This window comes from Haemaphysalis longicornis, unplaced genomic scaffold, assembly GCF_048455015.1.
Source record: "Haemaphysalis longicornis isolate Haplotype H1 unplaced genomic scaffold, Haemaphysalis longicornis Haplotype H1 scaffold_10, whole genome shotgun sequence".
NCBI classification, from domain to species: Eukaryota; Metazoa; Arthropoda; class Arachnida; order Ixodida; family Ixodidae; genus Haemaphysalis; species Haemaphysalis longicornis.
In genome coordinates, this window is record NW_027526204.1 from 139,883,115 (window position 1) to 140,738,114 (window position 855,000).

At 47.8% G+C, this 855,000-nt stretch overlaps 30 protein-coding genes, 2 long non-coding RNA genes, 7 other non-coding genes and 2 pseudogenes across 65 annotated transcripts in view; 19 read left to right on the top strand and 22 right to left on the bottom strand.

Annotated features, from left to right (window-relative positions):
* LOC144159473 (uncharacterized) overlaps positions 1–490 on the bottom strand; it is a 138,988-nt gene extending 138,498 nt beyond the window's left edge. The window contains exon 1 of the mRNA XM_077690988.1: positions 308–490. The gene's annotated coding sequence lies outside the window, so the exon portion shown is untranslated. The remainder of the gene's footprint in view (positions 1–307) is intronic.
* Positions 491–7,286: 6,796 nt separating this feature from the next.
* Positions 7,287–32,534, bottom strand: LOC144159476 (ribonuclease 3-like). Of its 2 annotated transcripts, none has more exons than XM_077690995.1 (6): positions 32,352–32,534; positions 20,000–20,095; positions 16,399–16,480; positions 11,069–11,191; positions 9,387–9,694; positions 7,287–8,558 (listed from the first exon to the last, which is right to left on the bottom strand). In XM_077690995.1, the coding sequence occupies exons 2-6, from the start codon at positions 20,075–20,077 to the stop codon at positions 8,376–8,378; spliced, it is 774 nt and encodes a 257-aa protein (XP_077547121.1). In that variant the 5' UTR covers positions 20,078–20,095; positions 32,352–32,534; the 3' UTR covers positions 7,287–8,375. The 2 variants fall into 2 exon arrangements, with proteins under 2 accessions (XP_077547121.1, XP_077547122.1); XM_077690996.1 differs by lacking the exon at positions 32,352–32,534 and adding an exon at positions 32,086–32,273.
* An 11,804-nt stretch (positions 32,535–44,338) lies between these two features.
* LOC144159477 (T-cell immunomodulatory protein) lies at positions 44,339–48,942 on the top strand. The gene is made up of 3 exons (XM_077690997.1): positions 44,339–46,002; positions 46,687–46,944; positions 48,032–48,942. Exons 1-3 carry the CDS (start codon positions 44,614–44,616, stop codon positions 48,170–48,172), a joined length of 1,788 nt encoding a protein of 595 aa, XP_077547123.1. The 5' UTR covers positions 44,339–44,613; the 3' UTR covers positions 48,173–48,942.
* A 427-nt stretch (positions 48,943–49,369) lies between these two features.
* Positions 49,370–53,727, bottom strand: LOC144159478 (uncharacterized). Its single transcript, XM_077690998.1, has 2 exons — positions 52,502–53,727; positions 49,370–49,553 (listed from the first exon to the last, which is right to left on the bottom strand). Exons 1-2 carry the CDS (start codon positions 53,319–53,321, stop codon positions 49,519–49,521), a joined length of 855 nt encoding a protein of 284 aa, XP_077547124.1. The 5' UTR covers positions 53,322–53,727; the 3' UTR covers positions 49,370–49,518.
* A 6,045-nt stretch (positions 53,728–59,772) lies between these two features.
* On the bottom strand, positions 59,773–61,892 carry Bug (thioredoxin domain-containing protein bug). The gene has a single exon (XM_077690999.1). It carries the CDS (start codon positions 61,860–61,862, stop codon positions 61,014–61,016), a length of 849 nt encoding a protein of 282 aa, XP_077547125.1. The 5' UTR covers positions 61,863–61,892; the 3' UTR covers positions 59,773–61,013.
* An 868-nt stretch (positions 61,893–62,760) lies between these two features.
* Atg17 (autophagy-related 17) lies at positions 62,761–117,387 on the top strand. 2 transcript variants are annotated; one of them, XM_077691001.1, is made up of 27 exons: positions 62,761–63,145; positions 63,404–63,504; positions 67,426–67,634; positions 69,096–69,184; positions 70,708–70,823; positions 73,019–73,105; positions 74,775–74,889; positions 76,238–76,294; positions 78,318–78,488; positions 80,429–80,613; positions 84,947–85,133; positions 85,718–85,858; positions 89,708–89,983; positions 91,469–91,663; positions 94,490–94,699; positions 96,633–96,857; positions 100,820–101,020; positions 102,362–102,502; positions 103,836–104,023; positions 108,062–108,158; positions 108,496–108,587; positions 109,124–109,178; positions 109,473–109,520; positions 110,002–110,069; positions 110,720–110,847; positions 111,514–111,572; positions 112,407–117,387. In XM_077691001.1, the coding sequence occupies exons 2-27, from the start codon at positions 63,437–63,439 to the stop codon at positions 112,611–112,613; spliced, it is 3,615 nt and encodes a 1,204-aa protein (XP_077547127.1). In that variant the 5' UTR covers positions 62,761–63,145; positions 63,404–63,436; the 3' UTR covers positions 112,614–117,387. The 2 variants fall into 2 exon arrangements, with proteins under 2 accessions (XP_077547127.1, XP_077547126.1); XM_077691000.1 differs by having other exon boundaries at positions 62,762–63,145; positions 111,502–111,572.
* Positions 117,371–120,765, bottom strand: LOC144159481 (uncharacterized). Its single transcript, XR_013320316.1, has 3 exons — positions 120,399–120,765; positions 120,078–120,321; positions 117,371–117,879 (listed from the first exon to the last, which is right to left on the bottom strand). It is a non-coding gene; the product is annotated as an uncharacterized LOC144159481 (long non-coding RNA).
* LOC144160176 (U5 spliceosomal RNA) lies at positions 120,550–120,674 on the bottom strand. Its single transcript, XR_013320363.1, has one exon. It is a non-coding gene; the product is annotated as a U5 spliceosomal RNA (small nuclear RNA).
* A 9,956-nt stretch (positions 120,766–130,721) lies between the features above and the next one.
* Positions 130,722–130,846, top strand: LOC144160177 (U5 spliceosomal RNA). The gene has a single exon (XR_013320364.1). It is a non-coding gene; the product is annotated as a U5 spliceosomal RNA (small nuclear RNA).
* Positions 130,847–132,774: 1,928 nt separating this feature from the next.
* Positions 132,775–135,190, top strand: LOC144160125 (cullin-1 pseudogene; annotated as a pseudogene).
* Positions 135,191–140,244: 5,054 nt separating this feature from the next.
* Positions 140,245–217,189, top strand: LOC144159482 (uncharacterized). Of its 3 annotated transcripts, XM_077691002.1 has the most exons (42): positions 140,245–140,514; positions 145,953–146,044; positions 146,893–146,967; positions 147,826–147,891; positions 148,702–148,837; positions 149,636–149,852; positions 160,112–160,282; positions 166,082–166,153; positions 167,516–167,623; positions 169,233–169,322; positions 169,988–170,032; positions 170,171–170,224; positions 171,034–171,087; positions 171,178–171,237; positions 171,765–171,815; positions 172,754–172,807; positions 172,948–173,001; positions 177,864–177,917; positions 179,309–179,365; positions 179,975–180,028; positions 180,384–180,437; positions 181,394–181,447; positions 181,612–181,665; positions 181,743–181,796; positions 182,549–182,602; positions 183,047–183,100; positions 184,221–184,274; positions 184,914–184,967; positions 185,049–185,093; positions 187,297–187,350; positions 189,108–189,161; positions 189,354–189,416; positions 189,755–189,826; positions 189,950–189,985; positions 190,302–190,355; positions 190,688–190,720; positions 196,396–196,542; positions 198,216–198,270; positions 200,167–200,268; positions 203,495–203,584; positions 204,982–205,059; positions 215,449–217,189. In XM_077691002.1, the coding sequence occupies exons 2-42, from the start codon at positions 145,999–146,001 to the stop codon at positions 215,655–215,657; spliced, it is 3,042 nt and encodes a 1,013-aa protein (XP_077547128.1). In that variant the 5' UTR covers positions 140,245–140,514; positions 145,953–145,998; the 3' UTR covers positions 215,658–217,189. The 3 variants fall into 3 exon arrangements, with proteins under 3 accessions (XP_077547128.1, XP_077547129.1, XP_077547130.1); XM_077691003.1 differs by lacking the exon at positions 187,297–187,350; XM_077691004.1 differs by lacking the exons at positions 187,297–187,350; positions 189,108–189,161.
* Positions 151,090–151,162, bottom strand: Trnaa-agc (transfer RNA alanine (anticodon AGC)). Its single transcript has one exon. It is a non-coding gene; the product is annotated as a tRNA-Ala (tRNA).
* Positions 152,576–152,648, bottom strand: Trnaa-agc (transfer RNA alanine (anticodon AGC)). The gene has a single exon. It is a non-coding gene; the product is annotated as a tRNA-Ala (tRNA).
* A 7,320-nt stretch (positions 217,190–224,509) lies between the features above and the next one.
* On the top strand, positions 224,510–226,578 carry LOC144157970 (uncharacterized). The gene has a single exon (XM_077688675.1). The coding sequence runs from the start codon at positions 224,702–224,704 to the stop codon at positions 225,467–225,469; it is 768 nt and encodes a 255-aa protein (XP_077544801.1). The 5' UTR covers positions 224,510–224,701; the 3' UTR covers positions 225,470–226,578.
* A 1,518-nt stretch (positions 226,579–228,096) lies between these two features.
* On the bottom strand, positions 228,097–248,379 carry LOC144160126 (uncharacterized). Its single transcript, XM_077691729.1, has 3 exons — positions 246,743–248,379; positions 237,011–237,950; positions 228,097–229,138 (listed from the first exon to the last, which is right to left on the bottom strand). Exons 1-3 carry the CDS (start codon positions 247,975–247,977, stop codon positions 228,209–228,211), a joined length of 3,105 nt encoding a protein of 1,034 aa, XP_077547855.1. The 5' UTR covers positions 247,978–248,379; the 3' UTR covers positions 228,097–228,208.
* Positions 248,380–248,505: 126 nt separating this feature from the next.
* LOC144159484 (uncharacterized) lies at positions 248,506–254,003 on the top strand. The gene is made up of 2 exons (XM_077691005.1): positions 248,506–248,835; positions 250,046–254,003. The coding sequence occupies exons 1-2, from the start codon at positions 248,786–248,788 to the stop codon at positions 253,059–253,061; spliced, it is 3,066 nt and encodes a 1,021-aa protein (XP_077547131.1). The 5' UTR covers positions 248,506–248,785; the 3' UTR covers positions 253,062–254,003.
* Positions 254,004–259,708: 5,705 nt separating this feature from the next.
* On the bottom strand, positions 259,709–275,381 carry Eco (Establishment of cohesion). The gene is made up of 6 exons (XM_077691006.1): positions 275,043–275,381; positions 273,128–274,684; positions 272,394–272,512; positions 266,215–266,329; positions 262,496–262,650; positions 259,709–262,056 (listed from the first exon to the last, which is right to left on the bottom strand). Exons 2-6 carry the CDS (start codon positions 274,673–274,675, stop codon positions 261,930–261,932), a joined length of 2,064 nt encoding a protein of 687 aa, XP_077547132.1. The 5' UTR covers positions 274,676–274,684; positions 275,043–275,381; the 3' UTR covers positions 259,709–261,929.
* A 2,022-nt stretch (positions 275,382–277,403) lies between these two features.
* On the bottom strand, positions 277,404–279,193 carry LOC144159487 (uncharacterized). Of its 2 annotated transcripts, none has more exons than XR_013320317.1 (2): positions 279,072–279,193; positions 277,404–278,744 (listed from the first exon to the last, which is right to left on the bottom strand). It is a non-coding gene; the product is annotated as an uncharacterized LOC144159487 (long non-coding RNA). The 2 variants fall into 2 exon arrangements; XR_013320318.1 differs by having other exon boundaries at positions 278,898–279,143.
* Positions 279,194–279,196: 3 nt separating this feature from the next.
* Positions 279,197–289,655, top strand: LOC144159486 (coiled-coil domain-containing protein 25). Its single transcript, XM_077691007.1, has 8 exons — positions 279,197–279,353; positions 279,622–279,669; positions 279,765–279,856; positions 282,008–282,083; positions 282,549–282,652; positions 284,153–284,355; positions 285,324–285,369; positions 289,566–289,655. The coding sequence occupies exons 1-8, from the start codon at positions 279,329–279,331 to the stop codon at positions 289,596–289,598; spliced, it is 627 nt and encodes a 208-aa protein (XP_077547133.1). The 5' UTR covers positions 279,197–279,328; the 3' UTR covers positions 289,599–289,655.
* Positions 289,656–290,670: 1,015 nt separating this feature from the next.
* Hbs1 (translation elongation factor EF-1alpha (GTPase) HBS1) lies at positions 290,671–324,808 on the top strand. 3 transcript variants are annotated; one of them, XM_077691009.1, is made up of 18 exons: positions 290,671–290,705; positions 291,938–292,006; positions 292,124–292,279; positions 296,600–296,728; positions 299,698–299,745; positions 301,823–303,619; positions 305,990–306,173; positions 309,901–310,041; positions 311,709–311,843; positions 313,355–313,465; positions 314,219–314,331; positions 314,440–314,556; positions 315,527–315,763; positions 316,185–316,358; positions 318,214–318,299; positions 318,392–318,606; positions 319,668–319,812; positions 324,572–324,808. In XM_077691009.1, the coding sequence occupies exons 3-18, from the start codon at positions 292,162–292,164 to the stop codon at positions 324,578–324,580; spliced, it is 3,759 nt and encodes a 1,252-aa protein (XP_077547135.1). In that variant the 5' UTR covers positions 290,671–290,705; positions 291,938–292,006; positions 292,124–292,161; the 3' UTR covers positions 324,581–324,808. The 3 variants fall into 3 exon arrangements, with proteins under 3 accessions (XP_077547135.1, XP_077547134.1, XP_077547136.1); XM_077691008.1 differs by lacking the exon at positions 290,671–290,705 and adding an exon at positions 290,967–291,226; XM_077691010.1 differs by lacking the exons at positions 290,671–290,705; positions 301,823–303,619 and adding an exon at positions 290,971–291,226.
* Positions 324,809–326,643: 1,835 nt separating this feature from the next.
* LOC144159489 (ATP synthase F(1) complex subunit alpha, mitochondrial pseudogene) lies at positions 326,644–328,521 on the bottom strand (annotated as a pseudogene). Its single transcript, XR_013320319.1, has one exon. The product of XR_013320319.1 is annotated as an ATP synthase F(1) complex subunit alpha, mitochondrial pseudogene (transcript).
* Positions 328,522–329,508: 987 nt separating this feature from the next.
* Positions 329,509–339,816, top strand: LOC144159490 (E3 ubiquitin-protein ligase rnf146-like). The gene is made up of 4 exons (XM_077691011.1): positions 329,509–329,732; positions 333,954–334,105; positions 335,045–335,223; positions 338,549–339,816. The coding sequence occupies exons 1-4, from the start codon at positions 329,639–329,641 to the stop codon at positions 339,066–339,068; spliced, it is 945 nt and encodes a 314-aa protein (XP_077547137.1). The 5' UTR covers positions 329,509–329,638; the 3' UTR covers positions 339,069–339,816.
* A 12,125-nt stretch (positions 339,817–351,941) lies between these two features.
* On the top strand, positions 351,942–394,383 carry LOC144159492 (uncharacterized). The gene is made up of 17 exons (XM_077691014.1): positions 351,942–352,161; positions 358,767–358,982; positions 361,093–361,238; positions 368,648–368,756; positions 370,791–370,948; positions 373,642–373,761; positions 374,472–374,568; positions 375,510–375,646; positions 376,308–376,406; positions 377,867–377,926; positions 378,802–378,928; positions 383,782–383,897; positions 385,316–385,388; positions 388,120–388,220; positions 391,239–391,287; positions 392,059–392,097; positions 393,232–394,383. Exons 1-17 carry the CDS (start codon positions 352,110–352,112, stop codon positions 393,381–393,383), a joined length of 1,851 nt encoding a protein of 616 aa, XP_077547140.1. The 5' UTR covers positions 351,942–352,109; the 3' UTR covers positions 393,384–394,383.
* Positions 394,015–447,697, bottom strand: LOC144159491 (sodium-dependent proline transporter-like). Of its 2 annotated transcripts, none has more exons than XM_077691012.1 (15): positions 446,990–447,697; positions 411,451–411,615; positions 410,545–410,676; positions 409,998–410,173; positions 409,217–409,425; positions 408,584–408,716; positions 407,914–408,048; positions 406,724–406,827; positions 405,054–405,178; positions 404,609–404,721; positions 403,745–403,873; positions 401,964–402,063; positions 400,787–400,887; positions 399,444–399,602; positions 394,015–398,350 (listed from the first exon to the last, which is right to left on the bottom strand). In XM_077691012.1, exons 1-15 carry the CDS (start codon positions 447,024–447,026, stop codon positions 398,204–398,206), a joined length of 1,965 nt encoding a protein of 654 aa, XP_077547138.1. In that variant the 5' UTR covers positions 447,027–447,697; the 3' UTR covers positions 394,015–398,203. The 2 variants fall into 2 exon arrangements, with proteins under 2 accessions (XP_077547138.1, XP_077547139.1); XM_077691013.1 differs by having other exon boundaries at positions 411,451–411,612; positions 446,990–447,695.
* Positions 447,698–452,137: 4,440 nt separating this feature from the next.
* On the top strand, positions 452,138–452,209 carry Trnad-guc (transfer RNA aspartic acid (anticodon GUC)). Its single transcript has one exon. It is a non-coding gene; the product is annotated as a tRNA-Asp (tRNA).
* A 295-nt stretch (positions 452,210–452,504) lies between these two features.
* Trnaa-agc (transfer RNA alanine (anticodon AGC)) lies at positions 452,505–452,577 on the bottom strand. Its single transcript has one exon. It is a non-coding gene; the product is annotated as a tRNA-Ala (tRNA).
* Positions 452,578–458,780: 6,203 nt separating this feature from the next.
* Positions 458,781–472,570, top strand: Arl2 (ADP ribosylation factor-like 2). The gene is made up of 5 exons (XM_077691015.1): positions 458,781–459,165; positions 462,872–462,982; positions 466,100–466,262; positions 467,658–467,738; positions 471,828–472,570. The coding sequence occupies exons 1-5, from the start codon at positions 459,101–459,103 to the stop codon at positions 471,963–471,965; spliced, it is 558 nt and encodes a 185-aa protein (XP_077547141.1). The 5' UTR covers positions 458,781–459,100; the 3' UTR covers positions 471,966–472,570.
* A 9,224-nt stretch (positions 472,571–481,794) lies between these two features.
* Positions 481,795–521,370, bottom strand: LOC144159494 (uncharacterized). The gene is made up of 6 exons (XM_077691016.1): positions 521,280–521,370; positions 489,468–489,620; positions 489,263–489,362; positions 486,935–487,177; positions 485,419–485,472; positions 481,795–482,572 (listed from the first exon to the last, which is right to left on the bottom strand). The coding sequence occupies exons 2-6, from the start codon at positions 489,585–489,587 to the stop codon at positions 482,505–482,507; spliced, it is 585 nt and encodes a 194-aa protein (XP_077547142.1). The 5' UTR covers positions 489,588–489,620; positions 521,280–521,370; the 3' UTR covers positions 481,795–482,504.
* Trnat-ggu (transfer RNA threonine (anticodon GGU)) lies at positions 499,066–499,138 on the top strand. The gene has a single exon. It is a non-coding gene; the product is annotated as a tRNA-Thr (tRNA).
* A 17,163-nt stretch (positions 521,371–538,533) lies between the features above and the next one.
* Positions 538,534–546,282, bottom strand: LOC144159495 (uncharacterized). The gene is made up of 5 exons (XM_077691017.1): positions 546,170–546,282; positions 541,494–541,585; positions 540,703–540,951; positions 539,905–539,973; positions 538,534–538,798 (listed from the first exon to the last, which is right to left on the bottom strand). The coding sequence occupies exons 1-5, from the start codon at positions 546,241–546,243 to the stop codon at positions 538,728–538,730; spliced, it is 555 nt and encodes a 184-aa protein (XP_077547143.1). The 5' UTR covers positions 546,244–546,282; the 3' UTR covers positions 538,534–538,727.
* A 2,741-nt stretch (positions 546,283–549,023) lies between these two features.
* Positions 549,024–551,268, top strand: LOC144160127 (uncharacterized). Its single transcript, XM_077691730.1, has 2 exons — positions 549,024–550,673; positions 550,759–551,268. Exons 1-2 carry the CDS (start codon positions 550,596–550,598, stop codon positions 551,266–551,268), a joined length of 588 nt encoding a protein of 195 aa, XP_077547856.1. The 5' UTR covers positions 549,024–550,595.
* Positions 551,269–578,023: 26,755 nt separating this feature from the next.
* Positions 578,024–583,715, top strand: LOC144157971 (uncharacterized). Its single transcript, XM_077688676.1, has 3 exons — positions 578,024–578,241; positions 580,765–580,966; positions 582,859–583,715. The coding sequence occupies exons 1-3, from the start codon at positions 578,031–578,033 to the stop codon at positions 583,160–583,162; spliced, it is 717 nt and encodes a 238-aa protein (XP_077544802.1). The 5' UTR covers positions 578,024–578,030; the 3' UTR covers positions 583,163–583,715.
* Positions 583,716–593,098: 9,383 nt separating this feature from the next.
* LOC144160128 (uncharacterized) lies at positions 593,099–595,557 on the top strand. Its single transcript, XM_077691731.1, has 6 exons — positions 593,099–593,400; positions 593,501–593,591; positions 594,372–594,417; positions 594,477–594,609; positions 594,670–594,868; positions 595,474–595,557. Exons 1-6 carry the CDS (start codon positions 593,393–593,395, stop codon positions 595,555–595,557), a joined length of 561 nt encoding a protein of 186 aa, XP_077547857.1. The 5' UTR covers positions 593,099–593,392.
* Positions 595,558–603,647: 8,090 nt separating this feature from the next.
* Positions 603,648–645,736, bottom strand: L(2)gd1 (lethal (2) giant discs 1). Of its 3 annotated transcripts, none has more exons than XM_077691018.1 (25): positions 645,536–645,736; positions 644,659–644,812; positions 640,642–640,748; positions 640,174–640,283; positions 637,365–637,521; positions 636,711–636,822; positions 635,547–635,702; positions 634,189–634,331; positions 632,601–632,685; positions 629,891–630,007; positions 625,690–625,844; positions 622,743–622,815; positions 621,930–622,103; positions 620,790–620,929; positions 619,711–619,767; positions 616,895–617,032; positions 615,178–615,236; positions 613,995–614,111; positions 612,702–612,766; positions 611,504–611,548; positions 611,369–611,421; positions 609,235–609,286; positions 607,831–607,930; positions 607,663–607,753; positions 603,648–604,123 (listed from the first exon to the last, which is right to left on the bottom strand). In XM_077691018.1, exons 1-25 carry the CDS (start codon positions 645,596–645,598, stop codon positions 604,004–604,006), a joined length of 2,643 nt encoding a protein of 880 aa, XP_077547144.1. In that variant the 5' UTR covers positions 645,599–645,736; the 3' UTR covers positions 603,648–604,003. The 3 variants fall into 3 exon arrangements, with proteins under 3 accessions (XP_077547144.1, XP_077547146.1, XP_077547145.1); XM_077691020.1 differs by having other exon boundaries at positions 635,547–635,636; positions 645,536–645,735; XM_077691019.1 differs by lacking the exon at positions 611,504–611,548 and having other exon boundaries at positions 645,536–645,735.
* A 4,260-nt stretch (positions 645,737–649,996) lies between these two features.
* LOC144159497 (uncharacterized) lies at positions 649,997–652,088 on the bottom strand. 2 transcript variants are annotated; one of them, XR_013320320.1, is made up of 3 exons: positions 651,939–652,088; positions 650,679–651,843; positions 649,997–650,455 (listed from the first exon to the last, which is right to left on the bottom strand). XR_013320320.1 is itself a non-coding variant. In XM_077691021.1 (2 exons), the coding sequence occupies exon 2, from the start codon at positions 651,818–651,820 to the stop codon at positions 650,969–650,971; it is 852 nt and encodes a 283-aa protein (XP_077547147.1). In that variant the 5' UTR covers positions 651,821–651,843; positions 651,939–652,088; the 3' UTR covers positions 649,997–650,968. The 2 variants fall into 2 exon arrangements, 1 of the variants encoding a protein (XP_077547147.1); XM_077691021.1 differs by having other exon boundaries at positions 649,997–651,843.
* A 10,652-nt stretch (positions 652,089–662,740) lies between these two features.
* LOC144159498 (cell adhesion molecule Dscam1-like) lies at positions 662,741–712,952 on the top strand. Of its 2 annotated transcripts, none has more exons than XM_077691023.1 (15): positions 662,741–663,252; positions 676,576–676,905; positions 678,424–678,543; positions 688,472–688,639; positions 689,809–689,956; positions 692,912–693,060; positions 693,657–693,779; positions 698,522–698,686; positions 700,275–700,345; positions 702,559–702,790; positions 704,025–704,123; positions 704,581–704,769; positions 706,601–706,756; positions 707,449–707,591; positions 712,792–712,952. In XM_077691023.1, the coding sequence occupies exons 1-15, from the start codon at positions 663,132–663,134 to the stop codon at positions 712,834–712,836; spliced, it is 2,259 nt and encodes a 752-aa protein (XP_077547149.1). In that variant the 5' UTR covers positions 662,741–663,131; the 3' UTR covers positions 712,837–712,952. The 2 variants fall into 2 exon arrangements, with proteins under 2 accessions (XP_077547149.1, XP_077547148.1); XM_077691022.1 differs by lacking the exon at positions 712,792–712,952 and adding an exon at positions 709,318–709,504.
* LOC144160129 (solute carrier family 35 member G1-like) lies at positions 712,868–714,016 on the top strand. The gene has a single exon (XM_077691732.1). The coding sequence runs from the start codon at positions 712,868–712,870 to the stop codon at positions 714,014–714,016; it is 1,149 nt and encodes a 382-aa protein (XP_077547858.1).
* Positions 714,017–719,817: 5,801 nt separating this feature from the next.
* Positions 719,818–752,833, bottom strand: LOC144159500 (uncharacterized). 5 transcript variants are annotated; one of them, XM_077691028.1, is made up of 7 exons: positions 752,674–752,833; positions 751,856–751,891; positions 732,385–732,557; positions 730,052–730,243; positions 729,242–729,382; positions 723,760–723,900; positions 719,818–721,704 (listed from the first exon to the last, which is right to left on the bottom strand). In XM_077691028.1, exons 1-7 carry the CDS (start codon positions 752,684–752,686, stop codon positions 721,615–721,617), a joined length of 786 nt encoding a protein of 261 aa, XP_077547154.1. In that variant the 5' UTR covers positions 752,687–752,833; the 3' UTR covers positions 719,818–721,614. The 5 variants fall into 5 exon arrangements, with proteins under 5 accessions (XP_077547154.1, XP_077547151.1, XP_077547155.1 ...); XM_077691025.1 differs by lacking the exons at positions 751,856–751,891; positions 752,674–752,833 and adding exons at positions 737,361–737,438; positions 740,906–741,440; XM_077691029.1 differs by lacking the exon at positions 751,856–751,891 and having other exon boundaries at positions 752,674–752,821.
* A 1,386-nt stretch (positions 752,834–754,219) lies between these two features.
* On the bottom strand, positions 754,220–771,630 carry LOC144159501 (chitin deacetylase 7-like). 2 transcript variants are annotated; one of them, XM_077691031.1, is made up of 6 exons: positions 771,525–771,630; positions 767,345–767,472; positions 765,994–766,428; positions 764,228–764,440; positions 762,862–763,104; positions 754,220–756,837 (listed from the first exon to the last, which is right to left on the bottom strand). In XM_077691031.1, exons 3-6 carry the CDS (start codon positions 766,356–766,358, stop codon positions 756,306–756,308), a joined length of 1,353 nt encoding a protein of 450 aa, XP_077547157.1. In that variant the 5' UTR covers positions 766,359–766,428; positions 767,345–767,472; positions 771,525–771,630; the 3' UTR covers positions 754,220–756,305. The 2 variants fall into 2 exon arrangements, with proteins under 2 accessions (XP_077547157.1, XP_077547156.1); XM_077691030.1 differs by having other exon boundaries at positions 767,262–767,472.
* Positions 771,631–786,562: 14,932 nt separating this feature from the next.
* On the bottom strand, positions 786,563–828,455 carry LOC144159502 (chitin deacetylase 7-like). 9 transcript variants are annotated; one of them, XM_077691033.1, is made up of 7 exons: positions 828,220–828,286; positions 805,516–805,672; positions 804,699–804,750; positions 797,647–798,019; positions 795,845–796,057; positions 792,668–792,910; positions 786,563–789,656 (listed from the first exon to the last, which is right to left on the bottom strand). In XM_077691033.1, the coding sequence occupies exons 1-7, from the start codon at positions 828,246–828,248 to the stop codon at positions 789,119–789,121; spliced, it is 1,605 nt and encodes a 534-aa protein (XP_077547159.1). In that variant the 5' UTR covers positions 828,249–828,286; the 3' UTR covers positions 786,563–789,118. The 9 variants fall into 9 exon arrangements, with proteins under 9 accessions (XP_077547159.1, XP_077547158.1, XP_077547162.1 ...); XM_077691032.1 differs by having other exon boundaries at positions 804,687–804,750; XM_077691036.1 differs by lacking the exon at positions 828,220–828,286 and adding an exon at positions 822,167–822,286 and having other exon boundaries at positions 804,687–804,750.
* Positions 828,456–850,004: 21,549 nt separating this feature from the next.
* LOC144159504 (chitin deacetylase 8-like) overlaps positions 850,005–855,000 on the bottom strand; it is a 24,071-nt gene continuing 19,075 nt past the window's right edge. Inside the window, exons 4-5 of the mRNA XM_077691041.1 lie at positions 854,501–854,743; positions 850,005–853,913 (exon numbers count right to left, since the gene is read on the bottom strand). Coding sequence (XP_077547167.1) covers positions 853,376–853,913; positions 854,501–854,743 — 781 coding nt within the window. The 3' untranslated portion in view covers positions 850,005–853,375. The remainder of the gene's footprint in view (positions 853,914–854,500; positions 854,744–855,000) is intronic.

Genomic DNA, 855,000 nt, shown 5'->3' on the forward strand with positions numbered 1-855,000 from the left:
AAAAAGGAATTATGGGTCGACGACTGCGGTAGAGCGAGGCTGAGCAGGCTTCGATTGCCAAACTGAGCGGAATTATTTTTCTGAAGCTGCAAAGCAGTAATTTCTGAGGAGCAATTCTGTTTTAGCTAACGCTGCAAACAGTATGTTCAACATCTGGGTAATCACCACAGATCAGGAGTTTAAAAACCACACATCCTGAGTTTTTAAACGCCAATGTATAATTATTAAGGAGTACTTCCGCAAATACAATAACACACAACGGCACTGTTTTCATGCACTCGGAGAGATCGCTAAATTGTAAACATACCATATCCATCAGTCTTGAATGCGAACTTGAAACGTCCGGTTTGCAAAACCAGCTCTGCCCTCTCAGCGGGAGTCCAGAACAACCGGAAATGAAACGCTCGGAACGCGGGCACGTGCTCTCGGAAAACGACTCGCCAATATCGCGATAGACAGCGGGGTCGCTCGACGACTGTCGGCAAGACGACAGGGGAAAGTGCGCGCGCCTTCGAATGCCCTGTCGTACGCGGAACGTCAGTGAAATTTCAGCGCGTCGCCCGTATCTCCCGAGGAAGGCGTCTCGCGGAGGAAACGGAAACCATTGCCGATGGCGAGGCCGACGCGCCGATAAAAGGGCTATGACGTTGCCCGTAGGATATGCGCCCCGACTTCAACCGGACGCTTGAAATTCCCCTCGCACCCTCGCGGCTGACGAGTTACACATACCTAGCACGGATATCGCGTATACTCTCGACAAACATCGCTTATTACAGTTAGGGTCTTGTTATAGACCGGCCAAAGGCTGTAAATCTATCCCTTCGATTCCATGTCGTGCTGTCTTATATGAGGGCATCCACCGTACACGTTAATGGCGGACCTGGACTGACATGGGTGGGAAGAAGGATCTTAATTCGGACCTATAGCCCGCACTGGAAAGGGCGGTTGCGATCACTGCGGCATTAGCGTTGCTTGCTCGGAAGACCCAGTTTCCCCGCGCCGTCCCAGGTTTTGCTGCGCCACCAATAGTTTTGTCATTCCGCAAAAAATCGGGTGCTGCTGTTTATGCGAAGTCTCTGCGAAAGGGGGCAGAAAGAAAGAATGGAGAGGAGAATGTGGAAGAGTGGTAGAAGAGAGGAAAGGAGCAGTGAGTTCAGTGCGCTAGCACAAATCTTCGCGCAAAGGAAATCCCACTGCTACGCAGACCCCGCCCCATCAAACAAAATGACCGCAATCAATTTTTTAACGATGCTGGGGGCTTCGGTGAATTCCAGTCAGGGTAATCACCTCGAGCGCTGCGTTCATCTTTTCGTTCGTCGACACGTCCTTGTAGTGGCTTCAGAAAAGCAAGGAAGGCGCCAGGTGGACGGGCTTTAGAGGTGGCCGTGTGCAGACCTTTCGCCTCCTCTTTCTCCCTGCGTGCCCAATGTGCCACGACTGCGTTCTTTTAACAACGACAACGGTTTAAAAGAGGCAAAGTAGAGGGAAAAAAGAATTATAATGAGCCACAGGTATAACTGCTTACATAAATATCCGGGGTCTTACATGAATAGACTGGCAATGGTCTGCACCGTGACGCCACCCCATTAGAACATGACGCTCTGCACTGAATTTTGTGGCAGTACAAATTTTATTCTTACGCAGAACGTACGCTTTGTTGAGCCTATAAGGACACGGTTTCGATACCCCAGCCACGGTGGCTCCTTTTCAGATAAATGCGGAAAGCTAACACGCCCGTGTGCCCAGATTTCGATGCACGTTTTAAAGATCCCCAGGTGGTCAAAACTCCTGAGCCCTCCACTACAGTGCGCCCCATAGCCCATACGTTGCTTAGGCAACGTATGGGCTATGAGTCTCATGGGCTATGAACCACACAATTTGAAATTTTGAATTTTTTGAGACGTATGTTGGGTCGTGTTATTCATCCCACCTGCTTCCTTAAACGTGCATCGGGCATGGGTGGTAGTAAAGTAGACGCAGCATGTTTCTCCGGAGCAGGGATTTTTACACCTCCTCCCTTCCGCCCTCCAACACCCCGAAAAGGATTTCGACACCCCCCCCCCCCCCCAATCCAATTTCCGGCAATTTCTGGGCGCACACAGAAAACAAGCACAGAAAAACAGAGGACGAGGCGTGGACAGTACAAGCGCTTGTCCTGTCCACGCCTCGTCCTCTGTTTCTCTGCGCTTGTTTTCTGTGTGACTACGAACCGACACGCCCAAACCTTTTCCCTTCTGGGTGCACCCCTGCTCCGGGGCTCCGAGACGTCCGGGTTGAAGTCTACAAATTTTTTTCAGTGTGAACCTAACGTAGAGTATATGTACATAGGGTATTTTTTTCCCTAACTAAATATATATGAAGCGCTCATTGTAGCAGTTGGAATTAGTTTTCTACCATCCTGGCTTGGGGAGGTCAGACCCTCGCCTTCCGACTTGATGTGCCCATTCGATTTTTACGAGTTTTTGCCCATGCTGCCTTCTGCGCCGACCCATCGAAAACGTGCTTGCAGTACTCACTGTTCCCAGGGGACGTTAAAGGAGTATGGTCGGCTGCTCCAAGGAATACACTTTGTGATCACCGCGCGACAGTCTGCAGGCATGCAATAGCGCGCTGCGTTTACTCCGTTGCCTTGACATGAAAGGTTGACCTGTTGGTCTGACACAACTTTTAAAACAACCGTCTAGGCAGAGTTGCCGGTTATTGTATACCTTGGGTATTGGAAGCCAATGATCTCTTCGCAGGAACGTCAAAGAAGGAAAGATAGAGAGATATAGAGAATACATTTAGTAGAAACAGCAATGTTAGCCGAGCTGTAGACCTGACTTGCTACGCCGGATGATAAGAAGAAAAAGAAGTAAAAAATTACGCCCACCTCCCCTCGCGGGAACCCTGGTGTGATGCGACGCTGAGGGGGTTCAAGCGCAAGCGGAGAGCAACCGTCGACCGAAAGGCCGCCGGAGAGCGGCACACCGGTTATATGCGCAGCGCGCCCGAGGGAGAGGAGACCGCGGAGAGAGAGAGAGTACTGCACATGCGCAGCACCCAAGGAGGTTGTTTATACAACCTCCTTGGCAGCACCGCGCGCAGCGCCGCCCACCAGCGGAGTGAGCGCCGGCGCCGGTGCGTCTGCCGCGGCTATGACGCAACACAATCCAATACAATCCACTTTTATCCAACCCAATCCAAATCCAATCCAATACAATCCAAGATGGTCGCCGGTGGCTTAGAGCGTGCTCATCATCAGTACCGGAGCGCCGTGCCCCAGGCCCTGACAGCCGCTTTCTTGCCGAAAGAGGTTTCCCGCAATCCTTATGCGTGCTTCTCTGCAGTAAGCACACGCTTGCCGAAGTGCCGCCTTTACAGTTCACCAGACATTTTGTCTTCTTGGTTTAAAGCCAGAATCACGGCGCACTGAGCGCCGAACGTGAGTATTAACCCCTGTTCCAAATCTGCCTTTTAAAGCAAAGCTTTACTAATGTCATCGAGGGGTTCGCCGTCGCGGTAAATTTGACCTCCATTTGACCGCAGCTGCGCCGTATCCTTGGCAACGCATCACGTGACTTCCCGGGCCGAGCTCCGCCGACGGCCGCGTTCGCCGATGGCGCCGCCGCTGCCGTCTTGGCGCATGCCCTGTCCGCAGCTGGGTCTTGCTTGGCAACGTGTCTCGCCGCGTGCATGCGAGCTTGGCCATGAACGAGAGCGGGAACAGGCCGTGTTCTCCGAGCGTTGGCTCAAGAGCTGGAGGCTTTTCGAGCCGTCGTCGGCAAGCGGCGTCTGACCACCCCGCGAATATCGCCCGGTGAGCCATTGGGCTCGGAAAACGCCGAAAGCGAAACCACAACCGTAGACAAAGGCAAGCTTTGGACGAGTAGTATAATAATTACGTCAAAGGTTAACCAAGCGACCCCAAAACATAATTTGGCTGAGCCAAACTTTCGCTTTGCATATCCACAGCTAGCTGAGCTAAACCGCAGCCGTTTTTTTATATATATTTAAACATTATATTTAAACATCTTACAGGTATTAGGGTAGCATGCGTCCACATGCTTTTATTTCGCCCCTCCGTTCTCACGCTTTCAATGCATATTTTATAGTTGTGCTCTTAGTATCTACTCAGTGTGTAATTAAAAACATTTCCAGTGTTGTATATTTGCACAACAGAGCCGTATTGTATCAAATGACCCGTGGAGCAAGAGCCTCTTTCAGGCCCTAGCCTTTACCTCTTGCTTCCCTTTCCACTGATCAAAGAAAAAAATCCCAATAAACTTGAAATTTGAGAACACTCTTTCTTGCCGTTCTCAAGCCGGAACAGTGGCGCAAACGCCACCCAAGGCGAGTACAGGGCCCTGAAAACTAAGGGCGGATCCATACAGGTGCCTACTTTGCGGGGGTGTCATAATGCTCACGGGAAGGGGGGGAACCAAAAATGTCATTTGTTCCCAGTTGCACACCTAGTGCTTTTTTCATCAACATATTGCAGACAACCATGGGACCAGTTTACAAAAGGCTCCATCCTTACTGCCGCGCTGATCCTCCTTGAAGGGGAAAAATTGGCTGTGGGGAGGAATCGATTAGCACGGTCCCACTAAGGCGGAGGTTGCGTTAGCCAATATCACGCGTAACAAAAAGTTCGAAGTGAGGGGTGCTTTGCTCGTCGCGGACAGCGATGGTCCCCGCCCCCGTCTAAAAAATTACCCGTGCAGAAAAATCAGTGTCGATGGGTGTGGAAGAGGGGGGGGGGTAGAATAGTTAGTTCTTTTGGGGAGGGGGTGATCACCGCCCCTCCCTACTTTGTTTTGGATCTGCCACTGCTGACAACTCCTTTGGTGCTTTCCCCCAGTAAAAACGCCCCTGCACGCCCAGCTGTGCTTCTCCGCAACAACCACATGCTTGCGGAAATGCGGCCTTTACAAATCGCCAATAATTTTCCTTCTCTGCTATAATATTTGACGTTGCGCGCCGGACAAGACCTCGTGAAGTGCTGTCCCTGGTCATCTCAGAGACGCCTACCCGCCGCCTGTGCCTCGAGAGTTGAATAAACGAGCCACACAGAGCGATGGACCTAGCAACGAATTCCCACTGTGCTACTGCAAAGGGCTCTCGGCACTGTTATTCGGAAGTGGTTCCCAGAAAGTAACGCAACCGGTCACTATTTTATCTCTGTTTTATCTTTCACTAACGCAGAAGCGGTGGGGCGTTGTATCCGGTGCATTGCCCGATCTGAGGGCTAATTCCGTGTGTGGGAAGATTGAGAAGCTCAGTTGCATTATCCTTCGCGAAGCACGCGTTGTTGAGATAAAGACTTTTGAATCATTCGGGAGAGTCGTGATCCCTAACGGGAGAATACTAAGTTCCCTTGAATGTTTTTAGCACAGTGTTCTTGCATTCCGGCAAAAAAATCGGCAAAAACCACAACTCTTGTCTGGAAGACTGGTAACCCTTCTACGCATGCGCAGTTTCGTCACCGCTCCATTCAGCGCTGGTAGGTATTTCGGACAAGCTCAGCTAAAACCCAATACTTGAATAGCCATGAAGATTGCGCGGAAGGACGACACAAAGAGGGGACAACAGTACGAGCTAAAATCTTGCTAAAACCCAATAATAGCGGGTCCACGGGCGCTCTGCCCTTCCTCGGTATAGTGTACGAAACCATCCGGTCGCAAAATGTCCGATGCGCACGACTGGCGATGAAAACGTTTTGTTGCTCTCGCGGCCAGTCTGCCATTGACGGACAACCGGGACGTAAGCCATCCGGCCCTGAAAACTGTCTAGGCGCATGCTCTACATGTCCACACACGTGACACGACACAGACCCGTGCGAGGAATCGGCCATTAAGAGACAGGCCGGTACAGTGCTTCCGTAGCGTCACTGTAGCGTCACCTGTTTTCGAGGGAAGACACCGGCCGCAGACCATACGCGTGTTTCCAAACGCTTCGCTGCACAGAGCACCCACGTGACATTTGTGATGTCACTGCGCACGCTACATACCCTACGCGGGGGATTGGCAAAAATTGAATCGGCGCTGTGGACCACGTGCCAGCAATGACGAGGCAGGGTCGCTCGCACACCCGGCGCTTCTGCACAAAATGTACCCTGCAGAACACAACACATGTCCATTCTGCCGGGGAGACGGCACTCTCGCGCACATTATTGGGGAGTGCAAAAAACTCAGGACACCCCCCTACACCCTTCCCCCTTCCCCCAGTTCTAACCCGCTCGAGCGATGGGAGACCTTACTGTCCAGCTCTGACCTCGCCATTCAGCATCAGCTGGTGGCTCGAGGAGAAGAATTACTGGACACATATGGGTCCCGCGAATAGGGAACCACCCCATCTGGTGCCTGCGCGCACCATTCTTTATTTGAAGCTCAGTAAAAGTTGTTCACTCACTTGTTTGCTTCCTTGGTTGCTGGCTGGCTCTGTCAAGCATTTTATGAACTTTACTTTCTGGAGAAAAGCTCAGCTTTCAAAATTACTTTGCACGAGCGTAAAGTTGAAATGTTCAGAGATACATTTAACAAAAGAACCAAATTATAACCGAATTTTGCGCTCATACATTCCGTGGCACCAAGCATTTAACGCGTGACTGTAGACACGCCCAAAGCATACTCACGCACGCAAAAATACGAGAGTAAAACCAATGGCACAATTGATATGGCGCCCCTGGAAGGCGCCACTGCGACACAACGAGTCCTGCGCGTTCCAGATATATGAAAGCACACTTTTGATGTTGTAGTCCATTTTTACGGTTCTAATACTGATAACAATAATACGCACATCACACCGTCCTTGCAATGAAAGCGAAAACATAATAGCCTGCAAGCTTAGAATTTGGGTTGTGCCATCCCCGGAGAAGGCTGCTGTACGACATATCATTTAATTATCATGACTTTTTATTTATTTATTTATGATACCTTACAAGCTCAATAAGAGCATTGAGTAAGGGGGGTACAAACTTCAAAGAGTAATAGGGCGGCCATCAATAACATCGAATACACAGAAAGTAACACAACACCGTGACAAAGCATGTCTAGTCACTGACACTCAAACAAATGTAATAACGCGAAGGTTTGCCGATATGCAGAAAGCTTGGATAACAAGAAATTCAGGGTACATGAAAGAAACACAGTAAAAACATATCGGCGAATACAGTCAGCGAATAGTCTTATATTGGAAGATATATTAGTTGGCAAATCATTTATGTAGATGAGAAATAATAGAGGTCCGAGAACGCTACCCTGAACGCTACTGAAGCAATGAATTGTTTTGCGTTGCCGAAGACAACAATCGTTATAACAGTTTATTTGCAGGAAGTAAAACACAAAGCAGAATATTTAGGCAGTGCGAAAGACATAGTCAAAAAAAGTAAACGAGGTAGGCACACCGCGTCCTGTGTGTCAAAGTACTGACATATCTGGTGTTGTCAGCAGAGGCGGTGGATGTTTACTGTACAGCGCAGCAACTTAGGTCGAATTCACGCGCGACAGTTTAAGCTCAGCGTATTCGTCGAATAGTTTTGTCAATTTTATGGACGTCTGTATTCGTATGTACACTTAGCGCAATTCAGTATGAAGTCAATTTATAGCTACGAAATTTCATTACCTCGCACAAATGCATGAGCATGGTCGTGACAGGAACCGTTAAAGACAAATGCATTGGGCCTCGACAGCACGCCGGGAAGGTACACAATAGAGATACCAATTTAACTCACATTTCTGCAACAAGAAATGTAGCAAAGTTAGTAACATCTATTTAGAGTGCCTCAGACCTGCATGCGGGATGAAGCGCGGACGTATTGCCTCATCAGATTTTAAGTGGCCCGACCAACTTGCCATTTTGAATTGGGGGCCCGTTCCTTACCCCGTGCGAGCCGCCCTGTACGCATGTTTATTCTGGCAAGTCATGTTATGGCACATTGAGAACGATAAAATTCCGCAATTCATGCCAGACTAGAAGGCGCTTCAAATCAAAAGGCCTATAGCTTAAAATCGGCGCTCACCACTACTGACTTAGCAGCAGACAAGACAGCGGCGTTCAGAACGCACCCTTTGGGACTGGCCAATTCTCTTTCAACCTCCTCTCTGTAAAACAAAATGGCCGCCTATCGCCTTCGGAAGCAGTCGGGCGGGTCCCTTAAGAAGCAAATAAACTCTTAGTAACTGCCAAACCGCCTCTTATAGTGAGAAAAAGGAACTGCCCAGCATTTTTACAAAAAGCGTGTCCCGATTGTCTGTACATCAGGGCAGCCGCTGATGTACCCTTTGTAAAGGGCTCAGGGCCCTTTGGCCGTCCCTGACTGAGCTAACCATTTTTCAAATTTTCAATACTGAGTTACATTAACAGCGGATAGTGCGCTGGGCTGGGCCACGTTGAGATCAGTAGTGGTCAAGCTCCATGTGGACGACTTCGTTCAGGAACGGCTTCAGCATAGGCAGGTAGACCCGCTCTACGGCCCGGAGGTCGTAGCCGCTGTCCACGTACACGGCCCCCGCCACGGACTGGAAGAAGTTCTGGATGAAGCAGCGCCTCTTCTCTACGTCTCCCAGCTGCTTCAGGGTCTGCAGTACGTTGATCGTGTTGAAAAAAAGATCGGTAATCCTGATAAATATGAACCTCATTGCCTCGCCGTGCATGGGCAGCACGGATAAGTATATATATTCAGACAGTCAGACGCGTACACAATTGTGTGATCCCATATCTAACTTAAAGAAATTGGTGGCGAGTTTGGCTTGTGCCCTTTCTAATGTGTACTAATTTCTGGGGCCTAAATTCAAAACTGGGAAAGCATAACGTTGTAAATATATTTAAAACCGGAAAAGTCGCACCCAACACGGTTTTTCGAGGTATTGGGAAATAGAGAAAGGGCACAGAACATGCGGCAGAGACATCCGCAAAACACCGTCTGTTCTGCGGTAAAAACCTTACTGGGGGACAAATTTTCCCTATTTTAGTAACATCTGGCGTCCCGCAGGGCTCTGTCTTGAGACCACTGCAATACATAGCGAAACCAACGCAACAAATAGACCGATTCACCAAACTAGACGTTCCGATAAAGATTTATTCTCTCTTCTCCCTCTCTCATTTTCTTTCTTTCCTCTCTTCTGCCGTGTAATCTGCACGACATTTGCTTTCCTCCCTGCCTACTTTCCCCGCTAAGTAGCAAGTCCGTGTCGAAATTCTGGCAAACATTTGGGCTTTCGCTTCTAATAAAGAGCTCTCTCTCTCTCTCTCTCTCTCTCTCTCTCTCTCTCTCTCTCTCTCTCTCTCTCTCTCTCTCTCTCTCTCTCTCTCTCTCTCTCTCTCTCTCTCTCTCTCTCTCTCTCTCTTTGTGTTTTGCGTCTGAGCGGAGTATATATCGCGCCTATGAGGGCCGGCATAGTACGTACCTGCACGTCCTTGACGTTGCCGATGTACTCGGTCAGGTGCTCCCAGTCTCGGCGGTCGTCGATGAAGACGGCCTCGTGGAAGCCGTTGCGCACCGCGAGCAGAGCGTACGCCTCCTGGCTCTCGACGAGCGCGCGCCGCTGGGCGAGCTGCTCCTTGGTCTTCACCGCGCAGTGCTCGAGCAGGTACTGCGAGATGATGAACTTGAGCACGTAGTCGCCCACGTAGTCCAGCGGGTCGCAGAAGGTCTTGTTCGTGGGGCGCTTGCTCTGCTTGTAGGTTCGGTGCAGCAGGGCGCGAAGAAGCGTGCCTGCGTGTGGGTTTGACGGCATACTCCGCATGAGAGGGGCTTCTCAAGACAAGCATGGAACAGGCAACAACGCCGACTGTGCTCATAATGTGCGCTGCAGTAATGAAGGCATTCTCAGCATGCAGCCAGGATGGCAGCACCCAGCTTGCCGCGCTTTGTTTCCACTTCGCATATCAATCACAAATCGTATTGCTCTCATTGTTGTCAGGCTTCGCGCTATAGGTGTTATTTGTTGCAAAGTTAAGCTGTCAATTTCTTCGTTTAGCAACACTGGAAACGACCCCGGACATGGCCGCTGCGCCACGGACATGGCGCGGCTTGTGCCACTGCGCCGGCACGCCGAAGCAAATAAAAACACCGGCGTGCGTCGTCTGCTCCGTTTCAACCCGGTTATCAACGGCGGTGTCCACAGAGATGCTATTAATCGCACTCAGATTGAGCTGGGTGCATTACTTTGCATTCAGTGGGGTAGAGTTTGGAACGTCCAACACACATCATGTGCTTAGCGCGGATAAGTGCTGCCATCCCTCGGAGCTCGCCGTAACCAGTGACGGCGCATTCACATGGTTGCCCGCGTGCGTGCCTCGCCAGTGAATACAAGCTATACCGCAACGTATTGTTGGAGGTAGACCAAGCGAAGGGAACTGAGCGTTAAGGCATCATCGCAAACGTCAGCGTGCAGTTTATAGGTATTCAAACAAGAAACCGTGATAAGGTAAACGATTCTATTCTATTGTGCTAGCCTACGTGGGACACCAATTTCATAGCATAAATGACACACAAGGAAATCGGAACGTCAGGCTACAGAGGCCATAGTAATCACGAGGGAAACACCTGCACTCGTTAGGAGGCCTTATCCAACGCCGCAGGTCTTGAAGTGCGGCCTGCGGACCCTTGATACTGGTAGCAAGGAACCTGACTTACTAAGGCGCAGCCCCTAAAAACTTGCCGCAGAGGGTCTCTGTAGTGGACCACCGCGACACGCAGACGGAGGTACATTTATGAAAAATTCATCTCGTACCTACAAAATATGACGAGCTTTGGGGACCACGTTTCTTCCTTCAGGTTGAGAGGACTTCCGAGTTAGGGAAGTGGGTTTCGCTAGTTAGATGGAGCCCAAGTAAAAGTCCTGCTCAGGGTTTAAACTATTCAGCTCGCAGTCCACTACCAGTTTTCTTTTCTTCCTTGGTTATCTTACTTGAGCTTTCTTCTCTTTACTTTTCTTCTCTACGTAATACACGTTTCAAAGTTTTATCGAAGAGTGTAACCCTTTGGGAACTGGAGCCTCACTTTTCTTTTAACGTGATTTGTGGGATCTAATGCGCTGATATGGGCAGAACACGTGACCAAAAGAAAAAAAAAGGGCGACCCAACTCTTGTTCTTGAACTCGTAGCCTCCCAGCTTCTCCTTGACGAACTTCTCCGGGTATACCATCTGGAGCTTGATGACCAGCTCAGGCTTGAGCACGAACTCCGGATGACTGCCCGACGCTGAACCTGTGCAAGAAATAAAGAGGACGTAAGAAATCTGACAACTTCGCTTTTATATAGGCATACATGGTCACTCGTTTGCTTTTCATATTGCGTGGGATGACGTTGTCTTCCGATATTATTGGTCTGTTCGCTCTCGACTCGGCCCACCCGACCACCCACCACTCAGAGACACGGGCATGTGTATAAAGAGGCAGGCTGGTCATCTGCCATCTATGCCTTTCCGTTGCATCTGAAAACACTACCAATGAAGACCTTTTAAAAGCGCGTGGATACAATGTATCCACCGTATCCACATAACCGCGTAACATGTTCACCGTATCCACGTAAAGCATGCTTACCGCACTGGAGAAACAGAGTAGAACCGTGGGCCTGAAAATTAATATGCAGAAAACTAAAGTAATGATCAATAATCTCGGGACAGCACGCACAGCGGTTTGAGGTAGGTGGCGAGGCCGTGGAGGTGGTAAGCGAATATATTGCCGTGAACTAGGCATTGGGTTTGTTTGTTTATGTTTTGTTTTTACTGCCCGGCCGCGCCCGGCTATGTTATCTGTGTCCCAAGAGAAGCGCACGTTTCATTCTTTATTTTGATTCCGCACAGGTTATCTCCTTCTGATACGGAGAGCGTTTCGCCCTAACGTCACGAGCCTCGAGTAATCTTCTTTGATCTACAACGTTCCAGATGTAAATCGACGGTTCGAGAAACACTCGCGCCGAAAGATATAAAAGCCTGCAGAGCAGACACCGCGGGATTCCGATCACCGACGCTCGCTTGCGTACGTCACTCGGTTGACTGCTGCTTTGCCGCCTGTGTATTCTTTGAGTTGTTAGGGGAGCACAATTTCGCTCGAACAAACTTGTTTTCCTTAAAGACAACTGCGTCGTCTTTGGCATCGTGACAATATCTACTTGGGCTAAGTTGTGACCCCGGATCCCAACCATGAGGAAAAGAATGTGGTGGAGTGCATTCGGCAGGCATTCTCAGATAATGAGTGGCAGCCTACCATTGTCCCTGAAGAAGAAAGTGTATGACAGCTGCATCTTACCGGTACTCACCTACGGGGCAGAACCTTGGAGGCTCACTAAGAGGGGTTCAACTTAAATTGAGGACGACTCAACGAGCAATGGAACGGAAAATGATAGGTGTATCGTTAAGGGACAAGAAGAGAGAGGAGTGCCAGCGCTATGCCTGAGGTGGAGACCTCAGGCATAGCGCTGGCACGGTGTTCGCCGCATAGCCACAGCCAACGGACATTAAGGATCGTGCAGCAACCTTGATGTCCATAATACATGTCCAACGTTTTCCTTGTTGCGTTGTTGACACGATGAAAATTGAATTAAGGTTGACATGGCGGTGGCGAGCTTTGTCATAGGGAAGATGTGATCCAGAGAAAAATGTTTGTAAAGGAGCGAGTTCAAAGTTTTTGATTCCGTGTCCTAGCTAGCTCAAATATGTTTGATAAGCTAAGGGAAGATGTCATCCAGAGGAAAATGCTTGTGAAGGAGCGAGTTCAAAGTTTTGGATTCCGTGTCATTAATACCTCAAATATGTTTGATAAGCTAAGCTACGCAGAAAAGCCTCGTTATAAGCACTATATAAAGTACTAATTCCATTCCCGGGAATGGCAGACATTTTAATTCACGGGGTGACGTCTGTATACGAGGGTTATTTTCAGCCCTCCGCCGAACGAAACGGCACCGTAATTTTGAATATATATGACTAACCTCTATTCAGCTCCGCATACCGCCTCGTCTTATATTTACATATGTGCCAATGGCACCAAGAACAAGGAAATGTTCGGCGAAAACAAATATCTGAATAGAAGAAATGGGCGCGTGAAATTTCCAGCAGCGGCGCTACATGAAACCACAGCCGAAGTAAAAAGTGGCCGCGTATCAGCTCCTTTTGTTGCAAATGTCGACGGAAGACGATAGTCGACTGGCGCCCTTGGCAAGTAAATGCCTCCCTTCTCTCTCCCGCTCATCTCTCATGCTGTTCCTCTGCTGTCTCGTTCCTCCCAAGATAACACGCTAGAGGTTTGCTCAAGTAAATTTAAATTTACCGTCTTCTACTGCTCCAATTCGGGTGCCTCGACGCTAGCGCTGCCGTACGGTGGAGACACGCGTGAATTGAGGCACCGTACTACAACATTTGTAGAACCATGATGCCCTACTGCGCGAGCGTTCCAAGTGGAACGTTTACCCCATCTTTCTTTCTTGATTTATTTATTTCTTTATTTGACCACAAAGCAGCGCATGCTCATACAAAAGAAATTACAAACAGAAATGTCAACAACGCAATGTGGTGGGGAAAATGAGGAGAAAGCTGCGCACATGCAGCTTGACAAAGCCCCACCTTCCAGAAAAAACAACAACAAAAACAAAAAAACAAAAAAATTGGGCCCATCTCCCCGCGAGGGGGACTCGAGTAAATGCGTCGCATAGGGGGTGGGTGTATTGCGTTAACGTTTAGTGTTTGGGGAGTTGGTGGTAGTGAATGCGTTGTATCAGCAGCTTCTTGACGTAGTTTGAATGAGTCAATGATATAAAGCGCGTTCGTAGCCTCCCATTCTGTGTCGGCTTTGTGGCGCAGTGGGTAGAGCACCATGTACATTGCGTTCCGCCCGCAGGGTCGAGGGATCGAAACCAGGCGCCGGATAGTATTTTTTTTATATTGTGTAGGGGGAGGGGTGCGGACTACGACTACGGACGTCAACGCGGGTGACATCGTGAGTTACTGAAATGCTCTGCATTTAAAAAAACGAAAAGAAAACAAGAAGGAAGACAGCATACAAACTATGCAATAATTTCTGAGCAAATAAGGCTTCCGCGATTTGTAACAAACGCATATATTTTTGCATATAACCACACATTCAAAGCACTACTTTCTTATGACCGCAAATGGGGAACTTTCGTTGCTATTGCCATTTGACTTCTTTAAATGACGCCAGGAGGTAGCGCTGGCAACAGCAGGCGATGGTTTTCTGCCGTTGATGTATTATTTCATTTGCTATCGCAAAAATCAAGCACTTATGAATTTTTTAATGAAGGAACACTGTAAATACCTCTTGTCTATTGATTTTCTGCCTTATATTTGCGTGATATCTTGATCTTGTTCAACAATGTTGACAAATATGAACCCTGACACTGGACTTCGACGTTTAGCTTTGGCTGTGAGTATATAAGATTATTCGCAGATACCACTTGACTTTGGCCGGGTGGCTGAATCGAGTCACAGAGACAGACACAGACAGACAGGCAGACAGACAGACAGACAGACAGACCAACATTTCTGCGTTTAAGTAGCCCAAGAAAGACTATCGTCTTTAGAGAGAGAGAGAGAGAGAGAGAGAGAGAGAGAGAGAGAGAGAGAGAGAGAGAGAGAGAGAGAGAGAGAGAAACGTTTATTAGAGCTTTCTAAAGTGGGAGTGGTTCCCTAGTCCGGGAATCCATCAAGTGAGCAGAGAGCCTTCGCTCTGGATGCCAGGAGCTGCTGGACGTCCAGATGGTCGCTGGTCACCAGGTTCTCCCACAGCTCAGGGGTGGGAAGAGGGGATCGGAGAGGTGGAAGTTTGGGATTGCACACACACTGTATTATAATATGAGCTAGAGTTCCGGGTTGTGAACAAAACTGGCACAGAGCAGAGTATTGAGTGGGAAACATATGATGCAGGCGAACGGGGTGAGGAAAGGTATTGGTTTGTAGTCTGGGGAGCAGCGATTCTTCTTCCTTGGATAGCGCAGGGTGAGGGGGAGGGAAGTGTTGTCTGTCGGACCGGTAATATTGCGTGATGTCTTGATACGTCACGAGCAGGATTGACGATGTGGTCTCCTCGGAAGCCTGGAGAGAGAGGGCGCAGGCTTGCTGATGAGCAAAGTTGTTGCCCGTCAGGGAGGAATGGCCAGGAGTCCAGATGATATTAACTTTACGACGGGGTTGATGAGGTAAAAAGTAGCTTTAAAGTAGAAGGGGCCACACTCCCGGCTAAGAAGCTTCGGCAGGCAGCTTGGGAATCCGTGATAATGATTGGGTACTTAGTGTGTATGAGGGCTAAGGCGATAGCTAGCTCCTCGGCAACCCAGGTTGATGATGTCTTGATTGATGCACAGGTAATGAGGGCGCCCTTTGTGGTGACTGCGGCTACTTTGTGTTGACCATTAGGGTAGGTACTAGCATCCGTATAGGCGACATCTTTTCTTTTTCCATAAATATTCTCATTTTCTTGGCTTCGGGCTTGTCGGCGGCCGGGATGGAGGTCAGGGTGCATATTTTTGGGTAAAGGGCGAACCTGGATGTTACTTCTCCAATGGTCAGGGAGGGGCTGACAGGCAGTAGATTGCGGGCATGTGATATGGAGGTTGTTTAGGAGGGCTAGCCCTGCAGGTGTCTGTGTTAAACGGAGCCGTTGGCTTGATAGATGGCCTTCAATTAGCTCGGATACAGTATTGTGGAGGCCAAGTTGTAGGAGACGTGCCGTCGAAGCTTAAAAGCTTTGCGAATTAATCGATCAATGCTTTCTGTGTCACTTTTGGTGAGGGTAAGGTAAGGTGTTACATAGGTTACTCGCGAAATCAGGAGAGCTTGAACCAGTCGGATGAGATCTTCTCCTTCATGCCCCGGCACCGGTTCGAAACGCGTCGAAGCATGTTGGAGACTTGCTGAAACGCCTTGGAGAGCTTCTATAAAGTTTGATCATTACGCGTGTTGGCCTGGATGATAAGGCCTAAAATTCGAAGTGGGGAGCTGGGTCGTATGGTATCGCCGTCGAGGTGGATACAAATCGGTTATATGTGTGAAGCAGAAGGATGTTTGCGTACGACGATAAGTTCCGATTTTGGTGGCGAGCACTGAAGCCCGACTGACGAGGCATATTTGTTAACGACATCCGTAGCCTGTTGAAGTGAGTCTTGGATTTTTCCTATGGAGTCAGTGTCTGTCCATATTGTGATGTCATCGGCGTAAAGCGCGTGATGAACGTGAGGGATGGCGTCGAGTTGATGGGGTAAGTCCAGGAGGGCCAGATTGAAAAGTAGTGGAGAGAGGACGGAACCTTGAGGCGTGCCCCGATCACCCAGTGCAATAGGCTGAGATTGAACGTCTCCTACCCGGATAATAGCATAATGACGGCATTGTTATCATGACAGGTGAATAACTAGCATCGCCCCCCCCCCAAAAAAAAATGTTATTCTGATTATTTTTTGATACACACCACTTTGTGCAGGCGGCGAGTCCTTCACAACCGTACTGGCTGCGGGCTTCGGTGCTTCTGTCGTCATTCGGCCTGTGGCAGCCTGCGTCAGAGAGAGAGAGAGAGAGAGAGAGAGAGAGAGAGAGAGAGAGAGAGAGAGAGAGAGAGAGAGAGAGAGAGAGAGAGAGAGAGAGAGAGAGAGATTATTATTCTTTCGTGGAGCGTAGTGGCTTATGATGATAAAGGGATGGTTAGTAAATGCGAATATATAGAATAAAAGGAAAGGCGCATGCACGCAAGCACGCACGCACACACGTAGGCACAAACAGGGAGAAAGACAGAGAAAGAGCGAGAGAAAAGAGGTATAGAAAGAGGCAGAATCGCAAACAGCACGCCTCTAGCCCATAATCCGTTAGGAAGCCGCAAAGAGCTTTGATACCTCGCACTCTACTGCCATTGGTATACCAGGGGCCTGAAACGTTTTCCAGGAACATTTCTGACCCTCAGGAACCTTCGGGAAGTCGCCCGCACTGAAGAGAAGCGCGGACAAGAGCACAAATCGTGTTCATCTCCCCCCTGACACCTCGAACGGGACACAAAAGGGATGGCAACAGTGCGGAGGATGTGACGCAATATGAAAGGGGGAGAACCAATACAGTTGTCTTCAATTTTTTATAGAAGGATGACCAGCAAAGCTGTGGTGCCGAGCGACGACGACATGCTTTCACAGGGTCGTCGTAGTTCTAGGGGTTGCACATAGCAAAACACGTTTGTTTGTAATTTACGATTGAGCAAGGTTCCTGATTATTTACCTGAATGAAACTTTGAAGGACTGGCTCTTTATTCCAGCGGACAAACATGGGGCTGTCCGTTTCCCTCCCGTAAAAGGACATGTATTGACAGCAGACGAGAATTCCACAGTATTTACAACTTCACTCTGAACTACGTAATTTTGAAAAGTAAATGAAACCCGACGCACTGTTAGAGTCGTCTTAGCGGCTCATTGTCATATAATTTGTTTCGAGATAGTTCCGATAAGAACAACAGTTAAAGCAACTTTCTGTAATGGTATTCCCTCCGAAGATGGACGTGCTTTACTGTGCAACATCCGCTGTGGGAAAGCCATCCCTTGAAAACGAAGCCTACAACGATCTCCTTAAAGTCGGCTTCACCTGTAAACCCAAATGCATTGCTGGAAAGACATTTTCCGGGGGTTTGGGAGGAGGTCTTGGGAAGTCGTCTTCCATTAAAGTGTATGAAGGCCCTATGTTTTTTTTATGATTTTTTTTTCATGCGCTGACAATTTGGCGCACAGTTTTACGATCCCGGGTATTTGCGTGGGCGCCGCAACGCGGCGCTACGCCCGCGTGCAAATCTTGTCTACATCGCTTTGCTGACGGAGACGGTCTGCTGGATCCTAGCTGTACACAGCTTTGCTGTAATATTGGTGTGCGTTTGCTCTATTACTGCGACCTCTTCAGATCGCGATGTCTTCTGCGCAGCAGCTGTACCTCGTCAGAGTCTTGCTAAAGATACTGATGGAGGTAGCACGCAACGACTGCCTAAGCAGTAAGAGCAACGGGCACGTCAACGTGGAGAATTTCAAAGAAGAAGAAGAAGAAGAAGAAGAAGAAGCAGAAGAAGAAGACCTTGTCGACAGGGTGCGAGTGATAAAGGTAACAAAATTTGGCTGCCTACTTAAGGAACCAAGTCCCTTCATATATGCTACGAATTCGGAAGGGTAACCTGGGAAAGAACCAGAGTCAAGGAACAAAACTAATAAATCATAACTTTGATAACGACAACTCAAAAGCCAGCACTGGAAAAAGAAATACTCTCTTTATATACTCAGAATGCTTCCTTAGTGTCTGTGTATGCCAGTCAGCTCTCAGACGTCCAGTAAATGCTTAGTTTTTAATCCACCTTTGGTAGGTACGAAAGAGACCGTCAGCTTTCCCAGTCCTTTCTTGAGTGTCACTCACCACTCGTGCTGCATCATTATCGATGTCCAGGGGCGGTATTCCCGTAACTGTCCCCTTTTAAAACGTCCCTTTTGCGTCCCTTTCACCGTGACGTAGTTCCGGTTAAGCAGTGGGTCATTGATTCAAATACCGTAACTGTCCTTGCAAACGCATTTTAAAGAAGTGAAACCGTATCAGAGTATATTTTATGTGTTTTTTGTTCCGCGAGCGAACCAACAATAAGGCGACGAAAAATCGTCTGCTCCAAATCGTCTGCTCCGAGTAGCCCCGGCTCATAGCTCCTGCTTGTAAGGCGTCACATCCGGGTGTTCGCTTTTAGCTAATCAGGGCTCGCTCAAAAGGGACACTTTTTAAAGGGACACAAAAGGGACAAAACACGGGAATACCGCCCCAGGTTCATGGTGCGCAATGATCGCGACACTGCTGATCTTTCCTTTCGAGCGCTGACCTTTGAAGAGGCTCGCCTAAGATCTTTAGTTCCCCTTACCAAAGCGGTCTTGCTATTTTTTCCCCAAGACGCTTGCTTAGTAGAGGGAACTCCCGGTCTCATTCAAAAGGAGGGGAGCTATTGTACACGACGCCCCGACCGAGCCCCCGCGGATATACATAATCTGTTGTGGACATGCCCTGATGGCGCGTGGGATCGCGAGCAAGCCATGGACAGCCTACCACCCGCTGGTCGATCGACAAACTTCATCCGCAGGGACAATAGTTCGAGGCTCTTCTCTATTACATCCGGGCGGGCGACCTCCCTAACTGAATATGGATTGCCCTATCTTCGTAAACGTTTCACCTCTGCCTTCTGTTTCCTTTTAACTTTTTCTTCTCGTTTTGTTTTCTTCTCTATCCCGTTTGCGCCCATATATAGTGAAAAAAAAAATGGCCGCATTTTTCGGTTACAAAAATAAACATTTCACCATCGTCATCATCGTCACCAATGAATGAAAAACGATCTTTTCTCAGCAGCACCCCCGCCAATAAGTTTTTTACTGTATTTTTATTTTCAGTTCGGAGTTCGCCAGCACCGCGTTCACGTCTTTTTTAAAGTAATCTGACTTCTTTTTTTTTTACACTCTAAAAATCAGTACTTAAATGCTTTTGAAGTGCCAAGAATAATGGGAGAGGCCTTTGCCCTGCAGTGGGCGTAGATATGTGCTGGTGATGATGATGATGAAGTGCCAGGGGCTAGCACGTGGGACACCTGAGCGATGACATCACATGCACACTGACGTTACAACAGGCGTGACAACGAGAAGTTGCCTAGGAGAAATGGTTACAGGATTTTTGTCGCTTCCGAAGGGGCAAAAAATTTCGCCTGAGCGAATGCGCAATAAAATGGGAGACTAATAACATAATATTTTTTAATAAAATTACGAATGCTAGTTGTGCGTGCGAAAAAGCTAAGTAATGGATTTTTTTCTTTCGTGCAGTAAATGCATACTCCTGTTGTAAAGCTTTGGTTTTCAAAACAATCATACATTTCGAAATAAAGCGCGAACAAGTTATCCGGACTGCATACTTCAATGTTTTTACGTGCAAAAGGTGTATCAGTGCCGTATTAGCAATACACCGGAAGATCTGGAAGCTAAGCGAGTAAAACAGAGCACATACATACTGAAAGAAAATACACATGAACTCGCCTTTTCGGAAGGGTCTTTAGATTCCTCCAGCTCCTTTAGTATATCCGCCATATCAACAAATCCGTCAGCGTTCTCCATTTCGGCACCAGCGGGTCACTGAAAAGAGTAGTGTCACACTTTACATAACTTAAAAAAACGACTCTTTATTGACTAACGCAGCATTGGGGAAAAACACTGTCCACCATCAAGGCGATATTGCTTTTGAAGTAGGCCATAGCAGTAGCATCTTTATTTATTTATTTATTTATTTATTTATTTATTTATTTATTTATTTATTTATTTATTTATTTATTTATTTATTTATTTATTTATTTATTTATTTATTTATTTATTTATTTATTTATTTATTTATTTATTTATTTATTTATTTATTTATTTATTTATTTATTTATTTATTTATTTATACAATACTGCAGGCCAATGCGCTGGTCCAAGCAGGAGTGGGTACATCGAAACATTAGTGTAAGAAACAAAGGCCAGCAATGCAGCAGAAACATAAAACGTTAAGAAAACATGTGACGCTCCAAGTCACCAGGAACACTGCTAAAAGGAAACACATCAGAGGGAAATGAATTCCAATCTTCCGCAGTTCTAGGGGAAAAAAACTATATTAGAAAGCATATGACCGCCCAAAAATACGGGACAGAGAACGTCCATGACCATGACGAGTACGTTGTGCTGATAGTGGTTTAACACTGTCACGGAGATCAATTTTTATATTACCAGACATACATAATTGTAATGAAAGGAAAGGCGACTGAACTTTCTCCGAGCTTATGAAGTACAAATGCCGTTTAATTGCATTATGGTTGTCGGGCAATCAAGCCTGCGATATTTGCAAAACATAAACCTAGCTGCTTTTCTGTTAATACACTCCAGTTGCATAATATATTTCTTCTAAGCTTCGCTATTAAAGGGACCCTGCTACACTTACCATAGACTACTCGGAATGTATATTGCGGTAAAGTCTATTCTCCCAACAATCTCCTCCCGCAAGAACCGAAACTACGCGCCATGAGAAATCGCGCATAATTGTTCCCTCTCAACTCGACCGCGGACAACGTGACGAAAACTGCGCGCTCTCTCCCGGAGATGGGGGCGGTCACGGCGTTCCATGGAGGAAAGAATACGGCGTCTCTTCGGCGGCCTTCGATATATCACATGCCAGGAAGTTTTAAATGCAGAGCATTTCAGTAACTCACGATGTCACCCGCGTTGACGTCCGTAGTCGTAGTCCGCACCCCTCCCCCTACACTATATAAAAAAATACTATCCGGCGCCTGGTTTCGATCCCTCGACCCTGCGGGCGGGACGCAATGTACATGGTGCTCTACCCACTGCGCCGCAAAGCCTACACAGAATGGGAGGCTACGAACGCGACTTATATCCTTGACTCATTCAAACTACGTCAAGAAGCTGCTGATACAACGCATTCACTACCCCCAACTCCCCAAACACTAAACGTGAACGCAATACACCCACCCCTATGCGACGCATTTACTCGAGTCCCCCTCGCGGGGAGATGGGCCCAATTTTTTGAACGTTGGCGGCAGAACGTCAAGCAGTTTCAGCGGTCCAGTCTCACGGTTGAAACAGCAGCCGCTGCTTTCTTGATAACACCGACATGTTACCCCGTTCCTCGCGGTCAGGTTGCGAACCGTCGGTGCATGTAGATGTGTCGCTCGTATGTCGGCTACTGTTACCTTCTCAAGTCGCCGTTTGGCTTGCAGACTTAGTACGCAACAATTTTTGGCGTTGACGCTCTCTCGCTGGACAGCATGTTTCGTTACTAATTTCTGCGCTGTTTAACGAAGTCGTCTGGCGAAGTCTCGAATTTGCTTTGATGTTTTGACACAACGAACAGACTGTTTCTTTCTTTTTCTCCTTTTGTCCGCAGCGTGGAGGGGTATATTTCCGGTCTGGTGGCACAAAAAGCAGGCATGGCTGCCTGCTCGCAAGGGCGCGCTCAGGCTGGTAGGGCGTTTTTGAAACAATAAACGTTTGTTGTCAACTGGTCTCGTTGAAAGGGGAGTATTGAGTTCGTCACTCCAACTCCGCGCGCACTCAAAACGCAAAAGAAACACAAAAACTATGCGTACAGGTTCAGGCATTGAAGAGGTTGCTACACAACGCCGACGACGGCGGATCGTCACAGGAACTGCTAGAAATAAGCCGCAAAGTTGACCAACGACAGACAATAGGAAAGCCATGCATGGCACCCGCCGCGGTGGCTCAGTGACTAAGGCGTTGCGCTGCTGAGCACGAGGTCGCGGGTTCGATTCCCGGCCGCGGCGGCCGCTTTTCTGATGGAGGCGAAAAGCAAAAACGCCCGTGTGTACGAGATTTCGGCGCACGATAAAGATCCCCAGGTGGTCAAAATTAATCCGGAGCCCTCCACTACGGCGCGCCTCATCGTCTGCGTTGCGTCGGCGCGTTAAACCCTACAATCAATCAATCAAGGACAGCCATGGCCCAAATGACGCCGTTTAGGCCATGCCAGGGGTGCATAATGAGGAGAATTGAAGAGAGCGCGGTTGGTTTTTCCGAGTCTTTGACTGAGCGCTTACCGCTTCACGTGCACGTGTAATATTTGGCTCAGGTATTCCTGGCAGTGTAATCTAATAGTCGCGCATGTTTACTTGCACTGCACACAGTGCTGCAGGGTCCCTTTAATGGACTCCTTCGCAGGAGTCCAAACAACTTTGCGGCTCATTCCCTTTATTACTGCAGACAAAACGTATCCTCCCACACTTTAACGCCTCAGACCATGATGGCTCGTCCCGCGTTTTTCAAAATGACAGTGCAAGTCACCCAGAAAACTCCTCCGTCACCAGAGCAGATGAAGGGAGAAAAAACTTCCTTTCCCCCCCTCCACCAGTCAACCGACGCAGCAGTTACTGGCCACGTTTACATTTCCGCGACAGAAGCACGGCGAAGCCACTGCGCGAACAGGCTTGACGTGCTTCCAAGCGCTTGCGAGCTCGCTGCGATGCGCAGTGTAAACGCGGATTCTGTTTCGATCGCGCTGGAGTCGTGTGGGTACGGTTCGTTACTGTAGCATCCTTTTAGGGCTGCAGCGCTATCAATTTAACTATTTGCGGTGTCTACTCGTTAATAGCTAAATGAACCTCAAAATCTTCAGGGGGAGGAACCAAGTTTTTGGACAGGTTATAGTAAGACATGAAGGAAAATTTGAACAGCGAGTAAGCAGCAGCGGGCAATTTATTTATGAACGCTCTGGAACGACATTCTTGGTGCTTCCTTTGTTCCTGTATTTTTATTTCTTTCCTTCTTTCTTACAAATTTAAGCAATGCGTACACGAAACTGGAACTACACACACACACACACACACACACACATTATATATATATATATATATATAGCAGAACAGAGAGATACGGGACGAGGGACTCGGTAAAGATACATATCAAGGTTGCAGTCGTCATTGCCAGTGCTATTCGGCTTTTTTTTTTTTCGAAATATATAATAGGGCCGAATGACGTGTGCTTGTCACGTTTCTTTGATTCATTGATAAATAAGCGAAAATATAAGTCGAGAAAAAATCCGCCGTTTTCCGGGAGCGGGACTCGAACCCACATCTCCGCATAACCGGTGCGGTGCGTTAACCAATTACGCTATCCCCACAGCGGCTTCTCTCTCGACTTTAAAGCGGGGGTTTATATTTACAAGAGCTCTGAGGCCGGTCAACTAGAGAGAAGCCGCTGTGGGGATAGCGTAATTGGTTAACGCACCGCACCGGTTATGCGGAGATGTGGGTTCGAGTCCCGCTCCCGGAAAACGGCGGATTTTTTCTCGACTTATATTTTCGCTTATTTATCAATGAATCAAAGAAACGTGACAAGCACACGTCATTCGGCCCTATTATATATTTCGAAAAAAAAAAAGCCGAATAGCACTGGCAATGACGACTGCAACCTTGATATGTATCTTTACCGAGTCCCTCGTCCCGTATCTCTCTGTTCTGCTACATGCATTACGAGGCACTGGCTCCAGCAGTTCGGATATGCCAATTGCTAACCCCGACCTCCGACCACGTTCTACGTGGCGGCCGCTGGGAAAAAAGAAGACGTTCTACGTCTCCCGCGGTAGTCGAGGGGCGGCGCTAGTTGACCGGCCTCAGAGCTCTTGTAAATATAAACCCCCGCTTTAAAGTCGAGAGAGAAGCCGCTGTGGGGATAGCGTAATTGGTTAACGCACCGCACCGGTTATGCGGAGATGTGGGTTCGAGTCCCGCTCCCGGAAAACGGCGGATTTTTTCTCGACTTATATTTTCGCTTATTTATCAATGAATCAAAGAAACGTGACAAGCACACGTCATTCGGCCCTATTATATATTTCGAAAAAAAAAAAAAAAGCCGAATAGCACTGGCAATGACGACTGCAACCTTGATATGTATCTTTACCGAGTCCCTCGTCCCGTATCTCTCTGTTCTGCTACATGCATTACGAGGCACTGGCTCCAGCAGTTCGGATATGCCAATTGCTAACCCCGACCTCCGACCACGTTCTACGTGGCGGCCGCTGGGAAAAAAGAAGACGTTCTACGTCTCCCGCGGTAGTCGAGGGGCGGCGCTAGTTGACCGGCCTCAGAGCTCTTGTAAATATAAACCCCCGCTTTAAAGTCGAGAGAGAAGCCGCTGTGGGGATAGCGTAATTGGTTAACGCACCGCACCGGTTATGCGGAGATGTGGGTTCGAGTCCCGCTCCCGGAAAACGGCGGATTTTTTCTCGACTTATATTTTCGCTTATTTATCAATGAATCAAAGAAACGTGACAAGCACACGTCATTCGGCCCTATTATATATTTCGAAAAAAAAAAGCCGAATAGCACTGGCAATGACGACTGCAACCTTGATATGTATCTTTACCGAGTCCCTCGTCCCGTATCTCTCTGTTCTGCTACATGCATTACGAGGCACTGGCTCCAGCAGTTCGGATATGCCAATTGCTAACCCCGACCTCCGACCACGTTCTACGTGGCGGCCGCTGGGAAAAAAGAAGACGTTCTACGTCTCCCGCGGTAGTCGAGGGGCGGCGCTAGTTGACCGGCCTCAGAGCTCTTGTAAATATAAACCCCCGCTTTAAAGTCGAGAGAGAAGCCGCTGTGGGGATAGCGTAATTGGTTAACGCACCGCACCGGTTATGCGGAGATGTGGGTTCGAGTCCCGCTCCCGGAAAACGGCGGATTTTTTCTCGACTTATATTTTCGCTTATTTATCAATGAATCAAAGAAACGTGACAAGCACACGTCATTCGGCCCTATTATATATTTCGAAAAAAAAAAAAGCCGAATAGCACTGGCAATGACGACTGCAACCTTGATATGTATCTTTACCGAGTCCCTCGTCCCGTATCTCTCTGTTCTGCTACATGCATTACGAGGCACTGGCTCCAGCAGTTCGGATATGCCAATTGCTAACCCCGACCTCCGACCACGTTCTACGTGGCGGCCGCTGGGAAAAAAGAAGACGTTCTACGTCTCCCGCGGTAGTCGAGGGGCGGCGCTAGTTGACCGGCCTCAGAGCTCTTGTAAATATAAACCCCCGCTTTAAAGTCGAGAGAGAAGCCGCTGTGGGGATAGCGTAATTGGTTAACGCACCGCACCGGTTATGCGGAGATGTGGGTTCGAGTCCCGCTCCCGGAAAACGGCGGATTTTTTCTCGACTTATATTTTCGCTTATTTATCAATGAATCAAAGAAACGTGACAAGCACACGTCATTCGGCCCTATTATATATTTCGAAAAAAAAAAAGCCGAATAGCACTGGCAATGACGACTGCAACCTTGATATGTATCTTTACCGAGTCCCTCGTCCCGTATCTCTCTGTTCTGCTACATGCATTACGAGGCACTGGCTCCAGCAGTTCGGATATGCCAATTGCTAACCCCGACCTCCGACCACGTTCTACGTGGCGGCCGCTGGGAAAAAAGAAGACGTTCTACGTCTCCCGCGGTAGTCGAGGGGCGGCGCTAGTTGACCGGCCTCAGAGCTCTTGTAAATATAAACCCCCGCTTTAAAGTCGAGAGAGAAGCCGCTGTGGGGATAGCGTAATTGGTTAACGCACCGCACCGGTTATGCGGAGATGTGGGTTCGAGTCCCGCTCCCGGAAAACGGCGGATTTTTTCTCGACTTATATTTTCGCTTATTTATCAATGAATCAAAGAAACGTGACAAGCACACGTCATTCGGCCCTATTATATATTTCGAAAAAAAAAAAAAAAAGCCGAATAGCACTGGCAATGACGACTGCAACCTTGATATGTATCTTTACCGAGTCCCTCGTCCCGTATCTCTCTGTTCTGCTACATGCATTACGAGGCACTGGCTCCAGCAGTTCGGATATGCCAATTGCTAACCCCGACCTCCGACCACGTTCTACGTGGCGGCCGCTGGGAAAAAAGAAGACGTTCTACGTCTCCCGCGGTAGTCGAGGGGCGGCGCTAGTTGACCGGCCTCAGAGCTCTTGTAAATATAAACCCCCGCTTTAAAGTCGAGAGAGAAGCCGCTGTGGGGATAGCGTAATTGGTTAACGCACCGCACCGGTTATGCGGAGATGTGGGTTCGAGTCCCGCTCCCGGAAAACGGCGGATTTTTTCTCGACTTATATTTTCGCTTATTTATCAATGAATCAAAGAAACGTGACAAGCACACGTCATTCGGCCCTATTATATATTTCGAAAAAAAAAAAAAAGCCGAATAGCACTGGCAATGACGACTGCAACCTTGATATGTATCTTTACCGAGTCCCTCGTCCCGTATCTCTCTGTTCTGCTACATGCATTACGAGGCACTGGCTCCAGCAGTTCGGATATGCCAATTGCTAACCCCGACCTCCGACCACGTTCTACGTGGCGGCCGCTGGGAAAAAAGAAGACGTTCTACGTCTCCCGCGGTAGTCGAGGGGCGGCGCTAGTTGACCGGCCTCAGAGCTCTTGTAAATATAAACCCCCGCTTTAAAGTCGAGAGAGAAGCCGCTGTGGGGATAGCGTAATTGGTTAACGCACCGCACCGGTTATGCGGAGATGTGGGTTCGAGTCCCGCTCCCGGAAAACGGCGGATTTTTTCTCGACTTATATTTTCGCTTATTTATCAATGAATCAAAGAAACGTGACAAGCACACGTCATTCGGCCCTATTATATATTTCGAAAAAAAAAAGCCGAATAGCACTGGCAATGACGACTGCAACCTTGATATGTATCTTTACCGAGTCCCTCGTCCCGTATCTCTCTGTTCTGCTACATGCATTACGAGGCACTGGCTCCAGCAGTTCGGATATGCCAATTGCTAACCCCGACCTCCGACCACGTTCTACGTGGCGGCCGCTGGGAAAAAAGAAGACGTTCTACGTCTCCCGCGGTAGTCGAGGGGCGGCGCTAGTTGACCGGCCTCAGAGCTCTTGTAAATATAAACCCCCGCTTTAAAGTCGAGAGAGAAGCCGCTGTGGGGATAGCGTAATTGGTTAACGCACCGCACCGGTTATGCGGAGATGTGGGTTCGAGTCCCGCTCCCGGAAAACGGCGGATTTTTTCTCGACTTATATTTTCGCTTATTTATCAATGAATCAAAGAAACGTGACAAGCACACGTCATTCGGCCCTATTATATATTTCGAAAAAAAAAAAGCCGAATAGCACTGGCAATGACGACTGCAACCTTGATATATATATATATATATATATATATATATATATATATATATATATATACTAGCCTGCTCATAACGGACACATCGGGAAACAAAAAACAAAAATCACTTTGTTATATCCGTTTTTCGCTATATCTGGACGTAAAATGCATGTCTATGAATGGTGACGGGAACGGAAGATTTGTTTTTTACAGCCGGGGTTTCGTTAAAACCGGCTGTAAACTATAAGTCAGCTATACTGTATACGCAAATACTACGCACGCAGCAAAACTGAGCGGGCCTTAGGGGCAGACAATGAGTAAGTTGGTATGACTCGTTTTGCGCGATTTCTTAGAAACTGCAAATGTATGCGTAGTTGCTACTTAAGCCGAACGGCGAAAATATCCCCTGTTCGCGCATACGTGAGCAACTTCGAAGCGAGTTAAAGAGCATAAAGGAAAGTTACGTCAGTTACGTCACTTTCTGGCAGAGCGCCATTTTGTTCGTTCTATAGTTTCTCGCTATTTCGCATGCGCTTCAGCTTCACTGGCAAAAAAAAAAAAAAAAGGGGCTGCCTGCACCAGAGTCACGAACCGTCTACGTGTTCTCACTGTCAGCATGTAAGCCGCGAATTTTCTTTCCATTCGCTCCCTCACTATACAGCAACACAAACACAGCAGAGCGCCGTAAAGGCCCGAAGCTCAAGCGTGGCGAACAGGCACATAGGCTAGCGAAATTAGCACCTAAGTCACCTAAGTAAGAATCTGAAATGAATTCTACTCGATAGCTTGACACTTTAAAATTGCTTCTTGTTCCTCTTCAAGAAACTTCGCAACACTTTTGATAAACGCGCTCACTGTTTCCTTCGCGTCAGGAAGAAGTGTGAAAGCTTGAGTTATCGCCAGCACAATGCGGCTCTGCGTGACTCACTCGTCGCAACAGATCCTCCTTCCGTTTCTACTTTGCTTTTGCGGCATTTTTTTTTTAAGTGGCTACCGCTATTCGTTTATTGGTGCAATTGAACGTAAGCCGGCCAATAGCAGCTACATCGCTCTAATGACGTAATTCCTGCGGTCGAACACCAAGACCGGGAAAGAGATAAAAATCTTTTGAGCAAGTTTCTTTATAAGTTTTCGGAAAGGCATAGAGCAGAAATTTTTGTTATGTACATTTCAGCGCAAGAATAGACAGGGACTAGAAAAGACACAACACAAGAGCGCTCTTGTGTTGTGCCTTTCCTAGTCCCTGTCTATTTTTGCGCTGAACTGTGCATGATGGAAAACCAACTAGGCCGGTCAATCACGTTACAAAGTAATTTTTGGCTGACGTACTTCGTGACCCCGTATTCTAAGTACTGGACGTATTTGTTGACTGCAGACTGAGAGCCTTTTAAGATTCAGAGAAAGGTCGAGAAAAGCGTTGCAGGGTCCCTTTAAGGCCCCAGCTGCTCCATCTCCCGTCAGCGGCACCGCAGTTTCACTTACCTAATTTGAAAAAAGATCAAGCTTCTCAATTCATTTACTGCTATTACTAATGTTAGAACACCGAAGCCCAAAGTCGAAGCTCTTTTGTCGTCGACGCGTGCTTCCGAGTGCTCTGCTATCACCTCGTTAACAGCAGCGTGTAAGCAAGAGGGAAAACTCCGATATGGAGGCGGCACCACAGAAGGAAGGAGAGAGACAACGTCAAGAGGACGTCAAGGCCAGATTGGCCGTCGTCGTCCCCAAGCGTTATAGTCTGCGGGCCTCAGCAACGCCTTCTTGAACGCTGGCGGAGAAATCGGAACTATAAAGAGCGACCCTGAACAGCCTGCCTGGCTATCTGGAAACTTCGCTACTTCTTGTTTACCGCTAAACTTCGAGAGCGGCTTCATACTTTAATATCATGATTGTAGTTCATACCGAAGAGTGCCCGATTCCGCAATTGGTTACGTCCGCTCAACTCTATAAAATTCTGGTAGGGGAATGGCTGCAGCAGGCAGACGAGACGCGGTGCCACTTTCTGGCTCTTTGCGATTCTTTCAGAACTGATCACTACCGATTTATTTAGCTAAATTTTCTGAAAAGCATTTTCGCACAGCACTCATAGAAGCGGGCAGCTTGCTTCGTTCTCCGTGTCAAGTTTGGGCGATAGTTCTTCCAGGTTACGCAGACTCGAATCTATGATACTGAAAAGAATTTAGCATTTTTCATATCCAAAATTATTCCTTGCGCTATGCGAGATATCACTTTTCTGAAATATTTTTTTAGGTTCCCGGATGGCCTGTTTTTTATTGATATGGCTAACAGTCAACCCCCAACTTGCAACGTTTACAACGCAGTGTAACGCAGTACTCTGAGCCAGACTCTTACGACTTAGTAGTAGTAGTAAACGGCTGAATAAAAATAATGAAAATTTTGGTTTGACATCAATGAACACGGGCTGAAAATGGTGGTAATAAGAGCAGGCTAACAAATCAGCTCTGTATGCGACCTCTCGATGACGAATAAGGACAAAAAATTTGCAATGCCCGTTTACTATACATATACGGGCACAATGGTAACCGCGAAGTCGAGCCCTTGTTGCGTCGATGGCTGCGGAAGCATGAATCACTCAAGTTTTTTAGTATGTGTAGCGTTAATGGGAGCATTGAGCTTTTCAAACGTGAATGACAAGCACAAAGGACGTCAACGAACTCTCAAATTAAAAAAAGTGAATCTCTGTGCGCGTAAAAACTTGTACTGTAACAGGCTTAAATTGTAGTTGCTTCACTATTTTCGTGACAGATAGTTTCATTGGCTGTCTGGTCCCTAAGGTAAATACGGTTGAACTATTGCTAGAGCCACAAAGCGCCGAAAACACAAAAAATAAAAGTGGTGAAAAAATAGGCGGATACAAATGTCGAATTTGTAGCGGACTATAAATGCCGCGAACTTTCTACAGAACCAAAGAAGGGGCGCCGGAAGAGGCCGGTTATAACGGCGAAAGCGAAACTATAGGATGCGGCCTTGGACAACACTTGCTTGGCTGTGACGCCAAAAAAAGAAGGGGGGGGGGGGGGAGGCTATTGGCCCTGAACTCCTGGAAACGACAGCGTGGCTCTAACGGCGAAAGCGAAACTATACAAGCGACCTCAACAAGGCATCGTCCTGTTGTCCTTCCTTGTCCCGTCCATTGCCCTGTTTCTGCTGTCCTTGAAAAAGTTAACGGGCGACATTTCTCAACGCCTGCTCCGCTTTGGAGGCGAAAGCGAAACTACGAAAACTGGATTCCTCGCCAAGGTTCTGTTCTAATTTTCCACGCTTAAAACGCGTATGCTCGGCCGGGAGAGCAAAACGAAACTTCAGAAACACAATCCCTCACTGCAGTTTTCTTTCGATCTTATTCGCACCAGAGCTAAGATTAAAAAAGCTGCGCGTTTTGAAATTTCGAGTAACTCGAAAGAAACATGCTTCTTTCTGGAACCGGAAAACCTTAGGTATTCTGAACGAAAACCGGAGAAGAAATTTTTGTGACGAGGACTTTAGAAGCTTTGCTCAGTCAGAAACGAACTGTGGTGTTTTAAAAAGTATAATTGTTGGCAATCTAATCAGCAGAAAGCTAAGCTTACTTTTTTGCAGCTACGATTTGAAAGTGTCCAGGAGAGTGCAGCTACAAAGCCAAGCTTCTTTCGGTTTAGGTTGTATCTCTTCTTCTCTTATTTGTCACATGCCCGTGATGTTTACGGCACAAATTAAAGTTCTGCTTTTGGGCACTCACTCAGACTAACGAGCAATCCACCTGCATATTTATTTTACTTTTTTGCCTTTCAGATACCGGTGCCTTTGTCAAGACACCATTTATTGTTAATGCGTAGGCTAATAAAAATCTGAGTTTTCGAATGTCCATTTACACTTTGGAAATTTCTGGCACTGCACGGATAAACTTCGTGTAATAAATAACGAAACAATTGAATGCTTAAGCTCGACAAGTCTACTTACAATCGTGCTGACATATATCTTCTCGTGGTCACAAGCCAACTAACGCTCTCAATGTTTCCGTCACAAATTACCCATTTTACCCCAGCAAACATGTGGAACAACCATCCGATCATGACGTGCAGATAACGAACAAAAAACTGTTCCAACCAGCACTAAATGTCAAGCCTTCATTGCGGTCTATATGTGAAAGTGTAATCACTCTTCCTTCTATAGTTATGTAATTCGTTGCGAACTACGCGTCGAAAGCCGGCGCGGTGTGCAACGGTCAATTGCTCTGCACGCGAATGCGAGAATTGGTGGCGCGTAAACGGAACACAACAGCTGATTCGTAACAGCGGTCTAACAAATCTTGGAATAACTCGCACCGTTATGCAATGCCATGAAGTCCACATTGTGCCTTCCTCGCGAGCTGACAATCGTAATTTTATTGCTTAAAACCACCCATGCTGTGCATTAGTGTGTCTAAAAACTGCAGCCCACCTTGAGGAATTCTAGCCGTCGAATACACAGTCAAAGCAATCAACCAACTTGCCGGTGATCACCTCTTTCAGGACGAAATTTCTCGAGCTAAGCAGTCGCTAGAGGTCGAATCGTTGTAAAAGTCCTCGAAAGCGCGGAGCACAATGTCATTCGCACTGTACACCAAGGATAGCGGCGTTCCAAGCCGGCAGCAGTAGTCGCGCGCGAGAACGCGTCTCGACAAGCTGCACTGGACGCAGCAAACAGCGCGCGTGCCGCACACTCACCTTTGCGGCTGCCGAAAGCAATGACGCGGATGTCAGCTGGAAACAAGCTGCGCTCGTTTGGGGACCCAAAGCAGCAGTGCGACTATGTCCCTCGACGACGCGCTAGAGCTGCGGCGGGAAAGAGAATCGCAAGAGCGCCGAGGGGTGTTGTAACCTTGTGACTTGTGCGAGAGCGTTTGCGGAGCGGTGGCTCTTGAGCGGGTTTGTTCTGTGGAGGAGGAGGGGCAGGAGCTCTCTCGCCGAGCGCCGCCGCGCGCACTAATATTCCGCGGCCGTTAACTCTGCCGGCTTCGTATCTCCACCGCACAGGGTCTTTTGACAAGCTGCTGTGGTTTTTTCTTTCTTTTTTCAAAGCTCGCTGTACTTTCAGTTTTTCTCCCTTGCTGGAGAAAGCCTTTAATTTCATTTCTTGGTCCAAGCGTTACGTGATCCACCCTGTAAATGCAATTGATGACGACGCGAGCAGGCAAACAAACCATCTCCATCTCGCTTCCGGAATACACGAGAGGGGCTTCGATAGGGCACAGTGCAGAATACGTGATAAGACTTCAATTGCTACTTTCAATAGGGCTTTGTTCTTCTAAGAATGTCCCCTATCTACTACGAAGACCGAGCCGGGATAAGAGCTCACAGCATGCTGCTACTTCCTACTCGCATTGCCCAAGCGTTCAACGTCGAGAACTGGAGTGTTTCATGCAAAGGTGTCCGTATCTATACTTCTCCCATTGGCCAAACAGGCAGCCGCAGTTATCTTTCTAGTTATTTTGGTGGCAAGCAATAATTTGTTACCACACGCATCTCCGCCGCCGTTTCTAATGTCCAGTTGGAAGTCTGCAACTTTGCCAGTACTTGTGCTACTTTTTTGGTGGGAAAATAAGGTCCTCCGGAACTGTAATCTACATGGTTGAGTGAGGCGTAGAAGGCTACAAGGTTGTATAGTGCTTGTAAAGCAAGCGGCGCGAACGCAAGCTTGAAGTTCAGATTTGTCCTGTCTCGCACCCTGCTTTCTGAAATACTGCTTCGATTAAACATTTCGATGCAAATATATGATTAAGTTGTTCAATAGAATGCTTCATTTCCTATTTTACCACCTTCTTTAACGAACATTCAGGACACATACTTGCGAAAGGCGATAAGTCACTTTCTAAATCAGAGTGTTTCTTCCTTTGTTCGTGAAGATATCGTGCAGTAAACTGAATGAGATAACGTTTCAGATACGCCCCTCCTCTTGGAGGAAACCGATTTCATTTCGCCCACGTCACAAACTAGGCATATTGCCCACCCCCTTTCAGGAGTGCGCAGGATTTAGTCTTCGTATACGTATGGATATACGCCAATGTGTTAACCGTTACCTGCTAAGGCTGGCGGCGTCCGCAAAGTCGAATTTCTCTGCGCTATAAAAGCGCAGGCTACGTGCTCTCAACTGTCGCCTTGCATAGTATTAAGCACAGAGTCTCAAGAATGTTTTGAAGTTTTGTTAGCAGCATGACGTGTTGTGAAGCACCCCAGCACACGAGTAATGTTAATGGATGACATGGGTCATAAAGCTAAAAGATATATATTGACCAAAGCCAAAACTATTCCACTTACTTGTTTTGGTTCATATTTGGTTGAGTAACAGAAATAAAATATTTCTCATAGTCCTAACTGAAACCCATATTTTATTACCCAAAGTGGGTCTGAATACGTAGTGAAAAGCAACATTTTCAAATTTCCAGCATTTCTCATCTTTCGTTTTTGGCTTCCGGCGTACGGAAATATTAGTATAGATACTGTATGCTCATTTTGATGTAAAGGAGTGAGGGAGTCCCCGGATCCTAAATCAGTCGCCAAGGTCTCTGGCTTTTGGGAAGGTGCAGAAGGTCTCAGAAACAACGTGTTGTTTCTGAGAAACCAGTTTTCGTAGTGTTGCATATTACACACCCAAAAAATGGTTTTGTTTGCAATTTATGCCTCAGGTATATTCGAAACGTTTCCTGCAGCCGAAGAACATCCAATTTGGGGCCGGAAACCATCCTTTAAAGAGGATACCATCGCACGAAGAGCGCTTTAGGAAAGCCGAGGCAGGTCCGCAGACGATTACTTATAGGCAGGTAGGCAGACATAGGCAAGGATCGAGGAGATATAGTACTGGAAAAGCTTGCTGCCCGATTTTCAGAATGCTTAAGGACTCAAAAAGTGCCCATAGACTGGAAAAACGCCAACATTATTCTAATTCACAAAAAGGGAGATACCGAGGACCTCAAGATTTACAGACTCATCAGCCTACTCTCCGTTTTTTACGCGCTATTTACTGACGTTATAGTTAACCGCATTGGAGACAGCCTGGATTCCCAACAACAGGGAGAAGGCTGGGTTTAGGATAGGGTACTCAAGCACGGATCACATCCATCTCGTCAATTAAGTGATAGAAAAATCCGCAGAGTACACTAAACGCCTTTACGTGACATTTATAGATTATGAGAAAGCGTTTGATTCAGTACTCACCGCAGCCGCGCTAGAAGCACTAAAAGACCAGGGTAGAGAAGAGACCTGCATAAGACTTCTAGAAAACATATATAAGGAATGCACGGGCACGATAACCATCCAGAAACAAAGCGATAAATTTCCCATCCAAAAGACAATAAGACAGGGAGATACCATGTCGCTAAAACTATTCACAGCACGTCTGTTTAGAAAGCTGGACTGGGAAAACATAGGATTAAGGATAAATGGGGAATACTTGAGCCATTTGAGGTTCGCGGACGACATTGTCTCTCTGAGTGAGAGTGCAGAAGACATGCAAAGAACGCTTGAGGAACTACAATCAGAAAGCGCGGCCGTGGGGCTAAAAATAAATATGAAAAAGTGTAAAGTAATGAGAAATAAGCGTACTAAAAACGTCCTTTTCAGCCTTCCAGCTAGAAGAAATAAAAGAATACAACCACCTAGGACAGATGATTAGTGCTGACCCCAACCACGAGAAAGAAATCCGGCGCAGAATAGGTACGGGCTGGGCAGTACTCGGCAAGCACCTCCCAAATAATGAAAAGTAAGCTACCGCTGTCACTCAAAAGAAACATCTACAAGCAATGCGTCCTGCCACTAATGACATATGGAGCTGAAACTTGGCGCCTTAACTAGAGAGCCAACTTTGGTCGGCTCAACATGCATGAAACGAATAATGTTAGGAGTAACACTCAGGGACAGTAAACGAGCTACCTGGATCAGATAACAAAATAGAAGATATAGTTGAAATAAAGGAAAAGAATGTAGTGAGGCGAAACGACAACCGGTGGACAATTAGGGTAACAGAGTGGATACCAAGAGACTCGTCTAAAAGAAGGGGAAGGCCAGTAATCTGCTGGAGGGATGAAACTCGGAAATTCGGGGGTGAACTGTGGACTCGAGCAGCGCAGCACTGGAGCGGTTGGAGGTCAGTGGGAGAGGCCTGTGGACCTGAGTAGGCTGCTGCTGCTGATGATGATGATGAATTTGAACTGCACGCGTTGGTCCTTATACACGCACCGGGGTTGCCTCCACAACCGGCTCGGTGCACAGTGCCCCATGACGGTGTGCACCGGCACGGTTCGTTGATCGAGGACAAACTGAGTGGTTCTACCCAAGCGCCATCTCCTAAGCTATGGAAGCAACTCATAAATACGTTCACAAGTGGCAATAAAGCAGCGTAATGTGGCATAGCGCTACTACAAAGGGTATTTATTGAAAGCCAATGATTATATGCACACAAAAACCATACCGTCGCAGTTGCGCGGCATCGTACGTACTTCCACCGTTTCCACAAAACAGCTACCTACAAGCTTCTCATCTTCGACAGCCATAACGCGAGTTTCTGTTGTGTTCCGCCCTTCCGCTACAGCAAAGCAGGTAGGGCTTCGTGGTCTGGACATTCCAGTAATTGTACGCGTAATTCAATCGAATGAAACAAATGCAAAGCCCCAACTGGCTGGCCATGCATGCAGCGCCTTCTTTCGCGTCATTTACCATCGGTGGCCGTTACAGCGCCCGTTCTCAGCCCGCCGTATCATTGCCCGATGAATCCGCAAGCAACTCATCCTTGTCAGCAGCAATATACATCCCGTTCCGCCTTCACAGGAGTGCGTCGATAAGTCGTCGCTGCAGCAGACGGCGGAGGAAGCCGCTTCGCCGCCGTCGTCAGCGATGCATTCGGGATCGCACCGCACCATCGACTCTCTCGGTGCCCGGCGGGGCAACCGAAAATTGCCCCGCGGCGGTGCGCCCCGGCTTATCGAGGACAGATGGTGCGCACCAGTGCAATTTGTCGAGGTAGAAAAGGCGCCCCGGTGTGCACCGGTTTCTCGGAGATGCTGTTATACTCTGCATGCTTTTGCCCCTCCCCAGGTTTCACATTAGTGGAGATGGCCCGGGATTTTTTTTTTTTTTTTCAGTGATACCTAAGCCCAACAAACCCCTCAAGTTGAACAATTTCCGTCCCATCTCCCTGACCTCCTGCCTGGGAAAGCTCTTTGAACACCTCGTTCACAACCGCATCTCTGGATACCTCGAAGATGATCACCACTTCTCCGACAACATGTTTGGCTTCTGTCCCCACCTCACAACGCAAGACATACTCTTATACCTAAAAGAAGACCTCCTCGACCACCTTACTTCTCACAATCGCTATACAATCCTGGCACTTGATATTAAAGGCGCATTTGACAATGTGTCCCATGAAGCCATACTCGCCGGACTAAATTCGACTAACTGCGGACAACATACATACAACTATGTTAAAGCATTCTTGACAAATCGTACAGCCACAGTGGGGTTAAGCCACCTACGCACTGCCCCTTTTCCTACACGACCACAAGGCACGCCACAAGGATCGGTAATTTCCCCTATTCTATTTAACCTGGCGATGACAGATCTACCTCCGCTGCTGCAAGCCCTTCCGCACCTCAAACATGCCATCTATGCAGATGATCTGACACTTTGGACCTCCACTAGCTCTATTTGAGAACAACAAGACACCTTACAGCAAGCTGTCCACATCATTCAAGACTACATGCAACCAAGAGGTCTGACATGTGCTCCCGAAAAATCATCGATTCTGACTCTCACAAAAACGACCTCTCATCGCTTCAAGGACGAAATTCCTCTACCGATAGTTACCTTGAACGGACAAGCAATCTCCCATGCTTCTCAACTTCGCATATTAGGTCTCAATATCCCACAAGACGGTTCCAGGTCCCAAACAATCCTACCATTACAACGTACAGTAACCCAGCTAACACACCTCCTACATCGAGCAGCACGAGGACGACGCGGCCTTAAAGAACATGACACCACGAGACTCATCCAAGCACTACTAACAAGTCGCATCACGTATACGGCACACCATACCTACTGCTCAAAACTGCAGAAATCAAGAAGCTCGACATTCTAATCCGCCAAACCTACAAGACAACACACGGCCTTCCTTCTACTACAGCAACCAAGAAATTACTCCAACTGGGCCTCCACAATACATGGCAAGAACTTATCGAAGCCCACAAAGCCACGCAACTACGTCGGCTCACCCTTACACCTACTGCCCGGAACCTACTCACCACACTCGGCTATTCAGCTCAAGCCCGCCATGACCAAAAGGAACAAATCCCTCTCTCAACCCGCCAGCAATTGCGCATCGTCCCCATATCACGCAATATGCATCCATAGTACCACACCACCCGCCGTCAAGCTAGAGCTCACCACCATTCGACTGCATATGCTCAACAAACTATACCACTCGGTACGTAGATGCTACGGCATACAATCCACAAGAACTCGCCGCCGTTACGATTCGCTCCTCACAGCCCACCACAGCGGAAGAAGTCGTCATTGCCGTCGCGTTGCAAACCATACCACTATCCTAACAGATTCCTAAAAAGCCTGCCGTAACTACCTCACCGGCCGTATCTCTCATCAAGTCCTGCGAATTTTACGTCAGAATCTCCATCTGCCCCTCGCACATATCGTATGGACTCCAGGTCACATGGGATTAGAAGGCAATGAAGCGGCTCACGCCGCGGCCCGCGAACACGTCTCCGGACCGTTGTCGACTGCCAGTTGTAAAATAAAGTGGTTCTCTCTCTCTCGACTGCCCTAATAACTCCCTCCCCTTCGCCCCGCCCCAAACCCTGCCCACGCCTCTCCTCGCATACGCCAATATCCACACCCACTATAGGCTACAACGACAGAAATACCCACCTTCTCACCATACTCTCTCCAGGACCGACGCAGTTCCCCCCCCCCCCCCCAATACACTGTACCACGCCATGTTCCCTACCCAATACACAGCCACGTGTCACTTTTGCCCAAACATGGGACCTCTCTACCATATTACTGTAGAATGCCCCAACACCCCTACCCAACCGCCACTCCCCAACATCACCAGACAGCAGTGGGTGGAGCTGCTGGCCAGCTCCGACCCCTCTACCCAGCGCATGCTGGTAGAGAGGGCAACGCGAGCAGGTCACCTCCAAGGCATCCTGGACCGGGCGGGCGCCCTAACATCGCGCTTGCTGTCTTGAATAAAGTTTATTCAATCAGTGTATTTTTTTAGTCTCGCCTGTCTGGGACACATCTTTTTTTTTTTTCAAATGGCCACAACTTAAAACTCCGCCCCAGCCGTTACATTGTCCACGTCTCAGAATACAGGCTTTTCATTGGGTTTTAGCGCCATTCATTTGGCATTCTCGTCTTGAGCCAATGCCACGTGATGGCCTTTTTTTCCGGTTGTGCGAGTGTTCTTGGGCTTGTTCGTTTTTTGTAGCGTGAGCTACACTGTCCGAGGTTTAGCAGTTCCGCGTGGCTCCTGGAGAGCCGTGCTGCGCAAGCGCGGCACGTGGCGGCCCGGTCCACTTGATGATCATGCGAGGGGTGGCCGGGTGTGGAACCGGTGGCTCGTGCGTCGCAGCAACACCGGCGTGCGCCTGTGGAACCAGCTTAGCTCTGGGGCGATTGGTGACGCTGCGCCGGAGCCGTTTGATAAATATAAAGTCGCATAATGAGTATATCGTGCGTGTGTCATTGAAGCAGCAGTAAGCATGATAATCGAGGTAATCCTAGACAACCAGGAAAGCCAAGAATAACCAGCTGAACCTTAGCTCACGCTACGTATATCCTGGCATAGCTGGGCTAAGCCATTGCTAATTTTTTTTTTTTTTGTATGGCAGCTTATTGTTTCTTGTGTATTCTTCCTTCGAGGTGTTTAACGCCCGTTCTCGAGAGCTGCACTACAGACACGTTTCTCCCATTTTCTTTCTGACATTATTGGGTCATCGATGTCTGCTGAAGCGCCCAAAAGGCCGCGAGGTTTTCTCAAGGAAGTGCATGACACCTTTCATTTTTACAGGACCGCCGCCCGTTTCAATACTGAGCACGTCTTCACTGCTTCACTCGAGTATATTTACGATAGTTTCTGCACTTTACCCCATACGTTTGAATCGTGCGCCATACTTCCAATACGAATACCAGGACGTCTTAAATGGAGTGAGTGAAAACTCTATGGTGTGTTGCCCCGGGTGTAAAAACGTGTTTCATTATTGTTGTTGTTGTAGAACTTTTATTGGGAGAAGAAAGAGGAAGGGGGCAGGGGTGAAAAGTTGAAAGGGAGTTCATGGGTGGGGCCCAACGTCGAGGGCTCCAGATGCAACGGCTCCCACCTTGGCTCTCTGGATCAGACGTAGCTGATCTTCGAGAGATGAGCTGGTAAGGGCTGCCTCCCATGTCTCGATAGGATTAATCTGTATACTATTGTTTTCCTGGGGCCAGATGCGCGGGCACGCCCAGGTTGCGTGAAATAGCGTGGCTATCTCTCCGCATTTTGTGCACGTTTCTTGGAAGGAATTGGGGAACATTTTTGCCAGTCGTTACTTATGTGGGTACGTGTTTGTTTGTATTTGCCTCAGGATTTGAGCTTGAAAGGATTTGAAAGGTACTTCTCTTTTGCCTAATAAGCGAGAGTCTTTCTCCATATTTTTCGGGGAGGGGGGTGTGATAAGCGTGATCGTCAGGTGTGCGGTGTGTGAGTTCACGCACTGCCTTGTCCGCTGCTTCATTACCCTCCAGTCCTTCGTGTACGGGACACCATGTGATATTGTATTTTTTCTTCAGCTCAGGTGGAAGAAGGTTTTTGAGGCGTTTTGGTATTCTTCCTGCGGCAAGATTCAATACTGCTCTCTTGGAGTCTGTTATTATGTTCAGACTTCTGCCCGTCTTTTCGCCGAGTCGAATTGCCATGAGGATGGCACCAGTCTCCGCTTCTTCTGTGTTTGACTGTCTAATTGTCATGCAATCTTGCAGAGCTCCCTTGAAATCTGTGACCACTAGTGTGGTGTTGGTTTTGTCACATGTTCCAGCATCCGTATAGACCGTGAGGTATTTGACTCTCGCTTGCCTTCTGTCTTTGTGTACAGTGGGGTCCATGTTTTTCGGTAGAGGAAGGGTTTTGATGTGACTGCGCTGTTCAGGTTGCAAGTCCGTCATGGCGTCCAGTCGTGTTCTTTCTGGGGGGCTACCTATCTTCCATAGGATGGATCTCCCAGTTTTAGTGGTGGCAAGCCTTTCCTTCTGGGCGATTAGTAATGCTTCCTTGATCTCTTCGAACGTGTTGTACACTCCTAATTGAAAGAATTTTTCCGTGGACGTGTACAATGGTAGGCCCAGTGCTGCTTTATATGCCGTCCTGATGATAATGTTTATTCGTTCTTCCTCTTGTTTGTTGAGGTTGTGATACGGTAAGCTGTACGCCAGCCTACTCGTGACGAGGGCTTGCATGATTCTTAATGTTTCCTCTTCCCTCAATCCGGCTCTTCCTTTAGTGATTCTCTTCACAATTCGGGCTAGCTGGGTTGAAGATTTGCTGATTTTTTCAATAGTGAGATCGGCTCTTCCGTTTCTTTGCATTGTCATTCCCAGGACGCGAATGTGGTCTCTTTCTGGGATTACGGATTGGCCAATCTTCACAGCTATCTTCTCTTCCTTGTTGCTGCTTCGGTGTGCGTGGATTCTTACTATCTCTGATTTTTCCGGGGCGCACTGGAGTCCATTTTCGCCTGCCAGCTTTACTACCCAGTTTACGGCGTTCTGAAGATGCCTTTCTTTTTCTGTAGTTGACCCTTGCGTCGCCCATATCGTTATATCATCTGCATAGATGACGTGTCCAATGTTCGGGAGTTCTCTCAGCTTGTTCGCGATCTTTATCATCGAAATGTTGAAGAGGAGAGGGGATAAGATGGATCCCTGTGGCGTGCCTGCATTTGGCATCTGAAAGGGTTTTGATCTCAGTTGGCCAATTCCTACCGTTGCTGTTCTGTTGGATAGGAACGCTGTTACGAACTTAAAGGTTCTTTCGCCGCAGCTCATTGCGCTGAGAGTTTCTAAAATGGCTTTGTGGGAGACGTTATCAAATGCTCCCTTCAAGTCCAGGGCTAGGATAAAATGTACAAAATGTACAAACTAACAAAGTAAGGAAAGGCACATCTTTCATTCACAAAGGTGTTGTGGCTTAGTTTCAATTGAGCGAGCGAATAGCGACGACCCGTCGGCGGCCGGCGGACGGAACGCTGGGCCGACTGACTCGATCGGTAGGTCGGCTGGTCGGCGAACCGTGCAGTAGCGCAGCCATTTTCCAGCTCATCTCCTATTGACGTCACACGAAAACGCCACAGAAAATGGGCGAGCGTAAAGAGAGGAGGACAGCATTTTCTAATTGATTTTTCTACTAAATAAATTCGCGTAAACGCGGCCAGAGTGGTCGAAACAATGTCTACGGACTCCGAACTACAATTTGCGCTAGTAATCCCGCAATGTTTAAAAATCACTTCAGTGTCTCTTTAAAATGGTCCCAAAAGCCATGCCATTCGCGTGGCTCGCCAGAAAAGCTGGGGACTCGCAGCTTCGGCAGGGCAACCCTCGATGTCAATGGGCTGACGTGCAAGCTAGGGCGGATTCGGATGCTGTGCACTTGCTCTTGGCATGCAGGAGGTCCTTCGGGCTCAACTGAGATTTGCAGCACGGCAGCAAGGTCACCCATTAGCACTCAGCTCACCCACTGAAGTGCGATACCTTCTGCCTCTGCATTTCCAGCACCCTTCTCCGTCGCTACAACCACCTTGGATGTACCCGCGTCTGCAAATTACAACTGGAGTGCCCGGCATTACCCGCAAACAGGATATCGCCACCCCTGCCTTAAAGTTCTTCGCCTTGGAACTGCTCTTCCAAAAATACAGGGCCCACACCCATCTATACACGGATGGGTCTGTGACAGATAGCTCATCGGCTATAGGAATCTGGTTCCCGTCCTCCTGTACCGCCTTCAGCGCAACGCTTAGCCACAGGACGACATCTATGGTCACCGAACTTGCCGCTCTGCGGGCTGCTTTCGCCTACATCATCGAGCTACAATGTCCCCAATTATCCAGTAAAAGTAAAACGCATTTACTTTTTCCATATATGCACTTTGGCACAGATTGCGACATTTCGTAAGTGTTTTTCTTTTACTCTTTTATGCATTTTCTATACCGTATGAAAATGCCGCCTTTTGTAATGCATACGTGATGCTCCTGAATGTTTACGCATCGGTGATTATATGGTGCCTTGCGTTTAGCTCCTTTACAATCACCTGTGTTGACGAACACTACAACAGCAAACGTGGATTGCTTTCGATTTAGCGTAATTGTTTGTCAAATCACTAACTCAACTTAGCAGCTTTTACTGCAGAATGCAATTTATTACCCTGTGCTACTTGCTGCTGTTTTGTTGGCGGCAGCAAGCCATGCAAAGTGGTACTCTTGATTTACAGTCTCAGACTCACCGCGGATAGTCCGCGGGTAGTCCAAGGATACATGGGCAAAGCGAATGCCGGACTGCTGCTTGGGGAGTCCGCGGTGAATCCGGGACCGGAAATCAAAGCGGCCCAGTGTCTTGTACCGAACACAAACACAGCTGCTGAGATTTACAGCACTATTTGAACTCTGCATCCCCGCCCGCCGCTCGCGTTGAAAGGGGCTCAGACTGCTCGGTTGGCGACATAATAGGACATGCAGGTCCTTGAGTTTGCCCATGCTATGCTGGGCAGCTAAGCTACGCCGCTTTGAATTCTCAAGAAAGGGCACTTTCAACCATGCCCTCCATGCTCTCAGGGCATGACAGCTGATGCAACGCAGGTGCAGGCCGAAAACAGAACACTTTTAGCACTATGGGTGCGTTCCAATTTACCGTTTAGACAGCTTCGTTGCCGTCTTCGCAGACAGTACGCCATGTTAAGCCCCGTTCCAATTCGAACGAAGCAGTCAACGAAGACTGCTTCAAGGAGACAGCATCGAAGTCAGCAACGATGCAGGCTACCTTCCTGTCTAAACTAATAAGGGACGCCAGTGCCACCTTTTTGCGTATTAATGTTAAAACAAAAGAACTTGTTCCTTTATTTAAATATTTAGTATAAGTTACTAGTGATGAAAATGACTTTGTTTAATTTTTTAATTACGTAACATTTGTAATAACAACGGTAATAATAGTTACGAAACCTGCGGCTTGCGCAACTCAACATGTCTGCTATGACGCTGTCGTCTGCGCTGGTGTTGCGCTTGCGACCGCGGCGCCGTTCCAATTTTATTCCTTTAGACGTCTAGTTAGACTGCTTTGTAGGCTGTCTACGAAGCTGTCCGCGAATTGGAACGCAGCCTATGTATGCACCGTCATTGGGAGCCAAGCCGATTCACACGCTACCCATCATTTCCATAAAGCATGGAGGAAAGAATACTCCATAAAGGCACGCGATTGCAGCGCCAGTTTTTGCTCTACGGAATAAAGAGTTATTACCTTAACATAAAGTTTGCCTTTTGAACTAACAGTTATTTTAAAATTGTTATTTTAAAATGCTAAAAGTTGAGTAATTTTTATGATTAAATAAAATAACAATCAAAATGTTATTTTTTTTAAAAGCTGCTCGCGTCCTCTGGGAGATATAATAAAATACTCTTACTTTGTCGTGTCCTGTGTGGTATCGGTACATGGGTTGTCTCGCGTATTTGTATTTGTGCTGTTTGCAATTTGTGTACTTCACCGAATGTACCGTGAGTGATGTTTACTCAATGCTTGGTACGTTTCACCCATGACCATGTGCGAACACGTTACTAGTTCTCCAAATGAGGGCAACGCTCGTGCTACCTTTTGCTATGTAGCGCGGGGCGTGGTGTAAAGGGGTCCCTTTTGACGATCGAGGTGAACGACAAGCGTAGTACGTCGCAAGGTAATAATGACCACCCATTGCGCGATCCTTGCCGTATTGTCGGTCATGTTCCTCGGCAGAGTCTCATGCTTCCGAGACATTACGACGGACGTCTTCGGCAATGCCAAACCGGGCGTTCTGAGCGCGTTCGGGGACTTCAACTCCGACAAGCTCACCGATCTCTTTGTCGTGTCCAGCGACTTCCGCACAGTTCAGCTATGGATCGCCACGGGAGCGAAGCCGTCGTTCGAGAAATCCAACATTGAGTGCAATATCTCGGGCGTGATCACGTCCGTCATGCCTGGCGACTTCGACGGCGACTCGATCATGGACGTGCTTCTTACGTCAAAATCCTCCGGCAAACCCGACGTCGACGACATCGAAATATTCTGGGGCCGTCTACGAATGGGCGTCGACTGCACCAACAGCACGAAGATCACTGCAAACCGGCAGCCGCTACTTTTCGACTATAATAACGACAGAGTCGTAGACATACTGTCTTCAAAGCCTGGAGATCCGGATAACTTGAGAACGGTTTGGACCTTCGGTTCGACCAGGACGCCGACTCCAGTGAACATGGGCCCAGGCTTGGGCCAGCTTTCGAGCCCGCATTCGAACTCGTACGTTGATTTAAATGACGACATGACAGCCGACCTCATGCTCACCGGCAAATCATCGATGGAGATCTGGTACTGGATCGGCAATGGCTCGTTCGGCGGCCCGCACAGACGGGACTACCCGCAGGACGCCGCAGTCAAGGGCCAGTCGCTCTTCGTCGACGTAGACGCCGACGGCGACATGGAACACGTTATGCCTGTTTGCCTCGGCAGCGCCGACTGCCGGCATTCGGCCATTATGGTGCTGAACGGTACTCACTGGGTTCCGTGGTACGAGTCGTTCCAGGACAACACGAATTACACGTGGAGGTTCCACCATGAAGAAGATTCCCCTGAACTCACTCTGCCTATTACACTGCGTACTGCAGACGTTGACATGGATGGTTACCCCGATTTCTTGGCAATACTGAAAGGCAAGCCACCCGGACAGAAGAAGACGGTCGTTGGAGCGACACTGTTCCTCAATACCCGCTGCCCGCAGTGCCCCTTTGGGCGGAACCTGGTTCCCTACTGGAATTACGGAGCCCTGGCAAACTTCGATGCAGTGAAACTAGCTGCGTTCTTTGACATCGATGAAGATGGCCACATGGACATCCTCCTCACTAATGGCTCCAAGAGTGACGGCTTCCGCACGTATGCACTTCGCAACCTGTTCAGCGACGACGCGTGCTTTATCAAAGTCCTCGCTCTGAGTGGCCTCTGCTACACCGACTGCCCTCAAGGCCAGCTGGCCTACGGCACAAACCAGCCGGGACCCCTGGTGCGATACCGAATCATAACGTCCAGCGGTCACCCACAGGTAAGGTTGCTCCATGCGATCACTTCTTCGCCTTTTGGCCAAGATCAAACTCCGTGCGAACTCGATATTGCTGACAAAACTCACTTCTTAACCTATTTTCGTTTTTGTGGTATCTGGGGTGCCCAGAGCCATCAAGTATGGTGTACAAAGGTGATGCAGCCCTTTTACATTTTTGTATGATTTGTCAACACTCTAGTTCAATCTACATAAATTTCCCGGTTTCCACATGTGTAACAAGCAATGTTTGCCATCATAATGAGCACAAGAACAAACTCTCATATAATGGTTTTTCTTTTTCCTTTCCTACAACTGGCTTTGTCCATCTGTCATCTGAGTTAATGAATGTCCCAGTTATGCTGGAAACATCTTCAATAAACTACTAAGTAACGGAAATAGTTGTGAGCCACCCACAGGCCTAGTGCCTTACTCCGCAACGTTTTTGGTGTTTCTTTATGGGTAGCTTCTGATCTGTTTGCTACCATATGGCTGTGGCCATTCTCTACAAGTGGTCTCTGAATATCAATCTGGTCACAACAACTTTCATTGTAACCTGTGGCAGGCTGTTGAGTCCAACCCCTTGCACCTTCCCTTCAGTCCCGCTCTGCTTTCGCACCCATAGCCTGTCAGCAGTTTCGTTCCCCCGAAAAAACGTCGCTCCCCCTTTACACTCTCGTGCCTTTGCAGGAGAGCTGCAGCAGCCAGCTGTACCAGTCGGCGCACTACGCGCTCCAGCTTCCCTACTCGGTGTTTGGCATCGGCCAGTCGCCAAACTTCGTGGACGTCCTGACGGTGGCCTTCCCCAGCAACGTCAGCGCCCAGCACCCCAGCGTGCACCACCAGTGGACGCAGATCATCCCAAACTCGCAGATGGTCGTCGTCCCCTACCCGCCCGACGACCCCTCCCGGTGGGTCAACAAGCTCTTCGTCACCCCTGGACGACAGGTCGGTAGCACTCGTCATTCGCTGTTCTTTCTCTCGCTCTCCCCCCTGGACGAATTTAAAGAAAACTATTTTAGGCATCCGGATGCCATTTTCATCGAGTGTTTATACAGCGAGATGTTCATTATATGCAAGGAGTTGTACAACTACCATTCAAGTAGTTTTAGTTACTTGTTTAGGGCAAATTTTTATATGGGGTGATCGGAGCCAGGTAATAAAACCGACTTGTGGTCAGGTCTATGCCTCTCTATAGTTCATACCACAAGCAAGGTGCAGCACTGTGGAGGCTGCATTGTTGTCAACAGTGCGCCCACTGAGGGTGCCTAACTCGCCATGAAGGGGGTCCCCTCTCGGCAAGTGGAACCGCAAGGCCCCGGCGCCTTTTGTCACTTCCTTCGCGGTGAGTTAGGCGCCCTGAGGGGGCGGGCTGTTGACAACAATGCGGCCTCCACAGTGCTGCACCTGGCTTGTGGTGTGAACTATAGGGTAACATCGAATACATTGGTTTTCTCATATTACGAACCCGGCTTCAAAATTCACATGGCTAGCACCAAAATATTCAGTTAGTTACTGCCTATCTCCACCAGGGCCCGTTTGCCGGTACACATAAGTTCCCGATTAAGTTCCCGCTTACGAATAAGACGCCAATAAGTCGAAGTTGGCCACGGCAAATATTCCGGATGCCAGGAAACTAAACGAAAACGCTACTTTAACCGAGCGTTTGTATCAGTTTCGGACAAACGACTTATTACCTAGACAGCACTAAAGTCGTACTTGAGAACTGATTCCCACACTTATCGCGTTCGGGCAAACGCAGGCCTTTTTTGCCCAACAAGCATCCTTAGCTTAGAAACAAATTTGCTGCAAGATTGAATCTTGTTGTGTTGACACTCGTTGTGTTGACACTTGTACTTAGCACAGATAGTTTCTGGCCACTTTGTTTGTATTATGCCAGCAAAATGCATGGTTGCTTGAATGCTCTTAGCTTTCCTTGGTGTCTGTCTTCAGTGAGGGTACTGTAGTGGTCGTTGTAGCTCTTGTTGAGTGCTGTGTCAGGTTAACGGCCAATCATCGCCCGTGCTCAATGCAGGTGCTGCTGACGTTCATTGCCCTGGCCGGAACGTGCGTCTTCATTGTGTTGATAATCGGGGCCCTGCACTGGCTGGAGAAGCGCGAAGACCGGCGGATGAAGCTTCAGGAAGCCCACCAGTTCCACTTTGATGCCATGTAGGGGGTCCTCTGTGTGCCAAAGACCCGTCGCCTCGTGACCAACCTGTTACCGCAACTGAACTGCAGTGAAGAAATACCAGCAATATGGCCTTCGACGGGACTTCTGCTGCTTGGTGTGACAGTCAAGACTGGTTCAAGCTGCAATTACTGCCGTCGTGTCGTTGCTTCTTTAGTCGTTAACGCTGCAGTTCAACAATTAACGTGATGTTTGTGCCTTTTGTGAAAAGCCTAATTTGTGGGCTCCAACTTCTCCCACTATAGTGGTTTGTTGATCGAGCGTCGTGAGCGCGCCTGTTTTGCAAGCTGATGTTCCGAAATATTTTTGTGGCAACGCCAATGGAAAACTGTTGGACTAAGCAGACCTGGCAAAAACTTGATTTGTTCACGATTTCTTTGTTGCGATTGCGCCGTACAGCTGCTTTTCTGTTATTGCGAAGCCTTTCTGTATGGCTTGCTTTTCAATAGCAGTTGTGTGGCTCAAGGTGTGTGCAAAGTCTGTAGAAAAAGTGCCTCGATATTATTGGCACATTATTGAGATTAATTATTATGGTAATTACACTGTTCTGCTCTTTTTGTTGCACTTTGCGAAATTTATGTTGCGTTTAGGTACACTGTATTCTTATTTTTGGATGTGCTGTCAGTACCCTCATTCATTCCTAGTCTTTCCAAAGGTCTTTGTTGAAAGGGGTTACCTCTGTACAGAAAGACCAAGACTGTGTTGTTCCTTGTAATTTATGAATGATTGATAAATTTGATTGTTCTGAAAGATTGCATATTGTTGTGTTCTTGACTAGACGGAGGCAGTAGTCAACCGGGACGAGCAGACCATGTTTATTGGTCACCAGATGTTAGTCGAAGAACGCAGAGGATTAGGCGCGGCTGCTTATAAGCGATAGCCGCAGCAGAGAACAGGGCAGATAGTGGCACTCCCTGAGCGGGCGCATGCGCAAGGACACGGTTCAAATGACACAACATCCCTTCCCCAACACAAGGTTCATTAGTCGGTGCTACGGCTTGTAGCGTTCCGGGGGTTGTCTTTTCCGCGTGCTGCGTCGGAGGACTGGTTGGGGATCCTTGTCCCTCTCCGGTTCTGATGCGCGGGCTTCGGGATAGGTAAGACCTGGCACGGAGGCCTGATCTGCAGACGTGGGGCTACGGGCTGCGATTGGCTTCACCGTAGCCGGCGGTAGGACCACAGTGTCCTCGGTCGAGGGCTGACTCGAGGCCGGCTGGACCGCCTTGGTAACCGGGACCGGCATGAGCTCCCCTGGAGCTGCGGTGCTTGCCCAGTCCGGAGTCCCGAGTGGGATTTGTTGGTGTGCCATGGGATTCCAGCCGTCCGGAAGCTCACATTCCGGGGCCTGATGGTACCTCGGGCCCTCCTGGAAGGTACATGGGCGTAAGTCGTCGGCATGAACATAGCGCTCCTCTCCTCCTGTAGACACAACGTATGTGCTGATGCTCACACGCCTGAGCACGGTTCCTTCGAGCCATCGGGCGTCACCCGGGCGCAAGCCTTTCACTAATACGCGGGAGCCTTCACTGAATTCTCTGCAGCCTCCTCGCGTTTGGTTCGCCGACTCCCTTATTCGTTCCAATTTCTCGGTCATTCTTTTCTCCATATCTGGATGCAAAAGGCTCAACCGCGTCCGCGGCTTCCACGACAAGAACCGTTGCGCTGGAGTTTCATCTGTAGTACCGGTTGGGGTGTTGCGGTACCTGAACAGGAACTGGTCAATGCGATGCTGGAGAGTCTTTGATTCCCCAGTCCGCTGCTCGTCGAGGACCTGCTTGAAGAGATCTCTTTTTATGGTTTGCACACACCGTTCAGCGCTGCCGTTTGATGCTGGATGATAAGGAGGCGACTTCACATGCCGAATGCCATTCCTGCTCAAAAACGTTGCAAACTGAGTTGACGTGAACTGCGGGCCATTGTCCGTAACCACTACTTCCGGCAATCCATAAGCAGCGAACACACTACGCAGTTTTTCCACCGTCTTTTCACTGTTCGTCGCTTTCATCACAAACACTTCCACCCACTTTGAATGCGCGTCCACCAGCACGAGAAACCACTGTTGCTCTCGATACGCGAAGTCCAAATGCACTCTCTCCCACCTTCGCGTCGGCCAGCCCCACGACAACAATGGGACGCTGGGTGCTGAGTTTTGCGCCAGTTGACACGTCATACACTCTTTCACTGCTCGTTCTATGTCTTGAGTTAACCTCGGCCACCACACGTGACTTCTAGATAACATTTTCATGCGCGTCATTCCCGGGTGGCCCTCATGCAGCATTGATAACACCTTTTCACGAAGCGCAACAGGCACTATCACGCGATTTCCCCAGGTTACACAATCCTGGTCAACAGACAGTTCGCTACGCCGTACAAAATAAGGGGCGAGTGTATCTTCTGCCACATGCGAAGGCCAGCCGTTTTGAGTGTAAAACAGAACTTTTGATAGGACCTTGTCCCTTTTCGTTTCCATTCTAATCTCTTTTGCAGACAGCGGGGTTTCATCGAGCACAGAAAAAAAATGTACGTCTTCCGACTCGGGTGCTTGGCTCGACAACTGCAAAGGCAACCGCGACAGTGCGTCAGCATTTGCAATCTCGCTAGCCTTGCGATAAACCCAGCGGTAGTTATAGGCTGCAAGAAGCAAAGCCCAACGCTGAACACGCGCTGCTGCCATTGCGGGAACTGGCTTATCATGCGCGAGCAGGCCCAGCAATGGTTGGTGATCAGAGTATATGCTAAAGGATCGACCGAACAAGTATTTGTGAAATCTGCGCAGCCGGAACACTACTGCCAATGCCTCTTTTTCGATGTGCGCATACGCCTGCTCAGATTTACTGAGAATCCTCGACGCAAAGGCTATCGGCCTCTCCACTGGGCCTTCTTTGTGGAACAGTATAGCTCCCACTCCGTAGGCTGACGCGTCACAGACGAGGCCGAGATTCTTCGATGGGTCGTAGTGGGCTAATACCGTGTTTTGCGTAAGCCATCCTTTGCTTGTTTGGAACACTCGCTCGGCCTCAACTGTCCATTTCCATTTTGTGCTATCTCTGAGTAGGTCGTATAGCGGTTTTAGTTCTGCTGATAGGTTGGGAACGAACTTGCCATAGAAATTCAACAGTCCCAGATACGCCCGGAGTTCCTGTTTATTCTTTGGGGCTGGCGCTTCCTTTATTGCTGCTATTTTTACGTCTGAAGGCCTAATTCCGTTCCCGTCTATCACGTGGCCCAAGTAGGTCAGTGACGTCTCAAAGAACTTACATTTGTCTTTTTTCAGTTTAATTCCATGTTCCTTAAACCTAGCTAGCACGCTTTCCACCTTCTGATAGCACTCCTTGAAGGTTTCCCCAGCGATTAACACATCATCAATGTAACAGGATACTCTATCTAGGCCTTTTAACAGGTCATCCATTACCGCCTGAAAAATAGACGGGGCACTCGTGATCCCATAGGGTAGCCGTGTATACTGAAACAATCCAAGATGCGTATTCATGGTGACTAAACTCTGCGAGTCCGGATCAAGTTCTAGTTGCTGGTAGGCCGTTGAGAGATCTAGGACTGTGAAATATTTACACCCGTGCAACGTTGCGAAGATATCTTCCATTACTGGCAACGGGTAATGGTCCGTTCGGAGAGACTGGTTTACTGTCATTTTATAATCCCCGCAAATTCTGACCTCCCCGTTGGGTTTATAAACGACCACTAGAGGCGTTGCCCAGTCGCTACGTTGAACCGGAATTAGGACCCCAGCTCCTACCAGCGCCTGCAATTCTTTTGACACCGCGTCTCACATCGCGAAAGGCACCGCTCGATGCTTGCAGAACACGGGCGTGCTCCCTTCTTTCAAAAGCAGTTTTACCGGGGTGCCTTTTATCAACCCAAGTTCGGGCTCGAACACCTCTAGAAATTTTTCTACCAGTTGTGCTACCTTGTCTACGCTGACACCGCACACGCTCAACCAGTCCAGCTTAAGAGCCTCCAGCCAATCTCGACCCATCAGCACCGTCTCACATTTCTGTGGCGTCCGCACGACAACTAGCGGGAGGGTGACCGCCTGACCATGGTGCTCGACCGGTACCTTCACCCTCCCCACGGTCTGCAGGGGAACGCCCCCGTACGTTCGTAGCCTAATTCGACAACTTTCCAGGGCTAGGTCTGGCCAATACTTCACAAACACACTTTCAGGTACAATCGAAACAGGTGCCCCCGTGTCGATTTGCATTCGCACATTTCTACCTGCCACCTTAACGTTCACCGTATAGCTAGGATGGTTACTGTCGCAGGCAAATATGTTATGCAGCACAAGTTCGTCCTCACCGTTCATTGTCTCTAGGTTGTCACGGACGTCGTCCACGGCCCGCACCGCGCGCGATGAGGCAGCCTTGCAGGCCCTCGACAGATGACCCATCCGCTTGCATAGATGGCACTTGTATTTCCGGAACGGGCAGGACCTTCCGTCGTGGGATGATCCACCGCAGCGGAAACAGTCTGGCGTTTCGATGGGGTGTTCCGCTCCGTCGGCTGCTGCTGCTGGCTTGGCTGAAGCTCTAGCTGCGGGCTTGGCCCGGTAGGTGTGGCGAACATCATGCACTTCCTCCGGTTGTCTCGTAGCTGGTTGAAACTTTCTAGTCTCGGCCCAAGCTAGTTCAACACTTTTGGCAATGTCGCACGCTGTGGCAAAGGTCAATGTGCTCTTCTTGAGAAGTTCCGCTTGGGTCGGTTGGTCTTTTAAGCCGGCCACAAACTGGTCCCGCAACGCTTCTTCCAGAAAGGGCCCAAATTCACACGACGATGCCAGCCTTTTTAATTCCACGGCGAATGCAGCCACACTCTCACCTTCATGCTGGGACCGGCGATTAAACTGGAACCGTTCCGCAATCACCATTCGCTTGGGGGCGTAATGCTCCTTGAGAACGGTGACGAGCTGACTGTATTCCTTCTCCTCAGGCTTTGCCGGGGCGAGCAGGTTCTTTAACGTGCGGTAAGTCTTCTTGCCCATGGCGGTCACGAATGTCGAGACTTTCAAATCATCGCTCACCTTCACGGCGCGGACGTAGTGTTCAAACCGCTCCACGTATGATTCAAAGTCTTCGTCCTCATCTTCGTCGAATCGCTCGAACTGGCCTAGCGAAGCCATGTCGCTGTATCGACCCGGCTGCCTCCGTTGATTCCTGGTCACGGCAATCCCATCCTCGTCGCCACTGTTGTGTTCTTGACTAGACGGAGGCAGTAGTCAACCGGGACGAGCAGACCATGTTTATTGGTCACCAGATGTTAGTCGAAGAACGCAGAGGATTAGGCGCGACTGCTTATAAGCGATAGCCGCAGCAGAGAACAGGGCAGATAGTGGCACTCCCTGAGCGGGCGCATGCGCAAGGACACGGTTCAAATGACACAACACATATGGTCTGTGCTTTGCTGGAAACAACAAGAACAAAAAATAACAATGTTTGATCGTTGTGCTTAAAATCTGCATTTTGTTTGAAACCTGGTGTTTTGTTTTTGCTTTGCAAGTGACTGCACCGACAAAAACAAGCAAACCACACCTTAATTATTAATTTAAACAATGGGAAACCTAATCCTGAAGTCAAATATCCTAAAGTGGCCATGAAGACAAAATATGTTTGTTTTATTTGAAAGAATAGGTGTTTTATAGTGCCCCCAACGCTTGTCCGGCAGCAAACGATGCTCTATTCACTAAGAAATTACACAACTTAAGCCGAAATTTGTATTCTCCCACTAAATCATGTGCTTCATGACAGCGATGATGTATCGAGGGCAGGTATTTGAAAGGAATGTTAAGTACGCTGACTAGGGCTGCAGTGGACGACGAAAAGTCTTTCGTTGCTTCGTTTGCCATCTGTCCTCTAGATGGCGCCACAATACCTCTCAAGCCCGCTGTCTGCACTCGCATTGATTGATTGATTGTAGGGTTTAACGTGCCGATGCAACGCAGGCGATGAGGTGCACCATAGTGGAGGGCTCCGGATTACTTGTGACCACCTGGGGATCTTTAACGTGCGGCGAAATCTCGTGCACACGGGCATTTTTGCTTTTCGCCTCCATCAGAAAAGTGGCCGCCGCGGCCGGGAATCGAACCCGCGCCCTCATGCTCAGCAGCACAACGCCTTAACCACTGCACTCACAATGATCTTGACCTGATTTTCACCTGGCTTATTTTTTAAACATAATCGTTTCGTGAAACATTGGGTGTGCTCGACAAACAGGGCCACATAAGACGATGTCGCTTATGCCAATTGGCCAGTGTCATGTGGGACAACTCCAAAGCACCAGATTGCTGTGCAGTTCACAAGCATAGTACGTGCAAGACGCACTTGTGCTTCTATGTTTGCTTGTGCATTCGTGACTTTCATTGTTTACCCAACCATTCTTACTGCTGTAAAAAGAATACGCATTAAATTTTAAGCGTAAATAGCTTGTTCTGCAAGCTTGTAAGTCCTGCCTAAGGCTATGTTGAGACTACCGACAAAAAGTCATATCGTGATCTATGGATGTTAAAAAAACGGCATGTCATGCAGTTCGGTTGGCTGAGACGAATGACGTCATTCTTTAAAGTTATTATGACAGTTGCGGCAACATTCTGAACGTGGCATAACTTGCGTTTTCTTTTGCCGGCCTCAACCAATCGTACAGCTGCCGATAATACGTCATAGGTTCTGGTGCGGAAAATGAGCTAGTGGGTCGCATGGCCATTCCCTTTTTTCCTAATTACATAGCTTATTTGAGGAAAGCTTGTGTTAAAAGTGGTGTCAGTGTTATTCCAATGAGACAATCTTTCGAATGAACCGTACGTGCTTTTTGTCTTTATGGCCCCTTTATACCCCTGTTACACAGGCACTTTCAATCGCGATTGAAGTGAATCGCGATCAAGTTTTCGAGCGCGCTCGTCGCACTGCCGCTGCTACATGGCACGTTTCAAACGCGATCAAGAAATTGCACAGGTTGCACTCGTGCACGCCAGATGGCGCTAACAATGTACTTGCCGCCGGCGTCTGGTAACTTCGCGCGGTCGTAGGTATACGTAACTATGTAAATGTTACCGCACTCTTATTTGGGTCAATTTATCTGACACAATTTGTGGCGTTAGTTGTAGTTGTCACCTTCTGTGCCATTACTGAGCGGGGACGAGAGTATTGCCGCTTTCCTTTGATCGCGCTTGGAAGCCTTGATTGCGCTTGAGAAACCAGGATTGAGTTCGAGCGGGATCGAGCTAGATCGCGATTGAAACTGCCGTGTAGCAGCACCCGATCCGGATTGAGTTCGATCTGGATTGACTCAATCGTGATTGAAAGTGCCCGTGTGACACGGGTATTACATATGAAGTGCCTAGTTTGGTCATACAGAAAATTTCGTAGTTTGCTAATCTGAATAATCAGCGTTTATGTGCTGAAGCATTCTGCAGATATGAAATTATTTTGCATGACAGATTTTGTTTTACCTTTACAGCGTCTCTCCAAAACACTAAAGCTTTACCTCAGCTGCAATGCATGTTTTAGCAAGATGCCAGGGATCCATGAAAACGATGTAGGGCTATTAAACGTGGCCCCAAAATCTTGTGTACAGAGCCTACCTTGCAACATCACTTCAAAAACATGGGAGCTACAGGTGGTGACCATGTAAGCCTGGCATGGCGTCACGATGACTTAATGATGCAACATTCACTTTTGGCACTTTCATGTGGCTTTTGTCACTCTTTGACCCATTTGTTTCACCTTTAATTTTAATGCCTATATTGGAAGAAAAGGATGTGCTCCTTTGCACTAAACTGCAGTTATAAGCTCGAGGGTAAATAAACTGCTATGTGTGCTCCACTCTTTGATTGCCATTAATATGAGCATTTTTATTGAAAAGGGCCACTTCTCAACTGGCTGAAACCCTCAAAAAGGGGGGGAAAGTTGGAAGCAGGGAGAGGCAAGTTTGTGACTACTCGAGACTGGCCAGGATGGCTGAGCTAATGTATGCCACAAGGGGATCTAAAATTTCCTCTCCGCAGCGCTGTTGTTACCGGTCAATTTTTTGCCATGCCTCCGGTGAACGAGGCGTGGAAGCCTGGGTTAGCAATTGTGGCCTTCCACCCTTGTCGTCTTGCTGGACACTTCCACAAAAAGTGATGAAAGGTTCTCATAGGAAGTTTTCTGGAGATTTGTTCTCTTACACTGGTTGGATGTGCTTGTTCCTTCTGCACAAGCGCAATGCGAGACAGGCGATGCAGAGTCCAAGTACAGCCAATTACAATGCAACGGAGCTGCACCTCGGCCACCTGCGGGTATGGCCTTGGGCACAGACAGCTCTCATTCAGCCAGTTGTGTAGCCAGGCACTGCCACACTCCCATGCGGTGTTGTGGTGGTACCTCGGGTAGGGTCAAAGCGGTGCATTGACAGCTCACGGAGGGGAGAAACAAAAATGCACTTGCCAGCTGGTGCGCCGCCTCTTTCCCCAACGACTCTAATCTTTGTAGCAAGACCAATTATTAACTCAAGCCCTGTGACTGCGGCGCAGATCAGTGTTGCTGTTAGTGGGTGAAAGGGGGCTGATAAGCGACACTCGTGAGTTGTTCCAACCGAGACTGGATAAATAAGTGCTTCTGCTGCCAAGCGCCAGATCAGCTCCCAGTAGTGGGCATCCTTGATTATCAGGCCGCCTGGTACGAGATCCAGCACTCAATTTTCTTACGTATTTCTATGGGACCTCCAGTTCGAAGGCAGTCCTTGACAGCTCACGGACTATCCGAGACTTTTAAATCAAGGATACCCAGTATTGCCTTGAGTTTGGACTCGATGATGTCTAGTCTCTACCCAAGCCGGGCACAGAAAGCAGCAATAGCAGTGGACTAAGTCTCTAGATACGTGGCTGCTTAGCAATGACAATGATGAACCACAGGGCTGTCGGCACTGGCTGCAATTTCGTGAGCCATCGCTTGGGGTTAACAGCATGCAACCTGGCTGTTTGGTTCTTGCTCTTGGTGGCGTTGGTTTGCTGGGGGCATACATTGGGCAGGCTCCAAGAAGGTGGTGGAGTGACAGCTGCCGGCACATCCTCAAAAAACCATAGTCCTAGAGCTCACCCTGGTGTTAACTGACAGGTTGCAATGGTGCTTAACATGTGCTTTATGCAGAAGGTTCTTCGTGGAGTTGAGGCCCCCACGGGTCTGCAGCTTGCTCACAAGTGTCAAGTTTGGGAGGCCTGTGACGGTGCACATACACTGCTGGTTGAGGACCTCTAGAGCTTGTTGGCAAGGTCCAGGTGCTGGGCTCCGTAGGTAATCTTAGTCTGAATGAGGCTCTGGGCTAGCAAAGGTGTTGGCGGCAGCTCCAAAATCGTGCGTGGTGCATCACACGAGGTGCAGCATTTGATTGACAGAGGCTTTGGGTTTGCCAAGTCGTGCCCGATTCTAACTGCTGTCGATATGAGGAAAGCATTCGACTGTGCCTTCCACCCTACTGTGGTAGCAACCGCACCAGAATTGGGCCTTGCTGGCAAGCCTCTTTTGCTATTTTCATTACCGAGACTGATATTTTTGTTACCTAAGTTTAAATAAAGCCATGCTTGACCGGTTCTATCCAGAAGAAATACAGAGAAGCTTGAACTCGCGCGCAAGACTTGAATGGCGAAGCTGTTGTAGGTGAACATTGCCGGACACACAATATAAAAAGTCATCCTGAGCATTGTAGATTTCCACCAGCTCATCATCACCGACTCGAGGCAGGATCTGCAGGTCGTCTCAAGAAGGAGTGGCACACTCGTAGCCATGTCTTCAATTACATATAATGGCTTCTAGAGAATGCGGCAGCTGCTAAGACCTCTCCCAAGCAGAGTGTCTTTTCACCTTTAGTATTAGCGCTTGAATTTTTTTTTTTGCTAAGGTCACTGTGCGTGCCAAGGATGCTCTGCGGTCTCCTTGGGGCATGCGCTCACGAGCGCTCAGCATTTTATTGGTATTTTTTTCATGCTACACCGCACTTACGGCTTGTATAACAGCTCCACTTTTAAAAATAGCCGCAGTATGTGAACAGCACAATGGGTGCACATAGTCAATGAATGCCAAAAGTTTTGAGATGTGATACGTTGTGATAATGCAATTTGAAATGTTCAACAGTGTAATGACATTCGACTTTGTACAAATATGCACAATGACGATGCTTAGCACAACTTATGTTGTTTGCTGTGTACCAGTGCTTCAGTGTAGAGCACTGCACGGGCCTGATTTGAAGGCCCAAGCCCGGCCCGAGCCCGCTTTGTGAAGCCCAAGCCCGACCAGGGCCCATAACACCGAGCCCGGGCCCGGCCCGGGCATTCATAAGTGAGCCTAGCCCGGGCCCGGGCCCGGTCATTTATTTTTGAGCCTAGGTAGGGCCCGCAGGTGTGTGAGCAGGCCTGGTCTTAGACGCTGAAGAATATTTGTTTATTATATTTGGTCCGTTGTCTTCGTAGCGGGAAATCAGACGGAGCATCTAGTCTGTAGAAGCACGTCCTGAATTGTAACGCAAAAAATAATGGTTCAAAAGTGCACGTAGTTTAGCTCACACCGTCTGCAGTTCACGCCACATCGGCGCAATAATAGCTCGTGTTCTTACACGAGAGACACCATCATTTTTAATGACCAGACTCTTGGCAACTTCATGTGGTTGTCTCGGTCATAAGTTGGTATTGCTGAAATTTCTTGTTCCCATTTGAATCCACGAGTATGTGCGTGCGTTGAAATATTTTTCCTGCACTGGTTGTTAAGCGCGGGTGCTTCTCTAGCACGCGAGTTTGATTTCCAGCCACGGCAGCCGCATTTAGATTGGTTCGACATCTAAAACACACGTACATAGACATAGGTGCACAGCTCCAGGGTGTCTTAATTAATTCCTTCACCACTAGGGCATTCCTTGTAACCGTATTTTTTATATGTTATACACCAAAATGTAAAATATTGATGCAGTACATGAAATGTGATTAAAATTACAGTATGTGACTCTCAGACCTAGCAAAACACGTTTTTAAAACAATGTGTACAACTAACATCAAGAAGCGCGTAAAAGTAAACTCAGAATATTCATTTTTATGCTCTTTTCTATACTTCACGTCGAACTATTAACGGCCGGGCCTATGAATTCAAGCCCGAGCCCGGCCCGGGCCCACGGCACTGAGCCCGGGCTTGCCGATAATCGACTTCGGGCCGCGGGCCGGGCCCGTGCAGTGCTCTACTTCAGTGTATAGTAGAGCCGCACATCCCTTCTAGCCCCCCTGTCAAGTTGTTGTGCATTGTGTTTAATAATGCTTGCTATAGCTGGCACCTCCAGTCGAAAGAATAAAAGTCACGCAGTCTTAGCCTTGGCACATACACTGTGGCACCTGTTGTGTGAGGTACATGTGGTACATTTCCCTCTCCACAGTCACGCTTTTTTTGTGCTACGCCCAATAAACGTCCAATGTTTTATGTGTTTTATGCAATCCTGTAATGCATGTTACGAGGTTGGAGATAACTCTTGCCTGTAGACTATAAGTACAAAGTTCAGCATGGACTTGGGATGTGTCTTGTGGCAAGGGTGGGTGTCTAAAGTGCTTGAAACAGTCAAGTGGATGGAATTAACATTTTATTAAGTGCAAAACGCATGCGAAGGCATCTTCTGGGCTGTTGTACTGCTGCGGACGCTTGTTGCTGCACATTTAGAGCCAAGATTTCCTGACCTGGGCACGTTTAATGCCCGTGTGGCTGTGTGCCACAAGCTTGTTATGGACCTCTAGGTCCCGACCACCCGGGGATCTTTAACGCACGCCAAAATCTCGCTCACATGGGCGTTTTTCACTTTTCGCCTTCATCCGGAAAGCAGCCACCATGGCCAGCATCGAACCCACGTCCTTGAGCGAGATTTTAATGTACATTCTCAAATCATGTATAGCTAATTGCACAACTGAACATATATAATAGTAAATTTTGGCATCAACAATGTTAAGCTGCGCAATTATTGTGCACTGAACATATTTCTATAGTGAACTGGTAAAATCCGGTCGTGAAAGGTATTACACAAGTAAGTAAACCACCAGCTTCTTCCTACCACAGTTCAGTGTAAGAGGCACCACAATTTATGTGCATGAACTTTTTGTTTACTTTCAAACATGGTAATTTCACAATGCATTACGAAACAAGAATTCAATTCAAATGCAGCTATGTGTTGTTTCCAGACACAATACCAGGCAAGAAACACTTGTGTAGAGCTTTTGAAACAATTTTCTACAAGCTGAAGTTCACAACTTCCTTTTTTGTGTGTGCACGTATGCTTCGAAATAACGATACAAGACTTCCTACTATTGATGACTACGATATGATCACAGACTATACAATTATACAGTGTATAATTACACAATTATACAGACTGTACAATTATATTCCTCATAACAATACTTTTATATTAATAATCCATAGGGGTCTCCATTCGCAACAGAACTGCACAATTACACAAACATCGAACTTAAACACAAACTTTTTGCAGTGCTTGCTTGGTGCCCGATTGCCACGACTCAGACAAAAATTTACATCAGTTGGTACATGTGCGCATAATCTATGGGTCCCATGTCCTGGGTCACACGACATGGCCGCTTACACCACATAAGGTGCACTTCACAACCCATGACTGCTGTTACGCTTAATCGCCGGGTTCTATCCAGCCATAATCGGTGGTATATTTGTCAATGTGCATCCATTAGCCCCTGAAACGATCTGCTATGGCATCGCAAGGGGAAACCCGCAGCCTTTTTCATACCCAACAACGGCTGGGATGCCGTCTTCTCCAAGCATCACAGGTGAGACCACTTCCTCCCTATTCAATCTTGGTGTTGATGTTGCGCCTCTCGCCACGCATTCTGCACGCTGGCCGTCATCCTCTTGCACAGGTTGGACCGCAGAAAGACCCCCACAACGCAAACGATAGTGAACACCCAGGCCGATATGAGCACCCAGTCGGTGTACTCCAACGGCAGATCGGCCAGCGGGCCATTGTAGTCCGGGTCCAACGGGTGCGTAGCGCTCATGCCCGTGTGCCTGCTGATGAACGTGATGAGACCCTGCATCGTCACCAGCGAGTCGTTGAACTTGGCCACGGCGCGGCCGTTGTGGAAAAGAAGTATGCTGGGAACGGCGACCAAACCGTACCTCATGTTTATGTGGCTAGACTTGACGACGTCCACGGCGTAGAACTTCAGGTCGGGAAAGCCGAAAGGCAGCGCGTTCACGTACGGTGCGGCCTTGGCGCAGAAGTTGCAGTACGGCGAATAGAACGCCACTACGACGCAGTGGCCGGCGGTCGTGTTCGTTTTGTTGTTTGGAAGCGTCAGCTCCTGTAGCAATGTAGTACCGTTAACAAGCAGCAGCGTATTGGGCTCGTCACTCGGAGTCGATTCGTTCCTGGGGAGACAGCGAATGGGGTTCGTCATCGCTGAATCGTTCCGGGCGCCTGCAGCCTCTGTAGAGTTGACGGCGCTGTCGGTGACAACTTGCGCGTTCGATTCCATGCTATCTGGAGCGTCTAGAGAATCGATTATACTGGGTACAGTTTCTAAGTCAACATTGGGCGCGTTTTCGGTGGTGTCAACAGTATCGACAGCGATTTCATCGGCGAAACACGTTAATAACGGCACAATTAGAGCACAGCACCAGATCGAGACAGGAGCCATGTTGCTGATGTTGCTACCACTAGAGCGGCCGGCTGCAACCGTATAAATGAGATTACAATTATGCTGTATTGACGTGGAATCAAAATTATTTGTAGGATTTGTTTTTTGTATGCTGGCCTGAATTTATTTCAACTTTTACGTCCCTACTTGAAACTTTGAGGTCATTGAACTCTTTAGAACCCACGCAAATCACTGAAAATTTCTCTTTCTGGAAAATAAAACGTCTGGGCTCCAAAAATATGTAAGACTGACATAAACACGCAATTTTTTGTTGACTAAACTGACTAAACTATGTGGTTAGTGTGTAGTCAGAGTTCTGAGTGTGTAGTGTACTCGATCCCGTAGTACCCGTCGCGTACCCTTCTTTTTCCCTGTCACCTTTCCTCCACACCACGTTAGGAAGGATGACTCTTCCAGTATTTTGCTGCGAACGTTGCAACCCTAACTATGTTTATGTCACCCTCTGAAGACAGGAGAGCTTGACGTGAAAGTTAATCTACAATCTTTCTAAAATCCGCTCTGTTCTAGGGCTATCTGCACTGGAGGTTCAAAATTAAGAGCGAATACGTCGCAGCCCTTGATGCAACGCCTGTCGCCTCTGTCGCTAAGAGCCAGAGGCTGCGACCTTGAGCGCAGGAACTATTTCGAAACGGGATCAGGAGAGCTTGTTTCTATGCTTGCAGACAGCGCACGTGCCGAAACTTTTTGGCGCAAATTTGACCTGTTCTACCGACAAGAGCAGGATCAACTGGCCACGTACGTTATGACCCATTAAAAATCGAACTAAATTTTCTGCTACCTCTGCTGTCGTCGGTCTGTCCTCGCGTTCGGCTCGTCCGTTCGCACTTCGTTTCTCTGTGCATTTATTTGCGTCGCTGCGGCTACACTTGGCAGCGTTTCTCGGTAGTAGGCGCCGCGAGCTGGCAACCCAACAATAACATGGCGGTCAGCTGTTGGACGTCGAACAGTGGGTGATCTGGGGTTGTGAAAACGCGTCCGCTTCTACGTCTAGAAATTCTCGTAACGCTGAGCCGACCGCACCAAATGTCGCTCAAGGGATCGAGCGGTCTGAAGTGTCAGGCGCTGCGCGCAGCGGGGGATTCCGCGACCGACAGTCTACAGAGAAGTGTGCGCTTGGCGTGAGCATGGTAGTACGGAGGCTGTGTTCGCTCAATACGGCTCTCTGGGCGCTCTTCTCCAAATTGGCTTCGGCGAAGACGCTTTTCGCACTCTACGCACCCGTCCCCAACAGAGTGATCAAACACCGTCGGCAACTCTCTTAGGTAATGCGCCACTTTGCCTCCTCCAACATGCTGGGCCATGTCGTTGTGTGTACGCAGCTTTGTAGGGCAAAGTCCGCTCTGAAGTGTGTTTTTGCAGCAACAGATTAAGCTGTGTTGATTGTTTGTTCGCGCAAACTCGTAGAAACGAACTGACACTTGTGTCCGTGTATCCCGAGGCATTAAGTAGATTTTTTTGTGTCGCGTCTGTGGCTCGCGGAGTGTCATCATCTGGTCCGTTCTCGTCCGTCGGGTTTGCAGGTCATCGTGCAGTTTATCGACGCCCGCGCCAAAATGTTGTACGTGTTCCTCGTCGATACAGGCAATATGATGACCTTTGACATGAACCACGCCGTAGAAAGGTGAGCGCACTAGCAGCTTCCTGAAGTTTTGGGAGTTATTTGCTTGGCGTAACCATAGCAACACAATGGAATCCTTTGTCCTGCACGATCGTCCAGCCGTTATCTCTCTCGTGTTCGGATCTTCACGTCCAAGAAACGTGCCTGGCCTGTGCGCCGGCTTTAGATGCTGCGATTGCTGTTCTATTCTTCGGGCCTTTGTTTTATTGCTGTTTTTCCCCCTCATTGAAAATGTTTCTTGGCGCTCGTAAAATGTGCTGACCGCGGTATTCAAACGATCGTTCCGAACATACAAAAAAAGACCAGTCAGTGCTGTATTGTAAACGTGAGGGTTTGTGCGATCAGGAGTAATAACCACCGCGTTTTTTAAATTGATAATGCGCTAGGCCTTTGTTCAGGCGAGCTTGCATTTAAATAACTGCCTTACTTCGTGGTTAAATACCACATTTATTTGTTTCCGTGTTTAAAATTCACGAAATGACACTTCATGAGGTCGCAGAATGCCCTTGGCTTAAACGGAGCTCACATTGGTATGCAATTACGAGGCAACGGAACTGAAAGGCTGGTGATTAGAGCGCCACTCATTTGACGTTGATATGCTTGCTACTTTTGCAGTCAGTTTTTCTTATCTCTGGCTTGACAAGGAAGGGCAAGGTCTAGCCTTGCATGAGATCAGAAGTACTGTGCTATTTGTATTCAGCATGAGTAATGCGCAATGAAGTCACCATGAATGCATGATGAAACCCGAAGTAATAATAAAAATACAATAGGAATTATGGCTGTGTGCCTTGTTGGTTCATCAGTATCTGCAGACCTTTTTAAGTTGTGGAGCACAGGGCCCTATACATAGCTTGCATGTGACGTCCCCACAGCCCTTTCTGGAGTACCGCTCTCCGCTTTCCCAGTGCTACTCGAGATCGGAGGCGAAGATAAGTTCACGGCCTTCCACCGCGCAAGCGGTGCTCCAAGATGGCCTCTACAGTGACGTCAGTGCAAGCTATGCATTGACACACGTTGAAAAGAAATGAACAGTGCTGAGTAACTACAGCTTCGGAACTGGAGGGGGCATTTGGAGACCTGTCTCACAAAAAGTCAAGGCCCCTTTCTTAAAACTAGCTTTCACTTATTCAACCTGAGTCAAAGCCAAAGTCCGAAATCCACTCCCAAAGTGTAAAGCCAAAGTCCACTTCAACTCGGCCAAAGCCAACCCTGCTTAGAGAATGTATTTCATCATCATCGCTAACCGTGCGGACTGCGGAACTATATTTTGCATGTTACGAGAGGTTCATTAGGTGTACAAAGACATCACATTTTTATTATGTGGTGTATGATTTTTATGGGCCCTTTGTGAGACCCTTTTTGTAAAGTTGGCTCTTTCCTGCAGTGTGGTTTATACCCTTGTCACACAGCAAATCTAATGTCATTCAAAGTGAATGACATTAGCCGTTAATGACATTCGGTTTGGCCGTGCAGGTCTACACAGCAAAACAAATGTCATTTGATAATGATAGCGGTGATGAATAGCGAGCTCGCTAAACCACAATGTTTTATTTCAAGTGCATCTAGAATGTCTTCATTCTAATACTTTTTTTTTTAAACACAACAAACGAATATTTTTTAAAAGCAGAAATAAGAAAATCACCGGTTTAGGTGCCATCAGTAGACATCACAAACCGAGACAAGTCCACAAAAAATTCGTATTAGGGTAGCGCGTGCATTGGGGACGAGATCTTATTTTTTGTTAGTACTTGTTTGTCTTTCTTTATTTGAAAAACAACACGAAGGGGAAAATATAAGTTTATCAACAGTTTTTAGAAACAGTATTCTTTGGTTCATTACTGAACTTCCTTCTCCAGTGACGCGCCACTGCTGTCGAGGCTGCTCATTTGGCTTCTGAATGAGCTCCCGAACCTCAGTTAGCTGCTAAATATCATTGGGTACTCTCGTGTAGCGCCGAATTACTGACATCTGGAGCGAATGACATTTGCTCTAGATGACATTAGATCTGCCGTGTGTGACGGGGGTATTACTTGGATGTCAATGCCATCACTGAAGCATCGGAAGCTTCCCTTTAAAAAAGTGCAACCATCTAGTGGCAGAAAAGTATAAAGTTAGTGACAAAGGGTAAAAAATTAGGGTTACAAATAAACTACATGAACTATATCATATATCAAGGAGGAAAGTAAAAATGCAGAGATGGTTATCAGGGCAAAAAGGGTGAAGACAAAAATTGAAGTTCAAGAAAGGGGTACGTGAGAAATCAAGAAAAAATATTTCTACAACTCAAACAGGAGTGTGTGATTTTCTGGAGACCAATGTGGCTGCCTGGAAACAAGTACCCGCCAGCAAATATCCCATGGCCATTGACTGTATCATAATGAAATGCCAAACAGCTTGAAATGGAAGGACCGTCCACTTTTCTGGGGAAGTGGCTTTTGAAGGGACGGGAGTATTCAACTGGCCAGCAGGGGGGAGATTAGCAGGAAGCAATTAAAATCTGCAGGAAACATAGTGGGAAAGAAATGTAGAAGCTAAAATAAACAATGAACGTTAGTTTAGAAACACGGAAAATAGTAACAGCTGAAGTATTTCGAAAGGCTAGGTAACATTTGCCGTCGCCAAAATTCAAATATCGTTTTCATAGTATGCTGACATCAAAATTTTGTGAGTGAGTGAAGGTTCTCTGTCCAAATTATTGTTTTGAATGCCAGTGCTTTGGACTCGGTCACTCTAGACCACAAAAAATTTGGGCCTTGGATGTCGTGAACTTTCAATGTATTTGGGAGAGTCAACTTTAAGGTCTTTTGTACTTGTACGAGGGGTGTAGGTGTGAAGAGGCCTTTTGCAGGCCTGCTAACTGAACCGTTTTGTGTAGGGGGATTTGGTCTGAAGCTCATGCGGTGGTACTTTCTACTGTAAAATAGTAGCGTAACGTCTCCAAAAGCCTCCAGCCATATGAATAACTTACCTCTTTCCTTCCTAAACACAGTAATAAACACAGTAATACACGAAAAATAACATTAAGTGCTGAATGCCTTAAGGCTCAATCCCATTAATTCCCTGCTACATGCAAAAATTCACTGTAATGTCATTTTTGATTTAGAGATTTCCGCACAACTCATTCGCCTTCACGAACATCTTAAATCTGCCTACTGTCGAACGCGATGAGCACCAAATGAAACCAACGAACCTCTCAGCACTAGAGCGTTGACGTGGAAATGGAACTGAACTTCGAAATAAGACAATTCTTTGTGCACTCTTGGTGATGAAGTTCTCAAGAAGATGAAGTTCATTAAAACAGCGGCAAAAGGCAAAACATCGTGTTACTGGTCGTTTTGAATTTTTCGGATTTGGCTACCGCTGGCAGGCTACGGCAGCTGCTGAAGCCACTTTTAGAAATGACTCACACGATTTTTTAGAAAACACTATTTCTCACAACATTTTCTATTACAAAAACATTTTTAACCTTTCTAAGACGTTTTTCTCTACTTTAAAAGCTTCTAGAATATGAGTGCATTTCTTTTTTCGTTATTATCACGATCATGCTTGGCACGTTTTATGCCGTTGCATTTTCTCGTGTAGCATGGCCTGCCCAAATAATGTCATTACTTAATGTCATTTTTTGTGTACGTGTGGCACACGTATAATTCCTGCACTGAAAGGGTTCTTCCCAAATTCAGTGTTTGACCCTTCTGTCTTAAATCTGATTGTAATGTGTCAAAGCTAGCTGTGGAGTGCACCCGGTGGAGGGGTACGGCCTAGGTAAGACCACTGAAGGATCGCTGGCATACAGCGAAATGTCAGCAGGCAGGCATTTTCTTTTTTTGACCACTCGTCCCTGTTCACTCGGTGGATGAGCCTCTGTTCTTGTGCCCTTGGCTAATGACAGCTGATTTTGTCGCTGTGTCGTGCCCCGTGTTGCAGCGTGGAGCATCTCAAGACGGTGATTTCTCAGCGCTGTAATTTGCCACCCGAAAAGCAAGTGCTGCTCGTCAGCGGAGGCGAGAGCCTGCAGCCAACGGCCTCCGTCGGCAGCTACAGTTCAGGCACAGACACCAATCCCATCTTTCTCTTCAACAAGGCCTCCATAGAGTCCGAGTCCCTGGTCAGATCCGGCGAACTGGTCACGTCGGGTGAGTTTCGGCCTAATCATTGCAATTCTTTTGCGTGCACGCTTTCCAATCCAATTTTCAATTTTAGCACTGGGCCCGTGCTTACGCCAGGTGAAGTCATTGAAACTATTGCATGCTGCTGTGGTGGCCTAAGCATACTACTTGTGAACAGAATCCATTTCATACCTGCCACCTTCAAACCTTATCCGTAAGCATGTTTGGTGGCCTGTCAAGGTGGCTAAATCAAGAATTATTTAAAGGGGCAGACAACCGAACTTTGTCGAGTTTGTGTTGTCTAGATCACATGAAAGCCAGCATTTAATATAGTCGGGTATGTGTATTTTTAAACATTCTTTTGAAAATTTTAATGACGCGTTGCTCGCCACCGCTGGGTTGCTCTCCGTGTGGCTAACTGAACCTCCATGCCCAGAATCAATGGGAGCGTTCAGTAAACAGATCAAAGGAAGGAGCTTCCTGCTTGTATTATACGTTGTTTGACGATTCTGCCTGGGTCGGCCGTTTCTTCTACCAAAATATTCGTTTTCAGTTTGCTAAAACGCCAACAGTAACTTTTAAAAAAAGAACGACGCACCTGGAGAGAATCGAATTGGCGACGCCCACAAAATGAAGCCAGCATTCTATCTCTCGACCATCCCGACAGATGGCGCCTTTGTGCAAAATAGAGTACGTCATACTAGGCTATGAATACATACAGCTGGCTGCTTCTAGTGATTAAAAAACACATAAAGGAATGAAAAAGCTTGCAATTCAAAATTTGTTTAGCTTGGGACAATTTTTTAAAGACCGCTTCTCATTTCACATGCAGATGTCGTCGTTGCGCTACTGTATGTCATGGTGTCCGGCATTAATTTTGGGAGGGCACGTATGGCTGGTAAATCTAAAAAAATTCCGGTCTCAAAAGTTCTAGGCTGCTATCAGCAAAACCGTTTCGCGTTAAAGTGTTTTGAGGGGTGCCGTTTCACTTTGGATGGAAAACATACACTCGACAATAATCTGTTGTCTGACCCTTTAAACAGGTGGTAGTAAAGTCATGGGCCTTAGGTGAGCATTAAGGTTAATCACCCCTTTTCTACAACCTGCCTAGAGTGCGAAACCTGCGTGCTCTTAGAACAGACTGCTGCGATTTTGCACAGTTTGGCGAGAATAATTTTGTGTAAAATATTTTGTACGCCCGCCCAAAAGCAAAGCTTTTGTGTGTACGTACAATGCAACACATTGTCATCATCATCATCACCGCTTTATCACCAAGGGGAAGACAGCATTGTGCACTGGGATCAGGGCCCCGATACCGGCAGAGACCGCAATTCGGTGCCCGGCCCAAAAGTAGAGAATCTGTCGGTGCATACGGCGCTACCCATTCTTGATACCGCCTCGTCACCAGTGGCAAGAGAACACTGAGCAGTAGGGGCGGGGTCCTGATGTTTGGAAGAGACTGCGATAGGTTTTCCTGTGCACTTCCAGATGCGGACATGGCCGCTGAGGTGGAAGCAGTGCTCGACCTCCCACCAACATCGTTCAACACTGTGGTCACAAGGACACAACTAGCACAGGTGAGCCTCTGTGTAGAGCACTAACAGTGCTTTGCAGTAGAGCAGTCTGACTCTGACGGTACTTGTTGGATGCACCAGGTACTTTGTCTGTAAATTAGGTAGGGCAGTTTGTGGGCATTGGCTCGCACCTCCATGCATTGGATGGGGGTCCTGGTGGCCAAAAACTGGTCAAACAATTGTTTTCTGAAAAATAGCATTTTGCGGCATCCACAGCCATTTTTCTATTAGTCTGCAACATTCCTCATCAAAAGGCACTGTATTTTATTGTAAATAGCATTTTAAAGTGCACTCTACAGCTCAGTTCACGCAGAATTCGATGGTGAAACAGCACTTTTCTTGCAAGCAATGCGAAGCTAGCTTTTGGCCCTCGGATATCTCGGCACCCAGAGCAGGTACAACTGTAATTTTTTTTTTTTTTTGCTTCTGATACCTAAATGTGTGGAGAATACAATGTTGGAAACAAGTTTTTCAAATGGATGCTTTGGAAAATCATTATTGTGTTCAATTGACACCACCTATGAGCCATTTCTGGCAGAGCACGGGAGGAGTGAAGTTCACCGTGTTGTAAAATGACCAGAAATAGCTAAATCAAGAAAGTTCTTCCAACATTCTATCCTTTAACCATTTTTCTGCCTCGTTACGATGTAATCGCCATTCTGTATGGCCTGGTTATTTTGTAATTGTGACCAAAAATAATGGCAATTAACCATACATTATCTCAAAAAATAATCCTTTCACAAAAAATCTAATTGCACATTTGAAATCAGCACAAGAAACTCCATATTACTGTGCAGTTTTATTAAAATTGCTTCATAAATAAAAGCAATAGCTCTAAGACCAGTCATCCCCCTTGATGTCAAGAACATCTCATCCCTCTTGGTGTTATACTGGAAGTCTCAAGTTTTCGTATCGCGCGGGAACAGGTCTTCTCACCTAGGGGAAAAACTTGGCCTGTTGTTAAAGGATGAACCTTGTGGCACCAGAAAGCCGCTGTCCTTGTGAGCAGTGTCTAGACCTGAAAGAACGTGCACAGCTTGCTTTCTTCCAGTGCAGTGCGCCCAGCAGAAACAACAAGCCAACATATTTTAGAGCGTTTGCCTAATCACTGAAGGTGGGGTTGGTTTTGGGGATTTTAATACATATTACATTCCAACAGATATATATGTTACGATTATATCATCATTGGTATTACAATTTAGTAGCTATTTTGTGTGCATGTGATATGCAAGGTGTTGCCATCAAAGCATGTTTTTGCAGCAGTAATTCAGCACAATCAACAGCAATCACCTTCCGATTTTGTCGCTGACAATAGACCTCAATTTCGAGTATTGCGGAGGGGTGCATGTTGCAGATTGCTGGAGGGTGTTGATGGCAGCTCCTCTTGTCCGCATTTCAGTTACCGCTGCTATCTTCTCGGCTTGGCTTTAGTGGTGTGTCTCTCCTGTGTGTGGCGTCCTTTAGGCGAGAGCAGTCGTGCTGCGTAGCTGTCGCCTGATGCTGCCGCTGCCACGTAATCCTTGCAGGAGTTCTACGACCGTGCTATGCAGGAGCAGAAGGTTTGCGAGGATCTTGTCCATGAGCAGCATCTGCAGCAGCAGGGCTGGGCTGCTGTGGTGGCCAACCTCGACGACACAAAGAAGTGAGCTCTGCGATTGAATTTCTGATCAACCAAGGGGTGGCGGGGGGTGGTTGCTGCGACCGATTGGCCGCCTCAAATAAAGCACGGAGAGCAGTTTGTCCCACTTCCAACATTGTCACAAACTAGTTTTATCAAGTGTAAAGTCTAGTGTGGATCTCTTAGGCATTGCGTAGCTTCATATAGCACATCTGGCTGTGCTAAGGTTTTTTATTATTGTTATTATTAGTGCACAGTACTTTGGCGCCCGGTACCACGTTTGGCTGCGGCGGCGTTGATATTTGCGTAACCAGGCGAGCGAATGAGGCACCGAAGGCAGAAAGAAAATGGAGGAGCGTCTGGCGGAGGTGTGAGGGGGAGGGCAGCACGCGCTGCTATGGCGTCATCTCTCTCCCTGCCTCCCCCTCACACCTTTGCCAGGTGCTCCTCCCCGTGAGATGCAGCAGCTATGCGTCGTGAGTGAGAAGACCACAGTTCACACTGCGCACAAGAAGATTTCTAAGATTTCGTTAGAGTGTCTTAATTGGAGGGGCTAAACTTTTTTTACTTTTATTCTGGCCGGAGGGACTCGTATAGCTCTGCCTAATAAAGGAGCACAAAAAACAGAGAGTGAAATTTAGCGTATTGGAGGTACAACTTAGTGACAAGATAAAGGGTATCAGAGGACTGTAAGTTATTTATACCATCAATTTTTTTTTTTTTTTTCATATTTATCGTAACTTTTCGGAGCGTTGTTACACTTTTCCTCTGTCAAAGGTGCTGTCTGTGCATTCTGGAAACTAACAGCGGGGAAGAAAAAAAGGTTGAAAAGTGTCGGAAAAATGCGGCCATTGGAGAGAGTGCTCTTTCAAACCGAAATAATTGTTCTTCCAGAGAACCATAGTTTTCGAATGTTTTAGTCAAATATGGGTGGTCATTATTGTTTTATTTATTTTTGTGACCTCTGTTTCACTGAGCCTATTGCAGTTTTTCCTTGTGTAAACCTTTCGTTCTGCTCGCATTAAGATGCTGGTTGCGATGTGATCTTGTGACTTGTTTCTTTTCTTTTTTTTTTTTTTCCCAGCCACCAAGTTTCTTGAACTAATTGGGGTAGAGAATGTTTAGTTGTTTATTTTTGCCTTCATTCTAAACCACAAAAAAGGTTGCTATTTAAAGGCGCAATGCGAGAAAACAAAAATGGTCGCCATCCCGCCCTGCGAAAGCGGATGTCCAGCAAAGCTGTTGTAAACCACTACAACTGGTGTTGGGGGAGGGTAGGAAGAGTTTCTCGTCATCTCGGCGGGCTTGTCGCTTGCGCTCAGCTAGTGTCACTAGATAAGGGTACAGAGTTTTGGCACTCTCTTGTCCTATTGTTCCGTGCCGCCGCCATGATCGCTGGTCAGTTCGCATTACGTGACATTTGTTTACACTGCGACGGTTCATGGGCGCCGCCATTTTGTTGTTTATGTGTTTAAGTCGGTCAACTCTGGTAGGCTTAGCTTGTCCTCCCTGCTCTGCGACTGCGCGCGGCGGCCATCATTCCGAATGGGAATCAGAAATAACGTGTGTAACCGCATTTCAGCAGCAGAAATGTGCCCAAAGATACCGTTTTGCTGCATCTTCAGTGGTTTAAGAAACAAGCCGGTCGAAGTTCATGGCGAGGAGGCCGTAGATGTGGTAATCTCACAACGCTGATGAACGACAAAATGGCTGCTGCTGCTGACTTGCGTGCCTCAGTGCTGGTACTCTAATACTTTATCTACTGACACTACACTCGGCGTCTCTGGCGGCAAGAACTGGTCCATTTGGTGACACTAGTCCTGCCTATCCTTCAAAGATAACCTGCAAACATAATCTTTGCCAGGAACACATGGTGGGGGCGGGGGTCCCATCATTCACAGGTGCCTTATCATCCGTAATGTGGTTTCGATGCTTGTTTTGTGGTTTCCTTAGACGAATTCTGAGCTCTGTGCTGTATGCCTGATTAGCCTGGCACACGCGTTCGTCTTTTTGGCCTTGGCGTTTTTGTCCACGGAGATCGTTTTTGCCCACGGCGATAAAACTGTTGGGGGGTAGAGGTATACAGCTGTTCTGTAAAAAGACTCCTTTCAGTGGCAGCTACTTTTAGTACTGTTCTCTGCCTCTAACCTCTTGAAAGGAGTTTTTTTTTTTTACTTGCAGACTGAAAGCTTGCTGCTGTTGCCTCTTCTTTTTTGCAGCGATTTCAAGAGCAATGCAGCGTTTTTCGAGAAGTCACTAACGGAGTTCCTTAAAAATTATCAGCAGCACATGGAGTTGCTACAGAGGTAATGCCTTTTCTTGATGGAACTGCACTGAAAATGCTGGTGGGGGGCTAATCCACTAGCACGTTCTCTTCGGGCTGTTCGAACGTGGTGGCTTTACTCTTGGGAGTGATCCTTCGAGTGCTTGTCTTTTGCCCGTTTGCGCAGAGGACCAATCGCAACATTTTTCATCAAAAAACCAAGAAAAAAAGTACACGAATATTTTTAAACTTGAACCATTTTCACATGCTGTTTTGCAGTGAGGGAGGTTTGTGCAAGGAGCAGAATATGAAAAATGAGATAACGTGCTGAAACACAGTCAGTTGCGTGGTTTGAGCTGTATGCTGGTGTTGGCACAAAACGCACCAGAGGATATTTGCCAGGGTTGAAGCTAGTAATTCATTCAGTGCTTAATAATGGATTATCAGGCTGCATTGTTGTTGCTAGTTAATTGGCTACCTTTGCTAGCTTTAATGTGCTGGTCCATCTGTCTTTTTGTTATGTACTGACTGTTCTTATTCTTTAGTCTAGGGCTGGGGAAGTGTATGTCATTCTATCTCTGTACTGAGCACTAGGCATTGAAATGGACATTGGTTTTCGAATATTCCAACTTTGATTAGCTGATGGTCCTATCAGGGGGCGTCAGGTTTAGCGTTTATCTATGTGGGGGTGGTGATGGACAACTGCTTGCTTATACCTTGCAACAGCACGGTGACGTCTGAGGTTGTGCACCACAGAGTGCACTCTGTACACAGCAACTATGCTGTGCTACATAGGTGGGGCCATAAGCAAGTGATGTGAACTATAAAAATGGCAGCGTTTAAATGTGTGTCGGCATGCTTTAGAAACATAGGCATCACGTGACCTGTCGAGCTAGAGCGAAATGAGATTTTACGAACAATGTGTGAGGCACATAGGATGTAGCTTCTGTGCCTGCGATTGAGCAATTGTGATTTGTCTAAAAAGTCGCCGCAGCAATCCAGAAGAAAGGAAAAACGTGTGCAACTTGTATGTGGCTGGCGTATGCAGTAAGTCATCTTAATTTACGACTCTTTCTTGTGGCATACCGGCCATGTACTTACTCTACATCGTCTGTTTTAGCGCACAGCCCTCTGGCAGCCTTTACCTGGGTTTCGTGGGGGCGGCGTCTGTTTATGTCCGTGAACTGAGCGAGCGAACGCAGCAGCGGCGACAAAAAGAAAACGGAGAGGATCGTCCGGCGAAGGCTGAGGAGGTGGAGGAGGAGGGCGGGGGTGTGCACGGCTATGGCGTCATCTTTCTCGCTGCCTCCCCCTCACTCTTGTTATATACGTTGCCGCCAAATAGTGCCCTCCCTTTCGCGCTTTCCCCATACGTTGTTCCATTCGCCGCGAATTCAAACCACGTGACATTTGTGCGGGAGGTTCAAACACGATTTGTAACAACACGCTGGCCAGTGGCAGCAGCATGCCGCGAGATAACGGCAGAGTAGTGTGCGCCATTGTGTGTTCGCTGTTGTTGTGAACACTTCCTGGGAGACGCAGCAGATATGCGCCGTGACCGAGAAGACTGCAGGTAACACTGCGCCCAAATTGCGCATTTAGGGGGGATAGTAATCGTCAGTGCTTTTTTTTTTGTAGTTTGTTCTTTTTGTTGCATTGAGAGTATTATTGAGAGAGGCACAGAGTAATAGTTTGCCTTTGTTGCTGCCCAGTTTGGATGAAGACATCAGGCTATTAGGCAAAATCCCCGTTCTTCCCGCACTACTATCGGCTGAGCCGTCCTCTGGACAGTCACCCATGATGCTGCTGGACTGGATTAACTCAAAGGTGAGTTTTTCTTTTTTTTGTTCCTGCTGAAAGGGTTCGTGGCGCAAATGTGTCGTTAATTCCACACTCTATGGAGTTGCTTAGTAGATTGTGATTTATACCTGGTCATAACAACAGACAGTGACCCCTAAGAAATTTTTTGTTATGTTTACTAACAAGTCTGTTTAAAATAACCGGTCAGTTGTTTAAAATCTTCACCGTTAGTTTTTTTCAGCATCATGGAAGCAAGTAAGGCATCCAATTTCTCAATTTATTTTTACATTTATATTTATACCCCTGTCAAGCGTACCTATTTAAGTGCACTTCCATGGAGTATCGGATAAAATGTCATTCAGGAGCAGCTAAACGGCAAACTCGAATGACACTTTCCAAGGAACGCACTTTAAGCTGAGTGTGTTTCCGAAACACTTTTTAACCGGGCCGGCTTGCTGAGTTCATTGTCTGAAGTCAGGAAAAATAACAAAAAAAGGTGTCTGAAAGTCAGTGTCTGAAAGCGGGTGTCTAAAAGTCGGGGAAAATAACAAAAAACAATGACTGTTCGGACAACTATAAGTTATATTAACAGTTAATTATGGGTATATTGTTGATGTATTTTTACAAAAAGAAAAGTGGCAGCGAAAAAAAACAAGAAATTTATCTCGCCCAATGACAGGCCAGCGCCGTCTGGTGGGGTGTTAATCTGTGGCAGCTGTTCCCTGTGGCGTTTGCGTGGGGGGTTTGTTGTGGCTTTTTGGTTGTGTTCCCATTTCAACCTTTTCTTTTATAATACATGCATGCTGTCTGGTAATTTTCACTCAATGATAATGCTGCTGCGACTCGCTGCGCAGTGAATAACAGGGAAGATATGGCCGCCAGTGTTCAGTTGCCATCCCGACCGTGTTTTTTGTGGCCTAGTGCGAGGCGCGGATTGTGGCTTTGAACAATGAAAAGACGACGAAGTGTTTACATTATTTCTCGCGTAATAAATAGAAGGGATTCCAAGTAATTTTGCAAGATATTTATGTCGGCTATCGTCACTGACATCATGGCCAAGGGCACTTTGATTCGTCGTTTAGCAGCGCGCAGCCAAAGTGTCATTCGGGGAGCCCGAGTGCACTTGGCGTAAGTGCACTCAAATAGGTGCGTTTGACAGGGGTATTACTTTGTGATAGTTGCTGTTCCGTGTTGAACCAAATTTTCTGTGAAGTCGAGGACAGCCCCTGTTTTTGGCTTTGTCATTGTAAGAGTTAACAGTATGTGTAACCACAGCGAGTACTGGGCAAAACTGTAGGGCAGGCAGGAACAGGGGGGAACACAGAAGTGAACACGGTGTTGGCTGACAGTGTTGTTGCCCATTCCACTGTTGCAGGACAGCAAGAGTAGCCTGAAGGACATGGCGGATCAGTGCATGGCCAGCCTCAAGATGGTGAGCTTGAACGTTATATCGTCATTGTCATCATCAGCCTACTCAGGTCCACTGCCGGACGACGGCCTCTCCCATTGACCTCTAACCGCTCCTGTCCTGTGCTACTCGAGTCCACAGTTTACCCCCGAATTTCTCTATTTCATCCCTCCATCGTGTTACTGGCCTTCCCCTTCTTCTAGGCCCACCTCTTGGTAGTATCCACTCTGTTACCCTAATTGTCCACCGGTTGTCGGTTCGTCTCACTACATGGCCAGCCCAAGTCAATTTCTTTTTCTTTATTTGAACTTTGATGTCTTCTACTCTAGTTTGTTCCCTGATCCAGGTAGCCTGTTTCCTGTCCCTGTGTGTTACTCCTAACGTTATTCATTCCATGGCCCATTGAGCCAACCTAGGTTGGCTTTCTAGTTGTGTTGTAAGGCGCCAAGTTTCAGCTCCGAATGTCATTTTGGCTGCCCACAATTATTGGCTGTTTTATACTGTGTTTAGCCTCACTGCACTTATTTCTTCTTCATGGTATTGCATTAAAGTTTTGTGACTCGGTTGCGCACTGGCACTATTGTAGTGACCTGATGAAATATACCTTTTTGACGAACTGTACTGCAGGTCGCTTCCTTGCAGACCTGTATATGAGACATAAGGGGATCAAAGGGAACCATCTGTATGCCTGCAGGGGGAGCACGATTTCAGTGGCTGAAGTTGGACAGTTTTTTTAAAGACAATTTTTTTTCTTGGGCTACTGAAACCCAGAAATTTTGGTCTCTCTGTCTGTCTGACTCGATTCAGCCACCTGGCCAAAGTGAAACAGAAGCTGCGTAATAGTCTTATATACCCACAGCCAAATCTAAACATCTAAGTCCAGTGTCAATGTTCATACTTGTCAACATTGTTGAACAAGAACAAGACATTACGCAGATATAAGGCAGCAAATCAATACAGAAGTGATATTTGCAGGGTTCCTTTATTAAAAAATTCAGGATGCTTGATTTTTGCGATAGTAAATGAAATACATCAACTGCAGAAAACCATCACCTGCTGATGCCTGCGCTACTATATCTCCTGGCGGAATTTAAGAAATCAAACGGCAACAGAAATGAAAGGTTCCACTAGATAGGTTCCACGTTCCACTTGGAACGCTCGTGAAGTAGGGTAACATGGTTCTGTAAACGTTGGAGTAGCGTGCCTCGATTCACGTGTGTCTCCGCCGTACGGCAGCGCTGGCATCAAGGCACCCGACCTGGAGCTGTGGAACACGGTAAATTTAATTTAATTGACCAAACCTCTAGCGTGTTTATCTTGGGGGAGGAACGAGACGGGAGAGGAACAGTATGAGAGGTGAGTGGGAAAGAGAAGGGAGGCGTTTACTTGGCAGGGCCAGTGGACTTGGCCAGTGGACTATCGTCTTTCGTCGATATTGGCAACAAAAGGAGCAGATACACGGCCACTTTTTAAAATTTTTTATGGGCAGGCTGATATGGCTGTAAGTGTCCATAGTGAATGCAGATAAAAGCATTGTAGACAACGCTGCATTTCCATTAGTCTCAACCGACAATGCGATGTTTTGCCTACAGTGCTGTTTTTGTGTTTACTTTGTTCTGTGGCTATGCGATTTTGCCTGCCTTGAAAAATGAGGCTGCTGCTTCAGTTGCTGCTACTATCGACAATAAACTACCTCCGAGCTAACACGAGCTGTTGTGCCATGTGCTTGGGTTGGCATTTCCCGAGGTTTGGAGGTGGCTGTAGATCCGTCGGTATAATGACAAGATACGTCATCGCTGCATTTGTTGTTTTCATATTGTCCCAGTATTGTCGTATGATAATCTTTATGTTGTGGGTCGTAGCCCCGTGAGGCATTGATATTCTATGTGTCCCTCGACATCCCTTATTCTTTGGCCATTGCCAAATGGCTCGTAAATCTGGGTTACCTCCAAAAATTGCCACTCTGACCGACGCCTGGTCTGCAGCTGATAGGGTGCTCCAGTGCGCAGGCGAGGGTGAGTCTTAGCGGGATGTGTGAATTTCTCAGCTGGACAAGGAGGCCCTGGGCAAGTGCCACGACGAGGTAGAGAAGGTCCTGTCGCTGGTGGACAACAAGGAGATGCTGGAGATCCGGGGTGTCGAGGACTGGCTCTCTGGCCTCGAGGACCTCATGCGCAAAGCTCGCAAGCTCGTCCAGGACCAGCTGGAGCACGTGCAGGTGGGCGGATAATGACTGACTGGTGGCTCGATGATCGAATCCTGACGCGTTGATCTGCACAAGACATTGTCTCCTTACAGTCCGTGTGGGCTTTAGCCGCAGTTCTTTCCTATTTGTCGTTTTGAGTCCGTTTAACCTTTTGATACCCATCATTGCTTAGGAGCAACAACCCAAACAACATTTTTGTTTTTCTCCCAGCTTTCTGGGTTTTTGGATATTTAACGCAATATGTTGAGAGACAAAGGTACCCGAACCTTCAAAATGACAAGGAGAGGGCAGCATGTACTTTTGCCCGCTAAAAAACACACTTATTTATGTGTGTCGACTTGCATCGAGCCCAGTGGTTTGATGGACTTGTGATGGGTAAGTGAAATTGTGCCATGTTAGTGTTATTGCAAATGATACCAATACCAACTTTACGTTTATGGTCTCCACTTCAACCGTAAAGCATGCTGATTAAGGCAGCATTCTTGTTTAACTGATATATGTACAGCAACTGCCCAGTGTTGCTTAGGAGTAACACTTCATTGTGTCTGTCTTAGTGAACCTAATCTGTTCCTGACATCATATTTGTGATGTCTGGAGTCCTTTTAGATCATAAAAATGTTTTCACGATCTTGAGCAAAAAATTTAAGCTTTGGGCATCAAAAGGTTAAACATTAAACAGCATTGCTAGTTGCATAGTGTCGGCAAAGATGCACTGATTAGCACATTTCCCGATCATAGTAGGAGCTACAAACTATAATCCCTACGTGGAGCTTCATGGTAAGTCGGGCAATTTAGTCGGACATAGTTACACAAATGGTGTAGGAGGTGCACTAGTGCTTGTCCTGTGCACTATTTTCGTTTCTTGCACCATTTTTGTGACAAAGCGTTGTCTTGGGCTAGATGGCATTGGGAATAGTACAAGTTCTTGCAGTGTGGTTCCGATTACCGCGCCTCATCTTGCATGCCATTCATTCTGTGAAGTAGTGCATAGCACTTGCGGTTTTGCTGCGTAAACAAAGTCGGAGGCACTGGTTCTCTTTGGTTTTAACATGTACTAGTACAAACCCTGATTTCACATTAGGGGGGACTCTGGGAAATTTAGCCTAAGGGGGGACGTGGCAAGTAGAGATATTTTTGTTATTTGAGGACCAAATGTAATCGAATTAGGAACATTTGTGTAACTAACCATCCATTATAATAACAAAACTGAAAACAGCTTAAAAATATATTTTAAATTTTGAGCTACAAGGCTAATTACCTTCACAAAGTTGCCCCAGGATTATTTAACTAATTAAGCAAGAACTCTACCAGATCTTTATGTCAGTGAGATCAGGAAGGTCTATTTTGTGCTGAGAAGCTATTAGATTATTGCTTTATTTCCTTTAAGTGTACAGAAAAAATAAAGAGAGAAGTTTCACTTTCCTTTTGACTCGAAACTACTTCTGGCTTTGAAAGGAAGGTGAAGCTTTTCTTGTTATTTTTTACATCTAAAGGAAATAAAGCAATAATCTGATAGCTTCTCGGCACAAAATCGACCTTCCTGATCACAGTGACATAAAAATCTTGTTGAGTTGTTGCCTAATTAGTTAATTATGCTTTACTCAGCTTTCAGGTAATTTGTCTTGTAACTCGAAAAGTATAGAAGATATTGTGAAACCGATTTCAGTTCTGTTGATAGAATCGTTAGTTACACAAATTCTCCTAATTGGATTACATTGGGTCCTTAAATAAAAAAGTCGTTTTGCTTGCCAGGTCCCGCCATAAAAATGACCATCATTTGCAAAAAAGGAGAAGAAGAAGTGGAAAGTTGTTATTAGGCATTGCTACGGTGGGTGTTTTCCAGCTATGACAAGGACTTGTAGCCGACGTGAGAGTCGGAACATGTGGCTCGCGTGTGTTGCAAGGAGGGCAGTGTTGCTCAGTGGTTGCCCCCCTCCCTCTGGCTGCCACAGTCGTTGATGCAGAACCAGTCGAGCTTCTCGCGGCTCAAGGACCCGAGCGTGCTGCCCGACCTGAGCGAGAGCCACGTGAAGCAGCTCAAGATCATGCTGGCGAACCACCAGGAGTTGCGCGACATCAGGCGGCGCTGCGTCAGTGCCAAGGAGGCACTCTCCAAGAACCTCAAGGACAGGCTGCAGTAAGGACGCCTTGTGTCCTGCGGAATGGCTTTGACTCAAATGCGCAGTGGTGCTGCTTCACTGGGTTTTGAAATGCCATTCGGCTCAAATGACATTCCAGCCAAATGAGCACCCAGAAAGACATTTGGGTCCATCAATTGCCATTTCTAGCACTCTCGCGTACTGCGTTCCAAGTCAGCATAAACAAGTACTTCAGACAAACAAAATATTCTTAATTGTGGGACTTTGTTTACTTCTCATTCACTTAAATCGTGTCAAAATGTAATTATTTCCATACTCTTAGCACCAGTGTGAGCAAGCGACAAACCAGTGTGGTCAGACAGCACAAAACAGCACTAAAAACCTCGATTGCGATTCAGAATTAAGCAAAAACCGTGTTAAAGCTTACGTTATTTATAATTTGATATCATTCAATGCCACAGCCTGCTGCCTAGTTTGATTGTTGCATTATTGTGTAAAAACAGAGCTCGACAGCAGCAGTGCCACACAGCACGGCCAGCGATTGTTAAAGCTTTCCAATGACATCGAAATTGTAGTGGAGCACAGCGGATTCTGAATGGCATTCGAAACCCCTCATTTGAGTCAAATGACATTTGGGCGCCAGTGTAGCACGGGTATAAGTGGTCGTGTGTAACTGCATGCATGCTACTCTGCCAGAAGTGTGTGCCGATGCAGGAAGGACCAAACAGTCGCAGGAGTGTGTGATCAACTCGAAGACGGAGTTTAGGGAGGCTGCGTAAAAGGCTGAGCAGAAGCTGCCAGCTGAGCTCGGGTTCGCTTGCTCTAAAGGAGTTTCATTGTTGTAGGAGTAAGAGCATATGGTTTGAGCTTGCAGCTTGAAAGGTAGTGGTACTAGTACAATTTGTAATCTAGCAGCATTCATGCAGATGTGGTGGTATAGTGCCTGCAAAAGAAATGATAAAGCTAGTTAATTAAAGGGGCCCTGAAAGGCATTTTGAGCACACTAAATGAAGTAGCGCAATCGTTAGATTGGGTCGTCAAGGTCATCTGGGCCAAATATTACTCTTTTACGCGCAGCGGAAAGCTCACACTTTTGTTGCAAAGTTTGTCGCTTTTTTCTCACCCTTTCCTTCGTGTTTTTGGACGCCGCCATCTTCACATGTCTACATCATCGATTCCCAGATGTTCGTCATGAGCTAGACATCCTGCTATTGGGCGGCTTTTTCACGCACTTCCGGCAAAGAGATGAGTCGTCTGCTCAGCGTCGACTCGCCGGCTGAGCTGCCAGGGGAGTGTCGGAGTGTTGGACATTTTACGACAAACGAAACAAGTGTAAACAAACGCTTAACCGTTCGTATTGAATGCAACACGGCCATAACACGACATGGATATTCTCTTATCGGAGTACGTTCCATAAAGAAAGCGTTGAAGCCCCGTGGCACTTCTTTCGTGTAATCGCAGAGAACGCCCTGAGCCGAATGCCCGGGTTTGATGGATACATTTTTTTCCACTTCAAAACAATCCAGAGATGCGTTTCGAACGAACACAACGTCACAACATGCGTTGCAAGTCTGAACCGCGATTGACAGACGATGGGTTGCCTCCTCCTGCTCGTTGTAAATTCGGCACTCACCTCGCGCGCGGTTTGTGGGGATGAACAGCAAGTCACTCAACTCTGGCGCGCAAGCCGAGATGGCTTTTAGCCACGCACACTGCACATACCCTATGCGAGGTTGAGTCGTACGTCGCTCGAGAAAGATAATCCAGACCATGGGAAGCACTATCCACCCGCAGAAGCACAACGTCGCATTTCATCGCGAAACAAAGGCGTCCACAACACACACACACAATCGCCTCCTGTAATGCCAAACACATCTCTCACTTCCTAATGAGTGAGTGGTACGCCTGCAGTGCCCACATGTCGCGAGGTGGGGCCCCGAGCTGAACCGGGATCACGCAACCGTAACTGACTTCTGGGGCGGTTTGTGCCTTGTTGCCAAGGCAACCGATGTTTGAGATCGTCAAAGAAAGGCGCTCTCTCCAGCGCTAGAAAGCTCAGAGCCGCGCCGGAGCATGTTTTTCCAACGTTGCCGCTCTCCACCACGCGTCGCCCCAAGCTGAACTGGTCACATGATTGAAGCGTTTTGTGCACGGGTTCTGTATCGGTTTAAAATGTCTTTTTCACATGGCGCCGGCAGGGATTACCACCACCGCAAAATAAGACCAGGCACCAGCGGGGCCACATCTGATACGGCACTTTTTGGATAAACAGTGCGCGGTGCATGAAAGCAACATTTTTATATTAAAAACGTTGCATGAAAGGGACCGAGCGCAAGATCCTCCCCAGCGGCTGCGAGTTCGCCGCCGATTAAAAGTCACGTGCTGCACTGCAGCAACGCACATTGCGAAAGGGCAAGGCCAGGCCACCACACACATGCGGCCAGATTTTTCGTTCGCTTATCCATCCTTGAGCGGAGTGCGGAATTCATGGTGTCAACAAAACTTGCCCGTAGCAGACGGCAGTCGGAGGAGCGTAATGCGGAAGTACGTCACCGCTGACTAGCGCAGCATCATGGGAGGGAGTGCTCGCGCGCCGTCAACAGTTGAAAAGAGGAGGAAACGCGGCGCGACGATAATGCGCAGTTTTTGATTTACGATTTCTCAGCTAATACTCATCGCTTTAACAAAATTCTTGCGGGAGGAGATTGCTAATACATTGTCTTATTTGGTTACATGTACATCCATGCATCGGCGGAAGGTATTTCAGGACCCCTTTAAAGTTACCATCCATTCCTGAAGAAAGTTGAGGGAAGCGACAAGCTAAAAGTGCATCCAATCGATCGTCAAACCTTCAAACACCCAAATTGCAAACAAAGAACGAACGCATGCAACAATTTTTTGCGCGCTAAGTAAACACATCCACGAACAATCTAAAGGTATACTGATATGTGGTTTATGAGATAAAGGTATGCTATTGTACTCCGTCATCATAATTGATGCGTGTATTGTCTTCTTTAGAGCCATTTCTTTCTTGCGATTTTGAAGTACAGTCGAACCTTGCTGCAATGAACTCTGCTTCAGTGAAATTGTTGCATCAACGAAATGCAGTCAAACCCAATTATAACGAACCCGGATAGAGCAAATTGTGCTATATGTCGAACAAAACAAAATCAGTTACGAAAATACATGCAAAACATATTCTAAAAGAATTTCACATTTGTTATTTCGTATTCGGCCAGCCTAGAATTGCTGCCGAAATGCATGGTCTCTGAGCGGCAATTGAGACGTTGGTCAGCCACGATTGAGATGTTGAGCACTCTCGGCAGTGCTCCGCTAATATTGCTTCGATATCGAAGGACACGGACTCGAATGGGTGCAAACGACGTCTATTATAGTGTAGAGAAAGCTGTGCTCATTGACGCTACCAAAACGAAAGTGAAAACAGAGATCACCAATTTTTTGATTGATTGATTGTAGGTTTTAACGGGCCGACGCAATGCAAACGATTTTTTGCGAAGCAGGCAGTTAGGGCGGAAAGGTGCTTTCTTACTCTTACTTGCAAGAATGTGCACTAATGGCCATGCGCCATAATGTATGCATTGTAAGCAGCTGTCATTGCAGTTTTCCTTCTACCGTTCTTCAAGGTCCAAAGCAGAAATATAGTTTTCTTGTTTAGGCAAAAGGAGGGCTTGTGACACCTTGCAGCTACCATGCGCAAATAATCAACTCGGTATGTGTGCCTTGTACAGGGACATGCTTTGCAACTGCATTTCTTACCCCTCCCAGTTGTCAGTGTTGCCAAGAGAATTAGGCCGCTAAACTTTACGCGAATACCATCTATACGAGGGTATTCTTCGTGGAGTGTTGAGGCAGATTCCTCCAGAACGAATTTTCGCTCCAACAAAATATTCTGCTCCCGTCCATATCATTGTCACGGCATTCAATTGTAGCCGCTACAATTGTTGTAGCGGCAGTATTTTGCGTCCCGTCAATATCGTTGTAGCGGCATTCAATTGTAACCGTTTTGACACAATGGCAGCCCGGTTTTGCGCTTGTGCCGTGTCCAGAGATCTCATCAGAGCTTTTCCGTCGACCAGCTGGTGTACGGGGAAATGCATTAGTTTTTTTATAGGACATCATCGTTCCCACTAAGAAAGCTTTCGCTTTAATTGTCTTGGTATTGTAGAAGGGTTGAGGGAAGAGGTTAGCGCTGCTGTGGTGTTGAAGAACTGTGCCTTATGCACTGCCATTGGTTGGTTAGTTAGCCCTGCCCCCTGTGCATGTGTGCCTGTGATTGGCCATGGCTTGGCACTCTACCCTTAGTTAGCCCTGCGCCATAAAAATCCAAACATCGTCATTTGTCATCTTCAGGTGGATCATCTACGTGGAGAAGAGCATATCGGACGTGAACCTACACCTGATGCTCTGCCTGGAGACCACCAAGCGGCTGCGTAGGCACCTCGAGATCTGCCGACAAATCCACCTGGCTCCACGCATCTACCTCCGCGCTGTCGCCGAGGTCGTCCGCCGACGGTGCTTCTCGGGACAGTTCCTGCAGGCAAGCACTGCCGAGGCTTTGTGCCTTTCCCCTTGTGCCTTTGTGCCTTTTCCCGATCGCACTGCTGCGATGAGTTTCAGAAGAGGAGGGATCTGGACAATGGACCAGTCCTTGTTTCAGTGCAGTCGTACGCTGTGTATTTCAGTAATTAGTGAAGCAAGCATCTAGACGCTTGTTTGACACCTTGATTGTCTTAATTTTGACCTGCTACTTGACATCAAGGCTGCAAGAGTCTGAAGAAGTGTTTTTTTTTTACTGATAGTACAGTTCAAGCTGCTTTTTTGCTTGTGTAGTATGGAGAGTTCAATACTTCAGGCTCTTGTTGAAATTTAAATACTGCGGACCTTTTTTTGCTCGAGGACTCCGAATTATCGGTAGCACGTCGTAAAAATTTGGGAAGAAATAGATATTGCAACACTGTAACAAAGAGTCTTGCACCAGTTCCCTTCCTTGTTGATTGTGGAAGGGCCAGAATGCTAACCAGCTTTGTAAAAGAAGAGTGTTGTAGCGGGCTTTCTTGGCTCCTCATCCTCACTAGAGCCTTGCACGCTCTGTGTTTCTTCCTCTGCCTACCTCTTGCGCAGTGGGCGGGCGTGCTGTCGTCCAAGTGCCGGCAGCTGCACCACAATGAGGTGCAGGCACGGAGGGACTTCAACGAGGGCTTCTCCAAACACTTCCTGCACGCCCTGTTCCCCGGAATGAATGACCTGCCCCCGTCGTTCGCAGTAAGGGACGCTTCCAACAGCGGAGTTCTTTAGCAAATCGCAATTTTGCGTGTCTCAGTTAAAATACCAAGAAATTGCTGCGCTGGCATGTGAGCGTGGGCCTCGCGATGACCGCACGTCAGTTAACAGCACCAAGAAAATGCCTAGTGCTTGTGTGTGTGTGTGGGTCGTGGCAACTGGCAAGCGTCCCCTGCACACGTTTTTCAGGCGAAAAACTTTGGGAGATTGGTCATGATTGCGGCGACCGTTTAGCTGTTAAAAAAAACTAAGAAAATGCCGAGCGCTTGTGTGTGCATGCCTCATGGCGACCGCCCAGCGTCCCCGGAGCACGTTTGTCGAGCCATGCATATCCACTAACAGAGATTGGCCAACATTGGCCAAAAAAAACTCCACCGTTCGCTGTAATCGGGGCAACACTTGCTCGGAATGAGAAAGACACGTCATATTGTACGCTGCTCTTAGGTAATTTCCAATGATTATCTCTTACAAGCATTAATGAAGCTAACTCGTACAGCAACTACCGTATTTACTCGAATCTAACGCGCCCTCGATTGTAACGCGCACCCGTTTTTCGTGACCTCCCCCCCGAAAAAAAAAAAAATCTTGATTGTAACGCGCACCCGTCAGCCAGCACCTGCTCGCTTTGAAATCGCTCCGCGTCAGCCCTGTTTGTAGGGCTAACTGCATCGCCCGGACTTTAAGCAGCTCGGTCGTCACGGGCCGCTGCGCCGCTCGCTGCTCTTGAACGTATTCTGCGAGCCGCTCTTCTATTTCGGCGAACCGGCCCTGCTTCGGTCCACTGAAGCCCTTTTGTGTAGCCTTGCTGGCGAAAATAGTCTCCTGCTGCTTGCGCCAGTCCCGCACGCATGTTTCCGGAACTCCGAATGCGCGTGATGCGGCCCGATTTCCGTCCGTCTCCGCACACATTATGACTTTCCTTTTAAAAGCGGCATCATGATGAACTCGGCGTATCTTCGCTGTCGGCCCGTCCATGCTGGTAGATCAAACGCAGAAAACGGGTAGACTAACCTAAGCACATGTACTACCACAGCACACGGAGGACGCTACCACGCTACTGCAGCTAGGCATAGACAGCTAGGCTCGAAGTGCGTACGAGGCGGCCATTTTGAAATGCCGATGGCGATATGATATCGGAAATTTAGGGTCGTACTCGATTCTAACGCGCACCCAATTTTTGGACCCGATATATCGGAAAAAAGGTGCGCGTTAGATTCGAGTAAATACGGTATGATGAAGTAAAGGTCGTTGCGGCAGCAAAGAAGACACAAATCGGCTGCAATCCTGGGCTTCAACTTTCGTGGTGGTCATGAAGGTTGCGTACAGCTTGGCTACCTTCAAGTCTTGCGTGTTAGTGTGAGCTTCCTTCATTTTTTGTTTTCCCTTTTGTTCCCCGTTTTTTTGCTTACCGCACTTACCCGTTTCTAACACGCACTTTTTTCCGGAAAAATAGGCCGAAAAATCGCATCCACGTTAGAATCGGATACGAAACCGAAACTGCCGAAACAGTGGAAATTTCGTCCCGCCCATCGCCATTGCCAATTTTTCGAATGCAGGAAGCCTAGGCGCCTAGGCTTTTCTATCGGCGTTCACACAAATCGTCAAATTGTTCCACTTGCACGCTTGATAACAGCAATGGCAGCAGCGGCTCTCACGCGTTCAAAAGGAGCGGTCGGCTGAAGCGTGCGCCTCTGGAGAAGCTCGCGAGATGGGCGTACGAGGCGTGGGCCACGATTGGTTGAACTATCGTTCAGAAGTGTGGCATCGCGAACACGATTGATGGCACCGAGGACGAGATGTTGTAGTCAGCGGAAAGCGACAAGGAGCTCTCAGAGAGCAACAAGGAGTGAGATGAGTGAGAGTACTTCATGAAATAAATCGCCCGTTTCTCTCACATTCTTTGTCTGGGTCACAAAGTTTTGTGTGCGTTACAATCGGAGGTGCAAGTTTTTCCAGTTTTTTTGCCAGGAAAATCGGGTGCGCGTTAGAATCGTGAGCGTGTAGAATCGGGTAAGTACGGTATGCAAATTTTAAGTCGTCGGTCATGCGAAGGATCTTTCCGGTTCATCCTTGCACGGTCGGGATGGGTTGACGGAAGTTTCAGTGTCAGTGCAGCAGTTGCTCAGAGCAACGAGCCTGGAGTTTCATACTTGCTTGTGCAGAGTCCCCCACTGACTTCCTTGGTAGAGCACAGGGGAAAGCTGCAAACACGTGTTGTGTGACAGTGAATTCAATTTGAAGCTGTAGATGTGCCGAGTAGTGTTGCCCAATCAAATGCAGGAGTGTGGCACCATGATAACTGAGTTTGGCTAGTCCAGGTGAATCCGATAGATTTGATACTGTTCCCCCAGCGTGCCATGTGTTCGCTAGCAGTGAGCGTAGTGAGGCATTTGTTACAATCTTAGTGTTCCAGCCTTCAGGGTACTCTTTCGGCCACTGGAATTTGCCTTGTAAGAACTAGTACAGTAAAACCCTGATAATACGACTTTCAAGGGACCGCGCGAAAGCATCGTATGACTGGGGCGCGGGTAAATGCCGGCCTAGTAGGTGGTCCTACGTGACAGGTGGGCTAAGAACTTATTTACGCCTATATTTAGTACGTTCTCGCATGATTTGTGAACCTTTAGCTAAAATTCCAAGTTAAAAAAAAAAAAGAAACTTATTTTGTGCAACCCTCCCCTCTACGGCGGCGTCCAATCTAGCTTGCCAGTCAAGTGCCACGCACTACGTGACCCCCTGTGTTCGGTGCTATTTATAGCCCGCCAGCCCTGTGCCTCATGTGCGCAAGGAAGGGCCAACGTGGTTGAGCAAATTGAGAGGGGAATAGGCGAGTGTGAACCTGCCAAGGCCAAGCAAAACGAACAATAGTACCAGGCTGCAATAGAAAAAAAAAGGTGACAAAGAAAGGAGCGGAGCAAAAAGGTGGCTTTGAAAGGCACTGATAAGCAGACAGCAGATAGAGAGAGCGTAGTAAAAGGAAGAAACTTAGATAGACTGTGAGAAAAACGAATGTTTGGTCATCGCCGTGGGGTTGCATTATATGTGTTTTCGCATTCGTTGGCAGCTCGATGGGAGCTTCAAATTCATGGTCCGCCAGCCACCTGAACTTTGACTTCTCACGGTTGGCGCGTTGGTGTACCGCTGTCGCGTGGGGCCATCAAAGGTTAACTCCCACTCATGAGTACCTGCCTGCTTGCTTGTGTCTGTTCAGCGAGTGGTCTGGCCCGCCTGCGGACCTTTGCACATCAAGCAGCGTCAAATGGGGTTAAGAACAAGGAAAGGTTAAGGCGAGGCAGCAAAGTGGTGTAAAAGATGGGAAAAACACTGGTTTATACCTGCCAGGGTCCGTCGTATGAAGCGGACCACGTGCAGCCGAGCGTCATATCATCGGGGTTTTTAATGCATTGTTTCTATGGGGAGTTTGCCAGGACGGCAGTGATCTGTCGTAAGAAGCGGGTCGTCGTAAGTCTGGGGGATGTACCGGCGGGGTTCCACTGTACTGTGTATTCCGTAAACGCAGCCTCAAGATCTTATGGTGGCCGGGAACACTACACGGTTCACTATCAGAGACAGCTGGGCGAGTTGCACCAAGCCATAGTGCAAACATTTAACTGCACAAAGGGATGAATACAAGAAAGTACACCGACGAGTGCAGTCTGTGTTTCTTGTGTGTCTTTTCTAGTGTATGTGCCTGTGTCCTCTTGTGTGTTCTTCCCCTTGTGCAGTTAAATGTTTGCATTATGAGCCACGGGCTTCGGGTTACTGAGAGGCTCTTCGGCTGGGGGTATAACTGGCTTCACGGGTTGCCTGAATGCCCCATTGCCCATGCAGACGCGGAATCCCCGGTTGTTCGACGATAACCTTCCACACCTGTGCCCCGAAGACCTGGAGGTTGTGCGGAACGCCCTGCCGGAGATGGCTGACGTGCTGTGCACCCCCAAACCGGTCACCCTGCCCGACAGCTCCGTGCCGCAGCCCCTGCAGTTGTCACAGATGTGCGATCCGCCGCCACTGCAGCCCGAGGCAGATGCCCCTCCGTCCTGTCCCACATCATCGTCCTCTTGCCGACCAGCCTCCCCTGAGGCTCCCCAGGGCCAAGAAGCACAGGTGAGCACCGTTCCCTCTCTTCAATTAGGAGAGAAAAGCGGTGCACCGTCACACTGTGCCAACTCCAATGCTTGCCCTTCCGTCTCTTTCTCTCTGAACGCAAAAAAAAATTTCAAAATGTAACTTGAACCTACCTAGTAGTAGTAGTAACACCTTTATTGGTAAAGAATGCCAAAGGCCAGTTTGGGTACTGGACTGGCAAAACGTTTCTTTTTTTAGTGACAGCCGTTGTGCTTTGGCATTCCCATGTGGGGTGATGGAGGGTGGGTGTTAGGGCGCAGCCCTTTGGCGGCCACATCTATGGTTTCGCGGCGGCGACGGCGTTGTAGCCAAGCGAACGATGGGGAGACCGAATAGTGAAAGAAAGCAAAGGAGGAGGCTGTCATTGCGAAATTAGGAGGGGAGGGCGGTTCGCCGTGGCGGCGCAAAACGCTTGAAAGTGTGCGGATGAGGAGCAGTATGATCAGACCGCACAAGACGCTCCTCCGCGGCGACGCATGGCGAAATTGTGGAGAGGTGGTGTGTGCTTGACAGTGATGTGCGCTCACTTCCTGATATGCAGTTCGTAGTCCCTTCCTGAGACCCACTAGCCCATCCAAACCGTGTGACATTGGCGCGTGAGGTTCAAGCACAATTGGCAACAGCATGCTCGATGGCGGCGACGTGCTGCGAGATAACGGTGCGAGATAACGGTGCTGCAAGATAACGGCAGTGTAGCGTGTGCCGCTGTCCATTCACTGATCACGCATTCACTTCCTGACATGCAGCAGATAAGCGCCGTGACCAAGAAGACTGCAGTTCGTGCTGCGCACAAAATTGTCAGGGCATTTTTTTGATGGTGCAGTGGGCATGCATCTGCATATCGAGTTGGATAAATTTTGCTCAGCGTGTTTAACATGGGAACGTGCCTGTCTTTTATCTTCTGCAGCAGAAATTTGTCCATGGAATATAGTCTACTGGAGTTTACTCATGGGTTCAACGAAAAACTTTGTGTTGTCTGGGCGGGTGTGCGAGAGAAGGAGCCCTCATTGCATTGGGATGAAATGTGGAGCAAAGACTGTGCTTGTGGCGATCCGTGGCTGTGGTGGTGCCATTGTTGAAATGCCTTTTCCTCTGGTATGGCCAGAGTTTATTTTTCTGTAGAGTGATAGAATTTGTAGTGATGCGGGGGACATGAGGTCTAATCACAGTAGCTTGTTTTGTATAGCCGTAACCTGCTGTGAGTTTTGTGATGTAGAAGGCAGCAATATGCATCGAATTCCCGGATTTACTATAAATAGGGTATGAAGAAATGTTCAGTTTGTATTTAAAATCTTGGATACTCATACAGCACTTAATAGAGGACCCCCGCTATCGTTTCAATGAAAGGGGTTTCATAAAAGTTTTGTTTCGCAGTAAATGTCATGGGTCACTGGGGAAGTTGTAACGAATAGAAGTGATGCACTTCGGGCAGCTGATTGCATTGCCTTATGTATTCTGACTCAGAGCACCGTCGAAGAAGGCTGCCATGCTGCTAGCAGCCCAGAAGATCGCGACCGCACCCCAAAATTGGCAGAATCGGACGACGAGTTTGAGGAGGTTGCGGGTGAGCCGTCACCCGTTCTCAAGGCCACCAGTTCTCAAGACGTCTTGGACACGCCAGCGCCCCAGGAAACTGTCATCTGTTCCCCAGACTCCCTGGTATGGTGCCCCCCCCCCCCCCCCCTGAATTTTTTTTTAGAGAGAGAGAGAGATGTTTAGACCAAAGAAATATTAAGGGCAATATGTAATGTAATAGCAATCATGTGAATATATTGAACACTTGTTGCTTGCAAGATCCTAAAATCTCGCAAAGATACCCTAAATTTGTACTTTGATTTGGCTTAATCAGGGTATGCTTTGCTCTTTAAAAAGAGATGCGAGTGAAAAAAAAACAGACTTTTTTCAGAAATTTTCACTTTTGTTATTTCAGTTGTATTATCTATCATCTGTGAACATTTCGATGTGCCATTACACAAATTCAAATGAATATTCTAACCAGAAGATACTGCAAAAGGGGTCTAAGTTACTTGCGGTGGCATATGGCGTCTTTTTGAACCGTGTATCACTAGGCAGGGGCCCCGTCCGCCATTTGTAATCACCTGGGTGAGTGGAGTTGTTCGTGCCTTTCTCCTCAATTCGCGGTTCTAATAGGCACGCACTCAAAATATATATATATATATATATAGAATAAGGGTTGGCAGTCAAGAAAACCTCGGAAAGCAAAGGGGATAATGCGGTAGGTCATAGAAACTGATGAAGAATTTTTTGGGTCAGAAAGTGGTGACAAAATGCCCGCCGGGTGGGATCCGAACCCACGACCTCCAGAATACCGGTCTGGTGTGATATATATATATATCTATATATATATATATATATATATATATATATATATATATATATATATATATATATATATATATATATATATATATATATATATATATATATATATATATATAAAAAGGTTTTCAAGCATCTCTACCTGCCTTTTGGATCACCCGCCACATCATGTGGGGCTGCAGCGAGCGCGCCCCATGAGCTAGTGCTGCACCCTCCTGTCTGCCACTTGCCTCGTGCTAACCAAGTTGTGCTGCTGTTTCTTGGTTTATTCGCGCAATTAATCCCGCTGAAAACTGTGCATGAGATGTCCGGAACCACGGAATCGCACACGAATGTTACAGGAGGTAGTGGAAAGTGCATTGTAATACGATGGCAACCTAAACGACCTTACGGCCACTAGGGCTAACTGAAGCCATTGGAGCATCGACAGCGATTGCGACGATGACTTTCACATCGCGATAAATGCTGCTACAGGCTTCGTCAGCTTTTGTTGTAAAAATACGGATAGAGTTATCGAAAAGCAATGACAGGAAAGTCAGTGATCACAATTCCTGTACATTGCTGTAGGACGTCGACGTGTTGACGGTACTTGTGGCTGATGCTACCGAAACCACGCCTGTCGGGAGCTGTCTTAACTGCACAAGGGACTCGTCTCTCTTGAGTTCCAAAAGAAATTATTCACAAAAGCAGAAGAGTTCTATGCCTGCGTGTGATTTCTGGACACTCACCATTTGTAGTGAACACAATTTCAAGTGCATTCAAGAGTGTGCAGATTAATAAACAGGTTCGGAACTTTCAACTGCATTTTTCTCATTTTGACATTTTTGAAGGTTGTTGCATTTTACTCACATGGTTTCATGCACTTAAAATTGTCATATTGCAATGAAAATTGGCACACGCACTCTTAAATGCATGCAGATTGCCATTATGTATCGGAATTTACGGTATGTATTTGTTGGTTCATAACTAGTATAATAAGCTATTGCATGATGCTGTACAAAAAAATTTAATGTTGAATAAGTGCGGGTAAAAACCCATTGTTTTGCTATTGCATATATGATTCAAGAACTAATGAGGCTACATAAAAACTAATTGCAGTTTTTAAATCTACAAGTAAAAATCTCTGTGGTAAAATTTTTAAGCTCTAACTTAAAAACTAAAGAAAAAGCGTTTTTGAGTAGCGTCTCTCCTTAAAGGATAGCCGGAAAACAATAGGCTAAAAAATTAAATTGCTTGCAACAGCACTGACTACAAACTAGCTGCCAGTCAGTGTCCATGTGCATTCACTTTGAAACAGCATCTATGTTTATTGTCTTCCCCCTTACCCTTCCAGTACATTCTTAGTGCAGACACTTTCCAGCTTAGAATATTCCCTGAGACCCAAAACAGTTGCTGTTACGTGAAGTGGTGGAACCGTTTGCATTTGCTGTGTCTTTTGTGTTGTGCCATTATAAAATTAAAGCCGTTCCACTCAATGTGAAAGCTGTCGGAAGTGCAGAGCAGTGATTCACCATAATGGGCTGTGGCGTCGTTATCCGCTCACTGCTGCTACCACCCATTACGCTCTTCGCCGCCCTGTCCCACTCCTTTCCTGATGAATTGAACAAAGATTTGTTTAATGCAATTCAAATTTTCCGCTTTCGCAGTGCTTACGCGCCCCCCTGCCTGAAACAGCGCAAGCTGGAAGGTGTTTTTTTTTTTTTTTTTTTTTTTTTTTTTGTACTTGCTTTTTATACTGCACGTGCTGGCGCCTTACTGTGCAGTTTGGAGCGAGCCATTTTTTTCTTGCACTGCCACTTTTTTCCGCTTACTATCGTAGAAAGCAACCCAACGAGCCTTCCTAACTAAGTGAACGCGGGGGCTGCCGGTTAATCACATACATTTTGCCTCAGTTGTACCTGCAGCTTTCTTTGCGCTAAACAACGGGGAGATGTATGACAAGCGCCAGCGGTTCACGAGTTTCGAGCGGTTATGTCTATATAAAGCGCTTGTTTTTCGAGGGCTGTGTGGGACGCCGTGACAACGGTACGCCATGGGGCGAGCTACGACGACAAGGCGAGCCCCTAGAGTGCTCTGCACTTAAAATGAAACGAGTCGCGTCCACAGCGGCTGCTACTGACTGCCTCTTCCTTTCACCGTGCGCAGGGCGTTGCTTCGGAGGACTTCCAGACGGCAGACTTCTACATCGACGAGTCGATGCCGTCCTCGATTTCGGACAGCCACGGAGTGGTGCCCCTGGTCGAAGCAATGGCTGCGTCGACAAGAACAGTGACGGTGCCCTGCCAGCAGGTTGATGCGACGGCAGAGCTCCGGAGGGAGCTGGAGGAAAAGAGCGCAGCACTGCAGGCCGCTGAGGCAAGCACGTTTCTGCCCTCGGCTTTAGAAAGCTCGGAAAATGCGTAAACTTCTCCTTTAAGAGTGGAATGCGACATTTTACTTAGGCCCCACTTGCATTGCCTCCTCATTCATTTCTTCTGCTGTTGAGTCGCACGATGACCTAGTTCTTACGACACGACACTCTTTCATACTCAGACGATGTGAACTCTTGGGAACTTTGGATGCTTTTAAAAGAACTGTCTAGCAACAATGACACAGGTTTTTTTTTTTTTACTCAACTTTTTGGAAGTTTCATCATTTGTTACAATTTTTCGGCCCTGGCAAAGCCCATAGAATCCATCAGTGACTGTATTGAGCTAACAGACATGTTGAGATAAGTCAGGGGTGAGACAGCTGCGCACAATGCGCAGTTTTGATACAAATTTGTTTTCCTGCGCCAGGCTGCTCCAATAGCTTGGAAATTGCAAAAATTGCGCCAAACTGCTCCAAAACAGTCTGAGAGCCAAGGATTTTAACGCTCCCGTCAGTGTGAGGGGGGGAAAATGCTTACTGACAGCATTATTTTTCAGCACCCACAAGGTGATGGTGTTTGTAAATGTTCAATTGATTCATCATTCAATAAAAAACGGGCATAACATTGTCCCCGAGATAGTTTTTTCGAAAGTCACAATATCGGGTTGCACATGTTCTGTTCTGTGCGTTTTTACAGTTTTCCCATCGAAAACCATTGCAAAGTCCTGTAGAAAAAATACTTATGTGTACTGAGGCGTCAAACTAGTCGTACAGATGAAAAAAAAGCAATTTTCGGAGAACGTATCTCAGGAACAACACTACTGGGCGCCGCTGTCTTGATGTGGTGAAGATGTGAAAACGTGGCCGCCAGGCGAAGCAGTTGCTTGTGGTTCAGGCAGAGTGCTCTTCGCCTTTCTACCTTGCTTTTAGTTATGGGGTTAGTTGGGTTTACATTTAGTCGTTTGATCTGTTGCGGGTACGTTGCGGGTCTCGAAAGACGGGAGTTCATCAAAAACAACATGGCGCCCACGATTTCGCCATGTTTCGGCTTTGAGTGTGAGGCCAGCGCGAGTTTGAAGTGATATTTCGGACTCATTGCGGTGTTATAAAACGCTGAGTTATTGCTGCCTTTCACAGCGAGCTTGCGAGTGACGTGAATGGGACGATCGACGCTGCAGAAGTAGCGGCGCAGGCTACATCGCCGCAAAATGTTCAAGCAGTGTCCGATAGCGGGACGGGCTATTATTTCACGCCAACAATAACGGTTCATTTATCTGAAGTGAAATTTAATGCCAAGAGGGAGGCGGCTAACCATACCAACGTTACTCAAATTACGATCGTAGTGAATGTGCACCTTGGCGATTGAAATGGGAGGGCTGGTGGGGTGCGACGACTCACCTCGCTTTGCGCAACTTTTGCCGTGGCTCTACACTTGTGCGTAAGGCCCAGTCTGGGATTACAAAAATAACAATTTCGGCATTCGCATAATAATAAAAAGGCCTTTAGATTGCTTAGTTTTTCAATTTGATATTTTCAACGGCGCTCCACTAAGAATTTAAAATGGTTTGTAAAAAAGTAGTGCAGTTCATACCTTGTGACACTCTGGTAGAAAAAAAAAAACTTTATTGAGAGGCTGTTTCAGTGTAATGTGCATTCAAAACTGATTAAAAGTGCACTTTTTGGTAGTAAGTTGCCAAAAAATTTGATTTTTAGGCTCCTAAGGTGATATAATAAATGTAGTTCTTCTTCTCCAACTCAAGGTTCTTCTGCTCCAAAATTAAGATTTCGCTGCTCCAAAAAGTGCTCCCAAATTTAATTCAGCTGTCTCACCCCTGTAAGTGCTTGGTAAGCATGCTGTGTTTAAAAGCGGATGTGGCACTTAAATGCTTTGTTCTTTTTATTGGTAATGCCATATAATAGAGTTATATTTCCCTTGCAGAAGGAGCTTGCAAGGGAACGTGCCGAGGGACAGGAGCTGAGGCGAGGCCTGGCTGGCCTGTGCAAAGCGGCGTCGGCAGCGTGCTCCAACTGTCGCTCGGACATGGCGACCCTGCGCTCAGACTTGGCCTCGGTTCACCAGACACTGAGCACCGAGGCTGACCTCATTGGGGGCGCCTTGGACACGGCACTGCAAGCGCTGTCGGCGAGGCTGGAGAGGGAAAAGGTAGGGTGGCCGAGCCCATGCAAGGGAACCAGCAGAGTTACTTGACATAGGAGTTGCGAAACTCCCCATTGGCCCCATGCATCAAAAAGTGGCCCTAAGATTGGTCCACTGTTTCGATTTTTTTTTTTGTACAGTGGCGCCACCTGATGGTGACAAAATAAAATTAACAACATCGTTTGCCGCTCACGACCTGGGTGAAAAATGGTATTAGTGTGCTTATGTAAATTTGTTGGGCCGAAGAATCCCAACGTGCTCAACCACGCAAGTGTTTTATACGCATTCAAATCAAGAGTAGTAAAAAAATTCGGCCGTGTGGTCAGCGAGATGCGTTATCGCCTGCGCATTGTCGTCTGCTGCGCGTCATCTGTGGTCTCTTGGCGGCAGAAAAAGAGTTAAAAATTTGCTTGAAAGAATTTTTTAGAGTCGATCAGCTATTGGATTACTTTTGGCATACAGTGTGATGTAGGCCGAGCGACAACTGTAAATTTAGCACTTCAGGGCGGACCTGTGTTGTGCTGGAGTGCCCGCACTAGTGCCAATCGGTTGAGGCAGTTGCGCGGATGCAGAAAAAATCTCAACAAGAAACTGCAGTTTAAGAAAGCAATGAATAACTTTTGAAAGTACAAAAATAAAATATTGTGCACATTTAAAACAAAATTTAACGTTAAATTGTCAGTTTGAATAATTAGTCTGTTTTGAATAGTGCATGCGGTGGCCGCGGTGGTGCAACCGTACGCACAATCCAAAGCAGGTGGTGGTGGGGGGGGTGTGCAGGTGCGGGCCCTTTTTGTGAGGCGGAGTTTTTGGAGTTCTGCAACTGCCTACATCGAAGAGCTCTGAGGAACCACTTGAGAAAAAGATTTTAGGCAGTTTACTGAATGTGCTGATCAGCAGTTCTTGGAGCCCTTGATGCTAAAAGTGCCAAGGGTAGCATGAGTGGTCTGTCCGTTCATAACAGCTGGACCAGTATGTTGTAGTTAGTATGCTCAAGCAGCAGCAACATTCCAGGATTTTGTCTCTACAATAATCCGTAACGAAATTGCGTGTGTCTGGAGCTAGGCGAGGTGGAGGTGTATGACTGACTATGCACTTCTTTGCAAAGCCTTTCTTGTCGGAATCCAATTATTAATCCTTGCCTGTCTTTTTGCCAAAGCACTGTGCCACATTCATCTCTGGGGTCCTAGCTGTGCTTCGCTTTGTGCACGTTATTCCTTTTGTGAAGCTCTTCATTGCGTTCCCTTCCTGTCGCACTTCTTGTCAGTCTTGCATCTTTCTTGGTCGAACTCTCTGTCATTCTTCTTGTCAAATCATGCCTGTGGATGCTGCTGCACCGAAAGCTTCTTGGATCTGGGACCATTGATGTCATCCTCTAAAATTCAGCTGTACCTTGGATTGCTTTCTTTATTATTTCTATGCCGTAGGTCTCTAAAGAGCCACTTTCTAAATGTGTTTATTTCGCTTCTGCTCTATGTTGCCTATCTTTAGAGGGCAGAGGTGTAAACAGTGTATAAAAATGTCTAAAAAGGCATGGTGAGGGCTGAAGGCAGAGGGACAATCGGTGAATGGGTTGTTCAGGGTAGGGTTGTGGAAGGGCTGTGTGAACCTGTACTTTTTCCAAAAAAGTGTTCCTCGGACTGCGCTGACAAGTGGCAGACATGGAAAGGGTTTTCACTGCAGTAGCATATGTGTTTGGGATGGTTGCGAAAGGGTTGCATTGTCCAAACCAATCTCTAGAAGAAAAGATAGCCCTGAATTCTCAGCATTGTGATCTTCAGAGGACAGGCAGATACGATGCATGAGCTTGCTGCTTTGTGAACATGCTATGGTAGGTTGTCATTGTGCATGTCGTAATTTTCTTAGTCTTGTGGACACCAGATGTTTTGGGTTGGGTTTCCAAGTGAAAACAGAGGAAAATACCGTATTTATTTCATTATAAGGTGGTCACGATTATAAGGTGACAAGGTGCAGTTTGGAGAGGGAACAAAATAGCCATATATATATATCAGGGGTGGAACTGCTGCGCCAATTGCGCCATTGTGCGCCAATTTGCTCTGCTGCGCCAAGCTGCGCAGAAACGGCAATTTGCGTGATTATTGTCCATTGACAGCATACAATGCCAAATTTAGCCGAGTCTTTTCATCGTCCGGGCAACACTGAGCGCTGGCTACCAAATAGACGCAGCCGCATCCACGCTGTATTCATAACCATGGCAGTTCGGTGCACTCGGGATTCTCACATGGAGTTTATCGCAACGTTTTTATCGCCGCGGCTTTCCCGGAAGGCTGTCACCAGCACGATTAAAAGTACTTTGAACTTTGATCTAGTGAGATGACTTGAGGAATGGCCTCTGGAATTCGCAGCTGCTCCAAGTAAGATGAACGACCTCTTCGCACATCCTTCGCATCAGTAGTTTTTTTTATTATTATTATTATTTCGCGAGTACGCAGTTACTGTGGTGATTGAAGTCTAATTTTTCGGGACCTGCACGAACCGAGAACTGCGAAGCCCCTGCGCACGTGGGCTATTGTACGATACTGAGCGCATGCGCACGTTCCTCTAGAGTGTTGCGGCGGCCGCTATCTATTTCCTTTCCGCTGTCGAGTGCTGTTGTGGGTAATTCGACAGCTGCGCGACACGTGCGCGTTAGCGTTCCTCGGTGGGAGTTTTCGGCGCGCACGAACCCCAAACTTACGGCCAGTAACAACAGCTCGGCTGTTAATAACGGCCCTTTTGCATCAGAAGTTCATTTGAAGCCGAATTTTTCGCGCTGCTTTAATGAAAGAAGTGGTGTGGAGTTAAAATAGTTGCGTGCAGCGCGCCACACAGCCGCCGTACTCGTTCGCGCGCCGACGAGGCCCGACTCGACCGCGAAAGCTGGCGTCTTGATGGGATGCCGTGCCCGCTTTCGCCTTCGCGTCTACCACGAAATGAGGCGTCGTAAAATCGCCGTCTTCGTTCGCTGCCTGCCTTTGCCTGCCTATGATGCCTGCCTTCTCGGTCGACGCGGCGGCGGCAGCTTGCTGCGAATATGCCATTGTACGGTGCCCGTCTTCGTGTTGAGGAATATCGATGCGAGACGATGCGCGCTCGACGAGCGCCGCGCGGGTAGGGCACGTTCAAGACGCCTGATTTCACGGTTGTGGCGACGGCGGCAGCGGGACGGAGCACTGCACGCGATTGTTTTAGCTCGAAACTACTTTACCAAAAAATTAAAAAAAGCAGCCACCGTTAGTAACATAGTGTTGATTATTATACAAATAAAAGCCAAAAAGTCGCTACATTTAGAGGAATTGGCAAAAAGCAGGTTTCAGTCCCGAGTAAAGGGTAATATCAAGGTGCCAGCTCCTATTTGATTTGTTGCACTCCTTCTAAATAATTCTGGCCAATTCTATTTTTGATGCCTTTTTTGGAATAGTTGCTCTTAAAGGTGTGCTCAGCCGCATTATTTAGGGCTGTGAGTGTGCTCCAAAAGTGCTCCGAAATAGCCCCTAAATTGCTCCAAACCTGCTCCAAAATGAGATTTTTGCTGCTCCAAAGCTGCTCCAAAATGAGACTTTTGCTGCTCCCGTGCCTGCTCCAAAAAGCTAGACCCTGCTTCCACCCCTGATATATACTGAGCTTCGAATACAAGGTTGTGTATGAGTTTGAGACTATGGATTTTGGACAAAAAACCTCACCTTATATTCAAATAATTAAGGTAAGCCATGATAGTCTTCTGCACTGGTGTACTTTGTTGCTACTTTGCTGTCAGCTGCTCACCTTCCAAAGCTGATGCCATCCTTTGTTGTCAACAATACCTACAAAAGAAGTACCACGTTTGGTGCCCCAAGCATTCCCGAACCTTCCTTGGTTTGAAACTGTGCCTTAATCGAAGACTGGGGCATCCCTCTGAGCTGTGTGAGACGTTTGAGCGTGTGCCATTGTGCCTTATCCTCCTCCCCCTTCCCCTGTGTGCAACGCAGGCGGCGTCGGTGGAGGCCGAGGCGGAGCGCCTGCGGCGGGAGTTCCGCTCGTCGGAGCAGGAGCAGGCCCACCGGCTGGAGGTGGAGCGCACCAAGCTGGAGGACGCCCACCGGGAGGTGCACATCTACCAGCAGCAGCTGCTCCAGCTCCAGCAGCTCGTGGACAGCCTGCGCTCCGACTCGGCCCTGGCGCTCGCCTCGGTGAGGGAAAGTCGCGTCCCGAGGAGGGGTGTGCAAGGGGCCGTCTTCTTTGCCTCCCTTCTGTTCTCTGTGGCTTGGGGGAAGATTTTGCATATACGGCGTCTCGGTGTACAGTGTGTTCGCTCAATTAGGAGGCGAACACTGCAGAAGCAGTCACGGGCAAATTAGGTTCATTTCTTTTCTCATTGTTTTGTTCCGTCTTCAAATATGTCTAGACAGACTTATGCCGATCTGCAACCTGGTACAAAACATCCAGTGGGTTCGCTCTATGCATGTTTTTGTCCTCAGCACTGAGTGTGTTTGAGCACGCAGAGCAAAGTTCAGCTTACTCTGATGGTGAACTTTGTCCGCGAGTAGCATCTCGTTGTTCCAATGCTGTTCACAAAACCAAAGTGAGCACTGCTTTGTTGACGTCCGGAAAGGCGCAGCTGTCATTGTTTTGTTTTGCTCACATGTGGCATTCAACAGTGGCGTCCTTGCTTTTCAAAATGGTAGAGCGAGTTGCAGGCGGTTACAAGCTCGTCGGCAGTATCCCACCTTCCTCCACTTGGGCCACTGACTTGGGCAGTGATGGTCACCTTATCTTGTAGCGATAAAAACTTCCACTTTTGGGCTGGTGGAGGCAGGGTTATTATAAGAGCAAACGTGCTGATCGCCACACACCCAGCGAACGCATGCGCGCTGTTAAGCGGTAGCCAGCCAGTGTAGCCGAAGCCAAAGCCATGCCTTAGGTCACCATGTGTCGCTCCCTGGCGGTGTCGCTGCGAGGCTGCCTTCTCGGCTGCCTGCTGCGTGGTCTTTTTTGTAAAAATATTGCGGCAGCCATGCAAGCACACTGTGACAGTTTACACACTTTGAGTCCTGAAAGAATGCATTTGAGCTCCTTTTGGAAACTTTTAGCCTCAAGTGGGTAGATAAAATGCTGAGTGGGCTTGCAGGGAATTTCGTTAGTGCAGGATCGCTTTCCAAAAACATTTCGTTGATGCAAAGTTTGAAACACGGGGGCTTCTGTGAATGTTCGCTGGGGATCTGAAAATATTTCTTTGCTTCAGGAATTTTGCACTGTTATAATGGGGTTTGACAGTAGTATGGTTTAACTAGGCACAACAAAGTTGTGAATGTAGGGATGTTTTACTGTACTGTCTTTCCACATTGCCTTTTTTTTAATGTTATGTCATGAGTAGCGTGCTTGCTGTCCCACACTCCACTGTGCCCACCCTTGTAAGAGCCATCGTGCTAAAATGTGCCAAGGAATTCCTAACAAGTGCTGAGTGTGCAGCAGGCTTTCGGGGATGCCTGGAATCTTCCCAACCGCTATCTCCCCCTCCCTTGCGTGTCCAGCTCCAGAGCAGCCTGCAGCAGGAGCACGAGTCGGTGATAGCCCGGGCCACCCTGGAGCACGAGCTGGAGCAGGAGGCCCTCCAAGAGAAGCTGCGTGCCTTCCAGAAGAGCCACGAGGAAGAGGTGCAGGACCTCAACGAGGTAATGAACCCTCCCCACCTTTGTCCTTGCTCCTTATGCATCATCATTCAACAGCCTACTCAGGTCCACTGCAGGACGAGGGCCTCTCCCATTGACTTCCAACAGCTTCTGTCCTGCGCTGCTTGAGTCCACACTTCACCCCCAAAGTTCTGTATTTCATCCCTTCGTCGTGTTATTGGCCTTCCCCTTCTTCTGGACCCACCCCTTGATATCCACTCTGTTACCCTAATTGTCAGCCGGTTGTCGGTTCGTCTCGCCACATGGCCAGCCCAAGTCCATTTCTTTTTCTCTATTTCAACTGTGATATCGTCAACTCGAGTTTGTTCCCTTATTCAGGTAGCTCGTTTCCTGTCCCCGAGTGTTACCCCTAATATTATTCGTTCCATGGCCCGTTGAGCCGACCTAAGTTTGCTTTCTAGCTGTTTAGTAAGGTGCCAAGTTCCAGCTCCGTATGTCATCACCGGCAGTATGCACTGGTTGTAGATTTTTCTTTTCAGTGACAGAGGTAGCTTACTTTTTCATTATTTGGGAGGTGCTTGCCGAGTGCTCCCCAGCCCATACCTATTCTGCACCAGATTTCTCTCTCGTGGTTGGGGTCAGCATTACCACCTGTCTGAGGTAGTTGTATCCTTTTACTTCTTCCAGCGTGCCATTTCCCAAGCTGAAGAGGGCACTTACAGCATGCTTATTCCTCATTACTTTAGATTGGGGCGTCCCTAATGACCGACAAGTATGACGAGTAGAATCACCTGAGCGTACATGCTGTGTAGACTGCCATCAGCGACTGCTGCAGTGTGGGGAGTGCCAGCAGTAGTGTCCAGTGTGCAATCCAGTATTTCCAGTTCATATTGCTGGCTCCTTATGGAAAACTGGTGCACTCCAGCTTGGAGCCCTTGGAGGGACCTGGAAAGCAAAAAGGAAACACTTTCAGGGTCAGAGAGTTGCCACTTTGGTGATCACAAATGTAGCTATTTAGGAAAGAACTCAGTGGAGAGAACAGAAGAAGCTGAGGTTTCACCCCTGGAACTTATCCGCACTTTGCTCAGTGATTTCACGAAAACCACCCTATACCGACTGGCAAGAAGTAGTAAAAGCTACCACCAATTAGAGGCAATGCTGTGCTTGTACAATTAACAGATTGTTTGTGTTGGGAAATTGAAGTAAGGTCTAACGAATGGTCATGCTGTGGAAACTTTGGTGAAACCACCAGCAGTGTGTGAGTGGAGCAACCTGGTGCGTGTGCGGGTGGGCCGTAACTGACTTGCGCACACCTTGTGGCAGCTAGCCCAGTTCCTTGCGCTCAGCTCAGCTCGTCTGGTCCTCTGGTTGGCAGGGCATCTGCGAGCGGGACCGGCAGATCCAGGCGCTGTTCCTGGAGCGGCAGGGCCTGGAGGAGCGCCTGCACAGCCGCTTTGTGTCCGAGCGGGAGGAGCTGCTGGCCAAGTGCCGGCAGGAGGGCGCCCAGAGGGAGAAGGCCCTCCGCGAAGAGCTGGTCGCCCAGCACGAGCAGCAGCTCAACAGGTGGGCCCCCCCGTGTCGCTCTGCTTGTACGGCGCCTCACCGCAGCTCCAGGGTTGTCTCTTCAATAAAATTGACAGTTGGGCTAGTTGGTTTTGATTCATCGTAAGGAGCGCTTAAAACGGGGCACAGAAGAGAAGACATACACAACACACATGATAGCGCCGTCGTGTGTGTCTTCTCTTCTGTGTCCCATTTTAAGCGCTGCTTACGATGAATGTTGTCTCTTCAACCCCAAAGCTGTTGCCAGGCTTCAAACCTGAAAGGGTTAGAGTCTCCGTGCGTTGCACCGCACTAGTCTGCAACTGAAACAAGGAAAACATCACTGCACAGAACTTGCATGCCTGTTGGACGGACGTTCAGACGGACTGTCATTATGTGCATACTTCGTTATATGGGCGAAGGTATGGCTCTTAAACAAAATCTGTTGGAGTAATACCAGTTTCTTCTGTCTCTGCTGTGCACTGTCTGTTGTGCACAAACTTTTATTGTGATTACAGCCTAATCTAACTGCTATGAAGTCCGCTTCAACGAATTTCCGCTTCAATGAAATATTTCCAATTCCCCGTCGGCTAGCCATAGAAGTCAATGCAACCAAGTCCTCGCCACACCGAACCATTTGTCTGGCTTGCTTTCGCTTCAACGAAATTTTCGCTCAGCAGGGCTGGGTTTGAACAATTATTTTACAATAAAATAAGCATAACACCAGCTATCTAACTTTTGATACATTCTAGGCGCTTAGTTTCTCCGAAAACGTGCGCCACGCACCCACGGTACCACCCATAAACAAAAACAAACGGATAGATGGATGCCATTGTTTGCTGGTGATAACGATGTGGCTGGCCATCTTTGCACGAGGTGCAGGCTCAGTTCGCCAAGCAGGAGCTACAGCCAATCCGCATCCAGTTGAAATCGCGCAATGCGCTCTGCTGCTGGTGCGGCGCCGTCATGTATGCATTGTGAGCAGCTGTCATTGCAGTTTTTCTTCTAGAATTCTTCAAAGTCAAAAGCAAAAATAATGTTTTCTTGTTAAATCTTGAACCCACGTCACCCTATCTTAGTCACGAGCGCGCGCTGGCGATAAATAACGGCACTGCTTCTGCTTGCCACAAGCGAGAGGGGTGCTTCCGATGGCCGAGCAGCTATCTGCAAGTAATGAGCTCGGTAGATATGCCTTGTCGTGCAGCAATATGTTTTGCAACTGTATTTCTTTAACCCCCCTTCCCCGTAACGCTCTTTACAAGCAGGTAAAAAACAGATAACCACTGGTACTTTTGTTATTTGAATAGACACGGCACAATTGCACATCAATCCTTTTTCTAAACATTGCATTATGCTGTCAGTGATGCGGATAATATACGAGGCTATTTTTCTTGCCTTTCCATGGTGTGTTGGGGCAGATTTCGCCTCAACGAATTTCTGCTTCAACGAAATTTTTCTCACCTCCCGTCAATTTCGTTGTAGCGGAATTCGACTGTAGTATGTACCATCTAGCTTGGCAGGAAGTTCTATCTAGTCTTCAGGGTGGTCATATTTTAGAGGCCGGATATTTAGGCATTAAAAAGGCGTGTTTTAGGTGCCGAAAACAGGCGGGCTAAACAACTTTTGAGGCCTTCAAAGTCGTAAATATAGGCACCATAAATTTTTCCACAGATGCAAATAATTTTAAACGAAAAAGTGCACGACCTGTATCTACGACAGGAAAACCAAAAATGTTACTGTTTATGGTGGCACGAAGGTGCCAACAGTTGATAATATGCGTTCAGTTGTCCCATAAAACTGCTGGAATAATGGCGACCCATTGGCTTAATAAGTGCAGTATCCACTCTCATGTTCAATGGCCCCTGTCGCTTACTGGAGTGTTGCATATAGTGAAACATGCATGAGAAAGGGAAATAATGGGGCTGGAAATACTGCTCTAAAAAAATCACTGATTTATGTCTGCCTGTCCTAAATTATTTATCACCACGAAAACAAACACAGGTGATAAATGCAAGAGAGGCGAGGATTTATCAAAAAATTAACATGCCCTTACATGAGGAGGGTTAGGCACAACTCTGGCAGTTTTCTGATATACAATGGCGTTATCCGGATTTTTGAGGAAAGGCTGCCAAAAATGCTTCCACACATTCGAAGGGCATTTTTTTTAAAGATGATTAGCAGCTGGACAGATTTTTGTTGGAAACGCATATCTTAAAACCCTTCGTCAGAGTGAATTTTAGGAAATGCAGCTGCACAGTCATGTTTCGCGGTTGCTGCTTCAATATAGTAGCTATCTCGTAACAAAAGCCTGTTCATTGCTCAACCGTTGCATTAGAGTTGGATTTAATTATGCCTATAGAAACAAGAATGCAACTGCACATGTATGAAAAAATCTGTTTAGACAGCACAAGGAACGCAGTGTAAGAGGCACTGTGAAAATTGTGGAAACTACCACCATCTCCAGATTTTTGGATTCAAAGTTGTGCCTCTGGTCACTGAGAATGAGCATCCCATTCCACTGCAGCTAGCGGTGGTTTTCTGGGAGTTGGTTGAACTAGAGGGCTAGGTTGAAGCGCATAGAGTTCTGCACAATCAATGCTGCCCGATAACATGAATAATGATCTCAAACTGCACTAGAAATCGAAATTTGGGTCTAAATGGTCATAAAGGCACCAATATTGAAAAATAGGCATTTTAAGATGTTTTTAAACATTTAGGCAGAAAACCACAAGATCGGCATTTATAGTCATTATAAGAACCCCATAAAGGCCCTTCTTAATCTCTTATTTGGGCTCATATATCAGAGGGGGGCGATATGAACACAAAATGAACAAAAATAGGCATTTGCTTAAAAGCTGGTCTCTACTCATAATGCTCATAATTTTCCAACCCGTGGGCTCGCAAGTATTGAACTTTTATCTTTTGTGATGTGTCGGCGTGAATGACCATTTTATCGATTGACCATTTGTGCGTTTGAAGCTTGGGTGCACTCGAAGTTTCTGGACTCAATATCAGACCATTCTTGTTAGCGAGAATTTTATTTAGGTGACCCTGAAGATATGTTTGTATCTCACCCTCCATTCAGATGGGCCCAGTATAGTTAGGGTTGTTCGTTTATGCATTTTATATATTTAAATCGGGAGGTAAAAATTGGGTGCTGTTTTTCACAAACTGATTACTGGGGAGAAACTGGGGTTTGTGTAAAACCATTCCATTCAACTTTTTTAGATTAAATATGCAGATGTACTAATACACTCAGTTTATTTCATCAGAAGGTATGGCGAGTTTCTCAACTCTAACGCGTTAAAATTGGTGTTTGTTTTAAACTAGTAATCGCGGGGACATCACTGTTTTCCAGCAAGTACTGTCCAATATTTGGTGTTTGTTTGCCTTGTTCACCTACATTATCATCTGCATGCGCAACATGTTGGTCTTCGTTCGAGACCCCTGTCCGTTGGTTGAACGTATACCTCAGCTGAAGGAGTTTTCCCGGCATCACATCTTCCATTGGCTAGGCACAACAAAGTCAGGGCAGGATTGGCCAGCCTGGGGTAGCAAGTGGTAGGGTCATCGTGCCAGAACTGAATGCATTCGAAATGTGTGTTTGTAAGCCCGGCTTACAGCAAGTACTGGTTGAGAACAGCGGACCGCCAGCGCACGATTGTGCAGATCGCTACTTTGAGAAAGTCCATTCGGGGGAGAGAAATTGGGTTTAACCCAATGCTCCTGAAACATGATTGGGGTGTAAAAATCGGCTAAAATGGATTTTACCTGAAAGCAAACAACCCTAAGTATAATGTTTACAATTCACAGTTAGTGAAATCTGGTGAAATCCTCAATGTTCAGGCAGTGTGGGTGGTCCCATGGTTTAAAATGCTATTAATGAAAGTCATTTAGTGCAAATCTCTTGTTGTGGCTGATGTAATACCTTTTTGGGAGGTTCTGGGAAGTGTGTATAAGCATCAGCTATGCTCTGTTTTAGAACGCCACACTGTTCGTGCACACTATTTGCAACTTGTTGTGAACGTGAGCCCTTTTGTTTGTTTCTTGTGCTCGCAGAATTCAACACTGCCACGAGGAAGCTATCCAGAAAGCCAAAGAAGAGACAAGGCTAGAGCTTCAGCGAGAGTGGGAAAGCAGGGTACCGAGCTTCAAGGTGGGTGCTATCCCGCAAGGGCGTGCGTGTCGTGGGAAACTGCGAGTATTATGTATGTGCGTTTAGGAGGAGGGGGGCTCGTGAATGGGTTAACTCAGAAAAGTAAAAAGTTTCGCCTCGTGAAAAAGATAATTCCCAGCTGTGATCAGCTCTCACTTTTTGGTTGGCTCACTAGTTGAGTGGCCGAGGTGGTGGAAAGAAAGTGATTGTTCATTGTCGGAGCATACTGCAGCGTGTGCTTTGTCCGATGTGGATTTTTGTGCATTACAGTGTGTTAGGCTCTTAGAGCTTAGAAGAGAGTGGCTGAAACTGTGACTTTTCCTTTGGTGTTGTGTAGAGGGGAGAATCTGTCGAGGATGTGGATTCCGCAACGGGCGATTCTTTCTCCCTTGAAGAACCGAAGGTGGACATCTGTGGAGAGAGCATGACGTGAGTACGCATTCGAGCAGGGGTTGCAAAAGTTGGAATCATTGGGTAGCCCTGTGCTTCGTTGTCACTGAACGTATTTGTAGGGGCATTTTCTTAATGCTGGAAGCGGTGTTCTCGTAAATGTGTCTAGTTGCTCAAACTCTACAGAGTTTATGTTTCCCATATTCGTCATAGTGTGTTTTTATTATTCTAAGGGTGTAAGAATTTGTGCAATTCTTGATTGATTGTGCGGTTTAACGCGCCAACGCAACGCAGGCGATGAGTCGCGCTGCAGAGGAGTGCTCCAGATTGATTTTGACCACCTGGGGATCTTTAACGTGCCCCAAAATCTTGAACACACGGGCGTTGTTTGCTTTTCGCCTCCATCAGAAAAGGGGCCGTGGTGGCCGGGAATCAAACCCTCGTCCATTTGTGCAACTCTTATCAGGGCTGCTAACTGTGCCATTTGTAGTTTGTAATCTAGCTGCATTACTTTATTTATATTGTTTGAGTGTCACTTACCCATTTTTTTTTTTTTTTTTTTCTCTCTCTTCCAGGGAGTCGACTGTCAAACTGCCCCACTCTGCTGACCCAATGCTGGAGTTAAAGCATGTGAGTGTGCTTCAACCTTTCACGCCCATTTTGTGCGAGCGCAAAAAACTGGCAGTGTGTACTCGCAAAACGTTCATTCTGAGCTGACCTCCATTTTCGAGACAAACTCTGGTAAAATAGGCATTGCACCACCCATTGTCGAATACGCTGACCCTTCTTTCAGCGAGCTTTCATGTGGCCAATCACAGCCATGCTTCTTCGGAAATTTGACACTTATTACACCACGTAACGCGAGAATTGGATCGAACATGTTTCGTCATTTTATTCATTGCATCTTGATTTCTCTCATTTTAGCAACTGTTTCACAAGCAGCAAGAAGTCAATCGACTGCAGCAGCAAGTTGTAAGTTGCCACAAAAAAATGCCCATCTCGTTGGCTTGAAGGTTCTTTTTAACGCAGTACGTAACAGAGCTCATGGTAGTTGTCACTCTTTGTAAGCGCAGAAAATAGAGAAGCGTGCAAGGGTGCTTTTATGTGGTGCCCTCTTAGCGTGAACTAAAGTTATTTTCGCCCTAATTTAAAGCTACTTCCTGAAAAACTGTTAGCTGAAAGGGCTGCATGGCTGATGATATAACAGCAGCTTCTGTGTCCTTAGCAAAGTTTCAGCATGCAGAACTCAACCTCAACATTTGCTCAAAATGGAAGCAACTGCTGTGTCAGCAAGCGAACGTTCATGGGGAAATATGTAGTAGCGCAAGAGTGGCTCTATCAAAGCAAGATATGCCCATGCAAATTAATTGACACCAACATTGTTGTAGTAGCACTTTGCTGCTGTCTTGTTGGTCTTCGAATGCAGCAGCTTTACTGACATGTTCCATTGCAGATGGCCATGTCGGACAACTTTGGCAGCCAGCTTCAATCCTCTCCTGTTGACAAGGTCTCCATTCTGACGTATGCATCTCTCGTCCTTACTTGCATCGCTCTCCCATCTCTCATATAAAGATCCAAGTATACAAATCTTATAAGGCTGAGTGAAGCAGCCGATGAGTAGAAGAGGCAAGTGGAAATTTAGGTGTTAGCGAGCTGCCCAGTTTTGCGCTCCAAAAGTTATTTGCCGATGAGAATCGTACTGTGGTCTAAGAACAACCCTGTTCTTTTGTTCTTGTGTTCTTCTGTTCTTCACAGAACAACCCTGTTCTGTGATCCAAGAACAAAGAGAGTTTATTGGTATTTCACAGTGAAACCTGGTTGATTCAAAGCCCGAGGTGCTTGGAAATAGATTGGAATAAAGTGAAGGAAGTTATGAAGGGTCATCATAAATGTGCGTGGTTATGTTGGGACTCGGATGGGATTCAAATATTGCGGAAGCCTGAACCGAGGTATTTTTAATGGCCGAGATTCCTCTGTATCTACAGGCCCGCTGTGCCAAATAGGCCTGTATGTTTGCTCGCACTCGGTGAATTTTAGTGGCAGGTGTCTCGTCACCGAAGCGTCTGCCATTTTGTCCCTAAAGTTACTCCACCCTGCCCCTGTTCTGCGGTCTCCTCTCTTGTAAGTTCAATGCTGCGGGATCGTAATTTGATCTCCTCTCCCAACGTTAGGTGCAACCCAGGCGATGTGGTGCTCCTGTGCTTCGACGAGAACCACCAGAACTACGTGGTGTTCCTGCTGGGTCCCAGCCTGCACTTTCTCCACACCGATTGCCTCGACGTACTCGGCCTCAAGACAGGTGCGTCAGCTAGGGTTTCGAACTCGCGTGGCTTTTGGGATGGATCGCGTGTAGAAATACACTTACCCGTTGCCTTGAGTCATGCGAAGCAATTGAGAAAAAGCTTTTTGGGGATGAAGTTTGAGGTCGAAAGTGGCCTTTAAACGCAGTAGAGGGTCCTTCCAAAGAATAAGAAGAGGGATAGCTTGGTAGGTTTTTAAGGCTTGACGGCAAAACAGGGCAACACGTGACAAATAACGAAAAACGAAAGATCAACGCAAATACGAGTGCTTCGTGGCAGCAAAATGATTAGCTGCTGAATTTTGCGTTAAAATTGCTGTCATTGTTGTTGGGGCAAGGCAGTTTTTCTTTATGGATAAGTCAAGGATAGGGCCCCATATGTGCTGCCAGTGGGCAAAGATTTGTCTAATAATTATGTAGGTAGCCGCATTAATTGGCAGGTAAACTTTTTTTTGGCAGTTGTGCTGGGTTGTCATTCTGACAACTGTTGATTGTTTGCTCCGTTTTTGGAGCTTCTGGTTGGATGCCGATTAAAGCCCTTGTTTGGCACAACTCTTTTTTTTCTTCCCTTCTGTTTTTTATCTGTCTCTTTTTCACTTTCTCCCTCTCTCTTTCTCTCTCTCTCTCCTTCCTCTTTTTTTCTGTTGCCGTTAGCACCTGGCACAGTTCGCAAAGGTTGGGTCTTGGCCGAGGTGATCGACAAGGAGTTTTGCCAAGCTCGCAAGGTAAGTCATTGTTACTGTACTTTTTTTTTTTCTGTCTGCTTTTTTGCCACTACTGCTTTCGATAATCATGCAGAAGAAGTTGCGGCTCTTTGCAGTCTAGAAGTACAGTGAAGGCTTGTTTTTTTAACCTGCAATAATTTAGAAACTCACATAATTGAGACTTGTGGCGTGCTCCTACAGACGTCTCTGTATTATCCAGTGCATGTTAGTTCGGTCATGCTTGGCAGTTTGTCAGCCAATTCAGACACACCCTTAAGTGACTCTGGAACTGCGCAAATGCTCTCGCTTTTCTTGGGGCGAATTTTCATATTTTAGATTTTTTATTGCGGTGCGATTTCATTTAGCGCCACGCAAGCGAGACTGAGGGGGATGCATGGAGAACATCACTGGCTTTGCGGGTGCTGTGTGCCACGTGCACGGTGCCAGTGTGGCATGTGTTGCTGTTGGACATGTGGCGGGAGTTTTGAACTGCTAAATACAGTCACTGCGTTGTGCACTGTCTCTAAGATGCTTGGACGCTGTCGTGAAATTGGCTCGCAGTTCTGATTTTTGAATGAAAAGTATTAGTTAGGGACAGTAGTAGGCATGTTTTCCTTTTTTAAAAGCGAGGTGTTGAATACGTACATTTCAATGAGGAGATTTTGTTTGTTGTAGTCATATTTCGTTATCAGTCAGCTCATTACAACGAGGTCTGAAATGCATTTGTTTGCACAGTGAATGCACACTAGTCATGACACCATGACATACACGATGTTACCCGGGGGAGAAAGATGGCTGGGAAATTCCGGTGTGCGTTGTTCTCCAATGCTTCCCCCTGTCTCCCCTCCTGTTCAGCCGCAGAACCGGTACCACGTGGCCTTCGGCACGCGCTTCTACCGGGTCAAAGCCAAGCCGTGGGACAAGGAGGCCGCCGTGCGGCGGGTACAGCAGCGGCGCACGTCGCTGCGCACCTTGACCCAGGCCTCCTCGACCCTCACTGCCGCTTCCCAGGAGGCGGGTGCCTCTGCTGGAGAGCCCTGCCCTCCCCCCACGGGCTCCTAACTCCCACGAGGACAGGCAGCCCGCCCCTCCCTCTCTCTCCGAGGAACGACTGAGCCCAGCACGACTCGCTTTCCCTGTCGCTCCCAATTCCCAGAGGTCTCCTTAGCCACAGCTGCCCTTTAACCTCTTCAACTCGTTTCCTCAGCTTGCCCCTCGTTTCCCCTCATCCGCCCGTGTCCCTAGTTTCTCGCCGTGTTCCTAGCTTCAAAGAGGGCTCTAGCCCCCAGACTTGTTGCACTGTTCACCATCAGTTTGCTGGCCGTAGCGGCACCTTTAAAGCGGTTTCCTGCACTGCGAGCGTCGCCGGTGCTTGCCTGCTGGTCTGAATTTGCTCTCCGCTCACCTGTGGATCAGCTTTTATTGTTTCTTTGTTCTTTATCGGTCTGTGCCGATCAAACAAGCTGCGTCGGTTTTAGACAGGTCCCCAGCAATCGTCGTGGCAAGCGTGCAGTCAAGCGAGCTGTGTCGTAGTCCCCCACTTTCTTGAGGTTGTTGTTGGCCTGTGTCTGAAGCTGTTCTGACTTTGTGATGACTGGCTTGCACGGGAGCACATTTCGCTGCTTCTGTTCTAGGCTTTAAAATTGGCTTCCCTTGTGGCATATGTGGACGCAGTTCCTGTGGTAAATTCTTGGTCTCGACTAGAACCATAGCACTGAAACTAGTGTGTGTCCAGCCTGTGGGATTTTGATTGATTTTGATTGAATAAGTCTCTTGCTTTGAACTGCTAAGATGCTAGTGGGTCCTGTTTAATAGGTCCAGGCCAGTTCACAAACTGCACGAATATAATGTTAAATTTAATTATAGTTTTGCCGTTGATGTGATGCAGGCTTCTTTGTTGTGTTTTTGTTGTTTTAATTTATGGTAAAAATGCAGCTCTCGCTTTATTTATGTAGCAATATTGTTAGATGATATTTGTCTGTTATAATGTACGAAACACTTATTGTTTATTTATATTTTTAACGATACCTTACGAGTTACAGTGAACCCAGATTTAAAACATACTGTATGGTAAAACTGGAATAAGAACAATTTTGCATGTACTTCTGGTTGCTGAGCGGTTATTTATGCTGTTTTTCCTAGTGCACCACAAACAAAAATTGAATTACATCTGGATGTGAAGGCACTTTTATGCAGTGAACATAAGTAATTGTTTCAGTTTTAGCGCTGCCTGTTCCCACACTGTGTGAGTGCTTTGTTTTGGGGGAAAATATTCACCTGACAGAGTTTTACGGTTTAGACAATACTGCAGCATGTTTCTGCTGTTTTCAATCTCCCTTGTGTGAAGACGCTGTTGTCTTACAAGTGGTGTTAAAGCAAGAGTGTGGTCTATCCACAGAGGGCACTTTTTGCTACCAGTTGAAAAAAAGATCGACAAGATTGAACGTTTTTGGGCACCTTCGAGCAACAAAATCTGTGCTACAAATGTGCAAATTGCCCGCTTTAGCTATTTTTGCTTTCTGCGTGACTCCTTTGGGAGCTGTGAAGTTTATTGGAATAAACCATTCCTTGTTTTAGTGGACGGTGAAGAGGTTGGAACCTTAACGCAAGGAACACATAATGCAGGGGGATATAAGCGCTTGCTGGCCACAAAACGTTAGTCGGGAATTTTATTATCGTGCGAAGACAAGTTTGCCGCCTGGCTAACGTGTGTGGTTTTCTTTCGTTAATATAAGTATTTCATTTCTTGCCTTACTTGTGCCCTTGACACAGTATTTTAACATTTGCTTTTAACTCTTTGCCCCTGCACTGATGAGTGAATTCGGTGTCTCAAAACCAAAAAGCTATTCTGGCAAATTTCGTGTCAACCACATTTCGTGGTGTACGAGTTGCAGTTGCTCTACGGCGTGTTTTACGGATGATGTGACTTGTGTGCCTTATCCGTTCATGTATGTGCTAGAGTTGTCTTCAGGTAGCCTCCACTGAGTCGTGTTCGCACATTTATTGTAACTTATAATTTGGTCCCGAAAGCAGTGGCGCCAATTGTTAGGGTGAAAACGCAGTAGTTTGCTGCTGTGTTTCTTGAAACTGGCCCGATACTAGCTTTCTGCAAGTTGTTTTTATTAACGTAACCTCATGCTAGTGTCCGTAGTATCTCTCCTTCACTTAAATGCTAAAAATGTGAGAAGTTACGGCTACTTGTACTAGCAGAACTTGTTGTTTGGCAAGTTGGTGTATCTTTGATGAATAAACACGAGCTTTGTGCGAAAAGCTTGTGTTTATTCACCAAAGGTTCTTGTGCTAGCACTGCTACCCAGCTGTGCACTTTGGGAAAATAATGCATTTGCCGGCCTGGCAGTTTTTTATACTGCTCCTAAGAGAGTGTGCGCAATGATGGAAGTTTTGTAAATAGTGACGACTCCGGTATGCTATGCTTGCAATGACGGAAAGGTTATAATAGCACCAAACATGTTACCCACCACCAAGTTATTAAGTGCAGTCTAATTTCTGTGCTTTACTTCAGCACTGGGCTAAATATTAGTTTTCTGTGAGGTGTACAGTATTGGGCAAATATTTGCCATAGACCCACAACGATGCAGTGACCTTTACGGGTGACAGAGACAAGAAACAACCTTGTTTAATTTGATATACCTAGCTTTCGGTAACTCACTCAACCTCAGTACAGTTTTAAAAGAGCCTTAAAAGGCAATTTTTTTAACTAGAAAAATATAAACATTGAACAGCTTTCACATTTTGTGCTCCATGACGACTGGGGAGATGCAATAGAGGGATACTAAATACAGAGTTTTTAGTGTTTTAAGTGTGTGTTAGCCTCCAAGAAGTACAACACAATTGAACTAGGCACACCACTACAATTATGCAGTAGTTTGTTGGCAATGAGTTCGGAAACAAGTCCTCCAACACCTTTAGGTCTTGGCGAGAAAGTGGCTGTTCAACATAACTACTTCATCTGTTTTTAATCTTGATTAGTTGCTTGATGTTTGCGTTAAAATTGCTGTCATTGTTATTTGGACAAACCAGGCTTTTTGTAGTGAACAAAACTTTTATTTTGTCTTCATGGCCCATCTAAATAAGTCGCACAGCAAAGCAACTCTCATTATAAGATATGACTGCAGTTATTTGAAAAGCGTTAAGAGCATTTCGAAATGTGCGACGGCTAATGTAATGTGTTGGTTTTTCTGCATGCAAAGGCTGTAGCTAATTATGCGCTGGTATCGTTGCAGTAAATATATATATTTTTTTTTTTTCAAATTTTTTTTATACTCTTCGTATACAAGGTGTACATACTAGTAGCTTAATCCAGTTCGCATAGGTATACAAGATGTAGCACAACAGCTCTGTCCTGAGGTTGAAATCTGAGGCTCCACTGGCTAATTCTCTGAAAAAAGAAGACTTGTGGCATCAATGTGTGTAGCTTTTCTAGCCATCGCAAAGGAGGGGTTTCTTTTTCTTGACCATAGCTCAAGCTTTAATGGCAACTGCGTGTGTCGTCGCCTTACCTCAGCTGATTGTCATCAGCTCATTCTGTCCCACTTGCAGAGCTGTTCTTTGAGTCTTGGCCTACCTTCTCTCTTTTTCTGGACGACCCTCTTTGAAGAAGCCCTGTAAATATTTAGCCGTTTGGCTCGCAGTTATGTGCTGTCTGTGCATTTTCGAGTGTACCAATCATCAGCAAAAAGAAGGCTCTCGCTATTCGGGAGCTTAAATGTGCAAGCAGTGCTTACAGCAGCACTTATCAAATAGGCTCTCAAATACACAGTTACCTGAAAATACATGCGCGCTCTGTGTGTAGACTGAAGTTGCCCTTGTAAACAACGCAGAAATGTCCGTAGATGTGTTAGGTTTTTTTTCTGAACTCTGGCTTTTGAGGTTTGAGTGGTATTTATTGATGGGCTGGTCTGTGTGGCGTCTGGTGCGTGGTCCTTTGCATGCAGTGTGAATCGAACTTGTTTATTGGATCGGCTTGGCTTCAAAAGGTGCCCTGCTTGTATTTTCGAACCAGGCATGTGCTTATATGCGACATTACATTTAAATGCTAGATATGTAAGCACACAGTGATATGTCTTCTATGTTGTTGGGAAACCCATTGCATTTATTTGTGTCCCTTAAAATTCTTAATGTAACAAAAATAGATGTTACAGCTCAGATAACAAGCTAGGTTTCATGTTAAAACTACATAATTCAGCTTTTTTTTTGCGAATTGCAAAGGTGTGCTGAGGACAGGCATTTACAAGGTCTGTCCTGGCTATGTAACCGGCCTGTGACTGCTGCCAAGTAGTTAGTAATTTTAATGGGATCGCATTCTAAAAATTACAAAAATCGCATTGTACCGAAATGTAGAATTGCTGTGCTGAGATGCCACTGCTAATGCCTGTTGCGTGCAGCAATCTTCAGGGTTGTGTTTTCTGACAAAATTCAGTGTTTTGTACTGACACGAGTTATCACGGTTTGTATTTCCAAGCTTAGAAGTCCATTTTAAAGACTGAAGCCTAGATGCAGGAGCAAGATAAGTTGTGTACCGTTGTGTGGTGTGTTGCAGCAGAACAAAGTTAGAACGGAAAGCAGTGTTTGTGCCAGCTTTTTATTTTCTCTTGAAAGAGTTGTGTGGGTTGTGGCTCACCAGTTTACAGATGCTGAAGGAACAGGCTCTTGGAAGACACGTCAGGCCAGGGGAGGGCCCGATTTTTTGTGTAAATACGTGGAACTTGGAGGCAGGTCCAAGTTGCACCTTTTTTAAGCTATCGAGATTGTACAGGCGAGGAACTGATGCGGTATTTGTACAGAAAACTAAGCCAATAAATGTGTTTGATACATATTTTGTGGCCGTTATTGGGTGTCGGATTGCTTGCACGTAGTGCAGTCTTGCAAGCCACCTGTGTGCTGGTAAAGCACATGACGGAACACTGTTTTTGGCGAAGCACGAAAGTGAAAGTCTGACGCAGCTCTCAGAAGTCTGAAACTTTTGCTTCCAATGCATGTTGTATCTTGTTTTGTAAAAGAGCAAGCTGGTTGTAGCATTGAAAGCTTGCTGGCACGATGAGGGGGGTGACAGATACGGCGGCTGGGGGATGGGCCAGGCATGGAGCCACTTGATGAAAGCGTGTGCGGAGCAACTCTTTAGCGTCCAGTGTGGCAGAAAAACAAACAAAAAAAAAAGACTTCATAAATGGTCCCAGTCATTGGGGTGTACCTTCGAGGTCCCAACCAGATACACAGAGCTTGAGCCATAAGGCTTGCTGGCACAGTGGCCAAGTCGTGCTGCTGGGCCCAAGGATTTGGGTCTACCCAAGCTGCGGCGGCCGTTTTTCTGGTGGAAACAAAAAAACGAGAAAGTTGGTGTGTTAAAATATTGCCACGCTATAAACATCCACAAGCGATTCAAAATGCCTGAACATGGCCTGTCTGCATTGGCTAAGCAACAGCTGAAGAACTTTGTACCCAAGATGCCTCGTGTCAAGGCTAGTTGCCCAATGGAGACAGATTAACAGAAATACTAATGGCACAGTTGAGACTCTGATGGCGAAAAGTTAATCCATGGTTGTGGAAATTGCAGTAGAGGGCCAGCTTGTCAGCGGCTTTTTGCAGTCCTGCAGAATCATGACTTGCACAGAATTGTTTTGTGGCACGCACTTCACTGGGGGTGAATGTTGCATAATGAGTGTGCAGTGTGCTACTCAGGCTGCTAGCAACTTGGCAAATGTGTTTTTGCACCTTATGGGAATTGTGTTTAGAACCGCACTGGCGTCAGTTCTTTTTGGGGAGCTTTCTTGTGAATGGATTGAGTGTTTTTTGTAGAGAAGGTTACCAGTATATAGAGCATTTGAGCCTAACCCTACACATTCAATCCTAGACCTCGCCGTGATTGCTATATGACAAATGGGCACGCATGGCTGAACGTGATGTCAAATTTGACTGTCGGTGCTGATAGGATAGCAGCACAAAAAATGTGGCTGTTCCCTCTTCCATAGGAACCGGTGAACCACGAAAGTGAAATGTGCCTTCACAGGAACAGTTGAATGTTTATTGTGCATCGATGTGAACTTGCACATTTATATTTCGTCGGTATGGCACCGTTCTACGCATCAACGTTGGACACTGGATTGCACGCCTCAGAGCATTGCGTAAATCCGACTGAAGCCACAGGCGCTCGCAAATAGTCTGTGCGAACGAAACCAAATGATTTGTCAGCGAATCGTTTGGTGAAAACTCGGTCCGCCATAGCAAAACGAGCAGTGGACCGTGTCGCCAGCGCGACATCCACAAGTCGGCTTCTCCGCAGTTAACACTGCGTGTACCCCGTACATGTAGGCGCTGGCATCGAGGCGCCAACTGTCTGTGCTCATTAGCGTCATGACTTTGCTTCGCCTCTCCTAGATGGCAGTACAATCTGAAAGTAAGAATATAAGGCGCGTTTGTCGTTTTATTCACGCGTCTGTTCATAGCGTAGTCTTTATTGAAGATTACGCTTGAAGTCTACTACGGCAAAAGAGTTGGTGTCTCGAATTCCGGCGCAGCCACGTCAATCAAAGTTTTTCTGGCGATGTCATTTCCATGACGGGTATATGACATCATGAGATCTTGGTGGACCCCGCATAAAACACTTTCGTGTTAAAACAAGAAAAGGACGGTCGGAGACAAGATGAGAAGGAAGGCGCTGAATTCCGACCTGATTCTTTGTTTCATTCACAATGCATGACGATTGACGAAGAAGACGAGGTTGTTCCTTAACAATACGTGAGTACATAGGTAAACATGAGATAGTGTTGGAGGCTTTAAAACCTAGAAGCTTGGAAACGCTCCCGCGAAATAAAATCCTGGTGACGCCACTGCGTCCTTGCACTTGATCGAACATGAGTTGCCACTGCGTTTTTTTAAATGCAGAGCATTTCAGTAACTCACGATGTCACCCGCGTTGACGTCCGTAGTCCGCACCCCTCCCTACTATATAAAAAAAATACTATCCGGCACCCGGTTTCGATCCCTCGACCCTGCGGGCGGAACGCAATGTACATGGTGCTCTACCCACTGCGCCACAAAGCCGACACAGAATGGGATGCTACGAACGCGCCTTATATCGTTGACTCATTCAAATTACTGCTGACGAGCGCTCTCTCAGCAGTTGCCACAAGTGCAACAACATTAACGTAACGCAAACTACTTAATGTCGTGCGCCCCCGGAAATGCTCCGCATTTGATCGTGCCCCTCGCGAGGGGGATGTTTCACTGCGTCTTCTCTCGGTCGCGGGACCCGTGGCGCCATCTGGCGGAGGCGCGGAACAACTCTGAAAAGATGCGGCGCCAGCCAGCTGTTTCCGTGCAATGGAATGTCGCGTGCTTTCACAGCGCGGTGGCCTGTTGATTGCAAATACCAATGCCGAAATTAGAATTACAACCACAAGCCGTAGCTCCAGAAAGCCTGAGATTTGCAAAAACACGCTTCCGGTTCTCGTTGCACTTCCAATGCTAGGTCGCCAGCCGGACAGAGTGGGCGCGGGTGGTACGCACCGAAGGTTCCCACGGAGAAGACCATGATCTCGACCTAGGCAGCGGCGGAAGATGTAGTTGTTCATACCCTGCGTGGTGTGCACGACGAAAGCCGGCACGAACAGGCGGATGGCCTGCAGTCCAATGGCTGACTCCAGGATGCGGGTCTGGTTTTTCGAGGTGGTCGAAAGCACAAGCGTGGTCAGCACAAACACCCAGCTCATGTACGGTATGCGCAGCTGTCGCTGACAAGACTTGAAGAAGCCTGGGAGGAAGCCGAGAAGGGTTTTGTTCATGAGAACGCAGATTGCATGATGGATTTTTTTATTTTCAGTAACGTACGTGAGGTCAGTATTGCGCACTCGTTGAAGTCCCATTTGGAAGCTGCCGTGTGGAACGGACATGACAGGCCCCTACAAGGGTACACAACTGACGCAACCTCGACGATGAGGATAGTGTGGATTCATTTCTGATTTTGGATTTCGAGATTAGGCCTCGCCCAAACGGGCAAGGCCTCCCAAAAATTGGCCTATAGGCTCATTGGAGTGTCCCTCCCCACGGTAATCTTTAGTAAAAGGCGAAAGATTAATGCGTGGATGTGAGGAGAGACCTGAGCGATGCCTGAGAAAACCGTGCTTCATAGGGCCTCCTTCGACGGCATGTACTCAGAAGCGTCGCTGGTGGTGTAAAGTACAGACAAAATTCTGAAAATTATCACCAGTAAGCGCGTACATCGTATCAATAGTATGACTGAGAATACGTTTGGGCATAATTTTTTATAATAGACTATGGGTGTAGCCGCAAAACACAAGTACGTGTATGAATATTTATTTTTAAAAGCGGCAAACCGAGCTTTGCCGGGAACGTTAGTTTCGTTAAGACAGACAACCGATTTTTGTAGAGTATATATTCTCTATCCCAAACGAAAGGGCATCACTTAAATCACCTTGACGAGAAACGGTTTTGCTGATAACGCTCTAGAACTTTTTAAATCGAATTGTTTGATCTACGAGCCGTATGTGTCCCTCCCAAAACTAATGCTGGCAACCATGACATAGAGTAGCTCGGAAACATACTTTTGTCTGTATGCGAAATAAAAAACGATATTTAAAAACTTGTTCCCAGCTAAAAAAGTTTGAATCTAAGGCTTTCCTGTTTCTTAATGTGTTTTTTTTTAAATGCATTTTGCACGAATGCGCCATCTGTTGGGATAGACGGTAGGTAGAATCTGGCTTCACGTTGTGGAGGCGGGAAGTTCGATTCTCCCCGGGCGCGACGTTGTTTTTTTTTTTTTTTTTAAGCTACCGTTGGCGTATTTGGAGACTGAAATCAAATATTTTGGCAGAACAAACGCCCCTGACTCAGACGGAATCGTCAGAGCTCCTTCGCTGGGTCTGTTTACTGAACGCTGCCGTTGATTCTGGGCATGGAGGCTCAGTTAGCCACAGTAGAGCACTGCACGGGCCTGATTTTAAGGCCCGAGCCCGGCCCGAGCCCGCTTTGTGAAGCCCGAGCCCGACCCGGGCCCGTAACACCAAGCCCGGGCCCGGCCCGGGCCCGGCCATTCATAAGTGAGCCTAGCCCGGGCCCGGCCCGGGCCCATCATCTCAAGCCCAGGCCCGGCCCGGGCCCGTCATCTCAAGCCCAGGCCCGGCCCGGGCCCATCGTCTCCAACCCACGCCCAGCCCGGGCACGGTCTTTTTTTTAGCCTACAGAGGGCCCGCATGGCGGTATTCTCGTAACTGTCCCTTTCGAAAACGTCCCTTTTGCGTCCCTTTCATCGTGACGTACTTCCGGTTAAGCAGTGGGCCTTTTATTCAAATAGCGTAACTGTTCTTGCAAACGCATTTTAAAGAACTGAAAGCGTATCAGAGTATCTTTTATGTGTTTATTGTTCCGCGAGCGAACCGCGACGAAAAATCGTCTGCTCCAAATCGTCTGCTCCGAGTAGCCACATCTCATAGCTCGGCCGTGCTTGCATGGCGTCACATCCGGGTGTTCGCTTTTAGACAATCAGGGCTCGCTCAAAAGGGACACTTTTGAAAGGGACACAAAAGGGACAAAACACGGGAATACCGCCCCAGGCCTGGTTTTAGACGTTGAAGAAAATTAGTTTATTATATTTGGTCGAGTATCTTCGTAGCGGGAAATCAGACGGAGCATCTAGTCTGTACAAGCACGCCCTGAATTGTAACGCAAAAAAAAGGGTTAAATAGTACACATAATTTAGCTCACACCGTCTGCAGTTAACGCCACATGGGCGTAATAATAGCTCGTATTCTTACACGAGAGACACCATCACCTTTGATGGCCAGACTCTTGGCAACTTCATGTGGTTGTTTCGGTCACAAGTTGGTATTGATTGTTGAGGGTGGCCGAGCGGGTACGCCGAGGGACCGCCCCGGCAGAGCACGCAGCCCTGAGAGACACGTACAGACACGATGCTACCAGCAGGAACATAACCCGCCCCGGCGGGGAGCTCGCTTTATTAGCGCACCTAGAATCCACTGATGATGATGGTCGCCGTGGCGCCATCTAGTCGAGACGCGACACACTACATCCCCCCTTCAGAAGTCCAGCTTCAGAAGCCCTCACAAGTCCAGCCTCCTTGGCTGGCGAACGGTTCGACCGAACCGTGACACCTGCGCAGTGGGCTCCCGCACAGTTGGTGGTGTCGCAACCTGTGACGCAGACGGGGACGCTTGCTCACTCCTGGTGGCCACTGCTGGTGAGGGAGAAGTAGGAACAAGGTGACTGCGGTTGCGCTGCAGCACTCCTTTGGGTGTCTCTACCACATACGAGCGCGGACGCTGCGCTGGGCTCAAGACGACAGCTGGACTCTTGATATCTCGGACCCAAACATGTTCACCTGGCTGAAGCAGACGAAGTTCACGAGCAGCGTGTCTTCTGTTGAAGTCCTTCGCCTGTCTTTGCCTGTTAGCGCGATCCCGCTGGTCCACTTGTACCGAAGATGGCCAACCTGGCTTCAGCTGGTTTGTCGATTTGGGTATGCGAGTTTGCAGGCGTCTGCCCATTAACAGCTGTGCAGGGCTATGTCCATTGACGCCCGGTGTGTCTCGGTAGGCCAGCAGGGCCAGGTACGGGTCTTCCGACTTGCCTAGGAGGTCTTTGACAGTGCGGACCATTCGCTCCACCTCCCCATTTGACTGCGGGAACCGAGGACTGCTCGTGACGTGGTGGAAGCCGTAGGCCAGTGCAAAGTCCCCGAATTCCCTGGCCGCAAACTGAGGACCATTGTCTGTGCGCAGTAACTTGGGGATACCATGGCGGGCGAAAACGCTCTTGATTGCTGTGATTACTGCTGCTGCTGATGTTGACCCAAGGCTGATGACCTCGGGGAATCTGGACCTGTAGTCAACCAGAAGAATGTAGTCCCTGCCGTTCAGGTGGAAGAGGTCGGCGCCCACCTCCTCCCACGGAAGACTTGGTGTGACAGTAGCCATCATGGGTTCTGGACGTTGGACCCGAGTCTCAGCACACTTGGGGCAGCTGGAGACGGTGTGTTGAATTTGGCTGTTGATGTGAGGCCACCATACCGACTCTCGTGCCACTGCCTTGCAGCGGTTGATCCCTTGATGGCCTTCATGTAGCAGTTCCAGCATGTACCGCTGAAGAGAGGTGGGGATGACAATGCGAGTGTTCTTCAGGAGCAAACCATCACACACAGTGAGGTCTCCCCTGTGTTGCCAATACTTTTTCAGATGAAGTGGCAACCGAGACTGTCTGGGCCAACCCTTAGTACAGTACTCCACGAGAAGGTCACACTCGCCGTCAGATGCTTGGGCTTGGCGCAGGTCGTCCCACCGTGTGGAGACAAGACCTGGAAGGGAGCGGACGAGTTCTTGCGCGTAGAGTTCGACCTGGTCGGCCTGCTGCGACGAAGGAGCATCCACAGGAGCTCGAGAGAGCGTATCAGCTGTAGCCAAGAGTTTGCCGGGTACATAGAGTACCTTGTACTGGTAGCTCATGAGCTTCAGACGGAAGCGCTGGATTCTAGGTGGCAAGAGGTCGATTTCCATGTTGCCTAAAAGTGCAACGAGAGGCTGATGGTCGGTCTCCAGGATGAAGTCCAGACCACGGACATACTGGTCGAACCTCTGCACAGCCCAGCTGGCTGCCAATGCTTCTTTTTCGGTTTGGCTGTATCTTGTTTCTGCCGACGTGAGAGACCTTGAAGCGAAGGCAACTGCTCGACGCTCTCCGGATGGTTGCTCTTGCAGAAGCACGGCCCCCAGGCCAAAGGAGCTTGCATCTGCTGAAACCGTTGTCTTGTACTGGGTGTTGTAAGTTGCAACGCACCGTTCAGAGCACAGCAGTTCTTTTAGCTTCCCGAAAGCAGACTGCTGCGATGGGCCCCATGTCCATTCAGAGTTCTTCTGAAGCAGGGCACGAATAGGTGAGGTGACGTCCGAAACATTCGGCAAGAAACGTCCCACATGATTCACGAGTCCCAGTAGACGACGAACGCCAGAGAGGTCTTCGGGAGCAGGCAGACGCTTGATGGCTGCCACCTTGTCAGGGTCGGGTGAAATACCGTGGGCACTCACTACGACTCCTAGAAACTTGACACTGTTGGTGCCGAAGGAACATTTGTCTCGGTTGAGCGTGATGCCTGCCTTGGAGAGCCGTGCGAGGACCTGCTGGAGGCGCTGGTCATGCTCTTTACGAGTCTTGCCAAAGACAAGGATGTCATCAATCATGTTCACTACGCCGGTCTGGCCTTCTAGTATCCGAGACATTTGCTTCTGGAAATACTCGGGTGCCGATGTGATGCCGAATGGCAGCCGCAGAAAGCAATAGCGACCAAACGGGGTAATGAACGTTGTGTACAGCTGTGACTGTGGAGACAGCATGACTTGATGAAAACTTGACTTAGCATCCAGCTTAGAAAAAAACTTGGCCTCTCCAAGCAAGCCTAGGCATTGTTCCACCGTCGGTAGCATGTGGCGTTCGCGAAGGACGGCTTTGTTAAGCTGAGAGAGATCTACGCAGATCCTGTAATCACCATCACCTTTTGGCACAGCTACCAGTCCAGCACACCACTCTGTCGGAGCATCGACGCGGCGGATCACTCCTTCCGATTCCATCTTGTCCAGTTTTTTCTTGATGGGCTCATGGAGAGGTAAAGGAAGACGTCTCGGGGCACTTAGTGAGATGGGCGTCGCCCCGGGTTTCAAACGGATTGTGTAGGCGTCAGGCAATGTCCCCAGTCCCTCGAAAAGGCCAGGGTCTAAGAGCAGCTCTCCGGACGACTCCTGTGAGCCTGAGACATGGTCAAGGAACTTGCATACCCCCAGGGCCTGAATTGCAGGGAAGCCTAACAAGGGAACTGTGTTGGATTCCAGAACATACAGTTTCTGCTCCACGGGCTTGCCTTTCCACGTGAGTGTGGCTTGGTATGTACCCAAGACAGGCAACGTGTGATTACCGGGACCTTTGAGCTCGCCTTCTGGAACTTGAAGTTTTGGCGGAACTCCGGAAAATGAGCTTGGTACGACCGAAACTTCGGCTCCCGAGTCCACCTTGAACGACAGTGGGGAGCCGTTCACGAGTACTTCGATGAACTTGGCGTTGGGGCGGTTCTCTGCCACCGCGTGAAGCTCAACGGAGCTTGCTGAAGACCGAGTGCGCTTGGAGTTGCATCTTCTTTTCTTCATGCAGACAGTTTCGAAATGCCCTTTCTTGCTGCAGAAATTGCAAGTTGCTTGTCGAGCCGGACAGTCTGCACGCTCGTGCGAAGAACGTCCGCAGAAAAAGCACCCTCTCTGGTTGGGCCTGTCTGGTGACCCAGGCTTTCCTTTCGCGTTACGAACACGTGCGGCGGCGTCGACGGCAAGCGGTGACGAGTCGGCCGAGTCGCGTGCCCGGCGCTCGTTTTCTGCGTCTTCGTGTTGACGGACCTGCGTAAGTGCCTCTTGCAAGGTGAGCTTCGGACTTCGGCACAGTTTATCCGAGAGGTTACGGTCGAGCAAACCGACCACGAAGCGGTCGCGGACGAGCCTTTCCTCGACTTCCGGCGACGCGTAGTTGCAGCGCTTTACCATCGAGCGGAGAGCCGTGTAGAAGGCATCGGCAGTTTCGCCCGGTTCTTGAGCACGGCGGTGAAAGCGGGCCGTTTCGTACAGCTCGTTGGGCGGATGAATGAAATGGTCGGTAAACGCTTTTTTGACGGCGGCAACGTCTTTGAGCTCGGAGTCACCCAGCGGCGTGGTTGCGAGTACGACGCGGGCTTGCGGACCCATACAGTAGAGCATAGAACGCACCTGAACCTCCGGCGGTGCTGTGTAGTGGCCCGTGGCGAAAGTGTAATCCTCATATTGGAGCAGCCACGTAGTCCAAGAGCCGGGGTTGTCGAAGTCGAAAGGCGGTGGTGGGCGTACGACGGGCAGCCAACCGTCGTACGCCCGTCATAAAAGTTGGCTGCCCATTCGCGTCATCTGCGGTGTAGCACAAGAATGCACGGCAGCCAGCATCGCAATTTTCTGGAACCAAACGCCAAACGTCACCGTTAGAAGGAAGAAGAGTTTCCTCCGACATTCAAACTCTTCCCTATTCTACTTTTTTCTGTGGATTTTAGAAGGAATCCTTTACAGGGTGAAAGATTCCTTCTAAGAAATTTACGACAAGCGGGTCACAGCCCGTTAGAACAGACTGCTGCTCTAACAGGCGGAGATGGGGCATCGAGAACCTGCGCCCCATCTCCGCCTGTTAGAGCAGCAGTCTGTTCTAACGGACTGTGACCCGCTTGTCGTAAATTTCTTAGAAGGAATCTTTCACCCTGTAAAGGATTCCTTCTAAAATCCACAGAAAAAAGTAGAATAGGGAAGAGTTTGAATGTCGGAGGAAACTCTTCTTCCTTCTAACGGTGACGTTTGGCGTTTGGTTCCAGAAAATTGCGATGCTGGCTGCCGTGCATTCTTGCGCTACACCGCAGATGACGCGAATGGGCAGCCAACTTTTATGGCATTTATCAACAATTTTCGCCGGCACTGTTGCCGCAGCCGACGGGTACAGTACACATAGGCGCCCCAATCCGCAATAGGCAAGGTGCTGGAGCACGTCTTGAACGCCCGGTGGCAGCGGTTCCTGGAGGACAACGAGCTGTATCCCGACGCGATGCTGGGCTTCCGCGCGAGGCTCGGCACGCAGGACGCCATGCTGCTGCTGCAACACGAGGTGCTGGCGCTCCCGGAGGGGCCCACGGCGGACAACCGAGCGATCCTGAGCCTGGACTTGCAGAGCGCCTTCGATAAGGTGCGGCACTCTGCGATCCTGGCCCAGGTGTCGCGCCTCGGCCTGGGGCGCAGGTCCTACGACTACATCCGAGCCTTCCTGTCCCGGCGCACGGCGCGGCTGGAGGTCGGGGGCACGCAACTGGAGGAGCGCGAGCTCGGAAGCACCGGCACTCCGCAGGGCTCGGTCATCTCGCCGCTCCTGTTCAACCTGGTGACGATCGGCGTGGCTCGGCGCCTGGACGAGCTCCCGGACGTCCGGTACTCGATCTACGCCGACGACATCACCCTGTGGGTCACGGGAGGCAGTGACGGCCACATCGAGTCGACGCTGCAGGAGGCGGTACGCACCATCGAGGCCGGCCTGGCGGGCACGGGTCTGCGGTGCTCGCCGCAAAAATCGCAGCTGCTGATCCTGCCCCCACCGGGCCGGTATCGAAAGCGCGCCGCCGCGGAGGCGGAGCGCAACATCGTCGTACGAGCGGCAGACGGCACGGCCATCCCGACGGTCCCCAGCGTTCGAGTCCTGGGCATGCACGTGGACGCGAACCGCGGCAACGGCACCACGATCGAGAAGATGATCACGAAGATGGGCATAGCCACGCGCCTCGTGAAGCGGATCTCCACGCGCTCGAGGGGGATGCGCGAGGCCAGCCTCCTCCGACTGCTGCAGGCCTTCGTGGTGAGCCACGTGGCCTACGTGGGCGCCTTTCACCAGTGGAAGGCGCAAGAACGGGAGCGCATCGACGCTGCCATCCGCAAGTCCTACCGGGCGGCCCTGGGCCTCCTGAACGCCACGAGCAACGCCGCCCTCCTGTCCCTGGGGGTCCACAACACCCTGGCGGAGATCAGCGAAGCGCAGCGTGTATCGCAGCTGGAGCGCCGGGCAGCACCACGTCCGGGCGCAAAATCCTGCAACGGGTGGGCCTCCGCCCGCCCCTCGGTCCCGCGGCGGAAGACGAGCTGGTCCAGCTGCGAGACGACATAGCACGCCGTATCGTAGTGCCTCCGCTCCCGAGGAACGTGGACCCGGAGCGAAACGTCGAACGCCGGTCGGCGCGGGCGCGCGCGCTCGCCAGAACGTACAACGAGGACGAGGGAGCGGTGTTCGTGGACGCGGCCAAGCACCGCGAGCGGGCCGACACCTTCGTGGCGGTGGTCCTGAAGGCCACCTCGGGAGACCTGCTCAACGCCGGGAGCGTGCGGGCCGCGACCGCCCGGCAGGCCGAGGAGGCGGCGATCGCCTTAGCCCTAACCCTGCCCGGCACGCGGACCGTCCTCAGCGACTCCAAGTCGGCGATCTCCAACTTCGCGAGGGGCACGGTGTGCAGGAGCACCGCGCGGCTCCTCTCTCGGATCCGGGAGGGGGCCGCCAACAGCACGAGCATCCGGTGGTTCCCGGCCCACGCGGGCCGGGAGCTGCCCAACGGCCACCACAACCGCAACGAAGAGGCGGACGCCGCGGCCCGAGTCCTCGCCACGTGCCGGACCGCGCCCCCCCGCCTCGACCGAACCCCGGAAGACTCCGGGGAGGAAGCAGACGACGACCACGACGAAGACGCAGGGGAGCCCCTCGTCGCCTACGGCGAAGTGCTCCGGTGGTACAGACACGAAAGAGGGACTTTTCCGCCTCCACACCCCGGCCTGTCCCGGGAGGAGGCGGTGCTCCTGCGGCAGTTACAGACCGAGACCGTGCTCACGCCGGCGCTGGCGCGCCACGTGTACCCGGAACTCTACGAGCGGACCGAGTGCTGTGTGTGTGCGCGAGTGCCCGCGGACCTGGCCCACATCATGTGGGGCTGCGACGAACAGTGCGCGCGCGACGGAGGCGACCGCCTCCCGCCGGACATTCGCGAGTTGATCGGCTCCCCGGAGCACGGCAACCAGCTCAGGGCCGTCCAGCGGCTCGAGGAAGCTCTGGCGCTGCAACGGCGAAAGGAAAGCCAGCGCCCCTCGCCTCCCGGCCCCCGCGGGGGTCGAGCGGACCAACGTTACTAGAATACGTTGGAGCGGACGGCGACGGCGCGGGCGATCCGAGTAACCCGCGCGGCCGGCCGGGCACGACGCCTCGGGCTCCGCCCGCTACCTAGCGCAGGTAGTTAGACGAGGTGCGGCGAAGCCCTGCGTGGCCTGACCCGCACCTTTCTCGCAGGACGAATCAATACAAGTCATTTCTCTCTCTCTCTCTCTAACAGGCGGATAATACAAAATCTCGCTTTGAAGAAAGTTTTTCTTGCGGGGACGAACAGAGAACACATACACCCACCTGACTAGGGACATAGCCAGAGGGGAGGTTTGGGGGCACCAACGCCCTCCGAATTTTTTTCCGGATAGCGCGTAAGAGAGAAGTTTTCCTTCCGGCAAACTGCTCCGTTCCGATAATCCATAACTCCTTCCGAAAAAGATTTCTGGATACAGCCTTGCACCTGACCCAGGATATGGCTGCTGCAACCGGACCGACGATTCACTACAATATATAAACGGCGTAAAACGCAAAACTTGCGGCCATTAACGCGTAAAATTTCTGGGCGCAGATTTCAAAGCTACACACAGTCCGCGCGGCGTCCGCCCTCCACGAACGGGAGGGAAACAGTTTATAAGGTTATAATCCAGTGCTTCTAGTTCACTCTACCAGTGCTTTGTTTTCCTATGCCCCGTATCAATTAACGCCCGTTAGGGCTTCAGGGACCCTAGGGAAATCTGGTTTCATGCTGGTTTACACTTCTCTTTTCACTGCTTCGTTTTCCTTTATTTGGAATGTTTGCGCCAGGGGTTTGTCCAGAATTTCGAATTTGGGGGGTGCGGTTTCGAAATTCCAGGGGGTTGCATGGGGCGTGTATAAATCCCTGGGCGGGGTACTCGTGGTTGTGGAACCTTTTTGGGGGTGTCGAAATCTTTCTGAGGGGGTCCCTGGTTGCACCAATTCCTTCAGGTCTGCTGGCAGTACTTTATTCCAAATTCTTCTCATATTTTACACGCATGTGTAAGCCGTTATAGCATTTCAGTTTTGGTCGGGGACTTACCGGTGCCGAAGTGTATGCGTGAATGATCATGGTGTTTGGTGCTTGAGGTGCTAATCTTAACAAAGGTTAGCTGTTGTGCAACGCAAACTGCGCCATGTGCCCGGGCTTCATACCACACTGGGGATACAATATTTTAGACCCGTTCCCGGCAAAGCTCGTTGTTGCAGCTTTTAAAAATAAATATTCATACACGTACTTGTGTTTTGCGGCTACACCCATAGACTATTATAAAACATCATGCCCAAACGTATTCTCAGTCATACTATTGATACGATGTACGCGCTTACTGGTGATAATTTTCAGAATTTTGTCTGTACTTTACACCACCAGCGACGCTTCTGAGTACATGCCGTCGAAGGAGGCCCTATGAAGCACGGTTTTCTCAGGCATCGCTCAGGTCTCTCCTCACATCCACGCATTAATCTTTCGCCTTTTACTAAAGATTACCGTGGGGAGGGACACTCCAATGAGCCTATAGGCCAATTTTTGGGAGGCCTTGCCCGTTTGGGCGAGGCCTAATCTCGAAATCCAAAATCAGAAATGAATCCACACTATCCTCATCGTCGAGGTTGCGTCAGTTGTGTACCCTTGTAGGGGCCTGTCATGTCCGTTCCACACGGCAGCTTCCAAATGGGACTTCAACGAGTGCGCAATACTGACCTCACGTACGTTACTGAAAATAAAAAAATCCATCATGCAATCTGCGTTCTCATGAACAAAACCCTTCTCGGCTTCCTCCCAGGCTTCTTCAAGTCTTGTCAGCGACAGCTGCGCATACCGTACATGAGCTGGGTGTTTGTGCTGACCACGCTTGTGCTTTCGACCACCTCGAAAAACCAGACCCGCATCCTGGAGTCAGCCATTGGACTGCAGGCCATCCGCCTGTTCGTGCCGGCTTTCGTCGTGCACACCACGCAGGGTATGAACAACTACATCTTCCGCCGCTGCCTAGGTCGAGATCATGGTCTTCTCCGTGGGAACCTTCGGTGCGTACCACCCGCGCCCACTCTGTCCGGCTGGCGACCTAGCATTGGAAGTGCAACGAGAACCGGAAGCGTGTTTTTGCAAATATCAGGCTTTCTGGAGCTACGGCTTGTGGTTGTAATTCTAATTTCGGCATTGGTATTTGCAATCAACAGGCCACCGCGCTGTGAAAGCACGCGACATTCCATTGCACGGAAACAGCTGGCTGGCGCCGCATCTTTTCAGAGTTGTTCCGCGCCTCCGCCAGATGGCGCCACGGGTCCCGCGACCGAGAGAAGACGCAGTGAAACATCCCCCTCGCGAGGGGCACGATCAAATGCAGAGCATTTCCGGGGGCGCACGACGTTAAGTAGTTTGCGTTACGTTAATGTTGTTGCACTTGTGGCAACTGCTGACGAGAGAGCGCTCGTCAGCAGTAATTTGAATGAGTCAACGATATAAGGCGGGTTCGTAGCGTCCCATTCTGTGTCGGCTTTGTGGCGCAGTGGGTAGAGCACCATGTACATTGCGTTCCGCCCGCAGGGTCGAGGGATCGAAACCGGGCGCCGGATGGTATTTTTTTTATATAGTAGGGAGGGGTGCGGACTACGGACGTCAACGCGGGTGACATCGTGAGTTACTGAAATGCTCTGCATTTAAAAGAAAAACGTCAAGGACATGGACAAAGAAGCTGTCAAGTCTCAATGCCGTTTATTTCGGAAGCGAGTCAGGAAGCGGCTAAAACATGGTGTCGGCACAAGCAGCCCGCTCTCGCGCCAGGGACGTGAGCGCGTGAACGCTGAGCCTGGCTGAGCCTGGCACACAGCGGTATGTAGCGGCTTAAAAAAAAAACGCAAAGGACCTGGACAAAAAAGCACAAGTAGACTAGCGCTTGTCCAGTCTACTTGTGTTTCTTTGTCCACGTTCTTTGCGCTCTGTTTATTTTTTGAGGTCATGTACCAACTCGCCCAACAAAGCATTTTATTCGGTGTTGTGGGCCCAAGTCACTAAAATTTCTGCCGTCTGAAAGGTGTCGACACGTAGTGTCTAAACATGACACTACGTTGCGTGTCAAAACAACTCCGTAGTTTCCAACGCATGATTCAAATGCCTGACGAAGGAATAGGAAATGTTGCACATTATTGTTGCTTTTCCCGGAGACCAGTTTTTGAATATCTTTTTTCACCTCACGTGCAGTTAAAAGTGTGTTGCAAAAAGGCTCACTGTCTGGGTTCCAGCATTCCTTTTGGCGGGACACGTATACGTCTGGCTGGTACATTTAAACATTCTGATTTCAAAAGTTCTAGGGCGCTATCAGCAAAAACGTTTCGGGTTGAGGGTGTTTTAAGTGGTGCCCTGTCATTTGGGATAGACAAAATACACGGTCGGTTGTCTGTCCCGTTAAGAGGGCAGAAGAAGAAGACGTTGGCTTTGCTGTGAACCGCGCCCAAAAATTTTGGGAATGCCAGGTGCTTTGTGTGCTCCGAGCAAGGATGCTTGAGTTCCTCTCCTAATGACGAAAATTTCGTCTATTGGATGGTGTTAACGACGCATAAGATTTGTCGCGATGTCGTCCGAAACCCGGCAGGCGAGCCAGCAGAGCGTCTGCCCTCCGAATACGGTTTTCCTGGATGAAATATGGGGCGACTTGCAAGATGGCATAGAGCAAGTGTACGCCCACAAGCGAATGTCGATGTCCCGATACATGCGACTGTACACGCATGTGTACGACTGCTGCAATGTCAGGTCAGAGAACAACGTTGAATTACCACCGACTCACACCGATCAAGTCGGCAGTGCCATCTGCTTCGAACTGTACGAGCGGCTCCGTAGATTCATCAATAACCACGTCGCCACCCTAGCCAAGACTGCAACGGGCGTGACGGATGAAGACATCCTCGCGTACTACGTCAAACACTGGGAACAGTACAAGTCCTCCACCAAAGTGATGAGTGGCGTTTTCGTCTACCTAAACCGGATATGGGTGGGCCCATTACGCGACGATGGCAGAAAAGATGTCTATGATACGTACGAATTAGCAATGCTGTTGTGGAAGGAGGGTTTTCTTAATGCTCTGCAGCGGCAACTGACTCGTGCTGTGCTAAAGGCAATTGATGAAGGACGTAAAGGAGCGTCCGTTGACACCGGGGTACTTCGTGCCGTTATCTTCTCATTTATCGAGGTTGGTGTAAATGAAGGCGACCCATCAGCCCAGGGGCCAAGCCTGTCTCTGTACAAAAACGCCTTCGAAAGCGAGTTCCTCAAAAGCACCGAGGGCTTCTACAATCGGCAAAGCGCCGAATTCCTTGAGCAGCACGATGTTACCGAGTACGCCAGGATGGCAAAGGAGCGCCTGATGGAGGAACAGCGTCGCGCACAGCTGTGCCTCCACGAGAGCACTTGGGCGCCGCTCACTGATACATGCGTGAAAGTCCTGGTACAGAACCACCTGGATGAGCTCTGCAGTGCGTTCAAAGGTCTGCTGAACGACGACAAAATAGACGAACTTCGTCACGTCTTCGAGCTTGTCTCGTTTAAGCCGTGCGGGCTCAGAGAGCTGCGGTCCTCTTTTGAGGCGTATGTTGAACAATACGGTCTCTGTTTCGTGGAAAGCTTGATGGAGGCGGCCGAGCTACAGCCCGAGTTGTATATCACCACCCTGATAAATATCATCAGCAAATTTAAGGAGCTTGCGCTTACCGCATTTTCCGACGACGCTGGCTTCGCCGATTCGGTCGACAAAGGATGTGCTAAGTTCATCAACAAAAACGCCGTCACTAGGCTTGCCAAGTCTTCCAAGAAGTCTGCTGAGCTGCTGGCTAAGTACTGCGATACTCTGCTTAGAAGAGTTAAGTATAGCGGGGAATCAGAAACAGAACTGTCCCTTAATCAAGCGATGATGGTATTCAACTATATTGAAGACAAGGACACGTTCTTCGAGTTCTATACGAAGCTGCTGGGCCTGAGGCTGTTGCAACAATCGTCCACCGGCGAACACGCGGAGAGCAGCATGGTCTCAAAACTTCAGCTGGCCTGCAGTTCCGACTACAGCTGGAGGCTACAGAGCATGTTCAAGGACCTGTCCGTGAGTAAAGAAGTGAGTGAAGAGTTCAGGAAGCACGTAGAGAGGACGGGAGGACCGCTGGGACTTGAGTTTGCCATTCGCGTCCTGACGTCCGCAGCTTGGCCGCTCGAACAGAGTTTCACGCTGTGCCTCCCCCCGGCGCTGGAACGTAGCGTGGAACGCTTCACGGCATTTTACAGGGGCCGTCATTGCGACCGGAAGCTTCAGTGGCTACACGACATGTCCTACGGCGAACTGGTCACGACGTGCTTCAAGAACGCGTACACGCTGCGGGCCTCTGCTTTCCAGATGACCGTCCTCTTGCAATACAACGCTGTGCTTTTACGTTCAGTGCAGGAGCTTCGAGAAAGCACAGGCATGGAAATGAACGTCTTGCAGCAGGTACTGCAGACTCTTCTTAAGTGCCGCTTGCTTGTCCTGGTGGACAACGAGACGGCTGGACCTTCCTCGCGAACAACTGGGCCATTAGGTCCTGACTCTCGACTGTCCCTCGTCGAGAACTACAGTAGCAAAAGGTCGCGTGTCACCATAAACGTTCCCCTGAAAACGGATGCCAAGGTTGAGCAAGATTCGAGCTACAAGAAGGTTGACGACGACCGGAGGCTTGTTACACAGGCCGCCATAGTACGCATCATGAAAGTACGCGGAACGCTCAGTTTTGAAGAACTTGTCGCTGAGGTCGAACGACAGCTATCATGCAGGTTCACACCCACTGCACCCGATATTAAGTATTGCGTACAGGGCTTGATCCGAAGGGAGTACCTGGGAGAAGTGAAAGATAAGCCAGGGACGTACCACTACATTGCTTGAGACGTCGAAACAGTGACCAGTGAAAAGGTTCTGGACCAAGTTAGAACATTTCTTGATTACCTGCTGTGAACGTTGTTGCGGATTCATATTAAACGCTGTAGCGTAAAATGAGATATTGGGAATTAAATTAGATTCGAAATGGGCTGAACACGCTTCAAGCAGTTTATGACCTCCCGACAGCGATGTTGTCCCGTTCCGCCGCTTAGGATCGCTAGGAATCACCCACCAACCAATCTGCAGAACGTCTATCTTCCCATCACAGTGGATTTTGTTTAGAATGTGGAACGTATATATAAAAAAATTAAATCCGGAATTCAGTTGCTACTTACCTCTGCTCTATTCATAACTGGTAGGTATATGGGTTATAGTTGAGATACTGGTCATGAGATCGGAAAGAAATCTCCCGGGAAGATATCTCACTTTAACAGACCTGCAGCATATGTTTAAGAGCATTGCGCGTTGCGCAACTGACATTGTAGAGAGAGAGAGAGAGAGAGAGAGAGAGAGAGAGAGAGAGAGAGAGAGAGAGAGAGAGAGAGAGAGAGAGAGAGAGAGAGAGAGAGCATTGCGAGGTTGAGCGGCCTCGGTCCAAGCTTCTGCTGACGGTCAAGGCTTCTGTCGAGGCGAGGTCAGCCACCATCAGTGCATTGTTTTCTAATTTGTGTGTATTGGGAGCACACTCAAAGAATGTAACGTTGGCCATTGATAGTTTTGCCCCATGCAAATGATGGTAAAAGTGTTGTTTTACTATATTTAAGGAGAGGTAACCCCGCTGACGTGTCGAGTGTTCCGGCTTTGCTGCTGTCGTGTCAGGCTACAGGCTGCGATGCTGGAAGTTGACGCATCTCTGGTCTGTACTGTTTAAGGTGAAGTTGCGGATGAGTTGGTTCCTCAGGTGTCAGATTTGGGCAGCCGTTTCTAAGAGCCCGGATGTATGCGTCCTGAGTGAGCTGATTAGACTTTTCATTTCCCAGTACTCCGGCGTAACCAGGAATTTAGTACAACTTCACTGAAGACAAAAATACAATTTTGTTCAGTTTGAAAGAACTAGACGTTGGTAGCTAACTCAGCTGTACTCTAACTACCAAAAAACGTTTTTACCTCCCAAAAAGCGGATTAAATATTAAAAACTTTCAAATTTCGCGCCATAGTGGCGTAATAGTGGCACGAGTGACGTATTATGGGCTGGCACTGAAAACATTTTGATCACTGTTGTAGCTGCCAGCTGCCAATCGCGCAAACAAGAGTAAGAGTGTGACGCCATCGGAAAATATCCGGGAAGTGGCTGGGTGAGTCGCCATTGTTTAATGTTTTCTTTAATTTGTCGGTTATTAGTTTGATGTTGGTGCTAAAATTTGTATTTTTGTTACCGGGACAACGCAGCTTTTTAATGAATCAAACTCGTATTTTGTCTTCATGTTCTATAGGAATAATCCCAATGGTAAAAAAAAGGAAATTGACTTGATTTGAGGTGGTAACCCAGATATTGTGCAGACTGTGCAGGACGTAGAGGGGCTAGGGAAGATTCGGAGCCGCGACTTTAGGACGGTAAGGTGCAAAGTAAGGTGTAATCTGAGAAGAGAAAGAAGGAAACTTGTGAGAAGTAAGAAACCCAGCTTCGAATCAGTCAGCACCACGACGCAGGACTATAATGTATACCCCTTCAAAACAAATTCGTGTTTTTAACACAGGAAAATGAGGATAGTATAGGCGCTTTATAAATGACAAGCTAACAATGTCACTTACAGAATCAGCAGCAGCTGCGGGAGAAGTAGCCTCTGGAAAACAAATGGGAAAACTAAATCAGGAAATGAATGAACTAATTGCGAAACGTAAGAACATAAACGTGTCGAGGACGGCGGATCAAATAGAATTAGCCGAGCTGTCGAAATGGATTAACAGAAGTAAAACGAACGACATTCGAAGTACAACTTGGAAGTGATCGAGTAAAGGCTGGAAATAGGAGGAAGCTTAAGAGAAACTAAAAAGAAGCTAACTATCGACAAAGACAGAATCTGCGCATTCAGAGATGAGCAGGGTGGCATTCATGGACAACGTAATAAAAGTATATAGTAGAACTATTTACCCCAGGCTATACGCTGGCGACGTTAGACCAGGGGAAACTACTAATTGCACGAGCTTAGGTCACGATTCCTCTACTAGTAACCAAGAAGAAAGTAGAAAAGGCTCTCAAGGGCATGAAAAAAAGAGGAAAAGCTGCAGGTGACGATGGCATAACCGTAGATCTTTTGAAGGAGGGAGGAGGAGATGTACTGAAAAAGCTTGCTGTACTATTTTCGAAACGCTTGAAGACTCGTAAAGTGCCCATAGGCTGTAAAAACGCATACATTATTCCGATTTATACGAAGGGAGATCCCAAGGACCTCAAGAATTACAGACGCATCAGCCTAGCCTCGGTTGGAGACAAGCTGTTCACCGAAGTTATAGCTAGCCGCATAGGTGGTGGCGGCCTGTATTCCCAACAAGCCAGAGAGCAGGCTGGGTTTAGAAAAGTGCACTCAACCATGGATCACATCCGTGTCGTCAATCAAGTGATATAAAAAAACCGCAGAGCACACCAAACCCTTTTACATGGCATTTATAGACTATGAAACAGCGTTTCATTTAGAACACAAAGCAGCGGTGCTCCAAGCATTGAAAGGCCAGGGAATAGAATTGATCTACATAAGGATGTACGGGCAGGATAATCTTTCAGAAAAAAAAGCGTCAAATTCCTTATCCGAAAGGGTGTTCGACAGAGTGGTACCATCTCGGCAAAACTGCTCGCAGCATGTCTGGAGGGGTATTCAGGGAGCTGGACGGAAAACGAGGGGTTGTGGATAAATTGGGTAATACTTGAACCGTTTGAGGCTTGCAGACGACATAGTCTTGCTGAGTGAATCCGCATAGAAGACAATAAAAAATGCTCGAGGAACTACAACTCGGAAGATTCGCGGTTGGGCTAAAAATAAATATGGATGAATCAAAAGTAATGACGAATAATAAACATGCCGAAAGTGCCCTATTCAGCATATGTGACGAAACGTTACAAGTAGAAGGTTATACACTTGCCTCGGACCGGTTGTCTGTGCTGATCCCAGCCACAAAAATAAATCCGGCGCAGAATACGTATGGGCTTGGGTGCACTCAAACACTCCCAAATAATGAAAAGGAAATTACCTCCACCACTTTAGAGGAGAATATACAACCAATGCGTCCTGCCGGCGATGACATGGAATGAAATCTTGGCGTCTTACTGAAGAACTTGAAAGCAAACATAGGTTGGCTAATGGAGCGACTAATGATATGAGTGACGTTAAGGGAGATGAAAGGAGCTTCCTGGATCATGGAACAAACTCGAGTACAAGATATCATAGTCCAAATAAAAAAAAAGAATCTTTTTTTTTGGGCTGGCCATGTAGTTAGGCGAAATGACAACCGATGGACCACCGGGGTGGCAGAGTGACGGGACTAGTAGAAGAAGGAGAAGGCGAGTCGATGGAGGGACGAAATAAGGAAGTTAGGAGGCCAAGAATGGACTCGAGCAGCGCAGGACGGGAGTGGTTGGAGTTCGATGGGAGAGGCCTTCGTCCTGCAGTGGACCTAGTAGGATGTTGGTGATGAAAGCGGCTGAGCTGGGTGCATAGTTAACCCTAGTCTAACAGTTTCGACGAGTTGAGCATTTACTGAATTGCGTAATTCGGAGGGGTGCAGGATCGAGCCTATATACGTGGAGTGCTGCGATGCCTTTTCTTTCGGCGACCGCATACGGACGCGCATGCCTGCCCGGTTTGCGCACGAAAGAGATCTGATCTGTCGCAAAGACTTGTTCGAAAACGCCGTTGCGACAGGTGCGTGAATCTGCATGCCACCACTTATGCTGTTGGGGTCGCCCGTACCGCGCGTACTGTGCGCATTATTATTCGCTTTTCTCCTTTAGCTGATTTATTTACATCTTTTACATTTTACAGGGGCCGGTGGAAAATCTACTGAGAGCGGTGGCGGGAGCCTTGAAACATTTTACAGACCTCTTTTATTGTCATTTTAAACTGCTCAGAACTTCGTGCTTAGCGCTCCAGAGCATCTTTTTCTTTTTGTTTTTGTTACTTTTTTAGAGTGCGTGCGTCAGTGGTCAAGATACAAGGCATCCCATACTAAGTATGCCTCCCACCAGGCGAATGCCCTAACACCAGCACCTCGACTCAAAGCAATTAGGCTTATTAGTCATCATAATAAAAATCATCATCATCCTAGCCATACAATTTCTATGGCGAGAGCAGTTTTGTACGGCCCAGGAACCGCTGAAAGTTGCTATAGACAGGTAAGGAGACCATGATGCTTCAAGCTTGAGGCTATAGGCTGTATTCACTGGCGAGGCACGCATGCAGGCAACCATGTGAGTGCGCCGTCACTGGTTACGTCGGGCTCCGCCGTATGGCGGTACTTGCCTGTGCTAAACACATGATGTGTGTTGGACGTTCCAAACTCTACCCCACCGAACGCAAATCGAAGCGTCGACTCCAATATGAGTGCGATTAATAACATCTGTGTTGACACCACCGTTGAGAGTCGGGTTGAAACGGAGCAGACGACACACGCCGGTGTTTTTTTGTTGCTGTTTTTTGGGGGGGAGGGGGGGGGGAGGGGAGGGGGGGGGGGGGCGTGCGGTAGCAGTGGCACAAGCCGCGCGATGTCCGTGGCGCTTCGGCCATGTCCGTGGCCGTTTCCAGCGTTTGCAAGCGAAGAAATTGGCAGCTAAACATTTCAGTGAATACCACGTAATTCCCGCCAAACATGCTTTATTCTCAGTACGTTTTAGGCATTTGCGGCGATCTTTAGGAAGAGCTCCGTCCGTAAGTATTTCCCTAAACTGGATCAGAATCTCCGGATGCCAAGTGGCATCCTTGGAGTTCGCGAAAGCGCTTCCGCGTGGTGCTCGGTCGGAGCAACGAGCGATGTCGAGAGCGGAGACATGCGCAGGGGAGGGGCGCCATATCCTCGCCCAAGAAAGCGGCCCACATTGCGGCCGCCGCACAGAGCGTGCACAGCCCGAGCCGAGAGCGCGCACTCGAACGCCAGGTGCAAGCCCGCATATCACTTCCGAAAGTGATGGAGATGTAGCCAACTCACCCGGAGACTTTCACTGCGAGATCGCAGACTTATGCGCGAAGAGCAGCGAGCGCACGTGTCACGTGGTATTCAATCCATACATAGGCTTATTGTCTTTTTCGGCCGGTTTTTGCGTCCGACGACCACGGGTTGCGTCCTCTTGATTGCAGCGGGACCCGACAGAACGACGGCCGATACAACTGTCTCAGAGTGCGGTGAGTTTTCGCATACAACGCAAAAAAATTTTTGAATTCCTCTGTGGGGAGTGAGTCCAAAATACGCTATTGCTGTGTTTCGTATCTGCTGACTCCGGAAAGAAAATTTGGAGTGGGGGGTGGGGAACTAACATTTTTGAAATAATGCCGAAAAAGTAAATAATTTTTTTCGATCGCTTTTTACGCCCAATAATTGACGATATTACTGTTAATTAAATACCAATAATAAATATTGAATAACATTTTAATATACTTCATGCAAACCTTTGTTGTTTTAAAAGTAAAAAAATAAGAAAACTTCCCAGGCTGGTAGTCAATCGCGTCTTGCTTGTTTTACTGTGACACCTGACGTCACAAACCGTTTGGCGAGCACTTTATTCCCAACAAGAAGATAAAAAAGAGAAAGAAGAAAGTGTTCGTTAAATTTAGTCGAACCTCTTCTAGCAGCTAACAATTTGATACAATGCAGCCGCATATTGAATGAAACAGCCCTAAGGAAAAGGCAGAAATATTGCTGTGCATTCGGCCTTTAACATGATTCGTCGTAATAATCCTGTTTATTTACATACTGTTGAGGAAACAATGTAGTCGTGATGAATAATGATACCCCCGAAAAGTGCGTCCGATTTCCTGGAACCGCCTAGTTGCAGGACAAAGTGACTTTTTTGGTTCTCGTTGCCTTGAATGGGTGTTATTCGGCATGCTCCTGGCTAATCACTGATATTTTGAAGAATGCAAGTAAAGCAAAAGTTTTTTCCAAGCGAAATTTCAGTGGGGACGCATTTATATCCAGAAATCAGGCAGTGAACTGTAGCTAAATATGTGAGCGTCCTATCGATCAAGGAGAAACTGGCATGCCAGCTGAGAAACTGTTTGTCGTATTTCGAAAATATACAGTCGAACCTCGTTTTAACGGAGTAGTATCGGGACAGTAAATTAGTTCGTTATATCCGATATTCGCTACAGAAGTAGAGGTAAAAATCGGCTCTAACAAATCGAAACTATGGCTCACGCAAAAATGCTTGATACAATGCATTTTTTTAGGCTTCGAATCCACTATAAACAAGGTAACCCTTACCTTTCTCCTTGTTGCATTTCGAGCTCAATGAACCGGAAGATGAAATTACCACAGAACAATTTCAAGTTCACTTAACAAAACAGGCCTGCGCTCTTATTTATTTGATGAAGGATGTGGTCTTTGTCATGTCTGGTGGCTACTCACAGAGCACTGAGCAGGATGACGTTTTCCACAGTGTACATGAACAAAACGGCCTTTATACTACTGCAGTTTCGGACGACAGAAGTTTTTTTTTTTTATGTAGCTTTTCAGACTCCTGGTCAAATATTTCTTCGTTATATCCGATATCGCGCGCGGCTCTCACGGCTTCAGTTTCGTTGTCACTGAAATAAAGCACGACCAACAAAAGTTTATATTTAGTCCGCTATAGCCAATAATTCGCTATATCCGTGTTCGTTATAACGAGGTTCAACTGTAACGCAATGTTAGCATAGAGAACGAGGCCTCGGTCCATCAGCACTGCCCAGCGGCACTGTGAGAGAGGGTCATTTGATGTCAACAAGGCTGTGGCAGTTCGGTGTTTAATGTAGGCAGCGACAACAAGCTGCAAGCGATGTATAGGAACATGCAAGGACAGGGGTGACACCGAAACAGTTTTGTTCAATGAATCGAGGTCCAGGCTGAGGCCGCTTTTTAGTCGAAAGTACCTTTAACCTACCTCTGCCGGCTTCGCGGGAAATTGTGAAGCCTCCCGTATTTCCCAGTTTATAACTGGCTTACGCGAAGGCTGATGCGCAGAAGAGGGAGAGGCGACGCGCTCATTTAGGGCAGCCCTACATTAGGCCTAACGCCCACGCTTTGAGACCTATGGAGGTCGGATGGTGCCCCAAGCTCGACCTACACTGAATATGGCATTGCCTGGCGCGTTGTAAGGCTAAACTTGAAGGTTACCTTATGTTAAGCCTAGATATAGGACGTTAGGCCTAACGTCACCCTTTAAAGTCTAACGTCGTCCTCCGCTACCCAACTTATTGCACGCGGGGTAGCGGGTGCCGGGTAACGACTTGTGACCTCAAAGGGAACTGTTAGGCCCAATATCCGGCACTGTGGTGCATACACTACAGTTAATGTTGCTATTCTAGCAAAGCGATAAATATCCACAGAGCAGCACACACCAGCAGGCGAGTATTATAAAAACTTGGTAGAATGAATGAATGAACATGCTGTTTCTACCTGCGAGGATCCGAAGGGCTACAAAACACACGTCCTGGTCCCTTCGTTCACTGCAAGAAGCATTTATAATTCCGGAGTGATTACGCCACCGATTACGCCACCTATTATGCCACACCCAAACGTTTTGGTATAAGTGGCGTCTCGAAGCACTGTTACGTAAGTTCCTGATGCGCATTCTAGTCCCAGTCTTGTTGCAGAACACACACCTATCGCGTTTATGGTAGTTAATTATTGCACGATTCCTGGAGCGCAGGATTTACAGCCGTGGCTCCGCTGCCTGAAAATGTTTGAGGTTTATTGCGGCCGACGCCATTGCGTTCTCCTTAGGCAACGTGCAATCTATTCACGATTAAACCCTATTAGCCCCCTGCAGAATTGAGTTGTACGTGAAAACAGAAGGCGCGACAGGCGGGGGGCCAGACGAAGGCCTTCGCGGGCGCGTCATCCGTTCCGGTCGTCGTCGGTGCCAGCAGCAGCAGCCGTGGTCGGAAGTCCGGGTTGTCGTCACCCTCCGCCGTCTGTTGTATAAGCGGGGCGTTCGTCCGCAGGGAGCGCGGCTTTGAGCTCCAATCTGAGCGGAGCGTGCCGCTCACTCATCGGCGCCTCCCTGTCGCCGCGGCCAATTGAAAACAGCGGCCGTAACTGGGCCAAGGATGGACGCCCCCCGCACTGCTTGTTGCACGCCCACGTACGCGGAGGAAGGCAAGGAACAAAGCACTCGCGCACGCGCAGACAGACAGACAGACAGACAGACAGACAGACAGACAGATGGACGGACGGACGGGCGGACAGACAGACAGACAGACAGACAGACAGACAGACAGACAGACAGACGGACGGGTGGACGGACAGACAGACGGATGAACAGACGGACAGACAGACAGAAAAATGGACAGACAGGCAGGCAGACATACGGACGGACGGACGGACAGACAGACAGACAGACAGACAGACAGACAGACAGACAGACAGACAGACAGACAGACAGACAGACAGACACTGTTAGCAGTTCACATCTGCCTGATAAAAACGGGTTTTATCATACGAAGTTTGAAGTACTTGCATGGTGTACGCTGCAATCTATAGAAAGCACACCATCTTCGCTTGTAACGGAGCCAGCTCTCTGTCCCGAGGACTTTGTTGTACGAGCGTTTACTGTATGTGGCCAAGCATCCGGGGTAGCTATCGCTTCTTCTCCTTGTTTTTGTGGTTTCCAGTTAAACTATGTGAGGCTGCGTTTGCACCCCGAGGAGCCGGATGCAAGAGTTGTCCTATGCAGCTTGTGTGTCCCTATTATAACGAACCCGCAAGGCCTCGCGAAGGAAACGCAGGCAGAGAGAAATGCGCGAACAAGTGAAACGCGTCGTCCGTTAGCGAATACCAAATAGGACGCGCCGACTGACGTCAACCGAGGCACTTCCGCCGGCATTGGAGGAGGGCAGTCAACGACATTGCTTGACGCCACGGAAAGATTACGGCAAGAAGAAGAGGAAGAGAACAAGAAAAGAGATGGGAGTTGAGGGAAGACATATAGGCGAGTCGGCAGCCTGATTAAATTGAGACACATGAGCTCCGACGACAACCGGGTACGCCTGGTGCAGCAGTCGGCCGCAACCCCTAAGCAGTGCTTCCGAGGCGTGTTGTCAGGCTCGTTGTCGGCGGTAACGTATGCAATATATGCAATATATGGGCAATAAGTTGTTTTATTCAGGACACAGCTGGAGAGAGAGAGAGAGAGAGAGAGAGAGAGAGAGAGAGAGAGAGAGAGAGAGAGAGAGAGAGAGAGAGAGAGAGAGAGAGAGAGAGAGAGAGAGAGAGAGAGAGGGGGGGGGCGACTATTGGTGGGTGGCGACCATTCGCGTTGCCCGAATTCCCCTTGCTTGGTTAGCGCACAATGTACCCTGTCTTGCTTTTGCTTGTTTCTACTTAACTTTCCCCCTTCTCTCACCGAGGGTATATACGTTCCGCCCGACGAGAGAAAGCGGGTCTTTTGCTGTTCGTCGGGATGTTGGTCGCGAGAAGGAGCTCTGTGGACGCCGGTTGAACCCCGGAAAGCATTTTTAAGTCCCACTGCGGGCGGTTGATATATCCTGTATATATCCTGTAGATATCCTCTATATATCCTGTACATAAAGTGTACGTAGTTTGGACTCGGAGTCGGCCTCGTCCCTCACGGCGACATGAGACACGGTGGTGCATTCCTGAAGGAGGAGAACAATTGAAATTCACTCTAATATCAAATTATGACTGCCAGAGGGCATTTTAATAAATACCCCCATATGATTCCGTGTATCCCTATGGAGCATTATAAGTTGGCTTATTTACTTTTCAGAAATGTATTGTTCAGAATACACCTTTTAGCAGCAATTTAAGTAGTGATATCAAGTTACGGCTTTCGCACTAATACAATTTGTCAGTTTAAAAATCGCACTTTAGTGAAGATTTGATCAATGCTATGAAGCATACTGACGCGACACATCAGTTGCGTCAGTGCTGCACTGTTCAAGCACTTCCGATAAGAGTTGCGACGTGTTGTTGCTTGTCTTTATATCTGGTGTCATTCTCCACCGACAAAAATAACTTTTATTCTGAGGCACTCCGAAACTGGTTTAAAAACAGTTATTTTTCGTGGGCTTAGAGCTAACGGGAGTACAAAAATCGATATGAAAATACAATAAAATCTCCGTGCAATCAAAGTGCACCAACCTCAACGCGATTTTCGCCTCCACTTTTCTGCTTGCTGTTTGGTCTTTTTTTCCGGTCTGAATTTAAGCTCATAGAAAATGGCGATTTTTAAAGAGCCTCAAAATGTACCCAATGTTCTTCAATGGTTGGGGGTTATAGGGTGTACACCGAACCGCAAAAGGTGGGCTTGGCCATCGCAGTAAATGGATTTATATAGATAGGGTCCTCTCCAATCGCTGTGCTACAGTACTGGACTAACTGTCAGATACGCGAGATCAATATGAGCGTCATTTTTAGAGGAGGGCAAACGGTTAAAACGTAACGCGGGAAGTGCTTGCTCGGGACGAGCGTGAGTACGCACCCGACATTTTATTCCAGAAAGTCCGATAGCATACTGCTAATAATTCCTGCTTCGTGTCATGTCGTGTCAGGTCGTGTTTTGTGTCGTGTCGGTTTACGTGTCGCCTGATCACTCACGCGCTTGCCCATCACGCCTTTCCAGCCCACCACCCATTTTGGCATTCCAGGGGAAGCGTTCCACGGGAAACATGTTGTGCCCCTTTTGCTGCCTCGCGGCAGCAACGATAGCCTCAGGTAATGAGAGAAACATTCTTCTGTTTCGTGATATGTGACTGATGTGACTGATTCTGTTTCGTGATGTGACTAGCCTGATATATATTGAATTTCGCTATTGTAGCTCACGCTGCCTTGTCGAAAAAAGAACATTTTAACATGTCTATTTACTAGTTTAGCATGTTGATAGAGTTTACCTCTCATTTTTACTCATTGCTTGGTAGTTGACGGGATCAGCGTTCTTTGTATCTGTACATTGTTCCCACTTGCTACGGTCTCAGTAGAAACTGGTAGCATCGTAAATAAATTTGACTCCAGAATCATAATGATCCCTTGGATATTCTGCGGATTACTGCGGTTCCTACAGCGTAATGCGTCATTCTTTGTGTGTTTTGTAACAATATAAAACGAGATACACAAGACATGGAGGGGGCGCACTTAATTTGAGCCAAAATTGAGAAACGGGGGTTAAGTTTAATCAGTACCGTCTAAAGGATGAGAGTTTCGGACCCGTGAGTATATTGGGTCAGTCCGTCTCCTTCCTTTCGATTCAAAGTAGTATAAATATGTCGGACGTTACCGTTTCATATATGCACTCACACGTTGTCTGTTATTCTCTGATTTTTATCAAATGTGTGGGGCTCAAATTATAAGTTATTGAATTGAAGTGTTTGAAGTTGTTGACGAAGAATTGAAGTTGTTGAAGGAAAATAAGAAGATAGGACAGTGCAGGCTATCTTATGACGAGTCATCTCGATTTTATTATTATTGTTCGCCACGCCCGAGGTCAAATTTAGTTCCCCAGTAAAAGAGAGGAGGGTGCCACTGTGAGCAATTTTTGAATGAAATTCTGTTCGCGAACATTTCAGTCGTGCAAGGACAGAGCGTCAACGACGTATTCGCCACAACGGAGGAGACGGTCCTCAGCTTGCCGCCAATATATGGTAATAATCAAATGTTCCTCTCTTTCCTAAACCTAAACAAAGGCGGAGGGAAATTGCCCTGTACAGTTCACGAGAAAAAAGCAACACGCACAGTGTTAAATTTTAGGCTTTCTTCCCGGCTTAATTACAACATGTTCTAACCTCTTTGGCTTGTAAAAGCAGTTTTTTATTTATTTCTTTGTCGCACATCTTCTGTACGCTTCTCGACATTATTCAAGAGTGCGGCGAACTGGGCAAGTTGGTGAATGTTCATGGTGAAAGCAGCGCACAAAAGACGAAGGCAGAGATGGGGTAAAATTACAGAGATAGGGTAAAATAGGGCAAACACAGCGCCGTGTTTGTGTTTACCCTATATCTGTCTTCGTCTTTTATGCGCTGTTTTCACCATCCACATTATTCGCTTTTTTTCTCGCTTACGTAACACCTAAATTGGGTACTCAAGTACAACGCTGCAGCTGCACGCTGTTAGGGGCTCTAAACAAAATGAACTAGCTGTGCTATTGTCCTGGTTCCGAAATTGTTGTTATTAAACCAGTAATTCTTTACGTAAGTTGTCCAAACATCGATTGACCACTGAAACGCAGAATTCAAACTAGAAGCATCCCTGTATAGGGGCATTCAAACGCGTGCATACATAGTTTCTGCATCTGACTCTGCTGGTGCGATAGGATGTGTTGGGTGTTGGAGCTAAGAAAGGTCGGGTGTTTCCTCTTCCTTAGCTGTCCTTTCTCGTTTGCATCCAGGACGAATATCCCGCCCCCCGAACATTTTGTACCAGCGAGCAGTATCCTGTGACACACAGTCGTCTCTTTTTTTTTTTTTTTTGAGAAGTTCGGCAACCCGCTGATTTATTCGCAGATGACGAAGAGACAAACGTCACCGAAGCCTGCCCACGTTCCAAGCCTGGCCAAGATGACTTACCCGGTACGTTATAAGGATGAATAGTAAATACTGCGGAAGCTGAAGATTTTTTTCGTGATTTAGGGAATTTATTAACATTGTGGCAACTTTGTAAACATTTTTTTCTTGGTTATAAGCGCTATTCTTTTCACGGTCTATCGGAAGACCACTTTAAATAGAAGAGCACCATGACGTCAAATTGCTAAATTATAGTCCAGCTTCCTCTCTGAGGTAACGCACCGAACTGGTGAAATTTATTGGTACTAAAGTTGGGTAACTTCCTGTTGAAGTTGTGGTGACTTTGAAGCCACCGTCAGACGTTTTGTGTCATAAAAGCAGAAATCCATAGTTCCCCGGCAATACAACTTAATGCGTCCGTACCTCCACGTGATTATAGTTTAACTAGCGCCGTTCCCTAGGTCACTACGTGTGTCACTCCCAGTGTTACTCAATTGACTGAGTGCACGATCGCTTTGTTGATTTCCGCTATATTAGTTTTACAGTACTAATGTTACACTTTTCAGCGCGTGTAAAAAGTACAGCTGGTTTATATTGAATGCGCATGACAGGGCAACGTGTGCAACGAATCCATCGGGTCCAATAAATTTGCCACGATGTCTTGGTTTCGGTAACCATTAATTCTCATTTGCCAAGTGCAGCTCTAAAACCTGCTTTGTAGACAGTTATATGACACATTGGTGCCTGCTTGCCATTCCGGAGCCTTTCGGGACCCAGCATTGTGCGAAAACAGATCGAAGCGATGCAAAGCCCACATCTGCCCAATCGTTCTGACACGGTCGAACCAACGGGACAACCCTGTTCCCCCGTGTGCAGGGTTCGACATGATTCGCAAGTTCCGACTGGACGACGTCCAGTTCGACTTCCCGGGCGTCAAGCGGGTCGTCGGCTCCAACAGCCTTCAAACGGCGTACAGGCTGTCCAGGAAAGCCGAACTAGTGCTTCCCACGAGGTAAGCTTTCTGAACACTGACGGCCCCGAGAAACTTTCAAAGCTGGCGTCACTCTTGAGAGAAGATTGGGGAATGATAACTCGCGAAAATACGACCTCCGCACCTCCGGTACATTACCATTCGTTCCTTAGTGAGTTGTTACAGCCCAGCGCAGAGACAGAGTTTCACCCCTGGCTCATGGCCTAAAACTCCATGCATGATTTTTTTTCTGTCACCATCGCTAAGTGAGATTGCATTGTGTACGTTAACAGTTATATGATGGTTAGTCCGGGACGATATGAACGAAGCTGCGTAAGGAGCACATGTAAAACCATTGCTGTCACCCCAACCCTTGTAGGATATGGTCGAGGCTGCACCCTCCTGAAACGTTCCGTATATGCGGATTTACGGGAATACAGAGTTCTTAATTAGCCTGTCATATGTGCACGATAAGAAAAAGAGTATTTTTTGAGAAGGACATGGGAATCAAATAGTGGATACACTTAAAAAAATATGACACCATTTTTTTTTCTTCTCTAGGTCTCCCAGAAACGTCAAATCATTGTCTGTATAAATTCCGTATATGGAATATATGCAGAAAACAGACGGAGCCTTATTTCATCCGTTATTGATGGTAGAAACACGAAAACTGTGCCAAATGTTTTTGTTAGAAATTGCGAGAAAAGAGATATTTTTTTTTGGAAAGAATGTCTCCTTTAGTTACACCTCCGCACGATTTACTCCGTGTGAACTCCGTATTTCCATAATTGCGTATATACGGAACGTTTCAGCAACACTTTGTTGGCTGCCCATTCGCAGGGCCGTTTTCCCACTGGGCATCCCCGAGGAGTTCTCGTTCGTGACGACGTTCCGCAAGCGGGGCAGCCGCACGGACACGTGGTCCATCATCCGGGTCACCGACGTCCAGGGCTCCGCGCAGTTCGGCCTCAACGTGCTGGCCAGGAAGAATCGGCTCGACCTGTTCACTCGGGACGCGTCCGGCAGGAGGCAGACGCTCCGCTTCCAGAACGTTCGGGTGAGTGCTACTCGGACTGTGCGCGTGATGACGTCCAACACGAGATCTGCACTAAGTGAGGCCGACTAACTCTAAAAATGCGTATAACGAGAACGAGAGAAGGTAGATGGGGGGGGGAGAAGGTGTGTTTAGAGGGAAATATATTGTAAATAGCGTAAGAGATAAATAGAACACGCACACACACACACAGAGAGAGAGAGAGAGAGAGAGAGAGAGAGAGAGAGAGAGAGAGAGAGAGAGAGAGAGAGAGAGAGAGAGAGAGAGAGAGAGAGAGAGAGAGAGACGTTGATTGTTGTTATTGGCTCGTGATCTTGTCTGGGTACGGTGCCGCGATCGAGGATAGGGGCGGTATTATTTACGCTCTCGTGTCCATCCTGGCGGTCTTAAGGATTATGATGCCCACAGGGACATCATAGTCCTCAAGTACGTCCCGCATTTGGGAGGATATGCCCTTTTTTGGAAGGTCTTTTGGGTTTATTGACGCGTTCATTATGCATTACGCGTTTATTGTGCGGCTTCATGTGGGAAAGATCAACATTCTCTGGATCGGGGAACACTAGCGGGGAAGAAATGGCGTAATCTCTTTTAGCAAATTGTAATAACTCATTTCGCAGCAATCTTCCCAAGCACCGCACATGCGGAAGCCGCGGCGTCTGGGGAACCGGTACTTCGGAGAATTTTCTTTCAAAACCTTTCTCGCGAGGTATTCAGTTTAGTTGTGAAATAAAATTGGGAGTAGTTATTCAATAAATTTCTCGCTGACAAACGCGGGCATGATTTTTCGGGGGAAAAAAGAAATGCTTTGAATAGAATTATTCCCGTTTTCTTTACCCATGTTCTTCAACTGAGAGCGTGTGTTAACTAACTGCACTGCATAGTAAACGGTAATTACGTAGTGCTTCTTCAACCTTATGTGCGCTGTGGCGATCAACCAAGATGGCGCGAACTCAAATCGCGTTGTACGCAAAGACTATATTCTTTGCGCACAGACGTGCCTCCTTTCGCTGGTGACTTTGCAGTAGTGATGTTTAACATCTGTGACGAAAATTTTTACGGGCCCACCGAATTGTGGAGGTGAATCGGGCTAATATACTTTCCTGAAACCATCGAGCCTTATAACGTAAACCAATTCCCAACGTGTTTTCTTGCTATTCGAATCGAAACACGTAAGCGCATAGCCCGTATAGCGGCAGAGGGAGAGGTGTACTTTGAAACGGAATAAAAAAAAGGGACTCTGTGGAGGTGCTGGGTATCGATCCCAGTACCTCTCGCATGCTAAGCGAGCGCTCTACCATCTGAGCTACACCCCCGGACGAGAATCGATTGAATCCAGTGGCAAATGAAAGCGGTAAACGAGATCACATAGGCAAGAGGGCGGCCTCTCCTTTCCTAGTCTTGTTCGAGAAACTGGGCCACCGGAGCCGCCGGCAATGCGACAAGCGCCTCCACAAAATGCCGTTTTGCTTTCTACGCTTGCAACGTTCCTCAATTCTTTAATTTTGTCCTGGTTCTTTTTTTTTTTTTGCACAAGAAGCGACGTGAGCGTTACAACTGCGTGCAAATCCATGCAACCAGACGAGGACGGAGTGACACGCAGGGACTAAAAAGGAGGAGGCGAGGAGGGAATTAGAGGGAAAGGGGAAGTGAGGGTGAAGTGAATTCAGCTCACCAACACAAATATGTTGGTGAGCTGAATTCACAGTAGGGAGTACACGTATTGGTAGCACAGACCCCACAGCACTGGTGGGAATTTTATAACATCACCATACGTCGAGATTTCACCACGTGCTCAGTGCGCACGCGCAGGAACTATCGGTGGTACCAGTTTCTTGTTACTTTACTTGCCCACTGAAAGTAAAGTGGCGACTACTCCAGTGGTCGAGTACGGGCGACGTCAAGTGTATTGCATCGCAATACAATGATAGTCGCATTTACGCTGAAATTCGTTCCGGGAAGTATGGGTTCTTCCCAGGTTTTTAAAGGAGCCTTACTAATTTTGAAAATATTCTTGGCTAAGTTTTTTTAAGTTTCTTCTAAGAATCTTAAAAAATTCCGCTGCCGGCTCAGAGTTGCTCTACACTATATATATAGTTCCTCGTCAAAGGCGAGAGTTTATGTGTTAGGTGCAGCAGAGATACTTTTTTTAAAGTGGTAAGGCTATTCATGCCTGGTCATAGCTTGTTGCGGAAAAAGAGGTATCCGGCGTCAAGCTCTCGCCAATTCTCCATGAAAACAATTGTAATGAACGAAAGATAAATTTTCGGTCTGCTTGCAGGGAAGGACAGGTGGCAGGCGAAGGAAGCTAATTAATGAAACGGAGACCAAATTAATTAAGAAATAACCAATGGATGAGAAAATGGAAAGTTTTATGCTCCGCATTTATACACGCAACGCTCATCATCGTCTAAGTTTATTCATCATCATCTGTGCTAATCTATGCCAACGTTATTATGTACCGTATGGATCGAATTTCTGTTCGCATTTCCTGGATTCGGCACAAAACTAAATTGTTTATCAATGTCTTGCTTGTATTTCGCGACTTGGTTGCTTCGTTATCGCATTCACTTTGCCTCTTTTTTGTGTGTTAGTTTTCGACAGCGGCAACTTGCATGCAAAATAAATCCGCCGATAGGACAGGGATAAAAAAAAACAAGCCTTCTACTGCATGCAGTTGCCAGTGACTGAACGCACACGCTAAGCAAGGAAAAAAAAAAAAAAACTTGTGGAGGTGCGGGGTATCGATCCCCGTACCTCTCGCATGCTAAGCGAGCGCTCTACCATCTGAGCTACACCCCCAGACACTACGCGCCCTCAAACCGTCCCAGGGATACCTTCAAGTGGCAAGCAAACTCGGCGTGGTTTCTGCTTTCTCAATCCCGTTCGACAAACTGGTCCAGCGCAACACGCGCCTTCACACTCTGCTGTTCCCGTTTCGCCATATAGATAAGTAAGGCCCGAGACGGCTCTGGGGTAAAATGGAGTGGAAGTAGTTAGAAGATGTGGTCTGCGCTAGAGCACTGCACGGGCCCGATGTTAAGGCCCCGGCCCGAACTTGCTTTATGAAGGCCAAGCTCGGCCCGGCCCCGGCCTCTATAAGTGAGCCTGGACCGGGCCCGTCGTCTGAAGCCTAAGCACGGCCCGGTCCCGGTTATTTATTTTAACTTAAAGGGGCACTGACACAAAAATTTAGCATCTTGTTTTTTTCGTTGCGATAAGTAGCTAGTGACCTACTTATAACCTGTAGAAACCTCATTTGCTTCAGCGTGCGACGGTTGTTTAATTAGAGGGATTTTAAATGCGGCCAGTCGCAGTTTCGGTTTCAGCGAGTGCCGCGAATCGATGGATTTTGTGGATTTTGTGTGAACAAAGCTGACCACGTGACCGTCGGAGGGATATCACAGAGCAGAGCCGCCGTAGCACTGTCGAATCCGCATCGACGGCAGTTTCTGCGAATGCCCCCACGTACTGATCTCGTGAGGCGCTTAATTAAAAAGCGACCGTGGATGTGACGCAGGCGCTGCGAGTGCAAATGCTACTGCGGCTAAAGAACGACGCGCGACGCTCGAGGCGGTGGGTGGCAAGACGCGCGCTGGGAGCAGCCGTCCGGTCTGCCTACAGGTCCGCCTACAGATGTGTTCGGCTCAGCACTGCGGCGGATATTTGAGTGCCGCTCTCGTAAGCGGTGCAGATGACAATTTTTAATGCAACCCGCCATCGCATCATTAACTCCTTTCTAATTTAAGCCACTATGGTCGGGACTTGGGGACAATTTCGTGCAGCGGTAACAAGCTATCACTCGAGCTACCTGCGCCGGCCTGGGCCACTTCGCGGCCGTGGCCGCCGCCTGCACAGCGACCGTGCGGCTAGCTCAGTGGGCTTTTCGTGCCTCCGGCGCGTTTTCGCATCCAATGGTAATAAACAGTAATAGAAACAGAGTGCCTGGAATCGCTGTAGAACTTTGGTCGCGGCCAGCTGCCCGATTAGCTGACGAAATCACGGCGCCTCCGCCGCCAACGATCGGGTCATTCGTTCTCGAGAGCAGAAGCTCCGCCCTCCGGCCCTCCGATTGGAGCGGCGAGCCGGGCGAGCCCGCGTAAAACGCCGGTAGTGCGGAAGCGGCAAACACAAACTCGTGACGTGTTTGGATGTTGTTTATTTACAATTGCGCGTGGTCCTCTGCTGGCTGCTCGGTTGCGTTTCGCACACTTCAAAATTGATTTTAAATATGTTCTAGGCTGTATTCGCCGCTGATATTTTGCAGATGATGTATATGTGTTCCCACCAATCTATCTCCGACGTTATCTCGCCTTCAAAATTTTGTGTCAGTGCCCCTTTAAGCCTAGAGAAGGCCCGCGTGTGCGTGGTCAGGCCCAGACTTTGACGCTGAAGGAAATTAGCTAATTATATTTGTATGACTATCTTAATAGGAGACATCAGAGACACCTTTGATGACCAGATTCTTAGCAACGTCACGTGGTTGTCTCGGCCACAAGTTGGCATGCTAAAATTTTTGGTGTTGCTTTTCAATCCACGACTATGTCCTTTTTTTGTCAAAATTTTGTGGGCCTATCCTAAACATTCTCGACCACAAATGATTCAAAGAATCGGCTTTACATGTAAATGTGACAAAAATACTTTAAGGCAGTAAGAAAGAAATGTGTTTTCTCTACCTTTCCTGCATAAAAAAGTTTCAGCCTCGCTCAGGACGTAAGCTTGTACTATTATGGGCAATATGAAAGGGAACACGGGGACGCACAGAAAATACCGTCAGACCAGCTATGAGTGGTAGGCAGCGGCCGCCGTGGGAAACAAAGTGGAAAGGGGGAGGCTGTTCTAACAACTGTTCGCATTCTCGCCGTGCGTCTTATCGGCTGTCGGACGATACCTTATTATCGGCGAAATGACGTAAGCTGCTGCTTTGATAAAATTCCAGCGTGGTGGGAGTGCCAACCGTTAGTGGAAGAGCGTCCTCCTTTCCCCTTTGTTTTTCACAGCGCCATCCGCGTATCGCCCAGAGTCTGTTTCGAGGATGTTTGCCACGCCTTCCTGTGTTCCCTTTCATATTGCTCATAATAGTACATTGAATTTTTTGCAGCCTGCGCGTTTCCGGCTTGGCCCACAAAATTTTGACGAAAAATGCACGTTCATTGAAATGTTTTACCTCAAGTGGTTGCTCAGGGGCGATGTCTCTGTAGCACGCGAGTTCGATTCCCGGCCACGGCAGCGACCACTTGCGCGACAGAGATCCAGGTTGTCCGAATTCATCCCTTCCACGCTACAGCAAACCTTGTTATCGTATCTTTGGTATGCTATACCCCAAAATATAAAACGTTGGCGCAGTACATGAAATGCCATTAAAATTACAGCACTGTGACTATGAGACTTCGAAAAACAAGTTTTTAAACCAATGTGTAGAAATAACATCAAGGAGCGCGTGGAAGTAAACTCAGAACATTATTTTCAGTGCTCTTTTCTACACTTCACGTAGGAAATATTAACGGCCAGGCCAGGGCCGTACCCAGAGGGGGGGGTTGAACCCTTCCCGAAATCTTTTCCAAGGCAGCACGTAAGCAATACTTACTGTTGCTTTCAGCAAAACTAGCCCCTTCCCAAAATCCATAACCCCCCCCCCCCCCCCCCGAAAAAAAATTCTGGCTACGGCCCTGGGCCAGACCCCTGAATTCAAGCCCGAGCCAGGCCACAGGCCAAGACCCTCTTAGCTTCTAGCGGCCAGGCCAGGCCCGGGATTTCGAGTCCGCCCTGGCCCTTGCATGTAGCCTGTGCCTTGCTGATCATGACATCAATAATCAGAATCCTCGTCAGCTTTGCCTTGAACTACGCTGTCGATATATTGCCCGCAGGAGTGTTGAGCGGCCCGTTATATCTCTCTTGCCTGTCTGGTTGATAGACTTCCAGTCATTCCTGCCTTAAAAGTGAACATTTCGACAGACTTCTGTCTGGTTGGGAAGTTACTGAACTGAGATTTAATTAGGCTCCAACTAATACAATGCAAAAAGGCAAAAACCCGACGTTTCGAAGCCGGCTTGGCTTCTTCTTCAGGGGTGACAGTGGCCACGCTGCAGCTGCGTCTTATAGTCTCACATTTGCTGGCCTCGCACAAAGCCCCTCGCTGCGGCACGTAATCCGTGTGTGTACACCGAGGGGAGAGTGCCAAGCGAGCGGTTAACATTCCCAGGTGTGCGTTGAATATGCCACGATTCGAGGAAAAGCCGCTTCCTCCAGTTCGTTTCCCTTTCGAGGATGGCCGTTCCGGGGAAGTCAATTTTGTGGTCGGCCACTTCGCAGTGTTCGGCGACTGCACTGCGGACTCTATTTTGTTTCCGGACGTCGTTCTTGTGTTGTCTAATCCTCTCCGGCAGGTTTTTGGTCTCACCGATGTACGAGGCGTTGCACCCCGCGCACGGGATGCGGTAGAGGCCAGCAAATGTGAGACTATAAGACGCAGCTGCAGCGTGGCCACTGTCACCCCTGAAGAAGAAGCCGAGCCGGCTTCGAAACGTCGGGTTTTTGCCTTTTTGCATTGTATTGGTTGGAGCCTAATTAAATCTCAGTTCAGTAACTTCCCAACCAGACAGAAGTCTGTCGAAATGTTCACTTTCAACTCTTCAACTTCAACTCACTTTCAAAAACCACCGGACCCCTGAAACGCGTGCCGGTACCGTATATCCCAGGAACAAGCGAGGCCTTGGCCCGCATTTTCAAAGGGGTAGGAGTACAAATAGCCCACAAGCCTTCGACAACTATAGGCCGCTTAATCCCCCGCCCCAAAGACCGGCTGACAATAGAGAAGGCACCCGGGGTCGTCTACCGCATCCCGTGCGCGGGGTGCAACGCCTCGTACATCGGTGAGACCAAAAACCTGCCGGAGAGGATTAGACAACACAAGAACGACGTCCGGAAACAAAATAGAGTCCGCAGTGCAGTCGCCGAACACTGCGAAGTGGCCGACCACAAAATTGACTTCTCCGGAACGGCCATCCTCGAAAGGGAAACGAACTGGAGGAAGCGGCTTTTCCTCGAATCGTGGCATATTCAACGCACACCTGGGAATGTTAACCGCTCGCTTGGCACTCTCCCCTCGGTGTACACACACGGATTACGTGCCGCAGCGAGGGGCTTTGTGCGAGGCCAGCAAATGTGAGACTATAAGACGCAGCTGCAGCGTGGCCACTGTCACCCCTGAAGAAGAAGCCGAGCCGGCTTCGAAACGTCGGGTTTTTGCCTTTTTGCATTGTATTGGTTGGAGCCTAATTAAATCTCAATTCCTGCCTTATGATGACCCAAACTTTCCCATCATCCCTCAAAATGCCTGTAGAACATTTTTTGACATCATAGCAAGACCACGTTACTGAATTATGTTATACTTTTATTTTCTGAGGTTAAGTTAAAGGACTGTTGCTTTCTGGTGTAGTATTTATGCTGACCACGCTTCTTTGAGCAGACCATCAGCTCTATTTATATACGTTCGGTTATGCATTTTTTCTGCTGCTCTCGTGCGCGCACCGGAAAGAGAAGGGGAAAGGGAGGGTACGGGGGATGGGGGAAATTATGCGGTGACCCCATTCTCATACTTCCTGAAATAGGATTTTTGAATAAATAATAAAGCATGTAGTAAACACTGAAGTCAAATTACGCAGCAGAAAGCTCATCAGCAACGCTATAACTTCGCTTTCACTTTATATTATTTAAGCTGTTCATCGAGTAAAGTTTTTCCTGGGCAAACCGCTGCTACGTTCGCCCCAAAACGTTACACGAAAGGCGCATTTCGTGGTCTACTTTGTTTGAGATCGGGAACAACGGCGGTACTTACCTGCTTATTCATAAAGTAAATAAACACGAGTTTAACATAGGAAAAAATGGCGGCCATCTTGGACTTTATGTCCTGACTGACTGAATAAACTTTATAGAAGTAAAGATGGAACGGCTTCGCCACCTGGGATATGCAGAACGAAACGCGCGATGCCGGCGCTAAATGCGGCAGAAGATCAAAAACCTCTCTTTGTCACTAAATTACGATGATAACGAAGAGGTTCAGGAGTTCATACGAATCACAATAAAATTTTCCCATGGGTCATCGTTACCAATTCGAATACATGCTTTTTTTCATATGCTTTAGGATTATCTGTCGTCTGTTGTACCAATTATTCAGCTTTCGGAAATCAGGCTCACGATTTTTTTCTTCGTTTTTGTTGGTTTGTTCTCGTTTTGCTTTTATTATTCTGGGAGCGTGGCGTGCCGTTATGACATCATTCGCTGCAGTCGAAGAGGCTGCCTTTTCGTCTGCAGTGGGAGATCTCATAACGGCATGTCACAAGTACAGACACGGACGTACAGAATAAAAGTAAAATGAGAACAAACTATGAAGAAGGAAAGAGTTGCGAGTCTGATTTCGAATAATTATGTCGGGCTATCTTCAATAAGGGGCAACCTGGGTGAGGGGTGAAGCATGCGGTGTATAAGTGTATTCTTGGTGCCTTGGAATTTTCGCTCGTGGAGATGAAACTTTTGGGGGGTGCAGATTATCTGTAAGTGTCCCGGAGTGTTCCTTTAGTAAGCGTTACGTTCTAGCGCAAGGCGTTGGAAAAAAAGTGTCCCAGTGTTTTAGTATCGTGACTACATGAGATGACGATAACGATAGGAGACGCCGACAGCCCGAGCCCCTAAGGGGCTTCACCCCTAAAACTGCGGGACCTGGCCCAGCAGACGACAGACGATCGATCGATCCGAAAACATATAAAAAACGACGACAAAAAAGTTTTTGGTATTAGTAACGATGAACCATGCATAAGGAGGAGAAAAAAACGTTTATTTTATAAATTTAGAGCAGATAGGAGAGTATTTTATTGTCGCTCGTATGAACTCCTATTCGTGGTCATAATAAAACAGTGACGAAAGAGGTTTTCTGATCTTCTGCCACCTCATTCTCCCACGACCGTGTAAATGCACGACCGGCTATAAAATATAGTCACTCGTGCATTTTCCTACTATAAGCGGCCACCACACGTTTCATTCTGCAAATAGCAAGTAACGCCGCCTTTGTAAGCTGGCAATAAATGTCCAAGATGGCCGCCGCTCTTACATAAGCGAAAATCGTTTTTATTTCCTAAATAAGTTGGCAAAGCTGTTCCTGTTCTTGGTGCTAAACAAAATCGACCACAAAATTCAACCTTCGTGTAAAGTTTGAGCGCGTACGGGGGAGCGATTCGTTTAGGAATTTTTTGAAGGCGCTCATTAATTGATGAAATACCCTTTGTTGTTCGTATTTTTTACTATGTGGTAATACGTATACTATGAACAATACTGTTAGAACCATTTAGTAGTTAAGTGCATCATTCTCCGCAATTAGGGTAGCCTCCGAAAATGTAGTTGCAGCTCAGCATCTCAAAAAGGGCCATTTCAATTTCGCTGTTTTGCTTTCTCTCAAGAAAGCAACTGGTGCTCGCGAAATTTTTTCTCTCCAAGGACACCTCAAAAACCCAAGGACACCTAAGATGCGTTTTTAACGCGAAAGTGTTTTATTCCGGGATTCAGGAAGATTTCTCTTACGTCATATACGTCACGGAAGTGACGCCAGTATAACGAAGCAAACGGCCTGTAAAGCGTGCACCGCTGCACACAGGGTCGTCTTGCGGGAAAGCAACTTTTAGTACTAAATATTACGTTTTACTTAGGGTTGTTCGTTTTCGGGTTTTATATCTTAACACGAAAGTGTTTTACGCCGGGATACACCAAGATTTTACTGATGTCATATCCGTCACGGAAATGACGCCACTACACCTTTGCCGAAGCGACCCGCCAGCAGGACGTTGCTCGCCAAGCACACCCACAAGACAGCCACCGACCCGCAAATCATGCTCAGCCGCAGATTTCGCTGCACATTTCACTTTCGTGTTTTACCGATTCCTATTGCAGAGGAATCAACCACAGCTTTTTAGGATTGTGAGTGCAAATGCATTGATATCCAATTTAATGCCAGAGGCGCCAAATTTGGTTCGCCCATACGTTGTTGAACGGCTCCATCTTCTTGCTGCTCGAAAAGATTTGCAAAGACCGTGCTGTTGAACGCTTTGTGCTGCGGAACGACTCAAAGAAACGTGGTTGAAAAGTCGTTCACTGTTGCAGGCGCCGATGAAGGGAATGCTGGCTTTTTTGCCCACTGTGCCATTTAATACTTTTGAAATAATAAAAGGAGGAGGTAATTATGTACTTTAGAGATCTTAATGCACCTTGGCACGCAGGTTGACGACCAACGGTGGCACAAGGTGGACCTGAGCGTGTTCCGGGACCACGTGGTGCTTTACCTGGACTGCAGGAAGCACTCGAGCCTCGAGCTGTTGTCCAGGTCACCCATCGACGTCAATGGCGACGTCAACATCGCCAAGTACGAGTCGGACCTCTCCACGGTGCCGGTGAGTTCAAAGTGTGTTGTAGATGTCCTGAGGACAAATAAACCGCGCGAGGAGAGCTTTCGGGTAATCAACGTTCCTGACCTTTAAGAAATGCCCACAGTTGGGCTTCTAGTGTTCACCAAGTTCGCTTTAACTGAAGTTGTTAGAAGCAAAAAAAAAAAAACCCTTCAAGGTATGGAGGTGAATTGTTCGCCGGAAAAGACACATGTGTTCAAAGAACAATCCTTGATCGTTTGAACATTGCTTTTTTTAATAGCTGCGGCATTTTTTATTGCGTATGAATTGACCAATAGCATTCAATCTCAGTACATAACCCAACCTACACACACGTCCAAATTAATGTTCCGTTACTATATATAGTGAACTCTCGTTAAGTCGAACTCGAAGGGACCATGATCATTTGTTCGTCTTATCAGAAGGCCTCTCCAAAAAAGAATAGGCAACACGCCCAGGTGCATGTAAATATATTGCTTCAAGACGCTGAATGAAGTAGACTTACAATGGAGGAAAAGAAAAAAAGTCATTTATTTGAGTGCGCAACTTGATTTAAGGCTGTCTTCAAGTGCTCTTGCCTGGTTTTATCCAGTCCAAACGGCGACGGAGAGCGTACGCCCGCTACCGTCAAGCGACAACGCAGCAGGGATAGAAAGGGAACTCCTGTCTTTCTCGGCGGTTACGTGGTGGGACTCGCGACGCGAACCGACGCGAACAATAAAGCAGGTCACGCACATCTTCCGCCGGATCACAAATCGAGCGCGGGGAGTAAAAGAACGACAACTGCGCCACTTCATCCAAGCGTTAATCCACTCGCGAATACTGTACGGGGCACCGTATCACTCCCTAACGAAAACGCAACTACTGACCCTAGAGCGCCTCAACAACGAAGCTCGCAGGATTGCAACCGGCCTTCCGAGATACACTCCCATAGATGCTCTCAGCAGCTATAGCATGATAAATACTGTTTCGGATCTCATCGAGGTACCAATGCACACGCAAGTCGCACGGTTGCAGTCGACATCAGCGGGGAGGGACACACTGGCGAGACTTGGACACAACGTCAGTGTACTTCCCCCATTACCTCAACAGTCACCGCCATGGGAATGCATTTCCCTGACAGATGCCAAGCCGTTACCGCGGAACATGGGAAATGATCAAGCAGCCAGAAGACGGGCATACGCAAAACGTCACGGGAAATGGCTTCGCTGTCTAAAAGACCACTCCCCCGGAGGCGAACAAAGTCACGTCTTCTATACCAATGCGGCATGTATCATGCACCTTCCCAACTTCGCCACAGCGTGGGTTAATGAGGACGGCACATCACAAGGACGCAAACTTCCCATCACAAAAGAACCGGGACACAGCACCGGGGCAGAACTTCACGCCATATTGGATTTAATCAAGCACCTGAGCTTTCAGCGCAGTTCAGAAGACCGTAGTTTGAAGCACATCTATCATGTCTTTACGGACCTACAGGAAGCGTACAGGGCCTGTGACGACGCTCGGCACACGTCCACTGTAGTCAGCCACCTTCGTCAGTACATCAGCGGGCTCCGCACCTTGGGCTACGACTTCACAGTTCACTGGATACCTGGCCACTCGGGCATACCGGGTAACGAAAGGGCAAACCGACTAGCGCGCGCTCTACTCCAATCCGCGCAATCGGGACGCCCTAGTTCGGAGGACGACATCGAGCACGAAACAGAGACGCCACCAACAAGTTACGACCCAAGAGAAGCCATCGTTCAAGCTAAGAAGTATCGCCGAGAATACTTAACGAGCGCCCACAACCCTTTGGGCATCCCTCCTCTTCCTGGCCATGTCTTCAGTCGTCGGCAACAAGTCACTATCCGCCAAGTCCAGTCTGGCACTCTCTTAACCCCATTCCTACTGCAGCGTTTCCGTAGACCCCAAAACGTTGGTTCATCCCGTCACAGCTTGGGCTCGTGTGATACGTGCCTAGTTCGAGCGGACCTGGAGCATCTGCTTTGGGCCTGTCCGCTCTACTCGCTGCCCCGGACTCGAACCCTGGCCACTCTGCGGCCCGAGGTACGCCCGACCTCCCTGCGAGCTTGGGCCTGCCCGTACTCATCTACCCCAATTGCGACCGCCGTCGAGCTCTGGCGGGCATTGGACGAGTTCCTTCTGGATCCAGCTGCTCCGCCCACTGGCGCCAGGCTCCTCGCCCTCGGGCATACCGCCTAAGGGGCACACCGGAAGACCTCCGCAATGGACAATGGCGCCGTGGGCCCCCGATCCGCAACTGCCCAGGACCTCGCTTCTTCATTTTTGATCCCCTTAAGGGTTTTTCTTTTTTTTTTTTCCATTTCACAGCAGCCCCCCAGGGGCAATTTAAGTGAAATAAAGACGTGAAACAACAACAACGCTGAAAAACGGAATTGGTCAGGAGAGCTGATACGTTTGCGAACAGAAAGTCTCCGCCGTCGCTTCCTTTGTTATTTAGATGCGACGCTCAGAGCATCTCTTGTCGGCGGCCCTGTCCTTCCTGCGTGCGTCCGTTGTTGTCCGCGGCGTGCGTCCGTTGTCCGCAGCCACTCTCCCGATCTCCTCTCCGATAGCGAACACTCTCTCGCGAGGGGCATTGGATTGGATTTGATTGGATTCGATTGGATTGGCTTGGCTTGGATTGGATATGGATTGGATTGGATTAAAGAATATAACCGGTGTGCCGCTCTCCGGCGGCCTTTCGGTCGACGGTTGCTCTCCACTTGCGCTTGAACCCCCTCAGCGTCGCATCACACCAGGGTTCCCGCGAGGGGAGGTGGGCGTAATTTTTTATCCTCCTAGTTTTGCGCATTTCTCCTCCAAAGCAAAGCGACCGCACCTCGCTTTTTTTTCTCTTTGCTTTGTCGCTGGCTCCGCGGGTTGAAAGGTGGGAGAAGTGCACGTGCTTTATCCGCGTCTTTTTTTTTTTTTTTCTCTCGCTCGCGCCCTTCCTCCGTGGCGCGGATCCGCTTCGCGCTATGGTTTTCTTTCACTTTTCTTTCCCTCTGGTCGCGTCAACGTCTCGCCGTACCCTGTGAAGACTGCCATGTCCGCTACCCAGAATCGCCAGCAGTGGGGGTCACCCCGAAAGGTGTTCGTCTTGACCGAAGAGCACGTGCAAGACTGCTCGTCTTAAGCGGATTTTTTTCGCATTGGGTCTATGTAAAACCCAAGGAGGTTGTATAAAACTTCTGGAGTGGAGGCCGCCCATAGCGGGCAACGCGGGGAGGTGAAGCCGGGCGAACCGGTCGGCGGCCATATTGCCGTGGGTAGAAAAGGCGCTGCGCCGGCAGAGACGCTGAAGTGCGGTCGCGTCTTTTTGGCTTTACAAGGGAGAAAACGATGGTAAGCTAGTATATCGATTACGATATTTGAGGACAGACTGAATTTTGCCTTACGCGTAAGGTTTTGACGTAAGATATGGTTCAAGCAGCGATTTCACCTGTGTATATCTTACGGTGGTCAACAGAGCTGTCGATGCGGGAAAACGCGCAGCGCTATGCTAAAGGCACCACCACTGATTTTATTTCAATAAACGTTTATTCGGTATAGCTAAGGCTATAGACCGCCCCCTTAACATTAAAATTACCTCATGTTGCGCGCCATGGCAAGAGATTCCGCGTTATAAGGTTACTATTAGCCGTGATTTCACGCTGGAAGTGCAGGACACGCGAAAGCGCGATTATTTGACGCTTGTTTCTTTTAGCGGCTTGGCTAGGATTAATGAATGCTTATTCATTAATGATTAATAAATAATAATGCAGTAGCGGTTCGAATGGTTTTTAAGCAGTACTGCAAGAATCATATCCATCAGGATATTGCAATCTTTATATGTAGTGCAAATGCACGTTTTCTGGTTTAAACAACATGCCCAGTTTGGCCCTTGCCGAAGACCAAATTAAGCACGAGCTTTTCATTGATTGATTGGTTCATTGTGGGGTTTAACGCGCTGACGCAACGCAGGCGATGAGGCGCGCCTAGTGGAGGGCTCCGGATTAATTTTGACCACCTGGAGAATCTTTAACGTGCACCGAAATCTCGTTCACACAGTAGTTTTCGCTTTTCGCCTTCACCAGAAAAGCGGCTGCCACGGCAGGGAATTGAACCCGCGTTCTAGGGATGAGCAGCACAGTGCATTAGCCACTCAGCCAACGCGGCGGGTCTATTTCCAGCTTTTCAATCGTATTTTGCGAAGTGAATTTGGCACACACTGAAGCACATTAAAGCAGGTTTTTTTTTTTTTATTCCGCGTGCACTTTACAGAAGGCAAGGGACTCCCATTGACTTTATTTTTCAAATCCAGATGGTTACTTAATTGGATGCACGACTACATTAACCGCGCACGTTGGCACAATAGTAGCGTGCTATTGATAAGAAAACTACTCGCAGGAGGTTACTCAATCACATTCACAACCTCGTTGACCGCGCAAGTTCGGACGCGAGCAGCGTGCTATTGATAACAAAATCACGCGGACGAAGAACGCGGGAGAGCATTGCGGTGCATCAAAGACTTCTATGAAACAGCGCTAACGAGAAACGTCAGTGTATTCACGTATGGCCGGATGTAAAGGAAATGTATTAAACAAGAGTGCCTTGATTTTTGACGGTAACTGCCTTAGCAATACTCTGAAATTAAAGTAGTGCGGAAAAACAATTTGCGCCCCACATAGTTACAAACATGTGATTTCGCGCAGCCAAGCGACTAGAGGACCACCACAGCTACGAGCGAAAACATTCGCATATCTGCGTATACAAACAAGCGCGTACGGTATGCTCAGCAAGCGGACGGCAGGGGCTACGGCAAATTTTCCCTTTACATCACGCACAAACGGTGGGCAAATGTGCACTCATAACGTTATAATACTAGTAATGCCCTCGAAACCCAAAACAAACAGATACCCTAGCTCAGTACTTACAGATGAAAGGTGATCCCCGACGCCTTCTTTGCGCGATTAGCGCAGCCGACCGCGACGCACGAGCAGACCATTTCTGCTTTCTACACCTTTGGAGCATCCATCCGCGAACGAGGATCGAACGAACACGAGTTCTGCTCTTTGGCAAGAGAGAACTCGGAAGAATGACACATGGGGCAGAAAGACATGTCATTGTGTCTACTGTTTATTTTAGTTGTTAGCGCCCAAGAATGTAAATAATTACCAGATGTGTGCGCCCCCGGCGTACGCACGGGCGACTTGCGAAGCGCTTAACTAGAAACACGGAGAGGGGAGCATAACCGAAACCACATGCGGCGAAATGAACGCGCGCCAGAAAAGTTCGGTGCGCTTGAAGGTAGCCGCATGAGAGAATCAACTTTCAAAACAAAAAGAACGGAAGCAAAAATATAACGTAAGCCGCCGCAAAAACAAGTACATTATGCGACGAATGCAATGCGTCTGCTACCGCGGAACGAGTTTTCTACCCACGGCAAGATGGCGGCCGTCGGCGTCAGTTTTCGAGCACCATCTCCACTCCAGAAGTTCTATACAACCTCCTTGGTAAAACCAAACAAACGCGTTCCCACGTTGTTCGGCATAAGCGAGAATTCGTCTTAACCGAGTTCGTCTTAACGGGAGTTCAGTCTATAATCAAATAAACTATACCACGTGGCCCTCTAGTGGAGTAAAAATTATGCTGTTCTGTCGTGCTGTTCTTTTTTCCTTCGTTGTGTGAGTATGTTGAACAAAGCTGTCCTTAATCTGAACTACCTCAAGGTTATTCTTATTCAGGATGTTACATATGTGACCCTAAACAGAAATGAAATGAGAATTTCTCGCTTTTCCTTTCACCTTGTTGCAGCTTGACCTCCAGTGGATGGTGATGAGCTGTAACCCGGCAAGGCCAGAGCGTGAGACATGCTTCGAGTTACTGGTACGACTGGCTCTTTTTCCTCGCAACAAGAGAGGAAATGGTCGGAAGCGGAAACTAACAGTTAACATTTAGGTTGTCAGATGAGTTGAGAGAAAGCTACACAATCTTAGACTACATAACCGCTTTGAAAGTAAAAGGGTTCGGTTGACACTTTTAACTTTACTGACAGATTGATGTGGGGACCAGAACTACAAGCATTTATGTATTTATAACAATTCCCATTTTCTGGGAAAAAAATTATCAATGTCAACAATATGCATGTTTATATACGTGTGTATGTTTGTGTAGTGGGAGAAAGGAAACCCCTGGACCCTGCTTTATACAGCGCAGCAGGGATTTCCTTCAAGTCTTCAGGGTCCCAAGGCATGAGCCCTGCCTTGCAGCCCTTTGCACTTGGGTTCGAGTCCTAGCACTGATTGGGATCAGCTATATATTCAGCATCGGCACGGCACATGACTACGCGGTCACGTGCATACAGATATACAGAACACCGAGAAAATTTCGCGCCTAATTTAAACATGTACAAAGGATTGAAGCAACCACTTGCAGCAGTGCGTGCTTATGCAGTCCGAAACTTTCTCCACTTCTGTGCCGCGAGCTTGCGCCGAAGAAGCGTGAGTTTCGACACATGCAATGTTCTCGTGAGCGTCCGAGATACAAAACAGGAAGATTAATGAAGTGCGACCGTGCGGCTGCTCATCTCTTGATAGTAATAACGATAATACAAAAATGCGGTCACACGCCCTGTTGCATAAGAAGTGTCGACCAGTGTGCACGAAAAGGGGAGCGTAAGGGTGCGTTGGCCAACGGCCGAGGACGACATGTGTTTGTTTTATGGCACAAGTGCAACAAAGCTAAAAATTGCTGAGGGACAAGAATACAGATCTGAGTGCCGCCGCGGAAGTTCTTCTACATCCCTGACTGAATGGTTACGGAAGGTGTATTGTGGAAAGGCTATTCCTACCAAAGAAAGTTGGCAAGTTAGGGTGCGGTCATAAGCGTGCAGTTTGTGAAATGTTCAATGTTTTAACCTCTGTGAAGAATATTGTGATTTTAGCTAAACGTTCATAGTGTCAGCTTCTGGAGACAAAGCGCATACATAGATTTGTATTCCCTCACTTTGAAATATACTGTTAAAAGTCCCATTTGGTTCAAAGAGAATCAAATAGTCTATCATTCGCGTATATGTTGAGAAGTTCAGAATATTCGCACAACCATAAAAATATTCTCTTGGATGTGCATGTACTTCAGTGCTAGACCGCAAGGCTAGCTTTGCCTCGTGGTTTATATAGACGATTTTAGACGTCCAAGAGCTGACAGAAAAAAACTACACTGCATTATTTGACGCTGATACCTATGCAGCCGAGAGAAACCTCGCCAGATCCTACCCTGCCACCGCCAACGGAGTCTCCGTTACAGCCCGACTGCATCGAGTGTCCCCCGGGCCAGCCAGGGCTCAATGGGACTGACGTGAGTATGCTTCCTACATGCCGTGCTGTTGTAAATGTATGCAACAAAATGAGGTGTATGCCCCACAGTAGTCTATATTCTAAAACGATAAATGGTCACGTGTGACAAAGCAAAAAAGGACCGGCAGAAAACAAGAAATCTCTCGGAAGTAATAACAGACTAGCTAAACAGTACGTCTTCACGTGCGGAAAAATGCACGCACGGAACTCCGATCGCGGAAAAACACGTTTCGCAAAGCGTACCCGCGCGGTAAAGTTTTAAGGGCGAAGCCGCTTAGGGGCTAGGGCTGTTGGCGTCTCCTGCCGTCGTCGTCGTCGTCGTCATCGCCACGGTATTAAAACACCGGGAAACTCCATTACGCCTCGTGCTAGAACGTAACCTGTGCTAAAAAAAACACCGGGACACTCGTTTACGCCTTGCGCTAGAGAGCTTTGTGCTTCGAAGACAAGAGACTTTTACAGCAAAACTGTATACCTGTACTCCCCAACGGGTTTCATCTCCGTTGGCAAAAGCGCCAAGGCGCCAAGAATACACTTATACATTGCCCCTCACGTTAGTGAGGGGCAGTGTATAAGTGTATTGGTGTATAAGTGTATAAGCAATGTATAAGTGTATAAACGCCTCCGGAGCATGTGCGTTTCTGTTGTTTTTCCACTCGGTCTACTTCGTCCGTTTCCACAAAAGAACAGGCGCAGTGGACGATCCGCTCAACACGATAGTGCTGGCGTGCTCGCTAATATTGAGACGTCGCAGCGCGCAAAAGACAAGAAAACAGCGCGGCTACTGAAACTCGGAGGGAAAGGCATGCGTGTTGCTTCCTCGGCAGCAGACAAGAGACAAGGCCTTTGTTTGAGATAAGTAATACGAAGTAATTCCTGTCAGACAAGCTGGAGATGTATGCGCACTCTGCTGAATTGTTTTCTGGTATCTGGCGCAGTGCCGATCAAGAACTCCATTGTCTTGGCGAGGCTCATGGTAGCAGTGTGGGCTCGACAGCTACCCTGAAAATGCCGCGGGCTGGCTCGCTTCTGATAGGCTCGCTGGTCTCCGCTGCACGTGGCGGGCCGCGCAAAATGAGTTCGGTACTCATCAACTCACGCGGCTAAGAGATATCATTTCGAAAAAGCATTTTGCGGAACACGATTCTCCGCAATTGGCAATCTTCGCGTGTTTCGTGGCAAGCTGTTCGTTTATTTTGGAGAGATTTCTTGTTATTAGCCTTTCACTTAATGTTTTCTTTCTCCCTTTTTCGGGCTCCGGCAATCACGCCTGAAATGCAAATCTGCATACGCCGCTTGGTACACAGTTGTGACGCCTATCACGTCACTTGGACCTCCGTCTCGTGCTGCAACGAGTTAGGGCGATCTGTTCGCCAGTCATGCTCGCGTGTAGTGCGGTCCAGATTGATAGCAGCGGGAAATGTAGACTTTTCCCTAGACCTTATCCCTTTATAAAATCTTCCTTAAATGTAAATCTTCCTTAAATTCCGTAAGTTCCCTAGAATTTTTTCTAGATGTAGATCTTCCCTAGCTGGCCATTTTGCCACACAGAGGCTTTTTCTTACTCGAACTTGTTTTATATTTGCTCTTCTATATTTGCCTTCTTCCAGGGATTTCCGGGATTCCCAGGGAAGGACGGCCTGCCAGGGGTTCCGGGCGTTCCAGGCTTCAAAGGGGAGATTGGCGTTGCTGGATTGCCGGTTAGTACTGCGTGAAATCCTGGCAGCTGCCACAGGGAACTCAAACAAATAAAATTGTATGCATGAAGTGCGAATAACTGAAACACTAGCAAATCGATGAGTAGAACCTGCGCGAGCTTTCGCGTTTTCCAAGAATGCTACAGACTTATAAGATTTGTTGCTGCCAGGATGGTTACGTGTAGTCTAAATGTCCGAAACTTCTGTATGTCGATCCCCCGCAGCGCGCGTCGATTAATATTGAACACAGTATTTTTATTGTGGGAAGCGCACTTGGCACAAAATTCTGAAGCCTAAATATGCGTCTACTGAGCACCCCAAGTCTAAACTACCATCAGGCACAAAACTTAGCCAGTTCAGAAGAAGTTTGAGAAACAGTTGTAGACTCCATTGGCATTTTTTAGCTTTTATTTATATTTGGTATAGTTTCTTTCGGTAATTAACCGTTAAATGGCACTAAATAGTGTACCGAACGGAACACGGCACCAGCGTGCATCGCATAAAAATTTAATGCATCTCTAAACAACGGCTAAACATTCAATATTAAGTAGACCTTAAGTCTTCACTAAACATGTGTCTAAAAACAAGTTTCCTGCCGGGAGTCCTCCTTCACAAAATCGGCGGGCTCTATTGACCTTGATGCTTCTTTACAATGCTTGCTGTATTAGGGATCACCAGGATTGGATGGTCTACCGGGAAGACCGGGTCCAGTGGTACGTAACACATTTCAGTTTTCTTCCTAGTTTTAGAGTCAAATGAGCATTAGCGCAGTTTTAAAAGCACCATGAACTGATTAAAAGAACATCGCAGGCGGCTGTGAAAGTTACAGTGCTGGCTTTTTTCCTGTTCAGGGACCTTCTGGGCCGGAAGGCGATTTCGGTGCCCCGGGTTTACCTGGAATTCCGGTGAGTGAATGCAGCAAGTTTGGCACTGAGCAGCAAATAATTAAAAGCAGCCATTAAAACTATAACGCAAAACCTAAATTTTAAAGCATAACATTTTTATCGTTAGCAGCTTTTACCTTCGTGCTCTACTACATGAATGCATTATCATTCAAGTACCCGTTGCTCGTCTCAACATCTGAGTGCTGCAGTAATTTTTGCGCAGATCTATTTGCTGTGATTAATCATTATTGTAACCTATCTTTTCCTTTCATATTTTCGCACTTTCATTTCTGAAGAAAGAACGATTTCGCCATTTTTGTCACACTGTAGTCATTGTTCTTGTTCTTTACCCTATGTGCCGGATAACGCTAATTGACAGTTTTGATGCTTGGCGTGTTCATGTCAGCTTAAATGGTTATAACTAACAACTTAAATGATTAACAATCACGGTAATGTAAATGAGGGCGTAAAATTTTGCTTGTCTAGGATACCCTAGAGCGTATTAACAGGTGAGGCAAGGCGCATTTCCCTTATGATAATGTTTGCGCTGACGTGGACTCACAGCCATGCTCCTAGTATGCAAATGCTTTACACGAGTGCAAACAATCCTTAAATAGGCAGTGCGGAACATGATTGAAAAGTGTTTGTAAACAATATCCACTGCTGTCAGGCCGACAAAGCATCAGCACAGGTGTCGTAAAATGTATCGGCAGCGCGCTCCGTTTCTCTGGTGTGAATGATAAGTTTCGGAATCGGTGGCTCATTTTTCGTTTAGTCGTAGCCTGGCTATCGTAAAAGCCTCAGCGTGGGTTCGTCGTTTTTCTTTTCAGGGCTCAAAAGGTCAGAAAGGAGATAACGGAATACCTGGAGAGCCGGGTGTGCCCGTGAGTACACAGACGAAATGGTCGAGGCCTTTATTGCGGCCGAATGAGTTCGTCTAAAGCAGGGGAAACTGAATTTTCTGAGCATTCCAGGGAGTTCCCGGGCCCATGGGACCAAGAGGGCCGCAGGGACCACCTGGCAGCACGACGGTGGTACGATGCTTCTATGACATGTTGCGCACGAATAGACATATAATTTATATAAAAAAGCACGGAAACAATACGTGAATGACATAGAAGTTACAAGTTAATGGAGTCGATGGCTAATAACCTCCGGGACGACCCCCCAGAGGTGTTAAGAATTTCAGAAGAAACTAGACATCATGCATTGATAGATTAATTGGTTAGGTAATTGATTTCAACTATTTATTTCATTAGCGACTTCATAAAATTTTGGCCTCTTACTCTTAGGCTTCTTATTCTTAGGGTTACTTATCAGCGAACTTAATTGGTGCCACATCAACTGCTTCCTAACAGTAACTGAGCTATACATCAAGAGTGCGGAAATGTTGGCACTGGTAAATGACGGTGTAAAAAATGAACGTAAGGGCGACACCTTCGATTGAATACCTCCAGTATTTGTATAGTTAGGTAGGCATGCATCTGCACTTCCCTTGGTTGAGCCTCCTTGTTGAAATACGTAAGCTTTAGTGGATCCAATTGATGAACACACTGTGCAGGCGGAGGGCCCTATGGGACGTCCAGGAGATTCAGGACCACCAGGACCGAAAGTAAGCATTGCACGGCTTTGTAGGAGCAAGCCATTTAAGCTGCCTGCAATACAGCCTAAATAGAAAGATAGGTAAATTGGACTTGAAGCTATCCCACTTTGAATAATGAAGCAGTGAAGTTTAGCAGCTTGTAGTCTTGCGACTTCATAGAAGGATGATTAACAAAAAGTAACACTTTTTTGTCTGCCTAATATTTGGTCGTTCTGTCTTTCGAAGCCGGAAGGAGTGAATCTCTGGTTACCTTTTCCCATTAGCTATGAAATGTCACATAGTACGTATACACTGTCGTCTTGGGCCCATAATGCCATTTATTATCCAGAGATGTTGAGGGGCACAGTTGGTAACCAAGTGCAAGTCACCTTCAAGGGCCGCCAAGTCTACGGTTAACCAACAATCATACAGTAGCCGAGAGAGTGAAGACTCCGTTCACGTATCCACGCTTTCTTATTTACTACCATGTTCAGATGAAGATGGTTCAGTAGCTGCTTAGTTATTGTCGTGCGCTACCATGATGCTGTAAACATTGAAGTTACTGTACAATAAAGGTACATGAGGAGATAGAGAAAGCGGATGAAAAAGTAGCGAGGGTAGCCAGGCATGGAGGCCAGTTCGCGGCCTTTCACTGGGGGAGGTTGATTCATGTAGTAACAGAAACTGCAGCGAGAAAGGAGAAGGGGGGGTGAAGACGCGTGCACATTAATAGGCGTTTTGTGCGGCACAATACAGGCTTGTTCCGTGGAGAAAACAGAGAGGATATCTGGGGGCCTTCTGTGAAAGCAGTCGAAGGGAAAGATTTTTTAACAGGTAGTGACAACAAGCTAGGGGCCTTCCAAATGTGAAGCATTGCGAACTTCATGAAAAAAATTACACCAATGTGTATTATTTCCAATTTGCAATTCTGCCGCCCTCATATATTTTTGTACCTGTCTCTTATAAAGGGCGAGCAAGGATTTCAAGGCTTGCCCGGACCTGTGGGACCCCCAGGAAGCAAGGTGATTCAGCACGGGCCACTGACATAAGCTTGAGTTGAAATTGAGACACACACTGGTGACGGAATAACCTTCCCAGCAGAAATAAATCGAATAACTGCATTTATACTTCAAAGTTGAAACCTCTTTCATTATCTTCGCAGGGCGAGCCAGGTGAACGAGGGAACACAGGAAAAACTGGTGCACGTGGTCTCCCGGTAAGTTTTCTATATATGCTTCAAAATGTAGATAATAAGCACTTTGGACAATTCAGAAACTGCACATAAACGAACCTATTTTGTATTTGAAAACTAGCTAGGGACGTTGTAGTTGATAACAACATTTCCTTCTTTTAATTAGGGAATGTGCCGTAAATATTTTACACTGGAGTATGACAAAAAGCTCACTGGTTCGTATGTGCTGTTAATGTAGATCTGCACCCTTCCTTCCCTTTTGTTCTATAAAACATACCTGAACAGATAATTATGTGGTTATGTTGCAGGGGTCATACATCTTCGACCACACACCATACGATGTCATTCTGTGTTGACGGATCAGGGGACAATTAAATGTAATTTTAACTGGCAGATATGTCGGAACATGCAAATGCACATTTCCTAGATTTTCAAATCTATCCCCAGGATCATATTCAAGATGGGCACATAACTTACATCAATTAAATTCCGCATCGCCAAAAGTAAGGGTACGTCTTTTATGTGCTGTAGTGAACACAACATGTGTCTAAATAAAACAGAAAAAAATTCCCCCGCACCTCCCCGAAGGGAATCGTGCAGAAATGCGATTGCATTGGGTGCACCGATGAGTGTGTTGCGAGTAATGGCGTAATTAATGACGAGAGTGTGAACGTAATCATTTATTCATCAGCACCTGTTTGTGTTATCGTTGTACCTGACGGCCACAATCACTGCCTTGTGATCGCTAAAGTGCACGGTCAAAGGGTCTTTGATAAGCATACGCGCCTCACAGTTTCGCGTAAAGACCAGATCAATGCAACTCCCGTGAATGGTAGTGGGGCACGTGTCGAAGCCGGCAGAGAGACAATGCATAGAGTGCCTGGTCTGCATGTACTCGACCAGCCACTCGCCACTCTTCTTGCGCACGTCAATGTTGAAGTCGCCAACCAAGACTATGGGGTCTGTGGGATATCTGAGGGGTTCCTCGGGGGCCTTAGCCAGTCCTGGCGTAAGGCCCCCACGCTAGCTCCCGGCGTGTCAACCACGCGGGCTCCCATGGCTACGGCAGCCCAGCGAGGTTCGCCGATACGAGAACACAGTAGACAGTAGTGCCGAAGCACAGCCGTTTATTTGGGGAATCCCAAAGCATGCGAGCACAAGGCTCGACGGCGTTCACGAATCACGCCGTCCGGGTCGTGGCCGCGAACGGGAGGCAGGCACTCACGGCGCGCGACAAACAAAGCTCCCACATGAGATGCATGGTATCCGCAATCGCCGCGATGTTCCCGCCGATCTCGCCCCAACCGGGTCTCCGACGAGACTCTCCCGTCTCCCGCGCCGCCCGCGCGCCTATCCCCGCACACATCGGAGGCGCCATCTCTCGGGGGACGCCGACGAACCAGCGGAGCGCCGGACCGGTTTCAGCGCACAAGCGTCTCTCCCGAAGCGCGCGCTGGCTCGGGATCGGAGGTCGCGGTTCTCCACGATTCCCACACTCCTCCCCCCTAAAACTGGACGCCACTTGAGCTCGAGTGACGTCACGTTGCACCACACTCGTCACGACGTCTCAAGTCAGCAAACAGCCACCGAACGCCACTCCCATGCCAGTCCACACCAAGGTTCGCCATACCATGCCGTCGTCGCGACGCTCGCCTCACAAACCCGCAAACACATTGCAGTGGTTCCAAGTCTCTCGCGGTTGGGCAGCACAGCAGGTTGGCAGTCCCGGGGGTAGCCTGCAGCCGCAGCCGACGAACGCCGGGGTCGCGCCATGATGCGACCCCCACTCCCAGCTCGAGGCGGCAACAGGAACGACCGCGCCCACTGCGGCTGCCCGAAGGCTCGCGCCGCTCGCGTAGGCGCCAGATCCCGCCGCCTCCTGGGTTCCGTGGCCGCTTCGGCCGCAGGTCCTCCCGAACGGTTGGCTGCCGCCCGGCAGGCCGGAGCAGCAACTGGCGGTAGCTCCGCGGGCCGCGCTCGGTCCCGCCGGTGGTTCAGCAGGCCATCCTCGCTGTCCGTGGCAGTGGTGACTGGCGTGGCTCCCGGTTGTATCCGTATGCAGGTCTCGCTCTCACCGTCCAGTTTAAACGATTCCCAAACTTGACGTGGGGAGCAGCGGGGCTCCGCAATCTCCTGTGACTGGCCGGAAACCTTATCGACGATCTCGCCAAATAGGGGAACAAAGATGCCCGAGGGTGCCCCCTTGCACGTTCGCTTGCTCGCGGAATCACAAGTCCGGCAACTGTGCTCCAGCAGCCACCCCCGCCTGGAGGCAGCTCGCCTGACTATTACGGGTTGTCGGCATCGAAACGCCCGTCCGAGCTATTTCGGCCTGGTGCGTTGGTCGGCAAAGCAGCGTCAGCATCAAGCAGGCGGGCTCCTGCAACTCACTCGCAGCAATACAAGCTGCCGTAGAGCCAGCGCCAACCGCAATACCAGCGGCTTACGGGCGCACATCACCGGTATAGGTCGCCTGAGAGTCCGTCTCTTACTAAGACTGGCGATCTCTCGCGACCAACGAGCCCGCTGGCGAGCCGCGCGAAGCTCTTACTGCCTAAACGCGATCTCGAGCGGAGTCTTCACGGCATCGAGACGCACGCACTCCGGAAGCGCGGAGACAACGGTCCCATTGCTCCCGCTTCCCCCCGCAGCGAGAGGAGACATGATTCTTCAGCGACCCCCCTCGCTCTTTGTCAGGCGTCAAATCGGCTAACACTCCGCCTCGGACTCAAAGCGCAGTAGCGGCGGGCTCCTTGTGCGGCTTGAGAACTCCCAAACACCGCACCCTCGCTCGGTAACGTGTCCGCCGCGCCTGCGGGAAACTTCAACCGGCGCCGCCGGCACGACTGCGCGGTGACGGCGCTACGAGGAAGGCGACCCGCCGCCATGTTGGAACAAGGCCTACGCACCTCCCGTGTCGCAAGCGGGCCGCGACTGCGGTGCTCGGAGGTATCCTACTGACTCACCGCCTGGTGCGTGTAGGAAGGTTTACACATTTGCCGTCACGGCGGTATCGGGCATCATAACTGTCTGCCTGCAACCGACTGGCGCGAGGCGTTTCGTCCGAAGTCTTCCGGACAAAGGGTAGCGGGCTACGACTGCAGCAACGCATTTCTCGGAGAGCTAGCAACCTCGAATTCGTCCGAATACGAGCCCCACGTTGGGCGCCATGTGGGATATATGAGGGGGTCCTCGGGGCGACTTAGCCAGTCCTGGCGTAAGGCCCCCACGCTAGCTCCCGGCGTGTCAACCACGCGGGCTCCCATGGCTACGGCAGCCCAGCGAGGTTCGCCGATACGAGAACACAGTAGACAGTAGTGCCGAAGCACAGCCGTTTATTTGGGGAATCCCAAAGCATGCGAGCACAAGGCTCGACGGCGTTCACGAATCACGCCGTCCGGGTCGTGGCCGCGAACGGGAGGCAGGCACTCACGGCGCGCGACAAACAAAGCTCCCACCTGAGATGCATGGTATCCGCAATCGCCGCGATGTTCCCGCCGATCTCGCCCCAACCGGGTCTCCGACGAGACTCTCCCGTCTCCCGCGCCGCCCGCGCGCCTATCCCCGCACACATCGGAGGCGCCATCTCTCGGGGGGACGCCGACGAACCAGCGGAGCGCCGGACCGGTTTCAGCGCACAAGCGTCTCTCCCGAAGCGCGCGCTGGCTCGGGATCGGAGGTCGCGGTTCTCCACGATTCCCACAGGTCAGAGGCTTTGGAGCGCACGCGCACACTTTCCATAGCCGCGCCCAGCTGCGCCGCCACGGCGTCTCGAGCGAGGTTGGGCGCGAGGTACACGGTCACCACAAAGACTCCGTCTACGGTGTAGGCAAGGGTGTACAAGTCCTTGTACGGAGACGTGTCTCGAACGGGAGACGTGGCAACGGCGTGCGATATCAAGTTCCCATACACGTTAGACACGAGACTAACACCGCAGTACTCGCCGTCCTTGCCGCTTCGAGCAAACTAGTACAGCTCGCTTCAAGCGCATGCGTTCGGCATTGAGCGCGGAGAGATAACACCTGCGGGCGCACGCCGACGGAGCACGACAACCCCCGACTAAGAAATGCATTCGCATTTACGACGACGACGACGACGAAGGCAGAACTACGAGGCGCGCGCTCACGTGCGCTCGCGCTGGAGGAATGCAGGCGCACGCCGGCCAACGGAGCAAGACAACCCCCGGCTAATAAATGCATTCGCATTTAAAACTGTACTGCAATAATGGCTAAAATAAGAGATGGTATATTCATCTCACAGCTGCAGTTATCAGTGCCGGCGAGCTTAAGCAACTGTACAGATTCTGCTCACTTAACATTGTGGGCAAGCTTATTAAAGGAGCCATGAAGACAAAATACAAGATGGGTTTATTAGAAAGACTGCTTAGTCCCGATAATAATGATACCAATATCATCGCATTCTTTGTACAAATAACGGAGACATTAAAGAAAACGTGTGAAAGCCAATTTCCCGCAACTTTTCTATGACGTCACGGAACCTTGTTTGTGCGATTGGCGGCCGCCTAACTGACCTGTCACGACGACGCATGACTGGACGTCTGTAATAGGGCCTCTAGTTCCATCTGACCGCATCACTTGAATGCTAACGTGCAGTTAACGCACTGAAAATTATGTTTTATTGTTGGCCCGTATGATGTCATTCTCGCTCATAACACGTCACTGTGGCGCGAAATTTGAAAGTTTTTAAATACCTCTTGCTTTTTTTCGTTAAAAAACATCTTTTGTGGCAGTAATGGAGGAGCTGAGTGAGATACTGTCTCCTAGTTCTTTCAAATTAAACGAAGTTGTGTTTTCTCTTCATGGCTCCTTTAAGCAACCTTGAAGATTATGTATAAACCATTCTGAAAACTGCTAATATTTTTTCAGGGTGAGCCAGGAGCCAAAGGAGCACCAGGGAGTCAAGGTCCTCGGGGATTGCCGGTAAGTACAGAATGAAACTCACGATATATTTGTCTGTAATTTGCTAACAAAAGGCGACCTGATTTTTATAAAGGAATATGAAATGTGGGAAGAATGAGTTTTGATTGCGCGTTCTCACTGATGACGTCTGTAACGCGATAACGTCCTGCAGGAAAGCCAACTTTCTCTGACGATGATGTTGATGAATGATCGTGGCTGAAGTGAAAGAAAAAAAGCGCTACAGTGGCTGGAGTCGAACCTGGGTCCCTCGCGTTATGAAGTCAGCGTCTATCCGATCGCTCAATTTCAACAGCGTCAAAACTCAGTCCAAACTCAGACGACAACCAGAGAATCCGTCACGAGAAAACTTTGCGTTCAACCGTCGTCCTCAGTAGACGGAACGTCGCATGTTTTTTTTTTTTTATCTTAAAAGGCTACTATACGTATACCATCGGGAGACAGAAGCTTTGCCGGACTCCGTTTCAGCTATGGATATTTTTTTCGTGGCATGGTCGCACAATGTTTGGCTTGTGTTTCCAAGTGATGCATCATGTCTCAGGGCACCACGTTCAATCACCAAGCAGGTACCATCCATCGAGCACGGAATAAGAAAACTTTGGTGCCTGAAATCGTGACCACAAACTATTGTCGTTAGTCAGTGTCTGCCTGAACCGTTGAACCGTTGTTTTCGCTCAGAATGGTCAGTCAAGAGGCCAGTAGACAAGTTTGAGGGAAAAAGATAGCCTTCAGAGCAGAACTTCACCATTGCTTGCCTTGTTGGAGTCGAATACTCTCCCACCCGAAGCAGCGGTATTTCGGAATGACGCGTGGGCCGGCTCGCGCGCCTTGCTTTGATCAACTCAGCCAGGACTTCAATTTTCGAAAACTCTTCAGCACCGCAAGAAAAACCCACACAATAATACTTAGGCATCTAATTTCTGGCTCTCAATAACATATAAAATATCGAACATGACCCGACGAGCGATATAATGAGGGCGAATGACCTCATCGGCATTAATTGAATTTGTTACCACCACATAGTTTGCTGCGGGGTAAAAAGTGTAACTAATTTTTTGGTCACTTAGACCGAATTTGCCCCCTTTTTAGCAGTTGTAGTTAGATGGCCCCATGTGTACAGCGAGCATCCGATTGTTTTGAAACGTTTGGGGCCGCAATCATTTTGAGATGTAAGGTCCCACGCAGAAAAATTGAAAACACCGGTAATAGCATCAGTAATTCACCCAGTGCCTATATAAGCTCGCACTCTATTCTTTTACAATGACCAAAATCTCTAAATTTCCTAATGTCAACTGTACACATTTGGGATAAATCTGGTGTATTTTCTAAGATTGCTTTGCCTGCTGTAAAAAACATTGGTCGTCTTTGATGATCCGAAATGCCTACCCTCTCAGGGTTTTCCCGGACGTGACGGTGTGCCAGGTTCCACGACAGATGGCCCGTTCTCGCCGGTGAGTCTCCGAAAGCTCCAGCAGCCCTGCTTAAAAGCAGCCACTTAGAAAAGTAGAAGCCTATTTGAAATTTCACAGAATGCTGGTTTACCTGAGAAGAGAGTTTGTAGATGAAGCACGAGTACCATCAGGTGCGGTGTGTACAGGCGTTCTACGGGGAAGCTTTTTGGTACAAAGGGGTGATAAGCTAATAAAGGAGAGAGACACGCTGTAATGCGAAGGAAATTAAGCGATGTTCATATTGTTTTTGAACCGTGACATCACTACTGCTTTGGCTGTACTAAGTACTAAAAGAAAATGGCAATTGCGTCTCGGAATAACAATGGATGCTGAAACTACCTTTAGCACCACAATCTGCATTCCCTCCAAATCATACAAAGCAAGTCCTTCCTGGGTGCTTTTTTTTAGAGCATTCATAAGCTTGGTTTTGACCACGTATTCAGTTGATTGCGCTAACTTTTTTTGCAGGGTGAAGGAATTTATGAGCCTTCATTAACTAGTTTACTCTCTGAGCTTGATCTGGGTTTGGGAACTATTAGGGTTCATCGTGTACTATAAATTATATTTATGCTTCTCCTTAATTTCTTGTCCTGGATATTCTTTGTGCAGGGCTTACCTGGACTCAAAGGCATTCCTGGTGAGCCTGGCCCTCAAGGATCACCGGTAAGTGAACCGCTGCTTATTTTTATTTTGTAATCTGGAATTTTCTAGCTTTGCCATTTTTTGTTGTGTAGTAGCGGGTTTTATCTAAACCATGCCAGGGTTGAGATCTCACTAAGAAAGTAAGGCTGATCGCTAGGCGTGCTGCAACTTGGAGTGTGGGACCTCGCAGATAATTTTGCAAATGAGTTCATGAAGTGCTGCAACTTGGAGTGTGGGACCTCGCAGATAATTTTGCAAATGAGTTCATGAAAGCATTGTTGAGATGAATTGTTAGGCACCTGGCAAAAAAGTAAAGGCTGGACTATTGCTGGTAAAAAAAGAAAACTTTAACCTATATTGTCTTATCTATGTCCAGGGTGAAAAGGGCAGTCGTGGCTTCATAGGCCCTCAAGGAATTGAAGGTGAAAAGGTAAAACCCGAATTGTTTTCTTATTTCTGTTGCAAAAAAGTGTTCAAGCAAAGCAAGAGTAGCTGTGTTGTCACCGGCACAGAAAACGGTCGGTTGCTTCAAAAAGTGCAATACATTGTGAATGTTAAATCTTTCTGACCATAATAGAACCTAAATTACACTTATTCTAGCACAACTCATAATTTTCGCTTCATAACATTAGTAACAGCGATTATAAAGATAGGTAGAAATCGAAAACAAAATAGTCACCAGTGTCTGCAACTAAAACAGTAACTTTAATCCTTTTTGGTTGCCGTTGTAGGAACAGGGAAATCAACGTCACCGACCACGTCATGAACCCCATATTTGAATGTTTTCGAAATAATAGGGAGTTTTAGCTGACCGTTTCTCCCGGTCCGCTGCGCTCCGATAGCAAGCGGGAGCGCTACTGCGCATGCGTGGCGCGCTTGTCCGCGAGCGGCATTGGCTCCGGTTGCGCCGAGCGGCCGCCGATGCCGGAGCGGACCGTCGAACACGGTCAGCTAAAACTCTCTAATAAGGCCTGCTTGTTCACGATTGGTGGCAAAAAAGTCGTATGGGTTCCTAAACATCTACACCTTCCTTTATTGCTTGGCCAGTGACTGCTATTTTACTGTTCGTAGACACCTGACTAGGCGAGGTTTCGTCAAAGACATACACTCCTGTCCTTTGCTGCAGCGACCTTTGAGGAAGTACTTTGTTGCTTGCTTTACTGACACATCTGACACAGTAGAGATGATTGCGACTGAATTCAAAATGTCCCCAAGTTGATCGTAATTCTGATCTGTGCTTCATTTCACTTCTGGCTTTCTGGCTGTCCCTTTGCAGCAGCAAGTCATACGTTGATACACTTGTTGCGTTAACAATTACTGAGCCTGAGTAGGCGAGATTTGCATTACGGAGGGCTTTTGAAAATAAGTTATGCTTCGTTGGTACAGGGTGACAGGGGTGACCGTGGCATACCTGGTCTACCTGGAGCGCCAGGCACAAAGGTTGGAATACAGTTTACATTTTTAGAGCATTAGCTATTCCTTGTTTATTTTTAATACTCTTAAACTCCTGGACTTCACTTTGGCGTCTACAGTGACTAAAACAGTGCCTCACTCATGTATATTAGCAAATAACGCAGTCTTGACATTGCGACGTACATTTTCAGGGGGACAAGGGTGAAAGGGGCTATCAAGGTGACCAAGGTCTGAAGGGTGATCGCGTGAGTATTTTCCCCTCGAATCTGACAAATGTCGTTTTCACGAGCGAAGATATCTGTGCTTTTTAACTTTTTCGCAGGGGCCGCCTGGAGTAGGCGGGAAAAGAGGGGAGCCTGGGCTTATAGGACTTCCCGTAAGAATTTGCATCGGCTGTTTGTGTTGCACATTTGGCACGCCTGCTATTAACTCAATTTGTACTTGCAAAACTACTCACGCTGGATTCCATAGATTGTCATAAGATGTGTGGAGGGAAGTTGTCACGAAGTGTTTCATTTTGTGAAATGACCTTGTTTCTTTTCTTTACTTCCAGGTGACGTATTGGATCCAACATTTTCTCTTCATCCAGATCTTCTTTCCTGCACAAATTATTATAATCTTGACCCTAAACAACAAATCTAAATCATATCGTAAAATTGAATTTCTTAGGAATTTCGTTTTTAGACTAAATAGACCCACTAAAACAAGTTAACAATGTGGCCAGTTGTTTTAAACGGTATTAAAATTTTTAGCGTTCAAGATAATTAATTTGGGAGAACTGTTATGCCTCTGTTATGTAATGCTTGCCAGACATAAACGCGAGAATAGAATGAAAAGGGCAAACCGGCCTAATCTCTTAATTCCCCGGAAGATCCAATAATTTACCTTGGCAACATCAAGGCTGCATGTACCATTGCAGAATATAAATATAAGGAATGTGGTTAAAATTTCTACAAAGATTTTACTTGAGAGGTATCTAGGTTTTTGGAATATTTCAATGCCGTCCGTAACTTTTTTTCGCTGAGAAAATTTGCAACCACGTATTCTTATTTAAATATTAGTGTTTTATGTTTACATGTTTGAAAACTGTGTAAATGGAGAGTTAAAGAGTTTCAAAACGTCTTGTAGGGTCCTACAGGAGCAGCGGGAGGTTCGGGGCTGCCAGGACAAAAGGGAGAAAAAGTATGTTCTCTTCGACGACATTGTATTTATGCGCATTAGCAATGTGCTTTGTGTTAACAGTTATGCTTCGTATACATAGTTTTTGAATAATTTTGGTACTGTTTGATAAAACGTATAAACGAGGCAGAGCTTCAGGATTAGTAACTTGTACATGAAAGATGGTGACAATTCCAAGCTCCACTTTACGATGAAACTAACGATTTACTGTTTACTGGGTAACTCAATTCCTAAACAGAATTTTAAAAGAAAAGATCATCCTTTTACCTAAATCTTTCACACACACACGTAGAAATCAGTATGCATTCCATTGTAAATATTAGTGCCCTCTGTTCCTCTGAAAGCTTCCAAAAGGTACAACGTTGAAAAATCAAAAGATGTAGTACATCACGTCGTTGTTTTGGCTTTACAAAATTCCATAAACATTTCCACATGCTGTTTTCCTAGGGTGAAAATGGAGAAAGTGGAAAGCCTGGGCAGCCCGGTGTTCCCGGAGAGCCCGTAAGTGGAGAATTTGATGACTGCATAGATTACATCTTCACTGCTAGTAAACGTAAATTGAGGTCTCGTGATGCATTCTAAGAAAGCATTACTGGTGCGGCTGCATCATTTTAAGGCTTGTGTGACTTGAGGTACTTGAGAAGAAATATTTTTCTCTGTTCAGTTGTGTTTAAAATATAGTCCTAAACTCACTTTTATACATTGTTAACTCAGCTTCTTCGTATTTATTCGAAATTTTTTTTTCGTTGTGCAAAGAATCGGTACTTAACTCTCCTCTGTGTAGTCGCTAAAAATGCATATTTATAGTTACATAGGCAGCATCCGACCAGCCTGATGTGCCCGGTATTGCACGTCATCTGACCAAGGGGAACGTTCAGGTCTGTGACCTGCAGAAGCGTGGCTTGTGACGGCATTGGGGGAAGTCTCCGCAAAACAGAGCTTCCATATCGCAACTAAGGTGAAACAGGTTTCTAGAAACATTGTGGGTAATAGAAAACAGGTTATGAGCTTCTGCACTATGCCACAGTCATCGAATCGACTCTAGAAAAACAAGGATCACGCGCGTACAAATAAATAAAATGACCTAACAAATTAATCTACGTTCGACGTTGAAGTGCTCCGGGCAATGTCTGCGAAAATTCACTTTACCTCAGAGCAGGCAAAAGCTCCAGCAATTTTTATGCCCTTAATCAAGAATTTTCCTTTCATGTACGTGCAGCGTGACATGTTTTTAGCGTTCTAAACATTTTTTGGAGGTACTGTTAAGTCTGAACTTGATGTTGCGTTCCGTTCATAAAAATTATTGCTTTTAAGAGTGGCTTTTTGCGGTTGTGCCCTCCTTTTTTCGAAGAAAAGAAAATAAGCGATTTGATTTGACTTGATTTGTATGTTTGTTTTTTTCTTGTAGATTAAAAGGGCGAAAAATTCTTTTGAAAAATGAAAAGTTGCATTTTGGCTTTGAATCCTTCTCGGTGTCACTGGCACCGTTCTAATCTACAAGTATAGTCAAGACCCCTTAGTGAAAAGTTTGTAGTGGACAATACCATAATAAAATGAGACTTCCTTTGCATGAGACAGGAAGTCCCTCTTGTGACAAAGTTTAATCGACACTCTGCTGCAGGGTCCTCGAGGCTACCCTGGACCAAAAGGGGAGCCCGGAGCTGACGGAATGAAGGTATGGCCTTTAGAACTATGCATGATTCACTTATTTGTTTGTGTGATTCACAGCGAGGCAAAACTGCACCCTCAAAGCATGCTGTGTTGGCTACCGGTGAACAAGTCAGCGTATACCTACCTGGTATAGACTTCGACAATCAGAAAAAAAAAAAACAAAGATACAATCCGCATTTAACATAACTTTAACATAACTCAGACTACTCAGACTCAGACTCAGACTACAGCACAGAGAAAAACACGCACAAACAATAAATGGGGCAGTGCAGGGTATGTCCTCTTGTTTGTATGTATTTTTTTCAGTACTGAAGTCTGAGTCTCTTACAAGACAGCTTTGACCTGAATGAGATACGAAATAATTTAAAGGTATAATTGAGGTTTGTATTCTTCGCTCAAAAATACGAGTCAATGCTAAAACGCATGGTGGTGAATAAGTTTTAGAAGTACGCTAAACGATTCACAAGAAGCAATAGGAAACGGAGCATGGAAAATTGAATATAGTGTTTATTTTTCTCGTAGACTACCCACGTTTTTAATACAGAAATTTCTTGAAACAAAGCTTCTTTTTAATTCCTCATCTTTTGAACAACGGATGCTAAAGTCACGGGAGTAATACCTAATGAAACTCGTTTTTCTGCAGGGGGCTATGGGGCCTATGGGACCTAGAGGATTCCAAGGTCTTCCAGGTTTGCCTGTAAGTATAAAAATTAGAATGAAAATATGATTTACTGTCATTAAATACCTGAAACTCAAGAGCTCTTCGTAATGCATGCAGGGACCCCCAGGGCCACCAGGAGTTCAAGGACACGATGGGACTGAGGTACTCTTTTCGTTGTAGGCAGTGTTTCAGTTGGATTGTTTATCAAATGAAACAACAATAGCAATTTAATAAGCTTTCTGAGTTGAAATAAACATCACGTAATTTTAACTGAGCAAATGCAGTGCAACGTACATGCGCGGTACTCTTCGAGAAGCATGACGTATAAAGTTTCAAAATTAATGATTTTGGAAAGACCACAAAGACAGCACACACCTTTCTTAAATTAAAAATACTTTGCCTTCCATATATCGCGATCTTGTTTTGCAAGAGCGTTACTGTCAGCAAAGAGAGGTTTATGAATAAATGGAGCGTCTTGATGTTGCTGGCTTCTTTTACAATATTGGTGACGGCTTTGAGGTAGCAGCCAAAAAATGCACAGTCGATATGATGTATTAATGCCAGAAAGCAAGGAGTGCCATTTAAAGGAGCGAGCAGCGTACTTTCAATCAAATTTGGAAACACAGACCACAGTACTTCACCTTTAACACGGGTTTGCAGTGCATTCTGTTGCTTCAAATGGTGGAAGCCCCGTTAGGGAGATTATATGGCAATATTTCGGCAATGTCAGCGCAAAAGAATGCGCAGTGTTTCTCATTGGATGAGTGGCCCAACTTGCATACTAACGTGGTGGCCTTGACGACAGGCCCCCCAAGTTTAGACCATAAGGACAAGCCTGTTGAAGAACCACTCAGAGAGGACATAACAGGCTGCAGTCTAAGTTCCTTCGATGTGCCGTCATCAGTTTGTTCTCCCATCTACAGAACGCTTCTGTACCATGGTAATCTCTTGTTTATTTGCTCGTCACCTGAAAGAAGGCACCATTTTGATTTCAAACTAGGTTTAGTTGGTTTTAATAACTCCAAATTGTCTTTAGCCTGCGGTGGCTTTCACCTGCGTGAGTTAACATGCAGAGGCCGCTCATGGGGACATTTCTGGCGAGTCTAGGATTGCATCCACAGAGTCACTGTCCCTTCATTCTATTTTGGTAACAATCCAGCCGAACTAACAAAAAGTAATACCGTGATAAAACTATCATGCTTGTTATCGTTATCCCAATTAGACAGTCAATTGAACCTGAAAGTTTTGTTTCTGTCTTTGTGTTCACCTTCACAAGTTTAAAGCTGTGCTGAGCGTGCGAGAGTCAACGCAGCTGCACACCAATGCAACGATTAAAGGACGCATTTGTTGTGACAAAATTTTCATCGCAACAAACGAGAAATAAAAATAAAAAGTTTTTATTTCTTTGCATAATTAACATAGGTAAGTTGCATAATACACATAGGTAGTAACCAGTGAAAACAGTACTACCATAATAAGGTAGGTGCACAACAACTGCAGGAAACCAGCTTTTCAGCGCCTGTTCCAACCAATACCGCCATTTGAACCTTAGGGTTGCGTGGGCTATAGTGTGCGTTGTAATCTTGTTTTCTCGCCTTAATATTTTTTTAAAGCGAAGGTTTTTACCTCTACCAGCGAAGGTTTTTGTCACGACCGTCCGCATCAACAGAAAACTCCCGCGACAAAACAAAAGAATTTACTTGCACCCCTAGGAATCGAACCTGGACCGAATAGAGAAACAGAGCGAGAGCTCTTTGTCTTACCAACTGAACTACGAGCGCACGCGGAGACGGGGAGACAGACTGTGTACTCACCGAGCACAGCTACGGGTCTACCCCATGCGTACTCGCTGAATTCCACGTGATAGCGTCACGCGACCTCTCGCGCCGCTGTTCGCTCAGCCCACAGCACGTGCAGGGGCTGTGTGAGCGCCAGTGGTTCGTCCATTTTGTCCTCGAAGAGTTTGCACTTGTGTGCAACACCGATACCAAACAACCGACTCCCATCTGTGGAACGTGCATTGACTTAACGTTCACGAAGAATATAACTGCGGCGAAGACACCAAGTCTGAGTGGGTATCACACCGATCATAAGGCCGCTCTGAAAATTGTGCTGAGTGCAATAATAAAGAACGTGTTACAGGTACAGTGCAACACGTGATTAAAGCAAGCGGGCCGTAGTCACCTGTGGTAGGTGGTGTATAGAGCTTCGCTTCGCAACCACCTCCACAGGGAGGATTGGCCGGAACTTTTTTTCTGTGCTGGAGTTTTACGGAAGATAAACATTCGTTGAATTCATTAAAACTGGCATTGCACCAAGAGTCTTTGTGCTAAGATTTCTTTTTTTGTACTGGCATCAAATGTAGGGTCCTAAAGGAGCCAAGGGCGAAGAGGGGCCTCCAGGACCGGAAGGACCACCTGTAAAAAAGCCGATTTTCAATGCTACAAGCTAATGCTTATTTGGCAGCCGAATAACACGCCTGATGGTCGCTCTAACACCAATGCCACTGTTTTTAGCACGTAGCATGGGGTTAAAATACAATACTGAAGTTGCAGGCTGCTGTGAATCGACGAAACTGAGTTTTGAGTGGTTCGATGCAGTGTAATTTGAGCTCCAGAATTTTCACCATAAACCATGTGACAATGCGGAGCACGGAATAATTTTCTAATCGATGTTATCAATTTCTGCTTCACTGAACAACAGAGTTGTGAGAAAAAAGCTCTCTATATTGAAGCTTGGCAATCTTCTAGCCAAGTGTAAAAATGCTGTGACCACTTGTACATTGTGCTAAAATAATTTTTTCAAACAGATGCGGAGGGAGATATATTCAAAAAAAGTTTGTAAGATTAAATCGACTGCGAGTGAAAAAATTATCTGCCCTCCTTCGAAATATGAAGAATAGAAAAATATTGTAATTGTAAAGGCAGTTGAGCAGCGGCAGGGCTGTTTAGTCCATGAGCAGCCCGAACGAGCCCAGCCACAAGCGACGATGATGACCAGCAGCCGAGGAAGAAAAGAAAGTGTCCCGCCGTTCGGGAGTTTGATGATGGAGATAATTGCAAGACCAAATAAAGGAAGCTTCGCGTTCCGCCGCCTGTTGCTCACAATATTAATACCCACCCAGCACAATGTATGATGTGCATTAGGTTAACCAGTAGGAATGCACAAGTGAACGTGGTAAAAGAGTAAACTTTAGTTAGTGCAGCTAATGCAGCCTCTTTAGTGCAGCTAATGCAGCCTTAATTAGTGCAGCCTGTAGCCTTTTTGACCGTCCCCCTCGACAACTGTATAGCCAGTCTTGTACATGTTGTCGCAATAAACTTTCAACTTTCAACTTTAATATATATAAACAAATTAATGAAAATAAAACCTGTAATTGGCCGGAATATCCACACATCTTTGAGGCTCAACTTTGTATATATGAGATGAGAGTGAACAAGAAGATATAAACGAACAGTGCGAATTCAATGAACAAAGACCAAGTAACAGGCATGGTTAAGATACCGAAATTGTTGGAGACTAATGCTTGATATAGCCTGAATGCTTACAACCAATAAGGAACATTGCAAATAATACTAAAGACAATAATGACGTTTTAAGAAGTTATTATATATACTGTCAGCGATGACGCATCTAGTAATCCTAAACAATAGACCAACACCGCCGCTTTTACTTACTGCAGCCAACTACAGTTTAGTGAAAAACTTACACTTTTTCTCTATGTGTGTAGAAACATTAAGATTTTTGTCGCTAATGTAACGCACGGAAAATTACGGTAACTAACTAACTATAACAAAGCACGTTGCGGGCTGTTTGCCTGTCATATTTAAGTTAATCAGGTCGACTGCTAAAGGCGGTGTAACTTTGGTAAGAACTTTTGTCCTGCAGCTTTTCTGAACCAGCTACAGGCAGTGCACTACTCAAATCAACCCAAAGGAATGCCAGGGGCACTGTCAGAATGCACTTTTCCCAGTTAGCTGCACAATCACTAACAAAAATGAGCCGTTTCTAGTGAAATTTTCTTCATAGGGAATAACATTAACATCGCTCCGGAACGTCTGAAGCATGGTTAACTAAGCAAGTAAATCCGCTGTAGCATGCATGGCCCCCCACTAGGAAGCACGAAATGCCACTGAGACTGAGTGTATCGCCAAAGAGCAAATAATGCCTCCACAGGGCGAAATGGGCCCACCTGGGAAAGAAGGCCTCGTCGGCAAGCCAGGGAGCAAAGTAAGAATCTCGCCCACTGTGTTCAGACAGGTTCACCGTATTTTGTTCTTTGTGCTCCTGAACATTACCTATGGCATAATTAATTACCTATTGCAGAATCTGTGAGATTTCAACCGTTGTAATGGTATTCAGACGTGAACGTAGGAGTGGCAGAAGTTTTGTCACTGATCATTTCCTCTTTTTTTTCCAAAGGGCATTTTTGGCGACAAGGGTCTTCGAGGTCCAGAAGGACCAAGAGGACTACCGGGACCACAGGTAAACCTACCCGAAATGGGGACTTCACAAACACTTCAAAAAGACTAGGCAGAAAAGCAAACGCAGATGTTTCAATCGTTCTTTTTTTTTTAGAATAAAGATTGGGTGTTTCTTGCATCGAAGGAACAGCTTGCCTATATCATCCGGTGCATGGTGTATCGTGGCAGTTTAGGCCTCGTGCTTATTCTTCAGATCTCGCACAAAGGGGTGTTCTTATGGGAACAATGTTGATTTCCTTTTTGAAATTTATTAGCAGAAGTTTTTCTTGAACTGGAAATTCCAACACACCGTAGGAGTTATTGCTTGCAACAGCAGCGAAATCCTGGCATTTTTCACAGGGTCCCCCCGGAACACCAGGAAATCCTGGACCACAAGGCCTGCCAGGACTTATGGGACCAAGAGGTCCTCAGGTAATTGTTCCTATAATTTTTGGAGGCTTTTGTGTTGTGTACATGACGAGTGCATGAGTAAACCTGGCTTGCATTTTTTCAGCGACTCAAAGGATCTGTTTTGGGTGTGTTTTTTTGTTACAGGGTCTGGAAGGTCCCCGTGGACTACCAGGGGAAAAAGTGAGTGACCATATTCAAGCTGAAATTATGATTTTGGCAGTATAATAGTGTTTTCAAAAATTATATGCTAATGCTTCCCTGTGTACATGTAGTCAGGGGTAACTGAAACTGAGACAGGGAAAAATGAACCTGAATCCTTTCTTTCACGGTGCCAAAATGGTGGTGCGTGTCTGAAAGAAAATAAGAGGGGAGATGTGTGCGTATGGTAATTACACAGCCACCGTGGCACTATAGCTGAGATGATTAAAAAACAATGGTGGCATTCAAGAGTTTATTTGGTGCTGAGGACTGCTGTTTTCACAACCGTTGTTCCCAGGGGGAGTGCATCTACCAAGCCAAAGAAGAATATCTTGTAGCACCTAGCCGGCAGGTGAGTGTGTGAGTAGTATATAGTTAAGAAATTGGCGAGGCAACAAACTTTTTCCTCGTGCCTCAGTACAGTTCATGTAAGCATTCTGTATTTACTATTTTTGTTTATTCGTGATATTTGTGAAAAATCTCGGCATGCAAGACAATCTGGTTTTTGAACTAGTTCCGTCCCGAAGTATGTATAACAAAGTTGCATAATTAGCCTGAAATTACAATTTATTTGCTGCCTGTCTGGTCCATGTGACTTGATAAGTAGCCTGCGATAAAATGAGACGTGCTGCAAAAGCTACGATTCAGAATAAACATACAAACAACAAAATCTTTTGTTTTCAGGGAGCGACGGGAGCCATGGGACCACCAGGAATGGTATGGTTTCAGTTTATTGGTTTGACGTTCACATTATTTATCGCTGGAAGTCTGCACGGGAACAACCTTCCATTTGTCAAAGCATCAACAAAAAGGAATTTTAGGAGAAACACTCCTAGTAGCCGAAGCTTTATTATCTTTTATACGTTGCCTAATCATGCGCTGGGACCTCTATTTTCTACAGTGGCAGGTGTTTTTAAGATGTACAATTGTAGTATTGCTAGTTTTTACGCGGTTAAAAATTCTAATGCTAAGTACAAGGATTGTGGAAAGACATAGCCAGTCGTCTTGTTTGTGTGAAGTTACAGCCTTTATAAAATAAACCTTTTTGTGTCAAGCTTATAGCAAAGTACAGTGTAACCCCGCTCGTACGTCCCCCGGACTTACGGCGACCCGCTTCTTACGACGGATCACCGTGGTCCGGGCAAACTCCCCATAGAAACAATGCATTAAAAACCCCGCTGATATGACGCTCGTGTGCACGCGGTCCGCTTCATACAACGGTCCCTGGCGCGGAAAAACCGGCGTTTTGCTCATATTTTACACCACTTCGACGCCTCGTCCCGACCTTCTTTATTCTTAATCCCCGCTTAACGCTGCTTGATGTGTAAGGGCCCGCAGGCGGGCCAGACCACCTCCTGAACAGACGCAAGCAAGCAAGCGGGTACTCCTGAGCGAAAGTTAACCTGCGACGGCTCCACGCGGCAGCAGTACGGCAACCTGTCAACTGCGAGAAGTCGAAGTTCAGGTGGCAGGCAGGCCGTGAATTTGAAACTCCCGTCGAGCCGCCGACGAACGCGAAAACATGTACGACGCAACCCCACGGCGATGACCGAACAGCCGCTTTCCTCGCACGCTCGAGTTTTTTCTTCCCTTTCGTAAAGTTTATTCCCTTCACGACGCTCTCTTTCCATCTATCTCTGCTCTCTGCTTATCAGTGTCGTTCAAAGTTTCGTTGTTACTTCGCTCTTTTCTTTGCTAGTGTGCCTCGAATCACGCACGTCCGCCGCAAAGGTGGAGACACGCATACGCGTATACGTTGGCACCGCCATTTTGGGTCACTCGCTGACCACCGCAGGAAGTAAGCAAGACCGCGCTATAATTTTCGCCGCAACACAGTTTACTCGCGAAGTTTGAATCATCTTATCAATTTCGTGTTGCCGGGTCTTTAAGAGGTGGGAACCGAAAACAGCGATGTGTTGAGCCCTTTCACCCAATAGCGACGGCACAGTACCGTTCAAAAGGTGTCTCCACCATGTACGGCAATGCCGGTTTTTTTTCCATCTCCACCTTGTACTATCGCTCGTTTCGCTTGGCCTTGGCAGTTTCACACTCGCCTTTTCCCCTCTCAATTAGCTAGACCACGTCGGCTTTATCTCGCGCTCGCAAGGCGCGGGGCTGGTGTCGCGTAGCGTGCGGCACGGGTGTCGCGTAGCGTGCGGCGCTTAGCTGGCTTGCGGGCTAGCTGGACGCCATGGAGGGGAGGGGGGCACAACACAGGCTTTGCTTTTTCTTTTAAACTTGGGGGTTTTCAGCTAAATATCGCAAATCACGTGAGAACGCGCTAACTATAGTCGTTTAAATATGTTCCTAGCCCACCTATCATGTGAGACTATAGGCCGGCATTTACTCGATCCCCCGGTCGTACGACACCCAGGTCATACGACGCTTTCTCGCGGTCCCTTGAAATCGTATTATCGGGGTTCCACTGTAATACATTTATGTAGGCTTAGAAAACTAATGCATGTAGTAGAAAAAACTCCAGCACTTGCAGCGCTTGTGATGTCCTGGTAACATGAAGAATGTATTTCGAAGAATAATTGAGTTCATACTTACAGTGACTTATGATTTTCTTTCCCTGAGAATATGCGTTATGAAAGCACGTGAAAGCATTTCATCAGGTTTGGCGGCGTTAAGATACGGCACATATAAAGTTATGAATTCTTTAGTCTACCTTCCTTTTCCTTAAGTACCATTATATACCGCATAACTAATTTGTGTTTATGCCCCAACAACTCCGTTTTATACTTTCTATATCAGACGCCGACCCCTTTTTTTTATCTTATACAATTTCGTGCTGATTTAATTGGGTTCGACCCCACAGTGTCACTAGCCAGCCAGAAATTTTAAATCGGTGGATGATGATCAGTGAAGTGTTGGGTGCAATTACTTGCAGCAAAATGCAGAACGCAGTGTTTAACGGATTTTAAATTATCGCCAATTATTTACCAAACGGTATTGTACGCCATCCAGTAATATACGACACAACAAACCACATGCAAAGCTGCATATGCTTCAAATATATGTCTATGTCTATGTCCTATGTCTATGTCTATGTCCTACAAATTGTCAACCACGATAGAAAATCTTAATCTACAATTATCGTAATCAGTTGGCATCTGTAGGACAGAACAACTGTTTTCACTTTCCAAAGAATCTGCAGTGCTACAGCTTAGCAGGTACGTCACCATTTCCTGTTGCAAGAACAACTGAGCCTTCTCTTATTTCAGCATTGATAAGAGTAGCACGCGGTGTGATTTGCTAACAGCGTTTGGCTGGACCCTTTTTTCTTCTTGTTTACAGGCGTTCTGACGCGAAATTTTCGTTACGTCTTTTTTTTCGCTGCGGGCTGCCTACCAGCCCACTAAGAATATTATGGCACACTAAACGATCCATCGCAGCGTAAATAATTTATTCTATTATCCCGTCTGTTTATGTCTGTTTTGGTTTCGACAGAACGAACACCGAGGAAGCCACCATGACAGTACGGCGCTCATGACGCCACCGTTCTTGTCGCCCGCGCGCCCAAACCGGTTGTGGTCTCCACTATCTCCACGCCCCCGGGAAGCATTACGTCTGTCCGAAACATAGGTCGGCGTACTCACTCGTGAGTGCACTCATTTGTACTCATTTGTACTCAAACTCACGAGTGAGTACGTTGATGAGTGATCACACACCCAAAAAAAAATAGTGAGTACGATGACGAGTGAGTATAGGGGTAAGTCCACTACTCGTGAGTACAGTACTCATGAGTACACTACTCATGAGTATGAGTACTCATGAGTACAGTATTCATGAGTATGAGTACTCATGAGTTTGAGTACTCATGAGTTTGAGTACTAATGAGTACACAGCACTCATGAGTACACAGCACTCATGAGTACACAGCACTCATGAGTACACAGTACTCATGAGTACACATCACTCATGAGTACACAGCACTCATGAGTACAATACTCATGAATACTGTTTTTCCGAGTGCTTGCACTCTTGAGTATATGCACTCCTGAGTACAGTAGTGCAAACAGTAGTGCAAACAAGAAAACGGACGACAAAAGCTGCCACCCGAAGACACGCAGAAAAACGCAGTTTACGGCCACGGGTGCACCGACAACCCCCGAGCTCCCCTGAGCCCGACCCGGCCTGAGAACAAGAGGAGACACCAGACGCAACGCGAGGGCTTACGTTTCGTTTTGCTTTGTCACATGTACTTGCCTTCGCGCAGTAAGTCGCCCAACGACAGTGCACCGGGTCAGACGTTTTCTTCCTCTGTCTTGATTTATATGTAACCTGTGTTTTTCTAATCAATTAAACAATTTATTTTTTCTACTTAGTCTTTCATTCGAGCTACGACCTAGCTAACAGTGCAGATAAGTTGATTATTCGTGAGTAATACAAATTGAGTACTCATGAGTACAGATTGAGTACTCATGAGTGCAGAATGAGTAGTACTCATGAGTGCAGAATGAGTAGTACTCATGAGTGAAAAATGAGTAGTACTCATGAGTACAGATTGAGTACTCATGAGTACAGATTGAGTACTCATGAGTACAGATTCAGTACTCATGAGTACAGATTGAGTATGAATACTCGTGAGTACAAATGAGTTTGAGTACAAGTGAGTACGATTACAAATGAGTATTTGATGAGTGAGTACGAGTGATTTTGTGAACAGACGAACTTTTTGAGTCTGAGTTTGATTGAGTACAGCGTGAATGAAAAAAAAATGTGATTGAGTTTGAGTGAGTTCTTTCTGTTTTGCCGACCTATGGTCCGAAAACCGTGACTTGATAAACACGGCGGAGCAGCGTGCGCCAGTCGCAGCCAGTGCGTTGGCCACGTCACGGGAGCTCAGACGTCGGCAGTTTGGGGCCAGGAGCAGATGACGTCACGCTGATGCCGATGTTGAAAGGGTATCCGTTCGGAGCTTTCTCGTGCACGCAAAGATAAAATGAATTTAAAATATGTTATACTGAATGGTTACTGTTAAAAGTTGCTAGCAGTAACTGTAAAAGGCTTCCTTTGTATATGAAGATATCTCCCAGCAAGTTTCAACAGTAATCGTTAAGTATAACTTATTTTAATCCATTTTATCTTTGCGAGCACGAAAAAGCTCAGGATGGATACTCTTTAAACATTGGCATCAGCATGACGCCATCTGCTCCTGACCCCAAAGACTGCCGACGTCTGGGCTCCCGTGACGTGGCCAATGCGCTGGCTGCGATTGGCGCGCGCTGCTCCGTCGTGTTTATCACTCCAATATTTTGGCACATACGTCATGCTGCCCGGGGGCGTGGAAATAGTGGAAACCACTGCCAGTATGAGCGCACGCGTGCGTGCTCATGCGCGTGTCCAGACTGGCAGTGGTGCAACAATAACGGCGACGTCACGAGCGCCGTGCTGTGTTTAAGCGGCCGCCTATAGGTGTTCGTTTTGTCGAAACCGAAACTGACACGAATAAACCAGGCTGTAAATTATTATTAAAGACGATATGTAGTCTTTCTTGGGCTACTTAAACGAAGAAATTTTGGTCGGTCTGTCTGCTTGTGACTCGATTAAAACAGTCGGTGAACAAAGCTGCACAATAGGTTAATATACCCACAGCCAAATCTAAACGTGTAAGTCCGCTGGCAATGTTTACACTTGTCAACATTGTTGAACAAGAACAATACATTACGCAAATCTGAGGCAAGAAATCAATACGTGAATGATATTTGCAGTGCTCCTTTATAAAAAAATAATAGATGCTTGATTTGTTAGGTTAGAAAATTCTGCATCTACTGCATAAAAAAATTCCCCCCGTCGCCTGCAGTCGCTTGCGCCACAATAGCTTCTGGCGGCATTTAAAAAAATCAAACGGCAACAGTTACTAAAGGTTCCACTAGATAGGTTCTACGTTCCTCTTGAAATGCACGTGGAGAAAAGCAACCCGGTTCTATAAAGGTTGAAGTAGGGTGCCTCGATTCACCCGCGTCTCCGCCGTACTGCAACGCTGGCATAGAGACATCTGGTCAGGTGCAGTGGAACGCGGTAAATTTAATTTGGCTTGAGCAAACCTCTAGCGTGTTTACCTTGGGAGCAGCGCGACGGGAGAGGAGCAGCATGAGAGGTGAGCGGGAAAGCTAAGGGGGGCATTCACTTGGCAAACGTCGACGAAAAACTATCGTCTTTCGTCGACATTTGCGATGAAAGAAGCAGATGGGCGGCCAATTTTTTACGCTGCGATTGACCGTGTAATGTGCCATTCTATTATTACTGGGCTGGTAGGCGTCCGGCAGTGAAAAAAAAACGAAACAAAAATTTTATGTCAGTACTCCTTTAGGAACTCAAAACGATAGCAAGCACGTGCTATGATTTGGCAACAGTGTTCAGCTGGGCTTCACAATTCCCCGCAGCCCGGCGAGCGAGGAGCTCCCGGCGATCGCGGGCCCGCCGGTTCCCCCGGTCAAGTGGGAATGCCCGGTCCCGCGGGGTCTCCGGGTCTGCCGGGCACACCCGGAACAAGAGGCCAGCCAGGCATGCCAGGTCTCCCCGGACTTCCGGTCAGTGACGCACTTGACTGACCAGTGTTTCGTTTTCCTCGCAAGCAGTGCACGCACATGGGGAATTTTCACAGCAAAGCTGTATACCTCTGCCCCCAATTCATCGCCGTGGGCAAAAACAACCTCCGTTGGCAGTAACGCCAAGGCGCCAAGGCCTAAGACGCCAAGTGCATGCATCAGGCTAATCAAGCATATAGCACAAAGCTCAGAATTCGTTTAAGGAGACCTCAAAACAACCACCGAAACCGCATTATGGATGATAACGCGCCTGTGGGCAATGCGACCCCCCACCATGTGTTCCTGCTGAACGTTATGTTTGCAGATTACCTTCCAAGGCTAGGCACGACTGGTGCGCCAAAATAGGGCAGTTCTTGCCCAAGACGCCGAGCGCATGCGTACGGCTAGGCAGGACCCAGCATTTGCCGCCAGAGAAGCCGAGCGTAGTGTCAGTAGATAAGGTATTAGAGCACCGCCACTGAGGCACGCTAGTCAGCAGCGGCGGCCAGTTTGTCATTCATCAGTGTTGCGAGACTGCCGCATCTACGGCCTCGCCGTTAACTTCGACCGGGTCGTTTGTTAACAACACTACCGAAGATGCAGCAAAAGGGCACCTTTGGACATACTTCTCGTGCTGAAACGTTGCTACACGCGTTATCTTTGATTCGCATTCGGAACGACGTCAGTCACGCGCAGCCGCAGAGCAGGGAGGACAAGCTAAGCCTACCAGAGTTGACCGACTTAAACACATAAGCAACAAAACGGCGGTGCCCATGAACCGTCGCAGTGTAACCAAATGTCACGTAATGCGAACTTAGTGCAAACTGCAGGAGTAAAAGGTGCCGATACTCTGTACCCTTATCTAACGACGCGGGTTGAGCGCAAGCGACAAGTCCGCCGTGACGACGAGAAACATTTTAGCATACCCTCCTAGTGGTTTACAACAACTTTGCTGGGCGTCCCCTTTCGCAGGGTGGGATGGCGACCAATTTTTCTTCTCTAATAGCACTTCTGCATGCAGTCGAACGTTGACATTGGAAACAAGTGGGTGACAAGCTGCAGCAGATGTTGTGCGTGCACGGGCTTCGTGCTAAGTTAAAGGGGTATTTTGTGTAACGAGAATGAACAAATAAAACCAGGAGTCTTGATTCTGCCATAGAACGAACTTATCATTATTTATAGACAATCATGTCACCAATTCTTGCATTTTTAATAATTCAGAGATTACAAGAAATAATCGACGCGTTAGAAATTGAACCTTCTTGCAAATTTGCATGTTAAGCATCACTTCATATCAATATTAGTGCCACAATTTCTACTGTTGTTCTGCTTGCAAGCGATTTTGCGCTAAGTTAAGGTAGTTAACTCGCACTATAGACAGCTATGTCCTATTTGTCCCAAGTTAAGGTAGTTAACTCGCACTATAGCCAGCTATGTCCTGATTGATCAGAACTGACCTGCCCCTAAAAAAAAGAAGGCAAGTGGCTAACCATGAGCATACTATTTAAAAACTCGCCTCAGAATCTGAGGCCCCGAACTTTACATTTTTCGCCTTGGGTATATAAAGAAGGGTTCTAACCCTTTAGGCATTAGGGGGGAAAGCTTTTCATGCTGGTTCAGTCTCACCTGCTTACGTAAAAGTGCTTTTATTTAGTTTTCTGCCGTTTACATTCAAGGGTCGGGGCTTTACAGAAGAAGAAATGAGAGAAATGTGCTCAAGTGTGCTCCGAGGTAAGCCTTTTCATCATTATGCTTTAACTTCTCTGAATGATGCTATGACAAATCCTGTCTTGATGCCAGTTTGAGTCTAATATTGCTGAAAAATAATTAGGTTTCTATCCAGCCTACTGAGGACAGTGCATTAGACAGTACGATAACATTAACAACACTAAAAGGCGCACCCTACAGGGTTCTTTGTTGAGCAGCGTGTTAACGACGTTCTGCAATGCCGCCGTAGTCAACGCTGAAGTGTGTCTATTCCATTTTATTTCATTTATTAACGTGATTTTGTTAGAATACAAACATTTTCGCTCATCGCTCGAGACCGACATATTTTATACGCAAATTATGCATCTAAGCATTATAATCATCATCATCATCAAGCATGATGAAGGAAAATAACCGGCCGCATCTATTCAATATATGTTTGATGACACTTTTATGTTTCATAGAAACGCCGTGCAGGACTGAAATTTGGAGCCGTTGGCAGAACATTGAGTGTGTGTAAAGATACTCCGTGTCTAAACAGCACTAAATAATGTCTGATGACTGGAATGAAACGGCTTGGTCACTATCTACTGTCATGACGTCATATTTTCACGGCTGGATAACGCAAACAGCTCTGTCTGTATAGAAGTCGTGAGTGGCAGGGAAGCTAATTAGTTTATCACTCGAATGGAAGGCGCTGTGCAGCTGAGCCTAATGATGCGGGTTCGATTCCCAGCAGAGGCGGCCGCTTTTCTGAAGAAGGAAAAAAGCGAAGACGCCCGTGTGTTGGAGAGTTCGGCGCATGGTGAAGATCCCCACGTGGTTAAAATTAATCCGGAGCCCTCCACTACGGCGCCCCTCATCGCCTGTGTAGCGTTGGCGCGTTAAACCTCATAATCAATCAAATCAACTCGAATGAGTGAGCCTCCCCCGCAAATATCTCAGCCTGAAAGTATCATGTTAATGGATCTTCAATCTGTCCTTTGTCGCCTTTATGTGGCAGGTTAATAATATAGAGTACAATATATTTGGAGCCAACACAGCGACCTACCCAATTCTCAGAGAGTACAAAATGTTCACTTAGAAAAATTACAAAATATGTTCATTTTTTAAGATTCATTCTAGTAATTGAATACGCTAATAGGTGTACATGCAACAAATGGGGCCAAAAGATTTCTTGCCATAGTGACAATGGGCAAGTAACTGAACAAAACAGTGAGGAAGCTGCCAAATCACAAATTAGTCAAATGGGAAAGAAACTCACCTAATAAAAGATTAACAGTAGTGCCTCAAATGGGAGGCTTCTGTTTTTCAACGTGGTTATGAATAGAATTCTATACAGTGTTCGATTGTATTCGAGTGCTGGTAATGGTGCGAGTTCTTTGTTCCGCTTGCAATCAGCAAGCAAGCATCAGCGCTACTGTATATATATAGGGCAAGAAGCAAAACATGTCTTTAGTGATACTGTCTTGCGTCCTTAAAAGGACGCAAGGCCAGTATCACCAAGGACTTGCTTTACATTGCACTTGTTTATTATAGAGAATGCCTTTCGACTATTCGACATTTTTTGGAGCGGGGAACATCCTAACCTTCAGTGTTCTTCAATGTTGAATGCTTCGAAATTTTCTAATACTAAAACTGATATATAAGTGAATAATTATTATTCGGTAGAATATTCTAAAAATGAAACGAACAATCGCGCACACATTTTTAACTCCAGCTGGATGTCGAATAACGATAACGATGCAACTGTTCCCTTGGCTGCCTCTTTTACTAGAAGTTAGGATAGAATTGCCTTTGAAGCATTCCCTTCTAAGCGTGCTTGTTTGGCATCTGGTTTGATTGCTGTGGTGCACATTGTTCGGGGTGCGATGGCCCTGTGGTCGTGCCCTGATTTTGACTGCGCCATGCAACGCACAGAGCAGTTGAGTGAACTGACAAACAAGCTGCGGGGTCCTCCCGGCTCTCCGGGACGAGGGAAGCCAGGAAAGCCAGGACCACCGGGGCCACAGGGGTCTCCAGGTATACGCACGTTCGCGGACTCCTGGCTGTCAATATGAAATGCAGGGCACTCGCAAAAATAGCCTGCTCGTTTCCGCGTTTCGCATGAAGGCTTGCAAAGCATGCTTGCAGCGTGCACAACGTGTCCAAAGCAACATTCAGACAATGTTACGCTCAAGAAGTTGTTTCCCCACGTTTTTGTGCTCATTGTGCAAATGCGTTAGCCTGAGCACTCTGCTTTTGCGTGTTTATGCAATTCAGCCTTTGCATCTGAAACGCTAAATTTATAGCTGCCACGATGTACAGCCTACAAACATTACTGTATAATGGCAAAGTATTACGTAGGCTGACAATTAGAGTTGAGTCTACCATTTCCCCCCCCCCCTCCACGTTTTCCAAGACAATAATTGTTCAAAGTTCAGCTGTTGAGCCCAAGGATGCAGGTTCGATTCCCGGCCACGGTGGCCGCTTTCTGATGGAAGCGAAAACGCCCGAGTTTTCGAGATTTCGGCGCACGTTAAAGATCACCAGGTGGTAAAAATTAACCCGGAGCCTTCCGCTACGGCGTACCTATCGCCTGCGTAGCGTCGGCGCGTTAAACCCCATAATCAACCAAGTCAAATAATTGTTCAAAGCATAACCTATTAAAGAAGTGGAAGCAGTATCACCCTGTTCATAGGATTGCGTGCATGTTTCCTTGCCAAACATGCATCCTGGTTTCTTCAGCAGCTCCTCTATGCTCTTTCCAGAAGTTGAGAGGTGGTCCTAGTGATCTGTCCATTTCGACGTACATTAGCAAAAAAATTTTGGGGGCTTACGAGTATTCAAGCGACTGCTGATGAACTCCATTTCACCATGAATGATTGTTTTGGAGATGGCCTGCATGGATCAGAATGGTAGGAGCGTCTGTCTAGAATGGAACTTCTGAAGGCCATCCGCAGGCTGCAAAAAACGTTTGTAACATTCATTCCATTTGCACCGAACATATTAAAGGAACTTGTTTAGAAATATGTACATTGTTATCACGATCTGTATCTTCACTACCTTTATACAAACTACACCTAAGTATCCCGCTCTCGACCCCTATGCTATTTTTCTAAACTATGTTTACGTTTACGTACGCACAGCACAAAATGATAAAATATAGAGTGTATGGTCATTCATTTTTCCCAGTACAACCCTAACACGACAGTACGACATAACCAACTCGCTAATTGCCACAACTTTGTGGGACTTTTAGCTTTATTACTTCTCTTACAGCACCCTTCATGACACCTGCATAAAACCATATTGTGCCCATGTTGACCAGCCGTTATAAAACAATACTAAACCGCAACCTAAAGGATGTTCTAAAAATACTAGCTCTCAGCTCTTTATGTTACCAGGCTAAGTACATGTGTATTGATAAGCATCAGCGGTGACTATGTCCGCCCAGGGAGTGACTAAGATTTACCATCATGGCGGTTTTTCAATCTCGTAGAAGAGCATAGCTACGTTTGGAGGTAGAATGGAGGAAAACACACGCAGCCCTAACTCCATGATATTGTAGTTTAGGTAAATTTCTGTCATTGTGCTTCCTTCGCGTTAACATTGCAATGTTGTGTTTTGTCAACTTGGTCTCAAGGTGTACTCTATAGACTGTTGAGGGACTACAACGACATTGCGTTTGAGCGTCTGGTTTGATTCATCCTTCTTAGCTTTCAGTCTGGTGCTTTGCTGACAATAGCTGTTCTCTAATACAAGGTGCGAGAGCATGAGAAGAGTGCGTCCTCACTCTCAAAAGATTCATTAATGCATTCACGGTAGGCGCGATAATTTAGGAGTGATACTGGGCATAACGCATCCGAGAGCAGTTTAACACCTAACTAAATAGTAAAAGAAAAGCTATCTGCAGAAAAAGAGATACGAAATTTGTTGCAATAGACGATACGAAATGCGATGCGCCCAGCGCAAATGTCCCAGCTGACAGCAGGGCTCCAGGGTCCACGTGGAATGCCAGGGAAGTCTCGGCAGGGGGCCACAGGAAAGCGAGGAAAGCCGGGAATCCCAGGTGAGAGCGTGCATGGCCGAGCCATCAGTGTGTGGCGTGAGGGCACCAGGGATGGGCTGGAAGTTATACTGCGCACGTCTGAGTTACTGACATGACATGCCGCAAACTCTGAACGTAATAGCTTGGACAATACCGTGACATGGTAAGCACAACAGTGACACGAGGAAACCACGAGTATAAATTAAGTGAACGTCACATGTATTGGCATCGCAGGCAGTCACGGTAGAGAAATACAATGCGTGGTACAATATGCCGGTGTCCAACTTCCGTTTGCCCTGCTGTTACTATATATTACCAAGTAGGACGAAGTATCTCAGTATGTTATTTCAATTTTATTCAATTCTTGTTATTGTAATTCTATTCAATTATTACAGTGTAATATGGTCAGTTGTTTTGTTTTAGAGGACATCCGAGTGGATCCAGAACGAAAACGAAGAAACGACACATTCCACCTCCCCAACATACTTCAAAGGAGTTAGCCTTGATGGAACCAATAAAGATTGAGACATAGAAAAAAAGCGCCAGTGATGACACCCATTACTTATTTGTTTGCTTTGGCTTAAGCATTTGCAGTTACAGAATTATGAAAGTGTACAGTGCGTGCTGAAAATGAAAGAATATCACATGTATGCGGCGCCCGTGTACGTTGAGAAGGAGTTATGTTCACCTCTGAGTTTATACCGAAAAACGATGTGGGATAAATATGCGACATAAAGACACGTTAGGAAAATGCCACATATTGAAATTTACAAAGTTTCAATGCTATTCATCAAATAAGGAATGCTTAAAATAGCAACATAGATCTGGTTGCTTTACATTTCACAGATCTTCTGAATGTGCGTTCACATTGGGACCATCTCTCACTTCTGTCCTGCTTTGTGCTGTACCGCTGTTCTACTGTTGCTCCCATATAAAGTATATCGTTACACAGCAGGCAGTAAATCCTGACATGTAACAACGCTTAGTGTCGTCATAAAAATATCCGCATGAAATTTGATATTTTCAATTGCTTTGCGTCAAAATTCTCCGGTCCTGAGATGGACTGGCATCTCAGTGATTTTAACTTTAAAAAACGTTTGCCTGCGCCATTGCTCGCGACTTGCATGTGCGTTTGGCCTGTAGGCTACAAGACCCGCACCGGGAGAAAGGCACTTGGATGAGAACTCCAGAAATGCTCACTGGGCTTTCATTGTGCAGGCGACCCAGGTACACCCGGACTGCCTGGTGAGCGAGGTTTTATGGGGCTTCCTGGGCTGCCAGGGCCCCAAGGGCAACCTGGACCAACAGGTACGCCTCCGTAATACTAAGAAGACATTCCTTGGGTAACGTGGACGAGTGAAACGGAGCCCATTAATTCATAATACTTTTTGCCTTATGACGATGCTTTAAAGTAATTTCTCACGCATCTTTCAGGAGCTGTATAAAAATCGATGTACTAGCACGCGTTCGAATATTAGACACAAGCAATTATCTTACGGACGTAGGGCAGTCGCATTACTTAGCGCATATCCTACACAGGCTACGTTACCTGTTCCATTTTGTTTACGTAGCCCTTAATAGATTTTAACATGTTCTCATTCATCAGTTATATTTCTACGGCGCTGATATTTCACTACCTTTAATCTGTTATTTGGGGTCAGAAATAAAGCTTGCACGCCGGTATCAAAAGTGGCTATAGAATTAATGTTTTTCCTAACCATATCATAGCCAATTGAGGATGGTCGCATAAATTGTTTACACATAGCAACCAACAATACTCGTCTTGGTTGCTATGTGTCGTGTCCTCCTTATTTTCTCTTGTGACTACATGTGCTCAAACTATTGCAAGGATCACTACAATCCTGTTGTGCGCCAACTTTGCTTGTGTACCGATCATACTACTGGCTCACCTTTCCATGGATGATGTTAAATCTGTTGTATTTTCTCCCTCGGTTTTTTTAAAGCCCTTGTTACCCCATGCAGTCAAACGGCTGCTGGGATGAGCCCCTTCTTGTTTCTCCCCAAAAACGTATGTCCCTACTTTGCATGTTGGCCCATTTTTTCTCTTTGGTGTTCCATTTGTTTGTCCTCCTGTCTTGCTTTCCTTTTGTTTATCCGAACAAGTATACTCTTTCATGTTTTTCGCTTTCCCCCATTTGTGCAATCCTCCTGTTATTGCTGTTGTCATGTTTATGTAGTCTTCTTGTTCTTGCTGTTGTCGTGTTTACGTGGCTTTGATATTGCTCCCGTGTTTTCCCCATATTCATCATGACCATCGCAAGTCCTCGTTTCTGCCCCCCCCCCTTATGTAATGCCCAAGACAGGGCCTCTAAGGGTAAATAAATGATGAGTGATAATGATGAAAGTGGTGTACTGAAGTAAAACATAATTTGTTTAACCATCCTTCCAATGGTGAATCTGTAGTGCCCCAGTGTACTACAGCAGCAGAATCGTGGGCAAGCTGATGTACAACCTAGCAGCTAGCTGCTTCGGATAGCTCACGAAAGCTGAAGGCGAGGGTACGACGGAAGCCTGCCCGGTCGGGATGCATGTTTAAAAATTAAAGGCAAGGAATTCAGCCACAAAGTCAGTATGTAAGTTGTATATACGGAGATTACATATTGACCGAGACTCTTTAAACGTACTCTGATGAACTTTAGTATATGGCTGTAACAACCAACTACACCGATTTTCACATTTTTCAGGCGAAAAGGGCAGCAAAGGCGATCGTGGCCCGGAGGGAATCGGTGTAGAGGGGCCCATTGGCCCTCGTGGATCACCCGGTAAGTGAGGCTCTAACATCACTTCGTTCAATATTTAGACAGTGTCATGCACTGTTGTAAAAAAGGGACTGTTTAATGTCTCACAGGCCAGAAAAGTTTAATCAGGGCATTGCGAACGTGTCCTTTTTCGTCTTAGTTTTCCCATTAACGTTATTTTACTCTTTAAGGCATTAAAATCGTAAAGCGTCACAAGCGGTTATAAAACGTCGTGAGTTAATTGCTTTTGAAAAGGACCCAAAAATATTGCATTCCTACAATTAACATATGTAACGTTATTTGTTGCTGCGAACATTATCGTCGGCTTCAAAATGGGACAAAATGAACTACAAGAAACACAACCGCAATTATGTTCACTATATTATCAAATGAATTACGAGCTGATTGTAATACAGGCTGGTAAAAAGCACAATTGCACCTTAAAAAAGAAACGCCTTACGCGCTTAGGTGAAGCTCAGTTCCTCGTTTCAGAAAAGGTATTTTCGGCTTACCCAGAAGAAAGAAACATGGCCATTTAAATGGCACGATAAGTACCTGAATTTTATTTACATGAGCACGCTTTTCTAATTCTTTGTGGCGCATTAAAACATGTTAAAGGAGGAAAATCCCAAGAGTTGTTAACGTGCTTTGTGTGTTACTGCTGTAAGCCAAGCTATTATTTGAATTGGTACAGTCATATTTTGCACTAATCATAGAACAGCCTGTATGTAAAGTTTCATGGGCTGCATTGGAAATAAAAAAACACACATGCAAGTCGGTCACAATGTAAAGGCGTTTGAACATGATGTGTATAATCAACAACACCGAACGCATAACATATACAAAAGTGTTTAAAGGAAGATGCAAACTGTAGTTTGATGTAAGCAATACTCGAATATCTGTGTACGCTGTACCCAGCCTAGTCTAAATGTATCTCTGTCTACACACTGCTCTTGCATAGTTGAGCTTTTCGATTATTATTCTCGACACTGAAAATTACGTAAAACAGTTTAAGTTGCCAGGTGCTATTAGCAATGGTAGCCTATCATTGTCCCTGAAGAAGAACGTGTATGACAACTGCATCTAACCGGTACTCACCTACGAGGCAGAAACTTGCAGGCTCACTAAAAGGGTTCAACTTATATTAAGGATGACTCAGCGAGCAATGGAACAGAAGATAATACACGTAACATTTAAGGACAATAAGCGAGCGGAGTGGGTCACGGAACAAACGCGTGTTGAGGACCTATTAGTAGAAATTAAGAATTAATGGGTGTGGGCAAGGCATGTCATGCGAAGGCAAGATAACCATTGGTCATTACGGGTAACAGAGTGGATCTCTATAGAAGGCAAGCGTAACAGGGGCGGCAGAAAGTTAGATGGGCAGACGAGATCAAGAAGCAAAATGGAGAGACGAGCTAGTTGGTTCGCAATTTCCATGAGTGAAACTTAAGCGCAAAAGTTTTTCACAGGGACGAGAAAGGGAACGACACAGGCGCTTACTATCAACTGAAAGTTTTAATGAAAACGAATACACATTTATACCACCCCCAGACCGAACAACCCAGCACGTGTGCCCTTCGCACATGCGTACGGCCGTACAAGAGAACCGCCCCATTCGTTTCTCTTCTCCTTTCCCTCCTCCTCTACCCCCTCTCCTTGAGAAGTTGCACTTCTTTATCTGAGAAGTTGCACTTGAGAAGTTGCACTTAAAGAAGTTGCACTTCTTTATAAAGAAGTGCAACTTCTCAAGGAGAGGGGGTAGAGGATGAGGGAAAGGAGAAGAGAAACGAGAAGGGAATGGGGCGGTTCTCTTGTACGGCCGTACGCATGTGCGAAGGGCACACGTGCTGGTTTGTTCGGTCTGGGGGTGGTATAAATGTTGTGGGAATTGCGGAGCTCCGCCATCTTTCCTATCCCCTCGGCCCGCCGCGGAGGCGAGAGGGGTGTTACCTCTCTCTCCGCGGTCGCGCGCTTTCCCCTCCGGGAGGATCCCCGTGAGAGCGGGGGGCGCTGCCGAACCCCTCACGTGACAGGTTTTGCCCGGAAGCTCCGGCGCCCTGGTCCGAGGCGGGCGACGGAGGTAGGGCCTCTTGGGACACGAACCATCGTCGGGAGCGGCCGTAAGTACGACTCGCTCCTTTTTGGCCTTCCTTTGTCCGCCCTCGCGCCTGTCTCTCCCGCCCGGCTAAGGTGGTCGGCGGTGTAGAACGACGCGCCCGACGTCTCCTTTATTGCATTGCAATAAACGTCGGAGTGGGCGAATTCTGTGTCCTGTGTTCCTTGCTGTTCGCTGCCGATACGCCAAGTTGGTGATCCGCGGCGGTGTTCAGTGGAGCTAGCCTTGCGGCCGGATCTCGAGGATCGAGCTAGGCCGCCGTTAGAACCCTGGTCCCCACATTTTTGGCGCCCGAACGTGGGACTCGTTTTCAAGTGAATTCGAGGTTCGCTAGCTCCGAGGAACATGGCACAGGATTATGAGTTGGTGGATTTGATGCTGTTGGCCGACCTTTGTGATCATGCCCGGGAGGTCCCGCGATGCTCTGCATCAACAGCGCCCACCGCAGCCGCAGGAGCGGCTCGGGTCCCCCTTCTCCACGGCCCCTACGCAACCGCGAGTGCGGCTTGCGCACCAACGGAAATTTCGGAAAGTTCTGAATTCCGCGAGCGCTATACGTCAGGTGACGCCGCGCTTTCAACCACCATGCGCCGGGCCTACGCAGATGCTGCGGCTCGCGCGGCAACGAGAATTTCGGAAGGTTCCGAATTCCGCGAGCGCTATACGTCAGGTGACGCCGCGCTTTCAACCACCATGCGCCCGGCCTACGCAGATGCTGCGGCTTGCGCACCAACGAAAATTTCGGAAAGTTCCGAATTCCACGAGCGCTCTACGTCAGGTGACGCCGCGCTTTCAAACCCCAGGCGCCGGGCCTACGCAGGTGCTGCGGCTCGCGCGGCAACGAAAATTTCGGAAAGTTCCGAATTCCCCGAGCGCTCTACGTCAGGTGACGCCGCGCTTTCAACCCCCATGCGCCGGGCCTACGCAGATGCTGCGGCTCGCGCGGCAACGAGAATTTCGGGAAGTTCCGAATTCCACGAGCGCTCTACGTCAGGTGACGCCGCGCTTTCAACCACCATGCGCCGGGCCTACGCAAATGCTGAAGCCCCATGCGGCGCGCCTCTCGTGCAAGTGAGCACGCAGGCGCCCGTAAGCGAAGGAATGACTGTGGATGCAGCGTCCATTGCGAACGCTCTCGCAGGCGCCATGCAGCAAGTGCTGCAGGCGGCGCGCTCACCCGCTCCCAGGGTGCAGCTACCGATGCCGACGTATAGCGGTTATAGCGATCAAGTGAGCGCGAACGCTTTCCTGCTGGCTCTGAGCCGTTACGAGCAGGCGTCCGGCATCAGCGAGAGCGAGGTGCTGCACAGAGTTCTGCCCGCAGCCCTAGTCGACCATGCCGCCCGGTGGTATCGAGTGATAGGCCACACGGCGCGCACGATGGATGACTTCCGAACGATGTTCAGGGAGGAATTCCTGCCCGTCGACTACCTCCCGCGGATGCGTAGAGAGTTGGAAATGCGCACCCAAGCTCCGGACGAATCGATGATCGAGTATGTCCGTGCGATGCAGGAGCTTTACGAGTACGCCGACCCACATGCCCCGAACTCGGAGCGGGTCGATCGGGTCATCAGGCAATGCCACCCCACCTTTGCCTTGTACTTGAGGAACTGCAGGTGCAGAGATCTCAACGAGCTGGCGGCCGAATCTCGTCGTGTGCAAGCAGCAATTGCGGCTGCACGCGCGTATCGGCCACCGCCGCCTCCGGTGGAAACACTGGAACCAAGCTGTGCTTGGCGCGGCGTTACGGGCAGCGGACGAGTCGAGGTCGGCTCTACGTTGATACCCTGCCAGCGAGAAACGCTCGGTCTCGGGGACCGAGCGCTGGACCCCTACTCGTATGGGTTGCGCAACGCGGAGGCGATACGGCCGGAGGTCCTGGCAGCCCCGCGCGCTGTGCACACAACAAACCGGTCAGGTGATCGGCCGGCGAACGCACGCCCAAGTGGGCTTCCCTACACGGGATCGGCGCTGCCGCAGTTGATGGCACCCGCTCACAACTCTCCCCCGGAGAACCGGATGCGGCCAGCTGGCCGCGGAGCGTACGAGCAGCCTCGATCGGCGCAGCAAGCAGCACGGAATTCTGTTCGCTGTTTCAGGTGTGGCCAAGTTGGTCACATGATGCGAATCTGCCCAGGTGGGCAGGGAAACGCAGCGGGCCGCCGGTGAAGTCGCCGGCGGCTGATCAACGCGCCCGAGAGGAAAACATCACCGCGCCCGCCGCATTCAGAGTCGGAGTTCCGACCAGCGCGCCTGCGCCCTTTCTCGACCTCGCAATTGCGGGACGGAGTTTTAAGGCACTGCTGGACACCGGGGCAAGCACTTCACTCGTAGGGGACGAGGTCGTTTCCCATCTCGAGCGCAAAGCTATTCGGCTGCGCGCGCGGAAGTTGCCTCTCCAGCTTGCGTGGGGTGATGTTACGTCACGCGGTGACGTACGCCTCGTCGTGCGTTGGAGTCAGCGTGTACGGCGAATGCGTTTCGTCCACTTGCCCGGACTGACGGTCCCAGTCATTCTGGGGAGAGACTTTATGTCCAAGGTTGGACTGGTCGTGGACATCGGCAACGGAGGCTATCGGGAGGGCCCGTTTACGCCGCTAAAGCCGTTCGCCGAACCGCCGCCTGCAGCGAGGTCGCTGTGTAAGGCTGCCGCCGAAACGTCCCGCGCGCCGAGGGAAGCAAAAGCTTCAGGCGCAGCCGATAGCCGGCGCGCGCGGCACCCTCCGAGCTCGGGTGTTGCCGCTCCCGGCGCGGTTGATTTCTCCTGCGCCGCCAGCCCTCCAGCCCGAAATCAGAGCGAGGAGTTAGGCGCGCTCCTAGCAGGTGCTAGTGAGCTGACAGCGGCGCAGCGTTATCGCGCCGTGGACGTCGGCAACGGAGGCTATCGGGAGGGCCCGTTTATGCCGCTAAAACCGTTTTCCGAGCCGCCGCCCGCAGAGAAGTCACTGCATGGGCGCGCCGCCGAAACGTCTCTCGCGCCGCGGGAAGCAGGAGCTTCAGGCGCTGCCGGTAGCCGGCGCGCGCAGCAACCTCCGGGCTCGGTCGTTGCTGCTGCCGCGGCTGATTTCTTCTGCGCTGCGCGCCTTCCACCCCGAGGTCAGGGCGAGGATTTGAGCGCGCTCCTAGCAAGTGCTAGCGAGCTGACAGCAGCGCAGCGTGACCGCGTCTTGTCGTTGTTAGGTGACTTCGGCGAGATATTCACTGAGCAAGCAGGTTGCACAAGGTTGGTGCAGCACTGCATAGACACCGGCGATGCTCAACCATGGAAATGCAATCCCCGGCCCGTCAGCCCGGCCAAGAGGCAGGCAACTGACGAGGCGCTGGAGGAACTGCTGAAAGCAGGCATTATCCGCCGCTCGACGAGCCCTTGGGGGTTTCCAGTGGTGCTCGTACGAAAGAAGGACGGTAGCTGGCGTTTGTGCGTCGACTATCGGCGGCTGAATGCGGTCACGAAAAAGGATGCGTACCCCTTCCCGAGCGTTGACGAAATCGTCGCAAATCTCGGTGGCGCAAAATACTTCTCCATTTTGGACGCCAGCAAGGGGTACCTTCAGGTCGAGATGCGTCCCGGCGATGAATGCAAGACAGCGTTCACTTGCCATCGGGGGCTGTACGAGTTCGTACGTATGCCTTTCGGTTTGTGCGGAAGTCCGAGCACATTCCAACGCCTGATCGACCGGGTGCTCGGTGAGGCAAAGTGGCAGCATGCCCTCGCCTATTTGGACGACATTGTCGTCTACTCCCGCACCTTCGAGGAGCACCTCTGCCACCTGAGAGACGTCCTGGGACGACTCAGGGCGGCGGGCATAACCATCAATCCTGCCAAGGCGCAAATATGCAGCGCTCAAGTGAGCCTGCTCGGCTATCGGATCGAACGCGGACAGGTGTCCCCCGATCCCGAGAAACTCCGGGCGATCTTGGAGTTTCCCACGCCGAAGGATGTCGCCGGAGTTCGGCGCTTCCTAGGGATGATCGGCTACTACCGCCAGTTTATCCCCGCTTGCGTGCGCCTGCAAGCACCCTTGACAAAGTTGTTGAGGAAATCCGCCCCTTGGGAGTGGGGAGAGGAGCAGGAGAGCAGCCTACGCCAACTGGCGAAAGCTGTTGCAGACACTGCATCGCTGAAACTGCCGGATCTGAACAGGCCATTCGTGATCCAAACCGACGCGAGTGACCTCGGCGTAGGGGCAGTGCTCCTCCAGGTGGATGGAGAACAACTGCGACCCGTGGCTTTTGCGAGCCGTGCGCTGACACCGGCAGAGCGAAACTACTCGGTCACCGAGAAGGAGTGTCTGGCCATAATCTACGCACTTCGAAAGTTCGAGATGTACGTAGAGGGGGTCAAATTCACGATCGAGACTGATCACATGGCCCTTACATGGCTTTCCCGCCTCCGTGAGCCCAGCGGGAGGCTCGCGCGATGGGCCCTGGCATTGCAACGCTTCGAATTCGAAGTTCGCTACCGCAAAGGTGCCACGAATGTGGTCGCGGACGCGCTGTCACGGGCGCCGGTGGACGACACCCAACCGGCCGGAGAGGCCGAGGAGGACGCTGTAGGTCAGCGACCCTTCTCGGCGCGGGGAGAGCGCGGAACGCGGGAGGACCCAAGTTTCGGAAGCTCAGAGCACGTGCATCTCGTCGGGGGAGGAGTTCCGCTCGAGGTTGCGTTCAGTCGGGAAGAGCTAGTCGAGGCTCAGCAGGAGGACTTGTTTTGTCGGGAGGTGATCGCCAGTCTTAATGAAGAGACGGACCCTCAGGCAAATCGAACACCGGTGAATGACGGGCGCCGGGAAGCTGCTGGTATTGCGGCTGGCGCGGGCTCTAATGCAGCTGGTATTGCTGCGAGTGAGCTGGAAAGTTACCTGCTTGATGCCGATGGAGCTCTGCTGAAATACGTGCCCGGCAAAAATGACTCAAGTGAGTGTTTTAAAGCCGTTATCCCGAGCAAGCTGAGGTGTGCTGCATTGCAGCACTACCACGACGCAGACGGCCACGGTAGCGCGCCAAAGACATGGCAAAAGCTTTGTCGGTATGCTACCTGGCCCGGCATGAAGGCACAAGTATGTAGGTACGTACGCACATGCCACGTCTGCCAAGAGCGCAAACCGCGAGGCGGTAAGGCGCCAGGCTTGCTTCAGCCTATCGTGAGCACAAAGCCATGGGAGGTCCTGGCGTGCGATCTGATGGGCCCGCTGCCGCGCAGCAAGAGAGGGTACAAGTTTGTACTCGTGGTGACATGCCACTTCAGTGGGATCGCTGAACTCTATCCGCTGCGCAAAGCGACAGCACAGGAGGTCCTGCAAAAGCTGTCCGAGGTGTTTTGTCGCTACGGATTTCCGGAGCGGCTGATTACCGACAACGCCACGTATTTCACATCAAGGTTGTTTCGTGAAGCGTGCGCGGACATGGGTGTCAGGCAGCAAACAACATCGTACTATCACCCCCAGTCTAACGTGACGGAGCGCCGAAATCGAGACATAAAGCCACTGCTTGGGGCATATGCCCGGCGGCAACAAGACTGGGATGAGCACTTGAGCTCGATCTCCTTCGCTCTGCGCACAAGCGTGAATCGGTGCACGGGCTTCACGCCCGCATTCCTGATGTTCGGCAGGGAGCTGAACACACCGACGGACACGGTTCTGGCCAGGAGGTCGACCGCAGTCCCCGCGAAAGCAGCAGATGCGGCTTACGCGCGGCGCTTGCGCGAGCGTTTGGCAGAAGCCATCAAGGAGGCGAACCGCAGCCGCGGTAAGGCCAGGGTCGACCAAAAGGCGGCCTACGACCGAGCTCATCGAGACGTGGCGTACCAAGTGGGCGACACTGTTTTGAAACGTAACCACGCGCTGAGCGATGCCAGCGCAGGGTTCGCGGCCGGTCTCGCACCCAAGTGGGTAGGACCGTTCGTAGTCGCCGAGAAGATCTCGCGGCTGAATTACAAGCTGAAAGACCCGAGGTCAGGTCGAATAAGCGGCCCCATTCACGTGGGCGAGCTGAAGCAGTACTTTCCAAGAGGAGAAACTGCCGACGCTCCCACTTCGGACTCGCGAGGTCGCGAGCTAGAGGGAGGTGCGGAAGGAAGGTTCCCGACGCACCGCTACAACACCCGCAACCGGCGAGATCGCTGACCGGGTCACCGCCCTCCAGCGCGCAAAGTTGCGCACAGGAAGGGTTGCCAGAGGAAGCTCCTCGAGGCGCGCCAACGAAACGCGCAGCCTACGCCGTGAGGTCCGGCAATGGGTTGCACGGGGTGACTCCAGAGGGCGCCACCCGGCAGGAAGCCACTGCTGACGCTCCCACTTCGGGCTCGCGAGGTCGCGATCTAAAGGGAGGAGGTGCGGAGGGAAGGTTCCCGACGCAACGCCCCACACCCGCGATCGGCGAGGTCGCTGACCGGGTGGGCCAACGTCTCCGGAGGGTTCAAGCCCGCACGCCCAGGGTTCGAGCGACCCTCCAACCACGACGCCACCACACCACGCCAGGCCTGCAGCGAGCCAGCCGGGCCGGCCGCCACCCCAGGGATGAACGAGAGCCCAGCGGTATGCCAAAACGACCCCGCAGCCCGTACAGCGAGTGAGCTGCGCGGCGGGCCGGCTCTTGCGGTCAGCTGATCGCGCCCCCTTCTCCATGGTGGCGGAGGCGCTCGCCCGAGGTGCGCCGAGCGAAAGCCATCGCCGAGCGCTGGGCTAACGGGCCACCTGGGAGGCAGCACTACGAACGCGGCCTCCACCCCGGGTCCGGGCATCAGAGGTGGTCACTGCTGAACCCGCAAGCAGCGGAAGCCGCCGGCGGTGCGGCAGGCAAGCGCCCCGTCGGCGCGGGGCGAACCGCTGCGGGAAGTGACCGCCTGGGAGCAGCCGGCTGCCCGGGCCCTGTGCTCAACCGGCCCAGCCTACTTCTCCGGCGGGGCCTGCGGACCTTGGGTCGGCCGACGAAATCAGGTCAACCGGCGGACTGTGGCGAACTATGTGGTGACAGTGCGGTGGACGTTGGCGCAGTTGCGCATGTTCGGGATCGGACTTTCTTGGACTCGCTCAAGGAGGTGTGCCAGGCAGCGAAACGAACGGTGAGGTCATCGTTCGCCGGAGCCCTCGAGGTCGAGCGGCTTTGGTCAAAGGGGGGAGGGATGTGGGAATTGCGGAGCTCCGCCATCTTTCCTATCCCCTCGGCCCGCCGCGGAGGCGAGAGGGGTGGTACCTCTCTCTCCGCGGTCGCGCGCTTTCCCCTCCGGGAGGATCCCCGTGAGAGCGGGGGGCGCTGCCGAACCCCTCACGTGACAGGTTTTGCCCGGAAGCTCCGGCGGCCTGGTCCGCGACGGGCGACAAGGAGAGGGCCTCTTGGGACACGAACCATCGTCGGGAGCGGCCGTAAGTACGACTCGCTCCTTTTTGGCCTTCCTTTGTCCGCCCTCGCGCCTGTCTCTCCCGCCCGGCTAAGGTGGTCGGCGGTGTAGAACGACGCGCCCGACGTCTCCTTTATTGCATTGCAATAAACGTCGGAGTGGGCGAATTCTGTGTCCTGTGTTCCTTGCTGTTCGCTGCCGATACGCCAAGTTGGTGATCCGCGGCGGTGTTCAGTGGAGCTAGCCTTGCGGCCGGATCTCGAGGATCGAGCTAGGCCGCCGTTAGAACCCTGGTCCCCACAATGTGTATTCGTTTTCATTAAAACTTTCAGTTGATAGTAAGCGCCTGTGTCGTTTCCTTTCTCGTCCCTGTGAAAAACTTTTGCGCTAAAGTTTCACTCATGGAGATCAAGAAGTTCGCTGGGATAAAGTGGTCGCAGTTAGCACAGGACCGAGATAATTGGAGATCCATGGGGGAGGCCTTTTCCCTGCAGTTGGCGTAGACGTGATGATGATGATGATGGTGGTGGTGGTGGGGGTGGTGGTGGTGGTGGTGGTGATTTACAACTTAACTCCCTCATACGTTTGTATGAGGTTTATTTATACCTAATCGTATGTATTGTGAAGTCCTGATGGACGCAGGCGTAAACCGCGCGTCGACCGATGACACGCGAGCGATCCTATTTGTTAGGCGAAGCGCCTGATTGAACAGACCAGACAGAGCGGGCATTTAGAAGGCGTCTTCCTAAGATGGCGGACCGATTTAAACACTTGAGCGCAGGGGATAGAGCTCTGATGGCGTCGTCCTCATGATATCAGGCTGTCCGTTGCACATGGCGCGTACCCCTACAGAGATGGTGTACAACGTTAATAACATTTGGTGCATGACAGAAGGCGATTGTCCCAGCGTCATCACGACACTGATGCATAGCGCATTGGTTGTTTCCGCCGACAGGATCTCCAGGCCCCGCTGGTGTGGGCCACCCTGGCAGGCCCGGAGAACGGGGTCCTCCCGGTCGCATGGGGGCTCCTGGCCCCCGCGGACCCCCCGGAACGCAGGGCCCGCCGGGCTACTGCGAGATGTGCAACTACGCCAACGCCGACTTCATGCATATGCTGCAGATGAGCACGGTCCAGCAGAACAGCAAGGGACCGGCCAAGTAGACTACTGACCTGCACTGTTCGCGACCCGTGAAACAGTCACTCGGGTTGCGTGGACGGAACTGTTTGAAGCGATATTTGGGGAGCTAGCACGTTTTCGGCACGGTGTGCGCGGCGATTATTCCTGTTTGGAATATGTACAGACATCAAATAGGGAGGAGCTGAACAGTTTAAGAAAGAAAACACCTGGGAGAAACGAAAAAGACATCTCGTTTCCGCCACTTGGGGACATAAAAAACGGTCGGGATTCTACATTCTACGCTGCGCATAAATAAATTCGTATAATTCAAGCTGTCTGCCCTAAGACAGTGAAAGACACTCTTTGCGATCTGATACAAGTTGTTCTATAAAAATACTGGAATACCGTGTTGCAAGCACGGCAGTAAATAGAGTACGAATGCGGGGAGATTCCCTCCTTGTCTTGGGGTGACAACCAAAATGGTTATTATGGCAAAATGTTATTGAGAATCATGAGGGTAGTGCAGTGCCTCTCAGTATGCTCGCAAATCAGAACTGTTCATTTTGAATTATCAATGCACCCATGAAGTATCGAAAATATTCAAGCTTTTTTTCTTAGACACAAGCCTTTAACCCTTTCAGCCCTGGTAGTGTCAATTGACGCCATTGCATAAGAGTTTCTCTAGCGCATATAAAACAAAAACAAAACTGCTAGTTTTCTGGAGGAGTGTTCCATAGAGTTAATCTGGAGGAGTGTTTCATAGAGTCAATACCTATTGTGATAGACGACACGGTTGTTGCGTTTTAGCTGAGCTTGGCGCTTCAAAGAAGCTCCGGTGGAGACAAAACTCCGACGTTGACGCAAAAAAAAACGGAGGTCTTAGTTTTTTCCCCAGCTTGTAAATGTATAAATACGTAATGTATGAATGTAAATGTAAAAAAGAGCTCATTTTCGTTCGTAGACTAATGTGGTCATACAGTTTACGAAAACATGCAAAAAAGACGTTTCTGCTCAATATAGTATTTGTAATTGCCAGATCTTCTAATTACTTGCCTCATTTATAAATGAGGTAATATTTGCATTACCTGCACTATTTCTTCTTTGCGGGATTATGGGGACCTAAAATTTGGGAAAACGCAAAAAAAACATTGTTTTTCAATAAAGAAAAAAATCAGGGCTGAAATGGTTAAGAGGAAAAACAAGTATTTCCCAACAATGTGCTTTCGTAAGAAAAATACTGTTCAGTGCAGCTTTTCGTTGAAATGGCAGCATCACAGTCTCGTATGACCTCTGGCTTTCCTTGCTGTGTAGAATGACCATGCTTTTATATAATGTGGCACCAATATCTCTTGGAATTGTTCGTATCATATATGTGATGCCCATGTATTCTTCCACGCTTCGAAGTCACCTTCCCCACTAACGTAAAAGACCAAATCAGCGCTCTAACAACTGCTGCCATTGGACCAGGTGGCTGCGATTTACGGCTAAAAAATCAACGGCTCTGTACATAACACATCAAATGTAAAGAACACGATACAATAAATAAAATACACCTAATAGTGTGTCCTTAATTCAAGTGAAATCCGTTAATCAGACCTTGATCACTAGTCTTGACTAGTTCTTGTGTCTTTGTTCTTGTAACTTCACAAGGGGAGTTTTAGCTTGTGTTCCAACACGTAGCATGCTGCTTTCCTTTCTATTCCAGCAGCGTTGGACCTGTGGTACTGTCTCTTTTGCCAGAGATTTTCCCGAAGCCAGTTTGTTACTTCAGGAATGTCCCATCTATGGTGGCTATCCATTTTAGAAGCTTTAAAATAATGGCCTCGAGAATTTTACCCACGGCTGATGTGAGGGCTTCGGGTCTGTAGGAGGATATTTTGTGGGATGGCTTTCCTTTTTTCAGGATGGGGACAATGATTGGGAGAAGCCAATCAGGGGGTAAGGTGTCAGAGAGCCAAATTTTGTTAAGGACATCTCTTAGGAGAGACACTTGAGGGGTGCCCAGGTTTTTTATTGCCTGGTAATTAGTTTCTACCTACACAATAATATTTCTACCCCAACCAGAATCGGTTTGCACGCGAAACAAAGTAACACTAACCCAGATTTGACTTGGGCAGACGGCCCCCTCGTCCATGACTGGCACGTTGCAACAGACCCTTGGGTAGTGATCACTACCCCATATGGTTTGGACTAAAACGGGCTCAACTCCGGCAGGGCTCACGGCGAATTACCACCACTAACTAAAAAGCCTATCAATCCTGCTCCATCTGCCCTACTCAAGCGCTCGACATAACTAGCCTCGGTAACGAAATACAGCGCGCTCATCAAGCAAGCTCTCAGTGTTCCACAGCAGAGGAAGACTGCCCTTGCCCTGACTGCCACTTGCTAAACCTATGGGATACTTACCACGTACTCGCGAACCGGTACAAATGTAATGGGAGATGATTTCGAGACCTTGTTGCGACGTTGTCATCCCACCGCTGACAACAGTTGTTGCGACCGGGAAGGCCGACCCCAGCCGATCTCCGTCGCCTCTGACATAGGTGTGGAAGCGTGGTATGAAGCGAGCGGCCAGCCGCTGTTGCAGCCGTGAAGAAGTCCAGAAGCCGTAGGCTAACGTAACTGTTTACTTCAAAGCGAGAGGTGAAGCCAAAGAACAATGCCCCAACGGGCGAGGTAACAGGACTCGAGCAGAGTGACAGCAATGATTCACTGCTCAAAGAGGAATGAAAATACAGTGCTTAGGTGGGGTCTATTTATACCCAAAGCGCTAATGGTCAAAAGAGCGTTCCCTCTAGACTGTGCACACGCCACGAACGTCACAGACACACACAACACTCTTTCCAGAGTTCGTGAGCAGTCGGTAATAGCGGCGCACGCTGACTCCGAGAGAGGGGAGAGAACAGGACTCCGCTTTTGGGCGCGACCCTTGCCTCCCACCAACAGAAGCCACATGTCTCTTGTTTCAATGACCTTACCCGGATTCCTAGAACGGGTGTGTATGAGCAAAGAGGTTCCAAAGAACGAAGAGGTTCTTTGGAACCTCTTCGTTCCGCGTGACTAATCTTTTTGCCCATGTCAAACACGTGCATGGGCATATCTTGTTTTTACCCCTCTTTCACCCCCGATGCCACGGGGGAGGAAAATATCCTTGTTATTTTTTTTTTAATTATTTATTTTTTTCTCTGTGTTTGGTTCTTCTCTCTCTCTCTCTCTTTTCCATGTTCGTACCGCGTGACTGTGTGTTCTTCTTATCCTTTTTTATAATTTATTTTCCCGCTCTCTCTTCATTCTTTTGCTACCCACCAACCATGATCCATTTGTGCAAACTGTCCCTCGTCTTACCTTGCCCTCGCCCTTGCTACATTTTCTGTATATATATAACTCTGAAACAAACTTATTTTGTACTCTGAAGAAAGGGAGTCCTCTCCCTGAAACGTCAGTAAACTTATTTCTATTTTCTACGTCTTTCTCGTTTGTTTCTGTCTCTACTAACCTTATATATGTATATATATATATATATATATATATATATATATATATATATATATATATATATATATATATATATATATATATAGCGAATCAGAATGGGAAATGAGGGGATCGTTGAAAATAAGACAGAAATAATAGTCGGCAGTCAAGAAAACCTCGGAAAGCAAAGGGGAGGATGTGGTAGGTCATTGAAACAGATAAAGGATTTGGAAAGAAAGAAAGCGGAGAAAAAATGCCCGCCAGGTGGGATCCGAACCCACGACCTCCAGAATACCGGTCTGGTGCGATAACCACGTCTCCTCCGAACGCCGGGTGATTTCTTTATAAATGACAGCACAATTCTTATAGAATTGACCCCCGGCCACCAGTCCAACCCAGGGAACGAGACGGCCCATCGCATGGCATGTGTGTCACTTCGTACCTCCCACAACTCTCATGCGACGCCCGCCCCGCTTCCCGAACCTGCCCTCAATAACCCCGTCGTTGAACGCCGTATCCGAAAAATGCGGCGACGCCGTCACCTCAAGAAAACGACCCCAAGTCCAGACCCATCCGCGAGGACATCCCGCGAGGACTCCAGGTCCTTCTACACAAGGACCGCTCCGGCACACCGGTCACTACTGACGTCCGCGACCGATGGCCCTGGAAACAACGTTTCGGCAGAAAGAGACCGGATGGCTCCACACCTGTTCCCCCTCCCACCCTTCCCTGCCCCCTGTGCAATGCCTACCGACCCACCATACACCACCTTCTCTGGGACTGTGCCGGACTCTCCGAGGAACGCCGTAGGTACCTACCTCCTCACATGACGTCCCTTCAAGAATGGATAACGCCTTCGAGCGACGTTAACGAAACTTTAATGAACCTTTGGACATAATTACTGGACGTACAGGTCTGGTGAAAATGACCTAAATCGAGTGGTCCGTGTGCGGGGCGGACACGTGTTGTAAGTGAACCCCATCCCCCGCTGGTTTGTTTCCCCTCCTCTTCTTCCCCTTCCCCCACAAGAGGCGTTCGACCTCTCCCTTCTAAATAAATTCATTCATTCATTCATTTTCTATAGCCACTGCGCGAGACGGGGACTCCGCGTTCGCCGCGAGACACGCGCTCACGAGCGCTCAGCATTTTTTAGATGCGAAGCATCTCATGGTCGGGGCTATGTCCCTCCCTTGTCGTTGTCGTTGTTGCGCCGTCCACAGCCCCACTGCGCATTCTCGGCTTGCTGAACGCCCGGTCCCTTCTGTGGCTCCTGGAGCGACAGTGTTGCCGGGGTCTTCCTGGGCCGGCACGAGACGAGCACGCTTCACGCGCCTTCGACGTTTCATCGTCGTCGTCGGCGGCGTGCGTCGGCGAGTCTCGGCGGGCCGTGATTACAAGCAGCCCACAACCACCCGGGGAACGTGCATCGACCTCATCTTCAGCAACTTTGGGGTTCATCCACTACAACAGCCCTTGACTTTACATTTCACAGACCATAAGGCGGTCATAATCAAAGCGGAACGCCAACCACAGCTCGACGTCACCTACGTTGAACATGATGATGATATATGCTTAAATAAAGACAAACTTATACCACGTACAACGTCTCTCTCTCTCTCTCTAGTGCCTCTATACTCTAACACCCCCACCCCCCTCCAATAAAATTACATCATCTTCCCGTAGGGGAACCCTGAGTAGTATGCGAAACAGCCATGGGGTCAACGCAAATTCCCATTTCGTAGTTCCGGTAAGTGAAAAGTGGGGTAGTTACCATGGAAACCAAACGGTAAATATAACGGTAGCTACGTACCTCAGCCTCACGGAAACGACGAACTGAAAACTAATAGGCACTTGATTGAAAGACTATAGTGCCCGAAACGGGACTAGAGTGCGCGCTTTCCCACTCCTATCTCTTCCTCTTCTCCCCCCCTTTTTATTCCCTGAGCCCCATTCCCCCAGTGCAGGGTAGCAAACCGGGCTCTACACCTGGTTGACCTCCCGGCCTTTCCTTTCTTTTTTTCTTCAGGGTTCCCCTACGAGAAGATGGTGTAATTTTTTTTCTATTTTTTTTTCCTGCAACACCAAACTTATGGCCAGTAACAACAGCTCCACTGTGAAAAATACAACAAATATGCACCACAATACCCTTAAATAAATTAACATCGAGGACATCATCATCATCATTCGTTTTTTGGGCTGTCATTTTTTTTTCTAGGCGACGACGTAAACTCGAGTCAGCGGTGTATGTGCGCGTGCTAGTAGAGGCAGCCTGTAGGGAGGCGAAGCTAAAGTTTGCCGGGAGAGGGCAGCACTGCACTCTCCCCTCCGCGGGAGTACGCGGTGGCTGCCGCCGCTTCGGCACGTGCTTTTTTCGCTGCGCGCGTGCTGCATTTTTCGCGCTAGGAAGAGGGCTGGGTAAAATTTTCTTTTGACTTATGATTCATGAAACCATACGCGTCAGCACGTGTCCAGCAAGTTCGGTTTAAAGTAGAGTAGTTACTGAGTTCATTTTTGTCGACGTTTGTCTTGTCGTCTGCTACAGACCCGCCGCTCGACCGGCAGACTGCCCCGACGATTTTAAGTGGGGAAACGCCTTGTTCGGCGTTCGCCGGCTGCTGTCCTTTCGTCTGCAAGGCGACAGCTGTTCAGCTTGTTACAGAGTAGTTTTCCCTTGTTTGTTACTCCCTTGCGTGCTCGCGCTTCGGACATCCGGATTTTCTGGACTGCAACAACACTGAGGCTTGCAAGAAATATAAGATAACCGTGATTGATTATGGTAATAGGTTATTTCGTACTCTTGAAACAATCAGCTGCATGTTATAAAAACGCATTAGAAAGGCACTCGCTAATTAAGGGGTGCGCTGACAGCGCCGCATTTCCATTTTACTTGTCCTTGAAGGAATTTTTGTTCGCAATGTTTGTCACCCGCTTGGAGTACAAGTATGGGTTTAAAGTGACAGTTCGCGGAAACAACAGAACAGCTTGTGGCGTATAACTTTTAATTACTATTAATATACAGAATTTGGTGTATACCTCTTTTAATTACGAGTATTTGTAAATGTGGGGGGAAAAAACGAACAACGCAGCAATCCCGTCCAGAACACAAGTCACAATGACAAGACGTACCAGAGCTACTACAGCCAGGCAAATCGCTAGAAACTATTTTTTTTCACCCATGCAAAATGTCAACCTATTGTGTTATATATGGACGATATCGAACGGCAGCAGCTAAACAACTCCGAAGTTCATTTATTATAGCGGAAAACAATCATTGGCAGCATGCATTAAAAAAAGTGTAGAGGGGACGACTTGTTGGAACACTAGTTCGCATTTTCAAAGCCGGGTAATGTAAACTGAAATCACACAGATACAAACCAAAATGTGCCAACTTATTTCACCTTTCGAACCGCACTGATCCATGCTTACCGTCTATCCTTTTGGTGCGCTTTCGCGGGGAATATGCAGAATTTAACGAATGGATCCTCTTCTTTCGCCTTGTTACTGTCGTGGCAGCTGACATGCAACAATATGGGGGTTTGCTTCGCTTTCAGTTTCATCTTTTCGTTTCGGGGGAGTGAGGAGTGTTCCCGCCGCCCTTTGTACGTGCTGGCTTAAGTGGCTCGCGCAGCCGGCGGTCGCTTTGTTCGCATTCGTGAGTAGGGGCTGGATGCCTCAGGCGGTGCGGGAGACAGCATCCATCCCGAGCTGCACGTGCACTTGCCAGACGCGGAGGAGCGGGCCGGGGGGTCGTCTGGAGAAACCCTCTCTTTTTGGCCCGCGGGACCCGCTCACGTGACCGGTTTTAAGCTCCGCCCCTCGGTGGGGATAGCCCGCGGTGGCTCCGCGAAAGAAAATGCCTCCGCATGTTTTCGCTCGACGGCGGTGGCCCTCGGCGGGGAATGGAACCTGTTCCTGTGCGCTGTCGTCTGCTAGTCACTCCGCGTAGCTCCGCACGTGTGGATGCGCCGCCAGGCCGGATAATCCGGTCACGTGCTGTTGACGTCACATATCCATCCGCCTCCGTGAGAGGGTTTCTCCGTCGTGTGAATCCTGCTTTAGGGCGCTGAAAAGCCGTTCACCAGACGCAGTCGTTTCGCGATGACTGAGGTGGTTAGACCATCCAAGGGTCGCCCACGAGAGCACTCTTTATCCCGTGAAACCGCCGGGGCGCTCGGCCGTTCGACTGGCGCGTATAGCAGACGACGCGTCTCTTAGCAGACGACAAGACAAGCACCGGCAAAAATAGACCCAGTAGCTACTCTACGTGTAAACCGAACTTGCTGGACACGTGCTAATGTGTATGCTTTCATAAGTCGAAAGAAAATTTTACCCGGACCTCACCGTAGCGCGATAAATGCAGCACGCGCGCAGCGAAAGAAGCACGTGCCAAAGCGGCGGTAGTAGTAGTAGTAAGTGGTTCGATGGAAAAGAAATGGACTGGGGATATTATTGAGCCCAGCTGGAGAGAGAGAGAGAAAAGACTTTATTCACAGGATCCTGCGTGGGGTAGGTGCCGGCCTCGCAGGGCGCGGTCTACCCTTCTAATGTTCTAGTCTATGCAGTCCTAGAAACACTGGGCCTAGAACTCGAGGGTTGAACCTGACCCGACAGAGGATACTTGGGTTCCCGCGCTTGCGGGTCACGAGTTCCCGTTCTCCTCTGCCTGGCCAGGGCCCCCTCGAGCCGCTGGATCGCCCATTTCTGAGATTGGCAGTCCACCGAGCGGATCCACCGCTCCATCTGCGCTGGCAGTTCTTGGCGGGCGGTGCTGTCGTCGGCACCAGTTTCTCCGCCATGAGATTCCCCAGCCCTGCCACACACGTACATCACCATCGGCACCGTCGCACGAACCGCCGCCCGGTATCGCTGCACTGTCACACCTCACTATGTGTTCTAGTGTCGCCAGTTCTTGTTCACATACACTGCACACCGGGCTTGCGAACATCTCGGGACATATGTGGCGCGCCATCGCCGGGGTTAACGCGCACTTCACTTGTAGGTGACGAAGCAACACCGACTCCGCTCGGGAAAGTTCTCGATGCGGGGCCGGGCATTCTCTTCTTCCTTCTCTGTGCCTCCTGAGTATCGCGCCGTAGTCGACTAGGTGTTCGGGGTCTTGTTCGTCGCCGACACCCGCGGGGATGCTCTCGCTGTCGTCCCGGCACCTGATGAGTTCTCGGGCCGCTGCGTCTGCATCCTCGTTGCGGTTGTCCACGTCCGGTAGGTCCCCCATGTGGGCTGGGAACCACTTTATGGTGATGGTTGGCCCGGCTGGAGGCTCACCGGCATACAACCCAGTCCGGGGGGAGGGGGGATGAAAGATTAGAGGAGAAAAGGCCAAAGCGGCGGCAGCCCCGGCGTACTCCCGCGGAGGAGAGAGTGCAGCGCCACCCGGCGATCGTTCCGGAGCCTATCAGCGTTTTGTAGACGCTGTAGCGAACCCCGTCGATGAGAGCACGCGGTAACAAAATCCTCCCTGTTCTGTGCGGTAACCGCGAGCAGCGCTGTTATCGTGTGCTCCTACCTACGAGTGGAACACGCAGGGTTTCGGCTTTCCATTCGAGCAGTTTTTTGGTTCCGCTAGCGGACTATCTTTCGACGTCCCCCTCCTAGAATGGCAAGTTCCAGCCGGCCAGCGTTCTCACACGGCGAGGACCCCCTGGTCCACTGCCCCTACAACCCCTCGCACCTCGTGAAGAGTCGCCGCATAGACATCCATATCTCCAGGTGCCAAAGGGACAACCGACGCGTGTTTCTCAACTGCCCCTTCAACAGGAACCATGAGGTGGCGGCGGACGCGCTGTACCAACACTTGGCCACCTGCCCGGATAAGCCGGCTGCCTGCGGCAACTCGGAAGAAGCATCGACGGCAGCGGTAGACGACCCGTACCCAATCAGGCCTTCAAGGGTCCTGCCTGAACCAGACGAGTGTTGGGATGCAGACAATGCCAGCGCGGAAGACCGCCCGATGCCCTCCAAAGAACCTTTTTTCCCACCCCTACACCGCGGCATGGGGGTGCGGACCAGGCGCCGACAGGTTCACCCGAAACTCACGGCCGCCCCACGCCCCGACCCGCCGTTCCAGGTACGGCCAGAAGCGTCTGGAAAATACACATGTGCCCCAGATCCAGACAGTCTGCCGGTGCTCCCTGTCCCACCGCAGCCGACGACTACCTTGCGCCCCCTCCAACCCGAGCAGCTCTTCGCTGCGGAGCTCACGGCGGCCTCTCCTGGACCTTCGGGTTACCGCCCGCCGCAGATGCACCTCCGCACCCCGGTAGGAACTGGGGACGCCGAGGAAGAATTGCTGGCGCGCCGCTTAGCCGCCCTAGGCAGGGGACGGGCAAAAAAGAGCAGCACGCCGAAAGACTCTCCTTTCTGAGAAAGATTAACTGTTTTTTTTTTCTTTTTGTAGGGTGTGTGTAGCCATTATTAACAAAAAATTGGGGTGCCCCGGGCGGCCATTTGAATAAGCAGGTTTGTTGTTGTTGTTCGTTTGATCTGGACTAGATTAGGGTCTTCCTCAGGGCCCGAGATTACAATTTTTTATGCAAGTAAACTAGGCAAAATTGAGTTTCTCAAGTATGCCGGCACGCACGTGACGACACAGTTTGTCTTGCACTGAGGAAGCTCGAACACCTGCTACTCAGAAATTTTTCTGAGGGCATGCACAAGTCTGATTCCAAGTCAGCGTAATTACCAAACTGGTCAGTACAAGCAGTGCACTTGTACAGTTGTCCACAAGCTTAGCTGGAGCATCACGTTTGACTTAAGCGTAAAATATCTCGAAGGTATTGAAACAAAAACTGCTCAAACAAACGTGGAGGATTTAAGAAAGAAATGCAGCAGTTGTGACTAAATTACACCAAACCAGGCCGAAACGATAAGCGGGTAAAGCGCTGCTTCAGCTAAGCCTGTGGAAGACTGTACCACTTTTTAATGCCCCGAGTGCTGTAACATGCGTCACGTAGTAGACAATGGTTAGAATGGAAATCAGCTCCACAGGCTTTGCCCGCGGCCTCCTGGACACAGGGGGCCGACCACACCTCTTTCCCCCTACCTTGGTTGCTCTATAAAGATGTTTGTTACCATCTGCATTGGCCCTTACACCCTGTGTTGATAATTGACCGGTGAAGCTGAATTTTTAAGGTTTATATGATAACACAGGTATATTAAAGTGTTTCTGCACTGTCTTATGAAATTGTCACTTTATGCATCCCTCGATGCCGTGCAATGAAGACACGGACATATTTGGCTTGGGTTTATCACAATACTTATTGCGATAGGCAAGAAATGTTCAGAAACTTTCGAATTTCACGCTATCTTGACGCAATATAGGCACTGGTGACGTAATATAAGCCAGCACTAAAACATAGCTACGAGTGTGCTAACTGCACATAAGCATTCAAGCAATACAATCAAATGGAAGTAGAAGCCCCGCTACAATTGCTCAATCATGTTTCTTGGAGGTGGCTTAGGTTGGCGGTTGTGAATCGCACAAATAATAGATTCTGTGATATCATAAAGGATTCACCGAAAAATGGCTGTCGAGTCGTCACTGCTTCATATGTTTTCCTTTACATATGTCCATACAGTAAAAGCTTGTTAATTTGAACTCCAAGGGGACCATACAAATGTTTGGATTGAGCAGATTGGGTTGGAGTTTTATGGCACATAAGCAACTAAGGCTATCATGCGCCAAACAGGTGGTAGTGTTTTACTTTTGTGTGTTTGCTTATTTTTAGAACATTTAGAGCTTGTTTAAGAGTTTTGCATCTTTTAGAAAACTAACAAGGCAGGAAATTTCAACAAAGGCATAGTCTTCTATGAGTAAGCTAGGATGAAAAGGGATGTGTTGTTTGTAAAACTGCGGAAAATGTTTTTTCCTGATGGCCTCAAATCTCGCACATGAGAGTAGGATGTGATTTACTGTTAGATCTTGGTCACATTCTTCGCATCTCGGTTTATCTTGGATTAAGCAGAGTATGAATAAGCGGGCGGGCGCTATAATGAATGGACATCGCACCACACTGTGCAGGCGGAACACGAAGAAGCCACCTCTGGACTCGTTATCGCGAATTAGGTGCTACAACATGTTTGTGGCAGGTGATTTCATAAATAATGTTTATGGAGCTCGAACAGCGAATGGCACCGGCGGTGCGGCGCCCGCTCCGAAAGCAAAACGACGCTGCTGGAGCAGCGTATAGTGCACGTGCTGCACTGTTGTTTTTGTTTCGTTGTATTGCATTAATTTGGTTTGGTTTCGCTTTGCACCTCGTTGTAATCCAAGAAGTTTTACACAACCTCCTTGTTGTAATCACTCTAGGCAGGCTTCTTCCGTGAGGAGCGATGGAAACCAGGGGACCCAAGCTCGAATTAACCTTTTCGATACCGACGCGTTCGAATTATCAGTTTTCTCCCATTGAAATATACAGGATTGTGCCGGGACCAGGGCGTCGGTTCGAATTAACCGAAAGTTCAAATTAACCAAGTTCGAATTAACGTGTCATTTATATTAGGACAGCACAGCCCTTTCCATGAACGAAACATATTTTGTCTGTCTTCATTGCGCGTTCTAAACGTAGTTATCACAATATAAAATAGGAACCAACAGTATTTCCGTACGCACTAATGTACGTGTTAATTTTTCAAGGATGATATTCCACACACTTTTGAGCGTCCGCGTGTGAGATCAACTAGTACTTGACTGGGGATGACGACGGTGTAAGTACACACAGTGCTGTGGCGTCTGGAGCCACAGCAGCATGTTTTTCCAAACTGTTATGTGCAGTTGCGGAAATATACAACCAGGACAAATTTTTTTTCTGCCCTAGAAACAGGCCTTAACACTCCAAATAGAAAAGCCACCGATCCCTTTGTTGTTAGCGAGTACTTGTGGCAAAATGGCTACCACTCCCTTCCAACCTTGAAAGCAGAGAGATCCTCAAAACTCATAACTAGTAAAAAACTATAAACGCCTAGTAAGCTCGAAGTGAGACTGCAGGCACATGTTGTCTTCCTTTTTATTTTAAAAATAAAAGTGGCTGGGCCTCGAACCAATAAACAGAACCACATAAATTTATCTTGAGCTTTACACCAGGAACATCCAGATCAGTCACAGTTAGCTGTCCAGGACGTCGGACACCTTGAGGTACTGAGCAATAGCCAGCCAACAGTCAACGTCCAGTCTGTCCAACTGCGTTCCCCTGCCAGGAAGGCACTCGACCTTCCGGGCCACCACTTTCGTTATCAGCAGGTAGTTGGTGCGAATAAACCGCCCGACTGAATTCACCATCCGCTGCACTTCCTCCCAAGGCTTCCCGGTGACCGTGGCGACACACCACACAAAGCAGGGCACTCGGCACAGCAACTCGAAGGATTCCACTCGCCGCCTGTCACAGTTGGGAGCAAGCATAAACTGCACAGCGCAGTTCCAGCTTTTCCGGTTCCTATCAACGGCCTCCGTCATGGCCTGGGTGTAGAGGATGCCACCGCGGCCAGCGTCATTCAAGGAAAAATCCGTTATCACCGGGTTCTGAGCCAGCCCGGCAGCGAGAACGTCCAAGCAGTCCTGATCGAGATCCACGTCGATGCAGTCGAGCCACACCTTGAGTAGGGTACGGTTCGCAGTGAGAACAGTAGCGAGGGAGCTTGCAGATTCGTGGTTCAGCTGGTGTATCTTCATATCGAGTAGCCTCACTCCTCTGCACTGCGACAGTCCTTCGGCCACAGCCAAGCATGCTCCCGCAGAGATGCTGTCCTCTTCCAGCTCCAGGCAGGAGAGGGATCGGCTCTCCTGCACCGCTGTGCGCACGTGTTGCGCCAGCTCGCGATCGCAGTCGGAGAAAGTGACCCGCAGGTGCTTCACCTCGCTCGAAGCGACAGCCCTGCACACTTGCGGGAAGGAGTCAGCCGGGAACAGCTGCACACGCATGTGCCACGAGGGTGGGCACAGGGAAGGCGTGCTCAGCCTGTGCAGGCAATCCGGTACGTTGCGCTCGTCCAGCATTGCACCACTTGGCTGCCCAGCTTGCGCTCTTGTGACCAATCCCTACTGTGTGTCCTGGGGGAGAAAGAAAAATACCTTGAATTTCATTTTTCAGTCAGTTTCATTTACTGAATCCCTAACATCAATATTTTTAAAATATAGCTTATCCTCTGTTATTTAACTACAGCGGTAGGCTGGCACGGGTTATTCAATCAAGTGCAGAGCACTTTAGGGGCTTGCCTAGCCATCGTAGCTCGCTCGCTGGACCCAAGTGGAGCCGCATGGTGTTCTGTCATTGCGGCGTCCCACAGAGGCTTCAAAAGCCAAGCAGTTTATATAGTCATAAGCATTCGAAACTTGTGAACCACTGGAGCTTGCCATACATCTCCCCGTTGTTTAGCACAAAGAAAGCTGTAGGTACATTTGAGGCAAGATATACGTAATTAACCGCCAGCACCCGCATTCATTTAGATAGGAATGCTCATTGGGTTGGTTTTTACGATAATAAGTGGAAAAAAGTGTCAGTACAACGCCGGCACGCGTGGGAGGAAAAGCAAGCACAAAAAGAAAAGAACTCCTGCGGGTGCACTTTAAAGGGACACTGAAGTGATATGTAAACATTGCGGGATTACTAGCGCAGATTGTAGTCCGGAGTCCCCAGGTCATGTTTCGACCACTCTAGGCGCGTTTACACGATTTTATTTAGTAGAAAAACTAATTCGAAAATGCTGTCCTCTTTTCTTTACGCTCGCCCATTTACTGTGGCGTTTTCGTGTGACGTCAGGAGGGGATGAGCTGGCAATTGGCTGCGCCACGTCTGCGCTACTGAACCGTTCCCCGGCCGACAGAGTCAGTCGGCCCAGCGTTTCGTCCGCCGGCCACCGGCGGGTCGTCGCAATCAAGGAGGTTAAAAAAAAATTGCTTGGTCGCAATTCGTTCGCTTAGTTGAAACGAAGCCAGGACACGTTTGTGAATGGAAGAATGTGCCTTTCTTTACTTGGTTTGTTTGTACACTGTATCTAGCTCCAAGTCAAGGTCGCTTCACACAAGCGCTGCACAAGCGCACATGCGACACTTCGCTGACTGGTACGCCAGTAGGAAAATATAAGGCCTCTTGAAGGCGGGAGAAGAGTCAGCGAAGTCAATATAGGTACTAAGGAAATAAAATCAACTGATATTTTTACCGTACAGCGTAAAACTAGGGCGCGGGAAGCACTTTTTTGCGCTGGGCGAACAAGCACAGCGGTCAGCAGCACGACTACGCATCTGCGAACGCTTTTCCGTCTACGAAATGCAATTGCTAGACGTGAGCTACTGTGGAAACTCGGGCGACGCTTACTGCACGATCGCAGTACAACAAATAGTCACCTAAGCTGCTTGAAATGCCAAAACTAAATGAAAGTGTAAACCGGTTATACAATATATACCCTATATTAGAAAAACATTCGCGTCCCGTGGCTCAGCGGTCTGGGGCGCTAGGCGGGAAATTTGAACTGCATTGGTGGTAGCAGTGAGCGGATAATGGCACTACAGCCCATTATGGCGAATCACTGCTCTGCACTTCCGACAGCTTTCACGTTGAGTGGAACGGCTTTAATTTTGTTTGTTTTAAAAAAGAAAGACAGAGAAATGTGGGCTTGATTTCTGAACCTCATTACAGACTGCCTCGCAGCCCAGACATAGCTTTTGCTCATCATCATCAACAGCCTACTGGGTAGCTTCCTCCTATTTCTAGTGTTTCTTCGATGTTTCTAATGTTTCACGTTTGCGTACTAGACTCATGTGCACCTCATGATGTACATGACTAGACTCAAGCGTTATGTGCACTATCGCCGCCGCGCGAATATCACCCACTGCAACCGGAGCCGCGACCGAGGACCATACCGACAGACTCCCTTCAACAGGCTCGCAGTTCGTACCTCTACGTCGTGCCGTCCGCACAGCGGACGCGCTTGTCATGCACGATTTTCTCCAGGATGACCGCGTCGCGAAGAAGTGGACCTTCGCTTCTCGGTTGCTTGCTGAATTCGGCTTGCCTGTACCGTAGTACTTATGTGACATTTCAGACCTCGTGCCACGCTTTCAAACACGCGCAAACGCGGAATCTCACAACCGGAAATCATAGAAACTTACTAAGTTGGTCAAGTCCACCATTTTGGTGTTTTGAGAGCGATGTAGGAAAACGCTTGGTAGGGGCGCTGTAATCGCTAGCAGGAAAGAATTTTATGTTCATGCAGCTCATATGCAGCTCTAGTTTCAACTGGGCGTGGCACACTGAAGGCAAACGATGTTTTTTATAGTTTGCATTGAACGTGCGACAAACGATTTTTTTTAAAGCGAAACTTTCTTTTTGGGTGCGCGAACGCGGGGTCGGCCGGAAGAGAAACTTACGGGGTGGGAGGGAAGCAACAGTTTTCTTGTTTCTGCGTGTATGTATCACGTTCTCTTCGGCATTTTCGGCATCGTTTGAACCTCTGACGTCATAATGTCACTTGAGAGCCCTTGGTGACGTTAAGGCCCCAAAAATTACTCCTTAGGTGATGTCACTTAGCATCGCGAGCTGCCTTCCTGTTGGCTTTCTTGCATGACAACAACGCCGTGCAAAGAAGCCTCGTCTGATCGCTAAAATTAGAAGGACGTAACTCTAGACACTGCGAAATTCGCAAACACATCGCTTGAACGCATTCAAACGATCCTGCAATAAACTGTACGCACGATTTTATGTTATAGTAGTACAACACAGACATTAAAGAATGCAGCGATTCCCTCAATAGCCTAGGCTCCTTTCAATCATTTCTGCCTCAAGCTTTTATAACATCATTAGTCATATAGGCAACTTGTTGTAACTGACTGTTGAAACTTCGGGGAAAGTAAAAAGCAAATGACTGTTGGTGTATCCACTCTTTTTTGATTAACCTAAGAAAAGGAAATTACGATTACCAGGTAAAGCACAACTTTGGATTCTAAAAAAAAATAAAGAAAACGAGACTCTCTCAAGCACCAAAAGTACATTTTTCTTGTAGTACATACGCGCTTGTCAAGGAACATTAATAGCCTGAGTTCTCTGAAATAGGTTCTACCTATACTAAAATGCATTAGTAATCTGGTCAAGAAAATTTGCCTTACGTGGTCAAGAAAAATCTCCGGTTAGGGATTTGGAAAAATCATTTAGCAGATACCTAGTTCTACACCCCCACAAAAATGTTTATAGTGATCCAAGCATATTATTACTGAGAATTATTTGAAAGATTTGAAAGTTGAATAATTAAGCTTCTGCAAAGGAAGTGGCAATTGCACCTGAAATGCAACCTGATGATGAAAGCATGAAAACGAAAGTCTGGCCTATGTTGGTAGAGCATCTGCCCTGGATGGGTAGTGGCTACTGGTTCAAACCCTGTGACCACTTAAAAAAACTTACTTTCAATATAACCGAGGGGGACACCAGTTACACTACTGATAAGGGGTACGTAGACCTGGGAGGGCGCAGTCATCACTGAAATCGCATTCAAATCTAAGTAAAATTAGCGTCGCCAAGTGGTCTTTCTCTTGTCCTTGTTTCTGTTTCACTACTAATTGCGTAAAATCACAGTCGATGCAACGTTAGTAGTTGGGGTGTGTTCGTTGTGCATCTACAACTCTTTATTTTCAGGTAAGCTGATGCAGTCATCACTGAAATCACATTCAAATCTAAGTAAAATTAGCGTCGCCAAGTGGTCTTTCTCTTGTCCTTGTTTCTGTTTCACTACTAATTGCGTAAAATCACAGTCGATGCAACGTTAGTAGTTGGGGTGTGTTCGTTGTGCATCTACAACTCTATTTTCAGGTAAGCTGATGTTTTCCAACTTAAAAGGCATCACTACAGTGTGCCTGGATATGCCCTTCCGTGTGGCATGCCTTCTCTACAGCAACAGAAGGCACAAAATGCAGAAGACCCAACTTGTGGCTTCCACTCAAGATAGTGGAACGCGTGAACTCATGCGAAGCGAAAAATCAAAGCACAGGGGATGAAGGGAAAAAAAAATTACGCGTGCTGTGCTGAAAATTCTTGTCTTTTAAATTAAGTAGTGTAGTAATATAGCTGGAAGTTTTTTTTTAAGAAATCTTAAATAGTCATTTGAACACGGAATGAAATGAACAGTAGAAATAGCAGTGAAGAACGTTATGTAGTAAGGAAGTGGATGTGGTTCCTCAGTCCAGGAGCTCCCGCGATGACTTGGTGGTCTCTGCCCCAGAGATCTGTAGTTGCTGACGTCTATGTATATAGTGTTTGTCATCAGGTTCGTTCACAGCGCAGGGAGGCGGAGGAGGAGAGGCCAAGAAGCCAAGAAGCGCATAGAAACGCCTCCCTGGGTAGCTATAGTGTTGGCACTCGAGCACTCAACCAAGACGCAACTGTTTTTTTTTGTGCCCTAGATGTATATTTCCTTAGAGATGTCACCATAACAAGTTGTTTAGGGCGTGGAAAGGCAAAGAGAAGTGAAAGAGAACCGAAACAATGCATGAGCCCCTATCAGCCACGCAGCACTCATCCCGTAAACGCCGCAGAGAAGTGCCGGCAGGCAGCGCAGCGATCGTGAAGCTGTGGTGGCGTCTTCTCTTCGCTGGAGAGACTAAAACTGAACGTTTCTTTTTATGACTCTTATTTCTCGATGCACGCGCCACGGCTCACTGTTCTAAAGCAGCTAAGCCAAAAATACGATGTCACAATGAAAGCTTCGCAATTCGTTGATTCTCACGTTTGCTACGGGTTTGCCTTTTTTAACAGCGATAATGCCTCGCCGAGCAATGATGTTTTGCCACTTGTGAGAGGCTCAATACAACAGGTACAAGCATGGCTTTGCAAACGCGTCGCAAGGAGGTGAGATACAACTGATACGAGCACAGCTCTGAAAAAGCATCACGGGGTGGCTCGGTCTATTGCTTGTCGTGACAAGTGGTGCAATTTTGACTGTCCAAACAGAAGAATTAATGCCAAAATGAAAGAAGCCGAAAGGCCGAGAAGAGATAAAACTTCTCTTCAACTTAACAATTAGCGTCCCACACACCGGACCACACAATCTGAACAGCGGACACCGAAAGTTCTCAAAAATTTGGACAAACAGCCGTCCCGCTGCACCCTCCGCTACTCTTGGAGCTTCACCGCAAAGTCGGTGGGCACGCGTACATTGTACATACTTTAATTACCAGTTCTTCATTGCTCTTTGGGGGGCTAACAATGACCCCATGTAGATATCTTGGAGTCTCCAAGCATAAACTTAGCCGAACCAACCATAGGCTAGGTGGGGCTGCGAGCTTCAGAGGTTGCCCAGTCTGTGCACCATTAGTGAGAAGCTGCCCCAGCCAATCAGTCAGTGAGAACTTTATTATGCACCAGTCAAAGAGGGAGCGTTAGAAGCACCTTTTCCCATCAATCGGTCGCTATCCCTTAGGCCTCGGCGGCTTCTAGGGCGAGACCACGGTGGAAGAATTGTCTATTCTTCCACCGTTCGTGGGTCTGATGATCTTGCACTGGCCACCCAATTTTTTATTTTAGTTCGCGCTCTTTTAGCCTGCGGGGTTGATCCTTTGGGCCTGTTCGGATTCTGTGGGATGCAGAGGGCAGGAATCCCATGAGAGTTCTGCATGGTATAAAGTGACTATGACATGAAAGAGCTTCAGACTACAAGTATATCCTGGTAGGAAACTCTGACAGACACATGCAGTAGGCCATCTTGTGTCTTGAGACCCTAGACCACAGGGCCACCCCAGTACAGTCGTGATATCCGCCATCAATAGATCCGGCAGGGGCATCTCTGTATAAAAGTCATTAGCGATTACATAAAAGGATAAATAAAAGATATCACACCTGAAGGCAACGCTACTGTTTCCTCGATTGTCTGTTCCCTGTGCAGTGCGTCCCCCTCTTCAGCACTGTACCAGAATCTCCGTGGAACACCACCAATGTTTACCTCACCACCTCCTGCGATTGAAGCAAACCTTTTGGAATATTTGGGCATTTGCCGGGTGCACAGGTTTAAAATGAAAATGACCTGAATAAAGAGGCCCGTGTGCAGGGCACACACATGTGGTACTTTTAACCTCGGGAACCCACTGGTTGTATTTCCCCTCCCTGCGTCCATTGCCAGGTGTTGTACCTGCCTTTCCTATAGATATTTACTCATGCATATACCGCTCCGCTGCGCACCAAACCAAGCATATCAGACATAAGCTACACAACACACCAAATCATCCCCTTTCCGAGAACCAACTTCTACATAACTACAGGCACTTCACCACCACAGGAGACGTAACCTCCCCCGACCTCTACTTCCCCTTACCCTCCCTCGCAGAATTAAACTGCACTCAACAACCCTACCTGGAACACCACACTCCGCCAGGGTCACATTCACAACAAGCTTCTCTGCAATCTGGATTCGTAAAGCACGGCCACCCTGTTAGTTTATATTGATCAGTGTTGGACCTCTATCTCCCCCCCCCTGCCTACCCTCCAATGGAAGAGTGCTGAAACCAGCAATCCCGAAACCTGGCAAACCAGCGTCCCTCCAGAACCTTAGTCTTATTTCCCTGGCCTCATTTGCCAGTAAACAAGACTTGTGCAAACCACCACACAGACTACTTCAAGGGCAACCGCCTTATCCCACACGCACCACATTTGGATTTCGTGCTTGCATCTCTGCGTATGACATCCTCCTACAGCTCAGAGAAGTCCTCACACATCAAAAGCATTACCCTTGCGTTGGCATTACGGGCACCTTCGATTTAACTGCCTTGCACAGGGAGGTGTTGGAGGGTGGCTTCAATGCAGAATAGCAGTTCGTCTTTGCCCAGAGTACTAGCGTATGGAGAACATTAAACATGTCATGTGCCAACAAGCAAGGCCGTGCATGTTTCTTTCTTCCTTTCAAATATTCACCCTGGGATATTTGTCTACCATGAACTGAAGCACGTACCTTCAGCTGGGAGATTTTCTTGAACATAGCAGCAACACCCCCCAATGCTGCTAACCCAGCAATGAAAGCTCTGCTGTCCCCCACCAGAACTTGGGCTCAACAAAGGCGAACTCGGACGCGAATGTCAATGGGTGTGCACATTTGTCGTTTAATCTGCAAGCCCCATACGAAGTATACACCCCTGAGCCGCAGAGTTCCTTTTTCGTACAACAACACAGCACCTTCGCCCGGCCTGGGTACAACAATCCAAGGAACGCTTGGGTCGACTCCCATTAAACTTTAAGCAGCAACATACATACAGTACATACAAATTACGGTACATCAATTGAGGTGAGCAGTCATTACGATGGTTGCATATTTGATTGACTAACCAACTTGCCATCATATCGATTTCACTGTGGTGCACGACATGAGTAACAGCTTATGTTTGTCAACCTAGATGGCTCAATTTGCAGAAAAATGCCTCAGTGTTTGCGCCACCATGGTGGCTTGTAAACTAAGGTACTCCCAGAAAAGCTTACGCTACTGCACACAAAAACTAAACGAATGCTACAGGCACAATGGGCACTTTAACTTGTCACTATAGCTGGGCTCTCAACTCCACAATGTGCCGTCTAGCACCAGAGTTGGTAGCTTCCGCTTAATAACCCGAGGCTCCCAGCATGTTGTGCTGAATTTACAACCACAACCACTGATGACTCCTCAAAGAAAGGCACACAAACAAACAAAGGCACCTTTATAGAAAACTACAGCGGTACATGGCAACTCAAAATATAGCTATGGCATTCATACACTCATCATGACTTAGTGATAACCGCACCATAATACATTACACATAATATATTACATTATATTATCTCTGTTCAGGCTAGCACTTAAAAGAATAACAAAGAACAATGCTGGAAGAACTGTCTCTCAACCAGGCATGAGGGGTGCAGCAGCACTTTTACGAAAGGCTTGGCACACGCTGTTCAAACAGTCATCCATCGAGCACATCGGACACTCGGAGGTACTCCGCAATGGCCTGCCAGCAGTAGTCGTTGAGCGCATCCGCCTGCTTCCCCATCCCTGGGTAACACCTGACGGCCTCTCTCACCACCCCGGTCACAAAGAGGTAATGGGAGCGAATGTACTTCTCGGCTGCGTCCAGGGCCGCCACGGCCTCCGGCTCGGACTTTCCGGACACCTTGGCCACCTGCGACACCAGCGAAGAAGTCCAGCGGAGCGTCTCAAACGCCTGGGCGCAACGCTTGGTCACGTCGGCCTGCAGCACAAACTGCACCGCCATGTTGAGGAGGCCGACGTTGCGCCTCACGCACTCGTGGAGACGGAAGGCTGCGCGGTTTCTGGGCAGGGCCTTGCCGAAGGTGAACGAGATGACCACGCTGTTTTGTATCATCCCCCGCGAGAGCATCTCAAGCCGTTTGGTTCCCAGGTGCCGGCAGTAGAGGGCGATCGTCGTCAGCGTCTTGTTCTGCGCCAACATGCTGGCAAACGTCTTGGAAGAGTGCAGGCTGATGTCGCACGTGTAAATGATCAGCTCGGTGACCGTCGTGTTGACCATGAGGGCTTTAGTGACGCCGACGATGAGCGATCCCTGGAGCGATTCCACGTTGAGCTGCAACTCGAGGCTCTTGATGGACTGGTTGGCGGTCAGGGCCCGACACAGGGCGTCCGCCTTGTCGGCTTCGTAGCCCCGTGCTTCGACCTTGAGTGTTTTGACCTCGGTGTTGCTCGCAAGGGTGTCGAACAGTTCGCACACGAGCATGCTGGAGAACTCTGTGATGTCACTCAGGCTCACTTCCGACGGCGACTGCGATGCCAGTGCTAGAGTGGCCGTGAGCGGCGGCAGGTCAGGGTTGGCCCAGGGCACCATAATGCGGCCACAGCAGTCAGACCGGCTCAGAAGGTGGGCCAGGTCCCTCCTGCAAGATCAGACTAATGTGCTTGTACGAATGCATAAGCGTGCAATGCAGAGGGAAAGGCTCAATGGGGATCACAAACCAGTACAAATCCCCACAAGACAAATGAATGGAGGCCTCAAAATTTAGTACAGGTTACTTTAGGCCAACGCACTGGTCAAAGCAGCAAGGGCTACATCAAGAAGCATCGAATGTGCCACACCAATCAACCATTTTTTCTTACTTGCCCTAAGCATTGCCGATGGCACTGCAGCTAGCAGTACTGTACATGTTGGCATGCAGACGATGCCTGCTGTGCATTTAGGCGCTTTTACATGATGTACACATGTGAAACAGCTTGCATGCACTGATCACGAAAATCTGAACTAACAGACTGTGCCACTGCAGCGATCAAGTAATCAACTTCTCACACTGTTTGCCAAGTGGAATTTAAGGCAAGCAGCCCCTGAACGTAGTGGCAAGAGTTACGTATGAAACTTCTCTAGCTGTCCTAAAATGCCTAGAGGGGACTTCGGTGGTCAGAAAGTGACTATGGTATAATTTCCACAGTAAGGGTTTCGACACTGACCGCCTGACACTGACCTTTTGCGTCTGTGCATGTAAATGATAATGGCACAATGCCACTGCTATCATGCCTCCAATGTAGTTCAAACCATGGGATCAAATGTATTTGTACATTATGATAAACACACCGTCTTGAGAATGGACCCCCCCTCCCACTTCTGGAATGGTTTCACAAAAAAACACGTCTAACTGGGAATGAGCTCGCTGGCTCAGAAACAGCACACGCTTTTATGTAATGCCATTTGCATCCCTTTTTGATACGTCAATCAGTATACAGTGCAACAGAAAATCCCTGTTTTCACAGCTCCCTTCAAACAGTGTTTGACAACAGAGCTAGTTGGCACACGCTCTGCATAATAAAGCGGGGTGAACAAGGGACAGAGGAAAAAAAAAAAAAATTTGGCGCAGCTTGCACTACTGGTGCAAGGCTGGAGAAACAGCAGAGCTGGCGCCCCCCCCTCTCCCTCCGTCGCAGACCCCGCTGTTGAACCTCCCGTGGATTTTTGAACTTGTCACTAAAAGTTCTCCATGACTGGCAGGCCCATATCGTTTTGTCCGCAGCCTTTCACACATCCCCCAAAGCACACCGCGTTAGCACGCGCTACAACCCACGGCAACCAGCTTCGTGAAATCTCCTCTTGCTCTGTGCTCGCCACTTCAGGTGCTACCGCACATGAACTGGCAAGGAGAACAGCAGGTGAGAGATGACACCATGAATTCTGCCAGAGTGTTCCCGAAGGCCGAGGTGGCCGACACTGAGCACTCCTCCCGAGGCACACGCTCACGTGTGCTCGGCAGGGCTGAGTTTTCTGGTAACACTCAGCTTAGCTGTTGTGTTTCTCTTTATACCCTGTCCTTTGCTTACTTGCGCTGCATCACACAGAGAGCAGTTTTTTGCCTGCACTCTTGTATACAATTTAATGCAACAACGCTGCGCAGGCCGGGACTTGGCGTGGCATTCACACGCCTGCACCAATATCTTATCGACCGTGCGGGCAGCACTGATTGTGCCGTGTATCAGAGCCTTGAGTCAACACGACGTGTTGTTGTCTGCTCGTGCACTTATTGTGGACACTAGTGCCGGAACAGTGATTGAGACCGCTGTCTCGAGGACCGTCCTTGAAAGAAGAGGTCATTTTGAACTCGTGGTCACACCATAGAGCGCACTTTTTCGAGCACCAGTGTGTCACAAGGTTTTTCGGATTGATTGATTGATTGCAGGGTTTAACGTGCCAACGCTACACAGGCAATGAGGTGTACCGTAGTGGATGGTTCCGGATTAGTTTTGACCACCGGGGCATCATTAACATGAGCCAAAATCTCGAACACAGGCGTTCTTGCTTTTCGCCTCCATCAGAAAAGTGGCTGCCCCGTGGACGGGAATTGAACCCGCGATCCTGTGCTCAGCAGACAAGGCTTTTTGAAGACACGAGACTGCCTTCCCAGATTTCAACTAAACATACCCGTTTGAGAACTGGGCCCCCAGACTAAGGACTTCACTCACTAAGTAAATACACAAATGGCATTAAAAAGAAAGGGCACGAGAGGGGAGAGCAAGACTGCAGAATGTTGCTGCAAACAAAAATAATACATGATTACACAGGGCCAAGGTGCTCAACTAAGACATTCTAATTTCTGCTGTTTGATAAAATTGGCATTTTCATATGTGCAAAACTTTGAGATTTGAAAGCGGTCCTCACTGATGCAAACAGTGAATCCACAGTTTTTCCTTTCTTGCACCTTCCTTGCTTGAGCTTTTTGGAGTTGCACTCTGTACTCACTACAAATGAGGGCTGGATACCACTCTAATAGGTCATATTTGAAAAAAAAAAAAATACCGTAGTGACATGGGTTGAGGGGTAAACAAACAAAACCTCGTGTTTATTTCCCCAACCTACATGCACATTCCCTAGGGATAAACAAATCCTCGTGTTTATTTCCCTAACCTACATGCACATTCCCTAGGGATAAACAAAACCTTGTGTTTATTCCCTAACCTACATGCACATTTCCCCCCCCCCCCTTTTTTTCCAGCCGCCTTTTTAAAGATGACCGCAAACCGCTCTGTTTTGATGTACATAGCTTCCATGGCCCATGCCCCGTCGATGGGGTGGCCACACTAGCTGCTTTGTGCATTCTGTTAGGACAACCCAGCCTATCCTAAAGCTGCAGCCTGTGGCCCACTACAAACCGGGTGATATCAGATAAACATTAACTTCATGTTTTTCCAAGAAATGCTGAATCCCATTTATACTTTTGACAAAAAGGCAACTGCTTCCTCTGGCCATGTATTAATATGTGGTGTTTCAAACTGGCTTTATGAAAGCGCAATTTACATTAGGCATTAAACAAATGGATAAAATAATGGCACAGGCCTTGGCGCTCTTTTCTCCAACATGGGCAAAATTGTAGCCAGATTCTCCTCTGCTTTTTGATAAGAGCAGCACTGCCCAGGTAATCTCATGGGACAGTTCGATGGCACTTGTGGGCAACTTGGGGCTCACACGTCACCAGAAGCTGCTTTCTTTCACGTGGGTGGTCGCCAGTGGGCCACAGTAAAATAATCCACCCTACAAGTTGGAGACTATTTAAGAAACTAGACGCTGCGAGAAGTTGCTGCGCTGACACGATTCGCAATGTACTGCAAAATGCCCAAAGATGGATGCTTCCATGCATCATGTCCAGCATATGCAACACTAATCAGTGGAGTACTACGATCAGGTGGGGATTTTTATCTGTGCAAGTACAGGCGGGGACTTAATTTTGCAGACCACGCGAGCGCGTGGCAAAAGCCACTGATGTGCGCTCTGGAGACGCAGAGCCTGTTGTCGAGACTGGAGCAGCGCGCATGCGCGTTCTGTTTTACTCGCAAGCACGCCGATTTTCTCGCTTCCTGCAGCGGTGCTGGGATGGTCACCGAAGCACCGCAGAGCGATGCCTTTGTAGCATTCCTTTCTTCCCGATGGCACATTTGGGGGCTGACGTGACGATTGCGCAGGCTTTGGCGCAGGTGCTCCTCGCATCCTGATAAACACTTGCGTGGAATGTTTTATTTGTTTGTTGTGGCTTTTATCATGTATAGACGATGAGACTAGCGGCTTGCGAACGGCGTTCCCGAATGAAGCGTGTACAAAGCACAATCACACGGTGCCGCGCTGCGGACGACGGAATGCCAGCGATATGAATCACGAACCATTATTCATGTTTTTTTTTGGAAACTATTTTTGGCCACTGGACTTATCTTTCAAATTCAGCTCACTTTCCGTTGCCGATAAAGTAGGTGATTTGCACGTTTCATAAAAGAAATCCTGTTTTATTTTTAATGTCTACTTCCTTACCTACAAATTATCGAAAGACGTACCCAAATAAATTGATTGATTGTAGGGTTTAACGCGCCGACGCAACGCAGGCGATGAGGCGCGCCGTAGTGGAGGGCTCCGGATTAATTTTGACTACCTGGGGATCTTTAACAAGCGCCGAGTACCCAAATAAATTGTCTGTTCGTTTTGTGCGTCAGTATTATTCAAAACGGCACCTCGGGTTCCTATCGAAGGATGCCATAACATTATTCGCTACTTTTCGCTGTAATATTAATTGCGACTTTGGGCCTTCCGAATGGTTTTGTCACCAATGAATGGGTGTTCAACCAATGAAAAACAGCTTGTCCTCCTGTTTTGTTGGTGACCTTGTCCTTCCGCTCCTCTGGGCATCTGCAAGGTGGCCCTTTTCTGATGGCGGCGAAAAGGGAGAATGCTAAAGTGTGTTTGGGATTTCGGCGCATGTTAAATATCCCCAGGTAACGAAAATTAATCCGGAGCTTTCAACTACGGCGCGCCTAATTGCCTATGTAGCGTCGGCGCATTAAAACCTAATAATCAATCAATGCAAGCCGACCTTGAAGAATTGCTCCAGCCTTGGAGCAATTCATCCCCGTAGGCAAGAATTTCTCGGCTAACAGCATCTATTGGCCTATTAAGTAAGCCGGCAAATGTCCCTTTGAAAAACGGGTTTTTCAAAGTAGCGAATAATTTTACGGTGTTCAGTGGAAACCTGAGGTGCCATTTTTACGAATGTGATGGGTAAAGCAAACGGACAATTTATGCAAGTACGTATTTCTGTAATTTTTAAGTAAGGAAGTAGGTAGCAACAAGAAAAAAAAAAAATAATAATTTCTTTTATAAAACTTGCAAACCGCCTACTTTATGGGCAGCGGAGAGCGATCTGAAATATATATGTTCAGTGGCCAAATTACAAAATAAACATGGTGAATAAACGTTCGCTATTCATATAGCTGGCATTTCGTTGTGGTAGCGCAGTACCCCGAGACTGTGCTTCGTATGCGCTTGATTTGGCGACGCCGTTCGCAAGCCGCTAGTCTCGTGGTCTATAAACGATAAAGCACAAAAACAAATAAAACATTCCACGCAATTATTTATCAGGACGAGAAGAGCGCTTGCTCCAAAGCCGGCGTAATCGTCATATTAGGCCCCAAATGTGCCATCGCGATGAAAGAAATGCTACAAAAGCGTCACTCTGCGGTGCTTTAGTGACCATCGCAGCACCGCTGCAGGAAGCGAGAAAATCGGCGTGGCTGCGACAGGACGCACATGCGCGCCGCGCCAGTCTCGACAACAGGTGCCGGACCTCCAGAGCGCGCATCGGTGGCTTTTGCCACGCGCTCGCGTGGCCTGCAAAATTAAGTCCCGGCCTGTACCTTCTACAACCGTCCTTCCAGTATCCCATAAGAAGAGCGTGCTACTATGACTCTATGGCTTATACAAAAGACTGGCTATGACTCTATGGCTTATACAGTGCGACTGAAAATGGTGCAGAGCTCGAAGAAAGTGCAAAGAAAAGAAGCACGGGACACTATGGAGACTGGTCCTACAGATGGCATCATCACTCTTAGTAACGCCAGAGTCCTTCAATTCTTTAATGGTCACGAAACTGCTCCGTAACTCAATGGGAGAGCTTCATATGCTGCGTTTGGCCGCCGCGCGGTGGCGCCACCCTCTCACTGAGGTCACCCATCGGGCGGCGTTGCGCTGGCTCGAACGGCGGAGCCGCGGCGAGTTGTGTTTGTTTTGTGCGGGGAAAAAAATGTAACGTGCATCTCGCGCTCCTGTGATGCGACTTAAGTAGTGCAACGACGATGCCTAACATGTGTTGCGTCCCGGGATGTCGTTTATTGTACAACGATACTACAGAAAATGTTTCCTTGTTCTGTTGACCGAGCGACGGGGAGCTGCGAGAGAAATGGAGGCGCGCCATTCTAAGGCAAGAAACGGGAGATTTCAGCTTCGATTATAAGTGTGTGACAGTGCGTGGAAATGCACTGTGTGTGAGAATGGAAAAAGCAATGTACCCTTTTGAGAGAGAGAGAGAGATCAAACTTTATTTAAAGCAGCCCATGTCCGGGCTGCCGAAAATGTGGTTCTGGTGGGCCTGGAAGACGTTCAGGTGGGAATTCCGCAGGTGTCAGGGCCCCGCACGTGGGCAATGTGCCGGGCGAGGCGAGGCCAAAGGATGGGGTGAAGATCAGGCGGAGGAGCGGCCCAGTTTTCCCATGAGTATGGAATGTGGGATGGTAAAAGGTGTGGATGAAGAAAGTGAGGTGATCTCCTGGCGCGAGGACAAGTCCAGTAGGTGTGTTTAACGTCGGGATAGGCACCACACACCTGACAGTGGGGCGTGCCATCTCGGGTCATGATATAGTGAAGAACGAGGTCACAAGGGAGGGAGAGAGTCTGAGCCTGGCGGATGTAAGTGCCTTCGCGGCGTGTGAGGTCAGAAGTGGGAGGAGGAAGATTACGGCGAGATCTGCGAAGGTCCTTCAGCTGTTGCCTCCGGGCCTTGCGATGGGCGGCGCGTTCTTCCTTGGGGCTGTAGTCCTGGGGCCAGGGTTGAGGGTCGCTCGGGTTTCGATTTGCACGAGCAAGGGCATGAGCCCTTTCATTCCCTACAATTCCCTGGTGTCCGGGGACCCATTCTAGAAATACGTGCAGGTGACTGTGGGCTGCCATGTAGCATGTCAGCTCGTGATGAATGTGCGCAGGTAAGGAGTTAGTTGCGAATTCTCTGAGGGCAGATTGACTATCCGTGCGGATGGTAATTTGGTCAGTTGAATGGGGTTGCAGCATGATCGAATCGGCAATGGCTTGAATTTCAGCAGCTGTAGAAGAAGGTACATTACAGTGTTGACGAATGGTTTCTTCACGTGGACCTACCGTGACAGTTGTGGCCATGTTGTCGGTAAACGTGGCGTCTGTGTAATATGTGTCATGTGATGGGCTGGAAAGATGGAGGGCTCTACTTCGGCGCCTGCCGGAGTCTGAAGACGGGTCCATGTGGCGTGGGATGGGCTTGACCATTATTCTAGGAATTGTGTCTCATGGTGGAGGTTCTTTTGGTAGAGGAGGTAAGTGAGATGTCGCAAACCCTATATAAGCCAGGATGGTGCGACCTTGGGTTGACGTCGTGAGCCTGTGCTCTTGGGCAGCGATGTGCGCGGCTACTTTCTCCTCAAGAGTATTGTGGAGGGCCGTGTCGTCAAAAAGATAGTTGGGGGCGTACATGGGCACCCCGAGCTCAGTTCGTAAGCATTTCCGGACGGCGATCTCCAATTTATTGTTTTGAGTTTTCGTGAGTTTAAGGTAGGGAAGGGCGTACAAAACTCTGGAAAAGATAGTTGCTTCTACTATCTTGCGAAGCTCGTGTTCCTTGAGGCCTGTGGTGTGGCGGGTGACTCGACGAAGCATGTTATTGATTAGATTGATCTGATTGGTAATACTTTTGGTCGCATCGTGGACCTAGAATTGTACAAGGCTAACTTAAAGCCGGATTTTTGTCATATCAGTGAGGTTGTAGCGGTGCTTCATTACCTGTTTGCAAACTTGTATTACCTTACGCTCAGGCTCGCGTGTAAAAAAGCTTCGGTACGTCCTTGTGCTTTTACTTTTCATATTTCCGCAAATTATCCCTTAGGGTTCGTCTTGTTTGTTTTGTAACCGCGCGTGGCCGATTCCGGTTTCTTATCTGGCGCTTCAACCGGAGCGCCCGTTTGGTCTTTTTGTCGTACGTACCGTCTGGCAATATTGTTTGATGTGAAAAGGGTGCCACCTTGTCGCCAACTTGATTTTTTGTTTCTTCGATAATGTTCTCGATCCCATTTCCATGGATCTGAAATTATTAACATTCCGAGAGTAATGCATGCATAGCAAACGCCGCGCAACTCACTTTATTGACGTTCATCTGTGCACGTCACACTGCGGACTGCTTCTTCGACGTTTGTGTTTCAATCTAGTCTTCTGTAGAACAGGAGCTCGCTAGCTCGCTGCGTTCAGAAAAGCTTTGCGTCGTTCTTGTCTACGTGGCAATATTCTGTTTCCTCCGTGTGCTCCACATCGCAGTGCGAAAAAATAAATTTTTGTACGCTGGACCACGCTCTTTTGTCTCCCTTCGTAACGTTGAATTTTGTTGCGTGCGATAAAACCAGTTTATTGTTCTTTTTTCGCTTCCTGTTTTTGCAAGGATTGCAAAGCGTGGAAGCGGAAAAACACATGGTGCAACATATATCTCTTCGTGTTTTGATCCTTTGCGTTTCTGCAGCGTTTTTATATGTTCTCAAGTATGTACCCACTCATTGAAACGACAATACTATTGGGCTATCTCTTTTAGTGTTCTGTGCAATCCAAAGCAATCAACGGATTCATTAAGCGTAGTCTGAACGACGCGTACTTGGTTTCTTTCAGTTTTTTTATTGTATTATCGATAGGCCCGCAGCAGTCCGTGACTACGCAGCTACCGTATGTGTGGTATTTACAACTTTGCTTTAAGAAAAGAAGAAATAGAGATTTAAAAATCCGAAAACACGACGGCGCAGCGCTTGTGCCAGAGCACGCAGAAGCCGTTGCCGTTCGCGGCCGAAGTCTACGGTAATTTACTACGAAAAATAAAACCCCATTGAAGGCAGGTGATGACTGGACTATTCATCGCTAACCACTACGAAAAAAAACACACTTAATCAGCGCGCAGACACCAAATGCAGCGAGCGTTTGTACGCCAAGAGCAGACCAATACGCCGCGAAAGCGGCGGCTGGATGACCTTCGTGCGGCGGTGGCGCCTGTAGTGGCGCGCGCGGTCCCTATATGAAACGAGCGCCGAAGTTTCGTGACCAGTAAAGCATTGAAGGACTCTGGTAACGCTAACAAAGTAAATTTCGAGGGCTTACCTCTCCTCTTCCGTGGCGTGGAACATTCCGAAGGAGACTGTCTTCAGCGTCTTGTTCTTCTTCAGAGCAGCGCAGAAGGCCGCAATTCCCTGGATGTTGACCCTGTTCTCGGACAGGTCCAGAGTCTCCAGGGCGCTGTTCTCCACGACCGCGTCAGCGAGCTTCTCGGCCGCAACGTCGTCCACGCTGCAGTGCTGCAACACCACCCGGCGAAGCGCCTTATTGCAGCGCAGCGCATTGGCCAGTCCCGTGGCATACGCGGCCGACATGGTGCAGCTGTCGAGGTCCAGGTGCCTCAGGGTGGTGTTGGTCTCCAGGGCCGCGAAGAGAGGCCCCAGGGGCGCCTCGCACGACTGCAGCTTGAGCTCCTCCAGCGACGTGTTGTCATTCAGGGCCGCCGCGATGGGACCGAACTGGCCCTCGTCCTCCAGGCTGTAGCGGAGGGAGAGCTTCTTCAGGAACTTCGCCGCCCGCACCACCCGGGCCATCGTCTTCACGTTCGGCTTGGCCAGGTTGTTGTGGTCGAACGAGAGCTCGGTCAGCGCCTTGCACTCGATGAGCGCGGACAGGAGGGTGGCCGTGCTGCGTTGCGACAGGGCGTTGCGCTTGAAGCCGACCTTCGCCAGGTGAGCCTTGTTGCGGCGCAGGAGGGCAGCGATGCTCGACGCCAGCATGTGGGTAACGTCGAGCTTGAGGAACTCGAAGCTCTCGAGCGCCGTCAACGACTCCAGTCCATCGGAGAGCTCCTGCTCGTTGAACAGCGTCGAGTAGGCGCCCTTGAGCTTGAGGTGGCGCAGGTTTGCGCTCGAGCCCAGGGTCAACTTCAGCGAGTACGCTGGCTTCTGGAAGAGGACGTTGTCGTGCAAACAAATCGTCTGCACGCATCGGTGCTGCTTGGGCAGCCACGTGAAGACGTAGGCGCCGTCATAAAGGGCGTTAACGTCGTTCAGATTTCTGCTCTCGACATTGACAGAGCGAAGGGAGAGCTTTCCGGGTCCCGACTCGACGAGTTCGAGGCTCAGCGGAGCCAAAAGTCGGTTCCACGGCGTTGGGTTCGCGCAGAGCCAACAACGGCGACCAGCTGTGTCGGTACAGGCATCGTCGAGGCCGACACCTTTGGATGAGAAGAATTTCCGGATTTCACGGATTCGCTGATCGATGTAGTAATTGTTCCCAGCATCAGAATTTAGGGCTCGCTGATCTACAACGGAACTGTTTTCATCACTGGAGTCCATGATTGTCTTGTAGCCTTCGGAAACGCCCACTGTGACCTAGCGAGTGAACACTCGTCCGTCGGCGACAGACACTGGTGACAGGAGGTCCGTTTTCGACTCCCTCGAGAGCCAATCTCAACGTCGTAGACGAAACGCTTGTCGAAGATACGGCATTACCTCCACTGCCTTCCCGTCACCTTGTCGTGTTTTCATCCAAGTGTACGGCAAGTTGCGGCCGTGAAGATGACGACACCAGCGGCAACTGACATTGGAACGAATGTATATCTGTATATCTTTGAGACAGTTCTTTAAGAGTGTTTTGCTCTTTTTACGCAGTGAGAGCGGTTAGACCCACACCAATCGCACCACAGAACAGATCGCACTACCGAAGAACCGCGGCCCCGCAGCGGAACAAAACAAGAGCAGATACCGGAAACTCTTCCGCTGTCCCGCAGTGTTAAAAAATGACGTCATCTCTGTTTTTCAAATGTTCTTTCTCTTAAAAGTAATTAATAGTTTGTATATTATTTTATTTGCAAATAGTGTAACACAATTTTTTAAAGAATATTTGGTGCAGTTTTTTTCAGGCTGCGCGCGTGGGCTCATAACCTCCTTGTCGTCGGTGTTTCGATGCTGCCTGGTTGTTGTTGGTTTGTAATCGAAGCCTCGGAGTTGTGGGAGTCCCTGTTCTGTGTGGGTAGAGTGAACTAGAAGTATCTTCTAGTTCACTCTAGTGTGGGAGTCCTTTCTGTTTTGTTTAGGGTCTTCTCGGGGTGGGCCCGGCGACGGGCGTCAACAATCGTAGTCAGCTTCGAGGCCGGCACTCGGCATGTCAGCGCTACAGCCGACACAGCGCGGCCGTGGACGAGGCAGGCGGAAGTAAGTCTGTCTTTCTTTTCAAGCATGCTTGTGCAATGCAGCACCCAGAATTGTTAATGATCGTTGCACCCAAAATACATCTCAACTAAAGTATGTACCATCCTGCTGTCATCCAGTAGCACTTGCTGATAGTTAGCCGTAACGCTGACTTCGATTTGCCGTACTGCTGGTGAGAAATCATTCTGCGCGATTTGTTTTGTTGTGGGGAGAAAAGTAGTTCGGGAATGGAAGCAGGCGAAGGGACAGCAAACGCGCAGCAAAGGGCCGAAAAAAAAAAAAATCGGGAAGGGGGAGTTTTCTCTCCCCCACCGTGGTTAAATCGCTTCAGCTGTTCGACATCTGCTGCGTGAATTCTGCAGTTTGATGTTTCAGCTTGAGTTATTTACTTGCGCATACCGCAGGCCCTGCCCGGGCCCTTGCGAGGGTGGACTCATAAGTAGCTCGGTAACATTACGCTCTAGGAGCAGGCAGACACGCATTGAGCGGCAACTTGTTCCATAACAAATAATGAAAAAAAAAAGACTTACAGCGGTTTTCGTTCTTTCTTTTTTTTTTTTTTTTCTCTGGCCCTGCTCGGCAACGAGGCAGTAGGCGTTCGGTAGGGTCGCAAATGAGAGTAGCAGCGTGAAAACCGATAGCCGCTTCCCCTCCCATCCCACACGCTACTCGCTTGACATGGTTTCGTTTCCGGTCTCGCGCTCGAAATTGGAGCACTCGTTTCCTGCCGCGATGGTTGTCGCGCGTTTGACGTCTGTCTGTGTATCGGCCGAGCATTGCTTGGGCCAGAACCGATATTTTGGTTGCTAAATTGACCGTTGGTTAGTCAGGGCAATAACAGAGTGGATACTGAGAGACGGGACAAGAAGTAGGGGAAGCGGATGAGCCAAGAAAATTCGGGGCAAGGGATGGACTCGGGCAGCACAGGATAGGAGAGGTCACTGGGAGAGGCCTTTGTCCTGCAAGGGACATAACAGGCTGATGGGGATGATGAGCAGGTGTATCACTCGGGTTAAGTTTGCGAACGAGAATCGAGAACCGTGCTATGTGCACGGAGGTGTAACTTAAAAATGTCTGCGTATACATATTCTGGTTAAACTGTGATCATAGCCTCATTTCCCCAGGCTACTACTTGCTGCGCGATTGTTCAGCATCAGCGCATCGTGGCAGTTAACTCTCTTCTTGACTGAACATGGTTCCCTCCTTTTCCTAGTGCCGGCATCCGGTCACCTGGGGATGTCACCGGGCTCATGGCGACAGCCACTGGCGTGTCACAAGTGAACAAGGGAACCACATGGAATGCCGAGACAGCTGCTACCAGCCCTGTTGGTTTTGCTGACCAGTCTGGACTTGGGGGTACAGACCCAGCAAGTGCAAGGATTACGTGCAATGGAGGTGGCACCGCTTCTGCAGTGCAAGACTACAGGCTGCAAAACAACACAGTGGGGATGCTGTCGAACTCTGCACTTGATGGCTGCTGTGGTTCACCCCGCAGTGTGCATAAATCAGCGTTATTGTCGAACCATCGTTATCCAGGCCAGGCGACAGTGGACCGTTCATTCAAGGGTGGACACGGTGCATCCCAGTCTCAATTTCGGGACCACCAGGGTACAACACGTTTGAGCACCATTTGCAATGAAGGTGGCACAGTGGCTGCAGTGCGTGATTTCAAGCAGCCAAAGAACACCACCAAGGTGCCTGTAGACTCGCCACAAAGCAGGGCCAGGCCTGCGCGGAATAGCTACGGTTGCTCGGCCCCCGGTGCACATACAGGCCATACGGGCCACATGGCGGGCCAAGCAGGAAAAAACGGACTGCAGGCATCCCGTCCACGGCATCAAGAAAGGCAGCACAGGGTGCCACTATCCGAAGCCCCAAAAGGTCCCTTCAACAACACGCGCGCAAGTTTTGGGAGTCGTAAACCTGCCAGCCTTGGTTGCACTCAAAGTGCAGCATCGTCTACGCCACCTTCAAGGGGAGAGCGCCCTAAGGCTTTCAGCAAAGCAGAGCCTGTGCATAAGAGGGCAGCAGGTACTGGCCCCAGCGCTGGTGTGGGCCAGTTGTACGCATTTCACCTGCATGAAAACTGCCCCGGCCTGCCCCCAGTGGCCGACATTGTGAAACGGCTCCAAGAGATCCAGGCTGAGTTCCAGCGAGACCACTTGTCCATGGAGCGGCCGTGTTCCATTACTGACATGGACCGCTGCTGGATTCTGGACCACCTGAGGACCTTCAACCGCATTCTGGTTCGGGTCGACCTCGAGCTCAAGGAGGAAGAGCCCCAGAGGCTGTGCATCTGCTCCCTCGACAAGGCGGTCATCGCCCACTCCAACAGCGACTGGGTGTTCGATGCCTGCATCCTGTTCCACCTGCTGCTCAAGAGGCACCGGTGCATACAGACGCTCAACCTGGACAGGACGGTGATCGCCTCGGGGTACCCCCAGGTCCTGTACGACGCGCTGGCCTGCAACAGGAGCCTCCGCCACCTGGCCATCACCTGCTGGGACTTCGCGCCCACCATGGCACGCCCGCTTGTCTACTCGCTCTGCAGGATGCCCACCCTCACGTCCGTTAGCATTTCCCGGCTGACGCTCACGCCGGACGCAGCAGGCCGGATTGGTGACATGCTCGGGAGGGTTAAGAACTTGCGGAGCGTGCAACTGCTGGACAACGAGCTGACCTTCGAGGCAGGAAGGGAGCTGATGAAGGGTCTCTCGCGGAACGGCCACCTCGAGGTGATCCGGCTGGGCAACAATGCGTTGGGGCCTGACGGAGCGCGCTTCTTGGGCGAGCTCCTCGCCAAGTCCGGCAACCTGCAAGAGCTGTCCCTGCGGGGTGTTTCAGGCTTTGACGAGCAGCAGGCACTAGCTATTGTGGACGGACTGAGGCAGAACAGCAGCCTCCACAAACTCGAGCTTCACGGATGCCGTGTCTCTTGCAGTGGTGTTGACGCTCTTGCTGAAGTTTTGACGAAGGGCGTCCTGAAATGCCTCGTTCTATCCTCGTGTAGCCTTGGCCAGGCCCAGGCAAAGTCCCTGTCTGTCATGCTCGAGTGCAACAATTCTCTCCGCGAGCTGGACCTCAGGGGCAACTTGATAGACGACATTGGGGCAGTCAGGCTTGCGCTGGCACTGCAGTCTAACAAGAGCCTGGTGAAAGTGAATCTCGAGGGTAACAGCATCAACTCGCAGGGAGTGGTTGCACTGATCGATGCTCTCAAGCCCAACACCGTGCTGAGAGAGTTGAACCTCGGGTGCTTTGAGCCGGGGGACTATGAGGACGACGGGGACGTCGTGAACGCCCTGGATCGAGCCGTCGCCTACGACCGCGTCCGGCTGTGCTACGACACCCGAGGCATCTTGCAGCTGTCTGCAAACCTGCGCGCCAACGCCCACCGCGTCACATCCGTGCACCTGGACTCGAGTGTCGAACTGGATGCTGCATGCCTCAAGGACCTGTTCGTTGCGCTGGCCACTGCTCCCAACCTCGAGGACCTCAGCATCGAGTCCCCGGCTACCATGGACGGCACAGCTGCCCGGCGCCTTGCCAAGGTCCTGAACAACACGACGACACTCCGGCTTCTACAGATCAGTGCCTGCAACATGGACAGCATTGCGCTGACGACGGTCATGGCAGCCATGGAGAAGAACGAGTCCGTCATGCAACTGGACATGGACTACAGCACGTCCGACGTGGCCTGCACCAAGGCGTTTGTCGCCATGGTCAAGAAGAACAGGACCCTGACCCACTTTGGCTGCATGAGCACCAAGCTGTCCGAGCTGCAGGTCATCGCCCAGGAGCTGCTGGCCAACTACAGCCTCACCACGTTCAAGATCTGGGAGAGGCAGGGCTTTGAGGAGACTGTCTTCGAGATTAATGAGACGCTCCGACGCAACGCCTCGCACCTGAACCGGACGGTGGAATATGCGCTGCACCCACGGAGGTTTGGTGGCGAGCGAGCACCGGCATTGGCCTTTCTGGACGCGTGCCAGCTGAGGGCCTTCAGGAACCACCTGACCAAGGTGGCGGGCTCGGAGGCCGCGGCCAACAAGGCCATGCGGAATGCCCGTCGGCACATCCAGTTCCACCTGTTCGCCATCGCAGGCGTCTGCAAACTGCCGGTGAAATGCTGGCCCCACCCGACGGGCGCCTGCCAGATGGACCGTCTCAATGAGCCATGCTGGCAGAACATTTTTTCATACCTGGACATTTCAGACATTCTGACCTGAGCGGTGTGCGGTGCCCTTAAGGAGTCTCCTGTAGCCGCATGTGGCCTTCGCGTTTTGAGTGCTTCTTTGCGTCTACCGTGGCCACGTATTTTTTTTTTTTTTTTTTTGCTTCCTTATTACTATATTGTTCAAAAAGGCCTCAAAAATGATATTTTGTTGTTGTTGTTAGATAGGTTTATTGTGATGCTTGGCTTGTATTTGGGGGAAGCAACATGCAGCTTGTGATTTAGTGCAAAAAAAAGCACTTCTAGTCGCTGTATTCCATGACTAGCCAAACTTTGTTGTACAAGTATAAAGAACATGTCTGTTTCTTCACGCATTAGATCTGGTCCGGCAGTTTTGGATGAACCTACATTGTTGATGACAGTTTTTCTTTTTGTGTGATATGTGAGCAGTTCCTATGTTTTACCTGTAATTCGTACCTAACGTCTTTTTTGAGGTTTATACAAGACTTTTAATGACAAACAGTGGAGATGCCTATTTTGGTGCAGATTTTTTTTTTTTTTTTTTTTCTGGCACTAAGTTTTGTACCAAAGAATAGAACTAATTCTGTAAGTGACAAATAGACACACGTTGCCTATATCCTTTGTTTGTTATTGGTTGCAACTTTTGTATTGTGCATGGTCTTTTTGTCACAATACGTATCTTAATATAAGCTATGCTCTCATTTTGTACGGAACCTAGAATTCTGCTATTTGTGGGATCTTGCACAAGGGTCTAACTGTAATTCCTAGTGTTTCAGTGTAATTTTGTGTTAGTGCAATTCTAAAGTCTAAATTTATGTATTAACGTGGCAGCTTACCTGAGATGAATTTACAGTTGTTAGATTTCTTTTACAGCTTTTCAGAAAATGATCGTGGCATTTTAGTGATGTGTTTGTTCCTATTGAAGAGATCTGTGGTTGTAGCAACTTTTAATATATTGTTTAGCTATGTTGCGGTACTGTGTTGCTTCTTCCCTCGCGTTCTCCCTGCTGGATAACAGGCACATATTGCTTTGTGACTCAGCATCTGCACTCAGCCAGGGGCAATGCTTTACAAAATGTTATCTACTGTCAAAAAAAAAAATCTACTGTGTGGGAGGCAGCACTGACGACATCACAGTGGTGACATTTCGGAGCCGTGGGAAGGAACTGGGCACTCAGGCTAAGATTACGCGAAGCTGCATAGTGAACAGACCAGGTCCAATACCAGAGAGCTTGCTTACCTTGCTCAGTTATCACCACAAAATTTAGGAATGCTGATTGAGTGACTCCTTTACGAGTCGGGGGGTGAGATCCCAGTAGCCTATGCACAGAGTGCAAGGTAAAGCTGTTTGATGCTGTTGGGAAGGTGATAGAAAGTAGGGCAATTTCTTATGGATGCCAGATGAGTAGGATGAGTTTAACTTGAAGGAAAAGGAGCCAGGGCTGCACAGGCCAGGTGCCATATGGTTCTGTGCGGGCTAGCAATGCAGGCATTAAGATGTGAGCTACAATAGGAGAACCTCAAAATGGGTTTCGAAAAGGGTACGACTGGAAGACGAATTATGTCATAAGTTAGCGTATGATTCACAACCAACCACCGTAGCTGAACTTCTTGGACATAACGAGCTGTTGTGCGTTATACCTTAACTGGCTGTGCATGATCTACCTGGTGGGATTAGAAATGAACTAGAGAGCAGTTGGCGGGGTTTGGCTCATTGCAGATGCAAAGCAAACAGATGGGTTAAGGAGATGAGCTAGCCACCAGTGTGGTGGCGACTGAAGCGGCATGTTCAACCAGGATTCTTCGAGTGGCCAGGTCTGAGCCACCCAGCGTCTCCTCCCACTGCTCGCTTCTGCTGATTGTGGGGGAAAGGATCTTGAGAGCATTCTCACGTGCAGTGGCTGAGCGATGCATGCGTGCCACAAAGGGGACATTGCGGAGAGGGCAATCGTGGTGGGTGAATGTGATGCAGAAGGGATCTCACTGGAAAGCCTCCTGTTTGAAACAGTCTCTATGTTGTGGAAGAAATGCATTGGCTGGCGGGGAGAAAAGATGGGAGAGATGGTAGCGCTGTGTGATTGATGCCGTTAAAAGTGACTAGCTGGTCTCTTGTGGATCTGGCACCGTGGTGGGGGAAGGGGCTCCTTCCAGCCCAAAGTGTAAGCTTTCGGGCTGCCTTGTATTTGATTGCATGGAGCAAAAATCAACACATCAAAGTAGAAATGAAAGGATACAAATATTGTGTGGCTTCTTGAAGGTACACATTACTTAGACACATGAGGTTCACCTTTAAAAGAAAGAAGTATGAAATGTTGCTTGTAGAAAACATTGTGCGCTTTGGGGTTATCTAAAAAGAAATAATGGTGCCGAGACTAGCTTAAAATTTGGAACAGTGCATGAAATGAAAGACCCAACTAAATTGAAGGAAACAGGGCCCGCATGGCAGTGGGTAGATTGGCTCTAGGGGCCTGTACTAGCACTACAAATGAAGCTGTACAGATAAGATACAACCTGATTATCATCAGAAGCCAGGGAGGTACCAAGTAAGAATGAATGAAAAGATGACTGGAAAAGGGTAAAATTATTGGCCTTGACTTGTCTTTACCAAAACAGTGCACAGCTGATAGAATGAAGCAGTTGCAGAACTTAACAATATTACGGAGAAGTAACTTATCTGGGCCTGAAACAAAATGTTGTGAGGATAGACTTGGGAACTTGGACGACACAAAATGAGCAGAGTGAAGCATGGACACTGAATCGTGGAAGAGGGAAGAGAAGGCTGAAGAAAAAAATGCAAAATTTGAGATGCTAAATATGAAGGGGCGTCAAAAGCAGAGTCAAAAAAAGTTGGGTCGGTGGGCTTGATGGGAATGAAAAGTCAATATGGACCTATAAAGTAAGTATAAACGAGGGATAAAGACATTAATGGAAGATTCATTGGTAAGTCTTCGAGAACACTTAACCATTTTATCACAAGCAAGCAATAAGCGAGGATCACGAATGCCTGTTGTACACCGGGCTTCATGGCCAAGGCATTGCAGTTTTGCAGGATACCAAAACTATCATATGGCTGTGGAGAAAAAGACTCTGACGGAGGGGTCTAGGAAAATAGTTTTGTGGACAGATGGTAGCCAGAAGCTAAGACTCCATCCGCTTTACGATCAAATATAGCAGCTTTTTGTAATTTATTAAAAAGATGGCAAGAAATATCAGATATATTACCGGAATTAACCAAATTTTGAGAATTTTAATAAAACAAGTAAGCAAATTATTAATTTCAACTCCCAGTACACAAGAGTTTTAGCTAAATGCATTGCAGAACTGCTGTACGACTTGGTTTGAGGTGAATTAACCTAGCATGGAACGAAGGGGCAGGTGGACAGCCTAATGAAGCATTCGACCATACCGATGGCCCAGGAAGTTCAGCAGCTGAAGTACGTGAAGAAGGTTTGATTATTACAGCACCAGCGTGCAATGACCGCATTAGAAAGTGCTAAACCCGACTGACTGCACCTGCATTTGACATGATGCCTGCAGAAATTGCATTGCTAAGCAGCAAAAGAAAAACGTGTCTGAATGACTGCTTCATCAAGATCGGCTAGATTCTGAGGAGGAAGCTAAGTAAAATGACTTTCCAATTCAAGCTTCAGGGCATGTCATATTTTAAGTCATCCACAGTCATTTTGTCGTCAGACGTACGGGGGCTCTGACCGAGAGGTGTTCGTACTCTTTCAGTATCGTGCTTTTTTCTTTTTTTGCCCTTCATTCATACTATCTTTTTGAAACATATTCAGCAGACCATGGCATTCTCCCTCCTCTCACCGGAAAGTCCTGGACGCATTATTTGGCTACCTTGAAGATATTGGTGTCGCTGAGACATTATGGCCCCCCTTAGTGCGGGCAGTCCACGCTATATCCAATGCCCCTATACATGAGGCTGTCTCTTTTTTTGCCCTCCTTTCCTCTACTACTATTCTTTTTACTAATCTGCTATCTTTTCCTCTCCCTGCAGAGTAGCATGTTGATGTGCACATGTTGGCACGCCTCTCTGCATTTCCTACTTCAATAAAGAGCTTCTCTCACGCATTTATTTTACATTTTAATGCACTTGCTTTCATGTTTGTTGCAGAGAATCGCTTAGACAAGCCCAACCAACCCCTTTTCCCAATTCGCGATTTGCAATGTTACAAGTCATAGAGCAGGAAAATGTTTACAGTGGTGATCCATATTTTTTTTTTCATTAATAAGCACCTGAGCGAGTACTATATTTCTATTCACGGCACTGTAATTTACAAATACAATTAAACCTGGATGTAAGAAACTCCATGTAACAAACTCCTGGATTTAATGCAGCTTTTCAATTCCCCATTGCCACCCCCATTGAAGCCCGTGTGTTTGCGACTTCTATGTAACGAAACGTCGCGGCAGTCAACCTTGATGCAACCTGATCAGTCGTTTTTTGCAATTGTACTGAAGAATCCGCCGGAGAAATGAACTATTTTAGCAAATACTAGCACTACCGTAAGGAGCCAGCAGCAACGAAAACGTCTGGAATCGCCTAAACGAAATTCGTCATGACGATGATGATGATGATGAACAGAGGGGCTAGCACCATCCCGTGGTGGCTAACGTAGCGGCCACTTCTGGTTCTGCTTGTGTAGCGTAGCAGCACCCCACCAGCTAGGAAAAGTAACTACCCATCACGTTTTTTTTTTTTTTTTTGGCCCACACAGTTAACTACCGTGCATTTCCATGTGTGAGAGCGGTTTCGGTTCCAGACTCGAGGTGCTAGGCCGTCCTATCGGCGTGTAGTAGCGCGTATCCGCTTATATCTGTAGTATAGGTTCGTCGGTGACGAGATCTGCTGCTAGAAAATGAAAAGTTGTGTCTTTTGAAGAAAAGCGCACAATTTTAAATGCCGTATCCGCTGGCGAGAAAGAAGAATGCTGCTGCCTGGTATAGTATCCCAGCTTCCCGGTGAGCACAGCCAAGCGACACGTGGTGCCATGTAGGGGCATGTTTGAAGCTATGTCCACGTGTATGTGGCCCTCAATTTAATCGCTCTGAACCGTTTGGTCTCATAGTGTAGTAGTTCCGCTCCTGCGAAGCAAACATCCTAACCCGGGTTCAAATCCCGTTACCGCTTTTTTTTTTTTTTTTTTTTTCAAGAATTTGTCATATTTGAATATTAGCATTTGTTATCACGCATATAATCTATTTACGACACCTTTATGCATTATAAAAGGGATTTCGGGTATTTTCGTTGCCTTTTGGTCAGGTTCAGCTACTGCTTCTTGTACATTTTTGCGGGTTTTCCCCTTTTAGGTCGTTTTCGGCTATTTCTGTTGATTATTTTTCTACGCCGTGGTTTTCAGCCATTGCAGGTCCGTTTTGGCTGTTATTTGTTTCAGTCCGGGTGGTTTTGTATGCTTTAGGTACGGTTATGCTGGGATATAAGCCCCATAAGCAAGCTCAGGTGACGGCTGGCTGTACTGACTAGGAAATGCATATACGCCCTAGCTGGCACCCTCTAACAATCTTGAGTGCGGTAAAGAGCATCAAGCTCGCAAAAAGGCATCCTTTCAACATAAGTCTAACTCTTGTAACACTTTAAGGCGCCGAAAAGTGTCAAAAGGCAGAAGTGATATGTTTGCTTCTTTGGAGCGCCATGTAGCGCCTAAGCTCGTGCGAAAACAGGAGGCACAACTCGCGCAGTTTTTCGCTGCGAAATAAATCCATGCAGGGTGAGTTCACCTTCACTGATGTCTAGCGTTTTGGCTTCATTTCTGCTTTCTTCCCACGAGCCTTAACTCGAAACCTGCACGTAACGAAAACCTGGATGTAACGAAAAACTGGGAACCTTTGTCAACTTCATTACATCCAGGTAACAACTTGTTTCTGCACTTTAGTCTCTTTTAAAGAGTACGTCACAAAGTGACGAGAGGTCCACCGTGACGGCTCAGTGGCTAAGGCGTTGTGCTGCTGAGCCCAAGGACGTGGGTTCAATCCCAGCCGTGGTGGCTGCTTTGCAGGTGGAGGTGAAAAGCGAAAATGGCTGTGTGTCGATATTTAGGCACACATCTGAGATTCCCAGGTGGCCAATATTAATCTGGAGCCTTCCACTACGGCATGTTTAACACCACAACCAATCAATCAACACAGTCCGGTAAGCAAGCCGGGGCCCTGCTTCCCTAGTGCCTGTTTTTATTCGCTTTCACTTTTGTTGCAATGACTGGAAGCCAATCTGAAAAGGTTCAATTTTTTTCGTTTCCATCCGAGTATGGCAGCACCAAGGTAAATTTAGTCATCAATCCCGGTCCCCTTTGTGTCACCCCTGGTTGATGGTGATGACTCAAAGCCTCCCCTTTAAATCGGGGTGATGTTCCATATCGTCTATGCAAGTTTACAGCTACTTATCTTGATTCTACTAGTACAGCTCTTATTCCCTTTTAAATTATGCCCCGAACCTAAGTATGGTTGTGACGGCCCTCGATTGGCTCCTTCCCTGCTTTTTGTCCGACAATACTCAAACTGCTTTTTGATAATCCTGACTGAGCTGAATCGACAATACCTGTGATGCTTTTAGTACAACATTGCAGAAAAGTTTTTTTTTTTTTTTTTCGCGACGTGCCTGTTCCTACTGACAAAATGTATAGAGGAAAAAACTACGCATAAAATATATTTTTTTTCCAGTGAATGTTTTTATTCGTCCAACATAAAAACATGTCCTTACAAACCGGGCCACACTACACTGGTCATTACTGGTTTCAAAATACATTGCGTGCACATGTGATGAAACCGGCCAAATATTCGTTAAATACAAGTTCGGGGCATACAACTAAACAAAAGGGTGAAAATGCAGTTGTGGCGCTCCTCGCAGCTTGTGTACAGTAACGGGAGTTTCACTTGTGACACTATGCCGTTGATGTTTATACACAATGAAAGCACTAAAGTTGTCAATACATGAAAAGACAATTCACTACAAAAACACACACACACGTAACAATTATTGTCAATGTAAAAAAAGTTTTGTTTGTTGGGCTTTCAAGAGTCTGTCGCTAGACGGTAGATAGTTGGGTGAGTTGGACAACGTACATCTTCAACTTTGAGTGGGAAATGATGCCTATAAAGGGCCCAAGCAATAGAACATGTTTTGCATTGTGAAATATTTGTTCGACAACAAGCCTAGAGTTCTCTAGTCATATTAAGATGTCCCGTCAAAAAAAATGGTTGCTGAAACAGCTTACACAAAAAATTTCATCCTGTAGCAGTGACGGCTAAGGAGATCGAGAAAAAGCACTGACATTACTTGAAGGGCTCACTTTTGAACACTTGGCTTCAGCCATTAAAAAAGATAAAGGCTTGCACCTATTTTTTACACCAAAAAAACCACAAACATCCCTTTACGAGCAATAATTTCAGAAAGAGACCTGGAAACTAGCAGTTTCAGGTTAATTTTTCGGGACATTTAGATTCTTTGGTATATTTGAAGACCCCTTCCTTGCATTCGAATTCTGAGAACGTGGTGAATTTTCCCCTGCCGGGTGTCGGGTCTTTACCATAAATCTGTTTATTTCCATCCACATGACAGACTGTTAATGAGGGGTAAGACTTGCCTGATGAAACATACTGATGATACTACGTTCCAGAACACACCAGAGATTGCTGTGGAGTCGTTTTCTAAAGCTTCTGTCGGTATCTGAGCTCGTCTATTGCTGGGTGCCGAATTGGCCTGTATATCTACTTCACAGAATGCAAACAGTCACTGCTGGCTCCAGGTAGCCGCATGTCTGTTTTCCTACTCAAGGTCACCAGGCTTTTCTAGTTTTTGAAGGTCGCGATATTTTACCATGGCATCGAAACCAGCTAACTTGGGAAATCATCAAAGCTTTTTACACCAGAAGGGGACGTGTGCGTCGGTGACACGACTGCAGCCTTGAGCAACCAGGAAATATGGTAATTAGGAAGCACGTGCAAATAGCTGGGCCCACAGAAGCTGAGTTGTGATATGGGCTTACACTTGCTAATCATTCCGCACGTTTCAACTCAGGCTGGTTTACTGGTTTACCCAGGTGTTTGTTTGCTTTTCCCAGTGTGCACATACCTTTACGCTTATATGTTTCTGTTTCACGAATAAATTGTTCGTCGTCGTCATTCTTTATATTTAGAATACTGCCAATGTTTGTGAGACTGGCAGAATTGCACCGTCGTGTCATTTTGCGCTAGATTTTCGTATATGGCCTATTGCAAGAGCCACTGTGTTTCAATATAGAAAGCAACAAACACCAGAAACAGCTAAAATGTTTTCACACAAAGAAAGTGCCAGGAAAGTTGTCCGTTCATCAGGCATTTCAGCATATAAAAAAAATGCAGGTAAGATCTAAAATGTGACCTATCGCAACAGCCACTGTCATTCAATCTAAAAAGCAACAAAAGCCATTAAAACTTACAATGTCTGTGCACACAGAAAGCGTCGTAAGAGTTGTCAATACGTCCAACAAATCAGAACGAAAATGAACACAAATAATACCTGTTTTCAGTGTAAAAAAGTTTTTTGTTTGTTTGTTGTTGGCCGTTCGAGAGTTCATCACAACAGCCACTGTCATCCTATCTAAAAAGCTACAAACAAAGGGTGTAAATTGGACCCGTCTAATGTACAAACCTGTGTCAGAATGACGTAAGAGTTAGTCTCCTCATCGGTACACCCACCAGCTCCTTTCAAGTTCCACACATAAGAGCTGCAACGAGGATAGTTGTTGGGCTAGTTTAGCCCCGTGGCGCAAAAAGGGAGCTGTCTGTGAGGTGGAATTCCTGGGAAGCTGCTTGAAAGAAGCAAGCAGGAGATGGGAAGAGCTGACTAGAAGGAATTCCACCTGATTGGTGTGCACGGCCAACGCTTCTTTCACGGGCCAAACACGAGGAAGCGGTCGTTCTTGGTGTACGAGGCGGCCAGCTCTCGGCCCACCAGGGTCGGATCCGAGAAGGCAATCTGGCCCAGTCCTATGACGAAGCCGAAGGAGAAGTTCATCCTGCAACAACACAAGTCCGACTGATTGACTGATTGTGAATTTTAACACGCCGAAACCATGACCTGGACAGCATAGAGCAAGAAGAAGGTTGCACTGATGGCTTGGGATGACGCATGCACCGCAGCGCAATGCACACTCCAGTGAAACATCCCTTTTAAAGTCAAAATTTACGCATTACCTACACGCCCAGTTTACTCGTACAATTTTTTAGTCATTGGTGCGGGTTATACGCACAGAAATATGGTATGCGTGTGTGTGTGACAGTGAATCGAGTAGATCAGGTTTGAATCAGCAAGTTGCTATCTAATCTGCGCTTTCAATCTACCACTTGCAGGAGATTGTCAGCATGCTCAAAAATGCATGCGAGGCCAAATTACATATGTTAAATGATAAACATAATCATTTTGATAATAATAACAATAAGGAAAACACCACTTACCGCATACGGTCCAAAAGACGTGATGCCACTTTTTTGCGCCGGTAGTACGGAGCAGTCCAAATCCGGCTCACTCCGCAAATGGCTGGGACGGGGTTGCTCTCACAGCAGTAGCTGTTGGTCAGTCTGCCGCTGTCATCCGGAATCACCCTGTAGCCCTGGATCATGGGTGATGACAACAGGCAATGTCTCTCATGTACAGCGTTTATTCAATTCACTATCACTACCGCCGGAGGATGAAAAAAAAAGGAAGCTGATAAAGGTGCTATTAGTATGATATGCATCCTGGTTTCAGAACCTTCCCAATGAGATAAGGAATTGCAACAAGAAGCTGAGCTATAAGGCTAAAAAATGGATGACCCAGAAAAAAAGGGGGGCAGGGGGGGAGGGGCTGTTCAGGCATTTTTGTGAATTTCACAAAAATTTTTTTAACCTTCATTTGGTTGTTGGATGTCACACAAAGCAAACCTCTTCCATTAATTTGCCTAGTTATCTCGCTCTCTTTCCATCCCACTGAAAAACACAGCTTCCCAAAGTCCTGCAGTGTATTTGCGGTTTTTCTGCACCATTCTACATGCACGCCGTTTACAGACCGGGCCAGACAGGGCCACAACCCAGGACAACACACTGCTCATGTTGCATTTGGGGAGGCTTCTCAGCTGGCTGAAATCAGGCCCAAATTTATGAATTTCGAGTGTAGCTTCAGAGGCACTTTCTAATCGGAGACCTTCCACTTGATCCGCTGTGGAGGCTCGTGGCTAAGCCGTTGTCTTGCTGAGCCCAAGGCTGCGGCGGCCGCTTTTCTGATGGAGGCAAAGAGCAAAAAAGCCTGTGTTTGCGAGATTTCAGCGCACACTAAAGATCTCCAGCTGGTCGAAATTAATCTGGAGCCCTCCACTATGGTGTGCCTTATCATCTCTATAGCAGTGGCGCGTTAAACTTCACAATCAATCAGTCAGTCAGTTAATCAATGAATCAATCAAAACCTTACACCTGAGGATCAGCCAACTGTACTGAGGCTGGTGAGGTTAGGCTCACAACAGCGCTGCACATGTAATGACCAGGACTGAACCTGAGTTTCCTGACTTTACTGGAGGCAGTGTTATTGCATGCAAACCAACATGAAGATACCCCCTACCACTGTCACCTCAGGCTGCCATCTGCTCTGACCGTTTTTGGTGTAGCCAGAGCAGATCTTGTCCTGAACATGCCAGCAGCAATGCTTATCAAATTATATACTTGTTTGACTTGATGAAAGGTTAGCGAAGCCCTCAATGCTATTTGCCTACAGTACAGCTTCGAGGCAAGGATTTAATCTGTTTTTATGTCAATGCACAGAGTTACATGTACAGTGTGTCAAGTGTGCCCTCACAATAGCTTAAAGGGGTCCTGAAATACCTTCCGCCGATGCATGGATCTACATGTAACCAAATAAGACAATGTATTAGCAATCTCCTCCCGCAAGAATTTTGTTAAAGCGATGAGTATTGGCTGAGAAATCGTAAATCAAAAACCGCGCATTATCGTCGCGCCGCGTTTCCTCCTCTTTTCAACTGTTGACGGCGCGGAGCACTGCCTCCCATGATGCTGCGCTAGTCAGCGGTGACGTACTTCCGCATTACGCTCCTCCGACTGCCGTCTGCTACGGGCAAGTTTTGTTGACACCATGAATTCCGCACTCCGCTGAAGGATGGATAAGCGAACGAAAAATCTGGCCGCATGTGTGCGGTGGCCTGGCCTTGCCCTTTCGCGGTGTGCGTTGCTGCAGTGCAGCACGTGACTTTTAATCGGCGGCGAACTCGCAGCCGCTGGGGAGGATCTTGCGCTCGGTCCCTTTCATGCACCGCGCACTGTTTATCCAAAAAACGCCGTATCAGATGTGGCCCCGCTGGTGCCGGGTCTTATTTTGCGGTGGTGGTAATTCCTGCCGGCGCCATGTGAAAAAGACATTTTAAGCCGATACAGAACCCGTGCACAAAACGCTTCAATCATGTGACCAGTTCAGCTTGGGGCGACGCGTGGTGGAGAGCGGCAACGTTGGCTAAACATGCTCCGGCGCGGCTCTGAGCTTTCTAGCGCTGGAGCGAGCGCCTTTCTTTGACGATCTCAAACATCGGTTGCCTTGGCAACAAGGCACAAACCACCCCAGAGGTCTGTTACGGTTGCGTGATCCCGGTTCAGCTTGGGGCCCCACCTCGCGGCATATGGGCACTGCAGGCATACTACTCACTCTCATTTGGAAGTGCAAGATGCGTTTGGCATTACAGGAGGCGATGGTGTGTGTGTTGTGGACGCCTTTGTTTCGCGATGAAATGCGACGTGCTTCTACGGGTGGATAGTGCTTCCCATGTCCTGGATTATCTTTCTCGAGCGACGTACGACTCAACCTCGCATGGGGTATGTGCAGTGTGCGTGGCTAAAAGCCATCTCGGCTTGCGCGCCAGAGTTAAGTGACTTGCTGTTCGTCCCCGCAAACCGCGCGCGAGGTGAGTGCCGAATTTACGAGGGGCAGGAGGAGGCAGCCCATCGTCTGTCAATCGCGGTTCAGACTTGCAACGCATGTTGTGACGTTGTGTTCGTTCGAAACGCATCTCTGGATTGTTTTGAAGTGGAAAAAAATGTATCCGTCAAACCTGGGCATTCGGCTCAGGGCGTTCTCTGCGATTGCACGAAAGAAGTGCCACGGGGCTTCAACGCTTTCTTTATGGGGCGTACTCCGGTAAGAGAATATCCATGTCGTGTTATGGCCGTGTTGCATTCAATACGAACGGTTAAGCGTTTGTTTACACTTGTTTCGTTTGTCGTAAAATGTCCAAGCACTCCGGCACTACGCTGGCAGATCAGCCGGCGAGTCGACGCTGAGCAGACGACTCATCTCTTTGCCGGAAGTGCGTGAAAAAGCCGCCCAATAGCAGGATGTCTAGCTCATGACGAACATCGGGGAATCGATGATGTAGACATGTGAAGATGGCGGCGTCCAAAAAAACGAAGGAAAGGGTGAGAAAAAAGCGACAAACTTTGCAACAAAAGTGTGAGCTTTCCGCTGCGCGTAAAAGAGTAATACTTGGCCCAGATGACCTTGACGACCCAATCTAACGATTGCGCTACTTCATTTAGTGTGCTCAAAATGCCTTTCAGGGTCCCTTTCAGTTATGGGAGAATTCTCAGCCTCATGTCGAACAGGCTACTTAGATTCCTAAATCATCCCTAATTTTTATTTTCGCAAATAAAAAAAAAGTAGGTGCAGGTATTGCATATTCCCGAGAACAAAGAAAGCAGACAGTGACTTTTCCCTTAAAAATTTGACAAAGTTCATATTTCTTTCTCTCTCTCTTTGACATATCCATAATTTTTTTGTGATGCAGGGTGAGACATCCGAAGTTATAATTGTGGCCATAACGGCTAACTAAAAGAAGTTGCCAGTTGTGTAGTTTAAAAGTGCGCTACGACCTTCCATCACGCAATTCTGGACTTTACGACACCGTACATTGCAGTACAGAAAATGGCAATGCCGAAAGGGTTTCTTTTTATTTTTCTCTTTTTCTCATCTGTAAATGCTCTGCGGTGGATAGATATGGCACTGAGCTAAAGCGGGCTAATCACTGCAACTTCTTGTGGCATCCCTAAAATGTGCTATGGCATGAAAAAAAAAAGGGAGGGGGTGGGTGGGGGTGAAATGAGGCATGCCAGACCAAGGCTCAAACTGCAAGGCCACTGCTCACCTGTTTGATCTCCCTTGCAGCGAGGAATCCAAGCACCTTCTTGGTGTACGACACAAAGACGAAGAACATGTGGGGCACTCGTTCAGAAGATGCATTCTCCACGATTCCCAGCTCCCTTCGCCAGTGAAGGAGGAGACCGAGAAAGGAAAAGGCAGGAGATTTAAATGGAGCAGGCAAACTATGAAAAAACCCTAACTTTCAAATGCTGAACCTGATTCGGAAAAGCACTTTGAGAAGAAAGTTAGCAGAAGAACGCAACTTGTTTTCACAGCTTTTTCTTCTGGCCCAGTGCTTAAGAAAATGCACTACAATCATTTTTGTTTTTCCACGCAAAAGTGGCATGGACACTGTAACCGAAAAATTCTGCTGATAGTCGTAACATTTTCACTAAAGTTGAAAGCTTTGCACAAGTTTTTTTATTATTACTATTATTAATTTTAAAGTTATATAATTCACAGTATAGATTCCTTAAGGGCAGAAGTACAAAGCAAGCATTTTTACCATAAAAAACAAAATTATAGAAAAGATTAAAGGTCGCAGATACACTTTTGGCCTGTTCCTGGACTTCCGCAAAGCCTTTTATAGCGTGCAGCACATATTCTTAAAAAAAAAAAAAAAAAAAAAAGCTTGAGAAGTATGGCATTCGAAGTGTACCTTCGAAATTATGTGTAGCTATTTAAACAACCGAACACAGTACATGTGTGTTAACGATACCCTTCCAGGTAGTTAGTTATCAACCAAGGTGTTCCGCAAGGTTCACTTCTGGGACCACTTTTATTCATCCTATATATCAACGACATTTCTAAAATACCTGAATTACCAAACCTTATCATGCATGCAGACGATGCCAATGCATTTTTTACTGCCCCGTCTGCTGCAGAACTCGAAATAAAGGCCAACTGTTACTTAAACAAGCTAGCTGTGTGGCCAGAAAATAACAAAATGAGTCTAAACTTGTCAAAAACTTACTTTATATTCTTTAGTCTGATTAACGTCAGTATTCAGGAAGGTATAAAGGTTAAGTTCCAAAGCTCAAAATTACAACAAGTTCCACAAATCAAATTTCTTGGTATTTGGTTCAACAAAAACCTCCCCTGGAATGTTCATGTGTCGAAGCCTATTAAAGAATTAAGACAGTTGGGTGTTGACACAGAATCGCAAACCTAGTGCCTCCCTGTTTGAAGTTGGCAATGCACTATGCCCTCTTCTATTCCAAATTCTCGTACTGTTGATTGGTACGAGGCACTAAAACTAATTCAAACTATCATAAGCTCTTACTGCTCCAGAAAAAAGCTTTGCAGGCTATGGAAGGCTATCATGGCTAGCTCATGGCTAGCTGATTGATCTGCCGACACACCCTCTTTTTAAAAAATATAGCATCCTAAAATCCAAATAAATACACTATTTTCATCTGCTGTGGTACAAACACCAAAACCGATTAAATCCCTCCCTTCATGAAACATGGGAAACAAAATATTACCTGCGTACTCAAAAAAAAAAAAAAAAAAAAAAAAGGCCATACCCGAAATTTGCATGAACTATGGCAAGCAAATTATGCAGTTTCAGGTGCCCGCAGCTCTTAACCTGTTTCTGTTCAATTGTGAATACAAGACATCGCAAAGAAGTTTCTCAAGATATGTTAACTCTTTTGTTACCACGCCTATTCAAATCAATCACCGGTGATCGATCATTTATATTGCGTATTTCGACATGTTGTAGTGGTTTCTTGTATACGTAACGCGACCAGTGGTTAGTCTAGGCACTGCACTTTTAGAATTAGTTTAAAATTTCCCCCTCCGGCAACGCTGAAATTTTTGACGCCGTTTTTGCGAGCTGAGGTGCGTGTGTTTTTGAGGAAGGGGGCGTGGCTGCTGCACTTGACAAAAAAGGATGCAGATAGTGTTTAGGCTGCATTACCATAATATTTTTTTTCGTCAAAAGGCTCCTGGCAAATCAGGTACTAAATAATGTTGTCATCTTTGTAATCCGACAGCGTTGAGAGGTGATAATTACTTGAAAAGGACACCAGCTATTCACTAGTGATCTTTGGTTTGGAGAAAGGGCAGCTTTATTCTGCCAAACCTTATTTCTGATGGTCCCCCGCATGTCTAGCAAGTGTGCCTGGCATTTTCAGCCAGTTTACAGCAGCTTTGGTTTCTCTTTGCGTTGTGAAATTCCTTTTTGGCGCTATTACTCTGTTACCCAACTACAAGCTCATTTGCCATGGCGCCTCCGTTGCCCGCTACTGTTCCTCGAAACAAGCATGCCGCTCGTGCTTCCACTTTATCTATGCCTTACTTCTGCGATAACAGCTTCCGCTGAAAGTCAAAAGATAACACTAAGTCGTCGGGTATCAGTTCAGCCAAGGAGAACGCTTCCAACTGGCCTTGAACAGCGCCAGCTGTTCACCGGTCAGTTTCGGTTTCACTCGAGGGTATTTCCGGAGGTCTAGTGTTGCTGCTTAGTAGAACTATCTATTTTGACAAAGTCTCCAACAGCCTTGTATTTGTTTCTTTTCAAAATTGTTAGGTGGCATTGCAATGTAGTAGGCTCGTAGTGCTGAACTCGCTTCATAGCACGACGGCGGCTTGGTGAAAGCTTGTTGGACACTATTCTAGCGCATCGTACCTTATTCCTGCAAGAAGGGCTACCATAGCAAGTCAGAACATGATAATAAACCGCAAATGAAAGTTCTGACTGATAAGTGATCATCAGAACATCAACAAGCATCGACCAAAGAGTTTGGTTTTCAACTCCAAGCGGATTTTTTCGCATTGCTTGCTTGCCTTCAATATTGTGCTGGTCATAGTAATTGAAAAGGTGCTTTTACATCCCGTGGAGGCTAATTGAGGCTTTCAATAATGTCAGACCACCAGATTTCTAGAGAACCATCCAAAATAGCAAAATTTGAAATAGTGGTTCGGCTTCACCACAAGGCACGGGCACCACGCAGGCTAACATTTTCTTTCATATCTGACAATAGCTATCACACAACTCAATTTTTAAAGACGATAGTCTTTCTTGGGCTACTTAAACCCAGAAATTTTGGTCTGTCTGTATGTCTGTCTGTCTGTCCGTCTGTCTGTGACTCGATTCAGCCACCCGGCCAAAGTAAAACTATGCCTGCGCAATAGTCTTATATAGTCACAGCTAAATCTACCCGTCTATGTCCGGTGTAATGTTCATACCTGTCAACATTGTTGAAAAAGAACAAGACATTATGCAAATATAAGACAACAAATTAATACAGAAGTGATGTTTGCAGCGTTCCTTTATAAAAAATCATACATGCTTGACTTTGGCGAAATTAAATACTTCATCAACTCCAGAAAAAAAATTCACTTCGCCGTCGCCTGCTGTTGCCCGCGCCACTATAGCTTCTTGCGGCATTTTAAGGAATCAACTGGCAACAGTTACGAAAGGTTCCACCAAATAGGTTCCATGTTCTGCTTGCAACGCACGTGGAGTAGAGAAACGCGGTTCTATAAACGTTAAAGTAGGGCGCCTCAATTCATGCGCGACTTCGCCTTACGGCAGCGTTGGCATCGAGACACCCGGTTTGGAGCAGTGGAACGCGGGAAATTTAAAATGATTTAAAAGCAAACCTTTCACGTCTTTACCTTGGGAGGAGTGCGACGCAAGAGGAACAACATGAGAGGTGAACGGGAAAGGGAAGGGGGTATTTACTTGTCAAAAGTCGATAAAGACTATCGTCTTTTGACGACATTTGCAATGAAAGAAGCAGATACGCGGCCAATTTTTTTTTTCTAGGACGGGTTTTTGAAATGTTTACCAACAAAATTTATATTCTGAATTTTTTCTACTACTGGTGGTTTATTATACACAACTTACTTTTTTTTTATTTTCTTCGAAACCTGGGCGAAAATTTCAAATTCGATCATTTTTTTTGCAATCATTATTTAGGAAAATATTATTAAAACTGTGTCATCGGAAAGCGCGTGGAATAATCTGCATTTTGTTTCACTGCAATATGTGCCTAACCAATAAGTATAGCACAAAAAAAATGTTTTGCTAGACCTCTCGAAATTGCTGAATTTCCCGCGGTAACGAAAGAGTTAAGAAAAACCTGATCATATGCAATCCATAAATTCTCTGAGGCTTTTGTGTATTCTTGTGTTTTTCAGTGTCCTTTTTTTTTCCTCAGGAGATTTGTTATGCTCATTATTTTTACTCTTCAGGGTTCGTACAGGCTTCAAAAGCAAAAATTCAAGGGTTTTCAAGGACTTTCAAGGACCACAAAACACATTTTCAAGGTCCCCATCTAATGTTTTATCGGGGATTATTTATAACTTTTCCAACACAATGCAAAAGTTTTTTATTGCACAATACTAAGCACATTAGTCCACATCTAGATAGGTGCTAACGGGTTTGTAAATGCAGCCCCAGCTTTATTTTTTTATTTCATGGCTGATATTTACAGGTTTTTCTTTTTTCTTTGTGTTTTTCTGAGGCTGTTTGATTTCAAAACTTCGTTAATGTTGCCTGCATCTCCTGGTTAATGTTGCCTGCATCTCCTGCTTTGCCAGCAAGAGTATCAGCTGAAATTAAATCGAGCAAGTGTTGCTTCAAGGTAGGATGAACTGTGTACACGTCCACCATTTGCACGTAAAAGCAAACGTAGATGGAGTGTATGAGGCACAGTAAACATGCAATGAGCAAGCGTCCACAGACTAGATGCAAGATTGAGAACAGAAGCTGGCTTTTACTGGATTGTATCGTGATGTGGATTGGATTGACAAGTGCCTGCTCCCAATGTTGCCTTGTAATAATGAAAATCCACCAAACTTGTAATTTCACGCAATACACTGAAACTTGATTGTTACAATGTTTCTTTACATTTGTTAACACCTAAAGTCCATGACAAACACTTTAAATTCTTTTGAAAAGACAGGGCCATTGATTCTCTCCGGAAAAATCAAGGGTTTTCAAGGACCATGTAAAAATTCCAGGACTTTCCAGGCCTTGAAATTGACACTTCTAAATTCAAGGGTTTTCAAGGTTTTCAAGGACCTGTGCGAACCCTGCTCTTACGCATGTATAGGGCTACACACGTATATTTTCTCAACCTTTCCTGTGTGCATTGCAGTGTTATTTGTTTTTTCTTTGTGTATAGGATATGTGTAAACATGTACTACCTGTTTGGTAATGATGCGTTCACACGCCTTTTCTATTTTTCGTACTTGTTCAATAATGGCTTCTAAACCGCTTCCAAACTGTAACGGGGGCCAAGAACTTGTCAGGCCGCGTGGCATTTTGTCTCAGCTTCCTCTTTTGCTTCAGAAAGAAACAAATAAACTTCAAACTGAAGTTATTCTCCACCGCTGCCCATTTGATTTTGCCGCTGTGCTATTTTGTGTACCTTCCTCCTCACTTCTTTCTTTCCCCCACTCTCACAGCTACTCAGAGCAGTGTCATTAATGCAAAACCATCCTTAGGCACAGCATTTGTCTCGTACACACGTAGCTGTCATGCTACACCTTGTGCATTTGTGTTCATTTCATAACAGAACCACACCGCAAATATTGTCCAGTTGGCAGAGAAGGAGACAGAAGAACTGAAGAACTATTTTAGTCATTTCTCGACCCGAAGGAAATTTTCACACGCACACCTTTGTGCACAAACAATGTCGAGCAAGAGTGTGGATGAACAAGATGTGAACGTCAAAAACCGCCCCATTTTGGAATTACTTCTAAATAGAGCTAACTTTCATGTTTGAACACGATGTATAGTAATCACTAGTGGCTATTTAATGCAATTTACAAAATTATGTGGCTGCTGTCCTGTCCACTGGTTGTACAATAAATCTGTCACCTTGCTGTCCGATTTCGGTCTTTCCTTCCTGCTGTCGGTACGGGCTGAGAGAACTGAAGTTTAACAGGCTAGTTCAAAACCTTCCTAGGAAGGTAGCTCTACAAGAAGCAGGGTAGAACTGAGGCAAGCTGACTGTTGCTGAATGCTTCTCCAAACTGAACTGAACTGGGGCCCTTGCTATGGTTAACAAGCACACTATGCAGACCAAGATCAACGCGGAAAGAAATCCGTAAACAAGCTTCTCAAGAGCTTTATCTTCTCAAACACTGCAGTCGCAACCAGCATTCATGTGCACTGTCCAAAACCAACGTAGAGCAGAGCAGCACAGCGGGTGAATTGGCCCTCACCTGTCAACCATCTGCTGGATTTCTTCCATTTTCTTCAGCATGAACTTGGGGTCGTTGTGCGACACCATGACGACCTTCCCGTCGGGATACAGGCCAACGTCGCGCTGATTTTTCCAGCCCTGTCGGCGACAACAGAAGAAAAAAAGAAAAGCAGGACGATCGTTTCGTGTCCTACAATTGTGGGCATGAGCAGGTGCCGTATCCACTCCTATTCCACTGCTCAAGCAGCTTTCAATTGCACCACACATGCTCCAGGTTACAGCCACGCCGCCATGAGCACTACTTAAGTCACACTTTAGGAACCTTAAGAGAAAATTTACCACAGAAGAGTGCAGAAAAACAAAATAGACTCGCACCCCAGTGCCAGCGAAAAGTGAGCCAGCTGGCCAACATAGCAGTGGCCACAGAAAGCAGTAACAGGCACTGAAAACATCCACACATTGCACTTTTGCGCAGCCATTATTGCTGACGTGTGACGTTTGTGCCTTAATACCATGACTGCACACCTGCCTACATGATACGCTCCACTACCTACGCTTTTTATTTAACTTACACTATACTTAGTTGGCAAGTTCTCTTGTGGTTTGCCATGAGCATATCACTAATTCGGCACAAAATGTGGCTGGCTGGCTTCCATTATTATTTGGCTGCAAGTAGTTTGAAAGAGGCCGAGGGGATTTCTTTCCCCTCCTCCAACAATAAATAGGCCACCACAGCAAGATCAGTGTTCTCACCGCAAACTTCACAACAGCCAGGAACGATTGATGGTGTTTCATGTGCAACTTTTCGTCGTCAACATCGCCAACAGCATACACCATGCCGCAAGTTGAACAAGTCGTGTGGCCAAACTTCTTCTGGCCCGCGTCGATGATGAGCTGAGATGGGTCCGAAGTGGCTGCAATGAACTTCTTTGGCATCTGGATTGGCGATGTGGGAATCCGACGCAGTAGAGACTTTTCCTGGGTCGAACTGGGTGTCGAAAAGATCGGGTAAAGGGTCTTCCCCTCAGCACTGCGGGACTTGCTCGGTGGAGGAGTTTCAGGTCGTTTGAGAGCTTGGCTACTTTCTGCACTGGGCAACGCGTTCGAGGTGTGAGAATCTTCTTTCAAAGCAAAAGAATGCTCCGATGCGTCACCATTCACGCTAGAGGCACGACTGACAGTGTCAGGGGTAGCCAAGTGCTCCGATGCGTCACCATTCCCGCTAGAAGCAAGACTGACAGTGTCGAGGGTAGCCGAGTCAGACTCGTGTTCTGGTTGCGCATCCAAGTTGGAGGTGAAAAGCCCCCTGCGGGTGTTTTTCCCCAATTGCTCACCACTTTCCACAGGTTGGCGGTCGTCAAATTCATCCCAAGGGTCAGTCACGCAGCGATCCAAGTGAGTATCGTTCTTGTTCACGCTATCACCAATTCTTGGCGGATCGTTTGAGGCCACGCCAGCGCTGTCAGCTTTACTCAACCAGCTCTTCACCCTCACCAGCCTCTCAGAGACGCTATCATTCTGCCCTTTACCAAGCCCACCTGGTGTTTTCACGTCTCCAATGCAACCTGAAGCTACTGCGTTGCTCCGGTTTCCGTCTTCACACTGCTTCTTTTCCAGTTGCGCGGCCGCGCCTGTCTTACTTGCGTCACCGGCTTGAGGCGTACCGGCAAACTTCGGCTCAGAGACAGCAAGATTCACGTTGGGAACTGGAGCAACTTTCGCCTGCTTTAGGTGCACTCTGTATGGCACAGTCATCAACACCTCCCTTTTAATCGGCGCTGCCGGTTTCTTCACGGAGGCGACCGCAGGCTTAAACTGCAGCTTGAACTTTTTGTTCCAGGAGACCGTCGCGGCTACCGCTAAAGTGCCTCCGCCATCAGTGGGAAAACGCAGTCCGGAGGAAAAAAACTTGCGCACTTTGGTCGTGGGCGGCGCAGAACTGCAGTTTTCGTCCGATGGAGGAGGAGGGTTCGGCGTACCATCCGACAGCGGCATGACATGACCTTTTTGCTCCTTCTTCTCGGATGCCGGCGTCTTGGGCACGCGCTTTCGTTTCCTAGGCCGCGCAATCGTCACGCCAGAGGAACTGGAGGCGGCGCTACGTTTTCGCTTCTTTGAGGCCTGTTCGACCCTGGATTGAGGCTTCGGTGTACGAGCTCGAGTAACACGCGTGCTGGGTTTATGCTGGTCGGCCTCTGGTAGCTCATTCTGGATAGCCCGCAGACGCTTTCGTTCGAGCGGACTTAAATACTTCCCCGAGCCGGAGTAGAACCGATTCGCTCCTGCGGCTTCGGAAGACATTCCGCCTACCTGCACAGCATAGAAAGTGAAGATAGCTTTTAGTCTAAGCAGCTTCACACACATTTAAAACAAGATAGTGCTGCTCGACAGTTACATTTGTAGGAAAAAGAGCTGCACATTTTGAATTGTGAAATGTCCTGCATCAAGGTCCGCTGTGAATAGATATCGCAAGACGCGAACTATGCGAACACGAGTCGTTGTAGCGTAGCAAGTGCGTAAAGATATAAAAGGATGCCGAAAGTTCGCGATCATAAAACTCATTGTGATGGCAGAAAGCACTTCAAATATTTAAAAAGAAGATTTCACTAACAAGAGCTACAGACGCGGCGAGCTTGGTTATGAAAGTTCATGCTTCTTCCGAGCTTACCTCACAAAGCCTGAAGGTTTCAGGCACTCAATGAGAAGCCTTCGCACTGGTATCAAGATTTTTTGAGTCACACACAAATCAATAAACCTGAGCGCGGACACAGAACAGGGAGGATTTTGCGCGGACACACTGGTCTTTTGACGGTTATTCCTCGGTTTTCGCGCCAGATGGATTGGATCGGATTAGATTCTCGTTGTTTGAAGGTGATTCTCGAAAGTTTGCGAAACCTTCACATAGAGAGTGAAGATTTATTCGATCGAAATTAAATAAGTCACATATACTTAAAAAGTGGCCCCCAGTTTGGCTCTTTCCTGAACAACGGCGTTTTCGCGTAGTGGCGGCTGAAAAGGTTGAACGAATGGACAATGAACGCACTGACACTTGGTAACCTCCTGCAATCTCAAAAATGCTTTTTTGTGTGTATAATTAGGTAGAAACCGTCTTTTAGTGGTTACACGTGAGTTTTATTACCGGAACCGGCGTGTTAACGCATACAAAAAGAAAGCCGCCAAAAGACCCGTCCTGATTGGCTCTCAGCCTTCGCGGCAAAATTGAAAGACATTTGGTACAAGCTTCTGGGAGAAAAGCGACGCCGCAACAACACCTGATGAAATAACTATATCGAAACACTGTTCTGTAAAAGCCTGCCGTTGTCGCTATCTCCAGGGCTCAGGGTCATATGAACGACAGGGCGTTACGCCATCACAGTACTCTTCCACCGTGCCTAGAAGCTACCGCATCGACGAAAGCTCTTGGTGTCATTTGCAGGGAGCAAGAATGGAGGAAGAAACCGTTTTTTTCTTGATGAGTGGGACAGAGACGGCTTTTATTGCAAAGAAGACGGTTTCGACATCCATAAACCCCCATGTATCTCTGAGGGCCGCACTACCTGAGCCCTTTTAAAGCCGGCTTCGCTACTTTATACAAAAGCATTGGGAGATCTTCTCAGGGATATATGAGTGGTCGTTGGTCGGATATACCAAAATGTCAAGGCCCTGGGACATCTATCAGTTCTTACTATGTGGAAAAAGTTACAAATCAAGCGTTCCAGCAGGCTCCCCTTGTTTTGTCTACAGAAATGCTGACTGCGTCGGAATGACGCATTGAAATGCATTTTCAGCATTGATAACAAAATCTATATTGTAATTTAATCCAGTTACTTTCAAATAGGAGTAGTATTAGCTCCCCTGTACGCCTTAAAGGGACCCTGCAACTCTCTTTGAGCAGAGCAAGTAAATTGTCCGTCGCATTGTCCGCGGTCGAGTTGAGAGGAAACAATTATGCGCAATTTCTCATCGCGCGTAGTTTCGGTGATAGCAGAGTCCTTCAATAAGGACTGTGGTGATAGTGAACGGATTTTCATAATTCTTGCGGGAAGAGATTGCTGGGACAATAGACTTTACCTTAAAATACATTCCGAGTAGTCGATGGTAAGCGTTGCAGGGTCCCTTTAAATTGTTTTCAGACGATTGCATATCGTAGGCCCTTAGTGTCTGCTGCCAACCATTAAGTTCTTGACCATGCTTTGCACGCCTTAACGGAATGGTGCGACAAGCGAGACATGCTTACAGATTTCGACAAGACAGTTCACATGTGCATCAGAAATAACAATAAAAAATCTTATTTGACATGTACTAGTATTGGCGGTTACCAGATTAAGCAAGTGGCGGAACATAAGTACCTGGGATTAAACTTTCCGTCTCGACTAAACTGGTCAATGCATATAACATATGTTCCTTCACGAGAAAGAAGTTGGGATTCTTGAAGCATAGATTAGGTGATGGCCCCTAGTCGCTTCGGCTTATTGCATATAAATCCATTTTAAGGCCCATCCTAGAATGCAGGAGCTTTGTGTGGGACTGCTACACTACCACTAATAAAGAAAAACTTGAAAAAAAGAGATTGGCGGCTTGTTTTATCTATAAACGCTTTTGATGTCGCGACTCCCGTTCAGCTAGCTCTGCTAAGGCACGTACACCTTGAGCATTGGCCAATCGACATAAGTGCCCATTCATACTTTCTACACGAGCTGCATTTTGATAAACTGGGAATCCAGTCACGAGATTACATAACTGACAATCCTGGTCGTCGTCGAGTGTCGCGTCACAAACACAGCCGAAGTGTTAAACCGTTCTTTGCCTGTACAGACCAACATGAAAACTCAATTTTCCCCAACACAGTCTCCAATTTGAATGCTTTGCCAGAGTGCTGTTACCCAATGTATGACGACTGCATTCTTACCTGTTGATCACGTATCCATGCGTTCACGTGTTGATCGTGTTACACGTCTTTTGAGTGTCTGCACCCTCCTGCTTAAACCTGCCAAGGTCCGCAGTATTGTACAAATAAAATAAAATAGCAAAAGAGAGAGAGATAGCCTTTATTGCAGCAGGAAGACGCTAGGCCAAGTGGGAAGTTGGGGTGTTTGTAGCTTGGGACATCTTGCAAACGGACAGTTAAAAGCAAAACTGGTGGGCTAAGGCGGAAGAGGCTGCGTGGGGTGTGAAGTAGAAGCAGTAGTTGTTGAAGTAGTAGCTTTATTTGAGCAGACGGTCAAAGACTGATGCGGTGGTAGGAATTAGGGGAGCACCAGCTAAATCACCGGTGCCAGGTCACTCCTATCAGAAAGAAGTCCTATTTCATATGCAGCAATGATTTGTCTATACAATCGATTTTGTTGGGAATCAGTTGAGGGGTAGTTCCGAGTTACGAGTGATACTTTGAGAAATAAGGGCAGCCCCATAAAGGATGTTCCGGGTAGCTTAAATGATAGATTCACCCAACGAGCATGAAAGGAAGTTAGGAGAGATCCATTTGTCAATGATGTGCACAGTGTACCTAGTGCTGGTGACTAGTTTGTTGACAAAAATTTCACTGGTTTACAGTAAAGGGGTAATGTCGTATTCCTCGTGCTGTGGTGCCTTGGTATCTCTTATTGGCCATTTTTTATGGCAGGAGTTGTGTAAAAGGCATAGAGTTTCACACGTGAAAGGTACAGCTGGCGGACGTGTCGTCTCACAAGGTACATCTGGAGAGAAGCTACTCAGCTGTAGGCAAGTGGCTTCCAGCTGGGTTGTTCTCAAGGCATTAGGCAGGCGCCATTGTGGCCAAGTGTATTTCGACGGTCACTATAATGCCTTGAAACAAACTAGTCTGTGTAAGCATTTGGTGGTATTTGTATAACACAGCGCAACAAGAAAAAACAGCGGCTGATGAAAGACTTTTGACAAAGCATCACAGTTTGTGTCACAGCAGAGTCTGTTATGAACATCGCAAACTTTGGTACAAAAGACATGCAAACAAGTTCTGCAACAAAAATGCGATCGCTTGCGCTGTTCGCTGGCGTAACACATACGAAAAAAACCCGAGATCCAGAGTGAACATGTTTTCGAAGTCAGGATTAAACTAGCGTTTTCTTGGCTGGTTTGTCGCCTTTTCTTGAGCGTGCTGCCGGTACATTTTCACGGCTCGCTCTTTTGATGTTTAGTGTAGCAGGTGAGCGTCGCTTTTCATGTCCCTTCTTTCCGGCGCCAGCTCGACGTTCCACCGCGCTGCTCGGAGGAAGTCCGCTGGGTGTCCTTTTATCCAGCTTTTGCGGCATGTTTCCAATGGCTCGCAAACGCTTTCGATCCAGCGGGCTGAAGTATACTGTTGAGGGGTAGAAGTTGCTTGTGGCCACTACTTCGTGAAGCATCTTGCCGCCTGCAAAAAAAGCACGTAGGGGCCTTTTCTCTCAATGAATTAAGCAGGACGTAATTAATTTTTAAGGGCAGAACACCGTTAGAATCGTGCTTGAAATATTTGGTAACCTCAAAACAACATGACAATCATAACTTTGCAAGAAAAATCACTTGCCGTCGAGAACCGCAAGCTGCCGCAAGCTTGGGCAACGAGTGGCAGGGGCTAGACATGCACTTGACGACTTTCCCCTGATTTAACGAAAACGCGACCACTGAAGATATTTTTGGAGTATGACAAGCTTCACACTACAGTAACGCGAACGTTAATTGCAATTTCACGCGAACATACCCATGACAGCACTGGACATTCAATCAAAAACGGCGCGAAGTGCTGCACTTCATTCTGCACTTCGCACGCTTCGCTGACTTGCGTGCTTTGCGGCTGTGCACTTCGAAGTCGCAGACGAGTCAATAGAATCCAACCTGATCCAATCCGATCCAGCAACTTCTTTCCCCTCCCCCTCTCCTAGTGCCCCTGGGCCCTATGGTGCAGTGGCTTGGTGCTCGTGATCTTCTCGGCCCCCAGATTTGAAAATTCCCGTGGTTATGGTGATATACTTCAAAAGCACGGGTAAGTGCCGCACCTTGCAATGTCTAACACCGCACACTTCGGAGGAAACGAATAGTGAGAGTGAGCGCACGCTGGAGACGACCGCCACGCTCATGATTGGTAGCAGCGATTCCCATTATTTATTCAGATCAAGACATCGCAGTCTTATTAATTGCATGCAGTTCTGACTCCTGCCTTAATCGTAGTTCCACCAGTTTTATCACTCCAGGCTTGCTCCTTGTTGTTCTTGACTCGAACTTGTTTACAAGTGGTCGTCGTTCACTCGCAGTGGTTTCTCCACCGGCTGTCATCTTCATGGGTGTCGACAAATTCGAGAGTAAGTTTGCTCTGTTTGCTATGCCTCTAGCATCTCTTGCAGGGGCTGAGGCTTCTTACCCTTCGATTTGTTTTCGTTTTGTTCCCACCGTGCAGACGAAGACCTCATCAAGTGGGGATGGCCCGAAGATGTGTGGTTCCACGTGGACAAGGTATCTTCGGCCCATGTCTACCTTCGCCTGCAGCCCGTAAGTGGAGCCGCTGATTTGTATCGTCCGAATTCTGTCGCGGTGATCTTAAAATGACAGCTGTGATACCGGACGTGATCAACATTTGAGAATTGCAGTTCGGTGGGGTTCGTTTTATGGCAAGCTTTATTCGGCCTTTTCTGAGATTTTTAACATAGTGGTAAGGTTTCTTGTGTACGTTTATAGATATCAAAGGCAATGTACAATAATTCCGTTTCAGAGAATCAGTTCGTCTAGTCGTAATACCCTCAGTGGTGTTTGTGCTCACAGTAGCAGACAACTGTAACCTTAACGATGGAAATTAGGCTTTTTTCTTCAAGTGCAAAGTTTAAAGCAAAACAGGTGAGAGGCTAAAAAATTTGAAGGAGGAAGTAGGAAGCTTTGAGTGGAGGGCTCAGCAATTTCATTACGTAGTTCGTCTGAGGTAATTGTGGTTCGGAGTTACAGAAGTAATGAGACTAAACACACACACTCTTTCTCTCAAACTGCATACATTAGGCGAACAGTTTACATTTTAAATGAAAAGAAATAAAAAAATGTGTAGGGGGTGAAGACGTGTTCTATAATACTTGTCATTTTTTGCCATTGTGCCACACGATTGACTCAAACAGTAGTTTCTAGTTGCCAACTCGATACACTGCTCATCAAATGGATGGGGGGTGGCAAAGGATGTGGAGTCTAGTGCATGTTTCTTACTACATCTTTCAGAATGGCAGTTGCCTACATCTTATACCCCTGTCACCCAGCAGATCTAATGAAATTTAGAGATCTAATGAAATTTAGAGCAAATGTCATTTGCTCTAAGTGCCATTGATTCGGCGCTACACGAGAATACCGAATGACATTTGATGCGAATGACATTTAGCGGCTAACTGAGGTTCGGGAGCTCATTCAGTAGCCAAATGAGTAGCCTCTGCAGCAGTGGCACGTCACTGCAGAAGAAAGATCAGTAAACGAGGAATGCTGTTTCTAAAAATTGTCAGCAAACATATTTTCCCGTTCATGTTGTTTTTATAAATAAAGACAAACAAGTACAGTTGAACCTTGTTATAGCGAACACTGGTATAGCGAATTATCGGGTATATATAGTGAACTAAATATGAAGTTGGTTTGGTTACGCTTCATTTCAATGACACCTATTCTTTTTATAACGAAACCGAAACTTCTGGAACTGCGCGATATCAGCTATAACGAAGAAATATTTGGTTTGGTTCCCGCGAGGCTCAGAACTCTACAACTAGAATAATAAAAGCAAAGTTTAAAAAAAGTGAGACAGAACAACCGTTTTTGAGTAGCTTCAGGCCCTTTATTGCATGGACACTGTGAAAAACTTCATTCAGCTCAGACTGTGAAAAGCCACCAGGCGAAAGCTACATCCTTTTTCAACTAAATAAGAAGGCAGGCCTGTTTTGCTGAACGAACTTTGTTCTGTTGTAATTGCACGTTCACACGCTTCGTTCTGTTTAGCTTGAAATGCCACAAGGAGACAGATAAGGACTACCTCATTTATAGTGGGTTCGAAGCCTATAACAAAGCGTTTTTTTTTTATCTAGGATTGTTGCACGAGCCAGATTGTCGATTTATTAGAGCCAATTTTTACCTTTACGGTAAAAATGAATATCGGATATAATGAACTAATTTACTGCTCCCATAGTACTTCATTACAACGAGGTTAAACTGTACAAACAAAAAAGAAAAGCTTGTCCCTAGTGTGCGTGCTAGCCTGATATGGATTTCTTGCAGACTTGTCTTGTCTTGTGATGTCTACTGATGTCACCTAAACTGGTGATTTTCTCATTTTTGCTTTAAAAAATAATCTTTTGTTATGTTTTAAAAAATATATAAAATATGAAAACATTCTAGATGCACTTCGGTCTTGCGAGCTCGCTAATCATCACCACTATCACTATCCAATGACATTTGTTTCGTCGTGTAGACTCGCATGGCCAAACCGAGTGTCATTAACAGCTTATGTCATTCACTTTGAGTGACATTAGATTTGCCGTGTGACAGGGGTATTACATCGTCGCAGCCTGTTTCGTGGTATAGTATTAAAAAAATGAATAGGAGCAGCAGTACTGGGCACATTGCATTGCCAAGTTGTGAGCGTTGCGTGGTTTGACGCTTGCCCGCCCTGTGCCTTCCCTGCAGAACCAGACCTTGGATGATGTGCCGTCGAGCGTGCTGGAGGACTGTGCGCAGCTGGTGAAGGCAAACAGCATTCAAGGTGCTGTGGCGAACGTATCGTCACCCTTCTGCGCTGCAAGTGGCAGCGCCAATTTCTGTTCGACTCTTTCAGAGGTTCATTTTACATTCATGTTTCTCAGTAGCTCTGGTCACTCAATGCTTGCTGTCATTGATGGCGACTTCAACTTGTCTGGCATGATAAGAAGAAACCGAAACCTTTCATGCAAGATTCAATGGGTCACGTTTTGTGTGGCGTTGATTAGTAAAGCACCGATGATGAATGTGTGTAGTGGGGGAATTTTCATTACATACTTCTGAAAAACGTATATTTGAGGCTCTTTGTTTATGTTAGCGCTATCAATTTGAAGCAGCAGGATCGTGTGTAGCCAAATGTCGCAACACTATAAAGGAGTTGGTTAGAAGTTCTGCATCATCATTGGGCTTCAACTATGTGGGGAACTCTGGGAATTTTATGCGGTTGTTTCTTCTTTTTTACCCTCCTTAGGCAATAAGATGAACTCCATTGATATTGTCTACACCATGTGGGGTAATCTGAAGAAGACCGCCGGCATGGAGGTTGGTCAAGTTGGTTTCCACAAGCAGAGAGAGGTCAGTTGGCACGACACTTTTTGTCGGAGTATATTGGCTTCAAACCAGTGTGCATCTCTATGTCGCAATTTGTTGTTATTGCGAGCAACTCTTTTTAATGGGAAGTGGTGGAGGAGTGAAAAGTAGTGATGTAAAACTCGCGATAACGTTGTGATAGCTTGCTAACGTTTGATATTGACACCGGCATGGATAGTTTTGCGAGTGTTGGCTAGCAGCTTCACAGCGCAACAGTTTCTTTTTGTGAATGCGAATCAAGTAAACTGTTAGTATCTCCTTTCAAAGTTTCCGACATGACTATCCCTGTACTCACACTCAAAACTAAAAGGCCTATTGCTGCAAAGGAACGTCCAGCCTGGGGCCACCGTCACAACTACATTTCTCTGCTCACCAATATATAAGAGAAAAATGTATTCCTACTGCTTGGAATGGGTCAGTAAGCTTAGACAGTCGGAATGTGCTTTTTATCATCAGCTTCCTAGTTTTGCGGTCTTGTCGCCTTACTGGTCAAGTGCTCTGACCTTGAAACATTAAACCATCCACATTGCGGGGACCAGGCTTCTTACAGTGGCCTAGCTCGCGCTCGAGCCTCGGCCGCAAGGCTAGCTACTCTGAACGCCGCCACGCACCACCAATTGGCGTAGCGGCAGCGAACAGCAAGAAACCCACAAGACACAGAAATCACCAACGCTGATGTTTATTGCACTGCAATAAAACGTCGGGCGCGTCGCTCTACCACCGCCAAGACCACCTTGGTCAGGATGGGAGAAACAGGTGCAAGGGCGGACAAAGGAAGGCCAAAAAGGAGCAAAGCGTACCTATGGCCGCTCCCGATGGTGGCTGGTATCCAAAAAGAGCCTTCCTCCGTTGTCCGCACCGAACCAGTCTCGCAAAACTCCTGACAAACCGGTCACGTGAGGGGCTCGGCTGCACCTCCGTTCTCACGGGCATCCTGCGGGGGCGGGAAGCGCTTGGATGCAGGGGAGCGAGGGATCTCCCCTTCTCGCCTCGGCGGCCGGCCGAAAGAGATAGGGAAGATGGTGGACCTCCGTAATTCCCACAACATAAACACATTGATGTATCTTCACTAAGGGGTGTTGCTCTTGGGGTACCTGGTTGCCGTGTGAATTATTTGTGCGCACTGGTTCAAGTGGTCTCACGTTGTGCATAGTTTGTAAAAATGTCACTGCTTTCATTTGGAGGGGCAGCCCAACATTGCAGTTGCGTGAGCCTAGCCAAGGGTGTTTTCCAGAGACCACCGCCCCCTGCTCCCCTTCTCTCCTTGCGTATGTTTGTGAACACCCTCTTCAACTACAATGTCGACTAAGCCACCGTGTGAAGTGAGCACACAGTGTCCTCGGCATTGTCTTTTCCGCTTTGACACTCAGTTTCCTCAGAGCACCTAGCCTGGTAGCTCACAGTCGTGAACACAGATGGAGGAAGGTATGGAGGGGAGAGGGCAGCATCTTCACTGTGTGTGCATTGTCCTTGTCCTCGTCCCAGGTGCGGACCATGAGGGTGGAGAAGCGCATCAATGAGATCGTCAACCGGCTGATGAAGACGCGGGAGGAGCGGCAGCCGGACCTGCGTGCCGAGCGGGAGGAGCGAGACCACAAGGAGCGCGAGGGCCACAAGCAGGCCCTGAGGGAGCAGAAGGAGCGGGAGAAGCAGGAGCAGAAGGACAAGCTGGAGCAGGCCAAGCTCAAGTCAGTCTCGCTGCTTTTCCCGAGGAGTGGGGGGGCACCGACCACGAGTGCTTGCAAAAACGAAAAAAGATGTTCCAACTCCCGCATGGAATCTGTGAACAAGGCTCCCATGCAGGAGCCGTAACGTCTTTTTCCCTTTTTATGAGCACTCGTGGTCGGTGTCATATTTTAATTGGTGTCATGTGACTCTTGAGGGGAACATGTGGTGAACAAGGGTTATGTGGCAATGAGTGTAGAAGCGGCACACACGTCTTTATGACCTGGCTCTTGGCACTGTGGGAGCTCGTGCTCAACTGGATCAGGAGGAGGAATGTCCTCTGTCAACTTAAATATAGACGAAAGTAAAGAAGGAAGGTTTGTGTGGCAGTGCTTGGCAGGTCACGAGCGAAAGCACCAACACGATAACCGCTGCCTGTGAGATTTGGTGTAAGATATTGGGAGCTTCTCAGTGAAATCAGGCTGGACTGTTTGCGAGGCTTACTCCCGCTGACGGCAAACACCAAAGGGAATTTTCAATTTCAGTGGGCAAGCATATTGTAGGTTCTTAGTGTAGAGAGCACCTAATGCGGGGTTTTATTCATTCAGTGGTGATACCTGCGTAGGTGCCTATCATGTTGCCATTGACTATGGTTATATAATGGTGTGAGGCACTTCATATATTGTTCCATTTTCTGTCGGCAGTGAGTCTTTCCTTCGGGCATTTCATTCACCATTTTCTTTTCCGAATATTGCTTGACCAAATGAACAATGCATTCTGCACGTTGAACTAGAATTAAGGGAGCATCACAGTTTTGTTTCATCGACCGGTGGGGCTATTCAAGCCGCAATATCAGCACTGCCATGTTCTTCACACTCGTTCTGTTGAAGCTTCAGTGATTCTAAAAGTCCACTAAGCTGATGTTGGTGCGGTTCTGGCTCTGTTCCGGTGTTAATTGTGGAACCCTTTTTTTTTTTTTTCTACTTTTCAGGAGTTACGACAACCTAATGAAAGAAGAAAACATGAAGTCGAACAAGGTATGAATCCTGCGGCTGTTCAAAACGTGTTCAGAATGCATGAAACTACATGGCGCAGCGGTGTCTAAACTTAACGTTCGTTTCTCCTGAACACGGTGTGATGCTTGCTTGCATAACCATTGCCGAGGTCTTTATGTTCCTTGAGATAACCCCAGCATCCAAGTTTTTGTGGCTGGCGGGAGCTTAAAGTTCGACGTATTGATTCTGTTGAAAATGTCTGCACTTTTCATTGTTTGAAGGACATCAAAAATTTGTTTTAGTGCCTAGTTAGGGCTTGGTTCAGTATTTAGCAACCAAGATATGGATGTGTAGAACGTGAATTGATTTTCCTTGTAGCAATGATCAAGCCCAGGTCCCCGGTATTAATGCCCAGCTCAGCAATAATGTTCGTTGCAATGAACATTATTACTGCACCTAATAATGTAAACACATGAATCACTTCTGTGGGCTCCATATAGAAGCAAACCATTAGCATCTTGACTGTATTTGAGTGCACTCATTGGTGGATCCAGAGGGGGGGGGGGGGTCCGGATGTCCTGACCCCTCCCTTAATTTTTGAATTTAAACCTCCAAGAAGGTGACCACTCAAGTCGCAGAAAAAGGTGAATTGATGACTTGTTGTATTCCTTGTGTTTTTGCTTTCCCGAAATTTCAGTGAATAAATAAGGCTCCTCCTCTTCCTTGCCATCATCATCGTCATCACTGATAGAAGCTGACCCCCCCCCTCTCAGAAAAAGCCTGGATTCGCCCCTGGGTGCACGTAATGGATACGAGTTGATTGTCGGTTCGCACAGCAGAGTATTCATCTTTACTATGAACAGAAGGTCAGATTTCGGGCGGTCACTGTATTACTGTCATCAGAAATAGCGTCATAAGTTCACCCCTGCACAGCAGTCGTCGTTCTTCACATTTTGGCATTCTTAGACACCACCATGTCAGCACTCTTTGGCCTTTCTTGCACTTACGCCACAAAAATAAACACATATCACATTTACTCGAATCTTCACCCGAATTTACTCGAATTTTCATGGCCCTTACCCATCCTTCGACTAGGGCACCACTCTTACACCCATTCTCAGGAGATCGCACGACAATTTTTTTTAGACTAAATTTCTGTCTGGAAGAGTCTTCCTCTTGAAAATAATGTATAGTGGCAGCTTTTGCCCATTGGCCATGCAGCACGATATCATGGTGATGCGCTGCTACACGTAGCCTGCAGTTTTCACTTTCATTTGCTTCGCACCTTTCTCATTTACTGTGTAGGTCACAGACATGTTGAAATGCATGGGGGTCTGATTGGAGTTGTTGGTCTGACCCAGTCTGTGCTCCTTTTCCAGCCACTTTTTGATAACAAAGTGCTGGAATGCGACTAGCGTCTCGTTGAAGTCAGGGGGTAGGTTTTGGCACACAGATGTCCACCGTTGTAGCAGAGTCCTTCTTCTGGTCATGAAACTTTGCCGTCACGCTATGGGAGAGCTTTGTTCGCTGCCACGCCGCGGCGCTGGTGTTGATCGGGGGGGCAGCCGGGGGCGTGGTCAGAGCGCGTTTGGCAGGGAACGGACCACGGAGTAAGATAAAATAGACGCTCGCCGCCTTATCAGCAGTGCGCTTTCGCTTTACGTGTCGTGGGCCGCTCAAATGGACTTATAATTTTGTAAGTGGTGAAAAAATTTGGTGTGAACGCGCATGCTGCTACTGCGTTTCTGCCTGCCGATCTGGCTACAGAGCAGCGGTGGCCGCCCGATGCCGTCCGATCTGCGGTTGCGCCCCTCGCGGTAGCCTTTGTCCCCGTATGAAACTTGGCCGGGAGTTTCATGACCAGAGAAGTATTGAAGGACTCTGGTTGTAGGTTGAACCCGAACCGTTCATAAAATGAGTGACCCAGCCCCTGCTGGCCTTTAACTGAGTCCACATGATGCCTCGAATGCTTGCAGTCTCCCTCGCCTGTATCATCTCCGTCGTCTTTCTTTTTGCTTTCGGATAAAGCCGGCGACATCCTTCTTCACCTTGCGATGTCGACCTTTCTTGGGCCCTGTGAAGGCCGTTCGCTTTCCGGCGCAGCTGAAGAGATTGTTCCACTGCTCCTGCCGTTGGTGCACGTTCTTCTCATCCACGACGCTGAAGTTGCTCTGTGCTTGGAGGTTTGAACTTCTCTCCGCCTCCAAAGCTACCTTCCGCTTAAAAGCTGTGGTGTTGTGGCACCGCTTGGTGGGTGCCATTGTTCCACGAACACGGGTGCTTCTCAAGGTCACCCAGCTCCGTATGCAAGCAAGCACGGAATGATGGGAGCTGTGTTCACAATGTTCCAGCAAGCAAAAGGGAGCCTTCACAGGGGTGCAACAGCTGCGCCAATTGCTCCATTTAGATATGATTTCATATTTTTGAGCCACGTTGCGCCAAAACACCCGGCTAGGTGCGGAATATCCCAGTTTCGCGAACTTGAGCTAAGAATTAATAACGCCTTGCAATCTGAGGTTTGTACGTCATGCAATCCAATTCAGTTGCGCAGGCAGCCAAACAGACAGGCCATGTCTTCATGCACAGTTCATAGCCTATGCCGGCCATGCCTCTTCTGGTACACTGTACCTATGCCGAAACTAACCTTGCTCTAAAGAGTGAGGTGACTTTAGATTCAGCGTAGGTAACCCTGTAGGGGGCAAAGGCGTGTTATCAGACACCAAAGAGTGCACCAATGCGGCTTATTGCTGAATTCCTAATTTCGATAAGCATGTTCAGCTATCTGCTCGGAAGCACGTGGGGGATAGTACTGTTGGTGCTGCTATATATGTACTACACACAGATAATAGGTGACAGCTAAAACGTAGAATCCACTGCTGCGTCCTTGTGCATGGCCGTCAAGTGCACTGTGATGGTGATGGTGATGGTGGCTGTGCCCTTCGGAACGGGCTGTCGCTGCTCAATCGTGCAACCAAGAAAAAGAAAAAAAAAAAAAAGAAGAAGAAGAAGGTTACTCTTTGCGTCTCTCCACAGAGCAGCGCCCCTGTAGTCCCTCTCACAGCCTTTGCCCTAGCGCGCAGTTTTGCCACCAAAACTCCAGCCGCCTCTTGGTCACTTCAATGACCTCGCGCTCTATGCTGCTGCCAATCTGGAAGCCCAGGGCGGTGGGCAGCGACATCGTCCGGGCAGGGAGGGATATGTTGGGGCACCCGACGATCACACGCTCCAGAGTCTCGTCGCACTTTCCACATAGGGCACTGCGGAGGCATGGAGTGCGTGTGGCTTGCAGTAACGAAAGCGGCTCGCTGTATTCATGTATGTGGTCGCACTCGGAGCGGGTGTGAATAGAATTCTCACACGGCAGATGCACTGGCTTAGTACATACAACAAGTGCCCCGGCTGTGGCGGGGTGAGCTTTATAGGTGACGCGTTGCACGAAACCAGTAAGCGATCTGGAAGATTTGAGCAGGCTCTTTAAAGCTTGGGAAACTAGAAAATATCCAGGGGAGAGCATTGATGTCATACCAATGACGTCTGCGCTAGCCATGTATCTGCTGTTTTTTTTTTTTTTTTCTTTTCAATACATGTATCGTTAGTCATGTATTGAAAAGAAAAACAGTTTTTTCTTATTTGTATCTTGTGTAACATGACTTGACGCCTGTCCTAATTGCTCTTGGCAACACTAAATGGGCACATAAAAAATGCAAAAAAAGACCGCTACATTTGGCAGAACAGGCAGAAACCAAGTTGGCGACAATTGAGCTCTAGATAGGGGTGGATTTAACGACGCCATTTAGACACCAGCTCATTTTCGTGACTTTCCTCACTCTCATGTTTTCCCGGCTGTTATGTTTTCTTTTCCAGTGAAAAACATAATAACGGGGTTCCACTGTAAATACGGTATGTTTGGCATTCTCACTCTAGTGTCTCGTGCATTTGTAGTAGCTGTGTGAATTACCCGCCGCAGTGACTCAGTGGCTAAAGCATTGTGCTGCTGAGCATGAGGTTGCGGGTTTGATTCCCGGCCGCAGCGTTGGCTTTTGTGATGGCGGCGAAAAGCAAAAATGCCCATGTGTACGAGATTTCGGCGCACATAAAAGATCTCCAGGTGGTCAAAATTAATCTGGAGCCCTCCACTACGACGTGCCTCATTGCCTGCGTCGCGTCGGCGCGTTAAGCCCTACCATCCATCAATCGGCTGTGTGAATTGCTCTTGATTTTCTTGTTCTTCTTTTCAGGAGGACGGTTATGACTCTGACGACTTCATGTGATGTCTTCAGTAGCCCATTATGTAACAAATGTACAATAAACGTTAATTTTTACAAGTGCTCACTGTTTACGTGCTTCACACTTGAAGTGCAGGCATGAAAATAAAAATCTGAACATTCTTCTTATCCACTGCGTGAAAAGGACAGTATGTGAAAGAAAAGCAAACAACCCTATTCCTGTGTTTTTCTTTGCTTTCTTCTGTGCGCTGTTGTTATCCTGAGCCTTTGTCAACTCTGCTAGTCCTTGGCTTTTGTGTGCAAAAACTAACTATGAAGACTCAAATGCAGTGCTGGTAACATACGAAACCATTTCTAACAAAGCATGCATTTCTAATAATTTTTAAAAATTTATAAAAAAATTCCGGAAGTCCTATTTGAGAATGTTTGGATATGTGCGGTGAACTTGTTGGGGCATGTGATAAGTGTGACAGAGAGGGTGACACAAATTGAAACAAGGTGAGTGGGAAGATATGGTAGAAGTTCCAAAAGAGGAATGTTATGTACGATCAGTATGATCGTAGTGTTGGTGTGACTAAAAGAACAATAAAAGTGTGGTGGGTAGTTACTTGGATGTAAGTGACGAGGGCTTCAATGTGAAACTCTCATCATTGTACATGCTGAGGTTTGTCTGTTAAAACTGATACATCTGCGGCCTTTATAGTACATAGCAAGCAATAAATTGAGAGACTACATTTGAAGCAACTCGTGTCGATACTGTTTCTGGTCAGGTGAGCAGCTTGACGTGTTGCAGAGGCTTGGTGGATGGAAGTGAAATGTTCGGTGACGTGTGTCCAGGGAGCAGATATCTGGTGAGGGAGCCACTCGGTGCTCTGAGGTAAAAATAGACACAGCTTGTCATGTCCCTTTTTCAGTGTAGGTGGGGCAATGATCATGAAAAGAAAGGGCACTATTACAGACACCTGTATATCCTGCAGTACTTATGCGTGATAGAGACTTCTTAAAACAGGTGCATCGAGAAAGGTTTTTTAAAAACAGCCAATTTTTAGTGATGCTGCTTATAAATTGTACATTCAATCAGCATCAACCCTGGTAACGTGCCGCTCTTCGAGTGTCATTCCTTTTATTCCAGTATTATACAGACAGAGGCGGGTGAGTAAGTTGTTGAGTAGAAGAGTGCTCGTATTCAGGAGCGTGCGATCCGCTCCTCACGTTAACATGAATGATATAAAAGTTTAAGAGAACGTAAAATTACTCGACAGGTACAATGTTCACCGAGCTTGAAGTCTCATAACTCTTCTCTTGCTCTCTTTATCGGGGCAGTTTAAATACCCCGTGTACGCTGCTGCGCCAAAAAGGTGAAAAATATCACGCAACGGAGCGCGAAGACAGATGGGCGAGCAACCTTGGCCCCTCTCGCCATTTTTGGTGCCGCTACCGAGCGTGGCTGGCTGGTTGTGCGCGTTTGGCGTGTTTTCTGGGTGTGTAGAGGCATGGAAGGCTGGTTGATTGGTGCAGTGTTCGAAATTGCCCTAGTGTCTGAGACTCGGGAACGTGATACCGTGCGTGTGAAGAACCACCAGCTCCTCTTTTAGCGAACCGCCGCGCCGAGAGCACTCTGTGCAGCAAGATGTCTCGGCATCGCAATGTTCGGACCATGAACTACGATGATGGTGAACTCCCGTTCCACTAAGCTTTTTTCCGAGGCTCTCTCGTGGTGTCCGACCATCCCCCAGTCATTTTTCTTCTAGCGCTTTAGAAGATCGGGGTATCTAGCCAGCTGCTGTCAGTTGTGAAAGACGGCACGCAACAGGTTCAAGCTGTGATTGAACGACGACAGGACAGCTCGGTTTCAACCCGTGTGCTCACGAATCAGCTGCGCTGTTGAATTGGCCATTTGGTCGTTGTTTATCTTCTCTCATGATCGCATAAAAAGAAATGCGTGCGGTAGCATTTAACACTCGCTGTTCGTCGCCTGAAAGCTAAACCCACAACGCGATGCTACTACAGCGGTTCTGACGCTTGCGTGTTAGGTGCCAAGACTGCGATAGTGTGTTCTCTTTAGATCTGCGTTTGATGAACTTTCTGCGCAAGATCGTGACAATTTACTTCCAACTCAAGTTGTACTTACAATTAGCAGTCCCGGCTAGACATTTGAAACCCCCCTTCCCCCTTACCTTCGCTTTCACTTACCTTCGCCTTCACGGTTAGTTGTTAATTAACCTTTAATCGACTATTATACTATCCGTTTAAAGGCTGAGGGATCACTAAGAAAGTGATTGGCGTTCCGAACTGAACGGCTGGCTAATGCGGGGCGGCACAAAATCACTGGACGGTTTGTTTTCGTCCAGACTGCGAGAGCTTACGCTTTGATTTCGTTGCAGATTACGAGGGCTACTACGATGTCTACGGGAGGTCACAAGAAGAAGACTCGTGCATTTCCCCGACCACAGGTACTTCAATCATTCCGAAGCTTTGTTGATTCGTGGACGAGGAACGCGTGTTTCGATCTTGTGGCGTTGGCTGTAGGCGGCATATGGCTTATGCGTGCCTTTTTCTCGGTGTCGCAGAGGAACAGTTCCTGTACAACAGGGACAAACTGCATTCCATGTCTTCCTTTTTGTCCCCCGACGCCCTCCAAGAGGAAAATGAGGACGAGGACGACGCCGAGGAGGCCGCTCAAAAGTCCGCGCCCGCGGAGCCTCAACTGAGCCCCGTGGATGAAGGTTGGTGTGTACGGCTTTAGCCGCGGTCGCCTTGCATGAGAAAACGTCATAAACGTGCATGAGAAAACGTCATAAACGAGCCAGCAACTAGCTCGGATCCACCACCAGTCCATGTTTGAGGCTCTGATCTGTGCATTCAGGGTTATTTGAATTCCAAGTAGTACTTGATGTGACCGTGTACAGAAATGGGAGGCTAATTTGCATTATTGCTCTCATCTGATCTGTTCTGTACCTTGCAAGTTAAAGCGTGATTTAAGAGGTTTTTTTTTATAACATAAAAAAAATACTGAGAGTGTAGGTATTTCATTCAGTGTGGAACAGCGACCCAAATCTCCAGGCCTGAAGAAGTTGATGTCCAGCCAACGAGTTTTTGAACACTTGCAGGCGTTTCTTTCTTTTTATTTTTCTCATATTGAGCCGATTTTGGTTTTTACTGTGCAACCTACTGAAGTACAATACGTCTTGACAGGCTGGGGCTGTAAAGAGAATTACAGGTAAAACACATAACACCCAAACTGAGGACCTGAGACATGCTAACAGCGAACATTATATTATGAAATACTAGGCTCACTTAATGTATGCTCCACAGAGTGGTTCTGTGGCTGAATTGGTTGAGGCAGCAGCCTTGTAGTGATCAAGGTCCTGGGTTCAAATCCCGCTGGGTGACAACTTCGTTATGTTGTTTCTTTCGGATATTTACGGTCCCTTGTGCTGACTTGATTGCTTGAAGCACGGACAACGTAGTGCTGGGACTTTTCCCTGTCATGATGGTAGCCCGTGCAAAAAAAAGGGTCTGGCCGTACCAAGGGCTTGCCACAGCCATTGGAATGTGGTGAGCCCGTGGCGGCGCAGAAACATTTTTTTTTTTTTTTCCCAAGTTTCTCGTGGTTTACCCAGCATTAGCAGAAATCACTGCGATGTATGAATTCTACCCTCCACCAGGTTATTAAGTTTGCCTGCAATTTGTATACCTGGGTGCAGCTGTGGGGAACTTTTTAGGTGGCATACGGGCCCATTCCCTGAATTTTGTGCAGGAATGCCGCAACCTCGTGTTTCGTTTGATAGTCCAACTTGGAGGTACACCTTTAACGTATTTATTATTGCCACGGTTACAGCAGAATTGCTTGTGTTGTCATCATTATTGTTTTCACTGTTATCAGTACATCGATTAATAATGCCCCCAAAGGTCTTTTATATGTACATTTTTTTCTCTGTAATATAGCTTGCTATAAGACTTTGCTTATGCAATGGCAAAATAAAAAAAAAATATTAAGAAAGTAGAAGGAATTGGAAGACAAAATTGCTTTTATTTTTATAATAACGAAAATTGTGGTTGTTGTGTTCTGTTTAACAGAGAGACTCTTATCTCTCTCGTATGTCAAAGCATAGCAAATGAAAGTGAACAAAAGTAAAAAAGTGCAAATAACAGAAACACTTGCCCTGCTCGCCATTCTGTTGCGTGGTGTTTCATCTGCAGTGGGTCTAATTTCTTCTTTGTGCTTTGAAGCATGCTCTTGTAGTGTCCAAGCAGCATAGTAAATGTAAACAAATAAATAAATGCTTCACCATGTTAACTGGATTGTGTGAATAGTGAACAACTCATTGCACATTCTGCACATGTAGTCTCAACGCAGTATAGGGATCGACTATAAAGCAGTTTCATATTTCACTACTTGGTGCATTCTGCTCCTCTTAAACTTTGTAATTTTTTTCTTAGTTTTATGTAGTGATTTATTATGAGGTATTAACATGCTGACACTACACAGGCGATGAGGCGCGCTGCAGTGGAGAACTCCGGATTAATTCTGACCACATGGGGATCTTTAACCTGCACCGAAATCTTGAACACACAGGCGTTTTAAATGCGGAGCATTTCTTAGGCTCGCCTGGTCCTGCGTCGTTGATGGCGGCGCCGTCCACACGCTCACTGCGCATGCAACTCTCCTCCTTACACCCACAGCTCCGCGATACTACACTATAAAAAAAAGAAATAGTTAGTGGCGCCCGGTTTCGATCCCACGACTCTGTGGCCGCAACGGGAGGTACGCGGTGCTCTTCCCACTACGCTACAAATCCGGGACAGGAGCAAGTGCTACGAACGCGCCTTATGTCCTTGACTCATTCAAACTACGTCAAGAAGCTAGTGATACAACGAAGGCACGCGAAGCTGAACGTCAACGGAAACGACGAACTGAAAACTTTAGAGGGGGATGCTGAATATCCCGTGGTAAAGCTGTGGCGGGAAGCGCCACGCGCCTTGCAGCTCAACCAGCCCCGTCCGCAGCGCCTCTGATGCTGATTGTGGCAGGATGCCCCTAGGGATTGGCAAACCAAAAAATCCATCACGAGATAGGTTCGCGTTCAACCACCGTCGTCATCTTCCCGTAGGGGAACCGTCGAAGAAGAAGAACGAGAAGACAAAGCTGCTAAGAGGAGGGCGTGCACATTGCTCTCAGCCGGTGCACCAATGTCAACAACCTTTACCTCACCAAAGCTGACGGAGACTACCGATTCTACCACAGAGGCAGCATCGACAAGAACATGATGGACGAGTTTCGGCGCCTTGAGAACCACCGCCTACTCACCGTAACACAACAGCACTTGCGTGCCTTTGCCACCGGTGTGGACCCGGACGCGGAATTCCCTCTGGCGCTAGTAAAAACCAGATCACTCAACATAACGGCAACACAGTAGAACCACACGGAACAGCCACGATGCTTCGCATCCTCATCAGGGTTCCCCACAGGAAGATGGTGTAATTTTTTTTTGCTTTTTGCCTACATCAGAAACTTAGTTTGGTGTAGTGAGTTCTGACTCTGTATATTTAATAAAGGTTAACAGTTCTGCTATTTTAACAGTGTTGCTATCGCTTAAAAAGAATAAACAACAATAAATGAAAATAAACAAATTCCTAAAGCTTTTGAGGGATTATTATGAAACAAGAACGGAGACGTCACAAATGGCAACTTTCACAAGAAAGGGCAGAAAACACGAAGACACAAGAAACAAAAGAAGCAGATCTGTACACAATTTGGTGTGACCCAGTTTTTGTGGAAGTAATGACAACTTTTTCTTTGTGGTGAGCACGTTAGGTGTTTTGCTGTCTAGTTAAAGGGAAATTTATCCGTGCCAGATATGAGCTGTTCAGCGGTGCTGGCTAGAGCTGTAAATCTGAATGTATTTGAAGCACGTTTTAGTTATTTATTTATTTATTTTATTTTTTTGGAATAGCTTGGTGCAAGGTGAGGTTGTAATTTTAGTATTGTGTCACACCACTGCAATGTTGATGTTTCATGCAAACACGGCCAAGCATGTTAATTGTGTTCTACTTAAGAGCAACATTTGTGTACAGCTCATAGTCTATACATAGGGCTGTTCCTTTTCGTGTTTAGCATGTTTCAGCAGAATTGGGTTACACCCGACCTTTCCCCGAATGGGCCTTTTCAAAGTAGCGATCTGCACAATCGTGCGCTGACGGTCTACCGTTCTCAACCAGTACTTGCTGAAAGCAAACCCTACAAACACAGCTTTCGAACTCCTCGAGTATTGGCATGACTCTACCCTACCCTAGGTTGGCAAGTGCTGCACTGACATTGTTGTGCCCAGCTAACAGAAACTGTGATGTCGAGAGAAATTCCTCCCGGCTGAGATACGTTCAACCATCGGACAGGTCTCGAACTGAGACCGACATGCTGTGCATAGAGATGGTAATGTATGCAAACAAGGATATGTAAAATATTCATGACCAGCTATTCGTGAATGAAATGTTTCATTACTGACTTATTTCAAACACCAAATTTCGGGGAGTATTTGCTAAAAAAACCCTGACGTGCCTTCGATTACCAGCTTGAAGCGAACACCAATTTTACCGCGTTACGAGTTGGGAAGCTCGTACCCTCTGATAAAATAAACTGGGATAAAATAAAGTAAAAAACAAATTTAGGAATGTTTTTACAAAAATACCTGATTTCTCCCTTATTATCAGGTTGAAAAATAGCGCCCGATTTTTAACCCCCCCCCCCCCCCCCCTTCCCAATTTAGCAAAAGTATAAAACCAGAAAATGAACAACCCTATCTATATATAGCTTGCACGTGATGTCACCACCGCCCTTTCTTGTGCACTGCTTGCAGCTTCCCTAGTGCTGCTCGAGATAAGAGCACCAGATTGACTGCCTTTCGCCATCCACGTGGTTCACCAGCATGGCAGCTATCTTGATGTCAGTGCAAGCTTGGTTGAGTCATGTTTGTTTGTTTGTTGTGATGCTCTTTTCGTTCTCATTCCTTCTCTCTCTCTCTCTCTCTCTCTCTCTTCCTTGTCAGTGCGGCTCTACGAGTGCATCGAAAAGATGCAGAATGTCGTGGGAGACTCGATTCCAGAGGCCACACTTCGGCGCGCAGCTCTCGAGGGAGACTTCAACGCAGAAGTAGCCCTTGATAGGCTACTCCGAGGTCTGTTGGACTCTTGGACATTTCACTTTAAACATTTTGTGTTATCCTTTTTTTTTTTCCTGTAAAACTACAGTCGAGTCCACTTATAACGATACCGTTTATAACAATATATCGGATACAACGATGAACAGCTATGGCACCGTCAACTTTTGTATTCTTTCTATGGTAAAATAAACCGCTTATTACAATGCTCCAGTGCCACAATATCGGATATAACGATTGAATCCGGTTATATTGTGCACCAAAAGTGCATCAGTGACGACTCTAATGGCGCAGTTGCGCAGCCTACTCAGGTAGTGTCTTCGTAGGAGACCCAATGCATGACACAGTCCCTCGGGGACTTTGTTTCCGCCAAGGACATTTCCCTCAGCTAGGTGAAGCACCTGTAGACACTCTTGGAAAAGATTTGCGCTAGCTTCACACGCGGCAAACAAAGGTGACCGACTGTGGCTTCTTTTCCACAAATTAGTAGGAGTACGACCTTGCTGGCATGCGAATAAAATGTTTTGAGCTCTGTTCCGTCTTTTTATTTCAAAACGCGATTATAACGATGGGATTTCCTTGGCATTTGGATATTGTTATAAGTGGACTATACTGTACCATGAAACACAGATAGATCAGTGGCAGAACATTCACTGCAGTTGGGGGGTTGTTTGTTAGGTGGTTTAATAACCAGTTGTTTCACGCATAGGAATGTTAACAAAAAGGACAGCTGTGCGGCTGTGTGTGTCACAGCTTTCAACACCGCAATTTCACAATGGGAACAATGGAACGAATGACTCGGTCGGCACTGGACATCTGTGGCCGAAGTAATGCCTAGTTTCCGAGGGAGTAGTGCTTCCTTTGTAAAGCAGAGGTGACATCACTCTGGATGACTCGGTGCCTAGAAAATTCCTGCCAATGTGGGTGAGCTTTTATGTTTACACTTACTTGCCAACCTGCTGCATTTGCAGTGACTCAAACGAGGCTTTTAAAGTGAAAACTTGTCGTACAGCCACTTATTTGGGCTCATGGTCTTTTCCATGCCTATGTGAAGAAATTGAGGCATTGAGTTTGGAGGCCTTGAAGTTTGAAGTATGCCTTAACAATTTCTGCAGTGTACTCACAAGAAAAACAGAAACAAAAGCACTTCTGAGTAGTCTTTACTACATCTTGCCAGTTGTTGAGACATGAAAAAGCTACCTGTAATGCTAGCGGGCTTGTAGCATAAGTTAAGCGTAGCTGCAAGTCGAATGAGCACATCAGGTAGTAAATTTCTAAAAAGTACATGCACGGATATTAAAAAGCACAAGCTGAGCAAGAGTTTCCTAATGCATCTATTTTGCGTTTTTTTTACTTCATGCCTCTGTGTTTTTTTTCATGAAAACACTTCGAGTTTCACCAGTCACAAATTTCTGTAATAGCATGTACATAACATGTACAAACATGTACATACCTTATACAAAAGAAATTGGAGTATTGAAAGTTCGAAAGAATTTGTTGACGGGGGGTCAAAATGGTGGCTGCTACGTTTTGTGGCAATGTTTTGAATGGTTATTGTGGTTTTGTGGTGGTGTAGAGTGGAGCCGTGTTTGTACGTGTGTGGTTATTGCGTTTTCCTGGCAGTTAAGTTGTGAGAGCTCAGTGCCACTTCATCTTAGATCATTCAGTATATGTTTGGGAAAAATATTTAATTTTGTATTTATTTATTTCCTTTTCTCCAGTTCCCATAAAAATGCATCAGTCAAGAAGCAGGGGGCTTAATGTTAGTCCACGGGAGCTCCTGTGCCCAACCAGTATTTGAAACAAATATGAGACTTGCATCATTAAATTATTAAAAAAAATTATCTATAACCTTAAAGGAGCCATGAAGACAAAATACAAGTTGGGTTTATTAGAAAGACTGCTTAGTCCTGATAACAATGATCCCAATATCATCGCAATCTTCGAAAAAATAACGGAGATATTAAGGAAAACGTTTGAAGCAGTCGCGACCCCCTAGCCAATTTCCCGCAACTTATCTATGACGTCACGGAACCTTGTTTGTGCGATTGGCGGCCGCCTAACTGACCTGTCGCGACGGCACATGACTGGACGTCTGTAATCCGGCCTCTAGTTTCATTTGACCGCATCACTTGAACGTTAAGGTGCAGTTAAGGCACTGAAAATTATGTTTTATTGTGGGCCCGTATGACGTCATTCTTGCTCATAACACGTCACTGTGGCGCAAAATTTGAAAGTTTTTAAATACTTCTTGCTTTTTTTTCGTTAAAAAACATATTTTGCGGCTCTAATGGAGCTGAGTGACATACTGAATCCTAGTTCTTTCAAATTAAACGAAGTTGTATTTTCTCTTCATGGCTCCTTTAAATGCAAGGCAAAGAACATCTTGCCGATGTATTTGTAAAAAAAATGGTAGAGAGCACGAGAAGCAATTTCCAAACATGAAAAGACAGCCTTGTCTCAATCAACATTTGCAGTTATTTGTTATGACAGGACCACGTTTTAAACACTGCAGGTATTTAAAGCTGGGATGTTATTGAGTTTTGTCGAGAATATACAGTCCTTGCCAAAATTTTCTAGGCCATGCCAAAAGTGCATAGGCCACCATAAATTCAAAGTAAGAGCTTGCCACCCGAGCAAGGCTGGAATGTTTTATGCCAGAAAGCTGGAGAAAGCATCTTTCTTTTTTGCTGCCATAAAATAATTTCGTCACTGTTAAATTTTAAGCTTTTGCTTTGAATTCTTTGTAGCTCAGCAACGTTTGGCGTGGCCTAAAAAATTTTGACAAAGACTGTATACTCATTCCCTCAACAAGCTTGTATTCTTTTTCCGCTTAGATGACCCGTATGGTGGCCAACATTAGTTTGGAAAAAGCCAGACATACTGAACAGCGCTGGTCTTTGAAACTTGCTAAGGCAGCAGTTGGTGGTATACCCAAAGGTGCTAATCAGCAAATCTGGTTTTTTGTTTCTGTCTTCGAACTGCAGAAGCGGACAAGCCCAAGCCCCAGCGGGAACCGCGGGATCGGAGGAGAGGTAGGTTTTCCTTTTTCGTGATAATTTTGCCCTGCTATAGACCGTTTGGATGTGTTGCTATTACAGTACAGAAAGCGCATTGAAGGCACAAATGTAAGCTGGCTCAAATGGGTACGGCACAAAAACGAACAGGCTGACCGTTCTCTAAAGCCAACAAGTATTGCAGAAGGCGGTAATGGCAACGATATTAAGTGACCTAAGCATTGAAAACAGTGCACCAAGTGCAATAACTTTAGGCATTGTAGTCTAATGCAATGTGAGAGCAACTCGGTTTCTCTTAGTCGTATAATTTGGACAGCATGCAAGGGGGGGCGAGGAGAAATAGTCACGTACCTGCCTACACATTTAGCTGACGTTTGTGACCACCCAGAACCTGAGCTGCCATGTTGAAATGACCACAGGAAGAAAGAATACTTTTCGACTCATTTCATTTTATTATTCGGGATTTGAGAGGTGACAAAAAAAAAAAAAGCAAAGGGTGACATAACTATTGTTAAGAGGTGACAATACATAATACATACATAAAAAAATGTTACACTGTAATTTAAACAGCAGCTGGTTTTTGTTGTATACAGATGAAAGATGAAAATATGAGTTTTTTTTTTTTTCTTTTTGAAGCGTCTGAGCGCTCAGCTGTCAAGTTTAGACGATTCATGTGAAACCTTTTTGTAGACTGAACTGTGTTTATTCATTTTATGAGCATTTTTTTTTTCTTTTAAAGCTGAAAGCGTTTGTGGTAGCAGGCTGGAATGTGCGGACATATTTGGCCTTTTGATCTCTTTGCTTTTTTTTTTTTTTTTTTTCTGTGCTTTGGTTGTAACACTTGATGCTTCTGAGAAGAGTGTGACATCTGTCTCATTTTTGGAACTTGTATACAGTGGGGCATGTGGTGCTCACGAGAATGGCCACTGTCACGAGTGGTTGCTCTGAGCTAAGTCGAGCTCAACTCATGCTTAGCTTTAAAGCTTAACATTGCTAAGCTGCTTCCGTTAACACCGCACATTGTTGTGATACTGATGGCAGTGTGTACAGCGTGCTTTGTGTGCAAGATACACACCGATACAACTTTCTTTCTTTACGAGAAAAAAAAAAATTGTGTGGCGTGGCCAACAACAATAAAGGTGGGTGTGGGTAGTTTTTCATCTTGGGCTCACAACGTGGTTTTTCGAATTTCTGCCGCCTGTGCAGTAGTCACATGCACTAGGCCGCAGCGGCCGTTTTCTGATGGAGGAAAAAAGCTAAACCGCCTGTGTGTTCGAGATTTTGGCGCACGTAAAAGATCCCCAGGTGGTCAAAATTAATCTGGAGCCCTCCGCTACGGCACGCCTCATTGCACGCCTCATCACCTGTGAAGCATGGGTGCGTTAAACCTCATAATCAGTCAGTCAGTCACATGCACTAAAAGATGAAGGTATAGCACATGGAACTACCATTTTTTTCTTTAAAAGGTAGTGTTCTTCCTTCGTTTATTTTTAAAGAAATATCACTATGTCATTGGGCTTTCAGTTCCTCTGTGATTACTCAGCAAAGTGAGTTCACATTTTATTGTGGCATGCTTCGACAAAAAGCCAGTGTTCTTGTAAGCGTGATCGATGATCTCATTGAAAGGATCTAACTGGCTTTAAGTGCCCTTTGCACAACCAAACGTGGTTGTCTTTTTTGGTGCAGTGATGTTCAAAAAACATTTGCAGACTGTATAATGTACATAGCAGTTATGAACTGCAGTACATTTTGTCGTTTTTCATCGCCTAGCTGTCTCTCTGTGTTTTATGGCGTTCGGAAAACTAACTCTAGGCTTTCCTGCCCTTCTTTCTCTTGCCGTCTGGCTTTGCCTTGGCAACCCCCCCCTCTTGCCCCCGTTTTTTTTCTCTCTCTTTCTCTCTCCCCACTTCCGGCCTCCTCCTCCTCCTCCTCCTCCTCCTCCTCCTCCTCCTCCTCCTCCTCCTCCTCCTCCTCCTCTCTTGCATGATCGTGGCTGGCTTGCTGCCCTCTCTCGTGACCACTGCACCACCTCATCATTGCCCTTGCTTCACCCACACCATTTTCCATCATTTCGACGTGCCACTCGCAAGGTAAGAATCGGACGACGAGGACGCCACGTGCGATCCTCCGACGTCCACCGCATCTTTCGCGGTGTGGGATAGCGGCGGGCAGGGGGGAGGTGGTTGCGATAGTGAGAAGTTACTCCCACAGCACGCACAGTGCGTTGTCGCACATTTCGACATGCCTTCGAGACAGCTGAGGGGTAACGCGCGGCAGCGCTGCAGTGGTGCAGTGCCAAAGTGTGCGGAGACGGACCCGGCGGCAACGTCGCAGTTTAGCGTTCCCTCGCCACGAGGTCAGCCGGGAGGCCTCTCCTCTTTGGGTTGTGAATTACAATTGGACAGTTTGCTCAAATTGGGGGAGGCGAGGAAGGAACCCGAGAGGACAGGCAGTTTGTCAAAAGATGCGCGTGATGGTGGTGGTGGTTGTGAAAGGGATCGCGATGCGTTGTCGTCGAAATCGGGCGATGGTGTCGCGCTCGACGAAAAATTTCGCAAAGCCAGCAGTGTGGAAGACCTTCTGGAAAGCCTGCTTCAAAGTAAGAGCCCCGAAAGAGGCTCCTCTGAGCAAGACTCCGTGGCCTGCGCATTAGACACGAGGAGTGAAAAGCCTTGTGAGCTAAGGCTTGGCGACTTGCTCAAATCAAGCGATGCGGGGACAGACGAATTGTGGCTTGATGATTTGCTCAAATTCAGTGGTGCAGGACGTGTGAGTGAAACTTGTTGTGAACCTGAAAGGACAGGTGATGCATTGAAGGGTGCGCAAGTTGGCGTTGCGTGCGACGGTGTATCCTTCCCTCAGGGCGCGTTTAAACTGGAGACACAGAGATCCACAAAATTGCCCAGCCTTGCCTTGCCGGTAGAAGAAGACTCCCGCCACACGCAAGAAGCGCACAAGACGACCTTTGGCGAGGAACTTTCAAAATCTCTGCTCAAGAAAGAAGACGGTTCGAAAGAACATTCTGCTCAGTGCGACCAAGGACGGGGCATATCAAGTGATACGTCTGATGAGCTTGAGGCCCTCCTTGGCATGGTTTCAAGCTCTAAACCGTCCCAATTGGCTAAAACATCTGAGAGCTGCACTTCCCCAAGAGGTGGCGGCAATCTCTCAAAAGCTGCTACACCCGTAGCTGATGCAGTCGAAGACGGCTTGGATGCACTTCTCGGAATCTCCGCATCGTCGATGCAAGGTGGTGTGCAATCGGGGAAGAGTGAACTCGACGACTTCCTAATGTCGTTAGGAAGTGACTCTCCCCGCAGAAGTGCTTCCGTGAAGCAAAGTGACAGTGTGACGCCGCCACCGTCCATCCTGGATATTCTTTCCGACACTTCCAAGGCTGAAAAGAGTCCAGTGAAAACCCTGAAGAGGCCTGACCGGAAGTCGCCTAACCAGCCAGCCTTGCTCAACCTCGGAGAGATTCTTGGTCTCAACAAAGGGTCCTCGTCTGGTTTCCCCGACGACGGCGGCGCTCTGAACCTTGATGACATTCTGAAAAACGCAAGCAACTTGGCGTTTAATGAAAAAGAAAAATTTGAAGGCAGCAATGCAGCCACTGGTTTTGACCCGAGTCCCTTGCAGACCGCCACAACGACACCACCTACTGCGGTGCCTGCAAAAGAGCCGTCGCTCTTCGCCAAGGTGCTGGTGTTCTTCCCGTTGCATGGACGACAGCGAGAAGCCACCACTTTTGACGTGGAAAGTTGGCTGGAGAAACTTGACTCAGTGCTGCAGCCAGAAGTGGACGAGATGAAAGCGGCCCGGTTTGATTTCAGCACGCCATCTCCCGACGATATTGTGCTCGCATGTCGGGAGAAAGCGTCGAATTCGTCAGGTAGAACCCTGTTGCCGTTGTGCTTTTTTACTCTGCATGTTTGCGAGAATGTGATGAGGAACCTTTTGCGCGATGCTCGTGTACCAAGTTGATGAGCAGAAGTGAGCCTAAAGATATCACTTGTGAAGAGGATTACTTATGTTTGGCTCGGGTTTCATGGCTGTGGAGGCACAAATTATAGTTTGGATAATGGGTAGTTCACACTTTTTTTTATTCATTTGCTGAACAAGCCAAACAAATCCATCAAAAGTAGTAGTAAAACAGCAGCAAGGAAGCATCGTGGTCAAGCTTTGTAGCCTCTCATCTTGTCTCTTTGTGCTTTGACCTTCACAGGTCCCAACTAACTCGAGGTCAGTGGTTTGGATGGAGCAGGGGGCAGGCTGCGTTGGCACGACCATTGCACTAGCACACTCTGCAAGACCATGTGATGTCACTTGTTTAAATTTGACGGAAATGGGATGTCAAGTGTCTTACGTCCCTCGCACCTACTCTTGTGCTCTTTGCTGCCTAAACCGAAACAGGGCAAATGGGAACTCTAATTTTGTGCCTCCACCTTGCTTGTCCGTCCTCGGTCGCATTCTACTAGACTAACTGCTATTCATAATACTAGCCTGAAAAGGATGCAAAAACCTGAATGTCAGTTGCTCTTAAATAAGCGTCGTATGAGGCAGTTGCGAAGGGGAATTGGGGAATTCTTACTGTGCGGATCCCGGCTTCTTGGTCATTACTTTCTGCTTGAGTAAACTAAACCATGTACAGATCTTGAATAATTAGTCGAGAGTTCGGCAGAATATTGTCTGGTCAGGTAAAGGCATTTGTGTAAATAGGCAGGACACTCACCAATGTACTTTGGTCAGTGTCCTGCCTTTGTATACAAATCTTCAGTTATTGCTTGCGTTGTCCGTGGACTGCACTACATCTTCGGTATGACGAATGGCCTGCGTAATTTTTTTTGGAGGGGACTTGTTTGGGCGCAAAGTTTGACCTGTGGCTGTGCTTGTTCCTCAAGCAAGGTTTGCGGCACATTTGGAGCCTCTTGCTGTACTCCTGAATTGCTGCTGTTCACGTTTTGGCTGCCTAATTTCTTAATTTACAATAATATCTGCGTTCATGCTTCACGTATCATTCCCGATACTGCCAACTCTGTAGCCTGGGCCTGTCTTGCATACGGACCTTTCTATTATTTTTTTGTGAAACTCGTTATCAGTGAAATAGTGATTAGAACAAGTCAACATAATTTTCAGCCACATTTACCAGCGTCGTGCTCCCAACGGCATGTTCCTATTCTTCCTCATGAGCTCCTTCCCTTGGGCTGCATCCTTCTGTTGGAATTATTGCAGGAAATCAAACAAGCGTAAAACTTAGTTTCTGAGCTGCTCTGAATCTTTTGTATGCTGACGAACGAAATTGCCATTCACGTTAGCTTTAATATATACAACCATGCATCAGCATGTCTGACTGTCTACTTCGTAAAGCTATAATTTTTAATGAAAAACTAATTATGGCAGCAAGGCTATTTGTCCCCGGCCTGATGTTGCTTTCGATTGTGTCGTTTCAGAAACCTGTATTGTGTGTATAGAAAGCATGTAAGAAAAGTAGCATTAAAGCTCCTTAACAGCGCATTACATCGCTAAATGAGAGACTGACGCAACCTAGTTGGTGCATGTTTAAAAAAAAAAACAGCGCTAGAAAATAAGCCGAACGAAGGAAGAGGCATGCACTCACTGACATTCAGCGACATTCAGTGCAGTGCACGTCGCTTCCTTTGTTCGTCTCATTTTTTAGCGCTGTTTTTTTTTTAATAACTTCATCCACTTGATTTATCTAGGCAAAAGAACTACATCCAGCTTGCCAAGTGTAAATCCGGCAGGTTGTCGTACTTAGTAGTTCCGACTCAACACCCCATAATGTCTCTTCGTGGCAGTTGACTTACAGTTGTGTTGGGGGCCTTCCAGGGTTCATATTGCAGACCTATTTCAGCTTTTTCTTTCTGTTCATTAATTGCATAGTGTGTGGGGAGTGGTTTGTCGCATAAAGCGTAGTTGCACAGGGCATAGTTGCATGTGGTGTGGCTCGTTCATCCCTGATGGCTCCTCTCTTGGCAAACTCCCCAGGAAACTAAATATGGTCAAAGTGAGCTATTCATTAGAGGATACTGCGCCGTTTTCAGAGAAAACATTTGTCAGCTTTTCAAGCTTTCAGTCGTGCAGCGATATGAGGGAAGTGTGAGTCGCTACTGCCTTGCCGTGCCTTGCTAACGAGTCATATCAGAGCACAGCACTGAACGCTGCACTGTCTGCATTTCCTGGCCCTCTCCCTCTCTCTCTTCCCCCTCTTCTCTTTTCCCCCCACCTCACGTGGTTCTTGCAGAGAGAAAGCCGGCTGCCTCCGTCGAGGAAGAAGAGAACGCGGCGGCCAAAGCGGCCATTCCGAACAAAGAGTCGCTGCCTCCTGCCAACCGGGCACTGAGGCAGTTTTTCGGTGTGAAGCCGCCTGACCCCAATGAGGATGGGGATGGGGATGAGGAAGAGGTTCAGGAGGAGAAGTCTAGAAAGTGAGTTGGGATCTCAGCACGTATTCTGCGCGATGTTCTGAGAATGCTTTCACGCTTGCATGACCATTTAGTACCTGTCTCTACTCCATTTGTTGATATATCCACAAGAAGGAGGCAGCAGGTATTGACTGGCTGTCAGAGGGCCAAACACTTAATGCCCCCTTAAAAATGCTGTCTTAATGCCCCCTACTCCTCCACGAAAGACAAAAAGCTGCTCCAGAAAAATCTGCTTCAGCATTGAGGGTGTTTGAATAAATGTACTGGAATGAGCAACTTTCTGCCAGTAATTTGAGTAGCACCCTTGCTTCGCATGCATTGTTACAAGCTATTGAGTGGGTCTTCCTTAAAAAGGCCATGAAGACAAAACACAAGTTTGGTTCATTCAAAAGATTGCCTTGGTAGAATCATACTGACACCACTTTTAATGTAAACTTCGCTCAAATAAGCTATATAATTAGAAAAAAGGGAATGAATGGCCATGCAACCCACTAGCTTATTTCCTGCAACAGAACCTATGATGTCATACCAGCCAGCTCTATGATTGGCACAAGCCGGCAAAAGCAAATGCAAAATAGGCAGAGCTTATAAGCTTGCCGAATGAGCTATTTGCGCTTAAATTTAGGGCACATTCTATTTAACTCTTTCGTTACCACGCCTATTCAAATCCATCACCGGTGATCAATGATTTATATTGCCTATTTCGACATGTTGTAGTCGTTTCCCGTACACCTAATGCGGCCAATGGTTAGTCTGGGCACTGCCCTTTTAGAATCAGTTTAAATTTTCCCGCTCCGGCGACACTGAGATTTTTGGCGGCGTTTTTTGCGAGCTGAGGTGCGTGTGTTTTTGAGGAAGGGGGCGTGGCTGCTGCACTTGAGAAAAAAGGATGCAGGTTGTGGTTAGGCTGCATTACCATAATATTTTTTTTGTCAAAAGGCTCCTGGTAAGTCAAATACCAAATAATGCAGTCAGCTTTGTTATCCGACAGCGTTGAGAGGTGTTAATTACTTGAAAATGGCCCCAGCTATTCACTAATGATCTTTGGTTTGGACAAAGGGCAGCTCTATTCTCCCAAAGCTTATTTCTGATGGTCCCCCGCATGTCTAGCAAGTGTGCCTGACATTTTCAACCAGCTTCCAGCAGTTTCGGTTTCGTTTTCGCATCGCAAAATTCATATTTGGCGCTACTACGCAGTTACCCAACTACAAGCTCATTTGCCATGGCGCCTCCATTGTCCGCTACTGTTCCTCGAAACAAGCATGCTGCTCGTGCTTCCACATTATCTACGCCTTGCTTCTGTGATAAGAGTTTCCGCTGAAAGTCGAACGATAACACCAAGTCGTCGGGTGTCAGTTCAGACGAGGAGAACGCTTCCAATTGGCCTTGAACACCGCCAGCTGTTCACCGGCCAGTTTCGGTTTCATACGAGGGTATTTCCAGAGGACTAGTGTCGCTTCTTAGTAGTACTATCTATTCTGACAAAGTCTCCACCAGCCTTGTATTTGTTTTTTTTCGAAATTGTTAGGTGGCGCTGCAATGTAGCAGGCTCGTAGTGCTGAACTAGCTTCATAGCCCGACAGCGGCTTGGTGAAAGCTTGCTGGGCATGATTCTAGCGCATCGTACCTTATTCCTGCAAGGAGGGCTACCATAGTGAGTCAGAACATGATAATAAACCGCAAATGAAAGTTCTGACTGATAAGTGATCATCAGAACGTCAACGAGCATCCACCAAAGAGTTTGGTTCTCAACTCCAGGCGGATTTTTTCACATCGCTTGCTTGCCTTCAATATTGTGCCGGTCATAATCATTGACAAGGTGTTTTTACATCACGTGGAGGCTAATTTGGGCCTTTAATAATGTCAAGCCACCAGATTTCTTCTAGAGAACTATCCAAAATAGCAAAACTTGAAATAGAGGTTGGGCTTCACCACATGGCACGGGCACCACGTGGGCTAACGTTTTCTTTTATATCTGACAAATTGTACTGCGCAACTCAATTTTTTTTCTAGGACGGGTTTTTGAAATGTCTACCTACAAAAGGTATATTCTAAATTTTTTCTACTACTGGTGGTTTATTGTATACAACTTACTTTTTTCTTATTTTCTTCGGCACGTGGACAAAAATTTCGAATTCGATAATTTTTTTCGGAATCATTATTTAGGAAAACATTATTAAAAGTGGTGTCGTTGGAAAGCGCATGAAATAATCTGCATTTTACGTCACTGCAATGTGTGCCTAACCAATATGTATAGCACAAATAAATGTTTCGTTAGACCCTTCAAAATTGGTCAATTTCCCGCGGTAACGAAAGAGTTAAAGCCGTATGAATGGTGGGACAAACAGTGGAAGTTACAAAAGCAGGCGTAAACATAGAAGTACCGATGTGTAATGCTGTTGGTACTGCGCGCAATATGCTTGGTTTAGCTGCACAGCACTGTGGGGCTTTGGGGTTGTCTCAGGCGACACTGTCCGGCTGAGGCAAGCAACGACGTCTTACGTGACCATATTTGTCGAGCGAGCACTCTGTTTCACGAAACGATTGTTTTTTTCCCTGAACAAAAACAAGTGAGGTTTAAATACGGTCAAAAACAAACCAAAGGCATAAAACGGCTTGCCGCACTATGGTGGTGCCATCTAGGTTCACTACAGTAAACGAGGCTTCACAATCGGTAGCAGAGGGGTTGATTCCTGTGATGTCATTGCAGGCCATGAAAGCACACGATTTAGCAGGAAAATCAAAATTTTAACTTAAATTGATTAATTTCTCAGTGAATAAAACATTGTTTGCAGCCAGACAAGCGCTGGGGACACTATAAAACACGAAATCTTTCGAATAAAACAAACTTGTATTTTGTCTTCATGGCCCCTCTAAAGTGTTTGCATGGTCACGCATGCCACAAAGAAACTAAGAACAATTCTCGGTAGTCCCTGGCTGGTCCAGTTTATCAATCTATATTTCGCTGCATAAAAGTTCATTTGTGTACAGCAACATTGCAAAGCCGAGTGGTGTTTGGATAGGTGGGCATGACAGTGGTGATTTGATGTTCTTGTTTTTGATTGCCTTGTTTGGCTAAGCTGTGAGAGGGAGGGCTTTCTGCACCGTAAATCAAGGCAGCCTGTGCGTGCACTAAGGACGTGAGCTTGTCGTTTGTGAGTGATTTGCAGGCTTATGTAGCTAACTGTCCTAGAGAAGATTTTGAGTCCACAAAAAATGACACTTTTAAAAATTGCGCTGCTGCCCTGACATTCATTACAGGTGTTGTGCTATGTGGTACCATACAGCAAGGAAACGTAGTTGACAATCTGCCTCGAGGGCAATTGACCTGACAGTCATCGTGAAATGTGCAAGCACTGTAGACTTTGGAAAGCAGCCTCTGTTGCTCTTGTTCAGCCCCTAGAGATGGCATTGATCATTATCAAAGCCACTACTTAACCAGACACTTGGCTTGTGTGGAATTTACTCGGCACCTGAGGGATTGAAGTGCAGTGTAACTAGCTTGTGACTGGGAAAGTTCTGGTGGGACATGAGTGGGCCATGTTAGCAAACAAGTTTGGAAGGATTAGAGAAAGTTCGACTTGCGAGGAGTTGGGTTTGCCAAGTGTCCTTTTTGCTGTAGGACCGTGTTTGCAAAGTGGCGTCGCCACAAGGTCGATGTTCAATTTGAGGGGCAGTGTCATTAGTCGATGCCCGTCCACTGCTCACACGTCGTCACTATTTTCTCAAGGTTGTCGTCGGGAAATCTCAAGGTGCCAAGTGCGACCAACTCCACTCGGAGTTCTCCGGATCCAGAGCGAAAGGAACCATCGCCAGAAGCTGCCGGGAATGCGCAGCCAGCAATCGAGGCTACCACTCCCAAAACGCCAAGGTAGGAAGTATTCTCCAGTGCTGTGGATTTATTCAAAATAACACTTTTATGAAGCTAGTTCCATTCAGAAGGGGACGAGAGGTGTTGCTGGTGTTGTGGTGCACTGTGCAGGTGTGCGGTCGGCATCTCGTGTCTTTGTACCATTGAAAGGGGCAGTCAACCAATTTTTGTGGAGTAATGCGCTCTCCATCTCAAATGAAAGGGCTTCACTTAAAGTACCTCGAATTGAAATGGTTTCCCTGACAAGGCCGTAGAACGTTTGAAGGTGTAATTTTTAGATCTACCAGCCTTATGTATGCTGCCAAAAGGAATGCTAGTAACCAAAACAGAGGGCCGGGCAGTAACATAGTTTAAACTGTATGGGAGATGAAAAGAGGTATTTAAAAACTTGGCCCCGGAGAAAACAAAAAGATAATTTAATCTTTCCTATCCCTTTATGCGGGTTTTGAATGGCAAATTGAAACTGACAGATCTGTTTCACCATGTAGTGTCAGGCATGACACTAGCGTATTTCTTGGAGTCTTGCAAAACACGTTGGTAATAGCTGGTACACTTGACTCTATCAGTTAAACCCAAGTAACTTGATTTTGCCATGTAATTTAATCAAGTTTAACGTCCTGCCAAGCTATAAAGCGATGTATCTCTACTTCAGTTTATTCGACAATTTAGCTTAATTTCACCCACCAGAGGAGTTTAGTGGCCGTGGCATTGTGCTGCTGAGCCCACGGACGTGGGTTCACTCTAGGCCGTGGCAGCCATTTTGTTGATGGAGGCGAAAAATGAAAACGCCAGTGTGTTGAGATTTTGGCGCCTGTTAACAATCCCCATGTGGCCAAATTAATCCGGAGCTCTCCACTATGACACTCCTCATGCCCAAGTGTAGCTTCAGTGTGCAAAACACCCCGAATTTTTCAATATAACCCAATTTGATGAGCTTTGAGAGGCCTGGTCGGGCTCAAATTAACATGACCCAAACGAACCGTGTGAGAAGTGACTGGTGTCACACACATGAATGGAAGACTACAATTGTGGCTTGAGGAACCAATATGAACAGAGGACAGTAAAACTCAAGTTGGACGTAGGACTAGGCGGATGTATAATGAATAGGAGAGGACATATAAACACGTGGTCTGTACATGTAGCAGGCACCAAATCACAAGTGCCAAATGATGGTGTGAGTATTAGGAGGCAACAGAGAGCTAGTTGAGGAAGCAGTGCGACATTTTGAGGCAGCGGTCAGATTATGCTGACATTGAATCGAAGCAGTTGGAGGTGGTGGGGAAATGGGCACCAACTGATGGTGATGCAGATAGTGTTGATAATGCTGGTGATTGGTAGCAGTGGATAGGCTTTCGGAAAAGCACAAGGGCATCGTGGAGGGGATGTTAAAAGCTGCAGCAATAAAAGCTGCCGGTTCAGTTGTTGGCAATAATTTTTGTGTGCAAATGAAACGCTCGTGTAGGTTGTGCTTCAGCCTGTATTTCTCGTCATCGTTACAGCGGCTGAAGACGGGCCTTTTCAGGTGATGCGTTGGTATCTGGAATGCTTTCCTAAAAAAAAATTTCTTCTCGTATGAGTTTTGTCGAAGTTGTTATTCATACACCGAGGCTGTTGGACGCTGTGTTCATCTGTCACATCATCTTGCCGACCACCCTGGTGCTGTGCAGGCCCAAGGCTGCCTCCAAGGATGTTGCTGCGGAGTATGCTAAGGAGAGGGGAGCTCACAAGGCCCTCCTAAACCTGGTGGTTATAGGACATGTAGACGCTGGCAAGAGCACGCTCATGGGGCATCTGTTGTACAGGTGTGTTGAGCGTTAACTTGTATCATCGAACTTTATCGCTGCAAGAGCGACAGTGCGTGTGTTGCTCTCTAAAAAAAGACCCAGGGGGTGCAGCAGAGGTGTTGCGGAAGTTATTCGGCAGGTTTGATTTTAAAGCTCTAGGGCTAGTGCTGAAGCCTTTTTTTTTTTTTCGTCTGTGTGTGTGTGTGTGCGTGTTCTACAGTTCTTCAGCTAGCTTGGATGGAAACAGGGTCGCTCACTGTGACACCTATCATAGTTTGGGTTTTGTGCTGAGATAGTGTGCAAGGTGGGTTGAGGACCAGGTGGTGTTGGCTTCCGTAAGACTTTAATTCCACACGAAGCAGCGTTGAGGCTGTGTGCCTTCGGTATTTGTTTGTTTCAAGCACTACTGTCGCTTTTTTGGCAAAGATTTTATGCCCCGCAACACTTTGTTTTGAGCTTCAGGAGAAGATTTTGGCACTGGAAAGCTTGTTCATGCGAGAGCAGCAATGCAATGACACCTCTTAGAGAAATAAGCACTGCCGTGGTGGTCTTGTCAGGCAGCTTGCATAAAAAAAAATGTACTAGCGTTTGCATAATTCTAGAAAACTGGTCTGTTCCTGTGCTTTATGAGTTTTTTTTTTATTCTTAGCTACTATGTTCTCACCACTTCGATTTAATACTTTTATGTCCTTGGACATAACGAATGGTCATGTTCGAGCCTTGGAATGTTTGTCCTGTACTTATGCGAACCTAGACCAGCAGTATCTTTAAAGTCATGAGGTATCAGACTCCTAGGTCAGCTTAGCAGGTTCAACAATCTATCATCAAATGCGCCAAGGATTTGTGGGAACTTGGAAAGTGCTACTTCGCTGAAATGAAGTAGTCGCAGGCAGAAGTTTTTATGGCCTTAGTCAATCAAAATTTGGGGGATGAGCTACTGTTTTGACCATGCTCGGTGTTCTGTATTTGGTGTTTCTGTCAGTGGAGCAGCAGTTTTGTAAGTTTGCTACCGACGAAATGGCATCTGAGAGGATTGTGCCATTATCATGCTGCTTTGGAAAACTATGTTGGAGCAGATAATCAATCAACCAAACAAATTCGCAGGCCCAGTTATAATTCGCTATAAATGGATAAAGTCTACCATTAGATGGGGCAGTGGAACGACATCCCAGTAAGCTTGATTGCAAGCTCATTGAAAAAGTGCAGCATTACGAGTGCACTTAGTGACACTGAAAACTGTTCTCTTATGGCTCAAGCTTCAAGAATAAACTTCTTTTTAAGCCTCCTAACTCGCAGAGGTGGATTTGGAAACAGGGCGGCCGGCATAAATTTGAGTAAATGCAATAGGTAGTATGCCCACTAATTCAGAATGATTGGTGTTCAACTACTAATGAACAGTTAAGTGATCTATATTGTGGACAATGCATGTATTGTTCTCAAGTCCTAAAAAAGGGAGTGCTTCACACATACGGAAAAAGGCAAAGAGGGAAAGTTTGGGACTTTGGTGTCCTCGCTGACTCTGTGTGCAGGCTGGGCTGTGTGCAGAAAAAGCAGATGCACAAATACGAGCAGGAGTCCAAGAAACTGGGCAAGGCCTCCTTCATGTACGCCTGGGTTCTTGACGAGACCTCCGAGGAGCGGTGAGTAGGGGTCGACGGAGGCGCACCAACTTGCTGGGAGGTGTTCTTGTGGATTGCATGCTGAGTAGTTCTCTCTTTGTTATGATTTGTGTAACGAATCATGGAGCTGAAGACTTGGGCAGAGTGACTGTTTTTCCTGCTGTTATAAATAATAGGAGCAGGTGGAAAAATGTTCTCTTGCCAGCGAAAAAAATGTTGAGCAGTACTAATAGTTTTGCCCTATGCTAGAGGCCTCACGCGATAGATAAGCAAAGGTTCGAATGAAAGCAGAACTCAAAGGAAAAGAAAAAAAGAAAGAAAGCAGGTACAATAATGCGTACGTCAACATTAGAACTAGTACTTTAAAGATTCAGTTTATTGTAGGCGTATTTTCATCCCACATTTGTATGCATACTTCTACACCAAACTTGGCACACTCTTAAATTTCAATGAAAGTGCAGCAAAGTACAAAGAGCAAGAATGGAAGACAAAAAAGAAAAAGACCACAGAATAGAGTGCTAACCATTTAAAATAGTTGGCACATTGTCACAATTTTTAGCTGCAACCTGATCTTGTAATACCCGCAATAAAGGTGTAGCTCCGTTTTATGTTTTTTTTTTCGTATGTTTATCTCTATTATGGGTGCAAGTTGTAGTATTTATGGTAGACCCACCAAACACACAAGTAAGCACCAAAGAAACTTCCGTACCAAATTGGTTCATTGTGGCTGTAATGCAAAGCAGCTGCACTTGCACTTCTCGTGACTGGTTCCAGGAACCGGGGAATCACCATGGATGTGGCGCAGGCCAAATTTGAGACGCCCAACCGGAGCATCGTTCTCCTCGATGCGCCAGGACACCGGGACTTCATTCCCAACATGATCACAGGTGACTCTCTGTTTGCCAGCGTCCTGCTAGTTTGGCTGTGGCTGACAACATTTGTGCCTCAGAGTCAGCGTTGACTTTTTTGCCTCTTTTCACCTTTCACTCAAACAGGTGCCGCGCAGGCAGACGTTGCCATCCTTGTGGTGGACGCCACCCGTGGGGAATTCGAAACCGGTTTTGAGATGGGTGGACAGACGAGGGAGCACACACTGCTCGTACGATCGCTAGGTGAGTGCACTAAGGGCTGTGTATCGGGTATAGTTGGTGAAATTGAAGCGTCAATGCCGAAGCAAGTGAGAATGGGACCCACCGCAATGGCTCAGTGGCTAAGGCGTTGTGCTGCTGAGCACAAGGACGCGGGTTCGATTCCCGGCCGCCGCTGCCACTTTTCTGATAGAGGCGAAAATCAAAAACTCCCATGTGTACGAGTTTTCGGCTCACGTTACAGATCTCCAGGTGGTCAAAATTAATTCAGAGCCCTCTACTATGGCGCGCCTCACCACCTGTGTAGTGTCGGTACGTTAAACCCCATAATCAAACAATCAGTAATGTGAGAATGGGCGGTGGGAATAATTAGGAAACTTTACTTGAATGCGAGCACGCATGCAGGAGTGTAGTATACTATGCTGTGATGGCTCACGAACTGTGACTTTGGTCATCAACACGTGCTTGCCATCAACCACTGTACTGTTCTGTGTGCCAATATACTTATGCCACGTTTTTATTTTCGGCAAGATTTACAAGATTTTGGCGCCGGTTAAAGATCCCCATGTGGTCATAATTAATCCAGTGCCCTCCACTACGGCGCGCCTCATTGCCTGTGTTGTATCAGTGCATTAAACCCTACAATCAATCATTATACGCGTGCCAACATGCATCAATGCTCAGCGGTGAACTGTACTGAAGTTTAGCTTACACACCCACTCCCCTTCAATCCTATGTGACGTGCTTCCAGCGGTTCTCTGGCCTTCTGATTTTTGCTTTTGCCCAGTATCTCAGTTTCAGGAAATTGTGGCTCACATTTGTGGGATGTGCAATGCATGGCCAAATGTGCGCCATCATTAGTCTTTAGGTTCTGCACGTGCTCCGCGAGGCGGCGGTTGAAACATCGGCTAGTTTGGCCAATATAGGGCTTTCCACAGGTGAGGAGCATGTCATAAACCACCCAGGTAGAGCAGTTGTTGCCGTCGTTGCGCAGGCGTGTCCCAGCTTGCGGTGGCCATCAACAAGCTGGACAACGTGTCGTGGGACGAGGCTCGCTACAACGAAATCACGGCCAAGCTGCGCAGCTTCCTGCGTCAGGCGGGCTACCGGGAGTCCGACTTCACCTTCGTGCCTTGCAGCGGCCTCACGGGCGCCAACCTCATCGACAGGCCCGCCGCCGACTCGCCCCTCACCAAGTGGTACAGCGGGCCGTGCCTCGTCGACGTCATAGGTGCGCGGCTCGACAGCTCCCGGGGCTTGTTCGTTAGAGCGAAAGCTGTGCCGGTTTGACGCAAGCTTCAAATAACCAAACTAGATAACGAAGGCAACGGCTGAAAAAGAAACTACTCACCAACCACTGACTTGCACTGCCCCCCTGCGGTGCCTTTGGTGGTTCCTGACAAGCTTTACTGCCTATAAACACGGTTGTGCAGCGTGTGGTAGTGCCCTCGGTACTGTTAGTTAACGCACTGATTGCTGTATTTTTGGCGCCTCACAAATGACATCACAAATGACATCACAAAAGCATGGTAGTGTGGGCTTGTTGGTACATACTTAACATTTGAACAACTGCACTTAAACGGGAGAAATTTGCACAGCACACATACCATTGTAGTACATCAACAGTCGTTCATCTCAAAACGTCTTTGCAGACAACTTCAAGCCACCCGAGCGTCCCGTGTCCAAGCCGTTCCGTCTGTGTGTGAGCGACGTCTTCAAGGGCATGGGCTCGGGCTTCTGTGTGTCTGGCCGGGTGGACGCCGGCTGCGTCTCCAACGGTGACAAAGTGCTCGTCATGCCGGCAGCTGAGCAGGGAACCGTGAAGGGTAAGTCACCAACCTGCTGCCAAGAGGCGTTTGAAAACTGATAAGGAACAGTAACAATGTCAATTCCACTGGTCACTCTGGGCTGGCATATGAATCTGCAATAAAAGTTCAATGAAGGATGATAAGCGAACAAACCTAAATTCACCAGCACAAACGCAATCAGTTATGGCTTAGTCTGTGGCTTTACATGAATTTGAAATGGACTGCTCCGCTGCAGAACACACTGATCTGGTTCTAACCTGCTAGACTGACCAGTTAAATTTTGTGTAAGATGGTCACATATCTATTTGTGTCTTCTAAATGTGTCCGAATTAAATACTGCGAGCTTAGGTGTGTGCTCAAGACATTATGTTGCTCTCCCCATATGATACAGTATTTTGTAGTGCAACTTTTTTACCCCGTCTGTGGAAATGGACTGTTCCCACTGTGGCCACTTGTACGTAGTTGCACATACAGTTAAACCTCGTTATAACGAAATTGAAGGGGCTCCGCGATTTGCTCGTTATAGCCAATATTTCGTTATAGCCGTAGCCGACATTTACTGCAAATAATTATTATGCATTGTAGTTACCTAAAGCAAAAAGCGGGCGAAATAGCATCTTGCTGCACGGCGGTAGTCAGTAAAATAAACACATTTCGGAGGTAAAAAGGAAAAGTGACGAACCTACTTTATTGCAATTCAAAACTCGTATTTCAAACAGACTTGGCTACGAAGAAGTCCGTAATTGGACGTTGATGCACCTTCCTGATGCGAGCGATGGCTTCCTCAGCTGCAGCCACTATGTCCACGCCATCTTCGCCGCCCTCGTGCGCGCCGAAGTAGCAGCACAGCACGTCCACCGCATCTAGTGCCTCCGACGCCGTCCTTAGCGCTTCTTTTCAAGCCACGTGCAACAGCGCTGACGATGGACTCTCGGTTGCTCACGATGGACAGCGTACTCGTCCACACGTCAAAGTCTCTTACCACCTTACCACGGAGTGCACCTTACCCTCCTTCGCGCCCAATGCGGCGGCTTTTATCATAGCCGTCTTCTGTACAAGCGTGATAGTCTTTTCGCTTTCGCTTCCCGCCTGTCGCACTTGCGTTGATAAAAGATAAGGCGGAAGATAAGACTGCCAAAACCCACGCACACACAACTACGCAGCGATGTCGGCGATATGAACAGGAGAGGAGGAGGAGAAGGGAAAGGAAGGTGACGCAACCGCGTGCGCCGTGTGCATTGGGGTTCTTCTCGGACTCACCGCGGATTCCCCGAAGCCATAGGGATACGTGGGAAAATCGAACGTTGGACTGCTTCTCGGGGAGCCCGCGGTGAGTCCGAGACTGTAAATCGAAGGGCCCCATTGTCTGCATGCTGTGCGCAGCGAGAGGAGGGTGGGGGCTTCGCTGGCGCAGCGTGTGCATGGCACACCATCCAGCTTCGCGCGCGTGGCGGGAGTTTTGAACTGCTAATACAGTTTCCGCGTTGCGCACTGTCTCAAATCCGCGTTGCGCATTGTTGTAAAATTAGCTCAAAATTTGATTTCTCAACGAAATTTGTTCATTATATCCCGTAACGGGGAAATTTTACGTTGTTAAAACAAGGTTTTAAATACATTGGTTTCTATGGGGACTTTCAAGGGGAATTACGATTTGCTCGTTATATCCATTATTTCATTATAGCCCATCTCGTTATAACGAGGTTTAACTGTACTTGTTTTCTGAGGAGAATTTTGTTGCCTTCAGCACGAGCACGATATTCAACTGATGAATGAAACGCGGCTACCTAAAGAAACTGGTCTTGTGGTCGGGCTGTCACAAAATGTGTAATAGAGCATTTTCTACCAGTGCAACCTTCACGCTTTCCCTGCGCAGGGATCACTATTGATGAAGTTCCAGTGCCCCAGGCCTTTGCTGGCGATCAAGTGGCTCTGACACTGTCTGGGGTAGACATGATTAAGGTAGGAGGTATTTACAACCTTTTCCAAGGCTGGTTGTTTGTCAGGTAAACTGCACAATGCTTAGCCGGGTTTCGCCCATGAATGTCACCCAGGTCACGACGGGCAGCTTCGTATGCGACCCGGCCGTTCCGATCCGGGTGTCGACGCGGTTCCAGGCGCGCCTGGTGGTGTTCAACATCGAGGTTCCTCTGACCCGTGGCTTCCCCGTGGTGCTCCACTATCAGAGCACCAGTGAGCAGGCCTCCATTCACCGCATCCTCTCGCAGCTCAACAAGGGCACTGGGGAGGTGGTGCGCAACAGGCCCAGGTACGCCCCAAACGCCCTCTTGTCTGACCACCAGTGTCTTTGTAGCCCCCAGGGTCTTCCTTTGGGCCTGTCTCTGTTGCTCGGGGATTCTGCTTACTTAGTGGGAATGTTGCAGTAAAAGTAATGGACACCGACCGAAAGAAACGGCTGAAACGTTCAAAGCCAACAAACATAATTTTCAACTTTGCTACGGAAGCCTTGTCCACAACCATTGTTCACAATCTTTGTTCACAATGGTTGTGAAGAAGGCTTCTATAGTGAACCTGAAAGGTATTCTTTTTGTTTATTTTTAAAGTTTCAGCACTTTTGGTCAGTGTGTGTTGTCTTTATTGCACTGTGTTTCATTCCAACCAGACATGTTTCTGTCAAACCCTTGACTTCACTTTACTTGATAGGGAATGTCGTATACTTGATAGGGAATGTCGTAAACTCTGTAATGCAAGGGAAACACGACTCATTTTGACTGGCTAAGAACAAGTGTATTTATTCTCGTAGTGTGCGAATACACAGGTGTTTGTGCTAGTAGTTTCTATGATATCTCAATCACATTACATGGCTGCATATGTGACACCATCCTTTAACATCTGTATCCACCCATGGAAGAACTTCATCTTGGGAACAACAAGATGTGTGAAAGACTTCCTTGCCAGTGCTTTGGAACACCATTGAGCGCAGCCTCTATTTAGCATTAGCATTTACTACAAACAAACACTTTCCCCAACCCAGCCCGTCTTACCAACATACACCCAAGCCTCTACCCAACTGCGACCTGCCGCCTGTGCGGAGAACATGCCACCTTTTCTTACATCATACGGGTATGCCCCAAAATCGGTTCCCACCAATCGCCTCTGAGGAGCACTGGGAGGCCATGCTCTGCAGGTCTGGTTTATCGGTAGGGCGGTGGAGGTTGCCGGAGAGGGGAGGATGCCGCTGGCTACAAGCGCGGTCTGAATGGCATGGAGCAGACTAAAGTTTTTCCTCCCTGTCTTGTTCCCTTTTCTTCAGGCAGGTTGTGTGTGATGTGGTCTCCTTTGGTCATTGCGGGAAAAACCGACGTGCAGGTGCCTGGTGAAGAACACAAGCGGCCTGGTGGAGATCAAGGTGTGCCGCCCGATGTGCGTCGAGCTCTACAAGGAGTTCAAGGAGCTGGGACGCATCACGCTACGCTCGGGGGGCAGCACTGTGGCCGCTGGCGTGATCACCGAGGTAAGTCGACAGCTGGGGCCAACGTGAACTCTTGAGGCACCCGCCGCGGTGGCTCACTCAGTGGTTATGGCGTTGTGCTGCAGAGCCCAAGGACGCGGGTTCGATTCCCAGCCACAACGGCCACTGTCTGATGGAGGCGAAAAGCAGAAATGCCCGTGTGTTCGAGATTTCGGTGCACGATTAAGAAATCCCGAGGTGGTCAAAATTCAACCAGAGCCCTCCACCACGGCGTGCCTCATCGCCTGTAGTGTCAGCACGTTAAAACCCACAATCATCAATCAACTCTTAAGGCATGATGCAGCCAGATTCTAAAAATTTTGAAAGGCGGCCACGAGGGAGTGCTGCAAATTGTGTAATTATTGGCTGATTGGTATTAGTTGTCCGATAAGCTGTTTCATCGAGCCTTAAACAATCCTCTTTTTTTGGGTATGCTCTAGTCTGTGTACGCCTTCGGGTATACGGGTCACGTCGAACTGGGCCGTACATCAGTGGATGTAAGGTAGCGCCATACATGACGGATTCAGCAATCCTAAACCTTATGGCTTTCAGAACAACTTGTTTCAGGGTAGGATCAGCATGTGCAGGGGTGAGACAGCTTGCGCATATTGCGCAGTTTTGATACAAATTCGTTTTCCTGCGCCAGACTGCTCCAAAAGCTTGAAAATTGCAAAAATTGCGCCAAACTGCTCCGAAACAGTCTCAGGGGTGAGACAGCTGCGCATATTGCGCCTTTTTGATACAATTCCATTTCCCTGCGCCAAGCTGCTCCAAAAGCATGAAAATTGCGAAAATTGCACCAAACTGCTCCAGAAGAGCCTGAAAGGCACGGATTTTGATGCTGATGTCAGTTCCGGCGGGTACGAAAGCCCCCCGCATCCAGGTAACCGCTTTTATTGTCGGTCAACAGAAATGGCAAACATAAAAAGACTGAAATGCAGCAAACGATAGCTTCTAAAACACGATTTGCTTTCTGTCCGGGTTCGCTGAAACGGCCTTCCCGATTAGGCATCGCTGTGGCTACAAACATGGCCGCCGCCTGATCTGCCCGCTACTGCCTACTTCACGCGCTCACTGCGCGTCGCCGATATTTACCCTAGTTTATTTTACGCTATCAGCTGGGTTCCAGTCTATTCATTCTATCAATTGTGGCTCTGAACAGTGACGTTAGCGGGGATATGGTTTGAGATTGGTGCGAGATTACGAGAAGTTGCGCGGCTCGTAAAAAAAGTTTTGAAATGTGGGGCCTACGACTTGGGCGTGGTTTGTCCTTGAGTGCGAAATGCGGTGCGTGCGTCTACAATCGGGTTCGTGAATTGAACTTTTTGGCTCGTTGTGGTGTTATAAAATGCTGAGGTGTTGCACGTGCTTCGAAGCGCGATCGCGAGCCTCGGCCCGGGAGGGAACGGTCGGCACGAAAGTTGCGGGCTGTACTGCGGCGCCGCAACCTGTCCAGCAGGACTGCATGGTTGCCATAGCACGCGACTAATAACACTTGATGTATGCGAAGTGAAATTTAATGCCCAAATCTAGGTGGCTAAACAGTAACGCTACTCAAATGATCATCGGGTGGACGTGCGCCCCACGGACTGCAACGGGTAGGCTGGGCTATGCGACCGTTATCTCGAAGTTGCTCAACTGTTGCCGTGACTACACTCGGTCATACAACGCAGCCTGGAATTACAAAAATAATAATTTTAGCATTAAAACGGCAAGAAAACACGCCACAATTGCAGAGCCCTTAAATTTGATAATGTTAACGGCAGTTTTGTTGTTAGTGTTGCGTACATCCGCAACACAATATCACTAGTTAGGAAAAAGGTAGTGCAGTTAGAACTTTGTGATACTCTTAAAAAATTCTTTCGAATTAAGGCTGTTCCAGTGTTCTGGGTATTCAAAACTGATTGGAATGTGTACTTGACCCTTCAAATTGCTGAAATTATGGTTTTTTAAGCTCACAAGACGGTGTATTAAATGTCCCTACTTGCTCCAAATCAAAATTCTTCTGCTCCAAAATCGAAATTTTGCTGCTCCGAAAACTGCTCCCAAATCTCTTTGGGCTGTCTCACCCCTGCAGTCTGAGAGCCAAGGATTTTAGTGCTCCTGTCAGTTTCAGTGCGGATAAATGCTTACTGATGGCATAATTTTCCAGCGCCACCAAGGTAATTGATTGATCATTCAATAAAAAAACTCGCATAAAATTGACCCCGAGATAGTTTTTTCGAACGTAGCAATGTTGGGTTGGCAATGTTACATTCTGGAGTTTTTTAAACTTTTCTCATCTAAAACCATTGAAAAGTCTTGTAAAAAAAGGCTTATGTGTACTGATGCGCAAGGTATACTTGTGCAAGTTGATGAAAAAACTGCAATTTTCGGAGCGCCGTATCTCCGGAATGACATCACTGGGCGCCGCCATCTTGGTGTGATGAAGATAGGAAAACATGGCCGCCGGGCGAAGCAGTTGTTCGTGGTTCAGGCAGAGGGCCCTTCGCCGATTTCTACCGTGGTTTTGGTTATGGGGGTGGCTGGGTTTACATTTAGTCGTTTGATCTGTTGCAGGAAGTTGCGCACTCGAAAGATGGGAGTTCATCAAAAACAAAAGGGGTGCCCACGAATTCGCCGTGTTTCGGCCTTGAGTGTGAGGCGCTGTGCGTGCTTGAACTGAAATTCCGGACTCATTGCGGTGTTATAAAACGCTGAGCTATGGCGGCCTTTGACATTGCCTTTGACATATGTTTGACATCGACATTGCAGAAGTGGTGGCGCAGACTACATCGCCGCAAAATGTTCAAGCAATTTCCGTAAGCAGGACGGGCTTAATTATTAAGTAATAATGGTTCATCTATCTGAAGTGAAACTTAATGCCAAGAGGGAGGAGGCTAAACATACCAACGTTACTCAAATTACGATCGTAGTGAACGTGCACCTTGCGGATTGAAATGGGAGGGCTGGTGGGGTACGACGACTGTCACCTCGCTTTGCGCAACTTTTGCCGTGGCTCTACACTTGTGCGTAAAGCCCCGTCTGGGAATACAAAAACAAAATTTCGGCATTTACATGACAATAAAAATGCCTTACAATTTCCTAGCTTTTCAATTCGATATTCTCAACGGCACTCCACGCTATCTATACATTGAGCCTAAGCATTTAAAAATGGTTTCTAAAGGGGTAGTGCAGTTCGTACCTTGTGATACTCTGGTAGAAAAAACTTTATTGAAAGGCTGTTTCAGTGTTATGTACGTCCAAAAAGTCCACTTTTCACCCATGAGTTGCCAAAAAGTTGATTTTTTAGGCTCCTAAGGTGGCATAGTAAATGTCGTTGTTCTGCTCCAAATCAAGATTCTTCTGCTCCAAAATCTGATTCACCTGTCTCACCCCTGCATGTGCCTAAGTGCGCGGCCGGGGCCACAATCTCGCAGCTGATAGCTTTGTATGTAGCAAAGGAGATCTGGTGAAACAGATGAAGTTTATTTCTCTTTGGAATGGAAGGAATCACCCAAGCTTGCTCCCCCGTTTTCTCACTCACGAAGGCTTCTCATGCTGTGATGTTAATTCAGGTTCAGCATACCGAGTACCTTTGTCATTGAAGATAATTTTTTCATTTGATTATCACGCTGTGTGCGCTGCCAACACCTGGTAGAATCGTTGCGTTGGCTGAAGACGCTGCGGTGAACAAGCCGTCAAGTTATAGATTCCATGCTGTGCTCCGACAACTGTCTAATTACAGCTAATGATGTGATCAACATTGCGTGTCCTTGGCTTAAAGGGGCCATGCAGACAAAATACAAGTTTGTTTTATTCGAAGGATTTCGGGCTTTAGAGTGCTCCCAGCGTTTGTCCAGAAGCAAATGACACTTTATTCGCTGACAAATTAATCAATTTACGTTAAAATTTTGACTGTCCCGCCAAATCGTGTGTTTTCATGACGTCTGCAATGGCATCATAAAAACAGGTCTTTCAGTTAAGCTTGGTGTGGAGTGGAGACTTGCTTACTGGTAGTCAACCTAGATGGCGCCACCATACCGTGGCGAGCCGTTTTCTGCCTTTGCATTGTTTCTGACCGTATTTGTACCTCGCTTGTTTTTTGTTCAGGTAGAAAATAATCGTTTTGTGATACATGGTGTTCGCTCAACAAATGTGGTCACGTGAGACTTATGTCGATCGACCAGTGTCGTCTGAGACAACCCCAAAGCGCCGCACTGCTGTGCAGCTAAAACAATCATAGTGCGCGCAGTACCAACAGCAGTACGCATTGGTACTTCTATGTTAACGTGTACTTTCGTAACTTGCACTCTATATCCCATCATTCTTACTGCTATAAAAAGAATGTGCCCTAAATTTAAGCACAAATAGCTCGTTCAGCAAGCTTATAAGCCCTGCCTAATTTGCGTTTGCTTTTGCCGGCCTCAGCCAATCGCAGAGCTGGCACATGACATTATCGGTTTCGTTGCGTGAAATGAGCTACTGGGTCGTGTGTGGCCATTCCCGTTTTTCTAATTATGTAGCTTATTTGAGCGAAGTTTACGTTAAAAGTGGTGTCAGTCAGTATGATTCTAACGAGGCAATCTTTGAATGAACCAAACTGCATGGCCTCTTTAATATTGTCTACAGAGTTGCCTCAAGTAGCAACATAGTTGCAGTCTGTACCATTGCTTAGTAAAGGAAGGCATTCATCATGTTAGTTATATTTGGTTGGTAGTTTTTCAGCAACTGAGAGTAAAGTGTTTTTTCTCAGATTACTTTTCACGCTTCTGTGTTGCAGGTTCTGTGAACATCGTGGGGCTACCTACCTTCAAAAGTCTACTACACCTGACAAGAGACACCCATCAAAGCTTTACAGCTGCTGTGCATGATCTCTGTTGTTTTTTGTCGCCGAGGGATGGAATGGAACTTGACAAAGAGACTATATCGATGCAACCTTTCTGTAGGACATATTTACTGTTTTTACATTTGTTTTCTTGTCATGCCTGTGGCAATAATAAAAAAAAAGTGAAGCAAGGCCACTGTGTCGCTGTGCTTGATGTTATGGAGTATGTTATGTATACTATTTTAATCAGATGTAGATAAAAACAGCAGTGATAAAACATTGACTCCATGACTGCACGCTTATTAGGTAGCATCTGACTGCACTGTCTGTTTACTCTTTTATGGCTGATTATCCGCATCATTAATGGTTTTAAGGCCATTTTTGCTTATTGAATTGCTTCACCGTGAGGTAAAGTGATGTTTTTGAGGGCATAAAATTCAGTGTATTTGTGCACTCGGCAACTATCCTCATAATATTTATGCACATTGCTTCAAATATAAAAGTGAGACATTTTTTGTCACCTTTCAGCTGGTGAGAATATACCGCTAGTGCCACCGCTATTGCCACAAAAGACATGCCTTGAAATCAGATAGTTGTGTTGACAATTGTTATGCTTTTTTGGTGTTCATGAATAAGCATTATGAAGGTGCTGAAATGTAAAATATTTGCTAAGGGCCAACCTGAACCTAGGAAAGCTTTTTTTAGAGTTTAGAGGCATTTTAAATAATGTACTCTCTATTTGTACGTATTTGAAGGCAAACAAACCGCTTTGTCCCACAGTGTTTCTTTGCCTGGCGTGCAGGTTTACTGCACTGCAGCGATTTAAAAAGTAGAACACCTTAATTTACGTTATTGAGTGTCCGAGTGCATAAAATGTAACAAACCATGGAACTGAGCGAGTGTAGAAGCGAGCCAGCAAGTTTGCTAGTGAGTGAACTAGCAAGCAGCTGGTCGAGGCTGTTGGCCGTAGGCTGGATGGTGAGGTAAGAAGCTGGCAATTAATTTACGCCAGCTAGGAAAGCCTCAGTCTTTCAGCTAAAACAAGGTTATTCAGCCTGCAGTGTCTGTTTAGATTCATGCTATGCGTTCAAGCTACCAATACTAATTAGGTAGCTTGAACGCAATGAAAAATGAACCAAATATACCAGGTGCACTTTACCAACTTTGCCTCATCGCTGGGAAAATCTCGGCATACTGTGCATTGCCAAGGGGCACACTTAGCCACTGGCATGCTATGTGTTCACTCTAACAGAGCTTTTGGCACCGGTGCCCAAGACTGGCAGCCTCTGGCTGCATGCAAATTGTGCATGCATTTGTAGTCTTCTTCCGGCAAGCCTTTAACCTTGCAGGTGTCCTTTCCGACCTTGAGTGGCATGCAAGAGCAAATAAGCCAAGGCATTCTCACCCAATCTGTTCTGAAGTAGGGTGTGCATAAGGCGGTTAAGGGGTTTTTCAGAGGACACATGCTCGAGCACATGCCTTATGACACTGCAACTTCTGAATTCTTCAGTTTCATGCTCAACATTCACAGCAGCAACAAGCGAAGTATTGACAAATGATAATGACTGCTCTTTTAAGGGGGCAACCTTGGGGCATGGCCTTGAGCTTCTGACCCTTTGTGACATGGAAGTTTTGCCACACCCCTTACATGAGGCCTCCTCCAATTTAGCACTTCACACAAACCAGGAATGCAAGTTAGTTTTCGATACAACTGGGAACATTAGAGCCTTTAATTGCAAGTAATGCATCAAGTCTAGAACATATAAGTATAATTAAAAGTACTTGTATAAGAGGTAAGGGTGGCACAAGGATTGAGTTCTAAATGAAGCAGGGCAGTCACCTCGTCAAGCCGCCTCAACCAGAGGCTTCTTGCAACTTCCCCCTCTGTTAAAAAGGAAAATAAAGACCTGACACTATGAGAAAAAAAAGGAAGTTAACTCTGCACTGCTACACAGGCGGGCAACTTTGTCTAGGCAAGGATAGACCTCGGGCCTGAGAACAAGCAGCCAGGAAAGCAATGCAAGAAGCACTTTGGTCCACATTGTATGTGGAAAAACTATTTATTCACAGAACCTCCGCACAAGCCAGCAATGACTGCCCTCCCCTTCCGCAAATGCCCAGAGTCTAACTGCAGGAAAGGCACCCCCGGAACAGTCGGGCACGCCTTGTTCCCCTACTGGAATGTCGCCATGAAGTCTGTGACCACCTTCTTCAACTTCGCGTCCGTGTCGTCGCTGATCTTTCCTTCCTTGGCGATAGTGCTCAAGAGCTCCTTCTGGGAGGCCCTGATGTGCTGCAAGAACTCGTGCTCAAATCGGTTGATGTTGGCTGGGTCCATTTTGTCCAGGTAGCCTCGCACGCCAGTGTAGATGACTGCCACCTGCTCCTCGATGGCCATCGGCATGTACTGCCCCTGCTTCAGGAGTTCCGTGAGCCGGACACCCCGGTTCAGCAGCTGCTGCGTGGCGGCGTCCAGGTCGGAGCCGAACTGGGCGAACGCAGCGACCTCTCGGTACTGCGCCAGCTCGAGCTTCATGGAGCCTGCCACCTGCTTCATCGCCCTCGTCTGGGCCGCCGACCCGACTCTGCTGACGGAGAGACCGACGTTGATTGCCGGCCGGATGCCCTTGTAGAACAGCTCCGTCTCCAAGAAGATCTGTCCGTCGGTGATGGAGATGACGTTCGTGGGAATGTAGGCAGACACGTCGCCGGCCTGCGTTTCGATGACCGGGAGCGCCGTCAGGGAACCGGCTCCGAAGGTGTCGTTCATCTTGGCGGCACGTTCCAGAAGGCGGGAGTGGAGGTAGAAGACGTCTCCCGGGTAGGCCTCGCGGCCCGGGGGTCGCCGCAGCAGCAGGGACATCTGACGGTAGGCGACGGCCTGCTTGGACAAGTCGTCGTAGATGATGAGCCCGTGCATGCCGTTGTCGCGGAAGTACTCGCCCATGGCGCAGCCGGCATACGGCGCCAGGTACTGCAGCGGCGCGGCGTCCGAGGCAGTGGCGCTCACGATGATGGTGTACTTCATGGCGTCGGCGCCGGTCAGCCGCTTGACGATCTGCGCCACGGTACTCCGCTTCTGGCCGATGGCCACGTAGATGCAGTACAGTTTCTTCTTCTCGTCCGAGCCTTCGTTGAAGCGCTTCTGGTTGATGATGGCGTCGATGGCGATGGCGGTCTTGCCGGTCTGACGGTCGCCGATGATCAGCTCACGCTGTCCACGGCCGATGGGCACCAGACTGTCGACAGCCTTGATTCCCGTCAGCATGGGCTCCTTGACGGAGATCCTGGGAATGATGCCGGGCGCCTTGACTCCGACACGGGCCCTGCCCTTGCATGCCACGGGGCCCTTGCCGTCGATGGGGTTGCCAAGGGCGTCCACGACGCGGCCCAGTAGTTCGGGTCCGACCGGCACGTCGACGATGGCACCGGTTCGCTTGACGATGTCACCTTCCTTGATAAGCTTGTCGTTACCGAACACGACGATACCAACGTTGTCCGGCTCCAAGTTCAGGGCCATGCCCTTCAGTCCGCTCGAGAACTCCACCATCTCCTCGGCCTGGATGTTCTTGAGCCCATAAACGCGAGCGATACCGTCACCGATGGAGAGCACGCGTCCGGTCTCTTCCAGGTTGGCAGTGGTGGCCTGGCCCAAAACGCGCTCCTCCAAGATGGAGGAGACCTCGGCCGCACCGGGGCCGCCGGCTGATACACATTTCGAGGTAGAGAAGTGTCGCGCTGCGTACGAACTTACGCCGGTGCAGCGGGCGGGGTACTTTGCGACGCCCCTAACCAACTGCTTGGCGAGGGCGCCGGTAAATCGGGCGGACACGAAGGCCATTTCGAAGCAGCAAGGTGACTTCTGAAGTAGGCAATGGCGGCGAGAACTGCCGGGAGAAGCCTCGTTCCCAGTGCACGCTCCCAGGCATAGAGTTAATACTACTCTCCCAGGGACACCTAGGATTGGTCTAGTTCTTTTTTAATATCTAAAAAAATTCTTCCTAACGACAATAACACATTTTATTTAGTTCTTGAAACAAAAATAGCTCCAGTTTTGGTAAATTTGCAAACATTTTAACGTTTTTTTAGCACGCACAGTGCCCCTTTGCGGTGAGCACAAGCGCAGAGACCTTTTCGAGCACAAACATGGAGTTAGCAGAGTTAGTACACTATAATCTTTTATAATCTATCCAAGCGTATGCAGATTTATGACCTTGCTTTTGTTGCTATTAATGGTTAGAAGAAACCTTCTAAAAACAGCATGAACAGAAACAGACTTAAGACAGGAAAGACACACAAATGCTGAACTTTAGTGCCTAACCCCGCTCTTGTGTATCTCGTCTTTCCTTGTGTTTGGGATGTTTCACGAAATAAATGCACACCAAATAACCCAATTCGCTACGTTACTTGTAAACATGTTGCAAAATTCGTTGGCAACGTTAAACAGCAGCGTTAACCCTTTCCGTCTACTTCCATTCTACTTCATTCGCAAAGTAAGGCAGGTGCCAGTAGGCCCAGAACTCCAGGAGATATCAACTTTCCACGTACTTTCAGAAAGTAAATTGTGGTACTCATTTAATTGCTACGGAATTCACATGGGAATTCACCTGAATTCATTTGCTACGAGTGTAAAATGCACCATGAAGCACGCATGCCTGCGCATTGAGTGCCTCCGGTCTTGCCGAGGGCAAAATTTTCGAGGCATACCCTTCTTCTGTACACCAAATTTTGTGTCGGCAACAAATGCTATCTTTAGTGAAGTAAATTTTATTTGCCCTAAGAAAGTCTGTGCTTTTGCAAGGCAATGGCACTTCAATAAAAATACACTCCCAGCAAAATAATATTTTTACATGCTCGTCACAGCTTTACCGTCGAAATAGCCACTGGCACACATTTTCAGTTTGTTTTTGTTTTTCGATTCGTACGCAGCATCTCTTGCAGCCGTTCGTTTGCATTGCTTTTCTGGCGTTTCAAAATTATCTCCGAGATTGTTGTTTTGTGTGCGGGGTAGGATGAACAAGAATGGACTCATCTAAAAATTCTTTGTGCTCGGCTCGCTTTGAACAACAAGGGAGCATGGACAAACAAGGAGACGCCACGGAAACTTCGTTGTGTGGTAAGCGTCTAATTTTCGGTGCCTGGTCCCAGGCGCAACTACTCGTCGTTAACGTGGGGGTGCGCCTTTGTGCGTGGTATATTGTCTGCATGCTGCAAGTCGTCTGCTGGCGGGCAGGAGTAAACCAAGATCGTGTGCCTGACAAGGCGCCAAACCATTTTACAGCCCGTTCAACGCAAATTGGCGTCGCACAAGCACGCAATCCTTTTGGGTTTAGGTGCCAAAACAGTTACTTTCGCAGTGGAGTACTGTGCATGCATACAAAAGTAATACGTAAAATGCCCGACGTGTAATTTTCGGCAACGGAACAAACAAAAAATCAAACCTGCGTTTTAACGTGCGAAGGTTACACGCAACCAGCCACCTACTGTAAGGTTGCGAATTAAGCTGGCGTTCTAATGTTCCCTCCAGGCGTCCTGCAACTTTAGGACGGTGAACAAGGGAATACAAAACGATTAACGCGTGTGTTGGGGCTGATTGAAGGTGACTGAAAGGTTCTGCGTGGTTTTACGAAGCGACAGCAAATTTTTAAATGTTTTCGTAAGCAACGGGAGCATTACCGCCATTGTCGCGTAAACGCCACTGTCCCCAAAAGGATTCGTGGTCATGATCAAAGTCCCTGGCACTGAGGCTTTGTCGCGTGGCTTCGCCACTGAGCATCGACGGCCGCGTCGTTGGTGGTTGATGGTAGCAGACGACAGGGTTGGCGCAGATTATACTGGGGTTGGGTCGCTGTGACCCTGTCTTCTGCACGTGAACACGTCTGCTTAAAATAAACATGCGTGTTAGATGTTAGCTGCTTCCCGAGGCTGGCTTTGGTCTGGTGCTATGTTTTGCTGAGTGAAGTCAACGACGTAGACACCACTAACCAGTGTGCTCAATGGCGTCCCTTATAACTGCCACAGTGGGCTTTGAAACAAACCGAACGACATTTTTTTTCCCTCTGACACTCTGATTTTTTACTATTTAAAAAGGTTGGCTAAGGCTGGAAGACGGTAGCATCCTTGTTCGAAAAGGAGAATAATCCGTGGCAGGAGGTTGATGTTACTATTACCTCATGTAAGGTCGCCATTTCATGACAGGTAAGGACAGTGGCATAAATGTGTTAGCTTGGTTTCAGCAAAGATTTTGAATCTAAGCTGACCTTATTGTGCTTCAGCTGTTTTACTGTATAGCAATTCTAATTGCTCTACAGTAGCCGTCGACTTTCCGGACCTGGAGGGGAACAAAGAATAGTCCGAATAAAAGAGCAGTCTGAAAAATCCGTGAGCGGTCACTCTTATGGGACAAGTGGCGGTCCCTCGGGAAAGTCCGGAATATCGAGCAAGTCCGAAAAAATGGTTGGCTACTACTGTATTCACTTCCACAAAGCTAGCTGTTCCGTAGTATGAAAGTGTATGGCTATCACTCGACATTCTGTACATTGTCTTCAGAGGCCAACTGTTTGAAACATCTCTTTTTTGCTTTGATGTATCCGGCAGTTAAACTGTGTGAGTCGTATATTTTCATGTGTTCTTTTTGTACGTAATTTGGGGTACATTCTTGGCACACTCGTCAGCTGACCCTGTTCGCGCAAATGCATTGAGGTATACATCCTCCCGAGCTATGAGTGACTTCAAAGCAATGCTTCATACCTGGGCAGAGCAAATGAACACACGATCGGTCAATAACCACGCCTTGACACATTCTGAAGAACACTTAGCTCTCATAGCTGGGTATTCCAATCGTCAAAGCGAAGATAAATTTGCTGCACGCCTGCTGCTGCACACCTGTAGCCATGCACAGCTGATGCCAGGCACATGTTTCCACTTTTCGAGAAGGAACCAATGTTTAACTACCTACTCTGTTTACTTAGAAGGGAATTATTGGCAAAAATGCAATAATGTGCACATTCAAGCCACAACGATGCCCTCTTGCAGCCATTTAGCTTAAGGTGCTTGCAGCGTTAACTTCACTCAGTAGCATACTGGGGCAGGTCCACCCCTACCAGTTTTCCAGGCACAACCAATATTTGACATGCACATTCATTCTATGCAGCCGTAAATGTGTGCAAAGTGGGAACTAGATAGAGTTTTTAATAGGGAACGCATCAACCGTGTCATCTGCAACGATAAACTGATGCTGAGACTGCAGCAGAAGCTCGGTGGTGCCGCCACGCGGCTGAGCCTCAGTGTGAAGGCTGTATACTACGTCAACAAGTCTACTATAGAAACCACCTAGTGTTAATTGCATTAACATTTAGCAAGAAGTTGAGTGTTGGCTGTGATAATATTTTTTGTAACAGTGTTTGGCGATTTGTTACCTTGCAAACGTGCAAAGACAATTTAGAAAAGGATGGGCATGTGTTGCCTCCCTTTTCATTGTTTTTTCTTGTCTGTGCTGTGGGCAATAAAAGGTGATCCAAGAAGTTGCCAGTAGGTAGCTTCTGTAAACAAAAGCATGTCAGTGAACATGTGCAGAACATTTAAAATGTTGTTGAGATGTCAGAAAAAATTAACTTGTCGTAGTCAGCACCAAAGCAGTTGGAGTTGTTGAATCCCCCGATGGGGTATGCGCAATCACTATCATCATCATGTAAAAGACTGTGTCAGTAAGTGGGGGATGGCAGGCAAAACCGACTGAAAATTGGATTTTTTTTATTATAGCACCAAAATATATTGACATTCTTTGGAAATGTTCCCAAGAAGTGGCATCCTGAGATGCGCACCACAAGTCATTTAAAAATGGCGCCAAACGTACCCCCATGTGGCCCCGCCTATCCACTGCAAGGGTCATGTGATGCGCAGTGGTATTCGATTTTTTATTTTTTCTTAAAAATGCATAGTAACTGTTACTCTTGTAATTACTTACAATTGTTGAGCTTAGTTACTTCAATGTTTCTGTAGTTCAGTGTGTGCTGCAATGGTGCTGTGTTAGTTGGAATAGCATTGCGCATGCATTTCGAAATGTTCATTTGCGTCTGGTCGGTCGTCTATCATTCTGTTTGCGCGCAGGTAATCGGTTTCTTTTTTAACAGATTAGAGTGATTCGTTGTGGCTTAATTGCACTGTGCTAGTTGTGGCTTAATTGCACTGTCTCACATTAATCAGGGTCCGCGCAAGAAGCGACAATTTCAAAAGATGAAACGAAAGCTTTGAAGTGGGATATCCCAAAACACCCTTTCTGCCGAGAAAAAGAACATTTTCTGCTCAACTATTAAAGTTTCCGAAACCATTTTGTTGCGAGTCCCAAAACAAAACCAAAACAAATGTTTTGTCATTGCAATTTGTTGTTTTATACACGCTTTTTTCTGTCCAGAGTGAAGAAAATTTGTGTTTTACTATGTAAATATTTAAAAAAAAATCAATGTTTATGGCCACTATTATTATTGTAGTTCAGAAAAAAGCCTGAAATATTTAACACAAATAAAAAATGTTTCCGCTCTGTGCCTGTAAAAACATTCCTGGACATGTTCCCTAAGTCAAGAAAAAAAGCTACGAACTCCAGATATTTATTTTAAAAACTATTAAATAATTGTGTATAAAATTTTGCACACGATTAGTAGATATCTCTTATACACCCCCTCCAAAATTTCAAGTTGATTGTTAAAAAAGCAGCAAAGTTCGCTGCAGACGTAGTCAGACACCTACGTCCACTATACCCCCCCCCCCCTCCCCCTTGGTTTAAAAACATCATTCCCGTACTTGTAAGCCATGACCCCAAACCCTACTGCCCATCTCCCCTGGCCATAACAGGAGTGAACGGTAGCAAAATTTATACACGAGAAGAAGCATGCAGTGCATATGTAGTGATGTAAAGTTGCCTTGAATCATGCGCAGTGTTCTTAGTCATGTGCCATCTGGTACACGTTTGCGAGGAAGCTTTTAATGTGTAGCACAGGGCATTCTTTCCCCATCACCCAATACTGCATTGTTACGTGTCAGTCATACGCTCTCGTTCTCATAAGCTCGGGTGCAATGGCATTTGTTGGGGTGGACTACTCAGTTCTGCGTATGTTCGTAACTCGATACCTTGCTCTTAAGTGGAGTGCAGATGCAAAGGAAGTGATGAAGAACCCGGGTATGAAAGAGAGGTCTAATCCCTCCCCTTTGGAGCAGCCGTAAGTAAACCACCGCACACAAAATAGGCACTCGTGTTATTCGTCTTCCTTCCCTTCGTGACGGCCAACGAATGCGGCCGGTTTTCGTTCCTCTTTTGTCGACCTTTGACCTCCGCTTGCAGGTGAGGAAGAACTGCGTGTCCCGAGGCTGGAGTGCGCCATCTGCCTGCAGAAGTGCATCCACCCTGCGAGGCTCCCCTGCGGCCACATCTTCTGCTACCTGTGCGTCAAGGGCATAGCCAACCAGAGCAAGAGGTGTGCCATGTGCCGACAGGTGAGGGCGCTGGCTTCGTCGTCGTCGTTCGGAAGTGTGGCCCGCTGATGTGGAAGAGCAAAAAGAAATGTGGAAGGGCGAACTGATAAACTTGCTGCATATGAGGTTTTATGCGTTGCATCACTTTGGTTACAGGACGAAGCAATTTGCAACAAAAGCATGACAACGTGTAGTATTCAAACACACTCTAAGTTTCCTATTTTAAGTGTGGCTTAAAGATTGCTGGGCTTTTAAGCGTCGATAGAAGCAGTAAAAAGAGAACATAAATACGTCAGTACTCTTTAAGCTTGCAATTGTGTTTCATCAGGTAGTGCGTAGCACATACTTTCCCACCAGTGTTGTTTACTTGTAAAAACTACTGTAATCACTTTTAGATACATTTTACATATCATTTTGATCTTTGAATGGTGCATTGTAAAAAGTTGAGCTTGGAATGAGTTGAAAGCACAAAAGAACCAAAGTGGAGAATAAGCTTCTCAGGCATTCAAAGCTGGAAATGCAATGCCAGCTAGTGCATTGCAGAAGCAGAACTAGTGGAAAACTGCGGAAGTGTGAGAGTCGGTAGAATGAGAACAATGCTTGTGATATTTGTCGGGATGCCATTACTGTTCTCTCTGTGTGTACTATTTGAAATCTATTGCCTGGTTTGTCTGGTTTGTCTTTTAGCAGTTCCTGCAGTACACCTCAAACAACCAAGTAAATCAGGGTCCTGTCTCATTAAACTTCCTGAAAATAGTAGCAGCATTCTCTTGACTTTGGAAGTTGCACGGGACAGTAATTTTCGTGTCAGTCCTGAGAGGCGCTGAAAAATTCACCTGGCTCCCCTTACTTTTTTGCTTGATATTACTGTCCTACGAGGAAAGTCTCATCTCTTTTCTGCTGCCACGTAACAATACGGACAACACTCATCACAACGACCTCACTTACTCCCCTGTTCAGGAGATTCCAGCGGACTTTGTCGAGAAGCCGGAGCTGGTTTTGGACCCGGAGTGTGAGCACGATGCGCCTCCGACCGAGGAGAGCTACCGGTGGTTCTACGAGGGCCGCAACGGCTGGTGGCAGTACGACGAGAGGACCAGTGCCGAGCTGGAGGCTGCGTCTGCCAAGGGAGAGCCCAGGTACTGACTGCAAGACTCCACTGCTTCCACAAACATTTCCTGAAGGTCGCATTGGGGGGGAGGCCTTGATCGAAAGGCTGAGGCTTTAGAAGAGCTATTGAGACAAAATACAACTTCGTTTCATTTGAAAGAACTAGCCTTGGGTAACTCACTCCGCTCCAATCCAGCCATGAAAGATGCTTTGATAACCAAGAAAACGGAAGAAATACTATTGCAAAAATTTCAAAGTTCGCGCTGATGTGTGTAATATGAGTTTCCAATGAAATGTCTTTATGGCTTGCGTACAATTTTATGAAGCCTTTACTGCATGGGCCCGGGTACTAGCCAGTTGGCTAAGGGCCCAGATGGTAAAATTGTATTGTATGTAAAGAATGAAATTAACTTTCTTTCTTCTTCTTTCTTTCTTTCTGCAGTGACGTAATATGCGCCAGGACTAAGAACATAGATAAGTGTGTTAATTGCACGTTAGCATTTGAGTGATACAATCAAATGGACTTACAGGCCCTGCTACAATCGTTCAGTCTTGTTTCTTCGTAGTGGCTTAGGTCGATGGCCACCAACCGGACGAACAAGATTCTTCGATGTCATAGAGAAATCGCCGTAAAGTGGCTGGGGTTTCGCTACTGCTGTATCTGGTTTCCTTCATATTTACATTATTGGCGCGAAGTTCGCCATGCAGTTGGTGTCATTGTTATCAGGACACAGCAGTACTTTCTTTATTTCTTTTTTTGAGCCAAATTTGTATTTTGCCTTCATGGCCACTTGTGCGGGTTATTAAAAATTTGTTCAAGCGTAGTTTACAGCCCCTCACCGTCATGATCATTTTGCTGATGTGAGAAGTGGGAGGATGTACGCGATCGTTCCTTACAAGGCAGTGGCTCGTTCAGGAGTTAAAGGGGTGGAAAAAGTGAAATGACGCGTTATTGTTTCTCACGATGAGCAGCACCAACACCAGCTTTGCAGTCAAGATATGCCTGGAAGGACGGTTCATTCTTCTACTCGATGTCGTGCTGATAAACATTAGCGTCTTCTGTGGGAGGAAACTTGGGTTGTAGTGACCCACCTTTGTGGAAATCTCACCATCAGAAATTTGAGCAAGGCTAGGGTAACATTAGAAAGTCAATCGGTGGCAAGCTGAGATCAGGCTGTGATTAGTTGTCTTGGTGCTGCCCCATAGCTGTAGCGGCTTGTGTGTCTGGGTGGAAATTTGCGGGCACGTTGGGGAAGTTGGTATTAATGAAATTCTGCAAACCTGGGTTAACTCGAGTCCAACTGGCTAGAGCTGAGAGATTCTTAGTGTAGCGTGTGTATGAAAAAGTGACGAAATAGTTTAGATTTGCTCGGTTTGTCAAGAGAGTCATGCCAAGAGTTTGGCAGAACTGTATTTGCTTTACTTTAAGCACTGACTTATTTCTTTCAAATGTTTAGAAAGGAAATGGCAGTGATCTCTGAAGATAGATTATTCTTTTCGTGAGAGCGCAAGCAGGCCTTTTAGCCGTTATCGGCAAGAAACATTGCCCGAATGTTAGTCAGGCTGGTTTAGATTATAAATCACCATGGCGTTGTGATGTGCAAAGACTGGAGACTTTGTGAAATTGGCATTAGTATGGCGTAAGTTGTTCCTGTGGTTGTACGCCAGGCTTTGTAGAGTCTCTTGTCTTTTGCTTGTCCTATGTCCTTCACGATTATAGCCCGACTGACAGCATCCAGGACTGCCTGATGGGCAATAGATGCATTGATTGGACTTGGGTGATGCAGCTTGTGGGTGCAGAAGTTGTCTTTGGGTGGTTCTGTGGCATGCATGGCCACTCTTGCTTAACCACCTAAAAGGTTAACCACCCTGTGGCCTTTGCGAGCAGCGAGTCAGTGCGGAAACCCGAAGCACTGCAAGACATGGCGCACGAAGCACTGCATCTTACAATTCCAGCAGTGATGCATCGTTCAGTGGTTTCATTGGCGATGAGTTTGAAAATAAGCACAAGTGTTTTGTTCATCTGTCAATTCGGTCACTTTTTTAACGGCGAAGCTGTTTAGTAAATTGTAATTTTTCGTGTCTGCAGGTAAAAATACCAAGTAAAGGCCGAGCGTACCCACTTAGGGGATTGGCCGAGACTGACCAAAACGAGATTTCCCACCTCTAGAGATTGGCCAAGAGAGATTAAAAAAAGCTCCAGCATTCACCATAACCGTGGCAACACTTGCTCGGAACGGGAAAGACACGTCATAGCGAACGCCCCTCCAAGGTGACGTCCAATGATCATCACTTCCAAAAAATGAAGGAAACTCAGACTTATAGCAACAGTGATGGAGTAAAGGTTGTTCCGGCTGCACACAGCTTCGCTACCTTCAAGTCTTGGATGTTATTGTGAACTTCCTTTAGTTTTCTGTAATTTTCGGACTTGACCCAGAAGTTAGCCTATCCCATTATTTTTACTTAACAACTTCGTAGTTACGTGTTGCTAGGCTAGGCTAGGTGTCGCAGCCACTTTTTTGTCATTTTTCTGCACTTGACCCGTAAGTTCGCCCATCCTGTACTTTTTACCTGATATCTCCTTTGTTTTCTAAATAAATGTATAAGTGCACACAGGACTTCAGTGAACCATTATGTCAAGAAGGTGACTATTTTCATTTGTTTTCTTTGTAGTATATTGATGTGGTGTGTAATTGTCGTGGAAGAAAAAAAAAAAGGCTGAAAGGAAAGTTAAAGGTGGGTGCAGCGTTCAGAAAATTTCAAAGAATGTTTCGATACTGGAACATGTCCCCTGGCTATAGCTCCACTGCGCATCTGCTATCGAAAAAAAGAAAGAAAACAAGACGTGGAAATGCTTGGAGTCAATGCTTTTTATGATTAATCGTTAGTTATCTATTGATTGATTGATTGATTGTAGGGTTTAACGCGCCGACGCAACGCAGGCGATGAAGCGCGCCGTAGTGGAAGGCTCCGGATGAATTTTGCCCACCTGGGGATCTTTAACGTGCGCTGAAATCTCGTACGCACGAGCGTTTTTGCTTTTCGCCTCCATCAGAAAAGCGGCCGCCGCAGCCGGGAATCGAACCCGCGACCTTGTGCTCAGCAGCGCAACGCCTTAGCCACTGAGCCACCGCGGCGGGTAGTTATCTTATTGCTGTTGATATATAAACATCTATGAACAAATGTAACATTTTCTTTCTCGCCCAACAGTTTTTGCTCAAAAAATGTTTCTTAATGACTACCCCTCCAAACCAGAACGTTTTTTTTTTTTTTTTCCATAGAGGGGAAACAGTTAGTCGTTATTAGTTGAATTTTGAGCCAGATTGAGTTCCCCGCGCCTAATTTTCTGTGCAGGTGCGAGGTGCTGATTGCCGGCTTTCTCTACATTGTGGACTTCGAGCTGATGGTGCAGTTCCGCCGCAATGACTTTTCCCGTCGCCGGCGAGTCAAGCGGGACTTAGCCAGCGTGCCGAAGAAAGGAATAGCTGGAATCAGGCTCGAGGAACCAGCTCAGGATCCAGGTAGCAACGTGGCCGCAAGGGAGTGCGGCGTTTCATCACGGACTCGGCGACAGGCTTCGCGAAGTGGCTCAAGCAGTTCCGACGATGGATCGGGTAATACGCAGGTCTCGTCGTCGCAGCGCCCTGGCGAACCTACTGTTGAGCCCGCCTCCACGTTCTTGGACTCTCCGAATGGTGCCGGCGACGCTAGTGAATTGCTGTCCGATGAGGAAGCTTCCACTGCAGCCATTCTTGAAGGGGATTCCTTCAGGGCACTGAGCTTGGAGGACAGTGGGGAGATGGGAAGTGGCGACTCGTTCGCCTCGACTCCAATCCGGCACGGTCGCCGAAGATACTATGAGGACAACCTCTGACTGCTTGCGCGACGAGGCGCGACTGTTGGGCCTTTTTAAATAGCAGTGACTGTGAGTTTGGGTTGATGCTTTATGTGAAGGACTAAATGTGAATGCGGCATCAGCTTGTGAAATCTCAGTGCTGTAAATGTCACAAGTAGTGTCGCGGACTTTCGTGACATTGTAAATTGCTGGTGTGTATGCGCCAATGTCAGGGGGCCTTGTTCTAGCATTCGACCACATTCTAGAGTTGTTTACTCATTTCCTCGGTGTTGGTGTTTGGTGGCATTTAGCCTCAACATAATACCTTAGAAGGTAACATTACTGCCTTTCCATCCCGTTGAAAATTTCTGCAAAGTGGTGTTCTGATTTTAGTATTTCTATTCAGTAAATAAAATAAAACATGTTAGGGTTATGTTTTCAGGCCTATTATAGCATTTAAAAAGTCGTGGCCACATCTTGAGAGCAAAGCTTTGCAGTGTACAGTTCAAATTCCCAAAGCACGCTGTCAGCATTTCTTGCCTCCAGGATGGTAGGCATTTTTTTCAGCTATGTTAATTACTAGAAATCTAGCACCACTTATGAGTTAAGATACACCCATCAGCACAGGCATTGCATACCTACATTTGCATTAGTTTAGTTTTCTCTACGTGGTGCTGTGCACTTCGAGGTTTGTGTTTGTGCATAATTCTTGTTGCAGTTTTTTCCCAACTTCCATTCTGCTTCAGACAAATTAAACAAAAAGTGTGATGCTTCGTGCAAAAACCTATCACTGGAGCAAACAACACCTTGGAGTCATATGGTGAAAGGAAAAGAAAACGTATTTACTGAGCCAGGAACACCTGCAGACAGCACCAACGCTGATTGCGAGAACGAACAGCAAGAGGTGCCGTGCTAGCACCTCAACCTTCTCTTTTTCTCGTCCCCAATGTTCTGAGAGTCAACACATACCCAAACGGGTAGAATGACCCTGCACGTCGTGGAGGAAGAATGACCTGCGGCATTACCTCCTCCCCTGTTAATGCATTGTCCAGAGGACTGCACGGCAGACACAGCAGTTCATTATGAAGTCGAACGGGTGTACAGTCGAACACGGATATATCGAACTCGAAGGGGATCGCGAATTAGTTCGATATATGAAAAATTCGATATAAAAAAAAATAAAGGCCCCGAGACCTTACCTGTGGCGGACGATCACCTACAATCGGCGCATTCAAGAATGACAACTAATTCCGCACAGACGATGCAGCATCTTGGCCTGCTTCTTCGTCTTCGAAATGAAGTTGAAGACGGTGGCCTCGATTTTATCGAGGCTGTCCAGGTGCGACAGCCCGGTTCCCTCCATGTCGCCACAACAACGACGAATCAAGCCAAACGATGCCGCCATTTCGGCGGCGGAGTACGTGCGTGTAGCCGCCGGCTCCTTCCAGAGATCTTCGTCGCCATTTGAGCTGTCGGCCTGGGCATCCTGGGTCCCTGCGACCGCAGCTACAATGTCCTCGTCAGCGAGGCTCACAACAGCCTGAACATTGCAGTCCACTTCCACGAAATCGTCCGCAGACACTTTGGGTCGAACGGCAGCCGGGAAGAGTGTCGACAACTCGCGAAACGCGTCGTCTATGCGCTCTTCGTCGCCGTCTTCACCGGTTTCCGCAAGTTCCGCCGTCACGAAGCCTGCCTTCCGGAAACAAAGCGCACGTGAACAGTCGCGATGGCGGCGATGGCTACCCGGGCTGCCTGCTAGGGCAGCAGCTATGTACGAAAGGCGCGAGCTGTGGTTGGCTGATCAAAACTCACAAAACATCAACAACAAAAAAGAAAGAAAAGGCGAAAGGAGGAGGCCGCCGGCGCCCAACAGCACAGTCCGAGCCCCCGAGCCCTCACGTTTTTCAAGCGTTTCGGGTGTCGGCGGAGGCGCGTTGCCGCGAAGGTGGCGAAGGTCGCGGGGCGCAGCGAGTGCCGAAGCGCACCTTCCAGCTCGCGCGGCGTTCGATATACCCGATGGCGGGTAAAAATACCGTTTGATATAAACGTGCGAATTTCTATACTTTTACAAAGGATTTTCAAGGGGATAATTTACGAGTTCGATATAGCCGAAAATTCGATATATCCGTGTTCGACTGTAGTACATTTTCATTCTTGCAACGTGAATGACGTCGGACTGTGCCATGGTTCGAAGGGAACATGCAGTTTCCTCAGGGAAAACTTCGTAGTTGGCGTTGCTTGTCTGACGTAGAACCTTGTAAGGACCAAAGTAGCGACGCGTTGGTTTTTCGGGGTGGCCTGTCCGGCAAACAGGGCTCCACGCCCAGGCGAGCTCTCATGGTATCTATATAACTTGTCTCTGCCATTCATTGTACCGCTGTGCTTCGTTTTCTTGCTGATATCGATAGTGCTGCCTGCCGCGCGAGCTGCGTGGGGGTCTTTGCACGGTGTGCAATTTCTTCGGCCTCTTTAGTGGTGACAGGGCACTCGTCAGCCAAAAGCATAGAGTACAACATTGTCAGGACGTCCCTATCATGGATCAAGCGAAAAGGGGTGAATCGTGTTGTTTCTTGTGCCACGGTATTGTAGGCAAAGGCTATGTATGGAAGAATGAAGTCCCAGTTCCGGTGGTCAACGTCAACTTACATAGGGAGCATATCGGCAATGGTCTTGTTTAGTCGTTCCATAAGTCCACCCACTTGCCTGTGGTAGGCAGTTCTGCAGTGGCTCGGGCAGCTGAGATTTAGGACTTCTTTGATGAATTGCGCTGTGAATGCTGCTCTCCTGTCGTTGATAGTTACTGTTGGGGCACCGTGGCAAAGTGCAACGTTCTTGGTAAAGAATTTCACGACTTCAGCGGCTGTGCTCTGGAGAAGGGCATACGGTTCACAGCAACGTGTTAAGTACTCTGTAGCAACCGTGATCCATCTTTTGCCAGTAGATGACAGAGGAAAAGGCCCCAGCAAATTCATACTGACTTGCTGAAAGGGTATTTTTTGAGGGTCAACTGGGTGAAGTAAACCAGCAAGCTTTGAGCAGTTTTTCACCTCTGGAAATCACGGCAAGCCTGTACGTACTGTTTCAAATTGACGGCAAGGTGTGGCCAGTAACACCGAAGGCGTATGCGGGCTAGTGTATGGGCAAAGTCGAGATGGCCGGCAGATGGTTCATAATGACAGGCATATAAAATTTCTCCATGTAGTGCTTTCAGTTGAATAAGCAAGCGTGTAGTCTCTGTGGCGTCGAAAATTTTCTTATGCAGGATGTTGTTGCACAGACAAAAGGATGTACTGCTGTGGGCAACAGGTCTCGGTAGTCGAGAGGTGCAACTTCAAGGTAATTGATGACAGGTTGAAACTCGGGATGGTTTTGTTGGACTTGAGCGAGGTCAGATGGAATGATGGCCCCAAGGAAGCCTCCGTCATCGCCTTCATCAGTAGAAATTTTATCGATCGGGGCACGGGAGGGGCCATCTTTGTCACTGTGTTTACGGCCAGACTTCTAGGTGGCACTAACATCAAACTCTTGTAACCTGAAACTTGTGGGCACTTTGTTGCCTTAAGGAATAGAATAACGCGCCATAGAATAACACCCTACTAAGGCAGAGAGCTTCGCCAGCGCCCCGAGTGGAGGGGATTGCGCCCGCACAAACTCCAGCGAGCTAGGCGCCCAGAATATTGGTCTCAGATTGGCCAACCAGCATGAAGTTTGCTTCGGCGCATGACCGAAGCTCGCATGAGCTATAACCCCTTCTTGCCACTTCACAAGTTCTGCACCCAATTCGATGTTGCTTGCATCAGTATGCAATTTAGCGCCAGCGTCCTCGTTGATCTGCAACCAACTTCTGAGTTTGTTGAACGCGGCGCACTCTTTCGGGTCCCAGTTAAACTGCACGTCGTTTAAGGTATCACCCGTCAGCGAGCCCCTAAAGTGCAGAGCACTTTAGTGGCACGCCTGGTCGTCGCAGCTCGCTCGCTGGACCCAAGTAGAGCCACACGGCGTTCCGTCGTAGCGGCCGCTGTCGTCGCGGCGTAACAGAGGCTTCCAAAGCCAAGTGGTTGGTACAGTTAAACCTGTATTTAAGGAACCTCTATGTAACGAATTCCTAGATTTAAAGAAGTTTTTAAATTCCCTATTTCCACCTTCACTGAAGCCCATGTGTTTGCGACCTCTATGTAACGAAGGAGTTGCGACTGTTAATCTGGATGTAACGAATTCGCTACGCTGATGAGTCAAGGTTTCTTGCCCTTTTTCTGAAAAATCGGCCGGCGAAATGCACTAATTTAGCGAATTTCGCTCGCACCGCAATCTCGTGCGTTTCTACGTGTGAGTGCAGTGTCGGCTAGGTGCTAGGCCTGCCTGTCGGCGTGTAGTCGCGTGTGTACCCTGACATCTGTGGTATGGGTTCGTGGATGATCTCTGCTGCCTGAATACGAAAAGATTTGTCTTTTCAAGACATGCTCGCAATTTTAAACGCCCTCTCCGCCGGCGAGAAAGAACGTCACCGCCCGGTACAGTGTCCCAGCTAGCATCGCTTCAGCAATTTTGACGGCAGGAAAGAGCTCTAAGTTCGCAAAAAGACGCCCTTGCAGCACAAGTTTGGTTCCTGAAACGCGTCAAGGCACCGAAAAGTATCAAAAAGCAAAAGTGGTACTTAGTTACGTTTGTGAATTCGGGGGCCGTGTAGTAGCAGCAAGCGCAAATCACGCAGTTTTCCAGTGTGAAATATATCCTTAAACAAGGGTGAGTTCAGCATCACTGATGCCTAGCATATTAGTTTCTGCTTCATTCCCGCGAGCTTTAACTCGAAGCCTGCGTGTAACGAAAACCTGGATGTAACGAAAAAATGCGAATTTTTGTCAACTTCGTTATACCCAGGTTTTGTCCTAAGCGTTCGAAACTCGTGAACCGCAGGCGCTTGCCATGCATCCTCCTGTTGTTTAGCTGAAAGAAAACTGCAAACACATTTGAGGCAAAATATACATAATTGACCGGCAGCGCCCACGTTCATTTAGTTGGGAACGCTCGGTGGGTTGGTTTTTACGATAGTGAGCGAAAAAGAAAGTGCCAGTGCAACACCCGCACGTGCGGGGAAAAAAAAGCAAGCACCAAAAGAACAGAACTCCCGCTTGCGCAGTTTCAGGCAGGGAGAGCGCGAGCACTGCGAAGGCGGGAAATTTGAATTGCATTAGGCGGTAGCACTAAGCGGATAACGGCGCTGCCGCCCATTGCATTATGGCGAATCCCTGCTCTGAACTTCCGACAGCTTTCACATTGAGTGGAACGGCTTTAATTTTTGGAAGTCAAGTTAACGGCTCAACTGTGTTGGAGAAGTTTTCCACAAAGCGGCGGTAGCACGCACACTGGCCGAGAAACGACGTACCGCGTTTTTATCGTTTGGCGTTGGAAAAGCGGCCTTGAAGAAACAGCAGCTGTTTCTTCAAGGTCAGGGCAGATGCCTTGAAAGCTGACCCCGTGGCCCTAAAATTGTAACTGGCGATGAAAATGCAAAGCTATAGCCCTTCCTGCGGCCGTGAAATTTGGCGATGAAAATGGGCTTACCTTCAAAGGCGAATTATCGCGATAAAAATAGAAGGGCTAAAGCCCTACCTTGGTCACCGAGTTATGGCGGCAAAAATGGTGAGTCAGCCTTGTCTTTGGCGGCGAGTTATGGCGGTGAAAATTGCAAAGCTTACATTTGGCGGGGAAATATGGCGATGAAAATGGCAAGGGTATAAGTTAACCTCAGCTTCTACGGCGAGTTACGGTGACGAAAATGACAAGACCTTACCTTCCGCGGCGAAATATGGCGATTAAGAGGGAAGGGTATAGCGTTACCTTCGGCGCGAGTTATGTATAAAATGGCAAGGCCTTACCTTCGATTGCGAGTTATGGCAATGAAAAAGGCTTACCTCCGGCGGCGAGTTATGGTGACGAAAATGGCAAGGCTAAACCCTACCTTCAGGGGTGGGAACATGGCGATGAAAATAGCAAAGTAATGGTCTTACCTTCGGCCACTTATGGCGGCGAAAATGGCAAGGATATAGCCTTTCCTTCGGCGGCGAGTTGTGGAGACGGAAATGGCAAGTCTTAATAGACAATTCGGTTTACGTTTCGAAACGTGTCATCAGCTGCATTGCATACGGAGGACTAATTATTCGTGTCGTGCATTCATGCAATGCTGCTCCAAATGTGGGAAGGGGAGTCTTTTACACACAATTTCTGCAGGAACCCTTGCTACGAATTAAGTCTTACCTTCGGCAGCCAGTTATGGCAATGAAAAGGGCAAGGATATAACCTTACCTTCTGTGGCGAGTTATGGCGAAGAAAATCCTTACCTTCGGGGGGTCGGAACATGGCGAGGAAAATAGCAAGGTGATACCCTCACTTTCTTTGGCAAGCTAAGGCGATGGCAATTGCACGGCTACAAGCCTTACCTTCGGCGCCGAACCGAGTTATTGCGATGAAAAAGGCAAAATGCATTTTTAGAAGCAATCTACGCCACATTCTGCCAAAATATGAAATGCCCGAGGCAAACAGCTGGCCGAAAAGAGAGGGGAACACATATGGTTAGCCACGGTACGTGCAGAGGGCCCGCCCAGGAACTGAGAGAACGAGCGGCTTTTTTCGTCCTGCGGACGCTAAAAATACACGGGGAGTTAGCCTATAACTGCTTCGCTGTAAAAAGGGAACGGAAATGAAATCGGGTGATTTGGGTCCCGGATTAAAACCCTGGGCCTACGGTGTGCAGGTAGAGCACGGAGGCCCTGTAATCGGGCCGATCCAGCTGCAGCCAGGGAAGCCGTTGCATGCTCCAGGTGCCATAAGTGCACCAGAAAATACTAACTTTGGCCAAAATAAGTGCCCCGGTGTTTTCTTAGCGCAGCAAAAGCCCGAAGAGGGTCATAATAAAAGTGGCTATGCACACAATATACTCTACAAAGGTCACGCAATAATCTGGCCTACTATTGCACCAGCATTGCACCGAAGCGAACTTGTTGGCGTTCGGGTATTGGCTGAGCTCCCATGATATTGTTTCCAGTTTTTTTTTTGTTTTTTGACGTTCAAACATGACACAGAAACTTTCAGTAAAGTTTTTATAAAATTGTGAAGGCGTGTAGCGAAAATATTAGTCACGTGATTTCAACTATTAAATGCAGAGCATTTCAGTAACTCACGATGTCACCCGCGTTGACGTCCGTCGTAGTCCGCACCGTCGTTGTCCGCACCCCTCCCCCTACACTATATAAAAAAAATACTATCCGGCGCCTGGTTTCGATCCCTCGATCCTGCGGGCGGAACGCAATGTACATGGTGCTCTACCCACTGCGCCACAAAGCCGACACAGAATGGGAGGCTACGAACGCGCCTTATATCCTTGACTCATTCAAACTACGCCAAGAAGCTGCCGATACAACGCATTCACTACCACCAACTCCCCAAACATTAAACGTTAACGCAATACACCCACCCCTATGCGACGCATTTACTCGGGTTCCCCTCGCGGGGAGAGGGGCCCAATTTTTTCCTTTGTCAGTTGCCAGGGGCGGGCCGGGGCAGCGGCACCTGTCTTCACGTTTTCGCTATTTTCTGCAATATTATATAAAAAAACGCTACGCGTAAGAGTGATATATTCGCGTTCTCGTTGAGCTAATCTATCGATCTAGAGCAACCTGTTTTTTGCGTCAGCGTCACTTTAATGGCTTTGACAGCACCTTTAGCCTTGAAGTTCTCTCATGTTCGCATGGGTGTGCTTGCGCAAGCGTGCCGCATGAGTGGGTCCGTTTAACAGCGTGCCTACTCGTGACAGCTTGCCAACCACGTGGTTGGCGTGCAAGCGTGCCGGGGACTCGCAACAGTCCTTTCTTTGCCGTGGATCTCGCCAAAGCGTCGAGGAGGTTGGAGCAGGCTATCAAGCGTAGTGCGACAGCTGTCGATGTATTTGAATTAGCTGCGATACGTTTCTAGAGGTTTGTGCTCTTTCTTTTTTCTTTTGAGACAACAGGCGGACATTTGAGGGATGATTAGCGCGGGAACGCGTCCGGTCTGTGACGGTATTGAGAGGGAAAGAATGGCCATCCAGCCAGCAAGAGCTTGTCTCCGTTGCTAGGTGATACTGTGCGGATGAGTGCCACGCCAGCAAGAGAGAGGACGTTACGACTATGTTGCTAAGCAACCCCCAGGCACGTTGCCGCCTTGTTCGGCTCTCTGTTCTCGCTGCGCGACGCGTGCGGCAAGTGCGGAGGCCGCATCTTTTAGCTGCTTGTCCGCTCTCGGGTGACTATCGCGCCGACGTGGGGAAGCCTGCATGCACAACTTTATAAACTCAGTTGCAACCATGGACATATCCGGTGCATACGGTAAAACGCTGAGTTAAAAGCAGCAGCGGAAACGGCGTGAATGTGCATTGCCGAAAAGTGGGAAGAGTATAAGCGTCGCGATGTAGCCTTGCAAAACCTACCCACAATGTTTCTTGGAATTGCCACAGTCCAGCCTGCGTGAAGGTCTTTTGTAATCCGTAAATGCATGACCACCTTTAAAGGGACACTAAAGGCTGAATGAAATTCTGTTTTAACTGAAAGATCATATGTTTCGTAGCACTCTCAGCTTTTGTTCGACGAGCAACGATGCGTTATTTCCTGAGAAATCCACAAAGAAAGCTGGCATTTCTCTCTCCCGCTTCCCTTTCATTTTTTTGTAACGTAGACATGGCGTCACAAATTAGGAGCAAGACACCGGTGCGGTCTAGAGCGTGGCTGGCAACGGTAGCTTTTAGGTCATCAAGCCATGCATGGCCGACCACCGGGAACGTTTCTTTGACCGACGAGGCTGGCTTTCACTTTTATTATGTGTCACCAACCGAACGAGAAATATTTTTCACCGCTCCAGCGGCGGTGTGCCCGCCTACACCGGGCACCCAGACCCCATCACGCCGGCCGCGAACAAAGCTTGCGACAAGAGCGGCTGCCCGGCTAGGCGTCGCTCAAGCAGGAGCTTTCATCTCACCTCGTCTGGCGATCACTTCCATCTCATATTCTCTTCTCTCACGGGTCACGCCATACCGCACCCGTCTCGAGTAGTTTTCGTGGCCGAACTAGGCTCCGCCGGACCCAAACATAAAAAAGGTAGAGCTCGCGCGCGCGATTTACGGATTATTTATCAACAGCGGTTCGCAGCGAACGGAAGAGCACAAGTTCGAATAGGTCGGATAACCCCTGCAGTGTGTACCGTAAACTTTCACGGGCGATAAGGTTCGAACCGGGCGCGGACACGCATTTGCGGTATCAACATCCACGCGCACGGAAGGGATAAGGCGGGTCGCTAAAACCCCTGCAATGCATCTTGTTTCTTTTGCCGCTTCCTGCCGGAGATATTGCTTGCAGAAGCTCGGGCGCTGACCGTAATAGGTTATTAACTTCGCTATTTTCCAAAACGAAACTGAAGGCATGATGGCTGACAAGTGTGAGGGAAGTAGTCTGTCTCGCAGTGTATAAAACCTTTAGACTGTGTTTTTTTTAAATTACGTTAGCTAACGGAAACTTTGATTTACATTTATTTCACGTGCTCAACCACTTACATATAGATGTTTCTCCCGAAAGCGTGCGAGGCGTCGCTACCTATTTTTACGTTTCTGGCATTTCTGCCTTATTAAACAACTGTGAGTTGCGAAAGATGGTGAATTTGTATTCTCAGCACCTTAACCTATCGATACACGCAACCTTGTCTCCACCCTTCAGTGTCATATAACACAAATTTGACCTCGTCAAACCAAGAAATATCAAGGGGAAGTTTTTCGCTCTGGCTTTAATCTCGAGTAACACCAGGTAGAACGATGCTAAATTTTTGTTTTCAAAAGCGTTTACCTGTACCAGCGTCATCATCATCGTCAGCCTGTCTACGCTCACTGCAGGGCAAAGACCTCTCCCATTATTCTCCAATTATTCCGGTCCTGTGCTAACTGCGACCCATTTATCCCCGCAAAATTCTTGATGTAATCTGCCCACCTAACTTTCTGCCGCCCCTTGCCGCGCTTGCCTTCTCTTGGGGACCCACTCTGTTACGCTTAATGACCAATGGTTATCTTGCCTTCGTATTGCATGCCCTGCCCATGCCCATTTCTTCTTCTAATATAATACTATATTACTTACTTTATAATACTTAACACGCGTTTGTTCCCTGACCCATTCCGCTCTTGTCCCTTAAAGGAGTAGCGACACGAAATTTTCGTGTTACGTTTTTTTCGCGGCTATGCGTGCCTACCATACCAGCCCACTAATCATAACATGACACATTAGACGCTCGAGCGCAGCGTAAACATTCATTTTCGGCGTCGTTTGTTCGTGTCAGTTTCGATTTCGACAAAACGAACGCCGAGCGGCCGCCATGACAGGAGGTGATGTCGCCATTCTTGCCGTACCGCTGCCGCTCTAGACGCGCGCGCTCAGACCGGCCGAGGTCTTCCGGTGGGCCTCCTCGATTTACCAGTCCTGGACGGTCCGCGAGAAGTCCTGGGACTGCCCTCTGACCGGAAGCCCCATAGGAATACATGGAAAAATCGAGCGCCGGATCGCGCCTCGGGCAGTCCGCGGACGATCCGGCACTGATAATCGAGGAGGCCCACCGTCCCCACGCGCCCGGGCAACAGGGACAGTGGTAGGCTGCCGTTCATGATCTGAGAATGCCTGCCGAATGCACCCTACCCCATTTTTATCCTTAAACCAGCGTATTCTTGTACCGGCGTATCCTTATCCTTGTACCAGCATATGCCCAGTTAACACATTGACCGCTTTCCGCAATATGCTTGGACGAGCGTGCCGACGAAGAGCGACAGCTACGCCACACTGCCAGAGTGCTTGGTGCGTAGACGTTATTTCCTAAGTACCGAGAAGGTTCGAATAAGTTTCCGAGAAAGGCGTGAAAGATTTCACATTGTCTGATTTATTGCAAACGTGGCTGTCATTCGGCGGCTTTTTAAAGCAAAGATTTACTAATATCGCCGAGTGGTTTCGCCGCCGCCGTAAATTTGGCCTTATAATTTGACCTCAAGTACACTTGACCGCAGCTGCGCCTAATCCCTTGGCAACGCATCACGCCGACGACCGCGTGCGCCGCTTCCGCCGCCGCTTCTGGCTTGGCGCATGCGCTCTCTATCCGCAGCTGGTTCGCGCCTGACCACGTGACTCGCCGCGTGCATGCGAGCTTGACCGTGAATGAGAGCGAGGCCGGGCCATCTTCCCTGAGCGTTGCGTGGGAGCTGAAGGCTTTGAGCCGTCGTCGGCAAGCGGCTTCTGGCCAACCCGCGAATATCGCCCGGCGAGCCGTTCGGCTAGGAAAACGCCGGAAGCGCCTTTACAAAAATGGATTTTGAGTTTCAATTCAGTTCCTGTTGAGGTTTTATAGAGCCAATAGAAAATTCAAACTCAAGAGCTATTGAGATTTGTCATCAGAAAGTCAAAAGATTTGTATTGAGAAAACGAACGCAACACTGCAGTCTTTTTAAAATCTTTCACACCAATCGACAAAACGCACCAGACTGAAACATATGCCTGTGAAGGGATGTTTTTTTTTTTTCAGCGCTGCCCACTGCATCTACGGAATTGTATAATAATAAGTCTGCTAGGTTACTTTTATGCTATTTTATTCTGCGTTCATATTTCCAATGAGTGCAGTAAATAAAAAATCAACAAGGTTTCAACAAAAAAAAACTCAACAGAATATCGAAATACTTCGTTTAATTAAAACTCAATAAAGTTTCTACTTAAAAACTTATTAGGATAATCTCCATACAAATATTAATTATATTTTGATAAGTGGAGAAATAAATTATATTCGATAATTTTTAATGCATTTTGCTCAACTACTGCCTCAGCATGGCTTGCAGCAAAAACAATGAAGCAAACAAACATTGCCAGAACTCTAGTGGCTCATATCTTCCGGCACTAGACTCCCGCGGAATCGGTTCCCTGCAGCAGCAGCTGATTGACTTCTTTATACAAAAAAAAGAAAAACCGGTCGTGTGGATGATACCCTACCACGCATTGACATAATGGGGGAGCAATCTCCACGACCGCTAAGTTGCAGCTTTGGCGCGACTTAGGGGCAGTGGAGATATTCGACGTCAGTCTTTCGGAAAAGTTGGAGCAGGAGCATGCAGATCTCGGTCGGGAAAAAAACGAAAAGGCTGGAGGACGAGGGTGCTACACATACAGGGGTTTATGCAGAATTTCGATTTCGGGGGGGTGTCGGTGGGATGTTTGGGGGAGGGTTGTATAAATCCCTAGGCAGGGTGCTTGTGGTTGTGAAATCTTTTTTTGGGGGGGTGTCGAAGTCCTTCTGGGGGGGTGTATAAATCCCTGTACACATAGCTCGGCTGCGGGACCACAACCGCAGCCAAAGGCAGGCTTTGAACGAATAGTATAATAATTACAGCTGTATGGTTAATCAGGTGAAGCCAAGAGTTAACCAGGCTAAGCCTAGCTTTCGCCTCGCGTACCCAGGGTTATCTGAGCTGAGCCGCAGCCATTTTTGTTTCTTTGTTGGATTACGGATTCTATTCTCTGTAGACACGGTATACTACTGACTAGTGAGTCCACTATCCCTTAAGTGGGCGGGCAACCAATCATCGGCGCCGTTGAAATAGCTCGTTGAAATAGATTGTTCCCTCGCGCACATTCCCGGATATCGCTTTCCGTCTCTGTGCATGTAGTTTGCATAGGCTACTTTCCGTTGATCTAACGTATCCGCTATCCTCTGGGAGCAGAAAAAAAAAAAAAGCCCAGCACAGTCCTGAGACAAACGATATGGCAGGGGACATTCCAGGCAATGTCCACTGAAGAACAATGCCTGTCGTTATCTCGGCGGCGTAAATGGGCGTGCGAGTTTCCGATCTCAATACGGAGTTAGATAAGGCTCGAGGGAGATGGAGGCGGCACTAGGCGTTTAGAGCGTGCAAGCCGGTCCGTAGTGCACACGTCGGCTGCAGACGCTCCCACTAACGGCACGAGAAGCGTGGTCTCCAGCTACCGGCCTTCAGCTCATTTTCATCCCGTTGGTAGTGGTGATATCGAAGCTTGCAAGATGAAATTCGTCTTCAGCATCGTCCTCATCGGCCTGTTCCAACTCGCAACATGTGAGCACGGAGTTCCTGCTTGTCTGCACGTCCGCGGCTTGTTTCTAGCTTGCTTCTTGTTCCTTTTTGCTGATAAATGTTAGCTACCCGACTGAGTGAAATATAGATATTACGCAGGCAGTGCGTTGCGGTCTTGTTTCCCGCACTACTGCCTCTTCCACTAGTTGGGGCTGTTGTCGCGCGGAGGGGCGTACTTTTGTATAGGAGGGTCGAACGCTCTGCCACCGTGGGAGAATGTAACATTCAACTTGGCTTAATTTTACGCTAAAATAAAACATAACTACGGGGAGAACATCGGTAATTCGGCCACATTTGACACGGAGGATGTCTTTTGACGGAAACTAAATGCGAAGACAACGCACGTGGCTGTGAGATTTAGGCACACTTTTAGCATTCACAGGTAGTTCAACTTAACCCGTTGCGGCGTGACTGCCATGTCTCACAGACCGTGGTTGTCTCACAGACCGTGGTTCTTCACTGGAGTAAGGTAGTCGCATTACACAATGAATTGCCCTCAGATAACGTTGTTGCGTTCCATTCTCAATTGCTTGATAGATTGCGAACAATGGATAAAAATTACGTGTCTTAAACATTCCCCCAGAGTTACTACTGGACGTCCTGATTGATTGTTGGCACTTCGGTGTCATTGAAAGTGATATACGTCATGATAACGAGGAAATTCTTCATTAGGCCTCCCTGCGACTATCAGTCCCGGACCAACATACAACTGCCCGGGGCGCTATCCGGCCAGGGGCTTATCCAAAATTTCGATTTGGGGGGGGGGGGGGTCGAAATTTTCCGGGGGGGTGTGTTGGGGGCCTATAAGGGGGGGGGGGTTATAAATCCTTATAAATGCCCGTCGTTATGAAATCTTTTTTTTGGGGGGGGGGGTAGAAATCCTTTTTGGGGGGAGGGGGTGTTAGGGCGGTGTTCGGGGGGGGGGGGGGTGTATAAATTCCTGTATCCGGTGAGCGATTTTACCATGCATTCATACGGGACCTTCAGTCCGAAAACAGTCGTCGGATTACCCATGGTCAATCCAGGACTGGTAAATCGAAAGTGCCAATAGCTGTTCTCCGTCGGGAAGAATGTAACTGACACAGTTGATCAATCTGCACAGGATAGAAATATAAGGACTTAACAACAGAAATAAAAGGGCGCTAATTTCGGGGGAGAAGCGAAACGTTATTTTTATTCTCTTATCACGGCCCTGAAAAAATAGCGAAATTTTCATCGAATGAACAAAATTTAAAACAACTGCACGGCCATTTTTAACGTGCACAAGCGATGAGAAAAGTGACCTAATTACTCACGTTAGCAATAGTTTGGCGTGACGAAAACGTTTTAGTGCGTGCTTAGTGGGCGCGCACAAGAGGATTCCATCTCGCGCTCTTCTTACCTTCTCCACTTGTCCTCCTCGCTCGTGGAACGACTCGGACTTGGCCGACCAAAGTACCGAAGGACAGATTACTAACCACTCCGAAGCCGCGCTATGCATGGTTACACCGGATGACCTGCAGACTAAGGTCCTTCCGGCCGTTCGATAGAAAAAAAAAACATTTGTGTAAAGTATATTTCATTTATATTTCGATAATTGTTTATATTTTGCTGGTGATAATGTCTTATTGACAGTGCAGCTTGCGACGCATGCAAAACCTTGCTCTTCGACTTCGCTCTGATTGCACATGTATCAGCCTCATCGTTACTAACTGCTAAAAGTCCTTCCTTCCAGAATAGTAGTAGTAGTAGTAAAAACTTTATTAATAGAAAGGGGGCACAAGCGCCCTGGGTGGGGTGGGGGGGGGAACTGAAGGGTGCAAGGGAAGTTAAAACACCTCAGACATTCACAAGTTCACATTAAAGGGTCGTTGTTCAAGTTCAAGCTCACTCAGCACTCGCAGGTTTCACATGGCTTCTCGTAGAATAGCTGCAGCAAGCATGAGGGAAGTCGGTTCAGATTATGATTACACAAGTTTGTATGAACCGTTGGCTGAGGCGTATTCGGTGGTCTGTTCAAGAAACGAAGGCTCTGTTTTTACTCGCTGCAGGTGTGCTGCCTCCGACGCGTGTGGGGGGCCAGTGCTTAGGAGTCGCGCACGACCATCGCTGAGCTAAGAGCATTTCCAAAGTAAATGGAACAAGTTCGACGTGCAACGGGCGTTGTAGTAGGGGCAACGTTGCGGGACGGAACTAGCGGGGGATGTCCATTTATGCACGAATAAATAGTTTTTGCATTAAACAAACTTCAGAGAAACGCTTCCTCCCGGGCGCTCAAAATTTTCTTAAATATCAAAGCTCTAGTCCAGTGGCTGCTATAACAGACGGATCCAAGTTGTCATGGGGTTGTTACTTGTGTGTGCTTGGATTATAGCGATTAGGAAAACTGTAACGGCGATAGGGAGAGAGAAGAACAAACGTTTATTGGAACAAACGGTGGTGGTTGAGCCGTCACTCGTTGCTCAGTCCAAGCACCCTTGGGCCTTGGCTGCAGCTCTGGCACGGATGACCAGAGATATCTCTTCAGCGTGGGGGGAGTTGGTCAGCAGGTTTTTCCACTGCTCGGGGGAATGGTTGGGATTGAGGGTAAGCAATGGGGTGTGTTGAAAAGCCCTCGACCATGGGGTAGGTACTATTAGGAGACAAACAGAATGACAGTTGACCGGGACATCGGGGACGGCTAAGCATAAAAAAATATGCAAGACAAAACAGCAATTTACCAAAAGCGTTTTTATGTTTATATAGAATTATAAAGGATAAGTTATTGCAGCAGGATTGACGGCGCTTAGAGGGAGAGACGACATTTTTAATCGGTCATTATATGCCAACGAGCTGCCAAGCTTGGTTGAACAACCTTTTCATAGGACGGATGTGATCCCTGGCGTTCCTTTAAAAATTGATTTTTACCAAGCTCCGGTAGCTTTAAAATCTGGGACGGCCAGAGGCAAAGGCGCATACTGGAGCAGCCAGGGGGTAGACAAGGTGTACGCCTACCTTCGTGCAGGCTAGGCAACTACACAATCGTATCGGGAAGCTCAATCTCTCTCTTGCACAGTATACCGTACGCACATTTCTTATCGACGTACTCCTTTCGCGTCTGATCAGGTCAGCTTTTAGGATCTTTGGTGCGCTATCGCCTTTGTTCAGCTCGCTAACACGATAAAATGCGCATGTACAAGTAATACGCGCTTAATCTGCGTATTTTTTGCTCATTATCGACGCGTGAAGCATGATTCGGCCGTCTCGGGCCTCTCTGACCTCGTTCAAAGGGACGTGTATGCAGCGCGAAAAAAAAAAGAACAAAAAAAAAACTCCCACCTCCCCTCGCGGGAACCCCTGTGTAGATGCGACGCATAGGCGGAGCGGCGAAGGGAACGCGTTTTATAGCGCTCATAACGTTGAGGGGACTGCGTAAGCTGGTCCCAGTCGATGACGACGTTGGCGTACTTGTAAAGCGGCGTGGACTCTAGGTGTTTGAGCCAAGCGTGGATGTTGCTTCGCCGGAGAACGGCACACCGGTTATATGCGCAGCGCGCCCGAAGCAGAGGAAACCGCGGAAGAGAGAGTACTGCACATGCGCCGGCCCCAGCGCGTCTGCCGCGGCTATGACGCAACGTGCCGCGGCTATGACGCAACGCAATCCAACACAATCCACTTTAATCCAATCCAATCCAAGCCAATCCAATCCAATCCAATCCAATCCAATCAAATCCAATGCCCCTCGCGAGAGAGTGTTCGTTATCGGAGAGGAGAGGGGGTGAGCGGCGGAGAGCGCAGCTCGCGCGGCGAGGAGAATGGCAGAGGGGTGGACAACGCCGACGACAACAACGACGACGACGCCGGAGGGACAAGGCGAGTGAATCAGATGCTCTGCATCTAAAAAAGCAGACGGGGCAGTCTAGGACCGAAGTTTTTTTAGGGGCCCGGGCTTGGCTGTCGGTGTCTCATGTCGTCGCCGTAATCGTCTTCTCATGTAGTCACGGTACTAAAACACCGGGGAAGCTCGTTTACGCCTCGCGCTAGAACGTATAACGCGTACTAAAAGAACACCGGGACACTCGTTTACGCCTCCTACTAGAGAGCTTCGTGCTTCAAAGACAAGAGACTTTTACAGCAAAGCTGTATACCTCTACCCCCCCAACAGTTTCATCTCCGTTGGCAAAAACGCCAAGGCGCCAAGAATACACTTATACACTGCATGCTTCGCCCCATCCGCAGGTTTCACGTTAGTGGAGATGGCCCGGGATTTTTTACTGAACAGTCGGCTATCCCACTACAAGCCAATGCGTCGTTCCCCATGCCGAAACAAAAAGAACGTGCTCACTTGTATCCTGCAACCAGGGGCGGATCCAGGCTTTTTCTGAGGGGGGGGGGGGGGGGGTCAGCTCCCGTCAGTGATGATTATGATGATGATGATGATGAGCAGGAGGAGGAGAAGGAGGAGGAGGAGCCTTATTTATTCACCGAAATTTAGTGAAAGCAAAACCATACGAAATAGAAGTCATCAATTCACCTTTTTTTGCGACCTGAGTGGTCATCTTCTTGGAGGTTTAAATTCAAAAATTAAGAGAGGGGTCAGGACATCCGGACCCCCCCTCTGGATCCGCCAATGCCTGCAACTTTTCTTTCATCATTACATCCGCAAAATGCTTTCACGGGGCGCTGGTATCTACTCGCAGGCAATGCGGAACTGTACTTCTTGCTGTTAATTGTTGCGAGTCGACACCACAATTGGGTTCTTCAAACGTATGATTTCAGGGATGGTCAACAGTAAAGTAAATATTTCTTGACCTCTTGGAACTCAGCAAGCCCGCAACTTTTCTTGACAGGTACTTTTCCCTTACTCCGTTTTTCTAGGCAAACCTCACTATAGCCAAGGCAGATCAGAGGTGGAAAGCACACAGTTTGCGACGATATACAGGCGCATACCTGCATTGTCAGTGGGTAAAAATATGCGTACGGTGAAGTTTGACGCTATATTTGTCTTACCTCCGTTTTAACTACCTTGCAGCATTAAGAAAGCTGCTGGATAGACCTATGTATGTCCGTGCGGGGTATGTTTTCTCGGACAATCGAACACTTGTGAGCCGGAAACACCTTCGCAAATGTCGGTAACCATGTTTTGCAGCAAACGCCTTAAGTACGATACGTGACAAACGATAATAAAAAAAAATCCGTCCTAAATTTATAACTCCACACGGCGTGGGCGCAACGAAATGTTATCAAACTAAGTATGTACCAACAAGCCCGAATTAACACACACTTTTATCGTCTCGAAACTCGCCCCCAAGGCAGTAGGAAGTACCAACGCATGGTCGTACGTTGCCGGCAAGGTAAAAGCCAGCGCAAAGAGTAAATGTACAGGTCGGCTCTAAGCACGACAGCGGTTATCGCTAACCTCATGACAGCGTAGATAAAAAGAGCATTATAGGTTCTAAGAAGGCACGTCGCGCTGATGCAACCCGCATCACCGCTTCTACGCGTTTGCTACTTGGGAGGAGATGTGCACTGCACACGCGGTAAGATTCAGCGGCACGCTTTCATTCATGTTGCAACACTACTCCTATATAGGGAGCCCACGGTACGATACAAACTTTGCAGTTATTCATGCAAAACATGGCAAACACACTGGAGTGAACAAACAGACAACAAGTTACACGTAATAAAACCTCACTTGGGACCATACACCACCGACACACGCAATAGATATATTGAAGTCGCCTTGGCCAGATTACGGATAGGGCACACACATGCAACGCACTCGCACCTTCTCACTGCATCTCCAAGACCTCTGTGCAGCAGGTGCGGAGAGGCCCTATCCGTAGTGCACATACTAATCACATGCAAGGCACTTCACACAACACGACAAAAACACTTCAGAGAACTCTACAGACAACATATTCCCCTACATCCATCGTGTTTTCTAGGTGACGATGCCATTGTTTCCGTGAAATGTGTGTTTGAGTATTTGTCAGATGTCAAGTTTTTAAACCTCATTTCCTACCACGCATAATGAAATCTGGCCCTACACACCAGCCATCACCATTATCTTTAACTGATTTTACTATGTTCGGTTGACACGTTTTTTTTTGTAACTACCTTTTTGTGGTAACCAATTCTCTTCATTAAATAAACTTTTCTCTGGCGCTCTTTGCCCTTAGTCGGCCTTGCGCCATAAAAACCCAACCATCATTATTATTTATCGAAAGAAGTTCATCGTACTCCATGGCGCTGCCTACTACGTCGCGGCGCTACCAAATACAGTGAGCCATTGCCTTTTTTCCAGGGTAGATATTATTACGTGGTATATATTACTACTTTCAATCACGCGCATTAAAATTACGCGGAGGCCACAATGCGAAGCGCATATCCCACAAGCGCAGGAAATGTAGTGTCATTAGCAGACGACACGCCCAGCCACAGCCGGACTCGACTCTCATTCTCCTGCTCTCCCCTTCGAGTCCGGCCGTGGCCCAGCCATTCTGCCGGTGACGTCACACGCAGGTGGCGCCCCGGTGTGTCTTCAAGGCCAACAGAAACACCGTCGTGAACCTCGAAGAATGCCCATCAGGAGCAGCTTTGCACACGAGCCGCTAATTTCTTCGCAGGCCAGAAGACTCCGGCCGCTCCGTACCTGCCGTCAGACTTCCAGGTGAACGTGGTGTACAACTCGTGGTTCGACCAGGACATCTACCAGTTCACTGTGGCGTACACGCGCCAGGGCCAGGGCCTGGGGAACCGGCTGTACGTGTCGCGTCTGTCCGAAGGCATACGCTACACCAAGCTGTACGACTTCAGCAACGACGTCCTCTACGAGGCAAAGGGTGAGGGCTGCTCTACGCTGCTGCAGCAGAGTAGCTCTCCTCCAGGAACATGGGGAGCTGTGTCGCGGTGAAGGGAACCACACATACGTGGGTGCGCTAACCCGCAGCCCTCTTCATGTTTTAGTTCAATCAATCAATCAATCAATCAATCAATCAATCAATCAATCAATCAATCAATCAATCAATCAATCAATCAATCAATCAATCAATCAATCAATCAATCGACAGTTTTATTGATCAAGAGCTTTAATACGACCAAGCGCAGCTAGACGTTTCTACTGGCACTATAGGAAAAAGCTGAGGGCAGATTTCTGCGGCAGGACACCTGAGGAGCAGGTACGTAGGACTGCCCCCTTTACAGTTTAGCAGGTGCGATAGAGCTGACCTTAAATTTATTTTGAAGTAAATTCCTCGGTAAGTTTGTTACGCTGAACCTTCCTAGCTTTAGTTAAAAGCACACAGAAAACGCACCCTTTCCGCACTTTCAGCACCTTTGACAGGAACTACTCGTCGTTCAGGCTCTAGAAAACTTAAAACTTCTGTTCTGCCGAGTCGCGATGCAACATTAGGTATTCTGCAAAAGTGAGAGAGAGAGAGAGAGAGAGAGAGAGAGAGAGAGAGAGAGAGAGAGAGAGAGAGAGAGAGAGAGAGAGAGAGAGAGAGAGAGAGAGAGAGAGAGAGAGAGAGAGAGAGAGAGAGAGAGAGAGAGAGAGAGAGATACAAAGAAACGGTCCAACAACTGCGCATTTGGACCAAGAAAACGAGCTTTCGCGTGATATTCCGTGGTTGATACAGTGAAACAGTCTATCATTGCGTGCGCAGTGCAAGAACGAATGATTACCGGCTGTTTCTGCGCACGCCAATAGGCTTCTTTATTGATTGATTGATTGATTGATTGATTGATTGATTGACTGCTTGATTGATTGATTGACTGCTTGATTGATTGATTGATTGATTGATTAAACTACGAATGGGAATTTTTTTAGCTGATCAGCTTACTTGTATGGGTAGGCTATTGAAGTCTTTCAATGGTCTCGACGTCCCCACCCCTGATTTTGTAACCAGTACGTATAAATGTGAGAGGACTAGCCTGGAACAAAGTGGGGAGGGGGTTATTCTGGAAGGGATTTGGTGATCGCCCGGCCCTTAAACTCTTTCGCCACGCCGGATTCTCTGACGAACACCCGCATGGATAGTAGCGTCTCCTCGACGCATGAAATCAGTGGTAAATGCACGATCGTAATATATGCGTAAAAAGGATAAAGATAATACGCAGGTGACTCACAAGGGAGTACGTTATGGGGCGGCGATCATAGGGTGGAGTATCGAATAGCACGGAAACGAAATCCGATTTTCAGGACCCCAATCTGCAATCGCCACAGCACCCATGATTGGGGGCCGAAAACCAGACGTAGTCGAGTGCCAGAGCGGAGCAGAGGAAAGCGTGATTCATCGGTGGAACCCTAAGTCAAGGGCCCCAGTGGCCAGTGCTCCTGCCTTTGTCCTCTCCGGCAGTTTGAGTTGGTCCTGTAGAGGGGTGCTTGCATGGGCCGCTTCCCATGTATCCACTGTGGTAGGCTGCGCTGAGGTGTCGCTGGTGCCGACAACGATTCATATGGATACCGCCCTGCCGGCGGATTATACGCTCGTGGCTCGCGATTCTTTCCCGGCCAATGTGTCTCCAGCCCGCCATTACCTTGCAATATCGCACAAGGTGCTTCGCTGTAGTCCTTACGGGCTGATTGATTGATTGATTGATTGATTGATTGATTGATTGATTGATTGATTGATTGATTGATTGATTGATTGATTGATTGATTGATTGATTGATTGATTGATTGATTGATTGATTGATTGATTGATTGAAGGGTTTAACGCACCAACGCGACGCAGGCGACGAGGCGCGCCGTAGCGGAGGGCTCCGGATTAATTTTGACCACCTGGGGATCGTTAACGTGCGCCTAACTCAGCAGCACAACGCCTTAGACACTGAGCCACCGCGGCGGGTCCTTTATACGGGCTGTCGACTGTCCGCCAACATGTAGTGTCTTACGATGTCTGTACTTCTGAAGGTCCCCAACGAAAATAAAATGTTGCGCGGTGTCCGCAGGCAAGGACCGGCAGTGCGTGGTGACGAAAGGAATTCCGGAGTCGGAGAAGACGGACCCATACTTTCCCGTGCCCTTCAGAGAGTCCGGTGGCGGCAAGGTCTTCGACAACCCCAGCGCCCTTTTCCGCTTCACATCGAAAGACATGGTGGGTGCACACGACGGAGTTCGACACCATGGTGCACGTTTGCTTAAAACAGGCGGGAAAATTAAAGCTGCAACTGCCGTTCATTCGAAATCCGAAATTTTGCTGAAACCGAATCGGTTTCAAATCAGGAGTTTTTTTTTTTTTTTTTTCAAAATGAGCCAAATCCGAAAACCTAAACTAAGTCAGATAAAACTGTAGTAAGAAGAAAAACGCAACTTTTCCCTACAAAAGACGTTGCAACGAAATAGGTCAGATAACGCCTGGCAACGAATGGGCAGCGCTTGAAAGTGGCAGGAAGAACCAACGTTGGAACTACTCGCACACCCGAGGGTGCGACGCAGTTCGTTAGGCCACAGCTCTTTTTCACATCCTTTGAAATCCGTCAGCCGGGGCGGGGCGCGTCGTGATGGGAACGGGCTCCTATTCAGAGGGGCTTGAGGGAGGAGAGAGGGTGTATCGTGCGTTGACGAGATGGCTGGAGGAATCGGCTACAGCATCGTGGAAGGGAGGTTGGGGTGGTGTTGGTAGGCTTGGCAGCTTCACCTTTTCTTTACTTTGCTATACATGCCGCGAGAAGTCGGCCCATTTACAACGGGAACTCCCTGCCATACGGCATAAGAAAAAAGTTTTCATATGTACAACACTGCACCCGTAACGCGCGAAAATCCAAGAAGAGACCGGGGCTGGGGCCCCCATATCCAGCGCTTGAGATCTGGGGGTCTCCCAGGATGGAGCCCTGTGCCTCGGATGTGTTTTCTTCTTTCATTGATTTATTTGAACGTAATGAGAACGGCAACTTCGGTCGAATGTCAGCGCTGGAAGCCGTCACCTTCGATTGTTCTTTCAGCCGCGCAGTCTGTGTGTGTGTCCTGCCTCTTGAAAAAAAAGAAGTCATTTGCTGGTGATCGCTCTTCCCATTTTATATCTTTTCCCGTTCATCTATGGAGTGCGGTTTGCTAACACTGGGTCGCGCCCCACCGACGGCATGAAAAGCAAAGCTAGAAGCGGAAATATCGGGAAGGACAAGCGTAGGGAGGTCTCTTCTGAGAACTGCATTTGGAAGAAGGGAGGGGGAGGATAGGAGACTGATGGGAACGGATGCGATAGATGGACTGCTCTCAAGGTAGGTGCAGCACTGTGGAGGCTACATTGTTGTCAACAGTCCGCCCACTGAGGACGCCTAACTCACCACGAAGGAGGCCTTGAAAGGACATTTCCTCCTCCCCTCTCGGCAGGTGGAAGCGCAAGGCCCCGGCGCCTCTTGTCGCTTCCTGATTATGATGACGATGATGAGTGCTAGTGGCATCCCATTTATAGCGGGGTAATGACGTGTCATCTACCAAACACAACTACTATACCTATGTTTTATGCTCTTCGTTTAATACTAGCGCTGCCCTTAGGGCATGCACAAAATAGTTATTTTTTTCTGTTACAGATGGTAGCTGTACGAGGAATTATTCCCCTCTATCTTTTCGTCCACCTGCATTCTAATCTTCTTTTCGTTGCCTCGACAACCCTGAAGTTAACTCCCTCTGTCCTAGGGCTTCCTTCACGGTGAGTAAGGCGTGCTCAGTTGGCGGACGGTTGACAACAATGTAGCCCCCACATTGCTGCACGCAGCTTCTGAAATGAACTATAGAATCAGCGCCCGTCCTGTGCCTCTGCCACGAGGCAGTTCCGTCACCGTTGTGAGAATTTTTACGCCAAAATTGATCCCTAACCAACTCGCCCAACTCTCAACTTTGTTTCACCACTAAAACCGTCCGGGCGGCAGCAGGCGCCCTCCCGCAGACAGGAGGGAAAAAAATTGGACATAATCTCCAGCACGGGTCATCTCGTGTCAAGCGTGTACAACGCGGGTTGTTCGACCCGATGCGAAAAAAGGCTGCCTAAAGTTCCCGTGTTCATTTCGTGCCTGCCACTGTTTTATTTTCCTCTACCACGATGGCAGTTCCGGCAATGGCCCTTGATGGCTAATCACGTGTTTCATACGTCCGCGACTGGCTCTCACCTCACGCTTTTTCTTTTTAGAACGCAGCCCTTTGGCGGCCGTCTCTGGGCTGAGCCGGTTGTCGGCGTAACCGAGGGAACGATGGCCTGGATTAGCGTCACTAACTAAGCTAGGCTTAAGAATACCCCGACTTTGTGCACCCGGAAGCGTCTGGGGGCCATTTTGTTTCTGGCTTGCAGTGCTGCCATCTCTCCCAACGAAACCGCCGCCGGTTGTGACGGGCAGAGTTTGACCGGTCGCTCTAGCGTCCGAGCAGCAGGGAAGGAGAGAGGAGAGGCGCCCAGAAACAAAATGGCTGCGCCCATATGTAAACAAATATCACGGGGTGCTGACCGACCAATGAAAATCTTGGCGGCACATAACATTGAGAGAAAAAAGTTCCGATACTCTAAAACCTTTTATTTAGTGACGCTAGCCTGGACCGACGAGTGAACGAAAAAGCGAACGATCTAAGAAAGCAAAGGAGGAGAGTGTCGCTAAACTGGGAAGGGAGGGCGGTTCGCCGTGGCAGCGCCAGCCAGAGCTTTCCGAAGTGTGTGGGTGAGGAGGGGCAGTATGCTGTGCCCGCACGAGTCGCTCGACGACGCGACGCTTGGCGAAAAAGTGAAAGGGGCGTGCGCGTGATCATGATGTGCGTTCGCTTAAGACGCACTTCGCGGTCCCTTCCTGAGACGCACTTCGCGCCGCCGACGCAGAGCCTCATCATCGCTGCCGTCGAGAGAACCCACGAGTGAGGGCTGCCTCAGCGCACTGATGCTGCGCCCAGATATCGCATTAGGGAGTACCGTAATCGCCAGCCATTTTTTTACTTTCCGTGTCACGCCTAGCCGCTGTTCCCTAGCATACAAGCGTGACATGTTTAATTCACAATCGTGGACTGCGATTCCCTGCGCTTGCCCGCGAGAACTAAAGCCATTGTGCGACGTATGCTGCAGCTGATAAGGAGTCTTCTAACTCCGCTCTCCTCGTGCCAGCAGCTGCAATGATTATGCTGTTAGCTAAATAAAAATTTTCTTCAACTAGGATGTCCACCAACCGCCTACGGTAGCACTCAATGCAATAATAAAAACGTTTTCCATTCCATTCAAATATAACGGCTCCCGCTTAGTAGCTCAGCGTGGTGCGTTCAGTTCCAACCGGCGTAAAGGCGGCACTGCGTACTGAAACGAATGTAGGCTGAAAGGTTCTACGAAATGTTGACTGGCGCAGTGACACGCCGGTTTTATTTTCGAGCCGATTACATATATTGTCCGGCCAGTTATTTTTGCGTCGTTCCTTCTGTGGTCTGAACGCCATGCTCACACACAATTTTGTAATGTTAGCGGGTTCGACGTGACTGTGCAAATTGCAATTATTTTTTTTACCTTCACAGAAAAAAAAAATGTTCCGTTTGCGATGACAAAATCAAGGGGGAGAGGAGGGCACGAAGAAACTTCTAATGTCGAAAAAATATTATTTCAAACAGCAGCTCCAGGATAAATTGTCACTGGGCAAACTAAGAAGCTAATGTGCCTATGTTTTACACTCTTCGTTTAATACTAGCGCTGCTCTTAGGGAAGGCCCAAAAAACTTATCAGGCACAAAATACTTATTTTGTCTGTTACATGTGGTAGCTGTCCTAGAAAATATTCCTCCTTCTGCTTTTCGTCCACCAGCATTCTAACCTTTTTTTTTCGCCGCTTCGACAGCCTTGAAGTTTACTCCCTCTGTGCTACCCTTAAATCATAGCGCTTCTGGAAGCCGAATATTTCCTTTATGTAGATTTGGATGGATACCCTCGCATTGTAACACTATGGGCCACATAGTTTCTGTTTCTTTTCCGTAGACGACGCATACCCCATCATTTTGTGAATACTTCCCCACAAAGCTCTTACCTCAAAAAGCAAAGCACTGCCCAGTGAATTATCATAGAAATTTTCCTTTCTGCTGTTCAATTTCTCAGCCCTGTACATCTCTAACGACGTTTTAGCTTCCATTTTTTCCCCCCGTTTATTCGTTTCTATCTGCCTCGCCTCTTCTTTGATTACCTTGTCTGTCTTGGATTCTCCACGGATCTTTCCGTATTTCATCGTTAGCCTTCTAGTCTTCCTTAGCCACGGCGTGTCCACACTTTTCATGTGCAGGTACCTAAAAACTTTAGCTGTCCACCTACGTGATCAATTGCTCTCAACCTCCTCTCAAGACATATTTTACTTTGCGCTTCTCGAACTTCAAACGACGTCCAGCCCACAACTACTTCGTTAGTTGTTTTTTCATGCGCTCCTAAGTCCAAACGGCCTACCACTCTCTGGTTCACTTCAAGTCCTGCTAGAGCGTCGGATTTTAAGCAGATTACGGCATTCGCAAATGTGAAACCCAGAACCATTACTCCTTTACACATTCCTCTCACTACTTCCTATTTGTTATACCCCCACAGAGCTCTATGCTTGATTATAGCTGTGTTTCGCTTTCCGTTACCCTTAAGTAGCTTCTCGTGAGTCCTTAAGTAGTTTTCCCTTTCGTTTATCCACACTCCCAAATATTTATATTCCTTGACTCTGGCTAATTCGACATGCTGGATTGGCACTGCATCAGTGCTAGTTTCATTGAAAACCATTATTCCCGTTTTTTCTGCGCTAACATTTCACCCGAGGTAGGTGGCTTCCTGACCGCTAATATTTATGAGCCGTTGCATATCGGTCTGGTTATCAGCTCAAAAGAACAATTTCGTCTGCGTATAACATTCCCGGAATACGGTGTTGTAACACTTCGCCTTGCAACATATGCGCTATAGGTTGAACCCTACTTGACTTTCTTCCAGTTTCTTTTCTAACCCTGCCATGTATGCATAAACAGTGTTGGGCTCAAAGGGCATCCTTGTTTCAGTCCCCGACGGGTGTTGACCTGCTGTGTGCATTTCTGCCCTTCCCATGTCAGCTGCACTATATTATCTTTATAGAAGGAACTGTACTAACTCGTCATCTAATCCTTGGAGTTTCAGCAGTCTCCACCATAGTTCTCTGTTTACGTTGTCATATGCCCCTTTAATGTCCAAGAACGTAATCCATAGTGGTCTATTCTGTGCTTTCGCAATTTCAATGCATTGCGTTATCACGAACAAATGAGCCCAATCGCAGGTCTTGTCTAAATCCATTCTGCAGTTCCCCAAGGAATTCATTTTCTTCCATCCATGCTTGAATTTCTGATTTTATCGCCTGCATTACGAATTTTTACACCGCTGACGTTACTGTGAGTGGTCCGTATGAATCAATACTGGCTTTGTTGCCTCTGCCTTTATATATTAAATTCATCCTACTTTCTAGCCAATCCTCCGATATTTGTTTGGTTTGTATCACCTTATCTATTGCCCTCATAAACGATGCCTTACTTTTAGGTCCAAGCAGGTTTATCAGCTGCATAGGTATTCCGTCCAGGCCCACTGCTGTTTGGGGGGAAACCTTTTGCTCTGCTGGTGTTATCGGTGAAGGCTTCCCTACTTCTATTTCCCTAAACTTCTCACTAATCGCTCGATGGATATGCGCCAACGCGTGCTCTCCTTCAAAATGTTTGCCCTCCTCATCAATCGAGAATTTTTTATCGATATCGTTTTTTGAGCTTAGTAATTTTACATGGTTCCAAAACTTCTTGGATGCGCTTTTGTTCTTCTTCCGTATTTCTGCCATTCATTTTTCGCGTTTCTGCTTGATCTCTGCGTGCACCATTTTCTGCACTTCTAGTTTCTTTTCCCGGTAGATATCCCATTTTCCCTTCACTCCCTCCGGTTCCATACCAGTCCTTTTCGCCTCTCTATGTTCTCTCAACGTCTTTTTTCGCTGGTCAATAGCCTATTTTATTTCTTTATTCCACCTGTAGCTTCTCGGCTTTCCCTTTCCTTTCCGCCGGTTTCGCTGCTTGGCTTCATTCATCTTATGCTTTATGAACTCGATCATCTCGTTATACTCCCAATATTTGTATGGGTACTTATTCATGTCGTCTACCATTATATCAGCGCTGCTCTTAACTGTTCATCGTTCAAATTAGTTCCTCCGGTTGTACAGATTTCTGAATTTGTCCGGGTTGCGCCTCTAAAGTGCAATGTAAGCCGCTTGTGGTCGCTTCCTAAGGTGTCTGTTCCGTTTTCATCTATCCTCATTTCCCGCAACCTTCCGTATACTGTCTCGGATACTAAACTGTAGTCTATGCTAGACTGTCTGTTACCGCTTTCCTTCGTTATTTGTCCGTCACACTTGCTTTCCGTGTTACCATTACAAGCCGGTATTTCTGACATAGATATATCACTAGAGAACCGTTGTGATCTGTGTATCCATCCAAATGTTCTATGTGGGCATTCATATCTCCAACTATGATTATTACACCGGAATCTTTGAACTCGTTAATATATATATATATATATATATATAAATATATATATATATATATATATATATATATATATATATATATATATATATATATATATATATATATATATATATATATATATATATATATATATCAACCTATCATCTCCACTATGCTGTCAACGGAAATGGGGTCGGGGCCCCGTCAAGTTGTTCAAACAGCTTTTTGTCCCGTCTCCTCCCGTAAAAAAAGGGAAATAAAGATGGAAGGAATGAATGCATGCATGAATGAAAGAATCTCTTTGTCCGTGCAGCCTGCGAATTCCAGAAACTCGGACGAGCGACTTGTGTCGCGAGGGGGCACGCTAGCTCGCCGAGCTTCTTCAGACTGTATGCCACGCACGGGTGCTGTGTCTAATTCAAAACGCTGCTGTTCAAGTTCCGCAATGAAAGTGGTGCATACTGCACGGCGGCCTGTTCTCGCGCAACGCGGTGGCGACAGGTGACTGACCTCGCGAGTGTCCCGGACACGTTGCACGCTCATGCACGAACCTGCGCATGTTGTCTAACAGCCGCTACCTGCGAGACTGGGCCAAACACAGACTGTCCGAATCAACTGCCCCTTGATTCGAACGGCGTAGATCTCACGGGGTGCTCGCGGAGAAGTATACACGCGCGTGCTGTGCCGGAATGCTCCTGTAGGATTTCACACTAACACGCACCGTATGGCCGGTATTCAATGGCGTGGAATGCATGCAGGCAACCATGCGAGTGCGCCGCCAAAATCTGTGGCCAAGCGTCTGTTGCTAGGCGACATTGTGCGCACGGCCCCCAGATCAGGCACCCCTCTACTCCTCCATGCAACCGTGTGAGTGCGCCGTCACTCGTTACGTCGGGCTCCGCGGGATGGCGGTACTTGTCCATGTCCGTGGCGCATCGGCCATGTCTGTGGCCGTTTCCAGTGTTGCCAAGCGAAGAAATTGACCGCTAAACTTTTCAACGAATACCATCTGTAGCGAGGCTAAAGTGCGCGCTGGCGCGTCTTTCTTTGTGAACAGAAATGGACGGACAGCGGTTCCAGGGTGGCGAATGAATGGAACTGCGACGGGCAGCAGGTGACCGTCAAAGGGCAGACTTACCAGTGTACAACGACCATGGTCTGGAGCAGTGAGTATCCCAGTTCACACTCTGGTGCTGCGCCATGCGCGCCTGCACGCACGCACGCATGAGTGCCGTAAACCCCCGTCACAACGAAGTCGTTTTATTCGAATTATCGCTTTTATCGAAGTTTTGTGGAGTCCCGACCTAAATGCGCGCATTTTAAACCGTACTACTCGAAGCTTCTCTTGCGAAACAAATCCGAGTGAACGGGCGGCGACCACAACCTCATGCTGTGCCTGAACGTTCCTAGCTCCGGGCAGAAATACGACGCAGCTTAATTTTTTGTTTTTGTACGTCAACAAATGTTTGTTTCATTGATTATATCGCAGCTACTACTTCTGCAGAGTTGTCACGCGTGCTAATTCAGCTGTACTTACTAAATTTTTATGAAGCCATCACATATATCGAATTATACCGCTTATACCAAATTTTTTACCCGTCCCGCGTCGTTGGCTTTGTTCTAACGAATACTTACTGAATCTTCCGCAATATTGTTTCACAATTGTTGGCACAATTCGTAAGGATGCGGAGAATAAAATTGGCGTTGGGAAACAAGGGCAAAAATGAACTTGGAAAGACCGAGCAAACATTTTCCATGTTTATTGCAGCGGTGTGTGTGTGTGTGTGTGTGGGCATAGGGGGGATTTTTCTAGCTTTATTACGCTAGATAAACTGGCAGTACAGTTTATAAAAAAAACGATACTCTCCAAATCGGCCGCTATGGAGTTTGTGGGGCTTATATCGAAGGTACCATGACAGCAGAATGCAAGTTTGGTTCATTGAAAATACCGCTTTTGTCACGACATCGATGATGCCAATTTTACCGCAAACTTCAAACAAACAATGGAGATATTCAGCAACGCATATGAAGCAGTGTTGACCTTCCACCGCCCCCCCCCCCCCCGTGCCACTTTCTGGCGATTTCTGCATGACGTCACATAATCCTGTTTGTGCGATTGGCGGCTGTGCCGACCTAAGCCTGCTCCAAGAAAAATCAGTATGATATTGAAGTAGGGCCTCAAGCCCCATTTTATTGGTCGGTTGAATGCTTTCGTGCAGTTAACACACTAATAACTGCGTTTTTAGTGCGGGTCCATATTACGCCACGCATCATGCCCATATTACGTCACTGTAGCGCGAAATTCGAAAGTTTTTCGATATTTCTGGCGTTTTCTCGGTTAAAAATCAAGCCCATTTCTTAGTAGAACGATGGTTAAAACGAGTAGCTTCCGCCCATGCAACGTGACTCAAAGTCAATGTACAAAATCCAAACTTCTTCGACCGTGGCGGAATGGCACGATCGGATAGACGTCGGCTTCAGGACGCGAGGGACCCAGGCTCGATTCCGACCACAAGAAGAGTTTTTTGTAGCGAAAGCTTTAGTACGCTACCTCCGGCAGTCTTCGCGGGGTGACCAGTTTTGACCTTCAGAGCTAGAGGTCAAACCCCACCCCCTTCCACAAGCGCTCGGGGAGAGATAGGCGAGGAGGGAACGGAGAAGCGCGCGGTATACCCGTGCCGCCACCTGGTGGAGGAAGGCGCGGACGCCGCCGCCGCCGCCGCAGCGATAAGTGCGCGCGACGAAGGAAGGCGACTTACGCGCAGAGCCGTGTGCGATGGAGTAGGACGAACATCCAGCTGTCGTCGCTCGTACAGCGGCGAAGCTTATAAGCAACGCCGTGAGGCGAAAAAGAGGAAACACGCCACTTCTGCGTCCAGATTCGCTATCTTCAAGTCTTACGCGTTAGTGCGAGCTTCCTTCATTTTTTTTCTTAAGGTGCTTGATGTGCCTTCGCTCATCATCATCATCATCATCTTTTTCTGAAACCCATTGTGTAAGCTTGGCTTTCTCGCAGCGTGTTTTGGCGCGACATTGGACGCCGTCGGTGGGGCATAGAAAGCTTCGCTTTAAAAAGCGTCCTTCGTGACTGGAGTAAAGATGATTGAGTTGCCAAAGGCTAGTTTTTTTTTCAAATTGAAGAAAGGTGTACACTGTCTTCGTGGTGCCTTTAATCGCGTTGCCGCGCGATATTCTCGCAGAGATGGGCGCCAGCTCCCCGTACTGCGACGAAAAAGTAGCGAACAAGGGCTTCTGTCCGAGCGTGCCTGTGGACTCCCTGGTCACGTGTGATGACGGCAAAGCCATTCGGTACACATTCTTCGACTACAGGGAGGACTTTGACTACAGCATTTTCGAGGTATGTCCTGGGTGTCCATCGATACATGCGGTATATTTATCACCACCACCACCACGACCACCATCATCATCATAATCATCAAGAAACTACGGTGCTCGTGTCAGGTGCTGGTGTAGGCTTGTATATGGACAGTATGTGGGCGGCGAGATTCCGCTCGCTTGTGGGTACAAGCCCTCCACTTCCTGTGCGCATGTACTCGCTTTTTTAGAACACTCCTTCTATTGTTTTTATTTAATTTCTAGAGCAACCCCGCAATTCGGTTTCACTAGCGTAGGGGTAGAATTGTAGGTTTTGGCGCGAACAATCTGGGTTAGAGCCCCAGCAGTGCCGCAATTTTCGCAAAGACCCATGATTATTTTTTCTTCACTGCGAAATGTTCTTTTTGCTGAGTTCTGGGCATTGTTTTCGTAAATAAAGGTAGTTTGGTATCTTTTAGGTCGGGCGCAAGAGACCATAGAGCATGTGCTGTGTCGCTGCCCCAAATACTCTTCGGAAAGGCCCGTGCTTTCCACCGCGCTCAGCCAATTGGGCAATCGACCACTTACAGTAGAAACTATCCTAGGTCATCGGTCTCCACCATCGAGTTCACAGAAGGTGACGAAAGCCCTTCTACGTTTCCTGAGCGAAACGAATTTGCATGAAAGACTGTAGTGCCCAAAACGGGACTAGAGAGGGCACCTTCCCACTCCTATCTCTTCCTCTTCTCTCGCCCTCTCTTTTATTCCCTGAACCCCATTTCCCCAGTGCAGGGTAGCAAACCGGGCTATACATCTGGTTAACCTCCTGGCCTTTCCGTCCTTTCTTTCTCTCTCTCAGGGGCGGGTCACGGCATATCAACGCGTTTAATTTACTTCCAGCACTGCAGGCACTTCCGGTACGAGTCCCACCGGAAGTACCTGGCGTGTACTTATTTCGGAACGGAATATCGGTACCGGGAGGGGGATGCAGTCTTCTTTTGTTTGGAGGCAAAAAAACGTCTCGGTACGACGGCACACTCCCGCCTCCCAGGTCTGAAACGATTACACAAGACAGAGCGAAAGTAATGCAATGCTTGAAGAGGTGGCGCGCCTCGAGGCTTGGTTTGAAGCGCAAATGAAGCGAACGGGGGAAATAGTGACGATGCCCGTGATCCCAGGCACACACCTTCCAGCACCTGCACGCAGGCTGGACGTCAGCTACGTGTATGGCTTCCGGTTTTATTTGTACTGCGTAATGCAGTGGCAGACGAAACAGAGCGTGTGCGCACGGGTTAACAAGTCGAGGGCACGGGCACGTAACTGGCTCGCAGTCTTTGCGCATACTGAGTAAGCATGGTACATGTATTCCTCGTTGATTATAAAACAGAAATGGTGTTTCGGCCGATAACTCAGCACAGAGGAAGACTCAGCAAGTCATGCCTCCTGCAGCTTGTTTCATGGGTGATTTTTGACGCGCCCACAAGGACGGGTTCACTTCGACGTGGCCAGCTATACACAGTGGCATTGAGGCTGCCGCAGGAGCACAGCGGGCCGAGTAATTAAGCCTCGGTGTACGGTGTCACCGTGAGATAATCAAGATTTTTTATCCGATAGCCTGGTTGGAGGAACGCTCACGGACGCCTGCGCCTTTAGAATTGCCAATGTCTCCATTACAGTCTCGTCCGGTATATCACAAGTATAGCAATTTATCGTCTTGTAGGCTGTCGTTATGATGGTAAAACGGGGAGCTGTAACCAGGCACCACTGAAATTATTTTGTGAGATGGGGATGCGACGGAAAGATTGGTTGCGTTACTGGTTACATTACCGGGGCAGAACTAGGGCGAAAAGTGATGGTGGCCGTGGCGACTGTAAGGGCTGGCGGTACCTGGGTGAGTGAACCTTCTATTGCGTTATAGAATCAAGAAGGAGATCACCGCAGCAAGCGAAATGGTTGGCTGACCTTGGGGAACCGTTAATAAAATGTCTAACTCGTCGCTATTTCTTTGGGTGGTACGTGCTGTTTTCGCTATTCATGGTAACGATTCAGTGTAATCCCGTTCAGATAATCATCATCATGCATATTTGCTTAAAATGTATCCTTCATTTTCCTCGGGGTTCCGAAGTAAAACTTGGACGGTCAGTCCAGTAAGCCCAGTGTACCTTCAGGCATGGCACTCAACTGGACACCATGCACCGACAAGACGGCACTTGCTTTCCTCACTCTATCTGTTCTGCTCAAGCATTCTAAAAGGCCCTAACAGCTGACCTCCCGTAAGTTGCTTTATACGTACGACTCATGGTCGCTAATCACTGCCTGACGAAAGTTACACTGTTTTCTACTGTGTAACAATAGTGACTGTTGTGCTGTTATTTCCAGTGTATGTTATTCGTATCGATATTTTGGTTTCTTTGTGTCATTTTCTGCGCGCGGGAACAGGGGCAAACCAGCTGTTTCTGGGATAGGCACAGTAATCAGTCATTTTTTTACAAATACATTTATTTTGGTTATCAATACTGTGTATGACATCGTCCTCCTCACCTGCTTCTCAATCATGTTCATTTTTCACGTGATAGACATTCTTTTTGTCTTGTTCTTTCGCCATTTTGTTTGTTTCTCGCGATAGCTTTTTTACTTGTGTACTTATTATTGTCAGTGCGTTGTCCCAACGGCTTCGTTTGTTCCTGGGTAACTTAGGTGGTCGATTGATTCATTGGTGTGATTGGGCGTTCACAGGAGCCCGTGGGTTTCTTCTGTGAAGGCATGGAGCGGGCCACGCTTCCACAACTCCCCGACGTGATGACCTTTGCAGCGGAGACGAAAACCAGCGACAACCAGGACGTTGTCAGGAGTAGGGTGAGTTGATTTGAAGAGATTTTGTTCGTCATCAAATTTAGGGCGTTTTACAAATGTATGACAACGACACTGCATGAAAATGTGCAATAACGGGTTTGAGGGGAGAATATTTCGCACGGAGGTCGGTGCGTAAAAAAGGTTTGAAGGGGCACAGAAAATAACACATCATTTACGATATTGCCGTAGTTATAACAGCTACATGTTGGATGGGATTCGGCTGTCGCTGGAAAACTTGTGCTTATTGAGCATCATCAAGCACGATTTAGTAGAATCTAAATAATGTGCAGTAATGGAGTGAACCAACTGCGACATGACAGGCGTTTTGAAAGGTTACGAATTTGGTCCTGACAACGGCAATTCTGCTACAGGCAAGGCGCTACACCTTATGCTGGTGTGGCTCACATACACTACGGTCAAGCCCGGATGTGTCGAACGCGGATATTTTGACACTGCTATACCGAACAGTTTGGGCATTCACTTTCAATTTTCTTCGTGTGTGTCGTACATTTTTTTATAATTTTCGAATACGTAGGACGATTTTCGACCACTTTCGAGTTGGATATAGACATTTTATTACGGCACGACACAAACTTTGTCCTGTTTTTGTGCTCAGAGCAGAAAATTGGCCCAGAACCGACTCGCAAACTGGACGTACAGTTATCCCACGTACTCTTATCTGCACGTGTGTTATCCTTCCTGAATGTTCGCAGGTGTGGTACGACCTTCCCAGCTTCCTCGTGGCCCGAGATACACACTATTCTGGCGCGGAAACGTCAACGGTGAAGGCTGTTTTCGACTACAGCACTGGTGAGTCTCCAACGGCATGTATGTTTCGGTATTACGTTTGCTTTTATAAAAAACGTTAGCTATCAGTGTTGAATTCTTGCTTTTTTGATGTATGGCGTAATTGGTGTTCGCAGAAAAGGGGATGTTAGATCTAGTTGCTGCTCTCAAAAAACATACCCATAGAGGGATTGGCAAAGGCTGCACAACGAGGCTCCGCTAAGAAATTACTAATAAATTTTGTCAATGAATGAACATTTTGATCAAGTAATCAGCCAATAATAAATCAGAACCAATAATTATAATAAATGAAAATCAGGCATGAGCCATCTCCGGCAACTGTCGATGCGATGCTATTAGCGTTATTGTGTGAAGGATTTGCGTTAACTCTAGCCCTCCATGCATGGGCGTCGGAAAGATTTTGTCCTGAGAGGAAATCCCGTTTCACTAGGAGGGAACGGGATTATAATAGGGGATTATAATAATATAAACGAAATTATACAACATCCAAGAGATATACAACAAGAAACAACTCCGTAGCATAACGGCAGTAGTTTATTAAACAGAACGATCGATGGCGCAAATAACCATTCATTGCTGATGCTGCGACGAAGATTTCAAGAAGTTCGTATTTCATTTGGTACATACAGCCGCTCATTCGTAAGCACATTGGTCTGCAGGGCACGCAATTAGAAAGTGGTTATCTCAGCGAACGCTCTTTGCCCCTTGTTTTCATTTTTTTTTGACGATGCAGCGATATCATTGCGGGTGCTGACGAACGGTTGTCGGACTTACCTCCGAGATTTCGCCCAGCCACTAATTTCGCCACGTAATCGCGCGTCGAATACCCCCAAATGTAGTCAGTTTATACCACAGGGAGCTACATGTTCTTCGCTACAATGCGTAACCGCGGAACATGACACGAAAATTTTATTTTTTGTAATTTTTTACCCGGCTGCTGGCAGGCATGAAGTACTACATCACGACCAACACGGGCAAGTGCCAGGCCTCGGTGATGCAGAAGGAAGAGCTGACCATCCCTGCACCCTCGGCGATTGTCTGGGGAGCTGGACGGGACTACGCCTTCCAGAAGGCCGGAGAGGCACGTGACCACATGTTTACAATACCAATTGCCCTCTAGAACCGTAGTTTGAATCCTGGATGAAATGGATAATTGTATTGTAACTGGTATAATTCTATTGTGTTACATAGTGTAATTGTAACTTTGTATAACTTGAAAAAAAAAAAAAAAAAAAAAACTAGGCTTCAGTACCTCACTCAGCTCCATTCCGGCCTCGAACATGCTTTTTTTCAAAAACTTTCAAATTTCGCGCTGCAGTGACGTGTTATGGGCAGGAGTGACGTAATACGGGCCAGCGATAAAACACAAGCCCCATAAAATCGTCCAGGCATGTGTCTTAGCGTTGGGCTAATTCGAATGCCGTCAATCGCACAAAGAAGCTTCTGTAACGTCATGGAAAAGTTGTGGCTAGGGAGCGGCCACTGCTTCACATGTTTTCTTTAGTGTCTCCATTATTTGCTCGAACTTTGCGATGAAATTGATGTCGTCGTTATCGAAACAAAGCGCTCCTTCTAATCAACAAAACTTGTCTTTTGTCTTCATGGACCCTTTAAGATGTTACTGTGAAGGGCATCACCGAGACGTCAGTGTGCCACCCCACTTTACGAGCACCTAAGAGGGGAAAAAATAACGCCCCTCTATATTACCTCCTAAAAAAAAAAAAAAATGTCCGCCTCTGCAGCGCCGTTGCCGTTCCTGGAACTGCGCCGTGTACGCTGGCATGGACGACAACAAGGGAGGTCCGCAGAAAAGCATGGTGGCCAACCTGTACTACGCCTACGTGAGTGCCCAATTGGGAAAGAAAAAAAAAACGAAAGGAGTCCACCGAAAACCACAAAGTATCTCGACAGATGTCAACGAATAACGATTCCCTTAGTGCGCCTGAGTCTGAACAACTGACACATTGGAAGGCAGGGAAACTTCAAATTAAAGCGCTTTATACAACTTACAACAGAGTCATGCCGGAGCAAATAAATACATGCCTAACATGATGTAGGCAGTACCATGTGAGGTTCGAATAATAAGGAAGATAGGGGCGTATAATGGTCTGTAGCTGTGGAGGTATAAAGGTATGGACGCCACGATGCGTGGGGGTCTTAATGTATGAAGCTCGAGATGCGCGTAGGTGCGTAAATGGAGTTCAATGAACGGGTTCAGTTTTGAAAGCTTATAGATATGGAGATGTTGGGCTATGGTGAATATGGAGAGGTTTGGTGGCGCAGAGGAGAGGGTTTTTGGAGTTGTGGGGCTTTAGTGGGATGGGGCTGTCGATATGCGCAAGTCTAGAGCTGCGAAGGAAAATTTGACATCCACCTCAATGCAACCATTCAGTTGTTGAACATAGCCATTGCAGGCACGTCAATGAATCGTGGACCAGGACGAATTTTTCTTCCACTGCGAAGTTTCCGAGGAAGCTGTGCAGCTTTCCTTTGTAGCCGTTTGGCTGCATTGAGGTGGATGTCAGATTTCTTTCGCAGACTCCACCTTGGGGATTTCCCCTAAATCTGTTCGCGTAAGTTCTGGAGCTGTATGATTGTGCAGAAGTGCGGGCGTGATCAGCCATGGTAGTGTTGGGGTACACACATTTAGGGAACTTTGCAGTAGCTGAAGTGCAGAGTCATAAAGACATATCTAAAGTTGTTCAGGCAGGAAGGAGGGAGAAAAATGTGGCCCTTAGGAAGGTTTGCATGTTTGACTGCCACTGTGTGAATGGCACATCTCATAAGAAATGTTAATTGCAAAAAAAGGGCTTGGTTCAAAGCTGTAGATAAAGGTTTCGTCGAGCTTCACTACATACGACTGCATTTAGCACGATTGGTTACCTTGATCGCTGCAAGTGCATCCGCCCAGTACGATTACAGGAATAAAATGACTAAAAACGCCTGCCTTGTTCGGTTTGGGATATACGTGTTGGGCTTCAGCAGTTTTTTTTCATAATCTGCCTCAACTCGGGCTTTTGCCCGTCTGTTAAAATGGGGACATATTTACATGCCATTATGGTTATCTGTAAAGGCAAATAAAAGAAACAGTTGCGGGGTATGAAGTAGTGCTGATTTGTGCCATGGTAGAAAAAAAAAAACTACGCTCGGAAACCTAGACAGAAGCAAAGCATTGTTACGCGTATGGTCAAATAGCGTGTTGAAAATAAGTCAATAGAGTTAAGTTTTCGAATAGGCGGGGACCTTTACCATGTTGCCACGGGGAAACCACATATATGTAGCATAGCGCTCTTCTTCACAGCTGGACGACACGGAGCCTGCCTCACTTCCGGTGTCCATGGAGGTCTACGACGAATCGAAGGTGAGATTCACAGTCGCATTTCATTTTCAACCGGCTAAAAAAAGGGCGTGTATGCAGCAGTAGGTGCTCGTACCTCGAGTCGTTTTTGACAGGGCTGTTGCAGTTAGTGGATGAAACAAAAAAAGCTGCAGGAAGAGAAATAAAAGATAAAAAATAATTATAAATGTTGAGAAGACGAGGTTCCAGACACACACAAGGAAAGACAGGGTGCCAAATTTGTACAGAAATACAAGAAAGAGCAGAGTGAGAGAAAAGAACATAAAAAGCATTTCTTTCTTCCTTTCTTTCTTTCTTTCTTTCTTTCTTTCTTTCTTTCTTTCTTTCTTTCTTTCTTTCTTTCTTTCTTTCTTTCTGTATTCTACATCAGACGTGTTACAGATGTCCAGAGCACAGACAAAAAGCCTCAAAGGATTGGGCTTGACGAGGGTCTGTGCTCCTGAGCCTCTCGATTAAATAGATTTTGAGACATAACGCAGCGTTTTAATGTTGTGAATAGGGGAGCATATGAAAAGGGAGAAAAGTTGCCAGACCTTAGCATGTTCTTTGCCACGCAGTACTGGACACATTAGAAATAGACATTGCGACGAAGGGAGTAGGAAGTTTTTTTTTTTATGTATACGCCTTGAGCACGGCCTGTAGGGGCGCCACTGAAATCCCCCTAGCGGCCCGTTTCGAAAGCAGCCGCGGGAGCTACTCGAGCTGCTCGCTCTTCTTTGGGAGTCATTTTGTCAACAGGGCGTAGTACAAAACAAAACTGACTCTCAAAAACACAAACGTTTGCGAGTGTGCAGCGGCCGACGGGAGTTACTGTTCATCTGGTTCCACGCTCTCTCCAACGCGAGCCCGTCGCCTTGTTCGGCTGTTCCATCACGCAGGGCGGAGACGTGGTGGAGCACCGGCAGATCTTCGACGTGGAGGCCAACTTCAAGGACTGGCGGCCGTTCGACATCTCCAGCTGCTTCCACTCGCACGAGATCATGTACATCATGCTGACGCTGCAAGGTTACCTTTCATATCGTGGTTTAAATTATGCGTTTAGCGCCCCCCCCCCCCTCATTTAATAACATACATTTTAAGTTGAAATGAATCAGAACGCATATAGGCAGATGATGTGCTTATCCGTGAACATGCATGCTCAACCCCGGACACGCAAATAGGTGAAAATGAGGAGAGGAATGAATAGACGAAGGAAGTCAGTAACAAAATGCACCAGGGAAGGGATGGGTTAAATGGGGGCACTTTCATTACTGGGAAATAAAGTTTATACGTGTCACACAGCTGGCACATTGAAGGGGTACAACATGAGACCTTTCGGGTGGGATCTAAGGCCACAGCTCTTCAGTAAGTACTACACATGCAATTTCCAATTGCGCTTCATGAACGGTCGCACTTTCCCACATCAGTTGCTTTTGTGCGTGTCTGAATCCAGAGCGCCGCAGCGATAAGGCCGCGAATGGCTCTGCGGTTCGTTTTCGTGACTTCAGCGTTTAGGGGACGTCAGAGACTGCCAGCCTTCAGTAACACTTTCTTATTGGACGCCTTTCGCACCAAAGGTGAGGAAAAGGTGAGGAAAAATCCGTGAAGTTAACCAGGAGTAGAGCCCAGTTAGATATCCTGCGTTGGGGAAGCTAGATTCTTTGGATGAAAGAGAGTGCAGGCGGAAAGGGGGAGATAGGCGTGGCAACGCGCGGACACTCGCACTCCTTTTGTAGGGTTCTTGTAAACCTGTATCGTTGAGGAAACGGAGAAGACCTGTGGTCGCCTTGCGTGAAATTGGTTGTAGGAATCAACGTTTAAAGGAGCCATAAAGAGAAAACACAAGTTTGGTTCATTCGAAAGATTGCCTCGTTAGAACCATACTGACACCATTTTTAACGCAAACTTCGCTCAAATAAGCTACATAATTAGGGAAAAAAGGAATGACCATCCGACCCACCAGTTCATTTCCCGCAACAGAACCTATGATGTCATACTATAATGCTCTGTGATTGGCGGAGGCCGGCAAAAGCAAACGCAAGTTAGGCAGGGCTTACCCGTTTGCATAGTGAGCTATATACCCGTGAAACATACCGCACATTCCTTTTATGACACTAAGAACGGTGGAGTAAACGGTTAAAGTACCGAACGGACACGCAAACATGTACGCCAATGCGTACGAAACTACCACCGGCCGAGCTGGACATCTCGCCGTCTCGCAGACGAATTTTCGTGTTCCAGGCTCTTCGGGGTCAACGAACCATTGTAGCACGCACAGCCGTGACCTTGCTTGGTATCTTAATCCCTTGACAGGATGTTGGCGTCATATCGCCAACCAGCAAAGGTAAAAATAGAATCGAAGGGAGTAAGGAACAGCAAGCAGCGACGAGATAGTGCCACTCGTCGCAGAGGTTTCGGAATGGTCGTGTTGGCTTGCTGCTGTCGTTACGAGCTCGTTTTCAGTCTACAACCACTGAAAACTTCAGTTTGTTTGAGTACTTTACAATGAAATTTCGTTGCTGCGTCCTGAAATGCCCATGTAGTACGGGAAAATCGGTGAGGGAGTGCGACATCCCCACCGGTGAAGAGATCTCCTTTCATGCGTCCCTCAGCGAAGCAAGTGGCTACATTTTGTGAACTTGGCAAATGGAGGAGAAAGGGAGCTAAAGGAAGTACGAGTGTGCTCGCTTCATTTCTGACGAAGTGATTACGGCAGGGACCTTTACGTTAGCTCACTCCTGGGACTCGCCGCCGATCGTCGCCGACTTCGCAAATCGCCGTCAAAGCGCTCTGAGCTAGGAAAAAATTTCCCCGCATTTCCCCGAGGGGAAGAATGTGAAAGTGCGAATGCAGGAGTTGAATTTGCGCGGTTCGGTAATGTTCGCGAAAGAGAGATCACACACACACACACACAACTACAAAGAAAGAAAGATGCATTTATTCACAGACACCTATTTGTGTTGTCGTTGTACTTGATTGCTAGAGCGGATCTCAGCTTTGAAATTTCGTGTCAGTACTCCTTTAAGCGGGTGCATTAGCCCTTCTCACGCCCGATTCCTGGCCAATCCCCCACGTGGGTATGTGCCATGTCAGCGGCCAGGCAGCGCGCGCCCATCTCCCCCCGTTGCCAAGGAAGACGAGGAGATTCCTGGCCAATCCCCCACGTGGGTATGTGCCATGTCAGCGGCCAGGCAGCGCGCGCCCATCTCCCCCCGTTGCCAAGGAAGACGAGGAGCGCGCGCACCCGCAGCTGTTGCTATGTGGACGGACGGCGGTCGCCGGAATTCAGGGTCGCTTATAAAGTGCATTCGCACTTAAAAAAAAAAATACCGTACACACCGCGCATTGGTGCTGGTATCTTTCTGGTCGGAGCAGAGAGCTCGCGCGAACGGCTTTCCATACACGACATCCGCCAACTGGCATAAGCGATACTGCTACTGAAATTGAACTATTATCAACCTTAATAAAAATACGGCACATACGTACCAGTCTGTATTCGTCCGTCGCGACGGGGCTGACGACGCAGGGGTGCCGACGGCTTGGCGTTCGTCTGTTGTGAATATCGCGGTATGGTCGCTTTCCGGTCCATCCGTGTATCCCACAACTCCTGCCGCTCGTGCACTTAGTGTATCCCACAACTCCTGCCGCTCGTGCAATTATAAGTATTGAGCGTTCAAGTGGTGTGAGGTTAAATGCAAGCCCGAGCTCCACGGCGAGAGCTTTGTTGTCCGGATCAGGCGATTCCATGACTAGGGCTGCGGGTGTACTAGGTTTGACTAGTATTTTTAAAACGGCCGCCGTCTTGGTTTCGGTGCGAGTTCCGGTTCCTGTTTGATTCCCGCGTGGGGGTGCTATGTGGAGTCGACGTACTAATGCTGCGTTCCAATTCGCAGACACCTTGGTAGACAGTCTACGAAGCAGTCTAACTAGACGTCTAAATGAATGAAATTGGAACCAGAGTTACTCAATACAGACTATATCCAGTAACTCTGATTGGAACGGCGCCTCGGTCGCAAACGCAACACCAGCGCAGACGACCAGCAGACGACAGCGTCGTTGCAGACATGTTGAGTTGAGCAAGCCGCAAGTTTCGTAACTAATATTACCGTTGTTATTACAAACGTTACGTAATTTAGAAACTAGGCAAAGTCACCTTCATGACTAGTAAATTTTATTAAATATTTAAATAAAGGAACAAGTGCTTTTGGTTCAACATAAAAACGCAAAAAGGTGGCGCTGGCGTCGCTTTTCAGTTTAGACAGGAAGGTAGCCTGCATCGTTGCTGACTTCGATGCTGTCTCCGCGAAGCAGTCTTCGTTGACTGCTTCGTTCGAATTGGAACGGGGCTTAACATGGCGTACTGTCCGCGAAGACGGCAACGAAGCTGTCTAAACGGTAAATTGGAACGCACCGTAAGTATCTGTTTCATGTACCGGCTCATATGACGCCATTTGGCTTAAATTGGCTTAAATTGCCTTATTTCTCAGTAAATAAAGCATCGTTTGCTTCCGGAAAAACGCTTGGGGTACTATGAAACACCTAATCTTTCGAATAAAACAAAGTTTTCTTTTGTCTTCATGGCTCCTTTAAGACTGTCTCTACTGTAAATGGACGATCGACCAATCGGTGGAACTCGGTGGCAAGGACACCTGTTTCCGGCACTAACGGCGGCAACGACAAAGTACAGTCTTTGCCAAAATTTTCTAGGCCACGCCAAATGGTTCTCGGCCACAAAGAATTCAAAGCAAAGATATAATGGTTTGATTGATTGGTTGTACGGTTTACCGCGTCGACGCAACGCAGGCGATGAGGCGCGCCGTAGTGGAGGGCTCCGGATTAATTTTGACCACCTGGGGATCTTTAACGTGCGCTGAAATGTCGTACACACGGGAGTTTTTGCTTTTCGCCTCTATCAGAAAAGCGGCCGCCGCGGCCGGGAAGCGAACCCGCAACCTCGCGCTCAGCAGCGCAACGCCTTAGCCACTGAGCCTCCGCGGCGGGTGACATACTGGTTTACTGTGACCAAATTATTTAATGTCAGTAAGGAGGAACAGTGTTTTTTTCAGCTTTCTGGCATAAAACGTTTTACTCTCGCTTGAGAGGCAAGCTTGTTTTTCGAATTTTTGGTGGCCTATTCACTTTCGGCCTGGCCTGAACAATTTTGCCAAAGACTGTACACGCCCTGCTACCTCTTCAGCACCACATGTGCCGTAGCCGACGCTGCTGGCCATCCCGGTGAGTGGGGAGTACGCGCTTACGGGACCTTCCTTCAGCCACACTCCACAAAGTAAAGTCAGCTGCAGACTTCCCACACGGGAAACCACTAAAGTACAGGATTCGAGATGTACAGGCAGGGATTGGCGAAGTCGGGTGCATTTCATCCATTTATGGTAGCCATTCGTGCAGAAGAACGAAACGTCATCGCGCCACCAAGACTGCCTAATAAGTATCGATAAGGACAACAGACACTCATGCTTAAGTATGTACACTGTACAGCAAATAAGTGTACAACATGTATGCACTCTGTCAGCTTGCACATTTTTCTTACCTCTTCAGCACTTCAGGTGCTGTAACCGACGCTGCTGGCCATCCAGATGGGTGGGGAGAACGCGTTTATGGGACCTACCTTCAGCCACACTCTACAAAGTCGGCTGCAGACTTCCCACGCGGAAACCCACTCATGGAAAACCCGTCCCTCTGAATTAAATCTCATTCAGTTGTCTCCACCGAGTTAAGTTACTTCAGCAATCTTCTTTTTGAGCTGAAATGTCTTCAGGCTGTTAATAGTGTTGTTCCTGTGTAGATCCTCGTGTTAGCCAAATTTACTGTGAGCAAAGAAGAAACAATTGATCGCTCGACGCAGCTGTTTTGTCTTGCAGGAAACGCCGACTTCGGGATCGGCAGAGGAACCCAGGACGGGCTGGCGCAGGCTGTTAGGATCCAACTGAGTAAAGCCATGGGCATCGCCCAGGACATCAGGGTGAACCGACTCAGCGTAAGTACGCCACCGCATGCTTCCCAAATCTGTTTTAAGTGCAGAGCACTTCAGGGGCTCGCCTTGTCGTCGTAGCTCGCTCGCTGCACCCAAGTAGAGGCACACGACGTTCTGTCGTCGCGGCGTCCCACATAGGCCATAGAGAAAGTGCATAGGCTTTGAAAGCCCAGCGGTGTATACAGTCATAAGCGTGCGAAACTTGTGAATTGCTGGCGCTTGTCATACATCTGCCCGTCTTTAGCGCAGAGAAAACTGCAGGTACATTTGAGGCAAAATATACGTAATTAACCGGCAGCGCCCGCGTTCATTTAGTTAGGAACGCTCGTTGGGTTGATTTTTACGATAGTAAGTGAAAAAAAAAAAAAGTGTCAGTGCACCGCCGGAACGTGCGGGAGGAAAAGCAAGCACAAAAAGAACAGAACTCCCGCTGGCGCAGTTCCAGGCAGGGGGCGCGCGAGCGCTGCGAAGGCGGGAAATTTGAATTGCATTGGGTGGTAGCAGTGAGCGGATAACAGCGCTACAGCCCATTATGGCGAATCAATGCTCTGAACTTCCGGCAGCTTTCACGTTGAGAGGAACAGCTTTAATTTTTTTACATACCGTGCTTGGCTAATCTTCGTGATAAGTGAGTATGCTGAGTTGCAAATTATAAACAATTGTGTTATGTCTTTTGCACCTTAGTAAGGACTGCGCCTCCGTCAATACGTTCCTAAATAAGGTATTGTCATATTGTCGAAAATGTTGTCAAATATGCAGTGCCGAGGGGATTTTAAGGTGGTACTAAATTAAAGGGACTCTGCAACACTTCCTGTAGACGCTTTCACTCTTTCCTTCGGGTTTGGAAGCACTGTGAATGTTACAGTTATCGCAAGCCCGGAGCGGCACTGCGTGATTTGCCCGTCGCAGCAGATGCCCCTTCCGTTTCTGCTTTTGTGGCTTTCTTTTTGGTGTCGAATGCGTTTATTGCTGCAACTGAATGGATGATGGCCAGAAGCCGCCATATCGCTCTAATGGCGTAATTCAAGTGCTCGAGGAAAACCAATACCGGGAGCAAGAGAAACATCTTTCGAGCAAGTTTCTAAGTTATATGATGGGCATAGATCAGTTATTTTTTGGCTGAGGTATACTTCGCGACCCCCGTATCTAAGTACTGGATGTATTTGTTGGCTACAGACTGAAACCTTTAAGATTTAGAGGAAGGTTGAGGAAAGTGTTGGAGGGTCGCTTTAAACGAAACAGAATTCAAAGTGCATTGACCATTCATTTCGCAATACCATTTTTATTGGTATTTTAACTGCTACACCGTCAAGTCCTTTGAGCGGAGTTGAATGCCAATCGATGTTTTAATTCATTTAATAAATAGCTGTTTTTTGTGCGGGGAGGAACCATTTCGATATCGTGCTTTCTTCTCCTCTTAGGTCAACCCAGCGGGAGAGAACCAGCTCAAAATTTTCGCACGTCTGCTCCCTGAGGCCAGGACGGACCACACGAGTACGTATGACTTCGTTACTCTAATCTGGACTCTGTCGGGCGGGTCCGAAATAACAGAGGTAACACCAAAGCTTATTAATACAAGAACGGAGCTGTCTTAAAAAGTTTGCACATGTTTGATCGCAAACAAACCCAAGCAATAAAAAATGAAGCTCACTCTAACACGTAAGAATTGAAGGTAGCGAAGCTGTCCGCAATTTCCACAATCATCGCAACGGCTAAAGTCCACGATTGCAGCCGATTTGCTTCTTCTTCGCTGCAGCAACGACCTTTACTGCATCATTGTTACTATGAGTGTGAGCTTCTTTCATTTTCTTTGGAGGTGATAACCATTGGACATCAGCTTGGAGGGGCGTACGCTATGACGTGTCTTCCTCGTTCCGAGCAAGTGTTGCCACGATTACGGCGAACGCTGGAGTATTTTTTTTTGCCAGTCTCTTTAAGTGGGTATGCTTGGCTCGACAAATGCATGTTTCCAAACGCTTCGCTGCACAGAGCACCCACGTGACATGTGTGACGTCACTGCGCGCGCTATTCTTTTGAGCGCCTGCTAACATGGGCCCACCGTTCGGGCTCTGTGGCCTCAATGTAGAGTAATGTGTACTGGCACTGACCGCTTGGGTTTGAGCCCCAGCAGGTCTATGTCTTAGTTTTTTTTTTTTCATTGCTTAACTTTTTTTTTTCTAATTTCTTTTTCAAACTCAAACGTATGTGTTGTTTTTGTTAATAATAGTGATTTGGTATGTTTTAGGTCGCTTTAGGTTCGGGGTGCAGCCAATGACCACGTTTTATTGCCGTTATGCAATGCGCAAACATACATGTCACTTGGGTGCTTTGTGCAGAGAAGCGTTTAAAAATACGCCGCCGGGCCGCTGGGCGGTCGCCGCGAGGCACGCACACACGACCGCTAGGCATTTCCTTGGTTTTGTAACTGTCGGACGGCCGCCTCGAGGCCCGCGCTCACGTACGCACGCTCAGCAATTTCTTGGTACACTCGAACCTCGTTATAACGAAACTGAAGGGAGGCCGTGATTATTTAGTTATATCAATTATAACAGTTTACGGCAATGTATGCTAACTTGGGTGCACAGCGATGGTTATGCATATAAAAGGGAACCGGGTCCCGACCCACTCTCCCGCTACGCGACCACGCATGCAAGGCAAATTGAATAGAGAAGACAAATAGTTTGCTTGTTGAGTACGCACACTGCCTATTTTATTGCCCGCTAGACATAGCTGGAAAAAAAGTCCGTGGTGCTCCTTGGTTTCCGACATCGCAAGCCAAACACGTACTTCTTTTAAGTGCGAATGCACTTTATAAGCGACCCCAAACCATCCACCGCCGGCGTCGGCGGCGTCGGCGTCCGCAGTGCTCCTCTATAAAGAAAAGATACAGCATCCGGCGCCAGGTTTCGATCCGCGGACTTTGCGGCCGCAGCGCGACGCTCTACCGACCAAGCCACGGACGCGACGTGATATCAGCGTTAGTGACGCGCCTTATATCTTTGACGCATTCAAACTACGTCGTCAGCGGCGTGCGTTGGCGACTCAGCGGCGTTATAGCGGCTTGATAACTGCGTGGTGTACACGTGATACTACAAACCCGATGGAAGAGATGGAAGAGAAGGCGGCGAGGCGGTGGGCTGCGGGGGCCGAGCGCAAGCGCCGCAAGCGGGCCGACAACCGTGCATTCGCACTTTCACATTCTCCCCCTCGGGGAAATGCGGGGGAATTTTTTTTAGCGGTGGCCACCGCGTTGATGCCGTTTTAGCCGTCGCCATGGGCGCCGCATAAACGACTTAGGTCAACCGCACCGAGTGCCTGTGACGGCGTTGGAACGTCGAACGTGTGTGCATGGGAGACCCCGGTGTCTTCATCGTCGCTTGCGACATCGCCGGTCGGATACTCCGTAGTGACCGCGTCGGCATCAGCGTTGAGGGAAACCACCTTGCGCCGCTTCTCACTACTGCCGTCAAGTGGCCCTCCCGCTTCGCTCCGCTGACAGAGCGGGGAGGACGGCTCGCTCCACCGCGCGTGGCGTGGCTGCGCATGGTCGTGAGATCGATGCGGGAGTTTTAAAACAGCCATGCCGAACGAGTGTCGAACTCCGTAGAATACTTCACGCACCGTAGTCGGGGTTTCTTTTTTTTTTTGCGGAGGTGTGGGGGGGTGGGGGGGGGAGGGGGCGTGGAGACTAATTTAGTTCGTTATATCTAGTGACAAGTAAATTTTACTTCGTTATAATGAGGTTTCAAATGCATGGTTCTCTATGGAGATTTCAAATGGAATTTCAGTTACTTTGTTATATCCATTATTTCGTTATATCCCGTTACGTTATAACGATGTTTGAGTGTATTTTTAACTCTGGACACGAAAAATTACTATTTGCTAAACAGCTTCGCTGCTAAAAACACAAAATGATACGCGTCAGCCAAGACTTTAAACCTGCCGTCTTCTCCAAACTCTAGGAAGTCTATTTGAGTGCGTAATGAGCCTTAATCAATGGCGTATGAGCATTAGGATTAGGTGAGTAAATAATACCACATTTTAAATAAATGAATCCCGGAAACGTTGAACCCCAGTTCTACTTTTAATTGCAAGGCCCGGGAAACTAACTGAACTGAGCTAGTTGCTCGCGAAACTCAGTCACTGTGACGGCATTGACGCAACGTGTAACAGTGCTTCACGAAAACGGGGGTGGTACCAACGTGTCACCTGTGCTGTGTCGCAGTTGTGGCGGACCCCACGGTAGACGAGGCGTTCAAAAGGCTGAATGAGACGGTCGCTGCCGGAAACTTCAAGGTTGTCCTCAACGTCACAGGCGCCAAAGAGGTGGGTACAGCGACAACGGGAGCTACAGTATTTTTTTTGTTGTTTTATTATTTATTTACCTATTTATTTGTTTGTTTTATTTGGGAGTGCCCACCAACAGCACTAGCTCTGCTTGGGTGGTGCACTAAAAGGACACGCAGACGAAACAAACAATGAAATATGGATAGTGGTTGCGAAGTGCAGTGAATCGCGAAGCACAGGGTAGCCCCACACACACGCACACACACATACATAAACACAAGTTACACATGTAAGATAGGGGCATTACGGTCGGATATAGATTAGCACGCACGAAGACAAAGTTCATGAGAAAGTACAGACATCAGCATATACACTTACGTTCTGAACACTGAAATGGTTGTATCATAGTTGTTGTGTATATATGGGAAAGCTATATGTCTTCATGAAGCACACTGTTGCAACTCTGCACAATTGATGCTGAAGGCATAAGACGGAGAATTATTCCTGACACACCCTGCAAATGCGCTGGCCAACCACGGGAGCATGTTGCGTTTACCGTCCGAGCGACAATTTGTGCGTCGTCGTTTTTTTTTGTGTGTGTGTGTGTGTTAAAGATCCCGCGATCATTCCTGCCTTTGTTCCTAGAAATCAATTTACACAAGCATCGGCACTTTGCTCGAAATATCAACATTCAAGGTCAGGATGATCGTGACTCAAGCCACCGGCACCCACAAATACAGTGCGTCTAGAGTAACGTAACGGTAAAAAAAAAAAAAAAAAAAGCCCGCGTCAAAATGACGGTTTGTTTAAGTGGCTCAAGTCACAAGACGATAGTGGAGGTTATTGCAACCAGCCTGTCGGTTGTAAAAAGAAGGGATACACCGTGTATATGCCAGCCCCGCGAATCGCTGGCACGACAGGCCAGGCGCTCGGTTATAATTGGTAGAGGGATTTCTGCTCGTTCATCGAAGCCGGAAGGGAGCTTTAGCAGGAAAAGTGCTTGGCTCACAGTGGCCACGTCTCTAATAAAAGGCTCGTATAACTGCGTACACCGTGACGCAGAGCTGTTCATTAGTGGGGATTATCTCCAACAGAGATAACGTGAGGCAGCACATCCAGGTTGCTTCCACAGCACTTTAACGAGCCGTTAATGCTCGGGTTAATGATCTGATGACAGTGCCGCTATCTATACAGCCTTTCCGTGAGTATTAAAGTTGTAGCAAGGTCGGGAAAGTACTTATTGTATTAAGCGCTGAGCCTGACTACGCGAAATCTTCAAATTTATAGCAGAGTGCAGTGTGTGAAAGGCGGATCATGTATGTGCTCATGCGCATTAGTGAGGAAATATGTTGTAGGTTTTGGCCCTGGTACGTTCGCGAAAAATGGAATGAAGAGCGACAGCGAACATGCACACGCCGCTCCGGTGGCCGAGATAAAAAAAAATGTATCACATATATGATCATTCCTTTATTATTTTTACAATTTTCCTGCGTGGTGTTGCTAATCTAATTTACGTCCATTCTAAGCTGGACAATATCTTGTGGTCATGAATTCCGCCTTCGAAATTCGTTTCGTCTTCCTTTAGATAATACCAACTAGAAAATTCATCGTACTAGTGAACATTAGCGCAGGGACAGAGCTACAGAAGAGACGAAACACACTCTAGAACTTCAACTCAGTTTATCCTGCAGAAACACGGAAAACACCTCGCGGACACACGTCGCGTACAGGTACGTATTTCTTGCAGGCAGAGAAATTGTTCAGGCCGTCACGATAAGTGCGTTAGTTCACCGTCCATGGCGCTGTCTGCAAGGGAAATCAATTGCTTGGAGAGTGGGTGCTGGTTGCGCATGCGCGACGGGTGCACACGAAGAATTTACGTCCAGTGGCATGGACCGTCAGTGCAGTGCTGAGCTTTTGTGATATGAGCAAGTGGACGTTTGTTTCGTTTTGTTTGCTCTTCACTGTGTTTGTACGATTACCCTTCCCACGTATCATGTGCATGCATATAAGCTGTAACTACATTGAGCGATTATTGCGAGCCACGCGACGAGCAATGCGACCGGGATCCGCAATCGCTCGTCCCAATCGTTCTCCGAGGCAGCCACATGAGAGCGATCGCGCAAGCGACGGCGAATATCGACGCACACACACGGCCACAAGTTGCGCCCCTTGCGGCTCTCCTATTGGCTAGTTGCTGAGGCCACTTTCGGGAGGCGAGCGATTTTTTCTTGCGACCCAGAACCGAGCGAAGCTATGAGTGACTTTGTCCGCGGCGAAAAATAGTTCGTCGCTAGTCGCGTCGCTCATCAAATAGCTTGCAGAATCGTTCCGTGTGGTTAGCGTTATAGGCGTTTTCCAAGTTTCTGTGGCATAAACCGAGTTAAAGTTCTAGCGCGTGTTTCGTCTCTTCTGTAGTTCTGTCCCCGTGCTAATGTCAGCGAGTACGTCTAATTTCCTAGTTAGCAACCAACTCGCCCAACTTTCCGCTTTAGATAATACCGAACCCGTAAATCAGCTTCTATATTTCCTTTACCAGTTGTAAGTTACAGTAAGAGCGAAATGTGGTGGCTTTGTTCAACGGCGATTGGAGTGGACACGCCCTTGTGCTTCAAAAAACAGTTCTATTGGTTTTTTGGCTGCTTTCCAAACACTGCAGTCACCTTGTTGTGTTATTCACTTGTGTTTGCAAAGATTACTAAGTGAATTGTTCCCCTTCGAGAAACACGAGTCATTGTTTCCCGTCATTGTTTCGGGGTGTAATACGAACAGTCACATAAAAAACTGATCATAAATGTTGAATAAAGAAAAAGTAGTGTAAGTGAAGGAACGTGAAACATTAAATGTACACATTTTATAATTTGTATTGCACTTGTACGTTATCGCACATGCCTGAACGAAAAGTTACAATTTATTATGAGTTAGATTTCCCATTTTATTCGCGTTTCATACTCTCTATCTTCACATATATATAATATTCCTGCCACAACCGAGAGTGAATAATACGTATGCACGAAAAAATGAATGTAATATTTCAATTTGTCTTACCCGCTACAGAACCCCGTGTATGTGGCGACGGCGCTGTCGTCTCGTTTTTTCAACAACGGTAAGTGATTTTTCTATGCACTGCGTGTGAACATGCATGGATGCGTGCGGGTGGGTTCGAACTTCTAGCTCCTTGTGCTTCGTTCACTGTGTTCAAGTAGGGTTACAAAGTACGCGTCGCCCCCTGAAACCTGGTTTGGATTTCTCAATCAAACGTCAAGTTTAGAATTTTGCACCCTTCTTTGAATATACTTTTCGCGTGTATAACGTTACGCTAGAACGTCTAACCGTTGTTCGTATGGAAATTTCTAAACGCAGGCGATGGCTTTATCTGCTTTAAGTTTCTTTCGTTTTGAACTAACCTCCATCAAACCCTTTGACTCTGCCTCTTGTCAGGAGCTTTATAGTCACCTAACCTAACTTTACCTGCCCAGAAAAACGGACGTTGCTTTAGTAATTACCTAAACCCACCCAATACATTTCATGCTAGGGTTTCATGTACGTAGCCCACTCCAGTTTCCTTGCCATAATGCAATTGCGGAACAGATCCTGGCATCACAGAAATCACTTGCTTGTTGACGGGAACTTTGTCGGTTCTTGCTGAGACACGAAGTCTATAGTAGACTGATTTTAAATAAAAAATTAGATCCAGGGATAGAAATTCAACAACAAGTAGCCCACTTCTTCAATGGAAGGCCTAACAACGAAACAGTTTCTACAGCACACATGCGCATATTATAGCGAAGCCGTAGTGCTTAAAATGTGGCCGTATTTGCTTGTTTTAGCATTTACTTGACAGCAACCACAGAAATAATTCTGCCGATATTTTCAGATCAAGGAGCGGCGGGGTCATACCAAGGTTACTCTTCAGGTGAGTTCTTGCCGCAAGAGTGCATTTGTGTACACGCAGCGACATGGAATCAGAAGGTTATGGTGACTTAAGTAAAGTGGGCAGTTTTTGCAACCTGTCATTAACTTTAGTTGCGAAGTGTACCTTAGAGACCGGCAGGTTTTTCGGGTCGATTTTTTTGGCGTCGCATCCTTCTTTCGAAACAATCTTAGCATTCGTTGCAAAAGCATTTCTGCCGCAAGAGCCAGGTACACAGCATATGAAGGGTAAACTTCTGCAAATTACAAGGTTGGGTGGTACGGCTCGTACATGTAACATTGTATAGCGCAAAGCATATCTTAGGCAAATTTCAGGCAGTATTTTAATACGTAAACAAGCATTAGAGCGTTCTTTAACCTAAAGGCGGCGCCACCGTGAGGCGCCACAACACAAAAACTAAACCCAGTTCCACTCAGTGTGAAATCTGATAAAACAGCAGGGCTGTGGTTCTCTTGTGTGGGCTCAAACGTCAACGGGCGCTTGCCCAAGAACGGCAGCGCTGTCGCCGCGCAAATTCTATGGTTCGCGCAAAAAAATCGGCAGCTAAACGTCAGCAACTGGAGGCTCCCTCTCATAGCAGGAGAGAGGAACCCGCCTCTGCGACACCACCCTACCTCTTTTTGACACACGAACTTAAGCACACGGACGAAAAGACTTGACCGCTGTTAAAACACAACAATCTCCGCTGTTAAAATATACAAAAAGAAGCTAGCTCAAGCTCTCTGCTCGAGCGGTGCCGACAACCACGTGCGGGTGTTTATACCACACCGATCTGGTTAACTCCAACTAGTCGCCGTTTTATTGATCAAGACCAGACTATTCCAAACTACTGATGAAGGCATAATTCTGTGAGCTTGTATTAAAACGTAATTTGGTATAAGGGGACATGTGGAGACGGAAAACAGGATGAGTGTGCACTTAATCATGACCTTGTCTGTACAGCTCACGATAACACCCATTTTTAGCACTAAAAGAGGAGACCAGCCTAGCTATCTGCTCGGACACAGCAAGGTGCTCAGGAATGACGGGTAGCAGGGGTTCCACACCGAGCGACGCATTTTCAAAGAGGCAAATGAAGGCGTTTAATCTTGATCCCTCTTGCCCCTGTTCTAACAGGCAGCATGGCGGCCTTGGGCATCATGATGCTTCTGATCGGCGCCGCACTCGCCGTGGGAGCGGTCTTTCTGGTGGTCAGGAGGTACCCTCATGGGGGCATGACCACCATGCTGTTGCAGCCACGCAAGGCCGGCGCTGAGGGCGACGACTAGCACGCCACCTCTCACCCTGGTGGCATGGCGCTGAACCTCAACGAAAGTTTTCAGGCCGCGGGTAGAGTCGTTAGGGCGTATACGCGTTCTCAGACCAGGGCGGAGCTCTCTGTCACGAAAAAACCTCGGTACTCATTGGGTCGACGCCACTGCGCATGCGCACAAGCCCCGAAACCTGTTGTGCGCAGGCACGCTGGCTCCGACCTTGTAAAAGGCGGCGTGGCTGGATGCTTCCAGTTGTATATATATGTATCAGAAACTAGTTAGGATGGCGGGGTTATTAGATTTACGACCTCTCTGTTCGTTCCTTTCTCATCTAGTGGACTAACTCACTAGATGAGACTTCGTTGTTACAACAAAAACGTGTGTCGTAACAATAGAGCTTCTGTTGCCGCAACATAGTTTTTTTTTGTCATGCGACAGGAATTCTTGAAAGGCTTCTGCGGTATTCCTGTTGTCATTTTAGACTGGAATAGTCTTTCTGATATGTCAAAACGGAAATTTCATAATTAACCTTGACGGTAGTCTCTGAAGAAGGTAGTCCTTGAGAAAGAAACAAAAATATGAATGACAAAATGTAACCGTTAAACTGTGGAGTCAGCGACAGGCAGATATAAAAGTCACACGTTGATTTGTTTGCTTGCGCGTGATGCATCTTTATTGGTACACAGCTGTTTCTCGTCGCTGCACCGCGCAGTTGTAGTTCGAATCGCTGCGTAGGGAAGCTTGCCTGCAATTCAGCAAGGAATCACAGAACAAAGAAAGCTTCTTAGCAGTTTATGTACCATACTCACTTATCGAGGTCACTCAATACAGGGCTGAAGACATCATGAGAATATGTGATAACTGTTATGAATCATGAATTTGAACACACGCCGCAAGAACTCCCATCCACAAGCTTTTTCTTCTTTCAGCGGCATCATTTTGTACAAAAATAAAATCTCTTTTCATGTAACGCACCTTGGTCAGTGACAAGAATAAACCATGGCTTGTTCTCCCACTTCACAAAACACTTCAATTTTCCCATTTCACTTAGGCGCAGATACACATGATGGATTATGTGCGACAGCCGTTGCGCAATCACAAACTAGCAAAGATCGCACTGCGAATGCGCGAAATCAAGCATGACTAAGAAATCATGCACCGTGTTCATGATTTGGTGCAAATGCCTCGGTTACGCGTTGGCCTTACGTGGGGCGGGGGGTGGGGACTGGGCGCAAAGGTTTGCTTGGGGAAGCAGGAAATCAAAAAGCTACTATCCCAACTAACAGGTCTAAGTTGCTGGTATCAAACCTCTTTTAGAAAATCCAGGTAATTCGGTATTCTCTAGGCACTTCATAATGCCTCGACAAAATGTTACAAAAGGTGCGTTCTGGCACGATTAACACCTTAGCAAGCAGTCTGTTTAGAAACTTGATACATGGCACAGCGAAGAAAACTGGAACAGCCGCCCGTCCAGACGAAATCGCCCGACCATGCATGTCAACATGTGCAAACCACAGTTTCGGACAATAAAAGTAATTTTAAATACAAAAGTTCAGACATTTCTTGCTTGAAAAAAAAAAATTGGCCACCCTTCAAAATTCAGATGCAGAGACTGAAGAAACAGCGGAGCTGGCGGTCTCCACTAGCTTTACCTCAGCTTTTTCTATAGCTTTAACTTTGCATTTCCTATAACTTCAAGTTTGCTTTTCTATAGCTCTAGCTTGGCCCTTCTTTGGCTTTAACCTCGCATTTTCTATGGCGGTTAGCCTGGCGAGAACACCTGCACGTCAGAGCTTACGTCATTGCTAGGCGCAGCCAATCCCCGACGTGCTCCTCCCCACCCGAACATCTGCGCTGCGATGCACACACCCCCTACCTGCTCCACGGCTCCTTGCCTCCTCGCCACTTCCCCTCACACCTCTTGGCCCAGTATTTTACTCTCCACTTCGCTGCATCGAGCGACGCCCGGCACGGCTGCAACTGTTAGAAATTGGCAAACGATTACAGCAGGTGCGTTGCACTGACCTGCCGGTGACTTAGGTTCAAACTGAACGAGCCAGCAGACAAACTCTCTCTCTCAACAGCTGACGCTGATGCCTCCCCTTCCCTCGGCTACCGCGAAAACTTTGGCGTCATCATCACCACATTAATCGACTGCGCAACCTGGCCTGTCGCGGGACCGCCGAGTTCCGTGTTTACAGTTGCCGCTGTTTAAAAGATGTAAAGGTATTGACAAAATAAAAAAAGATTTCACGCGGGCTGCACGCATACAGTAAATGTGTAGTGTGCTTGCGAAGCTCCACTTTTCTTTGACAATATATTTCTGACAAGTGTCGCTTTATTTTCTCCCATAGCGATTGCCACATGCAACCATTCCGACCACCATCATAATAGTCATTGTAACGTAGGATACATTCGTCTTGTTGCAAACGACACAACGATCATCGAGTGATATCTGTGCATGTCCATTGCATCATGGTGATCCTGCGATCAAATGATCGTCAACTTCACCGGACCATGGCTTTATCAGAGATCAGTTTGAACCCTGTTTGTTTACCTGGCCATGGCTGGCTCGCCGCTGTATCCTGAAGGGAACTCGCTTAGCTAAACTGACATTCAGTTTGTGCGTTGTAACTGGGCTAATGAGATCGCACTTCGGTGCGCTGTACAAATACATATCTGTACTCTACGCGTATTTTAAGGCGCCGTTCGAATGACTCGCAATGGCGAGATTTGTGCCCACACTAAGCAGACTTCCGGAAGGGAAGTGAAGAAACGAAGCAGGCACGAATGTACTCAGTGTTGTTCCATGCACCAGGGAAAGTGATATAAATTGCACTAATTCTAAAGAGTTAATAATTGCCTGAAACTGCCATCGATTTCGGGCGCAATACCAGCCCACTCCGGACCTAACCGTGGAAGATTCATTAATTCTCAGACGTATAGAGAAACCACCTGTTTTTTTTTTTTTTTTCGTTTTGTTCAGCCAGCCAGCAACGTGTATATGTATGTACAACAGTGTGGCCAGCTGCAGAGATTGTGTTGGGTAAAACATGAGCTAGAGCAGACGTTCCAAACAAATCATAAGACGGCTTGATTAGTTTCTATGCAGCGGTGCCATTGCTACATATAATTTATTGTTCTTAGCATTTAGATCTATAGTTTGACTGTCTTAACAATGGCCCATGAATCTTAGCGCATTAGTGAGCACATTGGTTCCCACTTAAGATTACATGAGGATGTACTTTCATGGATATACAACACTGTATACACAAGTTTGATCACAAGGCGGAATACACTGAACACGACGTTGAATCTTTTTCATGGCTGAATTACAGAAACAAATTTGTTACCTTTTACTGTGGATAACATTGATGCCACAATTGGTCATTTGTCTCAAGAAACGGACAGTAAAGGCGTGTGAATAATTGATTTTGTGCCAAGAACACTGCTCTCACACACATCATTTTGATATATACAAATCTACCAGAACGTGTACGAGAGATCAAGCATGACATCAAAAATACAGATTAAGAGAAAGTGTTCAGAGAAGACAAATATACAAAATTCAAAGACCTGTAGGGCGAGACTCTGAAGACACACAGGAATTCGTTTCTTTTTTGGTTAATATTTGCATATCCAAAGTTGATTTGTGACATGCTATGATTAATCTCCATTTATCGTATCCTCAGCTTGATAGAGAGATCACTTTGAATTTTCATTTGACGTAGCGATAACATAACTGCTGAATCTCGGGCCCTACTGGTCTGCGAACTTGAGGGGAAAACACATTCACAGAATGTTTAGAAAAACTTCGGCTCCTCGCATTCAAGGAACAATTGCGCATCGAAGCATAGAAATTAGTTGTAATATGAAGTTAAACCCAGAATCGCGCCTCGGAATGCGCGAACGTTGACGCACACCACTTTGTAGCTTCTGTGAACGCCCCTGAAGTGCAGCGACATTGTAGCTTTGAAAAGCACCCAAGATTTCTGATGTAGACTTCATTCATGTCTTATTTGTTTCTGTATTCTTTTCGCTTTTCTTAAACACTAACGTGACGAGGAAAGCACTGTGTCATTCTAGTAAGTCATATAATATGACAAAGCCCATGTCATGTTAAATGGGGCACCAGTTTCCAACCATGACTTATAGAACAAGTTCTGCCATCCGATGATCTAAAAGAAGGGGACTGCTATCGGCTGATAGCTTGCTATCACCCAGCCATGATAAGCATGTACAAGGCGAAATATGTTCCGGTTTGTGTGATTTCAGATAGTATGCGTCTGCTATCCTGTTATACTCCTAGTAGAAGGTTTATCCAAATTAGAAAGCGGGATTGCAATTTTCAGCAACGAAGGTAATAGGTAAAGGTGAGAGTGGCATAGACATATGCCACTCTCACAGTAGCTGAAAAAATGGTCCTGGTGGAATATTATGAAGCAGCAGAAGCCACAGGTCCTGGGTTATATTTCGAGATGATTGAAGGTCGCGAAATGCGATGATCTGTTTAATGAGACCTAAATGCGACCTAATACGTCCCCAATTCAAGAAATAATGCAATTGCACTACATTAGGCTCAGTAAAATTGCAGCTGAATGGCAGTGCAAAAATTGGGGGCTTGAACGCGAGGTTCAAGCTCTAGAACCTGAGGCATTACTTCCATGCTACGCGCACTGAAGGGCAAAGGCCTTCTAGCCGGCATGGTGGAGGTATTTCGGCATTGTTATGCGCACCGTAAGAACGTACGAATGACCTCGCTGCTTGCGTGGTTGCTAGAGCCTGTGGCTTCCACTCTTTCACAATGCCTGTCCCCAAGAGGCAGAGAAAATAAGTTAGGCCACTCCATTGGCAGCGACGGTGCGAAGAGCGACGTTGCAATTTCTGTCCCTGGCGTTGGCCACCGATGCCCGATACTCCTGGAGTAATTTCTTCTCTGCAGGACCCCACGAGTCGGTCGGCTCGAAGGCCGAACGAATGTTCTGCACGAAAACCAAAAAAACAAGGTCAAAGCTTTTAAGAGAAGTGCCTATCGGCACAGAAATGTCGTAATTACTTCGCAAACAAAAGAGGGGACTGGCACAACGTGACGTGCTGCGATGCAAGAGCGATTCCCTGCTATGTGCGTAGAGTGCGATGCACATGCTTTAAATTCTACTTCTCCCCGTGAATTAGCTGGCAGCTTCAGTCGTGAGATTCACTGGCTCGATAGACGCAAAGCAAGCAAAGATCCGGCTGGTTGCTTAATTTGATATTGTGTAGAGATTGGTACACAGTATGTAAAAGTAAGCGCAAAGCGAAGAGAAAATACATGCACGCACCCCACTTGTCGCTTTTTAATTTTATAGTTCCAGAGCATGCACAGACTGGCTTCAACAACCAGGTAGATTCCGAAACGCGACAAAAAAACAAACAATAGTAGATCAAGGGCGACATGATACTTGTGTTCGTTAAGTCGAGAATTCTATTGAGCAGGCAAATCGAGAATGTCTAGCGTGGACTAGATCACGCATGGAAGCATACGCGCATTCGGAGAACTGTCCATCACGTCTACCCATTTCTTTATTGCGATCATGGAACTTCACCCCAACACTCATTATTCGTACATTCTTTGGAGCGGTTTAAAGGCTTCAACGCGTCTTGCTGATGTTGTGGGCCGTGCATACGAAATATGTCGCGTCAGTTCACAAGGACATGAACGTTCCGGCCTAAAGTAAACACTCAACACCGCGCAAAAGCACTTCATGAGGTGGCATCATATTGTTACGAGGTTTGGCGAAAGGGCGCGTCCAAACGCCTCAGAACAATATTACTAACTACAGGGTAATATTCATCTACCAAAAGATGACCTCCACAGCATATTAGAACATTTCCGCTCCGTCGCACAAGCCTTGAAAAGTTTGGCGTGGGGGTTAAATTGTCGTTACATTTCAATTTTAAAACGACAGTAGTGTTAGTGTAATTCTCGGAGTCAAAGTGGAAAATCCTTGACTGCTATATGGGGCACCAGCACCAACAGCAGCGGCAAAACGAATAGCGAAGCGCTTCCACGTACACTGTCGTGCACGACCCTACCTTTCTGGCCCTGAACAGCGCCACGGCCGCCCAGAGCGGGATCTGCACCATAGACAGCGAAGCGAGGAACCAGCCAACGCGGTTGGCCCACGCCGGGTACGGCTCCACGTTGTTGTACATGATGGGAGCAGCCATCACGACACCGTACACCACTAGCGTCTGCACAGTGGAACGGGAAAGGAAAAAGAGTCAGTGTAAAAATCACGCTTAAAAAGGGAACTCTTAATGATTCCCTTAAAGGAGTCATTCATTGCCATAAAATTAACACCCTCCTGACTCTTGCGGAGAGGGTTACCAGACACTTTTCAAAGAGCTGCGGGACTCCATCCGACGGGAAGTCAATAGAGAGCATGCAGGACTATTTAGGACGTAGTCAGTACGAGTCCAGACTTAGTCCAAATATGCGAACTTAGAGTCCACTTGATTACTTGGTGATTCCAAAAAATGGCACGTGTGACAAAAAATTACGACAAGCTTGTTCTGTATAAATGCGGCACGAACTAGAAAGACATACGTGTCATTATTTTTTATAGTTGGAATGAACCAAAGTATTCGCCTACCTCTTTCCTTATCACCCTGTTCGACCCAATAATGTAATGAACAGTAGTTCATACATACTTAAGGAATGGTAACGCACTTATACATCTCATCACTTGGTTACGCATTTTGAGTAGCTTAGTCATCGATAGGCGCCAGTTTCAAGATCAGCTATTGTCAAAATAAACGTGTGCGCGTGCACGTATGTCTTTCTTAGGGGTGGCCAACGTCAACACTCAAGTAAAACTTGTTTATAAACCTTTCTAAATTCTGTGTTTCCTTTATGTCGTGTGCTTTTTACTTTGCTAGTCATCGGCCTTCAGAGTGTAATGACTCATGATTTTTTTTTCTTCCCCGTGCATCTTCACTACACTACACGCTGAGCCACCTGGTCCGCAGTGCAGACAGAAGGGTTAAACCGGTGGAAAGGATGAATATAAAAAAACAAACGACCAGAAAACAGCCTCCCGTGTCAATGACTCTGGCATCACGCCGCGGCATGGTATCTGCGTAACTGCCCATCCCCCCGTGCACAACACTCCTAACAACACAACGTTAAATTATTACCATGTCTTCAAAATTTTACTTTCAGATAATTTGTTAAGCGAATAACACATTGAAGTTCGCTGTGGGACATCAGTATAAGGGAGCGCCGTGCAAGGTAAAGTTCCTCTCGTCGCCAAAACTGCAGTCTTTTACTGGAAGCGTCGTCAAGACTATAGAACGCAATGGAATCAAACACGGCTACGGCTGGTCCTAGCGGATACACTACCGGGAACACAAGGCGCGGCCGCAGCGATACTTACACAAAGGATGACTGGAGACAGGAAGGCCCAGCTGAACCTGAATAACCAGGGAGGCATCTTGCCCAGCATGAACTTGATGTCGTTTGAGAAGCGCTTCACGCCTGCGAACAAACCGTCGAAAGGGATACAGTTCGAAAGCAAAGAGGCGACAAACATCATGGCAGTGGGGACAGGCCGTAAGCGAAATGCTGGTATACCAGCATTTCGCTGGCATACGACTTCGGTTTAATAGGGCCGTTAGGCATAGCTCTTGCATAGCTGTGCTAATGCTCCAGGAGACGAAAAAGTGTTAAAGGCTATATTAAGCCCGACCATTGTGATGCTGAACGCTTCGTTATGGCTAGAACTACAGCTTATAAATTATACAGTGTGCCCTTCCTTCTTGAAAATCCTGGAGAATACGTAGACGAACTGTTTTGCTGGAGCCAGGCAAGGATTCCAGCCTGAGTTAAAGCACACAAAAAAGGAGAAACGGACCGCAATCTTAAGCAATTTCAATTAAGTTTTTCGCTATTCGCAGACAGAAGACGAAACTCCATGCGGTATATTCCGCTCCCTTGGGTTCAAACCGGATTTTATAGTATCCCCCGAAATTACTACGCGGAGTTAGCGATTTTGTTTTTAAACTAAATAAAAATGCGATTACCGGTTTCAAATGTGTTCATAATTCAGTAGCAAAAACCTGTACTGCCAAGAGGGAGACCGATGACACTTATTGTCCAAAGGCACATCCCGAACTTTACATACCTGCTGCGATGTTACAATATACCTTTATGAGGCATCGTACACGGTCGGCGAGCGATTTTGTGTAACGGATACCAAAAAAGAAGAGAATATGATACTCCTCGTACTGGTTACTGTGGCAAGTTGGGAGTGTTGCTACATAGTTCAAAGATAGCAGCTCAAGAAGAAGAAAAAATGGAGACAAGATGACAAGTACTGCGCAGACAAAACAGTTCTTGTCGTCTTGTCTCTTTCCCTGTATTTTTTTTTTTTGCGCTGATACCTTTGAATCTTCATACCACCCTATCCGTTTACAGCTGCTGTCAGGCTTGGCTTCTTATGAAAGGAGAGGCGGCGTTCGAACACCGTACGCCCCGAAACCATGAAGATGCCGTTACGAATGCTACCACGCATAAGAGAAAGAGAGCAAAAAAATTCCGGGGCACGAACTCACCGTAGAGCCACATGAGGGCCATGACCTCGCACATGGCGATGAACAGTGCCGACACGCCAGCGCAGTACGTGTCCAGAAGGTTCAGCACGTACTGGCCACCCTGCGAGCGAACACGTTCGTCACGCACAACATTCGAGGTCACGGCAGAGGGAGAAAAGCTGGGTGTCCAGGCAGCAGAGGTGCCGCGTGAGTTCCCGCTTGGCGCTCATATACAACTAAGTGCAGACCCTAATCTTGCGACATGCAGCGTTTTGTGGTGCTTTTGCAGAACCGGATAAATATACAGCATGGTGATAGCATGCCTTTCTATTTAATGGACCTGTCGCGGAGGCTTAGTAGTAAAGGGGTTGTGCTGCTTAACCCAAGAATGTGTGTTCATTCCCGGCAGCCGTTGTTCTGGCGGAGACGAAAAACAAAAACGTCTCTGAGTTGAGATTTCAGTATGTGTTAACGATCTCGATGGTTTGAATCAACCTCTAGCCCTACACTAAGCGTGCAACATAGCCCAGGTAAACCTCTGGTGAGTAAAACGCCATGATCTTTGTTGAAGTACTTCAACTGCCATGAAACCGTAAATTGATCTGTTCAGTGTATTAGAGTTTGAGTTCGTGTTTTTGTCACGTATTACTTATAAAAAGTTACTTTTTCATTAGTACATTCATTAAATTGAAGGGTGCTCGAATGATGTGACATGGGTGTTGACCAGTTGATTGATAAAGGTCATGACATATGACATTAAAACTAATTTTGCAAATTCTGTGTACACCTTTATATAGAACGCTTTTGTAACCTTGCATACTTCATTTTATGTACTAGAACTTGTACACATAGAATGAAAATAAGCACTTAAATCTGATTGATTTTTAAACGAGGTTTATCTTAAACGACTTTTACAAATGACACTCTTTTACTGGCTGTAAGAGCAAGGGCAGCAGACATTTTGTAAAACAACGTAAGTATATACTCGCCTTCCTGCTGCGCTATGCCGATTTGCTAGCTTTCTGAATCTGTTGTGCGCGTCGAATGCGTGAGAACATCGCTGTAACAATGCTTGCTATTGCGCACCAGTAATGCAGTTTGTCTCTGCAGCCCCGCAAAATTTTGTCGAAGCACCGTTTTCCTGCAAACAATCTTAATTTTTCAGCCAAAGCAGCCTCAAAGGGTGCTCGCCATGTTTACACCCAAGATTACACCAAGATTAGACCACTTAAAATATATTAGTGAGCAGCCGTCATTTCATACATACGTGCCAACATCAAAACTGCTGCAGTAAAATAAATTACCTGTGCACACGGCGCTATTGAAGAAATCTACTTTTCTGAACAGCTCAGCAGAATGTGCCGATAGCAAGACGCATTTACTACTGTCGCGGTCGCTCAGTGACGAAGGCGTTGCGCTGCTGAGCGCGAGTTTGATACCGGCCGGGTGCAATCCATGTCAAAACAGTCGTTTTTTTTTGTGTAGTAAGGAATAAACCCTTTCATCACCCTATAGGTGTTCCAGAAAACTCCGTAGTTCTCCACCACGTTGCTCCTTGTAGCCGAGGTGTAACGTCGGTGCACAGAACCCAAATTTTAAATTCTTTAAAAGAGTCATTGCCAACTCTGTTTAATTTCGCTACCAAGGCCACTATCGGTCGCATCCCTTTCGGAATGGCCTGCAGTTGCCGCCTGCGCGTGGAATATTGAACCCATAGAGCTCAACGCCCCACGACGCACTATACTTAAGCATGGGAACCACGCGGGAAGAAGTGCGGTGCTTGGCCACCCCCGCCACTTTACCTGAGTGACGCAGGAGAGTCCGATGATGAAGCAGACGGTGCAGGCAACGAGTGCGGTGATGCTCCGGTGCTTGCGTAGCACGGGAAACGTGTCCGAGAGCACGGTCAGTGTCGTCTGCAGCAGGGGAAACTGCCGAGAGAAACGATAATGATGACAGGCCGCTGTACACTGATACAAATACCAGAAACTGTTAGGAAGTCCACAACACCGCGATTTATTGTCACTCTGTTCGATTCTTCAAGTTATGTTTCCGTACAGAGATGGCGTTGTGTAGTTTTGGTGAATCCTGAAGGGTAGAGGATAGCGATCGTTGTCGTGATAGGTGAAGCTCGAATACGATTGCGCACGGGAAGCAACACGTGGGGAAAACGGTGTTCACCCGCTTTAGGCGAAAAGTATAAACGATGAACGTAAGCACCAGTTTGTACCAGCTACCTTTAACTGCAAAGAAACCCGCCGCAGTCATGCTCCTCCCTACCAGCAGCACAAAAAAGGAAAACTGATTTCCTTATCCTGAGTTTGAGATTCCTATACACTTCATGACCGCGTGAAGTATACCCACCCAGTTTTTCTATATGTCTAGCACGGATGGGAAGATGGCGTGGCTGTTCATAACAACCAGGGAACATATAAGCCATCATAACAATCGCACATTGATTAATTCTATACCTTCGCTACCGTAGAAAGCGGGTACGTTCTTCAAAAGTAGAAGCATCAGGTTTCACCGCAGTACAGTTCCCCAGAAGGCTTTCAGATAGCAATGGTATACAGGAAAGCTGCTTGCTTAAGCTGTATATTGGCAGTCGTATAACCAAGAAGGATGCTGCTTCAAGGGTTTGAAAGGCACCGACGGTCACAACCTACCTCGCTGTCAATGCCCAGAAGGTAAAGCATGAAGAAGAAGACGAATGACCAGAGCTGCGGACACCAGAAGGTGGTTAGGGCTTCCGGATAGATGACGAAGGCCAGGCCCTGACCTGCAGCACGTACGGGAAAGAGGGTATATTACTGCCTGCCTACACAGGGAAAAAAACACGTGCTTGTCTTACAAGTTCAAGCTGACAAGCAGTGCATGCAGCACGCTTGGGTTCGTTTAATTTGGTTAAAACTTCTGACTACACCACGTTACCTTGACATTGCACAGATTTTCTGGTAAGTGAAAGCCGAATATATGGAGACCCAAAGTTCTGAGGAACATAGCAGTGCAACCCACTGAACCCACATCATAACGTCACAGTGGAACCCACAATCAAAGTGCATGGACACTGGCAGCGAGAGAGAAAACGCCCAGCCCAGGAAACAAACTCACCGGCCTTGGCGACTTCCTCGATAGGCACCTGAAGCTCGAGGGACATGTGACCCAGCACGGCAAAGATGGCGATGCCACCCAGAAGACTCGTTATCAGATCGGCAACCACCACGATGCTCGCGTCACTGGATTGTGTACGGAACAGAAGGGGAAGAGATCAATTATCCTATCTGCGCCACCCCACATTTTCACGCCCTTGAACATGCTGCGCTGCAGAAGATGGCCCGCGCATTTTCTATTCACAGAAATGCTTACTTTTACCGCAATTCAAACAGTAGTGCGCTGTGGCCGTAACATCAGAACTGAAGCAAAGTGCACCGTTTTGTCCCGCTATACGTGTATATCGTTCGTTATGAGCAGGTTCGCCATAAGGAAGCCTTCCCGTAGGGTGTCTTTCCATTATGGGTGCACTATGCCATCAGGATTGCTTACTTTCATATTTTTGAGGCCTCCTTTTAATGAAGTGCGGGCTATCTGAGGAAGGAAATTTGCAGTCTTGAACACTACTCTTGCATACGTCAAGACACGTTTGCTGTTTTTATTTATTTATTTATTTATTTATATGTTTGTTCGTTTGTTTGTTTGTGTTTGTTCAGTTATTAAGAGAGAGAGAGAGAGTGCTCTTTAATGTGAACTGGTGAGGTCAGCCCTGCTAGGGACAAGGCTTGCTACACCAGATGGGGGGTGACTACGTTGATGAGTGGTGCATATCAGACATCAGGGTTAGAGTAGGAAGAAGACAAACATGAAGCGTTAAAAAAAAAATGAAAAGAAAAATGAAAAAAAAAAAGGACAAGAAAAACAAGAGATTGCTGCCAACAGAGTCCGGACAAAAAAAATACAATTGAAAAGAAAATCGTTAATGGAAACGCTCAAACAAAATGAAAAGTAAACGAAGGTATTACATGAGGGGTGGGCAAACCCACCAGCAGTATGGCAACATATACCAAGAAGACGATTAATAAAGATAAGCATTTTCAATGGCACCCTCGAAGTTGACATTACTGGTAATAGTGGCTATGTTGGCGGGAAGGTTGTTCCATTCATGCGCAGTGAAGATAAAGAATGAACGTTGAAAAGTTGTGGTCAGGGTACGTGGGAGAGACACGGTTAACTGTTAACGTCAGTTCTATTTTTAATTGCATCTTAGTTTTTCTTTTGTGCTCGTTTTCTCGAACTGTTTTTACCGGGAATCGTTTTCCTAAAATAATAAGACCCACCACTGTAAGGGATGAGCACCAAAGCAATCTATCACGTCTGAGTTTGGAACGGTAAGCGTCGTAGCCTTTGTATATTTCACTTGCTTATAAATATCCCTTCTATCCCCTCTCTCAACCATGAGCAGTGTGAAGGCATGCTAGCCAGCCCAGACCCCGTGATCAGCCTCAGCTGGTCAAAAAAAGTGCTTAAGGCAGCGACCACCCAGGGACTTCTAGACTAACAAGTCCTCTAGACTAAGAAGCCCTAAGAAGCCCATGGGTCAAGAGATTAACTAATTTTTGGTTCAATAAAAGTTTGTGAACTTCAAAAGAGACGATGGCGTAGCTAGGCCTCTGAATGAAGTAAAAAGAGCCTAGCGTATCCCCAGATATGAACAAGGCCAAGTTATCCCGCCCCAACCACTATAGCTCTCCCCTTGTCCAAAATTGAGTAACGTGTTCTTTGCTCACAGTTGTATGTGGTGGCGGAAAGGGTTGTAGCTGCCGGACATAATGAGGCCACCCCACGAGATGGCCAGTGAGTAGAAGACCTGCTCCGTCGCCCGCCGCCAGATCTGCGATACGTATGCGGAGAACGCACGTCGATGCACCAATCAGGGTTCCATCCCGAAATACCTACAGACCTAGCCTGTAGCCAATCGTACAACGGCTTATACCTGTATCGAATAATTGAGTAATTGAAATACAGGATTCCTGAAGCGTACATAAGGATGCATGATTTCAAGGGTTGAAAAAACTGCGCGTAAAGGACAAGACAATAAAGAAGGGACAGAAGGTATTTGTCTTGTCCTTTACGCGCAGTTTTTTCACGCCTTGAAATGATGCACCAACTAGTCTAATAACACGCTGTACCGAATGAAGGATGCATGAACATAAGGAGTTACGTATCAGGACTGAAACTTAGAGTAGCGTCAAGTGGCCGGATGTAACAAAATCGACGGCACCAGAGGTGATGTTCAAATAATTTTTATTACAAGAATTAATCGTGCGGAGCCCTAGCCGAAGTTTCAACCCCCCACCCCCAAAAATATGAAGAAAAACACAGTTTCGCCCCTTGCTATGGCTCAGACCAAATTTAAAGTATCATAAACTACACTCGTCCTGTGTGAAATAGCAATGTCTTAAGATGATATGAAGAACTTTGCGGGATGATTTCCCCCACGAAAATCTTATTTTGTTGTACTTTGAAATCTAGCTTTGTGTTTTGACTTTGACGTTGTGCAAGTAAGCCATAACAAGGCCGGCTAAGAGAAGTCAGACAAACGTACAAAGCATACGTTTTGCCTCGTCGCCAAGGTCTGGAGAAATGGTTGTTGTTAGGTGTAACCACCGAAATTCCCAGAGATCATCACTGTGGTATTTGAGAACTGCTGATTTAGCACGAATGAAGTTAAGTGAAACAAAATGAATAGTTGGGAGGGTTGGTGGGTGTTCATGTGTAAATGGTACAGAGCGGTTGAAGGACAGGGAAACGTGCTGGCCTGCACGGGCCAGCATCTTGGCCTGCAGTATGAATGAAAAAAAAACGAAAGCACAAAATGGAAGCTTCTGTCCTCCTCTGCCCTTCGTCCGTTTGCGCCGTACCACTTCAACACCAAGTTAAGCTCATTCAATGGAACCATTGCCAGTGGAGCACTCACGTTGAGGTCCGTGAGCCTGGAGAAATCCGGCACGAGGAAGTAGGCGATGCCCTGGCCGGCGCCGCTGAGGGTGACGCCCTTGACTAGCAGGATGAAGAGCACCACGTAGGGAAATGTTGCCGTGAAGTACACCACCTGTTCACCGAGGACAGAGCACGCAACGGGAGGCCAGCTGCACACATGAGCGGCCCTCACGTCGCGCACTGCGAACGAGCCAGACCAACCAGCTCCCATTCAAGCCCGACCATGGTCTCCGCTTTCCCGCAAAAAGGGGTTGAGGAAGGGGGGGGGGGGGAGCAGACGGGAACACTCGGAGGCATGCCTAATGCTGGGTGCAATCCGTGATGTGCTCAAGAACTGAAACTTGTGCAAGGATGGATGATCCATATAAAGGCTTCCGCATAAGTCACAAGGCTGTCCTTACAATCGGAGAAAATAAAGTATTATACCAATGCCGTTGCTTTAGTCCCGTTTTGCCTACTTCACTTTGTAAACTATATTCAAAGACGATCATTCCAGGGTGGCACGACTTACAACGACAAGAAGGGACGCATGATGTGCAATGATTTTCTTGGAAAATCATGATCGAATATTGCGGTACGTCAAAAACTGTAGTTGTGAGACGCATTATCTTCGGATGCTTGTCTTCTATGAGTTACTGCGTACGTACCTTTCCGGAAGAGGAGACGCCACGGATGAGGCAGAGGAAAACGATGAGCCAGCTGACGAAGAGGCAGAGGCAGAGGTCCCATTTGATGCCGCCCACTTCTTCAATGTTTGATGACAAGTCCAGGACGTATCTCCTGCACAGGTTTTAGTCACGCCGGCAAAGGCTATTGTTTACTGTCTTAATGTCACACAGAAGCAATCGTTCTGTTTTTAAATCATGAAAGTTTTCTTTTGGTGCCTTCTTGGAGATTAAGCTTACGGGGCTCCACCTCGTTTCTTGCTAATACTCCGCACAGAGTTTCTCCAATGGCTTAGACGACCCCATATTGCGTTATTGTCCACTTATATGCTCAGCGATTACAAGGCGTTAATTAAAGCGACACTCACGTACAGAGCCAATTATTCACAGAATTAAAAATTTGGAGCTGCATGGTTCGTGTAGGTTAGCAGGTTTTTTCTGCGCTCACGCATCATGAAGGTTATTAACGAGGCTAAATTACGGTGAAAACTGTCCATAAGGATGTTCATACGCGAAAAATGGGATTTTCTTGCTGCTGCTACCAGTGCTCAAAACCTCGTCGACTGGATTTTATTTTTATTATTGCCATGACTTTGGCGAAACATTTATACTCACTCCCAAAACTGCTCGGCTGCCGTCTGCGTCGCGTTGGAGCAACTCGCCATTAGACTCTGGAATGCTTCTGTTGGCACGGAGAAGTTCATGCCGTGCGCCGCTGATGTGAGCCAGACCACGTCGCCTGACGGAAGAAGTCCCCCACTGCTGGTTCCGTTGGACCCGCCGTAAGTGTTCCATAAAATTTCAGGGACATCTCTGCATTTCGTCTGCGCGTTGAAAAAGAGAAGCAGAGTTACACGCAGTTCCCGAGGTATAGCATCATTTGCTTTGCGGAGTACTGTAAGGCATCTGGCTTTAACTTTGGTACGCAGTAGGTATGTACACAAAGCATGCCCCATAAAAAAGGGAGTGCAAAAGGAGTAGGTGTTCCCATGACTCTCTTTGACACTTCAGGACTCACTCTAAAAAAGGGAATCGAAGGGAGTAGCTTCTTCCATGACTCTATTTGGCACTCCAGGACTCTCTTTAAAGGTAATCACAGAAGATAGCCAATGATTATTTTGACTCTTTCACTCCGCCACTTGAAGGAAGTCTCATGCCTCCGCCATTTGAAGCACTTTTATCGTCTAATTCATTGCCCAGGTGCCCAGCAGACCCCTTTCCCCCCTTCCTTCCCCTTCCCTCTGGGAGCACGCGCTGCGCGACCCGGAGGCATCGAGTCAAGACTTGGTGACCACCCGGGCCCTGGTGGTCGCGGCGGCCCTCTGGACCACCCCCACCCCCCTCACTTGATCCCTGAGTATCAATAAAGTTGTTTCTCTCCCTAAAAGCCACTCACGTGGTTGCTGTAGCGGACGTAGCAGGTGTCGGGGTCGGCACCCCACCACTCGTAACACTCGGCCCAAGGCAGCACCGAGCGGAAGGACTGGGCCAGGTAGAAGAGCGTGTAGCACAGGATCACGTTGTAGTACACGGCCACCAGCAGAGACATCACCACCATGGCCACGCCGATGCCTGCAGTGGGTTGGGTAGGAGGGAAGGAGACGCGCATTTGGTGCACACGTAGCAGCGCGCACAGGTGTCACAGACAGCTTACCACTGGATGCGAACAGCACGCATACGGTAATATTGAATTAATTGAAGATTAGCGCCAGGGGAAGAGTAAGCTTAAGGTAGGAATACGAATTAAACGGGATGTAAATCTTTCCCGCACTAACACTGAAGCGAGGGAGCAAAGGGGTGAAAAGACAAAGTGACGGGGACTGTAAAACTGAGCCCTGGTCGAAGACGGCTTTTTTTCTCTACAGAACAAGCCATAGCCCCGAACACGGGTGTGCGTTCAAGAAAGTTGTGAACATTCAGGCCGCATTTTTCGGAATACTCACCTTGTGCCACCGGTAGGCACTTCCAGACGGCGATGGGACCGAGGCTAGAGAACTGTCCCAGGGCCAGTTCCATGGTGAACAAGGGTATGGCCACGAGTACCATGACGATCACGTAGGCGGCGAAAAAGGCGCCTGTGAACAGAGAAGAGGTATACGAAAGAAACGTTGGCAAAAGGGTGCACTGCCGGAATGAGATGAAATGCGCAAAACAAGGACGGGACGAACAGTAGGAAGACAACACAGCCACACACTACGTGGCCACATGCATCACACACCCCACCACACTGCACTGTGTGGTGTCTTCCTACTGTTCGTCCCGTCCTTGTTTTGTGCATTTCATCACATCACGTAAAAAGCCAATTAGCTCCTGTGATAGCTTTGATGCACTGCTGGAGTTCGAGTTAAACTTAGGAACTGCAAACAGCGCGGTGTACCGTTGGCGAAGATTTACTGCGGCCTGCACTAGTCGTTACTAGCATACTTCGCCGGCTCCATTATGTATATAGTACCCCAATCAGTTAACTAAAAAATCGACCAGTTAATGAGTTATTTAATTAATTTTAGCTTATAATAATTCCTACTGAACACGTGCAGGTTCGCATGATTTCTTGTCATAGCAGTAGAAGATATTTTTCTCCGAATGTCAGCCTTTCTGCTATGCGCTAGTGAGAATAAAATGCGCATAAAAACGCCTACACTCACGCTCTTTTTCTGCCCGTATCAACCATTCGCGGTTTGGTACACGGGAAGCGTCCGCCAGTGTGATGCTCTTCGATACTGGCAGCAGGGAAGTAGGCATGTCGTTGCCGTTCCACTGCCGCAAAGCCCTAAACCCGAATTTGCGTTTTAAAAAATGGGTGCCCGAATGTACATGGTATGCAGTACGGAGCAAGCTGCGGCACATACCTCCTCCATTCTGGTAAACCAGGATGGGGAACCGCCAGACGTCGCCGATGCCGACGGCGAAGCCGATGCAGTAGAGCAGCGACTCGATGCGGCTGCCGAACTTGCCGCGCTGATCATCGCTGCTGGCGCTGGAGGAGCCCTTGCGCTGCGCCGCCTCATCCGCTGCCGTCGGCCATGCGAGTAAAGAGGAAAAAAAACAATGTTAAATTACAGGTATTCTCTGCTCGGAAAGGGTACAGATGAAGTACGCACATTAAGTGCCAATGATGTGGGTATATTTTGTGATGCAATGCTATTGCTAATTTTCTGAAAAAATCAATACATTTTTACGCGCACATGCGTTCCTTAACGTCAAAAAGTCTTGGAGCACCCCGTATGCAGTCACGCGACTACCTCGCAGTTGTCACCATTTCAATGCGTTGGAACCATGGCGACGGCGAAACGTTCCGTGCCGTCTGGCAGACAGACGGGCGCGGAAAAGTAAGCCCAACGCATCCAGTTTGGCAACCGGTTGTACATTCGTAGACTGTCATACAAACGAAAGCAAAGCTGGGAACGCTGTCGAGTTCGGCACTTGAGCATAGCCCACCTCAACATCGTTCAAGCATAGCATTGCATGCGTCTCAGAATGCGGAACTGAAAGAAGCATCATAAGCAAATCAAGGTATGTTGACCATCAACACAACCCGAAAAATGGATTCGCGCTTAGGCTTCTAAATCTTCACCAAATCATCCCTACGTTTTTCTCAGAACTGAGTCCGGCGGCGTTTGCGGCGGGGTGCGGTCGACAGGCACGAGCCGAGAAAAAGCGTGTCAATATAGCAAGCTACTGACAGCTGTCGCAAAAAACAATTCGTGATGAACCCCAACATATTCTACTTAAAATTCCCTGATGTGGCCCACAGGCTCATCCATGGCCGCCGTATTCCAGTAAAGGCCAGTTGACATAGATTATTTAATATATGTGCTTTTCTTTGTCCACAAAAGTGCATTGTGTAATCCATTATATGTATTTGTACCTGCCCCGTTTGTCACTGCTGGTACCGTTTGCTGAGTTATGCGGTATGTCCAACCCAAGGAGGTTGGACATACCATTGGCCCCGACACTATAGCGCCAGGCTGTGGGACCAAAAATGTTTTTTCGAAGTTTTTGTATCACATGTTGAAAGTGACAATAAAAAAATTTATTTTCTCCCTTTTCCGTCTACCAGTCACGGGCTCTAATACAGTTCCTTCTTTCACTCCCCCCTCCTTCTCCCCGTCTCTCTCGCTCTCGCTGTTGCACTGTAAAACATAATTTTCCTCCTCAGCTTCCCTTCCTGGTCCCAATAGGGAAAGGAGGCGAACTGGAAATGGAGAGTGTCATCTCCTGCCCTTTGCTACACCGCAGCCGTAGATCCACCAGCGACACTCTTCCGGAAATGGAGACACAATTTAGTTTAACGACAAGGTTGTTACCGCTAATGACAGTCTTGGCAACTGCGTGGATTCCGCCACTAATCTTCTCACGGGCCCGATAATTGGCGGGTGTTTTCCTGCCCCGAGGCGTCGTAGGCCCCTCGCGTTACGAACCGTGGGCGACCTTTGCGCTGTTTTCTTCGGCCCCTGAAGGAGGGCGGAGATAATAAGGAAGCTGTCGAAGCACCCCAACCATCCGCGATAATATGCACGACAGCGGGGCGACGGTACAAGGCCGTCATCGCGTACTCGTCAAACGTAAACAAACTTGAGCAGGAGTGACACATTCCGTCGGGGGAATCCGGAGACGATGAAAGCAATTACGTAAGCCAACCGCCAAACGTAGGTTTGACCGCCAACTCAGTCAGAATGCTTCGAACAGGTTTGTAAGGGTGACTGCACAGATTCGGCTCACTGTGCGCACATTCTGAGGGACGGCAGGATTCGTGATGGGGAGCTTCGTCATGCACACTGATAGACGAAGGCGGCAACTGCGTCGCGAGAACTCCTACGCACGTGCTATTATAAGGCCAAGGACGTCATTCGGGTACACACGCGAACAGCGAGGACCATCTGCGCGCACACACGTCCGGCTTCAACAGAGAGCTACTTTTCTGACTAATTGCTCCAAAGCTTCACCTTGAGCTGTTCATTCATTCATCCGTTAATTGATTGATTCATTCATTTTTTTTTGTTCATTCATTCATTCATTTATTACTCTCAGGGCCCAAGGGAATCACAGAAGGGAGGAGGTGGTTACAAAAATTATTTCAAAGTACAGTAAGCGATAACACAATCATCAACCGCTCTTTACTCAAAGAGGCTATAGACACTGATCATCTAAAAAGCCACAACGTCCAAGATTCCGGCAACTGCACGTGGGAGATAATTGCAGTTAACAGTAAACCTAAAAAGCTTCGTTTGCAAGGTAAGTATTAAGTTATTATTAATGAAGCTCACTGTCAAATTTAGGAAACGGTTACACTATGTTCCGCCAGAGAAATAAGCGACTAGGCGTAACTTTATCAATAGTAGCATTGGACGAATAATTAAAAAAAAAAGTTCCTGACACCTCTACGAAACACTCTCGCTCAGTTAGAATATTAGAATTCGAGGTAAAGGCCAGTGCTATGCAAACTATTGACTGGGAAAGATGGTTCTACAAGGTTCCTAACAGGAGCACCCACACCCGAAAATACAGCATGTGCACTATGTGCATTGTGCAGACATTGAGTTGAACGAGAAAAATTGGCTACATGTAACACAAGTAATACAAGATGAAAAATATATGTATTCCGAAAAAATAAACAGGTGAAAGAAATACAAGGCAAGAGATGCTACATTACTGGTGTTCCCGAAACGAGACGCAAAACTTTTGAAGAACAAGCATTAGTGTCAATGTCAAAGATTTCTAAAGAGCTATTTAACGTTGTCAGTAATCTGTATTTGAACTATCAGCGCCAGTAATCTGTATTTGAACTATCAGCGCCAGTAATCAACGCATCTACTGACTACCAATCATCGCGATGACGAGTTGAGAGAGGAACTTTGCTATTTTTTAACGCTTAAACATTTCTTTGGGCACTCAAAACAAAAAAAAATATATATATACTCCTGTTTGTCTGGGACGATTGTTGGGTCACACTTTCTCCGGAATCACCGCATAACAAAATGCTAACAACAAAGGCCCTACGGCCTTAATGTTTTCTCATACTGCAATGCGTGTGCGGTAGTGAAGCTAGTTTTAGGGGGCAGAATACAGGGGTGCCTGTGGGTGCGTTTAATTGTATGCCATGTGGGCTTCATACTTCGATATCAGGCTGCTAATATTTACACTGGTAAAAAGTCTCCCCAGTCAAGCAATTGTGCATATCAGTGAAGCCAACATTAAAGGGACTCTATATAAATACAGGACGTATTGAGGGTAAAGAATAGTGTACAGGATTACATATGCATAAACGTGACGGCTTGCTCAACAGTTCGGATGAAAACTTAGGTAATCTCAACCAGCCATGGAACAAAAAGCGATAGGAGTAACGCTCACGGCCAGGAAAAGAGCGTCTTGGATCAGGGAACAAACTCGGGTAGATGATATCATAGCTCTGATTGATTGATTGATTGATTGATTGATTGATTGATTGATTGATTGATTGATTGATTGATTGATTGATTGATTGATTGATTGATTGATTGATTGAAGAGGTTTAGCGCGCCGACGCTTCACAGGCGATGAGGCACGCCGCAGTGGAGGGCTACAGATAAATTTTGACCCCCAGGGGATCGAACACACGGGCGTTTTCGCTTGTCGCCTCCATTAGAAATGCGGCCGCCGCGGCCGGCAATCGAACTCGCATCCTTGTGCTCAGCAATAGCTTTGAGCTGGGAATGTTATACGAAAAATAGGTGGTGGTGGTTGTGGTTTGCGACGGGAAAAGGAAAGGAAATTCACTGGGGATATTTTGAGCTCGGCAGGGAGCTCACCTGCATACAACCCAGTGCAGGGGAAGGGAAGTAGAGGGGGAGTGATAGGATAAAGTAGAAAGAGGGAGAGAGAGAGAGAAAGGTATAAAAAGAACTCTCAGTCCTAGAACGCTGTCAGTCCGGGCACACCAGTTACAGCCGCATCAGTCCGGGCACTCCGGGCTACAGCCGCATGACACAAACAGACCTCCATGGTAACAGAGTGGATACCGATAAACGGGACCAGACGAATGGGAAGACCACTAACTCGATAGAGGGACGAAATTGAGAAATTTGGAGGCAATGAATGGACTCGGGCAGCGCTGGACTGAAGTGGTAGGAAGTATATCGGAGGAGAGACCTTCTTGTTGCTCTGGACCTAAATATGATGATGATGATGGTGATTATAATGATTTTGACGGTGAGGATTTAATGAGAGACCCCCCGGGCCTTTATACTTTGATATCAGACTGCCCACAGTGCCCCACAAATGCCTTTCTCGCATTGCACTTGCGTGCAGTAGTGAAGCGTCTACTTCAAAGGGGCTCGCTCGACAGCAGGGAGCCCGAACATTCCAACTTGGAAGTTTCTGTATTTCTTTAAAGAAGCAGCTAAACAAATAATGGCGCCACAGTTATTCATCGTATGCACCTTGTAATTATTGGGAGGTGTGTATAAATCAACAAGTTTCCTCAAAGGAAAATATGAAGGTGTTGATCAGGGGAGCAGTTGCCGGCATATATCACACAGATACAGCGTTTTGCTAACTACGCCTGCACTGGTGTATCAGTTATTTCATTTTTGTTTCATTTCGCGAGCAATTTGCCGTCATGTGCTGCACGTATACCCCAGAACAACATTTTATTCCGTTCCAAACACTGCGTCGGCCCCCAGCGTCATCGCAGCATTGTGCGACGCGCCGACAGGCTTTCGTAATCGCCGTCTCACTGCTGAAACGAGGTCAAGTTCAACAGCCGCACGCTTGACTGGCGAGAATTCATAGCGATCGCGAAGGAGGTCCCCTTCGGTGGTGCGACAATTCGTGCACGGTATCAGTCTCAAGGTCGCGAGATCGACTGCACGGTAAGAGCCGGCCGTCGAGAGGACGTAAAAATAACTGCCGCCCAGCATGTTGTGCCAAGCATGTGGCTAAAGCAGCCGATGCCACTCGAAAAAAAGAATAGGGGGAAGGGCGGCAGTAAAATTATACACGCGTCTTAAAGCAGTGGAGGCGTTGAGCAGCGTTGGCAGTCCAAATTAGCGTAGCGCATAGCGTTAGGTTGTAGTAATTTCTAAGCAATATCACGGGTGTGAGTGAGTGAGTGACAGTGACTGAGTGAGTGAGTGAGTGGGTGGGTGGATGAGTGAGTGGATGAGGTAGTGGATGAGTGAGTGAGTGAGTGAGTCAGCGAGTGCTTCTCCTTAACTAACATCGCGCGCCACTCTCACAACACCTAGCTTGCCTCGTAAGAAATATGATCTATTTTATTTATTTATTATTAATTTTCAAATAGTGTTAGCCAATATGGTCGTTAACTGTAGTCAATATCTATAATCTCTAAGTTTGTTTCAACCCGTAAGCGTTCAGCCCCTTAGCACTATAACTTTGATGAAATGCCTGAACAATTTAAGAGCCACGTGGTAATCGGGGACATCTTCCCCCACCCCACCGGGACCAACGCCCCGGCATCAGTTAAGCGCTAAGGGACCCCTGATAGCGTGCACGGCGGCTTGCTCGTACCAGGAAGAAGAAACTGGAGACGGAAGATCATCTGACTGCCCCGACCGCCCGACAAAAGAGGCGAGACGGCTGGCAAAATAAAGCGCGAGCGCCGCGCAGAAAGGAAAGCAGCAGGCAGCGGTTTATATAAGACGGCGGCGGCATCGGCCGTGCCTCGACGCCCGCGCCCGGATAAGGCACCCCTGTTCCGGCAGCCGGTCAAGGCTGAGCGCGCCTGGGCGGAGCGAGCGGCGAAACGCGCTGCGTTGTCGGCGTCTGTCGCCGGCACTGCTTTAGCGCGCAGGCCGGTTCCAACCGGTTCCAGGAGCGTCGCAGTGCGAATCTCCCACGCACTGTATACACGCGCCTCGATCCCACGTTCGCTCATGTAACAACGCCACAGCCACCGCGCTTCTGCGAGTTCAGGTGTCCTGGCTGTTTTCTCACCGAGATGAAAGGCCGGTTATGAGAGCGGGAACGCCCGGATTGCGTCAGCTGATGGACCTCAGCACGCTGATTAATTGATTAGGATATGGAACACGTGTCAGCGGTCTAGTGCGCCCAGACAGGTTGCACACGCACAGACAGGGCATGCCGTTTCCGGACACGCGAACACGAGAATGTTGGTTGCGTATACGCAGGAACAAGAGCGTGTCGATAGAGTATTTCCGGACACGCGAACACGAGTGTTGGTTGCGTTCGTAGGAACACGAGCGTGCCGGTAGAGTAGGCTTCGCGTTAAAGCTAGTTTTGACTGTGACCTTGGATTCGTATAGAGAAGCATGTCCTGTACCAAATAAGCTGCGCGAAGAATTCTGGAGAAAGGGCTGTTAGTGCAGCTTTCAAACTGACATCGCGCGTATTGGCAGAACCAACACGAGAGGAGGTGGCACAAAAAGCAGGTACCGTGATGCAAGTAGAACAAAGACTAACGCGCACGTTAAAGATCCCCAGGTGGTCAAAATTAATCCGGAGCCCTCCACTACGGCGCGCCTCATCGCCTGCGTTGCGTCGGCGCGTTAAACCCTACAATCAATCAATCAACAAAGACTAACACATGCTTGCTTAAAGCTGCAAGGAATTGTATCGTTGAGCCAAGGCGAGAATATTGAAAGTACAGGCCTTGCAGTCGCGTTACAAGGACACCCAATGCTGCCCGAGGGAAGCTATACAACGTTTTTTTGTTTACCAGGCGCAAACTTTCAATCTTCCCCGGACTAATGAATCCACCTTGGCTTCCAATATATGTCACGGATGTATAGGACACCATTTCCCGTCAAACCAACAGTGCCGGGCTCGAATTTCATGGGCGAATGGATCGCTCCTAAAGTACTGAAAATAGTTTTTTTTTTTTCTCCCGCGTGTGCGAGAGCTCCTGCAGCTTTCCCAGCCTGGCATCCATTTTCTTATTACCGCTGCGTCCAACGCCTCGAGGCAAGCACGTGTGTGTGTCGTATCTCCGGCGGGCAATTTCGCCTTCATCGACCGGAGAGAGTTGGGAAATTGAGAAGAATGGTCTCCGACACGTGTCTTGCAGTGAAGCCTCTCCGGGCGCGGTGAATTATGTGAGCAAGGACAAATAGACAACTGCGAAAATTTAAAAATATAAACTAGTGCCAGTCTGGTGCTACGGAGCGCATACCTGGGAAGCGGCGAAAGTGCTCCTTTCACTAAGACCGGATACGCAAATAACTGAGAATCACTTTCGCAATAAAATGCTCGTGTCCTGGAATTCGCTGGACGTTCATTGCTCGATAGCGGGTGTACGTGTTCTGTTATATGAACACTTTAGCTTCTGGCCCCAAGGACTAGCTGACGTTAGAGAGCTTATAGCGAGATATATGGGTAGCGTTTCGTGCGAGCACACGCTCCGCAACGTGTTACTAAAATTAGTGCTGGTGAACTGTCGGTGTTCACTGTGCACGAATTATTCCCTTGAAGTCAGAATAGAAACAAGCAAAAAACCGAATACAGCCATAAGTCTGGTGGCGAATTGTTGTCGACGCGCTTTCTACGCACAGAATCCCGCGTCCTTGTGGTAGAATTACAGTATTTACAAAAGAAGTCGGTATTGAAACTAAATGTTGTGGTGAAGAATATTTCATTTGTCTATTACGAACAGAATTGTCATCTCTTAGTTGCATTCAAATTTCGAAACGACGTAGCAAAACCACCGCTTATGGTAATTTCTCCAAGGGAAAGTGATTGCAACGTACCAATACATAGCGGGCGTGCAGAGGCCGCAATAAAAAGACCATCTAGATTCTCATCACGTATTCCGTTTTAAAAAAAACTGCGGATGCATTAAATTTTACACACGAAACTTTACTAACGCAGCTTAGAGAGCCATAGACAACTTCTTTCCGTGTAATGTCCAAAACACTCTTAACGTTCATTCACTTTTATTTTATAACCGCAGCTCTTGTGGTTTACGTCAATTGGTGTTATTTACACACCATAATTAGTGAGTTCAAATTCGAAGGCGGTTTATGAACTGCTTGGAACAAACACTGCATCGAGCTAATCACGCGCGCTCCCGCGTCCTCAAACAGACCGGGCATCGAACGACGTAGCGATATGTGCATACTGCAGGCGTTGGAACGTCCAAACCACAATGAGTGGGGAAAAAAATAGTCACGCCCCCATTTGACCCCATCGGCTTCAATCAAGACGGTTTCGTAAACACTCCACCCCATTGTGGACCAAGCAGATTAAAGAGTGTTGAAGAAATGCGTGCCTCTTTTATCGCGACTCCCACTTGACCTGGGGTTGCATCAAGGCAGTTCATATATTACATGACGCCAGCTTTGAATCGCGAGTTTTGTTTGCTTCACAGTACGATTCTTCCCTGCGCAATATAGCTTGAATAAAAAATGACGAGGGTAGTAATACGGAATGCCAGGGGCGTCCAGCAACTCATAGGTGATGGTAATGCATTTACCCGTGACTGTCCTCGCATGGGACAATTCTTGTCCCTACATTAACTCCTTGGAGGTGAAGACTGAGGCGCTGCATGTATATATGCAGAAAGGATGAAGATTCCGATGCAGATGCGACACAGATGGAGGTATGAATGAAAACGTGAACCGACGCACCAAATGAAGCGAGGTCCTGGTTAAGAGGCCTGCCGGGCGTTTTGTCGAGATAAATAAATTTCAAGTTGCTTTTGCTGTAAAACACGGTAACATTCCCTCCAGGCACCGACATCTGGACAAAAGTTATGCCCGGAACGCTTGGCGCATAGTTCGTTTTGGGAGACCTGTTGTACGACGGCTAGCGCAGCCATTCCACGACTCCTCCAACAGAGCTTATTCTTTTCATACAGAGCACATGATGCTGCCGCATATTGGCACGTGGACTGGAGTAGCGCGACTGACTTGTTTTGCTTGTACAAATCTCTCCCTTTCTTCATTGCTCTCTCTCTCTCTCTCTCTCTCTCTCTCTCTCTCTCTCTCTCTCTCTCTCTCTCTCTCTCTCTCTCTCTCTCTCTCTCTCTCTCTCTCTCTCTCTCTCTCTCTCTCTGTCTCTCTCTCTCTCTCTCTCTCTCTCTCTCTCTCTCTCTCTCTCTCTCTCTCTCTCTCTCTCTCTCTCTCTCTCTCTCTCTCTCTCTCTCTCTCTCTCTCTCTCTTATGCCATCTACTGTTTGCGCAGATCCGGCACGTTTCAGCGCACTGCAGCAGCACCCTACGAACGGCGCGAACCTGTGTGCTGTCAAAGTGGCGAATTCCGCCGCTATCGGAGAAGTCGTAGCCGGTGTCTTTTCTGCAGGCCTGGTCGAAAGAGCAATCGTCACAGACAGCTAACATAGACTCAGCATCGTCTCAGCCGCCTTGCATAGGTCTGCGCGTCGCTATAACACCGCTGCCGATAAGCACCGCTGACGCCCTCGTTCATACGCGCACATATACCATACCTTTCTTTTTAGTTTATGGAAAGTTCTTTCGAAGGTTATTTCCAGGCTCACTTGAAACTGCCCGCAAGGCTCCCTTAAAGGCATCCTGCACCCCCCCTCCCCCTTCCTTTAAAATGAAAAGAACTTCTCAAACTCGGCTTCTCTATCCCCAACGTGCACTCCTTTGAAAAGAACCTGGAGCCTCTTCCACTTTCCTTCTATCTCGCCAGTCCTGAGCCCGAGGTGACCTGTAGTTGCCTTGACGAAGACAAGTCTCTTGTATAGAAACATTGGCACCGGGCTGAGGCTGACCCTTTGCAGAGGGTTTGGTTATATTCAACCCTCGTCACAACGGAGCCATCGGGACAGGAAATGAGCTTGGCGGATGTCCCGTCCTCCTCAGGTAACGACACCTCCGCGCAGCTTCCTCAGAGCTGGGAAGAACAGCGTATACTTAATTGAACTCAGATGTTGTATTGGCTCCTTGCACTCGCGTTTCGGTTGGTGGTCATAGATTTATTCCCACATAGCATAGAAGCTTGGCATTGCGGAAAAAAGTCGACAAGACGCAGTAGAGCACGCCATAGATTCGTTAACTTCATTTCTGCCTCACTCCACTGCCCTTAATAGCAACCGCTTGCTTCCTTCTTGTGGGCTCGTCCGGAAGGAAGTTTTTACGTTGCATTTGGTAAATTTATGTTTCACCACACTTAAAGGTTGCACCGTCGTAAATTGCAAGCTTCCCGACATTGTACAATGCCTCTACAACTGGCCGGTAAAAAGGCAAGGACTTGGGTAAGGCACATTTCTCGTCCACGTGATTTCACAGACTCGTGGTATACTCGCCCTGGCGGCATTGCTCGTAACGGAGTTGAAACACGAACTTCCGCGCACAATGCATTAAAGAAAAACACCGTGTTCGCCTGCAATTAACCATCACAGACTTCCAGTCGGGCGCAGCTCATAGCAAGTGTGTTGCATCGCCGGGTTCATACTTAGAGCAAAACAGGAAGAAAAAGCGGCACGGTTAAAATGCACTCTGATCACGTCCAGTGAGAACGTCTGCGAATTCTCGGCATAATGCTCGAATAGGCTCACCCACCGGAACGTTGTACCTGTTGAGCTGCTTCTCCCTTGACGGCGTTGCCGAAGATAGTACTAACGGTAGCCGTGCTCATGGTACCCGGGAACGCGGAACGGAGTGAGGATCACAACGTCAGAAGGAGACCTTCACGGCTTTGCGCGAGACCCTGTACAACTAACGCTGCACGTTTGAGGCACAGCAGCAAGAGGCGCTCCACGTGGCAAACCGTCTGAAAGCGCGCATTCCTTTTGGAGATTCATTGCACAGAGCTTACTCGGTGTATGCATTATTCCGACGTGCATAGAGGACACGTTGGCTACAATTGCAGGAACAAGCGGGGCCATTCGCCAGTTGCTGTGGGAACTTGGTAACTCATTTTTATCTTTGCTGCAGATCAGGAAGTCCGCGTCAACAATGTTATAGATAGCCCCGGCCTTACATGTGGCAAGAATGTATGAACACCACATGCCACTTGTTCATTTATGCAAGCGAGCAGAGGTAAGTGTAAAAGAGGGGGGGGGGGGGGCACGTGAATACCCGGAAGACAAAAGCGACGCGAAGAGTCGCATTTTCCAGTGCACAAGGGGGTGGGTTGCTAGCTAGGCGGTTGAACATGTTTAAACAGCGCAGTAAGTACAAAACAAAACGAGGTCACAGGACGAAGCGTTCAGGAATTCGTACAGTCCGTCGTACCTAGTGCGAAAGCATTAAATGGCCTATTATGCAAGAAAGCCGACATCCAGCGTCCGTAGCAGTGAACGGGAGGGTTGCACTCAACGACATCCGCTAGCAGCGCTACAGGCGCCAGTAGCAGCCGCCATTTGTACGGTCGTCCTCTCGGAGCGCGGGCGGTCTCGCTGGCCGTACCGGCCGTTTGGCGGCCGGAGCTTCTGCAGTTACAAAGCAGTCATCATCATCATCATCATCATCATCAGCAGCAGCAGCAGCAGCAGCAGCAGCAGCCTATCTACGCCAACTGCAGGGCAAATGCATCTCCCATATATATCCAATTATCCCGGTCCTGTGCAAACTGGGACCAATTTATCCCCGAAAATTTCGTGATCTCATCTGCCCCCCTAACTTTTTTCCGCCCCCTGCCACGCTTGTCTTCTCTGGGGATCCACTCTTAACTTAATGACCAACGGTTATCTTGCCTTCGCATTACATGCCCCGCCCACAACCATTTCATCTTGTTACTTTCTACTAATATGTCCTTAACACGCGTCTGTTCCCTGACCCACTCCGCTCTCTTCTTGTCCCCTAATGTTCCACCTATCAACTTCCGTTCCACTGCTCGCTGAGCCGTCCTCAATTTAAGCTGAACCATTTTAGTGAGCCTCCAAGTTTCTGCACCGTCGGTGAGTACCGGTAAGATTCACCTGTCATACACTTTCTTCTTCAGGGACAATGGTAGGCTGCCATTCATTATCTGAGAATGCCTGCCAAATGTACTCCACCCCATTCTTATCCATCCAATTATCTCTGCTTCGTGGTTGGGATCTGGTGTCACTATTTGGCCTAAGTAGATATATTCGCTTACCACTTCCACTGCCTCCCCACCTATCTTAAACCGCTGTGCACTCCCGAGGTTACTGAGCATTACTTTAGTTTTCTGCATATTATATATCAGGCCCACTATTCTACTGTGCTTGTCCAGTGCGGTAATCATGCTTTGCAATTCGTCCCCCGAGTTACTTAGCAAGACAACGCCATCAGCAAATATGAGGTTGCTGAGGTATCCTCCAGAAACCCTTACGCCCACCTGTTCCCAGTCCAATGTTCTGAATACCTCTTGTAAACATGCTGTGATTAACATTGGAGAGGTTGTGTCTCTTTGTCCGACGCCCTTCCTTATAGGTATTTTACTGCTCTATTTATGGAGTACGATGGTAGCTCTGGACCCATTGTAGATATCATCTAGTATTCCTACGTAATGCTCGTCTACGCCCTGATTACGCAATGCCTGAATGACTGCTAATGTTTCGACCGAGTAAAATGCTTTCTCATAACCTATGAAGGCTTATATAGGGGTTGAGTATACTCTGCTCATTTCTCTATCACCTGATGGATCGTGTGAATATGGTGCACTGTTGAATAACCTTTACGAAACCCTGCTTGTTCGTTAGGTTGACTGAAATCTAAGGTGGCAGAAATTCTGCTAGCGATTACATTGGCAAGCACCTTGTAGACGACTGACAGTAAGCTGATCGGCCTGATTTTTTCAAGTCCTTCATGTCACCTTTCTTATGGATTAAGGTGGTGTTCACGTTCTTTCAAGATTCCGGTACACTAGCGGTCATTATAAATTGCGTTAGACAGCTAGATACTGCATTAGACTGCATTGTGTCAGACATAATGCGGCTCGGTGCCTATACGCCCGTGACCTGAGTGGAACAGAGAAGGGTCAGTATACTTATAGAAAATATCAGTATACGCGGCGACCCTGACGACTATACGGCGCCGAAGATGCGGTGTGCGACGTGGACTTGTTGCCGTGGATCGAGTTTGCCGACATCAGCGACTACCTCGTCCACGCTATTATCTTTGTTACGCGGGAAGGCATGAAATCATGCATGCAGAAGTATGGAATCGCATTGCGCGACAAGTGGAGGGGTTCAAAAGGCGTGTCAAGGGGAAAGTAGGAGGCCGTCGCGTCGTTGCAAGCAAGGTCAGTTGTCCACGCTATCTTCGTGAAGCCTTCGTATGAAAAATGTCCACCGTGCGGGTGTTTTCCCCGAGTGCTGCGAGGCGTAAGAGGTGACAATAGCTTTAGCGTAACGCCTAGCTCAACCGCAACAAAGCGCAGCAGCAAATGTTTTGCTGCTGCGACTAACGACCTCGCCCGTAGCTGAATGCATAAAAAGGAAAAAAAGTTGCTATATGTGATTTATGGACAACCGTTTGCGGTAGCTAGTGATCGAAGTAACGTGAATCTGAAAGGCACGCATCTCTGCCGTCGCCGCGAAGTGAACATGTAACACAGCAGCGCGTAATGCAAGCGCCAAATGAAAGCGAATACTTATGCTGAGTTTAACTCATCAGGCAACGCGTGCTATACTTAATGCAACGCATGAAAGGTCACTGCGCAACTGTTTGGCCATTGGCTACACGCTTTTATAATCTCTAAGTTCTAAAACTACTTTCAGGGCGCTGTGCCTTTCCTCTCTCCCTATGTCCCTCCTTTACTTATTTTTTTGTTTTGTTTTCAGGTACCACTTCAGCAGTGTGCACAACGGGGCCAGTTATTGACTGCCTTCGGCCGGCAACCAAACCTGCAACAACTTCTAGCGCACCTCTATTTCAACTTGTCCAATTGACGCGGAACTGGTATATAAGGTATACAAAAATACAAGGTACTTTTCTCTAGCCTTACGTTACTAGAAGACTTAAACTAACATTAGCATGCGTTTACTGTAGCCAATGTCACATTGCTTTGCTCCGATTTCCTGCCAAGTGCACACAGTAGTTCTGCGCATCGAACTGTTTCTCATATTTGAAAAACTGCGTTTTCTGCAGCCTTGCACCCCCCACCTCTGTTTTTTTTACACTTTTTTCGATTAACGTCACAATCCATCCCGGCTTGTTTAAGGCGTCTTGTGAACGTGTGTCCTTTCTTTGTTGTTGTCTGCACCCCCCTACAGTGATGCGGCAAGGCGCTGTGAGTGTCAAATAGATAATAAATAAGCATAGTGTTTATATCCCCCCCCCCCCCCCCCGTGTCCCCTACTCCATCAGAGCACATGCAACGCCGGTTCCACGGGATTTGCTCGTCAGCGAGCAGGAGAGCACAGCACTGTCAAAAAAGTTTGTTCCCTCTTCCATGGGAACCGGTAAAACACTAAAATGAACTGTGCTTTCACCGGAGCAGTTGAATGTTTATTGTGCATCGACATGAACTTGCACGTCGTTATTAAAATTTCGTCGGAATGGCACCGTTAGATGCGTCAACGTTAGACACTTGATTGCACGCGTAGGAGCATTGCGTAAATCCGACTGAAACCACAGGCGCTCGCAAACCGTCCGTGCAAACGAAACCAAACGGGTTGTCAGCGAATTGTTTGGTGAAAACACAGTCCGCTGCAGCGAAAGGAGCAGCGGACCGAGTCACGAGCGCGACATCCGCAAGTAGGCTTCTCCGCAGCTTACGCTGCGCGTCCCCCGTACACGTAGGAGCTGGCATCGAGGCGCCAACTGTCGGCGCTCATTAGCGTCATATGCACTACTTGCTTTGCCTCTCCTAGATGGCAGCACCATCTGAAAGGAAGGCGCGTTTGTCGTACTGCTCACGTGTCTGTTCATAGCGCAGTCGGGAGCGATTTTCGTACCTCCTGTTGCGGCGAAAGAGTTCGTGGCTCGAATCGCGGTGCCGCCGGCGTCAATCGAAGTTTTTCTGGCGATGTCATTTCCGTGGCGGATATGACGTCAGTTAGATCTTAGTGGACCCCGGCATAAAACACTTCCATGTTAAAATCAACGTCATCAGCGTGTGATGAACGAGGTCAGTACACTCAACTTACGCATGCGCGCTGGGGGACACTCGTCGACCACGCATGCACGGTCTTCATGACCGGCGGGTGGTCAATGAGGCGTCATAGCTTGAATGCCGTGGCGCCCGTATCAAGGCGACAGAGGGTTGAGATATATGTGCACAATCGGTCCGGCAGCTTTCAACCTTCGGAACAACGTGGCAATGGGGCTTGTTGACATAGGGAGCTCACACCTCGCCCGATATATACGGCTGTGAAAGAAAACTCCTACGCAACGTGCTTACGCCGTTATCTCGAGCGGTCGGCATACAAACACGGCGCCCTCATATTTTCTTTTTTTTGCAGGCACTCTTCTTCGCAGCCCGTGCAAACATGCGACTAAAGCGATAAGCAGTCGTCGTTATGTCACGCTCTCTATCCGTTCATGAAAGCCTTCACCCGCTGCCAAGGTCTGTGTTCCCTTCGTTTCAAGAAGCCGGGTTGGAATACAATGGCCACGTGCCCAGACGGGGACTTGTATATTAATCTTTCAGTCACTTGCTTTTCACGGCATCTAGAAAGAACCGGAATAAAATCCAAGTCAAGTTACGCAACGTTCCTCTTGGCTTCGCGAGGTATACCAGTAAACGTGCGAGTTCTGGGAAGCTCGTCTAGCTGTCACGCCGGTTTTTGTTCGGTTTGTCGTACCCACGTGGCCTTCGTGCGAAGGAGGGAATATTTGGGACAGCTGCCCGCCGCGGTGGCTCAGTGGCTAAGGCGTTCCGCTGCTGAGCACAAGGACGAGGGTTCGATTCCCGGCCACGGCGGCCGCTTTTGTGAAGCGAAAAGCAAAAACGCCCGTGTGTGCGAGATTTTGGCGCACGTTAAAGATCTCCAGGTGGTCAAAATTAATCCGGGGCCCTCCACTACGGCGCGCCTCAGCGCCTGCGTTGCGTCGGCGCGTTAAGCTCTACAATCAATCAATCAATCAATCAATCAATCAATCAATCAATCAATCAATCAATCAACTAATCAATATTTGGGAAAACTGTTATATTTACATCCTTTGATTATTACAAGTGAGTGAAATACGCAGCGAAACAAACCAAACGTTCATTCGTTCTGCTCGGCTGTAAAATGTATAAATCGCCTGCACAAAAATGTGGGGGGGGGGGGGGAGGGAAGAAACTAGACCTTCCAACCTAAACGAGTTCGCGATATTTCATTTCCTTTAAAAATAGGACAGCTTAAGAGTGAACAAGCCCATGAAAACTAAGGCAACATTGCCCGCTGTTCACCGACAATATTGCAAAAAAAAAAAAAATACCAGAACTCCCAAGTTGGAATGGTCGGATAAATGCTTATTACTATACCCAAAGCCCCTTTAAAATCATATGTACTACTCTACACACATGCATTGCAGGGAAGACATTTTTAAGCGCTATATATGCAGTCCGATAGGAAAGTAAGGAGGCTGTATGGCCTTTAATAAATTCCTCCATAAGGCCCATGCATCCCAACGAACGGCTTTACCGCCCCCTCTAAAGTCGGCTTCACCATACACACAACTGCTTTGCTAGAAAGGGGCTTTTTCAGGGACAGTACAAGAAATCTGGTATGAAAATATGATATCCCAAGGGTCCTTGTTAGGGGCGAAGCCCCTTTGGGGCTGGGGCTGTTGGCGTCTCCTGTCGTCGTCGTAATCGTCGTCTCATGTAGTCGCGGTACTAGACCACCGGAAAACTCGCTTACGCCACGCGCTAGAACGTAACGCGTACTAAAAAATTAGCAGTGGCTTAGCTCGGCTATGCCAGGATATACGTAGCGTGAGATAAGTTTCAGCTGGTTATCCTTAGCTTTCCTGGTTGTCAAGGATTAGCTTGATTATCATACTTACTGCAACTTCAATGACACGCACACGGTATAGGCATTATGTGGCACATGTATGTTTATCAAGCGGCTCCGGCGCAGCGCCACCAATCGCCCCAGAGCTAAGCTGGTTTTACAGGCGCACGCCGGTGTTGCTGCGACGCACGAGACTTCGGTTACACACCCGGCCACCCCTCGCATCAAGTGGACCGGGCCGCCACGTGCGGAACGGAGGTCAGCGAATACACTGGGCGCGTGGGGTGTGTGAGAGACGCCAGGCAGCGAGCAACGTTCTGTGCGCCGTGTGAAGTCACTGCTCCTCGCGCATGTGCAGCACGGCTCTCCAGGAGCCACGCGAAACTGCTCAACCTCGGCCAGTGTAGCTTCCGCTACAAAAACACCGGGACACTCGTTTACGCCTATAAGCGCTGGAGCGCTTCGTAACGCGTACTAAAAAAACACCGGGACACTTATTTACGCCTAGCGCTAGAGGGCTTCGTGCTTCAAAGACAACAGACTTTTACGGCAAAGCTGTATACCTCTATCTCTCAACGGTTTCATCTCTGTTGGCGAAAACGCCAAGGCGCCAAGAATACACTTATACGCTGCATGCTTTGCCCCTCCCCAGGTTTCACGTTAGTGGAGATGGCCCGGGATTTTTATGAAATGCCTCCAAAGGCCCCATTTATCCACATGGACCGATGCTTACACCGTGACGCAATAAACATTGTTAACGCTATAAATGCAATAGTTTTAACGTGTTCTCAAAGTCGGCTTCACTGCTCTACACATATCCATTGCTGGAAAGCCAGTTTTTAGAGGAAACATAGGATACGTAAATATAAGGAACCCAGGGTTAAAAACCTCAACAAAAAGCACGTATCCCGACAAAACCACGCACACAAAGCCTCTTCAAAGCAGGCTTCACTGTTATACTAAAATGCATTGCTGGGAATACATTTTCACTGGAAATATAAGCGGTCATGAAGGCCCTATTGACGTAAGGAATACCATTTTCGCATGCGTCGAAAGTGTCACATCAAGCGTTACAGACCGATACGCAGACGGGTTCCCTCGCTGAGCTAACAAAGAAATGCTTAATACGCACTTAATAATACGCGCTTCCTTTCCCAAACTATACTCCCAGCACACGAGGCCGTCACAGCCTTCAACTTGCTCTACTTCAAACTCGTGTCAAGTCATCCTCTTCAAAGCGAACCCTAGCTCCTGTTTGTGTTGCTTTATACGGCAACACAATCGCCGCCTGAGCGCAGACTGCACAACCGAGCGGCGTAAATCACTCGCGACACAGACCGCGCTGTATACAGGGATGCCCGACATTTACAGCGGTTTCCGCCGGTGGGAAAAGAAGCTAAGATCGCGGACCAGCTGCGGCGGCCTCGACCTGTACGTTGCATGGCCGCGCTCACGCACATCTGTCGCCTACACATCTAGAGGGCGGAAAACACAAAGCACGGCAGGTCCGCTCTGACGTACACGACTGCGTTGTAGAACAAGCGCGATTATTGTTTCACAGCTCTTATAAAAGTTCAGAGCGACCTACAAATCTCGCGGGAGAAAAAATGAGACTCAAAAAGCCCATGCAAAAATCAAAGCTTTGCAAGGGCCATACCAAAAGCCAAGGCCTGGGTCCGGTCTACGCTGGACCAAAATACCCGTTTTGCATATTTTTTTTTTTTCAAGTACGTGCAGATCGCCGAGCATTGGTTTAGACAACTCTTGGAGTATTTTATGATTCGACATGAGCGCGTAAAATACCGGTAATACAATACAGGAAGAACGAAAACGAACTTTCAAGGCAGAGCGCCAACTATGCGTGTTCTAAAACCAGGTTGCTGACATTGCACAAAACGTTCAAGTTCTGGAACCGACACCCTTCAATAATGATGACGAATACTGATACTTTTTTTTCCACCGGTTAATTACAGCCTTGTGAATCGTTCCTCCTTTCGCTTGTTCTCGCAGGCGCCGTTCATAATGCGTCGTTAGTGGCTGTGATTACGGGGTTTGGAAGATTCCACAGACTGATCGTGCGTGGAGATCTCTAAAGCGGGTTTCGATATGCATGTGCGACGAATATATCCATCTCAGAGTGGTCTTGCCTCTGTGAAAAAAAATGTCAGAAGCTTCAAATGCAGATTGCGACATCTTCTACCGCATTTTAAAACTATAATTCAAGACTATACTATAGCAATTTAATTAAGAGAATAGCAAAGTTTTGGGGCATCTTTAAACGCAGCAACATTGTCGATAGCAGTGCGAATTCGTTGCAAAACAGGCAGACCTATATACTTTGGGTAGCTCCTATTTTTTTTAGTCGGAGTTCTTGTACAGTCCAGCCCGCTTATACCGAACACATCACGAAACAGAAATCAATTCGTTATATCCGTTTTTCGCTATATCTGAACATAAAATATGAGTGTACAAATGGTAACGGGAAACGCAGATTTGTTTTTTATAGCCGGGATTTCGTTAAAACTTTATTCTCTATAAGCGGGCTATACTGTGCTCGGATACCATACTAACGGGCCATACGGCCGCGCATTAGATAAGCTTCAAGTCACGATGAGCCGTGCTAAAATTTATCCACAAGTCAAGCATGCGGCCTGACTTCCGGTAGCACATTGAGATCTGATTGTGGGGTCTAACGCGCTTAAGCTACGGATGGGATATGAGGCGCGCCGTAGTGGGGGGCTCTGGATTAATTTTGACCGACTTGGGTTCTTGAACGTGCGCCGAAATCTCGACACACGGGCGTTTTCGCTCTTCACCTCCACCAGGAAAGCTGCAGCCGTGGTCGGTATCGAACCCGCGTCCTTGGGCTCAGTAGCACAACGCTTTAGACACTGAGCCACCGCGGCAGGTGGTAACACATTCACACAGAAAACAACCGCAGTAACAACAGAGGACGAGGCTGGAACAGGACAAGCGCGAACTTTCAGCAAATGGTTTATTGCAACACCAGCGCATGTACGCACATCTGGCTCGTAAGAGGAGAGAAGGAAATGGGAAAAAGCATCAAAACGAAAAACGAAAGAAAAAAGACACCCACGTGCCGCCTGCGTCAAGAAATGAAGCTCTGGTTCTGATAAAGCGACAGACCGCCTACGGAGACGCTGATCACCGCAACGGGCTATCTCAGAAGCTTCCACAATATCTCTCGTCAGGCCAGATCGGTGATAATACCGAGCACTAGTCTGGTCGTACAGATGGTAACGCGGGTTTCCTGGGACAATTTTTTTACGAGGGGCGACGAGCTGGCTGCCAGTGGCAACTCTGCTGACTTTCTTCTTGCGATTTTTTTAAAACGGACATTCAAACATCTGCCGGTTTGGCCAACACATTACCTGCCACATGAGAGTTCAATTTTGTAGGCAAAGCCAGCCGGACAGTGTATACAACGGTTTCTCGGTGTTTAATAGTGCAGACCGGTTTCCGCGCACGCATTGGACGGCTTAACAAAAACAGTCCTAAAAGCTTGTAAAAGCCGCTCTGGCCTGACGAGAGAAAATGTGGAAACGGCTGAGATGGCACTCTCCGGTGATCAGCGTGTCAGCAGACATGCAGTCGGTGCCTTTATCAAAACTAGAGCTTGATTTTTTGACGCAGGCGGCACGTGGCTGTTTATCTTTAGTCATTCATTTCTCGTTTGGTGTTTTCTTTTTCTCTTGTCTCCTCTTGCGAGCCAGGTGTGATTATATGCGCTGGTCTCGCAACAAACCATTTGTGGATAGTTAGCGCTTGCCCTGTCCTAACCTCGTCCGCTGCTGTTGCTGCGCTTGTTTTCTGTGTGACTATGAACCAACACGCCCAAACGTTTTCCGCTCCGAAGGCAATACATGTTCGACATGCTTATTTCACGCCAACTTGGTGGAGAAAGAATATACCGATATATTTGACAGCTTGAACAGCAGTGATGTTTCAGTTGTCTACGTAGAACTCTGCAGGAGCAGTTGGCCGTTTTTATTAAAACGAATCTTTGGACAGGTGCACCATTAGCACCCGCTGCAACCGAGCGGTGTTATAATGCCCAACGATCGTTTGCAGAGGCGGACCTCTCAGGCAATAGAAAATATATTGCGTAAATAGGGGGAAAAAAGAGAAGAAGAAAAATAGTAATAAGGAAATGACAACAGTTCCGGGACAGACGAAATCGACGCAAATAGCTGCCGCAGAGTAATGTTCTAAACATTACCAAACATGAAAACTGATGTAAGAAGCTAACAATTTCTATTCCTTCTATTCATCACCCGCCACGGTGGCTCAGTGGCTAAGGCGTTGCGCTTCTGAGCACAAGGTCACGGGTTCGATTCCTGGCCGCGGCGGCCGCTTTTCTGATGGAGGGGATAAATAAAAAACGCCCGTGCGTACGAGATTTCGGCGCACGTTAAAGATTCCCAGGTGGTCAAAATTGATCCGGAGCCCTCCACTACGGCGCGCCTCATCGCCTGCGTTGCGTCGGCGCGTTAAACCCTACAATCAATCAATCATTCTATTCATCAGCTAAAAAACATGTTAACTGATGCGAAAAAACAGCAGAAAAGTAGCCCCCCGTAATTTCTACTCCTTCCGAGCCCCAAAAGCGGTCCCAACCCCATTCAAGCTCAAGATATCTCGTCTCACTTCATCGTTCAGGTCGTGTTCTCAGCCCTCACTCAAGAAATTCACCCATCTGTTGACCTCGCCTACTCCAGGCCGCCTCATCTCGCGTCTCGTGTTCTTTCCTGATTCAAGTCTCGAATGAAAAGCTGAAGCGCGAACGGTCAGTGACCTCATTCTCGCCGAATCGGGTGTATGATAAATGACGACACACGACCAGCCCCCGTTTACACGGGGCGGGGGATGTGTGACCCTGCAGGTCCTTTATCTATATCTTAGTCATGGCCGTAAAATTCGCGGAATGCTGCCCCTGGTCGCCGAAATTATCGCGAAAAATCTCGTCCACGACCACAATAAAAAAAAAAGAAGAAAGAAGTTCACGATGCAGACGGCGGGCAAACGTCTGATAACGGGGTCCTTAAAGCCCACTCGAGATCAACAGCCTCTGGTGTCAACTGGGACTCGGTCGAGGCAGGGAAGAATCGGGCGGTTTCTCAAAATTGTTGTCGCTGAAAACCGTGCGTGAGCGTCTGGGAAACCACGAAATGGTGATTGTCGCTTCATTGTTATTCTTCACAATTCTTGTTCGCCCACACGGTCAATGCTTTCGACAAACCGCTAAACGAATATTACTACGCATTAATTTTTATTCTTTGCTGACAGCCGCGTACGTACGCATAGGAGGTGCTTTTATTTCTTCAGGGAAGCTGCCTAGATAACCCCGTGATGCATTTTCTTATTTTTCCCTCCCCTCCCATTTCCTCGGGCGGTATGCCGGCTTTCCCTTTTTCAACAGAGGACAAAACTGCTACTACTCATGACGTCATCATCAGTAGGCTTCACAGCATTACTGAAAGAAGGACGACAGCACCAGTTTCTACTACATGTAGGGTAGAAAAAGCAGGAGAAACAGCTAACATGAACATGGCAGAAAGTAATTCGGGCAGTACAGCAGGAGTAGTGCAACAGTAAACCGGCTTGTATACAAGGACAGCAGTGACACAAATTAATGGTATGCATTTGAAAAAAAAAGTAAACAAAGTAGCTTCCCCCCGAACTATTTGCGGTATATATATTGACTAATACATTTGACTAATAAAACAAACGCCAAGGCGGCGCGGAGACGAAGCGGCGATGACTGCGTGCACGCTAGCTGTAATGGCAAACGAAAAAGAACCACCGACAGGAGCAGAATTTCAATAAGGTTTTACCCCTGCTATATTATCAATAAAGAAAAGCCCCTTTGTTAAGACAAATATAGTTAAAACACAAAGCCTTCTCCCTTGAACCCCTGTATCAAAATCAAGGTCTAAAATCCAAACTGCTGCAAACGTGTAGGAATGGCGCCATCGGATAGACGTCCTCTTCATAACGCGAGGGATCCAGGTTCAATTCCGACCACGGGAAGCGTTTGTTTTTTGGGGAGCGCTTGATGCGCCTTCGGTTATTTCATTTCAATTCATATATTATACACTTAGAGACCCGGAGGCATTACATAAGGGGGGGGGGAGGTTATATAACAAGGTTTTCATGAGTACCATTGAACACAGCAGAGAGAACAGCAAAAAATGAAAGCCCGAGAGCGGAGAAACACAACCAAGGAATACCTTAAATTAAAAATTACACAAGAAATGTACGAAAGTAAAACTAAGGTCAAGCGAACAGAACTCTGGTGCAAAAGGCAGTTGAAGCATGAATAGCACAATCGCGTGACAACAGTAGTGTTTCATGGTTAGTATATCATTATCATTATCAGCTCATCATCACCTTATCATCGTTTTTGAAACCCACTGTGTAAAGTTGGTTTTCCTGCAGTACGTCTTGCGTGACGGACGATGCCATCAGTGAAGCATAGAATGCTCCACCTTAAAAATCCTTGAGCCCGTGAGTCTGTTCACATTCCTTGAATGCGAAGATTTCTATTCTGCTAAACCATGTTTGCGTCTCTTTCTTAGCTTTCGTTTTTTTTAGAGCGTTTATTTTGCTACAGGGCCCAGATAAGGGGTATGAGTTGATGATGAGGAAAGTTGATTAGATAAACATGAAAATATTCGCTTCGCGTATAAAGTCTAGGAGGGAACAATGATGGGGCCCATATATCCATGCGTTTTTCGCGGAGGCGTCGTCTACGCGGAGGCCAGTCGCCTCAAGATGTCGCAGTCTCGAAGGACGCAAAGAGAGGCAAGACCCCAGCAAGTGGTGTATGTCGGCTATTGCATCGCTGCGGTGGCAAACTGGGCCACCGGGGCTTGTAGAACAATCTTGGAAGTGAGGCCATTGGCGGGTCACGGCGGGAGTTAAGGCCACCCCCACCCGGATCCTCCCTAAGCACAACCTCCTCGGCGCGGGTAAGACCCGTCTGTTGGAGAGAACTGCTTCGAGAGCCTGGTTTTCCAGAATCGATCGTAGCTCTCCGTGGTTGGCGTGCACCCGTTTTACTCGCGTGCCGTCGCGTTCACCTGTCACGCAGCACAGACCCCTCTGCTAAGGTAAGCTGCCGAATATCAGCGGAGTGGCACTGCCGCTCAATCGATCGAGCGGCCGTGGGTGTGGCAACGCCCTCGGCTCCCGCTCTGAAGAGCCTAGCCTGTTCGAATCCCCAATGTGTTGTTCTCAAAGCGAAAGCTTTTTTAGTGGGACCGGTGGCATTCTGTCAAAACATTTCCCCGTCGATCGGTTGGTCGGACGAAGACATCTGATAAGCTCCCTCGACACACGGCGCGTGCGTGAAAACGACCTTACATTGTGTCCAAAGGGTCACTTGGAATTCGTGTACAATGAACGCTTCTAGATAAGACAATACACGCATCGTTCATGAAGGAGGAGTACAATAGTATACCTTTATCTCATAAGCAACGTATCGGTATACATGTAGAATGTTCGCAGATGCGTTTACCTATACGCGGAAACAAGTTAAGAACGGCAACGGAAGTTGCCGCTGTTCCTCATCACCGCGGCCGGATGTTACTCCGCGCGGCGCAAGTAGAGTGTTACTGGGAATGTTTCCAACATGGCACGAGCCGTTCCAACGATTTTTTGAACTTAATCTGCTTATAAAATACTGCAGCAACGTCAAGCAAAGTGTGGGAAAAGGAAGACGATATCACGAATTCATAGCAATCTCCTTTTAAAACACACGCGCCCGTTGACAGGGTCCGTCGCTTAGGCGGAGTGGTACCGTACATGAGCTATTGCCGTTCTTATTTTGTTCTCGAGTACAGTGCGCGAATTGGGTTCGTTCTTCGTACGCGATTTGGGTATTTGAAGGTATGACGATCGATTGGGCGCACTTTGAGCTTTCGCGCTTCTCGTAGCTTTCTTCAGAAAGGGATGATAATATATTTTTTAGCACGAAGGTGTTTTATTCCCGGATACAATAAGATTTCGCTGACGTCATATCCGTCACGGAAGTGACGCCAGTACAACGAAGCAAGCGGCCTGTAAAGGGTGCACCTCTGCGCTCAGGGTCTTCGTGTGGGGAAGCAACCTTTTGTACTAAAGAATATACGTTATACTTAGGGTTGTTCGTTTTCGGGTTTTATGTTCTAACACGAACGTGTTTTATGCCGGGATACACCAAGATTTCACTCACGTCATATCCGTCATGGAAATGACGCCAGCACACCTTTGCCGGAGCGACCTGCCAGCAGGACGGCGCTCGCCAAGCACACCAACAAGACAGCCGCCGACCCGCAAATCATGCTGAGCTGCAGATCTCGCTGCACATTTCACTTTCGTGTTTTACCGATTCCTATGACAGATGAATCAACCACAGTTTTTTTTTTTGGTTCACAGCGGCGGCCATTTTGGCACTATTCGCTTTGGCGCCGAAGGCAACGGTCACTTTTCGCCTTCAGGTGCCGAAGCTTCAATGGGAAACTACGGATTAATAGGAATCCTCAGTGATTGCAAGCTCTCAGCCGTGCGCTTTCCTTGTTATCCCCTGAAAGGGTTGACGTCTAGAAGTCAACAGCAGCTGACATCAAGGAATGCTCGCACAAGTACATTAATGTTGTGTGTCTAGCACTCACGCGTCCATTTCCGTTATCTGCCAGAAACGGCATTATCCAACGGCGGCAGCGCAAAGCTGCAACCATCGCGCTTCTGCGGCCACACCGCGGGGGATAAGTGGCCCGCAAACCGGCACGTGAACGTAAAGGAACTCGCGAGGGTCTTGCTGACCTCACGAGCGTCTTTGCGAAAAGACCTTTCGCGGCGCAACAGACCGTGCAAACGCAAGCAGCAGCGTCGAGCTGTGAATGGAGTTGAAACGACATCCGAAACCCCCCTGGGGAAGCGAGCGGTCAGTGAACCTAGGGAAACAGACCGGAGGCAAATAGCGGTGCGGACGCGGTTGTAGGGTATTCCGCAAACATGGGAGGCGACGGCACAAGGAGGACGGCTGAAGCCGCGGTCGGGTCTCGTCTCCCGCGACGTGTGCGACGAAAGCGCTCAAGAGCTCGCTAATGGGTGCCCAGATAAGTGAGGTCCAAACACTGCCGCCCACTTGGCGCTCAGTAGCGGAGACGGCGTATACACACACATACACGCCCGACTCTTGTCCGAGGGCGAAAACAGTAGAGAAACGTCACGTCATGAACAAAAACAAATGTATAAAGGAAGGACAGGCTGATCATTATCTACCATCCATTCCTAAAGAAAGGATGGAGAAACACGAAAGCGACGATTTTTCGCGCACTAAGTAAACGAATCTGCGAACGATGTAAATGCGTACCTATAAGTGGTTTGTGAGATAAAGGCATACTCCATCTTCATGATCGATGCATGTATTGTCTCATCCAGAACCGTTCCTTCACCGCGATTTTCAAATGACCGTTTCAAGACAATAGAAGCCCGAATTCAAGCATGTAGAGTCGTCTTAGCGGATAATTTTCGTGTAATTTGTTACGGTATACTTTCGATAACGCAAGAGTTAGAGCTGTTTTCTGTAATCATACTCCCTCTGTAGACGGCCGCGCTTCACTGCAGAACAGACAATGTGGAAAAGGCAACTTACAAAAGCCAAGCTTACATTGATACCCTGAAAGTCGGCTTCACCTCTGTACACAAATGCATTGCTAGGAAGACGCTTTCCCAAGAAAAATTAAGCTGTCTTATATCAAAATATGAAGGCCCTAGGACCTGTTTTGATTTTTGAAGCAAGGCTTTACTACTTTCGTCCAGCGGTTCCGCCGCGGATGCGCAAGTTCACCTTTTGACTGGAGACACACCCCTCGAAGCGCATCGCGTGGTTCGCCGGGTCCGCTTTCGGCGCTGCGCACAATGCCCCGTTTTCAGTCGTTCTGCTCAGCCATGAGCGGCGGCGCCCGCGGCGGTTGAGGCCGATCGGCCTATCGGAAGCCGACCACCCCCGCAGCGTCCCACGCATGCGCCGCTGGGTCGTCTCGGGCTACGTGACTCGTCTTGCGCCGCGTTCGCTGGGAATGAAAGCGTGGCCGGGCCTCCTTCTGTGAGCGTTGCACGGGACCGAACGGCTTTGAGCCGTGGTCGGCAATACAGTTACATCAAAGGTTAACCAAGCGAAACCAAGACACAACCAGAATAGGCCAAGCTTTTGCTTTGCAGTTCCAAGGTAAGCTGAGCTAAGCCGCAGCTACTTTTTATGAGAGCTTTTTGGTCGACCAACCAGTCTATGGGGAAATGCATTAGTTTTTTGACGGACATAGGTCCCACAAAGCAAGCTTTCGCTTTAAAACCAGGCCGGCTTCTTCCGCAGTCGTTTTCCTGAGGCAACGAGAAAAAACACGGGAGCAACGAAAGCAACAAATATATGCGGCGTCTCCTCAATCAAAAAATAGCAACGAGTGTTGCTGGACGGAGTAGCGACGGTTATTTTGTGATAAATTCTACATGCATTCAAAACCGTCAGAGAAGTTCCTGGAAGCACGAGATGTACTGGCAGCAACCCTAATATCATTTCGCGAAAAAAAAAAAAAAAGAAACGCCGCTTTCTACAGAAAGTTGAGAGAGGCGCGAAAGCTAAACGTGCGTCCAACCTTCGCTGAAAGGGCGTCCAATCGATCGTCAGACCTTCAAAGACCCAGATCTCAAACGAAGAGGGAACCCACGCGACCATTTTCCGCGCACTAAGTAAACTCATCTACGAACGATCTAAATGTATACCGATACGTGGTTCACGAGATGAATGTATACTGTTGCACTCCTTCATGATGTGTGCGTGTATTGTCTTCTCATCTAGAACCATTTCTTATTCCAAGTAACCGTTTTGACATTATGGAAGCCCGGTTCCACACACGCGCCGTGTGTACAGGGGCCTTATCAGAGCTTTTCGGCCGACCAACTGCATGGTCTGTGGGGAAATGCATGGTTTTCTTGACAGAACGCATCAGTGCCACTGAGGAAGCTTTCGTTTTAAAAACTTCCACTTTGATAACACGTGTGACATTTCCCTTCCTCGCGTGAGTAGCCATTTGATGCGCGCACTGCCAGGCAGTCGCGCACTGGCACGTGCGCAAACCTTGCACAGCTGGGGCAGCCTGTATGCATAGCACGTATATATCTCCTATATGCAATCACCACCAGGATGAACAGAGCTTTTCCTTCCGCGTAAAGCGAGCCCGCTGCTGAGCTGTAGGCGCAAGAGAGACGAAACCGTTTAGCATTCAGCAGCTCACATTCGCCCGAGCCATGTCGCCTCTAACAACCAGCTGATACTCGCTCTCCTGCCTTTGGCCACCTTTCTCAAAACACCGCGCCGGTGACATCCGGGTACTGCAGTCATGCACGCGCCCTATCGTTTTCCGTTGTCTCTAAATAAAGCGCTTCCTCTGTGCGCCCACATTCGACAGGCAAAACGTGCTAGGGCGCATTACCCGTTCATTTTTTATTCATCGCGGCTTTACCGGTAAGCTTTTAAGTAGGGAGGAAAAGCGGCCAACGCGGCGGGCACAGTCGAGGCGCCGTGAAATGCAAATTAAATACACTGTAGTGTTCTTTTCTTTCTCTTTTTATTTGCGAAAAACGCGGTTGCGAACATCCCAGTTACCAAGTTAAGGGCCTCAAACCGACTTATGGTCCTCCAAGAGACCTTTCCGAAAGTAAGTTAACGCTGGTACAATCAATCAAACAATCAATCAATCAATCAATCAATCAATCAATCAATCAATCAATCAATCAATCAATCAATCGCGTTTATTTACGTGCCCAGGAACAGCCAATGGCCTGAGTGCTGGCTCACGGATAGTGATACAAATACAAAATACAAGAAACATATTACAAGAAACAAACATACGACAACCACACACAAGCTGAAGTGGTGTAAATGAAATAAATAAAACACAGGCTGAGTGAAAGACGAGTACAGGTACAAAAAAGAGACAGCTTCCGAAACTATTGTGAAATGTATCACACTCTTCTTTCCACCCTGCTACGACCCCTTAACTGGGGTCAGCAGTATTGTAAATAAATAAAATAAAATAAAAATAGTCTTCTTGTACGAGTATACGGTGAAGGTAATAGCAATAAGTTGCACTGCACTAAATTTGTTCGCAAGAAGCAACGACCGACGCTTTCGCAGTTACTCATCTTGTAAAGACAACGCAAGCAGAGCAACAAAGTTTGACAGAAAAACGACAATAACAATGCCAAGAGTATAAAGACAAATAAGCCTATTATAGGGAGAAACTTGAAAGAAAGATTCAGTGCCATTCGCTCTCTGATGGTGGGTTACCAGCGGAACTGTGAGTGGGTTGTTGGACGCACCAACTTTCCCTCAAACCGCGCCGTCGCGCCGGTTCGGCGGGATCGTAGCCAGGCCGACGTCTTGGGTTTCCGCCTCGTGGGATTTGGAGTTCCGACGGGCAACGCGCTTACGCTTGGCGTCGGTGTTCTCCTTCGCCGCGTTCGCACCCATTTGCGCCTATTTTGTAGCGTAAGCTACACTGGCCGAGGTTGAGCAGTTTCGCGTGGACCTTAAAGGCGGTGCTGTGCAAGCGCGAGGAGCACTGAATTGTATTGTATTGTATTGGATTGGATTGGACAAATTTAATCCAATTGGAGTACAGGTGTGTAGAGAATTGGGTCTGCACATTCGCCGGTCTGCGCATTCCAGAGGAGTGACGTCATAGCTGCGGCAGACGCACTGGCGCCGGGGCGTGCCCAGCTGCGCGCCTCCGTTGCGCAGTAGCCAAGTCTGACGCTGCGCCGGAGCCGCTAGATAGCCATTTCGCGTGGCTCCTGGAGAGCCGTGCTGCGCATGCGCGAGGAGCAGTGACTGTATTGGACTGCATTAGATTGGATTGGATTGGAAATCGTTTTAGCAGCAGTAAGCATGATAATCAGCTAATCCTAGACAACCAAGAATGCTAAGAATAACCAGCTGAACCTTAGCTCACGCTTCGTATATCCTGGCATAGCGGAGCTAAGCCACTGCTAATTTTTTTAAGCGAAGCTTTCCTTGCTTGACTGATGACGTTCGATGTCGCGCCAAAACGCACTGCAGGAGAGCCAACCTTACAAAATGGGTTTTATAAAACAATGATGATGACGATAAGCGAATGCACACGCTCGAAGCTTTTGGACTTTGGACTGACTGGGAGAGCATGTGAGAAATCTTCGCGTTTTAATCATTTTCTCCTGTGAAAAGGGCTTTGATTTTTGCTTTATGAGTAACGTTGTACGGTAATGTACCTGAATACTTCACTTTGCAACCAACGCAGCATATGGTACTACGCACATTATCGACAAGTGGATCTCTCCTCATCTCCTATAGGTGTTCATGCTGAGAATCTATTTTCCGAGCAGACCTCAAATATCTTTCACGGGCGTGTCGTCATTTCTCTAAGTATCGCTCAGAACTAGGAACTCCCCCATCTGACGCCAAATGAAATCGACTATGCACCAATTTACAAATCAATACCTCGTAAAATAGGACTTATTTTCTATTAAGAATGGCCTGGTACGCATGGTTTAGCTGGGTAGGCCCCATCTCTTACAAAAAAGACTTAACTCCTACCCCCACCCCCTATCCCCTTATTCTTCTCTTTGCATAGGTCTTTGGCCTTCCGATTCCGCTCAAATAACGGTCTACTACCTACTACCAGCATTTATAGAAAAGCCAGCTTACAAAAAAGAAAGCAGCGCCCACTGACCGCCTTAAACTCGGCTTCACTTACAAACACATATGCGTTGCCGGGAAGACATTTCTTTGCTAGGTGGCAATACACCATTGCTATCAACACCACATGGACGCCGCCATTGTGGAGTGTTTTACGCGTGCGCAGAAAAAAAGTGCTGTGCGAATGACTTCAGAAATCATCTGCGCATGCTCGCACCATTCCAGAAATGAGGCAGTTGAACTCCGCTTATTTGAAATGTAAAGGTGTACATACGCCATCTCAAATAGAAAAATGAAGCGCCGGGAGACGAACAGGCGGCCGAAGGGAGAGGGTGCGCAGAAATGAATACGACGAAAACGGGAAAGTTAACCTAAAACAGCTGCCCTGCAAAAAATGAATGAATGAATGAATCAGAGATGAGCAAATAACTCGCCGACTTTGGTCTCACCTCAAACGCTAACGAGTATCCTCGTCCTCCTAACTGTATTTGATCATTCATATAATTCGCTGCTTCGAGATATGCGCCCGTTTGAGTTCAAATCAGGGCGTCGACAAAAAAAAAAGAAAAAGAAAAAACGGGAAGGCCGTTTCCAAATGCAAATGAAAGCGATAAGCAACGGCTGTAAAGTATGGGGCGCTTGTCATTCCGATCACACTGACAGCCTTGCTACATCAGTATATATACGCTACATCGCCCAGCACCAATGAAAATCGCGAGAGATTGAAAATATTTTACCGTTGGAAACTAAGCGTTCTTGTCTGTGACCTCACTTTAACCTCAACACGAACCTGTGCACTTCTTAAACGAAAACTTCCAACCTCACCTGTCGCAGCAGCGTATAACGGCTCGGACTTGAATTTGAGGTTGGCCTTTACGAAAGTTCGAAACCTCGTGCAATCACCGACTTACGGACTGACTGACTGACTGACTGACTGACTGACTGACTGACTGACTGACTGACTGACTGACTGACTGACTGACTGACTGACTGACTGACTGACTGACTGACTGGCTGACTGGCTGACTGACTGACTGACTGACTGACTGAATGAATGAATGAATGAATGAATGAATGAATGAATGAAGCTGACGAAAAAATCAGTGCCCCTCCACTTTGTGAAGAAGCATGACCAGTAAGCTGGACGCAGACAATTGATTGCGGGGTTGAACTCGCCGAAGCTACTCCGAAAATAGGAGCACAACCGGCGGAATTTATTTTCATTTTTCTTTGTCTTGTTAATGTTGCCGTTTTTAACAGCGGATCTGTTTAGGAGGCCGAGAAATATCCGTCCGTCGCACCAAAAAACCTTGAAGTGTGAGGGAAAGTGGTGAGGAGGGAAGGAGCCCACGAGCAGGTGCTGGGGGTGCGCGCCTAAAGAAAGAAATACGATTGAGGAGGCTCCGGGATTCGAACCCGAGACGTCTGCGCCGTGAAACCGGCAACCTTACCCCTGGGCTACCCCAAAGGCTTTTTTTTTTCTATACTGCATGGAAAACTGCACTTATTACAGCCTACAAAAGCTATCAGTCATCCAAGAAGATGCACATCACTGCAGCTAAAATACGCCCAAAGAGTACGGGGTTAGTAGCAGCGGCAGAGAACATTAACATGTGCAGCCTATTGGAAAGAAAGAAAAATGCTTCCCGTGGTCGTAATCAAACCTGGGTCATTTGAAACCGGCATCTATTTTTAATGCGTCATCCTCTGTCCATCCCCTATGAGTATAGGTAAGTGCATCAAGAGCGAATGCTCTCAATCAACCCGTCAGACGGCCCTTTAAGCAGGACATTATACCAGTCAGGCGGGGTCACAATATGTATACGCACTGTGACGAGTCAGATAACGGAAGTCTTAAACATTTACCCACAGTGGCAATTCTTTCTGATCCTTCGTGTTACTCTTGCGTTGTCGAGTGCACACCAGGCTTATGCTACCCGCTGGCCACCCCTCCCTCAGCAAGGCAGAGGAGCGCTCCTGGCGTCTCCTCCAAACCAACACGTTCCCCCACCCGACCAAACTCCACTTGTTCTGGCCAACAATATACTACTCACAGTGCCAATTCTGCAACGCGCCCTGCATCTTGTATCACATGGCGTGGGAGTGCCAGCTTAACCCCTCACTTTCCCCGATATCGAATCCCTCGATTGAGCAGTGGGAGGAAGTGCTGGCCAGCTCTAGCCTCGAAGAGCAGCTTCGGCTGATCCACCGAGCTGAGGCGGCTGGACGCTCCAACGGGGTCCTGGACTGAGGAAACCGCCCGCTTGACTCCTCTCATTAAATAAAGTTTATTCTCTCTCTCTCTCTCCACACCTCAAGATCGAGACGCGTGCAGCCACCATGCAGCCACAAACGCCGCGAGAGCTGCTCGCCTTTGCGCGCACGAGCGCGCACAAAACAGTCGAGTCAACCACCCTCGCGCCGCGTCTGCCAATATTTACAATGCGGCGCGCACCACGAGGGGGTAACTTTGACGCTAGTTAGCGTCAGGAGGGAGAGGGCATTAAACCATCTTAGCGTGGGCGGTGTCCCTAGTTAAAGAAGATTGAAAGTCGACTGCACAGCGTGCTTGGAATCGCATCGTCCGACAAAATAATCTCTGGTTGACTGATCGATGTTGGCTGATTGCCGCTAATTGGCCGAAACTACCGTATTTACTCGATTCTAAACACCCCCTTTTCTCCGCGATCGCGATGTCCAAAGTGACGGGGGTGCTTAGAATCGAAAATCACAAGTTACCGCCCCAACCGCCACTTTTTTGCGGACGTATTTCGACGAGACAAGCGCAAGGAACACTGTTTTATTTTGGCAAACATTAAAAAAAAATAGACACACAGTGAATCCACCGCTCACGTGATATTCAGTCACTCTCACTATCTTTCGAGTGCGTTGCGTGGAGGCGAAAAGCAAAAACGCCCGTGTGCACGAGATTTCGGCGCACGTTAAAGAACCCCAGGTGGTCAAAATTAATCCGGAGCCCTCCACTACGGCGCGCCTCATCACCTGCGTTGCGTCGGCGCGTTAAACCGTACAATCAATCAATCAATCAAATCGAGTGCGTTGCGCTGCTTGGGCCGCCGGTCTCGGTATGCTCCAGTGGGTGGTCTCCTATTCCGTTGTGGTTTGCAGTTGAAAACTTCATAAATTACTTGGCCACACCGTCAACGTGGGCCCGCTTCCACGCGGCTAAAATCCACCTTGCGATGGTTGCTTAATTAGAAGAGGGGGTAGATTCGCGTGCAAACTTTTCTTTTTTTTAATTTTGCCCCCGAAAGTAGGGGAGGGTGCTTAGAATCGGGGGGCGCTTAGAATCGTAAAAATACGGTATTTATTTGATTGGCTCTTTAGAAATATTGGCTATGGTCAGCCTCCTCTCCTTGGTGAGGTTCAAGGCTATGCAGCAACCCGCCGCGGTGGCGCAGCGGCTAAGGCGTTGCGCTGCTAAGCACGAGGTCGCGGGTTCGATTCCCGACCGCGGTGGCCGCTTTTCTGATGGAGGCGAAAAGAAAAAAACGCCCGTGTGTACGAGATTCCGGCGCACGTTAAATATCCCGAGGTGGTCAAAATTAATCCGGAGCCCTCCACTACGGCGCGCCTCATCGCCTGCGTTGCGTCGGCGCGTTAAATTCAAACAATCATCAATGAGACCGTACCTCATGATGTTCGGCGAAACGGAGCGTGAACCCCGAATTCGATACACAACCCCGATTGGTTAGAAATAAGTTCTCTCTCTCTCTCACTCTCTCTCCGGAGTTCAAACATTCCGAGCCTTGCAGCTACGCGCCACTTGTGTAAAAGGTGGACCTACGCCAATTCGTGCTTCGGTCTGGGTGAGAGCGAACTTAGGAGGCCAAGAAACAAGAATAACAAAAAGCGCGTGGCATGTAGCTTGCAAGTTGACAAGAAATACTAGGACAAAGAGCAACCTGATTTTTTTTTATACAGACTGTGTTACGCAACAGCTAGGCATCACATAAGCCTTTGCTAAATGCAGCGCGAGTTTTGAACGACATTGGCCGACATTTTCTCACGGTGACGGCACGTTTGAACCTATTTTCACGGAAGCCGACACTTTTTCAGCTTTGAAGAGCGAAGTTGGCGGTAATTTGCAATGCAGAAATGACAATCACGGTCCACCGACGGAAGAGTGGTCCGAAACGATCACAATATTGCAACGCTGAATTACAATAAGTAGAACAACCAGCTACTCAATGTTTATGCGAGGAACAAGGAAGTAATTCAACGTTAATGTAGTTTTTAATATTCCTAAAATAAAAAAAAATGGCAACACTAACATGCCCATGTTCAATAACAATTGACGCAATGAACATTAAATGCGCCCGCATGCCTGCGTGCCCGCGTGCCCAGGCGGAACGAAAATCACACTCCACTTATAGCGCTTTATATCTGACCTGTTACAAGGCCATCATCAGTAATAACAAACAGCGACGCGTGCTGTCAGCTTTCATATGTCAGGGAGCGACGACGTTTTAGCAGACTGATTTTGAAGTCGGCTTTATCAATCAACCGGCCAGTTACATATGTTGCATGGCCTGTCTCTGAAGATGAAAACGAAGTTAAAACGACGCAGAAAATAAGAAAATGGCGTTTCGTTTATTTATTTATTTATTTATTTTATTTGGTATGTTTGTTTATTTGGTTGCGAAAGAACATTTGTCCTCACTTATTTGTCGACCGGTACAAGGATAGAATAAAAACATCAGCCACCGGGGCAGAAGATGTCAGACTGCTACCATTGTAAGCACAAGGGAACTCCGTCGCAAAGACAGCGTGTTTAGTACGCATACGTACACCAGATGTGGCCGCACAAGCCGGTGTAAACAGCGGAGAACGGCGCGGCCGATGGGCTCACCTGTTTTGTTGAGGGAGGTGTAGCTGCCGTTTTGCATTGTAGAAGCTGTCGGCGGTGCCTTGGTTACGGAGAGTATTTGTGCACCAAACGGCGCCCGTTCCGAGACCCCGTCAACCCCCGAGGCAGCGCGAAGCGTGCGAGCAGCGCGACCGCTCTCGGCAGCGACTGAATGGGAAAAGAGAGCGGACTCTCGCCTGCGCAGGCAGCGCGGTGGGCTGATGCAACAACCGCGTTCGCCGCTTGCAGCTGCCGGGCGGCGCGGCTGTGCCGCGACGCGAAGAACGGGAGTGAAATAGAACGGACGGAGGAGAGGAATTAAATTTAAACTAGCGTGGACAAGCGGGCGGGGAGCGAACGTCGACTACGGATCTCTATCAGGCGTAGTGTGTCACCTCGTACTGCGCAAATCATCAACGGAGGGAAGAGGGGGTGTTCAGCGTATCGTCTGCATCGGAATCGAGCAGACGACGGGGTGGTCTGTGCTGCGCATGCGTCGAAAACGGAGTTTAAACCGCAGAACAGTGAAGCGAAACCGGAACTGCCTCAACGGGGTGAAAACCCGGCTTGAATGTCAAGTGACGTTACGTCGTAGACGCGCGGGCGCGGCGCGATCGAGCGACGGAGGGGGCCCGTGCTGGCGCCGCGGACACTGGGGCGCGCGCGCAGAGAGCGGGAACCACGGGCGCGTATTTTTGGGATGAAGAGAGGCGGGCGCTGCAGTGACGCGCACGTCGCGCTGGCAGAGCGACGCCGCAAAGTAGTGCAGCGGGGCAAACGCGCGACTTCGGAGCGCGCCGCCCGTGTTCGGCGTGGGCGCATGGCGGAAGGGGGCGTGGTGCGTTGAACCGGCAATGGCAAAACAAAATTTGCAGACGGCTGTTTGCGTAGCTGGCTGATGACATCTGGGCTCGAGGTGTAATCATCAACTCGATCGTTCGTAGAAAATAAAACGGGGTTGATCAGCATAAGCTGACCTGCTCGTCAGCTGCTCATTTTATGATCACAGCTTATTATATAAAGGTCTCGCTATTTTAATTTTCAAGTTCTCAGAAGAGCGCGTCTATTAATTTCCGAACCGCGAAGCATACGCGTCCTGGCATGAACGCATGTAGAAAGACGGAAAAAAATACTGTCATAACTTTACACTACCTGCGACAAAAAGCACGTGCTAAGTGTTCGACCCATTTACAGCAAACTTTTCTGCCAGTGGAACGTAACGAGGTGGTAGCTTATACGCAACGCCGCATGCATGATCAGCTTCACAGCTAGTTTAGTGTCGTCACGAAAAACAACTCCATTAAGGAATTGTCTGTTCTGTAGCGTGAGCGCAAACGTCTTCCTTTTCACACCATGGCATCACACCAGAACGCAGTCACGCTTGCCACTTTAAATGTGGTAAGTCTAACCTCACAGAAAAGGAAACATTGGCTAGTTGACCTCCTGAATGAAAAAAAAATAGATGTGGCCTTTTTACAGGAAACCAAAATTGCCTCTCGAGAGGACGCTCAAAATTTTGTACGATTTTTCGGCCACCAGTTCTGGTGTTTTTACACCCTCACACCCACCCGAGCGGGTGGTACCGCAATTCTAATCCGGAAACACGAATTCTTAACAGTAATCGACTGCGAGCTGGCGAAGGACGGACGCTTTTGTTCCGTCGACGTCCTGGTGGGAGGGGAGCTTACACGCTTTGTGTGCGTCTATGCGCCTAATGATACGCAGGCGCGGACCGACTTCTTCTCTTCTATTCGGGACATCCTAGTGGTCCCGGGCCGTGTTGTCCTAGCGGGCGACTTTAACTGCGTTGTAAACGCCAGCGACAGAGCAGGTGCTAAGGGTGTAGTGGACGCGTCAGCGCGGATTTTGAAAGCGGTCCTTCGAGAGGGCGACCTGGCTGACGTGGCCCTTCAGCGTGGGTGGTCAACCACCCGCTTCACTAGATGGCGAGGCACGTCACAGGCCCGCCTCGACCGGATTTACTTGACGGGGGACGCGTTGCCATTAGTGATCGATTACGCCGTCACTCCTGTCGCGTTCTCGGACCACGGCTTGGTGACATGTACCATCCGAGCTGAGCGTGAAATCAGAAAAAAAGCCGGCAGCCGTTGGCTGATGAACTCCACGGTCCTCGAACACGCGTCCTTCGTCGATCGCGTAAGAGGTGAAATTGAAGCAATGAGCACTGCGCCCATTGATGGAGCTGCGTGGGAGCGCTTCAAACAGCATGTCAAAGATGCAGCAATCACAATCGGGCGACAAGAGGCGAGAGACAGAAGGGCGAAAGTAAATCGACTGGTGGAGTGCCTGCGCTCCCTCGTGGAAGCGGACGAGGAGAGGCCGGGGGAATTCTCTGAAGACATCCGTAACGTGAAAAACGACATCCGCGCTGAGCTCGAAAAACGGTATTGGGGGGCTCTTGTGCGGAGCAGGGAGCAACGAGTGGAGTCCGAGGCACAGCCATCGAAGCTTTTCGGCGCCTTCGAACGAGCAAAGACCGCCACTAAAAGGATTCCCGAGGTGAACCATGCCGGTGGTCTTGCTAGTGGGAGCGAGGAGGTGGAGACGGCCTTCAGTGAATACTACGCAAGGCTGTTTTCCCCGCACGCTCATCTTGAGGCTCCTCCACCGGAAGTCACAGGCGCGCTGCCAACGGTTGCAGAGGACGTAAAGGCCACAATAAACGAACCCATATCGGTAGAAGAGGTCAAGCGCGCGATCAAGAAACTCTCAAAGAATAAGTCACCGGGGCCTGACGGCATAATCTCGGAATTCTATCAGGTGTTTCGTGAAGAGATCAGCCCGGTATTGGCGGCGGTCTTTGAAAACATCAAAAGCACAAAACTGCTACCACCCTCCATGCGGAGCAGTAACTTAGTACTCATTCCCAAAAAAACCTCCCATAACACAACACCCAACGTGGAAGACTTCAGGCCTATCAGTCTTCTTTCCACCGACTATAAAATCCTAGCCCGCATCCTGGCCCAACGCCTCGAGACAGCCCTGAGTAGTGTTGTGGGTCCTCACCAGACGTGCGGGTTTAAGGGACGCTCCATCAACACCAACCTGCACCGCATGCGGACCATCTGTGAGGTGGCGGAATCAGGCATTCACCCCTTAGCTGTCCTACAACTCGACCTTAAAAAGGCCTTCGACCAGGTTGACCACGCCTTCCTGTTCACGCTCCTCGGTCAATGTGGGGTAGGGGATACAATGGTCGAGTGGATAAAAATTTGCTACACCGCCATCACCACCAGCATCATCATAAACGGGGAGGTGGGGGCGCCCATCGACATCGGAAGGTCAGTCAGGCAGGGCTGCCCTATGTCCCCGATCCTTTTCGCATTGTATATTGAACCACTTTGCAGGATGGCAATAGCGTCCAAGTCAACCAAAGGTTTGGTTCTCGGCGACGAAGAGCTCAAGGTGTTGGCCTATGCGGACGATGTTGCGTTTGTGTGCTCCTCGAGAGAGCAGGCAGGGGAGGTCGTCGCACTGGCTGAGGCATTTTGTCGATTCTCGGGGGCCCAACTCAATCTTTTGAAATCAGAGGGCGCATGGCTAGGGGAATGGCCCACCAAACCACAACAACTCTACGGAGTTCGATGGAGGGAGGGCATCACCCGCTACCTCGGGGTAAACCTAGAAAACCGCACAGCCACCGCCCCCAGGTGGCAGACGAAACTGGCAGCTGCTGGAAGGAACTTGGAACCCTGGAGAGCGCGACATATTGCCCTTTTCTCTAGGGCACATGTCTGCAACGCCGTGGTATACCCAGCCATCTTGTACGCGGCCCGAGTCTCGACCATTGACGCAGGCTCAGTGGCCAAGTTACATCGGTTGTTCGCTGTTTTCGTCTGGCGATCCACGTATGAGCCCATGCGCCGCACCAACGTTTTCTGGAGCGCTGAAGCCGGGGGGCTAGGGCTCGTTAATTTAGAGCTTAAACTAACCGTGCAACGATTTTTGTACTTCCGAGATCACCGAGATGGCTTCCTCCAGGCGGCAGTGCAAAATGTAGGCGCGTTGCACCTCGCCCCTTGGCTCGCAACAACAGCGGCGCTCCTAGGTGGTGCCCGTGCAACAGGTTTTTACAGAGAAGTGGCGGGGGCGGTGGCCCTCTTACAGGAGCGCTTCTCGTGGGAATACCTCTGCTCAGTGAAACCAAGGAAGCTGTATTGGGACCTCGTAGAGCAGACCCTCCCACCGCCCATGTACCGCCTGCCACCCCTTGGTCGGCCGAAAAGTGACGTCCTGCGGCGAGTACGGAAGCTCCCTATCCCGACTGGCTCGAAGGACTTTTTCTTCCGCTTTCACACGTGTATACTGCCTACAAAGGCAAGACAGGAGGAACGCGGTTTTTTTTTGCCAGGAGGGGCCAACTGTCTGCTGTGCGGAGGGAGGGAAACTGCCGAGCACGTATTCATGGACTGTAACACGGCGTTCTACTTCTGGGATGAGCTGCAGTGCTCCTTCAACACGCGCTGGAGAATCACTTGGACAAATCTGAAGTTCCTAGACGCGGCCTCGGAACGCCCGCTCCTTCGCGACTGTGTCCACGTAATAGGGCTCCACTCGCTATGGAGGGCGAGAGTCGACGCCGTCGAATGTACTGAGCGCCCCCGACCGGCGTGGCGACACTTCGTCCAAAAGGCACAATGGGCAATTGCCGCCCTCGACGGGGATGAGGCAGACTCCGAGCTACGCGACGCACTGGAACGGGGAACGCGAGCACTCATGGATTTTAAGTCACAACAGCAGAGGAGATGGGACGCAATTTGAGGGCTAGCCCCGGGTAACGCTGGTGTCCAGTTATACCAAGAAATGGCTTTACCCAAGACCTCTGATTTCTCCCTTCCCTCTATCCCGTTCACTTCAAACTTTGTGCAATGACACAGTAGCCCTGTTGGCAACCTCTCTTGCTTAAGTTTCACAAACGCTCTGTGACTTCGCGGACAATACTCCCCGATTGGCTTACAGTTACTTGGCAAAGCATCCTGACCCTCTCCTCGCATGATAGCCGATCGCCTCATTTTTATGTTTAAGTGGAGCCATGTTCTGATGCGCTCGGAAACCACTGTAATCACTGCATACTGTTCTGTATATATTTGTAAATAAAGTTATTGTTACCAAAAAAAAAAAAAAAAAAATTCCTCGTTAGTATAGTGGTCAGTATCCCCGCCTGTCACGCGGGAGACCGGGGTTCGATTCCCCGACGGGGAGAGTTTTTTTATTTTTTTTCTTGCACTTTTTTACAGCTCACTGAACTGTCCCGAAGTAAAAGGGATCTCTCTCGCTTATGTTACTCGTCCCCACTGATAGCATTTCAAAAATCAAGAGTAAGCAGAAACGCCAGTTTTCTCAATGCGGCGTGCTCCGCTTTTCTGGGGTACATATCTTGAAGCGTGGTCGAGGATCAAAAGTAAGCAACAGCGTTGGCACTTGAAACTGAATCACTAGGCTAATAATACATCCTTCAAATCCCGAGACAGCTGAGGCACGAAAAAAAAAAAAAAAGTGGAGGTGCGGGGTATCGATCCCCGTACCTCTCGCATGCTAAGCGAGCGCTCTACCATCTGAGCTACACCCCCAACGAGAAACCTCTTCGGTAAAGCAATTCCCAACCGTTGCCTCCCGACTAGCATCAGCGTTGTTGATTCGGGCCAGTTCGAATGATTCTTCCCTTATAATTTGAGGCGCTGAGTCAGTTCTATTCGGCCTACACATGACGGGCACAGCTAAAAAAGCCCGACACTTGTCCTGTCCGTTTCTTCGATTGAAGTTCGGAGCAGTTCGTGGGCAGTGAAGAACTGCTCCGCGCCACTACCACACATGTGATCATGAAGTCATAGATGTGATGAACTATCGGGGATTCAGAAAGTGCAGGTCACATCGAAGAGTAACACTTACTCTATTCTTGGGGGAGCAATTGAGGCCACGTTTTGCACTGCCGGTGGAGCGAGAGGACAAAATTAGCGCCGCGGACTGCACTGCTGCAACTCAATTTGTCATTCTGGAGTTTGTTCTGCCCAAGAACTGATCGAGGACAGTCCAAGGACTGTTCCCGAATTATGGACAGAGAGACTGAAGGAACTGTTTTGATGGTCTTGTGAGACTCCGATGCCCCCCTTTTCAGTGGGGTGATGAAGCCTCGGGCCGCTCCCACGTTGGGACGGTATGGCAAGGCCAGGCTTCACCGCCGCATCGTGGGCTCTCTGGACAGCCCATAAAGGCCCGTTCACACTTGCGACGAAAGTGACGGGACTTCCGTCGCTTTTGCCGCCTAACCTCGCTTTTGTCGTGCGTCGAGAGCGATCAATTGATGCTGTAGCCGTCGCACCGGCTCTTTTGAAGCGAAAGCAGGTGGTGAGACTTCCTGACGTCATATCCTGCCAAAGCAGTCCCAGATGCTGTTGTCTCCACAAAGGGCACGAAGGCGCAAAACGACAGCGGAGGCCTAGCTCGAAAGCGATTACCGACACGTCGTTCGCAGTGGAAATGATGATCGACATGATTGAAAGATATATTCACCCAGCGCTTGTCCGGAAGCAAATGCTGCTTTGTTCACTGCGAAATTAATCACTTTAAGCTAAAATTTTGATTCTCGCGCCAAAACGTTTTTGAGCGACGTTTGCAATAAGAACAGGCCTTGTGGAGCGGAGACTTGCTTACTGTTAGTCAACCCAGATGGCGCCATCGCACCGCGGCAAGCCGTTTTCTGCTGTTGGTTTGTTTGTGACCGTATTAAACCTGGCTTGTTTTTGTTCATGGAGAAAATAATCTTTTCGTGAAATATGGTGCTCGCTCGACAAATATGGTCACTAAGACAGCATCGCTCGCCCAAAGCCCCGCAGTGCTGTGCATGTAAACGAAGCATAGTGCGCGCTGTACCAACAGCAGTACGCATCAGTACTCCTATGGTTATGCGTGCTTTCGTAACTTCCAATGTTTGGCCCACCATTCTTACCGACATAAAAAGAGTGTGCCCTAAATTTAAGCGCAAGTAGCTCGTTCGGCAAGCTCATAAGTTCTGCCTAATTTGCGTTTGCTTTTTCCGGCCTCTGCCAATCGCAGAGCTGGCTGGTATGACATCATAGGTTCTGTTACGGGAAATGAGCTAGTGGGTCATGTGGCCATTCCCATTTTTCCTAATTATACAGCTTATTTGAGCAAAGTTTATGTAGAAAGTGGTGTCAGCATGATTTTAACGAGGCAATCTTTTGAATGAACCAAACTTGCATTTGGTCTTCATAGCCCTGAAATGGGGAAACGAGGGAATGCCTTTGGTTGCGCTTTCAAAAAAGGAAATTTATCACCTTAATAACAATGCTACGTAGTGGGCAGAGGGACATATGATGAGCGTTGATTGCGAACCTCCTTATTGGCTGACACAGTGTATACATGTGAACCTTCATTGGATAAAAATTCAACTGTAGCCACAGGTGTGTTTTGTACTCCTTCCCTAATGCGTCCTTGTCTCCGTGACTGAAACCCCCTTTTGAAGAGGCCATGAAGACAAAATACACGTTTGGTTCATTTACAAGACAGCTTTCTCCCAATAACACCAATTTAATCACAAACTTTCAGCAACTAAGCACGGTACTAAGGAAAAGCGATAAACAGTGGCACCTCACCACCACTTAGCCGGATGAAATCATGGGATCTTTGTACAGTCAAACCCGGCTATAACGAACCCGGATAGAGCGAATTATGCTATATATCGAACAAAAATAATTCAGTTACGGAAATACATGGGAAACATATTCCTTATAACAAAGTTCACATCCGATATATCGAACTGGGCGCGCCTACAATGGCCGCCGAAATGCATGGTCTCGGAGCGGTGATTGAGATGTGGATTGGCCGCGACCACGGAGCAAGAGCCGCGACTAAGACATTGCGCCTCGCACGGAGCGACGTGACGCCCAATACTTTCCGTAACTGTTTCCGATGCGCGGGACACGCGACGGAACCCGCCCAGTCAGCGAGTCCGGACCAAGACAGCAGCATCGGTGAACGGTGGGAAGAGCTCGCCAACGTTCCCGGTGATGTCGCGAGTGAAATCCGTCCGACGCTTATAATAAAGCGCTTTCGGCAGTCAATGTGCTCCGCCAATGCTTCTTATATTTTTGAGGACGCGGACTCGAACTGGTGCAAACAATGTTTCGTGTAGAGAATGCTATGCTAGTTGAAGCCGCCAAAACGAAAGTGAAAACAAAAATCACCGTTTTTTTTTTTTTTTTTTGCAACGTGGGCAGTTAAGGCGGAAAGGAGCTTTATTACTTCCAATAAATGGATTATTTTGGTATGGTAATGGCTACTGTACTGTGTTCGTTTCTGCATACGCGGATGGCGGAGTTGGGGAAGGGGCGGGGGGGCTCTCGCGGATTGCGAACTCGTAACAATTAGCTCGTTATAGGCGGGTTCGGCTATATCGAACTAATCGCGGTGCATATTGCGGTTCACTATAAACGGGTTTGACTGTACGATTGGTGGCCAGCGACACAAAAGCATCCCAAGAAACATCACTGTCATCAAGGCCATCAGAAGCTCGTTATCTCCACCATCCTTCACTTAATAAAGTTTCTATCATCTATCTGTGCAATTGTAGTGGAGCCTCTTTGGTTGTATTGCTTGAATGCTAACATGCAGTGACCAAATTGACAACTATGTTTTCAGTGTTCCCTCTATTGCATCACTGCTGACATTGTGCAGAGAGAAATTTGAATTTTTCAACATTTCGTAAGTTTCTCAGTTAAGAAAAACCTCTTTTGTGGCTGAAATGGAGCTGAGTGGCTTACTAAAGATTACTTTTATCAAATTGAACGAGGTTGTGTTTTGTTTTCATGGCTCCATTGAGAAAAAGGAATAACTTCCCTCCTGTGTGCCCTACTGCGTAAACTCATGTTGAGAGTGAAGACGTATAATAAATACAAGTTGATGCTTTTCCCGTTTGGGAAAATCTAGGTTGTGGCATGAGAACCAAAGAACCACCGTGTAAATACCATTGGGAGTGCGGCATGCATGGTATAAACAGGCGATTAATTATTATTTGCTAGTGGCGCTGGTCCAAAAAATTAGCTTGTTCATATTGTTACGACGATAAAAGAGGGAACACAATGTATTTACCCTATTATCAGTATTTACTGTAGTTACCTGTCGGTGTTGTGAGTGATGACGACGAATACGAGGGACGTTTTTGGGCTCTCGAACGAAAACGAAGGTCCTGTCAGAATCCGGCCTGCGTTGCTGTCTACAGTAAATACTGAAATAGGGTGAATACATTGTGTTCCCTCTTTTATTCTCGCAACAATATGAACTATGCCTCGAATCCAGGATTTTATGCCGTCCACACACTTGGAAAAATGCATTGGGGGAAAGCCATCCTACAAAGGCCAATCGCCACACTAAGCCCATATTGCCGCTTGCATCGGAGTGAAAAACTCTCCCTTAAAAAGTGAGGGAAAGAGCCAACAAAAAATACCCATGCAAGTCGCTGCTCACATCGGAGCTGAGTCACTGTGAATGTATGTCGCAGAGAGTGACGTATAAGGCAACCAAGCATGCAACGTTGAAAAACGAGCATCCTGGTGTGCATGCTATCAATAAAGTGGTCACCACCAAAGTTGCATGCCATTCAAAACATGATCTGGACCTCAAGCTTGTACGTATTGCAATGCATTTGGAATGTATGAGTTATTAATAGGCACCATTATCAAGATCTGTAAATTCAAAATAAACATGTATGCATTCCTTAGGCATGACTGTGGTAAAGCCCAAGACAAATATGTCACTTCTACACTTTGTGCTGAGAGAGAGAGAGAGAGAGAAAACATCTTTATTTGTCCTGCAAACGCGACGCGGCCTCAGGTCGTGTCAGCCGGCCACTCGGCTTCCGTCACCTACTCATGTGACACCTACTCATGGGTGGGGGTGACACTTTCGGGCGTTGAAGCTCGAGGGCGTCTGACACTTGCTGGACAGCCATGTGTTGTATGACGTAGTATTTGCACGCCGCCGCACTGACAAGGTACGGCGGGAACGTCTCTGCTGCACTGGCCTCGCTCGGGTGTCTTCTGCAGTCCCACAGGATGTGGGCCGCCGTGGCCCTGTCCTTCTTGCACATCACACACACATCACTGGGGTACACCTCCGGGCATATGTGTTTAGCTATCACTGGAGTCATCAGAGCACGTGTTTGCAGCTGCCTAAACACCACTGCTTCGCGTCGCGTCAGCTTAGGGTGGGGTGGGGGTAGCGTCCGGCGGTTAGTCCGGTACCACTCCAGGGTGTCCTTGTAGGTGGTGAGTGGCACCACCTCGTCGTCTTCCTCCGCCGCAAGTTGGGGGCTCGGGCTCGCGCCGCGGCCGGTGAACGCGCGCGCCGCCCAGTCCGCCTCCTCGTTGCGGTTCTCGCCCGTGCTCAACGGGCCGGCGTGCGCCGGGAACCACTTAATAGTCACCGCTACTCTGTGCTGAAAAACTTTGCCGGTCATCCACTTTCACAGGGCCGGAATGGCGAGTTAATTTTTTTATAATGCCCTGTGGCAAATTGAAAGTAAAAAAAGAATCTCTCAACACCGTGTACAAGTAAACACACAATCGCAAATCCCAAATAATACTTCATTTTTGAAGATGCAAGGAAAGTTGTACTCGGGTAAGATAAAAAGCCAAAGTAAGGTGCACCAACGCACAGTGCTGTTGCACTAATCCGTTTATTGTACTTGCAGAAACTACTCAATTAACTATTATTCTGCAGAGTTGTGTGTGAGAAGTCACTTGAAAATACTTTCCAAAATGAAATTTCTTTGCCGTCTTCAAACCAACTTCATACATGCAAGCATGCGTGGTCACCTTCCTTGCAGATATGAAAAATGCACTTGTCACTTTGGGGGATTGAACCTAGACACCACAAATTCAGGTGCGGCGGGGCTGCTGCAATGTGCAGTGTACTCTAGCATCAATCATTATTGATCAATCATTATTATCAATCAATAATCAATCATTATTTCATGCAGATTGTCCATTAGCGCTACCAACACTTGCCAAGTTCAATACACGCACCTATCTCGATTTCCACGCTCAAGCTAACGGCTCAAATTGATCCTGTGACTTTGAGGATTCCTGGCACATCACAGCAACAACGATAATCAAAGATGGTATGGTATAAGCAAGCAATGGACTAGACCACATAAACGTGTATACCGGCGCGTTTTCAGTCGTTCACTGACAGGAAGAAGGCCCGGCAACATTAACGGATTAATAAAAAAATAGAGAGTTCGAGAGATTGAGAACGTTAGGTGAATTCAGCGTGACTCCGCTGGTGGGGCGCATTTCCCAGTTTGAAGAAGAAATTTCCCCCAGAACACGGGCTAACCTCTGCAGGTGCTTGGCATGGAGCCCTCCGCTTCATTGTAGCACACGCTTTATTCAGCGACTTCAGAGTAGTCACAGCTATTGACCTAACACACAGAGGCTGTTAAGACAAAAGACATTACCACAATACATGAGAAGGTCGGGTATTTGATAAAATAGCGCGACGAAAAGCGGTCACACCATGGTCTACACTTTGCCTTTGCCGCGCTCTCCATAAGTCGATAATGATGATGATGGCAATTCGTAGCTGCCTTATATGACAACGCTGCATATTCACTTCGCCATCTCAATTGATAAAAATAAACCAATTTATTGTACACCCAAGCAGTGTGATTTTGACACAATGCAATTTTTTTGCTTTTTTTTACAACATTTATTTTTATTATCATCAACAACGTCGGCCAGTTGACGTTTTGGTCTTTTGGTTTTGTGTGCTTCCCCGCAAAGTTTGTGCTTGTCTGAGACTCTGAGACGTCTTTTTCACACAAGTTCTGGAGCGGGACATTTGCAAACTATCGTGTTCAAAGCAATCAACCAGTGTCAATAGTTTAATTCCACCTGGAGCCGTTATATTGAATAGCGTAGATAGTAGCCGTGCAACTGCAGAACTTCACCTACGGTGTGGACCAGCACCGTGTGGCTACCCGCCGCTTTTTCGTGTGTGGGTTGTGAAGTGTGCCTGTGAATTTTAGGCGGAAGCGTAATTGTTCGGCGAACCTGATTTGCATCCTCGTCAGCTATGGGACTCCGCACCATCCTGAAAAAGATGAAGCGCAAGGAGAAGGAGGTCCGCATTCTCATCCTGTATCCTTCATGTGGTACCGCCCACGTCTCCGTTTTGTGGGACGTCAACTTGTCGTCTCACGATTAGCTGCCGTTGTTTATAAATCTTCGGCAGTCCGCGAGCCTTCCGGGCCAGTCCCCTCGGGTAGAAGATGCATCAAAGTTAATGAGGAAAGCGAGTGTATCGTGGCTGCGAGTTCGACTGTCCAAGTCTAGATTGGTGCCGCAATGTTGCCGTTTGCCCTGACCATCGCCTCCTCTAAAAAATACAGGAGGTGATGCCCTGACACACGACGTGAAACCAGGCTGTCGGTGGTTGTGACGTTCCTGTTTAAAATAAGGTGTGGTTTTCCCAATGGAATTTTGCGGCTATATTTTTGCAGGAGTCGATTCAAGCGGTTAAAGGTCCTGTAGAAACACCGGCAGTTGCGGGTCTACATTGCAGGGGTCCTTGAACATCTTGAAAGAGTAGCAAGTTACAAAAGGCTCTAGTGTGGCTGTTTGCCTCTCATGACTGTGTCGGTTTGGGGGTTGGAAAGTCCGGCCTGATTCGTGGCCGTGCTTCGTGGGGTCGCTCAACCTTTTAGCTAGGATCGTGTCGTAATTGGCAGGTCGGTATCACCGGCTAGCTTGCTCAACTCCCAAACACTGCGCAAGAAACTGCAACGAACCCTTCAGTTGTGGCCATGTGAGGGGCAGGTTGGCTTGACATGATATTCTCAAGCAAGGCTGGAGAAGTTGTGTTCTCAAATCTTTCGAAGCATGCAGGCATGTGCACAATAAGGCTGACGACTTCTAGCACAACTTGTGAAATGCAAGCATATTCAACATTGCCTACAACGCTCCTTTGCAAGCGCCGTTTTATGCAAGCTTTAAATAGAGCCACAGCCTTTTTCTGAAAAAGCGGGTATGCTCTGTTCATACAGGCCACTATGACGCAACAAGCGGGCTTTTCATCTTTAAAGATAGAGTGTAGAGTGGTCAGGTTGAGAACACCGTCTCTTTAATTTAGGTAATGAGGGCCATAGGTAGTGAGCACAATTATGCATCGTTTTGTCAAGGAACAAACATTGTTAAGTAAATAGTGTGGTGTTTAGAGCTGTTTCTCCTGTAGGCAGAGTACATCAGAGCAGGCACCTTTGAGACCCTGCCACTGTTCGTGCTTGAGATGCCAGAGGCTTGTGGCACGGTTGCGCACAATAATTAACGCGTATAGTATTTATTCTCCCTGGCTATGCCAAACCAACTAAACCAGGCTCCCCAGAGCCGAAGGCTTGTTACAAATGATGAGGAGGGGGACGAGGGGCATTCCTCACGATTGTCATCATTGGGAGATGTTCAATTCCAGTAAAATACGCAGTATTTTGATTCAGAGAGGTGGGGGACCCCCCCCTAAGGATAAGATGCGGGGTTGGGGGTGAGGGGACATGTAAAGGCATTAAAAGTAAACCCATAAGCAAATCAGAAATAATTTCAAAACAAAAAATGGGAATGCATGGGGACTTACATTTTTTTTTTCCAGGGGCATTAAAAAATGGCTGTTCGTTGGGTTATGAGGAGACGTCAAAATCACATAAATTTTAGGGGTGCGTCACTTGCGACAGAAAAATAGTTATCAGTAGTCCTTATTGGATAATAGGTAGAATAAGTGATTGCCCTCTTTTTTGCCCCCTCCTCCCTGCCCCCCTCCTTAACCAAAAATTTAGCAGAGAACAGCAGCCCCTTCGGCCCTGCCTTGCGTACGCCACTGTTCACTTCTCACCTCGATTTAACGGCTGCTCATGTGCACGTGGTCCTGCTTCACTTACTTCCACAACATGGGGCTGAAAGCCAGGATCGAACCAGGAATGAGGGGCAGGGAAACATGAGGCTTTTAGGAAACTCATCAAGTCCGCTCAGAAGAACTTCACTCAACCAAAGCGGGTAGACAAATATGGAACATATGCTAAAGTTTGGGAAATCGTCAAAGACCCATGGGGACAAATGAGTGCACTAATGAATGGGGCCCAAGAAAAAAAGATGTGGGGCACTTGCCTCTCTGAGATGCTGCTCCAGCCCCCCCGCCCCTACCACCCCACGGCATGGATAATTTGTTAGATGCCAACGGCCGACCATGAAAAAGCCCTGACCGGCTGACTGGTTTTTCAGGTAGCAAGCCAGTTGCTGGTCCGTTAACGGGCATTCATTGGCCGTTCTTATTATTATTTTTTTTTTTGGCCATCGTGCCGTGATTAATTTTTTTTTTTGGCCGTTTTATCAGCATCAATTTAGAAACTACTTATTAGGTACGTTGTTGGGCCAGTTGGTCGATCATACCTAAAGGGATGTATAGCGCAAAAAAGGATGACGGACTGAAAGGATGAACACGGACAAAGCGCTAGCTACGACGATAATTATGTCTCGGCAAGCTGTGAAAATACGTCAGTGAAAATTCCTTTGTTGTTTTGCATTGTTAATGTAGCGCATAGTATTGCGCGTGTATGTAATGTGAATATTAAATACATGATGTCATATGCATTGCATACTTAACGTTCGTTTGGTGGATTCAGATGCAAAGAAGAGCTTTTAGTGGACGAAGTATGTGCGGTTACTTTTTAGTGCAGCACTTTCACAGCAATAACCAAAATCTCAGTCACTTTCAGTACAAACGTTATGTTAATTTCTTTGAAAACGGTACAATAGATTACATTGCTTGACAGTACAACATAGCATCTTTTTTTCAACACAAATTCTACTTTCTGTATACCACCCCCTTCCCAGAAGGGCCCCTTTATGTCTTCTTTTTCTGGGGGGGGGGGGAGGTGGCAACCCTAGATCTTGGGGATTAGGCAAGAACCTGATAACTTTGGCATCGCTGCCTCCTGCGTGCCATACACCCGTGGTATGCTAGATCTTGACTCGGGTTTTGTTGTGCCTGCAGTTAACTTGGTCCATGTCCTGCCGAGCAGTTGCATAGTGGGTGGCAGGGTGCATTACCATAACACCCGCTGTGGTGACACAGTTGCTCTGTTTGAAGCTTTTCATTTTAGACCAAGCTGCGGGCTTTCTCGAAGAGTGTCACCGCATGTAACGTATCATCCAGGTTAAGGAACCTCAAGTGGCTGAAATGAATTCCAAACATTGCACTTTGAACAAAAGATAAAAATCTTTCAACAAAGTGGAAATTTGGTTTGGTTGGCGCAATGATTTGCCCCGTTGTCGCTCTTTTATCTCACCCGTGCAGTTTCCCACAACTTGAAACTTCTCCATTACATTAGCGGAAGAACACCAGTCAAGCTTCCGAGCTAGCTCATCATACACTCATTATGTACTAATGCTTAATAAGTGTTACACTCAATTCTGTGAAGTTGATGAAGCTTGTAAAAGGAGTGAAGGTGTTACTTATTCACAGAAGCAGAAAGAACGGCTCACTTGCTGTCGTCACGGAAGAGAATTTTCTGTCCACTGTATAAGAAACAACTCAGCAGCAGCAAGTTGACCACTCCACCAGCTTTCTGTAGTTTATAAAAGACAGCTGGAAGTTCTCAGAAAATTTTGTTCAACCAAAATGTTGCGGTCCACTCACAATGCCCGCATTTTGTTGTTCGTTGGAGAAAAATCTCTTGTGGTCAAGTTGAGAGGTACGCCAAGCTGTACCAGCACTGTGTGGGTGTTGGTAAGGGCAGTTTAAAGACAGGCAGGGTTTGTCAGGGGTGAAGCGTACGTTCCCTTAACCCGAGCACTGCAGGGGTCTGGACAATGCAGGCAAGACAACACTGCTCAAGCGACTGAACGGGGAGGACACTTCCGGGGTCTCTCCCACCCTGGGCTTCGACATCAAGACCCTCGAGCATCGGGGGTAAGCGGCCGCTTAGGATCACCAACCTTTGGGGCCAGAACTGGAAGTGGCAGATCATTGCTTCCATCTCGAGTGGTGCAGCTAGTACTGTTGAAGGCATGCAATGGGTGTTTGAAACAGCCTTTGGTCTGCCAACCAGGGTTTTGACTTTGTCTGTGTGAAGCCTCTTCTCATCTAGGCTCATCTAGGTGATAGTGTGCATTGTTGTGGAAACCGGAACAGGCCTTGCTAGATTAATGAAAGGTCCTAGAGGCTTCATATTTTCATACAAGGGAAGTTGTATGCCCGTGGAAGAAATGGGTTCCCAGCAATGCATTGGGGGTTTTTGTAAGCTGGCTTCCCACATTGTGTGGTGCAGTGAAGCCTGCTTGTGTGTGCAGTATATGTATTATGTATTAATTATATGTGCAGTAAAACGACAGCGCTGTGAAGACAAAATTTAACCTTGTTTACTGGCATCATGATTGCAAGGACAAAGCAGTTCTTTTAATCTAGGAAGCTCAAATTTTGTCTTCATGGTCTCTTTGATAATAAGGACACAGGTACTGCAAAGCGTTCAATCAGCGAATGGTCAGGGAGTGGCCTAGCAATGCGCAACTTGGCGCAGGAAATGTAATTTCTCACTATATTTTGTGGTAAGTGCAGCCAAACGGTGTGTTGTTTTTTGTTTTCCCCTTTTTTTTTCCAATGTGAGGGGCTATCCGACTTCGCTCTAATCCAGTAATGTGATTTGTGCACACAGCTCGACAACAGGAAACTCCTGCTACATTTCAACTACTCTGTGCCAGACCTTGCTTTTTGAGATCTTTACAAAAAACTGACTAAACATGCAGCACTTTGAAATTGAGAGTGCCATCGCTCATCATGGCAGCTCACATTGCATGTTGAGCATACAGGGAGGAAAGCATGTTGGAAAAGGTAGTACACAAAAAATTGGCGCAGCTTTCTGTAGTGGTGCAAGGCTGGAGGAACAGCAGAGCTGGCGGCCTTTTCCCTTTGTCAGAGACTTGGCTGTTGCACGTCACATGAATTTCTGAACCTCGCGCTGAAAGGTCTCCATGGCTGGCAGGCCGGGATCGCTTTGTTCACAGCCTTTCACATCTCTCCCAAAGTGGATCGCATTAGCACGTGCTAGAACTGGCGGCGACTGGCTTTGCAAACTCTGCGTCTGTGCTCCCCACTTCAGGCGCGAACGCGCGTGAACTGGCGGGGAGAAGAGCACGCGAGAGAGATCACGCCACGAACGCCGGGCAGAGTGCTCCCGAAGGGCGAGTTTGACGATGCTGGGCACTCCCCACGAGATGCACTTTTTCTTGGTATTTCTTTAGCTGAATGCAAAATGGACCAAGCTCATGCTTTAACAGCTCTGCCTAAAAAGAAAAAAAAGAAACAGCTACAAAAAGGATGAGCAGTGGTCATGTCTTGTGCCTCTTTTTTCTAACAGGTCCATTCATGCCGCCCCACGAAAATGCAGCATTTGGATATAGATGCTACATCCCTAATGGTTTCTGTGCGCTGGGCACCTTTTATTACAAACCCTCTTCAATGCACTGACTTCAACCTTTGAACGCTAATAGCACTAGCTTGCAAGGTTGAAAAGTAGGTGACTCCGAAAACAGGAAATGGGCGATTTGGTACAGGAACCTATTTCTTTATTTTTTTTCTTTCCTGTTCTTGAATGGGTTTTGATGGATGGTATAGAATGTGTGCAGCTACGTGGCCGTGGCATGCATACCGGTGTGAGTGCACAAATTAACCCACCTCTCCGCAAACAAAATCTCAGATTTACAAAGCCTTGTGTTTCTGAATCTCATGTCAGTGTAATTGTGTACATTATATGAATCATGGGTTTATCTTTTTGCTACGATTGTGTTTTACAATTCTTCATTTTGAACAAAAGCAAACAAGAAAGCTCTCACTTGTTTTGTAGGAGTTTGGCAGCCGGACCGGATTGTTTATTTTGTATTTATCAACTGATCTGCGTACAGAACGTGCCAGATTTCTTACATCTGTGATGTGATGGAGTAGGTGATGCGAGTGTAGCAAACACTGTTTTATGTGCGAAAGCAGACACACCAATACAGAAAAGAATTTCGCAACCAGGCTGTGTTCTTTCCAACTGTGAAACAGGCTTGAAAAGGATATTTTTTTTTTTTTCGATCTCATGGGCTGTTTTCTTTCCTTTATGTGTCTTTGTAGTCTCTCTGCACAGGTCCCTCATAATTGCTCATCGCAAAAATTGTCCATCAAGAACAGCATTGCGCAAGCATTCTCAAGATGCGAGTCTCCTCCACACGCCAACCCAGCCCACCCGTCTGGCCCATGTTCTGTAACAAAGCACCCTCAACTGAATAACCCCTGGCTTAGTTAGAATTAGGGAAGAAAAAAGTGATGGCAATGCGAGCCCAAACCCAGTTTCTTGACGTCAAGCCACTACAGAGTCTCACTTCCATTTCACCAATTCCCCTCTCCAAAAGGGCTTTTACTTTTATAAAAGGAGTCCCTCCTTCTTCTACACTGCACGCATGGCGTTTTCAAAAATGGTTTGCACGTTTTGGGCCTCTTGCAATTGCTCCAAATGCACGCAGTGTTTGCAGGAATCGTGTATTGTTCACAGTAGTTGTGGAAGGGAGGACTTCGTTAAAAGGAGCGCCAGGGCGAATTTCTTGAAGTGGCCACATTTCATAATTTAGTTGAGTTTTTTTTGTCCAGTTCTGTAGTGGGTGCTTACAGCCGCAATTCGTTCCCGCAGTTGGGAAGGGGAGACGACATAAAGCAGCCTTTGTGGCCATGTCATTTATGATCCCCTTCTAGTTCGCAGTATAGCAAAAATGCCTGCCTTGAGGTGCATGAAGTCATGTGCAAGTTCAGGGTGAGGGTAGGGCTGAGGTCTATGCTTCTTGTTGCTGTCATCAGTTTTCAAATATCAGAGAAAGAGGGAGTGGGGATACTGTGATGTCCATCACTCGGCGATGCCCAAGGTATGTTGTGTGTCCTGTGCTTTTTAATTGTCGTGAAGTCAGGGTAGTGGGTTGGATGTGTTTCTATGGCCGAGCAGACAAAATCTTGGGTGTTCCCTGTTGTCTTGGGAGCCTCAAGTGGTCCTTGGTTGTGCAGGTTCCGGCTGAACATGTGGGACGTGGGGGGCCAGAAATCCCTGCGTGCATACTGGCGAAACTACTTTGAGAGCACCGACGGCCTCATCTGGGTGGTGGACAGCGCGGACCGACGGCGCCTCACTGACTGCTACCACGAGCTTAGGACGCTGCTCTGTGAGGAGGTGAGAGATGCGGGGGGGGGAGGAGGGAGTGTCCTAACTGTCACTCCCCCTCTGGTGTATCTGGCTATAGTAATGTCTGGGCTACACGGAAACTGTCTATTGACTGCCCACTCACAAGTGCTCCATGTGCATTGACATTCCACCACAAGTCTTCAATCTGTACTATTTTCTGGAAATCATATAGACTGACTGCTCGCTCATCGAATTGCAATGCACGTTGTCACTTTCATCGCATTCTGTATGCTTGATTGGTTGCAGGCCACTTTGTGCAGTGGTGCATTCATCGAAGTGTTCTCCTGATGCGTGCACTGGTGCATGTTTGATTGCCAGCTATCGTGGCAGCATTTCTGATGTCGGTAACGAGGGGAGAGGCACCCCTGTAGCGGAAAAAGAAGAGGATGGTGTGTGGGAATTTTGTTATAATTGGCCCAGGAGTGCTAGCACTCACCACATTCATGCTTGCTTTGCTGTCAAGGTGGGGGAAAGGCAAGACACATGGTGATTAAAAAGCCATCGTCTAGTGTCAAGATGGGAAGCCTTGACATTCAGCAGCCTCTTATTCCATTAGCTCTAACCGAACTGGGAAAGGCTACTGGTTAGTTACATGTGGACATCTCTCCATGAGCTGTTTGCAGAAGCTACCTGGGCATTACAAACTGCAGAAAGTTTGCTATGGCCTGTCTGAACTGTATTGGGCAGTGACAGTGTGCATATCCAAAACCGCCAATGTAGCTGTGCTTTGTCAACCACAGACAGACAGATAGATAGGAAAACACAGTAGGCTTGATACGCCTATACAGCGCAAGGGATCAATGGAACAGGGAGGGGGGAAGTGCTTTGTCCTGTGTGGTATCCTTCTCTTGTACATTTCTGGGTAGCATAGGCATGCTGAACTCGTGTGTGGTTCCAGTCTCAATCAGGCTCTAGTTGATGTGGAAGCAAGGGAGTGATTCCAACCTGCCACCATGTGTACGCCCGTACCGGTCAGTGTGTGGAAACCAGCTGGAAATTGTGTACCCTGTTCAGCTTTACAAAAGTGGCATTAACAGTGACTTCCCAATTCTGCCTCTGAATTTTATGTCCAAAGGCTCGGTCACGTGTATAAATTGTGGAGAATGCCTTGGAGAACTTTACAAAAGTATTTAAAGTGACCCCCTTGTCTGTACGTGTGTATTACTATAATAATAAAGGCAAGCTACCGTGCAGCAAAGTTGATCGGTTACTGTACTGTTTCGTTTTCCTTGTTTGTGTGTCCTTGTTCACACTATCGTCTCAGCACTGCACCATCTGTAAACAAGCAAGCAGGTGAACAAATAAAAGCGGATTAAGTTGGGGGAAGCGTGGATTGTGCTGTGGAGTTGGCCTTACCGAGAATGTCTATGCATGTGTGTGCAGAAGCTGCTGGGGAGCAGCCTGCTGGTGCTGGCCAACAAGCAGGACCTTCCAGGAGCCCTGCCTCCCCAGGAGATTGGACAGGTGAGGAGGAGGCAGGTGGAGGAACAGTCACATGCACTCCCTCGCTTCTCTCGAACAGTGGGGTGAAATAGGCGGGGCCTTGGGCTGCTGGTATGCTTCGTATTTCACGTGATACGTCACTTGAAAAACTGGGGAAAAATCCTGTGCATGCACTATGTAGGTGCATGTATGGGTGCATATTGGCCAGGATCAATCAGTCAGTCAGTCAATCAATCAATCAATCAATCAATCAATCAATCAATCAATCAATCAATCAATCAATCAATCAATCAGTTGATAGCGCTATTCCAGTTTTTTTCTTTTTTTTGGCAGACGAAAAAAAAAAACTGGATGACAGGAAAAAAAGCAGTTATTAACTGCTGCCTGACGAGACTTGCCACCCCTATAGGTCAGCATTGGCAGCAACAACTGCAATTTCAGGAAAACAGTTCTCATTCTTTTGAGAAAACAAAAACAGCATGATTAAAAATACATACACAATCGAAACATTTGTTTACAACCAAACTGTACACATCAGAAGCATTTTTTCGTAGAACCATAACACTAAATACAAGGTATTTTCCTCATGAAAAGTTGACAATATTGTACAAAAAAATATATTTACTTTATGCTACAAATATATTGCGAAGTGCAGTGAATGACATGCGGGGTAACGTTTTCATACAATGGCATGTTGAAATAGGTTGGGAGAACGTGCGTTAGCATATTGTAACCATAATACATGACCCTCAAGGCATACAAGTGAAGTTGTACTGTTTTTGGCTTATCCCCCGTGCGGATATGCGAGCAGGGGTATGGAAGGGCTAGTATGAGTGTTCCTAGTGTTACCGGCACTGAAATTTACGAACAGAATGAACGCCCCCTTGACATCAAAGCAGTACAAAACCTGCTGCAGTTATAGCTGACAATCGTCGAACACTTACGGCCACAGGATTATAATTCTGCCTTAGAAGCAGTGGGCTTCAGCCGGATGCCCATTACTTCTGAAGTGGCAGAAGCAATTTTTTTTGTTCAGATCTGGTCGAGCCATGCATGTGCCCCGATAGCAGCAACACATACACTGATGGACACACGGCATCAGATGCCCACCTAGAAATAGTGCTGCCTACAATAAGCCACTCAGAGCTTTTGCTGTAGATGGCATCTGACGAACTGAGCCAAAACATGAAAAGAAGCAAGCTGAAAGGAGCTGTGACACTTATTGTGGTACCAAATTTGTATCTAAGCTATTAGCGACGTCTTCAACCAAATCAGTCATAAGTTGCACAATTTATAAACAGAGCACACAATTGAATGAACAGCTCAAAATTAGGGCTCGCCTGCGTTATGTCCAGGCTGGGCGTACTTTGTGAATAAAAAGAACACTCGCAGCTCGGTCAGCTCACAGGCCCTTGCCAATATTTGGAACAGATACTACTGCTAAGGCTGTGATAATTTTAGCGCATTATCTTCAATAGCTCAGCGTGCACATTCAGGCTTGTTAAGGTTGTCGCAAGGTTTCTGAAGGTCACTCGTTTTATTTTGCTGTCGAGTAAACTTTTCAGACAAAATTACTCCCACCTCCCCTCGCGGGAACCCCTGTGTAGATGCGACGCATAGGGGGTTCCGTTGTTAGGTTGACTCTCCCATCGCGTGAAACGGGCTGTGAACCCTCTGCCGCGGCTATGACGCAACGTGGCGTGGCTATGACGCAACACAATCCAACACAATCCACTTTAATCCAATCCAATCCAATCCAATGCCACTCGCGAGAGAGTGTTCGCTATCACAGAGGAGAGGGGGTGAGCGGCGGAGAGCACAGCTCGCGCGGTGAGGAGAATGGGGGAGGGGTGTGGACGGACAATGACGCCGTATGGAGGGACAAGGCGAGTGAATGAGATGCAGTCACATCTAAAAGACCAACACTCACACACACTTTGAACTTCCACCAGGCTAACCTCTGGAATGTGCAGGACAGGTTTTAAGCTTAGCCCACCACTTCACGCCCGTTTTGTAATTAGAGAGGTGCGTGCTTTTGAAAGGGCCATTTCTCTCACACTGTCTTTTTGTCTAGTGCTCCTTGTTCCTGGCAGTCTGAGTCTGTAGACTATTGTTAAGTGTGAATGCTCGCTTAGAGGGGTTGCACGGTGCAGTTCAACTTGAAATGAGACTGCCAAGTTCTCTCTAAAGGGTCTCTATGATCTGTCATTTTGTACTGTCTTGCTTTTCCTAAAGGATTTGTGCTCAAAACTACTCTACAGTGGCAAACTAGACCACCAATGCCCCCTTAAAGGAAACCTGCAACACTCTTTGAGCAGTGCAAGTAAACCTGCGCGACGTTTAGATTACACTGCCAGGAATACCTGAGCCAAATATTACACGTGTATGTGAAGCGGTGAGCGCGCAAGTCGCTGTGAAAGACGCGGAAAAACCGACTGCTTTCTCTTCAATTCTCCTCATTATGCACCCCGGGCATGGCCTAAACGATGTCATTGATGCCATGGCTGTCCTATTGGCTGTCGCTGGTCAACTTCGCGGCTTATTTTTCGCATTTCCTGTGACGATCCGCCGTCGTCGGCGCTGTGTACCAAGCTCTTCTATGCCTGAACCTGTACACACAGTTTTGGCGTTTGTGTTTTGAGTGTGCGTGGAGTTTGAGTGATGAACTCTATACTCCCCTTTTAACGAGACCACACGATAACAAACGTTTATTGCTTCAAAAACACCCTACCAGCGCGCCTGAGCCTGAGCGCGCACTTGCGAGCAGGCAGCCATGCCTGCTTTTTTGTGGCACCAGACCGGAAATAGACCCCTCGAAGTTGCGGAGAAAACGAGAAAACTCCCCGGCCTGTAATATATCGAAGGCCGCGAGCCGCCCCCCTCTCCAGGAGAGAGCGTGCAGCTTTCGTCACGTTGTCGGCGATCGAGTTGAGAGGGAACAATCATGTGCGATTTCACATCGCGCGTAGTTTCGGTGATTGTGAACGGGTTTTCATAATTCTTGCGGGAGGAGATTGCTGGGACAATAGACTTCTACCCAAAATACATTCCGAGTAGTCAATGGTAAGTGCTGCAGGGCCCCTTTAAAGGGACAGACAACCGATTTTTGTCGCGTTTATGTTCTCTAGCTCATATGAAAGCGAGTGTTTTATATAGCCCAGTAACCACAAGCAATTTCTAAACAAATTGGCGGAAATAATTTTAATTTGGCAGCAAACTTCCTGAAATCGGAAGGGTGGCGGTTTGTAGTGTCGAAACTTGACACTACAATATGTGTCCCTGTCGCGTGACCTGCAAACCTGGCAGCTACTGCAACTGCTGAAACGTTTATTTACGTATTGAAAACCTTTTAACACAAGTATTTAAACAAGGTATGTATTTCTAAACATTATTCTGAAAATTTTAAAGACACGCCGCCCGCCATCGCTGGGTTGCTCTCAGTGTGGCTAACTGAGCCACCATGCCCAGAATCAACGGCAGCGTTCAGTAAACAGACCCAGTGAAAGAGCTTTTACAATTCTGCCTTAGTCAGGGGCGTTTGTTCTGGCAAAATTTTTGATTTCAGTTTCCAAATACGCCAACAGCAGCTTAAAAAAAAAAAAAAACGTCGCGCCCGGGGAGAATCAAACTTCCCACCTCCACAACGTGAAGCCAGATTCTACCTGTCGTCTATCCCAGCAGATGGCGCATTCGTGCAAAATAGACCGTTGCATTAAAAAGACATAAAGGATGAGGAAATCCTGCGATTAAAACTTTTTTAGCGGGGGACAAGTTTTAAATGTCTTTTTTCATTTCGCATGCAGACAAAAGTATGTTGCCAAGCTACTCTATGTCATGATTGCCAGCATTATTTTTTGGAGGGACACATACGGCTCGTAGATCTAAAAATTTCGATTTAAAAAGTTTTAGGGCGTCATCAGCAAAACCGCTCCTCGTCAAAGTGCATTAAGTGATGCCCTTTCATTTGGGATAGAGAATATATACTCGACAAAAATCGGTTGTCTGTCCCTTTAAGACAGCCCCCTGCAGCCGTTGCACACCTTGTAGCCGGTATTTGTTGCCCACTGCTTCAAGGGGAGCATTCAAGACCACTGCTGCTTCTGTTCACAGGTGCTAGAGCTGTCGGAGATCAGCAGCCTGCACTGGAAGCTGGTGGGCTGTAGCGCCATCTCGGGCGTCAACGGCCTGCTGGACGGCATGGACTGGCTGCTGGACGACCTCTCCAGGAGACTGTTCCTCGTCGACTGAGGCTTGGAGGAGGGAACGTTCTCCTTGCCCCACCACCACGACCAGAGGAGGGTTGGCTGTCAGGGCCTCCCTCGGTGACGTTGTGACGTGTGTCGGAGAAGTGTCCACACTGGTTGTGAGACGTCCAATGATGGGGGTTGAATCCCCAAGTGGTGCTTTGCCTAAGAGCTGTTTAGAACAGCGAGTTTCCAGCTGCTGAAGCTCCCGCACCATCACTCTGAAAGTGGTGCCGTGTGTTACCTCGTCGGAAGTGTGATCAAAGGTGGTGTGCATTTCCCGGTGAACTCGCTGACCTCGCTGTGCTATCTTGGGCTGGACTGGTGTGAAAAGCTTCGATGGAATAGCAGGGTGTTTCACCCTTGCATCAATGTTGAGGTGGCAACTCGGAGCGTCGTGAGCGCCACATGTTCGCTCGCTTAATGAGGGAGGGGAGACTCGGGCTGCTAATGGCTTGTGGTATTGTGAGGGACTAACAAAACACAAAGTAATCGCAGCTGTGTGGATATTTGTAAATTGATGCAGCGCTAATGAGGTTTGCCACTCACTGATTTGCGGTGCACCTTTGTCACTTTGAAGCTTTTTTTTTAAATTTATTTAGGATATTCAAAAATATCGCATAATAAAATCTGCCTTGCATTTTCCATATTTGAGCATACCTTTCCTTTTTGCTCTCCCTTGGGGCTTCTCCATGCAGCTGCGGTTTCTGTTGCACAAGCTGCTGCTGCAGGGAACTCAAAGAGCGCCAGCTGGGCTCATTCTTCCTATGATGCAGTGGATCTTGCAAAAGGAAGAGAAGCTTTGAAGGTCTTAATTTGGCACCGGTTGCAAGAACAGGTGCCTTTGATCTTCAGTTGATGCTGTAGCAAACATCATTTCATTTTTGTGACTGCAGGTTTCCTCGCTCAATATAATCCAGTCGCCATACAATTTGATCCAGGTGCCAGCCAATTTAATCCAAGTGCCATCTAATTTAATGCAGGTGCCAGCAAATTTAATCCAAGTGCCATCTAATTTAATCCAGGTGCCAGCAAAGGTGCCAGCAATCCAGCTGTCAGAAGGTTGCTCACGAGTGTTTTGTGCAAAATTAGGCGCAGCTTTGCGCACCTTGTTGCACGTGGTGTGGTGAAAACGTCGATTTTCTTGCTCCAGTACGTGCAAAATATCTTAAGCGCACAGCCTAATGAACATTTACTAACACGCGCAGACCAGGAAAGCGGTCTTGTTTGATTGTTGGTGCCATGTGCTGATCGTCTGCGAGATCCTCAGAAGTGTTGTCTTCTCGCGTATTGTTACGCCAGCAGATTTGCCAGCGCTTGGTTACGCGACCAGACGATTCCTTCTGACGCAAGCAGACGGTATTATAATTTCGAAATAAGTTTCGAAAACACGGCAGAGGCATTCATTAATTGAAAATCAGAATGCAAAGGGCATTTGAATAATGTTTTGATCAAAGGAACTTCTGAAGGCATTGTTACGCGAGGAGTAGATGATGCTTCTGATGTGAGTTATCGCCAGCGCTCTCGCAGACGATCAGCTCTGAGCACACGGCACCAGCGGATCAAAAAAGACCGCTCTCTTGGTCTGCGCGTGTTAGTATATGTCCATTAAGCTGTGCGCATAAGACATTTTGCACATAATGGATCAAGAAACATTACATTTTCACCTCACCGGCCGCAACAAAGTCCGCAAAGCTGCGCCTTATTTCACACAAAACACCCCTGAACTGCCTTCTGACCACTGGATTAGGTTGGCGTGCGGATTAAATTGGTTAGCACTTTGATTAAATTTTCTGGCACCTGGATTAAATTAGATGGCACTTGGATTAAAATTGGCTGGCACCTGGATTAAATTAGATGGAAACTAGACGGCGATTGCATTAAATTGAGCGGGAAAAGCTGTAGTAACATTGCTCTCTCATCCTTCTCGTCCTTAATTCTTTCATTACCACAGGAAACCGACCGATATTTAGGGGTCAAGAAAACATTTTTCTGCGCTAAGCACATTGGTTAGGCACATATTGCAGTGACATAAAATGCAGATGATTCAACGCCCTTTCCAACGACACGTTTTAATATTATTTTCACAAATAACAATTGCAAAAAAAAAATATTCAACATTTTTGTGCAGGCGTCGCAAAAAAATAAAAAAAGAAAGTTGTGTTTAAGAAACCACCAGTAGCAGAAAAAATGTAGAATATCCATTTTGTAGGTAGACATTTCAAAAACCCGTCCTAGAAAAAAAATTTGATTTGCTCTAAACAATTTGTCAGATATCAAAGAAAATGCTAGCCTGCGTGGTGCCCGTGCCATGTGGTGAAGCCCAACCACTTTTCAAAGTTTGCTATTTTGGATGGTTCTCTAGAAGAAATCTGGTCGTTTGACATTATTAAAGACACCAATTACTCCCAACACCTCGTAAATGGTTACGGCCAGCACAATATTCAATGCAAGCAAGCAATGCGAAGAAATCCACATGTAGTTGAATACCAAACTCGGTGGTGCATGCTTGTTGACATTTTAATCGTCACTTCTGTCAGAACTTTTATTTGCAGTTTATTATCATCTTCTGAGTCGCTATGGCAGCTACCGTAGCAGGAATAAGGTGCGATGCGCTATAATCATGCCCAGGAAGCTTTCACCAAGCAGCTGTCCCGACATGGAGAGTTCAGCACTTTGAGCCTCCTCATTGCAGCGCCACCTAACATTTGCGAAAAGAAACAATATCAAGCCTGTTGGAGACTGTCAGAATAGACAGTTCTAATAAAAAGCGACCCTAGACCTCCAGAAATACCCTTGCATGGAAACGAAACTGGCCGGTGAGCAGCTGGCGGTGTTCAAGGCCAATTGGAAGTGATCTCTTTGTCGGAACTGATATCGGACGACTTGGTGTTATCTCTCGACTTTCAGCTGAAGCTGTTATCACAGATCGAAGGTGTGGGTGAAGTGGAATTACGAGCGGCATGCATTTTTCAAGGAGTAGTGGCAGGCGATGGAGGTGCTATGGCAAATCGGCTTGAAGTTGGGTAACCGTAGTAGGGCCAAATATGAATTTCGCAATGCAAGAACGAAACCAAAACTGCTGGAAACTGGCTGAAAATGCTAGGTCCACTCGTTTGACAAGCTACCCTTTCTCTGAACTAGAGATCACTAGTGAATAGCTGGTGTCATTTTCAGGTAATTATCACCTCTCAATGCTGTAAGATTACAAAGCTGATAACACAATTGGGTATTTGACTTGCTAGGAGCCTCTTGATAAAAAAAAAAAATTGATGGTAATACAGCATAGCCACGAGTGGCATGCTTTTTTTCTCAAGTGCAGCAGCCACGCCCCCTTTCTAAAAACGCGCACCTAAGCTGGCGAAAAACGCCGTCGAAAATCTCGATGTCGCTGAAGCGGAAAAATCTAAACCGATTCTAAGAGTGCAGTGCCTATCTGACTCCCAAACTGCCATACGAAATTACACAAAGGGCGTCATTTCCACAGCTGCCCTCAAAATTCTTCTTCAGAATCCCCCTGCCCACCCCGTGATGCTGCTGTGGACTCCGGCCCACACCGGCGTAGGTTGTAATGAGACGGCACACCAACACGCCCGAGCTTTGATATCCCGGGCTCCCGTTTCTTTTACGCCTACACACGGCATCCCCGAAATGTCCCATGCGTACCTATTTACGTACAGGGACATAACTCAACATTACCGCCTCCTCCGCAGGAACCTACCTCCCCCGCACCCTTCACTTACTCCGCCGGCAGCGCACATGTGGCGGCTCTTACAAACCCACACTTTCCCACACCGCACTCTCCTTGTGCACACTCACCCACACCAATTCACCTCCCCTCACTGCCCCTCATGTGGCGCGCTGGACACTCTCTTCCACTCGCTCTGTGAGTGTCCGCGCGACCCCTTCCCCCCTTTCCCCTCCCCTTCTCACTGGGAGCAGGCTCTGGGGAGCTCTGACCTCGCAACGCAAGAAGCCGTCACGGACAGAGCCCTGGACGTCGCGGGGGCCCTTTGGGCCTCCGCCACCCCCCTACCCTGAACCCAGTGTAAAATAAAGTGGCACTACTACTAGACTAACCACTGGGGTGCATTAGGTGTACAAGAAACGACTACAACATGTCGAAATGGGCAATATGAAGCATCGATCACCGGTGATCGATTTGAATAGGCGTGGTAACGAAAGAGTTAAGTCCCTCCTGCACCCACCCCGTCACCCTTCCTTTTCCATGAATGTCACAATAGCAGGTGCAAAGTCCCGGGATTGATCTTCAGTGATGGAGGGGCCTTTTTTCTTTTTCTTCTTTTTTCAATTTGCTACTCCCTCGCTGGTAGCCGTGTGTTCGCAGCGTGCAGCCTCAAACATCTTGCCACTTCGCGTTGTAAGCTTTCTTTGTGTACACGTACGAACTCGCCACGAGCTGCGCCTTGGGGGAAAGAGGTGCATCCTTCTGTTTATATTGCTTGAGGTGACTGCAGAGAATGGTGAACCGGGAGCTCGCGCATGCGCAGATTAAAGCTCCATTCTGTCACCATTCCCCTGTGCGACATTTTCCGTGAGAATAACACTGTTATTCTCACGTCATATCTCCAGCAGATGCTAAAGTGAGGGCCAGAAGTAACGTAACATGGCGCACTGTAACCTTACCCAACCTTACTTATCACAACCTAAACAAACCCAGCCCAACGTAACCGGACTTACACTAACCAAACTAAACCGAATGCAATCTATTTATAACCACAACCCAGTAGAAGTCTTGTCTGTCGATCCTGTGGTAATAGAAGGTACTATAACGCAAGTGCAGAAAGATTTGCTAACAAAAAGCCTGACAAGCAAACACTTGTCGAATTCCGAAAACAGCAGGAAAAGGTTCCCTATTCAAGATTTAAACCTCAGCCTTGAGATTTCAAAACAGGTGCCATGCCGCACCGCTACGGATCGGTTTTCGTGAAGTGTTCGTCCCAAAATGCTCCAGCTAATGTGCTTGTTTCTGCTGGCTGCCGGTAGAATAGACATTACCTTGATTTTTTCAAACAACATTCATTTTCTCTTCGAATCAGCAGTTTACCAATCAAACGGCGGCACTGACACTGCTGCTATTTTCTAACCTTTTTTTTGTTTGTTTGTTTCTGGTGCAAAGCTTCTTTCTTTGTCATTTTGGACTGCTCAATACTGCTCCAGAGCAGCTCGGAACCGCTCCAGAGCAATATAATTTTTATTTCGGGTGCAGTTCTGGGGTTTTGTCCATTTCATGTCCGTTTCGAGCGAGCCCTGATTGGCTGAAAGCAGACGAGTGGATGTGATGCAGCACATCCACTGGCCAAAGGCCTCGCAAGAGCAACTATGTCACGACTGAAACGGACGTGAAATGAAAATTTCAAGATAATGCTGCTGTGGGATCAGATCAGCTGGGGTATCAAAAGCACTGCAAGTACAACATACGCAAGGGTTGCAAAGACCGCACGGCTCATACCCCACCACAAATTAATTTGCTGGGAAACAAATTGCTGCCATCAGTGAGGAATTTCCTTGTGGGGAGGGATATCAAATTACTCACATTTTCCACCACACCAGTATGATGCTTTCTCTGACATATTTAGGGTAGCAGCCCAAAATGGACTATCAGTACACGGACTCAATGCCAACAGGCCTAATAGTGCTCAAACCGAATGTTTGGGATGGCAGGTCAAACCTAAATCGTGTTAGTTGTTTCACCGTGTAATACATTTGGGCCATGTAATGGTGTAATCATGAACTTTTCTTTCAATTGAAGAGGAAACTGTCTTGAATTGGACGTCTTGAGCCCACCTGAACCTTTTGTGCGATTTGTTGAGAATTGTTTTTATTGCAAATTCTATTGTGCCACACAAAAGCCAATCACGGATGGTGTGCCGTACTTGGGACTTGTAAAACCCGTTGCAGCTCAGAATTGGCACCTCCGAATCCTGCATGTTTTTGAATTGAGGCCGCCAGTGAATTCTCCGCAATCACAAAAAGTTTGACTGCAAGCCAGCAATATTGTTTTAGTTTCAGTCTGGATTGTCGGCTTCTTACCAGTCATGCAAATTAGTCTTATGACATCACAAATGCGCGAAAGTGGCTGGCGCATTACCACCTGTTTCTTATTTTTCCTTGTCATGCAGCTTGTTTCACTGAAGGTTGCAATAAATTAAGCACATCATTATAATTGCAGTTAGGAAGCCTTCCTTTGAACCCCATTCATTGAGAATGCCAGTAACAATATATTCCTCAACAGTAACCGCCAAGAGGAAAACCAACCAGCATTCGGGACCACACCGTTAGTATTGCCAGCAATACAAACTCCTTGAAAGTCAGTGCTGGGAAGTGTGATGCACCCTTCATTGCGTGAGGTGCAATTTCGATGGATGCACTGTGCAAGAATTGAAGTAGAATAGAGAGACGGGCTAATTATTTGAAATAAAAACACGGATTAGAAAGGGCCCATTTTTGGTGTGTGTTTCTACATAACGCTTCACTGTCTGTGGTGTATAAGAATGTGCATATAAGCACTACCAGGATAAGTTAACAACACCTAGATGAACTTTCCTTATCAATGCACGTGATGCATGTATATGCACTCTAGGACCCTCAAAGCACCTGTGCCACATGATTACTGAGTGAATGCACTTGATCAGTTGGTCTCAACTGAAGTTGCAGGTACTGTGTAGAATTAGTACACAACGCATTTTCAGGGGTGAAACCCCTTAGGGGCTGGGGCTGTTGGCGTCTCCTGTCGTCGTCGTCGTAACTGTCGTTTCATGTAGTCATGGCAGCGCTGTAGAGGGTTGTTGAAAGGAACAGGACGAGGCATCACCACACCGTTCGCTGTGCACTGCGGTGCTGTGCAGTGGGAAGCTGTGCACCGAAGGATTGAAGCTGTATGTTGAACTTGCATTGTGTCCTCTTCGGAATGCACCGTAGCAAATGCAGTGGCCGCTGTGAAGAGAGCAAAGCGATTAATTTTCAACATCTACCTGGTTATCAACGAAGTCTACCAGGATAAGTTGGAGTGCAACCCGGGGGAAGGCACGCAAATGGACAAGCTTAATTTTGAATGTTGGCTCGCCGTCGTAAAGTACTTGAACGTCTCTGACAATTTCTGGTGTATGAGCGACCGCGCCTAGCATGGAGCGAGAACTTTGACACCATTTGGTGCCAGGAAAAGCAAATAGTGGGGTTACATACTTGAAGATAGGTTTTTTTTAACTTCATATGTATATGTATACGTATCACATTTCTCCGAGCTGTGTGTGTTTCATTATGTTTAAGCCTTCTCTATTTTGGAATAGTGCCTGTTCAAGCTATGGAAATCAATAAGAACACAAAACTGGCATTATTGTTACATGCCTGAAGATAGGGCATATTTTTCCCCATCTAGTCATTTTTAAGCACTTTTTATAATTACCCCTTCAGGCTACGAAATAAATCTACACAAAATTAATATTACTGTTTACCTGCTTGCATAGAACTTGGTCAGCAATTTATATACAGATACCACAGACAGTTGCAGGAGTACCCTAGGAGGAGAGTTACTACATGCAGTTGTGTGAGTATACTAATCTTTTAACCAGGTCCCCTTTAAAAAAATATGCAAATTAGACCCTTTTTACAATTTTACAAACCTTGCCTGAAGTTTTATAAAAAATGGTTCCCACAAAAAATATTTTAAAACCAAAACAAAATACACCACTGCTTGGCAGTAGCCACAAAGGTGGAAGGTACCGTATCTTCCCGCGTATGACCCGCCCCAAAAATGCGAATTTTCAGTGGCAAAGTAGGGGTGCGGATTTTTTCCTTTAGTGCAGCTTCTTGGTAATGTGCGTTGTGAAGTGAAGCTCCTACGCAGTAACAGTGACTAGGCCTTCCATGGCAGCAACTGCTCAAGTGATAGCTCTAGCCTAAAGGTCCAAGAGCAGTGACAATGAGTGAATTGTGACTTTCGCCTTGCAGTCAGTGTATTCTACTTGCTAAATTTACGCTTTTTCTGCCTACATAGTATGTGATGTGTTGCTTGAGCAGTAGCTTTGGTGCAGCCTTTCCTGTATCAAATGTGCGGGCAGTGTAGCGGAAGAAGACCAGCGTCTGGTTTCCGGTATGGGGATGGAGTCCACGCGAGGCAGTGAGCGCCTCCGACCCTCCTCCTCCTCCTCTTCTACTTCCCCTACTGTCGCCCCCTGCCTGTGCATCTTTATTTCTTAACGGGCAGTACGTGAGGATTTTTTTTTCTTTTCCGGTGCGCTAAAAGTGGGGGTGCAGAATATATGCAGGGGCGGGTTATACGCGCGAAAATACGGTAATATATACGGCATTGTCCTCGTGTCGTTTATTGTTAATTCAGCCACTGTGGCTCGAGATCATAAATCATTACACCGTTGTCTTTGTCCACGGGCTCAATGAGGGGGGTGTCTAGCCTGCCCGAGCTTAATTTCTTTTCCATGTGATTTCTCCGATGAGGTCGGGCGCCGGTGTTGTTGGCGGCGTTGACGTGTCACGCTGGCTTGTAGCCTGATGGCCTTTGAATAAAAGGTCTCAGGTAGGGAACATTGGAATCCTCATGCTGTTTGAACTAAGGTGTGACGTACACTGGGTACACCCGGAGGAAAGGAATGTCTATAGGCTGACTTGGCGCGTGAACATGGTGTGGCATGGCGCATGGTTTGGCGAAACCGTGGTGGAAATGCCTAACTATTCGCCCTGAATTCATCGTACAGCGTCAAGAGTTTTTGTCAGGAAACTGCACCGCAGAGATCGGGGGTGCAGTGGGGGCCTGGTGCCTGTTTAGTTGCCCTGTTTAGGCAGGATTTGGGGTATGTTTTGGACTATACAGAGTGTTACAACAAATGAGAGTCTTTAAAGAAACACTTTTCTTTGACAAACTGCTGAATCCCTTGCACTGAAATTTTGCACAATTTTTGGTCTACTATTTTGTTTTAAAATACCGCAGGCTGCCCCGAAGCCCCATTTATTTTTAGAAATCTATTAAAAACCAGTTTGCGCCTAGGGAGAAAAGCTGTACTGAAAAATATTTTCTTGATGTGAATACATTTAAAAGATGCAGAGAGGCATAGCGTGCACCCATTGAGAAAAACAGCGTTTTCGTAAGATGAAAAAGAACTCCGCCAAAAGAATTGCTTCTATTCCCACAGGAGCAAAATATTTTAAAGACGCTTATTTATTGCTGTAACATGTATTGTGAAGAGTGGCAGTTAATTGAGACAACCACAGTTTTTCCAATGGGCTCCAAAATATTGTAGTACGCGTAGATTTTTTTTGTACTTTGTCTGCTAAAAAAATACCGTTCCCTATAAAAGTTTATCTGTAGGTTCTACTGTATGTTCAGGAATCAAATTGCTCAAAACCCACGACCTTGTAATGTGTTCTGGACAAATGGGGGCCATTTCTTTATTGCCTCAGCCGTAGCGTATTTCTACAGTGGACACTAAATGAGTGATTGAGGTGTGCTATACTCATTTCGAGAAGCCCAAATTTTTGCTGAGGCCAAACACAATGATGAATCTTCCTTTACAGAAAACAAAAAGAAAACTATAGTTCTGTTTTTTCTTCTTACTTATTACTGATTATTGCTGACTAATTGCTTCTTACAGACTAGCACAAACCGTGCTATTTCATGTGAACTTTCCAAGTTGTCCTCTGACTATACATTCTTCGTGTGCGTTCCCTTGCCTTCATTTAAGTTGAATGTTTGGTGTTACAGTTTTAATTATCATCATTTTAGCATCAATGCCAACTAGCCTGCCATGTTACAGACTAGTAAAAAGTTGCAAGCAAAAAACAGTTGCGTCTCACACCAGTCATTTTGTTAATTTTATTTAGAGGACCATTGTAATTTTACAGAATGCACACAAAACAGGCAGAGAACTCAGCAGCATAATGTAACAAACTCACAAAAAAAGTGCTTAATTAGCTGCAGACAATTTTCATAAAATTAACAACTGGAACATGTGCCAGTACGGTTGGTATGGTCTCTTCCAGTGATTTCAACATTGTTTTCAACTTATTCCTCATGAGGGCTTGGCTAATGGCCAGCAATGTTTTTTAAATCTGATTATTTCATAGCGTGTTTACAAAACAATAATAAAGTAAAATCTGTTTGGCGTACGAATATTTTCACTTTGCAAGCCAAGGCTCGTGCATCCAACGAAAGCTTGTCCTGGCATCCAACAGTGTAAGCCATCTTGTGTGGTGTACACCAGCTTGGACTGGTGGCATGGTTCACGTATTCAGGTGTTGAAGTCCAGTGGTGTCCTGCTGGTGGAAGCTTGCTGCCCTTAGGTGGTGATGTGTAGCTTCAAATGTGCCCTGTCTTGTCCGGCGACTCTGGAGCATTGCAGTACGGGCAAGCTTGTGTTCCGTTGCAGTGGGATGGCCAGGTTGGGGCAACAGCAGGCCCCATACAAGGACCGCCACAGCCACTTTATTGTGGTGGAATAAACTCCCTCGGGGGTTCGAATAGCAAGGCTGCTCATGTTCTCTCAATGGCCCGCTCATTTCTTCTTGCCCTCTATTCACCGTCAAAGCGTGACCATACAACCAGAAGCAGTACGATCCAGAGCAGCCATTTGGGCAGACCTGCACGAGAACAAAAAAATCTTCAGCAGATATCAAACAAAGCCACTGCCTATGTTTGAATTTCCTTTGTTGTAGTGCCCTCTTTGTATTTTCGCTTTATTGCAGCGGTGCAATTGATTGCGCAAACCGACAATATAAATCTGTAGCATGTCTATGTTTGCTCTCACGCTGATGGGCAGAATGGCTTGTAGGATTGCATGGATTGAACAGTGCTAAGATTGGAAAAAGTGAACAGTAACAAACGCGGGCGCTTGTTACTCGTCAAATGTGAATCACTTCATCCCGTCTCATCACTTTGTCCCATCTTAGCACTGTTCAATCCATGCAATTAACCAATTAACTTAGCTACGAACCCTCTTGTAGGATTGAAAAATGTCGGCCACAAGGAACAAGATACCAAACATTGAAAGCGTGAAGTTCCTTAGGTGCTGTGTGCACGTAGATTTGGCTTCTGAATATGGCGACGTTTCCAAGCGCAATGATTGTGTATGTGCAACCTTTATGTCATCCAAATCTCTGGTACCTATCGCTGAGTAAATGTTCTAGCTTTTTTATTTAATGGGCATTTGGAGGCTGGCAAACCTACCTACCTGCTTAGATGGCAAGTGAAACCACAACGCGTGCAAGTGAAACCACAACATTGAACAAAGTAGCCACCTGCAGTAGCCTCAGCTTTCTGAGCGCTACTCTAGATAAGAGCAGCAGGTACATTCACAGCCTTTAATCGTGCACACAATGCACCAAATTAAATGCCTGCTACAGAGACGTCGGTGCAAGCTATCTGTTTGTAGAGTGTGCAACAACCAGCTGCACTGCATGTGACGTCACCTTAGGAACTCGGGCCTTTGTCTCGCCTGCTTCCACTGGCTCAACCACGTTTTTCTTCTCTGCGATAAATAGGTTTGATACTGAGTTGCGTTTATCTTGCTAGCTTTATGCTCCTTATTTGGGTTGCTTATCTTAGCGTAGTGTTGCAAATCATGCAACAGTGTCTGGAGCTTTGCTGGGTGACTGGTTACTATGCTGTTCCCGCTCGGAGTAGCATTGCCTGCTTCACGGCCTCCAGTGTAAGGTGCCGAAGCTGAGCGCTGCTTTGAATGCTGCGAATTTTTGCTGCATTCCCTCTTGCACTTTTCAAAACTTCCAAGATAAGAAAATTTGTTGCGAAGGCCCGCCCATTGATAAAAGCAAGTTTCAATAAGAAAATTTGTTGCAAAGGCCCGCCCATTGATAAAAGCAAGTTTCAAGCAGCCACCAAAAAAGAAACACTTTTTATTCATTGACATTCAGTGGCATTCAGGCTTTCGGTTGCGGATGATATATGCTCAAAAAATGAGGCATGCCGGTTTTTTCTCTTGGGGCATGTTTTCATGTGATGTGGAAGTTGGCTTTTCACAATGTTGTGGAATGCTCAAAAGTAAGGTATGGTATTAAAATATGGTAACATCAGGCCTGCACATATCCACATTCACATTGCCAAGCAAAAAGGACACTTAGAAGAAACCTAATCTGATCCTGGCTTAATTTCTGTAAATAGCATGCTCAAGGGACTCGTGTAGTCCTCCATACATGTGTTTAACACACATTTCTAAATTGAAGGCCACAATGCACTAACTAGAATCAAGGAGCTGTAGTGGTTTTTCGGGATACATTCTCGTCTTGCATTCTGAAGGCCCTGGGTTCCATTCCCATCCAGATTCTAATTTACCCATTTTTTCTTTTAAATCCCATTACTTTAGTTTTATTAATCTTGTGTTGTCGGCCTTTATATGTGCAATCTTTCATTTACGTCGCCACCAATTTTCAACCTACCGAGTCCCGATACTTTTGCAATAATATGCCTGTGATGGATGTGTTGATTTTGCTCAAGCCATATAACGTAGCTGCATATGCTTCAACCACACACCTTTCTGAGCATAATTAAGGCGCAGTGCAGCCATGATGGCAGCTGGTTTGTATGAAATTGAAGGCAACAACACCTGAAGCTTTCGGTACATGGCTCTGGCATTATTGAAATTCCTGCTTTTCTTCTACCTGCATGCTTCTATTTGTCTGAAACACCTTAAAGCTTATATAGTTGTACTTGGTTATACACAACAGTAGACAAGAAACACTGGAATTACACTAACCTGATGCAGATATTCTGAAAAAAAGAAAACCAATTTACTTTCTGCTATACGAAGCAAATTCTGGTGCCTCTCTCGTATACTGTGTGGGCAGCAGCAGCTGACTTGTCGAGCCTTCATGATAACTTAAAAAAATGTATGCCTAACGTAGTGCAGAGACTCATTCGGCAGGGCTGCAGTGTCAGATACATGGGATAAAGACACTGTTACTCTTGCTTTTAAACTTAAACAGTCGATGAGAAACAGCTTGAAGGTTATTGGTGGGTTCTCAAAGCTTAATATGATAGAGCTCATGTAAAGAACACTTTTGGAATCCATCAAGCACCAAGCTGGCAAGTATAAGCATAGAAACTGCTATACAGTGTAGAAAATGATGACGAAATGAGTCCACTATCCAACGTCACAAGCCAGGGGCACCACTCAAAGATCTCACTGCCAATAGAACCCGATGACAGCACTTGGAAGTTCTTGTACTGACGTATAACCAACACAAATATAGTGATAGGCAGTACTGCCCTTTCTGGTCGCCACAGCCTGCAGAATTATAAATAAAGCCAGGGGGAAAAATCACATGCTGCAAGTCGTACTTCTCTAACAAAGCAAGAGACGATAAAATGGTGCAAGAAATACAGTGCCATGCTTAAATATCAAGACAGCGAGGTAGGTGCCCAAATGTTATAACGACCCTCAGCTGTTGAGATGCGGACAGGTTTCCCATACCTGTTCTAAGTGATGGTGCTCCACTGTGGGGAATTCCGGCATCTTCGGGGTTACCTATCAATAAAAAGGAAGAATTTAATTTTGAGAATTAAAAGCGTGCACTCAGAGAACGTCAATAGGGGTGCACCCTTTAGACAATGTAGGCCTTTTCACAGCGTCAGGTAATCTTCTTTCGAAATGTGGATGGAAAATACTAAAACCAGTACATAGCCAGAGCACCCAAAACACAGGTCATTTTGCTTTGTGCAGCACAAATGCAAGCACTCACATTTTTTTAAACAAGGCCCGCTCTGCTACAGCGGTCACTCCTGACGTCCGCGACTGATGTTCCCCTCCTACCCTTCCTTGCCCCCTGTGCAGGGCTGACCGACCCACTATGCAGCACCTTCTCTGGGAGTGTGCCAGACCGTCAGACAAACACTGTAGGTGTCCACCGCTCCACGTCACGTCCTTTCAAGAATGGACAACGCCTTTGAGTGATGTTATAGAAACCTTATTGGCCTTGTGGAAATTTTCTTGGAACACTGTTTAGAAAAATGACCTAAATCAAGTGGTCCATGTGTGGGGCAGACAGCGGCGCGATTGAATGCATCCGCCCACTGGTTTATTTCCCCTCCCAAGTCTACCGTTCCTTTGCATGACGCGTTAGACCTTACCTTTTAAATACATAACTTTTCAGTATTTTTTTTCTGATGGAAGCAAAATGCAAAAAATGAAGGAAGCTTGAAGGGAGCGAAGCTGTGCGCAACCTTCCCGATCATCACGAAGGTTAAGTCCACGATTGCAGCCGATTTGCTTCTTCGCAGCCGCAACGACCTTTACTCCATCATTAAGTCTGAAATTCTTTCATTTTTTTGGAAGTGATAATCATTGGACATCACTTTGGAGGTGCGTACGCTACATCGTGTCTTTCTCATTCCGAGCAAGTGTTGCCACGATTACGACAAACACTGGACTATTCTTTTTATTCTTTTTAGGCAAACTTGGCCAATCTCCCTAAATGGGTATGCTTTGCTTGACGAACGTGCGCCGGAGACGCTTGGCGGTCACCGCGAGGCACGCATACGTGAGTGCTTGGCATTGTCTTGGTTTTTTTAATTGGTGGGAAGCTGCCCAAATCTTGACCAATCTCCCTAAGATGGCTTCACAAATATGTGCAGGGGATGCTGGGAGTCATAGCGAGGCACGCACACACGAGCGCTAGGTATTTTGTTGGTTTGTTAACTGCCGGGCTGTTTCAGCGAGGCCCACACTCATGTGCGCACACTCGGCCATTTCATTTCTTGGTATTTTTAACTGCAGACACGAAAAATTACGAGTTGCTAAAGAGCGTCGCTCTTAAAACGCGTGTCTCAAGATTTCGGACGACATTAATGATCCCCAAGGGGTCGAAATTAATCCAGAGCCCTCCACTATGGTGTGCCTCATAACCCAGTTGTAGCTTCGGTGCGTTAAACACAAAAAATTTGATTTTTTAATACAACCAGTCTCAACCAGATGTGCGCAAAGTGCTCACCTCTTGTGTAGAAGTTGCACGTCTCCGAGAACATGGTGCGTACACGACCCTTTTCCGCAAAAAGCTGGCACTGTCCGTTATCTGAAGCTTCGGGGGCACAAAATTGGATGTGGACGCAGTCAAGTTTCTCTTGCTTTGAGCAGTTCCTGGCACACTCTTCCAACGTGGTGTCGTTGAGAACAGCAGCTGCCTTTGCTCTTGCTACTTCGTGAAATGGTAGTATCGAATAATCATCGAGGGCGCCTGCAAAGATGATAAAAAAATGGTGAGAAAGAATGTTCGCTTCATACATATGTATCAAGCGAACATTTAAATTTTTTGGCATCGGAAATAAATCTAAGTGGCGATTACTTTTAAGGGATTGAATTCATGAAAAGTAGTGCATGGTTTCATCCACTATTTAATCACAGTTGAGCTAGTAATGGTAATAAGTAGTTCTGAAGAAAAAAATTTTTGCATTCTCAAAAGCATTGCTGCAGCGAAAAAAAGAAATGGGAAGGCTGGAAACCTCCAAATTTAAAGTTGAAGGCACGTGTCCTCAACTATGAAACTGTCCACATAAAGATAAGTCGAATTTGTGAGAACAGACGTCTTAGCGGTATGTCTAGGAGTACAGCCTTTGCGATGTGATTGCACAAAAAAGGCAGAGAAATATTTGACGTGAAAGTTAGTGGTGCGTGAAGAGAGAAAGGAAGCCTTTATTGTGTATCACTCAATGCCTTCCGATCAGTGCATGATGTTTCCTCTATGTAATTTGCGTATCACAAGAAGCCACACTTATATAGGCAATGGCAACTGAGTGGTCTGCCAGAAATCACTAGTGTAACTGGTAGCTGCACTATACCATATCAGGAAACATAAAGCTTAATATGGGCAGCACAATCCAGGAGTGCACATTCATTGCTACCTGCCAATTTCTAGCAATAGAAACTGTTTGATACTCTCCCATCCTACTTGCCCTACACCCAACTGCCCTTCCCACCTATCAGTACAACACCTTTACTGGAATGGCCATCCACCAGACCTACCGCTCCACCTCAGATCTCGCATTACTTTCTGGGAGGACTGGCTTTACCCAAATCAATGACGTAGACATCAAGTTGACGAAAGAACTCCTGGCGCCCACTGCCTTAGGGTTAGTGAGGGAATCTGGGAGAGCTACGGACTGGCCATCTTATATGAAGGGACTGCAGCATGACTAGGGCTGCCTAAACAATGAAGTTTTCACTCTCTCTCTCTCGAGCAAAATAATTAAATTATACTTTTAAAGTATTCAAATAGCATGCCATCACGGTGAATGCTGAGGTCATGACAAAGTTAAACCTAACAAATATCCTTATTAGCCTGTTAAGTGTATTTGCATTTATGCAAACAAAAACTGGTGTGGACAAGTGATGTACTGACTTAAAAATCTGGCCGCCTAATGTTGGGGAGCACCAAATAGTTCAGTTATCACAGCATCAACTTTTTGGACTTTTTGGTGTGCTGCGACACTACTTGCCAGCATTTATTTACTCTCCGTTATTTTTTACAGAATTCACAATTTGAAAATTGGTTATCGGCGTGTGTAGTGTGCCCATTGCTTTGTTTTGCATAACATATTTCCTTTGACGCAAATAACTAGCACTTTAGAAGCAAATTAAAATCCTTAGAGTTTTAAGTTTTGTTGTGTAACATTTTTAGAACTTTAGAAGCAAATACTTAATCACAGCGCGAAGGACGGGACAGACAGAAAGATTAACCACTGGACAGGCGCTGTCCAGTGGTTAATCTTTCTGTCTGTCCCGTCCTTTGCGCTGTGATTAAGTATGAACACGTACCAACTCGCCCAACTTGCAACTGTCCTTTAGAAGCAAATAGGATGTACTGTGCCACTATATGAAAATGCCTGCGAATAAAGCTTGCGTAGACCTTTCAGCAGATTGAACAATGATTCCCGTGTACCTGTGAAGTGGAGAGGTTTTGTGGGCTACTTGGGGTTTGCGAGTCTTGGCCTCTTTGGAAGACAACCCAGTTTTTATGGACACGGGTAACAGTGCGTGCTGCCTCATTTCCCTTGAAAGGCTCGTGTTTGGGCTTGCAGACAATATGTAGTTGTGAGGGCTGATGCTTGTGTTGTAGAACGTTGAGTGCCACATGTGATATGCAACGTAGCGGGAGTTTGTTGTGGTGTGCGGTTTGCGAGCCTGTGGCTTCTGTGATCTAATCGCCGGCAGTGGTTGCAACCACAATCATGGCGAATCCTATTTGCTATGTCCATAGAGATTGCGAGTTACCCTAACATTTATCCAAGGCCCCTTAATGATAAGGAGTGAAAAAAGAACGTACCTTTTGCGGTAGAGGACTGATGCCGAAGCACAAAGTGGCAAGTGATGCCGATGATAACCGCCACCAGAACAAGCCCGATGGCAGAAATCCCAACCAGTGCCTGGGCAAGACGTAAGTGAATAACTTGTTAGCTTTTTTTGTTTTTGTTGGATTGTTAGCTAGCACATTCGTATGGTTTCCTTACTATGCAGGGCCCATTTCCTACCTTCTTTGATGTAAGCCTCGAACATCGGCCTGCTGCACGGCTGGCCATTTCTCCTTTTGGGGCAGATCCCTCCTGGTGTAGTTCCACATCAACTGGGCTCTCAGTATTAGCGGTCGCCATTTCTGGAATCCTGGTCAGGCAGGAAAAATGCTCCTTAAAAATAAGAAGAGATAGGACGGTATACATGCAGTCGCACATGCTATGGCATATCGCTTGTCAAATCCCCTTGTTAATGATTGCTAATTGCTGGAGTGTCACCTAAGCTTCATTATTGTTTATCACAGATCATTACGTATGTGGATCTGGATCCAGAAAAAAATTTACGACCCCAAAGCACTTCCTATGACGTAGTGTACGCAAAAACATAGATATGCTGGTATTGTGTATGCCACTAAGTTTTGATCCCAGCTGCTGTGGATGTAGACAGTTTAGTACATCACCAAATGCACTGTACTGATGAAATGCGTTGAGCGAATGTCATGTGGCAGGCAGCAAGCTAATTCCATGCACGGTAACACTAATACCCCTGTCACGTGGGCACTTTCAATCCAGATTTAAGCAACGCGCGATCGACTTTTCGAGCGCGCTCGATGCGCCGCCGCTGCTACACGACACGTTTAGATCTAGAAGTTGCACCGGTTGCACTGACGTACGCCAGATGGAGCTAAAAATGTACTTCGCGGCTGGCGTTTGGTAACTTTGGGCGGCCGTAGGTATACGGAACTATATAAATGTTACAGGACGCTTATTTGGGTGATGTTATTTGATACAATTGTGTTGTTAGTTGAAGTTGTCACCTTCTGTGCCATTACTGAGTGGGGACAAGAGTATCACCACTTTCACCCTATCGCGCTTGGAAACCTAGATCGTGCTTGAGAAACCAGGATTGAGTTCGAGCGAGATCGAGCTCGATTGCGATTGAAATTGGCGTGCAGCTGCGCCTGATCCAGATTGAGCTCGATCTATATCAACTCAATCGCGATTGAAACTGCGTGCAGCTGCGCCTGATCCAGATTGAGCTCGATCCGTATCAACTCAATCGCGATTGAAAGTGCCCGTGTGACAGGGGTATTACACGTTCCTACAGTAATACAGCAGTGGTACTACAGTGGTGCATGTTGTCCTTTCATCATAATCATCATTTTTTCTTTGTGAAGTTTTGTTACCGCCTTGTAACCGCCTTGTTAGCCCTGAGTATACGTTATTAGCGGGAACATGCTTTGCTACTGAGCTTTCGCTATATGCCCACCTTTATTCAGCTGCAATCACCGCGAGCCACGGTAGACCCAGGTTCGAATCCCACCCTTCGCAGAAACTTTCTCAATTTCCTTTTCAACCTAATTCGTTACTTTGTTTATAGGAGCTTCACTTAGAAATGTGTCACCATTTCTAGCCTTTATTTATCGGCTTTTGAACTTGTGAGAAGTTGGCTGTGTTATGTGCTGTGCCCGTCAGCCATTTAGGGTAACACCCATCTCGTGCTTCATGGACACACGAATGTTTGACCAACATGATTAACTAACGCTTTCGCAGTGAAAATATGCCGGAACATCCACCATCCACAGCACGCTTCTGTTTCCGTCATGCGCGCCACGGTATATACAGTCGAGTCCACTTATAACAATACCGGTTTTAACAATATATCGGATATAACAATGGACAGCCGCGGCACCGTCAGCTTTTCATTGTATTCTATGGCAAAATAAACCGCTTATAACAATGCTGTCATGATGCAATATCGGTTATAACAATTAAATGTGGGCACTGGAACCAACCCTGAACGAAACAAAAGTGCAAAAACGCTGCGACAATGCCACCCCAACCCCGCCTATTACGCAAAAGGGCATGAGAGCATACGCGCGGCGGCCAGGCGATAGCGCACTTGGCCTCGCGCGCGGCGAGTGTCCGCCGAAGAGGCTCGCATCCCACCGCTGCTTTCGCCTGCCGCGGCGACGCGGAGGAGGGGGAGGAGGACCGGATGGGCGCCTCTACGGGCAGTGGGGCAGTCCATTCTGAGGGTGCGCCGCCTGTAGAAAAAGCACCGGGGCGCCTAAGCCGCCGCAGCAGCAGCAGCGCTGTGTGCACTGTGCCGACCTCCCCTATTCTTCGCTCATTAAATGCTCTTGTTTGTCACGTTTTCTTTGTTATTTTCGGCATAACCCGCTTATAACAATAATCGGTTATAACAATGATATTTTCATGGCACCTCAATATTGTTATAAGTGGACTCGACTGTACGAGGTGGCCAGAACATATGATTTGAACAGCGGAGCCGTTCTAGGGCTGCCCATGACAGTCTCTGCTGGTATTCTGTCACACGCTCTCTGAAGCAGGTCTCCCCGCTGCGCAAAAACGTACAACTTCCCATTGTTAAAAAAATAATAAAAATTACAAAAGTCCCCAGGCCATTCAGATTTTGTTACTAGACAGCTTAAATTGTGCTTAGAAGGATGTACCCCCGCAATGAATTTGCATATCGTCTTTAAGAAGTGTCAGCTTAATTGGTCTTTGTAAGCTGGCTTGCCCGCACCTCATGTTGCGCAGTGAAGCATGCCCACCTATGGAGGGAGTGCATAAAACGGCTGTAACTGTTGTTTTACCAGAACTATCCAGCAGCAAATTGCATGACAAATAGACGCTACGACACTCTACCATTACGCCGGGTTTCATTTACTTGCCATAATTAGTTCACAGTGAAGATGAAAACGTTACAGAAATATATGCCTGCCACTAAATGACCATATACAGACGGAGTATGGTTTCAGAAAAGGGCTGCAACTGCTGTTTTGCTACGGAGTATGGTTTCAGAAAAGAGCTGCAACTGCTGTCTTGCTGGATTTATCGGGAAACAAATTATGTGGCAATTAGCCGCTAAGACTACTCTACCATTACGCACCGCAGCTTCGCTCGTCATCTTTCTTCACAGAATGGAAGTACTGATCATTCTGGCACGGAATTTTTTTGTTGCCCCGTCCTAGCTATCTTTCAAACTTCCGTTTCCTGTTTTTCTGGGACCATGGTTTTCCCAAAAGTACAGTGCGATCAGAACTGTTTTTTCCGCTCACCCTAGTTTCTCTGGAAGTAATTGGCAGCACGTTGCACCGGCCGCAGCATCCCGGCTCAGTTCGGCAGGTAAACAGGAGGGGGAGATTTGCGCGCGACGTCTTTTCGATTATAGCTAAACGACAAAAGGCACGTGCAGACTGAGCGTCTCCTTATTTGGTAATGCAGTCAGGGAGGTCCGTTTTGTACTCCTGCCAACGGAGCCCTCCTGACCGGCTGGCCTTATCACGTGCTGATAAGCGCGGTCATGTTTGCGCCACTTTGAAACAACAGTGGCAAGTATCTTGCAAAACCCGCTTTTCGCTGTCTTTAAGGAACCATGCAGCACTTTTACCAGCGTTTTTCGACATCTGAAAGGCTTGCAGAACGTAGTCAACCAACACATCCAGTGCTTAGAATAAGGGTTTGCAAAATACCTAAGCCAGAAATTACTGCTCTTTGCCCACCAGATTACTTATAAACTTGCTCAAAAGATTTTTCTCTCTTTTACGGTCTTGAATTGCATCATTACAGTGGTGTAGCGGCTAATGGCCGGCCTCCTTTCAGTTGCAACAGTGAATTAACGCGTTCGATAGTTAAAAAGAAAGTCACAAAGGCAAAGCAGAAACGGAAGGTGGATCTGATGCGGCGAGGAAATCACGCAGTACCGCCCCGTGCCGGCGATATATCTTTCGCAGTGCTTCCAGACGCGGAGGAAAAAGTGAAAGCGTTAATCGCAAGTGATAAAGAGTCCCTTAAAAAATTACACTCTAAGAAGTTCTCGTGGGGCGTCTTCACCACAATGCTTCAGAATGACCAAAACCACAAGCTAGGGGCAGCACTATGGAGGCTACATCGTTGTCAACAGCCTGCGCACTCAGGGCGCCTAACTAACCGCGAAGGAAGCGAAAAAAGGCACCGGAGCCTTGTGGTTCCCCCTGCCGAGAGGGAAGAAGGAAGTGTTCTTTCAGGGCCCCCTGCACAGCGAGTTAGGCGCCCTCAGTGGGTGACTTGACAGCAATGTAGTCTGCATAGTGCTGCACCTATAGTTCATACCACAAGCTACGTGCAGCACTGTGGAGGCTACACTGTTGTCAACAGGGGCGCCTAACGCACCATGAAGGGGGCCCTGAAAGGATATTTCCCTCTCCCCTCTGGGCAGGTGAAACCGCAAAGCCCCGGCGCCTTTTGTCGGTTCCTTCGCGGTTAGTTAGGCGCCCTGGGAGGGCGGACTGCTGACAAGAATGCAGCCTCCACAGTGCTGCACGTAGCTTATGGTATGAACCATAGCTTGTGGTATGAACTATAGATTGGTGTGCTCATTCGCCGAAATGACGTAACCGCACATTCGATTTGAGTGGAAAAGGGCATCTTCGCAGTGGCATCGTGCGATGCAAAACGCCATTCACGCCTTTCTCGCTCTCCCAGCGCACACGCTTTTTAACGTTCGCTAGCCGACGGGCGTTACCGCCAGTACGGGCTTGGCGCATGCGCCCTCCGCAGGTGGTTCGCCACCTGGCCACGTGGCTCGCCGCGTGCATGCGGCTTTGTCCACGAATGATAGCGGCAATAGCGGCGCCGGGCCGCATTCTCTCCTCTGAGCAGTGTGCGGGAGCTGGAGGCTTCCAGAATCCAGCCGTCGGCGGAAAGCGGAGTCTGACCAGCCCTCTGATATCGCTGGGCGAGCTGCTTCACTGGAACAATGCCAAGCGCGCTAAGCAAGCGCCGTAAACTGAGGAAGAGCGAGCCATTCGGATCGGAAAACGCCGAAAGCGGGACCATGAGCACAACCGTAGACAAAGGCTGGCTGTGTAAGAATAGTATAATTAAAAAAAATCCCGGGCCATCTCCACTAACGTGAAACCTAAGAAGGGGCGAAGCATGCGGTGTATAAGCGTATTCTTGGCGCCTTGGCGGTTGTTCCCACAGAGGTGAAACAAACCATTAGGGGGCAGAGGTATACAGCCTTACTGTAAAAGTCTCGTGTCTTTGAAGCACGAAGCTCTTCAGCGCAAGGCGCAAACGAGTGCCCCGGTGTTTTTTTTTTTTTTTTTTTAGTATACGTTATGAAGCGCTCCAGCTCCAGGCGTAAACGAGTTTTCCGGTGTTTTAGTACCGTGACTACATACAACGACGGTTACGACAACGACGACATGAGACGCCGACAGCCCCAGCCCCTAGGGGGCTTCGCCCCTGAAACAGCTAAATCAAAGGTTAAACAAGTGAAACCAAAAATTAACCAGACTAAGCCAAGTTTCCGCTTGGCATATCGAGGGTTAGCTCAACGTTTTTTAGTCGAATCATATGTTGGGCTTCATCACTCGCCGAATTTTTACACTCACTCGAATTGGTGATTCTGGATCGCTGGGGTGAAGATGTCCTACGACGACGTTAACTTACAGCGTAGTGAACCGGCGTGCTTACTTATCTGTACAGCACGCTGAACTTTTTTACACACGTATTGCCTAAAAGAGGTGTAATGCGGGTGTTGGGAGGTCATCACGCCCTTTTTGGCGGGGTTCCAACACCATAATTTGTAGCTTTAATTTACATCCTTTTGTGTGGTAAGATGAGTGTTGACCGATTGAAACACCCTGGATTTTCTGTAGGGGGTTCAAACAGTGTAAAATAGCTGTTCAATTGCAAAAAAGAAAAAAAAGCGCGGATCTAGGGGTCAACCTATAGTTCCTTCAGGGGTTGCTAAGTTTCGCTAGGTTTTGCGAGGCTTTGCTAAGTTTTGTTAGGTATTGCGACGTTCTTGGCTAAGCAAAGTTTTGATGGGTGAGGCCAAGTTTAGCCAGATTTTACAAGGCTGTTCCAGTGTGTCCCCCACACTGGCTGCGGGTCCAAGGGGGAAACAAGTTAGGTTGATTCATTCATTGATTGTAGGATTTAACGCTCCGACGCAACGCAGGCGATGAGGCGCGTCGTAGTGGAGGGCTCCGGATTGATTTTGACCACCTGGGGATCTTTAACGTGCGCCGAAATCTCGAACAAGCTAGGTCGACCCCCCGGCTCTGCTGTTCCTCCCACCTTGCACCACTAGTGAAAATTGCGCCAATTTCTTTGCGTTTATGTATACAAAAAAGACTATCACCTTTAAAATACCGTATACACTCGATTCTAAGCACCGCCTTTTTTACAAGTTCGCAATACCCAAAGCGAGCCTTAGATTCGAAAAACCTAAATCACCCCTCACCCCCGCCCCCCCCCCCCCCCCCCCGCCACTTTTTTTGCGTCCGTATCTCGAATAGGCGGGCGCAAGGAATAATGTTCTATTTCGCAAACGTTCAAAGAAAAATAGGTTCAGACAGTGAACCAACCGCTTACGTCTGACATACGCTCAGTCACCCTCACTACATTTGAGTCCGTTGTGCTGCTTAAGCCGCCCTTCTCAGTACCCCCAGTAGGTCGTATTTCGTTCCGTTGGAGTGGTTTGTAAATGAAAGCTTCGTAAATTACTTGGCCACAAGGTCAACTCGGGCCCGCTTCCACGCACCTGAAATACACCTTGCGATGGTTGCTTTGAAAAGGGGGTGCTTAGATTCGCATGCAATCTTTTTTCCATTTTTTTTTTTTTTCTGAAAGTAAGGGAGGGTGCTAGAATCGGGAGGTGCCTAGAATCGCAAAAAATACGGTACTTATAGTAAGAGGTGCGCATACTCATGCGCCCGCACTCGAACACGCGCTAAAGCCGGCTTCAGTGCCATAGCTCGGCAAAACTGGGTGCCACTCATCGCACTCACACAGAAAAATATATTTTTCCTCATGCACTCACTCACGCTCACCAGTCGTCCTTACCACTCGCACTTTCTCGCACTCACGGCCACTACTCGTCCTCACCACTAGTACCCACTCGCGCTCGTGCTCACCGGGCGCCGCCTCCACTCGCGCTCACTCACGCTCACCGGTCGACCTCACCCCTCGCACTCACTCGCGTTCGGGCTCATCACTCGTCGTCACCCCTCGCAAGCGAATGTGCGCAGCAAACGCTCCGTACGTGTCATGAAACGGAACAGCATCAGTGCATTACGGCGTCATAAGTCCATCGAAATCATATTCCTAAATCAACACGCCACCAGAGTTAATTCTACGGGGCCGCATAGCGGGAGTGCAGTCATGACATATTTCCGAAGCTTAAAGCAACCGCGCCATTAACAACCATCACAGCAAGCGGCTTATGCAACGAATAACCAATAGTGAGAACAAGCGCAACAGTGGCGCTCACCGCGGTGAGCCCCGCAAATCACGAAAGTGCACGCGTGAGTGGTGAGTGGGGCTCACCACTCGCGAGTGTTGCTGGGCCTTACTGCAAGCGGGGCTCGCACTCACTCGCTCGCGCCGGTCCAAAACGATTGCGAGGCTCACGTGAGTGGTGAGTAGGGGAGGGGGGGGGGTGCACTCGGGAGTGAGCCTTCCGCCCTATGAGCTTCACTGTTATATTGTATACCCTACCTGCGGTGGTGCACCCTTTATTATTATTTTTATTATTATTACTCATTCCAAAAAAGTAGTATAGTAATAGTATTATACAGACGAGGGTCCCAAAGTTAAAAACTGTAACAGGTCCCTCGATGCATTACAACAACCAATAATTACATCAAGTAAACAAGCAACATGTAATACGAGTGAATGGCAATCAATTATACAATATAGTGGGGTGAGTAATCATTATAAGCGAAGTGACACATCAGGCAACGAAAAGCAACGCAAAGAAGGAAAGAAGAAAAAACGAAAGAAAAAAATCATATCTAGTTTAATGGCGGACATTGTCAATCAAAGTACAATTACCTAAATTGCATAACCAAAAACCTAAAGTTCCCCAAAAGCCCATAAACAGGCAGCTAATAATTTAACAGAAACCTTTTAAGCAACTTTTTGAATTATGACAAAGTAGACATCGATTTAACAGAAAGAGGCATGTCATTACGTAAAGAAATGGCCGCAATAATTTGTGCGCGACGCGGTAGCAAAAAGCAAGGTTCGTTGCAAATCTGGTCACGTTGTTGTTTCGTAAGAAAACTGAATCAATAAACTTAAACGGTAGCTGTGCATTTCGCAATTGAAACAAAAGAACGGCTATGCTATAAAAAATAACTCACGAACAGGGAGGATTTTGTTGTCCTGGAGTAGATCGCCCGCACTAGAGTAAGGTGAGCTATTAGTGACAATGCGGATCGCTTGATTTTGTATGTTCTGAATGGGTGATTGATGACAGTCATACGTGTTTCCCCAAGCAGCAATACCGTACATGATATGGGATTGAATGAAGGCGAAATACAGAGACGTAAGTACATTTATATGAAAAACTTGACGAGCTTTTATTATAGCCCAAATTCCAAAGGCAGTTTTCTTTCTGAGGTGATCAGTGTGGAGATTAAACTTCAAATGGCAGTCAAGATGTACACCAAGAAAAATTACGGTTACGGTATCACAGGCGGGCATAGAGTGAGGCCCTAGGTTTAAGGGTTGATGAAAGGCAATGACCTTTGAGCAGACCTAAAAATAACTTGGTTTTCGTTGCAACATTTAGTAATATCTAGGAGTGTGTTATTCAAATGTAAAGTAAGAGCCGTTAGAGAGTCATCCGCGGCAGATATAGTCGTGTCATCTGCGTATAACACGCATTTACCGGCGGTGCAGTTTTTTTTTCTTGGTATATTTTTGCTAACGCCACCAAACCTAGCTCAAGCGTAAACAGCTCCACTGGTAATAAATTTTACAAATTCATATTGTTTTAATTGTCCTGAGGTGCGAAACGTAAAACGACCTCCCACTTGTAGAAAATGGTCAAGTCGACCCGCGTAAACGGGTAGAAAATACTTGCAAAGTTGGAGGTCTTTTACACTTTTTTCCTTGGTTGGTGATCTTTCACACCCTTTTTATAGTTTCTTACACCGTAATTTGTAGCTTTGCACCCATGTGGGAAAAAAGGGCGTTGAAAGGGCATGGAATAGGCTGTTGGTATTGATTAAATTTTTATCACTGATTGAACACAACACACACACACACACACACACGCACATATATATATATATATATATATATATATATATATATATATATATATATATATATATATAGAACATAAGGGTTGGCAGTCAAGAAAACCTCGGAAAGCAAAGGGGAGGTTGTGGTGGGTCATAGAAAGAGATGAAGAATTTTTTTAGTCGAAAAGAAAGTGGTGAAAAAATGCCCGCCGGGTGGGATCCGAACCCACGATCTCCAGAATACCGGTCTGGTGCGATAACCACTACGCTACCGGCGGGGCTGTTTCCCCAGCACTTTCTCGGTGTTTATGTTAAGGTACTTTTTGTTTCCTGCACTTGGGGGTGGTAGCCAGCGCCACTCGGACTCGGTGCCAAAGGGAGCTTAAGGGGGTTCAACGCTGGTCGACCACTCTCGACATGTCGTAGACACTCGAGTCACGGCCCGGGGGTTAAAAAGAAGGTCCCCTTCACCCCGAGTAGTCCGAGTGGCGCTGGCTACCACCCCCAAGTGCAGGAAACAAAAAGTACCTTAACATAAACACCGAGAAAGTGCTGGGGAAACAGCCCCGCCGGTAGCGTAGTGGTTATCGCACCAGACCGGTATTCTGGAGGTCGTGGGTTCGGATCCCACCCGGCGGGCATTTTTTCACCACTTTCTTTTCGACTAAAAAAAATTCTTCATCTCTTTCTATGACCCACCACAACCTCCCCTTTGCTTTCCGAGGTTTTCTTGACTGCCAACCCTTATGTTCTGTCTTATTTCACGGAGCCCCTCATTTCTAATTTTCTGATTTGCTATATATATATATGTACACAAAGTAGAAGTACGCTCTTCGGAGACTTTATTTCCAACGTTTCGACCTGAGACAGGTCTTCCTCAGGAATGAAGGTAAAATCGTACGGACTCAGAGTGGGGGCGGCGCCCCGAAACACAAGCCACATGGGAAACAAACACACAAACGACCACACACAGCATACAGAGCTTATTCTGCCAAAGGCAAGCAAAAAAGAGCCTTCAAAAAAAAAAAAAAAAGGCGAAAGGAAGAGGGAGGAACAAGGTGGCAAGAAGGAGGCAAGAAAGAGGCAAGGAGGAACACACTGCATGAACGCGGGTTGTGGGGATAACAGAAAATGCGACGAGTTCACGGGTGGCGAAAGGCCCAAAAACATCGGGTGTCTCCGGGAGGGAAAAACTACAAAGCACACGCCGCCACGAGCAGTGGGTTTACATGCGCGTCACCGGTAACAAGGATTAACTACTGACCGTCTTCAGCGGCATGGTCAAGAATGCAAGCGGGGCCAATTACTGCATCTGAAGCGCAGGCAGCCTCCACGACTTTGGGGGGTCCCACAAAAGCCAATGAGGGAGCCCATTTGAGGCGTCCCCTTCTCCGCCTAAGCCTCCATTTGTACACGGCGTCGCGTCGTGTCGCGCCAGGTCAATGTACGGCCTGTTAACTGTTAGTACTCGGCTGTCGCCGGCACGCGTGGAGCCCTGGGCCCAATTCACGAAAATATGTCGGAGCGCGGCAATTTAAAAAAAAAAATGAAAACAAGAAGAGAGAGGCGACCGTCGGTATGTGCCCTGCCTCTGGGGCAACCAAAAAAAGAAAAAAAAAAGAAAAAAGAAAAAAGAAAAAGAGGGAAACCATGAAAAAGAGAAACAAAGCAAAACATGAGTGGAAAGACAGGAAGGACGCGTGCACTCCGTGAACACCAGCATTGGGGATCACAATGTGATTACAAAACACCCGAGGCATAAGCCACAACAGGCACCAAAATAAAATACTTCTTACACGCTCGGTTGGAACTAAAAGCTTCAACATTCCGTTTCACATTTCTCAAGGATAAAATGGGTATGACATATGGTGACATAAACAGGCAATGGGTACCATCTGGTTATTAATGAGGCATGTTATGCTTGCTGAGCGTTGAGACAAGGAAATGAGAGAAAAAAATATAAAAATAAAAAAATAAAAATAAAATAAAAATAGCGGGGACGGGAAGGGAAGTGTTGGTAGGGGGTCGGGAGCGGACGAGATAATTGTAGTGACTGCGGAACATAATGGTAGGTTGTTGGTGTTACAATGTACAACCTCACACCTGGAGCAACAGGCTGCCCGTAAACATCAGACCGTGCAATGCCCTGCGCGGGAAGGGCCGGTAGCAAAAGGACAACAAAACTACAAGGTCTCGTATGTCCCGGGGTCACTATGCTTCAATGGTCATGCAGCGTACGAATTACAGTCATAGTCCCAGGACTCTCATTAAGGCCCCCCTTCAGGGTATTAAATTTGTAGATTAAGTAAGACTCACATTGTTCTCGCTCCCTACAGCTAGAAAAACTGCTCTGTAGAAGCGTGACTTTAATGTCATCGAAAGAGTGATTTTGCATCGCTAGGTGTCTGGACAAGGGAAGGTTTGGGAGTGCCTTGGTGTGATAGCGGTGATTGTTAAACCGCATTCGAAAAGGTCCATCCGTCTGTCCTATGTACTGCATATTACATCCGCCACACTCCAATAGGTAAACCAAATTTGACGAGTCACAATCGAATGACAATCGAATGAAAAACAGATGTTTGGTGTGTAAACACGTGCAGACCGCGAGGGTGGCAATTAGCACACATTCGGACTTCCGATATTCTATACGTGGGTCATTCGATTGTGACTCGTCAAATTTGGTTTACCTATTGGAGTGTGGCGGATGTAATATGCAGTACATAGGACAGACGGATGGACCTTTTCGAATGCGGTTTAACAATCACCGCTATCACACCAAGGCACTCCCAAACCTTCCCTTGTCCAGACACCTAGCGATGCAAAATCACTCTTTCGATGACATTAAAGTCACGCTTCTACAGAGCAGTTTTTCTAGCTGTAGGGAGCGAGAACAATGTGAGTCTTACTTAATCTACAAATTTAATACCCTGAAGGGGGGCCTTAATGAGAGTCCTGGGACTATGACTGTAATTCGTACGCTGCATGACCATTGAAGCATAGTGACCCCGGGACATACGAGACCTTGTAGTTTTGTTGTCCTTTTGCTACCGGCCCTTCCCGCGCAGGGCATTGCACGGTCTGATGTTTACGGGCAGCCTGTTGCTCCAGGTGTGAGGTTGTACATTGTAACACCAACAACCTACCATTATGTTCCGCAGTCACTACAATTATCTCGTCCGCTCCCGACCCCCTACCAACACTTCCCTTCCCGTCCCCGCTATTTTTATTTTATTTTTATTTTTTTATTTTTATATTTTTTTTCTCTCATTTCCTTGTCTCAACGCTCAGCAAGCATAACATGCCTCATTAATAACCAGATGGTACCCATTGCCTGTTTATGTCACCATATGTCATACCCATTTTATCCTTGAGAAATGTGAAACGGAATGTTGAAGCTTTTAGTTCCAACCGAGCGTGTAAGAAGTATTTTATTTTGGTGCCTGTTGTGGCTTATGCCTCGGGTGTTTTGTAATCACATTGTGATCCCCAATGCTGGTGTTCACGGAGTGCACGCGTCCTTCCTGTCTTTCCACTCATGTTTTGCTTTGTTTCTCTTTTTCATGGTTTCCCTCTTTTTCTTTTTTCTTTTTTCTTTTTTTTTTTCTTTTTTTGGTTGCCCCAGAGGCAGGGCACATACCGACGGTCGCCTCTCTCTTCTTGTTTTCATTTTTTTTTTTAAATTGCCGCGCTCCGACATATTTTCGTGAATTGGGCCCAGGGCTCCACGCGTGCCGGCGACAGCCGAGTACTAACAGTTAACAGGCCGTACATTGACCTGGCGCGACACGACGCGACGCCGTGTACAAATGGAGGCTTAGGCGGAGAAGGGGACGCCTCAAATGGGCTCCCTCATTGGCTTTTGTGGGACCCCCCAAAGTCGTGGAGGCTGCCTGCGCTTCAGATGCAGTAATTGGCCCCGCTTGCATTCTTGACCATGCCGCTGAAGACGGTCAGTAGTTAATCCTTGTTACCGGTGACGCGCATGTAAACCCACTGCTCGTGGCGGCGTGTGCTTTGTAGTTTTTCCCTCCCGGAGACACCCGATGTTTTTGGGCCTTTCGCCACCCGTGAACTCGTCGCATTTTCTGTTATCCCCACAACCCGCGTTCATGCAGTGTGTTCCTCCTTGCCTCTTTCTTGCCTCCTTCTTGCCACCTTGTTCCTCCCTCTTCCTTTCGCCTTTTTTTTTTTTTTTTGAAGGCTCTTTTTTGCCTGCCTTTGGCAGAATAAGCTCTGTATGCTGTGTGTGGTCGTTTGTGTGTTTGTTTCCCATGTGGCTTGTGTTTCGGGGCGCCGCCCCCACTCTGAGTCCGTACGATTTTACCTTCATTCCTGAGGAAGACCTGTCTCAGGTCGAAACGTTGGAAATAAAGTCTCCGAAGAGCGTACTTCTACTTTGTGCGTATTCCTGCAGCAACTAAGGACTCCACTTCACGACTTTTTCTACAATATATATATATATATATATATATATATATATATATATATATATATATATATATATATATATATATATATATATATATATATATATATATATATATATATATACATATATATATATATATATATATATACATATATAACCATTTCACAATATAAGTTTTTGCAAATCCTCATGCTGAGTTGCACAGGCTCACATTAAAATGCATACTTGCGAAATTCGCGCTAAAATGTTTGATTTTTGCGAAGAGCTCATCGACTCTATCAACTCTATCAGAAGTCTTTCCTCTCCTGGCTATAACAGCATTAAAAGGAGGTGCATTTTTCTGTCTGTATGAACTCTATCTCCCCATGCGGACTTGTCTCCACTTCCAAACCCCACCTACGAGCAGTGGAGGGCTTCCCTGGCCAGCCCAGACCCGGATACCCAGCTCAGCGTGGTGACCCGAGCAAGGACAGCCAGCCGAAGTCAAGGCATCCCGGACTATACTCGGTTACAACTCAAGAACGGCACCACCTCATGTAGTGTATCACTCCGCCAAAGCGCAGGACCCGTGGCGTAAGTGCGCGCGCGTTTTGAAAGGGGTTTGCTATGAATGCGTGATATCGTCTGCCTTGTCTCACGCAGTTTGTTTGTCGTCCCTGGAGTCGATTATAAGCATAGTAAGTCCAAAAAGTCATGGGAACGGCTCACGCCATGTTCAAAATATTCCCAGTAACGCCCTACTTGCGCCGCGCAAAGAAACATCCGGCTACGGTGATAAGGCACAGCGGCAACTTCCGGTGCCGTTCTTAAGTTGTCACCGAGTATAGGGATGCCTTCCACGGGGCGAGGCCCACACATCAGCCTCTGCTCGACAAATAAAATATTTATTCACTCTCTCCCTCCCCATGTAGCCCGTTGGTTTTCTCGCTCAATTCTTTTGTGGTCCATGTGTGACTCGTACGTGTTGAATGTGTCTGTATGTCATGCTGCGCACTCAGCCGATACACACTGTCACGCGTAGCTGCGCGGCGTGCATCCTTGTTTGTCAACCTTACACTTTTATTTATATGCTCAAAAGCCCACTCTTCTTTCCTCATTAAACCTTTTTTTAGCCAAAGCAACTTTTGAAGTTGTGTGCCATTGGACAAGATTTTTACACCATTTTCTACCAAAAAAAGGCGTAAAGAAGTTCAGTGTGTGCACTATTTGCCTAACGGGATGGACAGAAGAAAATACGAAGCTGGCCACAGCCGGCTTGTGCATGGGTGGAACTCGTGCTGCGTCATTTTATTTTCTTTCTTTTGTGCTTGGTTAGTACGCAAGGCGTGACTAATTATAATGGGCTCACATTTTTCGTTGGGTCCTGTATTGAGTGATTCATCTGTTCTGTACATATTCTTTTTTGTTTTCGTTCTTTTTACATTATTTGAATACGCGATATCTCTGCGTGATTTATTATTATTTTTTATGTACTGTGGAACACTGTCGTACGCTGGTGCCAAAACGGGGGCCCGCAGCTCCGTCAAGCTGTCCTTGAGATAGCTTTTTCTGTGTTGAAACTGTGTACGTGTGGTAGCTCGACGATGCCTTCAGCATTATTCCACTTGCTTGGCGTTTTCTTCCACTGCTTTAAAACGTTTGCGTTGAAAAGTAAGAACAAAAAATAAATGGCGCAGCTTGCACGAGTGCATGGTGCAAGGCTGGAGGAACAGCATAGCGGGCGGCACCTTCTGCCTTCGTCGGAGACACGGTTGTTGCCCCTGTCATGGATTTCTGAACTTGCCGCGGAAAGTTCTCCATGACTGGTAGGCCCGGATCGTTGTGTCTGCAGGCTTTCCAATCTCCCCGAAAGCAATCCGCGTCAGTACGCGCATTTACCCGCGCTTCGCGAATTGGGCGTCTGTGCTCCCTACTTCAGGCGCGAACACAAGTGAATTGCCAAGAAGAACAGCACGCCAGAGATCACGCCGCGAATGCTGGGCAGATCGTTCTCGAATGCCGGGCTTGCCGACTCCGGGCGTTCCTCACGAGGCGCACGCTCATGTGCGCTCGCTATTTTTCTTCGTATTTTTTTCGCGAGCTGCTCACGTGGCGCAAGGCCACGCTTATGCGTGGACGACGGCGGGTGCTTCTCATGATGCGCACGCTCCCGTCCGCTCGGCTGGGCTGAGTTTTGTGGTATCGCTCGACCGCGGAACTGAAAGCTTAAAGGGACGCTGCAGGGGCGGTATTCTCGTAACTGTCCCTTTTGAAAACGTCCCTTTTGCGTCCCTTTCATCGTGACGTATACTTCCGGTTAAGAAGTGGACGTTGGCAGCATGGAGGAAGGTTGGCAGTAGGTTTGCGGCGCTTGCGTTATGTCACTTCCGGTTGTTTGCTTTTAGCCAATCAGGGCTCGCCAAAAGGGACACTTTTGAAAGGGACGCAAAAGGGACAAAACTCGAGAATACCGCCCCAGCACTTACCATCGACTACTCGGAATGTATTTTGAATGTCTATTCTCCAGCAATATCCTCCTGCGGACAATGCGATGGAGGCTGCGCGTTATCTCCTGGCGATGGGGGCGGATATCATAGGTCGGGAAGTTTTCTCCTTTTCTCCGCAACGTAGAGGGTCTATTTCCGGTCTGGTGTCACAAAAAAGTAGGCATGGCTACCTCCTCGCTAGCGTGCGCTCAGGTAGGGCTTTTTTTGAAGCAATAAACGTTTTTTGTCTAGCGGTCTCGTTGAAAGAGGAGCATTGAGTTCGTCACTCAAACTGCGCGCACCCAAAACACAATAGAAGCGCCAAAACTGTGCTTACAGGTGTAGGCATAAAAGAGGTTGATACACAGCGCCGATGACGGCGGGTCGTCACAGGAAATGCGAGAATGAAGCCGTGAAGTTGACCAGTGACAGCACAGGACAGTCATGGCCGCATTGGCGCCGTTTAGGCCATCCCAGTGGTGCATAATAAGGAAAATTATAGAGAGCGCGGTTGGTTTTTGCACGTGCACGTGTAATATTTGGCTCAGGTATTCCTGGCAGTGTAATGGTGTAATCTAAACGTCGCGCAGGTTTACTTGCACTGCTCAAAGAGTGTTGCAGGGGCCGTTTAAGAAGTTCTGCTGTCAAAAGACGGTCAACTCGCTCACCGGACTTTAAAGGCATTTGCAGTTATTGCGGTTCTCAAGCGTTGCAGGGTGATCATCCGAAAAGAAACCAAAAAGAACTGCCCGTGAAGATAGCAAATCACTCAAATAAAACACCGCAAAAACACATGCTTAGTTAAGCCTTTGACAGGGTATCTAGCCAATACCGCTGGTTTTCTTGGATCCCTTCGTAAAATTCCCACACGATCGAAGAAGTGGTGTAATAAACCAATTATTGTAGTAGAATTTCCGGAAGACACTTCAAAAGAGAACACTTTAGATCGAGACTTCGTTAGTTTCGGGAAAACAGAACAGCGCGAAAGACAATTGTGAAATAAAGGGGTGGTGTTCCCCTCTCTCGTCCTGTTTTTCGGGCAGTTTTATTTTACGTTACGTGGGTATGTGGATTCCGAGACGTAGAAACAGTGAAAGGGAAAATGCGCGAAAGAGAAAAGGCAATGATTTCAACGAACGAAGACGACCGCCAACGGAAACACTGACACTTTTGTGATCATGATAGCTCTCTATTCTGGTGCTTATAAGCCATATATGGCTTATAAGCCCCACGAGAACACACATAGTTCTCGTGATCGGCTGGCTGCCGTCCAATACCGCCGCTGAGCCAGCCGCGCCTTTCTGATGCGTTTGACGTGCCGGCTGCGTCACTTGCATGGTCGGCTAGGGTGGGATTGCATCATCTGTACATGTAACATTCTTGTCCATTTACACAAGAGGCACGCGCAAAGCTGGAGTCGAGGGGCTAAAATATTAATTTCAGAAACGGCCTGCAAATGTCCCGTGCATATTTACGAATGCAATGCTTGGCAGAAATGTTTCTTCTCTCCTTTTTTTCGCGAGCCCCAACGTTAGCCGGACACGAATTTCTGACCGAGATATCTTTTCCCGTTAAAATATGCAATTCAGTGGCACCGTCGAGTGAAAAAGCGAAGGACGCGTCAAAAACCGACTGGGGGAAAAAAGTTGCGGACTCTGCTTTCAATGGCTGAGAAGTAAATTCCGGCTCAGGACACCAAACGTCGCCGCCTCAAACTCTGCAGAAAAGCCCCCGTCCATACAAGCCTTCATGAAACTGAATTGCGACGCCTTGACTTCACAGTAGTCCATAGAAAAACAAAGAGGCGCTAAAAGCCGAAAGGGCTAGATAAGCTCACCTCGGGAGGAAGTTCCGCTTCAGCCGGCACGAACACAATCAAGAGCAGGAATGGCCGGCTGTACAGATACACGCGCGCATCTTATCCAGGCTGCTCTTCGATACCCTCTCCTTCGAGAGATAACCTTGGAACATACCTATCGGTGCAGCATTGGAGCATACGTAAGCTCTCGGGTGTAATCTAACTGGTCCGGGGTATCGGCCGTTCTGTTACCCGGCCCATTGTCCTTTTTCTGGGGGCGTTCATCTTCGGCGCTCTTTGGACAGTGCACTGCGTTACGTCCGTTGGTCTTGGCGGCGTTGTTTTACGGGGAGCTCGTCCGTTTCAGCAATGTCCGTTTCGCGCCCGTTTCGATCGTGACGTAGTTGCACTTGCGAGACATCTGACCAAGGACGTGCACAGAAGCCGACGCCCCGCCTTGCTTGTTCTGCGTCATACCTGGTCGTATGACGCTTGTTCTGCGTCATACCTGGTCGAAAAGCGAAAATCCCCGTGTATTGAGATATCCGCGCATGTTCCCCCCAGGTGGTCAAAATTCATTTCGATCCCTCCACCGTACTGCAGCACGACTCATAGCACGGGTGTAGCTTCAGCGCGTCAGACCCCAGATTTTTCTTTTAAAGCGAAGCTTTAATGTCCTCACTGATGCCGTTGCACGGCAATACGCCCTGCAGGAAAGCCAACTTTCTCTGACGATGATGATGAATGACCGTGGGTGAAGTAATACCCCTGTCAAACGTGCCTATTTAAGTGCACTTCCACCAAGTGCACTCGGGCTTCTCAAGTGACACTTAGGCTGCGCGCTGCTAAACGACGAAATAAAGTGCCCTTGGACGTGATTTCAGTGACGATAGCCGGCGTAAATACTACGCAAAATTACTTGAAATTCCCCCTCTTTATCACGTGAGGAACAATGTAAACATTTCGTTGTGTTTGCAGTGTTAAAAATCGCAATCGGCGCCTCGCACAAGACCACAAAAAACAGAGTCGGGACGGCGACTGAACACCGGCGCTGATATCTTCACTGTTATTCACTGCGCAGTGAATGACAGCAGCATTATTGTTTGGAGAAAATTATCTGAAAGCGTTGAATACAACAGAAACGGGCTGAAGCAGGAACACAATCACAGGGCCACAAGAAACCACCTACGAGAACGCCGCAGAGAACGGCTGTCATGGAGCAAAACACTCACCAGGCGGATCTGGCACGTTGTTGAGACAGAGGTTATTTTCTTATTTTTCGTCGCTGCTTCAATTTTGGTAAAAGTAAATAAGCAATATATCTGTAATTAACTTTTAACGTTACTTATCATCTAAACGCTCGCGGTTTTAGGTTAATGTTTCCGATTTTCGGACTTCTGTTCACGAGATTACTCACTCGGCGAGCTGGCCCCGGTAAAGTGTGTTTGGGGACCACACTCAGCTTAAAGTGCGTTCCTTGTAAAGTGCCATTCGCGTTTGCCATTTAGCTGCTCCCGAATGACATTTTAGCCGAGTGCACTGTGTGTAAGTACTAAGTGCACTTAAAGGGACCCAGAAAAGCTTTGTGAAGGTGACAATCAAATGCATTCAGGTGGTAGAACACATAACGGGGGATTTTTGAGCCAAGTGTGAGCCCCATATGTTGTACGGATAATTTGTAAACAATTTTAAGTGCGAATGCACTTCTTAAGCGAGCCTGAACCGTCCGCCGCCGTCCGCATTCCGCCGCCGTCCACATAGCAACAGCTGCGGGTGCGCGCGCTCCTCGTCTTCCTTGGCAACGGGGGGAGATGGGCGCGCGCTGCCTGGCCGCTGACATGGCACATACCCACGTGGGGGATTGGCCAGGAATCGGGCGTGAGAAGGGCTAATGCACCCGCTTAAAGGAGTACTGACACGAAATTTCAAAGCTGAGATCCGCTCTAGCAATCCAGTACAACGACAACACAAATAAGTGTCTGTGAATAAATGCATCTTTCTTTCTTTGTAGTTGTGTGTGTGTGTGTGATCTCTCTTTCGCGAACATTACCGAACCGCGCAAATTCAACTCCTGCATTCGCACTTTCACATTCTTCCCCTCGGGGAAATGCTGGGAATTTTTTTGAAGATCGCCTTTCTCAGCTGATGAGCGTGCCGCCGCAGCGAGCCGACTGCGGCTGACGCAACGCCGACCGCGGCTGACGCAACGGCGAGGGGCCCCCCTGATTTTGCCGATCGTCGGTCGCCGGCAACGTCACTGCCACTGGCTTCCGGTTGCTCTTCCTCCTTCCTGCGCGATTCCCGAGGCAAAGGCGGGTCTGCAGCGATTGACGCGTGCCTAGGCGCAGGAATGTAGCTAGCGGAGAACGGAAGTCGAGCGTCGCGATGTCACATGGCTATTCCCAGTGTTTCCAGCTGCTTTGAAAGAAGCAGAGAGGGAGGAGGAATCGATCGGCAAGGGGGGAGAGGTGCACATAATTGCTTCTGGCGCAGCTAATACTGAATGTAGATCAATAATTCCAACGCCATTGCGTCGCTATAATCGCTATATTGGTACTACGCGACAATAAATGCCTTTTGTAACTTTTACAAAAGGATTTTCTGGGTCCCTTCAAATAGGCACGTTTGTAGGGGTATAAAAGAAAAAGCGCTTCCAGTGGGCGGAGCCGAACCTGGGTCTATCGCTCTATGAAGCCGGCGTCTATCCGACTGCTCCATTTCGACATGGTCGAAAGACGTTAGGCCTTGGGAGGGCACACCCGAGAGTTGCTGCGGGTATTCTAGAAAAACGGTGCGTGCCTCCAGAGTATAGCACATATACTCGCAGTGTGTGATTGGCCAACGAAAGAATCCATCAAGAGAAAGCTTCGCGTTAAACCATCGTCGTCATTAGACGGAGGGGGTGCGTGATCTATTCAATGTACAGATGCGAAATTTTTAAATACGCCGTTGGAATGGATATCTGGATCTTGAAAGACTGCTGAAAGTTCGTTCGTTCTCCCTCGGAGGTATGCTGCTGCCGCGTCACCACCGACACGACCACGCGTGTCGGAGCGCGGTCATGTGCGCCTCTGCAGCTACGAAGTCCCGTTTTACGGGACTGTCGTAGCTGCAGACTTTCGTATATAGCTTCGTAACTACGTGTTTTACGGTTTCGCGACACTGGCTGTTCTGATGACTACCACGCGCTAACAGCGCGTACCGGGACGTTCGTTCCCGCGTTGCGAGTCCGGACGAGCACTGTTAATCGACACTCAATACGCGTCTACTGTCAGCCAAGAGCTAGCAGCCAATCTTTCTTTCTTTCTTTCTTTGTGCGAAAGAACTGGCTGCTTCCAGCGCTTGGAGCATTGAAACACTGTCCCACATATCAAATTATGGGGTTTAACGCTTTTAACGTTACTAACTAAACTAAACGTTACTAACGTTTTAACGTTAGCTGCACGGGCTGTGGAGGAGGGCTCAGGAATAATTTCGACCACCTGGAGATCTTCCACGTGCACCGAAATCTCGACACAGGGGTGTTTTCCTTTTCGCTTCCATCGAAAAGCAGCCACTGAGGACGGAGTCGAACCCGTGACTTTGGGATCAGCAGCACACCGCCTCAGACACTGAGCCACCGCGGCGGGTTGATTTTTATTTTGGTACCAGAAACAGGTTTATTTGCATTAATAAGTGTTCAGTATACAGAGAAAGGAAACATGGCTACATTGTAATACGTATTCACTATTATGAGCAATATGAAAAGGAACACAGGAACGCGTAGAAAACACCCTCAGACTCAGCTGTGAATGATACGCAGCGGCAGCCGTCGGAAACAAAAGTGAAAAGAGCGACGCTGTTCTTACAACTGTTTGCATTCTGGCCGTGCGTCTTATCGGCAGTCGGACGATACCATATTATCGGCGAAAGGACGTAAGCTGCTGCTTTGTAGAATCCCAGCGTGGCGGGAGTGCCAACAGTTAGTGTAAGAGCGCCGTCGTTTCCCCCTTTGTTTTTCACAGCGCCATCCGCGTATCGCTCCGAGTCGTTCCGAGGCTGTTTGCCATGCGTTCCTGTGTTCCCTTTCATATTGCTCATAACAGTACAGGGGCAGGTGAGAATGTCACTTGCTGCAACTCCTGCCCCCCCCCCCCCCCCCCCCCCCCCTACTCCTTACTCGTGCTGCTTGTGTTGGCAGCCAAAGGAAGACACAGATGAAAAAAAAAAAAACATGAATGGTGGAAGAAACCAAGGGGGTTGGGCGCACAGATACACAGATTCGGCGAGGAAAAAAAAGTAACGCGGATCCGCTTGCAAAACATTGCGGATTGGCGGGTTTGCCTGGCTACGGGGAATAACGCCAAGATAATAGGGAGTTTTAGCTGACCGTTTTACACGCTCCGCTCCGCTCCGATAGCAAGCGGAAGCGCCATTGCGCATGCGTGGCGTGCTTGGCCGCGAACGGCATTGGCTCCGGTTGGGCCGAGCGGGCCGCCGATACCGGAGCGGACCGTCGAAAACGGTCAGCTAAAACTCTCTAATATTGAGAGCAGTCTTTCGGTGAAAAAAATGACGCTGAGGGATTTTTCCGCGGCATGTTGTCCTATATATCGTAAGCGGAAAGGGGAACAGCATAAACACCTGCCATGCACCCACGACACAAGTTTCTTTCGGTCCTACTAGTCGCATTTGTGCTTCTGCATAAAAGTGTCGTTTGCTTTTCAACCCCTGATAAGCGGCCGCCACTTTGGAGTCAAGGCGATCTGCGGACCAACTATCGCCATATCTTCTGCGAGAAAACCTGGAAGCCAATGACTATCGCCTAACTTGTGGCACTGGCGGCAGTCCGAGCCACGCTTTCTGCCATTCGTGCGGAGTGGGTGGGTCGCTGTGCAGAACATGTAATCAGAAGCGGGAGAGAATTCTTCCCTCCGCTACAAGAAGAAAGGGTCAGCGCCTGCTCAGCCGCAACATGTCAACAGCGCGCCGCCATCTATATATACATGACGTCACCGCCGCCCTTTCTGGGGCACTTCTCTCAGGCTTCTCGGCGCTGCCCAAGATAAGAGGGGCAGATAAGTTCGTGGTCCTCCACCTTGCACGCGGTGCGCCAACACGGCAGCTACAGTGACTTCAGTGCAAGCCATCTATAGCGATAATAGATGGCAGGGCACTGTTGGCATGTGTATGTAGACTCCAGTCGAGCTGGCTTGCGTATACAATCCCTTGACATGTCACTCAATAAAGCTAGAGGAATAGGATGCTTGGTGATAGAGGATGCAAGGAATATGGAGAGAGCGATATAAACAGGGGTATACAACGGAATGACTGGGAGAAAGCATTTATTTACACTATAGCAGAAATACGTGTTTAACGGAGAGGGCGATGTCAGCCAAATCCCTGCGTTCAGCTTGCTACTCCAGATGAGAGCATAATGAAAAACGAAAAAAAAGCGGAATGATGCACATAGTACCCAATCCCACAAGCAGAATCTCGCACCAATGTTCGTCCTACCCCATTTCCCGCAAGCCCTCAGCGTCGTCACCTCGTCTTGGACTCGACCAAGGACTGAACACAGCCCGAATATCAGCTTCTATGTCGAGGCTTACACGGAGATGTACTGAGAAACGCTTGTACTGAGTGTCTTCCTGGGCACCGCGAGTTTCAACACAAGCAAACGACACATGCTCAATGTCTTCGCGTATGTCACATAGGGCAAAGCGCGGAAGCTTGCAGAATTTTAGAAATGAAATACCTCGTGAAGGCCGCATTCAATTGCAGCCTATGTAGTATGGCTTCCTCACGCTTACTTAGCCTCGGTGCCTTCTTGAACGTACAATCTGAGAGAAGAGTTTTGCTGAATTGCATTTGACCACTTCAACGGCAGCATTTTCCAGACTGTTGGGAATGCCAAAGCTCCCAGGGATGGTAAATTTCTAGTACAATGCTTTTTGTACGTTCGGTAATCGTGTCATGTGCTGAGAGGTAATTTATGAAATCGTTCAAAGTGTGTTTGATCATCCGGTGGCCAAATTGAAAGGAAAACGGTACATTCCAGATGTCATGGGAACGCGTTGGGTATTGGTATGTTTTAACTGTGAAGTTAGCAATTCATTTCATGAAGTTCTCGCGATTACGCGAGTGATATTTATATTTTTAAGTTAAATTCACGAAGGCTGTGAACTGAAATCAAATCCAGTTGGCTGAAGAGGTTTTTTTGTGTGCGCACTCGGCTCTACCACAGCGATAGGTCGTATTGACTATTTTTGTAGTAAACGTGCGTTCAGTTCAAGTTTGTTGCTGTTGTGTTAACCACACAAGGACACATTAATTCAAGTATGACCTAAACGGCAAATTATATATGCGTGTAATTTAAAAGCAAATGGCAAAAATGATTACATTAAAGTAGTACTAGTACAGCATTCCTTGGTGCGGACGTAATTACATTGTTTCCACGGTCATTGCAAGGCACAATGGTGTAGTAAAGGACGCCAGGGGATTTTTCATAGTACACTATGTCTATCATTTCAGTTCCACAAGTAATATTTGCGTTTATTGGCTAAGGCATTGTCCTGCTGAACCCAAGGACGCGGGTTTGATCCCGGCCGCGGTGTTTGCTTTTCAGATGCAGGCAGAAAGCGAGAATGGTCGTGGGTTGAGATTTCGGCGCACATTAAAGTTCCCCAGGTGGCCAAAATTAAAGCGGAGCCCTTCACTAAGGCGCGCCTCATAGCCCAGGGGTAGCTTGATCAATAAATATTTGCGTTTATGAGACGCACTTGACCTTTGAGGAACATACAGGTTTAAAAAAAATATGAACAAATCCAAGGTACTGTTGAATCAGCACGCCAAGGTACGTCACTTCCAGGTAAGCAATGAAGTCTTGGAAACAGTCACCGAATACGCATATCTTGGGAAACTCATAGCTCTGGATCCAAACCACGAAACTGAAATTACCCGCAGAATAAGCATGGGGTGGGCTGCATTTGGTAAGAACTCCTGATCTCCTGACTGGTAAGCTTCCCCTGCCACTTAAAAAGCTCGTATATAATCAATCCGTTCTTCCAAGTAATGGAAACTTGGGGTCTCACAAGCGACTTGAGAGGAACATTGGATCGGCACAGCGGGCCATGGAACGCCGAATGCTATGGGCCATGCTGAGGGACCGGAAAATAGCCGCATGCAGGGAACAGACTATAGGGTGGAGGACATTCTATAGTTCAAATTAAGCGGAGCAAATGGGCATGGGCGGATACCGTAATGCGAATGAGGGACAACAGGTGGACCATCCGTTTGACAGACTGGCTGCCAATAGACTGCAAACGCAATAGGGGTCGGCCGAGAACTCGTTGGCGAGAGGAGCTGGAAAACATGGAATCAGGTAGCACTCGATAGGCGTGGCTGGAGATCTCGGGGAGAGGCTTTCGTAGTGCAATAGACACAAGTAAACCTATGATGATGAAGCGGAAAGATAAAAAGATATATAACAACAATAACAGACCAATTTAAAAAAAATAACCAAAACGACAAAAGGTCCTAAACAAAAAACATATAATTAAACCCCTTTTGACACAAGAGTAAAACCTGGCAAAAACTACACTGAAAGTAACAAACTCCTCCAGCGAGCTGGCCGGTGACGTTACACTTTGAGCGATCGCATTTCATCGACAAGCTGCACGATGATTTTGGCCGAATTTATCCCGAGCCGCTTTGGTGCCGCGTTTAAAGCAATTTTTTCTGTCTTAATCGCAACCTCGGGGTGTCAATAAGGTGTGCAAGGCGAGCGTTTGCGCATTGCTGAGGAGTGGTCAGCAATACAAGACGCCAACATGAGAGGGGACACGGGTGACCCCGCTCGGCCGTCTCCTCTCCGTAACTGTAACTAAAAGTCCTGGACAATCGTCCTTGTTAGTTCACAACGCCAGATGACCTTGACGTGAGCACAGCGACGCGCCAAGACAACGTCGAACTCATTGCTCGTCAAGCACGACAAGTACCTGACGACGTTATGATGTTACGAAGCAGCCTGCATGTGACTTGTGTAGCTGCAGCTATTTTTCTCTCGACGTGTTTGCCTGACCTACTTCGAACCCATTCTCGAAAAAAAAAAAAAAAAAAAAAACGTGTTGTATAGGCCACAGAGCAAGAATAGAATAGGAGGGGAAACTGAGCTTCCTGGGGCAGCCTCATAACGTCACAAGCAGTTGGCGAGCGTCAAGTTTTCGGCATCTGGCGGCAAGCGAAGGAAGTGCGCGGTCATCGCCACGGCTGCACGCGTTCTGTTCGCGATCGCCCAGTCCAACCCGGCCGCGGCATCGTGTCGGTATTTCGCCGGGCCGCAGAAGCATTCCGTGGCTGAAGAGAAAGTGTGTGCGCTCTTCTGCGCTTCCGTTGGCTGAAGAGCCCGCCTTCGCGATTAATTTTCTGTCAAATTTAAACCGGCCGGTAAGAGCGAATAAAAGGGTCATTTTCTTTTAATGCGTAAGCAATCTTGCGCGAGCAGCAAGCCCAAAATACAAACCTGTAAACGCAAAAAAATGTAAAACCTGTAAACGCACGGCTTTATCTCGCATGCGATGTGCTCGAAGCGAGTTGAGTGCAACGGCCAATTTATTGGTTATGCGACAGTGCACTGAAAAGTGCCAGCATCACCGACGTTGCGGGACGATGACGCACGCCGCTGCGCTCGCGCGCTACGCCCGAGATAAACCCGCAGTCCGCCGCCGCGTCACGCAGCAGCTCGAGCTCATAGCGATCCACGCCTTGTGGCGAATGCTGCAAACAACATTATTGCTTTATAATACATTCAACCAGGTGCCGCTGTCAAATTGTTCGCCGCAGGAGCTGCTGAGCTTCGTAGATCGCCGTAGTTATCATTGTGACATTATCTGGTCGCTCGATCGCGCCGGCCGCAATGGGCGTTTCCTCTCCTATATATTCTTGCTCCGTGGTATAGGCACAGGGGCAGCACACAAAGGGAGATTGTGGAAGCTTGGAATATCAGCCCGGATGGGTCGTTGTGCGTGAGTCATCCTTCAGTCAGCCTGCAAGACGCAGAGCTGACGTTTCTGGGACGACATGTGAGGTGATAGCACATTATAGGTTTTATTTTTTATGTCTGGGGTGATTTTTATTGATGATCTCTGCACAGTTATAAAAAGTTTGATTATGTCAGTTGGTCGGCCTATATATTTCTCTTTCTTAATGAATGTTGCCAGTTGCTAGTAGCGCGTCGTCCTGAGTATTTATTTTCTTGGTCAACGTCTTTCCGCGCCTGTTTTCAAGATGGAAAAATGGATGGTTTTGCCGCACGAGTGGCGCCGCAACTGCGGATTCGCAGAGAAATTTGCACCACGTGGAATGGGCTTTAGCTTAATTTTTTCACAACGAAGAGGTCTTCCGGTCACTCTACGTTTATATACTGGTTACTTGGCTCGGATATGACTAACATATTGCTAGAAATTATGCAACAGCGCCACCCCGCCGTTAATTTGGGCATTAATAGCGTTCTCCTGTTTTACATCAGTGGTCATTAGCAAAGAGCCCGTTAACCGAACGGTTGGAAATGTGCACGTGAACTACTCTGTCCGCCTTAGTGTGACTACGGCTTCCGTAAGCATTCCGAAATGTATTTCATTTTTTGACTTGGCCGGTGACTGCCATTACTTTCTGATTGCCACTGCTGCGTATCAGCTTTTTTTTTCCGACGCCGAGTTTCGGCAAAAACAAGCGCACTGTGCAAACACTCTGTTTTCGAGCTACTCATTTCCGGCGGCGTCAGTAGATAACACCCAGCGGCGAGCTAAAAGATAATGGCGGCTTTCTTTTGAGTTCACTTAAAGGTTAGCTACAGGGCAAAGTCGCGCACGAGCGGCAATTGAAAGACCGTCTAATTACTCATTGCTGTCCTGTCCCGGGAGAAGCGCTTTCATGCTGTGAACATTTTGATCTTGAAATTTTTTAGTTTGACTCGCATGTAAGAGTTCCCCTCCATTTACAGGAGGGTATAACAAAAGCGCAGCTTAAGCTATAGCGGCGCAAGGCGGGAAAAGAAACAGTAGAGCTGGCGGCCCTTCTTTTCCCTTCGTCAGAGACCCAGCTGTTGCACCTCACATGAATTTCCGAACCTGCTGCTGAAAGTTCTCCAGGAATGGCAGGCCCGGATCGTTTTGTCCGCAGCCTTTCACGTCTCTCCCAAAGTGGACCGCGTCGGCACGCGCTAGAACCTGCGGCAACTGGCTTCGCGAACTCGGCCTCTGTGCTCCCCACTTCATCGCGAACGCACGTGAACTGGCAACTGCCACGAAAGATGGACAGTCTGTTCTCGAAGGTCGAGGTGGCCGACGCCGGGCGCTCCTTATGAGGCGCACGCTCACGTGCGTTCGGTATTTTAGATGCGAAGCATGCATCTCATGGTCGGGGCTATGTCCGTCCCTTGTCGTTGTTGCGCCGTCCACACCCCCACTGCGCATGCTTTCAGCGGCTTAGGATATTTGTGCGCTGACAAGTACGAATAAAAAACGCCGTCAAGTCACCCTCCGCACTTTAAATTTGATGTTTTAGTTAAATATACATCATACATGTCTAAATATAGCTTTGCGAAAGCGCCCACCAATAAAATGCATTTTCTTCTGATGGAGGCGAAAAGCGAAAACGCCCGTGTGTTTGAGATTTCGGCGCCCGTTAAGATCCCCAGGTGGTCGAAATTAATCCGAAGCCGTCCACTACGGCGTGCCTCATAGCCCAGGTGCAACTTAGGCGCGTTAAACACTACAATCAATCGATCAATCAAATGCATTTTCAATGATTACGCTTCTCAATCGATGCAGGGTGATCACCCGAAAAGAAACTAAAAAGAACTGCCTGCGAACACAGAACGCCACAGAAAGCACTTTCTTAAAAGGGTCTCTATCGAATTCTCCCATGTTTGCTGGTTTTCCCTGATCCATTCGAAAAATTCCCAGACCAGTGGTGTGATAAACCAACCAGTGCGTTGTACATAAATTGAGACTGCGCGAGTATTAGGAAAACAAAACAGCGCGAAGGACAAGCACGAGAGAACGGTGCGGTGTTCTCATCCCGTCTTTCGGGCTGCTTTATTTTCCGTCATGTGAGTATATGTGCCTTGCGAGTCATAGCAGCAGTGAGAGGGAAAATGCGCAAAAGAAAAATGTTATGACAAACGAACACGTTCGGCAACGAAACACTGATACCTTCGCAATCACTGATAAGTGTCCCAGCATTTTTTTTTTCTTTAAATATAAGGCGTCACGCGCTCTTTCGCGTTAGGAACATATATTTTGCTAGATTATATATACTCGCCGAAGAGAGCTTACGCACTGCTTTCCGGCATGAGGCTTATTTTCATTTACCCGTACACAGCTCTCGCGATCGTCTGTGCGACGTCCATTACCGCCGCTCAGCCGGCACCCACCGCCTTTTCTCGGGCTCCTCTGACGTCCCGGATGTGTAAAGCGCGCGGTCGCGCGGTAGGCTAGTCTGGGATTGCATCATCCGTACATTCTTACACATGCGCGCAGGACGCATGCGCAATCTGGAGTCCACATGGTACATAAAGATGTATTTCTCACACTCACGGTTGGCAAACTTACCCAATGTCACGACTCACGAAACACGTAGATGTGTTTTAAAAAGGTTTTAAAAAGGAGTAATGACGTAACTCGAGGAAAACCTAGTGCATAATGTTTGCAGTACTGTGGAGAAGCGGGCAGCATTTTTTTGTTAATGAGACTTAGCTAATTACTTGTAATTAATTATCTAACTCGTGAAGTACCGTCCTATTCACTAAATTGTCGATGAGGCACTTGTAGGTACCCACGAGGGGCATCCAAATGCGGCATTTTCACCGACGAACTAATTGCGCACACATTTATTCTGACTGATAAAGAAAACCCGCGAAATATGAAAAATACCACGTGACAGCGCCTCCGCGCGCATCGTAAAGCAATGCACTCAAATAGGCTGCCTCTGAGTTAGCCAGAATGAAATAAACAAAAGAAAGAAAGAAAAAATTCCCCCACATTTCCCCGAAGGGGAGTATGAGGAAGTGCGAATGCACGGGTGATGCTATGAGGGGGAGTTTGTTGAAATTTGGTGGCATTTGCCCGTTAGTTACATTAACACCCCCGCGTGATCACGTTCGGGCCGCGACAGCCTCGCGACGGCAGGCGAACGAAGCGGGAGAGAAGGCGAGAACGCGCAACGGCAGGCGAGCGAAGGGGGAGAGGGAGGCGAGAACGCGCAAACGGCAGGCGAGCGAAGGGGAGACGAAGGCGAGAGCGCGCAAACGGCAGGCGAGCGAAGGGGAGAGGAGGCGAGAACGCGCAACGGCAGGCGAGCGAAGGGGGAGAGGGAGGCGAGAACGCGCAAACGGCAGGCGAGCGAAGGGGAGACGGAGGCGAGAGCGCGCAATGGCAGGCGAGTGAAAGGGGAGAGGAGGCGAGAACGCGCAACGGCAGGCGAGCGAAGGGGGAGAGGGAGGCGAGAACGCGCAAACGGCAGGCGAGCGAAGGGGAGACGGAGGCGAGAGCGCGCAATGGCAGGCGAGTGAAAGGGGAGAGGAGGCGAGAACGCGCAACGGCAGGCGAGCGAAGGGGGAGAGGGAGGCAAGAACGCGCAATGGCAGGCGAATGAAAGGGGAGAGGAGGCGAGAACGCTCAACGGCAGGCGAGCGAAGGGGGAGAGGGAGGCGAGAACGCGCAAACGGCAGGCGAGCGAAGGGGAGACGGAGGCGAGAGCGCGCAAACGGCAGGCGAGCGAAGGGGAGAGGAGGCGAGAGCGCGTGACGTCACGGCGAGCGGAAGGAGAGAGGAGGCGAGAGCGCGTGACGTCACGTGGCGTATACGTCATGGCGCCATTGCTACGCACGCTCTCCCCTCCGCTCCGCGCCGTTGCTAAGGGCGAGGAGGCGCGCGCGCGATAACACCTGCGGCTGAAGACGGACGGCGGCAGAAGCGTGACTCAGGGTAGCGTAAGAAGTGCATTCGCACTTAAAACATCGCGACCGAGTTTATGCCTTATCTGCACACGCGCCCCTCAAAACTTGCTGTTGCTGCTCCTTCCATGCATGCCATTTTCAAGGTGATGCGCTGTCTCTTCGGGAGGGTGACAGGCGAAGCAGTTGCTTTCAATCAGCTTATTTTGGGACGCTGCTTTACAATGCGCGCGGAGCGCCGTCACGTGGTATTTTTCATATTTCGCGGGTTTTCTTTCTCCGTCAGAATAAATTAGTCGCTGAGAATATCGCCGTTAGATGCCCTATATATATATATATATATATATATATATATATATATATATATATATATAAGGTTAGTAGAATCAGAGACACGAGAAGGACATTAAAAATAAAAATAAAAGTTTACTGACGTTTCAGGGAGAGGACTCCCTTTCTTCAGAGTACCAAGGGAGTCCTCTCCCTGAAACATCAGTAAACTTTTATTTTTATTTTTAATGTCCTCTCGTGTGTCTCTGATTCTACTAACCTTATTTTTTCGCGCTCTGTGTGAGTTTTTGTTTCCAGACTATATATATATATATATATTGATAGATATGGATATTGTAGCGAGAATAATACACATGAGACCATCAGGGTATGTGCCGTAGGCATCAGCCATATGGAAAAGTCCAATCTACCCGTGAGGGTATGCGCTCACGCCGGTGTCAGCGGAAGAAGCACCGCAGGAGACGCTTTCGCGCGTGATATCGGCCATCGTCTGGACGCGCAAATCTACGCTCGCTTCACCTCTCGCCTGTAAATAAATCCCCTAGACTATCTACCTGAGACTCGACTATCTCCCTTACAATATATAGAATTCAGCGCCCACCCTCGAGTGAAAAGGCGAAGGACGTCAAAAACAGATCGGGTGAAAAAACGTTGTAGATTACGCATTCAATGGCTGGGGAAAGTGAATTCCGGCTCATGGCAAAACATCGCCGCCTCAATCTCCGTACTAGCACCCGTTAAGACAAAAAGACAAGCGTTTATGAAACTAAATTACCACCTTGACTTCACCGCTTCGCCATAGAAAAACACAGACGTTGAGTACGCTTAACTGTTGCTGGTAAAGTGCTAGAAAAGCTCACCTCAGGACAAAACTCCGCTGCAGCCTCCACCAACGAAACCAGGAGCTGGAATGGCCGGCTCGAGAGCTTTACAGATATACGCGCGTATCTTATCTAGAGGTGTGCGCCGTGTCGGTTTTGACCGGCGGCGGCGTGGTGGTCGTTTTTTGTCGGCGGCGGCGGCGTCGGCGGCGCGGCGCCGGGTATTCATCGGCGGCGGCGCACGGCCAATTTTTGTTGGCGCCGGCGGCGCCGAAACCGGAACCGCAAATTAAAAAAAGGCCAGCCATTAAAAAAATCGTTCCGCTACATCCAACGCGATTTGGACAACATTCAGCTGTGGTGTCACAAGCGGCACATGTCATTAAACCTGAAAAAAACCTGTACACATGTGTTTTACGAAGAAAAGAAATGCCTCGAAAAATTTTTACGCTATAGACGGGTACTCGTTGCAAACTGTTGGTGAAAACTGACCAACGACTGTACTGCAGCATTCAGTTCCGAGTCCGCGAGCTCCTCCAGGTCGGAGACCCGGTAGTGCACAGTCTTCACAATGTCACGGCAGTTGACCAGCAAATCGTGGAGTCTTGGGACGCTTCCAAATCCGTCCTTGATGACCAAGTTGTGTAGGCCGTGCCCAACACACAGGAACCACAGGAACCATTCGGAAATAATCTTTGACTGTCGCCGCCTTCTTGCAGTCGTCTTGCAGTTTATGGACATCCATCAAGTGTCTCTGCATGTTCGACGTGCTTACGGTGCTCGCGTAGCGTTTCACGTTGCAGCTGCGGAGGAAACAGGCGATTATTTAAACTCTCACAACTAAACGATTAGGCTGCTCACAACAAACGGTTTGGCAGGCGCCTTGGTAGGCGTTATGAAATTCCCCCCCCCACCCCCGGCCCCCTCACCCGAACCCGAAACTATGCTAATTCCTGCGAGGTGATATGCGCGCATTTCACCGTCAATTTCAACGTATGTGAACTCTGAACTCTAGACGGGCGTCCTGATGTACGGTCGCGAAAACGGCAGCCGGTCTCGCGAGCACAACAGCTGAGGAGCGCACTGCACGGTATTAAGTCTCACAAATTTCACAATTCCTACGAGGCGCCAGCCAACGGTTCAGTTACTTAGAGAAACAAAGGAGCGCTACTTGCGATTCGAAAGGCTTTGAGTCTTCCTTCTTTGAGGAGTTGGTCAAGCAGCTCTTGCAGTAGTAGTCCGTTCCAACTGTCTTCTGCTTTCCCCCCCGTGATGTATGCTAGGCGTCCAAAATGTTTCCAAACAAAACTAGACTTCCCCTTCGAATGCAAAGGAACAATCCGAAAACTTCCAATCGGCATCTTAAACACATCGGGGCCAGGAATTTCTTCCTCGCAACAAGTTGCAGATATGTCGCCGATTCCATCCGCAACCTCAGTACACGCGACCGTCAAGCCGTCATTCCGGCGTTTCGAGGCCGTGGCTACCGTAGCAGAGGCCGCTGCTTCTCGTTGCGCCATTTTGCGCGCGAAAGAGTAGTTAGGCAATCCCACGTTGCTCTGGCTAGAGACGACACGCATGCGCAGATGAGCGGAGAGCAGGGTTGCTTTTGTTTTCTGTTGCTTCATTATTCTGCTACGTGACATTGAAAAATGCCCGAGGCATGAAAAAAAATTTGAACAAAACACGAAATCTCAAACAAAGCTGGATTAATTTTTAAAAGTCATTTTTATTCTATATACGTAAATGCCGCGCCGATCACGCCGAAACAATACGTCGGCGGCGGCGGCGGCCGCGCGCCGATCAGTTAGTGTCGGCGGCGGCGGCGCGGCCAGAACAGTCGGCGGCGGCGCGCCGACGTCTCGGCGCACACCTCTAATCTTATCCAGGCTCCTCTCTTATACCTTCTGCGGAAGCTCACGTGCAGCATCGGAACATACGTAAGCAGTCACGTGTAATTCGTCAGGTCCGGGGGATCTGCCGTTTTGTAATCTGGAGTATTTTGCTTTTTCCGGGGGCGTTCATCTTCGACGCTCCTGCCCATTGGACAGTGCGCTGCGTCACGTCCGTTGGCCTTGGCGGCACTGTTTTACGAGGAGCTCGTCCGTTCCAGAAATGTCCGTTTCGCGTCCGTTTTACGGGGAGCTCGTCCGTTCCAGAAATGTCCGTTTCGCGTCCGTTTCGCGTCCGTTTCAATCGTGACGTAGTTGCACTTTCGAGATATCTGACCAAGGACATGCACAGAAACCGACGCCCCGCCTTGCTTGTGCTGCGTCATACCTGGTCGTCTGCTTTCAGACAACCATGGCTCGCTGGAAGTGGATGCTTTGAAACGGACATAAAACAGGCGAAAGCGAGAATTCCGCCCCTGTTTTTCTTGGCTGTTTAAGATGTCTCACTGTTCCAGTAACCAACCCGTCCACATTAATGCATTGACAGAGGTGCCTATCATAAAAAGCTAACGCAGCACCAAGCCTGGAGAACGTCGACCAATTCTTGCACTCTAAGAATTCCTCGTAGAACGTGTTCACCACATTGCTTCGGAATAACCAATCGCAGGGCCTAGTGTGCACATTCGGCGAATGACGTGGCCGAGCATTCGATTTGAGTGAAAAAAAGGCGTCTACGTTGAGATTTTGCGCAATGCAAAACGTCTTCCATGCATTCTTTTAGTGAGATCATGTGTTTGGCGTCGTTATTCGCAGAGTTCGCACATAGGCCACTGCGATTGGTCATTCCGGAGTGTTGTGGTGAACACGTTCGACGGGGACTCGGAGCGTGCTGGCGATGTGACTCCGCTGCAGTTTGTGAGCCAATCCTACCGTTGGCATGACGTCGACACGGCAGAAGCTGGGTTCGCCGCGTATTGCGCTACTGTTATTTCTCTGCAGTGTTGCTCACATCGGTGCGTAAATTCTGGCGAAGGTGGATCGCTGAGACGTTTCACAGCCTTAACCGAACTTTGCGTGATGTTATCCACTTTCTAAAGACGAGAGTATTTCTTGGGTTAGGCAAACGCTGAAAGTTTCGTCACCCTCTCTGTCTGTTACCGAAGCACGCGAGAAAAATGAAAAAGAAGTTAAACAGCCAGAAATGAAATTTCAGCACAGTTACTAGTGTGAATTGAATCCCCACGTCTTTTGGGTGGGAATCTGGAGAACTGTTGATTGAGTCACGGATGGCAGATTCTGTATCCTACATTCCGAGCCATGACAGGTGCTCTTTGGCAGCGCGAAAGAAACTAAGGGCAACGGCAAAGAAAAAGACACAACGAGCGCTGGTTTTCAACTCTCTCGTCCTGTATTACTAAGAAGAAAATAATTTGTTCGGGCGTCAGGATATATTAGTATAGAGGTTTTTGCCCTGCAATGGACACTAGTAGGCTTATTATTATTAATAATGTATTCACTGAAGCCCATATAAGTATATATACTGATTGAGCAACGTCCACTTTCGTTAAAATAGCAGTGATTATAATTGCGCCGTCTGTTGCTTGCATGGTGTATTGCTCGCAGACGACAGAGGCCCGCCGCGGTGGCTCAGTGGCTAAGGCGTGGTGCTGTTAAGCCCGAGGACGCGGGTTCGATACCGGCCGCAGTCGCTGCTTTTCATGCGGAGGCGAAAAGCGAAAAGCCCCGCGTATTGCGATATCCGCGCACGTGAAAGATCCCCAGGTGGTCAAAATTCATTTGGATCCCTCCAATATACGGCACGACTCATAGCACGGGTGCTTCAGCACGTCAGACCCCAGATTCTACTTTTAAAGAGAAGCATTATTGTCCTCACGGATGCCGTTGTACGGCAATACGCCCTGCAGGAAAGCCGACGTTCTCTGACGATGATGATGAATGACCGTGGGTGGAGTAAAAGAAAAATTACCCAACCTTCCCGCGAGGGGAACCCTGTGGAGATGCGACGCATCTTGGGGGTTCACTTGGTGTTTCCGTTGGGTTGATTCTCTAATTGCGTGAAACGTGGGAGGAACGCGTATGATGTATTCTTTATTTAACACGCGACGTAACGTTAACGATGACGGCCTTGTGGTCGCTCAAGTGTACGGGTAGTGGATGGTGAAGTAACGGGACCACCGTGCAATTTGCAGCGAAGATCAAGTCAATGCACGTGCCCGAAATCGGAACGCCGGTGCTGGAACGACCGCGGCTATGACGCAACGTGGCGCGGCTATGACGCAACACAATCCAACACAATCCACTTTAATCCAATCCAATCCAAATCCAATCGAATCCAATCCAATGCCCCTCGCGAGAGAGTGTTCGCTATCGGAGAGGAGAGGGGGTGAGCGGCGGAGAGCGCAGCTCGCGCGGCGAGGAGAATGGGGGAGGGGTGTGGACGGACAACAACAACGCCGTATGGAGGGACAAGGCGAGTGAATGAGATGCAGTCGCATCTAAAAGCTGTTCCCGAGGGCGGAATCGAACCTGGGCTCCTCGCTCTATGAAGCCGGCGTCTATCCGACGGCTCCATTTCGACATGGCCGAAGCGAACGCCAAGCAGCAAGTACCGATTCGCGCCGTACACACCAAACCCAAACGTTAGGCCTAGGGAGTGCACACCCGAGAGTCGCTGCGGGTAGTCTAGAAAAATGGTAGCACATACTCGCAACATTGCTGGCGCTAGGCGAGACAAGGACGACGAATTACACACAAACGCGCTTCATTTGTGTGTAATTCGTCGTCCTTGTACGAGATTTCGGCGCACGATAAAGATCCCCAGGTGGTCAAAATTAATCCGGAGTACGGCGCGCCTCATCGCCTGCGTTGCGTCGGCGCGTTAAACCCCACAATCAGAATCAATTCGTCGTCCTTGTCTCGCCTAGCGCCAGCAATGTTCCGAGTAAAAAACCAACTAGCCTCATTTCAAGCTCTGGTTCATTGGTGATTGGTCAGCCAGTGTGATTGGTCAGCCAAAGAATCCGTCACGAGAAAGCTTCGCGTTAAACCATCGTCGTCGTTAGACAAAGGGGTGCATGATTTATGTTATGTACAGATGCGAAAATTTTAAATACGCCGTTTGAATGGATATCTGGATCTTGAAAGATTGTGCAGAAAGTTCCTCCGTTTTTCCTCGGAGGTGATGCTGCCGCCGCGTCAGCACCGACACGACCACGCCTGTCGGAGCTCGGTCATGTGCTGCAGCTACGAAAGTCCCATTTTACGGGACTGTCGTAGCTGCAGACTTTCGTATATATCTTCGTAACTACGTGTTTTACGGTTTCGCGACACTGGCTGTTCTGATGACTACCACGCGCTAACAGCGCGTACCGGGACGTTCGTTCCCGCGTTGGGAGTCCGGACGAGCACTGTGAATCGACACTCAATACACGTCTACTGTCACCCAAGAGCTAGCAGCCAATCTTTCTTTCTTTCTTTCTTTAGTTCGAAAGAACTGGCTGCTTCCAGCGCTTGAAGCATTGAAACACTGTCCCACATACCAAATTATGGGGTTTAACGCTTAGAAGCTGCACGCGCTGTGGAGGAGGGCTGAGGAATAATTTCGACCACCTGGAGATCTTCCACGTGCACAGAAATCTCGACACACGGGTGTTTTTCTTTTCGCTTCCATCGAAAAGCAGCCACCGAGGACGGAGTCGAACCCGCGACCCTGGGATCAGCAGCACACCGCCTCAGCCACTGAGCCACCGCGGCGGGTTGATTTTTATTTTGGTACCAGAAACAGGTTTATTTGCATTGATAAGTGTTCAGTATACAGAGAAAGGAAACATGGCTATATTGTAATACGTATTCACTATTATGAGCAATATGAAAGGGAACACAGGAACGCGTAGAAAACACCCTCAGACCCAGCTGTGAATGATACGTAGCGGCAGCCGTCGGAAACAAAAGTGAAAAGAGCGACGCTGTTCTTACAACTGTTTGCATTCTCGCAGTGCGTCTTATCGGCAGTCGGACGATACCATATTATCGGCGAAAGGACGTAAGCTGCTGCTTTGTAAAATCGCAGCGTGCATGGCGCGAGTGCCAACAGCGTCGTCCTTACCCCCTTTGTTTTTCACACCGCCATCCGCGTATGCTGTTTGCCACGTGATCCTGTGTTTCCTTTCATATTGCTCATAATAGTACAGGTTCAGGTGAGAATGTCACTTGCTGCAATCCCCCCCCCCCCTCCTTAGTCGTGCTGCTTGTGTTTGAAACGAAAGGAAGACAGTGATAAAAAAAGTGATGTGAAAGGAGGTTGGGTTCAGCTAGTACAAATTTCTAGTGCAATGGTTTCGTACGTTCGGTAATAGTGCCATGTGCTGAGTGATAATTTATGAAATAGTTAAAAGGGGGTTAAGCATCCGGTGGCCAAGTTGAAACGAAAACGGCACATTCCAGATGTCATGGGAACGCGTTGGGTTCAATAAAATTGACAGTTGGGCTAGTTGGTTTTGATTCATCGTAAGTAGCGCTAGAGACGGGACACAGAAGAGGAGACACACACGACGGCGCTAACTCGCAACTGACTTTATTAGGCGAAAACACAAATATATACCCAAAAGAAAGAACACGTGCCCAGGTCAAACCCGAAAATGCAGTTTGATAAACACACAGGTCACAGGATTACGATTCGAAAAAAACACACAAGATTACACTGCACATAGTCAACAACCAACCAGCGAAACATCTAAGTTAATGCATTTGACAATAACAGAAATTCCTTTTCATGAAGTTCTACCGACGCGTGGCTGATACACTTATCCTCGTGCTTTCTTACATAAAAAGCTTCGATTACCTCGCGTGTCAATTGGTGCCTGTGTCGCCATAACACACTGGTGTTTTCAAAAAGTGGACAGCATTGCGCCTGGGTCTTATCTTTGTGGGTCGCGCAATGTCGAGTGATATGTGCATGAGGGTTGTTTTTGAGCGAACTCCGGTGTTCCATCAGACGAACATTGATGCATCTGCCTGATTGGCCGATATAAACGTTGTCACATGATAATGGCAATGAGTACACAATTCCTGTCTTGCACGGGACAAACGGCGAAGCATGCTTAACATTGCAATATCTGTCAGACTTCTGACCGGACAACCTTCTTTCCACCATGTTACACAACTTACCAAGTTTATTCGGAGCGGAAAAAAGGACTCTAACCCCGAAACGCCCGGCAACATTCTTCAAACCATATGATAAACGATGGATATATGGAATCACAGCAGTTTTCATTTTTTCTGCCCCGAGCCCATCTTTTCTAGATTGCGTTGCCGCACCCACTACTTTAATTAACTTCTGGACAGTCTTGTGCATTATGTGCACCGGAAAACCGGAGGCGTCCAGCCTGGTAATTTGCGCCTGGAAACTATTTTCAGTTTTATGCAAACAGGACTTCAACACCGCAGACCTCAACACAGAAAAGGCTATTCCACTTTTTACCAATTTGGAGTGCCCTGAACTGAAATTTAGAAGTGGTTTCGCAGATCTAGGGCAATACTCCCAGCAGACATGCCCAGGTTTCAAATGTAAGCGCAAATCAAGGAATTGTAGGCATCCCTTTGTCGGAAGAGGCATAAGCCCGATGTGCCTTTTCGAGCCATTGTTTCTGAGCGGAGCTCATGGCAGATGTTAGTGTCGGGGTATTTGCAAAAGCACTTGGACTGCCTACGGTTTGATGATCCGTTTTTGATCCCGAATTCGGACAGCCTTGTAGAATTTTTGAGTTCCAACAACCCCGGCACGTGCCAAATGTTCAGCATAGATGTTGAAGATTTGTATTATTCTATTCCTCACGATGAACTGATGAACAGTGTGAAAAGGTGCATTACCGAGGAAAATGAGGAAATGCGGTTTGCGAGTAATTGCGGTGTTCCTATAAGTGGTTTTCTCTAAATCCTGTCTTTTTACTTACAGTCCACCTTTGTAGAGTGGAACGGGGGGGTTGCATTTGCAGAAAACTGGAATATGTATAGGTTCCAGGGTGGCTCCCGTCCTCAGCAATATTTTCCTGAGTGCAATTGACAGACATATACAGCAAAACCTGTGCGGATTGGCTTTCAAAATAGTGAGATACGTGGATGACTTTCTTGTGTTTGTGGAGAACTGTAATGTTTCGCGCCAAGCCGTTGATGTGCTTAAATTGTTTAAAGAGTACAGTCTTGGACTTAATTTCACGTGTGAGCTTCCGACAAAGGGATGCCTACAATTCCTTGATTTGCGCTTACATTTGAAACCTGGGCATGTCTGCTGGGAGTATTGCCCTAGATCTGCGAAACCACTTCTAAATTTCAGTTCAGGGCATTCCAAATTGGTAAAAAGTGGAATAGCCTTTTCTGTGTTAAGGTCTGCGGTGTTGAAGTCCTGTTTGCATAAAACTGAAAATAGTTTCCAGGCGCAAATTACCAGGCTGGACGCCTCCGGTTTTCCGGTGCACATAATGCACAAGACTGTCCAGAAGTTCATTAAAGTAGTGGGTGCGGCAACGCAATCTAGAAAAGATGGGCTCGGGGCAGAAAAAATGAAAACTGCTGTGATTCCATATATCAACCGTTTATCACATGGTTTGAAGAATGTTGCCGGGCGTTTCGGGGTTAGAGTCCTTTTTTCCGCTCCGAATAAACTTGGTAAGTTGTGTAACATGGTGGAAAGAAGGTTGTCCGGTCAGAAGTCTGACAGATGTTGCAATGTTAAGCATGCTTCGCCTTTTGTCCCGTGCAAGACGGGAATTGTGTACTCATTGCCATTATCATGTGACAACGTTTATATCGGCCAATCAGGCAGATGCATCAATGTTCGTCTGATGGAACACCGGAGTTCGCTCAAAAACAACCCTCATGCACATATCACTCGACATTGCGCGACCCACAAAGATAAGACCCAGGCGCAATGCTGTCCACTTTTTGAAAACACCAGTGTGTTATGGCGACACAGGCACCAATTGACACGCGAGGTAATCGAAGCTTTTTATGTAAGAAAGCACGAGGATAAGTGTATCAGCCACGCGTCGGTATCACTTCATGAAAAGGAATTTCTGTTATTGTCAAATGCATTAACTTAGATGTTTCGCTGGTTGGTTGTTGACTATATGTGCAGTGTAATCTTGTGTGTTTTTTCGAATCGTAATCCTGTGACCTTTGTGTTTATCAAACTGCATTTTCGGGTTTGACCTGGGCACGTGTTCTTTCTTTTGGGTATATATTTGTGTTTTCGCCTAATAAAGTCAGTTGCGAGTTAGCGCCGTCGTGTGTGTCTCCTCTTCTGTGTCCCGTCTCTAGCGCTACTTACGATGAACGCGTTGGGAATTGGTATGTTTTTACGGTGAAGTTACCAATTGATGTGATGAAGTTCTCGCGATTACGCGAATGATATTTATATTTTTAAGTTAAATTCACGAAGGCTGTGAACTGAAATGAAATCCAGTTGGCTGAAGAAGATTTTTGTGTGCGCACTCGACTCTACCCCAGCGATAGGTCGTATTGACTATTTTTGTAGTAAAGGTGCGTTCAGTTCAAGTTTGTTGCTGTTGTGTTAACCACACAAGGACACATTAATTCAGGTAAGACCTAAACGACAAATTATATATGCGTGCAATTTAAAAGCAAATGGAAAAAAAGTTTACATTAGGATAGTACTAATACAGCATCCCTTGGTGCGGACGTATTACATTGTTTCCACGGTCATTGCAAGACACAATGGTGCAGAAAAGGACGCCAGGGGATTTTGCATAGTACATTATGTCTATCATTTCAGTTCCATAAGTAATTATTGCGTTTATTGGCTAAGGCATTGTTCTGCTGAACCCAAGGACGCGGGTTTGATCCCGGCCGCGGTGTTTGCTTTTCAGATGCAGGCGGAAAGCGAGAACGGTCGTGGGTTGAGATTTCGGCGCACGTTAAAGTTCCCCAGGTGGCCAAAATTAAAGCGGAGCCCTCCACTAAGGCGCGCCTCATAGACCAGGGGTAGCTTGATCAATAAATATTTGCGTTTATGAGAAGCACTTGACCTTTGAGGAACATACAGGTTTAAAAAAAATACGAACAAATCCAAGGTAATGTTGAATCAGCACGCCAAGGTACGTCACTTCCAGGTAAGCAATGAAGTCTTGGAAACAGTCACCGAATACGCATATCTTGGGAAACTCATAGCTCTGGATCCAAACCACGAAACTGAAATTACCCGCAGAATAAGCATGGGGTGGGCTGCATTTGGTAAGAACTCCTGATCTCCTGACTGGTAAGCTTCCCCTGCCACTTAAAAAGCTCGTATATAATCAATCCGTTCTTCCAAGTAATGGAAACTTGGGGTCTCACAAGCGACTTGAGAGGAACATTGGATCGGCACAGCGGGCCATGGAACGCCGAATGCTATGGGCCATGCTGAGGGACCGGAAAATAGCCGCATGCAGGGAACAGACTATAGGGTGGAGGACATTCTATAGTTCAAATTAAGCGGAGCAAATGGGCATGGGCGGATACCGTAATGAGAATGAGGGACAACAGGTGGACCATCCGTTTGACAGACTGGCTGCCAATAGACTGCAAACGCAATAGGGGTCGGCCGAGAACTCGTTGGCGAGAGGAGCTGGAAAACATGGAATCAGGTAGCACTCGATAGGCGTGGCTGGAGATCTCGGGGAGAGGCTTTCGTAGTGCAATAGACACAAGTAAACCTATGATGATGAAGCGGAAAGATAAAAAGATATATAACAACAATAACAGACCAATTTAAAAAAAATAACCAAAACGACAAAAGGTCCTAAACAAAAAAAACATATAATTAAACCCCTTTTGACACAAGAGTAAAACCTGGCAAAAACTACACTGAAAGTAATAAACTCCTCCAGCGAGCTGGCCGGTGACGTTACACTTTGAGCGATCGCATTTCATCGACAAGATGCACGATGATTTTGGCCGAATTTATCCCGAACCGCTTTGGTGCCGCGTTTAAAGCAATTTTTTCTGTCTTATTCGCACCCTCGGGGTGTCAATAAAGGTGTGCAAGGCGAGCGTTTGCGCATTGCTGAGGAGTGGTCAGCAATACAAGACGCCAACATGAGAGGGGACACGGGTGACCCCGCTCGGCCGTCTCCTCTCCGTAACTGTAACTAAAAGTCCTGGACAATCGTCCTTGTTAGTTCACAACGCCAGATGACCTTGACGTGAGCACAGCGACGCGCCAAGCAACGTCGAACTCATTGCTCGTCAAGCACGACAAGTACCTGACGACGTTATGATGTTACGAAGCAGCCTGCATGTGACTTGTGTAGCTGCAGCTATTTTTCTCTCGACGTGTTTGCCTGACCTACTTCGAACCCATTCTCGAAAAAAAAAAAACGTGTTGTATAGGCCACAGAGCAAGAATAAAATAGGAGGGGAAACTGAGCTTCCTGGGGCAGCCTGATAACGTCACAAGCAGTTGGCGAGCGTCAAGTTTTCGGCATCTGGCGGCAAGCGAAGGAAGTGCGCGGTCATCGCCACGGCTGCACGCGTTCTGTTCGCGATCGCCCAGTCCAACCCGGCCGCGGCATCGCGTCGGTATTTCGCCGGGCCGCAGAAGCATTCCGTGGCTGAAGCGAAAGTGTGTGCGCTCTTCTGCGCTTCCGTTGGCTGAAGAGCCCGCCTTCGCGATTAATTTTCTGTCAAATTTAAACCGGCCGGTACGAGCGAATAAAAGGGTCATTTTCTTTTAATGCGTAAGCAATCTTGCGCGAGCAGCAAGCCCAAAATACAAACCTGTAAACGCAAAAAAATGTAAAACCTGTAAACGCACGGCTTTATCTCGCATGCGATGTGTTCGAAGCGAGTTGAGTGCAACGGCCAATTTATTGGTTATGCGACAGTGCACTGAAAAGTGCCAGCATCACCGACGTTGCGGGACGATGACGCGCGCCGCCGCGCTCGCGCGCTACGCCCGAGATAAACGCGCAGTCCGCCGCCGCGTCACGCAGCAGCTCGAGCTCATAGCGATCCACGCCTTGTGGCGAATGCTGCAAACAACATTATTGCTTTATAATACATTCAACCAGGTGCCGCTGTCAAATTGTTCGCCGCAGGAGCTGCTGAGCTCCGTAGATCGCCGTAGTTATCATTGTGACATTATCTGGGGCGGTATTCTCGTAACTGTCCCTTTTGAAAACGTCCCTTTTGCGCCCCTTCCTCGTGACGTACTTCCGGTTAAGCAGTGGGCGTTGGCAGTAGGCTTGCTGCGCTTGCGTTACGTCACTTCCGGTTGTTTGCTTTTAGCCAATCAGGGCTTGCCAAAAAGGACACTTTTCAAAGGGACGCAAAAGGGACAAAACTCGAGAATTCCGCCCCTGGTCGCTCGATCGCGCCGGCCGCAATGGGCGTTTCCTCTCCTATATATTCTTGCTCCGTGGTATAGGCACAGGGGCAGCACACAAAGGGAGGTTGTGGAAGCTTGGAATATCAGCCCGGAGGGGTCGGTGTGCGTGAGTCATCCTTCAGTCAGCCTGCAAGACGCAGAGCTGACGTTTCTGGGACGACATGTGAGGTGATAGCACATTATAGGTTTTATTTTTTATGTCTGGGGTGATTTTTATTGATGATCTCTGCACAGTTATAAAAAGTTTGATTATGTCAGTTGGTCGGCCTATATATTTCTCTTTCTTAATGAATGTTGCCAGTTGCTAGTAGCGCGTCGTCCCGAGTATTTATTTTCTTGGTCAACGTCTTTCCGCGCCTGTTTTCAAGATGGAAAAATGGATGGTTTTGCCGCACGAGTGGCGCCGCAACTGCGGATTCGCAGAGAAATTTGCACCACGTGGAATGGGCTTTAGCTTAATTTTTTCACAACGAAGAGGTCTTCCGGTCACTCTACGTTTATATACTGGTTACTTGGCTCGGATATGACTAACATATTGCTAGAAATTATGCAACAGCGCCACCCCGCCGTTAATTTGGGCATTAATAGCGTTCTCCTGTTTTACATCAGTGGTCATTAGCAAAGAGCCCGTTAACCGAACGGTTGGAAATGTGCACGTGAACTACTCTGTCCGCCTTAGTGTGACTACGGCTTCCGTAAGCATTCCGAAATGTATTTCATTTTTTGACTTGGCCGGTGACTGCCATTACTTTCTGATTACCACTGCTGCGTATCAGCTTTTCTCCGACGCCGAGTTTCGGCAAAAACAAGCGCACTGTGCAAACACTCTGCCTTCGAGCTACTCATTTCCGGCGGCGTCAGTAGATAACACCCAGCGGCGAGCTAAAAGATAATGGCGGCTTTCTTTTGAATTCACTTAAAGGTTAGCTACAGGGCAAAGTCGCGCACGAGCCGCAATTGAAAGACCGTCTAATTACTCATGGCTGTCCTGTCCCGGGAGAAGCGCTTTCATGCTGTAAACATTTTGATCTTGAAATGTTTTAGTTTGACTCTCATGTAAGAGTTCCCCTCCATTTACAGGAGGGTATAACAAAAGCGCAGCTTAAGCTATAGCGGCGCAAGGCTGGAAAAGAAACAGTAGAGCTGGCGGCCCTTCTTCTCCCTTCGTCAGAGACCCAGCTGTTGCACCTCACATGAATTTCCGAACTTGCTGCTGAAAGTTCTCCAGGAATGGCAGGCCCGGATCGTTTTGTCCGCAGCCTTTCACAACTCTCCCAAAGTGGACCGCGTCGGCACGCGCTACAACCTGCGGCAACTGGCTTCGCGAACTCGGCCTCTGTGCTCCCCACTTCATCGCGAACGCACGTGAACTGGCAAGAAGAAGAGCACGCGGCAGGTCACGCCACGAAAGATGGACAGTCTGTTCTCTAAGGTCGAGGTGGCCGACGCCGGGCGCTCCTTATGAGGCGCACACTCACGTTCGTTCGGTATTTTAGATGCGAAGCATCTCATGGTCGGGGCAATGTCTCTCCCTTGTCGTTGTTGCGCCGTCCACACCCCCACTGCGCATGCTCGGCTTGCTGAACGCCCGGTGGTGTCTTACCCTTCTATGGCTCCTGGAGCGACAGTGCTGCCGGTGTCTTCCTGGGCCGGCACGAGACGAGCACGCTTCACGCGCCTTCGACGTTTCATCGCCGTCGGCAGCGGCATGCGTCGGCGAGTCTCGGCGGGCCGTGATTACAAGCAGCCCACAACCATCCGGGGAACGTGCATCGACCTCATCTTCAGCAACTTTAGGGTTCATCCACTACAACAGCCCTTGACTTTACATTTCACAGGCCATAAGGTGGTCATAATCAAAGCGGAACGCCAACCACAGCTTGACGCCACCTACGTTAAACATGATGATGATAATGCTTAAATAAAGACAAACTCATACCACGTACAACGTCTCTCTCTCCTTCTCTCTCTTTAATGCCTCTCCACTCTAACACCCCCCACCCCCCTCCAATAAAATTACACCATCTTCCCGTAGGGGAACCCTGAGTAGTACGCGAAACAGCCATGGGGTCAACGCAATTTCCCATTTCGTAGTACCGGTAAGTAAAAAGTGTGGTAGTTACCATGGAAACCAAACGGTAAATATAACGGTAGCTACGTACCTCAACCTAACGGAAACGACGAACTGAAAACTAATGGGCACTTGAATCGACCCCATGGCTGCTTCGCATACTACTCAGGGTTCCCCTACGGGAAGATGGTGTAAATTTTTTGTAGCGTAAGCTACACTGGCCGAGGTTGAGCAGTTTCGCGTGGACCTTTAAGGGCCGTGCTGCACAAGCGTGAGAAGCATTGGATTGGATTGGATAGTATAGTATAGGATTGGATTGGGTTGGATGTGGATTGGATTGGATAAAATTGGATTGGATTCCAATCCAATTGGAGTACAGGCGTGTAGAGAATTGGTTCTGGACATTCACCGGTCAGCGCATTCAAGAGGAGTGACGTCATAGCCGCGTCAGACGCACCGGCGCCGGCGCGTGCCCAGCTATGCGCCTCCGGTGCTCAGTAGCTAAGTCTGACGCTGCGCCGTAGCCGCTTGATAGCCGTTTCGCGTGGCTCCTGAAGAGCCGTGCTGCGCATGCGCGAGGAGCCGTGACTGGACTGGACTAGACCGGACTGCATTGGACTGGACTAGATTGGATTGGAAATCGTTTTGGCAGCAGTAAGCATGATAATCAGCTAATCCTAGCCAGCCAGGAAACCTAAGAATAACCAGCTGAACCTTAGCTCAGGCTACGTATATCCTGGCATAGTTGAGCTAAGCCACTGGTGATTTTTTTCTTGGTACTTTTTTCTGGTAGAGCGCGATGGTGGAACTAAAAGCTCTGCTTTTTAGCATCTCTGCTGTTAAAAATTGCTGTTGACATTCACCGGAGGAAATTGTTCATTCGGTACGCGAGATGGAACCATACGGCTGACCTAACCAGCGAGCGCTCAAGCAAGGAAACGGGCGCTCCAAGCAAAACATGCATGGTCTCCCCCAATTCTTTGCCAACTCCCACCCTTTGTGCATGTGCCATGTGTGCATCCGGATAACCGTTGTTTGTTCACACAAGGTGCTCTGGGGCCCTTTATTCTGACATCAGATGACCCTCCCAATCAGTGTATCTATCGATTGGCCTGACGAATCATAGACCGATTGCCCGCGTGGATATATGTGAAGTAAGTGCACGGCGGGCTGTACAGGGTGCATTCCTTCCTCCCTGGGCAGTTTTACTGCGAAGCAGTATATGTCTACACCCCCCCCCCCCCCCCCCCATTTTCATTCCGGTGAAGCCGATTTACTCGACGCCGCTCCGGGGCTCCTCCTCGCCACCACTGACACCTCTTTCACAACTATTTTTCTCCTCTTCTCCACGGATGCTTTTGTCAAGTTGCGCAGTCGGCTGCTAACGGCACTCCTTCAGTTATCAGATGATTGCGAAAAATAAAGAGACGCACGAATGGTCGTAAAAAATACACTGACGATTACTATGCTCCCTAATTCGAAGTTTGTGCGCAGCGCGACCTGCAGTCTTCTCGTTGGCAGTGCATATCTGCTGCGTCTCACAAAGTGATAGCGTGATCAGGAAACGCACGCCGGCGCGCGCTACTCTGCTGTTACCTCGCAGCGCGCCGCCGCCGCCGGCGGCCAACGTGTTATTGCAAATCGTGTTTGAACCTCCCGCGCAAACGACACGTGGTTCGGATTAGCCACGCCCGGGGAGCAGCGAGCATAGTGTTGAAAATCGTTTTAGAACTTCTCACGCAAATGTAACGTCGTTTGGGTTAGCGAAGAACGCGTAACAGCGTCTGAGGAAACTGTCAGGTGGAGGGCGCTCCAATTGGTGGCGCCGCATGAAAGAAGTTCGGGGGAGAGGAAGTCAGAGTGATTACGCCATTTCCGCGCGTGCCGCCCTCCTCTCACCCTTTTCCAGACGCTCCTCTCCATTTTCTTTCTTCCGCCGCTGCTGCTTTCGCTCACTCGGTTACGCGGACATAAACGCCGCCCCCTGCGAAACCCAGGTAACGGCTGCCAAAGGGTTGCCCTCTAAAACGACTGAAACCCGCCGCCGCCGCTGAACAAGTGGCCGCCGCCGTTCCCGCTCAAATACTACCTCGCCCAGTAACTGCGAATCCCTCCCGGTTGAAGAGCAACTTGTCCAATTGGAACGCCGGTGTGAACTCATAACTCTCCTTCAGCTTGGAAGGCCTTCCGAGAGACATTTTCGCCTGTGTCTTTCACGCCTTCACAGTTCCCGGTTTATGCGTGCAAGGTTTAGGGATGGAAGGAGGGGGCGTGCACGCACAGCTAGGCTTCATGCCGCTACCGATGAAACTCCGGTTGTGAGGGTGGGATATTAAACGTCGAAATAACATGGCTCATATGCTCTTTGTCGGCTGTCCTGCTTAATCGACTGGGTTGATGTGTTACACGGACAGTACGGGGCCTACGAAGGGGAGGGGAAACACACAGCCACATGTTTGTAAGCGAGTAAAGAGTTCAGAGGCTTCCCCACTTGGGCAACGAAAATAATCTTTATTATCACTGACAAGCCCCGAGACATCTGGGGACATATGAGCGGTACAGTTCACATTGATTGTTGCTTTTTATGAAGAACGTAATGCCCTGCTAAGGCGAAGTGTTTAAGCTGGGTAATTATGCATTTAGTGCATATGTTGATTATTGGATAATACATGTGCTCTGTGCAAATTTCAATGGTCATCCACCATGACTATCCAAGTTAGTGTGTACCCATCTCTTTCAACCGCACCTGGGAATAGTAAATGATAAGCAAGAAAAAAGTTGTAACTAATAGACGCCACACGTCTGCCGTCTGTAGTGAAAAAGCTGGTGTATGTGCAGTTTTCGTGTTATACTATTGATCGAGGCTGTTCAAAGGGGTGGAGAGCTGCCAATAAATAACCAATAAATAATTCCTGGTGTTTTTTATTGTATATGTCATCGTGCATATGAGTATTCTAAAATGCACACCAGGGTTGACAGAAAACCAGATCATTAAAGTTCCCTTCAGCGGTTCTTGAGGCACGGCGTGGTTATTCCCCTCATTTGGCGTGCCGAAGACGGGCCCGTGCAAACCCAATAACCGCAGGGTGAGGTTCGTCTCAGTGTCTGCACCACACCGTGGTCTACACCAAGGAACTCCGAAGCGTCGATGCAGCCACGACGATTGGCAACAAGACCAGGAGGCCCAGCGTTCCTGCGTATGTGACAGAAAGGGCGCTGTGTGTCAACCACCAGCAATCGATGAAACTTAACGCGAGCCGAGGTCCCTCTTTTAACAAAGAGATGAACTTATCGATTTGCAGTAGCGGCCGCGGCAGATAGAAAAGCGTTTTACATGCTTTCCAAACTGCTGCTGCTGAACTTTCGGAATCTGTGCGGAATCTGTACAGCACTCGTGTCTGTTTACCTTCGCTTTGTCCACATAATCCGCGCTGTTTCCTTAGGTGTCCTGTGCAGTTCTTCGCCGCGTGCAGATATTGCAGTTGATGCGGCTATATATCGGCATTCCACCAGAGGCTTCTCGAGCAAAAGCAATGCACATTTCTTTTCGCTTATAGCTCACATGAACCTTATGCTACAGCCTTAGTCTTGTAAAGGAGAAAGATGGTAGAAAATTTGTGATCTCTTCTTTAATGCGCAGTAGCTTTCACCGAACAAACCTGCATTGACAGAGCTATAAATGTCGAAGGGCACTGCACTTCGGGTCGAGGGTCCCATAACCGCGGAACAGCACAGCGGCTGATTGCTCAGTATGCGCGCTCACAACACGCGATATAGACGAACAGGGAAGATGGCTTTTGTTCTTTAAAGAAAGAGCGATGCTGACCTCCGTAACAGAAGCTTGTGCATGTGATCGTCAAGTGAGGATTTAGCAGAATCGGCGAGTCAGCCTGAGATAAGCCCACTAGATGACGCTTAACTATTAAGGTGATGCTTAAGATTATGCTTAAGTTTAAGATGATTAAGTATTACTCGGTGTGCTGTGGAAACATTTCTTCTACAACCTGCTGGTCAAGGTGTTATTCTGTGCAAGTAGGGTAGAGTAGGTTGTGAGTGTAGGGTACATCCGGCCACAAAGGCAACTTTTTGTGCACTTATAGAGTCATTGCTCGGGTTCTTTCTTTTCCTTTTACCAGTTACGACAACGGTGCGTCATTCGCCTTTTTGCTCACAGCTCTTTTTGCCCGTTTCGCTTTACCCTTACTGAAGTGGTAGACATGTACATTATCCCCAGGAATAAGGTTGCCCAGTAAAGTTCTATTGCACTTACAAGACACATGCAGATAACGAAGAGTTTACCTGTCATGCGAGACGAGGCTCCATCAGTCGGCGATACTCCGTGAGGGATCCCAATTTCCGCAGGATCAGCTGTAAAAATTTTGAAAAGGCCTGATGCAGTTACACAATAAGACAGCCATTACAGAGAACATAAATTGCAGCCCAAACCAACTTATCTAATGCAGGTTGCCTAATTGAGATGGTTGATTGATGCAGGTTTATTGAAGTGCATTCAGCAGATAATCATCATCATCATCGGCCGCAGTATATTCGATATCCACTGCAAGATGAAGGATTCCAATTGCTTTTATTTTGCGCTATCCGAATCAATTTTTTTTTTTGCATGATGTGCAGGGAAATCCGCGCGACCTCTCTTGCAACAACGCTGGCTCAAATTACTGGTCACGAAACACAGGATTCAGCGGGAGAATAAAAATTTTGGCGTGAATTGTCGACCTTCTCACTGAATAAAGCATCGTTTGCTGCCGGAAAAGCGCTGAAGGCACTATAAAACTCTAAATCTTTCGAATAAGACAAACTTGTATGTTATCTTCATGGCCCCTTTAAGGTTTCGTTTACTCGAAAGAAGTCTATATAATGGAGATATGGCTTTTGTGGTTCACCAACATGCGTGTGCAGGCTTTAACCCTGCGTGCGTGCGTGTAGGGGCTGCTAGTTAAAATGATCTACTTGATAGGTAAGATTTTTATAATTTGCTACTACTTATATAGTAGCTCAATTATCCGTAGTTTTCTAGTGCCTGGTAGCGCAAATTATCTTTAAGTAGCTAGCTACTCGCACGTTCCATGGAGGGCGCACCTGTTGTGTAGAAGGTGCAGTTATCCGCAGGTCGGGTTTTGATACGAGCGTTGTCACTGGAGAAGAACCGACAAACTCCGCGCTGCTGCCGCCCGTGGCCTGAGCAGTGCTCAAAGTGCTTGCACCCTGGTTCAGGCTGTTTAGAACAGTTTTCGGCACACTGGGGGGGAGTGACGTCATCGATTGTGGCATAAGGTGCCGGCCGGTAGACCTCTTGAGATAGATGCTGTGAGTAGTCTTGCAGGTATCCTGTCAACAACGAAATCGAAGTGAAAAGAAAGCCATGAAAGAAAGTGCGGAAAACCCGCCATTCTTAAACGCAATGTTGTCAACTTCGAAAGCTCACAATCCTACAAAGGCATTCGTAGGTGCACTTAGCTAACGCGTTATCAGCGCTCCAAAAGCAGCCAGATGAATCAAGCGGCAATAATAGTTCCCACGGCAATGTCGCACTGCCATGACGTTATTTCGTTCCATTCCTTTAAATGCGGGTCATTTTCAATCATTTTCAACCCTTATTTTCACCTCTATGCTATGATCCCCGAATTCGTCTGTTCAGGTTTGAGTTTTTCAGCTGGAGTTTCATTTGTTTCATAGGGAATTGTACCACGTGCATTGTATCACCTGCCACAGTGCCAGTGCGAAGGGAATCAACTCATAGCAATTTACAGATGTATGAATAAACGTTACGCATCTAAATATTACAGAACAGTTTTGCTCATATGTTGAGAAGCGACACCTTTGAGCAGGAGTTCTTTTTTTTCATCTGAATTTCTGCTTTGTGCACATACCGTTGTCGGCTTTGACGTCACTACCGCAGGCAGCGAAGGGAGCCAAGGCAGTCGTCGTCAGCAACAGGAGCAACAAGGGAGAGGCCATCATACTGGACCATTACAAAAGAGAAAGAGACAAAAAAATTAGTGCCGTTCCACTCTGTGATAAAGGATTACCTGCAAAGCTCGACGCAGTCCACAGAGTGCACGTAACAAAACACGTTTATCGTAATTTACGATGGAGCATACTTCCTATCTCATTAGCTGAACGAACCTCTGAAGGATCCAAGCTTTGTTCTTGCCGAGAAGCATAGAACTGCCTGTGTCCCTCCCACGTCGTAAGCGTCTTGGGGACGTTTCTCTTCTAACGGGAGGGATTCGCAGCTACTTGGCGAAGCGAATTTGAGAGGAAACGGCGACGGCGGGTTTCGGTCGTTTTAGGGGAAGCTCTTCGGCAGCCGTTGCCTGGGCTTCCCGGGAGTGTCGCCAGTATGTCCGTCTAACAGAGTGAGTGAACGCAGCAGCGATGACAGAAAGAAAACGTAGAGGACCGTCTAGCGAAGGGTGAGGTGGAGCACGACACGTCCGGCTACGGCGTCATCTCTCTCACTGCCTTTCCCTCACACCTGTCTCATGCGTCGTCACCAAGGAGCGCCCTCCCCCTGACCCTTCCCCCAGATCTGTTCCACTCTCAGCTAATCCAAATCACGTGACGTTTGCGCGGGAGGTTCAAACACGATTTGCAACATGCTGGCCGGCGGCTGCGGCGCACTGCGAGGAGGCAGCAGAGTAGCGTACGCCGCCGTGCGTTCGCTGATCACGCGAACACTTCCCGAGACGCAGCAGGAATGCGCTGTGACCTGGAAGACTGCAGCTCGCGCTGCGCACAAATTTCATATCAGGGAGTGTAGTAATCGTCAAAGCATTTTTTTACGCCCATCCGCGCTTCTGTTTATTTTTCGCAATCACCTGATAACCGCACTACCCCCGTCAACTGCCGACTGCGCAACTTGCCAAAGGGGCATCGGTGGAGGCGAGGGGGAAAATAGTAGTGAAAGCGTGGTGAGGAGGAGCCCCGGAGCGGCGCAGAGTAAATAGACATATACTTATACAGAGTAAATAGACATATAATTAGTCATATACTGTTTTGCAGTATATGCCTAATTAGGCTCTTCGTTATTCTTCATTGAGTGCAAGAAATTCGAAAATAAAGCTTCCGGGAGAGCAAGCAAACAAGCAAACAACTAAACCAACAAGTCAGCGATCATGGAGGGCTGAACGCAGATTTTATTCGTTTTTAGGTCAATCCACAGCGTGTCTGGTATATTAAGGACCGCAAGAATCAGAATGTAATTTTCGGCCGTCTACTAGAACATAGCACAAACGACATTTCCACCTCCGTTCAGAACGCCAACAAAACGGCGTGGTAAGCTGCGTCCTGCGCTTAAGTGACCAAATACATGCCAGGGGATGCTAATTTACGAAAAAAAAAAGAACATGCGTAAGATAATTGCAGGGTAACGTTTTTTTTTTAAAAAAAGCCTTTAAAAAGTAATTTGGTTGAAATGAAAATTTTACATTCCGCTTAGTCCGATAAATGTTGTAAGCACTGGATCACAGCTGTGTAGTTCTACCGTTGTCCTTTTTGAAGCATTGTTGAGAAATCGTAAGTTACAGTTTTCTTATTGGAAATGGCCAAGTATTCACTTCGATTCGGAAATCACTATTTGCACACACCTAAATGTTCGCCGGGTATCGGAGCTCGTGCTCTATTGCGAAGGCACGGGTTAAGGTTATATATTACGTTTATATATATGCTGAAAATATATAACAGATACGGAACCACAGTACGCGCACACAAAAACCGCTTCCGGTAAATAACTACATTCCAACTCTTTCAGGAGCGTGCAAATATTGCTTGAACATAATTAAAAAATATGTACATCCTGTGCGAGCGCCTTGCCTGCCATATATACGACTCTCTAAAGGAAACTCAAGCCAGAAAATGCAGCTTTAATGTTTTATGGACATTATCAGCTGTGAGTGCTTCAAACAGGATGGATGATGATGGATTGTAGGGTTTAACGCGCCGACGCAACGCAGGCGATGAGGCGCGCCGTAGTGGAGGGCTCCGGATTAATTTTGACCACCTGGGGATCTTTAACGTGCGCCGAAATCTCGTACACACGGGCGTTTTTGCTTTTCGCCTCCATCACAAAAGCGGCCGCCGCGGCCGGGAATCGAACCCGCGACTTCGTGCTGAGTGCTTCAAACAAACCGGTGGCAAACTTCTGCAGGAATAGCTTTACGCAGTGAGCACTCTATTTTTTTTTTTCAATGGCGAAAAACTTGCCGAGCTCACAACTCACGAAAACAATCGTCTAAAATCTTTTTTTTTTCGTTTTTTTTAATTAACGCATTTGTTTGCAAATCTTGCGGTTTTCTTTTATTTTATTCATCAACGGTTCGAATTTCTGCTTTTCCGGTTTTACCGATTCAGAGAAAACACCTTCGGTGGTTGCGGTTCGCTGTTTGTCGGAAAGTATAGGAAACCCAGGTCTCTACTTACAAGCAAAGTCCCACAGGAGGAGATTGAATATTTTCACGGAGCGGGAAGTTCTAGCGGCCACACCCGGCTCTAACGACGTGCTGTTAGAACTGCTTTCATCATTACCAGTTGGCCTCATTTAGTGAAATATAAATCCCATGGGCAGTAAACCCTTTTCCAGCCACGGAGGTCATTTATTGCTGGAAAGAATAGACTTAAACCTGCGCTACCCGGGCGTTTAAAAGGCCTTCGAACGCATGGGCAATCCGGTGAACAGCCCGTGGCACTAGCTCTCTACACAGTGCACAAGATAACCTGTCCATATTGCCTATGACTACAATTCCTCCGTCGAAAGTTTCAAAGACCACCGACTCCATCGACAGGTGAAAGTTTTCGTGTAGCACATGTATTATCAGCGAAACATAAGCGTCTTCACTGTCGGGCTCTTCTATGCTAGGTGGGAGGCTTCCCGAACTGATACTAACGTTGTTGAGCGTCCATACAATGCTCTGTTGTTTTTTTGTTCAGCTGGAACTCTTACTGATAGATTTCGAGATATCTTCAAAACACCACATTCCGCGATTCTGAGTCATTACACTGACCCAATGCCGTAGAAAGATAATTCCGACGCCTTGGTGTTTCCAGAAGGCATACAAGTGGGCAGTTTCTTTTTTTTTTTTTTTTTTACAATAACGCGTAGAAATCGTTCCGATGAAGTCGAATGCATCTTCGTCATTTAAAAGGTAGACGCAAGAAATTGAACTACACGAATCGGGTGGGAATAAGCTTAAACTTATACGAACAGCAGAAATACAGGAAATGCCCGACATACCTCCCTGGTGTTTGCCAACGTTTAAGTTGATTCCCATCCGATTATGTACCAAATCGCACAGATCAAAGCCGTTCTTCTTTGAACTAAAGAAAGAAAACAGACGAGGATGCTTCGCCGACGAGCCAAACCGGAAGAGCATACTCAAATTATACAGCGGGCTGCTCGTGTCGACACAGCCAAATCAGCACAAATTACCGTTGCCGGTCAAGACGTAGTCGCGAGAGTACAGGAACCGTTCCTAGGAGAGAGCTACCTCTCGTGTACAAGCCCGTTATCGATGTCAATAAATATCACGACCGGTTTTGTCAATAAGGCCGCGAAGTAAGTGAGTGCCCCCCCCCCCCTTTCTTCCCTGCAATTCTTTTTTTTTTTTGCATTTTACAATAATCATCATCACTGCCAGATGTTCAGCTGAATGCAATTCATTTCTTTGCAGATAAGATGCTAAACCTAGGATTGCAGGAAGAGCGTGACAGTGATGAGAGTCCTTTCGTTTTGGAAAAAAAATAAGGGTACTCGCTTGAACTTTTAGCAGCAGGCCGCTCAATATCAGGCGCACATTCGCTTATTCACGCTCCAAGGGAATATTAGTTTTTCTAACAAGTGAGGCGCGCACGTCTTCGCCAGACAAGGAGTGGGAGCCACATCGGACCACCGGATTAGGACTCCACCCAGCCCGAACCCGGCCCATGGGGTCCACAGGACATCGCCCAGGCCGTCCTCCCAATATTCTCCGATGGACGCGTGGTCCTCTCTACCAGCAACTGTTGGACTGTCTTGCCCAGTCTTGCCTGTACAGTGTTCTGTAGTGCCTGAAGCCGCCTTCATCCCGTCCTCTCTTTTCCATATTCAGTATCTCTTTCTTTATACGTATTGTCAAATTGAGCGTGTAGCTATCCATCCTTCCATTCCCTGTGGCTAAATGGCGAAATAATATTAATAAAAAAAAAACAAGAAGCGGCGTTGACGCGAGCAGCATTAGCCGCGGTTACACGGCAAAGCCGAAGCGCTCTGCCGCGTAACCGCGGCAGATATGTATACGCGAGATGCACTGGTAAGGAAGTCCCTGCGCCAGCATGCTTGACCAACCTGGGCTAGCAACGAGGTGCTTTTCCCTGAACGAAGATATAGGCAATACACTTTCCGTTACTCTAACAAAGTGGATGACTCTATGGCAAGGTATTCCTGGGTGTGGTACTAGCAGTAAACGCATCATCGGAACCGCTGATGACCGTGGCACATTACAAATGCTTGCGGCGGAATTTGAAATTATATTGCCATGGGGGTATTAAATAAATTATAAATGAAGCTTACCTTAGCTGAATCGGTCTGACTGCCGTGCAACTTCTGAGAGTACTCAGAGTCTGCAAGCCGTAATATATGGGCATTCAGTTCCACTTATCACGTACGTGGGACTCTTGCCCAATTATCACTCTGCCTATTGTCTGCTTATCAGCCTGCTTTCCCCCAGACCACGCGCCCTTGACGTGGCCGCGTGAAACGTTGAAAGCAGAGTATCGGGTGAGGTATACAGGAAAAGGGCCACTTTATTGCGTCATGGGAGACAAGAATCGTTCGAAAGAGACCTATGATGACGACACCCTCCCTTCGGCCCCACCCATCCCATTCTTTCGTGCAAGGTTCGTCGTCCTCCGCTATTCACAGTCGCTGTGAATTTGCAGCAGCGATTGCTTGCGGTGAGTGAAGGAAGAATACACGCGAGGGTCGACTGCTGTAAAGAGAAGCTTCATATTTCTAGGCGAAAGGAAGCTACGGTGGTCTTGTGCACGCACAAACCTGCCCCGCCGCAACCTCGTAAGCATTCGGGAAAGAAACGAGGTTGGAGAAGACCGAGAAGGGACGAGAGATTGAGCAAGAAATGAAGACAAAAAGAAGACTGAAAACACACTCGAACGCTGAAACCGACAGTTCATTGGAAACACACACACACACACACACACACACACACACACACACACACACACACACACACACACACACACACACACACACACACGCACACACACACACACACACACGCACACACACACACACACACACACACACACACGCGCGCGCACGCACACACACACACACACGCACACACACACACACACACACACACACACACACACACACACACACACACACACACACACACACACACACACACACACACACGTCTAGGCCCAGCTACACGTGGGGCCTCGCCGTAGTAGAGGGCTACATATTAATTGAGGCCACAGAGGGGATCTCGGACCTGCACCGACGACGAGGAGGAATAACTTTTATTGGAATGCGGTTAAATATCATTGTTTGCTTCCTGCTCACATAACACGTTACTATATTTGGTTACAACTCAAGAACGGCACCACCTCATGTAGTGTATCACTCCGCCAAAGCGCCGGACCCGTGATGTCAGTGCGCGCGCGTTTTGAAAGGGGTTTGGTATGAAGGCGTGATATCATCTGCCTTGTCTCACGCAGTTTGCTTGTCGTCACTGGAGTCGTTTATAAGCATAATAATTCCAAAAAATCACGGGAACGGCTCACGCCATGTTCAAAATATTCCCAGTAACGCCCTACTTGCGCCGCGCGGAGAAACATCCGGCTACGATGATAAGGCACAGTGGCAACTTCCGGTGCCGTTCTTAAGTTGTCACCGAGTATAGACGTAAGATAAATTAAGGTAGACGTAAACAAGACAGCTGCTGACGCACAACAAATTTACAGAAGCATTATGGTTAGCTGGGAGAATGGGTTATCAGCTAACTCTCGCGCAACTTGCCGAAATTTCGACGCATCGGCGTGTTGGTTTCTTCGCCATTATTTGAAGAAAAAAAGGGGGGGTGGGGGCGAGAGTGGCAGCAACTGGAGCAAGGACCTTTCTGCCGGTCCCTTACCGATAACACAGGCCAGACGCATCCTTTGTTTCCTTATCGCTACCCGCTTGGACATTGGACTTCGAGCGCGATGTGAAGACGATGAGCGGTGTGTTGTTTGGATATTATACACTACGGAGAGGCTGCAGCGCGCCGATTGCACAGGCGAAGAGAGGCAGGACGTAGCTCAGCACAGAGCGCATGGCGTTCGCGTATCACCGTCGTTGCCACCAGAAACAACCGTAAGAACAAAACCCTGGTATGGCGGGTCTGAGAGGAGGCGAGGAATTCGTGAAAACAAAAACGGTCCTTTTAGCAGTTGACTACGACAAATTCCTGAAACATATTCATGGACACCATCTGTAAGCAAGAGACCAATTTTACATCTCAACGGGCTTAAGGCACATTCAGGAATCCGTAAATCGCTTAAGTTATCCCAAACTCCGAATTCACTCCGTTAGGGACTGCTTAGAAAAAAACTAATTTTAGCACCTAGGAGTGCAACTTTTTTTTCCCGTCTTGCTGAGCCCTTACACTTCCTATAAAATTTACTCGCCAACTGTACAGCATCTGAGATCCACAACGTTGGCGTGGCGTCGATGAGTCATTCAGTCAGTAATCCTAACACACACACACACAGGATGTGTGTGTGCATGCGGGTGTCTGCGGGCGTGTTTGCGTACGCGCGCGTGTGCTAGAGAGATAGAGAGAGTGATAGAGCAAAGCGCTAGTTTGTGTTTTCGTCCGATTGGAGTGTGGGGCCGCGTTCTTAGGATATATGACTTTGAAGTGGCCGAGATAGCAACGAGGCGTAGGAAAGTGGTGTACCTTCTTTGTCGTGGAACGTGGAGTGAAGATGTGAGCTGTTGGAATAAACAAAAAGCGCAAGGAAAAAACACGTTTTCTGTTTTTTCAACCAAGAAACAAGCGGACTTTTCCCGCGGAAATTCGTTGTTATGCGACCAACCTGCAGCAAGGGAAACGCTTTCTGAAATCAATGATTTTACGTGAAATCGTGTGCAGATTTTGAGAGCGGAAGCTCTGCTATGGGGCTCTTGTGATGCAGCATGAAACAATTATATTCTTTTCAGTGTAAACGGAAAAATTAATCGGGCACTTATAAGTCTCCTAAGTGATTCGAAGGCGAAAGCCAGCGATGGTCGAAGACTTCTTCCCTCCTGCACCGAGTTGGCGGTGCCGACACGTTCACCTGTCATGCGGCGCGCATCCGGATAGTTCCTGTTCCACCCAGGCACAGTGCAGGGTTAGTGCTGCACTTACCACACTTGGCTGCGGCTCTTGGCGACCCGGGTTCAAATCGCATTCGAATCCAAATAAGTTTGTGTTGTAGGGACGCAGCCCCTACGTGCGCCCGCGGAGGGGGATTACACTGCAGTGAGTGCCGGACGAACACTGATAGTGGCGTCAGTGCGTCATGGTGCCCGTGCGCGCGTGTGCGATGAACAGTGAGCCGCAACGGACACGTGTAGTGCAACAGAACCCGGAGCATGCGCACAACCAACAGAGTGGCTTAAAAGCGGCGCTCACAGGAGCAGCTGGACAGTGCGAACCGAGGGACACGCGAGAGCAGCTGCGGCCACGGCTCCGTGGCTGCGGCCGCGGGCGGCGGCGAGCCACGACCATGACGCCCGGACCGCAAGGAGCAACCAGCGGCCGAGGCGGACGCTCTTCACCCGACGTCGGCACAAGTGACTGAAGACGTCGTCGTGAGTGTACAGCACCATGCTGTACCTTTCTGGACAAGCAGGGTTTCAACCACCGCAATGTTTTCTTTAAGCGCTTTCGGCGCTTGCTTGCTGTGCTCTCTTTTTGTTGCCTCCCAAACTGCCTTGTTTGTTTTTTCCTGTTTTGGTTTTCCCGGAATAAACCGGTGATTTGTTCTCATGCGGATCGGCGTTACTTCGTCGGGCAGGTTCGGGCTCGCGAACCCTTTACGCTCGAAGGGGGATCCTTCACTGGCGCCCAACGTGGTTTCTTTCTTTATTCCTTTTTTTCTTATTGTCTTCGAGCCTTGACTCGCCCCGCGAGCTACACTGCCACCCGCACGTGAGAATGCTTGCAGAACGCTTCAGAACTGTGTGTGCTTTGCTCGGGTCGCTAACCTTTTTTACGCAGAAGTCACCGGCGGATTCGGCGGCACAAAAGACGGCCGTGCCTACTTTGCTAGCATCACTCCGAGACCGGAGAATGCTTCCAACCGTCTACCACAAGTCACCGCTCAACGACGAAGCTGGCGTGGTAAGGAGCAGCCGAAAGCTGCGCAACAAATCCTGTGAGTGACTTTCCACAGAATTTGCGCTTATCGAAGTGTAACCGCTGATTTACTGTGCGCGCCCTATTAGGAGCATTTTTTTTCTTTCTGCGCCGGTCAGAACGGCTGTATTCAAGGCAGTGTTGACAGTATTCTGCAGCTACAACTATGTCGACGGACGAGCATGCTGTTCCCGCGTTAAGCGAAAATGCCTCCGTGCGTTTCTCGGATAGTATTGCGCAGACTGTTCTGCTATCGGACAACAAAAAGCCAATTCTTGACTTGATGGCCCAACTGATAGAATCGAAGGCCGAGTTTGAAAAGCAACTGTTGGCGCTTCAGACTAGCAAGCTTAACACTGAGGCATTATTGGATGATCGGCCGCCGCAGGCTCGTCAATGCAACTGTCACTGCAGCGCGTCGTTGCAGTTAAACTTGGCCGTGCCAACGTATACAGGTTCCACCGACAAGAAGTCTGTTTTCGACTTTCTTTATGAATTGGCAGACTACCAACAAGCCATGGCAATTTCAGATAGAGTGCTGATTAGCAGGATCTTGCCAGTTGCTTTGCGGGCGGAAGCTGGCGTATGGAGACGTCACCAGAAGCCATTCGAGGACATGACGGACTTCAAGGAGCGCTTCAAGCTGGAGTTTTTGCCACCTGGGTATGCGTACCGAATCAAAGACGAACTTCGCGCTCGGACACAGGGAGAAGGTGAAAGCCTTCGGGGATATGTGCGTTCTATGCAGGACTTGTACCAGCGGGCTGAACCGGCAGCACCCGGGGAGGAAAAAGTTTTCCGGGTCATCCGACAGTGCCACCCCAGGTTCCAGCCGTACTTGCGGTCCCGGCGGTTCTCAGACTTTGAAGACCTCGCCAAGGAGGCCACAGCCATACAGGCTTCGCTGATGGCCACGGAATCCTACCAACCACCGCCGCCTAAAGAGGCATGCCTAGAGGCTTCGTGTGCGTTCACCTACCGCACACCCCCAGGGATGAACCAACGGAGGCCCCGAGCGAAGCGAACAACGCAGCGAGGAAGGAAGGCGGCGCTGTTCATGGGCGCGGGGCCGGACAACCGGCAATCGCAGGAGAAAAACCACAAGCGAGCAGCGATCATTCATGGCAAAGGTGGTTGCAGCGCTTACTCACCCCAGCGGTGCAGCGCCACCGTAGGAGATGGCCGCAGCGCTGACTCACCACAGCGGTGCGGCGCCACCATGCGAGATGGCTGCAGCGCTGACTCACCCCAGCGGTGAGGCGCCACCGTGGGAGATGGTTGCAGTGCTGACTCACCCCAGCGGTGCGGCGCCACCGTGGGAGATGGTTGCAGTGCTGACTCACCCCAGCGGTGCGGCGCCCCCGTGGGAGATGGTTGCAGCGCTGGAGGTGGTTGCAGCGCTGAGGGGGCGATCGCCCCCTCCCCCCCCCAAAAAAAGGTCCTCAGCTTCTTATTTTTTGTTTTTTGTTTTCGAAGCATTCCACTTGCGCGAGGTTAAATCCCACTTGTGTGAGGTCGCAAAAGTGTTGCGACCGTCAGAAATGCGGGCTCGAGTCGGCCGTTGCACCGTCTACGGGGAGTCAAAAACCACTGTGTCGCTAAGTGATTTGTGCGCAAGCGGGTTACACGACATACGCGCACATGCCGGCATGGTTATCACCTCCTCCGCAGAACTGGCGCAAGGAGAGGAGAGGTTCTTATTCGCCCCCCCCCCAAAAAAAAAAAAAAATTCGCCCCCCCTAAAACCAATCTCTGGGACCGCTACTGCCAGTGGCGGTCCCAAGGGGGGGGGGGAAGGGGGTGGTCGCCTCCCCCCCCCCTCCCAAAGAGGTCCTCAGTTTCTTATTTTCAGTTTTTTTAAGCATTCCACTTGCGCGAAGTTAAATCCCAGAGGGTTGCACCGCATACGCGCACACGCCTCCATGGTTATCACCACTTCAGCAGAATTGGCGCAAGGAGGGGAGCAATTCTTTATTCGCCTCACCCCCCCCCCCCCCAAAAAAAAAAATCGCCCCCCCCCCACCCCCCCCAAAACCAATCTCTGGGCCCGCTACTGCCCTGAGCCCGACCCGGCCCAGACTTCGTTGTTTTATTCCTGAGAGGAAGAGAAGACGCCAGACGCAACGCGAGTGCTTACGTTCCGTTTCGTTTTCTCACATGTACTTACGTGCCTTCGCGCAGTAAGTCGCCCTACGACAGTGCACCGCGCCAGACGTTTTCTTCCGCTGTCCTGATCTATATGTAACCTGTGTTTTTCTAATCAATAAAACATTTTATTTTTTTCTATTTAGTCGCCCATTCGAGATACGACCTAGCTAAGAGTGCAGATACGTTGATTACTCGTGAGTAATACAAATTGAGTACTCATGAGTGCAGAATGAGTAGTACTCATGAGTGCAGAATGAGTAGTGCTCATGAGTGCAGAAGATTGAGTACTCATGAGTACAAATTTAGTACTCATGAGTACAGATTGAGTACGAATACTCGTGAGGACAAATGAGTTTGAGTACAAGTGAGTATGATTACAAATGAGTATTTGATGAGTGAGTACGAGTGATTTTGTGAACAGACGAGCTTTTTGAGTCTGAGTTTGATTGAGTACAACGTGAATAAAAAAAATTATGATTGAGTTTGAGTGAATTTTTTTCTGTTTTGCCGACCTATGCCCTTCAGAACCCATCTCAGGCATCAAATAAAGTCATCTCTCTCTCTCTCTCTCTCTCTCTCTCTCTCTCTCTCTCTCTCTCTCTCTCTCTCAAGAATTCGTTGAATCGAAATGCGTTTTAGGTTCAGTACAACGTCGCTTACAGGCGGATTTCAAAATGGTTTATGTTCCTGCGGATAAGTTACTGTTGAAGAAGTACGTTACGAACGATAGCAAAAAGAAATAAAAAATTGAACCCATACTGGTTTGTTAGAATGGTCGTCCGATGACACGGAAGAATGATGAAACATTCCTTTGTGTGCCGCCAGTGGGTTTGCGGAATTAAAAGATGCTATCAATCTTTCGCAAGTAGCGGTGTGCTGTAGATTAGGCTTAACCGCAGCTTCATCATCGTGTGGTGAAAGGCGAGCACTTCAATGTCTCTTCACAAAGCGGTCCCGTTTTTCCTGTTTTTTTTTTACCACACTTGCCTACAACTTTGCTTCGTACAAGTGTACGTTCACTTTGCTTGGTCGATGCGTTAAATTCGGGCTCGCTTTCATTCCAGCTCTTATCTCTGCAGCTTTTATCAAAGACGATCGAATGATATCTGTTAAGTAGTTCAAAGATGTTGATCCACACTGTGTCCTCTTGCTATCGTCATTTGTCTTGTCGTTTGCGCTGTGGTTCAACATGCTTCACCAACTCGCCCAAGTTTTCAAGTTCGAAGATAGACGACGGAAACGTACTCGTGGCTGGGTTCATCTGCAAGAGACGTCTGGAGAAACGAGGCTCCGGAGGTCGCCGACGTGATAATGTGCACGAGCGATTACAACATAACAGAACCGCTTCATACGTCCATACGTCGCCGAGAGAGAGAGAGAGAGAGAGAGAGAGAGAGAGTCACAGAGCATAAAGGCGTGTCCTGTACACAAACGAAGCGAAATGAAATGTACATTATGAAATCTACTTTCTGTTTTCTGACGAAATCGTTACTTCTGAACATCCGCAGCATCCCAAAGAAGAAGCAAAGAGCACGCTGACTGCTTTCTCCTCCGCCATGCAGTCCTCTCGCTATCAGCCCCTGACCTTTCCACGCCTGCCCGCCGTGGATATATGCCTCGTGCCCCACTCTACCTGCCTCACGGGGACGACGGAGTGACAAAAAATAGATTGGCTCAGGTCGTAATCCTCCAAGTGGCTGTGAGTACAAAGATATCCTCGTCGTCACAATACGGTGACAACATAGTACAGCTTGCCCGATAGACCACGTATCTGCCGAGCTCTTATCTTGGAAGCCCTGCACGTTCCAGGGCAGCACGTTCCCTTTTACGCAACGTACGCACGCTCCAGGACAGGAAACGCGTGTACGTTCCCTGTACGCACATTCCAGAGCAGCAAAACTCAGTACGCCAGCACAGCTGAATTTAATTTAAAAGCACACCTTATAAACGTTGGCAATATGACGTTCCAACGTAAACTCCGCCTCCGTCCTTCGCCAATGCGACCACTGAACCGGATACCGGCCTGCATGTGGTGCCTTGTATACGTCCATACGCTACGGCACGGTGCGTTAAGCGTTCAAATTATCATCGAATATTCACCATCTAATGGATATTTACACAAGCTACGCCGACTACAGCGTCGTGGAGCTCAGAAAGAAAAAGAAATCGGTGACAGACAAGGCAGTGGGCCTTTCAATTGCTTCAATAAAGAACGCGTACGTTGTAGAATGATTGCTGCATCTTCGTTACGGTATGTATCATATTCCGCAATTTCTGTGGCCTGTGATCGAATCTGGTCACTCCGAGGAACTTCACTAAAATATCACACGGAGGCGAAATCTGTTGCCTTTCGCGGGGCTTCGTGATTGAAAATTAAATCCCGAATGCAAGATGCGATCAGTTTCCTCAAGCGAAAGTTTCGCTTATAAGGTGTGCTTTTAAATTAAATTCAGCTGTGCTGGCGTACTGAGTTTTGCTGCTCTGGAACGTGCATACAGGGAACGTACACGCGTTTCCTGTCCTGGAACGTGCGTACGTCGCGTAAAAGGGAACGTGCTGCCCTGGAACGTGCAGGGCTTCCAAGATAAGAGCTCGGCAGATACGCGGTCTATCGGGGAAGCTGTACTATGTTGTCACCGTATTGTGGCGACGAGGATATCCTTGTACTCACAGCCATTGGGAGGATTACGCGCTGAGCCAATCTATTTTTTGTCACTCCGTCGTGAGGCAGGTCGATGCAGGTCGTCGTCCCTGTGAAGCAGAGTTGAAGGAAAGTGTGGTAAAAGAAAGAACAGGAAAAACGAGAACGCTTTATGGAGGGACGTAGAAGTGCTTGCCTTTCACCATCCGATAATGAAACTGCGATTAAGCCCAGTCTACAGCACACCGCCACTCCCGAAAGACAAGTACATGATACTAGTTTTTTTACTTGTTTCGCAAAGCCACTGATGACAGACAAATGAGTGTTTCATTATTCTTCCATGCAATCAGATGGCAATTCAAACTCACCACAATCGATTCAATTTTTTTTTTTCTCGCTATCGTTCCCACCTACTCCAGTATAAACTTCATCACCATGAAGGCAAACAATTTTGAAATACGCCAGTAAGCGAAGTTGCACTCAAGTCAAACACGTTTCGATTCGCAAAACCATTTTACTTCGATGAACACTTTCGGGTGAACGGACACCTTCCTTTCCCCGAACTCCTTTTTATTGCAAGCCGCGCTGCTGCAATCGGCCAAAATCGTGACCCAACTATTCATTTCTAGAGACTAACCTGATGGATGTGTTGCATAGCCATATTTTCATCCAGAGAACGCAACGTGTTGGCTGCTGTGTTCACGGCAAACAAAAACTCGTGGGCCATTTCATTCTGCGAAGGTGGATGACCAGCGAAGACCGAGTCCTGTCTGTATATGTGGAGTCGCCATTGCGGTGACAGAAGAGGCGCAAAATTCAAAATGGAGAACGGCGATTTGTCTTGACGACGTGAACTGCCACCCAGAGGAGCCGGGGGAAGTTAGACATGCAGGCGCCTGGAACGTCGAAGGAGGTAGGGCAATGCGGATGTAGACATGGCCGACGCGGGTCGCACAGCAGCAAACGTTTAAGATACATTTGTTACGTATACCTGACTCCGCTGATATTGAAAAGGGTGCCTATCGATAACTTATCCGCTCAAGAGAGAGAGAGAGAGAGAGAGAGAGAGAGAGAGAGAGAGAGAGAGAGAGCTCTTTATTAGATGAAAGCAGAGAGGTTTGCCGGCATGTTCCCGCCTGCATGCTACTCTGCGGGGATGGGGAGAAGGGAGTAAAGGCCCTAAAAGAAGTAGGGCAGAAGTAAGAGGGGAAAAGAAGATATTAAAAGAAAAAGTGCACACGAAGCTTTGCGTGGTGGCTTAAAAGTCCACACGATCTCACACGTAAAGTTCTAAATTGTCTCTGCAAAGCCGATTCCGTGTAAATAGTCAAATAAAGCAACCAACACTTTTCTCTGGGACGATGGAGAGGGCCAGGGTCCAAGGAGACCTTTCAACGATATAGATGCGTTGTTGAGGCACTCAATCTTTTCTGCGAGGTGATTTCTTTCTTGGATGTATGCCGGACACTCTAGAAGGACGTGCTCTACTGTTTCGGGCAATCCGCTCAAAGTGCATATTGAAGCGATTAGACATATGAGCTTGAGGCCTCAAGCACGCATCTTGATTCTAAAATTGGGCATATTATTAACTAATCTACTCAAAATTTACATCCAAGTGATCAGACGTACAAGCTTGAGGTCCAAATCAATGTTTTGAACGGCGCGCGACTTTGATTGTGAATGCGCGTGTGCTAATAGCACACAAACACGGGAACATTCTTTTCCGACCCTTCGCGCTTTGGAACGGCTCGCACGTCAAAGACATGTGTCCTCTTGTTCGCCCACATGGAAGCCTAGCCATATAAGCCTCCCTTTGAAAAAAAAAAGGACATGGACTGGACGCTGAGCAACGTGAAAGAGCGTTTGTCATATCACAGCTGCCACACTCATGGACAAATGAAACGCAATCCCGAAAATGTGAACCAGAAGTCCAGAACGCACAAAAGCACAATGTCTTTCCACGCAAGTCAAATCGACGCATCGCTGAGTTGCAGTAGCAAAGTTTGCAAATGTGGCTTTCCAAATACACCAATATGACAGCATTACTGGACTGCCACGAACAGTACTTTTCAATTTTGCGGGTTCAGGTTCATTATTCCGTTATCCCATTTCATTTGTCCATGACTGCACAGCTACAAAAAATGGCCGCGTGTCTGCTCCAGTGCTGCAAGTGCCGTCGAAAGACGACAGCCTTCTGTTGTCCCTTCTATAGCCTGTATTCAATAGCGAGGCACGCATGCAGGCAACCATGTGGGTGCGCCGTCACTGCAGGTTACGTAGGGCTCCGCGGGATGGCGGTACTGGTCCGTGCTAAGCGCATGATACGGGTTGGACATTCCAAGCCCTAGCCCGCAGAACGCAAAATAATGCCTCGACTCCAATGTGAGTGCGATTAACAACTCTGTTGACACTACCGTTGAGAATTGAGTTGAAACAGAGCAGACGACGCACGCCAGTGTTATTTTTTTCTTCGGCGTGCGGCCGCAGAGGCACATGCCTCGCCATGTGGCGCTTCGGTCCGTGGCCATTTCAGTGTTGCCAAGTGAAGAAATTGACAGCTAAACTTTTCAATGAATACCGCCTATACGTAACGCCCTCTTCTCTCTCCCCTCCCAGCGCTCACGCTCTTTTCCTCCCCTCTCGCTCCACCCACGATGACTGCCGTAAGTTTCTTCGTTCAATCGAAGTAATTTTTCCGCTTTATCAGCGCTCCAGCACCATCTGTTTGGATTTCACTTTTGTGTTTTCTCTCCTGTTTGGAACAACACGAGCTGAAATATTGTTCTCTTCGACAACACTTTTTAACGCGAGTTATTTTTTACTTGCTATAGTAAAACCTAATCCAAAGTAATTGTTTATTAAAAGAGCGCTTTTACTTTCAGTTACATTCTTACAGACAAGTAGACGTACGGACAGCAAAAATTTCGCGTTTATGGAGGCGAAGAAAGATTTTTGTTTTTAAAAGGGCCATGCAGACAAAATACAAGTTTGTTTTATTCGAGAGATTTGGTGTTCTATAGTGCCCTCAGCACTTGTCCGGCACCAAACGATGTTTTATTCACTGTGAAATATAATGAATTTTAAGGCAAAATTTCAATTCTCCCGCTCAATTGTGTGTTTCGTGACGTCGACAATGACGTATCCAGAGCAGGGCCTTAAATCTAAAGGTAATACGGTGACCAGGGCTGCTACCGTCTCACAGACAGCCGTTCGGTTACCTGGTTTATCGCCCACTTTCACAGATGGCGCTGCTATACTGCTGAAGTTAAGGCCCCTAAAGTAATTTTAGGGGCCTTAGCTGAAGTACTGGTGTTCGCACTTTGCTCCTGACCGGACTTCTATACCTGCAATTGTTTTAATACGGTTTATAGTAATGGCTAGCTTCCTAAAACATAAGCTATGGCGCGACGAACATTCTCATGTAAGTGGCCGTGCCGATTACGGCAGTTGGTCAGTGCCGCGACAGACAAGCCCAAAGCGTGCGACGGCTATGTTAGGCAGTGTCAGCCCGCAAAGTGCCGCACTAACTGATTCGATGCTTACGTGTTCGTTCGTAACTTTCATTGTTTACCCCACCACTCTTACTGGTGTAAAAAGAATATGCATCAAATTTAAGCATAAATAGCTTGTTCTGCAAGCTTATAAAGCCTGTCAAACTTGAGTTTGCTTATGCCGGCCTCATCAAATCGCACATCTGCCCATAGTACGTCATATGTTCTAGTGAGGAGAATCAGCTGGTGTGTCGCATGTCCATTCACTTCTTTGCTAATTATAAATCTTATTTGACTGAAGTTTGCACTAAAAATGGTGCCGGTGGTATTCTAACGAGGCAGTCTTTCGAATAAAACAAACTTGCATTTTGTCTGCATCGCCCTTTAAGTGCTGTGAAACCCGGCGAATCTCGTTGTCCGTTAATAAATGCCGTCTCTCTGAATGCACCAATATGTGCATACAAGAATTACATTATTCTTCCAGGGTACTAAAATGCGAATAATCGACGTGACAGTACAAGTGACGTCAAAGAAATTTGTACTTAGTTCTCCGGAACATGCTGCTGTGTGATCACTCGATGTGAGTGAAGTTTTGCTTCATTTAGGTTTTCCTTCAGTCACCTGAAGCTCATAGAATGACTAAGTTTTGATACGTCAGAGATGGCGCACGAAAATGCTGCAGTCAAAACACTGAACAAAGACACTGTAGACAACGCCGACGACGTACGTCACGCATCGCGTGTGAAAAAAGCTTGACAACATTTCGCGGAAATGTTCTTAACAGCAGAGCTGTTTAGGCCGACACAAATTCGTCCGTCGTAGACAGAAAACTCCGAAGCTTCAAGAAAAAATGTGGTGAAGGAGGTCCCGGGAATCGAACCCGGGACCTCACGCCGTGCAACTGGCAACCTATAACCACTGGGCCACCCCAAAGGCGGGGTTGGCAGCGGTGGGGAACAATAACATGTGCAGCGAATCGAAAAGAAAAAATGGCCGCGTATCTGCTGCTTTCGTTGCAAATGTCGGCGAAAGACGATAGTCGAGTGGCGCCCCTGCCAAGTAAAGGCCTCCGTTCTCTTTCCTGCTCACCTCTTACGCTTTTCCCCACCCGTCTCGTTCCTCCCAAGATAACACGCTAGAGGTTTGCTCAAGTCAATTTAAATTTACCGCGTTCTACTGCTCCAGGCCGGATTTCTCTATGCCAGCGCTGCCGCACGGTGGAGACGCGCGTGAATCGAGGCACTCGACTCCAAATTTTATAGAACCACGTTGCCCTACTCCACAAGCGTTTCAAGTGGAACGTGAAACATATCTAGTGGAACCTTTCGTAACTGTTGCCGTTTGATTTCTTAAAAGCCGCCAGGTAGCGCGAGAAACCGCAGGCGACGGTTTTCTGCAGTTGATGTAGTATTTCAATTGCTATCGCAAAAACCAAGCATCCATGATTTTTTTTAAATAAAGGAACACTTCAAATATCACCAATGTATTGCTGCCTTATATTTGCGATTCTGCCTTATATTTGCGTAATGAGTTGTTCTTGTTCAGCAATGTTGACAGTATGAAGATTGCCACCGGACTTGGACGCTTAGATTTGGCTGTGGGTATAAAGACTACTGCGGAGCTTGTGTTTCACTTTGGCCGGCTGGCTGAATCGAGCCACAGACAGACAGACAGACAGACAGACAGACAGACAGACAGACAGACAGACAGACAGACAGACAGACAGACAGACAGACAGACAGACAGACAGACAGACAGACAGACAGACATACATACAGGCCGTCCAAAATTTCTACATTTAAGTAGCCCAAGAAAGACTATCGTTTTTAAAAACACTTCCCGTGGACGGTCCCTCGCGTAATTAAACCGGCGTCTATACGATTGAGCTATCATCGCATTCCGGGCGCATAGAATTTCCTTTTGGTTCTAGCGCGCGCTAATGCGGTCCACTTTAGGAGAGATGTGAAAGTCTGCGGAGGAAACGACCCGGGCCTGCCAGTCATGGAGAACTTTCACCGGCAAGTGCAGAAATAAATGTGAGGTGATGCCGTAAGGAGCGAAAAATTGGCGCCTTATTAAACTACTTGATATCAAACTTAGGTCGGCTCAACGGGCCATGGAACGAATAATGACCGGAGTAACCGGAGGAAACTAGCTTCCTGGCTCAGAGAACAAACTGTAGAAGATATCCTGCTTCAAATATAGAAAAAGAAATGGACTTGGGCTGGCCACGTAATTAGGCAAAACGACAATCGGTGCACTACCGTGATAACAGAGTGCACACCGAGAGACGGGCGTAGAAAAAAAAAAAAAAAGGAAGGCCGATTACTCGATGGAGGGAAGAAATAAGGAAATTCGGAGACAAAGAATGGACTGGAGCGACGTGGGACAGGAGCGGTTGGAGGTCGATGGGAGAGGCTTTCATCCTGCTACGGTCCCTAGAATACACTCTTGCGACCGTAGTAGTCCTGCAGTGGATCTGCTGCTGCTGATGATGATGCAGCAGCCGGGTCTCCGACGCAGGAAGAGGAGCCGCCAGTTCTGCTGTTTCTCCAGCCTTTCACCACTAGCTGCGCCAATTTTCAGAGAATTGCCCATGTGTTTTAGGACCACCACGAGCACAAAAAAAAAGTTCTTAGGTGTGCCCATTTAGAGCTCAGCAAAAAAAAAAAAAAAAATGGCAGCATCTCCACTCCACGGATGATGGCGAGGGTGCGGAGTACGGGGACTCGAAATGACATCCAAGTTGCGCCCCGAGTGACATCAGATTTGCGTCCCGACCGTCATTCGATTTGAGCCGTGAGTTGCATCTTGATTATTCCCTCACGGCTTAAATCGAATTTCGCTTGATTTATTTTCGCTTGATGGTAGTGTGCGCACGGATAGACGCGGACGGACATTTTGAGGTATTAAGGTACTCCGCACCGTTACAGGCGAGGAAGTAAGCCGTTTGACTCGCGGTCGTAGCCCAGTGGCTAAGACGACTGACGCTAATTCTGTCTGGTCTACCAGACACAGGCTTGAATCCTGCCGGTGCCTGTGCGATTTTTCGCGATTGTAAATGTTATGCGCACGGACGCGGACGGACATTGTGCGGTCCTAAGGTACTCCGCACCCAAAAAAATCCCTGTGGAGGAAAGGTGAAAATACGCTTACTATACGCACATCCCTATTCGAACTTTTTTTAAATGGCGCGACCCCATTTTTTTCTAGTCGCTATTAATACAGGCTTTATCTTAAACAAATTGTGGCTACTGGTGTACCACGCAGATCCTGCTGCCCCGGTTTGCGCCAGTAAACGCTAACAGATACTGTAATATGCCTGATACGAGCAGCATTTCGCCTGCTTTTCGTCGCCTTTGCTACCACTGAAATAATTTGGTTATTTTTGCCAGTAAGATATCAATTTTGTCTCGTTTCAAAACGCAGCATATCATCCTACAACCGCCGGAAGTCTACTTCGTTTGCAAATGCGTGTACACATTTTCCTGATTTATGAGTGTACACAATGCCCTGATTTCTGCGCAAGCGTCCACTCGCGGATAGATTAGGCTGTAGCAAAAGAACAACAGGAATGTTGAGGGGCTGATAACAGCAGCCACATAGCGTGCTCGTCATGGACGCAACGCGTGCATCGCATATCAGATGAGCCTTCTGGTAACCCAAACTCCTCTTCAGCCCTTATCTATAGTCGAAAAGCGGGCTTGGCAAAGCAGTGAAGATTTTTCTGTTCCCTTGGTGTAGTTCTCTCAGTCGATTCAAGGGTTTGGACCAGAGGTCTGCAGGTGGCCAATGGTCCTCCAGGTCCTCCGCAGGCGGTTGTTGGGGAGGTGATGAGTCCGTTTTTTGATGGTTCCAAGCGGGGAGACAAAAGAGGCTTGCGAAGCGAAACGTAAGTTCGAACCTGAAGGGTTTATATGCAGAACGTGTTTGCAAGATTATAATACCAATGTACATGAAAGGGGGTAACTCGTTATAAAACTTCTCGGCATAGTCGTAGACACATAGTACCTAACCTAACGAAAATGGATGATCTTACTAACTAGCCGAAACTATTGGACAGCGTCGACGGTGCATAGCACCCGAGAGAAGACGAGAATCCGACCCCCGACATTGGGGGTTTTGTTTCAAGGGCTTGAACAGCGCCCCTTAACGACGTTAATGTTAAGGTGATGTCAGAGGGGGAGAAAGCGGAATTTTCATCTGCAAAGGAAAAGCACGGAGGGGGGACGCCGTAGATAATCAGTAATTACATTTCAGCGAGCGTTTCCGCGTCAGTCTAAAAATGGCGGTGGCCTTCCGAGTCGCAGACGTAACCGCTCTTGACACCTGCTCGCCTCCGACCAAAAAATAAAAATGAGAATCCACAACGCAACAGTGGGCTTACAAAATCCCTCACTGGTTTGCAGACAAAGGTCCATATTAGAGCCACTAGATGAAGTTATTTAGTGGCTCTAGTTCATATTTGTTAGGAGCTGGAACTGTTCATGCGGGGTTGAAGTCTGACGCGGACTCTTGCGATTAGCTCTCCCGCCCATCCGCGCACTCATGCGTGACGTTTATGCGCGCTCAGACAATCGAGTGAGAGCGCGCGGGAAAATTCAAACCCGCCGGAAGAGTTCCGGCGCCCGCGGGTACTACTGCCGCATACGGACGCAATCTTTTTAAGTGCAGAGCAGTTTGGGGGCCCGCCTTGTCGTCGTATACCTCGCTCGCTGGACCCAAGTAGAGCCACCCGGCGTTCCGTCGTAGCGGCTGTCGTCGCGGCGTAACCCAGAGGCTTCGAAAGCCAAGGGGTTTATATAGTCATAAGCATGCCTCGACAAAATTGGCGCGGCTCACTCAAACTCAAACTCAATGCTGAGCAGCACATCTGCGCTCACTCAAACTCAAAGTGAGCGCAAAACTCAGAACTCACTCGGACTCAAAACTCAAAATTTACTCAGTACTGAAAATGTGCTCAAAACTCAAAATGTACTCAAACTCAAAATGTACTCAAAACTCAGAAAATGTACTCAAAACTCAAAATGTACTCAAACACAAAATGTACTCAAACTCAAAAATAACCGTGCAAGCAGGACGCCCCACATTCATCCCCAATTGATGTTTATTTTCTTAATTTGGGGCAGGTTGCTGTCATTGCATTTCCTTGGCAATGTGCAGGAGCTGCTCGTCCGGGCGTGATTGCGCCATTGTTTGCTGCAACAACAATCATCGTTAGGGCAAAGGGCTCGTGCAGCAAACGTGTGAAGTGGACCACGACAAAAGAAGTGTCTGCCTGTGCGGAATCTATTCGCTCCACAAATTTCTTGCACCCCTTGAGTGCCGCCGCGAATTGGTCGCCGTGCTGAATCGGAAAGACTTCGAACCAAGCAAATCTGCCAGAATACGTGCGGTTGTACGCTGCTTCCGGAAGCACTGTTTATTCACCCTCATTTTCAATCCCTGTCGCACGTTTTTGTTCCCTGGAGGCATGTTCTGTTCATCTCATCGACGGGAAGCCGTCGAAAATCATTTGGACACCTATGCTCGGCTATGCGAAAACGTTGAGCCGAAAGCGAAATAAAAGCGTCGCGGTGGCGCAGAACGCCCGGTCGGGTCAGGAAATAGCTGTTCGCGGTTCCCACCCGCCGCTGAAATGCCGAAGTTCTTCTAAGCAAGCAAACGGCCATGAAATCTTGGTGTATCAAAAAAGTTGCCCCTGAGGCGGCAAATATTTTACTTTTATGAGCATGTACGTCTAGACCTGCACATTAAAGGGTATTTCATGGCCTTGCTTAACAACCAACTCAGTATGATGTATGGGAGCGCTTGTTAAATGTCAACACGTTCGCGCACCTAAAGCAGCAAGCCATGCTTGGAAATTTGCACTATCGCGCGCGCGATCGAAGACATTCGGTGATTACTCCAACCCACTTACTTCTTAGCCTATACGTAGGAGACATGTCAACCCAATAGTTCCTAAGCTGTTTCATGGGAACGCAGGCTTGTTGACGGATATTGAGTGCTGCAATGTGTCGAACCAACAATGCTTTCAAGATGGCGTGCCAACAATTAACGAGTACAAGTATATCTATCGGGCACTGAATAAGACTTTTTTACTAAACTGGTCATTGTTCAGTGCCACGATTTCCGATGGTTGCATCCGATGCACCTTCCTTCAAGGAGACAATATTTTGTTACCCTACACGCCCTACCGGCATCGCTTTGAATTCTAACTCATTTATTGACTAGCCATGACTATATCATGATGATAAGGAGGACGCATTTCCCTATTTATTCCACGCGATTCCCCTCATCGAGACCTTCAAATTGATACCCAACAAGCCCTATTGGCGTCACTTTAAATTTTCACTCAATCTATGACTCACCACGACTATCTCATAACTACAACCAGTAAGCATTTTCATATTTGTCCCACGTGATTCCCCTTAATGAGACATTTAATTTGATACCCCACACACCCTAGCAGGATCATTTGGAGTTTTAATCAAATCTGACTAACCATGACCCTCATGACTCTACGCAGGACGCATTATTTATGTGCCCCACGTGATTCCCCTAATTGAAACCTCGTATTCGATATCCCATTTTCAAGGCCTCACCTTGAATTTTAACCCAATCTGTGACTCACCATGACTATCTCATGATTAGAACCACGAAGACTTTTTTTATTTGTCCCACGTGATTCCCCTCATCAAGATCGCAAATTTGATACCCTACACGCCCGAGCGGGGTCACTTCGAATTTTAACCCAATATCAGACTCGTCATGACTATCTCATGACTATAGCGACGTCCTCCTCCTTGCGATGTCCTCCGCTAGCGACGTCCTCCTCCTTGGTGGGGCGAGGGCGATCCTCGCGCGCCTCCCTCCTCTCCCTACGAGGCAGTGTTGTACGGAACGGCGTTACAAGGAACGGCGTTCCTGGAACTAGTTCCTTTTTGGAGGAACGGAGGAACGCCACCGTTCTATTAAGGGTCGGTGGAACTGTAACGGTAACTCGTTACGTTTTTGAAGGAACGGCAGGAACGGCGTTCCTGCCGTTACATCGCTAGGATTTGGCTGTTTTTGATGCCAAGGCTCGAGTACAAAAATCCACAAAGCGCTACTGTTTTTCTCTTCCTATAAGATGGCCAGTTTGCCCGCCCTTCAGAAGTACGTGCTTCCTCGAAGGTCAAAGGCAGAAGAATAACCACGCAGCAGGCCGCAGCTTGTGCTTGCTTTCGTGCTGGTTGCTTAAGCGGCGTTCGACGGGTGAATAACGTAGCCGCGAGAATGCTTTTCATCCTTCATCATTTGTCTGGGGAGGCCAGAATGCGCGTCTGGCTGATAGAATTGTTTCCTGGCGGGGAAAAAATAGAGAGTTTTAGCAGTCCGTCCGTTCTGTCGTATGCCTTGTTACTGGGTTGACCGGGATCCGGCTGGGTGATTGGGCATTCGTCGCGGTAGGAGGATTAGTTCCGCGGGCCTGCCTTCGCCATGTCCGTGCCTCCACACCCTTCCTACTCGCCCTTCCTCGCGCTCAGGAGCAGACCGGTCTCGGTCAACCCAATAACGACGTAGCCAACGAAACGGATGGACTGCTGCTAGATCCGGACATTTCGGTGTCGGACATTTCGGTCCAGGACGTTTCGGTGTGGACATTTCTGTGCACGGACATTTAGGTGCATGACGTCTTGGCCCAGACATTTTGAGTAAGGGGATGCATCAGACATTCTTTGAACATTTTAGCTTTAATATTGTAATTTTGTGACTTGATATGATTTTACGTTCGAGACTTGTGCTTGCGCCGCCGTTCGTGGAAACGAACGCTAAACCCTGGCGGAGCACTGCCACGCGAAACCCAATTTCTGTAGCAGATGGTAAAAATTAACAGTGTTAATTTGGATCCGTTCAACCATTTTTTCTTATTTTAACATTCATTTGAACAACTCCAATACTTTAAGCGTTACCAAAGCGCTTTCCTTTCACTTCACCCAGAGGTGCAAGACGCTGCTTCTTTTAGTCTATACCTCCGCCCCCCCCCCCCCTCCCCCAAGCAGAACTTCCGCGAAAAAACAACAGAAAAACGAGGTTGATTAGGCGCGTGTACATTTCGTTTTAATTATTCTTTCAATCAATCTCGCCTTCGTTGCATTCAGTGTCAGTTCTACTTAAAACTAACAAACCAACGATCGCACTTGCGGTGGCGTTACTTAGGGGAGGAGAAAGCTGAGCCCCACCGGCAATCATCCCCCTAAGTAGAGAGAGAGGGGTGTCACTTGTGCTTCACCATTGCGTCGATTGGACTTCGAAAACGTGAAGACGACTGTTGCCGCTCTCGTCACACTAGCCTATTCATTTTTTTTTGCTCCTTATAATGGGAGGAGGCGATGTATACCTGATGTGTCCTTGATATGCGCGACTTGATGAGTTAATTCCCAAGGGGGCGACTGAAGGCGCAGAAAGAGCGATTCCTGGAGTGGGGGCGCCGTCTATATGACCGCGACGCGCGGGAGGGCGTAGCCAGCAAGCCATAATGGCCATTGTGTTCTCAGCATCTTTTTGCGTGGCTTTTTGTGTCACATTATAGAGGTTTCCTGCGCCCATGGTGAATGTAAAGCTTTTTCTCTGTTTTAAACGCGAAGAGTGCTATCTCATTGTTCTGAATGTATCACCCAATTCCTGCAAAAGCCTCCACTAAGAGGCTAGCAGTATGTTCTAAATAAAAAATAAAAAAACCACTGCGGTGACGCTTCGGAGACGGTGAACTCAACCACGCCAGTAGGATTTTCAGGAGAAACCGGAAATAATATGGCTGAAAAAAATCTGGTCGAGATTAGAGCGTACAGGCGGGAGGTGGGAGAGGGGGGGGGAGCGCTAGAACAAAGAATTAAAATGTGGTAAATATAGGCTTGTAAACATTAAACGAAGGTTGGTTGTCCCGAACACAATGGAATTTGTATGCACAACCAGTACGCGCTTAATCAGCATTTAGACATTAGAACCTGCGGCTGTTTTCCAAAAGGCCCGTTTTTCCTCCCCGGCAATATCCTGTACCAGTGTTCGCGAATTCATTTTAGCAAGGCAGCCCTGCCTACGTAATACTCTTCACATGGTTCTCTTCATTGTGGAGGGCTAGCTAATGTTTGTTACTTTTTGGATATTGAGAGTGTGCTTGTACTTTATGTAATTTCAGGGTCTGTAATTTAAAAAAAATACAAAAGAGGTGGTAGACCATCGTAAACACGAGTAATTGTCTTAGCTAAAAAAGAGCGAATATAAATTAACAACCTGTCATAAATTAAAAAAAATTCAATCGGCTGCATATAACAGGTGTCCCCAGGAAGAGGTATTAAAGAAAAATATATAAATGTAGAATTTCTAAAAATATCTGGCAAAGATGAAACACGGCATCAATCGAGAAAATAAATACACTGCTCCAGATTGTTGTCCATAACCCACGTTAGGCGGAAATAAAATATAACGGCTGTCGCAAACAGGCAAGCACCGGATAATTTGGTTGCCGAAATGTCCGTACACCGATATGTCCGTACACCGAAATTTCCTCACCGAAATATCCTGCACCGAAATGTCCTCGAGCAGTCTGGAGTTTGTTCGGTGCTCCCTGAAAAAATTCGCCTAGGAGCCTTTCTATTGATTATCTTTATCTCCAGATAATCTGCTGCCGGTGGTATTAATATTCGTATAATATACGTAGTTCGATGTGAGTTTTAAATGTCTCACTTAATTCCGACCCAGGATAATCCGACACTATATTTTAATTTAAAAACCTAATTGTAACGTTAATGTAACGACACGTTCCAATTTTCGAAGTGGAACTGGAACGCGTTCCTTTCGCAATGAAGGAACTTGTAACTGGAACTCGTTTCAAAATTGGCAAGGAACGAGGAACGAGCTTTCGTTCCTATTTTGGAGGAACGTGTACAACACTGCTACGAGGCGACGGGGGATGCGCGCAGGAGACTCCCCGGGGGAGACCGCCCTTGGGACGCGCAGCGATCGCACGGTACGTAAATGCCTTTCGGCCACTTTTGGCCGTTTCTTGCATTGACCGTTGTTTCCCACTTCCGTGGGTCACGGCACCCACCGTGTCGATTAGCGCATGCCTCGATTTGCGTCAGTGCGTTTATCTAGGATGCCCGGCGAGTCTCCGCGGGCATATTCCACTTCTTGGTGGGCTGCCCCAGCGTTCGCGATGTGACGGCTTGCGCCGTCTAAGGTCAGCGGACGAGCGCCGATGCCGTCCGGTCGAGTCCAGCGGCTTGAAATGTGTAGCGGCCACAGAGAGCCCCCTTCCCCTACGTCAGCGACCGTTGCGGCCGGCCAACGCCGGCGGACGCCCGACTACGGGCTGGGCACACGCTTGCGGGTGTATATGCCCCAGGGGCTAGGTGCGTAGTACAGTGTATTGTTTGTATCGTGGTTGTCCGCGTAATAAACCGCTGTACTATGAAATATCTCGCTTCCCGGTGAAGTGATTGACAACGTACACTCGCGGCGAGAGTCGTGGCTCGCTCTCGAACCCGTTGTGGGCAGAGTCTCTCGGCAGGGCAGTTCGGTGCTGCGCGAGAGCAGTGAGAATACGACGTTATTCTATTATGTTCTATTCTATTCCTTCATACTATTCCTTCAATACTATTCATACTATTCCTTCAATAGGATAGGAAATGCCCACAAGTGGTACGGCTTTAATTTTGTAATTTATACGTATCACTGTACGCATTGGTTTTGCTAAATATACAAATCCTCAAGCATTTCATTTTTGTCGGCCACTACAAGTAACCGATCCGCGCTCGTGGGAAATAGCGATATCACAAATTCTTGCGTTTATGACTTTCGACCTATCGAGGCGTTGTGAAGCCCAAGGGAAACATGCCAACTCTCCTTCGTATGTTATCACCTGAAGTGACTGGAGAAGCGAGCTGGCTGCGACGTGTGCACCGTGCGCCGATTTTGGGAAAAAAACAGGGCGAACATATATCTCTCGGCCCTTGAGAACAAAAGGCGCTTGAGAAAAAAAAAATAAGAAAAGGAATGGAAGATTCAGCACTTCCGGCTTCGTTGCGCGAGGTTTAAAGATATCGCACCGGATGCGACTCATTCATACATGATACATCTACACTGGATGTTTTCACGCCCTGCGGGAGTAGATAGCCGGCTAAAACAGTAGCCTCTCGTTCCACGAAAAAGAAGGCAGGCCACTTTCCTACGCCGTGTTGCTATCTCGGCCACTTCAGACATAAATCGCGACACGCGTACCCCTTGGGTAAAAACACAAACCGGCAATGGACCTTTTTTAAGTACCGGTTGTCCTAGCGGCCGCCACGGCGAACTAAAAATTGGCGTAAGGCACGCCCCGAAGAAAGTTTGGCATTCGGAGAACTCATGCACAAAATATCCTGGTCCTACAGCCCCTCCCGCAGCCACCCGTCAGCCGTACCTTTCACGTGAATGTCACGGTAGCAGGCCCATGTTCCCGTTACTAACCTTCAGTGGTCGAAGCGCCCCCCTCTCCCCCTTTTTTTTTTCATTTTCGTTCCTCCCTCACTGGCAGCCATGGGCTCGCAGTGTGGTCAGCCTTAAACTTCTTTGACCCTTTTCTCAAAAAGCCATTTTGTATGCATGTACGAACCCACCACGAGGTGTTGAAAGAGAAAAAAAATGGCACCATCTCCACTCCGTGGATGGTGGCGAGGGTGCGGAGTACGGAAACTTGAAATGACATCCAAGTTGCCCCCCGAGTGACATCCGATTTGCGCCCCGACCGTCATTCGATTGTAGCCGTGAGTTGCACCTAAATAAAACTGCAACTCACGGCTCAAATCGAATTTCGCTTGATTTTTGCTTAATGGTGGTGTGCGCACGGATGGACGCGGACGGACACTGGGAGGTCCTAAGGTACTCCGCACCGTTACAGGCGAGCTACTCGCTCGCCTTGACTCTCAGGTTTGACTCTCGGGTACTAACTCGTGGTCGTAGCCCAATGGGTAAGACGACTGACCCTAACTCTGTCTGCTCTACCAGACACAGGCTCGAATCATGCCGGTGTCTGTGCGATTTTTTGCTATTGTAAATGCTATGCGCACGGACGCGGACGGACATTGTGTGGTCCTAAGGTACAGTGCTCACGGATTGAAACGCGACACTGCGAGCGCGTGGTGATGGTGATGGTGATGATGCTTAGTGGCTTCCCCTTTGTAACGGGGTGGCGTTGCACAGCGGCCTTAGTCGCAACGCCACTGTACAATCACCTCGCAAAAAAAATACAATCAAAATAAATAAAAATAATGTCAAAATAAAAAGAAAATACTTTTACGAAATTTTTGTTCTAGTCTGACTTCTTTGTTCGCATGCCTTACCAGATTGTTCTCCGCTCTTTTCTCACCAACATTCTAACCACCTTTTACTAACCTCTACTGCTGTCCAGTTCACTTTTCCGCTAACCTTAAAGCCAAGGGCCTCCGGAAGCTGGATGGCTCCATCACGGAGGACTGGACGGATACTTTTGCACTCCGTTACAATATGTCGCATGGTTTCTGGCTCATTTCCGCAGCCTGCGCATACCTCTTCCTGTACCGGCTCGCGGATAAGCGTTTTTGTCCGCAAGCAACCCGCTCGGGCTTCAAAAAGCAATGCACTCCCTTTGGTATTATCGAACAATTTTTCCCTTGTGATATCCTGCTTCCCGATCCTGTAGATATCTAAGGACTTCTTCGCATCCATCCTCTTTTTCCAGGTCGTTGTTTCTGTTTCTTTCACTTCATTTTTTATTGCCTTGGTCGTTTCCCCTTCACTTCCAGGTTTCATATACTTTGTCCTGAGCCTTCTGGTTCTTTTCCTCCATTGCGTGTCCACGCTTTTCATGTAAAGATACCGTAACACTTTGACCGCCCATCTCTAATCATCATCCCTATTTCTAAGTCGTTCTTCAAAACATATTTTGCTCTGTGCTTCTCTAACTTCGAAGGATGTCCATCCCATGTCTCCCTGCACTGCCTCATTTGTTGTTTTACTGTGTGCCCCTAATGCCAATCGACCTACGGCCCTCTTATTTACTTCTAGCCCTAATTGAATCTCTGATTTGACACACACTACTGCGTTTGAAAAGGTGAGTGCTGGTACCATTACTCCCTTCCAGATTCCTCTCACTACTTCATATCTGTTATATCCCCACAGTGCTCTGTGCTTCATGATAGAGGCGTTTCTTCTGCCTTTCATTCTTAAATGCTCCTCATGAGTTTTTATATACTCCTGACCTTCGTTTAACCATATGCCCAGATATTTGTATTCCGTTACCCACGGTATTGCTGCTTTTTGAACGAATACCGATTCGTTACGGGCGTTGTCATTAAAACTAGAACTCCCGACTTTGCTGTGCTAAACTCTAATCCCAGTTCAGTGGCTTCTTCCCCGCAGATATCTGTGAGCTGTTGCAGACACTGTTTGCTATCTGCTAGTAGTACTATGTCATCTGCATATATCAGTCCCGGGATATGTTGTTCCACTTCCTGTCCTTTGCGGCTATAACATAGATTGAAACCTATTTTACTGCCTTCAAGCTTTCTTTCTAATCTAGCCATGTACAGCATGAACAGCAATGGCTTTAAACCTCTGTTTGTGACTACCGGTACCGTGCACTTTTGGTCCTCTCAGGTAATTTGCACCTCGCTCTCATTGTAAATTCCCTGCAACAGCTGTATAAAGTCCTGGCCTAATCCCTCCCGCTCAAGTATGCTCCATAGAAGTTCTCTATCTACGTTGTCGTAGGCTCCCTTTATATCGAGAAATGCTATCCATAGTGGTCGCTCCTGAGCCATTGACACCTCTTTGCATTGGGTTAGGACAAATAAATTGTCCTCTAAACGTCTGTCTCGTCTGAAACCATTTTGTAGTTCTTCCAGTATGCTGTTCCCCTCTATCCACGCCTGTAGTTCCGCTTTTATGGCTTGCGTTGCCAGCCTGTATGTCGCTGAGGTAACTGTAATAGGCCTGTACGAATTGGCATCAGCCCTATCTCCTTTGCCTTTATATATCATCTTCATCCTGCTCTTACGCCAATTGTCCACTACTTGCTTAGTTTTTATCACTTTTTCGATTGCTCGAATCAGTTGTGCCTTGCTTTTTGGACCCAGTAGGTTGACCAGCCGTATAGGAATTTCATCCGTCCCTGTTGCCGTATTAGCTGGAACATTTTCTTCGGCGTTTTTCCAGTTTAGATTCTCCAACTTTAGCTATCTATCTGTACGCACTTCGCTTGCCCCACTCCCTGAATATTCACCAGCTTAATCCTGTTTTCAGCGTCCTGGTACCAGGACGATATATTCCGCAATTAAACTTCTACGTCTCGAGCCGCGTTCTTTGACAGAGACGTTTTAATAGAGTCGGTGCCACCGAGTGACGCAGTGGTTGTTTCTAACTTGATAACCCCTGCAGTTAAGCCTCGGATTTTACGGTCAGCCACTTCCTATTTCTTTTACGGCTTCCAAAACGCCGGTGTGTTCGAGATTTCGGCGCACGTTTAATATCTCCAGTCGGTCAAAATTATTCCGGAGCCCCACACTACTGCGCGCCTCATCGCCTGTGTAGCGTCGGCGCGTTAAACATCACAATCGATCGAAAAACTAAAGCAGAAAAACGGCCGTCAGTGGCTTCGCAAAGCTCAACGGTCGAGCACGTGGCGCGGAAAAGCGTGTGCCTGTAAAAACGTTGCCCTTTATAACCTCGGGACAGCCGACCCTTGGCGCGTTCGGAGGGGCCAGAGGACACGAGAAGTGGCGCATCCTTCGACGGCCGGCGAAGAAATGATTCGGCAATCACACGTGGCGCGTGTTGGCGCTGCTGCTGACGAGGACGACACGTGCTACGAATTTGCCGCATAATCACCAGGAAAGATTGGCCGGGGCCGAAAAAAAAAATAGCTGTGGCTTAGCTCGGCTATACCAGGATATACGTAGCCTGAGCTAAGGTTCAGCTGGTTATTCTTAGCTTTCCTAGGATTAGCTTGATTATCATGCTTATTGCTGCTTCGATGACACAGCGTCACCAATCGCCCCAGAGCTAAGCTGGTTCCACAGGCGCACGCCGGTGTTGCTGCGACGCACGATCCATCGGTTCCCCACCCGGCCACCCCTCGTATGATCATCAAGTGGATCGGGCCGCCACGTGCGGAACGGAGGTCGGCGAAGACGCTGGGCGCGTGGGTTGTGTGTGAGGGACGCCGGGCAGCGAGTAACGTTACGTGCGCAGTGTAACGTCACTTCTCCTCACGCATGCACAGCACGGCTCTCCAGTAGTGACGCGGAACTGCTCAACCTCGGCCAGTGTAGCTCACGCTACAAAACCTGCTGCCCTGTCTGGTTCCAGAAGTGGTGAAAAGAAAGTCTGTTTCTGCTCACAATCACAACAAAAAGCGTAGCACTTGTTGACCAGTCGGCTATGGCAGATGTCACCACCCGATCGCGCTTTTTTCCAGTACAGAGAACACTTCGCCTCCCGGTGTATTGTACATAGAAAATCTCGTCGGCGAAGGACTGCACGGAAAACAGCGTCCGTCCTTCTCAAAGCTACCGCGGCTATTCCTAGATCATGAGTGTAGGCCCAGCCGCCTGGATAGGTTTTATCTCCCCTAGGATAACGCCTTAGTACGTATGCTGGCCGCCTATAAGCCTATATGAAGAAAGTGCGGGACAAGTGCGGGCGTTACCCTGGTATCGCATATTTGGCCGCGAACATTGAGTCTTCCATTGTTGTGCTCTGTGTGCTACGAGGGGTCAATGGAAAAGAGCGCGCTGCTATCAGTGACGTCCACCTTGATTTTAATGCCTAACACAATGAATACGTAACGCCTGTTGGGATAAAACGTCGTGTGTTAGACTGAACGTGTTTGGTATATTGTTGTCCGGTCGTATTATATATACATTCGTGACGCCTTCTTTTGTATAGTTAGCTATTCTTCTAGATAACGTCTGGTAATTGCCAATGCAACAGAATCGAACATCTACTCTGGGCAATCTTAAAAGCCAAATATTGTGCAGAAAATAAACTCCAGAAATATTCCGGCGAGTTTTGGCTTCCATGAACGTCCAATGCATTTGGCGGCCAGGTTCGTAATATGAGCTAGAACGCTAATGTATACCGGAGTGTGGACTTTCGGGACGCGTGTCCACGGCCACGAGCGAGACCCGACCTTTGTGTAATCTGTACTCATATCTCCGTGTATGAACTCACTTCAATTTACTTTTGTAGACATGCTCCCGAAATGGAAGTATTAAAACGGTTATTTAACAGATTTTTGCCACTTACTTCAGTAGTAGAGTGTAATCTACCAGGGTTGCCAAGACGGGAGCCCATATTAATGCTCAATATGTGACACGGGGAGAATTCTAGGCGTTTTCTGTTCCACATGACAAGCTCTGCGCTTTTGAGGCCCAAACACCCAGAAAAATCCAAACAAACAACTTTCGGCACAAATCGAGACTCGCTTTCTTGTTCGCGGACAGGTGCAGCGAAGGTTGTTATCAAAGCCAACCTCTTCCACACTAAACGGAACCGCCTCATCATTTGGAACACGCGGAATGACACACCTTTTTCTCAAAAAACATGGGAGGCAACCCTGGCCATTGATTGATTGTATGGTTTAAAGGGAAGCTGAAGCGCTTTCCAAAAAAATTGAGTTAGATTAACAGTTATATAGTTTCTTGCGCGCTGATTCCGAATATCACATTGAAATTTGTCGTACATTAGTCCAAGTGGCATTTATCTTGCAAAAAGCGCGGCCCCGTTTGAAAGACGCGCGCTTTTCGTCTTTTGGCGCCCCTGATTGGTTGCGCCCGTCATGACGTCAAAGGAGGACACCCTTCGGCCGCGCGGGTTGTCGGAAGCATTGCGAACGATCGCACGGTTGCCTTTGCGGCAATTTAGCTTGCAGTTTAATTTTCGCACATGACTGGAAGTTTGTTTTATAATTTCCCGTGCTGTTGGTTCAATTATCTTGGAGCTTAAATTTGCTTTACACGACAGAGAACCCCAAAGCAGTGACTGTGACGTCGACTAGTGGGTTTCATCAAAATATTTTTGAATTAGGCAACCAGCATAGGGGGATTTTATACCTTATGTTAATATTAGGTACTGCCTTAACTGTTTCTTATTATACACAAAACCATTTATGCCGAAGATTAATGGGCGTTTTATAAACAATCTACCAGCGAAAAGCACGTGTGTGCACTGCGCGAAAAAATAGCGTTCATGCGCTGTAAACGTATATGCGAGACACATCTTACCATCTCGTACACGCATAAACCAACAAGCAGACTCTGCTTCCGCATTTCCTTTGTTCGTTGTCGCCCACCCCAGCCCCGCTACTCATCCCCGTACACAGACCCACACGCGCGCGCGCCATTTCGGCAGCGGCACTACGGCGCCTCCGCGATTGCTGGCTGCACTTCGATGAGTGGCGTCTGACTGCTTCACATGCATTTATTCTGAAAACACTGCAGCATACTAGTGCCTGCTCAGCATTATTGGCTGTAGTAGGGCTTGATTTTCGCTTGTGCGTCGCGCATTCTGCTACAATATTACGGCCACCTCGTTATAATTAACATACCAGTCGGACAAGACAGTTACGTTGTAGTTACGTTACTTTAGTTAACAATCACCAAACGTTTGTGATAATGAATCGTTGGCCTGTTTCAGCATTTCTAGATTTAAGCATTTACCACGCTAGTCAGACAGAGGCCGTATATTTACTCTTAGCTCCTAATTTTTTTTTAGTATCATCGTTATATATATCACCGACTATCACTGGAGCACACTTGAGGTTCAGTGACAACAAGTGCTTGCCAGGTTATAATATGCAGCCACACGGAATCTTGGGCAAAAAATTAGGCCACCGCAGTCAACACAAATTATGGCACGGTGGTGGTTCGGAGTGGTGTTTTTTTTTTATTCCAGACAAACATCACCTTATCGTGACATGTATACTTGCAAAATAAGTAATCTGGTTGTCTTGGTTCTTTTACTTTGTAGGAATACTGTTTACCTCTTAGCCGGGAGAGAACTTCTATCAGGATTGGCCCCTTGTTTTAGTTTCGCCAAAAAATTGTTTTTTTGAACACTGTCCTGAGCCCATAGGGAAAGAAAACCGACGCGTTTAACGAAACAAGTATTTCGTATTTCCTGAACAAATGTGACTTGGTTTCTGGAATGGAACGAAACATCCCCGGCCAAAGTGCAGTATTCCCCATCCTTCCTAAATCTAGAATCTAATGTGAACATTCACGTCCGTCGCATCAAAAAAAAAAAAAAAACAACAAAACAACAACAACGCATTGGAGCGGTTTACAAAGTATTTAACGTAGTGTAGTATATTCTCTGTCATCAAGCACAGCCACCTCGGCTGTCGCTTCCGTATTTTTATCAAGCATCCCGGCGTGGCATTATTCTGCTTAGGAATACGGCATGATAACGTATGCCTCGTTTGACGTTCGTGCATACTTCTTGAACACGAAAATTGTTCAAATGAGTGCTATCAACCACAACAACAACAAGTATCATTCCGAGGTCGCGGGTTCGATTCCCGGCCGCGCCGGTCGCTTTTCTGATGGAGGCGAAAAGCAAAAACGCCCGTGTGTACGAGATTTCGGCGCACGATAAAGATCCCCAGGTGGTCAAAATTAATCCGGAGCCCTCCACTACGGCGCGCCTCATCGCCTGCGTTGCGTCGGCGCGTTAAACCCTACAATCCATCAATCAACAAGTATCATTCACAAGGAAACACGGCGAAAAGAGCATGGCCGAGGCGGCCGATCCTGCCGGAAGTCCAGGTATGACGTTTTTCAGCCGGTTTTCGCCCGCGCTCTTCGGTCTGCCGGCATCGCGCGGCGAGATGGGGGCGGGGCATCGGGCCACTTTTGTTTGCTCATTGCGCCGCTTCTATTGCATGTATTGCAAAACTATTTCGTACACATGAACTATTCAATGTGTACTTTCTGCTAGTCAACTTTTCTTTTAATTCTAAAACCGCTTCACCTTCCCTTTAACGCGCCGACGCAACGCAGGCGATGAGGCGCGCCGTAGTGGAGGGCTTCGAATTAATTTTGACCACCTGGGGATCTTTAACGTGCGCCGAAATCTCGTACACACGGGCGTTTTTGCTTTTCGCCTCCATCAGAAAAGCGGCCGCCGCGGCCGGGAATCGAACCTGTGACCTCGTGCTCAGCAGCGCAACGCCTAGCCACTGAGCCACCGCGGCGGGTGCAACCCTGGCCAGTGGGCGCCCGTGGGTCCAGCGAAAGCTGATCGACAGGGCCTGGACCGGGACTGCGGCGCCACAAGGGCTATGGAAAGGGTTTCTCGACACCCCGACGACTTTTTCAATAAGTTTATGATGATGATGGTAACGATGAAATTAATGTTCAGACATGCCGGGTGAGAAAGAAGAAGGAGCTCCTTCTCTCCCTCCTTCTTCTTCTTCCTCTTCTTATTTTTCTTTATTTAATTATTTATTTACTTATTTCCTTTTTTTTTTGTTTCAATATTAACCAAATTCCAAACTCAATTCCTCCAACACAAGAAAAAGAAAAGCTTCCAAGTTTTTATAATTTTCTTTGAATCATTCTAATTTTCTAATTTTCTTTGAATCTCATTCGAATTAACGACTGATGTTTGGCCGATCCCCTGATTGGGTATGCGCCAATATTCAAAGGAACAACAACAACAACAACAACAACAGCGGCCATGTCCGGTCTCGGCTTTTTCGCGTCCTGGTGTCCGGTGCTCGCTGTGGTGACGGCGCTGATGGTCGGCTGGGCAGGCGGGGTCCAGGGTTCTCGCGACCTGAACAAGGCTCAGCTTCGCCTCGTGGCCGACAGGCTGAAGCTGGACGAGTGCCGGAGCCTTGTGGAGTCGCTCCGCTCCACCGACTACGTCCTGGACCACACTCCAGACGGTAAGTAACGGCGCACGGTCTATAACGTCTGTACAAGAAGGCGAGTGGGACCATTTGGGATGCACTGGCAGCGCAAACATAAAACAACCCCCCCCCCCCCCCGCCCCCCTGCGGCTAGGTCACGTCTGGCCACGTCCGCGTACCTATTTGCGCTGTGAACCACAATGTCCGATGATGCCTTCAATCTTCGCGAAAAATGGGCATAAAGAGAAGACGACAAAAGGTAGACAACTGTTATATTCCTTACTTCTCCCTTGTATTCGTAGCGCGCGATCGACCATAAATGCAAAGCACAAATCGACTGTAAATGCAAAGTACAAAGTTCGACCATAAGTGCAAAGTACAAGTTTGGTTCGTTAAAAAGTCTGCTTTGGACCGATAACAATATACCAATTTTATCGCAAACAAATAATAGGGATATGAATAGCAGAATAAACGGCAGCGACTCACCAGCCGCCTCCGGGCGACGTTTCTATGACGTCACAGAATCTTGCTTCTACATTTCTATGACGTCACAGAATCTTCACCGCCAAGAAACATGACTGGGTGATTGTAGTGGGGCCTCTCGTTCTGTTCGATCGCATCACTTGAATGATAACACGCAGTTAACACACTGATAACTACGGTTTTAGTGCTGGCCCATACTTCTTCACTCCTGTCCATCACTGTAGCGCGAAATTTGAAAGTGTTTTTGCTCATATTTCTGCCGTTATTTGGTTACAACAAAACTTCTTTCATGTCAGTGCCCGGAATGCAGCTGAGTGAGTTACCAAATGCTAGTTTTTTTTTTTTTTTTTTCACAATACAACGTTGTATTTTGTATTCACGGTCCTCTAACAGCACGCCCCTATTCGCGTCTCGTCCACGCCCCTATTCGCGCTGTGAACCCTGACTGAAATCTCTGCAAAAGATGGGCGTTGAGAGAATATGATGAAAGGTAAACGGCTGTTGTATTTCGTACTTTGCCATTCAGATAATAGTCAAATAATTGTTTTCTGGAAAGTTTTCAGATGCGACAGTTACAATCGCTTTCTGCTGAGCATTCGCGATAAAGCTATAGCTTTGCCGCAAGGCGTTCTTGCCAGTTCCCATTCGTTGATGGACGCGAAAAATCTGCGAAACCTTAGCCATAAACAGCGTCACTATCAAAAAAATTGTCAAACCCCACGCGTAGTTGGGGATCGACGTGAAGCGAAGCGTCAATTCCACGCAGTTCCGAATTTGTCCCACACAGTGCGCTTTTCGAAGTATTTCTCGGCGCCGACAAATGTATGAATGAATGAATGAATGAATGAATGAATGAACACACGTTTATTGCACGAAACGAGGTAAGCTCTCTTCACAATGGCCCGAGTCTTCGGTCAAACGAGAAGCACTGCTCTCACAAGACCACGACTGTCGAGGCGCTTCTCGAATCGGTTCGATCTAGCGTCATTAACTAAGCTACGCCTATTTTGTGACGCTAGTTCAATATGTGGCCGCAGCGTGGGCGGTAATGCTTCCGTAGGCACCGCGAAATTTCACGTTGCACTTGCTTGCCCTTGAACGCACGAGGCGCTTGCTTGAAGTTCAGGGGCAGGGTTGCCACGTCTGGCGTTTTGTCACCACACTGGCGAATTTTCTAAGACTCGTGGCGACGAAAATTTCAGTGCAGCGACTTGGCTACTTTCTGGCCCCTTTGAGCATTGGTGATACTTTTATATTTCCGGGACCTTCCGATGACCCGCTTTCCACAAAGGGGCCTTAATTACCTTTAATTGCATTTCAGCCATTGAAACAAACTGAATAAACAGAACAGAACAAACTTTTAGGCAGAAGGCGGTTATCTGGCAAAGCCTAGAATAGGTCTCAACAATTCAGCCACTCAAGCACGCCACCGTACAGCGCTAGTTAACACAAGAAATCGAAATTTGCCTTGGTCTTTTTAATATCCTGCACCTGATGTCGTATGAACAGCGTCAAAACCTTCAAATAACGCCATCGGCTTAAAGTGCAATGCTTCAGTAGTTTACGGGAGCTTGAGATGTCTTGTAGAGTGGCGGGAAGTGTGTATGACGTTGTATAGTATGCGCGGGAATGCAAAGAGGCAGTGAAAGTGGCAAAACTCGCTGTGCAGCAAATGCCCATTCTAAGTCATTCTTTGAAGGCTTCCCCTAAGCCTGCATATTTTAACTTTTTTGTGGACAGTAGTCAACCGCTGTCGCTCTCTCGCACCACATCAAACGAATAAACATTGTAATACGGTTTTCTACTTCCAGGAATTTCTGCATTTTTCCCGCAAATGTAATCAAAAAGTACTTACTAGCATCGCCTTGCTGAAATTTCGCCTTTTCTGGCTCCTTCTCAAACACCCAGTTTAATGTGTCAACCTTTTTGGCTACTTTAGGCGATGTTTTGGCGATTTTTTCTTCTGATCTGACAACCGTGGTCAGGGGGACGCTACCAGACACTTCGTGGGCTTGTACCTGAAGCGATAAGTTCAGCTTAAACAGACGCGCCTGCGGTCCCCTTGGTTGGCCGCAGGTCACGCGGAGGCGAGCTTGCTGTCGTGCTACCGGCTCCTGGAGCTCTGGAACCGGCAGAGACCGGTTAACAGCACCTTTCACCAGCTGCTCATACGGCTACAGGAGCTGGGACACCGCGATCTGGCGGATGACCTCTCGCAGGCCGTCTACGGGGACAAGGTGCTGGCCGTCAAGAAAGACTTCCTCTCGGACCCCTTCAGGTGAGTGCAAACCATAAAGCGTCACAGGACCGGCTTTTGAACAGATTTTAGAGTAAAAAGCTCTACTACGGCGCGTTGGGGTTGGAGTAGACCGCGGCCGGTCTGGGCGCGCGTCTACACCGGCAGTGGAGTGACGAGAACGGTGACGTCACGAGCGCCGTCCTGTCATGGCGGCGGCCTCGGTGTTCGTTTAGCCGAACCCGAAACTGACACGAATAAACGAAGCTGCGAATGCAGCAATCGCTCGTTAACTCGAACTCGGGTATCTAGAAATATCGGTTCGAAACTTTTTTCGCTGCGCATTTACCTCCCATAGGCACCATGTATTTGCCCCCCCACCCCCCTTATCTCGAAACGTCACGGCACCACGGATGCCTCGAAATGTGGACAGAGAGGAAACAAGGCAAAGTCTGCTACAGACAGCTGATAAAGTCTCCATTCAAACTCTTATGTGCCGAACGCGTTCGTGAACGGCAAGTTTACGCTGTACGAGGCCGACGTTACCGTTACCGGAATTCTGCCCGACGCATACTGTTGTGCCAGAGCGCCCGGCCCTAATTCGTTGCACGGGGCGACGCGCCAACAGCGGGGCCGATTCACACCTCGTCCAAACCAGACCAAACCGCCCGCGGCCGACAGGCCCAAACTTGCACCGCCGCAGAGTCGCCTCTCCCTTTTGCGTCGAAGCGGACCGGCCGAATCATGCATCGGGTGAACGACCGGCAACCGACATGCCGCTACTTGCTTAGAGGCGGCTTCGCTGAGACGGCGACGGCGTCGCCTTCCCTTTCCCCGTCGTGGCGGCTCGGCTGACGTAACCGCTTCGCCTCCATTTGTCTGATTTCAAATTTCGTCCAGCGAGAGTCCTGATTGGAGCGATTCAAACCGCTCGCAGCTACAACGGACTCCCGGGGGTACAAAAACCCGCCCAGAGGCACAGCGAGCGCGACACTTATAGGCGGCACTTTTCGGAGGCACCGAGTGGAGAGGTGCTGACGCCTTTGTGCGAGCCATGTAACGCCTTTGTTAACCTTGCACATACTGTATATAAATGTTGCCTGAACTTTTCGTCGGCTCGAAAACTTTATCGCTCTGCTCTGCGCCGCGTCGATAGCGGACGGAGCAAGGCAACGTCGCTATCGGTGACGGCGCTCGGTTGGCCATTAGCAACAGTGGTGACAGCGTCGGGATGGCTGATTTCCAACGTCGATGACAAGCTGGGAGGCGAGTCCCAACAATACGTCGTTGAGAGAGCTGTGGACGATGCAGCTGGTCATGAGGACGAAAGGAGCCTCGAGAAGTGTCCACAATGGCAGAAACAAGGAACATGCTGCGCCTGCTTCGCAGCAAGGTAGCAATTGATACGATGCCTTGAGCAGCTCGACAACGTATTTTTTTTTTACAAGATGCGCACGTGAAGCAGGCAAGCATCACGCAGTTCCCCCTCCCGCAATAATAAAATTTCGCTTTTCCTGAGAACTCTCTTTCCTTTATTACAAGAGTCCCTGTGCAGTGGAGCTTTTGTCACCAACTCATGTCAGTGTCAAGGCCATTTTCGGAATTTCGCTTAATCCGACACTCCACTTATCTCGAAATTTTCAGCGCATTTACGACTTCGAAATAACGAGGGATTACTGAAACTATTTACCCTGCTATCGACTGTCTAAAGTGTCATTCCATGATTTGTGGGCTGGTAGGCACACTTAGCTGCGAAAAAAAAACTTAACACAAAAATTTCGTGTCAGTACCCGTGCACCGAGAATTTTTTAGAGGTCTTGTACGAAAGCCTATTGCGAGTAACGTCGTTACGTTTACTCTCTCTCTCTCTCTCTCTCTCTCTCTCTCTCTCTCTCTCTCTCTCTCTCTCTCTCTCTCTCTCTCTCTCTCGGCAGTAACTTGAGTCCACCCGCCGTCGATTTGAGGAGGAGGAGTAAGCTGGTCAAGCAGTCGTCGTCGTCGCCGGACTCAGTCGATTCTCGGGGTAGGCGACCGCGGCCCGGTGTCGCGTTGGAGACGGTGACGGTCGTGTTGGCAATATGCCTCACAGTGGTCATCGGGACGTTCATATGCCACCGGCTCACCGGTCGCTGCGCCATCACCGTACCGCCGCGGCAGCAGCGGGGCCGACGTTTTCGAACGGTCCGCGCCGAGATCTTGCAAGAATCAGCCGTGCAACTGCTGACCGAGGCTATCTGACAACATGCGGATGGTTGTGTTACATTCGTGGTTAAACATGTTGCACTTAGCGCCAGTGACGTACACGCTAGCGTTCGCGTCCTCACTGCACTCCACGTTGCCTTTTTTTAAAGTTCACGCCGAGGTGCAAATGTGTCCCCAGCCTTGAAGGCCCTGGGGCTCTGACACCAATAAAGAACATTTTTGTACGCTGAAATCATTGGGGCCTGGAGCTGAGAGAAATTCGTCTTTGCGAAGTGGTGGAAGTGAAAGTTTCAGGGTGTCTGCGAAATTTTAGTTGCCCGATTCCCTAATTTTTTGCAGGTTTTCCCTAGTGATTCCATCCGGTAATCTCCTGATTGAGCGACATCTTAAAAAAATGCAGGATGGATACAGCCGGTTCTCTATTTCGGTATCACCGCTTGGGTGTCGCCCTAGCACCGCTAAAATTTGATATACTAAAATTTAATTAACCAAAGTAAAAATGCGTGGCCTTATTCCTTGCACTGGCGCGTCGAAACTTGTACAAATTAGGGGCGAGATCTAATAAACAAGTATAATTTACGAAGGTTGAGTGCATATATTTACATGTATCACATTGCTGTCCCACAGTCTCACCTTTTTTCAAAAATAAGAGTAGGCTTTAATCTGAGCCACATACAGCTCATGATTAAATACAACCCATTTAGGCGTCGTCGTAGTCAGACAGCAATTGGCAATTTGGTCCGGCCGAAAACTGTTCCATTTGAACAGCATCCGGATGAGGTTAAGGTCGGCCACGGCCGGGCTAGAGCGGCGGCGCGCGCAGCCCGGCCGTGGGTCGGCGAATACATAATCATCATCATCATCATCACCAGCCTATCTAAGCCCACTGCAGGGCAAAGGCCTCTGCCATTATTCTCCAATTACCCAGGTCCTGTGCTAACTGCGACCAATTTATCCCCGCAAACTTCTTGATCTCATCTGCCCATCTAACTTTCTGCCGCCCCCTGAAACGCTTGCCTTCTCTAGGGATCCACTCTGTTACCCTTAATGACCAAAGGTTATCTTGCCTTCGCATTACATGCCCTGCCCCTGTCAATTTCTTCTTAATTTCTACTAACACGCGTTTGTTCCCTGACCTACTCCGCTCTCTTCTTGTCCCTTAATGTTACACCTATCATCATCTCCATTGCCCGCTGAGTCGTTCTCATTTTAAGCTGAACCCTCTTAGTGAGCCTCCAACTTTCTGCCCCTTAGGTGAGTACCGGTAAGATGCAGCTGTCATACACTTTCTTCTTCAGGGACAATGGTAGGCTGCCATTCATTATCTGATAATGTCTGCCGTATGCACTCTACCCCATTCTTATCCTTCTAATTATCTCTGCCTCATGGTTGGGATCTGGGGTCACAACTTGACCTAAATAGATATATTCGCTTAACACTTCCACTGCCTCGCCACATATCTCAAACCGCTGTGCTGTCCCGAGGTTATTGATCATTACTTTGGTTTTCTGCATATTAATTTTCAGGCCCACGGTTCTATTCTGTTTGTCCAGTGCGGAAAGCATGCTTTGCAATTCGTCCCCCGAGTTACTTAGCCAGGAAATGTCATCAGCAAATCTGAGGTTACTGAGGTATTCTCCATTAACCCTTACTCCCACCCGTTCCCAATCCCGGCGAATACATAAGAGCGAATTCGGTCGCCTACTCAAACGCAGGTGAGTTCACAACACGATGACGCGCGCCGTGCTACTGAGCACAAGGTCGCGGGTGCGATTCGCGGCCGCGGCGGCCGCTTTTCTGATGGAGGCGAACAGCAAAAACGCCCGTGCGTACGAGATTTTGGCGCACGTTAAAGATCCCCGTGTGGTCAATATTAATCCGGAGCCCTCCACTACGGCGCGCCTCATCGTCTCCGTTGCGTCGGCGCGTTAACCCCTACAATCAATCATCAGTCGCGCGCCGTTTTCAACGAATGCTTAATCGGTGTCCACGCAAGTCGCGGACATCGCAGCAGTTCGGAAGAAGTACAAAAGAACCCAAGAATAACAGTTATCTTCGTGATGTTCTTTTCCCCGGGGCTTCTCCTCCAAGCCGCAGTAGCACTGAGGATCTCACCCCGGGTATCTTCAACCGACAAACTCAGCCTCCGATACAAAACTGCACATTTATTTACAGCCCGGCGGGCGATTAAAAAACAGTACTCAGGCGGAGCTCAAAGACGACGGGCCGAGCTCTCCTGCGCTCGGACCGCGTCTCTCTGTCTTCATCTTCCCTTCCTCCTGACGCTGACGGCCGGGGAAGAAGGAAAAGCCAGTTGTCTCCGTCGGTGGCCATCGCATGTGGTGGTGGTTAAGAGATCCGGTGCGCGCAGGCGCTCGAAATGCGCGGCGTCTCAAGGCGCCGCGCGACACGTGCATTTCATTTGTGCGCTGCTCGCCCCAGGGCCCCCGCCAGTTCGTGCGTCGAAGCGCCCGACACCTCCACCACCACTGTGAAACATAACTTCAGGAATGTTTCACACACGAAACACACACCACACACACTTTTGGCACGTGCACCATCGTTCCTTCAGTTTGACGACACAACAATCAGCACGGCCAGTGCCTCATGACCCTGGCTGCAGGTCACCATGACAAAATAGCCACAATCCTCATCTAGCTCATTCAGAGCGCGCGGCCTTTAGCAGGTGGTACGCACCGGCCGTCGTCATCCGAAAACCCCCTTGCCATGCGGCTCACCCCGTCGCACAACCGTAACAGGGGCCCCTCTCCTCCCCGCTTTCTCGCTCGAGAGGAACCGCTTCTGCCTCGCCGGCCTGCGTTGCAGCCACGCTGCACTGCGGTGAAGCTGGCTGACACTTTCTCCCTTCTTTGTCCGAACATCCCAGTTCAGCCAATCCTGAGCTCGGAGCGCCGTGCTCCACTACGCACCGTTGGTTAGCGTAAGCAGCAGAGGGCTGCTTAGCGGTCACATTACCGCTGACACTGACTGTCGGTTCAGCTACGCCTGCAGTCCTACCTGCAACTGCCTGCGGCTGCATTACATGAGCAGCCGTACACTGATTTACACTTTCCTCTTTCAATTCGTTGGAGCTCCCCATGGCGATCACATTTTCGCGACATGACATTTGTGGATCTCCAGAAACAAAAGATGCAGTGTGCGCGACACCAACTGCATCGGATTCCTCGCGCGATTCCCGGGCTGCTGCATCCTGCAAAGCTCTTGGCCGCTCGGCCACGCTCCCGGAATATTCTGCGTCTCCGCACGCTGCGACAACGGGCTCACGCTCGCCTGAAGCCAGCCCCGGCCCCTTCAGAACGGCTGATTTAAGAACTTCATTGTCCTTCCGCTCCTTTCTGTGGGAACCCTCGTATTCGGCCGCTACCGAACCACTGTTCACGCACGAAGCGCCGTTGTCTACCACACACCATTGTGTGACGCAAGGAGTAGCGAGGGTCTCATCGGCCACCTGAACGCGAACATGCGACGCAGCGGATCCTGGCTCTCTTGCTATCAACTTCTTCACGGGCATGCGCACACTCTCATTCACCTCTGACTGCCTGTCATTTCCAAATGCAGCCTCGCGCGTAACAGCTTCCTTCACCTCCATCTTCATTTCGGTGAAGCTTTCTACGCGGGATGCCTCACTACCATGCTCCGCGGTTACAGGAAATCTGAGCGCCCATGAGGGAACGTGCGCCACTATCCTCTCTTCGCCTTTCCCGCGAGATTCTGATCGTGCCGAATCCCGCGAAACCGGACGCTCATTCATGCCCAGTGAATGGGTTTCACCCCGCACATCTTTCGGCGTACCGGAACACCCCGGTCCACTCTCTCCCTCAGTGCCGAACATTACTCGTTGAGCAATCGGTGAGGCAGGAACATTGTTAGCTCTCTTGAAACGTTCACTCTTCGAACGTTCCGCTGCTAACTCTGCCTCAGCGATTCTCAATTTCGCCTGCAATAGCGCCTTCTGCTCAGCGAACGACATTGCAATGCTTGCTGTCCCTGCAACGTTCATGCACGCTTCCTAATCCTCATCATTATCTCGCGGCTACACCTAGATAGCCGCCAGATGTCATGGTGAACCGCAGACCCAGCATCAAACGAGGCACTGACCTGCATAGCTCGGCGCCTGTAGAGATGCCGCACCGGTGCAGATGGGGTATCCATTTGTGCGGCGCTCCTTCCGCCGAGGTGTCCACCAAACAATGGCTCGCCGACTTCTCGCCTGCCGACAGCTCGCTGCTCCTGCCGCTCCTCGTTCAGAGGGCTGCTGATGCCTCCACTGACCGCTGGTCAAGCTGCTTCTCCGCCGCTCAGCAGGCCGCAGACATTGCCTCGGTCTCCGTTGAGAAGTTCGCTGAGCGCCGGTCGAGCCGCTTTTCCTCCTGGGTCGCGAGCTCGCTGCTCCTGCCGATCTCGTACAGCAGACCGCAATTTCTCCGCCTGCTCCGTCCGTCGAGGGGCCCGTCTCGCCCGCCGGCCGGCTGAGTCGTCGCTGTTGAAGATCGTGCCGACTGCGCCAGTTATCTTCGTGATGTTCTTTTCCCCGGGGCTTCTCCTCCAAGCCGCAGTAGCACTGAGGATCTCACCCCGGGTATCTTCAACCGACAAACTCAGCCTCCGATACAAAACTGCACATTTATTTACAGCCCGGCGGGCGATTAAAAAACAGTACTCAGGCGGAGCTCAAAGACGACGGGCCGAGCTCTCCTGCGCTCGGACCGCGTCTCTCTGTCTTCATCTTCCCTTCCTCCTGACGCTGACGGCCGGGGAAGAAGGAAAAGCCAGTTGTCTCCGTCGGTGGCCATCGCATGTGGTGGTGGTTAAGAGATCCGGTGCGCGCAGGCGCTCGAAATGCGCGGCGTCTCAAGGCGCCGCGCGACACGTGCATTTCATTTGTGCGCTGCTCGCCCCAGGGCCCCCGCCAGTTCGTGCGTCGAAGCGCCCGACAATAACCATCCGAGGTACGCCAAAATGTGCGAGGCACGCACAACAAGCATAACAAGCGAACCCAGGGTAGCTTGCTGTGTTTGTCTTCTCTGCTCCATGCGTCGGAACGGTTCTGTGAAGTTTACTGGGTGACGAGACAGGTAGTCAGAAGGGTTGCTTGGACCACTGGTGTGTTGCACCCTAAATGTGTACTGCTGTTGAATTCGAAGTGCCAAATGCTCTAGACGGGCAGAGAGCGGGGGTTGCTGCAGAATGCTGACGAATGGCTTGTGGTCTGTCAGTACGCAGAATGCTGATCCGTACAGGTAGATGTGGAAATTCTCAATTCCCCACACCACGGCTAACATTTCTCTTTCTATTTGCGAGTAACGTGCCTCAACTGGAGAGAGGGCCCGACTTCCATATGCTACTACTCTGGTTTCACCTCCGGATGTCTGCGTGAGGATGGCGCCAAGGCCATGGGGAGCAGCATCAACAATGAGCGTGATGTCTTTTCTTGGGTCAAAGTAGGCAAGCGCTGTGGCTTCAGACATCTTTCACTTCAGTTCGTCTAGGGCGTTTTGCTGTTCGTCTGTCCAACACCAGTCTTCACCTTTGGCTGTGAGTTTCCTGGGTGGTTGTGTGAGGTGGGCCATGTTCGGTATGAACCGACCGCAGTAGGTGACAAGACCAAGGAGAGACTTCACTTCGCTGACTCTGGAGGGTGGTGATGCATCCAGTATAGCAGATACCTTTGGGGTCTGGCTGTATGCCTTTGCTTGAGAACACATGCCCGAAAAAGGTAAGCTCCTGTTGGTAGAACCTGCATTTCTTGTCATTCAATGTGAGACCACTCACCAGTAAGCATTCCAGTGTAACCTTCAATGCTTCGTCATGCTCCTTCTCAGTCTTTCCATACACCAGGATGTCATCAGTCACGCTGAGCACGTTAGGGATGTTGGCTAATACCTGACGTATGGTGTCCTGGAAGACCTCGGCTGCTGCGTTGATGCCAAAGTTGAGTCGCTTGTATCGGAAGAGTCCCACATGCGTAGAGAAAGTGGTGATCACACGGGATGGTGCGTCAAGTTCTAGCTGGTGGTATCTATCCACCTTTCAGATCGAGTTCGGAGAATACAGTGGAGCCATTCAAAGCAACAAGGATGTCATCCACTGTTGGTGTGACATGTCTCTCACGCTGGATGGCCTCATTGGCACATCGCATGCCAACACACACTCGAATCTGCTGGGGGTCATGTGGCTTTGGGACTGCTATAATTGGAGATACCCAGGGGGTTGGTCCTTCAGCCCTTTCAATGATGTCGAGGGACTGCAGGCGCTCAAGTTCTTCTTCCAGAGGCTGCCGCATGGTGAAGGGGATACGTCTGTGTGGTTGTGCTGCTGGTTGAACAGAGGGGTCAACATGAAGGTGTACCTGAAAGACAGCCAACACCTTGGAAGAGCTCTGGGTATGCCACTCTTGGGTCCAGCCTGGTTGCTACCTCTTCTAAACTGTATGTGATCTGGACTAGTCCCAGACGAGATGCTGCAGAAAAGCTGAGCAGCGGTGCACAATCTCCAGACACGACGTAGAGCGCTTCGTGGTTGCTGCGCTCCCTGTATGTCATGACAACGTCCAGCTTTCCAAGTAACGGTAACGGAGAACTTGCACCATAAGCGAACACTCTCGTTGACGTTTTGGACAACGTTTCCTTGCACGGGCACGGGCAAACACGGGCAAAGACCTCGGTAGCGACCACGCTATCATCGCGATCACGGTACTTACACGTACCGAATCGCGCCAAAGAGAACTTAAATGGATAGACTGAACGCCTTCAGAGACCATCGGTTTCACAATCACTGCGAGATCAACAATTCACAAGGACTCTACCAACGACCTGAACCAGGACATCAAAGAAGCCACAGACCAACCACAGATCAAAGAAACCACAGACAAAACGATAGAGACAGACGAAGACATCGAGGTAGGTAATAGACAGCGGACAGGGGTGAAGCATAGAGTTTCGTACTATATGGGGCGAAGCATGCAGAGTATAAGTGTATTCAGCGATTGTAAGAATCCCTCTTGCCACACGGTGCACGCTGACTGGGCGCCAGAGATGCGCCGGCGGGAGGGGCAATCGCGCCCTTGCCGAGGCGGTGGCGCCCTCTCTTGCGTTGAACCGGATTTAAGCAATTAAATGAGAGACATACAGGCCGTAAGTTGCCTTCGTGTCACGCGCCGCAGCATGCTAAGAAGTATGCTTTACAGAAGAAAACCTGGCGTTTGAAACCAATTTCGAGACGGCATTCATCAAATTCCTGTTATTAACGCAATTAAATACTGAGAATATATGTATTTTAAATTGGTTTAAATTGTGTTAGTTTATTTTGAACCAATTTTATCCATTATGCACTTGTTTTTTTTTACTATAGTTTGGCAGCTTTATTTACCGTGACGACATGGTACAACCACAGGAGGCATTGACAGCCCGAGCCCCTAAGGTGCTTCGCCCCTAAAAACACTTCCCGTGGCCGGAATCGAACCTGGGTCCCTCACGTTATGAAGCCGGCGTCTATCTGATTGCTCCATTTAAACATGGTCGGAGCGGTTTGGAAAGCTCGGGCAACCAAAGAATCAGTCACGAGAAGAATGGCGTTGCTCACCGTGCCGTAAGGCTGTTAGCCACGAGCAGTTAGGCCAAACTTCCCATTTTGAGGTTTAGGACGCTAGTCCTAACGTCACATCTTAGGGATTAACCAACGTTCTCAAGTAGAACTCACGATTGATGCCACCCCTCTTCCACGTAAGGTCTGGCTGCGCGTCCTCGGCTTTGACCTGCAGGATGATGGGAAGGCCTCACAGTGGCTCAATCGATGTGAGGTTTAAATTACCCAGCTCACTCACAGTTGGCCTTCATGCCTTTTCCGATAATGCCCGTTGTGCTGGTTCGACATTTAGATGTGCAATTTTCATGGCTCAATGCGTCCTGTCTGTTGTCTTTCGTAATCGGTTTGGGTCTGGGTTGGTGTATTAGACAGTAAGATGCCTACGACGGGGGCGGGAAACCGACGGTTCCATGTTTGTCCGCTAGAATAAAGCTAGAAACCTTCCAGCTTTAACTCGCTATAGGATGGACACATTTCGTTCGCTTCGAGGAAGAGTGGGAATGGCGTCGGCCCGAACAAAATTGCGAATAGGTGAATAGGAAGCCATACCGCGAGCCGGCCTAGTTGGAGGCGATCGATGACAACGTTGCGCAAAAACAAACGAGGGCAAATACTGAGATACGAAAGGACAAGTGCACTTTCTTGTCGTTTCTTCTTTGACCTTGTTTGTTTTGCGCAACTTCGCCATGTATAGAAAGCCGCTACCGCCGCACTGTGCCCTCTAGTTCCAGCTCGTCGAGTAGCTGCGAATACCTCCCGGATAAAGGGCAACTTGCCCGCTTAAAACGCCGACGTGGGGCAGTATTACTTGTTCAGGTTCCTTTCACTTCTAAGCCCGCGCACATAACCGGTTGCCGGCGTGCACGGCTTGGGGGGAAGGGTGCGTGCACGCGTTCCTTACTGATGGCGCCTCCATTGTGCTGGCGGGAGGTTTAAACGCGGACGACAAACGGCCCAATGCGACTTGTCCGGTTTCCTCTCAGTGATCGAGCGGATTGGGTTGGTGTGTTACACGAACAGTGAGATGCTTACGAAGCGGGAGTCAGCTCCTAGCTTGTCCACGAGACTGAACCTTGGGTCCTTCCATGTTATATTCAGCTACCGTACTTACCCGATTCTAACGCGCACCCGATTTTCCTGGCAAAAAAACCAAAAAAACTTGCACCTTCGATTGTAACGCGCACGGAACTTTATAACCCAGACAAACGAATGCGGGAGAAATGGGCGATTTATTTCCCGAAGTAATCTCACTCATCTCACTCCTCGTCGCTTACCGCTGACCACAACATATCGTCCTCGGTGCCGCCAAGAGCGTTCGCGATGCCACACTTCTGAACGAACGTTCAACCATGGTCGATGGGATCATGGCCGACGTCTCGCACGCCCATCCCGCAAGCTTCTCCAGAGCCGCACGCTTCAGCCGACCGCTCGTTTTGAACGCGTGAGAGCCGCTGCTGCCATTGCTGTTATCAAGTGCGGAAGTGGAACGATTTGACGATTTGTGTGAACGCCGATAGAAAACCATAGGCGCTTATGCTTCCTCTGTTCAAAACATTGTTGCTAAACATGGAGGAAGTCTTCCTCCATGTTATAGTGCCTAGAATATACTATTCTAGGCACTATATCCATGTTGCTAAAGGCTTTGGCGCCATCTTGAGATGGCGATGGCGATGGGTGGGACGAAATTTTCGCTGTTTCGGCAGTTTCGGTTTCGTATCCGATTCTAACGCGCATGCGATTTTTCGGCCTATTTTTCCGGAAAAAAGGTGCGCGTTAGAATCGGGTAATTACGGTAATTGGCTAGGAAGTATGCTCAATCGCTATTTATGAACAAACGTGTTTCCTTTCATGCACCCCGTGGACTGCGTCCAGCTTCGCAGGTCATTTTTCTTCACAGAGTGGAAAGACCACTAATTTTCTTACAGCCACGACTCATACGCACCCGCCGCGATAGCTCAGTGGCTAAGGCGTTGTGCTGCTGAGAACGGGGACGCGGGTTCGAGTCCCGGCCGCGGCGGCCGCTTTTCTAGTAGATACGAAGAGCCAAACCGCCCGTGTATATACGAGATTTCGGCGCATGTTAAAGATCGCCAGGTGGACAAAATCAATCCGGAGCCCTCCACTATACAGCGTGCCTCATCACCTTCATTTTGTCGGCGCGTTGAACCTTGCAATCAATCAATCAATCAATCAATAAATCAATGACTCGCACGCAGTAGCATTTGTGTTCCCGCGCAATCGACTGTTTCTTCAAGACGTGGCGTTTTTTATTCGGTTTCAAAAGCCGCGGAAGACGGCCGGTAACGGCCGCATGATCGATAGTACCGTGCAATCGCGCCAGCCAAAGCCCCTAGCCAGCATGAAGAACCACCAAGCAAGAAGGTTATCTTGCTCCGTGACGCAGCATAAAATGCCTTGTCATGCATGCTCCGGTGGCCGCGCGGCTGCGACTTGATGCGATAACTTTTTCGTTTTGTTTTACAACTGGCAGAATGTTCTGGAAGACGATATCGATGTGAAAGAGTGGAAGGGTAGGCGGTAGCCGACCAATAGCAGCGCTCTGTAATGCCAGGCTAAGCGCGTTTAGAACAAGGGGTACGCCATCTTGCCTGCCTGTTGCACATCGGACGCAGAGTAGCTGGCGGCGCGGTGACGGCGGCGATGGACAGGTGAGTTTTTTTCCACCCGGTATACTGTCTATTGGGGAAGTTTGGTTCGCGCTAAGAGGTGTTTTAATGCCAAAAGTGTTGTCGTTTTTGTTTCCTTCAGTCGTTTTTCGTTGTGCCTGTGCCATCACCGCTCCCAACCGGCTCGCTCGGACAAGCGAATACCCGCGAGGGCCTCACGGACTTCCTTCACGGTATGCTGCTTCACAGTCTTCACCGACGACTCTTCCAAGTGGTGAGTTCCGTGGCTGAAGGCCCGGTGCGACGTGCGACGTGCCCACGAAACCGGCTTTCGTATCATTTTTTTCGCGACGCTGAACGTTTGCGTATTTGAATTTTCCTAACCGAGCGCACATTAGCCTCGGAGCCGGACGTTTCCTGGGCCGTCGCGACGCAGGGATTCCGACTGTCGCCAAAGCTTTGCGGTGCGCGTTAGGCTGTAGCTTTCGGGACAGCGGCGCAGTGGCGGTGTTGGAGCCCTTCGCCACTGCCTCTAGCGTCGGACTCAGCTCGGAAGCCCCGTTAGGTTGTGGTGATAGTCGGTCTTCCTTTCCGAACGTCGCGGTAGCCGAGGTATATGCACTTCGATAATGCCTTCCGCTCGCACGTCCTCGGTTCCCGCGGCGTTCGGAATAGTCGCCACCTTCAACGAGCATCACTGAAGCACGGAACGCAGCTCTGCGGTCCGCGGCTCCAAATTGGGGTCGTGGCAAAGGCGAGTGATGGAATTGGTGTCCTTGGTTCCTTTTCAGGTTCGCGTCCGGCACCGCCTCCGCCCTCCCCTTTCCCTGACCCTTGCGTCGTGTCTTATTGCACTTGCTCCTTCCCGCAAACATGCACTACTCTTCTGGCTAGGCAGGTACACGTCTCCATCTGTCCTATCTACTGAGCTCGACGACGCGTGTTTTGTACAGAGGAGTTTTCTGGTAATAAAAGTGGTTCTGTCGCTGTTCGTCTGTTACTTTGCCTTTCAGCGTCCCTTCCCGTTCCTGCCAGGCGTAATCATGGTCCCCGCATTCGGTAAGCCGTGATTACCTTCGAAATTACAACATTTCTAACGTGAATTGCCTTTGTTCTAGACCGCCTCCTGCCTATGCGCACCGGCCACCGCCGAGCAGGACGGGGCCGTCATCGAGACGTCCAGAATGCCGTTCGAGTCGAGCTGTACATGGCTGCGCCTGTCTTGAAATCATTAAACCCTGTTTGCAATCGGTAAGGAATGGTGATCTCCCTAAACGTAACATTTTTAACGTGATTTGCCTCTTGGTGCAGACCGCCTCCTATCTATGCGTCCTGGTTACCACCTTTGAGGACGGTGCCGTCATCGAGCCTTCACGGATGCCGTTCGAGTCTAGCTGTCCGTCGCTGCGCCTGTCTAGGAATTAAACCCTGTTCGAAACCGGAGTACTGCTTTTGTCGTTTGTACACAGTTGATGCGGCTCGCTGGCTCTGTCGGCTCGAGCGACATCAAGTACTGTGTCGGTCTCTTGGATCTCGTTTCGAACAGTATTTTAGCAAATCCTAGTTGTCATAATGGCGCTCGTTAAAGTTGGGAGAGAAAAAAAAAAGAGCGAACAAGTTTGTGAGCATAATTCCAAAAATGATTCGCTAGGAGTGCGGTTAGGGACAGCCCTTGACCCCAAGTGAACGTCGCACCGTTCATAAAGCGAAGTTCTTACTCGGGTACTTTGTCCTCTGGCTGGTGTGAAAGTGTTCATTCTAGGCAACGTGTCCTCCCAGGATTTGGCCCCGGACGGCGGAAAAGGTAAACGGGCTGTTGTGTGTAACTTGTACAGGGGAGTTCGGCGTAGCCGCCGGCAAAGTAGCATGCCGACAGATGTCTGACCGTTATTGTCGTCACTCGTAGAGCCGAGTGTAATACTCGGCGTACTGTTTAGTTTTCTCAGTGGCTCTAACTGCATCAATTTGTGTCCAGACAAACCATGGCGTGCCATACCAGAGTGTTATCAGATGTAGCTGCTCAAAGGTTAGCGATTCAGTATCGACAAGTGTTGTACGTAAATGTGCAGTGAAGGGCTCGATTATGCATGGTGGCAATGCGAAAAACTGTCGCAGATCGTCACAGAGGAGCCTAGAAGCCCTGCCAGAGTGGTGCATTACCTGTGCGAAGGATGTGAGCCTGTGGGGAACCCCGACTGAGTTTTCACCCCCAGAAGGACGTTTGCTTCAAACTCACCGCAAATAAACAGTGTGCGCGCGTTCAGGTGTTCGTAGTGATGGCGGCGTAAGTGTCTGTTGACGCTGCCAAGAGTCAAAAGACGTTTGGTTATGTCTCCCGCCTACTTGCTTGGCCAGCGGGCTCCTTCATCTCGAAAGCAAGTGTGCCCTGGCAGAGAATATATTTCCTTCGTGGTCAATAAAAATGCATAAAATGATTCACGATTGTTGTCCTCCCTTGCTCCACTCACCAAAGCGTTCATCACTAATTAGAGGCACCAAAAGCACAGCGGCAAACAAATGTTCACGTACGGCCATATTTTCGCTTCAAACCAGAGGAGTCCTATTCGACGATAGAAATACGTGTACTGAATTAAGTAAAGAAACAGTAATGCTATAACAGACCAAGTAAAAGAAATGAAAGAGAAAGGAACAAAAGTGAAAAAAAAAATTGCTAAAAAGGTACTGAATCAGGCTTACGGCTTATGCGCGGGGCTCAATCTCTGACAAGACGACGAAATCTGCCGGCCACTGTATACCGCCATCTAACCTCCACACGTCATTGGCGCAGAGAAACGCCCTCTCACGGACAGACTCCACCATTAAATGGCTCTAATAACGTTCCCTAATGCGTGTGGAACTAAACACATGAGTAACTTGCCTGGTCAAGCTAAGGCTGAAAGCTTCAGAACTAGGGGCGAAATACGTACGTCTCAACTCAGCCCGCATGCAGTCTTTGCCTCAACGGGCGTTTTCTAACCATTCCGACGGCGCCGAAAAGGGCAAGGAAGGCGCCAAGAGGCACGATTTGCGTCGCCGTTATCAGGAAAATCTTTTGCTGATAAGGGGGGTATTTTCAAGCATTCTTTAGCAAAACTTTTCACTCGAAGGTGTAACCATGGTGTAACATAAGGCTGCGCGAAAAGGTGTAAACTTTGACTCCCTTTAGGGTGTACGGGCTGACTCTCTTTTGCAGGGCTATACCTACACCCTTTGAGGGAAAAAAGTTTCGCTAAAGAACGCTTGAAAAGACCCCCTTATCAGCAAAAGATTTTCTTGATAACGGCGACGCAAATCGTGCCTCTTAGCGCCTTTCGTGCGCCTTTTGGTGCCTTCAGAATGGTTAGACAACGCCCGTTCAGGCCAAAGATTTTCGGGACGCTCAAAATGTACGCCCAAGCCTGCGAAGCTGTGATTAGCCACGCATTACCGAGTTTCGCGTAATTAATTAATGGAGACTAATTTAGAAATCCGTGGACCTTTCAGCAAACTTGCCGTGTTTTTGACCATAGTGCAGAATACCTCGGCTCGAAGGGTGAGAACTTTCATGTTATCGGGCAAATCTTTTGCTGATAAAGGGGGTCTTTTCAAGCGTTCTTTAGCGAAACATTTCCCTGGAACTGTGGAAGTATAAGCCTCGCAGAAGGGTGTCAGTCCTTGCACCCGAGAGAGATAGAGAGAGAGAAATGTTTATTGGAGAGGTTGGCCTAGAAAAGTCAGAATTTGCTCCTTTGCGTGCAGCGTAATGTTAGACCTTTTGAGAGAAACGTTCACATCACGTGTGTAAGTTTTCTCTTCGACGTGAGTTTTCATGTGGTCTTATTTATTCGTATTCAGAGATCTTAGTGAGTGAGGGTTTGTTCTAAAACGTAGTTTCCCATCCCAATTCCATTTTATATTTATATTTTTAATTTTTTCTTTTCAATTCTGTACATGCACGCCACTGTGCTCAAGCTGGCGTAGCCAGCGAGCTCAGGAGCCTTGATAGAGGCAGCAAACATTTAGAAAACTCTTTTATTTTCGCAATTGAAGCAAGTAAAGTCCCTCGATCGGCGTTTGACGTCATGTTTTGGCGGCGTGAAGGATTGCAAGCTTGTACAGAACACGGGCAGGCTTGGACGCGCTTCGGGTTTGGAACTTCAAAGAGGTGTCCTGACTTGTCGAACAAGGCCAGCGTGGTGAAGCTAAGTGAATGCAACATCTGAAAAACAAAAAAGAACAAGAATAAAAAGCCAAAGTTACACATATGCAGCAGTCAGGAACGGAAGCAGCTGCGGGCTGGCGACCCGGTTTATTACAGCTCCATAGTAGGGAAGGGAGCAGGCCGATAAGCATCCTTAGGCACCACAGATTACATGAAATTAGTTTTATAGACTTTCAGTCATAGACGAGGTCGCGGCTTCGATTCCGGCCGCGGCGGCCGCTTTTCTGATGGGGGCTAAAAGCAAAAACACCCGAGTGAAATCCGGTTTGCGCCCCGACCGTCATTCGATTTTAGTCACTTTGCCTCCGCTTGCCGCGGTTTCGTATTCGGGGAAGCTCGTTGTCTTCGTAGACGTTAGCAGCAGCGTGACGCGTCTTACGTCCGTTTCCGTCCATGGCGGGAAGAGGGTATGGGATTTTCAGAACCCGCTTACATACGCGGTGCACCGCGGCGCCATCTCGTGTTTCCGCGTAGCGCCATTTATAGTTCGATGCAGTCACTGTGTATAACAACTTGATCACAACCTGACTACACGGGTACTTTTGCGCGTGTTCTCGTTGCTAGATTATGTTAGTGCCTGTTTTCGAGTGTTTTGAAGTGCTCTTAAGAGCACATATTTTCGCTTAATGGTGGTGTGCGCACGGATGGACGCGGACGGACATTGGGAGGTCCTGAGGTACTCCGCACCCTTACAGGCGAGGGAGTAAGCCGTTTGGCTCTCGGGTACTAACTCACGGTCGTAGCCCAATGGGTAAGACGACTGACATTAATCCTCTGTCTGGTCTACCAAACACAGGCTCGAATCCTGCCGGTGCCTGTGTGATTTTTTGCGATTTTAAATGTTATGCGCACGGACGCGGACGGACATTGTGAGGTCCTAAGGTGCTCCGCACCTAAAAAACGCGCCTCGTCGCCTGCGTTGCGTTGGCGCAGGGTATACAGAGCAACGCTTCGCCTTCCAGCCAACCCCTCTACAATACGCTTACTCTCAAATGGCACCGTTAACACGATCCCCCAGCCCCTCGAAGACCACCGCCTCAGCCAACTTGCTTGTCTATCGACAACCCCCTATATCGTTCCTCCTGCATTAACTGAACCTCACTGCTCCACTTCGACAAGGCCACTGAATTCTCATATGGATGACTTTTGAAATGCACGCTGGCTTTCTCTCATGCTACCTTTTACGGCCCTCACGAAAGAATTTCTTATGTCATTCGGTAAGTTGGCTTTCCGAATACGGGGTTGGTGAGCTTCACTACGTTGGAACTGGAGCGCACCAAAGGAGCATCGTACCTATGCGCCTCCAGGACAACGTCGAGGAGGCAGAGAGGGGGCCAGCTGGCAGGCGCCTCTGCAGCATCCCAGGAGGCTGTTGATGCGGCGGCCAATCGCCCAGCCTCACGTGCAGGGCCTTCGCATATCGCAGTCCAAGTCTGACGCCCACGATGGAGATCCTGTGTGTGCATGGTAACCACAGAGAGGTGTTTTACGTAAGCTTTGCCATTGCCGCAACAGTGCCGCAAATAGCTTTGAACCAGCCCATCTGGTCCGCATCGCGTGCATCTCACAGGGAGTGAACCAGTTGCTGGCAAGGGGCACTCACACCAATGAGCCCTCTCCATTACCAGGCATGTACGGGCTACTAGCACTACCTTCTGGGCCGAGCAGTGAAAAGCCCTCGCCTAGCGCAAGCACCTGCGGTGCTCGCGATCCGACACGTCCGCGCCCGGGGCTCCCCAGGCGCAGAACCTTTGCCCGAAACAGGCAGCAGGCACGCCCAGCTCCAAGCTAGCCCTTCAGGCGGCCCTGCGAGATTTATATATAGAGCGACTTCAGGTGAACCACGGTGTACCCGATTGTGACCAGCCCACGTCCACGGGACCACTGCCATACCTCGACTCCGAAGGTAACCCAAGAGAAAATGTAACTGGTCCCAGGTGGTGTATGGTTAAATTCCCATCTGGGCCCAGCTGATCCTTGCTGGTCCCAACTGGTACCAGCTAGTTCCAGCTGGGAATTTAACCATAAAACAATGGTACCAACTACTATTTTCTCTTGGGAAGGTCACAGTTCTGCAACAAGAATGAGATTTTTTCATTTAGTTGTTCTTGTCCCAAATGCGAAAGAAAATTTTTGGCATATAAGCATATTCTACGCCCGTACAGCAGCTTCCAGTGCAAGGCCAATGGAGCTCATTCTGTGCAGTCTGCATCGAATTTATGCACTTACATTATAACATAATTTACGTTGCTTTAGCCTCTCGTTTTCTTTTTAAGATAAGACCTGCACTACAAATATATGTGTAGCGCAGGTGTTTTGTTAAAAAAAACGACAGGCTATGAATCATGCATAGAAGAAGCGTTATATCGCTAGCAATAATTTCAGCAAATACCAACCCTAAACACACAGATATAAGCACAAGAACAGCGCTGTTAATGGCGAACATCAGGGCCGTACCCAGAAGGGGGGTTTGGGGGTTCGAACCCCTCCCGAAATCTTTTCCAGGCAGCACGTAAACAATACTTACTGTTGCTTTCAGCAAAACTACCCCCTTCCAAAAATTCATAACCCCCCCCCCCCCCCCCCCCGAAAAAATTTCTGGGTACGGCCCTGGCGAACATTACATGAACATGGCAGGATTACCCCTCACGCAAAGCGGAATAATTCAGCCATCGGTATTTGTCAAGCCATGCCAGTTGTGATTTCCGTTTCTCGTTTCTGTTCCGAGTCCCTAACGCAGCCAATCTCGTAGCTTCTATCAGAGCTCTGAGCGAACATGAGAAGCTGGTCGACATTTCAGTACAGTCCAAATGTCGAGTCTGCTGTACTAAGCTCCCTCTTGGTGTTCTGAAATAGTTGCATTATTCTCTGTCAAGTATTCAATGCTTATAAATGCCCTATAGCCTACCTGAAGTCTCGTACTATACAGTAACTTTTCTGGGGCGGCCATCCCTTTAAGTGTAAGAACCACTCCTGGATAAGGCATAGCAAGCCACTGCTAAGTTCATTATTCAATGCCATATCAAACATTAAATTTAGCAAGAAAAACTAATAACACAAAGACGGCGGTGTCTGCTCTTGCGGTTAGGCATGTCCTGTGCAAGTCGAGCAAAATCTTGCCACATTTGGAATTCTGTCGTAAGATCTGAGGAAGGAATCATAATAAGGTTCTACCAGTTTGGTTTCAAACATTAATGAAATGACAAACTTTCCATCTGAAAAGCTGGTGTTAGTCGGATGCTTATAATTATAAAGAAAATGGCATACGTAAAAAAAAATGAAACAGCTTAATGCCAGTTTTAAGCACATTTTTCGAGAGCAAACGGTAAATTTAAATTAGGCAACCAAGGAAATACATGGTTGTAATTTGTGTAATGTTTCCATTATTGACAATTGCCTGTTTTCTAATTTTTGTTTATTGTGTTTTTATGTTTATGGGCACTGAGGCAATTATCGTCTTCTTTCAATTAATATTGCCGATGTACCTACGTCATCAGTTGGTCGGCTTCTCTTGTTAATTGAAAATTCTCTTGCACACTGTATGAAGACTTTTCACTTAAAGGAGTACTGACACGAAATTTCAAAGCTGAGATAACTATGTAAAACGCTTCCTTTTTATCAGGAGATATCTCCCAGCAAGTTTCAACAGCAACCGTTCAGCGAAACATATTTAAAATCCATTTTAACCTTCGCCCGCACGAGAAAGCCCAGAGCGGGCCGACGTGACATCATCTGCTACGTGCCCCAAACTGCCGACGTCGGGTCTCCCGTGACGAAGCCGACGCGCTGGCTGTGGTTGGCGCGCGCTCCTCGGGTGTGTGTACACGAAATGGTTTTGGGACTGACGTCATGCTGCCCGGGCCTGTGGGGACGGCGAAGACCTCGGCCGGTCTGGGCGCGCGCGTGCGCTCGCTCGCGCGCGCTTCCAGAGAGGCAGCGATACGGCAAGAATGGTGACGCCATGTGATACATGCTGTCATGGCGGCCGCTCGGCGTTTTTTTGCCGAAACCGAAACTGGCACGAATAAACGACGCCGTAAATGAATGTTTACGCTGCGCTCGACCGTCTAATCTGTCATTCTATGATTAGTGGGCTGGTAGGCACGCATAGCAGCGAAAAAAACGTAACATAAAAATTTCGTGTCAGTACTCCTTTAATCACTCAATGGCCTGTAAAGAAATCTGTGAGGTATTTTATATAATTAAGCGCAAATTTAAGCGCAAATAGTTCGTTCTGCAAGTTCATACTGCCTGTTTAATCGGCGCTGGATTTTCCCGACATATGGTGGATAGAACCTTCTAGCCACCATATCCATTATAACAACCACCTGCCCATAGCACCCATAGTACGTTGTTCAGGGCGGAAAAGTAGCTAGGGCATCGCATCTATGTTTTGCCGGTGTTGCGCTGTTCCCCTCTTTGCATTTATAATATATATGCACCAACCCACCCAAGCCGTAACCGTACTGCAAGCTATTTTTCTCATAAAACTGTTCATCCCTAGCAAAAATTCTGATAGAAACTTGTATTAGTCTTATGCATTTTTGTATTAGGTGTATTTTTGTACCAGTTTTATAAGTTTCATGTGTCAAGTGTATTAGTCTAATACAAATGAACAAAGTTTACAAATACAAATAGATCTGATAGACCGCTAATAGACTTCTGAGCTATTAGTTTGTATGAGTCTAATACAAACTAATAGAGACGTATTGGTTTAAATAAAAACTAATACAAATGGACCCGCAAAGTGCGATTTCCTGAATTCTTATTTTTTCCCGAAAATCACAAGACAAAAGGTTGAAATGATCGCCCTTGAGCAATAATTTTTATTTGGTATAGTATTATGAAGCATTTTGTTCACTAATAAATCTCCGTAAATTTCCAACCAAATTATTATGCAAAATAGGTCAACATTTTTTTTTTCATTTTCACTCTTAAAAAATGCGCTGCTATGAAGAGAGCTGATGGGAGCTGGGAGTGCTGCGCCTGCGATAAGCCACCTTACCTGCGAGCCCTGCGAGGCCGCAAGAAGTTTTTTTAAGCAGTGTTGTCCCCTTAACGGTATTACCATTGAGAAATGCTCATTTGCAATATATGTATTCAAAATTTAAACCTTGTATATTTGTTCAATAGGGTACAATCTGAAATGAATGCTATTATCTCCAAGCGCAGACGTTATTCCTTTAAAGCTGACATACATACCAAGTACACAGCATAGGCCAGGTGAAGCTCACTGCTCTACTTTATGAAATTTTAACGCAAAGGCATTAAATGAATTCTTTGGGCAGAGAAGATGCCGTCAAGCATCAGTGTCTGTAGGAGTGAAATGGCCCCTTTAAAATGGCCGACTGCGCAAAGAGAACAAAAGTAAAGATCTTAAATTAAAAAGAGAATTGGGTAAATTTAGGACTGGATGGGAATCGAACTCATCTTCCAGAAGGAAAGTCAGGAACGCATCCCCGACACCACGGAACACCATGGTTCTAGCTGACGAAAGGTAGACCTTTCCTTCAACTTCAGGAACATCGACAATTGGCACGTGTAACTTAATACAGGCTTAACATGCATAAAACCACACCCAATCGGGTGGATTGACCAGCGCCTATGACAGCAGCCATTAAAAGCTCGAAGCCGAGTCACCAGATCTTGTTTGGCTCAATCAGATGCTTGGTTCAATCAGATGCTTTCGCATTTGCAAATAATCAGAAGCGTTCAGGTGTCCTCACAGTTTATTTTTTTTATATAAAACTGCCTGCTTTAAGTTAAACAATAATTGCTCTAATGTTTTGCACTCAGTTACCCATGGGCCTTTTCAATTATTAGTTCTACAATCTTTCCACAGAATCTCTGCACAGCAATGTGTCATTGGTCTTGTCCCCTACATTTCCGGAGCACCTTCAGTCTAACATGAATACGCCAGCTAACAGAGGACTACTCTGGTCCGAAAAATCTAAAACACCGTGGATATAGAATAGAATAGAGTAGATTTTTATTCTGGAACAGAGTGAAGACATGATGAAAGGAGACTGGGAAAAGATATAAAGCACAGCTTCACTGGCCCATTTTACAGAAGAAGAAAGACACAGAGTTGAGGAAAACAACAGAGCTGTTTTATTTTATTCCATCATCGGAGCTGCTCACATATGCAAGGCAAGCATACGTAAAGAGCAGGCAACATTGGTTTTGTTTAAATAAAATAAGGGTCCTCCTCCACTCGTATTGAAACACAAGTTAAACACCCGCAGCATCGAGATGCCCCTAGAAGGGGAGGACTGGATAACAAGTTTGCCAAGCGCATTTATGTACAAAGTGTGCGTTCAGCCTCACAGCACAGCGCTGCGCTACAGCAAGCGGGCTGCTCTTAGCGCTCAGCAGGGGTGCGCATAGCTGGCTGCTGGTCGGGATACACGTCCCCGGGGCGATTCTAGACGTAGTGCGGAGAGACTAGCTGCCGATGATTAGCCAGCGGTGTTTGATCTCTTCCACCTGCTTCGAGACAAAAGGTTCGCGTACGCGGACTTTCACTTCGAGCTTGCCGCCACTGGGACGCTTGCTGTCGAAAACCTGGAAGGGAAAAGAACCGGCCACAAAGTGTCAGACAGGTTTCACAGGTTACATGCATGTTCGCTGAGATTACTTAGAAACCGTGACAAAGAATTTCAAGGCTCAACTCAAGGTCTTTATGAGAAAATAAGCAAGCCCGTGCTTGACAGACTGATATTGTGAGGAAGATGGCGGCTAGAAAAGGAGGCATCAAGATGGCTGTTGACAGCAAGGTTCTCTGTACATAATGTAAATAGATTGACTTTTCACTGACGATGGCCACCTCCCTTGCCCTCCCTGGAAGATGATTGATTGATTGTAGGGTTTAACGTGCCGACGCAACGCAGGCGATGAGGCCCGCTGTAGTGGAGGGCTCCGGATTAATTTTGACAACCTCGGGGATCTTTAACGTGCGCCGAAATCTTGTGCACACGGGCGTTTTTGCTTTTCGCCTCCATCAGAAAAGCGGCCGCCGCGACCGGAAATCGAACCCGTGACCTCGTGCTCCGCAGCACTCCCTGGAAGTCCATCAGGGACCTTTGTTAAGTGACCGACCCATTTTTGAGAAACCTTTTCACTGACCTAATTTCAAAAAACTTGTCCCATACTGAACTTATCTTGACTTTTCACATTTCCTTTCTACTTTTTTGTCTCTAGAAGAATACATATTGCTGCACTGAATACTGGAAGTGCTCCTACATAATCATATTGTGTATTTAATTTTTTTTTCTCAAGACACCATTCTACTTGAAAGAGGCCTACTACAGTGCCCTCCCTTTCGGCATCTTTTAAAATGCGCTTCACCCAGCAGTTAACAAAGCGGAAATGCAACTGCAAGGCCACGCCAATTAAGCAGTGCACAAGCTAAACTACACAACACAGTGAAGACATTCCAGATAAGCAACACACTATGCTCTTGACTTTTATTCTTCCCGCAAAGATGATTGGCAGGTTCCATATTGCTGCAATGATTTTTTTTTCCCTTCCGAAGTCTTATTGAGCAAAGGAAGCCCATCGTGTGACTATGGCTAACACAGAGCTGCGGCTTTATCTTTTTTATCTAGAAGGCCTTGGAAGGCCACATTCCCTGCCCCCATATCTCCACATCTTCATATCTCACAAGAGCTCTCCTTTCCTGGCTAGCGTGACACCGTAGAAGGAAGAAGTCACCATTTCCTGAGAGCTGGAAAGATAGCAGATCCTGAGCAGATTGAATAAGTCTACGAGAGTGCAACTTGTTTTGTGTCTAGGAGGAAATGCGCCATGCCCACAATGTGCCTGTGACACCACTGTGAATGTCAGATATGCCTTCGAATGCTGAAGTAGAAGTTGGCTGATGCTGTCAGGTTCAACCGATAATGAGAAAAATTGACACTGCAATAAGCTGTTGATTTTTTTGTATGACATACGGTGAAGTAGACTGTGCCGCAACTGTTTATTGTATCCAGTGTGTTATCGTAACCGCAATTGATACAAGCTGGTTGGATATTAGTCCTACAGAGTGACGTGAACCACCCGATTTCCATATTTTAAGTTATTATAGAATTATCTAAAACAAAAGTTAGCAGGTGATTACAAAGTTGTGAGAGTGTTCAAAACGAGGCTAAGTTCTTTTTTAACACTCTGGAACTTTACGATTGAAAATTTTTTTGAAGCTTCTGACTTGGATTCACTCGCCAAAAAGTTAACTCCTTCGCGCCAACTAATTCTTAAATAACTAAGTCGTAAAAAATAGGGTCCGACAATTTGCTCCAGTCTGAATTATCACTATCACTTTGTTGCTAAAAAATGCATGATCTCTAATTTCAATCCTTCATCCAGCTTACGTGAAACACCCTGCAATATAACGCACACATGAACGCAAGTGTGCGCACACACAGGCACACATTTTTATTTTCCCTGAATATGTCAAGCTTCTTAAATGACTACTGTTAATATGATGATGGGCTCCTATGTTTAAAAAAACCCCATCTACAACACATTTCCTGTATGCTGAAAGTTATGCTCTTAACGGCATTTCTGTTCAACACAAGTACTCTGCATGACACGCAGAGCACATAAGCCACATAGTCCTCCGAGCCAAGCCGACCCAGGCTTATCTCAAGTGCTCCACTTGTCACAATCAATACGTTGAACAGCGACACCGTTGACTAATGCAGATATAACCGCGGGGGCACGCTTAGAGCTCTCTCACCCGCCTCTCTATTGAAGCACGTAATTGAAACACTCTATTGACATTCAGGGAACACGCGTCCTGCGCAGGTTTAGAGGACGCAACAGCAAAAAGGAATCTTCGAGCCGTTTTGTATTAACAAGAAAAATAACGATTGCATGAGCAGACCCTCTCTGGCTTTGCACACAAAAAAAAAGCTGCAATCACATTCTCTCTGAAAGCTGCGCCATCCATCTCTTTTTTAGTGTTTCTGCGCGTTTATATGTATGTTGCCTTTCTCGTCAATAAAGCCCCAGTTGATGTCAAGAAGTTTGAGAGAATAAATTGGTCGCAGCTAGCACAGGACCGGGATATTTGAAGATCTATGGGAAAGGCCTTTGCCCTCCAGTGGACATAGAAATGATGACGATGACGATGATGTCGTCGTCTACCGCTCGTCCTGTGTAACTGCCTCTCCTTGTATCCCCGTCTTGTTGCAATTTTTATCATGTCGAACACGTTGACACTCTTAGACGTTCGGCAGGCAAAATCAAAGCCGCCACACTCCCATAAGGAATTAAAACACCTGACGACAGCCGCACGCACAATTGTGATCGACATGTTTGCATCTTTGGTGGTATTACCGTAAACAGTAGTCTATTTTCACAGTTAACTTCGACTCAGAAGTCAAAAATATTTTCATTTCGGTTTCCTCTCTCTTGTTCTGTGCAAAACACTAATAGGTGCCCACATACATAAATCTTTCCTCCATTAACTTGTGCTCAGTCAATACTCGCACGTCTGAACCCACACTTTGCCATGAAATGTACAGTGTGCTTTAGCACCTTGCAAACACTTGAAATATGTGGTGTGTAAGGAAATCCCTCATTTTTGCACAGAGATTCTGCATAAAGGCAACATTTTGTAGGGCTGTCATTTTAACACTCAGATTGGGTCTGGTTACTTGCTGGGTTATTTTTAAACTGAACTAAAAACAGCTCCTGTACACCTGTATTTACACCAGTATATCTGTATACCAGTATATGTACCAGTATATGTATACCAGTATACCTGTATACCAGCTCGTGTTACCAGTATATACCTGTATGCCAGTATATACCTGTATACCAACGCAGTATTTAGAGCACAAGTTTTTTTTTTTGTCGTTTCCTGTTTCTTTTTTGTCCATGTGGACTGGCCAAACCCTCTTAGTGCAAATTACAAATGTGTGATGAAAGCTGCTTTGCAATTACGCTTTAAGTCTTCATGCCGACAGAGGTGCAACCAGTGTACAACTAAGACATCAAGTATCATAGCCGAAAACAGTTTCGCTCTTAAGACCAAAAATAAAGAGAATTTCGCTCTTAAAAAGAATAATAAACAGATAATGAATAAGCAAAGGGCTTACATCATAGCTGTCATGAAGCTCACACTTGCTCTCTAGGTCTTCAAACTTGATTGATGCTGTGCCTAGACTAGCGTCGCTTCGCAAAAACCCTCTGTAAAGAACGAAGTTTCTGACAGGCATGTCACAAACAAGGGGCTCCGAATTAAGCAGAGGAAGACAAAGGCGCACCTTTTTGCCCAGACTTCACACTTGATGGGGTGTCGCTTCATCACTCTGGCAAGGCTACGAGATTTCCGGTTGACCTCAAATCTAAAGGTCTCGTTGAACTCTGAAAGGGGGGGAAAAGCGAGTGTGTCGGAAGTGATTCAATGGTACTCCACAATGAGCTTAGGCAAGCACTTCTAAATGTATTCAATGTCATTCGGTACTATAAACATTCCTTCCATAGAGCTAATTTACAGATCACAAGTATGAACTAATATAATACACTGCACTTAATAAAGGGACACTGAAGCTATAGACTGATAGCTTCGCTCACCGAGAACACAAATATACCAATCTTATGTGTAGCTTTTCTAAAATCGGGTAGAAAATTGCAAAAACGTGAAGACATGTATCACCATCACTGGCTATACCACGCAACTCGCACCAGAGGTGGTTAAAATCGCATGACCAATATTTAACAATATGCCTCGACAATAAAAAAAACTTATCTGGAAGTTTTCGTGGTGACATGTTTGAATGTCGACAAACAAGAAGAAAGCCAGAAACAATATGGTGCAGGCCCCGCTGATAGATCACAACACCGCAACCCCAAAAGCGAACAACTTCGTTTCAGTTTCGGTGCAATACCCGGTGCAACAGTCGGTCAGATAATTGTGTGACCCTTGTACAGTACTACGTGCATAGACATTTTTATTACGACCCCCTGCGTTATTTTGCTGCGCCAAAAGAAAAAAAAAATGTCACCACAGCAGCACATGATGAAGCAAGTACGGACAAGTGGTTGGCCAACCTTCACACAACCTAGAAATGATACTACATAAAAATTCAACAGAACATCAGTTCTGATCGCAGGTCCCATAAAGAAACTGTTTGCTTAGTTGTCCAGAGCAGCAAAATATGTGGGCATTCAGTAAAGCATGACTGCTTTGACCAAAAATGACGAAGCCACTTGGTACGTGGTAGCATTGTATTCAACAGCTTCTACACCGCTACACGTCACGGCTGCCTCACTTGCTTCCAGTTTACGCTGCTTGCGTCATCAAATCACATGAGGGAAACGTGGGGAAAAAATGCATTGTTAGATTGGAGATTTCTCAGCAACTAAGGAGTCTTCCAGCACCTAATCGATGCTAAAATAGCTATAGAAAGGTCAGAACTTTCGTTTAAAAACAATTTGCTGGTTTTCTTCAGCGTCCCTTTAAAATTCAGGTTTCCGATCTTATTTCAACAAACATTAGTTACAATTAGAGTGGTCTAAACAAGGTCAAATTAGAGCTACGATCAAAAACTCCTCGTGTGTATTTTTAGCAAACATATTTAATAAACTGTATCTTTTACCCTTGTGTAGCCCCAAAGTACATTTTTGGCCCACCTATAACGAAACCAAACTGTGAGTGTAGGTCTCACCTGGATTCGTAGTGTCTTTAACAGTTCTTGTTCTTGCAGACTGTGGCGCATCCTACAGAAGGTACGCAAACAACAAATTCAGACAAAAACCAAAATTGTAAACAAAGCCCAAGCAGAAATTTTTCACGCTCATGCAAGAGCAATTGACACTTTGTGTTCTGTCCAAAATAAGTAGTCTCAAAATATTAGGTTGGTTGAGTTCTTACTTAACACAGCCCATGGCAAAGCAGTGAGGCGGTTACGGCAAGGTCCAATACCCCTGCCACTGCCAAATTGAACACAATGGTCACAATATATTGCAATAAAATGTGTTGTTGGGCTAGTTGGTACACACCTAGTGGGAGGCTTAGCGCAAAAAAGACGAGGACGCCTCTGTTTTGTTTACTTATGTGTCTTGTATCCAGTGTCTGGGCTCACCCACCAGTGTTGTCTGAGTTCTAAGCAGAGCGCGTGTTATGTTCGCTTTCTTTTGTATGCCGCACAGGCTATCTTATTTGATAAAGAGAGTGTTAAGCCTGTCGCCCCTTGACTTGACTAGAATGCTACTCTTTCTCGATGCAATTCCGACGATTCTGGAAAGTATAGCGTGGAAAGATAAATGCTCGCTGGGCAAAAGGGGCGCCATTCGATTCGCCGACGCTAGTTTGTGCACATCATTTTGTTGACAGCTATTTTGCCGTTTTTGTGTTGTGTATTCTTTCGGTTCTTAACGGAGCCCAAGTTCACTCCAATAAACATTGAAGAGACCTGCATTGTCTTTGGCAATGTGACAATATGTACAGTCAGGTTAGTGCTTGCATTAATGAAAAGCAGGTGCTATAATGTTGCAGCAACTGCAGTTACGTTTCATTTTTCAGCTCCCCTGGCTTTCGAAGCCTAATCAACCGATGGGCAAATAATGATGGGCGAATTCTTCCCAGTAATGACAACACCTACTACTACTACTTTCAAACAAGCCAGAGACCTAGAACTCGCTAGTGCGTAGTTCTGAGATTCTTTCAGTGACCCCAGGATGCACTTACGACTACTTCGTATTTAAGGTTCATCCTAAAGCTGTACTTTCCAAGAGTGGGAAACATGCCTCTGAAAACTTTAAAGCATGTTACGAGGTTTTCACACGTGAGCTTAAAAAAAAAAAAACACTTCTCTCCAGTGTGGCATTCTTTTTCTTTATTGCTGGGCCATGAAACCCTCAACAGTACACAGTTCTGCATTGCGTGAAAAGGCTGGCAGCTCAATTTTATAATACGAAATAAAGTAAAGCCCCCTTATATCGAACACAGATATATATCGAATTATTTCTTATATCGAACCCTTGTACAGTTCCGATAAAAATTACATGCATATTAAACTTTTTATATCGAACGCAATTTTGCTCACAATGGATATATCGAACTCTCCCGCGCCGGATTTTTCACTCTCCTTAGGCATGGGGCAGGCTTTCCTGCAATACATCGGCGCGCAGACTCCCGCGCGAGCTGGAGCGCGTCCAATGCGGGCTGCGGTGTCACTGATATTCAAGTCCGCGCCACTCGCTGCCCGCACTTGCTCGGTTCGCTGGGTTTGCCGTTAGTCGCTTGTACCCCCGCTTGTCTCCGCCCTGTCGAAGACGCCGAGCACTCCATACCGCTTCCGAGCTCAAGCGAAGCCGTCGCTACCGTGGTCCCAGCGACGATCACAGGGCTTGTCGACTGTTTAGGTACTGTGGAGCAAGCAGTCACCAGCAACGCGTTGCGCTCCAAGAAGCAGACTACACTCACGCATTTCTTCCACCCCAATAAATGATTGTTTTCTTTCCGAGAAAGTGTCGTATCAATAGTGAACTGCAGGGTGGTAAGAGCTCAGCGTTAGCTGGTGACTCTGTCGCCCGGATTGCTCTCATGTAAGCTTTTTTTTTTGCTTCACTTTCCATATCGAATTTTGGCTATACCAAACTATTTTACAATCCTCGCGCTGTTCGATATAACTGGGCTTTACTGTAGCATTTGGACTCCCTCTACACAAACTCATTAAAATGAAGAGGTTATAAAACTTGCCCCAAGCTACCACAGACGTAAAAAAAAAAATAAAAGGAACACGCTGCCACTTCAGTGCACTGGCAAAAAAAGCATGCGAAAAGAGCTTGGCCACTCACGTTGGGAAAAGGGAATGTGACTATCACATAGGAGTCCAAGTCGTCAGCCTTCCCTGCACAGTGGTGCGTGTGGCGTGTGAGAGAAGGAAAAAGGACAGCTTACTTGGGCGAAGACCGGTCGCGAGAAACACATACGGGCACATCCGCAAGCCAGCGCGCTCTGGACTGTGACCTTCCGACCTATCGCGCCACCAAAGACACCACGGCGACACTTCAGGCATGTCACACGCTCTCCTCACTTTTCGGGGCGCACTTTACCGCGCAACACACAAGGAGTTCCAAAACCACCAGGAGCTTCTTACTATGAGGGCGGAACTAACACTCGACACTTCGTCAATCTTTCTAGACTGAACAGAGCTTGGATATTCAAGAAAACCAGGCAATACAAGGAGTATTTTCTTTGAATTTCAGAAGACCAAAGTCACTACCAAACATTAAGTCAATTCCACCTAGGTAGCATCCCTGGAACAGCGTTACGAAATGCCAATGGTAAACAACAAAAGCCTCCGAAGATAAACAACAGACTAATAACAGAACGAATTTCTAAACAAATATTTGTGTTGGTGATGCGATGCTCTTTTCCTGTTGTCTGCGATAAGATAAAGCTTGACAAAGCGCGCTACTGAAACTGGGTAACTGTCGTGAATAAAGTGCATATTGGAAGTACACAATTCTGCAATAACCAGTTTCCCCAGTGACAAAAACTTGAAGTAGGAAGACACTTTAACCAAAGACAGTCATAAAAATGTGCAATGAGTAGCATTAGGCTCTGACTCACAATGACTGACTGACCTTAGCGATAATTTAGTGATTTCATGAAGGAATCTGAGCACTGTCTTTCGATGTAAGTAGCAACCACCATAAGAAAAACTCCACAGTAGTGTTTGTTTATTTTAGCTGTGAGTGGCTTACTTCAATGTGTTCGAGAGTTCCTTTAACCTTTATCCCATTAGAAAACTTCCATTTGACAAGATTCCACTGCACACCCAATAACTGATTTTGTTTTATCGTGAGCAACTACAAAAAAAGGCAGGTAAAACATTTCACGTAGGAACTTATTACAAGACATTCTCATGAACACATAACGAAACTGCCAGTCTTAAATGCTCCAACAAACTCTCTTAGAAACCCAATGACAACAACAGATTGAAATGTCAATTCAACCGTGTGTGCAATTAAACCTTACCATTTTATCTAAAACTGAGACAGACTAGCCCACCCAACCGCATTAAGGAAAAGTGGCAGCCATGTAATAAAACATTGAGTTTACAACACTACACAGCATACCACTCAAACTAGGTTGCAAAGACTATCAGCAAGTAGACTCACTAACCTGGGAGGTTGACGGCTCTGACCACAGAGACCTCAATATCGCTGTCCGTCAAGTCATGGTTGCACCTGGAAGCATGAACAATTACAGAACCCTCGGCTTAGAGGACCTCAAGCACAATGTCACCCCATGTCCAGGAGATCTTCTGCATAGCCATACATCATGACTCTACAAAAAAGAAGTCTAAGCTTGACTTAATGGGCCACATTTTTTTATGCAAGTCTTGCCACAAGGCTGCGATACTTTAATACTCACAGATGATCAAGACATCAAATGTTTCCAGTGACAAATGCGGGTAAAATTTCAGTGCTAAATAATGGCACTTGCAAAATAGGAAAACATTTGAAATAGGAATATCTCAACTATTTATTTCTTTGAATCACATTGTATGCTATGCCCCATTCACTAGAATGTCAACTACCATTAAAGTCAATCTTCCTCACACATTTGCAAGCCTCGAACTATAACCCACATGACTAATTCACAAGCTGTAAAATACACATTAACTGTGCAAGGTTTATCTCTGATGACCAGACGAGCGCATGCGTGTATAAATATTGGCAAAAAAAAAAAAAAAGAGTAAGCGTTCGACATGCCATACACCTTTTCCCTCCTTATCGGACACCCAAAGGGCATTACAACAACAAAGCAGTTTAAAAAGACATCCAAAACTGCCAACGTCTTTTACTTTTATTCTTTGGTCAGTGCATTTCAAACTTATTCAAACCATGCCAGGAAGTTGAGGCTGAGTTATCAGCTTTTACTAAGGCATGGTTTCCAAGAAAAGGTAAGGCATTTCTGAATGCCGCTTCCAGCAGCCAACTATTATAACCCGAATAGTTTGTGGCTCAGAAATGGCCATCAGCCCCAGAAGAATGACTCAAAACGCAAAGGGTATTAGGTGACTGCAAAGGTGTTAACTGTCAATAAACGTCTGCTCTGTTGGACGTGCAAATGCTAACCTCAGGTGACGCCAACAATGTTTAAAAAAGGAATGGAACTAAATTTTTTACAAAAAAAAGTTCACTGAGTGGGGTTTCACCTCAAGGGTGGATGCAGATTAAAAACATGGCCGAGAACAGCCAAGTGTTAGCGAATATGCATCCTTCACAGTAGCCAATCCAGTGCTCAATGTGAACTAGGGGATCTTCTGAGAAAGTGAGAATATTTTCTGCACTCACGCAAGAGCATTGAAATAACGCAGGGTCAGCACAAACCTCTGTTATCTCCTATCCTGCATGTGCATCAAGCCTGACCAGAGACAACACAATTTGACATGACATCAGAGGGCCTTACCTGACAATGGAGAACACCCTGGTCTCGTAGTGAAAGCGTGGAAGGGGATCGCGACGCTGCTTCAGATTTCGTACAACCAGAAGGTCTCGGTTGGTGTCGTGGGCGAGCTTTTCAAACCTGGTGATGGGGGCAGAAAAGGCAATACCACCAGTTCACAGCAACCAGGCCACACAATAAAACAACAGTAGCAGCCTTTTTGCCCTCGCCAGATACGCAGACTAGCTCCCCTTCCTTGCATTGCCTGTTAAGCGCTTTCTCATTTTCTGGCTCTCCTCTGTTTGGTGGCATACATCAATTTCACTCCTTTTCTTTTAACAACTTCCTTTCAAGCTGCTGTTTCCTGGAGCTGCGAACAAGCTAAACGTTTGGTTCAATTTTAAGGAGGGACACTGCTCTTAAAACAGCTTCCTTTAATTGTTAAGAAAACTCTGTGAAACATGTCAGGCCTGCAGCTTTTTTTCCCACTGATTTCAAATATGCCATTATTTTTTGAGTAATTCAAAGCTACCAGATAATTAGATAATTAGTCATTTTTTGAGGAACAGTATACAAAACAGTGTTAGCCATAAAATTGTAATCTTTATATTTTCCAATATAATGAACTCTGGTGAGTGCAATAAGAGAATCAGTTTTTTGATGCACTGCTTTGAACTAATTTTACAGCTCATTAAACCTTGGTGGCACCAGTGGCAAGGAACCAGTCCGAATGCCCATTTCAAACACCAAAGTTTGATGAGCTGTACAATTAGTTCCAAGTGGTGCTTCAAAAAACCGATTCTCTTACTGCACTCACCAGGGTTCACAGTATTGGAAAATCACAATTTTATGGGTAACACTGTTTTGTTTACTGTTCCTCTAAAAATGACTAATTATCTCAATTATCTTACTAACTAATTGACTTACTAAAATATCAATGGCATATTTAAAATCAGTGGAAAAAAAGTAGCAAGACTGACAAGTTTCACAGGGTTTACTGAAAAATTAAAAGACATTGTTTTTAGAGCCATGTCCCCCCTTAAAGGTCAGTACAGAAATTGATTGCGTTCTTTTTTGTTATGTACACAGGAACAGCAGCTTCTTCTTTCAGTGATCTATTTATCCCTGCCAATTTTTCTCTGTCCTGGAAAAAAAAATCCTGGGCCAAAACGCTAAGACACAGAACGTGGATGATTCAGGCCCTTACTTGGTTCCGGAAGCGACGTCACCCAGCTTGAAGAAGTGGTCTTTGTTCTGGATGCAGAGCTGCAATGCAAAAGCAAATGGGGTTGATGATGCACAACACAACAGCAAGGGTTTACAGGAGCTGCAAGAATTACTGCTCAGGCCAGAAAGAAAGTAAGGTACAATAGAACCCAACAGCAGTGCATTGAGGAAGCAGCCAAAAATAAACTCTCAAGAACATCTCATTTTCTGCTAGCAAGAAAGCAGGTACAGTATAGCCCACTTATAGCGAAGCCGGTTTTAACGAAATCCCGGCTCTAACGAACAAACCTTCGTTTCCCGTTTCCATTTGTATAAATAGATTGTATGTCCAGATATAGCGAAAAACGGATGTAACTGATTTCCGTTTCGGATGTGTTTGTTATAAGCGGGCTGGACTGTGCTGGGTGCTAACTGTTGGTTGCATGTTGTTTGAAATCTCCGTGTCAACCGGTCTTACTGCAGATGACAACATACGCTAAAAGTCTATCATGTCCCTATCATAGTGACAGTTGTCAGTGCCGCAGGAATTGCCACATTCGCGAGCGTGCTGTAGCCGACATTTTCCAAAAAAGACATCATACGTCTGCAGTACACTATGTCCACGGAGGGGGACTGACTGAGGACCCACCTCGCCAATAAAACAGTTCACTGAAAAAAATGACTTTAATCAATTAGACATACTGCCGTGGGCAGTGAAATTAGCAAACTCCCACGCGACTGTACCTCAGGTTCTTGAAATGGAGGCTCTACGTACTGCGGTCATGTGGCAGCCATAAAGTTTGGACACCATTTTACGAAGTGATCAGTCACCTGGAGCCCAGCCACACAATTTTTTACCGCGTGCCTTAATGATAAAGAGGCACAGGTTGAGAGCCCAATGCTAATATGCACAAATATTAAGGGGGACGCAGGAATCGGGTTGTGGAAATCGCAAAAAAAAAAATTTATTTTTGGAAACTACCTGCTTTGGCTTCCAGAACTCTTATTCTATGCTGTATACAAATATTGTGCCAAAAAACGGCCTATAAAGGCACTAGAAAAATTATTTTGTCAGCGGAGGCGGAAGCGAAACCGATCCCAATGGCCGAAAAACAGCTATTTTCGCGACGCCACAGCAGATCAAGGGGCAAAAGCCCAAGAGGTCATTCATTCTCTAGAAACAACAGCAAGGTGCCTTTTGAGAGACATCAAGTGCTCAGTAAACTTTGAGAGCCATTTTCTCGCAAGTGCGTTTCAGGCATTACCTGTTGCTTGTGGAGAAGATACTACTGCAACCACTGGACAGATTTTTTTATTTAGTATTTATGCCAATGCTAGTTGTGTCCAAACGGTAACAGGTGAAAATAATGCTGTATAAAAAAAATACACAGGGTTTAAAAACAATTCTAAGAATGCCATACCCTGTAGTCTTCTTCTGACTGCAATTCCCAAGTATTCAGAACATCCTACCATGTTTCGTCACTTCACTAGGCTTTCCATGAGCGGGCAACATGTATATCTCCGTAACACAAAAACTACTGAAGGTATCATTTAATATCACCATTTGGAGTGCTTTCCAAGGTGCCTACCAAACTTCATTGCACTACGCCAAGAAATAAGAAAGTTTGCTCCTCTGATCCACACCTCCCCCCCCCCCCCCCCCCCCCCCCCCCCCTAATAAATCAAGTCACGGACGTTGCATGAAGGTGAGCCCTCACCTCGTGCTGGGCCACGAGTTCTCGCTCGAGGGTCTGGTACATCTCCTGGACGCCCTCGTCGTCTCCCTCGCCCTCCGGCTCGCACTCGGACGCCTCCACGACGACAAAGTCTTCTTGCAGCTGAGGGGGGATGGGGATCTGCAGGGGAGGAGGCAGGGAAGGGGGAGGCAGGTTACGTAAGCCTTGTGCCATTTTGCAGGTCTGTGCAGCGTCCACAAGCTACTCCCACCTCTAACAATTGCACTATAAAGTAAACAAAATGGGAATTACGATGCGTGCATATGGGGTCGGGAGATTAGCTTGCTAAGGGTTTAACCTCATCAGAATTTTTTTTTTCCCTATGTTTTGAGCAAATGGAGTAACTTTGGAGACAAATAACTTTGTCTGTCTGGCTGCTTCCAAGACGATGGCTGTTTTTTTGCCTCCAATCCGCCTATCTTGCTTTGCCTAGGGGGGGTGGTGGCTCTCCCAAACATTTTGTTAATCGCAGTCAACACACACACTGCCTCACGTAGGTCTCAGACCAGTTGGACCACCACACAGCAAGTCCAGCACAGTATTTACTTTTACCTCCTGCAAGCTCAATTAGTTATGCGCAAACAACGTCGCTCATAAAAGGACAATAGCCAGGTTAGGGTGCAGGCCACAGCTGTCAGGTTCACGAACTGCTAACACTACAAACCCCAAGCAGGCAACCCTGTCGAGTGGAACGGGAATTGTAGGGCTACTTACAACGTACGTCACGGGAGCCCCAAAAATATGTATATAAGCGGTATTATATAGTATATAAGCGGCACTATATAGCCAAAAAATGATCAGTCCAACACACATGCACAATCTACTTTTCAAGAATTCCTTATTTACCATTGCCCGAATGAACGCCATTTACAAACTCGGGCACGGCGTCTAATCAAACTCTTTTTCGCATCCACTGCTGTTGGAAGGTTCTTCGAAATTGCAGACGCAGCTTTCGCTTTGTTTTCTGTTGGCTTTTCACTTCGACCGTATTTTCCGTTTCTAGGGGTTTAGCACAAAGAGTGGCGTAGCAGCACAAGCCCAGCCAATTCCACCAGTGCAGCGTGATCCGAATGCAAACCTTTCTCCCTTCTCTTCTTTTCCATCATGCTACCTCCTTCAATGGTGTTGTGAAAGGCAGCTGCTTATCAGCCCAGCCTTGGGATAGCGGCAACCGGCAATGCAGTGGCTCGCAATACGTCATCAGACATGTGAAGGGGCAGAAAGCGGTTCCTTATCAGCAGAACCCTCTGCTACAGAGTTCGTGGTGTGGTCGCTCACTATCTTTAGAGGCCCATCAGGGGAAAGGGAGGTTAGTTATCAGGTGGCTTCAAACAGGGCACAATGAGTGTGCAAACAAAAGGGTGTTTTTTTTCCTGTGTCAACTTAGAAGTGGAAAGGAATGCTTGCTGCATTTGATGACTAACTCCCCTTCCTTCCTTTATTTCTTTCTTTTTTTTTTTTTTGCAACTCTGAAACAATGCGCCATTCCCCAGCTGCTTTTTTCAATCTGTGCCTCCCCCCGTATTAAGAACTGCACTAAAGCTGGTATTGTTCTTCGGGTGACTGCGTTTCAAGTCGTGTACTAATCCATCAATTTCTATGGTAGGAGAACCAGAGGTCGCAATTAAATCCAGTCCCACACTAAAAGTAGATACAGTATGAATGATCTGCACTGTAGTAAACATTCAATGTCAGTAAACAGTGAATGCAGTTCAACCACGATGTAACTAAGTCTTTAAAATCAGCACTTTACGTCGTTACTCGCACTTTCCCAAGGTTGTTCAAGCACCTAACTCTAAAACAGGAAAAAATTTACAGCCGATCATTTTGACTGATGATCTTGGGGGTCTACGGCAACACTGAAATTAGCTGTGTGACAGGTTTCGACTAACTGAATTTTAGCATTTCGGTTGGTTAATAGAAATTATCCGAGGTAAAACAATTAACATTCTCACAAGTGAATTCAGCCGAAATTTTCTATTACAATGTTTCAAAGTGTCTCAACAAACACCAAATGCAGCAGTTTCCGTGGACGTTCTATTAGCAAGATTTTTCGGAGCTTTATACAGAACCCGCAAAATTCAACCTATTGCCAGCAGAGTACATCATTCAAGTGCCCTGCAACTAGGCTCACTCTTGCAAACGAGATCCCTTTCTTTTCTTTTTTTGCATCACGTGGTTGTTATCAGAGCACGTGTGCAGCCACGATTTCACGCCATACCTGCACTATTCAACACCTTATTAAAGCTTTTTCCTTCAAAGCTTTCACGCACCTAGATTTTGCCACACTTCATATGAGCACAGTCGTTCCACAACCTCTCCTTGAAGTGAGAAATTTCTACAGAAGCTTCAATATAGGACATAAGTGCTCTACAACTTCGCTATTGCCTCTCTCTGGCTGGACATTCCCTCACTAAAAGGTTGATTTTTTTATCCTAATTCCTGAATTAAGAAAAACATGAGGTAGTGTAAGGTTGTCCAGAATTGTTATTTATCCATTGCTATTTAAGATATAGTGTCAGCAGTAGGCCATGATGGCTTTTGCTTACTAAGGAATGCTTCTTGTTGAAAATAACAATGGCAGCTGGTGTTTCGTGGTATTAATTTAGAATCTTCAGTTCATGTAACGTGACTGAACTTTAAAAATTGCTTAGATGATGTGTGCCTCAAAGGCTTTACAGTGCATCTAAAAAGACAGAGATGACATCACTTTTGCGAAATCAGGCACTATATGTATAAAAAAAGTGTAAACCACATAATAAATACACTCTGAGAAGAATGGAGTCAGTGCATCTTACACTTTGTGCATCTATGGGGAGGCCACACTCTGTCGCCTGGATCATGGGGTCAATTCCCTGCAGAGACAATAACAACAAAAACATCAATTCGAGGAGACAAGTGAACAGGCTGAAAAGACAATCAGCATCAGAAGAAAAATAATATGTCATCGAGGGTAGAAGTGGTGTCAGGGTTACAACGCCGTCGCACAGTGGAGCACAGAATTTAACTCCAATACCATAGAATCTACATTCTGCCATATAACTGGGCCTTTGATATAACCTTTCATTCAAACTAGCCCAGTTTAAAAATGGGCCAGATAGTAACACTGCACACTTCGTCAAGTTAAAAAAAAAACTGAGCTAGTGTGCAATAGTACGCTGTCTACAGCCCAAAAAGGATGCAGACCAAGAAGAAACTGACAAGACACACTTAGTCCTGGTCTGTATTTCTGCACGTTGTTGAAGAAGCATGTACAGCATAAAGATTTTTTAGTTAAAAGGTAAGAATTAAAGCCGTTCCACTCAATGTGAAAGCTGTCGGAAGTGCAGAGCAGTTATATGCCATAATGGGCTCTAGCGCCGTTATTCGCTCACTGCTACCACCCAACGCATTTCGAATTTCCCGCCTTCGCAGTGCTCGCGCGCCCCATGCCTGAAACTGCGCCCGCGGGAGTTCTGTTCTTTTTGTGCTCGCTTTTCCTCCCGCACGTGCGGGCGTTGCACTGCCACTTTTTTTCGCTCACTATCGTAAAAACCAACCCAACGAGCGTTCCTAACTAAGTGAATGCGGGCGCTGCCAGTTAATTGCGTATATTTTGTCTCAAATGTACCTGCAGCTTTCTTTGCGCTAAACGACGAGGAGATGTATGACAAGCGGCAGTGGTTCAAGAGTTTCGAACGCTTATGACTATATAAACCGCTTAGCTTTCAAAGCCTCTGCGGGATGCCGCGACGACAGCCGCTACGACGGAACGCCGTATGGTTCTACTTGTTACGAGCAAGCAAGCTACAATGACAAGGGGAGCCCCTAAAGTGCTCTGCACTTAAAAGATGGAAAGCTTGGCCCGAAATGGATGCAATTGACGTGCAGCACATGCCTTCATGGTGCGCAGGTAGGCCTTGGCCTGCTCCACATCTCCCCGGCGCTTGGCCTCCAGGGCCGCCTCCCGGAAAAGCCGCTGCCGCTCCTGCAGGAACTGCATCTGCTTGTCGATGGTCGTCGACAGGCCCCGGCGCACTGCAAAGGGAGCAGAGGAAGCGTGCAATCACATACTACTACTCTGCAACACTGGATGGGCTTCGAAAAGAAGAGGCAGCCACGAGGCCACACTCATGCTCGCACGTTTGGGGACATCTTTCGTGTTTCCCGAGCTGCAGATTGAAGCAAACAAAAAGCCTTCTGAAGAGGAAACTTTTTTTTTTTCTTCTCATAGGCAAGTAACAAGTGGAGACACAAAACCATGAGGCTATGTGTGCATCATGTATTACCAATGTGATCGGGACTGTTCCAGCCAACTCTGGCCACCCAAAAGCTTCACGCATGCCAACTATCTGTACAGATTTTTTTCTCAATAAAGCTGAATGCTTACCAGCAGGCCGTCGTATTTTATTTTCAGCCCTGTAATTTAATACTTATGCTGAACATGTTTTAAATCTTCACCATACTGCTCCACTGTGAGTGCAGATTTACACAATGATTGGTCATAATGACATACTTTTTTTGTTTTCAGCCTTGTTATAGCTGACCCTACTGCATAACAATGACTGTTAAACAAGATAAAAGTACATTTTGCTTCTTTATGTGTGCGTGTGCATACATGTGATTGCACAAAATAACTTCACATATACTCGACATATGCGAAATTGCACTAAGTCTGTCTGTGCTAAGTGGCCACTTGGACTACTATTTAAATACATAGTTAAAAACTTGTGGTCACCAACCAAAGGCTTATTAAAAGCATAAAAAAGATGTTTCGCCTTCTGCCCTGCCTGAGCAAGGCATCCGTACGAAAGCCGAACAAGGCTTCTTTCTGTGAACAAGGCTTCCGTCCATAAGCCGAAACGTCCTTTTTACGCTTTTAACAAACCTTTGGTCGGTGACCACAAGTTTTTAACCATGAACCTATTATCCGACCAGACGTGATTTTGTCAAACCTTAGATTTCATTTTACTATTTACATACCCAAAATAGTGTCATCAGTTTCAAACAACCTGAACTGGACATAAGGGGGACTCACATGGCTTCTTTGGCGAACCAGAACCACCGGCCGGTTTTGCAGCCCCTGGCTGCGGAGCACCTGGCTTGGCAGGCGGCTTCGGGGCCGGCTTTGGAGCTGGCTTTGCAGCCGGCTTCGGCGGCTCTGGCTTCGGTGCCGGTGCAGGCTCGGATGGAACCGGGATCGGCCCAAAACCTGATGTCAGAGCAACCGGTCAGGCAAAACACAGAACCGAAAGGTTGGAGCAATAAAAACTGCCTGAAATTTAAACACGCACTAATGACTGAATAACTTTGTTGCAATTAAGAAATCCCACTTTTTATCCCTTTTTCAGTTTTTGACTGATGACAAGCGATTCCTGTTTATTTCAAATGCACATAGAAAGCTAACACTCCCATTCCCTTTGTGCTAGGCCCTCGGTACGGGCCTTTGGCCATTCCAGCACACCCCAGCCCTCTTGGGATGAAGTAAAGTATTGTTATTGTATTGTTATTAACATTTTTTTCCTGTGACATAAAAGATATTTTAAGTCGTGACTGAGCAAATTATATAAAGCTTCAAGACACTGTTGCGCACTGAAAGTTTTAAGTACCACGTAATTTCCCAGGCTAATTGATGCCAAGTATTTCATTACATCTGGGGTGTCGTTACATCGAAGAATATTACATCAACATTTAAGAGTGCAACTTAGCACTGACTGTGAAATTATGCCAATTGACGGGGAAAACATCGTTGCCTCAACCTGTACACCTAGTGTTTTCTTTTACAGAACCACGTTTTGCCCGAGCCATGTAAACTGTTTTCCCCCACTCCTACTGAACCAGTGTCACCTACCTGGGGGAGCAGGCAGCTCTTCAAAGTCGACCGGTTTACCAGCCTTGTACAACTTGATGGCGTCCTCATATTGCTGTCGAGGACAGAAATGCGGCACTTTTTGAGAGGCACTTTTTGAGAAACAACATCTCCACGCCAAGGTCAGGGCTACAGAGGAAGCTTTACGAACACAATAGAGGAATTTATCACCTACATTAGCTCAAAACAGTGCAACGCCACGGATAATGGCAGCGAACAGCCGCACCTAACAGCCACTCCAGTGCAGGATAACACTACTGTTTGGTAATGATAACAATGTATCCACCCACATACCGCTAAGGGCCAATTTGCACTCCCACTAACTACACAAGGTAAACACAGACGAAACTGAATCAGATAAGAATCAACTAACACTCAGACAAACACTGGAAATGTAGAAAATACACAACACCCCCTGTGTGTTACGGATTTCCTGTCTTTCCAGTGTTCGTCTAAGTGTAAGCTGATCCCCATCCAATTATGTACCAACTCGGACAGATCAGAGCCTATCTACAGACAAGACTGTGCATTAGTGCGACAATGCAGGCCAGTGGCGTAGTCATGAATGGGCAAGGTTGGATTGATAAGGCCAGTGAGAAAGATGGGGTATAACCAGGCCTAACAACTGGCCCTACTGCTACACTATGTTCCAACTGGCCCAGGATGCCACGTTACCCCAATTTAGCTTCTGCAAGATCACCCTAGTGGCTAAGGCAATGCACTGCTGATCACGAGGACACGCCACTCGCTGCGGTGGCTGTTTTTCTGGCAGACGTGAAAACCAAAAATGCCTGCATGTCGAGATTTAAGCACATGCTAAAAGCCCTCAGGTGGCCTAAATTAACAACCCGTAGCACTCCACTACAGCACGCGATAGCCCAGATATAGCTGTGATGTGTAGAACCCACCAAATTTCATAAAAGTTCAGTTTCTTTTTCGCATCTTGTCTGCTAGTTAAAAAAGCTGTGCAAGGAACAGGGAATCACGTCCTTTGAGAACACGGTAAAATCAGCGTGAAAAGTAGAGAAATTACGCAGGTGAACTTGTTATAGAGCTCCCTCCTACGACCAGACAAACATTCAATCATTGCCTAATTAATAAATTCTGGGCTTTAAGGGAGCACACTGGTCTTAACCAAGAAACTTTATTTTTACATTTATGATGATGAAAATTGGAGGACATGTGTATAGTTTTTCATTCTAATTGTAGATCAGAAATTTTTTTTGTTGTGTAAAACAACTATAGTCAACTTTATTTGGATTTTTATATTTGATTTCTTGACAGCCTCTGTAAATAAAATTGCTGGAGGGATGCAGCTGAACAAGGTACCAGTGAAGCGTGCACAAATCAAGGAGTGCAGTAACACTAAAATTATCAATCTATCTTGTCTGTAGCAGAAGTTACGACCGTTTGAAGTGTAGGCTTGAAAGGTGGGAACCGGAAAAGTTTTTCCTTCCACGCCCAAACTTTAAACAGCCATAACTTCGGCTACAGACCAGATAGAATGATAATGTTAGTGCTATTGCACTCCTTGGTTTGTGTGCAGTTCACTGGTACCTTGTTCAGCTGCATACCTCCAGCAGTTTTTTTTACAGAGGCTGTCAAGAAATCATAAAAATCCAAATAAAGTTGAATAAGTTGTTTTACACACACAAAAAAAATTCATATCCATAATTAGAATGAAAAACTATACATATGTCCTCCAATTTTCATCGTCATAACTGTAAAAATAAAGTTTCTCATCAAAGACCCATGTGCCCCCTTAAACACACCAAAGCTATACCTAGGCTATAGAGAGGTGTTGCAGTGGTGTCGAGAGCTCTGGACTAATTTCAACCACTTGAGGATCTTCAATGTGCGCCAAAATCTCGACACCTGGGTGTTTTTGCTTCTTGCCTCCATCAGGAAAGCAGCCACCGCAAAGGGATCGAACCTGTGTCCTTGGACTCAGCAGCACGATGCCTTGGTCACAGAGCCACTGCAGCGGGTACAGTCGAGCCCACTCATAACGATACTGTTTAAGACACTATATCAGATGTAATGATGAACAACTATGGCACCGTCCACTTTCTTGTGCGTTCTATGGTAAAATAAATCATCTTTACAATAGTCCAGAGCTGCGATATCGGATATAACGATTGAATCTGGTTTCAGCACGCAACGAAAATATGAGCAGCTGCTGGCTAGCCGCGATGTGCCTCGCATCCCTTCTACTTTTCAGAAAACGAGTCGTCTGCGCCACTTACAAGGAAGCGAGGGGAGGAGGAGAGCAGTTTTCTTTCCGAACCCCCCTTCCAGCACCGCCACTTTGGCATCTTACCAGCGCCCGCTTGCGAACTCGCGGCGCTTGCTCGCGCATTAATCTACGTTCGCCTCTTGTGTCACATGCTGTGCAGTGCTTTGAATTTCCCTGAATGCCTCTTCAACTTCCTCTGTTTTTCCACGGATGGGACATATAGGTTGGTGTTTTGAAAATGTCCGGGTGCCTCACTGAAGAGGTGATCGTTGCGCGAATATGTGCTGCGGACAGTGGTGACAGGGATGAATCTGACGACGTGGTTGCGCAGCCTACTCAGTTAGTGTCTTCGCAGGAAGCCCAACGCATAATACAGTCCCTCATGGACTTCGTTTCCGCCAAAGACCTTTCGCTCAGCTAGCTGAAGCACTCAAAGATGCTCTTGAAAAAGATGCATGCCAGTTTTGCATGCGGCAAACAAAGCTGAGCGACTATGGCTTCTTTTCTGCAAATGAGCAGTAGTGCAACCTTGCTTTCCTGCAAATACAATGTTTTGATCTCTGTTTTGCCTCTTTTTTTTCGCAACCCACTTATAACAATTATCAGTTATTATAACGATGGGATTTCCTTGGCAGTTGGATATTGTTACAACTGGACTAGACTGCACTCCATCATCGGGTCTGCCCTTCTCACCTTGACAATTCGGTCGAGCCGGCGTGCCTTGCGGTCGTTGCCCTGCTCCTTGGCCTCGTTGAAGGTGCTCTTGTACTTGTCCAGCCTCTGCTGAAGGGCCTCCATAATGGTGGCCGGGGGAGGGGGCCCTCCAAACAGGGACGGGTCGTCCTCAACTGCGCACCACAAGAGAGACCGACCTCGTGCAAACACCCCTGACATAACCATCCTCCATAAAGATTCACGCAGGTCACAAAACTAATTCTGGGAATGTGTGAGCATTATTGTCATTATAAGCCTATATTTGTCCCTTCGGTTTGGGACGGCAGCTCCTCCCGATCGTTAGGAGCTTCTGGTCAACCAGATCATGTTTTAAGGGGGGAGGCTACCCTTGAAGGCTACGTTTTTTGTTTCTTGAGGTATCTGAATCAAATTTTCAGGGTATTGTAATAGCATCAACATTAGAAAAAGTGCAAAGTTTCATCGAGCTACGGAGGTTAGTTCTCAAGTTATGCGGAAATACCACGGTGGTTTGTATGGGCTTCTTATCCCAGTCCTGGAGAATTAGCCAAGCGTGCTGCAACTATGAAATTCATTATGGTTATTCCTGAATATGTACCTCAGGGCAAGACAGAGCCCTTTTTCTAAATTTTTCACCGGAAAAATTTTAGCACAGCACTAAAATTAGTGTTGCTCATCAAACATGCAAACATGATTTTGTTTTGATTTTTTACAAAATCAAGAGACAAAAATTTTCAGAAAACGGGCTTGTCTAGCCCTCAAAAATTTATTAAGAAGCGCGGACACTATCGTTAGCGATGCTCTGAGCCACCTTCTTCTTGGCCATGCGAATGAGCTTCATGGAACGCTTCTGTGCACCGAACGCGTGTAGCGTCCTGAAGTTCACGCCGCGCATCGTGTCTGGTCACGTACATGATCTGGCAGGCTACTCCGAACTACTGAAGTACGTCAGCGATCGTAAGCACGGCAAAAAACTAGTTAGAATGAGCGGACAAGCGAAGGAAAAGGTGGTAAACAGTGAGGCAGAACAACACAGGAGCAGCGAAAAGCAGACGATGGCGCAGGGTATCTGGTGGATGCGAGCGGCGCGGGCTGCCGGACGGGGAGAAGCGTGCGTCATCACGCACAGCAGCCAATAGCGTTCGCGCGTCAGCTCGCTTGCCCGGGCAGCGGGCGCACGGTCCAATTGTAGCTTCACACACGGGACGCGGGAAACTCGAAAGCGCTGCAAGTCCCCCAATCACAAGCATATCACGCCTCGGCCACGCCTCGGCCGCCAGCAGTAATGGCGAGAAAAAAAAGCGCAAGAATCCACAAACAAAACAAGATAAAAATGGCGGCTCTACGGCAAGCGGCATGGCGGCTGCGTTCGCGCGAAATTTGGGTCCGTTTTGCGTTTGCTCGCTCCTCGGGAGATGCTGCGGCTGGTTATATATTCGTTTTTTTACATTTTTACGATGAATTAAGAGCTGATAATTTCACAGAAGCTAGTTTATGATATATACAACCCAAATACATGGTTTTCAAAAAATCACTTATTTCGCGATTTTTCGGTTTTCAAAGGCCGCGTCCCCCCTTAAGCTGAGGGAATGCTGTTTTTGTCCAAGGAAGCCTCTCCTATACAGTTTCCCCTTTCAAATTATCCTCACTGGTATCTGATGGTATAATTTCTACCAGACCAGGCAGCATTCTAGACCTGGGTAGAGATTTGAGGACACAATGTGCTGCTGCAATGCTAACACAAGACGCAAGTATATATACTATTGCCTGGCATCGATTTCAGGGTTAGATGCCCTTCCTGACATCTTTGGGACTGGCAAGTGATGCACGAAGGTACCCTAATCATTGGGCAGAGTACCTGCCCGTTTTGAAAATGTAAAAGTGCTCCATTTGAAGTCTGGTTTTCTGTTTAAAGTGAGAAACAAGTGCTATCACGGTAATTTTCTGCCGACAGTTGTGTAAACTGCGTCTGATTGTACCAACTTTTTTTTTCCCCAAGTGTAGGTTTTGCGAAGAAAAGTTTGACATCCACCTGAATGCAGACTTTTGACATCCACCTGAATGTCAAACTTTTCTTTGCAGAAACTTACTCCACCTTGGGGATTTCCCCTAAATCTGGTCGATTAAGTGTAGCTTTGCTTTAATTACACTACAGCCACACTCTTGCCGGACACACCAAGTCCCATTAAGTTTTCTAGGACTACCCCCCTTTTTTTACCTGTCATAGAGCTGCATTTGAAAAAAATTAAAGCTGTTCCACTCAATGTGAAAGCTGACGGAAGTGCAGAGAAAATGATTCGCCATAATGGGCTGTAGCGCCGTTATCCGCTCACTACCCAATGCAATTCAAATTTCCCGCCTTCACAGTACTCGCGCGCCCCCTGCCTGAAACAGCGCCAGCGGGAGTTCTGTTCTTTTTGTGCTTGCTTTTTTTCCGGCACGCGCCGCCATTGCACGGCCACTTTTTTTCATTTACTAACACAAAGACCAACCCAATGAGCATTCCGAACTAAATGAACGCAGGTGCTGCCAGTTAATTAGATATATTTTGCATCAAATGTACCTGCAGTTTTCTTTGCGCTAAACAACGGGGAGATGTATGGCAAGCGCCATCGTTTCACGAGTTTCTAACGGTGATGCCTATTTAAACCACTTGGTTTTCGAAGCCTCTGCGGGGTGCCCTATGACGGAACGCCGGGCTCTACTTGGGTCCGCTATCTCGCGGCACCGCCTGATTTCGGCAGTCGTTTGACATTGACTGCTACAGCGAGCTACGACGACAAGGCGAGCCCCTAAAGCGCTCTGCACTTAATTAAGATTATTTGGTCTTGCCATTTGCTGCTCAAGCAGGAGTAGAAGCAAAGCAAAGGTGTCCCAAGAAATACACACCAGCAAAAACAAAGAAGCCACCTCAACTAGCCTTAATTGAAGCTACAACTTGTGCCTGATGCACTTCGCTGATCCAGTGATTAATGATACAGAGCACTTTTAACACGCACAATGTGAATATATACACAAACTGTTAGCATCTAGTGCAAAGTGCATTGCAGACATCAGTAACAGTCGCAGTAACACTACTTATAGATGTCTGTAATGCAATGCGAATTTAGACAACCTGCTATTTTAAGTGTCCCATTTATTTCAAACCTTCGGCTCAGAACCAACAACAGAAACAATACTTCATTTCAAGCATCCATACTTACGCTTACAACGGCATAAACACAATTCCAGCGACCCATTCCAAGTGATGGCGTAAAAATCAGAGGCATGCAGAGCTTGCACCTTAATTTTTTTCGTAGCTAGCGAACAATGTAGGTTGCGAAACTCTATAGTTCGCACAATCTAAACAAACGCTTACATGTTGTGCAGCATGCCACCCCTGTAGCTGCACCCTACACAGAAATCCCTTGCTATCTCAAATTTTTGGCGAGCTGCTTTTTTTTGCTGTTTGGTGTAAGCAGGTCCGAATACATCATCGGCATCCTACAGTGGCTACCATTTAAAATGGGGCACACTGGTCTTCGAAATTTTTTTTTTATTTAGTAACACCAATCTTATTGAAAGTTGACGTGCTTGTTCAGTTTCTTTAGCTGATTCCAAATATCCGATTAGTTTTGATGTAAGGAATTTAGTTTCCAAGATAATTAAAAATATTTCTGGACTGTTCTTGAGAAAAATAGAAGAAAAAAAACTAACCAACAAAAAATTACCAGCAAGGTATGAATAGATACCAGAAGTTGTGGAGAATGAAATATGGGAAGCAGTCTTTTTGTTTTGCAATCACATACAAGTTTACATCAATTCTAACTTCTAGGTTTGAAGTACTCCTGCTAACCAATTAAAAATAACACTAATTAAACAACTACTGAAACACAAAATGCAAAATCTGCTTTCCATATTGGATGGTTTACACATTCAGCTTCACACTGCAGAAGAAATTATCTTTCTAGCTGGTCTCCATGCTGAGATGTACCTCTGTAGAATATCCTATCGCTGCAATATCACTCGTGACAAAAAAAGAGAAAATTACGCAAAAATTGGCATTTTTTTTTTCATCGAACTGGGCCTCTACGGCTTTTATAAGTACCTGGTACTGTTCCAGTACCAAAATCTTTGCAAGCTAAGGAAAAAGCGATACCTAAAAAAATGCTTTTTCTGGACAATTTTTTGGTCCCAAAGACCCATGTGCCCCCCAACCCACCATTCTCGTCGATGTAGGACGGCATGGGACCAGTGTCGGCTGCAGTCTGCTTGCTGGCCTCGGCAGTTGGCACACTTGGGCTAGCTGCAGGGGCCGCAGTAGATGGGGGGGAACCACCTGCAAGACACACAAGAACCACGTGTTGTCCACATACTCACACACGGCGCATGTTCACAGCATGGGTAAGCCAAGTACGGATAAGCCGGTACAATGACATATTAAGGGCGAGGCTCTTTAGCGAATCCTAATTTTTTGTGTCCGCATTCAAAAATACCAAGAAATTGCCGAGCGCGTGCACGCGAGTGCGGGCCTCGCGACAACCGCCTGGCACTGAAAAAAAAAACAAGAAAATGCCTACCACTCGTGTGTGCGCGTCTCGCGACGACCACCCAGCGTCCCCTGCACACGTTTGTCAAGCCAGGCAATCTTGGCCAATTCACTTAGGGAGATTGGCCAAGATGGCGGCGACCGCCCGGAAGTAAAAAAAAAAAGAAGAAAATTTTGAATGCTCGTGTGTGTGTGCATCGTGGCGACCACCCAGCGTCATCAGCACACGTTTGCAAGCCAAGCATACCCACTTGGGAGATTGAAGAAAAAAAAAAAAATCTCCAGCGTTTACCGTTATTGGTCGGAACAGAAAGATAGGTCATAGCGTACGCACCTCCAAGGTGATGTCCAATGATTACCACTTCCAAAAAAATAAACAAAACTCACACTAAAGCAACAATAATGGAGTAAAGGATGTTGCGGGAGCAGCGAAGAAGCAAATCGGCGGCAATCACAAGCTTAAACCGTCGTGATGATAGTGAAGGTTGCATGCAGCTATGCTACCTTCAAGTCTTAGGCGTTATGGTGAGCTTCCTTGTTTTTTTTGTCTGGAGGGTTGTCTCATTTCAAGAAAACTTCTCCAGTCTCCCATCAACACGCTCATACAATGCACACTACCGTTAGCCGAAACTGGATAATATTTTTGAACAGCTCTGCACTTAACCATCAATTCTGTGATCGCTTGCTTGAGACGTGCTACCCGAGTATGCTGTCAATCAGGGAGGGGCCTGCAAACAGCCGTTTGCTAGCTCACTTGCATGCTGGATTGTTCCCTTGCTTGCTGGCATGCTCATTTCGAAGATTCATTTTCGCACTTCATACACTACATCAGGAACCAGGCAGGCCGACAGCCATTAGAGAACACAAAGCAGCTGCTGCAGTTGCTTGTAAAAGGCTGTGCACAAAGCCTCGACTTCTAATGCAAGCAAGCAAACAAGCGTCGAGATAAATGCCCGTATTTGCACTAATTCATCAGCCTCGAGGGCTGCAACGACATCCCTTGCCATGAACAAAGCATAACAGTTGGTCAAGCAACACTGTTTACACAGCAGTTACTGGGCAAAAGCACTGCTTCACAACGCAATTCCATCGCTAATTTGAATCGAAAACACTTTAACTTAATTTAACAACTTTTACGTTTGTGTTTTGTCATTGTTTTCAAATCTAGATGTCTTACTGATGCAGTGTTATTCCAAATCAGCAAACATTGAATTCGAACACGCAGCATGTTTTGGGGGGAGTTCCTTTTTTGCAGCTTTCTGCCTTATATGTACTGAAATGTGTTTTATGTATTCTTATATGTATCCCGCCTGCATGGTCCTTTGTGAACGCTGCACACTGTAAATGAATAAATAAATAACTTACAGAGAAACAACACCATGAATCAATGCCGCACAACGCAAATGAGCACAACGCTAATGGGTATTCACACATACCATAACCGGGCCAACGCATTCCTGGCACGCACACATTTCTAGGCTGCAAAATTGAAAAAACTCAATTTCCTAAAAGCCGCAAAATTTAAGTTTGTATTTTGGTGAGATGCATCGCATTAGAAGTGCCTGGTTTGCATCGATATTGGCACAGAGTATCACTAGCCCACTGCCCTGCAACCAATGCAAATCCCTCCTTGGATTAATGAGTTTTTTGCCTTTATAGATAAAGGACCCCCATTCAAGCTCTTGCGATGTTACAGGCTCTGTTCCCAACCTGGGTGGGTGTGTTTTTTATGGAAGCGGTGAAAAATGAAAACTGTGTATTAGGGTTCAGCACATATGAAGCGAGAGGATCGGAACTGTGATTTAACGGTCTCCAACAGCAGGCTTTGTACATCCCCTGTTAAATAAATTGGGCGACTGGCCTCAACAAGCACACCTCACGTGTTTGAATTTCAGCCAAAGCTTCCTCAGAACCTTCACTTTTTTTGTGATGTCTTCCTAATAAGCAACTGCACCACTGATAAGTTTCACAAAGGGCTGGGAAAACGAAAGAAGCCAGGCACTCCCGGTGCAATGCAGAAAGTTAATTAAACGCATTGATACGCCACGACCCGCCCCCAAACCGATTTTAAAAATACCAAACCACCCTCATTTATGAAAACAACACATAGAATTGAGCCAACACAACATTCTGAATAAAAAAACAAATCACAGTTTGCAATGTTTCGGCACTGCTAAGGCTCGAACCGGGGCTGTCCGCGCCACAACCCACGATTCTACCCAGAAGCTATCAAAATCTAACAGCGGAGCTCTTTTGTCAGTTGCTCAAAACAATAGGAGTGTTCGAAGTGAACCATCAGATGGCGCACTGGGTGTGTACAGGATGTGGTGGGCTTGTGCTGACAGGGGAACGGAATGTCGCAAACAGGCAGAACGGGGCAAACCTTGGAACTCTGGAGGTGGCGGAGGCATCTTGGACAGGTCGACCGTCTGCCCCTGGGCCAGCGCTGTGATGACTGCATCGAATTGCTGAAAGCACCACAAACATTTTTTTAACCATCCCAAAGGCAACTGCAGGCAGGGCTTCCAGAGAAAACCAGAAGCTAGAGAAAGGAGAAGGCCCAACAAAACAGGCCTGCCCTCCTCAAATCAGAGAACAGGAGGGACAGAGAAAGTAAGGAAGAAAAGCCACAAAACCAGGGAGTTGTCCTGGGCAACAAACACGAAATTCTTCATTTCTGAAAGTAATTTGTTCTGCTGATTCCCTCGTACATCTCCATGAATTGTGGCAACAAATATGGAGAGTCTACTGTATATTTTTACACTTACAAAAAAGGAGTCAGGTCACGCAACAGAGGATTATTGCCATACAAAGCAGAATACAAAACTGGAGCAGGATAAAGAACTCAATGGCCTAAAATTGGTAGGAAAGGCTAGAAAGTGATGGAGAAATCTGAATTATGGTCAAAAATAGAAATCAAGGATTGTTATGGTTGTTATGATGGTACGCACCAACTACAACTAACTGTTATTTCTACACTCCTGCAACAAAGCTTGGTGCAGACAGCAGTCGAACTTCAAATTGATTCATCATTAAGACATTTTTTTGTTTGTTTCACTTATTTGCAAAAGCATACAATGTGGAGTAAAGTTATCCATTAACTTCGGAGCCTCAGTAGTCAACGAAACACGTAATCATCCATCCAGTTTCTGGCACACACAAATGAAAATGTGTGAATGATGAGAACCTATCAATGATTTTTAAATTTACAGACTACTTAAAAACTACAAAAACAAACCAACCATCATACCCTATACAATGCTGCACTGAGCAGACTACTGCTAAAATTGTTTTTAAGATTTGCACATAACTATTCCTTTAACTATGGGATGAACTAATCAGCAGAATGCATTCATAACTTGGAGACCACACAGCATAACTGCAAACCAATTTTTGCTTAGACTTTGTCATAGCTAACCGTACTTGTGCATCAAACTTGTAAACATTACGCATAAATGAGGCAAGTTATTTTAATAGTCGTGTACTCTCAAAAAGACCAGCCATGTAATTTGCCCTGAATTAGAAGGAGAGCACAGTGAGCCTTTTATGCAGCTATGACAAGTAGCGCACAGCTTATCAATGAATACAGGTGAACAGGACCTTTCATATAACCAAAACAAAGTTCCAATGCCTTGTCTGCCCCCACAGCACCAACAACCCACCCTCTCAGTATTAATACTATCTTTCATTAGAACACTGAAATGTTTTCAACACGTTTTCAAAACAAATGTTTTCAAAACATGCCTTTGCTCATTTTTTCTAGATTTGTGATTTATATTTTGTCCGTACCTCTTTTTTTTTTCTTGTTGTTTTTGTGCGTGCATGCTCGCCCCATGTAATACCCTCTTACTGAGGCCATTGAGGAGTACTACCTGAATAAATAAATACTAATTGTGCACTCAAAAGGTGCTCTATATTCCCGAAACTGCAGATCCTCGGCACAAGCCCCACACAAAAGAGTTCCTCCTCACCTTGGCGGTGCGGATGTAGTTGATGGCGGTCTGCTGGTCGCCGCGCTTCTTGGCGTTGATGGCAGCCTTCTTGTACTGGTCCCTGCGGGTGGCCAACACCTGCTCCTGGGGGCTCGGGGCAGCAGTGGGTGCCGAGTCCTGACCTGCACCGACCAACAGGGGAGCTCTGTTAACGGACAAGCACACCTTCACAAATAAAAAGTTGGCTGCGCTCTCCGAGAATGCAAAAGTACTTCTTAATGGTGAACCGACAGGACTGGTCGGTGGTGTAGCTGCAGTTGCAAAGTTTGCCACACTCCCTCGCAATCCAAAAGTGGCACCAAATATGTTAGCAGCTGTTGGAGCGGTGGTGAGACCAAAACAGCCGGCACAGGTGTGGTGTGAGGTGGTTGAGGGGGAAGAATTTGCGGAACAGAGGAGGAGGAGAACGGAAGGGCAGGTGAGATGACTTCTTCTATCCACAGCTGCATCTTTCCCCTCTTCCCACCCTACGACCACCTTGACAGCAAAACGGAGAGCAGGGAAGTCAGGTGTCGGGGGGGCATTGGGACAAAGAAACGCCGTTGGACAACAGATAAAAAAACCCTATACAAGTGCCACTAATCTTGAAACATTCTGTGTGGAAAACAGGGACCAAAAAACAAGTAACAAAGCAACATTCTTTTAGTGTTCTAATGTGCCAAAACTGCAACTATACCTTGGCATTCCTGTGTTATTAACACTGTAGCTGTTTAGCAAATCGTCATTTTTTGCATCCGCAGTTAGAAATACCAAGAAATTGCCGCGCGCACACATCAGTGCGGGCTTTGCGACGACCACTCGGCAGATAACAAAACCAAGAAAATGCAGAGCGCTCGTGTTGGCATGCCTTTCAACGACTGCCCATCATCCCCCAGTGCACATTTGCAAGCCAAGCATACCCACTTAGGGAGATTGGCCAAGACTGGCCAAAAAAACTCCATCATTCGACGTAATCATGGCAACATTTGCTCGGAACGAGAAAGACATGTTGTAGTGCACGCCCCTCAAAGGTGATGTCCAATGATTATCACGTCCAAAAAAAATGAAGGAAGCTCACACTTATAGCAACGACAATAATGGAGTAAAGGTCGTTATGGTAATGAAGAAGAAGCAAATTGTGAGAAAACGAAGAAACCATCGTGAGTCATGAAGGTTGCCTACAGCTTCGCTACCCTCAAGTCTTACGGGTTAGTGTGAGCTTCCTTCATTTTTTTCCCTCCGTTAAATATACACTGAAAACAGCATAAAGACCAATGGCCTCAGTCACCCATTGTAACTCCCCGTACCGCACACACCATTAGGTTGGAAATTAGAGAAATGGAATTTGAGTTGCTCACGTGATGGGACGGGGGGAGCGGGTCTCCGTGCCGGCACGGCCGGGGCCACCGAGGGTGCTGGCTGGTCCGAGGCATCGCCCGCGGGCGGCTCTGAAAGAGGGACGCCAGATGCACCTTGGCCACCGTCCAGTTTGGCAACCTTGGGGGCGGAGCCATCTTTTCCAGATTAGGGGCAGAACAGAGGAAAAGGAGAAGGGGGAGAAAAAGAAAACCCCCAAGAATGAAGCATGCTCTCATGATGACCCCCAAGAGATGGCTGACAGCTACTAGTATTTTTCTTACTGGATCAAATGCCTGATTACTGAACAACAGCATTTTGTTTAGAACTGATCCTTGCAATCTGTTTTTAAGCAGGGTTATTCACATTCTCTGAACCATCTGTGTTGGCTTTTACGGAGGTCTTCAAACAAATTTGTAAGCAAAACACCTACAACACTACAGCAAACATACATTGGTGAACTAGAACAGAAAAGTAAACTGTTCAAGGGGAGGAAGTTGCCACCCTGACCAGTCTATTCTACTTCTAGACTAGCAGCTTTCACGTGGCCTCAAAGCAGAGCCCAACACACAAGCTGAGTAGTCTTTGTTACTGAGGTCAAGGTGCATCTACAACGTAAACATGTCTTGGGCAGGCATACAAGCCCGCAGGACAATTATTGCGAGTTACAATTAGGTTCCTTTTGCTGCCTCATTTTTTCTTCGAGCAGCAAAAGACTGGAATGACCTCCCTCACCACATTGCAGCAATCACCTGTCCATCAGCATTTACACAGAGCGTCACAAGCCATTTTCAAAGTTATTCATGGCTTTTTTTTTTTTTACATTTTGTTTGTAACCCCACCCCTTATGTAATGTCCCTCCGGGGACCTTTAAGGTAATAATTGATTGTGGGGGTTTAACGCGCCGACACAACACAGGCAATGAGGCGCGCTGTAGTGGAGGGTTCCGGATTAATTTTGAACACATGGGGATCTTTAACGTGCGCTGAAATCTCGAACACACGGGCGTTTTTGCTTTTCGCCTCCATCAGAAAAGCCACCGCCGCGGCCAGGAATCAAACTCGCGACCTCGTTCTCAGCAGCGCAACGCCTTAGTCGCTGAGCCGCCGCGGCGGGTACCTTTAAGGTAGTACGATTAAATGAAATGAAATGAAAAAGCAGCTCACGGGAAGCCTCGGAGGCTGCTGCAGGCGGCTTTGGCATGGCGACGGGCGGTGGGATTTCCTCCTCGCTCACTGGCGCCCCTGCCTTGGCCTTCTTCAGCAGGGACTCCAGCGTCTGCAGAGACGAGCCAGAGACAAGACAAGCCAGTCCGGTTACTAACCTTTCACCGTCTGTTGGACACTCTCCTCTGGAAGACACTGTCTCTGCTTGCAACAACAAGAAATCAACCTCTTTCAAGATTCAACAGTAGGCGTCACTACAAGTATTAGAGAAACATAGTCGTATCAGCTGAACCGTTATGTGCACTCGACTGTAGATGTTACATGCCTATTCTAGAGACAGACAGCTTCAAAATTGGCAGTGCACGAATCACTCAACTAAACAAGGGCAGGAGGGCCAGTCTGCATTTTAGAATTAGTTGCAAAATGAACAAAAACAAGCAAGAAAGCTAACAAGTAAAGCAATTCGTAGCATAGTTGAAGGAATATGACGCACATCTTCTCAAACAAACTAATGAAACTATACTGTTTTACGAAGACTAATTTCAAAATTAAGTGTCAGTTCAAACAATTCCTCGACCTACTGAAAACTGTTTTTAAGGGACACCACCATCACCATCAGACTCCCTGAAACAAGAGCTTAACTGTGTGACTCACCTTGACTGCCCGGCCATACCGCCTGGCTTTGGAGCTGTCTCCAAAGGACTTGGCTGCGGCTTCAGCTGCAGTGTAGCTGCGTAGCCGCTCTTGGAGGGTGTCGGTCAGGGACGGTTCACCACTAGGGCTTACAGCGGGACTAGCAGCAGGGGCGGGGCTGAAAACACAAGAGACCGCTTCAACACACACAGCAGATGTTTACACATGCAGGGTAGCGCAGTCAACTGCTAAAATGACCAATTAAAATTTCAGCGAAGCTGTCACAAGCAATCACTCCATATCTAAAGCCAGAAAATGTTTGTGTTTAGCAGTTTTAACTTAATCAGAACCAAATCCATAAACTTACAAATGCTTTGTTAAACACAATTTTCATAACTTCATCTAACACCAAACTGAAGGGGACCACTTGTCAGAGCAATGAAAATCTCTGGCGGCCTCTGCCCTCGGACAACTGCACTTGTGACGGCCATGTTCACCTGTGGGCCCTAGGATGTGTGCTTTCTGTCAGACTAATGAATTCACAGAACCATCAGTTTTAAGGATTTCTCAGCTGAATGAAAGCAATGCTGTTGGAACGACTTCATGTAATGAGTAATTGAAGTAATAACCTTTTTAAGTGGTTGAGTACCACATGTGACCACTCCCCAGTTTCGTCGAGTTCACAAAAACCACTGGAAGGTGTCGTACCACCTATAGGCAAGCTACATCAAGTTTGGTAGTAGCGTCGTAGGCAGGCGGCAGCTTTGTTCTTACTGTGGTAGCCGTCCCAACTCCTCCGACACAAGCAGAAGACACCCATTTGTTACCTGAGTGATGCTGAAGGCATACATTTTCTGGTTATTGAGGCCGGTTATGTACAGCAAGGTGTGTGACCATAATAATAAATATTTCATACGAACTCTGTTATTGTGCGTCTAGCACAAAACCAGCAACACAATGGCTCAGCCACTGAGCCACCATGGCAGGTCATTTTTTTCTTCTTTAATTTCAATCCCACTCTTGTGTACTGCGAACTCCTCCTGATTTGACCTCGTGTTTAGACATGCAATTCTGGTATGCAGTCAGCCCATTGCAATGAACTTTTGAGGGGCAACAAGGCAGATGACCTCGTGCAATTCTTGATTATAGAAATGATAACAACTTGTGGGGATCTCGACATTTCTGTGAACCCTTTTTAGCTAGCATTCGCACGTGGACACCGCTTTGCAACATGCCCTTTCACGACTAGCGTTCCCTCAATCGATGATTTCTTTCAAGGACGCTGCTTCACACGCATGATGGTTGCCTGTTTCGTCTCTGACGGCGCTCGCTCTGTCTGTGAGTGTACTGCCCTTCCCAGAAGCCAGTTCCTCCACTGAAACCATCTCCACCAGTGGCAAAGTGTCTTGAAAAGTCAGAGGATTAGAAAAGTCTTTTTTCTTTTTAAGTGCGAATGCACTTCTTACGCTACCCTGAGTCACGCTTCTGCCACCGTCCGTCTTCAGCCGCAGGTGTTATCGCGCGCGCCCCTCCTCGCCCTTAGCAATGGCGCGGAGCAGAGGGGAGAGCGTGCGTAGCAACGGCGCCATGACGTAGTACGCCACGTGACGTCGCGCGCTCTCGCCTCCTCTCCCCTTCCGCTCGCCGTGACGTCACGCGCTCTCGCCTCCTCTCCCCTTCGCTCGCCTGCCGTTTGCGCGCTCTCGCCTCCGTCTCCCCTTCGCTCACCTGCCGTTTGCGCGTTCTCGCCTCCCTCTCCCCCTTCGCTCGCCTGCCATTGCGCGCTCTCACCTTCTCTCCCGCTTCGTTCGCCTGCCGTCGCGCTGCGCGAGGGTTTAAAGGCGAGGCTGTCGCGGCCCGAACGTGATCAGGCGGGGGTGTTAATGTAACTAACGGGCAAATGCCACCAAATTTCAACAAACTCCCCCTCATAGCATCACCCGTGCATTCGCACTACCTCATGCTCCCCTTCGGGGAAATGTGGGGGAATTTTATATATTTCCTCAGCACACTTCCTGCATAGACACCCAGTGAGCCTGTCTGTAATGTCGTTACTGAGCCACAATCCCGCCTGCACACAGCAGCATCCCGCCGCCCCACTACTCCTGGCGAGCTGAACCACCTCAATCCCTTCAATGCTGTTTACTGTCTCACTCCCATTTCATTGTTTGGCCTAGATACCCTACGCTGCATATTGATGGCACGTGCAGTAAACGCTGCACACGATATTGACCCTTCACCTCCTGCCACCTTTGTCTGTCTTCGCAAACAACAGAGCCCCCAACCGCATGTTTGCTGAGCACAAGTTACTGAGAGGTGGGAATTCCTAGTGTGAATATCCCCACATATTGGCCCATGACAGGCCTTGCACGTGGAGACGAGCGGGCAATGTGCAGCCTCCTTTATTCTGTGTGATGTACAATCCAAGCCCATTTGAGATTCTTCAGGCCTAACTTCCCGGAACGAGCGAACAGCGATGGTGGACTTTAGGTAAACCTGGACATGCCATGACTGTGTTTCTGAGACCATAAACTTGATTCCGAACGTGATTCCTTCAAAACAGCTGCACATGTGCAGCACAGTCCTATAGCAATCCCATGTGCAGCAATGTCCAGAGGTAGCAACAGTTCAATGGCTCGCGTCCAATGATAGCAACAGTTGCCAGAAATGTTAGCACACCTGGTACATCAGGTGTGGCATAAACATATGTGTCCTGCCTCCAATAAAACACCGCTGTAACCATCAGAAGGGCTGTGTTCTCCGCCCAGGTAGGTGCAGGAATGAAAAACAAAAGCCACAACTTAAAGACAGCCATGGAAGGAGCTTTCACCTGGTTGGGAGCACCTGCACAGCCCCTGGAGGTTTCGGTGCCGCCCTCGGTGGTGGCTGTGGTGCAGGTTCTTCTTCGTGATGCACACCACCAAGGTTACCAAGCTCGGCCTTTGGGAGTTGAAAAAACACAACAAAATCATCAACTACCCCCCCCCACAGAACTCTCTGTCTCTCAGTCAAAGATAGAGAAAGAGAGAGTGCATGTGCGTGTATATAAACTGAGTGCCTTTCCTGTGGAATGCACACTAATGAAATCGGTGAAATGCTATCACCAAGCCAACAACAAAGAGACCCTGCTTTTGCAGCTGTCAATGAAGGAGATGGTGTGTAGCTTGAACAGGAAGCGACATCCTTTAGGTTTTACATTCTTCCAGTTACACCACTTCCAGTAATGAGTCCAGCAGAGCTGCTTTAGCAGGCACACGGGCAAAAAGGAATCCACTGCATGGACAAGAAGGGCACGTACCACCAACTCGGGGTCGTCAGAGAGGTTGGCGTCATCGCTTTCCGCACCAGAATCCACGTCCTTCAGGGCAGCCGCCGCCATCATCTGGATCGACGCCAAGTCGGAGGCTGAAAAATTTTGCGGAAATAGTACATTCTGTTTCACACTTGACATTTTCCATGAAGCCATAAACCACAAGATACAAGTCCTGTCAATTGTTAATCGACCACATTTTAGGGGAAATCCCCGAAGTGGAGCAAGTTTCTGCGAAGGAAAGTTTGACATCCATCTCAATGCAGCCGTATGGTTACGAAAGAAACCTAATAAAGCTTTCTCCAAAACTTCGCAGTTGAAGAAAAAAAACTCCCCCCACCTCCCCGAAGGGGATCGTGCGGAAATGCGAATGCATTGGGTGCACCGATGAGTGCACTGCGGCAAGCAGTAATGGAGAGAGGCGTGCGCTCGACTGCATTTATATACATTTTCCGAGCACAGCGAGCGGCGAGAGGGTACGCGGAGAGGAGAGAGAGACCCGGGCAACACGCCCGCCCCGCGCGCGAGCTCTCTCTCCCGCCGAGCTCCGCGATGCGAGCGCCCTCACACGCCCGAGCGCGCTCCTCCTCTCCACTCACTCCGCTACTCCGTCCGAGCTCCGCGATGCGAGCGCCCTCACACGCCCGAGCGCGCTCCTCTTCTCCCCTTGCCCTCCGCTACTCCCGCCCGAGCTACCACCTGCTCCGGTTGCTAGGCGCGCCACAGCTGTTGCTAGGGGCGAGGAGGAGCGCGGAGAGATAACACCTGCGGGCGCACGCCGACGGAGCACGACAACCCCCGACTAAGAAATGCATTCGCATTTACGACGACGACACCGACGAAGGCAGAACTACGAGGCGCGCACTCACGTGCGCTCGTTACGACGACGACGAAGGCAGAACTACGAGGCGCGCGCTCACGCTGGAGGAATGCAGGCGCACGCCGGCCAACAGAGCAAGACAACCCCCGGCTAATAAATGCATTCGCATTTAAAATTCATCCTGGTCCAGGATTTGAACCCGGGACCACCGCTTAACCGGAGCAGTCGCTCTACCAACTGAGCTAACCAGGAGGCTAATCGTTTGTAGCGCGAGAGCGAATTGATCAACAACTCGAAGTGAGGGACAGGTCTTTATACGTTTTAGCGAAAAATACAAAGAGACGGAAAAAGACTGCAACAAAGAAGACACCAATATTTGTGAACAAACGAAGTACACAGGGCTTTCCTTAGAGGAACTTTGTTCTACTGCAAGGGAACAAATACTTTCGCTTGGGTAGCAGCTGAGACAGGGCTTTCCTTAGAGGAACTTTGTTCTACTGCAACGGAACAAATAATTTCGCTTGGGTAGCAGCTGAGAAGGAGTGGAGCACTTGGTTTTGTAGCAAAGCAAAAGCTGTAAACAAGCAATCTTTGAAGCAACTCTGAAACTTTATTTTAAGATCACGACAACTGGGTACAGCTTACCGAGTACAGTTATGACCCCTTAAAGGGGCCACGGAGACAAAATACAAATTTCTTTCATTCGGAAGATTTTGTGTTTTATAGTGCCCCGAGCGTTTGACAGGCAGCAAATGATGCCATAGTCACTGAGAAATTAATTTAGGTTAAAATTTTGATTCTCCCGCCAAATCTTGTGTTTTCGAAAAGTTTGCCATGAAGTCATGAGGGCAGGAATTCAAACGAACTTCCACTGCGTCATTAGGCTCTGCAGCCTTGCTTACCGTCAGTCCTCCTAGATGGCGCTACCATAATCAGCCACAGACCGTTGTCTACCATTGCTTTGTTTTTGACCGTAACTGCTCCTAACTCCTTTTTGTTATGGTAGAGAGTAATCGTTTTGTGAAACATGGGGTATTCTCGACAAACAGTGTCACGTAAGTCAACGTCGCGTACGCCAATCGGCCAGTGTTGTGTAAGACAACTCCAAAGCGGCAGACTGCTGTGCAGCTAAAACAAGCATAGTGCGCCCAGTACCAACAGCAGTGCGTATCAGTACTTCAATGCTTATGTGTAATTTCGTAACTTTCATTGTTTACCGCACCTTTCGTACTGCTGTAAAATTAATATGCATTACACTTAAGTGCAAATAGCTCGTTCGGCAAGCTTATAAGCCGTGCTTAATTTGCATTTGCTTTTGCCGGCCTCAGCCGAATCGCACAGCTGGGCCCATATGATATCCTAGGTTCTGTTGCAGGAAATGAGCTAGTGGGTCGCATGGCCATTCCCTTTTTTATATTTATATAGCATACTTGAGCGAAGTGTGCGTTATAAGGAGTGTCAGTATGGTTCTAACGAGGCAATCTTTCGAACGAACCCAACTTATGTTTTGTCTGCATGGGTATTTTTGCGGCACATTGTTACGGCAGCAACATAAATCCAAACTGGAATTAAACAGACATGTGCAATTAATGCGCTGAATGACCACTCTGTAGTTGTCACACGGCAAAACTAAATCCCATTTGGGCTAAAGGATTTTTGCTGGCATTGAAGGCCTTTCATTGAATATCGTACACGGCAGCTTGGCATTCAGCAAAACACTTGAGCTCTTCAATACACCCATGCTAGCTTCTGAAGCATTTTTTTTTGTGTGGGTGCGTGTGCACAATGACTGTTGAAGACATAAAACAAAAAGGCGAATTTTTAAGACTGTGTGCATTCTTACTAAACATACTCTGCAAAATTCACTGTGCACAATTTTAGCTGCGTTGTGGTAAGTCATTTAAGCTTACAAATGCATGCAGTAAAAGTCGGCTAATGCTGACACGTTTGTTAATGCCTCCCCAATGCACTTTTCTCAACATTACCTATTAGCCTTTTATGACAACACTAGGATCCAAGAATAATGCTCCCAATGCTAACACCAAAAATCAATCAGCACTGCAGCTAAAAGCATTCTCAAACGAAAAATGACTGCTGAAAACGTTGCAGCGAAAGTATAAAGTTCATGAATTGGGTCATACTGGAAAGGTCATGTCGAAGAAATCTAGGAGAGAGTACTCAAATTTTTAGGCATTGTGCATTTCTGCAAGGTGTAAAAAATTGGGCCCATCTCCCCGCGAGGGGGACTCGAGTAAATGCGTCGCATAGGGGGTGGGTGTATTGCGTTAACGTTTAGTGTTTGCGGAGTTGGTGGTAGTGAATGCGTTGTATCAGAAGCTTCTTGACGTAGTTTGAATGAGTCAAGGATATAAGGCGCGTTCGTAGCCTCCCATTCTGTGTCGGCTTTGTGGCGCAGTGGGTAGAGCACCATGTACATTGCGTTCCGCCCGCAGGGTCGAGGGATCGAAACCAGGCGCCGGATAGTATTTTTTTTATATAGTGTAGGGGGAGGGGTGCGGACTACGACTACGGACGTCAACGCTGGTGACATCGGGAGTTACTGAAATGCTCTGCATTTAAAATCTATGTTACATCGGCAATGAAATTGTTTTTTGCTGCTTTTTACTGCAACTGGTGGAACTGTTCAAATTCAAGTGTAGGGGACACGTGATTTCTCATACTCTAAAGATGATAGAAAATCACATTTTCCCAACAAGACCAAAGATTCTCAACTCCCAAGTTTTAAGATTCGTGCCCTTTACTTGAAAGGCATAACAAGTGCAGACGTCAGCATATTCTCCTTCCATCAGGAATGCAGCCACAGTGGTTCTGTTTTGAATCCATGACCTCGTGCTTATGAGCCTTCAATTCTCAGTCACAATGTCATGCAATCCCCGTCCAGCTGTAGTCATTTTGCTCACGTCAAGAAGCCAGCTGAGCACAGATCCTGAGTAGCGGCATCAAAAAAATTGGAATTTCAAGAGCTCCGTATACCCAAATGGTCGATACTAATAAGGGTGCTCTGAAGACCGCAAGAGCCTGCATGGTACGGATAATCCCGATCATGCTTCATCGCTGCCACCATAAATGCGCCAAGTTTCTTCTGAACTCCCAGACAAATGGTTCACACATGACAAGCAGCAAATAGTGATGGCAGTAAGGGCAAAGCACTGATTAACACGAACCTGGCTTAGGTTTCGGCTTCTTTGGCTTCGCCTGAACTCGTCCGGACAGCAGGGCCGACAGCTCCGCCTCCAGGTCCCCTTCGTCCGCATCATCGTCACTGGCGTCGTCGTCGTTACCAATGGCATCCAAGTCCGGCATGTCAAAGAGCCCAAGCTACAACGGTGACAGATGTCAGAGAATTAGAAGAGGTCGGCGACCGCTCACAGACTGCACAGAACTGGTAAATCGATGAGGCCTACTGCTAAACGCAGGTTCGAACTAGGTAAATAGTGAAGAATCTACTGGCAGAATACATGAGCACTACACATCCAAGGATGCGCTGTTTCGGAGCAAAACACTCTGACGTAACAAGCACCGAAACCAAATTTATTGGCATAGACCGACATCACTGCGTGGTGCGGCGACAGTAGCACACGCAAAGTCGTGACAGCCCATCCAAGTTCCTTCCAATAACAAGCGCGTCGCATACAGTTAGAAGGAGTTGTTCACCCGTAGGCCCGCGCTTGCACTATCGTGCGATTCCGCGTGTAGTCATGCATGCATGAAACTGGCGTTGGTTCATGCCGGAAAGATAATTGGAGCTAAATGAGGTTACCTTTCCGGCATCTCCTCTACAAGGGCAAGCGAAACCGAAAAGAGCCGCAAAGTAGGTTTTCGTGTTGAATAAAGAGCGACTGGTGATGCAAGCAGTGGTAATGTCTTGTAACGCAGCAACACACACATCATCCGATCATAGCGCCTCCGCGGGTAGCTGAAAGACAGAAATTCCGCCTTTCTAGCGCTCGATCGCGGTTGCCCGCTCGCATTAACGACCAGATATGAGCGATTACGACCGTCCCGTCGCAGCAGGCGCTCAAACGGAAAACTCGCCCTTACCTGAGCCAGTGATCCTGCAGCCCCGCCGGCGCGCGCCTTGCTAGCTCCTGAGCGCCTTGCCATGTCGCCTGTTTATGCTTTACACCATGACAATCATGTAACAGTCCAGGTGACTACAAACATTCAAGGGCTTCCCCAAGCGCGAGCAGCTGGGTTACGGTCACTGGGTGTGAACGGCGAAATTGGATTGCTCTGGCTTCGGTTGGCTTCGTCTTGCAAATTACGCAGCAAGCCATAGCAAGCCGCTCTGGCTAATTATGATAGTATAAAATTTTGATGTTGGATAGTCGGTTCCGCCCGCGTAAGGAACGTATGGCCCAAAACGACAAGTCCGCATCAAGCACGCATGGCAGCCGGTTGTTTCGCCCCAGTACGCAGGTGTCACATACGATCATGCTTCTTGCGCTCTGTGGCTGCTTTGGCGCTAGGCCAGCCAGATGTGTCTTCAATTTGGCTTGAGACTACGCCCTCGGATACACATGTACAGCTCGTTTTCGTCTGGGAGTGCGACCGAAACCCCGACCTTCCCCCCCATTCCCAACCCTTCCCGTGAGCAGTGGGAGAGCATGTTGTCCAGCTCGAGCCTCGACGACCAGATGATCTTGGTTGACCGAGCGGACAGAGCCAGGACAGCCCATGGACTTCCGGACTAGGAAGCCACCCCACAATTTATTTTTGCTCATTAAAGTTTCTTCTCTCTCTCTCTCTCCCTCTTCAGCCATGTTCTAGTTCACTATATATTCAATCACATCATCACCACAGAGCCACACTAGGGTGGCTAGGCACCCTACCCACACCACTACCTTCCCCTCCTAATGGAGATTAGAGCCTTCCATAAAAGTATTCCTCCTACCCCTATTTGGTTTTCACTCCCTGAATCAGTTAATGATAGTTCGGCGCAGATGTTGCCACCGAGCAGAATTGGCTCTGCACTTGAATTCAGCCACTGCAGCCTAATCGAACACCCTTATTCAGCATCTTATTTGCCATTCCAGAATTGTTCGTGTTCAGTCCAGGCCAGCTTGGGCACAGGAATACGGATCTACTCTGGGCAGTCCAAAGTGACAAATCGAAGACCTCACCACGCAACCTTGTCATACGCAAGCACTAGTTAAGCGTGCACACACATCACTTTTTCGTGAAAGGTTTCAATGCCTAACATTCGGGTAAGTTTTTTTGTACTGGATTAGCCGCAGCAGTAATTCATCCCGTCAGCTTCCACAAGCCGTGGAGGGTTTTCCTGAGGTTGCAAGCATAGAATTCTCAATCTATTGAGAAGCTCTGTGGTTGCAGGGAAGATCTGGGATTACAGGATCCTTTTTAATCAGTAATCATGACCCTCACATTCAATTTGCTATAGCAGCCTTCGGCATTGCCTGTATGCTTTGTGCGCTTATTTTTCCATCCATGTTTGACTGAATAAACTTTTATTTGAACGATCATGGGACGTTGTTCCAGGCCCCACTGTGTGGAAGATTTCCTTATTCCAGGGTACCTTGGCTTCTGTTGGCGGCCCTCGCCCTCATTACCAGGGTGGAATGGATGTTGGCATCCGAACTGGCCAGGGTAGCTCTCCACTGCTCAATAGAAGAGTTGGGGATTGGAGTGCGGTCTGGAGTTTTCTGGCAGTCCCACACAGTAGCAAATTTCGGACAGTGGTGGCAGAGGGGCAGGCATTGGGTAGGGGAAACAGACCCAAGGCGAGTTGGGTGGGGTTGGTGTTGGTCTGTAGTCTTTAGAAGCACAGATCCTTCCCTCGCAAGGCGTCAATGTGGGTGTGGTTGCTTGCAACGTTCACGTCAGTAGTGTGTATGTTGTATGTCTGTATGTTGGCGACTGCACCTAATTTAAAACTTACCATGTTGTTATACATTTTTTTGGTGTTCGCACAAAAGACCACACCAGTGATGCATTTCAGTGTTTGGCACACTTCCTCGTGCAGCCGCACTTCCTGCTACCCTCAGATAAAATCTGTAGGCACACGTAGGGAAGCTTCCATGGTGTGGTTACAGTCTGCAAAATTCTTCAGGTTGCACAACTTCCTGTGCACGCAATAAGCCCAGCTTGTACTCATTGGTAACCTTCTTAAGGTTGCACAACCTTCTCTGCATACACATAACCCAGCTGAAAACACAATTCGTTCAATTGGAACCAATTAGAAAGTGCGAATGGTTCCAATTAGACCAGTTGTTTTTTTTCAGCTGGGAAGGCCGAACTTCAGTTCTCATTGGTTTTGTGCAACTCCTCTGCTTTTGCCAGCACTTAGTTATTGGATGGGAGGGTCTCAATGACCACTGACACTATTGTTCTGGGCAAGCCAGCTGATAGAATCCTTATCAATTGCACAATGGCACACACACCCTGGACGCAGATTAGTAGCGATCTTTTCATAGAAAGAGTTGTCAAGGAACCCCCTCCAAGCACCACCCAGTGATGTTCGTGCGGGGAATATTTTTTGGGGGGAATTTTCGGCGGCAATTCTGGCCACAAGAGAATCTAATATTCACGGAATTTTAGGAGTCTTGGAGTAAAAAGGAAAAATAATGTCAGTGAACCGACCTCGCATTGTTTATTACTTTTCTTTTAAAACGTTCTGCTACACTTCATCTGATTTATGTTCAAATTTCCTCCACAGTTGTGCTCATACAAGCCACAAGCATCCCTGAACATTTCCAATACAGCTCATAAAACAGGAGGGAGCATAGAGGAATGAACGCTCCGTGAAAAAGAGCTAGTAAAGGGTGAAGTGGTGGCGGTGAAGCCTTTAGTCCGCGTGCTATTAACAGAAGATGGCGGCCGCACTTCCGGCGCCTAGCTAAAATTACCTCAATTACCCAACACTGTCTAGTTTTTTCGCACGGGTAGTTTTAACTTAGAGCTCTAGCACGCAAAGTTTGCTGCTTCGTACAAAATGTGAAATGCATGGTGAAATGCTGCTGAGCAGCCGATATAGAGGAATTTAGTTCACGCCGATTTTCTGAACAGCGTGTGCAGGCGGAAGCTTACGTGAAGTATCCTTACGTGGCGCTGGCTAACGCCCAAAACCGAACAGGAATCTGCGTAAAGATCAGCTGCAAAGCGAGAATGCTGGGAAATTTTCGAAATCTCGAGAAACTTGCAGGGAAACTGCTCCAAAAATGGAAATTTTTCTTCCCAGTATGGAACACCACTGGCACCACCAAGGATTACCACCAGCAAATGTGATCATGTCTAGAAAAGGGACCCAGTTGCAACGTCGACGGAAGGATTGGCTCACAAGTGTTTTTTTCTTCCACAAGCAATTTCGATAATTCTTGATTTTCCCATTTGGCAGGCACCACAGTTCACCCACTTCCCTATTTTGCAAAGTACCTGTAAAACAACTTTTACCTTCAGCAAATACGACACACACACTGTACAGCTGAAAGTTGCACAATATACAGTGCGACTAGCCACAGCACTTGCAAACAAAGCCAGGTGTGTCAAACTAGCTGGCGGTTTAGGAGCCTATTAGGAACCTCACCAATGCTTTGCCTTGGACACCATGCCTCTCTGCAGCCAATTTAATATCCACCTTAAAGGAGTACTGAAACCAATTTTCTGTAGTAATATTACACAGTTCCCTCCCTTTACTCAACAGAATAGCCTGGCTTAAATTAGCGCCGCCTGCGACGAGTGGAAAACACTTTAATTTCATCTCGTCTATCGCGCCGATGAAACAGCATGCGGAGCGGTGCGACATCAGCCTGGGGTAGCGAATAGTAGTGACATTGCCATGTGCCTCCAGCGCTCGCCAGAAACTCGTGACGTCGCTTGACACATGCAGCCCGGTGAGCTGCGACTTGGCGTGTTCACAAACTGACGCGCGTAGCCAGAACTACAGGCACAACCGATGCCCAGAAAGGCACTCTTGCCAAAAATAAAGTTTCACACGCAGGAAAGCTGATAATATAGCCCAGAATCACAACAGAGGTTGCCATCAGGACTTTTACTGACAGCGGTCATTGAATTTCCACTGCAAAGGTAGGCCTAATGCCTTCAGGCAACTCAGCCCGTGGCAGCGCGGTCAAAACGCCCCCACCAACTTCTGCAATGTTTTGACATCGCACAAAAGGCGAGGTCCTACTGCGGTTCTGTCATATGCGCCCTCTCGTCTGAAAGTGCACGAAAGTGAAATCGTCAATTTTCAGGCAGTTCAATGTAATTATTGCGCGCTCAAGTATTTAAAGTACTGTTTCGGATTCACCAGGCCATTATGCATCCATAAAAGCAGTAAAAATGGAATACAATTTTGGTGTCAGTACTCCTTTAAGGTGAGAAAGAATAACTAGCGCCATTAGTGCCAACTAAAACTCAAATTAGGTTAAACACTAAGAAAACAGTTCTAATAAAACTGGAGCAATAATATGCAAACCATTCCACACTACTTCAAAGCTCCAGCAATTACTTTTCCAGTAAAATGAACAGCACACACAAACCAGCTTCATGACTCAAAAAGCATTTATTCTGCAATCACCCATTTAAAAATACTTCACTCACTCAATATTTACAATTCTCAAGCATGTCACAAAGTAAGCATTAGACAAACATATTTACAATCTCGTCCTCAAGCACCATCAGAGCTGAATTTCAGAGCAAGTTTAGTTCAACACAGATACCAGAGATTTCATACTTTTCAGAATCAACAAATCAAACATTACAACTTGTTTGACTAGCAATCAATGCCATTTTCGGAAAAAAAAAAATACAGAACGAACTTCCAAAGAAAACACCAGAACTTGTTTGACTGGCACTCAACCATCATTTTCAAACAAACCGAACAAATTGGCAAGTGGGCAACGTCCAGGAAACTTCACCATGGTTTACCACACCTACCCAACACCATCCTTTCCTTACTTGGGGTCTGTGGTCACCAGGTCAGCGCCAAGTCAGCAGCAGACGCTATAAAGCAAAAATCTTCTCCAATAACTTGTTCTCTGCACCCAGCGCGACAGTGTTGTGCTAACCTAACTGCGTGTGCACTAACGTACAAAATAAACGAAACTGAGTGCAACCGTTAACGGCACATTTGAAGACACAAAAGCTAGCAAGGTTAACTTGACCTTAGCTGTGGTTGCGCTAACTGTTGTGTCAGGACAGGTTGGGGTGGGTAATGGATACCAACCATCAGGAAGGGCAGAAGCAGTGTGTGACCGTGACGATTCTCCGTCGCCGTGCCGGGCATTGATTCGGCCTTCTCCTTTCCGGACCTTCCTTCCGTCAGAGACGTTCACCTGCAACGAGAAAGGCCGTGAAAAGCAAAAAAAGCGTCTGTCCGGGGTTCAAATTGGCAGCACACACGAGTTCGGCGTCCTACAGTTAACACGGGTATAATGGAGGACACAACTCTACCGACCATCGTTAGTCGCACGCTCACAACGGAACACCTTTCTCCAGGAGTCGTCTGCAGCCCGCTCAACCGATGGAGCTCACGACGTTGCACTGTTCTTCCTTGGTTCCAAGCTTCTTGGACTTGACGGCGCAGCGATGGCAAAACTCGAGGGACACAGCTCCGTTGTCTACATGAATGCAAACTCCCCCCGCACTCTCACCGGGCGGCCTTCGCTTGCCTCCAGCAGAAACGTAGTCGTGGTCGTCTTGCATCCTCAGGCGCTTCGGAGTGGCACCATTGGAGAGGGACGTCGCCAAGCTAGGCCTAACGGACCGAATGCTTCGCACCAATGTCGATATCTCGTCAACGTTGCAAAGCACGCTTCTCAAGTACTGCACCTCTTCGCTCAGCTCCTCGATCTCTCTATTCATGTCCTCCGAGCGCCTCTTAAGCGTCGCATTTTCCGTAGACAAGGCGCGGACACTGCGTTCAAGTTTGCTCACGTACAGCTTTTTCTTCAGTCGGTTCTCCCGCGCGGCGATAGCGTTCTTGGTCATGCAGCTGCCCCGACTCTTGAACGCCTCGAGGTAGTCCTCTTCCAGCTCGCCGTGCGACCCTGGCGAACCAGGGTCCTCATCGTCATCAACGTGAACATCATCAGAGCTGGAAAGCGACTCGCCTTTCGCACAAGTGCGGGACTTACCGGCGAGAACGGCGTAGTTAGGCCTAGCTTGGCGAGCGGACTTGGGACGGGTCGACGCAGTCCGAGTGACCACTCGGGGAGGCTCAGGCGAGACAACTTCTCGTGAGTCGTCTGCGCAAATCTCGGAGGACGCCGCCAGTTCGCTGACTGCGATGTCGGAGAAGATGCTGTCGTCACCGTCTCCGGCGTAATGACCCAGCATTATGTCTCGAAGAATGGGCCCGGCGTCCATGTCTTCCAACTCGGCCTGGAGAGCTACGGGAAGAAAAAAAGGAAACGCGTCCGCGGACATTATTACGGCTTCGAGCTCTAACTATACGGAATAACTGGTCGTAGCAAGAGTAGCGTACCCGATTTCGGTTACTTTTCGTCGCTAATTGCAAAGACGATTCATTCAACTGGCTACGAACGTTACTGCAACGTGCACGGTGAGTGAACACAAAGAAAATTTTTTCGCACAGTGTTGCCGGTGTTATCGGTGATTCTGCTGTTGCCTGCGGCTGCAGAAAAAAACTAAAACGCGAAGGTGCCTATATTTAGTAATGTTTAGACAATATTTTAAAAACAATAAATAACCACGCAAATAAAATGTTTATGTCAAGCTTTTATGCTGCTGACTTTTCTAAAAAAATATACTGCTTCATTTATTGCCGTGAAAATAGCGATGTGGTATTCTCAAGGCAGAACAAAGGCTTGGAGCGCAAATTTTAAATGGGAGTTTGCACACCGATACAGAAGTGGTCGATAAATACTAACAAACATTACTGCAGCCCCTCATTAGCAACCTGTTTGTACCCTTTTGGGGAGATAGGTACAAAAGGTAGTGGTCATCGCTGTGTGTATTTTGTTCACATGCACATTATCGACGGCAGAGAAGTTTTCTTTCAAGCGCCGCAAAGGTACATCAGCGACTCTGTAGAAGGAAACTTTAAATAAATAAAAAAAAATTTATTTTGATTAAAAAGTATTAACTCGAAATGCACTGTCTCTTCAAAATTCGGTCCTCGGTTTTCGCGAACCGCTCAGCCGACGCTGGCGTTTTGCACTGGTACTGTTGAAGCTGACCAGAGCACACGGCAAGGCTGCACATTGAGTCCACTTCTTTTTTCGTGTTTACTGATGAACTGACTCACTGCCACGATCAGGATTTTTTTTTTTCTTTTCTGTCCACTTCTGCGGGAGATGTCAAGTCTTTGCAAAAGAAGGAAATTCTTGCGCGGTATACAACGTATACTTCTCAAAAATGCGGAGCGAGAATAAAAACAAAAACAGGCTGGACATAGAAAATGAAAACATAATCTACACTTTACACAAATCTCAACTAAACATGGCTGGCGATTTGCGGACTATTCGCGACCCCATGTGGTTGATAAGGCAAATCTGAACAATTTGTTACCAAGTTTTGGCAGTAACATTAGATTCAAGCAGTAAGCTTTAATTTGTTCTTGCGCAGCTCAAGAAGGAACATCGGACCCAACGGAATAACGCTAGAATGGACAACTTCGCGAAACATCTATGTGATTTTAAAAGGATATGTAGTTTAATACGAGCTGCTCGGTCGAGGCTCGAAATATATATGGACTATGCACAAAACGTAAAGTGGCGACTACCGGAACAGATAGGAGAATGTAAAACCGGAACGCATTCCGAAACTAACGTCACATAACATTTTCAAATGATGTGCTAACACATTTTTGGCCATTCTAGGTTGTTACTTTCTTTCCTGCACATATATATCATGTGTTCATTGCGACCCTTCGGTGATTACTTCATGCAAAATTACATGCGTAACCTGCGTAGCATCCTTGCTCATCCACCAGCAATACAATCGCAGTTCCAAAGCGCGCAGTACAAATAAATAATAATAACAAAACGAGCTACACGAGCGAAAAAAAAAAAGAGTTAGAAATAGGCCAAAGTGTCTGTCTCCACGCTAGGCCAGGGCGTCGGTTAAAAATTGTGATTCCGTCAATCGGCTGGCTGCAATCGGTTAATCGATCGATTAATCGGTTGGGTTGGTGTACGGTTGTTCAGAGACATCCCAAGTGAAGTAGGCAGGTCATCACCACGGTGCTGATGCGGGCGAGACGCTTATCACCGCGTTCGTCACTCACACTTTTCTAGAATCGGGAACATCAGCACTCGAAGTAATCGCGGGGAGTGCCTATTAATCGTGTTTTGCTTACGATACAGTCAGTTTATACAACTACCGAAAGGTGCGGGTACCCGCTCGGGGATTTTTGTACCGCGTGGTTTTGTATTGAGAGTAGCTATTTTGTCGACTATCTTGGCTATAAGCTTTCGGTTTTAATCACTACCACGTCTAATCACGCTTGCATCGTTTCCTATCGTGGCATCAGACGGTTTATTTGAACGCGAATACGATCCTCCACACGCTTGTGCACAATTTCAACACGGCACTCTTGTTCTAGTTAGCTCAAACGACGTCAACCGATTAACCGGTTACAAAAATTAATCGCGACTAAAGCATTAATCGATTACTCGAAAGGTTAATCGATCAATCGCCCACCCCTTCTCCACACCTAACTTGAGAGGCAGAGAGCATGTATTGCAACCTAGCAACCGACTTTGCACACCCTTTTTTTTTATTTGTGTGCAGTTACTCAAGAGCAGTAGTTCGCACATCGCCCACAAAGCGCAGTGGGGCTGTTACAGTGTACACAGCATGCACGCACTGGTATGCGGCGCAAAACTGATGGCGCCTCGTTCCTTGTACAGCTGCGCGGACGCAGCACGCAAGCTGGATCGCCCCAGGCACACCTTCAAGACGACAAAGCCTCTAGAAGTGCGTGAATGCCAAGAGAGGGCGCGGTCACTTAGGACTCATAATCGTGGGTGTTGCCTCTAAACAGTGCCACCCACATTGGATTACTCGGGAAGCAGAGGATAAAGAATGCCCTGGATGAAGATGCAGCTAGGAGGACTTCATTGTCTGAGTGGCGTTATCCGTTCATCTCGGGTCGTGGAAGGGGAGGGAAGGGGCTCTAGCGCGGCCAGATGGGAGCTTCACACGAGAATCGCGGGGGCAGAAGCGCCGTTTGATTCCGCCTCCGCGAGCCGTGGCCGACGGCGACAAAGTCGTTGCTTCCCACACGCTGGCGCTGCTTCAGAGAGACGCCGGCGGTAGTAGTAGCACGCCATGTGGCGACCTGCTCCCGTCTCTCTCTCTCTCTCTCTCTCTGGGACACGTGCGCTGATTACAGCCAAAGACGAGAGGAAAGGGAATCGTACTCCGTGTGTGTAATAGTAGATTCAATGCATGCGTGCTTCCATCCTATGTAGAGCACCTAAAATTACAAAGGTTAATCAAAGTGTTGCAGACATGGGCTTGGGAGAGTTGGTGCGTCGGTGCAGCGTGGCGACCGGTTGGTTTATCTCAAACTTTCGTGTTATTTCTGCTTTTCTTGTATTTTTTACTGTCAGCGTATATAATGTAACTTCCCGAAAAATAAAGTCAATTGTAAGTCAGCGCTCGTGGTTGTCACCTTCTTCTTGTGTTTGCCTGTGCTGCGCTGTTCCCTTCTTCGTACCTAAAATTGGTTTACGCACGTTTGTCTCAAGATTAACGCCAGGCCGGTTGTGAGCGTTCAACAGGCATATTCGACGTTTGCCAGCACTTTCTTTTTTAAAACAATTTACTGTGTAACTAAGCTGCCATCGAAAAAATCCCGAAAAAAGAAAAAAAAAACGCTGCATGATCCTGTACAGTATAAAACGACTAATTTTTGGAGGGGGTGGGGGTGGAGCGGCGCTAAGTGATTGACAGCGACATAAATTCATGTGTACGAGAATGTGTACGCGCATAAAAGGTGGAAGTTCGGAGACTTGGTGATCAATCACGGTTTCAGCTAAACAACCTTTATTTGCTCGAACGCGCTGAAACGGCATGCATCTGTTGCAGATTATAAGCCTTCCATTACGCTCTTTCGGTTAACAGGGCTCCTGCTGACAAACGGAGCAGACGTTCCCGCACCATTCAGGTTCCGTTCATCGGGGTTTCACTGTACAGTAAATGCATACTTCCGGTAATCAGCTATTGAGCAGGAAACTGAAAACCATTACAGCAGAAAACCAATATGGCTTGTGGCGTTTCCGGGACTTCGGGGAAATATAGCACGCTCCCGATGATTCCAAAGTTGCCCTTTTCAGTGACCCTTCTCCTCTCTTTTTTCTTTCTTTTATCACTCGAAGCACGGATACAAGCCACCTGTCAAGCTGGCCAATCTTCTGGTCTGTTGCAGCTCGCCGAAGCAGGGGGTAAAGAGAAGAGGAGAATGGGGTAACATAGAGCCATCACGCGTTCCGCGGACACGAGCGTGCGTTGCGTATTACACGAATGCTTTGTTGTTCAGTGCAGCAAATTCGTCACGGGGTACTGAATGCGGTGAACTCCGCACACCGCAATGAATTCGGCGTACTAAAATGTGCAGCATTCCTTAACGGCCCAACGTGGCTACGAAACGACCTGTACAAGAACGGCCCCGATGTGGCTACGGAACGACTCCTGTACAAGAACGGAACGGGCTGCCCATCTTCGGTTCACCTTGAATCACGCGCTTCTAATACCATGCACAAAATTGCGGTATGAAACATTTTCTGCTGTAAAGGCCCATGTTGGGGATATTGTCATCCTTTTGAGTGGCATGTATAAATCCTTGACGTGAAGGCTTAATGCCTCATGTAACACTGCTTGTGGTACCATAATTTATGTATACTGCGCCCTCGTGCAAGCATGAAAGCAGAAGGAATCGGGAACAGTATAGTACCATGTGTAATACAAACATGCCACCCAAAAGTCATCTGTGGTATCCATGATAGTTCATACGCAAATGTGTCATGCTGTAATTTTTTCACATAGTTGAAGATGTATTTGAAGTACCTGCACAGTGGAAAACTGATGATACTGCGACACCGAAAATATTTTGCTCACCTCTTCAATGGCTAAGTTCAGCGCTGCGGCGCAGCCTCATTCCATTCTCCTGTACGAAAAATATTTCACAGTCCTGTCAGACGGCTATCTTTTGTACTACAAAGATACAACCTCGTCCAGTACTCTAGCATACGGAAGACATTTTGTAGTACTGCGATATGGTAGAGTTCTTGGAGCAGGGAGAACGGCACAACTTCATAGCCCTGGCAAACGGATCTCTTCAGTAGTCCTGTGGTACGGATACGTTCTGCAGCCTGGTGAAACGGTCTCCATAGTTTTGTTCTACAACTAAGTCCAGTAGCTTGGTAAAACGGCCGTATTCCGTGGTCCCGTTTTACGACCACTTACCGTGGCCTAGCGAAATAGTCGTGTTCTGTAGTTACATTGTGGGGTTAAGTGCCGTAATCTGGTGATACGGTCATGTTCGTGGTCCCGTTTTGCGGTAACGTTCCGTGGCCTGATGAAACAGTTTTGTTCTGTAGTTACGTTATATGGCCAAGTTCTGTAGTCTGGCGCGCCGGTCATGTTCAGCAGTTTCCTGACACGGAACATTTCCCGTAGTGTAAATTACGGAAGAGGTTCCGTAGTAGGATGGCACGACCGTGCTCTGTAGCCATTTTAAACGAAATATGTTCCGTGAATATTTGATACCAAAGATGTCCTGTAGTCCTGTAATATAGTGAATATTGGGCAATACGTCATACGGAACAAGATTGGTGCAGTAATTTACACATGTTTACAGTTGGGTTGTATAGTACAGAGGAAGGTCCCAAGGCCGAAGCCGTATACGCGGGACCGCTATTGAGACACAAAATATAGAATACGAGTGACATAACAAAAGAAAAACATGTACCGCACTAAACATAACTATATAGACAATCATAAACTACACAAAACCATAGATACGACCGTAAAAATACGCGACAGATTAAAGACAACCGGAATCTAAACAAGAGGGAAGCGCAAAAAACTAGGCAACCATATTACACTAAAATCAAAGATTAGACTTCAAGCAGGTAGCTTCTAAATTTTTAAACCTGTAGAATGAGTTTGCTTTTATATTGGTAGGCAAGGAATTCCAAAATGATATAGCAGAAAATTGTATTGTGTGTTTGCCATAATTTGTTCGAACGTTAGGTAGCAAAAGATTGTTTTGGCTCGAAAAACGCGTGTTATTCGTATTAGTAGTTATAAGCGAACAGGAAAGAGGTCTAGTACGAGTTTAGGATCAAGGATTTTGAAAAGCAGAGTACCAAGGCTGTAGCGATAAATTTGAGTTAGAGGCAAAATACGAAGTTTCTGAAATATAGGTGGTGATTGAAGGGGAGCAGAGTTGATAACGCGAACGGCTTGTTCCTGTAATGTAACGAGTGGTGACAGGTGAGTGGCGCACGAGCTACCCCGCGATGATATGCATTAGTTGAAATGACAGTGAATGAACGCAAAATATAAGCTACGAATGGTTTGGACATGAAAGTATGGGAGTGCGCGAATCAACGCTCTGAGGCCTAAGGACACATATTTAACAATGGAAATCACATGCTCATTAAACTTCAAATTAGAGTCGACGACAACGCCTAAAATGTAAGTTTTTTAGAAGATAACTGAAGATTTAGAAAAGCAGGAAGGGATTTGTTAGGGGAGCAATCGAGTATAAAACAGTTCTTGCTAACGTTAATAGATAATTTATTTCCTGAACACCATTCCTCTCGTGAAAGCACGTCAGTTTGTAATTTAGAGAGTAAATTGTTAATACCGTTGTCACAAGAAAAAATAGTTGTGTCGTCAGCATACAGAATACATTGTGAACTTGTTAAACACTGGGGCAGGTCATTAATATACAACAGGAATAAAAGAGGTCCCAGTATTGACCCCTGAGGCATACCATTTTCTATATTTACCGGGTGTGATGAGTGACCATGAACGCAGACGACCTGGCGCCTATTTGTAAGAAAGATTTTCAAAAGAGTCAGTGGTGGTCCAACCATTCCATAAAGTTGCAGTTTATTCCATAAAGTTGCAGTATGATCAATCGTATCGAAAGCTTTCGATAAGCCAATAAAAACGGAACAGTCATATTTATCACAATCAATAAAAGACTTAATTTCATCTGTGAAACAAGAAATAACGTGTTCAGTAGACAAACCACAGCGAAACCCAAACAGACAACTGCTGAGTAAAAATGAAATTTCGCACAATACCGGGAGAGTCTTAGTTCAGTTAGTTTTTGCAACACCTTATCCAAAAATGAGAGGATGGAAATGGACCTGTAATTTTCAATGAAGCGGTGATCCCCTTTTTTGAATACTGTAGCAACTTAAAAAAAATTCAGTTGCGTTGGAAACACACCCGTCTGAAAAACCAAATAAAAATGTGACTAATAGCATTAGAAATAAGATTTCCGGCAAGCTTAATAAGTGCACCGTGTACGCCATCTAAACCAGGGCCTTTAGCTTCAAGCAGCTCAATAACAGACTCAACTTCTTCTGGAGAGGTAGGGTGAAGATAGAAGAATTTATCAGAGCGGCGAAACGGAGCCGATTATGTAACAGAATGTGAATCAGGGATAATATTTGCAAAATATGTGCTGAAGGCGTTAGCAATGCCCCTTGGCTCAAAAATACAGGAATGATTATAAATAACTGAAATAATGGCTTTCTTTTGATCAGCGTTATTTAAAAATTCATAAGGTAGTTCTTTTCTTCTACGTTGCTTTTTGTTCTTTTTTGCGTATGCCATTTTTTTACTCCTTTTTCTTCTTTCTTGTTTCCTTTCAAAAACAGCAGTAAGTGCAGAAGTTCTTTTCGTAAACCCAAACCACCGGTTCGATAACGTCTCGCCGCACGCACTTCTGGTACCTAAGTTGGCTTTGCCGCAGTGTGCAAAAGCTCTGCACAAAGCCGAACACATAGTCAAGTTTGATTCATGCGAAAAATTGCCGCGACAGCTAACCAATGATGCCGATTTTAACGCGAATTTCAACAAATTCAGTCAGATAATCAGGAACAAAGATTAGAGAGTGGTTTCTGACTACTCACTTTCTCCCACTGTCCCCGAGACGTCACAGAGAAAAGTTTGCTCGATTGGCGGCCAGTGCTACCGCGACTAAACATTATGCGATTGTATTGGTCCCTCTGGTTACGTTTGATCGCATCGCCTGAATGCTAGCATGAAGCCATCACACTGACTGATTTTTCCGCCTTTAGTACCTCGCCAATGGCTCCTGTGCTGACCTAGCGTAGCGGGAAATTTGAAAGTTTGTCATGTGATTTTCTTTTATGATAGCTACTGCTTTGCAGGTGGGATATAGTTGAGCGAGTTATCAGGGGCTAGCTATTTAAAAATAAACAAGGTTTGTTGTCTTCGTGGTCCTTTTGACTCGCCTAAGCATTAAGCATTTTACAGCAAACTTTATTTGCATTCTGCGGCTTAATCTGCACGCTGTCAGCCAACACGAATGCATTGCGGCAAAACCAACGTAACAAAACTTTGCAGCAAAGCCAGCCTTTCCGGCGAAATAGCGTGATGAGAGCTCCTGTACTGAATTAGCTAACCATGGTAAATTATTCTTTATACTCCAATTATAATTAATTATAAATTATATAAATTATACTCAATAAGGAGAGCAGTAAATTACCTATAAGGAAGGGCGTCAGACAAGGAAACACTATCTCTCAAATGTTATTCACCGCATGATTACAAGAAGTATTCAGAACATTGGATTGGGAACAGGTAGGCGTAAGGGTTAATGGAGAATACCTCAGTAACCTCATATTTGTTGATGACGTTGTCTTGCTATGTAACTCGGCGGACGAATTGCAATGCATGATTACCGCACTGGACAAGAAGTGTAAAATCGTGGGCCTGAAAATTAATATGCAGAAAGCTAAAGTAATGCTCAATAACCTCGGGACAGCACAGCTGTTTGAGATAGGTGGCGAGGCAGTGGAAGTGGTAAGCGAATATATCTACTTATGCCAAGTAGTGACTCCGGATCCCAACCATAAGGCAGAGATAATTAGAAGAATCAGAATGGGGTGGAGTGCATTCGGCAGGCATTCTCAGATATTAATGGCAGCCTACCATTTTCCCTGAAGAAGAAAGTGTATGACAGCGGCATCTTACCGGTACTCATCTACGGGCAGAAACTTGGAGGCTCACTAAAAGGGTTCAACTTAAATTGAGGGCGACTCAGCGAGCAATGGAACGGAAGGTGATAGGTACAAGGAGAGAGCGGAGTGGGTCAGGGAACAAACGCGTGTTAAGGACATATTAGTAGAAATTAAGAAGAATAAATGGGCGTGAGCAGGGCACGTAATGCGAAGGCAAGATAACCATTGCAAGCGTGGCAGGGGGCGGCAGAAAGTTAGGTTTGCGGGGTAAGATTGGTCGCAGTTAGCACAGGACTAGAACAATTGGAGATCTCTGGGAGAGGCCTTTGCCCTGCAGTTGGCGTAGACACCATGATGATGATGATGATGACGATAAATTATTCTTTAGCGATTACAGAATGTGGTGTTATGGTGTTTTAAAAGCTGGAAAGCTGGAAAGCATCACTGGAGTGCCTACTTGTCAAATAATTTTAGGAGTGCATCCGCGTGTGTGTCCCTGTCCCGGATAAATAGATGGTTCTCAATCATCATCATCATAATCATAATCACCAGCAGCAGCCGCAAAAGCATGTAGTACTCTCCCTGATACGCTCTTAACTGCCCCATTCCGCAGCTAACCCACTTCTATGCTCTAGACTGCTTGAACATGCCATTAGAAAATTACATCAAAATTACATTGATGGCACTGATACGCTAACATCTCAAACAAAGCATCTGTTGTGCAACGGATTGTCGACGATACACTTTCTGGATATATATGACACCCCTGCGGTGATAAATTTCCACAAACTTGCTGTTAGATTTCGGCGAAGCTTTCGGTTAAATTTGTTACCCGGTATTATGAATACCGGGTAACAAATGTGTAATTCAGCTTTCGAAAAAAAAAAAAAAACTTTACAGGACAGCGGGCTGACCATCTCGGGGCTTGAGGATTAGGAATTCCTGGTCAATCGGGCCCGAACAGCAGCCGTATACACCGCGGCTTTCTGGAATGAGAGGATATGCCACCCACTTGTCTTGTCTTGTCTTTTTTTTTTTTTTTTTGTTATCGGGTCCAATAAACTTTTTTTTCACTTCCTCCTTCCTCCTCATCCTCCTCTACTTAAACGAATTGTTGACACTCTCCTGTCTTGGCTACCGTAGGGAAGTGCGTTAAGACGAACTTTATTTCTTCGCTTTGCGAATGACTTTTTTTAACAAGATTGCCGATTCGTGATTACAGCTCCAAAAGATTTGTTAGGTCAAAGACACAATGTAGTCATATGATTGGTAAGCCTGGTAGGGTACGCTGCGCCTCAATATCGAATGCCAATTTCAATTTATGATACAGGCTGACTCCACTATCGGTGTTGGCCCAGAACGCTTGCCTTGCATTCTGACATGCATTGGAAGTCGAGAGAAAGAGAGAGAGAGAGAGAGAGAGAGAGAGAGAGAGAGAGAGAGAGAGAGAGAGAGAGAGAGAGAGAGAGAGAGAGAGAGAGAGAGAGAGAGAGAGAGAGAGAGAGATGCGATGTAATAAAGTGTTGGAACGTCTGGTCGGGGAAACGCATGACACAAATTAAAAACTGACACCGACCACGAGGGTTTATTAAACGAAAAAATATGTTTCGGTTGTGAAAAAGATTGTGAACAAGGCTCCCGTATGGGAGCCGAAACGTCTTTTTTCGTTTTATTAAACACTCGTGGTCGGTGTCAGTTTTCAATTTGTGTCAGGGAGAGATGTGCGTGTAAAATATTGTTTGTAGTACGCCCTCCTCTCTCTTCTGACGTACTCGTTGAATGAACCATCTGCACCTTGACCTCCGTGACACTGTGTTGACTTAATCTCGTATTTCGGCGACGGCCACTGAGGAGGTTGGATCGTGGTCAACGTGCCATTGACGGTGACGCGATGTGCAAGCCTTGTTGGGTGTGGGAGGTGTGGCCACAGAACGAATAGAGGGAAGAGACAGGGACGTGGGAAAACAAGAGAGAGACACAGATGGCGCCGAGCAGCAGGTTAGAGGGAGAGCTCGAGAGAGAGACGAAGAGAATGGGGTGAGGGCGCGATCCTCACCAGCTGATGCCCGATTTAGCGGGCGAACCCACGCGCAGCGCGCAAAAATGAACGGACCGCCGCCGGCAGCGGTACCGCCTCCACGGAGAGTTGTCGCTCAAGCCGCCGCACGTTCTTTGCGGCGACCTTAGAAAGCTGCGCGCTCGCCCATTTGCGTCGACTATTTGCCGTGCACCCGATGCGACGACGGAAAGACGACAGCTTCGTCGGCCCGATTCGATATCGCTGGTGCCCGCGACGAGGGAGCGGGGGACGTCGTCGCCGCAACGAGATGTTGCGTCCACCTGTTCGAGCTGCTCCGGTGGTGGGCGTCGTGGAAGCGAATTCGTTGTGACCCGAGTGCGTGCTGTGTCGTGTTCGGTGTTTGTCTTTGAACCGAGCTGACTGTGGTAGTAATAGCTACTTGGTGAGACGGCGGTGCGCGATGCGCTGGCTCGTTCGTCGGATGCGAACGGCCCGTGCGCCGACCGGTGGACCGCTATTTTGGGCCTCTGTCGTCTGCTGCGGCCTCGTCGCATTACTCAGTGTCGATGTCGATGCAACCGGTGAGCTTTTACGAGTTGTTCATCTGCGTGAGCGCGTGAGCTGTTTTGCATGCGTGGTTTTCATTCCATCTTCCTGTTCAGACAAAAAAAAATTAGTTTTGTTATTCGCATTGATTGATTGATTGATTGATTGATTGATTGATTGATTGATTGATTGATTGATTGATTGATTGATTGATTGATTGATTGATTGATTGATTGATTGATTGATTGATTGATTGATTCCTGTGTGGAATTGCTGTACTTGTTGAAATTTTCAGAAGTTTTTGATTAGTTGACATGGTGGTTTCTATTCAGGTGCAGCTTTCCGGCTCAACACAATTCTTTCAGAAGTAATTGATTTGAAGTTATTCAAAGTAATGCGAAGAATTTTCGCCCAGCTGATACTGAGGGCTAAAGCTTGCATTGTGCGGAGTTCAAAGTCTTTTACATTGCTATACTAAGTTCCAGAGCCATGGAAACTACCAGATTGAAATACATGGGAAGTAACTTTTGACAATGAATTACACTAAAATACTGTTTACGGTTCTACAAACTATTTTTGCAGCGTTCATATCCAAGTAAACTCCCTGATCTATGTTATCATTTTTTTGCTATGGTTTTACTATAGGTACCTTGAGAGGTCGGAATTAGGAGCGAGAAAGCGGGGGATATGTGTTCTTCGTTTTGTAAGGCCATTGGGATTTTGTTGCTAATGTTGCTGTCGCTCTCAAAGTGCCGGTTCTTATATATATAGCCGACCTATTTGGCGAGGCAAGCCCTTTCTTGTTTATCCTGTTTTTATTTCCGTGAGTATTAGGTGAACAATTTTATTCTGTCAAAATCTCGCGGACTTCGTGCGTGAAACCCTGTAGATCTGTATAATTTACTTCAATAACTCCTTTACCCCAATCGAGGCCTCGGTTCATTGTATTATCTAGAAAAGACACCAGTTCCTCCTTTTTTAACATCCGCAACTTGTTATGTTGAGACTTACTCGCTTCTATGGGCCTTCGTTTGAGCAACATGACGACATCGGTCGTACTTCATCTGTGCGGTTCGAATGTACAAATAAGAAATCATTTACTTGCGCCGAATGTTTAACAGCATTTTAAAGCATTTCATTTGACGCTTGTTTAAGATAAAGCACGCTGTGCGATGAGCAATGGACCTCAATACGTGCGATCGGCAATATGTCACATATACATACATACCACCGTAGAGCACAGGGTCATTGCGACTTTACGAGAATGTGGCTTGTATTCTTTTCTTTCTTTTTTCTTTAAACCACGAGTTCAAATTGCCACCAAGCGTTCTGTAGATGCGGAAAAGGGCCTATTTGTTTCCTAAAAACAGGAAAAAGAAAGATGAAGGAAACGTACGCAAGATATGCCAGCGCCGCAACACAGTCCCCTTTCAAAAAGAAGTTTATTGATTCTTGTAAAGCAGGAAGGTTACATGAGTAGATATGTCCAGACGAGGGTCCCATAGTTGATACTGCACCGGGACCCTCGGTATATTATTATATTACTTCCTTTGAGGAACAAATTACTGGGGAGACCACCGAACGGGAATCCTCCCAAGGACTGATGTTCGCTCCACCTGCCCAAACGCTGAATTTTGGATGCAACGACGCTTGCGATTTTTTTCTTTCTTTTCTCAAAGTGCACTGTTTCACTGACCTTATGCCAGATTGCATCACGAGCGTCTCGTCAATAGCATGATGCACGAACCTTGTTGCGCGTTCATCACTTTGCCGCACCAGCGTGCCAACTTCTGTCATTGAGTCCATCAAAAATGTAACGCGAATGTAGTCATGGACAAATTAAACGCGACCCCCAAAATATGAACCAGACCACACATACAGCGCGATTTCGGTCCACTCAAGTCAAATTGACGCGTGTCTTACTTACAGTAACAACGTTCGGCAATGTGGCCTCCAACTTATACCAATAGCGCAGCATTATTGGACCTCCATGAACAGCATTTTTTTTGTTTTTTGCGTGTTATGGTTGATATTTTTCTGTTTGCATTTCATTTATACTTGACTGTACGTATTCCATCGGAAGGGGGTACACAATCAACTCCTGGCTTCTTATAATCCTGGATTATTTTGTTGCCAACTTAACGTTGTCGTCTGTACCCCTTTCGCCGACACGGCCGCCTTCACCGGGGCCGAAAACACATTCATCACATAGCTCGAATAAAACAAGACCGAGCAAAAGTCGACCATCGTTATTTGATGATTGTTGGCTGATTAGTTAATTGGTTTTCTGGTTAATCGATTAATTGGTTAATTGATTGGTTGGCTATCGTACGCATGCACTCCACTGAAGTTAGGGTAGAGTGATACTGCATTACTGTCAACGACTCTATACGCGCGTGGCGACTCGAGTGTTTGCCCGGAGTCAACGCCTTCGTTTTTGAGTCTAAGTAACTGCAATTCAGCAATACAAGGAAAAGAAATTGGTGTAAAAAACTAGCCGGATGCCCTAGTTTTTGTCACTATCGACCCAATTTTCGGCTCTTTGAGCGTTAGCTTGGAACATTGAACTCTTTCGCAAAGGGTATTGTTATGGATAGCGAAATTTAATCGAATAGGGTCATTTAATTTTGGCCGCGTCGCTTTGCGCAGCCGGAAGAGAATATACGGAAGGAGCAATGGAGGCGAAAACGTTCCGTACAGGACAAATTGATTGATTGTATGGTTTAACGCGCCGACGCAACGCAGGCGATGAGGCGCGCCGTAGTGGAGGGCTCCGGATTAATTTTGACCACCTGGGGATCTTTAACGTGCGCCGAAATCTCGTATACACACGGGCGTTTTTGCTTTTCGCCTCCATCGGAAAAGCGGCCGCCGCAGCCGGGAACCGAACCTGCGAGCTCGTGCTCAGCAGCACAACGCCTTAGCCAGTACAGGACAAATTCTAAAGTTCTGTACATACTGGGAGCTTAGCGACACCGCCTACTTCTGCGATACCGGCGGGAGGGCGAGAATACAGAAGTTTACGGAAACTGAGAGGCTCAGCGAAACTCGGGCGAGCTGATCAGCTACGGAAGCGTTTTTAAGAAGCGCCGATACATCGTGAGACGAGGTTAGGACCACGCGGCGACTGACCTTTGGTCGAAGCCTGCTTATCGCTATTTAGCGGGGAAGTGGCCGCCACCTCTTAACGACGCCGGAATCTGACTAAGAACAATACAGGGCTGTGGTGGCACTCAAGATACGGGGCGCGTGATGGGCGAAAACGAGGCTGTTTCTGGGCAGTGACAGAGAATGGAACTGCAGCGACGGGGCTTTTTCCAGAAAAAAACAGGAGTGTATACGATCATTTGGGCACGTGTACCTGGAAGTACGAGTAAGAAAAGTGCCTGTGAGTTACGTATTTGTCTCAACGTATCGGCCGGGAACCAGCCGTTGTCAAGAAAAGGCCAGTCCCGGCCGAAACGAAGTAATTTTTTGTCGTGCTTTTAAAGTGACATTCCCTAAATGTCAACACCAGTGGCCTAAAACTTGAATACATTTTATTACGCGCGCATACACACACGCCTGCACGCACACATACGTACGCACATACACGCATTCACATGTGCATACGTACATACATACAAACGTACGTACGTACATACATACATACATACATACATACATACATACATACATACATACATACATACATACATACATACATACATACATACATACATACATACATACATACATACATACATACATACATACGAGTACAAGCAGCAATTTCAAGCTGTTTATGATGGCAATAATGTGGACAAAAAGGTGATCAAGAAAAGGCCAGTATGACTAGAGGCTCAGTACGGCCACAGTCCTTCAAAGCATTGAAGGAGTCTGGTACGGCCAACGTCATGAGCCGGAGTCGGTGCACCCGAAAAAAGTTCAGTGACCGCACGAGGTGCCCGCGTAACCGGCCACGGTTCCATTCGGCAAAGAGCTGCCACAGTTGGGGACTCACTAACGAGCCTCTTTCGAGGATCGCGACCCACGCATCCGAACTATAAAGCGCAAGGCGTCGTCGATCCGTGCACCCACGGTCACCAGGGTTGTAATGGGCAACGGAAGAGGAGGTGGGGGAAGGGGGGGGGGTAAAAAAAAGGGCGGCACTTCCACAAGTCCGCGTAATTGGCTCCCTGACCGACAAAACGCCCATGGGCTCTCTTGTCTTACACACCATTTGCTTCGTTCCTGTGCGTTTTTGCACGAGCAAATGGTTCGGTCGGAGTTCATTTTCGCTTCACCGCACGGGGTTGGACTCAAACATCTTCGCGAGCAGCCCAGGGTGCGCGGTGAACGCGTGTGTCGCACGCCAAGGCCTCAACCGAGCCCGTCAATGTCGAGTCAAGCGAAAAATAGGCAGACGGAAAACGCGCGCTTTCTTGTCGCTCGTATTTTCTTTTTGGCGCCAACGCAGCTATTTGGCGGGAAACGTGCCAGCGCGCCACCCGCGAGAGCAGGCCACTTCCTAGCTCTTCCCACGCCGTTTTCCAGGTATACACGCTAATGCACGGACAGACAGAGAGAGCGAGAAAAAAATGCGCGGAGAAGCAATGAGCAAAGATCAAAGATCGCGGCGCGATATAAGTTTTACGCGATCCGTCGTGCGTAGGTTCCATTCGTGTGTGCCCGTATTTTTTCGTTGTTCTCGATGTCTTTCTTTTTTCCTTTCTTTCTTTCTTGGTGACGCAGAGGTTACCTTGGAAGCACGCGACTGGAGTTCTGACGTGGGCGAGTTTCCTTTTTTTCTTTTTTTTTCTTTCCGCCGTATTTCCGCGCACAGTGTCTGTTGTACCCGTACGGCTATTTTTGATATCCCTCTCATGCGTCTACAGGCGCCCCAGCCAGGTCGTTCCTTAAACACTTAGAGAAACAGTGCAGCTTTGTATAAGCTAGCTGAGAATTTCTAAGAATGAAGGCTCGTTTCTCCGCTTTGGTGATGAACCGGAGGCGACACTGGCAGTCATCCAGACGGTGCACGCATATGCGACCGCACGGCGAGGCCATGAACTGGGATCATGGGAGGACGACCCGCGTAAAGGGTTATGCGTACTTTGAATTCTTAAAAGAAAACAACAGAAAAGAAAAAAGAAAGAAAAACTCAACGAAATCAGTCCTAAACTGTCTCTGCCCTACGCGGATTTCTTTTCTTGTTTCTTCTGCTCTTGCAGCGATTTCTTCAAAGCGACACTTGAATTGCTCGCCTCAAGTCAAAGCCCCGTTTCTTTTCTTTTCTTTTTTTTTTGAAGAGTAAATTATGGGCGACGTACTCCAGCGATTCGGAAAGTTGATGAAAAAAGCCCGAGGGCACGGAAGCACTTCTTTACGGGTTGAGAATACGAAAGCATGCATGTCCATTTGAACGCCTGGGACGCCCCTCGCATTCTCGAAGGGCTTCGTAATCCTGCCGCTTGAGACGCTTGGCTTTGCGATCCGCCTCAACGCTTTCGAACAGCAAGAGCTGCCTGCTGCCGAATTTAAGATTGCGCTATTGAACGCCTCGAGCTATGGAACACCTCGTGCTATGGAACGTTTCCCAAGGAGCAGTTTTAAGAGCAGAGCTGTTTAAGCTTTTAGTTAACCCGTATAGCGTTACCAGAAAAAAAAAGAAGAAAAAAGACCCAGCGCACGTGAACGTGCGCCTCGTGAGGAACGCCCAGCGTCGGCCAGCTCGACCTTTGAGAACACTCTGCCCAGCGTTTGTGGCGTGATCTCGTGCTGTTCTCCTCGTTAATTCGCGTGCGTTCGCGCCTGTCCCTGTCGAGTAGGGCTGCCCAAGAGGATGCAACGCACGGCCACGTTGAGGTCGGCCCGTCAACCGGGCTTTACCTACTGCAGGATTTACTCATAAAAGACCTTTCCATCCATCCATCCGCGCCTGAAGTGGTGAGCACAGACGCCGAGTTCGCCGTGTACAGACGCCGAGTTCGTGAAGCCGCTTGCCGCGGGTTCTAGCGCGTGCTAACGCGGTCCACTTTGGGAGAGATGTAAAAAGCTAACAGATAAAACGACCCGGGCCTGCCGGTCATGGAAAATTTTCAGGGGAAAGTTCGGAAATCCGTGCGAGGTACAACCGCCGGGTCTCCGACGAAGGGAGAGGGGCCATTAGCTCTGCTGTTTCTTCAGCTTTGCCCCACTGGTGCAGGCTGCGGCATTTTTTTTTTCTTCTGGAATGGCGGTTGATGGCCCACTCAGACGCGATTCTCTAGTATATCTTATGAGTGCCTCAGAAATCGTGTTGGTCCAGTTAGCAGCTCACAATCGATGCGAAATCAAGTTTCGGCGTGCAGCCTAAAATTCCGCAGAGGATGGTCCCCCAAACGTCTTGAAGGAATGGGCATGATCGCGCAGGCGGTCATTTCAGCAAATCCTCGGTGTCTTCCATACGTATTACCTGACGCAGGACACCAAGACGTCGTAAACACACCACGGGAATGTCACGTGGGGCATCTTAAGATTCTTACCGCAGCCTACAATTAGGTGGTCATTTCTGTTTACTAGTCTGTTCACTGCTTCTTATCGCAGCCTGCAAGAAGAGATAAGGAGCAATGTCCAGAATGAAAGGGATAAATGACTAGATAAGAATCACTGACACATTAATTCAGAAGCCCACCCCTCGTTTACCGCTATTTCCTGGTAACGTAACGTCAGAGTAGAGTAAACCTTTTTTCTTTTTTATAACGGGAGAGCTGAGACAATTCTAACGCGCTCCCGAAGGAGGTCAGGGGCTTTCGACCTTTCCTATAGACGCTGCCGAACGCAGCTGCGTCTGTGTGCGCCGGGCCGCCCTCGGACAATGGAAAGAAAACCAGGCGCAACAGGCAAGCACGACGTATCGGCAGCAAGAAGCAACAATTGTGCAGGACGTCAACGCGACGCCACCAAGACAGAACGCTAGCTAACAAGCAGGCTCGGATGAAGCGCACAATGCTCTTCAAAAATTTAATCACTCAATGAAAAAAATCCCGGGCCATCTCCACTAACGTGAAACCTGGGGAATGGCGAAGCATGCAGTGTATAAGTGTATTCTTGGAGCCTTGGCGTTTTTTCCAACGGAGATAAAACCACTGGGGGGTGGAGGTATACAGCTTTGCTGTAAAAGGCCTTTGAAGCACGAAGCCTTTGAAGCACGAAGCTCTCCACCGCGAGGCGTAAACGAGTGTCCAGGTGTTTTAGTACCATGACTACATGAGACGACACTTACGACGACGACAGGAGACGCCAACAGCCCCAGACCCTAATGGGCTTCGCCCCTAAAAGCGCACACACGTGGCGCACTTCGAAAACTAACTACAGCGAATTTTCGAACTCTTCTTTACGGCTTCGTCGTGTTTTTAACTGTGCTTTATCGGCGATGAAAAGCACGGGAAGGCACGTCTCCTGAAAAGAAGGGGAGCATGTGCACCGCCGGCAATGGTCAGCAAAGTCACAGCTAATACACACGTCAAAAAAGATTTTTTTAAAGCGAAAGCTTTCCAGTGGGACCGATGGTGTTCTGTCAAAACACTAATGCATTTCCCCGTAGACCGGTTGGTCGAACGAAAAGCTGTGGACTCGCGGCGCGTGCGTGCAACCGGGAAAATCGCGGGAAAATCGCGAAAAAAGAACTGTTCTAGATAAGACGACGGTACACGCATAGAACACGAAGAAGGAGTGCAATAGCATACCTTTATCTCATAAACCACGTATCGGATACATTTAGATCGTTCGTAGATGTGTTTACTGAGTGCTAAAAAAATCGTCGCATGGGTTCGTTCTTCGCTTGCGATTTGGGGCTTTGAAGGTTTGACGATCGACTGGACGAACTTTCAGCGATGGTTTGACGCACTTTTAGCTTTCGCGCTTCTCTCAACCTTCTTTTGGAAGGTATGGTAAATTTTTCGTGTTGGCTCGTGCTTCGCCGCGACATTAAGTGACCTGTTCTTCACCTCCTTGGATAAACGCAATGCTGCTCGCATTGGCTCTGCAGTGTACGTGCAGATATGCAGCTAGCAGACGATTTTTTTTGTGTGTTGAGAGTTGCTGTGGTGGAGGATAGGCCAGCTGTTCTGAAATACATTTTGAACGTTTTCAAGAGTATATATAAAAAAAACTCAGGTTCGCTCGTGAGTTGCCAGAGAAGGGTCGACTGCAGTTTCTTGACGTTCGCATCTTTTTCAACGAAAGTTCTGCCAGCTGATCGCACACCTCTCTCGGTCGGTGAAACCAGTACTTGATTTTGATTAGGCCCCAGTGAAAATCGGGATCGCTCTTAACTGTCTATAGCTCGCTATTCTCCAAAAGTATTGTGAACATGAGGTACTACCTGACCGCATGCACAGGTAGGGTATAGAGTGCTTGTTTCCTTCACTACCGGTTGTTGTCGTTCGCTGACGAGTAAGCGTGCGCAGTCATGGACCAATGAAGTGCGGACACGAAAATATAAACCAGAACAAGAAATATTGAAAAGCAAAAACTGTGGTGGATTCCTCTGTCATAGGAACCGGTAAAACACGAAAGTAAAATGTGCAGCGAAATCTGCAGCTCAGCATGATTTGCGGGTCGGCGGCTGTCTTGTGGGTGTGCTTGGAGAGCGGCGTCCTGCTGGAGGGTCGCTTCGGCAAATGTGTACTGGCGTCATCTTCGTGTGACGTCAGTGAAATCTTGGTGTATCCCGACATAAAACACTTTCACGTTAAAATATAAATCCCGAAAACGAACAACCCTAAGTATACTGTAATATTTAGTACTAAAGGTTGCTTTCCCGCAAGAAGACCCTGTGTGCAGGGGTGCACCCTTTACAGGTCGCTTGCTTCGTTGAAATGGCGTCATTTCCATGACGGATATGACGTAAGTGAAATCTTCGTGAATCGTGGAATAAAACACTTTCGTGTTAAAATTACTGTTCGTGTAGACGAAATAATGGCGCTCTATTGGTATATTTGGAAAGTCAGATTTCCGAACTTTTTTACTGTAATTAATACACGCATCAATTTCACTGCGTGGAAAGAATTCACGCTATTTGTGTGTTCCGGTTCATATTTTCGTGATGGCGTTTCATTTGTCCATGAATATGCGGGACTGGCAACACGCGGTGCAGGCGCGTACAGTGGTGGTGCTATATATTCACCGGGTGTCGCGCTGCCTTAAAAAAAGGTGGCGCCTATAAATGTGGTGTAGTATTTCCGGCGCTTGCGAAGTCAGCACTGATGTGTGGCTTTGTCAACAACGCGCGAAATAAGCAACACTGTGACGAGCAGCACGCCCCTAGTGCTTTGTGGAGTGGGAGTGCTGCGTCGTCCATGAGATACCGTTATCATGCGGAAAATTCTGCGTTGACCAAACAGGGAGCTTCCCAAACGCAGCCTGGGGGAAGCGTGCACAGTGCAGCAGTTAGGGCTGTGGTGGCAGCAGGACACGCGGTGCGCATGCTCCGCCGCGTGTATTTAAAGGGCACATCCCTTTGCTGCTTTTCCGCGCACATAAAAGGGGAAACAAAGCTTTCTGCATTCTTCGCGAGGACAATATCTTCGTAAGCACGCACTCTCTGGCACTCTCGAGTAAAGAAACGGAATACTTGACGTGTCGACTATTAGCTGGAAGAGTTCATTTTTTCTTTGTGTGTGATGCGCGCGTCTTGTGTTGGGTCTATTATCTCCGGCATAAACACACACTTGAAATTTATCGTTCGTCTCGTCAGCTTCTTCATTGCTTACTTGCTTGCTTGCTTGCTTGCTTGCTTGCTTGCTTGCTTGCTTGATTGATTGATTGATTGATTGATTGATTGATTGATTGATTGATTGATTGATTGATTGATTGTGGGGTTTAACGCGCCTACGCAACGCAGATGATGAGGCGTGCCGGGCACCGGATTAATTTTGACCACCTTGGGATCTCTAACGTTCGCCGAAATCTCGTACACACGGGCGTTCTTGCTTTTCGCCTCCATCAGAGAAGCGGCCGCCGCGGCCGGGAGACGAACCCGCGTCCTCGTGCTCAGCAACACAACGCCTTAGCCACTGAGCCACCGCGGCGGGTTCAGCTTTTTATCCATTGCCCTCTTCCTGCGCTAGTAACCGTGTCAGAGTTCAAAACACACCACCTAGCCCAACTGACACCCTTAAAGAATGCGAGCAGACTATCATACCTGACGCTCAACGAAAGTACCCACCGTTACATTGTACAGTAGGTAAAAAACGAAGCAACAGCCGCGCATATAAGGCGGCAAGAAGTTAACAGCGCAAGACTAACGGCACGAACTCGAAAAATCACTGCCGAGGGTTTCGCGTCGAGCTCTGTGTCTACAAGTGTGGCGAGGTGGCAGCTTGTTCAAAACGGCCGCGCACGCTCAGAGGAAAAAACAATATACGCCGAGCGCGGGCGGCAACAAAAGAAAACGTCAGTCAACGAGAGAGACGCACGAATCCAAGTGCGCGCCGACAAGCTGCTGGCAGACACAATAACAGCCTTGCCCAACGCCGCATATGAACGGGAGGTACATATATAAAAAGGGGAGGCAGTAAAAAGAAGGTTTGAAAGTAAACAAAGGCTCCGAGGTTCACGGCGAAGGCGCCGACACCTGTGGGCGTTGGGGCGTGACGCGGTCGGCGAAGAACGGCGCACGTGCGGCCGCTTCGGGCGTGCGTCGCGGGCTAGCCCGACCCGGCAGCGCCCGGGTGCGACTCGATTGCGCGTGTAGACGTATCCGAGTGCGTGGAGCGTTTGTATGCGCGTGTGTGTATACATGTGGTGTCGGTCTCGGGGCGCGATATGCCGATGTGCGGAGGCCGGAAACGATTCGAGATCCGCTGCTGGCCAGCCACGCAGCTGAGATTTTATGTCGCTTGTTTTTGTTTGTTTTTAACTATTCCGCGCGCGGAACACGTGCGAGACAATCTGGAAGAGCGACCGTGACGAAAGTCGTGACGGACGGAGCAGTTGGATGTGGATGCTGTAAAAGAACAGAATACGCATAAATGCATTTCATTTCCCCTTTCAATACTCGGGAGTGCGAGGAACGCCAGCTAGAGAGCTAAACGCCCCTTGGCGATTCCCGAGACCTTTTAACCCGAAATACCCCTGCACATTGGCCATGATGAAAAAAAGAAAGGAAGAAATCGAGTTTATGAAGATTTAGAAGAATGATAACCAAAGAAAATAAAAGAGTTAAGAGAAGCGATTAGACCTCTTGCCTGGATGAAACTGCGTTTTATTTTTAATTTTTTTCTTAGTTTGTGTTTGTACCCTTCGCTATAGCAGCTCAATCTTACTCACACAACTTTTAGAGGCGAAGCCCCTCAGGGGCTGGAGCTGTTGGCGTCTCCTGTCGTCGTCTTTGTCGTCGTCGTCGTAATCGTCGTTTCATGTAGTTACGGTACTAAAACACCGGGACACTCATTTACGCCTTGCCCTAGAACGTAACGCGTACTAAAAAAACACCGGGACACTCGTTTACGCCTCGCGCTGGAGCGCTTCGTAACGTCTACTAAAAAAACTCCGGGTCACTCGTGTACGCCTCACCCTGGAGCGCTTCGTACTTCAAAGACAAGAGTCTTTTACAGCTAAGCTGTATACCTCTACCCCCCAACGGTTTCATCTCCGTTGGCAAAAACGCCAAGGCGCCAAGAATACACTTATACACTGCATGCTTCGCCCCTCCCCAGGTTTCAGGTTAGTGGAGATGGGCCGGGATTTTTTTATTTCCACCGTTAACTTTGAGCAGCAGAAAGGCACATGGTGTGCTGCCTACACATTTCGGTGCCAACGCTACGTCCAGCCTGTTGTGTGCGCGGTGGACCTTTACGCACCGCGCATGTGCGACATGGGTCGGCGGCCCGGGTACGGACTCACGCCCGCGCCGCCATGCAGGCCTCTTTGTGTCGGACAGACCTCTGCCCAATAACCGGCCATGCGTGGAAGCGGTTCCCGTGTGACCGCCTCCGAGCGTTGGCAAAGCGACGCTCCACCACTTGTAGCGTGAGAAAACACACCGAAGGGCATCGACGTATGCCCTGCAACGCTGTAGTGTCGTAACCTTTCGCCGAATTCACCGCAGTCGATAACGAGAACTAAGTTGGCACGGTCCATTCACGCTGGAAGGGTTGCACGTGGAAAGGCCTTGCCGCGTAGAGGGCGGGCGGATGTGCGGAGAATCACGACAGAATACAGAATTGCGCGACGGTAAAAAATACACGCATAAACAAATATTTTCGTTCGCTGCATAGACTATTTAATTTGAGCCGATTGTAGCTCTGCGGAGGAAAAACTCAGTTTAAATTTTCGCGCCCAGAAGTAAGAATCGAACATCTTCTCTCACTTCTAACGAAGTTAATGAAAATGTATTAGGTTTTTCACCAAGTAAAAAACAGCTAACAGTATTTTGTTCTCGAAGTTGTTGGAGTCATACAAGGAACGCCAAACGCGTAGTTGGGCATTTTATGATGATGTTTTGAAGTACTAACACTAATGACCGTCCGGGATCGTCCGAAGATGATATATACACAATTAGCTTGGATCTTTTGTGCGAGCACTTGTTGCGACAATCTGAACAACATTATCTGTACGTCAGAAGTACGTTATCTGTCTGTACCTTTCCGAATTCCCACCTTACCCAAAGCCCTGTTCTGGGGACTGTAAGTTTCTTTTGAATAAAGAATAATGAACAGTGTCCGGAACAACGGCACGTTCATCCTTAGTTGAGAAGAACCGTTCGAAACGAACTACGGATAGATCTGCTGAAAAATCTGCTGGACGACGCCGATCTGTTTACAGTGGTGGTGATCGAGCCGCGGATGTAACAAATCGAGAAGGCTGTAAATAAGTTCCCGAATGAAAATCAGTATGTACGAATGGGAGTAAAAAAAAAGATAATTTAATTGACTAGGCGTGGTGTATCTCAAAACGGATGGTCTGCCATCCATTTAACGGCTACCCCGCGGACGGAAAACGGAGTGTGGGAAGAACTACAACTACTACTTCTAATACTACTACTACTACTACTACTACTACTACTACCACTACTACTACTACTACTACTACTACTACTACTACTATTACCCAGACGTGTTGTTGTTGTTGCTGCTGCTGATGATGATGATCACGCTGATGCTGATGTGATGATGGTAAAGCTGTTGGTAGTGGTGCTGCTGGTGTTGATGGTGGTGGTGGGGATGCTGCTGTTGTTGGTGGTGATGACGCTGATGCTGGTATGATGATGGTGAAGCTGTTGGTGAAGAATTAGGGTGGTGGTGGTGCGGTGATGATGATGATGATGATGGTAATGATGATGAACGAGAACACACGTGGAACACCCGCCATGTCGTCCATTCTCTGCGCAGAGCCTCCCAAGGTGCAGCCCTTCCAGTTCCCGAGCCGACCGCAGCTGGGCAAGAGGCTTCGCATCACGTGCTCGGTGACCCAGGGCGACTCGCCGCTCCGCTTCGCGTGGCTCAAGAACGACCTCGAGCTGCCGACGGCGACGCCCTCTTCTTCCTCCGGCGAGACGTCCGACGGCGACGACCCCCGCCCCGGCGCCTCCGTGGACCCCGGCCACGAGAGCTCGGTGCTCGTCCTGAGGAAGCTCGGAGTGGATGACATCGGCAACTACACCTGCGTCGTCTCCAACGAGGCCGGCACGGACAAATTCCAGGCATTCCTTAGGTTTCCAGGTGAGAACGAGACCCGAAGAAGCAAGCCTTTCCCATGCACATAGTCGACCTCCCTGAAGGTCAATAACTAAAAAGCGAAGCTGCACGGGTCATGTTTTCTCGTTTAAACCACCGTGGTTTTCCGAGCTTTAGGGGCATTTCCATGAGCGCAAAGTACCTTCAGCCCCACGATACCTAAGAAAGTTGGCTCGAACTCCGTGCATCCAAACATAAAAGTACCATCTTTCGGCACCCACATGGTGTAGGACTGCTTTCAGACCTCAGGTTTGCCTCTTCACCCATCCCGTTCTTGAGAGCAGTAGCAGGTCCACTTTGCCAGCTGACGCCTAGAGCATGTCACCTCCTGCTCACCTCCCGGCCGCCCGGGACACCGAGGTTTAATAAGAACGTCATTTTTTTTAGGTTTCCGCATTTACTCTAAGAAAGGGTTAAAGGAGCCATGAAGGCAAAATACAAGTTGGGTTTATTAGAAAGACTGCTTAGTACCGATAACAACGATACCAATATCATCGCAATCTTCGAAAAAATAACTGAGATATGAAAGAAAACGTGTGAAGCAGTCGCGACCCCCTAGCCAATTTCCCGCAACTTTTCTATGACGTCACAGAACCTTGTTTGTGCGATTGGCGGCCGCCTAACTGACCTGTCGCGACGACACATGACTGGACGTCTGTAATGGGGCCTCTAGTTCCATTTGACCGCATCACTTGAATACTAACGTGCAGTTAACGCACTGAAAATTATGTTTTATTGTTGACCCGTATGACGTCATTCTTGCTTATAACACGTCACCGTGGCGCAAAATTTGAAAGTTTTTGAATACTTCTTGCTTTTTTTTGGTAAAAAAACATCTTTTGTAGCTGTAATGGAGCTGAGTAAGATACTGAATCCCAGTTCTTTCAAATTAAACGAAGTTGTATTTTCTCTTCATGGCTCTTTTAAGAGCTGTAGGCACCTGAAACTGCATACTCTGTTTTCCACAATTTGTGCGAGGTTTTGGTACCATTCTTTTTTGCGTAAGCAAGTAGTATTTTGTAGCCGGTATTTCCTCGAGGGAGTGATTAAAATGGTTGCGCTGTTCGTACTACAGCATATAGAAATAGTATATTTGTTTCGACTTTAATTTTCTGTATTTATCAAACAGAGGATAAGCGGGCAGATAAATCGGCTCACCGTGATACCGTTTTATTGTATGTAAAGCTTTTTTTTATGGAGTAGCAAAAGCTTAATGATAGCTTGAGCCAGTCGTAGTACCCCACATCAATATACAATGCCATAATTTACAATAGAAAATGGGATAATACATTGCCAATTTCAAGCAGGGGGGCACTAGAGTTGCGATTCTGTGTAGACAACCAAGATTTCTGCTTAATTCACCGATAAGGTTCGAAGCGCGAACATTCCACGGGAGTTTTGTGTGACTGAAAATATTTTGAGTTTCGGAACTTCACATTTACAGCGTGTAGAATAGTGGCGCAAAATAAAGCCGATTAACGGACGTCCTTTTTTCGAGTGCAGTGCCCCCGTTCTGGAAAAGTGGACCCGTACCCGTCGAAGCGTTGCAAGGGGATCGCGCCGTCCTCGCCTGCGAAGTTGGAGGCTATCCCGAGCCGCGGATCAGCTGGAGGAGACGCCACGGTGAGCACGCCTTCGCTCACACGACTACGTTGCAAATTCGATCGTACGAAACCTGATGTAACGAATTTTCCATTTAACGAATTTCCATCTCTCACCATTTGCCTGACGGTTCTATTGCTTTATTTTCTTGGGGAGCGAGGGAGGGGGGTCACTTTGCGTGCGCGCAAAAGCTTGAGCTCACTTTTCAACTTCAACAGTTTTCCTTTTCCTTTTTTCCTTTTGTAATGCGTATCCGAAAGCCTATTCAGCGTGAAAGTGGTGAACTGATACAGAAACTTTGCGTGAGAACTTCTCGTGAACAAAACTATCGATTGCGCGACCCGTCTATTTATCGATTGATTTAGGGCATAATTTACTTGGCACATAATTAAAATGTACATAAAGTACTCCAGGTAGCATCAACATTACGGGATGCGACGCTATGTACTCGCGGCCTTAGTACAAACTCCGCTGAAGTCCCAGGCATCTTCCCGTCTGAGACCGGCGCAGAGTTCATGCAGTGGTACTTCTGATGCCCACGGAAGAGAAAACGGGGCTCATTGGATGGATACAAATGCTAGTTCCTTCGCTGACCATTTCGTTGCAGGAAAATCTTGCACCGGAAAACAACTTTTCCGTGTAATCAAGTTGAATACCACGAACGGATTACGAATGTTCACCAGGGCCTTGAGCCTCAAAGGGAGGCTAGAAGAAAGGCTTCCTCCTTTTTCTCTATTTGTCTTATCCCTTTCCTCAAAGTAACAAGTTTTTGAGTAAACGTATAAACTTGCAAATGTCGCGGGCTTTGATTATTCGTCCCGGTCGTTCAAGGCTCGGTACGTGCATTTACAGCATCACCGCGCCACAATTAAACAGTTTGCATTCTTTTCCAGAGATCACACCTTACCACTACCCTGAATGTTTACATCAATTAGTCACTTATGCTATCACGAGTGAACCTGGCCAGAGTTGTGTGAGGCGGGGCCTACCGCCTTCTGTACGGCTGCTGTGTGCGCTCACAACGGGATCCGTCAACTCTTCAGCTGACCCAAGCTAATATCGCCATAGGATCGTTTTTCCTGCACCTACCCCTCCCTCTCGTCTCTAACGGCCCGGAGGCCTTTTTTTTATTAATGAAGGCCGTCCATTATCGTTATTATCAAAACACAACACAGGGCCTAGCCTTGTTGTCATTATGGGTACATCTAGCCTAATACACACTTGAGGTATCACTGCTAGGCATTTTTCGCATGAAACCTACCAGAACAGCTCCGAAAACTTTTCGTAGCGACAGCAGTATGTGGAAACCTACCGTGGCTACGCGTCGTGTGCCGTTCAAACTGCAAACCCTCTGTAAAGGGTGCTTCACTGCTAACGTATACTTAATGAGGGAAAGTCAACTTTATGAAAGGAACGTGGTGAGGCAGATTGCGAATCAAAAAGAAAAAAATTGTAGTAACAAAATTTTACGACAAAAATTTACACCATCGTCCCGAGGGGAACCATGGGGTAGATGCAACGGATCGGGGGTTGCTGTTGCGTTTCCGTTATGTTAGCGATGTCAGCGTGTGGATTGCTGTTGTGTATCCTATTTACGCAGCATGTTCACCCCCGATGCGTCGCATCTATTCCATGGTTCCCCTCGCGGGAAGATGGTGTAAATTTTTTAACCGAGCGCAAGCTGCGCGCTGACCGCGCTGACGCACAGATGGCGCTGCGGTGAGAGCAACGGAGCGCGCAGCTGCCGCGGCGAGGAGAATAGGGGAGGGATGCGGACTACGCCGCGACAACGACGCGGGACAAGGCGAGTTAAAGATAAGCGTTGCATGTAAAAAATTCACCCGCATTTCCCCGAAGGTGAGCATGGGGAAGTGCGAATGCACGGGTGATGCGAAGGAACTCTTCTTGGCCAATCGCCCTAAGTGGGTATGTGGTGGGGTCGCTTTCGCACTTAAAAACTCTTCTTGGCCAATCGCCCTAAGTGGGTATGTGGTGCGGACGGACGGACGGCGGTGGACGCGTGATTCAGGGTCGCTTAAGATAATACTGATTGTTGAATTAAAAGCTATTTAATTCCACACTAGCCTGGTCAAAGTTTCAATGACTTGTGGGCTTGGCGCCTCGTGATCCCGATGTATGCTATAGGATTCAACCAGGGCTTCAATCCCATCTCGGTGAGGTATATTTGTGTACAGAGAAGTTACATCTATAGTTACAAGGAAGGCGCCATCAGAGATTTTTATGTTGTTAATTTCCCGTAGGAAGTGGTTAGTATCACGAAGATATGCCGAATGGGTAGCGAAGGAACTCTTTTTGGCCAATCGCCCTAAGTGGGTATGTGGTGGGGTCGCTTTCGCACTTAAAAACTCTTCTTGGCCAATCGCCCTAAATGGGTATGTGGTGCGGATGGACGGACGGCGGTGGACGCGTGATTCAGGGTCGCTTAAGAAGTGCATTCGCACTTGAAAACTTGTCGGTGTTGCTGTTCCTCAACATAACACTCAGATGTCACATACTCTCCCGGGGGGACTGGCCAAGAATCCGATGGAAGTGCAAGAACAAATCATAAAGAAAATGACGATGCGCTGTGCGCCCGTAGATGCGTGAACCCAAGTGTCAAGCACAGAGCTTCTAAGACTGTAGAAAAACTCTAGGACGCAAACATCAACACGCGCAGCGTAAGGCAACAATTTCAAAGATGGTGGCCTTTTTTAGGCAACCTAACAAAAAATTTTGGCCTGTCTGTCAGTCACTCCGCTCAACCACCTGGCCAAAGAACAGCTAAGAAAATACTTTAACACGAGTATATATAGACAAGGCTGTTCCAAGATTGTAAAATTGCTGGCATAGCAAAATATATTTCCCGCAATATTCATGGATATTCAGCGCAGAAGAAACCGCACGCATATTTGAACCAAAATAAAAAAAAGCCGAGAGTAGCTGCGTTCTTTTAATTAGGAATGCACATTTGATTGGTTTTTACGATAGTGAATTAATAAAATTAGCAGTGGCTTAGCTCGGCTATGTCAGGATATACGTAGCGTGAGCTACGGTTGAGCTGGTTATTCTTAGCTTTCCTGGTTGTCCAGGATTAGCTGGATTATCATGCTTACTGCTACTTCAATGACACACACACACACACGCACACACGCACACGCACACGCACACGCACACGCACACGCACACGCACACGGTATACGTATTATGTGACACATGTGTATTTATCAAGCGGCTCCGGCGCAGCGTCACCAATCGCCCCAGAGCTAAGCTGGTTCCACAGGCACACGCCGGTGTTGCTGCGACGCACGAGCCATCGGTTCCACACCCGGCCACCCCTGGCATGATCATCAAGTGGACCGGGCTGCCACGTGCCGAACGGAGATCAACTAAGACGCTGGGCGCGTGGGTTGTGTGTGAGGGACGCCGGCCAGCGAGCAACGTTCTGTGCGCCTTGTGAAGTCACTGCTCCGCGCGCATGCGTAGCACGCCTCATCAGGAGCCACGCGAAACTGCTCAACCTCGGCCAGTGTAGCCCACGCTAGAAAAGAAACGACGCCCTAGAAATGACAGCGAAGAGAGACGAGATAAAAACGAACAGAAAAACAAAGGAGCTGACGCTGTTCCAAGCAAAACAGAAAAAATGTCCAAACAGCTTGCGCGCGACCAGTGCGAAAGCGGGAAAATTGAATCCAATCGGGCAAACCCTCTCTGGCATTCACAGTGGCGGTAATGAGAGGGGAGCGATAGAGCGTGAGGGTGGCAGAGGGGCGAAATGAGCGGATCTCATGTGGCAACCCGCCGCGGTGGCTCAGTGGCTAAGGCGTTGCGCTGCTGAGCACGAGGTCGCGGGTTCGATTCCCGGCCGCGGCGGCCGCTTTTCTGATGGAGGCGAAAAGCGAAAACGCCCGTGTGTACGAGCTTTCGGCGCACGTCCCCAGGTGGTCAAAATTAATCCGGAGCCCTCCACTACGGCGCGCCTCATCGCCTGCGTTGCGTCGGCGCGTTAAACCCCACAATCAATCAAATCAATCTCATGTGGCAGAGGCGGCAGAAGACTATCGTCTTTCCACAACATTTGCCGAGAAGCAAGCAGGTACATGGACAATTTTTGTTGTTGTTGTTAGCCAGAAGACTTGTCTTATATGTGGAGAGAGAGGACTGAAAAATGAGTTAAAAATGAAGGAAGGCCGACAAATCAAAACTCATAAGGTGTAGTCTCCAGCTGTTTCGGAAACCTGAAAGGCCTCAAAGTACTCGGCAGAAAGGGCGTCCACCGTCACAAAGGAGCCCATCGTTCTTCGGTCGCCGATCACTTCAGACAGCGACAACGCCCTCAATCTTGTCTGACAGCTCTGTACCTTACAAACTCACAGCTTTCATTTTTAAAATTTCCCTTTTCTCGAGAGTACGCAGGCGTTACTCCGTGACACTAAAAACAACGGAGAAAATAAGCCTTCCCTTGCGCATGGCAACACACATGCGGCAAGCCACATTCAAGACAGGCTTGCACAAGCGTGCGCAGTGATGTCACGTGCTCCCATGTGTACACGGCGCTCCCTCCTCACGCGTCAGGTTGCCTCGACTTAGCGCGAGTCGTGGAGTGCCAGAGGAGGGCTCAGCCGCACCCGCGGGGCTCCCTGGGTGCGGTAGCTTCCGTTTCTTCCTCGAGAGCGCATTCTTCTTTGAATGCGGGCGAAGGGGTTTTCTCGGTAAGGCTACTGTATCCCCGACGGACATGCAAGCCGCACACGGCGCGCTTAAGTTTGAACGCTGTTGACCACCGTCACAATGGAAGGCCACCATACGAACACGTAACGTGCACTCTGGTTGATTCCGAGAAAGAGTGCAGGGGTGTGCGGGACAGTGATTTGACGAGCGGAGCTTCTTGCATCATAGAAGTCGCAATCCCCACCTTGAAGACCTAAAAGCTGGAAGAGTTGGGCTTTTGTCATGGAAACGAAAAGCGGAAACGGCCGTGTGTTTGATATTTCGGCGCACGTTAAAGAACCCCAGGTGGTCGAAATTAATCCGGAGCCCTCCACTACGGCGCGCCTCATCGCCCGGGTAGCGTCGGCGCGCTTGACGTGGCAATCAATCAATCAATCAATCAATCAATCAATCAATCAATCAATCAATCAATCAATCAATCAATCAATCAATCAATCAATCAATCAATCAATCAATCAATCAATCAATGGAAGATTTGGTCATAACGCATTAGACTATTTCTGATGATGGTAGCTAATTTTGCTTTTAAAGCGTGGTTACGGGGCATCTGAGAGAAAGAATAAACTTTCTTGAAGCATTAGTTGGACTAACGACGAGTGGTGACCAGCTTTTGGAGGGTGCCGGTGACCTGAGCTGCTCGTTCAGCAAGTCCTCGCTGGACTTGGTGGTCTGAGATGCCTAACGCCTCCTTCCAGTGCTACAGAGAAGAGATGAGAGAGAATCAGCTGTGAGGACATTGCCAGATGATATGAGAGACTGTTTCGGGGGCTCTGCTGTCGGGGCATTGGGGGGAAGAAACAATATAGAGGGATAAATTGCGTGTATAGTCTGGCGTGACGAGGGAGGGTATTGGTTTGGAGAAGGCACCAAGCCGCTTTGCGACTTCGGTAGTTGAGAACTCTTTAAACATGACAACATTAAATGGTTTTGAACGTTTCACTTTTAAAATTCTAACATTGCGTCCATATGAAAAGGCTGTCGTATTTGCCGTTGCCATATTATGTCAGGAGCGAGCAGTCGCAACCACTTTCAGCACAAGTCCGCGACCGGCACTGCATGATTATTGTATTGCACTTTGTCATATACAAACAAACGCCGTATACGGCGTTTGTTTTCTCAATCGTGCCGAACTGATTGCCCAAAATTTAGCTTTTGCTGCATCTATCAGGACGCGCCTCGTACCTTTGGGGAGAAGTAGTACTGAAATGACCATCGTGCCGGGCCACATACACGATTGTTAAAGTCATTCAAGTCAGTGTGGAAACCCGCAGATTCTAGCACGAAGGCATCATTTTCTCTCCGCGCCCAGCCACCTGTTTTGCGTGTACAAACAAACAGAAACGAGAAAGCCGGCATCAAAGACCATGGCTAGTCGCCAGAATCAGCGAAAGTGTTTTGGAGCGCATGCGGGCAAATTGCGCGCCGCACTACCCAACCAACGTTTCTGCTTTAGACAGGCGGGAATACGTAATATCGAAAACGGAAGGAACTCGCATCAGGCGGAATTCGCCATTGCGTCATACCATGTAACTTCACCAGTCTTGCTTACATTTTTCGTCGCTAAAAGGGTTTGCAGCGAGCGGCACCCTCGCTTTTTCCTCTGGCGCTTTCTCGTTGTCGCTCGTAACCCTTCCCCGCCCTCTGTGACACCCGAGTCGCGTGGGAAGGTGTGGCCGCGCGCTTAGCGTAACAGCCAGCCGGGGCTCGCCTCAGTGTACGAACGCTTCAAACGACAGCGCTTCACCACGATGAGAGGGGTCCCGAAATGGCCTTGGGAAAAACTGGCCGCCGCCGACATTAACGTTGCGCAAACACTCGTTTCGGGGGCGCGACCACAACTACTACTACTACTACCACTACCTTTAATGCTGCCGCCCTTCGGCCGTCGCAACGACTTTTGGCTTCGCCATAAATTGCTCCTCTCCCAATGTTTGCGCGATCTTTGAAGCAGCCTTATATGGCGGTCCTTTTTGGCATCGCTAATAGCCGCCGCTTTTGTTTCACGCGCCGCTGTAGAGTTCCTGGCTGTTAATGAAATAACGATATGAAAACGGTCAAAGAAATAAATAAATGGCGTCCGGCCTTCAATTTTGTATTGCACGTCTCTCTGTGCTTTAAACGTTTTTCCGTGAAGTCTTTTGTCTCCAAACATGCGCTCACGGCCAACGTGCGTCCAGGTCACGCGCGGGCAGCAACAAGACCCCGCACCGTATTTTTGCGAGTATAGTCAGCATGCATTTTTAACCGCACTATCTCTCCTGTTTAGTACCTAAAATCAACGCCACAGCTTGCAGACATAAAAACACGGCACTATAGGCAGGCCCTTAGGACTTCGTGAAGTCTAGCACATATTAAGCACCGAATAAAAGCAGCCGTGGGTCTTCTAGCATCGTCCCCAGCAGTCCTGCATGCGCACTCTCCTTCATTTGCCATCTTCCTGTGCGACCCACTCCGCGTGCGGATTACTTAATGTGTGCAGCGTGCAATTAACTTAGTCACCAGCTACAGTCGACATTAGGGCGACGCCAGTATTTTCTAATCGCTGCCACATGCACGACAGTGAGCAGGTGACTTAATGCGTGACGTGCGGTGTCACACGACGTGACCACGGCGTAAGTGATTAGCTCGGTTCTTTGGGAGCCTCCTGCAATAGTGAGAATCTGGGTCTCCGAATATAAGTGCATTTTTATCATCATCTCCTCCTCTTCCTCCTCCTGCTCCTCCCTCTCTCTCTCCCTCCGTTAAGACGCCGACACACATGAAACAAAAAAAAATTCAATTAGTAATCAACTTGACTGAGTAAGCGGTCAAAGACGCAGGTTTATGAACCGCCCATGAAAACGTCTGCTGATTGTTCGGCCATGAACTCTTACCACAGGTGGTCACTATAATACGCCGCCCGCATTTTATGTCCGGTGCCCTGAACATATATCAACAGTTTTTCCATACTTTTAGAGACAACGCCGCACACACACACACACACACACAAAATCATTGTAAAGGTTAGTTCAGCTGCTTTGCCTATATTGCTCTAACTCACGGGTTTTCCCCCGTTGCGAAGCCCACGAATGTTCAACAACGTGCGGCGAGCCGCGCTGAGTGCATACGCCGCGGGTGCGTCGGAAGCACTCGCCGGAAGTGTGTCTGGGCCCGCAACAGACTTACTCGGAACCAGGGGCAAACGTTGACGGAGCCTACGAGGGTCGTTTGTTCAGCACACTCAAATGTGTTCCATCCGCGCAGCTGGACGACGGAGCATTAAGCGACGAGTCAACCTCGGAGAAAAGCTCCCCTATTTGGCTGTCATTCGGTTAAAAATTACGCGTGAGTCAGCTAAATCCAGGCGAAGTACCTATTGCATAATCTAAGTAATTTTGGAGCTCGGCACAACTTTTTAAGGTTTGTTTCTTGTTCGGTATTGTATTTACACAATCAGTAAACGTATAATAAATCACGCTTCCCAATGACGGTCCCACGGCTATTATTCGTTAAAAGCAAAGTTCGCAATAAATGGCGCAGCATTGCTCTAATGCACACCCCAACGGTCGTGCAGTGCACTACACTCGCCTATAATCTATAACATTTAATCTACGTTTATATAACAGGCTATATCCGAATAGTGCTGCCTCAAAGTTTTCGACGAAATGTTGCAGACTCGTGGAGCCGGCATCGACATCGGCGTGTACTGTAGTTGTCTATCGATTACTTCAGGCAAAGGCAGCGAAAGTCCGGAAGTACGAAGAGCCATGGTATAGAGAAATAAACATCACACAAAAAAAATTTGACACGCCCTGCCCCCCCCCTCCCCCCCCCCTCCCCCCGAAATGCAGCTACACTGCCCTCATCCTCATACAGTCCAATTTGGACTTATCGTATCCGCCGTACTCCGTCGTCGTTTTGTATCTTGCCGTGGGGTGGACGAGATGTCCCAATCAATCGTTTCTAGCCCGAAGGACTTGACTGAGCATTATTAGCCTGGACCTCAGATTTCGTACGTGCGCACGTTATATTCTGCTGGAAAAGACGGTGAGGAGGACCAGACTGCAGAGCAGGATCACGAGGTGTGGACTCCTCGCTTGTTGGAAGGGACACATGGCGCATAATTCAAATGCTCCACTATCCACCCATGCAAAGGTGTGTATGATGGCCTGCCACTGTCGCTTCGTGATCTCGTTACATCCATGTCGGTGAGCACCGGGTCCCGGTTGTCGTGACGATGATGCGTCGTAACGTACAGTGAAACCGATCGTTGTAACGAAGTCCGCGGGACACAGAACTGAATTCGATATAGGCGGTATGCTTCGTTATAATTGATGATAACTTACATATTCCCTAAAAGACTGAGGGTTCCGGCTAGTTGGTAAGAATTACTTAGGGAAAACGGGCCGCTGTCTAAACGACAGGTTGCGCGAGCATGACCATAATGTGCGGCGTGGTTTGGAAGGGCCTCTCAGCTTGCATTGTCGCGCATGTGCCCGTGTGGGCTGCCATTCTTTGCTTCACGAGTGCGTCGCGGTTTGCAGTCATGGTCATGCACTAACGCGTGAGATCATAGAGGCAGCCGAAATAGCAAAGGGAAGAAAGAAGTGCCTAAGTGCGCCTTCCGTTGTATTGTTACAAAAAGAGATAAGTTCTTTAGGGTCTTGCATAATCCGAGTCCACAAACTGAAAGACTACTTGTCTGCCATGGCTCTGTTGCTAAACGGATAGCGGCCTTGTTTCAAACGTTCGAAACAGCGCGATGTAACGGGACGCAGAGTAGACGACCCACACACGGCGCTGACTAACCTGTCCCGTTACTTCGCGCTTTGTTTCACGTTTTTAGCATGCACCAAACAGCCCACTTGCTTCCCGTTCTGCCTTGTTTTCTTCAGAACATTTTTGCCACGTGGTTGTGATATGGCGCTATATCACCCGATGTGACGTTTTATTTCGCTTTAATGTACATTTAAGTGCGTGTCTTTTTCATTAGAAGTTAGTTGGAAGTCAGCGCTTGTTTGCGGCTCTTTACTCTGTCCGTTGTCTGTATTTGCGCCGTGAGCATTACGTATCCCCTTGCACTGAAGTTTAGACCGTAAAAAACTTCGAGCAAAAGCGAGAAAGCGAATAAAGCAATTTTGTTATAACGAAGGCTTACACACGTACAGGTTCTCACCTGGAGTCAGGTGACGTGCATCGTATTTTGTGTCGATAGTGACCGTAGGTATAACGGTGTACGCAGTGGACGGCTCGGAGCGCGCAGTGGCGCATGGCGAGCGCGTGCGGGTGACAGAGAACGGGTCGCTGCTGCTCGATCCCGTCATGCCTTCGGACAGGGGCTGGTACGTGTGCCAGGCGCACAACGGAGTCCCGCCGGACGTCCACAGGCCGCTCGAGCTCAAGGTGAGAGGTGAGTGGCAGCAACGGGCACCCGGAGTTACCGCATTTTTGCGATTCTAAGCACCCCCCGATTCTAAGAACACTCTCCTATTTTTTTTTTTTTTTTTGGGGGGGGGGGGACATTGGAAAAGAAGTTTGCATGCGAATTTAAGCACCCTCTTTTCTAAGCAACCATCGCAAGGTGGATTTCAGAGATGCGTGGAAGCGGGCCCAAGTTGACGCTGTGGCCAAGTCATTTATGAAGTTTTCAATCACAAACCACTCCAGCGGAACATAAGACGACCTGCTGTGGGATACTGATAGCGGCGGCCCAAGGTGCCCATTAGTCTGGAATGGTAGGGAGGGTGACTGAGTACCGGACGTAAGCGGTGGGTTCACTGTCTGTACCTATTTTTCTTTTGAATGTTTGCCAAATAAAACATTGTTCCTTGCACCAACCTCGTCGATATACGGCCGCGAAAAAAAGTCTCTGGGGGTGGTACTTGAGGTTTTTCGAACTTAAGCACCCCCCTCACTTTGGGAGTCGTGATCGTGGAAAAAAATAAGGTGCTTAGAATCGAGTAAATACGGTAATTGTTTCGCTCACTGCGCACTCGCGCGCTAGCTCTTTCGTAAAGCTCATAGAAAAAAAAAAGTTTGGACCACAGATTTTTTTTTGTTCCTTCGCATGGCACTATATGAAGACTGGTCCTCCGTTTCTGGGTTAACATCCCCATATTTAAATTCTAATAGCAGAAGCAGGTGCAATAGTAATTATAGAATAATTTGTACCTTTCCCTGCAAGACTTAATCGCAATTGGAATGGAGCTGTCAATGTTATCAGCCATAATTCAGCCTTAGTCTCAGTTTGGGCAATCCTGCCCCGTAATCAAGGACCCGCCGCGGTGGCTCACTGGCTGAGATGTTGCGTCACCGAGCCCGATGACGTGTGTTCAACGCCCCGCCGCGGCGGCAGCTGTTTCACTCGGTTTCGGCAAAGGTGAAAACGCGCCCGTGTATTGAATATTTCGGAGCACATCAATGGCCCCCGGTGGTGTAAACTGGCTCCTAGCCCTCATCCACAGCATTTAAAACATCAATTTGTCCTCTGTCAGGCTGTGGCGTCTTGCGTATAGACGCTGTGTGCTTTCGGTGGGTGAGTCTAAAGCAAGCGTTGTCCGTTTTGTGTCCGTTTCCCAGCACCACCGACGATCAGCGTGAACGTGAAGAGCGTGACGGTGCGCAGAGGCGAAACGGCCACGCTGGTGTGCAACGCCACGGGCGACCAGCCCATCAAGGTCACGTGGACCAGGAACGATAAGAGCGACCCCCTCGTCGAGGCCACGGGGTACGTACGAAGTTTTCGACTCGACCAATGCATCATTCTAACAAGACCATATGACAGACTCAGAGGCAATAAAGTCCGTCCTGTGATCTTTAACCAAAGCAACGTTTGTGGTTGCAAACCGTACTATACTCGGGAACAAGTTAAGAACGGCAATAGCTCGCCGTGTACGATATCACTCCGCCTAAGCGACGGACCCGGATGTCAACGGGCGCGTGCGTTTTGAAAGGAGACTAGTATGAATGCGTGGTATCATCTACCTTTCCTCGCGTAGTTTGTTTGTCGTCGCTGCAGTGGTTTATAGGTATTATAAATAAAAAAAACAACTAAAACGGCTCTTGCGGCATTCAAAATATTCCCAGTAACGCACTACCTGTGCCGCGCGGAGTAACATCCGGCTGCGGTGACGAGGCACAGTGGCAACTTCCGTTGTCGTTCTTAAGTTGTAACCGGGAATACACGCACGCACATAAATAAAATAAACCCCCCGCCGTACTAGAGGCGCGGGGGGGGGGGGGGGGGGCGAGTTACTTTTTGTGTTTTTTTATTGCTCTTAGCACCACTATTTTATATTTAAATTACTTAAAACGTCGTCTTCCGCGTGGCTTCGGCCAGCTCGACCTTAGAGAACACTCTGTCCAGCGTTCGTGGCGTCATCTCTCGCGTGCTGTTCTCCTTGCCAGTTCACCTGCGTTTGCGCCTGGAGTGGGAAGCTCAGACGCTGAGTTCGCGCTACAGACGCCCAGTTCGCGAAGCTGGTTGCCGCGGGTTCTAGCGCGTGCTAACGCGGTCCACTACGGGAGAGATGTGAAAGCCTACGGACAAAACGATCCGGGCCTGCCAGTGATGGAGAACTTTCAGCGGCAAGTTCGGAAACCCATGCGAGGTGCAACAGCCGGGTCTCCGACGAAAGGAGAGGGGCCGCCAGCTCTGCTGTTTCTCCAGCCTTGCACCATTAGTGCAAGCTGCGCCATTTTTTTTAAAAAGTTAGGTGACATGTTTGTGTGCGGCTTTTGTGGGCACCATATGGAAGCGCGTTGTCGAAAACCTAGCCAAGTAATGCAAAGCGTTACTTGGCTAGGTTGTGAGCATGCTGGCACTGGCAAAGTTAACACGTTCGAACATAACTTGACAAGAATCCGATGATCGAATCATTAAGCTCTTAAAAAGTGTGTGTGCGTGTGTGTGTGTGTGTGTGGGGGGGGGGGTGCATTAGACAAGAACATTTAAATACCCCCTGCATTACGACATCGTAGAAAATCAGCGGTGTGAAACATTGCCAGCCATGTATAAGGTGAATCTTGAATTTAGTCGGCACTAAAGATAACCGCCCGGAAGCGTCTGGGAAGCGTCTGGGGGCCATTTTGTTTCTGGCTTGCAGTGTTGCCATCTCTCCCAACGAAACTATCACCGGTTGTTGTGACGGGCAGAGCGTGACCGGCCGCTCTAGCACTTGCGCAGCAGAGAGAGAGAGAGAGAGAGAGAGAGAGAGAGAGAGAGAGAGAGAGAGAGAGAGAGAGAGAGAGAGAGAGAGAGAGAGAGAGAGAGAGAGAGAGACCCAGAAACAAAGTGGCTGCGCCCATATGTAAACAAATATCACGTGGTGCCGACCAACCAATGAAAATCCTGGCGGCACATAACAATGAGAGAAAAGAGTGCCGATACTCTCAAAGACTTTATTTAGTGACGCTAGGCGGCACCTCGCTTCTTATACAGTAAAGCCCGCTTATATCGAACACGGACATATCGAATTATTGCCTATATCGAACCTTTGTATAATTCTGGTAAAAATTACATGCATTTAACACTTTTTATATTGAACCCAATTTTGCTCACAATGGATATATCGAACTCTCCCGCGCGGGATTTTTCACCCTCCTTAGGCATACGGCAGGCTTTCCCGCAATACATCGGCGCGCAGCGGGGGCGTGGGTGTCGCTTGCGACTACCGCGCGAGCTCGGGCGCGTCCAAACCGGCCGTGGCTGAGTGGACCAGCTCCACGCATGCATGCCGTTGGAGCCGAAAGCGCCACATTTGGCGCTGCGGGCTGCGGTGTCACCGAAATTCAAGTCCGTGCCACTCGCTGCCCGCACTTGCTTGGTTCGCTGGGTTCGCCGTTATTCGCTTGTATCCATGCTTGCCTCCGCTCTGTCGAAGACGCCGAGGACTCCGTACCGCTTCCGAGCACGAGCGAAGCCGTCGCTGCCGTGGCCCTGCTACGGCGATACTGCAGTGCCATCGAGGTCAGCGGTCTTGCGCTTGTCGACTGTTTAGATACCGTGGAGCAAGCAGTCACCAGCAACGCGTTGTGCTCCAAGAAGCAGGCTTCACTCACGCAGTTCTTCCGCCCCAATAAATTAATGTTTTCTTTCCGAGAAAGTGTCGTATCCATAGTGAACTGCAGGGCGGTAAGAGCTCAGCGTTAGCTCGTGACTCCGTCGGCAAGATTGCTCTCATATAATTTTTTTTAAAATGCAGAGCATTTCAGCAACTCACGATGTCACCCGCGTTGACGTCCGTAGTCGTAGTCCGCACCCCTCCCCCTACACTATATAAAAAAAATACTATCCGGCGCCTGGTTTCGATCCCTCGACCCTGCGGGCGGAACGCAATGTACATGGTGCTCTACCCACTGCGCCACAAAGCCGACACAGAATGGGAGGCTACGAACGCGCCTTATATCCTTGACTCATTCAAACTACGTCAAGAAGCTGCTGATACAACGCATTCACTACCACCAACTCCCCAAACACTAAACGTTAACGCAATACACCCACCCCCTATGCGACGCATTTACTCGAGTCCCCCTCGCGGGGAGATGGGCCCAATTTTTTTTTGATCCACTTTCTATATCGAATTATTTTACAATCCTGGCGCTGTTTGATATAAGCGGACTTTACTGTAACTATGCGGTCCGAGTCTCATATATAACAGACTGGGCGGCCCCTTTCCGGCAGGCGCGAGATCTACGAGGTGTCCTCCCGAGAAGCGGTCGCGTCCACGCTGGTGCTGAAGGACGTGGACAGCTTGGCGGCCGCCTCGTACACCTGCACGGCCGTCAACCTGCACGGCGCCGACCGGGCAGTCTTCGCGGTCAACGTGCTCTGTACGTCGCCCCTTAGTAATTACTGCCACGGTATCGCGATGCGTATACTGCATTCAGCTTGTAATTTGCTTGCGTCAGCTCTGCCCAAATATTTTACATAAAAAAAACCTGTTTGAATGCGTACAGAACTCCATAACAGAAAACAGCAAACAGCGCGTTTCGTGTCTTTCTACGTGTCCCCGGCTTGTCTATAATTTGAGCTCAGGGGTTTATGCAGAATTTCAATTTTGGGCGGGTGTCGGTGGGATGTTTGGGGGGGCGTTGTATAAATCCCTAGGCATGGTGCTTGTGGTTGTGGAATCTTTTTTTTTGGGGGGGGGGGGGTGGGGGGGTGTTAGGGGGGGGGGGTGTTAGGGGGCGTGTATAAATCCCTGTTTGAGCTGTTTGTTGTTTCCGATTAGGAACATTAACCGACTAGCCTAGCTTTGGTATAGAGCTTTTATGTTTTTAGTGTACACGCGCTCCTTGAATAGGGCTAGAACTGGCCAAAAAACCAGTTTATACTAAACGTTATTCTCCGTAGAGGAACAAAGACCCACTATCTATGTGTGTAACTTCTTTCGCCTCTCCGCTTTTTTTCTTCTTTCCGCTCCCAGTTCCTCCACCGATGCCGCACGGCTTGAAGACGACGGAAATCGGCACCAGGTTCGCCCACATCGAGTGGTCGCACCCCAGCAGCAACGTGACGCGATACATCGTCCGCCACTGGAAGCTCACCGGTGAGCTCGCAAACTGGCCATGTCGCTTGTTTCCGTAAGCCGAACGAGAACTCCGGATAAAACTGTCGTATACAGTAGACTCGCAATAATTCAGACTGAAAGAGAGAGACCCCAGGATTTTGTTTGAATTATCAAAAGTTCTCATAAATATGACCAGGGGCCACATACCGACTTGCGTTTAAGTGAAACATTCAAATATATTTATTAATACAACATTCACACGCAATACTGAAGTGCATTAACTTCGAAAAAAAAAACGAATGGATTATTGCTTCGTCTGTATGAGTTCAAAACAAGGTTTTCGATGCCAGCAGGGAAGCCAGTTTACTGCTTTGACACGGGTATGCAGGTGATTGGCTTTATTTGTGGCTGTTAGTGATATAATGGTGCAAATGTGCAGCTAGAAGCGGGAAACGCAGTAGATATTTCCCGGCAAGGACAAGCAAAAAGTATGAATGAACCGAATTTACGAAATAGAGCCGTTCGAATTACGCGGCTTTGAAATACATTGAAAGCATAGCGGGCCAACCAACATTTCAAAATTTGTTTTAATTAACCGAAAGTTTGAATTTATCCAAGTTTGAATTATCGCGAGTCTACTGTGGTTGGACTCTGGCCTTTGTCCTCCCGTTTACACAAGGCCCGCTATCCGTTCGTGTAGATACTCTGAAAAGAAAAACCCAACACCGTAAACGTTAACATTTACTAAGCGGTCATTGATTGAACTGTCTGACGGCGCTCCCAGTCAAGCAACGACCCATCAGGACGGCTGCACTGTAAAATGATTCACACCCTTTTTGTCTATGACTAACAGCCTTGAAAAACACCCTTCCAAAGGGTGCAATCAACGATAAAACATCCTTTAAAAGGGTGTATTTTTGTGTTTTGCTAGGGTGTAAGGGTGTTACAAACGACCAGACACCTTCCAGGGTGTTTTCTTACGGGTTTCCTTCTAGGGCGTAAGGGTGTTCGTTATAGACAGTGCTTTACACCCTAAGGGTGTAAATAATTTTACAGTGTAGTCACCGCCCTTGACTCGGACATGTCGTGGGCAGGGAGACTTGACAGGAAGGCAAGGCTACAGGTACGGAGGTCCCTCAGAAGTTCCACAACGGTCCCGCGGAGGTCCTGGCAGAAGAGGCTAAATCTTACGGGGGTCTGAAGTCGCGAAACACACTCTCTCTCTCTCTCTCTCTCTCTCTCTCTCTCTCTCTCTCTCTCTCTAAGTACAGCAGTATGTTACCTCCTAATACCACCGGTATACGGTTTAGGAAACTAAAACACTTTTATTTCAACGAGAAGGCAAGTTAATGATTACATTATCCTTACTACCATTCGTCATGGAGCGTGCCACCAGCGAGAGCGGCGAATGAGGCCAATTGTTGCGACCGGAGTTAAACGGTGCTGTGCTATTCAATAGCATTGCATTTATGTTTGCGAACAGATGGCGCCTTTTACCCTGCATTGGAAGAATTGAATCATGCACAATGTATAGACGCGGTAAGTTCAGAGGAAGTTTATTTAAAAACTTGCATCGTAAGTTCAGTGACGGTGAACAGGTACAAAACTTTGCCGTGAAGAGAACAGCGGCGGACATTACAGAAAAATGTACGCGAACTTGCTGCTTTCGTTTGACCATACGCATTTTGTGCGAGCATTGAAGAAATTTGGGCGCACTCGTGTGTCGCTTTAGAGTACGGGCGACGTCCAATTGCTTACCTCGGCGCTGTGTGCGTTCAGCGTCATTATCAACAGCACTCACTCCAACTCATCATATTGACCACCGCGTAAGCCTCCGGAATCAGCGGGGCCACGTAGACATTGTGTGTGCTCATTCGAACCAAGATACGGCGAAGATCGGAACGAGATAAGCTTAAATGGGGGACGTCTCGCATGAGCGGACGTGTATGCAATCCGCTCATGCGCGGCGTATGCCTTTGTGACGCGTTCTGCGCAGGTCTATGCAGCAGTATTCGCATTCGGGCATGCATAGGATACTAGGACTGTAGGGTCGTTTGTGTTAGCAAGTATACCACAACGTCTGCCTTGCCAGGGAACGGTTCGCTTCACATCTCAACGTCTATACTAGTGCGTGACCAAACGCAAACGATGCGTCATTCCGATAACGATCCGTAGCGGGCATCTGTTCCTTTTTACACCGCGAGGAACGCGCATCAGGTCGAGGCGTCTGTTTATTTTATGAATGTAGGACTAAACCCGAGCGTTTATCGTATACACGCAATACGGAAATGTCAGTGTAAAGTGAGATTGTGCTAAAGTTGAAAACAGGGACGTTAATCAATCATGCCAAATCATGCTAATCTACCAGTCAAATATTAGAACGCAAAATTAGAACAAACGCTGGCACGCAAATTTCTATCAGCCGCCGTCATGGTTGCTCCTTCCAGTCAAACGAACCAGGCATAGATGCGCCTGCAGTTAAATGACCTGAAGCTGTGGTGATGAATTGTTTTGCTCTACTGCGGTTTATCATTTTATACTAACAGCAAGTAATCATGCTAGTATTTCGTAGCCCACCCGTTCCGCGCATTCATCGCCGGCTGGACACCGTTTAAATTCGTTATGGGACCGCATAGCGTACACATCACCCCATGTAGATCGACGTATCGAAACCGCTTATAAACCCTTGTGTTAAAACAGGTAACGATATATCGAACCGTCCGGAAAGCCCTGTTGGGAACCTATTTCAATTCGTGCGCCACCAAAATCCTGTACATAACAGTTTAGCAACCATTGTAGCGTAGGGTACTGTCTAACAAACTTTGTACGAAACTCTTAAAAACCTCGTTGAGGCCATTCACTAAGCTCACCAGCAATTGCACCATAATACTGCACAGCTTGCGAGTGGGTACGGTCACTAATAAATGTCAAGCAAAATAAAAGACACCGAGCTCCTTTAGCACCAGCTTCACTACTATGCGTAAATGAATTACCAACCTTACCAAAACCTAGAACCTTACCAAAAAGGACTAATATACCTATGTTTTATACTTTTGGTTTAATACTAGCGCTGCTTAGGGCAGGCACAAAAAAATTTATTAGGCACAAAATACTTTTTTTCCCTGTTACAGGTGGTCACTGTCCTAGGCAATGCTCCCCTCTATGCTTTTCGTCCACCACCATTCTAATCTTCTTTTCGTCCCCTCAACAGCCTTGAAGTTAACTTCCTCTGTGCCACCCTTAAATCCTAGGGCTTCTGGAAGCCGAATATTTCCCTCATGTATATTTGGATGGATGCTGTCGCATTCTAACACAATGTGCCGCATAGTTTCTGTATCTTTTCCGCAGACCACGCATACCCCATCATTTTCTGAATACTTCCCCACAAAGCTCTTAGTTCGCAAGCAACCTGCTCTAGCCTCAAAAAGCAAAGCACTGCCCTGGGAATTATAGTGGAAATTTTCCTTTCTGGTGTCCAATTTCTCCGCCCTGTACATCTCTAACGACGTTGATGATGATGATGATGATGATTCCTATTGGTTTCCCCTTTGAAGCGGGGTGATGACATGTCATCTTATCAAAAAGGGCTAATATAACCATGTTTTACACTCTTGGTTTAATACTAGCGCTGCTTAGGGCCGGCACTAAAGCTTATTCAGGTAGTCCGGGTAGTCCGGGAGTACCTCAGCAATACTCACCTTTTTCTTTCTTTATTTTTTGCCAAAGCTTGCCGCCAACACAAAAAAGTGGATTTTCTTTGTAGTATTCACGCGCTTCAAAGTCGGCTTTAAAGGAGTACTGACACGAAATTTCAAAGCTGAGATAACTATGTAAAACGCTTCCTTTTTATCAGGAGATATCTCCCAGCAAGTTTCAACAGCAACCGTTCAGCGAAACATATTTAAAATCCATTTTAATCTTCGCCCGCACGAGAAAGCCCAGAGCGGGCCGACGTGACATCATCTGCTACGTGCCCCAAACTGCCCACGTCGGGACTCCCGTGACGAAGCCGACGCGCTGGCTGTGGTTGGCGCGCGCTGCTCGGGCGTGTGTCCACGTCATGGTTTTGGGACTGACGTCATGCTGCCCGGGCCTGTGGGGACGGCGAAGACCTCGGCCGGTCTGGGCGCGCGCGTGCGCTCGCTCGCGCGCGCTTCTAGAGAGGCAGCGATACGGCAAGAATGGTGACGCCATGTGATACATGCTGTCATGGCGGCCGCTCGGCGTTTTTTTGTCGAAACCGAAACTGGCACGAATAAATGACGCCGTAAATGAATGTTTACGCTGCGCTCGACCGTCTAATCTGTCATTCTATGATTAGTGGGCTGGTAGGCACGCATAGCAGCGAAAAAAACGTAACATAAAAATTTCGTGTCGTCGGCAAGTTTTGAGCTCGCAAGTCTGCTTCACTGCTACACATAACTGCATTGCTTAGAAGACATTTTTAGGAGCGAAATGAGGAGCATGTCCCCGAAGCATGACTTAATTCCCTATGGCCTTTCATTAATAGAATTTTTGTATGCGGAAAAAGCGTGACACATCGGGCATTACAGATGATAGACGGTTTTCCCCGTTGTGTGCACATTGAAAGGCTCGCGCATTTGAATGTTCACCGCTCATCACGAGAGAAATAGGTGGTACAACAGCGCCCCCCGATGTGTTTGCGAAAAGCAGTTCGGGCGCGTCCTTTCTTTTTCTCGTGGGTTATTTTCGTGCATTTTCTGTTTGTCAGAACTTAATGTAATCGTTGTTTGAATGACTACGGACGTTTCACGGCGCAGGTGTGGACAAGGTGCTGTACGAGCACACGGTTCCCGGGGCGTTCCACTCGGCGCTCCTGATGAACCTTCGGCCGGGCTCGCAGTACAAAGCGTTTGTGCTCGCAGAGAACGCCGTCGGTCAGAGCCCGCAGTCAAACTCCGTAATATTCTACACGGCCGAAGAAGGTGCGTGTATGAAATATGTGCCCACTCGAAGTTTAGTGTTTTTTCTTTAATGCGTAAACGTTTTTAGGCTACTACACTGAGAAATCTGTCCGTCTATCTGTCGCATAGAGTTTCATACTAATATATACTAGAGGGAAATATGGCGCCACTGTCTAGGGGAGCCGCGCTTCAGCGAGCGTTCCGTCATGTACCCGGCAGGTACGTTCCACTCGTCCTTGGCACGGCTCATGAACAGGCTGAAACGTTCGCTATGGCTGCAAAAAAGCAACAATATTACCGTAGATGGTTCATAAAATTTGTTTTCTTATTATAAAATTGAACCTCCAAAATGTCAGTAGTTTTTTAGAAGCTTAATGTACGATGAACAAGAAAAAATGTTACCCTGCTTTGTTGATTTTGGCTTCGAGACAAAAAAGAAGCCGTATGGCTAGCTAAGCCAAGCAGGCGAGGAACGTCGCTAGCAGCAATGGCGCCGCCCACGGCGGCCCGCGACTGCAGCGACAGATTTCCCTCTAGTATATATTAGTATGAAACTCTATGTATCCGTCCGTCCAGCTAGTTTGTTCACAAATGACAAAGTACAACAATAGTTGCTACACTTGAAAGACCGTTAGCTTTGTCAACTTTCCCGCAGCCTCTGAGCCGGGCAGCAGGCAGAGAAAAGTTGAGTTCAATCAAGTTAAGTTCTGTTCAAACGAGTTCAATTCAGCCACATTAGTTGGAACATAGTCCGGATTTGGATAGCCGTACATGTGAGAGTTCCGGATGTATAGTAGACAAATGACAGCATCGCGGCACTGTCGAAGCCGGTGTTCTTTACCATCAGCCATTTTTATGGACAACGTTTCTCACTCCACAGTGTGTCTCCAATTCTTCAATTCACGGGTTCCATTATGTTCGATTTTTAGAACCTTGCGCTTTCCGGTAAGACATTGTTAATGTAAAATTAAAGGAGGTAAGGAACAAGACGCACATAAGACGCTTCAGAAAGGTGGCTCAAACGTTTTTTTTGTTTGTTTGTTTTTGTCGCAGGTATTCTGTTTCTCATGGCGGCAGTTTTCTCCCTCCTACGCTTTTAACGATGCCTATTGTGCCACTTGAAGAGGAAATCTGGTAGGTGGTTATAAAAGAGCAAACTAAGACTGTCAGTCCCGCGCTTGTGTTGCCAACCCAAGGTCGGCCGTTGTTGAGAGGAGATCATCCACAGACGCGTGCTGTTCATTGTTCACAAAACTTTACAGAACTATACACGGAAGAGGCTGTAGCGCCAAATTTTAAATCAGGGGCGGTATTCTCGTAACTGTCCCTTTTGAAAACGTCCCTTTTGAGTCCCTTTCATCGGGACGTACTTCCGGTTAAGCAGTAAACATACAGTAGGTTTGTTGCGCTTGCGTTACGTCACTTCCGGTTGTTTGCTTTTAGCCAATCAGGGCTCGCCAAAAGGGACACTTTTGAAAGGGACGCAAAAGGGACAAAACTCGGGAATACCGCCCCAGGAGAGGAGTATCTATCCGTTATTTCTATCCTCGTTTTGATTTTTACTCCCGTCAAAAAGTGCCGACGCGCATACATTTGTTCCTGTTTACAGCCCCGGAAGCTTCGCCTACCGACATGGACTGCGAACCTGTGAATGCCTCGAGTATCGAGCTTTCGTGGAAGGTAAGGACCTCGCTAAATGTGCGCCGTCACCGCACTGCTTCAGTGATCGAGTGACAAAAGGAACGAAAATTCTCTTCGCTGGAAATGCAGAAATTTGCGGGAAGAACTGCCCAACCTAGGTGTAGAAAGCGCTTTCTCTAAGGCTGCGCTTCTCTCTGTCATCAAGGGGCCCGTGGGGTTCTTCAGGTAGTCCGCGAGTACCTCAGCAATACTCACCCTTTTGTTTCTTTATTTTTTGTCAAAACTTGCCGCCAACACAAAAAAGTGGCTTTGCCTTGTAGCATTCACGCGCTTCAAAGTCGGCTTTTCGCATAGCTTTTCAATTGTGCAAAAAAGCCACCCCTACAAAAAAAAAAAAAAAAAAAAAAAGCAGCCGTATAGGGAACAGCCATATATGTAGAGGTAGGTGTGCTTAGCCTCTCTATACGGTATTTTTTTTTTTTTTACACACCAGATTTCGGCGCTTTGAATTGAAGGCGCTGGTTGACAGTAATGACAATGAGGGTCGCCGTACGTGGAACCATGCTTTATATTATATGCGCACTGCTGTTGGAAGACCAACCTGCCTAGGCAAGCTCTAATTTCACCCAGCTTTGAAGAGCAGGCACCTCATTATTTTTCAGCCGTCTACTAGGGTCGTTCCGGTGGCTCTCGAACAGCGCTGATCTGCTAAAACAGAAATGAGGTTTTTGTAGCGCTAAACGGAGAACTCGCGTTAATTGCGTTGCGTTAGCGCTGAGGGTCAACCGCGAACGGAGCCCGACATGTCGTCCCAGCTCTGGTCACGGGGAAAATGAAGCAACGCAATATCTCAGAAAGAGAGCAAGGGGCCAAAAACATTAATGAACATTTAAGACAAGGATGCGGGGACAAGAGCGACGCAACGCGCGTATAAATTTATCGCGAAATCTTGGCCCGGTGCATCGCTTTCCACGTAATTTTCGCGGCCTGGAGATTTCAAAATTTTGATGCGACTAGGTCATACGAGGACGTCCAGTGACGCATAAAAAAAAATTGGGCCCATCTCCCCGCGAGGGGGACTCGAGTAAATGCGTCGTATAGGGGGTGGATGTATTGCGTTAACGTTTAGTGTTTGGGGAGTTGGTGGTAGTGAATGCGTTGTATCAGCAGCTTCTTGACGTAGTTTGAATGAGTCAAGGATATAAGGCGCGTTCGTAGCCTCCCATTCTGTGTCGGCTTTGTGGCGCAGTGGGTAGATCACCATGTACACTGCGTTCCGCCCGCAGGGTCGAGGGATCGAAACCAGGCGCCGGATAGTATTTTTTTATATATAGTGTAGGGGGAGAGGTGCGGACTACGACTACGGACGTCAACGCGGGTGACATCGTGAGTTACTGAAATGCTCTGCATTTAAAAATTACCATTCCTTTCTAACGAAAGTTGAGAGAGGCGCGAAAGCTAAAGGTGCGTCAAATCCTTCGCTGAAAGTGCACCCAACCGATCGTCAAACCTTCGAAGCCCCGAATCACAAGCGAAGAACGAACCCACACGACGATTTTTCGCGTACCAAGTAAACGCATCTACGAACGGCCTAAATGTATGCCGATACGTGGTCTATGAGATCAAAGGCATACTATTGTACTCTTTCTTCGTGATCGACGAGTGTGTTGTCTTATCTATAGAACCCGTTGCTTTTTCGCGATTTTGAAGTAACCGCTTTGACCACAATGGAAGCCCGGTTTCGCGCATGCGCCGTGTGTCCACAGATCTTATCGGAGCTTTTCGGGCGACCAACCGGTCTATGGGGGAATGCATGTTTTTTTTTTATTTTTTTTTACAAGGCGCTATCGTTCCCAGTAAGAATTGATTGATTGCAGGGTTTAACGCGCCGACGCAACGCAGGCGATGAGGCGCGCCGTAGTGGAAGGCTCCGGATTAATTTTGACCATCTGGGGATCTTTAACGTGCGCCGAAATCTCGTACACACGGGCGTTTTTGCTTTTCGCCTCCATCAGAAAAGGGGCCGCCGCGGCCAGGAATCGCACCCGCGACCTCGCGCTCAGTAGCGCAACGCCCTAGCCACTGTGCCACCACGGAGGGTGGTCCCACTAAGAAAGCTTTTGATTTAGTATACCATGCTTCATGAATTGCTCTCTCATATGCCCAATCAAAATACCCACATACACAGGTCCGATAAATCGCTTGGTTCACCAAATGTGCTAAACGGCTCGGCATGCCACGGACGCACGCAGGCGCCCTCGGAGGATCAGTGGAACGGCGCGGCCAAGGGCTTCTACGTGGGCCTGAAGGAGGCGAGCCATGCGACGCCCTTCCTGTACGAGATGGTGCCCTTCGACTCCCAGGTGCGCCGCGTCTTCGGCCGCCTGTCCGCGGCCACCGTGTACAGCTTCGTGGTCAGGGCCTTCAACGCAGCCGGCTCCGGACCGGCCACGAGGGAGCTGCACTGCAACACGCTCTCCGGAGGCAAGTCAGCGTAGTGGCGATGGCGATGGGGGGTGGCCTTTTGTCGTGTAGGGTCATGTTATTCATGTCTGACCTTAAAGAAAGGTTCTTCCGTGCGTACGTCACCACGCATGTTTATCATTACCCGCTCCTACTTATATGTCGAGTGGATCTCATGATATTGTTCCCGTGGCGATCGTCCTACTCCCAGTGGCGTCTCCTGTCATTATAGACCCTGATGTGACAAGACTATACCCCGTCGCATTCCATCTTCCTCATTGTCATTTGAGCGTGGAATTCACCCTGATTTCTTTTTCTTTTTTTTGCGTAGGATACGCTGACATATTGGAACTGACTAGCGACATGACCGACAATACTGTTACACAACGCAAAGAAAAAAAAGGAGGGGGGGGGGGGGGGGGCAAGTATAGTACATCAAGTTAAGACCAAGCTTCTTGTTCAAGCAACTACAATGTCGCGCACTGAAACTCACCGTCGTGAAAATATATAAACGCCCCGTAAGTAGGCAATTCCGTAAAACCATGTTATTGCGGAAGTTCCCAACTCAACAAGGCGATTTGCATGGTTGCAACCAACCATGCAAATAAATCGTCTTGTTGAGTCGAATAGATCTACACCAGTTACGAAGTCAAATCCCGTGGTGACAACGTCTTCTGGTAGCCTTACAAATAAAATGCAATGTGGGCCCCAATTTCGAATAGGCTTTACAGGCAATGGCCACGTAATACAGGGATAACGCGACAAAAACAGGTTAGATACAACATTCCCCGATCATAGGCTCCAAAAGCGGTTCACAGCCGACCGAGTAATGATCCCAACGCAAGAAGTTCCCGTTAGCCTTCTGCTTTGCTTTTAAACACATTTCGTGTGCGTAGAATACCTTTGTTTGAGAATATGTGAAGTATATGTAAATCGGATGTGGGATGTGTTTCCTCCGGAGCAATGAAATGTGGAAGCAGCAACACAGAAGAGGTAGCTCGAATTGACGCATGCGGATGCTGAATAACTCGGAGCCATTGAAGTTGAATAGCCTCTGGTAATAAATTTATACTGCGTTAGCTGTATTGTCAAGTGCTGTGAAAAAAAATAGTATGCATCATGCTTTCAATGCGATTTGGTGAACAATTCAAAATAGCTTGCCGTCGCTAAAATGTCAACCAATTTTAGATCGTTGACTTAATGGCCGATATTTCTTTCCGCACTGGTTATTGAGTGCACTCCTTGTGACGCGCAGATCCGCCTCCGGCTCCAACCCTTTATCTAGTCAAGACGGAGGAGTCGCTGGTCACACTCAGTTGGAAGATTCCCAAGGCCCACAACGCTTCGGTGCTCCGTAAGAATGACGCTTTTGACCAGATTAGATAGTAGAGAGTTACAGCAGAGCGGAGAAGTGGTCTCGGTAACGAGCCTGGTACGCGGTCGACGCACCCGCACATGCGCACAACCGGTTTCGCCGCTTCTGCGCACGCGCAGCTGCGTCGGTCGCCTACCGGGTACGGTACCGGAACCAGTATCAGCTTCGCTATAACTATAGTTATACCAGAGCGTAGAACCGGTCCCGGTACGGTATCCGGTGAGTGACCGGTGCCACTGCGCGTGCGCAGAGGTGGTAAAACCGGTTGTGTGCATGTGCGGGTGCGCCGACCACGTACCAGGCTCGTTACCGAGACCAGTTCTCTGTTCTGCTGTAGCCCTAAATCATCTATTATCTCGTAATTATTGCGAATTCATGGTTGCTTATAAGGATTCATTCACCTTTGATCCCATATTTTTGCCGTTCCAAACCGCAGAGTACGTGCTGGAGACGCGGCGTGACTACACGGACGAGGTGTCGCTGCAGCACTTTCCTTCGACGACAGACGTCGCCACCGTGTCGAACTTGGAGAGCAGCGTCAAGTACAGCTTCCGACTGGCCGCCTACAACCAATACGGCCGTGGCGCCTACTCTAATCCCATCACAGAATCCACGAGGCTGAAGTGTAAGCAGCAGCCACGCCTCACGTGTAAACGCGTGTAGCATAGAACAAGCGTTGCAGTGAGAACCAAGGTTGCTACGGAATGGCTTGTAACGTTGGGACCGTCCCATCATAAACCTTCGAAATTTACTGGATGCAGTTGGAGCAATAGAATGATGACGCGTCAAATACGAAAAAAAAATTATTGGCACTGGATCACCCCAAATAAAAAAAAAAGCCTCTGCAAGTTCACCGATATCAATGGCTAAGTTTGGGAAAACAATTTTGATAAAAGTGTTATCCGCTTGACGAGAAGAAAACGGTAGGGTCGTAGTTATACGGCATTCTTTGGGGACTCTTGTTAAGAAGGTGTAGCAGTAGTGCCTTCCGGATACAATGAGCTCTTGCCACCAGTCTAGAAAAGATTAGTAGCGTGACGACTGTCTTCGCTTAGCTGCCGTAGCTTCCCTATTTCGTTGGCCCCTTGGATGCCCAACTTGGTGGCAGAGATCACGGCAGTCTAGTAAGAGTGATCCACATACATTTGGAGTGCATCAACGATCTTGTAGTTACTACAAGAAAAAAAGACTGTGAATCCTGCGGCGATTTTTCGCGAAGAAATGACTTCAATCGTCGTGCAAACTCGCGTAGTACGTCCAGCAGTTCGCGACACCCGCCCACGTCAACAAATTTTATACTTGCGCAGGAAGAATAGTATTGTATAACAGTTTGGTATATTATTCTTCGGACGGGTGTTGCTCGGATTGATTGAAGTTTTGTGTACGGGACCGGCCCAACTTTTCACCTTTCGACCTGTCTGGTTGCCGCGAAGCTTCGCCGCAGGGTTACTGTGCTTGTTGTGGAGCACCCTTTAAAGGCAAGTTTAAAGTTTTCGGTCAGAGAGTTCTTGTGGGCGGTCTTGGCGTGGCCTCTAACGCTTCCATGCCCCGCTCCGTATTCCTCCTTACCTATACACTGTTTAGAGCCTTATTCAACCAAAATTTCCCTTAAACTAGGCAGTCAACAGGGGAGCAAGAGACGAGGAGAACTCCTCCGATACATGGAGAACCCCTCGGCCTTTTGGCGGACGCTTTCCCTCAGTGTGGCAAGACGTGGACTCTCGTCTACACCTTCCTTTTTCCTCGCCTCGCGCAGGCAGAGAAAGACAATTCAGGCGCCACGTTACGCTGTTGGAAAATAGACGAAGAGGCAGAAGATTCTAGTTACGACTCTTCGTAAGCGTCGCTCACTTGGGAACGTTTTAACTCTGACGTGCAGAAGACTTTCGCGTGTTGCATGTCAGGCAAGTGCAATGCATTTACGGGCTTTAAGGTAGGGCTAGCTAAAAGTCAGATTTTCTTGGTGAATTCTGCACTGTCGTAACGAATGCTGGAGGTTTCTTTTTAACCCAGCCTACGCAGCATAGTTGTAACAACGGTGCACTCCGGCTGGTTGTAACTCATTTTGACTATAGCTGTTGCATAGCTCTATAGTGGGTGCTAAGAGCTTTCAAGGAAAAGCTACCGAGTGAACCAGAACTATTATATATGGTGAATGAATTTGCTGTAAAATAGGTCTTAATCCATTTTTTACCACTATATTGACCTGCTTTTCGTCCCCTTAATCATGTGTAAATATATGGGTTTCATAATTTCTCTCGCGTTGTATATCTCTGGCTTACTATAGATTTATGTTCATTTAACAGATATGTAGCATTTACACCTGTTCCGACGGCCATACTAAAACGCGCGATACAAGTTACAGAGCGAGCTTTATGGCAAGCCGTGTAAGTTTTGCAGGAGCCCATTCAAGCAAATTATTCTAATCGTCTTCTGTTTTCCTTTTCTGGGCACAGTCACGAATCGGCTCCTGTCCGGAAACCTACAGCAGCCGGAGAGCCCGTTCTACATGCGCAGCTACTTTTTCATCGTCATCATCGCTTGCGTCACCCTGGTCACACTGTCGGCAGTCATCTCCTGGGCGTGCGTCAAGAGGGCCCTCATCGCGCAAGGTGGGCTCTTAAACAAGCAGCATAAGTGTTTCCTACTCCTACTCCTACTACTCAGTGTTTCTTGAACGTGGGTATTCCGTGAAGACAAAGTACATAAAAAAAGTTGTCTCTGGCGCCTGATTGTGATTTTCGCGTTTGCCGAACGAAGGACGCACTTTGACTATCACTGTGGTGACACGTAAAAATTATTTAGTTAAACGTGTTATTTATATTGGGAGATAACTTTGTCATACGGGTTAAGTTACGAGAAAGCTAAGTTATCATTGGGGAGCGAGATTGTAATCACTCTGACGGTCATTCGGTGCCAACAATGCTGCACGCAGTGTGCCTCGGTGATTACCTGAAAATTGTGAAGCATCTCTTGGAAGCATTTGCTGAAGCATTTGAGAAGAGACGAGAAAGTGCCATTACTCGCTTACATGCTTCACTGCAAAGTACGTTTACAAGCCATATAGCGTGTGCTGCATGCACTTCTCTTTCTTATGTGACCCACCCAACCCTCCCGCTTTTTTGCTCACCGCTGTCGGGCTACTCAAAAAACTCCGCGATGTCTCTGCAGCAGCGCAGCTCGGTATCTATTTCATTTTACTTCCCCTTAATTCGAGAGACTGAGTAGACAGGACTATAATTTTGCGGCAGAAGTTCCCAAGAGAAACGGTCGCTCACAAAGCAGTGTGTTCAATGCTCTGCAGATCGTCGAAATAAAGCGGCAGCAGCGAGACTGCGTTCGCGACCGTCGCTGTCGGGAGCGTACAGTCCTCGCTGGGTGCACGACCCGCGGGTATTCGACGACAACTACGACACGCCTTGGGACGCCTCCGACGTCCAGCGCGCCGTGAGTACGCACCTCGTTCGGCTGTAGATGCATACATCTTCCCAGCCGCTTCGTGCTCGGAGCAGCCATTTCGTCTTCGGGCTGTGCTGGCGGCGCTTTAACTGGCGCACTCGACAGGATGACCTAACTGCGCGTGCGCAGTACCATCCAGAACATGCGAAGATGTCAAGCCTTAAGGCAGTAGTTCTGACCCATGACTGTGCCGGGGTTGGGCTTGCAGAAGTGATGAAGGAGTCCAGGATGAGAAAAACAAAATAAAACTGACACCGACCATGAAAGTTTATAATATAAGGACGTTCAGGCTCCCGTACGGGAGTATTGTTCACAATGAAATGAGGGCCAAAGTGATCTGGTTTATGTTGGCTTCAAGATGTGACGTAGGCAGCGTACGTACATGTGTGAGAAGTTGCCGTCATTTCGATTAAGTGTGTGCTCCGTTGATCTGGATTGCCAGAGAGAGAGAGAGAAAGAGAAAGGTGTTTGGGACAGTGCTTCGCGGACTCCCATTTCAGAACCACTGCCTTAAAGAATAAAAAGGCTGGCTGTTCCGCTGACATGCCTATTCTCCGTGCTTTCCGTTGCTTCTTGAGGTTATCTGGCAAATGCGGAGTTGAATCTCGTAAATCTGAAATGTTGCAACAGGGTTGAGAAAGATACACGAAATTACTCGCGAAAGGCAGATCGTCGCTCTTCCCTGCTGCGAATTGAGTCAACGCAACCTTCAATCAGTCTGCGAAGACGAGTTGAAGCTGGCTGTGAGGGAAGAAGAGCAAACGAGCGAGAGAGCCGATATTGCGGCTGAGTATCGAACCTGCGACCATCTCCTCCTTCACTCATTCCCTCCGTGTGCGTAGGTGTGTATGTATGTGTGTGCGTGAGGGGGAGCAAAAAGAGAGCGTTAATGCAACTACCGTTTTTTCCGTATATAGAGCAAGATGGTGACAGAATAGCAGGTACTGCGCTCACCACCACTGCTTGTATTAGGAGCATTGTGTTGCAGTTAGGTGCGGGTCTTAGGAGATAATTTTTTTCCAGAGAAAAACGTCAGAATCTCTAAAAGATATTTGGAAGTACATTTAAAAACGTGAAAAAAAAAAGCACGCTTCGGCGAAACCGAGCTGCGTCGTGATGCTTTTATTAAACTGGCTTCTGGCTTGCCTAACTGCTGTAAGACAGTGCTACCTCGAAGAACGAGCATTTTAAAGCGAAGCTCTCTTCGCCTCGCTGATGGCGACCGTACGCGAAAGCGCAATGCAGGAGAGCCAACTTTACACAATGGGAGGGCCCATGGTGATGATGGGTTTCCGCAAAGGCACATCAACACCTCAAGAAAAAAAAAAAAACGAGTCCCGTGGTAGGAATCGAACCTGGGTCCCTTGGGTTTGAAGCCGAAGTCTATCCGAGTGCGGCATTCCTTTTCTAAAAAAAAAAAAAAAGAAAGACTTCCTGACCTCACGGTAAAAGAAAAAAGAGCGCGCCATTCCGACACGGTCGAAGCAGTTTGGATTTTGGACTTTGACTTTGACTCAGGTTGCATGGGAGAACGCTTTCGCGTTTTAACCATCTTAGAAAAAGCGGCATTTGTTTATTAGCTCTTCTCCGTTACATCTGCGCGGCATAACTGGCGGAACGGTGCACGTCTTCACTCTCATTACGTACCGTAACATAACGCCGAGCTCTTGCTGACACCCGCATTCTTTGCGCCCGCTCCTCTTGGCTTCTGCAGGCATCGCCGCACGCGTACACAAACGTGTACCACCCGAGCTCACGGTCCTGACATCGTCGTCGTGACCCCGCCAAAGAAGGACGAGGGAGGGGACCACAGTGCCTTGCCCCGCCTCCATCATCGTCCCTGTACATACCGAGAGTTGTAAATGATCTCAACAATAATAAAACTCCCTCGCGCTCATCGACCCTCGACCCCGTGTCAGTCGATACCCGGCACATCGTCCTGTGTATTCACGCTAGCAGTGCTTTTCTTGAATATCTTGAAGTGGCAGGCACACCACGCCACGGCGCTGTCATGCGCATACTTCTTTTCTCTTGGGTCCGTGTCGAGTTTGGGTCACTTCGAGATGTTCAAGAACCACTATTATAACTAGTTCAATTGTCGATTCTTCGCCAATAAAACGGCATTAGAAGGAGCGAAGGGTTTCAGCAAATTAAGGCTTCGCAATTTTGTGGCTGAGTGACAACGACGCCTAATATTCTGGCGTTCAGAAGAGGGGAAACCAGCGAGCAGAACGCAGGACAAGAGGAGGAGGCACACACACAACACCGCTGGAACACCCAGCGGTGTTGTGTGTGTGCCTCCTCCTCTTGTCCTGCGTTCTGCTCGCTGGTTTCCCCTCTTCTGAACATTATGAACCAACTAGCCCAGCAATTCACTCTCTTGAAATATTCTGGCGATTGGAGAGTTAGGTTTGTCGCTATTTCCCCACCACCGTATCAACGAGGGCCAATTAAGTAACTCGGAGCAAGCAGCGCTTGCTCGGCGAGGAGCACCTGATGTTTTAATCACACTGTCCAGCTGTCTTCACCACATTACTTAGTCATTCCCTTAATTGTACATCAGATGTAAGTTTAGCTGGATTGCTGTCAGGTAGCAATTTCCAGTGAAAAGATTGGCGTGACTGAGGGTGAGAGAGATGTTGAGAGAAGAGGCCTATCCCCGCGTATACAAGGCGGACAAGCACCATATTCGGTATGGCGGTTTCTTATCTTTTCCGGAAAGCTGAAAAACCTGCGTCTAAAGAGGCACGAAGAACAGATTCACAAATAAAGGAGTGGTTGGAGGGACAAGAACGTGCCTGGCCGAACTTAAGGCCGCACAAGAAATCAGAATAGAAATATCTCACGGGGAGGAGGCCCAACGCGAGGGAAAGGAGAGAAGGCCACCTACAGAAGCGTGTGTGCGTTCCCTAGTCAGTACAGCCATCCATCATCAGAGGTTGCTATGGGGGTTACATCACAGCATAAACGCACCTAAAACACGCAAAACCACCCGAACAGAAATAAATGCCAGCCAAAACGGACTTAAAAAACCACGGCGCTGAGAAATATTCAACAGAAATAGCCGAAACCGACCTAAAAGGGTCAAACCTACAAAAAAAACTCCCCCCACCTCACCGAAGGGGATCGTGCGGAAATGCGAATGCATTGGGTGCACCGATGAGTGCGCTGCGGCAAGCAGTCACGGAGAGAGGCGCACGCTCCACTGCATTTATATATATTTTTCTGAGCGCAGCGAGCGGAGAGAGGGTACGCGGAGAGGAGAGAGAGACCCGCGCAACACGCCCGCCCCGCGCGCGAGCTCTCTCCGCCGAGCTCCGCGATGCAAGCGCCCTCACAAGCCCGAGCGCGCTCCTCCTCTCCACTCACTCTCCGCTACTCCGCCCGAGCTCCGCGATGCGAGCGCCCTCACACGCCGAGCGCGCTCCTCTTCCCCCTTTCCCTCCGCTACTCCCGCCCGAGCTACCACCTGCTCCGGTTGCTAGGCGCGCCACGCACCACAGCTGTTGCTAGGCGCACGCCGGCCAACGCACGCCAACCCCCGACTAAGAAATGCATTCGCATTTAAAACGCACAACAAGCAGCAGACGAAGCTGACCAAAAGGCAACGAAAATACCCGAAATCCCATTTATAATGCATAAAGATGTCAGAAGTACATTATATGCGTGATATAAAATGGGAATATTCAAATAAGACAAACCCTTGGAAATGAAAAAAAAAATCGGTAACGTGTTTTGAACCCGGGTTAGGATGTTTCCTTGGCAGGGGCGGAGCTACTACATTACGAGAGCAAGCGGTTCTGAGGGGTTAAATTGAGGGCCACAAGCACGTGGACGTAGCTTCAAACATGCCCCTAGATGGTGCCATGCGTCGATTGGCTGTGCTGACTAGGAAACGCCTATACGCCCAACAGAAGAGCGACAAGTTCTCATCGTCTTCCTTTTTTTAACTTGGCCTTTTAAGGTACCTTCGCTGTGAGGTGCGTCGATGTGACGCACAGGCGTTCTTTTCAATTACCTGAATCTTTCTGGTGCCTTGCCTCTAGCATACATCCAGCTAGGAATTGCTCCTCTTTGTGACAAACAAACAAACAAACAAACAAACAAACAAACAAACAAACAAACAAACAAACGTGAGGGCACTGCAAGGGTACTCAGAATCTCAGCGCCAGTGAAGATTACATAATATCCGACCGAGAATAGCAGCTGACATGCATGGACTTCTAGAGAGCACGAAAACAAGGCGTTTGCTTATAGGTAGCGTGCAGCTTTGTTCATCTTTGGTCTGTCCCCCGTTCAGGGGAAGGTAGGCCTAAATAAAGTCCTTGGTGCGGCGTCCGTCTTGATTGCACAGATAGGGCCACTAACGGCTAACGCTCTAAAACCATTCAAAACTGGCGGTTATATACAGAACTGAGGATGAATACCGATATTCGGAATGAATACTGAAGTGAAAGAAGACGACTAATCGCTGTACGGTATCCTCATCATCATCAGACGAAGACACAGACATGGATGCCATATGAAAATCGAACGTGATCTGGAACCGCTCTACTGCCGATTGTCCGAATCATGGCCGCCGTCTGAGGGACTTGGCGACCATTTGCCATATCCAAGGGATAGCGCACTCCCAGTGAGTCAAACGTGCTTTCAACCGCTATCCCTGTGCATGCGCTAACATTTTACTGGGTGCTTCTGCACGCCTGCCTGCTACCCTCTTTCGTTGAACTTGCGAATGAGCCAATTTAAATCTTCATTTTGAGTCAGGCCTGAATACAAGGTTGAGGGTTGGGATACGTGGATATTCTGACTGAATGGTCGTATAGCATACTGAATCGTTTGCGAGCACATTGATTTGGAACAAATATCAGCCATGACACCTGGCGCGTAAATGTGATTTAGCAATTGAACACGATGGACAGTAGCGAAATTGCACATTTTATGTCCGTTTCAAAGTGTAATTTCGAACAAGCCCAGCTTGGCTGAAAGCAGACGATCAGGTGTGACGCAGAACAGGCAATCAGGGCATTGGTTTCGGTCAGAGGCTCCGCAAGTTCAACTACGTCACGACTGAAATGAATGCGGAATGGACATCTTTGAAACTGACACAACTCACAATTTTACAGGCGCCAACGGTTACGACAGTATTTTCTTTGGTCTTTTATCGCGTGCCCACTCTGCGACGCAGGACGGAATGACATCCCGATGCGGCAGGGCAAGACGCCTCCCGTGAAGCCACCCACCCCAACCGCGGCGGAAGAGACATGGCCGAGCATGACTACCAGCAGGGCGGGCGAGAAGACCAGGCGGCGACGACGCAGAGCCTGCGCCGAGCCATCCGCACCCTGCACAACCGGCGACCGCCCGAAAGGGAGTCTTCATGGTCTAGTTTCACCCGGATGGTGGACGACGAGGTGGCCCGGCGGCAGGCCAGGCCCACCGAGTCCGCAGTGCTGCTGTTCGAGAAGAACGTCAACTTCTTCCAGGGCATGTTTTACGCGACGCTCAACAGCGCCCTCGTCGGGGTCATATCGGTGCTGTTAAAAATCCTCTACGACATCCCCACCCACCAGCTGACCGCCCTGCGGATGTCCGGCATATTCGTCTTCTCCGTGCCTCTGGTCATCCACAGCGGACAGCCGCCGTTGGGCCACCCTTCGAACCACGTCTACCTCTTCCTCCGGGCCACCGCCGGCTTCGCGGGGCTCTACTTCCGCTTCTGGTCCATGAAGCTGATCCCCCTGTCCGACGTGGCCGTGATCCTCGCCAGCCTTCCCGTCTTCGTGACCGCACTGGCCCGCGTGTTCCTCAACGAGCCCTGCGGCGTGACCGACACGCTGATACTGGTCCTCACCATGGCGGGGCTGATGATGTCCGCCAAGCTGCCGCTGCCCTTCTCGAGCGCCGCGCGCGCCGACAAGCCCGACCCGAACAAGTACAAGGGCCTTCTGTTCGCCCTGCTGTCGACGCTGTTCGGGGCCGTCAAGTTCCTCATCAGCCGAACGGTGCGCTACGAGCACCACTCGGTCACGCTCTTCACGTACGGACTCGTGGGCTTTGTCGAGTGCCTGCTGCTATCGACCGAGTTGGAGCCGTACGTGCTGCCCCGCTGTGGCCTGGGCCGACTGATCTTCGCCAGCTTCGCGGTTCTCAGCTTCCTGGAACACCTGGTGCTCATCAAGGCGCTGCAGATGGAGAACGCGGGCCCGGTGTCCGTGGTAATTGCGGCCATGGACGTCGTGTTCATGTTCGCCGTGGAGCTCATTCTCTTCGGGAACATTCCGGACAAGTACAGCTTCACGGGCGCCACGCTGGTGTCAGTGTGCGTCTTCCTCCAGATGGCCAAGAAGACGGTGACTGAAGCGCAAGAGGACTCGCTTTTCAAAAAGTTGTTTTTCTGGCTCGTGTACTAGCGCGTGCCGGGAAAATCGCACGTATTGTGACGCCATTATTAGTTTCTGCATCAATAATAAGCATCGTTAGATTGGATAGCGTTGATATTATCACCTAAACGGGCCAGATTAATAGAGTGAAGGCCTTATTTTGCAGTGTTCTATTAGGCTGGCCGCGAAGAGTAGCCTTTTTCAATAACCGTTCCGGATTGTATGGCGGCCAAAATGACAACCCGTATTTCTACTCCCTGGCGAGAAGCCAGGACGCGAGATTCCAAGCGCACAATAATCATTTTTTTTTCAAAACAGCATGAATAATGTGCCTATTTCATGCAGGTGCCCAGAACCGTCTGTCATATTGCAGGCACAGAAACTTTTAGGCTAGAAATGTATGAATAGTTGTTATTCCCGCTGCTCCCGTAACAGCGGTTTCACTCGAGCAATTTTCAAACTAAGTTTATACATTACATGCACTTGGAATATTTCAGAAAATGCATGAGCAAATTAGCCGCTAGCTCCTGCACTTGGAATGTTTTCACGCAGGCATGGCAGCATCTGTTGCTGAGAATTTCTTTCCATGCGCCTCATGGCTAGCAGTCAAAATGCGCGTATACAGGATGGATACGACAAGGACAGGTGCACCTTTCCAACTTGTGGCCAGTAACGCGGGCAGTGGCCACCACGTGCTACGTTACTTCCAGCCTTTGAAATCCTTTGCTTCAACCTAAGCCTTTTTTTTGTTTTGTTTTCTCAAAGAAAGGAGCCAGGCCGTTTCGGGCCGTTACCCGCCATGCTTTGATCTTCCCGCGATGATGCGCATAGCCGACAAGGCAGGCTTAGCGCACAACCGACGCTGCGATGAGTTTTGACAAGGGGTGTCAAAGGTCAAAGGTAACGGATATATGGCCAGATTGACAAGGTTGGTTTTGGCTGTCGGTATTTTCTGGGTTTTTTAAAAGAAATGTATGCGGCTAGGATTCCTTGTATTTTTCGCGTCTGCGAGAAAAAACTACCAAAGCTTCAAGTGTCTTAAAAGCAGGGACCGAACACTCAGTATGGAGTGGTGCAATAAAAGCAATCATGCGTGTCTACTCAGGGGGATCGATCAAGACAGAAAAAAATGCATATATTGAGCATCAATCAGCGCTAGCGCCCGTTTCAAGACACATGGAAAGTGCCTGGTACTGTTTTGCCCAATTCACCTCGCTCTTCGTCTGCTTCCCATGACAATGCATAATGTCGTACCTCATCTCTTTCTCATATACCATCCACATCTTCATTCCTGGTGTTGGACTTCTGGGATGTCCTTCGCAATAGACGCGTTGTTCCGACTGCTTCCTAGACGCCCCTTTTGTGAGGCAGCTGTCTTTGACGTCTCCCTCAATATACAGTTCAGTTCAGTTCAGTTCAGTAAAACTTTATTGAGGTAGGGGAAGGGATTAAAGGGAGAAACTTGGGTGGAGTCCTCTTTCCAGGGCTCCAGAAGCTGGTGCCCCGGCCCAGGCCCTGTCGATCAGCTGGCGCTGGTCTTCCAAGGTCTCGCTGGCCAGAGTCGACTCCCACGTTTCTAGTGAATGAGGTCTAATGTTCTCTGTTTGCCATATAACAGGGAAATTCCATATGGTGTGGAAAAGGGTGGCTTTTTCATTGCATATTGATAGCAGTCCTCACTAAATCTGTCTGGGAACTTAAGCGCCAGCCTTGATTTGTGTGGGAATGTGTTGGTTTGTATTCTCCTCAGTGTTTGTGCATCGTGGGCGTTTAGTGCCTTGTGAGGAGCGGGTAACGTTCTCCTTTCAAGTCTTTTTTCTTTTAAGACGTTTTCCGTAGGATTAGTATGGTGGAAGGGTTCCCGGCCGCGACGGCCGCTTTTCTGATGGAGGCGAAAAGCAAAAACGCCCGTGTGTACGAGATTTCGGCGCACGTTAAATATCCCCAGGTGGTCAAAATTAATCCGGAGCCCTCCACTACGGCGCGCCTCATCGCCTGCGTTGCGTCGGCGCGTTAAACCCTACAATCAGTATGGTGGAAGGGCGTAGGAGTGGTCCTCGTCGCTGCGGTTCGTAAGACTTCTCGCAAGCGAGTCAGCGCTCTCGTTTCCTTCCAAGCCTTCGTGCGCAGGGCACCATGTAATGTTGAGGACGAAATGCGGTCACTGACCAAGTCAAGGTGAAAACAGAGACGTTTCGGAACCCGTACGGGTTCCTTGATCACACTAAGCAGGCAAGAGCCGTAAGTCGCTTCTTATTCTAAAATGGGACGTAATGAACGGGTGTAGCTTGCCGGCAGATTGCCATCTGTCCTATTGATAGTGTCCTTGGCCTTTTGAATGAACACGGATTCCAAAAGTAATCTCGTGGTTGGGTTCTTTTCCTTGGCTATTATAGCGGCGTTATCCCAGTCGATGGAATGACCGTGATCATCGGCATGCTCGGCCAGGGCTTTCGACGCTTTCTTGTTGCTGCCCACGTCCCTTTGGTGTTCCTTTAATCTCCTTCTGAAATTGCCAGTTTCGCCGATGTAACTGCAGCTACAGTCTCCGCATGGTATCTTGTAGACAACACCGGGGTATCTCTTGCTGTCCAAGCGATCTTTCACGTTCACGAGCTGATTTCTCAGCTTGTTGGACGGCATGTGGGCAACGCGAAGGTCATAGGTTGAAAAGATACGACTTAAAGCTTCGCTCACCCCAGGAACGTATGGGATGCCGGCGCGTCTTCGATATGACTTGCCCTGGGATGGCCTGGGATTGAGAACACGGTATTCGGCATTCTTAGTAAATTTCTCCGGGTACCCGTTCGTCAGTAATTCTTGATGTATGGTTTCCAGTTCTTTCCTCCTTTCATCGTCACCTGAGCAAATACGTGTTGCCTGCGTCACAAGAGAAGAAACAACGGATTGCTTGCGACAGGCTGGGTGGCACGAATTAAAATTCAGGTAATGTCCGGTATGCGTCGCCTTCCTGTGCACAGCAAACGAAAGACTAGTTCCGGTACGCCTCAGCTGGACATCAAGGAAAGGAGGGCTGCTGTCACACTCATATTCTGCAGTGAACTGTATGGAGGCTTCTATCGAGTTAAGAAGAAGCAGGAGCCGTGGGGCATTGCAGAAGCATGCATGAAGCAATGCAGCAGTCGTCCACGTAGCGGACGAATATCTTGGGCTTGGGATCAAAACCAGCGAGGGCCTTCTGTTCAATCACTTCCATGACCAAATTTGCCGTAGTAACAGATATGGAAGCTCCCATGGCAGTTCCGTGGATCTGCTGATAAACCTGCTCGCGGTAGGTGAAGTATGTGTTGCTTAAACAAAATTCCAGCAACTCACACACGTGTTCAACCTCCACAGGTGTGCGTCCCGCGAGCGTTTCGTCCGCCAGCAGGACCTCCTTGCAAGTTGCTACGGCCAAGTCGGCAGGAACCGAAGTGAAGAGCGACTTGACATCGAAGGACACCAATACGTCGTCTTTTCAACGTATGTCTTTTCAACGTCATCTTTTCAACCTATGACCTTCGCGTTGCCCACATGCCGTCCAACAAGCTGAGGAATCAGCTCGTGAACGTGAAAGATCGCTTGGACAGCAAGAGATACCCCGGTGTTGTCTGCAAGATACCATGCGGAGACTGTAGCTGCAGTTACATCGGCGAAACTGTGGGGGAAAGTGTGCTTGCAAGATCCGCCACATGCGAGCCGCCAGCGGAGTAAGGGAAGGGTGGGGGGAGGTAGCGAGTGCGGCATTTCGGCGATGCTATCTGTAGGTGTAAAAGAAACGGGAGCCTGGGATGCCAAAGCTCGGGCATGTCGGTGCGCCGTCTCATTACAAGCATGGAATTTTGAGGGCAGCTACGGAAATGACGCCAGCTATGTAATTTCATACGGCAGCTTGGGGGTCGGATAAAAGATGCGAGGGGTGGGTAATTGACTAAACGCAAGGGGAATGGCCACTTCCTCCGCAGTTACTGAAGAGGTGGTGGCGACTGTAGCAGAGACCTTAGGGCATGGTGGAGAAGCGCCTACTACAGCGAGTGCGAAGGCAGAGCGCTTGGGGTAGGTTGCTGCGCCTATGTAGTGTGTGTGCTCAGGGGGAGGGTAGTGGGAGAGGTGTGCTTGGGTGCGGGCCAGACTGCGTGTGGTAATTGGTTGGATGCATATTTCCCGGAATCTGCTTAATGCGAAGACATGCACGTAGAAGCTGGGGTATGAACTGGAGGGTCTAGTAGCAATGGGGGTTGGCATGGATTCGCTCATGCTGAAGGATCTGCTGACCAGCCGGGCCTGGGATAGGTGCGAGCGGGGCCAGGTGATGGGCTTCAATTAGTTCATCTATGCCATGTATTCCAAGAGCAAGGAGTCGTTCGGTGGGTGCGTGGGGTGGCACAGTCGTAGCACAGAGTGATCGGCTCTTCTATGTAAGGCATCGAGGTAAGAGATACCAAAAAAACGGCTCGCCAGGAAGCACCGCACCAGTCGCAGACGTTCCAATTTCGTTAGTCTATTACTGTGAGACACGATACGTTTGTTGAGACCAATAGTATGGGTATGCATGTATTTTACTGCATTAGAAAATACAGTCATTACAGCCGTGTAAATTGCACTTAGCAAACAACTCTTTATGGCGCTAGGCGGCACAATTTAATGAAGGTCGCGGGTTCGATTCCCGGCCACAGCAGCCGCTTTTCTGATGGAGGCGAAAAGCAAAAACGCCCGTGTGTACGGGATTTTGGCGCACGTTAAAGATCCCCAGGTGGTCAAAATTAATCCGGAGCCCTTCACTACGGCGGGCCTCATCGCCTGCATTGCGTCAGTGCGTTAAACCCTACAATCAATCAAACAGTTTAATGAAAAACTGGTGCACAAAACTACCTACATGCCAATCTGTGCTGGATACGGCCCCTCAAGTCCGATTGCTTCTAAACACCTCACACCAAAAGTATAACTTCTGCATTTTAGACTCAGTAAAGGCACAGTCCCACCGGCGCCACATCACAAAGCAATGAGCCGGCCATTGCTTTGCGATGGCAGATCCCATCACCCTTGGACCAAAATTCCTCGTCACACGACGACATTGCAAAACCACATAGCCAATCATGGCAGCGGACCCTGCTGACGTAGCCGGAAATGAAACGCTTGTTTACCTCCCGCATTCGAAATGGCAGGCAAACCGCCGCCACCCGCTGGGCCGCCAAGTAACGTCCCATGCACTTCGGTTCTTTGGTCAGTGGCTTCAGCGTACAGATGTATGAATGAATGAACAGCGTGGATTTATCAGTGTAGAGAAAAGTGTTTGAATTGCGAAAGGATGTAATCTTCGTACATAGCTAGACTGATAGCGGGATGGTAGGCTGACTTGCAGCCTTTTTGTACCCATCGGGGAACAGTAAACACCGTGGAGTTTGATGGTGCCAGTAGTTCAGTCTGTGAAAAGAAGGAAACTTTGTGGACCGGGATACAAATTGTGGGACGTGAATGCAAACGTATGTATTTCTTCCGGCAATATGTTGAAAATCTGCTCGAGTTCGTTATTTTTTACTCATCCCGTAGTCCGCAATGCTTTCGGCACTATTCCAGGCTAGCAGCATGTGTTCTACAGTGATTTCTACTTGTTTTTGTTGTGTTTGTGTAACATAATTTCCTTTAACTACCAATGGTTGAAGGACCGAGGAAGTCAGACAAGTTGGGTAACAGCTCTGCTTCTGATAAACACAGTCGCATCATTGCGCGTCGCAAGTGCGAACACCGCCTGATTGCGCGACACGCGATGTGCCAGAGTAGCAAGCGGGAATGTGCCTTAAGACTCAGTAACATACACACGCGACAAGAAGTCATTGAACGCACCGTTTTATTGATCGCAACTTACAAAAAATACACAATGCCGCTATTGAAGAGGCCGCACAAAGTGACTATGTATGAGTTTGCAGTGTCGGCCTGCGCACAGGGACGCTCACAAAATTTGCTGTTATGCAACAGGAAAAGCAAAAGGCAGCAATGACAAAACCAACCATTCTCGGGAAGTAGACTGCATGCACCGCACAATGTTTCCATGCCACACACCACTGTTACAGCAGTACACACACAGGAGGACAAACACTGCAGTCCGCAAGAGAATGCCAGCTTATCACAAGGCCCGTCTGCAAGAGTGACTTCTCACAACATCGTACAGAAACTTGTTCGATTTTTTTTCTTCACACGGGTTATCGGAGACGCGACACAATCGCACGGCGTACGCAACTTCACACTACACTGACTCAAATAATGTCACAAGTCTTGGGGGAGAAAAAAAATAAACCGGGCTACAACAGCCGTATTCAAACACCACGTCAACATCCTGCCGAAAAAAAATCACTCGAGCCTCCCAAAAATCTTAGCTACATTGTTGAGGCTCTTCCAAGAAATGTAGTTACCGTGCTGCTGCAGAAATTCCAGATACATCAACGCTAAACACGAGTTTGGTGCTTTACATCGACTTGACGTGTTCGCTGCAAAAAGTCCAGACAACTCGTGACTGAGGCTACAGTATACACTGAGGATTAGTAAAAGCTTCAACCTCACTCAAGCTGCCAGAACTTGAATGGGGGGAAAAGTGCGACAAACTCACGGAAGCGAATATATGCAAAAGTACCGCACTGTTTGGTCCAGTTTGCATACGGTGGTCAGCACATAAGGCAACGGGGCAGATCGATCGCACTGTGTATGGCACAAACTTCGACAAGGGGGCCCTAGTGTGCCCCGCAAACCACCCTGAAGCTAAACCTCAGTCTAGAAGTGTCGGAAAACTTGCTGCGTGCTTTTTACCCCCACAAAGACCAGTTTCAGCAGGCAGATCAAGCACGCACCCAGCTTCAAAAGCCCTGCACTAAGTACTTGTCCCTTGAGCCAAACGTCTACGAAAAACTACTCAAACTTGTGAGCAACGCGTAAGTGAGTAGCTCTCCACAAGTTGGGAAAGAGCCAAGAAGCCTGGCAAGCTGCAAATACATACTGCGACACCTCCGCCCATTCTTTGGTTGGGTATTTTTGTCAAGTGCTGAAGCTGGACAAAAAAATTTATACAGGGAGAGTGCAAAATGCCCTGCACGTTACATACTTATACGACAGCTGCTTAAATTATGTTAAAAATAAGGCAGTGAAGCTTGCTGGAGACAATTCCTTGGGCCCAGACTGTGCACGAACACCTGAAAGCTTCATTACAGGCACACCTTGTAAACACAGGAGGTAAAAAGAGCTACTTCCGTCAGACACGGGCTATTCAATGAAGTGCATTGTGCTTATGCGAGGTAGTAACGAAAATATCAAACTCCGGGCTCAATGCATTGAATAGGCACCTTGTTTAAGAGGCCTGCCACGGTGGACGACAACGATGATTAATTTGGACCACACAAGGTTTTTACTTTGCCAACGGGCACCAAACATGCGAAGCGATGTACAAAAACACCCCTGTACACGAGTGTGCCGTACCAAAACCCATGTGGTCTAAGTTAATCAAGAGGCCCTACAGAAATGAAAAGGCCCTATGCACTCTAAGAAGAGCTCTAACACGGAAATACACTCAACGTGAACACACAAACAAAAAACGAGAGGAAAAAAATCTGGGCTGGAAGGAAAGGAATGCCCGGAGGGGCTCAGCCAGAGGCTGTCTGTTCAGTGTTCTGCTGGGGAGCGTCCTCCGAAGACTGGGTCTTGTTCTGACGCACCTCCTCAGCGTGCTTCTCCTGGCAAAGGGGAGAAGAAACAGGACAAGACAAGTTTCGTCTGATGATCTCCCCGCAAGCGACATGTTGCGGTACCAGGCAGTGTTGTATGGAACGGCGTTCCTGGAACTAGTTCCCTTTGGGAGGAACGGAAGAACGCCACCGTTCTGTCAAGGGCCAGTGGAACTTAAAGGGACCCAGAAAAGCCTTTCGCAAAAGTTACAAAACACGTGTACTGTCGCATAGCACCAATATAGCGATGCAATGCCGTTGGAATTATTGGTCTACGTTCAGTATTGGCTGCGCCAGAAGCAATTAAATGCACCTCTCCCCCCTTGCCGATCGATTCCTCCTCCCTCTCTGCTGCTTTCAAAGCAGCTGGAAACAGTGGGAATAGCCGTGTGACATCGCGGCGCCCGACTTCCATTCTACGCTAGCTACATTCTTGCGCCTAGGCACGCGTCAATCGCTGCAGACCCACCTTTGCCTCGGGATCGCGCAGGAAGAAGGAAGAGCAGCTGGAAGCCAATGGCAGTGACGTTGCCGGCGGCCAACGATCGGCCGAACGTCAGCAGCAATCGGCTCGCAATAGCCTTTCATCAGCTGAGAAAGGCTATCTTTGAAAATTGTTTACAAATTATCTGTACAACGTATGGGGCGTGACTAAAAAATCCCCCATTATGGGTTCTACCACCTGAATGCATTTGATTGCCACCTTCACAAAGCTTTTCTGGGTCCCTTTAACAGTAATTCATTGTAAATGTTCCATCGCTGGATTCGCCTGTTTTTGATGAGTACAAAAGTACAACTGGAGAGGTAGTAACTATCTTTGCATGTTTAAAACACACGTCCAAGAATTTTAGCTGAACAATGATCTCTGTTGATTAAAAATGATGCCATTTGAAATGAAATGAAATCAATGGATTGAAATGTTGTTAAGTGTTAATTTGTGCACCACTAGAAAGATAAAAAAAGCACACAGGCACACACTCCCACCCAGTCCACTGCTGTACGCGGCACGCTACAAAAGTTGCCCCTAGCGGCCGGGTGCTGAACGAGAGTACCGTGTTTATTTGAATATTAGGTGAGGTTCTTTGTCCAAAATCCGTGGTGTCAAAGTCATATCCTTATATTTCAAGCTCAGTATGTATATACCGTATAATGCGGAATATAGGTCGAGATTTTTTACAGAAAAATTTGCCGAAAAGTCACCCCCCGACCTATATTCCAGTCACTGGCAGTTGTCATCTGGCGACCGGGCAGCCCATCGAGCCCATCCGAACCCCAAAGGCACCATCGCCACCACCATCAATCGGACGCGACGCCATCTTTGTTTTGTAGCTTCTCTCGCTGTCGGCGAATGTGTGCGTGCTATTTTCTTCTTGCTCAAAATGAGTTTAGGCACTTGATGCCAGTTCAAAGCAGCATTTAAAAGAAAAGTTGGGGGTTTTCCAAGGCCAATGACGTGTCCGCCTTGCGCCAGTTCGGTGTCACAAAAAAAAAAAGTGTTGCTAGCGGCGTTAGCTGAAGGGGCAGCTCTCGGTATGCAACGCTCGGAAGGCCTCGTTTCATGGGCGCTGCTCTGTGCACCTGTGCTGCCATACGAAGGGGCAAATTTTGTCCGCTAGCGTCGTGCGGTGTCTCTGCGGTGTCTCTTGCTTAAGAAGTGCTGCATAAGCAATTCCCTGGACTGCACCGAGGACGACCTGCTTTGTGGGCGACAGCGAGCCAGAAGCAGTTGTCCGACGATACTTCAGACAGTTTTAAATGAGTAATCTGAGACAAAACAAGTTATAGTCTCAATAAAACAATGGTTGGTACCTAATTATTTTTTTTTTGCATTTTTCGGCTACACGGTAAGGGGGTCGACCTATATTCTGCATTATACGGTATATATGGCGATTTTTTTGACTATCCAAACTGCACCCTTGCCTTGTAATCGTGAGCACCTTGCGATTGAATAAATACGGTAGGCACAAGCGGCTGGCTGGGCAGGTCCGAAGTGTGGTTGGTCGTGCCGTGCAAGCAGCACTGGGCAACGCGCAAAGAGGAGGCGGGGCCGAGTTGTAGTCATACCTTCTCCTGCAGCTTGGTTTGCAGTTCGCGGTAGATGGCGGCACGGTTCTCCTGGGCCGTCTCCAGCTTCTTCTGGATCTTCTCCCGCTTCTCGTCCACCAGGTCCTCCAGCTGCTTGCGCACGTCCACTATGTGCTTGTCCTGCACACGGCAATGAGCAGCAGTGAGCAGCAACAAGGGCAGGCACTGCAGCGTGGACACAAGTGCTAGCCTCGAGAAGTGGACCCAGCCCAGACACCCAACCCCAGGCTAACAAGTATTCAAAACCGACCCTGGCCAAAGCCAGGTTCGCATCAAGCTCAACGGCTCAGTGGATTGGAATCGGACTTTGTTTTCGCCAGATGCCTTGGGCATGTGAGCATTTTTATAGGTGAATTTTTCTTAGCTGTATAACACAATAACCTCTCCCCGGCTGCAGTGCAGTGTTTACCCAATCCCCACTACTACTACTACTACGGTAAAACCATGTCACAAGAGATACTCGAATAAAGACAGTTTGGTTGGTTGTCCAATGTTCACCACGGTAGCAACATCACATACAAGAGACCTTGGTTACAAGAGACATGTTTCCCAGGTGCCCCAAGATTCTTCTAAGGAGGTCTTACCGTGCTGTGTTTCGTGATTGGGCGAACACTGCACTAGAGATGGCACCATCTCTACTGCACCCGCCATGGTGGTTCAGTGGCTAAGCCATTCTGCTGAGCCTAAAGACATGGGTCTGATGCCCAGCCACAGTGGCTGTATGTTGAAATCATGTATGTTGAGATTCCAGCACACTTTAAGGGGGGACGCGGCTTTCAACTTCGAAAAAATGACCAAAACATCCTTTAAAAGCCACATATTCCGCTTCTTTGTTTCCTAATCTGTGCATCTGCGACATTTTTGCATAAAAGAATACTTTTGCCAGGCGCGATGACAAAATATCAGCGCAAAATGGCGAAAAAATGGCAATTTTCGGAGCGCTGTATCTCCGCAACAGTGCCACTGGGCTCGGCCATTTTGATGTTAGATCGGCTGAGCGATAAACTTTCCGGTTCCACTCACCTCTTTCATCTTCGTTCATTTACAAGCGCACAAACGAAAGAAAAGAAACGGCGCACAAACAAAGCCAGAAATCGATGCTGAAGCACTATTGGCCTTCCGATTGGGGAGCACTACAACGACCCTCCTGATCGGGTGCTGCTGCAGAAACACAAGACGGTGGCCACCTGAACTGCGCAGTGCGCGTGTCCGAGTTCATTTTCACTGCTTCGTTCGGCAGAGTTTCTATTCAGTCTGTGGTATTCAACACGGACGTTATCGCGATGGGAATGTCCGAGATCACGAGCCAGATTACGGGAAGTTGTGAGGCTCGAAAGGCAGAGGTCATTGAATGCTCAGTGGTGCACGTGACTACCGTTGCAAGACCCCGCAGGGTGTCACGCGTGTGCGCGCTTGTGATAGCTGTTTGTGAACTGAATTTTTAGTTGGATTTGCGATGTTTACACACTTAGCTATTGCTATGTTTGACAGTGGGCTTGCCAGCCTTGGGAAAGAAAAGAAACGCGCGACGCGTCAAACGCTGCGGCGCGCACCGCATAGCCAGTAGTTGCAATTAATGCCCGCTAAGTTAGATTCAGTCTTAAAAGCGACCTGATCAGCCATATCAGGGATAATCAAAGTATGATATGTTGCAGTAAACGTGCACCGCGATGCGCCTATATCGCCTTCCTTGGGCAACGTTTCTCGTGCACTTCTAATAATCATGCAAACAGGTTTGAGTCAGGAATATAGGAATAAAAATATGTTCTCTGCTTTAAAAAGGGTACCTTACTGTCGCAGCGTTTAACAGTGAACTTTTTAGGGAAATTATGAATACCGATGCATACATCTATGGCTTAGGGCATACTGGCTGTGCTGCGAGAAATATTGGATGCTTTGAATGTCAAAAGTACTAAAAAAATGTGCGTGCATTGAAGTTCGAGTTATGCAGAATATTATACCAAGCTTCAACGCAGTTCATTTGCATCCTTGTGGTATGCAAACTTTTGGCAATGAACACCTGCACGTATAGGTACTAAGATTGCTGCTCCAGGCAAGATTACCGTAAAAACCCGCGTATAATACGAGGTTTTTTTCCAAATTTTACTATGTAAAATTTGTGCCTCGTATTATATGTGGATGCCAAAGTTTTCAGCCGAAAATTTGCACTTTCGGTTTCGGTTTCAGCGGAGGGTGGGCCATCTTGCGGTGGCGTTAGCTGGCTGCTGCTTCTCTCAGCAGTTCGGCGTCACCGAAGGCAGCATTCGCGGGTGGAGAAAGCAACTGGTGCTTGACTGGATAAAGTCTGTGTGGTGTCGGCGGCCTGGAGCACTGTTGGGGGTACCCGTCAGTGCTCGTGTTGGACGCCTTTCGTTGCCACCTGGCCGATTCCGTGAAAAAGTTGTGGCGCGAACCCCGCATCGAACTCATTGTCATTCCAGGAGGAATGACATCCCAGCTGCAACCGCTAGACGTTTGCATCAACAAGCCTTTCAAAGACTGCATCAAGTCCTGCTACCAAGAGTGGAGGAGGTCAGGAGACCCGTAAGTGACAGCTACCGGATGGCTGACGCGGGCTTCTCCAGCGGTGCTTTGTGGCTGAATCGCGGAAGCGTGGGTCAGCATCCCAGTGGAGCTCGTCAGTAGCTCTTAAGAAATGCGGCATCTCGAACGCCCTTGATGGCACTGAGGACCACTTTCTGTGGGAAGACATTTCCAACAAGGCGACTTCAGAAGACAGCGGCAGCGAACGTGACGATGACTGAAAGATCGTCGGGAGACAGTGCCAGCGAAAACTGACAATGACTGAAGGGTATCTGCAGTGCAAATAAATGTTTTCTGTTCTCTTTACCTCGTATTACAGTGGAATCTCGGTGATACGAATTCGGTTGATACGAATTTCGTTGTGATACGAATTTTCAAAATTCCCCGGCCAAAATGCATTGTACGCAATGTAAAAAAATTCGGATGATCCGTTCGCATTTATCACCCGGTGCGGGTGATACGAACACGCGAGCCGCGAGCAGATGACTGCGGCGTGGACGGGAGGCGGGAGTGTTTGTGCGGCCGTGTGGCCTTGGTCGCACGCAGGCACAAAATCATTAAGCGTGAACTGCATGGAGCGTTTTCTGCTCACGAAAACGCGCCGCGCAAGCCACAGGCGCGCTGACGCCACCGCGAATACCACCCGCATGCGGCGCGCGGCGCGGTAAGCCGCGGCAACATGGCGGCGTCAACGGCCGCGAAGTAGGGCGGGTGGCTCGACCGACCGCTTCTGACCGCTCTTTAAAGAACAAAAGAAGTTGCTTATGAATTAAGGGAGCTGATGAGTCTGAAAACGACACTGTAAAGCATCGTCCGCGCGGCTAGGGAAAGCGCCTATCAAATATCCGCCACCGTGGTAAGCCTAAACATCACCGGCGGAGCCAGCGGGCTGTCCGGAGCGCTTTCAAACTGCCGCCATGAAGAGCGTGCCTCCCCGTTGGCGCAAGTCGGCAGGCTCCTCCCACTGCCGCGCGCGTCGCGCGTCATTTTACGAGCGATGTAAAATCCGACATGGGGGCGAAATCGTCAGCGCGGGCGTCAAAAGAACGCGCGCGCAAACGCCGACGCGCCCGAATGGCATGCGGTTCAGGCTTGAGTTCGTGTGCGCGCGTCGCGTCGGCGATGAGCGCGCGTTCTTTTGACGCCCGCGCTGACAATTCAGCCCGGCACCCAGGCGCCAGCCTCTGCCTCGGTTACCGCTAACTGCATTGGGAGGAGCCTCACGACTTGCGCCAATAGGGAGACGCGCGCCTCAGGCTGGGCCACCTCCGCGGTGGAGATTTGGCGTAGATGACATTTTATAGTGCTTCTCCCATACTGTCAGCTCCTTTCCCGCATGAGCAATTTAATTTACACATTGAGCTCCGTTTTAACAAAAGGTTAGAAGCGGTTGCTGAAGCTACCTGCACCTCTTCGCGGCAAGAGCCGACGCCATATTGCCGCCGCCTGTCGCATGCGCAGCACATTTCCATTTTTTCTCGTTTTCTGATGATACGAATTTTCGGGTGATACGAATATTTTTGCCGCCCCTTGAGATTCGTATGACCGAGATTCCACTGTATATGCGGATGAAAACTTTTTTTCTGATTTTGCTGTCCCCGAATTACACCTCGTATTATACGCGGGTCCGTATTATACGCGGGTTTTTACGGTACAAAACCTAAAAGAAGCTGACAGTCACTTTTCACATTTAACTAAAAAAAAGAGGGCTTCACTTGTTGCCATGGTGACAACACTGCAAAGGGAAGTTGTCCAGTGCGATACAGCCAATCAGCTAACTTTGCATTGAAAGCCATCTCCCCAAATTTGGTCTGCTAAGTGGGCTATGTACTCTTTACAGAGGAGCTGAAAATGATGTTTTGGGGAAAGAGAAAGGCTGTAAAAGTCTCTCCAATTTCAGGGAGAGAGGTTCACGCTTTACACGAAAGGCTACTTTGAAAGCAGTTTTCTCAAAAACAGTTTTTTTTTTGCCACTTGCATCGCTTGTTCCGGCGATTATTTCGTGACTGCTAGGTCTATTTTGATTCAGTATTTCGCATTACATTTCTTGATGAACAGACGTGACACTTTTGGTTTTCAAGATATTCTTTTTGTAAATTTTTTCTTCGCGTAGTCCTTCACAGTTCACATGCCCCGTTGTACATTCACCTCTGAAAAACTGAAAACAAAACAAAAAATTGTGTTGTAAATATAAAAATCTTAAATGTCATGACCTTGTCCATTCATTTGGGAATGCAAAGCACTTCGAACAAGTTTTCTACCACGTTTATAAGCCGCTGAAGCTCGGTACAAGGTGAACAGAAAGACAATTTTAGAAATAAAAATGTTTTCACAGTATTCCTCTGAAATTTTTATGGTGTTATCACAGAGGCATTTTCAGTTACTGTGCTGATTTTAATCAATATCATCAAAGAAATAAAAAAGTTGTTTTTGAAGGCCACGCCCCCCGTTAAACACCAGCGCCCTCGCATCAAATCAATTTCTACAACCGCACTCCTCTTCTTTTTGTGGAACGTGCCAAATGCTTGGGTCCACACGAAGATGTGTACATACAGGTGAACTCTTTTCAACTGAAACGTTACGGTGAGAATCCATAGCGAAAAGTACTGTTACCGAGAACGAAACAGGCCCGAACCTTTGACACAGAAAAACTTCCAAGCAGTACAAAGCTGCCACAGAAACTAGCTTTTCAAACACGACGGCCAGACAAGCCAAAGTCGCAAGACGCCACAGGGCCTGTCCAAGTGAGCTCAGTAAGCAAAGCGCAAGTTAGGACATGTGACCAGGCGTATTGTCAAGGCTCTGGAAGCAGCTCCAGGGTGTGCTTTTACCGCTGTACCGGCAAATCTTCGCCCGCAAACCCAGCCCCATGCACTGTGCTGCGACGTGTTCGCACAAGAGCAAGCGGTGCACCCACGTGATTCCTGAGGCGCTCCTGGAGAGCGGTGATCTGTGCCTCCCGGGCCTCATTGGCGTTCTCGATCTTCTTCTGGATGCTGGCCAGCATCTCCTGCGTCTGGGTGTCCAGCGAGCGACGCACCTCCTCCACACGGCTCACCTGCAAGCAGAGGAAGGACCACCTTGACCCCTGAGCACTCGCAGCTACCACCTTCCCACGTGCACTGCTTTTTTCTCCCCTAGTTGTACACTTGACTGCTAGGCTTGCCAGTGTGGCTGATGACCAATCTGTGCTAACGCTTTCAATAGAAAAAAAAAAAATCCAGCAAAACATCGAATTGTTCGACCACAAAATACTGGCTGGCTTTTCTCTTCCCAGAATCCGTAAATGAAGGAGAAATTATTGCTGCACACAGTTTAAAACCGTACGAAGTTGCAAATACAAAATTACAATACGTAGAAAACCACTTTTCCATAGCAAACGTTTACATTTCACTAGAACACAACATTATCTCACTTCGCATTGCCTCAACATTTTTTATTAGCAGCATGTAGATCAAGTACCAGCATGCTAGTTCATTTCTTCACTAACAATGGTCTTCCTCCATTTCTTGGTGTCACGCAGACACATTAACAGGTTATACCGTCCCTCACAGCTTCCTCTAGCTTTTAGGGAAGCACATAACGAAATATGAAAAACAGATGCCATACCCTTTAGTCTGCAGAACTTAATACACGGTTGAAAGAGAAAAGTTTTCCGCAGTACTCTTTTTCCCGCACCAAGCGGTGGAATCTGCCAAGAGAGGAAAAAGCAGAAGAGGGGACGCACGTGCTCGCGCTGCTTCTCCTGGATGGACTTGATATGGGCCTCGCGGTTCTCCTTGAAGGCCTCGATCTTCTTCTCGTAGCTCTGGCGGGTGGCCTCCTGGAACTCCTCGGCCAATCCTTCCCGCTTCTGGTTCACCTCGGCCAGCCGGCTCAGCTTCTCGTTCAGCTGGTTCAGCTTCTGCGCCTCCAGTGACTGCGTCACACAGAGGGCCAATCAATGATGTGTGGCAGTTGCCTACAGACTACCGTAACTCTCCCAACAGTGACATTATTGTTACAAGTTTAAAACAATCTGTCTCCTCATGGCCCACTTTAAAACTTTAGTGTTTAATCTTAAAACAGATTGTATGAGAGGAGGTAGCAAAGGACCAATATCAGTACGTTCAGTGCCCCCCCTACACATCCAGACGAAGGGATAACTGCAAAAGAATTGGTGAGTATTCATGGTGCACCTCCATATTCCAAGCGTCTTTTTCTAAATACTGTTAAAGATAGGAATGCCTCGACCGCCACTCTTCTTTCCGCCCCCAGTGAAATGTTTTCATTTGCGCTCTGGCACCACTTGCATACAAGTGCAACACGACTTGTAGCTACAGTAAAGTCTCGTTATTTCACATCTCAAGGGAGTGAAAAAAATGTTTGAATTATCTAAATGTCAACTTTACTGAATGAATAACAAACACATTTTCAATTCTTGTATTCCATACCTCTACTTTGAGAAGCCTGTGGTGCTTGTTTTTTCCGGCAGCTGAGTGGACCACACCGCCAGACCGGAAACTAGCTGGCACCATCTCTCGACGACCTACCACAACTCATGGCACAACTGTTTCTAGAGGAGGCGTTTCCTTGATTACACCAGCGTCCCCTATTGCCAGCTAGACGAAAGACAATATGCCAGCGAACAGACGGCATTTTCCCACCTCGCTGCATGGAAATTAAAATGAACCCTGGAATACCTCAAGTTGCCACTCAACCAAAAACCAAAATAAATTTTTTCAGTTTCATTTCTGCAACGAAATATTAGAGTTTTAGTAGTCCGTTCGTTACGTTGTTACCGGGTTTACCGGGACCGGTCTGCGCCTACGCGCGCAGAAGGGCGAGGAGGCACGGACATGGCGAAGGCAGGCCAGCGGAACTAATCCCCCTACCGTGACGAATGCCCAAGTGCCCTGACGGGTCCCGGTCAACACGTTCGCTACGTACGCGACAAAACGGACGGACTGCTAAAACTCTCCATTAAATAACGGCACGTTCTTGTTCTAGTTCTGGCCGAAAATATTTGTGATTTTTTAAGTTCAAGTTCTAGTTTTGTTCCAGCACCCTGGTTGTGGCCATTTTGAATTTTGGTGCCATTCCGGGAGAGCCTGCAGGGGGGCGCGCTTGCTCAGAATTTTATGGTAGGTAATGCACAGTGCAAGAATTAAAGGGACCCTGTAACACTCTTTGAGCAGTGCAAGTAAACCTGCGCGACATTTAGATTACACTGCCAGGAATACCTGAGCCAAATATTACACGTGCACTTGAAGCGGTGAGTGCGCAAATCGCTGTGAAAGACGCGGAAAAACCGACCGCACTCTCTTCAGTTCTCATTATGCACCCCTAGCATGGCCTATATGACATCATTCGGGCCATGGCTGTCCGATCGGCTGTAACTGGTCAACTTCGCGGCTAATTTCTCCCATTTCCTGTGACGATCCTCTGCCGTCGGCGCTGTGTGCGAACCACATCTATGCCTGATCCTGTAGGCACAGTTTTGCCGTTTCTTTTGTGTTTTGAGTGTGCGCAGATTTTGAGTGACGAGCTCAATACTTCCCTTTCAACCAGACCACTTGACAACAAACGTTTATTGCTTCAAAGACGCCCTACTAGCCCGAGCGCGCGCTTGCGAGCAGGCAGCCATGCCTGCTTTTTTTGAGGCACCTAACCGGAAATAGACCCCTCCACGTTTCGGAGAAAAGGGGAAAACTCCCCGGCCTGTCATATATCGAAGGCCGCCAGAGAAGACGTCACGAGCTGCCCCCCTCTCCCGGGAGAGCGCGCAGCTTTTGTCGCGTTGTCCGCGGTCGAGTTGAGAGGGAACAATTATGCATGATTTTTCATCGCGCATAGTTTCGGTGATAGTGAACGGAATTTTATAATTCTTGTGGGAGGAGATTGCTGGAATGATAGACTTTACATTAAAATACATTTGGAGTAGTCGACGGTAAGCGTTGCAGGGTCCCTTTAAGGGTAAGAGGGATGCCATCGTTTAGATGTGGCCAATGTAGCCCCCCGACGGGGCAGGCGGCATTTCCCATTGAGGTGGGTTCGGAATGTCGGGCGTCCTCTTCTTACCTGGCGCCTCTCCTCGGCCTCCTTGAGCTTCTTCTGGATGTCCTCGGCAGAGATGCTCTTGGGGGGGCTGCTGCTGATGGGCTTGCGCACGGGGGACTCAGTGCAGGGGTCGGCCAGCACCAGCTCGTACTTGAGCCCACCCTTGCTCTGCTCCGTGCACCTCACCTCCGTCGCTGCACGGTACCGTGGGCAGGGAACAAAGCGCTCTTTCACAGCCACTCCGCTCAAGCAGCCCTCACAAAACTTTCCACCACTCACAGTAAGCCTCTCCATCGCAACACCGTTTGCACCTTTGCAAACGCCACACCAACTACCGTAACGGTGTCCCACCGATTTGAAATGTGCTTTTATGCCATCTCAAGCACACAAATTCTGATCTTCGCCCATTTTGTGCTTAATGCCAACTTTCGAGCACAGGTTGCACAAGTTAGAAATGCTAGCAATCCATTAAATTTTCTGGCAGGGTAATCGGACAATGCGTACAACTCCCACTTGTGTTCCTATAACTATTTTGCCACACCATGCTAAGAATTGCGAAAAGAAAAGTTAACGAGGAAGGCGATTCACTTCAACACCTTGTGTGCATGATATACAAAGTGCTTGGCAACTACGGAGTAGAACTGCCTTGGTTGGCTGGAGCAAGAATATTCTGTATGGAGCAACAGCAAAACAACAACACGGTTAAAAAAAAAAGGGCCGATAATGCATTTCTCTTTGATGTGTTGCCCATTATCTCGTGTTATCACTGAAGTATACAAAGACGGAAGTGCAGGAACTCTGTTAATCTCATATCCTCAAAAATTCAAACGTCTACCCTCTACCTATTTTGTGGCACAAACCATTCAAAGTATTCTTTTAAAGCTAACAGGAGTTGCCAACAGTACTTTTATTGTGTATGACAGTGCTAAAAGTGCCCTCACACCATGTACGCTGTCCAGCAAGCTAGTGCTACCAAGATTGTGGATAGACAGTAAAAATGTTTGGACTCCAGAAATACAGCTCACAGTCCAGGTCACCTATGTTTAAAAGATAAGACTAAGCCCATCACCACTGCTGCCAAAAGTAACACGAGCTTCAGCGAGTTGTAATGGCCAGAACTGCCAGTTCCACGAGCGGTTACGCATGGTTCTGTCCTCGCATTCCTTCCTGTTCCAACATTTGACTGCAGCTACCACTTTCAAAGGTTTCCCACCTGCCATTCACAATGATGTTGTGAGAACCTCTGAGATTAACATAACAAGGTGAAAATGTGCAAGTCACTAGGTCAATCACAAGGGAAAACAATTTTTTTACTGGCTATGTTGCCATATGAACACATGGAGAGAGAGAGAGAGAGAGAGAGAGAGAGAGAGATATTCACTTTTTTTTCTTGCACAGAGCATGTAATGGTGCCTAAGAACATTGGAGTCTTGAATTTGTTTCAGAGTTAATGTCCCACACCATTTCCCAGCCCCTTCATTAGGACACAAACGTTTCCTCAACTCTTTCTCCACAAAAACAGCAATGTCAATACCAGCCGCCCGAACTCTGCAAGGCAAATGCAAAGTGGTCTGCAAGAATTTTCCCTGCCCGCAGGCAAGCATTGCCCCACATCTGGCAACGATCCCGCAGAGGAAAGCTCTTTACGCCAGAACCCGGAAGAATTTAAAGGGCCCGCGGTCCAAACACGCCGAGACGAAGAGACCAACAAACTGGCCGCCTCACACGCTCGGAGAACACACACACAAAAAAAGCAGAGCAGAAGAGGGGGCTCCCGTCCCGTCCCGCCGCCATCGATCCAAGTCGACGACCGGCCGAGACCGCGGTTCCCGTGACTCATCCCGGCGCCGTCGGGTCGTAGTCGTCGGCGGGCAGAGCTGGCGCCAGCGCCGGACAGCCAGCCGGAGGGGGGCGGCAGGCGAGAGAGAGAGAGCAAAGTCCGGTGCCTCTCCCCCCTCCCTCTTCCCCCCTGTACACGCGTTGGCGCCGCCGGACGCGTGCGCGGCGTCTTCTGTTTTCATTTCCCTGCCTCTTTTTCGTTTATGAGGGCAGTGGATACACACGTCAGGCAAACCTCCTGCACCCCCCAAACCCGAGTCGACGTGACGCGTCGTCATGCGCACCGCCTGCCGTCGACTCACCAGGCGACGCGGAAAGTGCGTCAACCCGTTCTCGTCAGACGGCTACTCCCTTTTCGACGGTAGCCGGCCTCATCGGCCGCGGACGAAGCGTTTAGCCGGCACAGTACGCGCAAACAAAGACCAAACTTGCACAGAAAAGGTGCACTGCAGTAGGGCAAGCACTCTTCAACGGTGCTAGTGTTACGCCACGCTTCTTACAAGTATCCAGAGTACGGCTGCCGCGTCACAACCGCATCAAGATAAAACGTAGTATGACCCTGATACCGCGCAGGAGCGTTAACATGGCTGCCTCAGCTCCTACTCACGATACGCAACAATCTCTAAACCCAACGTGTAGGTACGAAACTGTGCCAACGGTCCCGCCACCTTCTAGTTGACTGGCGTATGTTCACAAAATTTGCCTCAAGAACGACTTTCCCCACGTACTCCTGAATTGGCGCAGGGAAATTAACGTAAAATTTCTGCATTACTCCCAAACCTCCAACATCTGCGCAAGTCAGCATTTTTTCCCGAGAGACGGCCGATTACAAGTCCGGCGGGGTCTGTACACGTGTGAGCTGCCCAGCGCGCGCCCCGTGATGCCACAAACTTGACAGTTCACGGAAGCCCCACGTCGTATCTTACACGCGCTGCAGGTTATCACCGGCGTGTCGAATCCTTTTACAAGCCCCAGGAAAACTGTCCAAACAAGCGCGCTTTCCCATTTGGCTGGGAGATAAGAGGGCACGACCGTTATGCGATAAGGCGCGCCAGCTTTGCGATTTGACTGCGTTGTTTTGTGGTTGTCCTCTCTGAATAATCGCAGGTCAATTTGGTCCCAACAAAGCATAACGCTGACTTGCAAGTGGAAAAGTCCCATTGGCGACAAAAAGGTGCGAAGGACTGTTTTAGTATTAACGCTCACTAATCTACTGCTTGGCGGCGGTTAAAAAATAAATGCACCTCTAAAACTAACGACGACGATGGTTGAACGCGAAGCCTTCTCGTGATGGATTCTTTGGTTGGCCAATCCCACACTGCGAGCATGCGCTACTCTGGAGGTATGCCTTGTTTAGAATACCCGCAGCAGCTCTCTGGCGTGCACTCCGTAGGGTTAACGCTTGGGATTGGGGTGTGCGGCGCGAATCGGTACCTGCTGCTTGGCGTTCGCGACGATTACGTCGAAATGGAGCAATCGGATAGACGTCCGCTCCATAATGCGAGGAACCCAGGTTCCATTACGGCCATTCACCCACGACCATCCATCATCATCGTCAGAGAAAGTTGGCTTTCCTGTAGAGCGCGTTGGCGTACAGCGGCATCAGCGAGGGCACTAAAGCTTCGCTTTAATATTTTCTGCACCGTTTTCAGCAACCTATTCACCAGACAGCATTTTTGTTAGTTACTTGAACGGACGGCAGCAGTTTTAACTGCATCCCAAACCGTTGCGCAGTCCCTACACTGTTTTGCAAAGACGGAGAAATCTGGTTTGACAAGGAGGCAAGGAGTTGGTACGTGCGACAGTACGGCACACACGTTAAAAAACATCCAGCATAAATAAAGCGACCAGAAGAAAAAGGTTACACATTCGCGAGAGAAAGTCAGCCGTGCGTGCTAACACAGAACAAATACAAGGCCAGGGGTTACCGCGTAGCGACATTAACTTCGGCGGAAGGTTGCAAACGAGCGGCGACTTCGTGCCGCACACCACGGCAGCCTCAGCTGTGAGGAGCTCGTGACTCACGACGGGCGAGTACCATGATGTCAGCAACGCAGCTCGCAACACAGCTGTAACTGACACACACAGATCACGCGAAAAGATGACACACGACATGCAGGAAATGCGCGCAGTGCGCTCTGGGGTGGTCGGCTTCCTTTGGGTCACGCGGCACAGCTGGCACACAATTGTTGCAGAACCCGCACAGGGTTAAAAAAAAAAAGGCACGCGTAGACATCGGTACGACACACAATCACAAGGGTAATGTTACAGCTAAGTTCTATCTCGCTACTCTACGGCGGTGGCCGATGTCCGTCTGGCTACGCGTCGCGTCGACACGAAAAAAAAAATGCTCTGTATCTCGCAATATAGACAAAAATCGTACTTCAATTGTGACGGCTAACGGCTAAGACGACTATCGCTACGCCGAATTTCATTTACGTGTCGAAATTAGTCCACAGTGATGTAAACGTTTCCGCCTTCAGTGCTGTAAATACATGTCCGCTTACGGAGGTTGTATGGTTACAGAAGACGGCTGTAACTCTTGTTATTGAAACTACCTCGAATTGTATGTCAACTGGCCGCTAAGAAGACCCTACCATTACGCCGTTTCATTTACTTGTCTCATTCAGTTCACCGTGAAGCTATAAATATTATGAAATTTCCGTTTGCTGTCAATACATTGAGCTTCTATTGAAGGGAAACAGACAGCCCCACATTTGCCACTTAATAAAACTGGCCACAGCTTCGCAGCTTGTCCTACGCGCGCGGCTGATGAACTAATTGTTTTCTTCCAAAATGTTCATGTTTGGGAAAATTTATTGCGCCCGTATTGCCGCACACTGTCGACGAAATCACTGTTCACCGTGCCAACGTAATTTTGTGCCGAATCGCGAACACCCCCTTCGATAAGACAAGAAAAAGGGAGAAGACGCACGACTGATCGCTTCAAGCCGACAACCCCGTCGCCATAAAGAGAATCGTACGTTCTTCGCTGCAAGGTGGTAGTGGTGGTGATTTATTAGGAAAGCGGGGAAGAGAAAAGAACCGGGGATGTTGAACTCAACGGGGAGTTCACCCTCGTACAACCTAGTCCAGAGAAGGTGCAAGGTACGGGGCGCCTCGGGATGTTCACACGACCAGAACGTGCCGGTACTCACCCATGAGCATGCCCGTCCGGCGAGGAGGCCGCGTCCTCACCAGAGGCTTCAGAATCATCGGCTGACTCTTGTTGCGGTCTCCAGAGGCGATTAGCAGTGAACGAGAAAAGGGGGAAGGGGTACGGCAGGGGCGAAAGGTTGAAGCCCGCAAATCAAAGTTGAGCAGCTTGACGTCATTTCCCAAAAGGTACCTAACCCCCGAGCTTGGACATAATCATGGCGGCCAGGCTTGACAGTTGAAGGTACTGTAGCGCCAACTACGGTTCGCTGCAGTATACGGACCGAGTTCTGTCGAAATTAGAAAGGTTCCAAAACGTCGAAAACCTGCAGGCCAATGGATTCCGACAAGACTAGGGTAAAGCTTCGACGGTGCGCACAAGTGCCCTAGCCCTGCTACTGTTACAGCTAATATTCACCGCGACTGCACATTCGCTCGATGATATTTCGAACCGCGCATCCAATAATTATAAGGGCGTCAACCATCTGCTAATAGCCGGTTGCTGAGGCTGGGTAGATGCTTTCATTACAAAGCTTTCACGCTTACAACCAGGGCGAATTTTGAGATAGCCGTTGGCCAGACGAGATAATAGACCGGGACTGTCTAGCGAGCTCGTTTTTCTTTTCTTTTTTTCAACACAATCAAAATCTAAATTCGCGAAAATTAGACGGATACTCAACACAGCTACGTGCTACCAAACACTAACCTGATTGACACGATCTTTTCAACACAACAATGGCGTTAAGTAAATCGCAGTCAATAAGTACACAGGCGGGAATTATTAAGGGAGGCAAAACCACCAAAAGCTTTTACAGGTAGAAGCGCTCCGTGTCTATTTTCGCCAAAGGCGAGCCGTCCAGCCCGCCCACAGGGCAAGCGCACGCAAAAGAGGGCGCGGAAACAATGCAGAAAGGGCGCATTATTGCAACTCAAGGTCGCCATGCGTAAGGCCAGCTAGACGCCAGTGACGTCGCAAACGGCCAGTGATTGAATGCGGCTGGAAAAATGAACAGAAAAGAGGGAAAAGTGTGCGTCAGAGCGAAGAACAGAACAGTGCAAACGGGTGGTTGGGTGCGCGTACGGTTGGTGCGGAATCGATGGGATTCGATTGTCACTCAGCCTTGGCCATCACGACAGGCAGGGCAACGCAGTAGCGGCCTTCCTTTGCGTCTACCCTGCGCGCCGCCACGGCCGATCCATATCGGCAAAAGCGGCCGCAAACCCAGAACTACCCCGACACAGCGCAGGTCCGTGACGTAACGCTTCGCCCACAAACGCCTGACATACTGCTCATTGTCTCTATAATGTTGGCGAGGCAAAAAGTCTAGTTTTAAGGGTGTAACGCTCCAAAGATACCCCCAGAGATATGATGCACGCAGTAGTGGAGGGCTCCGGATTAATTTCGACCGCCTGGGGATCCTTAACGTGTGCCGAAATCTCGAACACGGGCGTTTTTGCTTTTCGCCTCCTCAAGAAAAAGGCCTGTGTAGTGAAACGTCGGGAATCGTCATCCCAGTTAAAGGGGCCATTAAGAGAACATAGAACCGTGCTTACATTCAAAAAAAAAAAAAAAAAAAAAAAACCATCTACAACCTCACCCAGCTCTATCCCAACGAAAAGACAAAAACGTTTTAAACAAAAAAAATGCAAAAGAACCCCTCAAATTTCGCGCCCAACGATGTCAGCAGCGACGCACGCGCTGAGCTGTGAGCGGGCGTGCCGGGTCCACTGAAGAACTGAACTGCAACTACAGCAAGATCACTGCTAAAGAAACTGGCCAAAAGAAATACAGTAAGAGCCACTAAAAACTACCAGTGGAAGGTCGCCCTTTCTTTCCCACGACGAAACCTTCACGGTGCGAACGATTGTTGGGAACCGCGCGCACGCAGGACAGTAATGGGCTCAACGACGGCAGACAGTGTAAGCGAAAGCTTTCGTGACTGGTCCTACAACAGCCTGCATCGACACGAAAGGCCGGCCGTGCACAGCGTACGGACTGGGCGCGCCCCTTGGGACATCAACAGAAGGAGCTGGGAATTCGCAAAAGAACTTCACCTCACGCGGTGTAGCAAGCCGGAAAAAAAATAAAACCGCGTCTGGGACAATTTACGCGCATCTCGCTGTTAGGCCATCCGTTGCGAACGGCAATTTTTTTTAACCCGTTTTCCAACGAAAATTCGCAGCCTGCGTGCACAAAAGAATTTGAGACAAAAACGTCCTAGGTCGAGGGTGCGCAAAAGCTCGCGATACGAGGACTTTTGTCAAAAGGACAAAAAAAAAAAAAAAAACGTTTAGTTGATTTAAAAGTCTGCTTTGTTCCGATAACAATACCAATTTTATCGCAAACTTCAAACAAATAGTTCAGATAATAAAAAAGAAAACACGAATCAGTGGCGACTCCCCAGCCACATTTGGGCGACGTTTTTATGACGTCACAAAATCTCGTTAATGCGATTGGCGGCCCCCAACCTGAGCCACCATTACGTAACATTACTGGGCGATTGTAATGGAGCCTCCAGTTCCGTTTAATCGTATCACCTGAACGTTAACCTGCAGTTAGCATACTCGTAACCGTTTTTTAGTGCTGGCCCATAATACGTCACTCCCGCACATACTGCGTCACTGTAGCGCGAAATTTGAACGTTTTTTTTTTTTCAATATTTCCTGCATTTTTTTTTTCCGTGTGGGGCCTTTCGCGGCAGCAGTGGAACTGAGTGAGTTGCAAAAGGCTAGTTCTTTCTTTCGATGTCCCCTTAACCGCGCCTCCTAGAGCAGCCTCACGTGGAAGACATTGCGACCCAAGACTCCACGCATCACTTATCCAATGATTGGAGCGCATTGACGGCATCCGGCGGCCGAGAAGATCGCGCGACGCGTGCGATGCAGCGTCCGTCGATCCCATTCGCCGCGTGACCATGACCGCTACGCGGAAAGGGGCCGAGAATCACGCAAGACGTCTGTGCACGGTGCCTTTACAACGGGTTTGCATTTCACGGCTGCTACCTTCCCACTCACACCGGGGACCTGTTACGCGTAGCCACCGAACCCCAGAAAACTGCTCAGCTATCTAAGGTGTATTTGTATCGCATCCCAACTCATCCAAATCGTTTTAACCGCTCAACAGGGGTTTAATAGCCCCTAATGGGCCCCGTTCCAATATGACCACACAATATTGTCACTGAATAGGGCCTCGGTCCAGTGGCTACCATAAGGTGGCATGGGGAACTTGAAGAACGGCGCGAAACAAACACACCCGGATCGAAAACAAAGCCAAGACGAAGGAGCCACACCCAAGCATGCACTCCAGATGGCGTCCCAGCATGCCAAGCTCCTCCAAGAAAAAGGGATGATGCACATGGAGGATGCGACGGGACGCAAACAGCAAAAGGGAAAGCCGAACGTGCAACCAAAATAACAATAAAAAAACTCAAAGGGTCTATGAAGCGGCGCCTTAATGACAGTTGCATTATAAGCGCTAGCCTACGACAGCGAAAACGACCTTCTGTCACAGGGAAGGGAGGCAAATTTCCCGCGATGACTCACTCACCGAGGCTGGGCGCGCTCCTGCAAGTGTTGCAGAAGCAACGCAGCAGGGCCTCCTTGACCAGCTCGCTCACGATGGTCGTCGGGGGGCCGAAGATCACCATCTCGGGGCCGCTCGGGCACTCGCGCACGCGGTGGACGCTAATGAGATACAGGGGGGACACTTGGGGCGCGGACGGCACCGGGCGCGCGACAACGGACGTCTTCGGCGCGCTACGACAAGGTGCCTACAAATGCGTCGTCAGGAGACGGAGCCCGTTGCGACGAACGACGCGGTACGTGCGCACGAAGTACGAGTAGCGGCGGCTGCGTCACGGACGGAGTCTGCCGGCGCGACTCTTGTGCAGGAAAAGACGAGATTGTAAAGTCGGCCGGCCGCACGAATCGGGGAGCAAAGGGAGTTTACGGGAAAGTTACCGAACGGTCACGCACGCAAGGCTTCTGGTGACGGCAGAAACTGCTACACGATTACGCGGCGCGGTCTCTAAATCCGAGCCCCCTACAAAAAGCCGCGCCCTGCAGTGATCGCCGGCTGCCGCTATCCCCGATCGACGTCGACTCCCGGCAGACCCCGGCGCGACGCTCGCTTCGCGGCGAAAGGAGGGAAAGGACAAGGAAAGACAACGGGATTAGGGAAGACGGGAGAGGGAGGGCCCGCCGCCAGCGCCGCCCTGCGGATAAAGGGGAAACAACTCAGAGGGCGCGCTGCCACTGGAGCAGCTTGGGAGCGGCCAGCGCAGGCCAACTTTTGCGTCTCACGAAAGAATGCAGAGGAAAAACAATAGTGTGTGCGCCCGCCAAGAATGACGGCGTGGAAAAAGACTGAAGGCACACTTGAAGAGTGACGGGAAAACAGACTGAACCGGGCCGAAGGGTAGCGTATCGCAGGAAAGGACGATGACGTCAACGTGCACGCGCGAGTCACTTGAGAGGCAAGTGCTGACGACGGAATAGTGCGGCGGTAGAAAGAAATGCTGACTTCAATTATACGTCCAAGCTGCGTATGGCTCACCCCTCGCATACAGAAATCCGAGGGGTGAGCCGTGGTCGTCGCCCGTCAGAAGAATACGCCCCGTGGCAAACTGTCAGGAACGCTTCGCAGGTCTCTAACGTACATATCTCGAAAAAAAAATCGCAGTGAAATTATCAGTTCAGACATCTATATCATGAATTTCACTATAAGTTCATCGGAGCAGCCATCGTAAACAATTCGGAACTCCCGTCTGCTGTCGAAACGCGGGCTAGGAAACGAAAATACTGGTACAGAAAACGGCTGTGGCTCGTGCTTCACTGAAACAAATTGTAGGACTTTGGATTGCTCGAACGACTACGTAAAAGAGGGAATTCTACAACGAAAGGTATTATGGATAACTACCAGCCGCAGTTTCAGCAAAAATGACATGCCACACCATACACCCATCGTGGAATAGACAGCCTCATATTTAACCGCTAGGATAAAACTGCAGTCTCCAAAGTTTCATTACGCTAAGTAATTCAGAGGCATGCTAAACCACAAGTTCGAAACAATCGCGTTCCGTTTCCTGTATTCGTTGGGACTGCGCCCCGACCACAACGCTCGTAAGACATTGCCAAATTGAACTACAAGGCGCATTTGTCGTTCATTTTTAAATTCCAATTTCGCCTCCCCTATGGGCCGAATTTCCTCCTCCCCCACCACCAAGCCACAAAACACGCATTCGCTAACCACAACACGTGAATGAATGAGGGCATGTTTCCATTCTCTCTCCCAAAAAGTGTTCTACCCGATTCCGCGAGAACATCCCAACATTCGTAATCAACAGCCGGGCGGCAAACATCCACCGCAACGACTTCGGCTCTCAGAAAAGTGCACCAAATAGGCAGGGAGAGCGCGCGGCGATAGAGCCACAAACCCAGACGGCGCGCCAACAAAACAGCAATCGAAAAGTAGCGAGCCGAGCGCACGGCAGCGCCACTCGACCCAACGATATCCCCCTTCGAACCACAACCACCGCCTCACGTTGTTGTTTCTTTCGGCAATGGTTTCATTCACCCCTGCGCCGTACGGGGGGCGTTGCCGACCGAGCAATAGCAGAGTTGGGCCGGCGCGACAGGGCGATCCATCGGCGGCGGCTATACACCAGCGCGCGTGGCTAATTAACGTAACGACACCGCGGGGCCCATATCATCGCGGTTTCGTAAGCACTTCACGAAGTCGGCCACCACGCTCGCCGCTGCTGCGCGCACGTTTCGCCAGGAACGCCGTACCGTGGGCCGCCGGATAACAACATTCGAAAGAGCAACACGAGCGGAAGATGCCCGGAGCCGTTGCGACGAAGCTGGTCGTCCAGGCGTGCAACTTGGTAGTTCTTAGTGCTGTAATAGCGCACCCCGCACTGAACGATTAAAAATCGCACGCCGAAAAAAGGAGAAAAATATTAATATGTCTAGACTGTCAAAACAGGTACGAATCTTGGGGATTCCTTTGGCATCTTGAACACCAACTATATAATGGCGATGGCCCGGCAAGATCTAACGTCCAAAAACAGTTTCTTTCGCACTTTTTTTGGCAAGAGAAGCAGAAAAAAAATATCAACACCTTTCGGTTGAAATTACTTAGTATCTATAGGAACGGTGACAAGTACAATATATACTCGTGTACGCATTATGCACAGTCATGAACACACAAAATTGAAAAATACAGTTCGAGGTCGAATAATGGCATGCTATTGGCAATTTGAAAAGCCACATTTCACAACTGTTATTGTAATTAAGCCACACATCGTTTTGACTTGAACGGAAAGAAATGACCATCCGTGCATTCTGTTTCATATTTTTGTGACACTAAAATACAAAATACCAGTATTGCAGACACACATACACACACACAATTTAAGTATGTACATCCACCAGGATTACAGGCATGTAGAATACATGCAAATGTACACACATCCACGAGCACATGTATACACAACTGACTATTCAATGCTGATTACGTAGGAATATTAAAAATATATATATTTATATTATAACAGTCAAAAAACATGTTCATGCAACTGCAGAAACAAATACAGAAAGCCATTCTAGAAGATAGTAAAAAGGAAAGCAATGTAATATGTGGAATGATATGATGTGAACTTATACATATAAAGGTATACATTATCACATTATGGAAGAAAAAGAAATTAGAGGAAAAAGTGTCACTTCATAATCTGCTCTACCCAAAATTTGGCCAGTTCAAGTACGACAACACCATAACTGTGACATACTGCATATTCTCAAGAGAAGTTCTAGTGGAAAAGCCAATGGTAAAAATATGGCAAAGTGCCACAGCCCCAAGGGTGGGGAAAAATAATGATTTCATTCGAAGGTCAAAAATATTATGGGCTGTGCTGTAATAAGCAATGAAGGCTGTGAAATACCTGTTGAAGCTACTTGCCAGCTTCACACCTGTACTGTGGTTTAAGAGCTTGTTTAGTTCCGTCCATAGAAAGCCCTTACGAGCCTTGGCAGTTGTAAGAAGATTCACACTATGCTATCCGTGCGTCACTGAAAAATTTCTACACGAAATTGTAGGAAAGGCAAGCAATCGGTATTTGCTGTGCTATTTGCTTCAAATCAAATAACAGAGTTGCAGCAAGGCAACAAATATGCAAGCAGGCGCACGTTGCAGCAAACGCCAACTACTTCCTTAACATAAGTACCCCTTTGCTTGCTGTATCAGCACATGGTATGCATGACGATTGTTCCACCTGTTTTTCTTCTTTCAACCTTTTAACCTCTCTCAGATTATAATTCACACAGCAAACAAACAAACCATGTACCAGCGAGAGTAAGAGGATTCCATGCACTGCCAGATATTTGACGAGCCAAACTGCTATAGTCGCATGCGTATGCAGGATTTTCAAACGCAGCTTGTACTCTTCAGGAATTCTAGGACGCCTAAGCCCTTGTTATGTAGCGGATGTGCAAGTGTCAGTGTTGAAATGCTAAAAAAATATACCAGCCTTGGTTGCACTGCGACATGTCACAGCTGCTGCTGATGTAGACGGTTCAAAGTCCATTGCTGGATACACTGGCAATAACATTTTAGGACAAGTGTCGCGTGGAAGGCAGTGCGGTCATTTTTGCACAGTAGTGACACGGTGCCCACTGTGGCACATGCCTAGGAGTACACACTGGTCCTCTCATTATTACCATCATCACACTAGTTTTCTTGCTCTTTTGGTTAACATGACCGAGTGGCTTGGCAAATTGCCCTTGTTAGACCTAAGTATACAGTACTAGCAGAAATGTGCTTCGCTACTCACGCAATTGCTACCTGTGTAATTACATGCACAAATTTCCTCTGTAGTAAAGAAGTACATGTCTCTAACACGCATTCCTAAGTCGAAGGCCACAACCCTCTTGCTAGTTTCACCGTAGTCAGCGAGAATCGGACAACAGAATTCAAAACAGAACTAACAAACGGGACCTGAAAAGACAGTGTGTGCCACTGACTAGCAACTTGTCTTTCTGCAGGCTGATAAATATGCCAAAAAAATTACACCATCATCCCGAAGGGAACCCTGAGGTGATGCGAAGCATCACGAAGTTCGCTTTATTTTCACTTGCGTTGGTTACCCACAGCGCGTGAACGTTGTTGGAAACTCCGCGATGCTTCGCATCACCTCAGAGTTCCCCTCTGACAAACGGCTCTGTTAACTGGTTGGCTGATGCTGGATAAACTTGTGTCAGCCAATCCGCTAGCAGGACTGTCGGTACTCATCAGACGCCGGAGCGAGACTCATCCGACGAAGCAACTGAGGCAGCGGCGCGTGCACGCGGTTATATATAGCGCTGGCGTGGACAGGAGGACAGAGGGAGAGCCGCGCATGTGTGCGCTATCGCAAAGCTGGCGTGGAGAGGACGACGGAGGGAGCAGCGTGCTATCGCACAGCTGGCATGGAGGGGAGGACGGAGTGAGAAGCGCATTATCGCACAGCTGGCGTGGAGAGGGGAATGAGGAGGAGAGGTGCGGATGCCAACGGACAACGTACAATAGACAACGGACATAGCCCCGAGCAAAAGATGCTTTGCATCTAAGAGGAGGTAAGGCGAGAAGGAACCACAATATGCAAAACTACTGTATTTAATCAACTGCAATGCGCGGGGTGACTTCATTGCATCCAGGGGGAAAAAAAAAGAAAGAAAAAAAAAAAGAACAGCAAGAGTAACACAAAAAATAACTTGTTCTCACGTTTAAAAAAAAACAAAAAAACAGGAACTGCCCAAGTACTGGCAGAAGGCCAGTGAAACCATGAAAAAGCACATTCCTTTTACAAACACTGACTAGACACCAACCTGTGAAGCTTTGAACTTCATTCCAGGGATGCCCATCTCTCCAGCAACATTGCTTGCGTTGTGTTAGTTCATTGATTATGAGGTTCAATGTGCCGATGATACACAGGCGATGAGTTGTGCTGTAGTGGAGAACTCTGGATTTATTTTGACCCCTCGGGGATCTTTAACGTGCACACAAATCCCAGACAAACCAGCATTTTCGCTTTTCCCCTAGCTGTATCAGTTAAACACTGACTGCCATGAGGCAGTTGTGCTTTTCGTGACAAAATCAGCAGCACTCTCCTCCAAACAGATGTGGCGGCCATTGCAGGGCCCACGGAAACCTTTCACGCCGGATTCACACGTGAAAAGGTGCTACCCGCTGGAGCCGCCATCCGCAGATAGTCGATACACCGGGCCTTCAAGCTGTGGCTGAATTGCAAATTTCTTTAGCTAATAAAATAGCGCACCTCTTAAAACAACTGATATACTGAGTGCACCACATTGTCATTGCAAGGGGAGTGGAGTTGAAACACCTTAGGGCAACGAAAATCACTGAGGCCTCGACACAGTACAACGCAAAAACAAATGCAAAGCGCTGTGCACGTCGTCAACACTGCAACTACCACAGCCGGAAAAAGAAAAAAGGGGGAAAAATGAAAACCAAGAGAGCTGGTCTTGGCTTGTAGTGGATGCAAACTGCTCTGGCACATGTTGCCAGCATAGATTGCATGAGAATTGGGTACATCACTGCAAATTTAAGGAAACTTGAATTTCGGTATTCGAGTGTAACGCAAGGGTGAGGTTCTAGTTGCAAAATTTCGAGAAAAAAAGAAAAAAGAAGAGAGAAAGGAAAACTGTGGTTACAATGAATACATTAGGTTACACACAATATAAAGACAAAGGAACCATATAAGTGGCAGTAAACACGCAGTGAGCACTAGAAACAAAAACCGAACACATGGGAAAGACATTCAGAGGGGGCACAGGAAAGCGCAGATATGTTTTCAAGAATTAACGTAAAGAATATCCTTAGTAAACTTAGACACCATGCTTACACAATTGTTTCTCATCTCATGAATTACCGTAAAGTTTCCAAAGAATTACCACCCAAATTTCAGATATCAAGTGAAAAACACAAGATGGGCAATCTTTCGGGTCCGGTGCGAAAAAGTACAAAAAAGTGGGCACACCGCCAATCAAAACTGCAAAGATGTCAAGTAAAAGAGACGAGATGAGCGAACTTTTGGGTCACGTGCGAGGAAGACAAATAAGTGACAGCATTGACACATGAATAGATGATTCGAGTTTATTTTGTTCACTCATCGACGCTAAAGCCATTGATTTTAGGGGGTGGGCGTTCTTTGGGGTATTTTTTTAAATTGAATATTCCACCCGCAAAGGGGGTTGGGCGATGTTTTGGGAGAGGGCGTTCTCTCAGAACTTAACAGTAGGTACGCTCCACGTATTTCAAGCTCGCGCTGGCCTTTGTAGACTCTTGCAACCTGCATCTCTTGGAATTGCGATAATATATAGTGAGACTGCTGCCCGTGCCAGTTACAAGTGCTTTTGCACACTCGCGTAAATGATTCAGCACCCAAGTCTGGTCAATATAGCCCTTTCCACATGTAGGCAAAATTTTGTACACAACATTACACTAACCAGGTACGCAAGGTTTCGGGTGGTCTTTAATGCATATGGAGCCCCTCCGCTAATCAGAGTTCCCATGTTGGCAGAGAACCCCTTAGTTTGTTCAGCGCAGAAAACACTAGAGCCACTAGATCAGGTTTCAGAGTACCGGCACTCTTTTCTCATTGCAACCGCTGAAAGCAGTTAATGGCCGAACCGCGTCACGTGACATTTGTTTACCCCGGAAGACCCATGGGCGGTGACATTTTGGCGCCGCTGTATTGCCGCGTGCGCGCGTTCTCCGATAAATTGATTGTCGGAGCGCAGTGCGGCAGCCCCAGACAGAGTAGTGATGCTCTGCTGCTCTGTACTGGGCCGTTTCAATCAGCTGGAAGGTGTAAAACGGCTGCTTCACTTCCCACTGGGAAAGAACAGTGGCCTAGAGTAACCTACAGCTACTAGAAAAGCGCAGCTCATTTAGTGGCTCTGGCACAACCCAGAGCCACCGTATAAGCTACACTAGCGTAAGTGAGCCTGACCCTGTTGCACTGGCACGTTATCTCGAAAAGTAAACACAGCTGTCATGGTTGCCAAGCAGTGCCCGGACCAATTCCGCCCGTCAATGTCAGCCGCAACAGGGCGAAAAAAGCTGATCACCCTGGCATCAAGCACCAAAATGGCTGCCGCCATGTGTCAGTGTACTCTTCAGTGTAAATTATTTAGTGGCTCTCGAAAAACTCACCCTAATGCCAGTGTATCTTGCCACCTTTGTCATGTGGAAAACCCTGTGCGCCTAGAGGATAACAGTTTTCACTAGCCCTTTGTCCCCAAATCCATTGGTGTTGCTTTCATTTTCCTGTTAAAATCTCCGCTAGTCACTTAGCAAAGTTGCGAGGAAGCCTGAAAACGAAAGTCTTAATCCGAAACAAAACTGAACCAGGTTTTCATGCAGGCAGAACCATTTCAGGGTGTTTTTCAATTCGGCTAGGGTAATGCCGCACACTGTTGTGTTACCCTTAAACAGTGGCAGTGCCTGTACAATGGGGCAAAAAGGGAGGACAGACAGTGACGCGCAGTGCTGCAAGTGGTTGACCGCCCCCTCAACCCCACCGTATGCACTGTTTGCACATGTAGTAATGTCCAGACGAGAGCTGCAGGGTGCTCTGCACCACGTCGCTTGGAAATTTTCAATGATTTACCCCCACCAAAAGGTGGGGGTAAAAAATGCATTCTCTACAGCAGTTTCCCAGTGTTCAACGCATGACTGCCAGATTGCTCATGTGTTTGCTTCGAACTGCATGTAATGAATGACAAAGGGAACTCCTCAGCTGGCTGGATATCACTTGCTCGTGAAATCTCCAAAGCAAAGGGGGAAAAAAAAAGCTTGCCTTGCTAAATGCTTCACTATCTTGAAGCAATGTCGAGGCAATCTCAGGATGGCTCATTTTTTTTTTTGTCAGCTTAACTGCCATAACCCTGCGATGCAGTAGACACATGGTGAAAGCTGGTTTTAGAAATGCGTTTCAGAAACACTCATTTTCATTAACTTTTTCGGGACCGCTCCATAGGCCATCGATCACATATGATCGATGGTTTCGCGAGCCTGCAGAATACAAATTTTCGCTCGATGGAACACCTAGCGACATTTAGGAGATAGTTTGAGAACTGGAGTTTTCTGTTTTGTGAAGTTTCTTTTTTTTTTTTTTATCGCCAGGCAGCAACGCATCAGATATTTTATTCTGATGGGCAGTGGTTTCAAATGTAAACAAGGCGTCATACTCGCGCAAGCACGATAAGAAATCCGCCTCGTCTAGTCTCACATATCTTCGCCTTCTACTGTGGATTTTAACGATGAGAGTGGCAGTGAAGAGTCGGAATGCGGCTTTAGAGATCGGATTTCAGCTGGAGTGAGGATTTGGGTGTCGATCAGCCTGGAACATCAAATCGTGCTCAAAGGTGGGTGTTGGTTTCGGTTTCAATTTGGCTCTGGAGTAGGTATGTGAGCTCGAAATATGTTCTGGCTGGTTTATATTTATTCACTAGGGTGTTAACTACCAATGGTGGTGATCTCCTGCCACCAGCGCAAAAACGGATCAAGTTTTCGCCGAGACGAGAGCCCGGCGTGTACCTGGGCAACGACATCGCCATGGCCCTAGTGCCAAAGAGATCACACACAAAACAAAAAAACCAGTTACACCTAGCCGCATCGAACTTTCGCGACGAAGAAACAAAGCATTGCGTTAGATTTTGTATATCCTGAAATAATTTTACTTTTTTAATATTTTGATATTTACGCTTTTTTCTATATTTTTCTGTTGTTTTTTTTACGAAGTTCTTACTTTCGGATTTTTTCATGGTTTTATCGTCAACGTTGAAGTAAAACTTGGTATTGTTTGTCAAAGAACATAATTAGCTGCATTTTGGTATATGCTAAGACAGGATGGTACCTTTGCTTTATGTAATAAAAAAATTTGTACCCCAGACCTCCCTTTTTCATCACTTTTTCCGGCGGTTCCGAAAGAGTTAATTCTGTAGACATATGTAACTGGCATGGGTATAAAAAGTAAACAAGACAAACCAAAGAAGAGAACTATGCTGACTGATGCAACTTTTATGCACTCAGAACAGATCAATGTACGCACACACAGAAAGGGGCTGGGATTTCATACAATCATTTGAAAAAACGAGAAATGCACTTACAAGGCTGCTCAATTTGTTGCGGCAAGACAGCACATGAAAGATCACTCCAAAGAACCAACCAACAACAACAACAAAAAAAAAAAAACATTGCCCTTGGGGTGAGAATGAGTCACAGATAACAGCGCTGACTACTACAGTTGCTACGCGACGACAGCAAGAGCAGGCCATATGCTCGACATCTGGTACCCCTCGGAACAATAGGAAGAGGGAACTCTGCCACCTATGTCAACAACTTGTCACGTGACTGACTCATCGCGAACCCGGATAAAACAAACCTAGGCGCGGGGAAAGTTGTAACAGAGCTCTTCAGTTGAAGGCTACAGTTATTCGTAACGAAAACAATCAGCAGCAGCTCAAAAAGTCGATTGCCACCACTCCGGAAACCCGCCACTTGCTCTGTCAAAGGCGCCACACAACTCTCCCGCAAACCAGCGAGATAATTAGCAGTTTTAGCATATCGTTACCGTGTTTGCGTTACCGTTTACCGTGTTACCGGAAGCCTGAGTTTCCGTTTACCGCTGAAAACGGTAGGGCACGTTTTAGCGCACCGTTTGCGGTTTGCGTACTCCCGCCGCCGAGGTGCAGGTAGCGCCATCTGATGAATTAGTCTCAAAGCAAATCACTCATAATTTTCTTGCTCATATCTATTTGCATTAGTTTAAAGTAACTTGAATATTTCACTTTTGAGGTAAAGCATTCACACTAACTGTAGTTGTTGTGAGAATAGTGTAGCCATCATCTGTAGAGCTTGAAAAAGAAAACGAGTTGGTGGCGCCATCTACTGAGGAGAGTTAGAATCAAGGTAAAATAGAATTTGCCCCCGCGCTAATTATTTAGGCAAGAAATGAGTGAAATATGTCGTATCAATTACTCAGTAACCTACACTACCTTGCCTAGCACAAGTTTGGAGGCCTAAAAGCACTTTGCGAGCTCAGAAACCTATCTGAACTATTTGAGGCGGGCAAGGCTTAAACCAGTAGGGACGGCCATTTTGCTCACCCATCCGAGAAAAATGGTCGATTGTCGCTTTCCTGAGCATTATTTAGCAAGAAACACGTAATAAACAGCATCAAGTAAGATTACTTTATTCGGCCGTACCAAGCATAAAGCGCCGACCGCACTGCATTTGCTGTAATCAATACGCGAAGGTAAACTTCGTCTGCTCAGGAAGCTCGTTGGCGACAGTAAAGCCTGTGCCGGTAAGTTACCGTTCACGGTAACTCTCGCGCATGCGCAGTCGACTCCCGCAAACCCGGTAAACGGTAACGCAAACGCGGTACCGATATGCTAAAACTGCCTAATGTAAAAGGTGCGGTGTACTTACGTTCCGCGGCGACATCCCCACCAGCGGACTTGATATCTGAAAGAAACCACCCTTGGTAAAACAATGAGCGGAGATATCATCGGTGTGGGCTCGAAAGAACGTCGCTGAGCAGTCCGAAGTGAATCGATGTTATCGCGAGAGTTCACTTTCCGAAGCGAGACAAAAACCGTTATCAGCAGAAACTAGAAAACAACTGTACTACATTAGGAAACAATGTTAGAGAACCAACAACTGTCAAAGAAAAATAAACTGTGTGGAGGCTAATCCTATGAATCGCAAAAAAAAAAAAGCCTGCACCTTTCGCAACTTGTTCCTAATTTTACCTCCTCCGAAAATCTTTCGCGATACCCAAATGCGCCGTGACAAAAAGTAATGCGAAGAAAAATACGCCGTGACAAAAAATCATGCGAAGAAAAATATTGCGTGCCTCAAACTTCATTCACAACAGCTCTTTAGCTTCGCAAGAGATGTTTATTGCCAACATGTGCGTAGTGAGAGATATGGCGCTTCAGCGCACACAAGTTCAAACACGAGCAAGGCAGAGACGCTAATTCAGACAAACGCGCAGGAATGGCCTAAATACCCCCCCAAAAGCACCAGAAATTGCACAGAACTTCACAAAATCAAAACAAACCAATGGCACACGCAAGCACATTCACAAAACCGAGTTTTGTGCTACAACTACGAAAAAACAACGTACCGCTTTGAAAACAAAGCGTATTTTGGTAGGCTTAAGATTTTTTTCGGCAAAGAACCCTGCCAAACAAAGAATCAACGCTGACAACACAAGCAGTCGGACTGTAACGTAGAAAGCTTACCAGCAGTCTCCATCGCGGACGTTTTGGTTGCGTTGAATTGAAGCAGCGAAAAGAGACACGAAATGTCAAGCGCAGTCAAGAACTCTTCAATTTCGTACGAGGCGCCTCTTGCACGCACACAAGCGTCTGACAGATGCCAGATGCTGGCATTGGCGGCATTGGACAAAGCGCGGGAAGGACACGTGGCGTTCCCTGGTGGCCGAAAGCGAAACTACTTTAACAAAAAAATGTTGGTGCGGCTTATACGCGCACAAATATGCCCCCTAGTGCCACTAAAAATGGTGCCACTAAATCAAACAAGAACATTGCACAGGCATATTTGTATTTATTTTATTGCGGCTGTTTCGTGTTTTTATTTTATTTATTTGCAGAATACTGCAGGCACATTGAAGGACCCCAAAATACATACGTACAAAACATGGGTCATGGTTCAATACAATCAAGTGATTGAACCGTGTCGGTTGAAGACCGGGGTAAGCAGTTCCAGTCGTTTATTGTTCGGGGAAAGTATGGCTGCGTTCCAATTCGCGGACAGCTTCGTAGACAGCCTACAAAGCAGTCTAACTAGACGTCTAAAGGAATAAAATTGGAACGGCGCCGTGGTCGCAAGCGCAACACCAGCGCAGACGACAGCATGACGACAGCGTCATAGCAGACATGTTGAGTTGTGCAAGCCGCAAGTTTCGTCACTATTATTACCGTTGTTATTACAAATGTTACGTAATTAAAAAATTAAACAAAGCCATCTTCATCACTAGTAACTTTTACTAAATATTTAAATAAAGGAACAAGTGCTTTTGTTTTAACATTATTACGCAAAAAGGTGGCGCTGGCGTCACTTATTAGTTTAGACAGGAAGGTAGCCTGCATCGTTGCTGACTTCGATGCTGTCTCTTCGAAGCAGTCTTCTTTGACTGCTTCGTTCGAATTGGAACGGGGCTTAACATGGCGTACTGTCCGCGAAGACGGCAACGAAGCTGTCTAAACGGTAAATTGGAACGCACCCTATGAGTATTTGAAAAGGTTCGTACTGGCTAAATACGGTGCTAATGAATGAGTCTGACGATGTCGTGTTTGTCTTGTCGTAAGCGGTGTTTTAGATGCAACTCACGTACTGTGGATTGACAGTTTGTCGTTATTAAAAAAAAAAAAAAACTTTGAGCCTGTGAATTTAACGACGTTTTGCAAGTGCGTGCGTGCGCGCACGCACGCACGCACGCACGCACGCACGCACACACACACACACGCACGCACACGCACGCACACACACACACACACACACACACACACACACACACACACACAAAAAAAAAAAACTCCCACTCGCAATGTTTCAGACAGGAGGCGCGCAAGCACTGCGAAGGCGGGAAATTTGAAAAGAGCGTGAGGGGTGGTAGCAGTGTAGCAGTGAGCGGATAACGGCGCCACAGCCAATTATGGCGAATCACTAATCTGCAGTTCCGACCGCTTTCACGTTTAGTGGAACGGCTTTTATTTTTTTTTTCGTTACATGATACTTCTGTCATTTGAGAAGCTTTTTTGTAATTCTACCAATTGTTATTACGAGATTTGTTTTACATATGCCACGTAGGGTAAGTTGGTGGTCACAAGTAATTAAAGATTATGCGGTGAATTTGACCAAAATTAGAACGATAAGTTCGCACTCGGCTCGTATTGAATTGAAAAATTCAATTTTATGGGGTATTCTTCTGAGAACTTTATTTAAATTGACTTTCAAGAATAGTACGATGGAGTTTGGACGTGAAGGGCATTAGACATATGCAACAGGGCTTCAAGAACAGTGGAACTATAAATGAAGAGCACGAGGGTCCTCTTGGCAGCATTAGCTGCAGCTCTTTTTGAATTCTTCCGTTGGATAATTTTGTTGGGCACGCTTGAAGTCACTCATGAAGTAAGCAAGGTCTTAATTGCCTTACCATGGATTTCCAAAGCGCTTCACAGGAAGGCTGCTCATATCATCTTCTTCACCTTAACAAAGTTGATCGTATAGGGATTTTCCTTGGCTTGTAAGCGGTGGCTAGTTGGTTAAGTACTAAAATGGCGAATATGGGAGTAAAACAATATAAAACCACCAGATTTACTCCGTAGGGAAGTAGACGAGAAGAAATTATTGTTTCACATCTCTCAGTTTAATTTCGGTCACTTCCTCTTCTGTTCACTTTGTCGTCGACATTTGGGAACAGATCTTTCGCCGATCTCTTAATTGCCGCCTGAATACATGATAATCCCACTCCGAGAGAGAGAGAGAGATGAACGTTTATTTATCCTAAAGGAAAAGAAGTGAGAGCGGAAATGGTCAGCCTCCCAAGTCCAGGAGGCCGCGAGCCCACGCTGATTCCAGTGCCCGGTCGACCAGAGCTTGTTGTCGCTCCGGAGCCGAGCTGGTCAGCGCAAACTTTCACTGCTCAGGTGATGGGTTGGGGAAGGGTTTAGGGTTGTCTGGGCATTATTGCACCAAGTGGTAGGTAGTGAGAGGGACGCTGCAAGTGCGGCAGTCGTGTTGGAAGAGTGATGGAGAAATGTGGGAGAGAACCGTGTGATTAAAGTAAGTATACCGGTCTGTAGCAGGCGCCAGAAAAGAAAAAAAAAAGAAAAACCGAAAACACTCAAGAAACAGCCCGAACAGTCAAGCCAAGAGCAAACTCCCATTGGGAAAATGGATTTGGCTCTATGCGATCCGTGCCGCAGCACAATCTGGCTCATTTTTGTTACGAAATACGATTTGCGTATACATGTTTGCAGGCAGTTATCTCACCTTTTTTGGCCACCTCTTTTAAGTGCGAATGCACTTCTTAAGCGAGCCTGAATCATCCGCCGACGTTGTCTGCATAGCAACAGCTGCGGGTGCGCGCGCTCCTCGTCTTCCTCCTCGTCTTCCCTAGCAACGGGGGGAGATGGGCGCGCGCTACTCTCCTCCTCCTCTCTCCGCTCAGTGACTGCGGGTGTTGGGCGCCTCCTCTCCACTTCGGGCGGGAGAGCTCTCGCTCGCGTAGCGGGCGCTCCGCATTCCGACGCGTGAGGGCGCTCGTGTAGCCCTCGCCGTAACGGCGGGCGCTACTCTCCTCCTCCTCTCTCCGCTCAGTGACTGCGGGTGTTGGGCGCCTCCTCTCCACTCCAAGATCACGATATCCACCGTAATCGCGCAATCAACAACCGTGCATTCGCACTTACACACTCTCCCCCTCGGAGAAGTGCGAGGGAATTTTTTTAAGGGGAAAGTTGCCGAGTTTTTCTTGTCACTGCAGTTTTGACTTGCAGTATCTAACTTAATTTTGGTGTGTGGCTTTGGCTCATTTCGAAAAAAAAAAGCAAACGCTTCATTTACATGGTACCCTGCAGCTCATGGTGTGGGGGTTCCAACGAACCCCAACCTTAACTCCAATCCCCAATCCTACATACGATCAGTGGGTGGACCAGCTGAGCGTATACCCGCGTGAATTGGGGGAGAGAACATAGCTAGAGCCTCGTACCAAGCACCCCAGCACCAGGGATGTCTCCTGCAGGAAAGGGGCCCTGACACCCTTCCCTGGCACAAAATCTATGTGTATACGCGAATGGCCCATACGCCTCATACTAAAAGCTCGTGTACGCACCGACAAGTCCAAGCCAACTTAAGAAATCTTCTCCCGACGCCAATTCCAGCACCACACCGTAAACCGCCCCAAACAGAAGTACAAACAGAAAATAGCGACGAAACCAAGCATTAAAACGTAGTCCGTACGCCGGTACCACTTTCTCCCGACCGTGGTATCCACGACGATCTCATCTACAGCTATGTCTACGGTTTCCCCCTGAGCCCGTGATCGCAGCCACGGGTGTATTTTGGGGCACGGTTTGCAGCCAATGAGCCACCGGTTTTCCTTGATCAACGCCCCGGGGTAAGCGCAGGTGTGAATTCGTGGACAGCGGGCGAATTCCGAAGCTTTGGAGCACTTTGACTGGGAATACTCTCCGAGGGGCTTCGGGTTTCGCATGAAGTGCACCACTTCGGCGACGGTCACGAGGAAGACGTCGTCCTTCGTTAGCAGCCAGTCGATGAAGGACAGGAGCCCCTGCCGCCGCTCTGGAACCCACAACCAGTTCTCGTGGATGAAAAGCGGGAACGGAGCCCGGTTTTTGTGGTAGTAGTACTCGAAGTTGGTCCTGTGAACAGCAGAGTGTGCAAATCACAACAAAATCACCACCAATAAACGGCCTTCCTGCGTTTTCCGAAGATTCACGTGCGTTTACGAAGCGAATAAGTAAACCCTTGTTATGATGAAACCCCTTCATCCAGACTGTTTCTTGGTCCCCTTTGCAGTAGCCATACCCGTTTTAATGAAGTGCGGCTTATAAAGAAGCCTCGTTGTAAGAGGGCTTCGTTGTTAGAAGGGTTTACGTAAGTTGCAGGCATCAAGTCGGACAGCAACTTGAAGTCTTCCCAAGATTCCTGACGCACGCAAAAATTACATACCTCGTCAATATAACACGCGGCTCGATGAGATAGATAGATAGATAGATAGATAGATAGATAGATAGATAGATAGATAGATAGAGAGAGAGAGAGAGAGAGAGAGAGAGAGAGAGAGAGAGAGAGAGAGAGAGAGAGAGAGAGAGAGAGAGAGAGAGAGAGAGAGAGAGAGAGAGAGAGAGAGAGAGACTTTAACACAGTTGAAGTGATCATAATTGTGGCCGGGGTCTTCAGTCCAAGACTCCGCTGGTACGGCCGGCTGTTTTCGCCCTTTCCGCTAGCAAAATCTCAGTTTCAGGACAGAAGCTCGTCAGCACTCTCCCACTGCTCGCGTGAGGGGATGGGAGGGTCCGAGCTGGACAGTGCTGTCTCCCAGTTCTCAGGGGAGGGGAAGGGGAGGGGGTAAGGGGGGTTCTTACCACAGTCTCGCATATTTTAGAGGGCGCCCGGAGCCTCGAAGACGCGGCATTGCGAGGAGTTCAGGGTGGAGGCTCTACTTGGGAGAAGAAATGTGTTCGTTTGAAGCCTCGGAGGTGGCGTTCTAGGGGGATATAGTGTTCGTTCCAGACGGCAATGCTGGGTGATTTCGTGGAACGACAAGAGGGGCAGACCTGTCACTGCTTGCCGAACTCCTGGCTTGCCAGGTGGGTCAACTCTCGGGCACGCTGATGGGCAGCTTCGTTGCCAGACACGGCGGAGTGGGCTGGAGCCCAAATAATCCTCACGGGATGTCTATCAGAATGCTGCAAAAGAATTGTACTGGCAGGCCGTGATATGTAACCGCTGGAGAAGTTTCTACATGCTTGTTGGCTGTCTGTGATGATTATTTCTGCAGAGCTTTGTGCCATGGCTAGGGATATGGCTGCTTGTTCCGCCTGTAAAAGGTGGATGGTGGGAATTAATGCGCATGTAAGGTGGTCTTCGGTAGTAGAAACCACAGCGGTCATAGCTCGTTTCCCGGGCTATGAAACGGCGTCGATCTGTATATACCATGGCAGAGTTTTGGCCATATTGATTAAGAATCGCTTTCGCTCGGGCTTCCCTAGCAGCCTCGTGATGTGTGAGATACATGTTGCGTGGCAGGGGGGGCACATCAATAAACTTGCGAATCTCATGGGGAAACTTGGTCGCCTCGGCCTTGGGGTATTGCAGAGGAGAGCGCCGGTGCAGTTGAGACAGAATGGCTCTACCGGTAGGGGCAGAACTGAGACGTAAGAGTTGGCTCAAATAGTGGGCTTCGAGTAGTTCATGTACGGTATTGTGAACTCCCAACCGCAAGAGTTTCTGCATTGAGGTGGCGATAGGTAGTCCTAATGCTAGTTCGTACGCCTTGCGTTTCAGGGCTTCCACCCCGTCCTCTTCGGTCTTGGAGAGTATGGCGTACGGGTGGGAGTAAGTTACCCTAGATACGACTAAGGCTTGAACCAGCCTCAGAACATCCTCCTCTCGAATTCCCCTCGTCTTGGTACTCATCTTGCGGATCATATGGGAGACTTGCTGTGTGGTGTGCTTAAGTCTTTTGAGCGGTTGGATGTTCTAGCAATGCGCTTAGAAAAGCATGCCAAAAATTCTGGCTTGTGGAGTCGGAACTATTACATGGACATCCATTGTAGGAACATGATTGGAGACCCAAGAGTGAGTTTCTTACTTGCTGTAACAATCGGCAGCTCCGATTCCTGCGGCGAGAATTTAGGCCACACTGCCATGCGTATTGAATTACTATGTCAACCGCCTGTTGTATATTGTTCCCTGGGTCCCCTACTGAACCATGCATAGTCCAATGGTAATATCGGCCGCATTTTTTCCATGGCGTAAGGCTGGTATGACACCCAGGAGCGGATGGAGCCCAAAGAGGGCTATGTTAAACAGCAAGGGGGACAGGGCGACACCCTGGGGTGTGCCCTTGTTGCCGAGGGAAACTGGATCTGATTTCAGGTCACCCAACATGAGAATAGCTTTTCGGCCGTCAAGGAAGTCTCAAACGTAGGTGTATGTACTTTGCCCGCAGTTTAGGCCGTTTAGCTGTTTGATTATAGCTGTGTGGATGACATTATCAAATGCCCCTTTTAAATCTAGGGCCAGTATGGCTTTTGGGTGGTCAAGGGAGTCTGTAAGCATAACCTCTTGTTTAAGTTGAAGGAGGATGTCCTGGGTACAAAGATGACTGAAAAATCCACACATGGTATGAGGAAACATGTTGTGTTGTTCGAGATAGGTCTGTAGCTTTTTGTGGATGATGTGTTCCAATAGCTTCTCCAAACACGAGTTTAGAGAGATAGGGCGTAGATTTGCTGTGCTTGGTGGCCTTCAAAACTTTGGATTAAGGCGCACTTCTGCCATCTTCCATTCTTCCGGGAGTCGACTTGACCTCCACACCGTGTTGAGATGGGCCGTGAGGTCAACAATGGACTCGTTATCTAAGTTCCCCAGCCGGCTATTTGTTATGCCGTTCCCTCCCACAGCCATGTTGCGCCTGATAATGTGAAATGCCGCTTTGACTTCGTGGATGTAAATGTCTTTATCCAGTTTAACATTTGGCTGCCCTGTATATGGAGGTAGTGGGGTTTTGGGATAGTCGGGATAGACGGGGAGGTATTTATCCTGGAGGGACTTCATGAGGTCAGCGGAATCCCCTGTGTGGGCGTGAATTCCGTTTCGCATGGTGTGATTAGATTCTGTCTTGCTTTTGGAAGGGTCGATTAGATATCGTAGCAGTCTCCAGGTCTTTCATGTAGTTCGTGTACCGTGTAGACTGTCACATAGGGCTAACCGTCTTTCTTTGCATAGGTGAGCCGCATAGCGGGCTGCTTCCTCCGTCAGCAAAGCTATCGTTTTTTTTTTCGGGCTACGATACGATTGAGGCGCTGGCGTTTCCATCGCTTGATTAGGCTTCTTCTTGATTCCCATAAGTGGAGAAGGTGTGGATCTACACAGGGGGCCGTCGTGGTAATGTGAATCTTGTTTATGACGCGATTCGTGCCCTCGCCAATTGGGGTGGTCCACTCCTCTAGCGTGAGGGACAGGGTGGCTGCACCGTCAAGTTGGGCTTGCTTCCTTTGTTTGCGAAATTTCAGCCAGTCCGTTAGCTTGACTGTACCTAGTGAGGCAGCGTATATATTTCCAAGTATTGTGGTGGCAAGAATAGCGTGGTCGCTTCCCAGGGTTTCCCTGTGTGAGACTACATAGTCTTAGCGTTCCCTGTGGTAATCGTGAGATTCGGGGGCGTGTCTTTGGAGACACTATTGCCTGGAGCATGTAGGTTCGATAGCAGAATAAAGTTTTCCTCTTCGAGGACGGAGTGCAGGGAGGTCCCTCTTTTGTTAGTGTGGCTGTATCCTCATAAGGGATGTGCCGCGTTAAAATCTCCCACGATGATTGTGGCTTAGAGGATGCAATGTGCTTTGTTTGTTTGATGACATGAGAAAGGTTACTTTCTTGGCCTCTGGGGCGACAATATACGCTTAACCCGTATAAGCTCTGCGCCACTTTAATTTTACTCGGTATGATTTCTGTGAGTATTCCAGTCTTCTACGATTGCTGGAGTGGATGCTGTATGGATGTGAATCGTTTGCTTATTGAAAACATAGGGAATCATAGAGAGTAGGATGGATGGCGTGTAGTCATGTTGGGTGTGGGTATGTATTTGTCTGTGGTTGTCTCAGGATGACTTCCCATTCTTTCGTTGCCTGATGGGTAACTGGAGGGTACAATTGTCTCGATAGCCGGTAATGTTGAGTAATGTCGGCGTATCTGAGGAGTAGATGCCGGGTCCGCTCCGACTCTACTTGCGGTGCCAGTTGGGTGAGTTCTCGAGCCAGGACGTGTGACATCTGGTTGCCGCGAAGCGTAGAGTGGGCCGGGGTCCATATGATTTTGACTTGCTTCTGTGGGAATCGTTTGAGGAGAACAATAAGCGCTTGTCTTGAAATCCTACCTGCTTGGTACGCTCGGCAGGCGGCTTGGCAGTCCGTAATAATTACTTTGGCCTTTGTCTGGGAGGGGGCGATGGCAATAGCAATCTCTTCAGCCCGCTGGGCGTTAAGCAACTGAAGTGTCACACTTGAAATAAGGTTGGTTCCAGGGGGCTTACCCCGTACCTAATAGCTTATTATTTTTCTAACTCCGTAGCTCTTGCTTTGCGTCTTCCTTCATGATATTGAAGGGCCATATTCCGGGATACTGGTCGGACAAGAATTCTGGTCCTTATGTCAGGGGGAATGTCCTCAGCGTTTCCCGTGTTGGGCGGCGCCGTGTAACCAAGCGTAGCTAGCATTTCCCTACCCGTTGGGCATGCACCTAGTCTTACTTTCTGCGCCGTTAGGGGGGCTTCTGTAAGTTCTTCGATGGTGTTGTGCAGGTCCAAAGCCGCGAGGCGAGGTTAAGAGGTACTCGCAGGAAGTGCCAGGGCTTGTTTGTATGCCTTTCTAAGAACTGCGTCTGGCTTTTGGTCGCTCCGATGCCCCGAGAACCATATAAAGCTCATGTACACACAGCGCTCACTCACTCTCACACACACCCAAGTTTTTCAGTCAGGCTCACCCATACTTACCCGTCTCTCCCCTGACACGTATTCGCGCATAAGGCTCACGCGTACACAAAACTTTTCTAGGGTCACTAAACCGCAGACTCACGGCACCAAAAGATTTACGTCTTGGTCATACTCCCTAACCCTATGTTTAGATAAGTTCAATTCGGGTGTTTCTTTATTAAAATTAACGGGCCATTGAAATATAGATGATAAGAACGAACGGCGTGTATTAGGGAACAAACCCGCGTTGAAAACATCCTAGCTGAAGTTAACAAAAAGACGTGCAGTAGGGCCGAGTATGTTAAAGACCGGCAAGAAAGGGAAGGGATGAGAAGTAGGGAAAAGAAAGAAAGAAAGAAAGAACGAAAGAAAGAAAGAAAGAAAGAAAGAAAGAAAGAAAGAAAGAAAGAAAGAAAGAAAGAAAGAAAGAAAGAAAGAGAAAAAGAAAGAAAGGGAAAAAGAGTTTATTGACTCTTTCAAAGGGTGAAGGTTACAAGAGCAGATATATCCAGACTAAGGTCCCATAGTTCAACTGCAGATAGGGGAATACGGAAGGGGCAGGCAGATAACGCGGAGAATCGATAAGGTAAGAAAATTCACGTAAAATAACTGGTTCGGATGACCTAGGATAGGGACAATTGGAAGTACACGTGAGAGGCTTGAAGTGAGAACAATTATGATCCTGCTGATGACACTGCTGACGAGTGGTGTTTAAATATAAACATGCGCGGCTTGCGGACGTAGCCTGTGCTAGGTTGCCCACTGCGATGCTATCGCGATGACGGTTGCCCGTCTCTGTCCGTTAGCATCACTTACAAGGAGAAAATGGAACAAAAGGAATCCGTAACAATAATGATCGAGGAGGAAGGGGGCGGTGATTAAGAGGAAAGAGAAGGGCCACAAAAAGATAATAAGAGCGAATACGGATGCACTAAAGAGACCATGCATAGAAGCATTGGAATACGCAACTGCCTGCTAATATAGCCTGACGATGTGCAATTTCTCCTCAGGTCTGGAATGAACCATCTTTTCAGTGTTCCTCCCTGTTGAAATGAAGGAACGGCCAAAAAAGGTATCCACGTTTCGTCAGCAGCACATTGAGCGATAATCCGATCGATGTTTTTACCTGAAGGCACACAATGAGTCTCAAGCGTTGGTACACCTTCCTACCTGTGCACATGAACTTTACCTCAGATAGCCGAACATGTCATCGGCTGTGATGGGCTTCGGGCAGCAGCCGTCGGCCAACGGGCAGGTGCTGTGGACGTGCGATCCGTCGTCGTAAGGCGCCGTTCGGTAGAACCTGTTCAAGGGCACAGTCCAGAGACCCTTGTAGACACCTCCGGGACAAGCCTTGATTTCGCACTCGGTCTGCAAGCCGTAGTCCAGCGTGTACGGGTACAGCGGTAGCTTCGAAGGCCCTTGCCTGTAACTGATGAACAAAAGTTTTATTTACGCGATTTGTCTGACGCCATAGTTCGAAAAGAAACAGGAAATATCTTGGGTATAGCAAAGCGTATACTCTTACTTCTTCTGTGGTGCCACTCACTGAACACACACGAAACAAGATGCAAGAAATCGACTTAAGAGAAAAAAATATGAACTTCCACATGGGCGTCCAATAAGTGTCTTTGTCCGCGTCCTTCTTACAACTCATGTGCAGAGGTGACGACAAAAAAAAGTTTGCGCACATGATATGTCATGCCCCGGTTTCGGGAGGGGCCACCTCAAGAAGTAAAGGGAGATCGTGAAAGGGGGAAAAAGTCAAGGGAAACAAACAAACAATACCGCAAAAAAACTAAACAACGGGTCAATCCTAAATTAAAAGTAAACAGTTCGGGATGCCACGGACGTACTGTACATGATCGGACGAACATTTTGTTAGGTTTTATTTTTATTATTTTCAAGCGAATAGCAAAACGGCTGTTCGTTGTGGAAGCGCACATATTAAAGTCACGTGAGACTCCTATGTAGCTTACAGCAGAAGTAGAATTATTGGTAGTCGTTATTTAATGTTTTGCAGGTAAGTAACCTCGCATATTACCCCCTTTCCGCCCCTTGCGCATGTTACTCAGTGTATACCCTATTCCAATGCACTCTCAGAGAGAGCAGCTGCGAAAGGGGAACAGTCACCCCGACCTCTCACTTGAACGTCCTCAGGATTTGCGTCAGCACTTCAACACCAATACACAATGCGCTTCATGCAAGTTAGGCACACTTTGCATTAAGATTGTTACTGAATATAGATGCCAAATTTTTCCAAATTTTGATTTGCCTGCCTTAAAGTTTAGCGCAAGAGATTGAAAAAACAGATTGTTTACTGTCTAGGAAACAAGTGGAATTTTTCCGTGCAAAAATTACGGTCCCATTTAAAAGTATACATATGGACAATAGCCCCTTCCCCGGACCCGTCACAGCAAGTCACGTAAAACGAATTGCTTGTACATAAGCCAAGTTTGAACGCTTGTGGAGCGCTCGGGAAGGACTTTTAACTGCTGTTGCCTCGCAAGTGCCATGTTACGCCATAACGCAAGGTCACGGCGCAGCATTTTTACCTCACGGAGACTGAAGAATCGTAGAGAATGCCGTTCTTCTGCATCATCACGTGGCTTTCACCGCCGCCGATCTCGATAAACGGCGCCCGTGCTCCCACCATGTCTTCCTCCGGGATGAGGGCGTGGTCCCGAAGGAACCCACGCAAGCCGACGAACTCGTCCTCCCAGCCTTCGACGGCCAGGGTCCTCCAGTATGTACGGTTGTTCCGATGCCTGCGCACCAACGTGGCCGACAATAATTGCGAGCGTGATTTCTGGGTGTAAGTATACGCGCTAATTCCTCATTTGACTTTCTCAACGTCTGTTCGGGGGGATTCACTTTGTGGCTCCAGGCCCATTGCAATCTGAGAAATACTCTGCTCTTAAATTTGATTAATGGGATTTAACCGTACGGCATACTCGTTTGCGATGGGATGTTCATATTTTTCCTTTTTATTGGTTTGGTGTTCTTCCCTTCCTATTTCAGCGTTTTCATTTTATTTTTATTCAACATTTAGACGGAGAGAGAGAGAGAGAGAGAGAGAGAGAGAGAGAGAGAGAGAGAGAGAGAGAGAGAGAGAGAGAGAGAGAGAGAGAGAGAGAGAGAGAGAGAGAGAGAGGCTCTCTATTTAAATGGTAGAGAGTTATGCCGGCGTTTACAATCGCCTACATGCTTCTCCGCTGATGATTGGGGATGTAGGTAACAAAGGTCCCAAAAGGAGGTGGGCAGGAGGCAGGAAGGAAAAAAAACTGACGTGGCTTGACGTGCTTGACGGACTATCTTTAGATTGCGTCACAGAATTCACAATTTTGAAATGCGACTAATGTCCTCTGAATAGGAAAACAAACTTTTTAGAGCCTTGCATGCTGCTGCTTTGAGGGGCTGGTGCATGGTCCTAGAATAGTCTTCGGCGTTTACCTATACAGTTTCACCTTCAAATTTTGCTTCCGTCCAAACGTTGCTTGAAGAAGTTTTGTGCACCTCCTTTTGAACGATTTTTGTTCGCCCTCTCACTGCTGTCCCCGTAGTTGCCTAGATTCACTGCATATCACTATATATATGGCCATCCCCATCTGGCGTAGCAAGCCCTGCTGCATCAGGGTGGCCAGATCCTTATCTGGTAAGGGAGTGCTTTTGTCTTTCAACCTGCTTCCATCACCGCCCCCCCCCATCATCATCATCATCATCACCATCCTGTATACGCCCACTGAAAGGACAAAGGCATCTCCGATAGATAGCATCCGGGTCCTGCTCTAACTGCGACCAATTTATCTCCGCAGACTTCTCGATCTCATGTGCCCGTCTAACTTTCTGCCGCCCCCTTCCAGGCTTGCCTTCTCTAGGGATCCACTCTGTTACTCTTAGTGACCAACCATTATCTTGCCTTCGCATTACATGCCCTGCCCACACCCATTTCTTCTTCTTAATTTCTACTAATATGTTCTTAGCACTCGTTTTTTCCCTGACCCACTTCGCTCCCTTCTTGTCTCTTAATGTTACACCTATCATCTTCCGTTCCATTACTCGCTGAGTCGTCCTCAATTTAAGTTGAAACCTTTTAGTGAGCCTCCAAGTTTCTGCCCCGTAAATTATTACCACTAAGATGCAGCTGTCATACATTTTCCTCTTCAGGGACAGTGTTAGGCTGGCATCATTCGTTATCTGAGAATGCCGGCCGCATGCACTCCACCCCATTCAAACTGCTTTATGGGTAGTCAAAAAACGGAGTGCGGAGTGCTCTTGGATGTAGACCCACCCTCAGTACACAAACAAGACCCGCTCTCACGTGATCGAGTGCAACGCAATCTCGCTGCCGACGCTGTGCAGCTCGTGCACGAAGCTGTAGTCGGTGAAGCCAGCCGACACGAAAAAAGTGGCGGCCATGTTGCAGCCGTTGGCCCTGTTCTTCCGCCTGCCCGGAAAGAGCAGCTCGCGGTAGAAGTCCATGTTCTGATCGTTGACGGTGTCATCGAAGGTCAGCATCACGAACTGGGGCATCTCCTCCACGCTCAGGTTTCCGGGAGGCTGCATGCTCACGCAGAGACAGTTGTCCTCCAGACGACACTTGCTCGGATCACACTTTGCAGGTTCCGAGGTTGCAATACCGCTGCACAAACTCGATAGAAGTAAAAGGAAGGCCGATGACGTCATGACGCATTACTTGCTTCAAGGGTCCAGAGGGAAGACGGTAGTTCGTAAAAATGGCGGAAGCTTGTGTCACCTAAAACGGTAGAGGAAACAAACGAGAGCGTACTAAGAAAATGCACTAGACACGACAAGTCAGTCAATTAATGGCTATAATTAGGTTTATACTGAGGATGGGGTTCTTGAAGCTGAATTGAACCCGATGGGGATACATTTATCCGTGGCGAGTGTTCGCTGTAAGAAGCGGTAGCTACAAGCACGGAATGATATAAAAGCCTCCCACGCGGAAGCGAACAGTATCTGAACGAGCCCGTCATGCCGACGATGTAACGATCAAGCTCGTAGTAACGTAACCCACGTAACACAAATAAATAATATCATTCGACGGAATTTCGTGAAGTATACGACTCGGAATAAAGAGGCTGATGATAGCACAAAGGGGAGCGTAACGCTATTCCAGGCCCGAAGTGGCTTTCTGAGAACGACGGCATATGTATACACGCGAAAATACACGCAACAGGGCGAGGCACGTGTATGCGTTGAAGAGAATTGAAAGGAATTGTGATAAAATCTAGCTTGAATGATCATTAATATAATGCACAGTTTGCCCCCCCCCCCTCCCCTATCTTATCCCAACCAAGTTCGGTGAAGTGAATAGACGCGTACTAAACCTCGTATAAAAAAAAGTAGAAAAAGTCGCGTGCTTGCTTTAACCCGTAGATTGAGAACGTTCTACAGATAATTAAGGCGAAGAACCCGAAAGAATGAGGGTCTGTTTGAGGTCCAAAAAAATATTTTTACAACAAGATCAGTAGTGCTAAAATGGAAGATTGGGCGAGTTTCTACAATTTTAAGAAGAATAATCAGCGCAGTACAGCAGAAGACAAGAAAAGGAGTACGAACACATACCGTGCTGTGTCTGCTTGGACTTTCTTGTGTTGCGTTGTTGTGCGCGGTTTATTCTTTTTAGATATGAGGAGTGCCCCACTTACCTGCGTGCACTGGAAAGAAAGCCGCAAAAAACTAGCACAGCAGCCGCGCTTGAAGCATCACGGTCGCGAACCCGCACGCAAATGCTTGCAGGATATCACGCACTTTTGAGCAGCTGCGTAATTTCAGCCTGCAAAAATAAGCGAGCATACGTCGAGTAACGCCAGGCGCTGTATAGCAGGGTAAGTTGCACTGTATACGGACTGCGAAATAAAAACAGCTGTCCTTTCTTTTGTTTTTTTGCTATGCAAGCGTTTTGCGACCCGTCATGGCTACATCACAATTTCACGCGAGGTGTGCCACAGGGCGGCATTTTAAGCCCAACCCTGTTTAATATCAGCCTAATTGGAATTGAGAAGTGCGTGCCACAAACTAATGAAATATCGCTCTATGCTGATGATATCTGCATCTGGAGCGCTGGCCGCAACAGGCGTGTTTTACGAGCTCGCCTTCAAAAAGCCATTAATTCCATTGCGGACTTTTTGACAAGACGTGGCCTCGAAATCTCGGCTAGGAAATGTGCGGCAATAGCCTTCAGCAGGCGGGATGTCTCCCGCTATCATCTTTCAGCGGCAGGGGTCCCCATATCCTTTGTGGATTCACAACGATTCCTGGGCGTAACATTCGACAGGTCGCTGACGTGGTCCCCTCACGTTCGTCTCCTGAAGGATAAACTGGGCTCCTTTGCTCAGGTGTTACGCATGCTGACCAGCGGCTCAGGAGGCTGTTCTGTTGGGCCCCTCCTACATCTCTACACAGCACTCTGCGAAGGACTGCTCCTGTACAGCCTCCCAGTACTCGGACCTCTTTCCAAGATCAACCCAAGGCTGTTAGAAAGTATGCAGGCCTGAGCTCCGCGGTTTTGTCTGGGTCGTCCGAAGACAACTTCTACGCTGGAGACCATACGAGAGTCTAGGCGCTTCTTACCCAGTGTACTGGTGAAAGAGGAGCAGCTTCGCTTACATCTGCGGCTGGCTACTAGGGCCCAAGGATATCCGTTGAGTTCTAGCTCCGCCTTAGAGGTACAAGACACTCTACCCCCCTTGTGTCAGAAGTGCCCTGCGCCACTTCATCTCCCGCCCTGGTTGTACTACCCTGGCGAATCGTCACCACAATACTGGGCATCAGCAGTAAATCAAGGTTGCCAAGTCCAGCCCTAAAGAACTCACTCTAGAGCACATGTGGAATTGCTATACCCTAACCACAAGCATATCTACACTGATGCATCGGTGACGGCCACATCATCTGCTGTCGGAATCTGGGTTCCATCGAAGCGGACCACAATTGCGGCCAGGTTAAGCCACGAAACAACGTCGACGGCCTCAGAACTTGCTGCCTTGCGCTCCGCTTTGCAGTACATTCTTGGGCAAGAAGCTTCTGTGTGGGTGATTTTCACAGATGCACGGGCGGCGCTTCAACAACTAGCATCATTCCCGCGCGAACAACTGGCCCACGAAATACACATTGTGCGTACACAGGCTGCCAGCATGCTTCACGAGGTAGTGTTACAGTGGCTATCTGGATATTGTGGGGTGAATGGGAATGTGGTGGCCGACGAAACAGCTTGCGTGGCCCACACCCAATCTAGTGTCATCATCCCGATCCCTTTCTCTCGACGTGACGCCGCGACACTTGCGTACTCCGTGGCGCGGCAGTTGCAAATCTCAATATGGACGGACGGAACAAAAAATTATCAGGCATTACACAGAATTGATCCCGCCTGCACTTTTCGAATGCCGTATGGCCTGGGAAAGGGCGACGAAGCATTCGTTCACCGCATTCGCCTCAACGTCGCTTTTACCAGCCACTACTTGCACAAGACGCGCCGAGTTGCCGCCCCTCACTGTCACGTATACGCAGTGTTCGTGAGGACATAGAACATGTCCTGTGTGTGTGTCCCCGTTATGACACCCCGCGGCTAACCTTAAAGACAACTTTAATTGGAACTGCGTGCTGATGCACCATGGAAGTTTGCGACGCCAATGGTCCACGGCACTCAACTGCCGCGGCAACATGGAGTACACGGGCCTTGGTGTCATTCATACGTGGTTCCGGCCTGAACAAAACTCTGAATGTTTGCCTTAACTTCACTTGTGTTTGTGCGCTGTGTGCGTGATCCTGCGTCTGTCAGTTTGTGTGCTTATTTGCTTTTGTAGTGTCTGTATGAGTTTTTGTGTCTTCGTTTCCTTTCACTTTCGCACATCTCATGTTCATGTGGAGTAGCAAGTAGCAACCCAAGCTCGCTGCCATGCTGACTTCTCCTCATCATTAAAAGCATTCCTCCCTATCCTCCTCACCACTAATCAAGTAGAAATTCTTGATTGGTTACGCGAACTATTTTTGAAGGTCGAATGCCGCAAGGCAGAGCTTGCTTCGTGTACAATTTCACGCTTATGATACCAGGTTCCCAACACATGGAAGCGTTCGGTATGGTGCTTGGGAACGAGTGAAAAGCCACTTTCGAACATACTTTGCTGGTGGAAAATGCGTCGACGTGACAAGGCAATAAGACAATGTTTATACAACTCACTTCAATGTTACTTTAAAGGGGGCTCACCTGTTAGCCTTCCTATGGGACTTCATGACCGCCGGGCTTAAAAACATCGTGGACGAACACGAAAACTTTTACAAATACATACAGATGTTCACAACGGCCTAGTTCGCTTATTGTAGGAATATGAGACTCGTGTACTGAAATAGACACAAAACTCTCACTTTCTAGGCAGCTATAGCGTCATCTGGAGAGAACTACATAAACGAAAGTGTTTCCTATTTATGTTTTGTTTCGTTAAAGAAGTGGTACAGTTCTAAAACAGGCAAACTACGCCGTTGAGAACGTTTCACTAGACTTGTAAACGTTTTCGTATTGGTACACGATGCTTTTTAAGCCCGTGGGTCATGCATTAGTAAGTTCCTCCATAAAGACAACACACAACCTGTTTCAGTTTGAAAGAATTAGCACTAAGTCCGCACTAAGAACATAGTATTCAGTGTGATAACGGCGTTTTAGCATTCACGTAATGAGATCAAACGGAACTAGAGGCCCCACCACAATTGCCAAGGCATATTTCTTGGCGGCGGCGGCTAAGGTCGGCGCCAGCCAACCACCCCAACAAGATTTTGTTACGTCATAGCTGCTTCGCCAGAAAATGGCTGGGGAGTGGTCACTGCTTCATCTGCTTTCCTTAATATCTCGATTTTAGGGGCAAAGTCGCTTAGGGCTCCCGCTGCCGGCTTCTCATGTCGTCGTCGTAACCGTGGTCTCATGTAGTCACGGTACTAAAACACCGGGACACTTGTGTACGCCTCGCGCTAGAACGCTTCGTGCTTCAAAGACAGGAGACTTTTACTGCAAAGCTGTATACCTCTACCCCCCCCCCCCTTCCATTTCCCCACCGGTTTCACGTCAGTGGAGATGGCCCGGGATTTCGGGTATGGTATCATTGTTACCAGGACCAAACACTTCTTTTAATGACCCAAACTAGTACAGTAAAAGCTCGTTAATTAGAACTCGAAGGGGACCATAAAATGGTTCGAATTAAGCGGCGTTCCAATTATCGCGCGGGCGCTAGATTGAATGGACATCGCACCACACTGCGCGGGAAGAAGACAAAGTAGCCAGCTCTGGAGTCGTTATCGCGAATTATACGCTACTACACGCTTGTTGCGCACGTCACGTGATTGCAAACCCAGACCAGTGACCGCGGCACCTCCATGCCGCGGCACAACGAAAACCTGCAACGGCATTTGCCGGAGCAGTGAGGCCGGCGGCGCGGCGCCCGCTGCGGAAGCGAAAAAAGCTGTCGCAGAAGCTTAAGGCGCACGCCACGTTGTTGTTTCTCTGTTTCGTTCTTTTGCATCTCAAGTAAATTTGATTTGGTTTGGGTTTGCAACACACTGTAACCACTCTGGGCCGACTTCTTCGGCGAGGAGCGATGGAAACCAGGGGATCCCAGTTCGAATTTTCCGTTCTATAGATACCGAAAGCGTTCGAATTATCGGGAGCTTTTCCCCATTGAAATGTACCGGGCTGTGCCGGGACCAGGGCGTCAGTTCGAATTTACCGTAAATTCGAATTAACCGAGTTCGAATTAACGAGCTTTCACTGTGTTTGTCTCCATGGCCCCTTTAAGAAACAAGCAACCAGCCAGCGAACGCGCCCAGCGCACTGACCTCTCTTACCTTCGTCAAGGCTTCAGCCGCAGGGAGCAGGCTATCGCTACAGGCAGCCGTCGCGAAATGACGGCGAGCGAGCACCGATCCTCGTCGAAAGGACGGTGCAGCGACCTCGGTTAAAGCAGGCGCACGGGGTGAAGAACAAGCCGAATGCAGCCGCACGTGGACAAAGCCTAAAGCGACGCAGGAAATCGAACGACCGCATTCCGCAGCTGCTTCGAAACCGGCACAAATTTAACGCTCGCCGATCAGTTCCGCTGCACAGCCAGATATCGAGAAATGAACGCGTATATGATGGCTACGGGCAAGACACGTAGCGCCATAGAAATGGCTTGGAAAAGAGAAATTAAACCCAGTTACACACAGAGTGAAATCTGCTGAAATAGCGGAGCGGTGGTTCCCTTGTGTCGGCTCGAACGTCAATGGGTGCTCGCCCAAGAACGGCAGCGCCGTAGCCGCGTAAGTTATACCAGAGTCTTTCGATGCTTTGAAGGACTCTGGTTATACGGTTTGCGCAAAGAAATCGGCAGCTAAACGTCAGCGGAGGGAGGCCCTCTCCCTCTCACTCCCCTAGCAGGAAGGAGAGGAGCCCACCCCTGCGAGAGCACTGTGCCCTCCATCGGTGGGTCTGGGAACCGGCTCCTACCTCTTCGTAGAAAAAGTGACAACTGGGCTAGTTGGTATTGCATTTGGAACATATTGATGGTAGCGCAGTTACGCGCGGATACCAAGAAAGGAGACGACAAACGGTTTGTTGTCTTCTTTCTAAGTGTCCGTGGGTAAGTGCGCTACCATCAAGATGTTCTTACCCCCTCGTGACGCACGGCCTACAGCAGACGGACAACAGATCCGCTGTTAAAAAAAAAAAACGCATCCGAACCCCCCAATTGCGAGACAGCCAATTTAGCACTTTGTGTCTAGCATCGTCACCCAGATTCAGCACCCGGACAGACTGTAAAAAAAGTGTTAGTAAGAGAGGGAGATAAAACTTTATTTAACCAAGGGTTAGTGCAGCTTGGTGGCTGAAGATCGTAGTGCTTCGGCGACTATGGCTGCCCGACTCGTGAGCGCCGTCTGGAAATCCATGTTTGAGCAACCCAGCGCTGCTTCCCACTGGTCGAGGGAGGTGATGAGAGGGAAGGGTCAGGTTTGCAGGCCCACATACGCTGACGTACTGTGGCCCGTTCTCCGCAGTGCTGGCAGACTGTTGTGGGATACAGTGAGGGCTGAATGTGACGAAGTATGGCTAAACAGGGGAGGGATTCAGTTCGAAGATGGCGCCAAACGCGTTCCTGTTCCACTGATAGGGATGGTTGGGCGGGAGGATATTTGCTGTGGAAGGGGCGGTAATGTTCCGTGATTTCGCTGTACATGGCTAAACTATCACGGGGTGATCTGGCTCCATGGGAGGCAGTGCTGGCCCCGCAGTCCCGGTTGGCGGGAGCTCGGGCTGCTGTGTGTGCCACCTCATTTCCTCCAATACCCGTCAACCAGATAAATTCTGCAGGATCAGCAGGTGGTTTTTAATTAAGAATTTGGTGGGCCTGACGCGAGATCTAGCCTCTGGCACAGTTTAAAATTACCCTTTTAGAATCAGATATTACGAATCGGGGGGTTGGCCTATGTGTGGGTGCAAGTGCTATGTGCTATCGCTGCCACTTCCGCCACTTGAGGGCTACGGGTTCGGATGGTGAGGGTCGTGAGAGGGAGACAATCAGGTGAGTGAATTACTGCTAAGGCAAAAGCGTCCACATGACGATATTTCGCTGCCTCCACATACAGCGTGCTTGGATCAATGGGGCTGTTTGCTGTTCATGCACGGGCTTGTAGCGGTCTTCTTTGGGAATGATATTGGGGTGCACGTTTCGAGGAAGGGGCCGAATTATGATCTCTATCTCGTCACGGTTTCGATGAATGATTTTGGCTCGGGCTCTTGTAGGTAGCCAATGCGTAAGTTGTCTAGGAGGGCTCTTAGTGTTAGTAAGGCGTACAGTCGTCATGAGTGTTAACAACAGCAGTACGGCAGAACGCAAAAGTTGCTTTGACCTGTTTTTCATTTTGGTGTAGTTTTTTTTTTCAAGCATATTTTAGTTCGAACGATAAAACCTTGCCTCACGCAAAGCCCCAAAGTTGTAAAAAAACTGCAGCCGCTGAAAATAGGGGGTCATCCACGCCACGTTTGCAATTTTTTTTCTCTGGAAGTACGCACGCTAGAGGAAAACGAATCGCAGTTTTAAGCTATTGTCTGGCTTTCTCATAACTCCTAAAAATATTGAAAGAGACAAAAAAAGCGCATGTACACGTATGTTCGTGCTCTCGTGGAATCACTCAGCTTTAAGGACATCTTTGTTCATGAAAAGCTAAAAATGAGGACTACGCCAACATCTGATTTCTGTGGCCGCTCCAGATGGTGTACATGTCAACATATGTCAGCGCGCTTGAAAGAGTACAACGTAAAGCAGTTCGTTTCATCTATAATCGTTATAGGCGTACCGACTCTTTTGAAAAGAGCGGATTTGCCCACCGTGGCGAGCCGCGCCAAGCTTCATCGTCTGAGATTTTTGTATCTGGTGTTACATGACTCTTTGAAAATAAATCCGGCTAGTTATGTTAAGGCTAACTGTATGCACCATACACGAAACAAGCATTGGACACACTTGATGAGTATTCCTTCAAGAACAATGTTTTTGGCCACTGTTTTTTTCCACGAGCCATACGCGCCTGGAATGCACTGCACCCCACCGTGTTGACACAGCCGACAGCTGAAAAATTTGTTATTCGAGCGAGTGAATCTGTGCTGATTTTTATGTAGCCGTGATTTCTTGAGTTGCCGATGTCGCAAGTTTTAACTCTATGTCTGTAATTAATTTTTGTATTTGTTTTTATTATGCTTGTCATTTACCCAGCAATTCAACCAATGTTTATATTCATGACGATTCTTGGCCTTTCACTGCGCCTAATTTTGCACTACGTCCGTGATATACGCTTGAAATTCCAAGTGCTTGCAACATGTATTTTTAGTCTGTGTTTTGTTTGCTTTTACAATGTGACTCCACTCCTGTAATAATCCCTTAACGGCATTGACAGTATCCTGAAATAAATAAATATGCATCCGGGGAACGTGCCCGACTACGAATAGCTCCTGTTGCATTTCGCGCCAAATTCACCGAGCTGAGCCGGCAGCCCACCGCGAGCCGATCGAGGCAGTCCTGCTTAATAAGGGTGTTTTACCACCACCCGCTGTTTCGCTGACAGAATAGCACGGCCTCGGAATGGTAGAACAGCAGGGAAAGCCTCATATAGACGTACATGTGTTCTGGACTTTAGCGTGTCATTCCTTATTTTTACTATGGTACAATGTGCAATAACATGACAGAACATGTCATTGTATATTGTTCAGTCAACTATCAATCAATTGATGTGTTTATTTTTCTACCGACGCCGCCTTTCATTGAATACTGCAGTTCAATAATTTCTGCTGTATGAAAAGCATTGATCTCTTTATCTTGTATTGCTTCCACATCAACATAGCTTACAATCATTCCCTTTATTGCGGAGCTTTGCTTTTTTGGCACTATTCCATTGCTTCCTTCGCTTCCCTCTTGGTTAAAATCAACATTCTGTATTTGCTTAACCGCAATTTTAATGAAGCCAGTTCTGTTGGATTTAACAGGTAGAAATATGATGAAATTTAAGAAACGTGAAACAAGCTCAACACTCAACAGCAGTGCAATAAGTTGTTCCACTGAGTATAGGTTTACTAGAGACGTTACGGGAGCAAAAAATAAAACGGCGATTACTTAAAGGACTGCTGAAGAGTTCTCAAAAAAAAAAAAAATATTGGGGGCATTACTTTATAATTTTTATTACTTTGAATTCGGGAAAAAATGTTTATTTCATTTGAAATACACCCAAACCATATTTTTTCGTCAAAGCAAACGACTCCTGCCCGGGGGCGCGGTCACAGCGTTGGCTGCCTTTCGCGATTGGCCAGCGGTAGATGACGTCATAATCGGAAGTGCCAGCGCTGCGGTGTCCGCTCGGCCTGAAGAACTCATTCAGGGGCGGTATTCTCGAGTTTTGTCCCTTTCGCATCCTTTTCAAAAGTGGCCATTTTGGCGAGCCATGATTGGCTAAAAGCAAACAACCGGAAGTGACGTAACGCAACAAACCTACTGCCAACGCTCACTGCTTAACCGGAAGTACGTCACGAGAAAGGGGCGCAAAAGGGACGTTTTGAAAAGGGACAGTTACGAGAATACCGCCCCTGTTCCCGTTCAGGCACGGGCCAAAACTCCTCTGGTAAATGGAAGGCGCACACAATCTTTACTTAGAATAGGAGAGCCAGGGGGAAGCATAAATGCAACAAGTTCGCTTGCGGCGAGATATAGAAAGGGTTTTTCCCCCAACGACTCATGGCCGAGTTCGGTTTCTAGGATGCAGGGAACTCGTCGCTTTCACTACCAGCGCTAATCGCAATTCCTAACACCATTTTTCAACACACCACGATCCCCTTTCTCGCGTGTGTAACTTTGTTCTTACATTCGGGCAGGCGGTAACCAGCTGTGCGCAGCGGCCTGCGTCGATTTATGCGCGGAGGCAGCAGCGATAAGGCCACAGCCGGTCGCCGTGCCGCGCGGAGGTAACGGAGGCGCAGGTACTGGGTCGCTCCATGGCTGGTCAGCGGAACATTAGGCTTGGCATTGCTACACATACGCAGTTCTGGAATAAAGAACCGAGAGTTTGGGGGCCCCCAAAGTTAGGGGAACCCAAACGGAACACGCTCGCGCGCGACGAGTTTTAGAAGAGCGTCTTACCCATAGAGTTAATACAACTGAGTCTTACCCTACTGCTCGTATGTTGGGAAATTTAGGTTTACGATTGATGCAGATATTTCGTCGCTGCTATCACTGCAGTTGCGAATGGCTATCCTTAACACAGTTTTTCACCACACCATCACCCTGTCTGTCGCATGTGGAACTTATTTTCACGTCGATAGTCATTTTAGCAATTGGTGCTGTGTTCATTCTTGCGCGCACGGAGCGCCATCCTTCGGCCCCTCGCCGCATCTCGTGCTGGGCAGGTGCAGTTGCCGCCGTCGACCATTCTCCGCGGCCGGTCGGCGCTTCGCATCGCGGCACAAATTCGATGTCTCTTTCAAAATCACCTCGGATGGCAATCTACAGCACAATTTTTCACCACGCTATCATGCACTGTCTTGCATTTTTACCTTCTTTCTTGCGATTGCTTTGTTTCTGGACTGCAGCGACGAGCGGTTGCTGCCATGGCTGCGCCAGTTCAAGCCGTCCGCGGCCGGCGTGTGTGTGGAGCGCTTCCGCGCAGAAAACGCTTCATGCTTTCCACCTCGGTTGATTTCTTGCTAATGACGCGCGAAATATACATACTTAGCTGAGCTGTCGTCATAGCCCACAATGTTGATCGGGAAGACGAGCAAGAAGTTCGGGAAACCCAGAGCGTTGCGGTCCCCTAAATGTTCTAATCCTCTTATAATAATGGATCAGGAACTCGGGGCAGCTCCGTATATATTTGAGCCCGTCGCTTCGCGTATGAAGCACAGAGCACCCGACGATACGGCCGGCCCGGAATATACTTGGGAAGGCAATGCAGTAGCCACGGGCGCTCGGGAAGGGAATCTTTAGTGGCATTTAAAATAAATAAATAAATAAATAAATAAATAAATAAATAAATAAATAAATAAATAAATAAATAAATAAATAAATAAATAAATAGGGATAACTGAAAACACAGTAGCATTATGGCTCAATATCCACGCGGAAGCAACTTAAGACAATAACTGTTTATAAAGTTCACATTACAGGCCTGCTTAATTCGGAACTCCGCCCAGAAAAAGGGGAAATAACGATGCGGTGGCACACGTCGCTGGCCGTCTCGCGAAAATGACGCTTCCGGTCGCTGCCTCTCGGTTTCTCGCTCTTCCGAGGTTGCGGGAGTGAGCAGTTGGCGGGGCGTAGGGTCAACTTTATCGCGAATACGGCTGTGCCCAAGCTAAAAATGCAAAAAATTTTTTTTTTTTTCAGACATAAGGTGATTAATGTATTAATTGTAAAAAAATAGATTTTTATCCGATTTTAAAAGCACTTCAGTAGCCCTTTAAGGACGAAGACGCACGTTTGCTTCCTTCACCGCCACATTATACGAATGTGCCGCAAGTACAGTGGAGTGGGATTTGAAGGTTATCGCGGAAGCGCAGCTTGTTCAAACGAAGCAGACGAAACATTAGCTTTAGCAGATCTTCCCTGCCAGTTTCGTTATCGTCGGCGTCGATAAAAGGCAACCAAGTCTGTGCTTGATCCCAACGAATGTAAAGCTTGAAACAAAAAGGGTAGCAAGTTGGTCGTTGGGACCATTGCTGTAGCATGGAACAGCCTACAAGGGAGAGAGAGTTCGAAATCCACGCCCGGCTTTATAGATAGCGACCTGTCCATCGCAGCCGGCGGCAAGGGGAGCCAGAGTGCCAAAAAATTGCCGTGCAAGAACCGGGCGCTCTGTCAGGTGTGGATAAGTTAATCCCCAAACTCGTCCGCTCCGCGTCGCTCGCCGTGGGGCCTACGCAGGGCCGGATTAAGCAAAATGGGGGCCCTGGGCTACTGCGCTAGTGTCGGCCCTCGACTCCCCCCCCCCTGCATCCCCTACGCCTTTTTTTACCCGAAATAAAAATATCTCTCTTTCTCTCTCTCTCTCTCTCTCTCTCTCTCTCTCTCTCTCTCTCTCTCTCTCTCTCTTAAAGCCTCCGTCCCCACCCTCCCCCCGCTCCACTACTAAAATGTACCATTTTGTTTTATTTTAGCTAAAAGCAGTTTTTTATTTTAAAAAAGGTATTCCAATTACAAAAGAACAAAGTAAGATTAATGGGATTCATGCGATAGTGATGCATCAGATCTGTTTTTGCAACACACAACACAAACGCAGTCACTAACACGACCGTCGGAACTCGCGATACGTGTCCGTTCCGTGGCCGTAAACCACAGAGCGGCCATTGGTACAGTTTGGTCCAGCTCAAGAAAAAAAGAAAAACACCCAGTGAAAACACCAACAGCTATGTTTACTATGTGAATTCGCTTTATCTAGATATGTTTTCTTAAGCGTTTGGTTTTATGTGGGCCCCTAAATCTATAATCTCGTGAGGAGACATGCCGTTGTATCAAGAACAGTGTTTATTGGAATTCAACGGAAGCATCACAGTGCGGAAATTGTTATTCATGTTATGCAATAAGTACATAGTAGATTCGGTATATATTCATTTTAAGAGCTTGCAAGCACAAGAAAATGGACAATATACTTCAGATTAAATGACAAACTTTAATTATAAAGCATTTCTTTGATAATGGCTCAGTTAACAAACGAAGAAAAGAGGACACCAAATACACGTGGTGCGAACGAACGCCATTTGTAATGATTCGAGAGAAGAAAACAGACTACTATGGATGATTAAAAGCGGGAGTTACATTGCAAGAACAACAAACAAAGATGAACAAGAAGACGTACCCTTTTCTGGGTTACAGTTCAACGTTTACTCACGCAGGTTGGGAGAAGACACAAGAAAAAATCTCACGGGCACTCATGTATAGCGCTAACAGTGCTCTTTTAAAACGGCATCTTTCTGGCCTTTGCCTTGGCAAAATCCGATATAGTTTGCTCGAAAGATAGGTCTCTTACAAGGTCACATTCAATGGACATGATAGCAAGCGAGTTCAACTTGTCGTCCAGAAGGTTTGAACGCAGGCAATTTTTTATCAGTGACAACTTGGAAAACGATCGCTCGCTCTCACAGTTCGCCACGGGTATGCTTAGATACATTCTTAATGCAATGGAAAGGTTCGGGAACACGTTAATAAGTTGTCTTTCGTGTAGCAACTTTATTATACCCAGGGCACTCGTGTCTTGGCACACAGAGCTTTGCAGAAAGTTCGCAAACTGAACGATTTCAGCCGGAAATACTGGCTCCAAATCGTTTGGGTAGGTCTCCACCAATCTCTCCGCTTGCTGTGCAAGAGAGATCATGCTTCCATTTTCCGTCAGCAATTTTAAGAATCCGAACTTCTCGCAAAGATCAGCGTAGGCAGCCTTTCGCACTCGCAGAGCAGAGCCTAGACAGTCAAGTACTACATTATAGGTCTCTACAAGAAACTTTTTTCTACCACGCAGCGTACTATCGCTTTTCCCGTCCGGGTACTTACTCAAAGCGATACGTTTGCTTTCATCCTGATAGCACTGACTAGAACTCAGCTTGCGTGCTCTCGCCTCGAAGGTATCAAAAAGAGGTCGCAACGAATCAACAAAGCCTTCCAGGGAGCTCAGAAGGTCTACAGCGGTTGAAATGTCTAAGCCTGGTTTCTGAAGTGCTACGCTCGTCTTGTCAAAACGCTCCAAGATTTCACACCAGAAAATCGCCATGAATGCCGTCTCCAGTTTTGCCATTTTCTTAAGGAGCGAGCACGCTTCACTCCTAGTGTCACCGTTTTCTTCCTCGTTCTTCGCGATGTGTTCAAGGCAACGCAAAATTGCACTGAAATTTTTCATAATAGCCTTGCATGATTCAGCATGTCTTGACCACCTGGTCTGAGAAAGGCTTTTTAGTACGAGGTGTTCCCCAGTGGAATCCATGCTGTCTAGAAGACATTTCCACCGCTTGGGGGAGGCAGCAAAGAACACGTACAGTCTTTGAGTGACACTGAAGAATTTGACGGCCTCAAGGCAACTGTCAACGCTACATGCGCTAACTAAGTTCAGTGAGTGACCAGCGCACGGGACGTATACTGCCAAATTGTTGAGCTGTTTGATTTGTGCTTGCAGTCCTTTGTATTTGCCTGACATGTTACTCGCGTTGTCATACGCTTGCCCTCTACAGTTGCCAATTGAGATGCCGTTGGTTGTCAGTAGGGACATCACGGTATCAAAAAGGTACAAGCCAGTGTGGGATTCAATGGGAACAAACCCCAGAAAGCGTTCGTTCACTTTCGCATTTAAACAGTACCGTAAAACCACCGACAGCTGATCAACGTGAGTAAGGTCTGGAGTCGAATCAACAATTAGAGAGAAGTACTTTGCCCTTTTTACTTCGTCAGTGAGCCTGTCCTTGACAGCCTTGGCCATGAGCTCGACGAATTCGTCACAAATTGTTTTTGACAAGTAAGATGGGTGGCCTTTCGCCTTGTTCCCATAGCGTTTGATGTGCTCCTCTAGGAAGGGATCAAACTGGGCAATGGCTTCAAGTACTCCCATATAATTGCCATTTCTCGGGGAGCCAAAAACCTCCTCGCTGCCCCTAAACGTTAGGCCACGCTCAGCTAGAAGCTTGATCACTACGACTACGCGCTTCATCACCTCTGTCCAGTAAGCGGTCTGAGTGACCAGGTGTTTAACCAGCTCCTTGTCAATTGTGCTGCTCGAGTTAGAGCGGGTTAGCCATGCTGCCACGCAGTTCCGGTGTTCGACACTGTTTTCATGCGCGGAAACCTTTTCTTCTCCTCTTTTCCAATCAGAAAATCCGTGCGTGGTGAAAGAACTCGGGTTGCTCGAAAAGAGTTTACACATGAAACAGTAAGCACAGCCTTTGGACTTCGAATAAATTAACCAATGTCGCTCGTATGCCTCCCCATTGACAGCCTTTCTCGCGAAAAGATGAGGTGACATATAGCGTTTCTGAGTTTTGTATTGTCTTTCGGAAGACGGAAAACTTTCTGCCCGATTTTGAAATTACAACGGCCCCTTCTCAATGCATTCGCCCCGAAAATTATCGGTAATAATGTCCGGCCACTTAGCTGGGTCACTTTGCAGAATCTCGGGGCCTACCTCTTGCTGCTGTGGGTCCTGTAGTTTGTCGCCACAAGACGCCAGCTGATCCGTCCTGTCGAGGCACGCGGGAAGATGATCCGCAGTCGAGCTACCGTAAAAAAAGTTAGCGGGGTCTTTGAGCGTCGTTTGCTGGAGCTCGTCATCAGCGGGCTGATTGGAGAGGTGTGGCGCCAGTTGATCAGAAGCAGTAGAAATCGGGTGGGGCAGAACGCACACGTGGAACTCCATGGCAGGGGTTGCACCGAGTGGCATGGATGTTGCTTGCGTAGGGACAGGACAGGGCTTGCTTGACGTCGGTTGCTCACAGGTAGAAACGGAGGAGGTTGCCGTCCTTTGCGCAGAACCCGGTGAACCAAGGGGAGTGAACTCTTGCTGCTCACCGGGGAATCGTTGTGATGGAGTCGATAAGTCCTCCACAGAAGCACTCCCGGCACACTCAGGATTTTGAAACGAACTCGTACTGGAGCAATGACACGACTTCACGGAAGCTGCACTCAACAGATATTTCGTCATCTTTGGCAGCTTCTTTTCACGCTCTTCTATTTCCAACTTTGCCTTTCGTTTGGACGCACCACTTTGATGCTTTCGAGTGGACATCTTCTCTTTTAGCTATTTCCTTTCGTTCACCAAGCTGGTGAAATGAGACTTGGATCGTGCGCCAACGCTAGGCCAAGGAAAACTCGTTGCTTCTATCTGTTGGCATCTTAACGAGACGACAGCGGCGAAGTCATTTATGTTACACCAGAAGTAACGCTATTTCCACTGACTTTACATACTATGTACATGACGTTACAAACACTTTGCAACATAAATAAACAATACTGTCCTGTCCAATCGTAATGCGAGGTTTTCCCTCTTCCCTAAAGTCCGATTGGTTGATTTCAAGATGTCCAGCCCCGGTCCAAATGCACCATTCACCTTCTGCGCACCCGTCTCTCCCATAGTGTCCGTTGGTCTGCTTTAACCACGCCTTTCACTACGTGCCTTCTCTCACGTAAGTCCCAGGGTTCGCGATGCCTGGCGCCAACCTGTCGGGGGAATGCGACGCAGGGTCTAAGCTCGCGCCGTCAAAGCGATCCGGCCTTGAAACGAATGGCTTGCCAATAAATAACGCAGCCGTCGCTGCCTTTAAATTGTTTCTCGGTATGAGCAGGGTGTCTATTCATGCCATGTTACTGGTGCCCCAGAGCCGGGGCTCGGGCAGTCCACTGGCGATGTCTATCGTACGTATCGTTCCTGCTTTGTTCCTCTTGCAGGCCGCCTTTTTCGGTATTTCGGGCACAACTGACGCGCCGCCTCGACTCTGGGCTTCTCGAATTTCGAGCAGCGGCGCAGCCGGCGCAAACAACCGTCAGATTTACACAGTCAACGCATCGGAAGCGTACTCACAGTGGTTGGCCGCCCGATGGATTCGGTAACGCTGGTCGGCCACCCGCTGCGACTTTAACGGCTTCGCGGCGCCGCGTTATCTTCAGCGCGTCTAGGTTTGTCCAGCCTGGTGAACGGTGTACCTTCCGTACGACGGACGTTTCAAGTCAAGACGAATGCGGCTTGCCGATGGCAGCTCAACGCATTGCAGCTGGCGGTGAAACAGAAAACAGACGCCGAGAAAGCAAGCATCCTCTGGAACGATGTACACAGGGTGGGCCGACCCAGCTCGCGGCTTTGGCACTGTTAGGGCCCATCCCTTCAGAGGAGCGCTGCGTAATCGGAAGCTACAACAGGAACGTGTGTGCCTCCTATGCTCCGACTCTCGCACGGCGTGATGACAACTGACGAAAGACCCGCAGAAGCTGAATTCTGCGAACACTGAGAAGCAGCAGCCGAACACCGCTGCAAATCTTGCTTGCTTAGTTCGGCCCATTGAATTGTCAACTCGGCTGGCTGCGAGTTCGGACTCCACTTCCTGGGAGGCTGAGCCGTTCCCTTCCGCCGTCTACGGAGAAGAGACACACGAAACGGGAGACCCAAGCCCGCGCGCAGCGGCTAACCCATGTTTTTTTTCTTTTTTAATAGCGGACGCCCCGAGACCGAACGATCCCCGCAGGGTTCGAAACAAACTAACAACACGAGACACATGGCGCTTTTGGCAACCTGAACCCCCTCGCTCGGAAACAAGGGGCCGCGTCGAAACTTCGGCGGACAAGCCGCCGCGACCCCCCGCTGCTTTCTTGGGGTTGGCCGAGCGAAGTGGGGCCCCCTTTCCTCGTTCTGCTTTTCTCCCTGTCACGCGTGTCGCTCGAAGTTTCATTATCTGAGGTTCCGTACATTAGGCCAGTTAATGTGGCCCCCTTCCCCTGCCCTTGGAGACGAGGCCCTGGGCTGCAGCCTCCTTAGCCCCCCCCTTAATCCAGCACTGGGCCTACGACTGCCCCACAAAAAGTAGCGGTCATACCAGTCAATGCCAATTGTACCGATCTCTACCTATAATAGCGGCAAGCAACAAGAATTCATGGTATACACTCTAGGCCCACTTGTTGGCTATGCATACGCCAACGTGCACGGGTAAACTACAATGCTGTGACCATGACCGCCTGCACTTTACTTCGGGCATATTCGTTCATTTAAACGCGCGGAAACTTTGTCGACTTTAGCTTTACGTGGAGGAGCTTTCTTTTTACCGGAAGCTCATCTATTCACGTCCAAAAGTTCACAGGGAAGGCTCGAATTTGTATAAAGCAGCTCTGTCAGGGCCATTCTGTTCGTATAAGGGCCGTTATTCTTTCGAGAAAACAAAATATTTTTTCTGAAAATGGAGCGCTAGTCGACGAAAACATTTTCAACTGGTTCGGCGTTTCCACTGTAACTGGAGCGCCACGCTTGCAGCTGCTTCTTCGGGGTGGCTTTTCATTCCAACAAAAGGCAAAGTTGGGTGAGGCAGCCGTCCGCGGTCTTTCTTGCGGTGAGGAGCGCAGTTATCTTCAAAATATCTTTCTGAGCCACTGGCCCCGAAGCGATCGGAACCTGGTGAAACAAACTGGCTTTAATTTGCGCCACCGGGCTTGCTCAGCCGTACGAACAAATGTCATAGCGTACTATGGCACATGTTCACTGAAAGTACGATGCAGAAATGCTGCACAAGCTATTTCAGCATATTCTAACGCGAAAGCGCTTCTTACGTTCCTGTGTGCAGTAGAGGGTCATGCATGCCCAAAGATTGCCAGGGTTGTCCACTGCGACGATTGTTGCCTCAGAACTTTCGTACATTCCGGCGTCGGTGTGTACTGTGGTTGCATTGTTTTGGCACTTTAATGTAGGTGCAGTTGAGTCCACTTATAACGATACCGTTTATAACAATATATCGGATATAACGATGAACAGCTATGGCACCGTGAACGTTTGTATTCTTTGTATGGTAGAATAAACCGCTTATTACAATGCTCCAGGGCCACGATATCGGATATAACGATTCAATCCGGTTATATTGTGCACCAAAAGTGCAACAGTGACGACTCTAATGACGCGGTTGCGCAGCAGGGGCTCTTGGAAACGATTTGCACTAGCTTCACACGCGGCAAACAAAGGTAACCGACTGTAGCTTCTTTTGCGCAAATTAGTAGTAATACGACCTTTCTGGCATGCGAATAAAATGTTTTGAGCTCTGTTCCGTCTTTTTATTTCGCAACCCTCTTATAACAATTATTGGTTACAACGATGGGATTTCCTTGGCACTTGATATTGTTTTAAGTGACTGTAATTTGATCCTAGCTTCTCACCTGTCTGTGTGTAAGTTTTGATTTACTGATTTCGGTTGGGAAGTGTTTTCATGAGAAGTCACTGAACCGGTGACATGTGCATGGCGCCCAGTTTCTTTTCCGGATGCGACGTCCCGGTTTCTTTTTTTACAGCCACTTCCTCTGCGCTAGGGGGGTGAATACCCTTATGTCTTTATAGGTGTTATCGATAACCGATTTGAGGACCTTTTCGGGTACCATGAAAATTGGCAGGTTGAGGGTCGCCTTATATGCTGTCGTGATGGAGAAGTTTTGTTTCGTGCTCTTCGGTGAGGGTAAGTTTGTGGTATGGCAGGTTGTACGATATCCGGCTCATAATCAGTACTTGCATGAGTCTTTTCGTTTTCCCTTTCACTCTTGCTGTCCCCCTGGTGAGGTGCTCCACAATACGGTTTAATTCGCTAAAGATTTTCTGTATTTCGATGACTGTGAGAATGGCTCTGCCACTCTTCAGTAGGGCCATGCCGAGGATTCGTACGGGAGTTCTCTCTGGGACGACATGGTAAAATATTTCGGGGATGTTTTTTTTTTTTTATCTTGGTCGCATGGTGCCATCACTCTTTCATCCCACACACGTTGAAGCAGTGACAGAGCCACAGAAAATTCGAAAGAGTAAATGAAAAACAGGTGTAATGAAGCTCTACATACTGGGTTTTATTTCTTACTAGGCGATATTTTGGTTCGTTTCTGCTCATAACCTAGTCCTTCCTTTGTTTTTGAGAGACTGGCTATAATATTCTCTCCCTAGCTGTTTTCATTATGTAACACAATGTTGGTGCTGGCATTAGTTACGATGGCAGAATTGCTTTAGTGTGATCACGAAAGTTGCAGGCACAGCTGCCGACGGTCTGCCGAGGAATTTACCACCTACGGAACGTGGAACGAATTCGCTTTACTACGCAGGCGCGGTGCCTGCTTAATTCATGTATCTTTTCTGCCGTCTCGGCCGTACTATCATTGACCTTCTTTCTGCATTTCAATTGGTGCTGCACGCATTCCAGATTCAGGCGGGCGATCGCATCTGCCTGTCTCAGTCGCAGCTTCCCGTTGGCAACGATGACGTATTTCCGCGGACGCTTGATGAGCACGGCTAATAGCGGACGGCTACGAGCCACGGGAAAATCGAAAAAAACGAGCCTAATAACGCCATAACGTTAACAATCAAATTGTGCGCTGCAGTGACAGAATATTAGCAGCAGTGACGCAACAGAGGCAAGCCTCAAAAACATGGTTGCACTTTAGCATTCAAGCGATACGATCGATCGGATTTATAATAGAGGCCCAACTCCAATCATGCACTCATGTTTCTAGGCAGATATCGCGCAAACAAGATTCCGAAACATCATAGAGACTTCGCCAGGTAGTGGCTGGGGAATCGCCACTGCTTCATGTGGTTTATTTAATATTAGGGAATTCATCGTACTAGCGAACATTAAGACAGGGACAAAGCTAAAGAGGAGACGAAACACACGCTAGAACTTCAACTCAGTTTATGTCATAGAAACATGGGAAACACCTGTATGTACATGATACCTGGCAAGGGTAATCATAAAAACGCAGCGAAAACAGACAAAACAGTATCGCAAACGTCACACTTCTATCACAAGCCGAACCGCAGCACCGGCCAATATCACATGGCGTAAATTAAACCGGCACGTGTGTACAGAATTAACCCGTCGCTTAATTAAGTGCAACCAACTCTCCCTCTCTAAAAAAATGATGTATCTCCAAAAAACTGGTGTATCGCGGAAGGAGTAGAGTACCTTGTGAGTGTTAGTAGGAGAGCGCAGCGGTGTTGTAGTCGTGTGAAGAACACGATAGGATTCTTGCATGACAATAACTTGGCCTTAACGTTGTCTGACAAGAAGGGGGTTTTGCTGTCATGAAAAAAAACTTGTTCAAGGAAAGGGAAGCGAAGGCGTTTGTTTGTGTTCCCGCCAGCCAACCCTGTTAAGGTTAAAAGAGAAGTACTGCGCCAATGTGATGAGCAGAACCTATCCTAACCTAAGAAAAGAGATTGCGGGTGCAAAAACGGATGCCCTGGAACTGTGCAAAAACCAATAAAGATTCCGTACCCTTTCGTGCGATTGTGACGAAAAAAGGCTCTTGGCAGGGTGCGATTTCCAGGTTTTTACAAAAGGAGTTTATTGGTTTAAAGCGTGGAGATCCGTTTTTGGTACGTAGCTCGGAAGAAGTTAGTTTTTTCTCGGAGCGCGAAGTATTGGGGCTGGCCTTTATTCCTTTTCTATTGGCGTGGAAGAGCTTTTTCACTCCATTCCAAAAAGTGGAATGCTGGGCGCTGTTCAATAAAGCATAGAAGCGAGTGGTGTGGTATCGTTCCAGAATTCCGCGGGAACGTTTACTGGTAGCTTTATGGCACTGTTAGACTTTTATCTGTCATTTACTTTGGTCAGGTTTGAAGGTAGGCTGGTGGTGCAAAAAGGTTCGTAAGCTTGCATAAGGTTCGTGTATTGCCCCAGCCCTGAGTGACTGGGTCGAATGCGACTGGCAGATTTCTTGCCGCCTTGAGGGTAGCTCGGTTGTAAAAATCTCCAGATATGTGGATGATTTCCTTGTGGTCTTGGATCAAGTTGTGCCCGGTAATAGAGATAACATCGTTTCGCATGTGCTACGCATTTTTATTGAGTGTGCAAACGGTTTGAGGTTCACGTACGAGTTGCCGGGGATGGGTATTCTTCACTTTTATGCAGAAATGCATTATAGTCGGGGGTTGTCGTGCGTCCCTTGGCCGGCGTCCGCAGCGCGTCTGATGATGATTGTGGCATGATGCCCCTAGGGATTGGCCAACCAAACAATCCATCACGAGATAGCTTCGCGTTCAACCACCATCGTCATCTTCCCGTAGGGGAACCCCTGAAGAAGAAGAAGGAGAAGAAGACAAAGCTGCGAAGAGGAGGGCTGCGTGAGTTTTGGCTACCGTTATCCTCCTCGGCCGGCGCATCTTCCCGATCTGAACCCGGTCGATGAGCGGGTCATCGCGCCTCGACTCCCCTTCATGAGCATCAGGCGGCTGACTCGAGGCAACGGGCAGTTTGGAATCAAGGGACAGGCGGTGAACGTGCCCATCGACGTATCGAAGGTTGTGCGGTGCCTTCCTCGCATTGTACCCGAGGACGTTGCATTCGACGTTCACATCAAGCGGAGGCTGATGAGCCCGGCAACGTACAAGCGCGGGTTGGTGAAGCGCGGCAACATCCTGGCTTGGCTCAAGCACCTGGAACACACCCCGCTGTATCGCGCCATCAACGTTCGGGTCGATTAGAGTCGGCTCGATCACTTCGATGACGGCGGCGAACGAGAGGAACCGCAGGAAGACGACGTCGATGATGCTGACGGTGAGTTCGAAACGATTCCCGACGACTTTGACGTGAACTATCATCTGCAGTTGGCGGTTGCGCTCAACGCGGTCTCGAAGACGCTTCTCTATAACGAAGCGGAAATGACGGGTGTGGGAAAGAAAAAAATAAATGATTACGCTCACACTCTCGCTCTCTCTTCGCCATTAATCGCATCACACTCATCGGTGCACCCAATGCATTTCTGCATCCTCACAATCCCCCTCGGGGAGGTGCGGGGATAATTTTTTTTTTTAAATTTGGGCAATGTTCCTTGTGGTAGAGTGCTTCGCTACTAGTCTTGAGAACTGGACTATGGCTTTCGTGGAGTTGACTTTGAAAGGCGAGACCTATAATTGTCTGTTAATGTTCTGTTGTGTTGTAGACATGTCTTAATGAGAAACATTACCTCGCCAGAAACGTCGAAAATGTCACCACTCTCGTCATTCCGTTTAACTATTTGTGTCTGTTCTTCCGGCAGTTTAATTTGAAGCAAGCGTTCACTCTATTAATGGTAGCAACTTTCCGTCCTCTTTGACTGCGGGACGCAAGGGCTTAGACCTATCAACATTTCTTTCATTTATTTGAATTTTTTGTCAGGGTTTCTGCCGACAAACAAGCATATTTCTCCACTGTACCTTGGCGGCACACTTGTGACATTCCCACAAGGCCTCTAATCCATGCTAAGTTTACTGTAAAAGCTGGCACCATGTTTGGTGCGAAACGACACAGCAAGCCGATAGGCGAAAATGCAGGTATAAAAAACGAGAACTGAGCCGAATAGGAAGACGAAGGCGTTGTTGTAGTGCAGCTGCTTAAGTGTGGCGGGATCTACTGACCTATCCCGCTCTGATTTCGTTCTCGCCACTTCTCGAATCCACGGATATCTGTTGGGACACCGTCTGCAACTCCTGAGCCAGCGAGTTCTTTCGCTTTGAGCGTCCGCGAATTCGCAGGAATGTATCTCGGGGCAGCGGGAGAACTCAGTCGCTTTGGAGCACTTGGACTGCACGTATTCTCCCAGTGGCCTCGGGTTTTGCATGAAGCGCACGACTTCTTCCACGGTGACGAAGAAGACGTCGTCCATGGTTAGCAGCCAGTCGACGAAGGTCAGAAACCCTTTCGCTCGTTCCGGCTCGTGCAGCCAGTCTTCATGGATGAAAATCGGAAAGGGGGCCCTGTTGTAGTGGTAGAACAACTCGAAGTTTGATCTGCAAGAGAAGGAATAAAAGTGGGTTGGCGGTTGGGAGGCGAAATGGGGAGCAGTGCTGAGAAAGATTTTTAATGCGCTATAGCAGGCAGATTTCCGGTCGTGGTCTGGGTTACCTCTAAGGCATGCGCATCGCGTCCATTTCTGTATTGCAAAAATTAACCAAAAAGGCCGGGGGCCTTTACATTCCGATATGACTGCTACAGTGCACCTGTAATGACGTCTTCTTAGAAAGGTATTTGTGCATAATAATGACGCATGGCTTAAAGGGCCCTGTTTATCGCAGTCCAGTTCACTGAACGGCTACATAGTCTTGTTAACTCTTTCGCGACCAATGGGAGATGTGTTTGTTGTTGCGGGGTTGTGAACGATAGTTCGCACGTGAACGATGACTTTTAAACCTCTCGGCAAAACTAAAAACGGTGCTATTCGGACAACTGACGCCATCCGGCGTGTTCATTAAAAACCCCTTTTTCAGTATTGTTGCCGCTTGTTTACATTTGACGTGGGTAGACGGCGTCACGAGTGAAATATGAACCCAGCCGCGAGTTGGGCGAAAGTGGCGTCCTGTTTCACTGCACACTCTGCAAAGGCGGACAGCAGTTTCAGGTGCTTCTTCAACCACTTCTGCTACTATTTTTTTTTTTTTTACTCCAGCAGCAGTGATGAGTCCAGCAACAATATGGATTCCTCAGATTTCAGCTCTGACGAAGACTCCCCCAATCAACAGCCTCAGACTTTGGCAGGTGCTGCCAGGGAAGGTTCGTTTTAGACTTCGCGCTGTATTTATAAACAAAACGAGCCTAATATCTGACGACTACGGTATTACTTTCATGTGTAGGGTCTGGACAACACGCGGCGGGGATATTTTGCCAAATGCACCGCGCCGTATCGCGTTATCACCTCCAAGATAGCCTGGCGCTCGTGTAAAATTAGCGCTGCGGAGCGACGCGCGCTGCTTCTCAAGAGAGTTAATTTTTTTTCTTGTTTTTTTTACCGCTGCAGTGATAAGTTTTTGCATGAGACCACAAACAGGCATGCTTGGATGCATATTTCAGGGAGACCGACTGACTCTCGAGTGGCTTCGCGGAGTGGCACAGCCGTCAGGCCGTTAGATTGGTGGGCAAACAAAAATGTAGAGCTTGGTGTACAGCGTCAATGTATATATTGAAGCAAAGCTTAGGAACACACAAACATTTCGCATATCTTAGAATTCCTAAATTATTTTTAGGCTCCGTAAAATCGCCTATTTGTGTTTTGTGTAAACATAGTGCGAATTTTTTTTTTGTTTCGTTGACCAATAAACTCTCAATAACTACGTCTTTCACAAAACTGCGGTTATGTGTTTGAAAGAGAAGTCTATAAGCTACAGTTTCATGCATAGCAATACTAAATGTGTCCAGTAGCTCAAGAGAAAAAAAAAAAAAAAACGTTTTCTGGAAGCACTCAAAATCGGCCATTTTTCGCCGGTCGCGAAAGTGTTTAGGATGGGTTTCCCGCATTACTTTGGGCATGACAATGTAGCCTACATTATGAGAACTTCCATTTGTCTTTGTAAATGTACAAATATCAGTGAAATCGCTTTCGAGCAAGCCCTGTAGCGTAAGCTGTCTTGCAACGCACATGTATAACGCAATTAAGCCTCCTTTACAAAGTGTTGGTGTATAGCAGGTAAGCCGACTTTTTGGATTGCATTACTTTATCTAAAACCACTTTTGGGTTAGGATAAAAGAAGAAAAAACAAGAGATGAAGAAAAAGAATCCGTTTTGTGCTGTCGCGAGCAGTACGAAACACAACAAACACAATAACTCACGACAACCCCGTTCGGCCCAGGTCCGGTCAACATCGCTTTGTGGCCCCAAAAGAAAGCACGACGAAGGCTTGTATTTATTAAACGGGCTCATACATAGAGACCCTCCCCGTACCACCAAGGTATAATGAAGGCTATTTAACTACAAATGCTGCGCACTGTATTAAAGTTCCTCAATAGGTGTTGTACGCGTAATTGTTTTGGAACCGTTAAACAAACTCCGCGTTTTTTAAATCTCATATTTGAACGAAATGAGCAAGTTCAAATGGCATTGAAGGAAGCAAGGAAGGAAGGAAGGAAGGAAGGACGCAAGGAATCAAGGAAGGAAGGAAGCAAGGAAGGAAGGATGTAGAAGAAAGGCAGGAAAGTTAAACTGGCCAGAGCCTAGTTTGCTTCCTGCATGTGGGAAAGGGAAATGGGCAAAAAAGAGAAAGGAAAGAATGAAGAAAAGTTGGAGCAGACAGGTATGCCCAGCGCTGAAGCACTAAACGTTCAAGTTCAACGATTACCACTGAAGGCTTCCAGTCTATAGTCTGGAGTTCAAGTTTGTCGCCCGTAAAAAGTGTAAGCGTTCCTTAATCACCTTCTGAGCGGATGACAGACAAGGCCAGTGACACAGAATCTTTTCCTTTGAAAATGGCCTCCGAGAGTCTAACGACAGCTTCTTTCTTTCAGGCGAGTAGCGTGGCACTCACATAAAACGTGGCGTATCGTCTCCGGCGTGCCGCCCGTTTCCCACTCCTCACTTGCTGCCGTTCCTACTAAGTATGAGTAAGCATTTGTGAATGCCACCCCCAGCCAGAGACGGCAAAGAAGAGTTGCGTGAGACCATGGAAGGCTTAGTGGAAGAGGACGTTGCAGGTGCGGGTCTAGGGCACCAATACGTGCACACGGGAACTCTTCTGTTAACCATTGAGAGATTGTTTTTTCTCGGCCAAGCAATTCCTATTGAACCTGTTTAGGTACTCTTCGGCTAAAAAATGCTCCCCATAGAAGACAAGTGGTTCAGTTTATGCTATAAGTGTGGAGAATAACTACCAAACATTTCAATGGCAATTACCTTTTGAGAAAGATGAATGGCAAGTTAACGGACAAACCGCCTTTCGTTCAGCTAATTCTCGTTTTTGTCGAAATTGTAGTTCCGATAACTCACTCGCTCACCGCCACCCGCTAGCGCGACGTAATCACCCATACCACCCACCTGAGGAAGTCGAACGTGTCAGCATGCGTAACAGGATGCGGGTGACACGCGTCTGCCATAGGGCAGTCGTCCTCAGCCGGTGATCCAGCGTCGTCCTGAACCGTTCGGTAGTACCAGTTCAGGGGCACCGTCCACAGGCCCTTGTAGGTGCCTTCAGGACACGGCGGGACGATGCACTTAGTCTGTAAACCATAGTCCAATGTGTACGGGTAGACAGGCAGCTTGTCAGGTTCGTGCGTGTAACTGCGGAACGAGAGAAAAACAGCAACCGTGTACGCTCTACTCAAAATCGTGAGGCCAATAGAGTGGTGAGCAATACATCAAGGCCTGGAGGAGTGGGCAGTACCACCTGGAGGGACTAGAGACGTGCCTGATGGCCTGTATGAGGAACTACATTTAGGGTACGGGGATGGTAAAGGATTGCCTGGGGCGCGGGAGTCCCGGGAAAAGAATTCAGCTGAGCACGTTTTCTCCAGCCTTGTCCCTTCTCTCCTCTCGTCAGCCGCACCTGGGTGACAAGAAGGAGGACGGGCTATTGCTATTTAGACAAGAGTGGTACGCAATAGACACGTCTTCAGAGCGGCTTGTCAAACGGAATGGTAGTTGTCCTTCATGTTACGCAGGATAGGTTCGACACAGACACGAGGGAAACGGGCAGGAGGGGTGACGACAGGGTGAGATGTCGCAAGAAAGCGTGGAAAGAATTGCGCTGCCATAATGAGGTGGCTGTAACCTGTGAATTTGAGCCTTCTATGCAAAGAAATATCACCTGCGACGGTTAAAAAAGACCCTGGACGCGCAGGAGGGTGGTGGAAACCGAGATTGGTGTGGCAAAAATTGGCTCCAATTCACGCTGTCAAGGTGGTTGGAAAGCAAAGCTTTAAACAACACCCACAACAATTGCCCAAGCGACGTCAACGTCACTTGAATTCACAGACCTGGCTCTACAAAGAGTGAAACCAGAGATTTTGCCAACCGTTACCTGGAATTCGCGGGAGCGGCGTCCCGAACGCAGTAGCAGCGTCGGCCACAGCCGCGCTAGAGTGGCGGACGCCACCGGTGTAGCCCGGCCGTGAGTTGGGGAAACATCCCCCTCTCGAGGGGCACGATCAAATGCAGAGCATTTCCGGGGGCGCACGACGTTAAGTAGTTTGCGTTACGTTAATGTTGTTGCACTTGTGGCAACTGCTGACGAGAGAGCGCTCGTCAGCAGTAATTTGAATGAGTCAACGATATAAGGCGCGTTCGTAGCGTCCCATTCTGTGTCGGCTTTGTGGCGCAGTGGGTAGAGCGCCATGTACATTGCGTTCCGCCCGCAGGGTCGAGGGATCGAAACCTGGCGCCGGATAGTATTTTCTTTTATATAGTGTAGGGGAAGGGGTGCGGTCAACGACGGTGCGGACTACGACGGGACAACGCGGGTGACATCGTGGGTTACTGAAATGCTCTGCATTTAAAAGTAGGTAATGATGACGTCCATTTCATTCTAACTCCTTTCCGGGAAGTGGAGACTTCAGGTTCACTCCTCTGAGTGCTGGAACTGGGGACGTTCTCCAAACTGAAGTGTCTGTAGAATCACATACCCTTCGTTTAATTCCCCCGGGCTGACGTTCCCTATTAAACGTACAACCGGTCAAATCTTCTGCCTTATATGAGAGCGGGCTTTCTCACTTTTATCTGAAACTCGGGCTTACGGTTTAGAAGCAGGTACCAATACAAAAAAAAAAAAGGTCTGCGTCTAAGAGCGCTAGGTTGTAGCCACTGGCGTGGCGCGCATGCCCGCAACCATGTTTGTCCCCATAGCAACGGGAACGTGTAGGCTCCGTCATGGCGGCGCACGCATGAGGCCATCCTACTGAGTCCAAAAGCATTACCTCGACGTTAACTACAGTTTCGAGCAGGGTTCTACAGGCTACCTGTCGCAAGAAACAAGTGAAGTCATCGGCCCATATCAGCTTATTGCCATCTGCCGTGTTTTGATATCGGCCACATATTGCTCAGTTCTCGGTGAACGCTCACACCATGGCCTCCGCGGTCGTAGCCGCCGGCAGCCGATCGCGGAGGCCACGCTTACACTTCAGCCGTTCGGCTTTTAAATGCAGAGCATTTCAATAACTCACGATGTCACCCGCGTTGTCCCGTCGTAGTCCGCACCGTCGTTGTCCGCACCCCTCCCCCTACACTATATAAAAGAAAATACTATCCGGCGCCAGGTTTGGATCCCTCGACCCTGCGGGCGGAACGCAATGTACATGGTGCTCTACACACTGCGCCACAAAGCCGACACAGAATGGGACGTTACGAACGCGCCTTATATCGTTGACTCATTCAAATTACTGCTGACGAGCGCTCTCTCGTCAGCAGTTGCCACAAGTGCAACAACATTAACGTAACGCAAACTACTTAACGTCGTGCGCCCCCGGAAATGCTCTGCATTTGATCGTGCCCCGCGCGAGGGGGATGGACTTTTTTTTGCCGATAGATGTCGCTAGTCTCCCAGTTAACAATGCACTCACTGCTACGCCGCTACGCTACGTCGTATCTTAATCGGACAGCACGTGAACCTCACAGTTTATTCAGTAGAAATATGTGGCTTTTGTACTGAATGACTCTGCCGTAGGCAAGGTGTGCGCGCACCTGTGTCTATATCCGTTTTCGCAGGCAACTGCGCTGCAACGTAGGCAATTCGCGCATCATGCCGCTTTTCGCAATCGCGGCTGCATTCTCCGGTGAAGTTCTCACGGGCAAGTAATGAATCACCACAAAATGTCACCACGATTATTCACATCTGTTGACGCCACGGCTGAGAATCGGGTGGTAACAGTGCAGACGACGGACGCCGGGGATTTTTTTCTGCGAGATGCGGACGTACACGCAGACACGGTGGGCACAGTCATGGCGGGTTTTAGTGTAGCCAGAGAAAACAATCAACCGCTGAATTTTTACGTGAATACCGTCTATGGGCAAGAATAATTACAGCTGCAAATGTTATACTCATACATTCGAGCCAAATAAAGCTCGAGGTCAGTGAACACGCGCTTCATGTAAAAGCTGCTGCGATGACTTCACGATGTGCCTTGCGTATACGCGCTTACTGTCATTGCTCCATTGCTTCATTGCTTCAACCAACTAACCCACATTCAAGCATTCACAAGTATGTTTACTGTCTTCACTTACTTGACGTGCACCGAGGAGTCGTACAGAAAACCGTGCTCTTGCATCATGACGTGGCTGGCTCCCCTTCCGGACTCGAGGAAGGGCGCTCTAGCACCGACCATGTCCCGCTCGGGAATGAGGGCGTAGTCCCGGAGGATCTCACGTTCTCCAAGGAACTCCGCCTCCCAGCCGGCGACGTCCAGAGTCCTCCAGTATGTGTAGTTTTTCACGTGGCTGCGTCAAGTACCGCCAGAGTGAGGTCGCATTTTCGCTGAAATCGCGATGAATGTATTGCTGCCAACTATGGTAAGGAAGCTGGTACCTCGAACTTTTTAAAGCGAAGTGAGACCTATGGCGTTCTGTCAAAAGAATTTACGTGTTTCACCGTATACCGGTTGGTGGACCGAAAAGCTCTGATAAGATCTTTGGGCATAGGGCGCGTGCGTGAAACCGGGCTTGCATTGTATCCAAATGGTTACCCGAAAATCGCGAAAAATAAACGATTCCAGATAAGACAATACACGCATAGGTCATGAAGAAGGACTACGCCTTTATCTCGTAAACCACGTATAGGTATACGTTTACATCGTTCGTAGGTGCGTTTACCTAGTGCGCGAAAGATCGTCGCATTGTTTCGCTCTTCGTTTGCGATCTGGGTCTTTGCAGGGTTGTCGATAGATTGGACACATCTTCAGAGAATGTTGGACACACTTTTAGCTTTCGCGCGTCTCTCAACTTTCTGTACAAAGAGATAATAAATTTTTACTGACGGATGGCCAGTGTGTACAAAGAAAACATATTGTAATGTGGTTAAGCTACCGTCAAGTAGTAACGCCGCTTTAGAGTTTCTGCCATATATGCCGCTTGTGCGAAAACTTGGAGTGGAGGAATGTTTTGTACTTTCAAGGTGGTACACAAACTGCTCTCCCCGTTAAATGCGTCCGGTCAGCTAGAATATTCAGAACGCTGCGGAAGGCGTGAGACATCGGCGTACCAAATACCGGTGGCACCTAATAAAATTATTATCGTGAAGCTGCATGAAACGTACCAACTGCATTTAATAGCGCAATGCATGAGCTGAGCAAAACTCCAGTCGATCACTGTCTGCTATGAGCTTGATACTGTCACATAACAGAAGAAATAGGGTACACAACACCGCCAGGCCCAAAATTGTCACAACGCGTCTAACTTTCCATCGGGGTTACCTAGCTCATTCAATACAAATGAGAAGTTAGGACAGGTGTATAGTGGCGGTGTCGTGCCCCTACGTCTTGAAGTGTCGCAGTGTGATGCTGTTCTGCCTCGATACGTTTGCCTTTAGTTTGTCATGCGAAATTGTCATGTTTGTCATGCCCGAGGGACCATGTTTGTCATGCCACATACCCTACAAACTTGCGATGAATGAGATTAAAAAAGACAAGTGCACGCGCGCATTGCAGACACGCCCGCCCGCACAAGTGTACCAAATTGAGCCTAAGGCGACTGTAAGAGGCAGCACTGCGCCTAAACTCACCTATACTGCTGTCTTATATGGTTCCTTGCGCCGCTAGCACATCATCATAAAGACTGGAATTTCGCGATGGGGAAGGGATTTCGTCAGGTACGGACGGACATTTGGACAGAGCCTTTCTTATAGCCATGCGGGAAAGCGCTAACACATGCAAGAAGGCTACCCGCTGTGCGAAGGAAAATGTGTGAGAAGTTCTTTATTCACCCACTGATTCATTTCTTGAATGAATAAATGAAGTATTCATTAAATCGATCTATTAGTTCACTGATTTATCTCTAAATGAGCAACAATTCAAGCAACAGCTCCTTCTCACGTGATCGAGTGCAGAGCGATCTCGTTCCCCGCGCTGTACAGCTCGTGGACGAAGCTGTAGTCGGTGTAGACAGCTGACACGAAGAAAGTGGCGACCATGTTGCAGCCGTTTGCCCGGTTCTTCCGTCTACCCGGTGCGAGCAGGTGGCGGTAGAAGTCCATGTTCTCTTCGTTGACCGCATCGTCGAAGGTCAGCATCACGAACTGGGGCATCTCCTCCACGCCCAGGTTTCCCGGAGGCTGCGAGCTCACGCAGAGGCAGTTTTCCTCCGGTCGGCACTTGTTCCGATCACACTTTGCACGTACAGTGGCTCCGGCAGCGAAGCACATGCCGACCAGGTACAGAACGCCTGCTGACGCTACCGCCATAGTACCTGCAGTCGTGATGGTCGTGATGTGTATGCTTTGGTAACAAAAACCTGGCAAGGGGTAGTTGGTTGAACATACTGAAGATTATGACGCTAAACAACGGGGACCATTCGGTTAGTACGTGTTTCTTCTGGTCCCCGCTATTTAGCACCTTAATCTTCAGTATGTTTCGGTTTAGAGGAATGGTAATGATCGCATCGATATCTCGAAAGCTCAGCCTGAAATCAGCGGTGCGTAAGCGGGCCGGCATTCGAGTGATAAACAACGTTTATTGCTGTTCAAACGAAGTACAGTAAAAGCTCGTTAATTCGAACTCGAAGGGGACCATAAAATTGTTCGAATTAAGCGGAGTTCGAATTAGCGGGTGCACGCGCTAGAGTGAATGGACTTCGCTCCACACCGCGCGAGCAGAACACAAACAAGCCCCATCTGGACTCGTTATCTGGCATTAGGTGCTACTAGATGTTTGTAGCAACTGATTTTGTAAATAATGTTCATTGAACTTGAATAGCCAACTGCGCCGGCGGCGCAGCGCCCTCTGCGAAAGCGAAATAGGTTGTCGCAGCAGCGTAGCGCCTACGCTACGCTGTTGTTTTTTCGTTTCGTTGTTTGCATCTATAGTAAATTTGGTTTGTTTTGAATTTGAAACATATTGCAGTCTGTTGTTTTTCTGTTTCGTTGTTTGCATCTCTGGTAAATTTGGTTTGTTTGGATTTGCAACATATTGCATTCAGTATAGACAGACTTCTTCTACGAAGAGCGACGGAAACCAGTGGATCCCAGTTTGAATTAACTGCTCTGGATAACGATGCGTTCGAATGATCGAGTTTGCCCCCATTTAAATATACAGCGCTGTGCCCGGACCAGGGCTTCAGTTCGAATTAACCGGAAGTTCGAATTAACCGAGTTCGAATTAACGAGGTTTTACTGTATACATAGGAAACAATGGTGACGTAACAGGTCACGTGATTTTAACAAAATGGTCGGTAACGTTAAGAGCGACTCGGCCGTGCTACACGAGAGACATTTTTACATGAGGCGGTGCAGATGAGTCTAGTGTCGTGAAGATTAGTGCAGAGTGCTACTGGGGCTGTAAGTTAGTTAAAAAAATTGAGCATATTGTGTACGACTTGCACCAGTGCAGCCATTGCAAGAAAAAAATTACACCATCTTCCCGTAGGGGAACCCTGAGTAGTAGGCGAAGCAGCCATGGGGTCGACTGAAGTTCCCATTAGTTTTCAGTTCGTCGTTTCCGTTGTCGTTCAGCTTCGCGTGCCTTCGTTATATCAGTAGCTCCTTGACGTAGTTTGAATGAGTGAAGGACATAAGGCACGTTCGTAGCACCTGCTCCCGTCTCGGATTGTAGCGCAGTGGGAAGAGCGTCACGTACCTCCCGTTGCGGCCAGAGAGTCGTGGGATCGAAACCGGGCGCCGCCTAACTATTTCTTTTTAGAGTGGGCTGCGCTGACGTCAGCCCAAACGCTGACGGGGCTGAAGAGACGCGCATGCGCAGTAGAGTGCGGACGGCGGACAACGACAACGACAACGAGGGAGGGAGAGACACAGCCCCGAGCATGAGATGCTTCGCATCTAAAAATCCCGGGTCACCTCTACTAACGTGAAACCTGGTGAGGGGCGAAGCATGCACTGTTTAAGTGCATTCTTGGCGTTTTTGCCAACGGAGATGAAACAGTTGGGGGGTACAGGTATACAGCTTTGCGGTAAAAGTCTCGTGTCTTTGTAGCTCGAAGTGTTCTAGTGAGAGGAGTAAACGAGTGCCCCGGGTGTTTTTTAGTACGCGTTACAAAGGGCTCCAGCGAGAGGCGTAAAGGAGTTTCCCGGTGTTTTAGTACCATGACTACATGAGAGGAACGACGACGACAACGACAACGACAGTAGACGCCAATAGCCCCAGCCCCTAAGGGGCTTAGCCCCGTAGGGGCTGGGGCTGGGGACAGACACTACTGAAACGAAACAGCCTCGACGAAGCCCCGGCCCAACATTTCACGATATCAGTGCAGTTACTTTAGACCTTTTTCGTAACTAACTAGCTACGATAAGCTGGAAGGATGTATATGCGGCAAACGATCCGGATATTGCCTACGAAGCCTTTCTGACGCAATTTACATCGCTCTACAAGAAACACTTCCCACGCAAACGTTTGCGCGACAGAAAATCAAGAAAGCCATGGATTACGCCCCAATCCTTGGAGCTTATAAGAGCGAAAGAGTCTCTTTATAGGTGTTTTCTAAAAACTAGAAACCCCGCTGATTTTGTGGCATTTAAGGCTTTTCGAAATAAGGTAACGAACTGTCTTAGTCAGGCTAAACGAAACTACCTTTTCAACATCTTCAACGAGGAAGCACTGAAACGAACGGATGTTTTATGGCAAAAACTAAGGGAAAAAGAATTCACGCGAAGCACAGAGCTAATGCTAAACCAACCTATGGAACGCAGCTAGCGGATGAGTTTAATAATTACTTTGTCAATATTGTAAACAGTACGCACAACTCTCATATTGTCGAATATATGGCAGCGAGAAATTGCAAAAGTGCATTCTTAACACCTACAAGCGCTGAAATCTGGTCCGTGTTTCGTACGTTACGCAATAGCAGATCATGTGATTATGATGACATGCAAATAAGACCCGTGAAGTACACGCTAGACATAATCAGCCCTGCCCTTGCACAAGTGTACAATCTTGCATTTTCAAACAGCGTTTTTACAGCACGTATGAAAACGGCTAAAGTTAGCGTGATATTTAAAGGCGGCGATAAAAAGGAGTTATCTAATTACAGGCCAATATCCGTCCTACCCGTGTTTTCTAAAGGCCTTGAAAAAATAATCACTGGAAGAATGACCACATTCTGCGAGAAACATCGTATAATTACGGATTTACAATTTGGATTTAGGAAAGGGTCTTCGACGGTATCAGCGCTACTGGCACAAAAAGAGTTAATTTTAACGTCGTTCGAAAATAAGTTACTAACACTAGCGGTGTCTGTAGACTTTTAAATGCAGAGCATTTCAGTAACTCACGATGTCACCCGCGTTGACGTCCGTAGTCCGCACCGTCGTTGTCCCTACTATATAAAAAAAATATTATCCGGCGCCCGGTTTCGATCCCTCGACCCTGCGGGCAGAACGCAATGTACATGGTGCTCTACCCACTGCGCCACAAAGCCGACACAGAATGGGACGCTACGAACGCGCCTTATATCATTGACTCATTCAAATTACTGCTGACGAGCGCTCTCTCGTCAGCAGTTGCCACAAGTGCAACAACATTAACGTAACGCAAACTACTTAACGTCGTGCGCCCCCGGAAATGCTCTGCATTTGATCGTGCCCCTCGCGAGGGGGATGTTTCACTGCGTCTTCTCTCGGTCGCGGGACCCGTGGCGCCATCTGGTGGAGGCGCGGCACAACTCGTAGCACTTTGAAAAGATGCGGCGCCAGTTGATTGATGACGGCGAATGTGGTGCCCGCGTTGCCTAACTTCCTCCTCAGTGTTCATCGGGGGTCGAAACGGAGTTACAGCGAAGCGCGTTCAGAGGTTGTTTAAAATGTATTTGCAGGAGATCGAGGGGCGCTTTGATCGGCAAGCTGATAAGGGAGCGAAGAAAATGACTCTCGGTGGCATTGTGTTAGTTGTCCCAGGTACGGCCATATGTCTGTTGTATCGGCGTCGCCTCGCGCAGTTTAGTGATGAGTTGCAATGAGGAAATCCACGTGTAGCGCCCACGCCTTTGCTGTCGCTAATAGAGCGCCGATACGAGATTTCTCCTTCCGTAAGCACGCACAAACGTCCTGCAAACACCCTCTCTCACTTTCTCGGAAGGTAATCTGAGTTCTTCCGTGAATTTTACACTGCAACGATTCATGGGCGCCGCTATTCAAAAGGTTTTCACCGGATTAACCATGTAACTTTGCTCACAAAACTTGAACATTACGGTTTCAGGGGTGTATTCTTAGATCTGCTACGAAGCTATCTGCAGTTTCGGAGCCAGGTTGTTGTTATTGATAATAAAATGTTCACTAGTAAAAATATAAATTCAGGAGTAGCCCAAGGAAGCATCCTTGGGCCATTACTGATTATAATCTACATAAATGACATTGTCAATAGTTCCGCCTCTTTAAAATTCGTTATCTACGCTGACGACACTACGTTATTCTTTACGGCAAAGGAACCTGCACGATTGTTGCGCGATGCAAACGATGTGCTAGCAACGCTAAATACCTGAAGCACAATCAATGCGTTACAAATCAACACCACGAAAACTAAAGCCGTGCTATTTAGACCAAAAAATGCGAAAGCCTGTATTGATGGTGGCCTGCACATGGGAGCATCTGCTGTGAGTATTGTGTCTCACTTTAAAAGTATCGGTGTTTACTTTGAAGAGCACATGACCTGGAACCGGAAACGGAAAAAATGGTCCCGGAAAAAATGGTCCCGGAAAAAATGGTCCCGGAGAAAATGGTCCCGGAAAAAATGGTCCCGGAAAAAATGGTCCCAGTGACCATCTAGGAAAAAATGGTCCCATGGCCCAGCAACGTGTTTCCCTTCAAGTTAGTCCGGTCTGAACTTTGTTGCGGTTTGATTTTGTCCCTTTGCGTTTTAGCTTAAGGTTTGAGAAAGATGGAATGCTTTAATGTTCCCATAAGGGGCCGAAATTAACGCCTTTGGAGGCTAAAATCTAACAAAGAAAATTGGGTCGACAGACAGACGGACGGACGGACGCATTGATGGATGGATGGATGGATGGATGGATGGATGGATGGATGGATGGATGGATGGATGGATGGATGGATGGATGGATGGATGGATGGATGGATGGATGGTAGGGCTGTGCATGGGTTAAACATTTTAATGCAAGTAATTGGATTAAAACCGCACAAGCAACTGCGAGGCCTGGAACCGTCGGTTTAGTAGCTTAGTCGAACACAGCCATCTCAGTGTCTGGAAGGTCATAGAACTCTACGCTGCGAGGTTTCGTCAGTATCGGTGAAAATTGCACAAGAAGCCGTTGGAGCTCCATCAAAGAAGTGCACAGCGTCGTCCCGGGTCTAGGACATTTGGGTGCAAGGCATATCGGTGTAGGACGTTTCGGTGCAGACATTTCGGTGTACGGATATTTCGGTATACGTACATATCGGTGTATGGATACCGTTTCGCTGAACGGACACCTCCGGCGCAAACAGTTCGGCGACCGAATTATCGTGTGCATGCTTGTTTGAAAAGCCATTATATTTTTATTTTCGCTTAACATGGGTAGACAACAATCTAGCGCAGCGCTTGCATTTTTAGATTGGTGCCGTCTTCAACTTTTTCCGGGTATTTTTAGAAACTGAACATTTCTATATTTTTCTTTAATACCTCGTTCATTTTAGCAAGACAAACGTTCTTGGTTCGATTAACCGGCTTTACTCGAACAAGTCTTTTTCGTTCCTTGGCTTCGGGACCAATTTTTCCGGGACCATTTTTTCCTACCTTGGATTTGGGACCATTTTTTCCGGGACCATTTCTTCCGGGACCATTTTTTCCAGGACCATTTTTTCCGGGACCATTTTTTCCGGGACCATTTTTTCCTACACCCCCTGGAACAAACACGTTGAAAATGTGGTAGTTAAACTTTCGCGTTCTGCTGGCGTTCTTACGAAGTTGCGATTTTTCTTACGCCAAAAAATCAAACTTTTGATTTACAACTCCCTTTTTTTCTCCCACCTCAATTACTGCTTACTTGTGTGGGGCAACACTACAAATGCCAACATTAGCAAACTCTATTTACTACAGGAGAAAGCTGTGCGAGCAATAGCAAACTCGACGTATGATGCGCACACAGGACCACTCTTTGAAAGTATGAATATCAGTCCTGTTACACATTTATATAATGAAACACTAACTAAACGGTATCACAAAAAAATAAAAAGATTCACTTCTTCTTCTTTACACATAGGAAACTTAACACCCCATAGTCACAGCCATAATACACATCATGCAGAACCATGGCTTGTTCCCATCCCGAGAACAAATTGTGGCAAGCAGCTGCTGTGTTACCCTTTGCCTGCGTTACTAAACTCGCACAATCTGTGATTTGTAATTTTTGTTCCCTTTTGGTTTAGCTACATATTTTGCTGTATTTCGAACTGCGTGATGTCCATAATTTTTGTTTCCTTAGGTGTCATGTCTTATCATTTTGTATTTTTTCCCTGCAGGTTGTCAGTATTAGTGTAATCTTGGGCGGGTGTATTTGTGTTTGCGTTGTATGCCGCTAAATACGGTGGTGCTGCGGTATTGCTAGCTCACATTACTGTATAAATGCGAATTTTATGTATGCGCAGTCTGTGCTACAATTTGATTGTGCACTTTTACATGGCCTGTATATTAAGGGGAACGGACCCCGTCAAGCCGCTTTATTGGCTTTTTTGTCCGTGCTCCCGACATCTGTAAGCGTGTGGATGTCAAATAAACAGATTAATTGATTGATTGATTAAAAAAAACTCTACGGTGTTTTGAGAGGGGGAGTGCAGGAGGCGATCTCCTTTCCCCCTGGTGCCTTTTGAGCTCCTATCCCCAGCTATCAATTCCCCCTGCAGTCTACGCCGACATAGTTGTCAGCACTGTCATTCCACTCAAGGCCGAACAGGCGGCGAGGTCTGCAAACCACTCACCAAGCCACGCACCTGTTGATTTCCGCCCCAGAGAAGTGACAGCAACGGTGGGCGCTGCCTTGGCCTGTGGCGCAGATGGGACAAAAACTCATTAAAGGGACACTGAAGTGATTTGTAAACATTGCGGGATTACTAGCGCAATTTGTAGTCCGGAGTCCATAGGCCATGTTTCGACCACTCTGAGTGCGTTTGCGCGAATTTATTTAGTAGAAAAAGCAATTCGAAAATGCTGTCCTCCTCTCTGCACCCTCGCCCATTTTTTGTGGCGTTTTCGCGTGACGTCACGAGGAGACGAGCTGGCAATTGGCTGCGCTACTGCACGGTTCGTCGCAATTGGCTCGCTCAATTGAAACAAGCCACCACACGTTTTTGAATGAAAGAATGTGCCTTTCTTTACTTTGTTAGTTTGTACACTGTATCTAGCTCCAAGTCGAGTCAAGGTCGCCTCACGCAAGCGCTGCACAAGGGCACAGGCAACGCTTCGCTGACTTTACGCTAGTAGGAAAATCTAAGGCCACTTGAAGGCGGGAGAAGAGTCAGCGAAGTCAATATTTGTACTAAGAAAATAAAATCAACTGAAACTTTTACTCTACAGCGCAAAAATAGGGAGCAGGAAGCACTTTTGTGCGCTGGGTGAACAAGCACAGCGGTCAGCAGCACGACCGCACATCTGCGAACGCTTTTCCGTCCAAGAAATGGAATTGCTAGACGTGAGATATTGTGGAAGTTTGGGGGACGCTTACTGCACGGGCGCTATACGACAAATAGTCACCTAAAGTACTTCAAATGATAAGGCTAAATAAAAGTAAACTGGTTATACATTATTTACCTTATATACCCAGACTCGGCACAGCTGGCCTGTGGCCGAGAGTGCAATAAATTGGGAGAAGAGCGCTGGTTTCTGGCACGGCTGCTGGCAGAGCCCGCCCGAGTACTTTGCAAACATGCGGTGGGAAACGCTGCCGACGGCGTACTTGGGTGTGCCACTGGAATGTTACAAAGAAAGCGCGGAATATTGGGCAGGGGAAACGAAAAAAATGAACGAGAAGGTGCAGGCATGGCAGGGACGAGATTTTTCCATGTTTGCGCGTGCGTTTGTTTGCAATGTGTTTTTAGTTGCTAAAGTTTGGTATGTGTTACAAGTGCTATTCATGTCTCGCGTCAGTGTTCAAAAAATACACAGAGTGTTCGCTACGTTCATTTGGGGATCTACTTGGGAGCGAACCAGCCGAACCAACTAATTTAGATCTGTGCGGTGCGGAGGGCTTGGCCTTGCCCACCTATTTATTCGGCAACTCGCTTCACGCTTTATTTTCTTGCGTGATCAAAGTGACCCTTTCCTGCGTACTGTTATACATGTGCGTCTTCAAAGCCACCTGCCTGAATTCATTGTATCATCTACTCAGTGCATGGGATGGTCCGTAACAGGGTACTTGCGTGAAGTTATTTCGTCGTATCGTTTTTTAATAGTTCGATTTTCGAGAGAGTATCTGAGCACAATTACAAGAAAAAAGTTGTACAGGGATTTGGTGGACACATTGTTGCCTGTTCCCCTTTACTGTGCAAACTACATTGGCAAGGAAGGCCAGGATGTGTTGAAACGGGTGAAAAAAATGCCAGTCAAACGATCAGTTAGAACTTTCTTTTTCAAGCTGCATACAAACACATTGTGCATGCAAACACATTCATGCATACAAACGTGGTTGCATGAAAGGGGCCTTTTTGTTCCATGGAACACGGACTGTCGCCTTTGCAAAACCCCAGAAACCGTGGGACATGTATTCATTGATTGTTGGGACGCCGTGTTTCAGTGGGATGTCTTGAAGAGAACCCTAAAGAAAGAACTGCCTATCAGTGCACACGGTATCCGCTACTTACCGGTTGATAACACAGAAATTCCAGTCGACCTGATAATGCTATTGAGCCTCCACGAAATGTGGAAAACGAGAACAGCGGTAGATAATGCAGATTTGCATGCACGCCCGCTACGGCAAAACTTCATTGAAAGTGTGTGTTATATACGTGTTTTTCAAGCCCAAAACGACCCCCCTGAGTGGACAAAAGTTCTGGATGAATTGGCGTGCCTAAAAAAATTCTAGGCACTACATTCCGGCCAGTGTGTGGCTGATGTGTCTGGTGTGTCTGATGTGTATTTATATCTTGTCCTGGAGAGTGAACAGGCAATAAAGAAAAAAAAAGAAGGCCTGTGGCCGAGTGGTCTAAGGCGCTAGGTTGTCGATTTGCAAGTCGCAAGTTCGAATGAATTCCCGGGGGTGCGCCTTTTTTTTTCCAGTTGATTTTTTCGTTTTCGGCCGATGTTTTCTAAACTGAGTTCACCATTTTTGGGCCGTAACGTTCACTGTTCCACGAGCGAGTTTGCAGAACGCGCGCAGACTGCCACTGACGCTCTAGCGAGTTCTCGTTAGCGTGCTGCTGCTTGCGGGCAGTGGGCACAGGCCTGAATCAGCACACCCTTGGTCTGGTGCGAACACGCTTTTTACGATACAGGCATGAGTGAGGCAAGCTCCGAATATGAGGGAAAAGCGCATGGCATGTGAGCGTCAGCGGTGACACGGAGGGCGTCATCCACTGCGTAGGCCTCGGCTAGTGATTTCTACGATTCCAAGCCGTCCTGGGAGGCTTATCTCAGGCATTTTACAGCCGACAATATGGCAGAAGGGCGGTACGGTGATTACTGAGATATTGAGAAGGCCCATCCAACGATGCCGTCGGATGTCAAACATGTTGTTTTACAGAATCGAAACCGAAACTTGTTTGAATGCTAACCTCGGACATCGTCCAATCACGGTGCCATCTCCTCGCGACATCACCGCTCTAGTTGGTGCGGCCGCCACAGACCGTGCATGGTAGTTTTTCTTCTTTCCCGCTTTATAAAATAATTAACGACTTATCAACCGGATAAACGATGAAAAGTGTGGTAATTTGAGCCAGTCTACGCAGTGCAAGCAAAAACGAGAGCTTGACAAATTCACTTCAGTGTCCCTTTAAGATGTTGTGACAGTAAAATGTCGGACCACCAGCAAAACAAGGTTTCATGTTAAAAAAAAAAAAAAGATCCGGGGGAGTTATCGTTTGCACTCTGCTGTCAGACCACTTCCAATGACCGAAGTGACTGCCCTGCCTGTGCCAAATACTTCTCGCGGTCGAAACAAGCCTATATACAAATTGAAATCAATATTTATTCGCAGTAATACGAATTCAGTTTTAACTCTGGCTGTAAGGTCTTCAAGATGTCCAAATGTTAAAAACCAAAGCTGGGATAGCCTGAGCTAGCTGTTTCAAAGAAATGAAAAACTGAGTAAATAAGCTAAATGTGGCCGTAACACCATCAGGTGTTTTACAGTATCCATACAAATGCACGAAAAATAAAAAGCGATACGTTATAAACGCTGTGTATTATATAACAGAAGGGCGTGTAACAGATAAAAGCCTGCCCCGAAGTTGTGCACAATGCAGAAAGTAAAAGTATATTCACACGGGAGAAATAGCGTGATGGGACTTTCCTGGGAAAGAAATCCAGTCAAGGTGATATTTGAGGGGCAAGCATAGCTTGCTTCAATAACAACTACAGAAGAAAGCATCAAAAGAAGGCCATCAATTGCTGAACTAAGTTGCATTCCATTCTGGTCTATACTGCAGCGAAACGAATCAATACATGCCTGTGGTATCTTTGCGAGCAGCGGCTGCGAGAATAGGCGCTGAAGGTCGAATTTGCTGCACACCGTTGCAACCCGTGCGCTGGAACAATTGGATACGTAGCGGCAATTGTGGCTGCCTTGTCGAGCAGCTGGTGCATCGTTGAGTTTACCGGGGGCACAGAGGCCGGAGAAGCACACGTGGAAGGTGTGTATCCGTTCCTAGGTAGGTTATAAATATATGCCGACACAACGACCGGAAAACACTGTACGCCGCGAGCCGGGTCTTGCGGTTGAGCGGTTTCCCGCATTTCTGTTTGCATATGTTATGTTATGAGCTTCTGAAGCCTCTGAACACCCTCTGGAAGTGTCCCGCAACATAAAAATTACGAACACATCGGGTTATCTCGGTTTGGGTAACTATGGGTGAAGTTCAATGCTCAGAGCTGCCTAATAGGTAGCCAAACTACGTTATATGTACTTACAGTATTTTAAAAGCTATCGTGAAGGCTCAAGACGATAGCTTCAAAAGATGTGCCCCGAGCCGTGGCCGTCAAGACTCGCATCGCACAGCAAGGCATAAAACGACCGTTCCTCGTTTCCTTGTCGACCAGTATCAGATTGACACTGATTTCCTTCCAAAACTTTAACAGAACAGCTCTTTAAGCTCTTGGTTGCGGCGTCTATGAACAGAAAAAAAAATTCCCCACGCATTTCCCCGAGGGGGAGCATGTGAAAGTGGTGAAAGTGCGAATGCACGAGTTGATTACGCAGGGGCGGTAAACGAGTGGAGTGGAGAGGGTACGCGTGGAGTGGAGAGGGTACGCGTGGAGAGGGAGAGGGGACGCGCCCTCACGCGGCGCAACCCGTTACTACACCCGCGCAGCCACGCGCGCCCGCGCCCAACCCGCCGGAGCGCCGTCGATGCGCGCGCCCTCACGCGGCGCCGCTCCGTTGCTACGCGCGCTCCGTTGCTAGGGGAGAGGAGGAGGACCGCGGAAAGATAACACCTGCTGGCGGAGCGGGCTGCGGACGGCGCGTCGACCGGATGACAAGGGTCGGTAAAGAAGTGCATTCGCACTTAAAATACCAAGAAAATACCGAGCGCACGTGAGCGTGCGTCTCCTGAGGACCGCTTGTTCATGCTTGCGCGTGGGCTTGCGCAACGTGGTGGGCTCGCAAAAAACAAAAATACCGAGCGAAGAAAATAACAACCGCATGTGATCGCGCATCTCGTTATGAGCGCCCGGCGTCGTCCAAACTTGCACGTGTGATTGCGCCACGTGAGGGGTTCGCAAAAAGAAAAAAGACATACTGAGCGCACGTGGGCGTCGTCCAACTCCATAAGCTCTTGCCTTGGGTGAAGCTTGGACGTCAAGCATTGCGCTGCTGCTTAGGTCTGCCCGCTTACGTCCCGATTAGGGTGTTGTACTTAGAAGCCGGAGTGCTAACGCTGAACTCCAGGTTCAAATACCTAACACTTAATGCATTCTCAAAGTTCTTTGAGTCCCCGCTGGCCAGACCACAGGCTGTTTTCCTCCAGCATGCAATGTCCTTTTCTGGTATATATTGGTCTCGTCTCCGGCGCCCACAGGTCATTTTTGCCAATTCGTTGCTTACTCCATTAAACACCACCCTCCTTTCAGTTCCCGCCTTGCAGTTACCATCCACAGTAGTAAGGATTTCGTTTGATTACATTTTCCCCAAAAACGCTAAGCTTCTCCCACCTAACATACTCAATAACATTCTCCTGGCTCACCAGGCCGAATACCCATCCCACGCGGTCATTGCCACTGACGCTTCAAAAAAAGACCAAAAGGTTGGGGTGGACATTTTCTCTCCGACATTGAACTGGTCTTTTTCATTGTGATCACCAGATTTTATCCCCATTTTTTATGCAGAATTTCTTGCTCTACTCCTTGCAATCCTGAAACTTGATCCGGCGAATTCTTCCGTGAGGTTACTCACCGACTCCTTGTCCGTGTGCATGGCTCTCTCCTCAGAAACTTTACATCCTATTCATAAAACTTTTTATTCCTGCGTCCCCACTCACGTGCGGGAGATTCGGCTCGTTTGGCTGCCCGGCCACTGTGGGTTAACCCTCAATGAAACTGCTGACATATTAGCTAAAACAGCGTTGGCTTTACCGATCGTCGAGGTTCTTCCCCCGTTTTCTTGCGTGTTGTTGGCACGTTATCGCCAATACCTGTTCAATCAAGATGCCTCCGATCATGGTCTGAACACTTCTCCTGAACTTGAACACCTCAGGTACCGCTGGGAGAGAAGTTTATGCCAAACTCGCTTGTGCGAAGTATTGCTAACTTCTTTTCGTTGTGGTGTGCCGCCACTTAATCGGTATTTATACAGGGCAAATCTGATAACCTCCCCTTTGTGCCACTTTTGCAAAGAAATTGAATCCGAAGAGCCGCCGATTTGCCGCCGATTTTCTAACCATCGGAGAAGGCTGCTGGAGATTCCCCTGCTACGTCTTGGACTGCCTTTGACGGTACCGGTGCTTTTGTCGTTTGGGGGGACTAGGCTGGGCCGATGCCATAGGGACGTGTGCAACGCCATCCACTCCTTCATTTCGGGGACAGCTCGTCTACAGTGTTAAAAACATTCCGATTAGGCTGACTTTTACTATAGTTTTCCTAGTCTTCTCTCTGTTTTTTTTCGTGTTTTCTCTCTCTCTCTCTCATTAATCTAGGCGAAATTCTTTCTTCTGCTCCATTATTTTGCCTCGCATGATTTATTGTAATGAAAACATAACTCTTCTCGGCCAATCCCCCTAAGTGGGTATGCGCCATTTTTCGGGCCACCACCACCACCAACTCCACCTTCGCAAGCACTCTGCCCGGCCTTCGTGACCTGATCGCTTGCGTGCTCTTCCCCTCGCCAGTTCACGCCGAGTTCGCGAATCCGGTTGCCGCCGGTTCTAGCGCGTGTTAACGCGGTCCATTTTGTGAGAGATGTGAAAGCCTGCGGTCTTTTTAGCGAGCTCAGGGTATTAAAACTTTTAGATGCAGAGCATCTAATTCACTCGCCTTGTCCCTCCGGCGTAGTCGTCGTCGTCGTCGTCGTCGTCGGCGTTGTCCGCCCCTCCCCCATTCTCCTCGCCGCGCCAGCTGCGCTCTCCGCCGCTCACCCCGTCTCCTCTCCGATAGCGAACACTCTCTCGCGAGGGGCATTGGATTGGATTGGATTGGATTGGATTGGATTGGCTTGGATTGGCTTGGATTGGATTGGCTTGGCTTGGCTTGGATTGGCTTGGATTGGCTTGGATTGGCTTGGATTAAAGTGGATTGTGTTGCGTCATAGCCGCGGCAGACGCGCTGGGGCCGGCGCGTGTGCAGTACTCTCTCTTCCGCGGTTTCCTCTCCTTCGGGCGCGCTGCGCATATAACCGGTGTGCCGTTCTCCGGCGGAGCAACATCCACGCTTGGCTCAAACACCTAGAGTTCACGCCGCTTTACAAGTACGCCAACGTCGTCATCGACTGGGACCGGCTTACGCAGTTCCCTCAACGTTATGCGCGCTATAAAACGCGGTCCCTTCGCCGCTCCGCCTATGCGTCGCATCTACACAGGGGTTCCCACGAGCGGAGGTGGGAGTTTTTTTACACTTATTTTATTACCGTTCGGCATTACTGTACAATAGGGAACAAAAGGATAATCTAAAGTATATTTGTAATTAGCTTCACTGGAGCGTCATAATATTGGCTACAACACACGATGTCCTGATTTCTGGCAAATACCCCAATCAAGAACTAACTATATACGGAGTACAAATGCTACGCCACAGATTACCAACCTTTTTAAATTATCTTATTGATAAAAACGTAAATACTGGATCCCAATCAAACCTACTGGCATTTTACCTTCAGCAATGATGTATATACTGCGTCAGTGATTGTCTTTCTTCCCAAGTATTTTTTGATATCTTATTTCTTCCACTCTTTTCCTGGTGCTATGTGGTGACAAAGGTGTCATTTTTTACTACATTACTCTGGTGATTCTTGTTTGTATTTTGTTTATATGGTGACAAAGATGTCAATTTGGTTTGATTACAACGTACTGGTGATTCTTGTTTGCATTTTATTTTTGTTTCTCTTCTCGTTTTTTTCTCTTCTTTTTTTTCTCGCCCCGCTGTCTTGCTTCCCTGTGTGTCTATTGGGCTTCTGGGCTGGTAAAGTTACCTGCGAGCAACTTTTGCCAAAATCGTCCGTCGTTCTGTTCTTGTAAACTTTACTAGAGATAAATTCATTCATTCATTCATTCATTCATTCAAAACGATCCATGCCGGCCACTGATGGAGACCTTTAAGCGGCAAGTTCGGAAATCCATGTCAAGTGCAACAGCCGGGTGTGCGACGAAAGGAGAGGAGCCACCAGCTCTGCTGTTTCTCAAGTCTTGCATCATTAGTGGAAGCTACGCCAATGTTTCAATAGTGTTTTCGGCCAAGAAAATGGGACCGACAAGCGCTACCAACAAACGAGTTCAGCTAACGGAAACGTAACAACACTTGCTTAATTAATGAGGCCATAAAGTTAAAATACAACCTGGTTTATTTTGAAAGCATCAGGATGCAGTAACTCACTCAGCTGAATTCCAGCCCCGAAAGACGATTTTTTAATAGGAAAGGTGCAAGACGCATTAAAAATCTTTCAAATTTCCCGGTACAGTGACGTGGTACGGGCAGGAGTGACGTCACAAGGGCCAGTGCTGTAAACACAGCTGCAGCGCTTTAACTGTTCGTTAGCATTCAAGTGATGTGATTAAACGGAAGTAGACGTGCCACTACAATCGTCAAGTCATTTGTCATAGCAATGGCGGGTTAGTTCGGATGCCGCCAATCGCACAAACCAGATTCTGTGACGTCATAGAAAAGTTGCCGCAGAGTAGCTGGGCATCGCCACGGCTTCACGTGTTTTCTTTAATATCTCCATAATTATTTCGAAGTTTGCGATGGAATTTGTGTCATTGTTATCGGAACAAATCCGTTTTTGTAATGAACCAAACGTGTATTTCGTCTTCATGTCCCCTTTAAAGGGACACTGAAAGCAACCAGCTAGTTGGTTTCAAACGAAAGTCTGACCTTCTCAAAGCCATTTTAACGTTAATTTGGTGCGGAAGGATGCATTAATTGCCGAGAAATTGCTAATCAAACGCAGATAAAACTTGACCCAAACAGCGACTGCAGCCGCTGCTTGCGTAACGATAAACCGGAAGCAAGCGAGGCAGCGGTCACGTATGGCGGCATAGAAGCAACCGAATACAACGATACCACGTACCGAGCGGTTTGGCCAGTTTCGGTCCGATCAGTTGTGCTTTCCCGAACTCCCACGCCACTGGCCGCTCCGGACGACTATGCAAAATGTTCGTTCATTTTTTGCTGCAGCAATTACGAGGAAAGTCGGTTTAGATCATTATTACGCAAGTTTGTGTACACCGTTGGCTAAGGCGTATTCGGTTATCTGTGCAAGAAATAAAGGGTCCGTTTCTATACTGGCTGCTGGTGTGCTGCACCTGACTCGGGTGGAGGGCCACCGCCTAAGTCGCCGACGACCGCCGCTGGAATAAGAGCATTTCCAAAGTAAATGGAACAAGTTCAACGTGCAACGGGTGTTGCAGCAGGGGCAACGTTGCGGGTCGGAACTAGAGGGGGCTGTCCATTTGTGTCCGATAAGAGGGGTCAGGGCTGAGTCGGCATAGATTTTATTAGTCATGATCTAGTCGGGCGCGTGAGGGCTCTTATCGGACTAAGAATGCCGACAGGAGTTCTAAAACTAAAAGCTTAAACAGCTGTGCTTTTAAGAAGGTACGCGTATGTTCTCGTTGGGCTAATCTATTTTACAGCAACTTGTATATTGACTTCAGTGTCCCTTTAAACACAATATGAGTGCACTGTGTCGATGTGGCTACTAGTGCGGCGATGAACCTCTTTGTAAATAAAGAACCCTCCTATCTTCTTTTAGACAAAGTCATCTCACCGTTCCATTTAGCATTTTGTCTTGATGGATACGCCCCTTCTGTGCTCGTTTCAGTCTCGGTTTGGCCACATGCCTCACTGCCCCCACAACCACCCCTGCTTTGCTCTGCTGACGTCATGGTACTTTCGACATGATTTCGGCGATACCACTTTGGAAGTGAAGTCACGTTGTGTCACGTGTAAGCAAAAAGTTTCCCATTAACGGCGACTTCCCGAGCAAGTTGACTATGCGGTGTCTCTGCATCGGTTTTTATGTGAAATATTATCCCACTCTTGGGGTCCCTTGGCGGACACGCCCGTGCCGTTTATAGACATACCGACGGAGCATGCCTAAATCCCCATCGGATTCAGCAGACGTTGCTGGGATTGTATTAGGGTTAGCTGTCGCGATGAAGCTTGTTTTTTGCGGACAGATGGCAATGACGATGCACAGAGTTCTCAAAACCTACCTTCCGCACAGGCGCTCCAAAACGCAGGTTTGTTATACTACTTCCTCTTTAGAAGGAATACGGTGGATAACACACTATGCAGCTGGATCATTTTATAAGGCTGAATAAGTCTTTCAATTCAGAGGTCATGTTCCTCCGTTTTCTTCCAAAATTTTTGTGGTTTAAAAGATCCCGTCGCAAAGGGCAACGACATGCGCTAAACGAACGGTGAATCAACACTATAAAACTGAGGTGAGCCTGCGAGCAGCTGCCACCTAGGAGGAAGGCGGCGGCTGCTGAAAGTGCTTCTGAAAATGCAGAAAGGTGGCTTCTACACGTCGTTGATTGCGCGAATTATCTCCGGACTTTTGCAGCGAAGCTGTATGCCAGGAGACCGACTTTTTCGTGTCCGTGAATACAAACCTACTCCTCGCGCATAGTCACCCGAAAGAAATACTTGCGGGGGATTGACCTAAACTAGTAAAGGCTCCACGCACTGTGGTAGGAATGCCATTTGCGTGAACCCCGAGGAGCAACGAGCATGGGCCGTTGTTCAATTTCTATTCTGATGACGTCATCAGAGGGCCATGTATATTTTAGGTTCCCGAAGAGCTGTGTGCCTACGAAGAGCGACGAAAGGAACAGAGAAGGTAATGTGATTTGCGAGGGGCGGTGCGAAAAGTGACCAGAGAGTCAAGCAACAGGTAGAACGCATTTCGAAGATAGACGTCCGTGACTGCCATTATCTGCAAATCAGAGAACAAGTAGATGTTGAGAAAGTTTGAGCTCCAGTATAATGATTCGCATCAACCGACCACTGTAGAAAGGTCATGTATAGACTTCACTTTCGAAAACATCGCTATGAAGTTGTAATGTCTCTAAACCAAACGAGATTGGTTCATCCATTTGTGTTGGAAGAGGTTGGACTAAATCACTGCAATGCTTCAAATCGTCCAACCATTGCACGGTGGTGATGTATACACCAGTTTTCATAAGCACGCGGGAAAGGAGGAAATACAGGAAAACCAGTTCTATTGCTGTAAATAGAACTAAACACTTGCATTTAGCTGTACACTATGCAAAGTGCCAGCATTGCAAGCTCTGCTCGCCAGCACTTCATAGCTCTGTCATATTGAAGCGAAATTGTGAGCTGCGCACGAGGGAGGCATTCGTTATCCGCACAACAGGGGATTGGTGCGTGACCACACCCTCTATCGAGTTGTTCGAGAGGGAGATAAAGTACTTGGGATCATTATTGATGCATTACAGGTGCCTACTTTCATCGTCCCTGAAGGAGAAAGTGTGTGACAGCTGCACCTTATCGGTATTCACCTACGGAGCAGAAACTTGGAGGCTCGCTAAGAGGGTTCAACTTAAATTGAGGACGACTCAGCGAGCAGTGGAACGCAAGATGATAGGCGTAGCATTAAGGGACAAGAAGAGAGCGGACTGGGTGAGGGAACAAACGCGTGTTAAGGACATATCAGTATAAATTAAGAAAAAGAAATGGACGTGGGCAGGGCATGTAATGCAAAGGCAAGACAACCGTTGGTTATTAAGGGTGATAGAGTGGATCAGTACAGAAGACAAGCGTGGCAGGGGGCGGCAGAAGGTTAGATGGGCAGATGAGATTAAGAAGTTTGTGGAGATAAATAAATCGCAGCTGGCACAGGACCGGGATAATTGGAGATCTGTGGGGGAGGTTTTTGTCCTGCAGTAGGCGTAGATAGGCTGACGATGACTTTCATTTTATTTTCCAGAACCCAGTCGAAATTCCCAACAGGAATACCACAATAACCTAACAAGAATTCCTGTCGTACGAGAAAAAACTTTGTTGTGGCAACAGAAGTCCTGTTGTTGCGATAAATACTTCTGTTGTTACGACACAAATTTCGGTCGTAACGACGAAGACAATTTTCTCAACGACAAAAATTCCTGCAATCACAACAGAACTGCCATTTACGCTACTCTTCACGACAGGCAATAGCAATCAAACCATGTGCAACTTCTGATGGAACATTAGGATCACGACAAGACAGAAATTCGGCTTGACGGAACATCAAAATCAGGACAGGAATACGACACACGGCCGAACATCAGATTCACGACAGGACAAGAGCACGACAAGACGACAGTACAACACGCGAAAATACGACAAACTACAGAAATTTCTCTTGTCGTGTTCTTCGACTGGGTTGTAGTACAAGTGTTTGTCACCATGTGCTTGGAACTTGACCCTAGCAACGTTCAACACAAGCACTTTTTCTAGTGAGGGAAGCTTAGCTGTACTACTAGAGGAGCTCTCGGATATTAAGTGGGACATTACAGAATTAAGCGAAGTTAGAAGGACAAGGAGTAGGGTTCATGGCATATTGTGTGCTACGGTGGACCACAAGAGAAGAAAGAACATGGGTGGGATTTTTAATCCACAGAGAAATATAAGGAAACGTGGAGGAGATTTTTTTGGCACTAGCAGGAGAGTCGCGGCTGTTGTGACCAAGCTAAACAAGCGATATAGAATAAAGATAGCACAGGCATATGCACCAACAATCAGCTATGATGACGAAGCCGTAGACTGCTTGTGCAAGGACGTCGAATCGGCAATGAAGAGGACAACAACGCAGTTCAATGTTATGATGGGAGACTTTAACGCAAAGGTCGCGGTAAGAAGGAAACAGGATAAAAGTCAGTGGGAAACTTCGGAATAGACAATCGCAACAGTCGAGGAGTTAAACTGGTGGGATTTGCAGAGAGAAATAACCTGAGGTTGATTAGCACACTCTTCTACAAACGAAAGAATAGGAAATGGACATGGAGAACTATCGATGGTACAACAAAAAACTAAATTGACTTCATTTCAAGTGACAACCGTGCAAGACGTAGAGGTGCTAAATAAGATTCTGAGGAGCGATCATAGGATGATTAGTTCAAGCTAAGGCTGAATCTCAAAAGAGGAAGAAGGAAACTCGTGAAAACTAAGATACCCCGCATGGAGTCAGTCAGAACCAGATAGCAGGAGTTTAAAATAACTCTTCAAAACAAATTCGCGCCAGCCAATTGTGGCCGAGCTGAACAAGGTCAGTGTAGGCAGGCTAATTGACAACCTAACATCGGCACTCAGTGAAGCAGCAGCAGTTGCGGGAAAACAACATGTAGGGAGCAAACTAGAAAACTAAGAAAATAAAGCAAGTAATTGCCAAACGTAGGAACATTAAAGAGTCAAGCACGGCGGATCGGGTTGTATGAGCCGAGCTTTCGAAACTGGTTAACAGACGCAAACTAATGAGATTTGTACATATAACACGGCAGTGATCAAGGAAACGCTGCAAATAGGAGGAAGCTCGAAAACAACTAAGAGAAAGCGAGATGTCGGCAAAGACAGGATTTACGCACACAGATACGAGCAGGGTAACATTACGCGCAGCTTGAACGAGATAATAAAGGTAGCAGAACGATTCTACACCAGGTTGTATGCCAGCGACGTTAGACCAGGGGAAAGTACTGAAAGTTCACAGCTCAAATTATGATGTCCCATCAGTAACTAAAGTTGGAAAGGCTCTCAAAGGCATGAAAATTGAAAAAGCTGCAGGTGACGACGGCATAAACGCGTATCTTTTGAAGGAGGAAGGAGGTATAGTACTAGAAAAGCTTGCGCGTACTATTTTAGAAATGCTTGAAGACTCAAAACGTGCCTATAGCCTGGAAAAACGCCAACATTATGATGATTCATAAAAAGGGAGATCCCAAGGACATCAAGACTTACAGACCCATCAGCCTACTCTTAGTTGTTTACGCGCTGTTTACCGAAGTTATAGTTAGCCGCATACGTGAGAGCCTGTATTCCCAACAACCCAGAGAGCAGGCTGGGTTAGGAAAGGGTACTCAACCATGGATTACATCCATGTCGTTAATCAAGTGATACAAAAATCCTCAGATTACAGTTTACCCCTTTACATGGCATTTACAGATTATGAAAAAGAGTTTGATACCGTACTCACCGCAGCCGTGCTAAAAGCACTAAAAGACCAGGGATTAGAGGAAACATACATAAGACTTATAGAAGACATATGAGGAAAGCATGCGCAAAATAACCCCCACAAACAAAGCGATAAATTTCCGATAAGAAAGGGAGTAAGACCGGGATATAATATCTGGCCAAAACTATTCACAGCATGTCTGGAGGGGATATTTAGAAAGCTTGACTGGGAAAACACAGGAATAAAGATAAACGGGGAATACGCTTGAGCCCTTTCAGGTTTGCGGAAGACATAGTCTAGCTGAGTGTGACTGCAAAAAAACATACAAACAATGCTCGAGGGACTATAATGAGAAAGCTCAGCCGTGGGGCTAAAATAAATATGAATAAATCCAAAGTAATGAGGAATATGCATACCAGAAAGGTCCTTTTCAGCTTAGGAAACAAAACTCTAGAAGAAATAAATCAATTTAACTACCTCGCACAGATGGTTAGTTCTGACCCCAACCACAAGACAGGGATCCGGCGCAGAATATGTATGGGGAGGGGAGCACTCGGCAAGCAGTCCCAAATGATGAAAAGTAAGCTACTTCTGTCACTCAAAAGAAAAACCTACAACCAGTGCATCCTGTCGGTGATGACATACCGAGCTGAAACTTGGCCCCTATACTAAACAAACGGAAAGCAAACTTAGATCGGCTGAACGAGCCAGGAACGAATAATGTTAGGAATTACACTCAGGGACAGGAAACGAGCTACCTGGATCAGAGAACAAACTAGAGTAGAAGATATCATAGTTCAAATAAAGAAAAAGAAATGGACATGGGCTGGCCATGTAGTGCGACAATCCGACAACCAGTGGACAATTAGGGTCTAGAAGAAGGGGGACGGGTCTAGAAGAAGGGGGAAGGCCATTAACCTGATGGAGGGAGGAAGTAAAGAAATTCGGTCGTAAACTGTGGACTCGAGCAGCGCAGGGCTTGGGCGGATGGAGGTCAGAGGGAAAGTTCTTTGTCCTGAAGTGGACCTGGGCGGGCTGGTGATGATGATGATGATGGTGATGCTTAGCTTTTGCGGAACTATCAACTGTTTTAGCCTATTCTATGATGACTTTCAAGGCGCTGACTTCGTATCACCAGCACTGTGCGGTCGTGGGTTGTGGGAACAACTACGGCAGAAGGATCGCCGACAGCATATGCGTACGACACGGAATGCGAAAATGCACAGTGGCTGCATGTTTATGCTTCACCGCTTACCCGTAGACACCAAGTTGAGACACCGATGTACGCTGTGGATAAAGCACAAAAAGTTCGTACCGACAAAAAACTATCTTGTCTGATTGATGCAGCGAACTGAGCGAAATACATTTTTGTTGTTGTATGTGTTGTTTATTGGCGCAAGGGCAACTTGGCCAAAGAGCGAAATCCACTTTTCACGCACAAGACTGTGACAAGGGCCACAAAACGGGACGCCCTTAAATTGTAGGAGTAAATAACTTTTTCCTTAACAATATACCTGTATAATAATTTCTGTTTCCTTCTAAGCAATTTAAAATGACGCAAGTGTTCGGTCAATACAGCTGGTTGGCGTTATAAAAAATCCCGATTTCATTCAACCTAGCGTTTAAAAACTACGGCGGTTTAAGTACTTTTTAGGCGAAAGCATTACGCTGTCAAAGATATAAAAGGATAACTTACTTCATCGTACACTGCTGGTCCGTAGCAGGATAAGAAGACAGCACAATGCGGAAGCGCAGCTCGAGATACGGGAACGTTTTAGATGCAGAGCATCTGATTCACTCGCCTTGTCCCTCCGGCGTCGTCGTCGTTGTCGGCGTTGTCCGCCCCTCCCCCATTCTCCTCGCCGCGCCAGCTGCGCTCTCCGCCGCTCACCCCCTCTCCTCTCCGACAGCGAACACTCTCTCGCGAGGGGCATTGGATTGGATTCGATTCGATTCGATTGGCTTGGATTAGCTTGGCTTGGCTTGGCTTGGCTTGGATTTGGATTGGATTAAAGTGGATTGTTTTGGATTGTGTTGCGTCATAGCCGCGGCAGACGCGCTGGGGCCGGCGCATGTGCAGTACTCTCTCTTCCGCGGTTTCCTCTCCTTCGGGCGCGCTGCGCATATAACCGATGTGCCGTTCTCCGGCGAAGCAACATCCACGCTTGGTTCAAACACCTAGAGTCCACGCAGCTTTACAAGTACGCCAACGTCGTCATCGACTGGGACCGGCTTACGCAGTCCCCTCAACGTTATGCGCGCTATAAAACGCGGTGCCTGCGCCGCTCCGCTCTATCGTTCCAGCGCCGTTCCTCCGCTGTCCAACGCTGCAACGTGGACCCCCTATGCGTCGCATCTACACAGGGGTTCCCGCGAGGGGAGGTGGGAGTTTTATTTAGAAAATAGCTAAGCCCGGACGCAACGCAGATATGCTCAGAGAGTACCGTCAATCATGCAGATAAGCATACGCTTTTTTTAGCAATTCAATCCATAGACGCCTTTTCGACAGCGGAGGAGTCATTCCTCGTGTGGATTACGTGGGCGTCGAAACTTTCCCTAGCGCGTGGATCTTAGCTTCTTAACACACGTGTTCGATCAAGTTTCTGTGCGCATGGTGCACGCTTCGCACAGCGGAGGGCAATATTGCTGTTGGTTCCAGTTTTCTCGGTGCATGCGCCATTCCCGCGCGCGGCCGTTCAGGCAGCACTTTGTCTGGCCCGTGTGCGACTTGCCATTGGTAAACGGAATGTGCTGCACAGAACCACTCTCCGACTCGAGCTGCAACCTTTTTTAAATGCAGAGCATTTCAGTAACTCACGATGTCACTCGCGTTGACGTCCGTAGTCGTAGTCCGCACCCCTCCCCCTACACTATATATATAAAAAATACTATCCGGCGCCTGGTTTCAATCCCTCGACCTTGCGGGCGGAACGCAATGTACATGGTGCTCTACCCACTGCGCCACAAAGCCGACACCGAATGGGAGGCTACGAAAGCGCCTTATATCCTTGACTCATTCAAACTACGTCAAGAAGCCGCTGATACAACGCATTCACTACCACCAACTCCCCAAACACTAAACGTTAACGAAATACACCCACCCCCTATGCGACGCATTTACTCGAGTCCCCCTCGCGGGGAGATGGGCCCAATTTTTGCAGTAGCTCTACTATTTCTTGCTTACTAAAGCGCTCGCGCTATCAATTTCGCGTGGCTAGTGCTTGTTTATCTCTGAGAAATACTGGGAATGTACGGTATGACTGCTGTGTTATTTCGATCCATCACTGCATGTTGTTTGTCCCTGTTGTGCCTGCGTATTTCTTTGGGGGGTGTCTTAGACAAACCCATCAGCATAGATGCGGGGAATCCTGCCGTTGTGAACCTGACATTCTGATTCGAAGAACTGACGCACGTATATGATGTGAGCAGTACCTGTTGAGGGCATTTCTTACAGCAGAGATGGACTGCCGCCCCTCTTGTCGATAGTAGAACGCGCTGACGAGAACTGCTGTAGATTCTTCTTAGAGCGAGAAGAATCCATGACATCCGTCGATTTGCTGAAAAAGAGCATGACTATCTATACGATTGGCTCGCACAATTCTCCGAACATGTATAAAATTTAGAAGTGCGTGTTTTTCCTTCACACTTTACGGTAAATTTTGCTTTTCCTAGATATATATTTACCTTTTGCAAAACAAACCCTTTGTGGTTAGTTCACCGCCCAGCCTTGTCTGACCGTCATCGTCCAATCGTAGTCACACAGAAAACAAGCGCGGTAAAAACAACAAACATAGGACGAAGCGTAGACAGGACAGGCGATAACTTTCAACAAAACGTTTATTGCAGAACCAGGGCATACAGGCTCCGTGCGCTGGTGTTTCGAGCGTGACCGCAGCGCCGCCGAACAGCGGCGCCGTCGCAAATCGGATGTTGGTCACCCCGAAAGAGCGGTTTACCTGGCGGAGATTCCTCAGTCGTTGTGAAAAAGTCGAGCTAGTAGTGCGCATTTCTGCACGTATTGTTGGGTCTACGGCTCCGCAACATTTTAAAAAGGTCGCGCTGACGAAAAAATATTTTATCTCGGTTCCCTTGAAATGAAGCCGAAAGGCGGCAGCGATGAACCCGCGCTGTGCGACGAGCAATGTAAACAACGCCGATCGACTTCTGGCCATAAGCGTTCGTTTTGCTGTTTTGTGTGAATGTGGCTTATACTCTAGGGGGATCTTGTTTCTGTGCACACCCGCTATCAACTTCGCAGGACACCTGCGACAGCTGGCGAAACTTGCATAGGCAACGCGAGCTTCATCGGGAACAAAAACAGCGCGCCAGCATACACCCCAGCAATCTTATCTGAGTGCTACGCAATATGACGCACAGTAACGGTTGACACGAAACTGCAGTGATCCCACAGGCAACCACCGCAGCTAAACGAAAGGATCATTAATATGCGCGTCAATCATCTTGAAGCAGTGACGGTGTCGGTCGTTTTCTTTTTGTCGCTGAGCATATATGCTTCCCCGGCATTTTAGCATTACGTGTTGCTTATGCTTTACCAATCTGTATCGGTTATTCCTCTTCTGTATGATGGTGCTCATCGCTGCTTAACCCTTCCTAGGTGTACGCGCGGAGGTTCTGCCCGTGCGGCCTCGGCGGCTGCTTTGACGCAGATATCGCGGCCAACTCTATACGACTAACATTTCGTTGATTCGGACAGAGCTGGAACATGCGGCGTTGATACCGGCGCTAAAATTTGGCAATATCTGCCCGGTGCTCACAGTTATGCGTTGACGAACATAGCAACTACATCGAATGTTTACGCGAGCCGTGGCATCCGTCCTTGCGCGTGCAATAACTTTTTGCCGTTTTAAAGCAAAGCTTTTTACCTCTACCCCCCAAGGGTTCTTTCGCGACCGTTGGTGTCACCAGAAAACTCCAGCGAACAAATAAAAGAATTTACTGGCACCGCCGGGTATTGAACCTGGAACTAATAGACTAACAAAGCGAGAGCCCGTTGTCTTACCGATTTAGCTACGAGCCCACGCAAAGACTGGGAAGACAGGTGGTGTACTCACCAAGCACGTCTACGGGTTTACCTCCTGCGTTCCCGCTGAAGGCCACGTAAAAGCGTCACGCGACCACTCACGCCCATCTATCGGACCTGTACGCACCTTGCTCATATGCTAAGAGTTACAAAAATTAAAGGAAGCTCACACCAATGCATAGCATCTCACGCCAATGTGCTCACTTACGCCCACTTACGCCAATGTGCTAAAGCCTGTGGCCTCCAGTGTTCAAGTAAAAAATCACAGCTACTTGTCGTCCGCCCTCACGCCAAATCAAGGAATACATTCAAATACTCCTTGATGGCCAGGCCATCACTCCAAGCACCAGCGTCAACATCCTGGGCCTACAACTCGAGGCTAACACGGCCCACGTACATATCATCCCGCATCGACCATCCGTTCAAGGTTGCCATTCCATCTGGCCGCACCAATGCGTTCTCCGATTCATTTCTCCCCAAAACTTCTGAGGAATGGAACCACCTTCCCCACGACATTGTGTCCATTGAAGATCCGGCATCATTCAAGAATGCAATTTCTGTACATGTAATGCAGTAACTTGGTTTCCGGAAATATGCTTGTGTTTACATACTGCCTGTACTTCTACACTGTTACCTGTTTTCATGCACTGTACCCACCCCCTCTGTAACGCCGTAAAGGCCCTGAGGGTACTATAATAAATAAAATAAATAAAATAAATAAAAGAGTCACGCCTCCTTGCAGCGCCCCAGAAACAGCATTAATCAAACCATACACATGATTGTGCGAGTTGCCACCAAGAAGCAAGGCCTAAAATAATCCGGTACCTTTCGATTAATTCAAGCTTTTGTCCTCTCGAGAGTCACTTACGTCAACTCCCTGTCTTCTCAACAAGGAAGACATAGAGACGCTTTATATAATGATTAGAAAGGCGGTCTAGCAGGCCATTTAGTCTTCTGATGAGTGCGTACACACAGAGGCTGCTTAGCACGGGTCTCCACAACACGGTGGAAGAGCTGATAGAAGGCCATCTTTCTAACCAGAAAGTCCGACTCAGAACTGCCATGGGTAACCGCATGCTTCACCAGATTGGCTGGGCAGCCCAGAATGTCACTCCGCTTGACGTACTCCCAGACTCTTGGTGACTAAAACTGAAGATGCTCCCTTTGCTTAGAAATATGAACCCCTCACATGACGAGGGTCACCAAAAAGCACGGGATCAAGCGCTAAACACCACCCTCGGTGGGGATCATGCTGTTATCTACACAGACGCCTCCAAACATCGAGAGCAGCAATACGCCATCATCGTGGCTACCTCCAGAACCAACCTCCTTGCGTCTACCCTGCTTAGGACCCAAGAAATGACGGCAGCAGAAGAGGCATCCATCACCTTGGCTCTCACTCAACCAGGGGTTCGGAGGGTAGTCACCGATTCCCAGCAAGCCTACTGGAATTAACAGTCGGGTTGGGTGTCCTCACCAGCACTGCGCGTGCTAAAAAACCACTCCCCAAACGGTTCCATTCAGCTCATCTGGACTCCCCCTCACGCTTCAATGGAGGGCAACAAATACGCCCACCCAACAAGCCTGTGCTTTTACCTCCCGTGCTATGGAGCTGCACGAGGACAGTCACCTTCTTGTCACGTTCAGGGAGATAACCCAGCATTGTCGCCTTCTGAGGCAGACCGTACCTTCGCCTTACCCTGACGTTTCCAGAGAACAACAAACTACCCTCCGGCTTATATAATCCGGGCCTTCCCACAGCCTACGTGTCTTCACTTAATACATCCGAATCGCTACGACACTGAATGTAAATTTTGCTCAGAAGTAGGAACACTCCACCCCGTAATCGGGGTGTGCGACTTTAGCCCTGTGCACGCTCCTCTCTTTCCGTCAACTACCGAACAAGAGCAATGGGAGATGCTGCTGTCCAGGCCCTCTCAACCTACCCAGCTTCAGCGGATGGACAGAACACAGGCCCCGCGGTCTGCATATGGGCCCCACAGAAGAAGGAAATCACTCCTTAGGGCTGCACTCTGGGCCGTTCAGAAATCTGAACAGAGGTATTTCTTCCTCCTTCTGCTCCTTCTCTGCTGCAAATCTCGTCGCCTCTGTGCGCGGCGCAGAGACGGAGAAGTGAGAACGTCTAACACCGGGTTGGAGCTATAATATAATAAAAAAAGTTTCCACTCTTGTGCTACACCAATACAACTCAACCAAACACCGTTCATGCATCATGAATTGATTTAACCTTACCAAGAATATCTCTTTGAAGTAATAAATGGTGTGGCTAAGTGCAATTCACTTTTCTCTGGTTTTACTATTTGTAGAGCGATGTGAGTGAATTTAAGTGACGCCGCATGGGAAATCGTTATGGGTGCCGTTTAGGGCTTTGCTTTCCTACCACATTCACGGGGTGGATTGGCTTGATTTGTTTTATTGCTGCAACATAATTTTTAGACGCGAGCTTGTAGGCATTCCAGCGATCCTCATTCCCACTATTCTTGGCAGACCTGTATAATCGCTTTTTTTTTGTTCGATAGGCGCTTTAGGTGTGCGTTAAACCATGGGGAATCTTGGGTGGTTGTTATTGCGCGAACAGGAATGTATTTGTTTGACAAGTTGGCAACTGCAGCCGAATACATGTCCCAATTTTCTTGTACACTGCGTTCGTGAAAGTTTTCCAAAAAAGTACTAAGAAATGAACCAAGTTCACTGTTAATGGCTTCAAAGTTTGCTTTTGAATAGTTTTTAATCATTTTTATTTTTTTAAGCTTCTTGGGACGCTGAATATTTAGCTGGAATGATATTAATGAATGATCACTTAAGCCAGGTGACAGTGTAATATCCGAGACAAGTTCTGGCCTCGACGTTAGTACGAGACCTAGAGTTTTCGAAGCAACTTCGGTTGATCGTGTTGGCTGAGTAATAAGTTGAGTGAGGGAGAAGACAGTGCATAAGTCCAGGAACTCTTGGCTAAGAGTCGAGTAAGGCTGCATAATCGGTGGTTCTGAAGTCCATGATATGTTCGGCAGGTTAAAATCGCCAAGCAAAAACATAGGTAAATCGGGATATCTTGATGAGACCAGATTAATTACATCATGTAGTTCATTCACGAAGTTGCAGGAACAATTTGGTGGCCGGTAACAAACGCCGATAATGATTTTTTGAAAACTAAGTTCGGTTAGTGCCCATGTAATCTCCAACTCGCTGTTAATATGAATGCACTGGGAAGGAAGATCTTTGTTAATTGCCAAAAGAACGCCACCACCTTTACGGGCAGTACGGTCGCATCGAAAAATAGAAAATTTATCTGCGGGCAGAAAAAGTTCGTGGTCGTGACTTTGTGTGTGTAGCCAGGTTTCTGTGAGAGCAAGAATGTCAGCGTTACAAGTATCTATAGCAGAAGTTATTTGGTCTCGCTTGTTGATAACGCTTCGAATGTTAGTAAAAAGGATTGTCCCGTGTGATAGTGGATGACCACTTCCCCTCGCGTCTACCTATGTAGCAGCGCGTGGCGATGCTGTGGCCTGTTTGGTAGCAGTGGCGTGGTGGGGTGCGTGCTCCTTGATAGCAGCGCGTGGCGATGCTGTGACCTGATCGTTAGCAGTGGCGTGGTGTAGCGCATGCTCCTTGACGCTATCTGTTGCCGAGTCGTAGACGAATTGTGTTTTGTTAATCGTAAGTTTGTTGTAGCGTAGTTTATATGCAGGGCAGTTAGGCTGGTTTTTTGCAAATTCAAGTAGCCTTTTGTGAGCGTGTCGGGTAGCTGGGGAAAACTCTTCGCTCATTGTGATGTCTTTTTCCTTTAACTTTTTGCGGACAGCGAGTACGGAGTCTTTCAGTTTGTAACTTGAGAACTTGACGATGATAGGGCGGCACTTGTTTGGATGGAACGCTCCCAGCCGATGAGCTCGCTCAATGGCATTTTGCGGGAGAGGGTCAACCACGCCGCTGAGTGCCCCAACTATACTGGTTTCGGATTGCTCCCAGCTTTCTCGAGCGTCCGGAATGCCGTAAAAAAGTAGGTTTTCGCGCCGCGACCTATCTTCTAGCTCGTCTATTCGCAACTGCAGAGTGTCCTGCTGTGTGGTTAGGTAATCAATCGATTCTTGCATGCTGGCCATTCTTTCCCCGTTCAGATCCAGTGCCTTGGTTTTTTCTTCTAGTTCATCAAGTCGTTTCCGTATATGGCCAAGTTTGGTCTCGATTTGCTCTTGGCCTGCTTTACGTTCATTTGCTGTGATGGTTCTTCCGGTAATGTTTCTATTTCTAGTGCGGCTGTAGAGCGAGTTGTTGGCCCTGGGTTTAACTCCACATCACCCGAGCACAGTAACAATAAAGCCATCGAAAAACATTCATGAGCAATTTCACAGAGCACTTGTGGGCACAGGAACAGGAGCAGACAGCGATAATCGCTTTTTTTCGAAAAAAGTGAGGTACACACCTGGGAAACGCAAAAGTGCGGCATGTCATCCTTTCTGCAGGAGCTGCTCCCGTGGAGCCCACTGAAGGCTTGGTCGAGGTGATGGCTGTATATGTAGTCGCACGGGTCCGATAAGGCCGGCAAATGGGGTGACGTAGTTGCGCAGAAGACGGCAGTCTGCACGCTGGGCATCTCGATGAAGGCAGGGTTCGTGGCTTCATGCTGACTGCTGAACTGGTCGAAACCAGTCACTGCGTCCGAGAAATTTGTAGCGTGGTAGGGGGGGCGACGACCAAATCAGCAAAGCCAGCAGCGCCTGGGAAACGCAAAAGTGCGGCATGTCAGTCTTTCTGCAGGAGCTGCTCCCGTGCCCACTCGAAAACGAGAAAAAGAAAACGAACCAATAATCCCAACTCTCTAAAACCGTTAAAACGAGCGCGCAGGTTTGAGCAGTCATCGCAGCGTAGCACGGGCGGTACGGGGAAGGGCGTAAGCGATAACAACATCCGATAAATGCCTCCAGTGGCCGTAGATGGCGCTAGTTGTTCTGGCGCTGGTGTTGCCACCATACCAGAGCACGGAGCCTATAGTCAGGCTAGCCTGAAGAGAGGAGGAAGGAAAGGGAAACATCAAAACGGCGGGCGAAACAAGAAACAGTCACGTACCGCCAACGACAAGAAATCGAGCTCAAGTTTCGATAAGGCTTCAGACGGCCTGTTGACGCATTGATCATCAGACCGTGCAATCGCTGCCGCTTCCATAATTTCTCTTGTCAGGCTTGAGCGGTAAAATACAGGACAGTTATTTGGTCGTACAGAAGATGACATGGGTCTCCCGTGGCACATTTTTTTACAATGGGAAGCCAGCTGGCCGTCCGTGGCAACGCTCCTGACCTTGTTCTTATGCTCTTGTAAGCGAATGTTTAAGCATCTGCCGGTCTGGCCGATATAGTGTCTGCCACACGACAGAGGAATTTTGTAGACAACGCTACATCGACATTTAACAAAGGCGTCTCTGTGGTTGACAGCGCAGATCGGTTTCCGTGCACGCGTGGGCGAGGTCAAGCTACACAAAGCCAAAAGCTTGTTAGGTGCCGTGAATACGACCTTGACCCCTGAATGTTGCCTAACTTTCTTGAGGTTATGCGAGATTTCATGTATGTATGGTGTAATGATGCCAGCGCCGATGCACCTCGTCAGGACGATGACCCTCCTCCCTTCTTGTGGCTTGGTTGCGTCCCCCCATCCGGTGGCGGAATGTTGGGGCGGCCTCCGCCGACGCCAGCGAGTCGCAACCCTTTGTATAAGCCTCTCCGGCGGCTTTTTACGCGGCGTCGGGGAAGGCTTTCCTGTCCTCCTGACCTTCGGGGACGGACAGGCGGGGAGCGGAGGTCAAAACCCTAATTGGAATGTGCGCTGCTGTGGGGAGGCGGCTTTGCTGGCGCCCTACTCACGCATCCTCCAGGGAGTTCGTCCGGAGCAGCCACCGAGAGCGCACGCTGGCAGACTTGCTCCCGTGGTAGCCTCTGGGCGCCAGAGCTCCACGCACGTTACAGCCAACCGCGCGGCGGTTCGGCACACTCTCAGCCTACGGGCTGTTCTCCATAGGGATTGCACTGCGATAGCTCTCGTACGGGGCAGCGTATTTTATGTTAACCCAGTTATACGCATCTTTGGTTGTTGGTATACCCTATAAATACTTGTAAATAGACTTTTCTGAATCACCTACCCCGTGCGTCTTGTCATCTGGGACTTTACTCCATCCACGATGACCTCAGCAATCTTCATCGATGAACCAACCATTAGTTATGGAATAACAGCAATCTTTTAAGACACCTTAGGTGACTTACGAGTGTGGCCTTTGCAAAAGTAACGATCACCACATCACATCACCTACGTGCCCGACCAAGGGGAAGGCTAACGAAACATTACGCCGCCGTCAAAACCACAGGCTCCAAGCAGTCAAAATGAACACATTTGCCGTACCGACAGCCAACCGTTTTTCGGCTCTTCAGTGGGATGAAGAAGACTGGCCAGACCTCCCTGATTTGTGTTCTGCACCTGAACAACCAGTATTGTACAGTGATGCTGCGCGCCGAGGGGGTCGTCGCCGCCAAAAGAATTCCGTGCAGCATACACCTATGGCAGAACCCGTTGATGTCGACTCGGCGGCTGTTGATGAGCAAATTGCTCAACTCTTAGCAGAAGTCACTAAACTCCGGCGGCACCGAGAGTTACTTTTACGCCGGAAGCGACCTGACCAACGCGCAGACCTGTCCTCAACACCCGCACCAACGATGCGCCAGCCACCGGCCTTTTTCGGATCGCGAAACTCGTCCGCGATTACGGACAACTCGACTTCGTCGCTCTTGCGTTTTATGGTCACCAGTTATCGCACCTGACATCAGTACTCCTACAGCGCTTGGACTCTAAATCACCCTGGCGATTCCACCTGTGTCCGGCGTCTTACAGTGGAACTGCAGGGGCCTGTCATCGAATATTGGTGAGCTAAAGGCTCGTATACTCAACAACAAGCTGCACGTCTGGGCTCTGCTTCTTCAGGAAACAAACGCTCTGCCTGCTATTTCGGGTTTCAGTGGTCATGTGTCCCCATCTATGGTCGATCGTCGTGTGCACGCTGTGGCGCCTCCGGGAAAGGCGGCCGTGTATGTGGCGGCATGTTACCCGCAAATTCAGCTCTCCCTTGAACGGTGGTGCAACTCGTATCAGGGGGTAGTGGCAGTTGCAGTTCAATTTACAAGGGCAACAGTGGTTGTCGTTTCTTGCTACGTGAGGCCCGCAGGTGGCTCACCCTCACGAATTAATTTGGGCTGGCTATTGGCTATTCGTCAGCAATACCCAGGGTGCCCAATTTTGGTGGGTGGGGACTTTAATGCACCCCATTTAGAGTGGGGTTACCCCGTATCAAGTCCCCGTGGCAGGCGTGTGCGGGATGCGTTTGCGGATGCGTCCTTTGTGCTGCTCAACCAGCCCGGCGCAGCGACTCGAGCGGTGCAGTATTCCCGCGGGGCGTCTTAGGCACCGGACCTCACTTGGTGGTTGGGGCAAGGCACTCCTCTATGGCACCTGGAGCCCGATTGCTGTGGGAGTGATCACCAACCAATCATCATAGGACTACACCCGTCGCGGGCCCGCCGGCTGCGTCGCAAGTGCTGCGTCGTGAGTTGGGACAGTTTCCGATCTAGGCTGGCTGCCCCGTCTGTGGAGGCGGCAACAGACCTTGTCGACAGGATTCGAAGTGCACTCGTTGGTGCCACCACTATCACGTGGGTGGACGTGAATCGGCCTACGCCAGACATCGGCCTCCTTAATCTGTGGGCTGCTCGCAGGCAAGCAGATCTTGCAGCAGCTCGTGACCCTGCTTCTCCAAACGCCCGTGCGCGCTTGCAGTTCCTTACAGCGAAGGTACGCCGATACGAAAAAGACCTATCGCGTTGCCAAGGGTATACTTGGTGTGGAGGGTTTTCCTCGAAGACCTCGAATGCCTCTCTATGGCGAACATTCCGGACGATGGAACGTGGACGGCGCCCTCCGTATCCGGCTGCCCATGCTTGCTTTGCGGCTAGGCTAGGTCCCGAAGATTTTGCGAAGGAAGCGGCCAGAGCGTTTTTTTCCGTTCTATGATGCGACACCTGTCCGAAATCTATTGCCTTCCCCTCGATTCCTCCCTGCACATGTGGACAAGCCTCCATTGTGTTCTGACATCGAAGGTATTGCTACGACTTTTACGATGGCAGAATTGCTTGCGGCAATAGACTGTTCTAAGCGTAAAACTGCGCCTGGTCCGGACTCTATTCCTTACGAAGCCTTCAAGAATTTGAACAATGATGTGCTCGCTCAGCTCCTCGATTCCATCAACGAGGTATGGCTCAGTGGAGTCGTCCCTGGCAGCTGGAAAGCAGCGCACGTCGTTCCCATACCAAAAGCTGGCAAGCCAGCGATGGTGCTAGAAAACCTGCGGCCAATATCACTTACGGCGACGGTTTGCAAGCTTGCAGAGAAAACGCTAGCCACTCGCTTGTCATGGTGGCTTGAACAGCATGGGTATTACCACCCCGCGCAAATCGGCTTTCGCCCATCACTTGGCACGGAGGACGGGCTTAGCGTTTTGGCAACATCAACACTGTCGTCAACTCGCAGTCATGCTGTTCGGACCATCCTAGGAATGGACATCCAAAAAGCGTATGACAACATCAGTCACGCTGCTATCCTGGACTCAATTGATATGCTCCACCTTCCCATGCGGGTACGGCAGTTCCTCCAGTCATTCCTTCAAGACAGGACATTTGCCATACGCCTTCACGGACAAGCTGTTGGGTCCTTCGTTCCTGTACGTGGTGTGCCCCAAGGATCGGTATTGGCTCCGACCTTGTTTATTATGGCCTTGATACCACTGGCATGGCGCCTTCATGATGTACCGGCTGTTAAATTTCTACTTAACGCCGATGACATCACCGTGTGGAGCACTCACCATGACCTGGAAACTCAAGCGAGTTCGTTGCAGTCAGCCCTGGATGTCACCGCAGCCTTTGCCTCTTCGGTGGGCCTTCAGCTATCAACGAGTAAAACAACATACACATCCGTTGCCAACCGCTGGGGCCGCCGAAAGCTTGCTGCTTGTCCCATCCGCCTTCATCTGTCTGGGCAACCACTGCAGGAGAGCCCAGCAATCAAAGTCCTGGGATTGCTGATACACCAGTCAGGAACGGCGACAGCTTGGCTTGCTCAGGCTAAACACCAAGCTGCTCAAACGCTGTCACTAGTACGCCGTATTGCTCCCAAAGCTGGTGGAGCCTGCTCACACGTGGCGCGACAAATAGTGAGAGTAGTTTTATAACCGCGCTTGGTGTACTCTGCTCAGTTCCAGCATTTGACGGCAACACAGTGGGATCGACTGGAAGCGATTAACAGAGAGGCTATGAGAGCAATTACTGCGCTTCCACGCATCACCCCTATAGTTGCTCTCCAGGAACAAGCCCAACTGAACACGTTGGATGAACTTGTTCATCAACGTCGCGAAGCTCGAAAATTTAAGAATGCACTGTGTGATTCGGCGCGAGCATTAATAGGTTACGCAGTCTCTCATACGCTACCAGCCCTACCGCAGCGAGTACTTCCCCCGTGGCAGTTCGTGCAATTGAGTGGCAACAAACCAACTGACCTTCGTCGTCCAGATTCCAACATTTCGGCGTCGGCCCTCAAACAACGCATCGCCGACACGGATAGCCTCCTTCCACCCGGCTCTATCATATTATATACTGACGCCAGTATACAAGAGACTGTGATTGCCACTGCCATTCATTGCACTAGCCATCCAGCCCTCAGCAAGACGTCCAGATTTAAGGTCCCGGAACCTCCATCAGCTTCCAAAAACATTAGAGCAATTCTAATAAAAATTTTTACATACACGCTGACTGACGAAAGTGATTACACTACAAAAAGTATGGTTAAGTTATTACGCAGATCAGTCTGGAGAGCAACCACCGAAAATTGAAATGGTAATCATCTTCTGGGATCAACAAAAAGTTACATGGTAAAAGGTGTCTGAGTTTATTCCTTTTACTATACTCGGGTAATCTGAAACCATGATGAATAGACATAGCTCGCTCATCCACTCACTCCCTCACTCGCTTACTCACCGCTCACTCAATCCCTCACTCGCCCGATCCCTCCCCCACTTACACACACACTCTCACACACTCACTCACTCACACAGGTATTCACTCATACACAGGCTCACACTCCTCTCCCACGCATGCACTCACTCACTCACTCACTCACTCACTCACTCACTCACTCACTCACTCACTCACTCACTCACTCAATCAATCAATCAATCAATCAATCAATCAATCAATCAATCAATCAATCAATCAATCAATCAATCAATCAATCAATCAATCAATCAATCAATCAATCAATCAATCAATCAATCAATCAATCAATCAATCAATCAATCAATTCGGAGCAACCATTCTCTCATTCCGCCATGTAGCCAAGCTCAACCCTCACCTTAGATATGCGAATGTGTCAGCCTTTGTGAGGGGTTGCGGTTCACATGAGTCTGCCATAGCACAGGGGCTTTGCACCAGCGATCCGGTGTCGTACTGGACCGTCTGATAGTACCCATTCAGGGGCACCGTCCACAGTCCTTTGTAGGTACCATCTAGACATGGCTCGATGACACACAATGTCTGCAAGCCATAGTCCAGAGTGTACGGGAAGACGCGAAGCTTGTCGGGCTCTTCCATGTAACTGCGAAACGAGACAAAAACGCCAGGCTAGTTTTGTCTTACACTGCGACGCAGAAATATTGCTAAGCATTATAGGGCAGGCACATACGAATCATGCACTCGTCCGTCTAGCCACGGCGATGGTTCATCGCGAAGCTTTCTCGCGAGGGATTTCTTGGTCGTAGTCTGAGTTTGGAGTGTTTGGACCATTGAGCTTTGCCTTTGACTCGCACAAACTTCGGGCTTCTCATCGCCTTTAACTTTGGCCCTTCGCCATTTCGTTTCGCACAAAGAAAGCTCGTGTTCAACCATCGTCGTCGTTAGACGAAACGGTGCATGATACTTCTGTCTAATCTTCGTGTCCATGCACCCCCCTCTAAATCCATACTGCTTCGACCGTGCGGGAATGACGCACAATAAAAAAATTAAAAATGAAGGAATCTCACACTAATGCGTAGACCCGAAAGTAGCAAAGCTGTGCGCAACCTTTACGACCATCACGGATGGTTTAAGGTTACTATTGCACCAGATTTGATTCTTATCCGCTGCCGCAACGACATATTCTCCATCGGTGTTGCTATACGTATAGAAACCGAAGTGCTTGATGATTTTTATGTTACTTTTGTGGTTCTTCGTTAAGTATCTCCCTAAAATGACACCAGTGTGACCGTGAAGTGACCCTGCGCCGGACAGTACTCATAGGTTCACAGACTGTCTCCCTAACTCTAAGACCCGGACCGGCCTGAGCGTTCAGCTTTCCCTAACCAAGAAGGTCGGGTGCTTGCCGCCTGACAGCTGCAACTGCTGCTGTGGCACCTACTACTCGCCTTCCCACCATCTCAACTCCCGTACCTGCACCACGGCAAGTTATGGATGCCGCTCAAAATCTATCAGAATATTCCGCTGGAAACCAAACCATGGAATGCGACTGCTCACTGCCCGATGCAGCAGCCGCCGCAGATGTGGCGCCTGCTCCTCGCCTTTATGCTGCGTTGACCCCACAACAAAGCGCGAGTGGCAAGGCTTACCATGCAACTGGGCAAAACATGGTCACTGATGAAAACTCATCAGGTGATCCTGGCGGAAACTAAACCATGGAATACGAATACAACAGCGGCCGTACCATCATCCCAGCAGGACCGTGGGTAAAGATCCTGCGGGCCCGCAAGCAAGGAAAGACTCAAGTAAGACAGGCTGAAATTTCTAAACAACGCGCCTTAAGCCCCACTTAACTTGTATGTTCGTCTCCAGCCAAAGACCCAATGCCTAACCAGCTCACTCAACCCTTTGGAGGGTCCATAAAGACATCAACAGCTAACCAATCACGCCGACAGTCGCATCTCTTTGACTTTTAACCCATTCTATGACTCCGTGACTATCTCATGACTATAACCAGGAAGCGATTTCTAATTTGTCCCCCATGATTCCACTCATCGAGACCTTTAACTTGATACCTCACGAGCCCTAGTGGTATCACTTTGACTGTTAACCCAATTCATGACTCACGTGACTATCTCATGACTATAACCAGGAAGCGATTTCAATGTGTCCCCCATGATTCCCCTCATCGAGACCTTTAATTTGATACCTCACAAGCCCTACTGGCGTCACTTTCACTGCTAACCCAATCTATGACTCACGTGATTATCTCATGACTATTACCAGGAAGCAATTATTAATTTTACCCACGTGATTCCCCTCATAGAGACCTTTATTTTGATACCTCACAACCCCTATTGACATCACTTTGACTTTTACCCAATCTGACTAATCAATAATTAACTAATTAACCTAAATTAGGTAATTAACGTTCGGGCCCTACTGCCTCGGGAAAAACTCGCGGCAAGCAAAGACAGCGCTCGCGCTCAAAAAAAAAAGTGCCGCAGCTGTGGGCATCGCGCCCACAGCTGCGGCACGTTCTTTTTTTTTTTTTTTTTCATAACTTCCGTTTTCCGTCACTACAGCAAAAAAATGGCGCTCGTGTCGCGCGGCAAACTCCAGGTTCCGGTCCCTATATACAAGCGACATCAATGCCTGGAATGTCTCGATATTAAAGCGTCGCTTTAATACCGAGGAATTGCCGGCATTCTTTCGAGTAACGTATTTCAAAGCAGCAACTCGGCAGTTAAATTGTACCAATGAAACAATTAGAGACATTTAGGAGCATGCCTGTCTAGTGGGCCAACTTACTGACCTGTTCTAAATGAACCGTATATATTAGAGGCAGCCATAAGCTCTATAAAGTTATACCCTCAGCCCTCCCTCATCTTCGTCATCCTGTCATCCTCTATCCACACCACCTCTTCCTCCATTCCCACCACACAAAGTAGCTGGCGAGAGCTAATACGGTCATGCAGAACTCGAAGTCTGTTTTTAAAAGCAGAGCTGTTTAAGCTTTCGTTCTGCAGTATAGCGTTACCAGAAAAAAAGGCCGAGCGCACGTGGGCATGCGCCGCGTGAGGAGCGCCCGGCGTCGGCCAGGCTTGTGCGTGGGCTTGCACCACGTGAGGAGCTCGCAAAAAAATACCAAGAAAAAATTACACCCACCACCCCTCGCGGGAACCCTGGTGTGATGCGACGCTGAGGGGGGTTCAAGCGCACGCGGAGAGCAACCGCCGACCGAAAGGCCGCCGGAGAGCGGCACACCGGTTATATGCGCTGCGCGCCCGAAGGAGAGGAGACCGCGGAGAGAGAGAGTACTGCACATGCACAGCGCCGCGCGCAGCGCCGCCCACCGGCAGAGTGAGAGCGCGCTGGGCCGCACACCCGCAGATGTTGAGAGAGAGTGTTCGCTCTCACCTGGGCACGCGCCGGCGCCAGTGCGTCTGCCGCGGCTATGACGCAACACAATCCAACACAATCCACTTTAATCCAATCCAATCCAATCTAAATCCAAGCCAATCCATTCCAAGCCAAGCCAAGCCAAGCCAACCCAAGCCAATCCAATCCAAACCAATCCAATCCAATGCCCCTCGCGAGAGAGTGTTCGCTATCGGAGAGGAGGGGGGTGAGCGGAGGAGAGTGCGGACGCCGACGACGACGACGACGACGGTCGCACGCAGGAAGGACAGGGCCGCCGACAAAAGATGCTCTCAGCGTCGCATCGAAACATACCAAGCGCACGTGAGCGTGGCCTGGTGACGGGCTCCCGGCATCGTCTAACTAGACCTGCGAGAACACTCTGCTGAAGTACTCTGACTCTGCCCAGATTTCGTGGTGTGATCTCTCTTGTGGTCTCCTCGCCGGTTCACGTGCGTTCGCGCCCATGAAGTGGGTATCCCAGACGCCGAGATCGCGCTACAGACGCCGATTTCGTGAAGCCTGGTGCGGTTGGTTTTAGCGTGTGCTAACGCGGTCCATTTGGGAGATATGTGAAAGGCTGCGAACAAAACGATCTTGGCCTGCTGCAGTCATGGAGAACTTTCAGGAGCAAGTTGGGAAATTTGTGTGAGACGCAACCACCAGGCCTCCGACGAAGGAAAAAGGGGCCGCCAGCTCTGCTGTTTCTCCAGCCTTGCACCACTAGCGCAAGCTGCGCCAATTTCTTTTATTTAACAGATTATCATTACTTCAGGCTATTTCAAAGCAGTGTTCAGGGTACCTGCTCAATCGCTCTTCAATGCGTCCGCCCAGAATGAAAGAAGCGGCGACAGAAGCACCAAACGCGGGTTGCTTTCCCGTCGACAAGGCCCAATCCTTGGAAAGCCCACGTGCGGAGTCAGGGGATGGTTTCCATTAGGCAAGCAGAGCGGTGCGGGTTCAAAGCGCGAAATCTGGAAGCGATTCTCGTCATTGAATTTTAGCGTGAATGTATGGGCAAATACGGGGGCACAGGCGAACGGACGAAAACACAAATTTGTGGAAATCAGTTTCCTCTAAATTCGCAAAAATGACACTAACGCGTCGGCCGGATTTTCTGCAATCAGGTCGCGTATCCCATGTCATGCATCGTAGAAGGGATGCCCTATTGTGTTCTTTTTTACCGAGTAAATGGAACTAACATCGAGGACTGGAAATCATATCCCTTTACAGGCTAGGGTACACCATTACAATCCCTAGCAATCATCATGACCTAAACCAGTGGTGCCCAAACGGGAATCGGTGAGGGTCTTTCAGGGGTTCGCCAAGCCCTTCCCAAAACTACACTCCCCCATTTTTTTCCTCGTTTCAGCGAAACATTACTGCCAATGCAAAAAAAAAATCCAATTTACGCTGTGGAGGTGGTCGGACTTCAAAGCTGTAAACGACACCCACAACAATTACCCATTCGGCGTCACTTCAATTCACACACGTGGCTCTACAAAGGGGGAAACCAGAGACTCTACCTGCCGTTGCCTGGGATTCGCGGGGGCGGCGCCCAACGCCGCAGCGTCGGCAGAAACAAAGCGGAGAGGAGCGTCTTTCGAAGGGTGTGGAGGAGGGCGGCACGCACGGCTATGACGTCATATCTTTCACTGCTTTCCCCCCCCCTCTTCTTTCGCGTGTTGACTCGAAAAAGCGCTCTCCCCTCCCAGACGCTGTAACTACCCAAACCACCGTCTGTCTCCCCGTCTATGCACGTGTGGGCGTAGCTTAGTCGGAAGACGATGGCCTCTCGCTCCGCTTCTCTTAGGCCCCAGGTTCGATCCCTGACGGTGCCAGTAGCTTGTTTCTGTAGCCTTGGTGTAGCCAGTAGCCAGTAGTAGCCTGGCAGGTTTCTTTGTGTAGCCAATAGTAGCCTGGGAGTTTTCTGCTGACGCGGACACGAACATTTCCTTGGCAGGTTACAGGTATACTGCTTCGTAGTAAAAGGCGGCTTTGCTGCATGACTTGTGCATTTATTTCTCCGCGTAGGGAAAGTTTTACCATTGGCTTTGTTACACAGCACATCAGCTATGCAAAATAGCCAGACACACAAACGGCAGTATATGGCTGTTTGCGTAACGTATAGCTGCAAGAGCAACGAAGCACAGAAAGATCGGGTACAGGAGGCCAGCTGGCGCTACTCCCATCGGACCTGCACTGGCGAGGCATATTTGTTGATTTTGGAGGACGAGTCAGCATTGCATTCATCTTTCCTTTCTTTAGTCTGATATCAGCGGTTTATCTAAGGGAAAGAGCTGTGGAGGTGAACGCACTTCCCTGAGCGGCTTTTGAACTTCATACCCACCTGGGCCGGAGTGAAGGTGTCTTCCTCCTCCCTCAGAAGCGCTTATGGTCAAAAGATCCAAAGAGTCAAAAGGTCCAAAGAGTCAAAAGATCCAATAATCACGTGACAGCCGAGTCAAAAGATCCAACGGGTCAAAAGGTCCAATGTGGGTCAAAAGGTCCAAAGAGTCAGAAGATCCAATGAGTCAAAAGGTCCAAAGCGAGTCAAAAGATCCAACGAGTCAGGAAATCCAAGGGGTCAAAAGGTCCAATAATTCCGAAACCGCGTCAGAAGGTCCGACGAATTATGAGAACCCTTGGAGCCATGGCTAGGGTGTGCAATTTATAGACTGTGTCATTTTATTGTATTTTTAGTGTTATTTTCGCTCCCATACTTGAACTTTCACTTCTAAATGTAGAAGATATGCACTTGGCGCGCCGAATGAAGCCGTGGCTAATTTGAACGTTATGAACAACACCATTCATCAAGCTTGTTTTTATTTCTGATTATTTTCTCAGGTTGTTCTCGTTTCTCGCTCCTCTGTCATTTGATACTATTAAATTAGAATATTTTGGTAGTTATTGCTTATGTAGAATGTGAGCTTCAGCGATGTCGAGGAGCCACGACCACATGTCGCTCATGTTCGGCTACGCTGCGCTGACTTGTATGATTGCTGCTGAAAATATTCCGGACAAATGTTCTTGCATCTCGTTTATCAAAGTCAATATCCATCAAATAAATGACCCTTATATGGCTCATGATTACACCCACAAAAAATAAAGAGTTCGAATAGCCGTGCTACATTGCTACCCTTTGGGAAGCTGGTTACTAGGTTTCCAGGCGACCTGAGTTGAAGTACGTCATGATAACCTGAAGCCGCTAGTTGCAGTCCGCGTGTCTCTTTTTTTACAGTCTCGATAGTGTAGTGCCAACCCCTGCTTGTGTGGCTTCGCTTCCATTTTCCATTTTGTGCAGCTAGAGAGCTACAGGCGGTGGGGAGCTGATGCTGACATTGGTCTCGGAAAAGAACAAAGCCACGGCCAAAGTATGGCCAGTATGCTTTGAGGAAGAACGCCGAAAATCACAAATGACCTCTTCTTTCTGCAAATTAAATCTATGTATGTTCCAGAAAGCATTAACAATGCCTTTGGGCATTTCAAACCACAAACACACTAAACACACCGATTTACTGGAAATGGGGGTGACGCCGGGACAGAAACGTCCGGTGAGGTAGAGAAGGTGCCCTTGGTAACGCATCCGTAATAATGCATTATGCGCGTTGTGTTACCAGCAAACAGAAGAGCACATGGATGCAAAATGCCAAAAAATTACAAGTTGTTTGTGATTGAGTTAGAAAGCGACTGGTTCCTATCCCCTAGCGAAGGCGATCAATTACGCAGCTTTATCACAGGTACTCGAAAGTGGAAAGAAATTGTTAGCGTCACTGATTTTTAAACAAAGATGTGGTGATAATAAGTCGCTAAAAAGAAAGCGATATACGCAACAATAATATTATCTCAAAGATACAGTTATTACGGCAACAAGTCCGCAGATAAATAGTGCTTCATTTGGGAAGGCCGCATGGCCTTTTCACTACGTTAAAATAACGCAGAATTACGAGCAAGAACACGAGTAATAAATAAGTACGATTTTGTGTCTACAACTGCTACGACGCACACATCTTGCTGCCTACAACGCACGCTTGAATATGTTTTTGTACCGAAAGCTCCGTGTACCGAAAGGCCCCGAAACCGAAACGCCCTATACTGAAAAGACCGGAGCTGGTAAATGGCATTGTCAAATGTTCGCTTAACCACTGAAATAATTTCCCATGCCCGTGACGCAAACGTATTTTTGTATGAGAGCAACATGCATATACTTGAAAGAAAAACTAGCATATATTGCTCGGAAATTGGTGCTTAGAACGAATGAACACGCTCCATGTAGGGAAAACGAAGAGGCAACGGAGTTATAATCTTGGCCCTTAGCAAACAAAAGTATGCCAAGGTGAGGCTCATAAAGAGATTAGATCACTTGATTGGCCTTAGCCCCGTCAAAAGATAGAAGTCAGAATGTCTAATATTGGACCTCTTGACTCGTTGGACCTTTTGACTCGCCTTAGCCGCGTCAAAAGGTCCAATACGAGTCAAAAGATCCAACGAGTCAAAAGATCCAACGGGTCGAAAGGTCCACAGTGAGTCAAAAGATCCAACGAGTCAAAAGATCCAACGCGTCAAAAGATCCAATATTGGACCTTTTGACTCTTTGGATCTTTTGACTCTTTGGACCTCTTGACTCGGAATCCCTCAGAAGGGCTCCCCGTCGTTAGGGAAGTGGTAGATTTTAACTAAAATATAACAAAAGCAATTAAAGTGGAGGCGAGGCGTGTGGCCCTGTAGCGCCGTTGTTACTTCGTACATATGCTACTCTGTCGGAATGTAGCCCTGTCGTAGGCTTCAGGGAACGACGTACCACAGATTTCTTGTTGTTGCTGCTGCTGCTGCCGCAGCTCTTGTTGGTTGGATCCTTAAAGGGACAGACAACCGATTTTTGTCGCGTATGTGTTCTCTAGCTCATATGAAAGCCAGCGTTTTATATAGCCCGGTAACAACAAGCAATTTTTAAACAAACTGGCGGAAATAATTTTAATTTGGCAGCAAACTTCCTGAAATCGGAAGGGTGGCGGTTCGTAGTGTCGAAACTTGACACTACAATATGTGTCCCTGTCACGTGACCTGCAAACCTAGCAGCTACTGTAACTGCTGAAACGTTTATTTACATTTCGAAAACCTTTTAACACAAGTATTTGTACAAGCTTAAATAGTACATGTATTTCTAAATATTACTTTGAAAATTGTAAAGACACGCCGCCCGCCGCCGCTGGGTTGCTTCAGTGTGGCTAACTATGCCCAGAATCAACGGCAGCGTTCAGTAAACAGACCCAGCGAAGGAGCTTTGACGATTCTGTCTGAGTCAGGGGCGTTTGTTTTGTCAAAATATTTGATTTCAGTCTCCAAATACGCCAACGGCAGCTTAAAAAAAAAAAAAAGAAAGAGTCACGCCCGGGGAGAATCGAACTTCCCGCCTCCACAACGTGAAGCCATATTCTACCTGTCGTCTACCCCAACAGATGTCGCATTCGTGCAAAATAGACCCTTGCAACGGCTCCCACCTTGGCTGCTCATCAGTGAAGGATGCCTCCGCCTCCTCTTCTCCTACTTCTTCTTCCGCAGAGTAATCGTCACTGTGTACCGTTACGGTGCTCTCCTCTTCTCTGACTATCTCTTCGTCTTGTGGGTCCATCGCCTGTTCTTGTGTTGATAATTCTTGCTCGCTGGCTTGTCTGTGCTGCCGCATCCGCCTGCGCGCTGCCCTCCTTGGCTCGCACGGGGTCTTTTGCAGCTGCATTTGGTTGCTTAGAATCTGGTCCAGCTTACTGCTGAGCTCTTGTATTTGTCTGTTCCCCTGCGCGAGTTGCGCTCGGAGCCGCGCAACCTCGTTTTGGAGCAAGATCGTCTCCGGTGCGGGTTGCATCAATGTTCGCCCTTGCTGCTGCGGTCGCAGCTCCCCATCGTTCTCTCTGGATGCCTGCGGTTGAATTTCCCGCCTCGGGCCCGCTACCGCTGCGGCCCACGTGATTCCTGTCTTCGAGCTAGGCTCGGCGCGCGGCGCACAGCCGGAGCGGTGGTGGGGGGCTTTGTTTACTCCGCCCTTCCCGCCAGCCTCGCCAGCTGCGTTGGCCGCTCGCATTCCGCCAGCTGCCGGCGTTGTTATTGTTCCAGCTGCCGCTCTTCTGACGTCAGCATTCCTCTTCGGTGACATTGGCTGTTTCGCGCCTTTTTCGGGCGCGCGCAGCTGCGGGAAGTCGACTAAGCCTAGCTTCGGCGCGCTCTTCTGCTGCTCCTCCGCCTGCTTGCGCTCCCATCTTCTTTGTTTGACCACGTGCGGGATCTTGTAGCGGTTCTTGCAGCCCGCCGCCCCGGTTGGATGAGCCCCTCCGCAAAGCTTGCATCGGGGTTTACAGACTTGGTCGTGCGTGGGCCCCGGCGTGGACGCTCCGCACGCAAAGAATACTTGCGCGTCCGGGTGGGGGCACACGTCTGCCCTGTGTCCTAATCTGCCGCAGCATCGGCACACTTCATAATGCTGTTTGTACAGGCTGCACTTGGTAACCAAGGCTCCGAACCTGACCGTGTTGGGTACCTTAGAGCCCTCGAAGGCTACGATGACTGTAGTTGTCTTACCTATCCTGTGCGCCTCTAGCGCGAGCGGGTTCGTTTCGTTAACTATATTCTCCTGCAGTTCCTGCTCGGAGTACGTGAGCGGGATATCTCTGATAACACCATTGACCGTGCCCTCGGGCGCCGGCACGTACGCGTACACCTCGTGTTCCCTACCCGCGATCTTTAGCGAGCGGATCTCCGAGTACATGCGAGCCCTGTGCTCGTGTGGCGTGCTGACCACGATAATGTTCTGCGCGTTGTTAGTGCATATTGCATCCTCTCTGGATTCCTGCATGGTAGTTTCTGCCACTGCGAAAATGGCCTCCATTAGCGTGGGTGCCGCGGTGCGGGCTACGTCCAACCCGCCAGGTGGCCTGAGAATAATCTTAATGTCCTCACGCGGCAGCGCGCGGCATGCGCGCTGCTTTAGTTAGCTTAGCTGCGACCTGCCTCGCAAATTTTGCTGGGTCTCTAGGGGCTGCGGGGGGGGGGGGGGGGGGGGCAGGGGGAGCAGAAACAACGGGGACCGACTCACCGCCAGCCGCGCCGATCTCCTGCCGCCGCATCTTCCGCCTCGCCACCTGCCACCTGCCTTCTTGCGCTCCTCTCGCTGGTGTTGATTCCGCGTTGCCGGCGACCGCCACCGACATCCACTCGTGAATGTAGCTGACTTGCATCGCCGATGCTCCGTCGTCTTCCTCGGGAAGAAAATTGGTACCCAGATCCATGGTTGTCGTCATCTCTTCGTGGATAGTTGCCGTCTTCGCCGTGGCGGCCGCCCCCGGCACGCCCGGCTCCGAAGTCGCGCTAAGCCTAGGTTAGGCTTAGCAAGCCGGCCACGTTGGCCGATCTCTTCTCCTCGATAAATCGGCGAAAAATCGCTGCAACTTGCCGAAAATGGTATCGGTTGATTCCTCAGGCCAAGCTGCACTGCCCTACAACAGAATCTCGTCGATATAATCGATTGGACCGGCGCAATTAATCGAAAACGTCGGAGCTGATGCGAAGTGCGTCCGCTCCCTGCGGCGACCCTGATGACAGGGTCACAATGATCTGAGGAAGTTTCCATTCTTCAGGAACGCAGCCTGTGTTCCAGCATTCCTGCGTATATGTTGCGAGTACCTTACCGACCCATCATCTAGGTTTCTGAGCATCTAGTTGTTGACTGTGTCTGGTTCAGCCGCCGATCCTGTTTTTAGCTTATTCATTGCAGGTTTTATTTCGGATATTGTGATTGGGGTGTCCAGGACTAAGTTTTCAATGCCCAAATATGGCGGGAGAGACTCTGTTTCCTCTTCTCCAATGTGGAGTTCTTTGAGCTCTTCAAGCAGTTCTTTGGTGCCTTCATATTTGTGCACCAGACGTTCTATTTGCAGTCTGCTAGCTGCTTTGCTACCTTCGAGGTTTATGAGGTGTCGCAGCAGGTGCCAGGTTTTCGCTGCCCCTATATTCCCCTCCATCTGGTTGCAAACGGTCTCTCAGTTCTGCTTTGTGACATCATTGAGTAGGGCGAGGTTTTAACGGCGAAGCTGCTTAACAATTCCTTGATTCCGGCGTTTCACAAAACTCAATATAACAGCATAACGGAAAAAATTTCCCCGCATTTCCCCGAGGGGAAGAATGTGAAAGTGCGAATGCACGAGTTGAATTTGCGCGGTTCGGTAATGTTCGCGAAAGAGAGATCACATACACACACACAACTACAAAGAAAGAAAGATGCATTTATTCACAGACACCTATTTGTGTTGTCGTTGTACTTGATTGCTAGAGCGGATCTCAGCTTTGAAATTTCGTGTCACTACTCCTTTAAGCGGGTGCATTAGCCCTTCTCACGCCCGATTCCTGGCCAATCCCCCACGTGGGTATGTGCCATGTCAGCGGCCAGGCAGCGCGCGCCCATCTCCCCCCGTTGCCAAGGACGACGAGGAGCGCGCGCACCCGCAGCTGTTGCTATGTGGACGGACGGCGGTCGCCGGAATTCAGGGTCGCTTATAAAGTGCATTCGCACTTAAAAAATCACCGCTATCTGCAGGATTCAAACCCGTCTGGTAGATCAACGGAGTTAGATTAAATCGTCTTACCCACACGGCTACAACCACTGAGTTAGTACCCGATAGTAAAACGGATTACTCCCTCGGCTGTGCCTGTGGGCTGTGACTATGAATCACGCCACCTACTTTACGCACACCACGTGATAGAATACGCGTTGCACCTGTGGGCGCGTAGTTTAAGTATACGTGTTCCATTCGTTCGTTCCGCTTCTTCTATTTGCTTCTTGTTCATCGCTATAGCAACAAAGATGGAGTAAAGGTCGTTGCGGCAGCGAAGAAGAAGCAATTCGGCAGCAATCACGGACTTAAACCGTCGTGATGTTCGTGAAGGTTGCGTGCAGCCTCGCTATCTTCAAGTCTTACGCGTTAGTGTGAGCGTCCGTCATTTTTTTTCTTAGCGATCTGCCTAATTTGAAGCGTTAGGTAGCGTTTTCGAAATGTCTTTTTTTTTTCATTTCCTGAGATTTAGAGCCGCTTATTCACATCCGGGATCTCTTCAGTTGCGTCTTCTACCTCTTGTAACAGTCCCTTCGCCCAGGAACTTATATATGAGATCCAATTCCGCTTACTTCTGTTTTTTTTTCGGAAAACATCGAAGTTTGTTAGCCTCTGTTTTTGCTTCTTGTGTCTAATGTCATAACATAATTTCAATTATGTTTTGGTTGCTTCTCAAGTCCTCTTGTGTATTGTACCGGGTGGCTTCGGCACCCTTGCTTACCACGTAAGTCCGACGTCGTGTCGACTGATACGCTGCTCCCCCGCTTAGCTGGGGAGCGGGAATCAATAGGGAGGCCGAGTTCTGTTGCTGTATTTCTTGCGATATCGAACGTTCCTTAATTGTTTCTTTCCTGTATCCCCCCACTGGGTGGTGTGCATTGAAGGCTCCCCCAATTACGAGGGGGTTTCTTTGCGCTGTATTCTGAGTCTTCATAAAGAATACTACGCACGTGGCTTTCGTTGCTTCAGGGAAGTGTATACATTCAGTAGAAAAGGCCTGTGGACTTTTTTTGCACGGCACGATTTCGTCGAGAACATGATCAATGCTGTCAATGCCAGTGTCGTGCCGCACGGCAGTTACATTCCGTTTAATAAGAGTTACTGTATGAGGGTGTGCGTCTTCTTTAGAATGCTTTCTGTTGCGTGATAGTTTTGACTGAGGACCGAGGTCAAGCTTCTCGCAATCCTATAACCTCGGGACGGTCCTTACTAACGAGGAGCTGCTGAAGCCCTGCCCTTTTTCCGCTGAATCCCCGAAAATTCCATTGCCACACGGTCGTTATGAATAAGTTAGACGGAAACACCATAGTTATTACTGCATTTCTTTATAAGCTTAATTCTAGCTTTCACCTGCATAAATCTCGCACTCAACTCCTGAATTTTGTCGTTCGTAGCCTTCGCCACGCCTTAGAGGTTGGCATTGAGTTGCGCCGCGCACTGCCGCAGGGCTTCTTGAATGTACTCCTCCAGTTTCGCGTTAATGCAACCAAACTTGTCAATGCGTCCAAACAGGACTTCCTGCATGTTTGTTACCCATACCCAGGTTGCTCCGGAGCCTCTGCAGCCCTCCTTTTAGGAGGTGGGGGTACCGAGGCGACCGTGCTCCTATCCGGGCTATGTGCTTTCCCCTCTTATTTCCGCACCACTGGCGGCGCAGGCGTTTTCCGGAGGCCGCTGTTCAATTTCTGTAATTAGCGGTTCTTCATCTGTCGTAAGATCCTAAACTTTCCAGCTAGCCTTTTGAGAAGCTCTTTCTTGTTTGTGTCGCAATTTCTGGAGGCTCTGTATACCCAGTTTTCCTTGTTTCCTACTGTCTTCTCGTCTTCCATTAGGCTATGGCCCTTGCTTGTGTCTTCCTTGGCCCTGGATTTGGATCTGGATCTGGACCGGCTTTTGGTCCGGGTTCCGCCCAGCGATGGTAGCCTCGGGAAGGAGCTCGACCGCGAGTGTGAGCCCCGGCGTTCGCGCTGTTGCTGCGGCGCTGTTCCCAGCGGCTCTGGAGCGGCTCTGTTTCTCCTCTCCTTCTCATTTCTTGGCTTCCCATTGTCGTTTTTTGAACACTTTGTCTCATTTTAGGCGTTCCTTACTATGGGAACTTCGGGTCACACTGATGATTTCCGGGTGGGTTTTTTGTCCCGCAGTTCCGACACCTTTGTCCTGGTTTGCTCACACGTCTTATCCGTGTCCCAGTTCACCACAAGTGTAGCTCATCTAGTACCTCTTTTTTGTACAGCACGGGCTTTTACGGAGGGTTAAAACATGGCAAATGGTTTGGCATTTGGGTTACGTACCTGAACGTCCTTTTTGAGCCAGTGTAGTCCAACTGAACCCGTATTTTCACCTACGTCACTAACCAACTGAAACTTTGTAACAGTAACCATGTGTACACCTACTACAACAGTACTAAATAAAAGAATACTACCAACAATCGGTTTATAACACTGACCTTCCAGAACCTTGCACGACCCAAGTTAACTGATCGGCGTCGTGTACTATGCCATCCATCGCTAGCCTTGTTCGAGAGTAGTTTATTAATGAGTTACATTCCTCATCCACTATATCATGACATCTAATCACCATTAACAACCATGGGCTAGACGAATTGGTCGAGACGGTCGTGACTTTACTCAACCATGGAGAAATACAAAATTCTTAAACAATTTTACAGACATACATGTATTTATGTAAATAAATATATATGACATTGTAACAATATATAAACATAACAAATGTTCAATTAAAATTCCGAGATCGGAAAAAATCATTCCCATTAAAATTGAAATCAGTTTGCAGCAGTAGAACAAGCACTTTTGCTAGGCCGCGATATACAGATGGAGGACTCGACATTAATAAGTCGCCCACAGTTTTGCGAATGGCAGTTGTTCTAATGAACGGCCCGCCGCTGTGCTGCTGAACCCAGAAACGCGGGTTAGATTCCCGGCCGTGTCGGCCACTCTTCTCATGGAGGCGTTCCGTGGACAGCCGTTCTCTACCGCTGCCCAAAGACGACTCTCACCTTTCTCTCTCCTCCGGAGGTCTCGAGTCGCGCGCACCGCCACAGCTGCGCGGTTCCGAGAAGCCGGCCTTCGGTCTCCTCTGAAGCCGTGACCCGCTATCCCCCCGAATCCTACGGAGCGACCACGTGTTCCTATTTTACCGACCCGACACACAGCCAGCGGTCTAAATCACTTGCTTCTGATCGGCCTTGGCTCCCATTTGTCTTTCCGACGCGACAGGGATGCGCAGGCGCGCCAGAGTTAATGGCCGAAGAGGTCCCCCCAGAGTCCCGCACGCAACAGTGTGTGCTGTAAAATCCTTCAACGGCTTTCCTGCGTCCATCTCTCTGAGCTGGTCTAGACACCCCACCATCCGTTCACGTGACAAAGATGATAACGCAACAAAGCTTGCATTGAAGGAGACAGCTAAAGTACGTTACTAAACGCAATTGAAAGAAATAATAGATACGGCAAAAAGATTGTGTGATGTTCGTTAGCTCAACCCCCGCAATTGCTCATTTTTAGATCAACGTTACATGATCGCATTGTGGTGTGGATCCCAGTTTTAACCTTAAAAAATGTGTTTCTCTTGTCAGCCTGGGTTGACGTTCTCATTTTTATAATAGATGCCAAGTGGTGTTACATCGTTTATGGTCAATACTTGGTAGCTTGATAGTGATCTTTAAGCTAATTAAAGCGTCAAATTGCCCTGCATGTCGTCATAGCTATACTTGCATCACGTGACTGATTGCTTACGTTTTGCTTACGAAAAAAAAAAAAACAAGGCGAACAGATTCTCCACTTCATAAATTCACGACGAATTCATGTTTTTGCGTAATCAAAACGTGATCAATCAGTCACGTGATTCACGTATAGCTACGACGACATGCAGTGCAATTTGTTGCTTATCGCATAAAGATCACAACCAAGCTATTAAATGTTTTGGGGAAAAAAAAAACTTTACACGTACTATAAAAATTAGGGCGGCAGCTGAGGCTGGAATAAGATGCTAAGGCTAAAATTGGCGTCAACACCAGAAGGCGGTCAAGTAACGTTGTTTCACAAGCGAGCGAAAGGCAGGTGCTGAGCTAAAGAACATCACACAATCTTTTTACCGTATCTCTGTATTTATTTCAATCAATTTTAGTGGCAAAGTTGAGTTCTCTGCTTCAATGAAAGCGTTTTTGCGTTGTCACATTCCCGGCCGTCACCGCCGCCGCGCTATCGTCTGCTGCTACGTTACAAGTTTATGCTAGTTTATGGCGTGATCACAGAAAAAGACAGCCGTGACTTTCAGTTGTATGGCGCGGTAAAGAGAGTGAAACGCTACGTCTGATAACGGCGGGTGTACCGATGTCGCCAATTCGCTCATTCGTCAAGCTCAAACTCGATCGGTGCGGTAATGAATAAAACAGTCAGATTTCTTTGCTATTTTCGTCTTAAATTCGATCATGTGACCCACCGAGTTACTAGGGCGAGTGTGGACAAAAGCCATTCGGCGGGATTTTTGCACGGAGCACTCCGTGGTTCTTTGTAACTGAGAAGCTTGTACTACCCTTTCATGTTACTGGTACGCCAAACAAATAATTGCTTAAAAAATACGCGACATTATTTTTATATTCCCTTATTGCTGACTTGGAAACAGTCAAAAATATTATCTCTTTCAAAAGTGTTTTCAACCACGTATCGTACGAAGCCACGCCTGCTGAAACTTCACGCGGATTTAAAGGCGCCGAAGGTCGATAAAATTGTTTGCCCTACTTCACAGCGACGGTAGCCGCCTATTTCAAGCTGTTAAGCAACACACGTCACTTTTACGAAAGCTGGAGTTGCAATGTGTGACGTAAGCGTTCCCGCGAACTTTTTATACTGCGTCGCGTCTTCTCAGCCAATCGCAGAGAGGGCGGGACGTACAAGCCGTATTGTTATTGAATAGCAAAGACAGGCCTTCGTTGTCATGTCCGCTCCGTTTCTTCCCCTTTTTTTCATTTCCGGCCCAGAATTATGCGCTTCCAGTAGAGAGAAATAAGGCAAACTTCTGTACTGGTGGCAGGAAACGTCATGACGAAAACACCCACAACCGCTTTGTCAACCGGAAGCACGTGACCAAAAGTAAAAGCCAATCAGACAAAGCTTCCGGCGAATTCACAGTTCACGGGGAACCTACGGCGTCGGGAATCTAGCCCCAGGGCTCCAAATCGATAACGAAGAAGGAACCCAGGGGACGATGTTCTGCGCACTAAGTAAACCCATCTACGAACGGTTTGCTAATGAGATAAAGGTGTACTATTGCACGTGCGATGCCTCACCTAACCGTTCCTTTTTCGCGATTTTCAACCGTTTTGACACGATAAAAGCCCGGTTGCAAGCATGGACCGTGTGTCCAGAGATCTTATCAGGGCTTTCTGGTCGGCCAACCGGCATACGGGGACGAGCATTAGTTTTTCGACAGCACGCTATCGGTCCCACTTTCGCCTGAAAACAGCGCTTAAACAAGACAGTTTGTCGTTTAATTGTGTATGTACCAACAAGGCCACTTTATCAGTTCCAACAACACGTGTCCGTGACCTACCTTTGTGAGCAGCAGATGTGAAATATGGGCGGAGGGTTGGAATCGTTATCCGCTATGGCACCCCGTGCCCTGAAGCCGTGGCGTCGTGATTCTTACCGCTACCTCGTCTGACAGCTGGCGAATCCTGGGGTGCGTCGTCCCGGGGCATAGTGCACACACGTGCAAGCGACCTATTTAAGCCTAAACAGCTTTTCTGTATTTAGTTGCAATGTCCGGGAAGTGACATACGACCACAGCAGACGGTCGAGCGGGTTCCTGTCAGCAAATTAAGGCTTTTCAATGATACTTTCTCTCAGGCACTTCAAGAGTTCACCTAAAAGAAAGCTGGCACCGCTTAATAAAACAATGTTCTTGCAATGTCAGTGCACTCTGTTTATGTGACTATTTGCGTGGTTTCTGCCCTTTTCACGAAATAGCCCTCCATCACGTAGTTTATTAATTGGAATACAAGAGTACTTCTTATCACCTTACCATCCAGCTTGCACTTTCACTTTGGCGATTACGCGGCGTCTGAGGTCGTTTCAGTGTCTCTTCCACAATGTTTCCGCTGCTTTCACACCGACCACTGCTACACTTACTGACGTCACGGTACTGGCGCCATCATTCGGATGATGTCTTTTGGAAGTGACGCCACTTTATAGTTCATTGTCTCGTATGCGTTAAACTTTAGCATCCGCCCTGGCGTTCAATGCCAGCGTTTTACTTCAAGAACCTAGCAACGGGTCATACATCGCAACCTGCTTCTTCGTCCCGCCAGACAGCGAGACAGCCTGAAAGGGACTCTACAACACTTCTGATAAAAGCTTTCACTCTTTCTTTCGGGTCTAAAAACACTCTGAAAGCTTGAGTTATCGCCAGCACAAAGCGGCACTGCGTGATTTGCTCATCGCATCAGTTACACCCTCCGTTTCTCCTTTGCTTATGTGGCGTTTTTAAAAGTGGCTACCGGAAGCGTTTATTATGCAACCGAAAAGCAGCGAGCCAATACGTGTTACATAGCTCTAATGACGTCATTCAAGTGCTCGAAGAACGCCAAGACCGGAAAAGAAAGAAAACTTTTTTCAGCAAGGTTATATGTTTTCTGATGGGCATAGAGCAGTAATTTCTGGCGGAGATACTCTGTGGCCCCCTATTCTGAGTACTACATGTGTTTGCTGACTACAGTCTGAAAGCCTTTAGGATTTGGAGAAAAGCTGACAAAAGTGTTGCGGGGTCCTTTGAATAAAGAAAACTCTCCAAGAAGCGGTCCCCCAATTAGCCCAACCAGTAGCAACGATGGTCACAGCAGGGCCGCTCAGGTATTTTTCGCCAAGCAACAAACCATAACCGACAAATTGGAAAGGCACAAAGGAAGAGGAAAGGCTATGCGGCTCGCTATGCCAAAATAGCCAAACCTTTATACGCGACTTCAAATGTAAGAGCGCAAAGGTCTCTGCGAGGCCCAAGAGGGTCACGCCTGGAGGGAAGTCATTACAGCAGTGGGGGGACCTTACCAAGAGCGAAAATACCAACGTACCGCACTCTTCCCAGAGAGGCCCTGCTATTGAACCTAGATTACATCACGGCTGCACGGAGCGCGGGCAACGATAAAAGAGAGCAGTTCTGAAGGACGGCTAGACTGTGCGGGAAAAACTGTTACCCAGGAGAACCTAGTCCCGAGGCGTGGGTTCTCACCAGCATCAACGTGAATTGACCACAACCACGCACTGCTCACAACCTTCCTACTTTGCCTGTCATTCTGTCGCGCGGTTTATTCGACTTCACTCTCCTGACAGTTTATGTGGAAGACGAGGTTCACTGCAATAAAATTCATTTAGTGCAGTAACTTTGCGTCTCCTCTGACAGCAGAACAATCACTCGAGGTCCTGAATCTATCAACACTGAGTATTGCCACAGGTTTACTGCCAATCTACACAAATTCCTCCTCCACTGCATCTGTGAAATCCACTCAAAGTCACTAAGCCAGGCTAATTTTATCGTAATAACTGACACGGTGTCTGGTCCGAAACAGCACACTAAGCCTGCAGGCAAAAACGGATACGAAAAAAGCGAGAACTGAACCGAGTAGGAAGAAAACGCTGATGCTGTAGTACAGCCGCTCAAGTGTGGTGGCATCTGCTGCCCTATCGCGCTCTGATTCCTTTCGCGCCACTTCTCGAATCCACGGATATTTTTCAGGACATTGTCTGCAACTCGTCAGAAAGCCAGTTCCTACGATTTGGGCATCTTCGTATTCGCAGGAATGTATCTCGGGGCACAGAGCGAACTCTGTCGCTTTGGAGCACTTGGACTGCACGTATTCTTTCACTGGCTTCGGGTTTTGCATGAAGCGGACGACTTCTTCCACCGTGACGAAGAAGACGTCGTCCATGGTCAGCAGCCAGTCGACAAAGGCCGCTAATCCTTTAGCTCGTTCTGGTTCATCCAGCCATACTGCGTGGATGAAAATCGGAAATGGGGCTTTGTTGTAGTGATAACATAACTCGAAGTTAGATCTGTAAGAGAAAAAATAAATGGTTATTGAGGTTTTGGGGGCCTAATGCGGAGCAGTGCGGGCAACGGTTTTTTTTTGTTTTGTTTTGGACAATCGCGCAGCCACACTGCTATGTGGAATGATATTTGAGTGACATGGGGCGCCCACACAACATAGAAGTACTTCTTCAATCTGTCGATATGCACGCAGACCAACGAAAATGACCCCGCTAGACAAAAGTATGGTGTAGTTATTACACCAATCAGTCTGGAGAGCAACTACCGAAAACTGAAATGGCAATCACCTTCTGAGATGAATAAAAATACGGTAAACAGTGTTCGAGTTCCTTCCATTTACTACACGCGGGTCGTCTGCACCCCCCCCCCCCCTTCCCCTCTGAGTGCCGTCGCTCGCTCGCTCGCTCGTTCACTCACTCACTCACTCACTCACTCACTCACTCACTCACTCACTCACTCACTCACTCACTCACTCACTCACTCACTCACTCACTCACTCACTCACTCACTCACTCACTCACTCACTCACTAATTACTCACTCATAAGCTACCATTCCCCCGATTCCGCCATGTAGCCAAGCACAGCTCTCACCTCAGATGTGCGAATGTGTCAGCACGTGTGAGTGGTTGCGGGTCACATGAGTCTGCCATAGCGCAGGGGCTCTGAACAAGGGATCCTGTGTCGTCTTGAATCGTCCGGTAGTATCCGTTCAGGGGAACCGTCCATAGTCCTTTGTAGGTACCTTCTATACATGGCTCGATGACGCACAATGTCTGCAAGCCATAGTCCAGGGTGTACGGGTAGACGCGAAGCTTGTCGGGCTCTTCTACGTAACTGCGAAATGAGGCAAACACACCGTGCAACTGTTCCTAGACTGCGACACAGAAATTGGGTTTTAAACAACATATCAGGGCAGGTACACAAAAATCACGCACCCCTCCGTCTGACGACTACGATGGTTGAACGCGAGTCTTTCCCGTGAGGGATTTCTTAGTTGTCGCCTGAGGTTGGACTGAGGTTGCACTGGGCTTTGACTATGAACCGCACGTGCCTTGTACTTTTGATTGTAGCGATTTTGACCTTGAGCTTTC

Bases quoted from the DNA above. Each gene is read 5' to 3' on its own strand.
- LOC144159476 (XM_077690995.1), bottom strand. From the start codon at position 20,077: ATGGAGAACGCTGACGGATTTGTTGATATGGCGGATATACTAAAGGAG. The intron at 16,481-19,999 runs GCGAGTTCATGT...TCTCTGACGCAG, and splicing joins CTAAAGACCCTTCCGAAAAG to GCTGCCACAGGCCGAATGAC. The intron at 11,192-16,398 runs GTGTGTATCAAA...TTTCTTGCACAG, and splicing joins CTCGCCGCCTGCACAAAGTG to GTTCAGCGTCGGGCAGTCAT.
- LOC144159477 (XM_077690997.1), top strand. From the start codon at position 44,614: ATGACCACCCATTGCGCGATCCTTGCCGTATTGTCGGTCATGTTCCTC. The intron at 46,003-46,686 runs GTAAGGTTGCTC...GTGCCTTTGCAG, and splicing joins CGTCCAGCGGTCACCCACAG to GAGAGCTGCAGCAGCCAGCT. The intron at 46,945-48,031 runs GTCGGTAGCACT...TGCTCAATGCAG, and splicing joins TCGTCACCCCTGGACGACAG to GTGCTGCTGACGTTCATTGC.
- LOC144159478 (XM_077690998.1), bottom strand. From the start codon at position 53,321: ATGGCTTCGCTAGGCCAGTTCGAGCGATTCGACGAAGATGAGGACGAA. The intron at 49,554-52,501 runs GTGAGGACGAAC...TGTACCTTCCAG, and splicing joins CAACCTAGAGACAATGAACG to GAGGGCCCGAGGTACCATCA.
- Bug (XM_077690999.1), bottom strand. From the start codon at position 61,862: ATGGCTCCTGTCTCGATCTGGTGCTGTGCTCTAATTGTGCCGTTATTA.
- Atg17 (XM_077691000.1), top strand. From the start codon at position 63,437: ATGTTGTACGTGTTCCTCGTCGATACAGGCAATATGATGACCTTTGAC. The intron at 73,106-74,774 runs GTAATGCCTTTT...GTTGCTGCCCAG, and splicing joins CACATGGAGTTGCTACAGAG to TTTGGATGAAGACATCAGGC. The intron at 85,859-89,707 runs GTAAGGGACGCT...TTGCCCATGCAG, and splicing joins ACCTGCCCCCGTCGTTCGCA to ACGCGGAATCCCCGGTTGTT.
- LOC144159482 (XM_077691002.1), top strand. From the start codon at position 145,999: ATGTTGTGCCCCTTTTGCTGCCTCGCGGCAGCAACGATAGCCTCAG. The intron at 166,154-167,515 runs GTACGACTGGCT...ATACCTATGCAG, and splicing joins AGACATGCTTCGAGTTACTG to CCGAGAGAAACCTCGCCAGA. The intron at 203,585-204,981 runs GTACGCCTCCGT...CACATTTTTCAG, and splicing joins AGGGCAACCTGGACCAACAG to GCGAAAAGGGCAGCAAAGGC.
- LOC144157970 (XM_077688675.1), top strand. From the start codon at position 224,702: ATGGCAAGTTCCAGCCGGCCAGCGTTCTCACACGGCGAGGACCCCCTG.
- LOC144160126 (XM_077691729.1), bottom strand. From the start codon at position 247,977: ATGGACTCCAGTGATGAAAACAGTTCCGTTGTAGATCAGCGAGCCCTA. The intron at 237,951-246,742 runs GTAAGCCCTCGA...CTGATCTTGCAG, and splicing joins CACGCCACGGAAGAGGAGAG to GAGGGACCTGGCCCACCTTC. The intron at 229,139-237,010 runs GGATGACTGTTT...GACACACAGTAG, and splicing joins GAGTGTCCGATGTGCTCGAT to GGATTGGTCACAAGAGCGCA.
- LOC144159484 (XM_077691005.1), top strand. From the start codon at position 248,786: ATGTCAGCGCTACAGCCGACACAGCGCGGCCGTGGACGAGGCAGGCGG. The intron at 248,836-250,045 runs GTAAGTCTGTCT...TCCTTTTCCTAG, and splicing joins CGTGGACGAGGCAGGCGGAA to TGCCGGCATCCGGTCACCTG.
- Eco (XM_077691006.1), bottom strand. From the start codon at position 274,675: ATGTCTTCCGAAGCCGCAGGAGCGAATCGGTTCTACTCCGGCTCGGGG. The intron at 272,513-273,127 runs GTGAGAACACTG...TGTCGCCGACAG, and splicing joins TGGCTGTTGTGAAGTTTGCG to GGCTGGAAAAATCAGCGCGA. The intron at 262,651-266,214 runs GTGAGCAGTGGC...CCCATGATCCAG, and splicing joins CTGCAAGGGAGATCAAACAG to GGCTACAGGGTGATTCCGGA.
- LOC144159486 (XM_077691007.1), top strand. From the start codon at position 279,329: ATGGTGATATACTTCAAAAGCACGG. The intron at 282,084-282,548 runs GTGCTGTGGCGA...TACCCTCCTTAG, and splicing joins GAAGGCAAACAGCATTCAAG to GCAATAAGATGAACTCCATT. The intron at 282,653-284,152 runs GTCAGTTGGCAC...TCCTCGTCCCAG, and splicing joins GTTTCCACAAGCAGAGAGAG to GTGCGGACCATGAGGGTGGA.
- Hbs1 (XM_077691008.1), top strand. From the start codon at position 291,184: ATGTCTCGGCATCGCAATGTTCGGACCATGAACTACGATGATG. The intron at 299,746-301,822 runs GTAGGTTTTCCT...TCGCAAGGTAAG, and splicing joins ACCGCGGGATCGGAGGAGAG to AATCGGACGACGAGGACGCC. The intron at 306,174-309,900 runs GTGAGTTGGGAT...TATTTTCTCAAG, and splicing joins CAGGAGGAGAAGTCTAGAAA to GTTGTCGTCGGGAAATCTCA.
- LOC144159490 (XM_077691011.1), top strand. From the start codon at position 329,639: ATGGACTCATCTAAAAATTCTTTGTGCTCGGCTCGCTTTGAACAACAA. The intron at 334,106-335,044 runs GTGAGGGCGCTG...TCCCCTGTTCAG, and splicing joins GGTGTGCCATGTGCCGACAG to GAGATTCCAGCGGACTTTGT. The intron at 335,224-338,548 runs GTACTGACTGCA...TTTTCTGTGCAG, and splicing joins TCTGCCAAGGGAGAGCCCAG to GTGCGAGGTGCTGATTGCCG.
- LOC144159492 (XM_077691014.1), top strand. From the start codon at position 352,110: ATGAAATTCGTCTTCAGCATCGTCCTCATCGGCCTGTTCCAACTCGCA. The intron at 361,239-368,647 runs GTGGGTGCACAC...CTTTGTGAACAG, and splicing joins GCTTCACATCGAAAGACATG to AAATGGACGGACAGCGGTTC. The intron at 375,647-376,307 runs GCACGTGACCAC...CCGCCTCTGCAG, and splicing joins CCTTCCAGAAGGCCGGAGAG to CGCCGTTGCCGTTCCTGGAA.
- LOC144159491 (XM_077691012.1), bottom strand. From the start codon at position 447,026: ATGCAAAACGGCAGCTACACCTCCCTCAACAAAACAG. The intron at 403,874-404,608 runs GTAGGTTGTGAC...TTCTCTCGGCAG, and splicing joins TTCTGGGCATTGACAGCGAG to TTTCCCCTGCTGCAGACGAC. The intron at 399,603-400,786 runs GTAAGTATCGCT...TCCACTGTGCAG, and splicing joins TGTCTCCAGTCATCCTTTGT to ACGCTAGTGGTGTACGGTGT.
- Arl2 (XM_077691015.1), top strand. From the start codon at position 459,101: ATGGGACTCCGCACCATCCTGAAAAAGATGAAGCGCAAGGAGAAGGAG. The intron at 466,263-467,657 runs GTGAGAGATGCG...ATGTGTGTGCAG, and splicing joins GGACGCTGCTCTGTGAGGAG to AAGCTGCTGGGGAGCAGCCT. The intron at 467,739-471,827 runs GTGAGGAGGAGG...TTCTGTTCACAG, and splicing joins CTCCCCAGGAGATTGGACAG to GTGCTAGAGCTGTCGGAGAT.
- LOC144159494 (XM_077691016.1), bottom strand. From the start codon at position 489,587: ATGGCGACCGCTAATACTGAGAGCCCAGTTGATGTGGAACTACACCAG. The intron at 487,178-489,262 runs GTACGTTCTTTT...TCATCTTTGCAG, and splicing joins TCAGTCCTCTACCGCAAAAG to GCGCCCTCGATGATTATTCG. The intron at 482,573-485,418 runs GTATGGGAAACC...GTTCTCGTGCAG, and splicing joins AGCACCATCACTTAGAACAG to GTCTGCCCAAATGGCTGCTC.
- LOC144159495 (XM_077691017.1), bottom strand. From the start codon at position 546,243: ATGCCCATATATTACGGCTTGCAGACTCTGAGTACTCTCAGAAGTTGC. The intron at 541,586-546,169 runs GTAAGCTTCATT...GTAATGGTCCAG, and splicing joins GTCAGACCGATTCAGCTAAG to TATGATGGCCTCTCCCTTGT. The intron at 539,974-540,702 runs GTGCGCCCTCCA...AAATTTTTACAG, and splicing joins CTGCACCTTCTACACAACAG to CTGATCCTGCGGAAATTGGG.
- LOC144160127 (XM_077691730.1), top strand. From the start codon at position 550,596: ATGGAGACGTCACCAGAAGCCATTCGAGGACATGACGGACTTCAAGGA. The intron at 550,674-550,758 runs GTATGCGTACCG...CGTTCTATGCAG, and splicing joins CTGGAGTTTTTGCCACCTGG to GACTTGTACCAGCGGGCTGA.
- LOC144157971 (XM_077688676.1), top strand. From the start codon at position 578,031: ATGTCCGGTCTCGGCTTTTTCGCGTCCTGGTGTCCGGTGCTCGCTGTG. The intron at 578,242-580,764 runs GTAAGTAACGGC...GGTTGGCCGCAG, and splicing joins CCTGGACCACACTCCAGACG to GTCACGCGGAGGCGAGCTTG. The intron at 580,967-582,858 runs GTGAGTGCAAAC...CTCTCTCGGCAG, and splicing joins TTCCTCTCGGACCCCTTCAG to TAACTTGAGTCCACCCGCCG.
- LOC144160128 (XM_077691731.1), top strand. The intron at 593,592-594,371 runs GTATGCTGCTTC...TTTGCCTTTCAG, and splicing joins CCTCACGGACTTCCTTCACG to CGTCCCTTCCCGTTCCTGCC. The intron at 594,418-594,476 runs GTAAGCCGTGAT...CCTTTGTTCTAG, and splicing joins AATCATGGTCCCCGCATTCG to ACCGCCTCCTGCCTATGCGC.
- LOC144159497 (XM_077691021.1), bottom strand. From the start codon at position 651,820: ATGGACGCCGGGCCCATTCTTCGAGACATAATGCTGGGTCATTACGCC.
- LOC144159498 (XM_077691022.1), top strand. From the start codon at position 663,132: ATGCGCTGGCTCGTTCGTCGGATGCGAACGGCCCGTGCGCCGACCGGT. The intron at 688,640-689,808 runs GTGAGTGGCAGC...TCCGTTTCCCAG, and splicing joins GCTCGAGCTCAAGGTGAGAG to CACCACCGACGATCAGCGTG. The intron at 689,957-692,911 runs GTACGTACGAAG...CCTTTCCGGCAG, and splicing joins CCCCTCGTCGAGGCCACGGG to GCGCGAGATCTACGAGGTGT.
- LOC144160129 (XM_077691732.1), top strand. From the start codon at position 712,868: ATGGCCGAGCATGACTACCAGCAGGGCGGGCGAGAAGACCAGGCGGCG.
- LOC144159500 (XM_077691024.1), bottom strand. From the start codon at position 734,384: ATGAAAACAGAAGACGCCGCGCACGCGTCCGGCGGCGCCAACGCGTGT. The intron at 732,558-734,107 runs GTGTGTGTTCTC...GGTACCGTGCAG, and splicing joins TTCTGCTCTGCTTTTTTTGT to CGACGGAGGTGAGGTGCACG. The intron at 723,901-729,241 runs GTGGGTGCACCG...TGCCGTGTGCAG, and splicing joins AGGAGCGCCTCAGGAATCAC to GACAAGCACATAGTGGACGT.
- LOC144159501 (XM_077691031.1), bottom strand. From the start codon at position 766,358: ATGACGTCATCGGCCTTCCTTTTACTTCTATCGAGTTTGTGCAGCGGT. The intron at 764,441-765,993 runs GTGAGAGCGGGT...GTTGGTGCGCAG, and splicing joins ATTGCGTTGCACTCGATCAC to GCATCGGAACAACCGTACAT. The intron at 763,105-764,227 runs GTAAAAATGCTG...TTTGTTCATCAG, and splicing joins GATTCTTCAGTCTCCGTGAG to TTACAGGCAAGGGCCTTCGA.
- LOC144159502 (XM_077691032.1), bottom strand. From the start codon at position 828,248: ATGACATGCCGCACTTTTGCGTTTCCCAG. The intron at 792,911-795,844 runs GTAAGTGAAGAC...CTCGTTCCGCAG, and splicing joins GACTCCTCGGTGCACGTCAA to TTACACGCACGAACCTGACA. The intron at 789,657-792,667 runs GTGGGTGGTATG...CTTCTCTTGCAG, and splicing joins GACACGTTCGACTTCCTCAG to ATCAAACTTCGAGTTGTTCT.